We start from the raw sequence: 1,153,433 nt of genomic DNA, 5'->3' as shown, positions 1-1,153,433 counted from the left end.
AAGTGCAGTGTAAAATGGCTGTGAAATAACGTGGACGTTATTTCACTCAGGCTGCAGTGGCAGGCCTGTGTAAGAATTGTCAGAGCTCCCTATGGGTGGCAAAAGAAATGCTGTAGCCCATAGGGATCTCCTGGAACCCCAATACCCTGGGTACCTCAGTACCATATACTAGGGAATTATAAGGGTGTTCCAGTAAGCCAATGTAAATTGGTAAAAATGGTCACTAGCCTGTTAGTGACAATTTGGAAAGAAATGAGAGAGCATAACCACTGAGGTTTTGATTAGCAGAGCCTCAGTGAGACAGTTAGTCACTACACAGGTAACACATTCAGGCACTCTTATGAGCACTGGGGCCCTGGGTTACCAGGGTCCCAGTGACACATACAACTAAAACATCATATATACAGTGAAAAATGGGGGTAACATGCCAGGCAAGATGGTACTTTCCTACAATAACCATCTGGGTACCACCTTCAAAAGTGAATGAAAAGAAGCCTAGAAATATGGCCAGGATCTGAGAAAAGTAGACTGAAAGAGGAGCAGTGGTACCATTTTGCATTTGTTAGTCCCCATTTCAGCTGTGAAAACTCTGACTCATTTGGTGCATATGTGGCAATGTTGCATAGTATGGATGTAGTATTGGAGCACCTTGTTGCCTGGCAACTTGTTTTCTGTACCGTAAAGTTCAATGGATAAGTAATGTATTGTATGAGTTTTCCTAAATAAAATATTTATGCTTAACTTAGTCGTAAAGTAATTTAAACAACTATCTGCAGACGGAAACACCATAATAGAAAGATAATCTTTGATGCATATTTAGGGTACATGTAGAAAAATGGCCGTTGTTACAGTTACCCCCCTCCCACACACACACACACACACACACTTTTTGCCTGATATTGATGCTGACTTGACTGAGAGTGTCCTGGGACCCTGCTAACCAGGCCTCAGCATCAGTGTTCTTTCCCTAAAAATGTACCATTGTTTCCACAATTGGCACACCCCTGGCACACAAATAAGTCCCTTGTAAAAGGTATCAGTGGTTCCAAGGGTCCTGTGGCCAGGGAAGGTCCCTAAGGGCTCCTGCATGTGTTGTGTCACCCTAGGGACCTCTCACCTAACACATGCACACTGTCATTGCAGATTATGTGTGTTGGTGGGGAGAAAAAGGCAAAGTCGACATGGTATCCCCCTCAGGGTACCATGCACACAAAACACAGCCAGTGGCATATATAAGTCACCCCTCTAGTAGGCCTTAAAGCCCTAAGGCAGGGTGGACTATACCATGAGCAATATGCCCCTACAGTGTCTATGTCCATTCTTAGACACTGTAAGTACAGTGTGGCAATATTAAGTATATGGTCTGGGAGATTGTCAAGATGAACTCTACATTTCCATAATGGCTTCACTGAATACTGTGAGGTTTGGTATCAAACTTCGCGGAATAATAAACCCACACTGAAGCCAGTGTTGGATTTATTAAAAAATGCCTGTGCCAGCCTGCCACTGAGAGATGTGTTTCTGACCCCATGGCGTGAGAGCCTTTGTGCTCTCTGGGACCAGAAACAAAGCCTGCACAGGGTGGAGGTGCTTCCCACCTCCCCCTGCAGGAACTGTAACACCTAGCAGTGAGCCTCAAAGGCTCAGGCTTCGTGTTACAATCCCCCAGGGCACTTCAGCTAGTGGAGATGCCCAGCCCCTGGACCGAGCCCCACTTTTGGCGGTAAGCCCAGATGGATAATTAGGAAAAACAAGGAGGAGTCACCCTCTCAGCCAGGACCACCCCTAAGGTGTCCAGAGCTGAAGTGCCCCCCTCCTTGCAGAATCCTCTATCTTGGTTTGGACGATCAAGGCCAATAGGGACAGGAATGTTCTTCCCTCCCCAAAGGGAGTGAGCACAAGGAGGGCGTAGCCACCCTCAGGGACAGCAGCCATTGGCTACTGCCCTCTAGCCCCTAAAAACACGCCTAAATCTTGTACTTAAGGGCTCCCTGAACCAAGCAAGTCAGATTCCTGATGACCTCACAAGAAGAAGAAGGACCTCTTAGCTGAAACCCCAGCAGAGAAGGAAAGGAGACAACAACTGACTTGGCCCCAGCCCTACCGGCTTGTCTCCTGCTTCAAAGAACCTGCGGAAGAAAGGTGACGCATACTGCAGATCTAGCGACCTCTGAAAAATGTCCAGAGGGCTTCCTGCATCACAGAGGATCAATAACTCCCGGGGACAGCGGCCCTGTCCAAAGAAGAAAAGTAGAAACCTCTTCAAAAGGACTCCCACCTCACTCCAGAAGCGTGAGTCCTAACCACTCTGCACCCAACGCCCACGGCCCAAGTCCAGGTGGGCCAACCGACCAGAGAGGACCTCTGGGCGATGGCGACCAAGTGCCCACCCTGGGTTGACCCCAGCCCTCCATGATGACGCCTGCAGGGGGAATCCCGAGGACCCCCTTGGCTGCGACTGCCCTGGACGAAGATAACTGACGCCAAAGGACCTACTGCACCCGCAGCCCCTAGGCCTTGGAGAAATCGAATACCCAGTGCAGGGACGATCAACAGGTGGCCCTCTTCCCTGTCCGACCCGAGACCCCCCCCCCGGACCTCGCCTGCAGGCCCTGAGTAACCCCCGGAGTCCCCTCATAAGGTTTCATTGGAAACCCAGTGCCCTGTTTGCACCCTGCACCCAGCCACCCCAGTGACGCTGAGGGTGCAGGATTGGTGCCTACTTGGGGCCCCTCCAGTGCTCCTCTAATTTCCCCTGGTCTGCCCTCTGAGCCGAGGGTACTCACCTGCTGGTAGACGAATTCCGAGTACCTCCTGCCTCCTTATGAGCCCATGGTAAAATTGCTCAACTTTGACGTCTGCACCCGCCCCAGCCCTGTGTTGCTGGTGGTGGGGGTTTGGGGTTGGCTTGAACCCCCAATGGTGGACTACATATAACCCGAAGACTGGAACTATAAGTCATGTACTTACCTTTAAAACTGTGCTTTATTTTCTTCCGCTAGGAAATGTTCTGAAAAATGCACTGTGTCCACTTTTGAAATAGAAATTCTCTGTTTACTTAATCAATGTCTTCTTTGCTAAAGTGAAACAATGTTACATTGATATCTGTGTTGAGTACTTACCTGCAACAGTAATTGTTTCTGAAGTGAATCCTGTGGTTCTAGTAATAAATTAACAAAATATATTTTTCTTTATCAAATCCTATTGGTCTGGAGTTAAGTCATTGAGTGTTTGTTTTCACTTATTGCTTGTGTGTGTACAACAAATGCTTAACACTGCCCTCTGATAAGCCTAACTGCTCGACCACACTACCACACATAAAGCATTAGTATTATCTATTATTACCTGTGTCAAGCCTTTTGGGGAACCCCTGGACTCTGTGCACACTATATCTCATTTTGATATAGTATATACAGAGCCAGCTTCCTGCAGTATACAAAATATGCAAATTAGAGGTGGGAAGAAAGGTGTAGCCCTTGCCTTGCACAGAACTGAAGGAAAATTAGTAGCTTTTGGGTAGATACTTAAATATCTTTACTGTTAACAAAAGTATCAGCAGTGGGGAATGTTGGCTCGTCATCATCATAGATGAGTTTTGGTTGGACGGCAGATGAAATCTATTATAAAGGCATGGAAAGAAGTCCGAAAAATTATTACAGACATTTTAGAAAAATGTTCTTAAAAACAGGAGAACATGGGTCGGGATGGTTAAGTACAGAAAAATGTTCGATGGGTCCTTATAATGAATTAAATGACACAGCACCAAGATTGATATCAAGCCAGCAACGGATAAATTGAAAACCGACCACATGATTCATTTTAGACTACTACTTTCACCCGTGCTAAAATACATTTCTGTGGCGCTTCCAGGGCAAGACCGCATGGGGCTCTTTTTCTGTTGGTAAATAATTTTACTGTCATGCACTGTTGGACCTGGCTTTTTGACAGGGACATCCCCAAACTTTTTGCCTCCTTCCTCCTATTTTTTCTGACCTGTTGTTGTTGGCTTTTGACCTCTGAGCACTTTACCACTGCTAACCAGTGCTAAAGTGCATATGCTCTCTGTGTAAATTGTACTATTGATTGGTTTATCCATGATTGACTATTTAATTTACCTGTAAGTCCCTAGTAGAGTGCACTACATGTGCCTTGGGCATGTAGATTAAATGCTACTAGTGGGCCTGCAGCACTGGTTGTGCCACCCACCTCAGTAGCCCCTTAACCTTGTCTCAGGCCTGCCATTGCAAGGCCTGTGTGTGCAGTTTCACTGCCACTTCGACTTGGCATTTAAAAGTACTTGCCAAGCCTAGAACTCCCCTTTTTCTACATATAAGTCATCCCTAATGTGTGCCCTAGGTAACCCCTAGAGCAGGGTGCTGTGTAGGTAAAAGGCAGGACATGTACCTGTGTAGTTATATGTCCTGGTAGTGTAAAACTCCTAAATTCGTTTTTGCACTACTGTGAGGCCTGCTCCCTTCATAGGCTAACATTGGGGCTGCCCTCATACACTGTTGAAGTGGCAGCTGCTGATCTGAAAGGAGCAGGAAGGTCATATTTAGTATGGCCAGAATGGTAATATAAAATCCTGCTGACTGGTGAAGTCGGATTTAATATTACTATTCTAGAAATGCCACTTTTAGAAAGTGAGCATTTCTTTGCACTAAAAACTTGTTGTGCCCTTCAATCCACGTCTGGCTAGGTTTAGTTGACAGCTCCTTGTGCATTCACTCAGACACACCCCAAACACAGGGTACTCAGCCTCACTTGCATACATCTGCATTTTGAATGGGTCTTCCTGGGCTGGGAGGGTGGAGGGCCTGCCCTCACACAAAGGACTGCCACACCCCCTACTGGGACTCTGGCAGACAGGATTGAGCTGAAAGGGAACTTGGTGCATTTCTTAGAGACTCTTTGAAATCACCCCCACTTCAAAGGCACAACTTAGTATAAAACAGGGCCTCTGCCCTACCTCATCAGACACTTGCTGGAGAAGAAACCTGAACCAGAAACTACATCCTGCCAAGAAGAACTGCCTGGCTGCTCAAAGGACTCACCTGTCTGCTTTCTACAAAGGACTGCTGTCTTGCTGTTGCCCTGCTGCCTTGCTGAACTCTTGTCTGGCTGTGAAAGTGCTCTCCAAGGGCTTGGATAGAGCTTGCCTCCTGTTCCTTGAAGTCTCAGGACCAAAAAGACTTCTTCCTTTCACGTGGACACTCCGTGCGCCGAAAATTTCGACGCACAGCTTGTTTCGCGGCGAGAAAAACGCCGCACACCGACGCTGATCAACGCGACGCCCTCGGGACGATCGAGACTTCGACGCACAACCTCGCAAGGACAAAGCCGCCTGACTTCCAAGGAGAAATCGACGCGACGCCTACCGTGAGTGCGAAACTTTGACGCACGGCCTCGCAAGGACAACGCCGCCCGACTTCCAAGGAGAAATCGACGCGACGCCTGCCGTGAGACCAAAATTTCGACGCACGGCCTCGCAAGGACAACGCCGCCCGACTTCCAAGGAGAAATCGACGCGACGCCTACCGTGAGATCGAAACTTCGACGCGCAGCCCCGCAGAACGACGCGCAGCCGGAAAATAAGCAGGAGAATCCACGCACAGACCCGGGACATCTGGTAATCCCCGCGATCCACAAAAAGAGACTGTCTGCGTGCCGGAAAACGACGCCCGACTTCCCCGCGTGGAAAAGAACGACGCAAGTCTGTGTGTGCTGAGAAGAAATCGACGCACACACCCCTTTTTCCACGCATCTCTTCTCCTGTGGCCCTCTGAGGAGATTTCCCACCAGAAACCAGGTACTCTGTGCTTGAAAGACACTTTATTGCTTTTTAAAGACTCAAAGACACTTAATATCACTTTTCAGTGATATCTTTACAAATTCGTATTGCAACTTTGATCGTTTTGACCTACAATTACCCAGATAAATATTATATATTTTTCTAAATACTGTGTGGTGTATTTTTGTGGTGTTATGCTATGGTGTTGTATGATTTATTGCACAAATGCTTTACACATTGCCTTCTAAGTTAAGCCTGACTGCTCGTGCCAAGCTACCGGAGGGTGAGCACAGGCTGATTTGGGATTGTGTGTGACTTACCCTGACTAGAGTAAGGGTTCTTGCTTGGACAGAGGGCAACCTAACTGCCAACCAAAAACCCCATTTCTAACATTGGTGATCAGCGGTGAGGATAGGACTTGTGTTTGTGCAGTGACATACAGTAGCTAAGTATTTCACTACCTACCCACAGTGGAAGGTCAACTTGATTTTTCATCTTTTTTTTGGCTCTTGGTTCTCTGATGTCCTCCTGGATATACTATTGATATTTTGGACTTTGGATTTTGGTTTTTGCTGATAAGATCTTATCAAAATGGGATTGCTTACCTACTCATTCTTTGTTCGTACTGACCACCTCACTAAGGCTGACCTAAGGAAGCTTTGCAGACAATGGGGCCTTCCTGTAGCAAGGAGATCTACTAAAGCGGAGATGCTCCATCACTACATAGTCTGGGGGGAGGAAAGATGGGCAGAGAGAGAGGCAGCAAGAAACCAAATGACTAAGTACCCCTCAGATGAGGAGGAAGACTACTCAGATGAGGAGGAAGGCTACTCAGAGTTGGACAGTGACCCAGAAATAGATGAATGGCTCCGAAGTCAAAGGCGACAGGAGCAACAATTAGAGGAGTATCTTGCAGAGGTTGAGGCAAAAAGACTTTTAGCCCTGGAAGAAGAAAAGATTGCAGCTCAAGAGCTGAGCTGTAAAGAGCTGAAACTGGAGGCCGGAAGGGCTGAGTCCAGTTCAGATGGTGGCAGCAAAAATCTTGCATCTAGTACTGCTGAAGAAGGGCACAAGCCCAGAGATGTGGTGCCCAACTTGAAGAAGGGAGTTGACACACCCCAGGCAGTTCAAGGGTATGAGGTAGTTCCCGTGATGCACAGGGTCCCTGAGAAGGATTGGGGAACTGGCACAGGGAGTCATATTCCTACTGGGGGGAGGGACACTTTACTGACTCTAGCAGAGAGTGACAGAGAAAAGGGTTCCCCCCTGGTGGACGTCCTGGATATAGAGTGTAGAGACATCCCAGAAGAGTTTGGGTTGAGTGTCAGGGACAGACAGAAACTGTCTCACCAGTCTCAAGAGGGTGATGTAGAGTGCTTTTCCAAGGCTGAGTTACTAGGTGGTTGGGTGAAGGGTACTGTGGTTAATACATGTGAAGGGCAGAGTGATATAATTGCTGGAGAGCATATGTCTGGTCCTTATTTTCCAGAGCTACGCCAACACCAGGTGGAGTGTGAGTTCTCTGACCCCAGGGAACTTACAGTGGAGGCAGACTTTTGGGTGAGTACCAGAGAGTCTGAAGAGGCATTTGGGGGTGCTCCTGAAGGGAGTGGTCTAGGTGGTTCCCGACCAAGTGAGGTGGGAGAGGATTGTAGTGTCCCAGGTAGGTCTCAGAGCCTAACCTGTACCGTAGGGCCACCTTTTGAGGGAAGCCCCGCAGTGTCAGAAGAACTTGGGGGGATGACTGTAGACAGCATCCCAACAGTTCTGGTGTCTGGCAGTACCACTCCTAGTGAGGGGGTGCAGAAGTCCAGACATAGGGTTGAGAGGGGGTGGCAGACCCCAGTGGAGGATCTTGAAAGTCAGGGGTCAGCTCTGAGAGCAGAGCCCCCCAGGAATGACCCAGGTGAGACCGTTTCTGGTTTGGGGGAAACCCAGACTCTGCCGGATGGGCAGAGGTCGGGAGACCTGCGCCAACCAGACTCTTGTGTGGCCCTTGGGGACGGCGTGTCCCTTGTGGGGGGTGAGAGTGCCCCCCAGGAAGTCCTGGCATGCCAGGCAAAGATTCAACCTCAGGGTGGTGACTCTGGGTTGGATAACCGGGTTCAGAGGTTAAACTTTGACCTGGTGGGGGGTAGATGTGCCCCCCAGAAAGTCCTGGAATGCCAGGCAATGGCTCAACCTCAGGGTGGTGACTCTGGGTTGGCTTACCAGGTGAAGAGGTCAAACTCTGACCTGGTGGGGGGTAGGTGTGCCCCCCAGAAAGTCCTGGCGTGCCAGGCAGTTGTCCAACCTCAGGGTGTCGACTCTGGGTTGGATGGCCAGGTTCAGAGGTTAAACTCTGACCTGGTGGGAGGTAGGTGTGCCTCCCAGAAAGTCCTGGGGTGCCAGGCAATTGCCCAACCTCAGGGTGGTGACTCTGGGTTGGCTAACCCGGTTCAGAGGTCAAACTCTGACCTGGTGGGGGGTAGGTGTGCCCCCCAGAAAGTCCTGGTATACCAGGCAATGGTTCAACCTCAGGGTGGTGACCCTGGGTTGGAGAACCAGGCTCAGAGGTTAAACTCTGACCTGGTGGGAGGTAGGTGTGCCTCCCTGAAAGTCCTGGCCTGCCAGGCAATGGTTCAACCTCAGGGTGGTGACTCTGGGTTGGATATCCAGGTTCAGAGGTTAACCTCTGACCTGGTGGGGGGTAGGTGTGCCCCCCAGAAAGCCCTGGTGTACCAGGCAGTTGTCCAACCTCAGGGTGGTGACCCTAGTTTGGAGAACCAGGTTCAGAGGTTAAACTCTGACCTGGTGGAGGGTCAGTGTGCCCTCCAGGAAGTCCTGGCGTGCCAGGCGATTGTTCTACTTCAGGGTGGTAACTCTGAGTTGAATGGCCCAGTTCAGAGGTTAAACTCTGACCTGGAGGGGGGTCAGTGTGCCCTCCAGAAAGGCCTGGCGTGCCAGGCAATTGTTCAACCTCAGAGTGCTGACTCTGGGTTGGATACCCAGGTTCAGAGGTTAAACTCTGACCTGGTGGGAGGTAGGTGTGCCTCCCAAGAAGCCCTGCTGTGCCAGGCAATTGTCCAACCTCAGGGTGTTGACTCTGGGTTGGATGACCAGGTTCAGAGGTTAAACTCTGACCTGGTGGGGGGTAAGTGTGCCCCCCAGAAAGTCCTGGCGTGCCAGGCAATTGCCCAACCTCAGGGTGGTGACCCTGGGTTGGGGAACCAGGCTCAGAGGTTAAACTCTGACCTGGTGGGAGGTAGGTGTGCCTCCCAGAAAGTCCTGGTGCGCCAGGCAATTGTTCAACTTCAGGGTGGTGACTCTGAGTTGAATGGTCAGGTGCAGAGGTTAAACTCTGACCTGGTGGAGGGTCAGTGTGCCCTCCAGGAAGTCCTGGTGTGCCAGACAATTGTTCAACTTCAGGGTGGTGACTCTGAGTTGAATGGTCAGGTGCAGAGGTTAAACTCTGACCTGGTGGAGGGTCAGTGTGCCCTCCAGGAAGTCCTGGCGTGCCAGGCAATTGTTCAACTTCAGGGTGGTGACTCTGAGTTGAATGGGCAGGTGCAGAGGTTAAACTCTGACCTGGTGGGGGGTAGGTGTGCCTCCCAGGAAGTCCTGGTTTGCCAGGCGGTGATCCAGTCTGAGGGTACAGACCCTGGGCTGGAAGACCAGGTTCAGGGTGTCCCCCCGGACCTGGAGGGAGGGGCTACTGATAACAGTGCCCCTACCATGTTGTCTTCTGAGGAGGCCACTCCTAGTTGGAGGGTGCTGGACCCCAGAAGGGAGGGCAGGGGGAGGGAAGCCTCACCCCGGGCCCTAGTCCAACCTGAAGGTACAGACCCCAGGTTGGAGGGCCAGTGGCAGGTTAACAGCCCTGCACTGGTGGAGGAATGGTACAAGGCGACTTCTGTAAGCCCCCTGGCCATGTTGGACTCTGGGGGTACCGCTCCAGGAGGGAGGGTACAAAGCCCCAGAGGGGAGGACCAGGTTCAGGCTGTCATCCCTGACCTGGTGGAAGGGAGAGTGGTTAAAGGGTGCCCAGCACCTGGGGCTACCGCCCCCCACTCTCCACAGCCACAGTGGTTGGAGAGCTTTGAGAGGCCTGGGGCCTGGCTCTCATCCCTGGCAGCTGTCAGTAATCACTGTGGCTTGCTGTCCGGGTGGACAGAGTTATCCCTGGGGAGGGGACAAGTGTCCCACCCCGGGGATAGAATGGGCAACACCACTGTGTTGGTCCTGGTGGTACTATCCTGCTCCTGGGATACATCTGTGAGCAATGTAAGGTTAGGTGCTGCACAGATGGGATCCGCAGGAAAGGAGAAAGGTTCCCCATGGATGGGCTTAGTGGGCCCTGAGAGTATGGACAGAGGGATCCAATTGGAGTCAGGAAGGCGAAGAACTGGAGCATGCCCCTGCTGTTGTGGGCCTGGGTCCTTGTTCTGTCGCCTCAAACAGGGAAGTACATCAGGATAGTGATTGTTCTCCCCTGGCTTTAGGCTGGTGGGGGGTCATGTTGGACCTGGCTTTTTGACAGGGACATCCCCAAACTTTTTGCCTCCTTCCTCCTATTTTTTCTGACCTGTTGTTGTTGGCTTTTGACCTCTGAGCACTTTACCACTGCTAACCAGTGCTAAAGTGCATATGCTCTCTGTGTAAATTGTACTATTGATTGGTTTATCCATGATTGACTATTTAATTTACCTGTAAGTCCCTAGTAGAGTGCACTACATGTGCCTTGGGCATGTAGATTAAATGCTACTAGTGGGCCTGCAGCACTGGTTGTGCCACCCACCTCAGTAGCCCCTTAACCTTGTCTCAGGCCTGCCATTGCAAGGCCTGTGTGTGCAGTTTCACTGCCACTTCGACTTGGCATTTAAAAGTACTTGCCAAGCCTAGAACTCCCCTTTTTCTACATATAAGTCATCCCTAATGTGTGCCCTAGGTAACCCCTAGAGCAGGGTGCTGTGTAGGTAAAAGGCAGGACATGTACCTGTGTAGTTATATGTCCTGGTAGTGTAAAACTCCTAAATTCGTTTTTGCACTACTGTGAGGCCTGCTCCCTTCATAGGCTAACATTGGGGCTGCCCTCATACACTGTTGAAGTGGCAGCTGCTGATCTGAAAGGAGCAGGAAGGTCATATTTAGTATGGCCAGAATGGTAATATAAAATCCTGCTGACTGGTGAAGTCGGATTTAATATTACTATTCTAGAAATGCCACTTTTAGAAAGTGAGCATTTCTTTGCACTAAAAACTTGTTGTGCCCTTCAATCCACGTCTGGCTAGGTTTAGTTGACAGCTCCTTGTGCATTCACTCAGACACACCCCAAACACAGGGTACTCAGCCTCACTTGCATACATCTGCATTTTGAATGGGTCTTCCTGGGCTGGGAGGGTGGAGGGCCTGCCCTCACACAAAGGACTGCCACACCCCCTACTGGGACTCTGGCAGACAGGATTGAGCTGAAAGGGAACTTGGTGCATTTCTTAGAGACTCTTTGAAATCACCCCCACTTCAAAGACACAACTTAGTATAAAACAGGGCCTCTGCCCTACCTCATCAGACACTTGCTGGAGAAGAAACCTGAACCAGAAACTACATCCTGCCAAGAAGAACTGCCTGGCTGCTCAAAGGACTCACCTGTCTGCTTTCTACAAAGGACTGCTGTCTTGCTGTTGCCCTGCTGCCTTGCTGAACTCTTGTCTGGCTGTGAAAGTGCTCTCCAAGGGCTTGGATAGAGCTTGCCTCCTGTTCCTTGAAGTCTCAGGACCAAAAAGACTTCTTCCTTTCACGTGGACACTCCGTGCGCCGAAAATTTCGACGCACAGCTTGTTTCGCGGCGAGAAAAACGCCGCACACCGACGCTGATCAACGCGACGCCCTCGGGACGATCGAGACTTCGACGCACAACCTCGCAAGGACAAAGCCGCCCGACTTCCAAGGAGAAATCGACGCGACGCCTACCGTGAGTGCGAAACTTTGACGCACGGCCTCGCAAGGACAACGCCGCCCGACTTCCAAGGAGAAATCGACGCGACGCCTGCCGTGAGACCAAAATTTCGACGCACGGCCTCGCAAGGACAACGCCGCCCGACTTCCAAGGAGAAATCGACGCGACGCCTACCGTGAGATCGAAACTTCGACGCGCAGCCCCGCAGAACGACGCGCAGCCGGAAAATAAGCAGGAGAATCCACGCACAGACCCGGGACATCTGGTAATCCCCGCGATCCACAAAAAGAGACTGTCTGCGCGCCGGAAAACGACGCCCGACTTCCCCGCGTGGAAAAGAACGACGCAAGTCTGTGTGTGCTGAGAAGAAATCGACGCACACACCCCTTTTTCCACGCATCTCTTCTCCTGTGGCCCTCTGAGGAGATTTCCCACCAGAAACCAGGTACTCTGTGCTTGAAAGACACTTTATTGCTTTTTAAAGACTCAAAGACACTTAATATCACTTTTCAGTGATATCTTTACAAATTCGTATTGCAACTTTGATCGTTTTGACCTACAATTACCCAGATAAATATTATATATTTTTCTAAATACTGTGTGGTGTATTTTTGTGGTGTTATGCTATGGTGTTGTATGATTTATTGCACAAATGCTTTACACATTGCCTTCTAAGTTAAGCCTGACTGCTCGTGCCAAGCTACCGGAGGGTGAGCACAGGCTGATTTGGGATTGTGTGTGACTTACCCTGACTAGAGTAAGGGTTCTTGCTTGGACAGAGGGCAACCTAACTGCCAACCAAAAACCCCATTTCTAACATGCACCTACCATGAAACCAAAATAGCAGCTGTGCTAAATATAGTTTTCTCTCAGCAAAAGTGTACATCTGTTAGTTTCTGGTTCAACTCATATGCCCCTCCTCTGTAGTGATTCGCTGATGCCTGAAATAGTACAGAAAACAAACGAACTAGGGGCCAGATGTATGAATCTGGCCCATTGCGATTCGGTAATTGCGATTTTTAAGAAATCGCAATTACCGACTCGCAAAGGGCCATGTATCACATTTGCGATTCGGTAATAGCGATTTCTTAAAATTCGCAAATGCAATTACCGAATCGCAAATTGTGATACTGTTAACCAGTGCTAAAGTGCTCCTGTTTAAAATGTGTATGTAATTGGTTCTCCATGATTGGCATATTTGTTTTACTGTTAATCCCCTAGTAAAGTGCACTAGAGGTGCCCAGGGCCTTTAAATCAAATTTTACTAGTGGGCCTGCAGCACTGGTTGTGCCACCCACACAAGTAACCCTGTAATCATGTCTCAGACCTGCCACTGCAGTGTCTGTGTGTCTAAATGTGCACTGGAAATTCGACTTGGTAAGTGTACCCACTTGCCAGGCCTAAGCCTTCCCTTTTCTTACATGTAAGGCACCCCTAAGGTAGGCCCTAGGTAGCCCCAAGGGCAGTCTCCGACCCCCTGGTGAGTGTCTGGGGCCTGGCCTGGGCAAGGCAGGATTTCACATTCAAAAGAGACTTTACTTTGAAGTAGGCCTACTTCAAAGGAGAAATTGGGTATAAGAAGGGCACCCAAAACCACAGACTTTAAAACACTTCTCGAACCAAGAGGAACTTCTGCCTGGAGAAGAGCTGAATAGCTGAGGAAGAAGTGCTGCCCTGCCTGTGACTGTGCTTTGTGGAGCTTTCCTGCAGTGCTGCTTCTGCCAGAGTAAGAGGGCAAAGACTGGACTTGTGTGCCTTCCATCTTGTGAAGAAATCTCCAAGGGCTTGATTTAGAGCTTGCCTCCTGTTGTTTGAAGTCTCAGGGACAGCAAAGACTTCTCTCTGTCAGCACCTGGAGTCTCTGGAGAGACTCCTGCTCTGACAAGTGGTGCCCTATCCAGTCCCTGGGCCCTTGAAAGGAAAGCTGGTGGAAATCCAAGGAAATCGACTTCGGACGACTCCGGACCGACACCGCTGCTGAATCCGAGGACGCCGCCTGCACCCGACACCGTGACATTCGCTGGAACGCGATGCTCTTCGCAGGCCTGACGCCGCTGCAGCCCCGCTGAAGTCCGCGACTCCGTGGAAGTCGTCGCACCACGTCGTGACCGACGCCGCTCGAAGTGCGCGGATTCACCGCTTCGCACAGACGCCGCGATCCCTGACTTCGCTCATCGAATTGTTTTCACTCTTCACCAAAGGTACTGTACTTGGGGGTCTACGCGACTCCGTGTCCGGCGCCGCTGGTGTCGGCTTGTTGGGAACGACTCCATCACGACGCCGTGTTAACACCTCATCTCATCGATTTTTGTTTCTAAGCGCTATTTTTGAGTTTAATCTTTAAACATTCATAACTTGACTTGTGTATGTTGGATTTTTGTTGTTTTGGTCTTGTTTTGTTTAGATAAATATGTCCTATGTTTCTAAACTGGTGTTGTGTCATTTTGTAGTGTTTTCATTAAGTTACTGTGTGTGATGGTACAAATACTTTACACCTAGCACTCTGAAGTTAAGCCTACTGCTCTGCCAAGCTACCAAGGGGGTAAGCAGGGGTTAGCTGAGGGTGATTCTCTTTTACCCTGACTAGAGTGAGGGTCCTTGCTTGAACAGGGGGTAACCTGACTGTCAACCAAAGACCCCATTTCTAACACTCAGCAAGGTAAAACTTAAAGTTAACACAATTTAGAAATAATTTATAAATGCCCCTGAAGTGCCCCCAGCGAAAATTGTCACAGAAACAAATAACAGTTAAAATATGCCTTGTGTTGTAAGAAAACCAAACCTAAAGTGCTGAGTTTCTGTGCTCAACTGAATCCTAAGGCATGACCCCTGTGGAATCCGTACATGCTCAACTAGCTCCTAAGAGACTAAGAGATGACCCCTGTGGGATGACCTGCCCTATCTACTTACACATAAGGAGTAAGAAACACAGCTTGATACCTATCCTCAAGATAGGCTTTGTGTCAATGTAATGCAGATCCTTCAATCCAGACCCTCACCAGTCTGGTTAAGAGGAGGAAATGGGAAGCAGTAACACAACGTGCAGACAAATCAAGAAGAACTAAGGCAGCTGGATTAGCCTTCTCCACTAGTGTCCTTAGATCATCCAAAACCAATGCAGTTTCAGTACTACGTCCAGGTCGTAAACCAGGCTGAACAGGTTTTAATAGATTGTTGTATTTCAGAAATCTTAAAATCTGTTGAAATATATTTTTGTATGAGATTTTGACCAGAAAAAGTTAGTAAAAAAATTGAATGAAAATTGGAAAGGACGGATTGGTCAACATTAGATTTCTTCATCAGTGGAACAATGAGAACCATTTTCCATTTGCTGGGGACTCAGACATTAATGTTAATGAGTGAACCACTACACACCCAAAACAAAGGTTGGAGGAGTGCCGATTTTGCCAGTTTCCAATATTTAGTAAGAATCGGATCACATGGGTAGACAGTTTTAATAGACCTAGATTCAAACAATTCTACAGTTAAGCATGGGAGGTGATATCGAACTTAGGTAAACTCAGCTATAGCTTCTGGAGGAACTGGAAGCTGGCCAGAAAAAGAAGAACAAGTATAGAACCAGAAAGTGCCAAACAAACGTCCACACATGAGTTAGCCACATGGCCAGATGGGTTGAACGAGTCACATATGGAGTTAATGTTCTCCACAAATTATTGGAGAGATTGTCAAAGAGGGCCTGGGGGTGAACAATAACAGACGCTATGGACCTCACTATTGTAAGGATTTTCTTCGTGGAGTTTTCAGCCAATACAAATTGATAGGAATAGAATACAACTTTTACTATTCTTTCTATGTGGAAAGGGCCAGTTTGAATTCAGCTAAAATTTAAGAGAGTATCTCCGCACCAAGGCCCGTATTTATACTCCGTTTGCGCCGAATTTGCGTCGTTTTTTTCGACGCAAATTCGGCGCAAAACTAACGCCATATTTATACTTTGGCGTTAGACGCGTCTAGCGCCAAAGTATGAAGAAAGAGCGTCATTTTTTAGCGTGAACGCCTTCCTTGCGTTAATGAGATGCAAGGAAGGCGTTCCCGTCTAAAAAAATGACGGCGACGCAAATGCGTCGTATTTATACTCCCGGGCAAAAATCACGCCCGGGAGGTGGCGGGTCAAAAAAACCCGCATTTGCACCTGAATTTAACGCCTGGGTCAGGGTAGGCGTTAAGGGACCTGTGGGCTCAGAATGAGCCCACAGGTGCCCTCCCCTGCCCCCAGGGACCCCCCCTGCCACCCCTGCCCACCCCAGGAGGACACCCAAGGATGGAGGGACCCATCCCTGTGAAGTACATGTAAGTTCAGGTAAGTATAATTTTTTTTATTTTTTTATTTTTTTTGTGGCATAGGGGGGCCTTATTTGTGCCCCCCTACATGCCACTATGCCCAATGACCATGCCCAGGGGACACAAGTCCCCTGGGCATGGCCATTGGGCAAGGGGGCATGACTCCTGTCTTTACTAAGACAGGAGTCATGAAATGGCGTCTGGGTGTCGAAAAAATGGCGCAAATCGGGTTAAGACGATTTTTTAGCGTCAACCTGACTTGCGCCATTTTAAGACGCCCTAACGTCATTTTTTCCCAACGCCGGCGCTGCCTGGTCTACGTGGTTTTTTTCCACGCACACCAGGCAGCGCCGGTCTGATTGCGCCGTCTAACGCCATTCCATAAATACGGCGCCCGCATGGCGCTTCAGAATGGCGTTAGACGGCGCAAAAATTTTTGACGCTAAACTGCGTTAGCGCAGTTTAGCGTCAAAAAGTATAAATATGGGCCCAAATGTATTCCATCTTTTGCAGCCTATTTTGGTGACCATCAGTGCCTCAGAGTACGAAGGGTTGGGGTAGATCTAAGTAGTCACTATGACATAAGTAGAGAGTGCCAATTCTTATTTTAAAGAGATGATTTTCAAAATATGGCTCCGGCAACCTGGAATTCATCACTGATTCAGATAGAATAAAAAAGTATTTTTGATACTTTCTTCTTGGAATGAACGACTTCTAACTTGCAAAACACTTCTATAGTGTAGTGTTATGGAAGAAGGTAAATGTTTCTGCATTTAAATGAAGCGAAGATGGTACATCTCTAAGGTGATTATGCCCTACATTTACTAAACGTCCTAGGTAGAGCCAGTGCTTAAATCGTAAAAACAAATAATCTGCGATCACCCAAGTTTACCCCAGTTTATTCTTAGACATAGAATCCTGACTACACTGACATCTTAATACAAAATCTGCATAGTCTTGACTAAATATCATGCTACTTTTTCTGCGGGCCAACATTTCCTTTCTCATTTATCTCACTCTTGCAAGTTCTTTGTAATCCTTGCTTTCTCCCCTTATCAATAATTTTCTCTTTCGTTTCTATTTTTATGCATTTCTCTCTCTTGCTCTGGGTTAGATAGTAACAATTAAATACCAGTCCCCAAACAATATGCCCAGCAGCTCAATAACCACCATAAACTAGGCTTGAATTCAGTCATTTTTTGTTCTGGGTCAGTGGCTAAAGAATAAATCCCAGTCTTCACAAATAGGTACCACTGCCCAGCACCTCAATCATTGGCACAAATTAAGCTCTTGTGCTATTTTTTTCGTATGTGTCAATTTTCACAGACTCTAACTATTAGCCAAAAATAAATATTGACTTTGGGTGCCAAAAACAGGGCTGGTTGTAATCATCCTAAATGGAGTAAAATAGCTTTTTAGTTTCAAAATGGGCAGTCTACTACCATATGGCACGTAATTGCACAGACAAAAATATTGCACCAATACGGCAGTTTGTCTAATCTGGCTCTATTCTGAAGTATTCTCTGCCGTCAAGAATGTTTGGGACGTTCGGAGCTCCATCAAGTTGGGCGACATGGCAGGGAAGACCGAGAAATATATATATATATTTTTTGCTTCCAGTATTTTGCCTTACAGATATGAGTTTTTTTCTGAAGGTATTGTCAAAAATGTCTTGGTATGGGATCTTTAACCTCACAGTCCCAACTGACATTTTAGCGAAAGCTCGGGGTACCACCACTTTTAGATGGGTAGACAAATGTATCTCATTTTTGGTTGTTCAAATAGCCGATTACATATCCGATCTTTTCGGTCTCAATTTCGCATCTGTACTTCCCGAGATCTGAGGAGATCTTCAAATAAGGGTGGATCTTCTGGTTGGGACAAATTAAAGCAATAAAAAATGATTGTTCTGCCAAGAATGATCTTATGTGGTTCAAGCCCTACCCATGTGAATCTGAATAGCCTGCTACATATGAATAGAGCAAAGCTGGCCCGTCCTTATAGGATCTACTCTGGAAATCAAAAGGGGGGTAGGCCACCTAATATACATCTTAGCACTCCTACAACTCAACATTACAAGTGTGGAAAAACATTAACATTAAATTGCACTTAACTACATATCAAGCTCCTCATGTGTCACACACTGATCCACTTAATTCTTCACCACCAGTTTCACTTCCTGGTCTCTTCAAGGCCTGGTGTAGAGATGAATTTCTCAGGGTAAGCAATATGTATTCCAAGGGCAACCTTATCACATTTCTTGACTATAAAACCGAATTTAACTTGAGCGAATATGAGCACCTTCACTATGCTCAATTGAGGCACTGGGTATCTTACCCAACCATAAAGGATGGTGTGACATGAGACCCTACTCCAATGGACATCTTATAAAATATTTCAGTGAGTTCAAATGAGTAATCTCTTCACTGTGCCAGCTTTTTATTACAGCATCCCTACCACCTACACACCCATATAAGGCCAAATGACACTCGATTATGGGAAGGAAACTTACATTAAAATCACAGAGAGTCGTGGCCAAGGAATCTCATAAATTACTTTATTACTGGTAACTGTACCCACAAAGATGCATATATTTTGACCTAAGGTGAGTCCACTTAGCTCGAGACAGTGTAGCAATTTGAGTTACAATACATTGATGATGCTCATGTACTAAGATAAAAACCCTTTTGGGAAGAGGTTTTGAAAATCCTTGGAACAATATTGGGCCAAACTATGCTGGAGGATCTGTCTTGTGTCATCTTTGGGTTGACTCGCATGAATTGCAATACCAGAAAAGTGGGACTTGCTCATAATCTTGGGTGCATCAAAAACAACTCTTGCAGCCTCCTGGAAGGAAAGAGGTCGGCCAGGCATCACCCTATGATATGCCTGACATTGGCACTTGTGGCTATGGAAATACTCTCATGAAATTTAACTGAAGACACCACAAGATGTGCTTGATTTCATGTTGGAAGAATCCCCTGTGAGGGCCTGTCTGCCGTGACTGAAAGCTCTTAGGCCATGATTTATACTTTTTGGTGCAAAAGTGCACTAACACAGTTTTGCACCAAAAAGTTTAGCACCGGCTTGCCCCATTTCAGTGCACCAGCCAGGCACCATATTTATGGAAATGTGCAAGCCGGTGCAAAGTGGCGTTAAGGACATAGAGTAATTTTTTTGCACGGGAACGCCTACCTTGCATCTCATTAAGGCAAGGTAGGTTTCACGTTCAAAAAATGACTTTAACTCCATAAATTTGGTGCTAGATGGGTCTAGTGCCAAAGCATAAAAATGGAGTTAGTTTTGCACCAAATTATAGTTTAAAAAGTTATGCTAATTCGGTGCAAACAGAGTAAAAATTTTGCCCCTCAATCTCTTTTGATACACAGTATTGGTTAATTACTGCGATTTGTTGTAGCAGGTCAACATAATTTCTGCCTCATACATTTAGAAATTTGAGATGACACTTATTGCCCAGTGGTCGCAGTTTATGAAATGACTTATTGGTATCTTTTATGGCTGCATTTTATGAGGTGGGGGGTGATGGCTGACGTTAGGTGGGAATGGTTAAGGCACTTTTTAGACTTCAGAATTATAGCCACATTTAAATACAACATTTGCAGCTTTGATAATAATGGCATATTATTTTGATTCCATATTTAACCCTTCTTGACTTTATAGGTATGTTCTTTTGAAAAATTATAAAATTATCGTGATACAAAAACGTATTGTAAATTCAAAGATATTTGATGACTTAGGCCCGTATTTATACTTTTTGACGCTAAACTGCGCTAACGCAGTTTAGCGTCAAAAAGTTTAGCGCCAGCTAACGCCATTCTGAAGCGCCATGCGGGCGCCGTATTTATTGAATGGCGTTAGCCGGCGCTAGCAGACCGGCGCTGCCTGGTGTGCGTGGAAAAAAACCACGTACACCAGGCAGCGCCGGCGTCGGGGAAAATGGCGTTAGGGCGTCTTAAAATGGGGCAAGTCAGGTTGAGGCAAGAAAATCGCCTCAACCCGATTTGCGCCATTTTTAACGACGCCCAGACGCCATTTACATGACTCCTGTCTTATTAAAGACAGGAGTCATGCCCCCTTGCCCAATGGCCATGCCCAGGGGACTTATGTCCCCTGGGCATGGTCATTGGGCATTGTGGCATGTAGGGGGGCACAAATCAGGCCCCCCTATGCCAAAAAAATAAATAAAAAAAATAAAAAATTATACTTACCTGAACTTACCTGAATGTCCCTGGGATGGGTCCCTCCATCCTTGGGTGTCCTCCTGGGGTGGGCAAGGGTGGCAGGGGGGTCCCTGGGGGCATGGGAGGGCAGCTGTGGGCTCATTTTGAGCCCACAGGTCCCTTAACGCCTGCCCTGACCCAGGCGTTAAAAAGAGGCGCAAATGCGGGGTTTTTTGACCCGCCCACTCCCGGGCGTGATTTTTGCCCGGGAGTATAAATACGACGCATTTGCGTCGCAGTCATTTTTTTAGACAGGAACGCCTACCTTGCATCTCATTAATGTAAGGAAGGCGTTCACGCAAAAAAATGACGCTCATTCCTCATACTTTGGCGCTAGACGCGTCTAACGCCAAAGTATAAATATGGCGTTAGTTTTGCGCCGAATTTGCGTCGAAAAAAACGACGCAAATTCGGCGCAAACGGAGTATAAATATGCCCCTTGGTGTGCATGGCTGAGTTACGGGTAGAGGAAAGATGTTACAAGGAAAAAAGTGCAAAGGACAACAAAATGAATCAAAAAAGAATCAGTCATCCCAGGAACACAAGAGTCTGTCCCAAGGAGTTCTCTTCGTTTTGCATTATTTGAAATTCATATTCCATATAGTTTGCAAATAAACATCGTTTAAATTAAGGTTACAAAAAACATGTATATCTCAGTAACGAGTGACCTAGGGCCACATGTACAAAGATCCTGTTTCGGCTTTGTACATCTCAAAATGCATTTTTGAAGTCGCAAACTGGCCGATTCTGCGAATCGGCCCCTTTGCGACTTGAAAAATGCTTTGTACGTCTGGCCCCTAATATCTTCCAATCGCTTCACAACCAGTTGCAGACTTTACAGGACCCAGTAATTAATGGGTTCGTTAAAATATGTGCCCACTGGTTCATTTTTAAACTTGGAACTGATGTTCACATGGAACTAATATAAGTAACCAGTGTAATGCGACACAGAGTAACAGTCGAAAATGAACTTGAAGCAACACATATGAGTGAGAACCAGAATAACGTTGTAGCATTCAATTTATCCGAACTGAAATTTATTCTAGAAAACAGTTCAATTTGTACAAGAAAACACACTATTAATTGACATGTCAGAGAAGAATTTAAGAAAAAGCATCACGTGAAAAAAACATAACCAAACAAGAAAAAATAGTGGCAAATGAGTGAAAATAAATGCTACATTGGTATTGGAACAGACAGCCTTATTCACTTTGATACATCTTTACACGCTAGGTAATTCCCACAGTATTTGAAACAGGAGGTCAAATCTCAACAATCAAAGGTACTCTTTAACTGTCAGTTTATAGCAAAAGCAACTATAATGTGTTATATTGGACAGCGCTATTAAGTGTCTGATGGCGTCATACTGTTGTTGCCGAAAATAAATAAACAAGTAAATATGTTTATGATATTTAAAGTTAAAGGTGATGTTTTAGTCCTAGAAAAATATATTTTCCCATCAGGATCTCATAGTTTTGTTTCCTCAGCATATTCTTTGTGTCACTATTTCTGTTAATGATTGGAGAACAGTTCTGCACGTGCCAAAGGACCATTCTTAAAAACATTCCTCATATCCTATTCTTCAAGCCATTGTTTTAAACGCACCTGCGTACAACACCCAGTTTACCAGTCTTCCAACAACATATACTGTTTCAAGAAATATAAAGTGGCGCGTTCGTTGTCTGATCCAATTCTTCCCTAGAAAACGAAGGCCTGAGTAAGGCCTACACAGTACCAAGACCAATATCATAATGTTCAGTTTTCCCTGGTGCAATACTACTGCATTATTATGAGTTTTTTCAGATGGAAATGGAGGCTAATGTCGTTATATTACACTATTTCCTCCAACTCTAAACTGCAAAATACAGAATACAGCGTTTTATGTCAAGTTTTACCTGCTTAAATTTGTTGGGTAAAACTTTGCCCAGACATAAAGTGTCATAGTCGTACATAATTTCGGTGATTTCAAATTACGGATGTTCTGCCCAATTCCCAAAATGACACTTTGCATATGTACATGATGTCCACAGGATAAATTTAGCATAATCACACAGGAATAACGGGAATTATCGTAGCACGAGCGGCAGCAGCTTGCTTTTTTTAGGGCAAATCTACCATTACATCAAAAGTGGCCGCAAGAATGCATTTCACAATAAAATATAACACCAAGGGCCATATTTATACTTTTTGACGCACAACTGCGTCAACGCAGTTGTGCGTCAATAATTTTAATGCCGGCTAACGCTATTCCAAAGCGCCATGCGGGCGCCTTATTTATTGAATGACGTTAGCCGGCGCAGCTGACTGGTGTGCGTCAAAAAGAATTACCCACACCAGGCAGCGCCGGTGTAGGGGACAATCGAGCTTGGGCGTCAAAAAATGGGGCAAGTCAGGTCTGAGGCAAAATATTGGCCTCAACCCGATTTGCACCATTTTTTTTGACTCCCAACCCCCATTGAAATGACTCCTGTCTTAGCACAGAGAGGAGTCATGCCCCCTTGCCCAATGGCCATGCCCAGGGGACTTATGTCCCCTGGGCATGGTCATTGGGCATAGTGGCATGTAGGGGGGCACAAATCAGGCCCCCCTATGCCACAAAAAAAATAATAATAATACTTACCTGAACTTACCTTAAGTTCCCTGGGATGGGTCCCTCCATCCTTGGGCGTCCTCATGGGGTGGGCAAGGGTGTCAGGGGGTGTCCCCGGGGGCATGGGAGGGCACCTCTGGGCTCCTTCCAAGCCCACAGGTCCCTTAACGCCTGCCCTGACCAGGCGTTAAAAAATGACGCAAAAGCGGCTGGATGTCATTTTTTCAGGCCCGCCCACTCCCGTGCGTCATTTTTGCACGGGAGTTTAAATAAGGCGCACATGCCTTAGAGTCATTTTTTAGAAGGGAACGCCTACCTTGCATATCATTAACGCAAGGTAGGTGCCCACGCTAAACAATGACGCAAACTCCAAGATCTTTGGCGCTAGACGGGTCTAACGCCAAAGTATAAATATGGAGTTAGCTTTGCGTCGGATTTGCGTAAAAAAAACCAACGCAAATCCCGTGCAAACAGAGTATAAATATGCCCCCAAATGCGGTTCTTGTAATTTACATAAATACAGTGGCGGCCGGCAGCTTTGGGAGGGGGGCAGGCAGGGCACACACACACACACACAAACACACACACACACACACAGACTCATTCTTTCACACAAAGACACGCACGCTCATCCATTAACAACACTCATTCCATTCAAACATGCACGCATGCACCAAACATTCATTTTATAAGATCACACACATTCATTCTTTCACACCACACGCACGAACGCACATCCATTAACAACACTCATAACACTCAAACATGCACGCGCGCACCAAACATTCAATGTAAAACATAACACACACACATACACACACACACACACACACACTTACCTTTAGCCTCCAGGTCCCAGGAGGGTTGGGACTGCTGCCTTCCCTCATTGGCTGAGGTCAGCCAATGAGGGAAGGCAGCAGTCCTAGCCTCCTCACAGAGTGGGATGGGGTCAGTGAGACTGCTGACCCCACCCCACTCTGTGACGAAGTGTCACTGATTAACACTCGACCTGGGCGCTTCAGGGCTTAAACTGAAGCGCCCAGGGAGAGTGTCAATTGGTGACGCTTTCCTCGTCACCCAGGGGAGGGCCTCGAGACACCTTTGCTGGGCCAAGGAAGTCACGCCCATAGGAGCTGTGATCTCCTCAGCCCAGCAAAGTTCAGCTCAGGCAGCCAGGAGTCTGCGCAAATCGTGCATGTCTGCTCCTGGCTGCCTGACCTGAGCATGAAGAGTGTCTGTAAGGCTGACCTTTGTTCAGCCTGACAGACACTCTTCATGGGGTGGGGGGGCGTGGCCCTCCGCCCTAAAGGACGGGCCGCCACTGCATAAATACATGTAATTTTCTCTTAATTGTACTTAAGATTCATGCAATTACCAAAAACCACATAAATCTTAATCCTCACTTGGGAGCAAAATCTCACTAACATGACCCTTAGAATGAGGACCTATGTTATTGGAAAACCTGCAAACCACGTGGGTCATGCCTCTCTGCAAAACAACACTCTAGATCAGGGGCAAGAACCTGTGCGTTGTTGCCGTATCCTTTTATAGAGGCACTAAGAATGAGCGCCTAAGGCATAGTCTTTCAAGAGAGCTTCACTATTGAAGTTTCTCTATTTGAAATCTCTCTTTGCACAAAGATGTAGCAAAATGCATTCCCCCCATTTAGCCCACCCAGATTATTAGGTCGAGCACAAGTGTTCTGACTTGTTGTAATCTATCTGTGGACTTTTACCACACCCACCGCACGCCCATCACTATTGCTTGTTTATTTTCATTGGTAAAAGCTTTATGTGTGTCCCTCCTTAGGGTGGTTTGGTTACCGCCTTGGATATCAACCCTGTTGCATGGATAATTGCACTTCTGCCGATATGTTTGACTGTGAGCAAACTTCTTTTTCCTTTTGTGTCTCTCCTTTGCAGTTATGCTCATGACGGCCATGGCATTTTGAATCAGCCTGCTTATGTTAACTGGTTTACTTTTCATTTTCAATTTAAGTGGCAAGAAAAGTCAGTTAGGAATTTACAATGTTAACAGCTCTAACTCAAGCAAGAGCAAGAACCATTTCATTGCGAATGCTTGTTTTGTTTTTTGATCACCTGACTTTTGGAACATACTGTGGGTGTCTCTCCTTATCTGAGTCTGGTAACGCAGAATTTTGGTTGCACCATCATTTGTTCCAAAGTGACATAAAATGTAATCGACAATACATATGTTGTGTATATCAATGTTATTAATGTAAAGTGGACATTAGATTGTATTACTGAAGCGCATTCAAAGTAGAAGATTATAAATTCACATATATATATATATATATATGTAAATGAATCCATCAAACAGCCCACATTGTAGCGCGCATATTCACGGGTGCACACATGAGGAAAGGACCATTCCTCTATGTAAAGAAATGGCTCCCTGTTGCAGTTACCCCCCACTTTTTGCCTGATACTGATGCTGACTTGACTGAGAAGAGTGCTGGGACCCTGCTAACCAGGCCCCAGCACCAGTGTTCCTTCACCTAAAATGTACCATTGTATCCACAATTGGCACACCCTGGCATTCAGATAAGTCCCTTGTAACTGGTACTTCTAGTACCAAGGGCCCTGATGCCAAGGAAGGTCTCTAAGGGCTGCAGCATGTCTTATGCCACCCTAGAGACCCCTCACTCAGCACAGACACACTGCTTACAAGCCTGTGTGTGCTAGTGAGAACAAAATGAGTAAGTCGACATGGCACTCCCCTCAGGGTGCCATGCCAGCCTCTCACTGCCTATGCAGTATAGGTAAGACACCCCTCTAGCAGGCCTTACAGCCCTAAGGCAGGGTGCACTATACCATAGGTGAGGGTACCAGTGCATGAGCATGGTACCCCTACAGTGTCTAAACAAAACCTTAGACATTGTAAGTGCAGGGTAGCCATAAGAGTATATGGTCTGGGAGTCTGTCAAACACGAACTCCACAGCACCATAATGGCTACACTGAAAACTGGGAAGTTTGGTATCAAACTTCTCAGCACAATAAATGCACACTGATGCCAGTGTACATTTTATTGTAAAATACACCACAGAGGGCACCTTAGAGGTGCCCCCTGAAACTTAACCAACTAGCTGTGTAGGCTGACTGGTTCCAGCAGCCTGCCACACTAGAGACATGTTGCTGGCCCCATGGGGAGAGTGCCTTTGTCACTCTGAGGCCAGTAACAAAGCCTGCACTGGGTGGAGATGCTAACACCTCCCCCAGGCAGGAGCTGTAACACCTGGCGGTGAGCCTCAAAGGCTCACCCCTTTGTCACAGCCCAGCAGGGCACTCCAGCTTAGTGGAGTTGCCCGCCCCCTCCGGCCACGGCCCCCACTTTTGGCGGCAAGGCTGGAGGGAACAAAGAAAGCAACAAGGAGGAGTCACTGGCCAGTCAGGACAGCCCCTAAGGTGTCCTGAGCTGAAGTGACTCTTACTTTTAGAAATCCTCCATCTTGCAGATGGAGGATTCCCCCAATAGGGTTAGGATTGTGACCCCCTCCCCTTGGGAGGAGGCACAAAAAGGGTGTACCCACCCTCAGGGCTAGTAGCCATTGGCTACTAACCCCCCAGACCTAAACACGCCCTTAAATTTAGTATTTAAGGGCTACCCTGAACCCTAGAAAATTAGATTCCTGCAACTACAAGAAGAAGGACTGCCTAGCTGAAAAACCCCTGCAGAGGAAGACCAGAAGACGACAACTGCCTTGGCTCCAGAAACTCACCGGCCTGTCTCCTGCCTTCCAAAGATCCTGCTCCAGCGACGCCTTCCAAAGGGACCAGCGACCTCGACATCCTCTGAGGACTGCCCCTGCTTCGAAAAGACAAGAAACTCCCGAGGACAGCGGACCTGCTCCAAGAAAAGCTGCAACTTTGTTTCCAGCAGCTTTAAAGAACCCTGCAAGCTCCCCGCAAGAAGCGTGAGACTTGCAACACTGCACCCGGCGACCCCGACTCGGCTGGTGGAGATCCAACACCTCAGGAGGGACCCCAGGACTACTCTGATACTGTGAGTACCAAAACCTGTCCCCCCTGAGCCCCCACAGCGCCGCCTGCAGAGGGAATCCCGAGGCTTCCCCTGACCGCGACTCTTTGAATCCAAAGTCCCGACGCCTGGGAGAGACCCTGCACCCGCAGCCCCCAGGACCTGAAGGACCGGACTTTCACTGGAGAAGTGACCCCCAGGAGTCCCTCTCCCTTGCCCAAGTGGAGGTTTCCCCGAGGAATCCCCCCCTTGCCTGCCTGCAGCGCTGAAGAGATCCCGAGATCTCTCATAGACTAACATTGCGAACCCGACGCCTGTTTCTACACTGCACCCGGCCGCCCCCGCGCTGCTGAGGGTGAAATTTCTGTGTGGGCTTGTGTCCCCCCCGGTGCCCTACAAAACCCCCCTGGTCTGCCCTCCGAAGACACGGGTACTTACCTGCAAGCAGACCGGAACCGGGGCACCCCCTTCTCTCCATTCTAGCCTATATGTTTTGGGCACCACTTTGAACTCTGCACCTGACCGGCCCTGAGCTGCTGGTGTGGTGACTTTGGGGTTGCTCTGAACCCCCAACGGTGGGCTACCTTGGACCAAGAACTAAGCCCTGTAAGTGTCTTACTTACCTGGTTAACCTAACAAATACTTACCTCCCCTAGGAACTGTGAAAATTGCAGTGTCCACTTTTAAAACAGCTATTTGTGAATAACTTGAAAAGTATACATGCAATTTTGATGATTTGAAGTTCCTAAAGTACTTACCTGCAATACCTTTCGAATGAGATATTACATGTAGAATTTGAACCTGTGGTTCTTAAAATAAACTAAGAAAAGATATTTTTCTATACAAAAACCTATTGGCTGGATTTGTCTCTGAGTGTGTGTACCTCATTTATTGTCTATGTGTATGTACAACAAATGCTTAACACTACTCCTTGGATAAGCCTACTGCTCGACCACACTACCACAAAATAGAGCATTAGTATTATCTCTTTTTGCCACTATCTTACCTCTAAGGGGAACCCTTGGACTCTGTGCATGCTATTCCTTACTTTGAAATAGCACATACAGAGCCAACTTCCTACATTGGTGGATCAGCGGTGGGGTACAAGACTTTGCATTTGCTGGACTACTCAGCCAATACCTGATCACACGACAAATTCCAAAATTGTCATTAGAAATTGATTTTTGCAATTTGAAAAGTTTTCTAAATTCTTAAAAGACCTGCTAGGGCCTTGTGTTAGATCCTGTTTAGCATTTCTTTTAGAGTTTAAAAGTTTGTAAAAGTTTGAATTAGATTCTAGAACCAGTTGTAGATTCTTAAAAAGTATTCCAACTTTTAGAAGCAAAATGTCTAGCACAGATGTGACTGTGGTGGAACTCGACACCACACCTTACCTCCATCTTAAGATGAGGGAGCTAAGGTCACTCTGTAAAATAAAGAAAATAACAATGGGCCCCAAACCTACCAAAATACAGCTCCAGGAGCTTTTGGCAGAGTTTGAAAAGGCCAACCCCTCTGAGGGTGGCAACTCAGAGGAAGAGGATAGTGACTTGGAGGAAAAGTCCCCCCTACCAGTCCTATCTAGGGAGAACAGGGTCCCTCAAACCCTGACTCCAAAAATAATAGTCAGAGATGCTGGTTCCCTCACAGGAGAGACCAACACCTCTGAAATCACTGAGGATAACTCCAGTGAAGATGACCCCCTGTTAGCCAGGATGGTCAAAAGATTGGCTTTGGAAAAGCAGCTCCTAGCCATAGAAAGGGAAAGAAAAGAGATGGGCCTAGGTCCCATCGATGGTGGCAGCAACTTAAATAGGGTCAGAGATTCTCCTGACATCCTAAAAATCCCCAAAGGGATTGTAACAAAATATGAAGATGGTGATGACATCACCAAATGGTTCACAGCTTTTGAGAGGGCTTGTGTAACCAGAAAAGTAAACAGATCTCACTGGGGTGCTCTCCTTTGGGAAATGTTCACTGGAAAGTGTAGGGATAGACTCCTCACACTCTCTGGAAAAGATGCAGAATCTTATGACCTCATGAAGGGTACCCTGATTGAGGGCTTTGGATTCTCCACTGAGGAGTATAGAATTAGATTCAGGGGGGCTCAAAAATCCTCGAGCCAGACCTGGGTTGATTTTGTAGACTACTCAGTAAAAACACTAGATGGTTGGTTAACTGGAAATGAAGTGTGTGACTATGTTGGGCTTTATAATTTGTTTATGAAAGAACACATTTTAAGTAACTGCTTCAATGAAAAGTTGCATCAGTATCTGGTAGACCTAGGTCCAATTTCTCCCCAAGAATTGGGAAAGAAGGCAGACCACTGGGTCAAGACTAGGGTAACCAAAACTTCCACTGGGGGTGACCAAAAGAAAGGGGTTACAAAAACTCCCCAGGAGAAAGTGGGTGACACTAGAAACAAAGAAAAAGAGTCCTCTGTAGGCCCCCAAAAACCAGAACAGGTGGGTGGGCCCCAAGACACAACCCAAAACAAAGGTGGGTACCAGGGTAAGAACTGGGATGCCACTAAGGCATGGTGCCACAACTGTAAACAGTCTGGGCACCACACCAAGGACACTTCTTGTCCCAAAAACAAACCCCAGAACAAAATTCCAGGGGTAACCAGTGTAGCCATGGGAGATGACTCCTCAGATGAGGAGGTCTTCATAGCCTTCAACTGGAAACAGGGCCCAACAGGTGAGTTGGAGATTCCAGAGGGAAGTAGACACTTCCACCACCTACTGGTGAATGGAATCCCAACCACTGCCCTGAGAGACACTTGTGCCAGTCACACTATTGTGCATGACAGGCTGGTGCTCTCAAACCAGTACATCCCAGGTGAGACTGCCAGGGTAAGAGTTAGCCTAGACAGGGTCACTAAGAGGCCTGTGGCTTTAGTACCCATAGAAGTGGGTGGCACTCTTAGCTGGAGAAGGGTAGTAGTCAGTACAGACCTCCCCCTTGATTGTCTCCTTGGAAATGACTACCCAGAGGTTAGTCAGAGCCCAAGAGAGGAACTGGTCCAGTGCCAGTCCTCTCCCAAGGATTCTGGAAGTCCTGCCTCTGCAGTAAATGCAAGCAGGCCCCAGAAGAAGAAGAAAAGAAAACAGAGTAGGAAGGGTGGACAACCTTTAGCCAAGGTTACAGCAAGCCAAGGAGATTCTGCTCCAGTAGGGGAGAACTCCAAAAATGGCCCTGATAAAGTCCAACCTGACCCACAAGAAGTCCTGGCTAGTCAGGCAACTGTTAAACCTGAGTGGGTGGCTCCTCAGCTAACAGAAGAAAGAGTGGAAGAAGGGTGTTTACTACAAGATGTGGTAACCCCCCACTCTAATACAGCAGACAGGCAACCTGAACCCAAAGAGGCCTGTAACTTAGCCCCTTCGCTTTTAGGTGAAGAGCTAAAGGTGTGGTTCTGGGCACTGACAGCTGTCAGTGGCCTCTGCTGGGTGTTAGCCTTTATGGCTGCACTATCCTTAGCATGGTGGTCTGACCCCATGCCAAATAGCAAGTTAGGCCCCCTGACCCTATTGGTCATGGTGGGGTTACTCCAGCTCTGGGTAACCTCTCTGGGTAAGCTAGGGGTAACCCTGGCCAAGATAAGGTTAGCAGAGGTGGATACCTCTAAGACCAAAATAGAAAGAATGGGTGGAGACATTGAAGAGGCAGACAAGAGGCAATTCAGACTAGGTCCTATCACTGTGGAAGTAGGACAGTTCCCCAAAGGGAATGACCTGAACAGAAGGATGTAAGGCAGAGTAGGCCCTGCAACTAACCAGCCTATTTCTCCTACTCTTCCTCGCCTGACAGACTAGGAAGACTCTCCCAGCTTGGGCTGAGTCTCCTGGCCTGTGGGCTGGGGGGGGGCTTGTGTAAAGAAATGGCTCCCTGTTGCAGTTACCCCCCACTTTTTGCCTGATACTGATGCTGACTTGACTGAGAAGAGTGATGGGACCCTGCTAACCAGGCCCCAGCACCAGTGTTCCTTCACCTAAAATGTACCATTGTATCCACAATTGGCACACCCTGGCATTCAGATAAGTCCCTTGTAACTGGTACTTCTAGTACCAAGGGCCCTGATGCCAAGGAAGGTCTCTAAGGGCTGCAGCATGTCTTATGCCACCCTAGAGACCCCTCACTCAGCACAGACACACTGCTTACAAGCCTGTGTGTGCTAGTGAGAACAAAATGAGTAAGTCGACATGGCACTCCCCTCAGGGTGCCATGCCAGCCTCTCACTGCCTATGCAGTATAGGTAAGACACCCCTCTAGCAGGCCTTACAGCCCTAAGGCAGGGTGCACTATACCATAGGTGAGGGTACCAGTGCATGAGCATGGTACCCCTACAGTGTCTAAACAAAACCTTAGACATTGTAAGTGCAGGGTAGCCATAAGAGTATATGGTCTGGGAGTCTGTCAAACACGAACTCCACAGCACCATAATGGCTACACTGAAAACTTGGAAGTTTGGTATCAAACTTCTCAGCACAATAAATGCACACTGATGCCAGTGTACATTTTATTGTAAAATACACCACAGAGGGCACCTTAGAGGTGCCCCCTGAAACTTAACCAACTAGCTGTGTAGGCTGACTGGTTCCAGCAGCCTGCCACACTAGAGACATGTTGCTGGCCCCATGGGGAGAGTGCCTTTGTCACTCTGAGGCCAGTAACAAAGCCTGCACTGGGTGGAGATGCTAACACCTCCCCCAGGCAGGAGCTGTAACACCTGGCGGTGAGCCTCAAAGGCTCACCCCTTTGTCACAGCCCAGCAGGGCACTCCAGCTTAGTGGAGTTGCCCGCCCCCTCCGGCCACGGCCCCCACTTTTGGCGGCAAGGCTGGAGGGAACAAAGAAAGCAACAAGGAGGAGTCACTGGCCAGTCAGGACAGCCCCTAAGGTGTCCTGAGCTGAAGTGACTCTTACTTTTAGAAATCCTCCATCTTGCAGATGGAGGATTCCCCCAATAGGGTTAGGATTGTGACCCCCTCCCCTTGGGAGGAGGCACAAAAAGGGTGTACCCACCCTCAGGGCTAGTAGCCATTGGCTACTAACCCCCCAGACCTAAACACGCCCTTAAATTTAGTATTTAAGGGCTACCCTGAACCCTAGAAAATTAGATTCCTGCAACTACAAGAAGAAGGACTGCCTAGCTGAAAAACCCCTGCAGAGGAAGACCAGAAGACGACAACTGCCTTGGCTCCAGAAACTCACCGGCCTGTCTCCTGCCTTCCAAAGATCCTGCTCCAGCGACGCCTTCCAAAGGGACCAGCGACCTCGACATCCTCTGAGGACTGCCCCTGCTTCGAAAAGACAAGAAACTCCCGAGGACAGCGGACCTGCTCCAAGAAAAGCTGCAACTTTGTTTCCAGCAGCTTTAAAGAACCCTGCAAGCTCCCCGCAAGAAGCGTGAGACTTGCAACACTGCACCCGGCGACCCCGACTCGGCTGGTGGAGATCCAACACCTCAGGAGGGACCCCAGGGCTACTCTGATACTGTGAGTACCAAAACCTGTCCCCCCTGAGCCCCCACAGCGCCACCTGCAGAGGGAATCCCGAGGCTTCCCCTGACCGCGACTCTTTGAATCCAAAGTCCCGACGCCTGGGAGAGACCCTGCACCCGCAGCCCCCAGGACCTGAAGGACCGGACTTTCACTGGAGAAGTGACCCCCAGGAGTCCCTCTCCCTTGCCCAAGTGGAGGTTTCCCCGAGGAATCCCCCCCTTGCCTGCCTGCAGCGCTGAAGAGATCCCGAGATCTCTCATAGACTAACATTGCGAACCCGACGCCTGTTTCTACACTGCACCCGGCCGCCCCCGCGCTGCTGAGGGTGAAATTTCTGTGGGGCTTGTGTCCCCCCCGGTGCCCTACAAAACCCCCCTGGTCTGCCCTCCGAAGACACGGGTACTTACCTGCAAGCAGACCGGAACCGGGGCACCCCCTTCTCTCCATTCTAGCCTATGTGTTTTGGGCACCACTTTGAACTCTGCACCTGACCGGCCCTGAGCTGCTGGTGTGGTGACTTTGGGGTTGCTCTGAACCCCTAACGGTGGGCTACCTTGGACCAAGAACTAAGCCCTGTAAGTGTCTTACTTACCTGGTTAACCTAACAAATACTTACCTCCCCTAGGAACTGTGAAAATTGCACTGTGTCCACTTTTAAAACAGCTATTTGTGAATAACTTGAAAAGTATACATGCAATTTTGATGATTTGAAGTTCCTAAAGTACTTACCTGCAATACCTTTCGAATGAGATATTACATGTAGAATTTGAACCTGTGGTTCTTAAAATAAACTAAGAAAAGTTATTTTTCTATACAAAAACCTATTGGCTGGATTTGTCTCTGAGTGTGTGTACCTCATTTATTGTCTATGTGTATGTACAACAAATGCTTAACACTACTCCTTGGATAAGCCTACTGCTCGACCACACTACCACAAAATAGAGCATTAGTATTATCTCTTTTTGCCACTATCTTACCTCTAAGGGGAACCCTTGGACTCTGTGCATGCTATTCCTTACTTTGAAATAGCACATACAGAGCCAACTTCCTACACTCTATAATCTCCAAAACAAACAATTGCAGACCAATTGTATCGTTGTACTCCAGGAGAGTTTATTACTTTATCCAAGTGTGTACTTCATCCAATAACACCACCTACGCATACTGTTAGCAAGACCGAGAGGTCGAAACGCGTAGGTGGTGTTGTTGGATGAAGTACACACTTGGATAAAGTAATAAACTCTCCTGGAGTGCAACGGTACAATTGGTCTGCAATTGTTTGTTTTGGAGATGTATATATATATATATATATATATATATATATATATTTATTTAATAATAAATATATATGTATATATATTTATTTAATGCTTGATTTTAACATGCTGAAATGTAGTACTCATACATATTTATATATTTATATGCATGTACTATGATTATGGTGCAACTGCATATAATCATGTTTATTTAAAATCATGTTTCATTTATAATTGCAAGATACACTTATAAACAAGTGTTTCGAATGTGCATTCAATGCTTTATTAAGTTAGAATATCCAAGGACCTGAAACATTTGATGTCTTTTCTTTAACCTTCAACATAGAGTTTTGCTTGTGTTGCAATATTCATTCTTAGCGGGTGCATCCGTTTGTGCGAGTCTACATTTAATGGAAGGCATATTGTGTATTGATGAAAGTGGGGTATGGGAGGATACTTTAGCAAGGACAAGGAGTGTTAACAAACTGAGAAGAAAAGACTCCTGTTTGTGTACAAGACACCAAAAAGTTTTCAAGTTTATGCTGATGTTCGATTCGTGGAATGAGAATTTGTTTGGTCGCCAATCTCAACTGTGCAAGGAAGATGGAAAACTACTGTTGTAGATGACATAATTTTGTTGAAGTTTCTGTAGGTTCGATTGGTATTCATCTACTTAGATGAGAGCAGATCCTCCTGAGACTTAGAGGGGTACAGACCTCTCTACTATGTATTCTTTTGTGTGGCTTTATGCTGTGCATCACCTTTCTATCAGAACTTCTACTGAAGTTTCTGCTGTGCTGACACTTTCCTGTATTTCCTGAAACTTAGGGCCCGATTACAAGTCTGGCAGTCTGAAGACTTCCAGACTCCTGGTGGAGGTCAGACCGCTGCGGCTGTGGTGGTCCGACCGCCATATTACAAGATTGGCAGTCAGTGCTGCTAAAACACCGCCATCTCTGCCAGGATCTCTGATCTGGACAGAATCATGGCAGGTGTGGCTGTAATCAGGCAGAGCTGATTACAATCATGTTCTGTGCCAGCCTTTTCATGGTGGTTAAACCACCATGAAAAGGCTGGCGGAGAACAAGTGCAGGGGGCCGCAGGGGGGCCACTCCACTGTTCACAACATTGTTGTGCGGAGTGCAGCGGCTCCCCTCCCCAGCACAGTCAGAATGCGCACTGTCTGCTCTGCTGTGCAGAGAGTGCGCATTCCAAGGAAGGGAGGGGGGCCCCTGTGTGACAGAATTATTGAAACCTTGAGGGGCATTATATGAGATTAACCACCTCCTAGATCTGCACATTATGTGGAGCTAAGCACTTGGAAATGTGCTGTTCATGCTGGAGAGAAAGAAAATTATCAGGGAAAAGCTTGAAAGGCAGTGTGTACTTATGCTGATGCTAGATGGAATGCTGAACAAAAGAGATGGGGAATGGACATGATAGAGGGAGTAGGATTGTACCCAGCCTTAATGAGTGAAGCATTCAAGAGAGAGAAGGGAAAGAAAAAGGACAAGAAAGTAAAGGATGGAATGCAGAAGAGGTAGGTAATCTGAATAAGATCAACAACAGTGATTCTGGCGATAGCCTTCTAGATTTCTTATTGTCAGAACATCCATCTCTGTACAATGAGATCCGAGTGGAGGGAGGAGATAGCACTAATAGTGCAGGGAATCTCGGATTAGGTACTGCCCCAATAGATGTGAATCCTGGTTCAGTGGGGATTGCTTTGGTGAATGTGTATCATGAATCAATGGGGAAGGATCAGGAACGTGTGTCCCTGCTAACCCTACCATCCCAAACATTGCAGATGCTCTTACTATTCCAGTTACTATTGGTCCTGTGGTCCATATGTATAAGTCTGCTTCCCCAGGAAAGATAACTTATAAGTTGGCTTTCCCTGGCACAGTAGGTGCTTCATGTACTGCTGCTGGGATGTCCTGATATGAGAGGATTTGTTCTTTTAGTCCCAACACACACAAGCTCTCTATGGCCCTCATTACAACCCTGCCGGTCGGTGTTAAAGCGGCGGTAATACCCCCAACAGGCCGGCGGTAAAAAAATGGGATTAAGACCACGGCGGAAACCACCAACATAGACAGCCACTTTAACACTCCAACCGCCACGACGGTAGCAACAAACACCACGGCGGTCACCGCCAACAGACAGGTGGAATACAATGTGCCACCCACCCTATTACAACCCGCCAATCCGCCAGCTTTTCCGGGACGGTACCAACGCCATCAAAAGCACAGTGGAAACAGTCTTTGGAAGGGAAACCACTCACATCTCGACAATCAACGAAGAACCAGGATGCCATTGAGCCCGAGCTGCAGGTCCTGCTGATGCTGGTCTACCTTCTCATACATGAGGAATATCAAAGACAGCAGCCATGTCCACGGTGAGTAGTGCACCTAGCACACAGGGGAGGGGGGAGGAAAAAGAGAGTGACACACACACGCAACACCCCCACCCCCACCCCCACCCCCACCCACAATACCATACACACAAACACATGCATCAACATTACATTTCCACCTGGTTAGCCCCTGGAAGAATGCAAGGACAAAAGGAATTGAGTTTAATCAGTGATATTTCAGAAATAGGCCAATTTACTTGACGAATAGAAAAACAGTATATTCAAATATTTACAATATGTACAGAAGGCCGTACACAGTCCTTTGCAAATGTCCGTGGCCCACTGGGCCAAAAATCATGGGCCAAGCCCACACTTAACTCCTGCCTCAATACGGAGAGAACTCTGCAGGGGCATCAGGTCATAAACACACAGGCACCTCAGGGAGACGGGGAAGGGGGGCACCTCGGCCGGAAGAAGGTACTACGCCACTGCTCCTCAAGGGGGCTCCACGCCCACTGCTTGCTCCTGGGGAGTGCAAGGCCACAGTCTCTCAAGTGGGTGGGTTGCCCAATGCTTGCTCCTGGAGAGTGCAAGGCCACATTCTCTCAAGTGGGTGGGTTGCCCACTGCTTGCTCCTGGGGAGTGCAGTCTCTCAAGTGGGTGGCATCTCCACTGGTTCTGGAGGGGGCCTTGTGCCCAGTCTCCTTCATCCTGCCAAGGATAGGGGAAGTGGATGCCTTTCTCCACTGGTTCTGGAGGGGCCTTTGTGCCCAGTCTGCTTCATCCTGCCAAGGATAGGGGGAGTGGATGCATTTCTCCACTGGTTCTGGAGGGGCCTTTGTGCCCAGTGATGCAGCACTTGGGGTGTGGCAGTTCACATTCCCTCACCTGGGTGTCTGAGGCACGAGATTTGCATGGAACAGGTAGCATGATATTCCATGGAGGCAGGGCCAAACTCCATCCTGCGGTGACTAAGGCTGCAAATTGGTGGTAGAGCCGGTGCTGGTGCTTCCAGTGGTGGTGGGAGGTTCCAAGCCGTCTCCTGCAGCCTAGGACGGCTGTCCACTGTGGATGCTGCTGCTGACAGTTGTTGTGGTAGTGGCGGGGCAGGTGGCGGTACATGCGGCGGGGATGCTGGCGGTGCTGGCCGTGGTGCAGGTGCTGGTAGTGGTGGAGGGAGGCACCAGCCAGTCTCCTGCAGCCTCGAACGGCTGCCGACTGGGGATGCTGCTGCTGACAGTTGTTGTGGCAGCGGTGGGGCAGGTGGTGGTGCAGGTGGCAGTGCTTGCGGTGGTGCTTGTGGCGGTGCTTGCCGCGGTACAGGTGGCGGGGCTGTCGGTTCTGACGGTGGGCACCAGGCCCTCACCTGGAGCCTCCGAGGACTGAAGTGCCTTGTCTTGGCTTTTCTGCCCCTTCCTCACCTTGGCAGATGCTGCTGGGACCTTGGCACTGTCAGCTGAAGTTTTGGAGGAGGCCTTGCTTGGTGGGTCGTGCTCCTTGGCAATGCTGCATGCTGGCCCCTTCTTCACCTTGGCAGGTGGCGGAATGGGTTGGTCCTTTGCAGGGGTCAGTGACACACTGCCTGGTCTGACGGGTGCCCCCTTTTATCCTCTGGGAGTTGCAGGTACCACAGCATCCGCCAACTTTGTGACTGAGGTGCTGGCCTGGGATCTGGACACTCTGGCCCAAGGGGAAGGAGGGGGGGAGGCGTAGGGCAGAGGTCAATGTTTGCCAGGAACAGTTTTTTAGACACACTGGGACGCGAAGATGGAGAGGGTTTGGAGTGGAGGTAGAGGGAGTGGTTGTAGGAGGTGTCTGCTGAGTTTGGGTGAAGGTGCATGGGCTGGATGCTGTTGTGAGGTGGATGCCTGTTGGGTGGGTGGGTGCTTGCGTTTGTGTACTTTGGGAGGAGGGGTCACAGACACACTGGGAGAGGACACAGGGGATGTGTGCATGGTTGTCGGGGTGGTGACTGCTTGTGAGGGCTGTGTTGTGATGGGCGTGCTGGTGATGGATGTAGTGGATGAAGATGTAGTGCATGCAAGTGTGAGTGGAGATGCTACTGGGAGGGAGGTGGATGATGAGGAGGAGGGGGACACAGTGGAAGAAGTGGATGTTGGTGTGTTTGCATGGGCAAGGTGCTTGTGTGAGTGCCTGTGAGATGAAGGTGCTTATGTTTGGCTGAGACACTTTTGTGTGGTGATTTGGGTGAATGCTGGTATGAAGGTGTGCTTGGGATAGTCTGAGTTTGAGGGGATTGGGTCTGGTTAGAGGAAGGTGGAGGGGGGAGGCTAGACACAGGGACAAGGGCTGCCATCAGTGCTGACGCCAGAGCCTGAAATGCTCTCTGTTGGGCCGCCACACCAGAGTGAATGCCCTCCAGGTATGCATTGGTTTGTTGCAAATGCCTCTCGACACCCTGGATGGCATTCAGAATGGTTGACTGCCCAACAGTGAGGGATCTCAGGAGGTCAATAGACTCCTCACTGAGGGCAGAAGGGCTGACTGGGGCAAGGCCTGAGGTGCCTGGGGCAAAGGAGATGCCCACCCTCCTGGGTGAGCAGGCACGGGACACACGCTGAGGGGCTGCTGGGAGGGCGGTGCTGGTAGGGGGGGGTGGCAGCTGTACCTGTTGTTGGGGTGGGCACAGAGGTGTCCGCCACCGCTAGGGAGCTGCCATCGGAGGAGGTGTCGCTGTCTGTGGTGTACCTTCCTGTCCCCGTCGTGGTGCTCCCCTTGCCCTCCGTCTCACTGGTGCCTTCCCCCTCAGTGGATTCGGCCTCCAGACCCATGTGGGATGCAGCTCCCTCCGTCGCCGGTGCCTTTGCTCCTCCGCCAGATGATGCTAATGTACACAAGGACAGGGTGACAAAACAAAAAGGGGGGGGAGACAGAAGATACACTTGGTCAATGCCAGAAACAACACCACCATTGGGGTACACTACACACAGGGATCAGCCCTATGCACTAGGCCATGCCCAACCATTTACTGAGACAGTCACCAGCCCATGGGGTACAATGCCTAACGCTAGCATCTGCACACCAGAAACCCACAGGACCCTGCCCCGTAGTAGATGGCCACTTACACCATTGGGGTAAGAGTGCTCCAGAGCCTGCCCAACAAGGGACCTGCCCTGCCATGATCGCCCTGGCCTAGGGGCACCCACAGCCCACATCCCCCACCCAGGCACCTGCTAATGTGCACAAAGTCAGCTTTCAGAATCTGTACTCACCCCCTTGTGGCTGTTGTGATGCCCTCAAGCGCCCATCCAACTCCAGATAGGCACCGCCAGGATGCGGAACATCAGGGGGGTCATGGTGCGACGGTCACCCCTTCCACGTTGGGAGGCCAGCCCCAGCTGGGCCTCCGCTGACTTCTTTGACCAGCGGCACAGGTCCTCCCATCTCTTGTGGCAGTGGGTGCTCCGCCTGTGAAAGACCCCCAGGGTCCGCACCTCCTTGGCGATGGGACACCAAATACCCTTTTTCTGGTGGGCACTGACCTGGAGGGAAAAGGCAGCAGAAAAGGAAATTACTCACCGGTCCGGACTGTCATACTCATTGCTCACCAGTTCCCACCCATGCCCTGAGGCACATACACTGATCACCTTAAATGTTGCACTCTGGCCAGGACACCTCAGCACCCCCCAACATGTGGCTTACATCCACAGCACTCCATACATTCATGGCCCACGCATCATGCTCACAGTGTACTCACCTGTTTGTCTGGAGGACCGTAGAGTAATGTGTACTGGGGTAGTACCCCATCCACCAGTTTCTCCAACTCCTCCACAGTGAAGGCAGAGGCCCTTTCCCCAGACACATGAGCCATTGTCGCTTCCAGACACAGGTCACTGCAGCACTTGCAGTGTAGTTCCTCTCCTGTTGAAGGTCAGATAGCAAGTGAGTGAATAGTTAGAAAATGACGGTCACATCCGCGGCGGTGCGTACCGTCACTGCCGGCGTACATCACCATTGGCTCCTGGAACCCATAGGGCCCAATAATAACCAATGTGAAGTTGCGGACGGTCATCGACTGCCTACCGCGACGGCGCACAACGCCAGCGCAAATACCTCATTTCCACTTGCCCCTCCTCGTAGGTCAGGCAGCTGCCATTTCAGGGGGGCACAGGTCATGGCACCTAACTGCGTCACAGCAGACAGTGGCACATTAACTGACTCTCGAGTTCACATACTGCTTCTGTAATGTAAATTAATCAACATTAGTGCAATAGATGTGGAAATATGACCCTCTGCTCACGGTTCTCTTCCATAGGCTTTAACCGCTGAGGCAGAATATTAGATGGCTGCATCCTCCGGTGTACAGACCCCTGGTCGACCTTGCGACAATAGAGGACAGACACATTATCATCACATACAGACTTGATCGTGCCACAATCCGAGAACTGTGTGCCCAATTGGAGCCAGACCTGATGTCAGCTATCCGCCAGCCCACAGGAATCCCCCCTCTAGTGCTGGTCCTGTCAGTGCTCCATTTCCTGGCAAGTGGTTCCTTCCAAACAACAGTGGCCATGGCATCAGGAATGTCTCAGCCAATGTTCTCCAACATGTTGACCAGAGTGTTGTCTGCCCTGCTGAAACACATGCGCAGCTACATTGTGTTCCTCCAGGTGGAGGATTTGGCCACAGTGATGGCTGGCTTTTATGCCCTGGGACATATCCCCAACATCATTGGTGCCATTGATGGTACACATGTAGCATTTGCCTCCCATCCCCCGGAGAAATGAACTGGTTTACAGGAATAGAAAAATCTTTCACTCTATGAATCTGCAGATGGTGTGTTTGGCGGACCAGTACCTCTCCCATGTGAATGCCAAATATCCTGGCTCTGTGCATTATTCCTTTATATTGAGAAATAGCAGCATCACATATGTGATGGGCCAACTCCAGAGGCACCGGATGTGGCTAATAGGTGAGCCAAAGGTCCCCACCCAGTATATGTTGATGTCTGGGTATGGGATTGCCCCTAAGGGTTAGTGTGTGTCTAACAGTTGTCACCCTATATTTACAGGTGACTCTGGTTACCCCAACCTCTCATGGCTACTGACCCCAGTGTGGAATGCCAGGACAAGGGCAGAGGAACATTACAATGAGGCACATGGGCGTAGAAGGAGGATTTTAGAAAGAACCTTTGGCCTCTTGAAGGCCAGGTTCCGGTGCCTCCATCTGACAGGTGGCTCCCTGTACTACTCACCCAAGAAGGTGTGCCAGATCATCGTTGCATGCTGCATGTTGCAAAACTTGGCCCTGAGACGCCTGTGCCTTTTCTGCAGGAGGATGTGCCTGGAGATGGTTAGTGGCAGCGGTGGAGCCTGTGGACAGTGACGAAGAGGAGGCGGAGGAAGAAGATGTTGACAACAGAACAAATATAATACAGCAGTACGTCCAGTGACACACAGGTAAGAGACTGTAACTCCACTTAACATTTCAGTAATTTGTTGGACATTGCACAAGGCAGCCTCTTACCCTATGTCTATGGCAACTGACTGTTCCCTTTGGATTATATATTTTCAGATCTCTGTGCCCCATTCTGGCTCCTGCTGTATGTAGTGCTGCCCACCAAAGGTCATCCTGTAGATTATTTCACTGTACATATACGTTGCAATGCTTTGATAATGATGTACTAATACATTTGTAAATCATTAGACTGACTCCAGATTGTATTTGTTTCAAGGGTGTTTATTTAGGTGCTAATAAGTAAAGGGGTATGTGCAAGGGGCTGGGGTGATGGTGGAGGAAAGTCCAGGGTAGAGTCCAGTCTCTTGGTATCACAGGCGCATTGTCCAAGGGGGCAGAAGAAGGGGAGCAATGGCAGTTCAAGGTGGACAGGGTAACAGAATGGGACAGAAGGTTTCCTATCAGGAGAGTCCTATTTCCTGGTGGGGGTCTTGGCAATGTTCTCTGTCTTCTGCCTGGATCGTATGGACCATTTACAGGGTGTTTCTCCTTCTGCAGGGGGTGGGGTGATGGTGGCTTATTGGTCCTGTGGCAGGGCCTCCTGTCCACTAGCGCCGGTGGAGGTGGAAGGCTGTTCCTTGGTTTGGCTAGTGTCAGGCACCCTTTGTTGTGCCACTGCCTCCCTCCCTCATGGTCTTGCCCATGTCAGCCAGCACCCCTGCAATGGTGACCAGGATGGTGTATATTTTTGTTAGGTCATCCCTGATCCCCAGGTACTGTCCCTCCTGCAGCCACTGGGTGTCCTGCAACTTAGCCAATATCTGGCCCATGTTGTCCTAGAAATGGTGGTATGCTCCCAGGATGTTTGAGAGTGCCTCATGGAGAGTGGGTTCCCTGGGCCTGTCTTCCCCCTGTTGCACAGCAGTCCTCGCAGCTTCCCTGTTGTCATGTGCCTCTGTCCCCTGAACCGTGTGCCCACTGCCACCAGGTCCCTGATCGTCCTGGGCTTGTGGGGTTGCCTGAGGTCTCTGGAGTGGTGGACACACTGCTGATTGACGTGTCCTGGGGTCAGTGGCATGGGCCCGCTGGGTGGGTGGGTGCTGTGCTGGTGTTTCCCGAGGGGGGAGGCTCTGTGGCAGGTTGGGACTGTGGCAGGGAAACCGACTGTCCAGAAGCCCCTGATGGGCCAGGTTGGTCATCCTGATCCAGGCATGCAGAGCTGCTGTCGTCACTGTGGGCCTCTTCGGGGGGGGGCTGGATGTAGCTGCCACCTCCTCCCCGGTTACATTGAGTAAGGGTCCTGTTGGGATGCAAATGCATTGTTAATTTATCTGTGTGGCCATATAGCGCATGGGTGTGTTTCCATCTATGACTGTGATTTCCCTGTCGGCTTGCCCTTGTGTGAGTGGTGATTTTGTGAGCTGGGTGAGTCTCTCTACCGCGCATGCTGGGGTGATGGGTGTCCATGCAGGTCCGTGATGGGGGTCCATGTATTGGTGTGGCAGGCAGGGCTTGGTATTGGATGGGTGGGTTGTGATGGTGGGGTATATGTGAGGTGGGAGATTGATGGGGTGAGGGTAGGGGTAGGAGTTTGTGATGGCATGCAGGTAGGGTTGGGGGGGATGAAGTAGTTCAGATTTGACTTACCAGAGTCCAGTCCTCCTGCTACTCCTGCGAGGCCCTCAGGATGCATGATTGCCAAGACTTGCTCCTCCCATGTTGTTAGTTGTGGGGTAGGAGGCGGGGGGCCACCACCAGTCCTCTGTACAGCAATCTGGTGTCTTGCTACCACAGAATGCACCTTCCCCTGTAGGTCGTTTCACCTCTTCCTGATGTCATCCCTGGTTCTTGGGTGCTGTCCCATGGCGTTAACCCTGTCCACGATTCTCCACCATAGCTCCATCTTCCTTGCAATGGATGTCTGCTGCACCTGTGATCCGAATAGCTGTGGCTCTACCCAGATGATTTCCTCCACCATTACCCTTAGCTCCTCCTCAGAAAACCTGGAGTGTCTTTGGGGTGCCATGGATGTGGTGTGAGTGATATGTGTAAGGATGTGTGGGGTGATGTGTGGGGTGATGTGGTGTATGCTGAGATGTGCGTGAATGGTTTATGGGTGATGGTGTTCTGTGCCTCTGATTGAGTGGGTGCTCCTTGCTTGTCTCTCTCTGCTTGCTATCTTTTTCTTCACTGTAAGAGGTTGTGGGTGATGTCAGTGTGTGTTTTATATTGGATTAGGTGTGTGGATGAGGTTTGTGCATGTGTGTCAGGTGTGTGTAGTTTGAATTGTCCAATGTGGTGGAGTTTTGTAAATGTGTGTGTATTTTGAGCGCAGCGGTATGTACCGCCAATGGTTTACCGAGATTGAAAGACCGCTGCGGTGATTCGTGGGTCATGATACTGTGGGCATATTCCTGTTGGCGCAACGGTGTGGGTTTTGCTATCACCAGTTTATCACTGACCTTTGGTCTGGCGGACTTGTGTGGGTGTCTGTATAGTGGCGGATTTCTATGTGTGGGTCATGATACCCGTGGCGGATTACCGCTGTGGTCACTGTATGTTGGCGGTCGTCAGCACGGCGGTAGCCGCCATTTACCGCCAGGGTTGTGATGAGGGCCTATGTGTGGCGAGTGCTGATTCTACTTTAAATCTTACAGGGTGCAGTTCCATAGGTACATATCAGAGAATGCGAACTTCTGGTTCTTCTTTATGGGAACCATCTATGAATTCCACTAGCGATGGGAATATGTCTAATGCTCCTGTAGTGTCAAGGAGTCTCAGTGTTAAAAAAAATAGACGAGTGGGTGAAAGCTTTTAATACCAATACTCCTACGAGTGATAGCGGGAGTTCTAAGTTAAGTCAAGGAACGATTCAGCCACCTGTTAGAGAGATACTTGGTGGATGTGTGTAGGAACGTGCCCTCTTTCTTGGGATGGTTACCCTCATTTTCTGCCTGTTGTCAGGATGTTTGACTGTGTTTGACTGTGTCTACTGGGTTCCTGCTAACCAGGATCCCAGTAGTTGTGCTGTCTGCTCTAAATTTTACATTTTTCTTCCCACAATTGGCATACTGGTCCCCCAATGTAAGTCCCTGGTGGTAGAAATGGGGTCTTTGGTTGGCAGTCAGGTTACCCCCTGTCCCAGCAAGGACCCTCACTCTAGTCAGGGTAAGTCACACACAATCCAAATTATCCTGTGCCCACCCTCTGGTAACTCGGCACTGAGCAGTCAGGCTTAACTTAGAAGGCAATGTGTAAAGTATTTGTGCAATAAATCATACAATAACATAATGTAGCACCACAAAAATACACCACACAGTGTTTAGAATAATATATCATATTTATCTGGATATTTGCAGGTCAAAACGATAAAAGATGCAATAAGAAATTGAAAAGATATCACTGTGAAGTGATATAAAGTGTCTTAAGTCTTTAAAAAGCAAACAAAGTCGCTTTCAAGCACAAAGTACCTGGTTGGAGTGAAAAATCTCCGCAAAGGGCCGCAGAGGAGGAGATGCGTGGTAAAATGGTGTGTGCGTCAGTTTTGCCCCTTCACACACAGACTTGCGTTGTTATTTTCCACGCGGGGAAGACGTGTCGATTTCTGGTGCGCGGACGGGTCTCCTCTTTGGGTTGCGGGGTTTTCAGACGCCCCGGGGTCTGTGCGTGGAATCCTGGGCTTGTTGACTGGTTGCGCGTCGTTCCGGTGGGCGATGCGTGGAATTTTCTCCCTTACGGCAGGTGCTGCGTTGATTTGCCCTCTGGAAGTCGGGCGGCGTTGTCCAGGCGGGCTGTGCGTCGAAGTTCCGGTCACACCGCAGGCGCTGCGTCGATCTTTTCCTCGCAAATTCGAGCGGCGTCTTTCCGGTTCGGCGTGCGGTTAATTTTTCATCGCGGAACAATCTGTGCGTCGAATTTTTCGCCGCACAAGGAGTCCAGTTGCAAGAGAGCAGTCTTTTTGGTCCTGAGACTTCAAGGAACAGGAGACAAGCTCTATCCAAGCCCTTGGAGAACACTTCTGCAGCAAAACAAGAGAGCAGCAAGACAGCAGTGCAACAGCAAGGCATCAGTCCTCTGTAGAAGCAGTCAGGTGAGTCCTGTAGGCAGCCAGGCAGTTCTTCTTGTCAGGTGCAGGTTCTGGTTCAGGTTTCTTCTCCAGGAAGTGTCTGAGGTGGTAGGGCAGAGGCCCTGTTTTATACCCAAAGGTGCCTTTGAAGTGGGGGAGACTTCAAAGAGTGGCTTAGAAGTGCACTAGGTCCCCTTTCAGTTCAATCCTGTCTGCCAGGGTCCCAGTAGGGGGTGTGGCAGTCCTTTGTGTGAGAGCAGGCCCTCCACCCTCCCAGCCCAGGAAGACCCATTCAAAATGCAGATGTATGCAAGTGAGGCTGAGTACCCTGTGTTTGGGGTGTGTCTGAGTGAATGCACAAGGAGGTGTCAACTAAACCCAGCCGGACGTGGATTGTAAGGCACAGAAAGATTTAAGTGCAGAGAAAGGCTCACTTTCTAAAAGTGGCATTTCTAAAATAGTAATATTAAATCCAACTTCACCAGTCAGCAGGATTTTGTATTACCATTCTGGCCATACTAAATATGACCTTCCTACTCCTTTCAGATCAGCAGCTACCACTTCAATCATGTATGAGGGCAGCCCCAATGTTAACCTATGAAGGGAGCAGGCCTCACAGTACTGTAAAAACGAATGTAGGAGTTTTACACTACCAGGACATGTAAACTACCCAGGTACATGTCCTGCCTTTTACCCACACAGCACCCTGCCCTAGGGGTTACCTAGGGCACACCTTAGGGGTGACTTATATGTAGAAAAAGGGGAGTTTTAGGCTTGGCAAGCACTTTTAAATGCCAAGTCGAAGTGGCAGTGAAAACTGCACACACAGGCCTTGCTATGGCAGGCCTGAGACAATGTTAAGGGGCTACTTAAGTGGGTGGCACAACCAGTGCTGCAGGCCCACTAGTAGCAATTAATCTACATGCCCTGGGCACATACAGTACACATTACTAGGGACTTATAAGTAAATTAAATAGTCAAATTGGGTATGATCCAATGTTACCATGTTTAAAGGGAGAGAGCATATGCACTTTTGCACTGGTTAGCAATGGTAAAGTGCACAGAGTCTAAAAACCAGCAAAAACAGTGTCCAAAAAGTGGAGGGAGGCAGGCAAAAAGTTAGGGGTGACCACCCTAAGGCTGTCAGGTCTAACACCTGGTATATGGTACCTAGGTACCCAGGTCTTTGGGGTTCCAGGGGATCCCTATGGGCTGCAGCAGTTATTCTGCCACCCTTAAGGAGCCCATGCAAAGGGTTCAGCAGGCCTGCCATTGCAGTCTGTGTGAGCTAGGTGCATTCACCCGGTTTCACTACAGGTCACTGCACCAAGTCAGTGTAAGTCACCCCAATGCTAGGCCCTCTCAGCCTAGAGGGCAGGATGCAGGTACCTGTGTGTGAGGGCAACCCTGCACTAGCAGAGGCACCCCAACAAACTCCAGCACCATTTTACTGGACTTTGTGAGTGTGGGATGCCATTTTATATATGTATAGGACATAGGTCACTACCCATGTCCAGCTACTTAATGGTACATCCGAACCTGGGCATGTTTGGTATCAAACATGTTGGAAAGATACCCGAATACTATTGCAAGTGTTGGAACTAAGATTCCATTCACTACGGAGGCTCCTTAGAGGACCTACAGCATTGCTACCACCGGTCTTGCTGGGCTTCTCGGACAGCCCAGCTTCTGCCACCCCTCAGACAGGTTTCTGCCCTACTGCTGCTTGATCTGATCATGCCTAGGAAGGCAGAACAAATGATTTTATTTGTTAGAGGGAGGTAACACCCTATCCGTTTGGAAAGAGGTGTGGCTGGCTTGGGAGGGGTAGCCTCCCCAAGCCACTGGTTTGCTTTGAATGGCACATTTGGTGCCCTCTGTGCATAAACCAGTCCACACTAGTTCAGGGACCCCAGTCCCAGCTCTGGCGTGAAACTAGACAATAGAAAGGGGAGTGACCACTGCCCTGTCCATCACCACCCCAGGGGTGGTGCCCAGAGCTTCGCCAGTGGGTCCCTGGGTTCTGCCATCTTGATTCTGAGGTTGGCAGGGAACTCTGGGAGCATCTGAGTGGCCAGGACAGGCAGGTGACGTCAGAGCCCCCTCCTGATAGGTGCTTACCTGGTTAGGTGACCAATCCCCATTTCAGGGTTATTTAGGTTCTCTCTCTTGGGTGGGTCCACATATTTGGCTTGCAAGATTCCAGCATTACTCTTCTGCAACCTTTACTTTGACATCTGTCCTCTGGAACCGCAACTGGACCCTCCACGAACCTATAAGCTGCAAATCCACGAGGAAGACTCTTCTGCAACATTGTATCCAGAGTTCCTGCCAGCTTTGCATCAGCTTTCTCGCTGTGTACCCTCAGAAGACTGCAACTCTTCATCCTGCACAAGAAAAAAAGGAATCTCCCTTGGAGTGAAGGAGTCACTTCCCTGCAACCACAGGCACCTACAACAAGTGATTACCAGCTGCGTGGTCCACTCTCCTGCTGAGCTGTGTGGATCCTGCATCACAGGTGGTAGTCTGGAGTAGTCTTCTTGGTCCTCTCTGCCAGCTGTCTAACTTTGGTGGAGGTAAGCCTTTGCCTTCCCACACAGGATAGCACCCCCATGCACCGCATCTCTTGCAGCTGCCAAGGCTTGTTTGCAACTCCTCCATGGGATCTTCAGGTGTCCTGCAGCTACAGTCCCCAGCACTCCTTCCTGCAAATCCCAGACTCCTGCGTGGTTCTCCTGCGTCCTGGGATCCACTTTTTTAGTGCTGCAAGGGCTTTATCTGTGACTTCTGTGTCTCCATCCTGTGGGACTCCTGTGGGTGCTGTCTCTGCTCCTGTGGACTCTCTGCAACACTGAGGGTCCCCTGTGACTCCCTCTCCTGGGTTGAGTCCTCCTGGGCCTTGCTGGTCCACAGCAGCACCTCTTTTCCACTATCCATGAGTTTACCTTTGCTAAGGCTTGTTGGTGGAAATCCTGCACCGACACTCATCTGCAATCTTCCTTCCAGTGTGGGGCATCTTCTGCATCCATCTGGAACTCTTCACCAGCTCCTGGGCTGCAGTGCTGACCTGTTCTTCAGAACCGTCGACCAACTCCTGCATCAACAGCTGGGTGGGTAGTACCTCCTACTCCTCCTGGACTCCACTGTGACTCTTGGACTTGATCCCCTCTCTCCACAGGTCTTCTTTCTTTAGGAATCCACTGCTGGTTTTCTTGCAGACTTCTCTGGTTGTCTTCTTTTTCTTCTTTTTCTTCTTTTCCTCCTTTTGGATGGTTTGGAGAAAATCCAGTGCTTTACTCCTGCATTTCTGGTTGCCGGGGGTACTGTGGTACTTACCTTTGTGTTTTTCTAACACCCCCAGCTCCCCTCTATACAGTTTCCTTACCTAGGTGGAGGTACCTTGTTCACAGTCCATTTTTTGGCATACGGTTTGTGCTCCCACTAGGATCACTATTGGATATTATTGTTTGCACTGTTTTCTAAACTTTTCTATGCCTAATACTGATTGCTAGTGTATATATTTAGGGGCATATTTATACTCTGTACCGAATTAGCGTCATTTTTTTTACTCTAATTCGGTGGAAAACTTCCTCCATATTTATACTTTGGCGCTAGACCCGTCTAGGGCCAAATGTTTGGAGTTAAGGTCATTTTTTGGATGTGGAAACCTGCCTTGCCTTAATGAGATGCAAGGTAGGGATTCCTGTGCAAAAAATGACTCTATGGCCTTAACATCATATTTATACTCTCATGCAAAAATGGTGCACAGGAGGGAGGAGGGGCCAAAAATTCGTGGAACACCATGGAATAAGCCCACAGGTGCCCTCCCCAGGCCCCAGGGACACCCCCACCCACACCAGAGGGACAGCAGAGGATGGGGGACCCCATCCCAGGTAAGTACAGGTAAGTATTTTAATGTATTTTTTAAAGTACCATAAGGGGCCCTGAAATAGGACCCCATACATGGCACAGGGTGCAATGGCCATGCCTAGGGGACCCTTGTCCTCTGCGCTGGCCATTGGTGTGGGGGACATGACTCCTGACTTTTCTAAGGCAGGAGTCATGTGGCATGGTAGGTTTAGAGCCATAAAATGATGCTAATCTGGTTAGAGTCATTTTTTTTTACTCTAACCTGCCTAACATCATTTTTTGGTGCAAAACCCCCTTCTTCCATACCGCCAGCCCCACCAGACTAACGTCATTTTTGTTGATGCTAGCCTACCCTTTGCACCTGCTTGCACTATTCCATAAATATGGTGCCCGGCTGGTGCACAGAAATGGTGCAAGCTGGTGCTAAATGTTTTAGTGCAAAACTGCGTTAGTGCAGTTTTGCACCAAAAAGTATAAATCAGGGCCTTAGTGTATTACGTACCTCACACAAGGGGGAATAAACTGGGACATTTCACACTGGATGTGATTATTAGCTAATTTGCACTGCGCCTTATGTAGAGACTTTGCACTGACTTTGTTAGGGAATTAAGAAGAATACTGAGGCATAGCTGAAGTAGCGTAAGGTTGTCCTTTAGGAGAACATGAAGTAGCACTAAAGATGACTCGCAAAGACCTTTGTAAATATATCTGTTGAAATTTATCACGTAGACTTTGTTTTGCAACTTTGCACAAGTAAAACTTAAGCAAATCATTACTGCTGCTGCATTTTATTAAAAATTAAAACAGGTCTGAATTTAGAGAAACCATGGAAGTTGGAAACAATAACACTAGTAGATGTAGTCTACTAGTAGACGTAGCCTTTTAGGAAGCTGAAGTAAAGGGGTAGATCCATTCAGGTGAAAGCTTCTCAATTATGGAATAAATCACCACTTGCTCTGAGAAAGGAAGAAAATCTGTTCAGCTTAGCCAAAGGTTAAAAACTTGTTTTTTTCCTAAATAATGGCAGAGTTAAGATGCTAAGTGAAAAAACTCTGGCTGCTGTGTTGCATCTTCCGGTGGTTTTCACTGGTTTTCTACACCAAGATACCTGTGAGGTGAATGTGCGCTCAATAAATGCAGATTAATAAGAATAATAATAGATGCATACTTATAGGTGTATTAGTTGTAACATTTATAGTAATAATTGATTTGCTGATAGGATTGAGCTTACCTACCCATTCTAGTATAGAGGACACTAGTTCTACAAGTGTCCCTAAGATCCCTTTCCCTACTGTTGGTAGAATGCACTCACTAAATGAGAAAGATTTGGACTTAGACACTTCAAGAGGAGATGCTACCATGTGTGTGCTGTATTTAAGATACAGTGCACCATGGTGATAATAGGAACAATAGAGTCAATATTTTTGAGACTATTGTGACGCTTTGCTCCACTAGCGTCAAAAATTCTGACGCTAGTGGAGCAAAGTGCAAGGAGGTCCATTGAACACAATGGGTGCGTCCTATTAATACCTGCTTTCAGCCGGTGTTTAAAATGATGCCAAAACTGGTGCAATGACATCTTGTAGATTTAATTGTTACCATTTTTGCAGGCCTCCATGCACTAGAACGCCACCTTTGCATACATTATGCATGGCACATGCACAATGTGGCACAAAGGGTCGCAAAGTGGCACAATGGATGCATTATGCCACTTTGTAGATATGGTGCGGCGTTTTTGGCAATCTAACGCCACAATAGCATCAGAAAAATGACACTATTGTGGCGTTAGATGGCGCAATGCCATCTTAAATTTGGGCCATGGTTTTGTACAACAGACTTGCATTAGACCACCTTCTTGTAAAGTGGTTGGAGTCTGCCAGATGTTTAATGTTCAGCAATGCTGTAGGTACATCCCAGATAAAAGTAAGGATTTAGAGAAATATATTCAGAACATTACTGGCTTAAAGAAAGATTTAGAAGGGTTGGAAGCAACAGGTGCATGGGAGGCTATTTGTTATAGGTTTGCTGATGTAAGCAGATGGTTTGAAAAACTAGGAAGTGGGTTTTCTTCTGAAAATTTTGTTGATTATTGCCATTTGCACAATTGTTTTAGCTGTGGGTTTTAGACTTTTCCAGAGGATGAAAGCTAAACAAGCAGTGTAAAGAAAGAGAGTGAAGTTGGAGCTGAAAGAGAATAATTGAAAATATTATAATGACATGAAGCATCTGGAGGAGTCTAGATAGAAGTTGATGAAAACAACTAGGTTTTGGTAGGTCTAATCAGAGGATTTTATTTGGATTGTGATAACTAAATTTGTCATTGGAGGGGGGATTGGTAACACATAATTTTGGCTGCACCATCATGTGTTACAAAAGTGACATAATAATGTAATTGACAATGCATATATTGCATGTTTTAATGTTACTATTGTAAAGTGGAACATCTAAATCATATTACTGAAGGTGCATTCACAGTAGAGGATTAGAAATTCATATCTATGTGTGTTTTAGTGTTTGATTTTAACATGCAGAAATGTAGAACTCCTGCACATTTATATGCATGTACTCTGAAAATGGTGAAACTGCATATCATCATGTTTCATTTAAAATCATGTTTCATTTGTAATTGCGGGATGCACTTCTAATCATGTATTTCAATTGTGCATTCTATTCCTTAATAAGTTAGCATAACCAAGGGGCAGAAACATTTGATTTCTTGTGGTTAACCTTCAACGTGGAATTTGCTTGCTTTACAATATTCTTTCTTTTCAGGTGCATCTGTGTGAGTCTACAGTTAATGAAAGGCATATTGTGTATTAAAGATAGTGGAATTTGGAAGGATACTTTGTCAAGGACAAGGAGCCAGTGGCCACTTCTCCGCTATGGCAGAGGAGTGTCGCCCCCGCCAGCAGCAGCAAACTTAAAAAATAAAACAATATTAAACTGTGTTTATTATTTTATTTTTCAAGGGCATCGGGCCATGGGGGATGACATCCATTGACGGGGAGCAGTGTGCACTCCCGTCAGTGCACATGTGTGTTTGGCCGGCCATCTCAGGACGACCAAAAACACGTGAGCACTGAGCGGTCTCCAACCCGAGCTGCATTGCCAGGTTGGAGACAGAAGGCACAGGCTCCCAGTCAACCTGTGAGCGCAAAGCCAGGGCCATCAGGCCAATCCTGACGCTGCTCTCATGCTTCCTGCAGAATGAGAACAGCGTTAAGATTGGTGACAGGGCAGGCTGGGAGCCTCGGCCTGCCTACAATGGAGAGCGGGAGACCTGAAGAGCAGCTATGCGTTGGTGTGACAATACGGCGATGATTGAGGTAAGTTTATTTTTACTATAATTTTTTTTTTTTTTTTGTTCAGTACCCCCTTATCACTGTCCCGCCACTTTGCCTCACTACCAGCTGTGACTGTAAGGAGCGCTAACGAACTGAGAAGAAAAGACTCTGTTTGTTTACCAAGAAGTCTTCAAGGCCATCCTGATGTTCGATTCATGGGATGAAAATTTGTGGGGAGTTGCCAATTTCAACTGTGAAAGAAAGATGGAAAACTTCTGTCATGGATGACATAGCTTTCTCAAATGATCTGTAGGTTTAATTGATATTCACCTAATTAGACGAAAGCAGATTTGCTTGAGACTTAGGCCCGTATTTATACTTTTTTTGCGCCTCATTTGCGTCGTTTTTTGACGCAAAAACGGCGCAAACTTGCAAAATGCCATTGTATTTTGTAGGTTTGCGCCGTTTTGCGTCAAAAAGCGGCGCAAATGCGGCACTAAAAAAAGTATAAATACGGGCCTTAGAGAGGTACAGACCTCTCTGTTCTTCATTCGTTTGTGTGGCTTTATGCCATGCATTACTCCTCTTTCAGAATGTCTACTCAGGTTTCTGCTACGCTGAAACTTTCAGATATTTCTTGAGCCTTAACTAGGATTTCCCTATAGCTTAGTTTAGGATATTTAGGTTTACTTGGATTCTCAAATTATTAAGCAATAGGACCACAATTTATATACTGAGGATCAGATTACTTTTCTCATCTTTTGTATTTCTTCAACTAAAATTCACATATGCCTTATGCTTATCTGATTTAACCTCCTTCTATGCTTTACTTTACCGTTGGTGATATTATAACTATATATAGTATGTTTTTGAGATTTATTTACATCGGTTTGGCTCTGAATTAGTAATAAATGTTTTAACTCTATCCTACTGGGTTTAATGTATGACCAAGTAGGTTACCCTGTCAATTGAATTGAAAAGTTGATTATACCTCTCCGTTACTTCCTTAGCATCCTAAAAAGGTCCATCAGAAGAAGAAAAATAAAAATATGGCCCAGAGCGTCTTCAAGTCTCACCACAGCAATTTCCTGTTACTAGTAAACATGGGTGAAAACGATTATGCGCACGTTTGCGAACTGCATGTATGAGACCTCCATCATGCCCAGCCCAGGAGTTGTGCACAGATAGCCTGATGCAGAATGGATCAAACTGAGGCTGGTACTGACCTGGGGTAGGCCCTATAATATTCATGGGCATTCATAGATCGATCAGCAGAGTATACTGGATTATTAGTAGTGTCACTGTATTATACAGATGGGTGAAATCTGCCTTACAGTACAGTTTCTCTTCACTCAGGCCTACACAGTCCAGCAAGATGTCAAACTGAGGTGATGCATGCACACTGAGTTTGGACATGCAGGTCCCAGAATGTTCATGTTTCTCTGGATCAGCTGAGAATCAGAATCCAGGCCAATTGAATCCCTTCTAGGCCAAGTCCTCACTCTGCTCCTCAGAAGAGGGAACAAAGTCCTCCCCACACAAAAGCAGCAATTATCAGTAATGGTCTCAGTTCCTAAAAAGGAAGAGGTAGGGAGGAAAATATGCATGTGGTAATTAGCTGTCACACTTCACCTAGGTTGAGATAGGCCAGACCTAACGAACAAAAGAGGAAGTCAAGACATTTGGAGCCAACAGAAGGGGCTTTCTTTTGAAGTTTAGGTGGGAAAGTATCTGGTAGTAATATCAGCGAGTGGTAGATCTGTGGCCCTTAGAGGACCTCTCCACATAGAAAACTTGATGATGCCATACTGGACTGGCCCAAAATGATATGCAGGTAGGTTAGGATAGGGTGGAGGGATGAAGTGGCATCCTCAGATTGACCAGGGGTGTCTAACATCTGGAACTTTCCACTCAAACTTAAAAACGCTGGCACAAAAGAGAAACAGTGAGCAAGGCCCTAGACCTGGATGGCAAAGGCAGCAACACTATGGATAGCTGGATGTTGAAGTTACCTGTTGCCCCTTATGAACTAAGAACTGTGCCTGCAGCTGATTCCCACATCTAGATGGACCTCTCCAGGGCCAGTGAAACTGGTCCCCTTATGCCCCCTTAAAACCTGTTGGGAGAGGAATTGGGCTTAGTGCCCCCAAGAAGGCTTACAAGACAGCCAGAAGGTAATGTGGTCTTTGGAATCAAGAGCAGAGGAGACGGCTGGTGCAGGGAGCCAAGGAACCCAGTCCCCAACAATGTGTGTCTGTTTGAGTCTAGGAAGCCTGTTGAAAATAAAAAAAAAGCCAAATGAGCCCAAGATCTGAAAAGATGGCCCAGTGGGCCTGAGTTATGTGCCTTTGAAGGTTTGCCCATTTGAGCATATCTTCGGCGAAAATGAGTGCATGCCGCTCCAACGTATTCTCAGCATTTCCACTGGGAAGAACCAAACTTATTTAAAGAGCTTTAAATAGGGAGGGGCATGCATGTTTCCCCCAGAGTGTGATTTGAGCCCAGGGATCCTACAGGGCCAGCACAACCTTGGGAGGGGCCTGGGATGTCATCCCCAGGACCTTGAGGGCATTCATGGGGACCCTGGGACTATCCAGATGCTCAATCAGCACCAAGATAGTGGGGGAGGCCCAGCCACTCACTTTGCTGCTCCCACTGCAGAAAAAGCATCAGGAGTGCTGGGTCCTTAGGCCACTGCCAAGGAGCCCAACAGCAGTGAGCCAGCGGGGTAACCGGGAGTGGACTCCTCATGCTACCCCCATTGCCCTACCTGCACCTAAGTACCCAGTGGGCTTTGACACCCAGTGTTCAAAAGAAAGCAAAAAGAAAACAAAGATGCACGGTGCCAGGCTGCGTATAAAACAGCTCATTAAAGGTGCATGACTCCTGGCAAGGGAGTGCCCAATAATGCCTGCATGCCTTCATTTAAATATTGTTCTGGCTTCTGTGGTGCCCTAAAACCGTCAGAGGCACCATCAGCAATCCAGAGAAATGTTGTCGGACTGCAGGAGTTGCAATTGCTCCTCTGGAAGTTTTTTTTTAATTGTCCTAAGTTTTTAGAGTCTTTGACATAACGACACCCAGGCAAAGTTCTGCTCATTTTAAAGCACTTCCAGAACTGGAGGTTTTACTCTGGGCTTGGGAACAGAGCAACATCGAGTGGTTTTACCTATGGCTTCATTCTGTCGTTTAAAGTGGTAAATGGAAGATTCTAACATATATTCAATGTTGTTTTTAATTCAAAAACTTTGCTGTCAACCTTTGTGGATGAACAATGCATTGCTTATTAATGGTGAATGCATTTGAACATGGTTTGAGTCCATAAATGTTAATGGTAAATTCTAACATGTGATTATTCCATTTATTTTAATGTGGTGACTCCTTGACAAAGCCAATGGGCTTGCTTATATTTTACTGTACTGACCCCTTTGACAAAGCCAATAGGCCAGCCTTATATTAGTGTTATAACCCCTTGACAAAGCCAGCAAGGCTACTTTATTTAATTAATGTTCCACTTCACACGGGTGGTGGTGGTGTTATGATTTTGGGGGACATGAGCCATTAGGGATCAAATTTGTTTTCAGAATGCCACCAAAGTTATTTCCACCTACCTAATGTACATATTTGTAATTGAATGCATCCTATTTAGTTGTGTGAAGGAAATAAATATACTTTTCCTTTTCAAACAAAAAGCACTGACTGTACAATAATTTACTGAGTGTCGTTATTGCATGCCAGCAGACAGCGCTCATTAGCCTGCACCATCTCACCTCAGTAGGCTTTGGGCTGCTCTGCTTTGCTACCTTGAGAGAGTCAAGTGCGTGATTGGGGTACTTGATTCCCAATATGGAGGCAATTTCGACCTATTACTTTCACAGGCCTCACATCGTGCTCAACTAATAACCCAATTTCTTACAAAAGAAACTTAACATTTAGCATGCGACAGAGGCTACATTCGTTCGTGAATCTGGTAATTACCTAAAATGCATAACATTATGCACAGAACAAATCCTTATTTTTATGAAATGAAGGACAATGGTTAAAAGGAGGTAAATGGGCAGCATTTAAATATTTATTTGGGTAAAAATTATTCTTTTAGATTTAGAATGCTCCTTAGCAGATGATCTCCAAACATGAATCCATAGTTAACTGGTGAGCAGGACAAAAATGTCTTGCTTGACTGCCCCCAGCAGAGAGATTTGCCCAAATTTGAAGAGAATCCAAGACAGCTGGACGGTTGGTGGTGTATGGTTTCACACAACTGCTACTTTCCGCAAGTTCCACTCTCAAGGGGGAAACCAAGTCAGCCAATTTACAGTGATTACGTTAACAGCGTTAAAGCAAACAGGAAACAGATCAAAAATAAATCAGACGAAGGGAAGAATATTTATATTTACTTAGCTTTATTAGTTTATCGAATTCACTGTAATTGTTTCCCGTTTTTAAGATGCACAGCATGCACCTTTGAAAAGCAAAGTCTCGCACCACTAAACCCCAAGTCCATTACAATTAAATAGGACTGAAATGGAAAAATAATACCGAAAGGCCAGCGCGCAACACAAGGCATGTCAAAAGCAGTTTACTTTGTGAAGCACTGGGTTGCTTACATCGAGCTGTCCAACAAAACGTACATAGTGGTTTCAAACACACAGCCATTTTAATGGACTCTCCAAAAAACAACTTCAAAAGTGTAGAAAAACTGGCATCCTCTAAAGTTCCCGAGGCAAACAAATATTATTATTGTACGATTTTAGTAAAAAAGAAAAACATACTCATACCAACAGAAATGTAAAATATTCTTGTGTCAAATTTGGTTATAACTGGATATGCAATTACACTTGTCGCTTCATAATCACTCTGCCGTTACACCTTGTTATCTTTGTGTATTGATTTGCTTTGCTCAGTAGAATGTATGGCTGTTTCATATTCTAAATGATTTGCTGTTGCCGGGCATAATCAATTTGCACTGTCGAACAAAAACATGGGTTGAATCTGCAATTAGTTTATTTTTCTCACATTCACAGTCAAGATCTTTATTTGGTACAAGCAAGTTGACAATAAAAGAACAGTTATACAATATTAATAAAACAGGATAAAAGTTTTTTCCAACAATTAAAACTTAAAATATAAATAAAAAATATACAATAAGCAGTTTTAAATAAACCATTAACAAGTCTCAGCCCTATTAGCAAGTCTCAGTCCGTATTTTGTGGCAATAAAATTCCAGGCATACAAGGACCCAGCAGCAATTCTAAGTGGTTAATAGCAATGCAAAAGTTGCAGACATCATGCATAGTTCATTCCCGCAGATTTAGAGGTCGCTATAAGCTCTAATTTTGCTTAAATGTACTCTGCACTAAATTAAAAAGAAAGACTTTTTGTAATCTTTATAGCGCCCTAAATAAATGAAGCAACTCTGAAGAAAACGAATGAGTCCACCAGGGCACATAAAAATTGTAGCACAACTTTATGGTCCCTAATATTTCCAATATAAAATGGTTTCAAGTAAAATCGCAACAACTCATCATAATTTTTCTCATTTTTTTGTTTCCATGGGAACCATCTGGAAAACAAGAGATTGTACTATGCACTTTGTGTGTTAAAGAGAGAGGGAAAGAGCGCAAGAGACTGATAACTAAGAGATAAAGGAAGACAGAGGCCCAGATTTAAGAAAAGTGGCGGCACTTCATGCAATGAAGCACCACTTTTTTTGTGGCCCATTGCGCCCCCCTAACGCCCCCATGTGTATGCCATATTTAACATACGGCGCACCATGGCGCAGGTTAGGAACAATAGCATCATCATTTTTGATGCCATTGTAGTACTTTTCAGGATTTGCTCCAAAAATGTTGGCACTAATCCTGCAAAGTACATAGAGGTCCATTAAAAATAATGGTGTGCCTTCTTTTAATGCCTGCCCCTTGCATACATTATGTCCGGCGCAGACATATTGTGGCACAAGGGTTTACAAAGTGGTGCAATGCAAGCAATTACACCATATTGTAAATATAGCACAGCGTTTTTGCCACACTATCGCCCCATTAGAGTAAAAAAATGACACTCATGTGGCGATAGTTGGCGCTATACCCTTCTTAAATTTGGGCCGGAGTGCGAGAGCAATGACGCAATAGTTGAATATTAGCTCTTTTCAGCCGTATTATACATGTCACAGAGATAGACCACCAAAAATTAAGGAGCCCAAATAAAGTATTGCGAAGGCTTTCCATGAAATTTCTATCTTTTTAAATCTGACATAGGGCCTCATTATGAGCGGACTAATTAATTGTGATATGGGCTGCACCTACTGTCACCAGCTAAATCATAATTAGGTTTGTGATAAAGCATCAACAGGTCAAACCTGCTAATATTTCTTTAGGGAAAATGGCTTACATTTACCGGAAGATGTGGATTTTGCTGTACTTTAAGTCCCAAAATCCACGTTATTTGCCAAATAACTCACAATTTGGTGGTGGTAATTAAACATAATCACATTTTATCACGCTCAATGAGACTCTTAGTAGAGCTTTGCGCTCACATTGTTGGCATAATCCATGTGCAAAATAAAGGGCAAAATGCGCATGCATATGATAATTGTAACATGAGAGAAAAAGGTGGTTGCTAGCATTTTACCACAATGTGAATGTGCGTCTGATTGTGGTTGGTGCAGGGATGTGTAACCGAGCGGACCTTGATGGGAGCACACTGGAGCAATTGTGCTAAAAATGGTGATGCAACAGTCATGTTTCCGATGGAGTGCAAGCTGGACCAAGGGAGGTGGCCAGTAGAACATGGAGTGGAGCTGTGCTGTGCAGCAACAGGACACAAAACGACCCTGATGAAGTTGTCAAGTTGAGTAGACTGCAAAGGGATCTGCCAGGGTGTAAGTGGCTGAGCATGCTCAGCCTCTAGCAGCTATCATGTGAGCAACATGAGGATAAAGAGGTGCAGAAGCATTGACAATCATTTGAAAATAAGCTGGCCGTGTTTGTGCAATACACTAGGATGGTCGATCCTTGTGCCTTCAGGAGCAAGGAGGAAGAAGACAGAGAAGTAAATGAAGAAAAGAGGTGGAAATAAAATGGAGGAGGGAGTGAAAATGAGGCAGGCTGGGAAGAGGGGAAGAGAATATAAGAGTAAGAAGAGGGAGAATCAATGGAAGAAAGACAAAGTGATGAATAAAGAGAGCAAGCATAGGGAGGCGAGAGATCAAAGGGAAATGGAGGGAAGATTAATCAGAGTTGCAAACGAGGGACAAACCAGAGGGGATCAAGGAAAATAGTAAGAAAAGGGAAGATGGCAATGAGAGGGAAAGGGAAAAGAGGAAAGTAAAAAGGCGAGTGGACATTTATAGAAGGAAATTGGGAGCAGAATGAAGGAGGGGCAAGGGGGGTAAGAATTGAGATAAAGGATAATCGAGCAGAATGAAGAAAGGAAAATGAGGTGGAAAGAAAGGTTTAGGATTTAAGAATTTGACATGCAATTAAGAAGAGCTGGAAGAGATGCAGAGAACAGAGAAGTAAGGGAGTGCAAGCCAATGGGGATAATGGACGCTTGAAGAGGAGAAATGCAAAGAGAGAAGGTGAGGGAGTGGACTGTAGTCAGAGGGGAAGAAAAATAAGGACGAGCTACTGAGCAGAGGTGAAGAAATGAGAGAAGGTGCAGAGAAGAAGAAGAGAGATAAAGAAAGATGTGGACAGAGAAAGAAAAATACAGAGAATGTGCCGGTATTTAAACAGAGGCATATTAAAACGTCGAGAAGAGCACAACGATGAAAGGATGAGAACATGCAGAGAGGGGCAAAAAAGTAGAAAGGTATGCCTGGCATACAAGTAATAAAGAGGTAAAGAGACAAGGAGATACAAGGAGAATAAGGGAAATGGGCTGGGAATCAACATGAACAAAGTTAGCACAAGATTATCCAAATGCATCCATAGTGCCCCAGTTTGACGTGCCTGTTCTCAACACATAAGAGCACAGATTTACATAACAAGGATTAACGTTAAAGACAACTTTCTTTACAAATGTTTGAGTCACTTCTACCATTAGATGAATCTGCCAGAACTTGTGCAAATTTACATTCCCTTGCTAAACTAACTAAATATTCAAGATGTAACACATGAGCAGAAAACCAGCCTTAGTTTGATTCCAAGTGGACTAAATAAAGTTTAGCTAAAACGGGTTTAGAAACCACAATGAGACTGCTGCACATACTGGGCATCAGTTCATCCCTTCTGATATGTCACTGTTAACAATATGAGACAGAGCAATAAAGGGTTACCAAATACACTTGATACAGACCATGGTCTGTGGCTGGACAGGGTGCTTCCCTACGTTTGTTAGCTAGTTATTGATTTTTCCAGCCAGGGCGACCAGCAAGATTTGCTCCAGCCACAAAACATATAGGTCATGTTTTGTGGCCGGAGAGGGTGCTTTCCTACTTTCCGTAGTCAGTCATTGATTTTTAAGTAGGGTGAACAGCAAGAATTGCTCTTATCTCCTCTACCTAGACTGTCAGGTTGTCCTTGCAGAGAGTCCATATTCCAAGAAGGAGGGAGTGAGAAGAGATACAGGGTTTGCTCACTCTCCCATACATCTAACCATTCAAAACTGTTGCGTAGGTTCTCATTAGGCTAACAAGGTTACTGGATTTGGGAAACAGAATCACATGGATTGTGGATACTAAGTAGAATTCCACACTGTTTGACACCTGTCGGACGAATCTGGGTTTACCAGCTAACTAGCAGCACCTCATCTCGAGCCGAGATGGTTGAGGCAACCGGGCGCATGACAAGATGACTCCTCAGGGGAATCGTGCTCGATCAGATCCCATCCCTTTCTCTCAGTTACTAAAAAGTCTCATGCAGGCAAAGACCACAGAGGCAGAATATAGTTCAATAAGAATTTATTGAAGTAATTGCATCTTAGATAAAAAGGCGTGTATTGCAATAACTAGGATGATGAAACACAATAAAAACAAATAAGTCACTAACAGAGTAAAACACAAGAATAATCCTACCATACTATCACTTGAAGTGATGCATATATTTCTCCTACCTACACTATGTCTTAGCACAGCGTAAAAAGCCTAGCTGCCCTTTGGGATTTCCCCCTGGGGGTACACCATCCCTCATACCTGGAGGAAGAAGCCTGTAGTCTAGAGGGACATCGTCCCCATGTGGATCAGGGCTCCGGCCGTCTAGGCTAGTAGCTGCAGAAAAGCAATCAGCATACAGTCATTGTCATCTGGCTGGAATCTCCCTCTACTGTGTCTGGGACAAGGGGGTGTTTTTATAATAAAACAGCTGACATACTAAGAAAAGGTCCCCACGTATGAGTGTGTGTTTTCTGTGAATGTTGAAGACACAGCATCCCACGTTTGTCGGCAACGCTATTTGACTGTAGCCTTGGAGAAAATACAGAGAGAATTAAGGGCCATATGTACGAACACTTTTTCCCATAGACACAGAATGGGTAAAAACCTTTGCTACATCTGGCCCTAAATGTCCTACGAAGAACATACTGCTTTCTTAGGCGAAAGTACAATGAGATAAAGAAAATAAAACAGCACCACAAATATTGCTATTGCTAGAAAAGTAAAGCAATGCTGAATAAAATCTAACAGGGTAAAAGTGCACAGCAGCAGACCTAGTTTGGTTAAAACCAATGTTTCTAAAACATGGTTAAAATAGCTCTACAGCAAAACTACAGGAAGGAGGCCCTACCATGCTTAGCCTATCTATCTGTACCTGCCCTAGGGTATCAATCTATGCTGTTAAAAACACTGTCACCCACTAGTATTCTAAGTGACATGTTACATCATATATTCCTTGTTCAGATACCTAGGGCCTTATTTATACTTTTTGGTGCAGAACTGCACTAACGCAGTTTTGCACCAAAATGTTTTGCACCGGCTTGCACCATTTTTGAGCACCAACTGGGCATCATATTTATGGAATGGTGCAAGCCGGTGCAAAGGTTAGGCTAGCGTAAAAAATAATGGCGTCAGGCAGGTTAGAGTCAAAATAAATGACTCTAACCAGATTAGTGTCACTTTTTGATGCTAAGGGGCATATTTATACTCTGTTTGAACTGAATTGGAGTAATTTTTTTTTTACTCTAATTCGGTGCTAAACTAACTCCATATTTATACTTTGGTGCTAGACCCGTCTAGCGCCAAATTTATAGAGTTAAAGTCATTTTTTGGAAGTGGAAATCTACCTTGCCTTAATGAGATGCAAGGGAGGCGTTCCCGTACAAAACATGACTCTATGGCCTTAATGCCATATGTATACTCCCATGCAAAAATGGTGCAAGGGCGGGAGGAGGGGTCAAAAAATGGGGCAAAGCTTGCTTTGCCCCACTTTTTTAAAGTCTGGGTCAGGGCAGGCGTTAGGGGACCTGTGGGTCTATTTCCATGGTGGAACACCATGGAATAAGCCTAAAGGTGCCCTCCCCAGGCCCCAGGGGCACCCCTACCCACACCGAAATGGGCCCCATACATGGCACAGGGTGCAATGGCCATGTCCACGGGACCCTTGTCCTCTGTGCTGGCCATTGGGGTGGTGGGCATGACTCCTGTCTTTTCTAAGGCAGAAGTCATGTGGCATGGTAGGTTTAGCACCATAAAATGATGCTACTCTGGTTAGAGTAATTTTTTTTTACTCTAACCTGCTTAAAGTCATTTTTTGGTGCTAAACCCTCTTCTTCTATACTGCCAGCCCCACCCGAGTAAAGTCATTTTTTATTTTTACTCTAGCCCACCCTTTGCACCGGCTTGCACCATTCCATAAATATGGTGCCCGGCTTGTGCACAGAAATGATGCAAGCCGGTGCTAAACTTTTTGGTGCAAAACTGAGTTAGTGCAGTTTTGCAGAAAAAAATATAAATAAGGGCTAATAATTTGTAAGTTTGTGCCACTTTTGCGTCAAAAAATTACGTTAATGCGGCGCAAAAAAAGTATAAATCAGGGCCTTGGTGCTAGATGGGTCTAGCACCAAAGTAGAAATATGGAGTTAGTTTTGCACATAATTAAGGTAAAAAAATGATGCTAATTCAGTGCAAACAGAGCATAAATATGCCACAGAGTATAAATATGCCCCTAAATATGCCGTTAAGGCCTTAGAGTCATTTATTGCACGGCAATGCCTACCTTGCATCTCATTAAGGCAAGGTAGGTCTCCACTTCCAAAAAATGACTTTAACTTCATAAATTTGGCGCTAGACGGGTCTAGCACCAAAGTATAAATATGGAGTTAGTTTTGCACCGAATTAGAGTAAAAAAAATTACGCTAATTCGGTGCAAACAGAGTATAAATATGCCACAGAGTATAAATATCCCCTAAATATGGCGTTAAGGCCATAGAGTAATTTTTTGCATGGCAACGCCTACCTTGCATCTCATTAAGGCAGGGTAGGTCTCCACTTCCAAAAAATTACTTTAACTTCATAAATTTGGCGCTAGACAGGTCTAGCACCAAAGTATAAATATGGAGTTATTTTTGCACTGAATTAGAGTAAAAACAATTACGCTAATTTGGTGCAAACAGAGTATAAATATGCCACAGAGTATAAATATCCCCTAAATATGGCGTTAAGGCCATAGAGTAATTTTTTGCATGGCAACGCCTACCTTGCATCTCATTAAGGCAGGGTAGGTCTCCACTTCCAAAAAATGACAGGTCTAGCACCAAAGTATAAATATGGAGTTATTTTTGCACTGAATTAGAGTACAAAAAAAAAAGACGCTAATTCAGTGCAAACAGAGTATAAATATGCCCCCTAGTGTATCTGGATGGACTCAATCTTGGTAGGCAAAGGAGCGCTTTAGTAATTGGGTGAAGTCCCAGATTTAAAACAGTCTAGGGTGTCCTAGGGGTTAATTGTATTTCCAAAGTACTCCCTCACAGAGTTAAAAACGCGTGATGATGCACTGAGAAAATTAGTTTCCCCTGTATCCTTCAGTTAACATGTTTCAGCTATTCCACCAATGTCCCACTGGGCTAGTTAGTTTTCAACAGGATCACAGAAGGATCCTGCTAGTATCCCTTTGTGTACATTCAATTGTGAAACTTCCATTCACCATACTCATAAATGCCATACATACCGACCCTTTAGTTTTTTATGTTCACATTTCTCTGTTGGTATGAGAGTGACAGAGATAATTAATCCAGCACAACATCATTACATATATCAGTGCCTATCCTTCTCCAAGAGATCACTTTGATCATTTGAAGTGTGTAAGAAGATCACAGTGTGAGTCTCCATCACAGTTAGTCAATGTGTACATACTCTGCATGCACTAGGGTTGTGTACAGTGTATGTTAGAATTTGGGTTACTGGCTGACTGTGGTGTGAGCCCTGATCAAGCACAACTTGAATTCTAGTCAGGGTAAGGCACAAGCAAACCCCAAATTAAACTGTGCTCAACTTCCTGGAAGATTGGAACAGAGCAGTCAGGCTTAACTTACAGCTACTGCGTAAAGTAGGTGTGCAACACTGCAAACAGTAGAACAGTGAAAACACCACACAAAAGGATCCCACACCAGGCCAGAAAAATAGAGCAAGATTTAATAAATATAACAAAATGAAAAGTACAAGATTCATACCAGTGGAACCGGAGTTAGGAACTTTTAGAGAATAAACTACAATATAGCACCTAAAAGCATGAAGCACCAACCGCGGGTATCTAGTTGGACTAGACAGGGACAAAGTCTAAAGTAGAGGCCAACCACAATGGAGCACAAGTCGGATACAGTCCCAGATTAGTACCACTGAAGGTTTACTGTCTCAAGTTTTGTGCCCAGAGTCCCGTCCACATGGAAGGAGGTCGCCGGGAGCAAGGAGAGCATTGCTGGTGGTGATCGGCATGACGTAAGGAGCAGGCTGTGCATCGCGGATGGGCAAGCTGGTATTTTGTGTTGGCAGTCCTCCGTGGTGATCGGTGCTTGCTGGGTGAAGAGATGGGCTGGCACACTGATTTGTGGTGCAAGCTGCATGGTTTTGGCAAGAATAGACCCATTTATGGTTGTGAAGAGCATAAATGTGTGAATTTAAGAGCTCAAGAGCCACACCAAGGGTCCAGATTCTGAGAGGCACCACTTGGAGGTCAGGAACTCACTGAAGAGAGTTCGAGGAGTTGTCCGGAAGCCACATCCCTGATGCGCAGGTCAGGAAGCCCGCAGACTGGTCCTTTGAGTCACTGTGGGGTCCTGGGTTCAAGATGAAGTTGCAGGTCCAGTTCTTCTTCCCCAGGCAAAATGGCAGCAGGTCAGCAGAGAAAGGCAGCAGCTCCTTCTGAGTAGCAGTCCAGCAAAGTGGCAGTCCTTTTCAGGAGCACAGCAGTCCTTCTTCCTGACAAACTATCCCCAGGTCCAGAAGTGTACTAAATGGGGTGCCGAATGTCATTTAATTGTTTTTTTTTAAAAGTGTGTGTTTGACGTGGGGAGAAGCGTCTATTGGCATGTCTTTGAAGTGCACAGGTGCCCTGCCGTACCTGTCCTGGTTCCAAACTAACTACAGGAGGTATGCAGCCCTGGTATGCCCCCCTTTGTGTGGATGCAGGACATGGCCTATATGTGTGAAAGTGAGGCTTAGTCCAGCTCCCCCTTCCCATCCTGCCAGTAATGGCCCATCTAGTCACACCCAAGCTCTATCTAGAAGGAACACACAAAGCCCAACTGCCAACTACACCTGGTTATGTGACCAGAGACTGGCTGCAGGCACCAAATGACTAAGGCAATAATATGCAAACTTTCTAAAAGTGGCAAATTGTAATTTAAAATCTGACTTCAACATAATCTAGGATTTGAAAATAGGATTCAAGAGAAACCAAACATTAACCAGTCATCTCTTCCCATTTGGAAATTAGACATGTAGGCCCACATTATGGCAATGGCGGTATAAGCTGCCTACCGCTGCAGCAACGGGTGTCAAAAGACCGTTGCCCCTGCTACCATTTGTCTGCCAGATTATGACCACAGCCTGACTTCCACCACCCTCTCTATCATTACTTTACCTTGGGAGCATGAATGACATGCCACTGGTTGTTTCTCGTTTTCCTTGGACTCTCAATGCATTTGGGTCTGATTGTATTCACTTATTACATTTACTTATCACTTTCTTGTTAAGTATTTGGTCACAACCATTTCACATATTGGATTATTACACCTTCTACGACCTTTGTATGGGATTTCCTTTCTGCTCACTCTCTTGATGGTGCCTTTGATGACATCTTCCCTACCTACATGAATAACTCCACTTGCAACTTGATATCTCTATTTCTGTTTATTTCCAGCCTTGAGAAAGCCCCGGCTTGTATATAGCCAGAAGGGGCGAAACACGTGTTGGCTGATCTTCTCTTCTCCTTTGGTCATCACATTTGGATTTTGGATCTTGTATGTTGTCCTATTAACCAGTGACTTGTTGCAAATCTGGGACTATAATGCCTGGCTGATCTTCTCTTCTCCTTTGGTCATCATATTTGGATTTTGGATCTTGCACTCTGTCCTATTAACCAGTGACCTGTTGCAGTTTTGGGACTATAATGCCTGTACAATAATAAAACTAATCTGTACTTTCACAATCTCATGAACCTCAGGAGTGGGACTTCACTTCTTTTGTATACTGACTTCCACCACAAGAAGGGTGGAAATCCATCTGTAGCTTACTGGCGGATGGTGGTAAGGTTGCGCTGCTACCACCAGCACTGTTACGACAGTAGACCGCCGCCAGCTGTATCATGACACATGATATGGCCTGGCAGTGTTCAGCTGGTGGGCTCTGCTGGCGGTAGCAGCGCCATGTCCCGTTCACTCCTGGAAGACCACCTGGATGCAGGTAAGTTGGGCTTCCTACAGGGGAGACGGTGGGGGATGTTGTGTGTGTGTGTGTGTGTTTGTAGGGGGGGTTGTGTGCATGAATGTGTGAGTGTGTGTGTGAATGCGACTGTGGGTTTAGTGTTGTTTGCATGGGTGTATGCATGTGTGAGAATGCATGTACAAATGGAAATGTGAATGGGTGCCTGCATGTGTGTGAGAATGAATGGATGCATGTGTGAATGAATGCCTGTATGCCAGTGTGAGTGAACGTGTGTATGCGTGGTGCCTGTCTGCTAATTTGCGTGAATGGGGGGGTGGAGGATCAGAAGGGGGGAGCGTGGATGGAGGGGAGGGTGGAAGTCATCTGGGGAGTGCTTGGGGGGGTGGGAGTGCCTCCTACCAGTCACAGGGAAGGAATTCTGTGTCACTGGTAGGGTCTACCACGAAACCATGGCGTTAGGCAGGCTCAAAATGCCGCTGGCGGTACAATAGCAGCCTCCAGACTGGAGATTGGTATTGCCAGCCCTGCGCCTGCTACCGCCTTGGTGGTAGGAATGGTAAATTGCCAACCCGACAATGTCATAATGTGGCGGTATGTACCGCCAGCCTGTTGGCACTACTGCTGCCACATTATCACCTACCGCCGGGGTCATAATGACTCCCATAATGTAATACAGCAACTCTAACATCATCCTATGGGAGCGATAGGCCTTGCAGCAGTAAAAATGAATTTAAGAGATTTCACTACCAGGAGAGGTAAAACTTAAAAGTACATGTCCAACTTTTTAAATATACTGCATCCTACCCTCTGGCCTGTCCCGGGCGAACCGTGAGGGTGACTTATACGCATTAAAAAGGAAGGTTTGGGCCCTAAAAAACATGTATTTTGCCAGGCCAACATGACAGGTTAAAACTTCACATTCATGCTCTGCAAAGGCAGGCCTGAGACATGTTTAAAGGGCTACTTAAATGGCTGCCACTATCAGTGCTGCAGGCTTACAGTAGCATTTAAGTTACAGGCCCTGGGCTCATGTAGTGCACTTTATTAGGGACTTATAAGAAAATTAAATATCAATCAATCAATTAAATATTTATAGAATGTGGCAAATCACCTGTGAGGGCCTTGAGGTGCTGGAACTGTATGCTGATGGGTGGCAGAATGATCATTCAAACATCCAGGTCTTTAGTTCTTTTCTGAAACACTGGAGTGACTGTGCTGTCTTGAGGTGCAGGAGTTTGTTGTTCCAGGACTCGATTGCCAGGTGTGAGAAGGACCGTCCTCCGCTGTTGGCTCGACAGATCCATAGGGGGTATGTGAGGGTGAGTGAAGCTGATCGTAGGTGTCTGGTCAGTTGGTGGAAGGGCAAGCATTTGCTGATGTATGCTGGTCCTTCATTGTGCAGGGTCTTGTAGCTGTGGGTCAGCATCTTGACTGAATCAGGAACTAGTGTAATTTTTTGAGGTGGGGTGTGATGGGGGTCCTTCTGGGGAAGTCAAGAATAAGCCTTGCCTCTGAGTTCTGTATTGTCTGAAGTCTTTTCAGGAGGTGTGCTGTGATTCCTACGTAGATCGTGTTTCCATTGTCCAATCTGCTGGTGATGAGGGTCTGTGGGACAGTCCTTCTGGGTTTTGCTGAGAGCCACCTAGAGATCTTGCAGAGCATGCGAAGAGTGTGGAACCATGCAGATGAGACAGTCTCAACTTGTTTCTTCATGGATAGCTTGCTATCCACGATGATGTAGAGATAGTGGGCATGGTCAATTTGGGTGATGGATGTGCCGAGCTCTGCAGGCCGCCAAATGTCAGTCTATGGTGAGATATTGTTACCAACGATTGGGACTTCTGTTTTTTTGTGGTTGAGCTTGAGGCAGTTGCCCTTCATCCAATCTGCTATGTTCCTCATGCATCCGTGGAAGTTAGCTTTTGTGGTGGAGAGATCTTTGGACAGTGAGAGGATGAGCTGTGTGTTGTTGTCGTATGAGATGATGTTGAGTCCATGTGATCTGATAGTGATGGCCAGAGGGGTCATGTAGGTGTTGAGGAGGCTCAGGCTGAGGGAGGGTCCTTCGGGATCTCCACAGATGATCTTCTTGGGCTCTGAGGTGAACGGTGGGAGACGGATCCTCTGAGTTTGCCATTTCAGGGCGTTTCCTTGAATCTGCATGTGGTGGAATCTGTTGATCAGGATGTGGTGGGAGACAGTGTCACACACGGCAGACAGGTCCAGGCGGATGACGGCTACTGTTTCCCATGGTCCAGGAGGGGTCTGATGTCATCTGTGGCTGCAATCAGGTCTGTCTCTGTACTGTAGTTAGCTCAAAATCCAGACTGAGAGGGGTCCAGGAGGTTGTGGCCTTCTAGGTGTTAGGTAAGTTGCTGGTTTTGCTTTTTTGAGGACTTTTGCTGGGTAGGGAAGCAGAGAGATGGACCAGTAGATGTTAAATTCTGCTAGATCACTGGATGGTTTTTATTCAGGACGGGCCCCTTTTCAGTGTGCTTCCAGAACTTCGGAAAGGAGGCCACGGTGATGGAGGTATTCAGTACCTTCTGCAGCTCATTCCCGATTGACTTGCTTCCGAGGTTGGAGACGTGGTGGGGGCAAGGGTCCGTCGGTGTTCCCTTGTGTACGGAGTTCATGATGGAGGCAGCATCTTGCTTGGTGAGGAGTTCCCAATGAGTGAGAAGGTGTTTGGGGTGTGTGTTTGTGCATGTGAGCTGGTTGATGCTGTCTGCAGCGGAGGGTTGACATTCTAAGCTTTCATGGATAGCTGAGATCTTGTTGTGGAAAAAGTCTGCAAGGTTGTTGCACAGTTCCTGGGAGGGAATGATGTCATTCTCGTTGGCTGTGGGATTGGTGAACTCCTTCATGGTGGCAAAGAGTTCTTTGCTGTGGTTTGTGCTGGCTTTGATGCGGTCTGCTAGTGGATTCTTCTTGGTTTCTTTCAGGAGGTGGTGGTACTCGTTGAAAGTTGTCCTGAAGGTGGTGTGGGCTTCTGTTTTTTTTGCTGATGCCCCACTTCCTTTCAAGTTGTTGGCAGTTGCATTTGAAGGAGTGAAGTTCCTCAGTGAACCAGCTTGCTCTTTTCCTTTGTTCTTTGACCATGGCTGTCTTGGCGGGGACGATGGTGTCAGTGCGTTCTGTGATCAACTGACAGAAGCGCTTTACTGCTTGTTCAGTTCATGTGTAGAGTCTGGGAGGTGGGAAAGCAGAGTGTTGTTCTACTGGTCTTCTGATATCTTTTTTTTTCCTGTTTCTTCAGATGGATCTGTGGGGCACAGTGCTGGGGTATAGGGGTCCGGAGATGGTGCCCGCTGTGGTGGTTTTACCAGGTGAGTGTAGTGGTATGGATGTACCTGACTCTGTTGTGGGAGGTGAAGATAGGACCGAGCAGAGGCGCTGCCTCAGGTTTACAAAAACTCATAAATCTGAGGCAGCATCATAATGCAATGGGTGTTGCTGTGGCACGCCCACAGCAACACCCATTGCACGACGCTCCAACACAAAGTACTGCGTGTGAAGGGGACGTACTTACAAGGTGGCGCTAAGCCACAAAAAGTGGCTTAACGCCACCTTGTAAATATGACTCAGGGCATTGAGGCACCCAAGCATCACGAAAACTGATGCTCTGGTGGCGCTAGGGGCTTTTAAATAAGCCCCTTAGAGCCATGCAATAGCCTCCTGCAAGAGGCAAATCTGATGATCAGTATGTAAACGTGTCTTGTGGCATGCAAGTCAGCTTTGCGTCATGCAGGTAGCAGTTGTGTTATGGTGTGGGTGCATTCAAACTACAGATTTGGGTCAACTCTCTGCCATGCATCATGGTGTGCCATATATTAAATACGGCACATCCATGATACACAAAAGCTGCATTGTGCAGCACAATGCAGCACTGCATGAGTCTTAGTAAATCTGTCCACCAGTGTTTTGGCAGAACTCTACTGCCACTCAAGGATAAGTCTGCTCTTGATACCAGGGAATTCGTAAGACCTACTGCACATACATGTAAATGAACAACCTTTCATACGGTTTGCCATAATTTTAGAGACACAGCAATATTTCAAGACATACATATTATGAAACCACTTCATATAAAGCGATAGTAAGATTACAGTCCAGGGCTAGAACCTGTTGTTTGCTATTAAAGTAGAGGTGGCCAGATACTATATTCCCAAGGATGTCACGTTATCGGTCTGGTCTTGCGTGATGAGCCAAAGCATGTGGCAAGCCATTGAAAAACCCAGTAGCTCTCCTAGAAGTAGGGGCTTCTTTACAAGCCCCTAGCGCTGCCGTAGTCACTTTTTTATGCTGCGGTGGCACAAGCAGTCTCCTACAATGTGACACATTCCAAACTGGTGGCAGGTATAAGGTACAGGTGTTCCTCCGTTAAAGGCCACGCAGAACTAGTGCAGCGAAATCTACAAGATTACACTGTGCCATTCTGCGCCTCCACGGCGTACATTTTTTACTGCCTTCTCAGAGGAGGCGTTAACTTGATGCTGGGCTTTTTAACATTGGACCCCCTCTCACATTGCTGAAGTAGCATAATTTTTTTGAAGCTATTCCAGCAATGCATTGGTTTAGCGCCACAGATGCATCAAAATTTCTGATGCATCTGTGGAAATGTTTGCCATGGAGTGCTGCATCATAAATACAGCGCTACCGTTACGTTGTTAGGGGTCTCAGGGCTTGTGCTAGAAAACTGGTGCAATGATTCCGATGCACCAGTTTCTTGTAAATGAGGCCCTAGTTTCACTTCCGTTTTTCTTTACCAAGATAGAGGTGGATGGCAGTGCCTGAGCTTGTCTTTCATTTGGGTCCTAGAGCATGATAAAGTCACACCATTGGCCGAAGCCAGTCACATACCTGCCGTTGTTCACCCACATGTATGTGTAAGTGTACTAGGGCTAAATGGGCACTGGAATTTTTGCCTCATTAGGTCTCGTCTCTGACAGCGCATACACTCTTGCTTCCAAGACTATTGTGTACAATAAAGTGCCCGTTAGTATTCACCTATGATAGCGTGTCAGAATCTTGTGCATGTTCTCCTGTTTAAGACACTCAGGTGTACAAAAAGGGACTTACAGCCTGCCCATTGCTTACCATTGTTCTGCTTTTTTTTTACTCTTCTTTGCTGCGTCATAATTGACCCTGGCAGGCCAGGCGTCACTTCCTTTCCTTTTTGCAGAGCATTGGCAAAGCACAAAATGATTCAACTTAATTAGCGCCCGTCCCCTGCTCACACTGTGATTCAGGTGCTATTTCTTCTTTCTTCTCCCACTCCCTATTCTTCCATCCCTCCATTGTCAGTGTTACACCCCCCTCACACATAGTGTCCCTTCTTCTCTGATCCCTTATCTTTTTACCAGCAATAAAAAAAGTGCTATGACAAGAGCAGTGCTGCCCGCATTATAATGCTTTTTTTTAAGTTCCAGCCGTAAATATTCATGCTACATAAACACTTAAGGCGATGCGACTTCTCTTTCAGGTTAAATGTTTAACAGACATCTAGAGTATCTTTAAATAAACACACAACATTTAAAATTGGAGAACAGACAGACTCCAACGCAGATTAGCCCGGTCTATGAAAGAACGTAATGTATCTTGATGACACACACACAGGCAGCCACACAACTCTGGCATTCTCTCCTTGTGTGTTTGTTACTGATGCTCACTGACTTTGCTGCTACTCTTTCCCTGCACATGTCCAGAACCAGTCACTGCATCAGCAGGCTCAAGGGAGCGCAGTGACTCAGAGTACAGAACAGAACAGCTCAGACAAAGCGCAGGGCAGTACTGCTCAGTCAGGAATCTCTCATGCTGTATCGCTGAAGAATCCAGGTCCATATTTATGAAGCCTTTGCGTTGTCGTTACAAAGCCATGCAAGGCCTGATTTACATGGACTTGTGTGGCTTTCCCAAGAAATATAAGGCACAGCAGCTCCTTGCTCTGTCAAGTTACATTTCAATCTGGGAGGCATTCCATGGGTGGAGCATGGACATTCCCATGTATCCACCCATGGATTTTGGTGCTTTCCCAAATGTATAAAGACCTGTTACACCTTTCCAAGAGAGGTGTCATAAGAAGAAATATCGTAATTTCTCATTGTTATTTCTTCTTTCCAGATATGATGCATTCCGCAGCAGACATACATAACAAAATGAAAATACCTTTACGGATTGTTTTTGTGCAGGAAGGTGCACCTTCCTGCACAAAACAGTCCTGCTGTAATGCAGTTACCCTTCTACTGCAGCAGCAAAGCTCCATACCTTTCCCTCTCCCTTTCATGTAATGCAGTACAACAACTTTTCTTGCTGCCCTGCACTGCGTGAAACTTTACTAAATGCGCCCCCTAGTCATGGAACTCCGGAAAAATGTGAGCTGTACCACTTTACCAACGGTTGCCGAGAAGCACGTGAACAAGTATGTATGAAAAAATTGCTTTTAATTCTAAGTACGGCTTTTCATTCATGTCATGGCTAGGAGGTTCCACTAGAAGGTTACAAGTTGCTGTTTTTATGTCCGAGTTTATCTTTTAGAAATTGAACACTAAAAAGTGCGAAATTCCAAATGTTGAGCGTTATGGGGACTAATTCGAAAAGCGAGTCTAAAGTCTCAATCCATGCTGAAGTGACAATTAACAGAAATGTATTCTTTAACTTTTAAAGTGGATTTTCATATGTAGCTTTGGGTATTTATAAAATATCAGCAAATCATGCGTGAAAACAAATTAAATTAGCCACCCAGACCACATTCAGGGCTTTCCCACACTTTCACATATCCTACCTCAGGTTTCACTCCAACTTCTAAAAGGTAATGAAACTCAGCAGTCATGACTGCCTAAAATATTCAGTACATACTGATGCCAACATGTATAACTTCATACATGTCTCTAAAATTACAACTGGCATCTTTGAGACAAAAACACATGGCATCACCAGGGCATCATCAATGGCAGTAATACATCCCATCATAAAGCAAATCATCTCAGCAGGAATATCACTGATCGAGGTATATGTAGGGCCTTATATGCCATGGTCAGGGAATTCATTGACTATGTAACTGGTCAAATACATCACATGGTTAGCGCTGCCACTGTACATTTCCGTTGGTTTTGAAGTCATGATTAACGTCACTGATGATGGAGCTTCTAACGCTACATAGAGTGTTAGCACTTATGTTATCAACCGTGTATTTTATAAGGTGTTACCAATGCACGAAACTTTACATAATAAAATGAAGTATTTTTGTTTGTTTATATTGTACCTTCGAGTTTCAAACGTACATTTTTTTCAATTATTATTATCATGTTTCATGTTTTACATATGCTTTCATATCTTTCTAATTATTAAAAACGGCTAGGAAAACGTAAATGAGTACCAAATGACTCAGTTTTGTAAGAACGAAGGTTGAATGTTTGTACGAAGCAAGTGAAATAGACAAGCAAGTATTGGCAAAGCCAATACATCTCACCTTTTGGAACCGTTGGATTAAACAATGTGCTGTTTTCCTATGGTGTGGAGCATCTGTAAAAAATGATTTTTGCCTGTTTTGTGCATCATCAGTCAGGCGAAAGAAAGAAGGAGGGATGAAGGAGCCGCTACTGTCAGGCACGTCATTTCGTAAGTGCGTCCACTTGTAATGATGTATGTGTATTCATTCACCTATTTTGCTAAAATGAAAGCGTTTTTGAAAGGCAGAGTGGCCCAGCAATAATTTGTTGCTGGACCCTGAAAAAAAATATATTGAAAAAAGAACCTCGTGCTGGGGCACAATGGAGGAGCGGATGGGAAGAGCAAGGGGAAAGAACAGATAGTGGAGGCATGGACGTCAATTCACTGAAATGGCAAGAGGAGCGGAAGTGACATCACACCCCGTTTGACCTCCACTTTCACACATACCCACAAATTCACACTTACATACACTCTCACCCGCAAGCACGCACACAACATACATATTAAAGCATGTAGGCCCAGATTTATACTCTATCTGCACTAAATTATCGTCATTTATTTAATGCTAATTCGGCGCAAACTTAACTTCATGTTTATATTTTGGCGCTAGACTAGTCTAGCACCAAAATGTTGGATTTAAAGTCATTTTTTTGAATGTGTGAAACCACCTTGCATCAATGAGATGGAAGGGGGTCTTTCGCCAGCCAAAAAATGACTCTAAGGCCCTAGTGCCTTATTTATCCTCCCGTGCAATAATAGTACACGGGAGGGAGATGGGCCTAAATAAGGGCGCTAAGCCAGCTTAGCGCCATTATTTAACTCCTGGGTCTGGGCAGACGTAGGGGACCTGTGGACCCGTTTCCATGGTCAAACACCATGAAAAGAGCCCACAGGGGCCCTCTCCAAGCCCCAGGAACACCCCCACCCACACCAGAGGGACACTACAGGGCCCAGTCCAGATGAGTCTAGGTAAGCATGCATTGCGCCACTCTGTAACCCTTTGAGCTACATTATGCCTGCGCTACGCATAATGTATGCAAAGAGGGCGTTCCCCCGTAAAGGGTGCCTAAAAAATGCCGCAAGGAAATCTTTGAAATTTGCTTGTGCCATTTACTATGGCACTTCTAACGCCTGCTCAACAGCAAGCGGTAAAAGGGGGCTTCCACTCTTTTGAATGGGCCCCTATGTACTCTGCAGGAGTAGCGCCAATGTTTTGGCACTACTCCTGCAGAGTACATCAATAGCGTCATATAAAATGACACTATTGCCCCCTACCCTGCTCCATGGTGCACCATATTTTAAATACAGAGCACACATGGAGGCGGTAGGGGGGTGCTAAGGGGCGCAGGGAAAGTAGAGCTGCACTCGATGCAGCACCACTTTCCATAAATCTGCCCCGTATTGCTTACATCAGCTGCCATGGAAGGGCCTATTGCAGCTAATTGTACTTCATTTCTATTAAACTAATAGTGAATAATATATTATTAATCAATATTAGTGTGATAAAAAATTGACATAAAATCTAAGACATGGAGGCCCAACTGACGTCCATAAGGGTGAGCGGGCACTGTGTTCATGGGAGGACTGAATTTTCCACCTCTGAGTCCAGGAGTCGCACAGGCAGTGCCAGACGTCACAAAGGGCAAACCAGGAGTCACAAATGTGACCCCTGGAAACCCCTAAATGACCTTCATGAATAGAGGCTGAAAAGGGAACAAGATGGTGGTTGAGGCTGGCCTGTGGAGGCCCAGAAAATAATACAAAAAAAAAACCGTCAGGGAGAGGTGGGAAAAGCAAGGGACAAGTTTGGGGGGCAGGATGAAGGAACTATACATGGTATGAGGATGAAGGGAGTCGGTGCTCGGGTTACCCAAGGGAGGGAGATAGAAAACATGTATACTGTCATGGAGAGCTGATAGAAAAAGAAAAAAACGTAGCTCCTTTATAGTGAGTAGTGGAAGGATTCAAATCAGCCGATTTAAAGGATTGTAAGGAGAATATGCTCCTTGGAAGGGACAAACAGAAGGGGAGGGACAAACACAAGATAGATAAGGAAAGTAATCAAATAAAAAGTAGACAAATAAGAGTGACAATGAATGCGTCCAATAGTAAGCAATGACTTGGGGCAAAGCCCACTGTAGTTTTTTGGTACAGTCCACAATAGGCTTTTAATGACAACTTATAGCTATCTTGTGGGCAAGACCAAAAAATTATGAAGGAAAACTGTCACAAATCTAAAGAAAAGTAAAAGCAAGTTGTTAGACATTGGGTTGTTAGTTGATTGGGTTATAAGCCCTGGTCAACCAGTAACCACAATACTAGTCTGGGTAAGGCACAAGTAAAACGCAAATTAAGCTGTGATCACCCTCTGGTAGCTTGTCATGGAGCAGTCAGGCTTAACCTGGAGGCAATGTGTAAAGTTTTTCTGCAACAGTTCAAGAAGTAAAATAGTGAGAACATGACACAAAAAGAACCCCACACCAAGTTAGAAAAAGAGAACTTAATCTAATGAATAAAACAAGACCAAACAGCACAAATCTAATAAGTAGAACTTGAATTATGATTTTTTAAAGAATAAACTGTAGAACATCGCTTAGAAGCAAGAAGCACCAACCTGGAATCTGTGGTCGCACCAGCCCAGGACAAAGTCAAAAGCTCAGGTCGACCACGATGGAGTGTGGGCTGGCTACAGGGACCCATTTAGACCCGCTGAACCAAAGTAACTTAAATTCTTGTTGCAAAGCATTGCGTGAGTCTGAGGCACACATGTGTTGCGCACCCACGGCGATGCGTCATTTCCGAGATACGGTGACGCTGTAGTGTGAGATCCTGGTGTGCTGACATTGTGGATCCTGTCAACGGGGCTTACGATGCGAAGACCGGTGTCGGGTATGTGAGGCGCTGTCAAGACGAGGTATTGGATTTGACCCACACAGTGGCAGAGATATGGAGGTTCAGTATTGTCATTGAGGCTGCCGTCGATGGGGGTTGAGAGGACCTTGCACAGGGGAAAGCTTTGCACAGTCGTGTTTCGGAAGGTGCTATGCTGGTCCCAAGATGTGGCAATGAAAGTCTAATGGATTGGCCCTGATCCACACAGTAAGGGTTGAGTCGGTTCTGATCACGCTACAGTAGCAAGCATCGGTTTTGCTCCTGCAGCAGAGGATGTGTGGATTCTGCTGGAGCAAACACCTAAGGTCCACTTACAAGGATCCAGGACTGGGGTTGCACAACTTGTCAGGACAGGCTCGCAGATGGCAGAGTCCAGGTGCTGAGACAGGGTGGTTAGAAGTCCTTTATGTCCCTGAGACTTTGGATCAGGAAGCCAGCCAACTAGATCCTGGAGTCACTCTAGGTTCTGGAGTGCAGATTGCAGGTCCAGTGCTTCTCACTCCCAGGAAATCAGGCAGCAGGTACAGGTCAGCACAGAAGAGCAGGAGTCAGGCAAAACAGCAGTCTAGTAGAGTCCCAGGCTTTCAGCTGCACTGGAGCCCTTCTTCTTGGCAGAGTATCCATAGGTCCAGAACCGTACTGAACTGGTGGTGTCTGAAGTTGAATATTTATACTTTGGTGCCCTGGTTCTGGAAGGTGGCAGAAACTTCTAGACATTGGCTTTGAAGTTCAAGGAATCCCTTTCTTCCCCTGCATGCCCTAGCTTTAACCTGACTTGAGTGACAAAACAGGGCAGTTATTTTGTGTGTGGACAGGGCACAGCCTATTCAAGTGTAAGTGAGGCTTTGTCAGCTCCTCCCTCCCATCCTGCCCAGGATGACCCATTAAGTCACACCTAAGCTCCCACGGTGTATGGCTGTCTAGGAAGAATACACAGAGCCCAACTGCCAACTACACCCAGTTATGTGACAAGAATCATGCTAGAGGCACCAAAAGGCTATGGCAAAAAAATACCAACTTTCTAAATGTGGCATTTTCAGAATTGAAATTTAAACTCTGCCTTCACCATATGTTAGGATTTTAAATTGTGATTCCAGAGATGCCAAACAGGAAGGGAGTCATTTCTTACCATTTGGGAGCTACACTTATAAGGTGTAATATTGTAGCTCCAAAGTTATCCTAAGGGCGAGATAGGCATTGCAGTAGTGAAAAACAAATTAAATATTTTACCACCAGGACATGTAAAACTAAAAAGTACATGCCTTGCTCTTTGAATACATTGCACCCTTCCATCTGGGCTATCCATATTTATTTATATATATATATATATATATATATATATATTTAAGAGGAGAGTCTGGGCCTGGCAAATTATTGTTTATTTCAGGTCACATGCAGGCTCTGCAATGCAGGCCTGAGACATGTTTAAAAGACTATTTAAGTGGGTGGCACAACCAGTGCCATAAACCAATAGTAGCATTTAATTTAAAGGCCCTGGGCACATGTTGTGCACTTTACTAGGGACTTATAAGTAAATTAAATATGCCAGCTATGGACTGAGCCAATATTATAATGTTTTAAGGAGTGAGCACATCCACGTTAGCACTAGTTAGCAGTGGTAAAGTGCTTAGAGTCATAAGGCCAACTAAAATAGGTCCAGCAAAAATAGATGAGGAGAGGTAAAAAGTCTAGGGGAAGACCACCCTAAGATTGACAGGTCTAACATAGGAACGCAAGTACCACCTGTTAGAAATAGGGTCTTTGGTTGGCAGTCAGGATACCCCCTGTCCAAGCAAGGACCCTCAGTCTAGTCAGGGCAAAGGAGAATCACCCTTATTTAACCCCCCGCTCACCCCTTTGGGAGCTTGGCACAAGCAGGCAGGTTTAACTTCAGAGTCTAGGTATAAAGTATTTGTACCAACACAAACAGTAACTCAATGACACAATACAGGTTTAAAAAAACAGGAAATATTTATCTAAACAAAACAAGACTAAAACGACAAAAATCCAACCACACAAGTCAAGTTATTTTTTTTAAAAGCTAAAGAGTCTTAAATCCTTTTGTAAACAGTAAAAACACTGTTAGCATTAAAAAGTACTTGGGTAGCGTCAAGATAACACACACAGGAAAAAGGTTAGCTATGCGTTGATTTCTCACACGCAAGTGAGCCTGTGTGTTGTTTCTCCTCCAGTCGGGTCGGTGCGCATCGTTTTTCCTCTCCGCAGGAGAGCGATGCGTCGATCTGGGAAAGCACTCGGGTCTGGGCAGGGCGATGTTATCAGCCTCCGTCAGCTGGTGTTGCGCGTCGTTTCTCCAGCTGCGTGCTTCGATCTTCCAGCCGCGATTCCGGTGGAGCGTCGATTTCTACCGTGAAGCCTGTGGCGCGTTGTTTTTCAGCCATATCTCGGAAGGTGCATCAATATTTTCTCCGCACAGCGGTCTGTGTGTGGATTTTCAGTCTTGGTCCTGCCAGCTTCACCTTCCAAGGCCCCAAGAACTGGATAGGGCACCACTTGGCAGGGCAGGAGTCTCAGCAGAGAGTCCAGGTGCTGGCAGGAGAGTCTTTGATGGCCCTGAGACTTCAGCAACAGGAGGCAAGCTCAGGACAAGCCCTTGGAGATTTCTTCACAGGCAGGAATGCACAACAAAGTCCAGTCTTTGTCCCCTTTCACAGGCAGAAGCAGCAACTGCAGGATAGCTCCACAAAGCACAGTCACAGGAAGGACAGCACTTCTCCTCAACTCTTCAGCTCTTCTCCAGGCAGAGGTTCCTCTTGATTTCCAGAAGTGATCTAAAGTCTGTGGTTAAGCAAGAAGATGCCCACTTTCTAAAAGTGGCAATTTCAAACACACAGTCTTAAAACCAACTTTACTAAAAGATGTATTTTTAAATTGTGAGCTCAGAGTCCCCAAACTCCACATCTATCTGCTCCCAATGGGAATCTATGCTTTAATCATTTTTAAAGGTAGCCCCCATGTTAACCTGTGAAAGAGAAAGGCCTTGCAGTAGTGAAAACCGAATTTGGCAGAATTTCAGTCAGGACATATAAAACACATTAGTATATGTCCTACCTTAAACATACACTGCACCCTGCCCATGGGGCTACCTAGAGCCTACCTTGGGGGTGTCTTGCATGTAAGAAAAAGGAAGGTTTAGGCCTGGCAAGTAGGTACACTTGCCAAGTCGAATTGGCAGTTAAAATCTGCATTATGTTTACACTCTCTGCTAGATCTTCCAGAATAGCAGAACCATTACTATAACATGCAGAAAAACCAGGGGATTGATAAAAACCCTCAATTGGAAAACTGGGGCAACTTCCAAACTCTCTTTCGAAAAAAAACTCAACTTTGTGGTTATTAACTTTGCAATTTTTCCAAGTCAAATAATTTTGATGTGCAGGTTGAGGCTACTGCAAGATTGCCCAATTATCATATTTGACCATATCAAGGCTTCATCACACAGTACCATCTCCTGGAGATATTTTTCTTCCAGAAATTATTTTAAGTCCCAAAATGAAAACATTGTGTAAAACATACTACCATATTGTATTCAAACACAGTTAGTAGGGGCTGGATACAGAAGGTTTCTAGGTCCCAGTCAACCACATTGCATTTCCCATAGGATGACATTAAACACCTTTCCAATGCTCTCCTATGGGGTGGACTTAGACTTGGCATCCTTGGCGTGGTTTCCACTAACGTTTTGCCTCTGTTTCCCAGGTTGTTGATCTGTGATGAACTCTGTTTTTGCTGTTTTTGCTACTCTGGGCACTTTACCACTGCTATCCAGTGCTAAAGTGCAAGTGCTCCTGTATAAAATGTGTATGTAATTGGTTTTACATGATTGGCATATTTCATTTACTGGTAAGTGCCCATGGCCTGTAAATCAAATGCTACTAGTGGGCCTGCAGCACTGGTTGTGCCACCCACATTAGTAGCCCTGTAAACATGGCTCAGACCTGCCACTGCAGTGGTTGTGTGTGCAGATTTTAACTGTCAAATCATGTTCCAGAGCCTGCACTCCCTTGCCGATTAAAAATATAAGTAGCGGAGTACAGATTTATATTCCTATGCTTAAAGTTTGGTATTCACATACCTTAATGTTAGACCTAACAGCCTTTAGGGTGGTCTTCCTCCAACTTTTTGCCTGCTTCCCTCTATTTCTCTGATCTTGTTTGTCTTAGCACAGCTAAATGAGAAGGGTCTAGACCAACCAGTAGCATTCATTAGTGGAGGTTACTACCCTGGGAAAGAGTTGGAGTGCCATTGAAAGAGAAACATTTGCTGTGGTCTGAGCAGTGAAGAAGCTGAGACCATACCTGTTTGGGAATCACTTACGGGTTCAGACAGACCACAGGCCCACCAGACGGCTCATGAAAATAAGGGGTGAAAATCCTAAACTCTTGAGGTGGTCCATCTCCGTACAGGGAATTAACTTTACGGTGCTGCATTGCACGGGGACTGAAAACGCCAATGATGATGGTCTCTCCAGATCCTCCACCGCAGAGAAGGGCTGGGTAGCTCTCCCCACTTTCAGCTGGGGGGCACATGTTGGACCTGACAGCTTTAGGGTGGTCATCCTCCAACTTTTTGCCTGCGTCCCTCCATTTGTCTAATCTGGTTTTTCCTGGTTTTAGGTCTTTGCACACTTTACCACTGCTAACCAGTGCTAAAGTGCTTGTGCTTGCTCCCCTAAAAATGGTAACATTGGCTTCTACATAATTGGCAGATTTAATTTACCTATAGATCCCTAGTAAAGTGCACTATGGCCCTGATTCTAAGCTTGGCGGGCGGCGGTAGCCGCCCGCCAAGCGGGAACCGCCAGAAGACCGTACCGCGGTCAAAAGACCGCGGCGGACATTCTGGGTTTCCCACTGGGCTGGCGGGCGACCGCCGAAAGTCCGCCCGCCAGCCCAGCGGGGAACACCCTTCCCACGAGGAAGCCGGCTCAGAATGGAGCCGGCGGAGTGGGAAGGTGCGACGGGTGCAGTTGCACCCGTCGCGAATTTCAGTGTCTGCAAAGCAGACACTGAAATTCTTTGTGGGGCCCTCCTACGGGGGCCCCTGCAGTGCCCATGCCATTGGCATGGGTACTGCAGGGGCCCCCAGGGGCCCCACAACACCCCATACCGCCATCCTGTTCCTGGCGGGCGAACCGCCAGGAACAGGATGGCGGTATGGGGTGTCAGAATCCCCATGGCGGTGCAGCAAGCTGCGCCGCCATGGCGGATTCCCATATGCAGCGGAAAGTCGGCGGTACACCGCCGGCTTTCCGCTTCTGGCCGCGGCTGTACCGCCGCGGTCAGAATGCCCGGCGGAGCACCGCCAGCCTGTTGCCGGTACTACCGCCAACCTCCGCCATGGCGGTATTTACCGCCAGGGTCAGAATGACCCCCTATATTTGTCCAGGCCCTGTACATTAAATACTACTAGTGGACCTGCAGCACTAATTATGGCACCCACATAAGTAGCCCATTAACCATGTCTCAGGCCTGTGTGTGTAGTTTAACTGCCACTTCAATGTGGTATTTAAAACTTCTTGCCAAGCCTTAAACTCCGGTTTTATTACATATAAGTCACCCCTAAGGTAGGTTCTGGGTAGTCCATAAGGGCAGAGTGCTATATAAGTAAAAAGCAGGACCTTTACTTGTACGTTTACTTGTCCTGGTAGTGAAAAACACACAAAATCGTTTTTCACCATTGTGATGCCTGTTCCTCTCATAGGCCAGCATTAGAAAATCCCTTGCATTCATTTAAGTGGTAATTTCTGATCTGAGAGAAATGGCACTGTCATGTTTGATATGGATGGAACAGTAGTGAGAAATCCTGCTTACTGGTGACGTTGGATTTAACATTACTATCTTAGAAATGCCACTTTTAGAAAGTAGCAAAAACAACAGATTGACGGAATACAGAACAATGCAAACATTCACCCGAGTCACAAAGATCCGGGTTTAATCCATCGTTATTTTCTCCACCACGCCGCCCCAGTTTCGATCCTGCCATAGGCAAATCAGTCTTGATGGTGTTCTCCATGGGAACAGTCCAGCTCGAACTGCCAAGCCAGGTCCTCCCTGGACCAGAAACAAGCATTCTGGGACCAGTTTCGGGGGCATCACCCCTCATCAGCCAGGCTACCTTGAATCCAGTGGCACAGTGAGCACGGGACCCACATCTGGGCATAGCCTTCCCACTTAGGGTGACAAAAACAAAAAGAACAGATGATGGACAGAATGCTGAGCAATACAAACATTCAACCCCTCTCACAAAGATATGGTTTTAATCCATCGTTTTTTGCCCATCATGCCACCCCAGTTTGGACTTAGCCATGTACAAATCAGTCCTGACCCTTTTCCCCTTGGGAACAGTCTCGCCCAAACTGCCAAGCAAGGCCCTCCCAGGATGGATTAAACCCAGATCTTTATGATTGGGGATGAATGTTTGCATTGTTCAGCATTCCGTCCACATTCTTTTCTTTTTTGCTTTTGTTGACCTAAGTGGGAAGGATATGCCCAGACTTGCGTACCACGCTCACTGCGCCACTGAATTTAAGCTAGTCTGGCTGTGAGGGATGATGCCCTGAAACTGGTCCCAGGATGCTTGTTTTTGGTCCAGGGTGTACCTGGCTTGGCAGTTCAGGCTGGACTGCTCCTATTGGGAACAAGGTCAAGACTGATTTGCATATGGCTGGATCCAAACTGTGATGGCGTGACCCGCTAATAATTGATGGATTAAACCCTGATCTTTGTGACTTGGGGTGAATGATTGGAATGTTCAGCATTCTGCCCATCATCTAATCTTTTTTCCTTTGTCGCCATAAGTGTGAAGGGTATACCCAGACATGCGTCCCGTGCTCACTGTGCCACTAGATTCAAGCTAGTTTGGGTGATGAAGGGTGATGCCCAAAACCGGTCCCAGAATGCCTATTTCTGGTCCAGTGAGGACCTGGTCTGGCAGTTCAGACTGGGCTGTTCCCTTTCAAAGCAGGGTCAACACTGATTTACATAATGCTGGGTTTAAACTGGTGTGGGGTGTTGAGCAAAAAATGATGGATTAAGCACAGATCTTTGTGACTGGGGGTGAATAGTTGCATTGTTCTGCATTCCATCCATCATGTGTTCTATTTTTTCCTTTTAGAAAGTAGGTATTTCTCTGTACTTACTGCTCTGTGTGCCTTACAGCTTGTCTCCTATCCACGTCTGGTGCGTGCTGGTTGACAGTTCTGTTGCATTTCTCACAGACAGCCTTAGACACAGGACACTCAATTGCAACTGCATTCATCCGCATACTGATGGGTCTTCCTGGGCAGGAAGGATGGAGGGGCTATCTCACTCTAAAGGCTAGTGGACGGACCTCATACAAAGGACTGCTAACTAACCACAGATCTCCTTGTAGACACAGCTGGGTTCAAAGGGGAGCTGGTGCACTTCAAAACCACTCTTTGAAGTTTTCCTCCACTTCAAATGCACATTTGGACATTATAGTGGATCTGATATGCCCTGAAATCAGACACTTCTGGACCCACAACTGGACTCTGTCAGAGGGACTGCCTTGCTGCCCTAAGGACTCATCTGGTCTGCTTTTCAGGAAAGACTGCTCTCCTGCTTGTTGCCCTGCTGCCTGCTGGTCCCTGACTCTGCTGGAAGGCCTCTGCCTGCCCCCAGAGGCTTAGACTGAGCTCCCCTCCTGACCTGAAGTCTCAGGTCCATCAAAGGCTTCACCAAAGAGAGGAAAACCAGCATATGGGAAAATCAACACAACACCTGCAAATATTGACACAGCTCCTGCCTCACTGCTGAAAAATTGCTGCATCACCTTCCAGATTGATGCAGCGCTTGCTCCATCCTACCAGCGCATTCTGGATTTTCCACACATCGTCCCTGGGTCACCAAAATATCGCCACACCGCAGTAAGGAACCAACGCTGCACTCCCAGAAATCAACGCATCACCTTGCCAGGAGGAAATAATTGACGCATCACCTCTGCCACGCTGGAAAAACTGACACATTGCTTTATTTTCTGGCACATCTGCTCCTCTGCAGCTCTTTTGCATCATTATTCTTGAAGTATCCCAGGTACTGTGTGTTAAGATGATACAACAACTGAATCTTAAGGATTGAGAGTCATTTAAACCTTTAAAAAGTGATATCATGACTTGTACTTATTGGATTTTTGTTGTTTTGGTCTTATTTCATTCAGATAAATATCATCTATTTTCTTAAACTGGTGTGGAGTAGTTTTTGTTGTGTTTTCACTGTGTTTCTGTATGAGTTATTGCACAAATACTTTACACATTGCCTCCTCAGTTAAGCCTGTCTCCCTGCTCTGTGCCAAGCTACTCGAGGATGAACACAGGATAATTTAGCATGTGTTGTGACTTACCCTGAGTAGGATTATGGATCCTACTTGGACAGGGTGCATATCTCTGACAACCAGAGACCCAATTTCTAACATTGCTGATCAGTGGTGAGAATAGGACTTGTTTTGCAGTGCCAAACAATAGCTACGTGCACACTGCCTACCCACAGTTAAATACCATTTAATTTTGTTTCCTTTTTCTGCAATTTTCCCTGCTTTGCATTTTTTATTCACACAATGCAACATATCTCTGGCTGGTTCTACAAGTGGGGCTATAGATTTTGAGCTGGCTAAGCTAGAGAATTACACAGTTAACCAGTTGAAAAGCTTCTGCAAAGTGATGGGGGTCCCTGCCCAAGACCCACAAAGAAGGTGGAGTTTCAAATGGCTCTGAGGGCCTGGGCAGAGACCCAATCTAAAGAGGAAGATGTGTTGGAGAGCATATGAATGGTTCTTCCAAACAGCTACCTGCAGCAATTGAGGGGGACACCCCTGGGTTTGTGTTAGCTGGGAGGGAAGGAAGCAGCATCTCCAGTCATGGCGTGGCCCGAGAGTAAAGGAGAGAAGAGAGAGAATTCCAGCTGCAGTTAGCAAAATTAAAAATAGAGGCTGACTGGGAAGCCAAGCGAACTGAAGCTGAATGAGCTGAAAGGGTAGCTGAAACAGCCTTAGCAGAGAGGAAACCACTTCTGTCTCATGAACTGAGTCTAGGAGAGGTGGAACTAGAGCCCAGACAGGCAGATTCCAGCAATGATGGTGGCAGCATACATACAGTAAATATCACAAAATAAAATGATGGACAGAGTGTTGAAACTTTTCAAACACTCTCCCCCAGTCACAGATCAGGGTTTAATCCATCATTATTTTGCTTGCCGCATCACCCCAGTTCACACCCAGCTATATGCAAATCCGAACTGCCAAGCCAGGTCCTCCCTACACAGGATTCAAGCATCCTGGGACCGGTTTCAAGGTATCCCCCTTCATCAGCCCGGCTAGCTTGAATCCACTGGTGCAGCAAGCAAGGGACCCACGTCTGGCCATACCCTAGCCACTCAGGGCGCACAAAGCTATATCACAAAATAAATTGATGGACAGAGTGGTCAAATGTTTTTAACACTCTCCCCCAATCACAGACCTGGGTTTAATCCATTGTTATTTTGCTTGCCACGTCACCCCAGTTCAGACCCAGCTATATGCAAATCAATCTTGACCCTGCTCCCTATGGGAGCAGTCCAGCCCGAACTGCCAAGCCAGGTCCTCCCTGGACAGGATTCAAGCATCCTGGGACCGGTTTCAGGGTATCACCTTTCATCAGCCAGGCTAGCTTGAATCCAGTGGTGCAGCAAGCAAGGGACCCACGTCTGGGTATACCCTAGCCACTTAGGGTGCACAAGGTGCTGTGTAGTCATTTTAGTTATAGTTCCATACACGTTATTTTAGCATACTAGGCCTGCCGCTGTGCACTTTAACCTAGATATATTTTATTCAGCTTTGTTTATTATTTTAACAATAGCCACATTTGCAGTCTTGTTTTATTTCTCTCTATCTAGCTGTCCTTCGCCTAGGGCAGCACTGCATTCTTAAACAAGACATTTCTTTCACTCTGTGCTTTCTCAAGGCTGCAGTAAGATAGGTTGCCGGTAAACGTGGTACCGCTTTGTCTCTAGATTTCATAGAAACATACACACTCTTACGTAGGGATCTTTTCTCAGAACATCAGCTGTTTTATTATAAAAACACTTCTCTGTCCCATACACGTTAGAGGGAGATTCCAGCCAGATGACCATGACAGTATGCTGATTGCTGAACGCTTTGCTACAGCTGCTTATGTAGACTACAGGCCTTTTGCTCAGGTATGAGGGATGATGTCTTCCCAGGGTGACCTGAAGGGCAGAACTAGAACTTAACATGCTGTGCTCTAATATAGCCTAGATAATCCTGTCATGCTTTATCGTCATGGTTATTGCAGCACATGCTTTATTATCTAATATGCAGTTGCTTCATTAAAACCTTATTGAAACATATACTGCCTCTGATTGTCCTTGTATATGTGAGACTAATGTAACAGAGAGAAACGGATGTGATCTGAGTGACCACGATTTCCCTGAGGAATCAATTGGGTCATGCGCTCAGCTGCCCAATCATCCCTGCTCTTTGGTGGAGATGAGGCACTGCTAGTTAGCTGGAGCAAAACCCGGATTAGGCCGACAGGTGTCACCTGTAGTGGGTTAGACTCAGTCCCCCACAGTGCAAGTGATTCTGCTGCTCAAATCCAGTAGTCTCATTAGAATAATCAGAGCCTACGCGACAAAGGCAATATCACAAAATAAAAGGGTCCCGGTCTCACTGTGCCATTGGATTCAGGCTAGCTTGGCTGATGAAGGGTGATACCCTGAAACCGGTCCCAGGATGCTTGTTTCTGGTCCAGGGAGGACCTCGCTTGACAGTTCGGGCTAGACTATTTCCATGAGGAACAGGGTCTAGACTGATTTGTGTATCCAGCTTGTTTTATTGCAGCTTTCACCATTTTCTTTTTCTGTGGGCGAGTTCCGAAGAAAAGAGCAGTTACAAAGCGCTGTGAGACCAGAGGAGGGGCAGGAGCCCTTTAAAACACTTTCGCGCTCCCGCCGTCGCGGGAAGCGCTGTGAGACCAGAGGAGGGGCAGGAGCCCTTTAAAACACTTTCGCGCTCCCGCCAACGCGGGACGCGCGCGGGCGGCGCCCGGGCAAAGCCCGGGCCAAGGGCAGGCCCGTCCTGCGCCCGTCAGCGGCCGACAGAGGCTGGGCTGGGCTGGGCCACCCCCCTGACATCTATCACCCAAGAAGGCCATATTGGACTTAGTCCCATTTGCTATTGTCAACTCCGTGTCCCCAGTCAGCTGCTCTACTAAATCTGACACCCTATCGTTCAACCTTGCACCTACACCAACACCAGATGGGCAAAAGGAAAGCAATAGAGGCAGGGGCCGGGGTAGTGCTAAAAGCCAAGCGAAAAAGGCATAAGCATGCAGCCAGCAACTGCGTCATGGATAGAATCGACTCTCTCCTGGGCGAATGCAATGGAATACTAACTAGCCCCCAGGAAATTATTTCTACTGAATCTGAGGGGGGGGGGCCTTCATTTAACAGGAAGGACGGCCCCATGAAAATCGCAGAGATTTTCGTGAAACGTGGGCAACAAGTCACTGATACTACAGGGGTGGGCGAAAGTAGGTATGTTATCACCCATACCGCCCCCTCTCTAGCAGAAGACCCACCACTTGCCACCAATGACTCCATCCAGCTCAGTAACCGTTTCAATCCCTTAACCAACCTCCCTGAATCACACGACAACACCAACCCAGACACCCTGGCAGATGGGCCATCAGCAACCAATGTGCACTTTCCTCATGTAACCCCACAGCATATTGAATGCATACAAGTACTAAGGAAGGAGGTCACAGAACTCAAGCATATGGTTAACTCCCTACTTGCAATAGTAAAACAGCTAACCCACGCAAACAACACAATCACCACTAACCTTTCCCAAAACCCAATCCTATCAGGCATCACAACAAACCCGCCCAACTCCTCAGTTTCTAGCTACGTCGGTCCTCACCCCATCGGAGAAAAGACCACGAACTCTCAGCAGACACCCTCTTTCTACAATTCAGGCATAGGAAACCCACTAGACATCTATCATAAAACCCCCAAACCCACGTGCAATACTGCCTCAAAATACTCTGCACAACCTGCCACTGATCAGTCCCATTTAGGTAATATAGTTCTAATGGTTAACGTTCCCAAGTTAACCACAATGACATGCAAGGAAGGGGCAGACTCTATCAAAAACAAGGCAATCCACTGGATTCGCCATGTTAGAGGCTGCAGATCCATAATACGCGAGGACCTAATTAATGTAGTACGTCGGCCAGACCCGGTAACTCACTTTGATATCCTAAAACTGACACTCAAGAACAGGACCATGGTAAACAATTTGGTGGCCCTAGAGGCAAGAACAAGCCCACCAGCACACTCACGCATCCAGTTCAAACACCCCAAGCCACCCACGCTCCACGAGGAATGCTCGAGTTACCACCCAGCAGTAAACCTATCCTCTCTTGGTAAATATGACTGACTCATAGCCTCCCCTAAAATTTGTGCAGGCAAACCTTGCAACCTTCTAACATCTATCACCCGCAGATCCTTCTTTTGCCCCACCACTGCTTGTCCATGTATTCTCTCCCCTACCCATGACACTGAGACCACTTCCGGTCCACTGAACAATCATGACAACGACGCTCCTCCCATCTTGCAGGCATATTGCCCACCAAACCAAGTACTGCTGCCTAGGCCTGCACGCACTTCCTGGACCAGGACCAGGCCAGTTCCAACAGAGGAACATCACCAACCACCGCAAGCCTCACGGGCAAACATTGGCACCAACCCATCTCTGCTCACTCAACCACATTTGTCAGACCAACCCCTGACAGCCAACCTTACAAACCCCAGGCATTCAGATAGGATAATTCAGCCACAATCTGGGGTACGACTTGTTTCATGGAACGTGGCAGGTCTGAAATCTATTCTCCCCCTTCCATCCTTCTGCTCCTTTATTGACGAACACGACATATGTCTCCTCCAGGAAACATGGTCACTCGATCCACTTTTCCGAACAGGCTACACAAATTTCCACATCCCCGCTGTGGCCAGTACGAGAGGCAGGCCCTCAGGGGGCCTGACAATCTGGATCAAAACATCACTTAGCTACCATATATCACAGCTACCTACCGTCTCTCCCGACCTGTTAGGCCTTCGTCTATCCTTTGGGCCTGACTCTGTGGTGAACATCTTTAATATCTACACTCGAGGGGTCAGGGGGGGTCAAGTCTCCAAAACCCTCTGCGCCCTCGCAGCCCTCTTACAAAATTATCTCCGTCATCACAAAACCATTGTGGCTGGGGACTTCAATGTCACATTCGAACCCCTTGACTGGGACGATCTCAGGTCCACCCGCGAGGAAGATCAAGCCTGGTCTATCCCCGCCCTGTCAATCCCACCCATCAAGAGATGGACGTCGGTCACTATCCAGGTCAAATCACTGACCATGGAGTTTGGGCTCAGGGCGCTAAATGGCAGAACCAACTCAGACACCAATGGTAGTCACACGTACAACAAAACCAACTACACCAGCAGAATCGATTATTGCCTATTCGATATAAGATTGTGGCCTCTAGTCATCGATATGACGATCATCGAAAGAACTGAAAGTGATCACAATCCTCTCTCTGTCCACACATTAGCCCTAGGTAATCTCCCAGCCACGTCTAACTCCGCAGCAGTAGCTCCCGAGGGTATTAGCCTGGCCAACAATAAAAGACACCTAAAATTGGACAAGATCGTGGCTCGGCCCGCACTCATCAACGCTGCCAATAACACACTAATGGGCCTAGAGGCAGATTCTGCAACTCCCCACCAGGAAATAAGCTCAATCCACACCTCCTGCTTTAGGGATATCGCAGCTCATTTCTCAGTACCCCCAGCCCACGACGACAAACGACCCATAGGCAGGCACCCCTAGCTCCCATGGTTTAACAAAACGTGTCGGTCCCTAAACAAGCACCTAGTTCAAGCCATTAAATCCAAGGACCCCACCGCCACCCGCGTAGCTAGGAAGTCCTATAAATCTGCAATACGCATAGCCAAGCGTGATCAAGATAACAAATGGTGGACAGCACTCAGCGACGCTGTGCGCAAGAGGAATTATAGTCTGTTCTGGTCCCTGGCAGCGCGAGGCCCAGAAACTAGTGGTTTGGACATTACAACCAACATTGCCCCAAGCGACTGGATAGTTCACTTTAGTAGTCTGTACTCCCCTGATCATGATAGCCCCACCCCTGTCTGTACGGGCCCCAACCTAATTCACTCATTAGCACCCACCACCGCAGCACCCCTGTTGTTTTCCCAAAGTGATATAACCTACTCTCTAAGCACTATAAAACGTGGCAGGGCCCCTGGTTCAGACTGCGTCCCAGCAGACCTGTTCTCAACAGACTTAGCATCCTGGTCAAGATACATCACCATTCTAGCTAACGCAATAGCATCCGGTGCGCCAATTCCCGAGTCTTGGAAAGCGGCTATTGTTATTCCAATTTTTAAAAAGGGCGACAGATCACTTCCCTGCAACTATAGACCTATTAGCCTAATTGACTGTGTCCAAAAAGTCTTCTGCCACTGCCTCCTAGGAAAGATCGAAGAATGGATGACTGACCGCGATATCCTTAGCCCCCTCCAAGCTGGTTTCCGAAAGAAGAATTCCACCACTGATCAAGCCCTCAGATTCCTATTATTATATTGGAAAACAGTGTTCATTGGTAAAGGCAGCCTTTATGTAGCTTTTGTGGACCTCAAATCCGCTTTTGACCTAGTACCTCGTAACAAACTTTGGGTCACTCTCTCTCGGATGGGAATCCCGGAGCACATTCTTGCCATTTTGATACGACTCCACGAGGACAACTACGCACAAGTCAGGTGGGGCAACAAGGGCCAATTAACTGATAGAATCCACGTTTCTCGGGGTGTGCGGCAAGGTTGTGTACTTGCCCCGACCCTCTTTTCCCTGTATATCAACGAAATTGTCCCCTCCCTCCTCAGACTGCAGGCTGACGCACCTTCACTTGGCAGACAAAAATCCCAGTCTTACTTTTTGCCGATGACACTCTTTTGATATCCAAGACCCCCAGTGGTCTAAGGAAACTCCTTGCGTGCTTCGAGCATTTCTGCTCATCACAGGGACTCGAAATCAACGCCTCGAAAACAAAATTAATGACCCTTAATCCCCACAGATCTTTCAAAGGGAAGTTTACTTTAGAGGGCTCCTCACTTGAGAAGGTGGGCATTTTCAGCTACCTGGGCATAACATTCACTGACAACATGTCCTGGAAGCCACACATAGGAAAACAAGCCCTTAAATTAAGACAAACAACTGGGGCTCTACTAAAAATTTTCCACCTCTCACACACAAAACCAATTCGCCCAGCATTACAGCTATACGAAGCTCAGGCCGTTTCCTCAGTGCTTTACGGGGCTGAACTTTGGGGCTGTACCAAAACCCAAGACCTAACCACCGCTGAAAACAACTTCCTAAGAAACCTTGTGTCCCTCCCGCAAAGTACCCCACTGTTCCCTCTTTTCAAGGATCTCGGCATCAAACGCATTGGTCACAAAGCCCGCCTGCGACCTTTGCTGTACTGGAGGCGTCTCTGGACCACTCCGGAGCTCGACATCTTCACTGAAGCTCTACAGGTCATCCTAAAAGCCGACCATCTTCACAGAATCCCCTGGCTACGATGCATCAAGGATTTACTCTACTCACTCGGGCTCGATGATCTCTGGAACTTACCAGCCATGTCAGTCTTTCCCTCGAAAAGCGAACTAAAGAAACTGTACTGGCAAATGGCCAACTACGAAGACTCAAGGGCTACACTCCACACTACACTATCTTGTGACTTTGCCAACCTAAAAGAGTCATGCAAGTACGAAGCTTTTTGGGACCTAATCACGGCCCCAAGGGAAAGGAAACTGCACTTCCAGCTCCGCATTGGAACACTCCCCTAAGATTTTTCACCAGTAGCTAGTCACACAATGAATCAACCGCATACCCAGCTTGCAAAGCCCCCGTCGAGAATCTCCCTCACCTCCTTTTTGCCTGCCCCGCGTATACCGCCCCCCTTGGAAATGGCTGGCCCCGGCATGCAGACTACTGGGAGAACTCTGCTCGGCACTAGCTCTGCGAATCCTCAGATCAGACACCAGGCCAACGCTAGTGATCGCCATCGCCAAATTCCTCGGAGCTAGTTGGCTTGTCAGAGGGAAAACTCTTCTGGATAAAGACTCCAAATAAGTCTGTCCCAATATCCTGCCCAGCGCATATCATATTATTTCATTTTATTCCTGTTTTTTATTCCACTTTTTCCATTTTCTCTTACCTTTTACTCCCTTTTATCATCTTAACCTGCAATTTTATTATGTGTATTTATTTGTATTTATTACTGCTCGTGCTTTTTTGGCTCTTGTAGCCGCAATAAAGCTTCTTTGAATTGAATTGATTTGTGTATGGCTGCGTCTAAACTGGGGTGGCATGGTGAGCAAAAGAAAAATGGATTAAACCTAGATCTGTGACTGGGGGGTGAGTGTTTGCATTGTTTAGCACTCTGTCCATCATCCTTTTGTGTTGCTAAAGTTGCTTTTAGGGGGAAGGGTATGCCCAGACATGGGTCTTGTGCTCACTGTGCTACTGGATTCAAGCTAGCCTGGCTGATGAAGAGTGATACCCTGAAACCAGTCCCAGGATGCTTGTTTCTGGTCCAGGGAAGACCTGGCTTGGTAATTTGGGCTGGACTGCTCCCATAAGGAACAGGGTCAAGGCAGATTTGCATATGGCTGGGTCCAAACTGGGGTGGCATTGTGAGCAAAAGAACGATGGATTAAACACTGATCTGTGACTGGGGGTGAGTGTTTACATTGTTCAGCATTCCATCCATAATCCTTTTGTGTTGCTAAAGATTCCCTAAGTAGGAAGGGTATGCCCAGACATGGATCCCGTGCTCACTGTGCCCCTGCTTTCAAGCCAGTCTTTCTGATGAAGGATGATACTCTGAAACCGTGTCCAAGAGGCTTGTTTCCACTCCAGGGAGGACCTGGCTGGGCAGTTCGGGATGGACTGTTCCCTTGAGGAACAGATTCAAGACTGATTTGTAAATGGCTGGGTTCAAACAGGGGTGGCATGGTGAGCAAAAGAATGATGCATTAACCCAGATCTGTGATTGGGGGTTAGTGTTTGCATTGTTCAGCACTCTGTCCATCATTCTTTTGTATTGCTAAAGTTTCCCTAAGTGGAAAGGGTATGTCCAGACATGGGTTCCATGCTCCCTGTGCCACTGGATTTAAGCTAGCCTGGCTGATGAAGGGTGATATCCTGAAACCGGTCTGAGGATGCTTGTTTCCGGTCCAGAGAAGACCTGGCTTGGCAGTTCTGGCTGGATGGTTCCCATGAGGAACAGGGTCAAGACTGATTTGCATATGGCTGGGTCCAAACTGGGGTGGCATGGTGAGCAAAAGAACGATGGATTCAACCTAGATATGTGACTGGGGGTGAGTGTTTGCATTATTCAGCACTCTGTCCATCATCCTTTTGTGATGCTGAAGCATACATACAGTACCTGATGGAGACAAAAAGGTTTGTATACCCAAGGATTTGGTGCCCAGTTATGTGGTCCTAGATGTCACAGAAAGTGTTTTTTTGCTTATGAAGTTGCAGAGAGGTACATAGGCTTCCTGAAGAGCACTGGGGGGCGGGTCTGTGGAAACATGACAACACTTGGGAGGGACACACTTCTAACATTAGAGGTTGGGGACCAGATCAAGTACACGCCCATGGAAGCAGTTTTGACTGCCAAATTTGGACTGACCCCAGAGAAGTATCGCCAAAGATTCAGGAACAGTTATAAGGTCCCCAACCAATCCTGTGTAGATTTAATTGACTACTCCAATAAGGCACTGAATGGTTAAGTGCAAGGCAGCAAAGTTAATGATGTTGTTGGGTTGTACAATTTAATCTTGAGAGAGGACATTCTCAGTGTCTGTTTTACAGAGTTGCTCCAGCACCTAGTTGACAGTAAGTGACTGATCCCAGGAAGCTTGCTAAGGAGGCGGACCTCTGGAATAGCACCAGAGCGTCCAAAAGGTAGTTGGGGAGGGACATCCACAAAGGTGGTCAGGGTTCCCTCCAGAAGATGGAGGGGGGAGAAAAACTTAAAAAATAAGGAGTGCTCTAAAGGTCCCAGAAATAATTCCCAAGGAAGTACTGGTAACTAGTCCCAGTCTGATCCTGAAAGGAAAGGGTTTTATGACCTTAAAACAGGCGGGTTTGTATCACAATATACAGCGTGCTCCAAATATGGTCACTCAAAGGGTGACTCTAAGGCCCATATTTATACTTTTTGACGCAAAACTGCGCCAACGCAGTTTTGCGTCAAAAAAATTAGCGCCGGCTAACGCCATTCTGAAGCGCCATGCGGGCGCCGTATTTATTGAATGACGTTAGCCGGCGTTAGCCGCCGGCGCCCTTCTGGTGTGCGTTAAAAAAAACGACGTACACCAGGCAGCGCCGGCGTAGGGGGATATGAAGCTTGGGCGTCAAGAAATGGGGCAAGTCAGGTTGAGGCAATTTTTTCGCCTCAACCCGATTTGCGCCATTTTTTTTCACTCCCAACCCCCATAGAAATGACTCCTGTCTTAGCAAAGACAGGAGTCATGCCCCCTTGCCCAATGGCCATGCCCAGGGGACTTCTGTCCCCTGGGCATGGTCATTGGGCATAGTGGCATGTAGGGGGGCACAAATCAGGCCCCCCTATGCCACAATTTTTTTTTTTTTAAAACACTTACCTGAACTTACCTTAATGTCCCTTGGATGGGTCCCTCCAGCCTTGGGTGTCCTCCTGGGGTGGGCATGGGTGACAGGGGGTGTCCCTGGGGGCATGGGGGGGCACCTCTGGGCTCCTTCAGAGCCCACAGGTCCCTTAACGCCTGCCTTTTGCAGGCGCTAAAAAAACGGCGCAAAAGCGGCCGTACGTCATTTTTTTTGACCCGCCCACGTGATTTTTGCCCGGGAGTATAAATCCCACGCACATGCCTCGGAGTCGATTTTTTAGACGGGAACGCCTACCTTGCATATAATTAACGCAAAGTAGGTGTCCACGCTAAAAAATGACGCTAACTCCATGGACTTTGGCGCTAGACGCGTCTAACGCCAAAGTATAAATATGGAGTTAGTTTTGCGTCGAAATTGCGTAAAAAAAAACAACACAATTTTGGCGCAAACGGAGTATAAATATGCCCCTAAATGTCCCAAGAGGGCAAGGCATACCCACTGGTGTGCAGGCACCTGGGTTGGCCAGTGTAGGGTTTGGGGAGGAGGTAGCCCCAGCTAGTTTTGGGGAACAGACAGAGGTAACCCTAGTGTCCCTGGTGAATAAAGATATGGTGTCAAAGGCCAACATGCCTGCCAATACTTCCAAGTATAGGCAGTGGGTACCATTAATGGGCAACGCGTAGAGACTCTGCATGACACAGGAGCCAGCATGACAATTGTCAAGTGCCAGGTGATGTCAGGAGAGCAGGTACTACGAACACATTACACCAAGTCATAGTTGCCAACAATTATGAGAGCCATCTACCGGTGGCTCTGGTTCCCTTTGAGTGGGGGGAGGGAGGGGGTCTCCGGTACTCTGAAAGTTCCTGTGATCCCTGCCATGCCTGTAGATTGTCTGATAGGCTATGACCTGGAACACACTCTCTGGAGGGAGGTAGAGCTCATGTCTCACTTGGAGATGATGGGATTGCTTAAGTATGTCTGTATGACCACATCGTCCATGGCTGCCCGGGAAGGTAGTTAAGGGTGTCTGGAGCTTGGAACAATGGCCCAGACAGCTGCTAAGGAGAGGGGAAAGGGATACAGGAAGCCGGTCCCTGACGTTCCAGTAGTGGAGGTTGATGGGGTCCCTGAGGAGGAGGCCCCTGAGCCAAATGGGAGGACACTGCCGCCCTAGGTGACCTACCTGAGCTTGCTGGCTGGCAAGTTGAGGGTGGGCCCACCAGGGAGGAATTCTGCAAAGTGCAGAAAGAGTGTCCCACTCTTGAGGGCTTGGGGTGACATGCCTCAGTCCATGCAGCAGGTGATGCCTCTGGGGATCACCTAATCTACTGGGAGAATGATCTCCTCTAAAGCAAGGCTCCGGAAACTGGGACTCCACATGTGCTGGTGGCCCCTCAGTGTGACCGGGCCTTCCTACTGGGTTTGGCTCATGATATACCCCTGGCAGGACATTTAGGGCAAGACAAAACCTTTGCCAGGCTTTCCGCCCACTTCATTGGCCCGGAATGAAGACAGCCTCAGTTACATTCTGCAGGTCCTGTCCCACCTTCCAGGCCAGTGAGTAGTCAGGGAAAAAACTGAAAGCTCCTCTGATACCACCTCCCATCATTGGCACCCCCTTTGAAAGGGTGGCCATTTATGTCATTGGTCTATTGGACCCCAAGGCAGCCCTAGGCAACAGGTTTATCCTGGCCTTGGTGTTCCATGCCACATGCTACCCACAGGCCATCCCTCTGAAGACAGTGACTGCACCTGTGGTGACTAGAACTCCAATGGTTATCTTTACCCATGTGGGGTTCCCCAAAGAAATAATGTCTGACAGAGACACTACCATCATGTCTGAGTACATTCAGTCCATGTCCTATGTGTGTGTGGTGTAACTTATAAGTTCACCACACCCTATTACCCCCAATCAAATGGTCTAGCTGAAAGGTTCAATAAGCCCTTGAAGGGCATGACTGCATGCCTACCTGAGGCCATGAGGTGTAACTAAAATACCCTCTTGCCATGCCTTCTCTTTACCTACAGGGAGGTGCTACTGTAGGGAATAGGGTTCAGTTCATTTGAACTCTTCTATGGCTACCCTGTCAGGGGATCTCTGCGTATTGTCGAGCAGGGGAGGGAGAAAGCTCCTAGGAACCCACCCCAGGATGTGGCAAGCTACATGTTGGCCCTCCGGGACAAGGTGCACCACTTCTGGAAAAAGGCCAAGAGCAACATCAAGGCCAGCCAGGAGGTAATGAAACACTGGTATCACTAGAAGACCGCTCTGGTGGAGTTTCAGCCTGGCCACAACGTAGAGGCCAGAGCTCTCCAGGACTGCTGGACTGGCCCATATGAAATCAAGGAGTGTAAGGGAGAGGCCACTTACTTAGTGGACTTCCAAACCCCTAAAAACCCTCTAAGGGTGCTCCACATCACCAGTCTAAAGCCTCACTTCGAGAGGTCCAATGTGAGCATGCTCCTTGTGACAGATGAAGATGTGGAGGAGGAGAGCGAACCTCTCCCAGATCTCCTCTCTGCACAGAAACATAATGGATCAGTGGAGGGTGTCAACCTCTCTGCCACCCTGACCCCAGAGCAGCAAGTTGACTGTTACCAGTTGCTGCAACAGTTTGCCTCACTGTTCTCCCCATCCCTGGACTCACACATCTATGGATCCTCAACATTGACACGGAAGACAGTTCCCCTGTAAAGAACAAAATGTACAGGTTGTCTGCCAGGGTGAGAGCCAACATCCATGAGGAAGTCTCCAAGATGCAAGCTTTAGTGGGTGATTGAACCCTCTAGCAGTATCAGATCCAGCCCCATAGTGTTGGTACCAAAGGCCGCCCAACCGGGCACCAAACTAGAACTTCAGTTCTGCGTGGACTACAGAGGCCTTAATTCCATCACCAAGATTGACGCACACCCCATCCCCGGAGCTAATGAGCTTATTCACGGGCTAGGCACTGCCAAATTCCTCAGTATGTTTTATTTAACATCAGGAGACTGGCAGATCGCCTTGACTGAGGAAGCAAAAGAGAGCTCAGCATTCTCAACCTCTGAGGGTATTTACCAATCCCAGGTGACACCCTTTGGCTTGAAGAATGTCCCTGCTATCATCAAATGGTTGTTTTACTAAGCCCTAGCTGGTAAGGAGGCTTTCTGTGCTGCTTACTTAGATGACATTGCCATCTACAGTGCCAGCTGGGAGAAACACCAGCCTCACCTCGAAGAGGTACTTAAGGCCCTGCAAAAGACAGGCCTGACAATCAATGCCAACAAGTGCCAGATTGGGCAGGATTGTGTGGTTTACCTGGGGCACCTGGTTGGTGGTGGTAAGGTGCAGCCTCTGCAGGCCAAGATTGAAACCATCATGGCCTGGCAGCCACCTAAAACACAAATCGAAGTGAGATCCTTTCTAGGCCTCACTGGCTATTACAGAAGATTTGCTAAGGGATATGACACCATTGTTGCTTCCTTAACTGAGATGACTTCTAAGAACCAGCCCAGGTTGGTGAAATGACACAGGCTTGTCAGAAAGCCTTTAATACTCTCAAGGACGCCATGTTCACAGCACCTGTGCTCAGAGCCCCTCATCACTCTGAGGAATTTATTGTGCAGATGGACGCTTCAGAGCATGGAATGGGGCAGTCTTAGCACAGCTGAATGAGGAGGGCCTAGACCAACCAGTAGCTTTAATTAGCAGGAGGTTACTTCCACAGGAACAGAGGTGGAGTGCCATTGAAAGAGCAGCATTTGCTGTGGTCTGGGCACTGAAGAAGCTGAGACCATTCCTGTTTGGGACTCACTTATGGGTTTAGACAGATCACAGGCCCCTCTTATGGCTCATGCAAATGAGGGGTGAAAATCCTAAACTCTTGAGGTGGCCCATCTTCCTATAGGGAATGGACTTTAAGGTGGAGCATCACCCAGGGACTGGCCACACCCATGGTGATGGTCTCTCCAGATTTTTTCATCTTAGTGAAAAGAGCTCCCAAGGGGTTAGGTAGCTCTCCCCACATTCAGCTGGGGGGGGGGGCGGGTGCACATGTTAGACCTGACAGCTTTAGGGTGGTCTTCCTCCAACTTTTTGCCTGACTCTCTCCATTTGTCTGATCTTATTTTTGCTGGTTTTAGGACTCTGCACACCTTACCCCTGATAACCAGTGCTAAAGTGCTTGTGCTCACTCCCCTAAACATGGTAACATTGGCTCCTACCCATCTGACACATCTAATTTACCTATAAGTGCCTAGTAGATGTGCCTTGGGCCTGTAAGTTAAATGCTACTAGTGGGCCTACAGCACAGACTGCGCCATCCACATAAGTAGCCCTTTAGCCATGTCTCAGGCCTGCCATTGCAAGACCTGTGTGTGCAGTTTAATTGCCACTTCAACTTGGCATTTGAAACTACTTGCCAAGCCTTAAACTCCAGTTTTATTGCATATAGGTCACCCCTAAAGTAGGCACTGGGTAGCCCACAGGACAGGGTGCTATGTAAGTAAGAGGCAGGACATGTACTTGTAGGTTTAGATTTCCTGGTACTGAAAAAAAAACCTAAGTTGTTTTTCACTACAGTTGCACCTGCTCTTGTCTTAGGCCAGCATTAGAAATGCCCTTATATGGTTTGAAGTGGTAATTTCTGATCTCAGAAAAGTGGCATTGTCATGTCTGGTTTAGTTGGAATGGTAGTGAGAAATCCTGCCTACTGGTGAAGTTGGATTTAACATTACTATTTTAGAAATGCCACTTTTAGAGAGTAGGCATTTCTCTGCACTTTCTTCTCCCTGTGCCTTATCGCCTGTATCTAATCCATGTTTGGTCTGTGCTTGTTGACAGCTGTCCTTGTGCATCCGACCCAGACAGCCATTAACACTGGATGCATTCATTTGAATACTGATGGGTCTTCCTGGGCAGGAAGGGTGGAGGGACTCTGACTTACACTTCAAAGGCTAGTGGCCTGACCTCACCCCCACAGATCTCCTGGCAGACAGGACTGATTGAAAGGGGAACTGGTGCACTTCAAAACCACTCTTTGAAGTTTTCTTCCACTTCCAAGGCACATTTGGGTGTATATATACTGTGTGTGTAACCCCATTAAATCAGACACTTCTGGACCTACAACTGGACTCTGTCAGAGGGACTGCCTTGCTCCCCAAATGGCTCACCTGGATTGCTTTTCTAGAAGTATTGCTCTCCTGCTTGTTCCCTGCTGCCACCTGGCTCCTGACTCTGCTGGAAGGACTCTGCCCTCCCCCACAAGTGCTCTCCAGGGGCTTGGGCTGAGCTTGACTCCTGTTCTGAAGTTTCAGGGCCATCAAAGACTTCACCAAAGAGAGAAAATCTAGGGTGTCAGAAAATCGACACAACAGCTGCAAAAATCAGTGCAGCTCCTGCCTCAGTTTGACGTTTGACGCAGCGCCTGCTCTACCCTACCAGTGCATCCTGTATTTTCCACTCATCATCCCTGGGCATCAAAATATCCCCGCACTGCAGTGAGGAACCCAGGCTATGCTCCTGGAAATCAACACATCACTTTGCCACATGTAAATTATAGATGCATCACCTCTGCCATGCCAGAAAAACTGACGCATTGTTTTATTTTCTGGTACATCTCCTCCTCTGCAGCCCCTCTGCATTGTTATTTTTGACGCATCCCAGGTACTTTGTGTTAAAAGGATACAACCACTGATTCTTAAGGATTGAGAGTCATTTAAACATTTAAAAAGTAATATCTTGACTTGTGCTTACTGGATTTTTGTTGTTTTGGTCTTATTATATTCAGATAGATATAACCTGTTTTCCTAAACTGGTGTGGAGTACTTTTTGTGGTGTTTTCACTGAGTTAATGTATGAGTTATTGCACAAATACTTTACACGTTGCCTTCTAAGTTAAGCCTGCCTACTCTTTGCCAAGGTGCCTGAGGGTGAGTGCAGGATAATTGTGGTTGTGTTGTGACTTACCCTGACTAGGACTGTGGTCCCTACTTGGGTTACCTCTGCCAACTAGAGACCAAGGGGGTCATTCTGACCCTGGCGGTCATGGACCGCCAGGGCCAACGACGGCGGGAGCATCGCCAACAGGCTGGCGGTACTCCCATGGGCATTCTGACCGCCGCGGTCAGATACGGGAAACCGGCGGTGTCCCGCCGGTTTCCCGCTGCCCTTACCGCCAGCCTGGTTCTGGCGGTTTTGACCGCCAGAACCTGGCTGGCGGTAACGGGTGTCGAGGGGCCCCCTAACAGGGCCCCACCAAGATTTTCAGTGTCTGCTAAGCAGACACTGAAAATCGCGACGGGTGCAACTGCACCCGTCGCACCCCTTCCACTCCGCCGGCTCCATTCGGAGCCGGCATCCTCTTGGAAGGGGGTTTCCCGCTGGGCTGGCGGGCGGCCTTCTGGCAGTCGCCCGCCAGCCCAGCGGGAAACTCAGAATTACCGCGGCGGTCTTTTGACCGCTCAGCGGTATTCTGCCGGCTGGACTTTGGCGGGCGGCCTTCGCCGCCTGTCAAAGTCAAAATGACCCCCCAAATGTCTAACACTTAAAATATAAAACCAAGCAATATTCTGTACCTGTACCTGATAATGCTTTTTTGTGGATAACTCAGACATGATGCACTCCTTCTGACATCAGCAGACTCCTAGCACAAGGCCAATATAGCTCATTGGAACCACTGGATATCAGGATTGAGAGTGACCCCCAATGCTTTGTTATGCAAGAAAGGTTGACTGAAAATACAAATTCAGTATCTATGATGTAGGCTCAGCCCTCTCACTGGGTGGAAGTCCTGGCTGTCAATAAGGCCATTTTGATTCTTGTAAAAGTACTGACAGGTATACATACATTGAGACCTATGAGTCTTTGTCTCATAAGTCCTGTGGTTTCCCAATAAATGTTACCTGAGTTTTGTTATGTTTTAGGACTAAGCTACAAAAATAAAAAACTGGCTTCAGCTTTGAAGAACTACACAGATCAGTTATCAGATTTTGCCTCCAATAATATATGTGGAAGTTATATGTATTTCTTTACTTTGCCACTGATAACATCATAAATAAATATCAGCTTCAGTTCCATTGTTTGTGCTTGGGAAAGTCATATTGGAATTTTGCCTCATTACCAATATAATGTCCCCGATTTTGGAAACAAGGTGGATCTAACTTTCTTGGTTCACAGAATGCCTGAAAACAATAAATATTTGAAGTGATGATGATATCAATTTGTTCTAATATCATAAACACTCCGATTGACACCTTTGTAGTGGTAGTTATATAAGCAGAAAAGGAATGAAAGAATAAAATGGGTGTTCACTCCTGTACTCACCTGGTGCAAGATAAGGTGTGACTTAATATCTGCATGCCCATCAGGTTCTGCATTACCAAGGTTGATAGATAATTGATAACAACAGTTCAGAAACACTTCCTATTGGCTCAGAAAGATTATTTGAGTCAATGGGATCAGGCATTCTTGGATTTCTAAATCAATACATTGATCCGAGTACTTTTATCTCAATTGGATAACCTTTTAAAAGTTCACAATTGCAAGACCTAGGTCATGGGAGGGGGTGCTGTGACAACTGAGACTAAGTACACTATTACCTTGTCATTAACATATCACTAGGCTCTCAATAAACATGGAATTTCCATTGAGGGTTAATACTTTGAAAAACCTAATTAGAAGCCTATTCACCAAAGTATTTTTGAGTTTATAAAGTAGTGCTTCTTTATGCGCTCACAAATGCTTTCCACTACTCTATGACAGGAGATCTCCCCAACTGCCCTCTCTTTGAGTAGAGGTCTCTACCACAAGAGTGGACAACTGCGCAAATGGAGGTGTCTACTGTTGGCATAAATGTAGGAGAGGTAAGGGGAATGGCTGGGAAATGGTGAATGTTGATTAATAAATGGGTGGAGTTACATCCATTAACAAGTAGAACAGATCCACACATGCAAATACTAAAACACAGCTACAAAAGAGTAAGGCAATTGATATTCACCAACATTCACCAATATATTCTCCAGTGGCACCACCGATCAAACAGGCACAAAGTTACTCCAGCCAAGCTTTGGAGTAAATCACCTCAGGTGGCCATTCACTGGTACTGCAAGGCACCAATGGGATTTCATGCATGTCTAGCGAATGGCTTCACAAAAAATAGTCCATGACAAATAAATAAATAAATCATAATTACATTGCACAAGCGTAATTTGCCTAATTTCGGAAATTTCCCATTATGCTTTTTATGTGAAATTCCCCAACTACATGATTACTCCACTTCACATATTTATGCACTATTTATGGTAAGGCGCAAACGTGCCATTCTCAGTAAACATTTACAAAACATGCCCAGGAACAACAGAACGTGAGTGGCTGTTGTTGCAGTGCTTTTGCTTTTTTTTGCACTTTTTTTAACAAGAAATGCAGCCTTGTGTCAAAAATTGACGCATTTTGTGTTAAAATAAAGCACAGAATGATGGATTTTCATTATCTGTGATTTTGAGTAATTTTACTGAACTTTCCTGTAAAAATGAAAAAAGCAAATTATATGAATTTTACACACATATAATCATACCCTGCACTTCAACCCACCGTATAGATTGTGTGCAAGATTCTCAAAGTTATCACATTTTAATTGATATTGCATGTGTTTGTTGCAGGTGTGCCCATTCTCCTCATCTCCACACCCTCTTATGATGTCCACCCACACCATCTCATATGAGGTACAACAGTGTACATACAAGTATGAAAGCCATTTGGTATCCTCAAGTCTTGCTTCAGACGTTTTTACTCTACAGGAATGGTACTCCTATACTTGCCAGGAGAACTTTACAAAGCTATTGCATTCTGTTGTGTGTTGCACACTATCGCCATGCAACAGGACCCACACGTAGATATTACCCCTGAACTTCAGCTCCATCAAGATTCCAGGGTGTGATACAGAACAGAAGAGAGGGGCTGCAGTGACTGGATAGCAGCCTCACATTTCACTTAACCTTCTAATTTGGTTGCTGCATTACAGTGGTTGGACTGTGTTGAGTCAACAATGAATGCTGGACTCTTTTACATCCACATCTACCATCCTGAGATGCCACTGTAGCACTACCATGATTTCACATTCAAACTTGCAGGTCTAAATGTAATATGAATCAGCTACCTTGTCACTTATTTATGCAGAGAATACCATTTATAACAACATTCAACATTTGTATGCGCTTTCAATTTGAAGTTGCATCACAAAACTCCAAATGTATTGCATAAAAAATTGAATATAACAAATGTACGATTACGTATAAACATGTTTTTATTCACATGCATCTATTTCCTATTTAGTACTAAAACCTAAAACATTACATTAACGGCTTGCTCAATTTATCATCAAGAAATCATTCACTACCAAGGAATTTGTTCCTTTTCATTTTAGATGCATAAGTATTTAATCCGCACATAGTGCATCTCTCTGTCTTCACTTTGTGAGAGATGTCCAATAGTGGAGGCTAAGAACGGTTTATTTGGGGTAGAGCACCACACCTACCATAAGAAGACAATGCAGCCATTCCTGAGCCATCCAAGAAACATCACTCGATCTTCCTACATCCTGCTGAAACCTTCTCTAGGAATAGCCCCCAAAATAGCTGAAGTTCAAGAAGAGAGGGTCCCAAGTTTCTTTCAAGAGGAATTAGACATCATCAGACAGGGGGTCCTACAAAAGTATCTTTAGCTTTATGTGGGACTAGAAACCCAGCTGAGCAAAGCAGTGCAGACATGTCTGTCAGAACATTGACAGGTTCTACAGTTTAGTGGCAGTTTGTACCCAAAGGTCCAAAAAAGTGCCGCAAGTAGTAGCAGGACTTCCATCATATGGCATGCCTCCCCAATACACAGGACAATCCTAAAAAAGCACAACAACCCTCCATGTGCAGCAGAAAGGCAATAAGTGCCAGATGTAGCAAAGGAGTTGCGCGTCGCAAACGGCGAAAATCGCCGTTTGCGAGGCGCAAATGCCTCTTTGCTATGCAGAAATGCATATTGCGAGTCGGGACCGACTCGCAATATGCATTTCAGAATCGCAAATAGGAAGGGGTGTTCCCTTCCTATTTGCGATTCGGAGTGGCATGCAATACCATTTGCGACCGCATATGCGGTCGCAAAGGGTGTTGCAGTTACCATCCACTTCAAGTGGATGGTAACCCACTCGCAAATTGGGGGACCCCTTCCCCTTTGCGAATGGACCCAATACTATTTTTTCAGGGCAGGTAGTGGTCCAAGGGACCACTACCTGCCCTGAAAAAATACCGAAACTAAAGGTTTCGTTTTTTTTTTAAGTGCAGCTCGTTTTCCTTTAAGGAAAACGGGCTACACTTAAAAAAAAAAACCTGCTTTATTGAGAAAGCAGTCACGAACATGGAGGTCTGCTGACGACAGCAGGCCTCCATGTTTGCGAGTGCCTAGACTCGCTATGGGGCCGCAATTTGCGACCCACCTCATTAATATTAATGAGGTGGGTCATTGCGACCCCATAGCGACTCGCAGACGGTGTCTGAGACACCGTACTGCATACCAATATGCGAGTTGCAAATTGCGAGTCGCATGGACTCGCAATTTGCAACTCACAAATTTTCTTTTTGCTACATCTGGCCCTAAGTCTTACGATATAAAAAATATTAACATTTTTGTATGGTTTGAAAATTTCATAGTAGCATCTCCCATCCTTATATTGTTTGTTTTTGTCCATGTTGTCAGTATTATAAGTTATCGTCTAAAATGTGTAAATATATGATTATCCTTAGCGTAAATATGTATAAAAGACATTTAGAGAAAAGAACAAGAGTTAAAGTGGCGTTTCAGTTAGGTGTTGAAATGAGATACGAACCATCATTTATAAAACGAAAAAACACTGTCATTTTCCAGTTATATTTAAGTAGAGTAAATGTAATTTGTACTCTGTCATGAACTGCCTATGGCCTTGCATATTATATATTTCATCAGATACTAAATGACAGCATTGATAACATCTATGTTGACATCTCAAATGACATCATTGATTACATCACTGATGCCATCATACAGCCATTGTGACAGCTTCCTACAGTGTTGGTGGACTTGAAATACTTCAATACCTGTACCCAATTTTCTATCACCAATCATGTGATGAAGGATAAAATCATTGACCACATGCTAGATGCATAGCAAATTAGTCACATCACCTACATTTGGTGATGTTACCCTATTGTTTCTAGTATTTACTCACCTAATAAACAAAATGGCTCCATAAAATTTAATCAGGCCATCCCCCATTTTAGATATTGAATACCCTCCAAAAGAATTTGTATTCTATTCATCTTAATGGAATCACCCTCCTAAAGATTTCACATGACAATCAATTTTAAATTCAGATTTGCTGCTATGAATTCACTTCTGTTAGGACACATTCTGTCAGACCCTGCGGACAACCCCCCTATAGTTTGCTATTATACATGACACACATTAATGGGGGTGAGCACAATTAAATGCAATCTTAAACCATGCTTACAATCCAAATGTAAAGCTAACCATCTCTAAGTAGGTCACTCCTACATTCTACATTATTCTGTGATCTGCAATGCCTAACAATCTTCAGCAATGTTCTGGAAATAAACATCTATGTCTTAGCAATGTCTTTGCTGCCTAGAATTTGTCTACTGCCCTGTATTACAACTATTTAACATGGGAATGTGCACTATCATCCACTGGTGGATAATCTAGTGTCAATAGAAGCTTTGGCTTTTTTTTGCACAGAATTTTCACAATAGGCTATGGCTTTAAGCCACAACCTAATTTGACACGTGTCTCTGAAGCCCATATCAGGTGTGCTAAACCTTTATCTTGTTTAGAATGGCATACTACTTGCACCCCAAACTTAACTGGCTTGTAAATGATGTCCATATACCTTTCAACATGCAAAACCACATTTGCCTCCAAGGCTTATGCTATTTCCATTCTATACACTCAGACTTGTACACACAGTAGCTAAATTCTGAAAATGACTATAGGCTTTTTATTTAAAATGATGTAAGGAATTATTGATTCATGTGAATAGCAGTATTGAGAATTATTTCATAAGAGATGCCATCAGTGATGTCATCAAAGATGTTATTTAACATGCCATGAGTGATGTAATATCCATAATCAGTGCACGAAAGGAGCACAAGTAGTAGTTACTTCACGAACAATTAAGTGGCAAATTTCAGTATTTGTTCATTTTTTCATCATTAGTTCTTATCTCATTTCAATACCTAACTAGAAGATCAATTTACCCCTTTGGTTTTTGCCAATGAATATCTGTGTTTTTTGTTTATCCTGTTCAAAGTTGAGCATACACTCAACAGGCTCGGGCAATCTACTGTCAACTGTCTGACTTTACATGGCCTGAGGCAGTGCTGTAGGACCTGACCTCCAACCGGACCATAAGCCAAAATCTCCATGAGTGATCAACTCCGTCTGGTGCACAACCTCTGACTAGGAGTTGCTACCAATCCACCTATGTGTGTTAGACCTGACACCTTTGATGTTGTATTCCTGCAAACATTTTGCCTTCAATTATCAATTAATCAGTAGATTTATGAGCGCTTCTAATCATCCATGAGGGTATGCGGGTGCTGACAAGGGTCCAGTTGACTACTGAATAGCCAAGTCTTCAGGGACTTTCAAAACTGTAGAAGAGATAGAGAGGTCCGGAGATGAAAGGGTAGCTTGTTCCTTCTCTTCGCTGCTAGGGAGGAGAAGGAGCAACCTCCACATCTGCTAAGGGGTCAGGGATAGAGGAAGGGAAGCAGAGTGGAGGTGTCTAGTAGGCTGTTCAGGTAGTGGTTCACGTGGGTGGGTCCACAGTTGTGTAGGGTCTTGTACGCATGGGTCAGAAGCTTGAACTGGCATATTGCTCTGTACAGGGAGCCATAGGAGTTCCCACTTTATTACTATTTGTGTGCTGCATAAATACTTCACACATTGCCTGTACATAATGCATGACTTCCTTTTGCCAAGCTACAGAAGGTTGAGCACAGGTTAATTTAGTGACTTTTATGGTTCACCCTGATAAGGACTGTGGTTGATGACTGAGTGGGGCTTCCATCGCTTTCAAGCAATAACCTAATTTCTTATACTGTGCATCTATATATATATATATGTAGTTGTCATGACATTTTTTCAAGTTTGTTTAACATATGTATTTCACCAAAAGCAGCTGACAAGGGGTCACATTTGTACATCAAGGTAAAATCACACTCAAGGGATTCATGACTCTTAGAATAGTGATTTGTAATGTAAAGACATTGTTAAATCCAGTCTGTGAAGCAATGTTTTTCTAATGTCCCTTTTACCACTGTACTTTAGTATCAAACTCAAAAACACTGAATAAAAACAGTTGAAACTGAGTTATGGTTCTGAATGGAACTCATCAAAACACTAAGGCCCATATTTATACTTTTTGACGCTAAACTGCGCTAACACAGTTTAGCGTCAAAAAGTTTTGCGCCGTCTAACGCCATTCTGAAGCGCCATGATGGCGCCGTATTTATGGAATGGCGTTAGACGGTGCAATCAGACCGGCGCTGCCTGGTTTGCGTGGGAAAAAACCACGTAGACCAGACAGCGCCGGCGTAGGGGGAAAATGGCGCATGGGCGTCTTAAAATGGGGCAAGTCAGGTTACGTCGAAAAAATCGTCTTAACCCGACTTGCGCCATTTTTTAACGACGCCCATCCCCCATCAACATGACTCCTATCATTGTAAAGATAGGAGTCATGCCCCCTTGCCCAATGGCCATGCCCAGGGGACTTCTGTCCCCTGGGCATGGTCATTGGGCATAGTGGCATGTAGGGGGGCACAAATAAGGCCCCCCTATGCCACCAAAAAAAATTATAAAAAATAAAAAATTATACTTACCTGAACTTACCTGAATGTCCCTGGGGTGGGTCCCTCCATCCTTGGGGGTCCTCCTGGGGTGGGCAAGGGTGGCAGGGGGGGTCCCTGGGGGCATGGGAGGGCACCTGTGGGCTCATTTTGAGCCCACAGGCCCCTTAACGCCTGCCCTGAGCAGGCGTTAAAAAGTGGCGCAAATGCGCCGTTTTTAGCCACGCCAACTCCCGGGCGTCTCTTTTGCCCGGGAGTATAAATACCACGTAAAGGCCTGGGAGTCATTTTTTAGACGGGAACGCCTCCCTTGCATATCATTAACGCAAGGAAGGGGTTCACGCTAAAAAATGACGCACATTCCGGGAACTTTGGCGCTATTCGCCTCTAACGCCATAGTATAAATATGGCGTTAGTTGGCGTTAGTTTTGCGTCGAAATTGCGTCAAAAAAAACGACGCAATTTCGGCGCAAACGGAGTATAAATATGGCCCTAAAATTTACGGTTAGCTATGCATGCAACACATACCATAAATTGCACCACCCACCAAGCTCAAAACTCCAGTTTATCAAAGGCACAGAAACAATAAAAGAGTGATCAAGAAAGCATGACGCAAGATATAGCCTGCATTGGGTGTGTTGCAGTGGTTTGACAAGTTTGAACTATAACCACATGTTACTTTTAATTTGATTTTTATTCAGTTAATTTCATGTGTTTTCTTTGTTCAAACACCTGTGTCATCCCAACATGGCGGATTAATTCTTAATTTTCTTTATTATCCGTCATTTATGTCTTCCCAAGTAGTTTGAATCAATACTTGCATGAGGTGATTATAAGCACACATCACTTGAGAAAGTGTGACAGAGACCGAAATGCATTATGGGTGTAGCAATAAATGAATATTCCGACAGAGCTGGAGTGTTCTGGTAATAATACCATTGTCTCTCATGGACTGCAGCCAACACCTCTAAAACCACCCTACCCCATGCAAAGCACAGCCTTTGGCCGTGCACGGTAGGGAGTGGCCACAGGGCCTGCCCTGCAGCAAGGCCCTGCGGTCCACCCCCCTTAAGCTCCAAACCCTGTGCCATGCATGTCTAATGGGGTTTTGGTGCTTAAAGGGGCAACATTAAATATATCTATTTGGGGGGCTGCATGGCGAGGCCCTTGGGATACACCACCTCTCCGGGGCTACAAAATAAAAAAAACTTAGGACAGGCCGTGCAGAATACCCACTCCACCACTCTCCCGGGTTCCAGGAACCACCACCTCCCTGGGACAACATTTTTTTTTTTTTACGGAGGACAGCACTGAGCCGCCCCAGGAACCACCACCTCCCAGGTGCTTCATATTAAAAGAAAAACTTAGGGGGGCTCTGCAGACCCCCCCGGGTCCGGGGGAACACCACCTCCCCGGGACAAAAAAAAAAAACTATGTTGAGGGGCACATGAAACCCCCCGGGAACCACAACCTTCCCAGAGCTACATTATAAAAAGTATGTGGGGGAGGCACGTGGACCCCTCCGGGGCCCAGGGACCACCACCTCCCTTAGGCCAAATACTTTTTTCAAAAGGCAGGGGGGCCATGTGGCACCCCTCCCTAGGCCAATTCCAGCCACAGGGACCCCATCCCCAGGCCCAGTCAAATATTCAAGGGAGACCAGGGCACTCATTAAAATCTATGGGGACAGCGGAGTGAGCATCATGATCCCACTGTCTACTGCGGGATCCGACATTGGTCCCACTCCATGTGGGACCATTTAAATAGCAGCTCTCTGGGTGTTGGAGCAATGTTTTCATCTCTTTCCCTGCCTGCATGCCAGCGGGCAGGGAAAGAGATGAAACCTCTACTTTTAGAAAGCAGAGGCAGTTTGACAGCTCCTGCTCTCTAAAGGCAGAGTTATGTTTGCTGATAGCTCCTGTCAAGCAAAAGCATACATCTACCTCTTGAGGGTGGGCACCTTGGGAGGTAGCAGGAGCTGGCCCTGGGGCGTGGCTTTCCCCAAGGCCATTTATGGCTCCACAAGGGGGGCATGTGGCTCCCCTCCTTCTTTCGATTTGGCCCAGGAGGTGGTGGCCACTGGGGGCTGCAATGTATCACTCTTAACAGCATTTTCTAGCTACAGTGAGGTTGCAGGCCCGAAGGGGTCCACAGGACCACCCTTTTATTTTTTTCAATATATTGCCCTGGCAAAGTGGTGGTCTCCGGGGAGCTGTGGGCCATGTGCCCCCCCCCAGCATAGTTTGTATACATAGCCCCCCAGGGAGGTGGTGGTGCCCGGGCTTGAGGAGTAGGACCCACCCTTTTATTTTGTGTTTATATATATATCATGGTCAGGCCGTTCCCAACTCAGGTGCAAAATATACATTATATTGGCTACAATTAGATAAACCTGGTTACTGCACTGCAGCTTCTGAAATGAGAAAAAGAGTTTGATAAAGCATGGTAGTCAAGTGGACGTTCAATAATTCAGAATGCATTATTTAGCTAAGGCCTACATCAATTATGACTTACTTAAAATGAACACGTTCTAATCAAGGTTAATTAGTAAAGTGAAAATCACTAAATGTGATCAACCTGAGCATAAAGTCACACTTGGATATTAGTATATATTGATTAATTATGATATTCATTAGCATGTTGTTAAACGAAAATAAAAAATAGTGACAGCATTTCATCAATGCTTAAATCAGTGTTAACCAATTCAATTTCCTAGGAGTTTAGTCAAGGCAGCATATACTTCTATAACTTTGTAGCTTAAACCTACTTAGTCAAACGTAATTGCTGTATGGATTTGTCTGCAGATATTAATAAGTTATTCTTCGGAAAATTGCTTTTCAATATCATGGAGCCATTTCCTGACATGTTTAGCATAACCTGACTGTCAGGGTTGTGATGTATTAGATGGTATAGCTGTGCAATCTCACTGTGTAATAAACTCACAAAACTGTCATAGGGCTTGTCAGGCTCATTTGTAAACCTTTAGCTTAAGCCTGGGTAGATATGGCTTGGAACAATAAGGCTCAAACAAAGGAACTAACGTAAAGCATTTAGAAGCACGAAAGAAATAAGATAGTTACACAATATGAAAGAAATCTGAAAGCAATTTATAAAAATAGATTATATTTTTATGAATTTTTAGACCCCAAGATTAGCAAAATCAACTGAAGGGTTCCGGAGCGAAAAGTAAGTTGCAGCTTTTTAGTCCAAAATGCAAACAAGTACTGGTAAATGTGAAGTTTTAGAAACTTTTGAAAAAATGTGAAAAATTTGAAGCAGTTGTGTTTGACTACTCTAGCCTGAGTGGTGCTACCAAATCCAGCGGGAAGAAGGTCAGGAGAGCTACTAAAGATTATTTGACCAGTTATTTGGTGACCAAAGGAGTCACAAGTCCAGTTCCAAGCGTCACATCAAAACCGCCAAGGACATTAATGGAGTTGTCCCGATGCTGGGGATGCAGGATGCTGAGGATGCTCTGGGTGCTGTACAATCGATGGCGATGTCCTTGTATTTATTTCTGGGTCCACACATGGGGTGGGGTGACTTTAGTCACAGAAGTTCGGGTCCGTTGAAATCTTCTCTAAGTCATTAGAAGGCCTGCTGCTGTGCTACTAGTCTCCATAACAGGTGGTCCAGCAGTATCCTTTATTAGAGGGTTGTGTCACTGGGGGTGACCAGTATGGATTCAGATGACACCCAGGGCCTGGGGCTCAAGTGCAAACTCTAACCATCAATGATCATTCTCTCTGGGTGCCCAAGCAGCGATTGGCAATGATTCCAGGAATGTGGCTACTAACTTGCCGGATAGGGCTTCTTCAGATTTGATAGCCTTGTTGCTAGTTTCAGGGAGTCAGCTGTTTGACCCTTGGAGTCAGTTCTGGGGCTTAGGAGTATCTATTCCTCAAGCCAGGAGGCACTCTCATAGTGCTCTCTTCGCTAGTCCAAGATGCAGCAGGTGCAGTCCGCCAAATGGTGCAGCCTCTCTTACCAGGTCCAGCAGTCAGCAGGGCAGTCCCACTTTGGTTATTTCACCAGTTCAGGCATGATTTGAGGTTTAGGGTGCCATTGATGCCATATTTATGGCCAGAATGTTTCCTTGGGGAATGATGCAGTCACTGGCCAAAGGGCTACGAAGATCTTTCCTGCCTTGTGATGACTTCCAGCTACGTGTGGCATCTAGCAATCCCAGTGTGCACTATTTTGCCTACTCCCAATATGATTAACCCCTTCCTTGGATGTTAGGAGCTCGATAACACACAAAAGAGGTGTGGCTGCCTGTGGGCTACACTCTCATCAGAAATCTGGTTTGAGGACTTATTTCCCCTTTCTGTTTTCGCCACCAGCCTGTTACCTGAACAAAGGGGCAACCATTCAGAAGTGTGATTGCAGTTTAACCACCAAAGGCTGCTTTGCCATTTAAGCTCACCTTTTGGGCCGACACCCTGAGTGGATTCCTGCAAGGGGGAGGTAACACATCTATCTGTAGCAGGCTTCTATTGTTCCTGAACCTGGGAATTATTCACACTACTACCCAGGAGGGCAGAAGGCTGTCTGGTGGACAGCTACTAGTCCCATTTAGGAGTTAGGCAGACCGAGCGGTCAGTGGCTGTTGCTGTCAGAACAGACTAAAATAATATGTCCTATTTAATAATATATAGCTTCCTGCATCAGGGCTCTTTCGGCCTTCCTTATGGGAGACTTGCATTCATTGTTAAGGTAAGTGGGGGCTTAGCCATTGGTGTAAATGGCAAAATCAAACTAGCAGTTAAAAAAGTGCTCTTCCAGTCTCCACTGGCAGCCTGAGAGCCATTTTGTACTTTGTCCTACACAGGGTCGCAGTAATTCAGCTTATGCTAATTGGGGGTAACCAATTCAACATACACTTTGTAAGGGGGTTAGAACACTGACACAGAGATCTGTTTAGCACACCTCAGTGCACTCTCAAAGTTGAAAAATCAGCAGCATCAGTCCAAAATTTTGGGGTTGATTATGCAAAAGAGGCATTTCCTTACACCAACAGTTTTAAGTTTATAAAATGCTATAGTTGCCATGAATACTATTCATAAGAGAATAATTATGAAAAATCGAAATGAGTGGAAACATGTGGCCTTGATTACCAGTTTCCTCAGTAAACCAATGCTATTTATCACACCGCTTAAATACTGTTTCCCTGCAGGTGTTATGGATAGCACATATTGCACGTTTTCCTCAATGCCATGGGGTTTAAGAACCAGATTTCTGTGCTTTCCACATCAAAATATGCATGCCCTGGTATTCACCATGCCTTTTCACCCAGTTAATATCAGCAGGAATGAACTGCTAATACTTTCCCTGGGGAAATTTCAGAGGGTTGGAAAAATCAGACCCACTTATAATTGTAACTATTGACCAAACAGTGGTTTGTTTGAGTGTCAAATTTAACAAGACATTCGTAATCGAGGCTGGAGAGTAAATTTGTAAATAATGTTATTCCAAAGAAATTCAAGCTATTTAATAAAGAGTAATTTGCGAATTTAGAAGTTTTCTCTGCAGGAACACAAGACTGGAAGGCTCATATGGACAAGACCTGGGCGCCTTTATAAGTCTGCTTGCAGAATTGGCAGCATTTGTGTAACTCTGTAGTACGCTTGTAACGTGAAGTTCCTGCCAATTTCTGCCAATCAGCATGAGGTGGAACCTTGCAGTTCGAGGCTCGCAGAAATAGCGCAAGACTCCACAGTACACACTTGAGACTCAGAATTGCTGGCTCCTGGAGTAATTTCCAACCACCACTGACCCTTGCAGTGCCATTTTATAATGCTGGGGAACATGAGTGATCGTGAAGGAGGGCTCCTGTTTAAGTAGATTTGCTGCCACTCAAGTAGATTTTCTACTTGTCACTGAGTTTGTTTAAGTAACTCTGCAGAATTCCAGAGAGTGAAATTCTGTGAACTCTGCTCACTTCTAGTATGAACACAGGACAGAGCCTAAACAGTGGTGTAGTGCAAAATGATGCTCGCCCCCTCCCCGGCCCCAGAATGTGTTAAGGGGCCCCTGCGTATGACATACATTTATTGAATTAGTTCAGAATGACGGCCCTCTGAAGGGTTAGGGGGCCCTGATGGGTTGTGCCCCACCTCCCCCACCCATGAGGTGGGACCTCCTCTTGCCGCAGGGGCTGCAATGGTTTGTATTACTCCCCTGAGTGCTAGTTAAATTGAAGCGTTTGGCTTTAGGTTTCAGGCTATAGAAACTGTATTTTCATTGGCGCACCCACCTTTCTTCTTTTGAATACTCCTAAGTTTGGATCTCTTTTTTAATATCTATGCTGCCAACTTAACATCTGATTAGGAAGAAAGTTAAGTGACTTTCAAAAACTATACTTACATGTCCAGCTATGTGCAAGACCTTGCGTCCTTGTTTGCCTTCAAGAGGTGTGATGCACACGGCAAGGAAAGGATTACAACATCCTTTCTGCTCTGAACAAGATGGTAGTTGCTGCTTCATACTGTGAGGAAGCCCAAGGGCAGGGCTGCTTCTGTTGCTTCACATGGAGTGTGAGATAACTGTTTTGCCACCTGGGGATCTGGCAGACGAGAGAGGGTGAGTGGCGGCGTTTCTGCACAATCGGGATAGAATTATTCAGTATCAATTTCATCAGATGCAGACGAGGGCATTATAAAAGAAACACAATGCAAATATTATAGGGAAGATAATTTGTTTCTGCGAATATAAAGATTAATATGATAGCTGTGGTATTTGTGAAGCAGGTGTTCAAAAGAACAAGGGGTATGGGGCATGTGCAGTATAGAGGGTTCGTGTTTGGAGCTACTCTACAAAAACATGTCACGTCAAGAAATGTATAGCTAACTTTACTTAAAAAGTTACTGAATTTTACATTTCATAGAATTTGTAAATCCATACTTCAAAAGGTCACTTACACTTCTCTACTGCTTCTGTAGTTCTTTTAACTTAATATCCTTTAAAGATACACTTATAAAGGTTACACTAGTTTTTTTCCTTGTAGGTTTATTCCAAATATATATCTTTTGGGTGAAAGCTAATCATTTCAATAATTAACTACTCGAGGCCCAGAGGGTGCCGGACAGCCTGCGGAAAGATGGCCACACTATAGTGTAGCTCTGAAAGCTGGGTGTTCAAATCCACCCACAATCCTGCCACCTTCTTCCAAATGCTGCAGCAATCGACTGCATAAGAACTGACCTGACCAGTGAAGCAAGTTTATTGTTTTTTGGGGCTCCAGAGCCCTCTGGGGAGACAACAAGGGAGAATATTTGTTGGAAACCTGCAGGATTGCGTAGGATTTAAAACTTGTGAACAACTCGCTCTGCAATTAACTTAAATGCTGTAAGTTACATCGATCGGCGAGGCCAAAATGGCGGCATGCACTTTGTTTCAAACTCTGACTGGTACGGAACATTTCCTTATACATCTCAAAACTTAGGAATGCGTGCGCTTCTTACCTTGTTGTACAGAGTAACCTGGAAATGCCACATGCTGCTTCTGAACGATCTTCAACGTGTCTGATCATTAAGTAGTGCAGCGCGACGTGGAATTCAACAGGAGACCAGGCCTGTGGCCTAGCGGTAACTGATAAATGCGTGGCCTTCTCCCGTTAATACACCAAACATTGAAATCGTCATGCGGAGGTCAAATTGGCGGCGTTCATTTTGTTTCAAACTCTGACTGGTATGGAACGTTTCCTTCTGAATCTCTAAACTTAGTAAGGTGTGAGTTTTTCACCTTATTATACCACGCAACCTGGAAATGAACGATCTCCAACATATCTGATCATTAAATAGTGCAGCGTGAAGTGAAATTCGACAGGACACCAGGCCTGCGGCCTAGCTGTAACTGATAAACGCGTGCGCTTCTCTCCTTAACACACCAACATTGAAATCGTCCTGCGCCACCTCTGGATGCTTTATTTACCTGAATGATTATATCATGATGTAGCACGCTACGTAAGATGGCGAGTTAATATACGCTTAGCTCAGAAAACAAAAAATAGGGAAACGCATTCTCTCTTTACCTCAGTGTGCTGAGCAACATTGAATCTGTTGTATGATACATTGAGTATTGTCCGATCTGAATAATTCTAAAATACCATGACACAATCTGGAAGAAGCAAGGTTAACATAAATATGGCTTAACAGAATCAATATCACTTTGGCAAAACTGACTACAAACTATACGGCAAATGTCACGATCGCATAGGGAAACTGAATTTGAGGCACTTTATTTCTTTCTCCATATTTTAGTGTTATTCTGCATGCATATAACAAGTCATTACAATGGAAAGTGTTTTGAAATAGAAATGGAATGTATGCTGCAATGTAGGTATTATAATGGTGAATAGAATCAAGCAATCATTATAAACAGAACATTAAAAGATAACTGAAACTCCCTTTGTCAGATCCTAAAGTAGTAAGGCAGCTGTCATATAGTGCAGCCTTATTATCAAATCCTGACACCTCTGACTCCAAACGTAAAATGGCTGATTGTACTGAACTACCCTCAGCGGCAATGGATACCATTCTGAAAGAACTACTAGACATAAAATCTTCCCTTGCATCCCTGGACAATACAGTCTCTACTAATACTACGGAAGTTCAAGGTTTGAGGAACGATGTTATCAAGTTCCAATCCTGCATGCAGTCAATGGACAATTGAATTACGAATATTGAATCCCACCTCAATAAGATACCTGATACTAGTCAAGATATTTGTATCTACAGCAAAAAATTATTGATTTAGAGGATCGGAGTAGAAGAAATAATCTCAGAATCATAGGACTTCGAGAACAAATAGAGAAAGATAATATTCTAGACTTTTTGACCACTTTAATCCCAACCTTGACGAACACCACTTTCACAATGCCTTTAGATTTTCAAAGAGCTCATTGTGTTCGAACACGTGGAATGGACCACTCTACAAGACCTCAACATATTCTAGGCTGCTGTCTACGACATCAACAAACCCGTCAAATTATCAGGGCAGCTAAAAAACATGGTCCATATCAGTATGAAAAATTGCAGGTAATCATCACAGCAGACATTTCTGCACATACTATCCTCAAAAGAAAACAATTTTAAAATCTACGTGCTAGATTAAAGAAAAGAGATATAAAATATGGTCTTTTGGAGCCGGCCACTATGATTGTAACCTTTCAAGGGAAAACCAAGGAATACTCAGATCCTCATGACTTGGAATCTTTTTTGAATGACTTAGATGAAAATGACTCAGAGATGGAACATAAGTCTTCTTCTTCAACAACAAAAGAATCTTCTCCATCTAGCACTCCAGATAATGCGGATCAAGGTGAATAGGAGACTGTTCAACATCATTGGTCACATGGTGGTAAACTTAAAACCTGGAAACCTTGATCAAAGTTGAAATATTAATCATAGACGATGATGTTTTACCTACTTCCTCCCTAACATTTATTACATTACATGACCATATTTGTTTATGATATTGGATATTTATTTTACACTTGAAATGGCATTAACATCCTCTTCTCTGCTCACCTCTACACAACACATTGGTTTATCTCCCCAGATTAAACTTGTAGTTGTTTAGTGTATATAATTGTCTTATCACTTGTTTTGGACAATTGATTTCATACTGATAGTTCCGGTAAATGATCATTTCTTATTTTGATTTAATATAAAAGTTTATCTGATTGAAGAACTCACTCACTCATAACATTCATACACACTGACACATTTGGAACTTTATAACCTCTTATTTTTTTCTGATCTTTATTTTTTATTCTTTCTTATCATTAGAACTTGGATTTATATTTTTTTTAGTCTAGATATGTTAGTTTATAAGTTGAAACCCTTGAATGTTATATCCCTGAATGTGAATGGTTTGACACTTTTTATTAAGAGAAAGAAGATAGTTAATTTGCTTGGACAACAAAAAACAGATATTGCCTTATTGCAAGAAACACATTTTAGTGAATCAGAAAGCGAAAAACTGAAGAGATTAGATTGTTCTAGTTACACATGCTAGCATAGCCCAGAATAACTCTAATAATGATTATACACCTATTCGGAAATGTGGAGTGGCTATTCTTTTTCATAAAAACTTACCATATACAATTATTCAAACATGGTTAGATGATGATGGCAGATATGCATTTGTTAAAATCCGTATTAGAAATTCTTTTATGCTCATAGGCACGATATATGCACCCACTGGCTCCAAAACAATACTTATTTCTAAGATTAGTAGGTTATTATCTTCTTTTGGATCTACATGAGTAATAATCGGGGGAGATTGCAATGTCACCATAGGCCACTCATTGATAGATCTGGCAAACCAGACATTTATCATACAAGTGACAGACATATCTTAAAAGATCTTATAGAAGATTTTGCATTGTAGGAACCATGGCGTGTGTTATATCCAGATGATAGAGAATATACGTTTACATCTTGTCCACATTTAGGCCCATATTTATACTTTTTTAAACGCCGCATTTGTGCTGCTTTTTTACTGCAAAAGCGGTGCAAACTTACAAAATCCAATTGTATTTTGTAAGTTTGCGCCGCTTTCTCGTCAAAAATCAGTGCAAATGAGGCGCTAAAACAGTATAAATATGGGCCTTAGTCTGTTCTAGAATAGATTATTTTTTAACTTCATCTGCAATGTTACAATCAATAACCCATGCAGGAATTATTCCTTGTAGCCTTTGAGATCATGATTTAATAGATATACATATTACTATTGGATTAACACAGACTCATAAACCTAATTGGAGATTAAATATCTCTTTGTATAAAAAAAACCTCAAGCCAAATTAAACCTATGTCAACATGTTGAACAATTCCTTGATGAGAATAAGGACTCAGATGCTGGTATACTATGGGGAGCTGGCAAAACAGTTGTTAAAGGAATGATTATGAGAGACATATATTCTCAAAAAACAACTGAATAGTGAAAGGATGTTACTGGAAAGGAAGGTTTTATCACTCTCAAAAGATTACAATAAAACTGAATCTCCTCTGATTTTAAAAAATCTACTTTCAGCCAAATTCAAATTTAATAATTTGTATACTTCTCATGCTGAAAAATGTCTATTTTTATTTCATCAACGTAATTATGAAAAGGGGGAGAAAGCTGGAAGACTTCTAGCATATCAACTACATCAACAGGAATCCTCCAGAACAATACCTGCTATTAAAAATTCTTCAAATGATTTACTTACATTACCAACAGATTTACTGGCACAATTTCAGACTTATTATGAGACACTATATACATCACTGAACTGAACTGTGAAAATACTAAGGAGAAAGATGACTTTTACAGTAATTTAAAGATCCCACAACTAACCCAGGAACAGAAATTAAGATTAGAGGGGCACATAACAATGGAAGAAATTGCAATTGCAAAAGCTATTGACTGTCTAGCCACAAATAAAGCTCCCGGAGAGGGTGGTTTTCCCATCAAATTTTAGAAGATCACAAAAGCTCAAATAATCCCATTATTACAAACTTTTTTTAACAAAGCTTTAAAAAAGGGTCATTTTTTCCCCAAATTTGTACGAGCACATATTACTGTAATTCTTAAACCTGACCAAGATCCATTAGAATGCTCTAGCTATAGACCTATCTCACTAATAAATTCTGATATTAAAATTCTGGCTAAAATACTTACAACGCGCTTAGATTCAGTCATCATATCACTCATCCATTCATCTCAAGTCGGTTTTGTTCCATCTCGATCCTCTTCAAATCATCTTCGAACAATTCTAACAAATCAGAGGAAAATGTTATACTGTCCCTGGATGCAGGAAAAGCTTTTGATAGAGTAGAATGGGGATACCTATTTCGAACCATGAATAGAATGGGTATTGGTACTGACTTTATTACACTAACTAAGGGAATGTATCAATCCCCAACTGCCGCTATCACTTGTAACGATTTCACATCGCCTTATTTTAAAATTCTTTGTGGTACCAGACAAGGATACCCACTATCTCTATTGCTGTTTCTGGAACCTCTAGCTATTGCGATTAGACAAAATATTAATATACAAGGTATTATTATCCCATCGGGAGAGGTTAAAGCTTTTTACTATGCAGATGATATTTTACTAACAATGTCTAACCCAGACTCTTCAGTTAAAACCATGATTACCCTTTTAAATCAATTCTTGATATTTTCCGGATATAAGATTAATTGGTCTAAATGTGAAGCCCAACCAATTAACAATAATACTACACCAGTATCACTAGATAAATTCCCATTTAAATGGAAATATTCACATCTTGGATTCTACTTAATACTGGGTTGAAGAATATTATAATGGATAATTTGAATCCTATCATAGATAAACTTAAAAAAGATTTCATAAGATGGTCTCAATTAAATCTATCATTGTGGGGTAGAGTACAGAATATTAAAATTAATACAATTCCAAAATTCAATTACGTGTTCAGTATGCTATCACTCCCAATTACTTCTAACTTTTTCAAAAGTACTTCAGCTTTGATAACCCAGTTTATTTGGGGAGGAAAAAACCCTTTTATAAGTACTTCAAAATTACATTCCTCTTCTTTAAAAGGAGGTCTAAGGCTCTCACATTTAGAAAATTATTGGATTGCACAACAGTTATCGGATTCAACATATATGATATCCATAAATGATAATACACCTTTATGGATGAAATTGGATCAATTTTTACTGAAAACTACTATTCCCATGGCTATTATCCCAAATGTCCAAAATATTCACAATTCTCTAATCCAATTATTTATTCTTCTCAATTATCATGGCAAAAAGCCCATAAAATTATAAAATGTAATACTCATATTCACTTAGACGCTCCAATTTGGAATAATTCTGCAATTATTTATGAGGGTAAAGAACTTAATTGGTGAGTCTGGAGAAATCATAAAATTAATACTCTATCGGACCTATACACACAGAATAACTCTTCGAAATCATTCTCACAATTGCAAGAGACATATAAACTTCAGAAATCACAGTTTAACAATTATATTCTGATATTGTCCACTCTAAATTCCAAAACAAACTCGAATATGGATCCTATAACCCAATCATCTATTGCTCGTTATACTTATATATGGAGAAAGTTCAAAGGCACTGCATCCAGTTTATATTCTGTACTAATCGATAGATCTTTTTCCTTTTTTCGATATATCTGAAACTTTAAAAACATGGGGATCTACACAACTTAATATTACTTATTCAGATAAAGATTGGGCTAAAGTTCTGGAGAATTATAATCACGGTCTTCGTGAGGCAAGGTTAAAATTTAATTACTTTAAAATACTTAATCAGTGGCATTGGTCACCTTCCCACCTTTACTCTGCTAAACTTAGCCCAAACTCTGATTGTTGGAGATGTCATCAACCTAATTGCGATATTGTACATATTTTATGGGAATGTCCAGAGATTCAGCAATTTTGGATACAAATAACAAACCATTTAGGAAAAATAGCACCTAATATCTCGTCTCAATCACCCCAATTGTTTTTATTACACGATACTTGTGGAATGGGTAGAATTTCTCCACAAACGTTCAGATGTTTATCTATGGCAATTAGTCTGGCAACAGTTAATATATTACGTTTTTGGAAATCTAATGTTTTACCAACTGTACAATCTTGGTTGAAGGATATGTTTGAAATTGCACAGTTTGAAAAAGTGATATATAAACTGAACAATATCTTAAAACAATTTGATAGTATTAGGGGCTCTTGCTTAGAATAATTGCGTTCTTCTTTTTATTCTTTATGATGCTTCGATGAGAAATACATCCTTTCCAGATCTTATTCATCAAACTATTGTATAAGTTTCTTGTAATTTAAAAGGTTGTCAATTTTTTTTGTTTTCCTTTTTGGTATGTTCAGGGAAAGTATATTGAAACAGAAAATTGTTTAAATGTTTCTTAATAGTATGTTGTGTATTGTCTTTCTCTTCTTATTATTATGTAATACGGAATGATTATGGAAAGTCTTTGTTGGTGCACTTGGTCTTTTTTGATTATATATTGTATATTTTATATAGTCAATGAACAGTTTATGTGTATTCCTGTTCATAAAATTTATAAAGAATTGAAACAGAAAAAATAAAAAAGAGAACACTCTGGCAGTCAAGTGGACAGAGCTCGCTGATTGGGAGGCGTGAGAAGCACAGCTGAGAACCAGGTGAGGGGCCGGGCAGGCCATGGGTTTGACTGCCTGGGAAAGACCTCTGCAGTGGGTTTGAGAACCAGGGGTGTTCCTGGCCTGATGTGTGGGGTGGTGGCTGTTGTACCCTAGACGAGACACTGCTCTACCACTTGACGACTACCCCCAACCCCCTCCGCTCACCCCATGACACGGCACCAGCACTTGTAACATTTGGAGCTGCCCACAACCTTACCTTGCGGGGGAACCTGGGAGGTACCATGTAGGAGACCTGCTGTGAGTCAGTGGTGGATAGGCCAGTCCGCTCTCCCACCGCTGATAACTATCATGGGAACTCAACTCTGGCCCATGTATGAAAAGATATTAAAAACTGCCTTCAATAAAAGTGCTGGGAGGCGTTATTTACCGGTGGACCGTGTGACTCATGATATAGCCTTGAACGTCTCTCGCTTAAAGCAAAATACTGCATGTACGGCTAGGCCACCACAGTACTATTCAAAAGAAGCCAGAGGGCTCACCAAATGCGCTACACACTTGCCCATTGGTGGAGAGTGGTGCAGACACCTTAGCCACTGGCAATATCCAAAGGTAGTGCTGGGGAGGTGGTGATAGCGCCAAACTGTAGTGCGGACAGGAGTACCACCCCTATCTTCACCTGGCCGGTGCTGGAGGTGTCTGACATCACAAATATCCTAAATTTGGCATGCACAACCGCTAGAGTAGAATCTAGGGATTACAGCAGAAAGTCACTATGGGGAAGACAGATAAGCATCAACACCCGCAGTTCTACAAAGCCACCACACGCCAGCCCACCGAATCGAGAACAGGCCTCGGGATCCGAAGATGAATCCACACTGACATCTACATTACTGGCCAGGCAGGTAGCCTCCAGTCTACTGATGGGAAGATACACACATTGAGCATTAGGGTGGACCACATGGCTGTGCGAATTGACAAGCAATCGTCCCTTATTACTGAAGCGGGAAAATGAGTATCTCAAACGGATAACAGTTTCAAAACTGTCAGCACAAAATGTCTTAATATAGAAAGGGTCCTGGCAGTCATTCAGGCAGCAAATAAGGATTTGGAGGCATGGTCGCGTTGCAATACCTGTGCACCACTGGAGTCCCTGAATCGATGAATACAGGGAAGATGGAAACATGCATGTAGGAGATGCTGACTTCAGTGTTTGGTGCTGATAATTTGTCCCAGCTGCTGATGGTCAAGATAGCACACAGATCCCTCATGGCGAGGCCCCCACATGGAATTTTGCCACAGCTGATTAAAGCAAAGCTGCTAAATTACCAAGACAAAAATGCAGTACTTCACTTGGCATGCAAAAAAAGAGATATTGAATATCAGGGCAATTGGATCGTATTTTATACGCATTTCATGGTGGTGTTCAGGCTGCCCGGAAAGAATATCTGCAGGTGAAGCAAGATCTAAGAAAAGCTGATATTCCATATGCTATGCTCTACCCCACTCATCTGAGAGTCAATTGTAAAGGGAAACAAACCATTTTCACGAAACCCAAAACTGCCAAAAGGTTTATCGAATCACTCTGTGGAAAAAGGACCAACAAACATCTGAGCTGGAGGATGAGGTGCCCTATGCAGGACCAAACACATCATTATCTTACAGCTGCAACTGAACACATTTTATTCCTGCCCTATGTTGCTCAAAGCCAGTGGGTGCACCTCCACCTCATGTAGAAGGTGATCTATCGATTCTACACAACAGGTATCCTGATGGCAAGACTTTGAATCCATACCTGGCCACAACCGTTCACCTGGAGGGTACCGGGATCCTGATGTCCCCTCATGAGGGAGCACCCCAGGTCATTTTGATGAGTAAAATTAATTTAATAAATTTAATTGGAATGTTTTCAGGTTGTTTGTTCCTTTTTTAGGGCTTTTTTTGTAAGCTAAAGTGGGATGGGGTTCTTTCAGGGTTGTTAGTTCACACGATACCTGTTTAATGCACGTATCACCTGTCACCAGACACACTACACGGCATGATATGCGCACTCATGTGTCTTACTCAAGCAAACTCACTTTTAATGACTAGTTCCCAGGGGAAGAAATTAAATATACTTGCATGGAATGTTTGCGGGATCAACTACCCCCGCAAAACCAGATTGGTCCTCAGATACTTAGCGTGAAACAATATCCACATAGCCCTTTTACAGGAGATTCACTTGATGTGACATACAGACAGAATCATAGGCTCCAAATGGGCAGTCCACCTATTGGCATTGTCATACACTACAAATGCCAGAGGGGTATTAATCCTCATTAAGCATGGGGAACCCTTCATGCTTACAAAATCTTAGGTTGATGATCAGGGCAGGCTGGTCATTGTGCAAGGTACACTATATGTATCCTTATTACATTGGTCAATACATACGCCCCGAATATGGACGATCCAAATTTCTTCTCATCCACTTGGCGTCATAGAAACTCATTAGCATCTGACAATATCATATTAGGAGGGGACTTAAATACATATCTGGATCGCATTGTGGACAGGTCTGTGTCGGCTCCGATCACTAAAATAGTAGATGCAGAGGCAAATATGCACTACTCCACACAATCAGTGCTCTTGGCAATTAAAGACTTTTGTACTAAATTACACAGCCCTCGTGGCTCCGATACATGAGCTGGGATAGATGTACACCTGGAAGATATACCACTGGCATGATTGTCTCCTGGACAGCTTGAGTACCTGCTACAGCCTATAACAATAGACTATATTAAAGATGCTATTCACATGCTTCCCAACGGAAAGGCCACTGGGCTGGATGGGTTGTCAGGAGAATTTTATAAAGAGTTTGCGGACCATCTTGCTCTGCACTTACATGCCATGTGAGAGGAGGCATATCAGAAAAAAATACTTTCTCCCTTGCTGCATGAGGCCAGGATAATAACCATCTTAAACTCTGATAAGGCCCCTGAATATTCTGAGTCATACAACCACTATGGTAGTCAACATTGACACCAAAATTTAAGCTAAGCTATTGCTGCTATATCTTCAACCTCTGCTTCCTTGTCTTATCTTACCAGATCAATCCAGTTTCATTCCCTCTCATTCGACCACACACAATCTACACACCATCTTTGCTTTATTACATCAGGGGGCAGGAGGTGGCAGTCCTGCTGGGTGATGCTAAGGTGTTTGATTCCGGTGCATGGGAATACATGTTTACAGTCCTGCTACGTATAGGGCTACTGGAGCCATTTATAGGCTGGATATGACTCCTATATGCTGACCCGGTGGCCGTGCTTCAGGTAAATGGACACACGTCGAAGGGGTTCCCCATTGGCAGGGGGCTGTGACAAGGCTGCCCCCTGTCACAACTATTGTTTTTTCTTGCTCTGGAGCCACTAAAATACCTTATCAGGCAGAAACATGCAGACTCAGCTTTGAGATTTCGCTAACGGCCATTAAGTATAACTCTTTATGTGAATGACATTGTCCTAGACATTACGGACCCTTCAACCCACCTCTCCTCCATAATTAGGGAATATTTTCAATTTCAATATTATTTTGGCCTATGTATCAATTGGTCAGAATAAGTCATTCTGCCACTCATGCCTGTCACTCACAAGTGCACACTGGAGTACCCGCTAAGGTGGGACACAGAGCCGGTTAAATACCTTGCGTCTGGATATATAGAGACCCGGACACTGTGCTGTGGGCTAATTATGGCAGGGCCATTTTCTAAACTTGAAGACCAGGTAGTCGGTGCTGCTGCTGTCATTGGCAGATAGAATAGCTGTTATTAAGATGGTGATTTTACCCAAAATTTCTATCTGTTTGTGAATATTACAAATGTTCTACCGGCGTACTTCTTTAAAAACTTATGAGAACTGCTAGTTGCACTGACATGGGCAGGAAAGCATTCGAGGATTGGCTGTAACACACTTACGTTACCCTATGCCCACAGGGACTTTAACACACTGGAATTCTCCTTCTATTATCTGTGCGCCCAGGCACACTTCGCTCAGTATTGGAACACAGCACACAAGCACATTCCACGTGTTGTCATTGAGCACGATGCTGTATATTCAACCCTCCTTTCAGTTATGTTGCCACGCAAGCGTATGGGAATTTCACACACAGAAATAAGTACATTGCACTCCACCACGGCAGCTTGGCGTCGGTTGGCGTATAAGATGGGGACATTTCCAATGTATGGTCTCTTCCTTTAAAGCACCACCCTGTCATATCAGCCTCACGTGACAATAAAGCGCTTCAGATATTATCCAGGGCAGGCTTGACCACCATGGGCGATGCCTACCTCAATGGCCGATTTATCTCCGCTGGAGACCGAGTCAAACCCCAGTGGAGCACCCCGTTATTGGCATTTTCCTACTACCGGCTCTGTGCGGCCCTGCTCTCGCTCTAGCCGCAGTTTGCAGATGAGGCGCCTACACTGAAGGGACCCGCGGAGAGAGAGACGCAGTCTAGTCTCTCCGCGGGTGGATTCGGGACGGGGGAAGTGGCGCACAAGGCGCCCTATTGGGTTGGAGGTAAGTTGGGGCGGGGATTAGGATAGGTTTATAAGGGGGGTGGAGGGTGGGGTCGGCCCTTTTTCGCGCCGACTTAGGTGAGGGAAAGAAGTTATTATAGTGAGGCGAGGTGAGGTAAGGAGGTTTCCCTTTCAGGTAGATAGGCCAGTTTGGGCAGCGTGGGGGTTGTTACTAGCCAGGGCCCCGGGACGCGATCAGCTTCGGGGGAGAGGGGCACCGGAGGAAAGCGAAGGCGGCCCCTTGGGCATATCTGCTGACGCGAGGAGGAAACGGGGTAGGCCATCCCCCCCCCTTGGGCATTTGGAGCAGCGCGCCGAAACGGGGGAAGCCGGCCCCCAGGGCATTTTATGATCAGCGCGCGGTGTGCGTGCACTGAGAAACAAAGCGGTCCCCTGGAGCGTAGGCAATGCTCGGAGGCCGCACACACCGACCAACGGCCACAGGCCTAGCCGCGCAGTGGCGCCGCCACACCCCTGCGGAAGGCCACCATACTGGGCCACAGAACGGGCAACGGGCGGGGAGGGCCCCTCGGGCAAATAAATATATTTTAAAAAAAAAAAAAAAAAAACGTTTTTGCACTGCAGCATTAGACACTGTTGCCCCCCCCCCCACACCAGGTGGGCCATCCGGGGGACCGATCGGAGCACAGGGTTTTTTCAACAGGCTAGGCCCACAAGGGCATTTAAAAAAAAAAAAAAAAAAATAATCATAATTAAAATTAATTTAAAAAAAAATATATATATATATATATATTTGTTAAATATATAATACCACATATACATATATACAACAGGGAACATAGGAAAATAGTAAACAGGACCACACTAGAACGGCAGCCGACAGCTAACGGCTGGCAATATGGCCACGGGCCATGACGCGGAGGCAGTGAGGGGGGCCGCACTACGCGTCCTGGGCGAAGCAGGCAGGGCAGATTTACTCAGGCCAGGGGTCCTAGACCAGGCCTGGGTTGGGATGGCACGCCCCACTAGGGCGGCATCGGGGAGGGTCGCGGCCGCAATTGCGGCCTGTGAGTCACAGGACTCAGACGGGGAAAAAGATGAAGGGCCCATGACCCCCGGGCAGGTAACAACGGTACAAGCGCCCCATGGGGCGCAGAGCCCGCTGCTGTTTGGTGAGGAGACGCAAGCTGCACAGGACAAGGGAACAGACAGCGTGCAGGCAGGTGTTGCCCCCACAGGCACGGGAGGGCAGGTGGCGGGGGGATGGGGCCGGAGGGCAAGGCAGGGAGGCAGAGCAGCCCATACCGGGGCCCAGCGGGGATTTCGCCCCCCTAGATTTGTCATACCACAGAGGGGAGGCCCCCAACCCAGGTTGGTTTGGGGCGCCAGTAAAGAAAAGAGGCAAGTACGCCGGCAAAAACAGGGGAGGGCCGGGGAGGGCCAAGACGGCGCCCCGCCAGGCCAGGGGGGGGAAAGTCAAGATACCACAAGAACCGAGGGCTGTGGTGGGCCAGAGTCCGCACGCACAAGGGAATTGGGAGCAGGTGGAGACCTAGGACTTAGAGGCCAGAATCAGGGAACAGCGTAGGGTTGTACTAATGACGGAGGCCAGGTGGGCATAGCTGTGCAAAGACAGGGAAGAGGCGAACGCCTACAGCGAGACAACTCCTAAGACCAGAGAGGCCAGAGGGCAATCAGGTATGCAGCAGCCAGGGCCAGGGAGCGGTACCTGGGTATGGGTGCCACAGGCAAGGGGAGAACAGAGACAAGAGGCTCGAGCAGCCGAAGGGCTAGTTGGCGCGGGGAAACCCGGTGACGCAGATGGTCACGGGGGCAACGAGGCAGCAATGCCAACGACAGAGGTTGGCAAGAGGCGGTACACGCCGACTGGGCGCAAGACGGCCCAAACGCGTTGGCACGAAGCACTGGAGGGGTCTTCGGCGGCCTTCTCCACACCGAGGGACCACGGACACCGTCCCGAGGACATGCGTCCTGCGGGGAGGGAGGCAAACGAGAGCACATCAACCTATGCGAGAGATGTGGGCCAACACAAGGGCCAGTGGGAAGGAGAAGAGGAGTTGGAATTGGATTACGAGGAGGAAGGGGATGAATGGGAGGATGGCGAAGTACGTGATTGGGAGGTGAGCGCTGTGAAAAATTGTGGCGGGCGAGGGCGCAACCTCTTCTTCGTGCTCTGTTTTACAGGTTACGGCTCCTTTGGAAGGCCCCTCTGGGAGTAGGCACGTCATGCAGCGCGGCAGGAGCCTGAAAGGAGTCTGGGGGACACCGCTGGAGGTAAGAAATGGTGGTCAGTATGGGGTGAGGGGGGGGGACAATAAGGGAGGCTAACACGAGTAGGTCCATCGGGGTAGGCGACGGGTCAGTTTTGGAGGTAGCAGGCAATAGCACCACGCAGAAGACGGGCAAGAACAAAGAGAAAGAGGGTACCCCCACAATAGACACAGCCACGACGGGAAAGGCGGATAAGGGGGAAAATACGGTAGAAGATAAGGAGGGGGGAAGTCACAAGAAGAGGCTACCGTACATGGGTTTAGCCATGCCACTGGGTTCACACGTGGCAGAGAAGACAAAGAGCAAGATATGGAAACACGAATATGTAGATGTGTTTAAACTATTACATAGGGACATACAGGCGAAGGAAGGGTCCAAGGAGAAAGAATGGGAACTAGCACGCAGGCCCCGGGTACCTATAACAATGGATAACTGGACGTCGGCCTTTTTGATATTCGCAAGTATATACTGCGAGAAATACCCAGACAGGGCTATCGCCCTGTTTAAATACATGGATATAATTAGAAAGGCTCAAATGCATTTTGGGGGGCTTCGCGTGGCTCAGTTATGACGAGGAGTTTAGGGCCCGGGTAAGTGTTAATCCGGATAAACCATGGGGTGACGTGGACTCCGAACTGTGGATGCAATGGATGGCATCGGCACAGACAGCGGCGTCCACTCACACGGCGAGTGGACTGCCGGTGACTTACAAGCCCTTTCAGGCGCGCCCCGCCCATGAAGGGGCGGGCAATACCACAAAGTCAGCGGGGGCAACCACGGGGGCTTGTTGGAACTTTAACAAGGGATTTTGTTCCAGAGCACAATGTAGGTTCAAGCATGACTGCTCCAAGTGCGGGGGTCGTCATCCAGTCACCCAATGTTTCTCATTGTCCAGCCCAGCGGAACAGTAGAGGGCTTCTAGAGAGAGAGAGGCACATGGCGCTCCTGCGCCAAAAGGGGCCTACACCAGTTAGACTGGAATTTCTGCGGCCATGGCCACACATATATCCAGATATGGATAAGGCGCGACTATTGGAATGGGGCTTTAGGGAAGGTTTTAGATTAGGTTACCAAGGCCCTCGTCAAAGGAGGTGGGCTGACAATTTGCGGTCAGCCAAAGAGCATCCGCAGATAGTGCGCGACAAAATAGCAAAGGAGGTAGGGTTAGGCAGAATAGAAGGCCCATTTTCCAGGTGGCCAAGTGACGCTTTAATGATATCACCATTGGGAGTGGTACCCAAGAAGGCGCAGGGAGAATTTTGTTTGAGTCACCATTTGTCATGGCCTGAAGGTGCGTCAGTCAATGATTTCATTGCCCAAGAGGACTCTAAGGTAATTTACGCGTCAGTCGATGATGCGATAAAGCTAGTCCTAAAGTGTGGTACGATGGCGGGAATGGGTAAATGTGATATTCAATCAGCTTTTAAATCGCTCCCTATCCATCCAGCAGATTTTGACCTCTTGGGCATGCAGCAAGATGGCAACATCTATGTGGACAGAGTGTTGCCCATGGGTTGCTCGATATCAAGTGCCCTTTTCGAGACGTTCAGCACCTTTTTGCAGTGGGTTTTTGTGAAGACAAGCGGGCATAGGTGGGTGACGCATTATTTGGACGATTTCTTATTCGTAGGAACAGCGGCATCTGTGGATTGTGGGCGGGCCCTGGACACGTTCCGGAAGCTGGCACAACAGGCGGGTGTGCCGTTGGCCCCGGAGAAAACGGAAGGCCCCACGCTGATTATAACCTTTTTGGGCATTGAACTAGATGCGAGAAAGCTGGTCGCTAGGTTGCCAGCGACAAAAGTAGGGGAGATACTAGAATTCTTAGCAGTGGTGCGCACTCTGCGCAAGATGGATTTGCGGACAGCTCAAAAGCTGTTAGGTTACCTCAATTTTGCATGTAGGGTAGTTAGGGGAGGTAGGACTTTTTGTAGGCGGTTGGGACTTTCCATGTCAGGTGCCGTACTTCCGCATCACAGGATACGAGTGTCATTGACATTGCGAGAAGACATTAGGATATGGGAGATTTTTCTGAGAAGGTTCAATGGGGTACCGATGTCTTTCGGTGAGTCAGACACAATTTGGCAGGTACAAATGTTCTCGGACGCGGCAGGAGCGTCGGGTTTTGGTTTATACTGGGATGGGAGGTGGTGTGCGGAGACTTGGCCGGCATCCTGGAGGCAGCAAGGGAGAAGCATTGCGTTCTTGGAGTTTTTTCCCCTTTTAGTTGCATTAGCAGTGTGGGGACGGGAATTAGCCAACAGGACAGTGATTTTTCAAATAGACAACATGGCGGTAGTAGAGCTGGTGAACAGACAGAGAGCAAGGGACATCAGAGTTTTGCGCTTGTTGCGGCAGTTTATGCTTTTATGTTTATCTTTGAATGTCATATTTAAAGCTGCACATATACCAGGGATTTACAACGAGATTGCAGACTCCCTATCTCATTCACAGTGGCGGCGTTTTCGGGAATTGGCCCCTGGAGCAGAGCAGAACAAGACTGTGGTCCCGGCAGATATGTGGGAATGGGGGGCATGACGATCACGGGGCTGTTGGAGATGTCATTAGCAGTATCCACACTGCGTAATTACAGACTGGCATGGTTGGAGTTTCAATCTTTTGAACAGTTTGGGGGCAATTTTTGGGAGCAAAGCCTGCCGGTACTGGAGGCACGGACCAGACGTTTCGTGCTTTTTCTGATCAGGGAGGGTTTATCTCCAGCAACAATTGGGGGGAAACTGGCTGGAGTGTCGTTCTACAGGAAACTGTTTTTTGGATATGACCCAGCACACAGTGATTTATTGGGTAAAATGTTGAAGGGATGGGGCAGGGTTAGAATGAGTGGAGATAAACCAGCAAGGGAGCCCATTACATTTGAAATGTTGGTAGAGATGGCACAGGTGTTACCAAGTAGTTGTAGGGACGAAGACGAGGTGGGTTTATTTCGTTTATGCATGTTGTGGATGTTTTTTGGAGCATTTAGAGTATCAGAGTTGTTGGGGGTGGGTAAGGAAATTGGAGTAAGGAGAAAAGAGGTATGCATGCACAAAGACAGGTTGGGGATCTGGCTAAGACGGTCCAAAACGGATCAGCTGGGAAAGGGCAGGTGGATATGGCTTGAGAAAGGAGGAGTTGAAGCGGCTTGCCCGGTACAAGAATGGGTCAGTTTCAAAACAAGGTGGCCAGACGCAGGTGAATCAGGGGTCTTTATGCATGCGTCGGGGAAAAAGCTAGCTAGTTATCAATTGTTACAAGTTATGAGAATGACCCTTGGAAGGATAGGGTGGCACGGTGGTGATTATGGAACGCACTCTTTCAGAATTGGCGCAGCGACGGAGGCAGCACATATTGGCTTGGTTTTGGGCTAAGATCAAATCCATAGGGAGATGGAAGTCTAGGTGCTGTGAGCGGTATGTCAGGCCTTGAAAAGCGCAAAACAAATAAGTTTGGGGGGGGGCGTTTGTGGTTATTTTCTCAAGACAGTGGTTACAATGTTTTTTCTTTACAAGCTGTGTGGCCGGGCCAGAGAAGGAAAAGATGACGACGTGGTTGGTCGGCCATTCGTTCGTTCATTGGGCAGCGAAATTTGCAGAGAAGCAAATTTATGGCAGATCATTGGGATTGCCCAGCAGAAGCCATGAAGTGCGTTGGTGGGGCAAGAGTGGTATGAGGTGGGGGAGTCTGCTCCCATTTATCACGGGTAACTTGCCGCAGTGGGGATGCCCAGATCTTTTATTGATTCACTTGGGTGAGAATGATTTAGTGAAGCTATCGGGGCTCACTCTGATACAATTGATGCAGAGGGATTTGGAGCTCTTGAAACGGAAACTATGCGGGACAAGCTTGGTGTGGACCGAAGTTGTGCCAAGAAGGGCACGGAGAGGGGCGATCAATCATGGAGCCATTGAGCGGGCTCGGAAAAAATTGAACAGAGCCATGAGAGTTTTTTGTTGGGTCCAAGGGATCAAGGTGTAAAGACATGGGGACATAAAAGAGCAAGAACAAGCGTTATTTTGTGATGACGGGGTACATCTATCACAGATAGGTAACGCGTACTATATCACAGAACTGAGATTAATGCTGGAAAGCATATGGGGTACAAATTTGTGTACCCGTAAATGAAAAAGGGGTGGGGCAGCGAAACGCCTCACGGGTTTCCCTGGGTGGCAGGAGATGGGGGAGGGTGGAGAGCCAGGTGCGGGCTTGTCCACCCTTCCAGGGGGAAAACAAGGAGGTGAAGCATCAGAGCGGGGAGGGGTAGGCTACAGGCAAGGAAGGCATGGGCGGAATAGGGGAGCATATACGGCAGGAAAATTGAAGGGAGACATTTGAGGAGAAAATGAAGGCAAGGGAGTTGTAAAAGTTAAAGTCTGCTTTAAAGATATACAGTTAAATGTTTTGAAGTATTGTTGTGTTTAAATCCTGTTCTAATAAAATGACCTTTTACACTAACAAGAGTGTCACGTATGTATGTCCCGATGAAGGGACCCGCGGAGAGAGAGAGACGCAGTCTAGTCTCTCCGCGGGTGGATTCGGGACGGGGGAAGTGGCGCGCAAGGCGCCCGATTGGGTAGGAGGTAAGTTGGGGCGGGGATTAGGATAGGTTTATAAGGGGGGTGGAGGGTGGGGTCGGCCCTTTTTCGCGCCGACTTAGGTGAGGGAAAGAAGTTATTTATAGTGACCACCCACCCACCCAGCTTAGGAAGACAGGGGGAGGAAGGGTTTTTAGATAAGCAGGTTATTTAGGGCAGGTGGGGGGGTTAACAGTAATTTAGGACAGGTGAGTTGAGAAGAGGTAGCAGGAGATGGGTGAGGGTGGTGAGCCAGGTGCGGGCTTGTCCACCCTTCCAGGGGGAAAACAAGGAGGTGAAGCATCAGAGCGGGGAGGGGTATGCTACAGGCAAGGAAGGCATGGGCGGAATAGGGGAGCATATACGGCAGGAAAATTGAAGGGAGACATTTGAGGAGAAAATGAAGGCAAGGGAGTTGTAAAAGTTAAAGTCTGCTTTAAAGATATACAGTTAAATGTTTTGAAGTATTGTTGTGTTTAAATCCTGTTCTAATAAAATGACCTTTTACACTAACAAGAGTGTCACGTATGTATGTCCCGATTGCTGCGCCACAGGTTTTACTCACTAACACTACACGGAGGCACCAAATCACTAACGTTTACACCGCTGCACAGGCGGAAATGGGTCACATAGCTAGTAAGGCACTGATGGTCTGGATCGACGTACTCCTGCAGCCCCTAACATGCAATTGCACACACTAACGTCCCACTGTAATCTGAGAAATTCTACATCAAATATCCTGCATTTGGCCAGGACTTGTCTTCCTATCTTGCAATACTGGTTGCATATCACGGCAGCCTTCATGACTATATCAGAATGTGTTAGATGTGACCAAGCTGTCTGCCCCTTGGGACTGATTACGGACCTTCAATCCGCAAATCAAAGATTTGTGTTGGTGGGCCTCCTGCTGGCCAAGAGATGGATTGCACTATACTGTGGCAGCAGAGCCAGGTCCACTCAGGAGGTCTGGCTGTCAGACATGGCTTACTGTCTGTCTCAAATGCAACTTTACACAGAGGAATTGATGACAATATCAAGGCCTAAAACATATAAAACCCCTACCACACACTTGATATCGCTGCCGAATGACACTCGTAGGGTAGCTGTCACAGGAGAATTACGAATATGTGTGAGGATGGGATGTGGGTGCTATGCAGAAAATGTTCACAAGACAATGCTCCTTCTTTCATTGTGCCTTTTTGATGTAGGATGCGGGTACAGGTGTCATGTATGTTTGTCTCTGATATTTCTCACCTGTGGGTGAGCAGTTAATTATTGCACTGTGTTAGACTTTTGATCCTTGGCGTGGTCTCCCTTAACTTTTTGCCTCTGTTCCCCAGGTTGTTGATGTGTGCTGGACTCTGATTTTACTGTTTTTGTTACTCTGGGCACTTTACCATTGCTAACCAGTGCTAAAGTGCAAGTGCTCCTGTTTAAAATGTGTACGTAATTGGTTCTCCATGATTGGCATATTTGTTTTACTGTTAAGTCCCTAGTAAAGTGCACTAGAGGTGCCCAGGGCCTGTAAATCAAATGTTACTAGTGGGCCTGCAGCACTGGTTGTGCCACCCACACTAGTAACCCTGTAATCATGTTTCAGACCTGCCACTGCAGTGTCTGTGTGTGTATTTTTACATTGTAAATTCAACTTGGCAAGTGTACCCACTTGCCAGGCCTAAACCTTCCCTTTTCTTACATGTAAGGCACCCCTAAGGTAGGCCCTAGGTAGTTCCAAGGGCAGGGTGCAGTGTATGATAAGGTAGGACATATTGGGGGTCATTCTGACTCCCGCGGGCGGCGGTAACCGCACGCCCGGCGGGAGCCGCTGAATGACCGCACCGTGGTCAAATGACTGCGCCGGCCATTCTGGCTTTCCCGCTGGGCTGGCGGGCGACCGCCAGAAGGCCACCCGCCGTCCCAGCGGGAAAGCGCCTTCAACGAGGAAGCCGGCTCCGAATGGAGCCGGCGGAGTTGAAGGCGTACGACGGGTGCAGTGGCACCCGTCGCGATTTTCAGTGTCTGCTTGACAGACACTGAAAATCAATGTGGGGCCCTGTTAGGGGGCCCCTGCAGTGCCCATGCCATTGGCCCCACTACACCCGCTACCGCCATCCTGTTCCTGGCGGTGAAAGCTGCCAGGAACAGGATGGCGGTAAGGGGGTCGGAATCCCCATGGCGGCGCTGCAAGCAGCGCTGCCGTGGAGGATTCCCTGGGGCAGAGGGAACACCGCCGGTTTCCCGTTTCAGCCGCGGTCAGAATGCCCATGGAAGCACCGCCAGCCTGTTGGCGGTGCTTCCGCGGTCGTTGGCCCTGGCGGTCGGTGACCGCCAGGGTCAGAATGACCCCCATAGTAATGTGGTTTATATGTCCTGACAGTGAAATACTGCCAACTTCGTTTTTCACTGTTGCAAGGCCTGTCTCTCTCATAGTATAATATGGGGGCTACCTTTAAATATGATTAAAGCGTAGATTCCCCTAGAGAGTAGATGGACATGTGGAGTTTGGGGTCCCTGAACTCACAATTAAAAAATACATCTTTTAGTAAAGTTGATTTTGAGATTGTGCGTTTGAAAATGCCACGTTTAGAAAGTGAGCATTTTCTTGCTTAAACCATTCTGTGACTCTGCCTTGTTTGTGGATTCCCTGTCTGGGTCAGTTTGACAATTGGGTTGTTTTTCATCTCACACTAGACAGTGACACAAAGGGAGCTGGGGTGTAACCTGCATTTCCTGATTAGCCATCTCTGCTAGGAGGGAGGGGTGGAGTGGTCACTCTCATCTGAAAGGACTGTGCCTGCCTCTGACAATGCAGACTCCAATCCCCTGGTGTGTGTCTGAGGCCTTGCCTGGGCAAGGCAGGATTTCACAAGTAGGTGTGAGTCCCCTTTGAAGAAAGGTGACTTCAAAGACTAAAATGGGTATGAGAGGGGCACCCAAATCTACAGACTTGAGAAACACTTCTGGAACCAAGAGGAACCTCTGCCTGGAGAAGAGCTGATAGCTGAGGAAGAAGTGCTGCCCTGCCTATGACTGTGCTTTGTGGAGCTTTCCTGCAGTGCTGCTTCTGCCAGAGTAAGAGGGCAAAGACTGCACTTTGTGTGCCTTCCATCTTGTGAAGAAATCTCCAAGGGCTTGAGTTAGAGCTTGCATCCTGTTGTTTGAAGTCTCAGGGACAGCAAAGACTTCTCTCTGCCAGCACCTGGAGTCTCTGGAGAGACTCCTGCTCTGACAAGTGGCGCCCTATCCAGTTCCTGGGCCCTTGGAAGGAAAGCTGGTGGAAATCCAAGGAAATCGACTTCAGACGACTCCGGACCGATGCCGCTGCTGAATCCGGTAACGCCGCCTGCACCCGACACCGTGACCTTCGCTGGAACGCGACGCTCTTCGCAGGCCCGACGCCGCAGCAGCCCCGCTGAAGTCTGCGACTCCGTGGAAGTCGCCGCACCACGTCGTGACCGACGCCGCTCGAAGTGCACGGATTCAACGTTTCGCACAGACGCCGCGATCCCCGACTTCGCACATTGGCTTGTTTTCACTCTTCACCAAAGGTACTGTACTTGGGGGTCTACACGACTCCGTGCCCGGCGCCGCTGGTGTCGGCTTGTTGGGAACGACTCCGTCACGACGCCGTGTTAACATCTCATCAAAGCAATTTTTGTTTCTAAGCGCTATTTTTGAGTTTAATCTCTAAAAATTCATAACTTGACTTGTGTATGTCGGATTTTTGTCATTTTGGTCTTGTTTTGTTTAGATAAATATTTCCTATTTTTCTAAACTGGTGTTGTGTCATTTTGAAGTGTTTTCATTAGGTTACTGTGTGTGTTGGTACAAATAATTTACACCTAGCACTCTGAGGTTAAGCCTACTGCTCTGCCAAGCTACCAAGGGGGTAAGCAGGGGTTAGCTGAGGCTGATTCTCTTTTACCCTGACTAGAGTGAGGGTCCTTGCTTGAACAGGGGGTAACCTGACTGTCAACCAAAGACCCCATTTCTAACATTGGTGATCAGCGGTTGGGATTTGGACTTGTTTTTGTACTTGACATACAGTAATTAAGTGTACACTACTGTTTGAGTTCAGACCACTACGTGACCACATACTACTAGTCTTGTGATTTTTGTTTTTTTTCTATTTGGACAGTTTTTGCTCTGCATTCATTTTTTTCTCGCTGATTCCTTGATTGACTTTCTTTGGAACTTCATTTGGGAACTTGTTTTTCTGCCTTTGGAACTTTACACTTGTTTTTGAATCTTCATCATGTCCCATGCTGGAGATGCATCAGTTGGAGCTGACTTTGACCTTGAGAAATTGGAGAGTTATACCAAAGCTCAGTTGAAGCAGTTCTGTAAAAGTTTTGACTGTCCCATTAAGAGCTCATCAAGGAAGGAGGAGCTGCAAAAGGCGCTGAGGGCCTGGGTGACAGCCAAGAGCACTGAAGGGCACACAGAGGATGAGGGAGATGAGGAGGATGAGGAAGAGTGTTCAGTACACAATGGTATTGGGGGTGGGCCTGTTAGGTCCAGGGAGAAGGTCTCCAGGGAATTTAGCAGTGTCTCATCCAAGGGTCTGACACCTGAGGAGTTACAGGACAGACAGGCAGAAAGGGAGTACCAATTGGAGCAGAGGAGGCTAGCCCTTGAGGAGAGGAAGTTAACAATGGCTCATGAGCTTAGCTTGAGAGAGATGGATCATAGAAGCCAGTCCAGTAGAGATGGTGGCAGCAATCCTACAGTGCAGCCTGAGAGAAGGGTACACATCCCAAAAGGCCTTGTGAGGGATTATAAGAGGGAGGATGATATCTACTTGTGGTTCAAGGGTTATGAGTCAGCTCTCCACATGAACCTGGTGCCTGAAGCTCATTGGGGGGCAGCCCTGTGGAAGCATTTTGAGGCAGAGGGGAGGGACACACTGACAGCCTTAGGGGATGCTCAGGGTCTCACCTACCCTGTCATGAAGGAGGCCTTACTCACCAGGTATGGTCTCACCCCTGAGCAGTACAAGGAGAAGTTTAGATCCTACAAGAGAAAGGAATCCCAAACATGGTTGGAATGTGTTGATTCTTTTTGCAGTTCACTGGATGGTTGGGTGAAGGGCAGTAAGGTAAACACGTATGAGGGGCTTTACAATTTAATTGCTAGGGAGCACTTGTACAGTTTATGTTTTCCAGAGCTGCGCCAGCACATCATTGACAGCAAGCTGACTGACCCCAGGAAGCTTGCACAGGAAGCGGACTGCTGGGAGAGCACCAGGGTCCAAAGGAGGTATGGGGGAGACCACGCCAAGGGTGGGCAGGGTCCCTCTCAGAAGAAAGGTGGAAGTAAGGGCAAACAGGGGGAGTTCTCTAAAGGGCCCCAAACTGATTCCCAGGGTAAGGATTCCCAACCCCCCAGTGAAAAGAAGCCACGGTTGTCCAAAGGGAAGCCAGTGGCAGGTGGTCCCCCACGTAAGTGCTATGCATGTGACCAGGTGGGTCATGTGAGGGGGGACCCCAAATGCCCCAAAAGTACACCGGAACCCACTGGTGCCCCGTCCCACCGTTTGGCCAGTGTAGCACTTGGGGAGGAGTTGGTTTCAGGTGGGTGGGAACCAGCAGAAATGACCCTTGTCTCACTAGGGGACAGTGAGATGGTCCAGAGAAACCTAGTGCCTGATAACACTAAGAAGTACAGGCAATGGGTGACCATCAATTGACAGAGGGTGGAGGCTCTGAGAGACACAGGAGCCAGTGTGACTGCAGTGAGGAGTCACCTGGTGTCTGAAGAGCAGATTGATCCCCGGGTACATCACCAAGTAGTTGCGGTGGACAACTCTGAGCGCCTCTGCAGAGTGGCGCAGGTTCCCTTCGAATGGGGTGGTCTCAGGTTCCTGGAAAGTAGCTGTGAGTCCAACCATGCCTGTTGATTGTTTGCTAGGCAACGACCTGGAGGATTCCCCTTGGAAGGAGGTGGAACACAGGTCTCACTTGGAGATGTTGGGTCTGCCGGGGTGGGTATGTGTATCCACCCGGTCTATGGCAGCCAATCAGGTTAGTCAAGAGCCCCTGGAGCCTGAAACAGTGGCCCAGGGGACCGCCAAGAAGAGGAAGGGCAGGGGGCGCAGGAAACCGGCCCCAGAGGTTCCCACGGTCCGGGAGGAGGCGGAGCCTGAGGGTGATGCCCCGGAACCTACAGGGGAGCAGGTGGCTGAACTGGGGGAGGTCCCTGAGCTGTCACAGTGGCAGCAGGAAGGGGGACCCACCAGGGAAGCATTCTGCACAGCTCAGAAGGAGTGCCCTATTCTTGAGGGGCTGCGGCAGCAGGCTGCAGCCCAGGCAGCTGGCGAGGCGCCAGGTACTCACCTGATATATTGGGAGGATGGCCTCCTGTATAGTGAGCCTAAGGTTCCTGAGTCTGGGTCAGCTCGTATGCTGGTGGTACCCCAGTGCTTCAGGGCCTTCCTACTGGGTTTGGCTCATGATGTGCCTTTGGCAGGACATCTAGGGCAGGACAAGACCTATAAGAGGCTTGTCTCCCACTTTTACTGGCCCTTGATGCACAAGCAGTCAGCTGCTTATTGTAGGTCTTGTCAGACTTGTCAGGCAAGTGGCAAGAGTGGGGGGAAATGCAAGGCTCCCCTCCAACCTTTAACTGTAGTCAGTACTCCCTTTGAAAGGGTAGGAATTGACATTGTGGGGCCTCTGGATCCCAAAACAGCCATGGGCAACAGGTTCATCCTGGTCTTGGTGGACCATGCCACACGGTACCCAGAAGCCATTCCTCTAAGGACGGTCACTGCCCCGTGGTGGGACGTGCCTTGATGGGAGTTTTTACCCGCATGGGGTTCCCCAAGGAAGTGGTATCTGATAGAGGTACAAAATTCATATCCACTTATATGAAGTCTCTGTGGAAGGTGTATGGGGTAACGTACACGTTCACCACACCTTACCACCCCCAAAGTAATGGTTTGGTTGAGAGATTCCACCGCACCTTGAAAGGCATGATTAAGGGCCTGTCAGAGCCCTTGAGGCGTAAGTGGGACGTCCTCTTGCCATGCCTTCTGTTCGCTCACAGGGAGGTGGCTCAAAAGGGACTTGGCTTTAGCCCCTTTGAGCTCATCTATGGCCACCCTGTGAAGGGACCGCTCAGTCTGGTGAAGGAGGCTTTGGAGAAAGCTCCTAGTAAACCACCCCAGGATGTATTTAGCTACATGCTGGCACTAAGAAACCAGACTGCCCGCTTCAGGAGTCTCGCTCAGGAGAACCTGGAAGCAAGCCAGGAGGATATGAAACGGTGGTACGACCAGAATGCCACTCTGGTTGAGTTTCAGCCTGGACAAAAAGTGTGGGTCATGGCACCAGTGGAGCCTAGGGCTCTCCAAGATAAGTGGACTGGGCCTTTTGAGGTGGTAGAAAGAAAGAGTGAGGTCACCTATCTGGTAGACTTGCAATCCCCCATGAACCCTTTGAGGATCCTACATGTCAACCCCCTCAAACCACACTTTGAGCGAACTGAGCTATCTATGCTCCTAGCGACAGATGACGGGGTGGAGGAAGAGAGTGAGCCTCTTCCTGACCTCCTGTTTGCAGGAGAGAAAGATGGGTCTGTGGAAGGAGTGATCCTCTCCCCCTCCCTGACTGAAGTACAGCAGAGGGACTGTCGCCACGTGTTGGGACAGTTCGCCTTGCTGTTTTCCCTGATCCCAGGAGTCACACACCTGTGCACACATGATGTGGACACTGGGGACAGTACACCTGTTAAACATAAGGTTTACAGGGTGACTGACAGGGTCAGGGCTTGCATTAAGGAGGAAGTCTCCAAAATGTTAACCCTAGGGGTTATTGAGCACTCCAGCAGTCCTTGGGCCAGCCCAGTGGTATTGGTCCCAAAGGCTGCTGCTCCTGGTGCCACTCCAGAACTTAGGTTCTGTGTGGACTACCGGGGTCTCAATGCGGTCAGCAAGACTGATGCACACCCCAAGCTGATGAGCTCATTGATCGGTTAGGAGCTGCCAAGTACCTCAGTACGTTTGATTTAACATCTGTGTACTGGCAGATTGCCTTAACTGAGGGGGCAAAGGAGAGGTCAGCATTCTCTACCTCAGATGGGCACTTCCACTTCAATGTGATGCCCTTTGGGATGAAGAATGCCCCTGCCACCTTTCAGAGGTTGGTCAACCAGGTGTTGGCAGGACTGGATGAGTTCAGTGCCGCCTACCTGGATGACATTGCTGTGTTTAGTTCCACATGGGAGGAACACCTGCAACACCTCTGGAGAGTGTTAGATGCCCTGCAGAAGGCAGGCCTCACTATTAAGGCGAGCAAGTGCCAAATAGGGTAGGGTTCTGTGGTGTACTTAGGACACTAGGTGGGGAGTGGCCAGGTGGCACCCCTACAGCCTAAGATTGACACGATTCTGGCTTGGGAGCCTCCCAAGACCCAGACTGAAGTGAGAGCCTTTTTAGGTCTCACAGGATATTACCGGAGGTTTGTTAAGGGATATGGTACCATTGTTACCCCCTTAACTGAGTTGACTTCTAAGAAGCAACCCAAGAAAGTGATCTGGACAGAGGCTTGCCAGAACGCTTTTGATGCCCTGAAGGCTGCCATGTGCACCTCACCTGTGCTGAAGGCACCTGACTACTCCAAGGAGTTTGTTGTGCAAACAGACGCCTCAGAGCATGGTATTGGAGCAGTACTCTCACAGCTGAATGAAGAGGGCCTAGATCAACCCGTAGCCTTCATTAGCCGGAGGCTACTACCCAGGGAACGTAGGTGGAGTGCCATAGAACGTGAAGCGTTTGCTGTGGTCTGGGCACTGAAGAAGATAAGACCCTACTTGTTTGGGACTCACTTCCGAGTTCAGACCGACCCCAGGCCCCTCAGATGGTTAATGCAGATGAGGGGTGAGAATCCAAAACTGTTGAGGTGGTCCATTTCCCTACAGGGGATGGACTTTACGGTGGAATACCGTCCTGGTACAGAACACGCCAATGCTGATGGTCTGTCCAGGTTCTTAAGCCTTAGTGATGAAAACTCCCATGAGGTTGGGTAGTTGCTCCCCACTTTTAGCTTGTTGGGACACGTGTTAGACTTTTCATCCTTGCGTGGTCTCCCTTAACTTTATGCCTCTATTCCCCAGGTTGTTGATGTGTGCTGGACTCTGATTTTACTGTTTTTGTTACTCTGGGCACTTTACCACTGCTAACCAGTACTAAAGTGCAAGTGCTCCTGTTTAAAATGTGTACGTAATTGGTTCTCCATGATTGGCATATTTGTTTTACTGTTAAGTCCATAGTAAAGTGCACTAGAGGTGCCCAGGGCCTGTAAATCAAATGTTACTAGTGGGCCTGCAGCACTGGTTGAGCCACCCACACTAGTAACCCTGTAATCATGTCTCAGACCTGCCCCTGCAGTGTCTGTGTGTGTATTTTTACACTGTAAATTCGACTTGGCAAGTGTACCCACTTGGAAGGCCTAAACCTTCCCTTTTCTTACATGTAAGGCACGCCTAAGGTAGGCCCTAGGTAGCCCCAAGGGCAGGGTGCAGTGTATGGATAAGGTAGGCCATATGGTAATATGGTTTATATGTCCTGACAGTAAAATACTGCCAACTTCGTTTTTCACTGTTGCAAGGCCTGTCTCTCTCATAGGATAATATGGGGGCTACCTTTAAATATGATTAAAGCGTAGATTCCCCTAGAGAGTAGATGGACATGTGGAGTTTGGGGTCCCTGAACTCACAATTTAAAAATACATCTTTTAGTAAAGTTGATTTTGAGATTGTGCGTTTGAAAATGCCACTTTTAGAAAGTGAGCATTTTCTTACTTAAACCATTCTGTGACTCTGCCTTGTTTGTGGATTCCCTGTCTGTGTCAGTTTGGCAGTTGGGTTGTTTTTCACCTCACACTAGACAGTGACACAAAGGGAGCTGGGGTGTAACCTGCATTTCCTGATTAGCCATCCCTGCTAGGAGGGAGGGGTGGAGTGGTCACTCTCATCTGAAAGGACTGTGCCTGCCTCTGACAATGCAGACTCCAACCCCCTGGTGTGTGTCTGAGGCCTTGCCTGGGCAAGGCAGGATTTCACAAGTAGGTGTGAGTCCCCTTTGAAGAAAGGTGACTTCAAAGACTAAAATGGGTATAAGAAGGGCACCCAAATCTACAGACTTGAGAAACACTTCTGGAACCAAGAGGAACCTCTGCCTGGAGAAGAGCTGATAGCTGAGGAAGAAGTGCTGCCCTGCCTATGACTGTGCTTTGTGGAGCTTTCCTGCAGTGATGCTTCTGCCAGAGTAAGAGGGCAAATACTGGACTTTGTGTGCCTTCCATCTTGTGAAGAAATCTCCAAGGGCTTATGTTAGAGCTTGCCTCCTGTTGTTTGAAGTCTCAGGGACAGCAAAGACTTCTCTCTGCGAGCACCTGGAGTCTCTGGAGAGACTCCTGCTCTGACAAGTGGCGCCCTATCCAGTTCCTGGGCCCTTGGAAGGAAAGCTGGTGGAAATCCAAGGAAATCGACTTCGGACGACTCCGGACCGACGCCGCTGCTGAATCCGGTAACGCCGCCTGCACCCGACACCGTGACCTTCGCTGGAACGCGACGCTCTTCGCAGGCCCGACGCCGCAGCAGCCCCGCTGTAGTCCGCGACTCCGTGGAAGTCGCCGCACCACGTCGTGACCGACGCCGCTCGAAGTGCACGGATTCAACGTTTCGCACAGACGCCGCGATCCCCGACTTCGCACATTGCCTTGTTTTCACTCTTCACCAAAGGTACTGTACTTGGGGGTCTACACGACTCCGTGTCCGGCGCCGCTGGTGTCGGCTTGTTGGGAACGACTCCGTCACGATGCTGTGTTAACATCTCATCAAAGCAATTTTTGTTTCTAAGCGCTATTTTTGAGTTTAATCTCTAAAAATTCATAACTTGACTTGTGTATGTCGGATTTTTGTCGTTTTGGTCTTGTTTTGTTTAGATAAATATTTCCTATTTTTCTAAACTGGTGTTGTGTCATTTTGTAGTGTTTTCATTAGGTTACTGTGTGTGTTGGTACAAATACTTTACACCTAGTACTCTGAGGTTAAGCCTACTGCTCTGCCAAGCTACCAAGGGGGTAAGCAGGGGTTAGCTGAGGGTGATTCTCTTTTACCCTGACTAGAGTGAGGGTCCTTGCTTGAACAGGGGGTAACCTGACTGTCAACCAAAGACCCCATTTCTAACACACTGCGAAATAATAACATCATTTTTTTTAAACTACTTGAGACACAAAGCAGCAGGTCATCCATCACAAGTGTCATATGTCTCTTATTTCAACCCTCTGTCATTTTATATGAAAAGCTGTGGGTAGTTTATTGCATCTCTCACACTGTCCAAGGTCCATTCGTATATGAGCTGCATGGGCTCTATGTAAAACAATGGCCCTAGGCTGGGTGTCAATTAAGGTAAACAGAAGATGCAGCCGCTATCCCTGGTACTACCCTTGCTGCCCACTGTCTCAGGAGTCATGAAAACAGTGGCATGGACAAAGTGAATTGTGTTCTTGGGCCACGTTTATTCTCTGTGGGTTCCACTCCTTGTACTTCTCCTGTTTCTTCAGCAGCAAATATGAGTCTGTTGACTGGCTAAAGATAGGACAAATAGTGTGAACCTTGTGATTTTATCAGGATTTAAAGGTTGCGTGCTGTCACTTCCACTTGTCCTAGCATTTGGCGAGAATTCATATGTTGTCTTGGTTTTGTGAGTGGGCCCAAATAATATATAAACCGTATATATATATGTATGGTTTTGTGGGTGTGCGTGTGTTGTGAAAAGCATATACAATCAGACCACACTAAAAACACATCAAAATACAGATCTTACAAACGACATTCAATACAGCACATTATTTTGATATTTTTGTAGTCTTCTCATTTTCTGAAAGGCTGCATCCCTATTTTATTAATGCAATCCTTGTAGGAGGTAGACCTCTTGGGAGTAATATCACTTGTGAGACAATCGACTGTGCTCTAGTGTCTCTTTTAGGTACATGCCCCTTTACACATGCTTCAACTCCACTTGAGGATTATATTGGCTCCTCCGAGAAAAAAGTTGACTACTATCGGCATCTAGATTTCAGGCCTCCTCAGGACAGATTGGAAGACGTGAATCTATGGAGAACAGTATATGTATACGCCCAAAGTCTAGTCAAATAAACGATTTTTACATAAATAGCCTGTATACTAAAAGACAAGTCATCCAAGAACTAACACATAAAGCTGCTTGTGAAGAACCCCCTTGTGAAGAACCCCCTTTTTTGAGACACTGGGTAGATGACCTATCTAGTATACCAGCAGAGAAAAGGCTATTATTCATTTTACGTTTTATGGGCAGTTGCAATGGGCTTCACTATAATGTGAAACACGTCAGCCTTTTTTCTCCTCGGAGTCAATCTAATCCTAAATTGGAGTTAAAGTATGCACAAAGGTGCACAACGGAGGCACTAGAGAACAATACAGGCTGATCTGAGCATGTAGATTATTCATTGTTCTAGATGCTTTAGGTAAAGAGTTTTTTTTCTAAATTGATGGAGTTAAATGCTTGCCCATGAGCAATTAATATACTCACTGGGCTTATACCTTTGAATAATCAGTTCCCACTAACACTTCTCTCTCTCTCTCTCTCTCTCTATATATATATATATATATATATAGAGAGAGAGAGAGAGAGATAGATAGATATATCTATATCTATCGATAGATAGATAGATAGATAGATAGATAGATAGATAGATAGATAGATAGATAGATAGATAGATAGATAGATAGATAGATAGATACTTTTACGAAAACCTGTCAGACTGCATCTGAGTGAGATTCATGCTTTTTTCAGGTGGAAAGCAAGGACCACCTTGGAGATATCTTCATATTCTCAGCATTTGTCTCTCTACAGAGATACATCATTCCTTACTCACGTTCTATATATATATCCTGGGTGTAGTTAAAACCTCCTGATACATTATTGTATGGAAGCCTTTGGTTCATGTACGGACGCCACAAGTCATTGTCTACTTATTGCTTGGATTCCTTAATTTGAATATTATGCATTACTACTAGTGTTGATACAACATGCAATTAGACTTAACACTTTCTAATTAAAATCCTATAAACATATTTTACACTCCTCAAATTCTTCCAACCATGCTCCCAACCATCGCACTGCCGCCATGTTCCCCTTAATGTTATGACAAAACTGAGTGTACCAGCTGGTCCAACGACTGCCTTGCTTCTACCACCACACTACGTAGAAGAAAGACATTCTGGAATTATTCTCTCTCACGTCTCACCAGGATTTTAATCCTGACCAGCAGCTATAGCTTTAGAGGGAGCTTGATGCAAATTGGTTTAATTTTCTACATTACATCAACTTTGGACCGGCTCCCAAAGTCCAATTGGACTGCTTAATATCTTCGTACTCTATATTATACCTGCATGTGGCTTGCTGGTCCAGGGTGGGCATCTTCAGAAGGTGATCTAAGCTGTCTTACTGTGCTACCATGTGATGTGCTAAATGTGACGTAAATGCAGAGAAATAGCCTTTGTTTAGTGAATTCAGTGCTGTCAATCATCGAAGTAAGATGTTACCTTGATATCAAACACCTATGCAATGTTACAGAGCTCCTTATGAAAGTGATTAAAATCACAGATGCCTTCCTAGCCACTTTCATATATAACAATAGCAAAATTGTCTGCCAGGTTTCAGGCAGTGTAGCAAATAACTTGAAACTCAGTCACTGTCTCAGGAGATCCAACACAAGAAACGTTACCAATGAGTGCCTTGCCACTTCATTTGTAGTCATATTATTCAGAGCTACCTTATCTCAGTCGCTCATGGCATAATCCACCACAACCAAAATATACTGGTTTCAAAAATCTGAGTATGGTTGCAATGGGCCAAGAATGTCATTGCCCATCAGCTCAAAAGGAACTCCTACTGCTGGCACTTGCTCTAATCGTGGTTTGGCCTACCTCCTTACTTACCACTCAATTGGCAAGTAGGACAGGTTGTAAATAACCTTACGGTGTCTAAGTGCACCTCAGACCAATAGAATACAAGATCTAGCATTGGTCTTTTTATGCCCAAATTGCCTGCTAAAAGCTCCTCCTGACCAATGACAACATAACATTTCTGTGCAGTAAAGAACTTCTAGCATCTTGCCCGTTCCTGGCACACTGTACAGCTGTCCATCTTTGCAGCTAACATTATGCCTTCCAACAACTCTCTTGGTGTCATCCTGGCTACCTTTTGAAGGCCTACAGGTGTAGGACACTCAACTTGTGTGTGGTGGAACTTCTCCTTGGTAGGTCCCCCAGCAGCCAACAAACCTTGCAGCTCCAGCAATGACCCACAACTCTAACACCTCATACTCTTTGGGTATCTCATTCTCCTATATCTCTGGAGCAGGGGAGATGGATGGCAAAACATTTTCCTCCTCAAACTCTTCTCTGATCCGTTCACTACACTTTTATGGTCCTTGAAAATCTTGAACAGGGTCCTACTCTCTTCATGAGACTGATGTACAGCCTGTGCTCTACATACCATAGCTGATGTGGCTCAAGCCATGTCTGAGGTCAACCTTTTTCTGTCCATCACCACTATGTATAACCTGGTAGGGACGAACAGAAAATAAAAATGACCCCCGCAACCTAGGATAAAACTCTTAAGGGTGTTGGGGAGTCATTAGTTGTTTGTTTTCCAATAACTGTATCCCGCCTTGGGAGTTTGTTTTCGAAAAACAATAATTTTGGTGAATGACTGTGAAAACCTACGGCCGCGATCCCCAAATATTTTGTACCTTGACACAAACTGTTGAGATGACAGTTCCTATTAAGGCACAAAGGTTACTTCCGGCCTCGCTGTGATCGATAAAGGGTAGACAAGAGACTTTAAGTCTGGCCCTCAATGATAACTGGGCAACATCACCCTCACCTGAATTTTTTTAACTAGTTGTCAAAAAACAAATACAACTTTTATAAAGTCAACACGATTGGGAGTCTTTTGGAAAACAAAACAGGCTCTATACATTAAAGTATATTATGTTCAATATTTTCTTCCTGTTTACATGTCACATTTTTTGTCAAGAAGGCCATTAAGGAAATGTATATGCCTCCGTTTTTCGATGTTTTCCTTTTTCAAATTTATGTTAAAGTAGCCCATACTTAGCATCGCCTTTGGAGTTTATTGTTTAAGTAAACATAAGTAGGAAACATTATTACACTTGTTTGTATTTGTCTATTTCTTTACAAAATTAGAAAAAGATAGTTAATACTGATTATTAATGAATTTGGTCTAGGGGCCTGTAATTCAGCAGTGCATTTTGCATTTATTGCAAATAATGCTATAGTGATTGCATGTCTTACCAGATTTTTTGGTCTGACTTGTGCATACCTCGAGAAACATTTACAAAGTACTGACAATGTTATGCTTGATAGAAATTGTTTGTTTTTATTTTATATAATGCAGTTTGAACCAGTTTAGTTTTTGTAGACCTTTTTTAAGAACTGTTTACGTACAAATGTGCATTGCTGAAGCTTTTCCCTTATCCGGATACTAAATATATTCAAACTTCCAAATGACTTTTAAGGATATATTGAATTGTATTAGTTGATTGCTTTTGCATTTTGAAAAATTTTGGGGGTAATTTTTAGCAAGGTCTAATTCCACCTTAAGGATGACTGGTTTGGCTTCTAAAATGGGGTGTTTTATGTACTACTATTTTTTCAAAGTTACATTGGTTCTTGTGGAGGTATTTTGATGCGAGATAAGTTCCCTTGCATATAGAGTTCTTTTTGCTTTATTGAGTTCTCTTGAAAAACACTTAGCTGATTGTTAGGCCTTGCATCCTTATGGTGGCCTTACCCCAGACTTTTTGCCCTTCACCTCCTGTTTTTTGCTGTAGATTTTTGTTGGCCCTAGAACTCTGAGCACTTTACCACTGCTAACCAGTGTTAAAGTGCATGTGTTTCTTCCCTAAACATGGAAACATTGGTGTATCCATAATTGGTATATTTAATTGATTAGTACGTCCCTTGTAAAGTGGTATACCATATACTCAGGGCATGTAAATTAAATGCTAGTAGTTGACCTCCAGCATTGATTATCCCACCAACTTAGGTACCCTATAAACATGTCTCAGTCCTGCCATTGCTAGAAATGTACGTACAGTTTCACTGCCACTTCGACTTGGCATTTAAAGCATCTTGCCAAGCCTTAACCTCCCCTTTTCTTATATATAAGTCACCCCCAAGACAGGCCCTAGATAACCCACGGGGAAGGGTGGCATGTAAGTAAAAGCCCACACATGAACTTTTAAGTTTTACATGTCCTGGCAATAAAAAACTCCCAAAGTCATTTTTCATTACTGTGAGGCCTGCTCTTCATTGGAATTCCTTAGTATACTTGTAAGCTGTAATTCCTGATCAGAAAGGAGTAACTGCATCATGTTTCATATCATTGGAATGGTAATGATAAGTTCTCTTTACTGGTAAAGTTATTATTACTATTTTAGAAATTACACTTTTAGAAAGTGGGCATTTCTCTGCTTTCACTGCTCTGTGTGACTGGCAGCCTGCCTGGAATAGGCTGAGTAGCAACTACATTTGTTCATACCCTCCAGACACCCACAACACAGGAAACCCAACTGCATCTGCATTCATCTATATACTGGTGGGTATTCCTGGGCAGTGAGGATGGGAAGGGCTCCCACTTACACTTCAAAGGGTAGTGGCCTGATCCCCACACCATGGGCTGATTACCCCCCATTGATAGTCTGGAGCCAGGGCTGGACTAAAAAAAGGGACCTGTGCAATTCAGAGATATCCTTTGAAGTCATCCCCATAACAAAGGTACTTTTTGGTATAAGTGCGGGCGCTCTGACCCCCTGAAAATAGTACACTACTGGACCTGAAATTAACTCTGCTGGAGTGAAGGCTGTTGTGCTGAAAGAATTGTCACTATGCCAGGACTGACTGTTCCCAGGAATTGCTCATCTGCTTTGTTGTGCTGCTTGCTGTTTCTGCCCTGTCAAGGACTAAAGACTAGATCCAGAATGACTCCAAGGGCTTGCTGGCTTGCCTCCTATACTGCTGGCACCCTGGAGAAGTGAGCACGGTGTGTCATCTTAGCCCCAGCACTGTTCATCCCATCAACAAAGGAGCAGTGCTCTGCACTGCAAGTACTGCAGGAGCAGCACTCCCGGAGACCTTGATCGCCCTATGTGCCCTGGTCCTGTTTTTCTGGCTTCCCAACACACGGACAACCATGCACTCACCTGCAGCAACATGTGTCTGTGTGCATCACCCACTGATGACCCCAGCAGCTGCATTACTCACCGAAGCTAGTGAAACAAAGAGACGCACTGAGTCCCTAGACAAACTGGTTACATTTCATTATCCGTAAGAAATTACCGTAATGGCTCTAAGAGGAGTCCATAGAAGTCAAGCATTGTTTTGACCTTTACCATTAAAGAAGGATTACTTGTCATATAATGATTGGATTTCTGTTGCTTTAGTCATATTTCATTCACATAAAAAATCCCTATTTAAAAAAAAAACTGCGTGGAGTCTTTTTGTGGTGTCTTCATTGTGTTTCTGTGTGTTGCACAACTACTTTACACATTGCCTCCTATAATAAGCTTGACGGCTCTGCGCTAAGCTACCAAAGGGTGAGAACAGGTTATCTTGGGTGTATAACTAGCTTACTCTGACTAGACTGATGGGTTCTTCCTGGCATAGGTGCATACCCTAGCCAACCGGAAGCCCCCATTTCAAACACTGATGTTTTGCTTTTCGGTCTCTTGAAGGTATTTATTGCCATTCTGTCCAAAATGTCTTTTATGTTATCAAAGTATTAGTTAGAGGGATGGTCTACTTCTTGTGTTGTGTGATGATTTGTGGCACAAGTGTTATTTCAGATGAAAATTAGCTTTTGCCATTTTCATCAGATTGCTGACCCAATGTTTTGGCAATTTTGGATGGACTAAGATTTCTATTGTGAATGAGATCAATAAAATAGGGTGAGTGTGTAGACAGACTGCCCTACAACATTATTGGAGTCATTCTTAACAATTCCTTCTTTCTCTATAAGGCGATAGCCATAAGGCGATGCAGTGTAGTGCGTTCTGTATGGGTCAGAGATGTGCAAATTTGAATGAGATTGTTGTTCAGCAATGCTGATAATAGAATAACTTCAGGGTCATTTTGACCATCGTAGTGTAAGCTGATGACTCTGAGGAAAATATTGTTGCCACGTTGATATTGCATTCCAGGAGGAATAGAATAATTTGTTCAGCAATATTAGTTCTGTTTCCCAACAATGGTAGACGATATAAGATTTCATTGAGTTCGAGTCCATCGTAAGGATTCACAGTGATAAGCATTCAAAGGACATGAGGCTTGCATTTTATTTCATCTTGGATGACAATGTATCCTAGTGGTACTAGTAGTTCTAATGTTGGTTGTGAGGAATTGTTGAGCCATGTTTGTATTAAGTATATCAGGTACGGATTGTGCTCAGTGATATCTTCAACTGTTTCTAAGCTATGTTTATAAGCTGATGTACAGTTGTGTTGTATGCATCTAAGCAAGGATTATCAAATGATCAATGTCAGATTTCTTTTAGTCTCAATTTCAAACATGTTGTTCTCATTATTGCTGATTTGCGGGCACTTGAGTACGTTAACGCGCCCCTTTGTGTTCATTTATTACACATCAGGACTCGTTTTAGGCCAATGAATCTTTTGACCCAGTTGAGAGACACCGTAGGACGAGATAGCTGATCTTGATTGATCTTTGATTGGTCTTCGTAATTGACGTCTTCAGAGGTGGCAGATCCGGTGTTACTGCATCTCTCGGTAATTCTTTGTACATCTTTTGGTCAGCAGTTCGTTTGTCGTCCCCGGTTTGAATGACCTTGTAAATTACATTAATCTACACTTGTTTCAATATATTATAACATTCATTCCAGAGCACAGAAGATGCGCCTGGGAACGGATTTAACATGGTTACATTCATCTTCCAAGCTTGTAGAAAAAGAACATTGCGGGGTCATGGCCCCTTGTGAGTCAGCACACTGAAAAACAGAAAATGGATTTAATATGAGAGCCAGGCAGCTGAGCTGCAGCTCACGCTAACTTAAGGCCTACGAGGATATTCAATACAGATTCAATAACGCAAATGTTAATATAAGCTTAATTGAACATAACATAAACATTTTATTCATCATTATTAGTTTGCGTATACATTGGTGGCCACTCATCGTGGTCACAATTCAAGTGCACGTTTAAGCAAAATTGCTATTATTATAGTTTCTATGCGGCATCATCACACATTAATATATAAACGTTTCATGTTAATATATAAGCTACGCTCTCTCAGTCCCTCCTCTGATGACGCTCGTCATCACACAAACCTTTCCCTTAGAACTTTCACTTTTTAATTTTCCACCTTACGCATAATGGGCATTTCAACATCTTGCCCCTTGTGTGAACTTTCCCAAATTTCGTTTAACATTTTCTCTCTTTCACTTTCTTCATTCTGCCTGGTTCTTTTTGTCCAATTTCTTTTAATTTTATCATTAATTTTGCATGCTCCCCATAATCCTAATAGACAGGCCTGAACAATTAATAGACCCCCTAATATTTTTGCAAGTACCCCATTCCAAATATTGCTAAACCAGCTCCCTACTCTGGCAATTCCCTTTCCAAATTTCTCCCACACTCCAGGTTCCTTCAAATCTTTCAAATCTGCACTATCTTTAGTTAGGTTAGTAAGCATTCTTCTAATCTTTTTACTATTATCTGGAATGAATGCGCAACAATGACGCTCGTTGAGCATCTTGCAGACCCCTCCACTCTTTGCCAAAAGAATGTCTAAAGCAAGCCGATTTTGAAGAGTCATAGCTCTTTCCGGAGCAAGTTCAGTATCCATCAGGAGTATTGCCCCTGTAAAATTTGTCAGCATGTTATCCACAATATTAGACAACCTTTGAATCTTCATGGAGTTCGAGATAACCCCTACTGAAGGGATTATGGCTCCAAATATATCACCACTGACAGCAGCCACTGATTCTCGTTTTTGTCTAGTATGTTGTAATTCAGACGTTTTCGGTATTTGCTTTAAGTCATCAATTTTGTAAATCTTTGGGAAAACTATTCCCAAATAACATGTCCCATACCATCCCTTAGGGAGACGGTAATAAGCATTAAGCCCACAGATATACTAAATCCCAGGGATCGCTGTATCCTGTTCATTCAACATAAATGTCCATTTACTCTGAAACAAAAACACATGTCTGCATTCACTCGTTCACACAAATAAATTGTCCTGCTCAGATTTTGGCCTATATATACAAAGCCTCCCTACATGTAATGCATCTATAGCTAATTTGCCTTGCGTCTTACTTGCGGTGTAAGCATAATCATTTGCATATGTTCGTTTCTCTAACCCCTTTTCTAATCTTTCCTTTAATGCTTTGCGTCTATCATCAGTGTGATCTAAGAAGCTTTTCTCTACAGGTGTCAATAAGCAGGTCAGATTGTTGCAGTGTGCATAAGCTGTTCCAAATGTAAGCGTCGGTTCAAAGAAACCCCTAACTATTTTTATATTTTGCTCTTTAGCTAGCTTGTTCAGAAACTCAATAACAGGCACAAAAGAAAACACAACATCCAGATTTGAATAAAAGTATTGCACATGCTCTTGATTATAGAATCGTGTTAGTAGCAAGCTACAGCTTATTCCGTAGGTCAGCGGAAGGCTGTGATAGATGACTCCTTCTTGCACTGATGATGGAATCTTTGTACACACATAACAGTTTTTCGCGTCCATGGTCTCAACGTACTCATTCAGCAAGCAAGTGTCTTGCATCCTGCTCAAATCTTTCCCACGGTGTTAATGTTGTGGTCTCAGGCTTTGAAACAGCGTTAGTTGCTTTCTTATCTAACCACAGCATTCCCACAATCACTCCCACAATTATTACTGCACACACAATACCTATTATAAGGCTTAACCAACCACACACCTTACCCTTCTTGTTACTACCTCTATTATAAGCCATGTCTGTATAGAATCAGATAGTAGAATAACAATCAACTTGAGGACGATATAAAACTTTTTTTTCTTCTCTCTCTGCGTGTATTTACTGTGTTTTCATTCACTCCAGGACCCTTTTGTCAAATCAGGTTAGCAGCTTGTCATAATCAGGTTTCTCAAAGTCAAATCAGGTAATCAATGTCGCATCCGGTAATTTATAAGTCTCTTTTCTTTAGTTTTTTTTCAATTTTTTTTCAATGTTAACAAAAGTATTTTCTTTGAGTTATTTCAGGTACCGTAGTATTGGCCTGGTACTTCTCGATCAAAACAGAACGCTAGGAATTCTTGTTGCCATTCAGATGTTGTTGCATATGCCCACTCAGGACCTGTGTACCTTCTATTTGCGATTCTCTTTCTTTTCAATCTGCGTTCACCTTGCAATTCGCCTTCACTTAGATCTTCTATTCGGGACGTATCAGTCTCTTCTGTTATTGTTTCACCTGGTACACTTCTTACCCTTGCAACCGGTTTCTCGGGCCAGTTATCACCCTTGTGCGTCTTCTTCCGATTTGTCTTTTCAGGACACTGAACAGCACCCTCCTCTTGTAATATGGTGTTTTCGCTTGATGGACCTGCAACTGGCTCAGGGGATGCTGTTACACTTTGGTCTCTTTCTATTATTTCCCCTTCTTCTTCTTCTTCTTCTTGATCTGTAACGGGTTCAAGTTCTAACCCCTATCCGTCTACTTCTGGGAGAACCTCTCCTTGGTTTAGTTCTCCTGCTGCCTCTACTGAGATAGGCGCACTGTCACCTCTCTCGAACTCATTCACTGTTTGAGGGACTAGGCTGTTCTCAGTGGGCTCTTCTGTAGACTCAGTTCCTTCTTGGCTGTTTTCTGGCCCTGAGACTTCCCTCTCTGGAGCTGTTGTGCCTGAAACTTCAAGTCCCTCATCAGTTGGACACGTTACCTTTTTCGTGTGACTGGCATGTATCCAGTTTGGAACGCCTGCACATTTCACAGCAGTAGTTGTTGTCAAGATTACTTGATACAGCCCCTTCCAACACGGCTCCAAACACGACTTTCTCACGTGCTTCTTGACAACCATCCAGTCACCGGCTTGCAGGGTGTGACCTGGATCCCCAATCGGTGGCAATGTGTTAGCTTCTACCTGGTGAGAGAAAGAGCAAATCACATCAGCCAAGCCTTTGCAGTAGTCCAACACCATATCATCCGTGATATTCACTAGAGCATTTGCAGGTACTGCGGGTAACCTCATAGCTCTGCCCATGAGGATCTCATGGGGTGATAGTCCTGTCTTCTTATCAGGGGTGTTCCTCATTGACATCAGCACTAAGGGTAATGCATCTGCTCATTTCATATTGTTAGCTGCGCACATCTTTGCCATTCTCGATTTCAAGGTACCATTCATTTGCTCTCCTAGTCCTGATGCTTCAGGGCGGTAGCTACAATGCAGCTTTTGTACGATGTCTAATGCAGCACACAGGAGTTTAATCACCTCATTGTCGAAGTGTCTGCCCCTGTCTGATTCTATAGAGACCGGAAACCCGAACCTGGGTATTAGTTCCCTAAGCAGCAGCTTTGCAACTGTGAGACTGTCATTTCTATGTGTGGGGTAGGCTTCAATCCAGTGACTGAAAACACACACAATCACCAATACATACTTCAATCCTCCGCAAACAGTCATCTCAATGAAATCCATTTGCATCTTGCTAAATGGACCACCAGCTCTCCCAATGTGGCTCAAAGTTACCACAGTCCCTTTTCCCGCATTCATCTGTTGACAGATGATGCACCTATGACAGGTAACCTCTGCGGCATGTCTGAACATTGGGTTGAACCAATCAATTTTGAATGACCTGATGATTGCATCCCTTCCAAGATGAGCCTGTCCATGATAGAGCCTAGCGAATTGTGACAGAAGACTGTTTGGCAAAACTAATTTCCCCTCCTCTGAGACCCACAAGTCGTCAGCTCTCTGTACACACTGCATTCTTTGCCAGGAGCGTTTTTCCTCTTTACTAGCACGACCCTGTAGTGTCTTTAGCTCATCTAGGGTATCAACCACCCTTAATGCAAGGTTTAGGCATGTGTCATTTTCAGTTTGTGGTAACAACTCCCACTGATCCTTGAACGATATAGAGTTCAATGCGCAAAACCTTGCGACTTGATCTGCATAGCCGTTTCCCATGGACACAAAGGGGGTCATTTTGACCTCGGCGGTCATTTTTAAAGACCGCCGAGGGACCGCCGTGCGGAAGACCGCCAGTGGTGGTGGTTTGCCACTCGGCCTATTATGACCGTTGGCAGCTCTCCGTTCTTTTACGGACGGAGAGCCGCCATACTGGCGGGAGGCGGGGAAGTGGAGGTTGCTCCACCGCCACGCCAACAGAACTCCGCCCAGCGAATCACGTCCTGTGATTCGCCGTGGTGGTGTTCTGTTGGCGGTGTGGTGTCGGCGGAGCTGCCCCCATGGCTCCTGTCCCCTCCCGGAGGATCGTCGGACCAGGTAAGTCGATTGTCCGTGAGGGGAGGGGGTGGAGGGGTGTTGTGTGTTGTGTGGGTGCATGGGGTGTGCGTGTGTCTGTAGAGGGGGGGTGTGAGTGCGTGTATGCATGCGGGGTGTTGTGTGTATGGGAATGAGTGCGTGTATGTCTGTGGGTATGTCTGTATGGATGTGTGCGTGTATGTTTGAATGTGGGTGTGCATGTATGACTGTGTGTGTGGATGTAGACATGTATGTCGGCGTGTGTACGTGTAAGTATGTAGGTGGTGCCTGCATGCGTGTCGTGTGGGTATGGGTGAAGTGATGTTGGGGTTGGGGTGGGGAGGGGAGCCCTGCCACTTTTGGGGGGTGGCAGGGGTGGTGGGGGGGGTAGGGGAGGGAGTCGGGGTGGGGGTGGGGTGAGGGGAGACCCCTATCAGGGCCAGGGAAGGAATTCCCTGGCACTGATAGTGCTTACCGCCATGGATTTCATGGCGGTTCAAACCGCTGGAAATCCACGGCGGTAAGCCGGGTCCAAATACCGCCGGCGGTATAGTGACAGCTGCCGGGCTGGAGACCCAGTTCTCCAGCCCGGCAGGCGGAACGGAGAACCGGCGGATGACCATGGCGGTAACCGCCATGGTCATAATTCCACAAAGTAAGACCGCCAGCCTGTTGGCGGTCTTACCGCCGGTTCTCCGCCTTCCGCCAGGGTCATAATGACCCCCAAAGTCTTGTGATTTAACGTGAGCATTGCATTTCACCACTGCAATTTCAAGAGGTAACTGAATCACATGTAACAAGTCTTTGATTTGTTCACCATTTTTCACAGGAGAACCAGAAGAGGTCATGAAACCTCTCTGTGACCACAATTGGCCAAAGTCAGGTACAATTCCAAATCCGTATCTGCTGTCAGTATAGATAGTGACTCTCAGATTTACAGCTGCGTGGCATGCCTTGGTAAGGGCAATCAACTCTGCCACTTGTGCGGAATACACTCTCTCAAGCCAGGAAGCTTCGATGATACCAGCTATGGTACATACAGCGTAACCAGCTCACAGTGTTCCGATGGAATCTCTCAAACAAGACCCATCGACAAACATAATGCAATCATTTTCTTTTAACTGTGTATCTTGAATATCAGGTCGTTGTTTGGTACATAGTTCTGTTACCTCAAGACAGTCATGCTCAACTTCTTCCTCATTATTAACTTCAGCATTTTCAGCAGGAAGTAAAGTTGCCGGGTTCAACACAGTACATCGTTTCAGTGAAACATTAGGTGACCCCAGTATGATTGTCTCATATTTGGTAAGACGAGCATTTGTCATGTGCTGAGTTTTGGTTCGAGTCAACAAGATTTCAACTGAATGCGGAACCATTACTGTTAGGGTGTATCCCATGACTATGCCTTCACACTGCGTAAGGCTCTGACCAACTGCTGCAACTGCGCTCAAACAACCTGGTAAGGCTGCTGCGACGGGGTCCAAGGTAGCTGAAAAATATGCTACAGGGCGATTTGTACCTCCATGGACCTGTGTCAAGACAGACAAAGAACAAGCATCACGTTCATGACAAAACAATAGAAAAGGCTTTCTGTAATCAGGCATACCCAAAGCTGGTGCCCTGCACATGCACTCTCTCAACTCCATAAATGACTCAAGCACTTCTTTGGACAAAGCTATGGTATACGGCTCATCCTTGATCTCTTTACCTGTCAGCTTTATCAATGGTTTTGAGATAATCGAAAAGTTGGTTATCCACTGGCGACAGTAGCCCACCATTCCCAATAAACATCCTGAAATCTCTCTTTGTTGTTGGAGGGTTCATTTGCAAAATGGCTGTTATTCTTTCTTTCGATATTCTCCTGGACCCTCTTTCAATCAAATGTCCTTGTTACTTCACCTCTTTCTGGCAGTACTGCAGCTTCTTGGGTGACACCTTATGTCCATTCTTTCCCAAATGATTCAGTAAGGCAATTGTGTCATATTTACAGTTATCCCTTGTCTTGGATGCGATCAGCAAATCGTCAATGTACTGTACCAGAGTCAAATTAAAAGGCAGTACTAAGGATTCTTAAACCTTTTTCAATATCTGATTGAAGATGGACGGTGACTCAGAAAACCCTTGAGGAATTCTGCAGCAACTGTACACCTTATCCAGGAATTTAAAACTGAACAAAAACTGGCTGTCCTCGTGAAGAGGTATTGAAAAGAAGGCTTGTGACAGGTCTACAACGGTGAACCACTCAGCATCACATGGAACCTGAAACATGATTACCGCTGGATTCGGCACTATGGGGCAACATTTTACCACAATATCATTTATTTTCCTCAAATCCTGCACAATTCGAACCTTCCCACAAGGCTTTTTCAGACCCATTATCAGTGAATTACATGGGCTGCTCAAAACGTCCTTCAGGACTCCCTGTTTCATAAAGTCTGCAATTATTTGTGACACTTCAATAAGAACGTCTTGTGCCATATGACATTGTGGCACTTGGGGAAACACTGCATTTGGTTTCACTTGTACTTTAACTGGTTCCACACCTTTTATCAGTCCCACTTCTTTACCTGTCAAATCCCACACTTTCTCTGTCACCGTTCCCTGTAACTCGGTAGGTAGGTCAATCACTGTAAGCATCGGGAACAATGTAATCAAGGGGTAATCTTCATTTGTAGTTCCTGTCTCTAATTCTGAGAACTGACCTTCATCTCCTTCATCATCACTGTTTGTTTGCACTTCGATTCCATCAGTGGTACATGTAATCGAACATTTTGTCTTGCACAGTAAGTCCCTTCCCAGTAGGGATACCGGACTCGAATCACAGACTACAAACTTATGCAGCCCCTGGAAGTTGCCGATCTCAACCTGTACTGGATCTGTAATCGGGTTTGTCAGGTACTGGTTTGCTACTCCGACCACCCTTATGGTACGCCCCAAAAGTGGTAATTTCGGAACCTCTGCACTTCTGACTGTAGAGCGTGTAGCTCCGGTGTCAACCAGGAATGAAACCTTGTGACCCATCATTACCTTTCCCTCTACATAGGGTCCCCTCTGATCTACTTCTAGGGACGCTGCAAGCCTGCATTCTTCGCTATCTGAGCTGTCATCCGGCCACTCCTCATTCATTCCATCTTCACCTCGCAATGGGAATTGTTGTACTGTATTATTTTGACTCATTACCTGACCTGTGACCTGCTGAGGAAGCATCACCTGTTGCTGTCCCATCGGAGCCATTGGTAATTAAATTTGCTGTCTAGGTACCATGGGAACCTGCTGTTGTACTTGTTGCATTTGTGCTGGCTGAACACGCGGCATTTGCATCTGCTGCACGGGCTGTAACCCATGCATCTGTACCATGTTATTTTGAAAGTTCGGATTTTGGTTTCTCATTTTTGGTCCTCTCATATTTTGAAATGTACCGACATTAGTGCTTTGTTGAACGACACCATCCTGCACCACATTTGGGCACTCCCGTTTCCAATGCCCCACCCCCCGCACGCGTGACATGGTGACATCTTTTTCATCCCTTGCACATCGTTTTGGACCACAACTGTATTTAAGTCAGAACCACGATTCACAAAACCTCGACCTCTCGGTTGCGCCTGAAACACACCATTCACTTGCGGTTGCTGCTGTATCATCTGTTGAACTCCATTTCCCTGGTTACCAGCCTGCGCTGCCCTTATCTGCATCACCATCACTTTCTCCTTTAACATTTTCTACTTCAGCTCAATTTCGTCACTACAGTACTTCGCATACTGCAACACCTCATCAATCGGCTTCGCTTGCCAACAAATCAAATGATTATTAATCATCTGGCTAACCTCTGGTCTCAGCCCTTCAACAAATCTGAATACAAGATGGTTCATATCTTTCGGCTCAATGGTCTCAGTACCACTGTAATGTTTGAATGCCTTTAACAACCTCTCATAGTAAGCATGTATTGATTCCTTAACCTACTGTGAGGTCCGGTCGATTTTCTGCCAGTTGGTCACCTTCGGCGACACTTTCTGCTTCAAAAACTCAATCACTTTATGATAATACTTCATCACCTCCTCAGAAGGTGCTCCGGTCACCTTATCCCTTGCCGGCTCCTTCGTCGGCCAGTCTACCTCTCTCTTGCATTCGAGCCACAAATCAGGCGGAACAATGATATCAAACAAAGTATTCAAGTCTTCCCAGAGACACTTTGTAAGTTTCACGAATCTATTCGATTGATACCACTCGATCGGTTTCTCCCTCAACCTGGGATAATCATTTGTAAAAGATAAGATGTCTCCTCTGGACCATGGCACATGAATTAAAACACCACCAGCTGTTTCTCTCATGGGTAGTATTTTTACCGATTCCGTATCGGGTGAAGCTTTAGTCTGACTCGACCCTGGGCTGTCTCCTTTCTCCTTATCTCTTTTCTTTGCCCACCTGCCTTCCCATTTCTCTAACGCACCCCAGATTTGCGCACTTTGCAGTATTTCTTTTAAATGCGCCTTCATTCCGGCAGACCTCATGTGCTCAAAGTCTTTTGAATCAAAGTCTAATCTGTAGCTTCTTTTCAAATGTTTAGTGTTCTCAATATCAATGTTGTACTTGTCTGCTAGGTTTGCTAATCTCTGATGCACCTTGCCCACCTCTTTAGTAATCTTAGGACACAGATATCTCAGTTCTGCTTCTGTGTAGGACTCTAATCTGTTTACCCCCATTGTTCCGTCCACTAGTTCAGCAGCTTCCACTCCCAACCTCACGAAATTCAGGTACTCATCTTGCCCTATCCTTTCCGGTTCCACGGCAGTCACTGTAGTCTTTTGTGAAGCATAGGTCTTTTCTAACCACTCATTCAACTGTTGTACTGTAAAGCCTTGCAGTGAAATGTTCCCTGCATGCATCATTGGTGACTGTGAAGCATTCGTACTTATCGTCTTTCGGGTTAATACCCCTAGCCCTGCCTGAGGCATGGCCTCTAATGGTGCTTCCTCTGGGCTAAGATCTATTAAAGACCTCGGCTTTTCAACTGCTTGCTCTCCTGGGGCCATCAACTGGGGAGTTCCTATGGACCCTCCTTTTATTGCATCTTGGGTCATTACTCCCTGAGCACATACACCAGATTTACCTTGTGCATACAATGGCACCGGTGGACCAACAGTAATTGGTAACGATATTGCAGCAGGTGTCTGACCTGGTCCCAAACTTCGTGGAGCAGTAACTCCATAGGTCTGTCCTAAAGTACCCGGGACAGGTACTAATGGAGGACCGTCTACTGGGTTATACCCTGGTATCAGTTGTGGATGCGTCTGGGACAGTAATTTTGGAGTCGACTCAATCTGCCCTAACCTCGATTTTGCATATATCGGGTCTGACGGCACTATCAGATTTGTAGTAGTCTCAAGTACTGGGACGTCTGGATAGATTCTCTGTATCTGCAGTGGAGGTTGCAACTGTATCTGCATGTCTGGCGCAGTGGGTACACTGACACCATTCTGTATCGAAGCCATATCACTAGTCTGAACCGTATCAGTAACTCCCTTCTCCTGCGTCTGGTTCCCAGGACCCATACTAGTGCTCGGGACATTGTCTCTCACCGCATAAGGTGGCAGGCGATCATGTAATATTCGGTCCATGAAGTCCTCGTCGTCTGAATCGTCTTCCTCTTCCCAAGGTCCCTTAGTTTCCTTAGGCTTACTAGAGTCTTTGTCTGTTTTACAGGAGGCTTTCTTTCCCTGCGTCTCTTCTCCCTGTGTTATTGCTGGGAACAATTTTAATCCATCAACTATTCCCCGTCTCCACATTTTGTTTTCATTATCCCATCTAGCTTCTGCATAAGACTTTTCTGCCCTTTTTAATCTCCTTTGGAATCTTTCTTGTATATATTTAAGGGCCATTAAATCCCAAATCGCTAAAGCCTCATACTGAGCTGGCCTCGGAGGTGGTTTTTGTGTACTTAACATCCACCTTAAATTCTCTAGCACCTTCGGATTGAACGTTCCATGTTCTGGGAACGCTAAGCTTCCCGCTTTCTCTGTTAATTTGGGCCACTGTTTCATCCATAAACAAGGCGCGACACCTTTTTCCTCCATAACTATGTAATTGGAGTACCCTCAGGCGGTGTAGGCTCCCCTTCAGTCGCCATAATGTATACATCTCCTTTCAGAGCACTCTTAAAAGCCTTGACAAAATTCATCTTTGCGTTTTCTCTTATTTGTATTTTAATCAGAAAGTGACTTTAATTCCCAGGACACTCTTCACCCACCTTTCTCAACCTAATGCCTCTCATGGACGGCAGCCAATCCGTGCGCAAACCCTCTCGACAACTGACCTATCTCAGCGTGGCACCACTGACGTCACACTCACACACTGCGGCTGACAAAGTCTTGTGACTCGTCTGCCCCTCACTGAATTCACACAAACTAATGAAAAATTACTGCGAGCACCTTTACAACAACACAAATCTGCCAGTTTACTACCGGAAGGGTAACACATTCGCTTCAGAACTTTACAGAGATTTTACTTGAAGCCTCGGCCGCTACTCTCTCCTCAGTTCCCGCATACGCAAGCAGAATTCGACCCGCAAATCCTATCGACTTGTCAATGGTTCGTCCTAGTGCACTTTAGAACTTGCCAAATCTCCATCGAAGGTTTCATACATACAATTTGACTCAAACTCGACTTGTCAACCACGCCCGATTGACCTATTAAACCCCACAGATTACAACATAAACCCAAGTGTCTCCTACACTTGTCAATATACTCCGGAGTCTTAGACCACAACGGGTCCGTACATAACAACCAACCACGTGGATAATTTTTTAGCACAAAGCGCCACACTCATATGAAGTACGCCGACTTCCCTACTCTCATACTGCGGAGTACGCCCACTCCTACTAAAACATCATTTATCTGAACTAAATACATACAAACTTGACAATTCTCCTGCAAAAGGCATAAAAGGCAAAAGCTGAGAAAGCGTAAAACCCTATACCACACATGCTATGACGCCGAGAACATTCCCAACTCACTTAGGCAGGCTCCGAGATCCCGGGAAAGTCATGGTGAATTTAGAAACACATCATACCTCCAATTTGCATTATCTCAGAAAAACAATTTGAACAATGATTCTCCGTCCTAGGGCCCCAAAGGGCCAAACGGTCGCTCTGCTACCAGAACTGTTAACGCGTCCCTTTATGTTAATTTATTACACATCAGGACTCGTTTTAGGCCAATGAATCTTTTGACCCAGTTGAGAGACACCGTAGGACGAGATAGCTGATCAATATATCAATCAATATATCAATAATGTCATCAATATTTATCACAACAATACATTTCACTTTAGTCAAAGTCATTAATAAATTCAACGACGCTACCATGACCTTTCAGCCACGAATAACCACACCAGTTTACTAGAATTTTATGAATTTTATTCCCTATTGGTTACAATCTATGAGCAAAAGAGTTAATCTCAATACCAAGAAGCATAATAGCATAGTCACGATATGGCAACTGTGATAAGATTTCATGAGCGCGAGAATCACAAACATCAGAACATAGCATGGAGTAAACATAGATCAAGAATAGCAGAGTGTCAAATACGCGTCAGTTCAACATAGCATAATGTTAGTCGTTCGTCTATCTGCGTCAGTTTTGGTAAACCCTGTCCTAAACACTAATTAGCATTCGCATGTTGGGCTTCATACAAAACAATTTAGAACACCAATTTAGAAAACATCTAGCTATGGTCTCTGTCAAAAGCAAGCAGTTGGTACCTAGAAAGGAAAAGCAAACAGACAAATTACAAATGCATTGTCATAATTACCCTCCAAAGATTTAGTCAGCGCACAGGTTCAGTCTTCGTCTTCAGGACATCAGTCAAATCGCCATCAGTCAGGACTCAACTAAAGGGCATAAGGGGCACTTCCCTCATAAGGAGGAAAAGTGTAAATGGGAAGTCTGTAGATGAGGATGGTTTTAATAAATCTCAAGTCACCAATCAGAGTGACAAAGTTTCTGGATAAAATCAATAGCATTCCCTAACTCGCTCTCTCGACCTTTCTGTGACATGGGTTTTTATCCCTTTTTCGTAGTACATTCCCCCAAAATTCTATTGGACATTTGTTATACCCCACTATCTTTAACCTATTAAATTTGACATTAGGTAATCCCAATCTTCACCCCATATTGGTTTACAAGTCTTTGATTGGTCTTCGTAATTGTCGTCTTCAGAGGTGGCAGATCCGGTGTTACTTCATCTCTTGGTAATTCTTTGTACATCTTTTGGTCAGCAGTTCCTTTGTCGTCCCCGGTTTGAATGACCTTGTACATTACATTAATCTACACTTGTTTCAATATATTATAACATTTATTCCAGAGCACAGAAGATGCGCCTGGGAACGGATTTAACATGGTTACATTCATCTTCCAAGCTTGTAGAAAAAGAACATTGCGGGGTCATGGCCCCTTGTGAGTCAGCACACTGAAAAACAGAAAATGGATTTAATATGAGAGCCAGGCAGCTGAGCTGCAGCTCACGCTAACTTAAGGCCTATGAGGATATTCAATACAGATTCAATAACGCAAATGTTAATATAAGCTTAATTGAACATAACATAAACATTTTATTCATTATTATTAGTTTGCGTATACATTGGTGGCCACTCATCGTGGTCACAATTCAAGTCCACATTTAAGCAAAATTGCTATTATTATAGTTTCTATGCGGCATCATCACACATTAATATATAAGCGTTTCATGTTAATATATAAGCTACGCTCTCTCAAGTATTTTCCATTTCTTGGACTCAACTGTAGGGATGATTTAATTCTCCTTGAGATGAGTCCTCTTGTCTATTAAGCTGTCACCTATAAGTATGAACTCTATGGGGGTTATTCTAACTTTGGAGGAGGTGTTAATCCGTCCCAAAAGTGACGGAAAAGTGACGGATTTACCACCAGCTGTATTACGAGTCCATTATATCCTATGGAACTCGTAATACGGCTGGTGGTATATCCGTCACTTTACCATCACTTTTGGGACGGATTAACACTCCTCCAAAGTTAGAATAACCCCCTATGTCTTCTTTTCAGGGAGAGGAGGCAGATCACTTGTAGCACAGAACTGTAGTGTTCAATGATATAGTATTTATCAGTGGTTCCTTCATTGGGCATAGGGAGGTATAAGACAGGAGTGATTGATTGACCTGTCAGTGGATTCCAGTTTCAAAATGTATTTGCAACATCCTCTGTCATTTTGTTCATTATAAGGATAAGGGAGGCAAGTTTGTATTTGAGAATGATGAGATCTGGTCCTGTTAAAGCGTTCTCATGGCTTGCCTGTTAAATGGGTTTAGCTTTAGGGGAAATGGTGTAGTCTCTTTGAGGGTGCTGGGATTAGGCTTTTCTTATCATGATACTGACAGGCCTAGTAGCCTGGGACAGGGGTGTTGCGTAGGAATATATATTCACTTGGGAGGTTGGTATTAGGGCCGCATTCATGAGTTGTGGTGATGTTATCATAGCCTGGTGTGTTCAGTGCCAATATGGACGGATCCAGGTTTGGGACTTTATCCAATATAGAGGCTCATGGCTTGAGCTAGGGTAACTTCTCCTGTGTTGAGAAGTGAGGGTTAGATGAGGTGTTTGAAGAAGGGGTTACTGGATGTGGGATCCTGCTGTCTAAGGAGTGGGTAAATAAGTGAGTGGTAGAGCCGTGGATGGATGTTTTTCATATGGGTGAGATCAGGCTATAAAGTTGTTGGACTACTAGAACAGTCTGCCTTGGGTTTGTGATGGTGAGGGTGGATGGGAGAAGTTCTCTTTAGTGACTTATTCTTCATGTTCAGGCTCATTGGAAAGTGAGAGTCAAAGAGATGAAGGCTGGTGTCTGAGGCTTGAACCATTATTTTCCTTTTTCGTGTATGGAAATAAACATTTCTGTCTTTATAAGGGACAGAGCTGAGGTTGTGATTGTCCTTCCATACAGTATTTGATGGTTCAACTTTCTACCTGCCAACCTTCCTTTTAAGCACATAAATGGAGATGTCTTAGTGACCTAATTGGGTGTATTTCGATGTGCCCCGAGTTTTTCTTGAATAACAGCTCTCATAGGAGCTCCATATCTCTACAGCAGTTTGAGCACAAGCCTGGATCAACCGATTCATACTCTCCACCAAGCCATTTGCTTGGGGAGAATATAAAGCTGTGCAGTAGTGTTTGATGGCATGATCTTCAAGAATGTTTTTAATTTCAAAGAAAATAATTGCACTCCATTATCCGTTGTGAAGGTCTTAGGCACACCTTCACAAGCAAACACCTTGTGCAGAACCTCAGTTACATGTCTGGTTGTAACAGAACTCACACAACTTACAGTAACCCACTTAGCGGTGTAGTCTACCAGGACTAACATAAATCTTTCAGAAGATGGTAACTATTCAAATGAACCCACAATGTCTAAACCTATCTTACTCCATAGTTCAGATGGCACCTCAACAGGTGACAGGGGAACAGTGCTGACAGATCTGGCTTTGTTACTCCCAGCACATTGTATACATTCTTTAACCACCCCTTCTACTTGCCTGTCCACCCCAGGCCACCAATAATACTCTCTTATCCTTGTCTTAGTTAGATTTCCGCCCAGATGCCCCTCGTGAGCCAAGTTGACAATGTTTTCCCACAAGCGAGACAGTGGAATTAAGTGCTCTCCTAATACAAATTGCCGTAGATGATGCCTAACTCATTTTTAGTTCCCCAGAAAGGTTTGGCTTCTTCAACATTCTTCCTGAGACTAGGACATCCCATGCTTATGGACAGTGTTTTGAATTACTCAAGAAACATCCACACGCTAGAACCTTTTTTATTCCACCAGCATATACAGCCCAGCTCCAATGTGTCTTCCTTCCTCAACCTCCCGTCCTCAACGTGCTTCTCTATATTCCTTTATCACCATGCCAGCTCAAGGCATCACACTCAATCCATCATTTTCAGCTTCAACCTGCCATTCGGTTTTATTCAAGGCTGTCTCTTTGACTCACCCCATATGGTGATCAGCCACAGCCAGCTCACGATCACTTTCTACTGGTAACCTGGACAAATAATCTGCTAGTCCATTCCTAGCTTCTGGAAGATATTCTACATGATAGTTGAACTCAATCAAACTTTCAACCAATCTCTTTATAAGAGGTGTGGTACTATTAAAATTCCTTCACACCAAACGCTGATTTAAAGGCTTGTGGTCCATTCTTAGGGCAAATGGTAGACGCCACAAGAAAAATGTAAAATGATGCACAGCCCATACACTAGCCAAAGCTTCCCATTCAATACCAGAGCATCTCTTCTCAGCTCCTTGCAGAGATCTAGAGACAAAAACAACTACTCTCTCTTCACCATCCACCATCTGGGATAATACAACACTGGGTCCCTTCATACTAGTGTCAGTTGTAAGGTATGTCTTTTTAGAGGTGTCAAAATGCCCTGAGGTAGGCATTTTGCCTATACTGTACTTAACATCACCAAGTGGCAGAAAAAAACAAAAAACAAAACACTGCGCTGGCAATATTTTTTCATGCACAGCCCCTATTAAAGACTAAACAAAAAGGCATAGCGGTAGATAGCGGTATGTCGCTATGGTATTGCGCTGTAGAATCTTATCAAGTGTGAGACAATTAGCAGTTTACATTAAATACCATTAAGTACCAGGACACAATAATGTTTATTTCACTTTAACATTTTAACACTGGCACTCTTCATCATACCTGCAGTGCTGAAGAAGGCTAGCAAAACAGTTAGCGAGTAATGCGCTACTGCTCCCATTAACACAAAGACAGAATGCTACAAATAGTCTTTCTTTAAGGATAAGAATATAATTGCTGAGGTCTAGCATTGCTCTCTCTTGAGATATCCCTTCTTATAAGGTAATTTTGTCATAGCTAAAGGATGGCTGTGCATAAAATATGAATTGCTTAAGCTGTACTCACAACGAAGTGGCAAAATGGGATCAATATTTTTGAAATGTTGAGGGGTGAGTGGTAGAGCTGTGGATAGATTTTTTCGTATGCGTCAGATCAGGTTATAAAGTTGTTGGAATACTAGAACTGTCTGCCTTGGGTTTGTGTTGGTGAGTGTGGACGGGAGAGGTTCTCTTTAGTGACTTATTCTTGAGGTTCAGGCTCATTTGAAAGTGAGAGTCAAAGAGATTAAGCCTGGTGTCTGAGGCTTGAACCATTATTTTCCTATTTCGTATATGGAAATATACAATTCTGTCTTTATAAGGGACAGAGCTGAGATTGTGATTGTCCTTCCAGATAGTATTTGAATATTTTTTGTGATTTCACATCTAGTGAAGGAATGTGAGAGGGTGGTGTCATGAGTGAAAAATAAGAGGTCTGCTTTTTATTTTCCTTTAATAGGCCAATGGTAGAAAGCTGCAATGAGAGATCAGACTTTGCTGCCATTTTTGGAGAGATTGGGAGTATACATTGTTTAAGGGAGTGATTGTGTTGTGGCCATATTGGATTTTGGGAATGTTTTATGTTTTTGTAGGTAATTTTCTCAGTATTTACTGACGTTTGAGTAACAACTAGTGATAATTACTTAGCTCTTCAAGAAAAAAGTGTTAGATAGATAGATGAAACAATAAATATCTCACTTACACACAAGGAAGATCAAGGGGAAGTGGCTTTGACAATAGGGGTGGAGAAGCATTCTCAAGTTTGTCTTCCCTGTAACCAGCCTGTACTGAAGAAGTGAACTCAAATCAGAGTTCATAGGGTGTATCCGGAAAGAGATTCACATGGTTAAAGCAGGGCTTCAGGCAGATTTAATTTAACAACAAGGAGTCTGTCTTTAGTGCCTACTAATTTTGGTTGGAATGTAAAAATGTTTGCCTTTCTTCAGCAGCTATGAGTTCAGGCAGGGTTCAGAATACAGGGTTTCAACTGTTTCTACAGGCCAGAATGTGTGTAAAAGGTCCTCCATCACATGGAGCATCAGAGAAACAAAGTAAATTAGAAGTTCATTGCCAGTGACTAAAGATGCCTCCCAGACCCATACGCCACATTCGTCTCTAGAACCACTTACTGAATGCATGATGGGTACGCTTGTTATAGTGGCTGCCACATGATGATGAGGAGATAGAAACCAGAGTACTGTTGCAGTTTGAGTTTTAGAGCTCTTGGTTTAGTTCTGTGGACTGTCAGATGGACAGATCATGCAAGATGCCTAGAACCCTACATGGAAGAGGTTTTTTAATAGTTCTTTGTTTTTTATCACCATATATACCCATACATTTTGACAGAAATTATTTTGACATAATTTGGGTAGAGAAAACTTACCAGCAGTGGATAATCCTGCACCACATATACCAGCACCATTACATTAATGCTACCCCTTGAGCATATTGTACCGTAAACAATCCAAGCAACCAAACCTGGTTGGTTTTAAATATTAGAAATACATACAAACTCACAATATGAAAAACTACTGAACTACGGCAAGCAGGGAGAAGTTCTATATTAAATCATAGATGTTACACAAAAATGTCAAACTCTTATGTAACCTATGATAGTTGAGCACACCTACGAAGGACACCTCTGTGGCACTTTAGGCACTGTAGACTGATACACTCCAGACCAAATTGAGAACCTCCTTTAATCTCTTAGGGAGGCAGGCCTCCAAACTACATCTGCATATTTATGGAGGCACTTCATCAGATTTGGCCTCTAGACTAGATACTATCCCAGTCCTCATGCAGTATGGGCTTTCCAGCTCCCTCTGGTCAAGATTGTTGCTGCAACCTCTTCTTCAGTCAGCTCACACACATCACAAAGCCAAGCCTCTACACCTGTGTCCACTACTGCCATTCAGTTCATAGCAATTGTTTGCTTTTCCAATAACAGGGCCAGATCTATGAATTTACAACCTTGTTTATTACCTTAGTCCCAGATACTTTAGGGGTTTTGCTTACCTTATAATAAGATGCATGGTAAAGGCGTGTGTGGTAAAGGCATTGTTGTAGGACTCGTACCCTTAGGGGTAAGACTGCTGGTTTTTGGGTGGTAGCATCACCATGTGTTGATGACTGAGTTGTTCCCTCACTAGTTGAAAATTGTTGGCCTAACCATTTCGGCTAGCTATCTATCTGTCTATGTTTTAGAACTTCCCACTGATGGAGTTAGACAAAGCTAGGTGCAGAAAATGATGTCTGTAATGGTGATAACAAAACATTTCCCCATAGTTCACTGTTGTCATGTAAGCATCTTCACTTTGAAATACGGTGCAATATTCAAACTCAAAAAGTATAGAATCAACTGTTTTTACATCTCAGTCATCAGAAACAACCCCCTGTGTAATATTATCATTCATGTATACTTTGAATACCATATGGAATTTGAATCATTTCAGTAGGATCAAAGATATCATGTGGTACTCTATCTCAAACAATCCCGTCAGGAACTGGTACAGCTGAAATGTTCACAAGGGACGAGTCTCTTCAGACCTTATGTGAGGATAGGTAAGGCTTTAAAACCTCATCCACCAGTTCAACAACAGAGCGTTCAGGAAGATAGTGACCATGTATCAGTAGAAAGAAAAAGATGACAAAACCAATCCAAAGCAGAAAATCAAGCAGTGTCAGTAGTTTCCACAGATATTAACATGTGTAATGAAAAGAGGATCCAGAGTAAAATTCGTAGGTTCTTTATTAAGAGTATCCCATCCACAGATCAGTAAAACACCTTCACTCTACAGCTCTCCTCCTGTCCAACCGCCCTCCTCAGGAATCCAACCCAGAACTTCCACTCCTAAACACTCTAATGTGATGTCAAAGAGACTTCAGCCCAGCCCCTGGCATTCTACCTATTCTACAATCTCTACCACACAATATACCACACACCTTCCCTCTTAAGAAATAAAAATACCATTACATTAAGGCAAAACTCAGAATAAATGCAATAAATACAAATGGTTACATACAGAAGTTTAAATTCATGAACTTTTCTTTGAAACTACCACCCGATTAAGATTCCACACTCTCCCATCTCTGATCTTTACAGCATTTCTTAACAGTTTTATGACTTCAAATGGACCCATGAATCAGCTTTCACTTTTACGCAACATTGGTTGCTTAGTTAAAACTTTGTCCCCCACTTTCTCATCAATTTCACACATTTTCTTCTTATCATCATAATATTCCTTTCTCCTCTGCACACATTTCCTTTCATGCTCATCCCTGTCTCTCATGTCATCCCACAACACACAGTCATTCTTTCCCCAACTTACCCAACCTGGTGCTAATAAAGTATTGGCTCTGCGTCCTCTAAACAATTCAAAAGGAACTTTACCAGTTGTAGAGTGGGGAGAAAACCTATATGCATGCAGAAAACTTTTAAGACCTTCCTTCCAATTCCTGTTGGCCGCAACCTCCAATTGTATGCACTCCTTAACACATCTGTTGAATCTTTCAACCATACCATTTCCTTCAGGATGATGTAGAGAACACTTATTATGTCTAATTCCTCTTTCTTTAAGATAAGATTCCATTTCCCTAGAAACTGTGGACCATTATCCGTCACAATAGCATTAGGATAACCTTCACGATTGAAAATCTCGTTAAGAAAATCAAGTATTTTTCTCGTTTCCATACTGCAGCCAATGCATAATTCAGCCCATCCAGAAAATTGATCAACTAACACCAAAATATAGTTACATCCACCCTTCACATGAATGGGTCCAACGACGTCGAGAGCCACAATCTCCCATGGTTTATGCAACACTTCTCTAACTCCCATAGGTGGTACTCTAGTTCTATAGACTTTGTCACTATTGCAACAATCTGGACAATCTCTAATCCTTCTTTCAATCATGAGATCCATATCTGGCCACCAGTTATTGAGACGGACTCTGGCTTTGGTTTTGCCCATTCCCTGGTGCACTTCATGTCCTAAATCCATTATCTTCTCCCTAAATTTGGAAGGAACTAACAATCTTGAACCTCGCAAAAGTACACCACCATCTACCGATAACTCCTCTTTCACTTTTACAAATCCTTCTAATTCCCTCTCAAATTTGGCATCCACACTCCATCCCTCACTGACTTTTTTGCATACTCGTTAAAATACATCATCCTCTACAACCGCCTTCACCCATTCCTCTCAACTTACAATTCCTTCTGTTATTCCACATACACTTATTTCATTTTACAGACTCTTTTCCAAACACACTTCCGTCTCTGTACTAAGTCTAGATAAACAGTCAGCCATCCTATTATCAGACCCTGGAACATAAAGTACTTTGAATGCAAAATCCTGTAGACCAACAACCCACCTACTGATTCTACTGGAAATAGTATCCAGACCTTTGTATATAAATACCTCTTCCAAAGGTTTATGATCAGTGAAGACCAAAAATTACTTTACCCAAAGAAAATTCCTTAACTTGTGAACAGCCCAAAACACACTCAAGGCTTCTTTCTCAATGGTGGAATAGTTGATTTCCGCTTCACGCAAAGTTCTGGAACAATAAACTATAGGTTTGAGAACCCTCTCATCTGTTTCTTGCAACAAAACAGCACCCAAACCTTTCATACTTGCATCCATCATAATGACACTTTGTTTATCCGGATCAAATGACTTCAAACTTTCAGCACCTGATAGATCCCTTTTTATACTCTCAAACTCTTCTTTACGTTCTTCATTCCAGACAAATTTACAACCCTTCTTAAGTAACTTCCGCATGTGCACTGTCTTTGAGGCCAAATTCGGTAAAAACTTGGCATGGAATTCTACCATTCCAAGAAATGACAACAGTTCCTCTTTTTTTTCTGGATTGCGTAGATTTATAATGTTTGTTACTAGACTTTCCTTCGGACACACCCCCTTGGACGTTATTTTGTGACCTAGATATTCAATTTCAGTCCTGCAGAAAGAGCATTTTTTAAGCTTCAAGGTTAAACCATGCTCCCTCAAAATGGTAAGAACCCTCCTGACTCTCATCTCATGTTCTGCCTCCGTTCGTCCATGGATTAGAATGTCATCTTGGAAGCATTTTACTCCCGGCTCCGAACCAAACAAGTTGTACATAATGCGTTGAAACACTGCCCCTGCAGACACCAAACCAAACGGCATCCTCTTATAGCTGAAGGTCCAGAATGGCATGATAAAAGTTGTTTAGTCTCTAGAATCATGATCTAGCATGACTTGATGGTAAGCCGAGGTTACATCCAACTTGCTGTAAAACTTTGACCCATGCAGTAACGTGACCATCTCAGTGATGTTTGGCAGAGAGAATTGATCACTCACAACGCACCTGTTTAAATTTCTTAAATCCACACACAACCTGATTTCTCCTGTTTGTTTGGGTGCCACGACAATGGGCAAAACCCACTCAGATGATTCCACCGGTTCAACTCATTACACAGTCTCCGTATTTCTCTTTCAACATCGTTCTTCATTGAGATGGGGATTTGACATACCTTTGCCACCACTGGCACTGATCCTTCTTTAATTTTTATACGATGAACATATTTTTTCAGGCAACCCAAATTGTCACTGAATACCTCACTGAACTCTTTGACAAATCCAGGTGGCTCTTCTACATCACCACCCTCGATAGAAACTGCAGAAACCTTTTGACATTTAGCAACAAACTCTTCTTTAATCATAACTGGCGTGGAAGAATTAGGATCTAGGATAATGTTTAGATCCCTTTGGTGTGGCCAGCTCAAAACACTATCTCCTTTAACAGGAACATACATTTTTCCAAACACAGTGTTCGTTTTAAACGTGATTTCCGATTCGAAATATCCTCTCAAGTCTATGCTCTGACCACCGTAGGCACCTGGAATGATGTCCGGCTCTTTCAAATCAACTTTATGGCTTAGATTTTCATCAAAAACTCACTTGATACTAAAGTTAACTATGCACCTGAGTCAAATAAGACTTCACTGTTGACTCCTAAGATGGTAACTTTATCCTTTGGGTAATTTTTCTTTTGAACATTGGAGGAGACGGATAGTACACAATCCTCAACCACCTTCACTGACGTTTAACTTTTAGATGATTTACAGCACTTAGCGAAATTACCCTTTTTGTTACAAAGTCTGCAGGTCACATTGATGGCTGGGCATTTCTTATAGGAAGCGTAATGCCCATTGTTGCCGCAACGAAAACACCTTGCATCCTGGAATTTGGACCATTGTTCTTGAGTGGATCTGTCGTCCCCCTTGTCACAATCACCTTCTTTTTTTACATGTTCTTTTCTTACAGTAACCTTATTTATCGATAGGTTTCTCCCTCTTTCCAACTCTTCAACACATGCTAAAGTCTGTTCCACACTTTTAGCTAACAATAACTTCATGTACAGGTGGGTCATCCTTACTCCACAATTCCTGTCTCACTTTATCACTCAAACATCTTAGCATAAACTGGTCTCTGATGGGCTCATCGTTCGTGCTTCCAAATTTACACGTAGAAGCCAATTTTCTTAAAACTGTGATATATTCTTCGATAGTTTCCCCTGGTTTTTGTTCTCTCATCCCAAAATGGTATCGCTCCAAAATGGTGCTAACTTTGGGCAGGAAATGCAGATCTAACTTCTTTAAACATATTTCAAATTTGTTTAAATCTGTACCTTCATCCCCTGGATCTGGTAATGTCTCAAAAATGTATTGTCCTTCACAACCTAAACAGTGCATAAGTAGTGCTGTTTTCCTTTCATTGGATAAGTTGGTGCCACATACTCTAGAATAATGAAGAAACGTCTTTTTCCATTTGGACCACTTGATAGGTGGTTCCCCTGGTACAGTAAGGAAAAACGGTGTAGGTGAAATAGTCTGCATGCTGTGTTTGTCCTATCAATCTTCTGTATATTTGAAAAGTAATAAAAGTTTCACTTTAGTAGTTTCTCTATGTTGTTGTGCATACAGTAAACTTTCAGGTTGATTTCATTAGGATAAGCTCCTAGTTTCAATGTTCTTTTCCTTTATTTTTTTTTCTTTTCCTTTTTACAGCATTGGAGAGTTGGATATCAGACAAAAGATCTCAACAAGCAGACGGAGCAGCCGGGGAAAATCCACTTAGATTAGGGATAAGACGGTAAGTGAGCTCCTTTTTCTTTTTCTTTTTTCCTCAGAAATGCTAAACTGCACGCGCTCCACGCGCTGAAGCTGCACGCGCTCCACGCGCTGGGACACGCGATCCCTTATTCAGCTCCAAAACGCGGTCTTAAACTTCTGGCACATGCGATCCTAGATTTCAGTGCGCACGCTGGGACACGCAATGTTAAATGCACCAAATGTGAAACCAGCACGCGCGCAGAGACACGCGATGCGACACTTGACTCGCGGCATCTCTTGCACGTTTACTTCGATCCTCCAGGAAGAGTCTGCACGTGCAGAGGTACGTGACAGTTTCAAATACAAACCAGCGAAGGTGCCGCGCAGCAAGGACATCTCCAAGGGAGAGTTATTAAGGGAAAAAAAAAATATGAATCAGCTCACCAGCAAACAGGAACAGTTCTTGACCGAAGAGAAGGCATATCTGTAGTTTGTAGCTTTATGAAGTAATAGCACAGTTCGGTACACAGGAAACAGATTACCTTTGAGGAAACAAAAAAAATCCAGTAGAAACTTCTCTGTGTTAGGATACTCCTAGGGGTCACCTTTGTCGCCGATTGTAATGAAAAGAGGATCCAGAGTAAAATTCATAGGTTCTTTATTAAGAGTATCCCATCCACAGATCAGTAAAACACCTTCAGTCTGCAGCTCTCCTCCTGTCCAACCGCCCTCCTCAGGAATCCAACCAAGAACTTCCACTCCTAAACACTCTAATGTGATGTCAAAGAGACTTCAGCCCAGCCCCTAGCATTCTACCTATTCTACAATCTCTACCACACAATATACCACACCATGGACAAACTAAGTAAATATTTTTAAGCCAGGTGAAAAGCTTACATGGTCTTGATACAGGTGCAGTAGCAAATGCTGAACAGTTTGAAGAGAAATCATTGATGCCGGCAAAGTAATCAGAAGCAGTCAATGCAAAATTGTTGCAAAAACAATGTTCTGGACACTTAAGTGATAGGAATATTTTCCAGGGTATGCTTTTGGTAAGGGCCTGTTGCCAGCTGAAGTCTTCAATGCAGCCAATGTTTCATCATTCATTCTCGTCTGAGAATAAGTAATCACAGCAACAGAACCTGTAGCTACTGCAGATTTGGCAGCTTCACCAGCCAAAGTGTTTCCTACAACACATATTCCTAAACGTTGATGACCCAATGTATGGACTATATGGGCCTGTGGCAGCTTCTCTTTTAGATCAGCTACCTTCCCCCACAAGAATTTGTGTTTAATGGTGTTATCCACGGCATCTCTGAACCCATTAAGGCCCAAGTAATGTAAGTATTCATTGAAGGACTGGACACAGTAGTACGAATCACACAAAATCAATGTTGAAAGCTCAGGATCCGTGTGTTCCAGTGCCAACATTAGATCCTTAAGATCTGTAAGTTGTGTTGTACAGTCTCATAGGGTCTGCATGTAGGTAGGTAGAGGGCAGAATTCACCATCCCTCATTACTTCACTAACAACTGCTCAAGCTGCAGAGAATTGATGTTTGGCAGCAACAGCTGGTTGTGCTGAACCATCAGTATAAATATTGATTCTGTATTGATCAAGAGGCAAAATATTAGTGGACATGGGGTACTTATGTTCATATTGAAGGGATACTTGGGGCGATAGTTTTGGGTCGAAAACCATAATCAACATCAGTTGCAGTCAAAGAGGTAGCCCATTGAATCCAACGTGGATGTGATGCTTTTGCATTTGGAAAGTCTGCTTTTGTAACAGCCTCTAGGGCTGGTGTCAGGGTGATGACAATGATGTATTTCCCCTTGGGCAAGAGGCCTCTCCTTAAAGACATCCATCTGAACAGCAGTTAGTATTTTTTCTTTTGGTTGAAAACGTTGTTCTGCGTTTGAGTACAAATGAGTTTTGTCTCTTTGAGTACCGTGTCACCTTCATTACATGTGACATAGGTAAACCTGATGGCACCAGGAAGTACCCTGATTACCAAATAAGTTTTGTTGCCACATGTGTTTGTTTTGCTTTAAGCATGTCAATCTCTAATGGTCTAAGAATGCATGTGTATTCGAGTGTCCAATGTTTTTTTGGGCAACTGGATGTATTAAGTCATAAAGAGATTTTATGTGATGGACATATTCTGGTGCTGCCAAAATTAACCAAACCCAGTAATGACTGTAATTTATTGATGGTATTTTAATGTTGTAGTTGTGTGAATTTTCTAGAAATTGCAGGGTTAGGCTCTTGCCCTCATCTGATAATTTGTATCCTAGAAATAGGACACTAAGAGCAATCTTGGTTTTCTTGAAATTAAGTTTAAATCCGTTGGTGACGAATCCCAAAAAGATGCAATCCAACACAGGCTACATGTGTGCTGAGGTCGTCATCTGTGAGATACATGCCATCCACAAAGGACAGAGCTTCTGAATCAATATCTTGCAATTCTGATGTTGCACGTGTAGAAAATAGTCTGTTCTTATACCCCTAGGGCAAACGTCAAAGTTCTCTTTGAGAGCTGAGTGCTGTAAAGGCGCTTCAGTCCCTGATTTCTGGTGACAGATTTTGGCAGAAAAAAACAATTGAAATATTGAAGGATGTTTTGTATTTTTTGCAGACAATTTTTTTCATAAGTGCTGTGCTATGTTAATTTTGTATTGCAAATTTGAGTGTGTGACTGTTTAATTGTCTGTAATCTAATACTATTCTGTATGAATAGTCAGATTTTTCTAAGGGAAATAAAAGGTTAAAGATTGCAGATACACAGGGTTGGATTATTCCCTGGTACTCCAGCTGTGAGATAATCTCTCTCACTGGTGCTTTAGCCTCATGTTTAATAGGTTGGATCTGCGGTGTGGATCTTATTGGAATAACGTGGTAGGTTGAATCTTTTTTCCACTCCACATGATTGCGGTACAGCACTGGTGCTTTTGACAATACCCAATCTGTGGCATAAGCTTCTTTTACAGTGTCTGGAACGAGGACTGAGAAAGAAGGCAAAATTACATTTCCCTTTGTGGGAGCACGCAGGCAAATTCAGGTGGCCAGCCCTTTTCTGTCAACAATATATCATAATTTAGTACATCATAATTTAGTGTTAATCTTCTCCAGAAAGTGCACGCTATGTCTCCCTCAATTTGTATGCATTATTTAAAGACCCTGTCGGGTGGGGACATTAGGAAATCATTAGTTGGTGCCACGTCTAGAAGTTCTTTAAGATTCTGGTTTAAGATTCTGGTGACATATCATGACTTCTGCTGTGCTCTCTAGCAGAGTTACTGCCCACTTCATGTTCCTAAGTAAGGTTCTCAATATTTGTGGCATGTTTAGCCCATATAGCCGCAATCTTTTTCTTTAAAATTGATGTTTTTGTTGTGAAAGTTTCTCTTCCTTTTATGTGAAAGTTTCTTAAGAATGTTGGGAGTTTTTTTTTTGGCTTCACGTAGTCAATTCAGTGTTCTGACTGCCCTCCTCTCTCACTCCATTTATCTGGCGAGTCCTGGTTGGAACGAGATGGAGGAGTCTCAGTATATTGGTATCTGTCAGATGTTTTTAATGTTTCCCTATTTCTAAGGTTATATCTTTTTTTTAGGTCTCCAAATGAGGAGATTCTCCTCTTTGTCTTCTAACCTCATTAGGGTTGTTTTTCCCAGCCCTTTTTAGAGTTTTTTTGTGCCTCCTTTGCACCCTCCTTGAGAGAAGTTCTCTGTTTTTGTGGTTTAGTTGGTCTGATCCCCAGACTATCCCAACCTGTACTAGTTTAAGTTTTGGAAATAATGTTTGACAACCCCCCATTCCTGTTCCTGTTGCTGAACCTCACAGATCTGTTGGGGTATTGCCAAAACTGCTGCTTCCCTTTTGATGTTACCTAAAATAATTTAGAAGACTTTGTCAAAATTGCACATCAGTTTCATCACCAAGTCTGGGGCAGGAACTGCCCTGTGCTAATTTTGAATGTGTTTTAACACTTCAAGAAGATTCACAACCATCAGTATACCATGCATTGTGGTATACATTTCAGCAAAAACTGTACTCCCAGAGGCACAATCCTTTATGGGTGGGGACATTCCACAAGGCAGGCACATTGTGAGAATTCTATGTTTATCTTGGGGACACTTCTTCCAGCTGGTTTGCTTTTTGTGCAACCCAAAACGAAACCTTCTCCCATTCATTTAGTGCTTTTCCCATTATTTAATCGACAGTATGGAGATTTATTCCTCTGATGGCAAGGTAATTTGGAACTGGAGCAGCCCTCCCTTCAGCTACTTGCATAGCTCGTACATTAGGGCATGGTGTGTATGTAGCCAATGTTGCAAATGTAGGTCCATCATTGCTTAAGGGTCCTAACGTAACTTATTGTATTACATGTGAGAGGGCACCAATAAACTAATCATGGTATTCGTGATCATTTAGAGGTACCTCTAAGTATTGATATGCTCTGTATCATTTGTGGTACATTCGCTATTCTGTATGTGTTAAATGTATTTGAGTCTGCGTTGACTGCAGGATAAGTGACCCATGAGTAGAATATTTCTGTTCTGTATGCGTCGTGTGCCTCCACGTAACAACCCAACCCTCATTTGTTAGTCCATTAGCTAAAAGAAACTGAGTAACCGGTTGTCCACAATTTTCTGGAATATTTATTGGTTTTGCTTTAGCCATATCAAAAAGATAGGGATCAGAGTTGGGGACAACAACAGGGAATCCTTTAAAGGTTCAAGTATAAACAACCTACAGCATTAAATTGGTACTCCCTATTTAGCTTAGGAGGATATTTCTATAAGACCACAGACATCTCTGTATAATGGTACTTAGGGTGCCTTTACCATATGTAAGAGAGATATTCAGGAGAGCAGTAAAATTAGTTCCTTACCAATGGTAGTGGTACCATGTCACAGGACTCTTACCATGGGGGTGAGACTGCTGATTTTCAGGCAGCAGCACCACCGCATGTGGGTGACTGAGTCATATCCACACTGGTTCGATACAGTTGACCTCATCCAAACCTAGGAAGTAAGGATGACTTATGGCAGCCTAGAAAACATGACAGTCTGACTCTCCAGGGTTGGTAGATGTCATCGTCTCTCTCTTTTGCACAAATCCCATACACACAAAGGCACACTAAAAGATGCAGGATATTTTTCAATGTATATATTGAAAGGACTGCATTCTATGAGAAAAAAACATGAGTTGTAATTATTAGGAGTATGAAACATATCATAGTGCTGATAGTGACCATTAGTGAGAAACAGTTAAAAGGTTCCAGCTTCCTGTAATAAACATGTACCTTAGAATTCCTACCTACACTTTCTAGTATCTATGTAAGTGTGTAGCAGTGATAGCCTTTTCTGTCTGTACTAGTCCCTGGATAGAACTTCTGCCCCATACTTGAAAACAGGGGTCTGCCCATCATCTCCTCAGCTGGCTGTAGAGACAGGGCTGAGGTCAGCAAAGCTGCAATGAAGTGGCACACAGCATAGGTTGGTACCTCTGTCTGGACTGACCTCTCTAAAATCCTTTGGCCTGTGTGGTGTTTTTATAACATCACATGTTGTGCTCTGAGTGCAGGCCTGACATGATAATGTGTCTAAATGTCAAAGCTGGCACCGCACTCTTGTGGGGGTAATACTAGATAAACTATCAGGTACAGCTTTGAGCAGAGGTACAGTGTGAAATGTCATGCAAAGGAACTAACAACAATGCTTTTGCAAAATAGCAGCTGATCAGAAAAATAAACAATTTCTGCTAAAAGCAAGTCATGCTAAAAAATGAATTAAAATGAATAAATGAAATAAAAACATGTAACTAGGTAAAAGCTATAATAAGTGTGCCCAAGCAAGAAGCTAAAATGAACCCATGACAGCCTCTGTGTGGTAAATGCAGTATGGTAAGGCCATGCATTGATTTAACATACATCCATTTACACACCAGTTTGTCTATGACAACTACTTAGGACCAAAACAGGATGATCTCAAGCACACACACTATCACTTATGGGCACATATCTATCACTAAGTCATTAGGACTCTGCCCTTTAATGTCCTAAGTGCTCATCTAGTATCCGTGTGCTAGGATTTTAGGTATGCCTCACACATACTAATTATGCTTTTGGAGCAACCTGATATAAAATTTACCAGTAGAGAAAGGGTTCCTGCTGCAGTAGTGTAGTCTAGACATGGTGTAGGGCCATGGGTTTTTAATGTGAAAATGCCCACTGTGACGATGCAGATCATAGATGATACACCTCCTCCTGCACAGAATTGAGTTGACAATATGCTGGTTACCACATTTTCTACAGTGTCAGTTGAGTTAAGGGGTGAGAAAATGGGTTTTTCCCCATTGGGTTTTAGGGTGGGCAGGGGTAACTTTTGGTAATGTTGGGAATACCAAAAAGTGATCTGTGATTTGCAAACCAGTCTCAAGCCTGTTAACGAATGTCCCATGTGCAATTTATTAAAGCCTGAAAGTGAAGCAGTATGAACTAATGCATAGCTAATTATGAATGAAATAGCTAATCACAAGTGAATTCCAAAATTCAGTTTGCAGAAGATATACATGAACCACTCGGAAATATTATATAGACACAAACCAGGCAATTTGACTGTGCAATGTAACACCATGTGGGAGGAATTGGTAATCAGATGCAAACAATAACTGGAGCCCCATAATGCAAATGCAGATTTTGACAGTCCAGATTAGTAGGAAGAAAAGTGAGCATAGTGTCAGGTAGAGAGTCACACTTTTTTAAAAGGATAAGGAAGAGACATAATTGAAATACGCTTCAAGCAGGCAGGTTATAATTGAACTTAAAGGTGAATCGGAGCATATATTGGACAGGTACTCTAAGTGCTGCCATATCATACTTACACATGTGAAAGTCCTGTGCTCCCTACACCTGCTAGCACCAGGCAGTTTCTGAGACACATTGGTTGTTTAGATAGGCTATTCCAAAGTGTACTCCCCAAAGTATTCAGGTAATTCCTAGATGCCCTTTTATCTTGGACACCTAGGCCCATATTTATACTTTTTTAGTGCTGCATTTGTGTCATTTTTTTACGCAAAAGCGGTGCAAACTTACAAAATCAAATTGTGGCCCATATTTATACTTTTTGACGCACAACTGCGCCAATGCGGTTGTGCGTCAAAAAATTTCACGCCGGCTAACACCATTCCAACGCGCCATGCGGGTGCCCTATTTAAGGAATGACGGTAGCCGGGGCTGCGGACTGGTCTGAGTAAAAATAAATGACGCACACCAGGCAGCGCCGTCGTAGGGAACAATGGGGGTTGTGCGTCCAAAAATGGTGCACCCCACGTCTGAGGCAAAAATCAGACCTCAAACTGGACTTGCGCCATTTTTTTGACGCACAACCCCCATTGACATGACTCCTGTCTTAGCAAAGACAGGAGTCATGCCCCCTTGCCCAATGGCCATTCCCAGGGGACTTCTGTCCCCTGGGCATGGTTATTGGGCATAGTGGCATGTAGGGGGGCCCAAATTAGGCCCCCCTATGCCACTTACAAAAAACTTTTAAAAATACTTACCTGAACTTACCTTTACTTACCTGGGATGGGTCCCCCCATCCATGGGTGTCCTCCAGGGGGGGACGAGGGTGGCAGGGGGTGTCCCTGGGGGCAGGGGAGGGCACCTCTGGACTCCTTCCGAGCCCACAGATCCCTTAACGCCTGCCCTGACCCAGGCGTTAAAAAACAGCGCACATCAGGCTGTGCGCCGTTTTTTAAGGCCCACCCCCTCCTGTGCGTCAAAATGACGCTGGGGTATAAATAAGGCGCACAGGCCTTAAAGTAATTTTTTGGAAGGAAACGCCTACCTTGCATATCATTAACGCAAGGCAGTTTCCCGCTTCCAATAAATGACGCACACAGTGGAATTCTGACGTCCGCGGGGTCGGGCGTCAAAGTTTAAATATGGGGCAAGGTTTGCACCAAATGTGCGTCCAAATTTTTGACGCACATTCCGCGCAAACAGAGTATAAATATGGCCCTGTATTTCGTAAGTTTGCGCAACTTTTGTTTAAAAAAATGATGCAAATGCGGCACTAAAAAAGCATAAATATGAGCCCTAGTGTTCTCACAAGCACAGGTTGAGTTACAAGACGCCATGGAGGGTTTCTATTACAAAGCTCAATGCCGAAAAATGATTGGCTTTGTTGATGGAACCAATATATTAGTATGCCCCCAATCAGAACACAAAAGCATCCCTTAAGCATACAGTTAGTATGCAAATCTGAATTCATAATTGCAGACTTTGTTATATAATATCCTTGCAGCTTCAAAGTTTTTTTACATGATTAGACACTGTACCCTGTATGACTATTTAACCAGAGAAGACCTTGTAGTTGGCTGTTTGCTTGCACCTACACATTTTAATTAAGTCGACAGGAAGAATGTATCTTGCTAGACTTTTCATCCTTGGCGTGGTCTCCCTTAACTTTTTGCCTCTGTTCCCTAGGTTGTTGATGTATGCTGGACTCTGATTTTGCTGTTTTTGTTACTCTGGGCACTTTACCACTGCTAACCAGTGCTAAACTGCAAGTGCTCCTTTGCAAAATGTGTATGTGATTGGTTTATCCGTGATTGGCATATTTGATTTACTAGTAAGTCCCTAGTAAAGTGCACTAGGGGTGCCAGGGCCTGTAAATCAAATGCTACTAGTGGGCCTGTAGCACTGGTTGTGCCACCCACATAAGTAGCTCTGTAATCATGACTCAGGCCTGCCATTGCAGTGTCTGTGTGTGCAGTTTTACCTGTAAAGTCGACTTGGCAAGTGTGCCCACTTGCCAGGCCTAAACCTTCCCTTTCCTTACATGTCAGACACCCCTAAGGTAGGCCCTAGGTAGCCCCAAGGGCAGGGTGCAGTGTATGGTTAAGGTAGGACATATAGTAATGTGTTTTATATGTCCTAACAGTGAAATATTGCTAAATTCGTTTTTCACTGTTGTAAGGCCTGTCCCTCTCATAGGTTAACATGGGGGCTACCTTTAAATCTGATTAAAGTGTAGATTCCCTTTGGGAGCAGAAGGACCTGTGGAGTTTGGGGTCTCTGAGCTCACAATTTAAAAAAACATATTTTAGTAAAGTTGATTTTAAGATTGTGCGTTTGAAAATGCCACTTTTAGAAAGTGAGCATTTTCTTGCTTATACCATTTGTGTGACTCTGCCTGTTTGTGGATTCCCTGTCTGGGTCAGTTTGACAGTTGGGCTGGTTGCACCTCACACTAGACAGTGACACAAAGGGAGCTGGGGTGGAGCCCGCATATCCCGATGAGTCATCTGTGCTAGGAGGGAGGGGAGGAGTGGTCACTCGCACCTGAAAGGGCTGTGCCTGCCCTCGCACAATGCAGTCTCCAACCCCCTGGTGAGTGTCTGGGGCCTGGCCTGGGCAAGGCAGGATTTCACATTCCAAAGAGACTTTACTCTGAAGTAGGCCTACTTCAAAGGAGAAACTGGGTATAAGAAGGGCACCCAAAACCACAGACTTGAGAAACACTTCTGGAACCAAGAGGAACCTCTGCCTGGAGAAGAGCTGAATAGCTGAGGAAGAAGTGCTGCCCTGCCTGTGACTGTGCTTTGTGGAGCTATCCTGCAGTTGCTGCTTCTGCCAGAGTAAGAGGGCAAAGACTGGACTTTGTGTGCCTTCCATCTTGTGAAGAAATCTCCAAGGGCTTGATTTAGAGCTTGCCTCCTGTTGTTTGAAGTCTCAGAGACAGCAAAGACTTCTCTCTGCCAGCACCTGGAGTCTCTGTAGAGACTCCTGCTCTGACAAGTGGTGCACTATCCAGTCCCTTGAAAGGAAAGCTGGTGGAAATCCAAGGAAATCGACTTTGGACGACTCCGGACCGACGCCGCTGCTGAATCTGGGGATGCCGCCTGCACCCGACGCCGTGACCTTCACTGCAACGCGACGCTCTTCGCAGGCCCGACGCCGCTGCAGCCCCGCTGAAGTCCGCGACTCCGTGGAAGTCGCCGCACCACGACGTGACTGACGCTGCTTAAAGTGCGTGGATTCAACGTTTCGCACAGACGCTGCGATCCCCGACTTCGCGCATCGGCTTGTTTTTCACTCTTCACCAAAGGTACTGTACTTGGGGGTCTACGCGAATCCGTGTCCGGCGCCGCTGGTGTCGGCTTGTTGGGAACGACTCCATCCCGACGCCGTGTTAACACCTCATCGAATAATTTTTGTTTCTAAGCGCTATTTTTGAGTTTAATCTTTACAACTTCATAACTTGACTTGTGTATGTCGGATTATTGTCGTTTTGGTCTTGTTTTGTTTAGATAAATATTTCCTATTTTTCTAAACTGGTGTTGTGTCATTTTGTAGTGTTTTTCATTACGTTACTGTGTGTGTTGGAACAAAGACTTTACACCTAGCACTCTGAAGTTAAGCCTACTGCTCTGCCAAGCGACCAAGGGGGTAAGCAGGGGTTAGCTGAGGGTGATTCTCTTTTACCCTGACTAGAGTGAGGGTCCTTGCTTGAACAGGGGGTAACCTGACTGTCAACCAAAGACCCCATTTCTAACATATCTCCATAGACAATTTAATTGATTTGTGATCTGGAGAAAAGATGGGAAAAAATATGTCAACACTCATTTCTCCAAACCTTAAACATGCAAATTATCCGTCGACGGACAATTGTCTGGAGAAGGGACTTGGGATTAGGCATAGCCCTGTATATATATTGTTTGTGTAGACTTGGGATTTCTGCTAATGGCCAGACCAAATGATGATTCCCAGGTGGCTGCCATCCCACATACTTTTCTTAGTTTTAGCAAGACACTAGGCCCTCAATAGTAGTGGGCCAGAATTCATGATTGGATGTCTATTTTCAGTTACTTGCAAAATGGCAAATGACAGCAAGTATGGTAAAACAACATTCCTGGTACTTCTCTCTCATTCCAGGAGCAAAAACTTACTGAAATATCTTGGTGGAAGCAGATAAAAATAAACAATCACCCCAGGAATTTGGAACAGAAACATTATTTTCCTTGGTGGTTCCTCATTACACTTCAATTTTCCGCATCTATGGGTTCTGCTCCAGTTTAGTAAAACAGTTTATTGATAGGGCTCCCAGTTTTATGCTTTTCTTTTACATTTCATCTGTATTTATCCACATTTACTTATTGCTAATTTTATCTGTATTTATCCGTATTTATTTTAGGTTTTGTGAAAAACGAAGCCCAAACTAGTATATTTCCATATGTATTTAACTGAAAAGTGTACATTCTTATTTCAATGTCTGCCAGTTTTCAATATTAAGACCTGTAGATGATAAATCAGTTCACTTTGAAGAACATATGGAACTTTCAGTTTTAATTCTATGCATATATACTGCTGTTCAAGCATCGTTATTAAAATGTCTTCATTTTTTAACCTACTTAACTGTCAGTCCACACAGCTATTGGCCACACAGTCATAACTGACAGTATTTAGAGTTGCTCAGAAAGGATCCTGGTTTCCTTTTTTATCCACATTGAAAAAACAATACAGAAAGAAAAATAAATAGTTTTCTCTCTGTATTTATCTGTACAAATTAGTAAAAATGGAAAACAGGGAGCCTTATTTATTAAGCCCCAGGAGTGGGAAGGTGGACATGACTGCGTGATGTATAAGGCTATCGTGACTAGAACACAAGGGTTCCATTTTCTAACTCTCTTACAAATCATGATTCACCCAAATGATTTTTCTTGCTTTTCCTGCCGGGCTTCTGCGTTCCACCTGGTGCCCATTTTGTAAGCAAAGAAATAAAACTGAGGTCTCTCACAAGTGAGATCACATTGGTGTTTTCTCTTGCATGGTTTGCAGTGTCATGGGTAAATGGAGTGAAGGGTGTTTACGTACAGCTGGCCTCTATATTGTATTTTATCTGAGGGAAGGTATCACTCTCAAAAATGTGGAGTGATGTGCGCTGCATTTATTATTGTTGACAAACTAGTGTAAATTGTGTGTGGTAAGATCTTGAACATAGTGCAATGAAATGGTATGATATTGTACTTATTCGTATGATATATCAGGTCATTGGCACAGCTTTTGTCAATGGAGCTAGACAGTATTCCTTTTTCCATCAGTAGTTACACAGATGTCGATTCTATGATTGCGCTTCTATGTCCTGTCCACTCGCTGCGCCTTAGTGTTCTGTAGACCAGGTATGGCTAGGAGAGTGAGGACCTGTCCTGATAAATGCCAATGACCTAAGTAGGGAAACATTGAAGCAGGAAAATGTAGACACATCAGACTTACTACAGGGGAATTTAATATATCCCTCTAAATCTAGATTTATGTTTAATCACTTGGTGAGTGATGAACAAAAACTGAATTTACCTAATAACTCCTTGACACGTTTTTAGTTTAGGTTCTTAGGCTCATAACAGAAAAGGTATGTTTTACTGATACAAAAACAAAGTACTTTAACCAACTGGCTTCTGAAATGTTTAACCGCTTCTGTGCCTAGGACGAGACCACCTTGTCCGGCTATGGGCCCCCGGGGGGAGCGCTAGCGCTCCCCAGATGGCTGTGCATCCCCTTCCCCTGGGCAGAGATAGAAGGGGAATCGCTTCCACCCTCGCCCCCCTCTGTGACACCCCCGTGGCCCGCTGACCTCAACAGAGGCCTTTCCCCCGGAGCTTCCAGCGCCGATCGAAGATCACCTGGAGGGGGCAGGGAAGCCTGAAAGGAGAGGAAAGGCCTTTCCTCTCCTTTCAGGCTTCTCTGAGCATTTCTGCTGCCCAATCGCGATGCGATCGGGCAGCAGATATGCCACTAGACACCAGGGATTTTTTTTTTTTTTACATTTACTAATAAGGGGAGTGGCCCCTTGGGCAAGGGCCGCTCTGCGGGGGCAATTATTTTTTTTTTTAAATGTTTGGGGAGCGACCCCTTAGGCAAGGGTCGCTCCGGGGGGGGGGGGCAAATTATTATTAGGCCATTTTTGCCCCCCCTGGGGGCAGATCGGCCTTGCGATCTACCCCCGGGGGGGCAGAAACCACTAGACACCAGGGAATATATTTTTTTGTGGGCTATTTGAAGTAAGGGGAGCAGCCCCTTGGGCAAGGGCTGCTCCTCGGGGCAAATTATTTCTAGGCCATTTCTGCCCCCCCCCGGGGGCAGAAACCACAAGACACCAGGGATTTTTTTTGTTTTTGTTTACTAACGCATAAGGGGAGTGGGAGGGCCACTCCCTGGCGGGGAGGGGCAAAATATTTTTAGGCCTTTTCTGCCCCCCCTGGAGGCAGATTGGCCTAATATAATTAGGCGGATCTGCCACCGGGGGGGCAGAAACCTCTAGACACCAGGGATATATATATTTTTTCATTTACTTTATGTTTTTATGTATGGGGAGCGACCCCTTAGACAAGGGTCGCTCCCCTGGGGGGCAAATTGTATTTAGGTCATTTCTGCCCCCCTTGGGGGCAGATCAGCCTATTTTTGTTAGGCCCCAAAGGGGGCAGAAACCTCTAGACACCATGGATTGGTGTGGGTGCATGTGTGTGTTTTGTTAGGAGAGGGCAGCCCCTTGGGCAAGGGTCTCTCCCCATGGGGGCACATTACTGATGGCCATAACTGCCCCCCTTGGGGGGAGATTGGCCTATTTTGGAAGGCCCATCTGCACCCAAGGGGGGCAGAAAGCCCACCAGAGACCAGGGAAGATTTTTGTTTCAAAATAAGAGGTTGGGGGTATGGCTATACCCCCACCCCAAATAAATGGGGCCAAAGTTGTACTCCCCACCAGTGGGAAGATTGGGCAATTACCTCCGATCCACACCCCGGGGGGACAGAAAGTCTACTAGATGCCAGGGAATAGAAAAAGAAAATAGTGGGGTGGTGGCTACCAACCAGTATGTGCCTGGTTATGCCCCCACCCGAACTGAAGGGGCTAACAGTCTTTCAGGTCTCCCCACACACTAAAACATCTTATCCCATGGCAAGCAAGAGGACATTTGATTATTTTTGGTTATTGTTTTACATTTGGGCCATGAGAGCTTGGTAACTCACAAAATCGTCCCACTTGGAATGGTGAGGGCTGCACTTTTTTTTACTTCGGGACGCTGCGATGTAGAAAAATCCACAAGACCTAGACACATCTGAAAACTAAACATCTAGTTGATTCCAGGGTGGTGTGCTTCACATGCACCCTGCATCATTTCCCTACCCACAATGCCCTGCAAACCTGCAACTTTGCTGGAAAGCACACATTTTTCCCACATTTTTGTGATGGAACCTTCCGGAATCTGCAGTAATCCACAAAATTCCTACCACCCAGCATTGTCTCATCTATACCGATAAAATTTCTGCTGCACTTGTCAGCCTAAAAATGTTTTTTTTCAAACTGCCCTTCTGGACCTACTTTGATTCCCCCTCAATTTCAACGTGTTTTTGGCTCTTCCCTGTCACAAACACAAGTGAGGTGTCATTTTTACCGGGAGACTGAGGGGAACGTTGGGTGGTAGGAAATTTGTCCCGGTGCAGTGATCCCACACAGAAATGTGGGAACAATGTGATTTTTTAGCTAAATTTGCAGTTTGCTGAGGATTCTGGGTAAGAAAATATTGGGGGGTCCACGCAAGTCACCTCCCTTGACTCCCTCGGTGTCTAGTTTTCTGAAATGTCTGGGTTTGGTAGGTTTCCCTAGATGGCTGCTGAGCCCAGGACCAAAAACGCAGGTGATCCCCCCCGCAAAAACAGGTAGTTTTCTATTTGATAATTTTGATGTGTCCAGATAGTGTTTTGGGGCATTTCCTGTTGCGAGCACAAGGCCTACCCACACAAGTCAGGTACCATTTTTATCGGGAGACTTGGGAGAACACTGGGTGGAAAGAAATTTGTGGCTCCTCTCAGATTCCAGAACTTTCTGTCACCGAAATGTGAGGAAAAAGTGTTTTTTTTTTTAGCCACATTTTGAGGTTTGCAAAGGATTCTGGGTAACAGAACCTGGTGAGAGCCCGACAAATCACCCCGTCTTGGATTCCCCTAGGTCTCTAGTTTTCAAAAATGCACAGGTTTGGTAGGTTTCCCTAGGTGGCGGCTGAGCTAGAGGCCAAAATCCACAGGTAGGCACTTTGCAAAAAACACCTCTTTTTTCTTTGAGAAAATGTGATGTGTCCACTTTGTGTTTTGGGGCATTTCCTGTCGCGGGCACTAGGCCTACCCACACAAGTGAGGTACCATTTTTATCGGGAGACTTGGGGGAGCGCTAGGTGGGAGGAAATTTGTGGCTCCTCTGTGATTTCACAACTTTCTGTCACCGAAATGTGAGGAAAAGGTATTTTTTTAGCCACATTTTGAGATTTGCAAAGGATTCTGGGTAACAGAACCTGGTGAGAGCCTGACAAGTCACCCCATCTTGGATTCCCCTAGGTCTCTAGTTTTCAAAAATGCACAGGTTTGGTAGGTTTCCCTAGGTAGCGGCTGAGCTAGAGGCCAAAATCCACAGGTAGGCACTTTGCAAAAAACACCTCTGTTTTCTTTGAAAAAATGTGATGTGTCCACTTTGTGTTCTGGGGAATTTCCTGTTGCGGGCACTAGGCCTACCCACACAAGTGAGGTACCATTTTTATCGGAAGTCTTGGGGAAACGCTGGGTGGAAGGAAATGTGTGGATCCTCTCAGATTCCAGAACATTCTGTTACCGAAATGTGTGGGAAAAGTGTTTTTTTGCCCCATTTTGAGGTTTGCAAAGGATTCTGGGTAACAGAACCTAGTGAGAGCCTGACAAGTCACCCCGTCTTGGATTCCCCTAGGTCTCTAGTTTTAAAAAATGCACAGGTTTGGTAGGTTTCCATAGGTGGCGGCTGAGCTAGAGGCCAAAATCTACAGGTAGGCACTTTGCAAAAAACACCTCTGTGTTCTTTGAGAAAATGTGATGAGTCCACTTTGTGTTTTGGGGCATTTCCTGTCGCGGGCACTAGGCCTGCCCACACAAAGTGAGGTACCATTTTCATTGGGAGACTTGGGGGAATGCTGGGTGGAAGGAAATTTGTGGCTCCTCTCAGATTCCACACCTCTCTGTCACCGAAATGTGAGGGAAAAGTATTTTTTAGCCACATTTTGAGGTTTGCAAAGGATTCTGGGTAACAGAACCTGGTGAGAGCCCCACAATTCACCCCATCTTGGATTCCCCTAGGTCTCTAGTTTTCAAAAATGCACAGGTTTGGTAGGTTTCCCTAGGTGCCGGCTGAGCTAGAGGCCAAAGTCCACAGGTAGGCACTTTGCAAAAAACACCTCTGTTTTCTTTGAGAAAATGTGATGTGTCCACTTTGGGTTTTGGGGCATTTCCTGTCGCTGGCACTAGGCCTACCCACACAAGTGAGGTACCATTTTTATAGGGAGACTTGGGGGAACATAGAATAGCAAAACAAGTGTTATTGCCCCTTGTCTTTCTCTACATTTTTTCCTTCCAAATATAAGACAGTGTGTAAAAAAGACGTGTATTAGAGAAATGTCCTGTAGTTCACATGCTAGTATGGGCACCCCAGAATTCAGAGATGTGCAAATAACTACTGCTCCTCAACACCTTATCTTGTGCCCATTGTGGAAATACAAAGGTTTTCTTGATACCTATTTTTGACTCTTTATATTTTAGCAAATTAATTTCTGTATACACGGTATAGAATGAAAACCCACTGCAATGTGCAGCTCATTTATTGGCCCTTGGTACCTAGGATTCTTGATGAACCTACAAGCCCCATATATTCCCGCAACCAGAAGAGTCCAGCAGACGTAACGGTATATTGCTTTAAAAAATCTGACATCTCAGAAAAAAGTTACAGAGTAAAAATGACTGTTTCTTTCACCTCAATTTCAAAATCTTTTTATTTCAGTTGTTATTTTCTGTAGGAAACCCTTGTAGGACCTACACAAATTACCAATTGCTGAATTCAGAATTTTGTCTACTTTTCAGAAATGTTTAGGTTTCAGTCCAGCATTGGCTTCATACCCATTTCTGTCACTGACTGGAAGGAGGCTGAAAGCACAAAAAATCGTAAAAATGGGGTATGTCCCAGTAAAATGCCTAAATTGTGTTGAAAAATGGGGTTTTCTGATTCAAGTCTGCCTGTTCCTGAAAGCTGGGAAGCTGGTAATTTTAGCACTGCAAACCCTTTGTTGATGCCAATTTCAGGGGAAAAAACACAAGCCTTGTTCTGCAGCCTTTTTTTCTAATTTATTTTTAAAAAACGAAATTTTCACTGTATTTTGGCTAATTTCTTGGTCTCCTTCAAGGGAACCCACAAAGTCTGGGTACCTTTAGAATGCCTAGGATGTTGTAAAAAAAGGACGCACATTTGGCGTGGGAAGCTTATGTGGACAAAAAGTTATGAGGGCCTAAGCGTGCCCTGTCCCAAATAGCCAAAAAAAGGCCTGGCACCTGAGGGGGAAAAGGCCTGGCAGCGAAGGGGTTAATCATTTAGCAAGTTTATTTTTCATTGCACTCCTTCTGAAGAGGAAGACCTCAAGACTTGCCTCCTGCGCGTTAACCTTTCAACCAGGACCTGTCCCCTGTCTAGGCCCCTGGTGGTCTCTTCAGCTCAGAGTCATCTCCACCATTACCCGATATCCCTCAAGCAAGTAACATTCCCTGCCTGCACCCTCAGGACCCACAGAATCCATTCAGCCCCTTGGGAGTGGCTCTCTGTCATTCAGAGTTAGACTTGTCCTCCATTTGGAGGCCACACAGATACAGGAAAAGTCCACAGAAGATCAAGGAGAAACCTAGAGTGCCACCTCTCGCAGCAAATGTATCCCTCTCCTGTCCTGCAGAGGGTGTTGAGTGGCCACTGGTAGCGGCCCTTAGGTAACAAATAATTGACCTTAGGAATGAGCTGAAGTCAAAAGTCCTTGAGTCCTCTTTTCTATTGGGAGCCAGGATTTCTTGAGGGTTTGGAAAGTTCCAAACGGTAGACACCTCTGCCCAATCCTAGAATGGTCCCTCATAATTTTCCCAATACCTCAACCTTGCACAGACCATTTTGGAACTTTCCAACATGGAGAGTTCAAGTGATCTGTTGAAAGGTGTACTCTGAGAGCCTAAGCACACCCTTAAATGATTGGTTCCAGTGGGATCCATCTAACCTTTGCCTCTGTGGGGTTGAGCCTGTAAATCACTGCCCTTGTGCATGTGCAGGTCTACACCAATGAGGGTCCCCTCTGTTACAGATTGTGCATGGAAAATGGGCTGAGTCTCCTTCACTCAGCCTACATATGTCTGCACGCACATGTTCGCGTGAAACCAGCCCAGAGTCTCTTACCGCAGGTGTGCAGCAGTAACAGTCGAACTCTGTGTGGAAAAGCAGCCAAAATCTCTGTTAAACACCAGGGGAAAGATTAGGGATATGATTCCTTTATATTATTCTCCGGAAAGTTGCAATACTTGTTACCTCTCACTCCTCGATATTACTGGGGCAGAAAAAATAACGGGGATTATTCAAAGGGGTCCTCAGAATCGAGGCCTTATCTGGGACATGTTTCTGCGCCAATGTCTCACTGCGATGTATCCCAGGGAACCACAACATATGCCTCACCCTTGTACCATCTACTGTTTACCAGTGAAATCTTTGCCCGTTTCCAAGGTCGATCAGCTATGTGCGTGTTGTGAACTGTGTGTGCTTGTATGTGGATTCCATCCCACAAACCTCGGTAGAAAGATACATCTGAGATGTGCAGAGGTGGGGGCATGCAGTGCCCGGGGTTGTGCATAGACAGGTGCATGCGGAGGAGATAGAGAAGCTGCACAATGAAAACAGGGAGCAAGGGGCAGAGGTGTATTTTTTTTTTAAATATCACAGCAGGTGATAATATCAGTCTAAATTATTTTCAGGAGGTATATTTTGGGTAACTGAGACCAGCATTATTTAAATACTGCTTCAACTATATGTTACCGCAATGTTAGCTCTGCCGCATTCGGGTCGTGCGGTGACCACTTCTGCAACCTTTTCTGTTGATAGTTGGTGATATTGAACCCTGACGTAAACGGCTGCTGCAAACGAATGCCCAAGCAGCCATGAAAAAAAATCTTTAAAAAGGCATTCTAAACTTATCTGAAAATAGGCCGTGCGAATCACACTGAATATATTTTGTATGAGTCCTACTTAAAATTCAGATAGTACAGCATGCGGTTTAAAAAAAATACAAATGGTGTTGTGCAAGTGAATGCAATTCAATACAGGGAAAGGAAATAACACTCATTGCAGCAATTATCGTCTGTGGGTTGAGGTGTTATGTTCTGATGTATAAGTGCTCTCCACAGTACATTGCACTAAGAAGAAGAATCTTATTTTTGAGGGATATGCTCATAATCTACTTTCCAACGCTTTCCTTCATATTTTACTTATTACCAAATCTCAAACCGAGTGATAAGGTGAAGACTCCGTGGGAGATTGGGTCATAATACGAAACAAGCATATTCTATTAAATGTCATAAATGTACTGAGCGTGTATTCGCTTCCTCGGATGAGTATAAAAGTGACAGATGTAAATTAGTTGAACATGACACACACGCCACATCGTAACATACTGCCCACATATTGTCTGGGATGCTGGGAACTCAGCGTTTGTGTATGGAATTTGAGATGTAGCACAAAGAGTAAACTTGAACAATTATTTATGGAATTTGAGATGTTGCACAAGGAATAAACTTGAACAAATATATATAGAACACAGCATAGCATAAACATCAAAGAGGGGGAAATTTTGTGAGACCCATAAACACTATAGAGACCAATGAATGTGTGTCGAAAGAGCTATAGCCCCATGCAATAAACATGATCAGCACATTCCAACAAACACAGCAGTAGATTCAGATCACAACACTGTCATCAAAAACAGACACATACAATTCCACTTCGCCAGTAGTAAGTCAATCCAGAAGTAGCAGGCCAGGAAGTACCTACTATTGCCAATTTTGCATCCACATTAAAGTGAGGTTCATCACGGCACACATGCAAAGAAGGCCGCTGAGAGAAGCATTAACATCCTGTCATTCTTCCCAATCTCCAGTCACCAAGATGGGCAATTTTAATAATACTATTTGCCTGCCAGTGCTCACTGTCCTATTGCAAACTCACAAGAATAGATGTAACTCAGGGTATAGCTGAGTGATGCCTTGTGGACCTAAAATGCAAATAGGATAGTCGACAGGCCACAGCTTTCTAAATTTGTCTTTTTTCAAACAGTAACACTATAGTACACAGGCTGGAATCCTGATTAATCAAGCATTTGTGAGCTCATATGTGCGCAATTTAAATTAAGACTTTCCAGTGACTTATAAGTTAGGAAACAGATGCACCCCCTCTCTCAGGCGACACAATCTGGAATGCCTTCGTAGCCTGTCCCATGGCTGCCCTTTATAGCCGTACCTCTGGACAACAATCATACCAGTTTCACGGTTTCATGTGGAGACAGAAGTCACTTCCCTATCAACGACTGTCTCTCTCGTGTACAACAAAAGATGGCACAACATTTGCGCTGCACGAATGGGGAGACAATAAAGTCCTTGGCCCGTATTTATACTTTTTTAGCGCCGCATTTGCGTCGCTTTTCTGATGCAAAATCGGGGCAAACTTACAAAATACAATTGCATTTTAGCAGTTTGCGCAGCTTTTGCGTCAGAAAATTGACTATGCAGCGCCTAAAAGGTATAAACATGGGCCTTAGTTCTAAGATGTGGATGGTCGCATGCGCCTCCACTTGTCTGCCCAACCCTATGGGTGTCCTTCCAACTCAACTAACTTCTGTCAGATACTTGGAAGTTCTTATAATTTAGAGCTATCTTTCCCAACAAGTACGTGTTTCTCTGTTGCTGAACGAGAATGGTCTTCAGGAAATTCACAAACAACTAAAAATCCACGTCTAATATCAAGTGTTATGACAATAGTGTTCTTAAATATGTTCATCCTTGTCATCCTTGCCCAAGATTTGAGGGCTGATTCAAGACCCAGTGTAACAGGTACCGGTAGTTATATGTAATATTATTTTTAATGGGGGATCACAAGTCGATCCTTTAGAGCTCAGTAGGCAAGAGTTAATAGCACACCGACTTCATCATATAAAGCCATATTTGCCGGCCTTCTTCGGGTACAAAATCCTCATGGTAATAAATGAAGTATTTGTCCCTTATAACACATACTCATCTGCGGATACCAGGTGCAGTGATTCTACATCAGTCGTGATTTATTTTCAACTCAACATCAATAATTCCATGCTTCTTGTAAAGAGGGCCTTGGTCTTTTTTTCCTTTTCCTGCTCCTTCCCTTTGCCATTATCATTCTGAGGCATCCTTTGTGGCACTAGGACATCACTAAAACAATAAGTAAATGAATATTCTCATCTTCAACTACAACAGTTAGTGTACCTTCTCCTAGTAGCAGATACAGTAGAGACATAAAGATATCAAGGATTTTGCTAAAAAGACTAAAATATCCCTTTTGACTGATATGATTGGATTAATTACTGTTAGCCAGAGATCAAAGGCTTAACATGCAATACCATATCCCATACTGCCATAATGACAATATTCTGTACCGTAACTGCACTTGACAAGCGAGCAGTGGCATAAGATTTGGCCTGCCTTTACACTCAGCTCAATGCTCCAGATCTGGATTTATATCTTTAAAAGCTACTGTTAGACCTGACTTGCCTTAGGGTGGTCACCCCTAACTTTTTGCCTGCCTCCCTCTACTTTTTGGACTCTGTCTTTGTGGCTTTTCGACTCTGCGCACTTTACCATTGCTAACCAGTGCTAAAGTGTATATGCTCTCTCCCTTTAAACATGGTAACTTTGGAACATACCCAATTGGACTATTTAATCTACTTATAAGTCCCTAGTAATGTGCACTGTATGTGCCTAGGGCCTGTAGATTAAATGCTACTAGTGGCCTGCAGCACTGGTTGTGCCACCCAATCAAGTAGCCCCTTTACCTTGTCCCAGGCCTGCCATTGCAAGGCCTGTGTGTGCAGTTTCACTGCCAATTCGACTTGGCATTTAAAAGTACTTGCCAAGCCTAAAACTCCCCTTTTTCTACACATAAGTCACCTCTAATGTGTGCCCTAGGTAACCCCTAGAGCAGGGTGCTGTGTGGGTAAAAGGCAGGACATGTACCTGTGTAGTTTACATGTCCTGGTAGTGTAAAAACCCTAAATTCGTTTTTACACTACTGTGAGGACTGCGCCCTTCATAGGATAACACTGGGGCTGCCCTCATACATTGTTGAAGTGGTAGCTGCTGATCTGAAGGGAGTAGGAAGGTCATATTTAGTATGGCCAGAATGGTAATACAAAATCCTGCTGACTGGTGAAGTTGGATTTAATATTACTATTTTAGAAATGCCACTTTTAGAAAGTGAGCATTTCCCTGCACTTAAATCTTTCAGTGCCTTACAATCCACGTCTGGCTAGGTTTAGTTGACAGCTCCTTGTGCATTCACTCAGACACACCCCAAACACAGGGTACTCAGCCTCACTTGCATACATCTGCATTTTGAATGGGTCTTCCTGGGCTGGGAGGGTGGAGGGAGTGCTCTGATACAAAGGACTGCCACACCCCCTACTGGGACCCTGGCAGACAGGATTGAACTGAAAGGGGGCCTGGTGCACTTCTAAGCCACTCTTTGAAGTCTCCCCCACTTCAAAGGCACATTTGGGTATAAAACAGGGTCTCTGCCCTACCACCACAGACACTTGCTGGAGAAGAAACCTGAACCAGAACCTACATCCAGCCAAGAAGAACTGCCTGGCTGCTCAAAGGACTCACCTGTCTGCTTTCTACAAAGGACTGCTGCCTTGCTGTTGGCCTGCTGCCTTGCTGAACTCTTGTCTGGCTGTAAAAGTGCTCTCCAAGGGCTTTGATAGAGCTTGCCTCCTGTTTCCTGAAGTCTCAGGACCAAAAAGACTTCTTTCTTTCAACTGGACGCCAAAAAATTCGACGCACAGCTTGTTCTGTGGTGAGAAATTCACTGCACGCTGATCCGGAAAGACGCCGCTTGATGCGATGCCTATGGTGCGACCAGAACTTCAACGCACGGCCTCGCCTGGACAACGCCGCCCGACTTCCTGAGAGGAAATCGACGCGACGCCTGCCGTGAGGAAGAAAATTCCACGCACAGCCCGCCGGAACGACACGCAGCTGGTTAACAAGCCTAGGAGTCCACGCACAGACCCTGGGACATCTGGTAATCCCGCGACCCACAGAAGGAGTCGGCCCACGTGCCGGAAAACGACGCACGTCTTCCCTGAGTGAAAAATAACGACGCAAGTCCGTGTGTGAAGGGGCGAAACCGACGCACACACCATTTTTCCATGCATCTCCTCCTCTGCGGCCCTCTGCAAAGATTTTCCACTCCAAACCAGGTACTTTGTGCTTGAAAGAGACTTTGTTTGCTTTTTAAAGACTTAAAACACTTTATATCACCCTTCAGTGATATCTCTATAAATTATTATTGCATCTTTTATTGTGTTGATCTACAAATATCCAAATATTCTATATTTTTCTAAACACTGTGTGGTGTATTTTTGTGGTGCTATATTGTGTTATTGTATGATTTATTGCACAAATACTTTACACATTGCCTTCTAAGTTAAACCTGACTGCTCGTGCCAAGCTACCAGAGGGTGGGCACAGGATAATTTGGATTGTGTGTGACTTACCCTGACTATAGTGAGGGTTCTTGCTTGGACAGAGGGTAACCTGACTGCAAACCAAAGACCCCATTTCTAACATTGGTGATCAGCGGTGAGGATAGGACTTGTATTTGTGCAGTGACATACAGTAGCTAAGTATTTCACTACCTACCCATAGTTGAAGGTCAACTTGATTTTTATCTCTTTTTGCAAATTCGTTTTTCCTGACAATTTCAAAAACCAAATCCTCACTCAAAATGTCTCTGGATGGGTCTCAAGTAGGAGATTTGGACCTAGCCCTGTTGGAGACATATACTGTCAAACAGCTAAAGGGGTTCTGCAGGGTAATGAGAGTACCCACCCAAGGGTCCTCCAAAAAAGAAGACTTTCAAGTGGCGCTGAGGGCCTGGGCAGAAGCCCATTTAGAGGAGGATAATGAGGAAGAGGAGCCAGAAAATGGCCTCTCAGAGGATTTATTGCCATCGGTGGGTAATGTTACCACTGCAATTGTGCCCCCTTCCAGACCAGGGAGCAGTGTCTCTGAGCAAAGCCTGACCGCAGAGGAAAGGAGAGAAGAAAGGGAGTTCCAATTGCAAATGGCAAAACTGAAAATTGAGGCCCAACAGGAGGAAAGGAGGGCAGAGAGAGAAGCCAAACAAGCTGAGACTGAAAGAGCAGCCAAACAGGTGGAAGCTGAAAGAGCTGAAGCTGCAGCTGAGAGAGCTTTGGCTGAAAAGAAACTATTGTTGGCTCATGAACTGAGTCTCAAGGAGCTGGAGATCAAGGCGAGACAGTCTGAATCCAGCAGTAATGGTGGCAGCTTACAGACAGGACCTGCTGGAGAAAAGAAGGTTTGAATACTCAAAAATGTGGTGCCCAGTTTTGTGGTGGGAGATGACATAGATAAATGGTTAGCCCCTTATGAAGTTGCACTAAGGGCTCATGAGGTTCCTAAAGGGCAATGGGGTACAGCTATGTGGGGTTATGTGCCGCCATTGGGGAGGGACACACTTCTCACATTGGATCAACCTGATCAAAACACATACCCACTTCAGAAAGCCACTTTACTTGCCAAGTTTGGGCTGACCCCTGAGGGATACCGTCAGAGGTTCAGGGACAGCACAAAACAATCCACACAAACATGGGTAGATTTCTTTGACTTTTCCAGTAAGGCACTGAATGGATGGGTGCGGGGCAACAAAGTAGATGATTATAAAGGGTTATCTGACTTGATTCTGAGAGAGCATATGCTCAATACTACTTTTACAGAGTTGCGCCAGCACTTAGTAGATAGTAAGCTGACTGATCCCAGGAAGCTTGCTGAGGTGGCGGACCTCTGGGTTAGCACCAGAGTGTCCAAAAAGGTATCTGGGGGGTACATCCACAAAGGTGGTCAGGGTTCCCAACAGAAGAAAGAGGGGGGAGATAAACTTACAGATAAGGAACTCTCAAAAGGCCCCCAAAAGAATTCCCAGGGAGGGGGTGGCAACCATTCCTCTTCCAGATTTGGGAAAAAGCCAGGGACTTATGATAAATCAGGGAAATTCAACCCCAAATGCATAGAGTGCTACCAGTATGGTCACTATAAAGGCGACCCCCAGTGCTCCAAGAGGGCACCGTCCACTACCGGACAGACACCTGGGTTGACTAGTGTAGCGCTCGGGGGGGAGATGGACCCAGATAGCTTTGGGGAGCAGGCAGAGGTTTCCCTAGTGTCCCTGGGAGAAAGAGAAATGGTGCCCAAAGCCCACATGCCCCAAAATACTTCCAAGTACAGGCAGTGGGTCACCATTGATGGGCAAAAGGTGGAGGCTCTGCCTGACACAGGAGCCAGTATGACTACTGTCAAGAATCAGCTGGTGTCAACAGAGCAGATAGTCCCTAATACATTCCACCAGGTCATAGTCAATGACAATCGGGAGAGTCACCTACCAGTGGCTCTGGTTCCCTTTGAGTGGGGGGGGGGGGTCTCTGGTACTCTGAAAGTAGCTGTGAGTCCTGCCATGCCTGTAGATTGTCTGTTAGGCAATGATCTTGAGCATACTGCTTGGAAAGAAGTAGAGCTCAGATCCCACCTGGAGATGTTAGGGTTACCTGAGTGGGTCTGCATGACCACATGATCCATGGCTGCCCAGGAAGGGAGTCAAGGGCATCTGGAGCCTGGAAAAATGGCCCAGCCCAGACAGCTGCAAAGAGGAAGGGCAAGAGACGCGGGAAACCTGCCTCAAATGTTCCCAGGGTGGTGGACGAGGCCCCTGAGGAGGAGGAGGCCCCTGAGCCAACTGGGGAGGACATAGCTGACCTGGGAAACCTACCTGAACTTGCTGGCTGGCAAGTAGAGGGGGGGCCAACCAGGGCAGCATTCTGCAAGGCGCAGAAGGAATGCCCCGCCCTTGAGGGTCTGAGGCAACAGGCCACAGCCCAAGCAGCAGGTGACGCCTCTGGCACTCACCATATTTACTGGGAGAATGATCTCCTTTACAGTGAGTGTAAGGTTCCAGGTCCTGGGGCAGCCCGTGTGCTGGCGGTCCCCCAGTGTTACCGGAACTTCCTACTGGGTCTGGCTCACAACATCCCCCTGACAGGACACCTGGGCCAAGACAAGACCTTTAACAGGCTTGACACCCACTTCTATTGGCCCAGAATGAGGAAAGCCTCAGAAAACTTCTGCAGAGCTTGCCCCACCTGCCAGGCTAGTGGGAAGACAGGGAAACGGCTTAAAGCTCCCCTGCTCCCACTCCCAGTCGCTGGCACCCCCTTTGAAAGGGTGGGCATCGACATTGTTGGTCCCTTGGACCCCAAAACTGCCTTGGGCAACAGGTTTATCCTGGTTGGTGGACCATGCCACCCGCTACCCAGAGGCAATCCCTCTGAGAACCGTGACTGCACCGGTGGTGACCAGAACCCTGTTGGGAATATTTACCCGTGTGGGATTCCCTAAGGAGGTCGTGTCTGACAGGGGCACAAACTTCATGTCTGCATACATGAAGTCCATGTGGGGTGACCTACCGGTTTACCACCCCTTATCATCCTCAATACCCAACGCTTCTGGAAGCAGGCCCAGATTAACCTCGAGGCCAGTCAAGAGGTGATGAAGGAGTGGTATGACCGGAAGACCACTCTGGTTGAGTTCTCACCTGGAGACAAGGTTTGGGTGATGGAGCTAGTAGAGCCCAGGGCTCTCCAGGACCGCTGGACTGGCCCCTTTGAGATCAAGGAGCGTAAAGGGGAGGCCACTTACCTAGTGGACCTCAAGACCGCTAGGCACCCCCTAAGGGTCCTCCATCACAACCGGCTCAAACCTCACTTTGAGAGGTCTGAGGTCAGTATGCTCCTGGTCACAGATGAGGGCATGGAAGAGGAGAGTGAACCTCTCCCCGACCTCCTCTCTGTCAAAGAAGGGGATGGGTCAGTGGGGGGTGTCATTCTCTCGGACTCCCTGACTCTAACCCAGAGAGGAGACTGCTATGAGCTATTAGGGCAGTTCTCCCCCCTGTTCTCCCTTACTCCTGGACTGACCCACCTATGTGTTCATGACATTGACACAGGTGACAGTCCCCCTTTGAAGAACAAAATTTACAGGTTGTCGGATAAGGTGAAGGCCAGCATCAAGGAGGAGGTCTCCAAGATGTTGACTTTAGGGGTTATTGAGAAATCCAGTAGTCCCTGGGCCAGCCCTGTGGTATTGGTTCCTAAGGCTACTGCCCCAGGTGCGAAGCCAGAACTCCGGTTCTGTGTGGACTTCCGGGGTCTCAACTCAGTCACCCAGACTGATGCTCACCCTATCCCCGAGCTGATGAGCTCGTTGACAGACTAGGCTCTGCCAAGTTCCTGAGTACGTTCGATCTTACTTCAGGGTACTGGCAGATCGGCCTGACTGAGGGGGCTAAAGAAAGATCTGCATTTTCCACCCCTGATGGCCATTACCAATTCCGGGTGATGCCATTTGGGTTGAAAAATGCCCATGCTACCTTCCAACAGTTGGTTAACGGGGTCCTAGCTGGTAAAGATGCCTACTGTGCAGCTTACCTGGACGACATAGCTGTCTACAGTTCCAGCTGGGAGGAACACCTGCTCCACCTCAAGGAGGTGCTTCGGGCTCTGCAGCAGGCAGGCCTGACTATCAAGGCTAGTAAGTGCCAGATTGGGCAGGGTTCCGCGGTGTACTTGGGACACCTAGTAGGTGGTGGCAAGGTGCAGCGACTCCAGGCCAAGACTGAAACTATCAAGGCCTGACAACCACCTAGAACACAGACTGAGGTGAGGGCCTTTTTGGGCCTCACTGGATACTACCGCAGATTTGTCAAGAGCTATGGTACCATTGAGTCCCCCTTGACAGAACTCACTTCCAAGAAACAACCTAGGTTGGTGAATTGGACAGAGGCTTGTCAGAAAGCCTTTGATTCTCTGAAGGAAGCCATGTGCACGGCCCCCGTGCTCAAGGCCCCTGACTACTCCCAGGAGTTTATTGTGCAGACAGACGCTTTAGAGCATGGCAAAGGGGCTGATCTAGCACAGTTAAATGAGGAGGGCTCAGACCAACCAGTAGTCTTTATTAGCCGAAGACTATCACCATGGGAACAGAGGTGGAGTGCTATTGAGACAGAAGCATTTGCTGTGGTCTGGGCACTGAAGAAGCTAAGACCCTACCTGTTTGGGACTCACTTCCGAGTTCAGACAGACCACAGGCCCCCCAGATGGCTCATGCAGATGAGGGGTGAGAATCCAAAACTCTTGAGGTGGTCCATTTCCCTACAGGGGATGGACTTTACGGTGGAGCATCGCCCAGGGGTTGACCACGCCAATGCTGATGGTCTCTCCAGATACTTCTGCCTTAGCGATGAGAGCTCCCAGGAGGTCGGGTAGCTCTCCCCACTTTCAGCTGGGGGGGACACATGTTAGACCCGACATGCCTTAGGGTGGTCACCCCTAACTTTTTGCCTGCCTCCCTCCACTTTTTGGACTCTGTCTTTGCTGGCCTTTAGACTCTGCGCACTTTACCACTGCTAACCAGTGCTAAAGTGCATATGCTCTCTCCCTTCAAACATGTTATCTTTGGATCATACCCAATTGGACTATTTAATCTACTTATAAGTCCCTAGTAATGTGCACTGTATGTGCCTAGGGCCTGTAGATTAAATGCTACTACTGGCCTGCAGCACTGGTTGTGCCACCCAATCAAGTAGCCCCTTTACCTTGTCCCAGGCATGCCATTGCAAGGCCTGTGTGTGCAGTTTCACTGCCAATTCGACTTGGCATTTAAAAGTACTTACCAAGCCTAAAACTCCCCTTTTTCTACACATAAGTCACCTCTAATGTGTGCCCTAGGTAACCCCTAGAGCAGGGTGATGTGTGGGTAAAAGGCAGGACATGTACCTGTGTAGTTTACATGTTCTGGTAGTGTAAAACCCCTAAATTCATTTTTACACTACTGTGAGGCCTGCTTCCTTCCTAGGCTGACATTGGGGCTGCCCTCATACATTGTTAAAGTGGTAGCTGCTGATCTGAAGGGAGTAGGAAGGTCATATTTAGTATGGCCAGAACGGTAATACAAAATCCTGCTGACTGGTGAAGTTGGATTGAATATTACTATTTTAGAAATGCCACTTTTAGAAAGTGAGCATTTCTCTGCACTTAAATCTTTCTGTGCCTTACAATCCACGTCTGGCTAGGTTTAGTTGACAGCTCCTTGTGCCTTCACTCAGACACACCCCAAACACAGGGTACTCAGCCTCACTTGCATACATCTGCATTTTGAATGGGTCTTCCTGGGCTGGGAGGGTGGAGGGAGTGCTCTGATACAAAGGACTGCCACACCCCCTACTGGGACCCTGGCAGACAGGATTGAACTGAAAGGGGGCCTGGTGCACTTCTAAGCCACTCTTTGAAGTCTCCCCCACTTCAAAGGCACATTTGGGTATAAAACAGGGCCTCTGCCCTACCACCACAGACACTTGCTGGAGAAGAAACCTGAACCAGAACCTACATCCTGCCAAGAAGAGCTGCCTGGCTGCTCAAAGGACTCACCTGTCTGCTTTCTACAAAGGACGGCTGCCTTGCTGTTGGCCTGCTGCCTTGCTGAACTCTTGTCTGGCTGTAACAGTGCTCTCCAAGGGCTTGGATATAGCTTGCCTCCTGTTTCCTGAAGTCTCAGGACCAAAAAGACTTCTTTCTTTCAACTGGACGGCGTGTGCGCGGAAAAATTTGACATACAGCTTGTTCAACGGTGAGAGATTCACTGCTCGCCGATCCAGAAAGACGCCGCTCGACGCAACACCTACGGTGCAACCGGAACTTCGAGGCACAGCCTCATCTGGACAACGCCGCCCGACTTCCAGAGAGGAAATCGGCGCGACGCCTGCCGTTAGGAAGAAAATTCCACACACAGCCCCCCGGAACGGCGCGCAGTCGGTTAACAAGCCTGGGATTCCACGCACAGATCCTGGGACATCTGGTAATCCCGCGACCCACAGAAGGAGTCGGCCCATGTGCCGGAAAACGACGCACGTCTTCCCCGAGTGAAAAATAACGACGCAGGTCCATGTGTGAAGGGGCGAAACCGACGCACACACCATTTTTCTTCCCGCAGAACGACGCACATCTCCCCGCGTGAAAAATAACGACACACGTCCGTGTGTGAAGGGGCGAAACCAACGCACACACCATTTTTCCACGCATCTCCTCCTCTGCGGCCCTCTGCAGAGATTTTCCACTCCAAACCAGGTACTTTGTGCTTGAAAGAGACTTTGTTTGCTTTTTAAAGACTGAAGACACTTTATATTACCCTTCAGTGATATCTCTACAAATTCTTATTGCATCTTTTATTGTGTTGATCTACAAATATCCAGATAAATATTCTATATTTTTCTAAACACTGTGTGGAGTATTTTTGTGGTGCTATATTGTGATATTGTATGATTTATTGAACAAATACTTTACACATTGCCTTCTAAGTTAAGCCTGACTGCTCGTGCCAAGCTACCAGAGGGTGGGCACAGGATAATTTGGATTGTGTGTGACTTACCCTGACTAGAGTGAGGGTTCTTGCTTGGACAGAGGGTAACCTGACTGCCAACCAAAAACCCAATTTCTAACAGCTACCCATAAGATCCCAACAATATCACTTAACTGAGCTGGCACAGTTTTTCTTGGGGATGTTTGAAACTTCATTTCATGTTATATATGTTTTCCTGATAAGCTTGTCAAATTACACGTACTAGGCGACATGCCATTGGCTGGTATTTTGCATGAAAACTGCACATATCAGCATACCTTTTGAGCCTTTAGATACGAGATACCAGCAAGTGTCTTTTTCCTAGATCAAAATGTTTGGTTCAAGGAGAAAACATCTCTCTGCAAGACGTTGCTTACTAAAACCATCCTCTTGGTGGTAAAACCATATAACTTTTTTTAATTTTATGCAAAATCAAATTTTTTTTGCATATTTTGCATAATGTGAATTTACCAAATTGCGCAAGAAGGAACAGTAGTAGGCATTTTGCAAAGGCCTCCTTTTTTTTATCCTTCAACAAGACACTGATGAGCTTGACATTTAGGGGCTGATTTAAAGTCCCTCTCACCACCGAAACGTCTCTTTCGTGATGCTCCAGAGGCACTAACCGCTGTTCCATATTTACAAAGAGGTATAACGCCACTGTTTGTGATGTTATGCTTTCTTGTAAATATGGATCCACCCACACACTTTTCTGCAGCAGAGGGGTTTGCAATGGGTGGTGCAGTGGGTGTGCCACTGCAACACCCATTGCCTTTGATGCTGCCCCAAATTTACACGAAATCGTAAATATGTGGCACCTCCAAAAATGACAAAAGGAGGAGGAATGCTTCTATTTCTCCTAGTTTTTTGCTTTCTCTACGTGTGCTGCACTCTGTAGCACATATAGAAGGAGCAAAATGCCATGGATGATTGTTTATGTGTAGGAAGGTGTCCCTTCCTGAACATAAACAATCATTCCAAAATGACTCTTTGGTACATCTATGCGTGCTGCATTGTGCATTCTGCAGCACACATAGAAGTGCCAAATTGGCATTATTTATTGTTTATGTGCAGGAGGGGACAACTTCCTGCACATAAACAGTCTATCCCCGCAATGCAGACACCCTTGCACTATGGCAGGGGGAAACCCAGGGGTGCACCGTATTCCCTTAAATACAGCACAGCCATGCACTTCAAAAGTGGAGCATCACAGCTATTTTTGGCGCAGCATTGCACTGCATCACTTTGGCATAAATCAGGGCCTTAATTTCCTGCCACACACTTCGTCTTTTGAAGTGTATGCTGGTTTTGTAAATATAAGCAGATAGGAAGCGTCCACCGACCTGAAAACCTGAAGACTATCTTTTCTTTGAAATAGCCTGATCATTCGTCTCTCAAGATAAGATGGCATTGCCCTTGGAAATTCCATCCATTTAATGCAGGGCTTGATAGGGTTATTGCTGGGAAAGTGGAATTAAAAAAATTATATAGCTGTGGAACTTTCTTACCCTTAAAGAAGCTCTTGAAGAATCTCCATTACTTTTTTTTAATGTTGCTATGTTGCAGGGGGAGGGGTGGCACTCGCTGCAGTATCCCACAACATTAAAAAGAAATTCTTGGTGGAGCCCTTGTCTATTCTAGGGACATCACCAAGTTTAAAAAACATGAATAGAGCCCTCACGGAATCATGGGAGCAATGAATAATAAATGGGCATATCCTACAGCTCATTTGTTATACATTTTATTTGTTTTATTTCAGGTGTCCTGTTGCCCACTAGGGACACCCAGATACATTTCTTTTGCTGGGGGCTGTGATGAAAGCCACAGGACTCCTGCAGCCCCACCAGCCCCCCTGCCAGCACCCATACTGCATTCTTGGGGCCATTTATTTTTAAGGAGAGGGTAGCATGTGGCCCTCCTCCCTGAACCAATACTGGCCTAAGGGACTCCATTCCTGTAGCCTTTTCTTTTTTAAGATGAGGGGGGGTAATGTGGCCTACCCTTCCTAAGCCAATACTGGGCTTAGGGGCCCATTCTTCTGGGTCCTTATGTGGGTGCCCCAGTATGCACTTGTGGCACCCACAACACAGAAGGTTGGGGGCAGCAGGCGGAGGTCTAGGGTCCTTGCTACCCTTCTGACTCCCTGCATAGAGCCATCCACAGTGCAGCAGGAGTCGGCATTGTTCCTGCCTGGCTGGGTCAGGTTCTTTCCATGCTAGCATGAGGCATGAGCAAGGTTTGTTTCCCAGCTTGCAACAGCATGTGAAGGGAAAACAATGTGTGCTCTCATACAGTGGGAGCAATTTTTCAGCTCCTCCCAAGTTGGAGCAGACAACTATTCCCTGCCTGCACTCTTCCAGGCAGCAAAATAGTGTCCCAGAAACAGGGGTCACTGGGGCACAGTGATTGAGCGGACCCTGGGAGATGGGGACCCTGGGTCGTAGGTGGCTCAGGGAGGGAGACTTTGCACCTACTTCCCCTATAAATTTTAATTATGTTTTTGCACTGGCAGATGTTATCCTCAAGGATTTTCCAGGCTCGAGGAGGGGGACACATACCCCTCCAGTCAAGTTATGCACAGCCCTGGGGGATGGGGTCCCAGGGACATCAGTGCAGCTCGAAGAGGGGACTTTTGCACCCTCCTCTGCTTTAATTTATGCACAGCCACCGGGGATGTCATTCATTTGATGATCCATTGTGAATTTGCAGCAACATTTTAAAACAGCTTTTGGCTCAGGGTGGTCCCTCTGGGGTATTCCGCGAGGCCTAGGGCCTCCCTACGCTGCCCTCTTATATCTTTTTTAAATATTTTTTTCTAAGACTCTGGACTGGGTTCCAAGTCCTAAGATGGTTGCTATCACATCGCTGTTAATATACCTATATCCACATATATTTAAAAAAATATATTTTTTTACCCTTAATTTCTCTACAACTAGATAATAGATTTAGATCAAATCACCAAAGGCACACTTTTTGGACAAAGAGCTACCTTTCTGCCTTTTTTGGTAAAATTCTGTATAGTAGCTTTTGACGGTATAGCTGTTTAACTTTCCTATGGAAAAATTAATGGGGAGAATACCTTTTGGAGACCCCCCTTTCAGCACTTGAAAAGTCACCTTGAAACTTACCATGAAGGACCTGAGGTGGATGAGTCTATTTTTCGAAAGTTTTGTAAAGAGCAAAAAAGTTATTAGGACAAACAGTAAAAGCTTATTCTAATTAAACATGGCTTTAACTATAACTATCTCAAGTGGTCGCCACTGAGTAGTTATAGTATAGTAAATAAATATATATACTGTATATTGCCTAGTGGCGGTCGCCACTAATAGTTTTAGTTAGGACCTAGTTTGCATTGGAAGAACGTTTTTTGGTTTGCCTATAACTTTGGCTCCGCTTGACAAATCTTATCTGTCAAGTGGGGGCCAACAAAAAATGGGGGGGGGGCAAAACGTGTTTTCCCCATTAATTGTTCAATGGGGCCTTTAGACATGCCTAGAGCCCGAACCCTGAACGGAATTACACCTAATTTGGTACAAAGCTAGATTCTGTTCCTTAGATTACGCTTTTTGAGGTTTGGTGCAAATCCGTTCAAGAGTTTCGGAGTAATCTGAAAAACAAAAACATAGATCTATAGGGACGTCGATCCTCTGCGGATCCAACTGTCCCCGTGCTGATATCTGATTGGCTGCCAATGCCCTTCCCAACAGACCTAGGGCAAATATACAAATATGAATAGGGGGCCATGCAGCCCCCTGCGCCCCGGGGTCCACCGACCCGGGACAAAAATGATTGAAGTAAGTAGCCCTCCCCCCAGCCCCTGGGGTCACCACCTCCCTGGGGCTAAAGTGATTTATGAGAGGGGGGGCTGTGCACCCCCGCTCTGTTCCAGGGATCACCACCCCCCAGTGCAAATATTTAAGAAAGTAAAGGGGTCCTTTTGGGATTCTAAGCCCCGGGGAACACCACCTCCCTGAGGCTATGTATTCATAGGGTGGGGGCCATGTAGCCCACCCTCTTGGAGCCACAGATTGCGCTGGGGACCGCCATGCCCGAGGTCCGGCTCTGCTATGTCTCAGGGTGCCAAACAGGGAGATGCTGTCACAGCAGCTCTGTGCTTGCTGAAGCAATGGCACCGCGGGGGAGGCCTTGAAGCTTCCCCCGCAGTGCCAGATAGCCCATAAAGGGCTTTTTAATTAAAAAAAAAATATATCAATTTTTTTTTTACAAACAATATATATATAGGGACTGTGGGGGAGTCCCTGAGGGCTTCTCGCAGTCGCAGATATAGCCCATAAAGTGCTAAACAAAAAGAGGAAAAATATAGAAAACCTATAGTGTTAAAATTGAAGACTTTCATGATGAGCATTCGGGGTTTGAGTCCAGCTGGACTATTCTTTTTTTTTGTAAACAAATATTTTTTTAATATAACAAATACATTTTTATTTGAAATTGAACAAAAATATCTCATTCTAAGTATATCAGACATCAAACCCTAAAAGAACTATGACCCCATTGTGAACTCGGCGGGATGCCGGCAGTCAATGAAAGACGCCAGTGTTGGCTGCCGGCAACCCACCAAATAATGGCGCATGGAACCTCACCGCCATTGATGGCGTTGAGGGCCGTCATGCGCAATGCTGGCGGTCGGTGGTGGAGGTGGATGCTGCTCCACCCTCACCGCCACATCAAACCATACACCGCCACACCTATAATGAAGCAGTTATAGGCGTGGTGGTGTATGGAGAGGTGGCGATCGGGACGGAGCAGCATCCATGGAGCCTGCTCCCTCCCAGAGTAGCACGACGGAACAAGTAAGTGCTGTCCGAGAGGGAAGGGGGAAGTGTGTGTGTGTGTGTGTGAGTGTGTGAGTGCGTGGAGGTGTGTGTGTGAATGTATGTGTGGGGGGATGTGTGACTGAGTGCATGTATGACTGTGTGCATGTAAGTGAATGGGTGCATGTGGATGTGGGGGGTTGGGGGTTGGGGGTACGAGTATGTAGAGGTGGGGGATGGTGAGGGTTGTGGAGACCTACATGGGGGTTTGTGGTGGAGGGTTGGGGGGTCAGTTTTCAGGGTTCGAGGATGGGGGTAGGGGCTGTTCTATGGGCATGGGGGTGGGTAGGTGTAGTGGAAAGGGTAGAGGGGCCTGGCGTGTCACATACAGGAGACAGGAATGATTATTCCTGTCACCAGTATGCTTTCCGCCAGGGATTACCTGGCGGGGTAACTCACCAGGGAATCCCTGGTGGAAATGGGATCATAATCCCACCCCCTGTCCGGCTTCCACCGCCGGGTCGAATGTGCCACAGTCGGCCTGGTGGTCGAATCTTGCCTGGTGGGTGATAGTACTGTGTTCAGAATATGGTCGGCCAGAGTGCCATGTTCATCTCTCTCCCTCACTTTATTTCTTTATGTCTCTCTTTCAATTAATTTCTCCTACTCACACATGCACTCAGACACTCCCGCACTCACTCACAGACCCACTCAGACAGTCCCGGACCTACTCACAGACAAACTCAGATAATCACGTGCCCACTCACAAACCCACTCATACTGTCACACACCCACTCACAGACCCACTAACACCCTCATGCTCCCACTCACAGACCCATACACACACTGACGCACACACACTATTTACAGCTTTGGAGTGGTAGAATACCATCCAAGCCAACTCCTAACAGGTGCTTCGATGTCACTATATCTTTTCAGAGAAATTTAGCTTTGTCCAAGCACAAGGAAGCCCCCCTTGTATGTCAAAACAACACTGTTTCAGGAGTTGAGTGGCTTATACATTATGCAAAACAGAACTCTGTGTAGTTCTGTTCTGCATAATTTATGAGTTACTCTAACCCTGAAATGGTGTTTTTTTTACTTATACTGGGTGCTCACTTCTGTCTGGAAAAAGTTAGACCTCTTTAGAGAGATGTAATGATATTGAAACACATGTCTAGGGTGTTGCACTGAACACGTGTCAGGGGTTGCTTTTGCGCATTCCAGATTGGCTTGGATGGTGTTGTACCAGTCTAAAGCTGTAATACTGTGCTTGGAGTAGTAAAAGGCTTTTGTCATTTCATAGCATGGTAAGATTGACACTAGACCAGGCTTATGTTTAAAGGTTTTGCTGTACAAATGCAAAATACTTTGTTGCTTTCTAGCACAGTGTGGATAGCATTGTGCCAATCCTATGCTTAAAAACTTTGCTACAAAAACAAACTTTTGAGGTGAGCAAATCTAGAGTGCCGCTGGTGTTGCAGGGTCCTTACTGGAGCCACTCTTCACCTAAACTTGGGAACTATCCAGAGTTCTCTCTTCTGTTTTGTATAATTTATGTGTCACTCTATCCCTGAAAGGGTGCTGTTTTGACCTAAACTAGGTGCATCCTTGTGTTTGGACAAAACTAAACTTCTCTGAAGAGATGTAATGGCATTGAAATACGTTAGGAGATGTGTTTGCTCATTCCAGTTGCCTTGGATAGAATACTATCAGAGTTAGAATACTATGCCTGGAGTGGTGGTAAAAGGCTTCTGTCATTTTACAGCTCTGCAAGGATGGTACTGGTCAATCCTACGCTTAAAGATTTTGCAGAACAACTGGCAAAAGACTTAGGCCCTCATTCCTACCCTGGAGGTCCAAGACCGCCAGGGCCGCGGGCAACGGAAGCAACGCAACAGGCTGGCGGTGCTTCATTGCCCATTCTGACCGCGGCGGTAAAGCCGCGGTCAGAAAAGGGGATCCGGCGGTTTCCCGCTGGATTTCCCCTGGCTGGGCTGAACCTCCATGGCGGCGCTGCAAGCAGCGCCGCCATGGGGATTCCGACCCCCTTCCTGCCAGCCTGTTTCTGGCGGATTTTACCGCCAGGAACAGGATGGCGGGAACAGGTGTCGTGGGGCCCCAGGGGGCCCCTGCACTGCCCATACCACTGGCATGGGCATTGCAGGGGTCCCCTAACAGGGCCCCAGCATGATTTTCACTGTCTGCATAGCAGACAGTGAAAATCGCGACGGGTGCTACTGCTGTGTTGCAGGCCCTTTCCCGCTGGGCCGGCGGGCGCTCCCTTGGCAGGTGCCCGCCACCCCAGCGGGAAAGTCAGAATGGCCCCCGCGGTCTTTTGACCGCGGGGTGGCCATTTGGCGGTTCCCGCCAGGCGGGCGGCCTCCGCCGCCCGCCCGGGTCAGAATGACCCTCTTTGTCACTTCATAGCTCTATATGGATGGCACTGTGCCAATCCTATGCTTAAAAACATAGACATTTGAAATGAGCAAATCTAGAGTATCATGGTGTTGCAGAGTGATCCTTACTGAAGCTGCTCTCCATCTAAACTTGGGAAGTACCCAGAGTTCTCTCTTCTTTTTAGCATAATTTATGCATCACTCAAACCTTGAAAGGGGGTAGTTTTGACTTATATTGGGTGCTCCCTTGTGTCCGGGCAAAGCTAGATCTCTCTGAAGAGATGTAATGACATCGGAACATATGTCAGGGGTTGCTTTTGTTTATTCCAAGTTGGCGTGGATGGTATTTTACTAGTTCAAAGCTGTAATATTCTCTTATTCCCAGTAGACATAGCGCTGGGCTGAGGGCCAATGGAACTTCGAGCCATGAAGTTATTTGAGTTATTATGTTACTCCAAGCATTCAGGATCGGGGGACATTCCCATATCATGTGAAAGAAAGTAGCGTCAATGGTGCCGCATCTTGGGCATTTCTGAGTTGATTGAGGAAACATTCGTGCGAGTCGGTGTGGTGATAAATATGTCTGATGTAAATAGTTAAACTGTGTGAATCTTAGCCTGGGGTTACGTGATACTATGTGTGTCGCTGTTATGGCCTGGTTCCACTCGTGTTGTGATAGAGTGTAAGTGAGGGTCTGGTCCCATCTACTTTTAGCTTGTTCTTGTGTGAATTGTGTTGTCAGGGTTCTGTATATTCCCGAGATATTCGGTAGGTTTGCGGGTTGTTTAACAATTCGTGTAGGATTGGGGCTACAGTAGGTTCTTTGTTCCCGCATTTCCATGTAGCGCGTATTAATTGTCGCACCGCTCCATATGTGATGAAGTCACCTCGTCCTAGGTTGTGAGCGGCATCTAGTGCCTCATATGTGCTTAGTTGCCCGTCTATGAATAAGTCGCCCATTGTTTGTATGCCTTTCTCTGGCCAGGTTGATAAATCAAGTTTTGCAGCTATTATTTCAATTTTGGGTATGTCTAATAGGGGTATCTTAGGGGAGTATTGTGCCATATACGTCGTGCATTATACAGTAATATATTTTGCGTACGCCATGTGTCCTCCCTATCTGATAGGTGGCGTATTATGTTGGTATGTCCTAATTCGTTGTATACACTTTGTGCTTCTGTGTTTGCAGGGTCGCGTATCCATTTAAGCACCCACTGCAACTGGGTGGATGCGTAATATAGTTCTAGTCGGGGTACCTCCAACCCGCCCTGTGCCAGTGGGTAGTGTATTTTGTTTTGGGCCACTCTACGACGGCCGTTACCCCAAGTTAGGTCTGATAGTATGCTGGATAGGGATTTAAAGAAGGAGGCAGGAAGTGTCAGTGGTAGCGCAGAGAAAAAGTACAGCAGACGCGGTAGGACCACCATCTTTGCAATGGCTACTCTGCCCAGAGGGGAGAGTGGGAGCGAGCACTAGAAGGGTAAGGATCCGCGAAGGGCTCTGATCGCACGACCTAGATTACCCTCCCTTAAATCCTGGGGGTCGTGATAAATATTTATGCCCAAGTACTTAAATGTAGTGTAGCACCATTGCAGCTCAGTCGGAGAGTGGGCTATGCGGTATGAGTCTAGAATCTAGGGAGATGGCATAGTCACGCAAAAACACTAATGCGTTGTCTGCGTACAGAGAAACTATACGGTGCTGTCGGCCATCTGGAATGCCCCAGTCGATCGCAAATGTGCGAAGCCGGGGGGCCAGGGGCTCAATGGCAAGAGCAAACAGCAGTGGGGATAATGGGCATCCCTGCCTTGTGCCTCTCTCCACTCTGAACCTCTCAGACACAGTTTCACCTGTTCTAACTCTGGCTGTCGGCTCAGAGTATAAAGTTGTAATCCACCCAACGAATGCCTTGCCAAAGCCCATGAGTTCAAGTGTTTCTAGCAGAAAAGGCCAACCCAGTGTGTCGAACGCTTTTTCAATGTCCAGTGACACTGCTACTCGTCCGAATTCATTTTCAGGGGTGTTTGCCATTAATCGCAGTAAGTTCCTAATATTGACATGTGTGTTGCGGCCGGGTATAAATCCCGATTGGTCGTGGTGCACCAGAGTCGACAGCAGTGGGAGAAGGCGGTTTGCTAGTATTTTGCCTAGTAGTTTGCAATCTGTGTTTAATAGTGACAGAGGACGATATGAGCGGACATCCATCGGGTCTCGGCCTGGCTTGTGCAGCACCACTTTTATTGCCTCACGTTGTGATTCGGGTAGTTGACCTCGTCCTAGGGCTTCACCCAACATTTCAAAGTATGGCGCTAGCGTTTGCGTTTGGAAGGTGTTATAATATTCTATGGGGAGGCCATCGCTTCCCGGGGCTTTACCGTGTGTCAGCTGACGTAATGCCTGTTGTACTTCCGCGATGTCTATTGGTCTATCTAGTTCCTCGGTTTGTATTTGTGTGAGTTGCTTTATTTGTATTCCACTAAGGAACTTACGCAGTTGCTCTTGTGTGGGGGGAGTATGCGCTCTATATAATGTGCTATAATATTCTCTGAAGGCGTCATTTATTTCAGATTGGGTGTTTACAATTGCTCCCGAGCTTAGTCGTATCGCCCCGATAGGAGCACTATGTCTCTCATTTTTCAGGAGCAATGCCAGAAGTCTACCCGGTCTATCGCCCTCTGAATGCCTACGGGCCATATGATATTTATAGTCATATTGTCTCAGTCGGTGATCTGCGTCCTTCCACAATGTGCGCATAGCTGTGAGGCCTGCATTGTCTATTGCTCCCTCTGCGAATTTACATTCTGCGGTTCTTACATTTTGCTCGTGTATTCGGATTTTGTTTGTCAATGTTTGTCGTACCCCCTTGGACATTGACGTGCATAATCCCCTGACCACCACTTTATGTGCATCCCATTCATTTGCTCTGGATTTCGAGGTTCCTTTATTAAGTGCAAAATATGTGGTAATTTGAGTGGCTATCTCTTTCCTGAAAGGGGGGTCCAGTAAAAGTTGTGGTTGCAAACGCCATGTTGGGATACGTGTGCGTGGTTTTCCCCACTTGATTTGTGCTATGAGCGGACTGTGGTCTGAGATCACTCTAGCAGAGTATTCAGCTTTGGTGAATTTGTATGTCAGTTCAAGTGAGCAGAGTATTAGGTCTATACGGGTGTGTAGAAGGTGCACCGGAGAGTGGTAAGAGTATTCCCTGTCCAATGGGTGGAGGTGTCTCGACACATCGATCAATCGGCGCGCAGACATCCAGGATTGCAGTGTTTGTTGAGTTTTTCCTTATTAGGGCAGCCACCAACGGGGGGTGTGATCTGTCCATATCTATTTGTGGCACTCAGTTCATGTCGCCTCCCCAAATATTGGGTATGTTTAAGGTGTTTGATAGGTGAGATATGGTGGTTTGTAGAAATTCGCTCTGCTTAACGTTAGGGGTGTATAACCCTGTAATCGCTAGTGGCTCTCCATCTAGTGTGCCGATCAACTGGATATACCTGCCTTCTTTATCTGTTGTAATGTGTTTTGTAGAGTATGGCACCCCGGACGCTATCCATATCATGACCCCCCCTCGCGAAAGACGATGTGCCTGCTGTGTATAGTTGTCCTGCCCAACTTTTTTCCAATGATTTGGCATCTGCTAGAGTGATGTGTGTTTCCTGTAATATAGCAATGTGTATATGATGGCGTTTTAGGTGTGCTCGTACCCTGTTACGTTTAACTGCACCGGCCATGCCTTTTACATTCCATGTTATTATGTTATAGGTTGTGTCCTTATGTGTCATTTTACGTTGTGTTGGTTATCCCCTGCAGGTCCGCTTTGGGGGATAATGTTGCCCCTTGCATCACCCTGCATGGTATCGTCGCATGCCTTGGCCCCCCGCCCGATTGCCTTCCCGCATGTGTAGGATATTAATGGCCCGAGAAATTGGTATAGGCACCTTTTAAGAAAAATAGAATAAAGAAAAGCAACAGAAACCTATAGAAAGGATATACTGGGCAAAGCCCAACTTTAAATGTTTTGGCACAACCGGTGCCTAAATCGAGTCCGAAGGGGTACTGTTCCATTCGGGTACCGAGTAGGTAGTGGGTGTCGCGCGTAGATGGAGGCTAGTCTCTCGCCCCTGGTCCGTATTAGTACAGGTTGTTCCCAGCGCCAGCATGTGTGTCCTTGTAATTAGGTGTTGTTATTTCAGCTTCAGCGCGCGGCCCATCTGGGCCGGCATGCAACCGGTGTATTCTTGAAGTGAGCTTTCCCTCACATTATGGGGCATATTTATACTCCGTTTGCGCCGGAATTGAGTCGTTTTTTTGACGCAATTTCGATGCAAAACTAACTCCATATTTATACTTTGGCGTTAGACGCGTCTAGCGCCAAAGTCCATGGAGTTAGCGTCATTTTTTAGCGTGGACACCTACTTTGCGTTAATTATATGCAAGGTAGGCGTTCCCGTCTAAAATATCGACTCCGAGGCATGTGCGTCGGATTTATACTCCCGGGCAAAATTTACGCCCGGGAGTGGGCGGGTCAAAAAAAATGACGTACGGCCGCTTTTGCGCCGTTTTTTAGCGCCTGCAAAAGGCAGGCGTTAAGGGACCTGTGGGCTCTGAAGGAGCCCAGAGGTGCCCTCCCATGCCCCCAGGGACACCCCCTGTCACCCTTGCCCACCCCAGGAGGACACCCAAGGCTGGAGGGACCCATCCCAGGGACATTAAGGTAAGTTCAGGTAAGTCATTTAAAAAAAAAACAAATTGTGGCATAGGGGGGCCTGATTTGTGCCCCCCTACATGCCACTATGCCCAATGACCATGCCCAGGGGACAGAAGTCCCCTGGGCATGGCCATTGGGCAAGGGGGCATGACTCCTGTCTTTGCTAAGACAGGAGTCATTTCTATGGGGGTTAGGAGTCGAAAAAAATTGCGCAAATCGGGTTGAGGCAAAAAAATTGCCTCAACCTGACTTGCCCCATTTCTTGACACCCATCCCCATATCCCCCTACGCCGGCGCTGCCTGGTGTACGTCGTTTTTTTACACACACACCAGGCAGCGCCGGCGGCTAACGCCGGCTAACGTCATTGATTAAATACGGCGCCCGCATGGCACTTCAGAATGGTGTTCGCCGGCGCTAATTTTTTTGACGCAAAACTGCGTTAGCGCAGTTTTGCGTCAAAAAGTATAAATATGGCCCTATGTCAGTTGGCATTTTAGGGCAGGTGTCGTTAGTTTCGGCACTTTGGGGATACCAAAGAGTGGTTCTCATATTTCGTCGGCCGCACGTGGGGTGAGGCTCGGTCCCCTCGCCAACGGAGAGAGGGAGGGGCTGGTGTCACTGTATTGCGAGCTACTGTCGACGCACTATGCTTCATTATTAGTGCTCAATTGTGAGCGTACTAATGTGTTGATCTCTTTTAAGGCTTGCGCCTGATCATCTGCCATTTGTGTTTTGGTTGGTCTCGCCAAGGTGTTTTTATTTTTTTTTCCTCTATGAGGGTATGGGGTTATCCATTCTTCCTTTGGCTTGTCTTCTTTAGTTGGGTCGACTATGCCTTTCGCGTGTGCCCAGGTCCAGACGTCCTCCGGCGTTGGAAATATGAGTGTTTTTTCATCTGAGATTATCCGGAGGCGAGCTGGGAACATAAGTGAAAAAGTGATTTTATTCTCTCTTAAGACTTGCTTGATTTTAAGAACGAGGCCCTTTTGTTTTGAACTTCAGTCGTATAATCCGGGTAGGCAGTGATAATGCAATTCTCCATACTGGCCGTGCCAGAAGTTCTAAAATGCTGTAATATGAGGTCCCTGTCCCTACAATTTAGAAATCTCGCTATCAGTGGGTGGGGTGGGGCACCCAGGCGAGGAGGTCTGCCTGGGATTCTATGAGCTCTTTCTATAATTGGAGCTTTAGTAGAGTCTTGTATTTTCATTGTGTCTTTAAGCCATTTCTCCAGGAATACTTCGGCCTGTAATGTTTCTGCTCTTTCTGGGATTCCCAAAAATCTGATGTTATTGTATCTGGAGCGGCCCTCTGCCTCCTCAGTTCTTCGCTGTAGCTGTGTGATTTCCGCCTCTAGCTGCTGTATTTTGTTTTTCATGACAGTTACCTCTGGTTGGACATTTTCTAATGCTGTTTCTGTGTCCGCAACCCTATCTGTAAGTTTGTGGTGATCCGCTCGAAGAATGGTGATTTCCGAGATTGCAAAGTCAATTTTACTCTCGAGGGAGGTCTTGGTATCCATGACTGCTTGCAGCAGTTTTTCAAATTGTAATGAATGCTTGCAAAGTGTCTCATTCACTTGTGATATTGTTATCCTTTGTGATTCTGGTGGGGTGCCGCTGTCCGAGCTAGGTCCCAATTTGGGTAGTTTTGGCTTGACCATTGTGCCTTCTGAAGTATACTTATGGATCACCCAAGGGTATCGTGTCCTGCCCACACGGGGTCGTTGAGTGCTGCGGATAAGTGGTGTTGTCTTCCAGTGGGCGGCTTTTAAGTGGTAGGCAATGCGAGAGGGTCAACGTTGTTTATCTGCTAGAACGGGTTGTCATTGCTTATTTTGCCCACTTGGGCCATGGCTTAGTATTTGTTTTCGGGCGTCTGCGGCGCCGCGGGCACCCGGCCTTATGAACCTATCCTTCCTGTCGTCGCCCCCCCCTCTCAGCTTCGGGGCCGACGCCCTGTGTCCGCTGCCCAAGGCAAGTCGGGAACGGCAGCAGGGAGTGCCCCTCAAGTCCGCTTAAGTACTTTTATTCTTCTTGTCTCAGGCCTAGTTCATTCGGGGCCGCGGGCACCGCCTCGCTCCAATACCGTCTCTTCCGCCATTTCCGGGCCTGCGGGCCGTCGTGCAAAGGGGAGCGCCCCTCCAGCCAGCGTCACCCCTCCGATCATAACCCTGTTGGAGCCGCAATCAGCTTGTGGGAAGCGTTACCCCGGGATCGCAGTATGTCCACAGCGCTTCTTACCTCGGGCCGCCGCTCCGAGTTACTGCGACAGTCCGATCCTGCCCGTCCTGGGCCACGTGTACTGCTTCGCACCACCGGTTCCTCTTCTGGTTCTCCGAGCCACGAGTGTAGGTCCGCGAGGAGCTCCGATCTATGTAGCCATACTCTGCCGAAGATCCGTCTTTTTTTTTTCCCGCTTGGGGGGGGTAGGGCCGCGATCTCAGTCTTGTAAGGTCTTATCGGTCGGGGCACCGATTGATATCCTCCACGGGTCTGGCCCCATGGGGCCCCGGGATCACAATGTGACCACAGCGCTTCTTACCTCGGGCCGCCGCTCCGAGTTTCTGCAACAGTCCGATCCTGCCTGTCCTGGGCCACGTGTACTGCCTCGCACCGCCGATTCCTCTTCTGGTTCTCCGAGCCACGAGTGTGTGGCCGCGAGGAGCTCTGATCTATATAGCCACACTCTGCCGAAGATCTGTCTTTTTTTTCCGTTCGGAGGGCCGGGCCGCAAACTCAGTCTCGTAAGGTCTTATCGGCCGGGGTGCCGATTGATATCTTCTACGGCTCTGGCCCCATGGGGTCCCGGGATCGCAGTGTGTCCACAGCGCTTCTTACCTCGGGCCGTTGCTCCGAGTTTCTGCGATAGTCCGATCCTGCCTGTCCTGGGCCACGTGTACTGCCTCGCACCGCCGATTCCTCTTCTGGTTCTCCGAGCCACGAGTGTGGGGCCGCGAGGAGCTACGATCTGTATAGCCAAACTCTGCCGAAGATCCAACTTTTTTCGTCCGGAGGGCCGGGCCGCGATCCCTGTCTCGTAAGGTCTTATCGGCCGGGGCGCCGATTGATATCCTCCATGGCTCTGGCCCCGCGGGACCACGTGCCGCACATTTCTAGTTGTTGCATGTGTTCCGGAGCCTAGCAATCCTACGAGAGGACTCAAGGGAGGCTCCGGCTTACAACTTCAATATTATTTTGGCGCTGGGGTCAGGATCAATGAAGGATTCTTATGGGCCGAGAGCGGAGCTCCTCGCTCAAGCGACCGCTCCGGCCGCCATCTTGGCCATGCCCCCATTAAAGGGATGTTATAGTTAGATTGAAATGTCAGTTGAAACATAACATTTTAAAATAACAATGCCACTAAAATAACTATACCTCATGCCGTAAAGTAACTATAACTTGTGTCCCCTGTAGTGTGGGGTGAAAGTAACACCACACTCATCCCACATAATATTCAAGTGCACAGACATGAAGTTTCCCCCCTATCTGAAATTACTTATTTGGGGAACCCTAATCTGATAAAGATACGACAGGTGTAGTTACCGTCCTCTGAGACATGACTTTTGGGTACCTAGTGGCATGGTTCACCACTACCAAGGTGAACCTGTTCCAGGAAATTGTTTTAGGGTGTATGGGCCTAACATTGTCAATCCCCATGCTCTATAAAGGTATATCCCACCTCAGATAGTGAAACTTTGGGGAGCCTTGGGTTACCCTCCAGTCTTGACAGGTGGTACAGGAGCAATAGACTTCCTTCACCTCTTGGGGTCCAGATTCTTTCTTCTCTGTAAGGCATTTTGAAGCTGGTTTCCCATGCCTCATGTCATTCCTCTTAATTGTGGGCTCCAGGGTCATTGTTCCAGGCTCCAGGCTCTCTAAACTTTCCAAACAAGCTGTCTGGGCCTCACGGGCAGACTCAGATTTACAGCATGGTTGTTCCATTCCATCTCAGCTCACACAGATTTTGCCAGGTCATTTCCCAACAGATGCTCCACTGGAATGGCAGGGCTCACAGTTAATTTCTTCTGGCCAGTAACCCCTCCCCACTCAAATGTAACCATTGCTATGGATGCAATTTCACCTCATTATCCCAGATGTTACTGTATGGAAAACATCTGGGATAATCTGCTCATTGTGGTCATGCGTGCTCATGCACTCCTCAAAGAGTCTACCTTGATCCTCTTTAGTGATGGGTCATTGCCTGCACTTCACCATGCTGAGAGGGAAGGCAGCTGATGCTTAAAAATCCACCGTACCCATAGAGACTAAAGTGGCTACAGCCCAACCCTGACAAATCCCAGCCCTGATTCCAACCCTTTCAATACCTTGCAGATTGACACCTGTGGGGAATAGACTGAGTCTCACTTTTTATCCCAGCCTTCACTGGATCACAAGGTTTCTTCACAATGCACCCTTCCTATTTGGCTTTGGAAAAGGTACAGGATGCCTCCCCCTCCCCCTTTTCTATGGATCTTTTGGAGACCTTGTGAGGACCCCTGTTTATCTTTTTTACTTCACTCTTTCCTTGAGCGGGCTGAGTCTTCTTCCTTTGGATCAACCCTGAGACTTTTTAGATATCCTAGAGCACATCCATATGTCATCAAGTGATCCCGGGGGGGTGGGGCTCCAAGCTCTGGTCAAAACAGTCATTACACAAAAACGGTGTTTTGTTTTAAACAAAAACATGTTATTGCATTTTAAAAAGGTAACAGTACTTAACTGCAATGTTTAAATACATCTAGATATATTTAAACAATGCCATCTTTATAAAATAATTGTGAAAAAATTCTGAATTGGGGCCCATTGATTTTTAATTTTCAACTGGGGGTGTGGCATTAAAAAGTTTGGAGACCACTGCACTAGTTACTGGTGTAACTCTGAATTATAATTACTCAAGATGTACTCCTTCATGATCATAGTATGTAGCCCATCTGATGTATTGACTGTTTAGCCTTATAGACAAAAATGAGATTACCAGGCCACTTTTACGGACCCCCTACCGCCGGAACGCTTCCCTTGATGATACTTGCTGATACTTATAGGACAGAGGACCACGTTCCACCTCCCCACTTCCCACATCTCCCCCACACCCTCATGCTGGTTTTTTAAATGGTGGCAGGTATTTGTGAATTCGGGAAACATACAAAGTTTCCCTGAACTTGCATGTGCGTTTCTGAGGATTGTAAAAATGATCACCAGATCCTGCTGTCTATAATTTAGCCTTGCAACTTATTTCCCAGGAGAGTGTGGCAGCCACCTTGGGCATCAGCATCCTGCTATTTCATCGCTCTGTTTTCCTGTTTTTTAGGCATCCCTTAATGTATACGCACATTTAGGAATTTAACATACTGTCTATCTTCCATTCACATTTGATGATGCGAAGTCATGAGCTCAACCAGACCTAAGGCTATTTCATTCTTGGAATGTTATCATAATTTCAGAAGTATTGTAACTTTTAGTGGGCCCTTGAGAAATCCCATGTACACTGTGAATATTTGTAGGTCAGTTATAGGTCCAGAATTCTGCTATGGAGTCACTGTCATATTTGGAAGTTTAGATTAAATGCCGGGGAAAAGCAGACTCTGGAGTGCACAGTGATTTTTTTCTCCAGATACACGGATCAGGTTGTAGTTACTGTGCCAGCTACGTTATACACGTTTCGTTAGATTTGGATAGCCTATTTACTGTGTCAGAAGTAAATATGCAACCGTTTGCACCACTACATATTTACTTTTCAGATCGTAAGCAGTTGGCCATTCCCAGGAGGGATGTGTCCCACACTAAACAATATAGGTATATTTTTTTAATAATTAAAAGTTGCCAAAGGTTGCCAAGCTCCCAGGTCTACGTCAAGCCACCACTCAGTACTCTAAAAGCAAACACTCTTCCCCCTAAATATGGAAATAATTGTTTTTTCCAGTTCATTTCTTACATACAATTTCTGTGCCAGCAATCACAGGGTCTTTCTAGATACCGCCTACTGCGGAGTAGGGGAGGATGTGTATAGCGATATTACAAGTAATGTTTTCGGATTTGCATCACTGTCACGTAGCTTTAAGGAGTCAGACTATAGTAAAATCCTCTGAGTTATGCATGTCACAGGCATAATGCGTCTCCTCTTACAGCTTCCTCTCCTACTCAGCTAGAGGCTGAGAACAAAAATAGCGATTGTCTACTACAGCTATTTGTACAGTATGCAAATAATTCCTTCCTGTGAGAAAGCCTAAAACAGAGAAAAATGAAAGTGGTACTATTCCTTAATTTTGAATATAATACAGGAAAAATGGGTTGAACGACTACAATCTGTTCAAAATATGGCATCAAGGCTAGTTCAAAGATTGGTCAAGTTTTATAGCATTAGTAATGATCTCTGGAGCCCTAATTAGGTATCAGTGGCTATGCTTGCCACTTTCAAATTCCCTTCCAGAGGAAATTAAGATAAGCCCACCTAACTCCACCCCCTCTTTAAACGTTATAAATGCGGTTCAATATTTGTATTTATTTCCTTAGATTCTACTTTACGTCTATACATCTGTAATGCACACAGTAATTTGTAAACTCATTGTTGTAAACAGCGATAGGCACATAGAGACGATTCAAATTGTGTGTCTCAAATAAATCAGTCAAGTAAAAAAGGTAAATAAAGCCTTTTGTAAAGCCTTGAAAACATCACGTTTAAATATTTTGGAATGGGACACTCTACATCAATGTTTGCACAGGTTACCGTATGTCAATATATGTACATACACATTGAAATCACATGTACTACGTTCTAAGGGGCATATTTATACTCCGTTTGCGCCGAATTAGCGTCTTTTTTTCGACGCAAATTCGGCGCAAAACTAACGCCATATTTATACTTTGGCGTTAGACGCGTCTAGCGCCAAAGTATGAGGAAAGAGCGTCGTTTTTTTGCGTGAACACCTTCCTTGCGTTAATGAGATGCAAGGTAGGCGTTCCCGTCCAAAAAAATGACTGCGACACAAATGCGTCGTATTTATACTCCCGGGCAAAAATCACGCCCGGGAGTAGGCGGGGCAAAAAACCCCGCATTTGCGCCTCTTTTTAACGCCTGGGTCAGGGCAGGCGTTAAGGGACCTGTGGGCTCAAAATGAGCCCACAGCTGCCCTCCCATGCCCCCAGGGGCCCCCCCTGCCACCCTTGCCCACCCCAGGAGGACACCCAAGGATGGAGGGACCCATCCCAGGGACATTCAGGTAAGTTCAGGTAAGTATAATTATTTATTTTGTTTATATTTTTTTTTGGCATAGGGGGGCCTGATTTGTGCCCCCCTACATGCCTCAATGCCCAATGACAATGCCCAGGGGACATAAGTCCCCTGGGCATGGCCATTGGGCAAGGGGGCATGACTCCTGTCTTTACTAAGACAGAAGTCATGTAAATGGCGTCTGGGCGTCGTTAAAAATGGCGCAAATCGGGTGGAGGCGATTTTTTAGCGTCAACCTGACTTGCACCATTTTTAAGACGCCCTAACACCATTTTCCCCAACGCCGGCGCTGCCTGGTGTACGTGGGTTTTTTCCACGCACACCAGGCAGCGCCGGTCTGCTAGCGCCGGCTAACGCCATTCAATAAATACGGCGCCCGCATGGCGCATCAGAATGGCGTTAGCCGGCGCTAAACTTTTTGACGCTAAACTGCGTTAGCGCAGTTTAGCGTCAAAAAGTATAAATACGGGCCTAAGTTTTTGTGGCTGGATATGATTTATTCTTTCCAAATGTTACTTTTCCTTTAACACGTGCGACCCAAGAAGCATCCAGATTGGGAATGCAGGTTTGTTCTTATCCTTCTGGTAAATCTCCTTAAACTTTTCCACTACACATTACTAGACAATAAATTGGGTCTTATGGTTTTGCACAAAATGGCTACACTTTCAAACTTGTGGGGGAAAAACAAAGTTCATTGTACAGAAATATTCCAAATTGACATAAGAGAAAAATGATCTTGACACGGCCAAACTAAAAATGAATAGGATTTTTTGACACTTCCTTGCTAAAAATATTTTTGTGACACAACTACATTTATGTTCTTGAATAGGTTATAACGACATACCTTATTGCACTGTGTTTATTTTATATTAATGTGAATATTTAATACAAGACAAATAGTTTTACCAGATTCAGGAAAAAAATATCTCCGTTTCAATAAATTTGACTCCGACAATTCTACTCTTTTGTTTTATTTGTGATATTTCTCAAGAGACGAGCCCCAGATAATTTTAAATAAATGGACAGCAAACGCATTTAAAGATGAAAAAGACTCATTTTATCAGATTACGGTTTATTTACTCAAATCAACAGAATTTAAATAGAAACAGTTAATAGAACACATCACCAAATATTAATAAAACGTTGCACATCAAGTATGTAGAAATGCATAGTTCATGCGGGTTGTCTTAAATACTGTAGAAACGTGAATCTTAATACTCCATTTCTTGACTAAATCAACATTTGTATACAAACTCTCGCAATATAAACGATATGTCACAAACTACAGAGAGATGTAGAAAGAACAATAGCAGACATTTAGCAGAAAAATTGTCTGTTTGTTTCATTTCCTTGAAAGTTTTTAACTTGATGCCACAATAGCCACAGCACAACAATGACCTGACAACCTGTGCTGTCTGCTAACACAAGACGATCTCCAGTCATTTCTGAAGGAAGACCTCGAAACACACTGTACAAACTGTAAAAAAATGTTTCTAATCGGTCACAAATTTTACTTGCCACCCTTTAACCAGGGTTTATGATACTCTTATCTTAAAACATAGAATCTTCATGCTTCAGGGTCATAATCCTGGTATTCTTCCTGTGAAATAAAAGATAAATCATGTCAAATGTGGTGGTATCTCGTGATACACGATCTGTACTCCATATGAAAACTAGTGTGGCAATATTTCAAGAGAGGTCTATCTTGCTGGACCACTATTGGTTTAGCAACAATATAAGTTCTGTTGGGACACATTTACACAGCTATTTGCATACCTAGATGCAAGTTGGGGGTACACATGTCTGTATTTACCAGTGACATCTTGTTGTTTTTATTAAACAGGAACGGTGGAATTTTATCCTTCTCAATGGAATTTGCTCCAACTAAGGTTGATTTGCTGTCTCAGCAGACTTACTCCCAAACAGCTGCATTCTTTCGCCTGTTCACTAGCAAATTTGACAAACATCCACAAACTCACTTCTTTATAGGTATTTCCAAAGTTTAGACATTAATTTTCCAACCTAAATTAGAATAAACTCAAATATCTGATCCGTTCATGTACAAGAGTAAATATGGAGGTGACTCGATATGTGCAGAGAAGAACCCTACACTTGTTGGTTTGCAGATGAAGGGGTTACTCAAAGGAAAAATAAATCCCCACAAAGAAAAAAAGATTTAAACGCTTAAATGCACTTTTACATTACAACCACACATGTGGTAATGTACACATTACGTTTCCGTAGCCATAAGTGGTTATGCCAGTTCAAATCCCAGGAACCTGAAAATGCCTGTGTTAACCAGGAGCACTCCTACAATCCTTTTGTCATTCCATAAAAGTCAGAAATGTGTTAATATAAAATACATTTTATGGACTAAAATGCTATTAACGTGGGTGTACTGTTCACAGTTCTGAAGGCAAGCTTTGCAAAGTGTATTGCTGCTGATTTTAAATAAAATACAAAGTTCAGCGTCACCAGCTACATGTGGTGGCTGGAATCAGTACCTGCTGCTGCAAGGTGCAGCTTTTGAAATCCGTGGACTGGTGTAGTTTGACAAAAGTCCATATAGATCCATGCTCTCACTTTCTGAGTGTTTCAAAGTTGTCCAGGCTTGTGACATCCATCCCGAATACCAACATTAACTTTCCCCACCCAAATCCTGGTTTGCTTTATCCATGGGCCCACCTGCACCCTGCAACACATTGATCTGCCCCTACCATCTAATACCTCTGATGGAGAATTTGGAAAGATGCAGGCCTCATTCCGCAATTGTCTTGCTGGAGGGTGTCTTGTCTATGAGACAATCTAAACCTGGAAATGGTCATGGGGAGGAGGCCAATAGTTATTTACCTAGATAGCTCTTAGTCAAATGAAATCTGAGAACTTTGTCAGATTTCACAAAAGACTAAGGGGCAGGTTTAAGAGCCCCTTGTGCCACAATATTGCCACATCAGCGTCATTTTTTAATGCTAATGTGGTGATATTATTACAAAAACACCGCACCAGATTTACAAAGTAGCGCAATGCATGCACTGTGCCACTTTGTAACTTCTTGCGCCACACTATGCCTGCACCAGGCATAATGTATGCAGGGAGGGTGTTCCCTCATTAGGGCTCTGAAAAAGTGGTGTAAGGAAATCTAAAAGATTTCTTTCCTGCATTTTTAATGCCTGCTCAGAACAGACATAAAAACCCTGAAAAGTACATTAATAGCGTAAAATAATTCTGATGCTATTGCCCATACGGTGCACACATGGTGGTGGTAGGAGGGCGCTAAGGGATGCAAGGAAAGTGGCGCTGCACTGGGTGCAGCACCACTTTTCTTAAATCTGCCCTCCAAATTCCAAGTTTAAATAAGATGTGCTAGTTAACATATCACATGTTTTCTTTTAGGTCATTTATTTGTTATTAAAGGTTATTAAACAGTACTCAAGTAACCTAAAAACACTAAAATCAGATACTTTGTGCAAAATAGCAACTTAGACAATTGGCACATTCATTGACCTTGTCACACTCATTAGATTCAAAGCCTAAAAGATTGTTAAGCTGTAATTTATATTAATCAGTGGTATAAAAACCAGCCATCTTAAACATTGTTGTTCAATGTCGTTTTTTTACACAACGACGAAATGCTTCCCATGATTATGGATCACACATGAGACAACATCAAGCAAAATAGTTCAAATAGTTGAAAGAGGTGGAAAAGGTACAATTTACATTTAAAGCAGATATTATGATGGCCATGAGAATGCAAAATAAAAGTAAGCATATCTCAGGCATAGAATGTTTTGAACTCCTTCATTTACGTTTATACAGCATATTTCTGTCTCTTTGCATTGGCTCCTCAATGCAGCTACTTTAGCCAACAACCAACTTGTGATTTGAAACCAAAATGAAATAAGTCAGCATTAGGTAATAGTCTGTGTGAACTTCATTACGCTCAGATCAGTTCCAGGTTGTTCAAAATGAAAATTAAGCAGTAGAACTATGGTCATGCTACATAGGCTGCTTACATTATTTAAATGGACACATTATTTAACAGGGGCAGAGAAGCAACTTAAAAGTTCCTGGTTCCTTACCATAGGATACCTCAAATTGAGTTTTCAATAAACCCTTAATGTAATATTTTGCATGCCTACAGTAAGTTCAGAGTAATAGGCATACGCTTAAACTGAGTAAGTGGTTAAATTTAGACTGCATGATCTTTCCTTATATCTCAGTTTCTTTGGTGCATGCCACGTATTCAGACCAATACATAATCAGCTTTTCATAATCTTTTTATTAATGCTATCTCGTAAAGAAGGAAAAAACGTGAGGGACATATATATCAAGACAAATACATAATATGTATAGTCTAATATGATTTGTGAATTACAGCTTGCTATGTAAAGTGGCAGCTAGAAAAATGTCTGAAGAATGGACATCTCTTTTTAAAAAATACTACATTTTCTTTAAGAGGACATACCCAAGTATTAATTGCGCACATGGTTAACATAAGCACAAGTAATCTTTATAGCTGTAACACACATAAATTGAACTGAGCCATTAAAAGATGCTTCCAGCTTTCAGTCACATATGTAGATAAAACCAAAATGATGTCGATTCATTGTGATGAGAAACATTTTTTAATTGGGTAGAAGTAGAAATTTTAAAGAAAAAAGTAATCTATATTTTCTTAAAGGGTTATGAGTTATTCCGAAATATCTCTTAGGACGTTATTCCACAACAATGTGCCACTAAATTAAATTATCTCTCTTCCTTCAGGGACCATTCAAGTTGAGTTTTGTGATGTCGTTCAGTGATTATTATCCAAATAGTTTTAAAAGTTAACTAGACCTAGCCTAATTGTACATTTTCCATTAAAATTATTTTGAGGGGCAGATATTTTTCATCAAAGTGGATGGGACATGATGTTTTCTATCCTCCAGGCAGCTAGGTGACCTTTTTGCAGAAGTGTCCTTTATATATGAATACTAATCCCTTAGCAACAGAGTATGAAACTTTCAAAGACAGTTAATGCTGAAGATGTTGATATGAACCACTGTTCTTCCACATCTCAATGTGATCTTCCTAGCAACCTTTAACACACTTCTTGAAACATACATGACCTTTTACTTCTACTCTCACTACATTACAAAGAAAATTAGTACCAATGCATAATAGAACTAATATTTTGTGTGATGAGCTCTATTGAGGATTTTAAAAAAAAAACATCCATTCACTCCTTTTGTAAAGTGCTCCTCTGTAGTTCCATTTACTTTACCTTGTGCTCAAAAAGAGTTCAGTTTCTTTGCTCTATTTGAACAATATTTTATTGGTCTATCTGAATGGCTTGATAGGTTAATTATCATGCCTATTCAATTCTTATTGATTTGCATAAATAGGCATTGAACACTCTCCTATCAAACTGCAACAACATGGTCTCTTTTCTATGACCAAGTATTCATATCCACCGAACTAAATTTGCTTTCTTTAGAAATCTATCTGCAATGATAAAGACTAAGCTGCGCAAAAGGAAATAAAACATGCCAGTATTTACTCGAAAATAAATTCACTTTGTTAGTGAGATGTATGTTTTGCCCCATCTTTTAAATCCTTTCAGGTACGAGGCTTTCAGAAAGAGACTACCATCTGCACATTTTGCACATTTTGCAAGAAGATAAAGGATCCAAAACATGGCTCGCTGTAAGAGACCCATTTTGTGGTGGTATGCTACCTTAATATTGAGTTTTAAGTATTGCTGTACAAAATTATTATAGCCAGAATGTCAACAGCAAACACATTGTCAAAGTTAGTATATATAGGTAAATATTAACTTATATTTAACTCCACATCTACATACCTTGATGATCTTACTTTCACTATATTTTGGTAGTCAGTATTCTGGCTATAATAGTTTTGTAAAAATGTATTTTCCTTGTTCTATATTCATGTGGATAAACATGAAATTTAAACTACAAAAACAACTCAATAAAAGTTTTAATTCCCTATTTAGTAGCACTAAAAGATCACACCATTGTGCAAGCACTATCTCCCAACAACTGACAGTAAGCTTGTACCAATAATAACATTGATGCATCAATGTTGTCTGAATGGTCAGTCTGGGAGAGATTTTCACAAAGTACAAAAATATCCCTTTCTTAAAATTAACATGCAAGCAGCATAGGCATTATAGACTGGTCCAGCAAGCAACAATGTCAATATATAAAGACCTACTGGAAACTTTTTTTATTTTTGAGGCACAAGACTGATTTGCCCTTTATTTTCTTTATGTTTCCTTTCTACATGAATTATGTTGTAGCACACAGATTAAAGTCCATAGATCTTGTGAGGCATCAAAACATGGAGACATTATAGATTATTATGTATTTAGTAAGAGTTTCATAAAGCACTTTAGGGTCACCTTACAATCTTGACATTTTCGACATACTTTATACAATACTACAAGGCAATGCTGATAAGCAATCACAGCATGGAAACTGTAGTCAAGTAGGATGTGGGTTTGCCATCTGGCATTTTTTCACAGTTGCCCAAGTTAGAGTGTTGGGGTGAAGGACACTGTCTATAGTTTGATTTTTGCCTTGAAATATAAATGGTTGGGTTAGACCCTACTGTGGGGACTCCACTTGTTACAGAGTTTGGGGCCAGGGACAACCAAAGATCTTTCACAATCCTCTTGTCAATTAAAACCTTTTGGCTAGGTCTATTTGGAGATGACTGATAGGAGGAATAAGGATAACCGCCTAGGGACAAAATGAGGTTTCAAGGTAGCTTGATACTAGTCCATAGTAGATCTTACAAATTATGCATAATCCTTTACATCTAATTATTACTTCAACCAATAAAACAGGTAAGTGATTTCAGTACATATTTAACTTTGTTGCATTTCTTAAGATAAAGACAAAAGGACTTATTTAGAGTTTGGTGGACAGGATTCTTGTTTGCAAATGTGAAAGATATTCTGCCCAGTGTCAGTACAATGATGCGCTTATAATATGTCAGAAGGGACAACCAACATGTTTGTACTACATCTGCCAAACTCTAAATAAGGCCCACAGTCTTGCAGCCTCAATGTGAACTCTCTGTTGCTTGTCTGTAATTGTAGTTGAAAGTCCAGAGTATAGGTAGTTACAGTAATCAGACTACAGGGCTGATTTACGTAGAATTCACAGAAAGATGCTGCATTGCATTGTGTAAATGAGTGAAATCTGAAGGGTGTCATATCTACTAAGATATGGCATGCTACAGCTCTCTCCCTGCACTCATGGACATGAGGCTGACTAGAGCCCACACCGAAACCCTTTCATCATGGTGCAAGGGTGCCTGTGATATGGGCAGGATTGTTTTTGTTCAGGAAGGGATAGCTTCCTGCTAAAAAACAATCCTTTGAGGCATATTCCTCTTTCTATGTGTGCTGCACAATGCAGCACACATAGAAAGAGGAAGTTAACAAGGAGAAATAAACATAGGAGACACCAAGCATTTTGACACATTGGCAGGTTTACTAGCTTTCGTAAATCTGGGAATGCGCCCAAATCCTGTGTGAATGGGTTAGAATGCCCAGACTCCACCCATGGAATGCCTTCCCAATGCAAGGTAATGTAAGGCAGCGGTGTACGCTGCATAGCGTTACTTTGTAGTTACTAAACCCTGCAAAGTGGCTTTGCATGGCTTAGTAAATAACAAAAATGACTTTGCGTCGGGCTGCACCACAAAAGTGCTGCAACCCCAATACAACATCAGAGTAAATTTGCCCCTACACCTTAAAGGTGAAGGGGCAAATTTACTTGGTCCAGACATATGAAAACATTGCATTGTCCTTGCACCATGGAAGACAGCTTAAGGACAATTCAAGGGCTTCAGTAATATGTGCAAAGCCATGTAAGTAGCAATTTGCACTTCCTTGTGTGGTGCTGAAAATAAATGTATTATAACGCAGCGGCTTGCATTGTATTGCACTACAGCTCAAGCTGCAAAGTCTTCTATGGATGGAGCATGGGTGTTCCCATGGACCACTCATGGATTTTGGCACATTCCCAGATCTACTAAAGCTAGTAAACCCTGAAATCTGTCAAAATGCTACGGCTTCCCCATTGTGGTGTAAAGAGTAGAAATATATTTATTTTTCCTCGTTATTTTCTCTTTCCATATGTCCTGCATTCTGCAGCACACATAGAAAGAAGAATATGTCTCTAAGGTTTGTTTTGTGCAGGAATGTGTCCACTGTGGCGCAAGGGTGCCTACATCGGTGCTCGCCTGCTCATTGAGTGCCAGAGCAAGACAAAAGCATGCATGCTCCATATCTTTGTAACTATGGCACATTTATGCTCTCTTCCTTCCAAGCAATGCAGCACAGCAACTTTGCTTGCTGCACTATGGGGAATATTAGTAAGTATGCCCCCTTGTGTCCATGTTGAACTTGAACTTGAAGGGGAGTGAGAATTTTAGTCAGCATGAATAGTTGGAAATGGATACCTATGACCATTGCATTGATCAGGCTTTTGAATATGAGATCAGTGTCAAAGATGACTCATAGATTTTTTTTTAACTTCCTTAGAGTTTGAGGGTGTGAAAGGGAGAAGGCCATTCAAATGGGCATAAACATGAAGTGACCCCACCTCACACAGTATTTCAGTTTTCAAATGTAAATATCTGTGCAGTGAAAGCGTTCCACAAATCACTGATGAATGTGAGTGAGACTTTGGCAATATTTGATTGATTGTATGTCAGAATATTGAGGAAAACAATATTAAAATGCACAAATATCACCAACAAATGTTAATCACAAAAATAATGCAAATCTTTGCAATAACAAATGAGGCCCTATTTCATTTAAACATGAAATTAGAATAAAAAATCCTAAACAAATGCATAAATATATAATACACACCTCACACTAACAAATTGATTCTTTTTCAGCTGAAAAAAGCAGGCACCTAAACCATAACCTTATAACAAAAATGAAAACTTCACAAATATTTGTGCAAAATACAACTATATCAAAACCATAAGTATAAATTTTAAAGAAATGTAATTCATGTTTCAATGATAATACTACTAGAAATATACTTATGTATAAATAATTAGTGTTTTATTGCAAAACATAACAGATACAATGATAGAAAGCACGACATACATCAATTCTCAGAAAGGAAAACTGTTATTGACTCACATGGGATATACTTACAGTCAAGAAACTACAAGCAGTGAGAAAACTCATTGGAAATGTGAAAGTATAATTCTAATGCCTAGAAACTAAATTGTTTTACATGTTAGGGAACATAATCACACACATACTCTATGGATATAATAATAGGGACTGTGTCACAAGACTTCAGGGAAGTTAGCACTAGCTCCCAAGAGCTTACAGGAACATTTTTTTAAAATGTAATACCAGATGGTTATAGTACTGGCCACCTCCCAGTTAGCCAAAATGTAAAGACCTCATAGCCAGAACTAGAAAACCAACTATCAAAACCCATGCTTCTCCCAAAATGAACTCCACTATATAAATATTCCCAAAGCTTAACTGTATCACATAGTGACAAACTTTTCATTTTGTATACAGTAATACCAACTTTTTGTATGATAACACCAACAACGACAGGAGAACAATTATTTATGCAACAGAAATCAACCTGCTAAGATTAATTCAAATCAGCATGTGGATGATAGACAACACATATCAATCTTGCCCTCCACAATTCACACAAATCTACTTAATACGCAGTGAATACCAAAACACAAACATCCTATTGGGCTATGCAATTTTGCATTACAACATGCAACATATCACAAACTACTAACTGAAATAAAATCCAAAACAATTACAAGCCCCAAAATCATTGACTTTAAGGACACAATGATTAGTATAATTAAAAAAATATTTCCACATATAGCCATATAGGGGTGTTACTACCGTTATAACCAAAGTGTAGGGAGACAAATTCAGAAATAGGCACTATGGGGCCGATTACGAGTTTGGTGGTCACAAGACCGCTAGAATTGCTATGGCGGTCAGATGGCCGTGGCTGTGGCGATCCGACTGCCACATTACGAGGTTAGAGGGCAGACCCATCAACCTACTACCCTCCTCACCAGGATCCAAGATCCTGACCATCTGACAGAAGTCCTGGTTATAATCAGCCAGGGCAGCACTGAACTTCATGAAAAGACTGGCTAAGAACAAGTACATGGGGCCACAGGGGGCCCCTGCAAGGCCCATGCCTATAAGCCAGAAACAATGCTGTTGCACCATTCCCACTGGGCTGACCGGAGGAAACCTTGGTTCCTGCCGGTCAGCCCAGTGGGATAGTTGTAATGGGGCAGGTGGGGAGACTGCCAGCACTGCGTCTATCGGCCAAACACTTAATGACTTAATGAGTGTTGAATACTCAAGAAAATGCTAAATTTGAATATAACCCTAGAAAATGATTTGCCCTAGAATATGTCCAAGTAACAGAAGTAGTTAAGAGCTACAAACTCCTATTAGAATCACCCTACTACCAAAGGCACCAAGACAAACTAAGGGCCTTACTATGAATATGTCAGTCCATAGACTTCCATACTCACAGTTGTAGTCGGACCGCCGCACTCCAGGCAATCCGACCTCCACATTATGACCCTGGTGGTGGGACCACCATGGAGACCACTGTCACTGCCAGGAACAAGGCTCCCGACAAGCTGTTGGTGGTCGAACTCATGGTCCACTATGGCATACTGATCACAAATCTTGTTTTGGCCATCATTTCCATGGCATAGACCCCGCCATGGAAGGCTGGTGAAAACACAGTGCTAGAGCACCCCTGTCCAGGGCCCTAGCACTGTCAGTGCACATTCCGAGGGTGTTGGTGTGCTATGGTATTGGCCTCTGCTCCCTTAAGGGAGCCGAGACCCATACCGTAGCACTGTTCCTGCCAGGCTGACCGGCAGGAAAGTCGTAATACAATGTTTCCACTGGTCAGCCCTGTGGGAGCATTAAAGTTTGGCAGGGGGTGAGGCAGCTGGGTTGACAGCTGCCTCATTCCAGTGAGTTTGGTGGTAGGTTTGTCCAACCACCAAACTCGTAATAAGGCCCAAAGTCCCCTAATGGACAATACTGAAGATGCTTGGGTGGGCAGACTGCACCATTCTGGGCATAGAAACCAACCCAAGTATCACCATTGCACAACAAGCAAAAATATATACTGCAGTGTAAGGATGGCAGAGTTCCTTCCAAAGGACATTGGAAGCATCTCTACACTTTGTGTATTCCTACAAATATTAAAAAAGGAATACAGCTCAGAAGAGAGCATTTATAACACAACTGAAACCTAAAGTAGGGAAACAAACCAAGAAATGCACAAAGTATTACAGTGCAAAGTCCAACTATTTGATAACTATCAAGGCCTACCGTACCTAGAATCCATAGCAAGAATACTACTCTAAAAAATCCAAATATACACACTTAACATAAAATAAAACTTTACACAACAAAAACATATCAGAATAACTTATTTATAAATATTAATATCATAATTTTACTCATCAGTCAAAATAAATTAGTATGAACAGAATCCATTCAACTGAAAAGTAAAAGTTACTAAACTCAACAGAAATAATGAATAATGAATTAGGAAACAGGAAACCATATAACACCTCTTCAAATAACCTAATGTAAATCACAATACATAGCACATTACAATGTAAACAGAAGAAATGTAAACAAAATAAAATCTCACCCATAACATTGAAAATAAAAGATAACTTGCAGTAAAGCCCATGATCTGGACGTAATCTACAAATGTAGATAAATACATTATTCATCCATGGGAATCATCCAAAACCTCAATAATAAACTTGCACAGTATGCTGCAGGAAAGGCGAATAACAAAGGAAATAATATTTATTACACAACCAATTATATTTCCTTTGAAAAGAAAGACAAAACCAAAATTAGAGAAACATTTTTGAGGTGGACAAAATACCAGCAAAAATGCACAAACCACTCCACCACACAATAAAGTAACCCCATAAACATAACAAAAATAAAAAAAGAATAACTGTAAAAAACATATACAGATGTTGCACTTCAGTAAAACATTACATTACAACATACAATATGCAGTAATGCAAAATAAATCTAAAATGTATCTAGTGCAATTAAATATAATTATGTGTTATGAGCAAATATTAATATTTTAAAAAGTTGAGTCACTATTGTAAAATTAATATGTATATAGTAAGTACAAAACTAGGTATTAAAATACTTTAAATACAATTTCACTTTTTAAATATTTCTAAATAAAAATATCAACATTGTAACTAAGCATACTTTATTGTAAAAAACAAAAAAAGCAAACATATTTAAATACATGTTCTTAAAGATTATAAATAAAAGATAAAGTAACTAATATGCAAATATCACCACATTTTGCTCACATAAATATTTTTACCATTTTAAAACAAAACTAATTTAAATTATGGAACAATGTAAAATATATAAATAAAAAACAAAAATATAAATAAAAATAATGATAAATGTAAAATTATTAAACATTCTATCATATAACAAATTCACTTTCTACAAAAAGTTTCAATTAATAAAAAGTATTACAAAACACTCCCCGCCTCTTCCTCTATAAACCCTACACACAAACACTACTTAAAAAATAATGCATTCACACACTAAAAAATCCTAAAAAATGAAACCAGTATAAACTGTAATATAATTAACAATTTCAATTAGCAAATTAACACATTTATACAAATAAAAAAAAGATTTTGCATTAGCTACCCATCCCAAATCTCTATAAAATAACGTCCCAGTTCTAAAATATTTAAACATTGAAAAACATACATTTAACAAATATGAAATATTACAATAGTATAAAAAAACAATATTACATATATGTAAATTATATACAGAGATATTTTTTAATAAAATACTATAAGAAATATTCTTTCCTGCAATGTTTTAAACAACACCATTTTGGTTATTACAACATAAATGTAGCCTTATTATATTAAGAACATATTTCTAATTCAATTTTATGGTAACAAAACATTTTATTAACTACCTGAATTGTTATTCAAATATGACTGAATTTGAATGTCATCTCTCTAAATTTAGAAATGGACCTGAAAGGTCCCCAACCCAGCACGTTCATCAGCAGGAGAACATACATGTTGAACAGAAGGAATGTGCTGGTTGCTCATTATATCATACATTACTAGTCCATTAGAGAAGGTTGTGCTTTGGAATTAAGGACTCTTATGAATTGAAATAGTTTCTGGTTATCATATAAATTTTTTGAAAATCAAGCGCATGGAAATAGAAATTGTAAAATTGCTAAAATGAGGAACAATTAACTACTTCGGTACCCTCATGTTTAGAGACAAAGCACACGTATATGTAATTACATTCTTTTTTAAACAAAGTGTTCTATATGAAGAGAGATGCCGTATAATATATCATTTCTTCCTATTAAGTAAAAATATTCTTGTTTACATGTGCATGAAAATGGACTGGGATATTGAAAGATATTAGAGGGCACAGAGCACTGATTTCACCTTTTTTGGTCCTGTTCCTTTTCTAAGGTCTCTGACTGGAGTAGTTAGGCCAATGGGCCAAGCCATGTCCTTGATTGCTATCACTATATTGTACCGGCTGCAGACTTCATTGTCACAGAGAATCTCTCAATAAATTGAAGTATTCTGAAACTCTGACTGGAAGTTCTCATTTATAGAAATAATTGAGTATTTTGGTTAGTTCAGTCAAGAACTTTGTTTATGCAGAGTTAATGAAGTATTCAAAGGGCATGGCCTAGCTGCTGACCAAGATGGTTGCGCGGCTCTGATGCTCTGAGCAACCTTGCCGATCATACGCTGCCTGCCAGCCCCACCCTCCCCCCGTCACTCTGATGTTGCCCTGGTTACTGCATTAATGGGGAGCCATGACTGGGCCCCAGCGGCACCCCGAAGCCACTTCCCTGACAGGGCAACAGGGGCCGAGGGCAAGCCTGACTGTGGGGCCGGCGAGGACGTGGCCTGAACGGGCTTCCCTGTAACAGTGAATGCTGTTGGCTGTTGCCAGCACTCACTCTTACCTCCTTCTCACCGCTTGCAGCACCATTGAAGACGGATAACACACCTGCAACAATTGGTTTTCTGATGATCTCGCCTGTAAGACAACTTTGCCCACACACGACTAGCTCGCCCGCCAGCCTTGGTGAACAGGCTGCAACCTGGATGGAGAACTCAGCTTCTCCTGACAGCTCTGTTTCCCTGCCGCAGTAACAGACCCACTACGCTCTGGCCCACCTCGCTTTCATCACATGTGGTGAGTGCCACAAAATCTTGGTGCATGGACATATCTATCACACACTATCTGGCAATGGAAGATTCCCCCAAATTCACCTGTAGAGGAGCTGCGGCCCATTTGTCATATTGCCTAACTACCAGGCTATTTTGTCCTCACAGATTTGCATGTGCAGGCTGTAACCCATATCAGGACCTTCACTTCTCCATACTGTTATGTCTCCCAGCCGCAGTAACGGACCCACTGCGTGCCGGCCCTATGGGCTTTCATCACATGCAGTGAGTGCCTCAAACGTTTAGCACACGGACACAGCCAACGCACACCCGTTGGCAGCAGGGACTCCCCCTAGGGCCTCATTCACCTGTAGAAACACCAGCATTGACCTCACCAAATGAGTTGAGAAGATAGAGCGCCTGTCAAAAATGGTCACTGCCAAAAATGAGGACTTAGAGAAGCACTCATGAAGTAACGTAACAATATTCGCATCACTGGACTAGCCAAGACCACCAGCACTGGCCGAATGGACACCTTTGTTGAACAACTTTTGATAGCCCTATTTGGAAGGGACTCTTTACCCCACTCATTTGTTGTTGAGAGAGCTCCCAGCTCCCTGGGCTCCCAATGACTACTGGGCTCCCACCATACTCTATAATAGCCCGATTACTCATTTTCTGGGACTATGATACTGCGCTCCTCCTAGCCCACAAAAAAAGGCCTGCTACAATATCAAGGAATGACTATCGCTGTTCCCTGACTTCACTCTCATAGTACTAGAGGCATGGCACAAATATACAGAAGTTAAACAACTGTTACAGAAAGCTGGCCTTTGATACAGAATGTTGTATCCAGCAGGTATGCAAATTGAAATAAATGGCAAAACTCACCTTTTAAACACCCCAAAAGATGCTGTGCAAATATGTAAACAACATGGCTTGGGACAGGATAGATATGGCCGCCGCTCTTTAAGCACCTTTCAGAACCTCAAACAATTGGACTCTCAAGGAGCCTCTTCTCCATGACAAACGTCGCCCCCCCACTGGCTGTGCCACTGTTTCACTGACTGCCTTGACAGGGGCATGGTTACTTCAAGTGTCAGCCAAGGCGATGACCACAAACAGGTTTACGATTCTTCCAGTATCATTTTCAAACTGGTTAGGTCCACTTGAATGGAGTGTTGCTACATCCCTAAGGTGTACACTGCACTGTTTTTTTTTTTTGTAGGCTGTTTTACTCTGTTGTGGGTGACGGGTAGGAGATTTTCTGAACTGTTCTGTTTATTTTGGATGACTACACATTCTGCCTCCTACATGATACTGCATATATCACTTACTATACTGTTACTGCACACCCTCTTCACCCTGCATGGCTGCACGATTACCTAAACCCAGTACTATCAATGTTTCCTGCACCACGTGGAACATGGCAGGAGCTTAAATAACCCCAGGAAGGGGAAACAAGTCCTCTGTTATCTGCATGGACACAACATTAAACTAGCCTTTTTACAAGAAACACATTGAGAGCCTTGTGCAAACTGCACTTTTGCTGCTCAATGGGGGACAAATCGCTTCTTCTCGCACTGCGGTAAATACTCTTGCAGAGTTTGTATGCACATTCACAAAAGCCTTTCTTTTGTCTGTCGCAGCACGCCTTCTGACTCAAAGGGCCACTTTCTACTAGTCAATGGTCGTTTGGCTGATATAACCCTCCTCTTGGTCAGTATCTACATGCCGAATGTAGATATGCCAGTTATTTCACATCCTCCTAACTCACAGAGATAAGTTTCAGACTGAACACATCCTTTTTGGGGGGGACCTCAACCTCATACGCTGCCCACAGTTTGACACTACTGGTACTGTTGGAATTACAAAACCACAATCACTATGAGCCTTAACAACTCTTCTGGATGTCTTTCAGCTTTCTGAAGCCTGGAGCTCTCGACACCCCTCTACTCCAGGCTACACCTTCCACTCAAGACCACATAATGTATGGTTTGGTATCGACCACTTATACATGTCCCCTATTTTACTTCTTTGACTCTCAGACATTACATATCACCCACACACTTTATCTGACCACTCGCCAGTGGTGGCCTCACTCTAAGTCCCATGCTACGCACCACCTCTACTCACATGGCGATTCCCAATAAATGCACTACACAACACCGTCTTTCACACGTATGTTCGAGATGCCATAGCAGAATATTTCGCTCTAAATGTGGCCTCCGTGGAACTCTATGCAACGCTATGGGAAGCCTATAAGGCATATAACCGGGGATATGCATGGCTAAACATGCTGGACTCCTGCGCTCCATCAGAGGACAACTTGCACAGATAGCGAAAAAGACAAAGAACGCTATCCCATCTCATTATCTGGCTCCCTTTCCTTTCCCGCACATTCTATCCTACTGCAAGAATTTACGGAAATGGCCGACCATGAAGTAGCCTTCCTGGGTAAATACGTACGTGCACAATGCAATGGTGAGGGGCAGAGACCTGGTCGTACCCTAGCTAGGTTGCTCCATACATCCTACCAAGCGTCATACATCACTACACTACAACAAGATAACGGGGAGATGGCCATGGATACTCCCGCCATATTGGCAACTTCTTGACCTACTACAATAAGTCCCTTCACACCTTGCACACCTGCGATACCGCTGATGCCATTGCCGAATATCTAGCAGAAATTGCAATGGTATGGCTGGACAGTGGCCATTAACAGCTCTTGTACTCTCCCATCACCTGCAAAGAAATCTCTCTAGCCATAGACACCTTGAGTGCCTCTAAATTTCCCAACCTGACGGTGTTATTGGGGATTCTTACAAGGCTTATAAAGAACTCCTAGTCTCCCACTTCTTTGAGGTCTATGCTGTGTCCCTGGAGTGCGGAATCCTTCCCACTACAATGCGCAAATCTGTAATTTCGCTACTTCTAAAACCTGGCAAGCCACCACATCTAAGCACCTCCTGTTGGCCTCTTTCTGTTTTGAATCACAACAATAAGATATTAGCTAAGGTGCTTGCCACACACTTATCTTTACTGACAGATAGTATAGTTGCTCCCATGCAATCTGGGTTTGTCCCACATCACTCTACGTAATTTAATCTCCCCACGATATGCGCAGTTCTCAATTACATCTCTCCTGAGATCCCGGCTGCCACTGTATTACTCGACACAGAGAAGACGTTCGTTTCCTTGGAAGGCTCATTTCTGCATGATGTTCTGATACAACTGAGAGCCCCTTGTGGTTTCAGGGACTTAATTAGGCTATTATACACCAACACCCTAGAGCGACTATGGGTCAATGGGGACCTCCCTCAACCATTCATTCTGACCGCTGCACCAGACAAGGGTGTCCGCTCTCCCCCTTAGTATTCATTATCTGCATGGACCCCCTGGTACACCACCTCCAGGAATGCCACACACACCAAGCTATCAGTTTTTCCCAGGGTCCGCTGTTAGCCCGACTCTACGCAGATGATAATTTACTTTTCGTTTGGGAACCAGGGATTGACCTTCTCCCAGTGCTTGTGGAGATGGTTTGTTTTGGTTTGTTCTCAGGCCTCTCCATCAATTGGAACAAATCAAAGATTTTTCCACTCACTCCAGCCATGACACCCTGCACTCTTGACTATCCCATGATCTGTCTTGAAGAGTTCATCAAATACCTTACACTGGAACAGTGCTGAAGTGATACAGTGTAAGTATGGACCAGCAATAGACAAATTATCAACCCAAAATGAACGATGAATCTCTCTGCCTCTATCCATTGCCGAACGAGTGGCCATCATCAAATGGTGGTCCTCCTCCATTTTCTGTTTCTATTTCTGAACATCCCCATTGTGTAAACTAAGACTTTGTTTAACACACTACGCAGTCTCCTCACTCGCTCTATATGGGCAGGACGCCAACACCGCATATGCTGGAATGCATTGACACTCCCATTCAAACGTGGAGCTTTTGGGGTCCCCGACCTTTACCTCTACTATCTAGTCACCCAGGTCCACTTCTTGTACTTCTGGTATCATCCAGACACTAGAATACAGTACCTCAAGCCGGAACTCTTGCTACTTTCTCCCCCTCCATTCTCTGCCATGCTTCCACAGGGCCTCCCTAGAAACCCAAGAGAGATACAGACATTTCCCACCACATGTTGGGCCCGGACTAAGTTACTTCATCACTTGGGCTATGATAAACTATACTCTCCGCACATTCCTCTCTTTAACAACCCATTGTCGGATTTTGCCCTTTTGCAGAGTCATCCCTAATCTTTTTTGCCTCCTGCTCCTATTTTTTCTGACCTGTTTCTGTTGGCTTTTGAACTCTGAGCACTTTATCACTGCTAACTAGTGCTAAAGTGCATATGCTCTCTGTGTAAATTGTATGGTTGATTGGTGTATACATGATTGACATATTTGTTTTACTAGTAAGTCCCTAGTGAAGTGCACTTGAGGAGCAAGGGCCTGTAAATCAAATGCTACTAGTGCGCCTGCAGCACTGGTTGTGACACCCACCTTAGTAGCTCTGTAATCATGTTTCAGACCTGCCACTGCAGTGTCTGTGCGTGCAGTTTTAACTGCAAATTCGACTTGGAAAGTGTACCCACTTGCCAGGCCTAAACCTTCCCTTTTCTTTCATGTAAGGCACCCCTAAGATAGGCTCTAGGTAGCCCCAGGGGCAGTGTGCAGTGTATGGTTACGGTAGGACATATAGTGATGTGTTTTAGATGTCCTGACAATGAAACATTGCTAAATTCGTTTTTCACTGTTGCAAGGCCTGTCCCTCTCATAGGTTAACATGGGGGCTACCTTTAAATTTGTTTAAAGTGTAGATTCCCTTTGGGAGCATATAGACATGTGGAGTTTGGGGTCTCTGAGCTCACAATTTAAAAATACAACTTTTAGTAAAGTTGATTTTAAGATTGTGTGTTTGAAAATGCCACTTTTAAAAAGTGAGCATTTTCTTGCTTATACCATTTCTGTAACTCTGCCTGTTTGTGGATTCCCTGTCTGGGTCAGTTTGACAGTTGGGCTGGTTGCCCCTCTCACTAGTCAGTGACACAAAGGGAGCTGGGGTGTAGTCTGCATTTCCTGATGAGCCATTTGTGCTAGGAGGGAGGGGAGGAGTGGTCACTTACACCTGAAAGGGCTGTGCCTGCCCTCACACAATGCAGTCTCCAACTCCCTGGTGTGTGTCTGGGGCCTATCCTGGGCAAGGCGGGATTTCACAACCAAGAGAGACTTTGCTTTGAAGTAGGCCTACTTCAAAGGAGAAATTGGGTATAAGAAGGGCACCCAAAACCACATACTTTAGAACAATTCTGGAAACCAAGAGGAACCTCTGCCTGGAGAAGAGCTGAGGAAGAAGAGCTGCCCTGTCTGTGACTGTGCTTTGTGGAGCTATCCTGCAGTTGCTGCTTGTGCCAGAATAACAGGACAAAGACTGGACTTTGTGTGCCTTCCATCTTCTGAAGATCTCCAAGGGCTTGATTTAGAGCTTGCCTCCTGTTGTTTGAAGTCTCAGGGACAGCAAAAATGTCTCTCTGCAAGCACCTGGAGTCTCTGGAGAGACTCTTACCCTGCCAAGTGGTGCCCATCCAGTTCCTGGGACCCTGAAAGGAGAAGCTGGTAGCTTAAGAGGAAGAAATCCACATACAGAACGCCATGCGGAGAAAAGAATGACGCAACTCTGATCTGCGGCTGAAAATCGACGCTCGCCTGCAACGCGACCTGAAGATCGGCGCCCGGGGCTGGAGAAACGACATACAGCATCGCTGGCGGAGGTTGGTGAGATCGCAACCCACGCTGCATGGTTTTCAGGTCATCGTGCGGCTGGATTTCCGACGCAAGTACTGCTGGGCGTGTAAAAACAACGCAAGGCCTGCCTGGACCCGAAAGTGCTGACCAGATCAATGCATCGCTCTCCTGCGGAGAGAGGAAATGACGTGCCCGACCCGACAAAAGGAGAAACGACGCAAGGTCTCGCTCGTGAGTGAAATCGACACATCGCAAGCCCTTTTTGATGCACACTTGCTCGTGCCAGGTTATTTTTGATGCACCCGAGGTACATTTTCACGCTAACAGTGTTAGTGTGTGTTTAAAATTACATGAAGACTCTTTTTGCATTTTTATTGATAACTTGACTTGTGTATTGTGGATCTTGTCATTTTGGTCTTGTTTTGTTTAGATAAATATTCTTTATTGTTCTAAACCTGTGTTGTTTCATTTTGCAGTGTTTTCATTAAGTTACTGTGTGTGTTGGTACACATACTTTACACCTAGCACTCTAAAGTTAGGCCTACTGCTTGTGCCAAGCTACCAAGGGGATAAGCAGGGGTTAGCTGAGGGTGATTCTCTTTTACCCTGACTAGAGTGAGGGTCCTTGCTTGAACAGGGGGTAACCTGACTGCCAACCAAAGACCCCATGTCTAACACCCATGGTTACCCCTGACCTGCAAATGTTAAACTCAACACCCTTGAGACCTACATGCTCCACGCCATTGGAGACATGTTCTTCAATTCCTCAGTGCGGACCGTGACTGATCTGATTATAAACGTCCCACTTCCCTTATTGACCAGTTTCTGTTACACCGCCTACACAGTACTCTACGAGTCACCTTGTCCACTTATCCTACTGAGAGTAAGGACTGTTCTCCCTCTCTTTACTGAAAACTGCCCAGGATGATGCCCATCTCATCTCCCGACTGTACCGCTGTTCACTTCAATTACACCCCAGCTGTGTGGAAAGCTCAAGGGCTGCTTGGGAGAGGGGCCTGGGGACCCCCCTCCCTGATAAAACATGGTATTGTTGCTGTGCACAAACTAAGCTGATCTCTAATAACTTTCACCATAAACTCCTATACTACAAATATTTGCACTGCATTTACAACATCCCTCACGCCATTGCCTAACTTGACCCAACAAGATAACACTGCTGCCCGAAGTGCACAGCGGATCAAACTGATTTTGTACATCCATCCTGGTACTGCACAGAAATACTTCAAAAGAAAAGGGATCGGAGGTTTAATGGTCCAGTGTATACCCTCCTATGAATCTGTTAATATAATGCAGTACACTGTTCCAAAAAAGATGAATGAAAAGAAAACAAGGGAGTCCTAATCAATAGGAGCAAGAGTCCTCACACACCATATTAGGTGTCATGCTTCATCATCGGACAGCTCCTCGTCAGACCGGCGCTGCAATGTCTGACGGGCACCCCCCGAAGGGGGGCTCTTTGCCGGAGGTCTTTTACTATCGATGATGCCGCAGAACCAAGTATGGGTCCGAAGAGAAAGGAGAAAAAGTCAAAATAGAGAATAAAATTGGCTCAGAACCCTCACTAAATATTCATTTATTCTTTGATGTTGGGTGATGGCCAAGATTAAAAGAATAACAAGGGAGTGTAATAGAGATAATGCTCAGACACTCACTAGAAACAACAATAAAATGTAGAGGAAGTCGGTCATTCACAGACGTTCCTTAATATACGGTCGACATGTTTCGCGTCTCTTTCGGTCCACAAGGATCCTGTGACGCTTCTTCAGGACCTATTATATCACTAGACTTCTCCAATAAGAAAAACAAATAATATAGACTCCTGCATACTGACACTCACAGTCAAGACGTCAACAGTCACTTACTCAAGTTCACTTCAACCCGGACTTGCTGTTCCTATCAGTCACCCTAAGGACATGAAGTGAAGAGGTTAAAATTGCATAGCTTCCTCATCAGCAATCGATCGTCATAATGAAAGAATGACCAATTTGATCAAGTCAATAATGTAATAGTGACAAACTGTGCAACACAAAGTGATAAAGTGGATGGTAGCAACCCATGCTAGTAATATATGCAGGAGGGCTTACCATCCCAACTCGAGGACGAGCTTCATGGGATCACGCAGGCCTGTTGCCAGGTTAACAACAGATCTGGTCATGAGATAAACAGAAGTATAAAAAAGACACATATCTCTGTTACCAACTAGTTAATAAAATAATTCACATTGACACAGAGAATGTAGACAGCAATCTTTGACATAGAGAGTATCCAAAAATGAATTGACTCATCAAGTCAAAAACACTAAAAATCTAAAATAACATACTCAAGAGGTCGTTAGTGCTGATAATGATCGTCACATACTCAAGGTAGATCAGTGGCCACAATACGATATGTATAAACATGGTACATACCAAGTGAAAGACCACACTTCAACACAAATATCGTATACTAAGCAGTCACATTTAAGGAAATGTTGGAAAGTGCAATCAAAGCCCCACTGTTATAAAACTGAAGTCTGTGTATCTGTAAATGTAGTGTACCATCCGGGTCAACCACTGGCATGGCAACAACCCTTCCTCTTCTACCAACCTCGTCCCATGCTACCATATGTGACTTATTTAGGCCACGGCACGGGCAGAGGAAGAGGCAGAAGGCAAGGAAGAGGCAGGAGAGTCTACTGGTCCCAGGAAGAACCACAGATGGTCACACGGAGCCAGGGCAAAGTCCCACAAACAAAGACTTAGTGGTGAATTTGTCCTCAAGACCTCTTTCTCTTGTTGAAATGAGGGCTCTGAACAGAGGTCTGGGCTTTGTACCCACTCCTAAGAATGACCTATTTCGGTTACAATGCGAACTTTCGCAGTTTTTCAGAAAAATCAGATTGCAATTCTTCTTTAGAGATAAACCTATTGACGACTCTCCTTCAGACTCTGGTCTTAAGAAACCTTCCAAATTTATGCCACCTTCATCGTCAATGCCTTGTGAGGTCTTGGCTTTTGAGAAAGCAGTCACCACTGACATAACCAAAATACGACCTAAGCACAAATTTGTCAACATATCCAAAGCTAAGATTGAGGCCCTCAGAGATCTAGCAACTGACACCAACATTATCATTAAAACAGCAAACAAGGGTGGGGCAATTGTTATAATGAACACAGAGAAGTACAGACAGGAGTGTCTACGCCTTCTGGGTGACTCTACTTATTATGCTCAGATTGACCAGGATCCCACAGCTAGATTGCAAACTGAGATCCGTGGTATGATAGAAGAAGCCTGTGGTAATTCTTGGATATCACAGAAAGAAGCGGAATTTCTGGATACTGAAGATCCCCGCACTCCGTACTTTTATTGTCTCCCGAAGATTCACAAAGGAAGGTCTCCCCCTCCAGGCCGTCCCATAGTTTCAGGTATTGGGTCTGTCTTCGAACCCCTATCCACATTTTGTGATCACTTTTTACGGCCCCTTGTACAACTATCAGTGACTTACCTCAGGGACACAAAGGATGTCCTGAATCTCATTGAAACCATAAGCTCAGCAGTTAACGTGAATGCGCTCATCACCCTTGATGTTGAGGCATTATACACTAACATTCCGCAAGAAGCTACACTTAAGGTAGTTGAGTCATCCCTCCTGTCTGCTAGATTGAATTCAGCAACCCCAGTCCATTTCATTATGCATTGTGCTAGCTTAGCCATGACTAGGAACTTTTTTCAATTTGAAGACAAACTTTTTCACCAGATTCGTGGTACTTCAATGGGCAGCACCTTGGCCCCTAGTCTAGCATGTATGTATATGTATGACTTTGAAAAACGCTTTATTTTGCCAAAGTCCAACCCTTTTTTTGACAATATCAAGTTATGGCGTCGGTATATAGACGACATTCTGGTTATCTGGCACGGTCCGACCTCAGAAGTAGATAAGTTTACAGCATGGGTCAATGGTCTGGACCCCTTTTTGAATTTTACATCCACTGTTTCTACCACTGAGATTCCTTTTTTAGATCTGGTGATCAGCATTGAGGAAGGGAAATTGAAGACTTGGACTCATCATAAAGTCACTGACCGTAATAGCTTATTACTATATGATAGTCATCACCCCAAAGCACTCAGAGACAATTTACCGTATGGGCAGTTTTTGTGCCTCCGACGGAATTGCAGCACCTTGCATTCATTTGATACCCAAGACGCCGATCTGCAGACTAAGGCCCGTATTTATACTTTTTTTTGCTCCGCATTTGCGTCGTTTTTTGACGCAAAAACGGCGCAAACTTGCAAAATGCCATTGTATTTTGTAGGTTTGCGCCGTTTTGCGCCAAAAAACGGCGCAAATGCGGCGCTAAAAAAAGTATAAATACGGGCCTAAATTGCATGATCGTCATTATCCCAACAGAGTGATAAATACGGCTTACAAACGAGCCAAGTATAGTATCAGAGACTCACTATTACAGTTGACTCCCAAATCCACGGATACGAAACTTACTTGCGTATCTACATTTACGCCATTATCGAATACCGTCAAGAAAATATTCAATAAAAGATGGGCTGTTCTTTGCAGTGGAGGTGAGAATATCTCAAAACCACTGTTTGCTTTCAAAAGGACCACCAACATCAAAGACATGTTGGTCCACACTCGACCGAGATCCCTCATTACCCCGACCAGTCAAAGGTCTCTCTGGGATCTCCCCCCAGTTAAGGGCCATTTTCCGTGTGGAAACTGCAACGTGTGTTCACTCACTAAACGGACAGACATCCTTGATTTAGAACCTATATTGACATGTCGATTAATGAAACATACCAATTGCAATACTCGCCATTGCATTTATCTGATTACCTGTCCTTGCAATTTGCGATACATAGGGATGACTACACGAGCTGTCAAAGTAAGGATAAATGAACACCGTATCAACATTTGCTGTGGACGTGCCACAACCAAACTTAGTATTCATTTTATGGAAAAGAATCATACACCAGATGATATGTGGTGGGTTGTACTACAGACCTGTGCACATAAAGAGACCCGTCCACTCTTTGAACTTGAACAGCGCTGGGTGTATAGACTCAACACCCATCGTCAAGGGTTAAATGATGATATACCCTGGTTTAACATTTCCCTTTAGGCAGCCTTTGGGCCAACTGACAATTTTTTTTTTTTTATTACTTTTTTTTTTTTTGACCATGTTAGTTGCGGAAATAAGAACCATCATAGTTCTGATATTTTGAGTAATCAAACAGCAGTATATAATTTCGTTGTATGACCAACTGCTACAATATTGACAGTGATCAATGTATTCTGGGTCATAGTTAACCCTGTTCTTCAATGTTTTTGGTTTGATTTGCATTGGGTTATCTATATATCATAGTTGAGTCAACACTAGCTTAAAATGGCCGCCACCTTGTCCTTGCTGTAGTAAAGTCCCTTTTTTACTTCTAGTTTTTTGCATCACACGCGCCGGCTCTAACCAACCGCACGTGTGTTTGTTGCTCAGCAACAAGAATAGCTTCAGCTCTTCGCGCGCTCTGCACGCGTACTACTTATACCTCCGGTCGCTCTGCTCCGTTCACTTTCGGGAGCGCAGCCAGGGGGTAGGTGCCATATTAGACACCGGTCTAACCACAAGTAAGTGACATGGACCTTCTGTAGTGGTCGTTTGAACGTACCGCTGCTACTTTTCTGGACTGGTCCCGAAGTTTGGGTCCCGTGTTTTGGTTCGTTTTGTTTTTTCTGCCGCTTTAATAAGATTTGTTGTACAAAAGTTAAGGCACTGATCCCCCGGTACTCGGGACCTTTGGGTGAGAAGAGGAATTACCCTTGTCTATTAACGGGGGTTGCCCAGGATACAGAGCACATACTGGGCCCCCTTATTTCAATAGATTACTATACTTTCCTACTACATTTTACAGATACACGGACTTCAGTTTTATAACAGTGGGGCTTTGATTGCACTTTCCAACATTTCCTTAAATGTGACTGCTTAGTATACGATATTTGTGTTGAAGTGTGGTCTTTCACTTGGTATGTACCATGTTTATACATATCGTATTGTGGCCACTGATCTACCTTGAGTGTGTGACGATCATTATCAGCACTAACGACCTCTTGAGTATGTTATTTTAGATTTTTAGTGTTTTTGACTTGATGAGTCAATTAATTTTTGGATACTCTCTATGTCAAAGATTGTTGTGTACATTCTCTGTGTCAATGTGAATTATTTTATTAACTAATTGGTAACAGTGATATGTGTCTTTTTTATACTTCTGTTTATCTCATGACCAGATCTGTTGTTAACCTGGCAACAGGCCTGCGTGATCCCATGAAGCTCGTCCTCGAGTTGGGATGGTAAGCCCTCCTGCATATATTACTAGCATGGGTTGCTACCATCCACTTTATCACTTTGTGTTGGACAGTTTGTCACTATTACATTATTGACTTGATCAAATTGGTAATTCTTTCATTGTGACGATCGATTGCTGATGAAGAAGCTATGCAATTTTAACCTCTTCACTTCATGTCCTTAGGGTGACTGATAGGAACAGCAAGTCTGGGTTGAAGTGAACTTGAGTAAGTGACTGTTGACGTCTTGACTGTGAGTGTCAGTATGCAGGAATCTATATTATTTGTTTTTCTTATTGGAGAAGTCTAGTGATATAATAGGTCCTGAAGAAGCGTCACAGGACCCATGTGGACCAAAAGAGACGCGAAACATGTCGATCGTATAATAAGGAACGTCTGTGAATGACCGACTTCCTCTACATTTTATTGTTGTTTATAGTGATTGTCTGAGCATTATCTCTATTACACTCCCTTGTTATTCTTTTAATCTTGGCCATCACCCAACATCAAAGAATAAATGAATATTTAGTGAGGGTTCTGAGCCAATTTTATTCTCTATTTTGACTTTTTCTCCTTTCTCTTCGGACCCATACTTGGTTCTGCGGCATCATCGATAGTAAAAGACCTCCGGCAAAGAGCCCCCCTTCAGGGGGGGCCCGTCAGACATTGCAGCGCCGGTCTGACGAGGAGCTGTCCGATGATGAAGCATGACACCTAATATGGTGTGTGAGGACTCTTGCTCCTATTGATTAGGACTCCCTTGTTTTCTTTTCATTCATCTTTTTTGGAACAGTGTATTGCATTATATTAACTGCACAGAAATAGTCACATTCTGGATAAACACCTTCTCAATATTATCCTGTATCATAGAACAGCAACTCATGCCTCATCCCCTTACTGATCAGCCTTAATGGGGTTTGTCAAACCCATATCTGCAAGCACACGCCGCTTTGCCGCTCTGGCGATATTATTAGCCAAGTGACAGATCGCCCTGCTCCATGGTGGCTTCCTGGTTGCGAGATCTCACATACTGCAACACTAGTAGTGAGCTTTATGCTTCTCTGTAACCTCCATCCTCTAGACCTAGAGATATATGACAACCACATGCCTATCTCCTATTCCAATCTCCTGCACCTACCTCAAAAAAAAATCATAGTCCTTTCGTCCCATGTGGATACAGGAGACACAGTCATGTGATACACATGCAGGTCCCCACACGGTATCATTTGGTCCTTATGTTGCCCTCCTTTCTTCTACCTCTGAGATTTTACAACTGGCTTTCTTCCCTCACATGCAATGTACATTTTTGTTACTTTTTCTCAGGTACATTGATAGCTTTACCATGTATCTCTATTGAGGGCAAACTCATGTCATGTAGTCCACTTTGATTTTGTTTTTGTTGTTTTTCTTCCTTTCATTTCTACTATGTTCATGAAAAAAGCTCTTAAAATGAAATGTATTTTGTTAAAAATGAAGATTTTCTAATCCATATGAGCATGCAACACTTCAGGTTAGCATAGATGAAGTAGCCAAATTTCTTTGCATGCTCTTCGAGGATTGGAGTCGATGTAAAAAACTAAAGAGAAAGTAATTTGAAGGAAAGCTGTGCCCCTGCCGACTTATAGAAAGAGCACTACAGGAGATGTCTGGTGAGACAGACAAATCTGAATGTTCCACTCCAACCGAGCCAGTAAAAAAAAATCGGAACTTTTAGACAAATGCTGATTGGGACAACAAGGGGATCTAAATAAAGTTCTTTCATGTTTTCAAGTCATAGTTTTAAGGTATCAATCAACTTTAGGCCCCTTCTGTGGCCTCAAAGGGTCTTTCAGTGAGATGGAATTCTGAGACAGCAATATGTAAGCAAAACCGGTGCAAGCATGTACACCATCCTAGATGAAGTGCATTTTAGCTACCCTCCCATAACAGTTGGGCTCCATTTGTTGAAAATACACCACCCCCGTCTTGGGCACAGTAGTTGGCCCCAAGGTAAATTTCTAAACATACATACATACGTACATAAAAAAAAAAAAAAATACAGGCACCTACAATTCCCTTAGGCCCCTGTCGCTGGTGCTACCGATTGTTCGGGTTGCTGAATAGGAGGCTGCCTAATTTGGATTCCATCTCATTCCTCTGTTCTCCACAGCCTTGCACTTCTCGTCTCTTTATCTCACTCTCACTCATGTGAGCTCTTTTTTAATTCCTGTTTCTCCCTTTCTCACTGTTTCCTATCTTTCTTTTCCTCCTTCTTTCTCCATGTTCTGCCTCTCTCATGCCCTGTGTCAAAGTATGATTATGAAAACAAGTCCCCAAAAATGAGTGACAATGTACACACATCCAGCCCCTTGTTTGAAATTAGCACTGATCGACCCCCTAGATTCTTATTTAATATTGTTAATAATGGCTTTGTCATTACGATTTACTGGTGTACGGTGAGCTGCATTAGTCCTACTCACTATGCATTTTTAATTTAGAAAGAGAGATATAAGGAATCCACTTACCTCAGGAGGCATCTCATAAGCCTCATTTTCTGGATTGCCTGGCATATTGTTTGTTTTTCCCTCCTGCATGAAGCCGTCATCATTCTAGCATGAAGGAAATAAAATAATATGTGTCCAGGTTAATGTTCTGCTACCAGTTTTATGATATCACAAGAGGTCTGAGCACATCATGTGTGAAAGAAGAGCTAATTTTCTGCTCTTTTGTAGTTGTCAACATATATTGTGTATTACACATAAACTTGCGTAGCATGATAATGGGAACATCAATGGTGGGCACAGCTACAAGTTACTAATAACGTCAGAAAGATCAATATTAACTCTTTGTAGCATGGTAAACGCACAGTACACATTTTTGATTCGGAGCTTTCTATGACAAGGTTACATTGTTAACAAGGTAAAGTGTGTACTGTGCCTTTACAAACTTTAGCCATGATAGGACTTAAATAAACATTGACAAAACTAATAGGTACATGTTTTCTATATAGTACAAGTGCACAGATAAACACAGCCCACATACAAACATTCACAAAGAGCTTGATAGAGATCAATTTTGACTACTACATTCGTAGAAGGTAGCATTTGGCAATTTACAAACTTTCAGTTTAAAAGTCTAGCAGAGAAATTAACATGAAAATGTAAAATGTGCACGTTTAAAATGATTGTGGACAATGTGGCTACCTTTCGTATTTTGACATTGTGCATTTATATTTGAGTGAAATACAGATTAGAGCTAACATTGAAAGTATTATCTTTGAGAAGAAACAGTAAAAATGAATTATATTTTGAATATTAAATAAATATGAATTCATCGTATTTATATTGACTTAAATGAGTTTTCTTATTGTGAGTTACACGTGTGCAGAAAAATAAATACATGTTTAAATAGTGTTCTAATAATGTCATTAATAACGTTTGCAATAAAACGATTTGCTTTGCTTATATGATTTAATGGTAAAGTGCGCAATAGGATTTATATGCATTAATTGTATTAATATACATTTAGACTTCCTTTGCTTGACTAGGCCTGAGAGTTTTATTTTGCAGCAGTAGAGGAAAATGACTTGCCTATTCTTTTCCCTCTAACCTGAATTATTTTCCTCGGTTGCTGATATGATGTTGAATGTCCTCTTGTATTGAAGGCGAAGAACATGTTTCAGTACTGACTATGTAACAATATTTGTTCTAGCTGTCAAACAAGGCAGAAAACGTATAATTATTCCGTGAGAAATGCTTAGATTATATTGTTTGTTGTGAGAAAGTATTCTGAAGTAACAAACGACTAGAAAATGTAATGTTTTGTCGGAACTGTGTAAAATCATTGAAATGACAATTCACCTTCTCTGAGAAAATACGGAATAGTCGCAAACTTGATGATGCTATTGACAACCACTGGACACTTCATCTTGTGCGATTTTGAAATTTGGAGTTAGTTTGTTGGGTTAGATTACCAGAGTAAGAGGGTCATTCTGACCCTGGCGGCCGGTGGCCGCCAGGGCCACCGACCACGGGAGCACCGCCGACAGGCTGGCGGTGCTCCAATGAGCATTCTGACCGCGGCGGTTCAGCCGCGGTCAGAAGCGGAAAGTCAGCGGTCTCCCGCTGACTTTCCGCTGCTCATTGGAATCCTCCATGGCTGCGGAGCGCGCTCCGCAGCCATGAGGATTCTGACCCCCCCTACCGCCATCCAGTTCATGGCGGGAAAGCCGCCATGAACAGGATGGCGGTAGGGGGGGTCGCGGGGCCCCCGTAAGAGGGCCCCAAAATGTATTTCACTGTCTGCCTTGCAGACAGTGAAATACGCGACGGGTGCAGTAGCACCCGTCGCACCTTCCCACTCCGCCGGCTCGATTACGAGCCGGCATCCTCGTGGGAAGGTCGTTTTCCCCTGGGCTGGCGGGCGGTTTAACTGGAACCGCCCGCCAGCCCAGGGGAAAACTCGTAATACCCGCCGCGGTCTTTTGACCGCGGCGCGGTAATTTGGAGGGCGGGATCCTGGCGGGCGGCCTCCGCCGCCCGCCAGGGTCATAATGAGGCCCTAAGTCTGTCCAGAACTCTGCTAGAGCCAGCTTCGATGAGCCTATAATGTCAAGCAGCTCTCTGCTTCTTCTGAATCCTTTACCCTTTAGTTATCTTCTGATGAATAAAGTCATACTTAATTGCCCACTTTCTTAATATTGTTCAGTACTAATATGCCCAACTAATTCAGAACTGCTGATCAGTCCTATATGCAGCCCGTGTACTGCACTGTCCTGATACTGCTGTCTACTGATGACAGGAGAAGGTGAACACTCATCTGATTAATTATCTTGTCTCTTGTCCCATGAGGAGATATATAACTAAATGTGGTTTCTTGTTTTCTTTTCAGCTTCTGCATTTACAACCAACATATTTATATAGTGAGTTGCCCTAGTTAGATGATTTTTTTCAAATTATTTTTGTCTTCCTTTTGTGGGCATGTGTTAGCCTGTTCCCACATATGCCAGTCCCAATGCGTGTTAGAGATATGGATGGCCCAACTCTGCAATTGACTGTTAAAATTGTATTTTGACGATTTATTGATGTCACCAACATCAGCTTTGAAATCTGATATGAATGTGCATATTGTGGTTTTGCTGATCTATGCTATTCTTTTAGTGTTTAATGGTATTGATGTTTAGTAGGCTAAATTTCTTTAGACATTTTTGGTCAGCCAATAATTTTCATGTACGTTTATAACTTAGTTTTGCGCACCATTTATGCGACATTGATTTTGGGTTTCTAAAAAAGCTTTGTAACTTTATTCAGTTTGGAGCTTGATTTAGTGTTAAATTGTTAGTGGTGTCTAGAATTGTTTATGGTTTTGCTTCATTGATTTTTGATTTAATTAATCTGACTACTACACTCTTCAGTAAGTCCAAAGATCAAGTTGACCTTCAGTGGTGGGACTAGTGATGGTGTCTCGCCAGCGCGCTTGTGGTTTCTGAACCTGAGGCAGGAAGAAGACCTCCAAGAGTGTGCCGGCAAGCTCCAAATTTATACAGATGAATAGGCACCCATGTTCACTTCAGGAGTCAGGGCATACATGTAAAAAGACATAGAAGGAAACACAGACAAGGGTGCACACAGACCATCAGACATATATGCATTCATATACTTAGGACCAAATATATACAAGCACCTATGTTCACAGAGTAGTAGACATAAAATGAGCAATAAACATATAGGCACACATGTTCTCAGACCAACAGCTATTCACATCTCGCTGCAAACAGAGCAACAAAAACATATAAATTCATACACATTTGGATATGTAAACCAGTATCCCTTAAACTTCTTCTGTCATACTGCCAACAGCACATCTGCAATCAGAGACATCCCATGATTCAATCTTTCACAGAGAAATGTAATTTGTAAAAAGATAAGTGCCAGGGTCTTTGTCAGGAGGCCATTGCATCTTGCACCACCCATTGCCTCTTCCAGTGCTGCCCAAGACAGTACCAACACAACTACTAACCATCTTACTCCAAGTGTGTCAATTTGATAAACATTAATCTGACTAACACCTGGCTCCCAAGCTATTCCTATAGCTTTGGGCAGCATATGATAGTCATTTTTAATGTATATTGAACTATTTAACAACTGTAGGTGTTCTCATCACACAATTAGACAAACAACTTGACCATGTGGTGGGTTGTCCTACGTGTCAGTGCTGACAATTGAGTGCTTGTGTCTAGAACCAGAAACCACCCACTCAAATTAAGCACTGGACGCAGAGTGATTGTGTAACCACAAGCCAATGATACTATCCCCAAGAAGTATAGCTGTGGGGGCCCCAGCCATTAAGTTGTTTCTATTACAGATTGAGAATAATAGGGCTGCCTGCACTGCAGCAGGGAACGCTAACACAAAAGCTTGTGTTGTAATACCAGGGCTGCAGCCGTTCTCTCTTCCTCTGCAACAACTGAACAACCATTTATAAAACCCTGGACCCCATTTTCACCAAAGCCCCATACAACACACCTTTTGAAAAGATGCCTTATCACAGTAACTACTCCTCCGTCTCATTCATCATATTTTGAAAGGATGATTCCAGTAAGTAGTTAAAAAAATGGCAGATCAGTGAGTACATGTTCCAGACACCAGAATGAACCTTGAGAGGATAAAGTAGACAAACACACAAATTGTGTCCCTCGTGCACTTTACTCAATATAGCACCTGTTTATTACATTTTTATGAGAATACTGTCATATTTGGCTTGAAACAGAAGTAGTGGCATCAGGCCCTGGAGACTTGTTCTGTATATTGTTAGACCTTGATAAAGTTACCCATCATGGATATGAGAAAAGTGTTTGTTTCAAGTGAGGTGTTGATATTTGGATTGTATTTGCAAGTGCTGAGAAAACTTGACAGGCTGTTTTGTACAGCTGTTATTCTCCAAAAAGTGGTTTTCTATCCATCAGTAACAGCAAGGTACAGAACTGCCATAGTATGTGCAAGATCAGATAACTGTGGTTGTCCCAGCATGCCATTTATTCATAGACTGTTATGCCCAGTGAAACAGCAAACTCTGACTTTTACACATGACATTTGCATACCTCTTGTGTGTGCCACTGTCAGTACACACCTGCCTGAAGCTGATGGTGCAGCTACAGTGCAAGGATGGACCTACACCAGATTACAAGGTCTAACTTCCACCCCAGAACTGGGTAGCCTTTTTATTAATCACCTCCGGATGTGACCATTATGAACCCTGAAACTGGAGATGCACCACAGAACTACACCTCTGAAAGTGGACCACTCCTTTCACTCCAAGAGTGAACCACAACACCGCACCTCTCTCACTAAACCAATCCCCAAGCCAGTAATTCAACATAGCACAGCCTGACCCCCTTATATTTATATCTCCTAAAGGAGCTGGAGTCTGAATGCTACAAACTGTCTTTGCTGCAATTTATGAATTCCCTTCATAAAGTATGATTTAGTCAGTGCCAGCGCCCTTGGTTTTCACAAACGTTACTGAAAGGTGGTGAGAGAGCATAACGTAGCTGTGCCATTGTGGATTCCAGCAGGGGAAATGAAATGTACTCAATGACATATCTAATGTGTGCTAAAATGTATTCATGCAAATGAAAGCTGAATGCTGTGAGATGAAGTATACCTGTAAGTAGAAATGTAGAATGTTCATATGCAAATCACATGTATGCAGAAATTTTCAATATATGAATATTATGATGATCTAGTTAAATTATATTTCCATAGTTTTTCCCCATTTATAGTACTTATGTGACATGCGGGTATAACCATGTATATGAATGGGCATTGAGGTTTTTGTTAAGTTGGCTGGAGTTAAGGCCTGAAATGCTTTTCTGTGTTTAACCTTCAACGTGGCAGTTTCACTCTTTCTGTATATTTCTTTATTTGCAGGTGTGTCTGCTCAAGCCTCCAGTTAATGAAAAGCTTATTGTTAGTTGTAGATAAAGGTGTATGGGAAGACAGGCTGCCAAGGACAGGGAGTGTTAATGAGGAGTTGTAAAGAAGAACTCCCCTCTGGATTCCTGGATATAAGAGTGATCCAAGGTAGTCCTGATGCCTGGACCGAGCGAAGAATGTCTAATGAGAAGTTAATATTTACAATTGTGTACAGACCATGGAAATTTACTGGCATTGATGTCAACCATCTGAGTTTGGTGGGATAGGAGTTTTTTTGCCAGTCAGAGATTCAGATTCCCTTTGCCCTTTGACTAGAACATACTCTTAGAGAGTTCCTGTGCTTTGGCTGATGTATCTTTATGCTATGCACACTTCTCTTACAAAAACTTCTACTGAGGCCTCTGTAGTGCTCACACTTTAATCCATTCTCTATTGCCTTAGACTATAGAACCTTTGGGGTTTCTTATAGCCTATTAGAGTAGTTAGACTTATATAGATTCAATGGTTAGGTAGGAGAATCAAAGCTTAGATTCTCAGCACCAAATATTGTTTCTTATTTCTTATTGGTGCTACTGAGGTTTTAGTGTGTCTGATGTTAGTACACTTTAACTTGACTCAATGCTTTACCTCACCCTTGATAATTCTGTACTTGTCTAGTATTCTTATGAGACTCATTTACTTAAGTCTGGCTTTAAACTTGTAATAAGTCTTTTGAACTGTGATTTCACCTTCAGGTTCAATATATGACCAAATGGGTTGCACTGTGAATTGTTTGAATGGTTTAATGTGTTTCTCCTCACCCCGGGTAGCATCCAGTAGATTCATAGGACCTAGTAAGTGTGCCAGGCACCAGATCAGAGCTGATCCAAAAGCCAAATTAGAATTCTAAGTGGCTTGCCAATAGTGCACCTAACATGGTCAAAGACAATAAACTAAGGATGTCTGCATGTTCATGTCCAGCAGCCTCTTGAGGGTGTTCATTTTTTGTCCCCAGAATTCCATTTTTCAAAGATATCAACTATTAATCAGAAATCACAAGCGAACTATTTCATTCTGTGAAAATATGTAATAGTAAGAAAACAGACTTTTTACAAATACCGCAGACTTGGATTCTATTTGAAAAGCACATTTTCACATGAGCAAACTGCTGAACACAACGAAGACAATTGATAACACTGACTAAGGCGTCACTGTGTTTATTTTCTTATCTTTTACAATCCTTTTGATTGACTTTAAAAGCTGCAAGACATAACAACAGGCTTGTTATAATAAATATGAACCTTGTAGAAAATTCTCAACTTAGGCCCTCAGTATGTGAGGGCTGTAGTCTTGATTGAGGGACAAATACCTCTATTTTCTCCACACAAAACCCATCAGGAGAGGACTTGGTTTAAATTGTGGGGATTAAGGAATATTGTAAAATTTCAGCTAAAAACAAGAGAAAACATGGTTTTACAACCTTGTCCCCATTCCTAGGTGAAGAAATCATAATAGGTACGTAACACGAGATACAGTGGTTGTCCAGACATGTGGCTACTAAATATATGTACCTATCTAACAGACCTCACTGCTCCTCTTGTTCCCCTTGATATTATGAAGTATGTTCCGACTGCCAAAAAACCTCACTGGAAAGATACAGTGCACCGCAGATCTACAGCACCTGTGACTAGCAACACACTACACTAAGGGCCTCATTCTGACCGCCAGGGCGGAGGGCAGCGGAAGCACCGCCAACAGGCTGGCGGTGCTTCCTGGGCTATTCTGACCGCGGCGGTAAAGCCGCAGTCAGAAAAGGGGAACCAGCGGTTTCCCGACGGTTTTCCCCTGGCCCAGGGAATCCTCCATGGGGATTCCGACCCCCTTCCCGCCAGCCTGTTTCTGGCAGTTTTCACCGCCAGAACCAGGATGGCGGGAACGGGTGTCGTGGGGCCCCTGGGGGCCCCTGCACTGCCCATGCCACTGGCATGGGCAGTGCAGGGGCCCCTAACAGGGCCCCATACAGATTTTCACTGTCTGCTTTGCAGACAGTGAAAATCGCAACGGGTGCCACTGCACCCGTCGCCCCCCTGCAACTCCGCCGGCTCCATTCGGAGCCGGCTTCCTCGTTGCAGGGGCTTTCCCGCATCTGTCAGAATGACAGCCTAAGTGCTGTGTAGGAGAGTCTACATATCAAGAGAGCTTTACATCTGTTGAGATGCTACTGCACATTAATAGATGTTGTGAAGCATTTTAAAATAAAAAAACCTTTAGTTTCAACTGCTAAAATGGTGGATGCTTGACCTAATTAGTTGGACTTTGGGAACCTCTCATTGCCAAGTCGACCACGTGGTGGCCATTTCAAACCACGGAGGATACAGCCATAGGCTAAGGTTGTTGACTGTGAGTCTCGCAGCTCCATGGCTGTGCCCATTGATGGTGTTGACCCCATACGTGGTGTACATGTACACCGCGGTTTGCAAAATAACACACTTTACTCCTGACACTGCTGCCATCAACACCTCCACCACTTTAGCTGCTGTGTGCCGCCTCTGGGAGCAATCATGCCAGGCCAAGCAGGTGAAAGGGCCTCTACCTTCTCTCCGGAGGAACTGGAGAAACTTGTTGAAGAGGTCCTTCCCCTGTATGGTCAGCTCTATGGCTCACCAGATGAACAGGTAACTATCTTACATACATATTTGTATAAAATGCACCTCTGAGTCCCAGTGAGTCACTTGGTTGCCTGTGGTCACAATCTGTGTTCTATACATAGGATGTACAGGTTGTAGATTGAGGAGCCCTGTACCCAGACGCGCATATTTACAAGCCCCCTAGCACCACTGTTGCATCATTTTTTTGTTGCAGTGGTGGCGCTAAGAAGTCCCTACAATGCACCACATTTACAAACTGCTGCAACAGGACCATTGCACCAGTTTGCAAAGCCTTGCGCCACATCGTCAGGGGTAGTAAGCGCTATATAAAGACAATTACAATACAATACAATACATTATACATATGACAGTTATAATGTATGCAAAGTGGGCGTTCCCCTGTTAAAAGCCATGCAGAAATGGCTCAGTAAAATCTACTAGATTTCACTGCATCATTCTGCGCCTTTAAAGAGTCAAGTTTTTTTAACGTCTGCTCAGAGCAGCCGTTAAAGTGAAGCTGGGCTTTTAAACATTAGACCTCCCTCGCATTACTGAACTGTCATATTTTTTTTACGCTAGACCAGCAATGTGTGACTTTAGTTTCATAGATGCGTCAGAATTTCTGACGCATCTGTGAAACATGCCCCATGGGGCTCTGTATTGTAAATACAGCGCATCCATGGCATCGTTATGGGGGTGCATGGCAGCACAAGAAACTGATGCATCGGAGCCGATGCGTCAGATTCTTGTAAATGAGACCCTGAGTATTTCAAATGATCACCCTGTCCTAAAATCTACCCCGACCCTCCACCATGAATCCTAAAACATGCCCTGCCCTAAAAACTACCCCGAACTCCCTCCCCACCCTAAACTCTAACAGCTACCCTGCCCTGTTCTAAAACTACCTCGCCCTGTCCCACAAACTATCCTGACAACTGCCCCCACCCTGGACCCTGAAACCTACCTCACCCTCTCCTAAAAATCTACCCCAAAGCCCCACCATCACCCTCAACCCTAAAACCTACCCTGCCCTGTCCTAAAAACTCGCCGGCCCTGTTCTAAAAACTACTGCAACTCCCCTTCCCCATGCTGAACCCTGAAACCTATTCTGCCTTGTCCTAAAAACTAGCCTGCTCTGTCCTAAAAACTACCCTGATTCCCCCACCCCTACTCTGAACCCCAAAACCTACCCCGCCCTGAACCCTAAATCCTACCCCACCCTGTCTGAAAAGCTTCCCTGATCCCCCACTCCCACCCGAACCCTAAAACCTACCCCACCCTGTCTTAAAAACTACCTGACTCCTGCTCCTGTCTTTCAGCCTAAAACTGGCCCTGCGCTGTCCTACAAACTACCCCAAACTCCCAAACTAAACCCTAAAGGCTGCCATGCCCTGTCCTAAACACTATCCCATCGTGTCCAAAAAATTACCCCAACTCGCCATCCCCACCCTGACCCCTAAAACCTACCCAACCCTATCCTAAAAACTACCCTGACCCCCGCCCCTGTCCTGAACTCTAATACCTACCCTGCCCTGTCCTAAAAATTACCCCGACCCCCTGACCCCACCCTGAACCCTAAAACCTACCCCACCCTGTCCTAAAACTACCCCAACCCCTGCTTCCCTCACGAACCCAAAACCTACCCCACCCTGCCCTAAAAAGTACCCCACGCCACCTGCCCCTACTTGAACCCTAAAACCTACCCTGCCCTGTCGTAAAAACTACCCTGACCCTCTGCCCTAAGCCCTAAAAGCTACCCTGCTCTGTCCTAAAACCTAGCCCACTCTGTCCTAAAAACTACCCCGAACCCCCTGTCCTCACCCTGAACCCTAAAACCTACACACAGTGTCATAAAAATTATCCCAACCGCCTGCCCCCTCTCTGAACCCTAAAACATACTTCACCCTGTCCTAAAAACTACACTGATCCCCCCGCCCTGAACTCCAAAACCTACCCCACCCTGTCCTTGAAAATCCCCTACCCACCCCAACCCCACTTACTAGGCTGTTTCATGTGTATCCCTGAACCACGCATATGCATGGTGCCTTAACCACACATTTGTGTGGTTCAGGCACATGCATGGTTCAGGGAAGCGTAGTAACGCTTGCATCGTTACGGCCTGCGTGGCTCATACCGTGTATAAAAGGTCGTTTCACATTTTGACAATGTACATATTGTTAAATTACCATTGGTGACTTTTTACCGTGTGACATGGGTGTTTCCATGTCACTTTCTTTTGGCTACTGTGCTGCTTACTGCAACCTGGCTGAATTAGTTGCCCATCATTTAATCATGATGTAATATTGTGTATCTGAACATTTTCTGATTAACCCGTTCTGTGCCGAGGACGTAGTGGTTACGTCCTTCGGCACAGTGCTGCTGTGCCGAGGACGTAACCACTACGTCCTCGGCACACAGCCCAGAGGGAGCGCTCTCGCTCCCTCTGTGTGCTTCCCCCCCCCAAAGTCAGGGATGGAAGGGGAAGCCCTTCCCCTTCCACCCCCGTCCCTCCCACCACCCATAATGACGTCAGCGCGCGATCGCGTGCTGACTTCATTATGGGGTTCTCGCCGCACAGGAAGCCATTTGCTTCCTGTGCGGCGAGAAAGGAAGAGATGAGTTCCTCTTCCCGGTGGGTGGGGGGTTTTGCCGAAAGAGGCACCGGGGGAAAGGAAAGGCTTTTCCTTTCCCCCGGTGTCTCTTTGAGCATTCCTGCTGACCGATCGCATTGCGATCGGGCAGCAGGAATGCCCACTAGACACCAGGGATTTTTTTTTTGTATTTCCTTTGTGTTTCTGAATGGTGGGGAGCGGCCCCTTGGGCAAGGGTCGCTCCCCTTTAGGGGGCAATTACTTACGGCTGTTTCTGCCCCCCTTGGGGGCAGATTGGCCTACTATTTTAGGCAGATCTGCCCCCAAGGGGGGCAGAAACCACTGGATCACCAGGGATGTTTTTTTATTTGTGTATTTATGTGGGGGGGTGCCCCCTTGGGCAAGGGGCGCCCCCTCCAAGGGGGCATAGAACTGTTGGCCTTTTCTGCCCCCTTGGGGGCAGATCGGCCTATTTTTTTAGGTCCATCTGCCCCCAAGGGGGGCAGAAGCCACTTAGGCACCAGGGATTGTGTGTGTAGTGGATGGGGGGGCGGCCCCTTGGGCAAGGGTCGCTCCCCTTTGAGGGGCATGTCTTTTAGGGCCATTTCTGCCCCCCTTGGGGGCAGATCAGCCTATTATTTTTAGGCTGATCTGCCCCAAGGGGGGAAGAAACCACTAGAACGCCAGGGATTTTTTTTTATGTGTTTATTTTTGTGGGGGGGCGTCCCCTTGGGCACGGGGCGCCCCCCCCAAGGGGGGCATTGACCTGTTGGCCATTTGGGCCTATTTTTTTAGGGCCACCTGCCCCCAAGGGGGGCAGAAGCCACTTAGACACCAGAGATAGTGTGTATGTGTGTGTTTGTGTTAGTGGATGGGGGGGCCTTGGGCAAGGGTCGCCCCCCACTTTGGGGGCACATGTACCAAGGCCATTTCTGCACTCCTTGGAGACAGATCAGCCTATTATTTTTAGGCTGATCTGCCCCCAAGGGGGGCAAAAACCACTAGAACGCCAGGGATTTTTTTTATTTGTTTATTTTTGTGGGGGGGCATCCCCTTGGGCATGGGGTGCCCCCCCCCCAAGGGGGGCATTGGCCTGTTGGCCATTTCTGCCCCCCCTGGGGGCAGATGGGCCTATTTCTTTAGGCCCACCTGCCCCCAAGGGGGGCAGAAGCCACTTAGACACCAGGGATAGTGTGTGTGTGTTAGTGGATGGGGGGGGCCTTGGGCAAGGGTCGCCCCCCCACTTTGGGGGCACATATACCAAGGCCATTTCTGCACCCCTTGGAGACAGATCAGCCTATTATTTTTAGGCTGATCTGCCCCCAACGGGGGCAGAAGCCACTTAGGCACCAGGGAGAGTGTTATGTGTGTTTTTTTGTTTTTTTTGTTTGGGGGCTGTCCCCTTTGGCAAGGGTCGCTCCCCATGGGGACACACTACTAAAGGTATTTTCTGGCCTCCTTGGGGCAGACAGGCCTATTTTTTTAGTAGGCCCATCTGCCCCTATGCCAGAATCCACTTAGGCACCAATTTCTAAATGTTCGATGGTGGGGTGTTTGTCAACTGATTAAGTATTTGCATTTGTGATTAAAAAAAAATCCTCCTTTTTGTTCTAGTTCAAAGCTTTTGCTTTATTTGCTGTGGCTCCTTGCGGTTTTGGTGGTGGTTGACCTGCAGTTTGCACAGTTGCATGTTTTAGGTAAGTAAAAACAATTTACTCCAAAGGAGTATTGTTGCCATGCATGAATGACATGTTTGTAGGGGGTGTACTAAATGCAGGATTGTGTGTGAAATTGTCCTTAGATTTGTGCACAATGATATTTGTTTTGTCTTATTTCTAATTTGCCTTTCTTTCTTTCTTTTTAGTGGGATATCATTGGTGATTACTGTGTCTGTGCAGAGTAGTTGCTGGTGAATCAAGCTTTTTCAGGCAAGTGAGCGGTATAGTTTTTGAGTTTATAACTCTTACTAACAAAGCTACACTTTGGTACTTGTCTTACACAGTGCTGGTTGTTGGTGGTGAATTTGTCCAGTTAATTTTAGTAGGAGAGATCATGGCTAGCCGCAGGATGACCGCTCAGCAGGTGGTTGGTATGCTTTTTGAGTCACAGTCTGATCATGATTATGAGACGGACTCTGCATCTGAGGCAGAGGAGGAAGTGAGAGATTCTGGCAGTGATATTTCTGTTGGAGGGGAATCTTCTGATGATGAAGTCACACTCAGTGCAGATGAAGGGCCTGTTTTAGAGGAGGACATTGATGTGCCAATAGTGCAGCAACCTGGGGCTGAAAGGTTTCCCGTTATAAGACCTGATGTCTGGGGTGCCCCAAACATGGAGCAGCCAGAGTTGCCTGCCTTTACTGGTCTCCCGGGGTGTAACGCCAATACAGAGAACTTTTTGCCTATCAATTTCTTTGAGTTATTCATGGATGATGTGTTTTTGGAAGAGATTGTTGAGCAGACTAATTTGTATGCGGAGCAGCATTTGAGGGACAACTCTGCTAGACTTAGGCCACACTCTAGAGCTGCCCAGTGGATTCCCACAAATTTGGAGGAGATAAAAAAGTTTTTGGGTTTGACTTTTTTGATGGGGTTGATAAGGAAGCCATCACTGGCTTCTTATTGGTCTACTAGTCCCTTGATGGCAACAGCTATATTTCCTGCGACCATGAGTCGTAATCAGTATTTGCTTCTTCTTAGGATGCTGCATTTTGTTGACAATGCATTAGCCTTGCCAGGAGATCACCCAGATTCTGATCGTCTTTTTAAGATTAGGCCTGTCCTTGATCATTTTGTAGATCGGTTTTCAGAGGTCTATGTTCCAGGCAAAGAGATAAGTGTGTACGAGTCTTTGGTCCTCTTCAAGGGTCGTTTGGTTTTTAGGCAGTACATTCCTAGCAAAAGGGCACGATATGGAATTAAATTGTATATGCTGTCTGAAAGTTGGACAGGATATGTGTATAGTTTCCGTGTCTACACTGGTAGGGATTCCAATATTGACCCCACTGGTTGTCCTCCCACTTTTGGAGTTACTGAGAACATTGTGTGGGATCTTGGTAGACGACTGTTCAACAAAGGTCACCATTTGTATGTAGATAACTTCTACACTGGAGTGCAGTTGTTCAAGGAATTGTTTAGAGTGGACACTGTTGCTTGTGGCACAATCCGTTCTAACCGGAAAGGCTATCCAAGGGAGCTTGTCTGTAAAAAACTTGAGAGGGGACAGTGCTGTGCCTTGCGGAATGAGGAGCTGCTAGCTTTGAAATTTTCAGATAAGAGGGATGTCTACATGCTAAGTGCCATCCATGATGAGAGTACTTCACATGTGGCTGTTTGGGACCAGGTTGCTGAAGTGCGCAAACCTGTGTGCATTTTAGATTATAATAAGCACATGGGAGGTGTAGATAGAGTTGATCAGAGGTTGGAACCTTATACTGCTATTCGTAAGTCTTACATTTGGTATAAGAAGTTAGCAATTCACCTCTTCCACTTAGCAACCTTCAACGCTTTTATTGTGTTTAGGAATAGGTCTCCAGAGTCAAAGATGACATTTGTGAAATTTTAGGAGTCAGTGATAGAGAGCCTTATTGTGGTGGAACAGGCCAGAGTTCCTAGAGAAGCAGTGGTGGAGGATGTGGCTAGATTGAAAGATCGCCACTTTGCTGAGCACATTCCTCCCACACCCAAAAAAGACTTTCCAGCTAAGAAATGTAGAGTGTGTTTTCGAAGAGGTATCTGGAGGGAGACTCGAATGTACTGCCCAGATTGTCCTTCAAAGCCTGGGCTGTGTGTGGGTGGTTGTTTTAAGAATTACCACACCCAGAAGAATTTCTGGGAACAACCATGAGTGTAAACTCATGTCTGTTTTGTATTTTCATGTGTTCAGTTTCATGGTTAGCATTTCTGTCATGTACTTCGTTAGAGCTTTTGTGTTTGTAGTTTTGTAATTCTTTCTACTTAGTTAGGGTTCCTCTGTTTAAAAAGAAATTTAAAAAATGATGCCATTGTGTGTGGAGTGGGGCAAGGCTGAGAGTGTACAAATTGACTTGCTGTTGGCTACTGTAACACACTGCCAGCCAAACACCAGTCCACACACTCAGCTGGTGTGATTGTTGTATCAGGCATGTGGGCGTATGTAAGTGATGGGCCCTTGAGTGGCGCTGTTTGTCGATGTGAGTGTTGTAATGTGCTGGGCCCGTGGCTGGCGGTGTGAATGGTCTTGTGTGTGTCATGTATGAAAGTTGTGTGAATGGACTGTAAAGCGGTTGGTGCCTTGTCGCGGCTTTACAGCTCACGAGCTGTGAGTAATTGGTTCAGTTTTTTGCCTTTCAGTTATTAACAGTGCATTTCATTTTGTGAAAGCTCTTGTTAGTAAAATTTGCTCCACTGAACCATCACTCACCCTCGTGCCAAATCCAACCAGTATGTGTGGTAAAAATGACAAAACCTGCTCCGCTGTAATCAGGCGTCGCAGCACACCTGTGACACGCTAGGTGCCTCAGGTGGGACCCCGATGATGAAGCATGCCACCAACTTGGTTGGTGGGTGAGGGGTCTTTTTCACATAACCTAAGTGCATTTCTTTTCACAATACAATCAAAACGATATATTACAAAACTACCTGTGTTTGGGGGGAGAGGGCACCTATGTTTTTGGTCCTGGGTGCGGCCTTCATCTAGGGAAACCTACCAAACCCAGACATTTTTTAAAACTAGACACCCCAAGGAGTCCAGGGAGGTGTGGCTTGCGTGGATCCCCCAACATTTTCTTACCCAGACTCCTCTGTAAACCTCAAAATTTGCTTAAAAAAGCATATTTTCCTGATTTTTCTTCGTAGGATCACCGCTCCAGCACAAAATTCCTACTCCCCAGTGTTCCCCTCAGTCTCCCAAGTAAAATGACACCTCACTTATGTGGGTCCCCAAAGCAGAGTCAGTCTAAAGATGTATAAAAGAATATGTCCTTATGAACTTGCTGTGCCATCCCCTCTATCTCTACAAGTTTTGGGCCTTATTCTGTTGCAGGCATCTGGCCCACCCACACAAGTGAGGTATCATTTTTATCGGGAGACTTCGGGGAACGCTGGATGGAAGGAAATTTGTGGCTCCTCTCAGATTCCAGAACTTTCTGTCACCGAAATGTGAGGAAAATGCATTTTTATAGCCAAAATTTGAGGTTTGCAAAGGATTCTGGGTAACAGAACCTGGTCAGAGCCCCACAAGTCACCCCATCTTGGATTCCCCCAGGTCTCTAGTTTTCAAGAATGCACAGGTTTGGTAGGTTTCCCTAGGTGCCGGCTGAGCTAGAGGCCAAAATCTACAGGTAGGCACTTTGCAAAAAACAGCTCTGTTTTCTTTCAAAAAATGGGATGTGTCCACGTTGTGTTTTGGGGCGTCTCCTTTCGTGGCTGCTAGGCCTACCCACACAAGTGAGGTATCATTTTTATCTGGAGACTTGGGGGAACGCTGGGTGGAAGGAAATTTGTGGCTCCTCTCAGATTCCAGAACTTTCTGTCACCGAAATGTGAGGAAAATGCGTTCTTTTAGCCAAAATTTGAGGTTTGCAAAGGATTCTGGGTAACAGAACCTGGTGAGAGCCCCACAAGTCACCCCATCTTGGATTCCCCTAGGTCTCTAGTTTTAAAAAATGCACAGGTTTGGTAGGTTTCCCTAGGTGCCGGCTGAGCTAGAGGCCAAAATCTACAGGTAGGCACTTTGCGAAAAACAGCTCTGTTTTCTTTCAAAAAATGGGATGTGTCCACGTTGTGTTTTGGGGTGTCTTCTGTCGTGGCCGCTAGGCCTACCCACACAAGTGAGGTATCATTTTTATCGGGAGACTTGGGGGAACGCTGGGTGGAAGGAAATTTGTGGCTCCTCTCAGATTCCAGAACTTTCTGTCACCGAAATGTGAGGAAAATGCATTTTTTTAGCCAAAATTTGAGGTTTGCAAAGGATTCTGGGTAACAGAACCTGGTCAGAGCCCCACAAGTCACCCAATCTTGGATTCCCCTAGGTCTCTAGTTTTAAAAAATGCACAGGTTTGGTGGGTTTCCCTAGGTGCCGGCTGAGCTAGAGGCCAAAATCTACAGGTAGGCACTTTGCAAAAAACAGCTTGGTTTTCTTTCAAAAAATTGGATGTGTCCACGTTGTGTTTTGGGGCGTGTCCTTTCGAGGCCGCTAGGCCTACCCACACAAGTGAGGTATCATTTTTATCGGGAGACTTGGGGGAACGCTGGGTGGAAGGAAATTTGTGGCTCCTCTCAGATTCCAGAACTTTCTGTCACCGAAATGTGAGGAAAATGCGTTTTTTGAGCCAAATTTTGAGGTTTGCAAAGGATTCTGTGTAACAGAACCTGGTCAGAGCCCCACAAGTCACCCCATCTTGGATTCCCCTAGGTCTCTAGTTTTCAAAAATGCACAGGCATGGTAGGTTTCCCTAGGTGCCGGCTGAGCTAGAAGCCAAAATCTACAGGTAGGCACTTTGCAAAAAACAGCTCTGTTTTCTTAAAAAAAATGGGATGTGTCCACGTTGTGTTTTGGGGCGTCTCCTGTCGTGGCCGCTAGGCCTACCCACACAAGTGAGGTATCATTTTTATCGGGAGACTTGGGGGAACGCTGGGTGGAAGGAAATTTGTGGCTCCTCTCAGATTCCAGAACTTTCTGTCACCGAAATGTGAGGGAAATGTGTTTTTTAAGCCAAATTTTGAGGTTTGCAAAGGATTCTGGGTAACAGAACCTGGGCAGAGCCCCACAAGTCACCCCATCTTGGATTCCCCTAGGTCTCTAGTTTTCAAAAATGCACAGCTTTGGTAGGTTTCTCTAGGTGCCGGCTGAGCTAGAGGCCAAAATCTACAGGTAGGCACTTTGCAAAAAACAGCTCTGTTTTCTTTCAAAAAATGGGATGTGTCCACGTTGTGTTTTGGGGCGTCCCCTTTCGTGGCCGCTAGGCCTACCCGCACAAGTGAGGTATCATTTTTATCGGGAGACTTGGGGGAACGCTGGGTGGAAGGAAATTTGTGGCTCCTCTCAGATTCCAGAACTTTCTGTCACCGAAATGTGAGGAAAATGCATTTATTGAGCCAAAATTTGAGGTTTGCAAAGGATTCTGGGTAACAGAACCTGGTCAGAGCCCCACAAGTCACCCCATCTTGGATTCCCCTAGGTCTCTAGTTTTCAAAAATGCACAGATTTGGTAGGTTTCCCTAGGTGCTGGCTGAGCTAGAGGCCAAAATCTACAGGTAGGCACTTTGCAAAAAACAGCTCTGTTTTCTTTAAAAAAATGGGATGTGTCCACGTTGTGTTTTGGAGCGTCTCCTGTCGTGGCCGCTTGGCCTACCCACACAAGTGAGGTATCATTTTTATCGGGAGACTTGGGGGAACGCTGGGTGGAAGGAAATTTGTGGCTCCTCTCAGATTCCAGAACTTTCTGTCACCGAAATGTGAGGAAAATGCGTTTTTTGAGCCAAATTTTGAGGTTTGCAAAGGATTCTGTGTATCAGAACCTGGTCAGAGCCCCACAAGTCACCCCATCTTGGATTCCCCTAGGTCTCCAGTTTTCAAAAATGCACAGGCATGGTAGGTTTCCCTAGGTGCCGGCTGAGCTAGAGGCCCAAATCTACAGGTAGGCACTTTGCAAAAAACAGCTCTGTTTTCTTTAAAAAAATGGGATGTGTCCACGTTGTGTTTTGGGGCGTCTCCTGTCGTGGCCGCTAGGCCTACCCACACAAGTGAGATATCATTTTTATTGGGAGACTTGGGGGAACGCTGGGTGGAAGGAAATTTGTGGCTCCTCTCAGATTCCAGAACTTTCTGTCACCGAAATGTGAGGGAAATGTGTTTTTTAAGCCAAATTTTGAGGTTTGCAAAGGATTCTGGGTAACAGAACCTGGGCAGAGCCCCACAAGTCACCCCATCTTGGATTCCCCTAGGTCTCTAGTTTTCAAAAATGCACAGGTTTGGTAGGTTTCTCTAGATGCCGGCTGAGCTAGAGGCCAAAATCTACAGGTAGGCAATTTGCAAAAAACAGCTCTGTTTTCTTTCAAAAAATGGGATGTGTCCACGTTGTGTTTTGGGGCGTCCCCTTTCGTGGCCGCTAGGCCTACCCGCACAAGTGAGGTATCATTTTTATCGGGAGACTTGGGGGAACGCTGGGTGGAAGGAAATTTGTGGCTCCTCTCAGATTCCAGAACTTTCTGTCACCGAAATGTGAGGAAAATGCGTTTTTTGAGCCAAAATTTGAGGTTTGCAAAGGATTATGGGTAACAGAACCTGGTCAGAGCCCCACAAGTCACCCCATCTTGGATTCCCCTAGGTCTCTAGTTTTCAAAAATGCACAGATTTGGTAGGTTTCCCTAGGTGCTGGCTGAGCTAGAGGCCAAAATCTACAGGTAGGCACTTTGCAAAAAACAGCTCTGTTTTCTTTAAAAAAATGGGATGTGTCCACGTTGTGTTTTGGGGCGTCTCCTGTCGTGGCCGCTAGGCCTACCCACACAAGTGAGGTATCATTTTTATCGGGAGACTTGGGGGAACGCTGGGTGGAAGGAAATTTGTGGCTCCTCTCAGATTCCAGAACTTTCTGTCACCGAAATGTGAGGAAAATGCGTTTTTTGAGCCAAATTTTGAGGTTTGCAAAGGATTCTGGGTAACAGAACCTGGGCAGAGCCCCACAAGTCACCCCATCTTGGATTCCCCTAGGTCTCTAGTTTTCAAAAATGCACAGCTTTGGTAGGTTTCTCTAGGTGCCGGCTGAGCTAGAGGCCAAAATCTACAGGTAGGCACTTTGCAAAAAACAGCTCTGTTTTCCTAAAAAAAATGGGATGTGTCCACGTTGTGTTTTGGGGCGTCTCCTGTCGTGGCCGCTAGGCCTACCCACACAAGTGAGGTATCATTTTTATCGGGAGACTTGAGGGAACGCTGGGTGGAAGGAAATTTGTGGCTCCTCTCAGATTCCAGAACTTTCTGTCACCGAAATGTGAGGGAAATGTGTTTTTTAAGCCAAATTTTGAGGTTTGCAAAGGATTCTGGGTAACAGAACCTGGGCAGAGCCCCACAAGTCACCCCATCTTGGATTCCCCTAGGTCTCTAGTTTTCAAAAATGCACAGCTTTGGTAGGTTTCTCTAGGTGCCGGCTGAGCTAGAGGCCAAAATCTACAGGTAGGCACTTTGCAAAAAACAGCTCTGTTTTCTAAAAAAAAATGGGATGTGTCCACGTTGTGTTTTGGGGCGTCTCCTGTCGTGGCCGCTAGGCCTACCCACACAAGTGAGGTATCATTTTTATCGGGAGACTTGGGGGAACGCTGGGTGGAAGGAAATTTGTGGCTCCTCTCAGATTCCAGAACTTTCTGTCACCGAAATGTGAGGAAAATGCGTTTTTTGAGCCAAATTTTGAGGTTTGCAAAGGATTCTGGGTAACAGAACCTGGTCAGAGCCCCACAAGTCACCCCATCTTGGATTCCCCTAGGTCTCCAGTTTTCACAAATGCACAGGCATGGTAGGTTTCCCTAGGTGCCGGCTGAGCTAGAGGCCCAAATCTACAGGTAGGCACTTTGCAAAAAACAGCTCTGTTTTCTTTAAAAAAATGGGATGTGTCCACGTTGTGTTTTGGGGCGTCTCCTGTCGTGGCCGCTAGGCCTACCCACACAAGTGAGATATCATTTTTATCGGGAGACTTGGGGGAACGCTGGGTGGAAGGAAATTTGTGGCTCCTCTCAGATTCCAGAACTTTCTGTCACCGAAATGTGAGGGAAATGTGTTTTTTAAGCCAAATTTTGAGGTTTGCAAAGGATTCTGGGTAACAGAACCTGGGCAGAGCCCCACAAGTCACCCCATCTTGGATTCCCCTAGGTCTCTAGTTTTCAAATATGCACAGGTTTGGTAGGTTTCTCTAGATGCCGGCTGAGCTAGAGGCCAAAATCTACAGGTAGGCAATTTGCAAAAAACAGCTCTGTTTTCTTTCAAAAAATGGGATGTGTCCACGTTGTGTTTTGGGGCGTCCCCTTTCGTGGCCGCTAGGCCTACCCGCACAAGTGAGGTATCATTTTTATCGGGAGACTTGGGGGAACGCTGGGTGGAAGGAAATTTGTGGCTCCTCTCAGATTCCAGAACTTTCTGTCACCGAAATGTGAGGAAATGCGTTTTTTGAGCCAAAATTTGAGGTTTGCAAAGGATTCTGGGTAACAGAACCTGGTCAGAGCCCCACAAGTCACCCCATCTTGGATTCCCCTAGGTCTCTAGTTTTCAAAAATGCACAGATTTGGTAGGTTTCCCTAGGTGCTGGCTGAGCTAGAGGCCAAAATCTACAGGTAGGCACTTTGCAAAAAACAGCTCTGTTTTCTTTAAAAAAATGGGATGTGTCCACGTTGTGTTTTGGGGCGTCTCCTGTCGTGGCCGCTAGGCCTACCCACACAAGTGAGGTATCATTTTTATCGGGAGACTTGGGGGAACGCTGGGTGGAAGGAAATTTGTGGCTCCTCTCAGATTCCAGAACTTTCTGTCACCGAAATGTGAGGAAAATGCGTTTTTTGAGCCAAATTTTGAGGTTTGCAAAGGATTCTGGGTAACAGAACCTGGGCAGAGCCCCACAAGTCACCCCATCTTGGATTCCCCTAGGTCTCTAGTTTTCAAAAATGCACAGCTTTGGTAGGTTTCTCTAGGTGCCGGCTGAGCTAGAGGCCAAAATCTACAGGTAGGCACTTTGCAAAAAACAGCTCTGTTTTCTTAAAAAAAATGGGATGTGTCCACGTTGTGTTTTGGGGCGTCTCCTGTCGTGGCCGCTAGGCCTACCCACACAAGTGAGGTATCATTTTTATCGGGAGACTTGGGGGAACGCTGGGTGGAAGGAAATTTGTGGCTCCTCTCAGATTCCAGAACTTTCTGTCACCGAAATGTGAGGGAAATGTGTTTTTTAAGCCAAATTTGAGGTTTGCAAAGGATTCTGGGTAACAGAACCTGGGCAGAGCCCCACAAGTCACCCCATCTTGGATTCCCCTAGGTCTCTAGTTTTAAAAAATGCACAGGTTTGGTAGGTTTCTCTAGGTGCCGGCTGAGCTAGAGGCCAAAATCTACAGGTAGGCAATTTGCAAAAAACAGCTCTGTTTTCTTTCAAAAAATGGGATGTGTCCACGTTGTGTTTTGGGGCGTCCCCTTTCGTGGCCGCTAGGCCTACCCGCACAAGTGAGGTATCATTTTTATCAGGAGACTTGGGGGAACGCTGGGTGGAAGGAAATTTGTGGCTCCTCTCAGATTCCAGAACTTTCTGTCACCGAAATGTGAGGAAAATGCGTTTTTTGAGCCAAAATTTGAGGTTTGCAAAGGATTCTGGGTAACAGAACCTGGTCAGAGCCCCACAAGTCACCCCATCTTGGATTCCCCTAGGTCTCTAGTTTTCAAAAATGCACAGATTTGGTAGGTTTCCCTAGGTGCTGGCTGAGCTAGAGGCCAAAATCTACAGGTAGGCACTTTGCAAAAAACAGCTCTGTTTTCTTTTAAAAAATGGGATGTGTCCACGTTGTGTTTTCGAGCGTCTCCTGTCGTGGCCGCTTGGCCTACCCACACAAGTGAGGTAAAATTTTTATCGGGAGACTTGGGGGAACGCTGGGTGGAAGGAAATTTGTGGCTCCTCTCAGATTCCAGAACTTTCTGTCACCGAATTGTGAGGAAAATGCATTTTTTTAGCCAAAATTTGAGGTTTGCAAAGGATTCTGGGTAACAGAACCTGGTCAGAGACCCACAAGTCACCCCATCTTGGATTCCCCTAGGTCTCTAGTTTTAAGAAATGCACAGGTTTGGTAGGTTTCCCTAGGTGCCGGCTGAGCTAGAGGCCAAAATCTACAGGTAGGCACTTTGCGAAAAACAGCTCTGTTACCTTTCAAAAAATGGGATGTGTCCACATTGTGTTTTGGGGTGTACGCTGTCGCGGCCGCTAGGCCTACCCACACAAGTGAGGTATCATTTTTATCGGGAGACTTGGGGGAACGCTGGGTGGAAGGAAATTTGTGGCTCCTCTCAGATTCCAGAACTTTCTGTCACCGAAATGTGAGGAAAATGTATTTTTTTAGCCAAATGTTGAGGTTTGCAAAGGATTCTGGGTAACAGAACCTGGTCAGAGCCCCACAAGTCACCCCATCTTGGATTCCCCTAGGTCTCTAGTTTTCAAAAATGCACAGGTTTGGTAGGTTTCCCTAGGTGCCGGCTGAGCTAGAGGCCAAAATCTACAGGTAGGCACTTTGCTAAAAACAGCTCTGTTTTCTGTGATGTGTCCACTTTGTGTTTTGGGGCATATCCTGTCGCGGCACTAGGCCTACCCACACAAGTGAGGTACCATTTTTATCAGGAGACTTGGGGGAGTGCTGGGTGGAAGGAAATTTGTGGCTCCCCTCAGATTCCAGAACTTTCTGTCACCGAAATGTGAAAAAAATGTGGGTTTTTTTAGCCAAATTTTGAGGTTTGCAAAGGATTCTGGGTACCAGAACCTGGTCAGCGCCTCACAAGTTACCCTATCTTGGATTCCCCTAGGTCTCTAGTTTTCAAAAATGCACAGGTTTGGTAGGTTTCCCTAGGTGCCGGCTGAGCTAGAGGCCAAAATCTACAGGTAGGCACTTTGCAAAAAAACAGCTCTGTTTTCTGTGATGTGTCCACGTTGTGTTTTGGGGTATATCCTGTCGCGGGCGCTAGGCCTACCCACACAAGTGAGGTACCATTTTTATCGGGAGACTTGGAGGAACATAGAATAGCAAAACAAGTGTTATTTCCCCTTGTATTTCTCTACATTTTTCCCTTCCAAATGTAAGACAGTGTGTAAAAAAGACGTCTATTTGAGAAATGCCCTGTAATTCACATGCTAGTATGGGCACCCCGGAATTCAGAGATGTGCAAATAACCACTGCTTCTCAACACCTTATCTTGTGCCAATTTTGGAAATACCAAGGTTTTCTTGATAGCTATTTTTTACTCTTTATATTTCAGCAAATGAATTGCTGTATACCAGGTATAAAACGAAAACCCACTGCATGGTGCAGGTCATTTATTGGCTCTGGGTACCTAGAGTTCTTGATGAACCTACAAGCCCTATATATCCCCGCAACCAGAAGAGTCCAGCAGACGTAACGTTATATTGCTTTCGAAAATCTGACATTGCAGGAAAAAGTTACAGAGTAAAATGTAGAGAAAAATTGATGTTTTTTTCACCTCAATTTCAATATTTTTCTTTTTCAGTTGTTATTTTCTGTAGGAAACCCTTGTAGGATCTACACAAATTACCCCTTGCTGAATTCAGAATTTTGTCCACTTTTCAGAAATGTTGCGGTTTCCGGGATCCAGCATTGGTTTCATGCCCATTTCTGTCACTGACTGGAAGGAGGATGAAAGCACAAAAAATAGTAAAAATGGGGTATGTCCCAGTAAAATGCCAAAATTGTGTTGAAAAATTGGGTTTTCTGATTCAAGTCGGCCTGTTCCTGAAAGCTGGGAAGCAGGTGATTTTAGCACCGCAAACCCTTTGTTGATGCCCTTTTCAGGGAAAAAACCACAAGCCTTCTTCTGCAGCCCCTTTTTCCCATTTAAAAAATAAAAATAAAAATTCACTGTATTTTGGCTAAATTCTTGGCCTCCTTCAGGGGAACCCACAAAGTCTGGGTACCTCTAGAATCCCTAGGATGTTGGAAAAAAAGGACGCAAATTTGGCATGGGTAGCTTATGTGAACAAAAAGTTATGAGGGCCTAAGCGCAAACTGCTCCAAATAGCCAAAAAAAGGCTCGGCACAGGAGGGGGAAAAGGCCTGGCAGCGAAGGGGTTAAAGAACCTTGTGTGGAATCTGTGAGAATGTCCTTGGCATTGCCATTATATTTAATGCCAACAGGTTAGTGAGGGGTGCTACAAGAGCCATACCATTCATGGGTGTTGTGATTAGACAACTTCACTCATGCAGCTGAAGTTGTCTGTGATTCTGATTTTCCTGTGTGCAAGTGTTTACAGTTCACGCAGCTTGCATGCATGTGGTGTTGCTAATGTTGGAGGCACTTTGGATAACCATGTGGCTGTGGCTACTGTACATGATGGTAATGCATGTAATCAAAGCTGTTGTTCAAGTGTCTCCCGTCAAATGGACTGACCCTATTTGTCTTTGTCTTTTGAGCATCATCACAGGCAAACCAAGGAGACAAGGCCGACATCAGTGGGAAGCAGCTGGCCACAGTACCTCTGGTCATGAGGCATCCGACACAGATGGACCCAGTGGCCTGAGGGGTGTGCCACAGAGAAGACTGTATCAACATCGTCTTTGGTGTCGACCTCCAGTGGACACTCCCTAGTGGTGGTAGGGCCTGCACCTGCTCCATCCTTATCGACACCCCTCAGTTCCATCTCTTCCCTCCCTGTTGCTCCCAACATAGTTGGCCAGGCCTGCTTCCCCAAGAGGGTAGCCATCTCCATTGCACCAGGCACCTCACCTCCTGCCCCTGTTACCCCTCCTTCCCTGAATGAGGAGCATGTCTGTGGGTCTGACTGCTATTCTGAATGCCATCCAGGTGCAGGGCACCCAGCTTAAACAGATAGGTGTTTACCTGGAAGGCATTCACAGTGCTATGTCTGGTCTACAGAGATCTTTTCAGGCTCTGGCCTCGTCCTTCATGGCAGCCTTCCACTGCCCAAAATGCTCCCCCCACCCCACCAGCTTCCTCTTCCCTATCTAATTTCCCTATTCCCATTCCTGCCCAAAGCACAAATACACATGCACACACCTGAACAGCCACAAGCAGCACAGATAGACAAAAGCACTACAAGACTTCATAAGCATACAAGCACTGTAGCTCACCCCACTCACAAACACCACCACATCCACAATATCCCCAGATACCACCCCAATATCCACCGATACAGCCACCACATCCACCATTCCCCCAGACACCACCACAACACCCACATTCACCATACCCACAGACACCACCTCAATACCCACATACACAGCCACCACAACCACCATATCACCAGACACCACCTGCACCCTCACAGACACATCTACCACTCCCACCATATCCATCACATCCACATCACAGGCAACCCACACTCACACAAAGAATAGACACTAACTAAACACAAACATACTTCAGAAACACACACCTCCATCAACAACACCCAAACCCACACCAGACACAGACACTTTCTCAAACCCTATTCCCTCCTGTACACCCTCCCCATTTTCCCAAAGAAAGTTTTATGTTTGCCCTTGCCCTTACCCCAGCGGATCCCACCTCCCCAAAGCAAAAATGAATCTGACACACTCCAACCCATCCCTTCCATGTCCAAGTCCTCCCCTGTGGAACCTGTTCCCCTCGACCGCACCATACCCCACCCAGACCTAAGAAGAAACCGACCCCTCCTAAAGTGAAGCCCATCCTTCCCAAGACCAACCTCACCAATTTTAAACTCGACCCCACCCCACCTAAGGTTGACCATGGAGGTGCCCAGAATGCCCACTAAATGCCCCTTCCTGAGGAGGTTTCTGTTGTAGTGATCTGCGAGGCAAGTTGTGGGGCACAGCAGTGTGCTCAGCACACCTTTAACCAAGGGATGGCCATTGCCCTATTCTCCATTTTTGGAAGCTTGTAAATAAAGTTCAGGTGTTTGCTTTGATATATATTGGTCCTGCCATTACTTTTCTACCTTTTTGATGCTCGTGATTAATAGGTATGACTATTGTTTTGTTTGTTTCACCCTGATTGATGATCCATTTACTGAGGTTGGTAATATCTGACTGTAGAACCAGTGATAGAGTCCCCCATGACAAGAGTAAATGTTCAACAAATGGATGTGTTAGATGTGACCAAATTGGGTTGGCAATGCATTGGGTGTTGTTTCATATGGTGAGTATTTCTTAATGGCTTGGCCACTGTCAACATCTATTGGGTTATATTTCTCCCCCAATGTAGATTGGGCATTTGTTTAATGTGTTCAAGCTAGAGTTTTGATGTGCGCCATTGAACAGTATCAGCAGGGCATATAGGATTGGCTCCATAACGGCAGCGGACGTGTGAGGCTGTCTACAGGACGGTTTCGGCCTTATATCCCTCTGTTTCCACCAGTTCATATGTGGTGATGGGACTGCCACGGTCACTTCAGCAAGAAGTATTATTGTGGTTGGGATGGCAGTTGTACTGGCCGTCCGCCTGCTGATAAACACATTGGCCAGTCTGGGCAACCCTGCAGTCTAGATTTGCTGGCGGTGTGTGCAGGACCACTGCAGTCTTTCATCAATGTAACCACATGTATCGTAATACGGCTGTCAGACCGCCACCACAGCAGTGGTTAGACTGCCACCACTGCCATGACGGTCCCTGGACAGCCAAAGTCATAATCAGGCCTTAAATCAGAAGGCAAACCTCATAAGTGGTTGATCCTGGTTTCTGTATCCGACCCATGACCATCCATCCATAATTCTGATTTCCCTTATTGGATTTTTTGCCATTTAATGATATTTTGTTTGTTAAAATTGACTCTATTTTTCAAATGTGGCTTGTGATTTTTGTTGTGCTGTGGTTTACCTTTAGTATCGTTTGGTACTACATAAATACTTTACACATTGCCTCTAAGTTAAACCTGTCTGCTTTAAGCCATGGCAGCTGGGGAGTTGATCTCAGGTTAACTTTCTGACTAAAAGGTTGTAAAGGTTAATGGTGTTAAAATAATGTAGTTGGTTGGAACAGTGGCCATTTTATGCATTGATTGTTATGCTATTACACTTACGGACTCATTACAAGTGTGGCAGTCTGAGGACCACCACACTCGAGTGATAGTCGAACCACCGTACACAAGGCAGTCTGAGAGCCCAATTACAACTATGGCGGGTGGACCTGCCTAAAGACTGCGGTTCCCGCCAGAATCATGGATCCCAACAGGGTGACAACGGTGCAGCTTGTAGCCAGCCATGGTGGTGCTGAACTCAGCACAGCCTAGCTAATTACAATCCCACTTTCTGCCAGCTTTTTCCGCTACAAAATGCTGGCAGAAAGCCAGTGCCAAGGGCTCCCCTGTTCAGCACTGTCAGAATGCACACTGTGTGCTTTGCGGGCAGTGCGCATTCCGAGGGTGCTGGTCAGCCCCCTCTGTGTTACGGTATAGGACTCAGCTCCCTTAATGGAGCCGAGTCCCATACCGTAGCACTGTTCCCACCGGGCTGACCAGCGGGAACGTTCTATTACAATGTTCACCGGCAGGAACATTGTAATAGGGTGATGGGGACGACACTCGTATGGCGGTGACATCCTCCCCACAGCATTGGCGGTCAGTTGGTCTGACTGCCAATGATGTAGTCAGGCCCTAAGTCACAAAGAAGGAAATAATGTGAATAGACTAATACACAACTTAAAGAAATGCACCAAATCATTGACTGTGTTCTACTAATCGAGTGAGGTTCTGCATAACGGATATAAGGGTCTGTTCTGTATGGTTATAATATGTGTTCCAGTCGCTGCCTTAAGGACCCTTGAGACTAGGAAGTTAATGAGTAAATTCTATTGTTTACATTTTCTTTAACCCCTTGAATATGTCAGATGGCCGGGGACAATCTGATGCCAAAGTGTGTGTGTGTTGGATTATTCCTCACTGTCCTAGCACCCAACCACAGGGGAAGCACTGGTGCTCCCCCAGTGGAATGCCTTCCTATACCCACCAGCAGGGATGACAGTGGAAGCACTTCTGCTGCCACCCCAGCCACCCCTCCCGGTGGCATCGGATGATGTCAGCGTGCACCACCTGCTGACATCTTTAGAAGTCGCCCTTGATGTGCTGGAAGTCATTTGCTCCCAGCCCAATAAGAGAAACAGGCTAGTTCTCCTGGGGAAGGATTTTCTTTTTTCAAAAAAGAGGCATTGGGAGATACGAAAGGGTTTTCCTTTCCTTCAATGTCTCTTTGAGCATTGTGATCCTGCAGCAGGAATGCCCACTAGACACCAGGAATTATTTGTTTTGTGTTTGTTTCTGTGTTTGTATTGTAGGGGGGCAGCCACTTTGGCAAGGGTCCCTCTACTTTGGGGGATATGTATTTTGCCCATTTCTGCTCCCATGGGGTTATATTGACCTCTATATTTTAGGCCCTGGGGTAGAAACCACTAGACACCAGTGATTATTTGTGGCACACTATTTGTTTGGGGAACGGCCTCTTGAGCAAGGGTCACTCTCCTTTGAGTGAAATGTATTTTGGGAGCAGATCAGCCTCTTTATTTTATGCCCATCTGGTTCCAAGGGGGGCAGAAACCACCAGATACCAGGGACTGTGTTTATTGTATGGGAGCGCCCCTTCGGGCAAGGGTCGCTCCCCTTTGGGGGATATGTATTTTGGCCATTTCTACCCCCCTCAGGTGTCCCTTCAGCACATAAACAATCATTTCAAAATGGCACTTTGGCACTTCTGTGTGTGCTGCATTTTGCAGCACACTCAGAAGTGCCAAATCACCATTAGTGATTGTTTATGTGCAGGAAGGGACACCTTACTGCACATAAACAATCAAACCCCTCAATGAAGACATCCTTGCACGATGTTTCAAAGATGCCTAGATTGGCGCTAGGCACCTCAATTTAGCGCCAGCGCAGGAGACAACACAGGGGTGCGCCGTATTCAATTAAATATGGCACATCCCTGCATTGTGAAAATGACGGAGTGCGGAGCTGCCAATTTTCTTTTAAATTCGGGCCTAAATACTTCAACCTCCGTTACATTTCGACAGGCCAAACCTGCCAACATTTAACAGGGGAAATGTGTAATGTATTTCCTGTGCTTAAAGAACTTTGATTACAGGCAGCTAACGTGTCCTTCCCCTTCAATCACCTTGCATTTGACACTGTGCAGTGCTCTACTGTCTTTTGGCTTCGTTTGGACTTTGAAATACAACATATATGCATGCATATTTAACTTTGTACTATAGAAACAATACATACGCATGCAGCTCTAGAAAGACAGCTCAGTCAAATGCATTGTTCTTTGGCGAGAAATAAAAGAGGGGGTAGATGTTTTCAAGTAGCTGGATTGCAGAATACATAACAAGGTAGCTTGGCTTCACTCTTGACAGTGTATCATCCTATGCAAGTCACCTTGAATCAAAGTATCTTATTTTCACTGATTCACACATTTGGGACAATCAAAGAGTGATTGAGCTCAGAATATAAATGACACCGAAAGAAAACCTAACTTGTACATGGTTTAAAAAAAACAATGTTCTTCCATGTTGTATAAGAACATTTCCCACATATATAAATAACAATGTACATTATACAGTGAATTGTTATTGGCACATTAAATGCAGCATTGGTAGGGCAATCTGTGGTGGTAACGTTTCTTGAATCTTTGCAAGTTTATGTCTAGATATTTTAATACATACCATTCTAAGTGATAACATCATCTACTGTCCTATACGTAAAAACCTGCAAAACGGAAATAAATTATTTTTTAATTTCATGATGTGATAATTATTTCTATTGGCTCTGAAGGCCAAGCCACGCCCCTGGCTCTAATCTGGGGGAGCTCTCTCTGAATTTGGTAACCTGCCCAACTATGGGCCCTGGGGTTTTCACTAAGGTCCACCGACTACTCTGGTTGTTGCCATGCATTTATCCTGTGCAACATCAAATCACAGCTGCATTAAAAATCAAATCTAAACTGGATTAGACAAATGTCATATTGTGTCCAAATACCCAATACACCACTTGAAATACGTGAGAAAAGCATGGCTGGTGGTGGGGGGCCCATGTATCCTCTGCAATTTTCACTATGCTGGCTCGCAATCACATGCAAGATTGTTCCTTTTGGTTCAAGCACACGCATGATTTGGTTCTTGTAAACTGGGGTGAGATAAACAGTGATTGCTGGCAGTTTGTCTGACAATTTAGGACTATTGCAAGGAAAGTGTGCAATTAATCCCTTCTACCCCCAACGTTTTCTAATAAATTGTTTATTTTCAAAGCAACGTTCGGAAGGGAAGATCTCTATTTTTCACTCCCCACACTGGTGAACTCCAGCACACCGCATAACCCGTGTGTGATGAACTAACTATACGTTGACAGCTATTTTGATTCCAAAGGAAAGGTTCATTTGCGTATTTTCATTATTTATTTTTCTATTTTGCAGGCAGACCAAACACAAAAAAACGGTTCCATCAGCTCTCGTATATATTTTAATTTTAAACACTAGAGCTAATTCCAGGTTGCAAAGCAACAATGACAAAGGGTAACAAGTATTTTTTTGCCTTAATTATAGTGGAAGCGACAGATGCTGTAGAATAATAATAGGGGATTTTAAAAATTGCACTGTTCAAGAAGAGACTGTTTCTTTACAATATAGACCGTGGTGCTTATGTGTGAAAGTGACAGCTGTAAAAGACAAAGGTTTCATAAGTGGAATCCAAACAACTTGTGAAATCTAGTTAAAGCAAAGCCAGGTCACTGCAAAGGCCACAAATCCAACATTTTTAGGCTTGTGGTTTCAAATCATCGGTCCCAAAAGGGAGTTCAGCCATGCCTGTGCATTGTAGTGGCTCTCTTGCCACAAAATGAGTCAAACCGCAGGCAACAAGATGGCAACACACTTCCTGATAGCACACAGAAGAGAACATACCTGAAGACATTAAGGGGCATATTTACGACAACGATGGCCGCAAGAGCTCCCGTCATGCTCTGCGGCTGAAGGCTGTGAGGCAGTAGGAGGGAGAGCGCGTTGAGACAAGACGCGCTGCGGCTGAAGGAAGGAATGCGGAAGCCGCCCCGGAATAATTACTGAAGCCGGGCTGCCGGAGGAATGCAGAAGCCTCTTCAGAGCCGTTGTTAGGAACGCTGGTTTGAAAATCGGAAAGCCGCCCGGAGCTGGAAGGAAGGTCGGGCCAGGTTGCTAGGGACGCCGAGGCAGGCGTTTCCTAGCTGTGTCAATGCGGGGGGCCTCCCAGGGCCTCTTTGCCGTTTTTTACGGTCTACTGGAGGCGCAGATGTCTGGCTCCCTGTCGGAGGACCCCGGCCAGTCCTCGAGGAGAAAGAAGAAAACTGCAAGAAATTCACATCGAAGGTGCGAAGTAGAGGTGACTTTTCCAGGGCTTTAATCTCATGGGAGGGGTAGCGGCTCAAGTAGATTTTTTAAGGCGCAGAGAAGCAGAGAGTATAATTCCGTATATACTCAAGACTCTTTTTTTTTTTTTTTCTGTTTCTCTCCTCTTTTTTTCCTCAGTGGGTCTGCTTACAGAACTCTCCGGATTGCCTAGTACTTAAGGCTTATTTCACTTGGTAGATTCCGTGGGGGGGGAGCATAAGGGGATTAGTAGGAAAGAGGGGGGGGGATTATTTTATTTTTTTAAATATTTTGATACTCAGCACTACCTAAAGGAGGATTGGGGTTGAAGGGGCTCGTAGAAGGACTGTATTAGGGCTGGCAAAAGGATTTTTTTTAAAGAGGTCTCACCTCACCCTTTCTTTTTAAATTGGAATTTGCTAGTGTAATTCAATTTCCTTTTTCTTTCCCTCCGGGGAGAGGGAAAAATGCGGCGGTCTCCACATTTTACAGGTCGCTCTGCTGCCAGAGCTCCTAGGACAACTCGCATCACCAAACAGAAACGACCAGCCCCTTCGGATAACCACCTGCACAAGGCTCTGGACTCTGCCCCCCCTCCTTTAATTTCAGCTGTGGATTCAGTCTCTAGTCTGCCTGCACCTCTCCCTATCAGCCCTCTACCCTTAGAAGCCAATTCATCCAGCACCCCCCTTAGCCTGGATTGTCCGTCTGATGATTCAAGGGCCCCCCCATCGGATCTGGATTCTAGTCCAGGGTTAATTAAGGGCTCGCCATTACTGACTCAGCCGATCGCCTGCAGCAGCTCTGAGATAGCTGGTGATCCAACAGTGAACACTGGGTCTGCTTCTAAACCTCTTTTTCCTTTGATTAGAAGTGGAAGGAATCGTAAGGAAGATCATCTGGTATCCAGCATTACCCACACTCCCCCTTCGCAGCTGGTTGACTCTGCTTCACTATCAGCACAAGAATTGATCAACAAAGCAGGGCCAAACGCAGTAACTGAAGCTTCTATCCACATTTCTTACTCTATTGCTTCTTCTGTTGATTCGGCCGGGCCTAAGGTGTTAAGGGAAGCCTCCGCACAGGGAATGACAGTTATGTCAGATACCGGTGTTCCTGCGGACAACTTACTTCTGCAGATTCTAAGTGAGTTGAAAGCATCAAAAGTCTCCCAGGACAATGCGAATCAGAGAACAGAATCTCAACTGAACCTGATCTGTAGTAACATCCAGCAACTTAACTCACGAGTTACAGGTATTGAACAACGAGTCTCTGCTCTGGAGGATACTCGGGTGACGGTAGAACCTTCTCTGGCAAAATGCCAAGCTGACCTGCTAGATCTACAAATTTGTCTGGATGATGCTGAAAATCGATCACGTAGATCCAATTTGCGTTTTATGGGAGTCCCTGAAGGGCGCGAAAACGGTCAGACGGTCATGGAGTTGGTGACAGATCTTATAAAAAGTCATGTTCTAGCAGGGTCTGAGGATAAGTATCTGGATCTAACAATCATGAGAGCCCATCGGGTCCCTGCGGTCCAACCATCAAACTCTAAATATCCTCGAACTATATTAGTGAACTTTGGGGAATTTCGTATTAAGGAACAGATTTTCCAGAAAGCAATCAGAACTAAAACTTTTCAGATTCCTGGGGACTATGCATTCAAGATTTTCTCTGATATGTCGGTGGCAGCAGCGCATCGAAGGAGAGAGCTAAAAGATATGATTCCATCTTTCCAAAAAGCAGGGGCGCAGGCAGGCCTCGTACAACAATCAAAACTTAAAGTGTTTTTTAAGGGTCATTTTAAGGGGGGGGATGGATATTAAGATCTGTTTTAGTCAATGTAAAGGATCGTCACGATTGATTAGGATTTTTGTCTCCAGATTTAGTGAGGCTATAGGCACACTAGCTCAAAATTTAATTAAAATTTAATTAAATGACACAATCACTTTTGCCATTAAGATTCCTATCCAGGAATATTAATGAATTAAACAATCATAGGAAGAAGCCCGCTATCGAAAAGAGGGTAATTGATCTTAATCCCTCAGTTATATTTCTTCAAGAAACCCATATTCCATTTCATAAAGTTTCAGGTTTTCAAATGTTTAAAAAAATGGCTGATTTTAAAGTTCTTGCGGCAGCCTCAGCGGCTCATAGAGGGGTGGCAGTTTTTTTAGCTAAAACCCTGAATGCACAACCGCTGGACTTTCTCTCCGACCCTGAAGGGCGTTGGTGCTGGGTTCAGTGTACAATTGCAATGGAGAGATTCATTTTTGTTAGCTTTTATGCCCCTCTGACGGATGATCCGGCCCCGTATATAGACTTGTTTCACTCCCTTCTCCAGCTGACAGGGAAAATTATTATTGGGGGGGATTTCAACTTTCTTCAGGACCCAGCTCTAGACTCTACCGTAAAAGGTAAGAGACAGTATAAACCTAATGTATCCAAGATGTTTAGAGATTATGTTAAGGTGCTGGCATTATGTGATCCTTGGAGGACAAACACCCCCGACGTGAGGGAATATACCTGTATCTCTTCACGGTTTAAAAGCTCCTCGCATATAGATTTCTTTTTGATCTCTGAAACTCTGTGTTATCGATCTCAATCCGTCCTGCATTCTGGTCTTTCAGATCATGCCCTTCTGCTGCTGGAAATTTCACTCCACTCTATAATTAAACCACCGCAGATTAGAAGGTGGATTTTCAATCTCCGTCTTTTGACGGAATAAGGGTGGATACAAACTTCACAGGTTGAAATAAGGGAATTTTTTCAACGCAATTAGGGGTCGTCAACCCCAGCAATAGTCTGGGATGCATTTAAGGCTTTCTTCAGGGGCTGGGTGATCGTGAAAGAGGTAGCTGATAAACGGGCTCTGAAACAACAAACTGCAGCACTGGAAGATGAAGTTCACAAGTGTCTAGTTTCTTATTTGAATGCCCCTTCGGATATTAATAGAAAGGCGTTCGAAGCTGCCAAGAAAGTGTTAGCGGGATTTTTTTTTTTTAAAGTTGATATAGAATATGGATCTTATAAACAGAAAAGTTATGAAGAAAGCTATTTTACGGGAAAATTCTTGGCACGGCAAGCTAGAGATCGTATCGCTGGCAATGTTACACACGCTTTAAGATGCCCGATTACTGGGGCTAGGTGCACTGAGCCTCGGGACCTTGACCAAATCATGCTGGAGCACTATAAACAAATCTATAGTGACGATTCAGTTATAGATTCCAGGACCACCGAGATGTTCCTGTCGGGCCTTAATATTCCCTCTCTTACAGAGGAGGACCGTAGGGGATTGTCTCAACCATTTACAAAGCCAGAACTTCTAGATGTAGTAAAGGATCTTCCCACAGGGAAAACCTGTGGCCCGTATGGCTTCCCGGCTGAGTTCTATAAGACTTTTATAAATGTATTTGCTGAGGAGTTCTTAGCCCTTTTAAATGGTATATTACAAGGCAAGGAAATCCCCAGAACTTGGCACACAGGGAATGTGGTTAGCTTCCCTAAGAAAAATAAAGATAGAGAGGATCCAAATGCTTACCGTCCAATTTCATTGTTAAACACAGACTATAAAATAATGACAAAACTTTTGGCTAATAGGCTTAATGGGGTAATTAATAAACTGGTGCATCCCGATCAAAATGGTTTTGTGGCTGGTCGACAACTGGCTACAAACACGCACTATTTAGCAGAGGCTCTTGATTATTTTATGACTAATAAAATCCCTGCCATTATTCTTCTGCTGGACGCAGAGAAAGCCTTTGATTTGGTAGTTTGGGACATGCTTTATTTAATTTTATCTAGTTATAAGGTACCCACTCAAGTGATCTCTTTAATTCAAAGGCTGTACTCAAATGCTGAGGCTAATATTATTATAAACTCAAGGTCTGTTGGACAGCTTCAAATACAACGAGGGACTAGACAAGGGTGCCCACTATCCCCTATTTTATTTGCTCTTTTTATTGAACCACTTGCCATTAAAATTAGACAGAATACTCGGGTTCAGGCACCGCTTAAATCAATGGGAAAAATTAAACTTTATGCAGATGATATTATTTTGTTTTTGGACACAAAATACTCCTCTCAGGAAGCGACCTTTAATATATTTAAAGAATTTCAGCAAATCGGTGGCTATAAGATTAACAGGACCAAGACCGACATCATTCTTTGTGGCACTACTCCTAATTGTCTTCTTCCTGAATTAAGAGAATGTGTAAATCACAACCCAAAAAGATACTTGGGGGTTTTCTATTCGGCCAATATAAGTGACCTTTATGAGCTGAATTTCGCTCCTCTACTTCAAAAAACTCAGGCTTTACTCACTCGTTGGAGGTCTCTTCCTCTCTCGATATTAGGCCGCATCGTATTAATTAAAATGTCAATTTTACCACTTTTTAATTTCTTGTTTGCAGCTATTCCGTGTGTTTTAACGCAACCCTTTTTTTAAAAACTGGAATCCCTATTTCGCTCCTTTATCTGGCAGAACCGAAAAGCTCGAGCCGCTCTGAGTATACTGTACGCCGATAAGGAGAAGGGGGGACTGGCCTTACCCAATTTCAAAGATTATTACTATGCTTTCTTTGCACACTATTATGCTAGCTTTAAGTTAGAATACTCCATGGGCTCCAAGTTTTTTATTGATTTTCGGGTACTAATATGCCAAGAGCATAATATTCGGAACCCAGCCCTTTTGACCAAATCGCCTAAAAAAGTTTGTTATAAAATTCTTAAATGGTTTCTGAAGAGAAGAGTAGATTTCGCTAGAAAATATTCAATCCCCTCTGTACATTTTGACACCTCACTCTCACAGATTTCTCTAGGTTCAGGGATTCAGCTTAACGAAATCACGGTGAAAAGGTGGGAGCGCGCTGGATATAGTAAAATTGGAGATTTCTGGGTGGAGGGTAACTGGGAAGCCCCATGGAAAATCATGATCACAGTCAATAATGATCTTTTGCTGGTCAGATCCTACAATATATTGCTGAGGGTTTTTAAAGACTTAGATACTAAGGGCCGTATTTATACTTTTTTTAGCGCCGCATTTGCGCCGCTTTTTGACGCAAAACGGCACAAAACTACAAAATACAATGGCATTTTGCAAGTTTGCGCCGTTTTTGCGTCAAAAAACGACGCAAATGCGGCGCAAAAAAAGTATAAATACGGGCCTAATTCTATCATTAATACCCAATCATTAGTATCAGAATTAGTTACTCCTTCGCGGGTAGGGAATGCAGGGGCATGGAGAAGGCTCTTGGCAGAAAGGTTTAAAGTGGATTTGGGGATAAGAGCTCAGAATAAATGGGTTAGTCAGGAGGGCATGATGCTCTCAAGTGAATACTGGGAGACTATTAACCGCCTACATTTCTCTGCGCTACGAGGGGCTAATTGGCACAGAGTGATATTTTTTAGCAAATGGCTGCTGTATCGAACCCCGCAAGCCCTATCCCATATGGGGATCGGCCACCCAAATATGTGTTTTCGGTGCAAGGAAATAGGGGCAGCTGGCTGGATACATACGATAGCGACATGTAAATGTATACAGAGATACTGGTCAGAGGTCTTTGCAACGTTAACATCCATTGTGTTGGTACCTATATCTCCGAGTATTCGCCTGCTGAGTATGGGCTATGATCCCGAGGCAAGACTCTCCCCTCGACTGGAGAAGCTCGTATTTATAGCCACGGCGGTGGCTAGGTTACTGTTGCTGAGAAACTGGCAGTCTGAATTATCTCCTACTAGTCAAGGATGGTACAATAGGATGATTCAGGAGATGAGATATGCTAGGAGAATAGGAAATTTCAAAAAGTTCTCTCTAATCTGGGGAGATTATTTCTTGGACAAGCCTGATTGATCCTTTTTTTTTTTTTTTTTTTTTCCTTTTTATTCTCTGAAAGTGACAATGTATCTTGTTGTGTACTGATGTAAAAAAAAATATACATATTATTTAAAAAAAAGGAGCATATTTACAAGCTCCCTTGCACCCTATAGCGCCGCCGTAGTGTCATTTGTTTGACGCTTCAGTGGCTCTAAACAGACACTCACCCTGAGCCATATTTGCAAAATGACACAATGCTAGCATTGCATCACTTTAAAAACCCTTGCGCCACATTATACTTGCGTAAGGTATAATGTATGCAAGGGGGGCATTCCCCTGCAGTGAGGCCCAAAAGAGTAGTGCAGTAAAATGTACAAGATTTCACTGCACCATTCTAGCTTCATTTTTTAACGACTGCCTAGGAGAGGCGTTAAAGTGACGCTAAGCTATTTCCTGCAGGCTTCCCAGAGCTTTGCTGTTTTTGGTGCTAGTCCAGCACAGCACCACTGTAGCGTAAAAAATTTTGATGCTATTGTGCTAACATGCACCATGATGCGCTGTATTATAAATACAGCATTACCATGGTATTGTTAAGGGGTGCAGGGTGACGCAAGGAGACTTGTACATCGGAGTCGATACGTCAGTTCCTTGTAAATATGCCCCCAAGTTCTGTGACAGAATAATAACACTTCTCAAACTCTTCAATGCCATGTTTGTTTAAACGATTAGAAACCAGACCAGAGGGGTTGCCACCACCAAAAATTAATAGCCTATCAAACCCTATAATTAATTCAATGGAACTTAAAATTGGGACCATATTATTCCATGAGCTGTGACATTGCCATCACCAGCTGCGATGTTTCTCTTCGAGGCAGTTAATTGGTATTGGTGAGTTTAAATTACCACAAGCTCTGAAAATACCACTATTCCTTGAAATGTGACACTGTATTTTAGGTAATTCTTTTTGCCCTTCTGTAAATAGCCAAGCACGCTTTTTCCCATTTTAACCCATATTCTGACACTACTGCTGTCGGGGGTATATACTCTGTCATGTCTATGGAGTACTTCTTGAAGTCACAAAATGTTAATTCTCAGGTTTTCAGTAAATGTAAGCTGGTTGTTTTTATACCAGAGTTGTGCTGAGATTTTTAGAATCTTGGCAAATTTCTTTGCAACATTTTTGGGAAAGCTGCAAAATGTCTTACTTTGACACATATGAAACTGTGACTTCTCTGATAGTTTGTGTTGCACGCTTTCTTACTAAAAACTAAAAAAATGCTTTAGTGTCAAATAAACTGCACAGAAAAGAGTTACTCAATGGTTAACTCCAGTGAACTAATCATTTTCAGATATAAGCAAAAGTTGGGTTTGAACTAGGATTTCAAGTAAGGTGTTCATTGTCCGTGTGCGCTAATTTCATAGAGCACTATTTACAGTCAGTATTTTTGCCAGCTAATACCTGGCAACATTTGTGTACAGCACTAAGAAGGGCCTGCCTCCTTCATCCATGTTGCGTGCTGCAGAGGCTGACCTCTTCGTTTTCTGCTGCACATTACTGGCTCTTCTACCCTTCCAAATGAGTCCCAGGGAATGAAAGAGATGCTGACTGGAAGGCTGAAGAAGGTCATAAGGGGACCCCAGGTCTGAGGTGACATCAGAGCAGGACATGCCCAGCCAGAAATTCTTAACTCCAGCATAATCTGAGAGTAGTACAAAAGTACCAGCCATGCTATACTATACTAGCCAGAACCCAGAGAGGATATATTTGTTGTGCATCTCTTAAACAACCAGGAAAAAAGACCAAGCTCCAGTTTCTGAGACCATTTTTCAGTGAACTTCCGAATGGTATCCTGTGTTGTATGAAGTGAGAAGAGAAAGTCAATGGTGGCAAAGCCCTTAAAATGTGGCTGAAGTAAATGAGTGACCTTTTTCAGTACCTCAAGGATCCCCTAAAGTAGGATAACATTTTTGCTCCATAATTGTAATACAATGTGGCTTTCCACAAGCATCTTATTTAAAGATGTTCCTACCACACAGACCCTATATTATGGCGGACAGAGCCTTTGACATGGAATAGTAAAATCTAAAGTCTGGCCATCTCCTATTACTAGTAATGGAATCATGGTTAGTGTGCTACGTCAGTTGCAATTATACTATGGCCCCTATAATATGGTAGAGAGTACTTTAGCACGGAGCCAGTTAAGGGTTTCTGATGACTCTCGAAAGGGTTACTCAGAGCCGGATACGGGGCCCGCTTTGGTTCTTTGCAGGCCTTTAAATGGTGACTTTTAGTAACTGAGTAAGTCTGTTAGAAGCCTAAGACACAGTAAACAGGGTTTGGCAGACTGAGAACTGGTAGGGATGTGTAAGTGTTCACCAAGAAGAAAATAAAATCAGTTGTGTGTGACTGAGTACCAGTGGTGGAGCGAATTTCTAGAAGAGATTTCTCCTACTGGAAATCTAGTCACTGAGGACTATCTTGGGGTTTAGTGAGAGAGTGTCTCTGGGCTGGCTGTAGGTCTCTCAAGGTGGTCAAGAGTTTATTATGTTTTTTTCGAGGTCTAGCTTGAGCTCTTCTATTGTTGGATATGTGTACTTAAGGTCCAACTAAACACCAATGAGGGGAAGATGAGGGCCAGTGAGGACCAACTGAGGCACTGTGAGCTCCAGGTGAATGGATCTGAGAAGTGACATACAACCTCTAATAATCTGAGGGAACTCTCAGCAGCTGACTAATGTTGAATGAATGCAGTTAGTGGGACTCTCATAAGCCAGTTGACAATGTCCATGTCCAGTGCATAAGCGGCTGGATGCCGTATGCAGTGACTGAATGATCACAGATAAACATTGGTCAATGCCAGGGACCCTGGCACTTTGCTCCACCCCACACCTCAAAGCATGCCCCTGCTCTGAAACTTTCTCTTCCATGCACCTTTGGGAGAAAGCAGGCCGCACAATAGGACACTCATCTGTCCCCATTTCCAAAGCACTCTGTCAAGAACATATGTGGCTCATAGTAGACCCCTGATTCCCACATCTGTCTGCATACACTGTGGTTTCGATGAGGCCCCCACAGTGAATACAAGATCTCATGGTTGGCTTTCTGACCACCATGCTCTCCCTGCTAAGTCTTCGCAGTGAGCTTACATTGATGCTGCGCATGCTGTGACTATTTTGTGTGTGAGGATATCTAGCACCGCTGTACCTCCTCTGTCTTTGAAGGGAAGCTTGTACACATGCTGCTCTATGTATCCCAAATGCCCAAGTAAAGTCACAACATGGACAACCCAAAAATGATGAGTAGAAATTAATTTTTGAATCAATTTGAGTTTCTGGTTATTACTCTGAGCACTGTGCCTTTTCAAACAAGGACCGTTGATAAGGAAAACACCCTTAAGCAAGCATCTGCACATACACTCAACCCAAACTGCAAAGCCTCATTCCAATCTAAATGGGTACACAAAAAATCCCAGTCATGTGTTTGCCCTATTGGACCTCATTTGTGAGCTGAGGTTTTAGGCGTGCCTATGTCTTTTAGGGCAGCTCACTTCAACACCACAGAGGATGAATGGAAATACAGTACTTGAATCAGTCTGACCCACCGGTAATCACTCTGAGTATATATAAATTCTATTTTTTGTTTGTCTGTGCTATCAAAGAAAATTATAAGCCTTATGCAATTCCATGCTGGCCAGCCCCAAAATAGATAATCCATTGGCCTTGCACAATCTGAGCTGGAAAACAAGGATTCCCATCATATACTCAGCCAAAGCCTCTGCTGTCTAAAGACTGACAGAAACATCATTTGTGCGCTGGTAAAGTTCCACATGCCCATGCATAATCACTATATACCACTGGTAGAGCCACCATAGGCTACAGCAAGGGTCTATGTGCCCTGACACTTCCTCAAAGGTCAACAAGCAACATTAAATATACATGAGCAATTATTATATCCCCAGACACAGCCTCAGATCGCCAGTCACAGTCATTGTTTTTCTATGCCACGCAAAAACAGAACATACACAGTGAAAGCTTTGTTATGCAAGGTAAAAATAAAATGCTCAATGCAGACTTGCACCACTCATCTACAGCCTCGAATGCACACTCCACCCTTGTTTTGCATTGTTAAAAGTGGTTTTAGATTAAGATTTGGGTTAAGGTATATGGAGGGAAGAGTAAATTTAAGGTTAGGGGTGGGAAGAGGTAAAGGGAGATGATGATTTTAGGGCTTAAGGAGTGGACAGGGGTAAATGTAGCAAGGGTGATATTAGGGTTAGGGGGTGGGTAGAGGTTAATTGAGGTGTGATTTTAGGGTTAAGCGGTGGGCAGACATAAAGGTGAACTTGTTTCTTAGGGTTCAAGGCTTGGTAGAGGTAAAGAAAAGTAAGGGATTTTCATTAAAGAGAGATTGAGTTAGATTACCTCACAAAAAAGACCCATAAAAAAGGTGTTTTTGAAGTTACTTTGCCAAAGCAGACCCCAAAAATGAGGGGGGGTGTAGGAGTAATTACGATGTGTTGTGACGGTCTACACATGGTAATACCCACAGGGTAATGGCATACAGGTTAAACAACCGCAATATAATGAATGATATTCATTTCCAAAGGTCAAGTGGTTGGCCTCCTGTTTACCTGATTCAGGGACTCAGTAAACGGCAGGGCTCCTGACTCCATATATGTACTTCATAGTGACTAAATGGCCAAAAGCATTTTTCACTGTGTAGGATACAATGGATTCTCCATGAATAGACTTAGATCTAATTAACATTCTTAATTTAAATGTTTGTTTGTGGGAAATGCTAGCAAAATGATTTATAGTCATTTCTCACTTAGCTTTTAAAATCTGATTCCATGGGGAAAGCAGATTGTTGATAATGTCAGTGGAAAAGTATCTGTATAAATATGTACTTTATACTGCCTGTGTTAAAAGTGGCTCAGAACCAGTTTTGTCATTCATCTCACCTCCACGGCCTCTTTACAGTTTCCTGGCTGGAGAGAACAATCCCTTCCAGACAATGGCGTGGCCTCTAGGTCCAGGATATCAGAGGTGATGTCAGCAACTGACTACTTAACAGTGATTAGCCTCTTGGAGGTAGAAAGGAATGAAGAGTAATCTTCACAGTTTTCTTTCTTATTTTTTTAAACACAAAATCGGCCCGGGTACTGCTCCCTAGTGACAATTTCAATTCATTCCCCAGGGTCTTCTCAAACTTTCCAGCTCCAGTCTCAGCAAGTGGAAATCTGTTCTTAGCACTGACAGAAGGATGAGAACTTATCTAAACAATGGAATGGTTTAGTATTAGCCATAGCCTATTCTGCTAGAAGAAGGGGCTATCTTTTTTTTGAGTTCAAGCTCCTGGGAATTTCTGTAGTGAAGCAAAGTGGAAGTACTGCCAGTGCAGGTAAGCTTCGGGTGATAAAGAAAACAGTACCGGTTAGGACAAATTCTTCAATCACTATCCAGTGCACAGGTTAAGACTGGCATCACTTCACCACCTCCTCAGTCCATTCATGGACCATGGAAGTCCTCATCTGAAGAAGAAGCCCCGGCTAAATTAAAGAAGAGTTAAGGATGCCTTGCCTTGAACTGTTCTCCAAGGGACTCCTAACTGGACTTGCTCTTCTAGGGTCAGATGGTTGACCTGTTTGCCTCCTTCAGAGGCACAAGTAGCAGAATGACTCCTGTCCATGAAGGCCCAGCTGACTATAGAACACTGGCTGCTGAAGGATCCCTGGTTAAAGACAGTCCTGAAATGTACAAGTCTTCTCTAAGGATCTGGGGGATGCCGAAGTGATCAGAAAGAATCTTGCCTAAAGTTGAAGCTTCATTTTTTTCCACCTTTGGAATATCGGGATAAGCTGCTGATGCTTGTTGAATGGATGAGCACCCAATTTTACCAATTTGAGCAGGGTTGTGTTCTGACAGCTGTTTGTTGCACTGAAAATGGCTTCAGCAGAACTGTGGTATAAAGGTTTCCAGCCCTGTGGAACCCTGCCTGCCCACAGCTTCCAGACTTGCCCCGCTAGAGTATTTTGAGAACCAAAGAGACAACAATGGGCCAGATTTAGAGTTTGGCTGAGAGTTACTCCATTCACCTTCTTAAAAATGCCATGTAATGTAATAATAAGACTGCAGTATCTGCCAAATATGTGACTGAGTAACTCATCCTTCAGCCTCTAAATCAGGACCTAAATCCAAGCTTAAAACCTTGGACTTAGGCAAGGTAGCAAACCTATCCCAGTTTTAAAGCGATTTAGGTAGTTATGTCATCTAGCTTTGTCTTGCTTAGAACTTTTTCTGCCACAACCAACAGATTTGAGAGGGATCTTGACAACAATGCATCAATTTGGAGGGACTCTCACCGGCTTCATCCCTGGATTTGCCCTTCTGGAGAACTTTGAACTCCAAACAGTAGAATAAGTCAGACAGCAATAACATTGACCAGAATGACCCATTTTGCGTATCTGACCTACACTCCTTTGTAATTGGTGTGAAATTGTGCCTAGGTTAACTGTGAACTGAGCCTTTACATTGACCCATTACCTTTTCTGGACGCTTTTTGCCATAAAGAAATCAAAATTCGTATATCTGGGTCCACTTTTTCAATTTGAATTTTTGTAGTGTCTTTTTTTACATTTTTCTCTTGATTTTTCTAAATTGGGTTGAGATTTTTAATGTTTTGGATTCTTGACTTTAAAATTATTTCTATTGCTTGACCTTTACATTAATTTCTCTGGCGATTTTCTGCTGCCTGTTCCATAGGTACGATGGATTGAGCAGAGTTTCTCTGAACCTTGTGATGAAACCTAACTAGAGTGTATTTATTAAGTTTGTAAGACCCCCTCACCCATTCCAAAGTAATAACCTACTTCTTGACATTTCTAGTTAAGATAGAGATTTGCTCAGCAATTACCATCTAAGGAGATTAAAAGTCTTATTTTATATTTAGAGACAAAAAATTGTTTTGAAGGTTTAACTCACAAATTTATGTTTGATTAAGACGTATTTTCTTCATTTTTGGCCAAAATGTTGCCCTACGATTTTATTTGTTGGAGTAGGCAATCTGATCCGTCTCCTCTGGCTGGCTGGCTGTGAAAATAATGGCCATGTCCATGTGGAGTAGTCTAAAGTTGAGTCTTAAGTTCAAGAAGAAGAGCTTTGAAAAGAGTTTTGTGGCCTGACAAGAAGCGGTCAAGGCCAGATCATCTCAGAAGAGGAAGAAGATGACGAAGTTGAGGAGTCAGTGCAGGTGGGAGACTATCTACAAGTAGTATCTTTGCCTGAGTTATCCAGAGCTGGAAGCAATATGTCTTCTCATAGTTTGTGTCAGAGTTGGAATCTCACAGATTTCTCCAGAAGGACAAGAAGGCAGAGACACATGATGTTGCAGTTGGTTGATCTTGCTTTGGGGAAGTGGTTTGTGGAGGGATGCTATCCTGAACTTAGAGAAGCCAGAGTAGGTTTAGTATTGACACAAAAAAGGCAGCCCTCATTATCAAGTTGGTCTAACTCCTGAGAACGTTTGCATCAAACTCTCGGAAGGATCTCAGTAGGCCTGGGAGGATCATGTTGATATGTTTTATATGTCATTTCAGGCAGTCCAGGGTTGAGTAAGGGGAAAGAAATTAAATGCGTATAATGGGTCAGGAGGCTGTAATGACGGTTTCATCATTCCTGAATGCCTCACGCTATGTCTTCTCGCGGATGTGAGAATGACGGAGTGGCATTCGAGAATGTGGTGATCGGCGAGGATTGAGGGATGGGCGGTTAGCTCGGTTGCTAGCACTGCGCGTCTCCTTTTTACTAATGGAATAAAATATAGATGAAGTACACCAAGTCTCTACGTCGCATCTTTACAGAATTGGCGACGAGCTTGGACTCACCTGCGACGTTGGAGTGTGGACGCTGATTTTAAGGTTTTAAACCTTCGCCTTCTGACGAGGATCAGCGTTGATCGGTTTCTGAAGTTCTAGGAATTCAACTGGTGGAGACACCTTGTGGTGAGCCCTGGTATAACACACAACATCCTGAAAGCCTGTCACAAGGCCTGTCCTTAACAACCAGTATTGCTACGTTATTCGGATGTGCATTGCGCCACCATTTTGGATTGGGCATCGTGCCGCCATTTTGGATCGGGCAAAAAGGCATTCACTTTTTTTTTTTTATCACAAACACTAGAACTTGGAAACTCGACATTTTCTGAGTACCTTCTAAAAAAAAAAAAAAAAAAGGAAAAGGAAAAAAAAAAAGAAAGAAATATATATGTATATATATTTTTTTAAGGGAGATTTAAGGAGACTGTGCAGCATGGCTTCGGGCAATTCATGGAATCTTACACCTCCCCAACCATTTATATCCGTTTCTGGCACACCTACGTTGAAATGGGAGGAATGGTGTGAATTCTTCAAGAATTATATTTCTGCGATTGATGATGAAGAGGAACTTTCTGCGGAGAAAAAGTAAAAAATTCTTTTACATTCTTTAGGGCCTGGAGGTCTGAAGGTGTTTAAAAACATCAATAAAAAACTAAGACAAGATGGTCAAGGAGATTTGTATAGCAATGCGCTTGAAGATTTAGATAATTATTATAGGCCCAGGGTCTGCGTGGCAGTGGATCGCTATAAATTCTTCCATCGTAAACAAGGGAAGGACAAACCAGTGGAGGATTATGTTGCTGCTTTAAAAAATTTAGCAATCAACTGCAAATTTGGTATTTTGCATGATGAGCTAATTCGAGACCAGATTGTCATGCAGGCGTCCAACTCGAGTATTCAAGACAACTTATGGGCTAAAGGAGAGAGCTTGTTGCAAGAAATTATTGACATTGTGAAAAGGGCAGAATTGACTGGAAGGTGTGCCAAGGAAATTTTAAATGAAAATAAGAGTGATGAGAGTATTGTTGCAAGAGTGAAGGGGAAAAGAACATTGTTTGAGCACAAAAAGAAATGGCCAGGGAAACCAGTAGCAGAACAGAGGAATCATAAACTGGATGAAAGAAAGAAGTGTTACAGATGCGGCAGTTATGACCATTTGGCAAACGACAAGTTATGCCCTGCTAAGAAGCAGAAGTGTTCAAGATGTGGTGTTATTGGACATTTTCAAAGAGTTTGTCAGAAGAAAATGGCAAGCAACAGTAGGGTGTTGGAGTTGGAAGACTCCAACTCATCTGATGAAGACGTTTTGAATATGTGTGTTTTATGTGTAGACACTGCTGATGCACACACAAATGAATACACCATTTTGTGCGCAAGAGGAGAAGAAAAGAAAAGGAATAAAAGACCAATGTGTGAAATAAATTTGGGGGGGTGACCTTATGTATTGTTGCAGATTCAGGGTCTCCCTATACCATTGTTATTAGGAATGTTTGGGAAAAGAATTTTAAACACGTTGTGGGGGAGCAGTTGTGTGCGCCAGACATAATAATTAAGACATTTACTAGTGAAGTAATTGAATTGTTGGGGTTCAAGGAATTGAAATTACAATACAAAGATAGAGTGACAGTAGGAAAATTGTATGTGGCTGCAACAGGTCCCTCTGTTTTGGGTTGGGTTGACCAAGGTAAATTAGGCATTGTTTTAGATCCTAACAATCCGGAACCAGTTTTAACTGTGCAAACGGAAGTGGATATTAGCAAGTTAGTTTTGAAAACATTTCCGAGAGTATTTTCTGGGCGAATTGGTAAGATGAAGGGGTTCATGCACTTCATTCATTTGAAGGACAAGGTTGAGCCACAGATGCACAAAGTGAGAAACATCCCTATTCCTCTGAAAGAGAGCGTTAAGGTGCAATTGGATAAACTACAAGAAGAGAAAATCATTGAACCCATAGAATCGTCGGAGTGGATTGCTCCATTGGTGGTAGTAAGAAAGGCTAATGGAAATTTACGACTATGCATAGATTTGAGGGATCTCAATAAGAATATACTTGTAGATCAATTTCCTTTGCCTCATATTAATGAGATGCTGTCTCGCACAAGGGGCATGAAATGGTTTTCTTCCATTGATTTGAAAGCAGCCTATCATCAGGTACGATTGCATCCAAACAGCAGGAAATTGACTGCTTTTGTTACACCCTTTGGGTGTTATAGGTTCAGACGGGTGCCATTTGGTTTGGCGTCAGCGGCTGCAATGTTCCAAAGACTAATGAGCTCAATTTTGGAAGGAATTGACAATGTCATGGTGTTTCAAGATGATATTCTCGTAATGGGAAAATCGAAGGAAAATCATGATCAAACGTTATTACAGGTTTTAAATGTTTTAGATGAGAAAGGTTTGACAGCGGAGTTTAGCAAGTGTAAATTTGCATGTGACCATGTCAATTATTTGGGGCATGTAGTATCCGCTGACGGCATTAAACCCAAGGAGGCATTAGTATTAGCAATAAGTAAGGCGCCCAATCCCCAAAACAAGGAGGAGGTTCGTGCGTTTCTAGGGTTAGTAGAATTCGACTCAAAATTTGTTAAAAATTTCTCTACTAAAACGTATTGTTTGAGATAATTGCTCAAAATAAGGAACAAATTTGAGTGGACGGAAACGTGTCAGAATGCTTTTGAGGAGTTAAAAAATGATATTTGCAATGCACCTCCTTTACAAGGTTGTGATGTGAATCTTAAGTGTATTATCACTACAGATGCTAGCAGTAAAGGCTTAGGAGCAGTTCTGACACAGGTAAACATGGAAGGTAATGAGGATACTATTGCTTTCGCGTCACGCTCATTGACTCCGACTGAAGAGAAGTATTCAGTTATTGAGCGTGAGGCACTGGCATGTGTGTGGGCGTTGGAATATTTTAGACAGTATGTGTGGGGTACTAAGGTCACGTTAAGGTGTGACCACAAACCGTTAGTGAAGGTTCTAACCACAAAGGGGTTGTACAAAGCTTTGCCTAGGTTGGCAAGATTATCAGTTTGTTTGTTTGAATATAATTACATTGTACAATATTTGCCTGGTGTTAAAAACATTGTTGCAGATTTTCTAAGTCGCATGCCTTTACCAACCAAAAATAAGGAAGATGACATAAATGAAGATGTGTGGGTGGCTATTGTGGAAGAAGGTGTGTGTCGAGGCATTACACGCAATGATTGGAAATTAGCACAAGAGGGTGATGATGTGCTAAATGATTTGAGTGTTGCAATTACGAAGGGATGGCCATTAAAAAAAAAGATTAAGGAAATCTTGCTACCTTTCTGGGAAGTAAGGGATGAGTTGTCCATGGAAGATGGGTTATTTCTCAGAAATGGGAAAGTTATACCTCCAGTGGCATTAAGAGAGAAAATTCTTTAAATATGTCATGAAGGACATCTTGGCATAGGAAAAACCAAGAATAGGGTAAAGTTTTGGTACTGGTGGCCAGGTATAGATAAGGATGCAGAGAAAATTGTTAGAAACTGTCTTGCTTGTGAGAATGCTGATAAGACGCAAGTAGTTTTGAGACCATCTTTACATCCCATTCCTTGTCCCAATATGGCTTGGGAAAGAGTAGGTATTGATATCATGGGACCTATTGGTGAGAATGAAAGGTTTCTGCTGGTTATGGTGGATCATTTTTCAAAATGGCCGGAGGTGAGTATTGTACAAAAAGCTGATGCAGTTAGTATCATTAGATTTATGGATGAAGTATTTATGAGAGAAGGCTTACCGAAATGTATCGTGTCGGACAATGGTTCGCAATTTGTATCTTCTGTTTTCCAAGATTATATTAGAAGGAATGGTATTCAGCATAGAACTACCTCGTTATATCATCCCGCGGGTAATGGATCTGTGGAGAGATTCAACCGAGTACTTAAAGGTATAATTCAATTGTCTAGTTGTAACCAATTAGTGTGGGAAACAGAATTATGGAAAACCTTATGGGCTTTTAGGGTTACCTCATGTGTGAGTACTAATGCTAGTCCTTTTGAGCTCATGAGAGGAAGGACACCTATGTCGAAGGACAATGTGGGATGGCTAAAAGTTGCTAAAAGAGTGGAATGGAGTCCGGAAGAGGTGAAGAAGAATATTGAAAGGGCTCAGGATAAATACAAAAGATATTTTGATGACGTCCACAAGAGTAAAGAAATCAAATTGTGTGTGGGAGATGTAGTGAGGGTTAAAACTAGTAAGCACACAGGTAAATGTCAAAGTAGATTTTCATCTCCCCTCAGAGTAGAGGCAGTGTATGATAATTCTGTAAGGTTAAGTGATGGCAAAATACGGCACATGGCCGTGTTGTCGTTATGTAAAAGGACAAGTGACACGAGACAAGGGAGTGTTCGGGATGGTCAGATTTGTAAGGAATGGTTGGAAGATGAGATGAATGTGCAGGAGTGTGTGAATCAAGGTGAGAGGAGTGAGCAGGAATGTTTGAATCAACATAAGAACGTTCCTAGTGCTCCTAGTAATGCAGATGACTTGTCTATGTCTTCTCGCGATGCATGCGGATCACAGGGTGTTCTTAGTAGGAATGTGAAATGGAGTAGTTCTGGCAGAAGAATCTGTAAACCTAAAAGATTGGAAGATTATTATTCTTAAAGGTATATTTTAAATGATCTTTAATTGTATTGTTTGAAGTAAAGTAATTTCGTATGTATGATTTGTTTAGTTTTATTGGTTGTATTGTTTGTATTGGTTGTATTGTGTTTTTTTATATATTGTAAAAGGGGAAGATATGTAATGACGGTTTCTTCATTCCTGAATGCCTCACGCTATGTCTTCTCGCAGATGTGAGAATGACTGAGTGGCATTCGAGAATGTGGTGATCGGCGAGGATTGAGGGATGGGCGGTTAGCTCGGTTGCTAGCACTGCGCGTCTCCTTTTTACTAATGGAATAAAATACAGATGAAGTACACCAAGTCTCTACTCGCATCTTTACAGAGGCCACCCACAATAAACTAATTGACCTGCTGGGTTTTTAACCGTGATAAAAACCGAACCCATTGTTCCAGTGTGCTTGTATCCTTTTACAGACCTTTTACAGACCCGTCACTTCAATAATTTTAAAATGCACTTTATATTCCCCTTATGTTTATAGTCCCAACATTGCATGTTCCTAAAACATAACATTATTCAAACTGACTTTCTAAGAAAATGTTTCTACACTGTACTTACCCCGCATTTACCTCTGCCATTTTTCCCTCAGTTTACGTACAAGTATGTTGTTTCTATTCCATTAATTGTCGAAAGAGAGAATTTCAAACCCCTCCAAAACTGTTCCTGTAAAATCGAGATTACCAGTCTATTTTCATTGAAAGACAAAAAGCAGCTTTTTTCACGGGTTTTGGAACAGATACTCTGTGTAACTAAGGTTCAAGCACTTCCCTTGTATGTGTTCATTGCATTTCCGAGTGCTAGCCAAGTTTACACTTTGATTTGATCCATACTGACAAGCTGTCCAGAACGGTACAATAACGGCAGCATTTACACACTTGCAGTCCATGATGTGAAACTCTTTCCTGCTTAACACGTTTATTTTAAGGTTCAGTTTTCCTTCTGAGAAGAAAAGAGCAGCCAATTTACGCCCGAAACGCAGCCTGTCTGCGAAATGCGTATATTTCAAATTACACCGCAAACTGCATTTTAAATAACTCAATATATTTTTCTTTGCCAGCATAACCAAATAAGAGCACAAAACAGAGATCAAGGAATAGAACATTAAAAGCATTTTTTAAAGTAAATGAAAATACCGTTGCTTCGGAGAGTGTCACTATGACAACCACAAGGGAAGCTTAATTTCCATTTTTATTTCTGTTTTCAAATTCATGTTCGTCTATTACATTCGCGTTATGCGCATAATCCACTGGTAAAAAGTGAAACTTTCAATTGTCATAAATTACTGCTTTAATATGCAAGCTTCTCTGTTCATACACAGATTATGCATTTAGCTGTCCGGTGTACTATTCTCATTCGCAAATCAGGGATTTGCAACTTGCAAACCAACTATTTCTGTAATGGAAATGCAATTTCCAATGCAACCTATTTAGCAATAAATAGGTCGCATTTCGAACTGGCAGCCCATGGAGAATAATTTAGACTCGTCACAAATTACAAGATGGCTGCACTGCACATTGTATACAGAGAAATAGGTGTGAGGCACAGCTACCTATTTCACATATACAATTGAGAGTGTTGAAAGAGTGGCGAAGTACAAACAATACAAATATGGTTTACATGCATAAAAGAGCAAAACTGAGAGAAGTTTGATTAACAACACTTACTGAAGCACAGTGCTTCCCAAACCTTTTAGAACCACGACCCGATGTTTAGAGTGACGAAGTTGAGTCCCAGCTTGCCTTAATGAACATGAGGTGGGGCCATTTTTTTATCTATTAACAGTAATTGTTGTCATGGCCTTAGCGACAACCTTTGAAATAGGACTGTGGCTAAGATATTGATTTGCATTGTAGCTTGGAGCTGGAACAATTTTCAGAGTGAAGTGCTGGCCTATCCTACTTATTCACTAAAATCTCAGCACTTCTCAAAAATCCTGGTGCTGAACCCAGTGATTTTAGAAAATTTGAAAAACCTCTGCTGTGACAGGCCAAGTGGTGCATTTTGTCTGTGTGTTTGTGTATCTCTCATGGTGCCCCAAGAAGAGGCAGGGTCAACACCAAGTATTTTTGTTAAGTTGTGGGGTGCTGCAGAGAGTGCATGAGCCCCACAACATTATTAAAATAAAATAAAAATCCATGTAGTGGGCTAAAGAGACAAAATGCCTACGTCTTTTTTTCAGACCACAAACTTAGGGGTGGGTGAAAAATTCTGATCCATCGGCAGAGTTTGAGGACTTTTCCCCACTCTGTGTTCCATTTGGATCCTGGATGTCTTGCAAAAGTCCACCAACCGCCGTGCGGCAGAGTTTTTCTTGTGCACGGCTTTACAACGTTAAGTTGATGAGCACAAGCAAGAATTTGTGTCTCCTAATGTGAATTTTTAGCAGTAGAACCCCGCCTGGCAAGATTTCTCAACGTGGGTGGTCATGGCAGGTCGTGACCGTTCGCACTGAGAAAGCTGCTACTTAAGTAGAAAATCTACTTGAGCAGAACAAAGAAGGAGTGCCCTGTGGCATGCTGCATGGGGAGACAACAGGGAGAAACAACTCAGATGATTAGAGTCAAGGTACATTCTGAGATTGAATAGTAAGGTCCCTGTGGGATTGCACATGGAAGAAGAGTTGAGTGTAAACATGTGAGATCAGATAATAGGTTAGTTGGTAGGAGAATGATATCCTTCAGTCAGTCAGAGAGACGTACGAATATGTGGGGGTAATGGTTGGATTGTACACTTTATTGAGCAGCAGAGGAGAGATAAATTCCACATTGGGAAGCAAGAAGGTTAGATGTTGCATGGAATTGGTGCTGCTACAATGGCATGCTGTTACATCAAAGTGATTTGTATAAACACCCACTTGGCGTAGATCAATTTGTGTGAAAAAAACTTCCTATGATAAATGGTGGGTTATTAATCACAGTTGTACTTGGCATTGTGACCCGTGAAGTAAGTGCATTTCAAGCAGCCATCTGTTCAGCTTTTGCTGCTCAGGTGAGAGACATGATAGTAAATTTAGTGAGGTTTGCAGCCAATGAAGGAAGTAAATCTTCAAGGGTTATGATTTTGTTCATATCACATGGTGTATAATGTGACTTCTTCGAAAAGGTGTAACAATGGCATTCTGTGTATTAGCAAAAGACCCAGAGTATCGACTGAAATGTGTTATCACAGCCTCAAGTCAAATAAAGTTGGTGAATTAAAGCCCCGAGTGTTGGAGCCTGCTTTGGAGATTGATGAGCGTGCAGGCTTCTACGATATATATATTGAGCATGTGGGCTGTTACGATAAGCACACACACACAGATATATATATATATATTTATCCAGGTAGACCCCAAGAAACTGCAGTTAGATTAAAAAGAAACCAGGAGCCATTCATTTATTTGTATTTATCACCCGATAATGCTGTAGGGAATTTAAAAAAAGCATAGTATCATGCATGTGGTGCCCCAAGAAGAAGCAGGGACAACACCAAGTATTTTTGTTAATGTTGTGGGGTGCTGCACAGAGTGCATTAGGCCCTCAACAACATTAAAACAAAATAATTACATGTTGTGGGCTAAAGAGACAAAATGCCCAGGTCCTCGGAGTGTGGAGTTCTGGCAAAACTGCACCAACCGCCCTGTGGCAGAGTTTTTCTTGCACACAGCTCTCCTATGTTAAGTTGGCAAGCATGAGCAAGAAGTTGCTTTTCCTAGTGTGAATTTTGGGCACTAGAATACCTCACAGAGAGATTCTCAATGCGGGTGGTCATGGCAGGTTGCAACTGTTCACTTTGCACAATGTGCCTGATTCCACCCTCTCGCAGAACTCTGCAGAATCTCACAGAGTTTTTATATAACTCCACGGAATTCCATAGAACTAAACTACGTGAATTCTTCCCAACCACACACAAAATGCAGTCGTGAAAAATACTTACAGACATGTTGATTGCTTTTTGAGTTAAAACTTTAACAAACATTTTATTGTGTGAATTACTGAAAATATATATATTTGATTGCAACTACTGGTGATTTTTTGAGAAAGATGATAGATCAGATTTATACATATATTTATACGTCACCCCTTGTTAAAGCCAATGGACCCATTTTTTATGTCTCTGGTGTGTGACATGTTGAGAAAGTCAGTAAGTCTGGCTGGGTGTGGCCAGGACCTGCCAGACCAATCACATGCTGTGCATGCCAGAGAGTCATGCTCGGCTGCCCAAAAAAAAACAGAAATTCACTGAAAAAAAAGGATGCAGTGGTGTTTTATTTAGGAATTGTAATTACATCTTACTTTGCATTTTTTTTTAAACATAGAAATTCACTCTAAAAAAAGGTAAATCTGATATTTAAATTAGGTCAAAATATCAGTTTTAATGTAATACTTTAAACAAAAAATAACACTGACATTAACCAGTTATAGTTAGCTCACGTAACTGTAACTGTGCCCTCACCATGCAAAGTGTTGTCATCAATTATGTCATTTCAGGTATTGTATTGATGTTTTCAATATTGTCATAAAATATTTCATGAGTGGAATATGTGATGGAACAACTAGGTCCTAAACAACTACTTGCCTAAACCACTACTGCTAAACAACTATGTATATATACATATATATAAATTCTAAACAACTAATAAATCATTAAAAAAAGAAAACGTTACCTTAAAATTCGTTGTTCAGGCAATCGTTATTCAGGCAAAATCGTTGTTTAGACAGTAGTTGTTCAGTACTTCGTTGTAGAGACGTTTTTAGTTGTTTAGCAGTAGTGGTTTAGGCAAGTAGTTGTTTAGGACCTAGTTGTTCAGGGTGTTTCCCTCTATGACTGGATAATTCGAGTTCAGTTTAAAATGTTATATTAAAGCTAACATTTTCACCTAAATAACAAAATTTAACATTTGTGTTTTTCAGTGAAAATATATCTAAATATATATGGGTGTGCTGTGTGTTGTGTATATATATATCTGTGTGTGTCTATATATATATATATATATATATATATATATATATATATATATATAGATATAGATATATTATATATACAGTATATATATACATATATATAGACACACACAGATATATACATATATATATATATATATATATATATATATATATATATATATATATATAGTATATATTATATATGTATATGTGTGTGTGTATATGTATATATCTGTATTGCAGGTTTATATAATGCAAACATGACCCCAGAGCACCAGATTACATTACAGAGATCAGATTCATTTCTTTTAAGTACTAGAGATTATGTGATTTGCTTTGCAGAGGATCAAAGGCTTTAGAGTCAAGCCTGGATTTTAATCTGGTTCCCAAGATTGAAAGTGGGCAGCTATGACAATTAGGCCACATTCGTATTTCTCAACTTATGTGTGAAAATTATGCACAGGTTATGTATGTTCACATGTAGAGAGCACATTCTCTGTTGAAATGGCTTTGTGAAGTAAAAAATAGCAGCAATAAATACTAGAAGGTTTGCCGGGAGTCTTGCTTGGAAATACTTGCAAGAGTTTGTTTTAAAAGCAGCAGACTTAGGGGCATAGTTCAGCACCTTTTGGTGCACATACAGAGCTAGTAATTTAAAATATTAATTACATTTGTAGGATGTTTACATTTGCTGGATGTTTGCAAACAAAAAATAATTGGTTCGCAACCGGCCGGTGGGTCCCAACTCATAGTTTAGAAAATGCTGCGCAATTAGCAACTGTTATAAAAAGTAGAGTATCAGGCACATGCTGAATTTAAAAACTTAATGAACGTTGTGTAATTGTTTCCTAATTTCCTGATACAGAAACACCTCCAGTGTGCTGCAAGCCACTTAAAGAGCATAGCTAAGTAAATAAATATAGATTTTCATCACAATTAGGAACATTTTCCTTCCTTGAATTTGCAAGAAGTCCTGTGGTCATAATTCTTCATTTCTCTGTGATCCTCACAGAATTCTATGATGCTTCAGTGTGATGTTCTGTGTATGGCTGATGTAGATGGAAATCTTTGTGACTTCGCAACGCATTAGCATTTTATGACTAGTCAAAGCAACATTTTGAAATGATGCAGCAAGACACTGCAAGCCAGCTTTCTGCGCCATTGCGAAAGTTTAGGGATGCATTGTATTTAAAGAAATAAGACACATCCCTATACTTTCCTCTGCACTGGCGCACAAACTGCTGCCTAGCGAGAATGAAGGCACCCTTGCACCATTGTGCGAGGTGCCTGTGTTGCAGGGATGACTGTTTATGTGCAGGAAGGGACACCTTCCTGCACATAAACAATCACTGATGGTCTTTTCTATGAGTGCTGTGGAATGCAGCACACATAGAGAGAGGAAAAACACGGGGAGCAATAATGCTATTTCTCCCAGTTGCACCACTTTAACAGCAACCCGTAAGTAGTATAAGAATCAGATGCATTCCTAGTCTTGTTATTCTGGGAATGGATCAGATTCAGTCAGGTTCCATGGGTGCTTCGAGGGAACACCCACAGTAACACCCATGGAACACCCCTTTTCACACAGAGTAATGCGTGAAAGGGGGCCATATTTACAAGGCTATAAAAAGCCCAGCAAGGTGGCTTTTGTGGCCTTGTAAATATCGGCCGGCACACTGTGTCACAAGACCGTCCAAAAAATGACGCTCCAGTGGCACAGTGTGCGGCTAGGGTCTTGTAAAGTAAATGAGCCCGTAAGTGCTATGGGAACCCTTTCCCTGAATTGCAATAAAGGCAATGAGCTGGATTTGCTAAATTTGGCCGTACATTGATGGGAGAGAAAAAACTTTCACAAATCTATGCTAATATTTCCTGTCCTTCTAGCTCTAAATTATAACCAGGAATTGCAGTGTGTTAGAAATTGTGTCTCTAGTTGGCAGAGGTATGCATCCTGTCCAAGCAGGGACCACAATGCTAATCAGGGTAAGTCACAACACAACCTAAATTACCCTGTGTTCTCCCTCCGGTAGCTTGGCACAAAGCAGGCAGGCTTAACTTAGGAGGCAATGCATAAAGAATTTGTCCAATAACTCAAACAGTAACACAGAGCAAACACCACAAAAAGTATTCCACACCAGTTTAGAAAAATAGATATTATTTATCTGAATAACATAAGACCAAAATGACAAAAATTGAATATACCAAGATATCACTTTTTAGAGGTTTAGGTATGTCTTAGTCCATAGGAATCCATGGGTGTATCTTTTTAGCACCAAATCCCTGTGATGCAACAACAGTAATGAAGCAGAGGGCCGCAGAAGAGGTGATGCATCGGAAAGTAAAGTGATTCATCAATTTTTCCAGTGCAGTGGAGGTGATGCCTCGATTCTTTCCTTGCAGGCAAGGTGATTTCTCGATTTTGCGGGTGCCCAGTGTTAGATCCTTACTGTGGTGTGGGGATATTTTGACGTACAGGGATGATGTGTGGAAAATTCAAACTGCATTGCAATGATGGAGCAGGTGATGTGTCCATTCAGGAGGTGCTGCAGTGATTTTCCAGCTGCAAGGCAGGCACTGAATCAATTCTGCAGGCGACGCATTGATTTTGCAGGTGCTGTGTCGTTTTTCCAGCGTAGTGGATTTTCTCTCTCTGGTGAAGTCTTTGATGTCACTGAGCCTTCTTAACTTTAGGCAAGCTCAGTCCAAGCCCTTGGAGATCACTTGTGGGGGGGGAGGCAAAATCCTTTTAGCAGAGTCAGGGAGCAGCAGGCAGCAGTACAACAAGCAGGAGAGCAGTTCTTCCAGAAAAGCAGTCCAGATGAATTCTTTGGACAGCAAGGCAGTCCTTCTAACAGAGTAAATTTGCAGGTCCAGAAGTGTCTGTTTTTAGGGGGTCGCCGACCAAGTATGTGTAGTCATATGTGCCTTTGAATTTGAGGAGACTTCAAAGAGTGGTTTTGAAATACACCAGCTCCCCTTTCAACCTTGTCCTCTCTTCCAATAGATCTGTGGGGAGTTATCCGTCCTTTGTGAGAGGTCAGGCCACTAGCCTTTGAGGTGTAAGTGAGAGCCCCTCCCCTTTTCCTGCCCAGGAAGACCCCTCAGTATGCAGATGAATTCAGATGAGTGTCCTGTGTTTATGGCTGTCTGGGTGTAATGCACAAGCAGAGCTGTCATCCAGCACAGACCAGGCGTGGATTGGAGATAGGCGGTAAGGCACAGAGAGCAGTAAGTGCAGAAAAATGGCTACTTTCTAAAAGTGACATTTCTAAAACAATAATGTTAAATCCAACTTCACCAGTAGGCAGGACTTCTCACTACCATTACAATCATACCAAACATGACAATGCCACTCCTTTCAGATCAGAAAATACCACTTAAAGGTATATAAGGTAATTTCCAATGCTGGCCTGCGAGAGGCACAGGCTTCACAATATTGAAAAATGACTTTGGGTGTTTTTCACTACCAGGACATTTAAAACTTACAAGTACATGTCCTGCCTTTTACTTACATAGCACCCTGCCCTATGGGCTGCCGAAGGACTACCTTAGAGGTGACATATGTAATAAAATGAGTGTTGAAGACTTGGCAAGTAGTTTTAAATGCCAAGTCAAAGTGACAGTGAAAATGCACACACAGGCCTTACAGTGGCAGGCCTGAGGCCTGGTTCAGAGGCTACTTATGTGGGTGGCACAATCAGTGCTGCAGGCCCACTAATAGCATTTAATTTACAGGCCCTGGGCACATATAGTACACTTTACTAGAGACTTCTAGGTGCATTAAATAAGCCAGCTGGGCATGAGACAATGTTATCATGTTTTAAAGAGAGAGAGCGCATGCACTTTAGCAATAATTAGGACTGGTAAAGTGCCCAGAGCCCTAAAGCCAACAAAAATTAGGTCAGAAAAAGAGGAGGACGAAGGCAAAACGTTTGGGCTGACCCTTCAGAGAGTGTCATTTTCCAACAAAGTTGAAACAGGATCACACTTCCAATGCACTTTCTGCGTTTGCACCCGCTTTCTGGCTCTGCATGCTCATCAGAGAAGAGACCACATGGGTTACGTAATATGGCCATGAGCTGTCATTTCTCCATGAAGTCATGAAGTCATTTCTCCGATTTCATCTATGGTAGAAGCACACAAATGTATGGGGTTTAATACAAAAGGGTGTGTAAAATTCCAGTTTTTTACTAACATTTTATGAAATGCTTTGAGGTTCTATGGCATTTCACGAAATTAACTTAATAGTGAATTGCATGAAAATTGAACATGAAAGTAGATCGTACATTCAAAAAGTCAAGGGTACTGCCTCCCACTAGGCATTATGTTCTAGAACCAATCTCCCCAGAAAACAAGACAACATTTAATTAATTTTGCATAATAAGAAATGTATTAATTTAACAAATGTCACAGGTGTTTAATAGAAATTCTGTGCAGGTTTGTGAAAGAGTCGTACATGCCAGCACAGTTAATTACCTTTTTGCTCCTACGTGAGGGATAGAAGGGTAATTCTGTACTCCACTACTCATTCCTTAAATGAAGCATGCACTGCAAGGGTCCAAAGTTGTCACAGCTACCAATTTCGACAAAGGAGGCATGTTTACAATTTCCCGGACAACGTTACAACAGTCTTCCCAGCAATGGATCAGGACTAGTGCATTAATATTATAACCAGTATATTCAATTTTTACAATCCACTGCACACCTAAAAGATGCAGGACATGTTCTAGGGATGTGTTTCAGGGAAGCAGAACTAAAGATAGCTGAGTAAAGGATAGATGATGGCTAAAGGTGATACGCTTGCCTGGTCATGCGTGCAACGGCTGAGGATAAGGAAGTATTACGAATTCTCTGTGTGAGGGAAAACAATTCTCTAAGGGGTGGGAATGAAGAGTGTCTCAAGGGCAAAGCTATGCTGCAGTGATTGCCGTCGTCTCCCACTGCGTGGGATCAAAATTTGCAAGACTTCGTGTGAGAAAGTTCTACTTTCATCCCCTCCTATTCATGTGTACACCAGTGATCCAGGAATTTCAGCTGAGTGTAGGAAATGTCTCTTTCCTCTAAGATATCCTTGCTTTATCTACCTCCAGCCAGATAGCACATTTTGGGCCAGATGTACAAAAGCAGTTTCTGGTTGCAAACCCTGCAATTTGGTAAGTCTTAGGGTCTGCAACAAGAAAATGTGTTTTTCAAATGTACTAAATCCATTTAGCAATTCTATACCATGTTACCAAATTGCTAAATAGATTTAGTAAACCATTAGGAATCAGTGTTTGCAAGAAGCATGTTTAGGGCACTTCTTTTATGGAAAGTGGACTGTTTTTAAAAACAAAACATTGCTTTATTTAAAATCAACCGCAGAGATGGTGGTATGCTGACCACAGAAGGCCACTATCCCTATGATGGCAAGGAATCATTTTCAGTCACAATTTGTGACCCACTTCATTAATATCTTTCCACAACAGGAGGCGGCTGGGTAGTGCAGCACACTCACTTAGTAGATGAAATTACGCAAAGTATACAATTAATTGAATGCAATAAGTCCTCGGTCCTTGGAAAAGAAGAAAAGTCACAAAATCTTTTTTGTGGGAACAAGTCCAATGCACAAAAAAGAGAATCCCAAACACCCCCAAATAACCAGTGCAAAGATTATTTGTGTAAGAGCCTACAAAGTCCTTTATTTGTGTAGGACATTTTGAAGTCTTGATGTTTTCTAACAAAAACCCGTTTTGTCTTCTGCTATAACTACACCAGCAGACTTCATCGGAGCTCAAATGATAATTACACAGGGCCCTATTACGGGTTTGATGGACAGGAAAGTCCGTCCGCCCAACTCCCAACAGGGTGGCCACTGCCTTTGTGGCGACATCCCTGCTGGAGTTATTATGAGTTTCCTGCTAGGTCGGAGGGCAGAAACCTCAGTTTACTCACACCTGCCTAGCAGGAAACAGGTAACAGCATTGTCTCTGGCTTATAATCGAGCCACCAGCAATGCTGTCTCCTGCATGGTGCACCAGCACTCTCGCAATGGTGCTAGGTGGGGGGGGCTTGCACTGCCCAAGCCAAGTACATGGGCAGTGCAGGGGGCCCCCTGTGGCCCCCTGCACCTGTTATCTGCCAGCCTTTTCATGGCGCAGCCATAAAAATGCTGGCGGAGAACAAGGTTGTAATCCAAAGGGCAGCACTGCATGCAGAGCTTCTCTGGTGGATTACGATCTCCGCCACCGATTTCTCTGATGTACTGCACTTATGTGAAAGGAGCAAACACAAAATTATTGAAGACCAATGTAAGCATCTGTGTACTGCGATGCCGGCATCTTAGTGCAGTATCATAACTGCAATAGCTAGTCAACATCACACTGTTTCCTCCATGCACAGGTAACTTCTATGATCGAGGAAAGTTAAGTAAGTGCCACAATGTAACAGTCACCAAAGCAGCAATCCTATTAGAATATCGAACTCTGACACATAGGCCCAGATTTACAAGAATCTGGCGATCATTACTGATACGCCAGAATTCTTGCTTCCCCCACCACCACCTAACAAGACGATGTGTGTGCCGTATTTACAAAACGGCGCACCATGACGCTCATTTCCACAATAGCATCATAATTTACGATGTTATTGTTGGGCTGTGCTGGATTAGTGCCATAAAATATGGTGCTAGTGCAGCAAAGCATTAGAGAGGCCCATAGGCCACTATTGGCCCGTCACTTTAACACCTGCCCCATGCAGACATTAAAAGTGACAGAAAAATGCTGCAGTGAAATCTTGTAGATTTCACTGCAACATTTGCTGTGGTCTCCCTGTGTGAGATCACCTCCCTTGCATACATTATACCTGGCGCAGGTATAATGTATGCAAGGGGTTACAAAGTGGTGCAATGCTAGCATTGCACCACTTTGTAAATATAGCGAAGGAGAATGGCCTCCTTAATGCCACATTAGTGTAAAAAATGATGCTAGAGTGGCCTCAGAGGCGTAAGAACCTTGTAAATCTGATCCTTAGTGTGAGTCTCATACACTGACCAAGGTAAATACCCACTCTAATGTTATTTAAAAAAATATTAATGAACATCAAATCGTAACTCAGCGTAGAGTAATTGCAACCAGACTTCTAACAAGAACCACAGTTTAGTTGAATATATTGAGCAAGCACAATACATTTTACTGTTGTAGAGTGCTGCAGCGACACAGTATGCAACATCACGAGCCCAATATTGGTGTTCCAAATACACCCCATCTTTGTGTTCTTTAATTATTATTTGGAAAAAGGACTAACTGGATTGTAACAACTAACTCACTATCCACCATCATAATCAGTAAATTCATATTATTGAACAAGAGCTATCACCCCTGGCTCCTTGGTTGCAAATGCCAAAATGGTACCGCCATCTTTGTGCTGTAAGAGGTAACTAAAAGAAGGACTACCTAAACACAGCGGTGTTTTCATTATTCTCCATTCTAATCTGACCTGTAATATTATCAAGAAAGTACTAATCTCCCTGATGCCCAGCTTCCAACAAATAATGGCCATAGTTTTGTGGTTAAAGTAAACAAACACCAAAGGTCTATACTGGGTAAAATTCTTAAAAAACAATGACCATAAATCAGCAATAATGACTCATTCTTGCTGTATGGCACGCAGTTTGAACCCCCATAATGATATTGCTTCAATAAAATAAACTCCTAATGGTCGAATTTGGCAAAACCCCAAAAATATTCTATAGTAATAGCTAACTAACAAAATACTAAATTCAGTGAGTACTATGCAATAATTTTCCAATCAATAGCTATAACGTCATTCATGATATTATATCTTATTCCAAATTATTACAAACAAACAAGAAATTAAAATTATGGACAATAAAGACACAACAAGCAAGTAAATAACTTACAATTATGGCACCATGAATATGGCATACAATGTCAATACCATTCACAACAACACTCTTACCAGAGTTGTTAAGTACTCAGCCAGATCAGTTGTAGCTCACCACCACTATAGGTGAACTCTGCTCACCAAAGCATCACTAGCAAAATAAGGAAAGAAAGGAAGTGGGGGAGTAAAGAGCATAAGTTTTAGTAGAAGGGGAAGATTCTCATTAATTAGTATCAATGATGGAACAGTCAGTTCTATACTTGTAATCTGAGCATCATATACACATGCATACCATTTGATTAAAACTACTCCTCCTGATTATCACCTCAGCTATCGGGTTGCACCATTTCCACTCCATGAAATTGAAAATTCATATGGTTATCCTGCATTTCACATTCTAGTGTGTATAATGCAAATGGATATTTGGGTTACCATGTTTAACTGCTCTGAAGTGTTCAGTTATTCTGTCATGTAATGGACAGATTGTACCACCAACACACATTTCTTTGTGTTTACACAGAAGAATGTAGACTTTAAATAATGTAGTGCAGTTGATATTGTTCTTGATATAAATGTAGAGCTGTTGTTATAGCTGAAGGAGACAACTTCATCCTTTGTTAACCTACAAACAGGACAGAGCCCACATTTGAAAAAAACACTGGTCAGTGAAGACCACCATGATGTTACATGTAAAAAGCTAGGTTAACTCAGACTGATAATGTTTTTAGGTGAGTGTCCATTACAAAAGGTAATGCTATGGTGTCTTGTAATGTAAGGCTTTATAATTTCATCATCCTTCAGGAGATATCTATGAATGTGAAGTATCCTACTCAGTTTATCAATATCTCTACCATATCCAGTGATGGGTCTAATAATATCATGAAAATTCAAAGTCCTCTTCCTATTATCTTGGAGGGTCTTGGACCTATTCAATTTCATGGTTCTATTGCTAGCGCACATCACTACATGCTTATTGTAACCTATGATCAGGACCCATTGTACTATATCATTAATGTGTAACTTGAATTCCACCTCAGGATTACAGGTTATTCTGACTCTAACCATTTCTCCACACGGAATAGCAGTGCATTTATTTTTTAGATGTGCACTAGATGCATTTTGTATTGCATTGCTTGAGGTTTCTTCTCTGTACATGCTACTATGTAATGTTTTATTGCTGACATATAATTCAACATCTAAAAGCTGTATTCTGTCTCTGTTAAAATTCAATGTAAAAGACATGGTGTTTGGGTTCAAGTTGAGATAGGTCACAAGGTCAAGTAATGGGTTCTATCCACTGTGCATCTCCTGGACCCCAGGCCTGCCCCTCCTCAAGCCATCCCATAAAGACATAGGCATAAGAAGGGGCAAATCTGGAGCCCATCGCTGTCCCACATGTCTGGTGATACCATTTTCCCTCAAACACAAACACATTGTTATCTAGAATCCTACAAATCATCATCAAGATCATTACAGTGTGGAGCAAAAATTATAATGGTCTTAAAGGAACTTTGCATTGATTATTTTTTAGTGCATTGGATTCTCTTTTTTACACTTTATTAATATGCATGGAGTAGGGAGATCTGCTGAAATTTGGTAACTTGTGAACTGATTCATTAGAACATAGTTTGATTTCCAAATTCTATACGATTCACAAAAAGGCAGTGTGCAAATTGCAAACACTTTTGACAAATCCTATCTCAGGACATCTGGTCCTTTGTTCCTGGCTGTCATGGTAAAAACATATAATAAAGGTAATTCAAAAAGCAGGGAATTCACTAAGCATAATATTGATGTCATTTTAGCCACTCATGTATTTACTGATCTTTCTGAAACTATATGAGATTTGAAGCAGAATAAATCCTTTTTTGGTGATATGAGGTGTACTTAGTGGAACGCACATGTGCATATATACTTACTCAGTGAAATACAACAATCTGCAGACCTTAGGGTTAAAACACTGTCTAACAAATGATTTAACTGATTCAGACTGTAAAAAAGAATATGTTTAAATAAGTGCAAAAACATAATATAAAACAACTAAACTACTGGGCCTCCATTGAATTTGGCAGAGAAGGAGGTTTGCTGTAAATCAGCAGAGGCCCACCAGGGCCAAGCACACAGTTTTCCCACCTTATTTAGCAGTGGAAAGAAGTGCCAGGTTTCAATGACTGAGCCTCAGCTGGCTCCACTGGCAGAATCCTGTGACCAGCACCCAGTCTGTCAGTGGGCCATGAACAAATGTGTGTTAGAAGGACCATCCTATTTAAAGCGATACTTTTGACGGGCATTTTTCTTATTTAGGACAACCAGGAGAACCTTAGTGGTCTTGAACAGAAAGCATTATAAAAGAACACCTTGCACTCAGAGCAAACACATATAATGTACAGCTCTTTATATGTTATCAGAAGCAAACCTCCTACTTAGCTGTGTTGGTTCTAAAAAAAAACACATGATAAGTGTTCAATCTGCATGCTTCTTTACCTTCTGTGAAGCCAGCATTCCAAAGAATACAGAGAGGACTATGATCCTAGCTAATCCACCAGGGCTTTCATTTTATGGTAGGTGGATCTCCAGCAGGAGTAAGGAGTGCAATTCCTCAAGAGGTCAGGGCCTCCACTGTCCTGGCAGATTTTCAGGCTGCTTATTGAAGTTTAAATGATATTCTATATCTTAATAATCTGTTAACACCTTCTCCATAAACAACTGAACTTAGATCAAGAACAGTCACAATCTTCTGTGATTTTTAGCATCAATTTAAAAAATACCTTGAACATCAATATATTTTTGATATGAGCAAATAAGATGACTTTGCAGCAGAAATGCTAAGTCTAGATTCAGAGAATTATTTGTATAGTTATTTGACCACAAAATCTGTATGATATTTTTCTGTACTTGTAAATGTAGGGAGAGGGTGAAGAATCTGAGTGTCTACCTTTGTCATGAAATTACAAACCAAATGTGTGAACCTAGAATAAGTACCAAAAGAGGATTGAGGAGATGTGCATATTGGGAGCCAAAGCACTCAAACATGCCCACACTTGAAGGGACAGTAGAAGAAGTATTTTTTAACCCTAAAATATTCACCAGCCAAAATTTACTTCTGCAGATGTTTTTTCCTGAAGACACATTAAAGGACACATTAATAGAACATGTCAGTATGACTAATGGGGAAAAGCTATGATCTCAGTAGATTTCCAACATAATCCTGAACATGTTTGCAATTCTCCAAATAATCAAAACTACATGAAAGTCATAGGCATAGGTCTTCGGTTCATAGATATCCATATACATTTAGGAATTGGGTTGTTGAATCGTTACGTAGTTTTTACTTATTCAATAGTGCTTGTTCAGGAAGCTGTATTCTGTCTCTGTTAAAATTCAATGTAAAAGACATGGTGTTTGGGTTCAAGTTGAGATAGGTCACAAGGTCAAGTAATGGGTTCTATCCACTGTGCATCTCCTGGACCCCAGGCCTGCCCCTCCTCAAGCCATCCCATAAAGACATAGGCATAAGAAGGGGCAAATCTGGAGCCCATCGCTGTCCCACATGTCTGGTGATACCATTTTCCCTCAAACACAAACACATTGTTATCTAGAATCCTACAAATCATCATCAAGATCATTACAGTGTGGAGCAAAAATTATAATGGTCTTAAAGGAACTTTGCATTGATTATTTTTTAGTGCATTGGATTCTCTTTTTTACACTTTATTAATATGCATGGAGTAGGGAGATCTGCTGAAATTTGGTATCTTGTGAACTGATTTATTAGAACATAGTTTGATTTCCAAATTCTATACGATTCACAAAAAGGCAGTGTGCAAATTGCAAACACTTTTGACAAATCCTATCTCAGGACATCTGGTCCTTTGTTCCTGGCTGTCATGGTAAAAACATATAATAAAGGTAATTCAAAAAGCAGGGAATTCACTAAGCATAATATTGATGTCATTTTAGCCACTCATGTATTTACTGATCTTTCTGAAACTATATGAGATTTGAAGCGGAATAAATCCTTTTTTGGTGATATGAGGTGTACTTAGTGGAACGCACATGTGCATATATACTTACTCAGTGAAATACAACAATCTGCAGACCTTAGGGTTAAAACACTGTCTAACAAATGATTTAACTGATTCAGACTGTAAAAAAGAATATGTTTAAATAAGTGCAAAAACATAATATAAAACAATAGGTGGATCTCCAGCAGGAGTAAGGAGTGCAATTCCTCAAGAGGTCAGGGCCTCCACTGTCCTGGCAGATTTTCAGGCTGCTTATTGAAGTTTAAATGATATTCTATATCTTAATAATCTGTTAACACCTTCTCCATAAACAACTGAACTTAGATCAAGAACAGTCTCAATCTTCTGTGATTTTTAGCATCAATTTAAAAAATACCTTGAACATCAATATATTTTTGATATGAGCAAATAAGATGACTTTGCAGCAGAAATGCTAAGTCTAGATTCAGAGAATTATTTGTATAGTTATTTGACCACAAAATCTGTATGATATTTTTCTGTACTTGTAAATGTAGGGAGAGGGTGAAGAATCTGAGTGTCTTCCTTTGTAATGAAATTACAAACCAAATGTGTGAACCTAGAATAAGTACCAAAAGAGGATTGAGGAGATGTGCATATTGGGAGCCAAAGCACTCAAACATGCCCACACTTGAAGGGACAGTAGAAGAAGTATTTTTTAACCCTAAAATATTCACCAGCCAAAATTTACTTCTGCAGATGTTTTGTCCTGAAGACACATTAAAGGACACATTAATAGAACATGTCAGTATGACTAATGGGGAAAAGCTATGATCTCAGTAGATTTCCAACATAATCCTGAACATGTTTGCAATTCTCCAAATAATCAAAACTACATGAAAGTCATAGGCATAGGTCTTCGGTTCATAGATATCCATATACATTTAGGAATTGGGTTGTTGAATCGTTACGTAGTTTTTACTTATTCAATAGTGCTTGTTGTAGGCATGTTAGCTTCTTCAATACTTTATGTTGCTTAAAATAAATGTATCCTTCTTTTAAACCCATGGATTGTCAAACTCTGTTGATGGTAGCCATAATTTCTCAGCACATGCTAAGAGAAAGGCTGTGTCTATTTTTTGGAGTGCTTTCCCACTAAAGGCTTATATGTAGCCTTGCAGTATATTTGGTGCTACCACCAGATGGTGTCTTTAGTACAGCTTATCTTGCCTTAAGGAAGCGCTAACCTTGCCTGACAGAGAGGTGGGAGCAATAGCAACAATCTTGGCATAGAATTGTCACACTTTTACCTAGTCAAGAACTGATGTGTATTTGTCACTAATAGCATAACAGCTCAGGTAACAGACATAACAGCTAAGATATTCCTTTACAGGCACATTGAGAGATAGACTGTTCAAACTTTGAGGCAGATTTATCAAAACATCGAGCAATGCATCACAGCAAGACATCTTGCACTGCGTTGCATGACAGAGAGAGTGCAAGATTGCATCATACTTAACATGATATGACACTATGTGCTGCCTAGCCCCAACTCTGACCTGCTTGTACCATAGTGCAAGAGTGCCTGCATTGCAGGCAGGATTGTTTTTGTGCAGGAAGGGACACCTTACTGCACAAACACAATCCGCTGTGGCGTATTCATCTTTCGATGTGTGCTGTCGGATGCAGCACATGTAGAAAGAGGAAAAAACTAGGAGAAATAAACATCACTCCTCATTACGCAACCCCAGGGAAGGCAAAGCATTTTGACTCATTTTCAGGTCTACCACTCATGGTAAATCTGGGACTGCGCCAGAATTCATTAGTGGATGCCTGGTAACACCCACGTTCCACTCATAGAATGCCTCCCTGGGGCAGACTAATGCAAGGCAGCAACTTATGCTATCTTGTGTTACTCCAGATTTACCAAGCCACGCAGGACCAAGGAAGGAGGCCTTGTATTGTTGGTAAATCTCATTCTATGTTTTGTGTCACTCCGTATCCCCTTGCAAGGCACAAGTGTAATCCAAAACCTTTGATAAATATGGCCCTCAATCTTTCTGTCTGTACCAGGAGTTCAATGAGAAGTTTTCAAGATACATAAAAGATCAGTAGAGGTACATCAAAATCTTTCAAGCAGTTTTTCACTTGGTCTCCAAGTTAATTTTTCTATTATGTCTATTTGAGATGCACTCACTTGTAGAGGTAGATAAATCACTCAGTGACTGACTTAAGAATCCCTGTAAATTAGTCTAGGTGATGTGTTTAGGGCTTCGTAATTTTTCCATGAATTTCGCACAGACCTTCTGGAGTAATCAAACTTCTAACTATTTTTTAAACTTTTCACCAGTCTGAGAAAGTTTGAAGGCTCCAGGATGTACTGAATTTTAAAAAATCCAGTTCAGCTATTAAACAAACTTACTTTTGCTATGTGTATCATCTAAATATAGCAGGCAATAGTATTTCTTCAGTGATCATGGAAGTAAGATATCATGAGCAAACAAAACATCATAGAAGCAGTAGATACTGTCTAAGGATGTGGAATGTATGGATGAACAAGCCTTTAAATTGTACGACACCTGCCTCCAAGTCCATCAACTTGTCAGGACTCTGAATGAATGAGGATGATCATTTTGACCTCAATTCTATTTCTAGTGGATTGATGACAGTAACAGGGTACCACTGGCTAAAAAGATATTTCATGATGGGTAAATTCTCCTCAATACGTGAAATAGCTGAGAGCTTATTGGATAGATACAACCGGCTCTTCGGATTTAATTCTGAATCTGATTGAGGTATATCTCAGACAGTACCAGTTCTTAATCTTCCCAAACAGAAAAGGTATCTTGAAGTACACTAGTCAAAAAGGCTTGTAAATTGCAGCTCTCTATGACTTTGATGTTTCTTTTTTATGGAGTCTAGGGTCATATGTACGAAAGCTTTTTCACAGAATGGGTAAAATCCTTTGGTACATCTGGCCCCTAGTTACTAAATTGTCCTTGGAACCTGCAGTTTATTCTCTTCTTTGGAGAATGGAAAACATCGTGCGACTCTAGGCAAAGCACTTTCTTTTCCTACGCCTTAAATGTTAATTACGAGTAATGTAAAAGGAAAGTGTCAATATATGAAATGTACATTTTACTATTGTTATTTTCTTGGCTCTTTCTTAAACAATCATACACCTCCTACTTTAACCCTTTTGCTGCTTAAGATCAAATGTACCTCCTTTTTTTTACTATGTGCCGCATTCCTGATTGAAACGTTTTATTTAAAAATAATTGTATAAAAATAAATTTCATACCACGTACTTGTAGTATAGTCGGGGATTTTGAAAAACGCTATCACGCAGTTCTGGAATGCTATTATGAATATTTCATATTCATTCGTTGTACGTTGTGCTGTTAACAATTCGTGGCGGCCTGTTGCTCATTTGAAAAAAAATATTTGTTTGGTACATGAGGAAAAGTTCACATTGTCATCCAGAACACGTAATGAAGACATGCCAAGTAACGATCAACCCACTGATATGCGAAAGAGCATTCCCTTGTACGCTGCCACTAAGAGAAGCCATTATGTAGTTCTAGAAAGTCTAGTGTCGAGTGATTTCCATAGAAACGCGGCCCTTATGTTTATAAAGTACAGCTTATTGATAGCACTGTGAAAGGAATGCTACACATTCATGCGCGTAGGACGCTAACAACCACGTTTCTCTAAACCTTCAAGAAATATATTATTCAAAAGACTTTAGACGTGGGTGGAGTTTACTCTCATTATCTCGCCCTGCGTTCCTCAGACATAATGAGGACAAACGTGGGCCCGTATTTATACTCCGTTTGCGCAGAATTAGCGTCGTTTTTTTCGACGCAAATTCGGCGCAAAACGAACGCCATATTTATACTTTGGCGTTAGACGCGTCTAGCGGCAAAGTATGGGCAAATAGCGTCATTTTTTTGCGTGAACGCCTTCCTTGCGTTAATGAGATGCAAGGAAGGCGTTCCCGTCTAAAAAAATGACGGCGACGCATTTGCGCCACTATTTAACGCCTGGGTCAGGGTAGGCGTTAAGGGGCCTGTGGGCTCAAAATGAGCCCACAGGTGCCCTCCCCTGCCCCCAGGGACCCCCCCTGCCACCCCTGCCCACCCCAGGAGGACACCCAAGGATGGAGGGACCCACCCCAGGGACATTCAGGTAAGTTCAGGTAAGTATAATTTTTTAAAAATAAAATTGGGTGGCATAGGGGGGCCTTATTTGTGCCCCCCTACATGCCACTATGCCCAATGACCATGCCCAGGGGACAGAAGTCCCCTGGGCTTGGCCATTGGGCAAGGGGGCATGACTCCTGTCTTTACTAAGACAGGAGTCATTTAAATGGCGTCTGGGCGTCGAACATAATGGCGCAAATCGGGTTGAGGCGCTTTTTTTGCCTCAACCTGACTTGCCCCATTTTAAGACGCCCTAACGCCATTTTCCCCCTACGCCGGCGCTGCCTGGTCTACGTGGTTTTTTTCCACGCACACCAGGCAGCGCCGGTCTGCTAGCGCCGGCTAACGCCATTCCATAAATACGGCGCCCGCATGGCGCTTCAGAATGGCGTTAGACGGCGCTAAATTTTTTGACGCTAAACTGCGTTAGCGCAGTTTAGCGTCAAAAAGTATAAATATGGGCCGTGGTCTTTTAAAGAGGGAATGCACTTCTAGGAAAGCGTCTATGAGTTGTCTGCATTAAGTATTCAGGAGTTCAAATAAAAAAAAACTCTAATTAAAAGAAGACGCTGTGCTTTGTATCGCGGCACATAACGTGCCGTTGCTTTGATGGTTTGGTTAGCTCAATTTTTGTGGCTTATTTTGCTAAGATATTTACAGTGGAAATGTCAGGTAATTTCAATGACTGGAACCAACAGATATTTATTCAACACCTAAAATTGTCCCATGTCAGAATGGATAATTTAAAATTAGTTTTTCTCATTATAAATGCAGAGCTCCAACCCCTTATGAAAGCAAAACAAAAACAAGCATTGGGAATGCCAATGGGTCTGGCTTATAAATAAAAATTGCATTTTCAGTCAGTGACAGGTTTCAGCTGTCAATAGAAAATCATCTGTTACTCATTCCCGCACTAATGCATCCATTCATCCACTTACTGACCCATTCTTACATACACCCACTTGCATAGTCACAATGAAACACATATACACATACTCAACAAACATATGCAGAATATATTAGAAGGATAAAAGAAGATAAAAGAAAGCATGCTGCAGCCTAAACATGACTGAGCATATGCTTGCAATAATTACATTAAACATAGCAACTAGTGGCTGTCTAGCAATGATAGTTTACACATATTGTTGTTTTAAAGTCCCAGCATGGCCTCCTCATTTAGAACCAAAGCGCTGGCCATCTTAGAGTGTTAAAACATTTTACATTCTGGCCAACATCATTCTATGCTGGTGGTTTAGCACCCTGCCCACAATATGGAGTTTTGCAGATGAAATGAGGCAGGCAAGCGGCCCAGTAGCACTGTCAGACGAATGGCGGTATGCTCTAAAAAATGAAAATGTAAGGAGAAGAAGAAAAGAAATGAAAGGAGAAAACTGAAGGACTGGCACATCAGCCCTACCAGTGAAGCACACCGATTTTCGAGGCAGAGGTGCACGTGTGATCGCACAAATGCTGTCTCTTTTAGGGCAAGAGAGCCAATTTATGAAGTGAGTTGATCCTTTTTCCTATGATGTATGCCAATACAGATGGAAGTAATGTGTAAATGACAATTACACAGACCAGGGCAGCAGCGAAATGCACCTTCTCCTTGTGGAGTTTAATGCAATACTGATGTCATGTCATGGTGCCTCAGAAATATCGATGCTTCTTTATTGATGAACTTGTAAGTGCTTTAAAGCTTGGAACAAACATTGGTGGAGCCTACTTATTGCTGCCTCTGACATATGTTTGAAAAAAAAAATGGTAAAAGATCCCTAATATGTTTAAATGTAGATACTATGGGAACCTTCACAAAATTCCCCATCATAAATGCAAGGTGGATAATGTGCTTGACCAGCTATGTCCTTCGTGAATAAAGAAAAATACTTTATTAAATTACAAAACACATGACATAGAATAAAAGAGTATGAGATACCCGTTGGGTGACAGTAAGGCTAATGAAGCTGGCCTCTTCTCCCACTACCTACTCACGATGTACTCTTTCCTTAATTCTCTGGGTTTATTGGCATAATAATTAGCGTAGGTTTAGTGCTCTCCCTCTGTTATATGAACCTTTGGTTAGCCTATAGGAACAGTTCTGAATAGTTTCTCATCTGTCTCTGGGTGGTGGTAGGCCTCAGGCAGTCTCTCATTCTCAGACTGTGCTCATCAGCGGTTTGACAGCCAGAGTCAAGTTACTGCAACTCTCCTTCTCGGGTTGGGTGGATTGCATGTCACACAGCGGTATTCAGGAAGTACAAGGGCACCGTCTGTCTTCAGATAGGGATGGTCTTCTAGGATGGATGGTGCAGGGAACAGGTGATCCTTTACTATTGCAGCAGCACACTTCATCTGAACTTGTGAGTCTTGATGTCCTCATTGGGGTCTCCCTGGGATGCAATAATAAGGAAGTACTCCTTCCAGGCATAGGTCTTGGGAAGTTGACATGACAGACAAAGGCACATTGTGCAAGTGTGGTGAAAAGCAATAGGTTGCAGGCTTCTTCAGCAATTGAGACCCCTTGAGCACAGATTCATGAGTGCCATGGTCGCACAGACAACAGTCACTTTGCTCACAGTGACAGGTGCTGCAGGGCAAAGTCATTTCCTTCTTCAATTGACCCAGCCACTTCAGCACAATAAAGCAAATGCCATAGTTGCGGCTGCAGGGTTAACAACAGGATCCACTAGGGCACAAAGGAACAGCAGTTCTTTCTTGGAGTTCAATGACCGGCTCCAATCCAGAGCATGCCAGTAGTGCTCTTTCATATATCTCTGGTGGATGTATCTTGAGCACTAGGGTCATCCGCTTCTGTCCACAACAGTCATCTCCCCCTGTAGGGTGAGCTCACTCCCTCCTCTCTCACGGAGGTAGGGCTTTTATGGTGTTTCTGGGCCAGAGAGTCAGTTCTTTCTTTGGGTACTTTGTGGAACACACATTCATTGGTTAGTAAGAACTTGGTACTGGAACAAGAAGTGGGTAAGCAGTTCCCACTTGTGAAAAGGTACACCAAAGTGGAGTTTTGTCAGTGCTTAATTTGTGCTTGTGCTGAGCACCAGCACTTATTTTTGAGGACCGGGGCTTATGCTTCTGCCTCCAGCATTTGCTGCGAGCAAAAGACACATATGGGAAAGATGGAGGAGAGAAAAACGAAAAAGCCCCACAAAGGGAGAAAGAAGAAAGCTGCAAGAGTGAGCTGAAGGGGCAGGGAGTGGCTTTACATGGATTGAAGAGGCCCGAGATGGCTTCAGGATTACGCCGCCCCAGGATTCCGTGTTCATACATTCAACTGCAGCAGCCGCGTGCTTAAGAGGAGGGCTTTGGGCACCGACACCTTTTTATTTACAAATTAAGCACTGAGTTTTGCATTCCGACTCTGCAAGTTTGGGCGCATTCCCCTTTCATGTCTTCTTCTCAGGCTGCATTCCTGACACATCCTTTATTGTGAATGGTGCTTTTCACAGCAGAATTGTCTTTAGATTAAAGTACCTGCAAATGAGGCTCAAAGAGGTGTCAGCAGTCTGCACCTGGCTCTCACAGAGACACCTATCAGGGATCAGGAAGAGATACAAGGATTGGCCATTTTCAAAAGATTCTTAACACTTTGACTCACAACATGATCTGCAGTCCCAGGTTTAACTCTTATCATTCAATAAATAGCAGTCTCCAGGAAGACTAATCGGCAGCCCTTCTTTATAAAAAAATCGAATCACATTTCTAATGGTGACCTGTCTCCATTTCTCCACTTCAATGTCTGGGTTCCCTCCCTCCAGTCTCAGGAATGTCAAAATACACTTCCACTGCCTGGCACAGTACCGTCACCTCCATCATATGTACAGGGATAGTCTTGGGTACAATAAAAATGGAACATGAGTTCCTGTGTCACTCTGGTCCATTCCTAATAACATTTGTGTGTAGTACACTCATCACACATCGCACACATACATCAACTGGCTATGGATCTCGAGATAGGATTTGGAGTTCATTGTTAACAGGAGGACGTTTTCACGAGTGGACCAATACACTCCTATTCCTGTGACAAAAGTAAAAAGACCAGTTTGTGCCACATACAACACCCCATAGCAGGGACAGTAGACCTCTGTCACTATCGAGTACATGTTTGGTGCACTCCTCCAGAACCAGGAAAAGTCCTGAGCCAGACACTTGTTACAAGGCAGGCCTAGGCCTTTGTACACATGCTAGATTTGTGTGCAGTTGTGACCAAAACTAAAAAATGGGCTATCAGAGACTTGCAGTTCCTTATGCAGGGCAGGGGACACAACTCTACACCATACAGAAGACATTCCCATCCCAACATCATCTAGAGAAGGATAAGGACTGTGTGAATTTTAACCCCTTTCAACCACTGAGGTCGTGCCCTCATTTTGAATAACCAAATCGGCATCAAAGCCGCAAGTTTGGCAATGACTGAGAAGCTACTGTGCACAAAAATAACCATCATCAACAATTTCTCCTGTTAGGACTTCATATTTCAACGGAAAGAAAAGAGCTAGAATAAAATCATATTGCAGCATTTCTTCTTTATAAAAATCGTGTAAAGCTGTGAGTGAAGTAACTGAGCATGTATGTGATTTGTCAGTGACAATAGAAAACATAGAATTTAAACTGCTTATGTACTACCAAAACCTTTAATGAACATTGGACAAATGGGCATCTATCACTTTTGATATCAGGGAATTTTACATAGGCAAATAGAAGGAGACGTTTTAAAACTAGCTCATCACATTATATGACGGCTCAAACCATAGACCAAATAGTGGCAACGAGGTAGATATGCAGAGGAAAAATAACAGAATATGTTGTTGCAGTATATCAGTATATCACTTAAAGTCCTTAGCACCCATAAATTTAACCGAATATGATATGCTATGCCTACCATAATGGGTCTGGCTGCGACCTCATAGAAGAGACAGATGACTTCTCAAATTACAAGATTAATGTTATCTTTGATGAATCACACATGACGTCACCAATGACATAATCAATGCCACTGTGGGATGTTAAATTAATGTGTGGTGTGATGCAGACGGCCATGTGCATCTCGGGTTGACCACTCACAGCACGTTTGAATGCAAGATATTTCAGTACAGTAGCTCATAAAAATAAAACAAAAAATCACTGAAGAAATATATTTAAAGTGAATTTATGTTGGGTTTGATCATGACATATGAATGTATGTTTAAAAGAAACCATCGGAAATACTCTTAGAACAGCTATGGTTATGTATTAAAATAAGAAACACCTCAAATTCCAAAATTATTGTTAGGTGCACTAAGCCTAACTCAAGCCGCAACATGAAAATCACACGACTCCATCCAGGTTATGGTCGAGATGCAAATGCTAAGCACACTCACACTGGCATTCCCCTGTGGTGTTAAGCTACACAAGCCATGTGATTTTCATGACCTCATAACTGACATTACTGATGATGTCATGTGCGAGATCATAGTACAAGTGTATTTGTACAGCTCTTGGAAAAAAATTTTTTTGACATGCTAATTCTGAAAAATGCATTTGACAGGATATCTTCCCTTAATGTGAAACTTGTGAGTGTTTCTTTTGTAAATGCATTTACTGTTTCAACCTTCAAACAATGATCTTCCGTGACTCATATTGTGTAACATGAATTTAGGGGGTTATTCCAACTTTGGAGGAAGTGGTACTCCGTCCCAAAAGTGACGGTAAAGTGACGGATATACCACCAGCCGTATTACGAGTCAATTATATCCTATGGAACTCGTAATACGGCTGGTGGTAAATCCGTCACATTTGGGACGGATTACCACCTCCTCCAAAGTTGGAATAACCCCCTTAATCTGTGATGAGTCACAAAACAGGAGACCGCCCCTTTCAAAACCAACTACTTTCCTTGTTAACTTCCAAATGAATTTTATTAAAACAGGTTTCAACTTCAATATAGAACTTTTAATATTGCCTTTAAATCTACTGGCTAATGCCTCCATTTTATTTTAATGAATAATGGCCTCAAATCTTGTAAAGTGTAATTAATTTCTTCACATTGTAGCAATATTAAACTGGCTTAGAAAATGACTTCTTGAATAAACTTATAACATTTTACATTGAACAACTAAATTGTAATGATCTTTCTTTTCAGGGCTACCTCCATGTGGCTTTGCAGGTAGCTTCAGAAATTTCACCAGCCTCATGTATTTAAAAAAAAAATCGTACATTAAAATAAATACATAATGACCACATATCCTCATGTTCTTTGCCTCCCCATTGGCCCTCATGTTGCTGGTGCACGGTGGGGACAAGAGGTGCCCTATAAATATCCACAGCGATGCCAGTGTCTGGGCACGACAACGATGGACACTTCAGAATGCTTTGCTCATGGGGCCAGATTTAAGGAAAAGTGGCACAGCGCGGTGCTGCACCAAAATTTGCAGTGCCGCGCCACTTTAGAAACACAGGGATGCGCTGTATTTAAGTGAATAGGGCGCACCCCTGCGTTTCCCCCTGCACTGGCGCTAAATTTAGCTGCCAGCACCAACGCAGGTATCCTTGCACCATCGTGCAAGGATGTCTGCGTTGAGGGGTGTGATTGTTTTTGTGCAGGAAGATGTCCCTTCCTGCACATAAACAATCACTAATGGCGCTTTGGCACTTCTGTGTGTGTGTGCTGCACAGTGCAGCACAAACATAAGTGCCAAAGCGTCATTTTCATATGATTGTTTATATGCAGAAAGGGACACCTTCCCGCACATCAACAATCATTTGTGGCATTTTGCAAAAACGAGGATGAATAAAACGATTTCTCCTCGTTGCGCCCTGCTAACGCCATCCCTGGGGTTTTGCTTTAGATTTTTGCACTGCCTCAGGTTTACGAAATTTCATAAATCTGAGGAAGCATCAAAATGCAATGGGTGTTGCTTTGGCACGCTCACAGCAACACCCATTGCACGCCCCTTCCACGCAAAGTACTGCCTGGGAAGGAGCTGTATTTACAAGGTTGCGTTGGCCTAACGCCACCTTGTAAATACGGCGCAGTGCTTAGTGCCACAGGAGCGTCACAAAAAGTGAGGCTCCTGGGGCACTACGGGCCTATAAATATGGCCCAAGGTATTTTATTGTAACATGTAACAAACCCAATGTGTTTCAGCCTCAAAACAGCCTTGGTCACGTATAGGTCATAAATATATATGTATAAATAAATAGAGGGGTTTGGATAAGCCCTCTGCATACGTATGTGTGTTCTACTATATCAATATATATGGATGCATTTTGCCTCATTAGAACTGCACATCTACCTTTAAAGAAAAGCACGTCACTGCGAAGGCTTATGGCCAATACTTTACCTTTTCATTGCGTTTCTTTTCTCATTCTTTACCATTTAGTTTTGTTTAGTTATTCTTGGGTGTTTAAACCATGTCTTCAGGCTGCAGTACTTTAAAGTAAACAATACTTTTTCTTTGCACCATTAAGAATCATATTCTGCTGTGATGTGCATTAAAACTAAAAAAAAGATCTATGCATGTTCTTAGTACACTTATCTGCTAGAAAGCATCTGCAATGTTCAATTAAAATTATATCAATGTGTATATTTTTATTTATTGCAAGCACATGACCACCATGTTTAGGCTGTAAAATATTTTCATTTTTTAATTTATTTTCTTTCTGTGGCATAAATGTGCAATAACTGTTTTTCAATAAAACATTGCATGAATTTACAAAGGCCAGACACATTTGGCTTTGCCGGTGATTTTTACACCTGGCTTGATAACTATAACAAAGGAATGGGAGCCCTAGGAATCATGATTGAGACATGGACCCTGATTCTGCCCAAATGTGGATTGTTTTGAGTTCAATTATTAGTGGGCAGATGTTGTGTTGTACTGTTTAATGGAGTGCTTCTACTCCACGTTTTGCTTTGTGGGAAAGCTTATATCCAATACAGCAAGACAAAATGCCTGATTTACAGTTTGGCACACAGGTATCTCTGTCGTAGGTATGATGACTATCCCATCCACAAATGCAATATATTGCATGGGACCAGGGGTCGGAAGTACTCCTAGAGTTACATAAAAAACTCTGTGAGATTCTGTGTAGTTCCACCAATGGGCAGAAATATGGATGTCACTCTGCTTGTGCTGCAATTTAGTGCTAGTAGCGTAAGTAGTGCTGAAAAATCAGAAAGGCACCCTACGGTGTGTGACAGCATGTGGCCATTCAAGCTGATTTTGCTACTGCTCAAGTAGAAAATCTACTTGAGCAGCAGCCAATTTATTTGAGAAGTGACCCTCTGACCATGAACACTCTGGACCACCTGCGACCTCCCACATTAGAAAATGGCACTACGGAATGCCAAACGATGTTCACATTTCCTTGCATATCTGGAGCTATGCAGGAGAACAATTCCTCCATGCAGTAATTGGCAGAATTTGGCTGGAACTCTCCGTTACAAGAGTAACACAGATTCCACCAATTCAGCAGGCGGAATTAAACATTCTGCCCATTTCTATATAGAACTTCCAATAAGGTGGATGGGATAGCCATCAGATTTTCGACATGGTAACCCATCCACCAAACTTTAAATTCAGGCCCTACATTTTACAGGTGACAGTCACTGAAGGATTGAGGCCTTCTCTGATTCCCATGATTTTTGTTTGGCAAAAGTAGTAGGTTTTACTCATTTATTCTGAAAACATATGTTAAATCAAAGACGTCTTTATGAAAAGCTTTGGAGAACGCAATAAGCCTGACATATTTATTATGAAAATAGTCTGTTAAAGCAATGAGCCATTTAAGGAGGGTTTGTCAGTCCACCATGGGAAAGGCTAAAGCAAGGGTTTTTGTGTTGATGGTGTTGATTATCATCTCTGACAAACACTTTGATTTGAATTTTAGTTATAATTCTTTTAAGTCCCTTTTCAGGGGAGATATATAATGTTTAAGTATTAAATCAATTTATTGGATTTTATAACAAATACCATCGCTAACAACCTTTTGCCGGTGAGAAGCTTTGCGTGGTCATGGTAATTTGACATAGCTCTCCCTCCCCCCTTAACTCCCAACATCTCCCATTCCGCTGTACCCCAGAATCATCTGCAGGATGAGCATTATAAACAATCTTTAGTGACATTGTGTATATCATTGTCTATGCAGGCCTGTGAGTCATGGAGTGGTTAAGCCCGAGCTAACGTAGATATAATTCTGTTTGTTCCCTTATTATCTTATATCTCAGTTACTTTAAGTTAGAAATGGGGGCTCTGGTTGGCAGTCAGTTTACACTCTGTCCAAGCAGAAACCCACACTCTAGTCAGGGTAAGGGAGATAAACACCTAGGATAACTCCTGCTCACCCTCTTGGTAGCTTGGCACAAGCAGTCAGGCTTATCTCAGAGGCAATATGTAAAGTATTTGTACAAACACACACAGCAACACAGTGAAAACACCACAAAAGCCCTCAACATCAGTTTAGAATAATAGCCAATATTTGTCTGAGTAAAACAAGACCAAAACAAGAAAAATCAAACATACACAAGCAAAGTTATGAATTTTCAAAGATTAAACTTCAATATAGCGCTTAGAATCACAAAAGCTTCAATTTGGTGTTATCACGGCATGACAGAGTCATTCCCAATAATGAATTTTCAAAGATTAAACGTCAATGCAGCACTTAGAAACACAAAAGCTTCAATTTGGGGTTACCATGGCATGACGGAGTCGTTCCTAACAATCGGACGCCAATGGCGCTGGTCACGGAGTCACACGGACCCCCAGATACAGTACCTGTGGTAACGAAGAGACAAACCAGTGCATGGAGTCGGGAGGTGAGGCGTCGCTTGAGCCGGTGTGGCATTGGTTCCTTATTGCAGAGCAAGGGAGATGATTCAATGTCGGTGCGAAGCATTGATTCTTTACGCTTCAGTGGAGTCGATGTATCTGGCGGGTCAAGACGTGGTGGGGCGACCTCTCAGGGCTGCCGTGACGCCACGGTGCTGCAGGCACCGTGGCGGAGTCAGGTGTCACGAGCCTCAGTGACACAGCACTCAGGACTCATGAAGAAGCCGGACGTTAGCAGGGCTCCAGTGACATTGGGCCTGCTGAGTCAGTCACAGTTGTGGCACTCCAGAAGGGATCACGGCTTCAGTTGCAGGCGGAGGCATGGAGTCAGGCAGTGGCGTTGGTCCTGGCATCGCTTGAAATCAGTGCACCTTGTTCTTCTTGCTTTTAGGCTAGCTTTCATTCCCAAGGGCCCAGAAACTGGAATATGCCCCACTGGAGGGTTAAGGTCCACAGCAAGTGAACCCAGAGGCTGGTAGTTAAAGTCTTTGCTGTCCCTGAGACTTCTTAACAGGAGGCAAGCTCAGCCCAAGCCCTTGGAGAAACTTTACAAGCAGGATACACAGCAAAGCCCAGTCTTTGTCCTCTTTGAGACAGAAGCAGCAACTGCAGGCCAACCATGCAAAGCACACACAGCAAGGGGCAGTACTCCTCCTCCAGCTCTTCAGCTATTCTCCTTGGCAGAGGCTCCTCTTGATTCAGAAGTGTTCTAAAAGTCTGGGGTTTTGGGTACACTACGTATACTCATTTCTGCCTTTGAAGTAGGCAAACTTCTAAGCAAAGTCTCCGTTATTCACAAGATCCTGCCTTGCTCAGGCCTGGTCCTAGACACACTCAAGGGGGTTGGGGACTGCATTGTGTGAGGACAGGCACAGCCCTTTCAGGTGTAAGTGTCAGCTCCTCCCTCCCCACTCTAGCCCAGGAGACTAATCAGGATATGCAGGACACACCACAGCTCCCTTTGTGTCACTCTCTAAAGGGAATTCACAAACAGCCCAACTGTCAGTCTGACCGAGACGTGGATTCCACAAGCAGGCAGAGCCACAAAATGGCTAAGCAAGAAAATACCAACTTTTTAAAAGTGGTATTTTCAAACAGAATCTGAAAACCAACTCTACCAAAAGATGTATTTTTAGGTTGTGAGTTCAGAGACTCTCTGAAGGTTGTGAGTTCAGAGACCCCAACCTCCACATCTCCATCTGCTCCCAATGGGGAACTGCGCTTAAAAGACTTTTAAAGGCAGTCTCCGTGTTAACCAATGGGAGAGGTAGACCTTGCAATAGTGAAAAACGAATTTGGCAGTATTTCACTATCAGGACATGTAAAACACACCAGTACATGTCCTACCTTTTAATTACACTGCACCCTGTTCATGGGGCTACCTAGGGCCTACCTGAGGGGTGACTTACATGTAGTGAAAGGAAATGTTTGGGCCTGGAAAGTGGGTACACTTGCCAGGCGGAATCAGCGGTTTAAGACTGCACGCACAGACACTGCAGTTGCAGGTCTGAGACATGTTTACAGGGCTTCTCATGTGGGTGGCACAATCAGTGCTTCAGCGCCACTTGGTAGTATTTGATTTATAGACCCTGGGCACCTCTAGTGCACTTTACTAGGGACTTACTAGTAAATCAAATATGCCAATCACGGATAAACAATCATAATCACAGTTTATACAGGGAGCACTTGATATTTTGCACTGGTCAGCAGTGGTAAAGTGCTAAAAGTGCCAAAATCCAACAAAAACAAAGTCCAGCACAGTCAAAAATAAAGGAAGCAGAGGCAAAAAGACAGGGGAAACCATACCAAAGATGCCAGGTATAACAGTACGTTGTGGTCTTACAGATGAGCGGTGTTGTAGAATGAGATGGAGGTAGCGTGACCTTCTTAGTTCTCTGTGCTCTTTAGATAGTATGGCTTCATATTGTGTCCAATCGTACATCTTGTTTCTCAGTTCTAATTGCTAAGGAATCTTTTCATAGTTAAGGTGTGCCATAGTTTATTAGGTTAATTTTTGAATGAGGGTGGGAGTTGTGTTACCATTTTCCTAGTAAATCTTGTGCAGCAACTATTAGGACAACTGTAAGTTGCTTTCCTCACAGTGATCTATAAGACTTCTTCACAGGATGGAGTATGCTCTGTAGTATTGTGCCCGGTTCCTTCTATAGTGGTGTTTCAAATACCTCCTCCAGTTCTTCTAGGTAGGGCATTGTCCCAGTACCTCACTAATTTGTGGCAGCACCAGAACATGTGAGTCAGTGTGTCTGGTTCTCCACATCTTCCCCAGCATAGCCCATAATTGCATTGGTCCAATTCCACAATTTCCGGTTGTGTTTTATACCAATAATGGAGTAGTTTGATCTTCGTTTCCTTTACTTGGCAATATTTTCCCAACATGCAAGTTTTTGTTTTATATTTTGTTTCACTCCTTGTCTGCTAAAGATATTGCTGGTTATTTTTCTCATCTCTTTTGTGCAGGTGGTTTGGTGATTGTTGGGAGTCTATCAATTGTCTACATTTGAGATTGTATGTTTCTCACTGTGGACATCTTTGATCCATTTGTACAATTGTGTCAATACTCAGGATGCCTCGTCCTTCATAGAAGGCTGGATGAGCGAATGTGTAAGTTGAAAGTATGCAAATCGTTCAGTCTCCAGGAGTTAGTCCTGGTGTCTAATATCTTCAAAGGATGATATATTCTCTCTTTTAAACAGGGTCCTCACCATCACACATTTGATTTCTTTGCACTTAGAAAATGCATTAATGTCTAAGGCTGGGTGAAAGTCCTGGATAAAACACATAAGTGTAAAATGGTGTGAGTCCCTTTCTGGTAGCTACTCCATCCCAAGCTTACAAGGTGACATGTGGTACTGGAAAAGAATAGAGTTCCCAACACATATGCTTCTTGGATATCCAGGGAATTTGCCATGTTGGTATGGTTGCTATCAAGTGATCTATGGTGCATCACTGTTTTCTCATTTCTTTTTTCCTCCATGTATGATACATACATATATGTGGCATTGTTAAATGTCTATTGCAAAGTAGCTTCAAAGTGTGTTTTACTGATATTCTATTTTTTTTTATTAGACCACATATACCTGTTAATGCATGCTTGTTGCTGATTTAGAGTTTGTTTGGGGACTTTTAGTGGAAGTGTTTGAAATAAATATAGGATCCTGGAGAAAACATTGAACCTAACAACAGCTATCCTGCTGAGCCCAGGGAAGTGTTGTAGATTCCATTTTACAAGTCTGTTTTAATGTCTCTTAGAAGTGCAGAGTAGTTAATGTTTACTATCTGAGCTATCAAGGAGCAGATCTTATTTCTAACGTGGGCGATTTTGTTCTGGCTAAATGTAAGTGATAGTTTCCTGAGGTTGTTTCAACAAGAGGTGGAGCAGCAGTGCTTCGGATGTATCTATATTGATTTTAAATTCCAAAGTCATCTAAACCTTTCCAGCTTCTCTAGTAGGGTCCCCAGAAAATTTACTGGATCACGGAAAATTGTCATGATGGCATCTGAAAAGATTGTAATTTTATATTTGTTGCATCCTACTAAGGCTCACTTAATCTCATCTCTATTTCACATAGCGTTAGCCAGGGGAGTGAATGCCAGAGAGAACAGTAAAAGGGAAAGAGAGCATCACTTCTTGGTCCACCTCTCAATAGGGAATGCTGGCAATTAAGTCCCAATAACCCTGATGCATGCCCATTGTAGCCCGCCAGAGCCCAGTTAAAAAAGTGACAACCCAACCCCAATTTGTTCAAGACTCTTCACATCCATCTCCCAGCCCACTTGATTGAGTACCTTTTTGAAGTCTAAGGAGAGAAAGACTAAGGCTCATATTTATACTTTTTGAGACAAACCAGCGCCGGTGCTGGTTTGAGTCAAAATATTTACCGCCGGCTAACGCCATTCCAACGCGCCAGGCGGGTGCCTTATTTATGGATTCACATTAGCCGGCGCTGAGGCCTGGTTAGAGTGAAAACAAATTACTCTAACCGGGCAACGCAGGCGTAGGGAAGAATGGGGGTTGTGCGTCAAAAAATGGTGCAAGTCAGGTTAGAGTCAAAAATCATAACTCTGACCGGACTTGCGCCATTTTTTTATGCACAACCCCCATTGAAATGACTCCTGTCTTAGGAAAGACAGGAGTCATGCCCCCCTGCTCAATGGCCATGCCCAGGGGACTTCTGTCCCCTAGGCATGGTTATTGGGCACAGTGGCATGTAGGGGGGCCCAAGTTAGTCCCCCCCATGCCTCTTAAAAAAAATAATTACTTACCTGTACTTACCTGGGATGGGTCCCCCCATCCATGGGTGTCCTCCAGGGGTGGGCGAGAGTGGCAGGGGGTGTCCCTGGGGGTAGGGAAGGGCACCTGTGGACTGCTTCCATGGTCAGAGAACATGGAAATGAGCCCACAGGTCCCTTAACGCCTGCCCTCACCCAGGCGTTAAAAAACGGCGCAAATCAGGCTTTGCGCCATTTTTTAAGGCCCACCCCCTCCTGTGCGTCAAAATGACGCAGGAGTATAAATAAGGCGCACATGCCTTAAAGTCATTTTTTGGACGGGAACGCCTACCTTGCATGTCATTAACGCAAGGCGGTTTCACGCATCCAAAAAATGACGCACACTGCTGATTTCTGACGTTCGCGGGGTCGGGCGTCAAAGTATAAATATGGTGTTAGGTTTGCGCCGAATTTGCGTCTAAAATTTTAATGCAAATTCGGTGCAAACAGAGTATAAATATGGGCCTAAATTCATAGATTTCCCCTTGGCAATTTTCTGCAATATATAGTGTTTTCTTAGTGTTGTCACCACACTTTTTCTGGGATAAACCCCAAATGGTCTACGTGGCTGGGCATCCCCTCATTTAGTCTGGCCTCCGGTATACTAGTGAACAGCTAGCATTGATGTCTAGTAAAAAGATGAGCCTGTAGGATGTGCAGAGTTCCCAGTGTTCACTGTGCTGTGGTATGAGTACTACGGGGACTTCTTTCATGGAGTCAGTTGCTTCTCCTGTGGTTCCAAATTCATTGTATACTTGAGCTAATAAAGATGCTATCAGGGAGCAGAATGTTTTATAAAATGCCCCAGTGAAGCTGTAGGGCCCAGGAGCATTTTCCAACTTCAGCTTGTCTATGTCACTAATGACCTCGGCTGTTTCTATGGACATGTCTAGTTTTTCTCTTCAAGCTGTCGGTTTGGACTGTTGTAAGTGGTGTGTTTGATAATGGCCTATATGCCCTATATTTGTGCTTTCGTTTCTATATAATGAAGTGTAACAATCACGAAATGCCTACCACGCCGTCTTCCTCGACTAGTTTACCCCCTGGGTTTTTTGTTCTCTGTAGTCTAGTGGTGACTGTTTTATCTTTAATTTTGGCTGTTAGGAATGTCCCTGCTTCGTGGCCTGCTGTATAGAAGCGTTGACGAGTTTGAAGCATTCCATGCTCTGCTTAATTGCGGTCTAGGACTTCAGTTTGGGCTCGCCAGGTCGGGACATTTCTCTAAATCTTGTTGAACCTGGAGAGGTTATTTTTATTTTCCAGTGTTTTTAGTTGGGACTCTAATATTTGTCTTCCTTGCCTTCATAGCAGATGCCACTGCTATAAAGTGCCCACTTGTGATGGTCTCCAATGCTTTCCACTGTCTGCATTTAGATACATCTGGGGAGTCATTTTATGTAGGTATTCTGTAATGTTTCGGGTTAAGCTATGCTTATCAGTTTGGCCATGAATTGGGAAGTCTTTTTCACCGACAGACTGGACAAAAACAGACACAACAGCAGAGAACTCTTCAGCATCGTCAAGGAGTTCTCCAACCCCAGCGCCAACGCCAACGCCGTCACACCCTCACAGGATCTGTGTGAATCCCTCGCCACTTTCTTCCATCGCAAGATTAGCGACCTCCACGACAGCTTCGGACACCAGACCCAACCAAACACCACCGAACCGGCATCCACGGCCATCACCCTCAACAACTGGTCCCACATCAACACGGAAGAAACCAAATCCATCATGAACTCTATCCACTCCGGCGCCCCTTCGGACCCCTGCCCGCACTTCATCTTTAACAAAGCCGACGACATCATCGCCCCGCACCTGCAGACCGTCATCAACTCTTCTTTTTCTTCTGCTACCTTCCCCGAATGCTGGAAACACGCCGAAGTCAACGCCCTACTAAAGAAACCTACGGCTGACCCGAGTGACCTGAAAAACGTCCGCCCCATCTCTCTTCTGCCTTTCCCAGCCAAAGTAATAGAGAAGACCGTCAACAAACAGCTGACCACCTTCCTGGAAGACAACAACCTGCTCGACCCCTCACAAACCGGATTCCGAACCAACCACAGCACTGAAACCGCCCTCATCTCAGTCACTGACGACATCAGAACCCTGATGGACAACGGTGAAACAGTCGCCCTCATTCTGCTCGACCTCTCGGCTGCCTTTGACACCATCTGTCACCGCACCCTAATCACCCGCCTCCGCTCCACCGGAATCCAAGGCCAGGCCCTGGACTGGATCGCCTCCTTCCTCTCAAACCGTTCCCAAAGAGTTTACCTCCCTCCGTTTCGCTCAGAACCCACGAGATCATCTGCGGCGTACCCCAAGGCTCATCACTCAGCCCGACACTCTTCAATGTCTACATGAGCCCCCTCCCCAACATCGTACGCAAGCACGACATCATCATCACCTCCTACGCCGACGACACGCAACTTATACTCTCCCTCACCAAGGACCCCGCCAGCGCCAAGACCAACCTACAAGAGGGCATGAAGGACGTCGCAGATTGGATGAGGCTCAGCCGCCTAAAGCTGAACTCTGAAAAAACGGAAGTCCTCATCCTCGGCAACACCCCGTCCGCCTGGGACGACTCCTGGTGGCCCACAGCCCTCGGCACCGCACCGACCCCCACAGACCACGCCCGCAACCTCGGCTTCATCTTGGACCCTCTTCTCACCATGACCAAGCAAGTCAACGCCGTGTCCTCCGCCTGCTTCCTCACCCTCCGCATGCTCCGCAAGATCTTCCGCTGGATCCCCGCCGACACCAGAAAAACCGTGACCCACGCCCTCGTCACGAGCTGCCTGGACTACGGCAACACCCTCTACGCCGGGACCACAGCCAAACTCCAAAATCGCCTGCAACGCATTCAAAACGCCTCGGCCCGCCTCATCCTCAACATACCCCGCAGCAGCCACATCTCCGCACACCTGAGACACCTGCACTGGCTCCCAGTCAGCAAAAGGATCACCTTCCGACTTCTCACCCATGCACACAAAGCCCTCCACGACTAGGGACCGGAATACCTCAACAGACACTTCAGCTTCTACGTCCCCACCCGCCTCCTCCTCTCCTCTGGCCTCGCACTCGCTGCTGTCCCTCGCATCCGCCGCTCCACGGCGGTTGGGAGATCTTTCTCCTTCCTGGCGGCCAAGAACTGGAACTCCCTCCCCACCAGCCTCAGGACCACCCAGGACCACTCCGCTTTCCGGAGACTCCTAAAGACCTGGCTGTTCGAGCAGCGATAACCCCCCCTTTTTCCCCTAGCGCCTTGAGACCCGCACGGGTGAGTAGCGCGCTTTATAAATGTTACTGATTTGATTTGATTTGAAGTCATTTAGTCTGCATCTATTGGTTTATTACCCTTGCTTGCTCATCAAAGTTAAATGGAAATGAGTGCATGGTCTGAGAGTGATATGGTACGTAAGTCAGTGCTAATAAGATGTGTGTGGAGTGCATCAGAGACCAGGAAATAGTTGGGATGTGGGTATGGTCTGTGGGCTGCAGTACAAAATGTGTAGTCTGTTTTCTCTGCGTGGAGATGGCACCAAGTATAGGTTAATCCCACTTCTCCAAATCATTCTTTGTAGTATGACTGATAGGGTCTAGTATCCTCTAGTTTCCTCTCAGATCTATCTTTGACTGGCTTGATGATTAGGTTCAAGTCACCTCTCTACACCAGGAGCCCACTGTACTATTGAAGGTATCTGTGAGATTGCTCTTGATGAAAGCCTCTTGTTTGTCATTGGGCACATACATAGATATCACTGTGGATTTGTGTACCAACAAAGTGAATGTGATTCCTATTCTTCTTCTGGCTTTGTCTTTCTGTGTGGAAATAATTTTCTCTTGAAATGCTTTGTTACAGAGTATTGCTACCCATGTTGTCTTAGTGCAAGTGGAGGAGAAGAACTGCTGCAGGAAGAATTTAGAGGTCATTTGGTGGTGGTCCTTTGCCAGGAGGTGTGTGTAGAAGGGACTGATCTGCCTCTGTGGAATTCATGAAGTTCAACACAGCTAATCTCTTTTGAGGAGAATTAAAGCACCGGACATTAAGGTTAATTATTTTGAGTATGGCTTGTGTTACATGTTCTGTGTGGCTGTCTCTATGTAGGCACCGTCCCATGTTGCAGAGGAAAAACCATGTGTCTTAGGATCATGCCACCATTGTGACCACCCTCCCAGGAGATGACACGTGCCTCCCTGTTTTCCTTCCCTTTCCCACTTCCCTTAGAAACATATACATTTCTAACTGTAACATTCTCCAGTATTCTAGAAACCAAAATAAAATATTACAGTTATGGAAAGCACCTCCTTTGGTGGTGACAGCCATGTTTGACAGTCTCATGATGGAACCTCCCCTTTCTGGCTCCAGGATATCTCACTTCCCTTGAAACCTCTTTCAATGTGTTATTTGCATGATTCATGCAGTGGCCTCAAGTTCTTCCGCTTGTTCATTGTCATCAAGAGTTCTTGTGGCTGTTTGTCCTTGCGCTTGCTGACTTGATCAAGTGAGTGCTTCCTAGCTCTATCTATTTCCGCCATTGTAGGTGATGTTCACTATGCTCAGTTGCCAACCCTTGACCATGTTCTTCTCAGGCTAGTGCTTTTGGTTGATTGTGACCCATGTCATTTTTGTGAGTCTCTGGGATCTCCATTATTGCGTCTCTTGCAGTTATTTAGTTCTTTTAAGTATTTTTCAAAGATCATGTAAAGATGAAACAGAATGGTGCCCCCCATTAGTATGTTGTGTTATGTTTTTGCATGTACCCTGTAATCATCCTGAATTCTAGATATAACTGTAGAGTGATAGCTGCCAGATTGTTGTATAGTAGCAGCTTATGACTGTTGTAATTGATGTAGTTACCATCTCATGTCTATTCCATTGTCTCTTCTTTTGAATCATGTCAGGCTGCCAGCACACCGCCGCCACCACCAGGATCAGATACCCTGATGGGTTGGTGGTGATGCAAGTCGAGGTCAGCCATGGCAGTGCCGAGTTCTGCACTGCAATGTTGATCACGACTTTCCTTTCTGCTAGCCTTCTCATGGCGGTGTCACTGTCATGAAAAGGCTGGCAGAAAGGCAGAGTTGGGGCAGCAGGGGGGCCCCTGCACTTCTCAATACCAGAGTGTGGGCAGTGCAGGGGGCCCCCTGTCAGCACACTCAGGATTCACACTGTCTACTATGGCAGACAGTGCCCATTCTGAGCATTCTGTGCGCAGCAGCATTGGCCTCTGTTCTCTCGGAGAGATGAAGCCAATGCCGTTCCACTGTTTCAGCTAGCCAGCCTGGTGGAGACATTGTAATACAGCGGTGGGGAGGCCGCCATCTTGGTGGGCACTTCCCCATCTTTGTATTGGCAGTCCAGCAATCGGACTGCCGAGCTTGTAATGAGGCCCTTAGTCCCCTAGAGTGTCTCTGCAGGTGAGGGCACCCATCCCTCGTTACAGCCACAAATTGGAGGCCATCATTGTCAGGAGCAGCTACAGGTGATCTTATCCAGAATGACTGCCCACTCATGCAATTCGGACTCCGCCATGTGAAGAGTTGTCAGCAGGGCACTTCTCAGCAGGTATGAGATTACTATGAGGGGTCAAAGGGTTGCTGATAGTTACTTTTTCTGGCGCCCTTAGCTGAGCTTCACAGATTTATATTTGCTCCATCAGCTTGCTGGCCATGCCTCTGTGCATTAGTTTGCCAACAGTTATTTTGTAAATATTTTTAATGATCTGACTATGTTTCTGATGATTTCCTGAGTACGTGCAGTAGAGGAGGACAGAAGGCCTCTGCTAGTTATAGCAACAAGCTAATGATGAAGACTACATGCTTGATTTTTTCATTGGGAAAAGGTATGCCACATGCCATTGGTCTGATTTATTTTGTATGAAAAGTTATGACAAAAGTATTAGGCTTAACTTACTTACTGTGAAATGCTTTTATTTAAACCAATAGGCATTTAAAAGTGGATTGTTATTACACAGTGTTAAAGGCTGTGGACTGTTATTTACTTACTTGAGTATCACAGATAAATCTGGAAAGCACAGTTTCAGGGTCCATTACCTTCGCTGATAAACCCTTATAGTAGAGGTGGCAACAAAAAAATAAAAAAATAATCGTACCTGGCGCCTCAGTGCTCTGTCCTTCCCGCCGCCTTGATTCTTCTTCTCTTTTTCTTCTTCTTCTCCTTCCCATCCAGTCCTAATGCTTCTCTCATGCTGATGCCAGCATGAGAGAAGCCCCAGGATTGGCCTGAGTGGGCATAAATGCCGCTCAGGGAGGGAGTGGGAGTCTGCACTTGGACTCTCTACCCGGCTGTGCAACACAGCGGGGTGGAAAGTTCTAAATGCGCTTGTCAGTTTGGCCAGCCTTGGACTGCCGGACAAATTGACATGCACACTCAGAAGTACACATACTTCTCCTCCCTGGTGATGTCGAAGTAGCTTGCCACTCCCTAAGTAAAGTGGAAAAATAAAGTGCTAATAAAATACTTTTATTATCACTTTATTTTTCTGCTTTCAGCACCGGGGCGATGCTCCTCTGCGGGGTCATCCCTCATTATTTTGCCAATAATAATTTTATAAGTGTGCCAGACAGCCCCAAATTACTTCTATGTATAGTAATCTCTCAATGGACCTTTTAAACTTTACCTTAAATTTGGTAATTTGTTTATCCTAGTCTTATTTTATGTGATCATTATTGTAACACGAAGAGCTGCATGACATTTTCAATGGAGACTAACACACCATTTTGAACAGTAGAAGATGGTGTTTGTTAGAAATGGGGTCTTTATTTGGCAGACAGGTTAACCCCTGTCCAAGCAAGGACCCTCACTCTAGTCAGGGTAAGTCACACACAATCCAAACTATCCTGTGACCACCCTCTGGTAGCTTGGCAGTGAGCAGTCAGGCTTAACTTAGAAGGCAATGTGTAAAGTATTTGTGCAATGAATCATACAATAACTTCACATAGCACCACAAAAATATGCCACGCAGTGTTTAGAAAAATATATAATATTTATCTGGTAAGATGCAGGTCAAAATGATTAAAATGCAATAAGTATATGTTGAGATATCACTGTAAAAGTGATATAAAGGCCCTCATTATGACCTTGGCGGTAAATCCCACTTACTGCCATGCTGACTGCCACCAACATACCGCAGTGGATTTCTGCCACCCATATTATGACCCACACATAGCAATCCGTCACTATACAGCCACACACACAAGTCCACCAGCCCAAAGGTCAGTGATAAACTGGCAGTACCAAAACCCACACCGTTACGCCAACAGAACTACGTCCACAGCATTATGACTCACGAATCACTGCGGCGGACATTCAATGGCGCTAAACCATTGGAGGGACATACCGCTGCGCTCAAAATACACACACACATACAAAACAACACCACATTGGACAATTCAAACTACACACACCTGACACACATACACACACCACACCCACACACCCACACCACTATAAAACACACACACACCTAACCCACAACCCTTTACCATTACAAAAAAGTGCCACAAGAGAGACAGCAAGACCACTGACAAGACCACAGACACACACCACCATCACCTATACACCATCAACGCACCCACATCACACACCCCAACACAGCACCCCACACACCCCCACCCACACCACTCACACTACACCCATGACACCGCAACCACACCCCAGGTTCTCTGAGGAGGAGCTAAGGGTCATGGTGGACGAAATCATGCGGGTAGAACCACAGCTATTCGGATCACAGTTGCAGCAGACGTCCATTGCAAGGAAGATGGAGCTATGGTGAAGAATCGTGGACAGGGTCAACTACGTGGGACAGCACCCCAGAACAAGGGATGACTTCAGGAAGAGGTGGAATGACCTACGGGACAAGGTACGTTCCACAGCAGCAAGCCACCAACTAGCTGTACAGAGGACTGGTGGTGGACCCCCACCTCCTCACCCACAACTAACAACATGGGAGAAGCAAGTCTTGACAATCATTCATCCTGCGGGCCTGGCAGCAGTAGGAGGAGGACTGGACTCTGGTAAGTCAAATCTTTATTACTATCACCCCCCTACCTGCATGCCATCACATACCCCTACCCCAACCCTCACTCCCATCACTCCACCACCTCACACACACCCCACTGTCACAACCCACCTTTCCCAAAACCAAGCCCTGTATGTAACACCAATGCATGGACCCCCATCACAGACCTGCATGGACACCTATCACTGAAGCATGGACACTAGAGACAATCACCGAGCCCACAATATCACTACTCACACAAGGTAAAGCTGGCAAGGCAATAACAACCATACAGGGCAACACACCCATGCACAAGATGACACACACAGCAACAATAACACTGCATTTACATCCCCACAAGTCCCCCACCCAACGTCACTGGAGAGGAGGTGCCAGCAACTTCCAGTCGACCCCCAGAAGAGGCCCACAGTGATGATAGCAGCTCTGGACGCCTGGATCTGGATGACCAACCTGGCCCATCAGGGACCTCTGGACAGTCGGTTACCCAGGCACAGTCCCATACCACCACAGAGCCTCCCCCCTCAGGAAACACCAGAACAGTACCCACCCAGCGGGCCCTTACCTCTGTCCCCAGGACACATCAATCATCAGTGTGCCCACCACTAGAGGGACCCCAGGCTACCCCACAAACACAGGACGATCAGGGACCTGGGGTCAGTGGCAGTGGGCACACGGGTCAGGGGACACAGTTACAGGACAACAGGGAAGCTGGGAGAACTGCAGTGCGACAGGGGGAGGACAGGCTCAGGGAAACAACTCTCCAGGAGGCACACACCAACATCCTGGGAGCATACCACCATTCCCAGGGGACGATGGGCCAGATACTAGACAAGTTGCAGGAGACCCAGCGGCTGCAGGAGGGACAGTACCTGGGGATCAGGGAGGACTTAAACACCACCCTGGTCACCACTGCAGGGGTGCTGGCTGACATGGCCAACACCATGAGGGAGGCATTGGCACACCACCGGACCCCTGACACTAGCCAAACCGATAAACAGCCTTCCACCTCCGCTGCCGCTATTGGACAGGAGGCCCCGACACAGGACCAACAGGCCACCAGAACCCCACCCCCTGCAGAAGGAGAACCACCCCACAAATGGTTCCTGTGATCCAGGTTGAAGCCAGAGAACATTGCCAGGACCCCTGCCAGGATATAAGACTCTCCTGAATGACACCCTTGTGTCCCACTCTGTCACCCTGTCCACCTTGAACTGCCAACGCTCACCTTCCTATGCCCCCTTGGACAATGCACCTGTGATACAAATATACTGGACTCTATCCTGTACTTTCCTCCATCATCACCCCAGCCCATTGCACATCCCCCTCTAATCATTAGCACTTAAATAAACACCATTTGAAAAAAATACATGTATGGAGTCTGTCAAATCATTTAACCATGTATTTGTTTAACAAGCTTTAAACACTGCAATATAACTGTACAGTATTGTATACATAGGAATGACCTGTAGTTGGCTGCAGTCAACACACCAGGAGCAATAGTGGTGCACAAATATCTGAAAATAGAGATGCCAAAGGGTACAGTAAGTGGGCACATAATTTGGAAAATCAGCCTGCCAATGACAATGTCAAATACAAAACTGTCAGTGTAAAGTGTAATTACAGTGTCTTACCTGTGTGTCATTGGAAGTCTTATAATAGCACTTCTTTTGTCCTCATCCTCATCCTCTGCCTCCTCATCTTGAATGTCCACAGGGACCACTGCTGCCACAAGCCCATCTCCAGCCTCATCCTCCTGCAGAAAAGGCACCTGGCGACGTAAGGCAAGGTTGTGCAACATACAGCATGCCACGATGATCTGGCACACCTTCTTGGGTGAGTAGTACAGGGATCCACCTGTTAGATGAAGGCAACGAAACCCGACCTTCAGGAGGCCGAATGTCCTTTCTATTATTCTTCTTGTTTACCCATGTGCCTCATTGTAACTTTCCTCTGCCCTTGTCCTGGGATTCCTCACGGGGTCAGTAGCCATGAAAGGTTGGGGTAACCAGAGTCACCTACAAATATTGAGGGACAACTGTTAGACACACAATAACCCTTAGGGCCCACACCATACTCAGCATCAACATCCACTGGGTGGGAACCAGGGCTCACCTATTAGCCACACCCGGTGCCTCTGGAGTTGAGCCATCACATATGTGATGCTGCTATTCCTCAGGATAAAGGCATCATGTACAGTCCCAGGATACTTTGCACTGACATGGGAGATGTACTGGTCCGCCAGGCACACTATCTTCACATTCATGGAGTTAAAGCTCTTTCGATTTCTGAACACCTGTTCATTTCTCCGGGGCGGGGGGGACAAATGCAATATGTGTACCATCAATTGCCCCAATAATGTTGGGGATGTGTCCAATTGCATAGAAATCAGCTTTCACTGTGGCCAAATCCTCCACCTGGGGGAAAACTATGTAGCTGTGCATGTGTTTAATCAGGGCAGACAATACTCTGGTCAGCACTATTGAGAACATTGGCTGACACATTCCTGCTGCCAAGCCCACTGTCACTTGGAAGGAGCCACTTGCCAGGAAATGGAGCACAGATAGGACTTGCACAAGAGGGGGGATCCCGCTGGGCTGACGGATAGCAGATATCATATCAGGCTCCAATTGGGCACACAGCTCTGTGATTGTGGCCCTGTCCAGTCTATAGGTGAGGATAATGTGCCTTTCCTCCATTGTTGCCAAGTTCACTAGGGGCCTGTACACGGGGGGATGTCTCCATCTCCGATTCATCTGCAGCGGTTGCAATCAATGGGGCAAACGGTGAGTCGCTGGTCAGTATCCCATATTTCAAAACACTACACTGCATTTCATGTTGTGATTGTAACACAAGATTGTTGTTTAGGCCCAAATCGTGCATATGTTTACTGTGACGCAGTTAGATGCCATGCCTGCCCTCCCCCCTGAAATGGCGTTCACCTGTCCTGTATGGAGGGACATGTGGAAATGAGGTAATCCCGCTGACATTATGTGCCTTTGCGTAAGGCAGTCGAAAACTGCCATACAACTCCTCATTGGATCTCATTGGGCCCTATGGGTTACAGTGGGCAATGGTGATGTACGCGGGCGGTGACAGTACGTACAGCCGTGGACGTGACTGCCATTTTCTATCTCTTCACCCACTTGCTACCTGACCTTCAACAGGAGAGGACCTACACTGCAAGCGCTGCTGTGACCTGTGTCTGGAACCCACCATGGCTCGTGTCACTAGGGAAAGTGCCCCTGCCTTCAGCGCTGCAGAGTTGGAGAGACTGGTGGATGGGGTCCTACTCGAGTACATGCTGTCTGGGCCTCCAGACCAACAGGTGAGTACACTGTGAGCACCATGCATGAGGCATGAATGTATGGAGTGCTGTGTGTGAGGGCCTTGTGTAAGGGGGGGTATCAGTGGACGGGTCCTGGGCAGCGTGCTGCATGTATGGTGTGCAATGTCTGTGTGTAAGGGGATGGTAGGGCTATGATGGGACATGAGTGTAACAGGCCAGACGGTCTGACTGATACCTTTTTTCTATGTGTATTTTTCTGCAGGTCAGCGCCCATCAGAAAAAGGACATGTGGACCCTGGGGGTCTATGGCAGGCGGAGCACCCACTGACGAAAACGGTGGAAGGACCTGAGACGCTGGGCAAGGAAGATGGCAGAGGCCCAGCTGGGGATGGCCTCCCAACAAGGAAGGGGTGCCCGTCAAACCCTGACCCCCTGATGGCCCGCATACTAGCGGTGGCCTATTTAGCCCTGGATGGGTGCTTGAGGGCATCACAGCAGCCACAAGGGGGTGAGTACATTTTCCAAATATACTACTTGCGCGTGGTGGGCCGGTCTCCGGATAGGGGATGTGGGCCTGAGGGTGCCCCTAGGCCAGGCCGGACATTGCAGGGTAGATCCCATGTTGGGCAGGGTATGATGTGAACCACCTCCAACCAAGCTAGTAGGCATTCACTACTGGGCAGGGGTCTATGGGTCTTAGGTATGCTGTTAGTGGCATTAGGTAATACTGTCTATGGGCTGGTGATTAGCATTGTGACTGGTAGTGCATTGCCTAATGGGTAGGTCTTTTCCCTGTGTGTGTGTGTGTGTGTGTGTCGTGTACGCCAATGGTGGTGTTGTAGCAGCCATTGACCAAGTGTATCCTTTGTCTTTCCCCCCCCCCTTTTTGTTTGGTCACCCTGTCCTGCTGTGCATTAGCATCATCAGGCAGAGGAGCTGAGGCACAGGTGACGGAAGGAGCTGCATCCCACAGGGCCCAGGAGGCCAAATCCACCGACGGTGAGGGCAGCAGTGGGACGAAGGGCGAGGGGAGCACCATGGTGGAGACAGGAGTGGACAGTTCGGACAGTGATACGTCCTCCGATGGAAGCTTCCTGGTGGTGGCGGATACCTCTGTGCCCACCCCAAATATAGGTACAACTGCCACCCCGTATCAGCACCACCCTCCCAGCAGCCCCTCAGCGAGTTTCCCGTGCCCTCTCACCCAGGAGGGTGGGCATCTCCTTCGTCCCAGGCACCTCAGGCCCTTCCCCAGTTAGCCCTGTTGCCCTGGGTGAGGAGGCTATTGACCTCCTGCGATCCATCTCTGTTGGGAAGTCAACCATTGTGAATGCCATCCAGGGGCTGGCAGTCCATTTGCATCAAACAAATGCGTTCCTAGAGGGACTTCACTCTGGCATGGCGGGCCCAACAGAGATCAATCCAGGCTCTGGCCTCCTCTCTGATGGCAGCCATTGTCCTTGTTTCTAGCCTCCCCCCTCCAACTTTCTCTACCCATTCCCATTCTCCTCAACCCCAACCTATCCCAACCACACAGGCAGACCAGCATGGACCCAGGACAACACACAGGAGGGGTTCAGGCAAACACAAGCACCACACATCATCCCACAGGCACTCACACAAACACAATCCAGATGCAGACATACCAACATCCACTGCCTCCACTGTCCCCCTCCTCCTCCTCGTCCACCTCTCTCTGAGTAGCGTCTACAAACACACCTGCATGCACTACAGCCTCATCCACTACCTCCATCACCAGCATGCCTCTCACTACACGCCCTTCACTTGCAGTCACCACCCCCACATCCATGCACACGTTCCCTGTATCCTCTCCCACTGTGTCTTTGCCCCCTCCTCCCAAAGTACACAAACGCAAGCACTCAGACACCCAACAGCCATCCACCTCACAACAGCATCTAGCCCATGCACCTGCACCCAAACACAGCAGACAGACACCTAGTACAACCACTTCCTCATCCTCCACTCCCAAACTTTCACCCTCTTCCCGCCCCAATGTCCCTAAGAAGCTTTTCCTCTCCACCGTTGACCTCTTCCCTACCCCTCCCCCTGTTCTTCATGCGGGCCAGGGTGGTCAGAATCCAGGCGAACACCTCAGCCACCCAGTCCAGGGCCATAGTAGTGTTGACAGCTACTGCAAATGGTAGAGGATCCCAGGAACCACCCAGCAATACTGGAAGTGTGCATGTACCAGGTGAATCAAGGAAGGGCAAGGAGGCACCACCAGCTGCGAAAGGGACGGGCAAGGAGGCACCACCAGCTGCAAATGGGAAGGGCAAGGAGGCACCACAAGCTGCAAAGTGAAGGGCAATGGGCCAGCACCCAGGAAGGACTGGAGTCCTGGTGCTGTGACTCATTCGGAGGCCCCAGCACCAACCATGGTTGTTCAGCCATCCGAGGCTGCAGGGGAAGGGCTGGAGCCTCCCCCCCCCACTGCCAGCACCACTGCCAGCGGCAGCAGCCCCAGTGGGCAGCCGTCCGAGGCTGCAGGAGATGGGCTGGAGCCTTTCCCCCCCCCACTGCCACTGAGCAGCCATCACCACTGGCAGGCAGTGTGTAGTCCTGCATCCATGGGTTGTAGTGCATACTGGCCCCTGCTAATCCTGTAGGTGTGACATCCAGGTGAGTGACTGTGACCATGCACTCCCCAAGAACTGCATCACAGGGCACAATGCCCCCTCCATAACCAGGGGAATAAGCCATCCACTCACCCCATCCTTCCCAGGATGAAGCACACTGGGCACAATGCCCCTTCCAGCACCAGTGGTAGAAGCCATCCACTCACCCCATCCTTCCCAGGATGAAGCACACTGGGCACAAGGCCCCCTCCATAATCAGTGGAAGAAGCCATCCACTCACCTCATCCTTCCCAGGATGAAGCACACTGGGCACAAGGCCCCGTCCAGAACCAGTGGAAGAAGCCATCCACTCACCCCATCCTTCCCAGGATGAAGCACACTGGGCCAAGGCCCCCTCCAGAACCAGTGGAGAAGCCATCCACCCACTTGACAGACTGTGGCCTTGCACTCCCCAGGACCAAGCAGTGGGCAAACCACCCACTTAAGAGACTGTGGCCTTGCACTTCCCAGGAACAAGCAGTGGGCAATCCACCCACTTGAGAGACTGGGCCTTGCACTCCCTAGGACAGTGGACAGGGCATGTAGCCCCATCCAGGACCAGTGGTGTTGTACCATCTTCCGGCTGAGATGCTCCCCCAGTCCCTGTCACCCTGAGGTGCCTGTGTATTTTCGACCTTATGGCCCTGCAGTGTTCTCTCCGTGTTGTTGCAGGAGTGAGGTGGGGCCTTAGCCTATGTGATGTGGCCCTGTGGCTCACGGACATTGAGGACTGGGCAGTGTCCCTCCATTTGTAAATATGTATATACCTTTGTATTTTGATGCACTTATTCATGTTATTTTATCATATTACACTCACTTTCTTCCAATCTTTTTTCCTTGCATTATTCCTGAGGGGTAGGGGGTGAATATGTAATGTTACTGCATCTAGTTGTGTGTATGGTGTTGGGGTGGGGGTGGGGGTGGGGGTGTTGCGTGTTGTGTTTGTGTGTGTGTGTGTGTGTGTGTGTGTGACTCTCTTTTTCCTCCCCCCTCCTGTGTGTGCTAGGCGGCAGTACTCACCATGGTCGTCTTCGCCAGCGTTGATGTTCGTAATGCAGGAAGAGGTAGACGAGCATTGGGAAAATGTGCAACTCGGGCTCCATGGTGTGGTGGTTGTTGCCTGAGTGTCCAGAGGTGAGTCCTTTGACTTCTGTGTTCTGTTTCTGCTGTGCTTTTGATGTCGTTGGTACCGCTCTGGAAAAGGTGGCGGATAGGTCGTGTGTCACTCTCTTTTTCCTCCCCCCCTCCTGTGTGTGCAAGGCGGCAGTTCTCACCACGGTCATCTTCGCCAGCGTTGATCTTCGTAATGCAGGAAGTGGTAGACGAGCATTGGGAAAATGTACAACTCGGGCTCCATGGTGTCGTGGTTGTTGCCTGAGTGTCCAGAGGTGAGTCCTTTGACTTCCGTGCTCTGTTTCTGCTATGCTTTTGATGTCGTTGGTACCGCTCTGGAAAAGGTGGCAGATAGGTCTGTCTTCATACAGTGGGTAGAACATTGTCTTACGCATGACTGTTGGCGATTACCGCCTTGGTGCTTGTTGCTACCGCCATGGCGGTCAGTGTGTTAAAGTGGCTGTCTGTCTGAGCAGTTTCCGCTGTGGCCATATTTCCTTTTTTTTTTTTTTACCGCAGGCCTGTTGGCAGTATTACCGCCACTTTATCACCAACTGCCAGGGTTGTAATGAGGGCCAAAAACAAATACATTTTGCGTTCAAAATCTTCGCAACGGGCCGCAGAGGATGCAATGCGTGGAAAACGGGGAGGTGTGCATTGGTTTCGTCCTTTCGCACACCATCTTGCGTTGTTATTTTCCACGCAAGGGAAGACTTTGAGCCTTTTTCTGGCGCGCGGACTTGGTTCCTCTTTGGGTTGCGGGGTTTTCTGGTGCGTGGAATCCTGGGCTTGCGGAGCGAAGTCACAAGCGCTGCATCTATCCAGTGGGTGTTGCGTGGACATTTCTCCCGCATAGCATGTACTGAGTCGATTCTTCTCTGGAAGTCAGGCTGCATCGTCCCAGGTCGACTGTGCGTTGATCCGGTGGGTTGTGCGTCAAAGTTCCAGTCACAATGCAGGCACTGCGTCGATCTTCTCCTTGCGAAGTTGAGCTGCATCATTCGGCGTGCAGTGAATTTCTCACTGTGGGGCAGGCTATGCGTCATTTTTAGAAGGCTGCGTGTCGAATTGTTGCTTCACATGGAGTCCAGTTGCAGAAGTGAAGTCTTTTTGGTCCTGAGACTTTAGGGAACAGGAGGCAAGCTCTGTCCAAGCCCTTGGAGAGCACTTCTCAGCAGAGCCAGAGAGCAGCAAGGCAGCAGGGCAACAGAAAGGCATCAGTCCTTCTCAGAAAAGCAGTCCCAGTGAGTCCTTTTGGCAGCCAGGCAGATCCTCTTGGCAGGTCTGGTTCCGGGATTCTTCATCAGCAGGTTTCTTGTCCAGAAGTGTCTGTGAGGTAGAGTGTCTACCCCAAGAAGTGTCTAATGTCTGTGGTTTTGGGTGCTCTTCTTATACCCATTTTGGCCTTTGAAGTAGGCTTACTTCAAAGGAAAGTCTCACTTGTTTGTGAAATTCTGCCTTGCCCAGGCAAGGCCTCAGACACACACCATGGGGTTGGAGTCTGCATTGTGTGAGGGCAGGCACAACCCTTTCAGGTGGAGTGGCCACTCCTCCCCTCCCTCCTAGTACAGATGGATCATCAGAATATGCAGGCTACACCCCAGCTCCCTTTGTGTCACTGTCTGGAGAGAGGTGCAAACAGCCTGACTGTCAAACTAACCCAGACAGGGATTCCACAAACAAGCAGAGTCACAAAAATGGTTTAAGCAAGAAAATACCCACTTTCCAAAAGTGGCATTTTCAAACACACAATCTCAAAACCAACTTTACTAAAAGATGTATTTTTAAATTGTGAGTTCAGAGTCCCCAAACTCCACATGTCTATCTGCTCCCAAAGGGAATCTACTCTTTAATCATGTTTAAAGGCAGCCCCCAGGTTAACCTATGAGATAGGCCTTACAACAGGGAAAACCAAATCTGGCAGTATTTCACTGACAGGACATATAAAACACATTAGTATATGTCCTACCTTAACCATACACTCCACCCTGCCCATGGGGCTACCTAGGGCCTACCATAGGGGTGTCTTATATGTAGGAAAAGGAAAGGTTAAGGCCTGGCAAGTGGGGACACTTGCTAAGTCAAATTTACAGTTTAAAACTGCACACACAGACACTGCAGTAGCAGGTCTGAGACATGATTACGGGGCTACTTATGTGGGTGGCACAACCAGTGCTGCAGGCCAACTAGCAGCATTTGATTTACAGGCCCTGGGCACCTCTAGTGCACTTTACTAGGGGCCTACTGTTGTATTACGTAGGTATAAGCGGGGTTCCGACTGTCTCCGGGCAACAAGGGTTCTGGAATGTGGGTGGCAGAGAGAAGGAAGGCGGTTGGAGACGGAGACAACCGGAACAGGGTCGTCATGTGAAATAAATACATATTTTAGACTACAAGACGAATCTCACTGTGTGGTCATTGAACTTAATAGTGGCGACGAGGGTGAGTCCAACCTGCCGTGCGACGACCCTGGACCGGCGGAGGCAGCGTCGATGGTGGCGCGAGTGGCGAGGACGGAGGACAGAGAATAGGGAACTCCGGACCGGGAAGTATTGAAAAAAAAATGGTGAATCTACGAACAAGAACAAGGTGACTTTCTTTCTTTTCCGCATTTATCGGAAGTCGCATATGCGTATGCGCGTGGCCGGCACACGCGAGAGGGGCTAACGCACGCGGTTGCTTAGCAACGCACGTGCAGTAAGGTGTAAATAGCAGACGCCCGTGTTCACTTAGCAATGCGTGTGCGGCAACGGAAAAAAAAAGAAGAAAGATAATAAACCTAGCCAAGCAATTGAATACAACCAAGTGGTAGGTGATAAATTCAAATTCAAAAAGGCAGTGAACACAGTAAAGAAAAACGGAATGACGGAAAGTAGTACTAGTGAAGAAGAATTGGAAGTGTTGGCTGTGGAAGATGGAACCACCGTGGTGTGCACTCAGCAGGGGCATTGGACCAAGGAATATAATCCACCAGAGTGTATTATTGAGGTGAACGGAAAACAAACACACGTGTGAGCAGACTCATGTTCACCATTTACCCTAACTGATGAACAAGAATGGGGAAATTTGAGAAACAACAAACTTAAACCCACTGACTTGTCACCGGAAGGGTATGGTGGAGGTAAATTTCCCATTTTAGGCTATTTCGAGGCAGATTTGGGATTCAAAGACCGGAAAGCGCGAGCGATAGTATACGTAGTAAGACAAGGACGATCATTGCTCGGATGGAGAGAGCAATGGGCGTTGAAGGTGGTGTTAGATCCAAATCATCCAGAACAAGTATTGTTAACAAAAGGAAGTACGGAAGGAAACTGGTTGATGAAGTTTCCTGAGGTGTTTAAGGACAAACTGGTCTGTCTCAAGGATTCTGAACACCAAATCCTTTTGAAAAAGGATGCAGTACCGAAAGTACATAAGGCACGAGTGGTAACAATATCACTAAGGAATAAATTAAAGGAAGAACTTCGTAGGTTGTGTGATGAGGGTATAATCGAACCGATAGAAGCGTCCGAATGGCTGAGTCCAATAGTAATCGCAAGGAAACCTGATGGCAGGATCCGCATGTGCGTGAACTTGAGGGATCTGAATGACAATATTTTAATTGATCGGTTCCCATTGCCAAGAATAAATGAGATGTTGGCCAGTGTGAGAGGAGGGAAGTATTTCACGACGCTGGATTTATCGAGTGCGTACCACCAGGTGTGTCTGACAGAAGAATCACGACACTTGACATCCTTCATCACAACCGAGGGAGCATTCCAATTTGTGAGGATGCCTTTTGGCCTGGCATCTGCCTCGGCAGTATTCCAAAGAGTTATGCAAGGAATACTGAACAATGTGCGGAACACGTTGGTATTCCAGGATGATGTGTTGGTATGGGCAGAGAGCAGGCAGGCACATGATGAAATACTGGCAGAGGTATTAATGAAGTTGCAGGATGCTGGACTTACTATAAGCAAGAACAAGTGCAAATTCGGCGTGGAAGAGGTGGAATGTCTTGGACATGCATTGAATCATCAAGGCGTAAAACCTAAGCAGAAGTTCATGAATGCTATAGCAAAAGCTCCAGGACCACAAAACAAAGAGCAGCTGAGATCATTCTTGGGCTTAGCCGAATATTACACGAAGTTTGTAGAACATTTTGCAGAAAAGGTACACGTGTTAAGAAACTTGATGAAGAAGGGATGCAATTGTAAATGGTCCAAGGAGTGTCAGGAGACATTTGATGTAATTAAGGAAGCCATAGTTCAAGCTATCACACTTAAACCATATGATCCAGAGGATGAGGCGATAATTGTAGCAGATGATAGCAATTACGCATTGGGAGTGGCATTGTTGCAAAAACATAAAGGAAAAGAAAGAGTGGTAGCATTTGCGTCACGAACATTGAAAGGAGCAGAGCCAACATATTCGACGGTGGAAAAAGAAGCATTGGCATGCTGGTGGAGTATACAGCATTTCCGAACATATGTGTGGGGCATGGAATTTGAATTGAGGACAGATCACAAACCCTTAATAGACATGTTCAGTACTAAGGGGGCCGGAAAAGCAACTCCAAGAGTGGCAAAGTGGATGCATAGATTACAGGAATATACATTTAAGATGAAATATGTACCGGGCATAAAAAATATTAACACAGATTGTATGTCAAGACTACCTGTGGATGATGAGGATGAATTTGTTGAAGATGAATGGGTGGTGGCAGACATCTCAGAAACTTGGAGGGCCATAAATCAAGAAGAATGGGTAACTGCTGTTCAGGAGGATGTGTTGCTGAATAAGATTGTAAAAGCATTACCGATGATGGGAGAAATGGAGAAAAAACATACAGATGCTGATATGAGTGAATTTAAGCAGGTATAGGAAGAGTTGTCAGTTATGGATGGAGTGCTGAGGTGAGGAAACAGATTGGTGGTACCGGAAAGTTTGAGAGAGAGAGTGTTAAAGTTGATGCATGAAGGGCATGGGGGCATGGCTGCTACGAAAAGAAAAAAGTTCATGCAGATTACTGGTGGCCGGGTATGGACAAATACGTGGAAAGATATGTAAGGAATTGCATCACGTGCACGTGCAGTGACAAGTCGCATGTGTTGTCGGAAACGAAGATTAGTTCGCAAGTAATACCGGGGAGAGCATGGGAGCGGGTGGCTATTGATATATGTGGGCCGTTTGAATGTTTGGGTTGCCAGGAGAGGTTTGCCACAGTCATGATGGACTATTACTCAAAGTGGCCTGAGGTGGCATTTGTGAGGGAAGTGAAAGCAAGAAATGTAATTACATTTTGTGAAGAAATATTTAGAAGGGAAGGGTGTCCAGGTGAAATGGTCAGTGACAATGGACCACAGTTCACTTCGGGTGAATTTATGAGTTTCCTCAAGAAATGGGGAATTAAACATTGGAGGAAAAGCCATGATCGAGAGATTTAATCGAGTATTGGGAGAGAATTTGCAGCTAGCTTTGTACAAAAACGTCTTGTGGAAGTCTCAAATAAGGGATATGGTATGGAATTACAGAACAACACCACATAGTGTGACAGGCGAGGCTCCATTTTTATTATTGAAGGGGAGGAAGCCATGCACAATGGCTGTACCAGCATGGATGGGAAGACATAATAAAATAGTGGTTAATCATGAGCAGGTCAGAAAAAGGGTAAAGACGTATCAACAACAATATGTATCGAGACATAACAGTAAGATCATAAGGAAACAAAAAGTACATGAGAAGGGCGAATGGGTGAGAGTGATGGTAGGTAACGCAACAAGAAAAGGAGAATCCAAGTTGTCGGAGCCGAAGAGGATGTAAAAGGAAACTCTGTCAAGTTGTCAGATGGTAACTGGTGGAATGCAAGAAGGATTGTGAGGTGTTCGGAAGTGGAAGTAAATGTATGGCTAAAAAAGAAAAAGAGTGCGAATGAGTTCATCCCATTCAATGGAATGAAAGGGAGTGGGATACAGGTGGATGACAGGGAAGAGGAAGATGAAGTACATGTGGAGAAGGAGAAAAAGGTGTACAGGAGATCTAGTGCCAGACTGAAGGAGCCGTCGAGATTACTTAAAGATTTTGTGTGCGGATAGTAGATGTATATAATTGGTAATTGGAATGAAAAGTATAAGGAATATTTTAGCATTAGGTTTTAGATAAGGAAAGTATTTTAGCATTAGGTTTTAGATATTGTTATTAAGTGTAGACAAATATGTTATAGGATTGGGGATGTGTTGTATTACGTAGGTATAAGGGGGGTTCCGACTGTCTCCGGGCAACAAGGATTCTGGAATGTGGGTGGCAGAGAGAAGGAAGGCGGTTGGAGACGGAGACAGCCGGAACAGGATCGTTGTGTGAAATAAATACATATTTTAGACTACAAGACGAATCTCACCGTGTGGTCATTGAACATAATACCTATCAGTAAATCAAATTTGCCAATCATGGATAAACCAATCAACAGAACAATTTACACAGAGAGCATACGCACTTTAGCACTGGTTAGCAGTGGTAAAGTGCTCAGAGTTCTAAAGCCAACACAAACAGGTCAGGAAAAATAGGAGGAAGGAGGCAAAAAGTTTGGGGATCGTGCAAAAAAGGCCAGGTCCAACAGCAATTAATATAATCATGATGATCACGCCAAAGTTAATTGAATTCAGGATCACCATTCCTTTCATATTCCCAAATGCTCATTTTAGTCCATTGGGGACTTTAATGGTCTAAACACCTTAGTGGATAGTGGTAGTTGATACTGTGGATTCAATATTTTTGTACAACAATCTTTCTGATCGCAGGTTACTGTGTTTGACAGTAAACAATACAGACTACTCAACCTAAAGAAGCATCGTTCAAATGTACTCCAACATTGTATAGATAACTGTCTAACTATCATTACATTTAAATTGTAGTTCCAAATTACTGTGCTCAAGAGACTGAAACATATGTACAGGCAGAAGATTGTTGACACATGTTTGGAGGAAAAGAGATAAACCAAGAAAATTGAAAGATATTTATTATGCATAGAAAGAAGTGAGAAACACATTTTTACCTTTTCATAAAACATCCTCCTCCTATAGTTTACCCTAACTGTGTAAGTGTGTTTGTCAATAAAAAAACAAGAGGGAACTTTTGATTCACAAATGAAAACGGATGTATTTTGCTTCAAACTGTGTTTGTTGTAATATATAAATTAATTACGCATAATACTGTGCTTTAAATTTAATTTGTCATCCGTTTATTTTAACAGATATTAGAATGTGGTACATTAAGTGAAAAGGTGATTTATTTAAAATACAATTTATAGGCGTGCCAATTTAATTCTGTCAGTTCTGTGGATTAGTACTTAATTCACCCCTATTCTCCCCCCATTTCCAAACGTTTCCCTGCCTAGTTATATTAGATGTGATGATTCAACATGTTTGTCCATGTACTTCCCTTTTCCTGAAGTCAAGGAGCCCACAATATCATATAACCATCGAGTCCAAGAACACTTCACCCTGTGGAGTGGTTAAAGAGTCAGGGCACCACTAATAAATACAATGAAACAGAGGAGGATGATCCTAATATCCACTTGTCCAATATTCACGCTATCTGTGCGGTTCTGCACTAAACTATGAGGTGACTGTCCAATCCAGAGTCTTATAAAGGGGTGCTTCTCTGCAGATGAGAAGCCCAATCCTGTTAAGAGCCTTCCTCCCGCCCCAGGCCTGCCACATGGTTTCTCAAGACTTACTCATGACTCACTCATGCTTCGAAATATTGTTACCTACAGACTTCAGCCATTCCCCTGCAGCCACCTGGTTAATATAGGTAATTCTCTATTGATACTGCTTCCTAGGCCTGCCCAGTTATCCAATTTCACAAGGTTGTGTGAGCACTGCTCCCGAAGGAGTCAATAGTTACCATGAACATAGATGACAGTCATTAATTTTAACAATGAAAATGATTCTGATGACCCAGTAACTCCATTCAGCAATCCACTCATCAGGCAGAGAGACCCTTCCAATGTTAATTATATTTTATGTCTGGGTTTTTTCATTATCACTGCAGTCTAATTTTTAATAGCCTTGCTCTACTCAATATTCTGTTTAATTAGGTTTGTTGCCATGAGTGTGGGTTACATCTTGCAAAAGAGAAACAAAAAAATACAATAAGCCTCACTGATCCTTGTCATAAGTCTATGAGATGCATAATTGGTGTGCACAAATGCTCTGCTCCTTGGCTCACAAAACAACGAAGTGCAGTACTGTAATTCCAGAGAAATGACTCAAAATGGAAGATGAAGTCACGCTCTCAGAACAGCGCTCCCATGTACCTTAGATGGAGCTGGCACCATTGTGATCTCAGAGCGGCATTTAGCTTCAAAGTTCTTTGAAGTACAAGCATCCTACGTCATTCGGAATCAATTTTTATGCAAGAATTTGAACCCTTTGCTGCCTTCCTCTGATTTAAGAACTTCGCCGTTTCATGAAAGAGCTGCATATTTTTTGCAGCTTTTCGAATGCTGTTCTCAAAATGTAATTCATCAGGGGGTGTCCTTCTTCTGAGGATTTTTTGTGCTCTTTGATCAGAAGGTTTTCGCAATGCATTTGTCGGTAACAAAGAACTCTTGCTGCCTTTCCTAACATGCCACAGGGATGTATGTGCATCTTGAAGCCCAAAGCAGATTGAAACAGTCTGCCTCTCAGATTGGACCCAGAAAGTAATCAATCCTCTATTTACCTCCTGCCAAAGTGGCACACTATATTGATTGTTGTCAAACAACCTGCAAGATGAGGAGCATGGCCGTGCAGATGAGACGCTGATTTTAGCCCTAGAATATTTTACTTTAGGGTAGAGGCAATATGCGGGGAACAAATACACGCAACAGTAACTGGTACACAGCTGGTTTTTAACAAAGGTGCACAATATTTGCCCGTCTCAAGTAGCACATTTTGCATCTTTCGAAGGGCTATTTTGTTAAAGTCTGACTGTTGATATGCAATATTTTGGTTACTGATTAAACACAGGAATTGTTTTGTGTGGAACTACACATTTATCGGTTTTCACTACTTATAAAGAGCCACAGTGCAGCATGAACATTGTGATGTGTATGCCTATTCCAGGAAGTGCACACTTTAACAGTTAAAATTTGGCTCAAAAAGCAACTACTTAGCTACCAGTGATGAGGGCACTGCAAAGCATGTGTGCAGATGGAGTAACCGATGATTATCATAAGTAGGTGTGCGAATTAGAGTGCACAATTCAGAGCTGGACACCTCGGAATGGAGAACAATGTACTAATAGCACGAGTTATTGCTCATTCGTATGTGCTCAAACTGCATATATTCTGTGTTTGCTCGTATGATTACACTTTGGCGACTCTTGTTCCCCAATGATATTCTCATTTTTATGTGCAAACTGCGGTTTGCATCTAAAATTAAAATACTGACCCCATCGTAACTGGGCCTTGAAATGCTTGGTGTACAAATAGTGCAAGCAAATCTTGTGTTTCATGAAATGAGGTGAAAAAAGGCTCAAAACCACTGCTGCACCAATTACTACGAAAGTTTTTTTCACAGACTAAGGCCCTCATTACGACCCTTGTAGTCATGAGACCGCCAGGGCCACGGTGGAGTTCGAACCGCCGCCAAAGCAGCAGTCCGGCCTCCACATTACAATCTGGCGGAGCTGCCACGGTCCAAACGCCTGCACCACTAGGTTGCCACCAGCCTATAGCCTGGTAGTGCCAGCGGTCTCAATCTGCCAGGCAACGCTGCAAGCATTGCTTCCCTCTATATTATGAGTCCCCTTTCCTCAAGCCTTTGGATGGCGGTCCCATTGCCATGCAAAGGCTGGCGGAAACAGGGTGCCGGGAGCCCCATGGGGCCCCTGCACTGCCCATGCACTTTGTATGAGCAGTGCAGGGGCCCCCATGGACAGCCCTGTCGCGTTTTTCACTGGCCAATTTATGGGCAGTGAAAAGCGCGATGGATGCTGTTGCACTCGACATACCACAACATTGCTGCCGGCTCGATTACGAGCTGGCGTCAATATTGTGGTGTGTTTCCTGCTGGGCCACTGGGTGGAAATGCTGTTTCTTCCAGCTGGCCCAAAAGGAAACTCTTTATAGGTACCGGGAAGGATAGCCTCATATGCGGTCATCCCGAAGCTGGACTTTGGTGGGCGGCAGGGACATATGAGGGGCTAAGTAATTAATCTCTTTGTACGTCGACTTCAGCAGTCTTGTGCTTTAAGATCCTTTGCAAATCACCATATATGCCCTAATCATTTAGCTTTACATTAAAGCTTTCTTCATAAATTTGGGCATAGTTGGTACCATTCATAAAGGTATTGTGGAGTACATAAATTAGTATTTATGTAGAACTTTTTTACATACTTTTAGGTGTCTTTGTGAAGTGATCTAAAACATCAAAAATTAATATACTCAGGGAGTATCAATATGTAATTAGCACCATTAAAAAGGACTATGCTCTCTGTGCCCTTTTAATGAACAGGAGTTGGACATTTCAGGGCTAATTCACAAAGGCATTTAAGAGTATGTAAAAGAGAACTCCTGTACTACTACTTCCCATACTCAGGAATGCTTTGTAAAACAGCCCCCAAAAGATGACACTGATTTTTGGTTTTGTCACAGCACAGTGCTCTGAAAGCTGACATCTCTTACAGTGGCTCGGCGCTTTTTGTGAGGTGAATCGCTGTGCCACGACATCGGTAGCAGTGCAAAACAGCATTTTTATTGGGAGCAAGATGGGGCAACACTTACATGCCTCAAATGAACTGCACACAATTGCATGGCCTAAACAATGCCTTAATATTTACTACTACTCTTCCTACTTCCCCTGAAAGTTTTTCTACTCCAATGATCCTACCCCTTTTTTTCCTAGATGCAGTGGCATAAAAAGGCCTCAGCAGCCCTGGATCCGGGGGAAGGGGGACCCCTCAAATTTTGTTACGCCACTGCCTAGGTGATAACCTTAACACAATGTTAAGACTTATTTATGTGTTCTATTTTTGTCCTCCACCATGTGCTCAATTGTCTATCCTACCCGCCCCTGACCAAGGCCCTCTCCTGTTCTTACTGTTCTTCCTCTCACTTTCCTTTCTTCTTCTACTCATCCTTTTCCCACTGCTCCTCACACTGTGTGCTCCCAATTGACAACCTACAACCTCACCTTACCCCTGCCCGACTGCTCCCTAAGGACCTCCTTATGTGTAACAGGGTGGCTGGTAGGCTAATTCACCACCGCCACAGGACAAAGTGATCCCCTGGGCACCTAGGTCATGGTAATGTCATCACAACAGCCATGTGATCGCCAACATTGTTCTGCACTGCTTCTCCCCCCTTCCAAGTCCCCTGAGAAGATATAACGATCCCCGCCCCTTCTCCTGGGGCCCTTATTTTGCTGGATAGCATCTAGGCCCAGGCTAAAAGAGTGTAACTGATGAGGTTTAGTTACTCATAATAGGTGGTGTTTGCCCATGACTGGGCCATGAGGAGAAATACACAGTAATAGTTACAGCCATGCCTTTGTCTTATGTCCCTGATATGTGACCAGTGATTTCCTAATTTTCATTATATCTGCTAAGAAGCAGTACTTGCTTCTTCTGTTTCTTAAGAAACAACAACATAAACTCTTAGCTTCATTAGGCAGATCAATATATTTCTCACACTTTCCTCTGGAGCTTCACAATGAGAGAATAACCCCACTGTTAGGTTTGTAATTTAACGCTGTGTCACCACACTGAACTTATCTTGAACACGGTTGCTAGTTATCCACAGATGTGTTTTAAGTACTGCATTTATCCTTCGATTCTGTGCTGCTTCTCAGCTAATTACAAGGGATGTCAGGTCTTTTGCCAGTGGAAATTCAAACTTGTTAAATTAAGTTTTGCTGGAGAAACTTTGTAAGTGCAAAACATGCACTTTTGTTCCCTACTGGGTGGTCGTATTCATTATCCTTCCCAGGGGCAGCTCCTCTGCAATGGTGGAGGAGCGTTGCCCCATTGGCTAAGAGCCAGCAGCAGGAAAATAAAACAGTGCTTGGATATCGGTTTTTGTTCTGCTCCTGGCTCACCAAGCATATGAAGGGAGGACCGGGCTGGGACTCGGGAGGTGGGAGGAGGGATGAGGCGAGAGTGCACTAAGTGTGCATGTGTGTTTGGACAGCCTAAGATGGCTGTCCAAACACACATGTGCACTTAGGTTTCTCTAGCCCGGCTGTGTACACAGCCAGTCTAGAGAAAGTGCACAGTCCCCAGGGTTGTGTCTGAGCGGCAGTCCAAGCCACTCAGCCCAGTCCTGACTCTGCTTTCATGCTAGCTTGAGCATCAAAGCAGTGCCAGGATTGATGTGGAGCCTGTTCTGGTGTCCCAGTAAATGCTGGGATGTCCCAGCAAATTCTGGGACACCAGAACAGGAAAGGAGGACGAGCGAGGCAGCAGGAGAGGATGGCGGTGGCAATGAATAGTAAGTCTTTTTTATCCATTACTCCCCCCCATCGCCCACCCCTTTCCTTGATATTTGCAGCAGCCGCCACTGATCCTTCCTCATCATAGGCAGTAATCGCACACTTTCATGTTCAATTGCTTTCTAAATAAATTATATTGTAGGATACCTGTGAACAATGGATATTTTCTTGGGATAGGTGTCTTTTACGATTACGGACTGCAGCCTAATGATTAATCTATATCTCTTACAGAGGAAGATACACTGAGGTATATTCACAAAGGCATTTTGCAATATGTAAAGTTTCTCTTCTGTCACTCATTCATGTGCTCTTATATGCTTTTGTGAATTGTCCCCAAAGCATCTTAAATGGAAAAAATGGGAATAGTACACATAGAAACTGCAGATGAAACTGCAGATGAAACATTGATTTTCTTCCTCTACAGGACAAAATACATTGTTAATAACAACCTATTATTCTGCTACAACAGAAATTTCTGGTTATGATAGGTATTAATCATGATGAACAATAGTGAACTTTGGGTCAGATGTGACTAGTATTTTTGCAACCATGGTGAATTTTTTCAAACCAACCAATGTAAGAATAGGCCAGTTCACACTATCTGACCTACCTCATCATTCTTCATAAGGAAGGTCACAAATTACAACACATAACTATTGGTGGTCATGACAGGGATGGTGACCTTCTGGGTCATCAGCCCACCATGTCTATTCACTTTTTAAACATATTTTTTGTAAATGCAGTCCCCTTTCTTCCCAAGCGACAGGCTGCATTTTAAAAAAAGTGTTAAACTTCTTAAGTGTTTGCTTGAGAGTAGACAGTGGTCTACTTCCTCCTCTTCAACAATTTTTTTTTTACACTCACAAAGTGGAAAGGGTGCCATGGAAAATGAGTTACTACCTGCTATGAGGTGTTTTCAATGTTTTGCAATAGGATTTTGAGACGGAATTCATACTGAGTGGCATTCTCATTTTAGCATTCGATTAAAGTTAATGGACCCCCAAAATAGTGTTCATACTTAAGAAAAAGCCCTTTTGGTGTCACAAACTCAGAATTGGATCATTCGCAATTGTAAAATTGCTTATTCTTTCCAACCCTTGAGTAACATAGCTCACAACGTGTTCCCGCTTAAACCTCCCCGTTGGGACGCATTGTGAACCATGTTACCCTGATGCTAGTTTTACTGACGTAATTAGATGGTGGTGTATTCGCTATTTTGGACGAATTTCTCACTAGAGGGGGAAGATTTTCTTATTGCTCAGCACATTGTGAAGGATGAAGAGATCTATTTGTTTTCAATGTGATTTTGGATTTGGCCTTAGGAAGCGGAGATTCTGTGAAACATGTGTTGGCTACTTCAGTGCTAGGATTGCATGGCATCACGATCAAGGAATGAATCTATTGAGATACTTATGGTAATATATGTACACAGTGACTGTGATCTTTTCTGACGTAAATTAAATATGAAGCTCTTGGAGTAATAATTCGTATACTATGATGATTATACTTATGTCAAATGTTTGAAGAATTCTGACTATTATCAATTGAAGAATTTTTCTCTGTTACTATTGATAATACAAAAATACCTAATTCATATACTACAGAGCGTTGGAGTTTGTTTTGTACGTCTATTACATTTATTTCAAGTTTACTACCCACAATCTTTTATAAAGTTCACTGAATTTGTGTCAGTAGGGTAAAACTGACAGGGTTGGTGAGTGTGCAGTGCCTTTTCTCAGTTTACCCACTTTTTTATGTTGCATATATGATTATTACGTATTACAGTGTATAATAAACAAATAACACGAGCCTTCTGAGTTGCACCTCCAGCAGGTTGAACAGAAAGCAATGTGTTATGAGTGTTGCACTTCAACACAAGTAATTATTTGTGTGAACGCTTCTAGAGGTACTGGTAGAGGTGTGGATGTTCAGCCGATATGGGCCAAGAAGTTGTACCAGAGGGCACAGGTATTCAATAGTAAATAGGATTGCAAGGATCTCTGTGCTACAGTGCGTGACTCTGGTCAGGAGAATGATTTTGCTGACATGATTCCTTCAGCTCAAACCAAGACAGCTGCAGTCATACCTGTCCAGTTTCCTATGCTTTCTAGGAGGATTCTGCTGTTGGTGGTAAAGATAAGGCTGTTGTTTAATTGTGATCTTTGTAGAGTAAGAGAGTTTCCCTAATGTTAGTTAAAAATGTTTATGTGTTCCCAGTGTGTCTAAATCCTGACTGTTCTTAGTCTATCTGTTCTTGAGTTGTGTTTTCATTTCCCATTCAATTATATTGCTGGTGTAGAGTTGGATATAGATGGGTCAGGAACTTGCCTTGGCGTTTGGGTCTGCTGGTGTGTTTTTTATGAGTGGTGTAATGATGGTGTGTTTTTCGGTCCTGGAAAAACTAGGGCCCATAGTTATACTTTTTGACGCAAACCAGCACCAGCGCTCAAAAACTTTACTGCCGGCTAACGCCATTCCAACACTCCAGGTGGGTGCCCTATTTATGGATTGACATTAGCCGGCGCTGCGGGCTAGTCAGAGTAAAAAAAAATGCCTCTAACCAGGCAGCGCCGGCGTAGGGAAAAATGGGGGTTATGTGTCAAAAAATGGTGCAAGTCAGCTTAGAGTAAAAAATCATGGCTCTAACCGGACTTGCACCATTTTTTGATGCACAACCCCCATTGAAGTGACTCCTATCTTAGCAAAGACAGAAGTCATGCCCCCCTGCTCAATGGCCATGCCCACGTTAGGCCCCACTATGACACAAAAAAAAAAAAATACTTACCTCAACTTACCTGTACTTACCTGGGATGGGTCCCCTCCATCCATGGGTGTCCTCCAGGGGTGGGTGGGGGTGGCAGGGGGTGTCCCTGGGGGCAGTGAATGGCACCTGTGGACTGTTTCCATGGTCAGAGACCATGGAAATCAGACCACAAGTCCCTTAACGCCTGCCCTGACCCAGGCATTAAAAAATGGTGCACATCAGGTTCTGGGTGCCGTTTTTTAAGGCCCGCCCCCTCCTGTGCATCAAAATGACGTGGAGTATAAATAAGGCGCACAGGCCTTAAAGTCATTTTTTGAACGGGAACACCTACCTTGCATGTCATTAACACAAGGCGGTTTCCCACATCCAGAAAATGACGCTCACAGAGGAATTGTGACGTTCACTGGGTCGGGCGTGGTTGGACTTTTTTGCTTATGCAGGGTCATCCCGAATCTTTTTACCTCCTGCCTCCTATTTTTTCTGACCTGTCGCTGTTGGCTTTTGAACTCTGAGCACTTTACTATTGCTAACCAGTGCTAAAGTCCATATGCCCTCTGTGTAAATTGTATGTAATTGGTTTATCAATGATTGGCATATTTGTTTTACTGTTAAGTCCCTAGTAAAGTGCACTAGAGGTGCCCAGGGCCTGTAAATCAAATGTTACTAGTGGGCCTGCAGCACTGGTTGTGCCACCCACACAAGTAACCCTGTAATCATGTCTCAGACCTGCCACTGCAGTGTCTGTGTGTGTATTTTTACACTGTAAATTCGACTTGGCAAGTGCACCCCTAAGGTAGGCCCTAGGTAGCCCCAAGGGCAGGGTGCAGTGTATGGATAAGGTAGGACATATAGTAATGTGGTTTATATGTCCTGACAGTGAAATACTGCCAACTTTGTTTTTCACTGTTGCAAGGCCTGTCTCTCTCATAGGATAACATGGGAGCTACCTTTAAATATCATTAAAGTGTAGATTCCCCTAGAGAGTAGATGGACATGTGGAGTTTGGGGTCCCTGAACTCACAATTTAAAAATACATCTTTTAGTAAAGTTGATTTTAAGATTGTGCGTTTGAAAATGCCACTTTTAGAAAGTGAGCATTTTCTTGCTTAAACCATTCTGTGATTCTGCCTTGTTTGTGGATTCCCTGTCTGGGTCAGTTTGACAGTTAGGTTGTTTTTCACCTCGCACTAGACAGTGACACAAAGGGGGCTGGGGTGTAACCTGCATTTCCTGATTAGCCATCTCTGCTAGGAGGGAGGGGTGGAGTGGTCACTCTCATCTGAAAGGACTGTGCCTGCCTCTGACAATGCCGGCTCCAACCCCCTTGTGTGTGTCTGAGGCCTTGCCTGGGCAAGGCAGGATTTCACAAGTAGGTGTGAGTCCCCTTTCAAGAAAGGTGACTTCAAAGACTAAAATGGGTATAAGAAGGGCACCCAAATCTACAGACTTTAGAAACACTTCTGGAACCAAGAGGAACCTCTGCCTGGAGAAGAGCTGAAAGCTGAGGAAGAAGTGCTGCCCTGCCTGTGACTGTGTTTTGTGGAGCTTTCCTACAGTGCTGCTTCTGCCAGAGTAAGAGGGCAAAGACTGGACTTTGTGTGCCTTCCATCTTGTGAAGAAATCTCCAAGGGCTTGAGTTAGAGCTTGCCTCCTGTTGTTTGAAGTCTCAGGGACAGCAAAGACTTCTCTCTGCCAGCACCTGGGATCTCTGGAGAGACTCCTGCTCTGACAAGTGGTGCCCTATCCAGTCCCTGGGCCCTTGAAAGGAAAGCTGGTGGAAATCCAAGGAAATCGACTTCGGACGACTCCAGACCGACGCCGCTGCTAAATCCGGTGATGCCGCCTGCACCCAACGCCGTGACCTTCGGCTGGAACGCGACGCTCTTCGCAGGCCCGACGCCGCAGCAGCCCCACTGAAGTCCGCAACTCCGTGGAAGTCGCCGCACCACGTCGTGACCGACGCCGCTAGAAGTGCACGGATTCAAAGTTTCGCACAGACGCCGCAATCCCCGACTTTGCGCATCGGCTTGTTTTCACTCTTCACCAAAGGTACTGTACTTGGGGGTCTACACGACTCCGTATCCGGCGCCACTGGTGTCGGCTTGTTGGGAACGACTCCGTCACGACGCCGTGTTAACATCTTATCAAAGCATTTTTGTTTCTAAGCGCTATTTTTGGAGTTTAATCTTTAAAAATTCATAACTTGACTTGTGTATGTTGTATTTTTATCATTTTGGACTTGTTTTGTTTAGATAAATATTTCCTATTTTTCTAAACTGGTGTTGTGTCATTTTGTAGTGTTCTCATTGAGTTACTGTGTGTGTTGGTACAAATACTTTACACCTAGCACTCTGAAGTTAAGCCTACTGCTCTGCCAAGCTACCAAGGGGGTAAGCAGGGGTTAGCTGAGGGTGATTCTCTTTTACCCTGACTAGAGTGAGGGTCCTTGCTTGAACAGGGGGTAACCTGACTGTCAACCAAAGTCCCCATTTCTAACATTGGTGATCAGCGGTTGGGATTTGGACTTGTATTTGTACTTGACATACAGTGATTAAGTGTACACTACTGTTTGATTTCAGACCACTACGTGACCACATACTACTTGTTTGGTGATCTGTTGCTTTTTCTCTTAAGGACTTCTTTTTGGTCTACTTCCATGATTTTGCTGATCCCTTGACGGATTCTTTTTACTTCATTGGGAACTTATTTTCTGCCTTTGGAACTTTGCACTTGTGACCACCATGCCTCAATCTGTAGATGCAACAGCTGGAGCTGTGTTTGAAATAGAGAAACTGAAGGAGTACTCAGTTGCTCAATTGAAACAGTTACTTAAAGATCTTGACTGTCCCACTGAGAGCTCCACCAGGAAGGGGGAGCTGCAAAAGGCACAGAGGGCCTGGGTGACAATCAAGAAGGCTGGAGGGCACACAGAGGAGGAGAAAGTGGGTGGGGAAGTGCAGAGGATACACAGTGGTGTAGTGGAGGTACCTGTTACGCCTGGGGGGAGGGTCCCCAGGAGGGGTAGCAGGGTGTCATCCAATGGTCTGACTCCTGAAGAGTTACAGGACAGACAGGCAGAGAGGGCTCGCCGGTTGAAGTTCAAGGAGTTGAGGATGCAAAGGGAGAAGGAGTTGGAAGAAAGGAGGAGGGACTTAGAGATCAAAAAGAGGATTTGGGCTTATGAGCTCAAAATGAAGGAGCTGGAAGTCATAAGTCCAGCTGGAATGGTGGCAGCAACAATTTTATATCTAGTGCTGCTGAAGAAGTGCAAATGCCCAGAGGTGTGGTGCCCTGCTTGAAGGAGGGAGTTAACACACACCAGGAGGTTCAGGGGTATGAGGTAGCTCCAGTGATGCACAGGGTCCCTGAGGTGGATTGGGGAACTGGCATGGGGAGTCATATTCCTACTGGTGGGAGGGACACTCTACTGACTCTAGGTGAGAGTGACAGGGAGAGGGGTTCCCCCCAGGGAGAAGTCCTGGTTATGGAGTGTGAAGACATCCCAGAAGAGTGTGGGTTTAGTGTCAGGGACAGTCAGGTACTGTCTCACCAGTCTCAGGAGGGTGATGTGGGGTGCTTTTTCAAAGCAGAGTCACTGGATGGTTGGGTGAAGGGTACTTTGGTTAATTCATGTGAGGGGCTGAGTGATGTAATTGCTGGAGAGCATATGTCTAGTCCTTATTTTCCAGAGCTACGCCAACACCAGGTGGAGTGTGAGTTCTCTGACCCCAGGGAGCTTACAATGGAGGCAGACTTCTGGGTGAGTACCAGAGAGTCTGATGAGGCATTTGGGGGTGCTCCTGAGAGGAGTGGTCTAGGTAGTTCCCAACCAGGTGAGGTAGGGAAGGATTGTAGTGTCCCAGGTAGGTCCCAGTGTAGTGGGATGGGTGAGGGACCCAATGTCTAGTCTCAGAGGAGAGGGAATGGGATGGGTTGAGGCCCAAGGTGCCCAAGATCCGGTCCCAGGTCCTGAAGGGTTCCATGAGGGAACACCACGAGGCGAGCCTAGCCTGTACCATAGGGCCATCTGTTGATGGAGACCCCACAGTTTCAGGAGAACTTGGGGGGGCGGCTGTAGCCAGCGTCCCACCAGTTCAGGTGTCTGGCAGTACCACTCCTAGTGAGGGGGTGCAGAAGTCCGGACAGAAGGTTGAGAGGGGGTTGCGGACCCCAGTGGAGAACCTGGAGGGTCGGGGGTCAGCTCTGAGAGCAGAGCCCCCCATGAATGACCTTGGTGAGACCATTTCTGGGTTGGGGGGAATCCAGACTCTGTCAGATGGGCATAGGTCAGGAAACCTGCGCCAGCCAGACTCTTGTGTGGCCCTTGGGGACGGTGTGTCCCTTAAGGGGGGTAAGTGTGCCCCCCTAGAATTCCTGGTTTGCCAGGCAATGGTTCAACTGCAGGGTGGTGACTCTGGGTTGGATGACCAGGTTCAGAGGGTAAACTCTGACCTGGTGGGGGGTAGGTATGCCCCCCAGAAAGTCCTGGGTTGCCAGGCGGTGGTCCCGTCTGTGGGTACAGACCCTGGACTGGAGGATCAGGTTCAGGGTGTCCCCCCTGACCTGGAGGAAGGGACTACTGCTAACAGTGCCCATCCCATGTTGTCTTCTGAGGGGGCCACTCCTAGTTGGGGGTGCAGGACCCCAGAAGGGAGGGCAGGGGGAGGGAAGCCTCACCCCTGGCCCTGGTCCAACCTGAAGGTACAGACCCCAGGTTGGCAGACCAGTTGCTGGTTAACAGCCCTGCATTGGTGGAAGAATTGTGCAGGACTGCTTCTACAAGCACCCTGACAGTTTTGGACTCTGGGGGTGCCGCTTCTGCAGGGAGGGTACAGAGCCCCAGAGGGGAGAACCAGGGTCAGGTTGTCATCCCTGACCTGGTGGAAGAGAGAGTGGTCAAAGGGTGCCAGGCACCTGGGGCTACCGCCCCCCACTCTCTGCAGTCACAGTGGTTGGAGAGGCCTGAGGTCGGGCTCTCATCCCTGACAGTTGTCCGGGGCCACCGTGGCTTGCTGTCCTGGTGGACAGAGTTGCCCCTGGGGGGGGGGACGAGAGTCACACCCCGGGGGTGGAGTGGGCAACACCACTGTGTTGGCCCTGGTGGTACTATCTGCCCATTGGGATACATCTGTGAGCAAAGTAAAGTTAGGTGCTGCACAGATGGTGTCTGCAGATGTGGAGAAGGGTTCCCCATGGGTTAGCTTAGTGGGCCCTGAGAGTATGGACAGAGGGATCCAACTGGAGTCAGGAAGGCGTAGAACTGGAACATGCCCCTGCTGTTTTGGGCCTGGGTCCTTCTATTGCCCCAATCAGGGAAGTACATCAAGGTATTTATTGCTCTCCCCTGGCTTTAGGCTGGTAGGGGGTCGTGTTGGACTTTTTTGCTTATGCAGGGTCATCCCAAATCTTTTTACCTCCTGTCTCCTATTTTTTCGGACCTGTCGCTGTTGGCTTTTGAACTCTGAGCACTTTACTACTGCTAACCAGTGCTAAAGTGCATATGCTCTCTGTGTAAATTGTATGTAATTGGTTTATCCATGATTGGCATATTTGTTTTACTGTTAAGTCCCTAGTAAAGTGCACTAGAGGTGCCCAGGGCCTGTAATTCAAATGTTACTAGTGGGCCTGCAGCACTGGTTGTGCCACCCACACAAGTAACCCTGTAATCATGTCTCAGACCTGCCACTGCAGTGTCTGTGTGTGTATTTTTACACTGTAAATTCGGCTTGGCAAGTGTACCCACTTGCCAGGCCTAAACCTTCCCTTTTCTTACATGTAAGGCACCCCTAAGGTAGGCCCTAAGTAGCCCCAAGGGCAGGGTGCAGTGTATGGATAAGGTAGGACATATAGTAATGTGGTTTATATGTCCTGACAGTGAAATACTGCCAACTTCGTTTTTCACTGTTGCAAGGCCTGTCTCTCTCATAGGATAACATGGGGGCTACCTTTAAATATGATTAAAGTGTAGATTCCCCTAGAGAGTAGATGGACATGTGGAGTTTGGGGTCCCTGAACTCACAATTTAAAAATACATCTTTTAGTAAAGTTGATTTAAGATTGTGCGTTTGAAAATGCCACTTTTAGAAAGTGAGCATTTTCTTGCTTAAACCATTCTGTGACTCTGCCTTGTTTGTAGATTCCCTGTCTGGGTCAGTTTGACAGTTGGGTTGTTTTTCACCTCGCACTAGACAGTGACACAAAGGGGGCTGGGGTGTAACCTGCATTTCCTGATTAGCCATCTCTGCTAGGAGGGAGGGGTGGAGTGGTCACTCTCATCTGAAAGGACTGTGCCTGCCTCTGACAATGCCGGCTCCAACCCACTGGTGTGTATCTGAGGCCCTGCCTGGGCAAGGCAGGATTTCACAAGTAGGTGAGTCCCCTTTGAAGAAAGGTGACTTCAAAGACTAAAATGGGTAAAAGAAGGGCACCCAAATCTACAGACTTTAGAAACAATTCTGGAACCAAAAGGAACCTCTGCCTGGAGAAGAGCTGATAGCTGAGGAAGAAGTGCTGCCCTGCCTGTGACTGTGCTTTGTGGAGCTTTCCTACAGAACTGCTTCTGCCAGAGTAAGAGGGCAAAGCCTGGACTTTGTGTGCCTTCCATCTTGTGAAGAAATCTCCAAGGGCTTGAGTTAGAGCTTGCCTCCTGTTGTTTGAAGTCTCAGGGACAGCAAAGACTTCTCTCTGCCAGCACCTGGGGTCTCTGGAGAGACTCCTGCTCTGACAAGTGGTGCCCTATCCAGTCCCTGGGCCCTTGAAAGGAAAGCTGGTGGAAATCCAAGGAAATCGACTTCGGACGACTCCGGACTGACGCCGCTGCTGAATCCGGTGACGCCGCCTGCACCCGACACCGTGACCTTCGCTGGAACGCGACGCTCTTCGCAGGCCCGACGCCGCAGCAGCCCCGCTGAAGTCCGCGACTCCGTGGAAGTCGCCGCACCACGTCGTGACCGACGCCGCTCGAAGTGCATGGATTCAACATTTCACACAGACGCCGCGATCCCCGACTTCGCTCATCGGCTTGTTTTCACTCTTCACCAAAGGTACTGTACTTGGGGGTCTACACGACTCCGTGACCGGTGCCGCTGGTGTCAGTTTGTTGGGAACGACTCCGTCACGACGCCGTGTTAACATCTCATCGAAGCATTTTTGTTTCTAAGCGCTATTTTTGGAGTTTAATCTTTAAAAATTCATAACTTGACTTGTGTATGTTGGATTTTTGTCGTTTTGGTCTTGTTTTGTTTAGATAAATATTTCCTATTTTTCTAAACTGGTGTTGTGTCATTTTGTAGTGTTCTCATTGAGTTACTGTGTGTGTTGGTACAAATACTTTACACCTAGCAAACTGAAGTTAAGCCTACTGCTCTGCCAAGCTACCAAGGGGGTAAGCAGGGGTTAGCTGAGGGTGATTCTCTTTTACCCTGACTAGAGTGAGGGTCCTTGCTTGAACAGGGGGTAACCTGACTGTCAACCAAAGACCCCATTTCTAACAGGCGTCATAATATAAATATGGTGTAAGGTTTGCACCAAATTTGCGTCAAACTGTTTTAAGCAAATTCAGCGCAAACAGAGTATAAATATGCACCTAGGCCAGTTGATATTTTCATGTAACTGACATAATCTTGCATAATCTCGTGAATTTCCTGTTATATGAAATTCCTTAAATTATGCCATTACGCCAGATAACATAATTACGCTGCGGTCATGGCTGAATTTTAGCGCAGTTGCATGGAAACAATGTAAATGATTAAAACACAAGCAGCTGTTTACGGCACTTGGGGTTTTGTCAATTTTAAGTGCAAAACATATCCTCACATCCAGAATTGTCTTGACTGGAATGTTTCTGTTGGTAAAAAAACGAAGGGCTGGAATCAAGTCATTAGCATTGACTGAGCAAAATACTTTTACCGTAAATGTTACTAACTACACAAGGGAAATGTATGCAAATTTTGCACAGCCTTGGACAAAAGTGAAGTAAAATAAGGACTGAGGCCTGAAACACTTAACCAGCGAATGCTTTTCCACTCTAAGGCAATTCTGTAGGTTCCGAACTATTTATTCACTGTGACATTCATTGATGAAATCAAGGTAAACCATTTCTCAAAATGCAACCTGCCATGATGTAAAGGAGTACCACTTTTATCAAAATTGCGAAGAATCCTGGAAGTACTCCCGGCGGCCAGAAAGTGCTAGAGTTCTCTAAGTATTTCAAAATGCCTTGTGGATTTTTCACGCACTGAAAAATACCTGCTTAAGTAACTGTGAAAATGAAAATTTCGACTCACAACTTTTTTCCATGGGTAAAATATAGTACCCTAGGAAGAACCTGCTTCGACTACGTTTGTTTTCTTTTCACTTAACCATTCTGGAAACGTGCCTTGCCCAAGAGAAGTTTTGGATGCATTTCTAGGATGAAAAACGACCTGTACAGGCTTAAGTGAATATCCATAAACATTCACCTTTATGGGGGCTCATTGTATTTTTCAGGCCTCCACACTGAAAACCTGCATTACCATCTTGATTCTTGCATTTAAAAAGTCAAAATGTCCCCTATGGTGTCGAATATATCATAAAGCAGTTGCAATTATTCGATAGAAGAATTGCACAATTTCTCATTTTGTTAATCAAATTTTGATATTTTATTTTTTTGTTGTATTTTTTTCTGTGTTTGTGGTCACACCTAATTGTTCTTAGGTGTGTAAAACATTTGAATCAGGTCATTAGTATACCGATTACACTGTTTCTTTTTAGAAAACATTGGCCCACAGACATAGAAATAACGCTTTTTTCTGAAGGCCGAGCAGAGCAACAAAAATGGCAGTTACACGTTGCATGGTAATTGCCAGAAATGAATTTAGCACTGAGAATTACAGATTGTGAGGAAAGAGGTTTGTGGGTGCTTGACCGCAGTGTGTAATAAGCTCACAAACCCGTCTTGGATCCAGCCAGGCTTGTTTAGAAAACCTAGGTAGCTGTGACCTTAAGCAGTCAGGCTTTGTCAAAGGAACATGTGCGAAGTATTTGAAAGTGCCAAAACAGTTGTACAGGAAAGAACTATGACACAAAGAAAATCCAACGCTCAATTTCCAAGAAACAGCTCTTATTTTTATGATTTTCTTACCACCAAAAGTTCAAAATCCACTGGAGGGTTCTGGAGATACAAATTATTAAGAAAATAGTAAATCATTGCTTTTCATTGAAATTGTAAACAAGCATTGGCAACTGCCATGTTTAGGTATTAACTAAAAAACTTTTGAAAACTTTTGTAAAGTTGTAAATTACTATTCTGAGCTGTGTTGGGTGACCAGAAGCAGCAGGGAGTGAGTCACATGGTCCACTGTGGCTTGGCAGGACGTTTTAAGGGTCAGAGCAATGGCACTGAGGCCTGTTTGGCATGGCTCAGTGCACTTTTAGAATTGAAAAAACAGCAGCACCAGTCCACAACTTTGTGGATGATTGTGCAAAAAGAGGCCTTTCCTTATACAGATGAAATGCAAATTCATTCCGAAATTTACATTAATAGCGAGGTGATGAGTAACAACATGAAGGATGCCAAACTACTACACTTGTCACCAACTGTTTCTTATTTCTATCTACAGGGAATAAATTCCATCTGATTTTGGCAAGTAGAGCTGTGCCCTCGTTTTACTGTACCAAACAATATTGGGCATGGGAAATCTTTGTAACTTGTAATTTGATTGTGGCTGAAAAAAGGATTTCAACAGGGAATTGGCTCTTACATCATTAGTGGCCTCATGCTTCATAGTCAACAGTAGTTATTACTGCCTCTCGTTCATTCTGGAATTTTCTCAGCAAAAAAACACTCTCATGAGTATGTGTTAGAAACTGGGTTTCTGGGTGGCAGATGTATATAACTTTTCCAAGCAGGCTCACAATCCTAGTCAGGGTAAGTCACATAACACCCTAAATTAGCCTGTGCTCATCCTCTGGTAGCTTGGAACAGTACAGTCGAGCTTAGCCTAAGAAGCAATATGTAAAGTATTTGTGCAGCACTTAAAAAAGGTGATGCAGTGGTTTTGATTGGTGCAACGACGGCAATGCATAGACATCGAGAGTTGCAGCACAGAAGAACCCACTTCCAAGGGCCTAGCACTGGACTGGCACCTCTTGGCACAGCAGTACTCACAGGCAGCAGAGCCCAGGTGCTGTTGGAGATGCAGGCAATCTTTGATGTCCCTGAGACTGCAGACAAAAAGGCAAGCCAGCAATCTCTTGGAGTCACCTGTTTCTGGGGATGTGAAGATTCAGGTCCAGTCCTTCTCATTCCCAAGCAAGGAGGCAGTAGGCTGCAGGGGAGGCACAGCAAAGAAGGAGTCCAGCAGAGTTCCAACACAGTGTCAGTACCATCAGCACAGCCGTCCTTCTTCCTGGCAGAGTGTCTTCGGGTCCAGAGGTGTACTGATTTGGTAGGGTCAGAATTCCAGTTCTTATACCCAGTGGTGCCTTTGAAGTGGGGGTGACTTCAAAGAGGGGCTTTGAAGAGCACACATGTCCTCTCTTTCGCCTCCTGGCTCCAGACACATTACAGGAGGTATGCAGTTTCTTTGTATGAGGACAGGCACAGCCCTATTCAGGTGCAAACATCAGCTCCTCCCTCCCTTCTAGCTCTGGAAGACCCATCAGCCTGGTGATGGGACTTCACGATGTAAATGGCGCACCTCTGCATCCTTTGTGTGTGACTGTCTAGAGGGAATGCCCAAACCCAAGCTGTCACCCAGCCCAGAAGTTTATTGGAGATAGGCAGCATGTAAACAGGGCTTAGGAGCAAAATAATGCCTACTTTCTAAAAGTTTCATTTTTAGAGTTGTAATCATTAATCCAACTTTACCGGTAAAGAGGATTTATGATTACAAGTCCATAGGTACCAAACATGATTGTCCTACTCCTCCTCAATAAGAAATTACACTTAATAAATGTATTAAGGAATTCACAATGCTAATCTATGAGAGGGGTAGGTTTCACAGGTGTGAAAAACAAATTTGGGAGTTTCTCACTGCAAATGTGAGCTTTCTGTGGTTATTTATCATCCATGCATATATGGTAAAAAGATAGTCATCAAGTCGTAACCTTTAGAGGTTTTCTGGAATTTCCATTTTTAGGGGGCATTTGTAAGTTAACTGAATAGTTGCAGAACAGCAGGTTCACACTTTTCATCAAATTGTTCCAGTGGATTAGATAAATATTGAAGCATATTGGCCACTAGGTTGTGAAGCTCCAGGGAATCTTGCCCTATATCCCATGTAAGCAGGTACCACATGGACATCATGGGCCAGAGACCAACATGAGCTACTCTCCTATACTTAAGGGGACCTGCTGATGCTGCCATCACCATGCAGGATGGGTGGTCCCTCCTGTGGTGCAAAGTGCCGACCACTGCGGCCTGATGCTACCCTCAGAGGCCCGGCAGTGACAGGGGCCACGGGTGAGCCTGAGGGCGGGCAGCGTCAGCCTGAATTGGGCTGACCGTGCGTGTTGTTCCTCCTGACCCACGTTGATGGGATCTGGGGGTGCCATTGACTGCACAACACATTTGGGGGGGTGCAGGGGGCCCCCCGCACTGGTCTTCCCGACTGTCTGGGACTGTTGCTGTGGGCTGGCCCTTTGGGCCTCTGATGCCTGCAGGCCCCGGCCTAGGTAGAAGCCACCCCGGGGTCCAGCTCTCTGCAATTTGTGTCTCCGCCCAGCGTCCCCTGGCTAGAGGCTTTGACGATTGGCCCGTACCTGTGCTGGTGGGGTGTCTCGGCCCTGCTGAGCTGCCACCGGTACCCTAAATCCCTGGATTTGACACAGTGCGCACTGACTCCAGGCCTTGATCGGAAGTGGCGGCTCCTTGTGAGGCCTCACCTCAGGGACTTTCCTGCGGCCAGGACCACAATTGCTGTGGTGAGTTATTGGCCCCTTGATTTCCCTTTTTGGACTGCCGGGGAGCCGGCTTTCCTTGTTGCCTAGCGACAGCCTGCTGTGCTGCCTACGTGGTACCCCTCACTGCAGCTGACTCCATTTTGCTGATTATCCTCCAGATTACTACTTGCCTACTGAAGTGCTGCATTCTTGCCAATCCTATGCCTACAAGACTTGGAGCACATAGTACTCACTCCTTCTCACTATAATGATGCTTGCTGTGCTCGGAGCATTAGATATGGCATAGACGACCGCACCACTATCTGGTGTGTCCCCATCGCATGTAAACATGGAACAGGGTGACCCCAGACAGAAGCAACTGTCGTTTGACACTACAAAGAACCCCAAGAAGGCCCCTATGGAGGGGTCTGAACTACGGACACGGAACATGGTGCTAACTCTGCCCCTCACCCAAATGGCACAGCAGCGATTATGGCTGCAGTCTGGGCAGGATTCCAGGCTATAGATCCCCACTTTGACACCCGCTAGGCTGCTAGAATAGATGTAACAGAGCATTGGATTTCTGAGGTGGATGATGGCTGTGCTGACACCCAAAAACATCTGGAAAGGGTAAAGCACCTTCTAAGGTGGTGGCATCCAAAAATCAGGATCTAGAGGCACGGTCACATTGCAATAATCTTCACATTACAGGGGTGGTGGAAACAACAAACAATATCTAAATAGATAGCTTTGTGGAAAAGCCCCTTGTGGAACTATTTAGTAGGGAGGCCTTCATGAGCTCCTTTGTTGTGTAGAGAGTGCATAGATCACTGGCCAGTGCCCCATCCCAGGAGTCCCCCACACCCCATAATTGCTAGATATCTAAACTTTCGAGACCAGGATGCTACTCTGTGGTTGGCCCGTGAAAAGGGGTCCTTGCAGTTTCATGACATGCCCATTTCCATAGTCCCGGACTTCATACAGCTGGTCCTGGACGCGCGTTGCAAATATGCAGAGGTTAAGGCAATAATTCAGAAAAATAACATTTGATAAAATGTTGTATCCAGCACAATTGTGCATTGAACCGGAGGGCAAGCATCACATCCTCACCTCTCCTGCTGAGATTCTGTGGACTCTGCCCCCACATCGCCCCCTCTCTCAAAGGACGCCCAAACTTCAGATGGAGGCCCTTCGATCTGAATCTCTCCTCCTGACGGGGCTGACACAATGCATGTTTTGTCACTGTGCTGATGAGACTGCTTTATGCTACTAGATGACTATCTAATACATTGTCTGCTCTTGTATGTTGTCTTTAACACTCTTAAGCTATTGGCACTTTCCCCACCTTTGTAACGTTGCCGCAACCCCTTGGTTTATGTCGATATAGTTACTTGTTTGGGGGTTTTGTTGTTTCTTGAGATTCTCAGGGGACTATATTCACCGGTGTTTTTTTTTTTTGGGTTGGATTGTTTATGTTATGTATTATCACAGAAGATATCACTCTCTCCACACTGCTGTCTGTCTGGCTGTCTAGCTAGTCCAGATTCTTCGTCATCACTATATTACCCCATTTAACTCACACTTATGTGACAACACTTACGTGTATGACATGGAACATTATGGGCCTCAACAATCCTGAGAAAAGGAAGCAGGTACTTTCATATCTTAATAGGCATGACATAAAGTTGACATTTCTCCAGGACACAAACCTAGCTCCTCGCCCTGATCACTCCTATGCTGCACAATGGGGGCAAAACCGATACTTTGCATGTTATAGCTCCTATTCCCGAGGGGTATCTATATTAATCCACAAGAGTATCCCTTTTAAATGCCGTGCTGTTGGTTTTGATCCAGAAGGGTGGTACTTATTGTTAGAGGGAGACCTGGCATGGGTCCCGGTTTTATTAGCTAAAGTTTATGCTCCAAATGTTGATTCACCAGTCTTTTTCTCCACCCTTCAGATTCAATTGGACCACATGGTGGCTGACCATATTCTCCTAAGTGGAGACTTTAATATTGCCTGCGATGCTTTGTTGGACACAACAGGCTCCACTGGGGTAAACAATCCACACACTCTTTGCGTACAAATGGACATCTTAGGCAATTTCCAACTGTCAGATGCCTGGCACACCTGACACCCACACGTTTCTGATTTTACATTTTACTCATCACCACATAACACATGGACAAGTATAAATCACTGATACTTCCCCCCTCTGTACTATGTGGCTAACTGATATTTATCATCTTCCCCGCATTTTGTTGGACCACTCTCCTGTTGTGGCCAGACTCAGCATACCTTCTACCACTCCATTGTATAGGACCTGGTGTTTCCCAGCGAATGCACTGCATGAAAAAATGTTTCGTGCTGAGATTCGAGAGGCTATTATTGACTACTTTGCATTGAACACTGGCTCACTCCAGTGCCACTCCACATTGTGGGAAGCTTTCAATGCCTACATAAGAGGTATCTGTATAGCCAAACATGCTGGTGTGCTCCAAGCTATCGGGCAGTTCTTGCCAGAGTTTAGAGGCAGCTTATTGACAATGATAACCAGACCCACTCACAGGCTGAAAACACATCCATGCTCTCACGATCGGAGTTGTTGCAGGAGTTTCATGGCCTGGCAGTGCGGGAGGTCGCTCACTTCGGTAAATATGCTAGGGCTTGCCATTACGGGGATGGGGAGATTCCTGGGCCAACTCTTGCTTGCCTCTTGAGCCCTCAATATCAGGTCTCGTACATTACGGCTGTATGCCGTGAAGTCAGCACCAAGATTACGGCCAATGCTGCCATTGTCTCTGAATTCACGGCATACTACCATCATCTATACACCTCTCGGGTTGATTCACCAGCTGCTGATCTGGCGAATTACCTGTTGGATATTGCCATGGTGTGTCTGGATAGTGGCCAACAATAGTTTTTAGCTGCCCCTATTATTTGCGAGGAGATATCTCAGGCAACGGATTCCTTGAGCGGATTAAAGGCCCCAGGACTAGATGGATTTAAAGGGGATTTTTATAAGGCCTACAAGGATATCCTGATCCCGCATCTGCTAGAAGTATACTTGGAATCTTCACAGCTGGGAACTCTTCCTCCTAGCCTTTGGTAGGCTGTTATTACATTACTATTGAAACCTGGGAATCCATCTAATCCTCATACGGGCCACTGTAACTGTTAAACCACAATAATAAGATATTAGCCAAGACTGTCGCCACCCGCCTTGCTCTCCTCCTGGACAAAATAATTTCCCCTGTGCAATCTGGGTTTGTTCCTCATCATTCAATAGCGATTAACTTTCACCTCATTTTTGTGAGGGTTAATTAAATCTCTCCAGACTTACCGGTGGCCGCAGTGCTCTTGGATGCTGAAAAAGCATTTGATTCTCTTGAATGAACCTTCCTCCATGCCACCTTAACAAAGTTGTGAATCCCAAAGGGGTTCAGAGACTGCTCTATATAGCCCCTACTGCAAAACTGTACTTAAACGGTGCCCTCTCAGAATCCTTTTCCCTTATGTGTGGCACCCGTCAAGGATGCCCACTGTCTCCATTGCTGTTTATTATAGCTATGGATCCCCTAGTGTGCTATTTCCAGGAACGCCACTTAGATCGAGGTTCATGATTTCATCAAGGCACTCTTTTAGCTTCCTTATATGCCGATGACATTCTTCTGTTTCTCCGTCACCGCTCCACCAGCCTTCCTCCCTGATCAGGTAGGTGATACGCTTTGGCACCTTCTCTAGTCTGTCCATAAACTGGAGCAAATCGGAACTGTTTCCGCCAACTGATGCAACTACTCCCTTCTCCCTTGACTATCCGTTGCGAAGGTGCAAAGACCCGCAAAATACATTGGCATCTGTCTGCATAGAAATAGTGCTGAAGTGGTCCGTTTAAACTATGGCCCAGCAATTTAAAATCTTACGTTCCAGATAGAGCGCTGGATTAAACTTCCCCTTTCCGTGGCCGGTAGAATAGCAATTAATAAAATAGTGGTCCTTCTCCGCTTTTTATATCTATTTCTCAACATTCTGATTGCACTATACAATAGCTTTTTTGATACTCTTCGTAGCCTGCTCACAAGGCTCACATGGGCTGGCTGGTGCCCTCAGGTGCAGTGGGACATGTTGACTCTTACATATGAAAGAGGAGGATTTTCAGTGCCTGACTTTCATCTTTATTATTTGATAGTCCAAGCACACTTTGCCTAATTTTGGTACCAGCCAGACACCTAGCTTCAATATCTCAAACCCAAGCATACGCAGGCTCTTCACTTTTCCTTCTTTGTGCTTTTGCCACATGTCCTCCCCAGAATCCCAGCTAAAATCCAGACACTTTCCACTGCGTGCTGGGCATGGTCCAAGCTGCCCCACTATCTAGGCCATGGCATGCTGTACTCCCCCACCTTCCCCTATCAGGGAACCCATGGCCTCCATTCACACTATGGCCTCCATTCACACTGGAGTGGTTAACCTAGCAAATATTAACCACCCATCACCTTCACACGATTGGCCACTTCCTTAGTATGGCAACACTGAAAACTTTTGCCACATTGATTGAGGGACACAATGATGCAATGCACTTAGATAGTTTTATCAAATATCGCTTATATAGTACTTTACGTGCTACGTTGCCTAATTACCCACATGGACCAATCAAATTCCCTCCACTCTCTTTATTTACTGTGGAACCTGATAGTACACATTTGCTATCTCAACTTTACTATACCTCACTCAAGTTAAGGCCCATGGGGTCAGAAAAATCCAGATCTGCATGGGAGCTTGACTTGGAGCATCCTCTGTCAGATAAACAATGGCACTATCGATGTGCACAGACTAAACTTATCTAAAAAAATCAGAGGCATCAAGTATTGCACTACAAATACCTCCACTGCACTTTTTTTGTAACTTTTCAGAGGCTCACCAAATTTGACCCCTCCTGATTGCACTCGTGTCCAAAATGCTCTGCAGAGCCTGCTGACTTCACTCATTTATCTTGGACCTGCGCCTCAATCCTCACATTCTGGGACTCAGTACATACCACCCTGACACAAATGACAGGACACCTGCTCACTCGTAGCCCACTTCTGGCGTTGTTGGGCTATGTTAAGCCATTGCCCTGCATGTCCAATGCTTTGTCGCATTGGCCTTTCTCCTTGCGAAGTGACAGATTGCTCTCCACTGAGGTAGCAGTACAACCCCTATCGAGTCCGCTTGGCTGCGTGACATGTCTTATTGCGACACCACTAGTGAAACCTATGCAACGCTACAGCCCCCATCCTCCCGACCCAAATACAGATGGCAACCACTTTGAAATTATCTGTTGACCCTGCCTCACACTGACAACTCAGCCCATCCCCTCTGTAGGGTCTATGCAGACAGTTCTCCTGAGAAGTTGGGTGACTAATGCCCCTGTTTTGTTCCTACTCTTTCTCTCTCTGTTGTGTCTATCCTCCATACTGCAACTACCTACTGCATTCCCATCCCACTATGCTCTATTGCCCTTTATTCTACTAGCTATCAAATTGTTGGCAGCACATTTCCAGAATTGGACTATGGTGATGTTTCTACAGTATTATGATCTAACTGGTAACTGTTACCTATATTTGCAATGTTGTCAGGATTTCTGATACTGCATAAAATGAAAATAACGTTTAATAAAAAAAGAAATTGACATCAAAATAACAGAAATCCAATCAGTGGAACTGGATTTATGAGTTTTAAAGTTGTTAGTGAGAACTAGTGAGAACTAGCACCTAAAGGATCAATGTGCCATACCGGGTCAAAGTTGAAAAATATGGCTGACCGCAAGGAGCACAGGCAGAAGGCTGTAGCTGAAAACAGTGCCACTGGCTAAGAAACGAAGGACCACAGAAAATAATTTGCTGCTGCGAAGAAGAAAGTAGTAGAAGAAGCTGTGAAGTCAATCTTGGGTGGATAGTTGAGCAGGTTGGTCCTTATCTCCTCCTGGTTGTCAGAGATGTTTTGGCCAACATTTTTTCAAGTCATCAGTTTTTGGATTTGGCCATATGAGCATCATTAGCACCACACACCCAAGTATTCAGGATCAGTGGAGCCACTCTTGGGGGTTCAGGGTTCACTTGGGCTGGGTCCAGCTGTGGGTTTAAGAGGGTGGGGGGATTTTATATCCCTGTGGGGCTTCGAGCAGGAGGCCAGCAAAGTAGTCACTTAAGTCACTTCTGGTAATTCTTAGTGCAACTGAAGTGGCAGGGCTCAAAAGCAGGGTTGGCCTCTGAGGGTTCAAGGCAGGCTCCAGGCTGCAAGGCAGTCGTTCTAGGAACAGCAGCAGACTGGTAGAGTGTTCAGTAGGTCACAGCAGCAGGCAGTCCTCTGAGAGACCTCCTGCAGGTCCAATAGTGAACTGAAGAGTGAGTCTGAAAACCCTCTTTTTATACCCTGTATGGGAGAAGCTCCTGGAAAAGTTCTGTGAAGAGCATGGAATTTTCTGACTCCCTTGCCCAAGCTGTAAGCAGCCTTCAGTGTCAATGAATGGTTGCTAGACCCTTTGTGTGAAGGCAGATCAGAGGCTATTCAGTCATAAGTGGGGCTACTCTCAGTTCCAGCCTCTGTCCCCACCTTGCCAGCAGATGACTCATTGAGGCACACCTAATCACTCTATTTTGTGACTGTTTGGGAAGAATTCACAAAGTCTAACTGTAACCTACATCCAGTCATGTGACTCATGACAGGCTGCAGGCACAAAGGACTAATGCCAGGAAAAAGCCAACTTTCTAAAAGTGTCTTTTTCAACATTGTAATGAAAAAAGTTATTTTACCATTAGAGGGTTTATCATTACAATTTATGAGGTACACAAACATGACATAGCTACATGCTCCCAATTAACAATTAGAGTGTACTAAATGTAATAAGAAATCAACAATGCTATCCTATAGGAGGGGTAGTATTCACCGTAGTGAAAAACAAAGTAAAGAGTTTTCACTACCAGGACATGTGAAACTTAAACGTACATGCCCAACCTTTTAATGACACAACACCTTGCCCCATGGGTTACCCAGGACCTACCTTGTGGGTGAATTATATGTATTAAAAGGGTAGTTTAAGGCTTGGCTGGGGGTTGAAATGCAAAGTTAATGTGGCAGTTTAAAACTGAATTCAGGATACAGTGGCAGGCCTGGGACATGTTTTGGAGTGCTCTGTAGGTGGGTGGCACAATAGGTGCTGCAGGCCCACTAGTAACATTTAGTTTACAGGCCCTGGGTATGTTGTATACCACACTACCAGAGACTGACAAGTAAATTAAATATGGCAATTGAGTATGAGCCAGTTTAAGCATGTTTTGGTGGGGAGCACAAGCACTTTAGAACTAGTTAGAAGTGATAAATTGCACACAGAGTCCTAAGGCCAACAAAAACAAATTCAGTAAAAGTAGACGGTAAAGGACAAAAGTTTGGGGGTGACCCTGAAGAGCAGGCCAGGTCCAAGACCCATCATTTTCTCCTGGCCCCCATTCAGAGAAAAAGTCCTAAATCCTACTCTGCACTGTTCCCTGACTACTGTACCTCCTCCATACCCACCGCCCCCTATTACCACCACCTGAGTGCTCTGTACCCCACCTCCATATAGTCCGCTTCACCTTCCCCTCCACTACTCCTTCTTAATTTTATGGGGAGGAGTTAAGGCAGTCGAATTCTACATTTCCTGGCACCCAATGTCCCAGCCCGTGGTCATGCTACACAAGGAAATCAAATCTTCTAGTGGGACAGTGGTGGGGGAAACTGAATACATATTGGGCAAAATCGGACATAAGTTGTGAAAATGGGTTTTTCCACTGAGGCTAGGTAGTGAGGGTCTATCTTAGTTATACCATAAAAGAAAGAAAAAAAAATACTGACAAGCTCTAGTTATAGCCAATAATCTGGTTTTATAGCTCATTTGGTATTTTTACTCAGTGAAAAATAACTACCACACAAATGTTTTGTGTGAGTTGCCAAAAGTAGCATTTTATACAATACAATGATATGCAAACATTATCCACTTTACTACAATCCTACCATTATTTATACCCCTAAAATGAACTGACAATGTGGAGTGCCTCTTATAGAAATAATGTATTCATCTCTGATGTAAAATGTGTTAACTACTTGGGCATCAGGGTTTCCAGTTGTAATCATGCAGGAGGAGTGTCAACTATGAATACCATCCAAAGTGATGAGTTTCTTAATTGTGCTTGTTTTTATGCTCAGAGAATACTGGCTAGTAATTGAAGAAAGCTATTTCCTATAATGTTAGTTTGAGGAACATGCCTACATTTGCTACAGTGATACATTACATTTAAGAGGGAAGCTCGGGCAATTAGATTTGTCATTGATTTTAATTCCAGAGAGCTGGCAGGCGTCGAAGATTAATAGTGTCCCCAGAACCGTCAATCCAACCACATAATGCCTTAGGGGACACTTAACTGCTGTGTAACAAAATTGGGCCTCAATATTAAGCTGCAATTATTTCGAGTGCAACGAACTCAGGAAACGTATTCAGTAAAATGGTTAATTGTGGAGCAGGTCATGTTTAAGTACATTTAGTTTGAATAAATTCTGACACAAGAGATGCATGTAATACAGTTATTCATTTACAGCTACGAGAGGAAACAATAAATGATTATACAAATATTTTTCGCTCAAAGAAGAAACGTAAAATGTTGCGCCTTTTGCACAATATTTTCTTATTTTTTGAGAAAAAGACATTTCAAAGGAACTTATCCTATTTGCCCTGAGATTTAATTATACTATGTGCATGCAGCTTCTTCAATCCAAAGCATCATTTTTCATTACAGTAAGGCTACACAGTTAATGATGCAATCAAAATGATATGGCAAATGCAATGAATGTTCGATTTTTTGAATACACATTACTATGTTGACTTTCTCACTTAGCCAAGCGTAAATAAATCAGATTATTTAGTGCCCTCAACATTTCTAATATGGGAATGTCAATCGTGCTGGCATCCTGATATACAGATGGACACTCAGGCCCTCATTCTGACCTTGGCGGGCGGCGGAGGCCGCCCGCCAAAGTCCCGCCGTCAGGTTACCGTTCCGCGGTCGAAAGACCGCGGCGGTAATTCTGACTTTCCCGCTGGGCTGGCGGGCGGTCGCCTTCAGACCGCCAGCCAGCCCAGCGGGAAAGAGGCTTCCACGATGAAGCCGGCTCGGAATCGAGCCGGCGGTGTGGAAGCTGTGCGACGGGTGCAGTTGCACCCGTCGCGTATTTCACTGTCTGCGCAGCAGACAGTGAAATACATGTAGGGGCCCTCTTACGGGGGCCCCTGCAATGCCCATGCCAGTGGCATGGGCACTGCAGGGGCCCCCAGGGGCCCCGCGACCCCCCCTACCGCCATCCGGATCTCGGCGGTCCGACCGCCGGGATCTGGATGGCGGTAGGGGGGGTCGGAATCCCCGCGGCGGTGCAGCAAGCTGCGCCGCCGCGGAGGATTCAATGGGGCCGCGGTACACTGGCGGGACCCCGCCAGTGGTGCCGGTCCGACCGCGGCTTTACCGCCGCGGTCGGAATCCCCATTGGAGCACCGCCGGCCTGTCGGCGGTGCTCCCGCGGTCCTCCGCCCTGGCGGTCAAAGACCGCCAGGGTCAGAATGACCACCTCAGTGTTCATCAGAGCCTTTTCACATAGTAACCGGTATTTGGTACATACCAGTTGGTAATGTTGCATCTTTTTTTTTAATCTCTTACTTTTCAAACAACCGAGTGGAAAGCAGCCACCTTACAGCAAAAACAAATGTGGGTGTAAGAAAGATATTACAAGAAACTCTGTTGATCGAGGCCTCGGCCCAAACACTCATGAAATGATATGCACGAACATACACCATGTGGGCCCCCACTATGTGATTCCGAGGCTACTCCATAGTGCCCGCTGTCCCAGGGACCATCCGGGTCCCATCCCACTTCCTCTCCCTCATGGAGCATCTTCCTCAGCACGTTGCCGAGGCCCTTACATCTTCTCTGCTTTCTAGGGAAGCCGCACGCTTGATACACAATTTTTTCATAGCACATGCACTAATCTATGTTGGATGTCCAAGCCCTTCGCAGTGGATTTCTCCACATCCCCACTGACGAACCACATAAATTTTTGCCATCATCAAAGATGTGTTACAGAAGACTAGGCATCAGCTCAATCTCCCCCTGGGGAGTTCATCGGTGCCGCTGCCAGGCTACCTCGTCTCCTCCACCTCAACTTCCTTTGCCACCATTCCTCTCTGCCAGTCTGCTCGCCCAGGTCCAAGAGAGGGTAGCCTTTCAAATTCAATCAGTCCCAAGTAGCCCTGGCTGTGTGAAAAAGTGTGGCTCCCCTTCTGCGCAGACACACAGCTTCAATGGAAAGAACAGGGCATAATTTAGGTTGAGCGACCAGAGATGCTGCTTCACTCTGAAATGTTTCACATTGTCTTTGGATGGCATTAGTGTAATCCATATATATTTTTGTTGCACCATGCCTGATATTCCGGGGCCACTGAGCCCGTGCCACCTGTAGGATATGTTCTTGGTTGTGGAAGTTGAGCAGTTCTGCCACAATCTCCATTGGGGGTGCCCCACGTGCCAGGAGCCTGCCTGGTACAGTATGCAACCGCTCTATCTTGAATATGTTCAACATCTTGCCACCTCTTAAGAAGACAATCCTCCAAAAATAGTTCCATGCTGGTGCCTTCTGATGTCTCCGAGACCCCCACCTCTCAGACATTGTTCTGCATGGAGCACCCTTCTGCATCTTCTATTCTGTCCCTCAGGTAAGTGGCAGTCTGTTACAGGGGCTGAATCAGGTCTTCTCCTCTGGACATCCAAGTCAGCTAAGATGTGCTCAGTCTCTCTGACAATTTCATGTGATCTGTCTGCAGGGGTCCTAGGCCCAGGGTCACTGCACCCATTTTGCTCTCCAGGGACACTTTTGTGTCCCTAATGGCTGCCAGTGTGTAGCTGTATGGTTCTCCTGGCCGTGGCTGTCCTTCCGGGAGCCCCTTTCACAGGTGGCATCCACCAATGTTGGAGGGTCCACAGCCAGTCCCATCCTTTGCACCATAGGATGAACCATTTCCAGGCTGGTGCCTCAGGCCTCAACCAGGCCCTCTGTGCAGCTGGAACACCTGCACCATCTCCAGTGTCCAGGGTTGTTACTGCAGGGCTGCCTTATGCAGGGAGGGTGCACTGGTCCTGCAGTTTTCGGTCAACCCTGGTCAAAGGATGGGCCTTGCCAGACAGTGAACTCACCCCCCCCCATGCAGAGACAAGCTCTTCCGTCCACCTCTAGGTCCTATGCGAGGAGGGGCAGTCCAACTCAGTGGTATCCTCTTTACTCATGGGGTGTCCCTGCCCACCACGATCTTGGGCATACTCTCTGCCCGGAGGGATTGGCAACCCACCAGCTCTGGTGATCGGCTCTTTTTCCATTGTTGCCAGGGTGTGGTCTTCTGTCCTCCTCGCTGTCTGCTGGCTCTCCTGGGTGCTGGGACCAATCTGACACCATCCTACAGGGGGCCCCCTTCGGGGAGGCCACCAGCAGGACTGCCTGATCTTTCCCGGGCCCAGACTGCCATAGCCTGTACCTTTTCCTCCCGCCGCTGTTGGTTTTTCCAAGGAGGGGTCACCAACACTCCCCACTGACCCCCTCCTAGATTGAACCCCAGTCGTTAGGCTCTTGTCCTCCGGTCTTTTCATCATAAGTCAGAATCCTCAACTAACACCAAATTAGCATCAGCATGATGGGCTTCATGCAAAACAATTTAGTAACACCAATTTTGAAAACATCTAACTGTGGTTATATCAAAACACTGCAGTTGGTACCTAGAATGAAAAAGCAAATATGCAGAATATTCACATTTCAATTTATACCTTTCCTCGGTATGGGTCAGCAAAGGAGAATCAGTCTTCTTTCACAGGACATCAGTCGATCAGCAAGGCATCAGGACTCAGTCAGGAAAATAGGGGCAAAGTAATTAAGCATTAAAGTCAAGCATGTCACTAGTAAAGACGCATTAGAAAGTAATACACTTTTGGTCAGAAAATAGGCAGAATGTCTCTCTCCTAAAATCTGAAGTCTTTTTCCTCCATGGCGTTGTTATATCAAAGTCACCTAAACTATCCCCTAATTCCCTATTCATCAATTAATCGTATGTTCACACTCTGTCCAATAACACTACTAAACCAAATCTATGAATTCTAATATTTCTCCGTTCTCATATTGATGATGGGTTCGCCTTACGATGTTCTCATCCTCCAGTTCGTCAGGTAACAATATTGTTGCAACTTCCACTCTAGTCAGTATCTTCATTGTTCTTGTCCTGAGAAAGTCAGTCTCATGCACATTAAACATAAAATGTTACATTAGGAAAAACATCATCTACTAGCAGTCGGTTCTCACGAAAAGCTTCTGTTAAGCACATTTCACAGTTTAATTCACTTGGTCAGCATTTTTATTAAACGCTAAGAAATACAGCTTCTGCATGAGGCGTGGTATAATAGGCCAAGACACTCGCTAAATTAAGGCCTACAATTAATAGGCTAAAGCATACTCATAACCCTTAATATGACATATTATTGAATTCGTCTAACACATATTTAATATTTCATAAGTATTAATCATTGATTAATACATTTCGTTAACACTGGTGGCAATTTTTCGAGGTCACCTTTTCAAATGCGTGCATTTTTTTCTACGTTATTTCATTTTCTTCATAAACTCATTCAAAATACATAAACACTTGTTAATAAGTTTTATTAAAGACACCTGCGCTAGCACCCCCATGATCTGGGAGGGCAGCCATCAGCACCTGCACTCCACACCGACCTCAGCTGGGACCGCCGCAAGGTTATCTGGCTCGCCACCTTATGGTAGAGTCACGCTCGCCATCTTGGCTGACCTCCACCGCAAGTCTATGTCTCCGCCTTGCAGTCTTCCCTTGCTGGGCTGGTCAGATTTCCAGCGTTGCTGCCCTCTTCAAGGCCTCCTGTTGTCCCCTCTGGTCTGGGGTGACACGGGGTAGGCACCAGGATTGATGCTGCAAGGGATCGGTTGCTGGAGCTTCGTGATCATGCAGCCTTTTTCCCTGCAGTTCAGGCACCCATCAGTCTTAATATAGAGCTGAAAGACTCACTGTTAAAGATCTACAGTAATGACATGTTAGATAACGTTTTGAATACAATTAAAGATGGTTGCTCTGTGGTTCTCAGACCTCGTAAAAAATGTGACGATTCCCATGGCTCTATAGATTTCAACATATTTCAGCCCCCATCTTACTAAGCATGTCTTTTACCAAGACTGGAAAGTAGTATTTAACCCCATTGTGGAGGTAAATACCACGTGACTAACAGTTCAGATCTAATTTGCAACTGAGTTGGTGTGTCTTATTCCTTCCTTAAGGGCATGTGAGCGTTTGTGTCTTAATCCAGAACAGGCATGGCGTACTCATGAATATCATCTAGACATGTATTAAATATTCTGTTATGTTTATTAACACACTGAAGACAATCAGTGAGAATACCATTTTGAGCTATCTGATTTTCGCATTCTTTGTGTTAGACAGCATTGTCGCTCACTTAAGAAAGCTTAATTTTTGGTGCTTGCTTAATTTAGCAAAATACCCCTTTCCATAAGAGCTTGCACTACATACATTTTCTGGATCTAGAGCCCGTTTAAATTCCATTCCATAAGAAAATAAGTAGCTTTGCAGTGATATACCCTTATTAAAGGATTACAAAGGATCACCGTTTCATTCATGCAAAGTACCTCTGGCTTCTGAAAATGCACATACCTCTATTGAATTTCTTCCTGTGGATTAGGGAACATTTTAACTTGTGCACATCACTAGTGACCCGCCAAACTCAAAATGACCCTTTAGCTTGAACTGTATTAATTGCTGCACTGATTTAAAATCTCCAGACTATGGGCCAGATGTAGTAAGGTCCGATATTGCGACTCGGAAATTGCGAATCGGTGCGACTCGCAATTTCCGAGTCACAATATCGAATGCAGAACACCGTCTGCGACCCGCTATGGGGTCGCAAAGACCCACCTCATTAATATTAATGAGGTGGGTCGCTTTTTGCGACCCCATAGCGAGTCCCTGCACTCACAGGGATGGTGGCCTACTGAAGTCAGCAGACCTCCATGTCTGTGACTGCTGTTTCAATAAAGCAGTTTTTTTTTTCATTTTGCAGCCCGTTTACCTTAAAGGAAAACGAGTTGCAAAATGAAAAAAATTACGAAACCATTTGGTTTCCTTTTTTCAGTGCAGGCAGTGGTCCATTGGACCACTGCCTGCTCTGAAAAAACCTTTATGCCCACATTCACAAAGGGGAAGGGGTCCCATAGGGACCCCTTCCCTTTTGCGAATGAATTACCACCAGTGTGACACTGGTGGTAACTGCGAATTGCTTTGCGAGCGCATTCGCGGTCACAAAGCAATTCTGCATTGCGATGCGAGTCGCAAATAGGAAGGGAACACCCCTTCTTATTTGCGAGTCGCATTCACAAATTGCGAGTCGGTACCGAATTGCAATTTGTGAATGAGCATTGCGTTAGGCTGTTTGCAGGGCGCAAACTTCAATTTTCGCAGTTTGCACCATGCAAACGGCTTCCTACATCTGGCCCTTTTTGTGAGAATCATGTTCACATAGAACTCAGGGCCATATTTATACTCCGTTTGCGCCGAAATTGCGTCGTTTTTTTTGACGCAATTTCGACGCAAAACTAACGCCAACTAACGCCATATTTATACTATGGCGTTAGAGGCGAATAGCGCCAAAGTTCCCGGAATGTGCGTCATTTTTTAGCGTGAACCCCTTCCTTGCGTTAATGATATGCAAGGGAGGCGTTCCCGTCTAAAAAATGATTCCCAGGCCTTTACGTGGTATTTATACTCCCGGGCAAAAGAGACGCCCGGGAGTTGGCGTGGCAAAAAACGGCGCATTTGCGCCACTTTTTAACGCCTGCTCAGGGCAGGCGTTAAGGGGCCTGTGGGCTCAAAATGAGCCCACAGGTGCCCTCCCATGCCCCCAGGGACCCCCCCTGCCACCCTTGCCCACCCCAGGAGGACCCCCAAGGATGGAGGGACCCACCCCAGGGACATTCAGGTAAGTTCAGGTAAGTTTTATTTTTTATTTTTTATATTTTATTTTGGTGGCATAGGGGGGCCTTATTTGTGCCCCCCTACATGCCACTATGCCCAATGACCATGCCCAGGGGACAGAAGTCCCCTGGGCATGGCCATTGGGCAAGGGGGCATGACTCCTATCTTTACAATGATAGGAGTCATGTTGATGGGGGATGGGCGTCGTTAAAAAATGGCGCAAGTCGGGTTAAGACGATTTTTTCGACGTAACCTGACTTGCCCCATTTTAAGACGCCCATGCGCCATTTTCCCCCTACGCCGGCGCTGTCTGGTCTACGTGGTTTCTTCCCACGCAAACCAGGCAGCGCCGGTCTGATTGCGCCGTCTAACGCCATTCCATAAATACGGCGCCCGCATGGTGCTTCAGAATGGCGTTAGACGGCGCAAAACTTTTTGACGCTAAACTGCGTTAGCGCAGTTTAGCGTCAAAAAGTATAAATATGGGCCTCAGTGCCTCATTTACAGGAAACTGGTGCATCGTGATCTGTGCCAGTTTTCTTACGCTGACCTGCGCCTCCCTAACGACGCCATGGGAGCACTGTATATACAGTACAGTACTCCATGGCACAGTGTCCACAGTTACGTCAGAAATGCTAACGCAGTTGAGGAGCTAAAACGTAGCATTGCTGGACTAGTGTCAAAATGTTGACCTTAGCCCAGCAATGCTAGGTGGGGCCCTATTGAAAACAGCACAGCGTCACTTAAACGCTTGTCCTGAGCAGGTGTTAAAAAATTGATGTTGTGAGGACGCAGAATGCTGCAGTGAAATCTTGTACATTTCACTGTGTCTTTTCTGAAGCCTTTTTTTTCAAGGGTAATGCCTACCTTACATACATTATACATGGCGCAGGTATAATGTGGGACAAGGCTTTACAAACTGGCACAATGTTACCATTACACCAGTTTGTAAATGTGGCACTGTGTGGGGGACTATTTGACCCGCCATAGCGTAAAAATAAAATGACTCTACGGTGGTGCAAGCAGTTTGTGAATGAACCCCTTAGTTCTTTCTCATCACGTAAATAGACAAGCATGCACTGTACATTGTGATCTTGTATACAAGTATCTTTCTCACTATCATTAATGGGTGTAACTCTGGAAGAGAAAACACTTGAAACAGGCCATTTGCTCCTGGAAATGAAAGCTAACTTTCAAACCTTTTGTATTATATTGTTATGATCAAAGCTAGAATGGGAGGTGAGCAATACAAAATACATCAAAGTTTAACTTTGTAATTTGCCTGTAATGCACGGTAGCAATGTTTTATATTCAGATCTAAAGCCATAATCTTAGCATTATGGCAGCCAACACGCAAAGATTTCTGTGACAAAATAAAGGATAATGTTCTTTTCAAGTCAAACCTATGTTTTCTTTTCTAATTCTGTGCTCTTAGTTTATGGATGAATTTTTCTGCATTTCCCCATATTTTTAGTCGTTAATGGAATAAAAGCTAAAAGCTTGGGCAAACAAATCTGTGGTCTACTATGATTAACAATTGTTATATTTCAGGGACTATTAACAACCCATATTTTCAAATTACTTCCTGTCAGCCATTAACCCTATCATTGTCAAGTATCTACATATTTAAAAATTCAAAGTCATAGGGCTGATTTAACTGCGTAATTGCAAATGAATATAATTTCCTACTCTTTTGTAACCCACCTGGAAAACGTTATACAAAATTCATTCAATTTTACACTCTCAATACACCGCTTGCTCCTTCTAGAAGAAGTCACACATTAAGAAGTGTGATGGGTGTGGGAAGGCTCACTGGCAATGCTTGTGGATACCTATAGAGCTGCAGGAATTCATCAGGTTGGCAGTGCCATCCCCAACATGTGACAGTAGTCTGTTTCCAACTGGCAGATATTAATAGTAAACACTACAGATCCTCATTTTATGATTCAAGATCTATCGCCTACAGGTTCAAATATATTACACATATTGTGTGCAGTTAATTGTACGATAACAATGCAGAATCAGCTACAAAGAGAGTGTACTCTGTGGACCCAATTCACACAGGCCAACTTATTTGAAAGACAGTTGTCTCTGGTAGGTTTCTTCCTGTGTGTGGATTGATCTTCATCTGAATCTGTTTGCAAAGCCAATACGATTCCCTGGTATACTCTTGGACACCTGTAACAGTCAGAGCTGTCGTACTCCTGTTTCCAAAAACTACTAATTTGGAAACCAGAATTGTACGTGTACACATTTAATTTTTCAAGTTTCTCTGTTGGTAGAATGCTCTTCCATAGATCCCCATTATATCATTAGGCGATGATGCCTGAAAGCATGAACATAGATTGTTGCATTATCCATGTATGATAGATGTGCGGACCTCACCCACAAATGAATATAAGTAGATGTTTGAAATATGTTAAATTGGAATAGGTAGAATTATGTTGTTCCATGTACAACTCAAGGTCCAGATGAACGAAAAGGATCCAGCTTGACTGCGGCAGACTGGTTGTGAAAAAATTAGACAAAGCAGGAAAGTTCTATGTACTATAATATGAAAGTTGACTTCACCCTCTCAAGACAATTAAGTCAGTGTATGGGATGGATCACAAAATGAAGGGATATGCTACATATAGATTATGTGGGGAAAACGATCTGCCATGTGTATCTTCTCAAAATATGTAGCCACCGGGTCGTAGTTAAGAATGGTAAACCTATACTCAACTATATATCTTGTCAACATTCTGGTACTCAATATTTTAGAAGGTTGATACTTCCAAAATAGTATTCTGACTTACAACTCATAAAAGGCCACCCAGAGTTCTAAAAACGAGCATTGTCAGGTTTTTTTGACCATTGTTCCCTAGAATTGCAACAATAACGACTAACAGTGTAATTTTAAATCTAATGGAAACATTAAATACAGAATGCTTGGGGTTCACTTAAAGGTTCATGAAAGTCTGATAACAGCTATTTTTCATACGCACTATCCAAGCAATATTGTTAAATCCTTAATTAGATGAATGATTTGTAGAACAAAGAGATGGTGACTCTACAAGGGGAGATGTAGGGCCAGATGTAGCAAAGGATTTGCGCGTCGCAAACGTCGAAAATCGCCGTTTGCGAGGCGCAATTGCCTCTTTGCTATGCAGAAATGCATATTGCGAGTCGGGACCGACTCGCAATATGCATTTCAGAATCGCAAATAGGAAGGGGTGTTCCCTTCCTATTTGCGATTCGGAGTGGCATGCAATACCATTTGCGACTGCATATGCGGTCGCAAAGGGTGTCGCAGTTACCATCCACTTCAAGTGGATGGTAACCCACTCGCAAATTGGAAGGGGTCCCCATGGGACCCCTTCCCCTTTGCGAATGGACCCAATATTAGTTTTTCAGGGCAGGTAGTGGTCCAAGGGACCACTACCTGCCCTGAAAAAATACCGAAACTAAAGGTTTCGGTTTTTTTTTTAAGTGCAGCTCGTTTTCCTTTAAGGAAAACGGGCTACACTTAAAAAAAAAAAACTGCTTTATTGAGAAAGCAGTCACGAACATGGAGGTCTGCTGATGACAGCAGGCCTCCATGTTTGCGAGTGCCTAGACTCGCTATGGGGCCGCAATTTGCGACCCACCTCATTAATATTAATGAGGTGGGTCATTGCGACCCCATAGCGACTCGCAGACGGTGTCTGAGACACCGTACTGCATACCAATTTGCGAGTTGCAAATTGTGAGTCGCTTCGTCTCGCAATTTGCAACCCGCAAATTTTCTTTTTGCTACATCTGGCCCCTAATCTCATCTGTAGGCAAGACAATTAGCACTACGTTAGTGCTGGTCTTGAAAAGTTTAAAGTACAATAAATATAATGTTTTATTGTGATTAAAGGGAAGGTTTTACCATACAGTATGGTTTAAACTTAGGACCTGATTTCAAACTTGATGGACAAGGTATTCCGTCACAACAGTGACTGATTTTCTGCCCGCTGAAACATAAATCCTATAGAATATATTGGGATTTATATTTCGGCGGATAGGAAATCCGTCACCATTGTGAGGGAGTAACTTATATGCCAAATTCTAAATCAGGCTCTTAGTCACCTATCTCTCAGACACATGAGTCGTGTTTGCTTGAATGCATTCTGCGACTTTTGACATGTTCAGTGTTTGTCAAGTTGCTGTCAGTCATCAAAGTACACACATCATGTTTGTTTATTTAATTTGGGGACGGCGTAGGTCAACTGAAGGGGATTTGAACTTAATTAAGTTTCAAAGAAGTTGTAATATCAAAATGGCATCAGAAATCTTGGCAGACTAGAGAGTGTAGTAAACATACTGTACATGTACAGCACTATACCTCCTTTTGGGTAGGTTCATGCTATTGAAATGCTATATCCATACATACTATGTTTGAAGTAATCATATTTGGCAAATGTGGCATTGTGCTATGTCTTATTATACTAACATTAGATTTAAAGAGAGCAAGAATTACAATTGGTACTAGCAACCTACCTGTAAGTCCCTAGTATGTGGTAGGGCATGTAGGTTTAGAGGCCAGTAGATTTAATGCACTTAATTGTGCACTGCTGTGGTGTCTGCTGTCATTTTAAAGGCAGCCCTGCTTTGCAGCCCGCTTTTAATGGTAAATTATATACAAATTCGGCTTTGGAATTAAAGGTACTTCCAAAGTCTTAAACTACCTTATCTTTACCTATAAGACACCCTAAGGTCTCCCCTATGTTCCCCAGGGGTAGGCTGCCTTGCAACTATAAGCAGTGACATTATAAAATATGTTTTATATGCCATGGTGAGGGAACTGCAAATTTAGTTTTTTACCACTGTAGTGCAGTAGCTCCAAAGGCTAACATAGGAATACTTTATTAAAGTATAACTATTGATTGGCATGAGCTAAGCATATCATTGAAAAACTTAAATGATAGAAAAAATACACCTTGGCACTGTTAGATTTATTATAAATAACGCAGAAAAGTTATAGAACTTGATTTTCCGATGCACAAAAATCTAGCCTTCCTGCAGCCCTTCTCTGATTGGCCAACCTCTTCCAAGCTGCCTTAATGAGGTGTGAAGAGGTCTGCATTGAGACAAAAGGACATCTGGTGGGTGGAGATCTGCAAGATGCAGAGCAAAAGGCAGGAGGTGGGCTGGATATCCAAACTGGTCTTCAAAGTGGGAATGACAGTTAGGACAGGACACAGGCTCACCCCCACTTCCTGTATCCCTAGCCAGATAGGAGCCCCAGTAAATGAATTAGCAGACGGGTTGGAAGGGGAATGTTAGGGAAATTTAGCAACACCATCTTAACCTCCAGGAGAGAGTTTCTTCATTATGGATTTTGAAGAAATAGTGCTTTCTCGGACAAGAATATGCCACACTTTGGAGAAAGCTGTAATTCGTCTGGGTGTCACCCTGCACCTCATGCAGGTGCCCAGAAATTGTCACCCAGAAATGCAGGATAAATATGGAAGAGTTGTCCAGCAACTCAAATCCCTGCATGAAGCTACAAGGAGAAGAAGGACTGCCTTACTTGAACCACAGTCTGCACCTGCTGCACACTCTGGGTTTCACAAAGGAGGACTTTACCTGGCTTCTAAAGGATTCATGAGTGGACTCCCCGTAAGCGGCAGGTATAAAGGAGCTACCAAGAATCACCTGCATCAACTCCTGCCAGAAGAGCCCAGCTGGACAGCATTCAATGGACTTTTAAGGATTTGGCCAGGTGCATAGTGGAAATTGTAGTCCCAGCGTCCCAAGGAGCAGCTCAGACATTCTGGAATCTTGGATTGGTGTTCATGATCCCCAAGGACCCAAAAGAAGCAACTGAAGAAGAAGGACTGGCCTGCTGGACCCTTGGAAGCACAAGAAAGAAATGAACTCTTAAGGACTGCACTTGTGGCACTCACAAGGTTTCACAACAAAAAGACTTTGGCAGTATTAAAGGATAAGGAGTGGACTTCCTGATCAGCAACAGGTAGAAAAGTGCTGGAAGGGCTACCTGTAAAATCAACAACAAGAACAACTCCAGCTGACAAGCTTCACCTGGATTTTAATTAGATTGACCAGGTGCATTGTGGGAGTTGTAGTCCCAGACCTCAAGAGGCAAACCAGAGCTCCATGACCATTGGCTGGTGCTGTGGACTACTTTCCTGCATCAAGGAACACTTCTGGAAGTAAGTGTAAAAGTGTAACAGAAAGTGCGCTGGAACTCTTCACTTTGTCACGGTCCAGTGCAACCTTTTTTAAACCTCTGAGTGCTATTTGCTTCTAAGCACTAGTTTTACTTTTAATATTTGAAAATTCATATCTCTGGTTCCCTACATTGGGATTTTGTTGTTTTGGTGTCATTTTACTCATAAACGTATTTCCTATTTTTATAAAAGTTGGTGTTAGATTTTTATTGTGTATTGTGTTTTACTTATTGAATGCATATGTGTTTTTAGATGCTTTGAACACCTGTGTCCTAACTTAAACCTTCCGGCTTATTGCCAGCTACCAAGGTTTGAGCAAGTGAATAATTTACTGAGACCTTGACCGGACCTTATATTGTGATTGTGGCAAGTTTTTTACTGGAAATCTAAACTAGTGATTGTATTATTTTCCTAGCATACATATTCTTGGTCTACAGATATGACATATTGGCTTCAACAACAGTTCTTTTGTATCTGGGATACTGTCATATTTTATGCTTGCTCTTCCACTTTTATCGTATTGCTTCTGGATTCTGCCATTTGGCTTCCTAAAAGCTTGGTTGTTCTTTAAGAAATGTTAACTCATATGTATGCCCTGAGCCTGAGTGCATTGGAAAATGCCTTTTAATTTGATGGGAACAATACATGTACACTGTATTACAACCTTCTCCACCATGTCAACCTCAAGTGGTATTAACTAAAGGATGCAACTTCACAATCAAGATGCACTATGGAGGACGTTGTAATGTTCTTTTTCTTTCATTTACATGGGGGATTTTTGACAGCAATTGCAGTAGGTATTGCTAGTGAGAAAAAAAGTTAGGGGCCCATTCATGAATGCTTTTTGTAATGTGTGAATTAGTACTAGTGACATATTACTAGTGTTACAAAATGCTATTCACTAGCCTATGGGCATAGACTTCCTCACCCACCTCATTTCTTTTCTCTGTGTAGATTTCTGACCCAGTGGTGTAAATTACTACACTTGTAAGCCTAGGTTTTATTAGTAAATATGAGAGGACTAAGGAGGGGTGGCAGGAAATGGGGACTATTTACAACTAAATGGGAGAGGTTCACAGAAAGGTGTGGTGGGAATTAGTAAGGGACAGGCTACCAAGAATACCCACATATCAGCAAATGTGTAAGCCCATTGCTACTCATAAAGCTTCACTTGAAAAGTTACTTTAGCCCTAAACGTTGAAAACAGTAGTAAATCTTTTACAGTCCAGCCTTGGAGTAAGTCAAGCACCACCCTTGCACACTCACAGCTACTGCAACACATTCCAGTAGGAAATCATGGAGGCAGAGGCTTAAAATATTAACCTATGAGAAAAATGTTAAATTAATACAATTATTTTGATCAATATAATATATATAATGAATTATTTGACTGTTTACATTTAATAATAAACTTATTTTAAAAATAAACTCAACATTTTAAGCTTTTATTACAAAAAACTATTATACACCACCAGTCAACATGCCTGGTTGAAAGAGCTAATGGATGGAGATCACAAACTCACACACCACTAAGTTTGGCTATTGGATCCACCAAAGAAACTGACATCTCTAACCCCACAAGGGGACAAGACACGAAGTAATAATAATGGGGTGATTGAGAGGCCTTCTAAAGCACTTGAAGTGGCCACAGCTCACCCATAAGTAAGAGATACATAACTAATGGAGTGACAGGCACTTTCTGAGTTGGGGAAGTGGGTAGTTGGAAGCTCACAATGGAGGGGAAGGGGAGGTCCATCATTTAGGATATTTGATTATGGGTTATGGCTGTTGTTAACAATCACCCACACTAGAAACGCAGTAGGTAGAAGTTAGGGACCCATTTGCTGCTCTAAAATAGAGGTCAACAAATCTGGGATCCATCTTCTCAATATCCATAGGACCCTTAGATGTAACCATACTTTGCCACACACCATAAGCTAAATCTTATCCTTGAATGTAAATGGCTTGAGAAATCGAATCAAATGGGGAACAGAGCTGTAATGTCTTAAGTGTCAGTCCCTAGACAAAGTTATGCTGCAAGAAATGCACCTGAAAGTTAACAACTGTAAAGCATTAACTAGATATAGATAAACAATGCTGGCACACTAGGGCAATAGCATGCTTAGAATAACTTAGAAATGTTTCCCACCTTGCATGTGCACTGTACAGTGCAGAACACATGCAAAGTCAGAAAAGAAAGGAGAAATTAATGCATGACTCTGTGTTTGTGCCTGGTTGAAGTGGGCGTTATTTTCTGATGCTAAACCTTGTCTATTTTATTTAAGTAAATAGGAATTAGCATCAGAAACCGTGGGTGGCTGCATGAGTACGCCCATGCACCACTCATGGTTTGCCCTCTTGGCGCTAAGTAAGGCAAAGCAGTGCTATGCGCTGCTTTGCACTACTTTTGAGTTTGTGCAAAAGAAGAAGATATTCTGAAGCCTTCATTCTATCTAGAACAGACTATAGCAACTCGGTCTCACTAGGCTATCCCAAAAAAGTGTACTGCGACTATAAAAAATTCAGAATACTCTTACAAGAGTTATCTTCAAGCTTAAAAAAATATGATTTTCTTTCTATTTAAAGCAACCTCATTGGTTCCCTGAGGAAAAGCGTATTCTTTTCAAGTCTGCATGCATTACGCCCAAAATCTATTCTAAAACAGGTCCCAATTTCCTACTACAGAAATTCAGTAAATGTGTGCCCCATAGGAATTTGAGGTCGGAAAAACAAAGCCAATGTTGTAATTCCATCAAAAACTATTTAAGCTGGGAAGCACGAGTAAAGGCGCAAACATGTGGAACAACTTCCTAATAGCTCTGCACATGAAACATTCACTGAGGAAGTTTTGTCAATCTTTGAAAACCAACTAATAGTGTTTTTATATGATAACACTTTACACTTGTATTCGCCTAGCTCCCCACCGTCAATAAACTTTACTTGGATTGAAAGTTGCAATTTAAAAATTAATATTATTATCATGATTGTTAATAATAATAGTAGTAGTGGTAGTAGTAATAATAATAATAATAATATTAATAATAATTCAGAGAGATGCATTCTTGAAGGAAACAAGGATACACACATAGGTTGTTTTCTTTCCAAATAACGTTTTCCAAAGAAGTCCATATATGTATTGAGGAAAACTACGAAGAACCTTTTTGAAGCCTTAGGTAGGTTGGATTATTTTATCACAATCTGCTTAAAATACTTTCCTGAAAGCCATATTGTTTGGAAATAACTGATCCTGGAAGCAGTTACGGCTGTCACTTGCCTCAGTTCCTGAAAGAAAATCTGGTCAAGTTGCTCTGTGTCGGTGTGGACAATAATATGGAAAGATTAAAAAAATTAAGAATATGGTCAGCTGTGTGACAGTGTGAGTCAGCCCAAAACATCAAACCCAGTAGTGATTAGTGAGACTTTGACAGACACCACCAACAAAGCGATCATTTTTAAAATGTAATATATATTTTATTTATAGCATATATCAAGACGCACATCAGAGTTCTGAACCAGGCCCACAAGGTTGGAAGACACTTTACATATAGAAGATATAACAATAGAATACAATGTGTTCAGCATACCCTTAAATTGTTGGACTACCTATCAAAAAGCCCTTCTAAAGATTACTTTCATTAAAAAGTAATTGAATGAATCTATGAAGATTGTGTATCATGGGCTTATAAGATTTGTTTTCAAAGACTTTGCACTTGCCAATTCTGGATTATGTATAGAATAGGTTGAAAATGGACAATGGAGCCAAATCGCTATGTAATCAATAGAAGCCTAGTTTTGTAGCTGAAAACCCACACTAGTTATTGTGCCATCCTATTTTAAATTTCACAACTAAATGAGCTTTGACTGTATGCTTCCTATATTCTATATTCTGCCTCATCTCTTTCCATAAGTCTCTTGCTTAGAGGATAAATGTCAAGGGACCTATTTGTAAATGATATCTTGTATTATGTTTAGTAGAACTACAATTGCACTGTAGTACAAAAACCTATTTACGTACCTATATGTGAGACGCTACACCTCTGCTGCTCATAGCTTTTATGCATGGAGATCTCTCTGCCCCAACAGCAGAGATTTGTGCACATGTAAGTACACATTCTAGTAAGAAATGTGGAAGAAGCAGAGGGGAGTTCCTAGAAGATGGAGAATATTTATGACTGAACAGGAACAGTTCAGTGCGGAATAGGGAGTGGTTTAGTGAGGGCTAGGGAGGTATATAGGGGTGGACATGCACCCACTCACAAAAGAGGTAGCCTATTGGTGTTCACAAAATGCACTTCTATAGTTAGTACAGCCAAAAACCACACAATAGTAGGAAAGGTGCTCCAGGCTCAGAGCTGGAGTAAGTTCAACACCACACATGGCCGATCACTGGTAGAGGTGGGCAGAACTTGCGGAGTTGAACTCTGCCTAATTCTGCAGTGTTATATAAAAACTCTTTGAGATTCTGCAGAGTTCCACCGCCTCAGTCCCTGGATGCGGACTGCCCATCCTTGCCCACCAAACACAGGTGCTGCAAGGGGCACTCACCTTTCCCCATGCGTAATTGGTGCTGTTCAAAGACCGTATTTGAGTTGGTTGCCACACGTTTGTGCTCAGCCTGCTCTTCCTGGTTCAAAGTGAACCAGACTGAGTGGGCAGCAAAGTACGCAGGAGCCTCCTTCCAGACAACCAGTGCCAGCCTCTGTGCACCAGATGAGCCATAGCCATAAATCTCATTGCGCTGCTAAGAAGCCACGAGGTGCCCATCACAAAATATTGAAAGAAAAACTAACAGATGGCGATCCCGCTGTTCATGGTGCCTCTGAAGTGCATGTCGACTCGAGCTGCTCTCCACGCTGCTATGTACAAATATTTATTTTATGTAAATCCTGATACAGCCCGAGCTATAGCCACATAAGTGGCATCTGTGTGCTAGTAGTGGCATTAACAAGGATATTTAAAAGTGAAAGTGCTGGTTTCAGACAGTTCTGCAGTGCTCAGAAACATCTAATGCTTTTATGAAAGGAGCTGGTGCAGCCGAGAAATGGAGAGAAAAAGCAGCAAGTCACAGAGATATGTGAGAAGTAGCGGGGGGAGAGGAGAGGGAGGCTTAGGAGAGCTAAAGTTTATTAAATAGATGCATCTAGAGAAACTTTACAGTTATTAATGTGAACTGCCAAAACGAGTAAAGTTACTTAAAAGTGGGAGAGTGAAGTTACTTGTAGTAAATATGAACGTTTAGCTTTATCATTGTGAAAAAGCCCCCACGTTGTTTCTTATGTGACTTAAAAAGTTGCCCAGACTGTTTAACAAGATATGGATTTCCAGAAACTAGACTGATATCCCAAATGTGTGTCCGACGAGATATTCTTAATCATCCATCCATTTGCAGCCAGTTGAGAAAGGACTCCTTATTCTGATATGCAGCAGGGTACTCCAAATAGAAGTGGAACATGGCTATGGGCCATGCAAATACAGTCCTTTAAGTAATCCATGCCCTGCCTCTCATGCATTGAAAAAGGTGAGGCCTACACGGGGAAGGCCAAACAGACACCACAAGAATATTTTTCCTCATCGATAGGGAGTTTAGTATTACTATAGCTGCGAACGCCAGCAGATAAGTCGTTGCTGCTACACATTTAGCTTTATAGATTTTCAACAATTTATCCAATAGTGTATGCCCAATATGGATTGCAGAAAACAATCAGCACCCTTAGGCTGAGCAACACAATTTGTTCTGACTAATATTAGAGAGCTCCAGTTAAGCTGGGTGTCAAATAAAATGTTATACTACTGAAACACATTCACTTGCTTGAGGACTCCATTTCCAACAAACATGGACTTTGTTTTCGAGTTTTCAGGAAACAGTGCCATGACATATAATTTGACAGACTTATAGTAAAATCTAAATCCTTCAAGCATGTAAGATGGCATCTACTGAGACTATATAAGCCATTATCAATTCTAGAAAGAACTGCTTCATCAACATGTGAAAGAACATATATGTTTCCCATTCGTGCTATGTTCTTTTGACTCTTCCTCAGAGCCCTCTAAAGAGCTCAAGGAGGAAAAAAGCTAGGATGTAATGACCTACTCAATGGAAGAGATGTGGCAACTACTCCGGTCTACAGGCACACACAAGCAACACCCAATAAATCGTAATCAGTCAGTTCTTTTGCTCATGAAAAGAAAATGACTGCTCTTTTCTTTTTGTTCCTTTTTAAGTGTTTCTTTCAGTGAAGGGGTCTTTTTACACCCCTGGTCTTCCCGTCACTATACCACTGGTACCGGGGTTTGCGTAAATGGAGGCCATGCAGGAGTCACCCCGCGAAGCATGGCTAGCTACCACCGCTCATCAGAAATGTTGTGTTTTGGTGAGGGGCGGGCATCCTTTTTCTCCCGCCTGCAAAGTTTGATACAGTGGAAGTGAGAATGCACAATTTGTGAGTACGTCTTTTTGGTTCTACTCCTCCCCGTTTTCCCCAGAAACAGAGCTCTTGCCCTTCTGGTACTCACATGGTCAGCTGCCATTTCTCAGAGACTGTTTTTTTTTTCTCTCTCATGGGCACCAAGGCGCCCTTCCTGCCTGCACCACTTAGGTCTAACAGCCTCCTTTAGCCAGCTGCAGGGCACCTGTGTCAGTAGACATCAGGGACCATTTCTATTGTATGTCACACAGCAGCACAGCCAATCCCCAGATGATCCAGGGGAATCATTCATGGTCTCAACCCAGGAGATCCATCCCTCTTTTGTATCCCAGAGAGTGTGGGGGGCCAGGACCAATGGCCTTGGAGAAACACACTCTAGTCCCTTAGTGCCAAATGAAATAAGAATTCCTTGAGTCCAACTCTGCTATGGGGGTCAAGTGTATTTTCTGTTGCAGCTGGGAATTCCTCCCAGGCCACTTCCCTGATGTCCCAACTGTTGTCAAAAGTCTATTCCTTGTGCAAGAATTTTTAAGTGGGTGTGGCAACTTCCACAATAAAGGTACCTCTGCCCAATCCTAGGGTGACAGATCATCACTCCACTCCTGCATCAACCCTCCTGCACAACATTTTGTGATTGTCTAGATGGAACCTTCAAGTGGTCTATTGAAAGACCCTCTCTGTGACCCTAAGCCCCCAACCCCACCAAACACCACTGCTGCCTCATCCCTTCTCTCACACTCTGCATAGAGCAGCCTGTTCTGTAATAGACTCCAGGGGTTAGGCTATCCTTTTTTGTGGGATTGAGCCTTCCCAGGCCCGGTGCAGTGTGAAAAGTAATCAGCACATGCAAAATCTGTACTCACTCATCCCTCTTCAAGGGAGAGCCTTTACACTGTCTGCTGGTTCTACTGTCTGTGGGAAGCATTTTATTCTCTTGCTAGCCAGCACAGCAATTAACATGGCCCAGTGGGGTTATTCAAGTGCCAGAATCTAACTAGGAGCTGAGTTAGGGGACAATGATAACTCTTGAAGCAGTAAAAGAAGTACTGATATGTGGAAATCTCACAGCAGATGTTCACAAACCAGATAATTCAAAAAGAAAAAAAAATCTATGTGGATCAAAACGGTCACAGACCATTTGTCACAGACATTTAATTAAAATATCATCAGTAAGAAAAGATCACAACAGAAATATTGAGCTCTAAAACATATTTCATTTGAGTGTAGATTTTCAATTATTGACTCCTATTGTGGTTCCAAACCATCGATCAGTTACCTGCACAACAAAGGAGGGGAGTAAATGATTCACATAGGTGAACGTGTCCCTCTAGGATACCTTCATCTTTTTGAATGATGTCGGGTGACTTTGAGAGGAGAGTAGCCTGTTATCCAGGTGGCCACTGTGAAATTCCCCTGAAAGTTTTCTCCAACAGGATTTGTTTTATTATTTAAGCAGCACATGTTCATTTAAAGGGCATGGCTGCTTTTAAAAAACGTTTCCTATTCGAGCATATAAACACAGGGATGGTGTTCTCCTGTTCCTTGGTTCTTCAGTTTCAACTTCATCCTGTAGTCATTCGTTTCTCTCCTCCTGCTCGGGTCACCCTTCAACGGCGTGTATGTAAAAATGCATGCACATGCAGTGTATCACTATTTTATCTTTGTTCCTCAGCAAAGACAAGCTACCTGCAAAAGGCAGCTTTTAGTAAAAACAGAAAATGGTACGCTCAGCGAATTATGGGCACTAACAAGGAACAGCTACCACAATGGTTCCATGGGGCTTTCAAGGTGGATTATAGCGCCATACAAAGTTCAGAGAGAAACTATCTTTTCTAATGCCCACCTGGAAAATGCTGGAGCACCTGGATGGCCCATCTAGTCTTATTAAGCGGACTAGCACTAAATACAATCCTAGAGATTCAAACAGGTTAACCTACAGTTACTTTGATATAAATGAGCAATTGCAAAACCAATGTTAACGTTTGCAGTGGTGTTACATGTCATTTAATTCAAGGAAAAGTATGTGCAATGTATTACCTGTAATGCTTTATTTTGTAATTGCATGATTTCAACAAAACCAGTAGGAACCACAAAGGCTCTGGCTTCTACTCACATGGGAAGCAACACTGCAATAACTTTCACCATAGTGATTCCAGAAGAAGCATATTGGTAACACTAAAATAAATGAAGAACTCAAATTCATTGCCTCAAAGTTCCCTAGATGCAGGTTAATGTGAGGCATAGAATTCGTAGTGGGCGAACGTTTAGATTGCAGTTTTAACCCGTGTAGGCAATAAAATGACATTTCTGACATCAATTCTTGTAGGATGATCTACTTTCCACTATCACTTTAAGGGACACCACGCACACCCACAGACACGTTTCACACATGGGCATATTAGAAGGTGCCTAATGGGAAGCAGGGAGGATTGTAAGTCGAGAAACATAATTTTGAGATTTAATTCTATAACCACCTCCTCGAAATCAGACCCCTTTAAAAGATTTCACTGGGCCAGATATTGAGCCTAGTTTGATCACTGTATTATACTGTGTGTGAGTTACACCCCCTTAACCGCCTTCTGTGCGTCTTGACTGCCCGCAATTGGTTGCTTGGAGCATCACTTATGAATAAATTAACATCGAAAGGAAATGAAGTAGTGGTAAACAACAGTTTCTCCCACATATACTGTTCAGTAATAGAAGTGTTTGGAAGGCTCAACATACCAGGTACCAGTTATGTATATGTATTTGGTTTTGGTGGTGGTCAAATTATGCAGTCTTAGGACAAGAGCTTACTCTTGTCTTATTATATATACATTTGCCTGCGATTCCTTAGTGAATTCTGTAACTCGTTGAACAGTGCTTTCACTTAGAGTGAACATGACGCATTAAAAAAATTATTCTATTAGCTACATGTTTGCAAGGATGCTGTGGACAATCTAAGCATATCTGGTCAATGTATACTAAAGCGGGATTTTCTTCTTAACTGTTAAATGACTGCATTCTCCTGAATGATGTAAACATCTCTGTTTATTTCATTTAGGTATAACTTGTTTTTTAAATGACCAGCCAATATGGGCTACCCCTTTCTTCCCACATATTCCTGGGTTTCATCAAGGCTTTTGTGTATCTTTTTAATCTTTTAATTATGATTTCTATTCGATTTGGGCTGTCTTGAGATCATTAAGGTTGATTTGAATAGTATCCATTGATCCCGGTCATGTGGTTGAACAAGTGTAGTTAGTAGTGGGCAGCATTGTTTTAATCTGTGCTCCGGTGTCTCTGCTGACATAGTCTAAAGTGGTGTGCATCTGATGGAAACTGCTCAGCAACCACCTACTGCTTAAGACCCTAAGCAAAAGGTCTTAGAATCTACTTATGTCTTATTCCCATTATAGGACTATATTTGGAAGGGGGCTTCGAAATAACCATCATACAGGTAGCAAGTGCTATAAAAAACAACTTAACAGGATCACTTACAAGATGAGTAACTTACTGTTGTTGGCAGACACAACTAATAGACTTAACATTTAATACTCACTTTCTCACTTTACCTAAATATTTTGGTAAAGTCACAGAATTATGAATCTGGGAAGGATCCATGATACAGTGACATTTCCCAGGGAAGGTAGCCCCTAGGTATTTCTTTCAGAATCACTGCCATCACTGTTGTGATCTAGTTGGCAAGTTGGAAACTGTGGATCCAGGAGACATGGTTTATAATCCCTAACTCTACATTTGGCTAAATTGTGCGCTCTTGGGCGTTTACCTTTTGAACATATTCCTATGTCTAATTTTTTTGCAAATTTTGGTCAAAACTGAGAAGATTTTAATCAATCTCAAAGATGTTAGTAAGTGTAGGAAATCCCTCTGGATTGTTCACCTTTTGACTATGTGGTTTTGGACTTTCACTGTGAGTCTCACCAATTGAATTTCACTAGGGCTAAATTCTGTGGAATCAGATGAGAGTGCAAATCAACAGTGTCTTTTAATATAAAGTCACTGCTCTGCAGCTAGGATAGAAGGCTCTGGACTGGTCACGTACGAACAGACGAGTACACACGTATATATTTTTATATATATATGTATATATATATATGTATATGTATGCTGCCTCAGTGTGTGACACTCCTATATACCTCATCTGGGCTAATAGGAGCGCCCCAGAAGTCTTGTGATTATATATACATTTGCTCAGGCTGGGGATATGAACTGTCTTGAGAGTGTCAGCAAATATATTTCCATCTACCTACTGGTGTATGTTTGTAAATAAAAGTGTAGTATTTAGTAGTGTCATCACTGACTAGACAATGATTTATTAAGTAGTGTTGTTAGGTACCAGCGAGCTTCAGGTACTAGCCCACATCATTTCCTCTGAGCGGGCATTGGACTGCTCTGCTTCACTACTCTGACAGCCAAGTGCTACAATGGAATGTTTGGTTCCCAGTAAAGAGAAAGTTGTGGACTTATTACTTGTGAAAGACTCACATCCTTGCAACTAATAACCTAATATCTGACAGTACTAACAAGAAAAAAACAGGATTTTTAATTACCTTGGAGGAAGGTGGGTAGATAGTGCCCACATTCTTGGCCTATTCACCAAAATGTAATAAAGTGGTGAAGTAACAGTCATTGGAACAGGCAGTGCTGCATTACAATCTCTGGTCTCCATTTTTACAAAAAAAGTGTTTGATTGTGTTCAAATCATAGTCTATCTGTTCCTCTGTTCCCTGATCTGACAATATGTCTGCACTTAAAGGAGGCTTAATGTAAGAACAAAAACACCAAATTATATTTCCAGCAAATTCCACCAGCATGCTTTCATTCTCTCATTGGAGGCTCATTGGAGGTGGTTTAACTGCATTCCCTATTATCATCTCTAAAGGCAGCCAGGTCCCTGAAGCTGCATTGTACTGAACCCTTCCAGTGCTGCAGCTCCTCCATTCAATCCATAGCAAAGCACCTCATAAATGGCGGAAATAGTGAGATGTGATCACCCTGCCAATGGGCTTGGGATGTTGCATCAGGCAACAAGCTGTGAGCTATAAAAAGCAGATTTGCCGTCTGCACCAGCTGAGTGTGGCAACCAGAGAGACCATTACACATCTCAGACAAATCTGCAAAGAACCAGGTGGTTGGTTACCGTAAATGTGTGTTTCACATAATGCCTGACAACTGGTTCGAAGCTGGTGCACCAGAACACCCACACCCCTGCTGGTATGGGGCAAGCGACTTAGTAGGTAATACACCTGAGAGCCATTTGAGAATATATATCATTAGGGTACCTGTGGAGTGCGCAGTTGTGATCCTGGTGACCCTAACATGTCGTCCATGTATTTTGTCTTTGATATTTAGTAAATGCAGATTTGTACCGGCCAATTAAGTTTTAACAGTTTTGTCTTTTCCAGTCCACCTTCAGACGCGGTAACTTGCTGCTACTTCGGGCGCATGACTCGTCATAGTGTACAGTGTATTGTATATTTTCGCTGTCCTTTATCTTTTTTGTGGATGACACAACTGCTATTGGAGCAAAAGCAGCAGGTCGAAAAAGGCAGCTGAGCAGAAAAGAAGTATTTTGTCATTTTTTTACGAAAGTGAGGATGAAAGTATGTGCTCGCGATTGCTACTTTCACACCCCAGAGCGTCACAGTTTCGCTTGCAAAACATATTTAAGTAAAACCTGCTATCGACTAAATGCTGTCTTCACTTCTACAGCTGGTCAGAATTTTCATTTCATCAAAGCCTACAAATGTGGAAAACTATGGGAAGCCGTTCATGTCAAAATTATAGCTCCCTATATAGGACACCTCCTGGAATGCATAGCGTGTTGCAAAATGAATATGACACACACCAGAATGAATGTACTATGTGTCAAAATAAATATGATACCTGGCAGAGTGAATCTGACTTGAACCAAAACAAATTTGAAACCAGGCAAAGTGAATATGCTACTTGGTGATTATTATGAATATCCCACACTCAGAATTGAATAAGAGATATACTGAAATATATATCAGTCATACTGAAATAAATATGGCCCTCACTGTAAATAATAAAGCAATCACTGAAACACATACAATATTTGTCAAAAAGAATGAGACATTTCTTGAAATGACTGACATATGCCAAGAGGAATATAACACACATTGGAATGAATATGACCACTTGAAATGAATATAAGGTACTGAAGTGAAAATGCATTATTCTGAAAGGAATATAATGTGCAATGAACATTACATTTATAAAAAAATGAATATGGTTTGCATTGAAAGTAATATGATATACATTGACATGATTATAATATGTGTTGCAATTGGTATGAGTCATGTTAAAATCAATATAATGCGTTAATATGAATGAGACATCTATTGAAAGGAATATGACACATGCTAAGATGAATATGACATGAAATGAATATGAGCCCTTTTGAAATTAATTCAACATGCCTTAAACTGAATATGACCCATGCTGACATTAAAATGAAACTTGTCAAAATGAATGTAATGCTTTGAAATCAATATGATACACAGCGACATGAATATTGCATATATTGAAATGAATTTGACCTATGTTGAAATTGATATGACTCATATTAAAATTATAATGTCAGGTGCTAAGATGAATATGACATCCACTGACACGAATATGCCATTCATTTAAAGCAACATGACACATGTTAAGATTTAGATGAACCATTTTCAAATGAATATGATATCTGATGAAGTTAATATGAGCCATAACAAAATTAATATGACATTCATTAAAATTAATATGACACTTATTGAAATGGATATGAAACTATATGAGATAAATATAGCATGCTTTGAAATGAATAAAGCACATATCGAAATGAACACAAGCCTTGTGTAAATTAAAATGCTCACTGTTTAAATATGGCTTGCCTTGAATCGATGTTGTTTTGCTTTAAACTTAACAATACATATTGAAATTAATATTACATATTCTGAAACGATATGTTATGAACACAAATTAATTAACTAAAATAAATATATGTTTTCGACTATGTGCTACATTTAGTTTTGGCCGGCTTTTGGACTCTGAGCACTTTACCACTGCTGACCAGTGATAAAGTGCAAGTGCTCTCTGTCTAAATTGACCTGATGATTGGTTTATCCATGATTGGCATAGTTGTTTTACCGGTAAGTCCCTAGTATAGTGCAACATGTGTGCCCAGGACCTGTAAATCAAATGCTACTATTGGCCCTGAAGCACTGATTGTGCCACCCATATAAGTAGCTCTGTAATCATGTCTCAGACCTGCTACTGCAGTGTCTGTGTGTGCAGTTTTAAACTGCCATTTCAACCTGGCAAGTGCGCCCACTTGCCAGGCCCAAACCTTCCCTTTTACTTCATGTAAGGTACCCCTAAGGTAGGCCCAAGGCAGCCCCATGGGCAGGGTGCAGTGTATTTAAAAGGTAGGACATATACTGGGGTATTTTACATGTTTACATGATAATGAAATACCACTGTAGGAAAGTACCAAGGGACAGATGTAGGTATATTCCAATTTGCGACTTGCAAATTGCGAGTCACAAATTGGAATGTAGGATGGTGTCCCTGACACCATCTGCTACTCGCAAGGGGGTCGCAAAGGCCCACCTCATTAATATTAATTATTTGCGACCCCCTTGAGACTCGCAGCACTCACAGGGTTGGTGGCCTGCTGGAGAGAGCAGACCACCATGTCTGTGACTGATTTTAAATAAAGCTGTTTTTTTTTTTTGAATGCAGCCCGTTTTCCTTGAAGGAAAATGAGATGCATTAAAAAACTAAAAAATGAAACGTTTTTGTTTCATTTTTTCAGGGCAGGCAGTGGCCCATAGGACCACTGCCTGCTCTGAAAAAATGTTTGCAGTTCCATTCACAAAGGGGAATGGGTCCCATGGGGACCTCTTCCCTTTTGCGGATGGGTTACCAACCATTTCAAATGGGTGCAAACTGCTATTGCTTTGCGACCGCGTTCACGGTCACAAAGCAATCTGGCATTCTACTGCGACTCGCAATTAGGAAATCTGGTATTGGGGAGCCAATTCCATTCATCCTGGGGGTTCCAGCAGGGACCCCATGTACTGCCAAACCAGCTCTCTGAGGCTTGCACTGCAGCTACAGCTGCTGCCAACTTACAGGCAGGGTTCTGCCCTCCTGGGGTCTGAGCAGTTCAGTCCCAGGAAGGCAGAACAAAACATTTCCTCTGAGAGCATGGTGTTACAACCTCTCCCTTTGGAAATAGGTGTTACAGGCTGGGGAGGGGTAGCCTCCCCCAGCCTCTGAAAATGCTTTGATGGGCACTGATGGTGCCCTCCTTGCATAAACCAATCTACACCGGATCAGGGACCCCTTGTCCCCTGCCCTGGCTCAAAACTGGACAAAGGAAAGGGGAGTGACCACTCCCCTGTCCATCACCACCCCATGGGTGGTGCCTAGAGCTCCTCCAGAGTGTCCCAGACTTCAGCTATCTTGTTTTGCAAGGTGTGAGGGCACTCTGGAGGGCTCTGAGTATCCAGTGCCAGCAGGTGACGTCAGAGACCCCTCCTGATGGGTCCTCACCTGATGAGGTACCCAATCCCCTCTGAGGGCTACTTATGGTGTCTCCTGTGGGTTCTCTTCAGATTCTTCTTGCAAGTTTTCTTCAGCAATCCTATGCAACTACTACTTCACCCTCTGACCTCAGATCAACTGCAGCCTGCTCCTGGAACTGCTGTAACAGCAACAAAGTATCCACAAGGGATACTTTTCTTCTGCAACTTCAGCTCCAGCCAGCAACTGCAACAGTTTCCATGGTGTGTACGCTCTGGGGACTTCCTGTCTTCATCCTGCACCAGAAGTGCTGAAGAAATCTCCTGTGGGATGACAGAGTCACTCCCCTGCTCACGCAGGCACCTTCCAAGACGATGACCGGTACGCTTGGACTCCTCTCACAGCGACGAGCGTGCTCCTAAGGACACAGAGGGTGGACCTCATCGACATAGGCTATCCTGAGGTCCTGCTGATGCAATTTGGAGGAGGTAGGACCTTACCTTCCCTGAGAGTGACGGTACCACTATGTACTGCGTCTTCTTTACCTCCTGAGGCCTCTGTGCACTATTTGCAGAATTCCTTCGTGCACAGACTGGCCCAGGTCCCCAGCACTCCATCCTGCGACGCTCAACTCGCTGAGTTGTTCTCTTTGTAGGTTAGAAACATATGTTTAAAGGAGTGTTTTGTGGTACAGGTACATACCACTGAAACCTACTCTGAAGTGACATTAGTCTGCATTTGCTAGGCCACGTGTCCACACATGCACAGGGAAGATACTTTCCGTGCCCAGCATGCCAGCCCTTTCATTGTCACTCAAGTGCAAGGGTGAAGTCTGTACTATGATAGTTGCCTGTAGGGACTGTATGCATTGAATCAGTGTTGCAGAGTGTAAATGTGTTTGTCCAGTTAGGCCTAACAAGTTTTCCCTTCAGAAACCACATTGCTGTGTGGTGTTTCATTGTGACTCACATCACAGTACATGTTGCCGGAGCATCGAATACCTGATGTCATTAGTTTTGCTTAGTCATTGTAGGCCTTGAGCAGGATAGTGGGTTAGTCTGCAAATGAATCCAAAAGTGTGTAGTCATGTCCCTGTACTTATTGGCATGTGCTTCACACTTGTGGTGTGTTGACAAATTGCCCATTTTATGCTTGGTGTTTCTGACGTGTGTGACAACCATTTGAGCAAAAACTTGTGTTTGTAATCGCTTGATTTGTCTCCTGCATCCATATAGGTAAACACCCATCAAAAGAAGGAGATTTGGAGAGCCATCACCCAGGAGGTGCAGACCCTGGGGTTCCATAGCCGGCAAAGTGCCCACTGTTGCAATAGGTGGAAGGACCTGAGGTGCTGGGCCAGAATATCTCAGAGATTCAGATAGGGCTTTCCTCCCAACGTGGGCGGGCACTTCTTGAAGCATGACCCCCCTAATGGCCCGCATTCTGGCAGTAGCATACCTGGACCTTGATGGGCATTTGCAGGGAGCACAGCAGCCACAATGAGTACAGGACATATTACTGCCTGTCACACAGCCAATTTAATGTGTTAAGTTCTGACATCTCCTCCTGATGACTGGGGATGGACCATGTGTGACACACAAGATGAGTAACTGTTTGTGTAGATATGTAATTTGGTGCATATTGATGTGCCTTGCCTAGTAGTCCAGGGATTTGGATCACAACTGAGTACAATCCACAAAACAATTGCTCTCAGAAGACAACACATTGCTTTGTACAGTGATCAATCAAGGAAGGTTTGTTGTTGTAGTTGGTCTAAATTCTACGCAACAGACCACTACTTCTCAGTATTACAGTCCAAAGAAAAAGAAGTGATGGATCATTGCCCTCAGCCATGTGTCTGGTTAAGTGAGTAAATTGGCATCTGCTCCCAAGAGGCCACTTGTTTTCAGTGTGTGATGAGTGCTGGTGCCTCACTACTGTCTGACATGTGAAGATGGCATCACACATATGACAGAGCAAACATTATTCTTTGGGTGCAGCTAAAGATCAAAACTTTCCCTTGGTAAGTGGTGAATGTCCATTGACATGATTTATGTCCCTGTTTCACTGTTGCCAAAATTCCTTGTGCTGACATGTTAGCATTTGTCCCATTCTCTTTTAACAAAATGTGTACACTGCTGTTTCATGCTTCGTCTACCTGTGTTCACAGGAAGATTTCTGTATTCCCTCATATATAGTTGCATGCCAACCTGTCTTTGGAATGGGACATATGCAATGGGGCTACATTTTATGTGGTGCCACAGACAGGATTGTGTCACCATTGATTGTTGGCTCACACATGCTTTCACCCGTCATTGCATGTCATTTGGCATGTACAACTTCAGTAGCAATGAGAGATATGACATGTAGGACTAGAGGTTTTACACACACTGTCCATTTCCATGCCATTGATGTAGCATCAAGTGGCAAAGTGCACTGCACATGTTAAATGGGAAAGATTTGTTGCCTGACTGTTGGCACACATCATGGAGTGACTTGCAGTTTTGTTGGAATCACATGTGGTTGGGTAGAACCATTCATCCACGGACATCTGGGTTTGCAGGACCAAAATGGAGACAGTGATGTAGCTTCCCATTGGGCAACATGTCCAGGGCCTTCTACAAGTTCTTGTAAATCCCTGGGCCTCTCCAATATACAAAGAACTAATGGCTTCTACTGATGCAATCAGAGTTTGTCATTGTAAGGGGTGCCATATAGTAGTGGTGATTTTCCAGTGGCTAGCTGTTTCATTGTGTTATGTATTTCAGCAACATATCTCCCTGTCAATTTGCACATTTTGACTACAGTGTACATTTCCTTGCCAAGTATGTAGTATATCTGACGAACATTAGTACTACCTCCATGACTCAATTAGGACAATTTACACATGGTGAAGTGTGCATTGTTGACATGTTTCCAGTGAGACGTGAGCATTTCCATGTCACCTTCTTCAGGATACTGTACTGCTGTCAGGAACATGGCAGGATTTGAAGCATCATTTCTTATTGTTGTGTTATTGAGTATGTGACAAATAGATGTCTGCATGACCTTGTGTGCGATCTGTTGGATTGAACTTGGCGTTGGCCTTCTATTGTATGACAACAGGTAACAGGTATGCTCCATGAGGCAAAGCATTGAAGGTGATATGGCCTTCTACTTGTTCAATGGTTATTATGATTGCACAACTTCACCATGCAATTGGAGATCTGAGACCTGATTTTTCTGTGGGCAACTGTTGACAGTTCATATGACATACATGCATATGTATGATTCATGTAGGAGTCACCTTGAAGTAGTTTGTTGCTGGGGCCTACTTGACGTCATGGTACTGTTTGTAAATCACAGCTTTTGTTCAGGTGTGATCAGGAACACGTGGAGACCCTTTTCCCCTTTGTATTTGGAGCATCATCCCAGGCAAGTGAAGGAGACAGGGTGAAACCAAGTGGGGAAGCATCTGGCCACTGTACATCCAGTCATGACACCACCCACACGGAGGGACCCATTGGCCCGGAAGGTGAGGGGAGTGCCACCGAGGACACAGGATCAACCTCGTCATCTTTAGTTCTACCTCCAGTGGCCAGTCCCTAGTGGTGGGGGACCCTTCAGGACCTGTTCCTGTACCATCCTTGTCCGCCACCCCCAGTACTAGCACCACCCTTCCTCTTTGCTCCCCACCCAATTGGCCATGCCCACTCACCGAAGAGGGTGGGCGTCTCCTTTGCCCTAGGTACCTCAGTGCCGGCCCCTGTTATCCTGCTGCACTGAGTGAGAAGGCTATTGACCTCCTAAGAAGTTTCAAGAAGTCAATAGCCTTCTGTGGAGCAGACTGCAATTGTGAATACCATCCAGGGGTTGGTAAGCCAACTTCAGACAAATGCTTTCCTGGAAGACATTCATAGTGACATGTCAATTAATCAATCAATCAGGAATTTGTAAAGCGCACTACTCACCCTTGAGAGTCTCAAGGCGCTGAGGGGGGGGAGAAAGGGGGAGTGTTCCTACTGCTCAAACAGCCAGGTCTTTAGAAGTTTCCTGAAGGTAAGGAGGTCTTTGGTCTGGCGCTGGTGGGTTGGAAGAGTGTTCCACGTTTTGGTGGCGAGGTGCGAGAATGATCTACCACTGGTTGTAGTTCTGTGGACGCGTGGGATGCTTGCGAGAGCGAGGTCAGTGGAGCGGAGGGGAGATGCCGGGTCGGGTGTAGAAGGAGAGCTGTCTGTTGAGGTATTCTGGTCCGGTGTTGTGAAGTGCTTTGTGAGTGTGGGTGAGGAGTTTGAAAGTGATTCTTTTGTTGACTGGGAGCCAGTGCAGGTTTTTCAGGTGGTATGTGATGTGGTAGTGGCGGGGGATGTCCAACATGAGGCGTGCAGAGGTGTTCTGGATGCAGTGCAGCCTCTTCTGGAGTTTGGCTGTGGTTCCTGCGTAGAGGGCATTGCCATAGTCCAGCTTTGGTGGCTGTTCTTCTGGTTTCGGTGGGTATCCATTTGTAGATCTTTCAGAGCATGCGGAAGGTGTTGAATCAGGAGGAGGAGATGGCGTTGACTTGTTGGGTCATGGATAATGGGGAGTCCAAGATGAATCCTGGGATGTGTGCGTTGTCGGTGGGAGTCGGAGCGGCTCTGAGAATGGCAGGGCACCAGGAGTCATCCCATGCGGAGGGGGTGGAGCCGAAGATGAGGACTTCTGTCTTGTCGGAATTGTGTTTGAGGCATCCATTCGGCGATGGCCTTCATTCCTTCGTGGAGGTTGGTCTTGGCGGACTCCTTGGTGAGGGATAGGATCAGCTGGGTGTCGTCGGCGTATGAGATGATGTTGAGGTTGTGGGATTGAGTGATGTTAGCAAGCAGGGCCATGTAGATGTTGAAGAGAGTCGGGCTGAGGGACGAACCCTGGGGTACGGCGCAGATGATTTTAGTGGCCTCCGAGTGGAATGGGGGAGGTGGACTGGCTGGGTTCTGCCTGTGAGAAAGGAGGTGACCAAGTCCTGGGCTTTGTCGCGGATTCCTGCATTGCTGAGGCATGAGCGTAGGGTGTGGTGGCAGATGGTGTCGAACGCGTCCGAGAGGTCCAGGAGGATGAGGGCCACGGTTTTGCCTTTGTCCAGTATGGGTCTGATGTCGTCGGTGGCGGCGATGAGGGCGATTTCGGTACTGTGGTTGCTGCGGAATCCGAATTGGGAAGGGTCCAGGGTGCAGTTTTCCTTGAGGAACCGGGTTAGTTGTGTGTTGACAGCCTTCTCTATGAACTTTGCCGGGAAGGAGAGCAGGGCGAAAGGCCGGAAGTTCTTGAGGTCTTTTCGGTCCGCCTTGGATTTTTTGAGGAGGGTGTTGATCGCGGCATGTTTGCAGCTCTCCGGGAAGGTGGCAGATTCGAAGGAGCTGTTGATGATCTTCCGTAGTTGGGGTGCGATGACGGAGCTTGCTTTGTTGAGGATGTGGTGAGTGCAGGGGTCATATGGAGAGCCGGAGTGGATAGTGTTCATGATTTCGATGGTGTCTGGCCTACAGAAATCTTTTCAGGCCCTGGCCTCCTCAATGATGACAGCAACCTATCCCCAATCCTCCCTCCCACATCCTCTCTCTTCCCTCTCCAAATTCCCTATTCCCCCACTTGTCCTAAGCACACAGACACATCCGCATGCACCAACCTCAACACACACAAGCAGCACACAGCGACACAAACTCTACGAGGCGCGCCGGCATGCAGGCACTCAAAATTCACCCACAGACACCACATCAGCCACCATTTCAACAGACACTCCCACTGACCCACACACCACATCCACCATTCCCAAAGACACTACTACAACACCCAGTGACACATCCATCACACCCACCATACACCCAGACAACACCTGTGAGAAAGTAGCCTCTTTGTAGCATGGTTACCCCCACTTTTGGCTGCTTTTTGAGTGTATGTCAGTGTGTTTTTACTGTCTCACTGGATCCTGCTAGCCAGGACCCCAGTGCCCATAGTTTGTGGCCTACTGTGTGTGTTGTCAGTAGTGCTTAACTGTGTCACTGAAGTTCTGCTAACCAGAACTCCAGTGCTTATGCTCTCTCTGCTTCCAAATTAGTCACCATAGTTTAGTGACTTCATACGCCAATTCCAATTGGCACACTGGACCCCCCTCGTATAAGTCCCTAGTATATGGTACCTGGGTCCCCAGGGCATTGGGGTTCCAGGAGATCCTTATGGGCAGCAGCATTTCTTTTGCCACCCATAAGGAGCTCAAACAAACCATTTCACAGGACTGCCACTGCAGCCTGAATGAAATAGTGCACACACTATTTCACAGCCATTTTCACTGCACTTAAGTAACTTATAAGTCACCTATACGTCTAACCTTCATTTACTGAAGGCTAGGTGCAAAGTTACTAAGTGCGAGGGCACCCTTGCACTAGCAAAGGTGCCCTCACACAGTCCAGGGCCAAATACCCAGACTTCGTGAGTGCGGGGCCACGATTACACATGTGCACTACATATAGGTCAATACCTATATGTAGCTTCACAATGGTAACTCCGAATATGGCCATGTAAGGTGTCTAGGATCATGAAATTGTCCCCCCATTCCAAATCTGGTATTGGGGGGCCAATCCCATGCATCCTGTGGGCTCCACCATGGACCCCCAGTACTGCCAAACCAGCTCTCTGACGCTCGCACTGCAGCTACAACTGCTGCCACCTCACAGACAGGGTTCTGCCCTCCTGGGGTCTAAGAAGCCCAGTCCCAGGAAGGCAGAACAGAGCAGTTCCTTGGGGAGGAGGGTGTTATGCTCTCTTCCTTTGGAAATAGGTGTTACAGGATTGGGAGGGGTAGCCTTCCAGAGCCTCTAGAAATACTTTACAGGGCACAGATGGTGCCCTCCTTGCATAAGCCAGTCTACACCGGTTCAGGGACCCCCTGTCCCTGCTCTGGCGCAAAACTGGACAATGGGAAGGGGAGTGACCACTCCCCTGTCAATCACCACTCGAGGGGTGGTGCCCAGAGCTCCTGCATTGTGTCCCTTGCATTAGCCATCTTGTTTTCCAAGGTGTGGGGACACTCTGGAAATCTCTGAGTGGCCAGTGCCAACAGGTGCCCTCAGAGACCCCTCCTGATAGGTGCATACCTGGGTGGGTAGCCTATCCCCCTCTCAGGGCTACTTAGGGTCTTTCCTGTGGGTTCCTCTTCAGATTTGGCTTGTAAGTTTCCACCAGGAATCCTCTGCAACTCCTGCTTCATCCTCTGACCTCGGATCAACCGCAGACTGCTCCAGGAACCACTGTAACTGCAACAAAGTATCCAGAAAGGCTACTGCAACTCTACAACTTCAGCTCCAGCCAGCAACTGCAACAGTTTCCATGGTGTGCACACTGTGGGGACTCCCTGTCTTCACCCTGCACCAGAAGGACCAAAGAAATCTCCAGTGGAGTGACAGAGTCACTTCCCTGCTCCAGCAGGCACCTTCTAAGACAACAACAGGTTCTCTGGGACTCCTCTCCTGATGATGTGCGTGCTCTTTGGAACACAGGTGGTGGACCCCTTTGACACAGACTGTCCTAAGGTCCAGGTGTCCAAATTTAGAGGAGGTAAGAGCTTCCCTTGCCCGTTTGCAACAGTATCCCTGTGCACCACGTCATCTTCACCTCCGGAGGTCTCTGTGCACTATTTGCAAGAATCGTTCATGCACAGCCTGGCCCAGGTCCCCGGCACTTTATCCTGTGACGCTCAACTCGCTGAGTTGTTCTCCGAGGGCGTGGGACCTTCTTTTGTAGTGCTGCAGCAACCGGAATTTTCACCTTCTTTGTCACCGTGTCCTGGGACCTCTGTGGGTGCTGCCTGGTCATTTGTGGGTTCCCTCCAGTGTTGGGAGCCTCTGTTGGGAGCCCCCTCTGCCTCCTCAGTCTGAGTTGAGGCCCCCAGGTCCCTCCTGGGTCCAGGCAGCGCCATTTTGACACAATCCGCGACATTGCTTGAACCAAGGCTTTTTGGACTAATCCAGCGCTACAACTTGCCTGCATCCAACATCTCCATGTGGGACATACTTTGCATCATGCAGGAACCCACAGCCATCTTCTTTGGTGCTCTTCTGCAGACTTCTTCCAACCGGAGAATCCTCTTTTGCACCATCTTCTAGGTTGGCAGGGGCTCCTGTCCTTCCTGGAATCTTCTGCGACTTCTGGACTTGGTCTCCTCTCTTTACAGGTCTTCAGGTCCAGGAATCTATCATTTGTTGCTTGCAGTCTTGCTTGGGTCTTGCAATAACTCTATTCACAACTTTTAGTGTGTCCTAAGGAAACCTGAGGTACTTTACTCCTACTTTCCTGGGCTCTGGGGTGGGGTATTTTACCAACCTTTGTGGTTTTCTTACACTCCCAGTGCCCCTCTACACACTACACTTGCCTAGGGGGGAATTCGTGATTCGCATTCCACTTTCTTAGTATATGGTTTGTATTGCCCCAAGGCCTATTTCTTCCCATTGCATTCTATGGTATTTTTTTATTGTTTGCACTATCCTATGACTATTTACTTACCTGATTTTGGTGCCTAGTGTATATATTGTGTATAATACTTACCTCCAGAAGGAGTATTGCCTCTAAGATAATTTTGGTCTTGTGTCACTAAAATAAAGTTCCTTTATTTTTGGTAACACTGAGTATTGTCTCTTATTGTGTATAAGTACTGTGTAACTATAAGTGGTATTGCAGGAGCTTTGCATGTCTCCTAGTTCAGCCTAAGCTGCTCTGCTACAGCTACCTCTATCAGCCTAAGCTACTAGAACACTACTACATTTCACCAATAAGGGATAACTGGACCTGGTATAAGGTGTAAGTACCCAAGGTGCCCACTACAAGCCAGGCCAGCCTCCTACAACAGCTCACAACCCACAGCCCCACACACCTCAGTCACCATATCCCCAGACACCACCACAACACCCACAGACACATCCACCACATTTGCTGTTGTTTTTTAATATCTGACTTTGTGGGAAGTGTTGGACACCCAAGACAAGGGTAGATGTTCTGTCACGACTTACGCCCTGCTTTACCGTGGAGTCCGCAGAACGAGTGGCGTGGATCCTGTTCTTGAATGTTCGGCCTTGGCCCAAGTAGGGGTGACTCTTTCTGGTAGCCACGGTGCTGCAGGCAATGGGTATGCCAAGAGCAGGCCGTGTCCATCAGAAGTAGTGCCAGAGGGAAAAAAACCCTGAAAGGGGAAAAAACCTCCAAAAAGATAGGTTCCTGCAACAGGAACAAAAAGAATAGGTAACAGCAGAAGCAAAATACAGGAAAAATACACTGGAACCGACAAGAACCAGCACAGGAATACAAGGAAGCAGGGGTGAAGGCACCATCCAAACAGAAAGTGTTGCAGCGCAAGGAGAGAAAGAATCACAGCCCTTAAATACCAACAAACAGGAAACGACCAACAGGAAGTAAAAGGACACCATCTTAGATAGGGAAAAGCACATAGAACAAAATGGATTAGGAGCCATAGAGAGTAGGGAACAAGGAATGCTGGGAAGAGAGAAAGGTAATATGGGAAAGGAAGAAAAAACATAAAGGAAGGCACAACCAGATGGCCAGAAAAAGAAGAAAAGAAAAGAACAGGTGAGTGGGGGGGTCAGACCTGCCTACAAGCGCGGTGCGCAAAAAAAGAACGAGGCCCCATGCCCAATTTGGGGCCTCGTAAGGTACAGAGCAGGCTGGGGACACGGCGCGTCTTAAGACCGCGTGTTGTGGACCGAGCCGAATGTTCGGCTCGTGCCGCGCGCAGCGGCGCGATATGTTCCTTGTATGGATATGTGGGTGTTGATCCAATTGGGGTGTCATTGCATTGTGTTATGCTTGCTAGGGTAAGTATTTAATCTTGTGTTGGCCAAAGTCAGCATGTATGGTGTAGATCTGTCCCCTGATATGGATTGTACTTTCATTTCATGTGCGGGAGCTAGAGATTTGTTTGTCCACACATGGAGGGTGTTAAATTGTGGTAGCTTCCTTTGGATTTGACTGACCATGTGTCCACTTTGATGTGTGTACCTTGCAGCTACATCATCTAGATGTCTGGACCATGCTGTTTCCGTTGTATGTGCTTTCTTGACTTGCACTTACACATTTGGCAGCTAGGCAGATCACTTGGCTCAAATATTGTTTGTCCCTGAGATACATGAAGGGTCAGTTCCTATGCAAATGCTGTTTTAGGGGCATGTGCAAAGTGAAATGTGTCCATGAATGCTACGGATGTCGCTATCACTATTATGCAGGTTTTGTTTGTATTGTGAGCTTTGGATATTCGTTTCACAACCTATTGTGCATCCCATTGACCTTCCATTGTGTTGCAATGTGGGTGCTGTGTGGGTCCATCGATGAGCAGCACCTGCGGCAGGACGTATGTGTGATGGGCTCCATGGCGGCACAGGTCATGTAACACTGCCTGCAGGTAAGTTGCTTCCTTTATGCTTTCCGTTTCCACCTGCTGGGATGTGTTGGTTGGACTGCCACAGTAACGCTGGCGGTAGGCAACATCATAATGTTTCCATCTGAAACACAGGCTCCGTCGGCCTTTTTGGCCTGCCTCACGACTGCGGTGGTCTGTGCTGCCTGGTGGTGCTGGTGGGACTGCGGCAGCCTTTCCCTATGGGACTGCCAGCTTCGTAATACTGTGGTCTGACTGCCAAGCAGATGGCGGTCACACCGCCGCCATAGTGGTGCACAAACCGCCAAACTTGTAATACGACCCTTTGAGAATATGTAACATTAATTTCAATATGTAATATTAATTTTAAAGCAAATCCACATAAGTTCAGAGCAAGCCATATTCATTTAAACAGCAGTCATATTCATTTAAACATGGCTTGTGTTCATTTCAATATTTGCCTAATTCATTTCAAAGCATGTTACATTTATCTCACAGTTTCATTTTCATTTCAAAAAGTGTGATATTCATGTTACAGAATGTCATATAACTTTTGATGTGGGCCATATTAATTTCATCAGGTGTCATATTCATTTCAAAGTGGCTCATATTCTTCTTAACATGTGTCATGTTCCTTCCTATGAATGTCATTCATTTCAATGGATGTCATATTCACCTTAACACCTGTCATAATAATTTTAACACGGGTCATATCCATTTCAACATAGGTCATATTAATTTCAATATATGCAGTATTTACTTTGCTATGTATCATATCAATTTCAAAGCACAACATATTCATTTTGACAAGTTTCATTTTAATTTCAGCATTGGTCATATTCAGTTTGTGGAGCTCATATTTGTTTCAATGCATGTCATATTCATCTTAGCATGTGTCATATTTCTTTCAATGGATGCTTCATTCATATTAACACATCTTAATTTTAACACGAATCATATCCATTGCAACATATATTGTAATCATGTCAATGTATATCATATCACTTTCAATGCAAGCCATATTAATTGTGATAAATGGCATGATCATTTCAACGTAGGTCATATTCATTTTAACATGTGTTATATTCTTTTCAATCAATGTTAAGTTTATTTCAATGGATGTCATATTCATATTAACCCTGTCATACTAATTTTAAGATGCAACTTATCAATTTTAACATATACCATATTAATTTGAATATGTATCATATTAGTTTGAATATGTGTCATATTAATTTCAAGGCGTGCCATATTCATTGAACAAATCTCATGTGAATTTCAGCTGTGGTCATACTCATTTGAAGACATGTCAACTTCAATTCAATGGGGTTGCATTAATTTCAACACAAGCCATATTCATTTTCAATCATCTCCTATTCATTTCTGTGTGTCTCATATTCATTGCCATCTCGATCATAATTATTTCAATACAATTCAAATTCATTGCAACATGTTTAATGTTTATTTCAATGTGCATTGTATTAGTTTCAAAGTGCATTGTTTTCTTTTCAGAATATAATATATTCATTTCAATACTTTATATTATTTTCAATCTGCCATGTTAATTTCAATGTATGTTATATTTCTCTTTGCATAAGTCAATCATTTCAAGAAATGCCCCATTCTTTTTGGTGAATATTGTATTTGTTTCAGTGATTGTATTATTGTTTACAGTGAGGGCCATATTAATTTCAGTATGATTTATATATATTTCAGTATACTTCTTATTCAATTTGATGTGTGTGTTATTCATATTAATCACTAATTAGCATATTCATTCTGCCAGGTTTCATATTTGTTTTGGTTCAATTCAGATTCACTCTGCCAGGTATCATAACTATTTTGACACATAGTACATTCGTTCTGGTGTGTGTCATATTCATTTTGCAGCACACTATGCATTTCAGGAGGTGTCCAATTTGGGGAGCTGTAATTTTGACATGAACGGCTTCCCATAGAAAACTGCTCTTAGATGTAACTAATAAAAGAGAAGAGGATGGTTTTGGTTCCCATAAATAAACCCTGCGAAAGCAAATAACCTCTGAAAATTAAAAAGTAAATTCATTTGAAACCCATGCATGCGCACACGATAAGGAACGGCATAATATTGGAGTATGATACTTTCAACAAGAAGAATGCCAGAAAAATAATGTGAAAACATGATTGCCAACTAAGATATATTTACAGCAGCAGCAGTTTCAAAGGTGACTTCCCGGTCAAGGAGTGAGGAAACGTGATATGCTGCTGTAAAAAAAATATTCCAATCCACTTTGGCTAACTGTATACTTTCCTTCAATGTTTTTTAGGTCTTTCTACAGCTCCTTTTGATTCTGCATGATGTATGGACCCTTTCTTGTATTCTTTTCCACATTCACTCACCTTCAAACTAATCCGAACAGAATTGGGGTCCATTGTCCCTCAACAGTGACTTAGGGTATCTCTCCCTTTTAAAAATCTCCCCCGAAAATCTCACCATGTCCATGACACAGCTAATCTCTAACCACTTGGAATAAACATCAAGGAGAACAATTAAATATGGTGCTTGATGTTCTCCTCTCAGAGGGCCAACAATATCCATGGAACTTCCTCCCAAAGATGTTTTAGTAGTTTTCTGCACACCATCCGAACCTGCCTTGTGACCAGAATCTTATTGCTATTGCAACATTCAATGCAATATCGCATACATCTTTCAACTTCAGTATCTAACTCGGCCACCAACAGTTAGAACGTAATCTCTCCTTGGCGTTGATGATCCCCATATGTCCTTCGTGTGCTAAGGAAATGAGTCTACTCCTTAACCCTTCGAATGGGAAGAGTCTAGTACTACTTAAGATGGTGTCATTGTTAATGGCAAGCTCCTCTTTCACAATAGACCAGGGTTTACCAGGTGATTTGATCTTGCCCAGTTTTATAGCTCCAATATTGTTAATTTAACAAATGCATCTACAGTAAACTTGTGTTCATAATGATATTCAAATTCACCAACAAATTATTTTCAGATTGAATTAGCATTAAAAGTTTGAAATTGAATGCTTACCATGTGATGCAGCACTCATCTCACATCAGATAATTTTGACAACACGCAAGCGCTGATCTGTGCATATCTCTTATGAAAATAACACCTAATTAATATAGCATGTCAAATAACTATTCCATTCAGATAGCATTTCAGCTTCAATAATGGGAGCAGTAATGTCAATGACATATGTTATGGTTGAGGACAGGAGTGGCTAATAGAAACATTTTTAAAACATTGAAAAATATTATTTATCCCAAGCCAGAAAGACTATCCTCTCTCTCCATTACATAATTAATTAAAACAATTGAAATTAAAATAAAGGGATACGATATACTGAGCATAAACTTTATAAAATGCAGATTGCTACGGTGTTACTAATGTTTGCCCAGCAGCAGACCCCCATAAGGGCGGAGGAGCGTCACACACCTGCTGCCAGTGTAGCAAAAGTGAAAAATAAAATAGTGATAAAATGAATTACCATTTTATTTTTCACTGCTCCCAGCCAGACCAGTGTTTGGGGGAGGGGCATTGCTGCTGACTGGCAGAAGGGAAATAGCGCTTACTCACATTGCACATCAGTCTGCAACAGGCCCCGTGCCTGCTAGAGCGTTGAGGCAGCCTGCTCCCGCCAATCCTGGCACTGCTCTCATCCTGCTAACCTGCAACATGAAAGTAGCATCGGGATTTGGAGAGGGGAGCTGGCTGAGGCTCCAGGAGGATTTGTGCTGACTGGTAAGGTAAGTTCGCTTTTCATTTTATTTTTTCCTTTTTCACCCACCGATAGGAACTGTCAGAAACTCGCGTTGCCTTCAGCCTTTATTCCAGGGCTTTCAGTCACAGCCCGTTCTAAAATCTGTTAATGAAAAATGGGTGAGAGATTTGGAATTTGAGACAAAAGGCATTGTTGATTTATTACAGTGCCTGCCACTGGACTGAGCTTGCAGTTCCACCTGACTTCCTTTAATGTCAGAAGGAAATCTGTTTCCATCAGCATTTGCTTTGCAACAGCATCAATGACCAAACAATGTATATCATTCTCACTCTGAGTACTTTCTTTACAAATCTGTGTTAGTATGTAAAGGATTTACACTGATAGATGCATTGGAGCACTTACTGGGTGGTTGATTATCACATGTATTAGTCTACGTCGACATAGAATAAGGTAGATCAAAATTACAAAACTATAGCTAGTAAGGAAATTGGAGCCTAATATTACAAAGGTGGTAGTGACAAGAACACCTGGCGCTTATAATGGAGTTATGAGAAAAGCACTGCCAGCACATACCACCTTTTAAGTGCTCAGTGGCTGAAGTCAAGCCATCTATTGCGATATATTTTTGGGGGGTTTTCTCATGTTGTGCACTTATCAGAACACCAAAGAGGATTTTGTTTCTTTTAAATACAAATAATACTTCGTCGTTTCAGGATTTGTAAGGTGTTTCTGTCTGGTCCCAGTCGCACTAATATATATGCATAGTTCATTCAAGTTATTTGCAAGTGATTCCGAAATAGCTTCTCCACAGGAGATTTATTTGCTGGAAGATTACAACCATCCTAAAACCTGCAAGTTTCTCCAGCAGATAATTATCTGGTGCACACTTAAGGAGGGACATGCATTAACACTTTTCTTTATAGGATTTTAAATTACCAGCTTTCACAAAAGTAGACTTTTACGGCCTGATTTAAGAAAAGTGGTGCTGCATCTACTGCAGCTCCATTTTTCTTGTGCCCCTTAGCGCCCCCCCTAACACCACCACGTGTGTGCCATACTTTATATACGGCAGACCATGGCAGTAGTTAGGGAACTAGCTTCAACGTTTTTGAAGCTAGTTTGACGCTTTGCCAGATTAGCACCAAAAATTTTGACGCTAATCCTCCAAAACACATTGAGGACCATTATAAATAATGGTGTGCCTCCTTTTAACGACTGCTCTGTGCAGACGTTAATAAATGCAGCAGAAAATGGCCCAAGGAAATCTTTTAGATTTCTTTGTGGCATTTTTTTGGCCCCTCTTGCATACATTATGCCTGGCGCAGGCATAATGTGGCGCAAGGGGTTACAAAGTGGCGCAATGCAAGCATTGCGTCACTTTGTAAATCTGGTGCAGCAATTTTCGCCTCGTTGGGCCACATTAGCGTACAAAAAAGGCATTAATGTGGAGCAAGAAGGTCCTAGGCCCTCTGAATAAGCTCCTTTTGCACCACATTTGCGTCATTTTTTTAATGCAAATTCAGCACAAACTTAACTCCATATTTATATTTTGACATTAGACACATCTAACGTCAAAATACAGGAGTTTGCACCATTTTTGGATGAGTGAACCTACCTTACATCAATGAGATGGAAGGTAGGCATTCCCATCCAAAAAATGGTGCTATCCTCATAGCCCCATATTTCTCCCCTCGTGCTAAAATGATGCACGGGTGGGAGGAGGGGCTAAATAATGGGGCTAAGCTTGCTTAGCCCCATTATTTAACCCCTGGGTCAGACCAGGCGTTAGGGGACCTGTGGACCCATTTCCATGGTCGAACACCATGGAATGGATCCACAGGGGCCCTCCCCAAGCCCCAGGAACACCCCCACGAGAGGGACACAGGAGGATGGGGTTCCCCATCCCAGGTAAGTCCAGGTAAGTATTTTTTACTTTTTTTGTGCCATCGGGGGCCCTAACTTGGGGCACAGGGTGCAGTTGCCATGCCCAGGGGACACTGGTCCCCCACGCTGGCCATTGGGGTGGTGGGCATGACTCCTGTCTTTCCTAAGTTCCTAAGACAGGAGTCATGTTTTTGGTGGTTGTGCACCAGGAAATGGCGCTAGTCTGGTCAGAGGCATCTTTTTTGCCTCTAACCAGGCTAGCGTCATTTTTGACGCACAACCCCCTCCTTCCCTACCGCCACCTCACCAGGCTAGCGTTGTTTTTCAGGATGCTAGCCGGGCCTTACCGCCAGCTTGCACCATTTAATAAATATGACACCCGGCATGCGTCTGAGAATAACACAAGCCGGCGGTAAAGTTTTTGATGCAAAACTGCGTTAGTGCAGTTTTGCACAAAAAACGATAAATATGGGCCTTAGGCCCACATTTATACTGTTTTAGCGCGGCATTTGCGCCGCTTTTTAATGCGGCTCTCAAAAAGTATAAATATGGGCCTTAGTGTTTCACATGCCGCCGTGACCGCTTCAGATAACATGGTGCATTAAATTTGAACTTTTCTTCTGAAAAACTCTGCCCCTCTGGCAGAAAGAGTTTGGTCAGACTCAGTTCAACTCCTAATTAGGCTTGGATGAACCTTTAATTACACTGGCAAAATTTGCATGCTTTCTGTCATTTTGCGTCACATTTTTTAACTCCTATCGCAGGAGCGCTGGAAAAACGCACATAGAATGCAATCTGCTTTTATTCGCTGGATTTGCATTTGTGCTCTGTTTTTTCTAGTGCAATGTGCGTCCTTGTTTGAATTTTGGAAACGTAGACACATTTTGAACTAAAAAAAAGCGAAAAAGCCAGATTTGCGTCTAATGTAATTTAGCATACTCTCTAATATTTCCCTTAATCGTGTAAAAAGAATCTACCCACATTTTGCACACCTCTATTCACAATAGTCTTTTTAACAAAGCCTTGCTGAAACTCCTTTTTGAATTCAGATTGATATCTGCCTTCAGATGAGGAGGGCTTACATAAGACCTGGATGTTTTCTGCTTGTTTCCTACTAACAAATCTCTGTTAAAGAATCAGAAAAACAGGAAGTTGTCAAAGCCAATTAACTCTTCCTTACATTAGACAGGTGTTTCAGCGCACAATATTGAAATCCTTCAGACAATATTGACATATTCCTTAGGTGACGGTTACAGAGCTGCCACTTTACCCTCAATCAAACTTTTATGGGAGAGATACTTGCAAGAACAGGAAGTGATGTATCCATTAACTAATAAGTTGCCTGCCAAGAATGTTGTGCATGCAATCAGTTTCATATGACCTAAGCTTCACATTCACAGTAGCACGAGCAATGTGAAAAATTACAATGAAAAACACAAAGATTACACATTTAATTATCCGCTAAATCTTCTGGCTAGATATTTCTAAAACTGGTACACTGGTGACTATAAAATATTGCATTTTTGTGGCACTGTTGTTATTAATTGTATCAAGTGAGCTGGCAAACATGCACCCCACCAGGTAAATCACAGGCTTATATGTGTTGATATAAAATATGATAGACATTATGACTTTGCAAATTGTTTTTCTAAATGCCTTGCAGAATGTGTGTTTATAATACAGAGGGGAACATATAGGCCCTCATTATGACCCCGGCAGACAGCATTAATATGGAGGAAAGTACTGCCAACAGGCTGGCAGTGCTTTCCTCCATATTAAGACATTGGCAGTTTGACTAAAGCCAAACTGCTAATGTACCACACTGACCGCCACAGCTGTAAAGACCACCGGGCTGGAGACTTCACTCTCCAGCCCGGCGGCCGTCACTTGCCCACCTGCGGGATTATGACCCCGCCTACTGCCACGGTTTTCGTGGCAACCTTACAGCACAAAAACCATTGTGGTAGGCACTATCAGTGACAGGGAATTCCTTCCCTTTCACTGATAGGGGTCTCCCCCTCCACAGGTTTCCTCCCCACCCCAGGATTATGACCACAGCTGGATTTCCGCCAGAAGGATGGCGTAAATCCGACTGCGGCCATGCCAGCGGATGGCGGTGAGGTGGCGCTGCTGCCAGCAGCAATGTCCGCCAGCAGAACACTGCCAGGCCGTATCTTCGGCGGCGGTCTACTGGCGCGGCGCTGCTGCTGGCAGCAGCGCCACCTTACTGCCATCCGCCGGCATGGCCACAGCCAGATTTCCGCCATCCTCCTGGCGGAAATCCAGCTGTGGTCATAATCCGGCAGACTGCTGGTAGCCGCGGCGAAGGTATTTTGGCAGACGTCGCCACGGCGGAAGGCAGTATTTACGCCATAGTCATAATGATGCCCATAGTAACTTTGGGCCAGATGTAATAAGAATGTATTTCATAACTTGCACACCAACCTTTTCAAAATGCAATCATATTTTGTAAACCAACCTATAGGCCAGTTTACAAAATACTGAATCATAGTGTGTAGCAATTCGACCTATGACGTGAATATTAGTAAGGTAGGTCACAGATTTCATTGTGACCTACTACAATTTGCTGACATAACAGGGATGGTGACCTGCTAGGGTCAAAAGGCCACCATGTCTGTAATTATGTCTAAATAAATCAATCTTCTTTCAAATATATTTCATTTTTCTTAACGGAAAATGTGATGTGTTTAAAAAAAAATTACAAGTTTCACAAACTTTTTTAGGAGCAAGCAGTGGTACCATAGACTTGTGGTTACCAAACTTTTTCGAACCTCGGCTACCCTGACCCACTGCCCGTTGACCTCGGATCCCCACCATGACACTTTCTTTGGTGGGCGGGGGGATGTAAACCAGGCCTCGGCGGAGTTTCCATTTTTCTTCCTGAAAATAATTGGGATGAAGCCAATGAAGGTATTGTAATCAGATGTAATCCTATCCATATTGGAGCCCCATACAGTGTCAACCACTGATTGGAGGGACACAGAGTTCACAGGGACGTGAACTGTTACTGCACTGTAGTGCTCTTTAAAGAGGTGTGTTTTTAGCTGGTTCCTAAGCAGGGTTTGTGAGGCCCTGATATATATACAAGAATGTTGTTTTAAATCATGGGTGCATTGAGAGAGAAGGCCTGCTTCTGCCGTCTAGTTTAACCAATGCCATTTGCGTTTGGTCTTCTGCTTCTGATCCATGAGAATTGCTTATGGATATTTTCATTCAATGAAACACACAATCCGGTAATAGACTATTTCAAAACATTTAGCCAGTAAACTAGGAAAGCTTCCTAATAGTATCATAATTTGTTTCTACTTGAGAACAGTTTAAATTCTAAGCTTATTTCTTTTTTTATTTGTAACTTTATTAATTGTGGACATGGCCTGAGGGCATCAGAGTGCTTTATCACACACAGAATACGGGGTTACATAGGGTTACATTAATAGTAGTTGAACTCGGACGTTAATGTCAATGTACGTCTACAGGAATTACCTACAGAGACAGTTACAACAATAGGGCGGAGGACATGAACAGTTAAACAAAGCAGATTAGGGCGCATTGGAGAAACTAAATAAGTCTGGTCGATGGTGAATTAACTAAGATGTCTGTCAAATAGGAGGAGTTTGAAGTCTTTTTGAGGGTTGCTAGGCAGGTGGTGGAATGGAGTGAGGGAGTCAGAGAGTTCTAGATTCTAGTGGCGCTGCCAGAGAAGGACTGATTCATGTATAGTTCTTGCCTGAAGGTGGGGGTTGCAGGGACTGGGCATTTCTGGAACCCCTATTTGCCCAGGAGATTTTCAGTTTCTGGTTTGGATAGGAGTGTGAGGAGGAGTGCAGTGCCTTGTGGGTGATGTAACTGATTTTGAATTGGGCCTGTACTTCAATGGGGAGCCATTGGAGGGTTAGCAAGTCAGGGGAAATGTGGTCAAGTTTCTTGAGTTGGTGTCATGCACAGTTGGCTCTGGCTGCTATGTGGCTGTGGAGATTAAAACGGTTGTCCACGGTGATTCTGAATGATCTGGCACTCGTGACAATGGCAAGCCAGCCTACGAAGGCGGGAAAGTGGGCCATTCACTCTTGTACATGCATTTTTGCTTTCAGAGGTGAGATCAAAAGAAATTCGACTTTAGTTGGGTTGAGTTTCAAATGGTGGTTAGACATCCAGTTTCAAATCTTTAAGAGTGTATTAGGAGGCTTCATTCATAACACACTTCTTCTCGAGGAAAAAGAACATTTGATACAAAGCACAAATTAAATACCACAGAAAAGCTATTGATTTAGAGAAAAATAAATGTCTCACCTTCATGGAAGGGGCATCAGAGAAGTTACTATAGCAGCTACGTTGAGATAGAAAAAAACTATTATGAAGTTCATTTTAGCATATGTGCAAAATGTACAACGTGCTATAAAAGTGTTTCTAAAACACATATAGATCTCATTTTAGGTATAGAACATTATTATATAATTTCCGTTCATACTCTATAATAAAGTTAGTGCATTTCTATTTTTAACATGAAATTTAATTTCGACCATTGCTCTCAAAATCAAAATTAAATTTGTTCAGCAAAATATGTAATCTGAAAGGAATAACACATTCAGGGGCCTCCCCAACATAATGCTGCAGAACATGTTTGTCATTTCATTCCAAGCACACACAACTGTTGAAATATGGCTACACCAGGAAGACAGAGAGAGACATTCTGTCAGTCTTGTATTTTCACTGGTCTCTTTGAGTTCTGGGTAGCTCGTATGAACATAGTAGCTGCAAAAGTGAAACTAAGGGTCCGATTTTGAGTTCAGCAGTTGAACCGCCTGAACTCCAAAACAGCGGTGGTGAGGTGGCCTTCAAGCCGGCAGCCTCATTACCATTATATTACGATGTTTCCACTGGACTGACTGGCAGAAACATCATATTATGATGTTTCCCGCGGTCTGCCAGGCGAAAAAAGTGTCCCTCAGGGAGCCAAGGTCAATGCAGTCTCACACAGCACCCTCGAAGTGCGCACTATATGACATAGCATTCCAAGGGTGCTGACAGGGGTGACATGGTCGTGAACAGTGAAGGGCCCCCAACTCTGCCTTTCTGCCAGCCTTTTCACAGGACTCCACCATGGAAAGGCTGGCAAAAAGGAAAGTTGTGATCAGCACGGCGGTGCCAAACTCAGCACCGCTGTGGCTGACCATGACTTTCACCGCCGCCAACCCGTCGGCATCCCTAAGCCTCGTGGAGGCGATGGGCCCCTGGCAGTCTGACCACCAGGCTCGTAATCTGGCATTCGGAGCACTAGGATTTTGGAGGTCCGACCACCACTATGAGTTTGGCAGTCTTAGGATCACCAAACTCAGAATGAGGCCCTAAGCCTGCTTTATGGACAGCCAGAATTGTACGGTCTCTTAAGATAGATTAATGGGTTTCACTTCCAAGGAGCCTCACATTGGAACATATCATAAGGAATGAGTATTTGGAAGGGACGTCCTGAATGCATCAATACCGATTTGGTATGGCTTCCCAAACCCATTTCATGATTTGGAAAACCTTTTTCTGAATCTCTAAATGGGCTTTGTACACTTGAGAAAGGGTTTTAGCATCTGCAAACTCTCTGATTTACCACATCAGATAGTTTGCGAATGCTAAAACTGTTTGTACACCTTATCCTTTTTTTATTTTGCACTTCATGTTATACTATGGGCTCTGAATTAGAGTTGTTACTATTACCCAGTTTAAGAGTTTTAAGGTTTTCCACCTCATAACCACTGAGGGTTCAGCTGGGCTTTCTGGGGATTCAATCTCATGACCTGCTGATCAAAATAGTTGCCCTACGGCCAGTATTTGCCTCACTGAGCAATTGTGACTGTTTATTCAAACATACCATTACTTAAATAGGAGGAATGACATCCTACGTTCTCAAGCAAAGCCAGAACACTAAGATCAACAAGCTAGGAAAACAGTGTTGATGCCCAGTTTACAGCGACCATAGATGTTTAGACAACAGATAAGTTATGCCACCTTTAAAGGCTTATGCCCAAAACAGTAATATCTATCATAGAGGTGCATTAGCGGTATAGGTGATCATATAACTTTGTATGAACCAACATCAGCAGTAAATTTCCTGAGCTCAGCTTAAATCACGACTCAATTAACAATTTTAAATTCTTATTATTCAAATATATCCTTTTGTCTCCTATCAATTACAATCTTCTCATTTTGGACTGCTTTTGTGAATTGACATATACAAAAATATATAATTCTCATTGGGAAAACACTAATTTCTTTTATTTTTATTAAATGCATGTTTTCTCCCAAAATATTAACTGCCCATTTTATCATACACTACTGTCAACACATGGGCATGTTTAATTTAATTGTACGTCTCTAGCAAAGTGCACTACATGTACCCAGGGCCTGTAAATTAAATACTACTGGTGGGTCTGCAACACTGGTTGTGCCACCCACATAAGTAGCCCCTAACCAAGTCTCAGGCCTGCCACTGCAAAGCCTGTGTGTGCAGTTTCACTGCCACTTCGACTTGGCATTTAAAAGAAATTGCCAAGCCTTAAGCTCCCCTTTTTCTACATATAATTCATCCCTAAGGTAGGCCCTGGGTAGCCCATAGGACAGGGTGTTATGTAGGTAAAAGGTAGGTCATGAACATGTGTGTTCTATATCAGTGGTTCCCAACCTGTGGTCCAGGGACCCCTGGGGGTCTGTGAAGCCTCCCCAGGGGGTCCGCGACTGCTTAGAAAATTAAATAATATTAACAGATTAGGTCCCCAGCTTTCAGTAAAGATTCATCGGGGGGCATCCCCAGATCCCAGTAATGCTTCAGTGGGGGTCCCCTATTTTCCAGTAATGCTAAACTAGGGGTCCACAGAAGTCAAAATGTTGGGAAGCACTGTTCTATATGTCCTGGTAGTGTAAAACTCCTAAATTCGTTTTACTCTGCTGCGAGGCCTGCTCCTATACTGTATGAGTGGTAGATTCTGATCTGAAAGGAGAAACCAGGTCCTATTTAGTATGGTCAGAATGGTGATAGAAAATCCTGCTTATTGGTGAAGCTGGATTTAATATTACTTTTCTAGAAATGCCACTTTTAGAAAGTGAGCATTTCTCTACACTTAAATCCTTTTGTGCCTTACAACCTATGTCTGGCTAGGTTAGTTGACAGCTCCCTTTTGTATTTCACTCAGACAACCCAAAACACAGGATGCTCAGTCACACCTGCACACATCTGCATACTGAATGAGTCTTACTGGGATGGGAGGGTGAAAGGCATGACAACTTATATGTCAAAGGACAGTGGCCTGGCTCACACAATGGACTGCCAAACCCCCTACTAGGACCTTGACAGGCAGGATGGAACTGAAAGTGGACCTTGTGCACTTCTAAGCCACTCTTTAAAGTCTCTCTAACTTCAAAGGCACATTTGGGTATTTAAACAGGGCCTCTGACCCTACCAACTCAGACACTGCTGGACAAGATACCTCTGGGGTAGAAACTCTGAACCAGAACCTGCAACCTGCCAAGAGAAGCTGCCTGGCTGCCCAAAGGACTCACCTGACTGCGTTTCTGAAAAGGAATGATGCCTTGCTGTTGCCCTGCTGCCATGGTGCCCTCTGGCTCTGCTGAGAAGTGCTCTCCAAGGACTTGATTTGAGCTCGCCTCCTGTTTCCTGAAGTTTTAGGGCCAAAAAGACTTCATCCCTGCAAAGAATTCCTTGGGCAGCAAAAAATCGACGCACAGCCTGCCGCAATCGATGCACAGCCTGCATCGCGGTGCGAAAATCACCGCACGGCAAACCGGAAAGATGCAGCCCGGCTCCCCGAGTGGAACTCGACACAGCACCAGCATTGCGACCGGAACTTCGACTCACGGCCCACTGGATTGACGCATAGCCGAGCCGGAACGACACAGCCTGACTTCCTGCGAGAAGAATCGATGCAGCGCCTGCCGTGCAACAGAAATTTCCCTGCATTGCCCACCGGATCGACGCAGCTCCTGTGACTTCGTTCCGCACGCCCAGGATTTCTCCACATTGCCCTCGGGGCATCTAAATACCCCACAACCCGAAGAGGATCCAAGTCCGCGTGCCAGAAATCGAAGCAAGGCCCTTGTTGCGTGGAAAATATCTACACATCGTCTGTGTGCGCTCGGAGAAACCGACGCACACCTCCCACTTTTCTATGCATCTCCTCCTCTGCAGTCCCTTGCAGATAATTTAGATGCAAACCAGGTACTTTGTGCTTGCAAGAGACACTTTTGCTTTTTAAGAACTAAAGACTCTATTTTTCATTACAAAAGTGATATATCAACTTGTACTTAACAAATCTTGATTGTTTTGGCAAATTCTACTCAGATAAATATTCGATATTTTTTTTAAAACCTGTGTGGTAAATTTTGTGGTGTTTATACTGTGTTATTGCATGATTTATTGCACAAATACTTTACACATTGCCTTCTAAGTTAAGCCTGACTGCTCAGTGCCAAGCTATCAGAGTGTAGGCACAGGATAATTTGGATTCTGTGTGACTTACCCTGACTAGAGAGAGAGTCCTTACTTGGACAGGGGGTAACCTGACTGCCAACCAAAGACCCCATTTCTAACAGTATTCAGCTGGGATGGGGAGTTACCCTTCTTGACTCTCTGGAGAGATGTGGATGAGAATTCAAGAAGATGGTGAGGTAGAGCCACGAAGTGACATGATAACATTGATGACAGTTGTTGGACTTTTGGCCATACGCATGGTCATCCCTAGTCTTTTTGCCTCCTTCCTCCTGGTTTTTCTGACCTTTCGCTGTTGGCTCTAGGACTCTGAGCACTTTATCACTGCTGACCAGTGTTAAAGTGCAGGTGCTCTCCCATCTAAAGTTGGTATGATTGGCTTATACCTGATTGGCATATTTAATTTACCTATAAGTCCCTTGTACAGTGGTATCTCTATACCCAGGGCCTGTAAATTAAATACTACTAGTGGGCCTGCAGCGCTGCTTGCGCCACCCACTGAAGTAGACTTTTAAACCTGTCTCAGGCCTGCTAGCGCAGGGCCTGTGTGCGCAGTTTTCTGCCACAGGGACCTGGCATCTAAATTTACTTGCCAGGCCCAGGACTCCCCTTTTACTACATGTAAGTCACCCCTAAAGTACGCCCTGTGGGCAGGGTGCCATGTATGTAGAAAGGCAGGACATGTGCCATATTGCATGGCCTGTCCTGGTAGTGACAAACAGCCTAACTTGGTGTCTCACTGCTGTGAGTGCTGCCTTCTCATAGGATTGCATTAGAAATGCCCTGCCTTATGTGTAGGGGTATTGTCTGATTTATGAGGGCTAGCGTAGGCGTGTTTGGTATGGTTGTGATGGTGATAATAAATACTGCTTACTGGTGTGGGTGTATTTTTTATTACTATCACAGAAATGCCACTTCTAGAAAGTGCGCATTTATCTGTGCTTATGATTCTGGTGTTTTGCAGCTTGACTCCAATCCACGTCTGGGCAGAGTGACAGTTGGGGCTTTGTGCATACTTTTCAGACAGCCTGTACACAGGGAGGGTGGAGGTGTCACTGAGGTGCATCTACATACTGAATAGTCTTCCTGGGCTGAGAGAAGGGAGAGGCGGGGCACACCTACATTTGTAAAGGCTGTGCCCTGGCCTCACACAATAGGGTCGTTAACCCCCCACTGATGTTTGGAGCCTGTGCTGAAAGGAGAGAGGGGGCACTCCCAGAACCAGTTGTAACTGGCTGGAACCTCCTCTCCCTACCACTGTAAAACACTGTAAGAACTGACTATAAGTACAGGGGAATTTTCCCCACAATTTGAACATTCTTGGAACTTGGAACTGGACACAGAACGCTGATGAATGGACTCACCAGGAAACCGCCATGGACTGCTGCTGCTGTGCTGACCTGTGACCTGCCTGGTCACTAGGAGGAACTGCCACCATCTGCACCCTTTGTGCTGGCCTGTAGCTGAGCCCACCAGCCCTGTGCTCCCTCTTGTTAAGTTGTTCCCAGGGGCAGGGTGCTGTGGCCCCTGACCCCTGCAACGATCTTCTACATCTTTGACAGGATGCTGGAGGAGACACAGGCATTCTTTTAAGTGCTGGGCTGCTGATGCACTATAGCGCTTGGAAAGCGCTTTTCTTTTCTTTGTGTTGAAAAATCACCGCCGCAGCCCAGGCAGCATAATTGTACTAGCGCTGTGAAAAGCGCTTGATTGAAATCACCGCCGCAGCCCAGGCTGCATAATAGTGCTAGCGCTGTGAAAAGCGCTCGGTTGAAATCACCGCCGCAGCCGGGCTTGGAAAAATATCCCAGAGCGCGAGGTTCGCTCCGCACTGTGCCCCCGGGGCACGAAGGAAACCTCAGTTTTTGTGCAAGGAGCAAGCGTGCTCCTGTTGGTGCCCCCGGGGCGAGGACTGCTCTTTGGAGTCCCCCCGGGGCACCGGAAGGCCCTGCCGTGGGCGGAAGAGCCATAGCTACGGCGAGGGGAGAGGAGGACGCCTCTCCCTGGCCGGGAGGAGCCTCGGGCGGCTTTGGTAGCCGTCGTGGGGCGGGAGGAGAGGAGGACGCCTCTCTCCCACCGGGAGAAGCCTCGGAAGGCTTCTGTGGTCCGGGAGAACGGGCGGCAGCCTCATCGGAGGCTCGCTGCCCCCCCCAGACCCCTCAGGGCCCCTGCGTGGGCCAGCCTGGTACTAAAGGGGGTCTCCCCCTCGGAAAGGGCCGACGGAGGCCCCGGGAGACCCCAGGAGGTTGCGGGCCCCCAGAGGGGCCCGTGCGCAGATTGGAGGGGGTGCGTGGCGCCCCCCTCCTTACCCGAAGGATTTCCCTGACTTGGGCCCCCCTTGGAGAGGGCCGGTGGAGGCCCGGGGGGCCCTCCAATGAGCACGGGTCCCAGAAGGGGCCCGCCAAGGAAACAGAGAGGGTGCGTGCCGCCCCTCTCTATTTGCCAAGTTTAGGGAGGCCCCCGTTTTGCGCAGAAGAGCGCCGGGGGCCCCATTTATTCGTTTTAGGCACTAGAAGTGCCTCTGCATCAGAACAGGTACTTTTTAATGGACAAATATCATCATGATTTAAAGTTCTTTCTACAGACTTTCTTAATTGTGTTATATTACCTGCCTGTACTCAGATGCTTTTACATATGTGTGCACATGTTCCTTTTATGGACATGACTTGCTAATATGTTTCCCTAACTTGCCATAGGTTTTCTAATGTTCCTACTATGGGCGTTTTATGATATTCTTATGACAAGTGTTCTAATGTAATTACGTGTTTCCTGACTACTGCTTATGTTGCAGAATACTGAGTAACCTGTGTGTTATGTGTGACTACAGCTAGTTTGCAGAGTAACTAATGTGTAACGTTCTGACAACTGCTAAGGTAGCAGGATAGTACGGTTATGTGATGTTGGTCTAATAATTACGTGGTGTACAATACAGTGTATTTTCATATAATCTGGTGTTGTGTTTCCTTTGTGGTGGGGATATTGCGTCACATGTATGTGTGTGTTGTGCAAACGCTTTACGCATTGCCTCCGGGTTAAGCCTGACTGCTCGTGCCAAGCTACCAAGGGGGTGAGCAGGGGTTATCTTGGACGTGTAACTCCCTTGCCCTGACTAGAGTGGGTAAGTTCTGCCTGGCTGAGGTGCATACCCTAGCCAACCAGAAACCCCATTTCTAACATTGGAAGTCAGCGGTGAGGATAGGACTTGCGCTTGCACAATACCATTGTGACTCATTATTTCACTACAAGGATTGCGTTAGACCATCACATGTTTGGCTTCTCTTAACTTTCTCTCTTTGGTCATTTTTCCTGTTTTCAGTTCTCACGCTTGGGTATTGTGGTTGTCACAGTTGAGTTATTTGTACCTTTTCAAGATGGGGCTTACCTTTGATTTAGAGGACCTGCCGTTTTACACGCAGGGGGAATTAGAGGGGTTCTGTAGAGAGAGAGGGCTGCCTGTAGAAGGGGACCTCAGGAGATCTCTGAATTTCTTTGAAAGGTTTGTGACATTTACCCAGGGAGGGAGTGTGCGTAGGGGGTACCCAGAGGATCCTGAGTGTAGCGAGGGTTCCCAATGGGAGGGCTCCCAGACCTCATCCCTAGAGAGTGGTAGAGAGACTGATCAGGAGGGTGAGAATGACCGGGTGGGGACACCAGTTGACAGGGAAGGCCCCAGTGATAGGGAGTCCCTTGCTGGGTCCAGTGTAAGAAGCAGGGCTACCTCTCATTCCTTGACGCCTGATGAGCTAAGAGATAGGCGGGAAGAGAGGGACCTGAAGTTGCAGTTAGCGCGCCTAGCTGTTGAGGAGAGAAGGGCTGAGGTAGAGAAGGCCTTAGTACAGGAGAGAATGGCAGAGGCAGAGAGGGCCTTTGCCAGAGAAAGACTCGCTCTAGAGCGCAGTCTGAAGGTTCTGGACTCACCAGCGCTGCAGGTGGAGTCCAGTGGTGGCAGCAATGTACAGTGCTGTAGCAAAGAGGTTCCTCACATACCCATAGATCTGGTACCTAGGTTCCAAGAGGGGGGTGACATACGTCAGTGGTTAAAGGAATATGAGAAGGCTCTGGTAGAGCGCAGGATCCCTGAGAAGGATTGGGGAACTGGCCTAGGGAGTTTTATTCCTGAGGGGGGGAGGGATGCCCTACTGACTCTAGAAGAGAGTGACAGGGAGGGGTACTCCGCTGTGAAGAACGCACTGATTGTGAAGTATGGTTTCTCCCCTGAGGAATACAGAAAAAGGTTTAGGGGTGGTAAGAAACTGTCCCACCAGTCTTGGGAGGAGTTTGTGGAGGCTTGCTGCATTGCACTAGATGGATGGGTGAAGGGTAGCACAGTAAACAATTTTGAAGGGCTGTTTAATCTGATTCTCAGAGAGCACCTGTTTCGTTGTTGTTTTTCAGAGTTACGCCAACACTTGTCAGTGTGTGAGCTCTCTGACCCCAGGGAGCTTGCAAAGGAGGCAGACTTCTGGTTGCGTACCAGAGGGTCTGGTGTGACATTAGGGGGTGTTCCTAATGAGAGTGGTCTAGGTGTTTCCCAACCAGGTGTGGTGGGAAAGGCTTGTGTCCCAGGTAGGTCCCAGTGTATTGGGGCGGGTAAGGCACCCCATGTCCAGTCTCAGAGGAGAGGGAATGGGGTTGGGCTGAGGCCCAGGGTACCCGAGCTCCAGTCCCAGGTCCTGGAGGGTTCCATGAGTGAACGCCAGGAGGTGAGCCTAGCCTGTGCCGTAGGGCCAGCTGTTCAGAAGGATCCCATTTTGTCATTAGGACTTGGGCGGGTGGCTGGTGATAGCGTTCCGCCGGTCCTGGTGTCTGGTAGTCTCGCTCTACAGCGGAGGAGGCGGAAATCCAGGCATAGGGTTGAGAGGGGGCTGCGGGCCCCAGTGGAGAACCTGGAGGGTCAGGGGTCAGCTCTGAGTGCAGAGCCCCCCAGGAATGACCTTGGTGAGACCATTTCTGGGCTGGGGGGAATCCAGACTCTGTCAGATGGGCAGAGGTCAGGAGACCTGCGCCAGCCAGACTCTTGTATGGCCCTTGGGGAAAGTGTTTCCCTTGTGGGGGGTAGGTGTGCCCCCCAGGAAGTCCTGGTGCGCCAGGCAATGATTCAACCGCAGGGTGGTGACTCTGGGTTGGATGATCAGGTTCAGGGGGTAAACTCTGACCTGATGGGGAGTACGTGTGCTCCCAAGGAAGTCCTGGTGCGCCAGGCAGTGGTTCAACCGCAGGGTAGTGACTCTGGGTTGGATTGCCAGATTCAGGGGGTAAACTCTGATCTGGTAGGGGGTAGGTGTGCTCCCAAGGAAGTCCTGGTTCGCTGGGCAATGGTCCAGTCTAAGGGTGTCGTCCCTGGACTAGATAGACAGGTTCAGGGGGTAAACTCTGACCTGGTTGGGGGGGCGGTTAGTGCGCTCACCTCCCCGTGTGAAACTTCTGGTGGCTTCTCCCGAGGTGGGGAGACGCAGGACTCTGGAAGTGGGGTTCAGGGAGGGGGAAGCCCGCCCCGGACCCCGGTGCAACCCAAGGGTGTCGTCCCTGGGTTGGGTGGTCAGTCGCCAGGTAGTGATCCTGGGCTGGCGAGAAAGTTGTGCAGGGCTGCTGTACCAAGCACCCTGGCAAGTGTGGATTCTGGTGATACCCCTCCTAGGAGAGGAGGGCGGGATCCTAGAAGGAGGGGTAGAGGGAGGAGAGCCTCGCCTCTAGCCCCTGTAGAACCTATGGGTGCGGACCCTAGGTTGGTGGATCAGTGGCAGGGTAGAGCCCCTGAACTGATCGGAAAGGGAGTGGAGACAGGTTGCTTTGCACCTGGGGCTACCGCCCCCCACTCATTATGGTTTCAGAGACCAGAGGCTCCTAGATGGCCTGGGGCCTGGTTCTGGCCATTGGCAGCTAGAGAATCCCCGTGGGTTGGTCTAGGCTGCCTGGGACGCATTGACAGAGAGATCCCAGTGGAGTCAGGAAGGCGTAGAACTGGAACATGCCCCTGCTGTTGTGGGCCTGGGTCCTTGTTCTATCGCCCCAATCAGGGAAGTCCATCAAGGTATTGATTGTTCTCCCCTGGCTTTTGGCTGGTAGGGGGTTGTGTTGGACTTTTGGCCATACGCATGGTCATCCCTAGTCTTTTTGCCTCCTTCCTCCTGGTTTTTCTGACCTTTCGCTGTTGGCTCTAGGACTCTGAGCACTTTATCACTGCTGACCAGTGTTAAAGTGCAGGTGCTCTCCCATCTAAAGTTGGTATGATTGGCTTATACCTGATTGGCATATTTAATTTACCTATAAGTCCCTTGTACAGTGGTATCTCTATACCCAGGGCCTGTAAATTAAATACTACTAGTGGGCCTGCAGCGCTGCTTGCGCCACCCACTGAAGTAGACTTTCAAACCTGTCTCAGGCCTGCTAGCGCAGGGCCTGTGTGCGCAGTTTTCTGCCACAGGGACCTGGCATCTAAATTTACTTGCCAGGCCCAGGACTCCCCTTTTACTACATGTAAGTCACCCCTAAAGTACGCCCTGTGGGCAGGGTGCCATGTATGTAGAAAGGCAGGACATGTGCCATATTGCATGGCCTGTCCTGGTAGTGACAAACAGCCTAACTTGGTGTCTCACTGCTGTGAGTGCTGCCTTCTCATAGTATTGCATTAGAAATGCCCTGCCTTATGTGTAGGGGTATTGTCTGATTTATGAGGGCTAGCGTAGGCGTGTTTGGTATGGTTGTGATGGTGATAATAAATACTGCTTACTGGTGTGGGTGTATTTTTTATTACTATCACAGAAATGCCACTTCTAGAAAGTGCGCATTTATCTGTGCTTATGATTCTGGTGTTTTGCAGCTTGACTCCAATCCACGTCTGGGCAGAGTGACAGTTGGGGCTTTGTGCATACTTTTCAGACAGCCTGTACACAGGGAGGGTGGAGGTGTCACTGAGGTGCATCTACATACTGAATAGTCTTCCTGGGCTGAGAGAAGGGAGAGGCGGGGCACACCTACATTTGTAAAGGCTGTGCCCTGGCCTCACACAATAGGGTCGTTAACCCCCCACTGATGTTTGGAGCCTGTGCTGAAAGGAGAGAGGGGGCACTCCCAGAACCAGTTGTAACTGGCTGGAACCTCCTCTCCCTACCACTGTAAAACACTGTAAGAACTGACTATAAGTACAGGGGAATTTTCCCCACAATTTGAACATTCTTGGAACTTGGAACTGGACACAGAACGCTGATGAATGGACTCACCAGGAAACCGCCATGGACTGCTGCTGCTGTGCTGACCTGTGACCTGCCTGGTCACTAGGAGGAACTGCCACCATCTGCACCCTTTGTGCTGGCCTGTAGCTGAGCCCACCAGCCCTGTGCTCCCTCTTGTTAAGTTGTTCCCAGGGGCAGGGTGCTGTGGCCCCTGACCCCTGCAACAATCTTCTACATCTTTGACAGGATGCTGGAGGAGACACAGGCATTCTTTTAAGTGCTGGGCTGCTGATGCACTATAGCGCTTGGAAAGCGCTTTTCTTTTCTTTGTGTTGAAAAATCACCGCCGCAGCCCAGGCAGCATAATTGTACTAGCGCTGTGAAAAGCGCTTGATTGAAATCACCGCCGCAGCCCAGGCTGCATAATAGTGCTACCGCTGTGAAAAGCGCTCGGTTGAAATCACCGCCGCAGCCGGGCTTGGAAAAATATCCCAGAGCGCGAGGTTCGCTCCGCACTGTGCCCCCGGGGCACGAAGGAAACCTCAGTTTTTGTGCAAGGAGCAAGCGTGCTCCTGTTGGTGCCCCCGGGGCGAGGACTGCTCTTTGGAGTCCCCCCGGGGCACCGGAAGGCCCTGCCGTGGGCGGAAGAGCCATAGCTACGGCGAGGGGAGAGGAGGACGCCTCTCCCTGGCCGGGAGGAGCCTCGGGCGGCTTTGGTAGCCGTCGTGGGGCGGGAGGAGAGGAGGACGCCTCTCTCCCGCCGGGAGAAGCCTCGGAAGGCTTCTGTGGTCCGGGAGAACGGGCGGCAGCCTCATCGGAGGCTCGCTGCCCCCCCCAGACCCCTCAGGGCCCCTGCGTGGGCCAGCCTGGTACTAAAGGGGGTCTCCCCCTCGGAAAGGGCCGACGGAGGCCCCGGGAGACCCCAGGAGGTTGCGGGCCCCCAGAGGGGCCCGTGCGCAGATTGGAGGGGGTGCGTGGCGCCCCCCTCCTTACCCGAAGGATTTCCCTGACTTGGGCCCCCCTTGGAGAGGGCCGGTGGAGGCCCGGGGGGCCCTCCAATGAGCACGGGTCCCAGAAGGGGCCCGCCAAGGAAACAGAGAGGGTGCGTGCCGCCCCTCTCTATTTGCCAAGTTTAGGGAGGCCCCCGTTTTGCGCAGAAGAGCGCCGGGGGCCCCATTTATTCGTTTTAGGCACTAGAAGTGCCTCTGCATCAGAACAGGTACTTTTTAATGGACAAATATCATCATGATTTAAAGTTCTTTCTACAGACTTTCTTAATTGTGTTATATTACCTGCCTGTACTCAGATGCTTTTACATATGTGTGCACATGTTCCTTTTATGGACATGACTTGCTAATATGTTTCCCTAACTTGCCATAGGTTTTCTAATGTTCCTACTATGGGCGTTTTATGATATTCTTATGACAAGTGTTCTAATGTAATTACGTGTTTCCTGACTACTGCTTATGTTGCAGAATACTGAGTAACCTGTGTGTTATGTGTGACTACAGCTAGTTTGCAGAGTAACTAATGTGTAACGTTCTGACAACTGCTAAGGTAGCAGGATAGTACGGTTATGTGATGTTGGTCTAATAATTACGTGGTGTACAATACAGTGTATTTTCATATAATCTGGTGTTGTGTTTCCTTTGTGGTGGGGATATTGCGTCACATGTATGTGTGTGTTGTGCAAACGCTTTACGCATTGCCTCCGGGTTAAGCCTGACTGCTCGTGCCAAGCTACCAAGGGGGTGAGCAGGGGTTATCTTGGACGTGTAACTCCCTTGCCCTGACTAGAGTGGGTAAGTTCTGCCTGGCTGAGGTGCATACCCTAGCCAACCAGAAACCCCATTTCTAACAACAGTGATGTGGGAAGTCTGTTATCAGTGTCCCTTGACTGTGCCCAATGTGCTTGTATCTGGGGTGTAACTCTCTGCATAAACCTTGCAGTTATAACAATTCACATCGACTTTTCAATGAGCAATACCCCATTGTACCAGGCCACATGTACAGACATCTATGGGCCTCATGCTGACTTCAGCTTGCTGTAGTCAGACATTTTGCATTTTAAAATTTTTGCTTGCGTTCATGTCAATTGGTTTTCATATGGATGTGCTCTCGCCATTAAATACTTAATACAGTCTTCACGGCCAATTATACGGTGTTAGTGGCTGTTGTCGGTTGCAATAATTACTATAGTTGTTCATTTTTGATGGGTTACTTTTAACTTGTTTCTTAATTGCACGCACTTAGTTTGTGTTTATTTCGTTTGTGTACGAAGAAGTACGTGGGTGATATAGCTCTATATGTGCTGTGTGCAGTCTTGCAGGAAGGACTATTTTCTGTGTACCTGATTGCTTCCTGGATAGTGTAAGTTTTAGAATAGACCTGTCTCGGTATTTCAGGCTGACGTGCTAACAATTCCAAGAACACAGTAGTCGTTCACACCTGCAAATGGCCAAGTTATTAGGTTGCATAGAGGTGAGAAGTTCAAGGATGACTTAAAACACAACCACAGTATTGGCAGTTTCAGAGCTTATTTGAGGGTTCGTGGAGGTGGTAGGTTAAGATTTTATTTGAAGAAAAGTGAAAGTATCACAATTCACAAGACGATGTGCTTTTGTAGGTGATCGTGGCTGTGATTCAGCTACTCTGGTGTATTTGGGCTGCAGGGGCAGTTCCCATTGTACCCAATTGCTTACAAATACATTACATTGTGTGTCTGTTCTGGATTTGTTGTCTCACTGCAAACTTTTAGTATCAGACCAATAAATTCCCTATTCTACTGTCACTACCAGTGTCAAACATATGTACAATGCTACAGGTGTCTTCCACTATGATCTCATCCTGACACATTGATTACTTTTTTTTAATTTAGCAAGAACATGTTGTTGAGGAGAGTAGCTTTCTTGCCACAGTGTGATAGCGAAGACCTTTATATCATAATGTTATTCACAAGATAAATACATTTGTGGGAGATAAACAGATGTGCAGAGAATAAAATGCCATTTATTACCATTGTTAATTGTGGGTAGGGGCTATGTCTCAGCAGAGGTGAAGCCTCGCATGGGTAATGCTGCTCATTACCTCTCTGAAAAAAGGTAATACAATTGTATATTACACTCTGTATGTCTGAATTTATGATTTATGTCATCTTACTTGTTCAATATGGTAGTTATTAAATATAGGTGTCATAATGCTGATTTAATTTAAGATATAAATGATGATATTTAACATATGGTGAGTGATATGTAAGGTCATAAGCAATGCATGACTGGATGCGAGTTATGATTGCCATAAATCTCGAATTTCCGAGGTTTTTCGGTTTTGATTTGTAATCATAACTCCACTTTATCTGTGGCTTTTGCAGTGAATTTCTGAGGTTGTTTAAACTGTACGTTAAGGTCTCACAACCAAAGTTCACCTTAAATTCATTGTAACCTTTTCTTATACTTTCTTATATGTTCTTGGTTCAGATTGACTAGGATCGTTTTAGAAAGAATAAGGGGCATATTTATACTCCGTTTGCGCCGGAATTGCGTCGTTTTTTTTACGCAATTTCGACGCAAAACTAACTCCATATTTATACTTTGGCGTTAGACGCGCCTAGCGCCAAAGTCCATGGAGTTAGCGTCATTTTTTAGCGTGGACACCTACTTTGCGTTAATGAGATGCAAGGTAGGCGTTCCCGTCTAAAAAATCGACTCCGAGGCATGTGCGTCGGATTTATACTCCCGGGCAAAAATCACGCCCGGGAGTGGGCGGGTCAAAAAAAATGACGTACGGCCGCTTTTGTGCCGTTTTTTAGCGCCTGCAAAAGGCAGGCGTTAAGGGACCTGTGGGCTCTGAAGGAGCCCAGAGGTGCCCTCCCATGCCCCCAGGGACACCCCCTGTCACCCTTGCCCACCCCAGGAGGACACCCAAGGCTGGAGGGACCCATCCCAGGGACATTAAGGTAAGTTCAGGTAAGTATTTTTTTTATTTTTTTTTGTGGCATAGGGGGGCCTGATTTGTGCCCCCCTACATGCCACTATGCCCAATGACCATGCCCAGGGGACAGAAGTCCCCTGGGCATGGCCATTGGGCAAGGGGGCAGGACTCCTGTCTTTGCTAAGACAGGAGTCATTTTTATGGGGGTTGGGAGTGGAAAAAAAATGGCGCAAATCGGGTTGAGGCGCAAAAATTGCCTCAACCTGACTTGCCCCATTTCTTGACGCCCAAGCTCCATTTTCCCCTACGCCGGCGATGCCTGGTGTACGTCGTTTTTTTTAACGCACACCAGAGGGCGCCGGCGGCTAACGCCGGCTAACGTCATTGAATAAATACAGCGCCCGCATGGTGCTTCAGAATGGCGTTAGCCGGCGCTAATTTTTTTTACGCAAAACTGCGTTAGCGCAGTTTTGTGTCAAAAAGTATAAATATGGGCCTAAGTACAAAGTTGAATCCTGTAAAGCTTAACATTTTTTTTTCCCTGGAAGGCTAATGGACTATGGGCGGATTCACTGTCAGTACAATCTAGTAAGATTTTGTCTGTAAAAAACTTTTTCCCGAATGGAGATTGCCAGAAATGGCGCCCGATGGATGTGTCAGCTGAGAAGCATGTGCAAAAGAGAATATTTTAAATTGATGTAATTGACTTACAATGAGTGGTAGAACCTTGGCAGCTCGATGCTCTTAATTTGAGAAAGCTGTCAGATTGCAGACATAGACACGGAGGATAGTTATAAGGAAAAAACTATGCAAAGTATTGCAGAAGATGGATGATTTGCGAGAGAGGCAGACACAATATAGACAGTATCACGACTGGAAGAAGCCACGAAGGTGAAAATTGTCAGACTCTATGCACTTCAGTGGAGTAGATACATGGCTCCAACTAAGCTCCATACAGTGCTTAGTTTGGAAAATCAATAAATAAATACACACTTCGGGCAACATTTTTCGCAGGATCCCACTACAGGGGTTGCCGAATACCCAGGCTTCATAACCTGGATTCACTTCCTGTCTCTTCCTTCCATCCCCTTACACTTCCAACTTTGTCATCTCACTATTGCAGATTCGTTTTCTTCCCTGCTTTCTCCTTATGTCAAAGTTTTTATACCTTTCGCTTCGTCCTTACTTCTTTCCTTTTGCCTGAGTGAACCCACTCTGGGTCAAAGTCTGGTGAATGGAAATAAATCTTGGTTCCTACAAATGCCTGCCGCAGGACACTACCTACAACCACAATAAACTGAAGAGACAGATGAAATGGTTTCACAACGGGCAGTAAACTCATTCGTTTACTCAGATCTCTCTTTAAACTGCTACAGATGGGCACTTTGAAAATACAGGAAGGCTATGAAGGCCGAATTGCTCCAGGAAGCCTGATGGAAAGCGAGAGAAGATGTCATACGGGAAGTGTGGACCACTGCCTGCTGCGTCTCCCTTTGCCTTCTTAGTCAATTCTTCATAATGTTCCCTCCACATTCAGAGACAACCGCGGGCAGCGAATTAATGCACTAGATGTTCTCCTGTTTACTTAACCAGAATCTTACAGCATTACTGGTTACCAGAACCTGCGATCTGCTGCTTCAAATCTACCGATCCTACTGCCAAGGTTGAAAAGATAGGTACGCACAACCCTTCATTTACAGGGTTCTACCCACCAGCAATCCCCTTTACTCCCGATGAAATGTAAACAAGATTGCCTAAAGTTCCAAAGAGGCTTGAAAGCTCACCTCTTCCGGAGGCGTTCGGTCATCCCTTATCTGGCAGAAAACACAGGACATTTTGGCTCTCTTCCAACGTCCTTTAGCATCTCTCGGCAAAACACTGAAGACTAACCTTTTCTTTCATCCCTAACGTCTTTAGATCAAAGGAGACATTCACGAACAACATATCCGTTTTCTAGTTCGCTTCATTACATTTAATGATCCACATCCTTGTTTTATTCCTCCTAATCCAAGCGTTCTGGGACCACAATTTTGGGGTTAGTAGCACTTTACAAAAAAATCTTCGTAAATTAATTGTCAAAGCAAGCACCAAGGTAATTCATTTCACTAAAATGCTGTCTTTGCAATAAGGAAAAGCTGCAATTAAATCAATCAAATGTGTTCCGAATATGGATGTTAGGAAGGAATAGTTGTTTATCCGGCTTATGGGACGACATAAGATAGAGAACATGTGAATCTCTGCTAATAGCTGTAAGAAGGCTTACAGCGTCCTTCCTTCTCTCATTTAAAGAAACCCTCAGGGTCCAACTTATGTTTCCATGGAACTCTCCCTCACCCCTAGCAAAATCCCTGCTTTTCAATTACTGAGGGGGTCGTGGTGCATATACCAGGAGGAATATTGGAGTACTCCTAAGGAATCCAATTAATTCTTTGCCCATGAAACAGGTGACTGATGACAAACTATGATCACAACGTTACAAAGGCATATTACAAGGCATACTAACTAAAGTGTCATGCAACGCAGTACAGCAAGTGAAGTTTGATGTGCTATGTGAAAGAGAGAGAGCAGAATAGAACCATATTTCATAGTTATTGTGCAGTTCTTCTCTCACCTGCCGTGGGTGCACTTTGGCTGCATAGTGCAAATGCATGCACCCTTCCATCATGGTGCAAGGGTGGCTGCATTGTGGTCAGGATAGATTTTGTGCAGGAAGGGGTACCTAGCAATACAAACACCATCCGTTGATGCTAATTCCTCACTGTATGTGTGTTCGGCATACATCACAATGGCAGAGGGGAAACAACCAGGAGAAAGGCAGATATTTCTCCTTGTTATGCCCTCTTCAGGGAGGACCAAACCTGTGTTTTCAAGTCTTTTTAAGTATGGTTTTCATCAAAATACATGGGAGGATGCCAATGCACCACCCATGTAAAGTCCAGTTGGCGCAAGGTAACGTAAGGCAGTGCTATGAGCTGCATTGCATTACTTTTTTTTTTTACAAAGTCATGCAAAGCCACATATATAGGGATTTGCGTGGCTTTGTAAATCCCAAAATGGAATCTGTGTCAGGGCTGTTCCAAATAAGTGATGCAAACCTGACACAAAATCATAGTAAAACTTGGCCTACCTTTAGGCGAAATAAGCCCAGTCATATAATGCTCTCTGAAAACCATAGCGAACACAATGTCAGCATGCATGCACCTTGTTTACACATATCCACTACAGGAAGCTTGCACACATGACAACAAAGGAGCCAAAGTCAAGTGCATTTGTGAGTTTCAGTTCATACGTATCCAAGGAAGGTTGTGATAATATCAATACAGCTCAGTTCTGTGATGGACAATGCAAAAGTTGAAATGCTCAAAAAATAATAAACTAAATGGCACGAAGAAATGCTGGAAACTTCACACAAATTATTACAGCAGAAGATGCATCACACAAAGCAGACCAGCAGCACGCAAATCGTGGCTGCAAGTACTAGAGATATACATGAATATAATCTAAATAGCCCAAGGATAATGATAATTGTTAGAAATGGGGTCTTTGGTTGACAGACATGTCACCCCCTGTTCAAGCAACGACTCTCACTCTAGTCAGGGTAAAAGAGAAACACCCTCAGCTAAACTCTGCTTACCACCTTGGTAGCTTGGCAGAGCAGTAGGCTTAACTTTAGAGTGCTAGGTGTAAAGTATTTGTACCAACACACACAGTAACTTAATGAAAACACTACAAAATGACACAACACCAGTTTAGAAAAATAGGAAATATTTATCCAAACAAAACAAGACAAAATCGACAAAAATCCACAATATACAAGTCATCAATTAAAAATCAAAAAGAGACTTTAAGTAGTTTCAAACACACACTAGCACTGTTAGCGTGAAAAAGTACCTTGAGTGCGTCAAAAATAACGCGCACGGGCGAGTGTGCATCAAAAAGGGCTTGCGATGCGTCGATTCCACTCATGAGCGGGACCTTGCATCGGGTCGGGCGTGTCGTTTCTTCTCTCCACAGGAGAGTGATGCGTTGATCCGGTCACCACTCTTGGGTCCGGGTAAGCCTTGCGTTGTTTTTACCCACCAAGCGGTACTTGCGTCGGAAATCCAGCCGCACAATGATCTGAAAACCACGCAGCGCAGGTTGAGATCTCCCAGCCTCCGTCAGCGATGCTGCACATCGTTTCTCTTGCTCTGTGCGTCGATTCTTCGGTCGCATTTCTGGCGAGCGTCGATTTTCTGCCACTTTGCCAGCAGCACATAGTTTCTTCAGCTGCAGATCGGAGTCGCGTCAATTTTTTCCCTGCACAGCGCTCTGTGCGTGGATTTCCTTTTCTTTAGGCTGCCAGCTTCTCCTTTCAGGGACCCAGGAACTGGATAGGGCACCACAGGGCAGAGTAGGAGTCTCTCCAGAGATCCCAGGTGCTGGCAGAGAGAAGTCTTTGCTGTCCCTGAGACTTCAAACAACAGGAGGCAAGCTCTAAATCAAGCCCTTGGAGATTTTTTCTCAAGATGGAAGGCACACAAAGTCCAGTCTTTGCCCTCTTACTCTGACAGAAGCAACAACTGCAGGATAGCTCCACAAAGCACAGTCACAGGCAGTGCAGCTCTTCTTCCTCAGCTCTACAGCTCTTCTCCAGGCAGAGGTTCCTCTTGTTTCCAGAAGGGTTTCTAAAGTCTGTGGTTTTGGGTGCCGTTCTTATACCCAATTTCTCCTTTGAAGTAGGCCTACTTCAAAGTAAAGTCTCTTTTGAATGTGAAATCCTGCCTTGCCCAGGTCAGGCCCCAGACACTCACCAGGGGGTTGGCGACTGCATTGTGTGAGGGCAGGCACAGCCCTTCAGGTGTGAGTGACCACTCCTCCCCTCCCTCCTAGCACAGATGGCTCATCAGGATATGCAGGCTACACCCCAGCTCCTTTTGTGTCACTGTCTAATGTGAGGTGCAACAAGCCCAACTGTCAAACTGACCCAGACAGGTAATCCACAAATAGGCAGAGTCACAGAAATGGTATAAGCAAGAAAATTCCCACTTTCTAAAAGTGGCATTTTCAAACACACAATCTTAAAATCAACTTTACTAAAAGATGTATTTTAAAATTGTGAGCTCAGAGACTCCAAACTCCACATTTCCATCAGCTCCCAAATGGAATCTACACTTTAATCAGATTTAAAGGTAGCCCCCACGTTTACCTATGAGAGGGACAGGCCTTGTAACAGTGAAAAACGAATTTAGCAATATTTCACTGTCAGGACATATAAAACACATTACTATGGGGGTCATTGTGACCTTGGCGGACGGTGGAGGCCGTCCGCCAAGGTACCGCCGCTGAATGACCGCACCGCGGTCAAAAGACCGCAGCGGCCATTCAGACATTTCCTCTGGGCCGGCGGGCGCTCTCCAAAAGAGCGCCCGCCGGCCCAGAGGAAATGCCCCTGCAACGAGGACGCCGGCTCAGAATTGAGCCGGCGTAGTTGCAGGGGTGCGACGGGTGCAGTTGCATCCGTCGCGTATTTCAGTGTCTGCTTAGCAGACACTGAAATACTTTGCGGGGCCCTCTTACGGGGGCCCCTGCAGTGCCCATGCCATGGGCACTGCAGGGGCCCCCAGGGGCCCCGCGGCACCCCCTACCGCCATCCTGTTCCTGGCGGGAGACCCGCCAGGAACAGGATGGCGGTAGGGGGTGTCAGAATCCCCATGGCTGCGGAGCACGCTCCGCAGCCATGGAGGATTCACAAGGGCAGTGGTAAACCGGCGGGAGACCGCCGGTTTACCCTTTCTGGCCGCGGCTGAACCGCCGCGGTCAGAATGCCCTCGGGAGCACCGCCAGCCTGTTGGCGGTGCTCCCGTGGTCGGTGACCCTGGCGGTCACCGGCCGCCAGGGTCAGAATGACCCCCTATATGTCCTAACTTAACCATACACTGCACTCTGCCCTAGGGGCTACCTAGGGCCTACCTTAGGGGTGTCTGACATGTAAGAAAAGGGGAAGGTTTAGGCCCGGCAAGTGGGTACACTTGCCAAGTCGAATTTACAGTTAAAACTGCACACACAGACACTGCAGTGGCAGGTCTGAGATATGATTACAGAGCTACTTATGTGGGTGGCACAAACAGTGCTGCAGGCCCACTAGTAGCATTTGATTTACAGGCCCTGTGCACCTTTAGTGCACTTTATTAGGGACTTTCTAGTAAATCAAACATGCCAATTATGGAAAAGCCAATGACACCTATAATTTACACAGCAGCACTTGCACTTTAGAACTGGTCAGCAGAGATAAAGTTCCCAGAGTACATAGAACAGCAAAAACAGAGTCCAGCACACAGTCAAAACGTGGGAAGCAAAGGCAAAAAAGAGAGGGGATACCACACCAAGGATGCAGGCCTAACAGGGACGTTATGGTGAGGCTCACATTTTAAATGTCTAAAATCATAGAAATTCACCAGTTATAGTTTGAGTTATCTCAAGTAATTATAACTTGTGCCAGAAGGTAACTATAACTCGCACCTCCACCATGCACAATCAACTGATCAATAATTTTACTGCAGGTGTTGCAGTGACATTATCAATGATGTTATCAAAGATGTCATGATTGCTGCAATTTGTGTGGTAATTAGCAGTGCATGGCGAGGGCACAAATTACAGTTACCTTAGGGAACAAGTTATAGTTACTTGAGAAAGCTCTAACTATAAATGGTGAATTTCGACGATTTGGTATGTTTAAAATGTGAGTCTAACTATAACGTCCCTTTCACCTTTGGTTTTTAGGTGAATTTCTATGTTTAAAAAAAAAAAAAAAAACTAACTATAACGTCCCTTTCACCTTTGTTTTTTTTCTTTTTTAATGGATAGTCATTTTCATTACTACACATTAATCCAACCACCTGTGGCCAGCCACTATAACCACCCAACCGTGCACTGCGCAAAAGGCTGTGCACAGTGGAGATTGTCAGGAGTGCCTGCCTGCGGCCAGGCCCTGCAGCCAACCCCTATATCCACCCAACCCCACATGGCCCCCTTCAGGCCGATATTGGCCTTGGTAACCCCATCCCCTGAGGCCTGACCTCAACATTTAATTTTTTGTGGAAGGATAGGGTGCACGTTTCCCCCTCCCCAGGCCGATCTCACTTCAGGGACCCTATTCCCCAGAGCCCAGCCTACACATTTAATTTTTTTTGGGGGGACGATGACTGCAAGGCCCCCCTCCCTAGGCCAGTCTTGGCCCTGGGGACTCCATCCTCCGGGACCTGGCCACATCTTTTTTTTTTAGGGGGACCACGTGGCCACCCTCCCCAAGCCGATCCTCACCCTGGGCACCCATTCAGGCACAGCGTGGCCATGTGACCTGGGTGCACCCAGTTCAATGCTGGGGACCCGCCTCCGGCGGGAGCCAGCATTGCTTTTCACAGTCTTTGAGAGCAGTTTCCTCTGTGTGTCTGCCTGCATCTCCACGGGCAAGCAGACAGAGGAAAACTCAGCTCTGATGAAGAGAGAGCTGTTCATCTCCTTCTGGACGACAAAAGGTCATCACAGATTTCATCACCCTCGTCCGTAATTCTAAACACACCAGTAACATGGAGGAGTCCAGTACGAATGCTGGGAAGTACAGACAGCTCTGTGAGCATCAGTGCTAATAACTGTAAGTATGCATACAGCGTCCAAGTTCCATGCATATTAAAATGAGCTATAAGTTACACGTTCAGTTCCAAAAGTTTAACTTTGTGCTTCAAATAACTATCAGCGAGGGTGGGTGAAGAAGCAGTTACAATTAGAGCAGAATTTTCATGAATTGCTTTAAAAATCGTGGTTTAGTGTTCTTGGACAAATCTAGTAGTTGAAAGCCATTTTAACATTTTGAAATACAATGAGGTGAACCCATGTAGATGACCCAAGTCATTGGGGATAGATTATTATGCAGTTAATTGAAACTTTAACAATAAAAGATCCTAAAAAACATATTAGGGCAATCCATTCTCAAATCATAGGACATAACATAACAATTTTGATCCAGTAGGGTATGATATAGTTATATAGTTATATATTTTAATCGACATTTATCTTCAATGCCACCTTAAGCTTGGTCTGCCTAATGGACACAAGCATGCTTGAAACAAGGTGTGCATTATCTAAAAGTGCAAAACATGCAATAAAGGTGGAAACAATATTAATCACTGCAGGATGGTAGTGGTGAGTCGGTTTTTTCCTGCATGCCTTAGGAATTTCATGTAACATGCAATAAAAGAGGAAGCAATATCACTCACTGCGGGACAGCAGCGGCAGACAGTATTTTCCCCGCAAGCCTTAGAAATTTCGTATAGCAACAGTTAATGACAGGGTCTGTGCCGTTTAGACTTGTAGATACTGCCCTCCTACATGTCTGGATCACACGTTGATTAAACAGAGCTTTCAGCAATTGTCTCCTTTCTCAAAGTAGATCAGGGCAAAGACAAGTAATGTGTCTAATGGTATAATGCTTTCTTTGCCAAGAAACACATTCTGCAACGACCCCTTGCGTCAGATTTTTTCCATGACAATCCGTTAAATTCATTTGGGAGAAGGCCAAAGAGGTATCACACAAAATCAGTTTTTAGAATGCTGGACCACCCAGTCTCTAGGTAAAGTTGAGACTTAAGCGTTTTATAGCCATTTAAAAGCATCCAGGCATGGGATCTTGACCATAAAGTAGCTTTGTCTGCTAGCATGGAAGTTTTTTTCACCAAGTAATTAACCAGATTTTTAAAAAACTTTAGGCAATGGGAGATTTTTCCATATAGCAGGTATGCCAAAGACCTTTATGGCTGAATCAAGGTAAAGGTGGAAGGGTGCTATATTACTTATACAGTTGGCTTTCCATAGCGCACCTAACTCTCCTACATATTTTTACATAGTTTCTCTTCCTTCAAATCAATTGATTCAGTAAACCAAACTCTAACCTTATTTGTGCAGGTGAAGTGTTTGTGGGAGAGGGAAGAGTGATCTAAAGGTTCTAGCTAAAATTAGGTTTAAGACTGGTCCATCTGTACTGTAAAGAGATTCACATGCATACGAGACGCTGGGGATGAATTTTGCTCCTATTACTTTCAAGAGAGGCAAAAAGCTTGGACCTGCCAAAGCTCTTTGTAGGGTACGAAAATCAAGAGTTAAGGTGTATCCTTTCCTCAACAGATAGTTCCTATGCTGTTAGAAGGAACCTCCCTCATCGAAGAGTAACCCCAAATATCTGTATGCTTTTACCAATTCCGATTGCTTGACTTGTAGGAACCAGTTATGGCTTTTCTTTTTCCTGGCATTATCTTTATTTTCTTCAGGTTAATTGTCATCCCATTGACTGAAGAAAATAAGGACAGTTTATCAATTAAATGTTGGAGCCCTATTTTGATTTGGCTAAGAAAAATCACATCATCCATGTTAGAAATGGGGTTTCTGGTTGGCGAGGGTACGCACCTAAGCCAGGCAGAACCCACCCACTCTAGTCAGGACAAGGGAGTTACATGTCCAAGATAACCCCTACTCACTCTCTTGGTAGCTTGGCACAAGCAGTCAGGCCTAACCCGGAGTTTATATGAAAATATACTGTATTGTACACAATGCAATTATTAGACCAAACATCACATATTAGTAGTATCCTGCTATCTTAGCAGTTGTCAGAACGTTACACATTAGTTACTCTGTAAACTAGCAGTAGTCACATATAACACACAGGTTACTTAGTATTCTGCAACATAAGCAGGAGTCAGGAAACACGTCATTACACCAAAGCACTTGTCATAAGAATATCATAAACGCCCATATTAGGAACATTATAAAATGTATGGCAAGTCAGAAAAACATATTAGCATGTTATGCACATAAAAGGAACATGTGCATACACATATGAAACATCCTAAAAACAGGTAGGGACTATAAGTCATTACAGTCTTTAACAAGAACGTATGGTATATATTTGTCATTTGGTACTACCTGGTTTGATGTAGGCACCTCTAGTCCTGCAGAACAATGCATGAGGCCCCCGGCACTCCTCTGCGCCAAACAGGGGGCTCCCAAGAGTTCTGGGTTAGAGGGGGGCAGCACGCACCCCCTCTGGATAAATGATGGGCTCCTCCTGGGGCCTGCGATTGCTGCCCCCCCAGGCCTCCACCGGCCCTCAGGAAGGGGGCCAAGGTTAGCAATTAATTTGTGGAAAGGAGGGGGGCACTGCGCACCCCCTCGGTTTTAAGGATGGGCCCCTACTGGGGCCCATGATCACTGGGGGCCCCCAGGGCTGCCACAGGCCCTCACAAGGGGGGGCCAAAGTCAGACAAGAGTGCAAGGAGGAGGGGGGCACCACGCAACCCCCTCCGTTTCAAGGATAGGCCCCTCCTGGGGCCTGCGATTGCTGAGTGGCCCTCCAGGCCTTCACTGGCCCTCCAATGAGGGGGGGGCTGACATTCCTGCACTGGCCCACAAGGGGTCACACAAAAGGGACCGACGGCGCGGGGTGCCTCTGATGAGGCTTCTGCCCCGCCCGCAGTACTGCTGAAACTCTTTCAGGGCTCAGTGGGGCAGGGAGGGGTGTCCTTCTCCCCTGCCCGTCTTGGGCCTCGTACAGGCCCAATTATGGGCCTTCTGTGCCCTGGGGGAAGGGGCTCCTCGGAGCGATCCTTGCCCCAGGGGCGCCGCTAGGAGCACGCTTGCTCCTAAGTCAATTTTGCAGTTTTCTTAGTGCCACGGGGGCACGGAAACTAGCGCGACTCCTGTGCTGCACTCAATACAGCCCGGGTCGCGGCGGTGATCTTTTTCCCTGCAATACAGCACTTTCCAAGGGCTAGGTGAATGAAAGAGGCAGCGCTTTTCCTCCTCAAGCACTAAGCCTCAAAAGCATAAAGTGCTTTCCAAAGCGCTTCTTCTGGAACAATATTGAAGCACTCCTCGTGCTTTTGGATCTTTACAGGGATCAGGGGCCACAGAACCCTGGCCCTGGGGGACAATAATCCGAGGAAAAGGCCCACAGGTGGAGGGTCCCAGCAACAGGACAGCACACAGAGGGTACATGCAGGTGGCAAGTCCTTTCAGTGACCAAGCAGGTCACAGGTCAGCACAGCAGCAGCAGTCCATGGCGGCTCCTGGTGAGTCCTTCCAGCCTTTTGTGTCCAGCTCCAAGATGATTCCAAGAGTTTCCAAATTGTGGGGAAAATTCCCCTGTACTTATACTCAGTCCTGACAGTGTTTTACAATGGAAGGGGAGAGGAGGTTCCAACCAGTTACAACTGGTTCTGGGACTGCCCCCTCTATCCTCCAGCACAGGCTCCAAACATCAGTTGGGGGTAAACGACCCTATTGTGTGAGGCCAGGGCACAGCCTTTACAAATGCAGGTGTGCCCCGCCTCTCCCTTCTCTCAGCCCAGGAAGGCTTTACAATATGTAGATGCACCTCTGTGACACCTCCACCCTCCCTGTGTACAGGCTGTCTGAAAAATATGCACAAAACCCCAACTGTCACTCTGCCCTGATGTGGATTGGAGTCAAACTGAAAAACACCAGAGTCATAAGCACAGAGAAATACACACTTTCTAGAAGTGGCATTTCTGTAATAGAAATAAAAAAATACACCTACACCAGTAAGCAGCATTTATTATCACCATCACAACCATACCAACATGCCTATGCTACCCCTCATAAATCAGACAATACCCCTTACACATAAGGCAGGGCATTTCTAATGCAATCCTATGAGAAGGCAGCACTCACAGCAGTGAGTACCAAGTTAGGCTGTTTGTCACTAACAGGACAGGCCACGCAACCTGGCACATGTCCTGCCTTCTACATCCATGGCACCCTGCCCATAGGGCTAGCTAGTGCCTACCTTAGGGGTGACTTTCATGTAGTAAAATGTGAGTTCTGGGCCTGGCAAGTAAATTAAGATGCCAGGTCCCTGTTGCAGAAAGCTGTGCACACCGGGCTCTGCGCTAGCAGGCCTTAGATAGGTTTGAAAGTCTACTTCAGTGGATGGTGCAAGCAGCGCTGCAGGCCCACTAGTAGCATTTAATTTACAGGCCCTGGGTATAGAGATACAACTGTACAAGGGACTTACAGGTAAATTAAATATGCCAATTAGGTATAAGCCAATCATACCAACTTTAGATGGGAGAGCACCTGCACTTTAGCACTGGTCAGCAGTGACAAGGTGCTCAGAGTCTAGAGCCAACAGCGAGAGGTCAGAAAAACCAGGAGGAAGGAGGCAAAAAGATTGGGTATGACCCTGCACAAGGAAAAAAGTCCAACAATCCGCATAAAGTAAGTTTGAAATAAACATAGAACCGAATTTGGAAGGATGAGAATTTAGTGTACCGAGGGCAGGCAATAGATCAGCTAAGAAGAGGTTAAACAAGTTTGGAGCTAAAACACAACTTTGCTTTACACCTTTAGACTAATTAGGGATTATATTCCTGGCACTTTTGGGTCATTTTGCCTGCTTTTGGGCTCATTTTGCTCTGGGTAGCGAGCCCTAGCCACCCGAAGCACTTTCCTTAGGCCTCCTTGCCTCCATGGTGGCAAACTTTACAGAGGGGAGGGTTTTACTGGCTCCATGCACCATGCACCAGCCTTTGTTCTTTGTTTCCTCTGGGGTTTCTCTCCTCCTTGGTGCAGAAGCCCAGTCTTTCCCCAACTGGTCATCAGGGGGTGTAAGACAACCAGCTTCCCCAGTACTGGGGAAGCTTGCAGCAGACCTTTTAAGTGGGGCCTGAAGTTTCCACCTATCCTGGGGTGCCACATCACCTCTTTAATGTAATTAACTTGGCACAGTAGGGCGATATAAGGCCTGAGCTCTGATCCTGAGTTAAGTCAGAGAAATATAACAATCTTGGGTGACCCATAAGATCTCTAAGGCAGTCTTCCCCATAGTTGTATAATGAAGTGTGACTACAGACAAGACAGTAAACCACACACACTGACTTCCCTATGAGTGCACACTGCAGCAGCCTTTTCTGAAAGTGTGACACTGGCAGTAAACATACACAGTCCATTTACCATGAGTTTACTGTGGGTGAGTCACAGGGTTTGAGGCTCACCCTTCGGAAAAAAGGTCACGTAGGTGGCAAGAAAGTAGAAAGATCTTGGTGGATTTAATGAGCCGAACCCATTTCCTTAAACCCTCTAAAAATAGCACCCAGGCATCCAATGTGAACAGTGGTTCTATGTGGCCAGATCAGGGTTATGCAACACTATATACATTCTACAATACAAGATCAATGCTGCAATACAATGCAATACATATTCTCTGACAACCAAAGACTTAGATATGTGTGATGCAATTCTTGATGAACTACTGGATTTGATGTGATTGACAGGTGCTTAACTTTATGAGATATCAGGCCCTAATCTTGTAAAGCTGCTATCTCAGAAACACGAGATGTTGATTGGAGACTGTCAATCTGATACAGAGAGCAGTACTCTGATTTTTCAATTTGAATTTCCGGCCAGAGTCACCACCTCACTCAAAGTGGCTTCTGTAAGCATCTACCAATTAAACTGCCCATGAACAACACAGAAAAAACAAACTATTGTACTTTTACACTGTCCACAACATGGAGAAAACAATTTGAAGAACGTTTTTAGGAGTTCATCATGTCCTCAAAAAAATCTATTTTTGTGAAATTGTAATTTATCATGTGGGAATATTGAAGGTACAGTGGACATGTCATTGAATGAAACTATGGTAGCTATGAGATCAACACAGTAACTTTGTGAAGGAGCACATGTTAGACTGGTTCTGCACATACAGTATTGATACCTCATGTGTGGGGAGAATCAGTTTGAATGGACTGATCATAAAATTATCTATTTTCTAATGACAAGGAAGGAAATAGAAAATAAGACAGCAGAAGGGTTTAACTGTACCTAAGAAATTATAACAACCTCATTATGATCGACTGCAAGATCTTATTTATAAGGCACTTCTTCCCAGAGAGCACGGATTTATTGTAAATGAAATGATCAATTCTTTCAATAAAAAATTGTCTTCATCAGTTTAAAGTTTGACCCAGCCAGGAAATCCAGAGCATAATGGGACATGAATACTGGTAATTAATACTTAGAACATCTGCAGCCAACGTAGGCTTAACCCAAGGACACCCACAGTACTTAGAAGAAGGTGTCTTATCATAAGAATCTAAATTAAATAAGCAAAGGGAAAAAACTAAAAAAAATCCAATTAAAATGTTAAATGAATCTGTTTTCTGATAATATTACAGAGGTTGATTATGCACTTAGATAATTTTCTGAGACATGAAAGTCAGTCTTAGACCCTCAAATGATTATAGCAAATAATGTGATATGCAAATTGGTCTTAAACTTAAACTTTTTTAATGTTTTTTGAAAATAAAACTCTTCATACAAAAGGAAACTGCAGAGGCAGAATACTTACTTACAAATATGGAGGGAGTTTATTATACCAACAAACACCCGTTGTCATCCCTCTCCCTGCTGGAGGTCACCAAAGAGGAGGTGTCACTAACTAAAGAGAAACAGAAGGCAACATCTTGTCCTCATGAAACCTGTCCATCGAACCTGGTTGAAGAATATGGGGAGATTCTCACTTCTCTCTTGACTAAAATAAAGAATATATTTTTCCAACCCAGAGGCATTTCGGAAGAACTAATCAAAGCCTAAGGGACAGATTTATCAGGTAGCATTTCTCATAAAGGTACTGGAAAAAATTACTAGATTTACTTGAGAGAAATCATCTGTTCGGAGACTGACAGCAAGGGTTACATCCAAAAATGTTCACTCTACTTGCTTTGCAAGATGTGCCAGCAAAACAATCCTAGGCCCATATTTATACTTTTTAGGGCCACATTTGCGCCGCTTTTTGATTCAAAAATGACACAAACTTACAAAATACAATTGTATTTTGCAAGTTTGCGCCGCTTTTGCGTCGAAAATTGACGCAAATGCAGCACTAAAAAAGTATAAATATGGGCCCTAATGTTTTGTCTACAGTGATGTAGCTGCCCTTAAGTATATGGATCGTTTGGCTGCTTTTAAACCCCCAACCACAAAATACCAAAGTCACATCTCGAAACAGTGGTGGTGGAGTTACAGAAAAGCAAGGAATTGGTAGGAGAAATGGAAGTTGTGGTCAAGGTGGGATCGTTTGGAGTCCTACAAAATGGTGTTTATCATCCAAATTAAATTATTTAATTTGATGATTAAAATAAATTTCTTTGATAGAGTCATATCATCTCTACTGAGGTCATCATTGCCTTATGTTTAGAATCTCAATAGAAGAAACAATGCATCTCCAGTATTTGACTTAAGCCTTAATTTCCAAGCGCATTCAGTGGAGGTACTAGGGGGCATATTTATACTCCGTTTGCGCCGGAATTGCGTCGTTTTTTTTGTACGCAATTCCGACGCAAAACTAACTCCATATTTATACTTTGGCGTTAGACGCGTCTAGCCCCAAAGTCCATGGAGTTTGCGTCATTTTTTAGCGTGGACACCTACTTTGCGTTAATGATATGCAAGGTAGGCGTTCACGTCTAAAAAATTGACTCCGAGGCATGTGCGCCGTATTTACACTCCCGGGCAAAATTCACGCCCGGGAGTGGGCGGGTCAAAAAAAATGACGTACGGCCGCTTTTGCGCCGTTTATTAGCGGCTGGAAAAGGCAGGCGTTAAGGGACCTGTGGGCTCTGAAGGAGCCCAGAGGTGCCCTCCCATGCCCCCAGGGACACCCCCTGTCACCCTTGCCCACCCCAGGAGGACACCCAAGGCTGGAGGGACCCATCCCAGGGACATTAAGGTAAGTTCAGGTAAGTCATTTTTTTCTTTTTTTTGTGGCATAGGGGGGCCTGATTTGTGCCCCCCTACATGCCACTATGCCCAATGACCAGGCCCAGGGGACAGAAGTCCCCTGGGCATGGCCATTGGGCAAGGGGGCATGACTCCTGTCTTTGCTAAGACAGGAGTCATTTCTATGGGGGTTGGGAGTCGAAAAAAATGGCGCAAATCGGGTTGAGGCGAAAAATTTGCCTCAACCTGACTTGCCCCATTTTTTGACGCCCAAGCCCCATATCCCCCTACGCCGGCGCTGCCTGGTGTACGTCGTTTTTTTCCACGCACACCAGGCAGCGCCGGCGGCTAACGCCGGCTAACGTCATTGATTAAATACGGCGCCCGCATGGCGCTTCAGAATGGCGTTAGCCGGCGCTAATTTTTTTGACGCAAAACTGCTTTAGCGCAGTTTTGCGTCAAAAAGTATAAAAATTGCCCCAAGGTACGTTTAATTGGTAACCACACAATGTTAATCAGCAGTTTCTGTAACTATATGATAAACAAATCTCTGACGCGTAAAGACACATACATGATTTCTTATATAGAGGTCGAATAAATGACTGCAATATTTAATTTTAATGGGTTTCCCCTTAGAGGAGAATTTAAAGTACGATTTTATCAAGTTTATTTCTGTAAATACACTCTAACGTGCAAGGTTTCATACAACGTTTTCCGAAAATATTTTCTGGAGAAGAAACTAATTAAAACCCAATGTAAAGTGTCCAGATTGCTAGCTGCATTCTGTCAGCGCAAGATTGAGCGGGATTGGCACACAAGCACATGTATCTATGGTAGCACGTCTTTCTGCATCTTTTCCTGTAATTAAGTGAATTCTGTGATTTTTACTAAAGTCCCTATCACGTCCACCATTGTGATCTGTTTGTACATTGGCAAAGATAAAGGGAGCTAGATCTACAAATGTAGATCGTAGTGAATTCGATAATTTGCTAGTTTTCTTCCTTCAGGTTTCCCAGCATTACAAGGCGCAGCCGGTGATTCATTATCATGCAGTAGACCTTGTTTTCCTTTTATTGACCTCACTGAAAAATCAATAACAAATTTGAGCCCAAAGGAACATTGCGGTAGACAATTTTACCATTCATTACTACACACTTGAAAATAAATGTAAGAAGCAGAGTACAGCCTCCAACATGGCCACGGTAGGATAACAGTTTATAAATAAATAATACACATGTTTCCATTAACCTCCAAATGAAAGGAAATGAGGAAATGATACGAATTTGTAAGATGCAACAATGCCCAAAGGCATCAAGGCGCTGAAAACGAATCCTGAGAGTACACCTACACATGGCCCTGTCCAGGTCATACTGAGAAAAGCCAAGTTTGTAAGGCCTTTCCTAAAAGGAGCATGCTGCGTCTTACCACTTAGATAAAGGCGGCAGAAATTCCAGATCTTGCCATCCGCAACTAAAAAAACTCTGCCTCTCCATCTCTTCCACCGAACTTTAGGGGTGACTACCTGATTGCGGGATGCTGATCAGAGAAATCTACAATGGAAGTACCATTGGAACATGGTTTTGATTCCCCCTGGGCTAGCAATGTACAGTGCTTTTTTAACAATACACATGGCTTTACATTTGACCAGCTTCTGTACATGAAGCCAGTGAAGTTTATGCAAACCTTTTGAGAATGACATTTTCGAAATATCCAGGGCCATATTTATACTTTTTGACGCAAAACTGCGCTAACGCAGTTTTGCGCCAAACAAATTTGCGCCGTCTAACGCCATTTTGAAGCGCCGTGCGGGCGTCAAATTTATACTTTGACGTACGGCGGCGCAACCAACAGGTGGGAGTCATTATTTCGTGACGCACACAGTGGCGTTCCGTCGTAAAGGAAACCAACGTAAAGGCGACGCACATCACTGTGGGTCGATTTACGACAGCGCAATCCGGAAATCGCTGTTTTTTTTCACGCTATTGCGTTAAATTTTTGCGCGAAAAACTGCCCTTCAGCAGAGGAGAGCCAAAATGGATCCCAGAGGCCACTACAGACCCCAGGAGGATGACAGCAGACCAGGAACCAGCCAGGAGGATCCATACAGGAACCAGGAAATGTTCAGAAAAAAAAGAAAGTGTCACTTCAGTGAAGAGGAGCAGAAAATCCTGGTGAAAGAGGTGACAGAACACCAGCACCAACTTTTCATCTCCTCTAAATTGCCACTCAGTAGGAGAGAGGCCATATGGAAACAAATAGTGGACAAGATCAACAGTGTGGCTGAAGAACGCCGCACAGTCACTGAGTGTAAGAAACGCTGGCATGACTGCAAACGTAGGACAAAAGAGAAAATGGCAAGGAACAGGAAGGCAGCAATGCAGACTGGAGGGGGGAGTCCAGCACAACAGGAGGCCCTGGACCACATGGAGGAGATGGTCGCAGCCGTCATCCCGGAGGAGATCGTCACAGGGATTCAAGGACAGGACAGCGCAGACTACCACGACACAACGCACACGCAGGGTAAGTCGCATGGGGAATTAAATTGCAATAATGTAGACTGTAACAGGGGGGGAAATACCTACTACACAATGCATGTAAGTCTGGACATATATGAACTGGCATGGGTAAAGGGGCACAGCAGGGGGGCATGCCCAGCACAGACTGAAGCTGGGGCACGACAAAATACAGCAACAACAACAGTCCCATGGGGACATCCTGTAATAACAACAATAGAGCCAAGGGAAAGCAACGACAGGTGGGAAGGCAACTACCTCAAACTCACATCCAGGCACTTGTTTTGTAAAATCTATCCCACATCAACTAGGTCCATATCAGTAATCCAGTAGCCAAAACAACAACTGCAATGTAACTGCCACAACAGCTTACAATAACACCTCTCATCTCTGTGCAGCTACAGTACCAAATGGCAGGAACCCCCCCATGGAATATACATACCCAAATTAGGGGGTGAGGATGACATCCGCAACAATTCATAGAAATAAGACAAAGGCACCAGTACACTCAAATGCCGAATGTCCATACCTGACACATACATAAGCCAAAGTAAACAGCAATTGGAGCCACACAGCACTAACGACACACACATGCTGCATACGTCAGGGTCCCTCACGTGCCTGGCTAACAAGGCTACATCACTAATGTCATACTGCTCAGACAACACCTGAGGAGGGGACACAGGCAACTGGTCACTGAAACACACCTGCACAGTCTGACAACCAAATAGGACCTACATACGATAAACAGGCCAATCCAATTAAACACACATGACCCAACATCATCTTCAAACATCAACAATGTTTACATCCATACCACATCCTAACATTAACATGCATAGGTAATGCCACGTAACATGTACAGTTCATGCAATGTGAATAAAAAGTGTATGGGGCAGGTCCTGAGAGGCAAGTGTGCTGGCAGGGCAGTCACAACACCCACAGTCAGTCAAAGTGTATTGTGGCAAGTGTAACGTATACATTGCGCATTAGCCTCAGGCTGTAGGCCTTTGTGCACCTTACCCTGAATGTACTTTTACTCATTTGCTCACATCTAAGAGCCTCAGAGCACTTTGCACTAAATGCTTCTCATTAGCCTTCCTATCAGTTAATATAGCAAATAGCCAGTCCTAGGGTGTTGTAAATTAGTCAAATCACACTGTTTTGCCTACTTCTGCACTGGAGTTTGCCAGAACATATTCACTCTGTGACCCAGTCAAGGATACAGTCTGGTACATTGCTGATAGATGTGGTAGGGGTTAAGATTTGGCATTCCTGCGTAGGGAAACTTTGTCATCACGATGACATATGACTTATAAAATCACTTCCTTGTCCCAAGACACGCAAGAGGGAGTTTCCAAACAGAGAAACACAACTAGATGCTGCCTGCCTTGCTGCTGATGCACAACCAGATCACAGGCCATTCCTCTGATATGAGGGATGATGTCTCCCCAGTGATTCCGACAGGCAAGCTCCAAACGTAACATGCTGTGCTATACATAGAACAAGCAGAGGGAGAGTAGAAACTGTTAGGCACCATGATAGCTGTGTACTAATGTATTACTCTCCTGCGGACTATTTCAATTCTAACAGTGTGTATTGTTTGGGTTATTATGGCTCACACCTAAATATCAACAAGTCAGTTGTACAATGAAACCTCATATTAAACAAATACTGTCTTTGTCATTTGTGTATGGGAACATACCGGAAAAGAGACAATTGTGTAGGATCTAAGTGACCACCACTTCCCTGAAAAGTTTCAAAGATGTCATGCGCTCGGATGTCTAAACATTCCTTTGCTGTGGGAGACCAGAGGCACTGCTGGTTAGTCTGAGCAAAAATAAATATCAGGGTGACTGAGTTATTTACAAGTGGGTCAGACTTAGTCCCCCACACCATTAGCTATCCTGCTGCCTAGAAAGCCAGTAATCACATGTAGGATAATGAGAGCCCACCCAACAAAATGTCCCTCCATACCAATAGTAAAACACCGAGGGAGGAGTAGAACAAAAACACGCCTATTCCTAAATAATTACAAAGCAACACCTAGAGGCGATCAGGCAGACATGTCTGATAGCTCCATATCATACATGTGACACACAGGTGGGCCATAGGCCTACAACAATGCCCTATGACGGACAGCAGATACCAAGACAAACACAGAGCACATAGTTAAGGCATCCAAAGGCTTGTATCTTAGTGCAAAATTGTCACAACACAGACACACTAATTGTACCCTGTTTCATTGCAGAGGAACACGGATCTCCTGCCAATATGCCTGTCCTTGAGTTCCCTGAAGACATGGATGACAAGCCCATAAACATCCCACAGGAGACCATTCAAATGGTCCTTGAAAGCCTCCAAACCCCACCTTCAGTCACAAGGAGGAGCACAGAAGAAGCAGCCACCACAGGAGAACCACCCGCCACCCCAATTGTAAGACCTGCCAGCTCCAACACAGCTGAGGACTCTGACGACACTGGCACCAGCTTCGAAAGAACCGTCGTTGGGGTACAGCGGGAGCTGGCCAAGGAGGTGCGGTGGGGATGCAAACTATGGCAGCCAGCCTTGAGGGGGTGCGTTCGTGCATGATGTCTACTGCTGATCAGGCAGCTGCTATGCAAGCCCGAACATCGCTCTTGCAGGAACTTTTAAAAACACAGAAGGAAATCTGCACAGCTGTCATCCAGTTGACACAACAACTACAACTGCAAGCCACTCAACGTGTGCACGAATGCAACATAGAACCCCTCAGGGCCGACCTGGCTGCCTACCATCGTGATGTGGCTGCCATTCTGAAAAACCAGCAGGCCCTCCTTGCTGCTGTACTGCCCTTCATAACTCCACAGGGAGCAGCCCCCGGGATGTCTGCCTCCATGTCTTCTAACACTGAGGTGTGTGTTGCCCCTTCACAACCAACAACAACAAGGACACACCAGGCAACACACACATCAGAAGAAGAAGACATGGAACAGATGACATTCACACGGAAGAGTACCCGGAAGCCCTAGTCCCTGCACCATGGCCTACTCTGACCAAGGTCCTATGTTTTGTCAAAGGCCAGTCTCACTACAACTACACTCAATGACTGTTTGGCAATCCACTGTATGACTTGTCCCCATTGCCAGTGAATGTCTCTCTCCTACTATTTGCCAATTCCTGTCCCTCTGCACTGTCTGTGACATCACCCCAGCATGTCATGAGCATCATCCACACCCCTTCTGTAGGATCACCATGTAAGAATGCACCAGAACGGACTCAGCAAATATGGTGAATGGACAATTTGCACTACAACACCTATAAATAAATAGCACTTGCACACCTATTGTGTCTCTGTGTCATTTCACACTTCAACTGTGCAGTACCTAACTCCAAAGTGTCGATTCTCTATACTACTGTCCTGATTTCATGTATACTGAAACATCTGTGCAGTGGCCAGGATTGCATCATAGCCTTACCATACTGAGTAAAATCACTGATGAAGGAACTAAGCACACACAATCATGCTGTGTTGGACAGAATGATGCACCATCTATCGCTATTCCAGAGAACAAATGGTGGCTGAGAAATGTAGGCACCATGCAATACTTAAATAAGAATTAATGCTGCATAATGTAAGGAATCATGAACAAATTACACTGCATCAATCACCCTTACGGAGTATGCTTCCATGAAGGAAAGTCATGCTGAATCAGTACACACATGATGTAGGTCAGCAATGAAAGCAACAATACAAGAGTGTGAACAACTCCTCATCTACAAAGATCTCCCTGAACTTCACACTGCTGTCCGACCTATCAATTTCCCCACATTAACAAGTCTGGAAGCACTCTTTGTGAAGTAGGATACATACCAAAACAAAACCTTGGTGATCAGTGCACACTACCAATGGTGGGTCGCCCAAATGGTGGATACTTAACAAGTTAGCACACGGGTAGCTGGGATGTTAAACCTCCATTTCCTGGGGATGGTGAGCATAGGACACAAATGTCATACTAAAACATTCTGCTACACTGATGTCAAGGCCATGATAAAGTAGCACCTAGCGCATCATGTAAAGGGTTAACTATATATTTATTTCAATCGAGTAATACAAGAGGCAACTAAGGGAAAGGTAAACCTACACTAATCTAACCTGACTACTAATAACCCACAACTGTCCCTAACTAACCTAAGCTAAACTTACTCTACACATGTAACGAAACGATCTAAACATCAACCCCCACCCACCATTATGAGACAGGACACATGCAGGACAACACTAACTAACCTACACACATACTATACTATCCTAAACAAACATATATTTTTTTGGAATTTTCTGTTTTTTTATTTTTTTTATTTTTTTTATTCTTTTTTTTTAAACATGAATCCCAACATTGCCCCCCACCCACCCACCCACACAAAAAAATAAGAGAGAAAGAATAAGGACCCCCCACCCTCTTCCCTAACACTAACTAAGCTAATTACCTATACTTATCCTAATACTAATCCCCAAAACCCAACTAACAGTAGAAAATAGGAAAGAGGTGAGAGGGGAGGGGTAAAAGTTCAAGAGGGCAAACGTGCTACAGGTTTGCCCTCCGTAGTGTGCGCCTGATGGAGCGGACCCTCTTTTTGATGTAACTCATGTCCTCCCTCAGGTTGTCCACCTTTTTGACTAACTTGTCCAATTTTCTGGTCAATGCCTGGAAGGCAGCTGGGTCCACAGGAGGGTCTGTGCTGGTTTGCGTGCCGGCGGAGGTAGATGTTGTGGCAGGAGTTGGTTGGCCACGGGACAGTCCTGCTACCACCACACGGCTGGGTCCAGGTCTGGAGGAAGATGCAGGGTCCATTGCTGCAGACGTTGCTGGCTCCACTTGGGCAGACCTGGTGGATGTGCTGTTGGTGGTTGTTGGTGGCAATGTCGGGGGAGCCTGTGGTGTGGCCCACCACGCCCCGGAAGCCCGATCAGATTGGTACTTGCGGCCCATCCTCCGATACCCACACTGCACCTGCAGGATGTGCCTGTATCTCATGGCACGCCGCTCAAAATGGTTGCGATCTGCGGCACTCATGTTTGCAGCTGTGAAGAGAAAAGGCAAATATTTACCTTTGGATTTGCATTGGGTGGAATAGCACAATGGGTTATTTGTACATTACTAGAAATGTATTAGTTGCAGCAATTGTCACAACATAGTTCACGGAAGGGCTCAGAGGAAGTACATGTGAAGCATGCATACATAAGGGCATATCACACCTAGCATATCCATGTCTCTACATGATGGATGACATCACCCTAAACTACTCATCCAAATCATACCTAAGGCATTTGACATCATGGCAGCACCTCTTCCGCATACTGACTTCACTACATATGTCACTCTATGTGATAACAATCACACTCCTCACTCAATGCCATTTGGAATTAGTTGTGTGCTAAGATTGAACCCATGGGCCATAACCAAATGTCTACACTAGGGGCCAGATGTAGGAATTTGGAAAATGCGACTAGCAATTTGCAATGCAGAACGGTGTCTCTGACACCGTCTGCGAGTCGCTATGGGGTCGCTAAGACCCACCTCATTTACATCAATGATGTGGGTTCCAAGTTGCGCCACCTTAGCGACTATGGGCACTCACGGGATGGAGGCCTGCTGGGAACAGCAGACCTCCATGGCCGTGACTGCTTTTAAATAAAGCAGGTTATTTTTCCCCTAGTGTAGGCCGTTTACCTGAAAGGAAAATGAGCTGCACTTAGAAATAAACAACTTCAATCTTGGATAATTTCACATCAGTTTGTGGTCCCTTGGACCACTGGCTGTTTTGTACAGGATTATTTAGGTCCACTCACAAAGGTGAAGGGTTACAATGGGAACCCCTTCAAGTTAGCAAGTGGGTTACCATCCACTTCAAGTGGATGATAACTGCGACTCACTTTGCAACCACGTACTCGGTTGCAAATGGAATTGCATACCACTGTGAGTTGCAAATAGGTCTGGAAAACCCCTTCATATTTTGGATTTGGAAAAGCATTTTGCAAATATGTTCATAATCACCAAATACATTTCGGAATAGGAAACAGACGTTTGCAACTCACAAACAGAAATTTATGACATTTGCAACTTGTAAACAGTTTGCAACATCTGGCCCTAGGTACTAACTCAAGTCACAAAAGGTGAAAAGTACGTGTAACATACTGGTTGCTACAGTCCTAGGTACCCTGTTTCACATTAACATGCCAGTTTTTGAGGGTGGTGTGGGAAGAACAACCAACAATCCCATGTTCAATGCACACCCAGGAGTGTATAGAAAGTTCAACAAGTATGTTCCTTCACACACAACACCTATGAATGGCTAGCAACACGTTGGAGTCAGCCAAACATTGTCACATCCAAGGTCCACACATGTCAAAATGATATGACTTAGGCCAACGTGACATACTATCAGTGAGGCATGTTTTACAACACACACAGAGGAGGTAGAACACCCATTCTCATGATTCGACAGAACACCGAGGCCATTGCACTCAAGTCACACACACTTCTAGTTCACCTTGTGGAAGTACATGCCCCCGGAAGATCCAACCTACAGTGTACACAGTCCATCCTCAACTAGGAAGAAGCACTTGTCATCAAAGTCATGTGCCTAAGCTATATGGGAGACTGTCAGTCTGATATGCAGACTCAGTTCATGCCAAGTCCCCGACCAAGTCTTACATTGACCAGTGTATTCCAAATGAGTCATCCCATTCCCCATTGCGGCCCATTGCGGCCCAACTGGAATGACCTACAGCCCCTCAATCTGAGAGATGGCTAGGTATTGCTTTACAGAAACATAAGTCCTATTTGATATCACACTAAAACAACAATGCCAATGAACGGCCAGCGCATCAAATCATGAATTCTCTTGAACACACAGTAGTCCATCATGCTTCATTACCAAACAATGAAAATAGCACTCAGGCGACACTCACTGTAGGTATCGGGGTCCTCAAAATGTGCCACCTCTCCCACAGTGTACGGGGCTGGTCCACCTGTAAAGCATGAAAGGAAGAATATACTCAGACTGGGTGAACTGACAAATAATTTCTGTTACAATGACACTGTGTGAATATGACATGGTAACGATACACTTTCCCACATGCTCATACTGCATGGATGACTTTGTATTCAACATTAACATTGGATGAGTCTCCTGCTACAGTTACACACCCTACTACACACATGCAGTGGCCAGGACAGTCAGGTGTCGTCCAAGTTAACCCTCCATTAGTATGCCCCAACAATAATGTTATCCATACATCTCAGCATGTGCATCCCAGAGAGACATCCCAAAAACTGGTTCAATGAGGACTGCATTACCACTCACAATCAAACAGGCTAGGTGGACATGTTCAACACACAGCAACCACACACACATGTGACATATCTGTGGACAACATATCTAACTTCATGTGACGTGAAGGCACCACACATGTATAGCATCATCATGGGTTTCAAATTTTCTGTCTAGCTATGGCGTCTACATATGTAGGTATGTTGTTTCTACATGACTTACTCACTGGCCATTATGACCTGTAGAGTACAAATAGAGCCGTTAACGTGTTGCTTGTCTGACACAAATGCAACACTACATTACATACAGCTACAGGCATCTGGTATGTGTAGAAAAAATGAGCCATCTGACTGCTAGCATTGGTCTTCATACACATTGTGCAACAAATACACATTAGGGCACATATGTATACCTTTGTAGCGCAGCATCTGCATCATGTTGTCACGCAGAGAGGGGGCAAACTTGCAAAATACAGATATTTGTTGTAAGTTGCTGCTGTTTTTGCGTGAAAATGTGGTTAAAAAATGGGGATATATGTGTATAAACATGGGCCTAGGTTTCCCTAGCATTACACACAGTCAGCTACTTATCTAGCAGATTGGGTAACAATCATCACATGTTCCCACACAGATTTCTATTATTCCCATGTAATTGATTTGTACTCACCAACATGGCCACCAATCCTGATTCCCAGATGGTCCAGCAGGTCCTGTTCCCTGGTTATCAGATCTGCCCAGCGGTGCTTCAATTGATGGATATTGCGCATGCTCCCGTAGACCCGGACCAGGTGATGGCGCACCTTCTCCCACCGGATTTTCCTTGCCTCCGTGTGATACCCCTGTCTCACACGGCCCCCAGCCTCCAGCATCAGTGGGAGGAAATGGCAAACTAGCCATATGAATCCCCCCAATTCATCCTCACCCATCCTGGACAGGCGAGGCCTACCTGACATATTGACAGCAAGAGTAATTTACAAATGAAATAAGAAAGTAAAAGTGGGAAATGGGGAAAGGTAGAGGTGTGAAGGAAAATGAAAAAGGAGAAAAATAGCCCAACTAACCGTAAAAACTATGCTACCCACAACAGACTCCCACAGACAATACAAACAAAAACAGGAATAGACAAAACTAGACTAAACAGACTGAGACAATGTTATGCAACAAGAATAGATTCACAAAAAGACAAAATACAAGGTACACAGGACACAAAAGCAGTAAAACACAGGACAACACCTTTCACACAACCACACAGTCTAGATAAATCTGAGACTGCAAAGTGAAAGTGAAAGTTAACTCCCAGTGCAGATTTTGTAAACAGGATATCCTATTACATCACTTCCTTGAGAAAATGGCCGCCGTTTTTATTTTCCCGTTATGCGTCATATTTTCACGCATACACAATTGTGCGTCATTTTTTTTAACGCATAACATTGCACATGATGCCGAGTCAAAAATTATGATATGAATATTAATAATTTTTTAAGGTACATGAGATGACCAACATATTGTCCATGTTGGGTCAATTTTACCACGCATACATCATGGGCGTCATTTTTTTCCACGTACAGTAGTGCACTTGATGCTGAGTCAAAAAATATGATATGAATATTAATAATTTTTTAATGTACATGAGATGACCAACATATTGTCCATGTTGCGTCAATTTTACTACGCATACATCATGGCCGTCATTTTTTTCCACGTACAGTAGTGCACATGATGCTGAGTCAAAAAATATGATATGAATATTAATAATTTTTTTATGTACATGAGATGACCAACATATTGTCCATGTTGCGTCAATTTTACCACACATACATCATGGCCGTCATATTTTTTCCACGTACAAGAGTGCACATGATGCTGAGTCAAAAAAATATATGATGTAAATTATACTTTGATGGCTAAATATGTGAAACTTTTGGATACAGTTATATTTGACTCTGCATTCTGTGCACTCATGTACGTGAACAAATTATGACACCCATGCTGTATGCGTAGAATTTTGACCAATTTTTTTTATTATGTCTTCATGTTTTTAACTTGGGGAAGGTGAATTGTCATGGTCAAACGGTGCTATGTGATACACATTTGTGGTTGGATATGACACATGTCCGATGTTGTATGTATAGAAGGCATTCACACTGTAATGTTTAGGATACAGTAAATAATGTATTGACCATATTTGTCAACATATTTTGGGTAATTGCTGATGGCTATTTTGAAATGATGGATGGGATACCATGATGTATTCCTTCTCCAAAATGTGTCCACAATTATGATGGTGATGCTTTTATCTGTAGTCCTAACAGGGAGTGCAATAGTCACTTACAGTTTTTATGGGGCTAACCATATCCCATTATGATTTTGTGTTTCTGATTTGTGTTGGACTTTTGACATGTAGCCCACACATGTGCCTTATGCATGTGTTTAGTTCACAAGTACAAGATTCTTGTATGTTTGGGGGGCGGTAGAGGTGGACTTAGGCCCCCAGCACCCTAGGATTTGACCATCCTGAATAGCTACTGTATCCATGTGTTTTATTTATTATCTTATGGCAAACCTGCAGCAGCAGGCTAATGTAAGGCCATATGGTATGAATGACTGTTGACCATTCATTCATCTCATTAGCCCATTTGACGTTTGCAGTAATGATGATTTGGAGCAAACTTGCATACCATTTTCCAATGACTATGTTTGCAAGACTCTCAGCGTTCCTGATGTGCTGATGAAAATTATTTAGTTGTTGTCTGTGTCCCTTTCTGCATTACCTGGTTTAGTGGCATGTTACATTCTTCCTGCTAGGTTCAAACTGGGACACAACTGTGATGGTCTACTTTCAGATATTAGGAATGTGGATCCACTATCACCTGTCTGGGTGTATGTTCTCACTGTGACTTCATGGTCTCCTCCTGAGTTAGTGGCAGCTAATGTTGTTCCAATTGTGTATTGCTCATATCACACACTTGAGAGAAGCCATTGATGACATGGTCACGTACACATGGATGGTCCCACCCTGTCTCTGAACACGTGTGATGTGACTTTCAAATGATCTAAATTTTTGGGCTGGGTGAGAGACTGTCTCAGGTGTTTGGATCCGGCATGTGTAATTGCCACATTTGGACTCCTGTTGGCCTCTGTGTATGTTAATGTATCATGTCACATCCTACCCTCTGTGCATACATTTGTGATGTTAATTTTGGTTGTCATGATTGTTATAGCATTATTGCTCAATGAGACGACATTCTTCTTCAGCAATATCAAACTAAAGATGGTCAGAAATGCATAGGCCAAAGCATGATGTGGTGTTTGTTATCTGTGTTCATTTACAAGTGTGGAATACAAGTTATTATGATACATTAAGAAAAAAAATTATTGACAAGCTGTTGGCGCCTACGCACTCCTGCTGCCGTGTTAGGTTGTTCCCCCTCCTGTTGCAGGCCAGCATCCTCCTCTTCGTCATCCTGAGGCATGTCTGGGTCCAGTTCAAGGAGGGGAATATTCCTTTTTACACATATATTGTGCAATATGGCACAAGTGAGTATGATCTTACAGACCATCTCTGGGGAATAGAGTAGGCTACCGCCAGTGATGTCAAGGCAGCGGAACCTTGACTTTAGGATCCCAAAGGTCCGCTTCACAATGCTGCGTGTCCTCTTGTGGGCGTCATTGTATGCCCGCTCAGCAGCAGTATTTGGGTTCCCAAATAGTGTCATTATCCAAGGCTGGATGCCATACCCCTGATCAGCTGGAAGAGAAACACAGAATGGGATCAATTAGATGTAGGAGGCACTGTTGTACGGATCTTTGATGGCAGTAGTTGTCTTGTGTTGTCTGTGACTCTTTTGTGTACTAATGTGACGACCTATGGTTGTTGGTGAAAAATTTTACATTGAGTTTTTTTCCTTGGCTGAGAAAGTGTTTGTTGGCTAACTGTTTGTCAGCAGTATGTATTTGTTTTTCCAGTACAGTGTGCCCTCCCTAGCATTGTGACTTGTGATACAGGTGTCCGTGTGTCCTCACTGGGGGTGTGATGATAGTTCCATGCAGAGTTGAAACATGAAAGTGTATTTGAAACGTTCATATGAACATACCCAGGCCATCCCATACCTTTAAACTTATGCATTGTATTAGTGTACAGGTTATTGTGAGACTTCCAATTTGCAAGGTGACATTTGGGCAACCACAGTCATTAATGTCTTCACATTAAGATGTAGAGTAAATTCCAATGTGTGACAGGTTCAATGGTGACTTCTGAAACATGGCTAGTGATGTGAGTACCTCAGTGTGTTCCTGGCTAGGTGTTGCTATTGTGGTGTATGTGTTGTTTGTCCTAGAGGGTTTCTGTGCAGTGTGTATATGAGTTTGGTTTTTGTCCTTACCAACAAGTAGTCCATTGCCATATCGTCCATCCTGGAAGTGTTGGTTGATGGTGCTGTGACGGAAGATGAATGCGTCATGTACACTCCCAGGATATTTAGCCACAATGTTGCTGATCAGTCCTTGGTGATCGACTATGGCCTGCACGTTGATTGAATGTGTGTGCTTCCTGTTGCGGTAGAGGTGTTCTGTTGCAGCAGGTGGCACAAGGCGTACGTGTGTGCAGTCGATTGCACCAAGGACGTGCGGGAAGCCACTGATGGCGTAGAACCCCTGTTTAGTTTCCTGCTGCTTCTGCAGTGTGTTTGGGAAGCAGATGTGGCGGGGTGTCAGGCGAATGATGGCATCCAGTACTTTAGGCAGGAATGCGGAGAATGATGGTTGTGATATTCCACCAACCAGGGCACCAGTTGTCTGAAACGGGCCACTTGCCAGCAGGTGAAGTACGGCAAGCAGCTTTGTTTCTGTTGGGATAGTGCGGGGAGTCACTAAAGTGGGGGCCAACTGCTGTTCAATATTTCTCAGCAGCTGCTGAATGGCCTGCCAGTTCAACCGGTACCTCTGGATGATGTCCCGTTCCCTGAGGCCATGCAGGGTTGTTCTTGGGCGGAATATCCTCTCCTGCCTTCTGCGCTGTCTTTGGGGTCCCTGCTGTTGTTGTTGTAGCTGCTGTTGTTGCTGCAGGGCTCTGCGTCTACGTGCACGCTGAAGAAAAAGCACCTCCATGTCTCCCTGTTGCTGCTCTGCTGCTCTGCTGCTCTGTTGTTTGTTCTGTGTGTTCTGATTAAGTACAGGTGTGTTTGCCCCATTTTAACGCCTGCCCTGACCCAGGCGTTAAAATTTCACGTTATTCGTGCTTTGCGTAATTTTCTTGCCCGGAAGCATAAATACGACGCACCGCTGTGTGCGTCGTTTTTTGGACGGGAACGCCTACCCTGCATGTCATTAACGCAGGGCGGGGTGCCGCTTCCAGAAACTGACGCACATAGCGCCATCTACCTTTTGCGCCGGCTCGGGCGTCAGGGTTTAAATATGGGGCAACGTTTGCGCTGAATGTGCGTCAAAATTTTTGACCTGATTCACAGAGCCGGAAAACATTATTGTTTGGTCCTGCTGAAGCATTTATTAGCAAGGCCATATTTCTCAAACTACTTGGCACGGGTACTCCTGGTTACTTTTTCAGCCTTTAGGTTCTTAAGGCAAAGTTTAAGGTACCAGGTCTGTTTCCATCCAAAATTCCTGAATTTTCAAGTCCACAGTAGTCAACCGGGCAGTCTTCAAACTAGGAGACATTTTGTTCTTGTGCCCCTGTAGCAGGTGACACACAGCAGAATGTTGACCCTTGAAGAGCAGTTCCAGTCCCTGTGTGCCAGTAGGTGTCCTCGACTCTGCTTCTAGCAATCAGGAAGAATCATCTACCTTCAAGCTGTTTTTATTCACCAGGTTTACAAATGTTTTGAGAATTTGATTGTAAGATCCCAGTTTTGTCCTGTACACTAGCCAGTCATTAGTAAATTTGCTTTAGTCATCCCTGGTTTATTTTTCACAGAGTTCTCAATCAAAATGGCCTCAGCCTTCCTCTGGCTGCAAGTGCCTTATCTCTCACTCAAACCACTCCCCTACCAAAATGATGTTTACTTCAATCTGTGCGAGAACTGTTTTTCTCTCTGCTGCACACACGGATAGAAATTATAAGGTTACACTGAGAGTCAATAGCTACCTTTTCAGACAATGCCATTTTGCATTTATACTTCAGATGAAGAACTGAGACAGCTTCCCTTTGTTTTGCCAACTCTTTCTGTCCCACAGATAGCTAATCCTGGTGAACATGGTCACGTCTGACACCAGTCTTGTCTTTTTTATTCTAAGAATCTGAATCCTTGGCTTGCTGGAGGTGGATTATAAATAGTCAGCCAGTGATGTGTATTCTGTTTCTGGACCAGAGCCCTGAAGCAAACCATTTGTAAACAAGTTTGCATTCAAGCAGCACAAACTACACTTTCTGAAGTTACTTTTCAACTAATGTTATTAAAGACCTACATTCTGCAGTGAATTAGATTTTTAAAATGAAAAGCAAAATAACTGTTTATTACTACTCTGTCCCACAAATAGTAATTAGTGATTTCTTCCATAACTAGGCCTGTTCAGGGAGAATGCAGCTTTAACTACACTGGGGGTCTTCAAACTGGGGGGGCTTCCTAGGAGGGCCTCAAATGATCCCACAGGGGCACCAGGCACTGGCCAAAAGAAGCATTATGATGATAACAAAGTTTTGTTTTAAACTGAAAAAAATGAGCAGCAGTAAACTGCTCTGTAATGGGATATCACCAGTGCTTAATTTGTGCTTGTTGTTTCCAGTGCGGGGCACCAGCCCTTATTTCTGAGGGCTGGCGCTTATTTTTCTGCCTCAGGCATTTACAGCGAGCAAAAGACACATATGGGAAAGTCGGAGGAAGAGAAAAACAATAACGTCACAATGGGAGAAAGCAGAAAGCTGCAAGAGTGAGCTGAAGAGGCAGGGAGTGGGTGTAACTGGATTAAAGACGCCCGAGATGGCTTCCGGATTAGGCTACCTCAGTATTCGATATTCGCACATTTAATTGCAGCAGCTGCATGTTTAAAAAGAGGGCTTTGAGGACCAGCACGCTTTTATTGACAAATTAAGCACTGGATATCACAAACATGTTTTGTCATTTATATCGAAGCTAGGAGTATGTGGCAAAAGGGAAGCGACTTCACATACTATTCAACCACCACCACCACTTATAATAATCATGCTGTGGATACTTTTATATGTTAGCAAGGCCTGCCTGACCAGAACAGTATGTTTGTCATCATGTATTTGATTGCTTTTTTAAAACAGTAACAGAAATTAGCTGCAATTTTCAAATAAGTCTATGCATATTAAAATATTGCCAATTTATTAGAATAGTTGCAAAAATTTGTAGGGGCCGCTCCAATGTTTTTTTTCCCACTGGGAGGGGGGTGGCTTTAAAAAGTTTGAAGACCACTGAACTACACACTGAGAACCGTTTTTTCAACTATTCACTATAGGGGCATGCATACTAAACTTATAGTCTGCCGCAGAATTACACAGTAACGGCCATATTTATGGCCAAGTCATGTGCACAGCGCAGCAAGTCATCTTGCTGCACTGCGCTGTGTGACCGGGAAAGAGCAGCATGTACTGTCCTTTACCATGCACTGAGCCCTTTTGACTGCCTAGCACCAATGCAGGCATCCATTGTACCATGGTGCAAGGGTGCCGCTATTGCATGCAGGATTGTTTTTGTGCAGGAAGGGAAAACTTCCTGCACATAATCAATCCTGGGAGGCAAATTCCACTTTTTATGTGTGCTGCAGAATGCATGTTCTTGTAAATCTGGAGATGCGTCAAAATCCATTCGTGTTGCATGGAAACACCCACTTAATGCCCAAGGAATGCCTCCCTAATGCAGAGTAAGTCAACGCAGCGATTTGTGCTGCGTTGTCTCGTTCCAGATTTTGGAAGCCACCCTAAGCCACGCAAAGTGGCTTTTCATGGCTTCAAAAATATCACTTAAGGTTTGTGTTGCTCTTGCACCACTCTATGGTGTGCAACAGCGACGCAACCGGGTCATAAAGTAATCCAGCCATGTGGGTTACTAGGCACAATTTTGAGGCTACTTATTTATATATATATATATACATATAGGTTTTTCTAACATGGTACAGCCACTTTGTCTTGCCACATGTCACTGCACTAATTTTAAACTGCAGTGAAGCATATGCACAATGGTGTTTCCTGACAGCATAGATTTGTATTATGTTTTTAAATGGTGGAAATACATAATGCAGCTCATTTATGACATTTGCCTTCAATATCAATAGTTCATATATGCCATGGCCTTACTGGAGGGCTAAATAAACTTCTCACATGAAATCATTTGTCATTATATATTTCAATGAGATATTATACACACTTTGAAAATGTTTACAGTGTCTTTGCACAGTATTATAGCCAATAATATCAGATAGGAAAAAGTAGAGAGATGTCAATAAAAAACTGAGGTGCTTCACTACAGTGAGGTAGTCAAAAATAAAAATGTACATATGTAGAAAAAGTAAGAGTTAGTGAAACAGAGAGAGAGAGATGGTTGAGGTTTTCAACTGAGGCAGGGAGTTACCGATGACAATAGATAGGGAGAAAGAAATGCAAGGAAAGGGAGAAGGGAGAAGTAGATAGAGTGGTGAGGTAGAGACAGAGCAGTAGATCAAGACAGACAGAAACACTTGAGTTATTGTAAGAACTAAAGAGAGAAACAAGATAAAGAGATATATGTTAGATAGAAAGTGTGGTAAAATGAGAAGATGTATAGAAAGATGCTTACGTAAATAGAGGTGAAGGAAAATGAAACATAGTCCGTGGTCAACCTTGCCCTCGCTGCAAGGTCACCCCCAAACGTTTGCCTTACTCTCAACTTTTTGCTGAATTTATTTTTGTTGGCTTTAGGACTCTGCACTTTACCACCGCTAACCAGTGCTAAAGTGTTCATGCTCTCTCCCATAAACATGGTAAAATTGGCTTATACTTGATTGGCATAGCTAATTTACTTATAAATCCCTATTAAAGTGGTATACCAGATACCATCCAAATTAAATGCTCCTAGGGTACCTGAATCACTTATTGTGCCACCCACTTAGGTAGACCCTTAAATGTGCCCAGACTTGCTTTTGCAGCCTGGTTGTGGTTTTAAACTGCCAGTTCGACTTGGTAATATAAACACCTTGCCAATCCTTAACCTCCCCTTCTATTGCACATGTCACCCCTAAGGTAGGCCCTAGGCAGCCCATAGGCAGGGTGCATTGTAAATAAAAGGTGGGACATTTACTTTTAGGTTTTACATGTGCTTGCAGTGAAAAACTCCTAAATTCATTTTTCACTACTTTGGGGCCTACCCCTAGGATAACATTGGGTTGCCTTATTACATTTAATCTGTGCTAACATTTCAATGGGAACATGTAAGTCTTTCCTGTTTGGTTTCTGTGAAGTTGTAATTAAAAATTATCTTTAATAGTAAAGTAGTATTTAAATTGCAATTTTGAAAGTAACACTATTTTCCTGTCCTTCCTGTTTGGTGCTTGCAGATCACATGACTGGATCTAGTTGACAGCTGGACATTGGTTATTCCTCCCAGTCACACATTAGAGGGATTAGGTGTGCCCAAATGAGCTTTCTTCTGTCTGGACAGGGGGGAAGTGGAGCCAGGCACAGCCCTACTTGTAAATGAAGAGGCTGTGCTCTGCCTTCACAAAAATGACTTATTGCCTCTGCATTGTCCCTGCAGCCAGCTTGGAGCCAGGACAGGGGAAAAAGGAAAGTGCAAGCACTTCAAAGGACCACTTTTAGAAACTTCTTCTACTTGAAAGAAGGCACCAGTTAAAACATGCATTTGCAATGCAATAGGTCTTGCATTAGTGAAAGTTAGAGCTGTTGGCGTTGTAAATGATAATGACTATCTCGCCTTTGGGACCTTACAAATATTTAGCCATGCAGCACATTAAACGTTTATTAGAAATAAACTGTGCTTGTGCATTCCTTGATATACATGGCATTAGACTCTAATGGTCCGAACAGCCCCAACAAAGCACCAAACTAAAAATAGCATTTGGAAGTCAACCCTTAGAGGGCATAATCACATAAAAAAGAATGGCAAAGAACATTGCTGTGCAACCGTATAATCAGCCCCTTGAGGGCATAGTGTACTATAAAGTTTCAGGTCTAGCAGGCCTTTTAAATATTATTTAACTGTGGAGTCAGTGGCACAAGGGTACAATGCAATAGCAGAAGATTCAGTACCACTGGTCATGCCTAGGTGTTGCTGTAGAGTCAACAGCAGATGGTACAGTACAACTGGCCGTGGCTAGATGTCCTGCAGAGTCAACAGCAGAAGGTGCAGTACCACTGGTCATGGCTAGAAGTCCCTATAGAGCCAAAGGCACTCAGAGCTCAGTGTCACAGAACGGTGCCAGAACTTCTTCTGATGTCAGAAGCTCAGAATGCCCCCCAAACTGGAAACGGCTGGAGAAGTATCAGGTCCTCAGTGAAAAGACTGAAATATTTAGCCATGCTGCACATTAAACCATTATCCGGAAATATACAGTGTTTGTGCATTCCTTCATACACTTGGCATTAGACTGTAATGGTCCGAATAGCCCCTACAGAGCATCAAATTGAAAAGAGCGTTTGGAAGAAACATGGACATGTAACAATATAGTCAGCCTCTAGAGGGCATAATCACATGAAAAAGAATGACAAACAACATTGCAGTGTAACCATATATTCAGCCCGTTGAGGACATGGAGTGTTACATATTTTCAGGCCTAGCAGGCATTTTTAAATATAATTCACTGTGTAGTCAGTGGCACAAGGGTGCAGTGCCACAGGTCTTTAGTAGATGTCCCTGTAGTCAATAGCAGACGGTGCAGTGCCATTGGTGTTGGCTAGATGTCCCTGAATAGCAGTACTACTGGTCGTGGCTAGATGCCCCTGTGGAGTCAACAGCTGAAGATACAGTACCACTGGTCGTGGCTAAATGCAGTTATCATCCTTCAGCCCCTGTAGAAAATAGTGCATTACACATTAGCAGGCCTGTTAGAATATTATTATAAATAAGAACCTTACAACACAAATTGTTCGCAGCTGTGAAAACAAACGTTCTAGTTATAAGAGAGGCTAAACATACATTGCATGGTGAAAGAGGTTATGTTTTTGCGCCCCCTCAAACCTAGTGTGACCCAGAAGATGTAGTACAAAAAAAAGGGGTCGAAAATGCCACAACGCTAACACATCAACACAAGTTTTTAGGCAGTATCCATAAATAGCAGTCCTTTAACGCATCAAGCAATGAAAATGTCATGGGTGCCAACCCAGCCGGGCACCTGCCACCCAGGTGTCCAAAAAAACGCTGACTAGAGAATGGTCAGTGGTTCCGTAGAATACATGAACAAGAGGCCAGGGCACACCGAAGACAGTTCTGTGTGGTTGATCCAAGTGGTCATTCAATTAGAGTCGAAGTCCAAAGCACAAATGAAACCAGACATTTATTAGCCGATGAAAAAGTGTGGTCAATATTCAGGTCAAACACCACATGTGTCACACTACATCCAAAAAGCAACCAGCAGCCGACACGTGTTTCGTCTCCTAGACTTTGTCAAGGCTTAAAATATACCAATATGGACAAGAGCAGATATTGGAAAAATGATTTCCGACGGAGGTGTGCCTGGTTTACAGCCTCAACGGTGGCCAATGTAATCCAAAAGTTTGGGAGTAAGGACTGGGTCTGATAAGCCAATTGCTGAAAGATAATGCCGTGCCTCCGGCGTCAGTGGGAAACAACCCGGAAGATGGCCTGGACATAAAGAGCACATGTTCTGAATGTTTTGTTGGTGGCCCCATTGTCCTAGGACCACCATAGACTGCGTTTTGGGCAACAATGTGTTGTAAAAGGAACGCCTGAAAAGCATTATGGGGTGAGTTTCCTTGTGTGCAGTGAATATTGTAGGATTGACTCTCCTGCTGTGCAGGGTAAGTCCGTGTTGAGGATTCAATACCTGGGTCGATATCATGCTATGTAAAGCCACAAAAAATGTATAAAACACACACATACACACACACACAACACAACTACATGTATTTACTGATTATGTAAAGTAATGACCAAGTGAAGGGCAAATGCAGAAAAAGAACTGTGCGAGTGAACACGAGTGCTTACTGGCAAACACGAGAGGCATGGTAAATAATAAAATAGTCTGTCCAAACAACAGAAAAACAATCCAGGTTTAATTAAACTGTAGGACGTATTGGCTGCAATCCAGTTAGGAGGCTTCAAAGTAAGAGCTACAATGCCTTCAACCTATGGAAGAGGCAGGCTGCAACAGGCGGGAACAAAGTCCTTTACTTCTTCCAACAGATCTTGCAGACAGTGCATGTGCACTATCTTAGCTCTACCTATAAAGGGGACCCTCAGACCCACTCTTTAGATCACTTCCTGGAACTTTGAAAAAACTCTCAGAGGACTACCTGCTGCTGGGGACTACTGTGTACTCCACAAGATGGCTTTGCTGCACCTGTAAGAAATTCTTTGCACGTGCACAAATAGTCAAAATCCATAACTTGGAACTTACAACCTTTTTTGGGTAAAAAGTGCTCTAAGGACTGATGGAAGACCGGGACCAACCCGCTCATCTTTCAGTGCATCTACAGTCAGCCTGACTTTGCGGCAACTCCCACTACGTTCTTCTCAACAGTAGCAAATCTTGTTCAGCTGTCTCTTGAAGAAAGGGTAAACAGCCTGCTGGAACTCTCGTCCTCTACAGCCTTGTTCCACTGAAAATTTTTAACTTCCAAAAAAGGAGATTAAGTCCAAAAGCAGAAATATTCACAGCAACTTCCTCTAATGGCTCCCCACTGACGATACTCCCTTCTCGAACACCACCTGCAGCCTTGCACTGTTGAAATTTACCTTATCAGAATTTTTTTTTCCAGATTTTCTGAAGGTAAGCGCCGAACAGGTCCAAATCACTCTTTTGTATCGTACCTGTGCTCCATCTGGGTCGACCATGTTTTTTGAGTTTATCTAGATTTTAATAAAATTAAACAAATTCATAACTCTAGGTTTTTCTGATTGGATTTCTGTCATTTTGGCTAATTTAATGCATTTTACTTCACTTTTCTGAAATTGGTGTGGGATTTTTCTAGTGTTGTGTTTTCACTTTATTACTGTTTGTGTGCTGCATAAGTACTTTAGGTATTTCCTATAAGTTAAGCCTATTTTTGTGCCAAGCTACTAGAGGGTTAAGCACTGATTAATTTAGGGTTCGCTTGTGACTCACACCCTGACAAGGTTTGTGGTTGCAACTGGAGCTGGGGTTTCACCCCCCTCAAGCAGTAACCCAATTTCTTTCAGTGAGGAAGAGATATAGGTGAGGTAGAGATCTGTGATATAGATTGACATATACAAGGGCAAAGGCAATGCTTAACTTGTGAATGAATGAGTGTTGGTGTCCAAAGCGCTGCTTAGAAGCCCACAGCCAGTGCAATGAAATGTCAGTGCAGAAAATACCAAGGCTGCATGGTCTTGAATTCCTCATATGCCTCTTTAATCCATTGCCAGACATTACCTGCCCCTTTATCCTACTCTTACAGGTTCTTGCTTTCGTCTTTTGGGACTTTTTGATGTCATTCTCTTCCTCCTTCTTTTCACTATGGGTGTTTCCCTCTTTTGTCCTGATAAATGTCTGATGATGATGAAAAATAAGTGCTAATCCCCATAAAATGAGTGGCAGTTGGACCCAATGGCAACCACTGGCTCAAATTACGCAATGGATGTAGGCAAAAAGTGGGGCAAACTGAGAAGAGATGTATAAAGAAAGCTCCATTAAAGATATTAGTAAGGCATGGAGAAAAGTAGAGAGACTATGAAGATTAGAAAGAGATATGAGGTACAAAGTGAAAAGAATTGAAGTAGAGAGACACGGGTGATGTACGAAAAGAGAGGTGAAACTGATGTATAGAGAGAGCGGAAGCATTGTGAGGTGCTGAGGTAGAAGTAGAAAGGCGGCGAAGAGAGATGTATAAAGACAGACAGTTAAAGAGACATAGCTGAGGTAGGGAGATGAGCTGCATGGAGATAGGAGTGCAGAGAGAGATTTATGTGTATGTGTGTGTGAGAGAGAGAGGGACATAGAATGAGCATGGAAGTAATGATAGAGCAAATGTGTTGGAGGTAGAGAAAAGAGGATCAGGAAAGGAGTTAGGTAGTGTGAGGGATTAAATTGAGGGAACAGTGGTTGACTGAGAGGGGTGGTGAGAGATGAGGTGGCAAATGAACATGATTCATTGGTAGCGGTGCAGTAGAGAGAGTTATAGTACTCATAGAGATGTGAGGTAGAGAGAGAAATGAGATAGAGATTTCAGTTAGAAAGCAGAGAAAGAGTTTAAAAGAGGTAAGGTAGTAAAAGATGTAGAGGGGGATAGAGTGGGAAGGTAAAGAGAGAAATGAGATTGAGAAACAGGTGACATAAATGGATAAGATATGAAAGGGGTGAGAAGGAAATGGGAGTTGCATGGAGAGGGGTGGGATAGAGGACAACTGTGGCCGGGAAGAGGTAGAAAGTGAAATATGTTGAGGTAGGCTCAAAGAGTAGCAGTAAGAGAGATATGAAGTCATGAGACAGAGATGGAGAGAGGTTGATTATAGTAAGGTAGATGGAAAGGGAGAAGTGAGTTAGGCATAGGTGAGTTTACGAGAGCTGAGATAAAGATGAGCACATGCTCAGAGATGTATACAGCCTACAGGACGCAGTGCTAAAAGTAATAATGTTGTGACATAACCCTGGTCGTTTTCTCACTTTCATTTAACCTGACATAGATGTCTGAATTTCCTGTCCTTCATGCAGTGTGACACTGCGGGGAAACTGCTGCTCTTTGTTGCATGTAGGGCAGAAAAAAGCTCAGCCCCAGATTTAGTAACAGTTGTATACTGATGAGATCACTGGTGACATTTGCGATAAACCTTGTTATTGTGTCTGACACAAAGCCTCGCGATAAGACACAAAGGCAAGTTAGAAGCATGTACTCTACGCGTTGAAGTGATGCTACACCCTCCTGCACAAATTCCCTTGTGTGGACCCGCACAACAGTCAACTGTGTATGATGTCTGCGTTTTGCACATCAACACATCAGATGACATACCACTGGATCGTCTACTCCCTTCTGCCTACACTAGGCTTTAGAACTTGGGTCAGATTCAAATCACTCTGCTTTAGCAGGTCTAGCATTCCGCCACAACCTGTGGGTTCTGTGCTGGCACACCTCTGACACGTCCTCCTGGCATAAATTTACAGGGAGGTGGCACAAAGTGGTTTGTGTGCTGTGCAGGAGTAGGCTTTGGCCCGAACTTGCTTTTGCATGTGAAAGTTGATCCGTTGCTGCTTTTTGTGTTGCTTCGTGTGACGTGAGCACTAATGCAAATCCTTGACAAGTCTCGGCCTAACGAACCTGTCTCCAACAACTGCACACAAATGGATGAAGACGGCAACACTGTCGCACTTTCAGCCAAACCTCCACATATAGACTGCCCAATACTCACCTGAAAAGATCAATCGTTCCCACTCCTTAACAAAGGGAGCACCAGGTATTGTGATCATTGACATAAAGGATGATTATTCTCGTGTGGCTTTCTGAAGTCTGTGTGTAGCAGACAGCCGCCTGACATTCTCTAGCGAGTCACAGGTGGAATATCACTCAAAGACATCAGAAGGCTTGAAATACTTTTTATGAACACTAAAGGCAAGCAATACGTTTCAGAATGTGCCAAGCCTGGGAGCTGGAGGCCTTTTGCATCAAAGTCCTACTAAATTGGCTCTGTACCTAGGCAACCGATGTGGCTGAATTACTGGAAGGGCATATGTTCCCCTTCAACTAATACCTGCTACAAACCGTTAAACTGTATTTCTTTAAATGGCGTTTTAGATAAATTCACAGATGCAGCTTGGCTTATTGCCCTTTGTGGTATGTACACATATTTTAGATATCAATAACACGTAAGTGCGTATTTAAGAGCCCCTAACGCCACCACAGGGTCACTTTTCGTGATGCTGTGGTGCAAGCACTGGCTTGCGCCATATTTACAAGGTGGCGTTAAGCCACTTTTTGTGGCTCAACGACACCTTGTAAGTACAGCACATTCACACACAGCACTTTGCGTGGGGGTTGAGTGAACATGCCACAGCAACACCCATTGCATTTTGACACTGCCTCAGATTTGCGAGTTTTCATAAACCTGAGGCAGCACCAAAATCTAACGCCACCCTTGGGGTGGCATTAGAGTGGCACAATGAGAAATGCTTTCATTTCCTCCAATTTTTTGCTCTTTCTATGTGTGCTGCATTCGCCATTTAAGATTGCTATTGTGCAGGAACAATTTCCCTCTCAACGCAGCGATCCTTGCACTATGGTGCAAGGGTTGCTGCAGTGGTGCACGGCAGCAATTGTGGCGCAGGGGGAGACACAGGGGTGTGCTGTATTCTATTAAATGCAGCACATCCCTGTGTTTGGCACAGCGACACGCACCATCATTTTCACTTAAATCTGGACCACATTTTCTTCGGTTGACTGATACTATTTCTTCCCTTTTGTTTTCTCCACTGATTCTTTTACATTTGCATTTGACGATTTTGAGATCAGAAAATGTCACGTGTTAGCTTTTTTGTACTTTCCCTATAATCTTCACTCTCATACAATGGTCTCTGATAGTGAGCAGTGGTACCGATGATGCAACATGGAATGAAAAATGCAGATAAAAATGACGCCAAGAAATCTCTTACATTTCTTTGTGCCATTTTTTCAGCCCCCCAGCACCGGAATGCCCCTCTTGCATACATTATGCCTGGAACACTCATAATGTGGCGCAAGGGGTTGCAAAGAGGTGCAATGAAAGCATTGTGCCACTTTGTAAATATGGCGCAGCGTTTTTTGCCTTCCAACGCCACATTAGCACAAAAAAATGACACTAATGTGGCGTTTGATGGCACTAGGCCCTCTTAAATCTGGGGCTCAGTGCTTAACAGAAGGTTTTGAAGAATTGCTATGTGATATGCTGGTCAACATTGGTTTGATTTACTAAACATCACACAACATTGCATGAAAATCTGCAGCATTGCATTGTGCAGATGGTAGAAAATTTGACTAGCATCATATTTGTAAAGAGTTGGGCGCTTATGATGTAATCAGCAGAAGCCTGTTTTAGCATGATGCTTCATAGAGCACCACTTTGAGTCATGTGAACACGCACACAACAAGTTAGTAAACCTGGTCCTAAGATTTAAATGGCGGCGGTAGTCAGGGGGACGAGCTTCATCATTTTTTACGATAGTCTGGCGCTTTGCAGGATTAGCGTCAAAACTTTTGATGCTAATCCTGCACAGCACACAGAGGCCGATTGAAAACAATGGGAGCCTCCCCTTAATGCCTGCTCTTAGCAGGCGTTAAAGATGCCGATAAAAATGGTGCAAAGAAATCTCTTAGAATCCTTTGTGCCATTTTTTTGCCCCCCGCCCAGCGCCAGAACGCCCCCCCTTGCATACATCATGCCTGGCACAAGCATAATGTGGTACAACAGTTTACAAAGTGGCACAATAGAAACATTGCGCCACTTTGTAAATATGTTGCGGCGTTTTTGGCCTTCCAACACCACATTATCATAAAAAAATTACGCTAATGTGGCATTGGTATGGTGTTAGGCCCTCCTTAAACTGGGCCTAAGAGACATAGGGCCAGCTTTACAAGGCCCTGGCAGCACCGGATAGTCACTATTTGTGATGCTCCAGCGGCAATGTGCAATGTGCCACATTTACAAGGCGGCGCTAAGCTACTATTTGTGGCTAAATATCACCTTGTAAATATGGGCCCCTCCGATGCAGTTTTCTTTGACAGAGGGGCATGCAATGGGTGTTGCTGGGGGCGTTCCACCGCTACACCCATTGCTTTTGACGCTGCCCTAGATTTACAAGAAATCTGTGGCAGCGCAAAAAACTAATGACATCCCAGGGGTGGCATTAGCATGACACAACGAGGAGGAATACTTTTTATTCATCCTCGTTTCTGCTTTTTCCATGTGTGCTGCAATCTGCTGTACACATAGAAAGAGCAAAAGGCCATGAATGATTGTTTATGTGCAGGAAGGTGTCCCTTCCTGCACATAAACAATCATTCAAAAATGAAGATTTACTACTTCTATGTGTGCTGTATTCTGCATCACACATAGAAGTGCCAAATCGCCAATGTAAATTGTTTATTTGCAGGAAGGGTCACCTTCCTGTACATGAAAAATCAATCCCCTGAACACAGACATCCTTGTACTATGGTGCTAGGGTGACAGCGTTGGTGCTTGCAGCTAAATTTAGTACCAGTGGAGGGGGAAACACAGGGGTGCACCGTATTTTATTAAATATGGAGCATCATGCATTTCTAGAGTGACGCAGCGTTGGAAACTTTGCTAAAACACTTTTAAGTTAATCGGGCCCATAATGTGAAAAGGAGATCCTCATGTTCATGGCTGAACACAAGGTCCATATAATTCACAACAAACATTCATTTAGACTTTATGTTCACGATCTTGTTTTAATTATTGTTGACAGCATACAATGGAACCCTTCATAGTGACACACAAAGGGCACCATTTTACACACCTACTTATGTTAAGGAATCACATTGCTTTCCCATCAGTCACAAGTTGGACAAGAATTTGACTTCAGGGCAAATACAACTAAATCCAAGTGTTTAGACAAATGTAATTACCCACTGCCTTGATGAATGTTTGACTGACAATATTTTATTGTATGCCGTATGGCTGTTAAATGACATTAGACTATTCATTTGTGCAGTGGGTGGTATTTGTTGCCAAATATTTCACTTTGCTCTTTGCTTCAGCTATAATTCTGAGCCTGCAATGTGATATCAGTATGCAAAAGTATTGAAAGGCAAGTGTTCTATATTTTTGTATAAGTTTGTATACAGACTTAATGGACATCTGCAATTGACTTGGCAACATACGCTCATGATGACATCAAGACCCCCTCAATGCACGTCATTTTAGCTATTGTTAGAAATTGAGTTTCTGGTTGGCTAGGGTATGCACCTCAGCCAGGCAGAACCTACCCACTCTAGTCAGGGCTTGGGAGTTACACGTCCAATACAACCCCTGCTCAACCCCTTGGTAGCTTGGCACGAGCAGTCAGGCTTACCCTGGAGGCAATGTGTAAAGCGTTTGCACAACACACAACACACGTGACGCAAAATGTACACCAAAAAGTCAACACAACACTGAGCTATGTAAAAATAATCTGTATTGCACAAAACATAATTAGACCAACATTACATGTAAATAATACCCTGCTACCTTAGCAGTTGTCAGAATGTTACACAAGTTACTAATACTCTGCAAGAATATGCAGTTGTCACATTAGAACACGTAAGTACTCAGGATTCCGCAACATAAGCAGTAGTCAGGAATTAGAGTTAAAGATATATGCACTTGTCATGAACATTTCCTAAATACCCATAAAAGGAACATTAGAGAATATACGATAAGTCATATAAATACATATCAGCTAGACATGCCTAGAAAAGGAACATTAGCACATATATGTATAACCAGTAAACAGGTAGGAAATAGCAAACATCTGTAAGTCTATATATAGGCTTCTAGAGTCTAAATTCCCTGAAAAGTACCTGTTTTCTGGTAGGAGTAGCACTTCCAGTGCCTAAAAGGCGAACAATGGGGCCCCCGGCGCTCCTATGCGCAAACCGGGGGCCTTGGATTTCCTTGGGAGAAGAGGGCGGCACGCACCTCCTCAATCCGGAGAATGGGCCCCTCTGGGGACCAGGATTGCTGGGGGCCTCCCTAGGCCTCCACCGGCCCTCACGAGGGGGGGCCCGAGTCAGGGAAATCCTTTGAGGGCGGAGGGGGGCGCCACGCACCCCCTCTGATTTGAAAATGGGCCCCACCAGGGACCTGCAAACTCCTGGCGTCTCCCTGGGCCTCCATTGGCCCTTACACGGGGAGAGGCCCCTGCCAGAATACCACTGGCCCACGAGGGGGGCCAACCAAGGAGCCGGCGGTCCGGGCGAGCCTCCGGTGAGGCTACCGCCTGGCCCGCCTAACAAAGGGAAGTCCTCGGGGACTTCCACAAGCGAGGGAGAGGCGTCCTCCACTCCCTCCGACGGTCTGCCACGTCCTGGCCCGAGGCACAATAGGGTCGTTAACCCCCCACTGATGTTTGGAGCCTGTTTGGAAGACCGCTCTGTGGAGCACCCCCGGGGCACCAATAGGAGCAGGCTTGCTCCCTACAAGGAAAAAAAGGTTTTCTTTGTGCCCTGGGGGTACCGGTAAGCACGCTACACTCGCGCTTTACCAAATAACTCCCCTGGGCTGCGGCGGTGATTCAGGGGGCAGAAATAAAGCATTTTAAAAGCGCTTAAGGCCAATTTGAGGCCCAGGCTGTGATCTTCTGCAGCAATTCTTTTAGGGGTGAGCGCTTTTCCACATTGCTAAGAAAAAGCTGGAGAGATCGGTGCAGGAGTCAGGGGCACAGCACCCTGCCCCAGGGAGCAATCAGGGGCCAAAGGAGCACAGGGCTGGTGGGCCCAACTACAGACCAGCACAAGGGTGGCAGATGGTGGCAGTTCCTCCTAGTGACCAGGCAGGTCACAGGTCAGCACAACAGCAGCAGTCCAAGGTGGTTTCCTGGTGAGTCCATTCATCAGCGTTCTGTGTCCAGTTTCCAGTCCCAAGAATGTTCAAATTGTGGGGAAAATTCCCCTGTACTTATTGTCAGTTTTTACAGTGTTTCACAATGGTAGGGAGTGGAGGTTGCAGCCAGTTACAACAGGTTCTGGGAGTACCCCCTCTCTCCTTTCAGTACAGGCTCCAAACATCAATGGTGGGTTAACGACCCTATTGTGTGAGGCCAGGGCACAGTCTTTACAAATGCAGGTGTGCCCGCCTCTCCCTTCTCTCAGCCCAGGAAGGCTTTACAATATGTAGATGCACCTCTGTGTCACCTCCACCCTCCCTGTGTTCAGGCTGTCTGAGAAGTATGCACAAAGCCCCAGCTGTCAGTCTGCCCAGACGTTGATTGGAGACTAGCTGCAAAACACTAAAGTTATAAGCACAGATAAATGCGCACTTTCTAGAAGTGGCATTTCTGTGATAGTAATAAAAAATACACCTACACCAGTAAGCAGCATTTCTTACCACTGTCACAACCATACCGAACATGCCTACGCTACCCCTCATAAATCAGACAATACCCCTTACACATAAGGCAGAGCATTTCCAATGCAATCCTATGAGAGGGCAGCACTCACAGCAGTGAGACACCAAGTTAGGCTGTGTGTCACTACCAGGACAGGCCACGCAACATGGCACATGTCCTGCCTTCTACATACATGGCACCCTGCCCAAAGGGCTAGCTAGGGCATACCTTAGGGGTGACTTACATGTAGTAAAAGGGGAGTTCTGGGCCTGGCAAGTAAATTTAGATGCCAGGTCCCTGTGGCAGGAAACTGCGCACACAGGCTCTGCGCTAGCAGGCCTTAGACCGGTTTGACAGGCTACTTCAGTGGGTGGCGCAAGCAGCGCTGCAGGCCCACTAGTAGCATTTAATTTACAGGCCCTGGGTATAGGGATACCACTTTACAAGGGACTTATAGGTAAATTAAATTTGCCAATCAGGTATAATCCAATCATACCAAATTTGTAAGAGAGAGCACATGCACTTTAGCACTGGTTAGCAGTGAAAAAGTGCTCAGAGTCAAAACGTCAGCCAACAAAGGTCAGAAAAATAAGGAGGCAAAAGCAAAACGTCTGGGGAATGACCCTGTAAAAGGGCCAGGTCCAACATCTATGTTTTAATTTTTTTTATCTAGCACATCCCAAAGTCCTTCAATCTTCAAGGAAAATATCAAATAGAATAAAAGCAAGGCTATTTTGAAATTATTAACTTGAAAGGTTCCTGCAAAGGAGAGAAGACTGGTTTTGACTTTGTTTTTTGTAATTATATTTTTAGCACCCGAAGTGAAATAGGTATTAGACTCCATTACATTTGTAGTGGAAAGGGTAACAAAACACAGTACTGCAGTATGCGCCTCCACAACCACAGGAGTTGCACCCAAATGATTTGTCTCAGTTGACCAAATGTTATTCTCTTGAATAGATGTTATAGCCATTAATATACTGGGGTGCAGAATGTGTCATGGTCTTCATTCCATGACATATTTGGCAATACAGTAAGAGTTATAGAATGTATCATATTGCGTTTCTACATTCCTATTTGCTTCAAGGTTAGACTGTTAGGCGAGGTCTGGAAAATAATTATGAGAATGTTTTTAAAATTACTCTGTAAAATAAAAAGTGATTTCAGGGCTCTGAGGAATTCCCCCCTTTTTGGCATGTTCCTGACTTGCACCCTGCAATGCACTGCTTATGACCTCACATATGACATCACTCTTGACATGTTCTATGACATAATTTATCACATCAATGATGACATCTCAAATGACATCACTCACCCAGGCTCTGCAGAAAATATCCGCCCCCATTTAGCCAACCCCACACCTTTGGCCGTGCGCAGGAGGGAGTAGGCCATAGGGCCTGTCCCTGGGGACTCCATCCCCGAAGGCCATTTGTTTTTTAATTGAAGGGGCTGTAGGCTGCACCACCCCCCTCCCCAAGCCATTATCAGCCCCAGGGCCACTTATTTAAATAAAGGTGATGGATGTAGTGCAGCGATTAGAGCGACCGCCTCCGGAGCTGGAAATCTGGGTTTGAGCCCTGGTGTTCATACAGCATCCTGTGATTCTGGGCACATCACTTATTCTCTCTGTGTCCCTGGACAGTGTCTTGAGAACCTCATGGGTGATAACCACGCTGTATAAATCTAAATTTCATGTTGTTTTATAGAGCCATGTGCCCCCCCCCGAAGCCTTGTTGGGCCTTGTGGACCCCGTCACCCCGGCTAGTCTTTTACATAAAGGGGAGGGGGTGCATATGGCCTCCCTCCCTGGGACCATTTTGATGCCAGGGATCCTATCCCTTGGGGTCCTGCATAATTTCTATGGGGAGGAGCATGCAGCCCCCTCTACCACTGAAGCTGATTTCAGCCACAAGAACTCCATCCCTCAGGGCCCGGGGCACTTTTCAGGGAGATGAGGGTACACAGACCCCCTCTCTGGGATGATTTCCCCCAGGGCCAGGCAGCATTTTTATGGGAAGGATGGGTGCGAATGGCTCAAGGGGAAAAAGTTCCCTGGGCCAATTACAGCACTCTGTTTTTGAAACTGGCACTCCCACAAGAGTCTCTGAGACTCTCACGAGCCCAACTGCCAAAATGTACAATTATATTTTACCCTTAATTTCACAAAAAACTACTGAACTGATTTAAACCAAATCGCAAAAGCACAATCAGCATACCAAGATATATTGTCCTGCCTAATTTGGTGTCACTATGGTCAGCAGATTTTGCTATTGTCCTGCCTTAAGTAATCTGTGGAACATGCATGGGGATTTTATATTTTGGGACCCCCTTTTTAAAGCCCCATGTAAGAAAGTAATTTTTTAGCATGTTCACCAATGGTTCTGACAGACTGTGGTGGTAACTGACCCTGATTGTGCCCTGGGCTTTGCTAATCTGGCCCAGGGCCAGTGCTTAGAATAAAAGGTATATGTTAAAATAGTACAATTACCATAGGCAATGACAGACCCCTGTAAGTCCCTAATAGATAATAGGCCATGGGGGATTCAAACTACCTTACGTCCCTAGTATATAATAGAGCAGGGAATTTTAGTGGCACAGTAAATTTCCTGCACTGGAGTGCACTGGACTGCTGTGTTGCCTGGTGTCATTTTAAATGCAACCCTGCCTTGTAGACTGCCTTTAAAAAGTAAAATGTGTGCAAATTCAACTTTGGAATTTAAAGTACTTGCAAAGTGATAATCTACAATTTTTTTACATATACTTCACCCATAAGGTCTCCCCTAGACACCCCAAGGGTAGGGTGTCATGTAATTATAAGCAGGGACAGTATAAAAGATGTTTTATATGCCCTGGTGAGAGAAAAACTGCTCTCGAAGTTCGGGAACGCGGTCAGGAAGCACATTGCGCTGTTGATTGTTACGGCGCTCGAATACCCAGAATTATTTTTTTACATGTGTCCTCTTCGGAAGTAGGTCTTCTTCTGACCATGGCAGGTTACCAGTAGTATTGTGCTAGTAGACACACACCTGTAGTGAGTAAAAAAAAAAATACTCTCTTTTTCTTTTTTTATATACACTTATTGAATGAACAGCTTGCATTCATATGCTTGATGTTCTGGAGAAAGATTATTATTCTAGTCCTGATGAAGCACAAGTGGATCCTTTTTGGACACTTTTTAGGCGCAAAACATGTTGACATTTTGTAGTGGTTGAAGTCATTGTGCTTCACCCTTTGATTTTGTAAAGTGTGGGATCATTATTTCCCCCTCACTTTTACTGTGTTTTTACCCTTGACCGGGTCCTCGCTAGTTTATTAAAACATTCTCTTACATTGAGAACCCACCCGAGCCAATTTTATTTTGCAGCGCTCCAGTTGTTTCTTAGTAACCTATGATTTTTGGTATTGAGATACATACAATTTATAATGGCTTGATGGTCCCATGTAGGACCCCATCAGACATTGCAGTGCCAGTCTCACGTGGAGCAGAGCCCGATGATGACGTATGAGGGCCACTGCTTCTGTATGAGTGTGTGCTTGTGAGAGGTGTCTGAATACCCTCCACTTTTTGGAACAGTGCACTCATTATTTTTCATACTGTGTATTGGGAGAACGTGCACTAGACCAGTGAATCTCCCAGTCCCCCTCTCCTTTTTTTTGAGAGAATAACTGCACCTTTCATTTTGCCTAATTGTAGATACTTAGCTCCATAGGCTAAGATGGGAATATTTGCGATAAACACAAGAATTGCATGGAAGGAGCTAAATGTGTCATGAAAAGACTCAAAAGATTGATAATGATAAATCCAGCACCTTGCCATTGTTAAATCTATCATACCTAACACAGAAAAAAGTTTTCTTTTCTATAAGCCAAATTTCAGCTTGCAAGTGGTCTCTCCTGCTTGGTCAGCTATAACACGATTAGCCAAGCTGATTTGATGAGGTGATATGTGGCCTGCGCTGAGCAGAGTTTATTTGATAGGGAGAGGTCTGCCGATGCTGAGGCCAGACCAGGAAGGGGACTGCGTGAATCAAACTGGGCTTCAAAGGAAGCAGGACTAAAAGGAATGCTAGCCAGGCCTGCCCTCTTATCCTGTACCCTAGAGATGGATAGAAGGCACAGGAAAGGGATTTGCAGATGTCCAGAGGAGGAGTGTCAATTGAATCAAGCCACACCAATAGGTTGACTTAGCTAGCTCTTGCTCCTCTGGATGAAAATCATCCATCTTGGAATTTTAAAGTGCAGTACTTTATGGGACAAGAAAATGTGACAATTTTGGAAGAAGATGTTATGCTTCTGGGTGGCACCCTGCAGTTCATTGGACAAGGGTGCCCCCCTGCTTGTCCCTCAAGACAATTGAATAAAAGTAGCTGATCTGCATTGCAATCAGATCTGCTACCTAAAATCACAAGAAAAAGAAGAATTGCCCTTCTGGAACCCTGGACTGCAAACCCAAGGACTGCACTCTGAAGTACTGCTCCTGTTCACACTGGAACAACAGCCCTAAGGACTTAGCCTTGCTACAAAAGGGACTCAGGAGTGGGCTCCCTCAAAGCAAGAGGTTAACAGAGCTTCACCTGCACCATCTCCACCAAGAAGACCCCAGCTGGACAGCCTCCATTGGCATTTGAAGGAATTGGCCGTGTGCGTTGTGGAAACATAGTCCCAACTTCCCAAGGGCTATCTCAGAGCTTCTAGACCCATGGATTGGTGTTGTGGAAGCCCAAATATCCTTCCATTGAAACAAGAAGAAGAAGGTCTGCCCTGCTGAACCCCTGGTCTATACCAAGAAGGACTGCACTCATAAGGCCTGCATCTGCTGCAAACTTTGGGCTTCACAAAAGAGGATTTTGCCTAGCTTAAAAAGGATTTAGGAGTGGACTTCCTGTAAACAACAGGTATGAAGGACCTACCAAGAGACACCTGCATCAACTCCTGCCAGAAGCTAGACAGCGTTGGGAATTGTAATCCTAACGTCCCAAGATGCAACTCAGAGATTCTGCAACCTTGGATTGGGGTTGTGCACTTTTCTGCAACAAGAAACACTGCATTGCAGATGGCTGGAACTGTTGACTGTTTTCCAACCCTTTGAGTGCTATTTGCTTCTAAGTAGTAGTTTTACTTTTAATCTTTAAGAATTCATATCTCTAATTCCTAACATATTTCTTATTTTTATAAATTCCTGTGAGATTTTTATTGTGTGCTGTGTCCTACTCATTTACTGTATTGGTGTCTTTAAAAGCTCTACGTACCTAACTCCTACGTTAGGCCTGACTGCTCTTTGCCATGCTACCAGGAGTTGACCCAGGGGCTGATGTCTTGAGGCATTCATTGGACTTAACATTGTCTAGTCATTTAAAAAAACAAAGGCTACAGTTAGGTTCCGAATTTATGCGTGCAAAGCCTTAGAAATTAATCGGTTATTGTTAAACAGTTTTTCCAAGTAACTATAACTCACTCGCTAAGCTAACTTGTGGAGAATGACCTGCATGAGAGATCTGGCACAATAGAAGAAGTGTTTTATGGCACTGACAAGAAATTTAAGGGCCTCACAAGTAAAGTATTGAAGGTGGACACAGTACAAAAATAGATGGATCTTCAGTGTGGAGTTGGGGAGGCTGCTCGGCTGAGACTGCAGTGTGCTGGATGGCAGTGGATGCCCTAGTAAAAATGGACGGCAACTATGAGATGCTGAGCAACATAAGGAAAGGCACCCACATCAAAGTACTGGGGATTTCAGCAGATGTCCCACAGTCTGATCTTCTGAACTGTGTTGGAGAGGTGATATCTGGAATCCTGGATTTGCATCTGGAGGACTTCATGAGGTGATCCTACATAACTATAAACACAGTGATAGTGTTCGTTTTTTTCTGAAGAGAAGGACAAAATCATATGAACGGTCATGCTTGGAGAGAAAGAGTTGTTGTTCTTTTGGATTTGAAACCAACAATAGCCTGTGAAAAGGAGTTATTGAGTATTAAACAAGAATTGATGTGGAAAGGACATCAGGCTTCAGCAATCTCTTTAGTGTACTTCAGGTTGAGCTTAAAGGGGAGAAATTCTTAGCTAGACAATTCAAGAGCGTTCCCGCAGAGCCCGAAAGATAATCCCGGAAAACCAAATATTACATTTTAGGATAGAGCATCTTGTGTCTACCAGAAATTGTGGGGAACTTGTTTACCCCACATTTGATGTGGTCTTTGGGAATGCTTTCAGTGATGGGGAGGGGGAAATGTTTCTCTATGGGATTCTGCTGTTTCTATCTTTTTGCTCTGCTGTCTTTTCTGTCCCAAGGCACATTTCTGAGCCACTGAGTCATTCACCTTATTAGATTATTGGAGAAAAACATATTTAGAACCTGTTTTGTATTCATAAGACTTGATTGGACGGCTGTCAAGTTCATATTTGGGCTTTAAGTCTTGTATTTTGTTAATTGTGTTAGTAAATCGATTCAACACTAAAAGCATCAAATTAAAGTCCATTTAAGAGAATAAATGAAAAGGTGAACACATGGGGTTCATATTACAGATTAAATAATCAAGGTGGACAGTAAGTATTTCCAAATCCTGTAAATCCCAGGATGGAGAGAGATTATGTTAAGCAACCTGCCTCCATTCAGAAGGAAGGTTAAGCATGTTCAGCTGCCTATGTTTGCACCCACCACATAATTATCTCTGCTGAGCAAAGATGGGCTGTAGAAATTCCACCTTTTAAGGGGAAATCTTGGACCTCCTTCTTACCGACAACAGTATCCCCCAAACGCTCCATACCCAACTCTATTTTAGTAAAGTCTACCATTATCTCTATTCACGCTTCCTAGGTTTAGGCCAGCCCAGTGCTAGTCAAATTCTCTTTGGCCAGTACATTTATGTCAATGGCTTTATAATGAAACTGACATTTTGATTCACATAGGTGAATTCTCATACAAACGCAGACCTCATCTTTCTATTTTGGTCAAGCAGTGTCATCCATTAACACCTGAAGGTCATTGGCTGACAGCATTGTCTCATTTCCCTATCTCATTTATAACAGTCTGGTACTGACCCACCCAGTAGGTAAACCAGACAGGTAGAAGTGGCGTGTGTCTGTTTACAGTGTATGGCCCTCATCCTCCTGAGCAGCCAAGAAAATGAATTAAAAATCCTTGCTACCAGTGAAGGAATGAGATATTTGAAAGGCTCGTGTAGTGCAGCAAGTTATAGAAGTGAAATTCAAGCATTGGCAAAGCCAATAGGTTATGACTATGCAATATCTATTGGTTTTGTCAATGTTTTTTAGACATGTTGAACAGCAACACAGGCTGCTGTGTATTATGCGTTAAAGTAAAGAAAAAAGAGCTATGACAAAGCTAGTATTTACTGCATCATAGTCTTTTTTCTTTAAGCCATGTTGCACATCAGCATGAGAATATGTCTAAGAAAGAGCAGGGGCGAGCAACTTAAGGGAGGTTCTGGGGAGAAAGTAGAGCGCAGCAACAATGGACAACGGGGGAAGGCATGGGGAGCCAACATGAGGGAGGTTAAGAAGAGAGTGGAGGGAAAAACACAATGGACAGTGGGAGGGGGGAAGCAACACAACTGAAGTGTGGGGAAGGAGGGATGGAGCAGCAACAATGGACAGTGGAAGGATGTCAGGGAAAGCAACATGAGGGAAGTGCAGGGGAGGAGGCAAGGTGCAGTAACAACAGAGATTAAGAGGAGAGCAGAGGGACAAACAACATGAAGGAGGGAGGAGGGAGATGGATTGCAGAAACATGCACTCTTATAGAGTTCATGGCAAAAAGCAAACAAGATGTACTTTCTGGAGCAAGGAGCCATGAAAGGACACTGGCTGCAGACAGGAAGCAATACTAGGTCCATGCTCCATGACAGGGAAACTCCAGGAGGAAGTAGGAGGCGAGCAGGGGGAGCTGACCAATAAGAAGCAAGGAAATGAGAGTGATGTTTAAGCTAACCAAGGTAAGAAATTGTAAGTAAAGGGTGGGTTCAGCCCGTTTTAAGCTTTTGTTTTGTTAACAATGGATGTTACCAATAGCACATTCGCTGTTGCAGGCAAAACCTAAAAAACAAGGTATTGATCATTATAAGTAGAACATCTTAGAGAACAAGGTACCACAGACATTAGGTATAATTAAGATATAGGCAACTGAGAGATATGCTAATGGGATGACTAATTCCAATTTTGAGCACTGTAAAGTGGTATACATGACAGATTTAAATAGGTTATGTGAATCAAATCGACTGTTGTTATAGTTGTAGTTTTTGATAGCTGCAAATAATTAATGATGGTGGGTGACTGGCGTTCTAAGGCTAAAACATGTTTACTAATATTTCTACTATAAGTAGTGGATGCAAATGAACAAAAGCACATTAAAAACATGCTCTTTGTTATACCTGGCTGTACTAGGTGTTCTTACTATTGTTAAGACCTTTCAAAGAGTAAAATATTGGCCAGTGTTTAATATAGCATCCACTTAAGCATTTTACTACATTTGAAAGAAGGATAATTAAGCTTAAGGCTCATAATTCTAACTTATTTTAGATAAATATAGGGCAACTAGCAAACACTAATTTTTCTACTACTGCTGACTCGCTAGAGAATATTGTTTAGAACGCAGGGGGTGTCAATTGATTTGCGTACTACTGTTGATATTGTACATATTTACTTCTCTCTTTCTCATAATTAACTGGCAATGTGCATATATCAGTTAAAATGTAAAATTTGGTTCACAAAGACATAATAAAATATATGTCCTGTAGAAAATGGCTGGCGTTGTATAGTTATGGAGATAGAAGCTCAACAAAATAAGAGAAGCAGTAGAGGTCCAAATCATAACTAGATATAAATGGCATGTAATAAACTCTGGGCAACTTTTAATAATGAATGCCAAATATTATCTATTGCGTGGTATGCTACCAGATTTTTGCCTTCCTTTCCCTATTTTTTCTCTGAACCCGTTTTTGTTGACTTTAGGACTCTGCACACTTTTCGCCTGCTAGCCAGTGGTAAAGTGCTTGTGTTCTCCCTTCAAAACATGGTAAAATTGGTATACACTTGATTGGTACCTTTGGTTCACTTATAAGTACCTAGTACATACTACTATATGTACCCAGGGCCAAACATTAAATGCTACAGCTGGGCTGCAGCAATCATTGTGCCACCCACTACAGTAACACTGTAAAACATGTCTCAGGTCTGCCATTGCAGCCTGTAGTGTAATGATATACTGCCATGTTGGAATGGCAAAATAAACCTTTTGCCAGGTCTAATATAAAACACTCATAAGGTAGATCCTAACAGCTCATAGAGCAGGGCTGTATGGTATATAAAATGTAGGATATGGATAGTTCAAGTTTATCATGTGCTGGCAATGAAAGAAACCCAAAGTAAAGTTTTCACTGTGGGAAGGTTAGCTTCCATCAACTAACAATGAGTTTCCCTAATATATTCAATTATTGATCACTTCAGTTTGTGAATAGTTAGAAAAATACTTTTTCCACTCACTTGAATTGGAATTTAATATGTTCTTTAATGGTAAAGTTGGATTTTTACTTACTATTTTGTAAATGCCACTTTTAGAAAGGTGTCATTTTCCTGCCTTAAACAAATGTGCCTTTCTGCCAGTGGCCAGTGTCAAATGACTGTTAATGTCTCTCCTGTGATTTGATCTAAATTCTTTCCAGATAGGGAATAAATAGCTTCTGGTGTGGAGAAGAGTGTTCTTCCCAAGAGCAGGATGGCCTGAGAGGTTGTACCCATCCCTTCCTGAGCTTCATAGGGTGCAACCCAGACTTTTCCTGATTTCAGAAGATGCCTGCCTTGTCACGGGAAAATACAGCTCACATCCGAACCTCGTTTCACTAAGCAGGCCGGAGCCAGACTCAAAGGAAAAGGGAAAAGCTGACAAGATCCAGTTTAGGCTTCGACAAGGGAGATGTCCCCCACCTACATGCTGGCACTCAGTATAAAAGTGCCACTCTCAGAACCTGAAATCAGAGCACTCCTGGACCTGAGAAGATTCAGAAGAAGGACTGCCCTGCTGACTGATAAAGGAAGAATGGATCTGCTTGCCTTGAACCCAGGACCGCAGAAGTGGCTCCAAGTGTTGGTTGGCGGACCTCTTGCCTGAGCTACAAGTACACAAGATTTCAAAGGATTTTCTTGCTGACCAGACCAACTGGACCTGGCCTAGTCTCCTCTGCTGGCCTTTTTAGGAGTGAGTTATGATTGGGCAAGTGCTGTCCTCAAGGTCCAGAACCCCTGGCTGAAGTCACAGTGCAGTTTTCCTGCTCAAATGAAAGTTTCACCACATTCATTGAAGCAGAATGAGGCAGGGCCTCACATCACAGTGCCTTGCAGCTCCTGATTGGGGGATTCACCAGATCCAGCAGAGCGCAGAATGATACATAGGCTTGCATCTCAGCACCTCACGGCTCCCAGTTGGTGGCTTCACTATTTCTGATGCAGCGTGACCCAGAATGAAATAGAGCCTCACATCGCAGTGTTGCACCGGATCCAAGGCAGAGTGACACAGAGTTTGGCATTGCAGTACCTAGCAGCTCCTGATTGGGGACTCGACGGACCAAATGCGATGTGATGCAGAGTTTTGCATTACAGCCCCATGAAGCTCCCCCATCAAGGACAAAAGGTACAACTACCTGTGGGCCACACCTGGTCTTGTACCCACCTGACAGTCCATGGTCTACCTGAACATTTGAATTTGTCCCGGTCTAGCAAGACCAGATACCCACTGGTGGCACTTTTCCCTTTTTTTAAGCTTTAAATGCTATAATCACCTTAAGCTTTAAACACTCATGACTCCAGCTCTACTGATTGGCTTGTTGTCATTTTGTTGTCATAATATTTATGAGAATACTCTCTATTTTTCTAAATCAGTTTGGTATTGCTCTTGTGTTGATAACTGCCTGAGTACTGCATAAATACTTTACACGTTGCCTCTAAGGTAATTCTGACTTCTTTGTGCAAAGCTATCAGAGGGTTGGACAGGGCTTTAGTTAGCAACTTTTGTAGTTCACTGTAACAAGGATTGTGATTATTCTTTGAAGTGGGCCCACACCTCCTTCAACAAATAATCCAGTTTTTAAAATACTTTTATCTTTTTATGATCCCATTTTCTGCATATTATTCACCAAATCATATGTGTATTAAACAAGAGGGTAAGGTAGCACAGATAAGACTATTCTTTACTTATTCAACATTAAAGAATTGGGGATTGATTCACAGAATGGTGGTAATAGTAATTCGACCAAACATGATGGAGGCCCTGTATAGGTTTACACTGGCTGAACCTCTGAAATTGAGCTTGCTTCCATTGTGGATGACTCCCTGGTGGACACAATGTAGACTTTGGATGAGGACGAACATGGGGTGGCAGCTATTCCACCAGAAATGCTGAGACAGCAGCTTCCCATTATACACAGACTGGTAAGTCCCATGCTGGCTTCATTAGCCCAGTAAAACTACCTTGAAAAGGGAGCAGACTATCACTCAAAGGTATGGTCTGCTTGATGTGCAGGTGTAGGAAATTGGGTTTTGTGTTGAGGGCAACAGTAGCTCTCCTCAAGCAACAAGCATAATCCCTGTCAGGGTAAACCATAAAAAGCCACTATATTAACCTGGTCTTAACCCTCGGGTAGCTTGTCATAAAAGCAGTCAGACTCAACTTAGAGGCAATATGTAAAATATGTATGCACCAATTAAACAATAATAAAGTGGAATCACAAGATAAGAAAAATCCACACCAATTTAGAAAAATAGAGAAAGTGTAATTACATAAAATGACACTAAAACAAAAATTAATCCAGTCAGTATAACCTGAGAATTTTGAAAGTTTGGGTGAAAACTAGCACCTAAAACATCAAAGCACCAACCACTGACATCTAGTCACGCAAAAATGGAGCAAAGTCAAAGGTTATAGCTCACCGCGATGGATCACCGCTCCGATACAGGCAGTTTATTGGGCCTGGTCTTAGGCTACCTGAGGAAAAATATTTGAAGAAAAATGTGTGAGAATGTAAAGTTAAATGGAAGAAGGCAGCCAGCGATGTCTGGGGAGGAGACACCGTCACCAGGGATCCTCTATAAGAAGTTGAGGTGAAGATTTCTATGTACAGACTTAGTCACTTTTTTGGTGGTTGAAAATCTTCAATGGGATGGGCTGCAAGTTGTAGATGACAAGGGCTCCATGAGGCTGGATACCTTGAACAGGATTTTCTGTTTCAGAGAGTGCAGAAGGAACTACTGCAAACGATGCATCCTGGGTGGATCACCGACCAGGTGCTGGTCTCCTGATGGCACTCAGACACTTTTTAGTTTGATTTTAAGTCCACAAGTTTAGTTTTTTAGCTGTTTTGGTACCTTTTGCACCACTTCCAAGAGTGGACTCTTTCAGACAGAGTCCATGTGTGGGTTCAAGGTTGTTAGAGCATTTTCTGTTCCTGTAGTTCAGAATAGGAGGCTAGCTAATTAGCCTTTTGGTCTGGTAGTCCTTGGATCTAGCACCAAGTAGGTCTCAAGCAGCAGGGAAGTTGTCTAAGGGGATAAGACATGCTTCAAGCAGTATGTCAGTCCTCTTGAAGCAGGAGGGCAATTCTCTGATGTACAATACAAGCCTGTTGTGTTATTTAAGAATGTTCATACTGTTCGTAGTAGAATGTTCTTAGGTAGAAAGAATGTGGGGAATGGAATGTGAGGGCGGGCAGTTGGCGGAGACCTGGGTGGAAGGCACAGGTGTTGGCGTATTAGAGAAGACTTATAATAAATACATATTATTCTACTCAACTTCTTGTCGGCGACATCACTACAAAGCCTCAAGCTGCATGGCTGTCCTCTGGGGGTCCTTAGATGGTATTGGAGTGAACTGAAGAGTTGGTCTGAGGGTCAATATTTATAGCTGGTGCCAGCCTTTGAAGTAGGAGAAACTACTAGACTTCCCTCCACAACTGGTTCTGGAATTTTCTTACCTCCTTTGCCCAGACGCCAAGAAATCTAGGGTAACAAAGGACTGGTGTCAATATCTTTAAGAGTGTTGTGGATGAAGCCCCTTTGAAATGTAAGTGGGACAGGGAACAGATCCACACTGCCCTTCCTGCCAACACCAACTCCTTCTTTGTCTCATTGTCTAGGAAGAATACACAAAAGCCAAGTGTCACTCTATTCACAGTCATGTGACCCTGGACACAGGCCGAAGACACCAAATGGTTACAAGACTATGGCAATTTTCTGAAAGTGGCATTTTCAGAACTATGACTTTAAATCTGACTTTACCATTAAAGAGGATTTTAAATTGCAATTGTTTTGAGACCAAACGTGTCATTTCTATATGTTCGCAGTCAAAAGTTAGCACTTATGAAATGTGATAATGTAACCCAATGTTATCCTATGAGAGAGGTAGGCCTCACTGTAGTTAAAAACGAATGTTGGAGATTTCATTACCAGAACATATAAACTTTTTAAAAAAAAGCCTCCAACTTTTTAAATACACTGCACCCTACCCTACGGGATGAATAGGGTCTACCTTAGGGGTGATAGATGTATTAAAAAGGGATGGATAGGCCTGGCAAATGTTTATATTGCCAGGTCAAATTGGCAGTTTAAATTGCATCCAGCCTGCAGTAGTAGGCCTAAGACATGTTTTCATAGGTTACTTAAGTGGGTGTCACAATAGGTGCTGCAGGCCGACTAGTAGCATTGAATTTATGGGCTCTGCGTACATGCTGTATAACCTTACTAGGGACTTATAAGTAAATTAAGTGTCTCTTCAGGTGTAGGCCAGCTTTAGCATGTTTTAAGGAGTGAGGGCCAGCACTTTAGCACTGGTTAGCAGTGGTAAACTGCACAGAGTTCTAAAAGCCAACAGAAATGGGTTCAGAAAACAGAAGGGAAGGAGACAAAAGGTTTGGGGGTGACCCTGCAGAGAGGGTAAAATCCAATGGTGGGAAATCACAACCTACATGTTAGACAGCCTAGATATCTAGGTGCTAAAAATGTATGCCTACTTTGGGCATATGTCACCAGTGCCTTTACTGATGATAGAGCTTCTACTACGCATCACAGGCAATGGGCAAAGGGGGTTGGGGTTCCACCAGATGTTTCATCTCTCTGAAAGGCACCCCCATGAAAAGTCACATTGTTGGAGATACCAAATCTCTATTGCATAGAGCTCAAAATGTGTCAGAACGTCCAGTGGTAGCATAGTGGAGGAGATATTTCTGACATGTTGAGAGGTAAAAATTCCACAGTTCAAAATCTCAATCAACCATGCCACATTAATAAGGCCATTGAGACTCCAGCAATAGAGCTAAAATGAGGCAACCAGTGCTTTAATTCATTTTAGCTCACTGACTTACTACTGGCCAGTAAAATGCCTTCAAGAGGATGGCATAATGATAGTAAATAGAGTTTCCCAAACGCCAGTGTGTTTAGTGGTTGAAAACAATGATCTGATTCCAGGCAGCAATGTTATTTATGCCACTTGTTTTGCATCAGCATTTATCACATTGCTTTCCTAATGACCATGTTACCAAGCTATACTGGGCTTACAGGAGTGCATATGGACTAACATCAGATGTTAGCAGTCCCCATGGTGAAATAAGAATTTAGGCACAGACGCCAGGCGCCACAATTTTCTGCCCCTAAATTACTGCAAAGGATACAAGAACAGAAATGGCATGGACACTCTTTGTAAAGTAATGCTTGACTTTGCAGGGTCACAGATGTTGACTTCCTAGCACCGAGAACAACTGGATTTCAGAGGCTTAGAGCAACAAGTGCAGCCTGAATCTGTCCTTGTAAAAGTAGATCATGTATGAGGGTCTAGGAGTACTAATGATCAGGCTGCCAGAGCAACACATAAGGAATGTAATGGTGACTGGATGAATGGCACCTATGAAGGGTGAAGCACCCAGGGGAGCGTGAATGCTACACACCTATGGCCTGAGCCACCTGAGATGGATAAGAGTAGATCACATTAGCATGGACATCCTTTCCCCCCTTTAGCGCTGTCTGAACCGTATGAGAAGCAAGGGTACATGGCATGGTAAGTTTTGGATGTATAAAGCATGAAGGTTATATGAGTGTGAACAGTACTCCTTTCAATCTGTGAACTATTCTACTGAATCTTGGAAAGAAGTATGGTCTTTGTCACATATTTAGGGGTTCGCTTTATGTCCAAAAGAAGAGGTTTGCTAAATGACATAATGGATGTAGAGCAAACAGATATGATGGGGAGTGTCATGATCACATTGTTCGCAAACCTGTGTGATCCTGAAAGGATCATGTTGTCAGGGTTTAACTATTGCATGGATCCTGCCAAACTCCAAGTAGGTCATTATCACCCTTTGTTCAGGGCGCCACAATTTTCTGCCACTAAATTACTGCAAAGGATACAAGAACAGAAATGGCATGGACACTCTTTGTAAAGTAATGCTTGACTTTGCAGGGTCACAGATGTTGACTTCCTAGCACCGAGAACAACTGGATTTCAGAGGCTTAGAGCAACAAGTGCAGCCTGAATCTGTCCTTGTAAAAGTAGATCATGTATGAGGGTCTAGGAGTACTAATGATCAGGCTGCCAGAGCAACACATAAGGAATGTAATGGTGACTGGATGAATGGCACCTATGAAGGGTGAAGCACCCAGGGGAGCGTGAATGCTACACACCTATGGCCTGAGCCACCTGAGAAGGATAAGAGTAGATCACATTAGCATGGACATCCTTTCCCCCCTTTAGCGCTGTCTGAACCGTATGAGAAGGCAGGGTACATGGCATGGTAAGTTTTGGATGTATAAAGCATGAAGGTTATATGAGTGTGAACAGTACTCCTTTCAATCTGTGAACTATTCTACTGATTCTTGGAAAGAAGTATGGTCTTTGTCACATATTAAGGGGTTCGATTTATGTCCAAAAGAAGAGGTTTGCTAAATGACATAATGGATGTAGAGCAAACAGATATGATGGGGAGTGTCATGATCACATTGTTCGCAAACCTGTGTGATCCTGAAAGGATCAAGTTGTCAGGGTTTAACTATTGCATGGATCCTGCCAAACTCCAAGTAGGTCATTATCACCCTTTGTTCAGGGAGCTATATCGGAGGGCGAAGTTTAGTTTGTTTGATTGAGTTTTTTAATCACCATATTTTATGTAAGATTAGTTTGCTTGCTGTTTTCTTTTTATATGCCACACAAGCAATGGACAAAGCCACTTGTGGCTAGTATTTCAGAAGTTTGTTGGTGATGGTAATGTCCATACACATAGCATCTTGGGATGCATTCTGTAGCTGTTACAGATGGAGGTATCTCCTACCTAACATTTTATATGTGATTTAAGTGCTTAGTGACGTAGATGAGATAGTTGGTTCGCCTGCTTGTCCAGAAACAGAATGCAGTTGAGTTTGTCTATATCAAGGAACGTGAATAATGTTTTTCTGAATCTGGCCATGGACTTCAACGCCTGATCCATTAGGGTGGTGTTGGATATTTTCAATATTTAAATACCACCCTTTTTGGTACATATGAGAGCAGGTGCCATACAGAGAACAATTATTTCCATCTTGAAAGCTGTGGATGCCCCTCAGATCCATACAAGTAGCATGTTCTTTCTGGTCAAGTGTACGGGTGAATAACAGGGTTGGTAAATGTTGCATGAAATTTTCTATGATTGTGTGCAGTTTCTCAGTGCTTGAAGTACTTGCCAACCTTGCAGTGGTGTAACAAAGGCCCGTGCAACCCCTGTGGTGAAGGGGGAACCATGTGCTCCAGAGCACTCCCTCAACACAGGTCTCTGGCCTGAGAGCTCCTAGGTGAGTCCGGAGTGGGAGCCCTCCCTGTACTGTGGAACATTGTACTCCAGAAACCTTTTTCTTGCAATGGCAACCTTAGTGAGGAACATCACTTGTTTGGTTTACAATTTACCTCTGTCACATTTAGTGCTTGCACCATGTTTCAGAGATCTTGTGCCTGGAGGATAAGGGTGTATTTGTGCTACTTAGTCCTGCATATAATGGAGCTATATGAAGATACTGTTTAAATGGAATGCAAGAAAAAACAATCATTCTGCCTCAAACACATTATTACCAGAATCTGAAACACTACTGATGAGTTACTGAGTCAGACAGACAATATAAAAAAATTGACGCTTAGTTTTAAATGCCATTTCCTACTCCTCACTGACCCACATGTGAAAGGGATGTTGACCCTCATTACGAGTTGCGCGTTTTTTTCAAATACCTGTGCAAGCTCTTCTTTGCTCAGGGTTTGAAATGACAAATCCTGCAGTAATCGACACATCATGCCCAATTTTACTACTTACATTTTGGAAGATACACAGGTGCTAGAATGAACGATGAATATCAGTAAAAACAAATTTGTGATGAGGAAAATACTAACATGCACAAGTTTTACCCACTTTTAAAGGCTTAAACTACGTGATTATGAAATGCTAAATTCTGATTCCTGAGGTCATAAACGGCCCTACTCACATATCCGAGCTGTTTGCGACTGCAAAAAAGGTTTTTTAAATGAACAAAAGCCAAATTACTATTTGGTAACCTGTTACCGAATCACAATTTGGATTTATGAATTGGTATTTAGAAGGGGTGTTTAGGGCATCCCTTCCTAATACTGATTCACAGTGGTATGTAGGAATGTTTTGCAACCAAATAACAGTCACAAAACTTTTATGTTTTGCCGACACCTCAAGGGTGTTGGTAACCTTTTGCAAACAGGAAGTTGTACCCCTTTGTGAATGATGACACAAATATTTTTTAAGAGCATATTCTTGAAAAAAGAAATTTAAACATATATATATTTTTCTTTTCAAATAAATCCTATTTTCCTTTAAGTAAAATGGGCTACATAAAAAAAGATTGCTTTATTCAAAAGCAATCATAGATATGGTGGTCTGCTGACCCCAGCAGGCCAACATCTCCGTGAAGGCTGCATTTCCTAATGGGTCGCAAACTGTGATCTACTTCATTAATAGTCATCAGGTAGGTCTATTGTGACCCCATTAGGAATCACTTGTACTATCTTATACATTTTTGTAATTAGGAATTATGATGTCCTAATTGTGATTCACAAAGAATTGCAATTAGGAACTCACAATCCCTAAATTCAGTACATATGGCCCCTAGTTGGACAATATTTCATGCAATATGGGTTTAATTTCCTGAGATATGGAAGAACAGTGGTTGATTATAGGTCTGGAAAACTTTGTGTAACTTTCTTTATGAAAAATAGGGAATATTCCAGAAAAATTAAGCCTAATTATGCAAAAGTATAGAAAATGCTGATACAGCATTTGGGGACAACTGTACAACTGAGCATTTTTCCAGGAGAAAACAGCCCAATTGACAGTTTCGGTACATTTGCGACCAAAAATAGCTTTTTCCAATGTATAAAATGCAATTTGGTAACTTGTGAGTGAATCTCAATTTGCATTTGCCATTCTCTATTTGGAATTGGGCGTCCCTTCCGAATACCGGATCAGTGTGGCATATGTTACTGTTTTTTTTTACCAGCTTCCGGTCACAAAACAGTTATGCTTTACTACCATTTTGAATATAATGGTGACCCCTTCACAAATGGAAAAGGGGCCCTTTGGGGCCCTGTCCCTTTGAGAAAGTTGAAAAAATATTTTTTACAAGCTACTCTTAAAACTTGAAACTTCAAAGTTTTCTATTTTTCTTTTTAAACAAATCTGAATTTCTTTTAAGGAAAATGGCCTGCATTTAAATAAACAAAACGGACTGCTTTATTAAAAAATGAACAATTACAGATATGGTGGTCTGCTGATCTCAGCAGTCCACCATCCCTGTGATGGATGCAATTCTTTATGGGCCGCAAATTGCGACCTTCCTCATTAATATGCATGAAGTAGGTTGATTTGCAAACTAATAAGAATCTCTTTATAGAAATCCAATGTTTTGCACATTAGGATTACTGCTTTCTAAATTGTGATTTGTACATAATGGCAATTAGGAAATTGGTATTCCTAATTTTGGTAAATATGGCTCTGTGTTTGTTTTTTTGTGTGAAATGCATCCTTTCTTCCAAAATGGATGCTGAGATACATTTTTCACTATAAAAAGCACAAAATTGCATTTGATGTGAACAACAGCTGCTTGCTTGCTATTCATTGGCATTGTTCTAGCAATTGGAATTTTAACCAAAGACAATCTCATTTTCGCTATGTGGCATTAAGGCATAGGGCCAGATGTAGCAAGCAGTTTTGCCCATTCTGTGTCTATGGGAAAATGTGTTTGTACATATGGCCCATAATCTCTGGCATTTTGCATAGCAAGTATAATGTGAAATGCTAGAAAGTATGCATGATGACTCCAGTGTAATTGAAATTTCTCACATATATGGGAGGTAGTTGAATATATTAGTCACTTTGTTGAGAGCAAATTCAGGATTAGAGTTTCCATCTTTTCTTCTGGATGAGGAACAGTTCTGCTCCACTGAAGAAGTGAATAGACATAGTTAAATCTTGCTGGACTTTGGTATCGCTGCCCCATTGGGTCAGGATGTACTGTGAATGACATCTAGTAGATTTTAGCACGCAGGCTATAACTTCCATGTATATGTGTGAGATAGGCTTCGGCAACAACAAAGCAAAATACATTCCGGTAATAAAAGTGGTCTATATGTTTCCTAACCATACTGACATTTGCCACAGCAGCTTACTAGGGTGAAACAGATTCAGGGCCACATTACAAATTTGGTGGTCTTTTCGCAAGACCATCGCGGTGGCGGCTGCCAAAAGACTGCCATGTTGGCAGTGAACAGACATCCCTATTATGAGTCACACTCTGAAGAAACCCACTAAACAGCCAAAATTCCGACACTGCCAGGACACAGGAGGGCGGGAAGGAGGCAGTTTCACCACCAGCACTGCCAGCCCAACAACTTTCCACCCACCACATTACGAGCCACAAATCACCATAGTGGCTCTACCATGGCGGAAAACAATTAGCGGTACGAACTGCTGCAATCAAATACCCGCTGCAGACAGAACACAACACCACATTGGACAGTTCGACTTTTCCACACCTGACACACATACACACCTGGCACACCTACTCACAGCACTATATAACACACCCCTAAACAACCCACAATCTTTTGCTACCAAAACAACATTCACGGACAGAGAGGACCCAAAAATGAATGACTCAGCACTTGTACTCCATAGGCACGTTGTTGGACCTGGCCATTTTACAGGGTCATTCCCAGACTTTTTGCTTTTTGCCTCCTTATTTTTCTGACCTTTGTTGGCTGACGTTTTGACTCTGAGCACTTTTTCACTGCTAACCAGTGCTAAAGTGCATGTGCTCTCTCTTACAAATTTGGTATGATTGGATTATACCTGATTGGCATATTTAATTTACCTATAAGTCCCTTGTAAAGTGGTATCCCTATACCCAGGGCCTGTAAATTAAATGCTGCTAGTGGTCCTGCAGCGCAGCTTGCGCCACCCACTGAAGTAGCCTGTCAAACCGGTCTAAGGGCTGCTAGCGCAGAGCCTGTATGCGCAGTTTCCTGCCACAGGGACCTGGCATCTATATTTACTTCCCAGGCCCAGAACTCCCCTTTTACTACATGTAAGTCACCCCTAAGGTACGCCCTAGCTAACCCTTTGGGCAGGGTGCCATGTATGTGGAAGGCAGGACATGTGCCATGTTGCGTGGCCTGTCCTGGTAGTGACAAACAGCCTAACTTGGTGTCTCACTGCTGTGAGTGCTGCCCTCTCATAGGATTGCATTGGAAATGCCCTGCCTTAGATGTAAGGGGTATTGTCTGATTTATGAGGGGTAGCGTAGGCATGTTTGGTATGGTTGTGACAGTGGTAAGAAATGCTGCTTACTAGTGTAGGTGTATTTTTTATTACTATCACAGAAATGCCACTTCTAGAAAGTGCGCATTTATCTTTGCTTATAACTTTGGTGTTTTGCAGCTAGTCTCCAATCAACGTCTGGGCAGACTGACAGTTGGGGCTTTCTGCATACTTCTCAGACAGCCTGAACACAGGGAGGGAGGAGGTGACACAGAGGTACATCTACATATTGTAAAGCCTTCCTGGGCTGAGAGAAGGGAGAGGCGGGGCACAACTACATTTGTAAAGGCTGTGCCCTGGCCTCAGACAATAGGGTCATTAACCCCCTACTGATGTTTGGAGCCTGTGCTGAAAGGAGAGAGGGGGCACTCCCAGAACCAGTTGTAACTGGCTGGAACCTCCTCTCCTACCTTTGAAAAACACAGTAAGAACTGACTATGAGTACAGGGGAATTTTCCCCACAATTTGAACATTCTTGGAACTTGAAACTGGACACAGAACACTGATGAATGGACTCACCAGGAAACCACCTTAGACTGCTGTTGTTGTGCTGACCTGTGACCTACCTGGTCACTAGGAGGAATTGCCACCATCTGCACCCCTTGCGCTGGCCTGTAGCTGGGCCCACCAGCCCTGTGCTCCTTCTTGTTTTGGTTGCTCCCAGGAGCAGGGTGCTGTGGCCCCTTACCCCTGCCAACCCTTCTACAAGCTTTGCCCACAGCGCTTTCCAAAGGGCGCTCTCTTTGTTGCTAAAGAAAAATCACTGCCGCAGCCCAGGCTGCAGATTCGACCTAGCACTGTGTAAAGTGCTTTATTTGGAGCCCAAATTCACCGCCACAGCCCAGGCTGCAGATTTGTTCCTAGCGCTGCGTAAAGTGCTTTATTTGGAGCCCGGATCACCGCCGCAGCCGGGTTTGTTAATTCACTCGGAGCGCGGAGATCGCGCTCCTCTCAGTGCCCCGGGGCACTGCAACAAAGGAACCGGAGCCAGCATGCTCCTCTCGGCGCCCCCGAGGCACCCCCCACTTCTGGGAACACCCTGGGGCACCAGATGCCTTTAGTTGACAGGAAGCCTCCCGGCAGCTAGGGAGCAGCTTCCTTCACTCGTGCACCACATCGGGTGCGGTTGAGTGTTTTCCCTCGGGCCCCCGGAGGGGTCCGAGCTTTCTTTCACCGTTGAGGCAGGACCCGGGGAAGGCGCGGGGAGCACCCCCCTTCCCTGGTCGCTGCGTAAGGAGCGGGACGCTCCTGTCATTGGGCATCTTTGGTCCTAGCTGAAATCGGGAAGGGAGGCCTCGACGGAGGTCCCTTCCAACCTTTTGCTCCAGCATTGTTTGTTGGGCCACGCCCGGGCCCCACCCCACGGACAGGGTAAGAGAAGGCCGAGGCCGGCTCCCACCCAGAACAGAGGCCGCCGGAGGGGCCTGTTCACGGTAGAGAGGTTGCAGACCGCCCCTCTCCCCCAAAAACATTGTGTGGCCCCTGTTTTGCGGGCTGGAGCGCCTGGGGCCCCCTACACTCACCTTTAGGCACTGGAAGTGCCTCTTCAGCCAGAAAACAGGTACTGTCCAGGGAATCTAGGCTCTAGGAGCCTAGTACAGACTTTTGGTTGTTTAGATTTCCTACCTGTTGACTGTACCTACATATGTGTGCTAATGTTCCTTTTATGAGCATGTCTAGTTAATATGTATTTATATGACTTGTGGTATATTCTCTAATGTTCCATTTATGGGTGTTTAGGAATTGTTCATAACAAGTGCATATATCTTTTACTATAATTCCTGACTACTGCTTATGTTGCAGAATCCTGAGTACTTACATGTTCTAATGTGACAACTGCATATTCTTGCAGAGTATTAGTAACTTGTGTAACATTCTGACAACTGCTAAGGTAGCAGGGTATTACTTACGTGTAATGTTGGTCTAATTATGTTTTGTGCAATACAGATTATTTTTACATAGCTCCGTGTTGTGTTTACTTTGTGGTGTACATTTTGCATCACGTGTGTTGTGTGTTGTGCAAACGCTTTACACATTGCCTCCAGGTTAAGCCTCACTGCTCGTGACAAGCTACCAAGGGGGTGAGCAGGGGTTATCTTGGATGTATAACTCCCAAGCCCTGACTAGAGTGGGTAGGTTCTGCCTGGCTGAGGTGCATACCCTAGCCAACCAGAAACACTATTTCTAACACACATATTCACTTCACACTCACCACACAACTGCACAAGCCGCAAGATACACACATCATGACGGCACACAAACACCACAACCGACCATCACACACAACAAAACACCCCAACCCTACCAAGCACCCTACACTGCACCCTTACACCCACAACACACACCTACAACACAACCACCAGCGTGTCTCGTGAAAAGAATCCATGCTTCACAAAAAATGAGTTGAGGGTCATGGTTGATGAAATCTCCAGGGTAGAGCCACAACTATTTAGAGCACAGGTCCAGCAAAGTTCCATTGACAGGAAAATGGATTTATGGCAGAGAATTGTTGACAGGGTCAACTCTGCAGAGAGCCATCCACGCACAAGGGAAGACATCAGGAACAGGTGGAATGACCGACGGGGGAAGTTGCGTTTCATGATATCGAGACACCAAATTGCTGTGCAGTAGACTGGCGGTGGGCCCCCACCTCCTCCCCCCAGAGTTCTCATCGTGGGAGGAGAAGGTCTTTGACATTTTGCATCCAGAAGGCCTAACTGGAATAGGACTCTGGTAAGTGACTACCACTCCTCTGGCACAAATGAGCCCTGCCCAGCATGCTTCCTCACCACCCAGACACTCCTGAATACCACCACCCACCCCCAATGCCAACAGAGTCCTTGGCAAGTGCACTGATAGAAGTGCCAATAACATTCACTATGACCCCCACAAAGCACTAGCCCAGCCCTTTAAATCAAAACCTGAAATGTGCACCTCACATCACTTCTCTTGCATGTATGACCATTGTATGAGCTACACCAACTGGCTGCCTTGACTAAAGAACACTACACGACAATGACAGCAATTTAATGGCACTACACAATGGCAAACTGTTAGAAATTGGGTCTTTGGTTGGCAGTCAGGTTACCCTTTGTCCAAGCAAGGACCCTCACTCTAGTCAGGGTAAGTCACACACAATCCAAATTATCCTGTGTCCACCCTCTGGTAGCTTGGCACTGAGCAGTCAGGCTTAACTTAGAAGGCAATATGTAAAGTATTTGTGCAATAAATCATACAATAAAACCATATAGCACCACAAAAATACTCCACACAGTGTTTAGAAAAATATATAATATTTATCTGGACAAATGCAGATCAAAATGATTAAAGATGCAATAAGTAAATGTTGAGATATCACTGAAAAGTGATATAAAGGGGGTCATTCCACCCCTGGCGGTCATGGACCGCCAGGGCCGGGGTTGGAGGATGCACCGCCAACAGGCTGGCGGTGCATCAAGGGCAATTCTGACCGCGGCGGTAAAGCCGCGGTCAGAAAAGGGAAACCGGCGGTTTACCGCCAGTTTTCCGCCGGTTTTCCCCTGCCCCTGTGAATCCTCCATGGCGGCGCTGCTTGACCCCCTTCCCGCCAGCCTGGTTCTAGCGGTTTTCACCACCAGAACCAGGCTGGCGGGAACGGGTGTCGTGGGGCCCCTGGCAGGGCCCTAACAGGGCCCCACATGGATTTTCAGTGTCTGCCTAGCAGACACTGAAAATCGCGACGGGTGCAACTGCACCCGTCGCACACCCGCAACTCCGCCGGCTCCATTCGGAGCCGGCTTCCTCGTTGCTGGTGCTTTCCCGCTGGGCGGGCGGGCGGCCTTTTGGCGGTCACCCGCCATCCCAGCGGGAAAGTCAGAATGACCGCCGTGGTCTTTTGACCGCGGTACGGTCTTCTGGCTGTTCCTGCCAGGCGGGCAGCTTCAGCCGCCGGCGGGGGTCAGAATGACCCCCAAAGTGTCTTAAGTCTTTTAAAAGCAAACAAAGTCTCTTTCAAGCACAAAGTACCTGGTTCACGTGAAAAATCCCTGCAAAGAACCACAGAGGCGGAGATGAGTGGAAACAAAGGGGTGTGCATCGATTTCTCGGGCCGCACACAGCGATGCGTTGTTTAGTTTCCACGCAGGGGCGGCTCTGTGTCGATTTCCAGCGCTCACTCGTGGATCCTCTTTGGATTGCATGGTTTTCAGACGCCCCAGGGATGATGCGTGGACTTCCTACGCTGGCAGGACGAAGTCACAGGAGCTGCGTCAATCCGGTGGGCATTGTGTTGAATTTTCTACCGCACGGCAGGCGCTGCATCGATTCCTCTCTGGAAGTCGGGCTGCATCGTTCCGGCTGTGCGTCAATTAGGTGGCCCGTGCATCGAATTTCCAGTCGCTACGCTGGCGCTGCATCGATCATCTCATTGGGAAGTCGGGTTGTGTCGTTCCAGTTCGGCATGCAGTGAAATTTTCACCGCAGTGCAGGCTGTGCGTCATTTCTGGCAGGCTGTGTGTCGAATTTCGCCGCACAAGGAGTCCTTCTTGAAGAGATGAAGTCTTTTTGGTCCTGAGACTTCAGGGAACAGGAGGCAAGCTCTATACAAGCCCTGGGAGAGCACTTCTTCACCACAGCCAGAGAGCAGCAAGGCAGCAGGGCAACAGCAAGGCAGCAGTCCTTCACAGAAAGCAGACCAATGAGTCCTTTGGGCAGCCAGGCAGTTCTTCTTGGCAGGATGCAGGTTCTGGTTCAAGTTTCTTCTCCAGGAAGTGTCTGAGTTGGTAGGGGCAGAGGCCCTGTTTAAATACCCAAATGTGCCTTTGAAGTGAGGGAGACTTCAAAGAGTGGCTTAGAAGTGCACAAGGTCCCCTTTCAGTTCAATCCTGTCTGCCAGGGTCCCAGTAGGGGGCGTGGCAGTCCTTTGTGTGAGGGAAGGCTACTGTCCTTTGACATGGAAGTGTCAGACCCTGCACCCTCCCAGCCCAGGATGACCCATTCAAAATGCAGATGTATGCAAGTGAGGCTGAGTATCCTGTGTTTGGGGTGTGTCTGAGTGAATGCACAAGGGAGCTGTCAACTAATCCCAGCCAGACATGGATTGTAAGGCACAGAAAGATTTAAGTGCAGAGAAATGCTCACTTTCTAAAAGTGCCATTTTTTAAAATAGTAATTTTAAATCCAACTTCACCAGTCAGCAGGATTTTGTATCACCATTCTGGCCATACTAAATATGACCTTCCTACTCCTTTCAGATCAGCAGCTACCACTCAAACAATGTATAGGGGCAGCCCCAAAGCTAGCCTATGAAGGGAGTAGGCCTTACAGCAGTGTAAAAATGAATTTAGGAGTTTTACTCTACCAGGACATGTAAACTACACAGGTACATGTCCAGCCTTTTGCCTACACAGCACCCTGCCATAGGGGTTACCCAGGGCATACCTTAGGGGTGACTCATATGTAGAAAAAGGGGAGTTTTAGACTTGGCAAGTACTTTTAAATGGCAAGTCTAATTGGCACTGAAACTGCACATACAGGCCTTGCAATGGCAGGCCTGAGACAAGGTTAATGGGTTACTTCAGTGGGAGGCACAATCAGTGCTGCAGGCCCACTAGTAGCATTTAATCTACAGGCCCTGGGCACATATAGTGCACTCTACTTATAAGTAAATTAATTAGTCCAATTAAGTATGATCCAATGTTACCATGTTTAACAGGAGAGAGCATATGTACTTTAGCACTGGTTAGCAGTGGTAAAGTGTGCAGGTCTTAAAAACAGTATCTAAAACGTGGAAGGAGGCAGGGACAAAGTTAGGGGTGACCACCCTAAGGCTGTCAGGTCTAACACAAACAATGCCAAACAAGGCCATAGCAGTGTCACTAAACCTAAGGGCCACATATCCAGATCAACAACCCTGAAATGGACTGGAAACAAAGAAGGTAAACTCCATGCACAACGTGAACAGACAGGACATGCAACCTTGCATACACTCATACCCTCCTCCCACTTGGACACCATGATGCAATATACAGCCATTCCCACTCACATCTCGCAAGCCAGAATTGCCATGAGCTAACAGGTAACACCTATCATGTGAACCATCACACAGGAACAGAACACACCCACCGAACAAAAGTTACCAAGACTGATTGACAACATCTATGGAGCATGGTACACATGTCAATATCCACAAACAGTGTATGCAGTGCTGCACCTGTCATTCCCATTGCTACAAATAAAATCAAGCCACTGTGTGCATCACACAAAGAGATGACCAATCACACATCCACCATTTAATTCTCTCTCACTCCATCCACAGGTACCCCTGCCACTGCCACCATGGAGAGGATACCATGGACTGCCAGCCCTCCTCAGGATGAAGGCCCCAGTGAGGACACCAATGGATGTCTGGACAACCTACCTGTCCCATCTGGGATACCTGGTCAGTCTACCACTCCCTGCCTCACCCTGCCCACATCAAACCCTACCCACCCTATGGCATCAACATCACAGCCAACCCTTCATCCCCAAACCTGTGTCCCAAGAACTGTTCAATCAATAGTGTGCCCCGCAGTACAGAGACTTGAGTTGCTCCCTCACACCCAAGGCAATGAAGGTCCTGGTGACACTGGGAGTGGGAACAGGCACATGGGGTAGGGGGCATGGAGAGAACCTGTGGGCCAGAGGATGGGGCACCCACGGGAGTCACCTGACCAGGAAACCATCACCCAAGTCCTTGGAGCATACCACCAATCCCTAGACAGGATGGGCCAGATCAATAACATGTTGGGGGAAAACCAAAGGCTGCAGAGGGAATACCACCAGGAGGTCATGCAGCAGTGGCAGGCCCACAATGCCACTATGGTCTCCATTGCAGGGGTGCTCAGGGACATCAACACCACCCTGCGTGCTTTCTCCACCAACCAGCAGGCCTCTTCCACTAGCCACATCACATCTGAACCTTCTACATCAGTGGCAGCTAGTGGAACAGAGCCCCTGTCAGGGGAACCACAGCCTTCAGACGCCCCTCCCTCTGTAGCAAACGTGGATGTCCATCCAGACATCCAGCTGGAGCAGATGCCAAAATCAAACCCACTGCCAGGAAGTGAAACTCTCCTGAGTGCTCTCCCTTGTATGCCACTGAGAAACCCTGTTGATTGTTCAAAGGCAATTCCTCCATTTTCCCATTTTCCTATGGCCCTTGGACACTGGACCTATGCTACCTACATCTGTACCACCTATTCCGATTATTGCAACTACCATGACTCCACTCATCACCTGTTTGGCACTGGATGCACCAAATATGTTTCAATCACATTTCCCTTGTATGCACGATAAACACAGTAGATCACAGCAACTGTACATGTGTATTTATTTTCACATTAACAACTGTTTGGTATGCTAAATGTTAAGTGACAATGGTCCCCTAAACCAAAGGGCAGTGTAATGGATAGCTGAGGGAGTTGACTCCTGCAGAAGACATGGTAGAACAGATATGGCCCAGTGCAGATCTAAGGGAGTTGCTAGGTCAGCCACACACTAGAGTAAATCCACTTATTAAACCTGCAAAAAGACAATGATACAGAGTTCCATCAGAATAGAAGGCATGGTGCCACACAAAGCACATTTGTAGTACATAGTTGTCATGCCCAGTGTAGATTGGCAACTAAACTGGGCACAACAGATATAATTTCTACAACACCAGTCACAGGAAATACATCACTAATCACTGTAGCTGGCATCTGTCATGTGCAAAACTCCATTCTGGAAACAGTTACCAAAGGCTAATGACAATAAATTACACAAGCTATAGGTAGGAGAGGCAATGATCAATATTACACAGTCAGTCGCTGGAATGACATGAGAACAGGAAAATGCAGGACACCTAGCACAATACAGGTCTGGCCATAAGAGATGTGAATCTAGCAACCTGCATTGAGTATGCATGTTGGAGATAAGACATTTTCACACAGCCCCTTACATGCAATTAGTCACCACTCCCAACACACACATAGGGATTGGAACACATCACACCACCACTGATGATTGAACTCAGGAGGACAATTGTAACCAATCATTGTGGATATACAACATTTGCAAATACACACACAGCTTACATTTATGTTACTGGAAGTACTGATTGATGAGCTCAGTCCTAGAGTCAGATGCACCTTCCTCATCTGCCTCCTCATCACTTTCCATGTCTGCATTACCAGCCACTGGTCCGGCTGCCTCTTCATCATCATCTAGTAATGGTATCTGACATCTCAGGGCATGATTGTGGAGCATACAGCAGGCAACTATGATCAGGTAAACCTTTTGGGGACTGTAGAGGAGGGCACCTCCAGAGACTTCCAAGCACCTGAATCTGGCCTTCAGGAGGCCAAATGCCCTTTCAATTACATGCCTCGTCCTGCCATGGGCCTCATTGAAACGGGGATCCCCTTCCATGGCAGGGTACCTCACTGGTGTCAACAACCAGGGGAGGTTAGAATAGCGAGAGTCACCTTTGTGCACAAAGGTAGGACCTGTTATAATAAAGGTATAGCCGCAGGGAACAATGTGATGGCAGGTGCCATAACGGAGATACACATCCAAATGCATACATACCAATGAGTCAAGCCCTCTCTCTGTTTAGTTGTGCCATCATGTGTGGGACATTGCTGTTCCTCAGAATGTAGGAGTCATGCACTGAACCAGGAAACGTGGCTGTCACTTGTGAGATGTACTGGTCTGCCACACACATCACCTGTACATTTATGGAGTGGCAGTTCTTCCTGTTCCTATACACCTGTTTTGGGCACTGGGAGGGACCAGGGCTCTATGGGTGCAATCAGTGGCCCCTATCACATGAATCATAGAAGTCAGCTTTCACATAGGCCAAATCCGCACGGTGAGGGAACCTGATGTGGTTGTTCAGGTGTTTCAATAAAGCACACACTACATCTCTCAACACAAGACTGAACATGGGTTGTGAGATCCCTGCTGCCAAGTCCACTGTATTCTGAAAGGAGCCTGTGGCAAGAACGTGTAGCACTGACAGGACTTGTGCTGTGGGAGGGATGGCATAGGGATTATGTATGGCAAGCAATAGATCATCCTCCAACTGGGTACACAGATCCATGATGGTCTGACGATTCAGACAATAGATCTGGGTGTTGTGCCTCTCCTCCACGATTGCAAGGTTGACTAGCGGATGGTACACTGGTGCATGTCTCAATCTCCTCATGACAGGGAATCTAGGATTGAGAGGGAAGAATGTACAAAGTGATAAGCACTTCACTCACGGAACCAGAACATGTGATAATCACACACACCTAACACTGTTGACATGCGTCGTACTGCTGACACAAACTATAATGGGCATGCTGAAACAGTTGGACACTATCCACGCTGCACCAGATAAATCGTATGTGACACACATATCACATCTGTAATGTTACATATGTGGTACACTGAGCTGTCCTGCACTGATCATGTATATAGTCATGCTATATACCTATATGCTTACACTTCCTATGTGCCTCAGAGTATCTGGACATGCACCTCATGTGACCTCTGGTCATATCATTTCACTGTGTCATCCATGTCACATGTATAATCCACACCATGATGGTACAACATAGGCCTACTCTGCAGTTTGGCCACAAAAAATGTACGGCACACTTATTTTGGTGCAGCAAGGCATGATGTGTGTGTAAAATGGCAGCCTGCTGCACAGGACAGGTGGAAGTGACCTAAGTACTCCAGCTTATGTCGTCATGGCGGTAGGCGGTCGCAACCGCCGAGCAACTTGTCATTGGGTGATACTGCTGCCTATGGGGGACTGGGGCCAATGGCGATGACTATCCTACATGCGGCAGCCGTGACTGCCATTTTCTTGCAGCCTTGCTTACTTGACTCCTGACACTCCTGCAAGCAAGACCTCCACGAACTGAGCTGCTGTGTACTGTCTCTGGGAGCCATCATGCATGTCCTGCAGGTGATAGGGCCCCAACCTTTACTCCAAAAGGGCGCAACAAGCTGGTGGAAGGGGTCCTGCCCCTGTATGGACAGATGTAGGGGCACCAGAGGAGCAGGTGAGCCAAGTGCTATTGTCATGTGTGATAGGGGTGGGTGTGATGGTGAATGGGGTAAGTGTACCGGTGAGAGAGTACATGCATGCAGGTAGCATGAAGTGTAGGCGTATGAACTGAGTGGATAAGTATGTGTGGGCACTTGATGTGCCAGATGTTAATTGTCCACTGCTATGGTGACAGTGTACATGACATTCTTCTTCTATCTGTGTCTCCCATGCAGGTAAATTACCATCAAAAGAAGGGGAGATGGCATGCCATCACCAAGCAAGGGCAGACCCTGGGGGTCCACAGCCAGTAGAGAACCGCTTGCCGAAAGTGGTGGGAGGACCTGAGATGTTGGGCCCGGAAGACTGCGGAGGCCCACCTGGGGATGTCCTCCCAACAAGGGAGGGGTGCCCGTCGGACCCAGACACCCCTAATGGCCAGCATTTTGACGGTGGCCTACCCTGAGGTGGATGGGCATTTGAGGGCAGCACAACAGCCACAAGGGGGTGAGTACTGATTGTATCCTGGGACTTGGCTGGCCTTAAATGGGATTAGGTGGCTCAATGCAGGCAAAGTGACATTGTAGTAAAAGCAACATGTATATCAACAATAGCAAATGGGTATTAAGCACCCTGGCAGGGTATATTTTGTAGATGTGTTGCCATGCTTTACTGTCAGTGGCTGTAAATCTCCCATCTTGAAACCTCTCCATGTATGTAATGTGGAGATGGTCAAATGACATGTGTGACTCCATCCTGCCTATGCAATAGATGCGAGTATTTGTATCACCCTAAGCAATGAATATGACCTGCTCCAACCATCTGCATTATTGGCTTTGAGGTGTCAATCCACTCCCATCTGTGTAGCATTCCTGTATATGCTACTGTGTGACTCTCCTTTTATCACTGGTACTATATTGTGGTGGGCTGATATACGAGCGGATCAAGCAGAGTCAGAGAGGTCGTATATGGGTTTTATGCTTTAAGTTTTATTCTCTGTTTCTATTCACAGGATATTCACTTGTTCAGGGTTTATAGGTTTCGGTAAGTCTCGGGTTTTTCGGCTCTTCTTAATTTGTTTCTTTCTTCCTTAGGATTCCTCTCCCTCTGGTCTGTCTCGGCGGTGGAAGATGTGGACGTCTCCCTCAGATTCCGGGCATGAAGGAAAAGAAAGAAACGGGTAAGTCCCTCTGTGGGATCGGGTTTTGTTTATTGTGCTCATAGAGGGAAGGGCAGCAAGCAGGGTGGGTCCGTGAGGGGGTGTCGGATGTGGGGTTTGGGGTTCCGGGTGTCCGTGCAGTGCCGGGTTCCTTTTCTTCCCCTTCCCTTGTACCTCAATAACCCTCTCCGGCCTTCCTCCCGCCTCCCTGGTGCCCTTTCTCAGTGCTCGTGGTTCCCCGTAACCCTCCTGCCCCTAGGAGGGACCGTACCTTCATAAGCCATGTCCCTCCGGGGTCGTGGCGGAGTTCTCGCGTCCTCGGTGTCTCTCCTTTCGCCGTTTCCAGTGTCTCTTCTCTCCTTCTGAAGTCGGGCTCCTGCGTCTTCGGTGTTGCTGCCGGTATGTCTGCTCCCGCAGCCGGCGTTCTCTCCGTCTCGTTCTCCCCCTCAGGATCGTTGTCCTTCCTCTTTTCACCGATCGGAACCCGGAAGTCGCTGCAGCTGTTACGGCGCGGCGTCCCCTCGTTGCCAGGGGAACGCAACGCCGTCTCGGAGAAGCCTGACGAAGAATGGCGGATCCTGGGTAAGGAAGACGCGGTCTCCGAGACCCGTCTACATATATACATATACATCAAGTACTGGTTAAGGTATTGACTGATTGTGGGGCTTGCATAACAGTTCCACCACAGAAATGGGCTTCATGGGACAGGTATATTGGACTGATAGCTGAATAGACATATATAGGTGATCTGCTAACTGTAGGGTATGTGTTGGTAGCCAACCTGGGATACTGAAACATGTAGCATTGGTGAGGTCTGATTGCACACATTAAGCATTCCTAGGTGCAATACATGTAGGGATGTCAGCTTTATAGCAATGATATGGTACTAGAGGTGGTAAGCACCCTGGCACTTCTCTTATTTGTCACCATGGTGTGTATATGGCATGTATGACAATGCCCTAGCAATTCCTATGCTGAATTGCTGAGTTACTGTCTACATTATGTTGTCATGGATAGTTGGGGGCACATGTGATGGGCTGGTACTATTTCAGCTTGCCTTGGCAAATATGTATTGGCAGTTTAGGAGTGGTTTGGGGATTGCGAGTGGGGAAGCAGCAGCCCACGGGACCCAGGAAGCGGGAACCAGCCTGAGAGAGGGACCCAGAGGGATGGAGGACGAGAGGAGTACCATGGGGGAGAAAGATCTACCACCTCTTCTCCAAAATCCTCCACTCCCTGGTGGTGGCAGACCTATCTGGGACCGCACCAACGCCATCTTTGTCCGCCACCCCTCTTACTAGCACTGCCCTCCCTGTAGCTCCCAACCCAGTTGCTCGTGCCCACTCACCCAGGAGGGTGGGCATCTCCTTTGCTGCAGACACCTCTGACCCTACCCCAGTTAGCCCTGCTGTACTCAGTGAGGATATTATTGACCTCCTGAGGTCCATCTCTATGGGTCAGTCTACTATTGTGAATGCCATCCAGAGACTGGCAGCTCATGTCCAACAGAGTAATGCGTTCCTGTAGGGCATTCATTGTGCTCTGGCTTGCCTCCAGAGATCCTTTCAGGCTCTGTCCTCCTCACTGACAGCAGCCAGTCTCCCTTTGTCTACAGTCCCCCCTCCACCTACCTCTTCCCACTCACACAGCCTGTCCCCAAAACCATCCAAAGCACACACACATGCAGGAATGCATCCACCTCAACAGACAAGGCTACCACTGACAAGCACAAGCACCACAATACACACTACCGGCATGGGCACAGACAACACCCACCTGCACACACACCAACATCCACACCCTACACTGACTCCTCCCCCATCCCCTCCTTCACAGACACTACAGCTGACACACCTGCAACCGCCACACCATCATTCACAGATCCAGCCACATCACCTGTCCTACCCACAGTCACCACAATATCAGACACACAGACATCCACCCCAGTCACCACATCTGCACCCACCACAACCACTGACACCCCCACATGCAGCACATCTACTGTAGTGTGGTCAGTTTTAAGTATCCTTTGCGCGTTAGCTTCAGGCTTTAGGCCTTTGTGCACTTTGCCCTGGATGTATTTTATTCCTTTGCTTGCAGCTTAGAGTCTCTGTGCACTTCGCTCTAAATGCTTTTTATTCGGCTTCATACTGTTATTTTTCAAATAGCCAGTTCTACGGTCTTGTTTTATTTTTTATATCACACTGTTTAGCCTACTTCAGCACTGGAGTTCTCAATAACACATTCCTGTTCACTCTGTGCTTCAGTCAAGGATACAGTCTGGTACATTGCCGATAGACGTGGTAGGAGTTTAGTCTTTGGCGTTCTTGCATAGGGACATTTTGTGATCACGCTGACATGTTAGTTATAAAAACACTTCCTTGTCCCAATACACGGAAGAGGGAGATTCCGACCAGGGAACCACAACTAGACGCTGACTGCCTCGTTGCAGATGCTGAAGCAGATCACAGGCCTTTGCTCAGGTATGAGGATTGATGGCTTCCCAGGGAATCCGAAAGGCAAGTTAGAAGCTTAACATGCTGTGCTCAAAATAGAACTAGCTGAGAGAGAGTAGAAATTATTAACACCATGATAGCGTTATTCTTATGTTTCACTCTCCTCGTGACTATTTCAATCCTACTGTGTTGTATGGTTCTGGTTATTGGGGCTCACGCCTTAATATCTAAAATGCAGTCATTTTATTAAAACAATCTATAAAACTCAAACTGGCTTTGTCATTTGTATATGAGATCATACTGTAAATGAGAGAGCTGGTTTGGATCTGAGTGACCACGACTTCCCTGAGAAGTTCCAAAGATGTCATGCACTCGGCTGCCCAATCATCCCTTCCCCTTGGGAGAGATGAGGCACTGCTAGTTAGCCGGAGCAAAACCGGATTTAGGGTGACAGAAGTCCTTCCAAGTGGGTCAGACTCAGTCCCCCACACCGTGAACGATCCTGCTACCTAGAAATCCAGTAGTCTCATTTAGGATAATGAGAGCCAACGCGACACTACCATACCTGCAGACACAACCCCAGCAGACAGTCACCCATCCAGCATGGCATCTCCCTGCACCTCCTCCCCCTCCAAAGACACGTAAGCACCCCATTCACCCACCCAACAGACACCCAGCACCCACAAGCATTCAAAGCACAGACTTGGACCCAAAACCTCAACACTGACACATCTTACAACCACTCCCTCTCCCTCCACTCCCAAACCCTTTTGCCATGGCCGCTCTGTGTGTCAAAGAAGCATTTCCTCTCAGCGTTTTCCTTGTTTCCTACTCCTCTCCCACCCCGTGATACCCCCAAGCGTTCTCCCTCCCTTCCCAAGTCCAGCCCTTCCACCTCCAAGTCCTCCCCTGGGCCCACTGCTAGTGCCCATGCCCCCTTCCCTTCCAAGAAGTCTACCCCTCCCAAGCCCAGGTCCAAGGACCTCTCTCCCAAACCAAAGCCCAAAGACCCTGTCCCAAACCCAAGCCCAACACCCCTCCATCCCATCACCCTAATCCCTGAGGTGCCTGCCTGCCTTCTTGATGCCCCTACCATGTGGAGGTCAATTTGTAGACAGGAAATAAGTTGGGGCACTCTAAGGCACCATTTGTGCCTTTGTCACTTTGGACTGCCCATTGGCCTTTTATTTGTACATATGTTAATAATTATTTATTGTTCCTATATTTAATACAACTGGCCCAACATGTTGTTGGTTTGATGTTAACATTCTTGTACTGCCTTTCTTTCAAAAAGGCAGTTTGGTGCTTTTGGACTGTGGTTTGTGTGTGTGTTACATGTGTGTGTTGGTTGTTCCAGCTGTTGTGTCTGGGCTGCATGTGTGGATGTGGCCCTGCCATATGCCCCGCTGTCATTGCTGTGTGGTGTGTGTGAGATATTATTGTATTTGTTACATGCATGTATGTAGTAAAATTGTGTATTGTTTGTGTAGAGAGGTGTAATGGTGGTGTTGTGTGCCCTCGTGTGGTTGTTGTGTGTGCATTCGTGTGAGTGGTGATGGCTATGTCAAATGCGTTGTTTGTGGTTTTGGCGTGTTGTGACGTATGCTTCATTGTATGGCAGTGTTATTGTGTTTATTGGTTTTCTGGTGTTGTTACATGTTGTTATTAGTATTTGTTGTAATGTAGAGGTGTGCAATGACATTGCTTGGTGAAGCATCTGTGTAGTTGCGGTTGTGTTGTCGTTTTATGTATTGGTGCTGTTGTGGTTGGTTGTTTTGGACAGTGCCGTTGCTGTGTCTGCGGGTTGGTGTGTGTATGGCACAAGTGGGTTCGCCGTGCTGTGTGTAGTATGTATGTAGGTGTGTGTATGTGCATACGGTATGAGATTATGTGTGTGTGTCGCCGTCACAAGCCATCCCGGATGTGTATGTTATGTGTGCTTGTGTAGTTTGGGTTTTCCCTTCAGTGTGAGATAGGAGTGTGTGCTCACTGATGTTGTCTTCGTCTCCGTCACCAGTTCCGTAGTCGTTGTACGAGCAGGAGCAGTGGGAGGACGTCCAGTTCAGGCTCCATGGCATCTCCAGTCAGGTATGTGTTCCAGAAGGTGGGTGTTGCCTTTTATAGTGTTGGGTTCTGCCAGGGTTTTCATGGTGGTGCGACCGCGCTGGAAACCTTGGTGGTGTGAAGCTTCGTAATATGTCTGGTGGGATCATGGTCCCCCGCCAGCCTGCAAATGCCTACCGCCATCTGTGGCTGCATGTCCTCACTGGCGGTACTGGTGATGGTTTGGCTGTGTTCTGCTGGGGAGACCGCCATGGTCATAATTTGGAAATCTTCACTGCCAGGCCATTGGCGGTATTACTTCTGCCACAAACATGGCGGTCCTGAGACCGCCAAACTCGTAATGACCCCTTTAGTGTTGAAAGTTCTAATCATTCCTATCCACTAATCTATTATAAGCAAGCTGCAGGGTTGTCAGGAAAAGGGATTGAAGAAACCTGGGATTGACTGTGTCAGAATCCTTACCAATTACCATAGTTTTGGCATTCCTTGTTTTACCATGCAAATCATGGGGCCTTTTCCTACAAAATGTTCTACACCATCAGTGCAACACATGTTGTCTTCAAAATTGAGTTTTTCTTTTCACTGCACAAAGAAACTCAAACACCACCTACATGTATAGTATTTTCTATCAGGTGGAGAGCATGGTTGGGCATATGACATGTTTCTTTCATTTTCAGTGCTTATCTTCCTTCTTGTGATCACATTGGTAATATATATTTCTGCATTCTGCAGGCAATTCTCTAGTTGCAATGTGAGCACTTTCAATTTGGTCACGTTTCCAAAGATCGATCACATTGGCAAGGACAACCTTGTAGTAATCTGAATCAGAGGAATAGGACTGAGGACTTCTCAATCTGGGAGAAATGTACACGGAAGAAAATAAGCTTTTATACTTCAATTCCCTCATGGCATTGTTATGTGGCATCGTCATGGCTTAGGACCAGAACAATCAAGACTAAAGGCCTGATTTAGAACTTGGTGGATGTAATATTCCATCACAAACATGACAGATATTCCTCCTGCCATTTTTACAATCTCCATAGAGTATAAGGAGATCGTAATACAGGGGACAGGATATCGGCCACACTTGTGACAGAATATTCCATCCGCTGCACGCACCCCTACCCTCAAACAAAAATGCTGCCTTGGGCCACTGTTTTTTTTATCCTACGTGGAGATTTGTCAAACGGTGCCAAAGTTATTAGCGACACAAAAAGCACATTTCCTATTGAAACGCTGACCTAACTATAACTCCTACTGGAGACATGACTTTTATCACAGTGTCCATAGGAAGAATGTTTTTGTTTCACATATACCTTTGAAAAGGCCTTAAGTTAAAATCACGTCAAAGAGGCCTTGCGACTATTTGAAGAATTCTTTCCCAGTGTGAAGCAATTGTTACTATCAAGACACAAATATTATCCATCTAATGGGCTTTGGAACCACCACTACACACCTCTAACTCCTTTAAAAGGGGACTGTAAGAATAGCCTTGTGCTTTACTGTCATAATAGTAATAAATAGCATCTACATTTATGCTATAGCTATATAATTAAGTATTGCTCTCTTCGTTATAATCAGGATAACCAAAAAGTACCATCCAATAGTTTACTTACTATATCCAAGAAATATTTCTTGGTTTGAAAATCACTTTTTCAATCCAACTATTCCAACATAAACATACAGTATGAAAATATTGCAGTGAAATAAAAATACAGAAACATTAGGGGTTGTTTAAATTACTGAGCAAAAGAGAAAATGCTGAACACATAAAGATACATTGCTGAGCCTCAATGGAACTCGAAGAAGTATAATATCTGTTAGAAATGGGGTCTTTGGTTGGCAGTCAGGTTACCCCCTGTCCATGCAAGGACCCTTTCCTTTTGGAATCAGACCAGGACTGGATACCACTATTCCCTTAGGTGCTGGTGCAACTCTGTAAAACAAGTTCTGAGCATATGCTCTTTTAGAATCAAACTATCCTGTGTAATCATTTACTTTGCAGCCCGCACCCATCCATTCAGTGCCTTACTGGAAAATTCAAAGAAATCTACCCATATTTCTGTGGACTGTTTGGTGCTGTCCCTGAACCTCTGACGGTATTTCTCAGGGGTTAGCCCAAACTTGGCAAGTAAAATGGCTTTCATGTGTGAGTATGTGTTTTGATCCTTTGGGTCCAATGTATGGAGTGTGTCCCTCCCAGTTGCTAGCACATACCCCCACATATCTGTACCCCATTGCTCTTCAGAAACCCCATGAGCCCTTAGTGCAACTTCATAAGCAGCTAACCATTTATCAATGTCATCTCCCACCACAAAACTGGGCACCACATTTTTGGGTATACAAACATTTTTTTCTCCAGCAGGTCCTGAGTGTACGCTTCCACCATTACTGCTGGACTCAGACTGCTTCACCTTAATATCTAGCTCTGTGAGACTCAGTTCATGAGCCATCAAAAGTTTCTTCTCAGCCAAGGCTCTCTCTACCCTCCTTTCTTCCTGTTGAGCCTCAATTTTCAACCTTGCCATTTGTAATTGAAACTCTCTCTCCTCTCCCCTTTCCTCTGAGGTCAGGCCTTGCTCAGAGACACTGCTCCCTAGTTTGGCAGGGGGCACAATTGCAGTGGTAACATCATCCACTGGACCCTCCTCCTCAGCATCCTCCTCTGAATGGGCTTCTACCTAGGCCCTCAGCGCCATTTGAAATTCCTCCTTTGTGGAGGAACCTTGGGTGGGTACTCCCATATCCCAGCAGAACCCTTTCAGCTGTTTGACAGTATATGCCTCCAACAGGGCCAGGTCAAAATCTCCTGCTTGAGACCAAGCCTGAGACATGTTGAGTGAGGATTTTAGTTTAGAAAATTGTCAGGAAAAAATTAAATTGCAAAAAGAGATAAAAATCAAGTTCACCTTCAACTGTGGGTACCTACTGAAATACTTAGCTACTGTATGTCACTGCACAGATACAAGTCCTATCCCACCGCTGCCACCAATGCTAGAAATGGGGTCTTTGGTTGGCAGTCATGTTACCCCCTGTCCAAGCAAGGACCCTCACTCTAGTCAGGGTAAGTCACACACAATCCAAATTACCCTGTGCCCACCCTCTGATAGCTTGGCACTGAGCAGTCAGGCTTAACGTAGAAGGCAACGTGTAAAGTATTTGTGCAATAAATTATACAACAACACCATATAGCACCACAAAAATACACCACACAGTATTTAGAAAAATATATAATATTTATCGGGATAAATGCAGGTCAAAATGATTAAAATGCAATAAGTTTATGTTGAGATATCACTGAAAAGTGATATAAAGTGTCTTATGTCTTTGAAAAGCAAACAAAGTCTCTTTCAAGCACAAAGTACCTGGTTTGCGTGAAAAATCTCCACAAGGAACTGCAGAGGAGGAGATGCGTGGAAACAAAGGGGTGTGCATCAATATCTCGGCTGCACACGGCTATGCGTGGTTTAGTTTTCACGCAGGGATGGCTCTGCGTCGATTTACGGCGCTTTGTCATGGATCCTCTTCGGGTTGCAGGGGTTTCAGATGCCCCGAGGGCGATGTGTGGAATTTCAGCACTGGCAGGACGAAGTCACAGGAGCTGCGTCAATCCGGTGGGCGTTGCATCGAATTTTCTACTGCACAGCAGGCGCTGCATCGATTCCTCTCTGGAAGTCGGGCTGCGTCGTTCCAGCTCGGCTGTGCGTCGATCCGGTAGGGCCGTGCGTTTAATTTTTAGTCGCTAAGCTGGTGCTGCGTTGATCTTCTTGTTGCCAAGTCGGGCTGCGTCGTTACGTTTCGGCGTGCAGTGAAAGTTTCACTGCGGTGCAGGCTGTGCGTCATTTCAGGCAGACTGTGCGTCGAATTTCGCCGCACATGGAGTCCTTCTTGTAGAGATGAAGTCTTTTTGATCCTGAGACTTCAGGGAACAGGAGGCAAGCTCTATACAAGCCCTTGGAGAGCACTTCTTCACCACAGCCAGAGAGCAGCAAGGCAGCAGTCCTTCACAGAAAGCAGACAAGTGAGTCCTTTGAGCAGCCAGGCAGGTCTTGGCAGGATGCAGGTTCTGGTTCAGGTTCTCTTCTCCAGGAAGTGTCTGAGTTGGTAAGGGCAGAGTCCCTGTTTAAATACCCAAATTTGCCTTTGAAGTGGGGGAGACTTCAAAGAGTGGCTTAGAAGTGCACAAGGTCCCCTTTCAGTTCAATCCTGTCTGCCAGGGGCCCAGTACGGGGTGTGGCAGTCCTTTGTGTCAGGGCAGGCTACTGTCCTTTGACATGCAAGTGTCAGGCCCTCCACCCTCCAGCCCAGGAAGACCCATTCAAAATGCAGATGTATGCAAGTGAGGCAGAGTATCCTGTGTTTGGGATGTGTCTGAGTGAATGCACAAAGGAGCTGTCAACTAAGCCCAGCCAGACGTGGATTGTAAAGCACAGAAGGATTTAAATGCAGAGAAATGCTCACTTTCTAAAATTGGCCTTTCTAAAATATTAATATTAAATCCAACTTTACCAGTCAGCAGGATTTTGTATCACCATTCTGGCCATACTGACCTCCCTACTCCTTTCAGACCAGTAGCTATCACTCAAACAATGTATGAGGGCAGCAGCAATGTTAGCCTATGAAAGGAGCAGACCTCACAGCAATGCTGAAAACGAATTTAGGAGTTTCACACTATCAGGACATGTAAATTACACAGGTTCATGTCCTGCCGTTTGTCTACACAGCACCCTGACCTATGGGTTACCTAGGGCACACCTTATAGGTGTCTTACATGTACAAAAAGAGGAGTTTAAGGCTTTGCAAGTACTTTTAAATGCCAAGTCGAAGTGGCAGTGTAAGTGCACACACAAGCCTTGCAATGGCAGACCGAGGCATGGTCAAGTGACTACTTATGTGGGTTGCACAATCAGTGCTGCAGGCCCACTAGTAGCATTTAATCTACAGGCCCTGGCACACGTAGTGCACTTTACTGTGAACTTATAAGTAGATTAAATAAGCCAATTGGGTTTGGACCAATGTTACTGTGTTTGAGGGGAGGGTGCATATGCAATTTAGCACTGGGTAGCAGTGCTAAAGTGTGCAGAGTCCTAAAACTAGCAAAAACTGTGTCCAAAAAGTGGAGGGAGGCAGGTAAAAAGTTAAGGGTTAAACCCTAAGGCTGTCAGGTCTAACAATATCCATTAGTAGATAATGTGAGTATTCATGAGACATCTAAAGTTAAAGACAATGGGCTTGGTTCACAAAGGTAAACATCATTTTGTGTACATTTACTAATTCTTTGGTATTCACTAAATACAAGTTTAATTTTACTAACAGTAATGTTATGACTGCAGAGCCCTACCTACCAATTCTATAGACAATGTTTTGCATCAAAGACCATGAGTGGTAGTGTAGGAGAACCCATGTACCACCCATGGGATGCCCCCTTGGGGTCCAAAGTTTTGCATAGCAGCAAAAGTGCTATTTTGTATTCGTTTAAGGGCAACTTCCCAGGGAAAAAATATTTTGCTCTGAAAGTACATATTTTTATTAAGGCTTTGTGCCATTTTGACTGTCTTTACACAACTGCAATGTCTTGATAAATCTGCCTCCATTTGTTTAGATGTGCAATCAGTTGAATAGGCAAGTGTGCCTCGGTGCTTAGAAGAGCTTAAAAGTTTTAGAAAGATACTTCATGTCCGAAATCACATGATTCTGAAGATTAAGTAACCAACTCCTGGTATTTTTGTCTTGGGTGACTGATAGAGTGACAAACAAAATCTTGTATTTTCAATCCTAAACCATATAGATAAGAAATATGTTTTCATTTTTAAACGGAAGATTGACCTGCAGAACATCAAGACCTTTTCCTTGTAGGGCTTCCAAATGGCTCACAGTGCCCACTGGACCGATTCAATATCAGACCAGCCTGCCTCTGGTGAAAGCCTTTCATCACTGAAATGGTGAACATGCTGTCCCAGATTTGCATCACGTTTGTGTTAATTTTTAAAGCAGACCCAATTCTAAATGTTGGATTGGTATTTTCAATTGGGATTGTAACTCAAAGTAACGCAAGCCAGTGCAATGTGTGCCTTATTTTGCATGAAGGAAGCTTTCCATGGGTGGGGCATGGGCATTCCCAAGCAAGCATCAATGGATTTTGATGCAAATTCCTATCTACAAAGAATTGTCAGCAGGGATTTGCACCAAAATCCTCAGCCTCCTCGAGGCATGTGTAACATTCAAATCTTCTTGTTTTTTTCTCTTGGCACGTGTGCTGGATTCTACAGCGCACACACATAGACGGAAATGTCATAAAGATAGTTTTTCCACAAGAAGAGACCTCTTCCTGCACAAAAACTGTGCTGACCACAATGAAGACTTCCTTGCATTATGGTGCAAGGGTATCTGCGTTGGCGCATGACAACCCAAAAGTGCAACAATCTTGCCCACTGTATGTGAGGAGGGACAAGCTAAAAGGCAGGCAGATCAAAATGCTTTTGGGCTGAATACATTTTCAAGAGGGCAAAGAAGGCAAATATGTACAATGTGCAATTTGTCAAAGAATAGTTTTGATTCTTTAATCTTTTTTTTTTTTAAATAACATAAACATAGTAGCTCATCACTACACTTTCTGATTTTTCATCATACCATGAGATTTCAGGTGACAGTACTGCTTCTACTGTGTCCCTCAGTTTCTCAAAAGGTGTTGTAGCTTATTTGGCTGTACATGTAGGAATGAGAGCTATGAGTTAGGAAAGAACATTTTAGTATTTTGGTTCGGTTGCAGAGGTGAAAAATAAATGACCTGCTTTTGAGTCCCTACATCTCTATTTAAGCAAATTATGTGATTCTGTATTAATCACTTTACCCCCATGTCCTTTGTTATGTTTATGTACCTAGGGTGTTTTTGTAAAGCAATGCGCCTGTAGAATGTGGTGAGATCACTGAATCTGTGATTTCACATATGGAATGTTGCTGGGGGAGAACTTACGGAGAGGCGGTTTGAGGTGGACATGGGCAGCATTGCTGATGCCAGGGTTTGAGGTCAGAAGAAATAAACAACGTTTTGGAAACAACGTGTTGTCGGTGTGTACTTAACAAAATTGGCGATGATTGGCTCAAACCCATTACTGAACCCACAGGGATGCAAGGCTATCTAGGAATCCAGTAAGACTTTTTGATTTATGGAAGATGAGCAGTACCTGACAAGCTTTCTGAGGGCAAAGCTTATATTAGACGTTACCGGCATCAGCAAACAGTAAAGTATTGTGGGTGTAGAATTGAAGTAATATACGAGTGCAGCACAAGAAAGTGTTGGAAATGAATGGCATTGGCTTGTGACACACCTGTTTAGAAGATGCAGCATCATATTTGTTGTATTCTACATTCATTTGTCTGTTATATTTTAGTGACCATTCCACATTAATAATTTGGCAACAATTTCAAGTATAAGTTTTTAAGTGCTAATTGAGTATAGCGAAAGAAGGGCTGACGGACCCCAACAGCATTGTGCAGGTAATACTAGCCTCGTCGGTGCAAGCAGAAGACGCAGATAATAGCGTTATCTTGGTGTTTCTTCTTTTCATTGTGTGCAATTTCTGCCATGCAAGTCTAGTATGGCTGTGCAGTATCTACATGGAAGCTTACCGTGTACAAGAGATCTGCGAACGGAGTGAGTAAGGATCCTGTATTCAAGTTGGAAGTGTAGTTCTGGTGAGGAACCCCTCCTTCGGTCAGCAGAGTTTCTATACTCTGAATTAAAATGACAAAGGACTACAGAAAGCAACAACAGGTTTTTACCTATTTTTGAATATGTGTCTGTGGTGACAAGCACACCATGTGCAAAGCATGACTGACATTTAACCATATTTGAATCTGTGTCTGTGGTGACAGGCACACTATTTCAACATTGAGTTGTTGTGGCTCTACACCTATTGAATAATTCATAGCACTTAAGTTGTGATCACACCATGGCCACGATGAATGTTACTTCACCACATTCATTTATTATATTGATACATTTAAAGGTGAAGATATGACACCGGAAAGGAAAAGAAAAATCTTGTTACACTGCTATGGCCCTGGAGGTCTGAAAGTGTATAACCGCATACAAACAAACCTCTCTCAGGAGATGAAGTAGATGTATTCATACATGCTTTAGCCAATCTTGATACATACTTTGCTCCTACAGTATGTAAAGCCATTGACCATTATATCTTTTATCACAGAAAACAGGAAGCAAATGAGGAGATTGAGGATTATGTAGCTGCATTAAGTATTTTATCTTGGTATTGCAAATTAGTTGTATTAGAAGATGAACTAATAAGGGACTAAGTAATAATGCATTGCAATAAGCCAAATGTACGATACAAATTATGGATTCATGGTGAGTCCAGTTCACAGGAAGTCACAATCATTATAAGCAAATCAGAACAAAGCAGTAGTATGTTCCAATAAAAAAAATTAGAGGGACGAAGAAGTTAAAATTGGCAAAAGGAAAGCCTACACCAAGAATAAACAGAAAGTCCATAAGAAAGAAACAAAGGGTATAGAAAAACAAAATATTAATACAATAATGGAGGATTTAAAAGGCAGGTGTTACCGTTGTGGTAGTACGACTCACCTAAATCATAAAAAAAGTGTCCAGTAATAGGATAAAAATGTGTAAAGTGTGGTATTAAAGAGCACTATGTGCGTGTTTGTTATAAATCCAAAGTGGTCAAGTGCATCATAGATGAGTGGGAGGAAGATGAACGTTCCAGTTCAGATGAAGAGAGTCCACAAGTGTTGTGTATACAAGAAGGTGTGATGAATGTAGATGGACAAGAGACAATAATGAATAAAGAAACCTATTTTTGAGTTGGTGACAGGAGGAGTTCATATTGCATTGGTGGTGGACTCTGGTTCACCATACTCTATAATCAACAAGGATACATGGTTAAGATCATTGTGCAATAAAATGGGTGTGGATTTAGCAAAAACAGATATTCATCCAGAAAGTATAGATCTCTTAGGTTTCTGCAAGTTGTTGTTCAAATTCAGAGAGAGAGGTGGAATGCAAATTGTATGTGGCAGAGTCTGGCCCATGTTTTAAGGATGGTGGGATCAAGAGGAATTAGGTATTATGATTGAAGCTAATAGTTCTGACCCTGTCCTAATGATAAGTGATGAAAAAAAGGAAAGGTCTGTAAATATCCTAAGGTTTTCACATGCAAAGTGGGAAAACTTAAGGGGTTTGTACATACAATTGTTCTAAAAGAGAATGCACATCCATGTATACACAAGTTTGGAGACATTCCTCTGAGAATTAAAGATGATGTAATTAAGGAACTTAATAAGTTATTTGAGAATGGCATAGTAGAATGTTTGGAATCATCAGAGTGGATGTCTCCGCTAGTTGTAGCAAGGTAGGCATAAAGTCACATCCGTTTATGTGTAGAGTTGCGGGAATTACACAAAAACATATTGGTGGATATGTTCCTGTTACCACGTTTTAGTGAATTGTTATAAGTAACAAAAGGTATGAGGCGGTTTTCAACCATAGATCTGACATCGGCATATCAACAGGTCCCCCTACACCACAGTAGTAAACACCTCACTGCATTCATTACTTCGATAGGTTTTTAACAATTTACTAGGGTGCCATTTGGGTTAACTTTGGCTTCCTCCATGTTTCAACGATTAATGTACCAGTTATTCCAGGATAGGAAAAAATGTATATTTTTTCAGCATTACATCTTGATAATGGGAAAAGAGAAAAGAGAACATGACTTGGTGTTGAACGAAGTACTGGAATCCTTGGAACATTATGGGTTAATAGCTGAATAAAAGAAATGCAAATTTGCCAAAAACACCTACATATTTGGGCCATGAAATTAGTTACAAAGGGATTTGCCCCAAAAAGGAACATGTTGATTCTATAAAGAAAGCATCTTCTCCACAAAATAAGGATGAGTTACGGTCCTTTTTAGGATTAGCAGAGTCTTACTCTTCATATGTGCACAACTTTGCCAAAATTTTTTTCCACATTAGGCAACTTTTGAAGAAAGAGTGTAAATTTCTATGGTCTGAAGAATGTCAGAACATTTTTGAAAGCATCAAAGAAGACATTTGCACTGTACCAGCTCTTCAGGGCTTTGATCCTAAATGCGAAAGCATTGTCACTATAGATGCTAGGGGGAAGGGCTTTGGGGCAGTTTTGTCCCAAATACAAGAAGATGGTGTGGAGCGTGTGGTTGCTTTTGCATCCTGAGCATTACCTGTAGTGGGGGGAGGTATTCAGCTATCGAAAGATACACCCTGGGGTGTTGTTAGACCTGGCATCCTTGGCATGGTCTCCCCAGTCTTTTCTGCCTCTGCTTCCTATGTTTTGACTGTGTGCTGGGCTCTGTTTTTGCTGTTTTGGTGCTCTGGGCACTTTACCGTTGCTGACCAGTGCTAAAGCGCAAGTGCACCTGTGTAAATTATATGTGTAATTGGCCTATCCCTGATTGGCATATTTGATTTACTAGTAAGTCCCTAGTAAAGTGAACTAGAGGTGCCCAGGGCCTGTAAATCAACTGCTACTAGTAGACCTTCAGCACTGTTTGTGCCACCCACATGAGTAGCCTTGTAAACATGGCTCAGACCTGCCACTGCAGTGTCTGTGTGTGCAGTTTTAAACTGCCATTTCAACCTGGCAAATGGGACCTTCCCTGTTTATACAGGTAAGGTACTTCTAAGGTAAGCCCTCAGTAGCTCTATGGGCAGGGTGCAGTGTATGTTAAAGGTGGGACATGTACTGATGTGTTTTTATGTCCTAACAGTGAAAGACAGCTAAACTCAGCTTTCACTGTTGTAAGGCCTATCTCTCTCATAGATCAACATGGGGACTGCCGTTAAATATAATTAAAGTGTAGATTCCCTTTGGGAGCAGATAGAAATGTGGAGTTTGGGGTCTCTGCACTCACAATTTAAAAATACATCTTTTAGTGACTGTGGTTTTTAGATTGCTAGTTTGAAAATACCACTTTCAAAAGGTAGGCATTTTCCTGCTTAAACAATTCTGTGACTCTGCTTGCTTGTGGATTCCCTGTCTGGGTCAGACTGACAGTTTGGCTGGTGTGAATTTCCTCTAGACAGTGAGATAAAGGGAGCTGGGGAGTAGCCTGCATGCTCTGATGGTCCATCTGTGCTCGAGTAGAGGGAGGAGTGGTCACTTACACTTGAATGGCCTGTGCCTGCTCTCTTACAATGCAGTCTCCAACCCCCCTGGTGTGAGTCTGGAGCCTGGCCTGGTCAAGGCGAGATCTTGTGAACAACGAAGACTTTCCTTTGAAGTAGGCCTACTTCAAGGGCAGAAAGGGGTATACGCATTGGACCCAAAACTCCACATTTTCAGATTTCTTCAAGGAATCAAGAGGAACCTTTGCCAAGGAGAAGAGCTGAAGAGCTGAGGAGAAGTGCTGCCCCTGCCTGGGAAAGGGGACAAAGGCTGGACTTTGTTGTGCATTCCTGCTTGAGAAGAATCTCAAAGGGCTTGAGTTGAGTGTGTCTCCTGTTGTTGAAGTCTCAGGGCCATCAAAGACTTCCTCTGCCAGCACCTGGACTCTCTGTTGAGACTCCTGCCCTGGCAAGTGGTGCCCCATCCAGTCCCTGGGCCGATGAAAGGTGAAGATGGTGGAAAAGGACTGAAATCCACGCAAAGACTACTGTGCAGGGAAATTTTCGTCACACCAATCGGAAAGCGGCTGATAAACAATGTGCAGCCGGCCTCGCGGCTGAAATCGACATTCCACCTGCATCGCGGTTGGAAGATCAACACATCACGGGTGGAGAAACGATGCACAACACCCGCTAGCAGCTGCTGATAGCGGCGCAAACCCCATGCAGTGTGGTTCCCTGACACTGTGCGACCAGATTTCAACACACTGCTGGGTGTGAAAGATCAACACAAAGCCTGCCTGGACCTGAGGTGCCCGCCCAGAAATCAATGCATCGCTCTCTTGCGAGGGAGAGAAATGATGCATCGCCGTAAAGACCCGAGAAGGAAACGATGCACGACCTCCCCTGCGAGCAAGGAATCAACGCATCACTGACCTTTCCAACACACGCTCGCCCGTGCAGCTTTATTTTTTACACAAACCAGGTACTTTATGTAACAGCAGCGTTCTCACTGTTTTCTAAGGATTAAGAGTCTTATTCTTATGAAAATTCATATCTTGAATTTTGTATGCCAGATTTAATCTAGATAAATAGTACCTATTTTTCTAAACTGGTGTGGTGTCCATTTTGTAGTGTTTTCACTGTATTACTGTGTGTGTTGGTACAAATACTTTACACATTGCTTCTGAAGTTAAGCTTGTCTGCTCGTGCCAAGCTACCAAGGGGATGAGCGGAGGTTAACTGATGGTGATTCACCTTTACCCTGACTAGAGTGAGGGTCCTTGCTTGGACAGGGGGGAACTTGATGGCCAAGCAAAGACCCCATTTCTAACAGGTGTGTTTGGGCATTACAACATTTCAGGCAATTCATGTGGGGTAGCAAAGTGATTGTAAGAAGTGACCACAAACCACTCACCAAAGTTCTTACTTCGCAAGGACAAGGTAATGCATCTCCAAGAATAGCCAAATTATCTATGCCGGTATTGGATTACGTGTTCTGAAATATGTTATGCCCCTGGTGCCCATAATAAAATAGCTGACTTTCTAGGTAGATTACCTTTGCCTACTATGGAAGAAACTAAAAATGATTGGGATGAATGTTTGGTGGTGATGGTAATTACAGAGGAAATACAGTGTATGAACCTGAAACATAGACAGTATCCTTAACACAGGACAGAGTGTTAAATAAAGTTATTAAACATATTAACGAGGGGTGGCAAGAAAATAATAGTTTGAAAAAAGTATTGCTACTATTGTGGGAGGTTAGAAATGAATTGTCTGTGGAGGAAGGGTTCATGTTGAGAGGGAGCAGACTTATAACACCCAAGGAGTTGAGAGAGACAGAGTGATTAATCTATGCCATGAAGGTCATCTTGGAATAGTAAAGAACAAATGTAAGGTTAAACAATCTTATTGGTGGCACGGAGTAGATAGAGAAATTGAAAAAGTGGTGAGAGAATGTATTATATGTGTGAATTCTGATAAGACTCTAACCACTTTCAAACCACCATTGCATCCACCTAATGATCCATGTATGCCATGGGAAAGGATTGGAATAGATGTTTTCCGTCATGTACAGGATATTAATGGAGTATACAACTTTGTACTACTGTAGTTATGGTGGATCATTTATCTAAATGACCCGAGATTAAGGTAGAACAAAAAGCAGATTTCTGGGCATTAGCAGATTTCATGAAAGAAACGTTTAGTCATGAAGGGCTACCTAAGATGGTAATTAGCGACAATGAAGGGCAGTTAATTTCTGATGTATTCAAAACTATTTTTTTTAAATGGGAATAACCCATAAAACTACATCTATGTATCATCCAGAGGGGAATGGCATTGTTGAGTGATTTAATAGGGTGACAAAAGGTATAATTGAATTGTCCAACAGCAACAATTTGGATTGGGAAAATGAGTTGAAGAAAACTATTAGTGCCCATAGAACGACACAGTAAGAGGTGAATGAACATAGTCCGTTTGAATTAATGAGAGGGAGATCTCCGTGTACAAAGGATAACATACGTTGGTTAGGGAACACCAAGAGAGTGGATTGGTCCCTGAAAATAGTAAGGCAAATTGTGGCATCCAGGCAAAAGAAATATAAACAAAGATATGGCAGTCTGCATGGTGTAAAGGAAGTGAGTCTAAAGGCGGGGGATATAGTGAAAGTGAAGAAGAGTAGACTTGTATGAAAGGGGGAAAGCAGATTTTCGGAATCTCTAAAGCTAATTACAATTCTGTCATTCACCTCTTCTCAGTGATGGTAAAATGTGGCATGCTAAGAGGGTAGCACTGTTTAAATGTAATAATTCAGACTTGACATCAGGAGCAATGGGGAATGAACCACAAAGTAAACAATATGACTGGATAGACTGAATTGTCAAGAGATCAAATTCCAAGAGATTCAATAGATCTCAATCCTATACTTACAAAAGATTGACCAAGAAGAAAAGAGATAAGGAGTAAAACAATAATAGAGAGTGTGAAACAAAAGAAAATACCAAGTTTGGGAGGATAAGTGTTGGACCCAAACGATTTGATGACTTTGTCAAATAGGTCCTTTTATTTGTATTTCAGAGTACACTCCCTTTATTCTTATTTCAGAGTACACAAGTATTTTGTTTAGATGTACATAATGATATTATCATATATTATAAGCATTTACATTTTTCATTACATACATTGTATCCATGTTTCAGATTTCTTAATTATTTACTATAAATATTGATAGTCTTTGTATTATTATTTAGGGGCGGATTGTGTTATGTTTAAGTACCTAGGGTTTATTGTGTAAAACGATGTGCCTGTAGAATATATTGAGATCGCTGAATCTGTGATCTCAAATACAGATAGTTGTTGGGGGAGAGCTTCTGAGAGACGGTTTGAGGTGAACGTGGGCAGCTTTGCTGATGCCAGGGTTTGAAGTCAGAAGAAATAAACAACGTTTTGGAAACATCATGCTTTTGGTGTGTACTTTATATCCTTCAGGCCATTTGCTTCCAAAATATAGCTTGCACTTCTACCCTATGTAATAATTTCATGCTATTTAGTTCAAGGATCTGGAGGCAATAATTCAAAATATGTAATTGCTGTAGCCCTCCCCCATTTCTGTTTACCTTGCATTTGTCAGGACTGCGATAAAATCTGGTATGGTTCCCATCTGATGATTTAACAAAACCTAGTGTTTAATTTGTGTAAGTGGTAGCAGGTGGTGGGCACCTGCGCTCAGGTTGGCGACCACGATTTAGTTTTCATCATCAGAGACTGACTCAGCGCAAGAGAGACAAAGGCAGAAAAGGAAGTGAGGAAGAGAGAGATATAAAAACAGTGACAAAGAGACAGAAAATGCAGTGATGTGGATGATGAAAGAGACATAAGGTGAGATCAATACTAATCAGCATGGTATTCGGTAGTTCCTGTACTTGGCAGCACTTTTTTTAGGCTTCCATGAAAAACATGCGCAGCTGCCAACATTTTTTTTTTCTCCAAAATAAGTACGTCCCATCCTCCATAAAAGCCTGCTAATCCTTACTATAACTAGAGCTGCCTTTATGGATGACTTTATGGCAGCACCTGATTTGATGACGAGGCCACTTCCATGGGCATGAAAAGAGCCACAACCTCATTACAGAAAAGGTAGATCTGGGTCTCATTCAAATGATGACGACGCTTTGCTTTTTTTGAGAAGAATGAAAACTGATACAAATAGAAATAAAAAAGGATGTAAAAAAATACATGTAACCCTGTGTGTGAACAATTTTGAGCAAAATCACCTGGCTCATTGTTCAGATAAATTTGGTGTTTCGATTTGTTAATTGGATGTTAGGCTGCATGTTGAGTACCCTGAATCACACGTATTTAAAAATAACCCCAAGTTGCAATTCATTTCCAAGATGGATGAGAGCTAGGGTAACTTAATTGTGAAGTTAGTCTGCCAGTTAAGTAAATCAATGCTCTGTCGATAGTGTTTGCTTACTCGCTCAGTCAGTGGCAGCTGGCAGCTTTAGGAGGGAGTGGGGTGGGCGGGTCACACACACACACTCATTCTTTCACATACAGACACGGACGCACGCACATCCATTAACAACACTCATACCATTCAAACATGAACGCATGCACCAAACATTCATTTTAAAACATCAGACACACTCATTCTTTCACACGCGCACGCACATCCATTAACAACATTCATACCATTCAAACATGCACACACGCACCAAACATTCAATTTGAAACATCACACACATACAGACACACACACACACTTACCTTCGGACTCCAGGTCCCAGGAGGGTTGGGACTGCTGCCGGTCAGCCAATGAGGGAAGGCAGCAGTCCCAGCCTCGTCACAGAGTGGGATGGGGTCAGTGAGACTGCTGACCCCACCCCACTCTGTGACGAAGTTTCACTGATTGACACTTGCCCTGGGCACTTCAGGGCTTAAACTGAAGAGCCCAGGGAGAGTGTCAATTGGTGACGCTTTCCTCGTCACCCAGGGGAGGGCCTCGAGGCACCTTTGCTGGGATGAGGAGGTCACGCCCATAGGAGCTGTGATCTCCTCAGCCCAGCAAAGTTCAGCTCAGGCAGCCAGGAGTCTGCGCAAATCGTGCATGTCTTCTCCTGGCTGCCTGACCTGAACATGAAGAGTGTCTGTCAGGCTGTCCTTTGTTCAGCCTGACAGACACTCTTCATGGGGGGCAAAAGGTGGGGGGGCATGGCCCCTCCGCCCTAAAGGACAGGGCCGCCACTGCGCTCTGTGATTCTGATTCTGGTCGCCACCAGCTTGATCTGTGTAGACAATGGACATTCGTAGGGCTCATAAACTGTAAAGCAGGATGACATCATGAGGATATACATCTTTCAAACGCAACTCAGCAGCTTATCCGGAGTGAACAGATTGTTTTTTGTGCAGACAACATAGATTTCACACACGAGAACTGTGTACTTCTATCATAGAAATCTTGCACCTCAGACAGTGCTTAATTTGTAAATAAAAAGGTGCCGGTGCTCAAAGCCCTCCTCTTAAAAACGCGGCTTCTGCAGTTAAATGTGCGAACATGGAATACTGAGGCAGAGTAATTCTGAAGCCATCTCAGGCCTCCTCAATCCATTTAAAGACACTCTCTGTCCCTTTAGCTCACTCTTGCAGCTTTCTGCTTTCTCCTATTGTGACGCGCAGTGCTTTAAATGGGCCGGTACTCTCCGGTACTGAGTACTGGCACTTTTTTATTTTGGGAGGGAGAGTACCGGCATATCTCAAGAAAAACGTAATACTTTTAATTGGAGAGTACCAGCACTTCTCAGAAACAAGCAGGTACTCTGGTACAGAGTACCTGCACTTGTATTTTTCCATTTAAAGCACTGGTGACGCGTTTTCATTTTTCTCTTCCTCCGTCTTTCCCATTTGTGTCTTTTGCTCATAGTAAATGCATGAGGCAGAAAAATAAGCTCCGGCCGGCAAAAATAAGTGCTGGTGCTCCGCACCGGAAACAACAAGCACAAATTAAGTACTGATCTCAGTTCAAGCAAGCATTATTAATTACTCAAATCACTAGATCAGCTTTGTCCCAAACATTCAGATTTTAAAAGGAGCTTTCAGAGCTCTCACCCACAGAGCCATAGCTCACGAGAACAACTCTCGATAAGGAGGAGCTCATCAGGTTCCAGCAGTCCCACCTCAACCCGCCCATGGTGGGGCCTACCATGATTCTGCACGTGTTTTGGTGTGTTTAAAGCAATGATGGCCACTTATGTGCCACTAGATGTATACTTGACAGTTTGGCTCTCTCCTTTCTCTAATGTGATATAATTCTGTCACTTTCAGAAAACATCTTTGGGGAAACTATCCCCAAATAGTACGTACTATACCTTCCTCTTGGAAGACGGTAATAAGCATTTAGTCCACACATGCAATATATGTCAGGAATCACTGGACCCTGTCCATTCAACATAAATGTCCACTTACTCTGAAACAAAAACACGTCTGCATTCACCCATTTCCACAAATAAAGAGTCAGTGTGTGATTTAGGTCTATATACACAAAGCTTTTCTACGTGTTGCGCATCTAAATCTGATTTCCCTTGTGTTTTTATTGCACAAAAAGCATAATCATTTGTAAGAGTCCTTTTCTCTAAGCCCTTTTCTAGCTTCTTCTTCAGTACCATTCTTCTGTCATCTGTGTGATCTTAAAAGCTCTTTTCTAAAGGTGTGAGCAAGCATATCAGGTTATTCCGATGCGCATTAGCAGTGCCAAAAGTTAATGTAGGTTCAAAGTAAACTCTCACTAATACTATGTCATTGTCCTTAGCTATTCTACTCAGGTATCTAATTATGGGTAAAAACGAAAACACAACGTCATGATTAAAGTAGAAATATTGAATATACTCCTAGTTATAGAATCGTGTTAGTAACAGGCTACAACGTATCCCATAAGTAAGGGGCAAACTATGATAGGTAACTCCTTCTTCGACTGATGAAGGAATCTGCCTACACACATAAGAATTCTTTGCATCCAAAGTCTCGACATACGCACTCAATAAGCGATAGAAGACATTAGAAGAAAGTTCCCCTTGTGCATTACCTACGTGCAAATACTTCTCATCTAATTTAAACTTCTCTATTGCTGACAATGCAGTAGTTGTCTCTAAAACTGAAGTATGGTTGGCTTTACTCTTGTCAAGAACAGACATACCCACAATCAATATCACAAACAATATCACACACACAATTGCCAAAACAAGACTCATGTATTTACAGCACCTGTTCTTCCTACCCTACTGGCTAACGTTACTTATGATCTGTAAAGAATCGGAAAGTAGAAGAGAAAACATTTAGGGCCATATGTACGAACACTTTTTCCCATAGACACAGAATGGGTAAAAACCTCTGCTACATCTGGCCCTTAGAAACTTATGCAGCAAAAATCAAAAACAAAAATCTTCAATCTTTTTTTTTCAGCAGTTATTTACAGATTTCAGTCTCACTTTAGGGATCCTTTGTCACAAATTGGTTTAGCAGCTTGTCAAATCAGGTTATCCTTGTCAAAATTGGATTATCAAAAGTCTTTTCCTCCTTGCGTTCGACAGTCTCTTTTTCTTTCTGTACATTCTCTCAAATTTGCCTCAACAGTTCAGATCATTAGCTTCCTTCAAGTGCCAAAATATTGACCTGGAATGTCTTGATCAAAATAAAAGGACAAAAATTCTCTCGCCCATTCACTTGTTGTTGCATATGCCCATTCAGGACCTGTGTACCTTCAACTTGCTATTCTCTTTCTTTTCAACTTTCGATCTTCATTCATTTCTCCTTCACTCAGACCTTCTCTCCTTGTCGTATCTACTTCTTCCTCGATTGTTGTCACAACAGCTGCTTTCTTTCTCTTTGCTTGTTACTCCGGCTATGTGTATCCTTTCAGTGGACCCTTAGTCAATGCTCTTTTCAGTGTTGAACTTGAAACTTCTTCTTGTTCTGCAGGATTTTCTCTTGGCGTACCTGCAACTGGTTCAGGAGGAGTTAGATCATATTGGCTTTGATCTGCCTTAACTCCTTCCCCCCCCGGGTCTGGGGTTTGCTCTGCTTGTCTCTCAAATTTGTCTACTTCTGGGAGAGCCCTCCTCTGACTAGACTCTTCTGCTGCTTCAATTGAGATTCGCTCACTGTCAACCTCCTGGAGGTCTTCTCCTGGGTCTCTCACAGGAGTGACTGAACCATCCTCAATTTGCTCAGATCCGGTCTCAGTTCCTCTTTCTTCTCCTTTAGTGTCTGATGTTTGTCTGGTCGTTGTTGGAACTCTCAACAACTCCTCTTCCTTGTCCAAAGCACATGCCACTTTTTTCGTGTGGGTGTCGTGGATCCAGTTTCGGAACTCCAGCCCACTTCACAGCTGTGGTAGTGACCAGAACTACCTAGTACGTGCCTTTCCACCGAGGCTCCAAACACGTCTTCGTCACATGTTTCCGGACAACCACCAAGCCAGAAGCTCTCAGGGTGTGTCCTTGATCCTGGATCGGTGGCAGTGTGGTGGCTTTCACCTGCTGAGAGAAAGAGCGAACCACATCAGCCAGACCTTTACAGTAGTCCAACACCATATCATCAGTTATGTTCACAAGAGCATTTGCAGGGACCGCTGGCAACCTCATTGCTCTGCCCATGAGGATTTCGTTCAGTGACAATCCTGTTTTCCTGTCAGGTGTGTTTCTCATTGTTATCAAAACTAAAGGCAGTGTGTCAGGTCATTTCAAATTTGTGGACGTACACATTTTCGCCATTCTTGAATTTAAGGTACCATTCATCTGTTCCACTAGTCCTGATGTTTCTGGGCGGTAACTACAATGCAACTTCTGCTCAATGTTTAAGGCTGCACATAGCAATTTAATTACTTCATTGTTGAAGTGACTTCCCTATCTGATTCTAAAGAGATCAGAAACCCAAAACATGGTATCAATTCCCTAAACAGTAGTTTCGCCACTGTGAGGCTGTCATTTCTTCAACTAGGGTATGCTTCAATCCAATGACTAAAGATGCAGACAATCACCAACACATATCTCAAACCTTCACACACAGGCATCTCAATAAAATCCATTTGCATTCTGCTGAATGGACCTCCTGCTCTTTCAATGTGGCTCAAATTAAACACTGTCCCTTTTCCTACTTTCATTTGTTGACAATTGATGAAACAATGGCAAACTGCTTCAGCAACTTGTCTAAACCTTGGGTTGAACCAATTATTCTTAAAAAGATGAATCATGGCATCCCTCCCAACATGTGCTTGACCATGATAAAACCTAGCCATTTGAGACAACAGACTGTTTGGCAGAACCAATTGACCCTCTTCTGAAACCCACAAAACATCCCGTCTCTGTACACATTTCATTTTACTCCATGATCGTTTTTCCTCTGTGTCAACATTATTCTGAAGTGTTTTCAATTCTTATAATGTATCATGTAATGCAAAACTTGGACATGTTTCATCTTCTTCAGGTAATGATTCTCACTAATCCTTGAACAATATACAGTTCAATGCACAAAACCTTGCGACTTTATCCACATATCCATTCCCCATTGACACAAAATCTTGCGATTTCAGATGTGCACCGCATTTCACCATGGTAATCTTTTCAGGCATTTGGATAGCTTGCAACAGTTCTTTAATTCTCTCACCATTTCTCACTAGTAAACCAGAAGAGGTCATGAAACCTCTCTGTAACCACAACTGGCCAAAGTCATTGACTATTCTAAATCCATACTGGCTGTCCATGTAGATGGTAACCTTAAGCTGAGCAGAAACATGGCTTGCTCTAGTAAGGGCTACCGGTTCCGCTACTTGTGCAGAATATAGTCCTTGAAGCCAAGACACTTCCAGTATACCAGAAATTGTGCACACAGCATAACCTGCTCTCAATACTCCTGTATGGTATTTTAAATAGGAACCATCAACAAAGATAATTTGGTCATTTTCTTCCAATCGGGTGTCTCTAATATCAGGTCTCAGTTTTGTGCACAAATCAGTTACCTCAAGGCAATCATGCTCAATGTCTTCCACTTTTTCATTTCCAACATTTTCATTTGGAAGAAAGGTTGCCGGGTTGAGCACTGTACATCTTTTCAATGACACATTTGGTGACCCTAAAATACTCGTCTCATAGCGAGTCAATCTGGCACCTGTCCGGTATTGGGATTTTGTTTTTGTAAGTAGGATCTCAATAGAGTGAGGGACCATGATAGTTAAGGGGTGTCCCATCACAATGCCTTCACACTGTGTGAGGCTCTGTCCAACTGCTGCAACTGCATGCAGACAGCCTGGTAAATCTGCTGCAGCTGGATCCAAAGTAGCCGAAAAATATGCTACTGGGCGGTTTGCACCTCCATGGACCTGCGTCTAGACAGTCAAGACAGACAAAGAACATGCTTCTCGCTCATGACAAAACAATGTGAAAGACTTTGTGTAGTCACGCATACCCAAAGCTGGAGCTTTGCACAGACTCTCTCTCAAAGCAGAAAACGCTTTCATACAAGCCTGATCTAACACTAGGGGATCGGTGTTCTGCTTGTGGGCTAAATTCTGCAAGGGCTTGGAAATGACTGAAAAGTTGGGAATCCATTGGCGACAGTAGCCTACCATCCCTATAAAACCCTGACATCTCTCTGTGTGGCTGGAGGACTCATCTGCAATATGGCTGTGACCCTTTCTCTGAATATTTTCCTTGATCCCTTCTCAATTTTGTGACCCAAGTATTTCACCTTTTTCTGACAGTATTGCAATTTAAGTGGTGACACTTTATGACCATTCCCAAATGGTTCAGTGAGGCAATTGTGTCATACTTGCACTCTTCCTTCGTTTTAGATGCAATCAACAGATTGTCAATGTACTGTACCAATGTCAATTAGAAAGGCAATTCCATTGACTCAAGGTTCTTTTTCAAGATCTGATTGAATATGTAATGTGACTCTGAAAACCCTTGAGGAACTCTACACCAACAATAAACTAGATCCAAGAATTTGAAACAAAAGAGAAACTGGCTTTCCTCATGAAGAGGCACAGAAAAGAAGGCCTGTGACAAGTCTATGACAGTGAACCATTCAGCATCACATGGAATCTGAAACATTATCACAGATGGATTTGGCACCATGGGGCAACATTTGATCACAATGTCATTTATTTTTCTCAGATCCTGGACAATTTGAACGTTCCCACAGGGCTTTTTCAATCCCACTATCGGTGAATTACATGGGCTGCTCAACACTTCTTTCAAGAGCCCTTAGTTTACAAATTCTGCAATTATGTGAGCAATCTTTATAAGAATATCCTGTGGCATGTGATACTGGGGACTCTGGGGAAAAATTGTGTTCGGTTTCACAAGAACTGTAACTGGCTCAACTCCCTTTATCAGACCAAACTCTTTCCCTTTCAGATCCCACACCTTTCTTCAACCGTTCCCTGTAAATCAGGAGGAAGCTCCTTCACTGTGAATACTGGAAAGAAATTAATGAGAGGGTACTCCTCATTTATAGTATCACACTCTGTTTCTGGAGTTCATCCTCCTCATCACTATTTGTCTGTATCTCAATTCCGTCATTTGAACAAGTAATCGAACACCTGGTTTTACACAGCAAGTCTCTTCCCAATAGGGATACTGGCCTTGAATCACAGACTACGAATTTGTGCAATCCTTGAAAGTTTCCAATTTTAACCTGAACTGGTTCTGTAAATAGGTTGGTCAAATACTTATTTGCTACTCCTACAATCTGGACTGTCTTTCCTGAAAGGGGAAAATTCAGAACTTCTGCAGTTCTTACTGTAGAGCGTGTAGCTCCTGTTTCAACCAAGAATGAAACTCTGTGACCCATGACTTTTCCCTTCATATGTGGGCCTTTCTGATCTACATCTAAAGAAGCTGCAAGCACACATTCCTCTTCATTCGAACTCTCGCTCACCCAATAATCGTTTATTCCATTCTCACTGTGTACCAGGAATTGGTGTACTGTGTTATTACTTTGGTTAGACCTGTGACCTGTTGAGGAAGCATCACCTGCTGCTGTTCCATTGGGGCTTGAGATATTTGGATTTGCTGTCTAGGTGCTATTTGAACCTGCTGTTGCGTTGGCTGCAACTGTGTCATTTGCATACGTGGCATTTGCACCTGCTGCATGGGTTCAAAATTTTGCATCTGATTCACATTGTTATTAAAATTCGGATTATGACCTCTCATTCTTGGTCCTCTCATGTTTTGGAACAAATTGATGTGACTTGTTTGCTGAACAACACCTTCATGTACCGTCATCGAACACTCCCGCTTCCAATATCCAACTGCTCCGCCAGCATGACAAGGCAACAATTTCTTCATTCCCTGCACATCATTCTGAACCACTACAATACCCAAATTGGGACCACAGCTTACATTTCCTCCATGACCTCTACCTCTCATCAGATTTTGAAATCCCACATTTGCCTGCTGCTGCCGCAGTAGCTGTTGAAAATGTCCCTGCATGCCTGTTTGTGCTGCTTTAATCTGCATCACCATCGCCTTTTCTTACAGCTTTCTCTGCTTCAATTCAATCTCGTCACTACAGTACTTTGTATACTGCAACACCTCATCAATCAGCTATGCTTGCCAGCAAATCAAATGACTCTTAATCATCTGGATATTCTCAGGTCTCAATCCTTGTACAAATCTGAACACAAAATGAATCATGTCTTTCAGCTCAATTGTCTTCAGTACCACTGTAATGCTTGAATGCCTGCAACAACCTCTCATAATACGCATGTATTGACTCCTTTGCTTTCTTGAGCCGTCCTGTCTATTCTCTGCCAGTCAATGTTTTTGGGCGAAATTCACATTTTCACAAATTCAATCACTTTGTAATAATACTTTATTACCTCAGGAGACGGCGGACCTGTAACCTGATCCCCCTCTGGTTCTTTTGTCGGTCAATCTATTCCCCTCTTGCAAAATCAGCTGGAACTTCTCTCTCTAATAGAGTCCTCCCACAGCATTTTACAAGTTTTACGAACCTGTCTGTCTGTTGGTACCATTCTACTGGCTTCTCTCTCAACCTGGGATAGTCATTTGTAAAGGACAGAATGTCACTTCTGCTCCAAGGGACATGAACAAGATTCCGTCCAGGAATTTCTCTCATTGGTAAAATTTTCACCGCATCCTTACTTTGCTACATATTTTCAGTAAGCTCCACAGAATCCCTTTTTCTCTTTACCCCTTTCCTTACCCCGCTGCCTTCCCATCTGTCCAATGCTCCCCAGGTATGGTCGCTTTGAAGTAACTCACTAATGTGTGCCTTCATTCCAGATGATCTCATGTGTTCAAAATCTTTTGTGTCAAAATCTAATCTGTAACTCCTTTTTAAATGTTTTACTTTCTCTATTTCAACGTCTCTGCCAGGTCTGCTAGTTTTTGATGCACATTGCTCACTTCCCTCATAATTTTCGGGCACAGATATCTCAACTCTGCTTCTGTGTATGACTCTAATCTGTCCACTCCCATAGTCCCTTCAATGAGCTCACCTGCTTCCATTCCTAATCTTGTATAGTTCAAGTACTCTTCTCCCTTAGGAGCACTCTGCAGGGTATTCAAATTATCTAACCATTCAGTCAATTGCTGGGCAGTCAAACCTTGCAACAAAATGTTGCTGGCCTGGGCATGTGGTGTCTTGCACAGCTGTATTTGGGGTCTGCAGGGTCAGTAATTTCAGGCTCTGACTAACATTTGACCCTATGACAGTATCTGGAGGAACTCCAAACGGACTAAGGTCTAGCAAAGATCTTGATTCGTCAAAGGTCTGTCCCATAGTAGAGACTACTCAAGTATTTTCATTGAGTCCTCCCCTCCTTGCATTCTGACTCAGAACTGCCTGTCCACTTGCACTGTTATTCTCTTGTGCGAACAAAGGTACAATTGGACCAATGTTGACAGGTACAGATACAGCATCTAGACTGGGTCTGACACTCAAGTTCTATGGATGCATAATTCCCATAGTCTGGCTCAACAATGGAGGTATATCTGACTGTGTCTCTACTATCAGAGTGTACTTTGGCATCACTTGTGACTGCGCTTGGGGCAGTAAAAATTGAGTTGGTTCTGTCTGAACCAATATCGGTTTTGGGAAAACCTGTCCTGTTGGCACTATGAGGTTTGTGGAAGTTTCCACAATAGGTACATCAGGGTAAGTCCTTGAGACATTTGACTGTGGCACCTGGGTTTGTCCTACTGGAGTAGTAGGTGCATTAAGACTGCTCTGCATTGGGCTCTGTGTCGGGCTAGGATTAACCTGCACTGGACTCGTTGTCACATTAACCGTTGTCAGAGCTGAAGGATTCACACTAGTGCTCGGACCACTCTCTTGTGCTGCATATGGGGGGGGCGATTTCTCATTAACTGCAAAATAAACTTATCATTGTCTGACTCTTCCTCTAATGTGAAAGATCTTCTAGCCTCCCCACTCTCGGAAGGGCTTCTGTTAGTCTTTCTAGTGGCTTTCCTTCCTTCTCTCTCACTGTCCTGTATAATCGCTGGAAACAACTCAATCCCCTGTAAAGTCTGGTTCTCCAAAACCTCTGCTCACTGTCCCATCTAGCCTCCCCTAGTGTCTTCTCTGCTTTTCTCATTCTCCTCTATAATATCTGTTGCTGTTGCTGTCTGGCTACTAACTCCCAGATCCCTAATGCCTCGAACTGTCCTGGTCTCGGAGGGGGTTTCAGATCATACAGCACCCTCCTCAGATTCTCTAAACTCTTCAAATTAAATGTTCTCTGAGCAGGAAACGCTAAACTCCCATCTTTTTCTGTCACTTTGCACCATTGCTTTAGCCAAAGACATGGTGCAGCACCCTTTTCTTTGATTACAATGTAAGCTAGTGTACCTTCTGGCAGTGCAATATCCCCTATGCTCGTAATGTACGCATCTCCCCTTAAAGCTTTGAAAAAATTCATTTTTACAACCTTTATTTTATTCCAAATCAAATCGGGAAGTGACTTTTAATCCCAGAATTCTCTTCACCCACCTTCTCAACCAATTGTGCTTCACGGTGGTCTACCAATCCGTGTGCGACCCTTCTCTCTAACCGACCTATCCCAGCGCGGCTCTAAAGATGTCACACTCACATGTACTGCAGCTGACAAAGTCTTGCAGCGTGTCCTCCCAAATTCAGATTCACACAAAACTAATGCAATTTATTGCGACCACTAAATAAAATCAAAACCTCAGTTTACTACAGGTAAGGTAACATAATCGCTTCAGAAACTTTACGGATTTTTCACAGATGGCGTTTTTCTCTAACAGCTACTCCTTCTTTCTCAGATTCCCTGATTCGCAAGCAAATTTTGACCTGCACATTTCACTCTCAACTGATCAGTGGGTCTGTCTTGGTGCACATAGGACTCGCCAGATCTCAGTAGAAAATTATTTCACTCACTTTGACTTACACTCTGACTTGTCGACCACGCCCGATCGACCTATTAAACCAGACGAATTACTACAAAAACCAAGTGTCTCATACACTTTTCAATATACTCTGGAGTCTTAGACCACGCAGAGTCCGTATACCAACAACCACGTGGATAATTTTTTAGCACAAAGCGTCACACACATGTGAAGTTCGACGATTTCCCTACTCTCATTCTTCGGAGTATGCACACTCCTTCTACAACTTCATTTGGAGTACGCAAACTCCCTAACCCATCACAAACATCACAATTCACCTGCTGGGAAAGTCATTTTAAGTACTTAGGGGCACATTTTCTTTCCAATTTGTCTGATTTAATCCAAATATCTAGGCACACCTGTTATTTCTTGCTTACAATCTCTAGGACCAAATACTCTACCACCTATCTTTGGACTGTATGATGGGCTCTTAAGGAGATAAGCCATGTATCGGGCCGTTGTGATGGGCTCTTAAGGAGACAAACCATGTACTGAGCCTCTATGATGGGCTACTAAGGAGACAAACCCTCAATCTCTGCTCCCATCTGTGTTAGCACGTCAGACCTTATTAAGTAAACCTACAAGGGAGACGCAAATAGGCCGATGGAACTTTTGACTGCGCTTTGAGTTTTTCCCACCATGAACCCTGTACCAATACGAATCCATAGCAATAACAATCAATGACATCAATAAGAAAGTACATTTTGGCAAAATCATCATTTTCAAAATGTTGGATCTACCTATTAAAGAGAGAGGGAGAGCCGCCCATGCTCTAAGGAGTTTCTTAGTCTCAAAATGGACTTTCTCAAAGTTTTTCCTTGCTAGGTCCCCCAAATCTTTTATAATCTGAACTCCTAAATATCTAATCTCTTGTTTAACTAACGGGGATTCATATAACATATTCCAACACATAATCTCTGTCTTCTCAACATTAACATTATAACCCGACATTCTACCAAAACCTTCTATCACCAAATTTATTGAGGGAAGTGAAAAAGAAAGATCCCTAGTATAAATCATCAGATCGTCTGCATAAATGCAACTTTCTTCTCCCAACTCTTACTCTGAAAGGAAAGGATTTCCCCGTTATTTCTAAGCAATATTGCAAGAGGCTCAATATATAAATCAAATAATAGAGGGGATAAGGGACAACCCTGACGAGTCCCTCTAAGAATGCCTACTTCTTGTGATAGCACATCATTAATCAAAATTCTCGCTGCTGGTGACCTATATAGCTCTTTAACTGCTCTAATGAAAGTGGTCCCTAATCCAAACATCTCCATTACAACCTGCAAAAATAGCCAATTTACCTGATCAAATGCCTTAGCCGCATCAAAAGTTATTATTGCCAGATGGAGCCTCTCTGCTAAAGCCAAGTCCATTGCCGCCAGCAAGTCATGCACTAATTCCTGTAGCTGTTTGCCTTAATAAACCCCTTCTGATCTGGATGGACTAGTCCAGGAATGACTTTCCCCAGCCTTTTAGATAGCAAACTTGTATAAATGTTATAATCTGAATTAAGTAATGAAATAGGCCGATAAGAAGAACATTGTGTTGGATCTTTACGGGGTTTCAAAATCAAACAAATTACAGCCTCAGCCCAAGAACTCGGTGCATGCCCCCCTTCCAGAAACATATAGTTAAAAATTTCAATAAAACCGGGATTAGTTCTTCCCTCAGCACCAAATACAACTCGTTCGGGAGGTTATCTGGGCCAGATGCCTTCCCTCTCTTCAAACCCTTAAAAACATCAGTTAATTCCATCTCAATTAACTCTCCTTCTAACAAATGTTGTGCTGAGTTCTCCAGACACGGCAATCTAACCTTAGTCAAGAAATCCCTAATCTGCTTCTCAGAGTTCCGCAACTCATCTGAGTACAAGGTTTGAAAAAAGGAAACAAAAGCAGCTTCTATTTCTGATCTTTCTACACAGATCTGCCCAGTGACCTCAGACCTTATTGAAGAGATATATTTCTTTGAACGATCTGACTTTATTTTCCAAGCTAATAATTTACTACATCCTTCCCCATATTCATAATGCACATACTGACTAGCTTCCCATTTCTTTCTTTCTTGGCTTTCTAAAAAACACTCTAAGTTCAAATGTGCTTTTTCATATTGCTGCTCAAGTATCCTTAATTGAACCTTGTTCTCTGTTTTCTATGCGGCCTGTATGGACTCCTGCAGAGTTGCCATTCTGGTCTCAATATTACGTAATTTCCCTTTTTCTTATTTAATGCTATCCCCTTGGAATTCAAGGGTAAGTGGTTCACAAAATTGCAGGGAGATTTGTCTTCGTTTGTCTGGGCACATAAGGGAATAAGGATATCTTGGAAGAAGCTGTGTAAGAAGAAGGAATGGGGGGGTTAGCAACACCTGATTTCTATAAGTATTACTTGGCTTTTCAATTTAAGAATAACAGAATTCTTTTAAGTAAAAAGTCAGAGTATATCCCAATGTGGGAAGCTTTGACAGCACACGTGGAGGAAGGGGCCGAGTTTTTTCTGTATAAATTTGGTCATCCAAGGTTTTTTAAGATTCCACGGCAGGCCTGTAAAATCTGGCTACGGATTAGTAATCTACTAGAGATATTTTATTATTCTGGATTAGCCCCAATTTGGGATTCACCTGGTACCCCGGTATGTCTAGTGATAAACTATCAATTCCACTGAAAGTGAGTGGGGTACTACGGTGGGGACAGATTATAGAGGGTGTGAAGTTGATTCCATGGGCTACATTTTTGGAGAGAGCAGGGGGGTCCGTTTCTAAATTTAAATATTATCAGTTGGCTAGTTGGATTAAATCGTTACAAGAAGGAGAAATTGGTAGATCTTGTTGGGAGGAGAAATTAATTCAGAGACCTTTACTTAAAGAAATTGCGTTTTGGTATCAAGCCTTGTTGGAGGCAACTGAGGAGGATCCCCCCCTCCCGCTCCAGAAGTGGGGAGAGGTTTTTCCAACCATGGATATAATATAGTTGTGGCAAAGGTCATGTTCAATTCTTTGGTCCGCTGTTAAATCAGCGGCAATGAGGAGGAACCATCTGTTTACTTTGCATAGAGTGTATTGGACTCCAGCAAGGCTATCCCGTATTGGCAAAATTCAGAAAAACTGTCCACGATGTGATGACCCAAATGCGGATGATATTCATATGTTTTGGGACTGTCCCAGCTTAGTTAATTTTTGGGAAGCCGTGCAGAAAGTCCTAAATAAGATATTTGGTGAAGGAATAACATTGAATTCTGTTCTAGTTTTATTTGGGGTTTGTGACCTGAAAGCCCAAACACAGCAATGTCTTTTGTTTGTTTTGATGCTTATTGCCCGGCGGCAAATCTGTCATAAATGGGTATGCTCACTACCTCCTACAGTGCAGGAGTGGCAGAACTCGGTAGATCGATTATATAAGTTGGACAGAGCCGGGCCTATTAGCAAACAAATATTTTTTGGTTGGGATGGGAAAATGTTTGTCAAATTCTTACTTGATTGGAGGTGTTTAGTTTGGTTATGAAGTCCGATGATTATGCCTGATCCCCCCATCCGCGCATCTAGGCCTATTGTCCATTTAGGGTACTAGGCGGATAGATGGGAAGGATTTGCCAAGGTTATAGGGGGATCCGTGGAAGAGAGTGGCAGGTGGAGTGGCCCGTTGATACTGTGGGGCTATACACTTGGGGGTCAAGGAGTAGTGGATCCTTCCTTTATTGGCACGGATTAGTGAGATGAGGACAAAAAAAAAAAAATCAATGACATCAAGAATCAATAAGAGTCAGTATTTTCCATACACCATGCCCTTGAGGCCATGAATAACCACACCTTTGTGTAAAAGTTAGAATGTTTATTTCCCTATATTAACAATGCTAATGTCACGTAACTTAGACTCAAAATCAAATGATAAACATACAGAAACAACACTGTCTGACCAAAGCGGGGAAAGAATCGCAATCTGATCAAGGCTTGAGCTACTACACATTCTATGGTTACAGTACAAATTAATAGCAAGAATAACTGCACAACGTGATAACATACATTTAGAATTCAGCAAAGAAAAGACATCAACTCTTCTTACATGTAGCAAGCATAATCAGTGACATCACTAAGTAACATCAGATTTGAATAGCATATTTGAACTTCATGCAGAACAATTTAGTCAACACAAATTTGGAAAACATCTAACTATGGCTCTAGCAAATAGTGGTTGGTACCTAGAAACAAAAGGAAATAGACATAACAAACAATGACATAGTCCTAATACCTGTCCTCAATATGGTTCAGCAAGCTGGGACAGTTGTCGTCAATTGGGCATCAGTCTGGTCAGCAAGGCATCAGATTCAGCATCAAAGTTCAGAAAAAGCAAAGTATCTTTAAACAATAAAGTTAAGCACGTCTCTTCTCCGGAAAAATGGACAAAAATGGTGATCTACTCTCAGTGCAATCCGGCTAAGTTAGATTTCCTAAAACTACTTCCCATGTCCCTATTGGTTAAAGAATTGCATGTCTGCATTTAGTCCAATGAAAATAAAACCCCAAATCTACACTTCTACTAGCATATGGCTCACATGTCGGTGATTGGCTCCTCATCTCCTGTTCCCATAGTTTAGTTTGTCAGGTATCAATATTGTTGCAGCTTATACTTCAGCCAGTGCATCCATTGTCTTCTTCTTAAGGTCAGTCTTACACACATTACATCAAACATTGTTTTTCTATCAAGTACATCATCTTCTAGCAATCAGTTCTCATGAGAAAGACTGTTAGCTATGAGCCCTTGGTCAGCACAATGGAAAATCACAATTTAATTCTTTAGACAGCCATTTTATACGTCTATTAAGAAATGCATCTTGACATGAGGCCGTGCAACTAGACCAAGAGCTTGCTAAATTAATACTTACAATTAATTAAGCTGATACATAATACATACCCTTAATATGACATATTGCTACATTAATTAATCATAAGCTCAACATTTTACATTAAGAAGCTATTTATAAGTACACTTCATGAACACTGATGGCCAATCAGGTAGTCGTGCCTTCAAATGCATGCATTATTTTTCTCTAAGTTAAAACATTTTCTATGCAAATTCATTATTCTCTTTCCTTGCATTGGTGCAATTTCTCCAGAGATACTATGCCACCATTACCGAGCAGGCTGCCACTGAAAGGATTGTTTCTGAGAAACAATCAATGCCCCCGATGCACAGAAAGCTTTTCTTGTGCATGGGAGTCATTCATAATTTGTTCTACATCTGTTTGCCATAGCTTGCACTGCAGTCCTGTATAGGAAAAATACAGAGGACAGGCTTCCGACCTGTTGAAGTGGCAGACCTGTGGTTGATGTGCTGCAGATCACAGGCTTCTCACAGCAGAGCCAGCTGAGGCTCTGATACTCGAAACTTAGAAGCATTCCACATCTCCATGAAGAGAGAGAGGTAGATCTGTAAGGGTGAGAGAGCCACCACTTTAAGATTATCCCAGTCAGGCCTTCAGAATGATGAACAATTCCAGCTGAAATCTGTCATATGTAAATTGCCCCAGTTTGTATTCACTGTGCACATACTGAAAACCCAATGGGATCCGACTTTTTGACATGATGAGACAAGCATTAAAAAGGATAATGAAATGTTGTCTGTCCTAATAGAGGATATCCAGAATGCATGAAGGAATAGCAGAGAACAAGCTCTCTCCGAAGTCTCTTCTCATTTTAGCAGACTCGCTATGTCTTAGGTTTTCTGGAGCCAAGACAAATATTAATTGTGAGACTCTGCTCTATCAGTTTTCATATTTCTTTTTTGGGTGCAGGGCTTGTTTTAGCTCTCCTATAGGCTCCGCTACTGCGCAAATGGGTCATAAGGATTTCTGGTTGATAGCCAGAAGTATGTTTTGGTGTACTTTAATAAATGACAAACCCTTTTGTATACTTTGTAGACTTGTGGATTTGGGGCTGCTTGGATGGTTCTGACTACTGAGCAGGCTTGTGAAAAGCACATTGTCAGCATTTGAATAGCCAATACCCTGTTACTTTCTGTGTTCAAATAGGCAATATCTCCTGTATTGGACACTATACGTATTGAAGCATCTTCTAAGTGTTAGTTACACCTCCTGTCACTGTAGAACATCATTTTCAGCAGCCTCCCAGCATGCTTTCCTCCATCTGCAATTGTCACATCAGTGCTTCGGTGTGCAGAGGGCTGATAAGCTGTTGGATGCTCTCTCCTATTTATGCATTTCTTCAGGCCGACTGTAACTACAGGGACCGAGTTGGGACCGCTGAACCAAAGTGCCTTAAATCATAGTGTGGGAGCATTGAGCTGGTTCCAAAGCACACCGTTGAGGAGATTTGTCAAAGCGCTCCACACAGCGGTAGCAATGCTTCAGAGCCAAGATGCAATGTAGTTCAGGTGGAGGTGCTGGCTGCATCGACATTGAGGCAATGCGGTGATCTCACAAGTGCAGTGACTTCAATGTGGAGTTCAGCGTTGTCCTGGAGGCTGTCTTCGGTGGAGATACAGGGACCTTGCACTGATGGAAAGACTGCAGTGCTGGTTCTGAATGTGATGAGCTGTTTTTTCCGCACAACTGCATAAATGTGTTGGTTCTCTGTAGGCAATGGTGGAGACGCAGTGGATCTGCTGGAGCAAACATGAAGACCTGCCTTCAGAGGTCCAGGACTGGGGTGGCACCGCTTGGCAGGTCAGGCTCACAGCTGGCAGAGACCATTGCAGTGTTGGGTTGGTTGGAAGTGTTCGATATCCCTGAGACTTCAGATCAGGAGATCAGTCCCTTTGAGTCACTCTGGGTTCTGGGTTGGAGAGGTGCAGGTCCAGTCTTTCTCACCCAGGCAAGGACACCTAAGTTCCCATTGTTTGTGGCTGTCTAGCGGGAATGCTCAAAACCCATCCGTCACCCACCCCAGACAAGTGATCAGAGACAGGCAGAAGGCACTAAATGGCTAAAGTAAGAAAATGCCAACTTTCGAAAAGTGGCATTTTCAGAATTGCAATTTAAAATTTGGCTTCAACATAAGTTGTGATTTTAAATTGTGATTCCAGAGACACCAACCTCGAAAAACCTATTGCTTCCAGGTTGTGAATTAAACGTATAAAATGTATTAAGGTTAATTCGATGTTAACCTATGGGAGAGAAAGGCCTTGCAGTAGTAAAAAACGAATTTAATAGTTTTTCACTGCCAGGGCATGTAAAACTTAAAAATACATGTCCAATGTTTGAAATACACCGCACCCTGCCCTTGTAATTGTTTACAGCCTACCTTAGTGGTGACTTATATATTTTAAAAAGGAAGGCTTGGGCCTGGCAAAAGGGTTATTTTCCTGTTTGACATGGTACTTTAAACTGCATCCACAGGCTCTGCAATGGCAGACCTGAGACTTGTTTAAAAGGCTACCTAAGTGGGTGGTACAATCAGTGCTGCAGGCCACTAGTACCATTTAATTTACATGCCCTGTGCACATGTTGTGTCGTTTACTAGGGGCTTATATGCAGGGACACTGGAGTTATGCGATTGTGCGGCTGCTGAAATGTTTGCATAGTTATAGATTTGCTGCATTTGCCACTTAATCATCATCTGCCGCATAATCAGCAGACTTTAACATAAAAAAAATTCTAGATCAAACTGTTCAAAAAGTTACTAAAATTGCAGCAACATGTGTTTCTGCACACTGAAAACCCTTTGCAAAGCTGGACTGGTCACCTTTTGTTGCTTATTGCTATTTTTGGGTATTTAAATGGTACAAATGAGGTGCAACCAATTTAGAAATGCCAAGATGATGAAGTAATACTATTACAAAATGTGCCGCCTTATGCTTCATAATTGCCTTTTCTTGCCACATAATTTACTGAACCCTACCGCATAATATGGCCTTCTACTGTCGCATAATTCCAATGGCCCTGCTCATAAGTAAATTAAATATGTAAATTGGGCATATGTCAATCAAACTATATTTTTGGGAGCGATCGCAAGCACTGTAGCACAGTTGGCAGAGGTAAAGTGTACAGATTCCTAAGGCCAGCAAAAATGAATTAAGCAAAATTGGAGGCAAGCAGGCAAAAGGTTTGGGAGAAGACCACCCTAAGGTTGATGTGTCCAACACTATCTGACAGCCCTATGAAATTTTGAATATTAGACTTATTTTTATGGAGTTCTCTCTATCTGTATTTATCTCAACATGTAAATCTTAAACTTCATTAAACAATGCATATATCAAAATTGTCATCACAGTGGCTTCTGAGTGCTACAACATTCTTCATCCTGTAACTGGACAGCAGCATTATGTGTGACTAACTCATTTATGCAGAAATATCACTGTCAAGAATATTGATTTTTTTCAGTAAGATGTCAAGAATATCATAGTTAATGATGTTTTCAATAATATATTTGTCAAATAAATTGTGTTTTATTTATTTGTTAATGTTTTAGTTAATAGATTAAATTTATGTGGTATTGTTTGTATAATTGTTAATGACAATTGTAAATAAAGTTTGCAATTTTAATTGATTTATATTTATTAATTTAATTGCTATGTGTCATAGAGGGTTGCTGTGTTTGTAAGGATTTAGGGTGGGAAGGTGATTAATTAATAATAACACACTATTATTCATATATTGTTCATTCTTTAATTGATTATTAATTTTGTACATGATGTAATAAATATATTTTTATAAATTAATAACAAAGAATTAATAATGGGTTAATTATGTAATCGAATAATTATGTAAAAAGTGTAATAATTATATTTTTAGCCATGGACTAGGTGCAGACTGCTAGGTTTCTAAGGGTATAGACTGGGTAGTTAATTAATAAATAATTACCAATTAATTATTTTATTATTTAATTGATTATTAATTATGTAAATTGTGTAATGTTTATAATGCTAAGTTATATATTAAGAGCAGGCTATTGGGTTTGTAGGCCTATAGGGTGGGAAATTAATTCAGTAATTATTAATTTCCATGTAATCATTAATTTATGAATAATGATTTAGTTGTTTATTAATTATGTTAATTGTGTTATACTTATTTATTTTAGTTCTATTTTATGTGTGAGCTGCTAGGTTGGTTGATATGTAGGGTGTGAATGTAATTAAGTGATAAATAAAAATTTTGCTCATTGACAAGTATTTATTAAACTGCAACAGGTCTGACGAGGCAGAAAGGCTAAAAGGCTAAATGACCATTCCACCCAGGAGGGTAGAATGTTCTAAATTAAACTGGAAAAAACGAAAAGGCAAACTGTGTTATGGACACAACACCAGTTATTATTTGCTAATCTACAACATTATCTTCAAAGGATTTCTCGACATTCCAATTTTCTAAGAATAAGTATATATTTAATGGAAATTCAGCACGTAGTAAAAAGAATAGAATACTCATTTTAAAATATATCAACATCGTTTTTACAAGGCTATTTTCACAAGACCTTGCGTATGGCATCCTCTCACGGTGTGACGCATATGAAGACGTGTTCTAGATACACGAGAGTATAGGATTCGTGCAAGTTGTAAAGAGTTATACTGCTTTTTATTTCGATATGACTCACATTTGCCACATTTTGTAACCGGGCTTGGCTGAAGCACTGTGAGGAGTACGATTGATGCTGCATTTAATGGCTCCGTTACAAGCCTCACAATCTGTTCATCCAGTCTTTAATTCCTGCCACTACTCGTCAGAATTGCTCGAAATATGGCGACGGTTACGCATAAGAGTGATGGGAACACGCTGCTTCGTGGTTTCAATCACCCGCCGATCTGCTAAATTCAATGAACAGCGAATCCTGGCCAAAAGTGGCAGCATGAAAAATGTCACGCACTCCAATATCAATTCAAAGCCGACCTCTGGGAAAGATAGATCATGCCTCAGGCTATCGCTCGGTGAAAACCTGCTTGCTCTGAAATGTTTATATGAGTTCGAGGGCCAATTTGCAACCCACAGTCTTACAAAATGGACTGCAAGCCAGAAGGCACATTTAAAACCATTCTCAGTCAGGCAACAAAAAGGTCAAACGGTTTTTCATTTTGTTTGCCCTTCTAAACAGAGCACGGACCTTTTCCCTTGTTTCAGTGCCATCCAGAGCTCTAGTGATGGCACCAAAATACAAACATGAGGTAAGTCGAAAGCACTACAATTATTACTGTATCTTATTGTCCATATAGGCAAAAGGGTACCTGTGTGCTTTAGGGCACATTGTACCGTTTCTATGCTACTAGTCCAGTGAATAAAATATAAAAACATAGCTATCCGCTTTATTCTCAGACTTTATACTAAAGAGGTGAGCTCGATTTTTTCTCGAAACAACAGTGTCACTAAGGTCTTAGTTCTACCTCTGTGCATTGCGGTACCATCTACGTTTAATGAAGACACAAAGTGCTAGAACGGGCAGTTACGACCTTTATTTTGTGAAAGTAGCCGTGGTGGCACATTGAACATATATTTATGCCTCAGGGCTCTCATCTATTGGTGGCCATCAGCACGTGGTACACCCTGATGCTCTCAGCAGAATCATAAGAGCAGGTATGGATCTAGTTTAGCACACAGAGTAAACCAGTCATACCCAAATAGTGGTCTTAATTTTGTTGTCAAATTCGGGACAAAGGATGCCATCGAAGTGAAAACAGACGTCAACCATTTTCAAATTAATAAATCCGGCTTGCCTCCTAAATAACCAGTGAATTTGCATTGGATGTGTTCTGGTACCTCTAAGTTTGTATGACCTAAACTATATGCCGAGACTGATGCATCTCTAGACCTGAAAGTTTTAAAGAGAATGACAGCTACATTTAAAAATTCTTGAGGTTATTTAAAACATTGTTACCGCTATTTTATGAGAAAAAGGCATGTGGTGCCCTGTATTTTTTGTAAAATTGGAATAAAACAATTGTTGGCCTAATTTAGAGTTCAGTGGACAGGTCTGCAGACATATGGCTGTGTAGCGATGCCCATCACTTTCAGGAAAAACCCAGCGGTAAGGGGCATTGAAAAGTGCTCAATTACCCCTTTGCCAGGGGAGGAAACTAATCGCGAGGGAAACATCACTTTTTTTATTTTGAAAAAGAAAATCCAGCTTACTTTGTTCTGTGTTGTTTTAGATGTTTGTAAAGCACATGGTTCAAGAACTTTAACCCTTACTAAAAGAATCTAAGTACAGTTCACTGGGTATGAAGACTGCATCCCCAACTATTGATACAGTTTTAGTTTATTTGTGAACTTCACATAACTGTGCTACAAATCCTACCATGCAGTACATCCATTCCATACATTTATGTTCTACACAACCTGAGCCACAGCAAGATTTTAATCTGATTCACATTAGGCAGATTCTAAAACCTTTTTTTTGCAAAAATGATTAATTAAAGCATTTGTGTGTGTTTAATTAAACAGAAGAAATGCTACACTTATTCTTCAATGAGTACATAAAAGCAGAGAGGAAGGGCAATGGTGTGATCAAGTATTTTAAAGAATAAAATACCCTCTTTCACATTAAAAGGATTTTGCAAGCCACCTCAGAGTTCCATGATCTTATAAAGGAGCTCGATTTTCAGCTTATCTCCTCCATATGGCTATGGAACTTCTTGGTGAATTTCAATATCCTTAACGGTATGACAGGGGGTATTTTAGCCAATATAAAATTGCCAAATATTCTCAGTATGCCTCACTATGGATTGTAGTCTTTCCTTCTGGACATGTTTTGTCACGGTGTTTTGTAGTTGATAAGTTTGAACTAGTGTTCATAGCATAGTCAAATTGTACTGCAAAGGAATCTTGTACATGTTCATAGAAATTCAAAACTGCATTCTTTACATTTTCCAAATCTGCAGTTGTTATCAACATGATAATCCTGTTAATATTATTATCAGCAAGTTTCCTTTAATGGAGAGCCGCGTTTCTTGAGAGTATAAATCGCAAATTAATGTTAGTTTAAAACATGTAGAACACACTAGACAAAAAACATTTCTCTCAAGTCCCCCATTCTAAGCACAGATGGAGGTCAAACCAATCTAACTGTGTTATTCCCTGTCTAGATGGATGAACCGGGGCATCTTGTATGACAGTATCCTGTATTCTCATACTGAGTAGCATAGCTGTGTTCCATCTTAAAGTGTATCCAGTGTAGGGATATTGAATATCTCACCAATTTCATATTTTAACTCTTACCTGTGTCAGCTACATTAAGAGAGTGTATCCCGTGTGTACACTAAATTGAGTGCCAACAAATTATAAAGACCCAGGGTTGTGCTGGGACAGAAAATATGCCCAGGCACCAAAACAAATCTGGCCTCATTTGCGAAGGAGATGGTTCAAAAAGTGGCCCACATTTGCAAATCAGGGCAGTTTTGAACTTGTAATAAGACACTACTACTAATAAGATGTATTACGATTTCATTATATTCTATGGAAATCATAATACAGCGGACTGGATCTCCGTCACATTTGTGACAGAGTAACCCATCCACTAAACTCTAAATCAGACCCTAAGTGTTTTCATGGTACAGGGGACTGCCTGCATTTGTGCTTGTTGCAAGGAATATTTTTGGTAATATCAGGGAAATCAACTGTAAAAACCATTCCATCAGACCATAAAACAACACCCCAAAAAGGGGCCACACACTGACTTGTCAAAAACGCCCTTTGGAAACATCTGCCTATCAATGCCACATGCTGTTTCTCCCAGTTTTGCTTGAGGTGAGACAGAACTGCCTTTATTCCATGACTCCACAATGAACATCTTATTTTTGTTCTTCAGTATGACCTAAACATACACCAACTTTAAAGTTTCAAACTCATTGTCATACTCTCAGGGTTAGGTTACCAATGTCGATATTTTCCGAGAGTTCCGGTCTGTAAGTCGGGCCAAAAAATGCCCTCCAAGTCCCTTCATAATTATTTTGTGATAATTATTGAGGCTGGAGCAATCCCTCACCTGGCTTTAGATATTAGGATGTTCTCATCAATGGTTGCCAAGATTGTTGGTAATAGATTATATGTAATTTAGCATTAGTTAATCAAATCCATGCATTAGATCGACATTACAATCGAAACCTTTGTTGTTTAAAAATGGCCTCAGTTCTGGACTACTTAAAGAGCTGTCTTGGTACCATAACCATAATTCTAGCCTAATAGCTATAATAGATTTAGAAAATTATACAACTATATAAAAGAGAACAATACCCACAGGTACAACTGCATGCATATATTCTCCTTAATGATAGCTTTTACCTTGCCTTGAAGACAGAGCACTTTCTTTTTAAAAATTTGAATTCACCAGTGTCAATATTATGGAAAAACCAATAACCATAACTGTGCTCTAGAGAAAACAAATGTGAGGAATATTCTAACTCCTCCTTGCAGTGCCTTCATTGCCTTATTCCTAGTCTAGAAGTGATATTTCGACTCTCTATTTAGCCATCATTCTCCATGCAGTGACGAAGGGCAGAGAGTTGCCAGCTTCACCTTTTACCATTAGTGTGACCATGTCAGCCCTCCAATATGGATAACCCTATGGGGTTTTCCTGAGGTTTCAGGACAACAAAATAGCTAGCTTCCTGTGTCCTGAACTATGAGAGTGCTAGTCTGTCCATCCTGGAAATCTTCAACCTTCATTGTCTCTTTTAACTAGATCTTCTGTCCTCTCTGTTATTCAGTCAGTCATGGTAGTTATTCAAATGTCTTTGCTTTAACAGGTCATTACAGGCTTCTAATTTGTCATTTGCTTTCTTCATACAATTAGACATTATAGTCCAGAGGGCTACTCTATGCTCCATTATGTTAGGAGAAGGGTCTTTGGGACCCTAACTTTGACACTGTTTGACCAATCTTCACAAACCTTTACAAAAAGTGTTCTCATTTGCTTAGTTCCTTCGTGTAAAGTTTGGAAAGATCTGTCAAGCAGGATCCAAGTAAAAGGGGGTCCCAAAACAGGAAAACCTGATGCATTTTCCATAGAGGTATTTGAACAGTGATCCCGCAAAACTGCTAGATAGAATTGCACCAAATTTGACGGGAAGCTAGATCTTGGCAAAGAAAGAGTCATTTTTGTGATTTAGCGTGAATCTGTTCAATTTTCTTTGAGAAATTAAGGGTAAAAATATTTGTATATCTCAATAGTTGGGTTCAAGAGAGTGAGGTGACCTAAGGGAAAAACAACCTCTCAGCTAATCAGAACACTCTGTATTTTTTAAGTTGTGCTTGTGGGACTCTTGCAAGAGTCCCTCAAACCCAAGTGTCCACAAACTCAAATTGGTTTGACCTTAATTTCTCAAAAACCTTCTGAACAGATTAATAACAAATCATAAAAAGCACACTTTCTGGACCAAGATCTAGTTTTCTGCCAACTTTGCTGTAAATCCTTTCAGCTATTTGGGCTGTAGCCGTGTCTAAATTTCCATTGGAAAAATGAGTGGGAAAAGGTGTTTTGGGACACCTATTTTCTCGTCCCTGTCTGATAGATCAACACAAACCTTTCCAATAATGAGATGAGGCACAAGAACATTTTTTGGAAGTTGTGTGAAGATTCATCAAATGGTGCGAAGGTTATTAGGAAAACAAAAACATGCTTTCCACGCTTGGTCCAGGAAGTGTGCTTTTTCTAATTTGGTGTCATTCTGCTCAGTAGCTTCAAAGAAATTAAGGTTTAACAAATATAAAAATAGCATGTCTCAGCTGATCGGTGGAGCTGACAGATCTCAAGATGAAATCTGATTAACTGCAACCATATCCACTGCCATCATAGGACTTAGGTACTGAGGGGGTCATTCTGACCCCGGCGGGAGCACTGCCAACAGGCTGGCGGTGCCCCGCAGGGCATTCTGACCGCGGCGGTTTGGCCGCGGTCAGATGTGGAAAACCGGCGGTCTCCCGCCGGTTTTCCGCTGCCCAAATGAATCCTCCATGGCGGCGCAGCGAGCTGCGCCGCCATGGAGGATTCTGACACCCCATACCGCCATCCTGTTCCTGGCGGTTCGCCCGCCAGGAACAGGATGGCGGTATGGGGTGTCGTGGGGCCCCTGCAGTGCCCATGCCAATGGCATGGGCACTGCAGGGGCCCCCGTAAGAGGGCCCCACTTTGTATTTCAGTGTCTGCTTTGCAGACACTGAAATACGCGACGGGTGCCACTGCACCCGTCGCACCTTCCCACTCCGCCGGCTCCATTCAGAGCCGGCGTCCTCGTGGGAAGGTTGTTTTCCACTGGGCTGGCGGGCGGCCTTTTGGCGGTCGCCCGCCAGCCCAGTGGAAAACCCAGAATCACCGCAGCGGTCTGACGACCGGGGTGCGGTGTTCTGGAGGGGGTACTTTGGCGGGCGGCCTCTGCCGCCCGCCAAGGTAAGAATCACCCCCTGAGTCCCCAGTCTTGAAAGAAACATTAAAAAAGATAGAATGGGGCAGGGGACGGATAACCTGCCCCGAGGCCTGGTGGTGGGGCCCCAAAGGGACCACCTGCAAGGCCAAAAGCATTACAAAAACTAAACTAAAAAATAAAAATAAAACAATTTCTGTGAATTTGAGGTCACAGGGATCCCATTTCCTTAGGCCAAAATATGAATTCGAGAAGGCAGCACACGCCTCCCCTTACCGAGCCTTGTTGAGGCCCTGGTGACCCTATCCCCTGGTCACTATACAGGGAGTGCAGAATTATTAGGCAAATGAGTATTTTGACCACATCATCCTCTTTATGCATGTTGTCTTACTCCAAGCTGTATAGGCTCGAAAGCCTACTACCAATTAAGCATATTAGGTGATGTGCATCTCTGTAATGAGAAGGGGTGTGGTCTAATGACATCAACACCCTATATCAGGTGTGCATAATTATTAGGCAACTTCCTTTCCTTTGGCAAAATGGGTCAAAAGAAGGACTTGACAGGCTCAGAAAAGTCAAAAATAGTGAGATATCTTGCAGAGGGATGCAGCACTCTTAAAATTGCAAAGCTTCTGAAGCGTGATCATCGAACAATCAAGCGTTTCATTCAAAATAGTCAACAGGGTCGCAAGAAGCGTGTGGAAAAACCAAGGCGCAAAATAACTGCCCATGAACTGAGAAAAGTCAAGCGTGCAGCTGCCACGATGCCACTTGCCACCAGTTTGGCCATATTTCAGAGCTGCAACATCACTGGAGTGCCCAAAAGCACAAGGTGTGCAATACTCAGAGACATGGCCAAGGTAAGAAAGGCTGAAAGACGACCACCACTGAACAAGACACACAAGCTGAAACGTCAAGACTGGGCCAAGAAATATCTCAAGACTAATTTTTCTAAGGTTTTATGGACTGATGAAATGAGAGTGAGTCTTGATGGGCCAGATGGATGGGCCCGTGGCTGGATTCGTAAAGGGCAGAGAGCTCCAGTCCGACTCAGACGCCAGCAAGGTGGAGGTGGAGTACTGGTTTGGGCTGGTATCATCAAAGATGAGCTTGTGGGGCCTTTTCGGGTTGAGGATGGAGTCAAGCTCAACTCCCAGTCCTACTGCCAGTTCCTGGAAGACACCTTCTTCAAGCAGTGGTACAGGAAGAAGTCTGCATCCTTCAAGAAAAACATGATTTTCATGCAGGACAATGCTCCATCACACGCGTCCAAGTACTCCACAGCGTGGCTGGCAAGAAAGGGTATAAAAGAAGGAAATCTAATGACATGGCCTCCTTGTTCACCTGATCTGAACCCCATTGAGAACCTGTGGTCCATCATCAAATGTGAGATTTACAAGGAGGGAAAACAGTACACCTCTCTGAACAGTGTCTGGGAGGCTGTGGTTGCTGCTGCACGCAATGTTGATGGTGAACAGATCAAAACACTGACAGAATCCATGGATGGCAGGCTTTTGAGTGTCCTTGCAAAGAAAGGTGGCTATATTGGTCACTGATTTGTTTTTGTTTTGTTTTTGAATGTCAGAAATGTATATTTGTGAATGTTGAGATGTTATATTGGTTTCACTGGTAATAATAAATAATTGAAATGGGTATATATTTTTTTTTGTTGAGTTGCCTAATAATTATGCACAGTAATAGTCACCTGCACACACAGATATCCCCCTAACATAGCTAAAACTAAAAACAAACTACAAACTGCTTCCAAAAATATTCAGCTTTGATATTAATGAGTTTTTTGGGTTCATTGAGAACATGGTTGTTGTTCAATAATAAAATTAATCCTCAAAAATACTACTTGCCTAATAATTCTGCACTCCCTGTATACTCTTAAGGGGAAGGGTGATTCTGCTGCACCTGGAATGGGAGACTTGACTACAGCAATGCACTCCACACAAGAATCACCAAGAAGCTCACGGAACAAGCTCCAAACCATCCAAAAGGCCACAGCAAGGCTCATGCTTAACCTACCTCACCGCACCCACATGACCCCACATCTCAGAGACCGCCACTGGCTACCCTTACACAAATGCATTGCTCACATACACATACAAAGCACTGCACAACACCATCCCTGCCTACCCCAACAACCTTATATGTTTCCATCTACTTAGCCAGACTCTCAGTAGCACATGCACCCCACATCCAGAAAGGCATAGTTAGAAGTCCTGCCTTTTCCTAGATCTCCCCCAAAATGTGGAATGACCTCCCGCATCACATAAAAGTAACCTCATCACTTCTCAGATTCTCTAAGAAGCTGAAAACCTGACTTTTCGCATAACCTCACCTAGGAGACAGCTGCTCAAACCTCCTGCAGGTCGCCTGAATACCCTCATGGGTGATTAGCGTGCTATACAAATATACATAACATAATAGGGGATCTGGTAAAGCTACAGGGGAATTGGGTCTTCCCCTGCATCCTCAAACTTGAGAGAAGGTGCAGGGTGCACCAGATGGGCACCAGGACACCACATTGCTAGTTCCTGCAGTAGCAGGGAGCCGGCAGTGCCATGGGGGTTCTAGAGCTTTCCACGCAGCCCACAATAAAAATGTGGGTGGTCTGGGTGGGCACAAGGACACCTCAAAAATCAAATACATAAATAAATGAGCTGCGGGAGCCAGAATTTTATGATTCTCTGCTCCAAGCAAGAAGTTCCCCTCAATTCCCTGTGAGGTCTTCTAATTTACATTTTTTTCAGACCTTGGTGGTGCCCCTAGAAGGGGCAGGGGCACCCCCAAGCATTTTTTTAAAGTTGTGGGGTGGCCCTGGATGGCTGCAACCCACCAGCATCTATATAAAAGGACGGCAAGTCTCTTGGATCAGTAAATAAATGACCACAGAAGAGCTTAACTTATTTTTTAAAGCACTCTTAGCTGGAGCTCTATGCTCTTCAGCTGGCGTGCAGTGCCTTCTTGTGATTGTTTTATGGCTGCATTTTGTTGTCTGAATAATGCTGAAGGAAACACTCAAAGACATGTAAAAGTGTTTTTGTAATAAAACTTTCTTAAAAAAATTATGACAATCACTTTTATTAAACATTGTACCATGTCAAATAATGAAATGCAATTGCACCATATCACAGAGCATGTATTATTTAAGCTTTCATTAGAGGTAGTCAAACAAGGAGTGGCACCAGGGAGTCCACCTTGGTCCTGAAGAGGAGCCCAGCGGTAAGGCTCCAAAACATGTAGACTAGGAAGTCAGGTACATTGCATCCCCCACCTCTGCAGCCCCTTTTTAATCATACCGCCTTTAAGAAATCAATTAAATCTTTGGAATTACTAAGAGACAGGTATTTTTAACTCACCCAAGACCCCACCACTCCTATCCCTCCTGCGATTCACATTGACAAGACTACATCAGTGCTCCCACATATCCCATAGGTCGTAGCACGCCCGCTCCATAGCGGAACGGGAAGAAATCCAATGAGGAAGCATGCCACCAAGGGGTAACCCTTGTGGGTGAGGGTTTTTCTAACAGGAGAATCCTTTTTCCTTTCCATCCTGTGGTAGTTCTTTTAGCTGGGCCTCTTTTGTAAAGTTACATAGGCTATAAGGAGGACAGACCCAGCCCCCCAACCTCCTTCTCCCTCTTTGTTTTGTATATCTAAGCAGCGCAGAGCTGCAGGAGTTTTTTGTGAGTAAATTTACTACACCAACACGCCAGGGATCTTCAGCATGCATGGCAGAAATCATAGGGCTTACTTTCTCAGCTGAAGAAGTAGAGATAATTTTAACTTTGGTATCCCCATTTGGTGACACACCAAAATCGGAGAATATGGGAGACAGTAAGGACTGGGATGAACTCAACACCCTGAAAAGGGATCAAGTCAAAACAATGATCCATGGGATCATGATGCCAGAGTACCTCAGAGCAAATGTAGCCTCACAAGGTCTCATAGTAAGAAATTAACTTTTCATTTTCCAACATGACAAGACTTTTTAAAAAGACTGGTTACTTATATCTTGGCATTGTACCCAGGACTGGTGGATTCTCATCATTAAAACATCAACACTACTATCGGAGGAACTAAGGGGTGAGATTCTCACCATAAAGGTTTGCCTAAAATCATACCTATCCACAGGGGCCCTTAAGAAACGCCTTGAGGAATTAAATCAAACGATAAGTCTATATGAGGTATACCTAAACAAACAAAATATCAAAAACTTAAGAAGGACGTAAGCAGGTTTTTGCATAAAAAAGTATACCCCTATCTCAGAGAAGACTAAAGGCCTCATTTCAACCTCGGCGGTCTTTTTCCAAGACCGCTGAGGTACCGCTGTGCTGAAGACCGTCAGTGCAGGCGGTTTTCCGCACAGCGCATCGTGACTGCAGGCAGCCCTCAGTCCTTTTACTAGCGGTCGGCGGGGAAGTGGAGGCTGCTCCACCGCCCCGTCATCAGAACACCGGCCATCGAATCCCAACCCAGGATTCGGTGTGGCGGTGTTCTGGTGATGGGGAGCTGGCGGCGGAGCAGCCCCCATGGATCCCTTTCCCTCCGGGAGGATCACCGGACAAGGTAAGGTGATCGTCCGTTAAGGGAGGGAGGGGTGTTGTGTGCGTGCATATGGGTGTGCGTGTGAGTATGTAGAGGGGGTGTGTGAGTGTGTGTATGCATGCGGGGGTGTGTTGTGTGTCAGGAAAATGTGTGCAGGTCGGCCTGTTTGCATGTCTGTTTGTATGTGTGCGGGTCTGTGTTGTTGTAGTGTATGTGTGCGTGTAGGGGTGTGTGTGTGTTAATGTTGGAATTGGGGGTGGGAGGGGGATCCTGCCACCTTTGGAGGGGGTACGGGGGGTCAGGGTGTGGGGGGAGGGTTCAGGGGTGGGGGAGGGGGTTGGTTGAGACCCCTATCAGTGCCAGGGAAGGGATTCCCTGGCACTGATAGTGCCTACCGCCATGGATTTTGTGGCGGTTCCAAACCACCCGAAATCCATGGCGGTATGCAGGGTCCTGATACGGCCGCCGAGCTGGAGATCGAAGTCTCCAGCCCAGCGGTCGTCACCGCCCTGGCGGTCAGAGTGGAGAAGTGGCGGATAACCATGGCGGTAACCGCCATGGTCATAATTCTATTTTTTTTTCGCCGGCCTGTTGGCGGTATTACCGCCACTTCTCCCCCGCCTGCCAGGGTCGTAATGAGGGCCTATGTCCCCTCAGGAAGGAATCCAGGGTACAATACGGACTCTGACTTATCAGACTCAGGTTCCAGCAATTCTGACTCCAACATGAAAGGACAGTTTCAGGGGAGGTGGAATAACAGAAGAAACAGGAGAGCTGGTTTTAGAACAGGGAGAGGGTGGGGCACCTACTTTATGCATCTAGCCCCTATGCATTAGGCCCCCCACCACCCCAAATGTATCCTCCTCATTTTGAACAATGGGAACACTAGGGTGACCAATTTCTACAGTAACGCCCTCCTTTTTTAGAAAGAGGCCAGAGACACCCAAGGGGCAAATCAAAGAGACAACCCCAGATCCAATGGGCATCCAATCAAGATCCAGGGAGGATGACGACACAGGGCATGACAATAGAGAGTACACCCTGTCCAGACAATCAAGCAGGCCCAAACAGTCGCACAGTCTAGTACTAAACCTAAGTGACATGCCATTGACTAACACGCAGATAGGTGTCATTGAGAAGGGTTTGGGTTTTGTCCCCACAGTCCCCCTGGACAAATTCAGATTGTGCATTGAAGTAAATGATTTAATTAGGAAGATCAAGCTAAGATCCTTTTTTGAAGGTCAGGCCACCAGCAGATAATTTAGCACTGAGGGACACAGGTCTACGCAAAAAAGTCATTCTTCACACCACCCAACACTTCTATCCCAGTAGAAATCCTCGCCTTTGAAAAAGCAGTTCTGAAGGATATCAGTGAGATTAATCCTAACACTTTGAAGGTGTTCCATAACACAACCAAGAACGAGAAAAAAGCCTTACAGGAACTAGCTAATAACAAGATAGTAATAAAAACCAGCAGATAAGGGAGGTGCTATCATAATCCAGACCTTAGAAAACTATTGTAAAGAATGTTTAAGACTACTGGTTGACACACGTAACTACGAAAAACTCAGGGAGAACCCTAGAGATTTCCTAAAGACGAAGATCCACAGCATGGTGGAGGAAGCTTTAGCGCACAACTGGATTTCCTAGAAAGAAGGAGATTTCCTAATTAATAAAAATCCAGTAACTCCGTATTTCTACACTATCCCCAAAATTCACAAAAACCTTGAATCACTTCCTGGTAGACCCATTGTGTCAGGTACCAATTATATCTTGGAACCTCTGTCTCGCTTTGCAGATGCATTTTAAAGACCCATAGTCCAAAACACAGATTCCTAACTTAAATATACAAAGGACGTACTGTGTCTTTTGAAAACAGACCTTTTGATCCAGCAAATGAGATACTAATAGGACTGGATGTGGAAAGCCTATACATAAGTCTTCCTCACCCTGACACATTACACATAATTAAGGAGGTTATTTTTGACTTATATTGGGACTACCAAACACCATGGAATGCGGTTATGGAATGCTGTTTCTGGGCCCTAACCAAAAACATTTTTGATTTTGAGAAAAATTTGTACCTTCAGAAACATGGGACCAGCACTGAAGCACCTTCGCTACGAGTCTGGCCAGGCTCTATGTCCATCATCTAGAGAAAGAGACAATCCTAAATCCCACCAATAAATACAGAGACAACATAATATTGTGGAAAAGATATATTGATGACATTTTGGTTATCTGGAAAGGGGATGAGACATAAGTGGTGACATTTTTAGAGTGGTTAAACAGACAGGACCAGTTCTTGAAATTTACTCACACAATGAGCAAGGAACATTTGGTCTTCCTGGATTTAAACATTATAGCCACCAAAGGTGCTCTTAAAACAACCACCCATGAAAAACCAACAGCCAAAAACTGTTTACTCCTGTTTGATAGTGCTCACCCCCACCATTAGAGAGAGAACCTACAGTTTGGACAATTTCTCAGATTGAGAAAGAATTTTTCAGAGATATCAGATTACAAAAAACAAGCCAAGAGTCTAGCATTTAAACTGGAGGCTAGGAAATACCCCCAAGAATAATCAACCGAGCCATAAAGCTAGCTCGCAATAACAACAGAGAAGCCCTTCTGGACACCCCTCCCCAAAAAGAGAAGGAGGAAAGACCAATATGTATCACAACATTAACATAGCCTCCAATCAACTAAGCAAGATTATCAACAAACATTGGCGCATCCTCAATAGTGGCTCATTAAATGTTCCCAAACCTATGTTTTCACATAAACAGGGAAAGAGACATGCTTGTGAACACCTGCCCACGCCATCTTCGTACTAAACCAGAAGATATTAACTACCTACCACTACCCAATGGACTTTGTCCATGTGGGAACTGTAGTGTAGGCCATCTAACAAAGGTCACTAAACAGGTCACCTTTAACAACAGCACAACATGGGACATTCAAAACTTCTCCAATTTTAACACTCAGCGACCAGTATACATGATCACTTGTCCGTGCAACCTACATTATGTGGGGAAGACCACCTGAAAAGTTTAGACTGGCATCTGCGAGCACCGTAGTAACCTGAGATGTGGATGGGCTGTGACTAAAATGTCCACTCATTTCAAAGAGAAAGCACACACAGTAGACGATTACCAGTGGGTTATCCTAGAACACCATGAAGAGATTAATTGTGAGTCTACACTGTTCAAAAAAGAACAACGATGGGTTTATAAATTGTGCACACACCAATTTGGCCTCAGTGAGAACATACCTTGGAGCCAGGTGACGATGTATTAACATCACATTAATCATTAGTCGGATATACATCTCCTGAAATTAATGCTACACCTAGTCAGCGCAGACGGTCCTCTGTGCATCTCATTCCCTTACATTCCATAGTGTCACAAAGAGTAAACCCTCAGCAATAAATATTAGCCACTCACATATACATCACCATCATAGTAAAAAGGGAACGAGAAACTCCCAAATAATTATCAAAACGATATGGGCATCCCCAGTTCTGCTTCTGTAAGCCCATGAGCCCCAATGACCTCTGTGCAATTACAGGCACCCATAAGGGATACCTACTTTTAGGCTCCTCACGGACCCTCCTTCGTTCCACGGGATGCCGCCATCTTGGGGAAGTTAGCGGGCTAGTGCTGTGCGCTTTAGCATGCCAAGATGCAAGAGCTGCTGCACATTTAAACTTGGCTTCCATGTGAGCATTCAAGTTTCAGACCCCGGGGAGGTGAGGATTAGGTACAGTGAGGGAGTGTCGCTTTGAGGACGTAAGTGCCTTCTGAACATTGTGTACATGGCGCTACAGATACGGTAAGGTGAATTGATTCTAAAACTTTGCCAAATCTTTAGAGTGTGAGTACAAGCACACACACCCTACCCGAGGAGCTATGCAATGAGAATCCAAGTACTACCGAGTCGGTTACGCATGCACCACGTGTGTGCTGTTTGGTGTGTTTCACATGTTTACATGTTTAAAAGTTTTAAATGTATTATGTCTTGTACTGTTGATTTTGAGAGTACTTTAGTCTCTCAGTCCTGATATTCACGAGTGCCGTTTCCCATGAGTGGGGTGCAGTTTACAAATAGGTGGCACCACACCCACAAACAACATATACAGCGGCCCATTACAAATGGGGGCTATGATAGCTATGCCTCTCTTGTATTTCCACAGGTATCAATGACGGACACCATAAACAATAGACATTATCTTATGACACCACATTAGTAAGGTGAATTGCACCATATCACAGTGCATGTATTATTTATGCTTTCATTAGAGGTAGCCAAACAAGGAGTGGCATCAGGGAGTCCACCTTGGTCCTGAAGAGGAGCCTTGGGGTAAGGCTCTGAAACATGTAGACTAGGAAGTCAGGTACATTACATCCCTCACTTCTGCAGCCCCTTTTTAATCATGCTGCCTCCAAGAGATCTATTAAATTATTGGAATTACTAGGAGGCAGGTATTTTTAACTCACCGAGACCCCACCACTCTTATCTCTCCTGTGATTCACATTGACGAGACTACATCAGTGCTCTCACATATCCTGTAGGTCACAGCACGCCCGCTCCGTAGCGGAACGGGAAGAAACCCAATGATGAAGCATGCCACCAAAGAGTAACCCTGGTGGGTGAGGGTTTTTCTAACAGGAAAATCCTTTTTCTTATCCGTCCTGTGGTAGTTCTTTTAGCTGTACCTCTTTTGTAATGTTATATAGGCTATAAGGAGGACAGACCCAGCCCCACAACCTCCATCTCCCTCTATGTTTTTGTAATTAATGAAATATGCATTTGATGAAAAGTATTGTGTTTTCTTGGACAGAGACAATAGGTCTGCTTTATATATGATGACCTGTTGACCCCTTCATAAAGCCCATAGTCCCATTTTATATATTTTGATGTTCCAAGTCTTTGACAAAGTCAGTAGGTCTATTTTACTTAAAATGATATGCTTTAAATTATAACAACACATAGTCAGTCGTGCGGGCCGGCTAGGATATTAGAGCTAGGTCCTGCCGCCAATCCTACACAGCGCACAGCTGAAGGCTGTTTGTAGCGTGGGCTTGGCTGCCTGCTGGGATGGGGGTTGAATTCAGGACCAGGCTGCAGGAAAGGCCTTACAGCCAACCTCATGCTGTTCATGGCCAATAAAATATTAGTTTACATGGATAAAACCCTAGAAATTCACTGAAAAAAATAAAGGTTAAAGTGATGTTATAATAAGGTATAGTAATAATATCTTACTCTGCATTAAGAAAACCTTAGAAATTCAATGAAACAAATTTAAAGGAATGTTATAGTTAAGTGAAATGACAGTTAAAACATATTTTTTTAAAGAAGCAAAACCACTGAAATTCACCAGTTATAGTTATCTCATGTAACTATGACTCATGCCCTCAAGTAACTATAACTTGTGCCCTTGCCATGCACCGCTTATGTCCTCACATATTACATCACTCATGACATTTTCTATGACATCATTGATAACATCATTGTGGCATCTGAAACTACATTATTGATGACAACACTTTGCTTTGCAAGGGAGCATATTGTAGTTGCGTAAGTTACTTGAACTAACTATAATTGGTGAATTTCATTTTTTTTTTGTTTAAAACAAAATGTTTTAACTGAAGTTTTCACCTTATTATAATATTCCATTGACCTTTGTTTTTGTCAGTGAAAAACTGTCTCTCTCTCGCGCTCTCTCTCTCTCGCTCTCTCTCTCTCTCTCTCTCTCTATATATATATATATATATATATATATATATATATATATATACAAAGAAGACGATACACAAGCTCTCAAAGTGGATCACAAATGTTTATTTTGAAAAGTTCCAACCCATGTGATGTGTTTCGACACTAAGCCTTGTTCATGCACAACAAGGCTTAGTGCCGAAGGGTGTCGCAGGGGCTGGAACTTTTCAAAATAACCATTTGTGATCCACTTCAAGAGTGTGTGAGAGCCTGGTATGAGAGCACCAACTATATATATATATATGTAACGACACACGCTCGTGTAGATCCTGCTCCCATGAGGGGTGGAGTGTAACCAGACGAGCAGCTGGTGTGAATATTTAAAGTCCAAAATGTCCATAAAACACTCACTCAGGTGTGTTGTAAACTAGACACTTCAAACCAACTGTATAGTGCATGAAACAGTAAAAAAGGACTCGATATATCAATCGCATCTAGACACACTTGTGAGTGGGTGCCGTCTTGGAATGTCAGAATGCTACTTGAAGATCGCAAATCCAACATACATATAGACATTAGTTTATTTCTCTAACATGTTCCACAATTGTACTATAGCATTGCATATAAATATTTATATTATTAATCTTTCATTTATGCAAAATATTCTGTATACATAATTTGCAAAATGTACATCGGATATAAACCATTACACTCAAATTATTTACCTCTAAAAATCATATAATTAATCATTCGTAGTATCAACACTCATCAACTATTTAAGCTCAACTGTCATATTTTCTTTTCCACTCAAAGAGTTACATTGAGCAGTAGAAACGGACCCAGTACATCAGTCACATCTAAGTATGAAATCAAATGTATTAGCCTTCATGTGACATGCCTTTCTTAGTCTCAATACACTTGAGAATCATTAAACTCAAGTCCTGCATATCTGTAACCAAATGTTCATAGACACTGTTCAGTCTTTCATCTCGTAGTGACTCTGCCAAAATATAAGAGATTATCTCACAATACTACATTTAACATCTATTCAATAGACATGGAGAAATTAAATCAAGCACTGATCATGTCAAGAGATTATATAACAGTAAAAACTATTTATAGAAAAATTGCACAACTCAAGATCGATTACAACAAGTACTGATCATGTCAAACAATAAGAGATTATCTAACAGTAAAAACTACATACAACAACCTTACAGTACTCTGGGATTGATTACATTGAGTACTGATGATGTTAAACAATAAGAGATTGTCTAACAGTAAACAAACTACATACAACAACTTTACAGTACTCTGGGATTGATTACAGCAACTACTAATCATACCAAACTAAAATAGATTATATGAAATAAAAACTGAAGGCACCTCTTTAAGGAACACTACACCATGACGCATTAAATAGTCCACCCCGCTAACCACTCCGAACCTAGCACCCCTGATTGGGATTTACTGTCTGATGATATTTCTGCCTTCCACCCTGTAAAGCATTTAATGAACTCTATATCTTTATAATACTCAAGAATGCACCACACGAGGTACTGACAATGCTCCACAATTATGTTTTCTAACAGTAACTACATTTAACAATTGTATAATATGCAAGGATGTTGTGAATGTCGGATTGTTTGCTTGAAATAATCAATCTGACAGACCATAGATGCACCACTGAGATACAGTTGATATTGAAGGAAATAACTTCACCTGAGTTAGCGAAGACCACTGTCCTGCAATTTGTTCAGTTATCTTCTGGTTAGATGCTCAATTGTAAAAGGAGTTACCATTGACTTTGAATAAACATCCTTCTTTCATAGCACCCTGAGTGTAAGAACTGTACATTGAAGGAAGGTCTAAAACACATTTAGGATTTGATATATAACTGACCTGTTTTGCCGTGTTATCCTTCTTGACTAATCCAGTAGCTGCAGCAATATTTCCAGCTCCTTCAACTGTTTTATGAGCTACTGCTGTCACGCCTGTCACAACTGCATCACCAACATGAGACACTTGCTCTTTGGTCTTTTCAGCCACTGAAAATTAAGGCAGCTTTTAATTAGCTCTTAGGAATGGCAAGAAAAAACAATGAATGTCTTTGTTAACATGATATTGGAAAATTAAATGTTACCCTCCAATTTAAACAAAACTTTATAAAAATAAATACCAACAAATAATGTTTACGATGAAACAAATTATAATAATTAATATAACACTGTTTTTATTTGTTAGGCAGTAATAGTTTCTGAACTTTATTTATTTTAATGGAATAATTATGACATCAGTAGATTAAATATTTTATTGCACCTTATTTTTGATGTGACACTGGAGCTGGCATTCAGTCCTTTCTGAAAGAGCTAATAGCATCTCACTGATATAAATCATGTGAAGACTCTAATTACATGCTCTCAGCCTCAAGCCTTACTGTTTTTATCTGTGCTGACATTCATAATCATTCCCATTTTTAGTTAAGGCTAGGTGCTTGAAAACACTTTAAATTTAAAACAGTTGCTGAAGAAGACCTTCTCAAAGCTGAGTTCTGTGGGATAATCCTGGCTTGGATTTAAATCACAGAGGACTTAGAAAAGGTGCTTCCTAACCTGGATGGCCAAAGTTTTATACTCTGGCTGCCCAGTGCAGACCCCTGGCTTGTTTACCGATGTTCATGAAATCCTCCAGTGCTGAATCACGTGGTTCTTTTTCAATAGAACTCACAATTTCATGGTTTTTACCAAAGTACTTAGATGTATTGTTTAATCAAATGATTGCCTTTGTTGATCAGAGATTTCCCTTTTTGAATTTTCATTGAATTAAACTTATCCCGAGCAACTTGATGAAGGTACACAAAACATTTTACCTGAGATTTCTGCATATCTCATTGACATAGCTTAACCTCTTTAATAAGCATGAACCGGTCACTTCTTTGAGGTCTGATGTCTCTGGCAAGGTAAACTGTTCCTACACTGGCTCACTGATTCATGGCAAGGAAATCAAGTGAGCAGGGAAAATCTGTCTAAAAGTTATTTACCCTTTTAAATAGGGGCACTAGCTGAAGGGGAAAATCTGGGGTTTAAAAAAGGGAAGGGAAATATTTTGGAGTCAAACAAGATGCTTTTGGGTCTATGTGGTTTGTTGGCAATGGGCTAGGAAATATCATAACACCCCCCACAGATATTTAGCAGTAGTACATTTTAAAATGTATCTGTATCTCTCAGTAGGATCATTTGGCTCCTACCCTGAGTTCGGGGTAGTCACACGAAGATATAAACTTTATTGTTGCATAGCAAAACACTTTACAGTGTAATGGGAATAGAGGACAGGAGCAGTTTCTCTGCTCTCCAGGGACAATTCTTCATTCTAATAATTTCCCTTCAAGATAAAAGTACCAAAACAGATACTGTCTATTCCTCTACCATCCACCTCTTTTTTGTATATATTGCAGATGTTTTCATTGATAATAAGCATGATTTCATGTATACGACTTTGTCATAGATCTATTATGCACTGCTTAGGCTTCCATTGCCACCTAAATAAGTCCAAGTCATTCAGTGGCTGTGACTTCATCCATGTTAAAGGGCATTGCTCCCAAAATCAGATAATCACCGGAGCCCAAACAGTGGCTGGGTTCATACAATGCACTAATCTTGCCCTGCTGCTAGTTTATAATCTTCAGTAGTCCCACACTTTCCATTGTCCATCATCATGACTGTTAGAAAAAGTAAATTGCTCCCTAGTGCACACAAGTGACTCTGCAACATGACCCACTTATTCAGCCACTACTGCTAACCAGGCAGTTCCCAATGGAACCTTCCTTTAAACTCTTAAAAGTAGTGAGATCTTCGCTTTCCTGCTGAATGTCTATAGCAACTTGACCAAGGCAAAATGTCAAGTACGTCATCGTATTTTGTGTAATTTCAAGAAATTAGCATTACACTTGTTAAGTGAAATTCCCAAAACTGTGCCATTATAACATGGAATTATTCCACATTTGTGGCAACATTATAGTGCAGGAGTGCAGAAACAATGTGAACAATGAAAGTGTGTGCTCCTGTTGTTCGTGAGCGTGTGGTTTTGGCCCTATTCTATTGGTGTTAAATGCATCCTCATGCACAAAATAGACTCAAGGACATGACTCAAGTTAAAATATAATGCTAAACAACAGTATTGGCTGATTTTCTTGAAATTTGGCATGCTTATGCAGAAGCAAATTATTTGAATTTCACACACGCCTAATATCAATCCCATCAACTTTGACAATTACTTCTGATCATTCACTATTCATTTTAACAGGCAAACACAGCACAGCACAGAGATAGCAAACATCTACGTGTGTGACGATACACTACATATCACTGACAGTAATGACCCTTGTTACCTCATCCTCTTTAATCTCTCTATTGTTTTGACACGATCGCCTATCAAGCAACCCACAACTTCCTTGTCCCATGTGTGTGTGGCTGTAGTCGATTTTATTTTGCAGTAGATCACCTTCTGTCAAATCAACAGATAAATCTGCAGACAAATAAAAACCTCAAGCTCATAAAGTATTTCCATGACCTGTGTGACCCCTCAAAGATCCCCATTGTTCTTCTACTCATCTTCCATATGGAACCTCATTGAATATGACTAACCAACAAGAACATCAACATCCATAGTTATGTGTAGCTCACGATGAGACCTTATTGGATTCATTGAGTACTTATGCTAATAATCTAAAATACTGCCTTTCTTCCATTTAAGTTTCGATGTTGAAAATCTCCCTGAAACTCAGCCCCCAAACAATGGAGTTTGTCCTGATCAGCAAACACTGCAGCCAAGTTAAAGTAAGTGCAAGAACAGTTCATAATGATGAAACTTAAATTCACCTCTTCATTTTTGGGCGGTGTTACAATACATCCTGTATCATATTCAAAATCCTCTGCATGACATTCAGCACAATGAACTGCAACATGTTACCCTAAATCTCAGCAACAATCAGGATGGCTGGCAGCTAGCACAACATCAGCAGCAATGAAAAGCCTATGCTGTAGACTAAGAAATGAAAAAAGAAACAATCAGATGACATTCCTTCCGTTATTTCACACTTCAGACTTGAAACTACTTTCCTTCACAGCTCCATTAATGCCTTTTTCTTCTTTCATTCCAAAAAAGTTTCAAAACTCACCTCATCAAGGGTTACCTCACCACAAAGTAACTAAAGCTATTGAATCTTTGATAACGGTTCCCATGTCACACTTCTCAAACAACTGCCCAACCTAGGTACCCGTCTTAAATCCCTCTCTTTGGCGTACTTCTTACCTCTCCCATAGACCATGAACAGTGCATTTTGTACGTACCCGGGGATCTAAGCACTCCGTTGAGCTTAGCTGAGCTGAGGTGTACTGCGGCATGAATGGGTCACATCCCCATTTCCACACAATAATGCTGTGCAGCACCAGTGCAACCTGTAGGGCTGCCATCAGCAAAATGACATGAAGGGCTGTCTCACAATAGAACTGGCTTGTGACAAAAGGAGGGCTATCTAACCTGAATTAGGATATAAGTGAGCTTGCATTTAGGCACATCAGAGACCAATCCTTCCAGTGTGGTACTACTCAAACAGGAAAGGCCTTCAGACATTTTTTTAGCTCTCGTGGTGGTGGAAAGAGGCATCTTTGAGGAGAAAAGGGAGCAGGTACAACCCGGGTGCTACAGTGACAACTGAAAAATTGTATGTTGTATAGCGGCATATATGGACTGTCTCCTTATCTCTCTCCCACAATCACTATATGGCAGCAATGTGACCCCCAGTTTGCTGCCTGTTAAATGCCATGGTGGGCTGTCCAGAGACAGGCCCAGCTGGTAGCTTCAGGATAGGTTTATTGTTTTTGCAGTCATGCATGTGCTGACCACTATGTGATTTAGAGATTTATCACTATCTGGATTCAATATATGGAGGAGGTGAGAGACTGACACAGAGACATCACGGAGAGAGTGTTTGTGATTTTTCTCATTCTCTTTCTTTTTCCTTGCCTTCACCTCTCATTCTGACCGCCTTCTCCTCTAACATGAGGTGGCCCCCATTAACTGATGTATGAATGAGGTGAACAGCGTCTTCTATAGTGGTCATTGGCAGGACACGGCCAGCAGTAAAGGAAACGTATTAAAAGGGGTTAGTACATTATCCTGGTAGGCTGCCAAGAGCCACAGAGCTAGTCTAGACTTCGTCCAATGTACTTTCAAGAGCTGACTTCACCAAGCGAGGATTGAAGCTGCCCACTGCTGAAGAGGGGGCATTTAGTCTGAAACTGTGCATATTGCTTCCTGGTATCTCTGCACACAACTACGGGATGTACACTTGGATGAATGGGTACATACCACTAACAAGAGGCCAAGCAATAAGGGAGGTCTGTCCACTGCAATAATGCACCACACCCTTTGGCAGTCTCATTAGAACGTACCATTCACCCACCTGCCTGTTTTGTAATCCTACCGACAGTTGTCTTTCACTAAAGTACTGTCAGATGGTGCTTCATAACCACCCCAGACGTCTATAACAATGCTGGAAACTACTTAGGACACCATCCTGAAAGAAATCACAGTGATGAGCACTACGTTCACTTCCTTTGATGCCACGATAAACAAACTGTCTGTAGAGATCAAGTTCCTGCAAACTCACCTCACAACTCTTCAGCGCCGCCTTTTTACATCCGACAAGCAAGTTAACAAATCGGACAGACAGCTTTGCAAGGAAAAGGTTCGGCCAAGAAAATCAGGTTGTGGCAATGAAAAGCCACCAAATTAGTTGACCTGTCCCACTGGGATAACATCTGACTTCATGGAGTGCTAGAGTAGATTAAGAGAGGTGATATGATCACCTTCCTGCCTACCTTTCTGCCACCCCTCCTGCACATTAAATTCAAGAGCTCGTACATGCTTTGGTCCACATGCTCAAGGCATGCCACTTAACTCAGGGTAAATTATTGCATGCCTCTTGAGACATCAACACACTAAGTTCACTATTCAGACTGCATAGCAGATTGGGGCCCAATGAGGCAAGATGACTTTCTTGCGCACATCGTAGCTGACTTCTCCCATGATATCGCCATTAATAGGAGGGGCTGCTGTGCATTCTGCCCTAGAAGGAGGAATGATAATATCAAATTTGGACTATTAGATTCAGCAACTAAGATTATGACTGTCAATGAGTGCACATCTGAATCTGACAATCCAAATTAATTAGCCAACTGTCTGGATGCTATTCGAGAAATGTTGATGGATGTCAGAACAGCACAGGGTATTGGGGAAACACAGACAGAAGAACAGCAACAAGGCCAATGTCATTCATTCAAAACCCATGTAACACAATTGTATTGGAAGTAGGCTATTCATTAGAGGCAATCAGATAGAGAAGGGCTTCACTGGGTTTTCTACATCCTTGCTGAAATTAGGGATAAAGTTCAATCACATTTTAAAGAATATCTTCCAACAGAACATTAAAGCTACTCATATCTTTTCCCCATGTTTTACTGCAAGAGCAGATGGTATTTGACCTGTCTATGTGAGCTATTTTTTCTATTGTTCTTGATCACTTTATTTTTGGAAGCAGGGTGGTACGGCATTGACCTGATCTCCCCACGTTCTGTTATTTCCAGATGTCACTCGGGTTGAGGGTTATTCTCTCAATTTGTTTATTAATCACTTATCTATTTTTGCCACCCCCTTGCGTTGTGGTTGCTGGCTCTGCCCTCACTGTTTAACAGCATTACTGTATCACTTTTCAGAGTGACATATCGGGCAGCCGGAGATGGGATAGTTCCCATAGCTTAGAGACCCAGTTAAGCCTCATGGAAATCCCTATTGAAGGCGATTACAATTTACTTTCCAAATTCGTAGCTACTAGACTATATTCGCTTAGAGGACAGTCACAGTGTTGCCTTCAGGAGATTCCTCTGACATATTCTGGCACACAAAGAGTTTCTTTAGCTAGCATTTGTTCTTACCCCTATACACCCTAGACAACTCACATAGTGCTAATGATAGTTCTCCACCTCTTTTTCACTGAAAACTTCCCTCTCAGCCATATGACCCAGGGAAACACACAAAGTGTACTGATGCTTATATTGTTCATGGATGTGAATGATCCTACCAATTTTGTTAGAAGGAAGAAGATCCTGAAATACATACACCTGAATTACATACACCTTAACAGGGCTAATATAACCCTCCCTTGGGAAATTCATATACCTTAAAATGAAATAGGGACTGTGTTGGGAGGGTGGTCAATAGCTGCTGTATAAATCTTGAAGCTGATGCTATAGCTACTTGGTAGATGGCTACTAACCTCTATAGGAAAGCATGGTAGTGATCCTGCTCCACAGGCCCTCTCAATATAAGATTATAGAAACATGGACAAACCCCTGGAGTCAATATGTCGACTTGAAACTAAAGACAAGTGACCAGATCCCCATTATAGATGCTGCATATGCACCCAGTGGTTCCATATCTGTTTTCTTAGCCTACCTAGACAGAATATACACAGAATGTGAAAAGACTAAATTAATTGTAGTCATCAACTGGAACTTAGCTACTGACCCCTCCATAGATGGGACTGTACCAAATGACACATATGACGCTGAGAACAGGGAGGTACTGCATGAGCTCGTAATTGGTCATGCATAAGTGGACATATTTAGGATTGAACATCCCTCTGATAGGTGCCGTACATTTCTCTCCAGTACATAACACTTCATCATCTACAGACTTCTTTTTGGTCCCCAGAGCCTCATTATAACATCCATTCAAGACAAATATTTTACCAGGTAGGGTATCAGATCACATCCCTATATCAACGGATTCAATAATATGCTGCGGATCACTCTCACTTGTTTCTAGAATATGCAGGCCTCAACATACTGCCTACTGGAAAAAATCAGGCTTTGAATGCCCATGTCAGACTCTACAGGCCAGAGAATGAGCACTTGGTCTCCTTCCCACATGATGTTTGGGTGGCAGGCAAGGCAATGTGGCAGGGGTTCTTCAGGAGAGACTCACCAATTGCTAAAAGAAAGGCCTGTAAAGAAAGGAAAAATCTTGAACCCTCTATTTTACAACTCATAGTTCACTACAGTTTACATCCTACACTGCACTTATATCGCTTTAGAGGCAGAAAAAACTGTGCACAAAGGACCACACTTCATGGGTCGAAAAAGCTCTTGTAAAAGTTAAATGTTGGCAAGGTGAGAAAGCCAAATGAAGGTTGACCTTCCAGCTCTGACGGAGGGAAACACAAATGGCTATACCAGCAATCAGGACCCTTCTGGTGAAGTCTTCACACATTCAGAGGATATTTCTGAGGCATTTGCTTTCTTCTATCAGTCATAATGGATCAAACGTTGTGATTTTTGAGGCAGCCGAGGGTGAAAGATGCCCTCAAGAAGTGGAAGGTGCAACCCAGCTGGAAAGAGCTCCTCCAGGAATCCAATGAGGTGAAGGAGCAAACCATGGAGCTCATGGAACTGCATCAACATTGTTAGAGGGGGCAGAGGGTACAGAGCTGCTTCCATGCGTTGGTAAGGGGTATGAGAGACCTGGAATGAGAGCTTCTCAACAGATGCCCGTCAATATGGGGCGAGGCTTAGCCAGTCCTGTTAGGGGAGTGCAAGGGAACTGTGTGAGAGGAGCAGCTGATCCCTGGAAAGGGGGTTCAGACCTAGAGATGGTGGAGCCTCACTTTCTTGCTATCAGATATATCAGATTGGTCTAGTGATTAAAGGCACTCCACTGAGGGTGACCTCAGTGGCAGCTTGCTAAGCAATATAAGTGAAGCCCAGGTTAGCAGCACTCAGTGAACAATCAGAAAGGCAGCAGGAAAATCTGGTACCAATGGAAGGAATGGAACCTGTGTAAGCGGGTTGAAGTGGGACTATTCTGATGCACGGACTTTAAGCAGCAATTTAGGCCCCCAGGATTTGTCAACACATGACCAGTCTGCAGAGGTACAAACTCTAGAGGCTATATACCAGAGAAAAGACAAAGGCTGATGGCCACCATGCCAAAGTCGTACCCAGAAAACTCCAGGAGACAATGTGGAAGCTGACTAAAACTTGTTCTGAGATTTCAGAGAGGGATGACTGCCCTGGAGGACAGGGTGATGACTATAGAGGTGGACTTGGCAGCCAAGCAGAAGCCCATGAAGCACAACTTAAGGACATACAAAGGAAGCTGGAAGACTTTGAAAACCAGCAAAGGAGTAACAGTTTAAGAGTAGTAGTGTTGGAAAATGGGTTATTGGTAGGGCAGGTAGGTACCTACACCTAGCAACAAGCCACAAACCTCCACAAAAGTACAGTTAGGTCTCAGTAAATTAATCCCAGCTCTACCCTTGGTAGCTTGGCATCGAGCGTCAAGGCTTAACTTAGGAGACAAAGGCCCTCATTCTGACCTTGGCGGGCGGCGGAGGCCGCCCGCCAAAGTCCCGCCGTCAGATTACCGTTCCGCGGTCGAAAGACCGCGGCGGTAATTCTGACTTTCCCGCTGGGCTGGCGGGCGGTCGCCTTCAGACCGCCCGCCAGCCCAGCGGGAAAGAGGCTTCCACGATGAAGCCGGCTCGGAATCGAGCCGGCGGAGTGGAAGCTGTGCGACGGGTGCAGTTGCACCCGTCGCGTATTTCACTGTCTGCGCAGCAGACAGTGAAATACTTGTAGGGGCCCTCTTACGGGGGCCCCTGCAATGCCCATGCCAGTGGCATGGGCACTGCAGGGGCCCCCAGGGGCCCGCGACCCCCCCTACCGCCATCCGGATCCCGGCGGTCCGACCGCCGGGATCTGGATGGCGGTAGGGGGGGTCGGAATCCCCGCGGCGGTGAAGCAAGCTGCGCCGCCGCGGAGGATTCAATGGGGCGGCGGTACACTGGTGGGACCCCGCCAGTGGTGCCGGTCCGACCGCGGCTTTACCGCCGCGGTCGGAATCCCCATTGGAGCACCGCCGGCCTGTCGGCGGTGCTCCCGCGGTCCTCCGCCCTGGCGGTCAAAGACCGCCAGGGTCAGAATGACCACCAAAGTGTAAAGCATTCAAATATCACAAAACAGTAATTAAATAAAACACAGGAAACAGTTTAAAAATCCAAAACCAATTTATAAAAATAGCTTATATTTTTATCTTTAAAATGACACAAAAACGATTAAAATCGGTTCAGGGGAACCGGAGATATGAATTTTTAAAGTATTATTATTTTCTAGCGCTTAGAAACAAAAAGCGCCAATCGGGTCATCTGGTTGCACCAGGACCGGGACAAAGTCAAACTTTCAGGCCGACCGCGATGGAGCCCTGCTCGGATACAGGTCGCGGGAAGCCTCGGTTAAAAAGTTACCTTCTGACTTAGTCTTTATTTTGAAGTTTTTCTTCACCGGGACGAACCTGCCAGTTGGATCCGACCTCCTGGAGCCCTTGTCCGGATACGCGAAGTCGGTTTCCTCGGTGGTGATTTCTACCTTCGGACTTAGTCGTTTTTTCGAGATGAAAATCCTTCGACCGGGGTAAACCTGGATCTTGATCCGACGTCCGTGGAGCCCTTCTCGGATACGATGGCTGGAAGGTCCCGGTCAACTTTTTACGTTCGGACTTAGTCTCTTTTTCGGATGTTTTTCTTGACCGGGACGAACCACGAAGTCAGGCCGGGTCGCGGTTGAGGCAAGCCGGCTAGAATTTCCGCGTCGAGTCGGTCACTTTATGGAGCTTTTTTCTAAAATTTCTCCAATCTTTTCCAAACTTCTGGGGCTTCACCCAGATGTTCTTTTAAGGTTCTTTTGGGGTCCACAGCTCACCCCAAGGGTCCAGAAGTTCTGTGATGGTCCTTGGGAAGTGCGGACTTCAACTCCAAGAGTGCACCTGGCGCAAACTCCTTTTTGGCCACTGGGCAGTGGTCAGCTGGTCACTTTTTCAGGAGTTGGTGCAGGGGACTCTGGTTAGCAATTTTGCACCTGTAGCAAACAGGGAGTCCCTCCTTGAACCAGTGGAAGCCAGGCAAAGTCCTTCTTGTGGTGAAGCCCAAGTGTGCAGCTGGTGCAGTCTTTCTGAGTGCAGGGTCCAGGTGCAGGCCAGGGGTCCAGCAGGGCAGTCCTTCTTCTCCTTGTAGTTCTTTCTTCTTGAAATTTGGTGGGGATCTGAGGCGTGGGTGCAGGTCTGCCAGTTTTATCCTTGCTCCTGGGTGAAAAGCAGGGGGGCCCTGGTCCTCCAATCAGGGACAGGGTCGTCCCCCTGTGATGACCACTTCCTGGGAAGTGTGGCAAAAATCCATCCCAGAAGGCAACAGTCTCTAAAAATCCAAAATGGATGAATCTGATTTTTAGAGGAGAGATCTGGCTGAGCCCACCCACTGGTGTGGCTAAAAATCATAAACACACCCCTCTCCTGCCCTCTCCTAATCTAATCAAGGGGGCACCTAGCTGTCTGGGGTTGCAGGATGTGGGGGTGTTGCTGGGTGCTCCAGATGTCCTTCTCTGCCTTTGAAGACCAGTTTGGCAGCCCTCCCCCTTCCTGCCTCACCATGTGCTGAGGGGAGATTCTCTCCCCCAAGCACATTCCTTTGTGTGAAGTCAGGCCACTTCACACCTCATTAAAGTAGCCTGGCAGAAGCTGCTGCAGGCTGGCCAATCAGAGCACAGGAGCAAAAACAATGCAGAGCTGAAATTGGCAACTTTTTAGGTAAAGTCTAAACTTTTTACCTGCACTAGTTATATTAAATCCAACAACTGGAAGTTGTGGGATTTATTATAACAATCAATTTGATACCAAATTCTTGGTATGTAACATTTAAGGAGACTTTAAAATTTAAAATAAAGTCTGCCCATTCTAGCCTATGAAGGCCATTTACTTCAATGAGGGAAAAACGAATTTGGCTGTTTTTACCTCACCAGGGCTTATAAATCTATTTTTATAAAGTCCCTGCTTATAGTTACATGGCACCCAGCCCTAGGGGCACATAGGGCACACCTTAGGGGTGACTTATATGTAAAAATAAGGTAGTTTAAGACTTTGGAAGTACCTTTAATTCCAAAGTCGAATTTGCATATAACTTTAATTTAAAAGCAGCCAGCAAGGCAGGCTTGCTTTTAAAATGACACTGGGCACCTCAGCAATGCACCTAGGTGTGCACCACCTATGCTGTGGTCCCTAAACCTACATGCCCTACCATATACTAGGGACTTATTGGTAGGTTTACTTAGCCAATTATAATTAGCCTAATTTGCATATCCATTTTACACAGAGCACAGGCCCTGGGACTGGTTAGCAGTACCCAGGGCACCATCAGAGTCAGGAAAACACCAGCATAAAGTGGAAAATGGGGGCAAAAAGTTATGGGGCCTCTGTAATCAGCCCCAGTTTCTCACACAACCCCCCCCCCAGCCCACACGCCCAGGAGACTCAGCCCAACCCTGGGAGAGTCTTCCTGGCTTGTTAGGCGAGGAAGACAGTGAAGAAAACTGGCTGTCCCTTTGCAGGGCCTACTCTGCCTTATATCCTCCTGTCAGGGTCACTCCCTCTGGGTAGTGAACCCACCCCAACAGTAAAAGGACCCAACTCAAACTGAAACTTCCCTCTAGGGGGGTTTTCCTCCTCTCTCTCTGCCAACTTGGGTAGTGAGGTGCCCACCTCCCCTACTCCTAACTTTGCTAGGGCAAGACCTAGCTTACCCAAAGAGGTCACCCAACACTTGAGCAACCCCACCATGACCAACAGGGTCAGGGGGCCTACTTTGCTATTGGCCTTGGGGTCTGCCTCCCAGGCCAAGTACAGTGCTGCCAGGAAGGCTAGCACCCAGCAGAGGCTACTGACAGCTGTCAGTACCCAGAACCACACCCTAAGCTCTCCACTGACAGGTGGCTGAGCTGCTTTAAGGGCAACTTTGGGGTCCTGGCACCCCTCTTGCTGTCTAGAGTGGGGGGCTACCACCTCCTGTGGCAGACACCCTCCTTCCACTCTCCCTTCTGTCAGTGCAGGGGCAACACCTTGCATCTGGACAGCTGCCTGACTACTCAGGACTTCCTTGGGGTCAGGTGAGGCCTCACCAGTGCCAACTCTGGGCTCCCCCCTTACTGGGGCAGAAGGCCCTTGGCTCCCTGGAACTCTCTTCAAGAGTGGCCTACCCTTCCTTTTCTTCTTTCCTTTTCTTGGGGACCCCTGTCTCCTAACTGTAGGGACTGACTCCCCAGGACTTTGGGTTGGGGGGGCGCCCTGGGCGACCACCCCATCTGTGACCAGACTCACCTCTGGGAGGTCATTGCCCAGGATACAATCTAGGGGAAGGTCAGCACTGACTACCACCCTAATCCAGTCAAGGATACCCTCCCTCTCTAGGGGCACTATGGCTACAGGTTTGGAGGTGACCTCCCCTGTGGCTATCCTGACTTTCTTTGTCTTTCCTGGGACATACATGTCTGGGGTCACTAACCGGTCACTCACTACAGTGTGACTGGCACAGGTGTCTCTCAGGCCAGTGGTAGGGATCCCATTCACTTGAATGTGGTGGAAGTGCCTACTCCCACCCTCAGGGATCACCAGCTTACCATCTGGTCCTGTCTCCCAGCACAATGCTAGGAGGACTTCATCATCTGAGGAATCCTCCTCTATGGCTACACTGGACAGCCCAGTGCTAACCACCTTCTTTGGACAGGCTGCATCTCCTCTGAAGTGACCTGTCTGCTGACAGTCAAAGCAAGCCCTACTGTCCAAGAGCTTTTTTAACCCTGGGTCTCCCTGTCTCTGCATGTCAGAGTGGGAGTGGGATTTACTCTCCTCCTTCTTAGGGTTCTGGGGTACAGAGGGAGTCTCTGTGGTGGGCTTACCACCTCCCTCCTTAGGTTTTTGGGGACCTGTCCCCCCCTTCTTGGAGTCTCCCCCCTGGGACTTGACAACCACCCTGGTTCTCAACCACTCATCAGCTGCCTCCCCTAGCTCTCTAGGGTTGGTCAGCTTAGAGTCCACTAGATGCTGGCGTAACCTTTCTTGGATACAATTGGTCAAGATGTGCTCTCTCATGATCAGATTGTATAACCCCTCATAAGTATTTACTTTGTTGCCAATAATCCAGCCCTCTAGTGCCTTTAGTGAGGTGTCCACAAAGTCAACCCAAGACTGGGTACTGACCTTCTGGGTGTCCCTGAACTTCATTCTATATTGCTCTGGGGTCAGACCAAACTTCTTGACTAAGCACCTCTTCATACTAGGGTATGAATCTGCCTCCTCCCCCCTTAAGGTCAGAAGCCTATCCCTCCCTGAGTTGGGGACCAACTCCCACAAAAGGGAACCCCAGTATTGAGGCTTAACCCTTCTCATTTGGAGTGCCCTCTCAAAGGCCCCTAGCCACTTATCTATGTCATCCCCCTCTACATAAGCAGGAACCACCCCCTTGGGTAATCTGGGGCAAACTCCCCCACCCATGGACACCTCAGCTTCTTTATCGCTGCTTCCATCTCTTCTTTCTTTGCTTGCCCACTTTTTCTTTTCTAGGGCAAGCTTATCTGCCTCCAAAGCTATGTAGGCTAGCTGGGCTTCCAGCTCTCTCTCCCTGATGGATGGGTTCTCTTCTCCTGAAAGGACCCTCTTCCTACCACTAGCTTTGGGTCTGCGCCTAGTGACTGTATCCAGTGAGGACCGTTCCTCCTCTTCCTCACTTGGGGTCTGATGCCTTTCCTCCCCTGAGTGGTTAGAGTTAGCATCATCCTCTTTTGGTTCCTCCTCTGGAGCTTCCTCTGTCTCTACCTCTTGGGCCTCAGCCCATGCTGTCAGGGATTTAATCAGGATTTCCTTCCTGAGATTAGTGGTTGCAGGCAACCCCCTCTCAATACACAACCCCCTAAGCTGGACTACTGTCAGTGTGGGTAGGCTAGCCAGATCAAGCTCCATGGTTCCCTAGTTTTGTGTCAACAAAAACTTTTTGCAAAAATTGGTAACAGGAATTTAGAAAAATTACAAAAATTCAATAATTGAAATTAATCCAAATTAATTTTAAAAAAAAAGTAAAATTAAAAATTAAAAACAATTTTTGCACTAGGACAATTTAAAGGATTTTTAATTTGTTTTATCTAAAACTGTAACGTGATATTGAACACAAGTACAGGATCCCGTCGCTGCTTCCAATTATGTTGGAAAATGGGTTATTGGTAGGGCAGGTAGGTACCTACACCTAGCAACAAGCCACAAACCTCCACAAAAGTACAGTTAGGTCTCAGTAAATTAATCCCAGCTCTACCCTTGGTAGCTTGGCATCGAGCGTCAAGGCTTAACTTAGGAGACAAAGTGTAAAGCATTCAAATATCACAAAACAGTAGTTAAATAAAACACAGGAAACAGTTTAAAAATCCAAAACCAATTTATGAAAATAGCTTATATTTTTATCTTTAAAATGACACAAAAACGATTAAAATCGGTTCAGGGGAACCGGAGATATGAATTTTTAAAGTATTATTATTTTCTAGCGCTTAGAAACAAAAAGCGCCAATCGGGTCATCTGGTTGCACCAGGACCGGGACAAAGTCAAACTTTCAGGCCGACCGCGATGGAGCCCTGCTCGGATACAGGTCGCGGGAAGCCTCGGTTAAAAAGTTACCTTCTGACTTAGTCTTTATTTTGAAGTTTTTCTTCACCGGGACGAACCTGCCAGTTGGATCCGACCTCCTGGAGCCCTTGTCCGGATACGCGAAGTCGGTTTCCTCGGTGGTGATTTCTACCTTCGGACTTAGTCGTTTTTTCGAGATGAAAATCCTTCGACCGGGGTAAACCTGGATCTTGATCCGACGTCCGTGGAGCCCTTCTCGGATACGATGGCTGGAAGGTCCCGGTCAACTTTTTACGTTCGGACTTAGTCTCTTTTTCGGATGTTTTTCTTGACCGGGACGAACCACGAAGTCAGGCCGGGTCGCGGTTGAGGCAAGCCGGCTAGAATTTCCGCGTCGAGTCGGTCACTTTATGGAGCTTTTTTCTAAAATTTCTCCAATCTTTTCCAAACTTCTGGGGCTTCACCCAGATGTTCTTTTAAGGTTCTTTTGGGGTCCACAGCTCACCCCAAGGGTCCAGAAGTTCTGTGATGGTCCTTGGGAAGTGCGGACTTCAACTCCCAGAGTGCACCTGGCGCAAACTCCTTTTTGGCCACTGGGCAGTGGTCAGCTGGTCACTTTTTCAGGAGTTGGTGCAGGGGACTCTGGTTAGCAATTTTTCACCTGTAGCAAACAGGGAGTCCCTCCTTGAACCAGTGGAAGCCAGGCAAAGTCCTTCTTGTGGTGAAGCCCAAGTGTGCAGCTGGTGCAGTCTTTCTGAGTGCAGGGTCCAGGTGCAGGCCAGGGGTCCAGCAGGGCAGTCCTTCTTCTCCTTGTAGTTCTTTCTTCTTGAAATTTGGTGGGGATCTGAGGCGTGGGTGCAGGTCTGCCAGTTTTATCCTTGCTCCTGGGTGAAAAGCAGGGGGGCCCTGGTCCTCCAATCAGGGACAGGGTCGTCCCCCTGTGATGACCACTTCCTGGGAAGTGTGGCAAAAATCCATCCCAGAAGGCAACAGTCTCTAAAAATCCAAAATGGATGAATCTGATTTTTAGAGGAGAGATCTGGCTGAGCCCACCCACTGGTGTGGCTAAAAATCATAAACACACCCCTCTCCTGCCCTCTCCTAATCTAATCAAGGGGGCACCTAGCTGTCTGGGGTTGCAGGATGTGGGGGTGTTGCTGGGTGCTCCAGATGTCCTTCTCTGCCTTTGAAGACCAGTTTGGCAGCCCTCCCCCTTCCTGCCTCACCATGTGCTGAGGGGAGATTCTCTCCCCCAAGCACATTCCTTTGTGTGAAGTCAGGCCACTTCACACCTCATTAAAGTAGCCTGGCAGAAGCTGCTGCAGGCTGGCCAATCAGAGCACAGGAGCAAAAACAATGCAGAGCTGAAATTGGCAACTTTTTAGGTAAAGTCTAAACTTTTTACCTGCACTAGTTATATTAAATCCAACAACTGGAAGTTGTGGGATTTATTATAACAATCAATTTGATACCAAATTCTTGGTATGTAACATTTAAGGAGACTTTAAAATTTAAAATAAAGTCTGCCCATTCTAGCCTATGAAGGCCATTTACTTCAATGAGGGAAAAACGAATTTGGCTGTTTTTACCTCACCAGGGCTTATAAATCTATTTTTATAAAGTCCCTGCTTATAGTTACATGGCACCCAGCCCTAGGGGCACATAGGGCACACCTTAGGGGTGACTTATATGTAAAAATAAGGTAGTTTAAGACTTTGGAAGTACCTTTAATTCCAAAGTCGAATTTGCATATAACTTTAATTTAAAAGCAGCCAGCAAGGCAGGCTTGCTTTTAAAATGACACTGGGCACCTCAGCAATGCACCTAGGTGTGCACCACCTATGCTGTGGTCCCTAAACCTACATGCCCTACCATATACTAGGGACTTATTGGTAGGTTTACTTAGCCAATTATAATTAGCCTAATTTGCATATCCATTTTACACAGAGCACAGGCCCTGGGACTGGTTAGCAGTACCCAGGGCACCATCAGAGTCAGGAAAACACCAGCATAAAGTGGAAAATGGGGGCAAAAAGTTATGGGGCCTCTGTAATCAGCCCCAGTTTCTCACAAGTAGGGATTGAAGAAGGCCTTTAGGAGTACGATATTAGGAAATTCATTTTAAGCTTATTCCATAAAGCCTTCCCTTGACTTGTGGGTTGGAGCTACGATTGAGAAATCCAGCGGGCTCATAGGTTCCCTTTAATGAGAAAGCAATGTGATCATAATTCAGAGAAACCCAGAGTTATTCTGTTTTATTTTTGGGAACTTTCTTTTGTGGCAGGCTGTGTATGAAAAGACTAGACCAGATTCCAAACTTAGGGCCTGATTATGACCTAGGCGGATGGGATACACGGTCACAAACATGACGGATATCCTGTCCGCTGTATTACAAGTTTGATTATATCCTATGGAACTTGTAAAACGGCTGGAGGTACATCCGTCACGTTAGTGACAGAGTATCCCATTCTCCAAGGTCGTAATCAGGCCCCTAGTGTTGATGACCATTCTTTGTTTTGTTAGATCTGATTTCTGTTAGGTAACAGTAGAAAGGAACTGGAGGCTTTGACAATTGGTTAAACCTTTCCAGGACAAAGGAGCTCAAGCCTTTCTGATAAATCCAGCAAGGCTTAAAGTTATTAGGGTTGATTAGACATATGTGTTGAACTCCGAAATCAAGACTAAGGATTTTTTAAATTAAATTATTTATTGGTTTCAGATGTATAAACCTTCTATAATGGCTGAAGGATCTGAGACGTACTGGAGGTGGGTTGGGGGTTTTCTTTCCTGATGGAGGAGCTGAGAATTTGGCAGGGTGCTCTTGGAAATAGCTAAAGCTGATGGAGGAGGGGAATTAATGTCAGAGATGTGAGAAGGAAATAGGAGGAAGGGAAGGGTTAGTGTTTACATGCAAATCTAATTCCTGCTCTGCTGATCTATCTTTAATTTTTCTTCTATCTTTCAGTTTTTTTTCTTTTTAAGGTCACTTGTCTCTTCTTTTCATTTCTTGGCAGTCCATTTGGTTAAGGGGACATTATGGACATCATGGTGAACAATAAAAAAAAGGTTTGATGTAATTTGGCTCTGGCAGGGTGGGGAGGGTGCACAAATGATCAATCAGACAAACACAGGTCTGGAAGCTTCACTAGGGTGGGTGGGGCATGGGGGTGTGGTGGGTAGAATAGGTAATTCAAAGAAAGGGGGGCATCCTGTACTCCAGAGAACAAGGGTAATACAATCAACAGTAAAAATGTAAAACTAATATTCTTTGTATGGGTATGGTATTCACAAAAAAAGATTTTTGTTAAACAACATTCCAGTATTGTCAACCAGTCAACCATAACAAATGGACAGCTAGAATGGGTAGGCAGGATGAGGGCAGACTGATGGAGGTGGGAGGATGGGGTCATGATTAGGGTACCAGGGGGCTCCGGATTGAAATGTTAATTCCACATTGTCCAGCTTTTAAACTAATCACATTAATGGGGGTGCGACAAGTTTGGAATGTGGGCACCATAGACAGATTGCTCATCAGGAATGATGCAAGATATAAGATTGCGCTACTGCACAGCTAATGTATGTGGGTTAAACAATAGGTCCACAAGGTTGTTTGTTGCAGAAGTGTTTAGATCATTTAAAGCTGACAATATATATGCACAAGAGACATATATACCGTGGGACAAGAAGGCTTGGCTCAGTATAAGAGGGTATAATCTTCCGGCCTGTACTCCACAGGGTTTTCAAATGAAGAGGGTTGCAATTTTGTCTAGAAATAGCCTAGCTGTAGTTAAACTGTCCCTAGTAGATAAATTGGGTAAATGGATGGTAGTGGAATGTCAAATTGGGGGTATAAATATTATTTGTTGTTCTATCTATGGCTTTAATGTAGATAAGGCTGCAGTTATTGAGAGCCTGGACCTAGAACTTGCTTCTTGCCCAACCCCCTTTGTACTATGTGGGGACCTGAATATTCATATGGAAATAAATCAAAGTTTGGATATCCAGGACAATATAGTGGAAGGAAACCCTGCATATATATAGAGCCGTTTGTTAGCTGCTGGAGGATCATGGGTTGTTGGACGTGTAGGCCAGGCTTAAAGTCCCAGATCGGAGCTACACATATGTCTCTCATCCACACAAGAAGCATGTGAGGCTATACTGTTTATTAATCACAGCTGCTTTAGTTGTAACACTAGCATTAAGAGACTTCAAAGGGTTTTTGAATATCATAATCCCCTAATCCTAGAGATTATTGGTATGATCGTTTGATAGGAAATTACTGCTGAATGTAGACTATCTGGAGCATATGAGAAGGTGGTTGAGTGAGTTTTTGATGAATAACAGACATAGGCCCTCATCCCTGGCATGGGCAGTGCAGGGGCCCCCTAACAGGGCCCCATACAGATTTTCACTGTCTGCTTTGCAGACAGTGAAAATCGCGCCGGGTGCCACTGCACCCGTCGCACCCCTGCAACTCCGCCGACTCCATTCGGAGCCGGCTTCCTCGTTGCAGGGGCTTTCCCGCTGGGCCGGCGGGCGATCTTCTGGCGATCGCCCGCCGGCCCAGCGGGAAAGTCAAAATGACCCCCGCGGTCTTATGACCGCTGTGCGGTCTTTAGGCGGTTTCCGACCGGCGGGCGGCGCCCGCCGCCCGCCGTAGTCGGAATGAGGGCCATAGTGCCACTAAGGGTGCTGTGGAGGATCTGGAACCCAAAAGGATTAGTGGTGGATTAGTATAGGAAAATATGAGTACAGTATTAGTGTTAGTCCAGGGAGGTATAATTTAATTTGAGTGCAGGACATGTGAGTCTGTTAGTTGGATTGAATAAAATAATGGAAGGATGGCAGAGGGAAGAATCCAGATGTGTTAATTGGGAGATCATAGTAGTAAGATGAGGTTTGGGATGAGTAAAGGAGAGATGGAGGAGGGAAGAGTCTGTAAAAAGGGATTAGGGAGATCATAGTGGTAAAATGGGGTTTGAGATGAGTCAAAGGAGAGATACACGAGGGAAAATTGAGTACAGTTGTTTGGGACTCCAAACTGAGGTTTGGGGTGAGCAAAGAGAGGTAAAGGAGGGAAGAGTCTAGGAACGGTTATTTTGGAGATCATAGTAGTAGAATGGGGTTGGGATTAGTCAGAGAGTAGAGATAGAGGATAGATTGATAAAGGTATAGGATGAGGGTGATACAGAGTAAAGCTTTCTAGAGTATTTTTTCTCCTCTTTTACAGCAGGACTAAAGTAATAAATGGGATAAGTGTGTGTAAGGAATATAATATATTGAGATTTAAGTTGTATCGTATAAAAACAGACTTTTAAGAGTTCCAGTATTTGCATGTCATTTATTTGTGAACTTGTACAACAAAATGTATCTTTCCTCAATGCTTCAATAGTGAAATGCTTGTAGATAAATAGTTAAGATAATGTTTACCTACTGTGGTAGATAAAAAAAACAGAGACTCATAAGCATCTAATCAAACTCCTAACTATGTAATGACCTATGAACATGTTAAGCGTAGAATAATATACACATATATAGATATACATACATATATACATAATATTTATATGCTCATACGTACACCTACACATACATACATATATACATGTAACTGTAAGTAAAATATACACTGGTTAAAACTCGCCTGAAGAATATGTATATATTTTAAGATAAAATAGTTACCATACATATTTGTACAAAAAAATACACATATCTAGATATATAAATATAATCAAATTATAAATGTTTACATAACCTGGGATATGCAGTGCATTGCTATTTGAGTGTGGTAGTTATGTAACAAAGAGCCAACTCTTGGGTAGTATTCTGAAGATATAAGATGGTTAGCTGTGGATCTTATATTTGGGGGTAACGAATCCCATAGTTTGGCTGCTTGAACAGAGAAAGATGTACCACTGTTTGTCTTTTTCTTGTATGGTGGTGTTTTGAGGTGGGGTGCCAATCCTGAGCGGAGTTTTCTTTGTTGAATGTATTTGGTGCTTTTATTCCTGATGAAAAGTGGTCCTGTTCCATGTATTGCTTTGTGGGTGATACGAAGCCGCTTGAAGGTGGATCTTCTAGCAACCAGTAACCAATTTAGGGCCCTCAAGGCAAGGGAGATGTGGGTTTGTGGCTTTACATATAGGACTGGTCTGGCAGTTGTGATTGTGCTGTAGTTTTTTCATAGTAGATGGATATGATCCATGGTAGCGGCCATAGGCATAACCCAGTTTAGATAGTACAAAAGAGATTGTAGCCTGACCTTGTTTGGAAATCTGAGGTGTGGGAGGAAGCATTGCAGAGTTTCCATGGTGATGAAGCTTGATCTTGCTAATTTGTCCACTGCATTGATTGTTAACTTGGAGACCAGAGTAAGTCCAAGGTTTCTAACTTCCTTAGATAATTTAGGAGGTTGTCCGAGATCATCAGGCCAGACGCAGAGTGGGTGATAATTTTTCCAATCCCCACATGTGAGTATTTCTGTTTCGGAAACATTCAGTTTGAGATGGTTCCATGTTATCCTCTGATCAACGACTGTGAGGCACCTGAAGATTTGTGACTTTCCAATGTCTTTGGGGCATTCCAGTTTAAGGAGTATTTGTGTGTCATCTGCATAGTTGTAGTATGTGAGTTGAAATTCATTGATCATTGCCTGAAATTACATCATGTAGATGAAAACCATAGGAGAGAGGGTTGAGCCTTGAGTGGCCCCTGCTTTTGTGAAGTAGTGTTTGGACGAGAAAGGAGGAGTATGGATGACACTTGTTCTGTTTTGAAGGTAGGATGTGATTCAGTCGAGAGCAGTTCCCTCTATGCCAGCTTTGTAGAGTCTTTGTATTAGGGTGTCATGGTCGGCTGTGTCAAAGGCAGGTGAGAGGTCCAGGAAAAGTATTGCAGCAACTCCATTGTGGTCTATTGAATTTTTAAGATCATCCCAGATGGTGAGGAGGGCAGTTTCAGTGCCTCTTCATGGGCGGAATCCTGTTTGGTAGGGTGAAAGCATGGTGTTATCTTTAATGAATTGTGCCACCTGGGTGAATGTTGCTCATTCTATCAGTTTTCCCAGGAAAGGTCCATTTGTAATGGGTCTGTAGTTATTGGGTCATGTGGGGCTAGGTTTGTTTTCTTTAATAATGGGTGTATGTATGCCTTTTTAAGGTTGTCATAAAAGATTCCAGTAGTTAAATAATTGTTGATGATTCGTCATACTGGTGTGGCACCAGAGGTAGATAAAATAATTTTCTTGAAGATGTGTGATGGACAAGTGTCAGAAGGGGTGCCGGATGGCCTGCTTGCTTTGACCAGATCCATAAATTGATTTTGTGATATTTGTTTCAAGGAATGCAGAGGCTGGGTTGACTTACTGTTGGAGGGGACTTTTGGAAACAGGTTGGTGCTGGTGGTTTTCCTTTGTTTAAAAGAGGAGTCTAATGTGTCTGCCTTGGTTGTGTAATGAGTTGCCAGTTAGTCTGTAAATTCTTGAGTAATGAGATGAGTTCCTTCCATGCATTTTGGTTTTAAATATTAAATGAGAATTTTATAAAATTCTTTATTTGCAGATATAGCATTTTTTTATTCTGTCTGAGTAGTACTTTTTTAGCTATTTTGAATGATGATTTGCATATTTTGTTAAGTTTGCATAGGTTAAGTTTGTCTTGAATGTTTTGAGCCAGGTTTGTGGCAGCCTTCTGATTTGTTGTTTTATCTTTTGTAGCTCTGTATTTTGCCAAGGTGCTTGTTTTCTTTTGTCCTGTTTTGTTTTTCTGAGTGGTATTAGGACATCAAAAGCTTCCTGTAACCACTCGTAAAGTTTTTGAACAGAATTTATTGTGTCTGGATCCGTGTTGGTGGTTAGTTGTGTTTCTAAGTATTCAAAATTGAGTTTGTTCCATGGTCGATATGTGTATGTAGGTAAAGTGGTCTTGGGTGTGTTGATTTGTGGTGTTTTATGTTGGAACATTACCAACTGGTGGTCTGACCATGTGACTGATGTGATACTTTGAACAGTAACTAGTTCTGAGTTTGCAAAAATTACATCTAGGATGTGTCCAGCGATGTGTGTGGGAATGGGTACAATCTGATGTAGGTTCAATGTGACTGTGCCAGTGAGGATAGCTGTTAGATGGAACTTATTGGGTTTGTCAAACCAAATGTTTAGGTCCACAAGAATGCATCGATTCGAGTATAGTGTTATAAGGTTTGAAACTGTGTCTAGAAATGTGTCTGGGAATGTTGAATTGCTTGGTGGTGGTCTGTAAAGAATGTGGAGATTACAGGAGGAAGTTGGTGTAGGGTTGCATCTGGCGATGAGGGGCTTACAACCTTGAATGCAGATGCCTGTTTTGCTGAGATTTATTGCTTGCTTGAACATAACAGCAAGTCCACCTCCTCTTTTGCCAATTGTTTTGTGTAATGGTTTAATAGTCGGGAGGAATGGCTTCATGCAACGATGGGGCCATGTCATCCCCCAATCATGATTCAGTTATGAAGAGTAGGTCAGGTTGTGTGTCAGTGAGCAAGTCATAGAAGTGGTGCCTGTCTTTAGAGGATGATCAAGTATTTATGAGTAGGCAGTTCAGAGATTGTGTTTTGGTAGTGGCATAATTTTGTTTTGTAGAAGTGTGATCAGTATATTTTGAACTTGTAGCAGGTATGTCATTAGTGATGATATTAACTGTATGAGGGTCACAGTAGTGTTGTTTTTCTATAGCGTTCCTCATCCGACAGGCTTAGAGGGCACTTTGTTGGGTGTGTTTGTTTCTGTGGTGGAGATGGTGGTTGCCAGTGACATGGTGAGTTGTATTCTTTTTTAGAGAAGCCTTGTTGTGTAATAGACATAGGGTTGTGAAATTGTGAACAGGGGGATATTGTTTATTTTGTTTGCATTTGTTTAGGGTGGAGGGAGTATGGCTTGGGGGTGGTTGTGATGTAGCATATAGGGCATTTTCCAAGGTTCTAAATTGTACAATGGATGGGAGGAGACTGAATGAATGTTGCTGTGTTGGGGTGTTTGTGATGGATATTGGTAAAGATTGAGAATTTAGGAGTGAAGTTGGTTCAGGATTTGTTTTATTTGTGTAGTCCTGAGGGTAAGAGTAGGTGTGACAGGAAGTATTCTGAAATTGTTATTTTGATGTGCTGGTGCTTGTGTTGTGTTTTGTTTTTGTGGAGCAGTGAAAGGAAATATTGATGTAGTGTTTTTGTGAAGGAATTGTATGTGAGTTAATGTTGGCAATTGGCATTCAAATAGTACATGGGGTGGTGATGTGTTTTGGAAAGAGTGTATGTGGTATGTAAGCATTATGAGTGGTTATGTTAGATTTGATCACTGGAAGAGGTAATATGTGTGGTGGAGTGGAGTCTAAGGATTGTATGGCTGTGTGTAATTGGTAAAAAGAGGAGGAGGTTGTTAGTGTATGGTGTGATGGAAGGCTAAATATAAGGTTCTGCATGATAGAAAGGGGTCTGTTCAGAGTAAATAGAGGATAGAGCTGGTGTTTTGTATGAATGGGGTGAGTGTGTCTAGATTAAAGTTAAATCTAAAGTTACAAGTTAATCATTAAAGTTATGAATAATGTGGCTTTGTGTTATGTTGGTGGTGTGTGGATGTGTTAATGGTACAGGATAGAGTTGTGTTTTGTGTGAGAATGAAGGTGCCATGGTGTTGTAGTTGTGGTAGAATTGTGTATAGGTGTGGTTTGTGGGGTTTGATAGTGGTTGCTGAGACATTGAAATCTGTATGAGGTTTGTTTGTGGTGTATGAGTAGAATGCCTTTGCTGATATTGTGTTTGGATGTTGGTGGATGTGGAGGGCATAAGGTGGTAGCTGGTGAATGGAAAATTGGGCAACATCTCTGGCCCAAGGCCCAAACAGGCAACTGCCCTTGTCCTCTCTACCTTAAACCTCGATGCCCAGGCTGAGACACCCTCGGACGTAGGCTTAATTAGCGGTATTGGCCAATGAAACCCCAGCCTTAAACCTAACCAATCAGAATCCTGGAGTCAATGGGAGACCTGTCCCTATTAACCAATCACAGCCCCAGCCCTACCAGACAATTAAAACTAAAACCCTAAATCCAATAGGAAACCTAGCCCTCTTAGCCACTCAGAACCCTAGACCTCATGGCCTATCAAAACTGTAACCCTAAATCCTTAGTCCAGGGTTAGTCCAGTGGAAACCGTAGCCCTCTTAGCCAATCAGAACCCTGGCCCTGATGGGCAATCAGAACTGTAACTCTAAACCCTAACAGGCAATCTAAACCATAACTCTAATCCCTAAGTCCAATAGCAACCCTAAACCTTCTAACCAGCCAGAACCCTAGCTGTGTGGCTATTCAGAACTGTAATCCTAAACCCTTAATCCAATAGAAATATGAGCCCTAGCAACCAATCACAGCAACAGAGGCAATGACTAACAGAAACTTATCATAGGGGAAAGCGACCTTAAGCTTCGGCTACTGGGGCAGGGAGGTGCTCCTCACTTCACAATCTCCTTGGATACAGACAGGCATACTCCACACTTTCTAGCTACCAGATTCTACTTTTCAGGTAAGGGACAATTTTAAAACCACTGAAATATTGCTTTTTGAGCACTTGAACTAATCACTTTTTCAAGCCAAAAACAAGTGCTGCATATACTTTCCATGCACAGTTTAAACCACAGAGCAGATTAACCAGTCTCCTAAACACATCCTTGTTAAACACTGAGGTGTATTTCGCCTTTTTAAAAACCTTGTGAGGGGGGATCGGTGAGGCTTAATGCAGCCTTTGTCAAAAAGTAGGAGGGGCATTCATACAGTCATGGGTAGCACAAAAACAGCAGGTTAAAGGTACCAAGGCCCATATTTATACTTTTTGACGCTAAACTGCGCTAACACAGTGTAGCGTCAAAAAGTTTTGCGCCGGCTAACGCCATTCTGAAGCGCCATGCGGGCGCCGTATTTATTGAATGGCGTTAGCCGGCGCAAGCAGACCGGCGCTGCCTGGTGTGCGCGAGAAAAACCACGTACACCAGGCAGCGCCGGCGTAGGGGGAAAATGGCGCATGGGCGTCTTAAAATGGGGCAAGTCAGCTTACGTCGAAAAAATCATCGTAACCCGACTTGCGCCATTTATTTTCGACGCCCATCCCCCATCAACATGACTCCTATCATTGTAAAGATAGGAGTCATGCCCCCTTGCCCAATGGCCATGCCCAGGGGACTTCTGTCCCCTGGGCATGGTCATTGGGCATAGTGGCATGTAGGGGGGCACAAATCAGGCCCCCCTATGCCAAAAAAAATTATTAAAAAAAAATAAAAAAATACTTACCTGAATGTCCCTGGGGTGGGTCCCTCCAGCCTTGGGTGTCCTCCTGGGGTGGGCAAGGGTGGCAGGGGGGGTCCCTGGGGGCAGGGGAGGGCACTCTGGGCTCATTTTGAGCCCACTTGTCCCTTAACGCCATGCCTGACCCAGGCGTTAAAAATCGGCGCAAATGCGCCGTTTTTAGCCACGCCCACTCCCGGGCGTCTCTTTTGCCCGGGAGTATAAATACCACGTAAAGGCCTGGGAGTCATTTTTTAGACGGGAACGCCTCCCTTGCATATCATTAACGCAAGGAAGGGGTTCACGCTAAAAAATGACGCACATTCCGGGAACTTTGGCGCTATTCGCCTCTAACGCCATAGTATAAATATGGCGTTAGTTGGCGTTAGTTTAGCGTCAAATTTGCGTCGAAAAAAACGACGCAAATTCGGCGCAAACGGAGTATAAATACGGCCCCAAGTTTGAAAATAGACAAGATGTCAATTCAGACAGTCACTGGCAGAACAAACACAACAGTTTGACAGGACCAAGTTTGCAGAAAACCAAGATGTAAATTCATACAAACACGGGTAGAACAAACAGCAATTTAAAATACATTGGGCTCCATTTACTAAAAAGTGGCGCAGTGCGGTGCTGTACCAAAACTTGTAGTGCTGCGCTGTATCACTTTAGATATGCAGAGATGCACTGTATTTACTGAACTACACCGCAACCCTGTTTACCCCTTCACCGGTGCTTAATTTAGCTGCCAACGCAGACATCCTTGCACCATGGTGTAAGGGTGTCAGCATTGAGGAGATTGATTGGTTATGTGCAGGAAGGTGTCCCTTCCACCATATAAATAATCTACAATGGCAGTTTGGCACTTCTACGTGTGCTGCAGAATGCAATACACATAGAAGTACCAAATCATCATTTTTGAATGATTGTTTATGTGCAGGAAGGAGCTGCGATATGTGCTCCATTAGCTTTTTGAGCTGAGCAGAAACATGGAATAGATGTCTGGATTCCTTAGGTTGGTTTGACTTCCTTGATTAGAACTTTACCTGTAAATGGCTGCACATGGTATGATATATGTTAAGTTAGGATTAACTTTTTATTATCAGAGCATTTGCACTTTATTAATTTGTCTTAGCGTTGGTAAGGTTTGGTGCATATTTACATCCTCTTGTCTTGAGAATTGTTAAAACATTTGTTAACGGAAAATGTGGCTTAGCAGCTGCAGGCACTGCTTAGTGTATTTAATGTATTTATTGCATTGATTCTATGTAACTCACCTGGTATATTTAATGAGATCAAAATTTCGTTTTATGGTATGTAATTGGATGCATTTATTGCTCCATAATAAAAATAGTTTTAAAAAAAACATTGTGATGTAAACCTATGAACCAAGAGGACATTTTCCAATTTTATCAATAGAAGGAAAGAGCTACTGGATGGAGAGATCTCTCTAGAAGAGATTGACAATGCTATAATGATGTGTAAATCTCTAGGTAAAAGCGGATACTCTGGAGAATTCTATAAGTCATGCAAACTTCAGATGGCCTTGATGTTATTTCAGCCTTCAACAAGATGGAAATATTAGGATCTTTGGGCCTCATCTCCAACAAGGAAATCATAACATTGTTGCCCAAAGAGGTGAAGGACGTGCTGGATTATGGGTTGCCCTGTTTTCCTTATAAACGTAAATATTACAATAAGGGTAAAAGTGTTAGCCAATAGACTCCATAGAGTGATTCCTTCACTGACCCATCCCTCCCAAGCAAGACTTTGTCCTGGGATGTTCTTCAAGTAACAACATGAGAACACTTGCCCATCCTCTATAAGAGACCAAGGGGCAGCAGGGGAGAGACCTCAGATGTATCATTGTACAAAGAGAAGGCCTTTGGCTGAGTTGAATAGCATCACCCATTCAAAGTATGGAAAAATGTGGTCTGAGGGAGAATTTTAGCACTGCAGTTAAGTGGCTATACCAGTAACTGACAACCCGATTCAACGGAAGGGAACATTTATCTTGTACTATATGAATAAAGTGCAGCACACAACAAGAATGCCTCTTATCACCTTTATTGTTACTCTGGCCCTTTAACCTTTAGCTATTACCATTAGATCATATCCACAGATACGGGTTATACCATTGAGAGCAGAGCCAATCAAATCCATTCTATATGCAGACTATATACTGATGACAGTGGCTATACAACACACTTCAATCACTGCACCAGCCTCATTTCTTGAGGCCTTTTCTGAATTTTCCAGGAATATCATTAATTGATGCCAATGTGTTTTGCAATAATGAGGGCTAGAATGGATAGTTTTAATATGAGATAATACATGAAAGGAATGAAATACTTGGACATGATCTTGGATGCAGGACTGATTAATATGACAGAAGACAATTTATTACACTTGAGGGCAAAGCCAGAATGGATTTTGTGAAGTGGTCTTGACTACAGTTGTCCTTATGGGACGTGCTTTAGGCAGTAAAGATTAGTAGTGAAAGCACTACATTATAGTCATGTCATTGATCTTGTCTATTAATATCTCGTAATCTGTATTGAATTGAGTGAGCACTGAGATCAAGACTTTATTATGGGAAAGACAAACTCAAATACAGCAAGTTATGCACACACTGAGTCTGGTTCCCAAATTTTGTCTTAATATCTAGCACACCAACAATCTCAATTAGTGGACTGGTTACCAAATACACAGGATCTTCCGCCCTTGGTGAGAGACATTTGTGTCTGTGTCTCTAATCAGGTGATCTTGCGTACACATAAGCTGTTCCCAGTAAGGGTAGACAACCCTTTAGATAGGTCTATGTTGCAGGGTTGGAAACAGCCGCACAACTTGTTAAAGGTCAACCTATGATTCCACTTATTATCACCTCTATGGAATAAGGCGGGTCAGACTATGGGTGGTTCTCCACCTTTTTGGGCCTTTTGGGTGACCAAGGGAATATATGATGTTGAACAATTGATAGCTAGTGATATCTTCGAATTCTTCAGTGACCTGTATCTAAAGTATAACCTATACCGAACACAATATTGGAAATACCAACAATTGGCCCATTGTCTTAAGTGCAGTCAAGGCAGAGGTCCTTTGTCTACCAAATCCTCATGAATACAGATGAATCAAGAAATTGGGTCAGTTTTAGGAGGACCATACCAGAAATGTACAAGTTGTTGATAGATTCCATTTACCTGAACCCGGGCCTAAATGCAGCAAGACAGCTATACTCTCCAGAGGACTCATTGACTGTAATGCCATCCTACAACACTCTGGTTAGAGAATACAGGCTACCATTCTATTATTTTAAATTTCTACATATTTGGTATTGGTCTTTAAGTTAGCTACGCAGAGCTGATCCACTCCCACACGCAACTTGCCGAAGATGTGGGGATGAGTGTTGTGATATGATCTATATTCTATCTGAGTGTGTTAAACTAATGAACAACTAGTCTGAAGTAAGCTCTGTCCTATCGGAACTAGATGATGTCACCCTGTCTTACATACTTGCACCCTGTTTTGCGAACTTAGATATTAGAGGGAGCCAATATTGCCTACTAGCACAGGCAGTCTGATCAACTGGCTAAAATAGCAGACTTTGAACAAATCTTCTACAAAATAAATGATCAGATAGAACTTTTTAACCACATATGGGAGCTCGTTATATCCCCAGGAGTAAGATAAGTTTTGTCTTAATGTTATGCTTTCAAGGTGGCAGACTCAGATCTCTATTTGATCCTTAGAGAGGCACTAAAGATTTTTTTTTTTTCTATTTGTATTAAATTTCGTCTTTGGTGAGGCAATGATGTAATAATCTAGTGACAGGCTGCAGAAAATAGTATGAGAGTCTGGTTGTCTAGTGGCATGTCTTTTCTCTTTGGAAGAGACTGGTGTCCAACGTTTGAGGTTTATAGGTAGAAAATCTTACTATACATTTAAATATTGATCGTTAGTGATGTTGTTGACATGTTCTGAGGCTGTCAAGATTGGGGGAGGGCAGAGGTAACTGAATGTTGAAAATGTTGATCCTGTATTTTGAATCTTAAATTTTGAATTTCCAAGTTCGAACTTTAATTCTTGGCCTTTGAATCCTAGATTTTGATATCTGAATTTTGAAGAATGTAAATTTACTGTGCCAAGTATATGCTGTGTTTTTTTATGAAAATCTACAAATAAATATTGCAAAAAAAAACCAGCAAATCAGAACCCTCCTACCTAAACAAAAACCTTTCTTTTAAGCTCCCCAAGCTCACTTGTGCTCAACTTTTCTGCATCTGGCTACAGTAGCCTCCATACTTCATTCATGATTAGGAAGAAGTGCTTCAGATCCCGGGACCAATTTCAGGATATCACCCCTCATCAACCAGGCAAGCTTGAATCCAGTGCTTCAGTGAGCAAATTATTCACATCTGGGCATACCCTAGCCACTTAGGGCACACATAGCAACAGGTTCCAGAATGCTTGTTTCTGGTCCACAGAGGACCTGGCTTGGCAGTTCAGACTGGGCTGTTCCAATGGGGAGCAGAGTCAGGACCGATTTGCATATGACCAATCTGGGGTGGAATGATGAGCAAAAGAATGATGGATTTAACCCAGATCTGTGACAGGGGGTGAGTGTTTGAAATGTTTCAGTGCTTCATCCATCATCCTTTTTTGTTGCTAAGGTTGCCCTAAATGGTCAGGGTGTACCTGGACATGGGTCCCTTGCTCACTGTACCACTGGATTCAAGCTAGCGTTGCTGATGGGGGGTGATACCTTGAAACTGGCCCCAGAATGTTTGTTTCTGGTACAGGAAGGACCTGACCTGGCAGTTCAGGCTGGACTGTTCCCATGGGGAGCACTGTCAAGACGGATTTGCATGTGACTGGTTCCAAAGTGGGGTGGCATGATGAGCAAAAGAACAATGGATTTAACCCAGATCTGTGACTGGGGGTGAGTGTTTGAAAAGTTTCTGTTCTCTGTCCATTATCATTTTTGTTGATTAAAAAGCAGAATACACTCCATTTAGGTGAATGCTAATGCTCCTTGCTTCCTGCAAGATGGATGAACAGAAGGCCCACAGGTTTATTAAAGAATTACATTTTGAACTGAGATTTCAAAGTGACAGATGTCAATGTATTATTCTTACCTGTTGTAACTCCATGGACAACGCCATCCCTTGTTTTCGAGCCTGCAACAGAGTACAACACAAAGCTTGATTGAGACAGCAGAACATGACAGTGGACAAAACAAAATTCAAACATATTATGGTTTTGTGCCCTAGAGTAAAATGCAATGCCTGCTTGTAATTTCATCACACAATGAGCATATTTTGCTGGAAGGGGTATGGGCTTGATGCACTACAGTTGAGTGAAAAAAGTGTAGTACTTGTTAACATAATTTAGCATGTGTTACATTTGCAACCATGTTTATGAACAGACTACCTTTCATGACATTACCTCTTCATCCATTTTCCTCACCCCAGTACTAAAACACTGATTGGCTTCTCCTTGCCTACATAGCTGCCTTGCTGGTCATGTCAACAGTTATTACAATAAGAGAACCATTTGCAATGTCATTTACTTTGAGATCATTCCCTTTCTTAAGTGAGGGAGTCAATGAGCACATTTTCTGCTTGTTTCTTCTGAACTTACATCGTCCATTAATTCAATTAAGATGAGTGGTATTATTGAATATAATTATTAACTTGTCTACATAGTGGCACCTCCTCTAGCAGTGTCACTCAAATTCAACATTTATATTTTTGAGTCTGGCCCTGTTCTAGTTATGCCCTGTACACATATTTGGTCATGATCCATGGAGAAAAGATTGGTTCCACTATTCAAGCACCAAATCCTGCCTGAGCAGATTGTTATAGTTTATTAGTATTTAAAATTTTGCAAACCATGTTTGCTTTCCTTATCAGGTACGGATGTATTTATTTATCTGGTATTTCTATAGCATGAACGTAGCTAAAATGCAGTGGAGATCCATACATTGTCAAAGGCAAGCATAAAGTCAGCAATTAACAGAAGAAGAAGCTAGGATGTGGATGGTTAATTCAGTGTGATATAGGGTTCCTAAAAGAGGTGAGTCTTAAATGTTTTCCTAGATTGGAGCAGTATCAGGGCAACACGGGGATGTTGTTCTATATCCTGGAAGCATAGATGAAAAAGGTCTGCTGTCTTGTTTTTTTATATTTTTTACACTTCTTAGTCTTCAGTTTGATAGTGTCCTGGAAGTCAGTGTGCCATGAACCACCAGAGATGGTGAGCTCGCCTGAAAGATAAGTGGGGTGCTGTTCATGATGGCTTTGTAAATTATGCAGCTGGTTTTACAGATGGTGCTGCCCCGCAAGGGGAGCCAATGGAGTTCCATCAGGATAAGGGTGATGTAATCATATTTCTTGAGCCCTAGATGAGCTGGTCCTAGGACTTTTGGGGCCGCAGATAGAAAGGGAATGTATGAGGCCCCCCTAATTTGCATACAACGTGAAATAACAGAAAATGACATCATAGGAATTGAAATCAATTGACTATTGTTGATCGACTTTGCAAGAAGCAACTTTGTTGGTTCGGATATAAAAAAAAACATAAATATCAACACTAATAAAATAAGCACATTTATTTTATTATTCAGTTAACTGGAAATGCATTATATTAGCGGTACTGAATGGAAAGGTTTGGCCTCTTTTTCTCTAAAACTTATAAGTTCAATCAGTCAGTCAGTCAATTTACCTTATTACAGCCAAAGGCCATGAAAGTACACATAAAAAAGAAAAAACATATAGAATACATTCCATTATCATCAGCTTCTACACAGCATTTGTGACTCTTTATGGAATCCTTTTAGAGTGCTGATTTTCAAGAGTCAAGAAGAAGTAAAGGGCAAAACGCAAAGTGCACTCTAGAGCAAAAATCAACTGGACACCACCATAAAGCCAGGCCCTAGATGGATCTTGGTTAACTAAATCAACACTACAAAAAGTACTTCCGTTTAGCCTCTCAAGTAGTATAGTTTTAGGAAATACACCATCTTCAGTCAGGAAGAACTTTCAAACATGACCATATAAAGTCATAGCAATAAAATACATCATAAAATACCAATTGCTTTATAGATATGTATTGGAGCTGTACAACTTATGTTAAATACTACATGACAAAAATAAATAAAAACAATACAGCATTCTAAAATGAGTGCCCAAAACCAAGAGACTTACCAGTCATAGATAACCTATATCTAGCAGGACACAGACAAAATTATTTTTCTCCAGACTGGCCAGACACTCCCTAGGAACTTGGCAACAGACAGAAAAATTAATGGCCAGGGACATATCTACTCTGCATAATCCCATGGCTGCCGTAGGTGTGACACCTAGAAGGCGGCATAGAGGAGCAATCCAGCACATCCGCTGTTTACAGTAGTTGGGACAGAAGAACAGAAGATGGTCATCTGTTTCATCACTCCCTCCACAGGCAAGACACGTTTTGCTGTCACCATTCCATTTGGCAGTAAACGTGGCAGCTGGGAGGGTACCCAGCCTAAGCCTTATATAAAGTTCGATCAAATGTTAATTTTTTTTTTTCAGATTAGTGCATTAGATACACCTAAGTGTATGCAGTATTTATAGCGCCAACCTAGCCGAAAGACTGCACTGTACAGGGTCAAAGACACAGTCAGCATGCAATAGGAGAAGTAGATGGTTTATGGATCGTGACTGCATCATGATTATTTTTTTGGGGAAGTTTAGTGTTTGCTTTTTCCTCAATTGGAGCTGTCTTTGACCTCTCTGGATGGATATGGGAATTACATTCTAGGTCCTTGGTGCATCGAAGGGAAAGGCCTTTTTCTTGTTTTTGTTTTCTTTTTAGCACATCTATTTCTTCTGTCTGAGGGTGTCATAGCTGCAGTTGCATGGAGAACCACTCTGGTTGGCGAGCTTGTCATCCAAGAAGGCAGGGGTGTCAGTCGTGTAATGGAAATCTAGCTAAAAGCAGTGGGGCACTGGACATGGCCAATGACAAGCATAAAGTCAAGTGTGAGAAGCCGGCCTGGCTTGTAGTTGGTACCAGAGGTACTTACACCTTATACCAGGTCCAGTGATCCACCTTAGTGAAATATAGGCAGTATCTAGCAGCCTAGGCTGTCTAGGGGTAGCTGTAGCAGAGCAGCCAAGGCTGAACTAGGAGACATGCAAAGCTCTTGCAATATCACTATAGTCACACAGTACTGTAATTAAATACAATACTCAGTGATACCAAAAAATAAAGGTACTTTATTTTAGTGGCACAAGGCCAAAAATATCTTAGAGGCAATACTCCTATTGGAGGTAAGTATTGTACACAATCTATACACTAGAGACCAAAATCAGGTAAGTACACAGTCATAAAATAGTGCAAACAGCGAAAAACAAAAGAGATTGCAATGGGCCTAAGGGCACCACAAACCATATGCTAAAATAGTAGAATGCGAATATAGGTTTGCCCCCTATGCAAATGTAGTGTGTAGGGGGGTGCTGGGAGTGTAAGAAAACACCAAAGGTAAGTAAAATACCCCACCCCAGAGCCCAGAAAAACAGGAGTAAAGTACATCAAGTTTCCTCAGAACACACTAGAAGTCGTTGTAAAGGATTATGCAAGGACATAGCAAGACTGCAAGAAACCAATGATTGATTCCTGGACCTGAAGACCTGTGAAGGGAGGAGACCAAGTCCAGAAGTCGACGAAGAGTCCAGGAAGAACAGGGGCGCTGCCAACCTGGATGAAGGTGCAAAATTGGATTCTCCGGTTGGAAGAAAAGTACAAAAGTGCACCAAAGAAGATAGCTGCGGGCTCCTGCTTGGTGCAAGAGATGTCCCACATCAAGTCTTTGGATGCAGGCAGTTTGCATCGCTGGATTCCGCCAACAACCCTTTGTTCGTTAAAGGTCGTGGTTTGCATCAAAGAGGGGCTGCTTGGGCCCAGGAGGGACCTGGAGGTCTCGACTCAGACTGAGGAGACAGAGGGGGCTCTCAGCACTTTAGAAGACAGACGACAAGGCAGCCCACGCAGGAGTCTCAGGACACGAGGACAAAGGAGTTGCAGAATTAGGTCATTGCAGTACTACACAAAAGGGTCCCACGCTGCCGGAGAACAACTCAGGGAGCTGAGTATTGCAGGATAGAGTGCTGGCTACCTGAGCTGTGCTGTGAATGAAGAACTTTTGGAAGGAGTGCACAGGAGCCCAGGGAGCTGCAGAAGATGCGATGCACAAGGGTACTGTCAGTGCACGGCGAGGCAAGCTTCTACTTCCACCAAACTTGGACAGCTGGACCTTTGGACAGTCGGGGTCACTTCGGTTCGGGGTCACTTCAGTCCACCACCTGTGTTCTAGGGATCACGCTAGTCAACAGGAGAGGAGTCCCAGAGTACCGGTCGTCATGCAGAGGTGCCTGCTGAAGCAGGGAAGTGACTCCGTCACTCCACGGGAAATTCCTTTAGTCCTTCTGGTGCAGGATGAAGACAAGCAGTCCTCAGAGCGTGCACAACCTGGAAACTGTTGCAGTTACTGGCTGGAGCTGAAGTTTCAGACTTACAGTAGCCTTCTTGGATACTTTGTTGCAGTCACAGGATTCCTGGAGCAGTCTGCGGTTGATCCGACGGTCAGAGCTGAAGCAGAGGATGCAGAGGAGTCCTGGCAGAGTCTTGCAGTCCGAGTCTGAGGAAACACCCACAGGAGAGAACCTAAATAGCCCTGAGAGGGGCATTGGCTACCTACTCAGAAATGCACCTATCAGGAGGGGTCTCTGATGTCACCTGCTGGCACTGGCCACTCAGAGGTTCCCAGAGGGCCCCCACCATGGAATCCAAGATGGCTAATGCCATGGACACTCTGGAGGAGCTCTGAACACCACCCCTGGGGTGGTGATGGACAACGGAGTGGTAACTCCCCTTTCCTTTGTTTAATTTCACGCCAGAGCAGGGACTGGGGGTCCCTGAACATTTGTAGACTGGATTATGCAAGGAGGGCACCATCTGTGCCCTTCAAAGCATTACCAGAGGCTCTAGGAGGTCACCCCTCCCATGCCTGTAACACCTATTTCCAATGGGAGAGGGTGTAACACAATGTCCCAAAGGAAATGCTGCCCAAGCCCCAGGAGGGCAGAAACCTGTCTGTGAGGTGGCAGCATCTGGGGCTGCATTGGAAACCTCAGAGAGCTGGTTTGCCAGTACTGGGGGCCCATGGTGGAGCCCCCATGGTGCATGGAATTGGCCCTCCAATACCAGATTTAGTTTGGGGGGGAAATTTTCACAATCTTAGACACCTCACGTGGCCATATTCGGAGTTACCATTGTGAAGCTACATATATATATATATGTGTTGGACTTTTTTGCTTATGCAGAGTCATCCCCAATCTTTTTGCCTCCTGCCTCCTATTTTTTTCTGACCTGTTGCTGTTGGCTTTTGAACTCTGAGCACTTTACCACTGCTAACCAGTGTAAAGTGCATATGTTCTCTGTGTAAATTATATGTGATTGGTTTATCCATGATTGGCATATTTGATTTACTAGTAAGTCCCTAGTAAAGTGCACTAGAGGTGCCAGGGCCTGTAAATCAAATGCTTCTAGTGGCCCTGCAGCACTGGTTGTGCCACCCACATAAGTAGCTCTGTAATCATGTCTCAGACCTGCCACTGCAGTGTCTGTGTGTGCAGTTTTAACTGTAAATTCGACTTGGCAAGTGTACCCACTTGCCAGGCCCAAACCTTCCCTTTTCTTACATGTAAGGCACCCCTAAGGTAGGCCCTAGGTAGCTCCAAAGGCAGGGTGCAGTGTATGGATAAGGTAGGACATATAGTAATGTGGTTTATATGTCCTGACAGTGAAATATTGCTAAATTCGTTTTTCACTGTTGCAAGGCCTATCCCTCTCATAGATTAACATGGGGGCTACCTTTAAATCTGATTAAAGTGTAAATTCCCTTTGGGAGTGGATGGACATTTCGAGTTTGGGGTCTCTGAGCTCACAATTTAAAAATAAATTTTTTAGTCAAGTTGATTTTAAGATAGTGCGTTTGACAAAGGCCACTTTTAGAAAGTGAGCATTGTCTTGCTTATACCATTTCTGTGACTCTGCCTGTTTGTGAATTCCCTGTCTCAGTCAGTTTGACATTTGGGCTGGTTGCACCTCACACTAGACAGTAACGCAGAAGTAGCTGGGGTGTAGTCTGCATTTCCTGATGAGCCATCTGTGATAGGAGGAAGAGGAGGAGTGGTCACTTACATCTGAAAGGGCTGTGCCTGTCCTCACACAATGCAGTCTCCGACCCCCTGGTGAGTGTCTGGGGCCTAGCCTGGGCAAGGCAGGATTTCACATTCAAAAGAGACTTTACTTTGAAGTAGGCCTACTTCAAAGGAGAAATTGGGTATAAGAACGGCACCCAAAACCACAGACTTTAGATCACTTCTGGACATCAAGAGGAACCCCTGCCTGAAGAAAAGCTAAAGAGGTGAGGAGAAGTGCTGCCCTGCCTGTGACTGTACTCTGTGGAGCTATCCTGCAGTTGCTGCTTCTGCCAGAGTAAGAGGGCAAAGACTGGACTTTGTTTGCCTTCCACCTTGTGAAGAAATCTCTAAGGGCTTGATTTAGAGGTTGCCTCCTGTTGTTTGAAGTCTCAGGGGCAGCAAAGACTTCTCTCTGCCAGCACCTGGAGTCTCTGGAGAGACTCCTGCTCTGATAAGTGGTGCCCTATCCAGTCCCTGGGCCCTTGAAAGGAAAGCTGATGGAAATCCAAAGAAATAGACTTTGGACCGACGCCGCTGCTGAATCCGGTGACTCCGCCTGCAACCGACTCTGTGATCTTCACTGGAACGCGATGACCTTTGCAGGCCCAACGCCGCTGCAGCCCCACTGAAGTCCGCGACTCTGTGGAAGTCGCCACACCACATCGTGACTGACGCTGCCCGAAGTGCGTGGATTCAACGCTTCGCACCGACGCCGCAATCCCCGACTTCTCGCATCGACTTGTTTTCACTCTTCACCAAAGGTACTGTACTTGGGGGTCTACGCGATTCCGTGTCCGGCGCCGCTGGTGTCGGCTTGTTGGGAACGACTCCGTCACAATGCCGTGTTAACATCTCATCAAAGCATTTTGTGTTTCTAAGCGCTATTTTTGAGTTTAATCTTTAAAAATTCATAACTTGACTTGTGTATGTCGGATGTTTGTCGTTTTGGTCTTATTGTGTTTAGATAAATATTTCCTATGTTTCTAAACTGGTGTCGTGTCATTTTGTAGTGATTTCATTAAGTTACTGTGTGTGTTGGTACAAATACTTTACATCTAGCACTCTGAAGTTAAGCCTACTGCTCTGCCAAGCTACCAAGGGGAAAGCAGGGATTAGCTGAGGGTGATTCTCTTTTACCCTGACTAGAGTGAGGGTCCTTGCTTGAACAGGGCGTAACCTGACTGTCAACCAAATACCCCAATTCTAACATTGGTGATCAGCAGTTGGGATTTGGACTTGTATTTATACTTGACATACAGTGATTAAGGGTACACTACTGTTTTGATCTCAGACCACAACGTGACCACATACTACTTGCATGGTGATCTTTCATTTTTCTCTTTGGGACTCCTTTTTGTTCTACTTCCATGATTTTGCTGATCCCTTGACTGATTCTTTCTACTTCATTGGGAACTTGTTTTCTGCCGTTGGAACTTTGCACTTGTTGCCATCATGTCTCAATCTGGAGATGCAACAGCTGGAGCTGTGTTTGAATTAGGGAAAGTGAAGAGGTACTCAGTTGCTCAATTGAAACAGTTCTGTGAAGATCTTGCCTGTCCCGTTAAGAGCTCCGCCAGGAAGGGGGAGCTGCAAGAGGCATTGAGGGCCTGGGTGACAGCCAAGGAAGCTGGGGGGCATACAGAAGATATGGATGGGAAAGTGCAGAGTCTACACCATGGTGTAGTAGAGGTGCCCGTTACACCTGGCTGGAGGGTCTCCAGGAGTGGTAGCAGTAGGTCCTCTAAGGGTCTGACTCCTAAAGATGTGCAGGACAGACAGGCAGAAAGGGCTCGCCGGTTGGAGGCAGAAAAGTTGAGGATGCAAAGGGATTCAACGAGTGGAAATGGGATTTAGAGATAGAAACTATGATTTGGGCTTACGAGCTAAAACTGGAAGAGCTGGCAGTCAGGAGGGCTGAGACTAGTTGGAATGGTGGCAGCAACAATTTTATATCCAGTGCTGCTGAAGAAGTGCACACGCCCAGAGATGTGGTGCCCTACTTGAAGGAGGGAGTTAACACACGCCACGAGGTTCAGGGGTATGAGGTAGCTCCAGTGATGCACAGGGTCCCTGAGGTGGATTGGGGAACTGGCATGGGGAGTCATATTCCTACTGGTGGGAGGAATACTCTATTGACTCTAGGTGAGAGTGACAGGGAGAGGGGTTCCCCCCAGGTAGAAGTCCTGGTTATGGAGTGTGAGGACATCCCAGAAGAGTATGGGTTGAGTGTCATGGGCAGTCATGTACTGTCTCACCAGTCTCAGGAGGGTGATGTGGGATGCTTTTTCAAAGCAGAGTCACTGGATGGTTGGGTGAAGGGTACTTTGGTTCATTCATGTGAGGGGCTGAGTGATGTAATTGCTGGAGAGCATATATCTAGTCCTCATTTTCCAGAGCTACACCAACACCCAAGGGAGTGTGAGTTCTCTGACCCCAGGGAACTTACACTGGAGGCAGACTTCTGGGTGAGTACCAGAGAGTCTGAAGAGGCATTTGGGGGTGCTCCCGAGAGGAGTGGTCTAGGTAGTTCCTAACCAGGTGAGGTAGGGAAGGATTGTAGTGTCCCAGGTAGGTCCCAGTGTAGTGGGATGGGTGAGGGACCCCATGTCCAGCCTCAGAGGAGAAGGAATGGGGATGGGTTAAGGCCCAAGATGCCTGGGATCCGGTCCCAGGACCTGGAGGGTTCAATGAGGGTACACCAGGAGGGGAGCCTAGCCTGTACCATAGGGATATCTGTTGAGGGAAACCCCACAGTGTCAGTAGAACGTGGGGGGGGCAGCTGTAGCCAGCGTCCTACCAGTTCTGGTGTCTGGCAGTACCACTCCTAGTGAGGGGGTGCAGAAGTCCAGACAGAGGGTTGAGGGGGGGTTGTGGACCCCAGTGGAGAACCTGGAGGGTCTGGGGTCAGCTCTGAGAGAAGAGCCCCCCAGGAATGATCTAGGTGAGACCATTTCTGGGTTGGGGGGAATCCAGACTCTGTCAGATGGGAGAGGTCAGGAGACCTGGACCAGCCAGACACCTGTGTGGCCCTTGGGGATGGTGTGTCCCTTGAGGGGGGTAAGTGTGCCCCCCTGGAAGTCCTGGTGTGCCAGGCAATGGTTCAACCACAAGGTGGTGACTCTGAGTTGAATGATCAGGTTCAGGGGGTAAACTCTGACCTGATGGGGGGTAAGTGTGCTCCCAAGGAAGTCCTGGTGCGCCAGGCAGTGGTTCAACCGCAGGGTGGTGACTCTGGGTTGGATGACCAGGTTCAGAGGGTAAACTCAGACCTGGTGGGGGGTAGGTATGCCCCCCAGGAAGTCCTGGGTTGCCAGGCAGTGGTCCAGTCTGAGGGTACAGACCCGGGACTGGAGGATCAGGTGCAGGGAGTAATCCCTGACCTGAAGGGGAGGGTGGTTTGCCCAATCACCCCCTGGTGTGATTTCGAGGGATACGTTCCCCGAGGGGGGGGGGGGTGCAGAACCTTGAGAGTAGGGGTAGGGGAGAGAGAGACTCACCCTTGACCCCGGTGCAATCTAATGGTACAGACCCTGGATTGGAAGGCCAGGTTCAGGGTGTCCCCCCTGACCTGGAGGAAGGGGCCACTGCTAACAGTACCCCTACCATGTTGTCTTCTGGGGGAGCCACTCCTAGTTGGGGGGTACAGGACCCCAGAAGTGAGGGCAGGGGGAGGGAAGCCTCACCCCTGGCCCTAGTCCAACCCGAAGGTACAGACCCTAGGTTGGAGGACCAGTTGCAGGTTAACATCCCTGCACTGGTGGAAGAATTGTGCAGGACTGCTTCTACAAGCATCCTGACAATTTTGGGCTCTGGGGGTGCCGCTCCGGCAGGGAGGGTACAGAGACCCAGAGGGGAGGACCAGGGTCAGGTTGTCATCCCTGACCTGGTCGAAGGGAGAGTGGTCAAAGGGTGCCAGGCACCTGGGGCTACCGCCCCCCACTCTCCACAGTCACAGTGGTTGGAGAGGCCTGAGGTCGGGCTGTCATCCCCTGACAGTTGTCCGGGGTCACTGTGGCTTGCTGTCCTGGTGGACAGAGTTGCCCCTGGGGGAGGAACAGGAGTCACACCCCGGGGGTGGAGTGGGCAACACCACTGTGTTGGCCCTGGTGGTACTATCTGCCCATTGGGATACCTCTGTGAGCAAAGTAAAGTTAGGTGCTGCACAGATGGTATTTGCAGATGTGGGGAAGGGTTCCCCATGGGTTAGCTTAGTGGGCCCTGAGAGAATGGACAGAGGGATCCAACTGGAGTCAGGAAGCCGTAGAACTGGAACATGCCCCTGCTGTTGTGGGCCTGGGTCCTTGTTTTATCGACCCAATCAGGGAAGTACATCAAGGTATTGATTGTTCTCCCCTGGCTTTAGGCTGGTAGGGGGTTGTGTTCGACTTTTTTGATTATGCAGGGTCATTCCCAATCTTTTTGCCTCCTGCCTCCTATTTTTTTCTGACCTGTTGCTGTTGGCTTTTGAACTCTGAGCACTTTACCACTGCTAACCAGTGCTAAAGTACATATGCTCTCTGTGTAAATTATATGTGATTGGTTTATCCATGATTGGCATATTTGATGTACTAGTAAGTCCCTAGTAAAGTGCACTAGAGGTGCCAGGGCCTGTAAATCAAATGCTACTAGTGGGCCTGCAGCACTGGTTGTGCCACCCACATAAGTAGCTCTGTAATCATGCCTCAGACCTGCCACTGCAGTGTCTGTGTGTGCAGTAGTTTTAACTGTAAATTCGACTTGGCAAGTGGACCCACTTGCCAGGCCCAGACCCTCCGTTTTCTTACATGTAAGGCAACCCTAAGGTAGGCCCTATGTAGCCCTAAGGGCAGGGTGCAGTGTATGGTTAAGGTGGGACATATAGTAATGTGTTTTATATGTCCTGACAGCGAAATATTGCTAAATTCGTTTTTCACTGTTGCAAGGCCTGTCCCTCTCATAGATTAACATGGGGGCTACCTTTAAATCTGATTAAAGTGTAGATTCCCTTTGTGAGCGGATGGACATGTGGAGGTTGGGGTCTATGAGCTCACAATTTAAAAAAACATCTTTTAGTAAAGTTGATTTTAAGATTGTGCGTTCAAAAATGCCACTTTTAGAAAGTGAGCATTGTCTTGCTTATACCATTTCTGTGACTCTGCCTGTTTGTGGATTCCCTGTCTGGGTCAGTTTGACAGTTGGGCTGGTTGCACCTCACACTAGACAGTGACACAAAAGGAGCTGGGGTGTAGTCTGCATTTCCTGATGAGCCATCTGTGCTAGGAGGGAGGGGAGGAGTGGTCACTTACATCTGAAAGGGCTGTGCTTGTCCTCACACAAACCAGTCTCCGACCCCCTGGTGAGTGTCTGGAGCCTGGCCTGGGCAAGGCAGGATTTCACATTCAAAAGAGTCTTTACTTTGAAGTAGGCCTACTTCAAAGGAGAAATTGGGTATAAAAAGGGCACCCAAAACCACAGACTTTAGATCACTTCTGGACATCAAGAGGAACCTCTGCCTGGAGAAGAGCTGAAGAGGTGAGGAGATGTTCTGCCCTGCCTGTGACTGTGCTTTGTGGAGCTATCCTGCAGTTGCTGCTTCTGCCAGAGTAAGAGGGCAAAGACTGGACTTTGTGTGCCTTCCATCTTGTGAAGAAATCTCCAAGGGCTTGATTTAGAGCTTGCCTCCTGTTGTTTGAAGTCTCAGGGACAGCAAAGACTTCTCTCTGCCAGCACCTGGAGTCTCTGGAGAGACTCCTGCTCTGACAAGTGGTGCCCTATCCAGTCCCTGGGCTCTTTTAAAAGAAAGCTGGTGGAAATCCAAGGAAATCGACTTCGGACAACTTCGGACTGCCGCCGCTGCTGAATCCGGTAACGCCGCCTGCAACCTACTCCGTGATCTTCGCTGGAACGCGATGACCTTTGCAGGCCCGACACCGCTGCAGCCCCGCTGAAGTCCGCGACTCTGTGGAAGTCGCTGCACCATATCGTGACCTACGCCGCTTGAAGTGCACGGATTCAACGCTTCGCACTGATGCCGTGATCCCCGACTTCGCACATCGACTTGTTTTCACTCTTCACCAAAGGTAGTGTACTTGGGGGTCTACGCAATTCCGTGTCCGGCGCCGCTGGTGTCGGCTTGTTGGGAACGACTCCGTCATGATGCCGTGTTAACATCTCATCGAAGCATTTTGTGTTTCTAAGTGCTATTTTTGAGTGTAATCGTTAAAAATTCATAACTTGACTTGTGTATGTCGGATTTTTGTCGTTTTGGTCTTGTTTTGTTTAGATAAATATTTCCTATTTTTCGAAACTGGAGTTGTGTCATTTTGTAGTGATTTCATTAAGTTACTGTGTGTGTTGGTACAAATACTTTACACCTAGCACTCCGAAGTTAAGCCTACTGCTCTGCCAAGCTACCAAGGGGGTAAGTAGGGGTTAGCTGAGGGTGATTCTCTTTTACCCTGACTAAAGTGAGGGTCCTTGCTTGAACAGGGGGTAACCTGACTGTCATCCAAAGACCCCATTTCTAACAATATATATAGAAATATATATAAAGGAATACCTTTTAAAAGTATGCATTGTAACAACTGATATTCCCAGGTCTGGATGACGTGCAAGACGTTTTTGACCTGTTGGATGTCTGAAGCAGAGAAGCCTTTCATGTAGAATCTGAATGACATTATCATAAACATTTGCCCTAATCACCGTTGTCGGTATAGGATCATATGCATTGAGGCAGGACATCAAAAAATATCTAAAGAATAAATTGCAAAAGTGCTGTAATTGATTCTATTACATGATTTTGAATATTCACAGTCAATGACAAAGCCCTACGTTCCAGCTTTTGTATAGTGGAAAGGTTTTCTGAAGCTTCCTTTACGCATGCAAAACAGGAACCGTGAAGTGAGCAGAAGCAAAGAACACCGAAAAGATCAACTGAAACACGAAATTACAAAGTGGAGGTTGATATATATAAGAAAGGAAAATGTTATTACTAAAAAACTAAATATAAACAACTAATTTATTTCTCATTGCAGGAAAGAAATATTTTGTGGAGCAGTTCTCAAATGATTGCCTTGGTTCTGTGTTTACATCTTTCACTTGCAACGTAGCCGTGCTTCATGATGCCTGCTGCTTCTCTAAAATCATGACAAGTGCGTCATTGTGCAGGATAAGTGGGAGTGTGACTAACTTCTCGAGCCAGTGAGGCCTTGACTTGCAAAAAATTTCTGTGCGTAGGCTGTTCTTACAGACCTTTATGGCTAATTAACTAATTTCAGTGAGTAAGGCATGCTTACTCAAAAAATGCTTTGTTAAACACACTGGGCCCTATTCACAAATCTAGTCATTAGTATGTGAAAGCTTTCATGTAGTCATAAATGCTTTTGTGAATCAGCCCCAAAATGACCAACTAAATACTGGTAAAAATTCAGAGGAAGGACAGTCCTTTCGATTGTTACTAACTGCATGAAATGTTTACTGAACATTCTTATTTTAAGTATTTTGGGCTAATCTACAAAGGTGTTCAAAACACACGAAGTAGTATTGCAAGAGCACTTCTTCACATACTCCTAAATGCCGTACTGAATCAGCCCCTCTGTGAGCAAGCAGGTATGCATGAGTAATCTCAACTTAAATCTACAGTAAGACAAAACTTAAATTGGCATCACGGAGAGTAAAATAACATCTTGATAAAATTCAGCAAACTTTATATGTGTGTTAATGTGTGATATGTCCCAGGATGTTGATCATTCAGTATACTTATCACTAAAATGCCTGGGGTTTCTCAATAGTTCATCACAGTCACATGCCATTCATCCCAACTATGTATCAGGGGACAAAGGAATATATTTTTGAACATAGGTATAGTAGGAACAAAGAGACGTATAAACAGACGTTCCATTGGAAATCCACACTTCCTCTGTGTTGGAGTGGTCTGTCAGACAATCTGTCACTCAGACACGGCCAGACAAGCCGACTTCAAAGAGCCAGTGTGTGGATTGTTTTTTAGGTCTGGCCTAAAAGGCAGCTTTAGTTGACTCACAATACTCAGTCTATCCTCTTCATCTATTGGATACCTTCACTTCAAATTACTTTTTTTGCTTGAGCATATGTATACATCCACCTGAAAACAACAGCCCTATAATCTTAGACATTTGGAGGCATTTGTATTTACCGGTGACTGCTGGTGTCTGTGTATAGTACGGTGTCATCACTTATTAAAAAGACAACACATGTATATCTCCAATATTGACTCATTATCATGAACCATTTTGGAATATGTATTTATCCTATGGAAAATAAGAACAAATCAGTTAAGAAGCACGAGTCTACATGCTAATTTATAGTTTGAAGTCACATTCCCCCAATGTGACAGTCATTTCAAGTACTTGGATCCGACTCAAGAGGGACACAAAAATCATTTGATGCACAATACGTTCATGAAAGAATTACCAGGCTTTAGTTTTTGATTTGCTTGGACTTCTAGAATTACTGGAGGTTCTACAGGTTTGTGGAGACTTTAGTTGGATCTGACTCAAGAGATACATTAGTAACCCCTGGCAGTATTGCAGCTTTGTTAAGAATTTCGAAAATTTAGCATCTGACTCAAGAAAGATCGCTTAGTAATGCCTTGAGATACTGAATGATTGTGAATGTCTTGCTAGCCTCAAGAAAAACCCACAGTAAAAATACATACGTATACATGAATAAAATCACCTTTTCATTAATCGTTTTTATCTATGTGTTTGTTCATCTGGCATTGACCATTTGCCTCTTTGGACTACAGGACACATCATAAAGCAATGGATAAGCATAATGTAGGCACAGGCAGGCTGTATTATAAATACTCCAATTTAATGACACACATATATAGTGCCAGTCAATACCAGATTGCATAGAATAAGGTATAAGGCACTGAATTTACCAGTGACTGCTTGTACTGTTATCAGAAGTGCTCCATAGTAATGAAGACAATTATTGAAAGTTGCAATATTGACTCACCCTCAGAAACCAACTTGTTCTACAGAAAGCAAGCACATTTTATTAGAGAAGTAAAAATGTACATGCGCAATTTTATGCTGAAATGATAACTCCTTACCTGTTTTGAAGGCCTTTTGAAGTAGTTGTGTCTAATTTAAGAATAACAACTTGATGTACTGAAGCTTTGAGATAGACTAGTTAAACAGTTGGTTCTGATTCAAGAAGGAAATCTAGTAATGTCTTGAAGGGCTTCATCTGTGCGAAAGGCCAGACCTATTGGCTTTGCTAATGCTTGTTTAATCTCATCCAGCCCATAGTAACCCAAAAAATTAATTAGACACTCCCATTATCAAGCCAGCTCATGTGGCTCTGCCGTGATGACATAGTGCCTGACAGGTCAGTCCAACACGGTGTTTCCTATTTTAACCAAATACATTCACTTTATTTGTCATTAATTAGGCATATGAGACAAGTATCAAGTATCACTAACACAGGTCTCCCTTTATATTTCTTCGGGGAAAAGGATCTTTTAGTGTTTCATGTTGCAGTGCGGCTCCCAAGCGCCCGACTGTTACCCTCATGTCCACGGGACACTGGGTTGTAGCCAGTAGCCACACCTAGCTTCTGGCTTTAGCGGTGCTGCAGGTTGCTTACTTTACATGCGTATACCAGGTAGAATACAAAGTTGTTCTGTGCTGCGTTGCTGCTCAGCAGATAGCCACAACTGGCTTCAGGTATTCTCAGTGTGGAGTTAGCAGGTACAGCTGCTGGTGTCTTGTCACTGAATCCAGCATTCCCCTGTGGCCACATTTATTTCTACGGCTCAACATAGATGGTCAACACTAGTTACAAATGCCCTCTTCTTGAGCATGGCGTTGACAAATCTTGTTTCCTACTGCCATCATTGCTCAAATATTGATGATTGCGTACCTCAGGCTGCACTGTTTCCATCTTGTTTGGCCCGTAATTTTTTCAATCTCAATTTGTTTATGTAGCTCTAAAGTCATTTTCAACAAGAATGGCAAATCTTTGCTACTTTGATCCTCGATCTGGTTCTCCTTAAGTCTGCCACAAGTCTGTCATACAGTGATCGCACAACGCATCTAGCAGATGCTCCCAAATCAGTATTTCCTATTGGTTATAAATCTTATCTGTAGAAATAACTTTTTTGGAAAATCAGGGCACGTAGCATGTTTTTTGATCCCCAGCTTCATTGACACAGGTTCCTTTGTGCATAGTGTGCTCAAAACATGCAAATCTCTGACCTTCACTCATACAAAATAGTCCCATCCCTGTGACAAAGGAGACTCACACTCAAGCGTGTGGTTCTACCAGTATGTAGCCATTAAGTCACTGAACAATCCATCAAGGGATGAAAGGCAGTTACCTAAAAGTTAGACATGAGAAGCAAGCAAGGAATGTGACAAACAAATTGATACAGCAAGTGCCTTGACATATATGAACCAAACACGTTCAGATGTGGCCCCCCCCACTGCAGATCCAAACCCTTCGAAGGTGGTCGCAGCCAGATGGTCAAGGCAAAAGGCTGCATCCTTAGCCTGCTGTACTCTTAAGCCCCTGCCTCAATGTCTCCAAATGACATCACCAACTTGCGGGAACACAGACACCACTGACTTCCCCACCCGTTGCTGCCTGTGGAGCGACTAATGGCGTCCATTTGCTAAACGCAGGGTATTACAGCCCAGAAGAGTTGAAAGAAGCTGATCAGACGTTAGCGCTGGTATTGGTTGCGGTGGAGGCAACTAGAATAAAAGAACAGGGAGGGTTAGAAGAGGCGGGATAATACTCGCCTCCTTGTCTTTAATAAAATCTAGCCTTTCTGACACCAAGGCTAGGAAAATCTCAATTTTATTACAAGACAGGAGGCTCATATTATGCTTGTTCAAAGCAATGAAACAACATTCTGCAGACGATGATCAACAGGTTTACAATAGAACGTTCTAAACGTATTGACGTTAGACCAATCTGCAGATCTAAGGATATCCTGTAAACTAGCCCCAGTAAAAAAGGCCTTAGAAGCTGTAGCTCCTCTAACAGAATGTGCACCGTAAATGTTAATAGGGACACCAGCCAAATCCATCAGCCACTTAAGCCAACGGGCTAAAGTGGGAGATGATACAGGTTTGTGGGGTTTTTGATAGGAAATCAATAACTGAGAAGAAGATGCTGTCCTGAAATCTGCAGTTCGTGAAACATACGTTTTCAAGCAATTAGCCACACACAACTTAGGTTGGGAGGGAAAGAAGGGGTAAATCACAGAAGACAAATTGGTCTTAGTGCGTCTAGCCACATTAAAAGACACACCGAAGGCAGAGAACTGAAAGGAGGAAACATCCAGAGCTTTGACATCAGAAACTCGTTTGATAGAGACCAAACAGAGGAGCATAGTGATTTTAGCAGACAGATATTTTAACGAGAGGTCCGAATTATCGGGCCAGGAAAGGAGAAGACGGAGGACAGAGTTCACATCCCACATAGAATTATATTTGGGGGTTGGAGGTTTGGAAAAGCGTATTCCTTTTAGTAGGCGGCAAATTAAGGGATGCTCTCCCACTGGTCTACCATCCACCCTGGCATGTTCTGAAGATATTGCTGATCTATAAGTATTAACGGTACGGTATGCTTTGCCCTGAGAGGCTAAGGAAGCAAAAAAATTTACAATTAAGGTAACGCTAGCTGAAACGGGATCGGAATCCCTGTCCATACACCAGCAGCACGATACTGACCAAGCCGCTCTGTAGACCTTTGAGGTACCCGGCGCCCAAGATTGTTGGATGAATTGGAGAGCCTGTTGTGAAATTCTTGGGGTTCTCCAGGAAGCCCCGAAACTCTCCAAGCTATGAGGAATAGAGAACCTTGTAAAATGAGGTTGTGAGGATGTCCCTGGGGATTCAAAAGAAGGTCTGGGAAGGGGGAGATCAGGACTGGAAGATCTGACGAGAGCTCTAATAGGGTCGGAAACCAGGGTTGAGACTGCCAGAATGGGGTGATTAGAACTAGGGAGGAGCCCTGACGGCGCACATGTGCTATGACTCGGGCAATAAAGAGAAAGGGAGGGAAGGCGTACAGAAGGGAAGGAGGCCACGGCTGGAGAAAAGCATCGGAAGCCAAGGCTAAGGGATCTGGTCTCCAGCTGAAGAATTTGTGAAGATGGGAGTTGAGTCTTGAGGCAAAGAGGTCTATGGACATTATACTGAAGATAGAAGAAAGACGCTTGAATATAGAAGGGTGAAGACGCCAATCGCTCGAGTCGTGGGAGTGTCTTGAGAACCAATCGGCCACCACATTGAGATTGCCTGGTAGGTATTCCGCTCTGACTGAAATATTTTTGTGAAGACAAAACTCCCAAAGACTCTTAGCCAGAAGGGCTAAAGGTTTGGATCGTGTCCCGCCCAGACGGTTTATATAAGATACAGCAGATAGATTGTCCATTCGGAGAAGAATGGAACATTTTTCTCTGTCTTTGGTAAAGGACTGGATGGCAAAGGAACCTGCAAGCATCTCTAAACAGTTTATGTGCATTGACGACTCCTGAATGGACCATGGCCCGCCAGTCGAGTGTGGACCACATCTTGCGCCCCATCCTGTCAGACTTGCATCTGATTCTAAGACAAGATCTGGGGCGGCAGAGAAAATCGTTCTCCCGTTCCAGGCGTCTAAATGACTCATCCACCATGTGAGTTCTTCCCTTGAGTCCGCGTCGAGAACAACCTGATCCGAATATGATAGTCCCTGTTGAAGATGGTGTATCTTGAGCCTCTGAAGGGCTCTGTAGTGAAGAGGGCCCGGAAATATGGCCTGGATGGAAGAAGAAAGGAGGCCTACTAGACGAGCCAGTGCCCTGAGGGAAGTATAAGGGAGAGACAAGGCATGACGAATTTCTTTCTTTATCAAAGAAACTTTGTCCTGAGGAAGCTGGAGAATCGACTCGGTGGTGTTGACGAGGAATCCAAGGAACTTGAGAGTTTGGGAAGGAACAAGAGATGACTTTTGGAAGTTTATAAGGAACTCCAACTGAGAAAGGAGGTCCTGACAAATTTTTAGATGGGATGTTAGGGAAGACTTGTCTTGGGCCATAAGTAGGAAATCGTCGAGATAGACGATAAGGCGTATTCCTTGAGCCCTGAGAAAGGCCACCACTGGTTTGAGTATCTTGGTGAAGCACCAAGGGGCAGAAGAAAGGCCGAATGGAAGAGTTTTGAAACGAAAGAAAGAATTTTCCCACCGGAACTGGAGGAATTTTCTGAATGAAGGATGCACCGGTACTGAAAGGTAGGCGTCCTGGAGATCTATGCGAACTAGCCAGTCGTTTTGAAGAAGGATATCCCTGAGATGGAGAATAGTCTCCATCTTGAAGTGGTGATACACTACGAAGTTGTTGAACTCCTTTAAGTTTATGACCGGTCGATGTTTTTTGTTTTTCTTTCGAACTAGGAAGATATTGCTGAGAAAACCCGAAGGGTCGAACACCACTTCTTCTATAGCTTGCTTTGACAATAAACCTTGTATCTCGTCTTGAATGAGGCGAGATTGATCGTGAGAAAAATGAAGGGGGCGAGGAAGGAAGGGTTGAAAAGGGGTCTGATAAAGTTCTATGCAATAGCCTTGGACGGTCTGGATTATCCAAGGGTCGGAAGTTATTGACAGCCAAACGTTTAAACACAAAGCTAGTCTGCCTCCTACTGGAGGAAGGCCAGAACTGAAAGTTCTTACCTGCAAGTTGTTCTCCTTTGGCTCTGTAACCCCTGTTGCGGCCGCCGCAGAATCTGCGAGGGTAGAATTGGGGTTTATATCCTTTATACACTTCAAGCTGGTTGGACTGTGTGTAGGAGCCTCTGTTGAGTGATTGACCCCTTGATGAGAAGCAGCCGGCAAAACGGCTCCTTCCATTGCCGGCCCTTCCAAAAACCCGATTGGAAAAAGTTATCTTCATTGAATAATGGGCTTTGTCCAGGGAATTAAAAGTAGAGACGTATTTGCCCATCTCCTTTATGAAAGAGTCCCCAAAGAGTAGACCATCAGCATTAAGGCCTTCCTCCTTAAAAGCTGAGTTTTAGATCAATCCTGAGGAGGAGGCTTTTGCGACGTTCCTGGGAAATGTAGGAGTTGGCGTTGCCCAACATACAGATAGCCCGTTGAGTCCAATTGGAGAGGGTATCAGGATCCACTTGCGAGCCTTCCATCTTGGCTTCTTCAGCCAGATCGAAAATCCTGGTGAGGGGACCCACCAAGTCTAGGAGTCTATCTTGACAATTTGACCAGGCCCGGTCAACTCCTTTCTTGGGATGTTTACCAAATTTTGTGAAGAAAAGGAGCATATTGGGATGGATGGCAGGGGTATCTGTGACTTTACAGGGAAGGGAGGGCCTGGGACATTCAGATTTCTATTTATTTCTGGATGATTTATCCAGGGGATGTCGGAGATAAAAGGATACGTGATCTGAAGGGAACCATTCCGAAGAATTGGGATGATGTATAGAAGTAGGGTCAAACAAAGGTTCACCAACCGGATCAACTAGGTCGTCGGGCACTAAGTGAGGGGAGTACTCATGAGGAGAAATTTTACGCCTTTTCTCCGGAGGCCCATCAAAATAATCATCATCAAAATTGTCTTGTAAGACATCATCATCCCCATCACTATCCGTGTCCCGCAAATGAAGGATATTAAGGGGGGACGATGGGAGACTCGAAGATTTCGCCTCTCGGGTTGGAGGCCCAAATTTATGAGAAACGCCTTTTGAACTGTCCCTGGAGTAGGACACACGTTTCTTGCCTCTCAAAAGAGGGTTCGCTTTGGGTGCGTGAAGCAGTTTCGAGATAGAGGCTTCCAAATTTTTTGAAACGTCCAACATAGACACTGATACAGCGTGTTGGACCGAATCTTTGATAAAGGATTTCAAATTGTCCTTTATGGACTGGGTTTGGTCGTCCTCTGACATAATGGGGAAAAGAAGAAGGTCTAAATTTAATAAAAGGGAAAAGAACAGGAAAAAACCCTGTTTAAACCAAGGGAAAAACAATTAGGAAAGAGTTAACTGGCCTGGGGAGGCTGGCCGGGGTTGAGGGAATGTGCCACTAACCTTAATGGAAATAACGCGCTTGTAAAACAGCAAGCGTATTGAGCCACAGAAGGAATTTGAGCTGCGAGTCAAAGAATTAAGCCGGGCAGTCAAGCGTGTAAAACTTAACACGCTGAGGAGTTGTTTGGCAGACGCTCGTAAAAATAATTTGAGCGTGAAGGGCTGTACGCAGCTGAGCACACGCTGGGCTGCCGCGTGTGGAAAGGAATTCGAGGAATGTCGTTAGTTGAGGCGCGGCTGTCAGAACATTGAGAGAACGTTCTGACAGTCGGCCTGCCAGCGCGGAATGCACAACGGAGCGCGCGAGCACTAGAAATTAAAATTAAATTACGGAGGACATACTATCCAAGAGAAGGAAAACAAGGACAGTGACAGAATAAAAGATATAAACACATGACACATTATATAATTACATTATACAGTCATATAAAAAACAAGAATGCGAGCAGTGTACTTATCTTGACTGCGAGCAGCAAGAAAAGAGGGCTTGTTGCTCTCAGTCAAGATAGTTATTATAGGGATCGTCGTGTGATTGGTGGATCCCATTGTGACGCGGTTTTGTAGTTTTCCCAGGGATTCTGGGATTTGTAGTTTCTTGGCTGCTGTTTAAAATAAAGCATGAAAAGAATAGCATAATATGAGCCTCCTGTCTTGTAATAAAATTCAGCAAAGGCTCAGCTTAAAGGTTTCAGCCATTTGCAACAATGCAGCAGGGAAAATAGGAGAACTCATGCCAGAGGCTCTCGCTAAAGAAACGTGCATAGTCAACCTGAATGCATTTTAAAGTGATGTAATTCTATGCTTCCCAAGGAATAATCGGCTTGGAACATTGAACATTGGAACATGATATAAGGGATAAAGTACCCAGCTGTACATTACTATAAGGATAGTTCAAGTCACCAAGGAGTTCCATAACCATATAATGCAACAAGGCCAAAGGCTGAGTTCCTTTGTAAGGTTATGGAACTCCAAGGTGACTTGCAATATCCTTGTAATGTACGTGGGGGTTCTTTATCCCATGTAATACATGGTCACACCATCACCTTTCCCACAGTCCACTTACACCTTGGTGCGTAGTTCTTTCATATGAAAGAGAGAGCATGTTTTCAACCATCAAAAATAAAAATTGAAATTCTAGTGCAAAATTAAACACATCAAAAACCTGTTAAATATTTATTGCTGAAAGAATTCAGAAACCGTTGAATAAAAGTCAATACAACTCTTTATTTTTAAAGCTGCAGTAGCTCGGACTTTGTAGAAACATGCATAAAGATTCTTTTTTTTCTATAGTTACCTAAGAAGGGCAGACATTGTGCTTCTGGTTGTCTTTTCCACCTGATTAATTGAGTTGGAAAGATATTGAGTTTCCTAAACGTGGAAGCAGTGGTAGGTGTGGAATGATATGCCCATATTTCTTTAATTTTACAAAAACAGCCCCCATACTTTCTATTTTAAAAAATCCTGAAAGGTTAATGCTGTTCTTGAGATGCCTCTGGGTGAAACAAAGAAGGGAGCTGTGAAGCCAAGGGAGGGAAAATGAGCTAAACAGGTATTCTGCTACCGGAAAAAATATATTGAGAAATAATGTAAGGTACAAACAATGTTTGCACTTTGTAAGCCTGATTGCATAGTACTAATATATATATATATATATATATATATATATATATATATATATATATATTGAAAGCACATCTTAAAAACTAAGGGGCATTATTAAGAGGAAGTGTTGCCAGTTTTCTTGCGCCCCCTCTAACAGCACCTAACGACACCATGGTTGCACCATATTTACAATGCAGTGCACAATGGCGGTAGTTAGCACAATAGCATCATAATTTTTTAAGCTACTGTGGTGCTTTGCTACACTAGCGTCAACAATTGTGACGCTAGTGCAGCAAAACACAGGGAGGCCCATTGAATATATTAGGTGCATCATTTAAACACCTGCTCTAAGCAAGTGTTAGAAGTGATGGGAAAAATGGCACAGTGAAATGTACATTTCACAGTGCCATTTTTCGGGCCTCCCTGTGCCGAAGAACCCCCCCTTGCATACATTATGAGTGATGCAGGCATAATGTGGCGCAAGGGTTTATGAAGTGGCTCAATGCAAGCATTGTACCACTTAGTAAATATGGCGTGGCAGAAAAGCCACCTTAACGCTGCCTTGCCATCGAAATAATGACGTTATGGCAGTGCAAAGGTGGCACAAGGGGTTTGTAAAAATGACCCTAAACCTTTTAGCAAATTTTGAGCAACCTATTCATATTCACATTGCTTATGCCAACCAGGGCTCAATTCTGTGACTCTCTTTTTAAACGCACAGACATCTGCAGCGGTTTCATGAACCAACTAAGGATTCGTAACTTAAAAAGTGATTTTTCCACAAATTAGATTCACTTGCATTTACTCTTTGTTTAAGGTTTGTGTGTTATTTAATACGCAGCTCACTGAAGATGAAAGACTAGAAAAATATTCACAGACTACTTTTCTTTCTTTTTTGTCACATCTTTGACCTTGCTCCCATTCTCAGTGCTCTACACCCATTATCCTTGGGATCACAGTTCCACAATTTTTTATTGCACTTAAACATCTTTGTGGCAGCATTTCCCCTAAAGTTGTAGCTATGGCACCTGAGAGGGGCATGCCCCACAGTTTGAGCACCTCTGAATTAGGGCCTCATTACGAGTGTGGCAGTCTAAGAAACGCCACACTCGCGTTGATGGTTGGACTGCCACAACTTTGGTGGTCCGGCAGCTCAATTACGACCCTTGCGGGTGGACCCACCAGTGGACTGCTGGCCCCGCCAGGAACATGGCTCCCAGTGGTATGACGGTGATCAGGCTTGTAACCATCCAGGATGGCGCTGAACTCAGTGCCACCTAGCTGATTACAACCCCTCTTTCCACCAGCCTTTTCACATTGGGGACCCCGTCATGAAAAGGCTGGTGGAAAGTCAGTGTCTGGGGCCACAGAGGGACCCCTGCACTGCCCATGCCCTGGCATGGGAAGTACAGGTGCCCCCCCACTTCGTACCATCAGAATACGTACTGTCTGCAAAGCAGACAATGTTCATTCCGACGGTGCTAGAGTGTAGGGATATTGGCCCCGGCTCACGAGAACAGCAAACACCAATATCCTAACACTGTTACCGCCAGTCAGCCTGGCAGGAATGCGTATTACAATGTTCCTGCCGGTCAGCCCGGTAAGAACATTGTAATACGCTCGAGGGGTAATGTCACCACTATGGCGGTGGCATCCGTGGTGGGACCGCCAGACTCATAATGAGCCCCTTTGATCTTTATTTATGACCTTTACTCTGTTTTCATCCAAATAGTTGCCAAGGCATTTCATGGATACAATTTTTTCAATCATTATTTTTTCTGCTTTTGGACAGAACGTACTTTGCCTGGGTTTTAAATAAGTAATTTTATGAAGGCAAACAGTGATGTTGTAAGCATTGGTGAAAATACATTAAATAAAAACTTTGAGATCTGATTCTCCTAGGGATCACATTCCACAAGTTACTATCTATCAAGGTTGATGGTCGGCTGGCAATAACCTTTTATCATTTTGTTTTGAATGAACTATTTCTCACTCTAAAAATCTATGGGCCATATTTATACTTTTTGACGCAAAACTGCGCTAACGCAGTTTTGCGTCAAAAAAATTAGCGCCGGCTAACACCATTCTGAAGCGCCATGCGGGCGCCGTATTTAATCAATGACGTTAGCCGGCGTTAGCCACCGGCACTGCCTGGTGTGCGTGGAAAAAAACGACGTACACCAGGCAGCGCCGGCGTAGGGGGATATGGGGCTTGGGCGTCAAAAAATGGGGCAAGTCAGGTTGAGGCAAATTTTTCACCTCAACCCGATTTGCGCCATTTGTTTTCACTCCCAACCCCCATAGAAATGACTCCTGTCTTAGCAAAGACAGGAGTCATGCCCCCTTGCCCAATGGCCATGCCCAGGGGACTTATGTCCCCTGGGCATGGTCATTGGGCATAGTGGCATGTAGGGGGGCACAAATCAGGCCCCCCTATGCCACAAAAAAAAAAAAAAAACACTTACCTGAACTTACCTTAATGTCCCTGGGATGGGTCCCTCCAGCCTTGGGTGTCCTCCTGGGGTGGGCAAGGGTGACAGGGGGTGTCCCTGGGGGCATGGGAGGGCACCTCTGGGCTCCTTCAGAGCCCACAGGTCCCTTAACGCCTGCCTTTTGCAGGCGCTAAAAAACGGCGCAAAAGCGGCCGTACGTCATTTTTTTTGACCCGCCCACTCCCGGGCGTGAATTTTGCCCGGGAGTATAAATCCGACGCACATGCCTCAGAGTCGATTTTTTAGACGTGAACGCCTACCTTGCATCTCATTAACGCAAAGTAGGTGTCCACGCTAAAAAATGACGCAAACTCCATGGACTTTGGCGCTAGACGCGTCTAACGCCAAAGTATAAATATGGAGTTAGTTTTGCGTCGAAATTGCGTCAAAAAAAACGACGCAATTCCGGCGCAAACGGAGTATAAATATGCCCCTATAAATCCTGTTGTAGTAAACAGGTGAAGCTTGGTAAGGCAATTTGACCCTGAATGTTAGCACACTTCATAAAACTGCATTTAACACAGTAATAACAGTTTTCATCATCATTGTATATTCAAACACAGTTCATGTGAGATAAGAAAATTCTTTGCTGAACATCATGTAAGTTATATTTAGAATCTGAGAAGTCTGCCAGTTATTCCAGGTGATGCCTGGTTGTTGAAGCAAAGAAACCACTCAATAATGTAAGTTAGCCTTCAGAGCAGCAGGGATAATATAGTTAATATCAACTATTTTGTTTTTTCTGCACTCACACTCGTGTAATCTCAAGGAGAAATTTTCATTATTTTATTAATCCATTCATCACACCTACAACAATGTTTATTTGAGATACAGGAAATGACGCCAGTTTGCTACACCTTAAAAATGAGGAGCAATTTAAAACATGTGAAATGATTAAAAATAATTGACCTTTTCACTGCGCAGTGTCTTATTGTGTGTGAATGCCATGTTCAACTTAATTTGTTTATCACTCTGCATTGGTACACATTTGCTGTCAAATTTAGGGCCTAATCGAGAGTTTCGGGGAGGTTTATTCATCACAAACATAATGGATATCCTACCTGCCCCATTATAAGTGCCATAGGATACAAAGCACTTGTAATAAGGTATACAAAATATCCGTCAGGTTTGGGGTGAGTAACCCATTCAGTCAAAATCTAAATCTGACTTTAGCCAGCAGCACTCACAGGGATGGCTTTGAGTATTCAGAATAGCTAAACAGACATACTCATTTAAGGCAAAAAAGAATACACTGCAAACAACATATTTGGATCTAAGGGAGAGAAAGTAGTGCAGGCATCACTTTTTAAAAGTGGAATAGATGCAATGATGAAATTAGGCAAATGGGCCATCATTCTGATCACAGGGCTAATTCGAAAGTTAAGCACAAAAGATATTTAACAAATTTCAGATTCTGAGTGGGGCTGCGGTCTTGTGTTTTTCCCCCACAAACTCTTCAATGTGTTACATGGTTATGTTACATTTACGTCACGGTAAACAGCACAGCTTACATCTACCATGCAGTCTTTACCACGCTATTTCATTTACCACACATAATTTTACCATGCATGATTTTGCAGCACATTTGGTGAGCATGTTTACTGAAAATATTCGAAAGAATGGGGTTTAATTCATAAATGTAAGGGGTTTAAGTGGTATCCACCCATATTCATTTATCATACTTTTATTCAGATAAAAATATTTAAATTTACGTAATAAATACGTTGTTTTATTTTTATAAAGAATTTGTTTTTTAAAAAGTCTCAAAGATATTTTATTTTTTAAGGGATGAGATGTAATAGGTAAAGAGGTTCTGGGTGGGGAGTAATTTAAAAATGAGAAATTCTATTAATGTCAGATTCATACATTACTACTCATATTGTAACTAATTATTTAGTAATAATTATTTTAATTTTCAAAAAGTACATGAAATATATAAAAATATGTATTATAAAATATAATTAGTTTTACTAAGAGCAGTAATGATTTTTTAAAATATATTTAAAACAGTTCATAATGTTCTTTCCTGTGCTTTTCCATTAAATGCTATGGAAGCATGAGTCCTATTTAATTTTGCAGGCATTTTCTTTGAAGTACTTCAGTGTTCTACGTTTCTTTTAATCGCTGCTAGAACTCAGGATGGATGGGTGATACTGCAACAGAGAGGTAAGAAAGATTTTGTTTTAATATGTAGAGGGAATATAAATGTATCTTTATTGTAGAGGCATTATTGACTAGATCTATTGATTGTGATGTTATATTATTGTGTATTTTACCAGATGGCAGAAAATATGCCATCCTGCAGTCTTCAATTTACATTTTTATTTATTATATGAACAAGTTTGCTTTTGTTTGGGATGTATGCAGCTTTATAATTTACATGTTTTGATATGAAAATATTTTTTTCATGTTATCATTTTGAAGGCCTCTTTTTTAATCTAGTGATGCTTTCATTTTTCATTTTCTGAAGTGTTCCTTTGGTTGGAATTCTTTTGTAAGCATTTTTTTTGTTTTTTTTAACGATTGAAACATGAATTAAAAATGAATGGAATACTGATGACTGACAGTAGTTGATCCTTAATGAACTACTGAAGGTCAAAGAAAGAACACTTCTTCAGGTACCGCTCATGTGCAGGCAATTTGTTATTTGTTTATTTGATTGTTTTCAGCCTTAGGCACAGGAAATACATTTACAATGCAAAACAAATCAAGAGAGAAAATAAAAAGCAGAAAGGTAAAAAAGTTAACAGAAAAACCTGCCATGAGGGAGGCATACAAAAATAAGCACAGTTGTGATTTCATACATCATGCTAATAGATTAAAATACAATGCTCGTGGCAGGAGCCTGGCATAAATCTCGATCCTCTTTTGATCTCCTCACGAAGTCCAGCCTGCCCATAAGTATCAATCTACTGACACATACATCAATGGTAAATCTGTTATATGACAAAGTGTGAGTGCATTATTGCAGGTTGTAATTGAAAAAAATGTAAACTGGGCACTAGCCACTTGTAGCAGGGATATCTAGTTTTAGTACGAGATAATGGAAGGTGTAAAAGGCTTTACATCCCCTAATCTCCCAGTCACAAAGTTTGCTAATAGATAGATCTGATGAAAATAAGAACACATACATTCTTATTAGGAAGGGCGCCAAATGAAATTTGAGATAAAAAGTGCAACGGTAGGGTAGGGTTCTGTCTTTAATCTCCCATATATTTGATCGCCATACAGCTGGCAGCCAAGCAAGAGTGTTCCGCATGAGCAGTATATGCTTTCAACTTGTGCTACAGAAAAGTGATTTTAACTTTGGAATTAGCATCAGTGGTTGCGGTGGCTGTGTTAGTGCAGAGGTAACTAAACCTCAATTCATTCAAAGTTCACTTAACATATAGGGCCTCATTACGAGTCTGGACCTTCGTTGCTGTGGAGGTCTGACCACCATATTACGACCCTGGTGGTCTGGCGGGTGCAGGTTGCAATCAACCACGGACGCACTGCATGAAAAGGCTGTCAGAGCCCATGCCTGTGCAGACAGTGCTCATTACGAGGGTGCTGGTGCCCCTTGTGGGTGACAGTATTGCCGCCGGCTCGATTATGAGCCGGCGACAATGCTGCTGCCAGTTTCCCACTGGGATGACAGGTGTAAACCTTGGTTTACGTCAGTCAGCCCAGCATGAAAGTCATAATGGGCCCCGCAGGGAGGTCACCACTACAGTGGCAGCCACTTCGTCGGGAGTTTGGCGGGCTGGTGTTCCTGTCCGCCAAGCTCGTAAATGAAAGCCATTGTGCCTATACATTGCTAGGGAGCTTTGTAAGCCTGATAATTTCAACTAGCCCCTCTAAATAAATCCTTTCATGATAATTTTTATTCAGACAGAGCCAATACAACAAAGAAGCAAGAGCAGTAACATTCTATATGGGGCAAATACCAAGGTCCAGACACAGTGAAATTAACAGAGTTCCAGCCCTGAGCTTTAGAAATTATCCTAAAAAGTTATTTGCTACTACTTGTAGCTCTTTACAACTGCTACATACCCACAGTTCAGCACCATTTATTGCAGATGCCACCGCTTTCTGTTTATATTCTTCTAAAATTATACTCAAGGAACTACTTCCAATTTTGATTTCAAGCCAAAGGATGACATTTGATGTGTGTTTCAGAATAGCTGCAGCCTTTTCAATTTGGTCATTCTAGTTCAATTTACAATTGAAACAATACCAAGTTAATCCTATGATGTAAGAGTTTCCACACATTGCACCAAAATCTAGTAAATCAAGGCTTGAAGGCTATCTGAAGAGGTTCAGCCATTGAAAACTGAGGTGGCAAATGGGCGAGCTGACAGATGCCTTCCCCAACTCTGCATTGTAGACCCTTATGCCATTGGAAATATCATGTGCAGGGATTCCCCAAGAGGGTACTTCTTTAGTGATAAGATCATCTCAAATTTCCACTTTTGGTGGAACATTAAAGTCTCCACATACAATGATTACATATTCTGTAGTAACAACAACATTCGACCTGATTGCTTAAAGCATTTAATCAAGGACTTCAAGCTGACCAACTGAATCCCTTTGCTGAGTAGGCAGGTGTTAAACATTGATAATAGCTGCTATTTGCACTTTTCTTGGACACCCAGGTATAGAACAGATTTTGAGGCTTAGCTTCAAAGGACCTGTGTGACTTATCAATTCAACTTCAAATAAATCCAAGTAGTGGAGCCCTTCGTCACTCTACCTCAATTGGATTTAGTTGCATCAATTGAAAATTTTAGCTATTCAGCTGAGACCGGCTCTGCTAGTATGCAATCCACCACCCATGTCTCCTGAAAACAATAAATGTCATGGTATTTGACAAATGTTAGCCTATCTTCATCCTCAAACTTTGCCTGGAGGCCAGCAATATTCTAGGACATGAAAGTGATTCCAGCAGCCAAATCTAAACTGTTAGTTCCGAGGTTGATGTTGGGCTGTATTCTCAAGGGATGGGGCATCTAGGGCAAGAAAACAAAGAAGGGGTGTTAGTCTGTCAGGACTCTCAGATTTGGGACCACTGTTTAGGGCCACAGAAAGCTGGGCCCAGTTGTTGTCCACATCTTGCAGCATTGTTCTGGATTCGGTCCTAACCAGTGGATGTATCACAACTGTTCTGCCATCATCTCTTCTTGCGGCAGTTGTGAGCTTAGCTTCAGAGATAATGTGCCTGGGAAACTTGCTTTAACAGTACTATTAATTTTTTTAAAATGCCAATTTGATTTGTGTTTAAGTTTTTCAAAACATGAAAGTAAAGTCAGGTCTTATGCTAAGTAAGGTTAGTATTGTAAAATGTATGCAATATTTTCTAAATAATCTGTGCCATTAGACCTGCCAACTCGTTGTAACTTAACTTAGAAGGCTTTTATTTCTTTAGTTGGTTTAGTTTTTCATGCCTAAAGACTATTTGAAAAAAATTCCCTCCTCTCATTTCGTAGAAACGTTGCTTCTTTTCTCAAAATCTCTAAGAAATCATAGAGGTTAGGATAGGCTTTTCCTATTGAGCTTTTGACAGAGTTATGACAACCCTTAACAGCATTGTACTTCTTGCCCCTCCTTCTTACCGAGTCTGCTAGCTTCTACCAATCAGTGGGAAATCTTTCAGCTCTTCTGTGGCTTGACCTGTTTCTATGGTCAATCCATGTTTCCTCAAAGCAATTCAAAAATGGTAAAGTCTAATGCAGTAAACATTTGCATGGTAAAGTCTGGTATTCTTGGTAAAGACTCCTGAACTACAGAGGATGTGCCAAATTGGTTCTAGGAAGAGGTTGAGCCTAGCTGTTGAGACGATCCAACCTTGTGGAACTGCTTGTAGAAGCCTGACTTTGTTGGAGAAAGCACTCCGTATTTTTACTACTTGTGACTGATTCATCTCATAGGAGATGAACCAATCAACATGTCCATTTGTCCTTTTAGGGTGTTGATCAGGGTGAGGTGATTCATTATATCAAAGGCAGCTGAGGTATCCGGGGGCGCAAGTAGACAGGTATTGCCGGAGTCGGGGAGGTCATCAACAACTTTCTGATGAGCAGTGTCTTTAGGTCCCAGAAGGTTATTAGCCAGGATACAAGATGAAAATTGGGATGATACACAGCTTTCTATCACCTTTCCTAATAAGGGAAGTGTAGTAGTCAGCCAGTGGGCCGATTACTTATTTTTTATGTAGAGATGTTAGACCTGTCTGGTAAAGACTTTGTTCAAGACAGAAATTAACCAAAGTGGACGAGTAGAATAGAGGCTACTTTGCACAGTCATTGCTAATAGAGCTCGGAATAGATTCAAAGAGATGATTCAATTGTGCTATTAACAATGTTGTACTGTAGCTCTATCTCTGAGTTAGTGTTAAAATGCAAACATGATTGTAGTGCTTTACGTGGTAGCTTTGAATCTGCAAAATTGTCTTAGTGTGAAGGAGGAGATAGGTCGATGGACATCATGTTTTTCTCAAAGAAAAAGACAGAGTCATCACACATGGATTCGGGGACCTTAAACTAGGTCTTTGCTGTGGAGTTGGAGTTAGAGTTGTGATTCCAGCAGCCAATCAAGGCTATCTGAAGTGGTTCAGCCATTGAAAACTGAGGTGTCAAATGGACAACAAGTTGACAGATGCCTTCCCCAACTGTGTATTGTAGAGCTTTATGCCATTGGAGATATGAGGTTCAAGGATGCCCCAAGAGGATTCTTCTTTAGTGATAAAATCATTTCAAATTGCCACTGGCGGTGAAACGTTAAAGTCTCAACATACAGTAGGGCTATGATGTGAGTGGACTTGCATTTAAAATGTGGATTTTATAATACTTTCTCACAGCTCTCTTTGTAATTATACTTGAACGAGATTGCAAATGTCCCCATTCTTTCTCCAGCTTTCTCAGCTGTTTCCTTTTGTCATAAACGTCTTTCGAGAACTGGGTGACTCTTGTTTAGGCCTTGTCCTCTTGCTTTATAGAGGTGCAAATTCTTCAATCAGGACTTTCACAACCCATCCTTGGTGGAATTGATGTCTAGCTCAGGATCTATCGGGTAAGGTTCATTTAGACCATCCCTGCAAAGATGTTGATAGCAATGTTTTTTGTGTCACTAAACCAGATTAGATTTTGTCCTTTTTTGTCACACAAAGTTATAAGTTGGGTTACTTTGAAGAGGAGTCAAAGGTAATCATCTCAATCAACCGGGATATGTTCCTCAATCTTCAGAAGGGAGTCTTTTGAAATAATCAGGTCCACAATGGAGCCTGTGCAGTGTGAGGGTTTCTAGTACAGTGTTGAAGTAGGCCATTGCCATGGAGAAAGTGTTCACAGTTTTACTGTACTCATTGCCCCAGTGGAGATTAAAATCTAAGTTGTTTTCACCAGAGGAGTGATTAGTAACATTAATTCTCAGACTAGAGGCTTTACAGGCACATATTTGAAGAGACAGATATTGGATGGAATAGTTAAAAATAGTATAAATAAGAGAGTGTTTCAGTGAATAACTACTACTTCTCCTTCTAATCTGATTTTTTTCACAAACATTGTATTATATTTTTGATAATCATAATAACAGTACCGTAGTCCATAGTGATCTAATGTCATATGTAGTGCTCATAACAAATACAAAGTTATGTATATCATACTCTATGAGCTCCTTTGTATCCTGGAGACTAACTGCCTGAAACTCCCAGCCCCTCCCACTAACTTCTCAAACAAGCAAGAGCGGTTCCCGGTCCCTTATAATTCTGTTTATTATCACTTTAGCGAATACCAACACATCTTCAGTGGTGTCTTTTAGGGGATATAGGTCAAACTCGGTTAGGCTGTGTATTATAGTTGTTTCTAGGTTATTTCATGTTGTCGGGTACATGAATTATATTACAAACTTATGTAACTTTAACAGTATATGTCTGTACCTCACTGTGTCCGTGATCTAAATTCTTCTAAGAGCAAATCCCACTCCAAGGAGATAGGGGTTATCTCGTTCTCAGCCTGGCCACATTCCATCATTTCCAGTTTCCACTGCGCTATCTGGGGGGGAACAGGTGACTTTCAGCGATGTGTGATAGCCTGGTGCGCCAGTATGAGCGCCAAGCCAGCAAAACCCATGGACATTCCTGTCTTTCGAGTTCTAGGGTATAAACGTAGGATACAATCGCTTGGTTTCGTCCAGTAATCATGTTTTGTTACCCCTTTGAGTATCTGTGCTATTTCCACCCAATATGTGTGTAACCATGTGCAACTCCAAAGCATGTGTAATAGACACGTCTATTTGTTGGCAGCGGGGACAACTTGCTCCTGCCCCTGGGTATATTTTATTGATATAATGTGGGGTAAGGTATGCCCTGTGAAGGACAGAGAATTGTATAAATTTAAATCTGGAGTTTCTGAATATAATTTTGTGGGTTGTTAGCAGTCTCTTCCATTCTGCGTCCTGTGATATATATGGTTGAGATCTGGGTCCCATCTTTTACGGAGTGTTGGTAACGATATTCCTAAGTGTGTTCTTAGGCCTCTACACAGCCATTGAATTAGGTGTGTACCTTGGCCTACCGTATGCAATGCACTGAGTAACTCAAATGTCGTAGGTTCAATACCATCATATGCCCAGTGCTGGTTGACATATCTAATTAAGCCTGCATGGATTAAAAACAGTGTGTCTGATAAGCCATGTGTCTGTACAAAGTCCAAATGAGGCATCAGTGCTCTATCTGGGAATAGCTTGGAAACAGTCATACTCTCTGACCATTCCCAAGGCTGTAACCTCTGTGATGATAAGGGTCCCATTGCCAGTGGAATCCCTCTTAATGGCATGTGCGGAGCATAAGGAGTTGAAGTCTGTGTGTATCTTAGGGACATCCGCCAGTATGCCATGGCTACTCGCTACAGAATGGGGACCCAGCTCAGTATAGTTGTATTAGGGCATAACAGCTTATGTTATTGCCCATTTTGTATCTGTACAGGTGTATAACCCATTTCATGTAAATTGTAGCCTGCTAACCAATACGCTAACCACTGTAATTGCACTGCTATACAATACGCTTTGAGGTCTGGAGCACTCATTCTCCCTTCCAACACGGGCAGCTGCAATTTTATCAAACTTAGGGCCGTATTTATACTTTTTGGCGCACAACTGCGCCAACACAGTTGTGCGTCAAAAAATTTAACGCCGGCTAACGCCATTCCAAAGCGCCATGCGGGCGCCTTATTTATGGAATGACGTTAGCCGGCGGAGCTGCCTGGTGTGCGCCAAAAAATATGACTTACACCAGGTAGCGCCGGCGTAGGGGAAAATGGAGCTTGGGCGTCAAAAAATGGGGCAAGTCAGGCTGAGGCAAAATTTTCGCCTCAACCCGATTTGCGCCATTTTTTTTGGACTCCCAACGCCCATTGAAATGACTCCTGTCTTAGCAAAGACAGGAGTCATGCCCCCTTGCCCAATGGTCATGCCCAGGGGACTTATGTCCCCTGGGCATGGTCATTGGGCATTGTGGCATGTAGGGGGGCACAAATCAGGCCCCCCTATGCCACCCAAAAAAAATAAAAAATACTTACCTGAACTTACCTTAAGTTCCCTGGGATGGGTCCCTCCATCCTTGGGCGTCCTCCTGGGGTGGGCAAGGGTGGCAGGGGGTGTCCCTGAGGGCATGGGAGGGCACCTCTGGGCTCCTTCCGAGCCCACAGGTCCCTTAACGCCTGCCTTGACCAGGCGTTAAAAAATGACGCTAAAGCGGCTGGACGTCATTTTTTTTGACCCGCCCACTCCCGGGCGTCATTTTTGCCCGGGAGTGTAAAAATGGCGCACATGCCTCGGAGTCAGTTTTTAGAAGGGAACGCCTACCTTGCATATCATTAACGCAAGGAAGGTGTCCACGCTAAAAAATGACGCAAACTCCAAGATCTTTGGCGCTAGACGGGTCTAACGCCAAAGTATAAATATGGAGTTAGATTTGCGTCGAATTTGCGTAAAAAAAAACGACGCAAATCCGGCGCAAACAGAGTATAAATATGCCCCTTATTCTGCGATGCCCGGACCCCTACACCAACCCGATCAATAAAGTGTTCAAGGGGGTAAACACTGTGGCTGGAACTACCATCAGCAAATTAGTGAAACAATATAATAATCTCGGGAGGAGGACCATTTTTGCCAGTGCCAGTCTACCCGCCACCAAAAGGGGCAATGTAATCCAAAAGGCTATTTGTGTCCTAATGGAATTAATTGCCCGCTGCAAGTTACCATCTAAGAGATCTTGTTGATCTCTATATATATTGATCTCCAGATAACGAAATGTCTGGGTTGCCACTGGGATCCGGCTGTCTCCCAGCGCTAGTGGCCGCCGCTCCAAGAGAGGCTGAAATGTAAAAGTGCATGATTTTGCAGCATTTATTTTCATGCCCGAGAGTCTGCTGAATGCACTCAGCTCGTTCGCTATTTTGGACATGTCTTGACGTATATCTCTGACATATATTATCATGTCATCTGCATAGAGAGAAGTGGACTGTACTTCGCCTCTAAACGGGATGCCCCAGTCTGGTGCGCTCTGTTTCAGTAATTGTGCTAGGGGTTCAATTGACATTACAAATAATAAGGGCGATAAGGGGCAGCCCTGACGCATGCCCCTGAAGATGCTATATGGTTCTGAGATGCATTTCCCTGTTTTTGCCCTCACCATCGGTAGCGAACATAGGAGACGCACCCATTCAATGTAGGAGGCCAGCACTCCATAGTGGGTAAGTGTGAATAACAGGAACTCCCAGTTCAGCTTGTCAAAGGCATGGAGTATATTTAAGGATAGGCACCCTGCGTGTGGGTGTTTCTCCCGTGAACTGTGCATGACATGGAATAAGCAGTGTATATTGAGCAAAGTGTTACAGTTTGGTACAAAACCGTTTTGGTCGTTATGCAATATTTGTGGTAGGTGTGGAAGAAGTTGTTTTGCTAGTAGGTGTGGAAGAAGTTGTTTTGCTAGGATTTTGCTTAGAATTGTGTATTCTGTATTCAGAAGAGATAGATTTCTGTACGAGGTCAACTCCAGTGGTGGTTTATTTGGTTTCAGTAATGATGTAACTACAGCTTGCCGCGTTGTGGGGGGCAATTGTCCCACTTGTAGCGAGTGATTATATAATTTCAACAGCTGTGGATCTAGTTTGTGTATAAAGATACTGTAAAATTCAACAGGCAATCAATCGGATCCTGGTGTCTTATTATGTGACATATCTTGCACTGCACCCTTCATTTCCTCCACTGAAGGTCAGCTCCCAACTCCTCGTGAACCTGTGGTGTTATCTGGGGTAGGTGAGCCTTATTCAGGTATTCTATCAGGAGTCTGTCAGGAGATGTGGGGGCTGTGTAAAGGTCAGCATAAAAGTCTCGAAACACTGTATTTATACCCAGTTACGTACTTACCACTCCTTGCGTTTCAGAGTAAATGGCAAGAATTGGGGTTGGGAGAGGAGTGAGGCTTATTAATCGTGCCAGTAGTGCACCGGATTTGACCGCTTCCGTGTGTGTCCTTTCTATATATACCTTGTAATCTAGTAATTGTATGTGCTCTAGATGCTCCGCATGTGTCATCCTAGTCTCCTGTAATGTCACCGGATCTGTCTTCCAACCGGCCTCCAACTGCTCAGCACGAGCCATTGATGTTTCTACTTCTTTCAAGGCTTGCATTATTTAATTGCATGCACCTATTAATTTGCCAATAGATGCCCCCCGAATCACCATTTTAAAAGCTTCCTACTCATGTATTAATAAGGTGGCTGTTCCTGTATTTTCTAAATAATAATTATGTATTGCCCTTGATAGTGTTTTCTGAAAGGGTGCACCTTACAAATAAATAGGCTGTAATCTCCAGGTGGGTATGGGTGTTAAGGTTCTACCTCAATGCAACTTCAGTTCTAGGGGTTTGTTGTCCGATCAAGTCTTAGCAAGATAGGTGGAGTGAGTTATAGTAGGCAGAAGCCGTGGGGAGCACAGAAATCTGTCTATGCACGTATGTAACTTGTGGAGATATGAGTAAAAAGAGTATTCACGTAGTCCTATATTTCTGGCGTGCCAGGCATATACTGGGTATCAACCTGATACCCACTGTTGTAGGGACACTGCCTGCCGCGTCATTGCCGCACCAGGCAGTAAGGGAATGGGAGCGGTCCAAGGTCATATCCAGTACTGTATTAAAATCTCCTCCTAGTAACCATGGGCAATGCTCCCAGTCGCAAAGTATCACTGTTAAGCATTCCCAAAAGGTATCTTGGTCCGTATTTGGGGCATAAATACAAACCAGGACCACTGCCCTTGACTAATACACATCTACCCTGAGTATCGATATGTGTGACTTGAGCCTCGAAGGAACCCTGGCCCTAATCAAAAGAGCGGTTCCTCTGGCGTATCCTGAGTATGACGTATTAATCTCCTCTGAAAGCAAAGCGCCTCTGATGTGAGCAAATGTGTTTCTTGGAGGAATACTCTCTGTGCCTGTCTTAAATGTAATTGGGCTAGTACTCTATGCCTCTTATATAATGTGCCTAGGCCCTGACATTCCATGTCAGGATTGTATAAGAAGCCATTTCCACCTGTGCCATGCCGCGTGTGGCTATGCGATGTTGTAAAACAATTTATACAATAGTATTTGCTGATATGTTGTTACAACGAAACCTGCTACTTGCTGTAAACTTTGAAAAACGAAATACTCGGTCCAGCACCATTCAGTCATTTGACCAAACTTTTTAGGGAACAAAAAACATATGTACCACAAACCACATGTGCCTACGCTTTTGTGTGGGGACAGAAGCCATTAAATGTAGTTACCATTAATTTGCTGCAGAGAGCAACCTAGACCCGGCCCCGGTCCATTATATATATTTTCTGTGGGGAAGTGTGTACTAGTAAATATACAAATACAATATATGAACAATGATCTACCCGCTGTGCATTATCCTCAGCCCCAGCAGAGTCTCTTTTCAAGAGGTATGAGAGCCACTCCCTTTTTTAGTAAATCTGAGCAGGTCGGTAAAATAAATCTATGCAACTAAAGATCACGTGCCAACTGTGGAGCCACAGAGGGAAATAGGGCCATGCTCCCCACCGAGTCAGAGTCAGAACCACCCTCTGGTGATGTATCCGTGCTGTCCTGAACCACACCATCGCACAGCTGCGAAGCCGACCGAAGCTCCTCCAGTCGGCACATCAGAGCCTGCTATGAAGAGTGCAGAAGTCCGCCAGCCCTCTCGGGAGCTCTAGTTGGTCGGGGCCGCAGCCGGCGTTGCCTCTTCTCGAGTCTCGGGTGCTCCCTGGCCTCTCCACTGGGTTTGTTGAAATTAAGAAAAGTGGCATCAAGCCATGCATGCGCTATGACTGGTGAGTAAAAAAAGATTACTTTCTTGTCATGATGAATGGGTAATCTTGCCTGGAATAGGAATGCATAAGTAATTCCAACAGTTCTCAAGTCACTTTTGATGGCTTAAAAAGTGGCTCATCTTTCCTTTGTACTGCCTCTGAATAATCCGGAAATAATTAGATTTTTGCATTGTTGAACTGAATTGGTGCCTTTACTCGGGCGGCTCGAGCAGCGCGTAGCGGTCACAATAATTTAAATTTTTTGCGACAATGGATCGTGGCGGGGCGCCCGGAGCAGGTTTGTTTGTCAGTACTCTGTGGGCTCTTTCCACTACAAATATATCTAAGAGTCCTTCTGGGGCTATCACCGTCCTGAGCCAGTTCTCAATGAATTGTGTTGGTGCTTGCCCTTCCGCTCCCTCCGGGAGCCCCAGGATGCTGACATTGTTCTGACAGGCATGTCCTTCAGCGTCCTTGGCCCTCTCCCACAGGAGTTCCATTTGTTGTGTTATCTTTTTGATCCCTGCATCCTGGGACACGCTGGCCAGTTCTAAGATGGCAATCTTGACCTCGCTCCTTTTGACTCTGTCCACTAACTTGTTTAATGAAGGATACTTCTGTGGTAAGAGCCCCTATTTTCTGTTCAATGGCCAGTCGGGACTCCCAAATCTCCAGAACAATCAGGTCTAATTTGTCGTGGGGTGGCTCCTGTGCTGTGGGGGTGGGGTACAGGACAGGGAATTCTGAGATATGGAATCACCAGAATGTAACAAACAGGAGGGGGCTCGGGAACTCCTGACATCAGGTTTTGCTTTAGGCTTCCCCATCCCGCTAAGGCCTAGATGATATAAGTTATTTATTGGTTATAAGTGTCACTGCCAACAGCGGGTACCGGTCACTACCTGCAGAAGATTGATGGAGTTTAGAATCCAGCATGTAATCACCCACTTGTCCCAGCCGCCACACGGAGCTCGTCAGAGGCGAGGAGTGGGTACCGGAAGCCTCCGATAGTCTGCCCGCTCCCACTCACCTTCGATCCTCCAAGGGGGTGTCAGGCCCGATCTAATCCTACAGCAGCAGGCACCACAGTAACCCAGAGTACAGCACTCCGACAGCCATATCCGCCCCATCCGTGAGCCGACCTGGCACTCAGGTGATCTCGCCACAGTTGGTGGGGGGGTGAGGAGTGTGCCCTGGGGCCCAGCAAGTTCAGCGGCCCGCCTGCTCCCACTCGCCCTGCTCCCGCCACGGGTCTGATGTTGTAGACGAAGCCTCCACCCCCATGCAACCAGGAGGCACCCCCGATTACTCTGCAGCCCCCAGCTCCGGCAGCCCCTCTTCCGCAGAGGCGAGGAGCAGACTGGTGGCCGCCATGACTCGAATGGCCTGCCTGCTCCCACTCACCTCCACTCGATTCTTAGGTTCCAGCCTCCTGCAGCTTCGATCGCACAGGGCCTGCCCAACTCAGCTTCTCATAGGCAACAGGGCAGACGTACTCAACAGTGAAGGGCCGCGTGGGCCGCGCCACGCACCAGGCTGCCTCGCTTCTCTCCTTCGCCGCTCGGCCCCCAGCGGCTATTTTTGCAGCATTCTTGATTTGGTTTGCTCCGTTCTGCAGTTTTTTATTCATACTTCAATTTACGAGTTACTGACTCAGAATATATCCCCTCAAATTAAAAACACTGCAAAACAAGCTAACAGAGCGCTAAGGAGCCACATGAGAATAAGTTATCAAAAATATTAGGTTTAGATCAAATGGAAGGAATTGGACGGAGATTTTAGACACACCATTAAGTCATCTGCAATGCAAGAATAACATTAAAGTTGCTAGGCAGAATTTATCAGAGTGGCAAACAAATAAAGGCGTACTAGTAGTGAGCACAGCAATACGAACTTTACATCTGGGACATAATTTTGAGGCGCTACTCACTTTTTCAAGCAGTATGTTAGTATTTGAATCCGCACGTAATCGTATGAGTTTCTGTCTAGGCCTAGGATGACTGTATAAGGGCATGTGATGAAGGGGATGATAGCAGTGTGTGCCTGCCTGGATGAATTAAGGCTGTTTCACTGATATAATATAGCATCACCCGACTCAATACGTACGTAATATTTCCTGCCCCTATTGTAATTTTTTCGGTAATGTCACTTCCTGCAACATCATCTGGAATTCAAAGAGGACATCACTTCTGCCGTCGTGCCATTTTAGTGAAATTACATATAAGGATTCTTATTCCATACATGGATTATATATAAAAATCTATAAAATAGTAATAACGATATAGCCAAGACCGTCTGTATCAAGAGGAAGACTACATCTAAGCCAGAAAGTGACAAGATGTCGTCTTTCAGGAAAGCTAGCTGGGCAAACATTTTCTCATTGCCTTTGGGGGTGATCCTGAAAGAAAAAGCTATCTAAGTTAACATGCACGTAGAGTGCACTATAGATTGAAATGTATTCTCACAATTGTATGTGAGAAACATGGATTATTATGATTATTATATGGTGTGGTTGTGTGATCTCACTATGGAATAACGACACACATTCATAGGTGGGTAGCTCTGGATCAAAGCAGTCAGGCTTCTTTGAAAGAACAAGTGTGAAGCATTAAGAAGTACCAAATCAGTAAATAAGAAGAAACCACAACACAAAAAAAATCTGACACCAACTAAAAAAATAGGGTACGTTCTTATCTTTAAATAGACCCCTAAATGATAAACCTATACCAGAGGGATCAGCAGATATGGTTTTAAAAAGAAACAATAAATCACTGATTTTTCAGTCAATGCAATAAATTAGTGTACTCAACCGTAATAGTGGTTTAGGGTTAGCCATGATAAACAAGTTGAAAATGGATATATGGGCAGTCCTGAATTGAATGGCCCATTTCTGATATGAGACCAGTAACAGGGACCAAACAGGGCCAGGGAACACTTACATGTCACTTTTAGCAGTCTGCAGTCCAGTTTTGAGTCCTTAGGTCGGACCGCTATTGAAGTCAATGGAAGTGGTCTTGATGCCAGGGATACGGGATGCTGAAGATGCTGGGAATGCTGGGCTGGTGTGGAAGGTCATGTTGTTGCTGCCCCTTGATCCTCAAAGTTTGGGAGGGTGTCTTTGTCATCAGGTGCCAATCTCCCTTGGTGTCCAGGCCAAGTCAGGTCAGGTCCAGTTGCCACTGGTCAACTGGTCAACTGGTCTCCAGGGACCGCAAACCCAACAGTATCCTTTAAATGGCAATAGCTTCCTTGCAGGCCAATAGGAGTACACTCTTTCTGCATGGGTCCTGAAAAATCAGGCACCTTGTGTGGGTCAGGACTCGGTCTCCTACGCTGCACCTCTGCACCCCATAGCAACCAAACTTCTTGGTGCTGGGTTCACAAAAGTGTAGATTTCACAGCGTATTTGGCCCTGTGGCTATAACAAGGAGTCAGCCAATGGACTCTTGGAGTCAGTTCTTCTGTCTGGCACACATGGGCAATGTTTTAAGAAGTGCGGCACCATTAGCACAGTTTTCCCTTTGACAGTCCTCAGGTTCAGAAGATGCAGTCCAATCTCCGGTGCAGACTCTCTGTGCTGGATCTTCTTTCCAGGCCAGTAGTGATATCAGGTTTGGCTGCATGGCTGCAACTTTGATGTCCACCACAGGCTTAGGGGGTGATTGCAACTAACTAGCTAATGGGTTACCAGGTCCCCTCCTGTCTAATGACTATTTACTGTGAAGTGTGGCAATTAGCTATCTCAAAGTGCACTATTATGCCCACTCCCAACATAGAGAGACTCTTCTCTTAGTGCCTGGGAGTCCATAGCCCAAACCAGGCCTCCCTTCACTGCCTGAGATGCCTCCCTGACTATCTGAACAAAAGAGCAGTCTTGTACTACTGTAACTAGCATTTGCCCTTCAAAGGCTGCTTGCCCTTTAGAGCTTATAGCCTGGGCCCACACTTACTCAGGAGGATTTCATACCGCTTCCCTCTGCAGGTCTTTTGTTCTGTTTCCTGAGATCCATTCTCACCTCTCCCCAGGAAAGCAGCAGGCTGTGTAGCTACTAGAAAACTTCTAAAGTTGCTATTTGGAAAATAGTTACATTAAGTTCAACTTGTGCAACAAGCCAGGCTTAATGTAATCACTCCTTTGATATCATGAAGTATCGGATTTAGTAGTCCCATCCGGAAGATATCACTACTGAGCTGTCAGTATGTAACTTCATAGTAGCCAATGGGGCTACTAGCATTACTACAGTAAAAATGACAATGCAGGCTTTTTACTATCAGGAAGTGTAAATTCATCAAAACATATATCCTTCTGTTTAATATAATGCACCCTGCCTCGAGAAGGGTCTCACCATGTTGGGAGTGAGCAAGACATGTTAGGCCTACCGTAGTGATGACTTAAAAATATTCAAGAGAAAGGTTTGGGCTTTGCCCAGGGTTTAAATGGCAAAGTCACAGTTGCAGCTTCAAATCCACTAAGACAGTCTTCAGTGGCAGTCTGGGAGTCATGCTTTGCTTTGTCACACTTATGGTGGCACAATACGTGCTTCAGTACACAAGGGAAACAACTCACATTCCCTAGGTACACTTTCTACCATATAATAAGAACTCATAAGTAATCTACTTTGTGCCTATTGGGGTTCACTCAATTGCACTTATACCTTTTTAAAGGAGTAAAGCACTCACACTGATTCCTGGGTTGGCAGGTCCCAGTGCACTTCCTGGGTCAAAAAAACAGCAGAATTATTTCACATGTTTAGATGTGATATGAATATAAAAGATGTATTTCCTTACAGAGTTGGAAAAAACTTTTTTTCCTAGCTCTTAATATGTATTCATTTTTTTCCACAAGGAATGTGAGATGACAGCTCTTCCATTCTCTGCTCAACTATAAGGGCTTGGTCACAAATGGCCCAGCGTTCTCGCACCAATTTTACTGGGCAGAAGAATATCAAGCCCTATTTTATTAGCCGGAAATTCCGGCTGGGAAAATCGCATGAAGCTTTGTCAACAGAATTAGTCAAGCCTCAACCCCTGGTCCCTGTCATTCTCTGGCAAAATGATTTTGCTGTATCCATTACCTGACCTTCCACCCACTTCCCTACAATCCCATCCCTTATGGATGTCAGTTCTCTCATTTACGATCTGCTCAGAACAAGTGCTAAATGTGTGGCATTAAGCTCCTTTGACTAGAGAATGTTGCGTGGGATTCCACTTGGCAATTCTGTGTCCACAGAGTTATTCCCCGTTTTGCAGGAACTAACTTATAATACGTGGAAGTCCACATGGAGATACTGGTTGGTAAGTGTGGCTTACGTGTGCAATAACTTCAGATTTCTGCATTTTTTCTACACCAGCCACAACAATATGTGCTCTGTGTGAAAAGTGTGAAGTTCTAATGTATACATTAAAGAAAGAGGTACACATAGAATAAACCCAATAACTTTTTATTAAATAGAAGGTCTTTCCAATAGTCTGTAACGCATAATGCATAAGAGTTGTACACCAAAAAGTCAAAGCTGTCAATCATGTTTTGCAAATAATTACCCACCCAGCTATAGCAATTGTGGGAAAACAGGGTTGATTGCAGAGTTCCCCTGACTTTCCCCGCCCATTTTTCACTTTTTGCTGGTGTTTTCCTGACTCTGATGGCGCCCTGGGTACTTCTTAGTAGTCCCAGGGCCTGTCCTCTGTATAAAATGAGTATGTAAATTAGGCTAATTATAATTGGCTAAGTCAATCTGCCTATAAGTCCCTAGTATGTGGTAGGGCATGTAGGGTTAGGGACCCCAGCATAGGTGGTGCACCCATGGGAGCATTGCTGATGTGCCCAGGGTCATTTTAAAGGCAGGCCTGCCTTGCTGGCTGCTTTTAAATTAAAGTTACATGCAAATTCGACTTTGGAATTAAAAGTAGTTCCAAAGTCTCAAACTACCTTATTTTTACATATGTTACCCCTAAGGTGTGCCCTATGTGCCCCTAGGGCTGGTTGCCATGTAACTATAAGCAGGGACCATATAAAAATAATTTTATAAGCCTTGGTTAGGTAAAACAGCCACATTTGTTTTTCCCTCATTGTAGTGAATGGCCTCCATAAGCTGTAATGGGGAGACTTTATTTTAATTTATTAAGTCCCCTTAAGTGACAGATACTACATGTTTGGTATCAAATTAATTGTTATAATAAATCCCACATCTTACAATTGTTGGATTTAATATAACTTGTTCAGGTAAAGAGTTTTAAATTTTAACTGGAAAGGTCCCAACTTCAGCCCTGCAGTGTTTTGCTGCTTTGCTCTGATTGGCCAGCCTCTGGCAGCCTGGCCAGGCTGCCTTGATGATGTGTGAAGTGGCCTGGCTCAACACAAAGAGATGTGCGTGGGGGAGCAGATCTTCCCTCAGCACATGGAAAGGCAGGAAGGGGAGAAGGCTGCCAAACTGGTCTTCAAAGGCAGGGAAGGACAGTCCCAGTCCAGCAAAGCCAGACAATTAGGCACCTCTCTGATTAGATTAGGAGAGGGCAGGAGAAGGGTGTGTTTAAGATTTTTAACCATACCAGGGGTGGGCTCAGCCAGATGTAACCTCCAAAAATAACTTTCAACCATGATGGATTTTTGAGGAATGTTGCTCCCTGTGATTGATTTTTGCCACACTTCCCAGGAAGTGTTCATCACAGGGGGAAGGCCTCTGCACCTGATTTGAGAAACATGACCCCCCTGTTTTTCACCCAGGAGCAAGGATAACATTGGCATACCTGCACCCACACCTCAGTTCCCTACCAGATCCCTACCAGATTCCAACAAGGAAGAACTACAGAAGAAGAAGGACTGCCCTGCTGGACCCCTAACCTGCACCTGGACACTGCACTCTGGAGGACTGCACCAACTGCACATTTGGGCTTCACCACAAGAAGGACTTTGCCTGGCTTCAACTGGTTCAAGGAAGGACTCCCTGTTTGCTACAGGTGAAAAATTGCTAACCAGAGTCCCCTGCATCAACTCCTGAAGGAACTGACCAGCTGACCACTGTCCAGTGGCTAATTTGGAGTTTGCACCAGGTGCATTCTGGAAGTTGTAGTCTGCACCCCTCAAGGAGCATCTCAGAGCTTCTGGAACCTTGGGGTGAGCTGTGGACCTCAAAAGAACCTTAAAAGAACATCTGGAAGAAGATCTAGAAGTTTGGAGAACTTTTGGAAAAAAGCTCCATAAAGGGACCAAACTGCCGCAGCAACTCTAGCTGGCTTGCCTTAACCGAGACCTGGCTAGACTTGCAGGTTCGTCCGGGTGAAGAAAATCTCAGAAAAAGTGACTAAGTCCGAACGTAGAAAGTTGACCCGGACATCCCAGGCAGTGTATCTGAAGAGGGCTTAAGGGGCGTCAGATCAAGATTCAGGGTTGCCCTGGTCAAAGGATTCTCATCTCGAAAAAATGACTAGGTCCGAAGGTAAAAATCTCCACTGAGGGCTACAGCAACGTGTTTCCGAGGAAGAGTTCAAGGAGGTCAGATTGGACTGGCGCCTTATCCCGCTGAAGAAAATCTTCAAAAAAACTACTAAGTCCGAAGGTAAACTTTTGACCAACGCCTCCTGCGAGCTGTAGTCCAGCAGGGCTCCATCGCGGTTGGCCTCAAACTTGGACTCTGCCCCAGTCAAGGTGTAATCAGATGACCAGATTGGCGCGTTTCATTTCTAAGTGCTAAAAAACATTAATTCTTTAAAAATTCATATCTCCGGTTCCTCTAATCCGATTTTAATCACTTTGGTGTCATTTTAAAGATAAAAATATAATCTAGTTTTATAAAAGTGTTGGATTTTTATTGTGTTTTGTGTTTAACTTTTTTACTGTTTTGTGATTTTTAAATGCTTTACACATTTGTCTCCTAACTCAAGCATTGTCGCTCGTTGCCAATCTACCAAGGGTTGAGCTAGGTTTAATTTACTGAGACCTTACTGGACCTAAGTGGAGGTTAGTGGCCTATTGCTAAGTGTAGGTGCTTACCTGCCCTTAACAACAACCCATTTTCCAACAGCAATTTAACTTACACCAGGAGAGAGTTAGTGTCAGTAGTAGCAAAACCTGTGGTAATGATAGAATTTTACAGTTTTTTTGGCCATGTGTATAATTTGTGGTCTAAAAACTGTTGTTTCTAATTATTTAGTTATTGGTTAATAGACATCACATTGCTCGTTTACAAAGTAGAGACGTAGAGACAATAAAACAAAATTATTCTCGTTGAAGTATATTCAACAACACAATTCAGGCTTGTTAATCAACTACAGGCAAAATATTGCCTTTGGTAGGCAGAATATTGGTCTAGTGTGTCAGCATCCACTTCCAGAAGGTCAACTGACAGCATAGACCAATAAAGATGAAGGTTTTGGGTTGTCTGTGTCTGCAGCAATGATAAGTCAACGCGGAAAATTGCTTATGAAAATATGAGTGGAGCAAAATCGTGACAGGAGGGAAAGCCAGCAATCGATTAACATCATAGTCGATCATTCATACAGTGCCAAAAGAAACAGATAAGTAAATGAGCCTAAGTCCTTTTCAATTTGGGAGTTGGGTTCACAAAGACGAGTCAATGTTTGTACACTCAAATGTGAGTGGCAAAGCTTTTATGAGTAAAATGTTTATTTGAGTATTGGTTACAATTAAATAAAATACTAAAAACGTGACGGGCAGCAGCAGAGTGTAGCCATTGTCCAGCTGGCGGCATGTCCTGTTGTTAATGGACTCGTGTCGGCCTCTGATCTCGATTTCTTTAACATTACAATCCTTGGGATGATTGCAGAAATAGAGGTGGATTCGGCGTGTCAAAGAGGTTCGCACAGAGGCCGTCCTAAAATTAAAGATAAAAATAAACAGTGGTTATCTTACTGCTTCGTCTTCATTCACTGGGAAATGTTACACGTACACGAAGTGCATCTTGGGAGTAGTGCAAATCTGGGGTGTTTGCTTGCCACAATTACCCCATGAATTCCCAATATCAGTGTTTAGTGTTCATTACATTTTACCAACGAGGTACACCACAAACATAGATTTTAAACAACCATATAACGGGTGCAGTAACTGAAAAATGTATATCATCTTCGTACTGTTTCCCAGGCATTTTAATTTTCATTAATTGACAAGTACAAATATTTAAAGTGGTTGTGATTCTGTGTTGAATGGAGACAAAAGTTAGACAAACACGTACAATATGCGGGAAATCACAAAAGGGACAAACAGATGGTCTAGTGAGACTGCACAAAGATTAGTTGTCAAATGATGCCACTGATTTAAGCCTAATATAGGTATGTCTCAATTTGCTTGCCCTAAAAAGATAGCATTCAACGTTGCTACAGTGTTTCTGCAATCATACATTTCGAAAATGATGACCTTAAATGGATATGGACCCTAAAGACTGAAAAGCAGACGACCATATATATCAACTGCATTGGCGCCATACTTCTAAGGACAGTGAGATTTGGAAGCAAGCAATGATACAAAAAAAAGCTTACTTAAAATTTGTAAAATACTAAAAGTGCAACTGAGGGCAATCTATTGCACCCAATTAAGACCATACACCTTCCTCTGAAACCATTTACAGCTGTCCTGCTCAAGGATCGCAGCACGGTAAAAGAACTGACCAGAGCAGGCTGCCGTGGAGCTGAAAGGTCCACAGATTCTGTTCTGACACCTGATGGCACCACTGAGATTGTTTTCTTAATCTTCACATGTTTTCACATTGAGCACTAGCTTAGCTGACCTGAGGCTAAAGAAGTATCTTTGAATACATTCCCTGAGGTGCGATTTCAGAGGTTGTTCTGTGAGATTGATCACTTCTGGCTCCACTGGTGGAAACATTGCACTGACAGCCCAAAGGACTTGTGACCGTTGGTGTAAACATATTAAAAACGTATCACAGGTAAAGATCTACAAAATCAAAACCAAATGAAACTGTTGTGTTAAAGAACAATTGAATAACACTTCTGCTTGTTATGGCTCAGTCCAAGTTGAAAACACAGAAGCAGAAGTATTAACCATACCAAAGAAAATTGTCAATTTGGTATTTAACAGGCATGGTAAATAGGTCATCGCATTTCGCACAAATTGCAATCACAGCATTAGGTGTTACATGAGTTGTGAATTTTTTTTTCAGGCGCAGCCTAATATACAATGAACAATCAGGAAAATATGCTATTATAGTTGGCGTGCTAAAAGCCCCACGAGTCCTATCAGAAAAGTGCAATGCCATCAACCTCTACTTCATTTAAAAAATACAAATGATCCGGCAGCACATTGATGATACTATGCCTGCTTCATATCTCACACTCACTCCTTCCTTTGGAGAATCTGCAATGGTCAGCCTTCAAAGCCTATCTCTCCCAGATCTAGCTGACATCAAGTCCCTAAAAGCCACTTTTTATGGCGATGATCCCTGGGGATGCTCTCATACCACTATTTTCCTTTGTCAATTCCTCCCCCACTCAAAGCAGCTTCCCAGAAGCTCTCAAGGCTGGCCCATTTGACCTAGTTCTAAAGAAACATACAGTAAACGTTGTTAACCTTGCCAACTACCAGCCCAACATTCACCTACCATTCACAAGCAAGATCTTTGGAAAAAACAGCCTACATTAATCTCTAAGATTAAATCAATGCTAACCATTTCCAGCATGACTACCAGTCTGACTTCAGATCAGTTTGCATCACAGAGACCACCAGTTTTCACATGGTACTTGGTGTCCTCTTGACCACAAATGATTATTGCCTCCTGATATTGCTGGACCTCTTCGCTACCTTTGACACAGATGACCCTCCCACTCTCATCCTTTGTTCACTATGTATACTCCATATAGGAAATGTGTTAGATTGTGTGTATAAAAAACTAAAGAAACGAAGAATTCCTAGATCCACTACAGATTTAAATAAAAAAGGAAAATGAAGTCCAAACCATTTTTTTTTTTAAATGGGCAAGAGGTTCAAATGCTGGCTTCAAAAGAAAATTGCCACGCATAAAAGGAATTCAGAAAGAATTTAAAATGAAAGTTATCATGAAATGAAAAAAATACCCCAAAATGTTAAATTGTTTTTCTGAAGTTCCCTCGGATTCTAGACTCATTAATGAACCAATTTCACCGTGCATATGGTCAAATTCGAGTTGGAAGCTATACAGAGACAACAGTTTGCACATAGACTTATTTTTTGAACAAGAAAAATTCAAGATGGTTATACCCTGAGGTCACATTCATCAGGGCTATAGCAATGCTTGACACCGACAAGATTGCACACATGCGCACCCTGACTCTAATGCAGGGTCTTAAATGAAGAGGCAGCCAGCACTGTGTTCGGACTTGTGCCTGGCCAGTTACTGCTACCTAGTGTCCAGTCTCTCTTATGTTGCCTCAGTGGCCAGCACCACCCTACTATCACTACAATGGCGATGAGGCCATCAACCCCACCCCACCGCCTGCCACCTCTTGATTTGGCCAGCGAAGAGAAGGTGTGCACTCCATCTGATGCTGCGAACCTACCATGGACCCCTCCCAGCTGAGTGTATGCAGGCCACGTCAGCTTGTACAACCCCACAGCCTCTTAGCTGCACACCTATAGCCCCGCCACTTGGTATGATGGCTGATGCTGGGTCATACCCTCAGAGGGCAAAGCAAAAAAGACAAAATAATACAAGTAGAAAAGTTAAGAAGAAATAAGGGGAAGGAGTAAGGAACAATAAAGGAAAAGAGAAGAGAAGTGAATGTGAGGGACAAGGAAAAGAAAAAAGCATATAATACACTGCAATAGATGAAATTAAATAAATAAATTTGGAGGGGAAAGAAGTGCAAAAATAAAAACGGGCAGCACCCACCAATGAAATGTTCCTAGCTGAGCACCCCACCTGAGCAATCTAAGCCGAAGCCACCAGTCACACCCTCCTGCCCTGCCAGTGTGCACCACTAATGACAGATAACGTCAGCAGACCGACGCACAGGCTGCCCCTGATACACACTGGTCTCCACCTGTGCCTGAATGCCATCAACCACAGACACTCCTGCCTGCCCAAGCCACTACTTCAAGGCCACAACAGAATCTGATGGTGAGACTAAATGATCCCTCCTCCTTTACTCCACAGGAGAGGAAATCTTCAAACTCTTTTGCAATCTCCTCAACACAGACATGGACGTTGGCTGTGATGGGGCCATAGCAGCTCTAAGTGCATACTTCTACCCACAGATAAATCCATATTTTGAGCATTGCAAGCTCCAGCAGACTCACCAATGGAAGGGCAAATCAATTGATCTCCTCCACACCCACTTACGTGAACTTGCCTGCACCTGTGCTGCTGACGATCTGTTCAAGTAGGTATAGATCTAAATCATCCAAGGCTGTAGATCCACAGCTCTACAGCACCCTAACCGCCACCAAGCTAGGATTTTTCTTGATGAAACTTACTCTCACACGAGCTCTCTTAAGACCGAGCTGAGCCGATGGAGATGGCATTTAGCAAACTGACCATATAGCGTGAACATGAGCATAAAAACTGATCAAGACTGAATCAGCTGCTGCCATCTCCAGGGGAGCACCTCAGTGCCCCAACCCAAAGCCATCACCATCTGCTGACATTCACCGAGACACCTGTACGACCTCTCACCTCAGAAGATTGCCAAGCCAGAGGCAAGAAGAATTCAGCCTTCCAACAATACAATAATTTCTCAAGGGTCTGCCAAGTTGGTCGTCGATCCTCTGTGCCCCAAGGCTAAGGGACTCCGAGTCACCAAGGTGTGAATGCAGTCATACAAGAGGAACCAGAAGTAGACGATAATCCACCACTGGCTCATGACAGCTGGAACAATGATGCAGAAGATAAAGAGATCTTTCTCCTCTCCTGTGCCCTCAAAGCCAGGGCCAACGATCAATGTGCAAGCACAATATGCAAGGTCTTGATCCAAGGTGCACCTGTCATTGCCCTCATCAACACAGGGGTGTCTGTCAACGTGATCAGCCTGTCCCAGATTCACACACTTCATGTCTTCCTCTCCTCCCCACAACAGCTCGCAAATTTGGTTATGGCAGCTCTGTGCCAATCCTCCTACAAGGTATGTTTCTCTGCTCGATCTTATATGGTCAATCGACCTGTGCAATTAGAGTCTTTGTTGAGTCTAAAGGCTTGGACACACTCCTTAGCTGCAACACTGCAGAACAATTACACCTCATTTAGTGTGCAACAACCATTGCAGCTGACAACATCGACCGCTTAATTGAGAAGTTGTCAATAGGGATATGTATAAGTCCCACCACTGTTGCTTTATAGACACAGGTAAAATAGCATGGACGAATGATAGCAGTGTTGCTGCTGGCTTCAGTTGCAGGTATGATTTGATGTGAATGAGTCTTATGTTCTTATGCAGTTGTTTGAAAGGATGCTATTTGTAGAAGAATATGGACCTTGAGCATAAACACCAATGTGCCTATTGTTCAAGTATCAAAACAGAACGGTAATGCCATTTTAGAAGTTTAAGGGTTGACCCGGGTTTGTAATGCATACTATTGTGGCATATAAAGGAGTCCTGTCTTCAGTACAGGTGCCAGTTTGCTACCACAACTGATCATCAACGTACAAGCTAGTGAATGCGGCCTCCCTGGTTTTCCTCTTTAGGAGTTGTTAAAGACAGCTTTAGCTATCTGTCAAATCTAATCTGAGCACAATGCACAACTTAAAACATACAGAGAGGGATCTTGAGCCAGCTCCCTTCAGCCCTTGTCTTTTTCAGGTGAACCCCCTTAAGGCAATGGCTTGATCTGTTAATCATCACGTCTTGATATCAGGACATGGCATTTTGCGTATGCTTACTTTTACGTCAGCCATTTTCTCAGATTATTATTAGAAGACAGAACAGTCCATCTGAATTTGCTTCTGTGGCTCCTGCCTGCATCGTCTGGCTCCCTAGGAGGATTGCACAAAAGGTCCCATCAAATGATTTATATAATTTCAGAGACGTTACTGCTCTTAGATGTTAACACTGTCGCCTGCAAAACTATGCCTACTTCTTTAGTGGTTCTCACCTGTCAGGGATGGGGCACTTCCAGCAGAGCCTTTCCAAGATGTCAGAGAAGGCTAGCTTTGGATTAGTCTGGCAGCTTTAGCCTGAGGAAGTCAGGGCATTGGTTTTTGTGTTCCACCCCTGTGTCAACTCTATTCATCCCAGGACAGACAAGAGCTCTGGAATAACATGCACTGTCTCTGAACAAGGCTGCAAAATACATTCTGCTTTACAGTGCTTCTTTCCTGGAAGAATCCTACTCGGGTATCATCAGGCAGAGAGCGGAGCTCTGCCCATTGGATGCAAGTAGCGATCCCCACTCCAAGATTCTCCTGCCACCTTTTCTTTCCTCTCAGTTCACCCTCAAAGCCACTGTGCAGCCACCACTGACTGAAGATTCAGAGACTGCCAAGGAACACCACCGCTGTCCCACATTTTCCAGCCCATTCACTAAGTACAGAATTCTGCCTCTGCTGAGGACACATACAGTGTGAGATTACATCACTAGCAGTCATATGAGAGCCTCATTGTAAGTTAGGAAGGCCTACTGATGTGTTTCACCTTTGCTGATCTAAAGGTCTATTTTACACAAATAATAGCTAATGGACAAGCTAAGTCATCAAGGTCTTATGGTATTTTTTATGATATCCAGCTATGAGGTTAAGTATCAGTTTGCATTCTTCCTGATGCCTCTGTTGTCACCATCTCAAGTAATAGGTCATCAGTGCAGAAAAACTACAACTGCAATGAGCAGGCTGAGAGTCCTGGCAGCAGGTGAAGGGCAAGGTATGTGATAGAAAGGAGAACCATACTTTTTTTGAAATAGATAATTGTTATTAAAGGAAGTAATACAAAATATTTCATTTGGACATTTTATTCATAAAGAAAATGTACATTTGTCACCAAAAAACTAAGAAGGCCCTGAATGTTTCAGATAAATTGTGTAGTCCACTGTTCTTAACACTAGAGATAGTTAAGAACCCAACTGCATGCACAGCTGTGTTAATCCACACTCTGCAACAACCTATTCTTATGTGCAGCAACAACTTCTGTATGATGCTTACCCCATGCTCTCAGCCAACATGTCCAATAAAGGACAAATAACAAGCAACACCCTATCAGCTATGCACTCCGAGTGCAGCTGATAAACTCGATGTAAATTAGAATGCACAATCTCTTCTGGGAATGAAGCATTATAGAAATATTATGAACTGAGAAGCTACTTACTCATCAACACAAGAAACTCTTAGTGCCTGTCAATACAACATATTTGAATAGTGCAACTAAATGGCATTTTTTGTTAGACCTGTTGTCATTCACTTTAAGCAAGAGGCAAACATACTCCAACTCCCGACTCCTTAACCTATTTCTTAGCATCACTGACTATAATGATAAGCAGATGTTTGTCCCTACTACTTACCCACATTTTGACACAACATTTTTTAAAATGTAAAGAGGAAGGGAAAATCCCCAAGACATTTCAATTAACCATTGGATTTGAGTTTTCCCAGAAGACTCCAAAAAGTCATATATGCCTACAATTAAAAAACATAGCCTGAACAATCAAGATCCTGAAAACTACAGACCCATAGTAAACATACATATCCTGGGCAAACTTATAGCAAGAGCAGCTTTCTCCCAGATGTCATAATTCACTGAAAACCATTTCACACTTTCTGACTTCCAAACTGGATTGCAAACAGGGAGAGACACTAAATCAGCCCAAATCTCCATATGGGATGACCTTTAAACACAGTAAACAACTCCAGCGTTGTTGCCCTTCTGGTCTTGGACCTTTCTGCAGCCTTTGACACACTGGATCATGACACACTAATACAAAGACTTGTCAAACCCTCTCTTGGATCACATCATACTTACACAATAGAAGGAATATTTTACATACTCCTCCATTCTGTTTTAAACCATACTTAAAGCCAAACTCCCTCAAAACTTAAGCATCTCACCTATGCTTTTAAACATCTGTATGAAATCATTATCAGGAGTGATCAATCGTTTTGACTTCATCTGCTATAACTATGCAGATGTCATGCAGATACTTCTGAAATTGGAAAGCCCAAATGACAATGGAAAATCAAAAATCTTCAGATGCCACCAGGCCGTTGACCAATTGATAACATAGAGCCATTTCAAATTGAATGCCTTCAAAACTGAAATTCTCACCTGTGGTGACTGGACCATCTCTGGGCTTGGCTGGGCAATCAGGAGCCATTGCCAAAAATATCAAGGGAGGTTAGAAACCTCAGCATTTTGATGGATGCCAAGGAACAGCAAGGAACAGCACCACTGTCAATGAATGCACTGGTGGAAAAGGTAGCCAAATCAAGCTTTCTCACAATGAAAATACTGCAACTCTTCTTCCCACACCTAGGATTCCCCAACAAGGTTCAAGCTACTATTACTCTTGTCATATTAAAACTAGAATATGCTAATTGTCTGTGTTATGGCTCACATTTGTCAACTATGAGAAGATTACAAAGAATTCAGAATGTTGCTACTAGAATCCTGATACGTAGATTAAGAGGCACACATCTGCACAGCCTTGATGGTCCTACACTGGTTACCAGTTGTCAGAAGATCCACCTTCACACTGCCTTGTATGACTCACAAGGACCAATCCTCATCAGGAAAAAAATCAACAAATACATGCAACAAAGGAACCTGTGCTCAAGAATGGCTCCTCATGTCAACATTCCTAAGTATAAGAAGAAGACATGAGTGGAACATCATTCGCTGTTCAAGCAACCAAACTATGGAAACCACTTCCCACAAACATAAAATCTATATCCACCATCTTAGCTTCAGGAGGTTCGTCAAGAGTTGGCTCTTACCCAAATGACGACTGTACTCTCAACAAGGCACCACAACGGTATACTCAGACATGACAGACTATGCTTCTCGCGGTAGGGAGGTGAAGTTGTTGTTTTAGATGTGCCACTGTACATTGAACCATGTTTCCTGTTATAAGCAGATACATTTATGTAAGGGGAAAAATGTATATTAAACTACAAGAGACGTGTACATCAGATCATGTCATAACTGCTGCTTCCATGTACTTTAGGCTGTGTATTAATAAAGGTGTTTATGCCCAGTACTATAACTTGAAGAGATGTCAGCAGACATTGAATACTTCATCACAAGATAATCTGCATAGCAGATCATGTAAATGTTGATTCTGTGCACACATGTGTATTTATATAGAAGGATTCTCTCCAACCAATAAAACTTCAAGTGTCATGCATATATGTATGCGTAAGTTAATTTCATTTTTTTTTGCTATTGAAAAAGACTCCTTTTAAACTTTGCCCCATCCCTCTTTTCTGACTCATCCCAAACCTTTCTGACTACTGTGAACTCCCAAACATCATTCTCAAACTTCCCCCTATTTTTAGCCATGTCACCCAACTAACAGGCATACACGACCACTACTTGCAAAGTTAAACTTACTACTTCCACTTTGAAATACCATCTCATCATTTGATCCCTACTCTAAACACAACTACAAAGCAAGAAATCAAGAGCACAAACCTAATGCAATTCATACACAAGAAGAAACAAAACACATATTAGTGATTTACCAACTATTACCCTCTAATCTTAGGTTTGAGAGTAGCTTGCTACTCACTTCAAACATATTCAATGTCTCATCAGGGATAGTAAGCAGTATATAAATACAATTTAAAATTACACTTAAGATTGCACTGATCTTCTAAATGTTAACACATTTTCAGACATACAACTTTCTTATCTCACATCCATCTTTGATTTATTTTCACCTTAAACAATAGGGGCATGTCCATTATTTTGTTGGGATACTGGAGGGTTCACCCCCATGTACTTGCTCGGCATCCATGAATGTGCCAAGAATCCATCCTTCTATTCATCCTCACCTTGACTCATCCATGCATTTGCTCATTTGTCCATCCCGAATACAAAACCCAAATTTACCAATCAACAAAGAAGCACAATCAGTTATAATAAGCCATACCTATTGGCATTAACAATACTTGCTTCTTCCTGGGCTTACTCATGAACGAAAACACCATGGTCAGACCATCCAGCACTCTTTACAATTCCTCTTTGAAAATGGAGAATTCAATGTTGGCTGCATATAGGACAATATTATCCTTTTGGACACAAACCATTGTGGTCACCCTGGTAGTCTAAGGCTGAAAAGGTCACCAGCATTACACGTCACTGCTGTTGCTGAGCTTCAAAAAGTGTTCCACACATGCATCTTACATTATACAGAACTGACTTTAGCAGATGTCATCTTAATCACACTGCTCCTGTTCATTTTGGTAAAGATACTGAATGCAAGCATTGATCCCATTGGTAATGGTGCCCATGTTGTCAGTGCGTGTCTTGGTGAGTTTAGATCAGTTTTAAATATCTTTGATCATGGTACTATGTATATTTACCTCTTAAAATGACGGACCTTCTCCAGCTCCAATATTCCTTCCTCAAAGTCATCACTGCAGTAATAATCCCTTTCCTGGAATAAGATTATTGATTTTGATGTTTCTCTTCAACCTCTAAAGCCAATCCCTCCTCTACTTTTCAGTTGACTCTTTGGCCTAATTTTTTAACTTTACAATGATTTTTGTACTATTTTGAGGCAAACCTGACACTGAGTTGTGCTGGGATTAACAATCCAATGAAAATCGAGATTTGCTTTGGACTTTAACCCAAGGTAAAACAAAGCTGCACAATGCACTGCCTGTGTTACTTTGAACCAAGTGGGGTTCTGTATGGGTGGTTCATTCCCATTCCACCACCCATGGGGTTTGACACATATCCCTATCTATAAGAATTGTAGACAAATATTTGCACCAAAATACTGTGCAACCAGGCAGCAGACGTAATAAGGAGAGATGTTTTTATTTTTGTTGTTTTTAACTCTTTGCATGCGTTTTACACTCTACACCTCACATACAAAGTGGGAAATGCCCTAAAGCATTGTTGTTGTGCTGGAAGGGACTCCTCTCAGCAAGAAATCTATGTGTCAGAGAACAAAGACAACTTTGCGGTTTGGAGCAAGGGTGTCTTCATTGGCACATGGCAGTCAAAAGTGCACCAGCAGAGGGCAAGAGCAAAACTGCTCTACATCTTAGTAGGTAAGGCACTATTCTTCTCTCTCCTGTTCACACAATGCAGTGCAGCAACTTTACCTACTGCCCTGTGTCATGTGTACTGTATGTTATTCTGTGTTTTTGAGTTTAACAACATATATTATCCAGTCAATTAGGACAGACAAAAGGTCATACACTAAACATGATGAATTAGTTGACTGTGGGTACAATGTTGATGGTGTAAAGTGATTTGGTAAGTGAAAGTTATGGTCAATATTAGAATCCAAATGTTGAATCAAATTTGACTACACAAAACTATATATTATTGAACCAAAGCAAAAGGACTCAACTAATGGAAAATAACATATTAAAATTTACACAGAAAAGAGAAGAAATAGATACATTTTGCTACCTCCCAATATTGTAATCTGTGCAAACAATTGAGTGACAATTTCCTCAGGAGTAAAATTGACGTTTTTCACACTGTCCTAATTAGATCCATGCTCTATCTCTGACTGAGAAAATTGCTCAAACCTTAGTCATATTGCAACAATTAATTTGTCCATGTCAAGTCCCAATGTGTAAAAAGTTTGCATTACATGGCAAACTCTTGGCCTACCTCGTCTTGAGCAGCAGTAAACCTTTTCCATTCAGTCCATCACTGGTAAGTAGATCTCAAAGGTTTACTGGCTTTTTTTCTGCGCCAGGACCTGTCAAAGGCAATGTAATATTGGATCAGTTCTAAGAATTAGGGGTACAACTAGTGACATCGAACAACAATTAAACAACACTTCACAAATTTACACAGAAAACACTAAACACATTTAAATATCTGTTAATTGAACTTACAGATCAGGTGGGTACAGAACTTGAAACTTGCTTTATATGTTGCCAAACACCAAACAGTCCAAACTGTCCAACTACAGTAGAATAGTGGAACTGGCTGCATGCCATTGAACATGCTCCTGTTTGCCACAAGGGTGCAAAGTCATGAATACATGTAAGGGTGTAGGGCGAGTGTGAAAATGAAATAACTAACTGAAGCAGTCAAAGGTAACAGAGTAGGAAATTATAAAAGTTTTGCAACATGCTGCAGAAAACATTCAAACAGACAAAATAACTGAGTAAGTAGGACAATAATGAATAGCGCTGTCACAGAGTAGAACAGAAACACAACAAAACGTATTAAAAGGGGCAGTTACTACCTTCCAAAGGAAGAGAAAAGCGATGGTAAATCTTTCTGAGGTGCTGAAGGGGCTTTGCCAGGCGTAGTGATGTTTCCAGTTGTGAAAATGTAAATGCAAAAATGGCAAGGGAAATGGCCAAAGATAACATGCTCCAAAAGCAATCAAATCAATATCTCCTACACCTTTTTCTGATTGTTTTGTAAGTTAAAAATAAAAAGAGATAGACCTTTGCTACATTTCAAGGACACTTCTGTATTTTTTTAGAAACAGATAACCTTAAATATGAATAAACTGATAACATGTTTACTTTGTTGCACACAAACTGCTTAGAACGTACCCAAGATAAAAAAGGTTGATAAATATCTTGGTCTACTATTTGAATCATACTGCTAATGAAATGCTACTTAGCTGTATGGAGCAGATTTACTAAATGTTCACGCAGCACAGCAAGGAAACCTGATGCGCTCCACTCTGTGAATGGGAGAGAGCTAAACGGCCTCGTATTTGCAAAGATATGACAATGTTCTGCTCTCTTCCTGCGCTGATGCACTTGTGGCTACCTAGCACCAATGAAGACATCATTGCAAGGGTGACCCCAAAGTGGTTAGGATATGTTTGTGCAGAAAGAGATAGCTTCCTGCACAAAACAAATTTCAAAGGCATATTCCTCTTTCTAGGTGTGCTGTAGGATGTAGCATGCTAGGAAATTATAAGTAACAAAGAGAAATGAAGGTAGTTCTCCTTGTTATGCCACTCTTGGGTAAGTGCACCATTTTGGTGCAAACCAAGGTTATTTTAGAAAACAAATTTTATTGAGTTTTGACAGAGGTTCATAGCCCAGTGAGTCATCAAATAAATGAAGGATGATGATGTTAAAGTAGAAATAAACAAAAGCAATAACCTGTGCATCCAGCCCCCTCCAACCTCCTACCACCAATGCAATAAAATGATAAATGACACCTATATTAACTCGAACATGGGCTCCGCACCCTCCCACCTCTCCCCCGAACATCCAAATCTCCTCATCCACCCATGAACCCAAGTACAGGACCAGGCCCAACTCAATACCTCTGTAATCCACCTACCCCTACCAAATCTTGTAAACTGGCACCTCTAGGCCCATGCAGCAATTTATCCCATTTTTCCAGGCTGCAAGGGAATGGGGGGCCTTGGCCCTCCGTGCCCTAGCTATGTCTGCTTCACAAGGTCAGTCATAAAAACAGGAGCGATAGCTTGTATCTGTTACCCCCCAGACTATCTGTGATATGAAGGATACGTTTTGAGTCCAGTGGGTTTGACAAGAACCCCATCCCAGAATAGTCCATCACAGAGCAACCCTACAGTGTACGTAAGAACGTTCCATCATCTGTACAGCAGCGGAGGCAGGCCGGGGAGACAATGACTCCCATATGCCATAGGCGATGATGGTGGTAAACCATGTGGGTATTTGAGTTGAATTAAACGGAGACGGCCCGCAAGCCGAGGATTAATGAGTTTAGTAAATTTAAATCTGTGTCAAAGTGCATTGCTTAATGCATGGGAACACCCATGCTCCACTCATGTGGCACCTACCCGACCCAGCGTTATGCAATGCAGCATTAGGCTTACTTTTTCTTTTCTTTACAATGCCACACAACGCAAGACAAAGTCGCCATTTTGCATTGTGGCAACACCAAAGAAAATGGAGCAAACACATGTGAAATGTTAATAAATCTGGGCCATGGTATTTGGCTGATTCTGGGTAACTTATTGTTGCAAGCATTATGAAAATGCAAATAAATGGCAACACTCACAATCATTTTGCGAATGTGCTTCATACAAATGAGTATAGGCATATATCCACGAATGATTTATTGTCTTTATAAAGATTTCAAATTAAATATATGTTATGAGATACTGTTGGGTTTATTGGCAGAGGTGGTGTTTATGTTTTTGGCGAAGAGACCACAGTCTTATCATCAGAAAAAAATATTTAAAAATATTTGGACACTATTTTGTCTTGAATGATAAATTGAGCAACGGAAAAGACATGCAGCATCAAAACCCTGACGAACGCTGTTTTTTCCAATCGTAATTGGCATTTTTATCATACCCCTCTCTCACTTATTATTACAGCAATGAGCAATTAAAAATTTACAGCACTCTACAAGCAGTCACAACCAACAACCTGAAGCTCTTCTAGGTAAATTAATCTGGAGAAATTCCAACAGTCAGAACAACAGAAGAGTGTTTCAAATGCATAAATATACAGTGAGTATTTTCTAACAACAAAAAAACAGGAAACACGCCTCTCAAAGTGCTACTCTGACTTTATTGCTCCTTGTTCGAATGGTATGTCATAGGTACATTGTGAAAAAATGCATTGCTTTAATGAAAAATCTGAATGTTTGCTCACTTTAACACAGTAAAGCAGTTAACAAGTGAACAGAAAACATAAGGCCCTAAAACGAACTTAGCAAAACCAATAAATATTGATGACCATAGAGTAATGTGTGGTAGCCTAGAACCCCTTCCCTGACACTCCCGCACGTGTTCTGGACCTTGGAAAGCAACAACTCCTTATGTTTCATTGCCTCTGCCTATGATTTGATTTATTCTTGTAAAGCTCGTGTTTACATAGCGGGCATCCTGGCACTATGATGAGTCAGGTCATGCTATATTCTAATCCTTTCAAGAAAGAATAAAGGAAATAGTGATATATTTTTTGTGCAGGAAAAGGAACGACGTGACAGCATTTCTAAAACTAAAATATGAGCGAAAATATCTGAAGTGAAGAGAAATGTTGTTCCATAACAGAAAATGAATTAAATGACCTCCAAAGATGCTGCTTGAGGTGCTGGACCCTCAGCCGAAGGATTTGGCTGATTATGACAAACCTATTGTTGCAAGCATTATGAAAATGCAAATAAATGGTGTTGGACCTGGCTTTTTGACGGGATATCCCCAAACTTTTTGCCTCCTTCCTCCTATTTTTTCTGACCTGTTGTTGTTGGCTTTTGACCTCTGGGCACTTTACCACTGCTAACCAGTGCTAAAGTGCATATGCTCTCTGTGTAAATTGTACTACTGATTGGTTTATCCATGATTGACTATTTAATTTACTTGTAAATCCCTGGTAGAGTGCACTACATGTGCCTAGGGCAGGTAGATTAAATGCTACTAGTGGGCCTGCAGCACTGGTTGTGCCACCCACCTCAGTAGCCCCTTAACCTTGTCTCAGGCCTGCCATTGCAAGGCCTGTGTGTGCCACTTCGACTTGGCATTTAAAGGTACTTGCCAAGCCTAGAACTCCCCTTTTTCTATACATAAGTCACCCCTAATGTGTGCCCTAGGTAACCCCTAGAGCAGGGTGCTGTGTGGGTAAAAGGCAGGACATGTACTTGTGTGGTTATATGTCCTGGTAGTGTAAAACTCCTAAATTCGTTTTTACACTACTGTGAGGCCTGCTCCCTTCATAGGCTAACATTGGGGCTGCTCTCATACATTGTTGAAGTGGCAGCTGCTGATCTGAAAGGAGCAGGAAGGTCATATTTAGTATGGCCAGAATGGTAATATAAAGTCCTGCTGACTGGTGAAGTCGGATTTAATATTACTATTCTAGAAATGCCACTTTTAGAAAGTGAGCATTTCTTTGCCGTAAAATCTTGTTGTGCCCTTCAATCCACGTCTGGCTAGGTCTAGTTGACACCTCCTTGTGCATTCACTCAGACACACCCCAAACACAGGGTACTCAGCCTCACTTGCATACATCTGCATTTTGAATGGGTCTTCCTGGGCTGGGAGGGTGGAGGGCCTGCCCTCACACAAAGGACTGCCACACCCCCTACTGGGACTCTGGCAGACAGGATTGAACTGAAAGGGGGCTTGGTGCATTTCTTAGACACTCTTTGAAGTCACCCCCACTTCAAAGGCACAACTTAGTATAAAACAGGGCCTCTGCCCTACCTCATCAGACACTTGCTGGAGAAGAAACCTGAACCAGAAACTACATCCTGCCAAGAGGAACTGCCTGACTGCTCAAAGGACTCACCTGTCTGCTTTTCTACAAAGGACTTCTGCCTTGCTGTGGGCCTGCTGCCTTGCTGAACTCTTGTCTGGCTGTAAAAGTGCTCTCCAAGGGCTTGGATAGAGCTTGCCTCCTGTTCCCTGAAGTCTCAGGACCAAAAAGACTTCTCTCTTCCTCTTGGACGCTCCGTGCGCCTAAATTTTCAACGCACAGCTTGTTCCGCGGCAAGAAAAATGCCGCACACCGACTCTGATCGACGCGACGCCTTCGGGACGACCGAAACTTTGACGCACGGCCTCGCAAGGACAATGCCGCCCAACTTCCCGTGAGAAATCGACGCGACGCCTGCTGTGAGATCGAAACTTTGACGCACGGCCTCGCAAGGACAACGCCGCCCGACTTCCCAGGAGAAATCGACGCGACCCCTGCCGTGAGATCAAAACTTTGACGCACGGCCTCGCAAGGACAACGCCGCCCGACTCCCCAGGAGAAATCCACGCGACGCCTGCCGTGAGATCGAAACTTCGACACGCAGCCCCGCAGAACGATGAGCAGCCGGAAAACAAGCAGGAAAATCCACGTACAGATCCGGGACATCTGGTACTCCCCGCGAACCACAGAAAGAGACTGTCCGCGCGCCGGAAAACGACGCACGACTCCCCGCATGGAAAATAACGACGCAAGTCCGTGTGTGCTGAGGAGAAATCGACGCACACCCCAGTTTTCCACGTACCTCTTCTCCTGTGGCCCTCTGAGGAGATTTTCCACCAGAAACCAGGTACTTTGTGTTTGAAAGAGACTTTGTTTACTTTCTAAAGACTTAAGACACCGTATATCACTTTTCAGTGATATCTTTACAAATTCATATTGCAACTTTGATCGTTTTGACCTGAAGATACCCAGATAAATATTATATATTTTTCTAAACACTGTGTGGTGTATTTTTGTGGTGTTATGCTATGGTGTTGTATGATTTATTGCACAAATGCTTTACACATTGCATTCTAAGTTAAGCCTGACTGCTCGTGCCAAGCTACCGGAGGGTGAGCACAGGCTGATTTTGGATTGTGTGTGACTTACCCTGACTAGAGTGAGGGTTCTTGCTTGGACAGAGGGCAACCTGACTGCCAACCAAAAAACCCATTTCTAACAAATGGCAACACATTATAAATGGAAAATGAATTAAATGACCTCCAAAGATGTTGCTTGAGGTGCTGGACCCTCAGCAGCTGAAGTGATTTAGGCCCATATTTGTACCTGCTTTGCGCCCAATTTGCGTAATTTTTTTTATGCAAATTCAGTGCAAAACTAACTCCATATTTATATTTTGATGTTAGACCTGTCTAACGTCAAAATATTGGAGCTTGCACCATTTTTTAGATGTGTGAACCTACCTTGCGTCAATGAGATGCAACGTAGGCGTTCCTATCTAAAAGATGGGACCCCATCCCAGGTAAGTAGGGTAAGCAGAGGTAAGTATTTTTTTTAAGTGCCATCAGGGGCCCAAATTGGGGCCCCCTCCATGGCAGAGGGTGCAGTGGCCATGCCCAAGGGACACTGGTCCCCTATGCTGGCCGTTGGGGTGGTGGGCATGACTCCTGTCTTTTCTAAGACAGGAGTCATGTGATATGGATGGTTTTGTGTCAGACATTTACGCTAGGGTGGGTAGAGGCATTTTTTTTTTGCCTCTAACCTGCCTAATGTCATTTTTTGGTGCAAAACCCCCTTCTCCCATACTGCCACCCCCAACCAGCTAACGTCATTTTTTTAAACTCCTGCTCACCCTTTGCACCAGCTTGCGCCATTCCATAAATATGGCACCCAGCTGGCGCTCAAGAATGGCACAAGCCGGTGCTAAACTTTTTGACGCAAAAGTGTGTTGGTGCAGTTTTACATCAAAAAGTATAATTATGCACCTTAGATTGTGAGAATTAATTTGGTGCCAAATTGACTGCGGTGGTTGATTCTAGCTTGGGTTACATGATTGAACTTCATCAAGCAGGCTATTCTGTGGGCCTCAAAGCTTTGTACCTTTTTGTAGTTTAGCAATGGTTTTTTCTTGTAGTCCAAAAAGAAGATGCTACAGTAGTCAACTCCAGATATGATATAAACTGAGATTATTTTGTCATGGAGCTTTTGCCAAGCAGCCTTAAAACAGAAGGCTAACCTGAAGAGAAAGCTTTGACTTGCGCTTTCAAGGTGAGCTCCATAAAAATAATGAACCCCAACAGTAATGACATTAAAGGAAATGTGTATTATTTTCTTTTGCTCAGAAACACAGATGAGAGAATGCTGCATTTAAAGTTCCAGTGAGATTATTTATCTTGTCTATTTAAAAAAATATATGTTTACATCTCTAGGTCTTTCGATGCTAGATCTTAATGTTCATCAGTGGTGGAAGTAGGTTATAATTGCGGATAATATGGTTTGCAGAGTAGCAGCAAAGAAAGATTATACCTAGTGCCCAATTTGAGCCAGTGGTTGTAGGTGGGCCCTACTATGCCCTACTGGCACTCATTTCTGGGGTCCAGCACTTATTTATCCTCACAAAAAACTTTGACCTAGAGCCGTGGCACTCATAGTATGGCCTGCCAGAGGCCCGACAGACCTTCCTTGGTGGCCGAAGGACCTTGTGGTGTAGTGTGGGTGTAAACACAAGAGGATCCGTAAACACAAAAAAGGGCACCCAGAGCATACACAATAGCAGCTTCACTGCACATGCTTCCACTCAAGCAGCCCTCTTCTGTGTTCACTGAAGACTTCGTGACATTATGCACCTGGCACTGACTGGAAGCAAAGGCCCTTTAAAAGTCAACATTCACAGCTGACTTTTATGGGGCCTTTTGGAAAGCTTCCTGCTGCCTTCACTGATGTATCTGCCTGCAGCACGCACTTTCCGCTGACTTTGCACAACATCTCCACCTGCAGCCTGCTCATATTACACTGCCTGCAATCAGTACTCTCCACCGCATTTGCTGACGATGACTCCGCCCACAGCCTGCTCTTCTCACACCGCCTGCAGCTAACACTCTCCATTGCCTTTGCCCACATCTCAACCTGCAGGCTGCTCTTCTCATGCTGCATGCAGCCAGCACTGTCCGCCGCCACTGAGGACTTATAAGATGTGGATCGCTATGGCTACATCTAGAGAAGATCAAAAGTGTTTTATTGTTGATGTTTGCTGTTTGAAGTAATGCAATGAGAACCTAACTGCAGTTTTCAGATTTCGTATGTGTGCAATTTTCAAGGTTTCAGTGTAGTTATGGCTCTGGATCGCTATAACTACATGTAGAACAGGTCAAAAGTGTTTTATTGTTGCTGTTTGAAGTAATGCCAATGACGACATAGCTGCCAGGTTTTCGGAGTGCATGTGGATGCCATTTTCAAGGTTTCAGTGCACTTATGGATATTGTTAGGAGTACATACATAAATCTCATGGGACATATTGAGCAGGACCCATAAAACTTGAGAAGGCTTTTAGAAAGTCTTTAGCATCAGGTCACACGTGCTCAGCATGAGACAGACTTCAAAGAACTGGTTTTGTGCCTGTTGGCAATTACCTCCTTGCAGCTAGGAATTATGAATGACACCCTCACATGTGAATAAATGGTATGGCTACACAGCTTCCCTGCTGCCTGCACTGAAACAGATATCCTACAAAGAAAATGGACAGACATTGAGAGAAAAGCTTCCTTGGCTAGCCTGTAGCATTCTATTGATAGGCATCAGGTCAGAGAAGCAGAGCAGCCCTGGCTGATAAAAAGTACACAGTGTACCTGCTCTGGTGTGGTTTTACAGTCAAAACAAGCCAAAATTAGCATCAGTGGGTCATAAATAAGTTCGGAATACATGCTCTTCCAATCCTTGAACTGCCTCTGCAGAGGGCATAGAGAGCATTGGTCAGGTATGCCAAATAAGTGTGCTTATATGAGAAAGTGTGTGGATTAGGAATACAACTGCAAAAATATTGCTATGGCAAGAAATGTATATCTGTGTGTTTGTATGTATATTTCACCATGTCAAATATCTCTGTCTCTGGGCTCCTCCCCAAGGGCTACCTTGGAGCAGAAAGTCATGGCCACAACATTTTCTCATTTCAAGGATACACGTCCCCTTGATCATGGGTCCCAGGAGCCCAGAGCAGAAGATATTTGACCTGGAGATTGGAGGGGACCGTTTCCCCCATCAAGGCTTGCTGCATGAAGTGGCCGGGACTAACAGCAAAGTAAGCATTTCTCTGTGTGTGTGTATATATCTACAAATATATACAGTATATATATATATATATATATATATGTATATATATATATATGTATATATATGTATATATATACATGTATATATGTATACATGTATATATATATATCTTCCCCCTCATCTATAGCTCCCCATTTCTAAATGTACATAATCAATTCCTTAATGTGCAAGTTCATTCCAGGGGATTTCATGTTAACTATATCTTGTGTGCTAAACTCTATTCTGTAACTTCTCTTTAACCCCTCTGGTGCCCAGGATGAGCTGGTCCAGCTCGTCCTGCTATGGGCCCGCGGCTTCCCCCTCTGGGCCTGGCACTCCCCACCCCTGGGCAGGGATGGAAGGGGAATCGCTTCCCCTTCCACCCCACCCCCCTCTGGCCCCCTGTGGCGTCTGATGACAGCGCGCGATTGCGCACTGACCTCATCAGAGATCTACCCCTCCATGCTAGAAGCTCAGCTTTCAGCACGGATCGGAGGAGAAATGCAAGAGCATTTCTCCTCCGATCACGTGGAGGGGGCGAGAGTGGCATGAAAGGAGAGGAAAGGCCTTTCATCTCCTTTCATGTCTCTCTCAGCATTTCTGCTACCCTATTGCAATGCGATCAGGCAGCAGAAATGCCCAAGGGGGGCAGAAACCACTAGACACCAGGGATTTAAATTTTTGTTGCGTCAATTTCACACAAGGGGATTGATCCCTTAGGCAAGGGGGGGCAAATTTATATTAGGCCATTTCTGCCACCCTTGGGGGCAGATCAGCCTATTTTTATTAGGCTGATCTGCCCCCAAGGGAGGGAAGAAACCACTTAGTCACCAGGGATTGGTGTGTGTGTGTATGTGTGTGTTTTGTTTGGGTGGGAAGCCCCTTGGGCAAGGGTTGCCCCCCATGGGGGCACATTACTGTTGGCCATATCTGCCCCCATTGGGGGCAGTAGGGCCTATTTTTGGAAGTCCCATCTGCCCCCCAGGGGGACAGGAAGCCCACCAGAGACCAGGGAAGACTTTGTTTTAAAAAACAAAGAGGGTAGGGGTATGGCTATACCCCCACCCCAAATAAATGGGGCCAATGTTATTCTGCCCACCGGCGGGCAGATAGGGCCATTACCCCCGATCCACACTCCATGGGGCAGGAAGTCTACTAGATGCCAGGGAATAAAAAAAAAAAGAAAATAGTGGGGTGGTGGCTACCAACCAGTATGGGCATGGTTATGCCCCCACCCCAACTGAAGGGGGCAGTCTTTCAGCTCTCCCCCCGCACACTAAAACATATTATCCCACAGCAAGGAAGAGAACGTTTGATTATTTTGGATTTTGGTTTTACATTTGGGCCATGAGAGCGTGTCTAAGTCTAAAATCGTCCAACTTAGAACGGTGAGGGCTGCACTTTTTGGACTTTGGGACACTGCCATGTAGAAAAATCCACAAGGCCTAGACTCAACTGAAAATGAAACATCTGGGTGAGTCCAGGGTGGTGTGCTTCACATGCACCCGCAACATTTTCTTACCCATAATGCTCTGCAAACCTCCAACTTTGCTGGAAATCACATATTTTTCCCACATTTTTGTGATGGAACCTTCTGGAATCTGCAGGAATCCACAAAATTCCTACCACCCAGCATTGTCGCATCTATAAGGATAAAAAATCTACCCCACTTGTCAGCCTAACCATTTTTTTTTTCAAACTGCCCTCTTGGACCCGGTTTGTTTCCTCCTCAATTTCGACATGTTTTTGGCTCTTCCCTGTCACCGGCAGGTATACAAGTGAGGTATCATTTTTACCGGGAGACTGAGGGGAACGTTGGGTGGTAGGAAATTTGTCCCAGTACAGTGATCCCACACATAAATGTAAGAAAATTTTGATTTTTTAGCTAAATGTGAGGTTTGCTGAGGATTCTGGATAAGAAAACACTGGGGATCCATGGAAGTCACACCACCCTGGACTCCCTCGGTTGTCTAGTTTTCAGAAATGTTTGGGTTTGGTAGGTTTCCCTATATGGCTGCTGAGCGCAGGACTAAAAACACAGGTGCCCTCCTCCCCCCAAAATACTGGTAGTTTTGTATTTTATAATTTTGATGTGTCCACATAGTGTTTTGGGGCATTTCCTTTTGCGGGCACTAGGCCTACCCACATAAGTGAGGTACCATTTTTGTTGGGAGACTTGGGGGAATGCTGGGTGGAAGGAAACTTGTGGCTCCTCTTAGATTCTAGAACTTTTTGTCACTAAAATGTGAGGAAAAAGTGTTTTTTGGGTCAAATTTTGAGGTTTGCAAAGGATTCTGGGTAACAGACCCTGGTGAGAGCACCACAAGTCACCCTATCTTGGATTCCCCTAGGTGTCTAGTTTAAAAAAATGCACAGGTTTGGTAAGTTTTCCATAGGTGTCGGCTGAGCTAGAGATCAAAATCCACAACTAGGCACTTTCCAAAAAGCACGTCAGTTTTCAATGTAAAAATGTGATGTGTCCATGTTGCCTTTCCTGTCACAGGCATTAGGCCTACCCAAGCAAGTGAGGTACCATGTTTATCGGGAGGCTTGGAGGAACACAGAGTTGCAGAACAAGTGTTTTTGCCCCTTATCTTTCTCTACATTTTTTTCCTTCCAAATGTAAGACAGGTTGTAAAAAATATGACTATTTGAGAATTGCCCTCTAATTCGCATACTAGTATGGGGACCCTGGAATTCAGAGATGTGCAAATAACCACTGCTTCTCAACACCTTATCTTCTGCCCATTTTGGAAATACAAAGGTTTCCTTGATACCTATTTTTCACTCTTTATAATTCACCAAATTAATTGCTGTATATCAGGTATGGAATGAAAACCCATTGCAAGGTGCTGCTGCAGCTCCTTTATTGGCTGTGGGTACCTAGGGTACTTGATGAACCTACAAGCCCTATATATCCCCACAGGAAAAAGTTACAGAGTAAAACATGGAGAAAAATTACTGTTTTTTTTTAGCTCAAATTCAGTATTATTTTATTTCAGCTGTTCTTTTCTCTAGGAAAACCTTGTAGGATCTGCACAAATGACACCTTGCCGAATTCAGAAGTGTGTCTAATTTCCAGAAATGTTTAGCTCTCTGGGATCCAGCATTGGTTTCATACCCATTTCTGTCACTAACTGGAAGGAGGCTAAAAGTACAAAACATAGTAAAAATGGGGTATGTCCCAGTAAAATGACAAAATTGTGTTGAAAAATGTGGTTTTATGATTCAAGTCTGCCTGTTCCTGAAAGCTGGAAAAAGATGGTGATTTTAATACCACAAATCCTTTGTGGGTGCCATTTTCAGGGAAAAAATCACAAGCCTTCTTCTGCAGCCCTTTTTTCCCATTTCTTTAAAAAAAATGAAGTTTTTGCTGTATTTTCTTGGTCTCCTTTAGGGGAACCCAGAAACTCTGGGTACCTCTAGAATCCGTAGGATGTTGGAAAAAGAAGGACACAAATTTGGCATGGGTAGCTTATGTGGACAAAAAGTTATGAGGGCCTAAGCGCAAACTGCCCCAAATAGCCAAAAAAAAGGCCTGGCACCTGAGGGGGAAAAGGCCTCGCAGCGAAAGGGTTAAGGGCTTTGATTTCTCTAAATCCACATTGTGTTTCTCTGCATCTTCAGCTAAGCTCGCATAAGCCTGTCCTGCATGTTGAGTTATGTCTTTGCACATGAACCACAGTCCGTCTGCTGTGTGAGTTTCCAATGAGGCTGTGTCTAACCTTCTTAAGAACATTCCATTTAATTCCAGTTTCATTTTGGGCACATTCACTGATCAGTCGCTCTCTGGAGTTTCTTCTGTTCTAGCATTACATGTTGTTGTACCTGTTGCACCCCCAGAACTCAAATTGTTTAACTAATCATTCAGCTGCTGTGCAGTGAAACCTCACAAACATATTACTATGCTGCAGTACTTCTACTCTTAAAGGACCTTGAGTACGCTGACTTGGGGTACTAAAGTTTGACATGTTCTCTGGTGTGTTAAAGGGTACTCCTCCTTGTGGAGTGATGCAATTTACATTCAGGATCTGATCAGGTCTGGGCACAAAATAAGGTGGGGGTCCCTGAGGAAACCTCGCATCAGCGTGAATTCTGTCTGACTTATTATTGGGTTTGGGTCTGCATTTCATATTGGGGTTAACAGTCTCACAAGAGAGCCTGTTCTCTCTGTTTCTGTGTTGTTATAATACACTGATCCCTGCAAACCAATAGGTGATATCCCAGCAGATGTATATGGTGTATCTGGAACTGTCAGAACCTTTAATGAGTGTGCATTGCTTTTAGACGTTCTTGCTGCATACGAAGGGACAATGGGACCTAAAGTCACGAGAACTGTTTATGCATCTGGACCCACATGATTTGTCTGACTCTGAGGAATTGTCATTCTTACACTCTGTCCTGTTAAGACAGTACTGAAGCTTTGTCCTGTTTGACTCAGGGTAAAATTTAGCATTGACTGACCTGGACTAAACATCTGAATGGGTTGATTTGGGATAACACTTTGCACAGGCGGACTGCACCGTCTGGTTCATATTAGAATTAGGCACAACCTGATTTACAATAGGACTTGGTACTAGCTAGACTGTGTTAAAACTCTGAACTGGATGATTTATGTCAGGAATTTGTATCACTGAACTTGCAGGTGTACCTGATACTATCTGATTGGGGTCTGTGCAACTGGAGCAGTAGTTACATTCTGGGCTACATTATGTGCTGTTTCACTTTTTGCTCCTACCTCCGCTGAATGGTATGGAGGCAGACGATTTATCTGGATCTGATTTATGAAGACATCATCCAAATCACCCTCATACATCATTGTCTTTTTGTCCTCAGTGCCTGTAGTCTGCTCTGCCATTCCTGTCTTTCTCTTAGTCTTGGGTTTAGTGCTTTCACCATCTTCCCTCAAAATAGCATTATGACTTCCTCAGTTACATTTGTTCTGTAAATTTTCTGATCTGCATCCCATCTAGCCTTTGCAAGTATCTTTTTTGCTTTCTAAATTCTGTTTTCATATTTGCTTGTAATTTTTTCTTGTACTATGAGTTCTCAAATGCCAAGAGCTTCAAATTGTACGGTCATAGAGGCAGTTTCATCTCATAAAATACTCACCTCAGATTGTCTAAAATTCTCAGTTTAAAAGTTCCATAATGGGGAAATGCTAACACATCTTCTTTTCAGTAATCTTGCACCTTTGTTCAAGCCACAAACATGCATGAAATCATTTTACAGATGATACACAATGACTTGAAGTACCTTCGGGTGGAGCCTGTGTACACTCTCTAACCAGAATAAACACATCTCCTTTCAATGGGAAACGTCCTAAACAACACGTTATCAACAACGCAGACGTTTCCCATGCAAGAGGAACAATGTTTGCCTGAACAATGACTGTTTTTTGCTCTGCCTTAACCAAGCATGTGCCAAATTATGCATATGTGTGGTTAAGGCAGAGAAAAAGACAAAGAGCAATCTAATGGATTTTGAGAGGGCATGGTACGGTAAGTAGGGCTGGGGCAGGGTTGGGACTAGTATTTAGGGGTGGGGCACATTAATCGCTTAGGGTGGGTGGGGTGGTTGTGTTAATTTTTATTTAGGGGCAGGGGTGGGGACGTTGGGGAAGTCTATTTTTAGGGCTTAGGATGAGTGGAGGGTTCTGGGTAGTTTATTTTTTATGGGTGGGTTGAGGGATGGGGCAGGTTTTTTTTTGAGTTTAGGGTGGGGAGGGGGTAGTTTATTTTTTAGGGGTGGGGAAGGTATAAGCAAGGGTGGCAGAAGAGGAGGAAGGATCAGGAGAGGATGCTAGTGGTGCTATGGCAGTGTTTGTGGGTACTTTTTAGGGGAAGGGTGGATTTAGTGCTTAGGGTGGGTTGGGTTCAGGGTAGTTTATTTTTTAGGGGCGGGTGGGGGTTAGGGTAGTTTTATTTTTTTAGAGGTTGGGGTAGTTTATTTTTCATGGGCGCGTTGGGGTAGCGGGATAGTTTATTTTTTAGGGGTGGGGAAGGTTTAAGAAAGGGCAAGAGGAGGGAGGAGGGGAGAGGAGAAGGATCGGGAGAGGACACAGTGAGGTAAATGGTGCCGGCACAGTGTCTGGGAGTAGTTTTTAGGGGTGGGGTGGATTTAGGGCTCATTGAGGTAGTTTATTTGTTAGGGGCGGGAGTGGAGGGGGTCGGGGTACTTTATTTTGTAGGCTTGAGGGAGGGTGGGGGGATCAGGATAGGTTACTTATCAGGGGTGGGGAAAGGGTTCAGGGCTCAGGGCGGTTGGGGGTGTCGGGTAGTTTAGTTTATAGGGACGGGGTGAGGGTTGGGGTAGTTCTTTTTAGGGCTTAGGGTCGGTGGGGGATCGAGGTAGTTCTGTTATTAGGAGTGGGGGTAGGCTTTATGTGCCAGGGTGGTTGGGGGTGTCTGGGTAGTTTACTTATTGGGGTGGGGGTAGGTTTGGGTAGCAGGACAGGTCGGGGTGTTGGGGTACATTTTTAGGTTAAAAGGTGGGGGTGTATGACACAACCACACATGCCGTTTCCACATTTACTAAGCATGTTTTTACAATGAAATTTGTTGTAAAGGCATGCATGGAAAAGGCATGCGTGGAAAAGACGCAGTTGTGGTTCCTACCGCATTGTTAAGGCATGTGTGGTCCCGGCATGGGTGGTTGTGTCATACAACCCCTTTCAATGAACTTTAAAAAATTGAATTTTCAATCAAATTCAATAAGCCACAATAAGTTTTTGGTCAATATTCTCAACAAATAGCAACAAGGCACTGTCCACCAATACTAGCGTATGTTTACAGCAACTGACCTATACAAACATGACACATACTGACATTACCCTCAGTTCTTTCAGCATTGCAGTTGCTTCGTAGTTGTCTCTCATTCAGACGCTCACACGGACCTAATGCAAATTCTTGCAAGCAAAAACCAACAAGCTGTCGGCTTACTATAGAGTAGGAACTCAAACATATCAAAGCTGTACAAAGATATACTTTCCGGCTGTAGTTATCACAATCATGCAACAAGTGAAACTTGATGAGCAATTCTCACTCCGTTTGATACAGATCCTCCATGTGCACTCAGGATTCACTTAATAACAACCTAAACTCACACACACTAAAGGAAAACTATTGGCACTGTCAACGATGTTTCATGACATGCGACCTCTGGTATAGGCATGAGGGGGAACCAAGATTATGCAGCCTTGGAATTGGGTACCCCAACCTTCAATAGCTCTGGTCACGGCCTTGTTAACATAATTTTGGGACCCAGCACATCTTCTTTAACCAATTAAGCACTGAGTATGCCTTAGTTTGAAAACCAAGTTAAGGAATGCATCTACACTTTCATGGGAAAATAGTGGACTTGTTGCCTGATATAAACACATTTTTTATACATAGGGGTTAAACTGTGATGTGAGAATCCAGCTGCACTAGTGAAATGGGTATGGTACCTTGCATTCCTAGTTCCGATTTTTGTTGCTTATTTTGGAGTAGGTCTTTTGGCCGGCTGAATAAGGTCACATTAGAAATACTAAAATATCGCCCTTCCAAAAAATAATTTCTAGATTCAAAATGGAATGGCTAACAAGGCACGAGACTCAGAACCCTTAATAAAGTTTGTTTACTTTGCTTTTGATAATGTTCAGGTTCCATCCATGCTCTGCTCATCATATTATTTTAGCTCACAATACATATGAAGGCCAGCCTCACTCGCAGCAGCCGCCTTTGCAAATGTCATGAGGGGGTTGGGGGACCATGGGGACGGGGGAAACAATTTGAACCAAATACCTTACCATCCTGCCGTTCTCGCCACCGCCTCGCTTCTCTGTTCATGATAATGTCCCAGCAATTACTGGGACACCAGCACATGCTCCCTTAGCAATTCTGGTGCTGCTTTCATGCTAAATCCAGCATGATAGCAGGGTCAGGATTGGTCCGAGCAGCTTGGATAGCCACTCAGCCAGTGCACTGGGGCCTGTGCAGTTTCATCAGTCCAGCTATGCAAAAGAGCCTAGTTGGAGAAATCTAAGTGTGCAATTGTGTTTAGCCGGCCTAAGACAGTCGGCCAAACACACATGCGCACTTAGTTGCACTCCACTCCCACTACCCTTGGAGCCGCCTATGGCCCAGCCCCACCCCTCCCTGAATTGCTGGCTAAGCCAGCAGATGAAAAATCAAACAGTAGTGAACTACTGATTTTTTTTTCATCTGCTGGCTCTTAGCCAGGGGGGAGACGCTCCTCCGCCATTAATGAGGAACCTCCCCTGCTCTCCCGAGGCTGCCAATAATGCATGGAAACCCTGAGGACGCTTGCTGAAAAATATCACACTCCATGCCATTGTCGCCATTATCAAGTTTTGCTTACTGTACTAAATATTGCTATTTTCGCTTTGGGGTTTCAATAATAATTACCTAGAGGGGTTTTCAAAGATTGTGCTCACTTTGCTCTGTGAAAATTATATCTTTGCGGTTGTTAGTGCCGAAGCTCTTGCAGGGTTCTTGACAGCAATGCCCATACTCTGAGCTGAGCACATCCTTCTCCTGGCTGGAGCTCAAACATCAGTATAAAGAGCTCAGATGTAGAGGAAATGCATTTTATCAAGACACATTTTCAGATCAGTCAGGGATAACAGTAAACCCTAAATTATCTCCATTCACGTAAACAGTTCAGCACTCATGGGAAAAAATTAAAACGTTGACAAAAGGCAATTTCAATTGACTTAGATAGTTTGGTAAATAAGATAGGTTTGATCAACCAAAAATGCATAAGTCCTTTAAAATATCACCAGGGCCGGCATTAGGGTGGTGCACCCAGTGTAATCGCACCAGGTATCGAGCTCAGGAGGCGCTGTGCCTTGTAATATTTTATTGCTTTAAACAAACTTGTTACAGAGTTCACTATGTGTCCAGTAAGACTTTAAGTGGAATGACAAAAGTATGGGGGGGCTGTCTCTAATAGCACGTGTCAAACCTGTTAAAGGGGCATTGTCAACACAATTAGGGGAGTGGCCTAAACTATGGGTATCGAGGCATTTTGTGTAGATTGTGCAGAGCTGTAAAATGTCAGGCTTATCAACTTTGAACTCCCCTGCTGTACACCACTGAATAGATGAAAAAATTAGCCTGTCCTGTCACTATGCTCTTGGGGGCTGAGTGGGGTGCCCAGTGGTCCATCTGACTTTGTAGTGAATGCATACAGAGGAGCATTATCACAGACGGCACCAGCAATTCCCACATGGTGCACTACCACCCTTTCAAAGGTAGGCCCGAGTTTTCTCTAAATAGACAGTAAATGTTCCTGGGCTCCTGCACCCTCGTCTTTGTGGCATTGTTAAAAATGAAAACAGTTGATTTTGTTTAAAGTTATATTTCAGTATTATGTCCGGACCTTTGCAGCAACTTAAAATGTAAGCAAATATGATAATAGGTTACTTGCAATCTGGGTACTAAGGAAGGAATATTGTGTGTTTTGTCATTTCAGCTGACGGACACAAATGACGATTATGTTTCATGCACAGAATGAATCCTTCCCTGACTGTGACATCACAATAATTACAAATCTTTTCTTGAGGAGCAGTGCTTTACCGCTTCATAAGCCCATGAAGCCAAAATAAACAGGACAAACAGACCAAGAGTTTTACAAACCGGTAGCAGGCATGCAATACCATGACAAAATTGCTATAGGAATGCCCCTGTCACTGTGTAACTTTCTAGGTACAACCCCAACTCAGACTTTCATCTCCAAGTGAGACCTTAGCTCTACCTCCTTCCAGGTAGTGTGCTCAACAGACAATCTACGGGCATAGCAGGACTCACAGCTACTTTTAGAGTACCAGAGACCCCCCCACACTCAAAGGGAACCAGAGCTACCGGTAGGTGGCTCTCACAATTGTTGGCGACTATGACTTGGTAGAATGTATTTGGGAGGACCTGCTCTGCTGACACCAGCTGACCCTTGACAGTAGTCATGCTGGCTCCTGTGTCACGCAGAGCCTCCACCCTTTGCCCATGGTGACCCACTGCCTATACTTGGAAGTAATGGCAGGCATGTGGGTTTTTGGCACCATCTCTGCATCGCCTGGGACACAATGGTTACCTCTGTCTGCTCCCCACAACTGTCTGGGACCATCTCCTCCCCGAGTGCTACGCTAGCCAACCCAGGTGTCTTCCCTCCTTTGGGGGGCTGTGCCCTCTAGGGACACTTGGAGTCACCCTCAGAGTACCCATACTTATTGCACTCTGCACATTGGGGTACAAACCTCCCTCTCTTATGGTCAGTAAAACCTCTCCTTTTGGAATTCAACCGGAACTGGTTACCACTACTCCCTTGGGAACTATTTTGGGGGCCTTTTAAGAACTCCTTGTTTTTAAGTTTTTCTCCCCCCCTCTTTCCTCCGATGGGAACCCTGACCACCTTTGTGGGTGTCCCCCCCAGATACCTTTCTGACCACTCTGGTGCTAGTCCAGAAGTCCGCCTCCTCAACAATCTTCCTGGGATCAGTCAGCTTACTGTCTACTAGGTGCTGGCTCAACTCTTAAAAACAAATAATGAGCATATGCTCTCTCAGAATCAAATTATACAATCCTGGGTAATCATCTACTTTGCAGCCCCACACCCATCCATTCAGTGCCTTACTGGAAAAGTCAAAGAAATCTACCCATGTTTGTGTGGACTGTTTGGTGCTATCCCTGAACCTCTGATGGTATTTCTCAGGGGTCAGACCAAACTTGGCAAGTAAAATGGCTTTCATAAGTGGGTATGTGTTTTGATCCTTTCGGTCCAATGTGAGAAGTCTGTCCCTCCCCAGTGCTGGCACATAACTCCACATAGCTGTACCCCATTGCCCTTCACAAACCTCATGAGCCCTTAGTGCAACTTCATAAGCAGCTAGCCATGTATCTATGTCATCTCCCACCACAAAACTGGGCACCACATTTTTGGATATACAAATCTTCTTTTCTCCAGCAGGTCCTGCCTGTATGTTGACACCATTACTGCTGGACTCAGACTGCTTCACCTTAAGATCCAGCTCTCTGAGACTCAGTTCATGAGCCAACAATAGTTTATTTTCAGCCAAGGCTCTCTCAGCTGCTTGTGCTTCTCTCTCTGCCCTCCTTTCCTCCTGTTGAGCCTCAATTTTCAGTCTTGCCATTTGCAATTGGAACTCCGTCTCCTCTCTCCTTTCCTCTGCGGTCAGGCCTTGATCAGAGACACTGCTCCCTGGTCTGGCAGGGGGCATAATTGCAGTGGTAACTTCATCTACTGATGGCATAAAATCTTCTGATGGGCCATCTTCTGGCTCCTCATCCTCTGCATCATCCTCTACCTGGGCTTCTGCCCAGGCCCTCAGCGCCACTTGAAAGTCTTCCTTTCTGGAGGCCCCTTGGGTGGGTACACTCATCTCCTTGCAGAACCCTTTTAGTTGTTTGACAGTGTATGTCTCCAACAGGGCCAGGTCAAGATCCCCTGCTTGAGACCCAGCCTGAGACATGTTGAGTGAGGATTTAAGTTTAGAAAATTGGCAGGAAGAACGAATTTGCAAAAAGAGAAAGAAAATCAAGTTGACCTTCAGCTGTTGCTAGATAGTGAAATATTTAGCTACTGTATGTCACTGCACAAATATGTGTCCTATCCCACCGCTGCCACCAATGTTAGAAATTGGGTTTTTGGTTGGCAGTCAGGTTACCCCCTGTCCAAGCAAGGACCCTCACTCTAGTCAGGGTAAGTCACACCCAATCCAAATTATCCTGTGCCCACCCTCTGGTAGCTTGGCACTGAGCAGTCAGGCTTACCTTAGAAAGCAATGTGTAAAGTATTAGTGCAATAAACCATACAATACCACAATATACCACCACAAAAATACACCACACAGTGTTTAGAAAAATATATAATACTTATCTGGATGAATGCAGGTCAAAACGATTAATGATGAAATAAGCAGATGTAGGGATATCACTGAAAATGATATCAAGTGTCTTTGAGTTAAAATATTACTGTAAAAGCAATAAAAAGTGTCTTAAATTCTCCTAGAAACAACAAGTGTCTCTTGCAGGGCAAAGTACCTAGTTTGCGTTAAAAAATCCTCGATATGGAGCGCAGAAGAGGAGGTGCGTGGAAAACGGTGAGTGTGCGTCGGTTTCGCCCCTTCGCACATGGACTTGCATCGTTATTTTCCACGCGGGGAAGACATTGTGTCGATTTCCGGCACACGGACTTGGATGTTCTTCGGGTTGTGGGGTTTTCGGATGCCCAGGGGACGATGTGTGGAATCCTGGGCTTGCGGAGCAAAGTCACAGGGGTTGCGTCGATTCCGGTAGGTGTGATGCTATTAATTGTGTTTGACCAATGACTTTGTGTTTCACCGCTGCGCATATTAGTTGCTCAATGTTCACCAGTGGCACATTACATGTTGTATTCAGGTTAGCTGCCTATTGGCTTTAATAGGACATTAGACATTACATTTGGTATTTGGGTTTAGCTGCCTATTGGCTTTAACATGGCATTAGCCATTACATTCTGTATTCAGTTTATCTGCCTATTGGCTTTGACATGACATTAGACATTACATTTGATATTTAGGTTAGCTGCCTATTGGCTTTAACGTGGAGTTAGACATTGCAGTTGAGACATTGCAGATGAGCCGTGTTTTTCCAAGCTGTGTTTTTCCACATGATAGACCAAGCTGTGTTTTTCACACCAGACCCTAGCTGATAAGAGAGAGTACATTTGGTGTTTTCCTTTCTGCTCAACCTTGGGAAGAGGAGGGGTCTAGGAGATCTGGCCAGTCTCCGAAGGCTTGCTTAGTTTTCCTGAGTCTGAGAGGAGCGGGCACGTTTTTGGAACGAAATAGTTAGAATAGCAGAAATAGTTAGAAACTATCTTGACTTCAGACATGAACGGACGTCAGTTGCCTGTCCCCGTTTGGGTAGAAAATCTCTTTCTTGCAGTTGAACCAGAGTCATCAACTTGAAGCCCCAGAAAGATGAAGCTGAGTTATAGGCCCTACAGCCGTGCCCTACGGTGATGCAATTTTGACTTTTATGCTTTGCTTTGAAGTTATGCTATAATATAATCACATGTATTTGCTGTGTACGTTGCAACTGAGAAGTACTTTGATATATTTTGCTTTCATTGCTGCGACTACTTTTGAACGTGTGCTTCCAACCTACTAATTTCGGCTCTCATGAACCTCGATGTGAAGTAATAATAACAATAAATGTCTTCTTTAAACTCAGAAGTGAATTCCAGAGAGGTTCTGTAAGCTCGGTCATAAGATAAGAGAAGGAAAGCAGAACATTTTGTCGAGAGTCAGCAGTCTTGAGAGTCGAGGTTGGAGAAAGGAAGGGCACTATTTAAAAGTGTAATTGTTTTTTGTTGTTTAGAGAAATAAAGAAGAACGGCAGACCATGTTTGAAAATGCACGTGAAGTTAAACTGCCTTATGGTGTTGTGAGAAACATGTTTTCTTGTTTATCAGGACTGTGTGAGTCTTGGGATGAGTGCTGTGATAAAGCGTATTTAGAAATTGTGCCTTTTGAAGGAAATAATGTTCCTTTTGTTCTTGACAGAAGGGTTTGGATACTTTTGTCTGCTTACAGAAAAATGCAGGAGAGATGTTGGCAGTTAGAACATGAAAATAAGAATTTACGTGAGCAAATTAGCCAGAACACATTAATGCAAGATAATGCTGAAATCTATAAAACTGCTGTTTTAGAAGCATCTGGCTTTTCCCATTCCAGTGATGAGAAGGTTAAAAAAATGAGCCTCAGTGTGAGCAGAGCACAGATCTGCAGAACAAGCCACAGTTTTTGGCAGTTGAAGTGCATTCCTTAACAGATAACGCTGAGAACAGAGCTCAGAATGTGATTTACAGACCAATTTTGCAAAGTAAAATTAATTCGGACAAGGCAGAAGTACTGTCGCAAAATGTGCAGTTACTGGGAATTCAGTAGAACCCAGAAAATAGACAGATGTTGTCACAAGTAAAACAAAAGATTTTAGAGTTTTTTTTACTATTTGCAATAAGCAAGAGACACCGAGTTTCATGAGCTTGTTTGATTTTTGGAAACAGTATAGCCCTCATCTGAGTGAAATCTTAAAACTTTGGTACAAAGTAACTAGGAAAAAACATGAGCAGCTGCGCACTTTTGATTTGGCAAATGAAATAATTCAGACTTTAGGTTTCTGCGCAGTGCAAGAGAGAAACACTGATTTACATGTAAATCAGGAACAGGGGAGAAAAAGAGTGCCCCTGTAACTTTGGAGTAAGCTTTTGACTTGTTATTGGGCTCTAGTAAATACTGAGCAAATTACATTAAATGATAATGTAATTCTAAACCTGAAATATCAAGCATGCAGTGGGTGATGAGTTCACCTAAATCTCACAGTATAGGACAGGCACAGGAGGCTAGTATTATACACTGGGTCTGGTACATGCAAGACAGGGCTAGAATCACTGCAGCCCTACATGAACAGGTGTCACAAGCCCCTTTTCAGGATGAGGAGAGGGTGCAGGGAGTACCACAGGTAAAAGAGTCACCAGTGAAATTGAGTGCACCATTTGAATTCGTGTCCCCTGAGGATAAAAAGCATGTCTGTTTGACTATTGATTCAGATTTGTACAATGTGTCTCAGACTTTAAAGCAAGAGCTGCTTGAAATGTGTCATTTTTACACTGATTCTTGGTTCACTGCTAATGGTTTAGCCGTTTGGTTTTTAACATGGCTTGTACATAACTGGTTCAATTCCCTTGCAGATGTTAAAGAGAAAAATTCAGAGTCTGAAGTGTCCGCCCAGAATTCTGACTTAGTGGGGATGGCTAAGTGGGTGCACCAGAAATGTGGACAGCTGGGAGAAAAAGCCACTTACAGGTGGGCAGAGAATAGAGAGATGCACATTCCCTTAGATTTGATAAAAACTGTGATTTTGCAACATCCTATTTGTCAGCACGCACAACAGCAATCTGCCCCACAAAAAGTCAAAGATCAGTTGGGGAGAGGACAAATATGGCAAATTGATCAGGTTTTAGGGGGAGTGATTGCTGCAGATTACCAAGGAGAAATCAAAATTATGCTGATAACTAGAAAATAATCTGATTTATTCATACAGATTGGAGACAGAATGGCCCAACTTGTCAAAAGTGCAGTGAATGGAGGTTTGGTAAAGAAGGAGTCTGCCCCAGCCCTTATGACAGTGCAAGGAAAGGGAAGCTGTGGTGCAGCAGATAAAAACCTCAGTGCTGAGGTGTGGGTTGAAGCCCCAAATGACCCTCCAGAACCTGCAGAAATTATAACAAAGGGCCCCAAAAACATCCTGCTGATTATAAAACAAGGAAAGGAAGAGGAAGGGCACATTTCAGATGACAAATGTTTTTTGCAAGAAAAGTCATACTTTTTTCTTTTGCAGATCCTACCACGACTTGCCACTGACCATGAGTGTGCTGTGTGGTCTCCTTTCGGGTGTGTGCGTGTGGGGTTGGGGGAGGGACCGAACCCCCAACCTGACCCTGATTGAGTAAAGTATAAACCCCATGGATCCGTTTTGCGCAACTGGCACCTTCAGTTCAAGTTCAACTTGTTTGATTACATTCTTCCACTGGAACTAAGCAACCTTATCAGTTAACTGTCTGTGTTTTTTCGTGTGGAACTCTGACTTTCGCTTACATTCCAGCAAACCTTTCAGGTGGACCGTGTACCTTTACATGAGTAGAACTCATGCTACATCAAATTGCTATTTTAGAGACACTATTATCTCAATCAGAGTAAATAAGTTTAAGTCTTTTTATTGTAGATGTATCTGATGTGAAAGGTTATGAGATGAATATGTTAATCCACTTACATTGCTTTACAGTGATTGCTTTTATCATTCAAATCCGATTTGCTTATAATGTTTTTTTGTTGATGTTTTTGTTTGAAATAAGAGGTATGTGAACAAAAATTCATTGGTCATAGGGTGGAGTTTGATGCTATTAATTGTGTTTGACCAATGAATTTGTGTTTCACCACTGCGCATATTAGTTGCTTAATGTTCACCAGTAGCACATTACATGTTGTATTCAGGTTAGCTGCCTATTGGCTTTAACAGGACATTAGACATTACATTTGGTATTTGGGTTTAGCTGCCTATTGGCTTTAACATGGCATTAGCCATTACATTCTGTATTCAGTTTAGCTGCCTATTGGCTTTGACATGACATTAGACATTACATTTGATATTTAGGTTAGCTGCCTATTGGCTTTAACGTGGAGTTAGACATTGCAGTTGAGACATGGCAGATGAGCTGTATTTTTCCAAGCTGTGTTTTTCCACATGATAGACCAAGCTGTGTTTTTCACACCAGACCCTAGCTGATAAGAGAGAGTACATTTGGTGTTTTCCTTTCTGCTCAGCCTTGGGAAGAGGAGGGGTCTAGGAGATCTGGCCAGTCTCCAGACTTGCTTAGTTTTCCCGAGTCTGAGAGAAGGGGGCATGTTTTTGGAACGATGGCTCTGGGCAACGGCAGAAATAGTTAGAAACTATCTTGACTTCAGACAGGAACAGACGTCAGTTGCCTGTCCCCGTTTGGGTAGAAAATCTCTTTCTTGCAGTTGAACCGGAGTCATCAACTTGAAGCCCCATAAAGATGAAGCTGAGTTATAGGCCCTACAGCCGTGCCCTACGGTGATGCAATTTTGACTTTTATGCTTTGCTTTGAAGTTATGCTATAATATAATCACATGTATTTGCTGTGTACATTGCAGCTGAGAAGTACTTTGATATATTTTGCTTTCATTGCTGCGACTACTTTTGAACGTGTGCTTTCAACCTACTAATTTCATCTCTCATGAACCTCGTGGTGAAGTAATAATAACAATAAATGTCTTCTTTAAACTCAGAAGTGCATTCCAGAGAGGTTCTGTAAGCTCAGTCATAAGATAAGAGAAGGAAAGCAGAACAGTAGGCGATGCATGGAATTGTCTTCCACACGGCAGGCGCTGCGTAGATTCCTCTCAGGTAGTCGGGCGTCGTCGTTCTGAGTCGGCTTGCGTCGATCCAGTAGGGCAGTGTGTTGAAGTTCCGGTCGTGTCGCTGGCGCTGCGTCGATCTTCTGTTGCGAAGTCGGGCTGCGTTGTTCCGGACTCGGTGTGTGGTGAATTTTTCACCGCGAGCAGGCTGTGCGTCTTTCTTGGCAGGTGGTGCATTGAATTTTCGCCACACGGGGATTACAGCTGCAAGAGAGAAGTCTTTTTGGTCCTGAGACTTCAGGGTACAGGAGGCAAGCTCTATACAAGCCCTTGGAGAGCACTTCTCCAGCAAAGCAAGAGAGCAGCAAGACAGTGGGGCAACAGCAAGGCAACAGTCCTCTTCAGAAAGCAGTCAAGTGAGTCCTTTAGGCAGCCAGGCATTTCTTCTTGTCAAGGTGCAGGTTCTGGTTCAGGTTTCTTCTCCAGGATGTGTCTGAGGTGGTAGGGCAGGGGCCCTGTTTTTATACCCAAATGTGCCTTTGAAGTGGGGGAGACTTCAAAGAGTGGCTTAGAAGTGCACCAGGTCCCCTTTCAGTTCAATCCCGTCTGCTAGGGTCCCAGAAGGGGGTGTGGCAGTCCTTTGTGTGAGAGCAGGCCCTCTACCCTCCCAGCCCAGGAAGACCCATTCAAAATGCAGATGTATGCAAGTGAGGCTGAGTATTCTGTGTTTGGGGTGTGTCTGAGTGAATGCACAAGGAGCTGTCAACTAAACCCAGCCAGACGTGGATTGTAAGGCACAGAAAGATGTAAGTGCAGAGAAATGCTCATTTTTTAAAAGTGGCTTTTCTAAAATAGTAATATTAAACTTCACCAGTCCGCAGGATTTTGTATTACCATTCTGGCCATACTAAATATGACCTTCCTACTCCTTTCAGATGAACAGCTACCACTCAAACAAAGTCTGAGGGCAGTCCCAATGTTAGCCTATGAAGGGAGCAGGCCCCACAGTAGTGTAAAAACGAATTTAGGAGTTTTACACTACCAGGACATGTAAACTACACAAGTACATGTCCTGCCTTTTACCTACACAGCACCCTACCCTAGGGGTTACCTAGGGCACACCTTAGAAATTATTAATATGTAGAAAAAGCAGACTTTTAGGCTTGGCAAGTACTTTTAAATGCCAAGTTGAATTGGCAGTGAAACTGCACACACAGGCCTTACAATGGCAGGCCTGAGACAAGGTTACGGGGCTACTGAAGTGGGTGGCACAATCAGTGCTGCAGGCCCACTAGTAGCTTTTAATCTACAGGCCCTGGGCAGATATAGTGCACTCTACTAGGGACTTATAAGTAAATGAAATAGCCCAATTGGGTGTGATCCAATGTTACCATGTTTAAAGGGAGAGAGCATATGCACTTTAGCACTGGTTAGCAGTGGTAAAGTGCGCAGAGTCTAAAAACCAGCAAAAACAGTATCTCAAAAATAGAAGGAGGTAGGGAAAAAGTTAGGGGTGACCACCCTAAGGCTGTCAGATCTAACAGAATGGAAGGGAGAGTGTAGCCAGAGTGTGACGGAGTGACACAGATTCCTCATGTCCAGTGGCCTAATGGAACTTGAGACTCCCCCACCTGCAAAGTACAAGGAGGAGACCCCCTCTGAACTCACTCAGGAGCTCTCAGGTCAGGGTACTGAGCTGAGGGGGCCCCCTTGAGCTCTGCCCCCGCACAGCAGGGGCCTATGTTACGCCACTGCTCGTGACATGGGCCTGTATGTTCCACTTCCAAGCCAGAGCTGCCCGAGCTGCCCTCTCCTCTTTCCCCCACTGGAGAAGCAGCAAATGGACACCACCTCCATTCCTTTAATCTGAACTGAGTGCCTTCAGGCAATGGACCTTGTTGAATGTCTTTAACGAATCACAGCGTTGCAAAGGCACCGGCAAGTAATGGTGTAGCAAGTATGTCAGGATTAAAAACAGAGCCTGATAGGTACCCATTTTGATGCCCCCTTTTAATAACTGCCAGAGATCAGCACTGGCAGGACCCAGTCCACTTAAAGCCCTGGTGTCCAGCAATTTCTAGACAAGAAAAACAAATATCTAGATAACCTTTTTGATTAATGCCCTAGCTGGAGAGTGAAAGTGTTTTGTACACTGGCAGTTTTGAGACATCTCAAAGTAGCATGGAGGGTTGATATGCTTGTTGCAAACAAGGTGTACCATGCAGATCACAAATTTGTATATTATGTAGGTAATAGCTCGGTATCATAGACATCCCTTTGGTACTTGCAGTTTCTCAGTTACTTAGTTACTTAGTACATATAGCACAGTGAGCTACGAACTGTCATAAAAGAGCTGCTTGAAAACTGCAAGGTATAGGTTAGAACGTTGTGTAATTTCCGTGTCTCATTAAACCTAATTTTTCTAAAAAGGGTTTATGTGGATAGAAATGAACTCTTATTAGTAAAGCCAACATCAACTACAGTGTTACATTTTAAATCCTGTATTTGTGCTTCTCCAGACCAAACACTCTTAAAATATACTGCATACCAGGATGGTTGTCATATGACACCTATACCTACAGGTTCTTTTTGTCTGATGCAGCATGTCCCATCCACTGATTTACACACTTATTATTCATTGTTTCTGTATAATATGTGTGATGTAAAGCACTTTCACATCCTAAACTGAAATGGTTAGTACTATAAAACAAATGAAATAAGTGTGAGAGAGGGTGATGAGGAGCACCATTAGAAGATGGTAGTGAGGGAATACATGAAGAAGAGGTCATGGAGTGGGGAAGGCAATAACGATTGTTGCGCTGGGTGCGGCCAGTGGAAGAGCGGGCCTTAAATTCCATTTAAGTAAAGAGCCAAAGATGTGCATGATAATGTTAGCTTGTATGTAGATGGAGATGTAGATAATGCTGTCACACAGGTTCCTTGGCCGCAGTTTGATTTGGGAAATACAACAATAATCAGGGTTCTGTGAAGCCCAATCCTCTGGATAACAGTGCCAACACACCTGTTGCTGCGACAGTGAAAGCTATACCCCTGCACACAGGCACCACCTGCCTGCAGACACTTCTTTTAACGCTAACGGAGGGAAATCGTTGCTCACAGTAAATCTCCTGCAACCATGTGTCTCTTTCAGTTTTCCTGGTGTTGCTGCAATGTCTGTGCAGGTTGGAGTGGGTGAAAGTTAGGGTGTCTCTGAGCCTTCCCATCTATATTAGTGCTCAGGAAGCTGGTTGCAGTGCATTCACTATAAGCCTACCTGTCATTATCACAATCACAAGGGGTTTGCTACCCTCCAAATGTCTCTTAGTCTTCAAGTATTGTGGTGTTGTGTTATTTAAATAAATGTGCCTTTCCCAAAGAATTGCAGTAGTTGCCCTGGCAGGTGTTCTCCCTGCTCCCCCAATGGCAACTGATGATGGCCACATTGTGTAGCAAACAAAAATATTTTTCAGCACGAGTCACAGGTACACCAGTATCCCTGCATTCAGATTGTGCACTTGGCTTGTATCTTCATGCATGATGGCTTGATGCTAACACACGAAGGGGCTTATTTAACCCCTTCGCTGCCAGGCCTTTTCCCCCTCAGGTGGCAGGCCTTTTTTTGGCTATTTGGGGCAGGGCACACTTTCGCCCTCATAACATATTGTCCACATAAGCTACCCATGCCAAATTTGTGTCCTTTGTTTCCAACATCCTAGGGATTCTAGATGTACCCAGACTTTGTGGGTTCACCTGAAGGAGACCAAGAAATTAGCCAAAACACAGTGAAAATTTAGTTTTTTTTCAAAACAATGGGAAAAAAGGGCTGCAGAAGAAGGCTTGTGGTTTTGGGCCAGATGTACCAAAGGATGTTACCCATTCTGTGTCTATAGGAAAAAGCTTTTGTACATATGGCCCTTTTTCCCTGAAAATGGCATCAACAAAGGGTGTGCGGTGATAAAATCACCAGCTTCCCAGCTTTCAGGAACAGGCAGACTTGAATCAGAAAACCCAATTTGTTAACACAATTTGGCATTTTACTGGGACATACCCAATTTTTACGATTTTTTGTGCTTTCAGCCTCCTTCCAGTCAGTGACAGAAATGGGTGTGAAACCAATGGTGGATCCAAGAAGCCTAAACATTTCTGAAAAGTAGACAAAATTCTGAATTCAGCAATGGGTAATTTGTGTAGATCCTACAAGTGTTTCCTACAGAAAATACTAACTGAAATAAAAAACTATTGAAATTGAGGTGAAAAAAACAGCCATTTTTCTCCATGTTTTACTCTGTAACTTTTTCCTGCAATTTCAGATTTTTGAAAGCAATATACTGTTACTTCTGCTGGACTCTTCTGGTTGCAGGGATATATAGAGCCAATAAATGAGCTGCACCTTGCAGTTGGTTTTCATTCTATACTGGGTATACAGCAATTCATTTGCCGAAATATAAAGAGTGAAAAATAGGTATCAAGAAAACCTTTGTATTTCCAAAATGGGCACAAGATAAGGTGGTGAGGAGCAGTGGTTATTTGCACATCTCTGAATTCTGGGGTGCATGTGAAATACAGGGCATTTCTTAAATAGACATCTTTTTTACACACTGTCTTATATTTGTAAGGAACAAATGTAGAGAAAGACAAGGGGCAACAACACTTGTTTTGCTATTCTATGTTCCCCCAAGCCTCCCGATAAAAATGGTACCTCACTTGTGTAGGTAGGCCTAGCGCCTGTGACAGGAAATGCCCGAAAACACAATGTGGACACATCACATTTTCCCAAAGAAAACAGAGGTGTTTTTTGCAAAGTGCCTACCTGTGGATTTTGGCCTCTAGCTCAGCCGGCACCTAGGGAAACCTACCAAACCTGTGCATTTTTGACAACTAGAGACCTAAGGGAATCCAAGATGGGGTGACTGTGGGGCTCTCACCAGGTTCTGTTACCCAGAGTCCTTTGCAAACCTCAAAATTTGGCCAAAAAAACACTTTTTTGTCACATTTCAGTGACAGAAAGTTCTGGAATCTGAGAGGAGCCACAAATTTCCTTCCACCCAGCATTCCCCCAAGTCTCCTGATAAAAATGATACCTCACTTGTGTGGGTAGGCCCAGTGCCCGCGACAGGAAATGCCCCAAAACACAACATGGACACATCACATTTTTCCACACAAAACCAATGTGTTTTTTGCAAAGAGCCTACCTGTGGATTTTGACCTCTAGCTCAGCCGGCACCTAGGGAAACCTAGCAAACCTGTGCATTTTTTAAAACTAGAGACCTAGGGGAATCCAAGATAGGGTGACTTGTGGGGCTCTCACCGGGTTCTGTTACCCCCGAATCCTTTGCAAAACCTCAAAATATGTTAAAAAAAACACTTTTTCCTCACATTTCGGTGACAGAAAATTCTGGAATCTGAAAGAAGCCATAAATTTCCTTCCACCCAGCGTTCCCCCAAGTCTCCCGATAAAAATGGTACCTCACTTGTGTGGGTAGGCCTAGTGCCCGCAACAGGAAATACCCAAAACACAACGTGGACACATCATATTTTTCCAAGGAAAACAGAGGTGTTTTTTGCAAAGTGCCTACCTGTGGATTTTGGCCTCTAGCTCAGCCGGCACCTAGGGAAACCTACCAAACCTGTGCATTTGTGAAAAGTATAGACCTAGGGGAATCCAAGATGGGGTGACTTGTGGGACACTCTCACCAGGTTCTGTTACCCAGAATCCTTTGCAAACCTCACAATTTGGCTAAAAAAACACTTTTTCCTCACATTTCGGTGACAGAAAGTTCTTGAATCTGAGAGGAGCCACAAATTTCCTTCCACCCAGCGTTCCCCCAAGTCTCCCGATAAAAATGGTACCTCACTTGTGTGGGTAGGCCTTGTGCTTGCAACAGGAACTGGCCCAAAACTCTATCTGGACACATCAAAATTATCAAATACAAAACTACCTATTTTTGTGGGGGCACCTGCATTTTTGGTCCTGGGCTCAGCAGCCATCAAGGGAAACCTACCAAACCCAGACATTTCTGAAAACTAGACACCCAAGGGAGTCCAGGGAGGTGTGACTTGCGTGGATCCCCCAATGTTTTCTTACCCAGAATCCTCAGCACACCTCAAATTTAGCTAAAAAATCAAATTTTTCCCACATTTCTGTGTGGGATCACCGCAATTTCTTACCATCCAATGTTCCCCTCAGTCTCCCGGTACAAATGATACCTCACTTGTGTAGGTGGGCCAAGTGCTTGTGACAGGGAAGAGCCAAAAACATGTCGAAATTGAGGGGGAACCAAAGTGGGTCCAAAAGGGCAGTTTGAAAAATATATATTTTTAGGCTGACAAGTGCAGCAGAATTTTTATCGGTATAGATGAGACAATGCTGGGTGGTAGGAATTTTGTGGATTCCTGTAGATTCCGGAAGGTTCCATCAGAAAAATGTGGGAAAAATATGTGCTTTCCAGCAAAGTAGCAGGTTTGCAGGGCATTGTGGGTAAGGAAATGGTGCGTGGTGCATGTGAAGCACACCACCCTGGAATCAACTAGATGTTTAGTTTTCAGATGTGTCTAGGTCTTATGGATTTTTCTATATGGCAGCGTCCCAAAGTAAAAAAAAAGTTTAAAAAAGTGCAGCCCTCACCATTCCAAGTGGGACGATTTTGAGAGTTACCAAGGTCTCATGGCCCAAATGTAAAACAAAAAAAATAAATAATGAAATGTCCTCTTGCTTGCCATGGGATAAGTTGTTTTAGTGTGTGGGGGAGAGCTGAAAGACTGTTAGCCCCTTCAGTTCGGGGCGGGGGGGTCATAACCAGGCCCATACTGGTTGGTGGCCACCACCCCACTATTTTCATTTATTTTTTTAGTTCTCTGGCATCTAGTAGACTTTCTGTCCCCCCGGGGTGTGGATCGGGGGTAATTGCCCAATCTGCCTACTGGTGGGCAGAACAACTTTGGCCCCATTTGTTTGGGGTGGGGGTATGGCCATACCCCCAACCTCTTATTTTGAAAACAAAATCTTCCCTGGTCTCTGGTGGGCTTTCTGCCCCCTTTGAAGGCAGATGGGCCTTACAAAAATATGCCAATCTGCCCCGGCCAACAGTAATGTGCTCCCATGGGGAGCGACTCTTGCCCAAGGGGCTGCGCCCCCAACAAAACACACACATACACACACACCAATCCATGGTGTCTAGAGGTTGATGCGCCCTTTGGGGGCAGATTGGCCTAACAAAAATAGGCCGATCTGCCCCCAGGAGGGGCAGAAATGGCCTAAATACAATTTGCCCCCCAGTGGAGTGACCCTTGTCTAAGGGGTCGCTCCCCATACATAAAAACATAAAGTAAATAAAAATATATATATATCCCTGGTGTCTACAGGTTTCTGCCCTCCTGGGGGCAGATCTGCCTAATTATATTAGGCCGATCTGCCTCCAGGGGGGGCAGAAGAGGCCTAAAAATATTTTGCCCCCCCCTGGGGAGTGGCCCTTGCCAAAGTGGCTGCTCCCGTTATGTGTTAGTATAAAACAATAAAAAATTGCCTGGTGTCTAGTGGTTTCTGCCCCCCTTGGGGGAAGATCGGCCTACTTAAATTAGGCCGATTTTCCCCGGGGGGGCAGGAATGGACTAAAAAGAATTTGGCACCCCAGGAGCGACCCTTGACTAAGGGGTCGCTCCCCACACATAAAAAAATAAAAATAAACAAAAAAACATTATCCCTGGTGTAAATGGCCTAAAAATCATTTACCCCCCTGGGGAGCGGCCCTTGCCTAAGGGGCCGCTTCCCTTATGCGCAAGTATGAATAAAATAAATAATCCCTGGTGTCTAGTGTTTTCTGCCCCCTGGGGGCAGATCAGCCTAATTATATTAGTCCTATCTGCCCCCAGGGGTGGCAGAAATGGCCTAAAAATATTTTGGCCCCCCGGGAGCAACCCTTGCCTGAGGGGTCGCTCCCTAAACATAAAAAAATTACAATAAACAAAAAAAAATTATCCCTGGTGTCTAGTGGTTTTCTAGCCCTAGGGGGGCAGAAATGGCCTAAAAATCATTTCCCCCCTGAGGAGCGGCACTTGCCCAAGGGGCCGCTCCCCATATGTGCAAGTATGAATAAAATAAATAATCCCTGGTGTCTAGTGGTTTCTGCCCCCTGGGGGCAGATCGGCCTGATTATATTAGTCCGATCTGCCCCCGGGGGGTCAGAAATGGCCTAAAATTATTTTGGCCCCCCAGGAGAGACCTTTGCCTAAGGGATCGCTCCCCAAACATTAAAATTAAAAAAATAATAATAAATTACCCCTGGTGCCTAGTGGTTTTCTGCCCCAAATGGCTTAAAAATCATTTGCCCCCCTGGGGTGCAGCCCTTGCCCAAGGGGTCGCTCCCCTTATTTGAAATATGCAACAACAAAAAATTCCCTGGTGTCTAGTGGGCATTTCTGCTGCCGGAATAGGGAACCGTGTGCCTGATCGAGACCAACTCGCCCACGGCACCTGTGGGGTTAAGAAAAGTGGAGCTGCACTCAGTGCAGCGCCACTGTCCCTGCTCCCCTTAGTGCCCTCCTATCACCACCATGTGTGTGGCATATTTAAAATACAGCGCACCATGGCGCAGGGCAGGGGGCAATAGCTTCAGAATTCCTGACGCTATTGATGTACTCTGCAGGAGAAGGACCTGCTTGGCGCTACTCCTGCAGAGTAAGTAGGGGCCCATTGTATTCAAAGGCATGCCCTCTTTTAACATCTGCTCTGAGCAGGCATTAAAAGTGCCGAATAAAATGGCGCAAGGAAATCTAAAAGATTTCCTTGCACCATTTTTCGGCCCCCTAACAGTGGAATGTCCCCCTTGCATACATTATGCCTGGCGAAGACATAATGTGACGCAAGAGTTTACAAAGTGCATTGCGCCACTTTCTAAATATGGAGCGTATAAAAAGCCACTTTAGCGCTGCCTTAGCATAAAAAAATGACGCTATGGCAGTGCTAAGGTGGCCCTAGGACCTCTCAAGTCAGGCTCGACGTCTTGTTTGAGCACACTTATGGTTCGCTCACTGGTACCTTGCGTGCCGATTCGTGTACGAGTACCTGTCCTTTGGTTCCACTTGCCCATTTGTAGAGTGAAATAAAGTGGCAAGGAGTAGACTGTGGTTGATAACAGGGGGCATTAGAGAGAATAAACATAGCCTCGGTATTCTGCAACCTCGGCATTTGGCACAACAGCAGCGGCCTCCTGAGAAACAATTTTGCGCCTGTCACTTACTATTTTACAAATTAAGCACCGGGCAGGACTTAGGGGCATATTTATACTCTGTTTGCGCCGGAATTGCGTCATTTTTTTTTACGCAATTCCGACGCAAAACTAACTCCATATTTATACTTTGGCGTTAGACGCGTCTAGCGCCAAAGTCCATGGAGTTTGCGTAATTTTTTAGTGTGGACACCTACTTTGCGTTAATGAGATGCAAGGTAGGCGTTCCCGTCTAAATAATTGACTCCGAGGCATGTGCGCCGTATTTACACTCCCGGGCAAAATTCACGCCCGGGAGTGGGCGGGTCAAAAAAAATGACGTACAGCCGCTTTTGCGCCGTTTTTTAGCGCCTGGACAAGGCAGGCGTTATGGGACCTGTCGGCTCGGAAGGAGCCCAGAGGTGCCCTCCCATGCCCCCAGGGATACCCCCTGTCACCCTTGCCCACCCCAGGAGGACACCCAAGGCTGGAGGGACCCATCCCAGGGACATTAAGGTAAGTTCCGGTAAGTACTTTTTAAAAAAAGAATTGTGGCATAGGGGGGCCTGATTTGTTCCCCCCTACATGCCACTATGCCCAATGACCATGCCCAGGGGACAGAAGTCCCCTGGGCATGGCCATTGGGCAAGGGGGCATGACTCCTGTCTTTGCTAAGACAGGAGTCATTTCTATGGGGGTTGGGAGTCGAAAAAAATGGCGCAAATCGGGTTGAGGCGAAAAATTTGCCTCAGCCTGACTTGCCCCATTTTTTGGCGCCCAAGCTCCATATCCCTCTATGCCGGCGCTGCCTGGTGTACGTCGTTTTTTTTCACGCACACCAGGCAGCGCCGGCGGCTAACGCCGGCTAACGTCATTGATTAAATACGGCGCCCGCATGGCGCTTCAGAATGGCGTTGGCCGGCGCTAATTTTTTTGACGCAAAACTGCGTTAGCGCAGTTTTGCGTCAAAAAGTATAAATATGGCCCTTAGAATTTTTAATTGTGAATGATGCCATGCTTTCATGTCCTTCTTGTTAGTATAAATCGTTTGGACCCTGTGACAAAACAGACATTTCTTTAGTAGTGGAGAAAAGCGATTGTTCATGTCTCCTTAATTAGCTGATTAAATATGGAAATGTATTCAGTTAGCAAAAAGAGTGACTATTTTGGAGAATATATTTGCCCTTTGCCCTACTTCTGTTATCCAGCTTTCTTAAGGATTGGTACAGTGAATAAACTCACTGATCATGCCAACGTACCGGGATGCTTGCTCATTAAAAACGAAAAGGATTGTACAGAGATCCAATAAAGATGACAGTGGCTCAGACTATAAATCGACTTCTGGGAAGGTCAGGTCAAAGAACTCTCCGGAGCTGCAGGTACTATAAAGTAGCATTTTTCCATTATTTCCGAAAAACTGATTTTCTTATGTCTCATATTCTCTGTAAGAGCTGCCTTTCCTAGAACCTTCAGACCTATGCATTATCTCTTCATTGGGTATTTGTTACTCACACTGGCAGGAAATTTGATCCCTTTGATTCATTGTTATACATTGTACAAATCCACAGACAGCCAGGCCTGTCTGTTAGTCATGGGCCTGAGCAGATGGCAAATCAAGCACTGATCGAAGGTTAGGAGACCATCTGTGTGTGAACTCTTCTAGCAAGCTCACAGCTTCCTGACCAGACGTCTCTCACAGAGCTTGACATGGCTGCTGGACGCACTGTGAAAGTGATGATGAAATTTACCATAGCGCAGGAGTTCAATAAGCTCCATGTGCTCGCCAAAGCCATTAGCTCCAACATTGACTCCCAGGGGCATATTTATACTCCGTTTGCGCCGAATTAACGTCGTTTTTTTCGACGCAAATTCGGCGCAAAACTAACGCCATATTTATACTTTGCCGTTAGACGCGTCTAGCGCCAAAGTATGAGGAAAGAGCGTCATTTTTTTGCGTGAACGCCTTCCTTGCGTTAATGAGATGCAAGGTAGGCGTTCCCGTCTAAAAAAATGACTGCGCCGCAAATGCGTCGTATTTATACTCCCGGGCAAAAATGACGCCCGGGAGTGGGCGGGGCAAAAAACCCCGCATTTGCGCCGGATTTTAGCGCCTGGGTCAGGGCAGGCGTTAAGGGACCTGTGGGCTCAAAATGAGCCCACAGCTGCCCTCCCATGCCCCCAGGGACCCCCCCTGCCACCCTTGCCCACCCCAGGAGGACACCCAAGGATGGAGGGACCCACCCCAGGGACATTCAGGTAAGTTCAGGTAAGTATAATTTTTTTTAAAAAAAATTTTTTTTTTTGGCATAGGGGGGCCTGATTTGTGCCCCCCTACATGCCTCAATGCCCAATGACCATGCCCAGGGGACATGGCCATTGGGCAAGGGGGCATGACTCCTGTCTTTACTAAGACAGGAGTCATGTAAATGGCGTCTAGGCGTCGTTAAAAATGGCGCAAATCGGGTGGAGGTGATTTTTTGCGTCAACCTGACTTGCACCATTTTTAAGACGCACTAGCGCCATTTTTCCCAACGCCGGCGCTGCCTGGTGTACGTGTTTTTTTTCCACGCACACCAGGCAGCGCCGGTCTGCTTGCGCCGGCTAACGCCATTCAATAAATACGGCGCCCGCATGGCGCTTCAGAATGGCGTTAGCCGGCGCAAAACTTTTTGACGCTAAACTGCGTTAGCGCAGTTTAGCGTCAAAAAGTATAAATACGGGCCCCAGTCTTTTGGCTTTGTGAAAGGTTGTGTTTTTTTTGTCATGCTCTTTGAAAATTTGTCCTGCTGCAGAATCTGCAGGGTCTGACATAAATCAAAAAAAATAACAAGGTTTAAAAGAAATAAAATGTTTTTGATCTCAAAAAGCACACATTTCCAGAGCAGCCTCTGTGTCTGAAGGGAGCTGCTATGTGCGTATGGATGTGGTCCTTGTAAAAGGGCTGAATGATGTGCTTAACACAGTAAAGTTAGCCAAAGCTGTTGTGGACTGGTCCAATGCCTCATGCTGTATTTTGTAGAAGGAGGAAGGAAAATGTGAATAAAACAATTACATTCCAATGGGTGAAAATGCCTTTCAGAATTTCCCTATAAGTAATGATATTTTACACATCATTTTAGTTACAAGAAAAGATATTGGATTATGCCAGACTAAAAACGCATTACATTAAAGACTCTCCTGTCTATTTATTGCATTTTGGGGTGTGATGTATCTCTGTGATTTGGCTCATGAGTAATTAGGGCTGGATTCAACAAGGTATAGCTTCTCTCAAATAGAATTGGTCCTATAAAAATGCACGAATAGCCTGGGCACAAACTATGCGGGAGTATCAAACACTGAAACAGGATTTGGTAAAGCTGGTAGGTCTGATAATGGCAAGCTATTGGGATGGATATTTATGTTTCCTTATTTGTCATTGTAAGTGTTAATGCTGAGTTTTTAATGAAATTATTAACGAATATTCATATATTATGAGTGTTGGATTTGCATATAAATGATAATAACATAGGGAAAAATAATGCACCCATTTGAAGGTGCGCCCACGTGAGTGGCCACCAATGTTCATGAAGTGTACTTATAAATGGTTTATTAATATGAAATGTTGAGCTTATGTTTGATTAATGTACTAATACATCATATTAAGGGTTGTGTATTATGTATTGGCTTTACTAATTGTAGGCCTTAACTTAGCAGAGATCTTGGCCTAGTTGCAAGGCCTCATGTCAAGCTATATTCCTTAGGTGTTTAATAAAATGTCTACTTAGAGAATTGAATTGTGATTTTCCACTGTGCTGACCTAGTGTGCTCGTAGCTAAAAGTCTTTCACATGAGAACTGCTTGCTAGAAAATGCTGTGCTAGCTATTGCAATATTGTTTTATGTAATGTGTGTGAGACTGACTTTCTCTGAAGAATACAATGAAGACACTGACTGGATTATAAGCTGCAACAATATTCTTACCTGCCGAGCCAGATGATGAGAACAGTACGAAAGGAGCCAATCATCGACATGTGAACAGTGTACTAGTAGAAATGTAGATTTGAAGTTTTAGTTTTATTGGACAAAGCGTGAACATGCGATCCCTTAACCAATAGGGACTTGGGAAGTAGTTTTAGGAAATCTAACTTAGCCAGACTGCACACAAAGGATACAGCCCATTTTGCCCATTTTCCGTCTTGAGAAGAGACATGCTTAACTTTATTGCTTAAAGAGACTTTGCTGTTTCTGAACTTTGATGCTGAATCCTGATGCCTTTCTGAACAGGCTGATATCCTGAGGTTGAAGACTGTCACAGCTTGCTGATCCAAACTGAGGATAGGTATATTGACTATGAGATTGTTTGCTATGTCTATTTGCTTTTGTTTCTAGGTACCAATCGCTATTTTGATAGAGCTGTAGTTAGATGTTTTCCAAATTTGTATTGACTAAATTGTTTTGCATGAAGCCCACATGCTATTCTAATTTGTTGTTAGTTAGGATCCTTACTAATGAAGTTCAATATATAGAGTAACACTTGATGTTTTTTCTTTGCTGAATCTAAATGTATGTAATATTGTTTGCACAGTTATTCTTGTTATTCATTTCCACTGTGATTCTTGAATGTTTAGTAGCCCAAGCTTTGATTAGATTGCAATTCTTTTGTCGTTTTGGTCAGCCAGTGTTGTTTCTGTATGTTTATCAATTCATTTTGAGATTATCCTACGTGATATTAGCATTGTTAATATAGGGAAATAAATAATCTAACTTTTACATAAAGGTGTGGTTATTCATGACTACAAGGTCATGGTGTGTGACAATTACTGACTCCCATTGGTTACTAATGTTCTTGATTGTTATTGATTATAGATGTTGATGATTAATTATTGATTATTGATTTGCATGCATGGGATATATGTGGGAACATCTTAAGCATAGTCAAAAGGTTCATCGACCTATTCACGTCCCCTTATAATTTTTCTTATTAGGTCAGGCGTGCTAACACAAGCATGCAACATAAAACTACTAATAGAAAATTTAAAAAAACATGCAGCACTTAAACATGGCAGCCATATGCTTGCATCAAAAATGTTACATTTAAAAAAGGAATTGTGCAAATAATTTTAATAGAACTGATGGCTTCTTAAGAAGAAGTAGTACATAGACCAGGTATAGAAAACATTTTTATGATTTGGCTTGAAGGTCAGCTGTCGCCAATTATGTGAGAATAACTAGAGAGGAGCTGGGGCTGTGGCTTTGCCCACATGTTGGGAGCGAGAAGTACATGTTTTGATCATGCACAAGTTGTGTGCTTTCGCAAAAAAGTGCTTGTCTTCCACACAGCTGTGACCATTCTCTTTATTTATCCAGCTTCCTGAGATTGAACTTTCAAGGGTGCACATGTGACAATGTAATGCTACTTAAGTGTTTTAGAGAATTAGATAATTTATAGTGTTTTTCTCTGTCAACACAGCGGATGGGAGGAGAACATTCATTAAACTACATGGATTTTAGGTCTGGTTTGACAGTTCATCCATAAGCCTGACCTTTTGGCATTGCCAATGCTTGTTACATTTAATGTACAATTCTGGATAATGTGGTTCTTATTGATCTAAAGAAAGGGTGCCACTAATTTTGAATTAGTGTAATCTGAAAACATGGTATGAATACACAATGAGAACTTCAAAAATATAGACGAATATTGAATGGAAGGAAAAAATACATTGGCAAAGTAAAATATTATCCCACAAAGCCTGCACTGAAGTGCACTCCATTTTTATGCGAACATGCACATGTGATCAGACGAAACACCATCAGTTGCAGTGTAAGAAAGCCAATGGTTGAAATAGGCTGACCCATTGTCCCATGCAGTACACAGTGATGGACAGAAGCAAAACATGAGCAGAAATTCATCCGGGCCATAAAAGAAGAAGGCTGACCTAAAGCCTCTCGAGGTATGAATGTATTTATGTATACATTGTTATTTATGATGTTTTATTATAGAAGTCAGGTAAACCAGCTAATGCTGTCTCTTGGCTTAATTTGCACATCACATTTTCAGTTTGCAGAAGCAGAAAATATATGAGGTGACGAAAACGTTATCATAAAGTCTTAAAAGACCCCAATCTGTGTAAGCACACAACTGGTCAGAACAGCATTGTGCACTATTAGCAATCCACAGCCTCTAACCGTACTTGCTCAAAATATCTGGGGCATGTGAAAATTGTCTTGTGTCCTTGCATAAGCCAGCAGTGCAAAATCTGCACTTGAAGTTAGTTATGGAGGTATATCAGGCACACACATTTACCCACTTTTACTCACATTCTTTATTCGCAGAGGGATGCAACATATAGTGTGTGCCTGGCACACATTCAGTACACTTGAAAAGTGCTGTCTTTGTACATGGATTCCACCAGGAAATTTGCACTGCTTACTTGTGACATAAATGTAGCTTCACCATAGATATATTTTTGTCAACAAATAATGGTTTGAAATGTAAGCTCCTACATAAATGTAAGCAAAGGTTGGTGTGCAAATCCTCATTTGCACAGCTGCTCTCTCTTTTCTATGATTTAGTTACCTAAGCACTAGCCCTGTTGTGAGTGGGACAGATGTTCAGATTAAATTTTGCATCAGTTAGTGCACAATTCACAATTCTTTCTTTTTTGTTTAGTTAATGGAACCATAACAATCAACACATTTTCCCCAATTCACAAAGATAAACTCAGATGTTTAGTCTAAACTTAGACTAAACGTCTGAGTTTACACTTACGAGTGTTATATTTAGGTCTGCACTGGGGGCAGAGATCCTGTAGAGTTTTTTGCAAATATTGATTATATGTCGACTTGTGGGCATCAACCAACTCTGACCATATTGTACTGCATAATCGATATCGGACTTTATTTAGCTTGATGGCTTGTAGCAGCTTTTTTATAAATTCGCACATTCACTCTTGAGTTTCATTGATGAGACCACATTATAATTGTACTTGCACCAGTGATGCATTTTGGGGGAGCTGAAATACTTTCTTATAAGCGAGTGCCTGTAGTTTATTCAGTACGATCGCATCTTTTCCTTTGGGGGAATATTTGCTTAAGGCAGTGCAGGCAACATTTTTGAAGCCATTACAGTTAGCAGTGATTTGAACAATGGTCTGTCCAGCTTGTTTGCTAGTGCCCTGAAGGCCATGACCAAGGCGTGCCACTTTTTTAGCAGATACTGTTTCTGTTCCTGAACATTAAGGGCCATATTTATACTTTTTGACGCAAAACTGCGCTAACGCAGTTTTGCGTCAAAAAAATTGGCGCCGGCTAACGCCATTCTGAAGCGCCATGCGGGCGCCGTATTTAATCAATGACGTTAGCCGGCGTTAGCCGCCGGCGCTGCCTGGTGTGCGTGGAAAAAAACGACGTACACCAGGCAGCGCCGGCGTAGGGGAATATGGAGCTTGGGCGCCAAAAAATGGGGCAAGTCAGGCTGAGGCAAATTTTTCGCCTCAACCCGATTTGCGCCATTTTTTACGACTCCCAACCCCCATAGAAATGACTCCTGTCTTAGCAAAGACAGGAGTCATGCCCCCTTGACCAATGGCCATGCCCAGGGGACTTCTGTCCCCTGGGCATGGTCATTGGGCATAGTGGCATGTAGGGGGGCACAAATCAGGCCCCCCTATGCCACAAAAAAAAATTAAAAAAATACTTAGCTGAACTTACCTTAATGTCCCTGGGATGGGTCCCTCCAGCCTTGGGTGTCCTCCTGGGGTGGGCAAGGGTGACAGGGGGTGTCCCTGGGGGCATGGGAGGGCACCTCTGGGCTCCTTCAGAGCCCACAGGTCCCTTAACGTCTGCCTTTTCCAGGTGCTAAAAAACGGTGCAAAAGCGGCCGGGCGTCATTTTTTTTGACCCGCCCACTCCCGGGCGTGAATTTTGCCCGGGAGTGTAAATACGGCACACATGCCTCGGAGTCAATTTTTTAGACGGGAACGCCTACCTTGCATCTCATTAACGCAAAGTAGGTGTCCACGCTAAAAAATGACGCAAACTCCATGGACTTTGGCGCTAGACGCGTCTAACGCCAAAGTATAAATATGGAGGTAGTTTTGCGTCGGAATTGCGTAAAAAAAAACGACGCAATTCCGGTGCAAACGGAGTATCTGCAGTCAATATAAATACCCAAGTATTAATAGGATTTGACCTCCTCCAATTGGAGACCATCCAACCAGATTTTGGGAGAGCCAGCCTTCCAGCTCAGTGACATAGTTTTTGTTTTTGTCGAGTTTATTTCCAATTTGTTGATTTTTACATAGTTCGGTAGCGTGTTAAACTATCTTTGCAGACCCACCGTTCTTAAACTCATCAACACAACGTTGTCTGCATAGGCAAAGTGCATCAATTGGAGGGAACCCAGACAAGGGGGATTGTGAGTTAATCTAATTCAATATAGGTTTTAAGTCTGCTATAAATAAATTGAAGAGGTGAGGGGCCAAAACACATCCCTGCTTTAATCCCTTGTTAGTCAGAATTTTCCTGGATATTGTGCACCATCACCGAGTTTTACACGGACCCAGGTACCTGTGTAAAGTTGCTCTATCTCTTACAGTACTCTGTCGGGAATGTTCCACTGGCACAGCTTTCTCCATAGGATGCCTTGGTCAACACCGTCAAATGCTGCTCTTAAATCTACAAAGCATATGTTTAGTTCCTGTTGTTTCCACTTGCATTTGTCCGCTAATAATGAGATTGCTAATATGTTGCTATTTGTACTCAGGCCTTTCCGAAAGCCGGTCTGATTCAGTGGAATGAAATGATTCATTTCTGACCACTCTAGACGATCTTTTAGGAGGAGTTACGCGTAGTATTTTGTTTTGTGTTGTTAAGGCAACTAATCTGTAGCTGCCATGAATCTTATAAGCTCCGCCCTTAAATATTGGGTTAATAATAGACCCAGGCCAGCTATCAGGAATATTGGCTGCCAGCTCCACTTCTTTAAACAGTGCAGACAAAATACAGCCCCAGTGCTCTGGATCGCATTTAAAGATAGCCTGCAGAATGCCATTGGGGCCGGAGGCACCATCTCTTCTACCTCTAGTTATTACCACTCTAATTCTTTCTTGGGGGTAAAAGGAATATGTTTGCTGCTGCAGACTTAAAACTGGATCATTTCCTCCAAGATCGTCTCCTTTCCTGAGAATTCTCTCTCCCCGTCCTTATTATCATCTGCTGAAACGTCATCTACTAAAGATGTAACCAGCTTGAGGTCGCCCCAAACAGCTACATCAGGTAGTCCGCCCAGTCACACTCTTGCACATTGATGTCAGTTACAGATTTACCTGGCCTATTCAAGCCGTTCACCATCTCCCGGAATGATCTTGGATTTGCCATTTTAGAAATATAAATTATTTTAAACCATAACACTTCTTTCGTTGCATTCCTATCTGCCCATATCTGTCTCTGATAGTCTTTCCTCAGCTTTTTTTACTCTTGCCCACTCTATGTGATCTACATATGAAGTTTTAAATTTCCTAACTGCCCTTTTTAGTTCCTTTGTCAGCAATCAGGTTTTTCCTGAGATTTGTGTTACCTTAGTATTGGTAACTAGCTTGAATCTTGTAGTGATTGCTTTGCTTTCTTGTGTAGCCATGGAAAAGACCTTGAAGACCATCTCAGGCATTTTAAAATTACAGATGTTAGAGTACCAGGATTGCATTGGGCTGTTGCATGTTGCATAAGGCTTAGGCTGAGTGTTATCCATTGTTGGCAGTGATCACTGGCAGTTGTAAAGTTGATTGAATAATTTTCTAGTTGAAGAAAGAGCATAAGCAAAATATCAGTGTAATCTAATATGGAACATGAGTGCGGCCCATAATAAGTACATTTTGGGGGAGTATCTTTAATTGTTCTCCCATTGATGACCCTCAGTGCAAGACGTTCTAGGGCTGTAACACAGGATTGACCACGACGATCCATTTGATTAGATAGCAAATTGTACTGTGGCACCACATTCCAGATAGCATTTGCTTATGTCAAGCTTTCATGTTCATCCAGAGTGCATATGAGATTTGCATTGAAATCTCCAGTTAATAAAATGTTGCACATGGGATCTGCTAGCCTTAGTTCTGTTAAGATTATCAGTTTATACAAAGCTTCTTTGTTCTTTGCATTTGGGTGCATGTACAGATTCAGCAACAGAAGAGGGTTTCCATTATATCTTCTCAAATGATTTAGCCTAATTAGTTGTAAACATGGATCTGGGGATTCTAGTTGCCCCATGTTGATATTTAATGCTGCTGATACATAAACAGCTAGCCTGACTTTTGCTCTTCCAAGATTTACAGTTCTTTGTGCTTTAACAAAATGATGGACATAGTTCTTCGATTGTCCGTGTCTCCTGTAGGGCTATAATATCATACTGTTCCCATTCGGGGGGAGGGGGTTTGCCCTCTTGCAGCAATGATTCAGCCTCTGCGATATTCTGTGATAGAATGTGTACATCTGATCTATAGGTCAATCATTCTTTGTCAAATTTAGGATAGCAAATACCCAACTCCAGTCTTTTAGCCCTATATTTCTACTCTGGGGCGGTTGGGCAGTGCTGTGCCACACTTTAGCTTCTCCCTTGTGCGCTCCTCAGGACTGAGTAAGTCTGAGATGGGTTCAGTTCTGATGGACGTCTTGGCAATGATCTTAACAGGAAAGGAAGAGTTTAACGTGGCTGTTCCTTTTTTTGTAATATGATGCCCCATCCTTCTAACCTTTCCTTGAAACCTGTCAAGCGATCTCCTCCGTTCTCAAGGATGTTAAGGTTTGTTCAGAGTTCTTGAAGCCTTCTCTGGGAATAAACTCTACTGATAGCAGATCTGCAGAGGTTATATGTTGTAGTTCACAGATGTCAGGGAAGAGTTTTAGAATGGTGCCCCTATTTAAGATGTCTTAGGGGCCACATGAATCATATTCAGGAATAAATAATATTTGAGATGGTGTTAAATCCCTCTCCTTCATGGCCTTTACATCTTGATGGATGCTGCATTTTTCCGATTGATCAACCTCCTGAGATTTTAAAAGAATTCTTCCCTCTGGAGATAGCGTGGGATCACATGAGCTTAAGTTGATTATTAACCTTCCTGGTTCCATGACAGCTATAGCTTGACCATTTTCCATGACCTCCAGCAAGGTAGAGCTCAAATTGACTAGTTAAATTAGATTTTAAAGAGACTGTATTTGTGTCTTATGAAGTGGATCAATTTGCTTGTCACCGAGAGAGCATGACTTAAAAATGCTATATTGATCTCTTGGGTGCATCCTTGCTGCCTCTATGTTTGTTGATGGGGGAGAAACTCGATGTAGTAGTCTGGTTGCTTGTTCCTCCGTTTTACCTGATGGCTGAAGTGAATTTAATAATACAATTGGTTGGGAGCTTTGAAGAAAACTTTGATGAGATAGCTCATATTTTACCTTGCCATCTGTTTAGAAAAGGGGACCAATTTCCTCAGTTCCTACATCTGTTTTCAAGTTACTGTGAAAATCCATGGCCAGAGTTACTATACCTTTTGCACTTTTCGATTGACATGTATTTAGTGTTTAAAGAGGATTAGGTAATGTGTCATTTGTTATGGCTTCTTTATTGACCAATTAATTCTGAATCTTATTTTCACCAGTGCAATCCCTGACCTGAGTTTGGACTGATAACAAGTTACTTATGTTCACTTCTGTCAGCAAACCCACTTCATGCTTCACCTTGTCACTGTTGCTCATATAATGTATTTGCGTGTTCCTTAACTGTTCCTATTGTGCATCATGCCTAGCTCCATCTCCTCTTTGTATGTTAAACATTCGGTAAAGAGTACGAGTTGCCTTAACTTTGCCACTATGTTTTTATTTATTTCTTTCCTTCTTTGTTTCTTGTGTCTCTTGGTTATTGTGCCCGTATCAAGTTCTCTCCTGGATGGCAATTCTGAGTTGTTTTCCTGGACTATCACAGCAAATTCTGGCATTGTCGTTGGATTTTTGGACACTTCCTCAAAGGGAATTAATACCTCAGGCAATCCTTGCCCTGATGCTGAACCCTGCTGAGTGGGCATTTGATTTCCTTGGGATGGCTCATTGGATGCTGCTCTTGTGACTACATCTGTGGCAATTCCGTTTAGGTAATTTAAACTATGCTTATTAGAAACATCCTGTTCCTGGGTGTTCCTTTTTACAGCTATAAGATCAGCAATCACTGTAGGGAACATGCTTAATTTATCAATATTAGGACTGCATGCACAGCTTGGTAATAATGGTGAGTGGATTGCTTGTACTCTGGTAAATACATCCACCAATTTTTCCAGTTTTACATTTATGCCTGAGGTTTGTGAGGTCATTGATTCCATCAATTCTCTCTGGATGTCAAGTTTATCTGACTGCATATTTAGAGATGCAATCAAAGCATCTAAAGGTTTCAGCAGTGAACTGTAGAGCTCTTGTGAGACTGCCATCCCTGGCTCTGTGAGCAACTGGCCATTGTCACTGTCATAATATTTGTGGTTGACTCTATTGGTGCCATGGTTAGCGGTGGTGTAGATTCTGATGCCCAAAGTGTATTTGCTTGTGCACTACATTTGGGAGTTTTGGTTGTAGCATTTTCTCCAGATGTTTATGATGGTCAGTCAATTCCTGTGAGCTTTCTACTACATTTACATACTTGTGACTGATTCCCTCTACTGGCACATTGGTTATGAGTGGTTGAGCAGTATTTGCTATTTTAGCCACCCTGTTGTTTTTCAATGAGGTGTTTTCATCCACTAGATTAATGGGATATCATGAAATCGGTCCCAGGATGCTTGTTTCTGGTCCCGGAAGGATCTGACCTGGCAGTTCGAACTGGACTGTTCCCATGGGGCACAGGGTCAAAACTGATTTGCATATGGCTGGGTCCAAAGTGGGGTGGCATAGTGAGCAAAAGAACAATGGTTTAAACCCAGATTTATGATTCGGGTCAGTGGTTGAAAAGTTTCAGCACTTTTTCTATCATCCGTTTGTGTTGCTAAAGTTGCCCTAAGTGGGAGGGTATGCCCAGATGTGGGTACCTTGCTCACTCTGCTGCTGGAATCAAGCTAGTTTTCTCTGATGAAGGTTAATACTCTGAAATCAGTCACAGGATGCTTGTTTTCAATCCAGGAAGGACCTGGCCTGGCAGTTCAGGCTTGATTGTTCCCATGGGGAAAAAGGTCAAAACTGATTGGCAAAGGGTTGGGTTGAAAATGGGATGGCACGAGGAGCAAAAGAATGATGGATTAAACCCAGAACTTGACTGGGGGTGAGTGGCAGAAAAGTTTCACCACACAATCTATCATTCTTTTGTGTTGCCAAAGTTGCCCTAAGTGGGAAGGGTGTTCCGAGATGTGGGTCCCTTGCTCTCTGTACCTCTGAATTCAAGCTAGCCTGGCTGATGAAGAGTAATACCTTGAAACTGGTCCCAGGATGCATGTTTGTGGTCCAGGAAGGACCTGGCCTGGCAGTTCGGGCTGGAATGTTCCCATGAGGAACAGGGTCACCATTGATTTGCATATGGTTGGGACCAAACTGGGGTGGCGTGGTGAACAAAAGAATTAATGATTAGACCCAGATCTGTGATTGGGGGTGAGTGGTTGAAAAATGTCAGCACTCTGTCAATCATTCTTTTGTGTTGCTAAAGTTGCTCTAAGTGTGAAGAGTATGCTCAGGCGTGGGTTCCTTGCTCTCTGTGCCAGTGGATTCAAACTAGCGTGGCTGATGAAGGGTGGTACCCTGAAACCAGTCCCACAATGCTTCTTTCCAGTCCAGAAAAGACCTGGCCTGGCAGTGCTGGCAGGACTGTTCCCATGGGGAACAAGGTCAAGACGGATTTGCATATGGGTGGGTTATTATTGGGGTGGCATGGTGAGTAAAAGAATGATGGATTCAACTCAGATCTGTGATTGGGGTGGAGTGGTTGAAAAATGTTAGTACTCTGTTCTTTTGTGTTGCTAAAGTTGCCCTAAGTGTGAAGGGTATGCTCAGACATGGGTTCCTTGCTCACTGTGCCACTGGATTCAAGCTAACCTGGTTGATGAAGCATGATTTCCTGAAACCGTTCCCAGAATGCTTTTTTCTGGTCCAGGAAGGACCTGGCCTGGCAGTTCAGGCTGGATTTTTATACAATATATAAAAACATAATTACCATTTTACAATCAATTATTACATATTACAATAAATTGTCTGTCTTGCACAAGAAATGGGGGATGTTATTCCTCCAAGCAGTAATGCGATATGAGATGGATGTGATAGCACCCTGTATCTAAAATCTTAAACTTAAATCTGTGGGAACGTAGTCTGATTTACTGGGCAATAATTGATTTGAGGTGGACTATGGTTATGTGAAAATACGACAAATATATTTAAAATCAGGATATTGATGTTGCCTAGTCATACATCAATTGTTCTAACAGTGCCCTGATATGTGGCAGCCTCTCTAACTTAACTGCCAGCAGTCTAATCGAACACGGTTTGAGGGTCATGTTGTAATCCCCTTTCAATATTATGTTGTTTTTACACTGCTTTATTCTTGTGAGGATTTCTCTAAGACTTAGGCCCATATTTATACTCGGTTTGCGCTGAATGAATGTCATTTTTTACACTAATTCAGCACAAAGCTAACTCCATATTTATACTTTGGTGCTAGATACGTCTAGTGCCAAAGTTATGGAGTTAATGTTGTTTTCTGGAAGTGAACACCTACCTCGCGTCAACGAGATGTAAGGTAGGCATTACCGTCCAGAAAAAGACGATATGGCCTTTGTGCCATATTTATCCCCCATGCTAAAATCAGCACCACGGTGGGGGGCATTAAATAATGGCGCTAAGCTTGCTTAGCGCCAATATTTAACGCCTGGGTACGGGCAGGCATTAGAAGACCTGTAGGCATATTTCCATGGTCAGAGACCATGGAAAGAACCCACAGGTGCCCTTCCCTGGCCCCAGGGACACCCCACCCACACCAGAGGGACACCACAGGATGGGGGACCCATCCCAGATAAGTCCTGGTAAGCATTTTTTTTTTTCACGCTTGGGGGCCCTGACTTGGGGCCCCCTGCATGGCGCTGGCCCCAATGGCCAAGCCCAGGGGACATTTTTCCCCTGCACATGGCCATTGGGGTGGTGGGCATGGCTCCTATCTTTACCAAAACAGGAGCCATGTCCATGGGGGCTGTGCACCAGAAAATGGCACTACACTGTTTAGAGGCATTTTTTTGCCTCTAAACAGTGTGGCGCCATAATTCGTCGCACAAGCTCCGGTTTCCTCTACGCCTCCCCCACCCTGTTAGCATCCTTTACAAGGATGCTAACAAGGCATTAGCGCCGGCTAGCGCCATACCATAAAGATGGGGCCCGGCCAGCGACTTGGAATGGTGCTAGCTGCCGCTATACTTTTTCACGCAAAACTGCGCTAACGCAGTTTTGTGTGAAAAAGTATACATATGGGCCTTACTGCACCATCTGAATAGGGGCAATAAAAGCCAATAGTGATTTGATATACATCAAATTCCCCTTCTTTATATTTCTCCACTTCTTAGGGCCTGCATAGGAGTTATCCAATGATTGCTGCATATAGGTTCACAGCATAGAGCTTCAAAGGGCTTTCATTATCTCATCACTGTTAGAGGTGCTTCCTGAAGCAAATTTTACAGTCTGTATTTAAAGCTAAGATAGTAACTGGCTCCATTGTCTTCACCATCTCATCTCATTAAGATTAAAAAAGATTGGATCCAGACCCATAGGGACAGATTTCGTTCAGCGCCACTTTCCCTGCGCCCCTTAGCACCCCCCTACCACCACCATGTGTGAGCCGTATTTAAAATACGGTGCACCATGGCACAGGGTCGGGGGCAATAGCATAATTTCTCATTACACAATTGAGGTACTCTGCAGGAGTAGCGACAAAATATTGGCCCTACTCCTGCAGAGTAAATAGGGACCCATTCTAAAGAATGAAAGCCCCCTTTTAATGGCTGCTCTTGAGCAGGTGTTAAAAGTGCCATAAAAATGACAATTTTTCTGGCTCCCCTAACGGGGGAATGCGCCCTTTGCATACATTATGCTTGGTGCAGGCATAATGTAGCGCAAAGGGTTACAGAGTGTGCAATGCATGCATTGAGCCACTCTGTAAATATGGCACAGAGATTTCGGCCTCGTTGGGCCACATTAACATAAAAATGGTGACATTAATGTTGCACAAGTTGGCGCTAGGGCATTATAAATATGCCCCTTAGTCTATAACAGTGAATCCCAACCTGGGGGTCCATGAAGCCTCCACAGGGGGTCTGCGACTGCTTAGAAGATTAAAAAATATTAACATATATGGTCCCCAGCTTTCTTCAATGACTCAGTTGGGGGTCCCCAGATTCCAATAATGATTCAGTCGGGGTCCCTGGGTGCCAGTTTTGAAAAAGTGGGGGTCCGCAGAAGTCAAAAGGTTGTGAACCACTGGTCTATAAGATAAATATGGCTCCAAATGTTCTCTTGACCCTAGCAGTAATACTGTTTCTTCCCACCAAACATCTTTAATTGCTACACTACAGTAAGTGTTACCCAATTCAGCAAGTAACCTTAAAAACCAAAGTGGCTAACAACATGTTGTGAAATCTCAATGCATCCAAACTTAACCCACCTACCAGAGCTACCCACTGATTTACCTTTGTGGACTCCATCCTTTTGCTAAATGTCAGCACAACTATTTGCTAAATCAAGGCTTCTGCCCTGCCTGTGGTATCCTTCTGAACAATAAAAATGTAGCTCAGAAGAAGATAATAAAGATGAATGCAACAATGAAAACTAAAGAATGTTAGAAAAGGTAGATTGACAGCAACACTGTTTGGACGAGCAAAAGATGTCTTGAAGCCTACAATTTAATTCCATTTCAATCGCCTTTCACACATTTCACCATGGCCAGAATTTCAAATAGGTAGCCCCCTGCAACCTCCAAAGTCCAAATCATGCTTATCTTGTTGAAAACAGAACCTTCAACTGCTGTGAAATATGACCATTGTTGGCTGCTGTTTGAAAAGATTCAAATGGAGCTAACCCAGTTTTAAATGTTCCTTATCAGTCTCTCAGAAGACATCTGACCTCACAGCATATTGGAACTTTTCTGTCTGAACTGTCCACAAGGTATAAACAATAGAATAGATGTTACCACTTACAAATCAGGAAGCATACTGAAGTACCATTTGTGGCACTTGAATATGCTTCTCAAGATCAATATCTAGTTCATTCTTCTGGAGAACATCACAAAACAGATGGATTAAGAACTGCCTAGGACTTTGGGAGTCCTCTGCTGCCTTTGGGATATCCAAAACCATAAAGGGTCTTCCTAGTGCACCTCTCAAGATAGTGAACCTCAATTTGTACTCTGCAGATCTCACTTAATTATGCTGCACTGTGTCCTGGCCCTGACCATGTCTCAGACTCAGAGGGAATTTGGCAGGTTTGCTGAGTGGGGCAGGCATCATGAGCAAAAATACCACTCGTCACTCTCAGGTGGCGGTGGGATAGGGGGCAGACACAGGTTGTGTGTTTGGGTGTTCTGGAGTGCCGTTATGACCTGCACCAGGCCCCATGCAACAACCTGGCAGCAGTGGGATATCTCTGTTAGGATGTTAACAGTACACTTTGTCAGGCTTGATGTTGCATTAGCCAGGTAGTTTATTGCCCTGGAGAAGGTATCAATGCACCCAATATACTGCCTATGGTGCGTACACTGCAGCTTGTGCTCCCACTCCATCTCCACCTGGTCTGTGACATCATCAAACAGCTTTCAGGTGCATTTTGGGCTTTATTTCTAAATTCGTGGTTTCTTATTAAGAAATTGCATTTTTGTGATTTCCTAAATACTGATTTCCTAATTGCGATTTCTACTCTGTAGAAATTGCTATTAGAAAATCGCTAGCTTTGTACATACTTATATGCGATTTGCGAATAACGATTTCTATGGAGTTGCTATTTGTGAGTCGCAAATTTAGAATTTCGTACATCGGGCCATAATCCTTACCATGAGGTAGGTTTACTCTTGATAGATGGAAAGATATTTCCCCCTCCCTTTAGCCCTTGCTAGTATTGTGGTTGCCAGTTTTAAAGAAGAGATTACTTCCTGATCTAACTTGATAGTGCAATGAGATCTTGTGTGGTCTTCACTAACCAGATGATCGAATCACTCTGGAAAGGATTGCAAATAATGAAATGATAGAGTGGAATGGGCTGTAAATTTTGGACTCTTTATTACTGAGAGAACACCATCTGTAAAGGTGTGTCTGGCTAAATCAGTCAACACCTGCATACGTTAGTTCATCCAGGGTGTGTCCCAGCTGGAAGGATTCAGAGATTGCAAGCTGACATCAAACTAAATACTACATAGCACTTAGTTTTACAGTGTTGCCTGTTCAATCTAGATGCTTAAAAACCATGTGCAGATGTGCTCTTCCTTTTTGCATTATGAGATCTTTTGACTGCCAAATACATATCTGGACTATTAAGAGTACCCCTACTCCTCTGAATATGTATTTGAAGAGATTGTAAGAGACAGCCTTTGGGGGAGTGTGACATTGGCTGCATTTTTATATAGAAGCAAATCATTTTTAACTGGAAAGACCCTTTGCCCAGTGGTGGCTGCTAGCAGGGAAGAGTGGTGGGGTAACACAGGGGCCAAAAAATACAAATACAACTTACCTGTCACCTTGCCACGTTCTTCAGCTCCTGAATCCCAATGCACACAGGTTCCCAGACTCCCCTGCGCCAATCCAGATGCTGCTCTCATGCTGGTATTACCAAGCATGAGAAAAGCACCCAGATTGGGCAGAGTGGGCTTTGTTTCACACACCAGCAGGGACTGGGAAGCCTGTGTTCCTGAGCCCTGCTGACATCACCAAGCAACAACCTGGAAATATCCAAGCGTGCATGTCGGTCTGGCCATCCTAAGATGACCGGCAAAACTGACAAGCGCACTGGCAGTGCCCTGTGCCCACCACTCCTCCTGCTGATGATGGTCCTGACCTCAAGACTCAGCTGTGGCTCCAACAAGTAAAATTAAATGATAATAAAGCAGTTTTTTGAATTGCTTTATTATCATTTTATTTTACGTTTTGATCTGCTGGTTCCAGCAGTGGGGCAACACTCCACTGTCATACCAGAGGAGCCGCCCCTGCCTTTGACTCAGCTTTGAATTGCAAAAAAGGCAGAATATTCAATTGCATGTGTCGTGTACCTGGAGGGAAAGCTGTTCTCTGAAGATGCTCTGTGTTCATCTCAGTAGGCTGTGAGCATTCAGGGACATATTTATACTCTGTTTGCACAGAATTAGCGTCAATTTTTTTTACTCTAATTCGGTGCAAAACGAACTCCATATGTACACTTTGGCGCTAGACCCGTCTAGCGCCAAATTTATGAAGTTAAATTCAATTTTTGGATGTAGAAACCTATCTTGCCTTAATGAGATGCAAGGTAGGCGTTCCCGTGCAAAAAATAACTCTATGGCCTTAACGCCATATTTATACTCCTGTGCATGGGAGGGAGGACGGGTCAACAAATGGTGCAAAGCTTGCTTTGCCACATTTTTTAATGCCTGGGTCAGGGCAGGCGTTAGGGGAGCTGTGGGCCTATTTCAATGGTGGAACACCATGGAATAAGCCCACAGTTGCCCTCTCCAGGCCCCACGTACACTCCCACCCACACCAGAGGGACAGCAGAGGATGGGGGACCATATCCCAGGTACGTACAGGTAAATATTTTGGGCCATATTTATACTTTTTGACGCAAACCAGCACCGGCGCTGGTTTGCGTAATTTTTTTAACCACCAGCTAACGCCATTCCTACGCGCCATGTGGGCACCTTATTTAAAGATTGAAGTTAGCCGGCGTAGGGGAAAATGGGGGTTGTGCGTCAAAAAATTGTGCTAGTCAGGTTTGAGTAAAAAATCATGGCTCAAACCGGACCTGCGCCACTTTTTGACACACAACCCCCATTGAAATGACTTCTGTCTTAGCAAAGACAGGAGTCATGCCCCCTGCACAATGCCCATGCCCAGGGGACTTCTGTCCCATGGGCATGGCCATTAGGCACAGTGGCATGTAGGGGGTACCAAATTAGGCCCCCCTATGCCACTTAAAAAAAAAAAAAATACTTACCTCAACTTACCTGTACTTACCTGGGATGGGTCCCCCCCATCCATGGGTGTCCTCAAGGGGTGGGAGAGGGTTCAGGGGGTGTCCCTGGGGCAGGTAAGGGCACCTTTGGACTGCTTCCATGGTCAGAGACCATGGAAGTGGGCACACATGTCCCTTAACGCCTACCCTCACTCAGGCGTTAAAAGACAGCGCACTTCAGACTGGGCGCCGTTTTTTTAAGGCCCGCCCCCTCCTGTGCATCAAAATGACGCAGGAGTATAAATAAGGCGCACAGGGCTTAAAGTAATTTTGGGAACGCCTACCTTGCATGTCATTAACGCAAGGCGGCTTCCCACATCCAAAAAATGACACACACGGAGGATTTTTGACGTCCGCGGGTCGGATGTCAAAGTTTAAATATGGGGTAAGGTTTGCGCCGAATGTGTGTCAAAATTTGTGACGCACATTCAGCGCAAAAAGAGTATGAATATGCCCCCACATTTTAATTTTTAAAGTGCCATAGGTGGCCCTGAAAAGGGCCCCCATACATGGCATTGGGTGCAATGGCCATGCCCAGGGGACCCTGGTCCCCAGTGCTGGCCATTGGGGTGGTGGGCAGGCATGACTCCTGTCTCATTGGGTGCAATGGCCATGCCCAGGGAACCCTGATCCCTTGTGCTGGCCATTGGGGTGGTGGGCATGACTCCTGTCTTTTCTAAGATAGGAGTCATGTGGTATGGATGGTTTTGCAAAATGGTTTTGCAAAATGACTCTAGGCAGGTTAGAGTCATTTTTTTTACTCTAACTTGCCTAACATCATTTTTTGGTGCAAAACACCCTTCTTCCATGCCACCAGCCCCAGCCGACTAAAGTTTTTTTTTTTTTTTGGTACGCTAGCCTACCCTTTGCACCGGCTTGCACCATTCCATAAATATGGTGCCCCGCGGTGCACAGAAATGGTGCAAGGCGGTGCTAAACTTTTTGGTGCAAAACTGCTTTAGTGCAGTTTTGCACCAAAAAGTATAAATCAGGGCCTTGGAGTGATAACTTTCCCCTTGAAAGCAAGTGCCTTCCGTCATGTCTTTTTTGTTGCCTGTCTTGTCTGAGAACAGTTAGTGACATATTTAATATAACATTTACAATAGCCCAGTGCATGCAGCTCACAATTAAAACATATTTTTTAAATTGATTATCTGGTGAGATCCTCAATTTTCTTCTACGATTGTGGTGCATACATTTCCAGGAGGACCCAGTAGCTAAAGGGTTTGGTTTTTGGGCCTATTCTTTTTCTTGTCACTCCACATCTGGCTACCTTTTGTCTAACTGCACCGAACTGACTTCACAAAAATGGAAAAGACAAATAAAGGAGATGGTGCAGCTATATTTCTCCCTCATACAAAAAAAATGTGGTACGTCATTTGCTCTAAAACACCCATTGGAGAGAGATCAGTAAGTGGGACTTATAAGTGACAGAAAGCAGCCTTAAGATAAAACACAATCTCTATTGTACAGTATACTTATAGTAAGCAAAGTATGATCCCCATTGTATGTATGATTCCACTACCATAAGCAACAGTTTATACCAGCACCAATTGTTCCCACTAAATTATCATCCCTAATTATTTTCCCACATTCTACATTAATCTTGAAAGTGCAAAAACCCTATCTCTCATCCCTTTACCTAACCATGAAACAGGCTTCTGCAAGGGTTTTATAAGTTGGACGACAGGGAAATGTGAATGTGCTAAAAATGAAGACAACAAATTCAAATGAAGCAACAAATATGTTGAGCTCACAATCCGTTGTTGCTGTTGTCTTAGTACATTATCTCTTGCTCACTACGGAAGTCACCAGACCATACATCAGTGGGCATAGGGCTGCCTCAACCATGCTCTCCACTTGACAACATGTGAGAGACACAGAGGCATGGATGCCAGCATGACTGACAAATAGAAATAAAAATAAAAAGCGTGCATAAAAAAATCCCGAACATGTTAGGATAATGTGTGAGGTACCCTTATGGGTACTTAAACCTCACCACTCACTTAATTGTACATTATAGATGATTCACATAAGAATTGAGGCCCTGATTTATATTTTTTTACGCTAAACTGTGCGAACGCAGTTTAGCATCAAAAGGTATACCGCCGGCTAGCGCCATCCCAAAACATCGGCCAGGTGTCATATTTATGGAATTACGTTAGCCGGCAGTAAGTAAAATAGTTGACGCTAACCGGGTGGGGGAGGCGTAGGGAAAACTGGAGGTTATGCATCAAAGAATGGTGCTAGTCAGGTTAGAGTCAAGAAAATGACTCTAACCTGATTAGCGCCATATTTTGGCGCACAGCCCCCATGGACATAACTCCTGTCTAAGTAAAGACAGGAGTCATGCCTACCAGCCCAATGGCCATGCCCAGAGGACCCAGGTCCCAGGTCCCCTGGGCATGGCCACTGGGGCCAGTGCCATGTAGGGGGGGCCTAAGTTAGCCCCCTCATGGCACCTAAAAAAAATATATATACTTACCTCTACTTACTTGGGATGGGGTTACTCCATCCTAAGGTGTCTTCCTGGTGTAGGTGGGGGGGTCCCTGGGGCAGGGAAGGGCACCTGTGGGCTCTTTCCATGGTCTCTGACCATGGAAAAAGGCTCACAGGTCCTCTAATGCCTGCCCTGACCCAGGTGTTAAATAATGGTGCTAAGCAAGTTTAGAGCCATTATTTAGGCCCGCCTCCCTCCCATGCACCATTGTTGCACGTTAGGATAAATAAGGCGCCTGGGCCTTCGGGTCATTTTTTGCCTGGAAACACCTACCTTGCATCTCATTGGCGCAAGGTAGTTTTTTGCCAAAAAATTACTTTAACTTCAATATCTTGACGCTAGAGGGGTCTAGCGTCAAAATATAAATATGGAGTTAAGTTTGCGCTTAAATAGCGTAATAAAAATGATGCTATTTCACCGTAAACAGAGTATAAATCTGTCCCTAAGCATCTGACAGAGCGCTACAAAAACAGCAACTCGTTTTCCCAGGCTTCCACCAGCTTCATCTTTCCTGCGGAAATGCATTCATCCACAATGACAGCTGGAGACAGCAGACAAAAATGACATGCAACTAGGCATGGAAACAAGAAATCTAAACTTTCCTTAAGTGGTAGTAAAACTAAGGTACTTTGGATAGGCTATCTTCTGTTGAGTGAATCAGGCTTGTTTGGTGAACCCCTGAACCCAATGAGGGGGGGGGGGAGCAATCTTGGTGTAAAATTCGATAATCACGTTTCTTTTGAAGGTCGTATTAATAATGTGGCAAAGTATGCTCCCTATCACTGATGGACCCTTTTCAAAATCCGCTTTCTCCTCCAAGAAAATCATAGATGACAGATAATTGCATATATAGGCTTTTAAAGCATAATATTTAACTGTCAGTCAATTATAAGTCACTTCATTTAACTGATGTTCATAAAAGCTGACAGTGCCCAGAGTGAGATAAGATTAACTTGACTACTCCTAGGCTAAGAAGTTAAAATAACTCTCCACTTAGCCTGGAAACAGATCTGCAGAACTGTCCCAACATAGATTTTAAATACTAGTAAAGTTATATATTAGTTTTATACTTTTGTCATCATAACTTTTTGAATTGCTAATTTGTGCTTTTATGACTTTGTGTTACCTAATTATTTCATTTCTTTATATGTTGCACCTACCATTTGATAGTGTCCTGTGCTCTGTCCAGCAAATACAAATGAAATGAGCGCTGACCACCCTCCACTAACAAGCAGTTTCTAAAATCGACTACATTAAAGTCCTGTTTATGCCAAAGAGCAAGGGGGCAAACCTATACAAAACACATCTATTAGTTCATGTTTTCATGTAATAGATTGGCATGTAAATTAATCGACGACCCTGCCCCAAGCAAAGAACGCGTTTCCATGAACATACAATTTATACTTTTAACTTTTGTTGACTCAAATCAAGCATGAATGCATGGTACTCACAATTAATACATGTACATAAACTAGGCCACACATTACTTATAGAAACTGCAGACGCAGATATGTTAATTTGAAATTATTAATAAATGTTTATGCGTTATGATTAACATGAAATTGATAGAAAATTTATCGTAGAGAAAAATTAAGGTGCACGTTTTAAAATATGCCCACGAAGAGTGGTCACCACAATATACAAGTTGTACTAAAAATGACTAAAACATGTGAAATAATGAAAAAGCTTAATAACAATGTAGTAATATTGAAATGTATAACGTATGTTTTTCATTATATTTTAAAATTAACTTAGCCGAAGCTGTGGCCTAGTTTTTTCTTCAGGCGTCATGCAGAAGCAGAATAACTGTACACTGTAGAGAATCTGGGATGTTAAACTGTCCTTGAACTGCTTATGCTAATAAAGTCTGCTTAGCTAGAATTTTCTGCAATGAACCGACAGACAGGAGATGATGGAACTAGGACATGTGACAATTTTGGTGTAAGACAGACAAGATGTACCTTCCCAGGACTCGAACAATAGAGACACTGACTGAAGAAGAAGATGCAACATTTTCGATACCTGATGAGCCGGATGATGAGGACATCGTACTGTGAACCAATCAACGAACTGAAAATGGCATAATATTAGACTTCATAGATTTGCTAAATTAATATTATTGAGTAGAGTCATATCCAGAGACTAATTGATCAATTAGGTATTAAGGGGATGGACTGGGAACCTTAATAAAATGTCATGACAGAGGGAAAATTCTTCAGACCTTATTCCGAATTTTGATGCGATGTTGGGGGAGAAGAGATGCCAGGTTCTGTCATTGGGCTCATGATCTTGAGAACCTGATGCATTGCTGATCGATCGATGACCTGAAGACGAAGACTGACTTTGTTGCTGATCCATTCCGTGGTTAGGTATGACAATGTAACTGATTAACTTTGTGCCTTTCTTTCTCGGTACCAACTGCGCTGTCTAAATAGGTTTTTCTCTAGCTAAATGTTTTCTAAATTCATGTTCCAAATTGTATTCGCATGAAGTCCCACATGCTAATGCTAATCTGGCTTAGGTAAGGTTCTTTTGGGTGACGCTGACAGTGATAAAAGATTGACGGACTGATTTGTTGAACTCTGCTATTAATGTTGACATATACTTCTTTGTTTGCTTATGTGGGAGCGTTAGAGCATAGGTTTTCTCAAGTTCTGATTAGATGATGTTATTGGTGGTCACTAATGAACTAAGGGCCAGATGTAGCAAAGGGTTTTACCCATTCTGTGTCTATGGGAAAATTCGTTGGTACATATGGCCCTAAATTCTGAGCTGATTAAATAAAGTTTGAATTAACCTTATGCATTAGAATTGTAAATAATAGAGAAATAAAAATTGTTAAACTGTATATTGAGTTGTGGTTATTCATGAACTGCTGTTATAATTGACTAATGATTTATGTTTTTCTTAGTGGTTATTGAATGGTTACATTGATTATTGATAACATTGATCACTACATGGCTAGGATACTCCATGCAAATCAAAAGGTTCATCGGCCTATACGCGTCCCCTTGTAAGTTTACTTACTAAGGACTAGGTGCGCTAGCAAAACCATCCCATCTTAACATATCTCAATACTCTCCAAAGAGTTCTGAAGGTCACTGAAGATCATTATACATTTATTAGATAACTGAAAATCCTTCTTTGGTGGATTTTCCAAGACTTCAACATTCAACCTTCATTTCTCTAAGATTCTGTAGGATGATTATTCAATATATTTTAGCAGCTATTTCACCCTCACGAAATGAAAGATTGTATTCCGCATTCATGTCTAAAGCGGATCTATTTTTAGTCTACCACAGTACAACCAAACACACTGGAACAGTGTTGAGTTTTATACGTTTGTTAAACACAGATATTTACTCACAAGGAAACCATCTAAATGTTATCCTTACATTCCACATTCATTCATATCAATCTCACATATTAAAAGAATTCCAGAAGGCTATTCCACTTACTCATGCTTTGATTAACAGGAATAACTCTCAGATAAAGAAGATAGCAATACTCCTCCTTAGCTAGAAATGCACTGTAAAATCGAAGACCATATATGAATGCTGTGGATAGATGCTGCTCAAATATTAGTGTGAAGTGTGTTGTTGGGCTTGTGCATACCTACTTGCAGTGCAATAGGTAGGTTAGGATTTGCTCTGTGTAAGAGCTGCTGCTCTCACAGTGTGAAGGCCACTCGTGGCTTTTGCAGATGGTCCTTCAATGTCCCTACCTAAGTGTTGGTAACAGCCAAGGAACCTCTCTCATTGTTAAAATGCTCCACATAGTTGGTGAAAAGGGTCCTGGCGTCACAGTAATTAACTATCTTGCCACCCAAGGTAAGACATGCAGACAATACATGGGGCGTTCCAGGCCCCCAACCATAGACCTCTCTTTTGAGAAGTACAGTTTGCATGATTTAAAAAATATTAACTATTTCAAGTTACATTTAGTAATTCGTTCTGACTTGTAGGTCTCTATTAAGTATGGAATAGGAATACAGTTAATTAATACCACACATTATATTTTGCCTGGTAAATCCAGTATAAGACTCAAATTCTGTTTTTTTCTGGTTCCAATGGCATGGGAAATCCCAGGCAGTATTGCTGTAAAAGTGTCTTTTATGGAAAATTTGCAACTGGTATTACTGTCTGGTGTTTCAGAAGATGTGCATCACATATCATCACAAAGGAAATTACGTACAATGGTAGAAAAAAAATCTATTTTTGGTTGCCAGCTTTTCCAGCTGATAACGAACAAAACTGAATACAGTACCATCCAAGATACAGTCTGCATTCCTGGAAGCCACTCCTAAGAAGTGGTATGGTACGAACATATTGTGGTTGTTGGAAAACGTCCCTCTCTGAAGGGCCAACTCAACCATTTTGCCTTCCTTCTCCTCCTTTTTTTGACCTCATTTTTGCTGGCTTCAGGACTCTGGGCACTTTATCACTGCTAACCAGTGCTAAAGTGCATGTGCTCTTTCGCTAAAACATGGTAACAGCGGCTCCTACCCAAATGGCATATTTAATTTTCTTGTAAGTCCCTAGTAAAGTAAACTACATGTGCCCATGGCCTGTAAATAAAAAAATGGTACTATTGGGCCTGCAGCACTGATTGTGCCACCCACAAAAGTAGCCCCTCAACTATGTCTCAGGCCTGCCATTGCAATGCTTGTCTGGCCACTTCAACATGGCATTTAAAACTACTTGCCCAGCCTTAAACTCCCTTTTTATTACATATAAGTCACCTCGAAGGGAGGCCCTAGATAGCCCATAGAGCAGGGTGCTATGTAAGTAAACGACAGGACTTGTAAGTTTTACATATCCTAGTAATGAAAACACCTAAAGTCGTTTTCCACTATTGTGAAGCCTACTCCTTTCGTAGGCCAGCATTGGAAATTGCCTTATATACTTTTTAGTGGTAATTTATGATCTGAAAGGAATCCTTGGTATGGTTGGAATGGTAGTGAGAAATCCTGCTTACTGGTGAAGTTGGATTTAACATTACTATTTTTAAAATGCTACTTTTCGAAAGTAGGCTTTTCCCTGCACTTACTGCCATCTGTGCCTCACAGCCTCTCTCCAGTCCACGTCTTGTCTGTGCTGTTCAACAGCTGCCCTTGTGCATTTCATCCAGACAGCCAAAAACACAAGACACTCAGCTGCATCTGCATTCATCTGCATACTGATGGGTCTTCCTGGGCAGGAAGGGTGGAGGGGCTGTCACTTACTCTTCAAAGGCTAGGGGCCTGACCTCACACAAAGGGCTGATACCCCCTCAAAGATCTCCTGGGAGACAGGTCTGGTAGAAAGGGGAACTGCTGCACTTCAAACCACTTTTTGAAGTCTTCTCCACTTCAACTGGTGTAGAGTACTTTTTGTGGTGTTTTCACTGTGCTACTGTATGAGTTATTGCATAAATACTTCACAAATTGCCTTCTAAAATGAGCCTGCCTGCTCTGTGCCAAGCTACTAGGGAGGGAGCACAGGATAATATCTGTTGTGTTGTGACTTAGCCTGACTAGGATTGTGGTCCCTACTTGGACAGGGTGTGTACCGCTGACAACTAGAGACCCAATTTCTAACATTGGCCTAAATGTTATCTGATAATGATATTGTGTCCTAAATATTGCAGCAGTCTCCACAGCATTGATGGAATAGGAGGTGAAGCAGAAGCAGGAAGTTTGTCGATCCAGGTCAGTGTCTGAGACACCATGCATGTACATGCACACATGTCCATGGAACAACCTGCAGATTAGCTTGGCATCTATTTTAGGTTACAATAATATCATGTAGGCATGGCCCGTGTAATCAGTTTATGTAGCAAAATACACCAATGTTGTAAACACATTTTCATGTAGCAATCACATCACATATATTATTATCTTGTGAGAGACGCATTCACTTTCACAATGGAAAGTCTTTGTAACCACCATACTCAATGTTCATTGGAGATGTGAGCGAATGTAATATACAACAGCAATGCAGTTCCTTTAAAATTATTGCTCATTATAAAGAGTGCAGGCAGGACCTATAGTTGACACTCAATTTCAATCGAGGACAGTGCACAGTAAGGTGGTAGCAGATGAAATATTACTTGGTTAAAGTCCTATTGTCAGACATCATGCATACAATCATAGCACACTTGTTGTATGTGCCAAGTAGCTAGTGTCATGCCATTCTTGAATTAATGTCTACTGTACTTGCAAATGACACAGGAAAGGAGAATACAGAATTGCCGACTATAAGCTGTCTACCACTACCATGTCTCAAAGAAGATCCAAAAGCTCAACAAACCTCCTACCCATTGCCATCATGGGATCTTCGGTTATCAGATCTTCTTCCCCTCCAACAGCTGGCCACTCTACCACTGTTATGTCTCGGTCTGCTCCAACGAAGTTCCAACTGTCACCTCAGAGAAAACACAACCAAACAAAACCCACCATCCAATTCCCTGGGCCTCTTTCTACTGCAGCAACATTTGTAAGGTCCATACTAATGAAGGTAGCCAGAGCCCTGGTTCTGTGTCCAAACCTGTACCTACAGCCACCAACAGTGGTCATTGTGATCATCACCACACCTGTTGTGACTGTTTCCATTCCATAACCTGCAGCAAATATTTTCAAGCAGGACATAGATTGGAAGCAGGAGAAATAGATGTGCCAATGCTAGGCGAAGGGGTAGAAAGGGCAGGAGGCCACATGGGAAAGAACAGGAAAATGCAGCTGAAGTATGTCAAGCCGAAGGCAGCAGCACAAACCTTAAACTAGATGTCCTAAAGAACTGCTGCTATGCAGAGGACATGGATAAAGATTGGCAATATTGCGCATTTCGTCTCATAAAATGTAATGAATTTCGAGGATTTTTTTTCAAAATTACACTTTTGAATCGAAATATGATTTGCTGGTATCTTGTGCACTTTCTTTTTTTTTACAAGAGCTCTCTTCACATTTTGCAGTCTTGCACAATACTCAAGGGGGTTGGCTTGAGTAGAAAATGTTGCTTGATGAGACATTCCAACTTGAACTAGTCTCCCGCTGATATCTCGCAAGACGTTTTAATGAAAGATTTGCACTCGTGTACAAAACATATGCAAAATGGTATAATTTCACACAACACAAATATTTAGGAGTTTTTCATATTTCCCCAGAATAATTAGAATTTCCCTCATACTTAGTCATGACGCAACGATGAAAAATGTTTGGGAATCCATGGGGGCACTTGTACTGGTTGTAGATTGTCTGGAGTCAAACATTGCTAAGCTTCTTAAGATATAGCAACAGGTGTCCAGGTCTGCCATACAACATAGGATTCAGATATCCTGAAACAGATCTTTACGAAGAAAACATTTAGTTCAATGGGGGAGGCAGAGAGAAAACAGGATGGGCATTTGCCACACAAACTAGGCTATCGAGAAATTCTCCCGACAAGTCAGAACATGACTTGCTGTCGACACACACCTTGGTCCAACAATAGGACAGTTGCAGATGTATACACACGCCAACAATACCAGCAACATTCCCACTTCCACCTCATTCCCATCTAACCCTTTTCAACAGATCTCCGCATCACGCACCTGAATAGACATTACTGTACCACCCAGATCCTTGTACCAGACCACAAATCAAGCAAGAAAGTGCTCCATAAGCCTTCTGTAGATATGTGTAGGTAGATTGAAGTGGGTGTTATGTTCAGGGGTTATACTAACTGGGATGTAAGACTAGGTTAAGCTTAGTTGGGGAGTGAGTAGGGGTAGTATAAGGCTTCTACTCCTTAGGGTTATTTGGGTAGAGGAGCGGTGGTAGGATAAGGTAGCTGGGGTGAGAAGGTTTCCATGGTATTAGAGGTAATTGAGGACTAGTTTGGGAGTGGACAGGTTTTTATGCATGTTAGCAAGGCATGTTAAGCACACAATCAAAAGTGTTTTCACCACTTCTAATTGCATGGACCTGCATTTTTGTGTATTTGTGTGATATCGTTTTCTGATCTGATGGGTCAAGATAATAAATACCCTGGAACTTGGGAGTGTAGAACATATTTCATACTTCTATTTCAAGTATGCCCCATGCCAGGTATGAAATCAGAAGGTGCTGCATATACATATATTTATCCGTAGCCATGTTACCCTTTTGTGTTGCTACACATGTGCATCAAAAGCAAGTTTAAGCCAAGATAGGGACGTTTTCATAAAAATGACCATCGTCTTTTGTGTATCAAATAACATATGGCCATGTGGTGCTGGTCTAGTGCATTCTCTACAGTCTCCCACCAAACAAGCAGTTTGAAGATTGTAGTCAGTAGTAATGAGGATTTTTGATGGTTGCAGTCTACACTACAACAACCACACATTTAAGCCACTGACATATCCATACCAGGGGTACTTTGTATGCTACAGATCCTCAGTAGCAACACAGATCTCATTATCACCATTGTAATGTTACTTGACATAACTGACCCCATCAGATTTACAGCAATAGTTGTTGTTAGTTTTCATCATGGAATTCTATAACGTTCACTCTGCTATGGTGATCGTACTCATGTTCCAATGTTATTTTGTCTGCTTATGTTATTGGCAAGCACTAAATTTGTTTGTAATGTTGTGAAAGTCACATGTATTTTGTTTATGTTTTGATGGTGTGACATGTGTGCAATATAACTTTTAAAAGCATATTACGTGCTTCAGGCAGGAGGAGAATTTAGATTGTTGCAGTTAGGTTCTCGCTCCCAGGCAAGACTGCTGGTTTAGGGATGACAGCACTTTTGTTTGTAGGTGACTGAGTTACTCCTACAACAAGTTGCAACTGTCGGCCAAACCCTCTCAGCTCACAAGCAGTACCTCACCAAAAACCCAGACAGTAAAAGGTGATTTCTGGCAGTCTAAAGCATGGACTTTAGAGTGCGACATCTCAGGTGAGTTGTGGTGGAACGGAAGTTACCCTTTTCTCCCATTAGCAACAAGTCTTATTCAAACACAGGCAATGAAGATGCAGGAGAGTTTTCAAACGTTTTATTGAAAAGACTGCAATCTACAATAAAATGCATGAGCTGCTATGATTATGATAATGAATAATAAAAGAGGCGTGATTTTAAAGAAGAGAGTTGTGAATACAAAGACCCCTACCATCTTGCAATAAGCATAAAAGGTAAAATCCCTAGCATAGAGAACCTAGGGCCACATGTAGGAAGCGTTTTGCATGGTGCAGACAGCGAATTTCGCTGTTTGCGCCATGCAAAACGAACATCGCAATGCTCATTTCCATTTTGCGAGTTGGTAACCAGGTTACCGACTCGCAAAATGAGAATGCGACTCGCAAATAGGAAGGGGTGTTCCCCTTCCTATTTACGATTCGCGTCGCGATGTAGAATTGCTTTGAGACCGCAAACGCGGTCGCAAAGCAATTCGCAGTTAGCACCCATTTCAAATGGGTGCTAACCCATTCGCAAAAGGGAAGGGGTCCCCACGGGACCCCTTCCCCTTTGTGAATGGCTCTGAAAAAATGAAACAAAAACATTTCATTTTTTCGTGTCTATTGCAACTTGTTTTCCTTTAAGGAAAACGGGATGCAATGAAAAAAAAAAACCTGCTTCATTAAAAAAGCAGTCACAGACATGGTGGTCTGCTGTCTCCAGCAGGCCACCATCCCTGTGAGTGCTGTGAATCGGAAGGGGGTCGCAAATTGGGACGCACCTCATTAATATTAATGAGGTGGGTCTTTGCGACCCCCTTCCGATTTGCAGATGGTGTCAGGGACACCATCCTGCGTCTGGGTTTGCGACTCGCAAATTGCGAGTTGCTCAGACTCGCTATTTGCGAGTCGCAAACCCAAACTTACGTACATGTGGCCCTTGATCTCTAACCTAGTGAGGCCTGGTATGATAAACCTAATCTGCCTGTACCAGTACCATGTGCATGAGAAGTGCCTACCAACCCTCGATACCTTGGAATGAGGCCTCTAGGTCAGATTCCATGGTGACACGAAGGCTGATTTCTGCAGCAGGGCGACGTGCAGCATAGATGGCATCTGGTAGGGATCCCTCTGTGTGAGATGTATGTATACAGTCAAGTAGGACTCCTCAAGCAGGTATGTTCCCAGACAATAGATAAGGGGGCAGGCTTGTGGCGGCAATTATGTCAACAATTCCCGACAAATGTACATTATGTTCCTGTCACATGTAAGTGGAAAAGGGACATGACATCAATACCTACGTACATCACTTGATTATGACACTGATAGTGTCGCCTTAACATAGTGGCACTGATAATGCAAATCAAAACATTTCTTTATCTGTAAACAATAGCAGCCATCTTAAAAGAAATAATAAAATAAATGGGCTAAGACAGAGCAAGTTAAGTAGGTTAAAAGTCACAAGGTGACGGGGCACAGGCCTGCAAGCCAAAGGGCTAAGCTAATCTCCTGCTTCCCAATAAAATCTAATATGGATTCATCACACCCTCCCAATTTCCGTAACAAGGATGTCAATACGCTAAAGAGGGTGCATGAGTCCAAGATAAAATGCTCTGGGCTAAAATCATACTAAAACCTTATTCAAAATTAGTCTCAAAACATACGAAGAGATAAAATGTCAACCATGACAAGCACAGCAGGCCAAATGTGGATCGAATTCATAAGTCAATTTTGGCATTAAATTTGTGACTTTTAGTAAGGCCAATGGTCAAATCATTTAACAACAATTGTGATCTTGAAGAATGACTCAGAAATCATCGAATGGGAGAGCATTTAAGAATGACTCAATTTCGTCAGATGTCAAATCAATGACTGGATTGGCAGATGGATACACGGAGCAGAAGTGTGCAGAAGCCTCAAGCGCAGGATGCCCCAAGTAGGCAGCATCATCCATAGTGCCTGTTGTAGCCAAATAGTTCACAAGAGGTGGCTCATAGGCTGCCTCACGAATCAGCCGCAGTCTCATGTGGCACAACCATAAATTAACCCTTATCGGGGACATCAGCAGTTCCTTGTCTACAGGAGGCACTGGCGGAACAGCAAGACACACCAAAGGTAGACACTCAAGAGGCACCATGTGCAATGAAAGGCAGGTCCACTGGCATGGGCACTGCAGGGGCCCCCATAAGAGGGCCCCTACAAGTATTTCACTGTCTGCTTGGCAGACAGTGAAATACGCGACGGGTGCAACAGCACCCGTCGCACCTTCCCACTCCGCCGGCTCGATTACGAGCCGGCATCCTCGTGGGAAGGGAGTTTTTCCCTGGGCTGGCGGGCGGTCTTTTGGCGACCGCCCGCCAGCCCAGGGAAAAACTTAGAATACCCTCCGCGGTCTTTCGACCGCGGAGCGGTATTTCGGAGGGGGAAGTCTGGCGGGCCAGACTTAGAATGACCCCCTTAGTTGTTCTTTAACTGCTGCTAATATGCTAGTGTCTAACCATTGTTGGCACAGTTTACCCACACTGTATGTGGTAAATATACCCGAGTGTTGACCAGAGACATAGTGAGAGTCTGTCTGACTAATCTTGAAACCCCCCCTGAGGAATTGACAAAACACGCCTGACACCCATTCGTGTCTATTGGCCACAATAACCACCGGCCGGGACTTGAAAGTAGTATAGGACCATCCTGAACCCAAGCATTCAGTTCTTCCTCTGTGACATTTAGGAAAGTTTGCCAATTGGTAAACTTGGCTGGTGTAGGGATGCTGGGCACGTTCATCTCCTTTATTTTTGCTAACCCTAGGCGGGATGTTCGTTGAATTGTCTCATTCAAAAATATCATCTGAACAGGAATAAGGCATGCTCTGAACAAAGGTTCCCTACACTGAATTTGCCAATCTTGTGTTCCCAATACACTTTTCACATCAATAGTGCTTTTCCGAAATTCATAACCTTCTACAGCAAGTCAGAAACAAAGGAATCTGAATAGATCAATTTGATGTAAGCAAAAGTTTCCGCATTTCGGATGGTGGTAATTTGAAGTAAAATGACTCTGCATTTGTAGTGTCATGCCCAGAAAAGTATGCAAATTTGTCTACATATGTTTTGGGGCTGCCAATAGGTGGAGTTGAACAATATTTTCACTGTGTGTAATCAAATGCTAATCTATATCTAGTTTCTCAGTGCAGATAGTAATGTCCTCAATCATTATAACAGAACATTTCCCCATAATTTGCTGTGCTCATGTGCACATCATCACTTTCAAATACAGTGTAATCCTACAGCTCAACAAGTATTAAATCAACAGTTTTTACATCCCAGTCATCAGAAACAACACCAGGTGTAAATACATCAGTTGCTGAAATTTTGAATACATATCGAATTCCAAAAACCTCAAAAGGCTTGTAAAGATCAAATTGAACCTCATCCCAAACAATCCCATCTGGAATTGGTAGTGCTGAAATTTGCACAAGTCTCTTCAGCCCTTATGTGAGGAAAGATATGGTGTTAAAACGTCATCCACTGATTCGACAGAAGATCGTTCAGGAAGATAATGGCCATTTATCAAGAGAAAGAAAACAATCACAAAACCAACCCATAACAGAAAGGCAAGCAATGCCAGAAATATCCACAGATAATACGATGGATAAACCAAATAGTTATTTTTAAGCCATAGGTACAGCTAACGTGTCATTGAAACATTTTCATTTGCAGGTGCAGATGAAGTTGAAGAAAAGTCATCTAGATCGATGAAATAACCAGAAGCAGTCTCAACAAACACGGGAGCCGGTGCATTACTGGTGGATGGATCCACTTCACATGGAGGTTCATAGTAGACGATGTTGTCAGTTTGTGTTGCATTGGAGTTGAAAACAGCCACGTCTTGGACGCTTCTGGACGGTGAAGTGGTAACAGGAATCAGCAGAAGCTCAGACTCCGCCCTCCCCATGCTCAAGAAGGTATTTGTAGCATTTTTGTACATGCTGGTATATTCAGAAGTTTTGTTGTTTCTTCTTTGAAGAGGTATGTCCTGGGACCGCCGCTGGGTCTACTGTGCAAGCTCAGCCACATTTTGCAATTTGATGGTGTTGATGAAGACAAATCTGTTTCCTTTTGAACCTGACAGCAGTGGTAGGATGACAGTTCTGGTGCCTTGTATTCCCAGGACTGCAACCAGTGCTTTGCAGGATGGGCCTAATTCCTTCTTCACAGCAATCTTCTCACAAACCAGATCCCCGACTTTAGAAATTCAGCCTGTAGAAGTTGTTGGAAAATGCCATATTCCTGCTGAAGCTCCTGTAAGACTGTGAGACATTCATTTATGTCAAAAGGTGTACGTGCTGTCACCATACCAGGGCCATCTAGATCTGGGACATACGTTGGTATCCCAAAGAGGACCTCATAAGGAGTGCATCCTCCCAAGGACTGTCTTGGTAAATTATTCAGTACTCTCTGGACCTCATAGAGGTGATGAAGCCAACTGCAGCCTGAACCTAATACTCTAGCTGTTAAGGACCGCTTAAAGTCACGATTCCTCCTCTCCAATGCAGAGTTACCCTTGAGATGATACAGAGAAGAGTAGTGGTGTTCAACACCCATCGGCTTCATGGTGTCCCTGAATGCCCTAGAGGCAAAAGGTCAGAGTAAAATGCTGCAACCTCATATGTACCGATGAAAACTAGTCTTTTATAACAGTTCAAGCATCAGCCGACCACTGTGGCCATACCCACAGAAATCTGAAAAACAAGAATCAACAGCGGCTATCATGTATTTGTATGCACTATCAGGGTGTAAGGGACCACAATGGTCCAGGTACACACATTGTAGTGGCCTGTTGGACACTGTGAGGGATGCCTGTGGTGAGCGTTTGATGTTTGACCCCTTTATTTGCCGGGAAATGTCACAGCAAGGGACGTATTGCTTGGTCTGTTCGTATAGACCTGGCCACCAGAAGCGTTTCTGTAAGAGAGATATTGTGGTTGCCACCCTAGCATGAGCAGATGCAACACCTTGTTGCACTGCGTTGATGAGATCTAATCTCTGGTCCTCATTGGGGATCACTTGATCTCCAACTCCAGGAATTGTTGAAAAGGCAACATTCTGTGCACTGATATAGTATGAATATTTATAGGGTATGCTTTCGCGAGAGGCTTGCCCTCAGCCAAAGCTTTCACAGCAGTCTGAATTTCATTATCCAATCTCGGTGAGAACAAGTTACTGCAGCAACAGAAGCCATAGCTACTGTGAATTTGGCTGCTTTATCAGCCAAGGTGTTTCCAATAACGTGTACTCCTACACATTGATGGCCCAATGTATGGACTAAATGAGCCTCTAGTAGCTTATCCTTAAGATCTGCCACCCTCCCCAACAGAGTTCTGTGTTTTAGGGTGTTCCCCTTTGAATCCGTTCAACCACCAATGATTAAGATAATAATTGTAGGACTGGACACAGTAGTACAAATCACACAGAATCAATGTGAGCTGTTCTGGACCCATATGTTCTAGTGCCAAGATAAGAGGTTTAAGCTCAGCCAATTGTGCTGTGTAGTCTCCATGGGGCATATTTATACTCCGTTTGCGCCGGAATTGCGTCGTTTTTTTTTACGCAATTCCGACGCTAAACTTACTCCATATTTATACTTTGGCGTTAGACGCGTCTAGCGCCAAAGTCCATGGAGTTTGCGTAATTTTTTAGCGTGGACACCTACTTTGCGTTAATTATATGCAAGGTAGGCGTTCCCGTCTAAAAAATTGACTCCGAGGCATGTGTGCCGTATTTACACTCCCGGGCAAAAATCACGCCTTGGAGTGGGCGGGTCAAAAAAAATGACGTACGGCCGCTTTTGCGCCGTTTTTTTGCGCCTGCAAAATGCAGGCGTTAAGGGACCTGTGGGCTCAGAAGGAGCCCAGAGGTGCCCTCCCATGCCCCCAGGGACACCCCCTGTCACCCTTGCCCACCCCAGGAGGACACCCAAGGATGGAGGGACCCATCCCTGGAAACCTCAGGTAAGTTCAGCTAAGTATAATTTTTTATTTTTTTTGGGTGGCATAGTGGGGCCTGATTTGTGCCCCCCTACATGCCACTATGCCCAATGACCATGCCCAGGGGACAGAAGTCCCCTGGGCATGGCCATTGGGCAAGGGGGGATGACTCCTGTCTTTGCTAAGACAGGAGTCATTTCTATGGGTGTTGGGAGTTAAAAAAAAATGGCGCAAATCGGGTTGCGGCGCAAAATTTGCCTCAGCCTGGCTTGCCCCATTTTTTGGCGCCCAAGCTCCATTTTCCCCAACGCCGGCGCTGCCTGGTGTACGTCGTTTTTTTTAACGCACACCAGCCGGCGCCGGCGGCTAACGCCGGCTAACGTCATTTAATAAATACGGCGCCCGCATGGCGCTTCAGAATGGCGTTATCCGGCGATAATTTTTTTTACGCAAAACTGCGTTAGCGCAGTTTTGCGTCAAAAAGTATAAATATGGGCCCATTAGTCCTCGTGTAGGTATTCACCATCCTTCATCATTCCGCTCATGGCTGCGCAAGTAGCTGAGTACTGATGTTTTGCACCTACAGCTGGTTGTGCTGAACTATCAGTGTAAATGACAGGATGATATCTGTCAAGTTGCAAGATGTTAAGAGGTGCAGGGTACTCCTGTTCGTATTGGAGAAATTCTTGTGTTTGAAGTTTTGGGTCAAACATCAGTGGCAGTCAGGGACGTTGCCCATTGTATCCAACGTGGATGCAATGCTTTACTGTTAGGAAGGCTTGCTTTGGTGACAGACTTTAAGGCTGGCACCAGGGTAACAGCAATAATGTGTTTCCCTTGGGTGAGTGGCCTCTCCTTGAAGAAAGCGACCTGTAGACCAGTCAGAATGTTTTCTGTGGGTGCACAGCATTGTTCTGCATTGGAATAGAAATGTAACTTATATGCTATGAGCACCGTGTCACCCTCATCAAAGGTGACATAGGTGGACCCGATGGCACCTGCAATTATTCTGATGACCAAATTTGTTTTGTTGTCATGTGTGTGTGTTTTGCTACTAGCATGTTTTGCTGCAATCCTCTAAAGGTACACATGTGTTCAACTGTCCAGTGTATGAGAAATCTGGGCTTATTAACTCACAGAATGGTTTTATGCATTGTGCATAATCAGGAATGTATGTTCTGCCAAAGTTAAAGAAATCAAGTAAAGACTGCAGGTTATTTGATAGTGTTTGGTGGTTGGAGTTGAGCACATTTTTCTAAAAAGTGCAGGGCCAGGCTCTAGCCCTCATTTGATAGCTCGTATCCCAGGAACAATACACTGAGAAAGGCTATTTTAGTTTTCCTAAAATTGAATTTATAACCAAGGGTTGCAAATCCGAGAATGACCCGATCGACCCTGGCAAGATGAGCGTTGTGGGGGTCGTCTATGAGGTAGATGTCATCCACATAAGACAAACCTCGCAATCAATATTATGCAATATTGATGTTAAACAGGCTGAAAACAATCCTGGACTGTTCTAATTGCCCTGGGGCAAACAGCAAAACTGTTTTTGGGAGCTAACTTACAATGCACTCAGGTCCCTACTTTCATGTGCTGAGGTTTGGCAGAAAAAAATGTTGGAAAGGTTGTTTTATATTTTGTACGCACTATGTTACTAATTAGTGGGGTGCCATGTGCATTTTATATTGCGTATGTGCATGTATAATTGTTTAAGTGTCTGTAATCTAAGACTATTCTATATGAATGGTCTGGTTTTGCAACAGGGACTAACAGGTTATTTATTGCAGAGACACAGGGCTCTATTACTCCCTGGTACTCGAGCTGAGTGAAGATCTTTCTCACTGGAGATTTAGCAGCATGTTTAACAGGATATTGGGGCTGTAGACCTAATAGGTATTACATGGTAGGGGGAATCTCTATCACACCCTATGTGGTTGTGGGATAGCGTAGGTGCCTGCGCTAAAGCCCAATCAACAGCGTAGGCTTCTTTTACCGTTTCCAGAACAAGATCTGAGAAAGAAGGCAAAATGACATCTACCCATTGTGGTAGCTTACGGACGTGCTCAGGTAGCCAGTCTCTTTCTTGCAAAAGGATATCACAATTAAGTTCATCCCAGAAAATTACACTAATAGTGCGCTCTATGTCCCCCTCAATCTGGATATTTAGATCATAAACCCTGTCGGGTGGAAGGACTCGCCTACCCGCAGTCTCGACTACAAGAAAGTCTGCTGTAAGTCTTTTGTCTGTTTCATCTAGCCAGGATGTTGCTCTGACCGGCCCACTCTCTCACTACATCTATCCAGTGTGCCCTGATAGGAACGAGAGGGACGTGAATCAGTATATCTGTCAGGAGCATTTAAAGTTTCTCTAATTCTGAGAATATATATCCTTTCGGAGCTCTTCAGAAGTGGAGAATCTGCTCTCTGCCTTTGTCTTTAATGTGTTTTTGTTTATCACAACGTTTTTTAGATCTCTCTTCTGCTTGTTTAGTACCATCCTTAGGGGTGGTACTGTGAATTTCAGGTTTCTTCCTCCTAAACTTTAATTTTCAGTTGTTGACGCCCCTGTTCCAACTGTGGAATCTCCTGGAGCCGCTGGCGTATGGCCAATGCTACTGCTTCCCCTTTAATGTTAATGAGTGTTATTGAAGAGAGTGTGTTGAAGTTACTCATCAGTTTCATCCCCAAGTCTAGGGCTGGAGCAGCCCCGTTCTCATTTTGAATTTTTTTTAACAGTTCTGGCAAATTGACAAGCGTCGGGGTACCATGCGTGGTAGTGTAAGTTGCAGCAAAGACTGTACCCCATGTGGTGCAGTCGTCCACGCAGGGAACCATGTCGAATAGCAAGCATGATGTGAGAATTCTATGTTTATCTTGGGCTCCCATATGGGGAAATTCTGCTGACAGCTGGTTACTCTTTTGTGCTATCCAGAATGGAATCTTCTCACATTCTGTGGGCACTTTGCCATGATAGAATGTATCGTTTGTGAGTTAATCCCAGTAACAGCCAATTGGTGACCAGCTTGTATAGCCCGTGCTGGGGCAGTATTTAATGTTTGAATAGCAAATTGTATTAATCATCTGTAAAGTTGAGCAAGCTCATTACAAAGTGCACGTACATCAGCTACTTGCATAGCCTGTACTCCAGAATGTGGTGTGTATGTGGCAAACATGGACCACGTTGGTCCATCATTACTTAAAGGACCTAATCTTACGGGTTGTATTACATGTGGTAGGGCCCCATTAAGCCAATTTTGATGTTCTTGATAGGAAAGGGCTATTTCTAGATACTGATATGCTTGGTACCACTGTTAGGTGCTCCCTGTACAGCTGAGGCAGATTATCCTTAAGACCACAGGTGTCTCCTTATAATGGTACTTAGGGTACCTGTTGAGTGGGAGACATAGATACTCAGGATATCTGTAAAATAGTGTCAAAACACCGTAGTTGGTGGCGTCATGTTGTAGTTAGACTTGCGCTTCTAGGCGAGACTGCTGGTTTAGGAATGAGTGCAATTTTGGTTGTATGCAACTGAGTCCCAAATCCCAACTGTCGGTCCAACTCTCATCGCTCACAAGCATTACCTCACTAAAAACCCAGAAAGTAAAAGGCAGCCTTACACATGGACTTAAGAGTGTGACATCTCAGGGTAGTCGTGGTAGAACGGAAATTACCCTTTTCTCACTTTAGGAACAAGTCACATTCATACATAGACAATGAAGAAGATGCAGGAAAGCTTTCAATAGGTTTATTTAAAAGACTGCAATCTATGATAAAATGCATGTGTTGCAATGATTAGGATAATGAATAATAAAAGAAGCATGATTGTAAAGATGAGAGTCATGAATACAAAGACTCCCACTCTCTTGCAAAAAACATGAAAGGTAAAATCCGTTGCATAGATAACCTAATCTATAGCCTAATGAGAGTTACGTATGATAAACCTAATCTGTCTCTACCATGTCCATGAGAAGCGCCTCCCACCCCTGTTGCATTGGAATGAGGTCTCTAGGTCAGACTTCATGGTGACATGCTGCTCAGAGCAGGCGTTAAAATTGGGCTTCCATTATTTATAATGGGCCCCTATGTATTCTGCTGGAGTAGCGCCAATATTTTGGCGGTTCTCCTGCAGAGTACATCAATAGCGTCAATAAAAATGACCCTATTGCCCCCTACCCCGCGCCATGTGTGCGCCATATCTTAGATACGGCGCACACATGATGGTGGTAGGGGGGGCGCTAAGGGGCCCAAGGAAAGTGGCGCTGCATTCGGTGTATCGCCAAATTCCTTAAATAAGCCCCTTAGAAAGCAAGGCCACTATGTAAAAACCAGATACTGAACACTATTGTTGGAAAAATTAGAAACTCCCCTTAATAAGAGCCAACTTTACCTGTAAACATATGCCATTTGTATTTAGGGGCAAGGTAAGGAATCAATTATTACTTATCATATCTATCATACACTAGCAAAAGAAATAAAATAAAATGTTCATGTTTTGCACATTAATGAGTTCTATGCTTTCAATGGGAAAGCTGGCTTACCTGTCGTCGAGTTAATTAGTTCTATAACTTCCCTAATGTGAATATTTTTCTGGGATACAGAACTCTCTACCACAAAGATACAAATGTTCCGTAGAAATTTTAGATGCAGGCCCAAAAATTACAGTTAAGTTTGAGCAAAATTTGAATTCGTATGTGAAAATCCACAAAATTCCTGAATATTTTCAAAGTTGATCCTTAGGTGATTTCATATACTTTCTACCTTCAAGTGACTTGTTTGTGCACAAAGTGTTTAACTGAAAGACATTGGTATCCTACTCATATCGTGCCATACTTTTTTATGTATGGTGTATATTCATGTGAACAAAGACAAGTTACATTTTGGCAAATACTGTTTTAATCTTAAAGTGTAATTTCATAAATGTTTACAGAAATTCACAAAATGTCACCAAAAATGTACACAATGTCGGTTATCTCTAATCACAGTATATTCAAAACAAGACTTCAATGTAAAAGACAGTAAATAGACAGAAGTAGTGGGGTGGTCTGGTGGCATGATATTCAAGATGATAATGAAGTGCTGTTGGAAAATGGGTTATTGGTAAGGGCAGGTAGGTACCCACACCTAGCAACAAGCCACGAACCTCCACTTAGGTACAGTTAGGTCTCAGTAAATTAATCCCAGCTCAACCCTTGGTAGCTTGGCAACGAGCGTCAAGGCTTAACTTAGGAGACAGTGTGTAAAGCATTCAAATATCACAAAACAGTAATTAAATAAAACACAGGAAACAGTTTAAAAATCCAAAACCAATTTATAAAAAATAGTTTATATTTTTATCTTTAAAATGACACAAAAATGAATGAAATCGGATAAAGGGAACCGGAGATATGAATTTTTAAAGAATTATTATTTTTCTAGCGCTTAGAAACAAAAAGCGCCAATCGGGTCATCTGGTTGCACCACGACCGGGGCAAAGTCAAAGTTTCAGGCCGACCGCGATGGAGCCCTGCTCGGCTACAAGTCGCGGGAGGCCTCGATTAAAAAGTTACCTTCTGACTTAGTCTTTATTTTGAAGATTTTCTTCAGTGGGACGAACCTGCCAGTCGAATCCGACCTCCTGGAGCCCTTGTCCGGATACGCGATGCTGGATTCCTCGGTGGAGATTTTTACCTTCGGACTTAGTCGTTTTTTCGAGGTGAAAATCCTTCGACCGGGGTAAACCTGGATCTTGATCCGACGTCCATGGAGCCCTTCTCGGATACGATGGCTGGGAGGTCCCAGTCAACTTTTTACCTTCGGACTTAGTCTCTTTTTCTGAGATTTTTCTTTACCGGGACGAACCACCAAGTCAGGCCAGGTCGCGGTTGAGGCAAGCCGGCTAGAATTTCCGCGGCGGGTCGGTCCCTCTCTGGAGCTTTTTTACAAAAATTCTCAAATCTTCTACAAACTTCTGGGGCTTCACCCAGATGTTCTTTTAAGGTTCTTTTGGGGTCCACAGCTCACCCCAAGGGTCCAGAAGTTCTGAGATGGTCCTTGGGGGGTGCGGACTTCAACTCCCAGAATGCACCTGGCGCAAACTCCTTTTTGGCCACTGGACAGTGGTCAGCTGGTCACTTTTCAGGAGTTGGTGCAGGGGGACTCTGGATAGCAATTTTTCACCTGTAGCAAACAGGGAGTCCCTCCTTGAACCAGTTGAAGCCAGGCAAAGTCCTTCTTGTGGTGAAGCCCAAGTGTGCAGCTGGTGCAGTCCTTCTGAGTGCAGGTTCCAGGTGCAGGCCAGGGGTCCAGCAGGGCAGTCCTTCTTCTCCTTTAGTTCTTTTCTTCTTGAAATCTGGCGGGGATCTGAGGTGTGGGGGCAGGACTGCCAGTTTTATCCTTGCTCCTGGGTGAAAAGCAGGGGGGTCCTGGTTCTCCAATCAGGTACAGGGTCGTCCCCCTGTGATGACTACTTCCTGGGAAGTGTGGCAAAAATCCATCCCAAAAGGCAACATTCTCTAAAAATCCAACATGGCTGAATCTGATTTTTGGAGGTTACATCTGGCTGAGCCCACCCACTGGTGTGGCTAAAAATCATAAACACACCCCTCTCCTGCCCTCTCCTAATCTAATCAAGGGGGCACCTAGTTGTCTGGGGTTGCAGGATGTGGGGGTGTTGCTGGTTGCTCCAAATGTCCTTCTCTGCCTTTGAAGACCAGTTTGGCAGCCCTTCCCCTTCCTGCCTCACCATCTGCTGAGGGGAGATTCTCTCCCACAAGCACATTCCTTTGTGTGAAGCCAGGCCACTTCACACCTCATCAAGGCAGCTTGACTAAGCTGCTGCAGGCTGGCCAATCAGAGCACAGCAGCAAAAACAATGCAGGGCTGAAATTGGCAACTTTTTAGGTAAAGTCTAAAACCTTTTACCTGAACAAGTTATATTAAATCCAACAACTGGAAGTTGTGGGATTTATTACAACAATTAATTTGATACCAAATTCTTGGTATGCAACATTTAAGGAGACTTTAAAATTTAAAATAAAGTCTCCCCATTCTAGCCTATGAAGGCCATTTACTTCAATGAGGGAAAAACAAATTTGGCTGTTTTTACCTCACCAGGGTTTATAAATCTATTTTTATAAAGTCCCTGCTTATAGTTACATGGCACCCAGCCCTAGGGGCACATAGGGCACACCTTAGGGGTGACTTATATGTAAAAATAAGGTAGTTTAAGAGTTTGGAACTACTTTAAATTCCAAAGTCGAATTTGCATATAACTTTAATTTAAAAGCAGCCAGCAAGGCAGGCCTGCCTTTAAAATGACACTGGGCACCTCAGCAGTGCACCTAGGTGTGCACCACCTATGCTGTGGTCCCTAAACCTACATGCCCTAGGGACTTATAGGTAGGTTAACTTAGCCAATTATAATTAGCCTAATTTACATATCCATTTTACACAGAGCACTGGCCCTGGGACTGGTAAGCAGTACCCAGGGCACAGCCAAGAGTCAGTAACCACCAGTACCTGTCCAAAAAGTGTGGGGGTGACCAGGGCAAAAAGGAGGACTTTCCTACAAGTGCAAAGAGAAATGCTGTTTCGAAGAACCGGCCCAATTTACAAAGGAGTTTTCTAGGTCTAAGTCAGACTACTAACTATAAGCAAGCTGTAATCTATTCCTAATATCAAAATGTTTAACCAAAGGTGTTAAAGCATTTAATGCAAGTATTATACTTGTGTTTTGTTTATTTGTCCACATTCACTTTTGAGACTTATTTCTAAATATAGAAAATACGAGCGACCTTTCCAATGACTAGTCAGAGCAATCCTAAGCAAATGGAGCTGTGACTAAGTATTTATAGAGGAAGAAGTGCAAATGGGTTTCTCTCAGTCCTCAGCAGGATCTAGGTGAAAATGTCTCAGCAAATGGTTTTCTCTCAATTCTCAGCAGGATCTAGAAGAAAATGCAACTGACAGTGTGAAGGAGTTCCCTATTAACATTAGTATAGGCAGGGAGAGTATGAAAGAGGTACACATTAGGGTTTGTATTTTGAAGTGAGAGGAAAAAAGTAGTTCATAAGGTAAAATAAATATAGATAATTTTCAACATGATTATCTTAGGAAAAGGGTGTTTAACTTGTGAATATTTTTCAATTTTACTAGCATCTTTTGTTTTAAGGAGAACTTACAGCATGTACAAACATTTATTTGCACTGAATGAGACTTTTCACCATTCAAGTATCTCAAGAATACTTTCAGGACTAACACAAAAAGGTGTAACTTTATTTTAATTTTTTTTCATGATTTGGGACCAATGTGCCCATTACAGCACATTCAACAATAAAGTAAGCATGCTTAATGAGCTAATGTACTTACTGGGGACTGAAAACAGGAGTTCATGAGTTCAAAATGGGAGCAGGACCCACTCAGTGAGCGTCACTCAGAGTTCACAAAACAAGTGGCTAGTTTGGATATGATCACGTTTGAACATGTGTCACAAAAGCATTTAGGCCCAGATTTATATGTGAAAAAGTATAGCGCCGGCTTGCGCCATTCCAAGATGCCGGCCGGGCGTCATACTTATGGAATGGTGCTAGCTGGCTCTAAAGCCCGGTTAGCATCAAAATACATGATGCTAACTAGATAGGAGAGGAGTAGGGAAAACTGGATGTTGTGCATGAAAAAATGGCACTAGTCAGGTTCGAGTCAAACAAATGGCTCTATCCTAACTAGCGTCATTGTTTGGATGCACAACCCCCATAGACATGACTCCTGTCTTAGTATAGACAGGAGTCATGCCCCCCTGCCCATTGGCCATGCCCTGGGACTTATGTCCCCTGGGCATGGCCATTGGGCACAGTGCCATGTAGGGGGGCCCAAGCTATGTCCCCATGGCACTTTGAAAAAAAATTAAAAATACCTACCTGGACCTACCTGGGATGGGCCCCCCATCCTTAGGTGTCCTCAAGGTGTAGGTGCGGGTGCGTGGGTGTGTCCCTGGGGACAGGAAAGGGCACCTGTGGGCTGCTTCCATGGTCTCTGACCATGGAAAAAGGCCCACAGGTCCCCTAACGCCTGCTCATACCCAGGCGTTAAAAAATGGTGCTAAGCATGCTTAGTCCCATTATCTAAAACCCTCCTCCTACCGTACGTGATTTTTTCAAGGGAGGATGAATAAGGCGCTAGGGCCTTTGAGTCATTTTGTGCCCTGGAACACCTCCCTTGCATCTTATTGATACAAGGTAGTTTTCCGCAGGCAAAAAATGACTTAAACTCCAATATTTTGGCACTAGACATGTCTAGCGCCAAAATATAAATATGGAGTTAAGTTTGCTTCGGATTTGCGTAAAAAATTACGCATATCAGACGAAAACAGAGTATAAATATGGGCCTTAGTTCGTGAATTGTGTTGTATGATAATTCAAACATAAAGAGTGGTCTTCAGAATTAATGACATGGCACATATTACATTCCAATGATCAAGTGTACAGTATGAATAAACATATTTGTGTTAAAAAAGGAGTGAGTCAGGAGTACAACAGTATAGTTTACATTAATTAGCTTTTTGTTATATCAAGAGCATAGCATAACATCGGCTTCTCATTATAAAAAGTCTCATTCATTTCAAAGAAATTCTTGTTCACCCCATAAGATGGTGTTGAAAAGTTCGATACATAATCAGCAGATGAACACACTAGAGTAAAATAATGACTTTTACAGGCAAAAGAATTGTTTAATGCTTGACATGTACAAAGAAACAAAATATAAAATCACAGAGAATATGAATAAAATGCAACAGTCAAAATAATGACAGAACAATTTTACAAACATGGCACCCATGCATTCAGTTCACAGATTTCACCACATATTTCATAATACAAATGTTCTCCAACAGATATGGAAAATGTTCAACGGCTCAGAGTTGGAAATGTGAGTTTATGGGAAGAGGGTGAGTTTGAAGGCACAAATGTCACATACACAGTATGTTGCAAGAAATCAGGAGTGTGGTATGTCAAGTGAGGAAACACGGGTCAAGAGGAAAAAAGCCGGGTCAAGAGTGTGGAGTCAGGATGGGGAGTCAGTAGAGGGTATTGTCCAATGTAGAGTTTGGAATATCCAATAAAAATTTAGAGTCACTTGTAAGGAATAGTTCATGTAGTTTTATAAGGGTGGAATATGGATTGTAGTTTGTGGTCTCAGTTATGTGGTGTCAAAATGATGAACTGGGAAGGTCTCAAGTGTATTGTCAATAATGTGGAGTCATAAGTACCTACCGAGAAACATAAAGTTTGGTATGTGAATAGTGTAAATTCAAGAGTCAAGCTGGCATAGCAAGTACTCAAAATAGAGTCAGGATTTTGGAGTTAGTAGGGATTATGTCAAGATAAAGAAGGTTTCTTTGCTAAGGTACAAGATGAAAAGAAATTAGTAAGGAGCATGTTTTAAATAGACTTGACATAAAAGGACAAACACCTGTAGTTCATCTCGTAACCATAGAGCAGTTGTTTCCATCCTGGCATATACAAAGAGCGGGAGAAGGGGAAGCTCCATTAAAATACAAATATTCAAACAAAATAATGTCCGGGTTTGAGGATGTCTAAACACCATCCAAGAGTATAAAATAATGCAACGTGGAGAAGCAGGATCTTGAGAGGATCAGGTAGGAAACCCATCTTCTAAAAAAAGCAATGCAGATTTTGGGAATATGGACAGAAATCCCCTTGTAATGACCAACAGTTGACTGAAATCTAATCAAATATGAGGTTTGTTCAAATTTGTTTTTTTTGTCAGGAGAACAAAAACAAATTTTATGAGCTAGGCAAATGGAGGAAGCAGTTGGAATTAAGATTTATGGTCTTATTATGAGTTTGGTGGTCTCACCACGGGACTGCCAAACTCACAGGGAGGAAGCCACCGCCATGGTGGTGATGTTCCTCCTGAGGATACTACAATGTTCGCGCTTGGCTGATCAGCAGGAACATTGCAATATGTGTTCCCACGGGCCTGCCTGGTGGGAACAGTGTTGTTCCCCCCACCAGATCCCTCCGCTCCGCCCAGAAGGCCCTGGTCACCGTCCCTCACATCCGCAAAACCACTGCCGGAGGACGATCTTTTACCTACACTGCAGCGAAGAGGTGGAATAACCACCTCCTGCAAGCTTGTCTCTCACCATCTTCAGAAAGAACCTCATGGCTCTTCAAGTGAGGCCCCTCCCCTCTCTTCCCCCAGCGCCTTGAGACCCTCACGGGTGAGTAGATGTGCTTTAGAACTACTGATTGATTGATTGATTGATTGACATTAGCAGGGCCAATATCCTAACACTCCAGCACGCTCGGAATGTGCACTGTCTGCAAAGCAGACAATGCGCATTCTGACAGTATTGGGTAGGGGGACCCCTGTACTACCCATGCCATACGCGTGGGCAGTGATGGGGCTTCCCTGTAGCACCCAGCACTGGCTTTCTGCCAGCCTTTTCATGGCAGGGTTCACCCTGCCATGAAAAGGCTGACAGAAAGTGGGGTCGTAATCAGCCAGGCGGAGCTGAGTTTAGCACCACCATGGCTGATTACAAGCTCGACCGCCGTCGCTCCATCAGGATTTATGATCTGGCGGGGATGGTAGTCTTCAGACGAGTCCTCCCGCCAATGTCTCATGAATGCCAAACTTGTAATGGGGCCCTTAATCTCTGACATCCTCTGCTATTTGATGAAAATGAAGGGGTCTATGCACTAGTCACACGTGGCTGTTGGAGTGAGTAGTTAAAGGTGTTAACCCCTGGTTGCTCTGCTTTTGAAAAAATGTTTCCTGGGCAAGATGCAGACGAAGAGCAACTTCCTGATTACTTTGACATTTTGAGCACAATTCACAAAAGGTTAAAACACACACCGTTTGAACAATTCTAATTCACAAAAAGAACTTGTTATCCACATATATCTTGCTCCCACGTAAATGTAGCGTTCTGCTGCTTGCCAATTGGGGTGGCAGTTCCAGACTGCGCTTGGATCTATTTTTCTAGATGTTCTTGCCCAGAGTAGGAATGCCACAGTGGAGGGGACAAAGCAGGCAGGATTCAGACATTTCTCCTGAGTACATTGCAGACCAATCACTCTGTTCCTCAATAAATACATGGCTACCAACGTACAGATTTGCACTTCCACCACTAACTTACGGATATAAATGTAAGCACCGGTTGCTGAAATGTGATGTGGGTATAGGTGTGGAGTCGGCTAGCATCAGCAAGCCGCCGTTACTTTTGACCACTTAGATCATGGGAGTCAGTGGTAAGAGAGTGGTCACTACTTGGCTGCTGCTTTTTTATGCACGAAATGCCTGAAAGTGAATGTTTGCATACTATTTGCACTTCATGGTTTAGGCTAGTCCTTCCTTTGAAAACAGGACCGATATTTCCTTCTGACATTTTTTCATGACACAAATAAGCGCTCTTCGTTTTTGTGAATCAGACCCATAATTTGCTGTTACACCTCCCATGATTATGTGATTGCATGGTCTTTAGAGATACGTTTTCATAGAATTGTGAATCCTATTGTGCCATTCATTTTTCCCCAAAATTTAAAAGTTGTTAAAGAGTTTTTCTATATTAGATTAACACACTTAATACCAACCGTGCTATGGCCCATCACAGAAATGTGCCATATATTTTGAACAGAGACTCCTTGCATTGCCATATGTGACAGAGAAAAATACATATTTTTTCTGGACTGTTTAATGACTTCTGTGCATACGCAACCTATGCTTATTGGGTGTTAGTGGTCGCTGTTCCTCCGCGTATATTGTACTCAAAGGCCTATTGTTATCAATTATTAACTATGCCTACTTTCATGTCTTTCATTTGCTACAGGAATAAGTGTGAGGATATCAATACTTTTGTCACTTTTTCAACGCGCTGCCATAAGAAGAGCGACAACTGCATTAAAACCCACTGATATCTGTCTTTGGAAACATGAAAATCACCCTCCCAAAGGTTTGAAACACTCCCTTTCTTAGCAAAGCATCACAAGTACAAGGTATGAAAATTGTAAGTTATCAGTTGCAAGCTAGATGTGGAAAGTTGATGTGTTAAAAAAGTGTGAATAACCACAACTGTGACAACAAAATCATCTCATAGTTCATTGCTGCTAAATACCTATACATTGCCAGTAGAATAATATACACAAACTAAATAACAAAGAATCATTACTTTAATATAATTTGAAAAGATGGGAGTGGGAAGAAACAATATACAGTAAAGTCTGATTAGACAAAATACCCTACACATCAGTGATATTCTTGACAGTGAGTCATATTGTTATTTCCTAAGGCTGTATGCAGCAATCGTTTCCTTTGCCTGTTAGAAAAGACTATTAGTTCACATCTGGTCTTAAACCAGCAAAGTGATGAACAAGGAATCTTTCTCTATAACCACATTGTTGTGCGCTAGAGCAGTTTCATTGTCGCTACAGTGTAATGGCATGAGCGTTGGAACATAATATTTTTTGGCCGATTACTTTGCTTCATAAATGATCTACTTTATGTGATATTTAAAAATCTGATAATGGTATTGACTATCCAGTGGCATGAGAACTGAGAACCTGTGAGGAAGTTTAATTCCCAGATCATTTTCAGGTATAAATTTCAATATTTCAGCAAGATCTTTTTTTATAGACCTGTAGATGGATTGTATCATTTTTCGAGCTTTGAGATATCAATTTTCCTAATGGTTCTCTTCCATGTACTAATGTCCACATTTGATTCGCCTTATCCATCACCCTAGAGTATAGAAATGATTTTCCCAAACCTCATATATCTGTTATCATAGACACTTAGATGACTTTGCATTCAGTTACCTGTGCACCAAATGATTCTCTATCCCCAGGCAAGTTACTAGTAATTTCACAGATGCCAAAAGATATTGGGGTCAAACCATCCTTTAAAGTATTTGAAAGCCATGGTAGTGCAGACATTGTGACAGTAAAACAGTAAATGGAAAAATCACAGGCAGATATAAGGTCATTAGCATGGTCCACAGGGATCTCGATATCTCCAATAGAAATTCATTCATTACACGCGCTTCAAAAGTTGCACGTGCAAAGGCGCACTTAGTGGCACTTTCTAATATTGATGAGACTATGGGGTAGTGCATTCCCAACAAGATCTGCCTCCCTCTGGAATTCAATCTCCCCTCTGTGGGCAAGATAAACGATTTGCTAGTCAGGAGCGGCTCGCGGTTTGTGGAAGGAGCAGGGTGGCGCGCGGGGGAGGGGTGGGGGTGCGGGGGTAATAAACTTTAAAATAAATGAAATTTAAAAGAAAACACCAATTACCTTTTCCACGCCGTCCCGTGCTCCTCTTCCCTGCTGGCTGGCTGCAGGCAGGCACAGGCTTCCAGCCTGGGCGCTCCCAGACGGATTGGGAGCCTGTGCAGGCTCTCTGCAGCCTGGCAACTGTGTTGCTGTGCTGCAGAGAGCACACTGCACATGTATGTTTGGCCAGCCAAACATACATGCGCTCTGAGGGGGAGTGCTGTGCATATCACAGCCTATGGTCACGCCCCTTTAAAAGAAAAGGATAATAAACAAAGTTTCTGTTTCTTTTGAAGGATCTGTAGCTGCCACTGCTGGCGGGGGAGGGGGGTGACACTCCTCTGCCTTTACGAAGGAGCCTCCCCTGGCTTGTATTCGTGAAAGCCTTGAAAACTTGGCTTTGGTCACAATAGATGAGTATTGCAATAGATGCTGCAAATAGTTTTTTAGCTCAGAGCCAGGATACTTTTTAGGTCACTGTTAAATTTTGGAAACATTTTTAACTTAACAATACGTTATACTTTAATGGAAAAAAATCTTTCCATCAATAAATCTTGTTATCTATCATCAAGGAAGAATGAACACCAACACAAAACAAATTAAAACAATGATGCAGCTGTGGATAAACTCTGCAGTAGTGCAGCATGACACACTATGTGAAATTTAGAGCTGACATGAAGTAAAAAACACATCATTACAAACGGCCATGAGCTACCATTTACTAGATTACCCATTACCAGACAGGATGATAGGTGATGTCCTTGACCATTAAGGAGTTACTGAGTCAAATGTGTCTTTCATAGTACAGTTAACAGTATACATAATTTAAATAGTGATTTGTTTAGAAAAATAGGTTCTCATTACCATCTGAATTAGTTTTCAGGCTGTCCTTTCAAAAGAACTATTTCAAAAATTCCTATGATACAGTCTTTGTCAAAACTCTGATGTTACATGTGTGTAGCTATGGAGGAGTTGATCCAGGAAAGGGTTTAGTGGAGGTTAGGATTAAAGTTAATTATTAAATGTCAAACCATGGAAAATTGGAAGGCTAGGAAGTGAAAGAAGGATGTCCTCATTTGCCAATCCTTCAATCCTTTATATGGGCATATTTCAGATTAATCAAATTGACCACATGGGTTTTGGGGCATTGTGAAACAGTAACTAGCCTGTTCCTTCAAGTTCCTAGCAAAAATGTTAGGATTGGAAAGTTTTGAATTTCTAAAACACTTATGGTTCAACTAATGCTCCTTTTAGACAGATTAGGTGAACCACATGACAATATGACAATAGGCATTAGCTCTTAGCAATAAATAGTGACAACTAATATTGCAGAAGGGTGTACATGCAACAAGTCCATTTGTACATAATCCTAAAATGCTCCTCCACCCACTTAATTCTTATCTCAAACTCTGGTTTGACCTGTGATTTATTACAGCCATGACATTTTACTCCACTCCTTGCATCAAGTGCCATCCAATGCCTCACACACAGTCTCCCCCTTCTCCAGTCCCGGATGTGCAGCACCTAGCTGAAACCCAAATATAGCAAAACGGAATTACTCCTAACCAACTATAACAACAAAACAGAAGCACTCCAAACTTGGCTCTATCATCGGAAATAAGACAGATTCAACTCCTGATTCCCACTAGAATCAATCCTTGAAATCCACCTCAACCTAAAGGAATATACCACCAGAAATATCAAGATGATCAGGAGCCAGGTCTCCCTCTTAAAGAATGTGAAACTATTCAACAAGGAAAGTGAATTCAGAAGTGACAACTAAGCCCTTGTACTCTCACATCTTGTTAGTGGTAACACTATGATTCATGATCTCCCAGACATCACACTTATTAAGATGAAAATGCAGCACCATATGTCATCGATGGCTTGCAGTGATTTAACCACATCACCAATCCCTAACAGAATCTAATGGCTTACCCTACTGACCCACACCATCTTTAGGATCAGCTGAATCGTTTGCAAAGCAATCAGCACCCCTCCTATCAGGCTAATGAGTTCAACAGTGCTTGTGCATCTCGACATATACACAGATCAGACACCGTAGGGCACCAGATAACCAGGCACCAACAAAAAAAACAACAGACCTTCTCTAGGTATGAAACTGAAACTGAAAAAAATGCATTTGATGCTTTAATAAGTCTCCTTAAACTCTAACTCAGCAGCTGCTCTCCTCACCATCTGATGAAGCATGTCCTAATTGTATTCATTACTTTTCTTAACTGTTCCTCACTCTGCAGCCTTTGGCTAATTTCGTACTATATAAGTACCAAATACATTGATACATGAATGGAAAACAAACATCACTTCAGATCTACTATTTCACAGAGCAGTAACCCGATCAATGTTTATGATCAACCACTGGCAGTAATAAAGCAGCCATTATGACAAACCCTCTCCCAGGTTGTATTGCAACAACTAGAAAGGATCAAACTTTACATGCCGACATATGATGCAGAAATGTGGTTTTCCGATTTGACATGTGAAATGGATTACATGAGGTTTTCAAACACATGATTAGTTGGTCAGAATTCTGAGTTGTGCTGCATTTGCCACATTCGGTAGTTGCTGGTTGCATTAAATACCTCAACTTTCATTACATTTTGGCATTTCAATTCTGTCAGACTTTAACAGAGGAAAACAGTATGATATTTACAGTGACATGTGGTTTTTGGCATGGCAGCACCAAAAGCAGCATCTTATTCATCTAAAACTCAGAGTAGATGCTATTTATTGTAACTGATAAATTCCAAAATCTGAGGAGTCGGATTGTCTTTGGTGTGATTAATAGAACCTGCTCCTCTGACACACTCGGAATCCAGAGGGTTTTCAAAAAGCAAGCACCAGTAATTGACTAAGAATCAAAAAATAGCAAATGTGCTTAGTCTCTGTCAATAACAAATTACAAAGAATAGGTTGATTATGTATCATTAATCTTCCTACAGAAAATCCAAATTCTATTTGCTGTTATACTTAAAGATCGAAAAAGATCCATGCCTACCATAAGCACTAAAAAGAAATGAACTTTGATGACATCGTGACCTGTTTAAGTTTCAGGTGTTTCCAAGAGGAAGAAGAAAGGTCCACCGAGAGATGATTGAACAAGTGTTAACCATTGGTGTAGCAAGAGTGGGAGATTTAAAACCATAAATTAGCTCATGTGTGATTTCATTTTCTAGCAATTAGACCTATGTTGATCAATAAAGTAAACCTAAAATCCCATTTTAACACTGTGGATTGCATGATCTATAATAAAATACCATATACTATAATAAAATACCATATTGACTTAATATTCCAATGCAAGTTCACTTGCAGTGTAGCTATGGTCTGACTATAGTGTTTAACCTCTTACCTGCTGGGCCTTTTCCCCCCACAGTGCTGAGTCCTTTTTTGGCTATTTGGGGTAGTTTGCGCTTAGGCCTTCATAACTTTTTGTCCACATAAGCTATCCACGCCAAATTTGCGTCCTTTTTTTCCAACATCCTAGGGATTCTAATGGTACCCAGAGTTTGTGGTTTCCCCTGGAGGAGACCAAGAAAATAGCCAAAATATAGTGAACATTTAGTTTTTTTTTAAAAATGGGAAAAAAGGGCTGCCGAAGAAGGCTTGTGGTTTTTTCCCTGAAAATGCCATCAACAAAGGGTTTCTGGTGCTGAAATCACTAACTTCCCACCTTTCAGGAACGGGCAGACTTAAATCAGAAAACCACATTTTTCAACACAAATTTGGCATTTTACTGGGACATACCCCATTTTTACTATTTTTGGTGCTTTCAGCCTCCTTCCAGTTAGTGACAGGAATGGGTGTGAAACCAATGCTGGATCCCGGAAAGCTAAACATTTCTGAAAACTAGACAAACTTCTGAATTCAGCAAGGGGTCATTTGTGTAGATCCTACAAGGTTTTTCTACAGAAAATAACAGCTGAAATAAAAAAAATATTGAAATTGAGCTGAAAACAACAGCCATTTTTCTTTATGTTTTACTCTGTAACTTTTTCCTGCGATGTCAGATTTCTGAAAGCAATATACCGTTTTGTCTGCTGGACTCTTCTGGTTGCGGGTATATGAAGGGCTTGTGGATTCATCAAGAACCCTAGGTACCAAGAGCCAATAAATGAGCTGCACCCTGCAGTTGGTTTTCATTCTATACTGGGTATACAGCAATTCATTTGCTGAAATATGAAGAGTGAAAAATAGGTATCAAGAAAACCTTTGCATTTCCAAAATAGGCTCAAGATAAGGTTTTGAGCAACAGTGGTTATTTGCACATCTCTGAATTCCGGGGTGCCCATACTAGCATGTGAATTGCAGGGCATTTCTCAAATAGACGTCTTTTTTACACACTCTCTTATATTTGGAAGGAAAAAATGTAGAGAAAGATAAGGGGCAATAGCACTTGTTTTGCTATTCTATGTTCCCCCAAGTCTCCCGAAACACATTTTCCTCACATTTCAGTGACAGAAAGTTCTGAAATCTGAGACGAGCCCCAAATTTCCTTCCACCCAGCGTTCCCCCAAGTCTCCCGATAAAAATGATACCTCACTTGTGTGGGTAGGCCTAGCGCCCGCGACAGGAAATGCCTCAAAACACAACGTGGACACATCCCATTTTTTGACAGAAAACACAGCTGTTTTTTGCAAAGTGCCTGCCTGTACATTTTGGCCTCTAGGTCAGTCGGCACCTAGGGAAACCTACCAAACCTGTGCATTTTTTAAAACTAGAGACCTAGGGGAATCCAAGATGGGGTGACTTGTGGGGCTCTGACCAGGTTCTGTTACCCAGAAACCTCAAAAAGTGGCTAAAAAAACACGTTTTCCTCACATTTCGGTGACAGAAAGTTCTGGAATCTGAGAGGAGCCACACATTTCCTTCCACCCAGCGTTCCCCCAAGTCTCCCAATAAAAATGATACCTCACTTGTGTGGGTAGGCCTGGTGCCCGCGACAGAAATAGATCACACAACGGTCAATGTTGGTCCTTACATGAGGCAGCTGTTGACCCTGGGGTGATCCATTCCTGACGCAGGCACTAGGTGTAGGCACTCAAGTGGGATAGTGTTTTTATCAGGACAGGTGAGGAGTCACTGGGTGGTGGGAATTTTGTGGATCCCAGCATATTCCTGTTTTTTGTGTGACAGAAATGCGAGAAAAATAGAGTTTTTATTCAACATTTCAGCTTTGCAGGGTATTCTGGGTAAGAAAACTTTGGGGAACCCACACAAGTCACACCTCTGTGGACTCCCCCGAATGTCTAGTTTCCAGAAATGTTTGCGTTTAGTGTGTTTCTCTATATGGCCGCCGAACCCAGGACCAAAAACACATGTGCCTGCCTTACAAAACCAGTTTGTTTTGCCATAGATAATTTTGATGTCTCCACAATACGATTTGGGTGGTGGAATTTGGGGCTGAACTAAATTGGGGAGCTCCCAAGAGAGCACTCTCTCTCTCTCTGCTTGCCGCCGCATTCACCTGCTCTCTGGGTTGGGCTAACCCACTATTACCCAGTTGCACAAACAGCTTGCAAAGGGACAGCAGGACTGTCCTCATCACCTCCCTCATAATGTACTGGAAGAGGAGTTATCGAATGGGACTCCTCCGAAAATACAGATTTGCTCTTTGCAGTAAGCATACAAACCTTCTGCGCTTCTTTATGGCACTAAAACTGCCACTAGACAAGTCTGACCCTTTTCCCCCCAGGGAAACCACACACATATTGACAAAAGTGATATACATATGACAGCCAACCACCTGAAACTCAACTCAAGCAAAACCGAAATAATCCTCTTTGGCCCACACAAAAACACCTGGGACCCCTCATGGTGGCCCACCGCGCTAGGCCCTGCACCCACCCCCGCCAACCACGCACGCAACCTCGGCATCATCCTAGACTCCTCCCTCTCGATGACCCAACAAATCAACGCTCTCACCTCCTCATGCTTCAACACACTCCGTATACTGAAAAAAACATTCAAATGGATCCCCACAGAGACCAGAAAAACTGTCACTCACGCACTCATCAGCAGCAGACTTGATTACGGAAACGTCCTCTACGCTGGCACCACTCTAAAACTCAAGCGCAAACTACACGCATCTAGAACTCAGCAGCAAGACTCATCCTCGACCTCCCCCGACACGAACACATCTCTGCACACCTCAAATCCCTCCACTGGCTCCCCATTGACAAAAGGATCACCTTCAAGATCCTCATCCTCGCACACAAATCACTCCACAACACAGGCCCTGCCTACCTCAACGAGAGTCACCTTCCACACCCCCACACGAAACCTCCGCTCAGCTGACCTCTCTCTCGCCTCTGTCCTCTGTCCCCCGCATCAAACACACCACCACCGGGGGCAGATCCTTCTCCTGCCTTGCACCCAAAACCTGGAACGCCCTCCCAACCCACCTTCGCAAGACCCAAAACCTACTTCTTTTCAGGAAGGGCCTCAAAACCTGGCTTTTCGAACAGTGAACCTCCCAGCCCCTTTCCCTCCCCCCGTCCCCCCCTCCAGCGCCTTGAGACTCTCACGGGTGAGTAGCGAGCTTTATAAATCTCTTTGATTGATATATATAGATCTATCTCTCTATATATATCTATCTACATAGATATATCTATAGATATATCCATGTACATAGATATATCTACATAGATATATCTATATGTATAGATCTATATATAGATCTATTTTTTTTTTTTGGTTTCCTTGGGGCCAAAATGGACCCCAGGGAAACCCTACAACATCTAAAAAAAATATTGCCCCCACAGGGGGTCGCCCTGCCCACGGGCGACCCCATGTCCTTTTATTTTATTTATTTTTTAAAAATCCCCTGGGGGGGCGCTATCGCGCCCCCCCCCCAGGGGGCACCTACCTTTTTTAAAAAAAATATGCCCCCGGGGGGGCCGGCCTGTTTTCCGAGGGGGCCGACCCCCCCCAAGTGAAATCCCTGGCGTCTAGTGGTGTTTCCTTTCTTACGAGGCCTTCTGAAAGTGTTTCCTGGCCCCCGATCGCAGCTGTGACTCTCCCCTTTCTTACGAGGCCTTCCCGAACGTGCGAAAGGCCGTTTTCCCCATCGAAGCAGGAAGCGGCCGCAAGGCTGCTTCCTGCTTCAATGGGGAAAACAACTTTGTAACGTCAGCGCGCCTCGCGGAGCGCTGACGTCACAAAGGGGCGGGTGGGGGGCAGGGGGAGACACAGAAGCTTCTGTGTCTCCCGGGGCTAGAAAGAAAATAATAATAATATTAACACCCTTCCTGGTGTCGGCCACTGGTCGTGACCCGCACCAGGGAGGTAGTGCCGCATTGAAGGGGTTAAGAGTCTCATGGAGTTGATGCAATTTGCAGGAAATAGATGTGAAAGTAGAAAGGGACCTAGTAACTGCAAACTGCAATGAAATGATGTGTAAAAATGTAAGAAATTCTAATTTCATTAATAACTGCATATGATTTCCAAGCAGCCAGTGAGTGTGTGCCCAAAACACGCTAGCAATTATTTTTGAACAGTTTATTACAATATTTTTGTTTGAAGTATCTAGTTCCTTCAATATTATAGATTAGAAATTGCAGGCATTACCTAATAAAACATTACAAAAGTAATTTGTCATCTTTACCATTTATGTTGAAATAACATCATACCATCATAGTCTATTATTTAAAATTCAATGTTGCTTTTTTATTGAGTTTAATTACACAGCTATGTTCTGAATTAAATGTATATTATGTCATATTATGTAATGTTATATATAATTACCTCAGCTAACATATTATTTACAAATGAGAGCACATATTGGCCCTCATTACAACCCTGGCAGACGGCGGTAAAATGGAGAAAAGTTCTGCCAACAGGCTGGCGGTACTTTTCCCCATATTACGACATTGGCGGTTTGGCTCAAGACAAACTGCCAATGTACCAATCCGTCTGCCATGGCGGTAACAGCTGCTGGGCAGTCTCCAGCCAGGCGGCCGTCACTAGCCCGCCCATGGGATTATGACCCCGCCTACCGGCATGGTTTTCATGGCTTCCTTACCGCCACGAAAACCATGGTGGTAGGCACCATCATTGCCAGGGAATCACTTCCCTGTCACTGATAGGGGTTTTCCTTCCTCCTCCCTCTCCCCATGTTTCTGTCCATCCCTCCCTATCCAGACCCCTCCACAACATACATGCACCTTCAAGCACCATCAAATACATGCTTATACAAACTCATACCCACATTCATCCATGCATGCATACATCCATTCAGACACACATCCACACCCTTACATACATGCACACACGCATTCACACAACACAACATACACGCACCCACACGTCCATACATGCACACTTGCATCCACGCACACACAACCATACACCCCCACCCGCACATGCACTCACGACACCCCCTACCCTCTCCCCTGTCGGAGCACCCAACTTACCTGATTTCAGGGGTCCTCCAGCAGGAGACAGGACGGGGCGCTGCTGCCAGCAGCACCCACCAGCAGAACACCGCCAGGCTGTATCGTGTGTCATGATACGGTCTGCGACGGTCTACTCGCGTGGCGGTACTGCTGGCAGCAGCACAACCTTACCGCCATCTGCTGCCATGGCCGCAGCCAGCATTCCGCCATCCTTCTTGTGGAATTCCGGCTACGGTCATAATTTGGCGGACAGCTGGTAGCTGCGGCGACGGTATTTTGACAGCCGTCGCCGCGGCTGTTGGTGGTTTTTACTGCCAAAGTTATAATAAGGGCCATAATTATTTAACATTAGAATAATTCATTGTTTCATGATTTTTAATTCATTTTAGCTAACTTGACAGACGGGTTACTTCATCACAATGGTGACTGATGTCCTGTACACTGAAATCTAAATCCAAGAGTAACCTGACCGCCAAGTTCTAAATCAGGCCATTAGAATTAGATTAAATATATATAGAGTTCCAAAACGTTGCATGGACTTGGACAGGTTTTTTTTTTCCGATGTGCAGATAGAAAATGAAGCACAGGTGTTTTTTTTTACATCAAAAGTTATGCAGAATTTGTGTCCACAGGAAATTGGTTTGAGCAGTAAATACCTTAGGAAACACATTTCCTCTCTGAACCAGTCATCTGCCTGTATCGTCTGTGTTTTTTTAAGTGTGAGATAAGCCCCCATAATCAATTTTTAACCAATACACTGATAAGGAACCTTCAAACGAAACATCGTTTAATTCTGTGTCATTTTTTGTGAAATGGGGCCAAAAATGTAATTTCCACACCCTTATTCAAAAATGTATTATGTATTAGATACCTTTAAAATATGACAAATTTGCTTTTTTGTTCACTAAGCATGTCTAGAATCCTGGCATTGTCTATAACGTAGTGCCTCATCCTACATCAAAGCTTACTGTCAGAAATTTCAGAGGTCCCCAGGGAGTAACAACCACTGCCTCCCGAGAAATTACATAGATTGTGATGCATTTGTATCTGAAGTTAGTTTTGTTTATTTCCCTATACAATTTAGTTTTTCATTATCTCAATCAATAGTAAATGGTGAGAAAAATAAATATTTAACCAGATTTTTTTGCCTACAAAAAAGAAAAAAGGTTTATCAGGTGTAACTACCTTTTTAGAATGTTGAACAAATACAACCCCTTAGAAAATTATTGTGCCACCTCTCAAGTACTTTATCAAGGTTTAACCTCAATCTTTGTTCCCAAAGGAATCACGTTTCAACCAATTCACATCAAACGGATTACTCATCAAGGTAGCCGCCTCACACTTCTTCCTTTTGCTTTAGCCCTAGAAACTCATGCAATCTCCATTCAACACACTGATATCATACAGGTGATTAAATTTGGAGAGAAAGCTTCCAAAACCTCACTCTTTGCAGATGACAAGCTTCTCACTCTTTATTTCTTACTTCTCATTAACAGCTTTGTATCTTTTGCAGTTTGCATTATTAACTAGTCAAGATCAAAACTGAATCCTTCTTTACCAGCATCTATACAAAGTATTTCAGAATTATTGCAATATGAATGGTCCAAAGACCAAATAACCCAGTTGGGCTTCATACTTATTAAGAACATTTGTTCCGTAGTTAAGATAAATGTTACAACTGTATTGGTTCATGTCAAATAAATGACTGATAGGTGGGATAGCTCAGGCCTATTTTTGTGAGCACAACAAAGCACTATTAAAATGTGCATCCAACTCATATTTATGCATTTACTTTCTACCTAACAATTTCCCACACAAAGAGAACCACAATCCCATAATTTCATAATCAGTATGAAATTAAAATGTCAAATCAAAGGCTTTGACTTTCCAGAGACCAAGAGGTATCACAAGAGCATCATTATTTATTAACTGAAAACCTGGCTTACAACAACTACACAAGATTCCCCTAAAATATATCCACATTGAGGAATTCTCACTCAAGGATATGTCTCTCTCAATAGTACTTTTTGCTAACATAATCACATCAATTGCAGCTGTAGGTACAATTAAAATGGCTACTTGATAATTTAGAATGAGAGCAAAGCATAAATGGTTTAATACCTAAAGGCATCAATTTGACTGTATCTGGAATAATCTAGCAACTCCTATTATGAAGAAGGTATTCATTGGAAGGACTGTATTAATCTTGACAACCCTTATTTTAGTGTTTTTTAGTTTAGTTCAGCTTATTTTAGTCAGCTGATTCACAATCCTTCGTGTCTCCTTCTGAGAACTAAAGAAATCTTAAAATGTGCACCTTAGAGGACTGTGGCGCTACTTACATATCAAAGTTACTTTTGGGCACTATATTAATAAACATACATTCTCACAACTATACTCTGTGTCTTCTTCGATGCCGAATTTTCTTTGACTAGAATTTGAATAAAGTCTCCAACTTCTATTTGTGTTTGCAATACGAAAATCAGAAAAGGAAAAAAAATGGAAAATTGCAGCAAATATACACTCATTGTTTTTAAAAACAAATAGAGAGATGGAGCGCATAGGAACCTACTAGAAACCACTCAAACATTGCAGGTGCAAACTCTAAAATTATTCATGTTTCGAGTGCCTCTTTGTGGGGAAATATTAAATCAAGGACCAACTTAATCACGAATGCATGTTTTCCTATGACACTGGTTTTCACCATTCTCACCAATTTATCTCATCTTGATAGCCTAGACCACTGGTCATAATGGGAGCACAACAGTCCCACAACAAAGAAATATTAAGTCTATCACATCTTATTTTATTATTTACTAAAACATATTTATAGCACACACAGATGCATATAAAAAAGACCACAAGTAAGGCAATCCCACACAATGATAATGATAGGTTTGCCAATGTAATTGTGTGAGTTAAGCTTGTTTCATGTTACTTTTTAAAGCAGTTGTTCTTGTTCTAGGGAAACATCTCTCCTGCTCTTTGAAAAATGACATCAAGAGCTGGGTCTAGCCAGTACAGTTTTGAGGAGAGGTGGGACACACAACAAGTTTCAGGAAAGCGAGTCACACAAAAAAATAGTGAGTTTATTTATCCTGGCTGACAGTGCTGATATTACTGAAGAAAGTCATTCATATGCCAGGCCAACTCTCCCTCCTCACTGCCAACATTTCAGAGGCACCTGCAGTGGGATCATGATTGGAGAGAAGGCTGCAATATTGAAGTGCCAGTGACAAGAGTGGTAGTGGTAGACAGCAGTATGAGTGGGACACTGGCATCAGAGAAGGTTGATATAGAGATGGACCATGAAGGGAGACAGGGAAGTGGTAGAAGTGATGTACAATGAAAGAAAGGATCCGGAAAGTGAACTGATGAGTGAGGTGGGAGAACTAAAAAACTAGATAGCAGGATAAAGGAGGTGAACTTTGACAGGTGAAGCTCAAGTGACAGGTAAACATTTTCAGAACAGGTCAGGAGATATGAGTAGAGATGGATGAGGTGGATCATGATGTAGGGGATGGGAAGTAAGGAATGTGGTAGGCAGTCATGGAGGAATTTGCAGTAAAAGGAAAGGCGGACACTGACAGGAGTAGTGTACACTTATAGGAGGAGTGCACATTGCCTGGAAAGCGAGGCAGCAATAACAGAGAGGGAAAGTGACAGAAGAACTGGGTAATGAAACAGTGGGGGGGCAATGTCAGGACAGAGATGCACATTGACAGGAGAAGGGCCATTGTTGGGAGAGATGGCCGCTACATGAGATCTGGACAGTAATAAGTGAGGTGTGCAGTGAGGCAAAAGGAAGACATTGAAGTGTGAGAAGGATACTTATAAGAGAAGCTAACAGTAAAGAGAATATGGATCATTGTAGTATATTCCCAGACCCATTAGAAACATATTGAATTTAATCACTTAGGCCCTCATTACGACCCTGGCGGTTTGTAACCGCCAGGGCCGCTGGACGCGGAGGCACCGCCGACAGGCCGGCGGTGCCCCGCGGGGCATTCTGACCGCGGCGGCTTAGCCGCGGTCAGAGAAGGGAAACCGGCGGTCTCCCGCCGGTTTCCAGCTGCCCCCAAGGAATCCTCCAAGCCGGCGACTCCCCCTCCCGCCATCCAGTTCCTGGCGGTTCTCCCGCCGGGAACCGGATGGCAGGAGGGGGAGTCGCGGGGCCCCTGGGGGCCCCTGCAGTGCCCATGCCAACGGCATGGGCACTGCAGGGGCCCCCTAAGAGGGCCCCAAAATGTATTTCACTGTCTGCCTTGCAGACAGTGAAATACGCGACGGGTGCAACAGCACCCGTCGCACCTTCCCACTCCGCCGGCTCTATTACGAGCCGGCATCCTCGTGGGAAGGGAGTTTTTCCCTCCAAAAGACCGCCCGCCAGCCCAGGGAAAAACTCATTATACCCTCCGCGGTCTTCTGACCGCGGAGCGGTATTACGGAGGGCGGAATTCTGGCGGGCGGCCTCCACCGCCCGCCGGAGTCATAATGAGGGCCTTAGTGTTTTCTTTTACATTAGACAAAGTAAAATGTACAATTCACCCTTCCTGGCCTGTATTTTAATGATATCATATTGGATTGTAGCTCGCTACAAAGGACTATACCAGTTATTAAATGCACACTACCAGAGGTACAGCCCTCAACAAGAGCTGAGTCTTTATTATAGCCCTATAGCCCATATAGCCTCATATCCCATTGCAGAGGGCTATACCGGTTGTTAAAGGCCATGAACCTGAGGGGGCGGCAGTTAACAACTGATACAGCCCAAGGCAAAAGGCCTGTAAGGCTATTAAAACACTCCAACCACTTCAGGTGGAATGTTCTAAATTAAAAAGAGAGAAACTGAAAGACAAATATTTGAATATTGAAGCAGAATGTTTATAATGGCCATTATTAGACTTGACCCTCTTCATTGTCGACAATTAAGTGCCCCAATGTTCTAAAGATCAGTATTGTCCAAAGCAGAAGGGCTATAATGTTACCAGAACATTCCATCTGCTGATAGGAGAATAGGAGAATGCCATACTTGAATCAGAAACAGTCAAACGAGCACTGTAATGTTGGAGAATAAGGGCGATATTAGACATTATTGGCCTCAGCCACACCTTTGTCTTCAGTGGAGTTTCCACCATGAAAATAATCTAATAAAATATGTGTTCCAAACTATAAATGTATTTACGACTTCATTAAATAAATGCGTTAAAAAAACTAAGGTCCTGATTTAGATCTTGGCGGTCCCACCATCAGTTTTCCATCTGAAAGCCTGTCCAGCACCATGACAGTCTGCCTGCCCTATTTAGATGTTGGCTGTCCCATAGACTTTAACCCGCTCGAGTACCGTCGACTCCGCCAAGGAATCCCAATAGCTGTGATGGTGCCATAGAAAATAGTGGCTGACGGCGGGACTCCAGCTACACTTACAGCCAAGCAAATTTAGATGTGCCTTACCATCAAGCAAACAGTGGTGGTCCACCCTCCGCTTCTGACTTGCAGATTGCAGGGAAAAAACAGTGAGAACTCTCTTTTTTCTCCCAATACTACTTCAATTTCCTGCTGGACCAGACCGGACGGGATCCTCCGTAGCTGCTGCCAAGGTACCACTGAGAAAAAATTACCCCCCCATCGCTGGACACGAAGATGAGCAACCCACATTGGCTGTGTAGTTTGGGGTGTCACTGCACATGAGCTCAGGATCTCCGCAGAGATTTACATCACAGTATTTTTTTTAAATTACTCTGACATGCATATGTTGGGGACACGAGTGGGTTAGACATGGATGGGCACACACAGGTATACAAAACGTATCGAACACACACACACAAATGTTATTATGACATCAGTATTCATTGCCAAATTAATGATGGCACCACAAGAATGGTACAATCACACTTGTCAACTGTGTCCATGTGTGCACATTGTAAGGGGATCTGTACCTGTCATGTTGTGCATCGAGTCAGTGCGTGTGTGTGTGTAAAGCAATTGGCTGAGTGAGAAGGAGTGAGATGTAGTGGGTGATGTTGTTTCAGAACGTGTGGCACTTGCATATTGCATGGGTGTTGTTGTGTATGTTGTGTTGTGTGTTGTGTTGCTGCATGTAACATTCAGGTGAGTGCTGTGTGCTGGTTGTTGTTGTGATGTGTGTAGTTGTGCTTTATTATGTGTTTGTGTGTCTGTGTAGATGAGTGTGTAGTTGTTGTGGCTGTGTTGTGTTTGAGTGCAGTATCAATAGTGTATCTATGATGTGGCATGGATGTATGTCAATGCATGTTTGCGGCATGTGCATGTTGTGTTGTGGAGGGATGGCATTGGATGATGGTGTGTTTGTGGTGTGTTATGTCATGTGTGATGCAGGAGGACATATGTCTAGGGTAGAGTGTGCATAAATGACTTACTTGTATTTCATGACCACTACCATTGTCTGATGTCCATTGGATCCATTGATGTCCTCTCTCCGTCAGAAATCTGCCGGAAGTACACCATCTTCAGGACTGTAACATCTAAATATGGCCAGTGAGAACCCATCGGCTCATAACTAGGAAGAGCACTCTGTCGTGGCTGTCAACAGCTCATCTGCAATACATCTAAATACGGCCGGTGGGATGCCATAGACTAGGCAGTTTCTTCGGCCCCTCCGCCACACCGGTTTGGCGGTAAAATGTCAAGATCTAAATCAGGCCCTAAGGTCCTCCGAAGCTTTCACTTAATTATTTGGTGAAAAGTATTTCCCAACTTTATTTCAAAGAGACACAAAATTTGGTCTACTTCCTTACATCTGTATTAGTGAAAAACCTGAAAAATGTTACTTTGTATTTTTCCTTATTCACATGTTTAAAAATTGATTTAATGCAAAAAGAAGATTTTAGAAAAATATGCAATTATGAAGTATAGTTGGGGTTGATTTTTCCCATGCACAACCAACAAAAATTCATTCGTAACTTACTTAGGATTTTTTGCTTACTGGTACGGAAAATGCTAAGAATTTTTTTATTTTCACTCATTTTGATGGTAGAAGATACAGCAATGAACATTTGAATTTGTTTGTGAAATTACAGCTTCAAAAAGACGTATCCAGATAATTTCCACAAAAAAAGAGCATTTGCAGGAGCATTTTTCGATCTCATGATTTACATATATATGAATTTCATCAAATTCAGCTGACAGATTCTGGCCACTTCGAAATGCTATACCAGTTGTTAAAAACCCCGAGCATAGGTTTTTGGTCTGAGCCGAGCCCACTGAGCGTAAATTGTTCTAAATGAAAAAGGGAAAAACAAAATAAAAACATTGGAATGTTGGAGCGGAAGGCTTATACCATCCATGATACACCTGAACTACTTTGTCTTTAGTGGAGATCCCAACATTCCAATATTAGAATTTAATGGAACTCAATTAAATATGTCTTTTATTAAATATACACAGTCATTTGCCAATCAGTAGAGTCTTTCATAGTTCGGGAAAGGTACTATGGTGAAAACTTGGCATTGGGCACCTAATGTGTCTGCAAACTAATCTCGTTCTATAATCCAGGGAGGATGCCGATTTTTTAGGTGGAGTGAGGGAATTATGGGATGATGAAGGAGCACGGTTATGAGGCTTGTTAACTGGGCAGGTGCCCTGATGCCTTAGCCTGAAGTAATCACAAAGCCTGAAATAAGAGCAAGCAATTTGAAAGGGAGGAGTCAAAAAGAGTTCTTATTGCAAAATGTTCAAACGTTTAATCTTTCTACCTTCGTGTTTACATTGCGTTGAAATAATTACTGCAGCTCTATGTCTGCATTGTATACGTTGCTCTCCTTTTTTTAAATGGCAAAGTAATCGATGCTCAATGCTAAGCAGTCTCATATCATTAGCCTTTTGCAACACACGCCAAAATGACATTTCTGAACTTGTACCTTCTAACACGTAATAACCTGGTGATATTCATGTTTTTTCATGTTTTTTCATATAAAAATAAAACTAAAGATATGTTGAACATTAGCTAGAGAGGAAACTGGCATATTCACCATAATCAGCGCACAACCCATAATGCAGATATCAACCATGATAGAAAGGTGTGAGTGCTGTTAACTTCGATCTCCTGAGCCTGAGGGGAAAAACCTTAACCCAAATGGTATATTAGTGTTGTGAGAGCAGTGTCCAACAGCAACTCATGAGATGTTTGCTTCTGAATGTAGTAGATAGACACCCTGCTTTTAAATGGATGGCAACAATTATTTGCATTATTACTTCTAGTAGAATTTTCTCAAATGAAATAGGAGGAAGCGTTCGGAGTAACATTTTAGCAGGAAGTCAAGAGGATTGTAATTTTTCTTTCCAAACAAGAGTGTCACTTTCATGACTGGTTTGTGCATTGTGTAGAGCAAGTGTCTTCAAGCCATTTATTGGCCAACTGAGGGTTTAATTTCAGGAACATTCAAACAATTGCTTGCACAAAAGGATTGCATTTCTACTTCATTGTGCAGCATCATCTGTTCCTCTGTTCATCAATGGTTAAATGCATACATTACATTGCAATCGAATAACACAGGGTAAAAGGCAAATAACATTTTAATATAATTTGATTGCTTATATCTTTCTGTTAAACAGGCCTCCTAGTTTGCGCTCTCTGTTTGAGCAAATTAAGAAATGCATAGATGCCTCACTACACTACGCTGCACTTTTGTTTGCTTTATTGTAATACAGTCATTTGGTGTCAGGAGGCCTGTGCATGGACTCACTATAGTTATGTCTCATTTTTAGCTCTCTAGAAATCACAGTTTCTTTGTCTTGCGTTGTTGTACATTGCACATTTTTTCTTTTATGCCACTGTTTTGAAACACACTGTAATTTCACTTGCTGTGCAGGCACTTTCCTGGGATTCTGTTGGACATTGTTTGACTGCTTAATGAGCACAAGTGCCAGATGTTGCTTTCTGTCTGTTCAGCAATGGTCATTAGGCTTTCATAGCCATAACACTGTAGCTCTTCACTGTATGAAGCTAAAGTTATAAATTAGGTCCCCTAGTGTTTATTTATAGAGAGGAGGTTTCCAGCAGAGTGTAAAGGTCTGGGGAACAGATGCCCTCTGGGGCACTCAGCCTGTGTAAACTGGGTTTACACTTCCCTATGAGGACCACTTGACTACTCAAACAGGTTTGGGGATCTCCATTCCCAGGGATTATAAATAATAATAATAGTCTTCCTGCTCATACAATTACAAGGTAGACTCAGGCCACTAGATTTGCATTGTGGTGGCACTATTTGTGTTATACAGTTTTCTAACTGCTATTCTGATTTTCATAATTATTGCCAGTATTGTAGTCACATCTAATTTACTTCATGATAGACTGTTAGTTGCAATAAATATATTGTGTACTTTCATTGTGTCTTTTTTTACTGTTGCTATGGATATGTATGACTGAGATAATGGATGAAAAGAACTGACCTATTTTCCACTGTTCCCTGAGAGAGGGAGCTAGACTGTTGTGCCTTTTTGGTAGACACAATTACTTGTCACTCTGTAAGAGCAGGAGGGCAAATAAGGCACTGTGAGCTAGTCAGGTATTTTGGTGTGACAGTACTGATTTAGCAGAGGTGTGCAGCCCCTGTTGTCCCAAATCACAGTTCTGCAAAAGCAGACTCCCTGTAACGATGGCAGATTCCTGGTCATTCTCTTAAGGGACGTATGACATGAAAAGATATAACGCCACTCAAAAGACACACAAATTATTGGGTCATATGGAGCCCTATGTTAAACAACAAGGAGCTGGGGGTGGGGGTGGACTTAGTCATTGTCCTGGTCCCCAAGTTCAAGGTATTGCATTCCCAGGTTTAGGATATCTGACATGACACAGATATGCCAAACAGAAGGCTAAATCACTTGTCTAGCCACTACCTGAACATTTTTTACAAATTAGGGCAATGGCAAATTTTTGCAAGAAAGGCTTTATGGCACATACATATATGCGTTCAATGAAACTTTCTAGTTACAAAATTAAAAGACCAAGGGAGAGAGTACACTTCTTTTGGAAATCATTTTTGGACAGGCTTTTTTGGGGTAATAAGCAAAAGGGGTGTATATTCATTCTGTCACAGATGCTTGTTGTGGGCTCTGGAGATGACAATAAGCGAATAGTCACAAAATGATGGAGTCTACTTTGCCAAGAATGTCAAAGCCTGTGCTTTAAGAAGCACTAACTCCCTACTGTTGAAACCACAGAAGTTCAATAAAAAGAAACTCCCAACTACTCCTTCTCCAGTCTAGCCCCAAGAATATATAAAACTCCTCAAATAGGTAAATAACTGGAAATTTACCCTGGCTTCTTTAAATATTTGAAGGACGTTTTCGATTGTTCTGCAGTTCACATCGATTTTTAGGAGTAAGCCTGGTTGGCTCCAACTTTTGTGATTTCTATTAAAAGCAAAGCAAATACATTTCCACAGTGTAAATGTTGATTGTGCACAATTACTGATGAGATTATTTATTTAATGAATGTGTTACTATTTGCTCATTCAAGAACCCCTTTCAATACACTCCAACAATTTTCCAGGATATTTATTTACATCCTCAAGAATTTTTATGGTGGGATTTGGCCATATTATAGTTTGTGAATTCCCCAAAACAAGGCCTTTTGCTAGTGTTTTCAAACTGAACAGGTCATTCTGACCCTGAAGAAACTAATTCATACCTTTGGGAGGCTTACAGACACAAACAAACTGTGTGGCTTCATTTTATTACAAAAGCAAACCCATTGTTTGTAAATCATTTTTCTTCATAAAAGGTCATTTCTGCAAGCACAAAGTAAGAGTTGGGGCTCATAATATACTTCTTTGGGTGTTTGTGTACAAAGGTGTCTGTCACTCCTTTAAATCTTTGAAATGCTTAACATTACCGTCTTCATAGAGAATCTTCACATCCAAGCATACTAAATTGCAGGAATTCCCTTTGGCCTTCATAGAGACCTCGCTCTGTTGGTGTTTGCTGCCAGTGCTGGTTAACTTAAGCCACACCCCATTATACAATTCCTCTGTCTCACTTACCTCTGTTGCTACACAAATGTCACTTCCATTTCAAGTCCAAGGTTTCCAGGGAGCAACTCTGAGATTCCTGGCTCTGAGCTCTTACCACCCATCAATATTTTGATTTTTCTAGTCAAATAGAATGGAGTCGGGTGGGCCTACTGTGCCCCTAAAGAGATGGCTGGTCTTGCCAAAGTATAGAAGGTACAGGTTATGTTTTCTTGCAATGTTAAATCAGCCACATTGATTGAACAATCCAGAAATGTTTTGCCATAGAAGCCAATTGAGTACCATTGTGAGTTATAGGTTTATAGTGATAATGTCTGTATAGTTAATCTCTTCTTGTCATTCATGAGGTTCCCTGGACCTGTACTCAGAAATGTATGAAAAATTCATTATAGTAGTAACACATTCTTCAAAATGGCAGATTTTCACCTGGTGAAAAATTGCTGGTTTATGATTCAATTTCAGTGGAAATTTGCCTGTGCTTTTTCTTTCTTTTCTGTACACTGACAAAATATGTTTCAATGACAGAGACCGAATTTCTTCCCCACTAAAATGTAGGAGTTGTCCATGCTATTTCACTTCTGTAAGTATGATGTTTTGTAATTTTTGTTTTAGAGGTGGATTTATATGTTTCATGCTTGAAAATGGCCTTGTAAGATGTATGTGAATACCCAATGTTATGATATGGTGGTGTTCCAAACCCATGGCCGTTTTCCTGACTCTCTCTAATGTCTATTATATTGCACTTGTGAAAAATGTGCCATATTTTCAGGTTTTTCAAAGTTGGAATTGGAAATTACAGTCAGAATAATATACAATTTGTGATTTGTTTTTTCAGTATTCTGCATTTCATACTCCAAACAACTTTCTAAGGACAAAAATGATTTCAGGGACTCAAACTGTGTTATAAACTTGGACCCATAGTTTTTTATGAACTTATGAGCTATTCACTTTAGGCAATGGATTACTGTCATACTTTTTCTTCTTTATATTAAAAGTGGGATTTGGCACGTTTCTGCCACAAAATTAAGACATATCAAAATTATATTTCACATTCTCAAGCTGCATTTATTTCATGCAAACCAGTAGCAAACTGCGGCAGACCGACATACAGATGAAATTTACAGCAAGCTATATTTTTATTACTCACGTAGAAGTTCCCACAATTGCCAAGAAGCTTTAATGTAGGCTATTTGTTATATATACCTAACCAGCTGAGTCCAATATGGAAAGAAGCACAGGTGGGATTTGGTAGTCTTCAAATTCTGTCGCTCATTTTCCAGTGAATTATATGTCAAGCAGCCAAACACCAGATTAGGAAAAAGGCTTCACAACACATTTTTCATCTCATAAAGTACAGTGAAATTATAATTTGAGACCCTTTCATCAGATAAATAACAAGCAGCCGTTCCAGCTGCATCAATAAAAAAATCTGAAAACCAATAAATAATTAGAGGCACAAGATAAGTAGCCCATGTTCACAAAGAAATGATAAGGTGTAGGTATAGTTCAGAAAAATAGTTTGTCACAATGTTTGTAATAATAACTGCAAGCTGTATTAATGTTTCTAAGAAAGACCAAACATTTTTATAATGAATAATGAAAATGCTCATTGTACAAGGAGTGTAATAAACAAAACAAATGGTGACACACGCCTAAATGTTGCACTTACTATCAATATATTTTAACATTTAGCATGGTACATGTCCTATATGTGTTGTGCTAAGAATAACTAACCTCGGAATACCATTGATTATATGGGTGCTTTACAAACCCAAAAGCAAGCCATAGACATTATAGGCTCCATGGTGTATTCTGAACATATTTAAAGATGGTGCCGCTGTACAACAAACACTTTTTGAGTTACTTCTCTCCCACTTAAAATGGACCTTCGTTTAAAATAAAGGCTTACGTCGAGAAGGAACTGGAGCTTCCCTTTGGCCAACACTAAGTGCAGCTGAAAATGAATCTATAGGCATTTTGTGGGTTATTATTGTATAATATTTTCCATTGATGAAATGCACAAGTTAAAATAGCAGTAAATTTATGAACTACATCTTAAATTCTCCTACTTTCCGATAACATGCTACTTCTTTCTTTCAACTAAATTTTATAAACGGTATTATCAGACTCTCTTTACGTTAGTAATGTGCGTTAATAGCCTCTGATTCAGAAACAGTTTCTGCTCTCAGTGGTAAAACACCTTATTTTCTTTTTTGTGTGTATATAAACAAAAAAAATCAGTCTAGCATTCGTAATTTTGTTATGATTTTTCGGTTGTAGGATTACTTTTTAATTCAATCTTTAAGGGTCAGTAAAACATTTTAAGTATGATTTTATATGATTTATTTATTATATACGCTTATATAGCAAACATTTCACCACACTGGAAGAGGAGTTCTTTACGTATAACAACATTATAAAGTAACTTCTGATAACAAAAGAACATGGGGAAGAATGGGAATCATCAGACTTTGGAATTTAGATGGGGTTTAAATAGGTGCATTTTCATCCATTTTTAGAAAGCAAGCACGTTAGGGTTGAGTTAGAGTTTTAGTGAGACGATTTCAGATTATTGGTGCTTGCCTGACTGAGAGTTTTGACTTATTATTATTCTATATGATTTAAAGTTGGATTTTGCTTTGCCAGTGGCGTCTATTTCTATTTCTGTGGTAATGAGTTCATTTTACAGTTACCTGGGTGACTCATGCGTGTTGCTGGCCTTTTTGCAGTTTGCTCTAATTTCGAGTGGAAGCCAGTGAAGGTCTCTCAGAATAGGTGTTATATGAACCGATTTCTGATTGATCAGACATTCTGCAAATGGAAAAAAGCCTTTAAATAGAGCTAGTGAGGCTCTGGGGAGCTTGCTAAAAGAGCATGACCACCATCCAAGTGTAATAAAACTACTACCAGCACAAGATAAAAAAACAAGGCTTGCATCACTGTTTTAAAATCAGTTGCATAAAAGTTTTCTGCCAATCCAAATCTAAAATGTATTACTTGCCAAAATGTGCTCTTTTGCAGGTTATATGAGAGGACAAAAGCTATACCGTTATTTTCTAACTAACAGACATAATTTATTTTTGGAGAGAACCAGTAGCCAGACATGGTTGTATACATCAGTGTCTCACCATACTCACAGTGTGTGCGACTGTGTAATAAGAGTCCCACTTACCCACGTAGAGAACACCTTCCTTTGTTCTTCCTGCTGCCTCTGCTACACCTTGCTTCGTTTTTTCTGCTGCTGCCACCACACCCTCCTTGGCTTTGGAAAGCCCTTTCATGAACACATCCATGGCTCGCAAATTCCTTTAAAGATGTTTCGAACTGCAATTCACACAAATTCATGTGGTCAAACTAATACACTTTCAAGAAGATCTAGCCCAATACCCCAAAAATATAACAAACCTATAACTAATTAAAAGAAAGTGCCATATCATATAAAATGAATAGCAGACTATGAAAATAATTTTTCTTAATTACTATGGCTGAATTGCATGTGTCCTGGAGGACAGCCTACATGTGAGTACCCTTTTTGCATTCCTGCAACTTATATATTTCAGAAGGAGCTGCCAATGCTTGCACAACAAATTCTGTAATACCCTTTGTTAAGCAGTAAATTTTACACCTTAGTGTAAGGGTGGGGGTATGGCTTCATGCCTATGTGGGAATAGCTTTGCCCAGGGCTGACTTTAGGATGTTGTGACAGATGCAGCTACACCTGGCGCTGAACTTGTTAGGGGCGGGCACTGTGTTTAGAAATAGCTCATGAGTTTGCAAGTGCTTGCTGCAGAGTTGTTGTGTGTCTAGCAGTTTCAGACATCAATACAAATGTCAAGATAACACAGAGTTTTATCTAGTGGCAGTTTGACTCATCATAAATTAGCACAGAGGGTTAGCATGTCTGAATAGCTCAGAAGGTTACTGTTTCTGTCACATAGATTCTCTTGTTACTATCAATTAAAAAGTTACAATTTTAATGTAGCACAGTGACTTATGAACTGTCATCAGAGAACTGCATACAAGCTGCATGGTATAGGTTAGGAGGTTATGTATTTTCCCCAGTCTTTCATTATCTATCGCTAATGTTGCTGACAAGAGTTTGTTTGGGTAGAAATGTATTCTTATTAGCAAACCAACCTCAACCAGTGTTTTAAAACAAATAAAATGTATTTGAGACATGGGCTATGTAGAGATGAGTGGTACAGTTGGTGGGTGGTAGTGAGGGAATTTATGGAGAAGGAGGTCATGGGTACTTACTTTGTTATGCTCACTACCCCTCCTGGGGTATAAGCCATCATCAAGACTATGGAGTCACCTCTCTCCTAGGATTTACTTTCAAACTGACTCCAGGAGTAACCCATCTTCTTGCAGTCAGACTTGAGGCCTCTGCGCCAGATATTTCTTGACCTTCCTCTTATTCTTTTCGGTTGAGGGTTATAGGTCAGGGCTTGCCTGGTGGTGGTTGAGGCAGCCTTGCAAATAAATTACCTATCCAGTGCCTTTTCATGATTTCTTGATGAGCAAGGAGTTGGAAAGGCTACTGCTATTGGTTGTTGTTGCTAATGGTGTGTGGCCAGTGGATTTGGAGGATTTTCCTCAGAGAGGTGTTGATGAAGGTCTGGCCTTCGCTGGTGGTGGCCAAACTTGTCCTTCAAGTTTCTGCTCTATACAGAAGGACTGATTTTATGTTGGTGTTAAAAAGATTGATCTTGGTTTGCAGTGTTAGGCCCTTGTAGCTCCAGATATTTTGTGGCTGAATGAAGGCAGTCCTTGCTTTAAGGATTCTTGTCTTGTAGTTGGTGTCTGTGTCACCCTGCTTGTGTACGACACTGCCCAGGTAGGTGAAGGCCTCACCTTCTTCCAGTGCATCGCCCTTAAGCGTGATTGCAGTTGTGCTGGTTGTGTTAGCCTTTAGGATCTTTGTTTCTCCTGTGTGGATGTTGAGGCCAAGTTGTGCTGTTGTGGCTGCCACATTGTCGGTCTTATCTTACATTTGCAGATGGGTATGGGAGAGTAGGACCAGGTCGTCCGCAAAGTCCACGTCATCGAGCGGGATCTAAGGTGTCCATTGGATATCATTTCGTCTCCTTCTGTGGATGTCTTCATGATCCATTTTATGGCCAACAGGAAGGGAAAAGGTGAGAAGAAACAACCATGGTGGACTCCAGTCCTCACTTTGAAGGCTTCTGTGAGTTATTCTCCATAGACTGCTTTGCAGGTAATTCCCTTGTAAGATTTACTGATGATTTTTACAAGTTTATGTGGCACACCGTAGTGACGTAGGAGTTCCCAAAGGGGCTCACTGTCCATGCTGTTGAATGCATTCTCATAGCCAAAGTTGATATGGGGGTATACGGGTGGATGCCAAAAAAAAGTCTCACCGGGCACTACCAGTGCTAAAGATGGCTCTGGCCATCTTACAGATATCAGAGCAGAGGCTCTTCTGAGGCAGAATAACTGTACTCCACCTAGAAAACGGTGCATCTTTGGTAAGCCCTACTAGGGTGTTTTTTTGAGAGATGAATAACCTTCTCCCAGCTATCCAGGTGACCCAAATGCTAGAATTGCAGTCAGATATCACATTCTCAAATTGTGGGATCCCTGGCATCCATACAAAGGCGGGTCAGGTCTTTCTACAGTGAAAGGCCAAATGATGTTTGTAGCAGGTAAATGATCAAGCACAACTGAATAGTTTAAGGCCCAGCATCCACTCTGTAAAATGGTGTGAATTTGTGTGTTAATACTTGCTTTTTTTATGAGCACATATGTCCCTTTCTGTTCTTACATAGGCATTGGTGGTGTGAAAGAAAAACATTCGATCTTTAATTCATGCTTTTCTAAAATCTGTTTTTCATATTGCTGATTAGGGCACTAAAATATCAATTCATAAAAACAGAAGTGAAGTAAAATGAATTACTTTAAAACTGCTGTATGGTTGTAAGAAATCTTTTAGCTCCTGACATACAAGGGGCAGTAGAACTCATAACCACAATTAAACAATCATATTTCAAAAAAATTCACGCAATGCATCAAAGCCACCTTGTGGGGCTGCATAAAAGGAAAGGGGCAGTAAGGTGCTGTATTTACAAATAAATGGTGCATTCCTGTCCTTTCCTGGTTCCGGTGCACTTTTGGCTACCCAGCACCAAACCAGGCGTCCTTGTGTCATGTTGCAAGGGTGCGTGTATTGCAGGCAGGATTTTATTTGTGCAGAACAATACACCTTCCTGCACAGAAACAATCCTCAGAGGCATTGTCCCCTTTTTAAAAGTGTTGCAGAATGCAGCATACATTGAAAGAGGAAACAACACAGTGAAGGAAAGATATTTCCCACTGTTGCACCTCTGGTGGGGTGGGGTACAATTCTACTGCTTTCCCATGTCTACCAATATTGCTAAATCTGCTAATGTGTCAGAAGGAATGGGTGGATCAGTGGGAATAGCCACATTCCACCCATGGCACGCCTCCCTGCTGCAGAGTAATGCGAGGCAGAGATATGCTCTGCCTTGTGTTACTTCAGATTTATCAATCTACTCAGGGCCAAGCAAGGTGACCTTGCATGGCTTGATAAATCTCATTTAAGTTTTGCATTCCTTTGTGTGGTGCAAGGGAGGTGCAAAATCTTGATAAATATGCATCTAAGTGTAGCTTTTTACTCTTCACTCTCTGATGAGTAGTCTGGGGATGCCTCATTTGGCTGCCTATTACCCATACAAACTTACAACTTTTTATCATGTGGACATAGTACCTCCCTAGCACCATTATGCAGAAAGATCAACTTTTGGAAGCCTCTCCAAGACACCGAAGGCCAGATTCATCATTCTTTCATACAGCACAATGGAAAGGAAAAGGGCAGAAAAGTGCTGTATTTACCATTATACAATGCATTCCAGTTTGTTTCTAGTGCTGGTGAACTTTTGGCTTCCTAGCACTAATGCAGAAATCCTTGTGTCATGGAGTAAGCATGTCTGCATTGTAGACAGGGTTGTTTTTGTTTGGGAAGAGATAACTACCTGCACAAAAACAATCCTGAGAGGCATTTTTCTCTTTCTTTATGTGCTGTGGAATGCAGCACACATAGAAAGAGGAAAAAACAAGGAGAAATAAAAATATTTCGACTCATTATGCCTCACCTGGGGAGATGTAATATTTTGACAACTATTTGCTGTGCCTGGCATTACTCTAGATTTATCAAGTCATGCAGAGCTATGCAAGGTGGTCTTCTGAGGCTTGATAAATGTCACTTTTTGCGTCTCCATTGGGCCCCCTTGTGTGGCGTAAGGGAGGTACAAAACCATGATAAATCTGGCTCTGAATATATTCAGAACACGGAAAAAATGGATCATCAGTAGCTTTACGTAAGGTAATACATGTATCCATTAATATTTTATTATTAAGCACTGTTTTCAATTACTTACTCTTGAATTGGCTGTTTATGCAGAGTATGAACATACATATTTTTTTGGTTTCATCCACTTCCTCCAGTTGAGGGAATGTGGTAGTACAATTTACACATTGTGGCCCAGATGTACAAAGAGTTTGTGTTGGGTTTTCAACTACTTTTTTAACACAAACCAGAATTTCCAAGTTCGTATTTACAAAAAGATGCAAATGGCGATTTTCATTGGTTTGGAACCAAAAGTAGAACAACATAGCATAATATACTGCATTTGTTACTTTGCCTTAAGTGGGCATTCCATGGGTGGTGAATGGGTGCTCCCATGCATCCATCAATGAATTTGGCACAAATCCAGCTTAGCAATATGTAATATAACCAGCTGGGGAGTAAATAGATACATGCACAATTTACAAAGAGTTTGCATAACCCTAGTCAGCAAGCAAAGTTATTGCACTGCATTGTGTGCACTGGAGAAAGCAAACCTGTGCCATTTCTACATAGAAATGGTTCAGTTCTGCTCTCTTCTGTGGTGGTGCTCTTTCAGCAGCCATGTTCAACTCAGTCACTCTTGTGCCACAGTGCAAGGATGTTTGTGTTGTAGTCAGCATAATTTTTAAACAGGAGGAGTTCCTTTCCAGTACAAAAACTATGATTTAGGTCAATGTCCTAGCATTATATGTGCTGAGGAATACAACACACATGGGAAGAGGAAAAAAGAAGGAGGAATACTTTCTAAATATGGTTTTAATTTACAAAACAGAATAGCCACATGGTTCCATCCCATCAATGTTGCATTTTTTAAAAGAGTTAGTTTTGACCATTAAATAAACACAGTACAGGTCACTATATGCCATTAGGCACACTGTTTTCTCTTCAGTCCACTGTTGATACCACCATCATCCGCATGCAGAATACTCTGGTGATTACATTGTTTGACACAGTGTCTTGTGTATGAACACACAATAGGATTTCATTGACTTATTTGAACCAAGAACCATATGTTTAGAATCTGATGTATCCTTCTTACCATCCAATTCACTATTGGGTAGACTTTTCATCCAATAGTATAGGCAAATAATGATTAACATAAACAATAGGCACAAATTAATGTCATATTCTAGACTCATTAATCTCATTTGCATTTGCTTTTGTGTGTTCTTCTTGAAGACATAGAAATAGCAAAGTTCTTTCTTGTGTATTGACATTGACAATTTGATCAGCTAATATGAATGCTTCCAGATGGGGTCTTTTTTCTCTGAAACTGAAATCCAAAGTTTTTATACCTTTCTGTTTAGAATTATTGTTATTTCAGTATAACAGTTATCCACAACACCTGTAAGGCCCAGCTTGCTCTTTAATTAGCAATTGGGTTTACCTAAGGGAATATTCAGCAGTCTTTCCATAAACATATTGATGTACAACAAACCCAAGTACTCTTTAAAGCACATGCTAGTCCTAACGGTTGTAAGAACACAGTGCATGCTAGAATGGCAAGTTATAGTTAGCATTGTCTGGTTAGCGACAATAAAAGAGTGCGTAACAATGTTCGCTATTTATAATAATTTGAAGGTGGTGGATAAATTATAAATGGAAGGTCTAACTATAACTTTCACATTTTTTTAAACTTGTGTAGTTTAAACTTGGTTTCTATAGGGAAAAAAAGTTTTTTTAACTATAACTAAGCTTTAACCTTTGTTTTTTTCATTGAATTTCAATGTTTTTTTTAAATTTGTAATAAAAATGTGCTTAAAATCGTAGAGTCCAGTGTCACAAGTGGACAGTTGTTATGTGACATGTCTTACAGTACAGTGCAGGTGAGTGTTGTAAAGTCTATTGTTAGTGACTGGAGTATTGTAGATTGGAATTGAGTGGAGTAGAATAGAGTGTAGTAGTGTATCATACAGTGTAGTAGAGTGTTATATATTGTAGTGGCATGTGTCACATGTAATGGAGTCAAGTATTGTAGACTGAGTAGCTTGCTATCCAGTGGAATGGTATGTCGAACAGAAGAGCAGGGTGTCATAAACAGTCACAGAGTGGAGTAGAGTGTTTTAGAGTGGAGTAGGGTGAAGTAGAGTGTTGTGGAATACAGTGGAGAAGAGTGTCATGGAGTGGAATGCCATGTCATATAGTGGAGTAATGTATTGTAGAGAGAAGTTGAGTGGGGTGCTGTTGAGTGTCGTACAGTGTAGTACAGTGGCATGGAGTGGAGTAGAGTGGCATAAAGTATAGTACAGTGTTATACAGTACAGCTGCATACAGTAGAGAAGAGCATTGGACAGTGGAGTGGCATAGAGGCGTGGAATGGGATAAAGTGTCGTGGAGTGGAGTATAGTGGAATGGAATACACTGGAATGAGGTTGGCTAGAGTGGAGTAAAGTGTAATCGAGTAGAATGCAGTAAAGTATAGTAGTTTAGCATACAATTGAGTAAAGTTTCAGAAATACTGTGTTGTACATTAGAGTGTAGTGGGGTGCTGTACAGTATGGGAAAGTGATGTAGACAACAGTAGAGGTGGGTGGCATAGAGTCTAGTTGATTTTGTGGAGGGGAGTGGTGTACAGAACAGTACATTGGTGTAGATTGTAGCACAGTGGATGTGCATACAGTGTTATAGAGTACAAATGGCAATGAGTGGAGTAGAGTAAGAGCAGTGGAGTAGTGGAGTAGAGTGGAGTACTGTTTCAGAGTAGACTGGAGCAAAGTGGGGTGCAGTGGCATACAAAGAGTTGCATGCATGTTGTATAGTGGACTAGTGTATCATAGAGAATAGTGGAATAGAGTGTTGTACAGTGGCATACAGTATAGTACAGTGTTTGACAGTGGAGTGAAGGGGTATAGACAGAAGTAAAGTGTCAGAGAGTGGTGTGCAGTGTAGTGGAGTGTTGTAGAGTGGAGTTGCATAGAGTACAGCAGGGTGGGAAACAGTGAAATCACGTAGAATGGACTGTTATATAGTAGTGTAGAGTGAGATAAAGGCTTGTATAGTGGAGTAGAGTCAAGTGGAGTGGTCTAACGTAGTATGGAGTAAAGTGCAATAGAGTGTATAGGTGTGTCTTAGAGTGCAGTGGCATGGAGTGGAGTGTACTGGCATAGCATAGGTGGTAAATTGTTATAGACTGGAGTGGGGTCTCGTAGAGTAGAGCTGAGTGCTGTGTTATGTATAAAAGTGTTGTAGAGTGGAATAGTATTTTGTACATTGGAGTGTACAGGCATAAAGTGGAGTATAGAGTTGGGAAGAGGAGTGTACAGGGATAGAGTTGAGTAGAATGTTGTAGAGTGCCATGAAATGTAGTAGTCTTTTGTAGAGTAGAGTTATATGGAGTGGAGAAGAGTGTCATAAAATGAAGCGTTGATGAGTGGAGTGGCACACACTGCAGTGGCATAGAGTGGATTACCATAAAGTAGAGTAGCATATAGTGGAATATTGCACAGTGGAGTGTAGAAGATTGGAGTGGCATAGAGTGGAGTAGCGTAAATTGGAGTGGTGTACAGTGGAGTGGTGTAGAGTGGATTGGGTATAGCGTAGGGTAGAGTGGGGAGGCATACATCAAAGTGGCAAAGCGTGGAGTCAAGGAAACTGTTATAAAGTGGAGTGGTGTCTCCTAAAGTAGAGTAGAGTGCTGTGCCGTATAGTGTTAGAAACTATCATAGAGTGGAGTAGAGTGTTGAACAATAGAGTGTATGGACATGTAGTTGAATGCAAATTTGGAAAATGGAGTGTACGGGGATAGGGTGGAGTACAGTCTAGTATTGTGGCATAGAGTGTAGCAGAGTGGAGTTATAGAGTGGATGAGATTACAGTGGAATGATGTATAGTGGAGTAGTGTACAGTGGAATAGCATACATTAGAGTGGCGTAGAGTGATGTATTTTAGACTTGAGTGGCCTACAGTGGTGTAACCTAAACTGTAAAACCATATGGTGTAGTAGCATAGAGTAAAGTGGCATAACGTTTAGTAGCAGATAGTGTAGTAGATTATAAATAATAACTTTATTTCAGTTAAGAAAAAACAGTAAAAGTGTACATAAAAAATTTACATTTCATACTTTAAAAGTCCTCAAACTATATGGTACATACACAATTTTTATAAGGTATGTCAACACTAATGCAGTACTCAGTATACAACAGCATTTAGCACCCAAATCATTCATCTTCACAATTTCAGGTCCATCTTACCCCTTGCAAATCCTTCTGATAGAAGGTATTTGCTCATAGTAAAAATTTTGGATGGGGCTGTGCCACTCTTCATTACCCTTAAAGCTTCCTGGTATTTCCTAAACCCTAATCTTTTACCCAATGGACGGATCCATTTCTTCCTTATCTCTCCATATGCTGTGCAAAACATGTGCAATATCCTCAACATGGCCTAAGGTGCATAAGGTACAAATAACTTCATCATGTGGCTTCCAATTCACCTTATAGGTGTGGGTTTGAAGCATATCGTAACAAAATTTCATATATAGGATCCTTATCTTATGGGGTTGGATAGCATCTAGGAAATCTTCAAAACATGGCTCTGGCTTAACAGCAAGGAATTGGGTTGTAAGTCTGCCTAGGTTTGGGTTGCAGTTGAGAGCATTTGAGACATAGTCCTAGTATACTTGCTATAGATGTTTCTTTGAACTCTGCATGAATATTTGTGGCTCTGCACAATAAGAGGAAAGGCCAAGCTTATTTACACACTTTAGGACATGTCTGAACCATGGGAAATGTAATGTCTTGTCAAGTTCCAATAGTTCCCCAATGCCCTCTCTATAATGAAGCAACTCCTGTGTCATCCATAGTCTAATCCAATAGAGTATATCCCACAGGTTTGTAATGTGCTCTACCTGTTTGATACCCAAACCGCTATAAATGGGTACTAGGGGTGTTGCCACTGGTAAGTCTAGTAATCCTCTCATGAATTTGTTCTCTCCGAGCTCAAACTGTTTAACATTGCCTATACCCCACACCTCTGACCCATACAAAGTGATCGCCTGGGCTTTATATTTTTAGATTTCCAGGACAGGCATCATTAATTTATTCACAGACACATTGCATCTATTAAGAACAGCCCTTGATCGGTATGTTGGGGTCATGCTAGCCTGGTTTTTTTGTGGGTTCCATGACAATCTAGAATCGAGTGTTACACCTACATAAACAAAGTTGGACACACACTCTAGTTTTTGACCAGTGACCCCGATGTTCCTCATGAAATTCCTGTGAGGATTTATGGTCATGTATTTGCTTTTCCCAATATTTATTTTCAAACCCTTTTTGATGCAGTCTATGTTAAAGTCATCCAGTAAATTTTGGAGACCCCTAGGTGTTTGTGAAATCAAGATAGTATTGTCTGCAAATATTAGTGCAGGGACCGGGGTACCAATACGTTTTGGGAGTCGTGTTTACCATCGTTCTTTTCCTCACCATGCCACCCCAGTTTGGACCCAGACATATGCAAATCAGTCTTGACACTGTTCCTCATGGGAACAGTCCAGACCGAATTGCCAGGCTAGGTCCTCCCTGGTCCAGAAACAAGCATCCTGGGACCGGTTTCAGGGTATCACCCTTCATCAGCCAGGCTAGCTTGAATCCAGTGGCAAAGTGAGCCGGGACCCACGTCTGGGCATACCCTTCCCACTTAGGGAAAATTTAGTAACACAAAAGAATGATGGATGGAGTGCTGAACAATGTAAACACTCACCGCCGGTCACAGATCTGGGTTTAATCCATTGTTATTTTGTTCATTATGCCACCCCAGTTTGGACCCAGCCATATGCAAATCAGTCTTGAACTTGTTCCTTATGGGAACAGTCCAGACCGAACTGCCAGACCAGGTCTTCCCTGGACCGGAAATAAGTATCCTGGGACCGGTTTCAGGGTATCACCCTTCATCAGCTAGGCTAGCTTGGATTCAGATGTTGCTTTGTGCGCCCTAAGTGGCAGGGGTATGCCCAGACGTGGGTCCCTTGCTCGCTGCACCACTGAATTCAAGCTAGCCTGGTTGATGAAGGGTGATACCTTGAAACCGGTCCCAGGATGCTTGTTTCCTTCCAGGGAAGTCCTGGCCTGGCAGCTCAGAAAAGACTGTTCCCATGGGGGAACAGGGTCAAGACTGATTTGCATATGGCTGGGTCCAAACTGGGGTGACGTGGTAAGCAAAATAATGATGGATTAAATCTAGATTTGTGACTGGGGTGACTGTTTGAAAAGTTTCAACACTCTGTCCATCATTTTCTTTTTTTTGTGATGTTGCTTTGTGCGCTTTAAGTGGCAGGGGTATGCCCAGACATGAGTCCCTTGTTCACTTCGCCACTGGATTTAAGTTAGCCTGGCTGATGAAAAGTGATAATCTGAAATCAGTCCCAGGGTGATTGTTTCCTGTCCAGGGAAGACTAAACCTGGCAGTTCGGGCTGGATTGTTCCCATGGGGAACAGGGTCAAGACTGATTTGCATATGGTTGGGTCCAAACTGGGGTGACATGGTGAGCAAAATAACAATGGATTAAACCCAGATCTGTTACTGGGGTGAGTGTTTGAAAAGTTTCAACATTCCGTCCATCATTTTATTTTGTTTTGTGATGTTGCTATGTGCGCCCAACGTGGCAGGGGTATGCCCGCACGTGGGTCCCTTACTCACTGCGCCACTGGATTCAAGATAGCCTGGCTGATGAAGGGTGATACCCTGAAACAGGTCCCAGGATGCTTGTTTCTTATCCAGGGAAAACCTGGCCTGGCAGTTCGGGCTGGACTGTTCCCATGGAGAACAGGGTCAAGACTGATTTGCATATGTTTGGGTTCAAACTGGGGTGAAGTGGCGAGCAAAATAACAATGGATTAAACCCAAATCTGTGACTGGGGGCGAGTGTTTGAAAAGTTTCAATACTCCATCCATCATTATATTTTGTTTTGTGATGTTGCTTTGTGCGCCCTAAGGGGCAGGGGTATGCCCAGACTTGGGTTTGTTGCTCGCTGCGCCACTGGATTCAAGCTAGCCTGGCTGATGAAGGATGATACCCTAAAACCAGTCCCAGGATGCTTGTTTCCTGTCCGGGGAAGACCTGGCCTGGTAGTTCAGGATGGACTGTTCTCATGGGGAACAGGGTCAAGACTGATTTGCATGTAGCAGGGTCCAAACAGGGGAGATGTGGCGAGCAAAATAACAATGGATTAAACCCAGATCTGTGACTGGGGGCGAGTGTTTGAAAAGTTTCAACACTCCGTCCATCATTTTATTTTGTTTTGTGATGTTCCAGCATGCCTCACTCCAGTGACACACTTAAAAGGCCTCTTCATGCCTACTGATAACTGGTATGCTGACACCACCAGGTTTATGCTTAACTCCTAGCAAAGGCAATAGCCTTTCACCACTATGTGGGTAGAACTTTGGGTGCCCCTCCCTGTCCAAAAAGACACCAATCCGTGGAACAAGCCTATTTCATGGTACACATGCATGATACCTGTTCGCCAATGACAACGAAAATCAACATCAGGAATTCAGACATCATTACAGTTGGGGCATTCAGGGCAGAGATGCATGCCCATCACCATTCTAGAGACTTTTCCATCCTAACCAATGCTTCTCCCAGATCAGAAGACCTCGAACAAGCTCTGGAAAGGTTGGGTGATCAGATAGGTACAACCAGCAGGAAAGTCCATGAGCATTACCATGGCTCAATCAAGTACTGGACTCCACTACAAAAACTAACCTGTTGCAAAGAAATAGACCATCTCAACAAGTTGGGATCCTCCTCCTTTATAGCCATCATCCATTTTAATGACTTATGATCTGTTTGCACCACAAACTTAGGCCCATATTTATACTTTTTGATGCAAACCTGCGCCAGTGCAGGTTTGCATCAAAAAGTTTAACGCCTTCTACCGACATTCCAACACGCCTGCCGGGCGTCATATTTAAGGAATGACAGTAGCCGGCGCTGTGGCCTGGTTAGCGTCAAAATAAATTACTCTAACCAGTAGTGCGGAGGCTTAGGGAAGACTGGGGGTTGTGCGTCAAAGAATGGTGCAAGTCAGGTTAGAGTTAAAAAAAATTACTCTAACCTGACTAGCGTCTTTTTTTGATGCACAAACCCCATGGAAATGACTCCTGTCTTAGCAAAGACAGGAGTCATGCCCCCCTGCCCAATGGCCATGCCCAGTGGACTTCTGTCCCCTGGGCATGGCTATTGGGCAGAGTGGCATGTAGGGGGGCCCAAGTTAGGCCCCCCTATACCACCTTTAAAAAACAAAAAAAAACTTACCTCTACTTACCGTAGATGGGTCCCCCCATCCATGGGTGTCCTCCAGGGGGGGGTGAGGGTGGCAGGGGGTGTCACTGGGGGTAGGGAAGGGCCATGGAAATGAGCCCACAGGGCCCTTAACGCCTGCCCTGACCCAGGCGTTAAAAACTGCGCAAATCTGGCTAGGTGCCATGTTTTAAGGCCCGCCTACTCCTGTGGGTCAAAATGACACGGGAGGATATATAAGGCGAATATGCCTTAGAGTCATTTTTTGCACGGGAACGCCTACCTTGCATGTCATTAGCACAAGGTAGGTTTTCACGTACACAAAATGACTCAAACTCCATAACTTTGGCGCTGGACAGGTCTAGTGCCAAAGTATAAATATGGAGTTAAGTTTTTGCCAAATTTGCGCAAAAAAAGTGACGCAAACCCAGCGCAAACAGAGTATAAATATGGGCCTTAGTGACAAACAAGGAAGAACAGCACTTAAACAAGGCCCATGCTATGGCAAAGCACTATTTCGAAATAGCCATCCATTTCTGTTCTGTGGGTAGAATCATCCTAATAAAGGCTACCAGGGGCTCTCTGTCATCCAGTTGAGCTAACACCACTCCAACTCCTTTTTTACAGGCATACGTCTGTACAATGAAAAGCTGGCTATAGTCCGGGGCTTTCAGTACAGGTTTAATGCATAGTTCCTTCTTCAGGTGTAATACCCAGGAAGTTCTAGAAAGTCCTTCACCTCCCTCTGGGTAGCAGGTACCTCCCAGTTCATCAGAGACTGAATCTTGGCATCTAACAAGCAAATCTTTCCGTTCCCCCTCCTTACGCTACTTCACTACAGAGGACTGCTCCATCTGACACTTGCTCGCCTTGATGGTAATTTTCGCCTCTTATATCCTTGGGACCAGACAGTATCTCCTCAGATTTAAGGCAATTCCTCTCAACCATAGTACAGAAGGCTTCAGTAGCCCACAGGGCAGGCCTTTCCTCTCATTGATACTAACTTACTGCACAAACTCCTTTGTATTAGGATGAATGCACTTCGGAGCGCATGGCACTTCTCCCAGATATCCATAGCTACTAGGTTGAGAGCAACCATGCCCCCTCAGGTCCCTTCATCCATGTGTAACATGCTTGCTATCATGGATAAGCTGGGTCTTTCACCTGGCAATACCTTTTGTAATGTCCCACCAGGCGGTACATGTAACAAGTCACCAACTTAAACTCGGAAGAACTTCCCTGCCCTCCCTTCTCATGATGCTCCTTCCAGGACACACCTTTACCATTACCATTTTGATTGGACCCTTCTTGTGCCCCATGTGTGAGAAAGTAGCCTCTTTCGAGCATGGTTAGCCCCACTTTTGGCCTGTTTGTGAGTGTGTGTCAGTGTGTTTTTATTGTCTCACTGGGAACCTGCTAGCCAGGACACCAATGCTCATAGTTTAAACCCTATTCGTCAGTGTGTTTTGCCTGTCTCACTGGGATACTGCTAGCCAGGACACCAGTGCTCATAGTTTAAACCCTATTTGTCAGTGTGTTTTGCCTGTCTCACTGGGATCCTGCTAGCCAGGACCCCGGTGCTCATACTTTGTGGCATTTGTGTGTGTTGTCAGTAGTGCTTAACTGTGGCACTGAAGTTCTTCTAACCAGAACTTCAGTTCTTATGCTCTTTCTGCTTCCAAATTAGTCACTATAGTTAAGTGACTTCAAATTCCAATTCCAATTGGCACACTAGACCTCCCTTATAAGTCCCTAGTATGTGGTAGCTATGTACCCAGGGCATTGGGGTTACAGGAGATCCATATGGGCTGCAGCATTTCTTTTGCCACCCATAAGCTCAGACAAACCCTTCTCTAGGACTGCCACTGCAGCCTGCGTGAAATAGTGCACACACTATTTCACAACCATTTTCACTGCTCTGAAGTAACTTATAAGTCACCTCTATGTCTAACCTTTATTTACTGACGGCTAGGTGCAAAGTTACTAAGTGTGAGGGCACCCTTGCCCTAGCAAAGGTGCTCCCACGCTCTCCAGGGCCAATTTCCTGTACTTCGTGAATGTGGGGATTCCATTACACGCGTGCACTACATAGGTCAATACCTATATCTAGCTTCACAATGGTATCCCCAAATATGGCCATGTAAGGTGTCTAAGATCATGGAATTGTCCCCCCATTCCAAATCTGGTATGGGGGGGCAATCCCACGCATCCTGGGGGCTCCACCATGGACCCCCAGTACTGCCAAACCAGCTCTCTAAGCCTTGCACTGCAGCTGCAGATGCTGCCACCTCACAGACAGGGTTCTGCCATCCTGGGGTCTCAGTAGCTCAGTCCTAGGAAGGCAGAACAAAGCATTTCCTTTGGAAGGAGGGTGTTACACCCTCTCCCTTTGGAAATAGGTGTAAAAGGCTTGGGAGGGGTAGCCTTCCAGAGCCTCTGGAAATGCTTTGAAGGGCACAGATGGTGTCCTCTGTGAATAAGCCAGTCTACACCGGTTCAGGGACGACCAGTCCCTGCTCTGGCGCAAAACTGGACAAAGGAAAGGGGAGGGCCCACTCCCCTGTCCATCACCACCCCAGGGGTGGTGCCCCGAGCTCCTCCAGTGTGTCCCTGGCGTTAGCCATCTTGTTTTCCAAGGTGTGGGGACACTCTGGAGATCTCTGAGTGGCCAATGCCAGCAGGTGACGTCAGAGACCCCTCCTGATAGGTGGCCAATCACCCTCTCAGGGCTATTTAGGGTCTCTCCTGTGGGTTCCATTTCAGATTTGGCTTGCAATTTTCCACCAGGAATCCTCTGCAACTCCTGCTTCATCCTCTGACCGCCAGATCAACCGCTGTGAATGCAACAGAGTATCCAAGAAGGCTACTGTGACTCTGTAACTTCAGCTCCAGCCAGCAACTGCAACAGTTTCCAAGGTGTGCACGCTATGAGGACTCCCTGTCTTCACCCTGCACCAGAAGGACCGAAGAAATCTCCCGTGGAGTGACTGAGTCACTTCCCTGCTCCAGCAGGCACCTTCTAAGATGACGATCGGTGGTGGACCCCTTCAACCCAGACTGTCCTAACGTCCAGCTGTCCAAATTTGGAGGAGGTAAGAGCTTGCATTCCCGGTTTGCAACAGCACCCCTGTGCACTGCGTCGCCTCTAGCTCCTGAGGCCTCTGTGCACTATTTGCAAGAATCCTTCATGCACAGCCTGGCCCAGGTCCCCAGCACTCTATCCTATGACGCTCAACTCGCTGAGTTGTTCTCTGGCGGCATGGGTCCTTCTTTTGTAGTTCTGCAGCAACTACAATTTGCACCTTCTTTGTCCCTGTGTCCTGGGACTCCCGTGGGTGCTTCCTGGTCATCTGTGGGTTCCCTGCAGTGTTGGAAGCCCCCTCTGCCTCCTCAGTCTGAGTTGAGGCCCCCAGGTCCCTCCTGGTTCCAGGCAGCGCCATTTTGATGCAAACCGCAACATTGCTTGAACCAAGGCTTGTTGGACGAATCCAGCAATGCAACTCACCTGCATCCAATATCTCAACGTGGGACAGCCTTTGCATCATGCAGGAACCCACAGCCACCTTCTTTGGTGCTCTTCTGCAGACTTCTTCAAACCGGAGAATCCTCTTTTGCACCATCTTCTAGGTTGGCAGGGGATCCTGTCCTTCCTGGAATCTTCTGCAACTTCTGGACTTGGTCTCCTCACTTCACAGGTCTTCAGGTCCAGGAATCAACCATTTCTTGCTTGCAGTCTTGCTTGGTTCTTGCAATAACTCTTATCACGACTTGTCGTGAGTCCTGAGGAAACTTACAGTACCTTACTCCTACTTTCCTGGGCTCTGGGGTTGGGTATTTTACTCACCTTTGTGGTTTTCTTACACTCCCAGTGCCCCACTACACACTACCCTTGCCTAGGGGGGAATTCATGATTCGCATTCCACTTTCTTAGTATATGGTTTGTGTTGCCCCTAGGCCTATTTGTTTCCTATTGTATTCTATGGTATTTTCTACTATTCTGTGACTATTTATTTACCTGATTTTGGGCTTTAGTGTATATATTGTGCATAATACTTACCTCCAGAAGGAGTATTGCCTCTAAGATATTTTTGGCCTTCTGTCACTAAAATATAGTACCTGTATTTTTGGTAACACTGAGTATAGTCTTTTATTGTGTATAAGTACTGTGTAACTATAGTGGTATTGCAGGAGCTTTGATTGTCTCCTAGATTAGCCTAAGCTGCTCTGCTACAGCTACCTCTAACAGCCTAAGCTGCAAGAACACTGGCTACATTTCACTAATAAAGAATAAGTGGACCTGGTATAATGTGTAAGTACCTAGGGTACCCACTACAAACCAGGCCAGCCTCCTACACCATGTCCTTACCTTCTTGTTTGAACTAATCTATGGAGAGTTCATATGCCCCTTTGGCTTAGAACTGTGCTGTTTTAGCATCTTGTGAACCCTATTAGCTAACAACTTGTCAACCACCACTGCGAGCTTCTCTGGATCACTCCCTGTCATATGGGACAGGTATTGCCTAAGTTGGGTAGAGCATTCCTCCTTGAGTTGCTCTGCAATCATCAACTGGTTAAGGGCCTAAAAGTCCCTGGTCTTCTCCCCTCTCACCCACTCATTGCAATCATACAATACACATGAATTCAAGTTTCAAGCGGAACACCATACACTCTCTTGCAGTCAAAGAATATCTGAAGGTATTGAGCTGACTTCAGTCCCAAACCATCTAATCAGAGCCTCCTAAATTCATTCGTAGACAATCTGATCTACCACAGGCATCTTCCCACACCTGTTTCTTTTTGCAGCATGCATTTGATTAAGACAGCTGTCTTAGACACCTCATTCAAGGCAAGCGCCTTGCAGACATCCTCAAAGCTCACAAACCTTCCACATATTTAAGCACAAGATCTCTTGGAACCTTGGCCACAAATTGGCAAGAACTGGATGTAAAGTCATTTATCCCAGACAGAGTTGTCACTGCTCTTATTCTAAGTTTTTCTCTCTTAAGGGCTTTTCTTTCACTCTCCAGCTTGCTTTCCTTTTCCTTCCGTCTGGTTTTCTTCCCACTCTATCTGTTTCTCCTCCCTTTCCCTCTTTCTGTTCCCTTGCTCACAATTTCTCTTCAAGGGCTCATTCCTCCTGTCTCTCCCACCTTCTCTCCTCTAGTTTCCAGTGATCTAGTCTTAGCATCTCCCTCTGAAACTCTCCAGACTTCTTTTCTTCCTCCGCCTTAGCTTTCCAAAGCCCCAACTGCACGGTCAGGGTCTCTGCTGGACTCAACCCACCTAAGGGGCTTACTCCTAAAAGCGGTGACAGTTGTACCCTAGACATCTAAGGTGGTGTGAACACAGGGGCATTCCAGAACGTAAAAGTGGTGAGTGTTAGCAATAGATCTGTCCAAAATGGAAATGGCCAGTGCCACACCTGTATTGAAAGTTACTAAATGCTAGGCAGCCTACTGCTTATCGCAAATTGGAAAACCCCATTCGGAGGGCCACAGGGAAAGCAAAACCTACTGGGCCCAAATGTGGGGGTTGATGTATTTTACTCCTGATGAGCCTAACCTGTTATGGGTCCTGAGCAATTAGGTCAAGTACCCCTACGGCACTTGACTTTCAGTGGTAGTGCAGTTCAAGCACTCCCAGGCTTCTCTTTGTGGTGCCCAGAGGGATGAACATAGGCTCACAACTCAAATATTTTCAGCAGCAGCAAACAATAATTGGCCAGTCAAATATTTGCTTTTATTAAAAAGGAGTATTTATATATTAAGGCAAAGTTAAATAAGGCATTCACAAACAATACGCACAGTCCCCTGAGGTCAGGGCTCTAGTGTTTTAACAGGCAAGTTCCTGAGTCCCACTGCCCTCTCACCAATGGTAGTGTTTTTTCACTCCGACTATGATTTAAGTAAAAAAAAATCCAGTGCCTAAGTGCTGCATGGCAGGCAAGTTCCTCCGGGGCAGTTTGGCCTATAAATCAGTCTTACCAGCACCAGCAGGACCTGCACTACAAGAGTCTTATAGCACTCCCCCTTGCGGGAGCTGAAGCTGTAGCAGCTTTCTCCAGTGAGTCCTTCAGAAGAGGCTCTGGAGGGGCAGCAGTCAGTGTTCTCGAGTTCCTCACATGCAATCCTGCAGAGGCAGCGGCAAATGATCCTCAATACTCTTTTCATGCTAGCTTCCTGAGATCCTCCTCACTTGGTGCTGGTTTTCAATCAGGGCTTGGACCTGCATGGGTCACCATATTGGCCTCCTCCTCTCAATGACAGTCTTAAGCAGGCCACATTCCTTGCCTTTTCCTTGTGTCGCCCCCGGGATACAGGGTCATAATTTTCACGCTGCACATGAGCTATGACCCAATCAGCATGGCAGTAATCTTTACGTCAGACCCACCTGGCATACAGGGTCTCTGAGTTTCTACCTGCATTCTGGGAAATACCCAGTCAGTGCAGCAATTTTAATAGGTCACTTCATGGTGGCCCTCCTTTAGCATATGGGGGTCACAGACATTAACCTGCACAAGGGAAAAGACCTGAGCGGTGCAGCAGCCTTCTCCTCAGACCTCCCTGCAGGGATAGAATTGGAAGGATCCCCCAGTGAACCTCTCTTTGAATCAAAGAACACCTTTTGAAATAGACTTCAGACCTTGGCTTTCTCCAGTGTATCCCACCCAAGCCACAGAAATGAAGCAATCCACTAATCTGTCTGGGGGGGAATTCCTCCAACAGCTCGTGTTCCTCTAGTTAGCCCTGTGCCTTCCAATATGGAACCCAGAATTTTCCATGTATTGTAGCATTCATGGGCATACACCCAGCCTCCACATGTATGTAGCACACAGTGACCACCCAGCGTTGCATTATCCCAGTATTGTACCATTCATATTCACATGTATACCCAGCAAATGTAGAACACACATGCACTGTGCAGCACTACACACCAAACCAATGTAGACCAAGAGTGAGTTAATCACACAGCAGCGAAACTATAAATAAGTGAGCCTGCAGGTCTCACTCCAGTGACATAAGTAAAAAGTCCTATTCAATCCTTCAATCCTACTGATTACTATAAGTATTCTGCCATCACCACGATCCTGCTGCTTCACTCCTGGCAAAGGCAGACGCCTTTCACCACTATGAGGTTAGCACTTTGGGCGTCTCTCCTAATCCAAGAAGACCACAATCCGTGAAAGAGGCCTACATGATGTCGCACATGCAAGATCTGTATTTATCCATGAATATAAAAATCATCATCAGGGATACAGACATCATTGCACTTGGGGTACTCATGAAAGGGGGGCAAGACCCTCATCATGTGATGATGTCCCAACAATGCTCTCTATTGGTGGCAGAGTGCGGAAGGCTCTCTATGCAGAAGATATTGTGGCCGCAAGGAGAGAAAGACAGCACACAGGTGAAACTAGAAATATCTAGTGGTTGCATTTGTTAAATGCATCCTCTGTACATGGGGAGTCCAGTGGACACTTTGGTGAAAGGAAAGGGTGCTTCTTTAGAAATATCCCAAGAATCAGTTGGAAGTAGGCATTTTGTTGTAGACTGGAATACTCCAGTGGCAAACCTGTTTAGCGTTTCCTAAGAAACCAATTCTAATAGAGTGAGAACTTTGGATCTCTAGAGGTAAAGTTACACAACATTTCCTATAAGATAGTCTAGGTGAATTCATTATAGTCGTTTGTCCTCGTTTGAGGTTATTGAAGGACCATTGAGAAAATCCAAGATTACCAACCTTTTCTTGAATGGGGTAAATGACCAGCTTTTACCAACCATGCTGTACAGTTAGTTGGCTGTGAAGTTTGGCTGATTGCTAGTCCTCCTTATCCCATAGACCAGCATTACACTTTTAGTTGCCATTACTATTGAATGATGTAAGAAATTGGATTATTATTTGGGGTGGACTACTGCCAGCTTCAAGGAATAATCACTGCTCTTGCCACAGTAAACCTTCCAAGTCACTAAATTCACCTGAGCTCAACCCCCTGGTAGCTATAGCACATAGTACACAGGCTCAATGTATGAGAACATGTAACCTATTTATACAGCACCAAAACAGTAATAACGTGAATGCTAAACAATAAAAACATAAATTAAATTATTTAAACAGAATGAAATTTCATAAATAAAATGAGAAAAATCCAATTAGGAGAACTGAAGATATGGACTTTTAAGTGGAAATAATGCCAAAAATGCTAAAAACGCTAAGCGCCAATGATAGTCTATTCTTGTAGTAGACTTGGGCATAGGCATGATTTGTGGCTGACCGTATCAGATACATTAACTAGGTTCATCCTACTTGGAGATTTTACTTTTTACTAAGAGCCTGATTTACAGTTTGGAGGATCATTCACTCCGTCACAAACGTGACGTATATCCCATCCACTGTATTACGATTTCCATACGAAATAATGGAATTGTAATATGGCGGACAGGATATCTTTCACGTTTGTAATGGAGAAGCCTGGTCCGCCAAACTGTAAATCACGCCGTTAGTCTTTTAAGTTCCAATCATTTACCTTTTGGCTTTGCCTTTTAACTTACAATCAACAAGAGGAGTGCCCTTCAGGTAAGGCACTTAGGCCCATATTTATACTTTTTTAGTGCCGCATTTGTGTTGTTTTTTTATGCAAAATCGGTGCAAACTTCCAAAATACAATTGTATTTTGGAAGTTTGCGCTGCTTTTGCGTAAAAAAATGACACAAATGTGGCGCTAAAAAAGTATAAATATGGGCCTTAGAGTCTCACAGAGTTTCGGGCAAAGGTCAGAAGCAGGATCCACTCTAGTATCAGTTGTCATTGGTCAGCTTGATACTTCCAGTATAAGGCCTCTTGCAGCTTGTTGTCTCCCAGTGGTCAAACAGGAGGCTACACAGGAGGTCAGCCAACTGACCCTTGGAATCCACCTTTTTGTCCTTGGTACAAGAGGGAGCACGTCCAGTTCTTTCGGGCTCCTCTCATATAACAGACAGATTGTCTAGTCCTCTTCTGATCTTCTGCAGGTCCAGAAAGTATTCTGAAATGGGTGCCTGGAGGTGCCGCATTTATGCCCAGATTCAGCTAGTGGCTGGGTGTGACTCCAGGGTGGGCACTAACCAATGGGGTAATTCCTGTCTGCCTTACCACAACTAGGTCCAAATGCTATGTGCCAGGTATGTTCAAGATGGCAAAAGTCTTCCATCACTCTAAACTTGGGCTCTGAGAACTGGGAGAGTGTGTGGTGGGAGTGTCATACAGAAATCCTGAGTCAGATAGAACAAAAGCAGGGCTCTTCAGCAACCAGACAGAGAATCCAGAAGAATTGCTTTGGCAACCTGTTCTCTCCCTTTCAAGTGTGTGCTAAGCATTACATGTGGCTCAATGGACCTGTTGAGCAGAATTTAGCAGTGAGCCCACATCCTTCACTTAGAATATCTTAAATATTCTGTGGAGTTCATATGAGTCATCTCTCCCCATTCAGGCCAGCTTATAGTTTGCTCCTGGGAAGCATTTCACATCACACTCACACATACTGAAGGCTGAGCACCTGGTGGGAGAAGCTGGCGAGATAATGCAAATTAGCTTCCAGGAACTTCAGGCAGGCCAAAGGTAGCGTTCTAAATTATATTTATTAAAAATTTGACTTCACCATTGAATTGTATCTTTAAAACTATTTTAAAAAGTGGTTTAAATATTTTGTATGCTGATCTTTTTCTACAGATATAGTATTAGTACTATAACCTACCCCATGGTTTTCTAAATAGGACAGATAGGTCTGTCAATATGAAAATAGCTTTTTGGCCTGTAACTGTCAGGACAAGATAAATTGATTTTTTTTATATCCCACTTTTATATACCATGCACCCTACCTTGTGGACTACAAGGCTTACATAGGAGTGACTTACTAATATTTAAAAGGGAGGTTTTTAATCTGTCAAAAGGGTTATTTTAACAAGTCATTGTGTTGGTCTTACACTTCAAATGTCAAACCACAATAGTAAGCCTGAAGTCATATTTTCCTTTGTCACAATAGTGGATGGCACACTAAATATTGCACGTCCACGGGTAGCAGTCAACTCTTCATCCCATTGGTGTATTTGCGCACCATATTCTATTGCCTTATACAAATGTTAGATACGCCAAACAGGCAATAGCCAATTTCTCCATGTTTTAGAGGTCAGAGCACATACGCTGGCACTGGTCAGCAGTGCCCCAGTGTGCAGGGACTAAAAATTATCAATAAAATAGCATCCAGCACAAGACGAACTATTGGAGATGACCACATCGAAAAGGGCCATTTTCTACATATGGGTTTTATTTTATTTTTTAACACCTGATCCATACTACCACTTGCTTCACTATGGTGTCATTCCACATACTAAATTTTTCTCTTCAAATCTAATTGGGTTTGGAAAATGTAATTTCTTCATTTCTTAATTATATTTGTGCTTACATTTTGATATTTATGTGTTTTAGATGCCTTTCTTTGAGTAAAGACATAGGGCCAGATATATGAAGCCAAACGGTCTGTATGAAGATAAATGGTCTAATTAATAGAATAAGATCTTTTGTGACTGCAAAAAGGCATTTTGGTGTGTACAAACCATAAATTGTGATTCATTACTGAATAGCAATTTGGGAATTTAGGTTTACTACCGAAGTCCAAATAGGTATTTGTAAAGGGCATGTTTAGGGTGTCCTTTCTAAATATTGATTTGCAGCGTATATATTAATGTTTTGTGACCAAATTCCGGACACAAAATATTCATCTTTTACCAACTACTGAAAAGTAGTGGTAAGGCATGCACAAATAGGAAGGGGTCCTTAAAGGACCCCTTTCCCTTTTTGAATTTTGAAGAAAATATTTTTAAGAGTAGTCAGTAATCCCACAAACCATTGCCTGCTCTTAAAAATTGTTTGTAACATTTGTATTTTTTTAAAGACATCCTGTTTTCATTAAGGAAAGTAGGCTGCATTTAAAAATATATATTTTTAAAAGCAATCACAAACATGGGAATCTGCAGACCTCAGTAGACCTCCAGCCCATCACTATGGCTCTCAGTTTGTGGCAACTCACTAGATATTGGTACTTTGTGAACCAACCTATTAATACATAGATTGGTTTGCAAAATAGCACATTGGTCACAAAAATACTGGTCACATTTTGTGACCAATGCTATGTACATTTGGCCCTTACGTTACATACATTTTTTTCCTATAAGGGGTGGGGCATTTTCTGGACTTTGTGGCAGCTCAGTCTCATATCATACCAAGACGTTGACTTATTGCCATCCTTTCTCAAATACCTGGTTTTCAACAGAGGCAGACTAATAATCTCATGTTCATCAGCAGAAAACAAATTACTATCTAGGAAAGTGCCTTGTAAATTATTATTTTTACCAAAAACTAACCATAGACAAAATTAATTTATGATACAGTACACATCTTAAAGAGTGCAAACATTTCTAAGGAACATTATAAATAAAGCATTAAAATGTAAAAACAGAGTTGGAACTAAACACATGCTAGCAAAATCTAAATAACAATGTCCAACTAGATATCATTAAGAATAAGAAAATAAAGAAAAATAGGAGTTAATATACTCGCTATATTGACTATATTAAATAATAATGTCTCTCTCTTACTTCCTGTCACATCTTCTGCCTCGCTCCTCTCTTCTTTACCTCTGTCTCTCTACCAAGTGCAACATCTCTATGTATCAACGTGCTCTCTTTACTCTATCTAGCTCACCAATGTCCAACTCAACTCTCTGTCAATACATCACTTTGTCCCCCCACCTCTGTCTACCGCACTCTTGTGACCTCACATCTCTCTTTCTAAATGAGACAGTGAACCTTTAGTAGGGTGGAAAGGATAGTCTGCTGCCCTTGTGACCGAGTATCCTTTCCACCGTACTCTAAGCAAGACCCAAATTAAAGGTGACTTAGTGAGTTTTGAGGGACCTATACATAATATTAAAAGAAGACACATGCATGTAGCCCTTAGAAATTTTGTATTTAACTGCCAATATTTCACAAATAAATTCCCCTTTGCTGTGCTTTCTCACTGCAATAGGAAAAATCAAGCCACTGCTCTGGGGATTTTCATGATTCTATTGGGTGAAATCCAATAATTTTTACATATTTGTTTTTAACTGCTTTCCCCTCTACTTTTTTTCTATTTGTCAGACCCCCCAAGATTTTATGGCACAGATTAGTAACTTTTACAGCATGAGAATGTAAATTTTGCGGCACACAGTTGCACTTTTTGCGGCGTTATTGCTGCATTTTATTTTAATTGTAATCATTTATTTTCAGCCTTAAATTAGCGAAAACTGATTAAAACAGAGTATTCCATCTTGGTATAGGCATGTTTAAACTATCTGAGGGTGTTTGTTTGCTATTATCATTTATTTTATCAACATCAGACTAGTGAAAGCCTGAACTGATTCTGCCAGGATTCAAACTCATAGCCTGATAGTTATCCTAAAAAGTAAACCACAAGGGCTTAACTCATCGTGTAAGTTAGTGCTAAAATACCTGGGCCTAGATTTCTAAAGGTTTTGCATTGGGTTTGCGTTACTTTTTTAGCGCATACCTGACACAAAATCCTAGCAACACTCCCTGCAGGGACTCTGCTGCATGCTCAAATGTTCCCTGCAAGAGCTCACAGCACTTCCTCACTCTCCTCTCTACAACAGGCCTCTGCACTCCTCCCTCTCCTCTCTGCACTAACTCACAACACCATCAGTGCACGAGCTTCCAGCTCCCATCACAGCTCTCACTAAAGGAGCCCCTTGCACCACTCATTCTTCTCCCAGAAGGAGCCCTGTGCACCCATCCCTTTCTCCCTGCAGGAGCTCCCTACACCTCGCACAACGCTCACTATAGGAGTTCCCTATACCCCTCATTCTCCTCACTGCATTAATTTGGTGCAACCTCCCAACGCTTCCTGCAGGAGCAGCCTACAACCCTCACTCACTTCCCTGCACTCATAACACCCCTTGCTTCCCTTCCTGCAGGATCTCATTTAGTTCCTTGCACTTGTCCATGCATGAGCAGACGTAAAGGTGCACTCACACACTCCTTGCTCCCTCATTCTCCTCCCAACCCCTCTCAAAGCCCTCCCTGCAAGAGGAAAAAACCATGGTGCAGTGACCCTTGTCTTGGTCACGTGTGCTCTGCTTTCGGCTACCCCTTCTCTCCCACAATAGAATGATACCTATGTGTAGAGGTTGGTGAGCTACTGAAAACTGGAGCCAGGATCAAGCCTGAAGGATGACTCAGGCTCGGCTTTAGGTCCGGCTCGAACCTCAAGCCCAGTAACAAGCCAAGCTTTCATATGTCTTCTGCCTGCCACCCTCGTCTACACTCATGCACCAAGCAGTAAAAACAGAACAGTAACCCCTGAGATAAAAAGGAGAGACATTTAGCAGCAGATTTGTACCAGGTGAAACCAAAAAGCCTGGACTAATCGCGCTTACCAGCTTAATTAAATTGTGTGATCTTGGCAATATTTAATTTTACTGATTCTTCTGTTTCTTCACTTTTGAAAACCAAAGCGCCAACAAATACATGACTTCAGAATACCAGCTGTACAAAACCTAGTGTCCTTGATTTAATAGACTAATGTTGCTCTGTCTACAATGATCTGGGCCACATACAGGGTTCACTAGACAACCGTCTTGCCTCTTAGTTCACTAATGGCACTGTGGCCTTGATGAGGTTGGTAGCAGGAATAGTTCTACATTCATGTTTAAAACTCACTTTAAAAATATTCCCAGTCCAGTGCTATAATGTGAAGTATTAATGTGAAAACACCACATGTTTCTTCCTCAGCACTGTGCTGACCCACTAAACCTGAAGATGGTCATTTTTTTATGTCCCGAGGGTGACTTCTCAAATCCCCTGCTTGTTATTAGGCCTCTTGTCATGCTCCTAGCTTTCTGCTTGGGTCAACTGCTTCGGAAAAGGAAGCATCTACTATTCACGGCTGTGTCAAGTCAGGTAATTCTGTTCAGCGCCATTTAACTAACTTAATTAAACAAAGCTCTCTGAGACCGTGAAACATTTTGTGATCACTGCTAAGAGACGTTGTTCTTTTTTTTTTGCGCCCAGTATATTGAATATCGGGGCCTTCGCGCACCATAACTGATATTGCGATTATTTCGTGAATCGCACACTTCCCTGGCTAGACATTTATTTAACACTGATGGGTAGAAGAAATGGAAGGCTGCATGAGACAGGAGAAGTACAGTATAGCGAGGCAAAGAGAACAGTGTAATGAGAACGATCATGCCGAGAGAAAATGGAGGTACAGACAAAGATGAGGTGGAAAGATGTGGGAGGTATAGAAAGACATAAAATAAAGAGAGGAAGGTGAGATAGTCTGAGACAAATATACTAAGTGGTAAGAATAGAAAGATAGAGATAAAGAGATATAGAGAAAAGGATAAGGTCTTTGATAAAGACAGAGGAAACTATAAATTGAGAAAAGAAACATGTAATGAAACATCCAAAACTGAGACAGGGGAAAAACAAAGGAATAAGATGAGTCAGGGATGCAGAAGTAGAGAGAGGCAGATAGAAAGTTGAGTAATAAAAGAAGCATAGAGAGAGATTCAAAGGTAGAGAAAGCAGTGAGAAAGGTGGTCTCTGCCGCCTCATTGAAGTGGCATGGGTTGTCATGCCTGGCGAATTTTGACTTTAACGGAGATGAGAAATTAACATTTGTAAAAGCAGATTTGTTCTTTTCGAAAACAGGATGTCCTTTTTAGAAACAGGTGGCTTTTTTTTTCAAAACAGCACACTTGAGTGTGTGCAAGTGAACTGCTATGAAACCGATACATTTCATTAGCAATAAGACACATTGCCACCATCTGATATATTCCAGGAAAACAATAGAAATGTAGAAACTCATTGAGAACTACCAATCAATTCATTTAACAGTGGAGGCAAAACTCGGCACGTACTGAACCCGTTTAATTAGTACTATGATTGATTGATGTTCACTGATTCAAACAATAATTAATTTTAATTAATTTGTTCTAAATTGCAGAGTGGGTGTATAATTATATTGCTGTGCTTGATTGCTCTTTATGAATAGAGGTATGAGATATTCTATTACATTTGGTTATTGGTGAAAATTAATAGGGATATTTGATTTCGAATCTAATGCCCATTAATTATCACATGGAAGAAATACATATATTAAGGAAAGAATTCACAGAAATATATGTCATAAGTAAACATCTGTGGTTTGGTGTTTAGGCACGTTACCGCCTGTATCAGCACTACCACAGTGGTTGCACTGAAAGCAATCTGTGTCATTCCCTATGGAATGAGTGGTAAAAAACTAGCATTTTTCAACAGCTGCCTGTGAAAATAAGACATGAAAAATGTTAACACTGAATTTACTAATAAATATCCATGTATTCTGAGTGTTGAATTTGCATAGAAATTGTATTAACTTAGAGAAAAATAATGCACACATTTGAAGTTGTGCCCACTTGAGTGACCACCAATGTTCAAGTGTATTTATTAATGTCTTATTAATATGAAATGTTGAGCTTATGTTTGATTAATGTAGTAGAATGTCATATTAAGGGTTATGTATTATGTATTAGCTTTATTAATCATAGGCCTTAACTTAGCAAGGTCTTGAGACTAGTTGCATGGCCTCATGTCAAGCTGCATTTTCTGACATTTTATAAAATGGCTGGTTAGAGAATTAAATTGTGATTTTCCACTGTACTGACCACGTGCTTGTGGCAGAAGTTCGTTCTCATGAGAAACTGTTTGCTAGAAGATGCTGTACTAACTAGGGAAACGTAAATCGTAGTATGCATAAGACTGGCCTTCCTAGGAGAAGACAATGGATGCACTGACTGGAGTTTAAGTTGCAACAATATTGATACCTGACAAGCCGAACGATAGGAACAGGAGAAGAGGAGCCAGTCATCGACATGTGAACCATGTAGTAGTAGTAGAACTTTAGATTTAGGGTTTTTTCTCATTGTACTAAATGTAAACATGTGATTCTTTGACCAATAAGGACATGGGAAATAGTTTTAGGAAATCTAACTTAGCCAGACTGCACTGAGAGGAGAGAAGCCATTCCGCGCCATTCTCCTTTTCTTTCTGAATGTTGATTTTTTTTATTTTCTGAATTGCTTGAAGAGACTTTGCTTTTTCTGAACTCCTATGCTGAATCCTGGTGTCTCGCTGACCAAACTGATGTCCTATTGACAAAGACTGTCGCAGCTTGCTGAACCATACTGAGGCAAGGTATAAGACGATGTTACTAATTGTTCTGTCTATTTGCTTTTGTTTCTAGGTACCAACTGCTAATTTTGATAGAGCCATAGTTATATGTTTTTCTAAATTTGTGTTGACTGAATTGTTTTGCATGAAGCCCAAACATGCTATTCTAATTTGATTTTAGGTGGGGTTCTAAGTGATGAAGTTCACTACATGTAATAACAGTTGATGTATTTTCTTTGCTGAATCTAAATGTATGTTATTTCGTTTGCGCAGTTATTTGTGTTATTAATTTGTAGTATAACTTTAGAATGTGCGTTACCTCAAGCTTTGACTAGATTGCTATTCTTTCACCGCTTTGGTCAGCCAGTATTGTTTTTGTATGTTTATTATTTGATTTTGAGACTAAGGGCCAGATGTAGGTAGGTGGCAAATTGCGACTTGCAATTTGCGAGTCAGAGCGACTCGCAAATTGCAACTCGCAATTCGCGATGCAGAAAGGTGTCTCAGACACCTTCTGCGACTCGCTATGGGGTCGCAAAGACCCACCTCATAAATATTTATGAGGTGGGTCGCAGTTTGCAACCCCATAGCGAGTCTAGGCACTCGCGGGGATGGTGGCCTGCTGGAGACAGTAGACCACCATGTCCGTGACTGCTTTTAAATAAAGCAGTTTTTTTTTTCTTTTTGCAGCCCGTTTTCCTTAAAGGAAAACGAGCTGCAAATAGAAAAAAATACCGAAACCTTTTGTTTCGGTTTTTTTTCAGAGTAGGCAGTGGTCCATAGGACCACTGCCTGCCCTCAAAAAATAATTTTGTGATCATTCACAAAGGGGAAGGGGTCCCATGGGGACCCCTTCCCATTTGCAGATGAGTTACCATCCACTTCAAGTGGATGGTAACTGCGAGTTGATTTGCGACCACTTTCGCGGTCGCAAATCAACTTACATCGCGGTGCGAGTCGCAAATAGGAAGGGAACACCCCTTCCTATTTGCGAGTCGGAAACACATTTTGCGAGTCGTTCCGACTCGCAAAATGTATTTCTGCATCGCATGAGGGCATTAGCGCCTCGCAAACGGCGTTTTTCGCCGTTTGCGAGGCGCTAATGCCTTTCTACATCTGGCCCTAAGTTATGTGACATTAGCATTGTTAATATAGGGAAATAAACATTCTAACATTAACATAAAGGTGTGGTTATTCATGGTCGGGAGGTCAAGGTGTGTGGAAATTACTGACTCTTACTGATTATTGATGTCATGGATTGTTATTTGCTATTGATGTGGATCGGTACGGGGTTACATGGTGGGAACAATTCGAAGTGCAGTCAAAAGGTCCATCGCCCTATAGGTGTCTCCCTTGTAAGTTTACATAATAATGTCTGACGCGCTAACATAGACCTGAACAAACGCAGGGCTAAAAACAATTTGTTCATTATTATGCATGGCATATTTATTGGCAGCGCCGCACTGCTTCACTTTAGGAATGCAGGAATGCGTCTCATTTAAGGGCATATGGTGCACCCCGTGATTCCCCATGCGCTGGCGCTAAATTTAGCTGTCAGCTCCAACGCAGTGCAAGGATGTCTGCATTGAGGGGTGTGATTGTTCATGTTTATGTTTATTTCTGGAATTTTGCTCTTTCTATGTGTGCTGCAGGATGCAACACGCATAAACAAAGCAACAAACAAGGAGGAATAAAAGTATTCCTCCTCGTTGCGCCCTGCTAACGCCACCCCTGGGAAATTTCATAAATCTGAGGCAGCGTCAAAATGCAATGGGTGTTGCTGTGGAATGCCCACAGCAACACCCAGTGCACGCCCCTTCCACGCACAGTGCTACGTGGGAAGGGGCCATATTTACAAGGTGGCGTTCAGCCACAAAAAGTGGCTTAACGTCACCTTGTAAATACGGCAAAGTGCTTAGCACCACAGGATTGTCACAAAAAGTGATTCTCCTGTGGCACTAGGGGCCTATAAATATGGCCCTTGGTTGGTCAAGGGGACCACTGAAGTCATATCAGGAGCACTCTGTGTCAGGCGGGCAGCATTTCCTTCTTAAAGATAAACGTTTAGAAGATGTTTAAGCTCCCTTTTGTTCGGAAATGAACAGATAGACAATCATATCTGTAATAGTTTTGGTCTCAAATGACACCTCAATATCAGTCAGGTTATGAGCATATCCAAGGAGAGGGACAGTCATGGGTCAAAGGAGGTTATTATCTGATATACATAAAAGACCTGTTCCACTGTATGGAGGAGTTCATTCAGTGAACCTAGAACAAGTATTGACAAAGCCAATTGGTCTCACTTTACGAATGCTTCTTGTTTGCAGGTATTGTTTTTGCCATACGGATTAGCAAAGCTTATAGCAGCCCTAGCCATCTTTTAATGACATTTTAATACTTCCAACTTGTCAGTCCCATTGGGCATAAACACAATGTAACGGTCATCTATTTTTATTGAAAATATGATTTGGACAAAGTAGATAACTATTTTCTATACTTCCAAGATGCCCAGGTGCAGGTATTAGCCTCACCCACACATGCAAAAATTGCATCACAAACATTGACAATGCCAATAGCTGCTTCACACTATCTTGAAATGTTATTTTCTAACTTCCAAGATAGCTGCTAAATTGCAGCTACATCCAACAAGCTGATCATCATCTTAGAATTATTTTTAAAAAAGCACTCTGTGATAGTCTGATGCTAACACAGGCTTTGATTATCCTGGCAGAATTTAACTGGCATTGGCAAAGCCAACAGTAGAGAGCGGTGTAAACAAAGAAATAGAAAAGTTATGGAGGAGACAGAGAGAAACCGAGCCTTAGCATTCCTCTGTATTGAGGTGGAGGGAGGGGAAGAAGAATAATAAAGCACTGGCGGGGGCAGGGGAACTAAGGATGATTTGCATTGTGTAGGTTGAATACAGAGAGAGACAGTGTGGAATACTGAAAGAGAGCACAAAGAAAGAGAGGGGGCAGGGGCATTCACGATCATCAAGTGCTAAAACACAAATTCCATACACAAACAGAAATACAAATAATTCAATGTTATCAGTAGTGGAAATGTACACACAACAAATAAAAAAACAATGTGAAACCGAAATGCTCAAGTAGCAGGAGAAACATAAGAATAGGGAGTAAAGTCATCAATTTAAGAGCAAGAAATTGAAATAGACAAAAAGGTCATACAGTTCTGCACAAGGGACAGACAGTAAGCCCACTCTAAATATATGTTGGAGTACTGGTTACAAAACTGTCTGTGACAGACTGTTCAAACTGTCTTCCATGAGAATGCAAAAACTGCTTATCCTAGGAGAAAATGATTGATGCGTACTCGCCAAACAAATTTAAAGGTGTAAACACACAACAATGTCATGAAATGTGTTTTTAAGGCCAATGGTGTATGTGTATAAAGTGCACATTGTTCCAAGCTAGACAACCTCGAATCTGTACATGATTGTGGATCTATTCATTTATCTCTCTCTGTCCTTTTCTATTATTCATTCCAACTGTTTTTCAGATTGTGCTTCCACAGGCTTAAGATCAGAGAGCAATAATGTGAAACCCAAACAGAGAACTCCACAGCAACACTCTGCTAAAAAAGGCTGAAGTATAAGAGGGTAACCTCCAGCCTTCTCTTGGGTTGCTAATGGTAGATGCATTTTTCAGTCCTCTAACCTGCATACGACAGTAATCCATAGGGGCAGTGTCACTGAGTCTAGTCGGGCTAGGGGTTGTGGTTTGCATTGCTGTCATTTAGATAGTGTGTGTTAACAGAAATGCACTTTTCTACAATTCCATACCTAGGTCTTGATGGGGCTTTGGGATAGCTTGTGCCATTGTCTGGAATAGGGTTTTCATACAGGCCTTTTGGTCTGGCAAACTGTCAGATTCAGCGTTTTCAACCCCATTTAATACTCCTACAGTCCCTAGATCCCTGCAAGGACTTTCAGTGTAATGGTAAGCCTGCCAGATGAACCAGAGGAAAAACATGGATGGGGCAAATAAAAAAAGACTGGACTGGATTGGCTGCCTGGATAGATTCATCTAAATAAAATGAAGATTCCAGAGACTTCATAGGCCTCAGGACTGTGAGGTAATAACTCACACAAGGCACCGATGGGTGTGGAGAAATATTCAGAAAGGTAGTACCAGGCTTACTGATCATGATGGCAAATGGCATGGCACTGAGCACCATCAAACCATTAATTCACATGGGAACCCCGGAATGCCAGTAAACAGGCTGTTAACAACTAAGAATTCAAAACGGTAACAATGATACTAAAAGGTACCAACGACAAGCTAAAAACAAAAAGATATGCAGGAAAAAATGGTTGTGTGTAACCTAGCACGAACCAGAGAACTACAGCAAATAAAAGACAGGTTGCTAGGCATCGGCTCCCTCTTGAAAATACTGTACACAGTGATTCTACAGCTTCCATTGTGGAAATGTTCGAGTAACCAGAAAATGAGGTTGTCTCTTGAACCTCTGTTGTGAGGTCTAGTATCAGGAGGTCTGGACATGGGAATTAAAAGCAGCCCTGACAAAAATGATCAGACTCTCCGGTCGTCTCCGCGTGCAAACTCTCTCTTTCCATTCATCCATCCATTGTCTCTCTCTCCTTCTCTTCTCTCTCTTCTTACTCTCTGGTCATTCTTTCTCTACCTTTCCTCTCCCTATCTTTCTTTCTCCCTTTCATGAAGCCTCCCCGTGCCTGCTGCAATTAACCTCAGGGAACAGGGGAAATTTACAAAGTCACCAAGAGCAGTTATTGGCTTTTTTCAAAACAAATTCTAAGGGCCCCAGCCCACTGGGGAAATAGCCAGTGGAATAAAAGGCCTGTCCATCCCTGAATATCGGTTAAAGCCCAATCGCCACTACATTGTCTTCCAGTTTTCAAAACTTTCTAACCCTTTGAATATCTTGATGTCAGAGTCAATTTTGACACTTTTGAAATCTTTTCACAGACCAATTTTAATATAAAACTTCCCAGAAGTTTAAGCATTTAATATGAGCATTACTAGAAGCGTTGATTTTCCCCTAGCATTGTCAAAAACCCTTTTGTCTGAATATAAATGTGAGGGTAAAACCCGAGTCTAGAATGTGGAACAAGTTTCACAGAGATTTATAAATCAGCATTAATAAGCTTAAAAGGATGGAAGGATTTGCAGCAGATGAAATTTTTGTCTTTATCACTAAACTTGATGATTGGAAAAAGGAATGTTCCCATCATTAAAAATGTAATTGAACTAAATAGATGACTCAGAGATTAAGGGCCAAATTTACAAAGCCCTATCGCCACCAGAGCATCACTTTTTGCGATGCCCCGGTGGCAGTAACCACTTCGCCATATTTACAAGAAGCTGTAATGCAACTTTTTGTGGCATTACGCTTCTTGTAAATATGGTCCCCTCTGATGCAGTTTTCGGCTGCAGAGGGGCATGCAATGGGTGTTGAAGTGGCTGTTCCACCGCAACATCCATTGCTTTTGACGCTGCCCCAGATTTACAAGGGAACGTAAATATGAGGAGTGAAAAAACTAATGCCATCTCAAGGGTGGTGTTAGCATGGCAAAGAGAGGAGGATACTTTATATTGCTCCTTGTTTTTTGCTTTTTCTATATATGCTGCATCTTGCAGCACACATAGAAGAAGCAAAATTACATGGATTATTGTTTATGTGCAGGAAGGGACACCTAAACAATAACTCCCCTGAAGTGAGGCACACGTGAAACTTCAAATAGTATTTTTCTTCATTTATTGAAGTACAGGGCAAAAAAGAGAAGTCTTCTAACAGAAGGGGCACAGAGGAAACAACGGTCTTCATAAGAACATAGAACACCATGACCTCATGTTAGTGATGTCACACTGTTCCATGTCCCCACGAGGAAATACAAGATAATGCAATCACCACATTATATTTTCCCCTTTTTTTTTTTTAAATTGAAACAAATTCATGACATAACAAAATCTTGAAACATCTTTGGCTTTTGACAAATTCTAGTGCTTCTTCTACATTTGTATTTATCATTAATGACCGACTTATTTTCACTGCCAGAAACAGCGACATCAGATTGAACTCGTGCAGCTGGATCCAACGCTATACGTGAATTGTTCCACCAGCTCCCATCTGACAACTTCACAGCATTCTTTTCGCACTTCACATGTCTGTTGAGAGTCCTTGAACTTAGATTATCCTTTTTTGACTAACACAGGATTTTTCACCCTCACCCAATCACCATCTTTTAACTTACTATTCTTGTTACCTACATCGGTTACTCTTTCCAGTCCACTAGCATTAGAGTTATGTTCTGCAACCTGCCAGAGTTCTTTTAAATCACTACCTCCATGGAACAACTTTACCATCCAAAAAGGGCACAATTCAGTTGATGCCAATCTCCCTCTCATAAGTTCAAATGGGGTTTTCCCAGTGGCAGTATGGGGCGTGGTGCGATAAGACCATACTAATTCCTTAACAGCCTGGTCTATCGACAAATGATTTCTATGCGAAGCTTGAATACAATCTACCAGTACTCGATTAAATTGTTCAACCAGGCCATTACTTTGTGGATGGTAAAGAGGTGTTCTGATATGTTTCACACCACATTTATAAAAAGATTTAAGCATCTCTGCTGATACAAACTGGACACCATTGTCAGTCAAGATCTGTTCCGGAAAACCTTCACGGCTAAAGATCTTTTTTAAACAATCTATCACCAGGCGAGTAGTGGGAAACCTGACTGGCTCAACCTCTACACACCTGGATAAATGATCAACTATTACCACAAAATATCTCATATTGGGAGGTAAGATGTGGTAAGGACCCAGAAAATCAAGACCCAGTTTTTGCCAAGCCCTCGCTGGAGAAGGAACGAATGTTTCCGATATTCCTTCAGTGATCAATACTTTGTCACTAGTACAACACCTTGTACAATTTTTTACATAGTCCTCAATTTCGGTATCCATTCTGGGCCACCAAAATTCAGATCCTCACACATTCTGGCGGGACCAATCTCTTGCCTCTAACCAATTTGTCTCCCTCAATGGACAGTTCATCAGACACTTTCCAAAATGATTGTAACTCGGATGGGAAACATTTCTCCCTGGGCCAACCTGATCTGACAATCTGCATCACCTCACAGAGTGTTTTATCATCAAGTACAGCCTTCAACCATTCTCTTTCATCTAAGGGCACATTACTTTCAGTTACACAAGCAATAAAGCATTCTTCAATTTCTGTTTCTCATTCTTGTTCATCATTGTCGTCAATGGGCAGCGTAGATAAGCAATCTGCCCTCCTATTTTTCCCACCAGGTATATACTCTATTGTGAAAGTAAACTCCAGCAGCTTAGCAGATAGTCTTGCAATCTGTGCCGTTGAGCGTTTCACTTTCTTACCTGACAGAATTTCCACAAGAGGTCTATGATCAGTTTTCAAAACAAATTGTCTACCCCATAAGTATTGTTTGAATTTTTCAATACTCCACACACAAGCTAAGAGTTCTTTTTCAATCACTGAGTACTTGAGATCCACCTGCCTTAAAGTTGTTGAAGCAAATCCTACCGTACTTTCCTTCCCATCGTTGGACATTTGAGAGATGACAGCACCAAAGCCATACTCACAAGCATCTACAGTAACGATGGTGTTTTTGTTTTCTGAAAAAGGCTGTAAAGCCGGAACATTAACAATCTCTTGTTTGATTTGTTCAAACATACTATTACACTCATTAGACCACAGGAACGTAGGATTTTTCACTATAGCTCTAAAACATTCAGTATTTTTTGCAAAATTCCTTAAGAATTTGGCATAGAATTTGCATAACCCAAGAAACAACAACAGCTGGTCTCTGGTTTTGGGAGGGGGTGCTTCCAATATGCTTTTAACTAAACTAGGTTTCAGTTTAATGCCGTCCTTTGAGAAAACATGACCGAGATATTCAATTTCATCGACCTTAAAAATACATTTGTCTTTTCTCAATGTAATGTCTCTACTTTCCAGTGTGTATAACACTTGCTCTAAGGCTTTGTCATGCTCTGACTCATCATTGGCAAAAACTAGAATGTCATCTTGGAAGATTACTACATTGGGATTGTCTGGAAACATGTCTGTTATCAGTCTTCGGAAAGCTGCAGCTGCTGAGGCTAAGCCAAAAGGTAATCTACAAAATTGATAAGTACCATCAGGGGTAATGAATGAAGTTAGATGTCTTGAATCTACATCCAAATCTACCTGATGATACGCTGATTTTAAGTCTAGTTTGGTAAACCACTGGGAAGAGCCAATCTTTGCAATTAAATCATCAATTATTGGGAGAGGAAAACTGTCTACCCAAATCGCCTCATTCAAACTCCTCAAGTCAACACACATCCTCAAATCACCTGACTTTTTCTTGGCTAGAACTATGGGTGATAACCATAATGTTGCTTCCACCTTTTCAATTACACCCTGTTGGCACATTTCTCTTAGCAACTTAGACAATTCAGACCTCACACTCAGAGGTACATTCCTTGGCTTATGCTTAACTGGGACAGCGTTATGTTTGATTTTTATCGTGTGAGAGTAATTAGTAATCCTGCCCAGCTGTCCCTGAAATAATTTGGTAAATTTTTGCTGCCATACCTCTGCTGAATTGGAAACAATGTTAACTTGACTTAAAATCTCTTCATCTATCACTACAGGTTTGTCTCGACCCGGCTTGATAGCCAAATTGAATTCTGCCTGATAAAGCAGACCTAGAACATTGTTACCTTTTTTGGCAACATAGATTTTACCACATTGTGTTCTATCAAAAATGGTCATCAAGGCCCAAAAGTAACCCATCAGATCAATTTTGCTACCTTCAAATGCAACAGTGGAAACATATGGGGGGTAAAGAATTTTAGAGATCCAATTTTCCATGTATTTTTCCTGAGCCATTATGGTTATGCGAGCCCCTGTGTCTACTAATAATCAAAAAAAAATTTCATCAATTTTTACATCAATGTCTGGATCAACAACAACTCTGTTAGAATTGGAAGAATCTTTAACCACTAACACATATTCGTTCATTTTTTCTTCCACAACATTCTCAGTGTAACCACTTATTACACAATGAACATTGTTCTTTTATGCACTTCTACACACTCTTGCAAAGTGTCCCATTTTGTTACAGTTTCTGCATTGTTGGTGTATAGCTGGACAGTTCTTAAATGAAGTTACATGCGCCGAAGAACCACATCTGTAGCATATTAGTTTCTGATTGACCTTACTTCTAAAGAATGAATTATCCTGTTTTTTTCACAAAATACTTATTGTTGTTATCATTTTGCATATTTACAACTGCTCCAGAAATGGTTGTGTTGGCCATGGAAGCTTCTAATAGTTTGGTATCTTCCATGGAACATTCAATGCTTTTGGCAATGTTGATAGCTTTATCTAACGAAGGATCCTTACACGTCAGTAACTTCTCTTGGATTCTTTTCAAAGAACACCTAGCAACAAGTTGATCTCTGATGAGTTGAGAAGTGAAATTCTCAAATTCGCATTTAGCTGCTAACACCTTTAATGCAGTAATAAAAGTATCAATACTCTTACTGGGACCTTGTGAAGAATTTGTAGCGATGGACGACAATGTTCTTTGTTTTAATGAAATACTTATCCAATTGAGCAATGGCCATTTCAAACTCATCTAATTCTTCCTCTTCAGCAAGTTCATAGGCTCTAAAATTATCAAATATGTTCTGGCCCTCAATTCCCAAATGATAATACAATAAGCTTTTTTTTCTTTCCGGTCTGAACTTATGACCATCAATGGCACCCAGATATGCTTTAAACGACCGTAACCAAAGTTTCCATTCAAGAGGCGGATCCCCAGGGTCTTGTAGAAAGGGCGCTGGAGGTATAACATTCTTCATGTTTTAGAACGTATAAATCATACAGTATATATTCTAAATGTATTTATATATTTATGCTCGTTTAATATTGTTCAAATACTTCCACTGTTGTACTAAATACTGAACATATTTAACGTTGTTGTACTCATCAATGCTCCCAATAGAAAATGACCGAACTGAGTACCAGGCACCCAATGTTAGTTAAAATCTCAAGTACTCAATGTTAATGTCCCCAATAGAAAATGGCCGAACTGAGTACCAAAGCACCAAGTCCATCTTCTATTTTCTTTTTTTTTAACAGAAGTCCGTCTTCCATTTCTATTCTTTGAGCCAAGTGTAAGAAATTGAAGATCCCTTTGGGGAGCAGAGTAGGAAAAGTCTCTTGGTGATGCTGGCCGATAAACGGTAAGAAAAAATGGTTTGATGGAAAACATTTACGCGTACAAACAGCCGCGTAGATGTGCTGACATGCGCTGAGCTGCGTGCAAGCAGCCGGGCTCGAGTTCTCACACGTGCTGTGCCGGAGTCATGGCAACAGCCGTGTATGCCGCGCGTTGCTGCTGCCCAAAAACTATGAATAACGGCCTTGCCGCTTCTACAAGTCAGCAAGAATTAAACACAAATTGCCCTACAAAAAAAAACGCAGCGAGAGCTCTTGGAAAATAAGTAACGAGTGCTCACACAGCGCGGCACAATCAAGCCACGCTGTTTGCGCAGTGCTCGTTAAAATTAATGATCTCTGTGCCCCCGCGATCCAATAAAGACTCCACAAAACTTACAAAAGTAGAAAGTCTGTAAACATCCGGATAGAGGAGCGTCCACCTTGTCAACAGCAACCGGTCTGCGTAGACGCGAAGAGCTTCGCTGAAGCTGAGGCTCGGTTAAACACCTTCACCGAACTAAACCTCCATGCCTTGGTTTAGTTCATTGAGAATCCCATCCTCGTCGCCACTGAAGTGAGGCACACGTGAAACTTCAAATAGTATTTTTCTTCATTTATTGAAGTACAGGGCAAAGAAGAGAAGTCTTCTAACAGAAGGGGCAGAGGAAACAACGGTCTTCATAGGAACATAGAACACCATGACCCCATGTTAGTGATGTCACACTGTTCCATGTCCCCATGAGGAAATACAAGATAATGCAATTACCACATCCCCTCAATGCAAAACACCCTTGCACTGTGGCAGCTTAATTTAGTGCCGGCGCATGAGGAAACGTAGACTGCGCCGTATTCTTGTGATTATGGTGCAGCCCTGCTTTTAAAAACTGGTGCAGCACGGTGCTGCTGAATTTGGCACAGCACGGCGCTGCACCAGTTTGTTGTAAATCTAGGCCTAAATATTTTACAAACAATTTATAATTTCAAGTGAAAGGCTGTTCCTTGGTTATCTTGAACATACTGAGATATAACGCATCTATTTTCATCTGTAATTCTGATATTTTGTTCTGTCAGATTAAAGCTTTAATTAGTTCAGCTTCTAAATCTAAGTAATAATTAACAAATTCTTCAAAGGTTTCCTGTCATTCTAGCTCATAATTATTTGTGAAATGCAGTGAGAAAACATGAAAAGCTCTGCTATATTATTCGATCATCACATATGTTTTTCCACGTTCAATTCAACAATCATATAAAATCTCTTCTCTCTGGCTTTGGTACCTTACTGTTTTATAGTCCCTGGGAAAGAAGTCTCCCTTACAGATTTATACCCCTAATCCTGGGTAATCTCAGATGTAGTTTATCTGGTATCCTGCTATTTTGTGGCCCGGCACACACAGCAATTGTGTGTGTGTGTGTGCTGAGGAATTTCATTTTTGTTCTAGGACACAGAGCATAGCACTGGAGTGCGAAGGCACACATGAGGGTGCTCTCTAGTTGGCAAAAAGCTACTGATCATGTCCTGAATGCATTATTCAGTCGTTGCAACATACCATTTTCCTGGTTGCTAGTACTGACCAGAACTTATTTTCTGTTCAGGAACAAGAGTGATGTCCACCAGCTCTGAGCTTGTAAAGTTTTGCTTAACACCCTTGTATGCCTCTTGTATGATAAGGAACTGGAATGTGGACTCTAATATTGCTTGTGAGTGTGTGGCTGCAGAGACTAGTGGGATCTATTTTGGATACCCCTGGTGATCATAGCACACAGAGGAGAAGGTACAACCTCCCCAGACAGTGGGAGTGCATTGCTTTTAATCCTGATCTACAGGACGTACCTTAGGCATTGAAGTGTTGTAGTAAGAAGATAAGGAGGTCACAGCTATTTATTGTGTCCTGCCAAGAATGGTCTGGTGATAATATGTTTGTGGACACTACCGTTTGGATTGAAAGTGGAGAACTGGAGGTGAGTCAGCAGATTCTGTTGTTAAATCAAGGGAATCTTCTAGGCAAGGCTTGCCCCTTTTCTCTTCCCCTGAGTGCTACTCCAGAGGTCTGATGACAGCCAAGTGCAGGGTCTTCACATTTAATTGTGCTAATTTTGGGGTGCTTCAGTTGGAGACAGCATCCTCATTATCTGCTGTGAGAGTCATGACCTTTGACAAAGAATGTGTCTTCCCTGCAAAAGGAAAAGGGAATTAAGAAAATAAATTGCTTGAAATTGGTTCTGCATATTGACAGCGAGATTAACCTCCCACACCTGGGAAATGTGCATAAGAGTGCAACACTAAGTATCCCACTTGGTTTCAGTTTGAAATTCTTCACTGATCAAGAGAGAGAGTGCTACTCAAAGTATCTGAGGGACTGCTGAGATCGGGTGCTGGAATCTTTGTTAGGCAAACTCCCAGAGATGAGGAGACAGCAGCTATAGTTTTACATCTTTCTTCAGAGCTGTTGGCCTGCTTGTGACCTGGCCTTCTAAGAGAGGAGCGTCGGACCCTGCAAAAAGAGACCGACAGAGGAGGGCATATCCAATTGCTGTGCCTGGAGTTTGGTGTAGTGCAGAAGAAGCAGACTGAAATAGGAAGTGTAACGGGTTGACGTCTGGGGTGACCACATCTTGAGAACCAAACACTCGGACATTTTGCAAAAATAAAGGGCTACAATTTTACTTTGAAAGAGCATCACAGAATGACATCTCTCAGCAAAATAAATAAAATGTAGTTTTTTAGACCAGTACTATACCTGTTAATCAAATTGCTTACTTACAACAGCTGCTAACTGACACAGCTTTAGAACACTTAAAAAAGTGCCTCTCACTGTTTTCAGTCGACCCCCTGTAAAGGCAGGACATGAACCAAATTTGCAGAAATCTGCCAGGAAAGCTGGTGAAAATCCAGGACTGTTTGGTCAAATGTGGTACACCTGGTCACCCTACCTAAGTCTGGAGAGGGTCTACGGGATTCCACAAGTCAGGTGACCCAGTTCATCCTACAGCCACAGTAGGTGCCAGCCAGTATGACTGTGACATGTCTGGCATCAGCCAGAGGCTGAAGAATTAGTCCTGACACTGCAGCAACAGAGACCACCCCAGTGGGAGTATTCCTGTCATTGAAGGAATTTGGGGGTGCTTCCAGACCTGTTCTGCTCCACCATACTCAATCGCAACTGAAAACAGTTGGAGAAGATAAGGCTGCCAGGGAGCAGTGAGCAGGACTATCTCAATCATGCTCTGGTTACAAGCCGCTATGGGCCTGTGTGATCTCAGCACCTGCTCCACTAGTTAACTGGAGGAACATCAACTTAAACATTAATTATTTTTCCCTCTAATAAAACTCCTTTGGGTTATTTATCCAGTAGTACTGAATGACCTTAAATACCCACAGCATGGCTCACACTGTCCTTCAAAAACAGGCTCATTACTGGCCTTGGGCATGATGAGTCACAGTTGGATAAGTCCCAGGGGGTAGGTAAGGGGTTTTATTCAGTGAGCCCCATGAGGTTCTAGCAGGGGTGTAAAAGTAACGTTCAGCAGTTTCAGTATCATACCTGCTAGGAAGGCATTCATGTCTCTGGCTTCCCCCAGAAACCATGGACACCATGAAAGTAAATGTTGTTGAGTCATGAGAGGTGCTCCAGTTCCATGATTTTCTGTTTTAGGTACTATGGGGGTTATTCTAACTTTGGAGGAGTGTTAATCCGTCCCAAAAGTGACGGTAAAGTGACGGATATACCACCAGCCGTATTACGAGTTCCATAGGATATAATGGACTCGTAATACGGCTGGTGGTAAATCCGTCACTTTTCCGTCACTTTTGGGACGGATTAACACCTCCTCCAAAGTTAGAATAACCCCCTATATCTCTGGTCCCCAGTCTGGAGCAGTACTGATATGGTCTTCAAAGGACTCCATCCTCTTCTCCACATCACCCAATCTCATGTGAAAAGAGGTCACGTCCAATCCTATATACATATAACCTTTACTATCAAGTCTGCATTTCTGATATCCACTGCTCCCAATTTCACACCAACAGTTGTGATTTCTCTCATTTATTTTATCGAATGTGATATCTTGTTGCACAGCCACTGAGGCCAATTGCATGGGCATTTTCATGTCCTCCAAGAGAGATTTTATTAATATAACAGCGGCATAGAAGTTAGCATATGGGGATTCATTAATCTACGTTTAAAGGCCTAATAGAGAAAATAATATGTGTTGTAAAATGTCCATGTTTGAATTTTGGTGAACCATGCGGCCACCATTCGTATTAAACACTACGTTTTAACTTGCTAGTTTTGCACTCATATTAACCCCTTAGCTGCCAGGCCTTTTTATGGCTATTTGGGGCAGTTCGCGCTTAGGCCCTCATAACGTTTTGTCCACATAAGCTAGCCAAGCCAAATTTTGCGTCCTTTTTGTCCAACATCCTATGGATTCTAGAGGTACCCAGACATTGTGGGTTCCCCTGAAGGAGGCCAAGAATTTAGCCAAAATACAGTGAAAATGTAGTTTTTTAAAAAAAAATTGGAAAAAGGGGCTGCAGAAGAAGGCTTGTGGTTTTTCCCCTGAAAATGGCATCAACAAAGGGTTTGTGGTGCTAAAATCACCAGCTTCCCAGCTTTCAGGAACAGGCAGACTTGAATCAGAAAACCCAATTTTTCAACACAATTTTGGCATTTTACTGGGACATACCCCATTTTTACGATTATTTGTGCTTTCAGCCTCCTTCCAGTCAGTGACAGAAATGGGCATGAAACCAATGCTGGATCCCAGAAACCTAAATATTTCTGAAAAGTAGACAGAATTCTGAATTCAGCAAGGGGTCATTTGTGTAGATCCTACAAGGGTTTCCTACATAAAATAACAACTGAACAAAACAAATATTGAAATTGAGGTAAAAAAACAGAATTTTTTCTCTACGTTTTACTCTGTAACCTTTTCCTGCAATGTCAGATTTTTGAAAGCAATATACCGTTACGTCTGCTGGACTCTTCTGGTTGCAGAGATATATAGGGCTTGTAGGTTCATCAAGAACCCTAGGTACCCAGAGCCAATAAATGAGCTGCACCCTGCAGTGGGTTTTCATTTTATACCGGGTATACAGCAATTCATTTGCTGAAATATAAAGAGTGAAAAATAGCTATCAAGAAAACCTTTGTATTTCCGAAATGGGCACAAGATAAAGTGTTGAGGAGCAGTGGTTATTTGCACATCTCTGAATTCCGGGGTGTCCATACTAGCATATGAATTACAGGGCATTTCTCAAATAGGTGTCTTTTTTATCCACTCTCTTAGAAGGAAGGAAAAAATGTAGAGAAAGACAAGGGGCAATAACACTTGTTTTGCTATTCTATGTTCCCCCAAGTCTCCCGATAAAAATGATACCTCACTTGTGTGGGTAGGCATACCGCCCGCGACAGGAAATGCCCCAAAATCAACGTGGACACATCAAATTTTTTGACAGAAAACAGAGGTTTTTTTGCAAAGTGCCTACCTGTAGATTGTGGCCTCTAGCTCAGCCGGCACCTAGGGAAACCTACCAAACCTGTGCATTTTTTAAAGCCTCCACCCACCCAAGCCCCTCCGGGAGCGACCCTTGCCTATGGGGTCGCTCCCCTTGCGTGACATTGGTGCAAAAAAAAAAATCCCCGGTGCCTAGTTGTTTCTGCCCCCCTTGGGGGCAGATTGACATAAAATCGGCCGATTTGCCCCCAAGGGGGGCAGAAATGGTCTAAATACAATTTGCCCCCCAGGGGAACGACCCTTGTCTAATGGGTCGCTCCCCAGCTCTAAAAAAACAAACAAACATAAAAAAACACCCCAAAAAAATTTGCCCTGGCGCCTAGAGGTTTCTGCCCCCCCTGGGGGCAGATCGGCCTAATAACAATACGCCAAATTGCCTAAAATTAATTTTCCCCCCACCCGGGAGCGACCTTTGCCTACGGAGTCGCTCCCCTTGTGTGACATTGGCGCAAAAAAATAATCCCCAGTGCCTAGTGGTTTCTGCCCCCCTTGGGGGCAGATTGAGCTAAAATCGGCCGATCTGCCCCCAAGGGGGGCAGAAATGGTCTAAATACAATTTGCCCCCCAAGGGAGTGACCCTTGCCTAATGGGTCGCTCCCCATCTCTAAACAAACAAACAAACAAAAAAATAACACAAAAAAAATTTTGCCCTGGCGCCTAGAGGTTTCTGCCCCCCCTGGGGGCAGATCGGCCTAATAACAATAGGCCGATCTGCCCCCCGGGGGGGCAGAAATGGCCTAAAATAAATTTGACCCCCCACCCCGGGAGCGACCCTTGCCTACGGGGTCGCTCACCTTGCGTGACATTGGCGCAAAAAAAAATCCCCGGTGCCTAGTGGTTTCTGCCCTCCTTGGGGCAGATTGACCTAAAATCCGCCAATCTGCCCCCAAGGGGGGCAGAAATGGTCTAAATACAATTTGACCCCCAGGGGAGCGACCCTTGCCTAATGGGTTGCTCCCCATCTCTAAAAAAACAAACAGACAAAAAAAAACACACATTTTTTTTAGCCCTGACGCCTAGAGGTTTCTGTCCCCCCTGGGGGCAGATAGGCCTAATAACAATAGGCCGATCTGCCCCAGGCAGAAATGGCCTAAAATAAATTTGCACCCCCACCCCGGGAGAGACCCTTGCCTACGGTGTCGATCCCCTTGCGTGACATTGGCGCAAAAAAAATCCCCGGTGCCTAGTGGTTTCTGCCCCCCTTGGGGGCAGATTGACCTAAAATCCGCCGATCTGCCCACAAGGGGGGCAGAAATGGTCTAAATACAATTTACCCCCCAGGGGAGCGACCCTTTCATAATGGGTTGCTCCCCATCTCTAAAAAAACAAAAAACAAAAATATAATTAGCCGTGGCGCCTAGAGGTTTCTGCCCCCCCTGGGGGCAGATAGGCCTAATAACAATAGGCCGATCTGCCCCCAGGCAGAAATGGCCTAAAATAAATTTGCACCCTCACCCCCCCACCTCCACCCCAGGAGTGACCCTTGCCTACGGGGTCGCTCCCCTTGCGTGACATTGGCGCAAAAAAAAATCCCCGGTGCCTAGTGGTTTCTACCCACTTGGGGGCAGATTGACCTAAAATCTGCCGCTTGGGGGCAGAAATGGTCTAAATACAGCATCTAAATAGAGCTTCCAGCGCTAAGGAGGAAGCCTCTGTGACAATCAGCGCGCGATGCGTGCTGACGTCACAGGGATGGGGTGGGGGTCGGGGTTGGAAGGGGAAGGGATTCCCCTTCCATCCACGACCGGGGGGTGTGGGTGGGGGGCACATGGGGGGAGCGCTAGCGCTCCCCCTGGTTCCTGGGTGCAGGACGAGGTGATCCCCGTCCAAGGCTCCCGGGAACCGGTGCCTTGGACAAGATCACCTCGTCCAAGGCACCATAGGGGTTAAAGGAAGTTCAAATGTGAATTATTATTAAAAGTGTTATTGAAAGTATTAAATGAATATGAATTTATCATACTTAATTTGCTTGGCTTATTTGATATGAATTGTGAGTTGCGCAATAAGCTTATTTATGTATTAAATGTATTAATGTGTATTAAGGCTTCTAAGCTTGACTAGGCCTGAAGGGATTCATTTTTCAGTACTAATGGAAAATCACTTGTTTATTCTGTCCCCTCTGACCTGAATTATTTTCCTAGGCTGGTAATGTGAATGTCAAATGTCCTATTGTATTGTAGGCAAGAGACATGTTTTAGAAGCAACAATGTTATATTATTTGTTCTAGATTTCTAAAAGGACAGGAAGTTTGTAGTTCTCTTGTGAAAAGTATTGATTTAGTTTATTGTGTGTCGTGAGAAAGGATCTCAAGTAACAAATAACTCGAAAGTGTAATTTGGTGGTGCCATCTGCAGTGATTGGATGCTGAAATTGACGCCCGAAATGCACCCACCTTAAGGACCGAATGAATGGTGAATACTTCTAATTGGAGAAGAACTTGGAAACTAGCAGTCAGTCCAGCTTGTCCCCAATGCTGCTCACAACTATGTCAGAGTCTGTTTAAGTTTGTTGTCATTCTCCTATTCTTTAAATCCCCTAATGAGTTTCCTCATCATAGTCTTCACTGCCCTCTTCTGTTATGTGGTTCAGTACTGATAACGTCAACTAATCAGAACTGCTGATCTGTCCTAAGTGCAGCCTGTGTTCTGCACTGTCCTGATGCTGCTGATTTCAACTGACGTCGGAAGAAGGTGACTGTCCTGCCTGACTAACTACTACTGTCTGCTGTCTCATGAGTAGAGGTATAACTAAATGTGGTTTCTTGTTTCCCTTTTCAGTTAGGTACTTACACCAGCATATTTTTATAGTGAAATATCTCAGTTAAATGTTTTTCCAAATTATTTTTGTATTTTTTTCATTTTTGTTTTTGCCTGCATGTGTTAGCCCATTCCCCACATGCAAGTCCAAATTCATGTTAGTGTTAGGAATAGCCCACCCCTAAAACCTGAAATCTTAAATTGAATGTTAAACTGTATTTTGATGATTTACTGATGTCACCATCATCTGCTTTGAATTCTAACAATAATGAGCCTTTCCTATTTTTGCTAATCTTCATTATTCTTTTGAAGTGCTTAACAGTATTGATGATTAGTAGGCTAAATCTTTTTAGACATTTCGGTCAGCCTATGGTTTTCATGTATGTTTATAACTTAGTTTTGTACACCATATATGTGACATTGATTTTGAGATTGTAATAATGCTTCGAAATTTCATTCGGTTTGGAGTTTGATTCAGTGTTAAGATGGTGCATAGTATTGTTTATGCTATGATGTCATTGATTTGTGACTGAATGATTCTGACTATTACACTCTATGCCAAGTCCAAAGGTTAAGTCGACCTCTATAGGTGAGATTAGTGAAGGTGTCCCGTTTGAGAGCTGGTGGGTGTTGATCCTGGAACCAGGGAGTAGCAATTCATATCCAGGCTCCCAGCACTCTCTCACCTCCACTACCTCCATGAAGAGGAGCTGCCTACAGACCTTTACTGAAGTAATGGTCCTGTGCTGTTGCAATCCTTGGTAGTGTCAGTTTTATGATGCTTTTTTGCTGACCAAGAAGCCAGTCAATTTTATTCAATGGTATAGGTCCCCAACAGCAGCCTGTTCTTTGGGACAAAAAGGCATGATTGTTGCTTAATCTCAAATGAAATCAATTCCTAACCAGCCTGGCCATTCCCTGATGGAAACATAGAAGTGCTCCCATGTGTTCTTAGGAGGTAGTTGATGTAAGACGACATAGAGAGATGGGGACAGTTCCCAAACAGCAGTGTCACCTTGTATAGTGAATTCTCCTGGTTTTGGAGCCCCCTCATAGAAATTGCCTTCTCAGTGCCCTGTTGTGAAAATGAATTAATCTCACCATTCATTTATGGTATTCCTTTACATCTATATAATAACTTTCTCATTACCAGGTGCTGTCCAATTCACAGTGCATTGTCCACCATTTCTGGTCCCACAAGCATTCCTGGGCGATTTGAGACTAATGGTGAGCACTCATCTTTTGTCTTTGGTTCATGGGCCTTGAATCAGTTAAGTGGTGAGGCCTTCTCTCTGTTGGGCAGTGGAGAAATGGGAGGACAATATATTTGCTTTCTCTCTGTGCTCCTTTTCTTTTTGTCCACTCTTCACTTCCTTTGGTCCCAGGGTCTCCTTGTGGGTCAAGTGCCTCCCTGGCTGTTGCACTACTGGTGCACAATAAGTGCTGTGTGAGTTTACTGCGTTTAACCACCTCCTCCTCCATGAAGCCCAGTGAGCAAAGGGTGCTCAAGCCTCCCACTTTTAGAACCAGACCGTGGACAGGCCTGTTTTAATTTATTTTACATCTGAGATGTCAGGCAGGTTGTCTCTTTTGATTCAGGTTGTAGGCTTCATTGTGTCTCTGTTGTATTCATCCTACAGAACTTCACTTGGAGGTGACCACCTTTGTTGGCCTTATTTACCTTTGAAGCCTGAAGTTCCCAAACCGTGCGCCGCAGCACCCCTCTGCGCCGTAAGAACTAACCAGGGGCACCGTTCACTGCTTGGGAACGTGGAACATGTTCTACTACTGTAACTAACCCAATGATTTCCATCTTTGGTGAATCCATCTGCATTTCATTTCAAAAGCTGTAGATGAGCATAGCTATTAGTGTCAGTGATCTGTCTTCTTCTTCAACAAAGATGTTTAAGTCATGGTTGTCAAGTTTGTATTCAAGTGTGGTGATTCCACGGAACTGGCTGAACTCTAATAAGATATTTTCACACATTTTTTCTAAGAAATGATAAGGCAGCATAATTAGTACATTTTGTGTGTATTGTTTCTGCCTCCACTTTTAGGCATATTCTCAGGAACTTCAGCTTCTTGAGAGGCACACATTATGAGGAGCTTTAACCAGCTATGTAGTTTTATCCATATCTCACCTAGTAAACATTTAACCTTGTGTTGATCTGCACTATGGGCTGATACTGTCATCTCCTCTGCTGTGTTACTTTTACCAGTAGTCATCCTGTTCCAATGCTCATGTTTTTGTTAAGATATTGTGGGAATTAGTTGTTTACTTGAAATTCCTAGTCCTTAATCTACACTAGATAAAATAAAGCAGCCCATCCAAATCAGGATTTACAGTGCAGGGATAACAGATCTGGGGACGTCCTGGAGATAAATTATGGCTGGAGAAATTGTGCCCCAGGAACTATGTAAGAACTTCAGGGAACTGTAGGGGTTCTCTGACAAATTACAAGAATTCTGGTTAGCACAGTCTTTTCATGCTCAGGTAACGCAAAGACCTTTACCTGGTGCAATTACACCCAGTACTTAATTCATGGTCTTTATTAAAGGAAGCAGATACATTTGATCTACAATAGATACCAGAAAACTAAGTATATCTGTGGTGTTTTTAATCCCCTATTTTATAATAAAGCTATAATACATGGAATTCTGCAATCCCAGTATTAATGGCAGTCTTTAATTGCTTTATAGTTGGCAAATTATGATGCACCCTGGGTCTGACTCTAAGGAAAAGACGTCAGAACTCGACTATTATAAGTTATTACAGTCTAGTTCCGAAGTCACAATGCCTGCTGCCGGAGCCAGCAGCTGAGATGAAAGGCAGGTCAGGTCACAGAGCATAAATGGAGCAGCTGTTTAAAGCAACAAAAAGTTGCCTTTTCGTCCTCTGCTCTATTTCTTTAGCTTACACTGACAAGCAGAGAGAACATGTGTATTTTTGCACTCATTAGATTGTTAGAGAAAAGCTAGAATCTGTTTTCATGTTTCTACACATTACGACCTAGTGCAGTGTTTTTATAAAGAAAACTGACTTCTATTGCACTGCTTCTAATATCTATTTGCAAAAAAAAAGAGACTTTGATGTGTTTAATTTTGCACTAAAAGATTTATTTTAATACTTCATGTTTTGACACATGCTTGTCCTTTCATATTAAAGAGCTATGCCCCAAAGTTTTAAGTGGCTTGTGGGAAAGGTGATGGTGTGACCATGTATTATAGGGGATAGAGAACCCGCTGGCATACATGATATGGATATTACAAGTCACTTCGAGTTCCATAACCTTATAAAGGAACAAGTCCTTCGGCCTAATTTTTCTATTATTAAGGAACTTCTCTGTGACCTGCAATATTCTTATTATGTATGGCATTGGGTACATTATCCCTTACATTTTGATTTTGCACAGAAAAGGAAACATCACTGTGTAATGACAACAACGAGTCAGAGTTAGAGTTTGGCGGATGGTTTAATCCATTACAAACCTGACGGATATCCTCTCTGCTTTATCAGTGAATTGTAGCCTATGGTACTTCTAATACAGCTGATTTGATATCCGCCACTCTTCTGACCGAGTTAATCATCCGCTAATCTTTAAATCAATTCGATAACTTTCGAGATGGACATGGTAAATACCCACCCTGAAAATTCCTTCACTGAACCAATCATTATCCTTTTTGGGGGCAATATAAACTATCCCTCAACATCAGTAAATATACTATATCTCTTTGGTTTCTGTAGTTCGTTTTTTTCATAATACAATTTTGAGCAATAGCACTTAAAATTGTGTTGAGATTAACCCTCACGGTCCCCTCTCCTTCTAAATTGCGAATTTGAGCTCTAAGAAAAGAATGTCATTTGGAAATATGTGACGTTTTAGATTGTGATGGCCTATGTACTGTTTCGTTTGTGGAAATGCAGGGGACTAATTGTTTGCAATATTGGTATTGGTATTGCAATTATTTGGAGGTGAGATGGTGAAATGAAGTTACATATATTCTGTGCGCTCATTTCTATTTAGTCATCCTAGTGAATGTAAAATCTAAAAGTACAAGCGGTAGCCCCAGCAAAATGGCACAGCTTTAACTTTATAATCATGTGAAGTTCAACTATCATACTGAGGCTACATACCTGCCACAATTATTTAAGTGAAAATGAGACGTCATCACGAAAGGTTACTCATAATATAATGTAAATGTACTCCGTGGAAGTTTGGATAAAACGAAGATGAATAAGGGTATTTGACCATATCAATTAAGGACAAATAACGATTGCATATCTGACTTGTTATGGTTACAACGATATTGAATGAATTTCACATTTTGTTTTCTTATGAGGTAGAAGACTAAACTCTTGACTTTACAATAAATAAACAAAAAAGTTGTTTCAAAAATTGAAAAGTGGAGTTAACACAAACATGCTTAACTTCGTATTCTGTTACACACAGCTTTCCTCAACCATTTTGCAAAACAATTGTGGCAGCCACTACAGCGAATGTGCATTGATTTAGGAGACAACTTGAGAACTCCATCAAAGGTTAACACATCCGGCTGCGATGAGAGTTATTCACAAGAAAAATATCTGAGAACTGAATAATTCTTTCTCAGTTCACAAGCTGGCTAACTCTGGCATTTGTTGTGTATAAGAGTGAGATGCACTGTTATTCTACTATATTGTGGTTAAAATATAGACCTGCAAAAACATCACATCTACTATATAGTCAAGATAATTGTATGTGGAGTCAATTTTAAGATTAAGAAATCTATTAATTTAAATATGTATACATATTTAGACAATATAGTGGTAGTCAAAATAGAGGATTCAATATTTTGTAGGCTGTTATTTTGACCACACATTAGTGAAATATAAGTGTGGGATTTTTGAATCTGCTATAGCAGAATAGTAAATGCATCATAAACAGTGCTCATAGACCTGATGATTCGACATCCCTCCTTATCCTCACTCCTCTTCTTTCCGAGTCACCCATCCTCTTGACATTGTTTGCATTATTTTGATTTACAGAGTACCACATTGATTTTCCTGGTACTGCCCTTAATGTTGTTCGCCATTAACGTATGAATGTAACCGCACTGCTATGTTAAGGATCATTCCTCTAATATTAGCAGTAAACTGGTAACTCAATACTACCAGAAGCTCCCTGGGGGTTTTATGCCACTCACTGATGTTTTTGGGAAAGGCTAGAGTCACCAAACATCATCCTAAAACAATCCCTTGGACGCTGGAACTTTAGGCAGCAGTTCAATGTCTCCAGATATGTTTTTATATTTGGTGGTTCTTTGATACCTTTGGTAACACATTAGCACACTGAATGTGTTCTGGTATAAGTACCATAACCCTGAAAAATGGAGAAAGTAACCAATTTAATGATGAACCCCTGACTAATGTAGTATGGTTCTGATATTATTGGCAGCAACCTGACACAATGCACACTAGTATGATATTTTTGAACACTGTGGAATATTCCATTCATTATATATTTATGATTCCGTCTTGATTGTTTAATCCTTGTTTCGATTATAAAAATATAATCATAAGAGAATAAAAACCATCATAAAATGTCATCATGAAATATCACATACAACCAATAGGTAATAGAAAAAAAATACATGATGCCTGTAAATAGATAAAAATACAGTGGATACAATTAAAAATTAATAATCTTATTTCAGAATAAGGCACTTTTCAGAAAACAACAGACCCCCAAATGCCACTGTTTGATCACCCAATAAAAGCAAATGCAAGAATGAAGGCCTATGTTTTATTTCTTTAAGAATTTCCAGGAGAAACCTCTGGAGCGCAGGGTCATAAAGCTCAGAAAAAAGGACCAGATGTTCCAAGGCCTGACGCAATCAATTATCACAAGGGCAAAACAACATGGAAGATGTAGCAAACTGATCAGGTGGGAAACAAAGGCATGACCTAATGGAGCCCAAGCGAAAGCTCATAAGAAGCGATCTCTCCCAGGGCCGTCGGACCCATGGGAGACAAGGTTCAAGGGCAGATGAGAATTTTAAGAGTGGAAAAGCAGACAGGGTAGGCCTGTTCAGAGCCAGGTTCACCCAAATCTCCCTTGCAAGGGAGAAGAATAAGTCCTTGGCCCATTTACCATCCCCACTACAAAGCAGGTGCGGAGTGGAAAATAATTCTGGCAAACCCAGGGACTCGGCCACACTCTTAACGTGGCTAAGCCACGAAGTTATAAGGCCATGGCCACAGCCCAGACAATCCTCAATCACATCTCCGTTAAAATCTGTGGACTTTCCACTCCATACGGTTACCCACAAAAGTAGCAGGGCAATAGTGGCATAATCCTCAGCATAATCTAGGCCCAGCTCTTCATTGAAAATTAAGTAGCGGCTGTGGGGCCCACTCCCAGCAGCCTCCTATAAAGACAATTCTCCTCCCGCTGGATGCCTGAGCAATCTCTGACCCCCCATAGAGATGCACCATGCAGCAGCACTGGTCAACACTTCATTTTATGAATCTGAGGAGGGGTTTAAGTGGTTTACTGCCGACTGTAGCAGCGAATCTAAACAGGGAGCCACGGGCTTGGTTGAACCTGATTATGCAGACATCGAAAGAGTCAACAGCAGAGTCCAGAACATACACAATTCTAAACAAAACATCAAGCATAAAAATTATATACATTTGAAACCAAGCTTTTGATTACATTATAAAACACTAAAAAATTATAACTTGGAAGGCAATCAATTTGTTGAAATTTGTAAGCTAAATGTTTGCAGCACTAACATGTTACATCATAAGCATTAGTGTAGGACATGTACACAGATTTTCTGCAACCTCATGTAGGAGAAGTAAAGCAAACACTGAGAAAGTTGTCATCGGAAAATCAATCTGACCAATGCTAATAAAGTAATACGCATTGACAATGCCAATAGGCCTGGATTTAAATCAATGTTGTATGGTAATGAGCAGCATTACAAGTAAATAGCATGGAAACAGATATGCATTTGTGCAGAGCCAAAGAACTGTTGCACAATATTGGCGTAGGTTGAAAAAACAGGTAACAATTGCACTGTCAAGCCACACCTAACTATACAAATATGTTAATGGCGGCCTTCCTCGCATCTGTTCTGCTGCCAGAGAAACCCAGCATAAATGATCTAGGTATGTAAGACACTTTAGTATCATTCCAATTTTATGTAGGTACCCCTTAAAGTTAAAGATTAGGCAGCTGGATAAATAAACAAAATAATCAGCTCAGTGAAGGGCACGCACTTTTTTGTGGAAGCACATAAATTCTGTCCAATCAAACGAAGTACTCCTGGCTCCTAACATGTGGGCGGAGCCAAAACCCCTCTCTAGTGATGCTAACATAATTGGTGACAGCTGTGCTTCTAAGGTGAGAAATATCATCTGTTGAACATGTGGCATCCATAAAAGAATACAAAAAGGTGCTCATTGAATAGTTTACAGGAACATATATGGATAATTTTGTGCTTAACATCCGCATAACACACTGCATCATGTAAGGCAATGATATAAGTATCAATGGTGCAGCTCATCAGCGGCACATAGGTCCAAAGTGGAAGACACCCATTGCATTCTAATTACAGCTGTTTTAACTACCCAACAGTGTCCTAGGGGCACTATTCCTTACTGCCATTAGGACCAATGGCACCCTTGAAATGGCATTGATGTAAGTTCCAGAATTACGGACTACACCAACTAACTATGCTAATGAGCAGTTAAGTTCCCAGGAGAACACCAAACGCCCACCAGATGTAAATAGTATTCTTCCTTTACAAACCCTTTGTTAGACTTGGCATCCTTGGCATGGCCCCCCCTAACTTTTTGCCTCTGTTCCCCAGGTTGTTTGTGTGTGCTGGACTCTGTTTTTGCTGTTTTTGTTACTCTGGGCACTTTACCACTGCATTCCAGTGCTAAAGTGCAAGTGCTCCTGTATAAAATGTGTATGTAATTGGTTTTCCATGATTGGCATATTTTATTTACTGGTAAGTCCCTAGTACAGTGCATTAGAGGTGTCCAGGGCCTGTAAATCAAATGCTACTAGTGGGCCTGCAGCACTGGATGTGCCCCCCACATTAGTAGCCCTTTAATTATGTCTCAGACCTGTCACGGCAGTGTCTGTGTGTGCAGTTTTAAACTGACAATTCGACTTGACAAGTGTACCCACTTGCCAGGCCTAAACCTTCCCTTTTCTTACATGTAAGGCACCCCTAGGGTAGGTCCTAGGTAGCCCCAGGGCAGGATGCTGTGTATGGTTAAGGTAGGACATATACTAATCTGTTTTATATGTCCTGAGAGTGAAATACTGGCAAATTTGTTTTTTACTGTTGCAAGGCCTATCTCTCTCGTAGGTTAACATGGGTGCTGCCTTTAAATATGATTAAAGCGTAGATTCCCTTTGGGAGCAGATAGACATGTGGAGTTTGGGGTCTTTAGACTCACAATTTAAAAAAACATCTTTTAGTGAAGTTGGTTTTGAGATTGTGTGTTTGAAAATGCCACTTTTAGAAAGTGGGCATTTTCTTGCTTAAGCCATTCTGTGACTCTGCCTGTTTGTGGATTCCCGGTCTGGGTCAGTTTGACAGTTGGGCTGTTTGCATCTCTCTTTAGTCAGTGGCACAAAGGTGGCTGGGGTGTAGCCTCCATATCCTGATGAGCCATCCGTTCTAGGAGGGTGGGGAGGAGTGGTCACTTACACCTGAAAGGGCTGTGCCTGCCCTCACACAATGCAGTCTCCAACTCCCTGGTGTTCGCCTGGGCCTGGCCTGGGCAAGCAGGATCTTACAAACAAGAGAGACTTTGCTTTAAAGTAGGCCTACTTCAAATGAAGAACTGGGTATAAGAAGGGCACCCAAACCCCTGAAAATTAGATCACTTCTGGAAATGAAGAGGTATCTCTGCCAAGGAAAAGAGCTGAAGAGCTGAGGAGAAGTGCTGCCCTGCCTGTGACTGTGCTTTGTGGAGCTATCCTGCAGTTGCTGCTTCTGCCTGTGAAAGGGGACAAGGACTGGACTTTGTTGTGCATTCCTGCTTGTGAAGAAATCTGCAAGGGCTTAGCCTGAGCTTGCCTCCTGTTGTTGAGGACTCAGGGCCATCAAAGACTTTCCCTGGGCCATCAAAGACTTCCCCTACCAGCACCCGGACTCTCTGCTGAGACTCCTGCCCTGCCAAGTGGTGCCCTATCCAGTTCCTAGGCCCTTGGAAGATGAAGCTGGCAGACCAGGGCTGAAAATCCACACGCACACAGCTGTGCGGGGAACATTTTGATGCACCTTCCTAAACGTTGCTGAGAAACTACACGCTGCCAGCTTCGCGGCTGAAATCTACGCTCCACCTGCATCCCGGCTGGAAGATTGATGCAGCGCAGCTGGAGAAACGACACGCAACACTAGCCGACGGAGGCTGTTAATGACCCAACCCCACATAGCGTGGTTTTCCGATACCGTGCAACTGGGTTTTTGACACAATCCGCGCTGGGCAAGGAATCACAATACAAAGCCTGCCCGGACCCAAGGTACCTTTCCGAATCAACACATCGCTCTCCTTCGGAGAGGAGAAACAACACATTGCGGCCCGACCGGATGAGGAACGATGCACGGTTTCACTTGCGAGTCAGAAATCGACGCATGGCTGGCCTTTTCCAAAGCATACTCGCCAGTGCGGTGTTATTTTCACGCAACCCATTTACTTTTTCCTGCCAACAGTGTTAGCACTGTTTTCTAAAGGATTTAAGACTCGTTTTGCTTTTTAATTTATAACTTGATTTGTGTTTGTTGGATTTTTGTCGTTTTGGTCTTGTTTTGTTTAGATAAATATTACCTATTTTTCTAAACCTGTGTTGTATCATTTTGTAGTGATTTTACTGAGTTACTGTGTGTGTTGGTACAAATACTTTACACCTAGACTCTGAAGTTAAGCATGCCTGCTCGTACCAAGCTACCAAGGGGGTGAGCGAGGGTTAGCTGAGGGTGATTCTCCTTTACCCTGACTAGAGTGAGGGTCCTTGCTTGGACAGGGGGTAACCTGACTGCCAACCAAAGACCCCATTTCTAACACCCTGCAATTATTCACAGCCACAGAAATCGTTTTTCAAATATGCAAAACTATTTTAATGAGTCTGAAAGGTTTTTCTAACTCATAAATTCAGTTTCATGACCCAGGCTGAATCACAATTAGGAAGGGACATAAAAGAGGCATTCCTTCCAATTTGGGATTCGGGTACCTGTTATGAATCATGCAATAGTTATTCCTTAACAAATCTAATTTGGACAACGAGAGTCAGTAAAGTATGCTCTTTGTTTAACTGATGTGTTTATTTATAAAACTGAGCAAAATATAAGACCTACTCTACAAAAGAATAGAAGCACTGTACAAAAAGGCAAAAAAAGTTTATGTAATAGCAAACCTTTCTGTATGTTAGATGCATGAGAGGTGTAGACTGACAGACACAAATACAGGCTATCCAAGCAGTTAACAGTATACAGGCTAGACACATTTCCATATATACATATCTTCTGTTGGACTTAATCCAATCTGCAGGATCACCCCCAAACATTTTGCCCTTGCCCTCCACTTTTTGCTAAAATTCACTTTTGTTGGTTCTAGGACTCTGTGCACTTGACCATGGCTAACCAGCGCTAAAGTGTTTTTGTTCTCTCCTTTAAACATGGTACAATTGGCTTGCATTTGTTTGACATATTTAATTTACTATTAAGACTCTTCTATAGTGGTATGCCATATACCAAGGGACTGTAAGTTAAATGCTACTAGTGTGCCTGCAGCACTTTTTTGCCACTCACTTAAGTAGCCATTTAAAACGTGTCCTAAGCCTGCCATTGAAGCCTGAATGTAGTTTTAAACTGCCAATTCAACTTAGCAATATAGGTCCCTTGACAAGCCTGCAACTCTCCTTTTATTGCATATAAGTCACCCTAATGTAGGCTCTAGTTAGCCAACAGGGCAAGACGCACTGTATTTTTACATTTTACAATACCTCCTCAATTTGTTTTTCACTACTGTGAGGCCTACTATCAGGAAAACTATTCCCAGTGTTGTTAAGTTCTTCCCTTAGCAAAACCGATTCCCCTTTTCTTTGTACCCACGTCGGTTGCAGAAGCGTCCTCAATCCCGGTGGCTCTAGCGGAGGCTGTTCTTAGAACTAGCTTCTTCAGGTTTAACTGCCACTCAAGATGGTGCCGCAAATCCTTGTGAAGTCAGCATTCTAGTGTTTCTACCTTAGTCTTGTGCTGAAGCTTCCCTCCAGCTGTTTATCTTTGGGAGCTGTGAACTTCAACTGTCATCCTGAGGAGGATGAGCAGTGTTCCTGAGGCACTTTGTTCAATAGAGAATTCTTCCAGTTTTGAGTAATTCATTATTTTTCTTTTTACGGTGTGCACACCAGCTACTTTTTCCCTTCCGGAGCAGCTACATTTATTTTAACATTAGTAGATTGTATATTTGTGAACCTTTGAACTGTTCTTCAGAGAACTTTGGATACTTTTGACTCCTGGAGAAAAGAAGATATTAAGTTAACATTCTCTTAGAGAGAGGCTAGTCTCTCAAAAGATCCAGGTTAGGAGAACGATAGAATTGGGTGAATGTGAATGGCTGAACAGTTGAATGCGCAGTAGGAATGTACTTATGTATGCTCTTATCACCCGACTGCAGATCCTTCCTTTAAAGAAGTCCCAGTAAGTAGAAAGGTGCATGTTACAGAAGCACACACTGAATATCCTATCTTCAAGTGGGAAACACAGGCTTGAACTGGATCTAGAGGCGGTCTCTCTTTTTCTATTCCCATTCCCCTTTCCCCCTAGCAGATGCAGGGTTCAGATAATCAGTAAAGTCTGAGCACGCATCTGTTGGAGGGAGCTGAGTAAAAGGCATCTGCTCCAGTTGAAGTTTGATGTAATGGGTAATATCCTGACACCTACCTCTCCTGAACGATATCATTGAGTTTCCTTATTATATTTAATAAGTGACAACCTTTGATTAGGAACAAGTAAACATTTCATGCTTGGTGGCCGAGAAATTTTAATTAAAAATCCTCTTTAATGGTAAAGTCGGATTTTAAGTTACAATTTTGAAACGGACACATTTAGAAAGTTGGGTCACATGACTGTGTGTAGATGGCAGATTGGCTTTCTTTATTCCTTCCTGTCAGGATGAGGGAGGTGGATTAGCCCCACTTGCAGCAGAATAGGCAGTGCTCTGTCTTCACACACAGGACTTATCACCCCTGCATTGTTCATGCAGCCGGGTTGGAGCTAGATCAGCGTAATCAGGAAACGTTAAGAACTTTAAAAGGATTTATCTGGAAACTTCACCTACTTCAAAGAAGGCACCAGGTATAAAAATAGGACACTCAGACCCAATCTTCAGTTCACTTTCTAAGCTTGCATTCCGCATGCCTGCTCTGCTGCACCTGGAAGGTCTGCTTTGTAGTCTGGACACTGCTTTGAACCCTTAGAGGCCTATGCTGCTTCTTGAGCCCTGTTTCATCACTTGATCCCAGGATTACCCAAGTGACGCCAAGGCTTAGTTTGCTGGCCTCCTGATCAGAGCGTTGGGGACAGAAAATTATCCAACCATGTTGGACCCTCGCCTGGACCCAGCCTGGGTGAGTCCTGAACCCCCAAATGGTGTCCCTCCAGCCCTGGACCTTTGGTTCTGGTGTTAAAGGGCCCCAGATAGCCAAAATCCAAAACATGGGACTTAAAAACATGTGGCTTAAAACTATTTTGAGAAACAAGAAAAGACAGAAACAAATGAGTTTGTCTATCTGCCCAAGGTGCATTGCCAGTCAGCCTCATTTTGTGGCAGCTCCCAATATGTTTTTCGCTGTAGCTGCAAATCCTGTTTAGCGGTCCTTCAGAAAAGGGGTATCCGCTCTCCTGGAACTCTCATCGGCTACAGCTTCCAGCTTCGTTTGCTGGAAATTTTCGACTTACAGAGAAAAGACTATACCCAACCGTAGAAATCATCGCCCAGGGGTTCCCCAGTGATGACACTTCCTCGTAGATAACTCCAGCAGTCTTCTCAGGATTTTTCTAAGTCCAAATGTAAGCGTCGACCGAGCCCAATCCACTCTTTGTATTTAACCCGCCTCCATTGCGATTGCCCATATTTTTTTACTTTAACATGGTCTCGCGCAGCTAGATTTCCTCTGTTGGCACTTCGATCTTTTAACAGCCAGTTGTTACCCTAAACTTAAATAAATCTTAACTTTTAATCTACTAATTGGATTTTTATAATTTAGGTGTCAAATATTTTCCAAAAATGTACTCTGTTTTTCTAATTTGGTGTGGGAGTTTTGTTGAGTTGTTCATTCACTTTATTGCTGTTTGTGTGCTGCATACATATTTCACACATTGCCTCTAAGTTAAACCTGACTAGTTTTGTCCCAAGCTACCAGAGGGTTAATTTAGAGACTTTTGTGGTTAACCCTGACAGGGATTGTAGTTGTTGCTTTACTGGAGTTTCCATCCAATAACCCAATTTCTTCCAATACAACACAAGACAAATCCCAAACCAATTCAGAAAAGTGGAGGAAATGTTAGTAAATAAAATGAAACGAGAACGATAAAAATCCAATCAACAGAAGTGGAAATATCAAAATGTTACTTTTTTTCTAAAAATAGAGCCTAAACTCACAAAGTGCTACTCATGATGACCTGGTCTCTCCAGCCCAGTAGAAAATCTTAATTTCAGGCTGACTGCGATGCAGTGTGGGCTGGATAGAGGGAGCAGATTACTCCCACCAAAATGTTTAGTTCACGTTGGAGGGGGCCGCAAGGATCCCAACATTGTAATTTTCACCTTTTTAGGCTGAGTGCACAAGCGCTCTGACGTGTTGTAATCTATCTGCGCTTTTAACCATGCCCACTGCATGCTCATCACTATCACTCGTTCATGGACTTGTCTTTCAAAAATATTTTGCTATCCTTGGAAAATGATTAACTTTTGTCCCTCCTTGGGGCAGTTTTGTTACCGCCTTGGCCATCGACTCTGTTACATGGATAATTGCACTTTTGCCAATATGTTTGACTGCGAGCGAACTTCTTTTTCCTTTTGTGTCTCTCCTTCAAGCTCACGCTCATGGCAGCTGTGGCACTTTAAATCGGCTTGCTTATGTCAACTGTTTTACTTTTAATTTTCTATTTATGTTGCAAGAAAAATCCAGTTAGAAATTTACCACACTAGTAGCTCTAACTCGAGAAAACATGAGACCCATTACATGGCAAATGCGTGTTCTTCTTGAAGCAGCTTCCATTGAGTCCAGCCAAGGGTCACAGACCTGGGAGGCACCTCTTGTGGATCAGAACTCACTCCAGCAGAGGCCAGCAGCAGGAAAGCAGAGGTCAGCAGCCGGACTCAAGCAGGTTCAGGCAGGTCCAATTGCAACTTGTCAGCTGGGCAGTTGCAGGGAAGCCTCTAGAAGCTTGTAGTGTTCCTGTTGCTCACACAAGAGGTAGCTGATTGACCCTTGGAGTCAATCTGGGTAGCCTGGGATGAAGGCAAGCAGGTCCAGTCCTTAAGACAGTAAAGCAGTCCTTCAAGAAGAAAGGCAGGCAGCACTGCAGTTTTGTGACTCTACCACAGGTCTAGGAATGTACTGAAGAAGCGCCTAATGGCCCTATTTTCATAGCTGGTACCAGTCTTTGAGAGGGGGAACTGGTTCTAGAAAGGTATTCCCCTTTCCCTGGCCAAGGCTCTAAACTGTCAGGGGTGACAAGAGGCAAGGCAGTCCTAGTGTTAGGTTCCTTTGTGGGTGCAGCAGGCAAAGCTTATTGAAATGTAAGTGGGGCAAGGTACAGCAGCTCTGCCTCAATCATCCTGTCAGGAAAGCCCTCTCACAGCTACACCCAGGTCCTAATGTTCACTGTCTAGGCTCAAGGTGCATTCTTAATGGGGGAGGCATTAACAGGCACTGATAGCAGAAAACATCTAAAAGGGCTTGGAAACCTTTGAGCAGGGAAATGTCTGGAGACCTGCTGGTATGACTGAGTCTTAAGGTTCAATCTATGTTTCATTAAGGTTGTGATGTGTAAAGGATACATGTCAACAAGTAAATGTTATTTGGTAAAGGGAGTTTTATGGTAAATAAAACCGGAAGTCCATAAAAGGCAGGCAATATTGGGTATCACACTAGATGGCTTTTGAAAGCCACAAGCGACACATAGGCTGAACATTAACGATAACCAAAAGAGAACAATGATTGTCACGTGCATTGAGTAACACTGGGAAATAACAGCAAAATAGCAAGATATAGAGAATGTGTAACCTGGTATAACAATGCTCACCACAGAATCCCAAAGCGGTCCAATCCAAATGATTTACTCTGTACTGGGCTGAAACCAGTCGTGGGCAGCTTTGCTTGAAAGGAGCGGGGTGGGTGCGGTGCGCGGGGGGGACACCTAAAATTTAATAAAATTACATTTAAAAAAACACTTACCTTTTCGGCATGGCCCGCGCCACGCTCATCTTTCCTGCTGACTGCACGCAGGCACAGGCTCCCAGCCTGCCCTGCGGCCAATCCTGACTCATTGGGGCACTCCCAGGCAGACTGGGAGGCTGTGCAGGCTCTCTCCAGCCCAGCAATTGTGTTTCCAGTCAGGAGAAGGCCTACCGTGCATGCATTTTTGACCGGCCCGAGCCAGACGGTCAAACATACATGCACAGTGAGGGGGAGTGTTGAACACTCTCCCTCACAGCGCCTCACCTCAGATGCTGTGCCCCTTTCACAACTAGGGGAAAATAAACATAGTTTATTATCCCCTCATTGTGAAAGTTTTGCTGCATCTGCTGCTGGTGGGGGCGACGCTCCACTGCCCTAATGGAGGAGCCGCCCTTGGAAACCGAGGAGAGCAAAATGAGTGACTGCCAAATGATTATAAAAGTGCATAGTTAAGCATTGAATAGGATGTTGTTATGTTTTTGTTATGTACGTTTTACTCATGATTTATACTACATAACGGCCCACTTTACTACAGCTGTAACCCTTTTAACCATTAAAACACAAGCACAATATACCTAGAAGCATCTTACGAACATATGAGACAGAAAGAACAATATGGTTGCTTCTGTCATTTAATGTTGATGGACCCCAACACATTGTTAGTTCGTTTTTTCCTTTTATTTGCAAAGGCTACACAATTCAGAGCAGTAAGAAACATCATGGAAAGCGCTTGGAAGCCAACGGCCATAGCGATACATTCTTTCGCCACCATTGCATCAGAAGGGCATCTTGCATGTGCACGCAGCGGATGAAAGCCCTCAAACCTCCCCTCAACGCACAACGCAAACAGACCCATAAAGGAGTTCTGGATGCAATCTTGAGCTCAACATCTGTACCTCTCTGCCCACAAAACACCTGAATCCCTGTCCCTTGATCATAGATGATAACGCCCCAGCAGACAGCTGGTTATCACAGGTGATGAGCGAACCGGAGACTGAAACGCTGCATTACCTGCCCAGCAGAGGCTTGTCACTATCTGTCTCAGATCACTGGACGTGTATATCCCCTCTAATTATTTTTTTAGATCAACTCGGTGGAGTTGTGCCCCCATTGTCGTCGTCGGGTACGGGCCAACAAACCGTTTGAGCTGTCGCTGTTCGTTCCAGCTCTAGAACCGGGTTTTGAAGCCAGACGGTGCAACATTTGTAAGGGAGTGGAGGGGCGTCCAACACAAAGAAAGAAAAAAAAGTGCATAGAGAGGGCGACATAATTGGTGTTCGAAGTCGGATAAGGGGTGACACCTGCTGCCCCCTCCCCTACTTACTTCACTAAAGCGCTCAAGCCACGGAAGGACAAGCTGCTGCCTTTGTGGCTTCGCAGGGAGAGACATCGCACTACAGGTATCCTACCCTTTGTGCATGTGGAAATAATTATAAGCACCCACATTTCACTACTTTCACGCGACACAGGCACCGCTACTAAATACATCTGCTTTTGTAAAAGAAAAGCTATCCAACAGACTGTCTTCAATGAATTAGTTTATACAGAAATGTGCTTTCTTATTCCGTGAAGAGCCCGACCCCATGCATACTTACAGGAGAAATGTTCCCGCGACGGGTATGCAAATGCTCCAGCAGACAGGGATAATTTGCATGAAGTGAAGTCCGAAACAAGTCGCCACTCAGCACATCCGTGGCGGCACAAGCCGATCGTAAAACGCAAATGGGTGGCAAGGTCCCAGGAATGACAAACAGCGAGCGGGGAGGGACGGGGAAGAGGGGAAAATAAATTGAGGTGGGGCGAACGGAGTGATAAGGATAGAAAAAATATATATAACGAAGATGAGAAAAAAATGCAACGGCCGGTGCTGCCCAATGCTGGTCTCTACACACAAGACTTTTACGGTGTGAAAACAGCAGCGATCTCTCAGCGCCCCCCTTCACTAGCTCTAAACCCCATCCCTCCTTCTTGCACCTTCCCCCAGACAGCTGATTTGTCAGGGCGGAGAAGAAACACGTTTACACCGCCCCCTCTTTACTCTCCCACTCTCCTATCACTCATGCGAGCCCCGGCTGGGTCCCTCGCCTTTTCCTCCTCTCTGTCACGATTAATCTCCTCTGTTTTTTTTTTTTTTTTTGCATCCTCCGAGCAGCTTCTTCCTGCTTTAGTGCTTTATATGATTTCTAAAACAAATGTGCTTTACTTATTCCTCGTTTTCCAAAAGCACATTGATCATGCAGGAAGGAGGACACACAGCGCAGATTTAGTTATCTCTTGTTTCTGTCAGATATATCACAAATCATCTCCCTGAATAATGTGCAAGAGGTGTGTGAGTGGGTGTCCGCTGCAGAAGCATTATAGGTTTACTACTATTGCTGAGGCGCCAGTGCGGGAATGTTCTTGAGTCATTTGAATATATCATACTTAAAAAGACCCTTGACCCTTACATAGAAATCAAAATATAAACAAGCGTTGGCACAGCCAATAGGCCTGTAGCTTGGCAATTTTTGCAAACTTTATTGTTCAGAAATCTGTCGAACATTTATTAGTATAAACAAAAACATTGGCTAAATCAAAATTTATATAGAAAGAAAGAAAAGATTGCAACGACAGCGCACCCTCATGAGCTTGTATTCAGAATTCTTGTGAGCTTCTGGTATGGCGTGAGAAAGCAGCAGTCAGATAAAAAAATGCCACTTCATAATGAATTTACAACATCATTGGCAGAAGACAATCAATCAATCAATCTAAAAATTTATTAAGCGTGCTACTCACCCGAAAGGGTCTCAAGGCACTGTGTGTGGGGATGGGGGAAGCCTGTATTACTGCTCAAAAAGCCATGTTTTTAGGTGCTTTCTGAAAGTCAGGAGGTTCTGGGTCTTGCGTAGGTTGGTGGAAAGGCAGTTCCAGGTCTTGGAGGCGAGGTAGGAGAAGGATCTGCCTCCGGAGGTGGTACGTTGGATGCGTGGGACTGTGGCGAGGCCGAGGTCAGCAGAGCGGAGGAGACGTGTGGATGCGTGGAAGTTCACTCGTTCGTTGAGGTAGGCTGGTCCAGTGTTGTGGAGGGATTTGTGAGCGTTGATGAGGACTTTGAAGGTGATCCTTTTTCTGATGGGCAGCCAGTGAAGGGATCTGAGGTGAGCGGAGATGTGTTTGTGGCGTGGGAGGATGAGGATGAGACGTGCGGTTGCGTTCTGCATACGCTGGAGTTTCTGCTGAAGCTTGGCTGACGTACCAGCGTAGAGGGTGTTTCCATAGTCTAATCTGCTGCTGATGGGTGCCTGGGTGATGGGTTTTCTGGTTTCTGTGGGAATCCATTTGAAGGTCTTCCGTAGCATGTGAAGGGTGTTGAAAGAGGCGGATGATATGGAGTTGATTTGCTGGGCCATGGAGAAAGACAGGACCTGATAAAGCTGGAATGTGCTCTGTGCTCTTATCTGGTGGCTCAAACACTAGCACAGAAGTGTACCACCTTGTTTGTGGATGTGCTCCTTGTGCAAGGGCTAAATGCAGTCACTCAAAGTTAAGTTAGCCTCTGGATGAAGTAGACTGACTCATAGCCCCATGCTGTATACTGTAGTGCTCGAAAACCAAATGTGAATTACACAAGAACAGCCTAATGCAGAGGTATTCAATCTGGGGGTCGCGACCTCCAGGGGGGCCGCGGAGTCCTGGAAAGGGGGTTGCGCATTCCCCCAGCCGATCCTTAAAAGGCTTCAGCTGAACTTTAATTTGAGTCTCCTGTGCGATGAAAGCCACGCAGACAGCTAAGGAGACCTTCATCCCAGGGTGTCTGCTTCCTGAATGAAATGCAAATGTGCTCTAGGAGCTAATCTGCAAATGTAAAGGGTGCTTGGAAGCAGCTCTAAATGATCGAATCACTCAAAGCTTTGTGAGTACAAACATTTATTCTTTTGGAGGGGTAATGCCGAGTTAACAACTGCACTATGAAGTGCGCACTTTTAATTGTAATTGTATTTCCACAGTGCTTACTTCACCTGGAGATGTTGAAGGGACAGCTATTTAAAAAAAAAAAGGTATTGCATATGCTCTGATATTACTTAAATCTACATTTTGGAAGAACATTTTTATCTCAAACCTTTTTGTAGTGGCCTATCTTATATTGTGTACAATGCAAGTATAAGATAATACCTCACATATTCACAGTGTTTCTGTCACAGGCTGTGACCTCATGGCACTAAAAATACACAAGTCACTATTCTCAAATGCACTAACCAAGATTTAGTTCTGTCGCTCTCTGGTTACACACAGACCTCTGCAGTGCATTAATTAATTAATTAAGACTTTAGAAAAACAGAGAATATTTTGGGTTTTTTATGAGAGGCTTGCGCTGCTGGAGCATCATTGTATTTTTTACAACCCAGCGGCACAAGCCTCTCAATCGTACCTACGGGGTGACACAGAGCCACCCTGAGTGGCTTTGAATTGCCTTGTAGATATGGAGTAAGGCAAAGCAGTGCAAGCCGCTGCATTGCCTTACTTTGCGTCAAGGAGGCGTTCCGTGGGCGTTGTGGTGGGTGTTCCCATGCAACACATTTTGACGCTGCCCCAGATTTACAAAATCACGTAAACTGGAGAAGTGCCAAAACCTTACGCCTCCCCAGAGCAGGCATAATGAGGAGAAATGCTTTAATTTCCCCTTTTTTTTTCTCTTTCCATGTGTGTTGCATTCTGCCACACATATAGAAAACGGTACAGTGCCTCTCTGGATTGTTTTTGTGAAGGAAGGTTCCCCTTCCTGCACAAATACAATCCTGCTTATGTTGGAACTAGTTAACAATTGTGTGCCAGCACAGGGGGAAAAGACAGAAATGCAATGTATTTCATAAATACGGTCCATTCCTGCCCTTTTGTATTGGCGTGGGGCAGTGTAGCAAGAAGACTCGTGGCACTGCCCCACATCAATTCCTCATAAATGATGACCTTTGTTTTTAGTCACACCCTTGGCCACGCCCCCACACTCACTGACCTTTGGTTTGCTAAACACTGTTTAATATTATTTCCTCACAGTAAAAATGATTTGCTGTGGGAAATAGGGATGTTTATTATTGCTGATGATGAGGAGTACCAGGTTCTAGAAATTTTTTATCAGGAAGGGATCCTTACTTCTAAAATTTTTGAAGAGGGGGTCCTGGCATCAAAAAGTTTGAAGACCTCTGGTCTAATGGATGAAGAGAGTTGGTTGGAAGCTCCTTTATGTAAATATATTACATATAACTTCATTAAAATTTAAAGGTCTTGGAGAACGCCAGACCTAAAAGGCAACCATTCACTACTTCATACTGCACATGATCCATTTCTTTTAAAAAAAATGCAAAATCTGGCCAATTACCTACTAGATTAATTAGAAGTTTTGTTAGTTTGTTAGTTAAGAATTACAGTGTTGAGTCCTGGATTATGACATGCAAATGAGATCATGTTATTGGAATAGTGAGCTTTAGCAAGATTGGTACATCGATTTTTACAGCGGTCTTCATAGAAATCATGGAACACTAGAATGAAGAGACTGCCATTTCATAGAACTTGCAGAGGATTACTGGAAATTTAAAGGAGTATTCCCCAGGGCATAGCATAGGTGTTGCAGAACGGAAAAATACAACACCTATTTAACTCTGAATGTTGGGTCATATATCAGAAACAGGGTCAGTCTGGGACAAAAAATAGTCATGAGCACAAAAATAAAAGTGACCCCCTATTAGTGATTTAGAATGCTAAAATAAGTGGCCAATGTTTGCAAATTAGGGCCATTTTGAACTTGTCAAGCATGAATCTCAAACTTTTTCTGTACTGAGAGCTACGTCTGCTAAGTGAAAATCGTTGTGAGCTACTGAAGGCCAAGCAACCTGCTCATTGTTACTAAACACACCTCATGCGCAGATTCATTGACTTTAAGCTTAATGTTTATAGAGACAGCATACTATGGTTTGAACATAATAATTTGATTAGGGTTGATATGATAGGGCTGCTATATGTGTCAGTAACAGTGTGGTCGGTGGGGATGTATGAACATGTGTGGTATAACAGCCTGTGTCATATGTGCTTGTGGCACAGGACATATCTTTCTCCATTTGAGGCACCATTAAATATATAAAACAATTGTACAACTCTTTTTTTTTAAATGGGAGAAATATAAAGGGCAGAAAAATGTTCTGCAGAAATGTTCATAATATGGAACATTTTTCTGCACTTCAAATTTCTCCCATTTAAAAAAATAGTGTGGCTTTCAGTTATAAATATGGTACAGTGTCTACAAGCCATTGGGAGAAAGATGCCTGCTGTGTGTAAATACAACACTTTAAAATGAGAGAAAAGTAAACTGTAAAGTTAACTTTATGTTTATATGGATTCTATAAAACTCATCATTTACATTTGTTCCCATTTCAAAGTGCTGCATTTACAAACAGCAGGCATGTTGCTCCCGCTGGCCTACAGACTAGGTGCTATATTTATATTGTTTAAAATGTTTTACTAAGAGATGGAATGTACACCATACTAATATAGAAAAACCATCAGTAAGAAACATCATGAAAATATCTGTTGTACATAAAGACGAAACTGTAAAACATTAGAAACTTTATGGTGAGCAGAAAATAAACAGAAGAAAAAAGAAAATATGTGTATATTATAATCACATACTTGACATGATAAGGTCCATTTTATTTTTGGGAAGTTTTTTGCTTAGGAAAGAAGGAGGTGAGAAGGAGAGAGGAGAAAAATAAAATAAAAGTTCAATAATATTTAAGATAACTCAACGTAATCAGTAAATAATATAATGTAGCCTATCAATAAAAAGGAATGGATCACACATGGGTCAATGATAGTCCTTGCATAAGGGCTACTGTTGACCCGGGAGTCATCCATTCCTGACACAGGCACTAGGCACAGATACACAAGTGGGGTTGTGTTTTTATCAGGACAAGTGGGGACACCCCAGGTGGTAGTAAATTTGTGGATCCCTACACATTCCTGTAGTTTACACGATAGAAAAGCAAGGAAAAATACTGTTTTTAATCAACGTTCCACCTTTGCAGGGCATTCTGGGTAAGACAACTTTATAGAATGCACACATGCCACACCGCCGTGGACTGCCTCAGTGTCTAGTTTTCAGATATGTCTGAGTTTGGCAGGTTTCCCAATAGGGTCACCTTGCCCAGGATCAAAGACACAAGTGACCGTCTTACCAAACCAGGTTGTGTTGTGATAGGTAATTTTGATGTCTCTACAATACCTGTCCATATCTGGGTCATTTGTCTACCCACACAAGTGAGGCAAAGTTTTTCTCTGGAGTCCTATGGGAATGCAGGGGGTAGGAAATTTGAGGCTGCCTGCAGATTCCAGGACTTTCCCTCACGGACATGCAAGGAAAATGTGTTTTTTAAGCAAAGTTTGTGTTTTGCAAGGGATTCTGGGTGAAGGAAAACTGGTGAGAGCCACACATGTCCTGCACCATTGGACTCCCCTGGCAATAGTATGTTAAAGTCAATCCACCACTCACACTGGTTGGTTTTAGCACCTCCAGAAATTATGGTTTCAAAGCATGTATACTTATCAAAGTATCTGAATATTGAAACCAAGCCTTCTGAAGGTGAGCCACAAACCCACTTCACGGTACCAACCGCTTTATGGTCGATTCACACACCATTCACACGCAACACACAACACTTTCATACGGCCGGCCACAGGCCCAATCCAACCAATCACTTCACTCAAATCAACTTACCGCCGCCAGATAAGAGCCCATCACATTTATATGCCACAGGACGGAATAAGTTTGACTACATTTCACCACCTGTCAAGTAACTGCCTCTTTCCTGGACATTACTGAAGGCATGCATAAGGAACCATTACCAATAGCTCCCATGACAGCCACACAAGGCTCATGCACCTTTAGCTCACTCACTGGGGACTTTGTTAATTAAAATAAAGCCTCCCCATTTCACTACAGTGAGGGAAAAACAAATGTGGCTATTTTATCTCACCAGGGCTTATAGAACAATTTCTATAAGGTCCCTGCTTATAGTTACATGGCACCCAACCCTAAGGGCACATAGGGCACATCCTAGGGGTGACTTATATGTAAAAATAAGGTAGTTTAAGACTTTGGAAGTACTTTTAATTCCAAAGTTGAACTTGCATATAACTTTAATTTAAATGCAGCCAGCAAGGCAGGCCTGCCTTTAAAATGACCCTGGACACCGCAGCTTTGCACCTATGGGTGCACTACCTAGGCTGGGGTCCCTAAACCTACATGCCCTACCATATACTAGGGACTTATAGGTAGGTTGACATAGCCAATTATAATTAGCCTAATTTGCATAATTATTTTACATGGAGCACAGGCCCTGGGAATGGTTAGCAGTACCCAGGGCACCGTTGGAGTGAGGAAAACACCAACACAAAGTGAAAAATGGGGGCAAAAAGTTAGGGGGCCTTTGCAATCAGCCCTGTTTTCTCACACAACCTCCCTCTGCTGGCCCACATGCCCAGGAGACTCAGCCCAACCCTGGAAGACTCTTCCTGGCTTGTCAGACGAGGAAGGCAGTGAGGAAAAGTGTCTGTCCCTTTTGCAGGTCCTACTCTGCCTTTTATCCTCCTGTCATGGTCACTCCCTCTGGCTAGTGAACCCATCCCAACGGTAAAATGACCCATCTTAAACTGAAACCTACCTCTAGTGGAGACTTCAACCTCTTTCTCTGCCAACTTGGGTAGTGAAGTGCCCACCTCCCCTATCTTTGCTAAGGCAACACCTAGCTTACCCAAACCGGTCACCCAACACTTGAGCATCCCCACTATGATCAACAAGGTCAGGGGACCTACTTTGCTTTTGGCCCTGGGGTTTGCCTCCCAGGCCAAGTGCCGTGCTGCCATGAAGACCAGCACCCAGCAGAGGCCACTACAGCTGTCAGCACCCAGAACCACACCCTAAGCTATCGACTGACAGGTGGGTGAGCTGCTTCAATGGCAACTGTGGGGTCCTGGCACTCCTCTTGCTGTTTACAGGGAGTGCAGAATTATTAGGCAAATGAGTATTTTGACCACATCATCCTCTTTATGCATGTTGTCTTACTCCAAGCTGTATAGGCTCGAAAGCCTACTACCAATCAAGCATATTAGGTGATGTGCATCTCTGTAATGAGAAGGGGTGTGGTCTAATGACATCAACACCCTATATCAGGTGTGCATAATTATTGGGCAACTTCCTTTCCTTTGGCAAAATGGGTCAAAAGAAGCACTTGACAGGCTCAGAAAAGTCAAAAATAGTGAGATATCTTGCAGAGGGATGCAGCACTCTTAAAATTGCAAAGCTTCTGAAGCGTGATCATCGAACAATCAAGCGTTTCATTCAAAATAGTCAACAGGGTCGCAAGAAGCGTGTGGAAAAACCAAGGCGCAAAATAACTGCCCATGAACTGAGAAAAGTCAAGCGTGCAGCTGCCACGATGCCACTTGCCACCAGTTTGGCCATATTTCAGAGCTGCAACATCACTGGAGTGCCCAAAAGCACAAGGTGTGCAATACTCAGAGACATGGCCAAGGTAAGAAAGGCTGAAAGACGACCACCACTGAACAAGACACACAAGCTGAAACGTCAAGACTGGGCCAAGAAATATCTCAAGACTGATTTTTCTAAGGTTTTATGGACTGATGAAATGAGAGTGAGTCTTGATGGGCCAGATGGATGGGCCCGTGGCTGGATTGGTAAAGGGCAGAGAGCTCCAGTCCGACTCAGACGCCAGCAAGGTGGAGGTGGAGTACTGGTTTGGGCTGGTATCATCAAAGATGAGCTTGTGGGGCCTTTTCGGGTTGAGGATGGAGTCAAGCTCAACTCCCAGTCCTACTGCCAGTTCCTGGAAGACACCTTCTTCAAGCAGTGGTACAGGAAGAAGTCTGCATCCTTCAAGAAAAACATGATTTTCATGCAGGACAATGCTCCATCACACGCGTCCAAGTACTCCACAGCGTGGCTGGCAAGAAAGGGTATAAAAGAAGGAAATCTAATGACATGGCCTCCTTGTTCACCTGATCTGAACCCCATTGAGAACCTGTGGTCCATCATCAAATGTGAGATTTACAAGGAGGGAAAACAGTACACCTCTCTGAACAGTGTCTGGGAGGCTGTGGTTGCTGCTGCACGCAATGTTGATGGTGAACAGATCAAAACACTGACAGAATCCATGGATGGCAGGCTTTTGAGTGTCCTTGCAAAGACAGGTGGCTATATTGGTCACTGATTTGTTTTTGTTTTGTTTTTGAATGTCAGAAATGTATATTTGTGAATGTTGAGATGTTATATTGGTTTCACTGGTAATAATAAATAATTGAAATGGGTATATATATTTTTTGTTAAGTTGCCTAATAATTATGCACAGTAATAGTCACCTGCACACACAGATATCCCCCTAACATAGCTAAAACTAAAAACAAACTAAAAACTACTTCCAAATATATTCAGCTTTGATATTAATGAGTTTTTTGGGTTCATTGAGAACATGGTTGTTGTTCAATAATAAAATTAATCCTCAAAAATACAACTTGCCTAATAATTCTGCACTCCCTGTAGAGTTGGGGGTTACCATGTCCTGTGGCAGACACCCTCCTTCCACTCTCCCTTCTGTCAGTGCAGGGGGAACACCCTACAGCTGGACAGCTGCCTGACTACTCAGGACTTCCTTGGGGTCAGGCGAGGTCTCACCAGTGCCAATTCTGGGCGCCCCCCACTATTGGGGAAGAAGGCCTTTGGCTCCCTGAAACTCTCTTTAAGAGTTGCCTACTCTTGTTATTTTTCTTCCCTTTTCTTGGGGACCCCTGTCTCCTAACTTTAGGGACTGGCTTCCCAGTCCTTTGGGTTTGGGGGCGCCCTGGGTGACAGCCCCCTCTGAGACCAGACTCACCTCTGAGAGGTCATTGCCCAAGATACAATCTAGGGGGAGGTCAGCACTGACCACCACCCTAAACCAGTCAAGGATACCCTCCCTCTCTTGGGCACTATGGCTACAGGTGAGGAGGTGACCTCACCTGTGGATATTCTGACGTCCGTGGTCTCTCCTGGGACATACATGTCTGGAGTTACCAACCGGTCACTCACTATAGTGTAACTGGCACAGGTGTCTCTCAGGCCAGTGGTAGGTATCCCATTCACCTCAATTGGGGGCAATTGCCTACTCTCATCCTCAGGAATCACCAGCTTACCACCTGGTCCTGTCTCCCAGCCCAATGCTATGAGGACCTCATCATCTGAGGAGTACTCCTCCATTGCTACACTGAACAGCCGAGTGCTAACCACCTTCCTTGGACAGGCTGCATCTCCTCTGAAGTGACCGGTCTGCTGACAGTCAAAGCAGGCCTTACTGTCCAAGAGCTTTTTCAACCCTGGGTCTCCCTGCCTCTGCTTGTCAGAGTGGGAGTCGGATTTACTCCCCTCCTTCTGAGGGTTCCAGGTTACAGAGGGAGTCTCTGTGGTGGGATTTCCACCTCCCTCCTTAAGTTTTTGGGGACCTGAACCCCCTTTCTTGGAGTCTCCCCCTGGGGCTTGACAACCACCCTGGTTCTCAACCACTCATCAGCTGCCTCCCGCACTCTCTGGGATTGGTCAGCCACTAGATGCTGACGTAACCGCTCTTGGATACAATTGATCAAGATGTGCTCTCTCATGATCAAATTGTATAACCCCTCATAAGTATTTACTTTGTTACTATGTATCCAGCCCTGTCAGTGGAGAGCTTAGGGTGTGGTTCTGGGTGCTGACAGCTGTCAGCAGCCTCTGATGGGTGCTTGTCTTCTTGGCAGCACTGCACTTGTCTGCTGGAGGCAGACCCCTGGGCCAAAAGCAAAGTAGCCCCCCTGACCCTGTTGGTCATAGTGAGGTTGCTCAAGTGTTGGGTGACCTCTTTGGGTAAGCTAGATGTTGCCCTAGCAAAGTTAGAGATAGGGGAGGTGGGCACCTCACTACCCATGTTGGTAGAGAGAGAGGAGGAAGTAGAGGGAGGTTTCAGTTCAAGATGGGTCCTTTCACTGTTGGTATGGGTTTATTACCCAGAGGGAGAGACCATGACAGGAGGATGCAAGGCAAAGTACGAGCTGACACAGGGACATCCAGTTTTCATCACTGTCTTCCTCGTCTGACAAACCAGGAAGACTCTCCCAGGGTTGGGCTGAGTCTTCTGGGCATGTGGGCGGGGGGGTCACAAATATGCTAGTGGGTGTGTGTGTGTGATACGTGCAACAGTAAATGTCAGTCACCTTACACCTTTGTTTCTTCCCTCAGTCAGCAGGTTCTCTGAAGACACCGAGAAAGAACAAAAAAGACACACTATTACTTCACCTTGCCACATATTCATCATCACATCCTTTTGCGCTGGTGGTGCCCAGTTTGACAATTTTTTTTACCGCTCCCCCACCTATGTCCTCCTCCTTGGATTCCTTCCCTACTACCCAGCAAATTGCCCTTCATCTCTCCATAGCCGCCTTCGCACATACATTTGATTTGTTTTAGAGTGCAGGTAATGGTTGGCTTTACTAATCCACTCAGCAATTCACATAAAACACAGATCTGTTCTTTGCAGTAGGCATACAAATTTCTGAACTACTTTATTATTGCTACCTAAAAGCTATATATCTATCTATATATATATTTAATCTGTACCTATATATAGGGAGGGAGTGTCTCTTTCCTCATATGGATTTGTAAAGAGATCACTTATATATGTGTGAGTGGTTTCCCTGAGAACTGATCGCAGCCCCCAGGGAAACCACATATGTAATGTTAAAAGTGATTTAAATTATTGTATACATATATAGGAGAGAGAGAGAATTCTCTTTCTCGCTCTCTCTCGGTGTATATATATATATATATATAAATAATATATATATATATACACCGAGAGAACTCATATATATGTATATATATATATTTTTTTCTAGCTGTGTGGTTTCCCTGGTGGACGATCATGGCACCCCAAGGAAACCACACATCTATTGAAAAAAAAAAAAATCCCCCACAGGGTGTCAGTCCTGTTCACGGGTGACCCTCTGGCAATTTTATTTCTATACTTTTCACCATCTGGGAGGGTGATAGTGCCCCCCAGGGGTACACTGACCTTTAAAAAAAAAATAAAAATACCCCTGCGGGGCCAGCCCATTTCCACGAGGGCCAACAACTTCAAATGTAATCCCTGGCATCTAGGGGGGGCTTCCTGGTCGTGGATCGCAGCACAGCTGCAATCCACTGCCAGGAACACCTTTCAGGAAGGCCTCATTTGAAAGAGGAGGATCTCCTTTTTCAAACAAGGCCTTCTCGAAAGCTGGGGAGGCACTTTGGGGCCCGTTTCTCACCAGAGTAGAAAGCGTCCTTACCCGCTGCTCCCTACTCTGATGGGGAAAACAACTGACGTTAGTGCGCCTTCCGGTGCACTGATGTCACAGATGGGCGGGGAGAGACACGGAAACTCTTCTTTGTCTTCTCCCCCATCAAAAATAATCCTCTGGTGCAAATCACCGGAGGATTTTTAACACCCCTACTCTGTGTCAGCCAATGGGCATGGTCCACCCAAGGAAGGTGTGCATGTGTCGGCCATTGGCCATATAAATGGCGACAGAAGAATGTACCTGTGTAGATGGCAGTCTAGAGGGGGGCTGGTGACAGCAATTCATGATGACGACAGAGCTGAGGAATTATAGTATGAAAGAGAACAATCAAACCTGAAAGGAGAAATGGAAAAACATTTGCAAGTGTGAAAAAACATATCTGTAAAAACAAACAAATAGAAGAACCATGAAAACAAATAAAGACAAATTATTTAAGATATTTCGTAACAAAGTTCCAACAGATGGAAGGTCCCACAACGCCCAAAGTGGAATTATTTGGTATAAATGTTTTCAGATCCACCTTATCTTCAAAGGCAGATGTTTGATATTTATATGTAACTTTAAAGGTGCAAGGATGCAGCAGACCAAAGCAAACTCCCATGAATTGCAATGATGGATGGACGGATGCAGACTTTGCAAAAATCCTGAGTAATTAAGAGGGTGCGATCCGAACATATGCAATGTTTCTTGGCCTTCTTCTGGCTTTAGCATGAGAGGATTGTATAGAGAGTTTTTGACAAGTCAATGAGTGCCTCTGTATGTTGAGTTCAGGAGACCCAGGAAGGTCCAGTGTTTGAGGTAAAAAAGTGGTGAAAAAAGATACAAGATCTCTGCCCTCAATATCTTCAGGGAGGGTATAAATGCAGAGATTATTGCGTCTAACACTGTATTCCAAATCTTCAGCATGCCTCTTTAGGAAAAGAATGTCTTTCTCCATAGTAACAATTTTTGAGGATTTATCTTCTATTCAGCTTCCATCAAATGAGATTCCATAGCAGACCATTTTTCTCCCAGGCTTTGAATTCTGATATTTATTTCTTCTTCTAAGGTATGGAGGGCTCTTATTTTGTCTTGTAGTATATCCAAAGAAATGTATGAAAAGGACTTATCAGGAAAGGAGGAGATCATGTTTGAGACATTTAGAGGAGCCAACCTGTTAGAGCTTCTCTGTGGTGGGCTTGAGTATAGCTAAAAGCATGGCAGAAGGTGGCAAATGAGAGGTATAGGTTATTAAAAAAGAGTGAATTGTAACAGAGGATTTGTGGTTTAGTTTGAATTTCCTTGTTTTTCCCATGCAGGGCAGGACAATGTATGAAGGAAGACAAGCCCAATTGTAATCAAAGAATACATGTAATACAGAAATGTCAAGATATCAATCCAAAAATTGTGAGGAGAAAACAATAAAGGAATATAAAAAAGCACTAGAAATATCCAACAGCAAGAATGAAGTAAGAATCATAAGCTGCAGTTAAAACCGTCCACAACAGCATAGAATGACTCCAAAATGGGCTAAATTGCTCCGAGGATATTAAAATAAGCTCTAGGAGACAAGGAAAGTCATAGGATGTGAGCTGGTGAAGAAGAAAATACCTCATTGAGCCTCAGGGTGAAGATGTAGTAGAGTACTGAATTGCTGTAAGGAGAAAACTGCAGTCATCTCTATAACTCAAAATGGCCGTTGCGTGGCTCAGGAAAAAAGCAGTAATTGAATGAAAAAATGATTCCCTCAAGCAGGGTAGGGAAAGGAGAAAGAATAAACGCCACAGGCATCAGTGATAGTTTGTAGAAGGATTCTGTCAAGTTGAGTGCCTCTGCAGTGTCAGTGATAGGGCGCCAAACAGGAATAAAGTTGTCCTGGTGTGGTGCTCTCTCAGCCAGCAGCCATTCTCTATGGCATCCAGGCCACGCCCTGGGCCCGTATTTATAAGAGAAAAATACAGATATTTGTTCAGATGGGAGGACTTTAAAGTGAAAAAAAATGCTTCAGAAAACATTTAGGCGCAATTGGCTTAATTGAAGGTGGGAAAAACTAAGGGCCAGATTTACAAGACCCTTGTGCCACCGGAGCGTCACTTTTTGTGACGCTCCGGTGGCGCTGTGCACTGCCCTATGGTGGCACTGAGTCAATTTGTGTGGCTTAATGCTGCCTTGCAAATATGGGCCCTTCTGACACAGTTTTCTGTGGCAGAGGGGTGTGCAATGGGTGTTGCTGTGGGTGTTACACTGTAACACCCATTGCTTTTTATGCTGCACCAGATTTACAAGTCTGAAATCTATGGCAGTGCCAAAAAGTAACTCCTCCCCAGGGGTGGCATTAGAATGGCACAACAAGAAGGAATACTTTTATTCCTCCTCGTTTTTGCTTTTTCCATATGTGCTGTATTCTGCACTATAGTGCAAAGGTGTCTGCATTAAAGGGAATGATTATTTATGTGCAGAAAGGTGTCCCTTCCTGCACATAAAAAATCATTCAAAAATGTTGATTTGGTACTTCTATGTGTGCTGCATTTTGCACCATTGTAGATTGTTTATGTGCAGGAAGGGACACCTTCCTGCACATACACAGTCATTCTCCTCAATGCAGACACCCTTGCACTATACTGCAAGGATGCCTGCAGAGGCGCTGGCTGCTAAATTTAGTGCCAGTGATAGGGAAAACACAGGGGTGCACCGTACTTTAGTAATTACGGTGTATCCCTGAGTTTCTAAAGTTAGGCAGTGTGGTGCGGCAAAGTGTTGGCACAGCACCGCGCTGCGCCACTTTTTAGAAAATCTGGCCCTAAGTGGCACATTTACAAGCCCCTAGCACCACTGGAGTGTCACTTTTTGTGAAGGTCCAGTGGCGCTGTGCACTGCGTCATATTTACAAGGTAGCGTTAAGGCACTTTTTGGGTATGCATCCTTCAGCATACATAGAAAGAGCAAATTACCACTGAAGATTGTTTTTGTGAGGAAGGTGTCCCTGCACAAAAACAATCTCCCCCGCAATGCAGCCATCCTTACATCATGGCGCAAGGGTGTTTGCATTGCCTCTAGGCAGCTAATTTTTCACCTGTGCAGGGGGAGACACAGGGATGCACCGTATTTTTGTAAAGAAGTGGCATAGTGTGGTGCTGCCAATTTTGGTGCATCTGCCCCGCTGGTTTGCTTCTACTAAAAATGCCCCTAAAACTAATGCCCTCATTATGACATTGACGGTAAATGCCACTTACCGCCATGCTGACGGCCGCCAACTTACCGCCGTGCTGATGAATATCTGTCCACCATATTATGACACACACACACCAATCTGACAGAATACAGCCACATACACAAATCCGCCAGACCAAAGGTCAGTGATAAAGTGGCAGAACCAAAACCTACACCGTTATGCCAACAGAACAATGTCCATCACATTATGACACACAAATCACCATGGCGGACATTCAACGGCGGTAAACCATTGGCGGTACATACCGCTGCGCTCAGAATTGACACCCACATACAAAACAACACTATATTGGACAATTCAAACAACACACAGCTGACACCCATACACACACCACACCCACACCACTATAAAACACAGATCCACATTACCCACAACCCCTTACAAATACAAATCATTGCCACCTGCGACAACTGGACATACATACCACTCACACCCATACACCCCTCACACACTCCACGTCAAACACCCCAACACATTACCCAACACACCCTCACCAACACACATCACATAACACCCAAGACACCACAAAGGCACCCCTGTTTCACTGAGGAGGAGTTAAGGGTCATGATGGAGGAAATCGTGAGGGCAGAGCCACAGTTATTTGGAGAACAGGTGCAGCAGATATCAATAGCAAGGAAGATGGAGCTATGGTGGAGAATCGTGGACAGGGTGAACGCTGTGGGAAAGCATCAAAGAACAAGGGACACCATCAGGAAGAGGTGAATGACCTACAGGAAAAGGTACGCTCCATAGCAGCAAGACACCAGCTCGCTATTCAGAGGACTGGCGGTGGACCCCCACCCAAATCACAGCATGAGAGGAGCAGGTACTGACATATCTGCATCCTTAGGGCCTGGCCAGAGTTGGAAGAGGACTGGACACTGGTAAGTCAACCTTTAACAATTATCACCCCCATACCTGCATGCCATCACACCCCCTCACCCTCACTCCCATCACTCTATTCCATTCCACACACTGCACCATCACATCACACTTACCCCAATACCAAGTCCTGTATGCTGTACCAATGCATGGTTACCCCTCCCAGCCCTGCATGGACACTCATCACCAAAGCATGCACAGCATAGGGAAACTAACATAACCACTATACACCAACATACATGAGCAAAAGATGGCAGGGGAACAACAGCCATAGAGGGGAAGCCACGAAAGTACAAATGTCAGACACCTGAAGCATGATACATCATTTACATCCCTACAGGTACCCCAGCCAATGTCATTGGAGAGGAGGTGCCACCACTAACCAGTCCCCCACCAGAAGAGGCCCACAGTGATGACAGTAAATCTGGACTTCAGGATCTGGATGATCTACCTGGCCCATCAGGGACCACTGGACAGTCGGTCACCCAAGCCCAGTCACAGACCACCAAAGAGCCTTCCCCATCAAAAACCAACACCACAGCACCCACCCAGCATACTCACACCTCTGTCCCCAGAACACCTCAATCAGCAGTGTGCCCACCTGTACAGGGACCCCAGGCCACACCTCATACCCAAGACAATCAGGGGCCTAGGGTCAGTGGCAGTGGGCACACGGTTCAGGGGACAGAGGCACAGGTCAACATGGAAACTGGGAGAACTGCTGTGTGCCAGGGCGAGGACAGGACCAGGGAACCGACTCTCCAGGAGATCCTGGGAGCCTACCAACATTCACAGGACATGATGGGCCTGATCCTATACAGCGTGCAGGAGAACAGGCAGCTGCAGGAAGAACAGTATCAGGAGATCAGGGAGGACTTGCAGGTCATCAACAACACCCTGATCTCCATAGCAGGGGTGCTGGCAGACATGGCCAACATTATGAGGGAGGCAGTGTCACAGTAGAGGACCCCTACCGCTAGCCAGTCATCTGAACAGCCCTCCACTTCAGCTGCCGCTAGTGGCCAGGAGGCCCCGACACAGGACTAACAAGCCACCAGTACCCCTTCCCCTGCAGAAGGTGAACTGCCCTGCTAACGTTCCCTGCGAACCAGACATGTCCCCATGGACAATGCACCTGTGCTACAAACAGACTGGGACAATGTCCTGGACTTTCCTCCATCATTACCCTATCCCAATGCACTTTCCCCTCTAGATATTTTCACTACAATAAACACCCTTGGATAAAAATTAGACTTCTAGTAATTCATGTATAGCAAACATGTATTGATTGAAACAGCTACAACCATTGCAAATGAACTGTACATAGAATGAGCATAGAAGTAATGACCTGGAGCTGGCTGTTGTGATCACACCAGGAGAATGTGTCATATCACTAATCACCAACATCTGCAAAATTAATATCCAGAGGTAACAGTAAGTAGGGCAAAGAAGTGGATAATGTCAGCATGGCAATTCTACAAAGAATACACCAAAAGTCATAGAAACGTAAAGTTGCTCTGTCTCAATTGTGTGTCATTTGAAGTACTGACGTATCACAGATGTTCTGTTGTCCACATCCTCATCCTCTGGCTCCTCATCCTCACTGTCCTCAGGGTCCACTGCTGCCACAGGGGCATCTCCAGGCTCCTCCTACTGCAGAAAAGGTACACATGTCTGAGAACCAGGTTGTGCAACATGCAGCATGCTACTACTATCTGGCAGTCCTTCTTGGGTGAGTAGCACAGGGATCCACGTGTCAGATGGAGGCACCTTAATCCTGGCCTTCAGGAGGCCAAAGGATGTTTCTATGATCCTTCTGGTTCGCCCATGTGCCTCATTATAATGTTCTTCTGTCCTTGCCCTGGCATTCCTCACAGGGGTCAGCAGCCATGACAGGTTTGGGTAAACAGAGTCACCTGCAAATATTGAGGGACAACATTTAGCCACACACAATCCTTTATGGCCACCACCATAGGCATACACCAACATATACTGGGTGGGAACCAAGGCTCACCTATCAGCCACACACTGTGCCTCTGTAGTTGGGCCATCACATTTTGTATGCTGCTATTCTTCAGGACAAAGGCATCATGCACCGACTCAGGATACTTAGCATTGACGTGGGAACTGTACTGGTCCGTCAAGCACACCATTTGCACATTCATGGAGTAGAAACTCTTACGATTCCTGAAGACCTGTTCATTCTGGCAGGGGGGTTACAAATGCAATATGTGTTCCGTCAATCGCATCAATTATGTTGCGACATGGATATGTCCCATTGCATAGAATCTGTCCTTCACAATGGCCACATTCTCAACCTAGGGGAATGCATTGTAGCTGCACATGTGTTTTGTCAGGGCAGACAACACTCTGGTTAGCACGTTTGAGAACATTGGTTGTAACATTCCTTCTGCCAAGCCCACTGTCACCTGGAACCAGTTGCCAGGAAATGGAGAACTGATAGCACTTGCACAAGAGGGGGGATCCCAGTGGAGTGACTGATAGCAGATATCAGGTGAGGCTCCATTTGGGCACACAGCTCTGTGACTGTGGCCCTGTCCAGTCTATAGGTGAGTATAATGTTCCTGTTATCCAGTGTAGCCAGGTCCACTAGGGTTCTGTACACAGGGTTAGGTCTCCATCTCCTATTCATCCGCAGCGGTAGGTATCTAAGGGACACAAGAGTGAGTAGGCTGTCACAAACTGAACAATGGAGCCACAACAGCAGTCCACAATGTGCAAACATGTTATGGGACAGTGTAACTTGTGAAGTATGTGCTTATGTATCCTATGACGCAGCATTAGTCCATAGGCCTGTTCACCACCCCTGAAATGGTGTCCTCCTGTCCTGTGTGGAGGGACATGTGGAAGTGAGGAAATGCCGCAGACGTTGTGCGCCTTGGCGGTAAGCGGTCATGAACCGCCATGCAATTCCTATTATTATTGGGCCCTATGGGGTACAGTGGCCAATGGTTATCTATGCCGGCGGTGACAGTATGCACCGCCGCGGACGTGACCGCCATTTTCTTTCCGATTCCTCACTTATTTCCTGACCTACCATAGGAGAGGACCTACACTGCATGTGGTGCTGTGACCTGTGTCTGGAACCTACCATGGCCCATGTGACTGGGGAAAGGGATCCAGCCTTCACTTCTGAGGAGTTGGAGTGACTGGTGGATGGGTCCTACCCCAGTACAGACTGCTGTGTAGGCCTCCAGACCAACAGGTGAGTACACTGTGGGCACGATGCATGTGGCCTGAATGCATGGAGTTATGTGTGAAGGCCTCGTGTAAGGGGGGTGAGTGGATGTCCTCTTGGCGGTGTACATGTTGTGGGCTGGGCTATGTGTGTGCCAGTGGTGATGCAAACGGGTATGGTGGGCCATTTGTGTGACCGGACTGTTTGTTTAATGGTGTTCTCCTGTCTGTATTGCCTCTGCAGGTCAGCGCCCATCAAAAGAAGGTGATCTGGCTTGCCATCGCCAAGGACGTGAGGACCCTGGGGGTCTATGGCAGGCGGAGCACCCACTGTCTCAAACGGTGGGAGGACCTGAGATGCTGGGCACAAAAGACTGATGAGGCCAAGCTGGGAATGGCCTCCCAATGAGGAAGGGGTGCCAGTCAGACCCTGACCCCCCTGATGGCCAGCACCCTGAGCTGGATGGGTACATGAGGGCATCACAGTAGCCACAAGGGGGTGCGTACAGTGGCTATCATTCCAACTTACGCCTGGAGGGGTGATATCCGGGTGGTGGTAGTGTGTCAGTGGGTGCCCCTAGGCCAGGCCAGACATCACAGCATAGGTTCTCTGGTGGCTATGTATTTGAATGTGAAATACTGCTTTCCTAGCTTGTTAGTATTCACTCCTGGTAAGGTCTGTATGGGTCCCAGATGTGCTGCAGTTGGCAGTGTGTGCCCCTCCTCATTCCTTGCTGACTAGCAATTTCACTGGTAGGGCCATGCATAGTGTGTAGGCCTGTTCGCTGTGTGGGAGAGTGCTGTGTACACCAATGGTTTTGTTGGTCCAGTCATTGACCCTGTGTATCCTTTGTCTCTCTTCCCCCTTTCTTGTTTTGACATCCTGTCCTTATGTGCATTAGCATCATCTGGCAGAGGAGCTGAGGTACTGGCAACAGAGGGAGCTGCATCCCACAGGACCCTGGAAGCAGAGTCCACTGACGCTGAGGGCACCAGTGGATGGCGGGTGAGGGGAGCACCACGGGAGAGACCGGAGAGGACAATACAGACTCTGACACCTCCTCTGACGGGAGCTCCCTGGTGGTGGCAGACACCTATATGACCACCCCCGCTACAGGTATAGCCATCATCCCTGTACCAGCAATGCCCTCCCAGTAGCTCCTCAGCGAGTTGCCCGTGCCCGCTCACCCAGGAGGGTGGGCTTCTCCTTCGCCCAGGCACCTCAGGCCCGGCCCCTGTGAGCCTTGCTGCCCTGAGTGAGGAGGCTATTCACCTCCTGAGATCCATCGCTGTAGGGCAAACAACCATTGTGAATGCTATCCAGGGGCTAGCAGCCCAGATGCTGCAATCAAATGAATTCCTGGAGGTAATCCACAGTAGATTGGTGGCCCAACAAAGATTGATTCAGGCTCTGGCCTCCTTTCTGATGGCAGGCATTGTCCCTGTTTCAACCGTCCCCCCTCCAACTTTCACTTCCCAGTCCCATTCTCCTCAACCCCAACCCATCCCAAGCACACAGCCAGACGAGCATGCACACAAGACAACACCCAAGAGTGTCACAGACAAACACAAGCACCATACTTCTTCCCACAAGCACTCACACAAACACCATACAGTTGCAGACATGACAACATCCACTATCTCCACTGTCTCTCCCTCCTCCTCCTCCTCCACCTCCCACCCAGTTATGTCCACACTCACACCTGCATGCACTATATTAATATCCACTACCAGCATCATCACCTCACCAAGCAGAACACAAACCTCACTGGCAGACACCCCCACAACATCCATGCACGCGTCCCCTGTGTTCTCTCCCACTGTGTCTGTCCCCCTTCCTAAAGTACACAAACGCAAGCACTCAGACACCCAACAGCCATCCACCTCACAACAGCATACAGCCCAAGCACCTGCACCCAAATCCAGCAGACAAACACCTCCCTCAACCACTTCCTCATCCTCCACTCCCATTACTCCTCCCTCTTCCCGCCCCAATGTCCCTAAAAGGTTTTTCCTTGCCCAACTTGACCTCTTCCCTACCCCTCCCCACATCCTGCACGTATGGCCAGGGTAACAAGGACCCAGCCAAGCACCTCAGCCAAACATTCCACGAGCCCAGTGGTAGCACCACCTACTCGTGGTGGAAAGGATTCCAGGCCAACAACACTGAAGGGGAAGGAGCCTGCACCAAATGGTAAGAAGGGAAAGGAACCTGCACCAGCTGCAAAGAAGGGGAAGGAGCCTGCACCAGCAGGCAGAGGGGGGGAAGAGTCCATCCACCAGTGCCAGGAATGGTGACGGAACCCCAATCCATGAGCAGGAGGAGAGAAGGCACTCTACGCCAGCGGAAGCTGCCAGCCAGACACCACCATCACCAGAAGCTGTCACAGGGCCCTCACTGTCAGCTGTGGTTGTGCAGCCATCAGAGAGTTCAGGGGCTGAGCAGGAGCCTCCCACAACCACCACCACAGTGCAGCCCTCGGAGGGTACAAGGGCTGAGCAGGAGACTCCCACAACCACCACCACAGTGCAGCCGTCACCCCCGGTGGACGCCATATTGTTCAGCCTCCAAGGGCTGCTGTGCGGCCTGCCCCCACCAGAACCAGTGGGCAAGACACCCACTCGAGAGACTGTGGCCTTGCACTCACCAGGACAAAGCAGAGGGCATGTTGCCCCCTCCAGAACCAGTGGGCAAGACACCCACTCGAGAGACCGTGGCCTTGCACTCCCAAGGACAAAGAGCACAGGGCATGTTGCCCCCTCCAGTACCAGTGGGGAAGACACCCACTCGAGAGACTGTGGCTTTGCACTCCCCAGGACAAAGAGCACAGGGCATGTTGGCCCCTCCAGAACCAGTGGGCTTGTTCCCGCATCCAGTTAAGGTGCCCCCCTCTCCCTGAGGTGCCTGCCTATTTGTCAAATGATGCCCATGCATTGTTCTCTCCGGATTGGTGCAGGATTCAAGTGGGGCCTTGGACTGTGCTCTGTGGCCATGTGGGCCCTGTGAACTATGAACTGGGCAGTGTCCCTTTTTTATACATGTGTACAGATCTGTCTAATGTGTAAATATGATTTTTAATTTGATTGTTGGACTGATTACAAGCATTTTTGTTAATTCCTGTTGCCTTTGCTTTATTCTGCAGATTTTCATGGTCAAATTGTTTTTGTAATGCATATGGTTGTGTGTATGTTGTGTGTGTGTCGGGTGTGTGTGGTGTGTGTGTGTCACTCTTGTTTTCCTTCCACCCCTCCCTTTTGTGCTAGGCGGCTGTACTCACCGTTGTCGCCTTCGCCGGTGTTCCAGGTGGAGCATAACGTAGAATATCTTAGGAAAGACTTGCAGTTCGGGTTCCATGGCAGTGTTGTTCTTCTCTGTGTCTCCAGTGGTGAGTCCTTTCTCTTCTGTGATGTGTTTCCACCAAGCTTTTGATGGCGTTGGTACCCCCTCTGGAAAAGGTGGCGGATTCACGAGTCAAAATATGGTGGGCGGTACTTTGTCTTCCACTTGGCTGCAGGTGGCTACCACCGTAGTGACTGCTGTTTCCACCCTGGTGGTTGGTGTGGTACATTGGCTGTCTATCAGAGATATCACCGCCATGGTCATAATTTGGAGGTAATTACCGTCAGCCTGTTGGTGGTATTACTGCCACTTTATCACCGACCGCCAGGGTCGTAATGAGGGCCTAAATGTTATAGAAATATTTTCTTTCCCATAAATTTCTCCCATGTGAAAAATGACTGTATTTTTTAGTTATAAATATGGCAGTGTCTACTGGCCACTTGGAGCAAGAGGCCTGCTGTTTGTAATTGTGATACTTTGAAATTAAATGGGAGAAATTTAAAATGAACAGATAACTTAATTATTAAGTTAACTCTTCATTTTAATGTAACTTAATGATTAAGTTAACTCTTCTTTTTTAAAATTCTTTCCTTTAAAAGCGTTTAAAAATGTCATTTTGTTCTCACACTCTGACAAGCTTTAGTTGACAAGCAGTGGCGTAGCGTGGGTTGTCAGCACCCGGGGCAAGGCAAGTCATTTGCGCCCCCTAACCCGTGGATTTTAGCGCTCGAGTCTCTTCCAAGATGTTGCGCCCGGTGCGGCCGGCCCCCCCTGCACCCCCCACGCTACGCCACTGTTGACAAGCACTTTTATTTAAGAGATAAACACCTCAGTGCTTCAGTTCATAAATGGGAGTCCAGGACTGCTCATTATCAGGCCCTGCCATGTGCAATCTGTATTTATTCTTTCTATTCAAACCTAAACTATAAATATAGGTTTCCTAACTATAACTTATCCTTAACATATATATGTAGAATAAACAAAGTTTTCCTAACTATAACTTATTCTTAACATACATATGCTAAAGATAAGTTATAGTTAGGAAAAAAGTATTTATTCTTTCTATACAAACCCAAACTAAACTAGACAAGCATTAGAAATGCTAAAGTTATAGCTAAAACCTACATTCATAATATACACACTACCTTCAAATTACCATAAATCCCGTATCTACATATCCAGTGTTCTCACTTCACTCACCACACTACCTCAAGTATAACGTGCACCTTCTCAATGCACTGGTTCTCACAATGATGTCATTTAAGATGTCATAAATGTTGTTATAAATGCTAGGATTCCACATGGTATAGGTGATGTAATTAACATATATATATGTATATATATATATATATATATATACATATATATATATATAATAATAAAGAGATAGATAGATATAGCTATTTATATATATATATATATATATATTCATTCATGGGCTGTAATTGTGTGAAATTGCATGGGAAAAATGCATTTTAGAACCCCCATTTTCCTCAATCTCCACTTGACAAATCACCCTGAAACTTTCCACACAGCAGCTCAATTCAGGTACATACTATTTTTTTATGTTTTGTGAAGATTTGTCAAATGGTTAAAAAATTGTTAGAAAAACAAAAAAGGTTTAGTTGCTAAAACACTAAGGCCCATTTTTATGGATTTTGAAACCAAGACCGCATTAGCGCAGTCTTGCGTCAAAATCCATTGCTCCTGTTAGCGGCATTCCGTAGTGCCAGCCGGGCACCATATTAATGCAATGGCATGCAGTGGCGTTGAGGATAGGCTAGCGTCTACAGAAAAGGAGCTACCTGGGAGGTGTAGCAGGAGGGGGAAAGGCGTTAGCGTGCCAAGAATGATGCTAGGCTGGTTAGCGGCAATAAATATGCTGCTAATCAGCCTAGCGTCATTTCCTGATGCATTACCACCCAAACTAGAGTCCTGTCTTCGTAAAGACAGGAGTCATGCCCACCACCATAATGGCCAGCACTTGGGACCAGTGTCCCCTGGGCATGGCCATCATACCCACGCAGGGGGCCCCATGTAAGGGGCACCCAATGGCAGAAAATAAAAAATATACTTACCTCTACTTACCCAGGATGGGCTCCCCCATCCTATGGAGTCCTTCTGGTGTGGGTAGGGGTGTTTCTACGGCATGGGCTGGGCATCTGTGGGCCAATTCCATGGAAATGGGTCCACAGGTCCCCTAATGCCTGGCCAGACCCAGCCGTTCAATAATGGTGCTCAGAAGGCTTAGTGCCATTATTTGGGTCCGCCTATTCTGTGTTCGTTGTTTTTTCGCCAGAGTATAAATCAGGCGTTAGGGGGTTAGCATCATATTGTGGACGGGAACATCTACTTTGCATCTAATTAGCTCTAGGTAGTTTGCCGCATCCACAATATGGCGATAAGCTCTATATATTGACGGTAGATGGGTCTAGTGTCAAAGTATAAATATGGAGTAAACTTTGCACCATTTTAGATTCAAAATAAATTAAGCTAAAATGGCGCAAAGCAAGTATATATAAACAACTAAACGTGTTACAAATTAGTAATGTGAAAGTTTCCCAGTTCTCAGGTAAATGTTTAGTTTTCTCATTCACTGTTTTGAGAATTGACTCAGTCACAGGATTACACAAGTGCTGACAAATGCTTGGCATTTCTGTGAGCTGTCTGATTAGGGACTGCATACATTGTACATCACTGTTTTACAAACTGGCCCTGTCATCTTATACCAACAAGAGTTGTCCAGCTTCTCCATGCACCATAGTTCTAAACATATGACTCATTATGGGTGGTGGGGGCCTCATCTTCAGCCCCTACTGCTTAATTTCTGGGGGAGTAATGATGCATGTGTCAAGCACTGAGTACTGTTTGCCATATGTGAAAGTGCTTCTGGGCCTTTTATTTGTTGCACCTCCAATATCTGCTTGAACTTTAGAATCCTAGAATCCTCTTTTTTCGTATTCCTGTGCATAATGGCACCTTTAGGACATGTCCTTGAATACCAATCAGTAGATTTCAATCAATCTGTAGCTTTGTAGAGTGCTTTTTGTCAACAGTGAGCGTATCCATGGGGTGGCAGGGTCCCGTTAATTAGCCGAATAGCCAGGTCTTCAGGGACATTTGGAACTCTGGAAGATATGGAGAGGTCCGGAAATGAAAAGGTAGCTCATTCCATGTCTTAGCTGCTATGTAGGAGAAGAAGTGGCCTCTACATCTGCTATGTCAGATTTGGGGGTTGAGAGAGAAAGAGGAGCAGAGCAGAGCTGTCTGGTGCAATGATGGAAGTTCAGGCAGTTGTTAAAGTAGGTGGGTATGCAGTTGTGTAGGGCCCTCTATGTGTGGGTCAGAAACTGAAACTGGCATAATTTCTGTACAGGGAGCCGGTGGAGTTTCCTAATGTAGGGTGTGATATGGGTTTATCTAGGGAGAGCCAAGAAAAGACTGGCTGAGGACTTCTGTATGGTCTGTAGTCATCAGAGGAGGTAAGCTGTGATCCCTGCATAGAAAGCCTTGCCCTAGTCCACACAGCTGGAGATAACGGCGTGGGTGATAGTGCGTCTCGAGCTTTGAGACAGCCATTTAAATATCTTACAAAGCATGTGAAGGATCAAGAAGCAGGAGGAGGAGAGAGCTGACTTGATTCTTCATGGTTAGCTGGTTGGCCAGAATGATATCTAGGTTCCTAGGGCCAGATGTAGAACCGTTTTGCATGGCGCAAACTGCAATATTCGCAGTTTACGCCATGCAAAACGGGCATCGCAATGCAAATTCCCATTTTGCGAGTCAGGACTGCAAATTCGCGGTTAGCACCCATGTCAAGTGGGTGCTAACTCATTCGCAAAAGGGAAGGGGTCCCCATGGGACCCCTTCTCCTTTGTGAATGTCACCCAAAATATTTTTTCAGAGCAGGCAGTGGTCCAATGGACCACTGCCTGCTCTGAAAAAATGAAACCAAATGGTTTAATTTTTTCTTTAGTATTGCAACTTGTTTTCCTTTAAGGAAAACGGGCTGCAATACAAAAAAAACAAAAAAACTGCTTTATTAAAAAAGCAGTCAAAGACATGGAGGTCTGCTGTCTCCAGCAGGCCACCATCCCTGTGAGTGCAGGGAATCACAAGGGGGTTGCAAATTGCGACCCACCTCATTAATATTAATGAGGTGGGTCTTTGCGACCCCTTTGCGATTCGCAGTTGGTGTCATGGACACCATTCTGCATATGATTTTTGCGACTCGCAAATTGCAAGTCGCTCTGACTCACAATTTCCGAGTCGCAAAATCATATACACCTACATCTGGCCCATGGAGTAGCCATTTGAATATCTTACAAAGCATGCAGGAGATCAGGAAGCAGGAGGAGGAAAGAGTTGACCTGATTCTTCATGGGGAGCTTGTTGTCCAGAATGATATCTAGGTTCCTAGCATGGTCAGTGGGGTTAGGAATAGGCCCAAGTTCTGAGGGCCACCAGAATGCATCCCATGGGGAGCTTTTGTTTCTGAAGAGCAGTACCTCTGTCTTTTTCCTATTGAGCTTCAGGCAGTTGTCCTTCTTCTAGATGGTAATATCTGGAATGCAGTTGTGGAAGTTGGTCCAAGTGTGGGTGGTGTCTTCGGAGAGAGAGGGGAAGAGTTGTGTGTCAGTGGTGTAGGATAAGATGTTAAGTCTGTGGTTTTTGACAATACTGGCCAGAGGTGTCATGTAAGTGTTGAATAGGGTGGGGCTGAGCTAGGATCCTTGGCTACTTCACAGATGATTTCCCACCCTAGAGGGGAAGATGGACTTTTTGTGTTCTTCTGGTGAGGAAAGAGGCAATACATCTGAGAGTGGCTCCTTAGATGCCTATAATGTGCAGCATTGTAATGAGTGTGTGGTAGGAGACTGTATCAAAGGCTGTGAGTGGTGTAGGAGGACTAGAATCGCAGTCTGTCCTCAGTGGAGTAGGGCTTGGGTGTTATTGTGACCCGCGATAATGACTGTCTCTGTGTTGTGATTGCTACGGAATTTGGATAGGGTGGACTCAAGTAGGATATTCCATTCCAGATTTGAGGAGAGTTGTGGTTGATGGCTTTCTCTAATACTTTGGTTCGGAATGGGAGCAGAGAGATTGGTCGGTAGTAGTTGAGCCAATGTTTTTTTTAGTAAGGTGTTAATGTCTGCATGTTTCCAGTCCTCGGGGAAGGCGGTTCTGTCAATTAAGGTGTTGAACATGGTGCTGAGTGCTTGGCTGATTTTCGCTTTGCCTGGGTGGAAGATATGGTGAGGGCCCCTGAGTGGACTGCATTCATGATGAAAGTGGTGTCTTGTGGGGCAAGCTGGCTCCATTTGGTTAGTCGGATGTCTGTGGTGGTAGTAGGGTCATTGTGTTACTTGAAGAAGACACTGGCCTTGGACTGGGGTTTGAAGTTTTTGCAGATGTTGGTGATCTTGTTATAGAAGAAGTTTGCAAGGTTATTGTAGAGTTCCTGTGAAGGGATGATATTGCTTGTCGCAGCTAATGGGTGAGAGGATTCTTTGACATTGTTGAAGAGTTCTTTGCTGTTATGGGAGCTTGATTTGATGTGCAAGGTGAAAGCCTTTTTCTTATATTCTCTCAACTGTCATAAAGGTTGAGGATTGTCTTGAAGATGGTCATGTTGGTTGTGTCCTTGCTGGTTTGCCATCTCCTTTCCAGTTGCTTACAGTGTTATTTGGCGGCTCTGAGGTTTTCTGTGTACCAGCTAGCCTGCTTGATAGATGTTCTGGAGGTGTTTTTGCCATTGGGAGCGACCCTGTTGGTGCAATTGGTGATCCGATTGTTGGAGTTTCTGACTTTCTGGACTAGGTTGTTAAAGGAGATGGGGTTAGTGGTGTTGAGGGCTTTGACCCATGTATCCTTTGAGACTTTTCTCCAACTGCAGTGGGTGGGGTTGTGTGGGCTTGGGGTCGAGGTCCATAGACTAGTGATGGTGAAGTGGACGATGGAGTGGTTGGTCTAGGTGAGTTCTGTGGTGTGGCTCTGCCTGATGCAGTCGCTGGAGATTAAGATTTGGTCTAGCGTGTGGCCTTTCAGTTTGTGTGGGGTCATGGATGAATTGGGTGGGTCTGGCATTGTTCATGCTGTTGAGGAAGTTTGTCAAGGTGATGTTATTGTGGTTGTCGAGATGGAAGTTGAGGTCACCAAGGAAAATGTAGTTGTTGGAGGGGTCATGAAGTAAGCAATGAAGTTGCAGAAAGCTGGACTTGGTCTTGGAGGGTGGGAGCAGAGAGTGCCGCTGATGTAGGTTTTGCTGACTGTTTGGAGTCGTAAGTTGAGGTGCTCCATGGCTGGGGTGATGTCCTCATTTGTGGTGGTGCATTGGATGGATTCCTTGTGTGTGATGGCAATCACTCTGTGAGGCTTGTTGATGTGGTGGATGTTCTTGTATCCTGCAGGAAATACAGTGGCAATGTCGGGCACCGAAGTGGGGTTGAGCCAGGTCTCAGTGAGGAAGAGAACATTGAGAGTGAGGGTGAAATGAGGCCCCAAATCTCGGTGGTCTGTTTGCATAGTGAGCATGTGTTGAGAAGGACAGATGCAAGTTGGTGTTTTTGCTCAGATGGAGTCTGTGGTGCGTTGAAGGTGAAGTGGCCATGGGTGCAGGTCCTATCATGGAGCGAAGGTTGATGTAGTGGCAGTGTTTGTTATGGCGTCTGGGGTTGAAGGTGTATCGCTCAGTGATGGGGTATCTATGGGGAGGATGAGGGGGCCAGGGATTATGGTGCTGTGAGGGGGCCAGGGATTATGGTGCAATGCATGGTCCAGGCACAGTCGACCATAGATGGACTTGCCTTTAGCATGCCCACTGCATGCACAGTCTGCACAGCCGCACTGTGCTGTCATGCTGTGGCCTGCATTAAGTAGGTCCTGTAGTGAGCGGGGCTTCTGTCGGCAGGAAGAAGAGTGAGTGGGAAAACCCAGAAAGGAAAACCTGGACAGGAAAACCTGGCCAGTGTCTGTGTCACTGGGTCAAATGGCAGCAACTGGATCAGGCTGGAACAAGCTGGAACTTTACGAACTTTAAGAAATATTGGGCTGGGGTTTAATTTTTGTCTCGATCCCTTTGGATGGTTGAGGCCTCTTACTGGGTAAGTTGAAAATCACTTGGTTGGACAATATGCAGTTCTGGGTTAGGAAGAAACTTAATAGGAGCCATGCAGAGTTGCTTTCATAAGCATGCTAGTCAATCAAGAACTTTGAAACACATTGTCCACAAAATAGGGACAAAACAAAGCTGCATTTTGCCCCTTACCGCTTTGGTGTATATGTAGAGCCTTTTGCTTGTAGGATGAGAGAGACCCAAGAAATACAGCCTTTCGGCCATTTTTAGAAGAAACAAGCCTTGTATACACTTATTTTGAGGAAATTACCCACTCGCCAGGCCAAAACCTTCCCTTTTTATACATGTAAGGCACCTAGGTAGCCCCATGGGCAGGGTGCAGTGTATGTTAAAGGTGGGACATGTACTGAATTGTTTTACATGTCCTGACAGTGAAATACTGCCAAATTCATTTTTCATTGTTGTAAGGCCTATCTTTCTCATAGGTTAACATGGGGGCTGCCGTTAAATAACTGTTAAGTGCACTTTCCCTTTGGGAGCAGATGGAGATGTGGAGTTTAAGGTCTCTGAACTCACAATTTAAAAATATAACTTTTGGTAAAGTCGGTTTTTAAATTGTCAGTTTGAAAATCTAACTTTTAGAAGGTGGGCATTTTCTTACTTAAACCATTCTGTGATTCTCCCTGCTTGTGTATTCCCTGTCTGGGTCAGACTCACAATTGGGCTGTAAGTGAATCTCCACTAGACAGTGACACACAGGGAGCTGGGGGTGTAGCCTGCATATCATGATGGCCCATCTGGGCTAGAGTGGATGGAGGAGTAGCCATCTATACCTGAAAGGCCTGTGCCTGCCTCAAACAATGCAGTCTCCAGCCCCCTGGTGTGAGTCTGGAGCCAGGCCTGGGCAAGGGACGATTTTGCGAACAACAGAGACTTTCCTTTGAAGTTTGCCTACTTCAAAGGAAGAAAGGGGTATACGTAGTGGACCCAAAACCCCAGATTTTTAGATTACTTCTGGGACCAAGAGGAACCTCTGCCATGGGGAAGAGCTAAAGAGCTGAAGAGCTGGAGGAGGAATACTGACCCTTTGCCTGAGACTGTGCTTTGCTGGGTTGGCCTGCAGTTGCTGCTTCTGTCTGGGAGAGTACAAACACTGGACTTTGTGGTATGTTCCTGCTTGTGAAGTATCTCCAAGGGCTTGGACTGAGCTTGCCTCCTGTTTTGAAGTCTCAGGGCAATCGAAGACTTCCTCTGGCAGCACCTGGACTCTTTGCTGAGACTCCTGCTCTGCCAAGTGGTGCACTATCCAGTCCCTGGGAACTTGAAAGGTGAAGCTGGTAGACCCAAGGTGGAAATCCATGTACAGAAGCTGTGCAGGGAAAAGTTTGATGCACCACCTGTAACGCGGCTGTACGAATGATGTGCCATTTGCCTCACAGCTGAAAACGACAGATTACCTGCATCGCAGCTGGAAAATTGATGCATCAACTGCATCACTGCTCGAGAAACTACGCAATACGCACTTGTAGCTGCTGAAAATGATGCAAACCCCACGCAGCGCGGTTTTCCATCACTGTGTGGCTGGATTTCGCATGCATCATCTCTGGGCGTCAAAATCAAAGTGAACCTGCGCGGATCCCTGGTGCGCCATCTGGAAATTGACGCATCGCTCTCTTACAGGAGAGGAAAACGACTCTTCGCCTACCCGACCAGAGAAGAAACAACGCATGGTCTCACTTGCAAGTAATGAATCAACCCATCGCTGACTTTTTTGATGCATGCTCACCTGTGCAGCGTTATTTTTGACGGAAACCAGGTACTTTGTGTAACAACGATGTTTCCATTGTTTTCTATGGAATAAGATTCAATTATTTTAAAAAATCACAACTGGTGTGGTATCCATTTTGTAGTGTGTTTACTGTATTACTGTGTGTGTTTGTACAATTACTTTACACATTGTCTTTGAGATAAACCTGAGTGCTTGTGCCAAGCTACCAAGGTGGTGAGCATCTCCCTTGCCCTGACTAAAGTGAGGGTCCCTGCTTGGACAGAGTACAAACTGACTGCAAACCCGATGCCTCAGTTCTAACAAACAGTAAGGGGTTATATTGTGGACTAATGTTCTGTTATTTCCATCAGCAAGATCAAAAATCAGGTACCTAATCATAAAATCAGTGCACAGTTTCAACAGGTTAGTCCAGATGAACGTGAAGAGGACTACTAATGAAATTAAGGTGTTTCTACAGAGGTGGAAGGGTACCTTCCTTAGCTTTGTTTAAAAAATATTCTAAAAATGATCATCCTCCCAAAAGAGATTTATTGATATTTGTATGTAATTATACTTTAACATGAAGTCAACCTAGATAGCACATGAATTAATTAACTGTTTTTATGAGAAGTAAGAGTATTTAAAATGGTCTGAAAAAAACTGACATTATTGCTGAAAAAGAGAGGATGTACTCTCTCCAACATGCAAAGGATTTAAAATTTCACAAAGATCAAACTGAAGCACTAAACTCTGCATAAAAAATATGAGGTTACCAGTTCTTGGTTCATTTATTACATTCTAATTCAGACTTTAGGAAACTTTCTTGGACCCACATATGTTTTGAAGAATAGCTAAGTATACCACTGAAAGTTCCTGGGCCGGAAATACAAGAACACTTCTCCACAGTAGGAAAAATCAAACTGTGGTCATTATTAAAGCAAACACAAACAGGTAATCACCCTGGTTTCAGTCCTATCTACCATAGAGCTGGCTTGGATATAGCTCAGTAGAGACAACAACAGCTCACCTTAAAAAGTACAGCGGGAAGGAAACAGAGTCATACCAGCAGTTAAGGATGTATCAAAACTACATCAAACCTTACAGGAGGAAAATTAATTGAGTGATTATCCCAGGATGACATTTTAGGAAATTGCTGACCAACGCAAGATTGGACCACGATTAAGCAAGTATCTATTGGCACACTACATTCGATTTTATACAGTAGCGCATGAAAAATAACCAAGAGCCTTCTGTACCAACGCATTTTCCCATAGACATAGAATGGGTAAAACCCTTTGATACATCTGGCCCAAAATTCTTAACAATATTCAGGATCTACTCGGAACCTGCATGTGGAGGAATGGCACAATTTCTACATACCTGAAGCCAACTTGAGAGTGCAAGAGCTAAGCGTAGTCCTCTCCCCTGCCAATGCCCTTGTCACTGGTACCATAAAAAGACTTTCTTATGATGGACCTCAAGAAATATAAGTACATCACACTAGACCTACATTGCGTGTCTCCATACCAGAGCTATTTTCAAATATTGCTGATTTATGAAATGAACAAAGCAAGCTCCAACTGACACAATACTATACCTGGCACAAAATGAAAAAAATACAATAAAAGTGAAAACTATAGGTCAAAGCTTTTTCTGTGCATTGAGTCTCTGGAACAACGCATCTCTTTTTTGAGGCTTGCGCCATTACTCCAACTATTTAGAAAGGATCCCAAGACACACCTATTGAAGAATAAAATTATTTACTGTGGGTGAGGGCCACTATATGCTCTAGGTTGACCCCAAAACCAAACTCCTTATTCATTCTCTCTGTCTACTGTAGATGATTCAACATTGTCCTTCCAGGATACAGTGTTTCATTGTTTCCTAGCTGTGTTTGTTTACTATAAATATCAATATATACCAATATATTGTTTATGTCCTGTACTTCTGTCTTCATTACCTACTGAGCATAGAGAGTCGGCATGACCAGTGACTGAATGCAGGTCATTACATTAACAACTACCTGTGCTTGGTAGCCCTACCTGCACTGACCTCAGGAGAGTGGTCTTCAGACTACTAACATCCCTTTAGTGCCTATTAGAAACAGCCTATGGCTATATCAGTGTTCACAGAACAATGAGAATAACCTTAAGCCATAGAATATTGAACAGAATTGGGCACATTTTGCTTGTAATGTGAGCGAGGGACACCTTCTTGTTGTTCTTTCAGTGGAAACAGGATTACAGTCCATGTGCCTTCTACCTCAAGTCCTGGAATCGGTGGTCTGTAGGATGGGTTAAATACTTGATTATCAGAAATAATTTCCCCAACTTTGATGAGACACCCATCAGCAGCTTTGGAAACCATAGCTTCACGGGTGGCAGAGTTGCAATGTGTTACATTGGATAGTTAATTATGACTTCTTGAATTTTTTGCAACAGTTTTGATGAGTTTCTGGTTCAAACAGTTTTGCTTCTACCACCTTCCCAGTGAGATTATGGAGAGCATATAATATGAAGTGTGACCACCTATTACTCCTCTATGCAAATTTTCTAATGCTCTCTAGACTTCCTACAGATTATGCAACCAGCTCAATCCTGCATTCAGTACCGCAGTGATCAAGACTTGTTGAACATTTCAAAGCTCGCTCACCTAACCAATTCCTTACTAATTGAAATAGGTTGCTGAATTGTAGATAAACCCCCAGAAAAGAATAACACCCCTTTAAGCCTTTGAGGGGAATGCAGGACCAATGTCTGAATGAGAAAAATGAAAAGTGTTCCAGTAGTTTTGATCTTACAAGCCTGATGGCTGCCTAAGCATATCAGCATTTCTTTGTGGCCCAACCCCATAGGAATCTTGAGCCTGAATCAACAGAAAATAATATAAAATTGCATTAGTTACATCTGTGATTGGCCATGATATTGTCAATGGAAAGATCACTGTGAAAGTGCAACCAAACTAGTGTAGGGAGTCTGCATGGGCCATAAAAAAAAACAAATGTGTCATTTGTTAATATTGCATCATTGCCCATATTTATTTTTCCCCTAGTCTGATTCATTGAAGATGGCTACCTTATATACTCGTTTTGGTGATTTAGCTTTGACACTTCTGATTTTATGCCAGCATGTTCAAACGCATTAACACCCTGAACTGCTGTGATTAAATCTAAGTACCTCCCCCTTATAAGAACATGCTTTTATTTAATTCCCGGTTTGAAAACAATTTGAGAGTTATCTTAATTGGGGGTGTAGGAGTGATCCAAAGACTCATCTTAATTTAATGTTGCTTAAATTACTGTTAAAATATCTGTGCTGTTCTTGGTTTGGAATCGGGTTAGCAGCAGATTCTTTAGAAAAGTATGATCTGCAGCAACGCAAAGTTTGCAGTACAGTTCCCTTAAATCTGAATTTCTGCTTTTTTATGGTCTTTGGAGAGTATCATAGACCAGTGGGCACTTGTCTCTGAAAGCCAGCCACCTTCTCCAGAATTTCTATTCCTTCTAAATCTCTGAAATTGTTTAGAAGCTAAGGCTTTTAGAGTCATCCTTACATAACAATCAATCATACCTATTCTTAGAATTGGATATTAACCATGCCTTTGCTATCCTGCGTGCTTTATTATACCAAGGAGCTTTCTTCAGATTTTTATTAACACACTTATTACCTTGTACCAGGAGGTCTCTAATTAATGCAAAAATAACTTTATGATCTTTCAGGGTTGAAACGCGCTCCTCAGGAGAAAGGCCCTCCAATTTCCCTTTTAGCTCCTTAACTTTACTAACTACCATTCTCAAGGCCTCTGGGTTCTTCTCAACCCATTCCCACCGGAAGACTTTCCCATTATTTGTATATGAAAAATCTCCTACATGAATATTACCTAAAATTCAGGGACTGCACGCAATACTACAGAGCAGCGACAGACTCAGGGCACTGTGGTAGCTATCAACCATGTCTTTCACAGCCATATCACAAACAAACAGCCATAGCTTCAAGTCAACTAAAAAATAATCGATTCAACTTAATGGTCAGGTTTATTGAAAGTGTGTCTACCCTCATTAACAGACAGAGTTCTCTCATTTGCTGCGCTAAGCTCATATTTTAGTGTCATTGCGAGTAATTGTGCTGCCCTTAGTGTGAATTTCACTAAGGGAAGCTTTAAGGATGGGAATTCTCCATTTGATTTGTTAGTCAGTTGTTAAATCTACAGTGGCAGCCACCAATGCTTCAAAAGTAGAGTTTAGATCTTCTGCCACTAGTACCTCTTCTTTCCCAGTAAGCTCTAGAAGGGAATCCTCAAGTATATTTACAACTTTGGATCCCTCATTACACCCATCCACCCAATTGTACACAATAAATATTACCAGAAAATTACCAGCGGGGAGCTCCACCCTAACCGCCAATACTTCTGAAAAACATAAGATAAAACTTTGATAGATCATTGCCGTGCTTTCTTAAACGAAATTGCTAAGCCCCCAAAGGTCTTCCCCTAAATGTATGGGCTGCATTTGTGCAGAATGTCGTAAACCCAGTCCTGAAAACAGGAGTTGTACTCCAAGTCTCCTGGAAAATACAATTATCATGACTATTCATAAACTACCCCATTCGGATTCAGCTATCTTGGAACTAATCCCAGCCACATTCAAGGACAAGATTTTAATCTGAATAGCAGGGCATCCAGCACACAATTACTAGTGGGCCCAATTTTATCAATCAGAGGGCATTGCCCCCTCCTTGTCCATCAAGGAATTGGCTCCACCCTCTCTGGTCTCATTTGGGGGTACTCGCTTTCATTATACACTATGAAAGTTCTAGTCCTATCCCAAGACTCAACGTTCTTCAGTTCACGTACGATGTTACACTTTTCTCTGTTTTCTCTGGATTGATACTTGCCCACAGTCAATCAATATCACTGAGCCCACTAATCATGAATATTTGTGTTTAAAGTACGCTGCAGTTCTGCTTGAGAAGGCCCTTCAACTTCTTCTTCATTTTTGATCGGGATTTTTGGTCTGGATTTGGGTATTAGCACTACAGTTTTTGCGAGCATCAATGGACAAGAGACCTAGGCTTGGTGTTCAAATCCACTCTCACTGTTTTACAGGGCTCTCCAGGGGTCTCAATTCTTTCAACTCTTTGGATATCACTTCTTAAATTTAAAAAGCACTTCTTAAAATCTCAAATCCAAAAGATGACTTTATTTGTTAGGGAATCCTGACCATGCCTATGACCCTGCATAATCTTTGGGACCTGTGTTAGGAATACCTGCCCATGGTTCAAAGGAATTGGAATATATGGTTGAGACTCCTTATGATCCCTCCCTCCTGGTGGACAAAAGTGGTTGCAATGTGGGATTGGCTATGTATGAGCAGACCATTCATCAATTAATGCCCTGCTGCAACCTCCATGAGCTTTCAGATCTAAGGACTCAAATTCTCGGATTCCTCCATCCCTGCTCCCTCCCTCCAGAAGTAACCAACTACTTGTATGGTGACCACCAGTGCCTGCTAAAATTAGAAGATGAAGGTTGTGCCTGAGACAGGGGATGCAAATGAACCGAACCTTTGACAGGGGGATCACTATGAAGCCTTTGTGTCAAAGCCCCACTACTTCCTCATTTTGCCTGCACAATCTGACCAGGGTTTTTTGATGACAGCACCTCATCAATTTTACCTTCCAGACCATTTATGATCAACCTCAAGTCGAAGCCATCATCTTTCAGACTCAATATAATGTCCACCAACTTTTTCACAATCATAGAGACATCCAGTTTCTCGCTAAGTAACTTAGCAGGTCCACTGTGATCTCCCTCCTACCCTCATCATAGTGATCATCCAGCTTCACCCCCGCTTCAAAGTATTGTCCTTCTGTGGGTTCCCTGATTGGACTACATGCGAGGGAGAAGCAGGCACCTTTGAGTTCACAAACATATTTGGAACTCTCTTCATTCTTTTATCCAGGGCAAAGTGACAGGGTTCATTTGGGGGAACAACAGTAGAGGATACTGCTGTGGGGTTTGAAATGTCCGCAACTTCCTCGAAAAGATAATCAATTCTAATCAGTACGTAATTCTCACCTGTCGCCCTAAGGGTTTTTTAGGCTGTGGACAAGGCAGCAGCCACATCCCAAGCCTTTCTCTTCTCTTCCCCATTGTGTATTAACTTCCACCACTAAAGAACAAATACATTAAAACAACAATCACTTACCCTCAATTGGTTACATGGTGAATTAAACAAAATAAATATAAAAGACTCAGAAGCAGGTGCTTCCAAGTCAGTAGGAGTACCTTTGTAAAGATGTTAGAGGGGTGACCCAGCCCAGCTATCTCTGGGCTCCGATGGACATGGACAGTCCCGCCCTTGGCTCAGGCACATCCCTCTCTGCCGGAGTGCCTCCCAGTTTTTCAGCCCCATCTGGGCCTACTGTTGCTGCCTCCTGGCAGGAGAAAGGAACAGGGCTTCTGGCTGATGTAGTTCACCCCTTCACCTGACCCCAGTCGCAGCAGACGTACCCATGACTAGGTTTGTTTTACCTCAAACTTGTCACTTTCCGGTCCACGTGAGATAACTGTTTATTGCCTCAAGCTCAAACACTAATATTATTATTACTATTATTATTTTTTTAATGTGAGTAGCTATCTCAAGCTGAGAAAAATGTGTAATTGGAAGGCACGGCTTCATGCTCTGTATACTGTGTATCACTGAGGTTGCTCACTGCACACAAATTATGACTATACTCGTAATTTGTAATGCCAAATCTTTATCTCTTTTAGTCATTTGGAAAGGTAGCCTCTGATAGCTGTAAACAATCAACTGATTGGATATGAAAGCCCATATTTGTTCTTTTAAATATCATGATTTATGTTTGCATAAGTTTTGTTTTCTTTGTAATAATATTCTGTATGATGGATACTTTAAGAAGAATTTGAGGCATTGCATTATTTTTGTATACTTCTTTATACTTTTTGATGTCTTGCGTTTTTGCATAACATTTTTGTTAGAAGTTGGATGATGGCAAGCAAAGAAACTATAACTAACTGAGGGTTTGGTGCTGGAATGTGGTAATATTTCTATGTTTGCCATTACTGAAGGGTGGTATTTATTTTCTATGGGGCTTCTTTTCCTTGATAAAGGCTGTGTTTAGCCAAATTGCATTGTGAGTGGCAGTTTCCATGTCTTCAATAAAGAATCTTTAAATTTATGACACCTGGAGGGCACACATCTTCTGTCGGAGTCAGTAGAAGTAGGACTGAAGACGTTCTCTGTTTTATTGCAAACAAATCAGGACTATTAATAGCTCATAAATTATTTTATATAAGAGGCTCAACATACTGAAAATTACTTGAACCAGAAAAGTGGTTAGATACTATTTTATGCATACTAAATTTTAACTGAAACCCCCATTTAAAATGTCCAGGGTTATTTGAAATTAACATTCTTGTTAGAAATGGGGATTCTGGTTGGCTAGGTTATGCACCTAAGCCAGGCAGAACCCACCCACTCTAGTCAGGGCAAGGGGGTTACACGTCCAAGATAACCCCTGCTCACCCCCTTGGTAGCGTGACACGAGCAGTCAGGCCTAACCCGTAGGCAATGTGTAAAGCATCCGCACAACACACACAACACATGTGACGTAAAATGTACACCAAAAAGTAAATACAATACTGAGCTATGTAAAAATAAACTGCATTGCACAAAACATAATTAGACCAACATTACACGTTAGTAATACCCTGCTGCCTTAGCAGTTGTCAGAATGTTACTCAAGTTACTAATACTCTGCAAGAATACACAGTTGTCACATTGGAACACGTAAGTACTCAGGATTCTCCAACATAAGCAGTAGTCACGAATTACAATAAAGAATTCTATGCACATGCCATGAATACCTCATAAATACCCATAAAAGGAACATTAGAGAACATATCACAAGTCATAAAAAATACATATCAGCATGTCATGCCCATAAAAAGAACATCAGCACATATATGTCATGTCAGGAAAGCATATAGAGACATATAAACCCCCCCAAGGTTCATACTAGGCTCACTGAGCCAATAGTTTCTCAAAAGTACCTGATTTCCTGAAGAAAATGCCCTCCCAGTGCCTAGAAGCGGAGCATGGGGGCCCCGGTGCTCCTATGCGCACAACAGGGGTCACGTGGTGCTCCTGTGGGAGAGAGGCGGTCTGCACCCTTCCGGGTAATGCCAAAAAGGGCCCCTCCTGGGACCCACAATCTTTGTGGGGGGAGAGGGGCAGACTGCAACCTCTCGGTGGTGAAAGAACGGGCCCCTCCTGGGGCCTGTGATCTCTCTGGGGCCCCCCAGGCCTCCACAGGCCCTATCCGGGGGGGGAGCAGATAGCCCAACAAGGTAATGGGGGCTAAGGGAAGGGGCCTCGATGAGGCCTCCCTTCTCTGTTTCTCCAAGCCCAGGCCGGGCAAACTGGAAGCGGGGCTCCGTGGCTGGGGGACCTCCATCGAGGTTTCCACTCCCAGTCCACGAACGGGTGCCTGTCAGCACCTTTTAAAGTGCTTTGGGGAAGAACAGGCATGAGCCTCTCCAATGAGGCTTTCCCTCTGTCTCTGCATGCGGCCGCACCCGACATGGTGCGCAAGCCGCTCTGCTGCCTTCCCTCATCCGCGAGAGAGGCAGCTCAGACATTGGTGCCGGCGTTGGCCCCGGAACGCTCCTTAAAGCGCGCTTCACCGGTGAAACAATAGGAGCATGCTAGCTCCTTTCTTTGCTCCAGGAAGTGCCCTGGGGGCCCAAGGGGCCGCGCAACACTCCCACTGCAGGCAGGTAGTCTCCCTAGTTGCAGCGGTGATTTATCTAGCAAACAAGGAGTGCTTTAAAAAGCACAAAGGCACTGTGCTTCGGCCCCGGTCGCAGCGGTGATTGTGGAGCACGGAGAGTGCCCCAAAAAGCGTGAGTGGCACACAGCAGCAATCCTGGTGTCAGATAAGTTCTACAGAGGTCAGGGGCCACAGCAGCCTGCCTCTGCAGACAAACAAAGCGAATAAAAGGGTACAAGGCTGGCGAACCCAGCTACAGGCAAGCACACAAGGGTATGTCCGCAGTGGCAGTTTCCCCTTGTGAAACAATAAAACTCCCACAAGGGAAAAAACAATCACCCCACACACTCAAAGGATCAATCTCTCAAATGATCAATCTCAAAGTAAAGGTATCTAATAATCATAATTTAATAATACAAACCCATATGATTAAAACCCAATATCACAACAATCACAAAACAGAGAAGTTCATTAACAAAAAATTACATCTAAACAATAAAATCCAACAAAAGCGAGACAAAAAAGACATCTACAATAGTCTATTGTGGTTAAACTGTCCCAATTATGGTAGATTTAGGCCAATCAATTTCTGTCACCAATCCTTGTTCGATTCCGGCCTACTCCTATGGGTCCAGTAATGTCATATAGCGTTGACACGTTTCGGTGGTCCTTTCACCACCTTCTTCAGGACTAACAAATATGCTCCTAACACTCATTGAACCAAACCTCCATTAAAATTAAATCAAATCATCCAAACCGATCCAAATGTTAATATGTATACTTTCCTTTGTTTCCCAATAGTCTTTCGAAAACAAATTTCATGGAGTCCACAATTTCTATTAAACGGTGAACCAGGACTCTGTATTGTCCATATGGTTCCCAACCTTAATTCGGCGTGATGGCGTGACGGAGCTCAGCTCTCTTCCTTTTCTACTTATAATTCAAGTTTCCCCTTGTGACCAGCAGGTCACAGGTCAGCACAGCAGCAGCAGTCCAAGATGGCCCTGGTGAGTCTTCTCAACAGCGTCCTGTCCAGCTCCAGGTAAGGTTCCTGGAGTTCCAAAAATGTCCAAAATGATGTCTAAATTGTGGGGAAAATTCCCCTGTACTCCTACTAAGTTTACAGTGTGTTTTGCAATGGGGAGGAGAGGGCATTCCAACCAGTTACAACTGGTTCTGGGAGTGCCCTTTCTCTCCTCCAACACAGGCTCCAAACATCAGTGGGGGTAAACGACCCTATTGTGCGAGGCCAGGGCACAGCCTTTACAAATGCAGGTGTGCCCCGCCTCTCCATTCTCTCAGCCCAGGAAGGCTACACAATATGTAGATGCACCTCTGTGACACCTCCACCCTCCCTGTGTAGAGGCTGTCTGAAAAGTATGCACAAAGCCACAACTGTCAGTCTGCCCAGACGTGGATTGGAGGCAAGCTGCAAAAACACTAGTCATAAGCACAGAAAAATGTGCAGTTTCTAGAAGTGGCATTTCTGTGATAGTAACAAAAAATACACCTACACCAGTAATCAACATTTCTTATCACTGTCATAACCATACCAAATATGCCTACGCTACCCCTCATAAATCAGACAATACCCCTTACTCATAAGGCAGGGCATTTCCAATGCAATCCTATGAGAAGGCAGCACTCCCAGCAGTGAGACACCAAGTTAGGCTGTTTGTCACTACCAGGACAGGCCACACAACCTGGCATATGTCCTACCTTCTACATACATGGCACCCTGCCCAAAGGGCTCGCTAGGGCGTACCTTATGGGTGACCTACATGTAGTATAAGGGGAGTTCTGGGCCTGGCAAGTAAATTTAGATGTCAGGTCCCTGTGGCAGAAAACTGCGCACAAAGGCCCTGCGCTAGCAGGCCTGAGATAGGTTTATCAGGCTACTTCAGTGGGTGGCGCTAGCAGCGCTGCAGGCCCACGAGTAGCATTTAATTTACAGGCCCTGGGTATAGGGATACCACTTTACAAGGGACTTATAGGTAAATTAAATATGCCAGTTAGGTATAAGCCAATCATACCAATTTTACAAGGGAGAGCACATGCACTTTAACACTGGTTAGCAGTGAAAAAGTGCTCAGAGTCAAAACATCAGCCAACAAAGGTCAGAAAAATAAGGAGGCAAAAAGCTAAATGTCAGAGGAATTACCCTATAAAAGGGCCAGGTCCAACAATTCGTTTGTGGCTTATTTCTAATCTGGTGTTGTGAGTGTACCTGCATATCTAAATTTATATAGTCCAATACTATTTTATAAGGTCTGTCAGGTTTAGTAAAACCAGAAAAAGATGTGTGTTCATTGCATAACTGCAAGGCACTATAATGCCTTGATATTGCAGCTAGTTTAAAATAGCTTTTATCTCATGTTTGGCTTCTGTCTTCAGAGGAAATTAAGCTTGTTCTTGGGACTCACATCTTAAGAAAATGACATGTGGAACTGACTTTTTATCCCACCCCACTTGATTTCTGTACAGGGCTGAAGCCTATTTTAAAAGCCAACCTGCTTGAATATTTATTTTTCCCTGAGCTTTTCAAATACTAAGGAGGATTAGTACATTGGAATTGTATGAGCTCCATTGAAAACAGTGGAGTATTCTGGGCTTCTAATGCCTGGTAGAAGCCCGGAGCTCCAACATTCCAATGTTATCTTTCACAGCTGTTGCCGTGAACAAAGGCCTCACAAAGCCCACGGGGATTTCAATCCCCTCAGGCTCCATGAGACCCTAGTCTGCCCTCTAGTGGCAGAATGTTCTAATAGCCTTTTAGCCCTCCGTATTTGGGCTACACCAGTGTTGAAGTCCTACTCCCTTGTTAAAAGTCCTCACTTTTGGCTCAGGCCTTCAACACTGGAGTGGGCCTTTAATGGCTGGTAAAGTGGGCTATAAGGCTATAAAAATAGCAATATTATTACCTCCTCCCTTTGAGGTTCATCTCTTTATTAAAACTGGAGGCAAGTCAACCTCTGCAAAAAACTTTGTCAAAAAACGATGTCACAAACATCAGATAAATGAGGCCAGAATTTATTTTTCTTTACTTCTGTGTAGTATGCCCACTTCAATTTGTGGATGGTCTAGTTACATTTACCACCAAATGTTCTTTCAAGATTCCAGTGAACTGTTGTCACGTCTGCTGCACTAGCCTGGAGTGCTATTTATGGATTGATTTTATCTATTGTATGTACTGCATACGTGCACAAGTTGTGAAAGACGGTAGGAAATAGTCCTATAGGAGGCATTTGTATGACCTATTGTTTAAGTCACTGATAGACTAGTATTACTTAATTCAGATAGTGTGGTACTTCTGGAAGTTTAAAAATGTGTATGTCAGCACCTGGTCTAAGCCCAACCAACACATGACAGGTGACTCTGTCCTTATTTAGCAACTTTTGTGGTGTATAGAGCAATTGACCACCAAACCATGTTTGGTGTTCATGATGTCTCAAAGAGACTTCTCGGTCTCATTAGAGTATGTATATAACTGCAAATTGTGTAAGTCTGTATGTCTAAAAGCTCCCAGTTGGGGAACTATATCATCAAACTACAAAGCTACACCTATTGGTGAAACTATTTACAAGAGGAGTCCAGAGAATGCATGTACAAACATTTCAAAGAGGTATGCAGCGTTTGCATTCACTCTATCATCCTGTTAGAAGCATATCAAGGAAAGGGTTATGTGTGTTTGTGTGTGCACCCTGAAATAACTCCCATCAAAATAGAAGTTACTTGTGCCATGTAAGTAGACAGACCTAATAAACATAAGATTCATACTCAGTCAAGCACTTCAACAGACCTATATTAAATGGAGCTCCCTATTTAATAAGTAGGAGGTAACACCAATATTCCACCACAAGGCCTGGACATCAATAAGAAACTACAAAAACATCTATAAAATCCAAACGCCGAACATTTACGCAGCAATATTGTGCAAACTGAGGCCCATATTTATACTTTTTTGGCACCGCATTTGTTGGCGCAAAAGCGGCCAAACTTGCAAAATACAATTGTATTTTGTACGTTTGTGCCGTTTTTGCATCAAAAAGCAGCGCAAATGCGGCGCTAAAAAAGTATAAATATGGGCCTGAGTTTTTGGCTCATCTCTATAAGGTTTGTTTTCACACACAGGTGACACGAGCAACCTTAGTTCAGTGCACCAACGCTGAATGTGTGAGACAGGCTATTGTAGCCTTGCAGCCCTGCAGACCCACACCAAGTACATAATTAAGGTGGTATCTATGCTTTTGGTTGACTTACAGGGAGCAGTGGTAGTCCAAATGACTATTCATTAATGATTTACACACTCAAGATCACTAGAAATGTAGTATGTATTTCAACATATTTATTTTAAAATAGTTATTTTATAATTCCGGGAACTAGTGCACATAATATTAGTACCCTCACAGAACAGATTAAAAAGCAGCTACGCTTTTCAATAACATTGCAAATATGGAAACATTGTAACATCTCAATTTATAGCCCTTACACCCTCACTGTGCTATCTCTAAGCACTATGCTAGTTCTAGCAGATGAATAAATAATAAGCCTGAGTTTTACAGTGGTGCGCAGATCTAGACAACACGGATTGTTGTCTGTTTGGAATAGTTTGTCAGCTATTTCAAGCACAAGGCCAAGAGCTAGGAGATTGAGTCTACATGAGAATAGAATCCTGGCACCATTTTGTGAAGGCAGAAAGACTGCTTTGCAGAGCCGCTGTATGGTCTTGCTGGACGCTTCTTCAGTAGAGATAGAATCTGGTGCTGTGCTCATTGGGATCTGTGATCTGTGATCTGGGTGAAGTTTCTCTCCTACTGGTGGTGAAGTGGCAGTCCTTATATACAATAGGCTGAATTGTTTGGGTTATGGTTGTTATTTGAAAAAGGCTCCTGTCCTAGAATGATGTCGCACTGAAGTTTTTTGTCTATGTCATTGATGGGAGAATATGACACATTCAAAGGTCTAAAAGATGTGTCACATGTGCAGTTCATCAGGAATATACAGGGCAACATGTTTTAGACCTAGAAAGTTAAAGACCACCATTTGCTAGACTGGCCTTTGGCAAATGGATTCTCAGCCTGTACAAAATGGAGTTTTCAAGAACCAAAAAACTCACATAAAGAAGCCTAAATGCAAGAGCTTCAAATAAATAAAATAATACAGTTATGGAGGGAAATAGTCATAAGATTTATGACATTTCTGAAAAAATATCTAAGCTAATTAGTCACAAATTTATCACTGAATGTGTTTCTGATTGATCTTGCTTAACGGACATATTCAAATAGCAATTCATCACATGTTACATGTTCAATAGCACATATTTTTAAACTGGAAACCGTGATCCTTATAAGACAGCCTAAACATACAACTAGACCAAGATAAAACTGGAAAAGGTTGAGTTAGAAGAAAACAGGATATCACTGGGATATTTGATAGGCGATCATGACTAATGACTAAGACTGAGTCAGGAATGAAAAATCATCTGGAAAGGACTACACCTCTATACCTTCATACTCTTTTCAATGTGTTCAGGCTAGGTGGTTTATTGCATGGAAGCTTTACTGCCAAGTGGTACAGCTATAAATCGAAGCTCTGCATATATGAAGTGATTGTATGAACTCCCCTGCTGTTTCCTACATCTAGACAAACCAGTTGCCCTAGCTATGATTCAAGTCTGCAGTGCCTTAAAAGTATGTGTTGATAGATTTGCGCTCTTGCCGGTGTTGTTTAACGGTTTATCATCTTTTTTTAGAAAGTTGCTATTGTGGATTTTCACCAGTGGTGTAACAAAATGTGATAGGGCTGCCTGAAAGATGAGCTGAAGGGGTCCCCCACACTCACATCAGCAGGGGCTGAGGGCCCTCCTCCAGTATGAGTGAAACTGAGCCTCCTGCCCTCGTACCATGAGCTGCAGGGGCCTCTGTTACTCCTTTGACTTTGACAACAAGGCTTTTTACATTGGAGCCACGTAATTTAGTACTCCATACATTTACCCATCAATTGATAGTAATATTAAACTTTACACACAGTAAAGCTTTTTGAATAACCTCACTGACTCAATAATTGATTTGTATTTTTAAGAAACTTTAAACAATACTTCATTATTTGGACATCAACCTCTTAGTCATTATTGTGGATTCAATTTGATTTCATGGTAACTGAAATGTGTTGCTAGCTCCTTTCATACACAGTCAGTCGACAATAAAAGGTCCATATGATCAATGGTGCAAATTGATAAATAAATAGACCAAGGCCCACAGATACAGAAAGTTACGCTGGATCAATTGGTAACATTAGAGGTTTGTTTGTCACAGAAGTATAGAAAGATTGAAAATAGCAGAAGAGATATAGAACTTGCTCAAATTAAGTCCTTGCTCTTAAAGTCCATGTCACAAGTTGGAGTATCAGTGGTGTTTCAGTGGTTCTGAAGGATGTTGAGGTGTCTGAGGGCTCAGTATAAAGAAGGTTCCATGTTGTATTGTGCGTGTCAAGCTACAGTGTTTGTGCTGACATTGGGAGTTTCACAGTGTAGTGTCTATTATAAGCCGTAGAAGGCTGCGAAGCTAGACAAAAAAAAAAACTAATGAGCTTCTGAATGTATTTTGCTTGTTGTTTAAAAGGTTGAAGTTGTTATTGCTTTAGTCGTAGTCCAAGGTCCCCACTTAGACAATAAGTACATTGTGGATCGGCTTGTCTGTTAAGATTTGTGGTGTTTATTCGTGAGGTACCATCAGCCTCACATATAGATAGAGAATCAAAGCTGATTATTGTAAGTGTACTAGCAGTGATTGGAGTTGGTATATTCTGTTGTACAGAGGAGAATCTGCACTAGTCAGAGTGATTTCCTGCTGGTCGAGATTTCACTTGCTTGCATGATAATGAAGGAGAGTGTCATTTCCCACTTATCCCCTTGGGTGAGTGATAACTTTGAATTCTATAGTGAAGCAGACAAGAGTTATATTGTTATCTGTGCTTGATTTGGCATCTTTGTAAACTTTTACTTGTGCGATAAACTTGTAAAGGGGAGCCTCTGTGAGGTATTGCAACCTATGTTATCAGGTGGCGTCCTGGTACTGGTTGGTTAGTGTTGGTGTTGAGCTGTAATGAAATCAGACACTGTGTTGCTACCTGTTACATTGTGATTTGTCATGAACCACTTGCTGGTTCAAAGTGAGATTATTAATTCCTGATTGCCAAAAGATCACTGCAAACATGAAATGTTTTAGGGTATAGAGATATTTTGTAAGAGGTGTTGTGCGAGTCTCTTTCCGAGAGGATGAGGAAGCTCCTCCCGATGGAACACCATGTCATTAGATGGCCATCAACGACCGGTTCCACACATGTATTTGACTTCACCAATGGAAAAAAGATCACTGAGAAAAAGGGTCATTGCAATTCCCCCAATATGGTACCTTTAATTTGAATATAGTTGAAATTCTGAGATGATTATTGTATGACATGAAAACCCCACCTAGACCAGCACAGTATGAAGCTTTGAACACTTGGGAGCACGCTGCAAATGCTAAAAGTAAAGAACAATATCAGAATAAAACTTAAAAGTATGTTCATAGTTGTGGAGGGATGCTGAGTGGGATACTGAACAGAAGGTATTAAGCAGGGATATGGTGCAGGGGGTTAATTTGTGCCCAGTACTGTTGAATGACAGGCCAAAGAAACCCAAAGCTCAGGGAGAGCAGGACATTGACAACCAAAGTAAATCTAGTACTGATAGTGACGTTAGTGATGATTTCTTGGAAGGTTTATTGTTCTCCTGACCACCTCTCTACAATGTAATCCAAACTCACTTTAGTGTTCACATCAATTGCTCAGGTTGCTACTGAACTTTTGGCTCTAGGTGTGCAGACTCAAATGGAGGGACAATCCCTAGGGAGTGGACAGACAAAGAAGGTGGGTGATGTGACTTTAAGACCTTAAGATACCTTTAGATTGGCTGTGGAATGGATGATGTCATTAAAGAAAACTTGGATAAAACATATCTGGATATGTATCATGAAAACAATTTCTAGTTTCTAAGTAATGAACTAACTTTGCCTGCTGTAAAAGCACACAGGAAATTGTCAGAGTGGACAAATAAGTATAGCATTGATATATCCAAGAGTCATGCTCTGCAAAAGAGTTTTAAGACACTTGTCTATGAAGAAATGATTGCCAATATGAGATCTTTTATTTTGAAAATACACATCAATGAATTGGTCTTTAGCATACAGAAATGAGGTCATTTGGACAAGATGACAGACAGGTGGATTAAGAAGGAACTGAAAAGGAATGAAAAGGAAGATACTAGGGGGACAAAGAAAGTGATCTCACAGAATGACAATAAGATGGGCGCTTTCTTCCTAAGGAAAGTGCATGTGCCCTGGAGTCGAGGTGATCTTGCCACATAAATAAATCACATCTTCTTTGAATAATAAATAAACATATACAAATATATATTTGTATGGATAAGAGATGTTCAAATGATGGTTTATTGCTCATTGAGAATATTATGGCTTGGATTAATTTGAATTGAAATTTTATGGAAGATCAAATAATTGTATGTTGTTGTTTCTCCATTCTTATTTTAGTTAAATACAGAATGCTAATAATGGCACATGGACTTTGTAAATCAACATATAGGTGGCAGGAGAATTTGTTAAATATTGGATTAACTGTAGGTGTATTTATGTAATAATTTTAAAGTTTAATTATTTGTTCTTTGTATAGTTTTTTCTCTTTTATCAATTTATGGTTATTTATATTTGCATGTTTTTAGCCCTGAAGAAGTCCTGTGGGACGAAACGTGTTGGCTATGGCATTTTTTACTGCACATGGAGTTACATATAGACATTCACAAGTGAACTAACAAAACTATCAATGTTTAAAGAAGATGTGGTTGATGAAATCAAGTATATATATAGTATTGCTTAGGGAAGTGAAGATATATAAGGAGATCTTCCCTCTTTTACAATTGGAGGATTTTTTGTGCTGAGTCTTGCTTCACAATTATAGCACCATACGTTTTGGTGATTGAGGATTGGGGGCTGGTCTTCTGGACTCGTGCACAATTTGTCCATAGTAATTGACTTATGTCACTCACATGATTTAAGGGAAAGGTGCGGCTATACATGCCTCGGCCCCATATCTGTCTGTATAGAATCTAATTTTGGTGCTGCCTGCCCTCTCCGTTCAATAAAATTAAACAAGAAGAGATAACGGTAAGAATACCAAAAAGGATAACTCAGGATGGAGTATGATGACAATCGTGAAATGTTATTGGAAGATCTCTTTATGAAAAATGTGGGAGATACAACAAACAGCCTCATAATACATTTAATAAAGATGGACTAAAATCTAAGTTTATGATGTTGGAGAAATTGAAGAAGCAAGAGCTGGCCAAGTGGAGGGATGGAGCCACATTGAAGAAGTTTATAGAGAATAAACGGATTCCAAGATGACTTTGAATTCTGATATTTCCTAATTTTGAGGATCTAGAGGAAGATCTTCTACAAGAATGGGAAGATGGTTTATATGAAGCATCGTATAAAATCATGGAGATTTTGGTGCTTAATTCAGAAAGAAGAGTAAAGAAATTAAGAGAGGATATTAAGGTCCATATTTATACTTTTTTAGCGCCGCATTTGCGCCGCTTTTTGACGCAAAAACGGCACAAAGTTACAAAATACAATTGTATTTTGCAAGTCTGCACCACTTTTGCGTAAAAAAATGACACAAATGCGGCGCTAAAAAAGTATAAATATGGGCCTAAGTGTCTAGACAAAGAAATTAGGGAATAAAATCTTCCAGAAGCCACAAAGAAGAATTAGGAAATGCTAAAAAAGGAATTGTCTTGTTATCAGGTGTGTTTAAAGGACAAAAAACAAAAGAAAATTCATCGTGATGATAATGATTATGCAAGAGGACGTATTTTTACTTTTGCAAGGAGATATGATGACATTAATGTTAAGATGGGTCACACGATAACTGATCGTTCTAGACAGACTAGTGCATCGTCTAGTAGAATTTCTGTTTCTTCCTATGATAGTGATCCAGGAGAAAGAACCAGTGATAGTGGCATAACTGGAACAAAGTCAAGTTTTTTTTGCAAGGTACAAAGGTGCAGACTTTGCAACCAAAGGAGAGGGGTCCAGATAAAAGACACAGGACCAGGAGAGGAGGATCGAAACACAGAGGCAAAGGCAGGAGTACAGACAAGGCAACAGGTAAAGAGTTTAAGAGGGGAGAAAAAATAGAAACTGAGGTCAGGCAGATTGACTTGTTTACTGAAAAGATAAATGAAGAAAATGTTACCAAAGATTTCAATATTATTAATTTATCCTCAAGAATTCTTAGTGAGGAAGAAAATAAAAGTTTTGAGTCAAGGTTTAGGGTTTTGCCCAAGTGAAAAATGTAATTTTGTTGATTTGCATATAGATGTATTTAAGTTTGTAAGAAATCTCAAATTAAAAAAATGTTTTGATGAACATCCAATGAAGAGTCAGTGTTTATCAAGTTCTTCAGAGATTTATAATTTCATGATTGCTGATTTAAGTGACATAAATACCATTGCCACTCTAGATAACTCAGAAGAAGCAGTAGATCGTTTTCAGCTTGCAAGTGATCTTAATATTCAAGAGAATTTCAGCACACAAAGCCGATTTAAATTACCATCTAAATTCATGCCTCCCAGTACCCAGGATAGTATTATCGATAAATTTAATCATAGAGTTACTAAGGATTTACATAAAATTGAGGATACATATTTTAAAAATGGGAAATGTAGGCATGACTTTAATTTAACAGTAAAAGAGAAGGGTATTTTGATCAATCAAAAAAATGATTCAAATTTGGTAATGCACTAGGCTGATAAGGGTGGCAATGTTGTACTTATGAGTGATCTTGTTTCCTGTTCATTGCTCCAGCCTTTCAGAAGGGCATTCTGACAGGTCTATGGCCCACCTGCATGTCACATGTATTGTATTAAGTTATTAGACTTGTCGGCATCATCTCCTCTAGTGTTGTTTTAGGCCAAATAGTGAATTGCCACCTTCTTGTCCTACTCAAGCCTCCGTCTACATCCATTCTAATAGGCGAGGCCTTTTACTGGCTGTGGGTGTTCTGATGGCACTAGCAGCACACTTAACAATCTAGACCTGCCCCAGTCTCTGATCTTTCACATCCACTTATATGTAGTTGACATGTAGCGTATCCTATGCATAGCATTGTTATGGCACGATATGGATGTTAGCATTGGTAATGTGTACAGCTGATGTTGGGGAATGTGTGGTACATTGGATTGCCCTGATAGTCGTAGCAGTGTCCTATTTCCTCCTCTGACTGTGCAGGTGTATGTCAGTGACCAGTTACATGTGTCCTCCCCCTCAATGCTGTTATCTGAGCAGTACGACATTTGGGATGTTGCATTGTGACCCAGGCACAGGATGGACCCTGGCATATGCAGCAAGGGTGTGTCCTTAGTGCTGTGTAGCTCCTACTGTTGATGACATTGGCTGAAGTTTGCGGCAACTATGGGCATTCACATTTGACAGGACTGGAGCCTTTGTCTTGTTTCATGGGATTGTTAAAGTAGTCATACTCAACCCACTAATTTAGGTGTGTATGATCCACGGGGACGTTAATGCCATTGGCAACTTGAGCTGCACACAGAGCGGAGGTGGTAGTGGCAACTGTTGTCACTGTTTCATTCCAGTTGTCGGTATGGCTAGAGGTTGTTAATTGGGCCCTAGTTAATGTAGGGGGTATAGTGGCTGATGTGTGCCAGGATGTCAGTTTGACGTTGTGCCCTTCCCTCCTGGCGTGCCTTTACCTTTGCTCCATCATTGGCATGGCAGCATGCCCCCATGGGACTGTTGTTGGTGTAGTGTAATGGTGTGCCCCAGCTTCTCTCTGTGCAGGCCATGGCCTCATGCCATACCCCTTTACCCATGCCACTCTATCTATATGATGACTTCCATGCATTTTGTCGTTGGTAGCCCCCCTGCTTACAGTTGACATTAGTGCATTATAATTCCCCATGCAACTTACTCTGCATGTGCGTTGTCTCCTGGTAGTCTGCGCTGTCCTGTCCTTGAATCCCTGTGACGATCTCCTCAGGGATGACGGCTGTGACCATCTCCTCCATGTGGTCCAGGGCCTCCTGGTGTACTGGACTCCCACCTCCAGTCTGCAGTGCTGCCTTCCTGTTCCTGCCCATCTTTTCCTTGGTCCTGCGCATGCAGTCACACCAGCGTTTCTTGCACTCGATGACTGTTCTGCGTACTTCTGCCACACTGTTAATCTTGTCAACAATTTGTTGCCATATTGCCTCTCTCCTACTGATTGGCAAATTTGAGGTAACAAACAGTGGGTGCTGGTGTTCCGTCCCCTCTTTAACCAGAATTTCCTGTTCCTCTGCACTGAAGCAACGCTTTCTTTTCTTCTTAAAACTGTCCTGTTTTTTGTGTGGGTCCTTCTGACTGGTTCCTGGTCTGTTGTCATCTTCCTGGGGTCTGTAAAGGCATATGGGATCCATTTTGGCTCTCCTCTGCTGAAATGGCTGTGTTTGCGGGGAATTTTGATGCTATTGCGCCAAAAACGCTGCATATCCGGTGTGCTGGGTCGTAAATCGACCCACAGTCATTTCTGCCGTGTTATCGTTGTTTTGCTTTACGACTTGACGCTGCGGTGTGCCTAAAAAAAATGACTTGCACCTGTGGTTTGCGCCACCGGGCGTCAAAGTATAAATTTGACACACACACGGCACACCGAAATGGCGTTAGCCGGCGGTAATATTTTTGATGCAAAACTGCACCGGCGCAGTTTTGCGTCAAAAAGTATAAATATGGGCCCAATTGTCCTTTTTGATCAACACTGGCACTAACCGATCCACTGTTAGAACAGGGGAAATCCCAAACTTACCCCTCTCAGGAAAACAAATCCAAGTTGTAGGTGTTGCAAACAAGCGTATTGTAAATCCTGTGACAGGAAAAGTCCCTTTAAAGATAGACTCCTTTAAGGAAGACCAACAGTTCATAGTGTGGTACTCTAATATGGTTAACCTGCTAGGCCGAGACTTATTACATAAATTGAATTGCATACATGATTGTAACTCAGAGGGTGTCCAGTTTCGAACTCATGATGAGTACTTAGATTTTAAATTGGCCAGACAAGGAACACCCATTGGGCTGTTTTGTCTGATGGCTATAGACAATTTGCCCCTGATCTGAAAGACACTGTAGATCCTGAAGTCTGGGATTCCTCGGGCAAAGACATTGGAATAATGAAAGGTGTAGTACTGTAGACCCAATGCTGAAAGCCCTCGAACAACCCAATATAATATGTTATCAGAAATGGTGGCTGGAATTACACCAGTTATTGAGTCTATGATACAGTAAGGAATCCTGAAAAAGATTTTGGGCAGTCCATGTAATTCCTCTGTTATGGGTCTGCAGAAGCCTAAAGGCAAGTACCGCATAGTGCAGGACCTTAGAATGTTTAATAACAATACTGTCCCCGTTGTCCTGTGCTACTGAATCCTAGCATAATATTATGTCAAATACCATGTGAATCTACATGGTTCACAGTGACTGATTTCTGTCAGACATTCTATTTCATTCCACTGCACAAACAGAACCAATTTCCCTTTGTAGTCAGGTTCCAAAATGGAATTTTGCCAGGGCGCTGAGTTCCACAAGGGTATATAAAAAGACCCTTAAACTTCTACCAGATGTTGACAAAGTATCTGGAGGCTTTGAAGCTAACAAGAAAATTTGTCCTTTTTCAATATATTGACGACCCCGTTGGTGGTGTCAAAGTCACTAGACGTGCGTAGGCAGAACCCAATTGCATTGTTAAACAATTTGGCAGAAAATAGACATAAAGGGCCTGATTTAAGAAAAGTGATGCTGCATCTAATGCAGCACACTTTTCTTGAGCCCCTTAGCGCCCCTCTACCACCACAATGTGTGCACCTTATTTAATATATGGTATACCCTAGCACAGGGTAGGGGCAATAGCATTGACATTTATGATTCTATTGATGTACTGTGTAGGATTAGCACCAAAATGTTGGTGCTAATCTTGCACAGTACATAGGGGTCAATTGAAAGCAATGGTGAATGGTGCGCCCCCTTTCAACTCCTGCTCTGTGCAGGCATAAAAAGTAGCTGCAAAAAATGAAGCCATTTCTGTGGTCCCACTAATGAGGAAACACCCCCCTGCCCACATTATACCTGACATAGGCATAATGTGGCACAAGGGGTTTCAAAGTGGTGCAATGCAAGGATTACACCACTTTGTAAATATGGCGCGGCAATTTTGGCCTCGTTGGGCCACATTAGCATAAAAAATGACATGTGGCATAAGGAGTCGTTAAGCCCTCTTAAATCTGGGCCAAAGTGTCTTGGAGTAAACTACAATATTGTTAGAAAGAAGTCCAGTACTTGGGACATCACACTGAAAATGGAGCAAGGAAGGTTTCACAAGAGAGAATCTCTGTCATTTTTCAAATGAACCCTCCAACTGCACAGTGAGAAGTCTAATTGTGTCTGGGAATGGTGAACTACTGTTGTCAGTGGATACCCAACTTTTGCCTAAAGTATGTTAACAATACATTATTATTTAATAGTACACACTTTCAAAATGAAAATACTTTAAATATCTTTTTTTTCTAATTTTCAATGCCACCTTAAAGCCAGAAATCCCTGGCGGCAATACTGAGGTGTAAATGACATAATGTGAGGGCTGCTTATGAATTTACATATGTGATAATTAGCTGCAAAGAAGAACAACAAGAAATATCTTACTACAAAAGGGAGCCCTAATGTAGAAAAAAGATTATACACAGCTAGGGATAATCCATATTTCAACAGACAGGTGACAAAACGTATTTGTTCATACAGAAGTGTATGCATAAGGATGAGTCTGATCCAAAATCATGGGACAACAAACGCATGAATGCTTTCCCAGAAGTGAGAGAAAGTCTCTCCCATGCCCAAGCCTTAGGAAAGCCAGATTACAGTAAAGAATGTGTTCTATTTTGCAGTAAGAGGAAGGGTTGAGCCCTCCCAGTGCTTACATGAACACCTGGTGGCTCTCGAAGACCTGTTGCATTTTTTTAGCCACACTTGTCCCTGTAGCTGCAGGGATGCCACTTTGTCTTAAAGCTGTAGCAGCAGTAGGCATTAGCATTGAGCATAGTAAGAGTATTATTATGGGCTATCCTCTTATAGTGATGGTCCCCCATTTCATAGAATTGCTTCTCACTCCCAATAAGACACAACTTTTGATTAGTGGTTGCTTAAAAATCTATGAACAAATTGAAGGAAAGTACCCTATTTTTGGCATGGTAACCCCCAATTTTTGCCTGATGTCAGTGTGTTGTGACTGTGCTCACTGGGATCCCGCTAACCAGGGCCCAACTGACTGTGCTCTCTCCTTCTACATTTGGTTGTTCCTGACTTTGTACACCCCACAATTGGCATACTGATGCCCCCATGGAAGTCCCTAGTATATGGTTTCTTGGTACCCAGGGCACTGGGGCACCAGGGGTTCCCCATGGGCTGCAGCATGTATTATGCCACCCATGCAAAATATGTCTGCAGGCCTGCCATCGAAGTCTGTGTGAAAAGGTGCATGCACCCTTTCACTATAGGTCAGTGCACCAGGTCACTATAAGTCATCCCTGTGGCAAGCCCTCCTAGCCCAGAGGGCAGGGTGTAAGTACCTGTGTGTGTTGGCACCCTTGCATGAGCAGAGGTGCCCCTATGAACTCAAGCTCCATTTACCTGGACTGCGTAAGTGTGGAGAAGCCATTTTACCTGTGTACTGGACACAGGTCCACCTACATGATGGTAACTCCAAACCTGGGCATGTTCGGTATCAAACCTGTCAGAATTATATCCCAATACTGTTCCCAGTATTGGTTGTATGATTCCATGTACTCTGGGGGCTCATTAGAGGACCCCAAGCTTTGCTACTTCTAGTTTGCAGTGTTTTCTCGGACAGCCCACGTTTCTGCCATCCTACAGTCAGGTTTCTGCCCTCCTGCTGCTTGACCAGCTCAAGCCCTGGAAGGCGGAACAAAGGATTCCCTTTGGAAATGGGAGACAAAACCCTCTCCCTTTTGAAGTAGGTGTTATATGGCTTGGGAGGGGTAGCATCCCCAGGCCACTGGTATGCTTTGAAGGGCACATTTTGGTGCCCTTCACACATAAACTGATTTGCACCAGTCCAGGGACCCTGGTCCCTGCTTTGGCATGAAACTGGACAATAGAAAGGGGAGTGACCACTCGCCTGTCCATCACCACCCCAGGGGTGGTGCGGCCACTTGATTCTTCCATCTTGAATCCAAGGTAAGCAGAGGCCCCTGGCAGCATGTGAGTGGCCAGGCAGGTGATGTCCCAACCCCCTTCTGATAAGTGGTCACCCTGCTAGGTGGCCAATCCCCGTTCCTGGGATATTTAGGGTCTCCCTCTTGGGTAGGTCCTTGGACTCGATGTACAAGATTCCAGCAGCACTCCTCTGCATCGTTTACTTCATCTGCTGGCAACCAGGACTGTAATTGGACCCCCCAGGAACCGAAAATCTGCAACTCTTATGGCGACTCCGCTTTGCAGCATTGTTTCTAGGGCTTCTTCCAGCAACTGCAAAATTTCTCTAGCTGTGCATCCTCTGAGGGCAACGGGTCTTTCGCCTGTACAAGAGGTAAGAACGAATCTCCCTTGGAGTGAAGGAGTCACTCACCTGCATCCGCAGGCACCAACTGCAACGACAACTGGCTGCGTGGATCTTCTCTCCTGCAAAACTGCATGGATCCTGCATGACAGGTGGTAGTCTGGAGTGGTCCCCTTGTTCCTTCATACCAGCCTTCCAACTTGGGAGACGGTAAGCCCTTTCCTCTCCTTGGAGAAGAGTACCCCTGTGCAATACAACTCTTGCAGCTACCAAGCCTTGTTGGCTCTTCATCTTCAGGCTATGTGTAGGCCCGGCCACCAGCACTCTTCTCTGCAAATCACATTCTCCTGCCTGAAGTAAAGATATCAAATTTTAAAGTAAAAAGAGTCTTAATGCATAGGAATCAATGGATGCATTGTTTTAGCACAAAGTACCTTGTGTGCATCAAAAATAAAGCCGCAGGGGAGAGTATGCGTCAGAAAAGCAAGCAATGTGTTGATTCCTTTCTTGCAAGTAAAGCTGTGCGTCAATTCTTTCTCTGTCGGGCAAGCGATGCGTAGATTCTTTTCTCGCAGTGAAGGTATGCATCAATTTCAGGAGAGGCAACCTCAGGCCCATGCAATGATGTTGAAGATTTGATGCCCAAGGAAGAGCCATGGAAAATCCAGATGCACAGCAACAGTGAATACACGCTGAGCTGGTGATACATTGATTTCACTAGTGCTGCGTCGATTTTTCAGCCGTGGTGAAGGCGCTGCATTGATTTTCATGCAGCTCGGCTTCCGTACAAGGATTTTCTCTTAGGTTTTACCAGCTTCTCCTTTCAAATGCCCAGGGACTCGATGTGGCACCACTTGGCAAGTCAGGGGTCTCAGCAAGAGAGCCCAGGTGCTGGCAGATGAAGTCTTTGATGTCCCTGAGACTTCTTAACAGGAGGTAAGCTCAGTCCAAGCCCTTGGAGAAACTTCACAAGCAGGATACACAGGAAAGTCCAGTCGTTATCCTCTCTAAGGCAGAAGCAGCAACTTCAGGCCAACCCAGCAAAGCACACACAGCAAAGGGGCAGTACTCCTCCTCACAGCTCTTCAGCTCTTCTCCTTGGCAGGGTTTCCTCTTGATCCAGCAGTGCTCTAAAGTTGTGGGGTCAGCAGTTCAATATTTATACTAATTTCTGCCTTTGAAGTAGGCAAACTTCAAAGGAAAGTATTTGAAGTGCACAAGACCCTGCCTCTTCCTTGTCCTGCCTCAGCCACACTCTAAGGGGATGGAGACTGTATTGGTTGATGTCAGAGGCAGACATTCACATGCAGGTGTCAGCTTCCCTCTCCCACTCTAGCCCAGGAAGGCTCATTAGGATATGCAGGACACACCTCAGCTCCCTTTGTGTCACTGCCTAGGGTGATTTCACAAACAGCCCAACTGTCAGTCTGGCCCAGACATACATTCAGCAGCCAAGCAGAGGCGCAGAACGGTTAAGCAAGCAAATGGCCACTTTCTAAAAGTGGGATTTTCAAACGTACGTTCTAAAACCAACTTTACCAAAATATGTATCTTTAAATTGTGAGTTCAGAGACCCCAAACTCCACATCTCTATCTGCTCCCAATGGTAAATTACACTGAAAAGGTATTTAAAGGCAATCCTCATGTTGATCTGTGGGAGAGATAGGGTTTGGAAAAGTGAAATCCAAATGTGGCAGTATTTCACTATCAGGACATGTAAATCACACCAGCACATGTCCAACCTTTTAAATATACTGCACCCTGTCCATAGGGCTGCCTTGGGTCTACCTTAAGGGTGACACTTACATGTAGTAAAAGTGAAGGTTCAGGCCTGGCAAGTGGGTACACTTGCCAGTTCGAATTATCAGTGCAAGACTGCCCACATAGACACTACAATGACAGGTCTGAGACAGGTTAACAGGGCTTCTCATAATGGTGGCACAATCAGTGCTGCAGGCCAACTAGTTGCATTTGATTTACAGGCCCTGAGCACCATGTGCCAATCATGGAGTAACCAATTCTAATCATAACTTACACAGAGAGCACTTACATCTTAACACTGGTCAGCAGGGGTAAAGTGTCCAGAGTACCAAAAGCAGCAAAACCAAAATCTAGCACACAGTCAAAAATACAGCAAGCATAGGCAAAAAGACAGGGAAAACCACACTAAGGATGCCAGGTCTAACAATTACTTTATTTTCTTTTTATATGTTTACATGTAGAATGATTAATGAGTTTTTATTATTCTTGAAATAAATCAGCACCGAAAGATGTACATTTTGTTTGTCCATGTATGACAAAATACATTTCCCAGAATGAAATATGTTGGTCCCATTGCAGTGCATTATGGACATGTCTACTGATCTTTTTATTCTTCTCATAATGTGTTTATGTTATTAAATCAGAGACCTGTTTGTGTTTTTCAGAACATATGTTTTACCAATTTGAAAAATATTTTTAACTTATATGTTGAAAGCTGTTCAGACACAGATGTATTATTTTAGACAGTTCGGAAACTGTTTCAAACATCAGTGCATTTTCCATGACCTCCTCCATCTGGGTGAGTAGTAGCTCAGCCTGGTGCCGCTTGATTCCTTTCTCCTGTTAACCATATTTTCTTTCACTCTGGACCACAGGTCATACCATATTTTCCAGATTTCATCTGCTCCATATACCCCTTCTACTGATTTGTGGAACAGAATGACCTTTCAGCAAAAGCTGGTCATTGCTCACCATGCAGTTTTCAAACCTAGGGCGCTGCGACCTGTGCCGCTGAACCACTGACCTCTGGTGAGACGCCATGTTTGCAGGTGTATTATGATTTTAAAAGCATTTGCTGTGTTCCTTGCCGCCAGCTATTTTAGGCAACAATAAAAATGTCAAGATAACTCCGTGATTAGATTTCTTTCTGGAGATCGGAGTTCTGTCTAGGGGAAGCTTTGACTCTATCGTAAAAAAACGCAGAAGGTTACTATGTCTTCTGCAAAGAATGTGTATCATGCAAATCACAAAGTGCATCTAATGTAAAAAGGCCAGAGTGTTACTGCTTTTGTCAGAGCGATCCTTTTGTTACTTGCAGATTATAAATAAAAATCCTAATATAGAACAGTAAACCATTAACTGTCATCAAAGCTGCATGCAAACAGCAAAGTATACATTAGAGCGTTATGAGTTTTTCCCCAATCTTTTATTTTCCTAATGTTGCAAAAAGGGTTCATTTGGGTAGAAATCAATTCTTATTATTAAAGAGAACCCCGAACCATGATGTTACATTTTAAATTCCGAGTTTGTGCTTCTCCTGAACAAGCACTCTTAAATTATACTGCCTACCAGTACGGATGACCTGTGACTCCTACACCTTGTAATCTCTCTTATGTAACATTTCCTATGCACTGATTCCATGCGTAGGATTGATTGTCTCTGTACTCTGACACCCTACTCTACACTGGTATGAGTGGTGCTATAAAACTAATGAAATGCATCTGAGAGAGAGGGTTGTATGATGGAACAACGCATGCGCGAACCATGCATGCCTGAATAACACGGTCGGAACAACGACCACGTTGATTCCACGCATGCCTTCATCACGTACGCCCTTGATTTTTCATTGTAAAAGCATGCCTAGTAAAGGCATGTGTGGAATGCCATGCGTGGTTCTCGCATGCCACCACCCCCACCCACGTTAAAAACACAAGCACCTGACCCCCCACCCACCCTGAAAAAACAAGTACCCCGACTCCCCCACTAGCCCTAAAACACAAGTACCCCGACCCCTGACCACCCTCCCTCAAAAAACAACTACCCGACCACCCCACCTGCCCAGAAAACATAACTACCCCAACCCTCACCACCTGCCCTAAAAACACAACTACCCAAACCCCCCACCTGCCCTAAAAACACACCTACCTGACCCCCCACCAACCCTAAAAACATAACTACTGACCCCCCACCAGCCCTAAAAAACATAACTACCCAAACCCCCACCACCCACCCTAAAAACATAACTTCCCCGACCCCCCACCACCCACCCTAAAAACATAACTACCCCGAACCCACCACCTGCCCTAAAAACATAACCACCCTGTCCCCCACCACCCACCTTAAAAACATAATGACCCCGACCCACACCACCCGCCCTAAAAACATAACTACTCCGACCTCCCACCCCAGCCCCTTAAAAAAAAATGGTCCAACTCCCCCAACCTTACCTGACCGCATCCTCTCCCGAGCACTCTCCCTTTTTCTCTGCCATAACCACGCATATGCCTTGTTCAGCACATGCGTGGTCAAGGCACAGAAAAAGCCCTGCATTGTTCCGGCAAGCGTTGTTCTACGTGTGATGTAAATAACAGCATTGTTTCAGACTCGTTGTGCCGGACGTTTCCCGAGAGAGAGTGGTTATGAAGACCTGATTGGCTCTGCTAAAGGATGGTAGTGAGGGAATCTATGGTGGAGGTGGTCATCAGGGGGGCACCTACAATCACTGTTGCACTGGGCTCCACCAGTGCCAAAGCCAGCGCTACTCAAACCTCACTGTTTTGTAAACTGACAGGACGTCATGGGAAGAGCAAGCAGCTTAGCAAATTTATTGCACATGCCACTCTTGTGCTGACACGGCTGTCAGGAGCAGCTTGCAGAAAGGGGCAGGGCAGTGCGGCACGTGGCAGGCATGAAAATAAATGTATTAAAAAACAAAAACGTACCTTTTTGTTTCGCACCGTGCCTTGCCGCATCCATCCGCTCCTACACTGGACTCAGGCACATGCTCCCAGCCTGCCCTGCATCCAATCCTAACACTGCTTTCATGCTGCCAGCAGTATCAAAATGAAAGAAGCATTAGGATTGGATGAAGCACCCAGCCAGGGTGTTCCGTGGCAGACTGAAAATCTCTGCCAGCTGTCTCCAACCCAGCAACGCAGTGCCTGCATTGCTGGGTTGGAGAGAGCCCTGTGCGCATGTGTGTTTGGCCAGTCCAATACATGCGTACTGAGGGGCAGTGCTGTGCATTCCCCCTCATCCCCGTCACAGCCCCAAAGCCCTGCCCCTTTTTCTATAAAACAATAATACAAGTTATTTATTATTGTTTCATAGTATTAGTTGTGTAGCTGTTGCTGCTGGCGGGAGGGGGGTGACGCTCCTCTTCCCTAATGGAGGAGCCGCCCCTGCTGTTCTGGAACTGTACATAGTTCCTGTTTCCTGGTTCACCAGCTTTCCTGCATTTAGCTCCCTGCTTCCTCCTATCTGTTCCCTTGTCCTTCATCACTGCCTGTGGCTTAGTGCACTTCATCGATATGTTCTCCCTGCATTATCAGCCACACTACGGCTCACTGGTATTACGGCTCACAAACACAACAGCTGTTCTGATCCATGGCGGTCTTCGGTCTATGCCCTGTTGTGTAATGCAAAACGCAAAATTCAAAATAATAGGACTTCCGTTCTCCTGCAGATTGTGACGAATGGCCATTGATTCTCCCATATCTTAGTTATTAATTGGCTTTAGGCTGAATGGGGGCCTTCCAAAGAGTTGAGGGCTCACTTGTGTCACAAGGGCTGCAAGGGCCTGAGTTACACCCCTGTACACGCAGAAGCTTCTACTTTTTAGGGTCGGGCCTGGGATAGCATGCTCTTGCTCATGCGTATCACTCGGGAGACGCTGCAGTAGTTAGAAAAGGACTCGAAGCCCCATCCATGTCACGGCAGTGTCTTTCATTGGTTTGTGGGCTTGCCTTTTAAAATCTGCTTGCTTTCATTAGTGGAAGGCATGGATACGTCATGCCTTTTCTGGTTGTTAGCCCTCCTCGAGTAGAGCAACCAAGTACTGAAAACATAAGCTGCTCGCTGTTTTCCGTCTGGTTTGCGGACTACTTTTTCTCTTTTTTCGCAGCGCGATCACGCTTGGTAGAAGTTGAGTGCTTTGCATGACATCACCCTGAGTCCGTGTCTATTTCCATTTCCATTTTTTAGCAGCGCGATCGCGCTCGTTTTTTTCCATTTAATGAAGCAAGAAAAGTCCGGCTGGGCGTTTACAACTGCTAATAGCTCTAACCCAGAGAAATGCGAGACCCGTTGCATTGCAAATGTTTGTTTTTCATTAGTATTCCAGTCCCTTTTATAGTAGCTGCTCCTCTAATTATCAACATCTCCTCCTCCCACACGAGCTCCCCTTCACGTCACAGTCTCGCAATTTACCATCAACGAGCCTTCTAACACTCACAAACTGTGTTTCCGATACAAACAGGATTCTCTAAAGCAAAGCTTTGCTAAAGCTAATAGGTTTAACTTTAATGTTCTAACTCATGAAAACTAAGTTGTGCACTGGCTTTGTTGATACAATTTTTTATACTTATCCTACGTCTAGTTACAATAACTTCAGGAGGCCACTCTCATAGGTTTAAAAACACAGCTTGTTACCACTCAGAAACTGGCCCGTCCCCACACAAATCCCATTTTAATTTAGCTACGTGCGCCCTGTGACGTGCTGTTTCTCAGGAGCCATTAGGACGACGTATTTATTATTAGCTTGAAAGCGCAAGTGCAACGCCCACAAAATTTGTGGACAGCTAGAAGGTGTCAGTTTCTGTCATTTGACTCAGCTGTATTTACCATACAGGCTACAGTAATTACTGGGGCTCTAATTGGCTCCTGCGCAAGAGCCTTCTATTGTGGTTAAAAAAGATATGGGAGAAGCTGGAAGTGACAAGGAGAACACATAATGAATCTCTCTTACAATAAAATATAGCTCTGTCGCGTCAAAAGCTCTAGACAGCACCCTGACCATCAAAACACAATCTTTAATTATTGCACACCAACAAGAAAGGCTACAAAGCACTTGTATTGAGACTTTAGCTCTCCCTGTGGACGTGCACGAGGCACTGTAGAACATGTTCATTTCACATAATTAGAGAGGGGAGTATTCAATTGAAGCATAATGTCAAACCAAAAATGGCAAGGGACTGATTTGAATCCCTGTCTCCTTTATGGTCAGCAATAATGACAGAATAATCTCGAAGACACGATGCATTATTCGCCTCTCAGAGAGCCTTGATGGATACATTTATAATGTTTTAAAGTTGTTTGTTCTTTTACTGATGGAAATAGCATGCAGATTATAACTGCAGAATGAAGAGCATATGTTTATTGATGGAAAAGGAGTGACGAACTGTTGATGACAAGAGGAGGAATAGTGATGTTCAAAATTAACTGATTTGCTTTTATTTTTAATGTGTGGGTCAGTGCTTTTTCCCAACGTTAGACATTAAGGGGCTGATCTGGATGTTTGCAAAGACGACTCGGTATCCTCTCATCCAGGGCCAGCTTTAGCGCTGGGGGCTCCTGGTGCGACAGTATTGTTTGACACCCCTATGACACCCTCCTCCTCTACTCTCACTACCACCTGGCAAAAGTGCTCCTCATCTCTCCATAGGTTTTACTAATCCACTCAGCTATTCACATAAAATACAAATCTGTTCTTTGCAGCAGGCATATTAACTCTCTGTGCTACTTTGTGAGTCAAAACTACTATTAGACAAAACTCTGATCTCTCTCTAGCAGGAACTTTAATCACCAGAGTTATCTTGACATTTTTATAGCTGACTGATAGCTGGATGCACAAGAAACTCTGCAGCAGATGCTTTTGAATCATAAGTTTGGGCTAAATACAGGGTCCCTCTGAGGTCACTGGCCCCCCACCACCATTTTCGGGACAGCACCCAGTGAGGCCGCACATGTTGCACTGCCCTGATCTCAGCCAAAGCGAAGTTCTGCCCACCTCATTTAGAGTCTTCAGTAAATAGGTACAAGAGACTCGTCTGTCTCCATCACCTACAGTACATACATGTTCGATGAACCGAGAGCTATTGGAGATTTGGCATATATCTGTGGGGCCTTTTTAAGATAGGAGAACACATGGCCAGGTTTTGCTTTCACATATTGCCATACTTAAAGAGGCAGTAAGTGAAATCAAAAACATTTAAGTGACCAACAGGCCAAGTGAGAAGAGATTAGTCTTGGGTTACTGGAACCTCATTACTCATAGCAGGACATATGGATCGCAAAAGGCCCAGAGCTCTCATCTCATAAACAATCTAGTATATAAAAATATTTTTTTAGCAACTCTAGTAATTGTGAAAATAGTTTTCAGCTAAAGTGTAGCACCTGATATGTACAATTTGTCCGTATTCACTTTTTCTGGGTCACAGTTTGTGTTCACATGATTACTGCAAGTATATATAAGTAGACTGAGTGTTTTTGCTTCTGGCTTAATGGCGCTCCTACTAGAGTATCCAGAAGCCATCTCATATGTCAATGACATATTTCACAGATGATAATATAAATCAACAGAGGGTAGACCTAGTAGTCATCACACTTCCTAATTCCAAAATGAACTTCAAAAATTCAGCAGTCTCGTACCAAATGTCATGTTTTGGGTTATGAAGTATCCAGTGAAGATACAGGATGAGCCCTCGAATTTCTAGAAACATGTGTAACATGAAAACATCAAAATACACTGCACGCGTTTCATGATGCATTAATGGGGGTTCGAATACTGCGTGACTGTACCTTCCATGTCATCAGCAATTAACGAAATTTAAATGCCATCTAATTACGCTTACATGATCAGGAGGCAGTTGGGTAGAATAACATAAAACATTATCAAAAGGTTTGCCTGCTCACAAGCTATAATCCGAATACTTGCAGTGTAGAAAGAACAAACCATACGGGAATACATCCTATAAACAGTTTTACACTACCAGTTCTTCCAGGGGTGAAGCGTACTTTGCTTGCTGCTTAGGTGAAAACTGAGGGGAATGTACCACCGCGCACACACACAGCAAACCTTAGCTTATACAGTGGGATACAGTCTTTGTTATTAGCCATAATGGCTCCTACTTTGATATAGTTTAAGTTTCAGACTCGAACTTTTGGTTTCATGGCTACAGAGCAGAACTCAAAGTGAGGTTATAAAGCAAGATCAAAGCAATGTAAGCATTGTTTGGAAGGCCACTGTTATTCCAGAAGAGGCTTTCCCTCACTCATGGCTTTCAGCCAATGGCATATCATGGAAATAACAACACCTTAACACATTGATGCTGTAGACACTGCATAGATGTGAATACATGTAAAGCTGCAGTTATGGGTAGGTCACAGAAGCATAAATATTAGTAATACAGCATATATACCTTGACACCAGACAGCAATCCTACACTGCATGTCATTGGCATTTGGAAACAACACAATCCTTATGTGAAAGGTAGATCGGATATTCTGAAAGCTTTACCCGTGGAAATGGCCTGTAGTTGTGACATTAATCTTACTTCAGCAATGGTACTGGTTGCGCTTTAGGTCTAAACAAACTAAAACTTTTTGCAATGTCAAGTTTGTCAATAACTAAATCCATCTTCCATGGTGAGAATGAAACCAACATTTCTCACTAAAGGCTCACGGATTCCTGAAGTGATGTAAATCAGTTCGCATATGTTTTGTTTGCTGTTGACTGTTTTGGGGATGATTATTAAGACCTCAGTGCTAACAATGATTAGTGTGTCTTAAAGTATTTGTTGCGTTTACTAGTAACATGTATACTTCACAGCAAAAGCACCAGCTGAGGGTAGGTCTGTCTTGGGACAGAGTTACCCGTTCTCGCATCCCTTCTAACCACAGCCAAATGGAGGTTCACAGAATGCAAATTACAGCAAACCTTGAATTTGTAGGTTCTCATCACTGCCCTGTGGTGATATCACTTGATCAATATACAACGTGGCAATAATCAATGACCTTCAGAGAGATGTAAACAATTATTTCAACCCAGTTAAGATCTGTTTCAGTATCCCTGTGTATGCACTTGATTTCCAACAGGATTCTGAGTTTCAAAAATAATATCATGTGTATCAGGAATGACAAGAGAACCGAGAACATTTGACACAGAAACAAGAATCTCTCCAAGCCAACTGAAAGCTACTGTCAGTATTGCTGTAACTGTGTAACTACAAAGCCAGTGAGTCTGTGACTAAAAAACATCAAAAGGAGCCCTGATATTCTTAATTTGCTTCACCCACTCCAGAAATAAAGATAAAATGCAAATGCAAAGCAATCCTTACACCAGATTTGGTATTAAAAATGCTTTGGTAAACCTCTCCTTTGTGGATGATTATGTTCAGATGCCTACCAATGTGTTACCGCAATAACGATATTTATTTTACGCATTTAGAAACATATATGAAGCAATACACTTTACACAGCAGGGCTTTCAGAATGGTGACCTCTGTCATTAATACTTCAAATTTTCAATCAGGACATTCTCATACGGTGACTGAGAATATTCCCTAGGGAAACATCTTGGGTTGGAAAAAAAAAACTGTAGTGAAGAAAGGTGTAATAAAAATAAGCAGAAACATTATAAGATTTCAGGAGAGAGGTTATCAAGGGTGAATATTAAGCGAGTCAGTCACAAATTGATGTTAATAAGATAAATTGACAAAGCAAAAATAAGTGAGGAAAGGGATGCGAATGTAATACAGTATAGTTATACGTAATATAATCACATTACCAACTGGGGTCGAGTTAGGCTCGTTTGTTAAACCTTAGCTCACCCCTGTGTATCAATGGCTTTGAGCAGTCAGGCTTAAAAAAATGAATATGTGTAGAACATGTGTAGAAAGAAATCTGACACTAATTTACAAACATGGATTTTATTTTTATGGATTTTTAGGCACCAAAATGAACATAATCGCCTGCAGGGTTCCAGATGTTTAGATTTTTAAGTAAAACGTAAATCACAGTTTTTCACTCAAACTGCAAATCAGCAATGCTAACTACCATGGATAGAGGAAACTTTGTAAAACAGTTGAAGGGAACACCGGCCCACTACGGGTGACAAGCTCTGGGAGGGTGCAGATTATGGGAGCAATTGGAGGACAGTTATCTTGTCACCAACGCAGTCTCCAGTCCAATTCCAGGCTCTGCCTTAGACTTTAATGGAGTGGTCCTGATGCAAGGGATACAAGAAGCCAAATATGCTAAAGGATGGTGAGGATGCTGTGCAGCCAATGGAGGGTAGTTCCTGGTGCTACTCATTGGTCCCTGCTCCTGGCGGGGGCTAACTTTGGACACTGAGGACGATGACCCATGAAGGCTTGACAGGTCTAGCAAGGGTCCATTCACCAATGGTCTACTGGTCTTCAGTCACAGCAAAACCAGCAGTTCCTTTTGGTGGAAGCTGGTGTCCTTATTGGGCATGCAAACTCCAATTCAACAACTCTTACGGGCCCAGCAGTTGGATGCAACTTTTCAGCATTGAGACTCAGGGGGTCATTATGACCGCGGCGGTCGGTGTAATAGTGGAGGTAGTACCGCCAACAGGCTGGCAGTACATACCTCTACTATTATGACATTGGCGATTTGTCCAAAGCCCAACCGCCAAGTTAACACACCGACCGCCACGGCCTTAACGACAGTCTTCAGCCCGGCAGCTGTCACTAGGTCGCCCATGGATTTTTGACCTTGCCCATCGCCATGGTTTCCGTGGTTTCTGTACCGCCACGGAAACCATGGCGGTAGGCACTATCAGTGCCAGGGAATTCCTTCCCTGGCACTAATAGGGGTCTCCCCCAACCCCCTCCCCAGAGTCCGCCCCCACCATCCCCCTCCCACTCCCGACCCCCCATATACACACCCATACACACACACATACACATAATCACCCATGCTTGCATACATTCATACACACTCACAGCAACACTCATCCAGGCACACACGCAATCACATGACACAATATGCACATACACACACACCCACTCATGCACACACTCATTACACATGCATGCACGCATTCAAACAGAGTCACCCCCGCCCCCACCCCCCTCTCCTGTCAGAGAACCCGACTTACCTGCTTGCAGGGGATCCTCCGGCAGGAGACGGGATGCGGTGCTGCTGCCAGCAGCAGCGTACACCAGCAAAACACCACCAGGCTGTATCATGGGACATGATACGGTAGGCAGCGTTTTGCTGGCAGCAGCGCCAACTTACCGCCGTCCGCCACACTGACCGTAGCCAGAATTCCGCAAGCCTTCTGGCAGAATTCCTGCTATGGTCATAATTAGATGGACGGTAGGTAGCCACGGTGACGGTATGTTTGCGGCCAACACCGTGGTGGTAGGCGGCATTTGCCACCACTCTTGTAATGAGGGCCTCAGTTTCCCAGGCTGCATGTCAGTGGTCAAATGATTTTGGCCACTGACTTGCCAAGGTCGGCTATTTCAGTTTTTGTGGTCCTGTAACTGTAACAAGAAGTGAGACAGCTGACTCTTGGAGTTCACCTATACTGCCTGGGGCTCCAGGAGGACCTTTCCATGCACCACACACACAGACACAGTCTGTTCTTTGCTCACCCAAGGATCTGCAAGTGAAGTCCAGTGGTTTGTGCAGCCTCTCTTTGACGGGTCCAGGGAACAGCAGGTCAGTCCTTCTTTGGTCCTCTCTTTAGCATATATACGTGATCTGAGGTATAGCTGCCAGGATCGCCATACTTATGCCAAGAAAGTGAATTTGGGAGTTGCAGTGGTTACAAGTCAATGGGCCACCAGATCCCTTCCTGTCTGATGATGACATTTTGCGATTTGTGGCATCTGTCTATCCCAGAGTGCAACATGCTACCCAACCACAAAATGGCAGGGCCTCTCCTATAGGTGTGGCTACCCGAGTGCTACATGCCTAAAATAAAACTGGTTTCCCAACTGTTTTGCTCTCTATGGCCCCATCACCAACCTGTCTACCAGAAGAAAAGAGCAGCCCCTCTTTTGCTTGCCCACCATTTGCTCTTCAAAGTTGGCAAGCCCTTTGAAGCTTGACTTTTGGGCTCATACACTGTGTGGGTTCCTGACAGGTGGAGGTGACTTCTCTTCCACTGGAAGGTCTATATTTGCTCCTTTCTTGGAAGGCATTCACACCTCTCCTGGGAAGGTAGAAGGCTGACTTGTGGCTAGCATCTGCAAGTGGCCAATGGAAAACTTGAGCAATAGAGTTGCAAGTTTCTAAAGTTGCCTTATACTTAAACGCTACATTAAATTGAACTTGGCCATCAAGTTGGGTTTAATGTAATGATTATTTTGATACCTTGAAGTACCAACTTTAATTGTTCTACTCAGGTCTTAGCACAGCTGAATTGTCAGCTTGTATCCCGGTACTCGCCTTAGCAAGAACAACAATTTGGGATTTTTGCTGTTAGGACACATCAAATATATGTCCTACTTTGCAATACAGAGTAACCTTCCTTAGGACTCCACAGGCCTGCTGTATGAATGGCTTATGTATATTAAAAAGGGGGGTCTGGGCTGTTTCTTAAGTTTATTGGCAAAAGGAAGTTAGCAGTTTAAAACTGCTTTGCCATTCTGCAGTGGTGAGCTAGGAGACATATTTCACTTTGTCTCACTCAGGGTCACACAACAAGTGTTGCAGCAATGAGGGGCATCTTAACCTACAGGTCCTGGCTACCACTGACATATAACAAGGAACAAAAAGGGGGACCGGGAGGTTAATGGTCCAGTGTACAGTCTCCCAGTAAAAGTTCAAAGAAAATAAAGTTACACTGTTCCACTAAATAGAACAAAGGGGAGACCTAATTCAACAGGAGCGAGAACCCTCAAGCATCACACTGGATGACTGGCTTCATCATTGGGACAGCTCCTCGTTAGGCCGGTGTTGTAATGCCTAACGGGCTCCCCGAGGGGGGCTCTTAACCGTATTGCTCTAATAGTAGCGGATGGAATCAAATCATACAGAAGGAATAACAAATTTCTAGTATCCGAGCAACAAAGGAGAGAGTGAAAATATTAAAATTGGTTATCCATCAAAGTATATTAATCATAAGTTTAATCAGAGTTAGTAAGATGGAGACCAAGATTAAAAACGGGGTGAGAGTCAAAAGGTGAGTTATAATGCTCACGTACTCCCAACAATTACACAAGAGGATTAAACCCGTTATGGTGCCTCTAGTCATCAGGTCTACATGTTTCGCGTCTGATGGTCCAGCCGGATCCAATGACGATTCATCAGGACCAACAAGAATTTTTAACTTCTCCAAAAAAAAAAAATATATATTTTTATATATAAGCCCTACTAGGGAAAGGAATACGAAAAACAGTCACTTACTTTTATATGTTTATGCTATGTCAAAAAAGGTCGCCCTAAAAATTGAAATCAAAAGACATATAAAGAAAGTGTATTCCAAAGTGAATAAAACTAATATAGTAATTCAGTGCGTGATTCACAAAAGAATATGTGCAAATTAAGCTTCCCATCCCCGGTAACAGGATAAGGCTCCTAGGAATCGCATGTCAGGAACTGGAACTGACATTCTATGTTTATGGTAGTCGTAAAAAAATAATGTTGACAGTAGTTTTATTGCACAAATAACTAAAATCAAGTATCTACTCTAATCATCTTATGCATCTCTGACAGCTAAAATCCGTGGTGATGACTATTATATCACAATACAGTGAAACATCAGTCATAATAAACTCATATTTGTTATCATAAACAGTTAAACATAGTAGATTAGTAAAGTGCATGGTGAGAATGAAAAAAGCCCCTTATAAAAAGCTTAAAATCAGTGCCCAATCGGGTGTTATAATCACCAATGTGGTTAGAAAGTGTTAAAACTACGTTGCCAACCCAAATAGTGAAAAAGGGGGCTTAGGGTATGGCACATAGCCATCTAAATCAGGATCCGATAGACCCATCTAATTAGCAGGGGCTCATGACTAATGAAAGCCAGTTGGTCCGCGTAAATTTGCGGTAAAATGAAAAAGTTTCACTTACATCAATTAAGTCGTTCGTAGGCTATTTTACCTACCCGCCTGACAGCGTCCCCATAAATGAGTGGCTGGGCGCTCGGTGAGGTATTTATGTGTTGCCGCGAGACCGGAAAAGATTACCGGCTCGCGCGCATAGAGGATACTAAAAATAGAAAACGGACTATGTCAACAAGTACTAGACATAGAAAAAGGACTTGGTCTAGATCGAGGAACCGATACCTCGTAATATTAGAATGTGTCAAACTAAAGGAAACAATCTGATTGTTCAGAAAAAGCAAGTTATGCTAACAAATAAGTTAAAAAAAGGGAAACTTATTCAAAATATAGAAAATAGTGCCAGAGACATATCTAAGTATGGACATGATAATGTAGATGGTAATAGCATAGAAAATGTCTAATGGAAATAGGTATCTATTGATATTAAGAGAGTCTTTTTACAACACTAATAACCTAAAGACAATTCCTTAGGCTAAGAGGGTTAGGATGAAAGTGTAGTCCACGGAATATCATCGTTCAGTCCCCGGATAGAAGTCCCTAATTTAAAAATCCAGCGTTGTTCAATTCTGAAAAGAAAATCAGGGACATTCAATCGGACTCTCTGGGCTTCCAAAATCACCCACCAAAGATCATCAGGGGTGTGTGGAGTGTCTAAAAAGTGTGCGCAAAGTTTTGTAGTCACCCTGTGGCATCTAATATTACTCCTATGTTCATTAATACGTATCTTAACAGGACGTGTCGTCATTCCAATATAGCGTAGTCCACACGGGCACGTAATCATGTAAATGCAATTCTTAGAATTGCAGTTTGTGTGTTTTCTTAGGTGCCATTTCCCTATAGGATCAAGATCTAGTGATGTTGTTTGTTTTGTCAGTTTACACACATTGCAGTTACCACAGGGATAGTGGCCTTGGACTGGGGGAAGGTCCCACAATGATCTTTGTGTAGGGATGTCATAAGGAACCTGTGGACGGGTATGAACCACTATGTCTTTGATATTAGAAGTGCGTTTAAAGGCAAATAGTGGTTTTGGCATTGTAGTCCCACCACTCTCCAATATTGACCAACGTTTATTGATCAGTTTCTTGATGTCATTGGACAGTGGAGTGAATGTGGAGACACAAGTTATTCGTGTCTGAGGAGCCTTATCCTTAGTTGTCAAGAGACATTCCCTATGATTATTTTTTGCTCTCTTGCGTGCCAGATTCACAATTCTTTGTGGATAGTGTCGTTCATGGAGTTTTATTTGTAAAGTATTTGCTTGTTGGTCAAAGTCTTGTATGGAACTGCAATTACGTCTAAGCCGTAAGAACTGGCCCACGGGTAAGATATCTCTGAGAGCTTTAGGATGGTGACTCTCGTATAACAAAAGACTGTTACAATCTGTAGGTTTGTGATACGTACTAGTTGCCAACAGACCATTATCATCAATGGTAATCATCAAATCAAGAAAAGGTAGGCGGGTTGATGATATTGTGGCCGTGAAATTTAAGTAAGGATCAAGGGAATTCACCCAGGTAGTGAATTCATCTGCTTTGGACAACGGTCCTTGCCAAATGACCAATATATCATCTATACAGCGCCTCCATAGTTTTATGTCAGTATGAAAAGGATTGGATTGAGACAGAATATATTTTTCTTCAAAATCATACATATAAAGACAGGCTAGGCTAGGCGCAAAAGTACTGCCCATTGACGTACCCCTAATCAGATGAAAGAATTGTTCTACAAATTCAAAATAGTTCTCGGTCAGGGCCAAGGTGGCACACTGCATGATGAAGGCTACAGGGGTGGATCGAGGTATAGAGGTATTCAAAAGTGCTGATTCCACAACCTACAAAGTGGCCTCCTGAGGGATATTTGTATACAGTGCTTCTACGTCTAAGGTGATAATACCTTGTATATTTCCAGTGCAATTGATGGATTCAATCAAATTGAGGACATCCTTAGTGTCCTGTAAGAAGGTGGAGGAATTTCTCACTAGGGGCTGTAAGAAATGGTCACAAAAGATTGACAGTGGTTCAAGGACCGAACCTATACCTGATACTATTGGTCGTCCTGGTGGGGGTCTTACGCCCTTGTGAATTTTGGGTAACCAGTAAAAATAAGGGATTCTGGGATGAGCTGTGTCAAGGAACTCTGCCTCCTTAGGGGAAACCCATGAGTTATTCCTAGCTTCCTCAAGGAGGCATCTAATCTGGGTTTGTAGTCTTCTAGTTGGATCGCTAGTAATCTTATTGTAATAGGTAGTGTCACTCAAAAGACGTAAACATTCACATCTATAATCAACTGTGTCCATAATCACAATTGCACCGCCTTTGTCAGCCTGTTTAATAACGATATCTGGATCAGTAGCTAGATGTTGTAGAGCTTGCCTCTCTTTGGTAGGGATATTGATGTAAGAATGTTTAGGACTTAATCGAGACTCGTCGGCTAATACTGCTTTTTCAAAGGTCAATATTTCACTCGGCATCGTAGTCGATGGTGGTACGAAGGATGAAGGTTTTTTTAGGCCTGAGTCCAAAACTTATGGTTCAGTTGATCTGTCTTTGAAGAACACATGAAGGCGGATTTTCTGAAAGAACTGAGCTAGTTCTATATGTAGACGGAAAAAATCCTCATTAGGAGTTGGTACAAAACCAAGACCTCTGTTGAGAACGCTGGATTCGTCCACTGTGAGTTCTCTCTTGGTCAGATTGACAACTAAGTTCTCTGTATGGGGATCTTTGTTTGACTTCTGGTGACCATTTGTGGTTCTTCCCTTGACCATTGTACCTGTCTCCCTCTTCCTCTTCTTCTGCCTCTGCCTCTGCCCCGGCCGCGGCCTAAAAAAGGCACAAATGGCATCATGGGGCGAGGTTGGAAAAATGGGTAAGGTGGTTGCCAAGGCATAGAATGGCTCACAGGATAAGGAGGGTAACTATAAAAAGGTTGTGGTGTATTTTCATCAGTACTCCAACCGTCTGATGATGAGCCACTAGAGAAGTTGCGTGGTTTTTTATGGGAAGAGGTTGATTCATCAGAGGACCGAGACTGAGTATCTAAATCATAATCATCCTTAATGTAAGGGTAAACCTTCTCCCTACTGAACTTGACTATATCCTTCTGAAGTTTAGTGATTTTTTGCTGAGTTAAAAACTCTTTTGTATCATTCAGTTCAGAGGTAATTTCTGCGAGGCGGCTTTTAAAGGTAGTCAATGTGACTGTCGTCTTCAAAGTATTTTCCATGGCACTAATTTGAACAGTAATAGAGTCAGCAATGCGTTTGGAAGTATTGATGATCAGTACCAACCAATCTCTGGTACACTTCCATGCGATCTGTGCCCAATCTTTTCTAAAGGCAAGATCTTGCAAAAAAATCCAAGGAATATTCGACACTAACAGGCCATTAGGTGCTATGTTAGCACGTAGGTACTCGGTCATGATGGTCCCATGCATGACTGTCTTTATTAATTCTCGTTTCAAGGATGAGAGTTTGTTCCAATCTTCCTTGAGACTACCTGATGGAGCGATCCATCGTTATCGAGGATAGAAGGTGCCTGCAATATGGCTGACACCATATCATCATCGTAACTCAAACCCTGGAAGTCATCCATAATAGGGATCCTCGCAGGGTCTGATGATTAATGAGAGTAGTTTCTAATTAGAAACTCCTAATGGGTCCCACAGCAAAGCTGCTGTACATGCAACAAGGAACAAAAAGGGGGACCGGGAGGTTAATGGTCCAGTGTACAGTCTCCCAATACAATTTCAAAGAAAATAAAGGTACACTGTTCCAATAAATAGGACAAAGGGGAGACCTAATTCAACAGGAGCAAGAACCCTCAAGCATCACACTGGATGACTGGCTTCATCATTGGGACAGCTCCTCGTTAGGCCGATGTTGTAATGCCTAACGGGCTCCCCGAGGGGGGCTCTTAACCGTATTGCTCTAATAGTAGCGGATGGAATCAAATCATACAGAAGGAATACCAAATTTCTAGTATCCGAGCAACAAAGGAGAGAGTGAAAATATTAAAATTGGTTATCCATCAAAGTATATTAATCATAAGTTTAATCAGAGTTAGTAAGATGGAGACCAAGATTAAAAACGGGGTGAGAGTCAAAAGGTGAGTTATAATGCTCACGTACTCCCAACAATTACACAAGAGGATTAAACCCGTTATGGTGCCTCTAGTCATCAGGTCTACATGTTTCGCGTCTGATGGTCCAGCCGGATCCAATGACGCTTCATCAGGACCAACAAGAATTTTTAACTTCTCCAAAAAAATATATATATTTTTATATATAAGCCCTACTAGGGAAAGGAATACGAAAAACAGTCACTTACTTTTATATGTTTATGCTATGTCAAAAAAGGTCGCCCACTGTCCAATGACATCAAGAAACTGATCAATAAACGTTGGTCAATATTGGAGAGTGGTGGGACTACAATGCCAAAACCACTATTTGCCTTTAAACGCACTTCTAATATTAAAGACATAGTGGTTCATACCCGTCCACAGGTTCCTTATGACATCCCTACACAAAGATCATTGTGGGACCTTCCCCCAGTCCAAGGCCACTATCCCTGTGGTAACTGCAATGTGTGTAAACTGACAAAACAAACAACGTCACTAGATCTTGATCCTATAGGGAAATGTCACCTAAGAAAACACACAAACTGCAATTCTAAGAATTGCATTTACATGATTACGTGCCCGTGTGGACTACGCTATATTGGAATGACGACACGAACTGATAAGATACGTATTAATGAACATAGGAGTAATATTAGATGCCACAGGGTGACTACAAAACTTTGTGCGCACTTTTTAGACACTCCACACACCCCAGATGATCTTTGGTGGGTGATTTTGGAAGCCCCGAGAGTCCGACTGAATGTCCCTGATTTTCTTTTCAGAATTGAACAACGCTGGATTTTTAAATTAGGGACTTCTATCCGGGGACTGAACGATGATATTCTGTGGACTACACTTTCATCCTAACCCTCTTAGCCTAAGGAATTGTCTTTAGGTTATTAGTGTTGCGAAAAGACTCTCTTAATATCAATAGATACCTATTTCCATTAGACATTTTCTATGCTATTACCATCTACATTATCATGTCCATACTTAGATATGTCTCTGGCACTATTTTCTATATTTTGAATAGGTTTCCCTTTTTTTGAACTTATTTGTTAGCATAACTTGCTTTTTATGAACAATCAGATTGTTTCCTTTAGTTCGACACATTCTAATATTACGAGGTATCGGTTCCTCGATCTAGACCAAGTCCTTTTTCTATGTCTAGTACTTGTTGACATAGTCCGTTTTCTATTTTTAGTATCCTCTATGCGCGCAAGCCGGTAATCTTTTCCGGTCTCGCGGCAACACATAAATACCTCGCCGAGCGCCCAGCCACTCGTTTATGGGGACGCTGTCAGGCAGGTAGGTAAAATAGCCTACGAACGACTTAATTGATGTAAGTGAAACTTTTTCTTTTTACTGCAAATTTTTTCGGACCGACTGGCTTTCATTAGTCATGAGCCCCTGCTAATTAGATGGGTCTATCGGATCCTGATTTAGATGGCTATGTGCCATATCCTAAGCCGCCTTTTTCACTATTTGGGTTGGCAACGTAGTTTTAACACTTTCTAACCACGTTGGTGATCATAACACCAGATTGGACACTGATTTTAAGCTTTTTATAAGGGGCTTTTTTCATTCTCACCATTCACTTTACTAATCTCCTATGTTTAACTGTTTATGATAACAAATGTGAGTTTATTATGACTAATGTCACTGTATTGTGATATAATTGTCATCACCACGGATTTTAGCTGCCAGAGATGCATAAGATGATTAGAATAGATACTTGATTTTAGTTATTTTTGCAATAAAACTACAGTCAACATTATTTTTTTTTACGACTACCATAAACATAGAATGTCAGTTCCAGTTCCTGACATGCGATTCCTAGGAGCCTTATCCTGTTACCGGGGATGGTAAGCTTAATTTGCACATATTCTTTTGTGAATCACGCACTGAATTACTATATTCGTTTTATTCACTTTGGAATACACTTTCTTTATATGTCTTTTGATTTCAATTTTTAGGGCGACCTTTTTTGACATAGCATAAACATATAAAAGTAAGTGACTGTTTTTCGTATTCCTTTCCCTAGTAGGGCTTATATATAAAAATATGTTTTTTTTTTTTTTTTTTTTTGAGAAGTTAAAAATTCTTGTTGGTCCTGATGAAGCGTCATTGGATCCGGCTGTACCATCAGACGCGAAACATGTAGACCTGATGACTAGAGGCACCATAACGGGTTTAATCCTCTTGTGTAATTGTTGGGAGTACGTGAGCATTATAACTCACCTTTTGACTCTCACCCCGTTTTTAATCTTGGTCTCCATCTTACTAACTCTGATTAAACTTATGATTAATATACTTTGATGGATAACCAATTTTAATATTTTCACTCTCTCCTTTGTTGCTCGGATACTAGAAATTTGTTATTCCTTCTGTATGATTTGATTCCATCCGCTACTATTAGAGCAATACGGTTAAGAGCCCCCCTCGGGGAGCCCGTTAGGCATTGCAACACCAGCCTAACGAGGAGCTGTCCCAATGATGAAGCCAGTCATCCAGTGTGATGCTTGAGGGTTCTTGCTCCTGTTGAATTAGGTCTCCCCTTTGTCCTATTTATTGGAACAGTGTACCTTTATTTTCTTTGTACCACTGACATATATACTAGGAACTTATAAGTAAGTTATGTCAATTGGTTATAAGCCAATGAAACATTACACTTTTCAGGCATAGAGCACTGGCACTGAGGTCTGGTTAGCAGGCCTCACTGCACTCTCAGAGGTGACAAACCAGCAGCATCAGTCCAAAATGTAGGAGGTGATCATGAAAAAAGAGGCATTTCCTTATGTGGTCCCCCTCCAGATGATAGGTGGCAACTAGCTAACTTGCAACCTGGTAATGCTTATCATCTACATGGAAGAACCTGGACAGGCCATCTGCAATGGTATGGCCAGTCCCGGGTTGAGTTCCACTGTGAAGTCCAAACTCTGTAGGGAAATGGACCACCTCAATAATTTGGGGTTCTCTCCTGTCATCTGCATAAGCCACCTAATAAGTCTATGGTCAATGTGAACCCAGGAGTGAGCCCTAACAGGTAGGGTCTCAGCTCCTTCAGGGATCAAGACACTGGCACTCCATTAGCACTCCAGTGGTGCTCCATAGGGAGGAGTTGCCTACTGATAAAGGCAACTGGTTGATCTTGGCCCAAAATACTCACTTATGCCAACACTGCCCAATCCAATGTTCAAAAGCATCTGTTTGGACAATAAACTCTTTGCTGAAACCAGGTACCTTTAGGACAGGTGCTGAGCACAAGGCTTCCTAGAGGGTGTCAAAGGCCTTTTGACACTGCACGGTCCAGATAATATTTCTGAGTTGTTTTTAGAAGTAAATTCTGACAATAGTGTCACTATGGTACTATAATCGTTGACAAATGTTCTGTAGTACCCAGTCAAGCCAATAAAGGCACTGACTTGGATTTGGGTCTTTTGAGCCTCTCAGGCTAGAATTGTCTGAATTTTGTATTGGAGAGACTGTTCATGGCCTCCACCTACTTGGTGGCCCAAGTGCACAACCAAATCTTGCCCTAACTGACACTTGATTGCCTTGCTAGCCTGTTCTGCCTGTTGCATGGCCTGAAGCACTTCCTTGTGGTGGACGAGGTGATCCTCCCAGGTGGAAGTGAATGCAGAAATATCATCAAGGTATGTTGCACTGAAACTTTCCAGACTTGTAAGAATTCTATTAATTAATGCCTAGAGGGTGTCAGGTGCATTTTGCAAACAAAGGGCATCACTTTAAATGGAAAGTGACCTTCAGTGTAAAATAGGTGGACATCTCCTTAGCTCCTTGCAGGTGGATTACCTGCCAGAAGCTTGAAGTCAAATCAAATGAGCTTAGGCACTTGGCAGCCCCCAGTTTGTCAATGAGCTAATCAGCACACGAGGGGGCATATTCACGTGCCCCTAGCGCCATTGGATATTCACTTTACGTGAGGCTCCAGGGGCGCTAACTTCTGCTCCATATGTACAAGGAGGTGTAATGCCACTTTTTGTGGCGTTACACCTCCTTGTAAATACGGGCCCCTCCAACACAGTTATCTCCATGAGAGGGGGGTGCAATGGGTGCTGCTGTGGGCATGCCACAGAAACACCTATTGCATTTTGACGCCGCCTCAGATTTACAAGATTTCATAAACCTGAGGCAGTGTCAAAATCTAATACCACCCCCAGAGGTGGCGTTAGCAAGGCACAACGTGGAGGAATAATTTTATTCCTCCTCATTTTTTGCTTTTTCTATGTGTACTGCGTTCTGCAGCATACATAGAAAGAGCAAAATTCCAGAAATGATTGTTTATGTGTGGGAAGGTGTCCCTTCCTGCACATAAACAATCATTTGAAAGTGATGCTTTGGCACTTCTGTGTGTGCTGCATTCTGCACAATTAGCGATTGTTATGTGCGGGAAGGGATCCCTTCTGCACATAAACAATCACACCCCTCAACGCAGACATCCTTACACGATGGTGCAAGGATGCCTGCGTTTGCACTGGCAGCTAAATTTAGCACCAGTGCAGGAGACAACACGGGGTGCCATATTCACTTAAATACAGCGCATCCCTGCATTGCGAAAATGACAAAGCACGGTGCTGCCAAATTTGGTGCAGCATCCACTCCGTCATTTTCCCATAAGCATGGGCATAGGTATCGGGTGGGCATCAGCCTTGGTGGCTGCATTTAGCCTTCTGTAGTCCATACAGAACCTCATCTCAAGTTTCTCCCCTATTGGATTTGGTTTGGGGACCAGTACCCTTGGAATGACCCAAGGGCTACAAGAGGGCTCTATCATGCCCAACTCTAGCATAGTAGCAACCTGAGATTTAATACTAGCTTTGACCTGATCTGACAACCTCTAAATATTACTCTTGATAGGCAAGCTCTCAATTGTGTCCACATCAAGGTTGCACCAAGTCAGACTTGTGGTGAATGAAAACACACCAGCAAAATCTCTTAATAAATTATGTCAGTCCTTTTGCTGGTGGTCTGCTAGGGTGGAAGGAATAACTATTCCCGCCGCTGAGCGATCTTTAGCATTGGTTGACAGTAAGTTAGGGAGAGGCTATCTTTCCTCCTCTGGCCCTCCATCTGTCACCATGAGCATGGGCATGTCTGCTCTGTCATACAAGAGTTTCTGCCTGTTAGCATGAATAACCTTGTGGGAATGTCCTGGGTCCTAGGTCTACCAGATAGATGACTTCTCCTGTCATTTCCAAGATGGAATAGGGTCCTGTCAGCTTGTGCTGGAGGGCCCCAGGTGCCACAGGCTCCAAATCCCACACCCACCGTCCTGGCTGGTATTCTACCATTGAGGACTTTAGGTCATACCAGTGCTTCACAAACAGCTTCCAAATTTTTGTTTGCCTTTTTATTGCGCCCTCAAATTTTCAGCAAAGTCATAGCACGTAATACACAATGTCTTGCTTTGGTTCCTTGACAGGCCTTTCCTATCCCTCTCTCACCAAACTTTGTAGACCTTTCAAAAACTGTTTAAAGAGTAGTTCAAAGAGGCTGAACCCACACCTTTCTGAGGAACCTCTTAAAAGCAAACAGTAGGCAAGGCAGAAAAACATCCCATCTCTTTCTGAGTTTCACAGGTAAAGCCATGATCATGCCTATCATGGTTTTATTAAATCTCTTAATAAAACTATTTCATTGGGGATGGTAGGAAGTGGTGAACTTGTAGGTCATACCACACTCATCCCACATTGCTTTTAGATAGATTGCCATAAAGTTTGTACCTCCCCACAAATATTCTCTTTAGGAAACCCAACCATTGTGAAGTGATTCCAAGGAAGGCCCTGAAAATGAAGAAGCAGTAACGGTCCTAGGGGTTATAGCCTCTGGATACCTAGTGGCATGGTCCACTACCACTAGGATGAGTCTGTTTCCAGATACTGTTTGTAGGTCTAGGGGACCTACAATGGCAATCACCACACTCTCAGAGGGAGTTCCCACCACAAGTAGTAGTATCAGGGGAGCTTCTGCCTCGTCCCCCATCTTGCCCTTCACTTGACAGGTGACACAGGAGCAACAGAACTTCCTCACTTTCTCAGCCATCTGAGGCTATTAAACATGGTTGATAAACCTTTTCCCGCTCTTGGTCATCCCCACATGTACAGCTAAGTGGATGTTATGGGTCAGTTTAAGCCAGAATTTTCTGTAGCGCTGGGGGACCACCACTCTTCTAGTTGTTCCTAGTTTGGGGTCCCTTGCGTCACTAAACATGATTTCCTTCTCCCAGAATACCTTACGGTTACCAATGATATCTCCTTGTTCTTGCACAACAGACAGCTGTCTCAGGCCCTCAGGACTGGGAGAAGACTTTTGTCCCAGGCTCAATCCTTCTTTGGACGGATGTCTTGCTTATTGAAGCTCTGTCAACTCTGACAAGTTCCTCAAGGAAACAGTCTCCTCTTTAGACACCAGGTTCTCCCCTTCAGGGTTAGGCTCCTTTTGGGAGTTATGTATTTTGGAAGTGGGATCAACAGCCTTCCTACCCTTTCTCTTGTTACTAGGGCCATGTTTCCAGGTTCCATGGTCCCTTGACTTTCCCTCAAGTCCTTTTGTGCTCTAGTGGAGACACACACCCACTCAGTGAGACCCAGCATTTCTGCATGAGTTCTTCTCTCCACTTCTGCCCAGGCAGAAACTTCAAGGTCATTTCATAATAGACAGTCCACTCTGATAGCACCAGACACAGCTACCTTCTTTGGGCCAGCCTGCCCCCACTCAAAGTTCACCAAAAACAAGGGATGGGACTTTGTAACAATCTGGTGCACTTCATCTGGAATTACCTGGTCTGGGGATATCAACTTAGCCTTAACCATAGTTATGTAGGCACCTGTATCCCTCAGAGCCTTCACTTGAACCCCATTGATTCTCGGCCACTGCCTATACTTTTTCATCCTTGGAGGCCAGTGAGCCAAGGGTTCAATTTCCTCCCCACCCAAGGAGACTAAAGTGGCCTGTGGTAACCTTTGGAATTTCCAGGGACAACTTCCATCACCATTCCTGCACTAAAATGCCTTTGAGATGGTTACCAGTGGGTGACTTATTGGTTCATTCAGTATCTCATCTCTTGTGCCCTTGATGTCTACAGTTTCAACATAGCCTTTGAAGGGTGTGAATTTTTTCCCAGGCATCCCATTACCCTTGGAATCAGATGTGGCTTTGAGCGCCCCCACAGCCCCTCAACCATGTTTCTAGGGCACTTTACAGTTTTTGTTCTTTATTTTTCTCCTTGCCCACTTCTTTCTCCTGAATGGGCGGTGGGGGGGCTGTCCTCCTTTCTTAGGATTACATCACCTGGACATCCTGGGCACCCTATTGTGTACCCATTCGTCAGATCAGCGACCTTATCTAGCTCTCCAGGACTAGGAAGCTGGGAATCCACTAGATGCTAGTATACCTTCTATGAGAAACAGTTAGTGAGTATCTGCTCCTTCACTATCAAATTGTAAAGCCCTTCATAAGAGTTCACTATGTTACCCTTGATCCAGCTCTTCAGTGATTTAACTGAAGCATCGACAAAGTCCACCCATGTCTGTTCTGCCCCATTTGTGAGTTCTGGAATGTTTATCTGTATTTTACAGGGGTGAGACCAAAGAGCTCAATAAGTGCCTCCTCCATATGTGATTAGGATGGACTCAGCCACCTCATCCTCAAGTGATGACCTCCTGTCCCTCCCCACTACTGGAACTAGTTCTAACAACAGGGACCCCCGTTGTTGGGAACCAATGTTACTCTAAGAGCCCTCTCATGGGATGTCAGCCACTTATCAATGTTTGCACCCTCAATATATTTATGAGCAACACCCTCTGTCTCTGTTGCTGCTACCATGTTCTTGGGATTCCAAATCCATCTTGACCCTTCTCTCCTCCAGGGTTAGTCTTTTCAAAGGCCAGTCTCCTATCCTCAGGCTTTATGAGGCTGACTTAGGGCTTAAGAATTTTGGGACACCCTCTCTGAAGTTGAACTCTTCTCGCAGCCAGATGTACAGGGGCTCCTTGAACAGAAAGTGGGGGCCAAGCTGTTGTTGTGCCCCTCATCTCCTCTTCCTCTGTGTCCTCCCAGCCATCATCCTCATCCCAACTGTCAGGGGTTATTTCACTTTGAAGTAGTGCTGGGCTCTCCTGGCTTCCTCTCATGCTCTGCGGCTGTTTTAAAGGCCCTCCTTCTTTGCAGAGATGCCCAAGCCGATTTCCTGTCCTTTTACCTTTGGCAAATGTTTTCAAACCTTCAAAAACATTTGCAAACTTTTCTATAAGTTAACAAACTTCAGAAAACAGTTCTTTGGAGACTCAGAACTTTGCAAAAAATGTAAAATCTTTTCTTGGATGATGGCTTGATAGTTGTTCGGCAGGTCTTGACTTATTTATTGTCTAGTATAGCTGGTCACCAATGTGAGGAAAGTGGTGCATTACATGGTGTGTTTGTCTGACCTCACCATGTCATGCAACCATGATACTGACTTAGGTCCAATCAGACTGAAGCATTTAGAAGTACCTACACAATGAAACATGAAAGAAATCTGACACCAATTTATAAAAGTAGATCTTATTTTTATGAATTTCTAGACACCAAAACTAACAAAATCAACCGGCAGATACTGGAGATACAGATTTGCATTAAAATGTAAATTACAGCTTTTCACTCAAAATGCAAACAAGGAATACAGGTTGATGAAGATGCTGTGTGATCGATGAGGGGGGGTTTCCAGGGGATACTTCTTGGTCCATGGTCTTGGCGGGGTGAATTTGGCCACAGGGGTCCATGTCCCTCAAAGTCCTGGTGGATCCAGCAAAAGTCCAGTTTCCATTCATATACCAGTGTCCAATCACAGTGAAACCAGCGGTTCCTTTTGTTAGAGGCTAGTGTCCTTCTTAGGGAGCAAACTGCCTTTTGACAACTCTCACTGGTCCAGAACAAGGTGCAGCTTTTGAGCACTAAGATTCTTTTTAGCAGGTTGCATTTTGGTAATCAGTGGCGGTCAAGTGATTGTGGCTACAGACTTGCTATGGTCTGCTACTTCAGCTTTTGTGGCCCTATAGCGGTGACAGGAAGTCAGTCAACTGACTCTTGAAGCTCACCTCTCCTGTCTGTATCTCGGGATGATATTTCCACCAGAGAGGTACCATAGGCACAGTCCTTTCTTTGCTAGCCCAAGGATCAGCAGGTGCAGGAGGGCGGTTGGTGCAGCCTCTCTTGCCAGTGAACAGAAAGACAGTCCTTCTTCGGTCCTCTCTCCAGTGCAGTCATGATCTGAAGTCTGGATGCTAGAGGTGCCATATTTATTCCCAGAAAGTGCTCTTTAGTAATCTGGTGGTTACCGGCCAATGGGCTGGCTACCCGATCCCTTCTTGCCTGATGATGATAATGATGACTTTCTGTAATGTGTGGCATCTAGCTATCCCAGAGTACAACATTCTGCCAACTCCGAAGATGGCAGAATGCTTCTCTCAGTGTGTGGAGTTTGGTATCCCACCCTAGAGATGTGGATACCTGAGCGCTAAATACCAGTGGGAAAACTGGATTACAACTGCTTCCCCCTTTGTCCCCATCTCCAACCTGTTTACCTGAACAAAAGAGCAGCCCCTATCAAATGTGTCCACCATTTGCTCTTTAAAGGAAGCTTCCCCTAGGAAGCTCACATTTTGGTGTCACACTCTGTGTGACTTCCAGCTATGGAGAGGAGTTGCCTTTTCCAAAGGTAGATCACACCACTCCCAGGACGGCAGAAGGCTGTCTTGTGGCCAGCATCTGCTAATGTCCACTGGAACACTTGGACAACAGAGTGGCATCTTTCTAAAGTTTTCTTATAAATACAAATTACATTAAATTCGACTGAGTTTAATGTAATGATCATTTTGATACCTTGAAGTGACAACTTTAGTATTCACATTTAGGAGTTAGCACAGCTGTGTTGTCAGTGTGTAACACAGTATTAACCAGTGGGGCTACCTACCTTTCCACAGCAAAAAATGACAATCTGGGATTTTTGCTGTTAGGACTCATAAAAAATATATGTTATACTTTTTAATATAAAGCACCTTGCCTTAGGATGCAACAGGGCTGCTGTAATATATTAAAAAGGGAGGTCTGGACTTTGTCATTAGTTTAATTGGCAAAGTCCAGTTAGAAGTTTAAAACTGTTCTACCAGTCTGAAGTGACAGGTTGGGAGACATGTTTTAATTTGTCACACTCAAGGTGGCACAACACGTGTTGAGGCCACGAGGAACAGCTTAACATATAGGCCTGTGTACCCCTGGCACCATATACTAAGGACTTATAAGTAAGTTAAGTTATGCCAATTATGTATAAGCCAATTAAACATTACTCTTTTAAAGGTCAGAGCACTGGCACAAAGGTCTGGTTAGCAGGCCTCAGTGCACTCTCAGAGTAAAAAAAACAGCAGCACCAGTCCCAAACTTGGGGGGTAATCATGTAAAAAGAGGCATTTCATTATAAACTACACGTACAGAACATTAAATATTGGAATGTTCTCAAAATGCATAATCATTGGCCTTGCCAGATTAGCCTGAGATACTGAAAGCTCCAACTTTGAGTCCAATGTGTCTGCTGGGTTTGAAGAGCAGTGACACCAGGTCTTTGGTCTGTGAATGTTGATAGCTTCTGGGTACTTGTCAGCATACATTTTACTGACCATGCCATGCATGGTAACATCAGCATACACATTACTTTGGCAATATTTCTCAATCGATGCCTCAATGCATTCATATTTAATGTAGTTGGCTTCTTCATAGTTGCATATTGTCCAAGGGTCTTAGCTGTTTGATCTCTACCAATGCACAGTTTTTAATGTCTCCTCTTTTGTCCAGCAGTAATTTCCTCATCAGTTTAGTGCATGAAGTAAAATGTTTGTGAAACTGGCACATCATTTCTGTTTCAAATTTTGTGTAGCTGAGAAACTGTACCTCGTTGACTGACAATGCTTTGGCATGGTTAGCCCTGACAGGAGCTGCATCACTATCATGGGCAACTACATCATACAGTGGTAAAGAAATACTGTGTGAAAGTGACTCTATTTGCATGAGGACCCACATGTTTGGCTGACTGGTATGGCTCGTAACTGAACTCTGCACTCTAGGGCACTGCTGTCCAGACCCCTGTGTATTTGCTCGGAGCCTTAAAATGTGGTAAAATGTAGTAGAATTAAGTAACTCCTAATTGGCCCACTTAACTTTCCAGTAAGGCCATGGTATAGGAAAATGCCCAAATGGCCTAGAAAGTCCAATGTCACCAGTGGACACCAGCACTTATTGTGCCATCCATTAGAGTGACAAAGAAAACATAGCTTTAGGCCTACTTATGTAGCCTGACGCTTGAAGCATTTGAAACTGCAGGCAAACCTGTCAATACAAGGGCTGGGTGGAACTCGTGGAGTTTCACTCTGGCGAATTCCACTGAGTTACATAAAAACTCCATGGGATTCCTGGGAGTTCCACAAGAGGGCGGAATTTGGACATGTTGTGCTACTCTTGCTGATTTTTAGCATCAGGAGCTTGTTCTGCTCAGTAAAATCAGTGTGAATGGCACCATGCTACATTCTGCCACTCAAGTAAATTTGCTACAACAACCTGTGTTGAGAAATCTCGCTGGGAGGCTTTCTAGTGCCCAAAAATCGAGCTATGGGATGCACATTTTTGCTTGCACTAGCCAACTTAAAGTTGGCCAGCCACACATGAAAAAAGAACTCATGGTGGTTGGCGTAGTTTTGCCAGAACTCCACGCTCCAAGTGGAGCACAGAGTGGGCATAATTCCACAAACTCCCCCAGTCAAAACCCTATTTGACTGGAAATAATACAACTGTTAAACATTAAATACTTCCTGTTAATCAGGCCTTGCAGCCTACAAGGTAGAATGCATAGTTTTTAAAAGTGTAACATGCAAGAATTTAATGTTGGCGTGTACCTACAGTGACTAGTCTCCAAGAGCTATTTTCGCAATAAACTGCTGTAGTTGTCCTGTGAGAAAAACTAGTTTATAATTTGATTAGGCGTGGGTAATTTAAATTATGCTGGTGTAATTTGCGTAATTTTTGAAGGTTTTGCATTATGCTGGATACACAGAATTCCCAAACTTATGCCATTATAGCACTTTATGTATTTATGTGCCACTCAGGGTAAAAATGTACAGTGAAACATACCCTTTGAAGTACAAATTTACTGTGGACCACAGAATGAAAGCAGCTGTTGTTCATGGTACTTTGTTTAAAACAGTTTTGTACTAAAATATTGTGTGAAATTATGGATTTGTATTTTATGTAGTCATACAGAATTGCAATTAATTTTGGCAAATATCTGCATAATTATGTAAATGCAAAAAAATCTAATTTAGCACACTTCCAAATAAAATCATAGCTCTTCTACCTCCAGTTTGGGATAAGCTATAGGAATGATTGAGAAACTATTTTCAATGTATTTAAAAATCCAATTCAAAGATGAATTCAAATTTTCCTAAATATCGGTGAAAAGCAACTTTTTAAAAGTTGGACTTTGTCTGCCTTAACCTACAGTGAACTAATTAGCATTAGCCTGCTAAGAGATAACCTTGCCCTGCGCTTCCTGTAATGAGGTGTGAAAACTTCTCCAACAGGAGAAAAACTTTAAAAAGGCGTTTTGGCAGGAAGACCTGGGTGTGAGATATGTTACACATACCAGCTTAGGAAGGGCAGTTGTCGAGTGTCTTGGAAATTCATTGTCTTGAAAGTGACCAGGGTGAGACCTGCCTATTCATAGTTACACTTAAAGGGAGACCTGGAGAAGAGAAGCCTTTTGTTCCCTGGGCTCTCCGTAGCCAGTATGGCACCCCTGCAGTGGGAAGAGGAGCTGGTCCCAGAACTAATTTGATGTACTTGAGGAGTAGGGAACTGCTCATTTCCTTAAACAAACCTCCAGCTGGCACACAAGCTACCTTAAAGGACATAAAGTGACATCTTCGATTTTACTTATAATAGTGTGTTGTGGGGTACCTTGCAATAAGACAAACAGGATGTGCAGCAAAAGTGGGAAGGTTTGCCCTTGAGAACTTTTTTCTCATTGATTAGGGAGTGTCCAGGAATCAACTCCACCTTCTGGCTAGTGAATCTTACAAAATGGTCTCTCCACTCACTGTTCACCGGAACACTTTCTGGACCTGTGGAAGAATAGAAGAGTACTGGATCTGCTGTTGGAGACCTGTTTGGAGAGCTGAATGGCTGGTCCTCCTCCTATTTGTACCAAAGGCTAAGAAGTGGACTACAAGGGTCAGTTGGTTGTCATTCTGGATGGCTACAGGGACATCACAAGCTGCAAGCAGCTTTTTCACCAGCCGGCCTGTACCAACTGGAACATTGACTGGACCTTGCCAGTGGGCTGTGTTGTAGTGATTCGTGGCCACTAAGTGCTGTCCCTGAGGTCCTGGGAGTCTTTGAAGTGACAAAGATGAGTTTATGCAAAAACTCTGAAAAGTCAGAGCATTAGTGTGACATCACAGCAAAGGTATCCATTTGGAAGGGACTTAAATGAAAACAGCTTCAGTCTTGATCTGCTGGAGGAATATGAGCTCCATAAAAAGAGTAAGTCTGAAGGTAGAAATCTTGATCATGTGAAGGCACGAAGAGTATCTACCTCTAGTAAGGATTTCAGAGGCCCAAAAATATGAATTTCTCCACTCAGAGCTTTTCCCACCATTCAGCTTCAGCAAGACATCATTCAATGGACATCCAGCTTTGAGAGGACTTCGGCAGATACAGCATACAATCTTGCCCTATAGAAGGATTTGGACTTCAATTTCAGAGGTGAAGTCAAAAGGAAAAACCTTTCATAGGGTGAACCTGATTGGTGCATTACGGTCAGCCTGAAATCGTGGCTAAGTCTTAGTGAACCACTAATAGTGACTAATAATTGGGGTCTAATTTTTCATGGTGCTTTTAACCTTACATCTGTAAAAAAAAATCATATCTCTGGTTCCTCTAACTGGATTGTGTTGCTTTGGCGTTATTTTGGTCATTAAAGCATTCCAAATTTCATAAGTTAAATTTGCGTGCTCTGTGCCATTGCTAACAGGGTATTGATCCCAGATCGAAATAATTGAAATTGTTTCTTACCTTACACATTCACATCCACCTGAATTAATAACCAACTTTCTTACAATTACGTCTTTGTGAGTCCAGAGGAGGTGTTAGCTAATAGTCTGTGGATTGATTCTGCAATAGTGCTGATGACACATCCAGGGTCAAGAGAGTGGCAGCCTTAATTCCAGGTTTCATCTCTAGGTGCTTTCTTAACGGTGCATGTCTCATAATTGCTTCCTCTCATACTGACTTCTCTATCTACATTGGTTGTGTTTTCTAATTCCCCTTCTTCATTGTTGTTCCCTGTAGAGCAGCAAATGTGAAACATTAAGTTAAAGTCTTCTATGCCTTTTACAACTTAAATTCACCAAGGACATCATTTATGTAATGTTTCAATGTAGCCCTCGCAAATGCTAAAGTGAAATACCATTGAAACAAATAGTAACATGACACAGCAGGCACTGTACAAAGCTGTAACCAGAAGAATAGTGATGGGAAGCCAGTTTGTGACTTACAGAAAATTCACTAATGCTAGAATGGCGGCATTTGTTATGAAAATTGTATTCTGTATATACATGTCAATATGGACAAACAATTATAAACAAGGGAATATTTCACCATTTACTTGCTGTGAAGTTCATTTTTTTCAGGGGAGACAAAGAGAAAAACAGTAGCTTTTGAGAGTTGAAGTTCTCAGCCCCAGATTTACAAAGGGCTTGCTTGGCCCTTGCGTCATGCAAGGTAATGCAAGGCAATTCAAACTCCTTGGTGGGATTTACTAAGCCATGCAAAGGCTCCTTGCATATCTCTGCATAGCTTAGTATATCCAGAGTTACACAAGGTTGCGTGGGGGCATGGCCTGGCAAGATGGCCGACTGGCAGTGCTAAGCTCATGCTCCACAGCCCTGAGAATGAATCTTTCACAATCCTGCCAATATAAGCCTTAGTTTTCCATCAATTTGAGGTGTGGCGTACTCCCTAATCACATACTGCTTGACTATTTGAAGGAATCATTGTGTCTGCAATGCTACAGAGGTGTGGTGGCCCTGCAACCTAATATTGGATATGACCAAGCAGGCCCGGAGCCAAGACCCGGAGGTGCAGTGAAGCAAAGCTGGGGGGTTGCCCCTAAGGAGGGGACCTGTTGGCGGGCTGTTATTCTGGAGTTGTCTTGTTGGACAGCTGGGACTGGCTTGGTGAATGTTGGAGTTGTTTGGAACGATTCAGCATCAGTTGGTGAGCCGAGCTGGCTGTGGACACATCCCCACCTCTCCTGCCGGGACTTGGCAGAGTGTTACAGGGATGACCGCACCTGAGCAATCCCCAAAGTGGTGTGGGATGCGGTGGGGGAAGGAGCTGACCTGCAGTGGGGACTGCGACTGGTTGAAGGGATGGAGAAGGTGGCAGCTGAGAGGAGATGGCCTCCAGGGCTTTGCCTTTCCACCTGACCTGGAGATCCTGTCTGGGGGGCTACTGCTGCAAGAGAACAGAGGTGTAGCAGCAGGGATTCTACAGAGGTAATGAGGAGGCCAGGTGTGGTGCTGGCACTGGGGGAGGACATCAAGTCCCTGGCAGGCAGCAATGGCCTGGGATTGCCTGCAATGAGCAACACATTACGTTCACCTGAGATGTTGCCCTAATGATGCAGGGTCGACTGCCTGGACAACCAATATGGAGTAGAGATACATGGTTTGTGAGAAGCCCAGCTAGTGGAGAACAGTGGGACTGCAGCACATCTCCTCAACCTCCTCTTTCGTTGGTTCTCCTGAACCCTGCAAGGACTGGCTATGCTATAGTGAAAGATAGGCCTGTCAGGGGCCAGCAGAGTAATTCAATCACCCAGTATGTGATGCCCCAAGGCATATTGTCTCAAAGCAAGCAGCAGGCAGTGCCCAAACTGGTGGAACAGGAGGAACAGCCATGGAGGGCAGCCACTCTCAAGGCGACACAGAGGGTTCGTACACTTCGGTGGATGGAAAGATTGACACAGTCATGATCGAGGTCAGTCCTCTGCGTATGGATCTCTGTCAGGTGGCAGGCAGGATGACTACTGCATAGCATTCTCTTGCTGACATGAGCAAGGAGGTGGTGACACTTATTGAGCAGGTGCCCACTTCATAGCAGCCACTAAAACCCTGGAGGATAAGGTTGAGGATGCCAAGAGACGGTTGCACCAGAATAACCTGCATTTTGTGGGTTTCCCTGAAAGAATAGATGGTGACTCCACCAAATGCTTTTTGGCGGAATAGATCTCATGCACCCTGCAACTGAAGGGACTGTCATGCAAGTTTGCCGTGGAAAGGGCGCACCAGGGCCTGCTCGTGAGGCCCTCCTGAGAGTCCTGATTACAAGGATCTTTAATTACAGAGACAGGGACTGTAGGAGAAATATGTTATGAAAACTACAACATTGGTCATAGCCAATGCTAAGGCAAACTTCTATGAAATACCAGAGGCTGTGTGAGCATGGCTGGAACAGTGGGACAAGGTTCCTCAACACGACAGGGGTGCCTCGATACTTGGTTGTTTAAGGAGTCACACGAGGGCTGGGAGTGCCAATGATGGGCTGTCCCAGGAATCGTCAATCTTTGAGAGCCAACAAAAGGCAAGTTTTGTGGTACAGGATGATGGCACTCTGATTGATGAACAGATGGAATATGTCAATCCAGGCCGCTCTGTGGATGACCATACTCCTTTGTCGAGAGACACTGAGTCTCAATATGAATTGCACACACTTGTTTAGGCTGCCACGCGGTTGTGTCTGGATGGCCGCCCTGTAATACTTTTTAAAGGGTGGATGGGGTGGAACATGATGATGATAGATATGTATGAAAAGCTCTGGATGCTTCTGTTTTATTGTGTGATATAACCTAGATCATAATGTGCATTGGGGTCTCAACAGGAGTACAACAAAGGGCTTATTGGGGCAGCTGGGAGCATGCCTGGTGTAGTGCTCTGCCCCAGCAGGAGGCTGCATGGGTATAACACATTACGGGGATTGGTTTAGTGTTATTGGTGTCCCCCACCAGGAGTGGCAAGACCACCTTTGAAGGAAGTTGATGGATTGGGACGTTAGTTCTAACGCTCAATGCTGGGCAAATATTATGTTTTGCTGCTGATGTTTAGTGCTTACCCGGGGTTGGGGGGTAAGGGACAGTAGTTGGATTGGATGTTTAACTTGTTTACTTCTTATGCTTTTAGGCATTCTAGTTAGGCACTTAGATTGTCCGCTACTGACTAAGGTGCACATTTTGGTAAAACTGGAGAGGAGGGAGGACCTTCCCCTAAGGAATGGAAGGTGTGGCCTAATGTGGGTGGATGTTTAAACATTGCAGGGATCTTGACCTACAAAGTGATCACATGGAATGTGAGGGGCCTTTGAGGGTATGTGAAAAGATGTAGAGTGCTGTCCTATTTGAGGCACAATGGGATCAGTATCAGTTGTTTTCAGGAAACACACATGGTGGTTGAGGAAACACACAAATTTAAAAAGAAATGGAGGGGACTGTTATTCTCCTATACTTACTCTACTTATATATGGTGTATGACAATATAGGTGGAACTGAGAGTCCCATTTACTCTGAAGCTGATCCCCGTGGACGGTATGGACACTGGATGACATGGAGATCTATATTCTAAATGTGTGCGCTCCTGATGTAGATGACAGAGATTTTTATGTGCGCATGCAAGCACTATTGACAGAATGCATGGCTGTGCAACTGTTGTGAGTTGAGAACTTTAATTGTGTTTTTTTATGAAGATATGGACATGTTGCCACCGGCTGACCCGACACCAAACCCAGTGTGACAGATATGCAGCGTACCGCAATGCACAATTTGGGGAATAAGGACATATGAAGTTAAATGAACCTGACCAAAAGGGAATGCTCTTGTAACTCAGTCACACATGACATGAACAGTGGATTAGACCATGCATTAGGGATGGCAGAGGTAAGTGTGGATGTCCAAACAGCTACATACCTGGGACAAAAATGTTCAGACCACTCACCTCTAGTGTTAGCATTAAACGGCACTGGCATGCTCAGAGGGCCCTTCTGTTGACAGTTACCAGCTGATGCCCTTATTGTCGTTCAATGCAAGCAAATGATGGGTGAGTCACTGACAGTGTACCTGGAAGGTAACTGGTGATCCGCAATTAGCAGAAGTACAGAGTGGGAGGCAATGGAAGCTGTCATGAGGGGGGAGTGTATGACTAAGATATATGGCCTCCAGAAACAATTGCAGGATGAGCTTGGAATCCTTGAGGGTAAAATTGCTGACACACAGAGGAAGGAGATGGATTCTCGGGAGGCCAGGGTGACCCTGGTAGAACTAAGTTGATGGATGGAGACAATTGGGATAGGCTGGACAAACACACATCAGTAACATAGACAGCGGTTACACCCAGAGGGCGATAAGCCTGGTAAGCTCCTTCATGACTGTTTAAACGTGAAACTGAGAAGCCCCGATTATGGAATTCAGGTATCCAGATGGTGCTCTCTTGATGTCCGAGGTCATTAATGCAATCCTCAGGGACCACTTGAAGGAGTGTACTGCAGGGACAACCGGCTGGAACTGAATTCCAGAGAATGGCACCTGGATCGGATGGCAATCTCTGTGGTGTCACCAATGCTAAGAGAGGAGCTAGAAGTGGAATTTATGCTAGAGGAGTTGAAAGAGGTGCTGGGAAAGATGACTAGAGGTAAGGCATGGGGTGGCGATGTATTCGTCATGGAATTTTACCAAACCTTTGCAGCACAACCGGCAGAGCCGCTCTTGGAAGTGTTCAGGAAGCCATGGACGAAGGAGATTTTACCCCCCACTCTGCAGGAAGGAGTAATCAGTGTGGTGCCTAAATGGGGAGGTGATGAGATGAACCCATCCTCGAATAGCCCCCTCACCATTTTCAGTGCGGAATGGATACAATGGTACTTTGTAAAATCTTACGGGAGCACCGGTGTGGGGTGGTGGGGACTCTAGTGCATGAGGACCAGTGCAGCTTTATGCCTGGTTGTAGCACCGCAATGAACCTGAGGAGGCTTGCACATGTTCTGCATTTGGTGCAGCATAGCTGTGAGAATTGGTATTGGCATCAGTAGACATCACAAAAGTGTTTTTCCACCATGGACTGGTCTTACTTGATGCGGGTTCTGCAGCGGATGGGGTTTGGGCTCTACTTCTGCAACTAAATGAGCCTTCTATACAACTCCCTTAGGGCTAGAGTGTGGAATTGTTAAGTGCGGAAGACAGCGGAGTTGCCTTCTATCCCTGCTTTTGTTCTTCCTGGCGCTTGAGTCCTTGGCTGTGAAGCTTTGCAAGGACATGGATGCTTTTCCTATGACAGCTGGGGTCTCAGTACATCTAGTATCTCTGTATGCTGATGACATGTTTTTTTCATTTATGTTGGCCCGAGGATGATGTGCCACTATTACTGTTCTAGCTAGAAGGCTTTGTAGCAGTGGCCAGCTGTGGATCAATAGGCCTTAGTTGTTTCCATTCTTGTGGGAGACGCTATGCGATACCCCTGAGGATTACCTACTTGTTCTGGGGCTGCAATGGGAGACGTAAATCTTCCAGTTTTTGGGTATTATGGTTCCCCACTCCTTGGAGGGGCAGCACCATTATAACATTGAACTGTTGCTGAGAGTGTTGACTAGGTCAACCCAGTTCTGGAACATGCTGCCACTGCAGGTAGCGGGAAAAATAGCTGTGGCAAAGATGGTGTTTTGTCCCTGATGCCTGAACATAATTCAGATCTTGCTGTATGTTTTGTCATGTAAAATTTTTAGGACACTGGAAAGCCTCTTGATTTCATTGGTTTGTACAGGGAAAAGTTGCAAAGCTGTTGTGGGTCTATTTTAGTCTTGTACGGGCACATATATTTTAGCTTAGCTGAGGCCTATGGCCTGAGTCCTGTCATATAGATAACATGCTCTGTTTTCATTTATTCATTTTAGAATAACCTGCTTTCAGCTGTGATGTTTTATTTTCAAAATCAGTTGTCATTTTGCTAAAGCGTTATCATCATTGTTATGCATGACATTTTTCATTGTGTTCCTTGTCCCAAGGTTGACAAGTACAGAATGAGAACTGCACAAGATAATGTTTGGTATTGCTGCCAACAGACTGTGTAAACAATCTAATACTTGGGCATATGTTAACATCAGGCCTACTTCGCAGATCAAAACATGTTTACCTATATAAACACCATGTGGGCAAAGGGTCATTAGGGGGTCTTTCCGGCCAGAAACTTTCATCAATACTGCACTCCATTTTGCAGTCAACCTCAGCCCTGTCTCTATTGCCAGATCTGGGTGCAGAGGGCAGACCCTTGTGCCAAGGTAATAGGGGTGGCTGCGTCTCTCCTGGACTCAGAATGGATAGATTGGGCTAACACTGCCATGCTCTCGCAATAGGCTAGAGATTAGGCATTAAGTAGTACTCATTTAACCATGTTTATTGCAATATGTTGGGGTTGTTCATTTTGACATCACTGATTTTCACAATCCTAATTCAGTTGTGTCTCATTTTCCTTATCACTGTAGCTCATGCATTTTTTCGCAGATTGCAGTCTTTTCAATAATCTCATTGAAAACTCTCCTGGATCTCCTTCTTTGCCTGTGTGTGTGTATGAGATTAATTTCTGATCCGAGAAAAGGGTGTGACTCATTCACCATAACTCCCCTGAGAAGTCACTACAGTGTCATGCGCAAGACTGCCACAAATCACCTTCACCTTTTGTGTCTGGATGAGGTTGGGCTGACAGTTGCCAAACTGGTGCGGGAGAGACTCAGTCACCACAAGCAGTGATGCTGCCACCCCAGGTCCAGAAGTGTCGTGGAATCAGGAGAGTCATACGAAAGAACTCCACTAACACTATTTAAATTGGATTTGGGGAAGGGTGGCATGGGCTTGCCCGACTCCATGAGCTCTATTAACATGCAGTCGATTGGGTGGCAGAGGAAGATAATTGGGTGGAACTGCTTGCTGAGAGGTACCTGTGGAATTACTTATGAGAGGGTCGAGGGTGGCTAGTCATCTCCCATATATGGCTCGACAGACCACAGAGATTTGGGAGAGGGTGATCATCAGAGTGTTGAGGAAATCCTGATTTGCCCAGGAGCTGGTTTTGTGGACAATGTTACCATCAGTTGTACCAACGAGGATATGTAGATAGTACCTTGAGGAGGGGGGGGGGGTGAAACTGTGGCCATATACCACAAGGGAGCTGTTCCTTACACTTGCATAGGCTCAAGGGGCTTTTTCTATGGGGGTGGCCAGTTCCTAAAATATGCTAAAATAGCAAACACAGCATGGGGGATTTGGACACTATGGGGGTCATTCTGACCCTGGCGGTAATTACCACCATGGCGGAGGTTGGCGGTAGCACCGCCAACAGGCTGGCGGTGCTCCGCCGGGCATTCTGACCGCGGCGGTACAGCCGCGGCCAGAAGCGGAAAGCCGGCGGTGTACTGCCGACTTTCCGCCGCCATGGGGATTCTGACAGCCCATACCGCCATCCTGTTCCTGGCGGTTCACCCGCCATGAACAGGATGGCGGTATGGGGTGTCGTGGGGCCCCTGGGGGCCCCTGCAGTGCCCATGCCAATGGCATGGGCACTGCAGGGGCCCCCGTAACAGGGCCCCACAAAGAATTTCAGTGTCTTTGCAGACACTGAAATTCGCGACGGGTGCAACTGCACCTGTCGCACCTTCCCACTCCGCCGGCTCCATTCTGAGCCGGAGTCCTCGTGGGAAGGGTGTTTCCCGCTGGGCTGGCGGGCGGACTTTCGGCGGTCGCCCGCCAGCCCAGTGGGAAAGCCAGAATGACCGCCGCGGTCTTTTGACCGCGGAGCGGTCTTTCGGCGGGAACCGCTTGGCGGGCGGCGACCGCCGTCCGCCGCGGTCAGAATCACCCCCTATGCCTGGACACACCCTGGCAGACAGATACATTGCAGGTAATGCTGACTGCTGGGATATTGCAATGCCTAATGTCCCTGTTATACAAGACTATTAAGTATGATAAAGTGAATGTCAACATCAAAGCCCGCTAGGCCTGGGAGAAGGAACTGGAAGCCCCCCTGACTGATGGAGAGTAGAAATTAACTTGTATGTTGGTGGAACAAGTCTCATGCAATGTCTGGTTCAAACTGATGCATTTTAACTACTTTCACTGGTCGTACTTGACTCCTGTCAAGCTCCTTAGGATGTACAGGGTCAGTAGTGTAGATTGTCAAAGGTGTGGATTAGGTTATGCCTCTTTCTTGAGCCTGGCCTGGAAATGTCCCACATTGCATACTTTTTGGACAGCAGCAGTCCGGTCACTGAGCTCAGTGACCGGTAATGCGATAGACAAGGGACCAATGCACTTCCTCCCGGGGTCATCAAGTAGCCTAGGGCATCCTAGGGAGGAAAATGCTTGGGAAGTTTTTGTAGTTGACTCCTGTCCTGGCTAAAAGGTCAGTCATAATAGGGTGGTTGGGCGACAGGGCCCCCTCATTTGCTTGTGCTATAAAGACACACAGAGTGGGTACTTGCAGAGGAGGTACACAGAAGGAACAGTAGGCAGGATGATAACCTGCAGGAGGATCTTGAGACATGGGCAATGCTACTGGTGGCTTTCTGGGATACAAGTGGGGAGGGGCACCCGCAGAGTGCACACACACACAGTCACTTGGATCTCCTGGTAGCACACCTAGGGTACATCCTGAGAAGGGGGTAAATGACAAGTAGAGTGACTGGGTGAACTGTGATGAAGCGGTAGCAGAGTATGGAGTCGACCAGTGCAGGGAAACAATGAAGACAGTGGTACACCCCTTTGGGGGGGAGAGAAAAAGACTCTTACCTGGCACTACCTATTAATTTGGCAAACAAGTGAACACTGAGCTTTTATAGTTCTTATTGTTGTACTGTTTATTGTTGGTATACCATTGCATACCTATGAAAACAATAAATAAAAATATATTATTTTCAAAATACAAGGTAGCACAAATCGCAGCCTTCTGTTACTTTGCGTTGGGAAGGTGTTCCATGGGTTGAGCATGGGATTTCTCATGCATTCACTTATGGATATGATGCAATCACATATTTGCTAAGGTTATTAAACCTGGGATTGCATTAAAATGGTATGCTTCTCAACAGAGGTGTAACGAGGAGAAATATTATTATTTCTCCTTGTTATTTCCTCTTTCAATGTATGCTGCATTCTGCAGCACATGTAGAAAGAGTAAAATGCCTCAAAGGATTGTTTTTGTGCAGGGAGGTGTCCATTCCTCCACAAAAACAATCATGCCTGAAATGCAGGCACCCTTTCACCATGGTGCAACGGTGCCTTTGTTGGAGGTAGGCAGCACTCAGTGCACCAACGCAGAGAGAGAGCAGGAATGCATCGTATTTTAGTAGGTATATGGCTTTTTCGTCCTCTTGTTATGCAGCTCAGCACAGCAAGTTGTATTGCTCCATTAAGTTGCATAACTTTTTAACAAATCTGCCTCCAAAAGTGTGTGCTGCAAATCGGGTATTTTGGTTTGCATGATGGCATAATATCACAGTTGTGCAACAGAAGCCACCACTGGCCGTGTGAGGAGCTTACACTCGTTAATCAAGAAGATGCAGAAGTAAGCACAGTCGTCACTTGTCAGAACTACTTTCAAAGAGCCACAGGGCACACAGGGGATACTGGGCTCAGCTGTGGCAGTTGAGGCTTTTTACTCCTGATGTCTGGGAGTTTGACCTATTACGGATTCTGAACAACTAAACCAAGTACCCCTTTTGCACTTGACTTTCAGGGTTGCATGGTCCGAGCAGTCCAAGGCTCCATCAGGTAGGAGGTAGATACAGGATACACAGGCTCACTACTTAACATGTGTGCAGCAGCAGCAATATATTATTGTCCAAATACTCACTTTTACAAAAAAAAAAAAAACTTTTTTTATTTTCTACTGCTATCCATACAATGGAAAATTATGACATCAAAAAAAAAATAGTCTTCCCGTGAATTAGTCTTACTTTGGTCGTTCTCTGTCTCACTCGTTCTTCATGTTAGCTATCATGGTTAATCCTCATTTACTATATTAATAACATCTCGGGTATGCCCCAGTGGTAGTCCAAGTCTCAAGATTCAATGTCGAGTTATTGATCGTTTCCCTAATAATAGCGCCAGTCCTATGAACCATGCCACTACCTTGGGACATTTGGGACGGTGTTACAGTCCTAATATGCACTGTTCCAGGGTGGTCCAGTGGTCTAGGCCTATTACATCCTTCAGTACCATAGATATCCCCTTCCAATATTCGGCCAATGAAGGACAAGATCATAACATATGTAAAAGACTGGCGTCCACAGAATGACATCGTGGACACACCGAGAAAGCTGTTGGGAACATTTTACAAAATTTATATGGAGTTACATAGGCCCTATGTAGAATAGTAGATTGAATGAATTTAAACATCGAGTTCCATTACACCTTCCTAGGGTATTCCAAGAATTTGGCTCATCCCCTATCTGTCAGCTCCTTGCCCAAACTGGCCTCCCACCCGCTGTTTTTTCACGGCTTTGACATCACTAGAGTGGTGACATCACACAGGGTAAGCGCTGTCTTCCCTTTTGTTACTCTGCCTCACCTTGGTCTCCAGCGATTGAAGCACACCAGTGGAATTGTATTTGGTGGTTTCAACCTTCTTAACCTGCCTCTCATGTCTCACGAGTCTTCACAGTCGAAACGAGAGCAGGAGAATGCAAATATTGTTGTTATTGCACAGTCACCTTCTCCCCTGTCTGCTCGTGTCGCTGCAAACCCACGCCGAGAGGAGAAATGAATCTACAGTGACAAGCAGCTGTCACAGAGCCGCTGCCAGCAGGATGTCTGCTCGCTGCTCTCAATGTGTGAGTGGAGACTGTATCTTTGGGCTGAGGGGTGGGTGTGCACAGTTGCAAGACATCAGATTTCAGCCTCGGAGAGGGTGGGGGCAGTTTAGTTTCGTAGAGGGTGGATCGGGTGGGTGGCACGAGGACGTTTCTTTTTGATCCACTATTTTTAGAGAGAGGGTATGTGGGCATATATCGAGGAAGCTGTGGGTAAGTGGTAGGAGACCAGGTATTTTGTATATTTGTGAAAGGGTGGGGCATGCTTTTCACAGGGCGATGGGGTGGGTTGCAGGAGGCTTGGTATTTACTCTTTCGATTTCAGGGCAAGGATGGTTGTCAAGGATGCTGTGGGTGGGTGGCAGGAGCCCAAGTTTTTAAAATGTTTCTCCCTTATTCCTCTGTCCCTGCATATATGTTGGAAGCAGAGGCAGATAATTTCGGGGTCCATATGCAACATACAATTACAGATTTGTGAATTGTGAACAAAGGGGACTTTATTCTCCTTGGCATTCTGACTGACATCATAGCCAAATCAGTATCAGACGCAGATGGTCCCCACGGGGGAAGTGTCGCCCTTGACTTCCACAGCCACTCTTTTTGTCATTCGAGATCCCCTCTTAAAAAGGAAATTCTTCGAAGATCATATACAATTTTATTAATTTTCAAACAAGAATGTCATAACATCATAATCACAAAGGTGCTCCTATACAGTGACGATGGAGTGCAGGGTGACGGGGAAAAAAGTATACTGTGCTATATACAAATATATATGTGATAGAACAAACGATGTATTATGATAGGATCTCTGTCCTTTAAATAGCCTCAACCACATTACAAGCTTTAAAAACCAGCCCACACTTATGTGTTCTGTCGAGGACAAAAAGAGTGGCCGTGGAAGGGCAACACTTCCCCAGTGGGGACCATCTGCATCTAATACTGTGTATACCCGGGTCCCTGGGCTATGGGTTATTTCCCCGCATTATAGATTATATCATAGCCAAATCAAGCTTCAATCTCGGCTTCCATTTGATGTCACTCAGAACCCCTTGATAAATAACTTCCTCATTTTTCAGTTACCTGTCTATAATTCTAAATAAATGTTATTGGGGGCCAAAAACAATCTGCTGAGTTGTACAAAGGCTTATTTGAAATGCAAAAATAAAGCATCGCCTGGTAGATGACTCACTTTTTACAAAGGGAACTTGTAGTCAGAGAGGATGAAACACATCTAATTTAGGATGGTCTGAATATTCCTGCCCTCCATGTCTACTTTGCGATCACAACAGACCGGTGGATGGTAAAAGGCAACAACCAAGTAGCACAATGGGAAAAACAATAGAAAAGGCTTTTTATACAGAAAAAACGTTCTCCTTATTATGTTGTACAATCAACAAGATTTCATCAGAGTCACCGATTTCGTGCTTCTCTGAGTTCCCCTAGTTTGTTCTAGGCTAAAAGACAAAAGTATAACTGCTGAACTAACTCATTAGAATTACAAATCCATTGTGTGCATTTAAGGGAAGGCTTTTTATTTAACAAATAGCTTCCTTCTCATGCTGGAGATTCAGTAATTTCAAGCTTTTAACTGAAACACACGCGAAGTGTGTGTACATTGTTTTGGTATGTCTAAAGGACAAATCTAGCTGGCTTGCAGCCAAGCAACCCCAGTGGGGATACATGGGGATAGGAGACTAAGGGAGGAGGTAGAGGTAGCAGAAGTGTCAAGAAATCAACCTCTAGTATTGTTCCATGAAGTGATGTTTTCAGTTTCTTCTTGAATTGCAGGAAGGTTTCTGGTGTTCGTATATTAAAGGGGATTTTACATCCTTCTGGCAGTGTCTGATATGGTTTTATCTGAGCTTCATCTGGTGCTGATCTCCAGATACCATTCGTTTGTCAGCAAGGTAGACAGGAGTCTTGATATGCTGCACCGTGTAAGTGATACAGCTGTTTTTGAAGATAATCCGGGCTTGCAGGAGGAGCCACTTTAGATCAAGAGTAATGTAACTGGATTTCTGTAGGCCTTAATGACTCAGGTATGTCAGAGACAGAGACTACTCCATTTCCATCACTGACCTACTCCCCTGGTGGCCTGACGAAGTAAGGGCCATCGGAGGTTTGCCCACTTAACCGCCTGCCTGACTTAGAGTGGGCAGTTGAATGGCCAGTTTTTCTCTCCATTACTATCATGAAAATGAAGAACAATTAAATGACTCTCACGCCATGGTTGCCCATGAGGGTGAACATATAATCCAGGGTCTGTCTGTGTGCCTGAGTTCAAAAGATGCCACAGGATATTGTTCACTGTTTTAGCCTGTACTGTGTTCTAGAAATGACCACCTCATTGGCTGTTCATGGGGTCATTTTGCACATATACATCAAAGTGTCTCTCTGTGAAGTCTGTGTTCTGAAAGGATTCTCGTCATCTTGCTTACTTTTTAATAGGCTCTTGGTTGGAAACATTACTTTTGGATGTTCAGTCATTAGCTGATGTGCTAAATGTGCATGCTGTATTGGCAAGTAAGCTAAATTAGTACATGGTGGAGACTTGATACCACACAGCATACTATTCCTATAATCCTCATATAATCATGTTTTTTCACTCAACACTAGGATATTTTAGAATGTCGATTTTCTGGTGAGATTATACGATGGTGTAAGTATTAATGTTGCTAGTTTGCCTGGTGTAAGCAGGTGAAGTACATGAGAACACATAGGGGCATATTTATTAGCCCCTAGCACCATCTTGCGCCACATTAGCATAATCTGTTTTATGCTAATGTGGCCCAACAAGGTCAAAATCCTACAGCCATATTTACAAAGTACTGCAATGCATGCATTGCACCACTTTGTAACCCTTTGTGCTACATTATGCCTCCACCAGGCATAATGTATGTAAAGCTTTATTTGACAAGATCTGTAAATTGATTGCAAAACGACTGAAATTAAGTGTAATTTGAGACCATGAAACGATTAGTGTTGAAAGAGTGCTTGGTTCTTTCACTGGAGAAATAAATGATGCGTGAAACTCTAAAACTCTAGTTCTGTAAATAAACATCAAAAGAAACAATAATAACACCTCTTTCAGGGTTTATTTCTCTAAATGGCCACAAAGATTCAAGTCTGGGCAACCATTGTCAACACCTCCCCTTCAAAATCAAATTATCTGGAGGCGAATTTCATGCATGTGGATTTGTAGCAAGCTTAATACTGTAAATGCCAAAGCAGATAGTAGAGAGAGAGGACCTCGAAGGACAACTTATTGCTTTTTTCCCTCCTAGGATAGTCTTATGGTCTCATGATTATAAGAAAGAAATTGGGTGTACATTTTAACAAAAAAGAGACTAGGAAATTCCCTGATATGCCTCCTCAAAATGGCGGGAAGATTTGCGGCTCAATTTCATAATCTTAGTTACTAAGAAATGCATGTGTTTTATGTCAGCTAGTGGTTCCTGTGCTTCCTCATTCTTAGTAAACTGAAAGAGATTATGTAAGGTGTGATGTTTCCGTTTCGAGAGAGCAGCGCGTGCCATCTCCATGGTGATCGGAGAGAGCGCGGTGTTCTCGAGACGGAAAAGAGGTTGAGGACGGCATTGACGGTTGCGAGGGAGCGGATGGCTGGGGCGACAGAGAATAAAGAAGTTAACCTAAATTAGTGCTGCCTTGCTCTTTATTCGACAAGGTAACTGATCTTCACATTGGCGACAAGGTGGCTGTCGCCTCAACATCGAATTGGCCCTCATCAACTATCATTTGAACAATGACTGTTGCCAAAGGCTCACTTAATTGGCATTGAAACCTCTCCTCGTCTCGATCCATGGCATCGGGTGTTTCCAGTTTCAAAGTAAGGCTGCTATATTGACTCTGAATGGAAACTGTTTGATTCCCAGAAGGCGTGGCTTCCTGTATTTTCCTTAAAGGGATTGTCAGAAAGAGTTTTACTTAAAGGGATTGCCTCTAACGAAAGTGCCTTTCAGCTTAAAGGGATATTTGAGTCACAGTCTTAAAGGGGAGGAATTTTCTGAATTTTCCTGAAGTGAGCTTGTTTAAAAAAACAAAAAACACTAGGATTCAAACAGGAATTCAGGATTCTCACAGTACTAAACTCGTTTATGTAAAATGACATTGTGACATTGGACTGCTTGCTGGAAACGGTGACAGGCACACCTTCAATATTTTAAACATCTGGAGTGCCTGCTGGAAACGGTGACAGGCACACCTGAGCTAGGTCAACCAGCCTGTCATATACATTGTGCGGTGACTGGCGCACCTTCAATATTTTAGACATCTAATTTTGCAAAATCTATACAGTGTGCGGTGGCAGGCACACCTGAAGTAAGATCTTGTGCACCAAGAAGAAGGGACTTCAGGACCACCGGAAGAACGTCACTTTCAGGAGTACATTTTTACATTGTGATTGTAGTACAAATAGGAATTATAATGCAGAATGTAACACCTCCTCCGTTCTTTTTAAGTAGTCCAGGAGATCCCACATATCCTTGGACTAAGTGGAAGAAAATGTTTGTTCATTATGCAAGAGTGTGTGGACCGACTCTGAGTGTGGCGAGGAAGCATGCATTATTAATGCATTGTTTGGGAGGTGAGGGACAGGAGGTACTTGACAATTTACCAGAATTAAGTGTTGAAGAGTTAAGAAATTTGAATGAATATGAGCTGTGTATTAAAAAATTGGACAAACATTATGTACCTAGAGTAAGTACGGTAATGGAGAGATACTATTTTGGGAAAAGAGAGCAAGGAAAGGACGAGTCGGTAGAGGAATACATTACCAATTTAAGGAAGCCGGCAGCGTCGTGTAAGTTTGGTACATTGGTGGATGAAAGAATTAGAGACCAATTTGTATTAAAGTGTTGTAGCGACAAAATCAGGGAGGAACTGTGGTTAAAAGATGAACCACCATTAGAGGAGGTGATTATTGTGGCAAAGAGGGTGGAGCATATGTTAAAGTGTGTTAAGGAGCTAAGTGGCAATAAAGTTGTGAGTGGAGAGCGTACAAAGGTGGAAGAGGTGGTTTGCGAGGTGAAAGTCAAAGAATTTGGGGCAGAGAAAAAGAAAGAAGAGATTTCAAAATTTAAAGGGGAGTGTTTTCGTTGTGGGAAAATTGGACATAAGGCTAACGCGAGCAATTGCCCAGCATTAATTGTAATATGCAATGGGTGTGGGAGAAAAGGACATTATATTAAATGTTGTTGTAACAAAAGGAAGAGGTGTAGCAATAGTAACATGTTAAAAGAAGTCACGGAGGTATCCCAGGAGGTGATTTTTCAAGTGAAGACTCAGATAGAGTGTGGTGAGCATCCCCATGAGATAGTGAGAGTGGAAGATGTTGATTTATTGATGAGATTTGATTCCTGTTCACAATTGACAATAATTTCTAAGAAGAGTTATGATCTCATATCAAGGAGGAATAGAGTGTTACAGAAAATGGATGTGTGTCCTGGTGGTTATGGGGGACAACCGATAAAAATGTTAGGATATTTTGAGGGACGTCTTCAGTTGAAAGGGAGACATTTGCTTGGGAAGATTTATGTGTCCAATCAGGGAGATATTCTCTTAAGTTGGACACATCAAAGATTGTTGGGAGTGGTGTTAAATCCCAATGCACAACCACAAGTGCAAGTACAGTGTGTAGAGAGTGAAGAAAATTATTTGGTCACTGAATTTCCTGAGGTTCTCTCAGAGAAATTAGGATGTTTAAGAGGTTACAAACATAAAATTAAGCTCAAGACTGGTGCCATTCCGATAATAACGAAGGTGAGGAGAATTCCCCTAGCTGTACAAGAATCAGTTATGAATGAGCTTAAGAAGTTACAGGATTTAGACATAATTGAGGAGGTGGAAGCAACGGAATGGTTGGTGCCCATTGTAGTGACAAGAAAGGGTAGTGGAGGGATCAGATTATGTGTGGACCTTAGAGCCTTAAACAAAGAGGTGGTAGTCGACAAATTTCTTCTTCCAAATATTGAGGAGATTGTGTCCATGCTTGGGGGAGCGAAGTATTTTTCCACGCTGGATTTAACCTCAGCGTATCACCAGGTAGAATTGGAAGAGTGTTCTCAAGAGTTGACTGCGTTCATTGCACCTTTTGGTGCTTTTAAATTCAAAAGGATGCCTTTTGGGCTGGTTTCCGCGGCTTCTGTGTTTCAATGTATCATGCACAAAATTTTGAAAGGAGTGTGTGGTGTAAAATGTTATCAAGATGATGTGTTGATTTATGCAGAGTCAGCAGAAGAGCATTGGAGACGGGTGAAATTAGTGTTGAGATGTTTAAGCCAAGCTGGTCTCACTCTTAAGAGGAAAAAATGTCATTTTGGTCTAACTGAAGTTGAGTATCTGGGACACTTGATTACGGGTGATGGTGTAAAGCCTAAACCTGAGTTAGTCAAGACAATAAAGCAGTTAACGACTCCTCAAAGCAAGGAGGAAGTGAGTTCATTTTTAGGAATGGTAGAATATTATGGGAGATACATAGTAAATTTATCAGAAAAAACAGTAAATTTGAGAGACTTGTTAAAAAAAAAAAAGAGTTACGTTGGAACAACGAATGCGAAAAGGAATTTGTCCTGATCAAGGAAGAATTGGATAATGCCCCTTGTCTACAGGCTTTTAAACCAGACAGACTGACTGTCATAGTCACTGATGCCAGTGCGAAAGGGCTAGGTGCTATATTGATGCAGGAGGATAAAGGAAAGAAAATTGTGATTACCTGTGCATCTAAGGCATTGAATGGTGCTGAGAAAAATTACGCTGTGGTAGAAAGGGAGTCATTGGCTATTTTCTGGTCTCTTAGGAAGTTTAGACAGTTTGTGTGGGGCACAGACTTTCTGGTGTTAACGGACCACAAAACTTTGGTTGAAGTATTTGGCAGCAAAGGTTTAAATTGCATTTCTGCAAGGATTAGGAGGTGGATCATTGGTCTACAAGACTTAAAATTTAGGGTGGAATATTTACCAGGCTGATTGAATGTGAGTGCAGATTGTCTTTCCAGATTAGTGAGGGAGGGCGCTAAGGATGGTGAGGAAGATGGCTTATTGTTGCAGGAGGGTGATGTCTGTGAAGTTTTCTGTAACGTGAGTGAGATTATGTATGGTGAAATAACTGAGCAGGAGTGGAAAGAGGCGGTAAAGGAAGATGTTGAACTGAGCAAGTTCAGCGTGGCATTAGAAGATGGGAAATTTAGTAGCCTTGGGTAAGGTGTGGAGTTTGATAAAAGATGAATTGGCGGTGGAAAGTGGCATGTTATTGAGGGGTACTAGGTTGATCCCGCCAAGTGTTTTGAGGAAGAGGGTTATGGATCAAGCTCATGAAGGCCATTTAGGTATTGTTAAAACTAAAGAGAATTTAAGAGCAAACTTTTGGTGGCCTGGCATGGATTTGGAAGCAGAGCGAGTGGTCAGAGAATGCATACAATGTTCACAGAGTGACAAGATATTGAAAACTCGTAATGCACTGATGCATTGTAGGAATCTACCGAGTAAACCCTGGGATGAAGTTGCTATTGATATTGTTGGTCTCTTATCAGGCGAACACTCTACCCTATATTTGATTGTATTAATTGACTTATATTCCAGGTGGGTGGAGGTTAAAAATGTACAAGATGTCTCTTCTTATAGTATGATAAGTTTTCTGGAAGAGATTTTTAGAAGAGAGGGTTTCCTTAAGTCATTGTTATCTGATAATGGTCCGCAATTTTGTACAACGATGTTTGTGGAATTTATGAAAGAATGTGGCATTACACACAAAAGGTCAGAAGTATATCATCCTGAAACGAATGGTGCAGTAGAACGTTTCAACAAATATCTCAAAGAGAGCATTCAGCTGGCAAAAGTGAACACCTTGAATTGGCGAGCAGAACTATTGAAAAGGATTACTGCTTATCGGTTTTCACCACATTCTACCACAGGAAAATCTCCATTTGAATTGTTTAAGAGAAGGTTACCCAACACCAAATTATCCCCAGCTTGGATGGGATGGATGAAAAATGAGTTTAATTTGATCAGATACAACATGGCGTGATAGAGAACTAAGACTCATGGAGAAAAGAAAGCAAGAGTTCGATACTAGGAAGAAGGTGTCCAAAGTGAATATAGCTGGGGGTGATGTGGTGAAGATAAAGGCTCCCGTAGGGTGTATGGACGGATCAAAATTTACGAGACCCTTAACAGTGGTCAAGGTATTTAAGAATGCCATAAAATCCTCTGATGGCAGGATTTGGAATCGGAACCGAGTCGTGCGGATGAAAGAGGTAACAGAACTGTGTACGGGAAGAGAAATTATGAACCAAAGTAAAATATTGTCAAGATCTTCAAGCCACAGCCGAGGTGGAAGTGAAAGGTGTGAAGGAACAAAGAGAAGTAGTAGGAGGAAAGTCAGTCCTAAACGTCTTAAGGACTATGTACTTGGGAGAAGGTTGTATGAGTTTAAGTTTGTCAGTTAATTTTCTCACTGTGTTATGGGGAATTTAATTCATTCCGTTTAGAACAAATTTTTGTCTAGGGTCAAACATATTTTTCTGCTAATGTTTGTTAAATATAAAAAAGGGAGATGTGTGATGTTTCCATTTTGAGAGAGCAGCGCGTGCCATCTCCGTGGTGATCGGAGAGAGCGCGGTGTTCTCGAGACGGAAAAGAGGTTGAGGACGGCATTGACGGTTGCAAGGGAGCGGATGGCTGGGGCGACAGAGAATAAAGAAGTTAACCTAAATTAGTGCTGCCTTGCTCTTTATTCGACAAGGTAACCGATCTTCACATTGTAAGGATTCAGAGAAAGAACAGAGACACCGCTGAAAGATGCTACAGGAACCCAGACAACAAAAAATTAACATTAAGATAACCACCTATCAAGAAATCATTGTTGTATTATAGGCTAAGAAAACAATTGTGACAGTTGATCAAAGTTTTTGTACTTGTGGTGCAATCTATGGACGTAAAAAGGTGATTTATTTATGCAATGATCAATGCTGATTACATAACCACAGTATCCCTTTGGAGATCCATTCATTCAGGAGCAGACTGACCATTATTCCCAGTGGGGTGCAGGCGAGGCAACTGCTTTTAGATCAGGATGGGCTCCATGACCAACCTTCCCCCTCATGCCCAATACTAGCCACAGTGCCATATTTGCGGTCCTTCTAAAGGGGGACCACCCCCTTGCATACATCATGTCTGGCACAGGCATAATGTGGTGCAAGGGGTTACAAAGTGGCGCAATGCATGCATTGCACCACTTTGTAAATATGGCGTGGCAAATTTGGACTTGTTGGCCACGTTAATCTCATAAATAATTATACAAATATGGCTCGGACAGGCGCTAGGCCCTCTTAAATCTGGGCCATAGTTTTTCAGCTACATTTGTTGTTTTTGTGACAACTCAAAAAGTCATACATCTATGAAATAGAATTGTTTTAATTCTGCAATATGGTTATTATAACTATGACTTTTCAACCCATTTAACTCTATTTCAAATGTGAACGTAAATATCTTGCTTTCTTTAAAAATTCACTTTTTTTTGGTGGTTGTGCACACTTATAATGTCAATAGGGTAAGAAAAGATAAATAATAAAATGAATGATGGGGCAGAAAAATAGTCCCTGCAATATTTTTGAAAGTACATTCCCAATAAAAGCTGCTATTTATAGATGTTACTGTTATCAAGTTGTACTCTAATGATAATTGCACAATTTTCTCGTTGGTTTTATAAAACAATAGTAGTTCAGCACCTTTCTTGTAGTGGGTTGACATAAAAGTGATTTGTGGCAGAGAGGAAATAAAGATTTGTGCAGAGGGGAAATAAATCCCAGTAAGAGAAACTGCAGATGGCAAATGCTTTGAGACGTCAAAATTGGCAGCTTCTCATTTCTCTGTCACAATGGGATATGATCTCAGTTGACTTTGCTGTGGAGATACGCCCGACAATGTCTTGATTTCCAGAAGTAATTTTATGAGAATCACAATTATCACATACGCATTTTTATTTTTAAGCACGGTGAACGAAAATGCTTCCCATATTTTAATAAAAATACAAAAGCACTGAACGTTCAAAAAGTATTAACAGTTGTTCTGTGTGGTTAGAGCAAGGCAAGTTACAGGTGCAACCCCTGCATGGATATCTATCTGCAAGGACAAATTAGAAAGGGAAGTGTGAACATTTTCTTACAAAATTGCTCAATATTTTGAGGGTTTTCTCGCTCATCGTAAAATGCTGTCCTGACTAGAATATTTAGTAAGGATGGTTACGAGCTGAAAGGGATTACGAGCAGCAAAAACAATAATGTAATGTATAAGTAGAAGAGTAAATTATGGCAAAATCGCTTGGTATTGCACACTTTTTATGGTGACAGATATCAATCAGCACTTTAGGAAAACATAGCAAACCCTCTACGTTCTTATTCTGCTTACATTAAAGATTCTTCTGTGTCTCCTATGTGTTGGTTGCACTAAGGAAGTTTATATTGCCAGTTTTTCGTGAAAGTTTCAAACATGTGACATTTTCTGCCTGTCTCATAAAGGAAAAAAATTGTGGATAATGTACCCCCAGATGTTTTTGTAACTGAGCCCCTTCAGTGAGAGGATACTATGCATCTATAGGCATTGAAGAGTGTTGTTGTCTTCACTAGAGCTGAAAAACCCCACCGAAGAGCCCTATCACAAGCTGTTAGACTCAACAGCCATAGGATGGTCACCCCTAACTTTTTGCCTGCCTGGGGGCGTGGCCAGCAAAATGGCCGACCGGCAGCACTAGAGAAGTGCTCCCAGCCCCGGATCAGAAATCCTCCGTAATCCTGCCGTCTGGAGCCCCCGTGGACCCAGCATTCGGGTCCAGGAGCTCTTCCGGAGCAGAGGGGAGGGCAGGGAGCGCAATGACAACTGGAGCTGGGCGCTGTGCTGGGAGCGCACGAGGTAAGCGCCTGTCCCCGTGATGGCGGCCGCGGGCGAGTAGGCCGTTATGGTCTGCTGCGGAGTCGACAGTGGGGACTTGGAGCCCCCACCCGGAGCGGAGGGGGTGTGGTGGGACCATCGGCAACCGGAGTTCAGCACCGCGTTCGTGCAGCAGGGGAACGCATTTTGATGAGTGCTTGACCCTAAAATGGCAGCCAGAATCGCAGGCGCATTTCTGAGCAGCAATTAAATTCAGCTGCATGCAGAGAAAGTGAGGCGCAATTCAGGGGGAGTGACCCAATGGGGGGGGCTTGCAAGACTTGGCCGCAGTGGTGTTCGGGTGCTGTGCCACACCTGGTGCCCCCCCTTCCTCCCCACCTGCACACAACTGGATGTGCCCTCTCTGTAGGCCTGGAGGCCGGTCGTAGTGACCTGACTTTTGAAGGGTGCCGTTCCTTGAGCAGCTGAGGAGGAAGTTTGGGCTGCCAGCGGCGGACAGAGCTCTTCGGAGTGTGCGGTGGTGGCATGGGTGTTTTGCTGGACTTGGCCTGGGAGGACCCATTGAGTGGAAGACGCCGCCTGTGCTGATTCTTCTGATGTCGGTGATTACCCCGCAGTGAACTGGTGCAGGCGTGACAGTTGGGAACCAGACGGTGGTGTGTGGCTAGGATACGAGATTCGACCACTGCGCTATGCCTAGTGGTGTGAGGCACGACATTGTGAGTAACAACTTGTAGCGGGAGTCCCATCTGGTGCTCACCATGGGAAAGGTCAGGGCGAGCAATGGAACGCAGCAAACAAGGATGGATCAATACACGGCACAGAATGCAGGAGCGAGCGAGTCTGCAGAGGGACCCTCCTGCCACCTCGGAGAAAGGAATGGAGCCCACCGGGGTGCAGATCCTGGCTAACACTGAGTCATCTAGCCGGGCAACGCAGTCTCAGATTGCGGCCATAGCAGTAGATGTCAACCTGCTGAGAGCTGATCTGAGAGAAGTGGCGGAACGGGTTGCCACTGAGCAAAAAGTGACCTTCATGCAGTCGGATGTGGACATACTGAAGGCTTCAGTGGCCACCCTTGAGGCTCAAACACGCAAACTGGAGGTGCCTGTTGAGGATGCGGAGGGTAGGGCAAGGCGCTGTAACCTCCGTGTAGTGGGCTTCCCCGAGGGAGTCGAGGGGGCGAATGTTGAGGCCTTTCTGGAGGTCTGGATCCGAAAATCTCTGCCTGCTGCTCCTCTGTCGGCTGAGTTTGTGGTGGAGCGGGCACACCGTGCCCTGGTGCTGCCGTCGGGGGCCCCTCCGCGTACGTTCAAAGCCAAGGTCCTTAACCACAGGGAAGGCGAATCAATTTTGCAGGAAGTACCCAAGCATGGAGATCCCACATTTGAAAATCACACTATCCGTTTTTTCCCAGACTGCACCGGAGTGATGCAGCTCCAACAACAGTCATATGCTGGTGTTAAGCGTAAGCTAAGAGACCTGAGCTATACTTATATTTTGTTGTATCCAGCAAAACTGAAGGTTCTACATGCCGGAAGTGCTCACTTCTTTCAATCTCCTGAAGCAGTGTGGGACTGGCTGGAACGGAGCGATGGGTCAGGACCACGGGAGTCCCGGCAGGGGGAGAGTAGTGGGAGACCCCGGGGGCCGGAGGAAGTGCATACTGCAGTGCGCAGAAGTACCAGGCGCCATTGTGCCGGCCGTGGAAGCCAAGTGATTGTGCGCCTGGACTGTACTCTGAGCCATGAGCGGAGGAGATAGGAGCGGGAAGAGGCAAAACTGTTGGTACAAACTGTCATGTCAGAGGCTTCCTCACGCTCCAGCTCCCCCTGTGTCACAAGTGGTCTGTTTCCAGAGAGGGAGGCCGAGGTCACCTGAATGATATACTGGACCTTTTGTTGTGATTGGAATCAAGTACTTTGGTTTGGGGTCGATGCTTGGGGTCCTCCTGCTGTTGGCTCTCCTCTGGCTCTGTGGCTTGTGTTTTTTTCCTCCTGTCAATTGCTACCTTTTTTAGGTGCTGGGAAAGCGGGTGTCCGGGTTGGGCGTTTGTCTGTGGGCCGCAGCAGAGTGGTGAGCCGGTGAAACCCCCCACCATTGTTAGTTTATTTGTTGGGGGAAGTGTGTGTGCAGACTGGACCACTGGTGAGAGGTGGCAGAGTGCAGTATAGTCCGGACCTGACACTGGCTATTGAGTGGGAGCAGCAAGTGTTCCCCACTTCTGGGCACTGGAAGTGATGGCGGGGTACACACACAATTGGGCAGACACTAGCTGTGGGTGGTGTTTACCCGATGTGGGATGGGGGAGTGTTATGTGGGTTCTAGGTGGTGGTATTCTGTTTTTGATGAGGTGAGCACTGTGATCATTCTCATCCTGTTACGCGTGCGCTGTTGCTGGGGGTGGGGTTGGGGGGTTGCATGTGGGTGGGGGAGGGGGATTCAGCCCTGTAGGGGTCCAGGTGGTGTGGAATAAATTATGGCAAGTACCCTGACACGTATAGTTACATGGAATGTTAGAGGATTGAACTCCTTTGTGAAGCGCTACAGAGTACACACATGTCTTAAGCAGCTTGGCATGCACATTGTACTCCTGCAGGAGACACATCTGATCGATAGTGAAGTGCAAAAAGTGCAGAAAAAATGGAGGGGGCAGTTGTATTCGGCAACCTACTCCTCCTACGATAGGGGGGTCTCTGTATGGATTGCCCCCTGGACTCCATTTACATTAAGAAGCTTAAAGACAGATGTTCAAGGCCGATATATATTCCTGCACAGGTTATTAGATAGCCGGGAGCTCTTTCCATTGAATATTTATGCCCCTAACACTGATGATGCGGGGTTTTATTACCAGCTCCAACAGGAATTAATATCTTACACAGGGATGCCTAATGTGTGGGCTGGTGACTTTAATTGTGTCCTAGTTGGGGCTCTAGATAGGGACCCCCCATAGCTAAACAATATGGTGGTCATTACAACCCTGGTGGACGGTGTTAAAGCGGCAGTAAGACCGCCAACAGGCTGGCGGTAAAAAAAAATTAATTACGACTGTGGCGGAAACCGCCAACAAAGACAGCCACTTTAACACTCCGACCGCCACGGCGGTACAAACAAACACCGCGGCGGTCACCATCAACAGACAGGCGGAAGACAATGTACCGCCCACACTATTATGACAGGCCAATCCACCACCTTTTCTGGGGCGGATTCCCCGTGTATAAAAACACGGCGGAAACAGGAATTTTGAAGGAAAAACGCTCACCTCTACACACTCCACGAGGAACGAGGACACCATGGACCCGGAACTCCAAATCCTACCTGCGATAGTCTTCCTGCTCCTGTACCAGGAGCACGAACGGCGGCGGCGAAGACCACGGTGAGTACTGCACCTACGACACAGGGGAGGGGGGAGGCAAAAAACAGGGACACACACATGCAACACCCTCACCCACTACAACACACACACTAATACATATCTATACATTATAGTTACACCCCCAAACCCCCGGAAGAATGCAAAGACAAAAGGAAATGAGTGTAACCATTGTAATCTATAAAAATCCAGTAAGCAAAAATATACACATATACACTATTATCAAAATATACACCAAGAATAGTAGTCCAGGTATTGCACCATTTATAGTCCGTGGACCACTGGGGCCAAAATGCATGGGGGAGGCCCACACTCGATACCAGATCAAAACAGAGAGAACACTGAAGGGGCATCAGATAGAAATACAACAGGCACCTCAGGGGGAAGGGAAAGGAGGGAAACCTCAGCCGGATGAGTGCACAACGCCAGATCCACGAGGGGGCTCAATGCCCACTGTTCAATCCTGGGGAGTGCAAAGCCACAGTCTCTCAACTCTCTACAGTGGGTGGGTTGCCCACTGTTCAATCCTGGGGAGTGCAAAGCCACAGTCTCTTAAGTCTCTACAGTGGGTGGGTTGCCCTCTGTTCAATCTTGTGGAGTGCAAAGCCACAGTCTCTCAAGTCTCTCCAGTGGGTTTTTTGCCCACTGCATTATCCTGGGGAGTGCAAAGCCACAGTTTCTAAAGTGGATAACAGTCTCCACTAGTTCTGGAGGGGGACTGGTGCCCAGAGGGCTTCATCCTGTGAAGGACAGAGGTAGTGGATGCATGTCTCCACTGGTTCTGGAGGGGGGCTGGTGCCCAGAGTGCATCATCCCATGAAGGACAGAGGTAGTGGATAGATCTCTCCACTGGTTCTGGAGGGGGACTGGTGCCCAGAGTGCTTCATCCTGTGAAGGACAGAGGTAGTGGATGCATGTCTCCTCTGGTTTTGGAGGGGGATTGGTGCCCAGAGTGCATCACTCACCCCGTGACGGACCCAGTTGCGTCAGTGCCCCTGCCGCTCATGGGCTAGCGGTGCTTCAGATGGCTGTGCCCTGTTCAGCGGTGCGTGAGTTGGCGGTGCCCTGTTCATCGGTGCTTGATTTGGCGGTCCCTCATGGCCCAGCGGTGCTTGAGTTGGCGGTGCCCTGTTCAGCGGTGCTTGATTTGGCGGTGCCCTGTTCAGCGGTGCTTGAGTTGGTGGTCCCTCATGTCCCAGAGGTGCTTTAGTTGGCAGTGCCCTGTTCAGCGGTGCTTGATTTGGCGGTGCCCTGTTCAGTGGTGCTTGAGTTGGCGGTCCCTCATGGGCTAGCGGTGCTTGATTTGGCGGTGCCCTGTTCAGCGGTGCTTGATTTGGCAGTGCCCTGTTCAGAGGTGCTTGAGTTGGCGGTACCCTGATCAGCGGTGCTTGAGTTGGAGGTGCCCTGTTCAGCGGTGCTTGATTTGGCGGTGCCCTGTTCAGCGGTGCTTGATTTGGCGGTGCCCTGTTCAGCGGTGCTTGAGTTGGCGTTCCCTCATGGCCCAGCGGTGCTTGAGTTGGCGGTGCCCTGTTCAGCGGTGCTTGATTTGGTGGTGCCCTGTTCAGTGGTGCTTGAGTTGGCGGTCCCTCATGGGCCAACGGTGCTTGAGTTGGCGGTGCCCTGTTCAGCGGTGCTTGATTTGGCAGTGCCCTGTTCAGCGGTGCCTGAGTTGGCAGTCCCTCATGGCCCAGCGGTGCTTGAGTTGGCGGTCCTTCATGGCCCAGCGGGTCTTGTGCTGGCGGTCCGTCATGGCCCATCTGGGCTGGGGCTGGCGGGGCCCTCCTGGGTAGCTGGGCTGGGGCTGGCGGGGCCCTCCTGGGCAGCTGGGATGGGGCTGGCGGGGCCCTCCTGGGCAGCTGGGATGGGGCTGGCGGGGCCCTCCTAAGCAGCTGGGCTGGGGCTGACGGTGGCCTCCTGGGCAGCTGGGCTGTTGATGGCGGTGGCCTCCTTGGCAGCTGGGCTGGGGCTGGCCTCCTGGGCAGCGGGGATGATGGCGGTCTTCTCCGCCGTGCTGCTCTTCCCAGACTTGCCGGGTTTCTTGTGGCCCTTCCCCACCTAGGGAGATGTCAAAGCTGAGTCCACACTCCCACTGGGACCCCTGGGAGCGGCTTGGGTGGCTGGAGTCTTCCCCCTCTCCCACCGGGCACTGGCCAACTTCTGATGCTTCACAGTGGGGGGAGTGGCTGTGCTGTGGCTCCGTGCCACACTGGCTGTCCTGGTGGCCGGTGCACTCCACATACCTGTGACTACAGGCACCACTTGTCCCGGAGATGTTGTGGTTGAGGTGCTAGTTCGGGACCTATGAGAGGGACGGGGTGGGGGAGGTGTGGGAAAAAGGTCAAGGCTGGACAGGAAAAGCTTTTTGGACACACTGGGACGGGTAACTGGAGGGGGTTGAGGGCCTGTGGGATGTGTGGTGCTTATGTTTGCCTGAGCTTCCCTTGTGTGGTGAGGTGTGTGCAGGCTGGTCTGATGGTGTGCTTGGGATAGGCAGAGGTACAGGGGATTGGGTCTGGGTGGAGGAAGTTGGAGGGGGGAGGCTAGACACAGGGACAATGGCTGCCATCGGTGCTGAGGCCAGAGTTTGAAAGGCTCGGTGAAGGGCCACCTGACCAGAATGAATGCCCTCCAGGAATGCATTTGTTTGTTGTAACTGCCTTTCTACACCTTGGATGGCATTCAAAATGGTAGACTGCCCAACAGTGAGTGACCTGAGGAGGTCAATAGCCTCCTCACTGAGGGCAGCAGGGGTGACTGGGGCAGGGCCTGAGGTGCCTGGGGCGAAGGTGATGCCCACCCTCCTGGGTGAGCGGGCACGGGGCGAAGGCTGAGGGGCTGCTGGGAGGGCGGTGCTGGTAGGGGGGGTGGTGGCTGTACCTGTAGATGCGGGGGCACAGATGTTGCCGCCACCACAAAGGAGCTCCCATCAGAGGATGAGTCTGTGTCGCTGGTGTCAGCTCCTGTCACCACCGTGGAGCTCCCATCGCCCTCCGTCCCACAGGTGAATACTGAGTCCGCAGTGTGGCCCTCCATGGCCATGTGGGATGCAGCTCCCTTGTGCTCTGGTGCCACTACTCCTCCGCCTGATGATGCTAATGCACACAAGAACAGGGAAACCTCAAAAAGGGGGGGGGGGGGGGACAGAATAAAGACATGTTGAGTGCATGGATTACCGCTACTGTTGGCGGACAAGACTGACACAGAAGCCCTATGCACTACGCCGCGCTCTTGGGATCTACAGTGCAATTCCTGGGAAATGACCTACAAGGCTATGGACGACATCTGCACATATAAATGACACAGGGGCATGAATAGCTGTACTTGGCACTCTACGGAGGTGGGGTGGGGGGCCACAGGGCCATGCCTTACGGAGGGGCCTAGCCTACGGAACTCGCCCTGGCCTAGGGAAACCCACAGCCCTCCTCACCCTCCCAGACAACTCCACTGTGCGCAAAGTCAGCTGAATGAGAGTGTACTCACCCCCTTGTGTCTGCTGTGATGCCCTCAAGCGCCCATCCAACTCCGGGTAGGCTACCGCCAGGATCCTGAACATCAAGGGGGTCATGGTTAGACGGACACCCCTCCCACGTTGTGAGGCCATCCCCAGCTGAGCCTCCGCCGTCTTCTTGCTCCAGCGGCGAATGTCCTCCCATCTTTTCCGGCAGTGGGTGCTCCGTCTGTGGTATACCCCCAGGGTCCGGACGTCCTTGGCGATGGCACACCAAATATCTTTCTTCTGGTGGGCACTGACCTACATGAAATGTACAGGGGAAGAAGAGAAGTCATTACCAACTGCACCGTCAAAGTGAGTGGCCCCCATCCCTACCCTTGCCATGTGGCACATGCACCCACCGTCTTTCATGCATGCAGAACTCTGCCCCCTTCCTTCTTAATCCAGCCCTCTCCACACAGGCATAGCCCATACAACATGCTCCCTGTGTACTTACCTGTTTGTCTGGAGGACCGTAGAGTAGCGTGTACTGGGGGAGGACCCCATCAATGAGCTTCTCCAACTCCTCCGATGTGAAGGCAGGGGCCCTTTCCCAGACGCACGAGCCATTGTCTCTTCCAGACCGAGGTCACAGCAGCACTTGCGGTGTAGGTCCTCTCCTGTCGAAGATCAGGTATCGAGTGATTGAACAGATAGAAAATGGCGGTCAGGTCCACGGCGGTCACGTCTGCGGCGGTGCATACCATCACCGCCGGCGTACATCGTCATTGGCTCCTGGAACCCATAGGGTCCAATGTTAACCAATGCAGCATTGCGCCGCGGTCTCCGACCGCCTACCGCGATGGTGTACAACGCTAGCGCAGTTACCTCACATCCCATTGTCCCACTTTAGAGGTCAGGCAGCCGCCATTTCAGGGGCCCACATGGCCTAATTTCCAACTGCGTCACACATACATAGGCCTAGTCTCAACACACATACAGGCCACCTATTGTGTATGATTGTTGTTCTGGGTAAACTGTGGGTACGTACCTCTGAGTTGTTTGACTCTGTGGTCGCTGTTGTCCTTCATAGGCACCGTCCGCTGGGACATGTGAGGAGATGGCAGAATCCTCCGGTGTACCGACCGCTGGTGGACCTGTCGACAAAGGAGGAAAGAAATTTGATAATCACCTTCAGGTTTGACCGTGCCACGATCCAGGAACTGTGTACCCAGTTGGAGCCAGACCTGATGTCAGCAATCTGCCATCCCACAGGAATCCCCCCTCAAGTGCAGGTGCTATCAGTGATCCATTTCCTTGCAAGTGGGTCTTTTCAAACAACTGTGGCCATGGCATCAGGGATGTCCCAGCCTATGTTTTCCACCGTATTGTCCAGAGTGTTGTCTGCCCTGCTGAAACACATGCGGAGCTACATCGTTTTCTCTCAGGTGGAGGATTTGCCTAGAGTGAAAGGTGACTTCTATGCCCTTGGACATATCCCCAACATCATAGGTGCAATTGATGGGACCCATGTGGCTTTGGTCCCCCCCCACAGGAGTGAACAGGTGTACAGAAACCGGAAGAGTTATCATTCCATGAATGTACAGATGGTATGTTTGGCAGACCAGTACATCTCCCATGTGAATGCCATGTTCCCTGGCTCAGTGCATGACGCCTACATCCTGCGGAATAGCAGCATCACTTATGTGATGGGTCAACTCCAGAGGCACCGTGTGTGGCTATTAGGTGAGCCCCTGGAAGCAATACAGTGGGAATGGTTGTCTGGGGTTATCCCTACAGGTTAGTGTGTGTCTAACAGTTGTCCCTTGACATTTTCAGGTGACTCTGGGTACCCCAACCTGTCATGGGTACTGACCCAAGTGAGGAATCCCAGGACCAGGGCAGAGCAACGCTACAATGAGGCCCATGGGCGAACTAGGAGGGTGATCGAGCTGACCTTCGGCCTCCAGAAGGCCAGGTTCAGGTGCCTGCATATGACAGGTGGATCCCTATTCTACTCACCAAAGAAGGTGTGCCAGATCATCGTGGCCTGCTGTATGCTTCACAACTTGGCTATGCGACGACAGGTGCCTTTTCTGCAGGAGGATGGTCCAGATGGCAGTGTTGTGGCAGCTGTGGAGCCTGTGGACAGTGATGAGGATGAAGCGGAGGAAGAAGACATGCAGAACTGGGACTCAGTGATCCAGCAATATTTCCAGTGAAACACAGGTGAGAATACATTCCTGCCTACTACATGTACTTTTACACTACTACCTCTCTACTGTCTGTCGTTTTCACCCAGTGTATGGTCACTGAGTTGTCACTTTCCCTTACGGTTTCACAGATGTGAGTCCCAACGTGTGTCATCTGTTTAGATTCCTCATGGACTAGAGCTGTGTGACATAGGTATGTTGACATTACTATTTCAAGAACATTTTGTCACTGTAATTGCAAATACACTATTTCGAAATCACAGACAGGCTCCAGATCATTTTGTGCTTTAGGTGTGTTTATTTAATAGCAAAATCTTGGAGGGGGAAGTTAAATGGTGAGGGGTGATGGCGGAGGAGTGTCCATGGCAGAGTCCAGTCTATTAGTCTCACAGGTACATTGCCCATATGGGCATAGGAAGTGGAGCTGGGGCAGTTTAATTATGGACAGGGTGACAAAGTGGGACAGTGGGATGACAATCAGGGTGGTCTCATTTCTTGGTGGGGGTCTTGGCATTGTGCTCTGTCTTGTTCCTGGATCTCAGAGACCATTTGTGGGGTGGTTCTCCCTCTGCAGGGGGTGGGGTGCTGGTGTGGTGGTCCTGTGGCGGGGCGTCCTGTCCACTAGCGCCGGTGGAGGTGGTGGGCAGTTCATCATCCATGCTAGTGTCAGGTGCCCCTTGGAGTTCCACAGTGTCCCTCCTGGTGTTAAGTAGTTCCTTCAGCACCCCTACGATGGTGCCAAGGGTGGAGCTGATGGTTCTGAGTTCCTCCCTGAAGCCCATATACTGTTCCTCCTGCAGGCGCTGGGCTTGCTGAAACTTGGCCAGTACCGTTGCCATCGTCTCCTGGGTGTGGTGGTATGCTCCCATGATGGAAGACAGGGCCTCGTGGAGAGTGGGTTCCCTTGGCCTGTCCGCCCCCTGTCGCACAGCAGCCGTCCCAGTTCCCCTGTGTTCCTGGGCCTCCATCCCCTGGACCGGGTGCCCACCGCCACTGCCCCCAGGTCCCTGTTGTTGTTGGGTTGGTGGGTTATCTTGGGTTCCCTGTAGTGGTGGACACACAGCTGATCGACGTGTCCTGGGGATGGAGGTATGGGCCCGCTGGGTGGGTGCTGTGCTGGTGTTTCCAGAGGGGGGAAGGTCTGTGGTGGCCTGTGCCTGTGTGAGGGGAACCGACTGTCCCGAGGCCCCCGATGGTCTGGGCTGGTCCTCTAGATCCAGTTGGACAGATGTGCTGTCATCGCTGTCGGCCTCTTCTGTGGGTGGAGTGGACATGTCTGGACCCTCCTGTCTGGTGACGTTGGGTAGTGGTCCTGCAGGGGTGGAAAGGCATGATTAATGCATCTGTGTGTGGCATGGTGTGCAATAGGTGGGTGACCGTGTACCCCAGTGCTGGCATTCCTGTGTGGGAGGTTGTGTGATGATGGTTTAGGGGGGTGTATGGGTATATGCAGTGGGCATTCTTTAGTGATGGGTGTCCATGCTTTGTTGTTGCATGCAGGGCTTGGTGTTGGGATGTGTGGTTTATGATAGTGGTACATTAGTGAGGAGTTGGAGTGATAGGGGTGAGGGCGAGGGTGGGGGTATGTGATAGCATGCAGGTAGTGTGGGGGATGTAATAGTTAAGATTTGACTTACCAGAGTCCATTCCTCCACCAACTCCTGCGAGGCCCTCAGGATGCAGAATCTCCAAGACCTGCTCCTCCCATGTTGTTAGTTGTGGGTGAGGAGGTGGGGGTCCGCTGCCAGTCTGCTGAACCGCCTGGTGGTGTCTTGAGACCACGGAACGCACCTTCCCCCGTAGGTCATTCCACCTTTACCTGATGTCCTCCCGATTTCTTGGGTGTTGTCCCACTGCGTTTACCCTGTCCACTATTCTTCACCATAGCTCCATCTTCCTTGCAATTGAGGTGTGCTGCACCTGTGATCCAAATAGCTGTGGCTCTACCCGTACGATTTCCTCCACCATGACCCTGAGCTCCTCCTCTGAGAACCTGGGCTGTCTTTGCCGTGCCATGGGGTGGTGTGGGTGATGTGTGGGGTGGTGTGTGTGGTGATAAGTGTGGTGATATGTAGTGGTGTATTGTGTGAGGTGCGTGGAAGTTGTGTGGGTGATGGTGTTATGTGCCTGTGGATGCTGTTGTACTTACTGGTGGTGTCTCTCTCTGTGCTTCGTTCTCGATTTTTGGTAGTAGGGGTTTGTGGGTGATGTGGGTGTGTATTTTATATTGTATTGGGTGTGTGGGAGTGGTGTGTGTATGTGTATCAGGTGTGTGTATTTCGAATTGTCCAATGTGGCTGTGTTTTGTAAGAGTGTGTGTATTTTGAGCACAGCAGTGTGTACCGCCAATGAAATACCACCGTTGAAAGACCGCTGCGTGGATTTGTGTGTCGGGATAGTGTGGGCGTATTTCTGTTGGCGTGACGGTGTCGGTTTTGTTTTCGCCAGTTTATCACTGACCTTTGGTGTGGCGGACTTGTGTGGGTGTCTGAATTTTGGCGGGTTCCGAGATGTGCGTCATAATAGCTGTGGCGGAATTCCGCAGCCGCGGCCTTGTGTTGGCTGTCTTCTGCACGGCGGCATGCGGCTTTTACCGCCAATGTTGTAATGACCCCCTATGTCTCAAATGACTGCTAAGTTGCGGATGGTTATGAGAAATGTACATGTTGCGGATGTGTGGAGGGACATGTACCCACTTCCAGAATATTTTCGTGTTACACGCCCACCCATGGGGCTTATAGCCGCCTGGATCGATTCCTCCTGGCAAACGACAGATCGCTTGACATTCGCCGTGTTACCTATCAGGTCCGGTTCTTATCGGACAATGCCCTTTTCCTTCTGGAATGTGAAACATACGTGCCCAAGCCGGCGATCCCCTTGTCGCATCTGCGGCCAGACCTACTGAGTGATCCCGAATACAAACAAGACCTCCAAGGTGCGCTTAATGATTATTTTAGTACTAATTGGGGTATGGCCTCGGCCCGGGGCGTCGAATGGGAGGCATTGAAAGTAGTTATTAGAGTGGAAAGCCTTAGTAAAACGTATGGTATTAGGAAGCGCTTGGACCAGGAACTCACACGGCAGGAGGATGTTTTGACAGCCCTTCAGCGCGAAATAGATAATGGTGTCGCGTCGGAATCGGCATGGCTTGAGTTGCGTTGCAGAATTGTAGAACTCTGGGATAGACTGGATAGTTTTTTCCACTGGAATTATAGGCAGCGGCTGTATTGGGAGGGGAACCGTTCGGGGCGTATGTTGGCTTGGCTCCTTCGGCGGGAACACCCTGTTTATATTATTCAGATGCTCCATGACCCTTCCGGTGAATTGATTCTGGGACAGCTGCAGGTGAATTCGCACTTGCGGGAACACCTGAGGTTCTTTATACCGCACCATGTGGTGTAGATGTGACCCGGATAGGGGAATACTTGGATGGTCTGCGGTTGCCTCGCTTTACAAGGACCCAGTCGGAGGAGCTGGAGGGAGAGCTGTCCTTGGACGATGGGAGGCGTTGGGAGGAATGGCGTCCGGGAAAGCACCTGGTCCTGACGGGCTACTTGTTGAATTTTACCATACTTACCCGCTGCGATTCTGCCGCGTCTGTTGGAGATGCTTCATAAGGCACATGGTGTGGAACTTTTCCCAGAGAATGTGCGGGAAGCGCTGATAGTCATGCTGCCGAAGCCTGGGAAGGCGGTGGATGACCCAGGGTCCTATAGGCCATTATCTATGTTGAATGTGGATGTTAAGTTGTTGGCCAAAGTCTTGGCCTCTCGTTTGAGTCGACTGGTGACCCATTTGGTACAGAGTGATCAATGTAGATTTATACCAGGGAGGGGGACTCATATGAACATACAGCGCCTAGCACATATATTATACGAGACACACGACTCCGTGTTTCCCGCAGCTCTGGTGGCTCTTGATATGGAGAAAGCATTCAACACATTATCCTGGGAATACCTTTGGCAGGTGATGCGTCGGATGTGCATTGGCCCAGTATTTCTATCCTGGGTGCGTCTTTTATATACAGCGCCCCGGGCAAGAGTGCGTACGGGTGCGATAGTATCAGAGTCCTTTACTAGCGAGCGTGGCACGCGGCAGGGATGTCCCTTATCTCCACTGCTGTTCGCGTTGGCTATGGAGCCTCTGGCCATACGACTGCGATCTGGGTTGGATGGGTTGGGTATCCGTGTGGGGGCCAGAATGCATATAGTATCATCATATGCAGATGATGCCCTGGTGTATGTCACTGATCCTGAGCGAGCAGTTCCCCTCTTGTTGGGTATAATGGATATTTTTGGTCAGATATCAGGCCTCCGAATCAATCGGCACAAAACGATATTATTCCTCATGGCAGGACTGTGGACAGCCGTGACTCCTGTACTACCCAGGTTGGGGCTGTCTCGGGAGACAGAGGGGGTCATTCTGACCCTGGCGGTAATTACCGCCATGGCAGAGGTTGGCGGTAGCACCGCCAACAGGCTGGCGGTGCTCCGCCGGGCATTCTGACCGCGGCGGTACAGCCGCGGCCAGAAGCGGAAAGCCGGCGGTGTACCGCCGACTTTCCGCTGCCCATGGGAATCCGCCATGGGGATTCTGACACCCCATACCGCCATCCTGTTCCTGGCGGTTCGCCCGCCAGGAACAGGATGGCGGTATGGGGTGTCGTGGGGCCCCCGTAAGAGGGCCCCACAAAGAATTTCAGTGTCTGCTTTGCAGTCACTGAAATTTGCGACGGGTGCAACTGCACCCGTCGCACCTTCCCACTCCGCCGGCTCCATTCTGAGCCGGCTTCCTCGTGGGAAGGGTGTTTCCCGCTGGGCTGGCGGGCGGACTTTCGGCGGTCGCCCGCCAGACCAGTGGGAAAGCCAGAATGACCGCCGCGGTCTTTTGACCGCGGAGCGGTTTTTCGGCGGGAACCGCTTGGCGGGCGGCGACCGCCGCGGTCAGAATCACCCCCAGAGTTCTTTACATATTTAGGCGTGCGAGTGACGCACTCCCGCAGCTGCAATTTACGTTAAACATGGGGAGAGTATTGGAGGGCCTCCAATTTTCTGTTCAATTCTGGACCTCCCTTCCATTATTAGTTATGTGTAGAGTCGCACTTAGCAAAATGATTGTTCTCCCCAGATGCCTGTATGTTATGCAGAATTCGCTTTGTGAGCTTTCTCTCTCATTGTTCAGGCAGCTGGATAGATTACTATTATCCCTGGTCTGGGCGGGCAGGCGATGCAGAGTCCGCTTGGAGTTACTGAAACTTGACCTGGCTAGTGGGTCTGGGACTGCCGGATCTCTACCTATATTATTTGGCCGGGATATTATAGTATGCAGTCCAGTGGTGTGAGGATACTCCTAACTGGGAAAAAGACTTGTTGACTGGCTCGATCTGGGTGGAGTAGCTTCTGCATATACTGATGGGGGGCTCTAGGGTTCCGCAGGGTACACGTTATCTGATAGAACAAGTATCGAGAGTGTGGTTGTGCGAATTCTCCGTAGGGCCACATACGCGCATATGCTACCGTTATGGAGGGTCTGGCCCTTTGTTAAAGCTGCTGAGGTGATGGATTTTGAGAAGTGGTGGGCAGGGGCTTGTAATAATGTGGGTGACCTGTACCAAAACGGCACGTTTATTACAAGGGAAGAAGCGGAATCCCTCTTCGAAGTGGGCAGGGGGCAGTTCCTACAGTATGCGACTATTTCGCGGACGGCCAGAGAGATTTGGGTGACTTTTCCGGAGGAGCCGGCTGAATCTCACCTCCTGGTGACTCTTCTGGATCGGGGAGGTGAACGCGGTCTCCTGTCTCGAATGTATAAAGCTCTTAAGGGAGATAGGCTAACTGGGATGCAGAGAATCAGGGGCTGCTGGGAAACTGACTTGGGTGTAGCGCTCACAGACGGGGAATGGAATAGTACCTGTTCATTGGTACAGGATGCGACTAGCAATGCTATTGACATATTGACATACTTCTATTATTTGCATAGAGCATACCTGACACCCCAACTCCTGCATAGAATATTCCCCTCGAGACCTGACAGCTGTGGCCGTTGCGGGATGCCGTTGGCTTCTTTTGTTCATATGGCATGGGTCTTTAGCTTTGTTCAACCCTTTTAGCGTTGAGTCGTGGTGGCGCTTAGTGAGTTCACGGCTGTGCGAGTGCAGGTAGCAATGAAACACTGTTTACTGGGTCTGCTCCCTGTCCCTAAGAAAGGTCGTAAGATGGTGTACAGATGTGTGCAACTGGGGCTTATCTTGGCAAAAGGCGTATTGCGGTGAGATGGGCTAACCCACACCCCGCTGCATGCTGACTGGCTAAGTGACTTGGCCGAATAGGCCACCGCAGAGGAATGTCGCATGCGTAGGGTACGAGTGGATGAACATGCTGCCCGAGACATGGAGCGCTGGCATGACTTGATTACTGAGTTATCTGGGGGATGGGAGAATGAGGGGAAGGACCCCTTGTCAGATGATTCTAAATGCTGAGCTCTGGATACAGTTTGTCTTTGCACGGAATAAGGTTAGCGGCTACAGAGGCATGGGTATGAGTTTTAAGCTATCAGGGTGGCTGTGTTGCCAGGGTTGGCCGTTTATGTGGGGGTTGTTGTGAGTGGAACTCCTCCTTGTCCTGGTCATTAACTTCTATATAGACTGTTTTGTGGTGGCCCCCCGCCCCGGGCGTTTCTTCCCCCCTCTCCCTGGCTGCGTGTGTGTGGTACCTTTGATGTCATATGGACGTTGTTGCTCACTTTATTTGTTCTGTCAGTGCTCATCATAATCATAGTGTTCTGCTTTGTTTGATAGTTTTGGGACTGAAATGCACTGCACAAATTGTATAGTGGTTGGCGCCACTAACCGATGGGCCCAGTATGTTGCTGATGATGGACTCTACCCTGTCTGATACTATCAATGGTTATGTCCTTATGCTTACTAGGTCAATGCACAATACGTGCACCTAGGTGGGGACCTCGATTGGGTACAGCTGTTGGATGGTCGACTGACAGTATATCCCCTTCAATGTAACATGCTATGATGGAGTGCATGGTTATAGGAGTCCCTATCTATGTATAAATAAACAAGCTAAAAACAAATTATCTTAAAACGTTTGGTATTAAGCACATGCTAACCTACCCATCTGACCCAGTTTTAACTAAATAAACTTTGGTTCAATTTGGAAGCTTCTATAATTTTTCCTCCATATTCTTCTTATGCCTAATTCAGTGAAATCTTGGCTTCCTCAGATGGTTATAGATTTCTGTGTTTTGTTCAAAACATACTTTAGGGGTCGATTATGACTTCGGAGGACAGAAAAGGCCGTCCGCCGAAGTCCAGATGGTCAGATTGCACTATATTTATAAAAGCATTTGCTTATATAAGAGGGTTGGTTTACCTACAACTGACAAGTTTAAATCTAGGATGCAGCCTTTTTGGGATTCCACCAACAAAATGAATGGAAAATCTCTACTGCCCAATCAGCTAGCCTAACTCAAACCTTATTTTTCTGTTATGATAGATTGTAGTATACTCCTGTTCTCAAGTTTAGGCTCAAAATTGCTAACAGAGATACATCTTGGCACTGTGATTCAAATGTTAGGTCATATACTCACATGTTCTTTATGTGCCTTAGGGTTTATATATTCTGGATAGGTGTATGACAAAACAATACACAATTTCACTGCCTTTCTCAAAAGATTGATTAATACAAGTTACATTGGTAAGTGTCCCATAATGTTTTGCTTGGCAAACTCATTGAACTGTAAAATAGCAAACCCAAAGCATACAGAGTTAAAACACTGGATTAAAATAAAATCTCAATAAGAAAGAAAAACTTTTTACCTGCCTCCCTCTGCTTTTTGGACACTGTTTTTGCTGGTTTTAGGACTCTGTGCACTTTACCACTGCTAACTAGTTCTACAGGTCATATGCTCTCTCCCTTAAAGACATGATGACATTGGATCACACAATTGGCTTATTTAATTCACTTATAAGTCCCTAGTAAAGTGCACTATGGGGGTGATTCTGACCGCGGCGGACGGCGGTCGCCGCCCGCCAAGCGGTTCCCGCCGAAAGACCGTTCCGCGGTCAAAAGACCGCGGCGGTCATTCTGGCTTTCCCACTGGGCTGGCGGGCGACCGCCGAAAGTCCGCCCGCCAGCCCAGCGGGAAACACCCTTCCCACGAGGACGCCGGCTCAGAATGGAGCCGGCGGAGTGGGAAGGTGTGACGGGTGCAGTTGCACCCGTCGCGAATTTCAGTGTCTGCAAAGCAGACACTGAAATTCTTCGTGGGGCCCTCTTACGGGGGCCCCTGCAGTGCCCATGCCATTGGCATGGGCACTGCAGGGGCCCCCAGGGGCCCCGCGGCACCCCCTACCGCCATCCTGTTCCTGGCGGGAGACCCGCCAGGAACCGGATGGCGGTAGGGGGTGTCAGAATCCCCATGGCGGCGGAGCGCGCTCCGCCGCCATGGAGGATTCTCAAGGGCAGCGGGAAGTCGGCGGTACACCGGCGACTTACCGTTTCTGGCCGCGGCTGAACCGCCGCGGTCAGAATGCCCAGCGGTGCACCGCCAGCCTGTTGGCGGTGCTTCCGCCGACCTCCGCCATGGCGGTAATTACCGCCAGGGTCAGAATGACCCCCTATATGTGCCCAGGATGTGCATGTAGATTAAATGCTACTAGTGGGCCTGCAGCACTGATTGTGCCACCCACTTAAGTAGCCCCTTAACCATGTCTCAGGCCTGCCATTGCAAGGTCTGTGTGTGCAGTTTCACTGTCAGTTCGACTTGGTATTTAAAAGTACTTGCCAAGCCTAAAACCCCCCTTTTTCTACATATAAGTCACCCCTAAAATAGGCCCTAGGCAACCCATAGGGCAGGGCGCTGTCTAGACAAAAGGCAGGACATGTACCTGTGTAGTTAACATGTCCTGTTACTGTAAAACTCCTGAACTCATTTTACACTGCTGTGAGGCCTGCTCCTTTCATAGGCTAACATTAGGGCTACCCTCATACACTGTTTTAGTGGTAGCTGCTGATCTGAAACGAATAGGAAGGTCATATTTAGTATGGCCAGAATGGTAATACAAAATCCTGCTGACTGGTGAAGTTGGATTTAATATTGCTATTTTAGAAATGCCACTTTTAGAAAGTGAGCCTTTCTATGTGCTTAAATCCTTCTGTGCCTTACAATCCACGTCTGGCTGGGTTTAGTTGACAGCTCCCTTGTGCATTCACTCAGACAAACTCCAAACAGGATGCTCAGCCACACTTGCATACATCTGCATTGAATGGGTCTTCCTGGGCTGGGAGGGTGGAGGGCCTGACACTAACATGTCAAAGGACAGTAGCCTACCCTCACACAAAGGACTGCCTCACCCCCTACTGGGACCCTAGTAGACAGGATGGAACTGAAAGGGGACCTTGTGCACTTCTAAGCCACTCTTTGTAGTCTCCCCCACTTCAAAGGCCCATTTGGGTATTCAAGCAGGGCCTCTGCCCCTACCAACTCGGACACTTCCTAGAGAAGAAACCCTGAACCAGAACCTGCAATCTGCCAAGAAGAACTGCCTGGCTGCCCAAAGGACTCAACTGACTGCTTTCTGAGAAGGACTGCTGCCTTGCTGTTGCCCTGCTGCCTTGCTGCTCTCTGGCTGTGCTGAGAAGTGCTCTCCAAGGGCTTGATAGAACTTGCCTCCTGTTCCCTGAAGTCTCACGACCAAAAATACTTCATTCCTGCAAGAAGAACTCCCTGTGTGGTGAAAATCGACGCACATCCTGCAAGAAACATGCACAGTCTGCATTGCGGTGAGAAAATCGCTGCAAGCCGAACCGGAACGACGCAGCCCAACTTTCCAAGGAGAAGATCAACGCAGTGCCAGCGTAGCAACCAGAAATTCGACACACGGCCCACTGGATCGCCGCAAAGCTGAGCTGAAATGACGCAGCCCAACTTCCTGAGAAGAATCGATGCAGCGCCTGCCATGAGGTAGAAATTTCCACGTAACGCCCACCAGATCAACGTAGCCCCTGTGACTTTGTCTGCAAGTGCTGGGTTTTGACGCATCCTCCCCAGGGCGTCTGAAAACCCCACAACCCGAAGAGGATCAATGTCTGGGCACTGGAAATCGACGCAAAGCCTTCCATGCATGAAAAATAAACAACGTATCGCTGTGTGCGGCCCGAGAAATCGACACACACCTCCCTGTTTTCCACACATTTCCTCCTCTGAGGTTCCTTGCGGAGAATTTGAACGCAAACCAGGTACTTTGTGCTTGCAAGAGACATTGGCTGCTTTAAAGAGACTAAAGACAATTTATGTAATTTCTACAGTGATATTTCAACATATACTTATTGCATCTTAATCGGTTTGACCTGCATCTTACCAGATAAATCATATATATTTTTCTAAACACTATGGGGGTCATTCCAACCCTGGCGGTCGGTGTTAAAGCGGCGGCCAACCCGCCAACAGGCTGGCGGTCCAAAAAATTGAATTCCGACCCTGGCGGGAACCGCCAACACAGCCCGCCACTTTAACACTCCGACCGCCACGGCGGGACAAGAAAACAGCGCGGCAGTCACCGCCAACAGACAGGCAGGAGACAATGTACCGCCCACACTATCATGACCCACCAATCCGCCACCTTTTCCGGGGCGGTTGCCCCGCCGATAAAAGCACGGCGGAAACAGACTTTTTGAACGGAAAACGCTCACCTCTACCCACTCCACGAGGAATCTGGACAGCATGGAACCGGAACTACACATCCTCCCAGCCATTGTCTTCCTGCTCCTCTACCAGGAGCATGAACGCCGGCGCAGAAGACAACGGTGAGTACTGCACCTACGACAAAGGGGAGGTGGGAGGCAAAAAATTACGGGGACACACATACGCCACACACCCACCCCCACCCTCACCCACTACAACACACACATCAATGTAGAGCAACAACTCAGAGTGACACCCCCAAACCCCCCGGAAGAATGCAAAGACAAAATAAAATGATCATTAAAATTGAAGTATATTATAGCATATTTGAAGTTAAGTGAAATATGAAATATATAAATAAAATATATTACATCATGAACAATATATACATAGGTCAAAAGTCCGGCCCATATTGGCTATCAGCCATTGTTCGTGGGCCAATGGGCCTAAACACATGGGCAAAGCCCACACACGAGACCCGATTCCATTGGAGAGAACACTGCAGGAGCATCAGATAGTGAAACTACAGGCACCTCAGGGGGAAGGGAAGGGGGGGCACCTCAGCCACATGAGTCCACGACGCCAGATCCACGAGGGGCCTCCATGCCCACTGTACCATCCTGGGGAGTGCAAAGCCACAGTCTAACAAGTCTCTACAGTGGGTGGATTGCTCACTGTACCATCCTGGGGAGTACAAAAGCCACAGTCTCTCAAGTCTCTACAGTGGGTGGATTGCCCACTGTTCAATCCTGGGGAGTGCAAAGCCACAGTCTCTCAAGTGTCTCCAGTGGGTGGTTTGCCCACTGCATTCTCCTGGGGAGTGCAAAGCCACAGTCTCTCAAGTCTCTACAGTGGGTGGATTGCCCACTGTACCATCCTGGGGAGTGCAAAGCCACAGTCTCTCAAGTGGATTACAGACTCCACTGGTTCTGGAGGAGGCATGGTGCCCAGAGTGCTTTGTGAAGCCCTGCCCGACACAGATCCGGCCCTGCCAATGGGCCAGCGGTGCTTGAGATGAAGGGCCCAGCGGAGCGGTGCTTGACAGGAAGGGCCCAGCGGAGCAGTTCAGAGACGGCGGTGCCCAGCGGAGCGGTGCTTGACAGGAAGGGCCCAGCGGAGCAGTTCAGAGACGGCGGTGCCCAGCGGAGCGGTACTTGACAGGAAGGGCCCAGCGGAGCAGTTAAGAGACGGCGGTGCCCAGGGAGCGGTGCTTGACAGGAAGGGCCCAGCGGAGCAGTTCAGAGACGGCGGTGCCCAGCGGAGCGGTGCTTGACAGGAAGGGCCCAGCGGAGTGGTGCTTGACAGGAAGGGCCCAGCAGAGCGGTGCTTGACAGGAAGGGCCCAGCGGAGCAGTTCAGAGACGGCGGTGCCCAGCGGAGCGATGCTTGACAGGAAGGGCCCAGCGGAGCAGTTCAGAGACGGCGGTGCCCAGCGGAGTGGTGCTTGACAGGAAGGGCCCAGCAGAGCAGTTCAGAGACGGCGGTGCCCAGCGGAGCGGTGCTTGACAGGAAGGGCCCAGCGGAGCAGTTCAGGGACGGCGGTGCCCAGCGGAGCAGTGCTTGACAGGAAGGGCCCTGCGGAGCAGTTCAGAGACTGCGGTGCCCAGCGGAGCAGTGCTTGACAGGAAGGGCCCAGCGGAGCGGTGCTTGACAGGAAGGGCCCAGCGGAGCAGTTCAGAGACGGCGGTGCCCAGCGGAGCGGTGCTTGACAGGAAGGGCCCAGCGGAGCAGTTCAGAGATGGCGTGCCCAGCGGAGCGGTGCTTGACAGGAAGGGCCCAGTGGAGCGGTGCTTGACAGGAAGGGCCCAGCGGAGCGGTGCTTGACAGGAAGGGCCCAGCGGAGCAGTTCAGAGACGGCGGTGCCCAGCGGAGCGGTGCTTGACAGGAAGGGCCCAGCGGAGCGGTGCTTGACAGGAAGGGCCCTGTTCAGCGGTGCTTGTCACGGCGGGGCCCTGTTCAGCGGTGCTTGTCACGGCGGGGCCCTGTTCAGCGGTGTTTGTCACGGCGGGGCCCTGTTCAGCGGTTCTTGTCTTGAAGGGCCCTGTTCAGCGGTGCTTGTCACGGCGGGGCCCTGTTCAGCGGTTCTTGTCTTGATGGGCCCTGTTCAGCGGTACTTGTCTTGAAGGGCCCTGTTCAGCGGTGCTTGTCACGGCGGGGCCCTGTTCAGCGGTGCTTGTCACGGCGGGGCCCTGTTCAGCGGTGCTTGTCACAGCGGGGCCCTGTTCAGCGGTTCTTGTCTTGAAGGGTCCTGTTCAGCGGTGCTTGTCACGGCGGGGCCCTGTTCAGCGGTTCTTGTCTTGAAGGGCCCTGTTCAGCGGTGCTTGTAACGGCGGGGCCCTGTTCAGCGGTTCTTGTCTTGAAGGGCCCTGTTCAGCGGTGCTTGTCTTGAAGGGCCCTGTTCAGCGGTGCTTGTCTTGAAGGGCCCTGTTCAGCGGTGCTTGTCACGACGGGGCCCTGTTCAGCGGTGCTTGTCACGGCGGGGCCCTGTTCAGCGGTGCTTGTCACGGCGGGGCCCTGTTCAGCGGTGCTTGTCTTGAAGGGCCCTGTTCAGCGGTGCTTGTCACGGCGGGGCCCTGTTCAGTGGTTCTTGTCTTGAAGGGCCCTGTTCAGCGGTGCTTGTCACGGCGGGGCCCTGTTCAGCGGTGCTTGACATGTGTTCCCAGGGAACCAGATCGGGCCAATATTTTCCGCTCAGTCGCCATCCGACCTTTCGCTTGCGGGGCCCTCCTGTGCTGGAGTCCTGGGCCCGTGGGTGTCCTCCTTCACACCCGAAATGGGGGTGGTGGGGCCCTCCTGGGCAGCTCGCCTGCTGCCAGACTTGTCTGCCCTGCTGCCCTTGCCCTCCTTCGCCGATTCTCTGGGGCCCTTGCCTCCCTTTGTGGATGTGCCAGGTGACGGTGCCTGGGTAGTGCCTTTGGGGGCTGCCGTCTCTGGCCTCTTGCGCCGGCCCTTCCCTTTTTTAGTTTTTTTCCCAGGGGGTGGGCTGGCTGTCCCCTTGCTGCTGGCCGATGTTGCTGCCCTAGAAGCTGGTGGACTCCAATAGCCCTGGACTATGGTCCTTGTAGGTGCAGGGCTTGTGGTGGCTGAGGTGCTGTTTGGACTCTTACGAGATGGAGGGGGTGGGTCAGGTGATGCAAAGAGGTTAATTTTGGAGAGGAAAAACTTTTAAGGAACAGTGGGAAGGGTAGGTGCAGTGGGTATGGGAGTGGAGGAAGAGGATGTGGTTGTAGGAGAGCCAAGTGTGCTGTCTTTGGGTGCAGGTGCTTGTGACAGAGGCTGTCGTGAGGTGGATGGCTGTTGGGTGGGTGGCTGCCTGCATTTGTGTGGTTTGGAAGAGGGGGTGACAGACACACTGGGAGAGGACACAGGGGACATGTAAATGGCAGTGGGGGTGGTGTCTGCACGTGTGCGGAGTGTTCTGGTGGGTGTGCTGGTGATGGACGTACTGGCTGATGGTGGTGTGCATGCAGGTGTGAGTGGAGACGTCACAAGGAGGGAGGAGGGAGACGAGGAGGAGGGGGACACAGAGGAGGCAGTGGCTGATGGCATGTCTGCATGTGGATGTTGCATGTGTGAATGCTTGTGTGATCTGTGGTGCTTATGTCTGGATGAGCTGCCCTTGGGTGTTGATGTGTGTGCAGGCTGGTCTGTAGGTGTGGCTGGGATAGGCAGAGGAACAGGGGAGTGGAACTGGGATGAGGAAATTGGAGGGGGGAGGCAGGAGACAGGGACAATGGCTGCCATCAGTGCTGAGGCCAGAGCGTTGAACGATCGCTGATGGGCAGCCTGACCCGAATGAATGCCCTCCAGGTATGCATTGCTCAGGTGCACCTCCCTTTCTACACCCTGGATGGCATTCAAAAGGGTAGACTGCCCAACAATGAGCGTCTGGAGGAGGTCAATGATCTCCTCACTGAGGGCAGCAGGGGTAACTGGGGCAGGGCCTGAGGTGCCTGGGGCGAAGGAGATGCCCGCCTTCCTGGCCGAGCGGGCACAGGGGGAACGCTGGGGGGCTGCTTGGAGGGCGGAGCTGGTGTGCTGGGTGGCGGCTGTACCTGTTGTAGCAGTGGGCACGGATGTTGCCGCCACCACAAGGGAGCTCCCTTCCGAGGACGTGTCTGTGTCGCTGACGTCTCCACGGGTCCCCGTTGTGGAGCTCCCCTCGCCCTCCGTCTCACTGGTGAACTCGGAGTCGGTTGCATGGCCCTCCGGGGCCATGTGAGATGCAGCTCCCTCGTGCTCCGATGCCACTTCTCCTCCGCCTGATGATGCTAATGCACACATGAACATGAAGACCACAACAAAGGGGGGGAGGGGAGAAACAAAGACATGTTGAGTGCATGCATTGGCGACACCTTTGGCGGAGAGGACAGACACAGAAGCCCCCTGCACTACGCCGCGCACTCGGTGTACACTACTCAATTATTGTGACTTGGCCTACAAGCCTATGGATGACAAATGCACACATAGGTGACCCAGGGCCATGGATAGCTGTACTTAGCACCCTACAGAGGGTGCGGGGGCGGGGGCACAGGGCCATGCCTTATGGAGGGGCCTAGCCTACAGAAATCGCCCTGGCCTAGAGATAGCTACAGCCCTCCTCCCCCACCCAGACACCTCCACTGTGCGCTAATATAGCAGATTTTGCTGGTACTCACCCCCTTGTGTCTGCTGTGATGTCCTCACGCGCCCATCCAAATCGGGGTAGGCCACCGCCAGGATCCGGGACATCAGGGGGGTCAATTGCCGTGTGGCACCCCTCCTAGGTTGGGAGGCCATCCCCAACAGAGCCTCCGCGGTCTTTCTGCTCCCGCGGCGGATGTCCTCCCACCTCTTTCGGCAGTGGGTGCCCCGTCTGTTGTGGACCCCCAGGGTCCGGACGTCCTTGGCGATGGCACGCCAAATGTCGAACTTCTGATGGGCGCTGACCTATGTGACATGTACAGGGTGGGAAAATAAATATCATCATTTTCTGCATGGTCGATGTGAGTTTCCCCCCCTCCCCAACCTTGCCATATGGCACATGCTCTCATCTGTTGTGCGATGCATGCCTCATTCGCTCCCCTCCCCACCATCTTTCATTCACCCCACTCAACCCAGGCATTGGCCACAAAACATGGTCCCAGTGTACTTATCTGTTGGTCTGGAGGACCGTAGAGTAGCGCATACTGGGGGAGGACCCCATCCACGAGTTTCTCCAATTCTTCTGAAGTGAAGGCAGGGGCCCTTTCCCCAGTCGCAGCAGCCATTGTCTCTTCCAGACCGAGGTCACAGCAGCACTTGCAGTATAGGTCCACTCCTGTGGATGATCAGGTCTCGAGCGATTAAGCAGATAGAAAATGGCGGTCACGGCCACGGCGGTGCATACCGCGGCGGTGCGTACCACGACCGCCGGCGCACATCCTCATTGGCTCCTGAAACCCATAGGGTTCAATGTTAACCAATGCGGCTTTGCACCGCGGTCTTCGACCGCCTACCGCCACGGTGTGCTACGCCAGCGCATTGACCTCACATCCCATTGTCACACTTCACAGGTCAGGCAGCCGCCATTTCAAGGGCCCACATGGCTTAATTTCTACTGCGTCACACAGGCCTAGGCCTTGCATTGCCACTCATACAAGCCATTCAATGCATAGAGGATCGTGTACTGTGCAAGCTGTGTGAACGTACCTGTGGGTTGCTTGACTCTGTGCTCCATGTTGTCCTTCCTAGGCACCGTCCGCTGGGACTTGCGAGGAGATGGAGGAATCCTCCGGTGTACAGACCACTGGTGGACCTGTCGACAATGGAAGAAAGACATGTCATACTGACATACAGACTTGACCGTGCCATTATACAGGAACTGTGTGCCCAGCTGGAGCCAGACCTGATGTCACCCATCCGCCAACCCACAGGGATCCCCCCTCTAGTGCAGGTTCTGTCAGTGCTCCATTTTTTGGCAAGTGGGTCATTTCAATCTACAGTGGCCATTTCATCAGGGATGTCCCAGCCTATGTTTTCAAAGGTGTTGTCCAGAGTGTTGTCTGCCCTGATGAAATACATGCGGAGCTACATTGTTTTCCCTGAGGTGGGCGATTTGGCTACAGTGAAGGGTGATTTCTATGCCCTTGGACATATTCCCAACATCATTGGTGCCATTGATGGGACCCATGTGGCTTTGGTTCCCCCCAGAGGAAGTGAACAGGTGTACAGGAACGGAAAAAGTTATCATTCGATGAATGTCCAGGTGGTCTGTTTGGTAGACCAGTACATCTCCCATGTAAATGCCAAGTTCCCTGGGTCAGTGCATGACGTGTACATCATGCGAAATAGCAGCATCCCTTATGTGATGGAACAGCTACAGAGACACTGTGTGTAGCTAATAGGTGACTCTGGTTACCCCAACCTGTCCTGGCTACTGACCCCAGTAAGGAATCCCAAGACCAAGGCAGAGGGACAGTACAATGAGGCCCATGGGCATACTAGGAGGGTGATCGAGCGGACCTTCGGCCTCCTGAAGGCCAGGTTTAGGTGCCTGCATATGACAGGTGGATCCCTAATGTACTCACCAAAGAAGGTGTGTCATATCATCGTGGCCTGCTGTATGCTTCACAACCTGGCTTTGCGACGCCAGGTGCCTTTCCTGCAGGAGGATGGTCCAGATGGTGGTGTTGTGGCAGCGGTGGAACCTGTGGAGAGTGAAGAGGAGGAAGACGACGGGGACGACACAGACAACAGGGACAGAGTGATACTACAGTATTTTCAATAACACACAGGTAAGATTCAACACCGGCATTTTACGATTACTTACAGTCTTCTGCCTCTCCACTGTCTGGCCTATTCCCCCAGTGTATGTTAACTGATTTGTGACTTTCCCTTTAAATTTCAGCGATGTGGCCCTCACTGTGTGACCACTGCTTGGTTTACCCATGGACTACAGCTGTGTGACAGTGGTATGTTCTCATCACTGTGTAACAGGACATTTTGGCAGCGTTATGTCTGATACATTTGTTCACAATACAGGCAGACTCCAGATGATTTTTGTGCAATAAGTGTTTTTATTAAAGTGCAGGAAATGGGGACATGGTTGCAAATCGGTGATGGGTGATGTTGGAGGAATGTCCATGGCAGAGTCCAGCTTTTCAGTCTCACAGGTGCATTGTCCATATGGCTGTGGAAGGTGGAGCAGGGGCAGTTAAAGGTTGGACAGGGTGACAATGTGTAACAGTGGGATGACATCAGGGGGTATCCTTTGCTGGCGGGGGTCTAGGCATCCTACTCTGTCTTCTTACGAGATCTCAGGCCCCGCTTGCGGGGTGGTTCTTCTTCTGCAGGAGGTGGGGTTCTGGTGGCCTGTTGTTGTGTGGGGGCCTCCTGTCCACTAGCGCCGGCGGAGGTGGTTGCCTGTTCTTGGTCCATGCTAGTGACAGGGGCCCTTTGTGGTGCCACATGGTCCCGCAATGTGGTGACAATCTGGTTGAGTGCCCCGACGATGGTGCCCATTGTGGAACTGATGCTTCGAAGTTCTTCCCTGAACCCCATGTACTGTTGCTCCTGCATGACCTGGATCTCCTGGAACCTGGCCAGTACCGTCGCCATCGTCTCCTGGGAGTGGTGGTATGCTGCCATGATGGAGGAGAGGGCCTCGTGGAGAGTGGGTTCCCTGGGCCTGTCCCCCCGTCGCACAGCAGCCCTCCCAGTTCCCCTGTTTCCCTGGGCCTCTGTCCCCTGGACCGTGTGCCCACTACCACTGCCCCCAGGTCCCTGTTGTTGTTGGGGTGGTGGGTCTACCTGGGTGCCCTGTAGTGGTGGACATACCGCTGATTGACGTGTCCTGGAGACAGAGGCATGGGCCCGCTGGGTGGGAGCTGTGCTGGTGTTCCCAGAGGGGGTTGGGTCTGCTGTGGCCAGTGGCTGTGTGAGGGGAACCGACTGTCCCGAGGTCCCCGATGGGCCGGGCTGGTCATCTGGGTCCAGGGAGACAGAGCTGCTGTCATCACTGGTGGCCTCTTCTGGGGGTGGGATGGACATTTCTGGACTCTCCTGGGCGGTGTGGTGGCGTTCGGGTCCTGCAGGGGTATAGAGGTATGGTTATTGCTTCAGTGTGTGCCATATCGTGCAATGGGTGGGTGCCCGTGTACCCCAGGGCTGGAATTCCTGTGTAGGGGCTTTTGTGAGGGTGGCTTGTGGGGGAGATGTGTATGTGCAGTGGGAATGCTTTGGTGATGGGTGTCCATGCTTTGTGGACGCATGCAGGGCTAGGTGTTGGGATGAGTGGGTTGTGATGGTGAGACATTTGCAGGGAGTAGGTGTGATGGGGTGGGGGTGAGGGTGGGGGTATGATTTGGGATGCAGGTGGGGTGGGGGGGATGAAGTAGTTAAGATTTGACTTACCAGAGTCCATTCCTCCAGATACTCCTGCGAGGCCTTCAGGATGCAGGATGTGCAAGACTTCCTCCTCCCATGCTGTAAATTCTGGGGGAGTAGGTGGGGGTCCGCCGCCAGTCTTCTGCACCGCGATGTTGTGCCTTGATACCATGGAACGCACCTTCCCCCGTAGGTCGTTCCACCGCTTCCTGAGGTCATCCCGATCTCGTGGATGCTGTCCCACAGCGTTGACCCTGTCGACTATCCTTTGCCATAGCTCCATCTTCATGGCAATGGTGGTGTGCTGCACCTGTGTCCCGAAGAGCTGGGGCTCTACCCGAACTATTTCCTCCACCATGACCCGGAGTTCGGCGTCTGAAAACTGGGGGTGTCTTTGGGGTGCCATAGGGTGGTGTGGATGAGGTGTGGGGTGGTGTATGTGTTGTAGAGTGTGGTGATGTGTGGTGTTTTGTGCGTGGATATTGTGTGGGTGATGGTGTGGTTTGCCTCTGTGTGATGGTGTTATCTAAGCAGTGCTGTCTGTCTCTGGCTTTCTGTCGGTTTTTTTGGTCGTAAGGGTTTGTGGGTGATGTGGGTGTGTGTTTTATATTGAATTGGGTGTGTGGGGGTGGTGTATGTATGTGTATCTGGTGTGTGTATTTTGAATTGTCCAATGTGGCAGTGTTTTGGAGCTGTGTGTGTATTTTGACCGCGGCAGTGTGTACCGCCAATGGAATACCGCAGTTGAAAGACCGCCGCTTGGATTCGTGGGTCGGAATAAAATGGGCGTATTTCTGTTGGCGTGACGGTGGAGGTTTGGTCATCGCCAGTTTCCCGCTGGCCGTTGGTGTGGCGGACTTTTGTTGATATCAGGTTTTTGGCGGTTTGCCAGTTGCGGGTCAGAATTACTGTGGCGGTTTACCGTGGCCGCGGCGGTGTTATTGCGGTCTTCTGACCGGCGGTAAGCGCCTTTTACCGCCAAGGTCAGAATGACCACCTATATGGTGTATGTCTGTGGTGTTCTACTGTGTTATTGCATGATTTATTGCACAAATACTTTACACATTGCCTTCTAAGTTGCGCCTGACTGCTCAGTGGCAAGCTACCAGAGGGTGGGCACAGGATAATTTGGACTGTGTGTGACTTACCCTGTCTAGATTGAGGGTCCTTCTTTGGACAGGGGGTAACCTGACTGCCAACCAAACACCCCCATTTATAACACAAACAAACTCACAGGCCAGGTAAAATGGAGATAAACATGTTGTAATACATATCAGCCATCTAACATGTAGCGCACAAACATAAAAACAGACTTTCTCTCTCACATAGACCCTAGAAATGTGAATAGGTACTGTGAAGCGATACATATCTGTCTGCAGTGGTGGCTCCTCTATTTGGGTGGAGGAGCGTCGCCCCTGCCAGCAGTGGCAGCTGCCAAACCTTGACCAGAAAACAGGGGTGAAAAGCAGCGAGGGGGAGTGTTCAGCACCAGAGGGGGGGCACAGGATAATTTGAACTGTGTGTGACTTACCCTGTCTAGAGTGAAGGTCCTTGTTTGGACAGGGGTTAACCTGACTGCCAACCAAACACCCCCATTTATAACACAAACAAACTCACAGGCCAGGTAAACTGGAGATAAACATGTTGTGATACATATCAGCCATCTAACATGTAGCGCACAAACATAAAAACAGACATTCTCTCTCACATAGACCCTAGAAATGTGAATAGGTGCTGTGAAGCTAAACATATCTGTCTGCAGTGGTGGCTCCTCTATTTGGGCGGAGGAGCGTCTCCCCCGCCAGCAGTGGCAGCTGCCAAACCTTGACCAGAAAACAGGGGTGAAGAGCAGCGAGGGGGAGTGTTCAGCACTCCCCCTCAATATGCATGTATGTGTGGCCGGCCATCTCGGGCCGGGCAAACACAAATGCACAGCAGGCTCTCTCAAGCCCGGCAATCCTGATGTTGCTCTGAGCAGCGTCAGGATTGGCATAGGGCAGGCATGGAGCCTGTGCCTGCAGCATCCGGCGATGGCGAGGAGTGGTGCGCCGGCGACGAAAGGTAAGTGTTTTTTTTTTATTTAATAAAATACATATTTATTCTCTCCCTCACAATACCCCACCCCGTGCGTGCTGCCCCTCCCCTTCAGTGTCCCTCAAGCTGCTACTGTCTGGCTCGCTGTCTCCAGGCCTGGTTTTCTCAGTCAAAATGTCCTTTAATCTAGCATGATAGTGTTGTATTAAACCGATGAGACTCCCTCAGCCCAAATTAACAATTCACTTTCTCACAATTACAATATGTCAGATCATTAGTGTGACAGAGTAAAATGCAAGGTCTGTTAGAATGTAACAGTGTTGTTTTCTAACTAGATCAAAGTTTGAAGTGAACATTTACTTAGGGAAACTATTTAAAGTGGTACTGCAGAATCTTGAGAGGGGACTTCCTGGCCCTGAACTTTCAAATGTAGCGGTCACTGTCTTTCACTGTCTGACATGCAACTTCCTCAAATTTGCGTTTACTTGTGCTATTATAGCACATTTTGTGTTGGCACACCACAGATGATTCATCCAAGTGTACTTTTTTAACTATTAGTGTTAGTTTCTGGAACATACAGACGGATATCACTTAAATCCAGCCACTGTACATCAATGTTAGAAATGGGGTCTCTTGTTGGCAGGCAGTTTGCACTCTATCCAAGCAGGGATCCTCACTCTAGTCAGGGCAAAGGAGAAACACACCGGGGTAACCCCTACTCACCCCCTTGGTAGCTTGGCATGGGCAGAAACGCTTAAGCTCAGAAGCAAGGTGTACAATATTTGTACCAACACACAATATAACAGTGAAAACACTACAAAATGGATACCACACCAGTTTCATAAAATAGGTAATATTTATCTAAATTAAACAAGACCAAAACAACAAAAATCCAACACAGACAAGTCAAGAAATGAATTTCAAAAGACTAAGGTGGTCATTACAACCCTGGAGGACAGTGTTAAAGCGGCGGTAAAACCGTCAACAGGCCAGCGGTAAAAAAAATGGAATTACGACCGTGGCGGAAACCGGCAACAAAGACAGCCACTTTAACACTCCGACCGCCACAGCGGTACAAACAAACAGCGCGGCCGTCACCGCCAGCAGACAGGCGGGAGACAATGTACCGCCCACAGTTTCACAACCTACCAATCTGCCACCTTTTCCGGGGCGGATTCACAACAGATAAAAACACGGCAGAAACAGGAATTTCGAAGGGAAAACGCTCACCTCTACACACCCCACGAGGAACCAGCTTACCATGGACCCGGAACTCCAAATTCTCCCTGCGATAGTCTTCCTGCTCCTCTACCAGGAGCACGAACACCGGCGGCGAAGACCACGGTGAGTACTGCACGTACGACACAGGGGAGGGGGGGAGGGAAAAAACAGGGACACACACACGCAACACCCCCCACCCTCACCCACTACAACACACACAAATGCATATCAATACATCACAGTTACACCCCCCAAACCCCCTGGAAGAATGCAAAGACAATAGAAAATTAGTGTAACCATTGTAATATATTAAAAACAAGTAGGCAGAAATATATATATACACTGTTAGAAATGGGGTCTTTGGTTGACAGTCAGGTTACCCCCTGTTCAAGCAAGAACACTCACTCTAGTCAGGGTAAAAGAGAATCACCCTCAGCTAACCCCAGCTTACCCCCTTGGTAGCTTGGCAGAGCAGTAGGCTTAACTTCAGAGCGCTAGGTGTAAAGTATTTGTACCAACACACACAGTAACTTAATGAAAACACTACAAAATGACACAACACCGGTTTAGAAAAATAGGAAATATTTATCTAAACAAAACAAGACCAAAACGACAAAAATCCAACATACACAAGTCAAGTTATGAATTTTTAAAGATTAAACTCAAAAATAGCGCTTAGAAACAAAAATGCTTCAATGAGATGTTAACACGGCGTCGTGACGGAGTCGTTCCCAACAAGCCGACACCAGCGGCGCCAGACACGGAGTCGTGTAGACCCCCAAGTACAGTACCTTTGGTGAAGAGTGAAAACAAGCCGATGCGCGAAGTCGGGAATCGCGGCGTCTGTGCGAAACGTTGAATCTGTGCACTTCAAGCGGCGTCGGTCACGACGTGGTGCAGCGACTTCCACGGAGTCACGGACTTCAGCGGGGCTGCTGTGGCGTCGGGCCTGCGAAGAGCGTCGCGTTCCAGCGAAGGTCACGGCGTCAGGTGCAGGCGGCGTTACCGGATTCAGCAGCGGCGTCGGTCTGAAGTCTTCTGAAATCGATTTCTGGATCGGACTGGATCGGGCACCACTTGTCAGAGCAGGAGTCTCTCCAGAGACTCCAGGTGTTGGCAGAGAGAAGTCTTTGCTGTCCCTGAGACTTCAAACAACAGGAGGCAAGCTCTAAATCAAGTCCTTGGAGATTTCTTCACAAGATGGAAGGCACACAAAGTCCAGTCTTTGCCCTCTTACTCTGGCAGAAGCAGCACTGCAGGAAAGCTCCACAAAGCACAGTCACAGGCAGGGCAGCACTTCTTCCTCAGCTATCAGCTCTTCTCCAGGCAGAGGTTCCGCTTGGTTCCAGAAGTGTTTCTAAAGTCTGTAGATTTGGGTGCCCTTCTTAAACCCATTTTAGTCTTTGAAGTCACCTTTCTTCAAAGGGGACTCACACCTACTTGTGAAATCCTGCCTTGCCCAGGCAAGTCATCAGACACACAGCAGGTGGTTGGAGCCGGCATTGTCAGAGGCAGGCACAGTCCTTTCAGATGAGAGTCACCACTCCACCCCTCCCTCCTAGCAGAGATGGTTAATCAGGAAATGCAGGTTACACCCCAGCCCCCTTTGTGTCACTGTCTGGTGTGAGGGGAAAAACAACCCAACTGTCAAACTGACCCAGACAGGGAATCCACAAATACAGCAGAGTCACAGAATGGTTTAAGCAAGAAAATGCTCACTTTCTAAAAGTGGCATTTTCAAACGCACAATCTTAAAATCAACTTTACTAAAAGATGTATTTTTAAATTGTGAGTTCAGGGACCCCAAACTCCACATGTCCATCTACTCTCTAGGGGAATCTACACTTTAATCATATTTAAAGGTAGCCCCCATGTTATCCTATGAGAGAGACAGGCCTTGCAACAGTGAAAAACGAAGTTGGCAGTATTTCACTGTCAGGACATATAAACCACATTACTATATGTCCTACCTTATCCATACACTACACCCTGCCCTTGGAGCTACCTAGGGCCTACCTTAGGGGTGCCTTACATGTAAGAAAAGGGAAGGTTTAGGCCTGGCAAGTGGGTACACTTGCCAAGTCGAATTTACAGAGTAAAAATACACACACAGACACTGCAGTGGCAGATGTGAGACATGATTACAGGGTTACTTGTGTGGGTGGCACAACCAGTGCTGCAGGCCCACTAGTAACATTTGATTTACAGGCCCTGGGCACCTCTAGTGCACTTTACTAGGGACTTAACAGTAAAACAAATATGCCAATCATGGAGAATCAATTACGTACACATTTTAAACAGGAGCACTTGCACTTTAGCACTGGTTAGCAGTGGTAAAGTGCCCAGAGTAACAAAAACAATAAAATCAGAGTCCAGCACCCATCAACAACCTGGGGAACAGAGGCAAAAAGTTAAGGGAGACCACGCCAAGGATGAAAAGTCTAACACGTGTCCCCCCCAGCTAAAAGTGGGGAGCAACTACCCAACCTCATGGGAGTTCTCATCACTGAGGCGGAAGAACCTGGGCAGACCATCAGCATTGGCGTGCTCTGTACCAGGACGATGTTCCACCGTAAAGTCCATCCCCTGTAGGGAAATGGACCACCTCAACAGTTTTGGATTCTCACCCCTCATCTGCATTAACCATCTGAGGGGACTGTGGTCGGTCTGAACTCGGAAGTGAGCCCCAAACAAGTAGGGTCTTAGCTTCTTCAGTGCCCAGACCACAGGAAACGCTTCGCGTTCTATGGCACTCCACTTACGTTCCCTGGGTAGTAACCTCCTGCTAATGAAGGCTACGGGTTGATCCAGGCCCTCTTCATTAAGCTGTGAGAGTACTGCTCCAATACCATGCTCTGAGGCGTCTGTTTGCACAACAAACTCCTTGGAGTAGTCAGGTGCCTGCAGCACAGGTGCTGTGCACATGGCAGCCTTCAGGGCATCAAAAGCGTTCTGGCAAGCCTCTGTCCAGATCACTTTCTTGGGTTGCTTCTTAGAAGTCAACTCCGTTAAGGGGGTAACAATGGTACCATATCCCTTAACAAACCTCCTGTAATATCCTGTGAGACCTAAAAAGGCTCTCACTTCAGTCTGGGTCTTGGGAGGCTCCCAAGCCAGAATCGTGTCAATCTTAGGCTGTAGGGGTGCCACCTGGCCACTCCCCACCTGGTGTCCTAAGTACACCACAGAACCCTGCCCTATTTGGCACTTGCTCGCCTTAATAGTGAGGCCTGCCTTCTGCAGGGCCTCTAACACTCTCCAGAGGTGTTGCAGGTGTTCCTCCCATGTGGAACTAAACACAGCAATGTCATCCAGGTAGGCGGCACTGAACTCATCCAGTCCTGCCAACACCTGGTTGACCAACCTCTGAAAGGTGGCAGGGGCATTCTTCATCCCAAAGGGCATCACATTGAAGTGGAAGTGCCCATCTGGGGTAGAGAATGCTGACCTCTCCTTTGCCCCCTCAGTTAAGGCAATCTGCCAGTACCCAGATGTTAAATCAAACGTACTGAGGTACTTGGCAGCTCCTAACCGATCAATGAGCTCATCAGCTCGGGGGATGGGGTGTGCGTCAGTCTTGCTGACCGCATTGAGACCCCGGTAGTCCACACAGAACCTAAGTTCTGGAGTGGCACCAGGAGCAGCAGCCTTTGGGACCAAGACCACTGGGCTGGCCCAAGGACTGCTGGAGTGCTCAATAACCCCTAGGGTTAACATTTTGGAGACTTCCTCCTTAATGCAAGCCCTGACCCTGTCAGTCACCCTGTAAACCTTATGTTTAACAGGTGTACTGTCCCCAGTGTCCACATCATGTGTGCACAGGTGTGTGACTCCTGGGATCAGGGAAAACAGCGAGGCGAACTGTCCCAGCACGTGGCGACAGTCCCTCTGCTGTTCCTCAGTCAGGGAGGGGGAGAGGATCACTCCCTCCACAGACCCATCTTTCTCTCCTGCAGACAGGAGGTCAGGAAGAGGCTCACTCTCTTCCTCCACCCCGTCATCTGTCTCTAGGAGCATGGATAGCTCAGTTCGCTCAAAGTGTGGTTTGAGGCGGTTGGCATGTAGGACCCTCAAAGGGTTTCTGAGGGATTGCAAGTCTACCAGATAGGTGACCTCGCTCTTTCTTTCCACCACCTCAAAAGGCCCAGTCCACTTATATTGGAGAGCCCTAGGCTCCACTGGTGCCATGACCCACACTTTTTGTCCAGGCTGAAACTCAACCAGAGTGGCATTCTGGTCGTACCACCGTTTCATATCCTCCTGACTTGCTTCCAGGTTCTCCTGAGCGAGACTCCTGAAGCGGGCAGTCTGGTTTCTTAGTGCCAGCATGTAGCTAAATACATCCTGGGGTGGTTTACTAGGAGCTTTCTCCAAAGCCTCCTTCACCAGACTGAGCGGTCCCCTCACAGGGTGGCCATAGATGAGCTCAAAGGGGCTAAAGCCAAGTCCCTTTTGAGGCACCTCCCTGTAAGCGAACAGAAGGCATGGCAAGAGAACGTCCCACTTACGCCTCAAGGGCTCTGACAGGCCCTGAATCATGCCTTTCAAGGTGCGGTTGAATCTCTCAACCAGACCATTACTTTGGGGGTGGTAAGGGGTGGTGAACTTGTAGGTTACCCCACACACCTTCCACAGAGACTTCATATAAGTGGATATGAAGTTTGTACCTCTATCAGATACCACCTCCTTGGGGAACCCCATGCGGGTAAAAACCCCCATCAAGGCACGTCCCACCACGGGGGCAGTGACGGTCCTTAGAGGAATGGCTTCTGGGTACCGTGTGGCATGGTCCACCAAGACCAGGATGAACCTGTTGCCCATGGCTGTCTTGGGATCCAGAGGCCCCACAATGTCAATTCCTACCCTTTCAAAGGGAGTGCTGACTACAGGTAAAGGTTGGAGGGGAGCTTTGCATTTCCCCCCACTCTTGCCACTTGCCTGACAAGTCTGACAAGACCTACAATAAGCAGCTGACTGCTTGTGCATCAAGGGCCAGTAAAAGTGGGAGACAAGCCTCTTATAGGTCTTGTCCTGCCCTAGATGTCCTGCCAAAGGCACATCATGAGCCAAACCCAGTAGGAAGACCCTGAAGCACTGGCGTACCACCAGCATACGAGCTGACCCAGGCTCAGGAACCTTAGGCTCACTGTACAGGAGGCCATCCTCCCAATAAATCAGGTGAGTACCTGGCGCCTCGCCAGCCGCCTGGGCTGCAGCCTGCTGCCGCAGCCCCTCAAGAGTAGGGCACTCCTTCTGCGCTGTGCAGAATGCTTCCCTGGTGGGTCCCCCTTCCTGCTGCCACTGTGACAGCTCAGGGATCTCCCCCAGTTCAGCCACCTGTTCCCCTGTAAGCTCCGGGGCATCACCCTCAGGCTCTGCCTCCTCCCGGACCGTGGGAACTTCTGGGGCTGGTTTCCCGTGCCCCCTGCCCTTCCTCTTCTTGGCGGTCCCCTGGGCCACTGTTTCAGGCTTCAGGGGCTCTTGACTACCCTGATTGGCTGCCATAGACCGGGTGGATACGCATACCCACCCAGGCAGACCCAACATCTACAAGTGAGACCTGTGTTCCACCTCCTTCCAAGGGGAATCCTCCAGGTCGTTACCTAGCAAACAATCAACAGGCATGGTTGGACTCACAGCTACTTTCCAGGAACCTGAGACCCCCCCCCATTCAAAGGGAACCTGCGCCACTCTGCAGAGGCGCTCAGAGTTGTCAACCGCAACTACTTGGTGAAGTACCCAGGGATCAATCTGCTCTTTAGACACCAGGTGACTTCTCACTGTAGTCACACTGGCTCCTGTGTCTCTCAGAGCCTCCACCATCTGTCCATTGATGGTCACCCATTGCCTGTACTTCTTAGTGTTATCAGGCACTAGGTTTCTCTGGACCATCTCACTGTCCCCTAGTGAGACAAGGGTCATTTCTGCTGGTTCCCACCCACCTGAAACCAACTCCTCCCCAGCACTACACTGGCCAAACCCTGGGACGGTGCACCAGTGGGTGCCGGTGTACTTTTGGGGGATTTGGGGTCCCCCCTCACATGACCCACCTGGTCACATGCATAGCACTTACGTGGGGGACCACCTGCCACTGGCTTCCCTTTGGACAACCATGGGTTCTTTTCACTGGGGGGTTGGGAATCCTTACCCTGGGAATCAGTTTGGGGCCCTTTAGAGAAATCCTCCGGTTTGCCCTTACCCCCCCCTGTCTTCTGAGAGGGACCCTCCCCACCCTTGGCGTGGTCTCCCCCATACCTCTTTTGGACCCTGGTGCTCTCCCAGCGGTCCGCTTCCTGTGCAAGCTTCCTGGGGTCAGTCAGCTTGCTGTCAATGAGGTGCTGGCGCAGCTCTGGAAAACATAAACTGTACAAGTGCTCCCAAGCAATTAAATTGTAAAGCCCCTCATACATGTTTACCTTACTGCCCTTCACCCAACCATCCAGTGACCTGCAAAAAGAATCAACACATTCCAACCATGTTTGGGATTCCTTTCTCTTGTAGGATCTAAACTTCTCCTTGTACTGCTCAGGGGTGAGACCATACCTGGTGAGTAAGGCATCCTTCATGACAGGGTAGGTGAGATCCTGAGCATCCCCTAAGGCTGTCAGTGTGTCCCTCCCCTCTGCCTCAAAATGCTTCCACAGGGCTTCCCCCCAATGAGCTTCAGGGACCAGGTTCATGTGGAGAGCTGACTCATAACCCTTGAACCACAAGTAGATATCATCCTCCCTCTTATAATCCCTCAAAAGGTCTTTTGGTATGTGTACCCTTCTCTCAGGCTGCACTGTAGGATTGCTACCACCATCCCTACTGGGCTGACTCCTCTGATCTATCTCTTTTAAACTGAGCTCATGAGCCATTGCTAACTTCCTTTCCTCAATGGCCAGCCTTCTCTGTTCCATCTCTAGACTGAGCTTTTTCAGCTCCAATTGGTACTCCCTCTCTGCCTGGCTGTCCTGTAACTCTCCAGGTGTCAGACCCTTGGAGGATACACTGCTACTTGCCCTAGAGACTCTTTCCCTGGGAATAACAGGTCCCCCCACTATACCATTATGTACTGATTGCTCTCCCTCCTCATCCTCATCCTCATCCTCCTCCTCATCCTCAGTGTGCCCTCCAGTGCTTCTGGTTGTCACCCAGGCCCTCAGCGCCTTTTTCAGCTCATCCTTCTTGGAAGAGCTCTTAATGGGACAACCAAAATTTTTACAAAACTGCTTTAGCTGAGCCTTGTTATAACTATCCAATTGCTTCAGGTCAAAAACAGCTTCAACTGATGCATCTCCAAGTAGAGACATGATAAAAGGTTAAAAGAGTGCAAAGTTCCAAATGCAGAAAAGCAAGTTCTCAAATGAAGTTCCAGAAAAGTCAATCACCGGATCAGCGTAAAAAGAAACTGAATGCAGAGCAAAAACAGTCCAAATAGAAAAAAACAAAAATCACAAGACTAGTAGTATGTAGTCACGTAGTGGTCTGAACTCAAACAGTAGTGTACACTTAATCACTGTATGTCAAGCACAAATACAAGTCCAAATCCCAACCGCTGATCACCAATGTTAGAAATGGGGTCTTTGGTTGACAGTCAGGTTACCCCCTGTTCAAGCAAGGACACTCACTCTAGTCAGGGTAAAAGAGAATCACCCTCAGCTAACCCCAGTTTACCCCCTTGGTAGCTTGGCAGAGCAGCGGGCTTAACTTCAGAGCGCTAGGTGTAAAGTATTTGTACCAACACACACAGTAACTTAATGAAAACACTACAAAATGACACAACACCGGTTTAGAAAAATAGGAAATATTTATCTAAACAAAACAAGACCAAAACGACAAAAATCCAACATACACAAGTCAAGTTATGAATTTTTAAAGATTAAACTCAAAAATAGCGCTTAGAAACAAAAATGCTTCAATGAGATGTTAACACGGCGTCGTGACGGAGTCGTTCCCAACAAGCCGACACCAGCGGCGCCAGACACGGAGTCGTGTAGACCCCCAAGTACAGTACCTTTGGTGAAGAGTGAAAACAAGCCGATGCGCGAAGTCGGGAATCACGGCGTCTGTGCGAAACGTTGAATCTGTGGACTTCAAGCGGCGTCGGTCACGACGTGGTGCGGCGACTTCCACGGAGTCACGGACTTCAGCGGGGCTGCTGCGGCGTCGGGCCTGCGAAGAGCGTCGCGTTCCAGCGAAGGTCACGGCGTCAGGTGCAGGCGGCGTTACCGGATTCAGCAGCGGCGTCGGTCTGAAGTCGTCCGAAGTCGATTTCTTTGGATTTCCACCAGCTTTCCTTTCAAGGGCCCAGGGACTGGATCGGGCACCACTTGTCAGAGGAGGAGTCTCTCCAGAGACTCCAGGTGTTGGCAGAGAGAAGTCTTTGCTGTCCCTGAGACTTCAAACAACAGGAGGCAAGCTCTAAATCAAGCCCTTGGAGTTTTCTTCACAAGATGGAAGGTACACAAAGTCCAGTCTTTGCCCTCTTACTCTGGCAGAAGCAGCACTGCAGGAAAGCTCCACAAAGCACAGTCACAGGCAGGGCAGCACTTCTTCCTCAGCTATCAGCTCTTCTCCAGGCAGAGGTTCCTCTTGGTTCCAGAAGTGTTTCTAAAGTCTGTAGATTTGGGTGCCCTTCTTATACCCATTTTAGTCTTTGAAGTCACCTTTCTTCAAAGGGGACTCACACCTACTTGTGAAATCCTGCCTTGCCCAGGCAAGTCATCAGACACACAGCAGGTGGTTGGAGCCGGCATTGTCAGAGGCAGGCACAGTCCTTTCAGATGAGAGTCACCACTCCACCCCTCCCTCCTAGCAGAGATGGCTAATCAGGAAATGCAGGTTACACCCCAGCCCCCTTTGTGTCACTGTCTGGTGTGAGGTGAAAAACAACCCAACTGTCAAACTGACCCAGACAGGGAATCCACAAATACGGCAGAGTCACAGAATGGTTTAAGCAAGAATATGCTCACTTTCTAAAAGTGGCATTTTCAAACGCACAATCTTAAAATCAACTTTACTAAAAGATGTATTTTTAAATTGGGAGTTCAGGGACCCCAAACTCCACATGTCCATCTACTCTCTAGGGGAATCTACACTTTAATCATATTTAAAGGTAGCCCCCATGTTATCCTATGAGAGAGACAGGCCTTGCAACAGTGAAAAACGAAGTTGGCAGTATTTCACTGTCAGGACATATAAACCACATTACTATGAGGGTCATTCTGACCCTGGCGGCCGGTGGCCGCCAGGGCCACCGACCACGGGAGCACCGCCAACAGGCTGGCGGTGCTCCAATGAGCATTCTGACCGCGGCGGTTCCGCCGCGGTCAGAAGCGGAAAGTCAGCGGTCTCCCGCTGACTTTCCGCTGCTCATTGGAATCCTCCATGGCTGCGGAGCGCGCTCCGCAGCCATGAGGATTCTGACCCCCCCTACCGCCATCCAGTTCATGGCGGGAAAGCCGCCATGAACAGGATGGCGGTAGGGGGGGTCGCGGGGCCCCTGGGGGCCCCAAAATGTATTTCACTGTCTGCCTTGCAGACAGTGAAATACGCGACGGGTGCAGTAGCACCCGTCGCACCTTCCCACTCCGCCGGCTCGATTACGAGCCGGCATCCTCGTGGGAAGGTCGTTTTCCCCTGGGCTGGCGGGCGGTTTAACTGGAACCGCCCGCCAGCCCAGGGAAAAACTCGTAATACCCGCCGCGGTCTTTTGACCGCGGCGCGGTAATTTGGAGGGCGGGATCCTGGCGGGCGGCCTCCGCCGCCCGCCAGGGTCATAATGAGGCCCTATATGTCCTACCTTATCCATACACTGCACCCTGCCCTTGGAGCTACCTAGGGCCTACCTTAGGGGTGCCTTACATGTAAGAAAAGGGAAGGTTTAGGCCTGGCAAGTGGGTACACTTGCCAAGTCGAATTTACAGAGTAAAAATACACCCACAGACACTGCAGTGGCAGGTGTGAGACATGATTACAGGGTTACTTGTGTGGGTGGCACAACCAGTGCTGCAGGCCCACTAGTAACATTTGGTTTACAGGCCCTGGGCACCTCTAGTGCACTTTACTAGGGACTTAACAGTAAAACAAATATGCCAATCATGGAGAATCAATTACGTACACATTTTAAACAGGAGCACTTGCACTTTAGCACTGGTTAGCAGTGGTAAAGTGCCCAGAGTAACAAAAACAATAAAATCAGAGTCCAGCACCCATCAACAACCTGGGGAACAGAGGCAAAAAGTTAAGGGAGACCACGCCAAGGATGAAAAGTCTAACATACACCATGTACAAAATATATACCAAGCATAGTAGTCCAGGTAGTGCATTAAGATAGTCCGGGGAACACTGGGACCACACGGTATGGGCGAGGCCCACACAAGATCCCGATCATGACGGAGAGAACATTGCAGGGGCATCAGAGAGCAACAAAACAGGCACCTCAGTGGGAGGGAAAGGGGGGGCACCTCAGCCGCTTGAGTGCACAACGCCAAATCCACGAGGGGGCCACATGCCCACTGTTCCATCCTGGGAAGTGCAAAGCCACAGTCTCTCAAGTCTCTACAGTAAGTGGTCTGCCCACTGTTCAATCCTAGGGAGTGCAAAGCCACAGTCTCTCAAGTCTCACAAGTGGGTGGTCTGCCCACTGTTCAATCCTGGGGAGTGCAAAGCCACAGTCTCTCAAGTCTCACAAGTGAGTGGGTTGCCCACTGCCTTATCATGGGGAGTGCAAAGACACAGTCTCACAAGTCTCTACAGTGGGTGGGTTGCCCACTGTTCAATCCTGGGGAGTGCAAAGCCACAGTCTCATAAGTGGATGACAGTCTCCACTGGTTCTGGAGGGGGCATGGTGCCCAGAGTGCTTCATCCTGCTAAGGCCAGAGGTAGTGGATGTCAGTCTCCACTGGTTCTGGAGGGGGCATGGTGCCCAGAGTGCATCATTCACCCGGTGACGGACTCAGTTGCGTCAGTGCCCCTGCCGCTCATGGGCTAGCGGTGCTTGAGATGGCGGCGCCCTGTTCAGCGGTGCTTCTGATGGCGGTGCCCTGTTCAGCGGTGCTTGAGATGGCGGTGCCCTGTTCGGCGGTGCTTGAGATGGCGGTGCCCTGTTCAGCGGTGCTTCAGATGGCTGTGCCCTGTTCAGCGGTGCTTCAGATGATGGTCTCTATTGCAGGGTCTCAGCTGCTAGCGGTCCTTCATGGCCCAGCGGGGCTGGCGCTGGCCGTCCTTCATGGCCCAGCGGGGCTGGCGCTGGCGGTCTTTCATGGCTCAACGGGCCTTTTGCTGGCGGTCCTTCATGGCCCAACGGGCCTTTTGCTGGCGATCCTTCATGGCCCAATGGGCCTTTTGCTGGTGGTGCTTCATGGCCCAGCTGGGCTTGTGCTGGCGGTGGCCTCCTGGGCAGCTGGGCTGGTGCTGGCGGTGGCCTCCTGGGTAGCTGGGGTGATGGCGGTCTTCTCCGCCGTGCAGCTCTTCCCAGACTTGCCGGGTTTCTTGTGGCCCTTCCCCACCTTGGAAGGTGTCACAGCTGATTCCACACTCCCAACGGGACCCCTGGGAGCGGCTTTGCTGGCTGGAGTCTTCACCCTCTCCTGCCGGGCACTGGCCAACTTCTGATGCTTCACAGGTGGGGGACTGTCTGTGCTGTGGCTCCGTGCCACACTGGCTGCCCTGGTGGCCGGTGCACTCCAGATTCCGGTGACTACAGGCACCACTGGTCCCAGAGATGTTGTGGCTGAGGTGCTAGTTTGGGACCTAGGAGACGGACGGGGTGGGGGAGGTGTGGGAAAGAGGTCAAGGGTGGACAGGAAAAGTTTTTGGGACACAATGGGATGGGTAGCTGGAGGGGGTTTGGGACTGGAGGAAGAGGTGGTGGTTGTAGGAGGTGTACGTTTGGTGACTTTGGGTGAAGGTGCATGCGCTGGAGGCTGTCGAGAGGTGGATGGCTGTTGGGTGGGTGTGTGCCTGCATTTGTGTATCTTAGGAGAGGGCGTCACAGACACACTGGGAGAGGACAGAGGGGATGTGTGAATGGTAGTGGGGTGGTGACTGCACATGAGCGGGGTGTGGTGGTGGGTGTGCTGGAGAGGGACGTAGTGGCTGTAGAGGTAGTGCATGCAGGTGTAAGTGTAGACGATACTGGGAGGGAGGAGGGAGATGAGGAGGAGGGGGACACAATGGAGGCAGTGGATGTTGGTGTGTCTGAGTGTGTGTGATGCTTGCGTGAGTGCCTGTGGGATGTGCGGTGCTTATGCTTGCCTGAGCATCCCTTGTGTGTTGATGTGTGTGCATGTTGGTCTGTAGGTTTGCTTGGGATAGGCTGACGTACAGGGGATTGGGTCGGGGTTGAGGAAGTTGGAGGGGGAGGCTAGAGACCGGGACAATGGCTGCCATCAGTGCTCTGAGTCTGAAAAGCTCGGAGAAGGGCCGCCTGACCAGAATGAATGCCCTCCAGGAATGCATTGGTTTGTTGCAACTGCCTCTCTACACCCTGGATGGCATTCAAAATGGTAGACTGCCCAACAGTGAGGGACCTGAGGAGGTCAATGGCCTCCTGACTGAGGGCAGCAGGGGTGACTGGGGCAGGGCCTGAGGTGCCTGGGGCCAAGGTGATGCCCACCCTCCTGGGTGAGCGGGCACGGGGCAAAGGCTGAGGGGCTGCTGGGAGGGCGGTGCTGGTAGGGGGGGTGGCGGCTGAACCTGTAGATGTGGGGTGCACAGATGTTGCCGCCACCACAAGGGAGCTTCCATCAGAGGACGAGTCCGTGTCGCTGGTGTCAGCTCCTGTCCCCGCTGTGGAGCTCCCCTCGCCCTCCTTTCCACTGGTGAATCCAGACTCCGAAGTGTCGCCCTCCAGGGCCATGTGGGATGCAGCTCCCTCGTGCTCCGTTGCCACTGCTCCTCTGCCTGATGATGTTAATGAACACAGGAACATGGAGACCACAAAAAGGGGGGGAACAACAGAAGAAAGACATGTTGAGTGCATGCATTACCGCTACCGTTAGCGGACACGACAGACACAGAAGCCCCCTGCACTACGCCGCGCTCTTGGGCTCCACTGTTCAATTTCTGGGAAATGGCCTACAAGGCTATGGATGACCTCTGCACACATAGATGCCACAGGGACATGACTACATGTACTTGGCACTCTACAGAGGTGGGCTGAGGTGCCACATGGCCTGACATACGGGGGGCCTTGCCTACGGAACTCGCCCTGGCCTAGGAAAACCCACAGCCCTCCTCCCCCACCCAGACACCTCCACTGCGTGCAAAGTCAGCAGAATGAGAGTGTACTCACCCCCTTGTGTCTGCTGTGATGCCCTCAATTGCCCATCCAACTCCGGGTAGGCCACCGCCAGGATCCTGAACATCAGGGGAGTCATGGTGCGACAGGCACCCCTCCCACGTTGGGAGGCCATCCCCAGCTGAGCCTCTGCCGTCTTCTTGCTCCAGCGGCGAATGTCTTCCCAACTTTTCCGGCAGTGGGTGCTTCGTCTGTGGTAGACCCCCAGGGTCCAGACGTCCTTGGCGATGGCACGCCAAATATCTTTCTTCTGGTGGGCGCTGACCTACATGAAATGTACAGGGGAAAAAGAGAAGTTATTACCAACTGCACCGTCGAAGTGATTGGCCCCCATCCCCACCCTTGCCATGTGGCACATGCATTCACCGTCTTTCATGCACACAGCACTCTCCCCCCTTTCTTCTTACACCCAGCCCTCTCCACACAGGCATAGCCCATACAGCATGCTCCCAGTGTACTTACCTGTTTGTCTCGAGGACCGTAGAGTAGCGTGTACTGGGGGAGGACCCCATCCATGATTTTCTCCAACTCCTCTGATGTGAAGGCAGGGGCCCTTTCCCCAGACACTTGAGCCATTGTCTCTTCCAGACCGAGGTCACAGGAGCACTTGCAGTGTAGGTCCTCTCCTGTCGAAGATCAGGTATTGAGTGATTGAAGTGATAGAAAATGGCGGTCACGTCCGCGGCGGTGCGTACCGTCACCACCGGCGTACATCGTCATTGGCTCCTGGGACCCATAGGGTCCAATGTTAACCAATGCAGCATTGCGCTGCGGTCTTCGACCGCCTACCGCGACGGTGTACAATGCCAGCGCAGTTACCTCACATCCCATTGTCCCACTTTACAGGTCAAGCAGCTGCCATTTCAGGGGCCCACATGGCTTCTTTTCCAACTGCGTCACTCATACCGAGGCCTAGGCTCAACACACATACAGGTCACCTTTTGTGTATGATAGCTGTTCTGTGTAAACTGTGGGTACGTACATCTGAGTTGTTTGACTCTGTGATCGCTGTTGTCCTTCATAGGCACTGTCCGCTGGGACATTTGAGGAGAGGGCGGCATCTTCCGGTGTACTGACCATTGGTGGACCTGTCGACAATGGAGGAGCGACATTTGATTATCACCTACAGGCTTGACCGTGCCACAATCCAGGAACTGTGTACTCAGTTGGAGCCAGACCTGATGTCAGCAATCCGCCATCCCACAGGAATTCCCACTCAAGTGCAGGTGCTGTCAGTGCTCCATTTCCTTGCAAGTGGTTCCTTTCAGACAACAGTGGCCATGGCATCAGGGATGTCCCAGCCTATGTTTTCCTACGTATTGTCCAGAGTGTTGTCTGCCCTTCTGAAACATATGTGGAGCTGCATTGTTTTCCCTCAGGTGGAGGATTTGCCTACAGTGAAAGGTGATTTTTATGCCCTGGGACACATCCCCAACATTATAGGTGCCATTGATGGGACACATGTGGCTTTGGTACCCCCCCACAGGAGTGAACAGGTATACAGAAACCGGAAGAGTTATCATTCTATGAATGTACAGATGGTATGTTTGGCAGACCAGTACATCTCCCATGTGAATGCCATGCTCCCTGGCTCAGTGCATGATGCCTACATCCTGCGGAATAGCAGCATCCCTTGTGTGATGGGTCAACTCCAGAGGCATCGTGTGTGGCTATTAGGTGAGCACCTGGAAGCAAGTCAGTGGGAATGGTTGTGTGGGTCTGGGGATATCCCTCCAGGTTAGTTCATGTCTAACAGTTGTCCCTCACCATTTGCAGGTGACTCTGGTTACCCCAACCTGTCATGGCTACTGACCCAAGTGAGGAATCCCAGGACAAGGGCAGAGGAACGCTACAATGAGGCCCATGGGCGAACTAGGAGGGTGATCGAGCGGACCATCGGCCTCCTGAAGGCCAGGTTCAGGTGCCTCCATATGACAGGTGGATCCCTATTCTACTCACCATAGAAGGTGTGCCAGATCATTGTGGCCTGCTGTATGCTTCATAACTTGGCTTTGCGACGACAGGTGCCTTTTCTGCAGGAGGATGGTCCAGATGGCGGTGTTGTTGCAGCTGTGGAGCATGTGGACAGTGAAGACGAGGAAGCAGGGAAATCAAATCAAATCAAATCATAAACATTTATAAAGCGCGCTACTCACCCGTGCGGGTCTCAAGGCGCTAGGGGGAAGGGGTTACTGCTGCTCGAAGAGCCAGGTCTTGAGTTGTCTCCGGAATGCGGAGTGGTCCTGGGTGGTCCTGAGGATGGTGGGGAAGGAATTCCATGTCTTGGCCGCCAGGTAGGAGAAGGACCTCCCACCTGCCGTGATGCGGCGGATGCGAGGGACGGCGGCGAGAGCGAGGTTGGCGGAGCGAAGATGACGGATGGGTGTATAGAAACTGAGGCGGCGGTTGAGGTATTCGGGTCCCTTGTTGTGGAGGGCTTTGTGTGTGTGGGTGAGGAGACGGAAGGTGATCCTTTTGTTGACGGGAAGCCAGTGCAGGTGTCTCAGGTGGGCGGAGATGTGGCTGTTGCGGGGTATGTTGAGGATGAGGCGGGCGGAGGCGTTTTGAATTTGTTGCAGACGTTTCTGGAGTTTAGCGGTGGTTCCTGCGTATAGGGTGTTGCCGTAGTCCAGGCGGCTCGTGACGAGGGCGTGGGTCACGGTCTTTCTGGTGTTGGCAGGGATCCAACGGAAGATCTTTTGGAGCATACGGAGGGTGAGGAAGCAGGAGGACGATACTGCGTTGACTTGTTTGATCATGGTGGGAAGTGGGTCCAGGATGAAACCGAGGTTGCGTCCGTGGTCTGAGGGGGTCGGTGTGGTGCCAAGGGCCGTGGGCCACCAGGAGTCATCCAAGGCGGTCAGGGTGTTTCCAAGGATGAGGACTTCCGTTTTGTCTGAGTTCAGTTTCAGACGGCTGAGTTTCATCCAATCTGCGATGTCTTTCATTCCATCTTGCAGGTTGGTCTTGGCGCTGGTGGGGTCCTTGGTGAGGGAAAGTATCAGCTGGGTGTCATCGGCGTAGGAGGTGATGATGATGCTGTGTTTGCGTACGATGTCGGCGAGGGGGCTCATGTAGACATTGAAGAGAATCGGGCTGAGCGAGGAGCCTTGTGGGATGCCGCAGATGATCTCGGTGGGGTCTGAGCGGAAATGTGGGAGGTAGACTCTTTGGGAGCAGTTGGAGAGGAAGGAGGTGATCCAGTCCAGGGCCTGTCCTTGGATCCCGGTGGAGCGTACCCGGGTTATTAGGGTGCGGTGGCAGACGGTGTCGAAGGCAGCCGAGAGGTCGAGGAGGATGAGGGCGACTGTTTCTCCGTTGTCCATCAGGGTTCTGATGTCGTCTGTGACTGAGATGAGGGCGGTTTCTGTGCTGTGATTGGCTCGGAATCCGGATTGAGAGGGGTCGAGTAGGTTGTTGTCTTCAAGGAAGTTGGTAAGTTGCTTGTTGACGGTCTTCTCTATGACTTTGGCAGGGAAGGGGAGGAGCGAGATGGGGCGGAAGTTCTTCAGGTTGCTTGGGTCCGCCGTAGGTTTCTTCAGTAGGGCGTTGACTTCAGCGTGTTTCCAGCTCTCGGGGAAGGTGGCAGAAGAAAACGAGCTGTTGATGATGGTCTGGAGATGCGGGGCGATGATGTCATCGGCTTTGTTGAAGATGAAGTGTGGGGAGGGGTCCGAGGGGGCACCGGAGTGGATGGAGTTCATGGTGCCTTTGGTCTCTTCCATGTTGATGTGATTCCAGGCGTTGAGGGTGATGGCTGGGGTTGTAGGTTCTGTAGTGGTTGGCTGGGTCTGGTGTCCGAAGCTGTCATGTAGGTCGGTGATCTTACGATGGAAGAAGGTGGCGAGGGAGTTGCAGAGGTCTTGTGAGGGCGTGATGGCGTTGGCGTTAGGGTTGGAGAGCTCTTTGATGATGTTGAAGAGTTCTCTGCTGTTGTGGCTGTTTTTGTCCAGTCTGTCTGTGAAGGAATTTCTTTTGGCGGCACGGATCAGTTGGTGGTGTTCGCGGGTAGCGTTCTTGAGGGCATTCATGTTATCTGCGGATTGGTCCTTGCGCCAGGCTTTCTCGAGGGTGCGGCAGGATTTTTTTGATTCCTTGAGAGTATCCGTGAACCAGAGAGGTTTTTTGGTGTTGGTCTGTCTTGGGAGGCGTCTGAGGGGAGCGAAGTTGTCTGCGCAGTTGGTGATCCAATGCGTGAGGCTGAGGGCTGCGTCGTTGGGGTCGGTGGAGAAGGTGGGTTGGTTGTCGCTGAGAGTGGAGAGAAGCTGTTCCGCGGGGATTTTGTTCCACTGTCGGCGTGGGATGGATTGTGTGCGGAGGTGGCGAGTCTTGCGTCGGAAGGTGAAGTAGACACATCTGTGGTCGGTCCAGTGTATAGCGGAGGAGTCGCTGAAGGATACGTGGTTGCTGGCGGAGAAGATGGGGTCGAGCGTGTGTCCAGCAATGTGGGTGGGGGTGTTCACCAGTTGCTTGAGACCGAGGTTGGCGAGGTTGGCGAGCAGGGCGGTGGTGTTGGGGTCGTTGTTCTGTTCCAGGTGGAAGTTGAGGTCACCGAGGAGGATGTAGTCCGGCGAGGCAAGGGCGTGAGGGGGATGAAGTCAGTGATAGAGTCGCTGAAGAGGGCGCGTGGTCCAGGGGGTCGGTAGATGAGAGTTCCTCTGAGGGTGGTCCTGGGGTCGGTGTGGATCTGGAAGTGCAGGTGTTCGGCGGCGAGGGGGGTGTCTTCGGTGGAGGTGGTGACGTTAATGGAGTCCTTGAAGACGATGGCGATTCCTCCACCTACTTGGTTGGTGCGGTCTCTCCTGGAAATCTTGTAGCCGTCGGGGATGGCTATGGCGATGTCGGGGGCCGAGGAGGCGTTCATCCAGGTCTCAGTGATGAAGGCGACGTCCGGTGCGGTGGAGTCCAGGAGGTCCCATAGTTCAGCGGTGTGCTTGTGGATGGAGCGTGCGTTGATCAGGATGCATTTGAGGTGGTTGTTGGCGCGTGGGCTGGCGGGCGTGGTGGTTTCGCGGTGGAAGGTGAGTTTGCAGGTGTGACATACGAAGGGTCCGTGGGTACGTTTCGGGTTGGCTTGGAAGCAGGTGCTGGAGCGCCCCGGGTTGAGGGCGTGGAGGGTGATGGGGTCGTAGCGGTGCTGCGGGGTTTGAGAGTGCTGGGGGCCAGGGGTCGTGGCACTGGGCGCGGTCCAGGCGCGGACGGGCGCAGACGGGCTTGCCTTTGGCGCGCCATGGGTGTGCCTTCGGCGCGCCAGCGGCGCGGCCGCGCAGCGGCCACCATAAGAGGGAGGAGGGGGGGAGGAAGGGTCAGCTGGGGGCGTGGGGCAGGAGGTGGGCGACGAATGGGAGCAGGGGGGGCGGGGGCGAGCAGGAGGTGGCGGTGGGAAAGTGGAGGGTGGGGGGGTCAGGTAGAGGGGAGGGGAGAAAAGATAGGGGAGGGGGGTTAAAGGTGGCTGGGAGTAAGGAAGAAAGATAGGAAGATAGGGCAGGGGGGGTTACAGAGGTGGAGGGGAGTAAGGAAGGACAGAGAGAAGAGTCAGGAGCAGAAGAACAGAAGAGAGAAGAGCCAAGAAGAAGGTAAAGAAGAAGAGGAGCAAGGAGTCAGGAGCAGAAGAACAGAAGAGAGAAGAGCCAAGAAGAAGGTAAAGAAGAAGAGGAGCGAAGAGTCAAGGAAGAGGAGTCAGGCAGAAGAGGAGAGACCAGGGAAGCAGAGGATACGAAGAACACAGATGAAGAAAGAAGAAAGCACACGCAGGTCGCGGTGCAGAAGAGAAGGAAGAAACACAGATGAAGTACACAGGAGAAGAACACAGATAAAGTACACAGAAGAAGAACACAGATGAAGAATACAGATGAAGAACACAGAAGAAGGACAAAGAAGAAGAGAGAACACGCAGGAAGGGGTGCAGGGAAGAAAAAAGAACACAGATGAAGAATACAGAAGAAGAACACAGAAGAAGACCAAAGATGAAGAAAGAAGCAGGAGAAAAGGTGAGTAGCGCGGGGCAGGGCGAGGGGCTGGGGGGGGAGTACTTAATGTATTTTCGCAGGACTTGCTTGTAGGTTTCAGGAGCCTGGGCTGGTGGAACTGCAGCGGCAGGGGGAGCGACCTACCCTTGCACAACCCTTGGGAAGAAGACCCTTGGGAAGAAGACATGCACAACAGGGACTAAGAGATCCAGCAATATTTCCAGTGAGACACAGGTAAGAATACAGAGCTGCCTACTACATGTACTTTAACACTGCAACCTCTCTACTGTGTGTCGTTTTCACCCAGTGTATAGTCACTGAGTTGTCACTTTCCCTTACGATTTCACAGATGTGGGTCCCACTGTGTGACATCTGCTTAGATTCCTCATGGACTAGAGCTGTGTGACATAGGTATGTTGACATTAAACTTGAAAGAGCATTTTGTCACTGTAATTGCTAATACACTATTTCGAAATCACAGACTGACTCCAGATTGTTTTGTGCTTTAAGTGTGTTTATTTAAGTGCTCAATATTGGAGGGGGTAGTGAAATGGTGAGGGGTGATGGCGGAGGAATGTCCATGGCAGAGTCCAGTCTATTAGTCTCACAGGTGCATTGCCCATATGGGCATAGGAAGTGGAGCTGGGGCAGTTTCAGTATGGACAGGGTGACAAAGTGGGACAGTAGGATGACAATCAGGGTGGTCTCATTTCTTGGCAGGGGTCTTGGCATCGTGCTCTGTCTATGTCCTGGATCTCAGGGACCGTTTGCGGGGTGGTTGTCCCTCTGCAGGAGGTGGGGTGCTGGTGTGGTGGTCCTGTGGCGGTGCCTCCTGTCCACCAGCACCGGCGGAGGTGGTGGGCAGTTCATCGTACATGCTAGTGTCAGGGGCCCCTTGTAGTGCCACAGTGCTCCTCCTGGTGTTCACAAGTTCCTTCAGCACCTCTACGATGGTGCCCAGGGTGGAGCTGATGGTTCTGAGTTCCTCCCTGAAGCCCATATACTGTTCCTCCGGCAGGCGCTGGGTCTCCTGAAACTTGCCCAGTACCGTTGCCATCGTCTCCTGGGAGTGGTGGTAGGCTCCCATGATGGAGGAGAGGGTCTCGTGGAGAGTGGGTTCCCTTGGCATGTCTGACCCCTGTCGCAGAGCAGCCCTCCCAGTTCCCCTGTGTTCCTGGGCCTCCGTCCCCTGGACCGTGTGCCCACTACCACTGCCCCCAGGTCCCTGTTGTTGTTGGGGTGGTGGGTTATCCTGGGTTCCCTGTAGTGGTGGACACACAGCTGATTGACGTGTCCTGGGGACGGAGGTATGGGCTCGCTGGGTGGGTGCTGTGCTGGTGTTTCCAGAGGGTGGAAGGTCTGTAGTGGCCTGTGACTGGGTGATGGGAACCGACTGTCCTGAGGTCCCCGATGGGCTGGGCTGGTCATCTAGATCCAGTTGGACAGAGGTGCTGTCATCACTGTGGGCCTCTTCTGTTGGTGGTGTGGACATGTGTGGACCCTCCTGTCTGGTGACATTGGGTAGGGGTCCTGCCACAGATGGTTATTACATCTGTGTGTGTCATGGTGTGCAATGGGTAGGTGACTGTGTACCCCAGTGCTTGCATTCCTGTGTGAGACCTTGTGTGAGGATGGTTTAGGGGGTTGTATGGGTATGTGCAGTGGGCATGCTTTAGTGATGGGTGTCCATGCTTTGTTGTTGCATGCAGGGCTTGGTGTTGGGATGGGTGGTTTGTGATATTGGGACATATGTGAGGAGTTGGGGTGCTGGGGATGAGGGTGAGGGTGGGAGTATGTGATAGCATGCAGGTAGGGTGGGGGTTGTAATAGTTACGATTTGACTTACCAGAGTCCATTCCTCCACCTACTCCTGCGAGGCCCTCAGGATGCACAATCTCCAAGACCTGCTCCTCCCATGTTGTTAGTTGTGGGGTAGGAGGTGGAGGTCCGCCGCCAGTCCGCTGAACCGCCAGGTGGTGTCTTGAGACCACGGAACGCACCTTCCCCCGTAGGTCGTTCCACCTCTTCCTGATGTCCTCCCGATTTCTTGGGTGTTGGTGTGGTCTTCTATATGAAAGGTGAGGTCTTAGAGGAGGATGAAGGTGCTTGCTTTGATGATGAATGGTGTGATGAAGTCTGTAATGTCGCTGGCAAAATTAGCGTGAGAGCGTGATGGTCCTGTCCAGGGAGAAGTTGGCTCAGATGTATATCTTCAACATGAAGTGTCCCATGTAGCTGGTGGAGGTGTCCATATAGGCAGTGCAAATGAAGGTATCTTTGAACATGATGGTGACTCCACTGCCAGGCTTGAGCTGACTGTCTTGCTTAATGATCATGTAGCTGGCGGGGATGGCTGTAGTGATGTTCCGGGCCAAGGTTGGGTTTAGTTCTGTTGCTGTGATAAAAAGCAGGTCTGAAGCATGGTCGTACAGTAAGTCCCATATTTCTTTGCCATGTTTGAAGAGCGAGCAACTGTTGAGGAGTATGCATGCAAGCATGGCACACTTGTGAGGTGTTTTATTTGTGTGAGCGGGTAGCTGGTTTGTGTCAGTGTAAGCGAGTGTTGTATGTGTATAGTGGTTGGCGCCACTAACCGATGGGCCCAGTATGTTGATGATGATGGACTCGACCCTGTCTGATACAATAAATGGTTATTTCCTTATGCTTACTAGGTCAATGCACAATACGTGCACCTAGGTGGGGACCTCGATTGGGTACAGCTGTTGGATGGTCGACTGACAGTATATCCCCTTGAATGTAATATGCTATGATGTAGTGCATGGTTATAGGAGTCCCTTTCTATGCATAAATAAACAAGCTAAAAACAAATTATCTTAAAACTTTTGGTATTAAACACATGCTAAACTACCAATCTGACCCAGTTTTAACTAAATAAACTTTGGTTCAATTGGAAGCTTCTTTAATTTTTCCTCCATATTCTTCTTATGCCTCATTCTCTGAAATCTTGGCTTCCTCAGATGGTTATAGATTTCTGTACTTTGTTCAAAACATACTTAAGGGGTCGATTATGACTTCGGCAGACAGAAAAGGCCATCCGCCGAAGTCCAGATGGTCAGATTGTATTATATTTATTAAAGCATTTGCTTATATAAGAGGGTTAGTTTACCTACAACTGACAAGTTTAAATCTAGGATGCAGCCTTTTTGGGATTCCATCAACAAAATGAATGGAAAATCTCTACTGCCCAATCAGCTAGCCTAACTCAAACCTTATTTTTCTGTTCTGATAGATTGTAGTATACTCCTGTTCTCAAGTTTAGGCTTAAAATTGCTAACAGAGATACATCTTGGCACTGTGATTCAAATGTTAGGTCATATACTCACATGTTCTTTATGTGCCTTAGGGTTTATATATTCTGGATAGGTGTATGACAAAACAATACACAATTTCACAGCTTTTCTCAAAAGATTGATTAATACAAGTTACATTGGTAAGTGTCCCATAATGTTTTGCTTGGCAAACTCATTGAACTGTAAAATAGCAAACCCAAAGCATACAGAGTTAAAACACTGGATTAAAATAAAATCTCAAGAAGCAAAAAAAATAAAAAACGTTTTGCCTGCCTCCCTCTGCTTTTTGAACACTGTTTTTGCTGGTTTTAGGACTCTGCACACTTTACCACTGCTAACTTGTTCTACAGGTCATATGCTCTCTCCCTTAAAGACATGATGACATTGGATCACACAATTGGCTTATTTAATTTACTTAGAGTCCCTAGTAAAGTGCACTATATGTGCCCAGGGCATGTAGATTAAATGCTACTAGTGGGCCTGCAGCACTGATTGTGCCACCCACTTAAGTAGCCCCTTAACCATGTCTCAGGCCTGCCATTGCAAGGCCTGTGTGTGCAGTTTCACTGTCAGTTCGACTTGTTATTTAAAAGTACTTGCCAAGACTAAAACTCCCCTTTTTCTACACATGTCACCCCTAAAATAGGCCCTAGGCAACCCATAGAGCAGGGCGCTGTGTAGACAAAAGGCAGGACATGTACCTGTGTAGTTAACATGTGCAGTTACTGTAAAACTCCTAAACTCATTTTACACTGCTGTTTGGCCTGCTCCTTTCATAGGCTAACATTAGGGCTACCCTCATAAACTGTTTTAGTGGTAGCTGCTGATCTGAAAGGAATAGGAAGGTCATATTTAGTATGTCCAGAATGGTAATACAAAAGCCTGTTGACTGGTGAAGTTGGATTTAATATTGCTATTTTAGAAATGCCACTTTTAGAAAGTGAGCATTTCTCTGCACTTAAATCCTTCTGTGCCTTACAATCCACGTCTGGCTGGGTTTACTTGACAGCTCCCTTGTGCATTCACTCAGACAAACTCCAAACAGGATGCTCAGTCACACTTGCATACATCTGTATATTGAATGGGTCTTCCTGGGCTGGGAGGGTGGAGGGCCTGACACTAACATGTCAAAGGACAGTAGCCTGCCCTCACACAAAGGACTGCCTCACCCCCTACTGGGACCCTAGTAGACAGGATGGAACTGAAAGGGGATCTTGTGCACTTCTAAGCCACTCTTTGTAGTCTCCCCCACTTCAAAGGCCCATTTGGGTATTTAAGCAGGGCCTCTGCCCCTTCCAACTCGGACACTTCCTAGAGGAGAAACCCTGAACCAGAACCTGCAACCTGCCAAGAAGAACTGCCTGGCTGCCCAAAGGACTCAACTGACTGCTTTCTGAGAAGGACTGCTGCCTTGCTGTTGCCCTGCTGTTTTGCAGCTCTCTGGCTATGCTGAGAAGTGCTCTCCAAGGGCTTGATAGAACTTGCCTCCTGTTCCCTGAAGTCTCAGGACCAAAAATACTTCATTCCTGCAAGAAGAACTCCCTGTGCGGTGAAAATCGATGCACATCCTGCAAGAAACATGCACAGTCTGCATTGCAGTGAGAAAATCACCGCAAGCCGAACCGGAATGACGCAGCCCAACTTTGCAAGGAGAAGATCAACGCAGGGCCAGCATAGCAACCAGAAATTCGACACACGGCCCACTGGATCGACGCAAAGCCGAGCCGAAATGACGCAGCCCAACTTCCTGAGAAGAATCGATGCAGCGCCTGCCATGAGGTAGAAATTTCCACGTTAACGCCCACCGGATCAACATAGCCCCTGTGACTTCGTCTGCAAGTGCTTGATTTCGACGCATCCTCCCCAGGGCATCCGAAAACCCCGCAACCCGAAGAGGATCAAAGTCTGGGCACTGGAAATCAACGCAAAGCCTTCCCTGCATGAAAAAGAAACAAAGTATCGCTGTGTGCGGCCCGAGAAATCGACGCACACCTTCCTGTTCTCCACACATTTCCTCCTCTGAAGTTCCTTGGGAAGATTTTGAATGCAAACCAGGTATTTGTGCTTGCAAGAGACATTGGCTGCTTCAAAGAGACTAAAGACAATTTATATAATTTCTACAGTGATATTTCAACATATACTTATTGCATATTAATCGGTTTGACCTGCATCTTACCAGATAAATCATATATATTTTTCTAAACACTATGGGGGTCATTCTAACTCTGGCGGGCGGCGGAGGCCGCCCGCCAGAGTTCCCCCCTCCGGAATACCGCACCGCGGTCAGTAGACCGCGGAGGGTATTCTAAGTTTTTCCCTGGGCTGGCGGGCAGTCGCCAAAAGACCGCCTCCAGCCCAGGGAAAAACTCCCTTCCCACGAGGATGCCGGCTCGTAATCGAGCCGGCGGAGTGGGAAGGTGCGACGGGTGCTGTTGCACCCGTCGCGTATTTCACTGTCTGCCAAGCAGACAGTGAAATACTTGTAGGGGCCCTCTTACGGGGGCCCCTGAAGTGCCCATGCCAGTGGCATGGGCACTGCAGGGGCCCCCAGGGGCCCGCGACCCCCCCTACCGCCATCCGGTTCCCGGTGGGCGGACCGCCGGGAACTGGATGGCGGTAGGGGGGGTCGGAATCCCCTCGGCGGCGCAGCTAGCTGCGCCGCCTTGGAGGATTCCAAAGGGCGGCGGTACACTGGCGGGAGACCGCCAGTGTTGCCGGTCCGACCGCGGCTTTACCGCCGCGGTCGGAATGCCCTTGGGAGCACCGCCGGCCTATCGTGGTGCTCCCGCCGACCCTGGCCCCGGCGGTCTTAGACCGCCGGGGTCAGAATGACCCCCTATATGGTGTATTTCTGTGGTGTTCTACTGTGTTATTGCATGATTTATTGCACAAATACTTTACACATTGCCTTCTATGTTGCGTCTGACTGCTCAGTGCCAAGGATAATTTGGACTGTGTGTGACTTACCCTGTCTAGAGTGAGGGTCCTTCTTTGGACAGGGGGTAACCTGACTGCCAACCAAACACCCCCATTTATAACACAAACAAACTCACACGCCAGGTAAACTGGTCATGTTGTGATACATCTCAGCCATCTAACATGTAGTGCACAAACATAAAAACAGACTTTCTCTCTCAAATAGACCCTAGAAATGTGAATAGGTGGTGTGAAGCGATACATATCTGTCTGCAGTGGTGGCTCCTCTATTTGGGCGGAGGAGCGTCGCCCCTGCCAGCAGTGGCAGCTGCCAAACCTTGACCAGAAAACAGGGGTGAAGAGCAGCGAGGGGGAGTGTTCAGCACCAGAGAGTGGGCACAGGATAATTTGTTCTGTGTGTGACTTACCCTGTCTAGAGTGAGGGTCCTTGTTTGGACAGGGGTAACCTGACTGCCAACCAAACACCCCCATTTCTAACACAAACAAACTCACAGGCCAGGTAATCTGGAGATAAACATGTTGTGATACATATCAGCCATCTAACATGTAGCGCACAAACATAAAAACAGACTTTCGCTCTCACATAGACCCTAGAAATGTGAATAGGTGCTGTGAAGCGATACATATCTGTCTGCAGTGGTGGCTCCTCTATTTGGGCGGAGAAGTGTCGCCCCCGCCAGCAGTGGCAGCTGCCAAACCTTGACCAGAAAACAGGGGTGAAGAGCAGCGAGGGGGAGTGTTCAGCACTCCCCCTCACTATGCATGTATGTTTGGCCGGCCGTCTCGGGCCGGCCAAACACACATGCACAGCAGGCTCTCTCAAGCCCGGCAATCCTGATGTTGCTCTGACCAGCGTCAGGATTGGCATAGGGCAGGCTTGCAGCGATGGCGAGGAGTGGTGCGCCGGCGACGAAAGGTAAGTGTTTTTTTTTATTTAATAAAATACATATTTATTCTCTCCCACACAATACCCCACCCCGTGCGTGCTTCCCCTCACCTTCAGTGTCCCTCAAGCCGCTACTGTCTGGCTCGCTGTCTCCAGGCAGGGTTTTCTCAGTCAAAATCTCCTTTAATCTAGCATGATAGTGTTGTATTAAACCGGCGAGACTCCCTCCTCCCAAATTAACAATTCACTTTCTCACAATTACAATATGTCAGATCATTAGTGTGACAGAGTAAAATGCAAGGTCTGTTAGAATGTAACAGTGTTGTTTTCTAACTGGATCAAAGTTTGAAGTAAACATTTACTTCGGGAAACTATTTAAAGTGGTACTGCAGAATCTTGAGAGGGGACTTCCTGGCCCTGAACTTTCAAATGTAGCGGTCACTGTCTTTCACTGTCTGACATGCAACTTCCTCAAATTTGCATTTACTTGTGCTATTATGCACATTTTGTGTTGGCATACCACAGATGATTCATCCAAGTGTATTTTTTTTACTATTAGTGTTAGTTTCTGGAACATACAGACGGATATCACTTAAATCCAGCCACTGTACATAAATGTTAGAAATGGGGTCTCTGGTTGGCAGGCAGTTTGCACTCTATCCAAGCAGGGACCCTCACTCTAGTCAGGGTAAAGGAGAAACACACCGGGGTAACCCCCACTCACCCCCTTGGTAGCTTGGCATGGGCAGAAACGCTTAAGCTCAGAAGCAAGGTGTACAGTATTTGTACCAACACACAATATCACAGTGAAAGCACTACAAAATGGACACCACACCAGTTTCATAAAATAGGTAATATTTATCTAAATTAAACAAGACCAAAACAACAAAAATCCAACATAGACAAGTCAAGAAATGAATTTTCAAAAGACTAAGGTGGTCATTACAATCCTGGCGGACAGTGTTAAAGCGGCGGTAAAACCACCAACAGGCCGGCGGTAAAAAAAATTGAATTACGACCGTGGTGGAAACCGCCAACAAAGACAGCCAGTTTAACACTCCGACTGCCACAGCGATACAAACAAACAGCGCGGCGATCACCGCCAACAGACAGGTGGGAGACAATGTACCGCCCACAGTATCACAACCTACCAATCCGCCATCTTTTCCGGGGCGGATTCACCATGGATAAAAACACGGCGGAAACAGGAATTTCGAAGGGAAAACGCTCACCTCTACACACCCCCCGAGGAACCAGGACACCATGGACCCGGAACTCCAAATTCTCCCTGCGATAGTCTTCCTGCTCTTCATCATTCACCCCGTGACAGACTCAGTTGCGTCAGTGCCCCTGCCGCTCATGGGCTAGCGGTGCTTGAGATGGCGGTGCCCTGTTCAGCAGTGCTTCAGATGGCGGTGCCCCTGTTCAGCGGTGCTTGAGATGGCGGTGCCCTGTTCAGCGGTGCTTGAGATGGCGGTGCCCTGTTCAGCGGTTCTTCAGATGGCGGTGCCCTGTTCAGCGGTGCTCTAGATGGCGGTCTCCATTGCAGGGTCTCAGCTGCTAGCGGTCCTTCATGGCCCAGCGGGGCTGGCGGTCCTTCATGGCTCAACTGGCCTTTTGCTGGCGGTCCTTCATGGCCCAACGGGCCTTTTGCTGGCGGTCCTTCATGGCCCAGCTGGGCTTGTGCTGGCGGGGGCCTCCTAGGCAGCTGGGCTTGTGCTGGCGGTGGCCTCCTGGGCAGTTGGGCTTGTGCTGGCGGTGGCCTCCTGGGCAGCTGGGCTTGTGCTGGCAGTGGCCTCCTGGGCAGCTAGGCCGGTGCTGGCGGTGGCCTCCTGGGCAGCTGGGCTGGTGCTGGCGGTGGCCTCCTGGGCAGCTGGGATGATGGCGGTCTTCTCCATTGTGCAGCTCTTCCCAGACTTGCCGGGTTTCTTGTGGCTCTTTCCCACCTTGGAAGGTGTCACAGCTGACTCCACACTCCCAACGGGACCCCTGGGATTGGCTTTGGCGGCTGGAGTCTTCACCCTCTCCCGCCGGGCACTGGCCAACTTCTGATGCTTCACAGGTGGGGGACTATCTGTGCTGTGGCTCCGTGCCACACTGGCTGCCCTGGTGGCTGGTGCACTCCAGATTCCGGTGCCTACAGGCACCACTGGTCCCGGAGATGTTGTGGCTGAGGTGCTAGTTCGGGACCTAGGAGACGGACGGGGTGGGGGTGGTGTGGTAAAGAGGTCAAGGGTGGACAGAAAAAGTTTTTGGGACACACTGGGACAGTAGCTGTAGGGGGTTTGGGAGTGGAGGAAGAGGTGGTGGTGGTTGTAGGAGGTGTACGTTTGGTGACTTTGGGTGAAGGTGCATGTGCTGGAGGCTGTCGTGAGGTGGATGGCTGTTGGGTGGATGTGTGCCTGCGTTTGTGTATCTTGGGAGGGGGCGTCACAGACACACTGGGAGAGGACAGAGGGGACATGTGAATGGTAGTGGGGGTGGTGACTGCACGTGAGCGGGATGTGGTGGTGGGTGTGCTGGAGAGGGACGTAGTGGCTGTAGAGGTAGTGCATGCAGGTGTGAGTGTATACGAGACTGGGAGGGAGGAGGGAGCCAAGGAATAGGGGGACACAGTGGAGGCAGTGGATCTTGGTGTGTCTGCATGTGTGTGATGCTTGCGTGAGTGCCTGTGGGATGTGTGGTGCTTATCTTTGCCTGAGCTTCCCTTGTGTGTTGACGTGTGTGCATGTTTGTCTGTAGGTGTGCTTGGGATAGGCTGAGGTACAGGGGATTGGGTCGAGGTTGAGGAAGTTAAAGGGGGAGGTTATAGATGGGGACAATGGCTGCCATCAGTGCTCTTAGTCTGAAAAGCTCGGTGAAGGGCCGCCTGACCAGAATTAATGCCCTCCAGGAATGCATTGGTTTGTTGCAACTGCCTCTCTACACCCTGGATGGCATTCAAAATGGTAGACTGCCCAACAGTGAGGGACCTGAGGAGGTCAATGGCCTCCTCACTGAGGGCAGCAGGGGTGACTGGGGCAGGGCCTGAGGTGCCTGGGGCCAAGGTGATGCCCACCCTCCTGGGTGAGCAGGCACAGGGAAAGGCTGAGTGGCTGCTGGGAGGGCGGTGCTGGTAGGGGGGGTGGCAGCTGTACCTGTAGATGCGGGGGGCACAGATGTTGCCGCCACCACAAGGGAGCTCCCATCAGAGGACGAGTCCGTGTCGCTGGTGTCAGCTCCTGTCCCCGCCGTGGAGCTCCCCTCGCCCTCCGTCCCACTGGTGAATCCAGACTCCGAAGTGTCACCCTCCAGGGCCATGTGGGATGCAGCTCCCTCGTGCTCCGTTGCCACTGCTCCTCTGCCTGATGATGCTAATGCACATAAGAACAGGGAGACCACAAAAAGGGGGGGGGGGAATGACAGAAGAAAGACATGTTGCGTGCATGCATTACCGCTACCGTTAGCAGACACGGCAGACACAGAAGCCCCCTGCACTACGCCGCGCTCTTGGGCTCCACTGTTCAATTTCTGGGAAATGGCCTACAAGACTATGGATGACCTCTGCACACATAGATGCCACAGGGACATGACTACCTGTACTTGGCAGTCTACAGAGGTGGGCTGGGGTGCCACATGGCCTGACATACGGAGGGGCCTTGCCTACGGAACTCGCCCTGGCCTAGGAAAACCCACAGCCCTCCTCCCCCACCCAGACACCTCCACTGCGCGCAAAGTCAGCAGAATGAGAGTGTACTCACCCCCTTGTGTCTGCTGTGATGGCCTCAAGCGCCCATCCAACTCCGGGTAGGCCACCGCCAGGATCCTGAACATCAGGGGACTCATGGTGCGACGGGCACCCCTCCCACGTTGGGAGGCCATCCCCAGCTGAGCCTCCTCCGTCTTCTTGCTCCAGCGGCGAATTTCTTCCCATCTTTTCCGGCAGTGGGTGCTCCTTCTGTGGTAGACCCCCAGGGTCCGGACGTCCTTGGCGATGGCACGCCAAATATCTTTCTTCTGGTGGGCGCTGACCTACATGAAATGTACAGGGGAAAAAGAGAAGTTATTACAAACTGCACCGTCGAAGTGATTGGCCCCCATCCCTACCCTTGCCATGTGGCACATGCATTCACTGTCTTTCATGCACGCAGCACTCTCCCCCCTTCCTTCTTACATCCAGCCCTCTCCACACAGGCATAGCCCATACAGCATGCTCCCAGTGACCTTACCTGTTTGTCTGGAGGACCGTAGAGTAGCGTGTACTGGGGGAGGACCCCATCCATGATTTTCTCCAACTCCTCAGATGTGAAGGCACATCACACAAGAAGACAGCAGCATTCAGGTCAGTGGTCACAGACTTCCATGTTTGAAGAAGGGGCGGAATGCGAGGCTAAACGAGTGTACTGATCGGATATTAGCCAGGATTGCAAAGGAGACAGACATCACCAACATCTTGGTAGGGGATCAAAAGATGCATAAGCAGGCACAGGGCGTTGAAGCCAATTAAGTTGACTTGCATAAGGTCAGTGTTTGGGTTTCCCACAGCCTACTGTAAAAAGGGACAGCCGGAATATTACGCAAGTTACGCCCACCCCTAAAAAGAAGTTAGTACAGAGGAGTAGCCAGAAAAATAAAATACCCTCAACATTGAATCGTATGTTAAAGTGCGTATAGTGAGCGATTCAGACAAGCGAGCCAGCACTGGTTTGGTGGGATGCTCCAGCAAAAGAAATGTGAAAACAAAAGGGGGCATTTGACATCTTAATTCCCCAAAAAATTGTGCAAGAACAGAGACGGTTTCTGAGAGGGCACGTACGAGGTAATCAGTTTCATCAATGGTTGACTACTGTGGCTGACCTTCCTAAAATATGTTGCATGAGTCACTCCTTTCAAATAAATTTTCCAAAACATAGGGCCACATTCTTAATTCTCTTAAACAATTATCAAGGGAAACCTATTTGCGTGACAAGATTTACCCTCTCCAGGCAAATTCAGGGTGAACATTTCCACCAAACTATTATTCTTTCCATCATTATCTCGTTTTCATTTTGTCTTTCTTTCTATGTGTTTCATCTTCCCATTTTCTTTCTTTGTTTTCTTTCTTCTTTTCTCCACTTTAATATTTTGTTTTCATCCATTTTCCTATTTTCACCTGTGTTGTTTTACATCTTTCTTTCCATCTTTCTTTATTTCTATGAATATTCCTGAAATCCTTTTCCATATCAATATGTTACCGTCTATCTATTTTTTAATTCTTTGCTTCTCACTTCCTTTCATTCATTCATTTTTCTTTCTACCTGTTTCCATCTTTCCTTCTTTCCAACCCACCTAACCCTCTCAATCTTTTTTCACTTCTTTCCATTCATTTCCACCATTTCATACTTCTTTCTTCAACCCTTTCCTCTTACTATCATTCTTTCTCTTCATCTTTTTCATTCGCCTTAGCATTTCATCCTTTATTCTCTCTGTCTTTCTATCATCTTTCTCTCATTCTCTCATTCATTCTTTTCCCTTTTTCCTTTCCTTGATATCTTTCCTTTAGTCCTTTTATTTTATTTTTGTAATTATTTCCTTCTTCCTTTCCTCCCTTGCCTTCATACCTCTTCTCCATTTGTTAGTTTTATTTGTCCCAACTTTATTTTCTTTCACCCTTCCTCCTCTTTTTCTGATTCATCCATGCATCCATTATTTCATCTTTCTTCCTGTCTTGTTCCATCCTCCAATCTACTTGTTCATCCATTCATCCACGCATTTTTCACTCTGTCCATCCATTTCACCATCCGTTAGTCCTCCATACCCATCTTTTTGGAGACCAGCACCACAGGTCAAAGTGAAAGGAGACATTAAAACAATTGGGGTGTCTTATGTTTCATAGAACTGCACAGTCACCCACCCCAACCAAGCTCCTAACGCCGAGACTGTAGGATGCACCTGACCCAGGATAAAGTTCTTCTTGGAAAATATACACTATTTTTGAGAGAGCTATCTTCTAATCACCCTTTAATTCAGCTTTCAAGTCGATATGTATAAGTTTATTTTTTCAAACTCATTCCAGCCAGTTTTGTTTGTCTGTTGCTACTTCTTTTGGTAGACCATTCAACACAGTCTCTTATGTGGAATGTCTAAGATAGTGCGTTGTCTCTGGACCTACTTATTCATTGTAGGAGGCTGGACTGGCTTGTAGTGAGTACCAAGGGGTACTTGCACCTTGCACCAGGCCCAGTTATCCCTTATTAGTGTATAGGGTGTCTAGCAGCTTAGGCTGATAGATAATGGTAGCTTAGCAGAGCAGCTTAGGCTGAACTAGGAGACGTGTGAAGCTACTACAGTACCACTTAGTGTCATATGCACAATATCATAAGAAAACACAATACACAGTTATACTAAAAATAAAGGTACTTTATTTTTATGACAATATGCCAAAGTATCTTAGAGTGTACCCTCAGTGAGAGGATAGGAAATATACACAAGATATATATACACAATAGCAAAAATATGCAGTATAGTCTTAGAAAACAGTGCAAACAATGTATAGTTACAATAGGATGCAATGGGGAAACATAGGGATAGGGGCAACACAAACCATATACTCCAGAAGTGGAATGCGAACCACGAATGGACCCCAAACCTATGTGACCTTGTAGAGGGTCGCTGGGACTATTAGAAAATAGTGAGAGTTAGAAAAATAACCCTCCCCAAGACCCTGAAAAGTGAGTGCAAAGTGCACTAAAGTTCCCCTAAGGACAAAATAGTCGTGTTAGAGGGAAAATGCAAGGAAAACACAAATCAGCAGTGCAACAACGATGGATTCCTGACTGAGGGTACCTGTGGAACAAGGGGACCAAGTCCAAAAGTCACAAGCAACTCGGAGATGGGCAGATGCCCAAGAAATGCCAGCGGTTGGTGCAAAGAAGCTCTTACTAGGCTGAAGAACTGTGAATACTGCAGGAACGACAAGGGCTAGAGACTTCCCCTTTGGAGGATGGATCCCCCACGCCTTGGAGAGTCGTGCAGAAGTGTTTTCCCGCCGGATGGACGCCAACAAGCCTTGCTACACGCAAATCGTGCGTTTGGTGTTTTTGGACGCTGCTGGGGCCCAGGAGGGACCAGTAGGTCGCAAATTGGACCTGCAGAGAGAAGGGACGTCGAGCAAGACAAAGAACCCTCACTGAAGCAGGTAGCACCCGGAGAAGTGCCAGAAACAGGCACTACGAGGATGCGTGAAACGGTGCTCGCCGAAGTTGCACAAAGGAGTCCCACGTCGCCGGAGACCAACTTAGAAAGTCGTGCAATGCAGGTTAGAGTGCCGTGGACCCAGGCTTGGATGTGCACGAAGGATTTCCGCCGGAAGTGCACAGGGGCCGGAGTAGCTTGCAAAGTCGCGGTTCCCAGCAATGCAGCCCAGCGAGGTGAGGCAAGGACTTACCTCCACCAAACTTGGGCTGAAGAGTCACTGGACTGTGGGGGTCACTTGGACGGTGTCGCTGGATTCGAGGGACCTCGCTCATCGTGCTGAGAGGAGACCCAAGGGACCGGTAATGCAGCTTTTTGGTGCCTGCGGTTGCAGGGGGAAGATTCCGTCGACCCACGGGAGATTTCTTCGGAGCTTCTGGTGCAGAGAGGAGGCAGACTACCCCCACAGCATGCACAAGCAGGAAAACAGTCGAGAAGGCGGCAGGATCAGCGTTACAGAGTTGCAGTAGTCGTCTTTGCTACTATGTTGCAGGTTTGCAGGCTTCCAGCGCAGTCAGCGGTCGATTCCTTATCAGAAGGTGAAGAGGGAGATGCAGAGGAACTCGGCTGAGCTCATGCATTCGTTATCTGAAGTTTCCCCAGAGACAGAGACCCTAAATAGCCAGAAAAGAGGGTTTGGCTACCTAGGAGAGAGGAAAGGCTACTAACACCTGAAGGAGCCTATCAGCAGGAGTCTCTGACGTCACCTGGTGGCACTGGCCACTCAGAGCAGTCCAGTGTGCCAGCAGCACCTCTGTTTCCAAGATGGCAGAGGTCTGGAGCACACTGGAGGAGCTCTGGACACCTCCCAGGGGAGGTGCAGGTCAGGGGAGTGGTCACTCCCCTTTCCTTTGTCCAGTTTCGCGCCAGAGCAGGGGCTAAGGGGTCCCTGAACCGGTGTAGACTGGCTTATGCAGAATTGGGCACATCTGTGCCCAACAAAGCATTTCCAGAGGCTGGGGGAGGCTACTCCTCCCCTGCCTTCACACCATTTTCCAAAGGGAGAGGGTGTCACACCCTCTCTCAGAGGAAGTTCTTTGTTCTGCCATCCTGGGCCAGGCCTGGCTGGACCCCAGGAGGGCAGCTGCCTGTCTGAGGGGTTGGCAGCAGCAGCAGCTGCAGTGAAACCCCAGGAAGGGCAGTTTGGCAGTACCAGGGTCTGTGCTACAGACCACTGGGATCATGGGATTGTGCTAACTATGCCAGGATGGCATAGAGGGGGCAATTCCATGATCATAGACATGTTACATGGCCATATTCGGAGTTACCATTGTGAAGCTACATATAGGTAGTGACCTATATGTAGTGCACGCGTGTAATGGTGTCCCCGCACTCACAAAGTTCAGTGAATTGGCTCTGAACAATGTGGGGGCACCTTGGCTAGTGCCAGGGTGCCCACACACTAAGTAACTTTGCACCTAACCTTTACCAGGTAAAGGTTAGACATATAGGTGACTTGTAAGTTACTTAAGTGCAGTGTAAAATGGCTGTGAAATAACGTGGACGTTATTTCACTCAGGCTGCAGTGGCAGGCCTGTGTAAGAATTGTCAGAGCTCCCTATGGGTGGCAAAAGAAATGCTGCAGCCCATAGGGATCTCCTGGAACCCCAATACCCTGGGTACCTCAGTACCATATACTAGGGAATTATAAGGGTGTTCCAGTAAGCCAATGTAAATTGGTAAAAATTGGTCACTAGCCTGTTAGTGACAATTTAAAAGTAATGAGAGAGCATAACCACTGAGGTTCTGGTTAGCAGAGCCTCAGTGAGACAGTTAGGCACCACACAGGGAACATACACATGCACACCTATGAGCACTGGGGCCCTGTGTGACAGGGTCCCAGTGACACATACATATAGGCCACAAACCTATGAGCACTGGGGTCCTGACCAGCAGGATCCCAGTGACACATAACAACCATACTGAAAACATGGTGTTTTCACTATGAGCACTGAGGCCTGGCTATCAGGATCCCAGTGAGACAGTGAAAACAGTGACAAACACCCTGACATACACTCACAAACAGGCCAAAAGTGGGGGTAACAAGGCTAGAAAGAGGCTACCTTCTCACACAACCCCCCCCCAAACGAAGGACAATAAGGCTAACCTTGGCCAGTTGAGACTTTATTGTCTAAGTGGTGATAAGTAGAGAGTAGCTCTGCAATAGACTGGTTACTCCCTTTATCATCCACTATATGGTTACTTCCCTGTGGGGATGTAAACCACCCTGTTTGAAGTTTTTTAGCTAAGCAACAATGTGAAGATGTATTTTCAGAGTTTCTATCAGTAAGTTTTAGTTTAGAGCAGTGGGAATTGTCCACTGAACCTATTTGTAGTGATGGAAATGCCAGACAGGGATGCTGTCTCAATAAAGCCATAGCAAAAACTTTGTCCATCTGGCTGGAAGAGAGAACAGGGATGCTGTTTCTCTTGAGTTGGAGCAGGGCAGGGATGCTGTCCTATGAGCTCCACACTAGGGCAGGGATGCTGTCCTAAGTGTTGTGAGGTAGTGCAGGGTTTCTGCACTAAAGTTTCTCTGGGAGGGTTGGAGGGATGCTCCATGTTAACTAAAATGGTGCTCTTTTTCTCACCAATGTTAGTTATCCCACAGAGAGGTACTTCCACCTCAGGGAGTACAGTTTTGCCAACTGATGATTCCCTTGGAACAGGTGCCACCCCAGGAGAGGTTTCTCCCACCACAGGAATAGTATCCTGAATGGTAGGGTGGTTTGGGGATGCTGTGATACCCTTTTTACCTGTTGATGGAGAGGGATCCTGAGTTTTCAGGCCTTCTCTCCTTTGCTTTTTCATTTCACTTGAAATGAGAGGGAACAATTCCTCAGGGATGCCCAGCATGGCTGCATGGGCATAAAACTCTACATCAGCCCAACCTGAGGCCTCTAGGTCATTACCTAAGAGACAGTCTACAGGTAAGCTAGGTGATACCACCACCTGCTTAGGGCCAGTAACTCCACCCCAACTAAACTGAATTATAGCTAAGGGAAGAAACTTAGTGGAGTTATGGACATCAATAATCTTATACTGTTGTCCCATGATGTGTTGTTCAGGAGGCACTAGGTTTTCAGTCACCAAAGTGAAACTGGCACCTGTGTCCCTGTAGGCCAAGGCCTCAACACCATTTATTGAAACTGTCTGCCTGTACTTATCCATTGTAAGGGGACAAGCAGCCAGTGTGGCAAGGCCAATGCCACTACGTGTGACAGAAACTGTCTTGGGACTGATTACATCAGTTTCCACTATGGACCCATAAGTGAACCCAACTACACCCTTTGCTTGACTGTTGCCAGCAGTCCCACCACTAGTACCACTACTGCTAGGGGCACTAGAGCTTGATGTATTAGTGGTGGTAGGCTCAGGGGGTTTACCTGGACAGGACTTATCCCCTGGCCTATGGCCTCTATTTTTACACACAAAGCACCAAGGCTTTTTAATGTGTGCAGGTTGGGAAGAAGAGGAAGAATTTGTTTTATCCCCACCCTCTGAAGAGTGTTTAAGATTTGAAGTGGGATCTTTGGTTTTACCCTTATCCCCATGCTTATCTTGAGATTTTTCACCATCTTTCTTCTTATTGCCATCCTTGTCACCCCCTGTATGAACTTTTCTGTTCACCCTTGTTCTGACCCATTTGTCTGCCTTCTTTCCCAATTCTTGGGGAGAGGTCAGATCAGAGTCTACCAGGTACTGGTGCAACAAATCAGACACACAATTATTAAGTATATGCTCTCTCAGGATTGTGTTATACAGGCTTTCATAATCAGTAACTTTACTGCCATGTAACCACCCCTCCAAGGCCTTCACTGAATGGTCAATGAAATCAACCCAGTCTTGTGAAGACTCCTTTTTGGTCTCTCTGAACTTTATCCTGTACTGTTCAGTGGTTAAGCCATAACCATCCAGGAGTGCATTCTTAAGAACTGTAAAATTATTGGCATCATTTTCTTTCACAGTAAGGAGCCTATCCCTACCTTTTCCACTAAATGATAGCCATAGGATAGCAGCCCACTGCTTTTGAGGGACATCCTGTACAGCACAGGCCCTCTCAAGTGCAGCAAACCACTTGTTAATGTTATCCCCCTCCTTATAAGGGGGAACTATCTTGTGCAGATTCCTGGAATCATGCTCTTTTGCAGGATGACTATGGGGAATACTGCTGCTGCCACCATGGGTATCTAAACCCAACTTCTGTCTTTCCTTCTCTAATTCTAAAGACTGTCTATCCAAATCCAGCTGTTGCTTCTTGAGCTTCAGTCTGGTTTGTTCCACTCTCAATCTATTGAGCTCCCTTTCTAACAATCTGTCATCAGGGTGGGTGGGAGGGACATTTCTAGATACAGAGGTATGATGGGAATGAACAGAAGGAGACCTGTCCCTTACAGAGGGCACCCTAACAGCTTGGCTACCAGTATAATGTGAGAGCACACCATCAGTATGGTGTGATTCAACCTCTGTACCAACTATGCTAGACTGTCTAGTAATGGGCAGGCTGAGAAGTTTCTTTCCTGAACCTTTTCCTGGGGGAGTCCCTGGATCAGATTGAGAACCATTAGCTACTTTTTCACCAGATTTGGCACTTATGGCCTTATCCTGTACTCTAAGCATATGAATTAACAGTTCTAAGGAAGGATTCTTCCCTACACTCAAACCTCTCTCTATGCAGAGACTCCTTGCTCCTTTCCAGCTAAGGTGATCATATGCAAGTTTGGACAGTTCAACATTTTTTCCTGTGCCAGACATTTTTTAGAGAGAGTTAAAGTGATAGAAAAAGAGAAAAAAGTTTTCAGAACTTTTTGGAAAGACAGAAAAAACTTTTTAAACTTTTAAGAACTTTTTGAAAGTTTAGAAGTACTTTTCAGCACTTAGAAAAGAGTGAAAAGAGGAAATGCAAAACTTTTTGGCTATGTGTATATACACTGACCTTGTTTTGTATATTTTTCTCTTATGAAAAGTACAATGACAAGAGTGGTAAGTAGTCTCAAGCACTTATCCCACCACTGCACAACCAATGTAGGAGGCTGGACTGGCTTGTAGTGAGTACCAAGGGGTACTTGCACCTTGCACCAGGCCCAGTTATCCCTTATTAGTGTATAGGGTGTCTAGCAGCTTAAGCTGATAGATAATGGTAGCTTAGCAGAGCAGCTTAGGCTGAACTAGGAGACGTGTGAAGCTACTACAGTACCACTTAGTGTCATATGCACAATATCATAAGAAAACACAATACACAGTTATACTAAAAATAAAGGTACTTTATTTTTATGACAATATGCCAAAGTATCTTAGAGTGTACCCTCAGTGAGAGGATAGGAAATATACACAAGATATATATACACAATAGCAAAAATATGCAGTATAGTCTTAGAAAACAGTGCAAACAATGTATAGTTACAATAGGATGCAATGGGGAAACATAGGGATAGGGGCAACACAAACCATATACTCCAGAAGTGGAATGCGAACCACGAATGGACCCCAAACCTATGTGACCTTGTAGAGGGTCGCTGGGACTATTAGAAAATAGTGAGAGTTAGAAAAATAACCCTCCCCAAGACCCTGAAAAGTGAGTGCAAAGTGCACTAAAGTTCCCCTAAGGACAAAATAGTCGTGTTAGAGGGAAAATGCAAGGAAAACACAAATCAGCAGTGCAACAACGATGGATTCCTGACTGAGGGTACCTGTGGAACAAGGGGACCAAGTCCAAAAGTCACAAGCAACTCGGAGATGGGCAGATGCCCAAGAAATGCCAGCGGTTGGTGCAAAGAAGCTCTTACTAGGCTAAAGAACTGTAAATACTGCAGGAACGACAAGGGCTAGAGACTTCCCCTTTGGAGGATGGATCCCCCACGCCTTTGAGAGTCGTGCAGAAGTGTTTTCCCGCCGGATGGACGCCAACAAGCCTTGCTACACGCACATCGTGCGTTTGGCGTTTTTGGATGCTGCTGGGGCCCAGGAGGGACCAGGAGGTCGCAAATTGGACCTGCAGAGAGAGGGGACGTCGAGCAAGACAAAGAACCCTCACTGAAGCAGGTAGCACCCGGAGAAGTGCCAGAAACAGGCACTACGAGGATGCGTGAAACGGTGCTCGCCGAAGTTGCACAAAGGAGTCCCACTTCGCCGGAGACCAACTTAGAAAGTCGTGCAATGCAGGTTAGAGTGCCGTGGACCCAGGCTTGGATGTGCACGAAGGATTTCCGCCGGAAGTGCACAGGGGCCGGAGTAGCTTGCAAAGTCGCGGTTCCCAGCAATGCAGCCCAGCGAGGTGAGGCAAGGACTTACCTCCACCAAACTTGGGCTGAAGAGTCACTGGACTGTGTGGGTCACTTGGACGGTGTCGCTGGATTCGAGGGACCTCGCTCGTCGTGCTGAGAGGAGACCCAAGGGACCGGTAATGCAGCTTTTTGGTGCCTGCGGTTGCAGGGGGAAGATTCCGTCGACCCACGGGAGATTTCTTCGGAGCTTCTGGTGCAGAGAGGAGGCAGACTACCCCCACAGCATGCACAAGCAGGAAAACAGTCGAGAAGGCGGCAGGATCAGCGTTACAGAGTTGCAGTAGTCGTCTTTGCTACTATGTTGCAGGTTTGCAGGCTTCCAGCGCGGTCAGCGGTCGATTCCTTATCAGAAGGTGAAGAGGGAGATGCAGAGGAACTCGGCTGAGCTCATGCATTCGTTATCTGAAGTTTCCCCAGAGACAGAGACCCTAAATAGCCAGAAAAGAGGGTTTGGCTACCTAGGAGAGAGGAAAGGCTACTAACACCTGAAGGAGCCTATCAGCAGGAGTCTCTGACGTCACCTGGTGGCACTGGCCACTCAGAGCAGTCCAGTGTGCCAGCAGCACCTCTGTTTCCAAGATGGCAGAGGTCTGGAGCACACTGGAGGAGCTCTGGACACCTCCCAGGGGAGGTGCAGGTCAGGGGAGTGGTCACTCCCCTTTCCTTTGTCCAGTTTCGCGCCAGAGCAGGGGCTAAGGGGTCCCTGAACCGATGTAGACTGGCTTATGCAGAATTGGGCACATCTGTGCCCAACAAAGCATTTCCAGAGGCTGGGGGAGGCTACTCCTCCCCTGCCTTCACACCATTTTCCAAAGGGAGAGGGTGTCACACCCTCTCTCAGAGGAAGTTCTTTGTTCTGCCATCCTGGGCCAGGCCTGGCTGGACCCCAGGAGGGCAGCTGCCTGTCTGAGGGGTTGGCAGCAGCAGCAGCTGCAGTGAAACCCCAGGAAGGGCAGTTTGGCAGTACCAGGGTCTGTGCTACAGACCACTGGGATCATGGGATTGTGCTAACTATGCCAGGATGGCATAGAGGGGGCAATTCCATGATCATAGACATGTTACATGGCCATATTCGGAGTTACCATTGTGAAGCTACATATAGGTAGTGACCTATATGTAGTGCACGCGTGTAATGGTGTCCCCGCACTCACAAAGTTCAGTGAATTGGCTCTGAACAATGTGGGGGCACCTTGGCTAGTGCCAGGGTGCCCACACACTAAGTAACTTTGCACCTAACCTTTACCAGGTAAAGGTTAGACATATAGGTGACTTATAAGTTACTTAAGTGCAGTGTAAAATGGCTGTGAAATAACGTGGACGTTATTTCACTCAGGCTGCAGTGGCAGGCCTGTGTAAGAATTGTCAGAGCTCCCTATGGGTGGCAAAAGAAATGCTGCAGCCCATAGGGATCTCCTGGAACCCCAATACCCTGGGTACCTCAGTACCATATACTAGGGAATTATAAGGGTGTTCCAGTAAGCCAATGTAAATTGGTAAAAATTGGTCACTAGCCTGTTAGTGACAATTTAAAAGTAATGAGAGAGCATAACCACTGAGGTTCTGGTTAGCAGAGCCTCAGTGAGACAGTTAGGCACCACACAGGGAACATACACATGCACACCTATGAGCACTGGGGCCCTGTGTGACAGGGTCCCAGTGACACATACATATAGGCCACAAACCTATGAGCACTGGGGTCCTGACCAGCAGGATCCCAGTGACACATAACAACCATACTGAAAACATGGTGTTTTCACTATGAGCACTGAGGCCTGGCTATCAGGATCCCAGTGAGACAGTGAAAACAGTGACAAACACCCTGACATACACTCACAAAGAGGCCAAAAGTGGGGGTAACAAGGCTAGAAAGAGGCTACCTTCTCACATTCATGTTCAACTAAAATAGTCATCTTAAGCGAGCATACATCACCAGGTATCTGGAATGCATCATATCCAGTTGTTGCACTGGACTGTGATTCCGAGTCAAGACACATTTTAGAATGAAAGAAATGACCTATGGTGAGATTGAGCTCGCAGTGTCAGGTCTACCTGTAATTGTACTGCAGATGAGACAACATCTTGAAGAACCTAACTAATTCTCTCCTGAAGCAGAACATACACAGACAGGAATCACATTCTGACACACTGGCAAAAAGACAAAAAGATAATATCAAAAAACACACCATTTTGATAATGTAGTTAGCATTCAGACTTAAGTCTATTTAAATAGAAACCTAGCCCATGTCTATGGCTTGGTGACAAGAGGTGAGTCAATATTTTATGTGAGGAATCTAAAACTCAATAAAGAAAGAGAACTATCAAAAAAGATGCTTATTTCCCCCTGAATCTCCTGGTAGCAAAGGTAGAAAAAGATTTAACTAAGGCTATCTTTAAAGTTAAGATTCCCATCGGAAATAAAATCAAGGCAACTGGCTCATTACCCGTTTCCTTTCTCAAAATGCATGGTGGTCCCCAGTCAGTGGGAGCAGGTTGCATCTTATCACCAAGATGGGTGGATTCCAATGGATATGGGGGCGGAGCAAGTTGGACAGTTTGCTAAGAATGTATGGGTGGTACTGGTGAATGGCAAATCGCCAGACCCGAGGGGGATACTAGAGTGGGAGCAGGGAAATAGATTCCCCTCCCCCGATGCAGATTCCTGACACGTGGGAGTGGGATGATTGGCCTAGTTCTCCATAGAGGGAGGAATCCTCTCCCAACCTAAGATTCCTGAGCTGGACCATATATGGGTTTGAGCGTTTTAGGAGGGCTGTCAATGTGGAACAAAAAATAAACCCCTAACTTGGTGTTCCTTCAGGAGTCTTGGTTGGGAGAGGTAAAACAGTAGAGGGCTTTGTAGCAGGAAAAGGCTTTAATCGAGGAAAGGGTAGAGCTTCAGCAGAGGTTTTAAGCCTAATATCTACTAAAGTAATTAAAACATCTTTGGAGGATATTATGGTATCCAGTGGTGCTCAGCTCTCTATGGTAGAACTTGGGTTGAACAATTAGGCCTACAGATGCTTTATATTGATAAACATATATATCCATAGATAGGAGTACTGTAGAATGAACAATTGGCTAGAATCATTTGATCAATTACTGCAGGAAATCCTGGGAAAATTCCAGAGGCAATTATAATAATGGCAAGGAATTTTACTGCCCGCTTGTATCGTGGTCAGGCAGAAGCTCAGATGGAGTAAGTGCTGAATTGCTTTTACATTTCTCCAGGCGCCTTTCCGGACGGCTCAACAAAGCAGGAAGCTAGGGTATTGGGTCAATGGCTCATGACCGAAGGTCTGGTATGTTTAAATGGTCATTTTAAAAATGATACCCCAGCAGCTACAACATTTTGGCAGCACTGCTCAGATGCCTGATTGACAATACGTTTATTCCTGCTTGGCAGTTCAGACTCTGTCTAGATTTTAAAGTAACAAAATATGGAGGAAGTGATCATTGGGCCATATCTGCTGTCTTATGTTTTCTTGAACCCACCGCTGCCGATAAGGTGTTGCCTCTGAGGCATCCTTTCCTCCAAGGCTCATGACAAGACTTGATCCAACTGACCTCCAACTTTTGGCTGCATTCCAATCAACTTACGACTGATGTTTTTTCTGTGGAACAAGAAAATAGAATCCTGCGATTTAATGAGTTTATAGATTGTGTTGGACTGTATATGCGTGAACATAAAAGAAGGTGGGTTTCAAGCAACAGGCTGTGCTAATTGGAAGGGATGGTTTGGTTCCACCTTTCAGTAAATGAAATGTTTGGTGAGAAGGACAGTCTCAAATAGGAATTGAATAGACTAAGGAATCAGTAAAGGCAGCTGATTAAAGGGAAAAAGGCCACCTTCTACCATAGTAAGTGGGAGGATATGCTGAAAGTCATATAGTCAGAGGACCAGTGTGATTTCCGGATGAAAGAGAACAAATCTTGCAGTCCACCTTTGGGGGGGGGTGCTCTAACATCTATGATTGCCAATGTTTGGGCAGCATATTTAGAGGGGCTCCATGATATCTCACCTACTTCATCAGGCCTCAAATCTGTTCCTGTTAAGAATTTGCCCCTCAGCTGGTTCTGTGTGAAACATATAAGGGCAGTAAATGACTGTATCAAGCTTACAAGAGCAGCGGGCCCTGACAACATCCAGGTAGTTTTAATTAAGTCTAATATTGGCTGGTGGGGAAAGGTTTATTCCCTTGTGTTTTGTTTGGATAGCCTCAACAAGCCAATAACCCAAATGGTGGAGTGAGTCAATCGTGAAACTCATATTAAAAAGGGAATGGATCAAACCCCTCACATTACATACTGATCAGCCTTCAGAAGGGGTTCTCAAATGTTTTACCGTTTTGTTTGGAAGTTTGTGTGCATGAGCATAAGATCATACAGATTGAGCATGTAAGATTTGAAGAAGGTCACTCCACCATAAATCATTATTTCGCTCTTTGAGCCACAATTCAGAAATACCTGGAAGTTAACCCTGGAAGTGAACCAAAGCCTTTGTTGTTGTTTAGTTGATTTTCATTCAGCCTTCGATACAGTGGACAAGGGACTCCTATGGGGTGAACAATGGGCCTGGAATCTTCTGATTGCCCTCCTCAGTGCAATACAAGCATTACATACAGACAAATGGACACAGGTGAAATCTAGTAGACTATCGCAAAAGATCTAAGGGTGGGCGGTACTCACAGAGTTCAATTATGCCGAATGCTGCAGAGTTATATAAAAACTGTGAGATTCTGTAGAGTTCCGCCGAACTGAAATTGAGATGTGCTGTGGGCATGGCACAGGTTAAATTTGATAAACCTGGCAGATTACAGCAAAAGATCTAAGGGTGGGCGGAACTCACAGACTTCAATTCTACTGACTTCTGAAGAGTCATATAAAAACTCTGTGAGATTCCGCATAGTTCTGCCCACCGAAATTGAGAGGTGCTGTGGGCGTGGCATTATACAATTCATAATTCCAATCCTCATTGTTGAGTTTCATAGATCTCTGAAGTAAATGTAAAATCACAAGTGGCCCTTTAAAGACACCCAAATAAACCTGCCACCCCTGCCACAGGGCACAATGGGACATTCTCTTAGAAGCTCAGAAGTTGCCATTAGAACTTTCCAAGTAAATCTCTCTCTCTCCACACCCCTCCCACCTTCCATCGTGTGGTAAACAAACATAGGAACAATACAACCACTTGCCATGAGGACATCAACAGCTCCTCACAGTCCCATGTCAGGTGTGAGTAACACACCAAGGCCTTTTTTCTACTCCCCAATTAGGTGCTGGCTGTACTGCATTTGCTAAGAGAAAACCAAAGCAAAACCTATGAGAATGCAAAGAACACAACAGTATAGGTGAACTTACCACACAAAATTTGGAACAACTTGACATCGATGTAGTACATTCCACTGAGTTACACAGAAAAACGTCTTTCAGGCAAACAGTTTTTAAAACTATCCTACCTTTGGTTTCAGCGGTGTAGAATGGCATTAAGACACATCCATCATTTTCATTTTTATTTTATATGTAATGACAACATCACATCCTCTGAGCAGTGGTACAGTTCATAGTTGCAGGAAGAAAAGGTTCACATCATTGTGTCTGCTAAATTACTGCAACCGGAGTGGGGATGCTGACAACAAGGCGCTGCAGTTGGCACCATTTTACAGAGTTGGTAAATGCTCCTGTATTGTATGTTAATAGCAAGATGTAAGAGTTCACTCTCACCCATAAAGTATTACACAACTTTAGGGGCAATAGCGTAATTTTTTTGACGCTATTGTAATGCTACACTGGTAGAGTGTGAGGAGTCGCTCAACTTTGAACTCCATGAAGTTGCAGAAAAAGACTGCCACTGTGATCCGCGGATATCCGCGAGTGGGCGGAGTTCTCTGTGGTGCCAGTTCACGTTGAATTTTGATGTCAAACACAATGCAACATACGTAATCGGATTTAAAATCGTACGCAAATGGCTCAACGCTGTCTGCAAGGGCACGGCCATCTTGATTTTCACTCTGCTTATGGTGCTGTGACCATATTTCCATCACTTTTTTATCCATTTATTTCTCCTAATTAATCTACCTCCATTTTTATTTATTTTATTAGCCTCTCTTATACTGAATCTATACTTTTTCATTTAATTTTTTTTCCCTGTTTTGTGACTTTTTGTATTTTTGTAAATTTTTCCTATTTCTTCCTTAATTCATTCTCTTCTTCTTCTCTGATCTCTTCACTTCACCCAACCCAGCACCATGGTAGATCACAGTAGCAACAGCTGCCTACTTTGTGGGCTGTGGCGCCACCAAGGGGTGCAGGCTCTCTCCATCTTCAGCGAGAAGGAGGTGAAAGCACTAGTTTTTTTGTGAAGCCTCACCTCCCCTCAAGCTGACAGCAGGCAGCTGGCCTACTTCTGGTTACCCCCCTTCAGGAGTGACAACTGCTGTGGCGGAGGGTGCGCCAGCTGGTTTCTCGTCACACTGAGAGTCAGAGCACCCAGCAGCAATTGATGCACCATTGGGCAGACATCATCGACTGCGAACAGGATCTGCTCGACCTGCTGGGTGTTGAGGTTACAGGCTTGGTGATTAATAGTTATTTATTTACTGTTGTGTGTGTTGTTGTTCCACAACGCATGTCGCTGTGTTGACTCACCCTGTGACAGGTAGGTGTGCCAATGGTGTTACAGTGGAAAACTCCTCTTGCAATTGATTTTTTACAGGAAGGTGTCCCTTCCTCGACAAAAACCATCATCCCCTCAACACAGGCACCCTTGCAGCATGGGGAAAAGGAGGACAGGAATGCATCATATCTATTGTATATTCAGCACATTCCTGCCCTCTCCTTTTGATGCAGGGAAGCACTGCAAGAAGGCTTGCGGTTCTGCCCTACATCAAAAGTTTGTAAATAATATTGCGTATGGTTCAGGAAATTTGGAGAAGGGCATAGTTGTAGGAATTAGGGAAGTAAAAGTAATAGGTCAAATTGAGGTAAATCCATTGTTGGACCTGGCACTTATAGCAGGTTCATCCCCTGACTTTTTACCTAATTCCTCCTATTTTTTCTGACCTCTGGCTGTTGGCTCTAGGACTCTGAGCACTTTATCACTGCTGATCAGTGCTAAAGTGCAGGTGTTCTCCCATCTAAAGTTGGTAGGATTGGCTTAAGCCTACTTGGCATATTTAATTTACCTATAAGTCACTTGTACAGTGGTATCTCTATGCCCAGGGCCTGTAAATTAAATGGTTCTAGTGGGCCTGCAGTGCTACTTGTGCCACCCACTGAAATAGCCTTCAAACCTGTCTCAGGCCTGCTAGTGCAGTTTTCTGCCACAGGGACCTGGCATCTAAATTCCCTTGACAGGCCCAGAACTCCCCTTTTACTACATGTAAGTCACCCCTGAGGCAGGCCCTAGCTAGCCCTATGGGTAGGGTGCCATGTATGTTGAAGACAGGACATGTGTCAGGTTGCGTGGCCTGTCCTTGTAGTGACAACCAGCCTAACTTGGTGTCTCACTGCTGCGAGTGCTGCCTGCTCATAGGATTGCACTAGAAATGCCCTGCCTTATGTGTACGGGGTATTGTCTGATTTAGGAGGGGCAGCGTAGGCATGTTTGGTATGGTTGTAATGGTGATGAGAAATGCTGCTTACCTGAGTAGGTGTATTTTTTATTACTATTACAGAAATTCCATTTCTAGAAAATGAGCATTTCTCTCTGCGTATGACTCTGGTGTTTTGCAGCTTGACTCCAGTCTGGGCAGAGTGACAGTTGGTCCTTGTGCATACTTTTCAGACAGCCTGTACACAGAGAAGGGAGAGGCAGGGCACACCTGCATTTGTGAAGGCTGTGCCCTGGCCTCACACAATAGGGTTGTTTACCCCCAACGGATGTTTGGAGCCTATGCTGGAGGAGAGAGGGGGTACTCCCAGAACCAGTTGTAACTGGTTGGATCCTCCTCTCCCATTCCATTGTAAAACACTGTAAAAACTGAGTAGAAGTACAGGGGAGTTTTTCCCACAATTTGGAGACATTTTGGAACTGGACACAGAATACTGGAAGGACTCACCAGGGACTGCCATGGACTGCTGCTGCTGTGCTGACCTGTGGCCTGCTTGGTCACTGCCACGGCCCAGGCAGACTGAGCCAGTGCCCAAGACATCGGGCACAGAGAGAAGCCTCGTCTGACGCTCCCCGCCGCACCAGAACCCTCATGTGGGCCGCATCAGGATCGCGGGTCCCAGGAGGGGCCCGGTCAGCATAGTTGGAAGTGAAGGCGGAGCAGAAGCCTCATCGGAGGCTTCCTGCACCGCCGGGTCTCTTGTTGGTGCTTGGTGTACCTTGTGGTGCCCTGTGTGGAAGAGCCAGTGGAGACCCAGGGGGGCCCCTAGCAAGCGCAGGCCCCAGGAGGGGCCTGTTACAAATTGGAAGGGGTGCGTGGTGCCCCCTACTGCCTTTGTTGTTTTTCTCCACTTTGGCCCTCCCTTGTGAGGGTCAGTGGAGGCCCGGAGTGGCCCCCAGAGATCACAGGCCACCATCCTCATACCCAGAGCTCTTGGGAGTCACCTATTTGGCACAGAGGAGCGCCGGGGGACCCATTTTCATTCTCCTGGCACTGGAGGTGCCTCATCATGGAAAACAGGTACTACTACTCGACAATGTATATAACCAAAGTTCTTTTTAGAGACTTTATTGATTTAAATGTTGCCTACCTGACTTATGATGGTTTATATGTGTATGCAAATGTTCCTTTTATGGGCATAACATGCTAATATGTTTTCTGACTTGCCATACATCTTAGAATGTTGCTAATGTGGGAGTTTATGATATTCTTATGACAAGTGTTTTGGTCTAATAATGTGTTTCCTGACTACTGCTTTTGTTGCAGAATACTAAGGGGCATATTTATACTCTGTTTGCACCGAATTAGCGTCATTTTATTTTACTCCAATTTGGTGCAAAACGAACTCCATAATTATACTTTGGTGCTAGACCCGTCTAGCACCAAATTTATGGAGTTAAAGTCATTTTTTGGAAGTGGAAACCTATCTTGCCTTAATGAGATGCAAGGTAGGCATTCACATGCAAAAAATTACTCTATGGCCTTAACGCCATATTTATACTCCTGTGCAAAAATGGTGCACGGGAGGGAGGGGGGACAAAAATTGTGCAAAGCTTGCTTTGCTACAATTTTAACCCCTGGGTCAGGGCAGGCGTTAGGGAACCTGTGTGCCTATTTCCATGGTGGAACACCATGCAATAAGCCCACAGGTGCCCTCCCCATGCCCCAGGGACACCCCAACCCACACAAGAGGGACAGGGAAGGATGGGGAACCCCATCCCAGGTAAGTACACGTAAGTACAGGTGAGTTTTTTATTTTATTTATTAAAGTGCCATCGGGGGCCCTGAAATGGGCCCCCCTACATGGCACTGGGTGCATTGGCCATGCCCAGGGGACCCTGGTCCCTTGTGCTGGCCATTGGGGTGGTGGGCATGACTCCTGTCTTTTCAAAGACAGGAGTCATGTGTTATGGATGGTTTTGCGTCAGAAAATGATTCTAGGCAGGTTAGAGTAATTTTTTTTTACTCTAACCTGCCTAACTTCATTTTTTGGTGCAAAAAACCCTTCTTCCATACTGCCAGGCCAACGCGACTAAAGTAATTTTTTTTCGCTGCTAGCCTACCTTTTGCACCGGCTTGCAAGATTCCATAAATATGGTGCTCAGCTGGTGCACAGAAGTGGTGCAAGCCGGTGCTAAACTTTTTGGTGCAAAACTGAGTTGGTGCAGTTTTGCACCAAAAAGTATAAATCAGGGCCTAAGTAACCTGTGTGTTATATGTGACTACTGCTAGTTTTGCAGAGTAACTAATGTATAACGTTCTGACAACTGCAAAGGTAGCAGGATATTACTGATATGTGATGTTTGGTCTAATAATTGCATTGTGTACAATACAGTATACTTTCATATAACTTGGTGTTTTGTTTCCTTTGTGGAGGGGATACTGCATCACATGTGTTGTGTGTGTTGTGCAAACACTTTATACATTGCCTCTGGGATAGGCCCGACTGCTCGTGCCAAGCTACCAAGGGGGTGAGCAGAGGTTATCCTGGATGTGTACCTCCCTTGCCCTGACTAGAGTGGGTAAGTTCTGCCTGGCTTGGGTGCATATCCTAGCCAACCATAAACCCCATTTCTAACATTGGTCGTCAGCGGTGAGGGTACGACTTGCGCTTGCACAATACCATAATGACTCATTATTTCACAACAAAGTTTGCGTTTAGACCATCACATGTTTTGCTTCTCTTAACTTTCTCTCTTTGGTCATTTTTCCTGTTTTCAGTTCTCACGCTTGGGTATTTGGATTGTCACACTTGTGTGTACTGTACCTTTTCAAAATGGGGCTAACCTTTTATTTAGAGGACCTGCCATTTTACATGCAGGAGGAGTTAAAGGGGTTCTGTAGAGAGAGAGGGCTTCCTGTAGAAGGAGACCTCAGGAGATCTCTGAATTTCTTTGAAAGCTTAGTGACATATACCCAAGGGAGGGGTGTGCTTAGGGGGTACCCACAGGATCCTGAATGTAGCAGGGGTTCCCAATGGGAGGGCTCCCAGACCTCATCCGTAGAGAGCGGTGGAGAGACTGACCAGGAGGGTGAGAATGACCGGGCGGGGACGCCAGTTGACAGGGAAGGCCCCAGTGATAGGGAGTCCCTTGCTGGGTCCGGTGTAAGAAGCAGGGCTACCATTCCTTGATGCCTGATGAGCTAAGAGATAGGTGGGAAGAGAGGGACCTGAACTTGCAGTTAGCGCGCCTAGCTGTTAAGAAGAGAAGGGCAGAGGTGGAGAAGGCCTTAGTATAGGAGAGTATGGCAGAGAGGGTCTTTGCCAAAGAGAGACTCGCTGTTGAGCGCAGTCTGAAGGTTCTTGACTCATCAGCGCTGCAGGTGGAGTCCAGTGGTGGCAGCAATGTAGTGTGCTGTAGCAAAGATGTTCCTCACATACCCATAGATCTGGTATCTAGGTTCCAAGAGGGGGGTGACATACGTCAGTGGTTTAAGGAATATGAGAGGGCTCTGGTAGAGCACAGGATCCCTGAGAAGGATTGGGGGACTGGCCCCTGGAGCTATATTCCTCAGGAGGGGAGGGATGCCCTACTGACTCTAGAAGAGAGTGACAGGGAGGAGTACTCCACTATGAAGAACGCACTGATTGAGAAGTGTGGTTTTCCCCTGAGGAATATAGAAAGAGGTTCAGGGGCTGTAAGAAACTGTCCTACCAGTCTTGGGAGGGGTTTGTGGAGGATTGCTGCATTGCACTAGATGGATGGGTGAAGGGTAGCACAGTAAACAATTTTGAAGGGCTGTTTAATCTGATTGTCAGAGAGCACCTGCTTCATTGTTGTTTTTCAGGGTTACGCCAACACTTGTCAGTGTGTGAGCTCTCTGACCCCAGGGAGCTTGCAAAGGAGGCGGACCTCTGGTTGCGTACCAGAGGGTCTGGTGTGGCATTAGGGGGTGTTCTTAATGTGAGTGGTCTAGGTGTTTCCCAACTAGGTATGGCGGGAAAAGCTTGTGTCCCACGTAGGTCCCAGTATAATGAGAGGAGTTCCGGATCCCATGTCTTGTCTCAGAGGAGAGGGAGTAGGCTCTGTCCCAGGATGTCCGAGACCCGGTCTCATAGCCTGGTTGGTTCCATGAGTGGATGCCAGGATGGGAGCCTAGCCTGCACCATAGGGCCAGCTGCTCAGAGGGATCCCATTTTGCCAGTAGGACTTGGGCGGGTGGCTGGTGATAGCGTTCTGCCAGTCCTGTTGTCTGGTAGTCTTACTCCAGAGTGGAGGAGGTTGAAATCCAGGCATAGGGTTGAGAGGGGGCTGCGTTCCCCAGTGGAGAAACTGGAGGGTCAGGGGTCAGCTCTGAGAGCAGAGCCCCGCCAGGAATGACCTTGGTGAGACCATTTCTGGGTTGGGGGAAATCCAGGCTCTGTCAGTTGGTCAGAGGTCAGTAGACCTGCGCCAGCCAGACTCTTGTGTGGCCTTTGGGGAAGGTGTTTCCCTTGTGGGAGGTAGGTGTGCCCCCAAGAAGTCCTGGTGCGACCAGGCAATGGTTCAACTGCAGGGTGGTGACTCTGGGTTGGATGGTCAGGTTCAGGGGGTAAGCTCTGATCTGGCAGGGGTGCTCCCAAGGAAGCCCCGGTTCGCTGGGCAATGGTCCAGTCTAAGAGTATCATCCCTGGACTGGATAGACAGGTTCAGGGGTAAACTATGACCTGGTTGGAGGAGCGGTTGGTGTGCTCACCCCCCCATGTGGAACTTCTGGTGGCCTCTCCCAAGGTGGGAAGATGCGAAACTCTGGAAGTGGGGTCAAGGGAGGGGGAAGCTCGCCGGGACCCCAGTGCAACCCAAGAGTATCGTCCCTCGGTTGGGTGGTCAATCGCCAGGTAGTGATCCTGGGCTGGCGAGAGATTTGTGCAGGACTGCTGTACCCAGCACCCTGGCAGTTATGGATTCTGGTGATACCCCTCTTAGGAGAGGAGGGCAGGATCCTAGAAGGAGGGGTAGAGGGAGGAGAGCCTCGCCTCTAGCCCCTGTGGAACCTATGGGTGCGGCCCATAGGTTGGTGGATCAGTGGCAGGGCAGACTCCCTGAACTGACTGGAAGTGGAGTGGAGGCAGGTTACTATGCACCTGGGGCTACTGTCCCCACTCGTTATGGTTTCAGAGACCACATACTCCTAGATGGCCTGGGGCCTGATTCTGGCCATTGGCAGTTAGGGAGCCCTTGTGGGTTAGTCTAGGTTGCCTGGGAAGCACTGACAGAGAGACTCAACTGAGATCAGGTTGGCGTAGAACTGGAGCATGCCCCTGCAGTGGAGGGCCAGGGTCCATGTTCTATTGCCCCTATCAGGGAAGCCCATCAAGGTATTGGTTGTTCTCCCCTGGCTTTAGGCTGGTGCGGGTTGTGTTGGACCTGGCCCTTGTGCCAGGTTCATCCCCTGACCTTTTGCATAATTCCTCCTATTTGTTCTGACCTCTCACTGTTGGCTCTAGGACTCTGAGCACTTTATCACTACTGATCAGTGCTAAAGTGCAGGTGCTCTCCTATCTAAAGTTGGTATGAGTGGCTTATACCTAATTGGCATATTTAATTTACCTATAAGTCCCTTGTACAGGGGTATCTCTATACCCAGGGCCTTTAAATTAAATGCTACTAGTGGGCCTGCAGTGCTGCCTGCACCACCCACTCAAGTAGACTTCAAACCTGTCTCAGGCCTGCTAGCGCAGGACTGTGTGCGCAGTTTTCTGCCACAGGGACCTGACATCTAAATTCACTTGCCAGGCTCAGAACTCCCCTTTTACTACATGTAAGTTACCCCTAAGGTAGGCCCTAACTTGCCCTATGGGCAGGGTGCCAGGTATGTAGAAGACAGGACATGTGCCAGGTTGCGTAGCCTGTCCTGCTAGTGACAAACAGCCTAACTTGGTGTCTCACTGCTGTGAGCTCTGCCTCCTTATAGGATTGCATTAGAAATGCCCTGCCTTATGTGTAAGGGGTATTGTCTGATTTATGAGGGGTACCATAGGCATGTTTGGTATGGTTGTAATGGTGATGAGAAATGCTGCTTACTGGTGTAGGTGTATTTTTCATTACTATTACAGAAATGCCACTTCTAGAAAATGAGCTTTTCTCTGTGCTTATGACTTTGGGGTTTTGCAGCTTGACTCCAATCCACGTCTGGGCAGAGTGACAGTTGGGCCTTGTGCATACTTTTCAGACAGCCTGTACACAGGGAGGGTGAAGGTGTCACAGAGGTGCATCTGCATACTGAATAGTCTTCCTGGGCTGAGAGAAGGGAGAGGCAGGGCACACCTGCATTTCTAAAGGTTGTGCCCTGGCCTCAAACAATAGGGTTGTTTACCCCCAACTGATGTTTGGAGCCTATGCTGGAGGAGAGAGGGGGCACTCCCAGAACGAGTTGTAACTGGTTGGAACCTCTTCTCCACTTCCATTGTAAGACACTATAACAACTGAGTATAAGTACAGGGGAGTTTTCCCCACAATTTGGAGACATCTTGGAACTGGACACAGAACACTGGAAGGACTCACCATGGACCGCCATGGACTGCTGCTGCTGTGCTGACCTGTGAACTGCTTGGTCACTTTAAGGGACTGCCACTTGCTTGCATCCTCTTTGTGCTGCCCTGTTGCTGGACCATTTCCCCTGTGGGCCTTTTCCCTGAACGTTGGCCCCCCAGGGGCAGGGTGCTGTGTCCCCTGAACCCTGCAACCACAGAAAGCTCAAAGAGTGCTTCAGTTCTGCTTTATAGTGCCTGGAAGGCACTGCACTAAACTAGTGCTGCACTTTGAAAAGCTCTCTACAGCTGTAGGAACATCACTGTGACGGCCCGGGGTCTGTGTGTGGCCCTGCGCTTTGCAGGGCGTGTTGTTATGTGAGGATTCACCACCGCAACCCAGGCTTCACTAAAATTCCGAGCGCGTCGGAGACACGCTGCAACGTGTGCCCCGGGCACCTTCAAGAGGAGGATCGGAGTGAGCACACTGCTTCGGTGCCTGCACACCACCACGGCACGGTTGGGCTGAGCCAGCGCAGAAGACATCGGGAAGGGAAAGAAGCCTTGTCTGAGGCTCCCCGCCCCCCCCCCCCCCAAGAACCCTTGTGTGGGCCGCCTCACGATCGCAGGCCCCAGGAGGGGCCCAGTCAGCATAGTTGGAAGGGAAGGCGGGGTCTCTTGTTGGTGCTCGGTGTACCTGGTGGTGCCCCCCATGTGGAAGGGCCAGTGGAGACCCGGGGGGGGGTGGGAGCTAGCAATCGCAGGCCCCAGGAGGGGCCCATTACAAATTGGAAGGGGGCGTGGTGACCCCCTCCTGCCTTTGTTGCTTTTTTCAACTTTGGCTCCCCTCCTCGTGAGGGTCTGTGGAGACCCGGGGGGACCCCCAGAGATCACAGGCCCCAGAGGGGCCTGTTATTACAGTGGAGGGGGTGCATGGCGCCCCTCCTTCATACAGTAGTTGGCTGACTTTGCCTCCCCCTCGTGAGGGTCGGTTGAGGTCAGGGGGGCCCCAGCGATCACGGGCTCTAGGAGGGGCCCATAACTAATGCAGAGTGCAGAGGTGGTCGTGCCGCCCCCTCAGACCCAGAACTCTTGGGATGCCCCTGTTTGACGCAGAGGAGCGCCAGGGGACCCATTTTCATTCTCCTGGCACTGGAGGTGCCTCATCATGGAAAACGGGTACTATTGTATTAAGAGACAATATATATAACCAAAGTTCTTTTTAGAGACTTTATTGATTTATATGTTGCCTACCTGTCTTATGTTTCATATGTGTATGCAAATGTTCCTTTTATGGGCATAACATCCTAATATGTTTTCTGACTTGCCATACGTTTTATAATGTTGCTAATATCGGAGTTTATGATATTCTTATGACAAGTGTTTTGGTGTAATAATGTGTTTCCTGACTACTGCTTAATTTGCAGAATACTAGGGGGCATATTTATACTCTGGTTGCACCGAATTAGTGTCATTATATTTTACTCTAATTCGGTGCAAAACTAACTCCATAATTATACTTTGGTGCTAGACCCATCTAGTGCCAAATTTATGGAGTTAAAGTCATTTTTTGGAAGTGGAATCCTATCTTGCCTTAATGAGATGCAAGGTAGTCATTCACGTGCAAAAAATGACTCTATGGCCTTAACGCCATATTTATACTCCTGTGCAAAAATTGTGCACAGAAGGGAGGAGGGGTTAAAAAATGGGGCAAAGCTTGCTTTGCCCCATTTTTTAACGCCTGGGTCAGGGGAGGTGTTAAGGGACCTGTAGGCCTATTTCAATGGTGGAACACCATGCAGTAAGCCCACAGGTGCTCTCCCCAGGCCCAAGGGACACCCCCACCTACACCAGTGGGACAGCGGAGGATGGGGGACCCCATCCCAGGTAAGTACAGGTAAGTATTTTATTTTATTTATTAAAGGGCCATCGGGGCATTGAAATGGGTCCCCCTACATTGAACTGGGTGCATTGGCCACGCCCAGGGGACCCTAGTCCCTTGTGCTGGCCATTGGGGTGGTGGGCATGGCTCATGTCCTTTCAAAGACAAATGTCATGTGGTATGGATGGTTTTGCGTCAGAAAATGACTCTAGGAAGGTTAGAGTCATTTTTTTTACTCTAACCTGCCTAACGCCATTTTTTGGTTCAAAAACCCCTTCTTCCATACTGCCAGCCCAACCCGACTAAAGTCATTTTTTTGCCGCTAGCCTACCCTTTGCACCGGCTTGCACCATTCCATAAATATGGTGCTCAGCTGGTGCACAGAAATGGTGCAAGCCGGTGCTAAACTTTTTGGTGCAAAACTGAGTTGGTGCAGTTTTGCACCAAAAAGTAAGTCTTCCTGTTATATTATTTTGTATTTCCCTTCTTTTATTTATATTTTCACCTCTTATTTCAAATTTTTATTCTTTTAGTATTACTGTACCGGTCTACTTTTTTTGTACTTATGTTCGTTCTATGTAAGCTTTGTTAAATTCTTGTAATCCCTGCGTTTATCTATTTATTTACATGTTTCTTCTGTACCTGACTTCCTCTTGTTTGCAGTCTGTACTATCTTTGTTCTGCTTTGTTATTATTTACTAAGCTTCTCCCCTTATATACCTATCTTGCGGACTGGTACTTCATACTAAAAGGACAGATTTTAGGACAGATAACCTACCAACAAAATTGCATGTCCAAGTCAGCTTTTCTACATATTTGTGAAGGTTTTCTTTGCCTTGCTCATGTCCATTGCATTACCAACCAAGACCTCATCATACTCCTGGATTAACCAAAGTATTCCATCCATTTATTGCTCTTCAGTGACTCATCCAAGCTCTACCCCTTCATTGTGAAACATTTGTGGTTCATTTCTCTACCTTGCATTTCTAACAACCAACTAAGGGACCCCCCCTTGAGTCGCAGCACCCACAGGGATGGTGGCCTGCTGGAGAGAGCAGACCACCATGTCTGTGACTGCTTTTAAATAAAGCAGTTTTTTTTTTTTTGTAATGCAGCCCGTTTTCCTTAAAGGAAAACAAGTTGTTTTATACACGAAAAAATGAAACATGTCAGTTTCATTTTTTCAGAACCGGCAGTGGTCCATAGGACCACTGCCTGCTCTGAAAAAATGTTTTCAGGGCCATTCCCTTTTGTGAATGGCTTATCACCAGTGTGACACTGGTGGTAACTGCGAATTGCTTTGCGACCACATTCGCGGTCACAAAGCAATTCTGCATCGCGATGTAGGCAGACTGAGCCAGTGCCCAAGACATCGGGCACAGAGAGAAGCCTCGTCTGACGCTCCCCGCCGCACCAGAACCCTCATGTGGGCCGCATCAGGATCGCGGGTCCCAGGAGGGGCCCGGTCAGCATAGTTGGAAGTGAAGGCGGAGCAGAAGCCTCATCGGAGGCTTCCTGCACCGCCGGGTCTCTTGTTGGTGCTTGGTGTACCTTGTGGTGCCCTGTGTGGAAGAGCCAGTGGAGACCCAGGGGGGCCCCTAGCAAGCGCAGGCCCCAGGAGGGGCCTGTTACAAATTGGAAGGGGTGCGTGGTGCCCCCTACTGCCTTTGTTGTTTTTCTCCACTTTGGCCCTCCCTTGTGAGGGTCAGTGGAGGCCCGGAGTGGCCCCCAGAGATCACAGGCCACCATCCTCATACCCAGAGCTCTTGGGAGTCACCTATTTGGCACAGAGGAGCGCCGGGGGACCCATTTTCATTCTCCTGGCACTGGAGGTGCCTCATCATGGAAAACAGGTACTACTACTCGACAATGTATATAACCAAAGTTCTTTTTAGAGACTTTATTGATTTAAATGTTGCCTACCTGACTTATGATGGTTTATATGTGTATGCAAATGTTCCTTTTATGGGCATAACATGCTAATATGTTTTCTGACTTGCCATACATCTTAGAATGTTGCTAATGTGGGAGTTTATGATATTCTTATGACAAGTGTTTTGGTCTAATAATGTGTTTCCTGACTACTGCTTTTGTTGCAGAATACTAAGGGGCATATTTATACTCTGTTTGCACCGAATTAGCGTCATTTTATTTTACTCCAATTTGGTGCAAAACGAACTCCATAATTATACTTTGGTGCTAGACCCGTCTAGCACCAAATTTATGGAGTTAAAGTCATTTTTTGGAAGTGGAAACCTATCTTGCCTTAATGAGATGCAAGGTAGGCATTCACATGCAAAAAATTACTCTATGGCCTTAACGCCATATTTATACTCCTGTGCAAAAATGGTGCACGGGAGGGAGGGGGGACAAAAATTGTGCAAAGCTTGCTTTGCTACAATTTTAACCCCTGGGTCAGGGCAGGCGTTAGGGAACCTGTGTGCCTATTTCCATGGTGGAACACCATGCAATAAGCCCACAGGTGCCCTCCCCATGCCCCAGGGACACCCCAACCCACACAAGAGGGACAGGGAAGGATGGGGAACCCCATCCCAGGTAAGTACACGTAAGTACAGGTGAGTTTTTTATTTTATTTATTAAAGTGCCATCGGGGGCCCTGAAATGGGCCCCCCTACATGGCACTGGGTGCATTGGCCATGCCCAGGGGACCCTGGTCCCTTGTGCTGGCCATTGGGGTGGTGGGCATGACTCCTGTCTTTTCAAAGACAGGAGTCATGTGTTATGGATGGTTTTGCGTCAGAAAATGATTCTAGGCAGGTTAGAGTAATTTTTTTTTACTCTAACCTGCCTAACTTCATTTTTTGGTGCAAAAAACCCTTCTTCCATACTGCCAGGCCAACGCGACTAAAGTAATTTTTTTTCGCTGCTAGCCTACCTTTTGCACCGGCTTGCAAGATTCCATAAATATGGTGCTCAGCTGGTGCACAGAAGTGGTGCAAGCCGGTGCTAAACTTTTTGGTGCAAAACTGAGTTGGTGCAGTTTTGCACCAAAAAGTATAAATCAGGGCCTAAGTAACCTGTGTGTTATATGTGACTACTGCTAGTTTTGCAGAGTAACTAATGTATAACGTTCTGACAACTGCAAAGGTAGCAGGATATTACTGATATGTGATGTTTGGTCTAATAATTGCATTGTGTACAATACAGTATACTTTCATATAACTTGGTGTTTTGTTTCCTTTGTGGAGGGGATACTGCATCACATGTGTTGTGTGTGTTGTGCAAACACTTTATACATTGCCTCTGGGATAGGCCCGACTGCTCGTGCCAAGCTACCAAGGGGGTGAGCAGAGGTTATCCTGGATGTGTACCTCCCTTGCCCTGACTAGAGTGGGTAAGTTCTGCCTGGCTTGGGTGCATATCCTAGCCAACCATAAACCCCATTTCTAACATTGGTCGTCAGCGGTGAGGGTACGACTTGCGCTTGCACAATACCATAATGACTCATTATTTCACAACAAAGTTTGCGTTTAGACCATCACATGTTTTGCTTCTCTTAACTTTCTCTCTTTGGTCATTTTTCCTGTTTTCAGTTCTCACGCTTGGGTATTTGGATTGTCACACTTGTGTGTACTGTACCTTTTCAAAATGGGGCTAACCTTTTATTTAGAGGACCTGCCATTTTACATGCAGGAGGAGTTAAAGGGGTTCTGTAGAGAGAGAGGGCTTCCTGTAGAAGGAGACCTCAGGAGATCTCTGAATTTCTTTGAAAGCTTAGTGACATATACCCAAGGGAGGGGTGTGCTTAGGGGGTACCCACAGGATCCTGAATGTAGCAGGGGTTCCCAATGGGAGGGCTCCCAGACCTCATCCGTAGAGAGCGGTGGAGAGACTGACCAGGAGGGTGAGAATGACCGGGCGGGGACGCCAGTTGACAGGGAAGGCCCCAGTGATAGGGAGTCCCTTGCTGGGTCCGGTGTAAGAAGCAGGGCTACCATTCCTTGATGCCTGATGAGCTAAGAGATAGGTGGGAAGAGAGGGACCTGAACTTGCAGTTAGCGCGCCTAGCTGTTAAGAAGAGAAGGGCAGAGGTGGAGAAGGCCTTAGTATAGGAGAGTATGGCAGAGAGGGTCTTTGCCAAAGAGAGACTCGCTGTTGAGCGCAGTCTGAAGGTTCTTGACTCATCAGCGCTGCAGGTGGAGTCCAGTGGTGGCAGCAATGTAGTGTGCTGTAGCAAAGATGTTCCTCACATACCCATAGATCTGGTATCTAGGTTCCAAGAGGGGGGTGACATACGTCAGTGGTTTAAGGAATATGAGAGGGCTCTGGTAGAGCACAGGATCCCTGAGAAGGATTGGGGGACTGGCCCCTGGAGCTATATTCCTCAGGAGGGGAGGGATGCCCTACTGACTCTAGAAGAGAGTGACAGGGAGGAGTACTCCACTATGAAGAACGCACTGATTGAGAAGTGTGGTTTTCCCCTGAGGAATATAGAAAGAGGTTCAGGGGCTGTAAGAAACTGTCCTACCAGTCTTGGGAGGGGTTTGTGGAGGATTGCTGCATTGCACTAGATGGATGGGTGAAGGGTAGCACAGTAAACAATTTTGAAGGGCTGTTTAATCTGATTGTCAGAGAGCACCTGCTTCATTGTTGTTTTTCAGGGTTACGCCAACACTTGTCAGTGTGTGAGCTCTCTGACCCCAGGGAGCTTGCAAAGGAGGCGGACCTCTGGTTGCGTACCAGAGGGTCTGGTGTGGCATTAGGGGGTGTTCTTAATGTGAGTGGTCTAGGTGTTTCCCAACTAGGTATGGCGGGAAAAGCTTGTGTCCCACGTAGGTCCCAGTATAATGAGAGGAGTTCCGGATCCCATGTCTTGTCTCAGAGGAGAGGGAGTAGGCTCTGTCCCAGGATGTCCGAGACCCGGTCTCATAGCCTGGTTGGTTCCATGAGTGGATGCCAGGATGGGAGCCTAGCCTGCACCATAGGGCCAGCTGCTCAGAGGGATCCCATTTTGCCAGTAGGACTTGGGCGGGTGGCTGGTGATAGCGTTCTGCCAGTCCTGTTGTCTGGTAGTCTTACTCCAGAGTGGAGGAGGTTGAAATCCAGGCATAGGGTTGAGAGGGGGCTGCGTTCCCCAGTGGAGAAACTGGAGGGTCAGGGGTCAGCTCTGAGAGCAGAGCCCCGCCAGGAATGACCTTGGTGAGACCATTTCTGGGTTGGGGGAAATCCAGGCTCTGTCAGTTGGTCAGAGGTCAGTAGACCTGCGCCAGCCAGACTCTTGTGTGGCCTTTGGGGAAGGTGTTTCCCTTGTGGGAGGTAGGTGTGCCCCCAAGAAGTCCTGGTGCGACCAGGCAATGGTTCAACTGCAGGGTGGTGACTCTGGGTTGGATGGTCAGGTTCAGGGGGTAAGCTCTGATCTGGCAGGGGTGCTCCCAAGGAAGCCCCGGTTCGCTGGGCAATGGTCCAGTCTAAGAGTATCATCCCTGGACTGGATAGACAGGTTCAGGGGTAAACTATGACCTGGTTGGAGGAGCGGTTGGTGTGCTCACCCCCCCATGTGGAACTTCTGGTGGCCTCTCCCAAGGTGGGAAGATGCGAAACTCTGGAAGTGGGGTCAAGGGAGGGGGAAGCTCGCCGGGACCCCAGTGCAACCCAAGAGTATCGTCCCTCGGTTGGGTGGTCAATCGCCAGGTAGTGATCCTGGGCTGGCGAGAGATTTGTGCAGGACTGCTGTACCCAGCACCCTGGCAGTTATGGATTCTGGTGATACCCCTCTTAGGAGAGGAGGGCAGGATCCTAGAAGGAGGGGTAGAGGGAGGAGAGCCTCGCCTCTAGCCCCTGTGGAACCTATGGGTGCGGCCCATAGGTTGGTGGATCAGTGGCAGGGCAGACTCCCTGAACTGACTGGAAGTGGAGTGGAGGCAGGTTACTATGCACCTGGGGCTACTGTCCCCACTCGTTATGGTTTCAGAGACCACATACTCCTAGATGGCCTGGGGCCTGATTCTGGCCATTGGCAGTTAGGGAGCCCTTGTGGGTTAGTCTAGGTTGCCTGGGAAGCACTGACAGAGAGACTCAACTGAGATCAGGTTGGCGTAGAACTGGAGCATGCCCCTGCAGTGGAGGGCCAGGGTCCATGTTCTATTGCCCCTATCAGGGAAGCCCATCAAGGTATTGGTTGTTCTCCCCTGGCTTTAGGCTGGTGCGGGTTGTGTTGGACCTGGCCCTTGTGCCAGGTTCATCCCCTGACCTTTTGCATAATTCCTCCTATTTGTTCTGACCTCTCACTGTTGGCTCTAGGACTCTGAGCACTTTATCACTACTGATCAGTGCTAAAGTGCAGGTGCTCTCCTATCTAAAGTTGGTATGAGTGGCTTATACCTAATTGGCATATTTAATTTACCTATAAGTCCCTTGTACAGGGGTATCTCTATACCCAGGGCCTTTAAATTAAATGCTACTAGTGGGCCTGCAGTGCTGCCTGCACCACCCACTCAAGTAGACTTCAAACCTGTCTCAGGCCTGCTAGCGCAGGACTGTGTGCGCAGTTTTCTGCCACAGGGACCTGACATCTAAATTCACTTGCCAGGCTCAGAACTCCCCTTTTACTACATGTAAGTTACCCCTAAGGTAGGCCCTAACTTGCCCTATGGGCAGGGTGCCAGGTATGTAGAAGACAGGACATGTGCCAGGTTGCGTAGCCTGTCCTGCTAGTGACAAACAGCCTAACTTGGTGTCTCACTGCTGTGAGCTCTGCCTCCTTATAGGATTGCATTAGAAATGCCCTGCCTTATGTGTAAGGGGTATTGTCTGATTTATGAGGGGTACCATAGGCATGTTTGGTATGGTTGTAATGGTGATGAGAAATGCTGCTTACTGGTGTAGGTGTATTTTTCATTACTATTACAGAAATGCCACTTCTAGAAAATGAGCTTTTCTCTGTGCTTATGACTTTGGGGTTTTGCAGCTTGACTCCAATCCACGTCTGGGCAGAGTGACAGTTGGGCCTTGTGCATACTTTTCAGACAGCCTGTACACAGGGAGGGTGAAGGTGTCACAGAGGTGCATCTGCATACTGAATAGTCTTCCTGGGCTGAGAGAAGGGAGAGGCAGGGCACACCTGCATTTCTAAAGGTTGTGCCCTGGCCTCAAACAATAGGGTTGTTTACCCCCAACTGATGTTTGGAGCCTATGCTGGAGGAGAGAGGGGGCACTCCCAGAACGAGTTGTAACTGGTTGGAACCTCTTCTCCACTTCCATTGTAAGACACTATAACAACTGAGTATATGTACAGGGGAGTTTTCCCCACAATTTGGAGACATCTTGGAACTGGACACAGAACACTGGAAGGACTCACCATGGACCGCCATGGACTGCTGCTGCTGTGCTGACCTGTGAACTGCTTGGTCACTTTAAGGGACTGCCACTTGCTTGCATCCTCTTTGTGCTGCCCTGTTGCTGGACCATTTCCCCTGTGGGCCTTTTCCCTGAACGTTGGCCCCCCAGGGGCAGGGTGCTGTGTCCCCTGAACCCTGCAACCACAGAAATCTCAAAGAGTGCTTCAGTTCTGCTTTATAGTGCCTGGAAGGCACTGCACTAAACTAGTGCTGCACTTTGAAAAGCTCTCTACAGCTGTGGGAACATCACTGTGACGGCCCGGGGTCTGTGTGTGGCCCTGCGCTTTGCAGGGCGTGTTGTTATGTGAGGATTCACCACCGCAACCCAGGCTTCACTAAAATTCCGAGCGCGTCGGAGACACGCTGCAACGTGTGCCCCGGGCACCTTCAAGAGGAGGATCGGAGTGAGCACACTGCTTCGGTGCCTGCACACCACCACGGCACGGTTGGGCTGAGCCAGCGCAGAAGACATCGGGAAGGGAAAGAAGCCTTGTCTGAGGCTCCCCGCCCCCCCCCCCCCAAGAACCCTTGTGTGGGCCGCCTCACGATCGCAGGCCCCAGGAGGGGCCCAGTCAGCATAGTTGGAAGGGAAGGCGGGGTCTCTTGTTGGTGCTCGGTGTACCTGGTGGTGCCCCCCATGTGGAAGGGCCAGTGGAGACCCGGGGGGGGGGGGGAGCTAGCAATCGCAGGCCCCAGGAGGGGCCCATTACAAATTGGAAGGGGGCGTGGTGACCCCCTCCTGCCTTTGTTGCTTTTTTCAACTTTGGCTCCCCTCCTCGTGAGGGTCTGTGGAGACCCGGGGGGACCCCCAGAGATCACAGGCCCCAGAGGGGCCTGTTATTACAGTGGAGGGGGTGCATGGCGCCCCTCCTTCATACAGTAGTTGGCTGACTTTGCCTCCCCCTCGTGAGGGTCGGTTGAGGTCAGGGGGGCCCCAGCGATCACGGGCTCTAGGAGGGGCCCATAACTAATGCAGAGTGCAGAGGTGGTCGTGCCGCCCCCTCAGACCCAGAACTCTTGGGATGCCCCTGTTTGACGCAGAGGAGCGCCAGGGGACCCATTTTCATTCTCCTGGCACTGGAGGTGCCTCATCATGGAAAACGGGTACTATTGTATTAAGAGACAATATATATAACCAAAGTTCTTTTTAGAGACTTTATTGATTTATATGTTGCCTACCTGTCTTATGTTTCATATGTGTATGCAAATGTTCCTTTTATGGGCATAACATCCTAATATGTTTTCTGACTTGCCATACGTTTTATAATGTTGCTAATATCGGAGTTTATGATATTCTTATGACAAGTGTTTTGGTGTAATAATGTGTTTCCTGACTACTGCTTAATTTGCAGAATACTAGGGGGCATATTTATACTCTGGTTGCACCGAATTAGTGTCATTATATTTTACTCTAATTCGGTGCAAAACTAACTCCATAATTATACTTTGGTGCTAGACCCATCTAGTGCCAAATTTATGGAGTTAAAGTCATTTTTTGGAAGTGGAATCCTATCTTGCCTTAATGAGATGCAAGGTAGTCATTCACGTGCAAAAAATGACTCTATGGCCTTAACGCCATATTTATACTCCTGTGCAAAAATTGTGCACAGAAGGGAGGAGGGGTTAAAAAATGGGGCAAAGCTTGCTTTGCCCCATTTTTTAACGCCTGGGTCAGGGGAGGTGTTAAGGGACCTGTAGGCCTATTTCAATGGTGGAACACCATGCAGTAAGCCCACAGGTGCTCTCCCCAGGCCCAAGGGACACCCCCACCTACACCAGTGGGACAGCGGAGGATGGGGGACCCCATCCCAGGTAAGTACAGGTAAGTATTTTATTTTATTTATTAAAGGGCCATCGGGGCATTGAAATGGGTCCCCCTACATTGAACTGGGTGCATTGGCCACGCCCAGGGGACCCTAGTCCCTTGTGCTGGCCATTGGGGTGGTGGGCATGGCTCATGTCCTTTCAAAGACAAATGTCATGTGGTATGGATGGTTTTGCGTCAGAAAATGACTCTAGGAAGGTTAGAGTCATTTTTTTTACTCTAACCTGCCTAACGCCATTTTTTGGTTCAAAAACCCCTTCTTCCATACTGCCAGCCCAACCCGACTAAAGTCATTTTTTTGCCGCTAGCCTACCCTTTGCACCGGCTTGCACCATTCCATAAATATGGTGCTCAGCTGGTGCACAGAAATGGTGCAAGCCGGTGCTAAACTTTTTGGTGCAAAACTGAGTTGGTGCAGTTTTGCACCAAAAAGTAAGTCTTCCTGTTATATTATTTTGTATTTCCCTTCTTTTATTTATATTTTCACCTCTTATTTCAAATTTTTATTCTTTTAGTATTACTGTACCGGTCTACTTTTTTTGTACTTATGTTCGTTCTATGTAAGCTTTGTTAAATTCTTGTAATCCCTGCGTTTATCTATTTATTTACATGTTTCTTCTGTACCTGACTTCCTCTTGTTTGCAGTCTGTACTATCTTTGTTCTGCTTTGTTATTATTTACTAAGCTTCTCCCCTTATATACCTATCTTGCGGACTGGTACTTCATACTAAAAGGACAGATTTTAGGACAGATAACCTACCAACAAAATTGCATGTCCAAGTCAGCTTTTCTACATATTTGTGAAGGTTTTCTTTGCCTTGCTCATGTCCATTGCATTACCAACCAAGACCTCATCATACTCCTGGATTAACCAAAGTATTCCATCCATTTATTGCTCTTCAGTGACTCATCCAAGCTCTACCCCTTCATTGTGAAACATTTGTGGTTCATTTCTCTACCTTGCATTTCTAACAACCAACTAAGGGACCCCCCCTTGAGTCGCAGCACCCACAGGGATGGTGGCCTGCTGGAGAGAGCAGACCACCATGTCTGTGACTGCTTTTAAATAAAGCAGTTTTTTTGTTTTTGTAATGCAGCCCGTTTTCCTTAAAGGAAAACAAGTTGTTTTATACACGAAAAAATGAAACATGTCAGTTTCATTTTTTCAGAACCGGCAGTGGTCCATAGGACCACTGCCTGCTCTGAAAAAATGTTTTCAGGGCCATTCCCTTTTGTGAATGGCTTATCACCAGTGTGACACTGGTGGTAACTGCGAATTGCTTTGCGACCACATTCGCGGTCACAAAGCAATTCTGCATCGCGATGTGACTCACAAATAGGAAGGGGAATACCCCTTCCTATTTGCAACTCACATTTCCATTTTGCGAGTTGGTAACCAGGTTACCGACTCACAAAATGGGAATGGGCATCGCGATGTGGCTTTTGTGCCTCGCAAACAGCGATTTTCGCTGCTTGCGAGGCGCAAAAACCTTGCTACTTCTGGCCCAAAATTCTTACAGTGAATGACAGTAGAAGATAGAACTGCAATGATCTATTATGGTTGTATTTATTTTATTGGAACGAAATTGTGTAATGTTTTTCAGCCACACTGACCACCAGTGCAGGGGTAGGCGGCAGCACCAGTTCACCTGACGTGGCAGCAGTCAGAGGGGGAGAACCAGCTGCAGCAGGGATGAGCGCTGGTTAGTCATATTGCTCTTGCTCATTGACAGTTATTAATATCCTCACTGTAAGGGTGTTGCTTGTGAAGCAACTGGTTGAGAAGCTGCAGTGGGGATTGAGTTCTTAATTTTAATGGCCTCTTTTCTCTACAAATCAGCAGACAAAAGCTCATCATAATGATTGAATAGAGGCAAAAAATGATGGCTTGATGGAAAAGCAAAGGATGGATGGCTAAAAGAAAGAACTGGTGAAATGGTATGCGAGTGAAAGGATGTGTGGATGAAAGGAAAAGAAAAATGTGCAGATGAATGATAGGAAATGCATGAGTGGGTGAAGATAGATGAAAGGGGAGAAAGTGTTGTGTAGACATTTTAGAGATAGTTTTATACACATTATTTTAGAAAACTAGGCCTTCCGCTGTGCACTTTAACCTAGATATATTTTATTTAGCTTTGTTATATTATTTTAACAGTAGCCACATTTGCGGTCTTGCTTTATTTTCTCTATCTAGCTGTTCTTAGCCTAGGTCAGTACTAGGTTCTTAAACAAGACATTTGTTTTACTCTGTGCTTTTCTCAAGGCTGCAGTAAGATGGGTTGCCAGCAAAAGTTGTACGCTTTGTCTCCAATGTTCACAGAAACATACACACTCTTACATCGGGATCTTTTCATGGAACATCAGCTGTTTTATTATAAAAACACTACTTTGACCCATGTACGTTAGAGGGAGATTCCAGCCAGATGACCATGACTATATGCTGACTGCTTTGCTACAGCTGCTCACAGGCCTCTTGAGGGATGATGTCTTCCCAGGGGGGACCTGAAGGGCAGAATTAGAGCTTATCATGCTGTGCTCTAACATAGCCTAGGTATGAACTATCTCTACAAGCTCTAGTGGCAATGTGGTAGCGTTATTCTTGTGTTTTACTCTCCTTGTCACAATTTTAATCTTGTTGTGCTTCATCGAATTAGTTATTGCAATACATGCCTTATTATCTACGATGCAGCTACTTCAATAAAACCCCTTTGAACTATCCTCTGCCTCTGATTTGTCCTTGCGTATGTGAGACTAATGTAACTGAGAGAAACAGATGAGGTCTGAGTGACCGTGATTCCCCTGAGGAGTCATGTATGACATGCGCCCGGTTGCTCCAATCATCTCTGCTCTTGGGTGGGGATGAGGCACTACTAGTTAGCCGGAACAAACCTGGATTAGACCGACAGGTGTCACGTGGTGCAAGATTAGACCCAGTCCCCCCGTAGTACAGGTGATTCTGACGCCCAAATCCAGTAGTCTCATTAGGATAATGAGAACCTACATGACATAGCGCCACCAAAGTTTGGTGAGGCACTAATTTTCGGGTCCTCCTGAGTATCTCCGGCTCACTTCATGTAAAGACACTTCAGTACTATTTACGGAGACTTCCATGGTATAGAGGATTTTTCTCCTCAGCTAAGTAGGGAGTACCATAACTAGAGCTGTAGGTTGTTCAAGCTTGAACTCTAAAAGGATAATTCCCATTTGGTGTGCTTATCTCTGAACAAAGTTTACCATTCACCATAGCGAACCCGCAACAGGTAGCAATTGCAGTTAATACGGGACCACCCCTTACTGCACATTTATTGGCACATGGCCTGACGACCCATGGGGGTCCAGTTACATTTGTTGATGTGGTTCATGTAGCATTCAGAACAGAAATTTTCAATTTTTGGGTCACATTTCCAGCAGTTGATGGGAACACAAATACATTTCACCATTATACACCTGCAAAGATACCTGCACAATATAGAGCTATTGCTTATTTAGAAATACCTCTATCTTATCATGACCATAAGAATTGGCTTGATGGCACCCTACCACACACAGTCCTACATGTTAGGTTCGGTCCTCTAAGTAATGATGGTCCTACCTGGCCCTTATTGGCCACATATACACCGCACCCTTATGCAGCAACCTTGACTGTAGCTGAGGTTCGATGCTTATATGCTGAACTTATGGCAATATACAGACTATTAATACAGTTTGTAATACAAACATTAAATACAAACACAGCACGTGCTGCCCCGGTGCAACCACATACAACAATGTCAGGCATTAATCCTGTGACTGTACATTCGTTTATGGGTAAGGTACCCGCCAAACGGGAAGAGATTCCATTTTGGTTAGCTCAAAAATTAAATGCACAGGAAGCCGCATTTCCCCATACGGGACCTCAGGATAAACATAGATTGTTAACTATGTGCTTGCCATTTGGGATTGTTTCCACAGTAGAACTACAACACAGTATTTGCCACGCTCTATGCTACTGCACACAGTACATCGACACTTGCCAATCTTCCGCAGGTGTTAAAACAAATTTAAGATGAATACGGGGCTGACCCGGCCCTAGAAATAGGGATACAACTCATGGGCAATTTTGCCACTGTATCTTCAATTATATTAAGTGACATTAAAGGGGAAGCAGTGGCACTAGCAGTGAGTATGCAGCTCAGGGACATTCCTCCACAGGACCAAGAACGTGAGCTGCCAAAGATTATGGCAGAGACCTACTCTAGTTTTGGTCGAGATAGTCTGGGGGCCAGACCCACCAAACCACAGTTTCAGTGTAAATCTAATAAAGATTCTACCAAGCAAGCACCTGAGGGTTCTAAAAAACGCTGGGATAAAAAACAACAAACACCTAAAAAAGAAATGGGAGAATCTCTGCATTTGGAGGCCCCCTCAGAATAGATATAATCTCAAAAATAGAGATAATATAAAAATGGCTGACTGATATCAATATACTGATGCACACCAATCTTGTTCCTTTCAGGACTCACCGGAAAAACTGCAGCGAGAGAGGTGGGCGGTCAGAGCGAAGAACTGAGTATGTGAAACCGAGACAGGAATCACAACGCTCAACAGATGTTTCTGTTAAAAAAGAAGAGAAAATTCCCCAACACAAACCCCAATTTAAAAGAAAAAAATGGCAGCAGTTGCGATTCGTCATGCCACTCAAGAAGAGGGCTCTATTGAAGAAAAAGACGTGGGCACTAGATGTGCTAGACAGCGCAGCAGAGGTCACAATAGTTCACCGGAATCTTAAAGAGCATCTGGAGGTGAAAGCAACTGATGACTTCTTACAAGTTGAAACTGCAGACATGCATGTCTCCACGCCTGACAGGGTGTACAAAGTAACAACTGTTGGAAGGAGACATTGAACGTACAATTGACACAATCTTTTGGGACTGCGTCCTTAACATTTATGATATTTTACTGGCCGAAAAGGATTGGCCTCCTGAATTTGTCCGTACTTGCCCATATGGGAAAGAGGTAATGAAACTTTCTTTCTCACCTCTTGTTCCTGATGAGCTTGCAGAATCCTACGCCATTGATTGGGCATTGGCACAGGCACCCCAGTTATACCGCAATGACGTAGGGTGGGATAAAGATTCACCCATCACGTAATTCCTGTTAAAAATCTACTTTATCCCCAACCCCAATACCGAATAAAACATGATGTTAAAGCACCCTTGAGGGAAATCCTCACACAACTAGAGTACCAGAGCGTAATCAAACCCTGTGTCTCATCAATGAATAATCCTCTATTGTCTGTAGCTAAACCAGACCATTCATACAGAATAGTCTTAGACTACAGACACTTAAACAGTCATACACGCACATCTGCTATACAAAATTCTAATAGCATGGCACTTATGAATAATATAGTGCGAAAAAAACATAAAACAACATTTGCCAATGGCTTCTTCTGACAAAATATAGCGCCTAAGAGTAGAGACTTAACACGTTTCAGCGCACTAGGCTCCCAGATAAAATTCTGTTGTTTACCACAGGGGTACAAGAACAGTCCAGGACTGTTCGCGGCGTGTGTGACTTCAATATTGAACGACACATTGTCCTATGTAGATGATATCTACCTTACGGACGATGAATTACCCCAGCATCTAAGATGGGTAGCCCGCATTGTTGTAGGATTTGCCAAGTTCGGCTATAAATCCAATTTAAAAAAAACTAAAATAGCCTTCCTTAGTGTCCTTTTTCTAGGATATGAATTATCAAGTGAAGGAAAGAGCCTAGTGCCACAATTCTTAGAAAAATGCACACAGTTACAACCTCCAAATACCATTAAAAAACTCCAATTTCTTTTGGGTTTTCTAAATTTTGGCAGAACATACATTCCAGATTATGCATCATGCATCAAACCCTTATATGACTTGATATGACCTGAATTTTCCAGTAAATTCTGGACAGACACACACACATGCATTCTCAGAGCATTGCAACAAGACATGCATGCAGCACAACACATACACACAAGGGACAATAAAAAACATCTGGTCATCAGAGTAGTTGCTGGTGCCATTGGTTTCACCTATGTAACATTCAATGAGGGTGAGATAGTACCGATTGCATACAAATCACATTTGTACTCAACAGCAGAACAACGTTTTGCTCCCACCGAGAAAATTCTCACTGCTGTTCAGATAGCTGTCATTAAAGAAAGACCACTAACCCAGAGTAAACACATTATTGTTGTCTCTCCAATCCCAGCCCTCGAGGCTGTTGCCAAAGCCAGTGTTGCAAATGCTAAACCATTACATCCACATTGGATCCAATGGGCAACGTCTCTGACAGCAACTGATGTTGACTATATTTTTGACCCAAAGTTACAAACTCAAGAATTTTAGCAATATGAACTAGAATACCCAGTTCCGGCAAGTACGCTCCTATTGATCAATATCGAAGAGTCATATATACCGATAGCTCAGCACAACCTGCTGTAGGCACAAAGCATTAATACTCCACTGCTTGCGCAGTTGTAAGCGGTTATATGGAAGGTAGTAAATTCTATCCATAACATACCTTCACGCAAATCCTAGGGGATTGCACTGCACAACTAGCAGAGCTAAAGGCTCTGGTGATGACACTGGAACATATCGATCCTGACCAGCTAATGCTGATTGTCTGTGATTCATAATATTGTGCCCAGTCCTTCAATTAATATCTGCATTATTGGCGCCAGAATGGGTTCAGAGATTCCAAAGGTAACACCATCAAACACACACTTCTGTGGGAGAAAGTAGCGGATCTGAAGGAAACGCCACCAAATGTCCACGTTGTACATATACTTGGACACCAGCGTGTTGGAATACACTTTGCTGCAAACACATTGGCTGATGAAGCAGCCAAATCAGCAGTAGCTACGGCTTCTGTTGCTGCAGTAACCCGTTGTAGAATTAAACCGAACAATGAAATATTGGCTGCCGTGCCAGCCTCGGCTGATGGCACACCTTTACCTAAAGGATATCCCATTAAATATTCCTACCAGATGAGAGACTTTCTAGAAGCAGAAGTTAAAATATCAGGCGTGGGAGTTTGAGTAATTCCCAATAAAGACCTAAGACCAGGGTTGATCAAAGCAGCACATGAGGGAGTTGCCTCTGCCCATGCTGGTGTGGCGGCTACAGTATCATTATTGCAGGCTCGTTATTGGTGGCCAGGTCTATACAAACAGACCAAGAAGTATGTCCCTTGTTGTGATACCTGCCAACAAATTAAGGGATCCACCATCAAGGGCCCACCGCAGACACCCCTCCTATTTTCTAAGAAACCATTACAATGTGTGTACTTGGACAATTGCGGTCCCCTGACACCTGATAGTGCTTACAAATACATCTTAGTCACTGTTGACTCCTGCTCCAGATTTCTATGGGTGTGGCCACCACGCTCGGCTGACGCTCGCACTGTTATTAAAGATTTGCAAGTCTTTATCTGCACATATGCAGTTGCAGGCCCTGCTTTCGCCTCAAGGGCATTCATGGACACCATGCCTTTGTTAGGGGTCCAACTCCATTACTCGTCTCCATTTCATCCCAAGGGAAATAGTGTAGTGGAGGGCCGAAACTGAGATTTAGAGCAATCCTTAGCGGCCAGAGTACTAGGTACGGGTCGTAGTTGGCTTAATCATCTGTATGGAGTCCAGAGAGCACTTAATAATCTGCCTAGAAGGTCCCTGGGGGTTCGTACTTCATACGAGTGCCTGTTTGGAACTCAAATGTATGTTCCAGATCTTGATGGTCCTGGCGTGGAGGCGGCAGTAACACCCTTTAGCATAAATGAACTTGGCTCTGTCTTGCAGGAATTACAACAGTTCAGTGATGACAACGCTTCTGCCAGTGCTGCCCCTTAGGAATTAAGGATGTGCCAATAACGCCTACCGGCTGGATTTTGAAGGTTGGGGATCTAGTACATGAAAAAGTTGCCTTGAAAAAGGAGTTTGGTCCTTCCTATCGTGCACTGGTTCAGGTCCTGAGAATACACTGTACCATAACTTTTATTCTACCACCCTGCCTGGCTCTAAAGAAAACCGCTTTGTCTCCATCGACAATGTCAAGTTACACCATGTGGCCAATCCCGCACAGCAGACCAAGAGGAACAACCAGTAGTACCTGAATCCCTCTCACTACTGGTCAAGGTGTCACTCTACAAGTTTTGAGAAGCAACGCTGACACCTCTCTGAGCTTGAGGAGGGTGTAAAATGATCTTGCATCAGTTCCACTAACATCTATTGCAACAGGCAACACAGAAATTGCTGATCAATTTGACTCGACTTCTACACAAACGGTTGGCGTCATTTATTATGAACCACCGGGGGAGACTTCTACCAGTTCTTCTCCTTCAAATACGGCTCTAGTTTTTGCGCAAACTGTTTCTGGATACTTTGCCAGCATCAATGACACCTTTTCGGACTGATTTACCTCTTCTGCGTCTGAACTGCCAAAAAAACGTAAGCTGATAAATTGGCTCAAAACAAATTATCTTGTTTTCCCATGGAACTATCTGTGGCTTTCCTTGACTATATTAGATTTCCTCCTTTGCACTGGCTTTTTTATTACCTTCTTTCTACTAATACATGGTCATTACCTTTCTGAACGATCAACAGTTGAACTGGTGGATGAGGTCCTAAAACACAATTTTTCTTCTCACAATGTCCGCAGAGACTTGTCTTACGTGAGCATTTCCGCTATACCAATTCCTGATGGGATTGTTTGGGATAAAGTACCATTTAATATATATGGCCTGTCGGCGGTCATTCAAATACCAAATGTGTTTAAACTTTCTATGAATGATGTAATAATACCTTGAGTTGTTTCTGATGACTGGGATGTGAAAACAGTTGATTCTATGATGACTGAGTTGCAGTATCTTACTTTATTTGAAAGTGAGGATGTTTATCAATCCAAAGAATGGTGATATGTTCTGGTATAATTATTGTGGACACCATTTCATTCACAGAGCAAGTATCCCAAAGACGATCTTTAATTACACACAATGGGAACATTGTCCAACTCCACTACAAGGGAGTTCTAAAACATATTCTGAAAAATGTACATGATTTCCTGGGCACAATTTTAAAAATGCTGAGTCATATTATTTTAAATTGCCATTTCTTCAGATTCCTTTGTTTCTCGGTTGGCTATAGAAGGCTATGAATAATGGTTGAAGTCGATTGACTTCAAAAGTGTGTGGGGAACAAACAAATTGACAAATAAGGGGAAAGGAAGCTTTGTTTGGAGAATGCCTGATACCTGTTCAAATGATATTTTTGAATGAGACCGTTCAACAGACAAGTTGCTTAGTCTTAGCACAGATTAAGGATTTGAATGCGCCCAGTATACCTGCCCCTGCAAAATTTTACAAATGGCAAAAGTTTAAAAATGCAACTGAAGATCAGCTCGATGAATGGGTCCAAAATGGCACGTTTAGGGGCATGTTTATACTTGTTTTGCGCTGAATTTGCATACATTTTTTAATGCAAATTCGGTGCAAAACTAATTCCATATTTCTAATTTGGAGCTAGAACAGTCTAGTGCCACATTTATGGAGTTAAAGTCATTTTTAGGATGTGGAAACCTACCTTGCCTTAATGAGATGCAAAGTAGGCGTTCCCATGTAATAAATTAATCAATGGTCTTAGCGCCATATTTCCCCCAGTTCTAAAATCACGCACGGGAGGTAGGAGGGGTTTAACGCCTGGGTCAGGGCAGGTCTTAGGAGACCTGTGGGCCTATTTCCATGGTGGAACACCATGGAATAAGCCCACCTGTGCCCTCCCCGGGCCCCAGGGACACCCACACCAGAGGGACAGCGAAGGATGGGGGACCCCATCCCAGGTAAGTATAGGTAAGTATTTTTTTTGAAGTGCAATTGGGGACCCTGAAATGGGCCCGCTACATGGCACTGGGTACAATGGCCTGGTCGCCTGTGCTGGCCATTGGGGTGGTGGGCATGACTCCTGTCTTTTCTAGGACAGGAGTCATGTGGTATGGATGGTTTTGTGTCAGAAAACGACTCGAGTCAGGTTAGAGTCATTTTTTTTTTTTACTCTAACCTGCCTAATGTCATTTTTTGGCGCAAAACCCCCTTCTTCCATACCACCAGCCCCACCAGAATAATGTAATTTTTTTTTATGCTAGCCTACCCTTTGCACCAGCTTGCACCATTCTATAAATATGGTGCCCGGCTGGTGCACAGAAATGGTGCAAGCCAGTGCTAAACTTTTTGGTGCAAAACTGCTTTAGTGCAGTTTTTCACCAAAAAGTTTAAATTAGGGCCTTAATGCTTCACTTTCAGGTCCTGGTGGGTGGTTAGTATGTCCAATAGATACTAACGGGTGTCATAAACATTTTGTAAACCCCACTGGAGTTTTTAGAACAAAGTAGGCCTGACCATTGCTATGTGTCACCTGAACACGCGGGTATAGTCACGACATACAGTGTAGGGGAACTGTGCCAGCAATGGTTGAAGCGTTCCTCACTAGATGCTGTTAAAGAACACAGCAGTCTCCTGTCTAATAATACTGACTTACAGGATTTCTTGGTAGGCCCCAGAAAACAAAGTAGAAAGTGCTTCTTATGTGCAGTCTATAATATAATTTGGAAGCTTTCTCAACAAGAAGCTGCTGCCCGGTTAAAGCAAATAGATCAGGAAAATTTACAGAAGGCATTAGCTGTTGTAGATAATGGGATTAATACCCTTCCCTACCGAATATACACCTTAAACAACATTGTTTCTTCTACAATAGACATAGGCCCTCATTATGACAATGGCAGCGGCTGTTAAAGTGTCAGTAATACCGTCAAGAGTCTGGTGGTAATTACCGCCAATTTATGACCTTGGCGGTGATAACTCCCACAGACAGGCAATGTACCACACCAACCACCAGGGCGTTAACACCACTGACCACAGCGGTAGCCATCTACAGCCAGGCTGAAGCCAAAGTACCACCCACGATATTATGACATAGCAAACCGCCAGGATTTCCGGGGCGGTACCAACACCATCAAAAGCCTGGTGGAAACACAGGACAGAAAACAAAAGACTCACCATCAGGGACACAGAGAAGACCACCGCGGCCTTGGAACCGGAACTACAAGTCTTCCTGATGCTCTTCCACGCCATGCTCCACCTGGAATACCAATGCCAACGAAGACGACAACAGTGAGTACAGCCACCTAGCACACAAGGGAGGGAGGGAGGAAAAGGAGAGTGACACACACACTCACAACACACACCATTCACACACACACTATACCCACAACCAGCTGCAGAGGAAAACCAATGTCACAGGACACACGTCATAATAATGCAAGGACTACATTTAGGTATAACTGATATTGTAATTTGATGCCAATGGCCATCATATTGTCTATAAGTAGGAGTAAATGTCCAGAAAGGGCCAGTGGCCAGTCCAAAGTACAAAAGGCCCACATGGCCACAGGGCACAGTCCAAGCCCCAACTTGTTTCCTGACAATATCCGCACTACACTGTGCAGGGGCATCATGTTGAAAATGGGCAGGCACTTCAGGGGGAATGGGGGTGAGAGGCACCACAGATGAAGTGGGGAACTTGCCCTCTGGGTCTGGAGGGGCCTCCATGCACATTTCTCTTTGCTGGGGAGTGCAAGGTCACAGTCTCTGAGGTGGGGAACATTCCCACTGGTTCTGGAGGGGGCTCCATGCCCATTTCTAATTGCTGGGGAGGGCAAGGTCACAGTGTCTGAGGTGGGGAACTTGCCCACTGGTTCTGTAGGGGCTCCATGCCTTTGTCACATTGCTCTGGAGTGCAAGGTCACAGTTTCTGAGCTGGGGAACTTGCCCACTGGTTCTGGAGGGGCCTCCATGCCCATTCCTCATTGCTTGGGAGTGCAAGGTCACAGTCTCTGAGGTGGGGAACTTGCTCACTGGTTCTGGAGGGGGCTCCTTGTACAACAGTCCCTGGAGGGTGGACAACATGCCCTATGCTGTAGGTGAGGGCTGCTGTGTCTCAGCTGGAGGCGCAGGGCTGCTGTGTCTCTGCCGGAGGTGAGGGCTCCATGCCCACTGCTGGTGGAAGTGTTACCCTGCCTGCCTCTGCTGGAGGTGAAGGCTGGTATGTCTCAGCTGGAGGTGAGGGCTGCTGTGTCTGTACTGGAGGTGACGGCCTCTTGCCCCTCTTTGTTGGTGGAGAGGGAACCTTCCCTTTTTTGGGTAGTGGAGTAGGATCTTTCCCTTTCTTGCCTCCACAACTAGGAGGTGCCTCCACTGTCCCAGTCTCATGTCCCTTGGGTTTCACCACCCTAGTCCTCCCTTTCTGAGGTGGAGGTGTGCTCACAGTAGGAGTGGCAGCCATCACACCCTGGGGCCCTTTCGTGCCAGCAGCTGTTGATTTGATGGGAGCAGTGGCAGACTATTTGGCTGAGGTGCTGGGCTGGGTCGTGGGGACCCTGCTTTTACAGGCAGGACGGTGGGGGTGGAGGAGAAGGGAAGAGGTCAAATTGGGCAAGCAAACGCTTCTTAGGGATGGTGGGTCGGGATGAAGGAGGAGGGATGGGAGTGGAGGTTGAGGGAGTGGTTGTTGGAGGTGTACATCTGCTGCACTTGGGTGCAGGTGCATGCGCAGTGTGCTGATGCAAGGTGGATGGGTGCTGGGAATCTGAGTACGTGCGTTTGTGTCTCTTAGGGAGGGGACAGACGGGGTGGGAGAGGACACAGGGGACATGTGGGTGGATGTTGTGGAGGTTTCTTCAAGTGAGGTGTGTGTGCTGCTTTGTGTGGTGATGGTGGTGATGGCTGTTGATGCAGTGCATGCAGGTGTGAGTGCAGATGAGACTTAGAGGGAGGAGGAGGAGCAGGAGGGGGAGATAGTGGAGGCAGTGGATGTTGTTTTGTGTGCAACTGTCTGTTGCTTGTGTGAGTACTTGTGGCCTGATGTGTCCTGCCTATGTTTGACTGTGCTACTCTTGTCTGATATTTTGTGTGCATGCTTGTCTGTATGTGTGCATGGATGGTTGGGGTTGAGGAGTCTGGGACTGGGAATTGGTAGTTGGAGGGGGGACGGTAGGAACAGGGACACTGGCTGCCATCAGAGAGGAGGCCAGAGCCTGAAACGATCTGTGTAGGGCCGCCAAGCCACCCTGGATGCCCTCCAGGAACGCTCTGCACTACTGCATCTGTGATGCCAACCCATAGATGGCATTCACTATAGTTGACTGCCCTAGAGAGATGGATCTCAGGAGATCAACAGCCTGCTTACTGAAGGCAGCAGGGCTGACCTGGGCAGGGCCTGAGGTGCTTGGGGCAAAAGAGATGTCCACCCTCCTGGGTGAGTGGGCACTGGCAACTCGGTGGGGGGCTACTGGGATGGCGGTACTGGCACGGTCTCACAGGCCCAGCATCTCAGATCCTCCCACCTTTTCCAACAATGGGTGCTCTGCCTGCTGTAGACCCCCAGGGTCCTCACATCCTTGGCGATGGCATGCCACAATCTATTCTTCGGATGGGTGCTGCTCTGCAGAGTTAATACAGACAGGAGGACACCATTACACATACAATCCAGCCTGTCACACATACAGCCCACAAATCCCATTTCCATCTCCATTGGCACAAATATCACCCAACACCCACCATGTACACTACCACCAGACTTACCACTCCCAAATAACACAACACATGCCCACACATCTCCATGCAACCTTGTCACATGCATCGTGCCCAAGGTGTGCTCACCTGTTGGTCTGGAGGCCCATACAGCTGTTCATACTGGGGTAGGACCCCATCCACCAAGTGCTCCAACTCCTCCGAAGTGAAGGCAAGGACCCTTTCCCCAGTCACACGGGCCATGGCAGGATGCAGACAAATGTCACAGCATAACACAGAGTGTAGGTGTTGTCCTGTGGAAAGTCAGGAATCACGGGAGGTTATAAACATAAAATGCGGTCACGCCTGCGGAGGTCTACACCGTCACCACCGCTGGTGATCCCCATTGGGCACTGGACTCCATAGAGCCCCACATTAGCCAATGAGGAATAGCACGACAGTGCAAGACCGCCTACTGCCATGACACCCAACACCGGCGGAGTTACCTCACTTCCACCTGTCCCTACATATAGGACAGGTGGTGGCCATTTTATGGTGGTGGACAACATTCAGATAATCAAGAATTGCATCATTGCTATGAATTGCACATACATTGCCATTCCCATTGTCCCATCACATTGATGCTCTATGTACACCGAGGTAGTGGTTCCATAGTTCAAATTGTGACACCCTACTCACTCTTGTGTCCCTTAGATATCTACCACTGTGGATGAATAGGAGGAGACAAGACCATGTGTACAGGTCCCTTGAGGACTTGGCTACACTGGAGGACAGGAACATAATACTCACATATTGACTGGATAGGGCCACTATCTCAGAGCTGTGTGCACAATTGGAGCCTGATCTGATATCAGCTATCCATCATCCCACTGGGATCCCCCTATTGTGCAAGTTCTATCAGTGCTCCATTCCCTGGCTCTTTCCAAATGACAGTGGGCTTGGCAGCAGGAATGTAACTGCCAATGTTCTCAATAGTGCTGGCAATGGTTTTGTCTGCCTTGCTCAAACAAATGTGCAGCTACATTGCTTCCCCCCAGGTGGAAGATTTGGCCACTGTGAAGGCAGGATTCTATGCAATGGGACAAATACCTTACATTATTGGGGTGATTCCATTTGTCCCCCCCACCACAATAAACAGGTGATCAGGAATCTGAAGAGTTTTCACTCACTCACTCACTCAATGTCCAAATGGTGTGCCTGGCTGACCGGTACATCTCCGACGTCTCTGCCAAATATCCTGGGTCGGTGCATGACACCTTCATCCAGAGGAATAGCAGCATCCCAAATGTGATGGCACAACTACAGAGGCACAGGGTGTGGCTAATAGGTGAGCCTGAGTCTTCACGTAATGCATGTCAGTGTATACCTTCAGGAGTTGTCCCCATACCATTCAGTAAGGCTAATGTTTGTGTCTCAATACTTGCAGGTGACTCTGGCTACCCAAACCTATTGTGGCTCCTGACCCCTGTGAGGAATGCCATAACAGGGGCTGAGAATCGGTATAACGATACACATGGGCGAACCAGGTAGATCATCGAACGTACCTTCGGCCTCCTGAAGGCCAGGTTCAGATGCCTCCATCTCACATGTGGATCCCTGTGCTACTCACCGAGAAGGTCTGCCAGATGGTAGTAGGGTGCTGCAAGTTGCACAACCTGGCCCTCAGACGACATGTGTCTTATCTGCAGGAGGAGGGGATTGGAAATGCCCCTGTAGCAGCAGTAGATCCTGAGGACAGTGAGGATGAGGAGGCAGAGGAGGTGGATGTGGACAACAGAACATCGGTTATACGTTCATACTTTCAATGACACACGTGAAACAGTGAAACTGACCACTCCTCTGACTATTGATGTTTTCAATGTGGCTGTAGCACGATGGCATTCACTTCCTTTGCATCTCAACTTAATGTCACCTATGCCTTCTCGTTTTGGAGATGTTGGTGTTATGACAACTGTCTACTGATGTGATGACTACAGACAGCTATAGCTGATTATTTGTATGCTATCACAGTGTTCAAATCATTTGCACAAGATGTGACTGTTTCCATAATTGCACGTTCATCACATAAAACACTATCACTCAAGTTGTGATCAAGGGTATTTATTTTTGTGCAAATTTTAGATGGAAAAGTGCAATGGAATGGAGCGATGGTAGAGGTAAGTCTAGGGTATTGTTTAAGTCTGTTTATAGCACAGGTCCAGTGTCCAAGGGGCCATAGGAATGGGGAGCAAAGGCAGTTCAGAGCAGACAAGGTGACAGGGTGGGACACAACGGGGACATTCAGGAGGGTCTCATATCCTGGGGGTGGTCTTGGTCTTGGCAAGTGTCTCTGGCTTCTGTTTGGGTCGCATGGAACGTTTGTAGGGTGGTTCACCTTCTGCAGGGGGAGGGGTGCTGGTGGCCTGTGGGTCCTGTGGCAGGGCCTCCTGTCCACTAACTACAGCAGATGTGGAGGGCTGGTCAGTAGACTGGTTAGTGGTAGGGGCCGGCTGGTGTGCTGTCCATTCCCTCATGATTTTGGCCTTATCAGCCACCACCCCTGCTATGGAGACCATGGTGGTGTTGAGGGCCTGCAAATGTTCCCTGATCTCCTGATGGTGTACTTCCTGCAGCCGCTTGTTCTCCTGCAAGTTGTCAAAAATCTGGCCCATCTTGTCCTGAGATTGTTGGTAACCCCCCAGGACATTAGTGAGTGCCTCCTGGAGAGTCGGTTCCCTGGGCCTGTCCTCCCACTGGCACACAGCTGTCCTCCGAGTGTCCCTGTCCCCCTATGCCTGTGTCCCCTGAATGGTGTGCCTACTGCCACTGACCCCAAGACCCTGATTGTCTTGGCTGTAAGGTATGGACTGGGGTCCCTGTACAGGTGGGCACACTGCTGATTGCAATCCCTGGGGACAGAGGTATGGGACGTTGGGTGGGTGCTGTGGTGTTAGATACTGAGAGGGGAGGATCTGTGGTGGCCTGGGAGTGGGCTGGGGTTGCCTACTGACAAGTGGTCCCTGATGGGCCAGGAAGTTCATCCAGATCCAGAAGTCCAGTGTTACAGTCATTACTGGGGGCATCTTCTGTTGGGGGAATGGATAGTCGTGGCACCTCCTCATCGCTGGGATTGGCTGGGGCATCTGTGGGGATGCAAGTGATGTATTATGCTTCATGTCTGTGACATATTGTACATCCCTAGCTTCCACTCTATTGTTGCTGTTGCCCTGCCACCTTTGTTTGTGTATGTGATGTATTGTGGGATTGTTAGTACTCCATGCTGTGCATGCTTTGGTGATGGGTGTACATGTAGTGCTGGGAGGGCTGTCAATGCATTGGTATGGCATGAAGGGCTTGACATTGGGGTTGGTCACATGTGTAGATGCACTGTGTGGGATGGAGTGGAGTGATGGGAGCCAGGGTGAGGGGGTGAGATGGCATGCAGGTATTGGGGGTGATGAGGAGTAAATATTGACTCACCAGTGTCCAGTCCTCCGGCTACTCCAGTGAATCCCTCAGGATGCAGTATTGCCAAGATTTGCTCCTCCCATGCTGTGAGCTGTGGAGGAAGGGGTGGGGGTCCACCGCAAGTCCTCTGGATGGCAAGCTGGTGCCTTGCTGCCATAGAACGTACCTTCCCCGTAGGTCATTCCACCTTTTCCTGATCTCGTCCCTTGTTCTTGGATGCTGTCCCACGGCGTTCACCCTGTCCACGATCCTCCGCCATAGCTCCATCTTCCTGGCAATGGATATCTGCTGTACCTGTGTTCCAAACAGCTGTGGCTCTACCCTGACTATTTTCTCCACCATTACCCGCAACTTCTCATCAGTGAAATGGGGGTGCCTTAGTGGGGACATGGGTGTTGTGTGGTGTGTGTGTTGTGCAGAGGGTGTTGAGTAATGTGGTTGGTTGTGGGATGTGGGGTGCGTGACGGATGAATGGGTGTTTGTGGTGTGTGTGTAGTTGTCTTTGTGATATTTATGTCTGTGTCGTAGCACTTTTTGGTGTTCGTATAGGATACTGTATAATGTGGGTGTATGTTTTACAGTGTTGTGGGTGGGTGGGTGTGGTGTGCGTATCAATGTCAGGTGTGTGTTTTTTTGGTATTGGACAGTTTTGTGTTGTTTTGTATTTGGGTGGCCATTGTGACCGGTGCGTACCGCCAATACTGTACTGCCATTGAATGTCCGCCATGGTGATTCGTGGGTCATAATGTGGTGGGCGTTGTTTTGTTGGTGTAACGGTATGGGTGGTAGTACTCACACTTTACCACTGACCTTTGGCCTGGCGGATATGTTGTTGTGGCAGTATTCTGTCGGTTTGGTATGTGTGGGTCATAATGTGGCAAAGGGATGTTCGCCTCCAAGATGGTATGTTGGCGGCCGTCACCGCAGCGGTAAGCAGGAATTTTACCCATTGACATAATGTGGGCCATAGTACAGAGTGACATGTCCTTTTTACACCATGGACAAAGTCAACTAAGATCCATTATGCAGTTAAGTTGGACACTACAAACACTGAAATCAGGTTGCGCTCCCTGGCAACACATCAACGCACAGGACATATTTGCCACATTTAATTTAACGCAACAACAACAACTATTGGATAAAAAAGAAGCGACTTATGTCATGTTAAATATTGAGAAATTAGAAAAGTTGTCTTTTACTGTGGCTGAAATACCAACTGCTGAGTGGGTAATACATGGGGTCATCAATCTGCCTATTTCAACACTTCAATTCACATCCTGCTTAAAACACATTCCAGTGGGCAGATATGAAAAGCAAGGAGATAGTTCCATACACAAGGTGTAAGAGCTACCTTTCACGTACAAATGTCTCAGTGGTATGAAAGAGGTCTTTCTTGATAGTGGTAGTGAATGCAAGACTTCTGTCAGCCGTTCAATGGTTTGTAAATAGCTGTCCTTGCACAAGGCATGCAATGCTTTGGTAGCAAACTTGGCTTGTTATCTGAAGGGAGTCCCAGTACCCTTGATTAGGCCTACGTTCCAGGTGCTCTCAAATGGCAGCTATGTGCTTCTTAATAGTGAGAGCTGTTGTGGGATGCGAGCCGGAATAGTTTATGTCATTTCAGTCTACAAAATTGTTACATGCTGCAGGAATGTACTTTTTCCTCCTACTCGACAGAGGGAAACAGCGGAGATTTGGCCCCATGTCGCTATTTCAAATGTGAATTTTGACAAGTTGAGCAGACTCAAGGGTTTATTGTTTCAAAAACATGTGGTGCTTACATCTGCACGTGAGACCTATGCGCTTCAGGTTGCAAGGTCATCCACAGAGATACAGTTCCTTTGATATACTAACTTTCCCAGACACTTTGGTGAATTTGTGGGGTGGATATTGAATGCGTCCAGTACTATGATGGATATTTAATACGTCCAGTACTACTGGAAGCGCACATTTCATTAAGGCTGTTTGTTCTGGTTTAGTTCACACCCTTTCCTCTATATTTGGCTTAATACCTTCAGCCATCCACTCAATATTTTCCAGTATTTTCGGGTGATTTCAGATAACTTTGGCTATAATAGGTGGCATCTTGCTAGTACTACTTTTTTTGCTCAATAGCTGTCCTGTTACAACAAAGAGGACTGAAAGCGCTTCCACCAGTGCAGCTGTGTCGTGAACGCATGATGCAGTACTTTGGAGCACCACTCCTGGAGCAATTGGAGTGTGACTGGTCTCTGTCATTCAGACCGGTTTTGCATTGTGTGCAGCCCATGTTTCGGTGCCTCTGGTGCCCTTTTGAATGTGCACTGAAAGCTTGTCTTTGTATGCAGCACTTGCTTTCATTGGACACTGATCTGTGGATGTTCTCACTGAGGGCTCATTACCAGACATGCACGTTGAGGGTGTGTTTTCTACGGGAAGCTGTTTATGAGTTGCCCTTTGTGGATCAAGCACCTCTAGACTCACTGTTGGGCACACCACGGAATGCTGCTGCCTCAGCTGGTGCTCAGGCTTTGGAACACGAATGCTCCTTGGTTTTCCTTGGCGATGAACTTCCTACTTTACCACCTGCCGAAGTGGAAGATTTCCTCTCTTCAATTATCCTGGATTCAATGGGCAATTTTAAAAATGAATCTGACTTTTGAAATTCATCTCTCTTTTTACGGCACAATTAACATTTGAAATTGTCCTTTTAACACATGCTCAAGTGTCTTTTAACTTTTCATTTTTGACTTTCCCATATATATGCCTTAGGATGAATTTTTGTAGCTTTTATATATTAAGTCAGGCTTTGAACCACCTTTGAACCGGCAAGCGGATGGTGTTGTTTAGCCATTTTAGCTATAGTTATATAAGCATTATTATAGCAAACTAGGCCTGCCGCTGTGCATTTTAACCTAGATATATTTTATTTAGCTTTGTTATATTATTTTAACAGTATCCACATTTGTGGTTTTGTTTTATTTCCTCTATTTAGCTGTTCTTCGCCTAGGTCAGCACTATGGGGGTTATTCTAACTTTGGAGGAGGTGGTAATCCGTCCCAAAAGTGACGGAAAAGTGACGGATTTACCACCAGCCGTATTACGAGCCCATTATATCCTATGGAACTCGTAATACGGCTGGTGGTATATCCGTCACTTTACCGTCACTTTTGGGACGGATTAACACTCCTCCAAAGTTAGAATAACCCCCTATGTTCTTAAACAGGACATTTCTTTCACTCTGTGCTTTTCTCAAGGTTGCAGTAAGATAAGTTGCCGGCAAAAGTGGTAGTCTGTGTCTCCAATGTTCACAGAAACATACACACTCTTACCTAAGGATCCTTTCATGGAACATCAGCTGTTTTATTATAAAAACACTACTTTGACCCATGTACGTTAGAGGGAGATTTCAGCCAGATGACCACGAGGGTATGCTGACTGCTGATTGCTTTTGCTACAGCTGTTTATAGGCCTCTTGCTCAGGTATGATGGATGATGTCTTTCTAGGGGGAACCTGAAGGGCAGAATTAGAGATTAACATGCTGTACTCTCACACAGCCCAGGTAGGAACTATCTCTACAAGCTTTAGTGACAATATGGTAGCGTTATTCTTGTGTTTTACTCTCCTTGTCATAATCCTAATCTTGTTGTGCTTGATCATCCTAGTTATTGCAATACATGCCTTATTATCTAAGATGCAGTTACTTCAATAAAACCGAATTGAACTATACTCTACCTCTGATTTTCCTTGCCTATGTGAGACTAATGTAACTGAGAGAAACGGATGAGGTCTAAGTGACCACGATTCCCCTGAGAAATCATGTATGTCATGCGCCTGGTTGCCCCAATCATCTCTGCTCTTGAGTGGAGAAGAGGCACTGCTAGTTAGCCGGAACAAACCCGGATTGGGCCGACAGGATTCACACAGTGCAGGATCAGACTCAGTTGCCCGCAGTAAAGGTGATTCTGCCACCCGAATCTAGTAGTCTCATTAGGATAATGAGAACCTATGCGACAAAAGGATGCCTCAGTGGATAAAGAAAGGGTGAATGAGTATGCTCGGGTGAGGAATGGGTGGATGGTAATGAACGATATATGGGTAAATGCGAGATGGATAGGTGAAAGTAGGGTGTTTGAAAGGGTGGATACTAGATCGGTGAGTCTATGGATGGAAGGGTGGTTAAATATGGATGGCTGGATTAGAATAGTGAAAGACTGGATGAGAGAGTCTAAGCTTAAATTAAATGGTGGGTATTAAAGCGTGAATAGAATATATGAATGAAAAGATGAATATATATTTGCTTGGATCATGGAATTAGGGAGCTGTTGTGCAGAGGGGTGTGTCTTCTGTTCACCTAATTTGCTTGGTTTGCATTGTTATCAAAGCTTTGGTTCAAAGTGGGAGTATTTTAATTTTCTGTCTTGTCCCTTAACTCCCTGTAGTTGAAGCAAGGCAAATATGTATCCTCCCACCCATTAGGCTTATACTTCCCTCCCCATTAGTCGCCAATGCTACTATGAGCACGTAACTGCAGTGTGGCACTGTACAATAGTGTTTTGTGTTGAATGTGTGCATTTGCTTCAGTTAATGCAGCATTTACAAAGTTTCAATGCTATCAACCTTAAAAAGGTGTTTTCCTTAAACCCCAGTGCCCACTCTTTCACCTTCTAGTACTTCAGTCCTTTATCTTTTTCCAAAGTCTTGTCCCAGGCCATCCAAAAAAACTTAAAATCTCTTTTGGCATGCACCACATTTATGTATAAGTTAATATGTCATGGCTCACATAATGGATTCATTAAAGTTCAAATTTTACTTTTTTGACATTCGGACGTCAACTCAACTACAGTGGGGCATGTGTGGGTGAAAAATGGCCCTGGAACTCATTGTGAATAATCAGCCACATCAAACTTCGGTGGCCAAGTTTACTGCTACTCTGTCACTGTACTTTTAAAGAAATTATTTGAACACAGCACAGTTTATAATTTGTCACTTTCCTTTTTCTTTCCTTCTATAGCTACTCCTGGTGGACATCATCATCCAACTCGCCCGGACATAGCAGCACAGCTCCGGCAGCAGAGGCCAGAGGGAATCATAAATGGCTGGTAGACCTCCAGGAGTAGTCGCAGGCCGAGGCAATACTCATGGCTGCCAGCTACAGCTCCTCCAGCCAGCCATTAGTGCCTCCAGCCTCCCAGCGCCACCGGCAATCCCATTGCAGTTAGCAGCCATCAACTCATCCCATTTCCTCCACTGCTACCCTCCTCCTCCTGCCCTCTTAGGACTGCGTATTTCAATGCTGTATCCTGAAACACCATGCATGACTGTACTGCTGGGTGGCATGCACTGAGGTTGCCCGCAATGATATATGGACCCTACTCTAGTCTGAACTTGGACTCGCCCATTTATGACCCTTTTTTTTAAAAAAATTGTTTTGGTGAGAAGGACACTTGTTGTGGGTGGAGAGAGGGTGGGGAGGGTGTTGGGATGGAGTTTGATAATTGGACTTCAAGTTGGACTTCTGGATGGGGCTATTTGTTTGGGGAGATGGGTGGGCCTGTTGTGGGTGGAAAAGGTGGGTGTTCTATTTTGCAGAATAATAAAGGATGAAATGTATTTTACTTTATTTCTGCCTCAGTCAAATATTTATTTTGGTGTTTTAGTTTGCTACGCTGTCTTTTAGTGCAGCCTGTATCCAAAATCTGCTAAAAAAAGTGTAAGTCATTTACTTTTACGGTTACCCTTCGCTCTATTGCCCTCTGCAACTGAACTATATTGATTACTAGTGGATGATTGCCATTGTCTATTTTGCCTAAAAAAAAAACTAGATACACATATACAGGTAAGACAACATCTTATTCAGTATGAGCTAAATTACTAACTAAACTAGTTTACTACTTCAATCCATATTTGTTTTCTTATCTGAATAGCTGAATCCAGGGATTAGTTGTCTTCTTAATGCAGGATTTTTTCACAAGATGGCATCATAACTTTTAAGAGGGTGGTAGGTGATGGTAGTTGCAGGCTAGCATGCCAACAGGGAAGACAGAACTTCACAGAAAGTGCCACTCCAATTACAGGATTAATCAAAGGGTTATGCATCACTGTCAACTTGATTGAAAGAAAAGGAAAACCGAGCTAATGGGTCCAAATATCATACCTTTAGGAAGACTGAGACCAGACTACCACAATGACAGTATTTGACACACAGGAAAGAAGAGCCAGACCTGAAGTGGGCTCAGACTTGAGTGATTGGACCAGGTTAAGCATTTACGAACACGCAAAAGGCATGAATGATGAAGATTTGTTTGATTGGGTTGGTGTGGAATATTGCTCAAGTAGAAGAAGGCAGAAGGTCATGAAGTGAGTTGAAGTTGCTTTTACCACATCCACCCCAGCAAGTGTGTGATTCATTTATGGTGTAAAATTAAGTCACACCTCAATAAATCACACCGCCAGGAGGAAGAGGGTTAGGGGCTCGATGAATGGATTGGGAAAGGGATTTGGGAAAAGGTGTGACAAAGACAAACACAACACAAAAGAAACTGCAGCAGTATTCATTGGGGCACTGAGCAGCGCACCTTCATCTATCTGTTGTGTAAGGAAAGTGGAAACAGAGAAATAAGTATGACGCAGTTCAGTTAAATGCATGCAAGAAACTGGCCTCCTGCCCAGAGAGGCCCCACATAGTGTATCCTAAATGTTATGTCCTCTATTTTTGAAAAATAGAAATTATGGAGGATTGAAGATAACCCACACAGTTCTAAAAATTATGATTGTTAGAAGGAAAATGAGACACTAGTGCCAAATTGGACAATGCATCTCTCCATTCTTCTTAGCATGTCGGCCACTCCTGGTTCCTGTCTGAAGTCTAGGTAAGTCCAGTAGGTATGCTGTAGTCTTGAGCTTTCTGCAAGTTTTGTTCATGCAGGAGAGGACTAGGAGAAGGCCTGCATATTGAGAAAAAACAGTAGCTGTATTATAGAGTAAAGCAGAAGGACAAAAGGAAGCAAGGTAAGCTTCAAGAATGTAGCAAGAACATAAGGAGTTTCACGTTTGAACCAGTAAATCAGCAAACACATACTCAGCAGCATTTCCAAATCAGCACACCTCTCTCCAGTTCACAGAGCTGAGTGAAAGAGTACTAGGCCTCAGAACCTTCGTCATCATCATAGTTTCTCTTTGAAGTTGATAACCTTCTCCTTTTAGCTGTTGAGGTAGTCCCACCTTGAATCCTTTCATCCTTCTCCTCCAGATTATGACTGACTGTCCCAGTCCCAAACCAAGCAAGGTAAACCTGTGAAGTGCATTGCAGCTGAAACGAAGATTAGAACAAATAGAGATGCAGATCCGGAGTATTTTGTTTGGTTTTGTGTGTGGCCTGTTTTGAGGAACCAGAAAAAAGGAGTGGACCCTGCAGGTAAATTTCACTGAGTTTGAACGGCCAAAAACTTTCAGGAAAAAATTATCACCCATCAGCCCCTAAACACTGCAAATCCTTGGAAACAAGTTTACAAATTTCTTGAATTCCCTCCCTCAGCCACCACGTATATCAATTATCACTCATAAATTCACAAACACACAATATATCACCACTCAATAGTACAAAAGGAGTAACTTTAGTACTAGTGGTAGTTATCTCTTCCAATCCAAGCACGGTGGTTGAACAAAATATCTCCTCTTGGATGACAACTCAACACATTGTTGACATTGGCACTGACAGTCTTTTGGTAATAATCTTCTAGGGCAGCCGTGCTAGGTGATATAAAAAGAAAAATAGTCTACGCAGGCAATGGCGTGTGAGGGAGGCAGGCATCATCTCCACTATCCTAAAGGGTATGTGGGGGCTTCTTCACTGGACACATGTCCAGCTCCAATCTGGGCTTAACATGTGTGACTATAAAATGGTGGGGCAGAATAAATAAGACACAAACATAATGTTCCACTTTTTTTGCAAACAAAGAAGGACAAAAAGAAGTTCAATGAGAAACAATTTAAAAGTTCTATCGTGGCACTAACATACTCAGTTCGGGAAGTAGAGTTTGTGCTCAAACTCTGGTTGTTCACCCACAAGTTGGTCATCTAACTCACTTGATTTTGACCAATCGTTCTCTTCCTCCTCCTGTGGTGTTTCGGGAACGGTGTAATCAGGTGGTCTAAAATTATGGTTCATTTTTACCATGGTTAATTTCTCCACATTTTGAAGTGAGAGATTGTTTTTTCTGACTGTTACAACTGCACCAGCTGCACTGAAAACACATTCCGCAGACACCCTGGCTACAGATACTTCATTGCCAGCCTGCTGAGCTCTGACCACTGGCGCATCTTCCCATACCTGTACACCAATGGCCTTTGATGCACATACACCTCTTTTGGGTCACCCAGATACTCCTGGAACATCCTCTGAATGGTCATTGGTGCTGCTACCTGCTTGACTACTTTTTCCTTCGCCTCTGCACTGGATTTAAGACCTTCCACTTGAAACCAAGCCAATTCAGAAGTTGGGTCTGATTCTTCTGTTGCTGTTGTTGCCGGTTTTCTTGTTGGTGGGGTTGGTGGATGTGAGACAAGGCTGCCCTCTCTAAAGTTAAAGGCAGCACCCTAGAACTGTGGAGTGTGACTCCAAGTTCCAGATGTTCTTGTTCCAGTTTTCCTGCTTGCTCAACAATCAACCTCTTGTATTGTGAACCATCCCCTTAGGAAAAAGGAATGATAGCACAAAGAATTGTTCTGTAGCGTGGATAAAGTAGGTTGGCACAGATGTACTCTGATGAGATTATGTCATTTTGCAGCCTTCCATTGCAAGTCAAGCTATAGCTTAGGCTAGTAACCAAGGCATGCACTTCTGGGGTTTCCTTCACACCCCCAAATGCAAACCTTTCAGACACCTTCTTTAGCTGCTCCTGTAACAAATGCAATAAGGAGATAGCTTGGAACATTGTACTGTCCTCCTTCCTAACTTCCTGTGTGAAAATGTCAAAAGGGAGCAACACCTGTGTGAGGCACTTGATGAGGCCCTATTTGTCCGCATCCATTGTCATAGTTTTTTCCAATTGCATCAGCTCCTCTTTGAATGGCATAGTCATTGATCTGTTTGTACTGCTCAAACAAACATTGCAACATATGTTAACACAAATGACTTAATTAGAAAATATTTTTGAATGTTTATGTTTTTTGAATAGACAAAATTAGTAGAAAATGATTACGTAGAAAAATAATGTGCACATTTAAAATTGTGACCTCGAAGAATGGCCACCAGTTTCACGAATTGTACTAAATGAGTGATTAATATACATGAAATATTAATAACGTTTTAGATTTATGTAGTAATATGTCATATTGAGAGTTATAACCTATGTCTTGCAATAATTGGAGGCCTTAACTTAGCGAGTGTCTTGGTTCGTCTTGCCAAGCCTCATGCAGAAAGCTGATTTTCTTAACGTCAAATGGAAAATGCTCACAAAATGAACTGACCATCAACTGCTCATTGTTTTAATAAAATGCTCAACTGAAGCTTCTGTGAGAACCGACAGACAGAAGATGATGTCTCTAGTAATGTAACTAATAATGTGTAATGAGATGTACTTTCCCAGGACTCGAACAATGAAGACACTGACTGGAGAAGAAGATGCAACATTTTTGATACCTGACGACCCGGATGATGAGAACATCGTAAAACGGACCAATCAACGATATGTGAACTGTGAAATATTAGGGAATAGTACAACTATTGGGTAGAGTCATAACTTCTGATTAACTGACCAATTGGAAATTGTGGGATAGTCTGGGTAACTTTGATATAACAACGTGACAGAGAGAAGAGAGTTCAGAAGATGCTAGGGGAGGGAGACTGCGAGATTGTAGAGGTGATTCGAGATTCTGTCATTGGGCTAATACTCTCTGAGAGCCTGATGTAATGCTGGTTGACTGATGACCTGAGGTCGAAGACTGACTCTGTTGCTGATCCATACCGAGGATAGGTAGATATGACAATGTGAGTGAATTATATTTTTGTGCCTTTTCTTTCTAGGTACCAACTGCGCTGTCTAAATAGTCTTTTTAGCTAGATGTTTTTCAAAATTCTTGTTACTAAATTGTTTTGCATGAAGTCCCACATGCTGATGGTAATCTGGGTCAGGTCAGGGTTTTCCTTCCATGACTGTTGACAGATTACTGAGACAAACGGTTGACGGACTAAATTGCTGAACTCCATGACACAATTTGACTTATTGCCTTTGATTCATTTGTTGACTTATGCTAATGCTTTAGAATGTACTATGATGCAAGTTTTGATTAGATTATGTTTTTGGAGCCTTCTAATAAATTAATGCTGGATTTTGATTGAATTGAATTGAGTTGAATTAATCTCATGACTTAGTATTTCAACTAATAGGGAAATAAAATTACTAAAACGTAAACCGAGATGTGGTTATTCATGACTGACAGGTCAAGGTGTAATGTTTATTGATTATTGATTAATGACTTGCCTAATGGTTATTGAATTTTGTGTATTGATTATTGGGGAACATCGGCCATATCATAGCTAGGTTACTCCATGCGAATCAAAAGGTTCATTGACCTATGCGCGTCTCCTTGTAAGTTTACTTATTAAGGACCAGGGGCGCTAACAGTCTTTGGTAGCAGCTTGATGGTTAGTTTCCTTGGAGAACTAGTTAGGTGGTGACCGGTGGTTATGGTGGTAGTTTAAGATTGGTTAGTTATTCATTATTGAGATTTGGATTTAGTTTTTTGACATGGCAATTGTAGCAAGAATGATGTTCCCTTGAGCCCAGAAATGACTTTTCCAGATCCTGGATCCTTTTAGTAGTGCTGGGTACGTTCTCAGCAATTTAGTGATAGTTTGAGAGTGGTAGGTTGTGCTTGCACAGCTTATGCAAATCGCAGGTGAATTGTGACGTATGTGAGGGATAATAGGGAGTCTGCATATTACAGATGAAGTTTTAGTGGGAGTGTGCGTGAGAGTAGGGAAGTCGTCGAACTTCACATGTATGTGGGGCTTTGTGCTCAAAAATTGTCCACATGGTTGTTGATGTACAGACCCTGCGTGGTCTAAGAATCCAGAGTATATTGACAAGTGAAGGAGACACTTGGTTATATGTTATAATCTGTCTAGTTAAGTAGGTTGATTGGGTATTGTCAACAAGTTGGTGTCTATGTAAAGGTGGGTGAGAGAAAATTTTAGATTGAGATTTGGAGAGTCCTATGTGCACCAGGACAGACCCATTGATCGGTTGAGAGTAAAGTTTGCGGGTCAAATTTTGCTTGCCAATGTGGGAGACTGAGAAAGAAGAATAGCTGCATGAGCGAAGGGGCCATCAGTGAAAATCGGTAAGGTCTCTGAAGCGATCGTGTTACCTTCCTGTAATACACCAGCTGATTTGTTTTTGATTTTTGAATCTTGGTTAGTGTCCGCAATATTTGCATTAGTTATGAGGTTCAGAGTTCCAGGAGGATGAGCGGCAAGACTTTGTCAGCCGCAGTACACGTGAGTGTGACGTCATTGGAGCAGCACTGGGATAGGTTGGTTAGTGAGAAGGGTTGCGCACTGATTGGCTGCTGTCCGTGAGAGGTAATTGGTTGAAAACATGGGTGAAAGGAATAATGGGAGTAAAAGTCATTTCCTGATTTGATTTGAATATCCAAAAGTAGAAAAGATTAAGGCCCTCATTACAAACCTGGCGGTCGGTGGTAAAGCGGCGGTAAAACCGCCAACAGGACGGCGGTAAAAAAAATGGAATCACGACCATGGTGGAAACCGCCAACATAGACAGCCAATTTAACACTCCGACCGCCCTGGCGGTACAAACAAACAGCATGGAGGTCACCGCCAACAGATAGGCGGAAGACAATGTACCGCTCACACTATTATGAGAGGCCAATCCGCCACCTTTTCAGGGGCAGATTCAACGTGAACAAAAACACAGCAGATACAGGACTTGGAAGGGGAAACACTCACCTCTACACACCCCACGAGGAACCAGGATGCCACGGCGGCGACGACCACGGTGAGTACTGCACTTACAACACAGGAGAGGGGGGAGGGAAAAGAGAGTGACACATACATGCAACACACAACACCCCCACCCCCACCCCCACCCACAACAACATACACACCAATACATGCTGCAACATTGCATTTTCACCCCCCATGGAAGAATGTAATGACAAAAGGAAATGATTGTAACCATTGTAATCAAGATTAATCCATTAGTCAAAAATGTATATACACTATAAACAATTATGTACACCAGGAATTCAAGTCCAGGTACTGCACCTATATAGTCCATGGACCACTGGGCCCAAAATGCATGGGCGAGGCCCACACTCGATACCCGATCGAAACTGAGAGAACACTGCAGGGGCATCAGATCGAAAAAAAAACAGGCACCTCAGGGGGAAGGGAAGGGGGGCACCTCAGCCGGATGAGTGCACAACGCCAGCTCCACGAGGGGGCTCCATGCCCATTGATGTATCCTGGGGAGTGCAAAGCCACAGTCTCTCAAGTCTCTCCAGTGGGTGGTTTGCCCACTGCTTTATCTTGGGGAGTGCAAAGCCACAGTCTCTCAAGTCTCTCCAGTGGGTGGGTTGCCCACTGCTTTATCCTGGGGAGTGCAAAGCCACAGTCTCTCAAGTCTCTCCAGTGGGTGGGTTGCCCACTGCTCTATCCTGGGGAGTGCAAAGCCATAGTCTCTCAAGTCTCTCCAGTGGGTCTTTGCCCACTGCTTTATCCTGGGGAGTGCAAAGCCACAGTCTCTCAAGTCTCTCCAGTGGGAGGGTTGCCCACTGCTTTATCCTGGGGAGTGCGAAGCCACAGTCTCTCAAGTCTCTCCAGTGGGTGGGTTGCCCACTGCTCTATCCTGAGGAGTGCAAAGCCACAGTCTCTCAAATCTCTCCAGTGGGTGCTTTGCCCTCTGCTCTATCCTGGGGAGTGCAAAGCCACAGTCTCTCAAGTCTCTCCAGTGGGTGCTTTGCCCACTGCTTTATCCTGGGGAGTGCAAAGCCACAGTCTCGCAAGTGGATAACAGTCTCCATTGGTTCTGGAGGAGGCTGTGTGCCCAGATTTCTTCATCTTGCCAAGGACAGAGGTAGTCGATGTCTTTCTCCACTGGTTCTGGAGGGGGCTTTGTGCCCAGAGTGCTTCATCCTGCCAAGGACAGAGGTAGTGGATGTCTTTCTCCACTGGTTCTGGAGGGGGCTTTGTGCCCAGAGTGCTTCATCCTACCAAGGACTGAGGTAGTGGATGTCTTTCTCCACTGGTTCTGGAGGGGGCTTTGTGCCCAGAGTGCTTCATCCTGCCAAGGACAGAGGTAGTGGATGTCTTTCTCCACTGGTTCTGGAGGGGGCTTTTTGCCCAGAGTGCTTGATCCTGCCAAGGACAGAGGTAGTGGATGTCTTTCTCCACTGGTTCTGGAGGGGGCTTTGTGCCCAGAGTGCTTCATCCTGCCAAGGACTGAGGTAGTAGATGTGACACTCCACTGATGGTGGTGCAACATGTAAGCTGCCCAGGCCCCTGGAACTGACCACCAGCCTTGTACGAATGACCACTGGGGATGGCAGCCATGTCTGCGGTGGTGGCACTGGCTCAGGATGTCACGGGGTCGCTGGCGGTGCTGGCGATGTGGTCATTAGCGGTGGTGCTTGCGGCGGTCATTGTTGCAGTGGTGCTTGCGGCAGTCTTTGTTGCGGCATTGCTGGTGGCGGCCGCAATGACTGCCGTGCTGGTGGCTGGCTCACTGACTGTCGTCCTGGTGGCTGGCTCACTGACTGCCGTGCTGGTGGCGGTGTCAGTAGCGGCGGTGCTGGTGGCGGGCTCACTGACCGCAGTGTTGGCGGCAGTGTCAGTAGCGGTGGTGCTGGTGGCAGGCTCACTGACTGCGGTGCTGGCGGGGGTGTCAGTAGCAGCGATGCTGGTGGTGGGCTCACTGACTGCGTTGCTTCTGAAGGGCACAGTGTCTGCGGTGCTGGTGAAGGGCTCAGTATCTGGGGTGCTGGCGGCGGTGTCCGTGGTGGCGGTGCATGTGGCGGTGCGGTCTTGTCCGCCGTGCAGGTTGGCGGCGACGTTGACTTGCCTTTCATTTTCAGGCCATTCCCCACTTTGGATGGTGGCGCAGCTGTCTTGCCACTTCCAAATATTGTCTTGCCTGAGCCCTTGGTGGCAGGTGTTTAGGCCTTCTCCCTCCGGGATGTGGGCAACCTTTTTCTGTTTAGGAGGTGGGGGAATGCCCTTGGCCTCGCTCCTTGGGACACTGGCAGCCCTGTTGCTTGGCGCACTCCAAAATCCGGCTATTGCTGGCACCACTGTGCCTGGTGATGTGGTGGCTGAGGTGCTGGGTTGGGACCTGGAAAGGCGGGCCCTAAGGGATGGACGGGGTGGGGGAGGTGAAGGGAAGAGGTCAAGGTTTGACAGGAAAAGTTTTTTAGACACACTGGGACGGGTAGATGGAGGGGGATTGGGAGTGGAGAAAGAGGTAGTGGTAGTAGGAGGTGTTTGTTTGCTGACTTTGGGTGAAGGTGCAAGGGCTGGAGGTTGTCGTGAGGTGGATGGCTGTTGGGTGGGTGTGTGCCTGCATTTGTGTACTTTGGGAGGAGGGCTCACAGACACACTGGAAGAGGACACAGGGGATGTGTGAATGGTAGTGGGGGTGGTGAGTGCATGTGAGCGGTGTGTGGTGATGGGCGTGCTGGTGATGGAGGTAGTGGCTGAAGATGTAGTGCATGCAGGTGTGAGTGGAGATGTGACAGGGAGGGAGGAGGGAGACGTGGAGGAGGGGGACACAGTGGAGGCAGTGAATGTTGGTATGTGTGCATGGGTATGAAGCTTGTGTGAGTGCCTGTGGGATGTGTGGTGCTTAGGTTTGCCAGAGACACCCTTGTGTGTTGAGGTGTGTGCATGCTGGTCTGATGGTATGCTTGGGATAGGCTGAGGTTACAGGGGTTTGGGTCTGGGTGGAGGAAGTTGGAGGGGGGAGGCTGGACACAGGGACAATGGCTGCCATCAGTACTGAGGCCAGAGCCTGAAATGCTCGCTGTTGGGCTGCCTGACCAGAATGAATGCCCTCCAGGTTTGCATTTGTCTGTTGCAACTGCCTCTCTACACCCTGGAAGGCATTCAGGTAGACTGCCCAACAGTGAGGGATTTCAGGAGGTCAATGGCCTCCTCACTGAGGGCAGCAGGGCTGACTGGGGCAGGGCCTGAGGTGCCTGGGGCGAAGGAGATGCCCACCCTCCTGGGTGAGCGGCCACTGGACACACGCTGAGGGGCTGCTGGGAGGGCGGTGCTGATGGGGGGTGGCGGCTGTACCTGTAGATGCGGTGGGCACAGAGGGGCCCGCCACCGCAAGGGTGCTCCCATCAGAGGAGGAATCGGTGTCGCTGGTCTCTGCTCCTGTCCCCGCCGTGGAGCTCCCCTCGCCCTCCGTCCCACTGTTTGACTTCAGACTCCGTTGTCTCGCCCTCCAGAGCCATGTGGGATGCAGCTCCCTCCTGCTCCGGTGACAATGCTCCTCCGCCTGATGATGCTAATGCACACAAGAACAGGGAGACCACAAAAAGGGGGGGAAGAAAGAAGAAACACATGTTCAGTGCATGCAGTACCGCTACCGTTGGTGGACACTACAGACACAGCAGCCCCCTGCACTATGCCATGCACTTAGAGTTCCCTAATTCATCACAGGGACATGGGCTACATGGCCTATGCCCGATTGCTGCACACATGGAAGTCACAGGAGCCTGACTAGGTGTAGATGGCTCTTACCAATGGTGGGGTTGGGGTGCCACTTAGCCTGCCTCACAAAGGGTCCTTGCCTACAAAGCTCACCCAAGCCTAGGGGAACCCACTGCCCACCTCCCCACCCAGACACCTCCAATGCGCGCAGAATCAGATGGATGTGACAGTACTCCCCCCCTTGTGGCTGCTGTGATGCCCTCAAGCACCCATCCAACTCAGGATACGCTACCACCAGGATCTGGAACATCAGGGGAGGTCATGGTGCGACAGGCACCCCTCCCACGTTGGAGGCCATCCCCAGCTGGGTCTCCGCCATCTTCTTGCTCCAGCAGCGAATGTCCTCCCATCTTTTCTGCCAGTGGGTGCTCCGTCTGTGGTGGACCCACAGGGTCCGGACGTCTTTGGCAAATGGCACGTCAAATATCCTTCTTCTGGTGGGCGCTGACCTACAGAAATAGTACAGGGGAAAAGGAAAAACTTTAACCATCCGGACCGTCACAGTCATTGTCCCACGTTCCCACCCTTGCCCTGACGCACATACACTCACCGTCCGATCATGCAGGCCTCATCCCTACTCCGTATCTTCCATCCACACCACTCCAAACAGGCATTGCTCATACAGCATGCTCACAGTGTACTCACCTGTTTGTCTGGAGCACCGTAGAGTAGCGTGTACTAGGGGAGGACCCCATCCACTAGTTTATCCAACTGCTCTGATGGGAAGGCAGGGGTCCTTTCCCCAGACACATGAGCCTTCGTCGCTTCCAGACTTAGGTCGCAGCAGCACTTGCAGTGTAGGTCCTCTCCTGTCGGAGATCAGGTATCAAGTGAGTGAACAGACAGAAAATGGCAGTCACGTCTGCAGCGGTGCGTACCGTCACCGCCGGCGTACATCGTCATTGGCTCCTGGGATCCGGAGGGTTAAATGTTAACCAATGCAGGATTGCGCTGCGGTCTTCGACCGCCTACTGCAACGGTGTACAACGCCACCACAGTTACCTCATATCCCCTTGTCCCACATTACAGGTCAGGCAGCTGCCAATTCAGGGGGTCACATGGCATTACTTTTAAATGCGTCACACATATGTAGGCCTTGCATGCACACAAAGACAGGCACATAGCTTATTGACAAATGTGTGCAATAAAATTGTTTTTTCACTACCTTAATGTTGGCTGACTCTGCGCTCGCTGTTCTCATCCATAGGGCACGTCGGCTGGGGCAGGTGAGGACATGGCGGCATCTTCCAGTGTACAGACTGCTGGTGGACCTGTCAACAATGGAAGAGAGACATGTAATGGTCACCTACAGACTTGATCGTGCCACAATCCAGAAACTGTGTGCCCAGATGGATCCAGACCTGATGTCAGCTATCCGCCATCCCACAGGAATCCCCCCTCTAGTGCAGGTCCTGGCAGTACTCCATTTCATGGCAAGTGGGTCTTTTCAAACAACAGTGGCCAAAGCACCAGGGATGTCCCAGCCTCTGTTTTCAAACATGTTGTCCAGAGTGCTGTCTGCCCTGCTGAAACACATGCGCAGCTACATCGTGTTCCCTCAGGTGAAGGATTTGCCTACAGTGAAAGGTGACTTCTTTGCCCTGGGACATATCCCCAACATCATAGGTGCCATTGATAGGACACATGTGGCCTTGGTACTCCCCCGCAGGAGTGAACAGGTGTACAAAAACCAGAAGAACTATCATTCAATGAATGTGCAGATGGTATGTTTGGCCGACCAGTACATCTCCCATGTGAACGCCAAGTTTCCTGGCTCAGTGCATGACGATTACATTCTGAGGAATAACAGCATCCCTTATGTGATGGGGCAACTCCAGAGGCACCGGGTGTGGCTAATAGGTGAGGACAAGGACCCTAAACCCTGTGAATAGTTGTCTGGGGATCCCTAAGGGTTAGAGTGTTTCTAACAGTTGTCCCTCGACATTTGCAGGTGACTCTGGTTACCCAAACCTGTCATGGCTACTGACCCCAGTGAGAAATCCCAGGACAAGGGCAGAGGAGCGCTACAACGAGGCACATGGGCAAACTAGGAGAGTGATAGAAAGGACCTTCGGCCTCGTGAAGGCCAGGTTCCGGTGCCTCCATATGACAGGTGGTTCTCTCTACTACTCACCAAAGAAGGTGTGCCAGATCATCGTGGCCTGCTGTATGCTGCACAACTTGGCTTTGCGACGCCAGGTGCCTTTTCTGCAGGAGGATGGTCCAGAAGGAGGTCCTGTGGCAGCTGTGGAGCCTGTGGACAGTGAAAAAGAGGAGGTAGAAGAAGAGGATATCGACAACAGAAACAACGTGATCCAGCAATACTTCCAGTGAGACACAGGTAAGAAGACATCACTGCCTCCTACATCTAATAAAATTGTTAGACCCATCATATGTCTGTCACTTTCACCCAGTGTATGGACCCTGACCTGTCACTTTGCCTTTCCATTTCACAGATGTGGGTCCCACTGCGTGACCTCTGCTATGTTACCTCATGGACTAGAGCTGTGTGACATAGGTGTGTTGACAATACAATGGACATTGCTATTTTCCTCAGTTATTGCAAATACACATTTGTGAAAGCACAGACTGACTCCAGATTGTTTTGTGATTCAAGGGTGTTTATTTAAGTGCAAAATAGTGGAGGGAGTTGTAAAATGGTCAGGGGTGATGGTGGAGGAATGTCCATGGCAGAGTCCAGTTATTAGTCTCACAGGTGCATTGTACAAAGGGGCATAGGCAGTGGAGCTAAGGCAGTTTAAGGATGGACAGGGTGACAAAGTGGGACAGAAGGATGACATTCAGGGTGGTCTCATTTCTTGGCGGGGGTCTTGGCATTGCTGTCTGTCTTTGTCCTGGATCTCAGGGACCGTTTGCGGAGTGGTTCTCCATCTGCAGTGGGTGGGGTGCTGGTGTCGTGGTCCTGTGGCAGTGCCTCCTGTCTACTAGTACTGGCAGAGGTGTTGGGCAGTTCATCGCCCAGACCAGTGTCAGGGGCCCCTTGTTGTGCCACAGTGTCTCTCCTGGTGTTCACAAGGTCCTTCAGCACCCCTACAATGGTGACCAGGGTGGTGTTGATGGACCAGAGTTCCTCCCTGATCCACAAATTCTGTTCCTCCTGCAGCTGCTGGGTCTCCTGAAACTTCGGTCAGTACCGTTGCCATCGTCTCCTGGGAATGATGGTACGCTCCCATGATGTTGGAAAGGGCCACGTGGAGAGTGGGTTCTCTGGGCATGTCCTCCCCCTGTCACACAGCAGACCTCCCAGTTCCCCGGTTTCCTGTGCCTCTGTCCCCTGCACCGTGTGCCCACTGCCACTGCCCCCTGCTGTTCTTGGGTTTGTGGGTTTGCCTGGGTTCCCTGTAGTGGTGGACACAATGCTGCTTGACGTATCCTGGGGACAGAGGTATGGGCCCACTTGGTGGGTGCTGTGCTGGTGTTTCCTGAGGGGGAAGGCTCTGTGGTGGCATGTGCCAGTGTGAGGGGAACCGACTGTCACGAGGTCCCAGATGGGCCGGGCTGGTCATCTAGATCCAGTTGGACAGAGCTGTTGTCATCACTGTGGGCCTCTTCTGTGGGGGGGGTGGACATGTCTGGAACCTCCTGTCTGGTGACGTTGGGTAGGGGTCCTGCAGGGGAGTAGAGGCATGATTATTGCATTTGTGTGTGCCATCATGTGCAATGGCTGGGTGACCCTGTAGCCCAGTCTTACATTCTTGTGTAGGACCTTGTGTGATAATTGTTTTGGGGTCTGTGTGGGTATCTGTAGTGGACATGCTTTGGTGATGGGTGTCCATGCTTTGTTGTTGCATGCAGGGCTTGGTATTGGGATGGGTGGTTTGTGATAGTGGGACATATGTGAGGTGTTGGAGTGATGGGGGTGAGGGTAGGGGTATGTGATAGCATGCAGTTAGGGTGGGGGATATGGTATTTAAGAATTGACTTACCAGAGACCATTCCTCCAGCTACTCCTGCGAGGCCCTCAGGATGCAGTATAGCCAAGACCTGCTCCTCCCATGTTGTTAGTTGTGGAGGAGGAGGTGGGGGTCCGCCGCCAGTCCTCTGTACTGCAGTTGGTGTCTTGAGACCACGGAACGCACCTTCCCCCGTAGGTCATTCCACCTCTTCCTGATGTCATCCCGTGTTCTTGGGTGCTGTTCCACTGCGTTGACCCTGTCCACGATTCTGCGCCATAGCCCCATCTTCCTAGCAATGGATGTGTCCTGCACCTGTGATCTGAATAGCTGTGGCTCTACCCGGATGATTTCCTCCACCATGACCCTGAGCTCCTCCTCACAAAACCTGGGGTGTCTTTACGGTGCCATGGGGTGGTGTGGGTGATGGGTGATGTGTGAGGTGGTGTGTGTTGTGATGTGTGAGGGGATGTGTTTATGTGTGTTGTGTGAGGTGCGTGGATGTTGTGTGAGTCATGGTGTTGAGGACCTGTGGATGCTAGTTTGTTTATGGTGGAGTCTCTCTCTGGCCTTCTGTTGCACTTCTGGTCAGAAGCGTTTGTGGATGATGTGGGTATGTGTTTTATATTGTATTGGGTGTGTGGGAGTGGTGTGTATATGTGGATCAGGTGTGTGTATTTCGATTTGTCCAATGTGGTTGTGTTTAGTAAGTGTGTGTGTATTTTGAGCGCGTCGGTGTGTACCGCCAATGGAATACCGCAGTTGAAAGATTTGTGGGTTGTGATAGTGTGGGCGTATTCCTGTTGGCGTGACGGTGGAGGTTTTGTAATTGCCAGTTTATCACTGACCTTTGGTGTGGTGGACCTGTGTGGGTGTCTAGATTTTGGCGGATTCCTAGCTGTGGGTCGTAATTGCTGTAGCGGAATTCCGCTGCCGCAGCGGTGTGTTCACGGTCTTCTGCACGGCGGTAAGCAGGATTTACCGCCAATGTTGTAATGAGGGCCTAAGTTTTGCAAAGCATTTAAGAGCGCCCTGAAGGGAGACACGTACATTAAGGCGACTGTGGGGGAGCGTACCCCACAGGAAAATTCTCTGGCTTATATTGTGATGGAGGAGCGAGTTGCCTTGCTGTGTCTTTGGTTAAAGCAATGGTGCAAATTGACAGAGAAAACAAGGAGCTCTAGTGTTTCCTGAGCATGGCACATCTAATTTGAGAATTTTGGATCAGTTGCGGATGGCGATGTATGAAACAAGGCCCTTCCGAGACCGTCACAGCTTGAGGCGTTAGCAGTTTGCGGGCTGATAGCGAGACAGCAGCAAGAAATAAAGTTCCAAAAAAGAGTAAGAAAAGTAGAGAAGTCTCTAGCGGAAGCGAGATGGGATTGGGAACAGAAGAAGTGGAGAAAAGTGACATTACAGGATGTTAAGTTGTTTCTTGCTATCACAGAGGAATATGAGACGGAAGGGAAAAAGGAAACTAGCAAAAGTGATAAGAGTAAGCAGGCAAAAAAGGCTTCCATAGTAGAAGAAGACTCAGATGACGAGGATCTTATTACTCAGATACTGAGGGACCAACCTCCACCATAAGCGGTGCATGAAGGGGGTCCAAGTACTAGTTCTGCTCCAACTGCCCCGGCACAGGCAATGAGGACAGTGAGTCCAGTACAGGTTGATAATGGACAGGTACAAGGTGTGGTGCAGAGTACTCCTAACGTGTTGACTGCTTCGGTAGTCCAGGCACAGATGCATCCACCACGATACAGAGAATTTATCCTGAAGTGCCGATTCTTGAGACAACTTCAAACTTAGTGGTACCTATGGAACTAGTGGTTCAAGATCATTGTTGATCCAGACTGAGCCGACTCCTATACTGATGCCCCAACCACAGCCACAGGGTATGCTTAGGTTTACACCACAGACAGGGACACAGTCAGATTTGACTCCGGTAATGAATCAGAGTATGGCAGGAACTCTTCCACAGAATGAAGGAGCTAGAGCAGCCCCAGATGCAATATCGCTGTTGATTACTGTTGGTCCAGCAGTACCATTGTTTGCACAGAAGAAATCCATCACAGGAGAACAGGGTGAGATGTCACAGAGCCTCGTGAGGAGGGGGGTGAGAGAACATGTGCAGGTAGCCTCTCCCATGGGTCAGACCCTTGATGGATCGAGGTCACTAATGGATCTCACTCCACTAGTCGCACTTCCCGATGCTGTAAATGGCCCGAGTGAAAGTCAGAGATTAAAGCACTTGGCACCAAAACCTCCAGGTGCAGTGGTGCAGCAGGTGCCATCACCAAATGTGAGTAACATTATGTTACAGGGATTGACAGCACAGTAACTAAATGAGTGGTTAGATAGCCTGAACGCTCCACAGAATGTGTCTAAAAGTGAGGAGCTGATTGATAGTGTCAAGTTGAGTACGAAAATAACTGAATCAGTTGAAAGATCAATGGGGATGAATAGGTTAGAATTCTATACGTAAGAAGAGCTGAGATACTTATGTCCGAAAATCACAAGAGAGATAGGTAAGATACATCAAAGATTGGCAGACTTAGCAGAAAAACATAATATAGAAATCGGGAAAACAAAACATTTGAAAAGGAGCTACAGGTTAGATTTTGAGGCAAAGGATTTTCAACACATGAGGTCAGCCTGGAATGAAAGCACATCTTAAAGAATTATTGCAGAGTGCTCAGTTTTGGGGAGCATTAGAAAAGTGGGAAGCCAGCTGGGCAAAGAAGAAGGATAAAAGGAAACGAGATTCACTAGAAGGGTCCGAATGTGTACAGAAAGAGAAGGATCCGGTGAACATTTTACCAATGAGGGAGATTCCAGGAGGGCAGTTTGTTCTTGTTCCTTGGCACAGGAGTGATATTCTGTCATTCACAAATGATTATCCAAAATTGAGGGAGAAACTGGTTGAATGGTACCAGCGGACAGATAGGCTTGTGAAGCTTTCGAAATGTCTGTGGGAAGACCTGAATACTGCATTGGAGATAGTGGTTCCAGCTGATTTGTGGGTTGAATGCAAGAGAGCTGTAGACTGTCCGACAAGTGAACCAGAAAGGGATAGAACTGCAGATTCACCATCACCTGAAGTAATGAAGCATTATTATAAAGTGATTGAGTTCCTGAAGATGAGAATTTCGCCTAAAAATATTGATTGGCAAAGGATTGACAGGACAGTGCAGGAGGTAAAGAAGTTGATACATGCATACTATGAGAGATTGTTGAAGGCGTTCAAGGAGTACAGTGGCAAGGAAGCGATCGTGCCAAAAGACATGTTGTATTTTGTGTTCAGGTTTGTGGAAGGACTGAGACCTGAAATAGGCCAGATGATTAAGAGTCACTTGATGAAATTGAGTTGCAGCAGAAAAAGCTGAAGGAAAAAGCAATGGAGATGCAGATTAAGGCAACTCAAACAGGAGTGCAAGGAACCTTTGTTCAACAGATACCACAGCAGCAGGGAACTGTCATGTTCCAACCTCAGATGAGATGTAGGCATCATGGAATCAATATAAATCGTGGTCCGGATCTGAAATAGTGGTTCAGAATGATGTGCAGGGGATGAAGAAGATGTTACCGTGTCATATTTGTGGAGCCGTGTGACATTGGAAGCGGGAGTGTCTGACAATGGTGCAGGAAGGTGTCGTTCAGCAAAGTGGTGATGTCAATACATTTCACAATGCAAGAGTACCAAGAAAGAGAGGTCCTAAACCTAATTTTCAGAATAACATGAATCAGATGCAGAATTTTCAACCCATGCAGCAGGTACAGATTGCTTGTGCACAGTTGACATAGTTGCAACCAATGCAGCGGCAGGTTCCTATGGTACCTAGACAGCAAATGCAGATACTTCAAGCCCAGATGGCGCAGCAACAGATGATGCTTACTCAACAAGTCACAGGTCAGAGACAAGACTGAAGTAGTGACACAGTGCACCAATCCTCAATACACAGAGAGAATGAAATAAATGGTGAATGGATGGGCGATAGCTTGGATGAGGAGCCATGTATGCTTGCAGCCTCCTTAGAGGTAGATCAGAGAGGACCCTTTTTGAAAGGGAAGGTGATAGGTCATAAGGTCTCATTTTTGGCGGACACAGGAGCTACGCACTCTACAGTGAGGAGTGCAGAAGTTCTGAATTTACTTCTTTCAGCAAGAACTTTTCAGGTTGTGGGGGTAGCGAATAAGCATTTGACAAATCTGATCACAGATCCAATACAAGTCGAGATTGGCAACTTACAGGGACTGCATAATTTTGTAGTCTGTGATTCAAGCCCAGTATCCCTGCTGGGAAGGGATTTATTGTGCAAGACCAAATGTTCAATTACATGTTCAACTGCTGGAATAGAGATTCAGACAAATTGTGACGCTGAAGAAGAACTAACTCCAGAAACTACCAATGAAGAGTACCCATTGATTGCGTTTTTCCCAATATTTACAGTAAAAGAGCCTCACTCAGATTTGCAGGGAACAGTACAGGAAAACGTGTGGGATCTAACAAGTAAAGAAGTGGGTTTGATTGAGGGAGTGGAGCTGATTAAAGTTACTTTGAAGCCGAATGTAGCATTTCCGCAGCTTTCACAGTACAGTATGGCACAAGATGTCTTGATGAAAGTAGCACAGATAATTGGAGATTTTGTGTAGCAGGGAGTCTTGAAAGAAGTGATGAGCAGCCCATGTAATTCACCAATAATGGGTTTGAAGAAGCCTTGTGGGAAGGTGCGAATTGTGCAGGATTTGAGAAAAGTAAATGATATGGCGGTCAAATGTTGTCCTGTGGTGCCAAATCCAGCAGTAATAATGTTTCAGATTCCATGTGATGCAGAATGGTTCACAGTGGTTGACTTGTCACAAGCCTTCTTTTCTGTGCCTCTTCATAAGGATAGTCAGTTTCTCTTTAGGTTCAAGTTCTTAGATAGAGTCTACAGATGGTGCAGACTTCCTCAAGGGTACACAGAGTCACTCTCCTTGTTTAACCAGATCCTGAAAAAGAACCTGGAGTCATTGGAATTGCTGTTTCAATCGACTCTGGTACAATACATTGATCATTTGCTGATTGCATCCAAAACAAGGGACTAGTGTAAATACAACTTGATTGCCCTATTGAATCATTTGGGAAAATTTGGTCATAAAGTGTCACCATTGAAATTGCAGTACTGCCAAAAGGTAGGGAAATATTTGGGTCACTAAATTGAGAAAGATTCAAGGAGAATTTCCAGAGGAAGGATTACAATGATCCTGATTGCAGAGAAGTCCCCCGACTTCACAGAGGGATGTCAGAATGTTCCTGGGAATGGTGGGTTATTGTCGTCAGTGGATTCCAAATTTTGCTAAGATTTCAAAGCTATTGCAGAAACTGGCACATAAGGATGTCACTTATCCCATAACATTAGACCAGGAACAGATAAAGGCGTTCACTGAGTTGAGAGAGAGTTTGTGCAGAGCTCCAGCAATGGGTATGCCTGATTACACGTTGTTTTGTCATGAACGTGATGCATGTTCTTTGTCTGTTTTGATACAGGTCCATGGAGGTGCTTATCGTCCAGTAGCTTACTTTAAAGCTACCTTGGACCTAGTTGCAGTAGCCTTACAAGGTTGTTTGTGTGCAGTTGCCGCAGTTGGTCAAAGTCTTTCCCAATGTGAGGGAGTAGTGATGGGATATCCCCTAACAGTAATGGTCCCTCACTCAGTTGAGATTTTACTGACAAGGACGAAAACAGTATTTGACTGGTGCCAGGTATGAGACGAGCATTTTAGGTGTTCTAAATGTAACACTGAAAAGATGTACAGTGCTGAACCCGGCAACTTTGCTTCCAAATGATACTGTTGAAATTGAAAAAGAGGAAGACATTGAGCATGATTGTCTTGAAGTAACTGAGTTGTGCACAAAACCGAGACCTGACATCAGAGATACTCGATTGGAAGAAAATGACGACATTGTCTTTGTTGATGGTTCATGTCTCAGAGATGGTACAGGAACATTGAGAGCAGGTTATGCTGTGTGCACAATTACAGGTACCTTAGAAGCTTCTTGGCTCCAAGGAGTATATTCTGCACAAGTAGCAGAATTGGTTGCTCTTACTAGAGCCATGCCATGTGTCTGCTAGACTGAGAGTCACTATCTATACAGATAGCCAATACAGATTTGGAATTATTCATGATTTTGGTCAATTGTGGTCTCAAAGAGGTTTCCTGACCTCTACTGGTTTACCATTGAGAAATGGCGAAAGAATAAAAGAGTTGCTAAATGCAATTCGATTGCCTGAAGAAGTTGCCGTGGTGAAATGTAGTGCACATCTAAAGTCACAGGACTACGTGTTACTGGGAAATGAATATGCGGATCAAGTCACAAGGTTTTGTGCATTGAAATGTATATCATTCAAAGACAAGTGGGAATTGATGTCTGAAGAAGACACTATGGTGGTCATTACAACCCTGGCGGTCGGTGTTAAAACGGCGGTAAAGCTGCCAACAGGCCGGCGGAATTTTTTTTTTATTACGACCATGGCGGAAACCGCCAACATAGACAGCCACTTTAACACTCCGACCGCCAAGGCGGTACAAACACCATGGTGGTAACCGCCAACAGACAGGCGGAGGACAATGTACCGCCCACATTATTAAAAGCCACCAATCTGCCACCTTTTCCGGGGCGGATACACTGCAAACAAAAACACGGCAGAAACAGGACTTAGAAGGGAAAACGCTCACCTCTACACATCCCATGAGGAACCAGGACGCCATGGAACCGGAACTTCAGATACTTCCAGCTCTTATCTTCCTGCTCCTCTACCAGGAGCACGAACGCCGGCGGAAAAGACCACAGTGAGTACTGCACCTGCGACACAGGGGAGGGTAAAAAACATTTACACACACTCGCAACACGCAACACTCCCACCCCCACCCTCACCCACGACAACACACACACTAATACATCATGATACATCACAGATACACCCCCAAACCCACCCTGGAAGAATGCAAGGACAAAAGGAAATGAGTCGAATGATTGTAATATATACGAAGACAGTAATCAAAAATATATACATATATTAAGATATTCACACTATAAACAAATCTATACACCAAGAATACAAGTCCAAGGTATTCCACTATCATAGTCCGTGGACCACTGGGCCCAAAAGGCATGGGCAAGGCCCACACTCAATACCCGAACAAGACGGAGAGAACACTGCAGGGGCATCAGATAGAAATAAAACAGGCACCTCAGGGGGAATGGAAGGGGGGCACCTCAGCCAGATGAGTTCACGATGCCAGATCCACAAGGGGGCTCCATGCCCACTGTTCAATCCTGGGGAGTGCAAAGCCACAGTCTCTCAAGTCTCTACAGTGGGTGAATTGCCCACTGCTGCATCCTAGGGAGTGCAAAGCCACAGTCTCTCAAGTCTCTACAGTGGGTGGTTTGCCCACTGCTTTATCCTGGGGGGTGCAAAGCCACAGTCTCTCAAGTCTCTCCAGTGGGTAGTTTGCCCACTGCTTTATCCTGAGGATTGCAAAGCCACAGTCTCTCAAGTCTCTTCAGTGGGTGGTTTGCCCATCGCTTTATCCTAGGGAGTGCAAAGCCACAGTCTCTCAAGTCTCTCCAATTGGTGGTTTGCCCATTGCTTTATCCTTGGGAGTGCAAAGCCACAGTCTTTCAAGTCCCTCCAGTGGGTGCTTTGCCCACTGCTTTATCCTGGGGAGTGCAGAGCCACAGTCTCTCAAGTCTCTCCAGTGGGTGGTTTGCCCACTGCTTTATCCTGGGGAGTGCAAAGCCACAGTCTCTCAAGTGGATAACAGTCTCCACTGGTTCTGGAGGTGACATGGTGCCCAGAGTGCTTCATCCTGCCAATGACTGGGGTAGTGGATGTATCTCTCCACTGGTCCTGGAGGGGGCATGGTGCCCAGAGTGCTTCATCCTGCCAAGGACTGAGGTAGTGGATGTATCTCTCCACTGGTTCTGGAGGGGGCATGGTGCCCAGAGTGCTTCGTCCTGCCCGTGGCGGCCTCAGTAGCGTCAGAAGCTATGGCGCTCATTGGCCTGCGGTGCTGCTGGCGGCGGTGTCCAGGGCAGCAGTGCTGCTGCCGGCGGTGTCCTGGGCAGTGGGGATGGTGGCGGCTGTGTCCTGGGCAGCGGGGATGGTGGCGGCCTTGTCCTGGGCAGCGGGGATGGTGGCGGCCGTGTCCTGGGCAGCGGTGCTGCTGGTGGCGATGTCCTGGGCAGCGGGGATGGTGGCCGCAGTGTCCTGGGCAGCGGTGCTGCTGGCGGCCGTGTCCTGGGCAGCGGTGCTGCTGGCAGCAGTGTCCTGGGCAGTGGGGATGGTGGTGGCGGTGTCCTGGGCAGCGGGGATGGTGGCGGCCGTGTCCGGGGCAGTGGTGCTGCTGGCAGCCGTTCCTGGGCAGCGGGGATGGTGGCGGGGGTGTTCTGGGCAACGGTGCTGCTGGCTGCGGTGTCCTGGGCAGCGGGGATGGAGGTGGCGGTGTCCTGGGCAGCTGTGATGGTGACGCCGGTGTCCTGGGCAGCGGTGCTGCTGGCGGCGGTATCCAGGGCAGCAGGGATGGTGGCGGCCATATCCTGGGCTGCAGTGCTGCCGGCGGTCTTGTCCACCGTGCAGATCTTCCCAGACTTGCTGGTTTTACTATGTCCCTTCCCCACCTTGGATGGTGGCGCAGATGTCTCCATACCCCAAACTGTACCCCTGGGAGCGGCTTTGGTGGCTGATTTCTTTCCTCTCTCCCGACGGGCACTGGACAACTTTTTATGCTTTACAGGTGGAGGACTGTCCGTGCTCTGGCTCCTTGCCACACTGCCTGCCCTGCTGCCTGGCGCACTCCAGTAGCCGTTTACTACTGGCAACACTGGTCCCGCAGATGTTGTGGCTGAGGTGCTGGTTTGGCACCTGGAGAGTCGGGCCCTACGAGACTGAAGGGGTGGGGAGGTGAGGGAAAGAGGTCAAGGTTGGACAGGAAAAGTTTTTTTGGAACACTGGGACGGGTAGATGGAGGGGTTTTGGGAGTGGAGGAAGAGGTAGTGGTTGTAGGAGGTGTACGTTTGCTGACTTTGGGTGAAGGTGCATGGGCTGGAGGCTGTCGTGAGGTGGATGGCTGTTGGGTGGGTGTGTGGCTGCATTTGAGTACTTTGGGAGGTGGCCTCATAGACACACTGGGAGAGGACACAGGGGACGTGTGAATGGTAGTGGGGGTGGTGAGTACATGTGAGCGGGGTGTGGTGGTGGGTGTGCTGGTGATGGACATAGTGGCTGAGGATGTAGTGCATGCAGGTGTGAGTGGAGATGAGACAGGGATGGAGGAGGGGGATGAGGAGGAGGGGGACACAGTGGAGGCAGTGGATGTTGGTGTGTCTGCATGCGTGTGATGCTTGTGTGAGTGCCTGTGGAATGTGTGGTGCTTATGTTTGCCTGAGCTTCCCTTGTGTGTTGATGTGTGTGCATGCTGGTCTGATGGTGTGCTTGGGATAGGCTAAGGTACAGGGGTTTGGGTCTGGGTGGAGGAAGCTGGAGGGGGGAGGCTAGAGACAGGGACAAGGGCTGCCATCAGTGCTGATGCCAGAGTCTGAAAAGCTCGCTGATGGGCTGCCTGACCAGAGTGAATCCCCTCCAAGCATGCATTGGTTTGTTGCAACTGCCTCTCTACACCCTGGATGACATTCAAAATGGTAGACTGTCCAACAGTGAGGGACCTGAGGAGGTCAATGGCCTCCTCACTGAGGGCAGCAGGAGTGACAGGGGCAGGGGCTGAGGTGCCAGGGGCGAAGGTGATGCCCACCCTCCTGGGTGAGCAGGCACGGGGCAAACGCTGAGGGGCTGCTGGGAGAGCGGTGCTGGTAGGGGGGGTGGCGGCTGTACTTGTAGATGCGGTGGGCACAGAGGGGCCCGCCACCGCAAGGGAGCTCCCATCAGAGGAAGAGTCCGTATCGCTGGTGTCCCCGCCGTGGAGCTCCCCTCGCCCTCCGTCCCTCTGGTGGCTTCAGACTCCATTGTGTCGGCCTCCAGGGCCATGTGGGATGCAGCTCCCTCCTGCTCCGGTGCCACTGCTCCTCCGCCTGATGATGCTAATGCACACAAGAACAGGGAGACCACAAAAAGGGTGGGGAAGACAGAAGAAAGACATGTTGAGTGCATGCAATACCGCTTCCATTAGGGGACACTACAGACACAGAAGCCCCCTGCACTACGCCACGCACTTGGAGTTCCCTATTTAATCCCAGGGACATAGGTTACAAGGCTATGCCCGATTGCTGGACACATGGATGTCACAGGATCCTGACTAGGTGTAGTTGGCACTGTACACAGGTGGGGTGGGGTACCACAGGGCCTGCCTTAAGAAGGGTCCTTGCCTACTAAACTCGCCCTGGCCTAGGGGAACCCACAGCCCACCTCCCCCACCCAGACACCTACAGTGTGCGCTGAATCAGCAGAATGAGAGTGTACTCACCCCCTTGTGTCTGCTGTGATGCCCTCAAGCGCCCATCCAAGTCCGGATACTCCACCGCCAGGATCCTGAACATCAGGGGATCATGGTGCGCATGGCACCCCTCCCACGTTGGGAGGCCATCCCCAGCTGGGCCTCCTCCGTCTTCTTGCTCCAGCGGCGAATGTCCTCCCATCTTTTCCGGCAGTGGGTGCTCCGTCTGTGGTAAACTCCCAGGTTCCGGACTTCCTTGGTGATGGCACCCCAAATGTCCTTCTTCTGGTGGGCACGGACCTACAGGAATGGTACAGGGGAAAAAGATAAGGTGTTACTGTCCGCACCGTCACAGTCATTGGTGCGCATTCCTACCCTTGCCATGACGCACATGCACTCACCGTTGTTTCATGCACGCCTCATTCTCTCCCCCCTATCTTTCACCCACACCACTCCACACAGGCATTGCCAATACAGCATGCTCACAGTGTACTTACCTGTTTGTCTGGAGGACCGTAGAGTAGAGTGTACTGGGGGAGGACCCTATCCACGAGTTTCTCCAACTCCTCCATGCTGAAGGCAGGGGCCCTTTCCCCAGACACATGAGCCATTGTCTCATCCAGACTGAGGTCACAGCAGCACTTGCAGTGTAGGTCCTCTCCTGTCGAAGATCAGGCATCAAGCGATTGAACAGAGAGAAAATTGCGGTCACGTCAGCGGCGGTGTCTACCGTCACCACCAGCGTACATCGTCATTGGCTCCTGGGACCCATAGGGTCCAATGTTAACCAATGCAGGATTGCGCCGTGTCTTCGACCGCCTACCGCGACGGTGTACAACTCCAGCGCAGTTACCTCCTATCCCCTTGTCCCACATTACAGGTCAGGTAGCCGCCATTTCAGGGGGCCACATAGCATTAATTTTAAATGTGTCACACATATCTAGGCCTTGCCTAAACACTCATAAAGGTATATTTCAATTTGCTAATATTTCTGAGTATGCTGTGTTTACGTACCTCAGAGTTGGTTGACTTTCTGCTCGCTGTTCTCCTCCATAGGCACCGTCCGCTGGGGCATGTGAGGAGATGGCGGCATTCTCCGGTGTACAGACCACTGGTGGACCTGTCGACAATGGAGGAGCGACATGTGATCATCACCTACAGACTTGATCGTGCCACAATCCAGGAACTGTGTGCCCAGTTGGAGCCAGACCTGATGTCAGCTATCCCACAGGAATCCCTCCTCAAGTGCAGGTGCTGTCAGTACTCCTTTTTCTAGCAAGTGGGTCATTTCAAACTACAGTGGCCATTGCATCAGGGATGTCCCAGCCTATGTTTTCCAACGTGTTGTCCAGAATGTTGTCTACCCTGCTGAAACACATGCACAGCTACATTGTTTTCCCTCAGGTGGAGGATTTGCCTACAGTGAAAGGTGATTTCTATGCTCTGGGACATATCCCCAACATCATAGGTGCCATTGATGGGACACATGTGGCCTTCGTCCCCCCATGCAGGAGTGAACAGGTGTACAGAAACCGGAAGAGTTACCATTCAATGAATGTGCAGATGGTGTGTTTGACAGACCAGTACATCTCCCATGTGAACTCCAAATTCCCAGGCTCAGTGCATGACGCTTACATTTTGAGAAATAGCAGCATCCCTTATGTGATGGGGCAACTCCAGAGGCACAGTGTGTGGCTATTAGGTGAGGACATGGACCCAATACAGTGTGAATAGGTGTCTGGGTCAGGGGTTTTCCCTAAGGGTTAGTGTGTGTCTAACAGTTGTCCCTCGACATTTGCAGGTGACGCTGACTACCCCAACCTGTCATGGCTACTGACCTCAGTGAGGAATCCCAGGACAAGGGCAGAGGAACGCTACAATGAGGCCCATGGGCGAACTAGGAGGGTATAGAGAGGACCTTCGGCCTCCTAAAGGCCCGGTTCCGGTGCCTCCATATGACAGGTGGTTCCCTATTCTACTCACCAAAGAAGGTGTGCCAGATCATCGTGGCCTGCTGTATGTTTCACAACTTGGCTTTGCGACGACAGGTACCTTTTCTGCAGGAGGATGGTCCAGATGGAGGTGTTGTGGCAGCTGTGGAGCCTGTGGACAGTGAAGACGAGGAAGCTGAAGAAGAGGACACAGACAACAGGAACACAGTGATCCTACAATACTTCCAGTGAGACACAGGTAAGGAGACAACACAGCCTGCTACATCTGATTTAATTCTAATACCTCTCATCTGTCTATCATTTTCACCCAGTGTATGGTCACTGAGTTGTCACTTTCCCTTACAATTTCACAGATGTGGGTCCCACTGTGTGACATCTGCTTTGTTTCCGCATGGACTAGTGCTGTGTGACATAGGTATGTTGACATTACATTTGATATAGCATTTTGCCACTTTTATTGCAAATAAACATTTTCGAAGGCACAGACTGACTCGAGATTGTTTTTTGATTTAAGGGTGTTTATTTAAGTGTTCAATAGTGGAGGGGGTTGTAAAGTGGTCGGGGTGATGGTGGAGGAATCCAGTCTATCAGTCTCACAGGTGCATTGTCCAAAGGGGCATAGGAAGTGGAGCTGGGGCAGTTTCAGTATGGACAGGGTGACAAAGTGGGACAGAAGGATGACAATCAGGGTGGTCTCATTTCTTGGCGGGGGTCTTGGCATTGTTCTCTGTCTTGGATCTCAGGGACCGTTTGCGGGGTGGTTCTCCATCTGCAGGGGATGGGGTGCTGGTGTGGTGGTCCTGTGGCGGTACCTCCTGTCCACTAGCTCCGGCGGAGGTGGTGGGCAGTTCATCATCCAGGCTAGTGTCAGGGGCCCCTTGTTGTGCCACAGTGTCCCTCCTGGTGTTGACGAGTTCATTCAGCACCCCTACAATGGTGCCCAGGATGAAATTGATGGATCTGAGTTCCTCCCTGAAGCCCAAATACTGTTCCTCCTGCAGGCGCTGGGTCTCCTGAAACTTGGCCATTACCGTTGCCATCGTCTCCTGGGAGTGGTGGTAGGCTCCCATGATGTTGGAGAGGGCCTCGTGGAGAGTGGGTTCCCTTGGCCGGTCCTCCCCCTGTCGTACAGCAGCCCTCCCAGTTCCCCTGTTTCCCTGTGCCTCTGTCCCCTGAACCGTGTGCCCACAACCACTGCCCCCAGGTCCCTGGTGTTGTTGGGGTGGTGGGTTAGCCTGGGTTCCCTGTAGTGGTGGACAAACTGCTGATTGACGTGTCCTGGGGACAGAAGTATGGGCCCGCTGGGTGGTTGCTGTGCTGGTGTTTCCAGAGGGGGCAAGCTCTGTAGTAGCCTGTGCCAGTGTGAGGGGAACCAACTGTCCCGAGGTCCCAGATGGGTTGGGCTGGTCATCTAGATCCAGTTGGACAGAGCTGCTGTCATCACTGTGGGCCTGTTCTGTGAGTGGAGTGGACATATCTAGACCCTCCTGTCCGGTGACATTGGGTAGGGGTCCTGCAGGGGTGTAAAGGCATGATTATTGAATCTGTGTGTGCCATGGTGTGCAATGGGTGGGTGACCGTGTACCCCAGTGCTTGCATTCCTGTGTAGGACCTTGTGTGGTAATGGTTTAGGGGTGTATATGGGTATGTGTAGTGGCCATGCATTGGTGATGGGTGTCCATGCTTTGGTGTTGCATGCAGGGCTTGGTGTTGGGATGGGTGGTTTATGATATTGGGACATACGTGAGGAGTTAGAGTGATGGGGGTGAGGGCGAGGGTGGGGGTATGTGATAGCATGCAGGCGGATTGTATTGGGTGTGTGGGAGTGGTGTGTATGTGTATCAGGTGTGTTTATTTCGATTTGTCCAATGTGGTAGTGTTTTGTAAAAGTGTGTGTATTTTGAGCGCAGCGGTGTGTACCGCCAATGGAATACTGCGGTTGAAAGACCGCCGCGTGGATTCGTGGGTCGTGATAGTGTGGGCGTATTCCTGTTGGCGTGATGGTGTCGGTTTTGTTATCGCCAGTTTATCACTGACCTTTGGTGTGGCGGACTTGTGTTGGTGTCTGGATTTTGGCGGATTCCGAGCTGTGGGTCAAAATGACCATGGTGGAATTCCACGGCTGCGGCATTGTGTTGGTGGTCTTCTGCACGGCAGTAAGCAGCTTTTACCGCCAATGTTGTAATGACCCCCTATATGTACAAGTTTCGCATTAAAAGTGATTGACACAATGGAAGAATTGAAAACTTTGCAAAGCAATGTTGACAAGGAGGAAAAAAAGTAATGGCTTAAGATGAAGTGTGTCCAGAGACAGGATGAGCTATGGGTATCCGAAGAGGATCAAATGGTTTTGCCAAATAGTTTGCTGTCACAAATGGCCAGGTACTATCATGGTCAGGCACACGTTGGGAGGGATGCCATGGTTCGTTTGTTTAAAATTTATTGGTTTAACACCAAGTTTAGACAAGCAACAGAAGCAGTATGCCATTGCTGTGTTATTTGTCAGCAATTAAATGTGGGGAAAGGGACCATGGTGAACTTGAGCCACATGGAAGAGCAGGAGGTCCATTCAGCAGAATGCAATTGGATTTCATTTAAATGCCTGCGTGTGGAGGTTTGAAATACACGTTGGTCATTGTGTGCATTTTTAGTCATTAGATTGAAGCGTACCCTACAAGAAGGAATGATAGCCTCACAGTAGCAAAGCTGTTACTTAGAGAGTTGTTACCACATTTCGGACTTCCTATCTCTTTAGAATCAGATAGGGGAACGCACCTCAATAGCGAGGTGATTAAACTTTCGTGTGCAGCACTAAACATTGAGCAGAAGTTGCATTGTACTTACTACCTGAAGCATCAGGACTAGTGGAGCAAATGAATGGTACTTTGAAATCAAGAATTGCCAAGATGTGTGCAGCTACGAATTTGAAATGGCCAGATGCATTGCCTTTGGTGTTGATGTCAGTGAGAAATACACCTGACAGGAAAAACAGGACTGTCGCCCTATGAGATTCTAATGGGCAGAGCAATGAGGTTGCCAGCAGTTCCAGCCAATGCACTTGTGAATATTACAGATGATTTGGTGTTGGACTACTGCAAGGGTCTGGCTGATGTGGTTCGCTCTTTCTCTCGGCAGGTAGAGGCCACCACACTGTCACCAATTCATGATCCTAGGCACAACCTGAGAGCCGGCGACTGGGTTGTTGTCCGAAAACATGTTCGCAAGACGTGTTTGGCTTCATGTTGAGAGGACCTTACCAGGTGATCTTGACAACTACGATAGCTGTGAAGTGTGCAGGAATCCCGAACTGGATTCGGGCAAGCCACACAAAGAAAGTGGCATGTCCACTGAATCATGAAGAAGCATTGTTGAGAGCACCAGCGACTGCAAAGCAAGTTGCAGCCCCTGAACCAGAAAAGGAACAAAGAGAACCTGAAATCGAACAAGAGCTTGTGGAAGATGGTTCTATCACCCCCGTGAGAGACAAAAGTGAAGAATTACAGGAGGGTGCTGGAGAATCAATCTTGACGGATGCAGCAGAAGAACCTAGAACAGCAGGGGCTCTCCCGGAAGGAGACAATTCTGAAAAGCAAACAGAGCAAGTGCCAGACCAAGAAGGGGAGGGAATAGAGCTGGATCAAAGCCAAAGTGATCTGACTCCTCCTGAGCCTGTTGCAGGTCCATCAAGAGAAAACACCATAGAAAAAGAGAAGAAGACAAGTCCAATCCTGAAGAAAATATTGACAGAAGGGTCGAGAAAAGGAGATAATTGACCTGAGTCACAAATAGAGAAAAGGAAAGAAGTGGTTGTCGACCAAACAATAGAGGAAGAAGTAGATACTACGAGAAAAGAAGAATTAAGTGAAGGAGAGTTGAGTGGTGATCGAAACTTGAAGAGAAAGAGAACAGCAAGTCAAAGATATGCAGGTCCTGATGGGCATATGCAACTACAAACAAATGGCAACATGAGTTTATGCCTTTTTGTTTTGATAGGGAAGTTCCAAGTCAATATTTTGATGTAACCTGAAGATGATCAAGAAGCTGAACTGTTGAAACTGATTTGGAACTATCTTGAGAAAAGAGACTGTCAAAAATAAATTGGAAAAGACATTGATAGCCTGATTTGACCATTAAAAAATATGTGACAAAGCTGCTAATTGATTTTGACAAGGGAAAAGAGTTCCTGGATGTGAAACTGAACTGCTGAAAGAAGAATTGCCTACTTTTGATTTTTGCTGCACTTTTCTGAATAAATTCTACTTTCTGATTCTTTACAGTTCATGGCTGAATTCAATACCCAGGTTAGACATGCTAAGCGCTGTAAATATATGAGCATTGGGTTGGCAATTATGTGTGGGATTTTGTTTATAATGGTGATTGTGGTGATGTGTGTTCTTGATGCGAAAGGAGCCAACCATACTTCTCCTTCTGAGACTACTACACTAACGGCTTTGGAGAACCTTAAGTTAGATGAGAAATATTTGCATGATTGTACTAATGCGCAAGGAGAACTTTCTTCTAATGTTTTCTACCGCTTGTTGAGTGAGTATGTTGAGACGATGGATGCAAGGGATTATCTTGTGTGTACGCAAATTCCTTTGTCAGTCGAGGAAGGAGTTACGTACCATAGGCTTCCACGAACTTACGGGATAAGTTGTAGTATGCTACTAACAAGGTTTCATGACCAGGAATATATTCAATATTTTTACTCAAATCACGATGTAGTGATTTCGTTTGTTCCTATTATTAGGTATTTAAGTAGAGTAGCTAAGGTTCATGACATAGTATTGGTTAGAGGATTCTTTGAACCTACACTAACGTTTCGGACGGCTTATGCTCATAAAAACAATCTAAAATGTGTGCTTACACCTTTAGAGAAGAGCTTCTTCTGTCATACTCACGATAGGAGAAAAGCATTAAAAGAGAAATTAGAAAAAGGCTTAGAGAAAAGGACTTACAAGAATGATTATGCTGATACTGCAATTAAAACACAAGGGAAACTAGCTTTAGATGCATTACCCTTTGGGAACCTTTGTATATATAGACCAAAATCACGCACTGACACTATATTTGTGGGTACGAGTGAATGTAGGCATGTGTTTTTGTTTCAGAGTAAATTGACTTTTATGCTGAATGGTCAGGACCCTGCGATTCCGGGTATCTACTACATTTGTGGACTTAATGCTTATTACCATCTTCCAAGAGGATGGTATGGGACATGTTATTTGGGGATAGTGTTCCCAAAGATTCACCAGATAGAGGACTTGAAAAAGTTTCCAAAATTGACTGAATTAAATCATAAGCGACAGAGGAGAGAATCTTCTTCTGCGATAGTGGGAGATATATTTGGTGCAGTGATTCCTTCACTGGGAGTCATCCTGAACTCGATCAAGATACGAAAGTTGTCTACTATTGTGGATAATATGCTGACAAATTTTACAGGGGCAATACTCCTGATAGATACTGAACTGGCTGCAGATAGAGCTTTGACTCTTCAAATTCGTCTTGCTTTAGACATCCTTCTAGCGAAGTCTGTAAAATGATTAACTCTAGCATTGTTGTTCATATATTCCTAACAATAGTAAGGAGATAAGAGACTTACTTACTAACTTGACTAACGCAAGTAGTGATTTGAAGGAATTGAAGGAACCAGGTGTTTGGGAAAAGGTAGGAAAAGGATTTGCTTCAGTGGGGAATTGGCTTAGCAATATTTGGAAAGGAGTACCACTAAAAATCATAGAGGGAATATTGATTATAATTGCTTACATATTAGGAATATGGGGATTATGTAAATTGTGTCAAAGGATTAAATTGTAAAGGTCTAAAAATAATCAGAGGAAGGAAGAACGAAACAGGGAATGAATTTATAGGGAACGTTTGAGAAGAAGACAAAATGCTGAGGAAATTGAATTATGAAATGGTTAAAGGGAAAAGTAGTGTGATGGCATATTTAGTCATCAGAGGAGGGATTGTTAACTCAAATGACTTAATTAGAACATATTATTGAATGTTTATGTATTTTAAATTAAAAAAAATAGTAGAAAATTATTAATGTAAAAAAATAATGTGCACATTTGAAATTGTGACCCTGAAGAATGGCCACCAGGTTTCACGAATTGTACTAAATGAGTGATTAATATACATGAAATATTGAAAATATATTAGATTTATGTAGTAATATGTCATATTGAGAGTTGTAACCTATGTCTTGCAATAATTGGAGGCCTTAACTTAGCAAGTGTCTTGGCCTAGTCTTGCCAGGCCTCATGCAGAAAGCTGAATTTCTTAACGTCTAATAGAAAATGCTGACAAAATGAACTGACCGTGAACTACTCATTGTTTTAATAAAATGCTTAACTGGAGCTTCTGTGAGAACTGATGGACAGGAGATGATGTCTCTAGTAATGTAACTAATAATGTGTAATGTACATGAGATGTACTTTCATAGAACTCGAACAATCAAGACACTGACTAGAGAAGAAGATGCAACATTTTTGATACCTAACGAGCCGGATGATGAGTACATCGTAAAGCGGACCAATCAACAATATGTGAACTGTGAAATATTAGAATACATAGATTTGGAATAGTACAAAGATTGGGTAGAGTCATAACTTGTGATTAACTGACCAATTGGAAATTGGGGGATAGTCTGGGTAACTTCGATATAACAACGTGACAGAGAGAAGAGAGTTCAGATAATGCTAGGGGAGCGAGACTGCGAGATCGTAGAGGTGATTTGAGATTCTGTCATTGGGCTCATACTCTCTGAGAGCCTGATATAATGCTGATCGGCTGATGACCTGAGGACGAAGACTGACTCTGTTGCTGACCCATACCGAGGATAGGCAGATATGACAATGTGACTGAATTATATTTTTGTGCCTTTTCTTTCTAGGTACTCACTGCGCTGTCCAAATAGTCTTTTTAGCTAGATGTTTTTCAAAATTCTTGTTACTAAATTGTTTTGCATTAAGTCCCACATGCTGATGCTAATGTGGGTCAGGTGAGGACTTTCCTTCCATGACGGTTGACAGATTACAGAGACAAATGGTTGATGGACTAAATTGCTGAACTCCATGACACAATTTTACTTTTTGCCTTTGATTCATTTGTTGACTTATGCTAATGCTTTAGAATGTACTCTGATGCAAGTTTTGATTAGGTTATGTTTTTGGCGCCTTCTAATAAATTAGTGCCAGATTTTAATTGCATTGCATTGATTGATTGCATTGAATTGAGTTGAATTAATCTCATGACTTAGGGGGTCATTCTGATCCTGGCGGCCGTTGACCGCCAGGGTCAACGACCACGGGAGCACCGCCAACAGGCTGGCGGTGCTCCCAAGGGCATTCTGACCGCGGCGGTATAGCCGCGGTCAGAAACGGGAAACTGGCGGTCTCCCGCCAGTTTCCCGCCGCCCTGGGGAATTCTCCATGGCGGCGCAGCTTGCTGCGCTGCCATGGGGATTCCGACACCCCATACCGCCATCCTGTTCCTGGCGGTTCGGCCGCCAGGAACAGGATGGCGGTATGGGGTGTCGTGGGGCCCCTGGGGGCCCCTGCAGTGTCCATGCCAATGGCATGGGCACTGCAGGGGCCCCCGTAAGAGGGCCCCACAAAGAATTTCAGTGTCTGCTGAGCAGACACTGAAATTCACGACGGGTGCAACTGCACCCGTCGCACCCTCCCCACTCCGCCGGCTCCATTCGGAGCCGGCTTCCTCGTGGGAAGGGGTTTCCCGCTGGGCTGGCGGGCGGCCTCCTGGCGGTCGCCCGCCAGCCCAGCGGGAAACACAGAATCACTGCGGCGGTCTTATGACCGCGGAGCGGTGTTCTGGAGGGGGGAACTCTGGCGGGCGGCCTCCACCGCCCGCCAGAGTTAGAATCACCCCCTTAGTATTGTAACTAAAAGGGAAATAACATTACTAAAACATAAACTGAGATGTGGTTATTCATGACTGAAAGGTCATGGTATAATGTTTATTGATTGTTGATTATTGACTTGCCTAATGGTTATTGAATTTTGTGTATTGATTATTGGGGAACATCGGTCATACCATAGCTACAATACTCCATGCAAATCAAAAGGTTCATCGACCTATGCTCTTCCCCTTGTAAGTTTACTAATTAAGGACCAGGCACATATAACAGGTTGAGTGCCAACGTGTTGGCACCTTCTGTATCAGGGATTAATTGAAACTCTGTTATTACGCTGAATAATCCACAGCTGTTTCCAGGCTTTAAAAGAGTTACTGAAATGAGTGCAGATGCATCTGCAGGTGGTCAGTATGTTGCTGAATATGCCTTCTTTTTAAAGAAAGTCTTGCACAACCAGGTTGATGCAGTGCGCCAAACACAGAACCCTGAAATTGTCACCATCTGCCATCACCTTGACTATGTTACTACCATTGTCTGTAGCAATAATCCAGCTCGAAGTCCTCTGGGTCACAGCCATTCCGACACCTTGCTATTAAATTCCGCCAAGATGTTTGCAGCTGTTCTTGACTTGTCGATGGCTAACATGGTTACTGGTTACATGGTTACATGGTTACATGGTTACTGTTCCATACTGCTTAATGCTCTTAAAATTTCTTCAGGGCAGACATGTAGATAGCTTTTACCTTACCCCCAGAAAAGAGATCCAGTGCTCAGTGATGCACATCTAATCAGTCATCTGACAACTGGTCCACGTGTCTGTGGTCAGGTGGATAGTTTGGACAACACCCTTTACTGCAAAGCTTGTCCAACCAATTGCTGCACATGGTGATGAAGTGCTGGAACAAACACTCTCAAGCAAAATACGTCTGGCTTGGAAACTTCCATTTTGGACTGAGGGCTGCTACAAACTCTAAGAATCCCACTCCTTTCACAAAAGAAAAAGAGAGGAGGTCCAGCACTAACATTTTTGCCAGCTTCCCATTCCACAAACGTGCCGTTGGGCGGTTGCAGCCATAGGGCTCCTACTGCCTAGTAATTGTAAGGCCTTCTCTTTGACAGTACTGCGTGTGATGTGGGGTCTCTTCTCTTGCTTACCTAAAAACAACCAAGTAAGAAAAACATGTAGTTAATGAAACATGGCATTGATGCAGCAGGTTGAAAATAGTACAGAGAAATGCAATATTAGTGTGGTTGATTACTTATATAATATACCTAGTATTTAATAAAACATTGTAAAGGCAAGCCACACCACCAGACCATAAAAAAATGACATGTCAATTCAAACAGCACAACAGGCAGATCTAGCTCTTTACTTTATCTCCATCTGTTTTAGGAAACACCAGGGGTAATCAGAGAGAGGTGCATGGGTAAGTAAAATAATCCTTTAAATAACCTTTGGTGGAAAGGTGGTCCAGGAGAAATAGAATTATCACTAACAAAATGAATTATGCTGTTGATTTTCCTGTCATGCTCTACAGTTAGGTTGTCCTAGAGGAAATGGAACTACACCTAAGAAACTGAATACTGAATCTCAACTGGAGAGCTTTAATTCTGGGCTTAGGGCTGCCATCGATGTGCTTGCTCCCTTGGTGAAGTTAAGTTCCAGGCCAGGGCAGTCCCCTTCCTCTCCATGGTACTCAGAGGAACTCAAGAACCTACAGAGACTCTATTGCCGTCAGGAACGCAGATGGAAAGCCCATAAGACAGTAGAGGAGAGAGTCAAGCTCAGGGCCTCTCTTGAGGACTATAAATAAGCAATAAAAAAAGCTAAAACTGAAAGTTTTCTTGTCGTATTAGGGAAGCACAGAACGGAGCCAAGGAACTTTTTTAAGTGGTTCACACTCTGACCCACCCACCGGTCTCTTCTTGGCTTGTGAACTCTTCCACCTTCTGGCAAAGAGTTGTGCACTTCTTTGAGAATAAAATTATTCAGCTGCATTCAAATTTTGCCCAGCTCCCTTCAGAAGGGGATGGAGGAGATCTAGAGGGCATTCTGCCCTCTGATCTCAGTGCTAAGCTGACTGTCTTCTCTCCTCTATCAGCCAACAGAATCTCTGAATTGCTGGTAGGGGTCAAGTCAGGGTCACCTAATGACCCTTGCCCGCCAAGGATATTAAAATGAGTGACTGACTTGGCTTCCGCTGCTCTGGAACCGGTCTACTCGGACATATTAAGGGAAGGGAGCTTCCCTCAAGCTTGGAAGAAATCCACTATGACCCCCCTTATAAAGAAGCCTAGCGGCGAACCTAATGATTTGACTGATCTACGTCCCATCTCTCTTTTACCCATCACTGCCAAAATACTGGAGAAACACCTTAATACCAAACTGGCTGGTTTACTTCATGGCAGAAATGGATTAGACCCCTCTCAACATGGGTTTCGTCAAGCTCATGGTACAGAATCTGCCCTGGTATCTTCTGCAGATATTATTGGTGAAAGAGTGTATCAGGGGGAAGGAGCCATTCTTGTTCTTTTAGATCTTTCCACGGCGTTTGACACCATATCCCCTCAACTACTGATCCAGCGGCTCCATCAGGCTGGAGTACGAGGTATGGCCCTTGACATTCTGAAATCATTCCTTATGGATAGATCTATTACAATGAGCTGCGGCGACTTCAAGGCTACTCCGTTTCAACTCCCTTGTGGTGTCCCACGAGGGTCGTCGCTTAGCCCTACTCTGTTCAACCTTTATGTCGCACCTCTGGCCAGATTGGTTCGTTCATTCGGCTTCCAAGTGGTGTCTTACGCGGAAGATACTCAGTTAATCATACGTGTCAACCATAAGTGGGAGGAGGTGCCAGACAGATTCTATGACTGCATGAGAAGGATTAATAGCTGGATGAGCCATAACTGGCTCAAAATGAATGGAGAAAATACGGAAATTATTTTCTTTGGGATGGACACTAGTTTATGGAGCCCACGCTGGTGGCCAACATCTTGCAATGAGTGCCCAGTTCCAAGCCCGTCGGCCAGGAACCTTGGCATTATATTTGACAGGACGTTATCTTTGAGCAACAAGTGAATCACACGATCAAATGTTGCTACTGGTCTTTGAAAATGCTTAAAAAAACCTTTCCACTTCTTCAGGATGAACTTAAAAACACAGTCATCCTAGCTTTAGTTACTTCTAAATTGGATTACTGTAATGTTCTCATGCTAAATATTAGCAAGCCTGCCCTTCACAGACCACAGCTTATCCAGAATGTGGCGGCCCGCCTTGTCTTGAATCTTCCCAGCTCCTCATCAGCCAGTAGGAGCCTGAGACGGCTCCACTGGCTACTCGTGGAGAAACGGATTATGTTCAATACACTTTGCCTTTACGCATAAGGCTTAACAGCAGGCAGGCTGCTCTTACCTGAGTTCGGTTTTACAGCCCTACCAGCCTTGTCGCCAGCTCAGATCGGCTACTCTCCAGCTGATCTCGGTGCCCCGCTGCCATTGGGCTCCATGGGGGATATAAAGCCTTCTCAGCCATGGCAGCAAGACTCTGGAATACACTTCCGCCATCGATCAGGTTGGAGGAGACGTATCTCCGCTTTTGAAAGCAACTCAAAACCTGGTTGTTTTCGCATTAGTTAGTATACACCCATGCTGTCGTAGAGACTTTCTTTTTCTCTCCCGGATCTGGACCCCTTTGACTTTCTGTTTTCCTCAGTGCTTCGATGCTACGGCCGGAATGCACTTTACAAATACCACAATACAATACAATACAATAGTGTAGTTCAGCTGTGCGTCTTTGGTGGATAGATGAAGGAATAGAATGGATCGGATGGATGGATCAAGGCAAAATGCAGAATTAACTAAAAATAAAAATAAAAAAATAACAAAGTAAATACAACATAAATATAAATATCAAGATAAAAAAAATTAAAACATTAAAATGAAAATTACAAATATTTTTTTAAAATAGAAAATTATTTTTAAAAAAGAAAAAGAAAAAAACACAATTAAAAAATGAAAATAAAAAATAAAAAAGACGAAATAAAATGATAAAAAAACTAAAATATAAAAATTATAATAAAAACTAAACCAAAAAATAAAATAAAAAATGGCAAAAACAATGTAAGGAAGAAAATATAAACAAAGAAACTTAATAAACAAATGATCAATAATTAACAATGTTAATATGTAAGCATATGTCAAAGACCCACTGGCTGTGCACTGTATGTACCAAATGGCTGCCAGCCATCCACATGGTCAAACAACAAGGAGGAAGCATGGAGAACAAAGAACACATGCAAGCCTACAGCAAGGGACCCTGGCTGGTTGGACAAAATGCTGCCAGCCAGCCGCATGGTCAAACAACAACAACAACAGCAAGGAGCAGGGAGGCTTGGCAAACAAAGAACACATGCAAGCCTATGGGAAGGGACAATGGCTGCATGCAAAAAATGGCTGCCAGCCACTTGGTCAAACAAAAACAACAACTAGCAAGGAGTACAAAGACCACATGCAAGCCTATGGCAAAGGGACACTGGCTGCATGCACAAAATGGCTGCCAGTCACATGGTCAATCAACAACAACAAGGAGCAAGAAGGCATGGCAAATAAAGAACACATGGAAGCCTATGGCAAAGGGACATTGGCTGGATGCACAAAATGGCTGCCAGCCACATGGTGAAACAACAACAACAAAGAGCAAGGAGAACAAAGGAGAACATATGCAAGTCTATCGCAAAGGGACACTGGCTGCATGCACAAAATGGCTGCCAGCCACATGTTCAAACAACATCCTCCCATGCCATCAATATTATAACTCTACAATATATACACTTTTCGCAAAATAAAATGAAATGAAAACAATAGCCAACATTTTAAATTTAATTCAATGCCATCCCTGCCCTTAATGAAGTTTTGAAAACATGTACCACTGAAACATTTATTTTATTCACTGATGATTACTAGAACTGGCCTGGGCCAACTAGCTGTATGGCCCTTTGGAAATCTAGGTCGCATACTAAAAATAATATTGCAAATGTTACAAACATGTAGAAAAGGTACTGTGCTGTGCAACAAATTTCCTTTTCAAAAGGTGAAAGATAAATGAAATGCAAAATAAATAATAACTAGGCCCATAATTAAACCCCAGGCCACCCACCACTATACATTTTTAAAATCAAATTAAAGTACAAAGAAATAATGGTGCATACCCAAGCAAACAAACAACAACACCCTTATTTAACATAGTTTTAGAACTTACTCGTGTGATTTTGCAGAAACAAAGGGCCTGAGTACGACCTTGGCGGATGGGATACTCCATCCCCAAACGTGACTGATTTCTCGCCCGCTGTTTTACAAGTTCCATAGGATATACCATCTGCCAAGTTCATAATCAGACCCAAAGTCCTTAATTCCAAAGGCGTATACAGGAGACAAAGAAGGTGATCCTTCCTCCTCGAATTCCAAGTGACCAGAGGATAGACAAAGCACTGGGAGGAGGCTGCTGGACAGGAACAGGAAGCTGGGGTCCCTGACACATTGCCTTTCTATTTAAAAAAATAATCAATTTCAATCTGAAAAAAAAATTACAGGGTCCATTGAAGAATAAAATCTAGTAAAAAAATCTCTTTTTGATTAGATTTAGTGGCTCTGGAGTACAAAATATACTTCAGAAGTGAGTTCTCGCTCGAGAGTGGCCCATTTTGGCCACTGGTGCAGCTGGAAGCAACGTGAAAGAACTTGAGTCTTGCACTAACTCGCTAGTGGCCCAGGAGTATTGTTGCGCTCACAAGAGAGCACCAAAACTCATTCTCACAACTGCAAAAAAAAACTCTGCTCTGCACCAGAGTGAATAATTTGGGAACTCTGCACAGCTCCATGTAATTTCAGACCAAAAGTTTGAATTCAAAAATCAAAAAATCAAAAATATAAAGCAGCTTTAATGTGTCCCTGTCTCTTTTCAGTTCTTTTTCATTTGTGAGCAAAGCAAGAATCAAATACTAGTCTCTTAAAAGTGCTAATTATTCACAAAATGTTCCTTGATCTTCTAGAAATCTCAGCAAGAGTTTTCTGTACTTGCAAATGTTCAAAAGCTTCTACTAAAAGTTCAAATGTCTCTAATAAAGGCACAGCTCATATTCACTAATAATCACTTCCAAGGCATAATGGTGGTCATTATGAACACGGCGGGAAAGACCGCACCGCCGGCGGTGGCGGTATCTATTGCCAACAGGCTGGTGGTCTGGACCGCCAAATAATGAAGCACATGAAAAACAGGCAGCCTGAAAACCACTCACCGCCAGCAGAGGAGTGCTGACGATGGAAGGCCCCACCTGTCCAACAAATAATGAAGCACAAGACCTCTGTCAGTTCCAGGGCGGGAACCACCGCCACCCAAAGCCTGGTGGAAACTAACCAAATAAAAGGAAACACTCGCCGTAGGCACACACAACACGCCAAAGCAGACATGGAGAGAGAATTGGAAATCATGCCAGTGCTACTCCTTGCCATATACCTCCGTGACCGTGACCTCCAAAGAAGACGATGACGGTAAGTACCGCAACCTACCAAATAAGGGAGGAAAGGGCAGAGTTACATACCCACCCACCCCGCAACGCACCCACAACCCCTCACAACATCACAAGCCATACACCCCTGAGCAAGAGGTTCTTACCCGACAAAATGCCAAGACAACCTGCCCAAGTACACATGTGCACAACACCCACCCACAATCAAACGTTGAACCACGTATCCTGAGTGTGACAACATCAACACTGGGCATGCAACCTTTATTACATTCGAAGTAACATCAGATTGTCCAAATTAGGCCATTGGCCAGTACAACTCAAAAAGGCTGATGGGCCCAAATGTCCTGAACTTGACTCCCGTATGTGCGCATGGTACCCAACCATAAAGGGACATCAGTGGGGCAGCAAGGCACCTCAGGGACCAGGAGCAGGGGGTGGCGGTGTGGGGACTTACGTCTGGGAGTGCGGAGCGTGGATTTTCGTTTGGAAGATGGAGGGGGTTTGGGTTTAGCCTTGGAACGAGGGGGAGCGGGCTTGGACCAGGGGTTGGCTGATGGACCACGGCCAGCATGGGGCTTCTTGCTCACTGGGGAAGGGGCACGGGAATGGAAAGGGCGGACAGGGGTGTACTTGGACGTGGAAGGAGTGGACAGGGCAAGGATGTGGTACGTTTAGGGACCAGATGGGTGGGCCAGTGGGTTCAAAAAGGTAAACACAGGATAGGAAACTTTTTTTAGGGGCAGTCGGGGTGGACATGGAGGAATGTGTGGGAGTGGAGGTACAGGGAGTGGTTTTAACAGGTGTAGGTGTGTGTGATGTGGATGCAGGTGCCTGTACAGTATGCTGAGGTGTGGTGGATGTGTGTTGGGTGGGTGTCTGGGAGCTTTTGAGTGTCTTGGGAGGAGGGGGGGTGAACACAGTGGGACAAGAGAAGCTGCCAGTGAAAATGGATATTGCCTGGGTGTCTGCAAGTTTGGTGAGTGTGCTGCAAGTGTTACTCAAAGTTGTTGTGGTTAGTGCAGGTGTGGTGTCTGGGGTGCATGCTAGGGTATCTGATGTTGTGGTGACTGCAAGAATGGGGCCAGCAACAGTGAATGAGGGTGCAGTGCTTGTGAGTGTGGATGTAGAGGTGACAGATAGGTATCTGGGAGAGGTGGACACACTGGGGGAAGTGGATGTTGTCATGTGTGCCTTTGTATGTTGGCTCTGTGTATGCCTGTGGTGGAAAGTATGGTGCTTGTGTTTCTCTGTATGTTTTCTGTGTGTTGAGGTGTGTGCATGGCTGTCTGAACGTGTGCTTGGGATGGATGAAGGGAGTGGGGTGCTGGAAGGGGTAGAGGTGGTTGGAAGAGGGACGGAAAGACCAGGAACACTGGCTGCCGTCAAAGAGGAGGCCAGAGGCTGAAAAGATCTCTGTAGGCCAGACATGGCACCGTGAATGCCTTCCAGGTATGCATTGCACTGCTGCGTCTGGGGTGCTAGCCCCTGGATGGCATTCACGATGGTTGTCTGCCCTACAGAGATGGTCCTCAGGAGGTCAATATCCTCCTCAGTGAGGGCAGCACGGCTGACTGGGGCCAGGGATGAGGTTCCTGGGGCAAAGGAGACTCCCAACCTTCTGGGTGAGCGGGCAACTGCAACTGGGTGGGGCGCAACTTGGAGATCGGTGATGGTATGCGGGGTGGCGGAAGATGTCAATGATTGGGTGAGCCCACTAGGGTCTGCCCCCACCAGGGAGCTCCCATCAGAGGAAGTATCAGAGTCACTACCTCCAGTGGTAGTAGCCTCCCCCATGGTACTGGTCCCCTTGGCGTCAGAAGACTCTGCCTCCTTGGAGCCATGGGCCGCTGCATCCCCACTCGCCGGTGCCACTGCTCCCTCGCCAGATGATGCTGATATACACAGACAACACAAAAGTACAGGGGTGTGGATACAAATCAGGGGAGAAATATGTTAACACCTGAATGGATGTACATATTTGGTTCACTCATACTCCCACTCAGCTAATACACCAACATCCAGCACCGACAGCTATAGTCATGCCTAAGCCCCTGGCTAGTGGCCACAACCCTAGCATATAACCATCTCCCACATTACAGAAGGTCCTGAGGAGCTGCGGACCTGCCCCTTATCGTCTAATTGCCCATGAAGGCCGTATTGCTATAAGACACCAGTTAGAATCCCTGCCACTAGACAGCATACATACTACAGCTCCCTCAGATATCCATCAAGGAGGCAGAAAATGGTCTTGGTACTCACTCCCTTGTGTCTGCTTTGCAGCCTTCAAGCGCCCATCCAAGTCTGGATATGCCACCTCCAGAATGCGGTGCTTTAGGAGGGTCAGGGCCCATCGGGCACTCCTTCCTCGTTGGGAGGACTTCCCTAGCTGGGCCTCGCAGGTCTTCCTGGCCCAGCGCCGCTGGTCCTCCCACTGCTTCCTGCAGTGTGTGCTCCACCGGTTGTAGACCCCCAGTGTCTGCACCTCCTGGTGATGGCCTGCCAGAGTCCCCTCTTCTGGTTGGCGCTGACCTGTAGGGTACACAAAGAAAAGTAACATAGAGGCCAGACCCTGCCCATTTGATACCACTGGTTATATGTCCCCTATGGGACGGACACTTAACAACATCATTCCACCACCTCACTCACGTTGATTGTCAAACATTCAATGCCTGTGCAGTTACAAATCATGCACACATGCATACAGGCATTCACAACCATCACACACATCCATTCACCCCATCTGCCTACTCACCTGCACCTCTGGTCGCCCATATAACTTGGCATACAGGGGTAGGACCTTGTCCACCAGCTTCTCCAGCTCGTCCGTGGTGAAGGCCAGAGCTCTTTCTCCTGAGACTCGTGCCATTTGAGTAACCAGAGTCAGGACACAGCAGCACACTCAGAGCAGTACTTGCATGCACAGAATCCGGGAGTCAAGTGAACCTGGGGTGACGAAATGGCATTCGCTCTGCGGCGGTGTGCACCATCACCGCCGGCGGTGATCATGATAGGCCCATATTTCCCATTGACATCCATGTTAACCAATGAATGGGTGCACGGCGGTGAACACCGCCTTATGCCATTACAACAACCGCTAGCGGTATGAGGTCACTTCCATGCTACATGTCTGGATGACAGGGGGCTGCCATTTTGAAAGTACTACGCAGATATCTCCTGGTCATGGGCCCCATGCAGGCCCTATGGACCCCAACCCTCATTAGCATGCCCAAATTACTATTTACTCACCACAACAGTCCAGACGCATCAGTTAAAACATGTCACTCCAGTTGTACATCCTACAATGCTTATGCGTAACCTTCATGTTGTACAGCAGTGTTTTATACAAAACAGGTTGTGCAGATGAATGTATGTCCCTCACATGTGTTCTCCACTCCTCCTAGGTACAGACCCACGTGGCGAGGGAGGGCCCTATCACTGTACAGACCTCTTGTTGATTTGGAGACCATGGTGGAATGTCACATCATTATCAATTACAGACTCACTCGTGCTACTATCCATGAACTTGTGCATTACTGGATCCTGTACTGAGACCGGCAAATCGGAATCAGCATGCCATCCCTACTGAAGTGCAAGTGCTCTCTGTACTCCATTTCTTGGCTACGGGCTCATTTCAGGTGACAATGGGCATGGGTGCAGGGTTCTTACAGCCAATGTTTTGCCTCATCCTGTCCAAATTCCTGGATGCATTTGTACAACACCTGCAGACATTTGTGAAGTTTACCCAAAGTGCTGAACTCCCTGCCATCAAGTCAGACTTTTATGCCTTTGACAACATTCCCTATGTGATAGGTGCCATCGATGGCACCCACATAGCTCTCACCCCCTCTAAGGGTAAATAAATAGGTGTACAGAAACAGGAAGAACTTCCACTCCATGAACATACAATTGGTGTGTACTGCAGACCAGTACATTTCACATGTGAATGCCATGTTACCTAGATCAGTCCATCCATGATTCATTTGTCCTGAGGAACAGCAGTGTGCCACACATGATGGAACAACTACGAGGGGACAGAGGATGGATCATAGGTGAGTGTGTTTTACACTTTTTCTGTACATAGCTGACAGCCAGGCTCTCTGCAACTGAGGGTGGTTTGTTACAGTCCTGTTTCGCCCACTTTCGCAGGTGATTCTGGCTACCCCAACATGCACTGGCTCCTGACACCAGTGAGGAATCCTAGGACAGATGCTGAGAGGAATTTCAATGAGGCCCATGGACGTACTAGAAGGGTGATAGAGCGCACTATAGGTTTCCTGAAGGCTAGATTCTGTTGCCTCCATCTATCTGGGGGATCCCTGTGCTATGGCCCTGAGAAGGTGTGTGGCCTGCTGCATACTGCACAATGTGGCTGTGAGGAAATCTATCCCCCTAGTGGAGGAGGAGGATGCTGTATATCCAGACCAGCTTCCTCTGTGAGGGGATGAGAGTTAAGGTGATGATGAAGAGGGAGAAGATGTTCACTCCAGGAACCAACTGATCCAACTATACTTCCAGTGACTATGAGGTCCTGTTCACTGATGATGTTGTCTGCACTGCATAATGTCAGCCTGACTTATTCTCTATGGGGATGTGGGGGTCTGTAGTCATTGACACTGTTACATGAATTTCAGGTGCCATGTGCCAGGATAACCAACATGGTGTATATTTCTGTTTATTCCACACAATGCTGTTCGTGGGGTGCCATTCCTGCAATAAAGGACTGATTTTTAATTTCACTGGCAAATGCATTCACACTTACAATTGATTCAACATAATGACAGAGGACATAGAAAGTGACGTACATGTGTTTTAATAGTTGTCATGGATGCATTGGTGCTCTTTACAGTGTTAGGGTGTGGGCCGATGGTGGATGTCAATACGGGCTACATGGTCTCAGCGATTGGTGGCAGTAGTATATGTCCATCTGTACCTTGCAAGTTGGTGATTTGCTATTGGCCATTGAGGATGGAAGCACAGTTGCACACTTGGGAGACAGTTCATTTCAAAATCACTTCTTTGACGGTGCCTTGGTCTTGGCTGGTGTTCCAGTGCCATATCTGGGTCTGAGGGACCGTTTGAATGTCTGGTGCTGGGCTGCACGGGTAGGGGTGCACGGGTAGGGGTGCTGGTCTTCTCTGTGACACCAGTCCAGTTGCTGCTGCTGATGTAGATGGCTGGTCTGTGTCCTGGGCAGTGGTAGGGGCTTCCTGGTTTGTGGGGGTCTCAAGCTGGGTTGTGTAGCAGTGCTGCAGCACCCTTGCAATAGTGGCCGTGGTGGCATTGAGTTATTTCCACAGCTCCATGGTCTCTTGATGTTCGGCATCTGCAGCCTTTGACTCTGCTCCAGGGTGGCCAGGATCTGGTCCATCCTCTCTTGGGTATGGTAGTATGCTCCCAGGACCTCTGAGATCACCTCCTGGGCTGCAGCATCCATTCTTTGGCCTCCCCCCGGGCCACTGATGCCCTCCCACCAGGCCTAGCCCCCTGTGCCTGTGTCCCCTGCACAGGTCTGGCATTACCATTTGCACTGGGGCCATCGTCATCCTGCCTGTTGGTAGGTGGAGACTGTGGCCTCTGTATGTGTGTTCCACCAGTCTGAGGCCTGGATACACTGGTGCGGGGTCAGTTGGCATGTGCAGATGTTGGTGGCTGTGTGGTAGGGGTTTCAGTGGTGTCCTGGGTGGGGCTGCTGGAAGGTGACAGTCCAGGACTGTGTGATGGACCAGGGTATTCCTCAGTGTCCACAGATACCTCCCCAGTGTCCTGAGTGTGCGTGTGCGCTGTGATCCGGAACAGGAAACACGCGGAGTATGCAGCGCTGGGAGCCAGGAGACTCAGGAAAGTCAGGGAGAGTCAAGGAGTCTGGGGGAGCCAAGCAAAGTGGCGTGCGGCACCTCCCCGCCCCACCTACCTGCCTGAGCCCCAGAGCTTTCATCCATGGATCCGGAGGACTACGTTCCAACCGGCGCACTGCTCCCACTCTCGCCGGCGCTCCGGAGAACATCACAGCAGCAGCAAGCAGCGCATTCTAGCCGCCAGGGGCCTCCAGGTAAGCAGTTCCTCCTGCGCTTCCCTTGCGGACCCCTGCTGAAGTGGCCCGACCGGATGCGGCTTGCGGGGGTCAGGGGGAGTCCAGCCCCTACGATTTGCCGCATGAGAAGGCCATAGAAGGCCATAGCCCTCAAGACTTAGACCTTGCCTCCCTCCATAGGCGCTTCACAGGCTTTCCGCCCACGCTCTCAACACTGCAAGGAGGGTCGGAGCATAGCTCACACGGCCCTGCACACCGGTGGTCGCAACGGAGCAGCGGACGGCTGGAGGCTGTGCTGATCATTGCCAATCATTGATGGATGCCCATTAAGCTGGGATAGGGTCAGCTGGTGCAGAAGAAGAAGCTGGTGAAGCTGGTAAAGAGGGAGACGGCTCTTTCGAGATTGACCTTGTTTGCTTTGCCCGAGCCGCAAATCACTTGTGTTAGCCTCTTCGTGCCCCTTGCAGGGGGTAGTGTAGGAGGCTGGCCTGGCTTGTAGTGGGTACCAGAGGTACTTACACCTTGTGCCAGGTCCAGTTATCCCTTATTAGTGTAGAAGAGGTGTTTCTAGCAGCTTAGGCTGATAGAAGGTAGCTATGGCAAAGCAACTTAGCCTGAACTAGGAGACATGTAAAGCTCCTACTATACCACTGGTGTCATATGCACAATATCATAAGAAAACACAATACACAGAGTTACTAAAAATAAAGGTACTTTATTTTTATGACAATATGCCAAAAGTATATCAGTGAATACCCTCAGTATGAGGATAAGTTATATACACAAGATATATGTACACAAACCAAAATTAGGTAAGTAATAGCAAGAAAAGTAATGCAAACAGTGTAGAATTACAATAGATTGCAATAGGAGCACATAGGTATAGGGGCAACACAAACCATATACTCCAAAAGTGGAATGCGAACCACGAAAGGACCCCAAAACTATGTGAGCTTGTACTGTAAGAAAACAGTGCGGGTTAGAAAAATAGCCCACCCCAAGACCGTGAAAGGTAGGTGTAAAGTGCACCTACTACCCCCAGAGAGCACAGAAGTCGTGATAGGGGGATTCTCTAGGAAAAACAAACACCAGCAACGCAACAACAGTGGATTTCCAGACCTGAGTACCAGTAAGATAAGGAGACCAAGTCCAATAGTCGCTACACTGTTGAGAGTGGGCAGGAGCCCAGGAAATGCCAGCTGAGGGTGCAAGGAAGCTGCCACTGGATGGAAGAAGTTTAGTGTTCTGCAAGAAAGAAGAGAGCTAGGGACTTCTCCTTTGGAAGACGGATGTCCCACATCGCGATGGAGATTGCAGAAGTATTCCCATGCAGAAAGACCGCAAACAAGCCTTGCTAGCTGTAAGGATCGCGGTATAGGTTTTTGAGTGCTGCTGTGGCCCAGGAGGGACCAGGATGTCGCCACTTGGAGGAGGAGACAGAGGGGGCACCCAGCAACTCAGGTAGCCCTCACAGAAGCAGGCAGCACCCGCAAAAGTACCTGAACAGGCACTTGGAAGGAAAGTAAACTGGAGTCCACGTGAAGTCACAAAAGGGAGTCCCACGACACCGGAGGATAACTCAGAAGGTTGTGCACTGCAGGATAGAGTGTCAGGGACCCAGGCTTGGCTGTGCACAAAGGAAATCCTGGAAGAGTGCACAGGAGCCGGAACAGCTGCAAATCACGCGGTACCCAGCAATGCAGTCTAGCGTGGAGAGGCAAGAACTTACCTCCACCAAACTTGGACTGAAGAGTCACTGGACTGTGGGAGTCACTTGGACAGAGTTGATGAGTTCCAGGGACCACGCTCGTCAGGGTGAGAGGGGATCCAGAGGACCAATGATGCAGTCTTTTGGTGCCTTCGTTAGCAGGGGGAAGATTCCGTCGACCCACTGGAGATTTCTTCTGGGCTTCTGGTGCAGGGTGAAGGCAGGCTACACCCAGAGCATGCACCACCTGGAAACAGTCTAGAAAGCCAGCAGGATGAGGGGTTACAAGGTTGTTAGTAGTCGTCTTGCTACTTTGTTGCGGTTTTTCAGGCATCCTGAGCAGTCAGCGGTCGATCCTTTGGTAGAAGGTGAAGAGGGAGATGCAGAGGAACTCTGGTGAGCTCTTGCACTTGTTATCTAGAGAATTCTTCAAAGCAGAGACCATAAATAGCCAGAAAAGGAGGTTTGGCTACCTAGGAAGGAGGATTGGCTACCAAGAGAGGTAAGAGCCTACCAGAAGGAGCCTCTGACATCACCTGATGGCACTGGCCACTCAGAGCAGTCCAGTGTGCCCACAACACTTCTGTTTCCAAGATGGCAGAGGTCTGGGACACACTGGAGGAGCTCTGGGCACCTCCCCTGGAAGGTGCAGGTCAGGGGAGTAGTCACTCCCCTTTCCTTTGTCCAGTTTCGTGCCAGAGCAGGGCTGGGGGATCCCTGAAACGGTGTAGACTGGCTTATGCAGAGATGGGCACCATCTGTGCCCATCAAAGCATTTCCAGAGGCTGGGGGAGGCTACTCCTCCCCAGCCTTCACACCTATTTCCAAAGGGAGAGGGTGTAACTTCCTCTGTCAGAGGAAATCCTTTGTTTTGCCTTCCTGGGCCAGGGCTCCCTGGACCCCAGTAGGGCAGAAAACTGTCTGAGGGGTTGGCAGCAGCAGCAGCTGCAGTGGAGACCCCGGAAAGGCAGTTTGGCAGTGCCCGGTACTGTGCTAGAGACCCGGGGGATCATGGAATTGTCCCCCCAATACCAGAATGGTATTGGGGTGACAATTCCATGATCTTAGACATGTTACATGGCCATGTTCGGAGTTACCATTGTGACACTATACATAGGTAGAGACCTATGTATAGTGCACACGTGTAATGGTGTCCCCGCACTCACAAAGTCCGGGGAATTTGCCCTGAACGATGTGGGGGCACCTTGGCTAGTGCCAGGGTGCCCACACACTAAGTACCTTTGCACCCAACCTTCACCAGGTGAAGGTTAGACATATAGGTGACTTATAAGTTACTTAAGTGCAGTGGTAAATGGCTGTGAAATAACGTGGATGTTATTTCACGCAGGCTACACTGGCAGGTCTGTGTAAGAATTGTCAGAGCTCCCTATGGGTGGCAAAAGAAATGCTGCAGCCCATAGGAATCTCCTGGAACCCCAACACCCTGGGTACCTCAGTACCATATACTAGGGCATTATATGGGTGTACCAGTATGCCAATATGAATTGGTAAATTTAGTCACTAGCCTGTTAGTGACAAATTTGAAAAGCAGAGAGAGCAAAACCACTGAGGTTCTGGTTAGCATAGCCTCAGTGAGACAGTTAGGCATCACACAGGGAACACATACAGGGCACATACTTATGAGCACTGGGTCCCTGCCTGGCAGGTTCCCAGTCACACATAGACTAAAACAACATATATACAGTGAAATATGGGGGTAACATGCCAGGCAAGATGGTACTTTCCTAGAGGCAGTCTTTTCAATGACCATAAAGAAGCTCCGCTCAGGTCGTCTGCTTCCAGGAAGATCTTGCCTAAAAACATAATCCAACCCCATACGGAATAAGAATAACCCTGCATTCTTGCCGAAGGGTCAGTCGCAGAAGCAACTATTTACCTTTTGGGGAAAAGAGACCTCCTCAAGACAAGAAACAAAAGGTGAAGCCCTCTCCATGACAACCCCAGACACAGAGTCCTCTGGAGGGCCTCCAGGAGAGTTCTCAGGGAGTCATATCAGGCGGAAGTAAGCCAGAAAAGAGGAGTTAAGGTCTTGGAACAGGGCCATTTAACTCCTCTTGTGGAGACTGCAGAGACTGTTCGGTCTGCCTGGAGTTTGCCGGGGCCTCAGCACTGTACCTCCCAACTCCCCTCCTCCACATCCGCCTGGCCAGTCAGTTCTCTTTCTCAAGCTGACCTGGCTCCGAAAAGTCCTCAGGAAAGTGGCGCTATTTCATCAATAGCGTCTGTTGCTATCGGGCCCCGTGACTTCATGCTGCCGGACCTGGATCCTGATTTATTTCAGAGATACGGCCTTCAGGCTAATGACCTCCCCCTTCCGTCTGTGGATTCCAGGTCTGTAGGAAGTTGGCTCTTTATATACTATTTCAAAGTAAGAAAAAGTGTGCACAGAGTCCAAGGGTTCCCCTTAGAGGTAAGATAGTGGCAAAAATAGATCATTCTTATGCTCTATTTTGTGGTAGTGTGGGCGAGCAGTAGGATTATCAGAGGGTAGTGTTAAGCATTTGTTGTACACATACAGGCAATAAATGAGGAACACATACTCAAAGACTTACTCCAGGCCAATAGGTTTTTTTATATTGAAAAATATCTTTTGTTAGTTTATTTTAAGAACCACAGGTTCAAGATTTACATCAAACACTTTAAATGTAAGGTACTTCACTTAGATACTTTAGGAACTTTGAATGAAAACAATATTATGTACAGTCTTTGTAAAAATGGCAATAAGCTATTTTCAAAGTGGACACAGCAAAAATCAACATTTCCTGGGGGAGGTAAGTAAAGGTTAGATTAGGAGGTAAGTAAAACACTTACAAGTCTCGGTTCTGGGGCATAGGCAGCCCACTTTTGGGGGTTCAAGGCAACTCCAAAGTTACCAAACCAGTAGCTCAGGGCCGGTCAGGTGCAGAAGTCAAAGAGGTGCCCAAAACACATAGGCGCTTATTGAGAACAGGGGTGCTCCGGTTCCAGTCTGCCAGCAGGTAAGTAACTGCGTCCTCGGGGGCAGACCGGGGGGTGTTTGTAGAGCACTGGGGGGGACACAAGTAGGCACACAAAACACACCCTCAGCGGCACAGGGGCGGCTGTGTGCAGTGTGCAAAGTAGGCGTTGGGTTTTAGGTAGGAAACAACGGAGGGACCCTGGGGTCACTCTAGCGGTGCAGGCAGGCACAGGAGGGCTTCTAGGGTCAGCCGCCACCTGGGCTAGGCAGAGGGTCGCCTGGGGGTCATTCCTGCATTGAAGTTCGGTTCCTTCAGTTCCTGGGGGCTGCAGGTGCAGTGTTGGTTCAAGGCGTCGGGTCCCTTGTTACAGGCAGTCACGGTCAGGGGGAGCCTCTGGATTCTCTCTGCAGGTGTCGCTGTGGGGGCCCAGGGGGTTCGTCTCTGGTTACTCACGGGCTCGCAGTCGCTGGAGAGTCCTCCCTAAGGTGTTGGTTTTCTGCAGGTCGAGCCGGGGCGTCGGGTGCAGAGTGTATAGTCTCACGCTTCCGGCGGAAAACGTGAAGTCTTTGGAAGTTGCTTCTTTGTTGCAAAGAAGTAGCTGGTTTTGAACAGGGCCGCTGTTCACTAGAGTTTCTTGGTCCTCTAGTCCAGGGCAGTCCTCTGAGGCTTCAGAGGTTGCTGGTCCATGTCGGATGTGTCGCTGGAGCAGGTTTTTGAAGTTGGAGACAGGCCGGTAGGGCTGCAGCCAAATCACTTGTCGTCTTTCTCCTTCTCTGCAGGCTTGTAGGTCAGCAGTCCTTCTTCTTTCTTCAGGTTGCAGGAATCTGATTTCCTTGGATCTGGGGTGTCCCTAAATACTGAATTTAGGGCTGTGTGTAGGTCTGGGAGGGCAGTAGCCAATGGCTACTGTCCTTGAGGGTGGCTACACCCTCTTTGTGCCTCCTCCCTGTGAGGAGGGGGGGGCACATCCCTAATCCTATTAGGGGAATCCTCCAAAATCAAGATGAAGGATTTCTAAAGGCAGGGGTCACCTCAGCTCAGGACACCTTAGGGGCTGCCCTGAATGGTGGGTGACTCCTCCTTGTTTTTCTCATTATCTCCCCTGGACTTGCCGCCAAAAGTGGGGGCTGTGTCCAGGGGGCGGGCATTTCCACTAGCTGGAGTGCCCTGGGGCATTGTAACACGAAGCTTGTGCCTTTGAGGCTCACTGCTAGGTGTTACAGTTCCTGCAGGGGGGAGGTGTGAAGCACCTCCACCCAGAGCAGGCTTTGTTTCTGTTCTCAGAGAGAACAAAGGCTCTCACCCCAGGGAAGCAGAAACTCATCTCTCAGCAGCAGGCTGGCACAGACTAGTCAGTCCTGCACTGAAGGATTGAGTAAAATACAGGGGGCATCTGTAAGATGCCCTCTGTGTGCATTTTTTTATAAATCCAACACTGGCATCCGTGTGGGTTTATTATTCTGAGAAGTTTGATACCACACTTCCCAGTATTCAGTGTAGCCATTATGGAGCTGTGGGGATTGTTTTTGACAAACTTCCAGACCATATACTTAATATAGCCACACTGTACTTACAATGTCTAAGAATAGATTTAGACACTGTAGGGGCATATTGCTCATGCAGCTATGCCCTCACCTGTGGTATAGTGCACCCTGCCTTATGGCTGTAAGGCATGCTAGAGGGGTGACTTACCTATGCCACAGGCAGTATTTTGTGGGCATGGCATCCTGAGGGTGATGCCATGTTGACTTTGCCTTTTTCTCCCCACCAACACACACAATTTACAATGGCAGTGTGCATGTGTTAGGTGAGGGTCCCTTAGGGTAGCACAACATATGCTGCAGCCCTTAGGGACCTTCCCTGATCACAGGGCCCTTGGTAGCACTGGTACCTTTTACAAGGGACTTATCTGTGTGCCAGGGGTGTGTCAATTGTGGAAACAATGGTACATTTGAAGTGAAAGAACACTGGTGCTGGGGCCTGGTTAGCAGGGTCCCAGCACATTTGTCAGTCAAGTCAGGATCAATATCAGGCAAAAAGTGGGGGTAACTGCAACAGGGAGCCATTTTCCTACAAGGTCCAAGTGCTTACCGACGTCAACCGGTCTGGAGTTGTTTAATAGTACTTCCTCGTTACAAGATTCGCTATACATCCATTCTCATTGGTCTGTGACGCCGGCCTTAGAAGTAAGTGGAATCCAGCCTATTCAACCTCCAGAATCTGAGGCTAGGCTCTCAGTTTCCCATTCAATTTGGAAAACCTTCTTGTCTCAATCTTAAAGCTCCTGGAGAAATTTGTGGGGGGGTTCAGATTGCATTCTTGACTCTGTAACAGCAATTTTAGCGGAGATGACTAAAAATAAAAAGGTTGCTGAACTCTTAGATCCTATTCAGCCCAATGCTGCTACTTTGCAATCTCTCAAAGATCAAAAGTCTTCCTGTGTGTCCCCCAGGGCACCCCTAATGGAGCACATGTTTGAGGACGCATGTACTCAAGCTGGAAGTGCCCAATGCAACCGTCCTAGTGAGGCGAAACCACTGCCGGTTAGTCCGGTGGACTTCATTCGATTTATTTTCAATCCTCCTACGCTGAAGGGCAATCATTCTGCACAGGTCTACCAGCCACCTTTGAAGGTATTCCCCATCTTTGAAAGACCTTTCAACCAAAAGGGTAGGCCCATAATTTCTTTCCCTGCGCTATCCCCAGGAGACAAACCTAAAATGGGAAATATTGCTAAAGGTGGAAAAAAATCTAAGAGATCAAAGAAATTAAATCGACGGATTAGCAGGAAAAAAAGAAGAAAAGTATTTTCCCCGAAGTGACAACTGATGGGACAATCTCACCCTGAGTTCACACAGAGCCACACATGAAGCAGTCCTGCCTGCTCTCTCCGTGAAGGCACAATATTTCTAAAAGGAGGTCTGAAAGTGAGCATAAAACTGACATTTCTACCACCTCAGCCTTGAATCCAACCGCCTTTGCATTCTTGCCTCCAGACAGGAGGCTGTTCCTAATGACTCCCCCATATCCTTGCTTAGGGAAGGAGCACTGTTAACAGGTTATAATATGGACTCTCAGATAGTAGACTTTTTTCCAATCTTTGATGCAGATTTAATCCTAAATAGGTCCACTTTGTTAGATGCTTTTCGGAATCCAGTTCTTTGAAACACATCACTAGCTATGACATTGATCTTGTTTTCCTATTGACGATTAATGGTGGCTTTAGGGCTAGGATTGCCTTCCGCTCCTTGCGCTCGGCGAACCTGGTTCTTTCCCATGCTGATTTTCTGCAATGTCGGGGGATTGAAATTGCCCCACCCTTGTCTTATACTGCGCCTTGCGGGGAAAAGGCTGTAACTAAGGTCCCTAAGAGGCCCCAATCCCCTGACCACTTTAAAGGTAGATTCTACTGGGTACAGATCTAGACTAGATCTACAGGCTCTTAAAGTCTCCCTAATAGGGAAGGATAGACAGGTGTTACTGCGGGAGATACGACCCGTACCTAATCATCTAGCCACTTATGTCCAGGAAGATTGGGGTTGGCTCACGGGTGCGCTTTCTCAAGAGCAGGGACCCTGGGACCCTCTCCATCCCTCCTCCTGACAGAGGATTAAAAATAATTTCCTAAAATGCAGCTGGGGTAGAATTTAGCAGGGAAAAATTATCTTATCTTAACACACTTAAACCTGATCTAATTTGCTTAGAGGAGACTTGGTCAGACACTGACTTATTGTGGGATAACTACTCTGTCATTGATTGTAAGGCCTCTTCGTCCCGAAGGGGACATGCTAAAGGGAGGGTAGCTTGTCTACTCTCTAATACACTTAATTGGGATTATTCCTGCTATAAAGACCCCAGTAACCTCTTCATGGCCCTAACTATTCAATTGCATAATACCGCGCGAGGCCCCTCATCAATGTTATTAATTCATGATTATGTGCCCCCTGAGGCAGTTTATGATTGTCTGTTACAAAGGGTTTTTGCCTTTCTTGAGGACGGCCTAGAAACTGAGTTCCCTCCACTGATAGCATTAATGGGAGATCTAAACTGTAAAATTTATAATCTTGCCTTATGTCAAACGTGTGAAGCAGAGAGAAAAATAACGCTTCGTATTCCATCCTGTGTTTTCCCCCCTTTAATTAAAACTAACAAAAGAGGAAAACTTCTCCTCAGCCTTCTTTAAAAAACTACTGCATTATCGCCAATGGCAGGTCCACCTCGGATTCTCCCGTCTCCTTTACACATATAACCCGGGGGGAATGGCTATTTTAGATTACTTAGATGTTCTTCCTATTGTTTATTGGAAGATTTTAGGATTATAGGTACCCCCTATAGTGACCATAACTTGCTTCTTATCACTCTATAAACGTCCATATTGTCACTAGATTCTTGGAAGTCTGGTGGGTTTACCCAGTTTTGTTAATAAGACAGGGAGGACCCAGTGGAACTTTAAGAGGGTTGCAGGTGTTTCATCGATATTAGCACATGTGGTTGCTGACTTGATTAGTTGGGTGGGGATGGAACTGCAATATTTCCCTCATCTCATGAAGCAGTTGGTGGCTAAGACCTCATTCGGAGGGCAAAAAGTAGCCCGGAAAATTACCCCCTGCACACTGCTTGATTTAAATAGAGAAATAAATAACCTGATTAGAGCCCAGTACTTAGTTTCCTCCGAGGAAAGGAAAGTCAGGGTCACCCTATTAAAAAGGAGAAAGAAGTGGTTGAAGGCCCGCCTCGCAAAAGAACCTGGGGATAGGCTTTGGATTCAGCTTTTGGAAGCCGCCACAAAGGGCCAGGCAAGGCTCTTTTGGGCATTAGTGGGTGAAGGCTGTGGGTCGAGAATTCGTCCCCCCCATCGCGATCACTGAAGCCCGCTGGTCTGAATTTATTGCCCTCCTGTATGCCTCAAATGGGGTTGTACTATTTCGGACCCCTGAAAATTCAGGAATACATACTCTTTTTCCCCTGTCAATAAAAGAGATTGACTGCGCTATTTGCGTTATTCGCTCTTCTGCGGCAATGGGCCCTGATGAACTGCCTTTATCAGTTCTAAAACAGGACAGGAATTCTTGGTGTAAGATCTTATATGTGGTCTTTAGTAGATGCTACCTTTCTAAATGTATACCTCCCTCATCAGTTGGTAGTATCATTGTACCCTTATTTAAAAAGGGCGACCGATCCTGTCCTGGCAATTATCGCCAGATTGCCCTACTTGATGCTGTGGGCAAGATTTTACCAAATGTCTGCTTTTGAGACTAACGTCTTGGGCAGAGGAGAATAACATCATCCCCTTGGAACAATCTGAATTTAGGCGCAAACATAGTACCCTGGATAATGTCGCTATGCTGCAAATTATCACAGAAATTTTTTTAAAACTGAGAGGCGGGATGGTATAAGCCACATTCATTGACTTTTCCACTGCTTTCGATAAAGTAGATAGAGACTTATTATGGGCTAAGCTATTCAGCCTGGGCATACCTATTTCCCTCCTTGAGTTAGTAATAGCTCTCCACTCCAATACCTGGTGTAGAATCCTTCTGGGGGGGCGATAGAGGTCTATCCCATAAGATATCTACGTCTAATGGGTTAAAACAGGGTTGCCTATTGGCTCCCTTGCTTTTTTCCCTCTACATTTCAGATCTCCCCTCCTTTTTGTCCCAGGGCAAGGGTTTTCCCCCCGCTATTGGGTGGGCTCCCAATTTGTTGTCTGCTATATACTGACAACATTATAATTTTTGATTTAACCCCTAAAGGTCTACAGAATTGTTTGCAGCGTTTATCAAAATACTCTGACTCACACTATTTGAAGATCAATGTTTCAAAAAGTAAGGCTCTCTGTTTTCTGGGGGGAAAAAATAGTTTTCCCGACTACCATTGGACATTGGGTAAGCAAAACCTAGAAACTGTGAAATCCTATCCCTTTTTAGGGAAAATAGTTTGTTGGAACCTTAGTAATTTTGCCCATATTGCCTCAAATAAATCAAAGGCTGAATGTCAGGCAAGATGTTTGGGGACCCTATACACAGCCACAGGGAGAAGGCATTTCTCATATCTTTTATCTGCATATCGAGTTAAAATTCCAGCATCCCTGCTATATAGGGTGGAACTCATAGATATCTCTTAATAATGGGGGTTCCTGAATCAGTTAGGAGGAAAAATTCTGAGAAAACTAATGTCTGTTAGTACGGCAGCCTCAGTGGCGGCCTTAAGGCTGGAAATGGGGCTCAGAAATGCATATGTTCAAGGATTAGCGGGGGTTATTCGGGTGGCCTTGTCAATTCTAAAGTGCGAGGAAAATACCATAGGATCAATATTAAAGAAAGAACTCTTTTTAGACAATAACAAGGTCAAATATGCTTTTTGTGACAACTTCTCCAACGCCATTGAAAGGTTGGAGCTGGTGCACAGCCAGGTCCTGGAACTTTCTCCACTGCATTTGAAAGTTATTTTGAAGAAAGCAACATGGGCACTGAGCTTCCGCTTAGATCTTGAGAGCTGGAAAAAAGTTATTTTGTGAATATAGTAAATACCCTAGTAATAACAAAACCACAACTTTACCTCACATGGAACATCCCTCATAGTGCTAGGCGCTTTTGGATGCTGCTTCACCAGGGATTGCTCCCTCTAAATACATTTCTGGCAAAATGGCACAGAACAGCAAAAGAGTGTAACTTTTGTCTGGCGGAATCCCAAGACCTAATCCACATATTAATTGTCTGCTCATCTCTCGCCTCATTTCGGCGTAAATGGTTAAAACCAATCTGTCTTCAGCTCTCTCTGTTGTCGATGCCTGAGTTCCTCCGAGCTCTGTATGATCCTCCTAAAGAAAGATTTTGTTTTAAAATATTTAACTTTTTCAAATGTTTACATTTATTTTAAAAATTACTTGCCGAAAGGCAAGTTGGGTGGCAAAGTCTAATAAAATGAAAATTGCTTCAACTCGTTTGTAACAATATAATTATTGTGGGGTAGAGAAAACAAGGCTTCTTATGATAAAACGCCAAAAGAAGACTCAAGTTTGGCCCATGGAAATTTAGTCTCCTGCATATGTATATATCTGCAGTATCATGAATATGGAGGCCCTGTCTTAAGATAGTTGGTGTTGGCATTTTTGGTATTCATCCCTTCTACATATTGTGCTCTACTTTTACATTGCCACTGTACACTTTGCAGCTATATATAGCGGGTATTGTTTTTAAAGTCTTAATACTTTCGTATTTCTGATTTTTATTGCACTGCTGTGAGCATTTGCATCTTTTTCACCTTTTGTACTTTTATATGAGTAATGTAGTGTGCAATTACAAGGTTGGAAAACATTGTGGTGCATTTTGATACAATCTTTTATTGCATAAATTCATTTTTTGTTTCCAACTTGATTTTAGGTGTAAATAGTAATAGAGACTAAAGTATTGTGGGGCATTATGATACAATTTTTTATTGTATACATTTATTTTTTGTCTTCAACTTGATTTTAGGTGTAAATAGTAACAGGGACTAAAGTACTGTTGTATTGCGGATTTTTATGTGGACCTCAGTTGAGTTCCAAATCATAATAAAACTAAAATTGAAAATTGTGTCCTGAGTAGTTCCTCTGTCTCCATTTGGGGCGCTGGTACTCCTTGGCCTTTCCGTCAGGGTGGCATGGGTGGTGGTGCCTGTGGGGGGGGTGGACATGTATGTTACATCTACTAATTTGGATGAGGGTGCACAGATCAGGCCTATTTTGGGCAGTTTTTCTCCTGTTGGGCCATACAGGGACCTTTTGTGGGGTTTCCATTGCATTCTGCATGGGATGTGGTGGTGCATTGTGGGTGGTGTAGTGCCATTGTGATTCCTTGCAGGGGTGAGTGGCTGTGCATAGGTAGAGGGATGTGGGCAAGTTGGTGGGTTTGTGGGCATGCAAGGTGATTGGATGTAGTAATTGAGGCCAAGGTGGGGTGTGATCCTGGTGGTAGTTGGAGGGGTGAGGTGGTGCATGCATTACAGGTGTGGTGGATATGGGGTAATTGTAGATGACTTACCGGAGTCCATTCCTCCAGTAAATCCAGTGAGTCTCTCAGGGTGCAGGATGGCCAGTACCTTTTCCTCCCAGTTGGTGTATCGGGGTGTAGGTGGGGGTCCCCCCCTAGACTTCTGGGCCACAATGTGGTGCCTCGATGCCATGGACCTCACCTTCCGCCGTAGGTCGTTTCATCTCTTGTGGATGTCGTCCCTCATGTGTGGATGGTTTCCCACTGCATTGACCTTGGTCACTATAGTCTGCCATACCTCCATCTTCCTGGCGATGGGTGTGTGCTAGACCTGTGCCCCAAATAATTGGGGCTCGACCTCGACCTCGAGTATCTCATCCACCTTTCTTCTTATCTCCCTTTCTGTGAAGGGTGGGTACTTATGGGGTGCCATGGTGTGTGTTGTGGATGCTGTGTTATGTGGATATTGGTGAGGGTGCTGTTGTGTGGTTGGGTGTGTGAGTTGTATGATGTGGCGTTCAGTGTCTGCGTCTAGTGTTGTCAGTCTGGCTTCTCTTATTGACGATGCAAAGGATTGTGAGGTGTGTCTGTGTGTGTTTTATGGTGTTGTGGATGTGTGTAAAGTGTGTGGGTTTCAAACTTGCCAATGTGTGCATTTCTTGCTGTTGGGTCCCATTGCTGGCCGTGGCGGTCTGTACCGCCAATGGTTGTTCGGCTTCCACTAACTGCTGCAGTGATTTGTGCATCATTCTTTGGAGGGCAGGGGATTTGTATGCTTGGCGGTGGCGGGGTGGGATGTGGAGCCTTTCCACTGACAAGGACCTGGCAGTGGCTGGTGGTTGCAGAACTTCTGTCGGTTTCTATTTTTGGCATCTTTATATGGCGGGTTTCTGTGCACCGCCAATGGCGGTCTTCTGTTCACCGTCGCCACGGCGGCAGACAGTCTTTCCCGCCATGTTCATAATGACCACCAATGTCTTTATTCTTCATGCATCAAAGGAAAGGAAAGAGCTTTCCATTCTTTGATATTTCTTTGAGCATTTCTGCAGTCCAATCATGAAGCGATTGTGCTACAGAAATGCCCACTAGACACCGGGGAGTTTGTTTTGTTTAATGTTTACAATGAAATGGAGTTACCCCTGGCAAGGGTCACTCCTCTGGGGTGTATTTGTTTGAGGCAATTTCTGCCCCCCCCACAGGGGCAGATTGGCCTATTGTAATTATTGTATTGTAATCTGCGGCAGGGGAGGCAGAAACCTCTAGACACCAGGGATACTTTTTTTTCTTCAATTTCTTACACGTGGGGAGTGACCCCTCAGGCAAGAGGAGCGACCCCCCTATGCAAGGGTCGCTTCCCTGTGGGGCAAATTTATTTTAGTTTATTTCTGCCCCCCCTTGGGAGCAGATCAGCCATTTTTATTTAGGCCGATCTACCCCCAAGAGGGGCAGAAACCACTAGGCACCAGGGATTTTTTTTTTTTTTTTTTTACAGATGGGGAGCAACCTCTTAGGCAAGAGTCGCTCCCCTGGGGGGCAATTTTATTTTAGCCCATTTCTGCCCACCTTGGGGGCAGATCAGCCTATTTTTCTTAGGCCAATCTGCCCACAAGGGGGGGCAGAAACCACTAGAAACCCAGGATTTTTTTGCGCCAATTTCACGCAAGAAAAGCAACTTCTTAGGCAATGTTTGCTCCGCTTGGGGGGCAAATTTATTTTAGGCCACTTCTGTCCCCTTGGGGGCAGATCGGCCTATTTTTGTAAGGCCCATCTGCCCCCAAAGGGGGCAGAAAGCCCACCAGAGACCAGGGAAGATTTTTCTTTAAAAAAAGAGGGTGGAGATATGGCCATACTCCCCCCCCAAATAAATGGGGACAAAGTTGCTCTGCCCACCTGTGGGCAGATTGGGTAATTACCCCGATCCATTCCCCGAGGTGTCAGAAAGCCTACTAGATGCCAGGGAAATAAAAAACAGATAGTGGGTTGGTGGCTACCAACCAGTATAGGGATGATTATGCTCCCACCCCAGCTGAAGGGGATAACAGTTTTTCAGCTCTTCCTCTGCACATTAAAAGATCTTATCCCACAGCAAGCGAGAGGACATTTGATTATTTTGGGTTTTGGTTTTACATTTGGGCCATAAGAGCTTCTTTAACTCTCAAAATCGTCCCACTTGAAATCGCGAGGCATGCACTTTTTAGACTTTGGGACCCTGCCATGTAGAAAAATCTATGAGACTTAAACACATCTGAAAACTAACATCTGGCTGAGCTCAGGGTTGTGTGCTTCTCATGCACCCCGCACATTTTCTTACTCACAATGCCCTGCAAACCTCCAACTTTGATTGAAATCACACATTTTTCCCACACTTTTGTTAGGGAACCTTCCGAAATCTGCAGGAATCCACAAAATTCCTACCACCCAGCATTATTGCATCTATACCGATAAAAATTCGGCCCACACTGTCCTTTTGGGTTGGGTGGTAGGAAATTTGTGCAGGTGTGGTGATCCCACACAGAAATGTGGTTCAAATGTGATTTTTTAGCTAAATTTGAGGTTTGCTGAGGATTCTGGGTAAGAAAACAATGGGGGATCCACGCAAGTCACACCTCCCTGGACTCCCTCGGGTGTCTAGTTTTCAGAAATGTTTGGGTTTGGTAAGTTTTCCTAGATGGATGCTAAGCCCAGGACCAAAAACGCAGGTGCCCCCTCCGCAAAAAAACAGATAGTTTTGTGTTTGATCCTTTTGATGTATCCACATAGTGTTTTGGGGTATTTCCTGTTGCGGACACTAGACCTACAGACACAAGTGAGGTACCATTTTTATCGGAAGACCTGGGGGAACGCTGGCTAGAAAAAGTTTGTGGCTCCCCTCAGACTCCAGAACTTTGCAGCACTGAAATGTGAGGAAAGGGTGTGTTTTTTTGCCAAATTTTGAGGTTTGCTAAGGATTCTGGGTAACAGAACCTGATGAGAAGTTACCCCATCCTGGGTTCCCCTAGGTGTCTAGTTTTCAGAAATGTCCAGGTTTGGTAGGTTTTCCTAGGTGCTGAATGAGCTAGAGGCCAAAATCCACAGCTAGGCACTTTTCATAAAACAGGTCAGTTTTCTTCTTGGAAAATGTGATGTGTCTACGTTGTAGTTTGGGACACTCCCTGTCGAGGGCACTATCCCTACCCACACAAGTGAGGTACCATTTTAATGGGGAGACTTGGGGGAGTGCTAGGTGGAAGGAAATTTGTGGCTCCTTTTAGATTCCAGAACTTTCTCTCACCGAAATGTGAGAAAAAGTGTTTTTTTTTTTGCCAAATGTTGAGGTTTGCAAAGGATTCTGGGTACCAGAACTTGGTGAGAGAACCACAAGTTACCCCATCCTGGGTTCCCCTAGGAGTCTAGTTTCAGAAAATGAACAGGTTTGGTAGGTTTCCCTAGGTGCCACCTGAGCTAGAGACCAAAATCCACAGCTAGGCACTTTCTGAAAATCACGTCAGTTGTGAATGTAAAAATGTAATGTGTCCTTGTTGCTTTTTGGGGCGTTTCCTGTCACAGGCACTTGGCCTACCTACACAGGTGATGTACCATTTTTATCAAGAGACTTGGGGGAATGCTGGGTGGAAGGAAATTTGTGGCTCCTCTCAGATTCCAGAAATTTCTATCACCAAAATTTGAGGAAAAAGTGTTTTTTTGCCAAATGTTGAGGTTTGCAAAGGATTCTGGGTAACAGAACCTGGTGAAAGCCCCACAAGCCACACCATTCTGAATTCTCCCTGGGATCTAGGTTATAAAAATGTATAGGTTTGCTAGGTTTCCCTAGGTGCCGGCTGAGGTAGAGGCCAAAATCCACAGCTAGGCACTTTGCAAAAAACAGGTCAGTTTTCTTTGGGAAAGTGTGATGTGTCCACGTTGTGTTTTGGGGCATTTCTTGTTGCACGAATTAGTCCTACACACACAAGTGAGGTACCATTTTTATCAAGAGACTTGGGGGAATGCTGAGTGGAAGGAAATGTGTGGCTCCTCTCAGATTCCAGAACTTTCTATCACCGAAATATGAGGAAAAGTGTTTTCTTGTGCCAAATTTTGAGGTTTGCAAAGGATTCTGGGCAACAGGACCTGGTGATAGACCCACAAGTCACCCCATCCTGGATTCCCCTTGGTGTCTAGTTTAAAAAAATGCTTGGTTGGTAGGTTTCCCTAGGTGCCGGCTGAGGTAAAGGCCAAAATCCACAGCTAGGTCCTTTCCTAAAAACACATTATTTGGCAATGTAAAAATGTGATGTCCCCATGTTGCATTTCCTATCGCCGGCATTAGGCCTACCCATGCAAGTGAGGTACCATTTTTATCGGGAGACTTGGGGGAACACAGAATAGAAGAACAAGTGTTATTGGCCCTTGTCTTTCTCTAATTTTTTTCCATCAAAGTGTAAGGCAGTGTGTAAAAAAGACGTCTATTTGAGAAATGCCCTGTAATTCACATGCTAGTATAGGGATGCTGGAATTCAGAGATGTGCAAATAACCACTGCTTCTCAACACCTTATCTTGTGCTCATTTTGGAAATACAAAGGTTTCCATGATACCTATTTTTCACTCTTTATATTTTACCAAATTAATTACTGTATACCCGGAACACAATGAAAACCCATTGATAGGGGCAGCTCATTTATTGGCTCTGCGTAATTAGGGGTCTAGATGAACCTACAATCATTATAATCCCTGCAACCAAAAGGGTTCAGCAGATGTAACAGTATACTGCTTTTGAAAATCTGACATTGCAGGAAAAAGTTACAGAGTAAAACGTGGAGAGAAATTGACGTTTTTTTCACCTCAATTTCAATATTTTTTTTAATTCAGCTGTTATTTTCTGTAAGAAAACCTTGTAGGAGCTACTCAAATGACCCCTTACTAAATGTGTAATTTTGTCTACTTTTCAGAAATGTTTAGCTGTATGGGATCCAGCATTGGTTTCAAACCCATTTCTGTCACTAAGTGAAAGGAGGCTAAAATCACAAAAAATAGTAAAAATGGGGTTTGCACAATAAAATGCCAAAATTGTGTTGAAAAATGTGGTTTTCTGATTCCAGTATACCTGTTCCTGAAAGCTGGGAAGAATTGTGATTTTAGCACCACAAACTCTTTGTTGATGCCATGCCACATTCTGGGAAAAAAACAAGCCTTCTGCAGCCCTTTTCTCCCATTTTGTTAAAAAAAAACATAATTTTTGCTGTAAAATTGAAGGAGTCTCAGTATACTTTTAAGGCGTTTGGCACCATGGCATAACATGACTGCTGAATTTGAACGCAATGAGAAAGTGACATTCCTCATGCAATGATATGGAGAAAAAAGCTTGACATAAATCAATCACCATAAACCATTCTCATTCACATGGATTTTGGAATAATATCACTGGAGGATTTGGTACCAGGGGACAACATAGAACAATTGTGTTTACCTTCCTTAGGTCATGGACTATGCAGTCCTTTCCATTTGGCTTAAGCAGTTCTAAAATGGAAGAGTTCCCGTTATCTCTCCCAGGATACCTTGTTTAATTAAACTATTACTCAGTAATTGAGTAATTGTCTCAGGTGTCATGTGATACGGGGTGTTTTTGGATACACTGCATTTGGCTTCACTATTATTTTGATAGGCTCAACTCTTTTGATGAGTCTTATTTCCTTTACTGAATAATCCCAAACCACAGGTGACACTCTATCTATTAAATAATTGGGCAAATTATAATATCTCAGCATTGGGTACAACATGACACTCAGGTACTGCTTCACAATTTTACAGGGCTTACCTTCCTCACTTGTTTGGATTGCAATTCCTCAGGGTATGCAGCTAATAGACCAGTTTAGTTCACACAGTAGGTCAAGTCCAAGTAAACTTACAGGACTTGAATCACAGACCACAAATTGGTGCTCATCTTCAAATGAACCTATTTGTACAGTGACATATTCTATACAGGTTTGATTAGCTGTTTATTTGCAGCTCCTGCAACCTGAATTCTCTTTCGTGAAAGGGACACGTTTGGTATTTCAGATGTTATGACAATGAAATGTGTAGCTCCACTTTAAGTGGGAATGACACATCATGACGCATAATGTTGGCATTTACAAAGGGACCACGTTAATCTACTTCTAAGGATGCACCTAGCATGCAATCCTCATCATTTTAGCTATCTGCTTGAAGAATTTCTGAAAATTCCTCATCACTCAGGCCCATTAAGGGAAACTGTGATGCTATCTGATTCACATTGGCATTTGCAATTTGACTTAAATTTTGTTGGGGAACAACCATTTGCTGTTGAGTCATCGTTTCTTGTGGTAACTGCATCTGCTCTCCTGGGGATACATTTACATTTTGCACTCGGGGTCTTTGAACTGCTTGGATTTGAACCTGGTTATTGCCTTGTACTTGAGCAACTCCAGTATTCTACACTTGATTATTCACATTACTAAAGGGACACTTCCTATGCCAATGACCAAAATTTCCACCTGTGTGAAATGGATTAGTTCTCTTCAAAGCCTGGACATCAACCACACCTCCACCTTGGTCTACCTGAACACCATGTCCCCTACCTCTAGGCTGGACAACATTTGTTACCTGCTGTGGGATTCTTTGCATGCCACCAGTGTTCACCATCATCTGA

General features: G+C 44.9%; 1 protein-coding gene across 2 annotated transcripts; it reads right to left on the bottom strand.

Annotated features, from left to right (window-relative positions):
- Positions 1-229,309: 229,309 nt before the first annotated feature.
- SNCA (synuclein alpha) lies at positions 229,310-857,331 on the bottom strand. 2 transcript variants are annotated; one of them, XM_069230269.1, is made up of 6 exons: positions 856,818-857,331; positions 792,522-792,673; positions 624,828-624,869; positions 593,740-593,885; positions 257,180-257,263; positions 229,310-229,872 (listed from the first exon to the last, which is right to left on the bottom strand). In XM_069230269.1, exons 2-6 carry the CDS (start codon positions 792,640-792,642, stop codon positions 229,840-229,842), a joined length of 426 nt encoding a protein of 141 aa, XP_069086370.1. In that variant the 5' UTR covers positions 792,643-792,673; positions 856,818-857,331; the 3' UTR covers positions 229,310-229,839. The 2 variants fall into 2 exon arrangements, with proteins under 2 accessions (XP_069086370.1, XP_069086371.1); XM_069230270.1 differs by lacking the exon at positions 856,818-857,331 and adding an exon at positions 855,068-855,181 and having other exon boundaries at positions 229,332-229,872.
- Between the last annotated feature and the right edge of the window lie 296,102 nt (positions 857,332-1,153,433).

This window comes from Pleurodeles waltl, chromosome 1_1, assembly GCF_031143425.1.
Source record: "Pleurodeles waltl isolate 20211129_DDA chromosome 1_1, aPleWal1.hap1.20221129, whole genome shotgun sequence".
NCBI lineage: Eukaryota > Metazoa > Chordata > Amphibia > Caudata > Salamandridae > Pleurodeles > Pleurodeles waltl.
Note: the sequence above shows the minus strand (reverse complement) of the source record. Positions and strands in the feature narration are given on the sequence as shown.

Coding starts and splice junctions, on each gene's coding strand:
- SNCA (XM_069230269.1), bottom strand. CDS start 792,642: ATGGATGTGTTCATGAAAGGGCTTTCCAAAGCCAAGGAGGGTGTGGTG. Junction 593,886..624,827: donor TGTCCATGGAGTTACAACAG/GTAAGAATAATA, acceptor CTTAATTTTCAG/TGGCTGAAAAGACCAAAGAG. Junction 257,264..593,739: donor AGGATAACACGGCAAAACAG/GTCAGTTATATA, acceptor CCTTCATGCTAG/AATGATGACGGCTTCATGCA.